The 1153433-nt window shown below is 38.1% G+C and overlaps 5 protein-coding genes, 3 long non-coding RNA genes, 2 other non-coding genes and 2 pseudogenes across 24 annotated transcripts; 6 read left to right on the top strand and 6 right to left on the bottom strand.

Moving 5' to 3' along the window:
• Positions 1 to 36249: 36249 nt before the first annotated feature.
• DIO2 (iodothyronine deiodinase 2) lies at positions 36250 to 168736 on the bottom strand. The gene is given in 7 exon segments (XM_059182640.1): positions 36250 to 41325; positions 41328 to 41898; positions 49999 to 50272; positions 116908 to 116983; positions 117618 to 117709; positions 149589 to 149684; positions 168479 to 168736. Coding segments are annotated over 3 exon segments (816 nt in total). The 5' UTR covers positions 50221 to 50272; positions 116908 to 116983; positions 117618 to 117709; positions 149589 to 149684; positions 168479 to 168736; the 3' UTR covers positions 36250 to 41302.
• Positions 168737 to 290387: 121651 nt separating this feature from the next.
• CEP128 (centrosomal protein 128) lies at positions 290388 to 684346 on the bottom strand. Of its 12 annotated transcripts, none has more exons than XM_059182627.1 (28): positions 684143 to 684344; positions 681502 to 681662; positions 668680 to 668827; positions 663574 to 663734; positions 661578 to 661664; positions 655426 to 655552; positions 654288 to 654406; positions 651447 to 651538; positions 649347 to 649419; positions 636684 to 636800; positions 607082 to 607168; positions 604461 to 604535; positions 602768 to 602900; positions 594747 to 594898; positions 565611 to 565961; positions 557644 to 558294; positions 552463 to 552627; positions 536565 to 536741; positions 531735 to 531794; positions 517975 to 518167; positions 364404 to 364453; positions 351813 to 351902; positions 343779 to 343802; positions 321685 to 321777; positions 314697 to 314774; positions 310768 to 310878; positions 298595 to 298703; positions 290388 to 291523 (listed from the first exon to the last, which is right to left on the bottom strand). In XM_059182627.1, exons 4-28 carry the CDS (start codon positions 663718 to 663720, stop codon positions 291396 to 291398), a joined length of 3489 nt encoding a protein of 1162 aa, XP_059038610.1. In that variant the 5' UTR covers positions 663721 to 663734; positions 668680 to 668827; positions 681502 to 681662; positions 684143 to 684344; the 3' UTR covers positions 290388 to 291395. The 12 variants fall into 12 exon arrangements, 11 of the variants coding, with proteins under 11 accessions (XP_059038610.1, XP_059038612.1, XP_059038613.1 ...); XM_059182629.1 differs by having other exon boundaries at positions 684240 to 684343; XM_059182630.1 differs by lacking the exon at positions 531735 to 531794 and having other exon boundaries at positions 684143 to 684345.
• Positions 291498 to 310780, top strand: LOC131836809 (uncharacterized). Of its 2 annotated transcripts, none has more exons than XR_009355801.1 (5): positions 291498 to 291588; positions 306678 to 306788; positions 307450 to 307602; positions 307784 to 308047; positions 310695 to 310780. It is a non-coding gene; the product is annotated as an uncharacterized LOC131836809 (long non-coding RNA). The 2 variants fall into 2 exon arrangements; XR_009355800.1 differs by lacking the exon at positions 291498 to 291588 and adding an exon at positions 295203 to 295755.
• Positions 313231 to 319254, top strand: LOC131836810 (uncharacterized). Its single transcript, XR_009355802.1, has 3 exons — positions 313231 to 313443; positions 315784 to 315870; positions 319145 to 319254. It is a non-coding gene; the product is annotated as an uncharacterized LOC131836810 (long non-coding RNA).
• LOC131836808 (large ribosomal subunit protein uL11-like) lies at positions 678471 to 678867 on the top strand (annotated as a pseudogene).
• Positions 684347 to 698600: 14254 nt separating the features above from the next.
• Positions 698601 to 864221, top strand: TSHR (thyroid stimulating hormone receptor). 2 transcript variants are annotated; one of them, XM_059182625.1, is made up of 12 exons: positions 698601 to 698909; positions 699128 to 699441; positions 790477 to 790548; positions 796094 to 796168; positions 820909 to 820983; positions 823757 to 823831; positions 825256 to 825333; positions 828151 to 828219; positions 837629 to 837706; positions 839637 to 839696; positions 860343 to 860531; positions 862156 to 864221. In XM_059182625.1, exons 2-12 carry the CDS (start codon positions 699272 to 699274, stop codon positions 863567 to 863569), a joined length of 2355 nt encoding a protein of 784 aa, XP_059038608.1. In that variant the 5' UTR covers positions 698601 to 698909; positions 699128 to 699271; the 3' UTR covers positions 863570 to 864221. The 2 variants fall into 2 exon arrangements, with proteins under 2 accessions (XP_059038608.1, XP_059038609.1); XM_059182626.1 differs by lacking the exon at positions 839637 to 839696.
• LOC131837392 (U6 spliceosomal RNA) lies at positions 768710 to 768811 on the top strand. Its single transcript, XR_009356005.1, has one exon. It is a non-coding gene; the product is annotated as a U6 spliceosomal RNA (small nuclear RNA).
• On the bottom strand, positions 806147 to 808670 carry LOC131836805 (zinc finger CCCH domain-containing protein 11A-like; annotated as a pseudogene).
• A 40649-nt stretch (positions 864222 to 904870) lies between the features above and the next one.
• GTF2A1 (general transcription factor IIA subunit 1) lies at positions 904871 to 949369 on the bottom strand. The gene is made up of 9 exons (XM_059182624.1): positions 948855 to 949369; positions 944952 to 945053; positions 936601 to 936805; positions 934514 to 934578; positions 928940 to 929015; positions 927468 to 927601; positions 924881 to 925201; positions 919639 to 919728; positions 904871 to 909087 (listed from the first exon to the last, which is right to left on the bottom strand). Exons 1-9 carry the CDS (start codon positions 948882 to 948884, stop codon positions 908980 to 908982), a joined length of 1131 nt encoding a protein of 376 aa, XP_059038607.1. The 5' UTR covers positions 948885 to 949369; the 3' UTR covers positions 904871 to 908979.
• LOC131837297 (small nucleolar RNA SNORA79) lies at positions 935401 to 935544 on the bottom strand. Its single transcript, XR_009355959.1, has one exon. It is a non-coding gene; the product is annotated as a small nucleolar RNA SNORA79 (small nucleolar RNA).
• Positions 947757 to 974084, top strand: LOC131836803 (uncharacterized). The gene is made up of 3 exons (XR_009355798.1): positions 947757 to 947910; positions 965685 to 965786; positions 973807 to 974084. It is a non-coding gene; the product is annotated as an uncharacterized LOC131836803 (long non-coding RNA).
• On the bottom strand, positions 970605 to 1126614 carry STON2 (stonin 2). 2 transcript variants are annotated; one of them, XM_059182622.1, is made up of 8 exons: positions 1126460 to 1126614; positions 1094847 to 1095122; positions 1092734 to 1093009; positions 1066191 to 1066388; positions 1034417 to 1034587; positions 985303 to 987141; positions 979512 to 979714; positions 970605 to 977507 (listed from the first exon to the last, which is right to left on the bottom strand). In XM_059182622.1, exons 2-8 carry the CDS (start codon positions 1094932 to 1094934, stop codon positions 977424 to 977426), a joined length of 2859 nt encoding a protein of 952 aa, XP_059038605.1. In that variant the 5' UTR covers positions 1094935 to 1095122; positions 1126460 to 1126614; the 3' UTR covers positions 970605 to 977423. The 2 variants fall into 2 exon arrangements, with proteins under 2 accessions (XP_059038605.1, XP_059038606.1); XM_059182623.1 differs by lacking the exon at positions 1034417 to 1034587.
• Positions 1126615 to 1153433: the final 26819 nt, after the last annotated feature.

Raw genomic sequence — 1153433 nt, 5'->3', positions numbered from 1 at the left:
TGACTATCCCTCAGAATTTGGAAGGTATCGCCTGCTGTAAGTGGTACTAATGAAGTACAAGTAAAGGGTTTCTTGGATTACATGAAAGGTGAAATACTGCTTATCTGTGGGTTGCAGGATACAAAGTCAGGGAGGGTAATTGGAGAGGCAACATTATAGGGGAAAGGACATGGCTGAAATGAAAGCCAGGCAGGTTTTCCAAATCATCATTGATTCAAACATGATAGAACATGATAGGAAAGCCTACTGAGAGCAAAAGGACTGGAAGTGGAGATTGATAATATGGATCCAGAAAAAGAAATGTCCTGGGACAAAACAAACAAACAAACAAACAAACAAATAAGTAAATTATCCTTTCACTTTCAACTTGGTCCAACAGCTGCCCAAGAGGGAAACTCGATCAGTGGTTGACCACAATCTTGACACCTGGACACTCTCCCATCCCAATTTCATTTTCTTAGATGAGGTTAGCTAACCTCTCACAAATTCCCATATAACCTCAAAACAAAATTCAATCATACCACGAAGCAAAGCCATTCATGATTTCTTAGAATTCAGGATCTTTTCAGTCTAGAAAATAAGGCCAAGAGGAAACTAGCTCAAATGTTCTTTCGAATCATCCTGCTGGAGCAGGCCCTTCAGTTTTACCTCATTAGGCAGCTGCTATCTGTGAAATGGGAAGGTTAGGCATGACCAGGCCAGCAGCAACCTAGCTGGTGACTGAGAAGCCCGAACAGCCATCAGATGCAGAATTCTACAAGAATACAAAATTCAATCGGAATCAACACCAGCAAATGAGTGAGCAGCGATATGGTGTCTTCTATTATGCACTGCTCCATAATGCTGGAAAGTTTCTCTTCAACCTTGATATTAATACACTCCTTGGACATTTTTTTTTAAAGATTTTATTTATTTATCAGAGAGAGAGGGGGGGAGAGAGCGAGCACAGGCAGACAGAATGGCAGGCAGAGGCAGAGGGAGAAGCAGACTCCCTGCTCAGCAAGGAGCCCGATGTGGGACTCGATCCCAGGACGCTGGGATCATGACCTGAGCCAAAGGCAGCTGCTTAACCAACTGAGCCACCCAGGCGTCCCCACTCCTTGGACTTTTGAAGTAATTGTGGACCTTCAGGATCATTCCCTAAGTGGTGCTTTCAGGTGCTCTTAACATACACGGTATAACAAACTTTCCTACTTATGGATACCAGATGATATTAACAGGCTAAGATTATCAACTATTGCTTCTAAGTAAAATCTGCCTAACACCTCTCTGGCCTCTTCCTAAACAGATGTCCCTACATATCTGCCCAGGGAAGGAAAACTCTTGTTACATGTAAATTCCTCACTTAAAGCCTTTTGCTTAAAAATAATACCTATTTGAGTTTTGGGTGTTTATAATGCTAAAAAAAAAAAAAAAAAAAAAACACCAAAAAGAAGTACATCATTTTATATCTCAAGTAAAATCAAGGAAAGTTTGGAGAAGGGTTACAAAGAATGAGAACACTCTCCTGCCACCCAGCTCCCCCTTTGCTGAAGAGGTTACAGGTTTCTCCTACAGGCCATGAAATTCAGAATCTAAGGCCCCATCCCTCCTCAATCAGATCTTCATGTTTAACAAGATCCCTCAGTGATTCATACAAACATTAAAACTTGAGAGGTACTGCCTATAGAGATGTTGCATTATATTAGGAGGCATAGGATGTTGTAAGTCTTTACTGGTGTTACCTTTGATCATTTGGATGAGGTAGTATCTACCAGGTTTCCCCACTATAAAGTCACTTATTTTCCCTTTGTCATTAATAAGGATTTTATGCTGAGATGCTTTGAAACTACACAGACATCCTCATTCTCTTCACATTTGTGCCCACTAATTTTAAGAGCCATTGATGATACTTGACTGCCACAATCACAACTATGGTAGTGACCAAGTGGGGATTTTTTTTCAAATTCTAATAGACTGTTTTTAAATAGCTTTAGAATACATTTCCCCCACACCTAGTTTCCCCTATTACTAACACCTTACATTAATATACTTGTTAGGGGCTCCTGGGTGGCTCAGTTTGTTGTGTCCGACTTGTGATTTAAGCTCAGGTCATGATCTCAGGGTTGTAGTATCAAGCCCCATGTCCAGCTCTATGCCTAGTGGGGGAGTCTGCTGGAGATTCTCTCTCCCTCTCCCCAATGCCCCACTCATTTGCACACACACACACACTCTCTCTCTCTCAAATAAATAAATAAATCTTTTAAAAATATATATTTGCTTAATTAATGAGCCAATGCTGATCCTTTATTATTAACATAGTTTATTCAGTTTTCCTAAGTTTTACCTCCTGTTCTCTTTCTATTCCAGAATCCCACCCAGGTCACCACATTACCATTTAGTTAAGTCTCCTCAAGTCCCTCTTGGTTTAACATTTTCTTAGACATTTATTTCCACCATACTTTTCCTAGTTATTAACTGGAATTCAACTTAAAGGATTAAATTTATTTAATTATTTAGGTCTATATGGACCTGTGAACATTTATTTTAATCCACATATTTTAAGTCATTGCCATCATTATACATTTTTATTACACACATTATCTTAGATGCATCATTTGGAATTTAAGGTTCAAGTTTATTCCTCAAGATGCTCCCATTAGTTTTTGAGCACTTCCTTCCCTTCTGGCATCTAAAAATGTACCAATTCTTATCATGTACTTTCTGTATTCCAGACTTTAATCAGGCATTTCTTTGAGAAGTCTGGATCCTTTAATTGGAGAGTGGTATTTAGAAACCAAGGTCTGGGGCATAGTATTCTTTTTGCTACTAGGGTATCATTACTTCTAGGCTTTCTCAGTGCCAGGGCCAGAAAATATGGATGTATTTTGACCCATACATGAATATATAGCTATATCTATTTCCATGTATATTAATAACCAAGAGTTTATACTGACACCTCTGTTTCTAATCCAATAGTATAGTGTTCTCTTTATCCTTTCCCTTTTGCTTATTTTTTTCTCTGAAAATATGAAACCTACCTTTTGTTATCATATCATTATATTCACTTATTATTCAATCCTAGAATACAAATAATAAGTTGCAGAATTGCTAATCTATACCATTGAGGACAACAAATTTACTAACTAGAACACAAAATTTGTATGCGGTTCTTTCTATCTTTAGCATTACAGTATCCAGTTGAAATATTGTTTTCCAAGATTACTTAGTAATTTTCCTTACCACGCTCTTTATTGTGGTTCTGTGGTTCATTTGTAATATAGTTAAGCTTATTTGTTATTGCTTATATTCCATCTTGGATTCCAAGTAAGAGGAATATTTGAACTATGGAAGGATCCCACCTTCAAAACAGAGCTAAAAGCCCAGGTAGTATTCCAGTATTCCTTGACATTGTAAAGTATTTAATAGAGAACAAGGGATATTTAAACATCTTTGATCAGCATATGATTATCAATATTTTAAAATTCCCATCTCAATTCAATCCAAAGGAGCAAAGTAGGAGCTAGTCCAGAAAAGGGAGGCATTCCTAATTAAGGCTGCCTCCAAAACGATGATGGGCCTTCTCTCAGTAACTTAATGGAATTTCTAATTTGAATTCATACATTCAAATAAAACTTAGGGCTGAGAGGAGGAAGAAGTGGCAAGTCCATCAGCCATCAGTGAGAAAACATATTAGACACTTACTGAAATAAGACTGCGGAGTCTAAATAAGCATTTTAGAAAGTCCACATAGCACTTAATTTTCTTTATGGCAGCCAACGCACAAATAAGTAAAAAATTAATAATTTATAAGAGTCAAATATACATCTCTTTGGTCTAGATAACTAGAAGTCAATGCAAACATTTTTATTTGTTAGTGGACTCAAGGCAGAGGTTCAGGGTTCTAAGCCCTATCAAAATATTAACAGAGAGTTATCTTCCTTTCCCCTCAAGGGAACCTCCCTTAATTTGGAACACAACAGGTAATACATCAATCCTCACTATGACCCCTAGAGTGTCACTGCTCTGTGTTCTTTCCTTCTTGCTTCTAAATCCTGATAAATCTCTCTCCTATGAGTAAAAATTATGTACATAGTTTAACCTCTCACTCTCCCTACCAAATGCAAGAAGGTGGCTTAATAGCCCTCTAGAAACAAATAACTTTGTAGACACTTAAATGTTGGTTCTAGTTGTTTCTGAAGGCGGCCATTATGTAACAGTCCTCATAAGGTGGTAGATTTTTTTTCCCTATTATGTGAGATTTCCCAGTATATTTGACAGTTAATACCATTCCAAAATTTGACAGTCTTAACACAATACATTTTTTTAAAAAATCTCACTCAGTCAATACTGGATGTGTATCTCCATTAGGTGGCTTTTCTCTGAGCAGTGACAGGGACTCAGATGTCTTCTACCTTATGTGCCACTTCTCTAGGCAGAGACCAAATGAGAAAAGCAAATGGAGTATTACAGAGAGGAGGGATTCTTGGATCAGGTATGTAACTAGTACCTGTCACCTCTGCCCACATTCCATGGGCAGAACAAGTAATATGGGCATGCTCAACTCCACAGAGGATGGGAGATGACTGCAACTGAATGCCCACAGGAGAAAAGCAATGGTTTGGTAGTCAGCCAACCTCAGTCTTCTGTAGACAGTAAATTCGCATTTAAAAGATTCTTATTTTTGCTTAAACTCATTTGGCTTGGTATTTTATCACTTGCAACCAAAGGTACAGACTAATATAGGTCTTAGGCATAGTAATAGTAGTAAAGTTTGTGGACAAGGACTAGTCCTAAATCTCTCAGGCAAACATTCAGGCAATTGTAGTACAGATTTCATTGTTCATTTTTGTTGTAAGTAAATGAACCCAGAACATAAAGTAAGAGATGAAAGAAGTAGTAAACATACACCAAAAAAAGAAGGGTCATAATATCTATCAAATAGATAATATCTATCAAATAGATATTAAATTAAAAAATAAGTAAACTAATTTAATAAATAATAATAATTATATAATTATATTTTATATAATATATAAGGATTATATAATATAATTTTATAGTATTATATAATATAATTTATAAATTATATTATAAATAATAAAAATTAAGAAAACTAATATGAAGAACCTCTTTCATAGGGTGTAGGAATATATGTGAATCTTATATTAGAAACAGCCATATATGTCCCATCATTCCCCAAGTTAAACTTGAAATGTAAATAATTACAATATTGGATTATAAAGAGCATAAGGAAGATACCCAAAAATACCTACTAAAATAATTTCTATAAGACAGATGGTAGGCACTATGAAGTTGGAGATGTTCCTGGCTGACCTGGGCTGTGCAGCCTTCATGGGGCGAAGTTATTTGACCTGGGCCCTGGTTAAAAGGTAGAATCTGATAAGAGGAGGACAGAAGAGACCATCCCAAATGGAAGCAGCAAAAACAAAGTCACAGTTGGGAAAACATGAGGTAGAGTCAGGGGATAGTACACAGGCCCAGTGTGGCTGGAGCAGAAACATGAATGAAAAATACAAGATAACATAACTAAATGTTTAACTGTACACTGTGAGCTTAAAGTGCTATGGAAATTCCAAAAAGAGTCATTTGGATATTACAGCTAAGAAGACTTCATGAAGAAAGCAGAACTTGAGCTAGGTCATGAAAGACAAGTAAGACTCTGTCAACAAAGAGAAAGGGGGGGACTATATTTTTATTTTGATGTTTCTAAAACCCAGCAGGCAAAATGAAATACTTATGACTGTTCTATTTTTTGTATAGATATTCTAGGGTATTATGTATATAGTTTAACACTACTGTAAATGTGTACTAATTGTTTACTTGTTTTAATGTTAGTATACCACAGAGGGTATTGAATCAGCTTTTAAGAAATTCATGTTATAAAAAAGTACAATATGGCAGGATCTTGGAAGACATTCTGGGTCTGAATCAGGCTATGTGGGATGGCAAACAGTTGGGAACCTATTTCTATAAAGTAAAATCAGGAAAAAATACAAATAAAAAGAGCTATTAAAGAAAGGGAGAGATTGAACACAAATGTGTAAGTACATAAGCATATGTATATTTAACATAATTGATTTATGTCAGCCAAAATTTTGTCTCAGAACTTGCTGGAAATTAAAGTAAAAATAGAAACATGATCATTTACACAATTTTCAACAGCCATGAAAACATCCAAGAAGTTAGACTAATCCTTCATGGGAAGAAAAATTAAGTCTCCACCTACCAGAATGCCAACTATGTATTAAATATTGAACAGTGTACTCACCAATAGAGTTTTATGTATGCTCTTTAGTGGAACCACAGAAGATAAGTGAATCTCAGAAGCTGCCTAGTGGGTAGAACCATTTCAGCCTCCTCCGTGAACTTCATGACAGGTCAATTGCTCACTCATGGGGAGCAAAAGAAAACTTGATTTTCACAAGATTTTCCCTACTGCAGGCCCTAAATCCCTGGAGGAACCAGGATCATCAGAAAGGAATGTTTCTGATGTGTCTATACAAAGTTCGTTCAGCTGCTTTGATTCAATTAACATCTAGGCAATTCAATCAATTAACAATTTGATTCCATGAAAAACATTCCATCAAAATTCAGCAACATGAAAATGAAAGAGTTCACTAATATCCTAAATTTTCTCTATTCAGATAGCTATGTAGACCATGCAAAGACACAGCTTTTCTCTTTTCCTGTTTTGTCAGACACAGTTCTGAGTATCTCTGGGCAGTGGCTAATTACCTGATGATAGTGGTTGACATCTTCATTGTATCTTCAGAACTTCTTCGCTAGTGTAACTATCATGTGAGGTAGGAAGTTCAATGACTTAACTAAAGTCTAACATCTAGTTAGAAGAGGAGGAAGCATGGTATAATATGAAGAACTTTGGAGTCATGGTAAACAAGGCTTGTTGTTCAAATGCTGCATTTACTAGTGGGTGGTCTGATGTCACCCACCAACTTCCAAATTCTCCATTCTATGCTTTCAACTTTGACCTCTAACTTTGACCCCTCCAGAGTTAGTGTTTATTTTCATCCTCACTTGAAATTTGGCCCTTGGCTTTCTTCTTACTGTTTTTGGCTGAGCCAACTCCTGTGATCTCAGCATCTTTTGTTGCCTGCGCTCAGAATGCTTTTCTAACTCCAGCAATATGAAACACAGTCCTTATATTTGCCTTTGACTGGACCAGTCCTAACTATTCCCAAGGCATCACACACAATTCAGGCAACTCCCACAGATAATGAGGACTAGAGCAAGACTGATATCGAATGTTGGGGCACAGAAGAAGGCTTGGACAGCAAGGAGAATTAAGCTTCCTGTACATAATGTACATTGATACATAACGAAGACAATATAGGTGTCTTACCCTGAGACAAAAATGGGTTTAGATGAGTTTTGAGTGAGATTCTATGATTAAAATATCATAAGAAAAATAGATTAAAATCTTATCCTCTTCTGTTTACTTCCTCAAATTATTAACAAACAAATCATTTCCACCACAAGGAAGTACATATTTAAAATCATGCTATCAATTACACTGTATAAATAAAACCATGTGGAATTCAACCTCTCGTTTCAGTATTATACTCCTACCCCCCACCATTGACAAGATCAGATTTAGAGTATCTTTAATTAAAGTGCTATCAATAAGTAAATAGACTGAGTGACACTGGATGGTAGCAGAGACAATTAAAACAAAGTTACTTGGTATCCTATTTATCTGTCATATGGTCTAATTTATAAGCTTCCTACAAGAAGTAATTTAATGACTCTCTAATAGAAGGAGGCTTGATAAAATACCAGCAGATGGTATTGTGGGTAATGACCCAGGCTATAATGATTTTAGTAATGACTTGTCTTATCTATTTACCTATCCTCAAACAAAAGCTGAACTATGTACACACACATGCACACATATTGTCTTCTGGTGGACTAGGCTGCTCAAAAGCCTTTTAGTAGAGAGAATGTAAATATAATTAAATAATTAAAGTATATAAAACTCAGGAAATGCACAAACCTGGAGAAGGTAATAGTAGTAGCAATAATAATAATAAAATAAATTGATGTGATGATGATGATACAATCTAAAGAAAACTTACTTAATACTTCATTCTCATTTGCCTTGGCTTTCCATCAAAAGTAAATGGCATATTCCTAGAATATCAGACTTTTAACCCCTCCCAGCAAGTTTCACAGGGATCCTGTTATCTACTGCCAAAAAGGATGAATGGAAATGGCTGATTTCCTCCAAACAGACCTTTTGTATTCATACCCAACACAGGCAACTCTTACAAGCACTGAGGACCAGCACGGGACTCCTACCAAATGGCATTTCTTCTGCTGACTAACTTCTCTGGATCCCTATTATCTCAATTACAGACCCGGCAGCTATAGCCGCATCCTGAATGGATTCCCCTGCTCTTGTAGGAGTAAATGTATAATCGTGAAATTTCCTTGGAGGAAACAACCAGGTCAAGGCAGTAGCATCCTATCTAATGTTCCATTTTAAGTATGTTAGTGTATGAGGGCCAGAAGTCTAGGGGCAAGCCAGGGAATCAGTCAGGAGCAGGAGGCCACGTCACAAGAAAGAAAGTCTACAATGACCGGATCTCTAGGCAGTCCTACACAAGGTGATCAAGGAGCTTCAAGGACCTGTTCTCTCTTATGCCTTGGCTAGAGCTGAGTCAGTTTTGGGCATCGTGTATGTCTGGTGTCTATGGGTGGAAATAGCAGTGCAATATAGAGCTGAAATAGAGGCAGTTAATCTCACCTCTGACCTCTGCTCCTGATGCCTCAGACAGTACTACTTGCCTCTGGCCATAATGAGGTCTATGAGCTCATTTCTGGGCAAGTTTTCAGGGTCCACCGGGGCTAATATGTGAGGGAAATATTAAGGTCCTGTTTCCTAAGTAAGTTGGAAAAGACAGAACTAGGTACTGAGAAGAATAGCCTGTGGGATTTTTAAATAAAATTAAAAAGGGAAGGCAAAATGAGAATTTTCCCAGGAAAACTTGACTTGGCTTACTTTCTGTGGGTGGAGCAGCAGACACCAGCACTGACCTTGCTGGCCGTCTTTGGATAAAGTCAGGAAATAAGCAGAGCTAGTCATCGGGGCCCTGGCTAAAGCACCCTCCATCTCGGCACTCCCCTGGTTTCCCCCAGGACCCAGTCTAGGTTCGCCCTCCCCCGAGGTATCCCATCCTGCAAAATTTAGCCACCTGTGCCTATTGAGCATTTGAACTGTAGTTTGTTTGCATTGAAATATGCTATGAAATGTAAAATATATAACAGATTTCAAAGTCTTAGTGCAAAAAAAGAATATAAAATACCACCTAAATGTTTTTATATTGATTACGTGTTGAAATGAAAATACTTTGGATATACAAAGTTAAATAAAATATATTATTAAAGTTAGACTGCTTCTCTCTTACTCTTTTTAAAAATGTGGTTGCTATAGATTTTTAAGATTACATTTGTGGCTTGCATTTGCGGTTCACATTATATTTCTTTGTGACCACACTGTTTTCTATCCTCAGGGTTTTTATGTCTAATATGGTAAATTTAACCTTGACCATGACAAAGGTGAGCTTTCTCAAATAATATGCTTGATTTTTTAAAAGAGTTAATGGAGACAGATATATGGGGAACAGGTAATTCCCTAGTCCTGGAATGTGCTTCCTTCTTCTTCATTCTGGAAACATATTCATCAATCATGATCCAAATCAAATGTCTCCTCCACCAGGAAGCTTTCCCTAACTCTCCCAGGCAGAGAGAGTTAGTCCCTTCTGTTCTGTCTGAATACTCCATGGAAATCTTTACCAGAGCACTCTGGATCATACCATGATATACCTTAATTTATATGTCTCCCTCTGTAAGCTGTGAACTCCTTCAAAGTAAGGATTTTAATAATAATCATAATAATAATAATGTCATAGTAGTCAAATTAAATGTGTTTTCTGATATCTTTTTTTTTTTAAGATTTTATTTATTTATTTGACAGAGAGAAATCACAAGTAGACGAAGAGGCAGACAGAGAGAGAGAGGGAAGCAGGCTCCCTGCTGAGCAGAGAGCCCGATGCGGGACTCGATCCCAGGACCCCGAGATCACGACCTGAGCTGAAGGCAGCGGCTTAACCCACTGAGCCACCCAGGCGCCCCATGTTTTCTGATATCTTAATTTATTCATTTATACATTTATTAATTCATCCTGAAATCAAGCCTCAAGCCTTCTAAGCCATTCAATTAGCAGCCCATACCCCTTGTTCTTCAAATAGCCCATATTATAGACTTTGAAATGAGTTTTACCCTGATGAATCCCAGCTACTTCTGATGAATTCATCTAAAAATGACTATATTTATAGCTGAACACAGAGTTTCAGCCATGTCCCTTGATTGCCTATGTAAGTGTCCTGGTTTTATCTCTTTATACATGTTACACATAATCCCACCTAAGTCAGATGTGTCCTCTGCTCCTGCACTGTTTCCTGCTCTCTTTCTTTCTAGTGTTATTTTCAAGGTTCTGTTGTAAACTATCTCCTTACCTCACCCCTGCAAATATTCTCCTGCTTCCAAATGTATTGTTTATTACATTGTTTGGGTGTTGACTCTCCTCAAAGCCAGTGAAATATGGGATTTATTAGGAAGATGACGAAACTATGCTCTAAAGACTTAATGATAAGTCAGCCTTCTAACACATCCCAGCCCGGCTCAGTTTGGTCTTGCCTATTGCTTTGTTAGTCCGTCATGTAGAGAGGTATCCTCTGTGTTTTAAAAGGAGTAATGACTGCTTAACTAGGGGAAGTGTTTCTTCCTAAACATGCTATGGACTACAAAAGAACAGATCTTGCTTCTGCAGCCAGCATCCATTTTCCTAATAGTTCTGTGTAAGCAAATCCCATGGCTTTTGAAAGGTAGGTTCCAGTCTTTGTAAAAGGCTGTCTCAAAAAAGGAAGCAGCCTCAAAGTCCTTGTGAAAGGCACACAGTCAAAACTCAATCTTTAGTCACACTTGAAGTAGTAAAAAGAAATTCAATTGCCAAAAAATTATCATTAAACCAGAGGCCATTTTGAAGTGTTAAACTCTCTTTGGTCTTGAGAAGGTAGTGACAAGACACTTAATTTGACTCTCAAAGGAAAAAGAAATTCTAATTGATGCATTTCTTCATGTTTTAAATATGAGATTGCACAACTGTGGAAATTTAGCTCCTCACTCCTTGCCTAATTTCTATGTCTCAGGTCCACTGGGATAGTTTAGAGATAAAAAATTTGGTCTGACTGGAAGTCTCCCAGCCCTCCCACTTTGCCTGAAGAACATCTACCACTTCTTTCTTTCTCAGCCTGGACACCACTCCTACTGAAAAGTCTTCTCTGATCTCCCAAGATGGAAAGAGAAGTATGTCTAGTTCTGAGCACAGTGCCACATAGGCACTCAAGAAATATTTTTGAGTGATGGAATGAGTGGTAGCAGAATGTAGACAAAAAAATACTTGACTTGGAGATAAGATTTAGCTCTGCCATTTATCAACATCATTAACTTTTCTGAGGCTGTGTCCTCATCTGTAAAACAAAGGAGATAATAGTGTCTATTTCACAGACCTTTCTGAGAGCAACTAAGGTTATATGTGTGAAAGCATTTCGTAAATTTTGTAAAATTTGAAGGTATAACTTCATTTACCTTTTACCTACATATTTTTTATGAGTGATGATTTAAATATAATGCAACATCTTGGCATGCAAGTCAAAATTATCTGGGAAGTAGGGTGGAGAGAGCCTGCTAAATGCAGTTCCACAACAGACTGCATGTAATCCATAGCAAAGAATTCCTTCTGGCAATCCAGACAGACCAGTCAGGTATCTTAGAAATCAGAGCAACAGAGGAGTAGGTATTGGATAAAGAAGATGATTTTATGCCTCTCATCACCTGTGACTCTGTCCACAATCAGTATTGACTAAGTTTTGAGACCTGTATTCAGTGGGAGAGCCCTGAATACTGTTCAAATGTCCAATGTTTTAATAGTTTTGCCACGTGATCAGGTAGAGTATGAAGTTAAGGATATCATCTTGCCTGTCCAGGCAATAGTTTCTAGCAAAGTCAGAAGAATGAAAGATATGCATACAGAAACTTTCTTTACTGGCCTCTTAATTCAGCCTCTTAATTAAGCTAAGAAAGAGGACTGACTATAGAGGAAAAATGAGTTTACCAGGAAAAACTGAACTTGCACATTGCACCAAATGGCTTATGGATACTTTTCATATGTTGTTGATCACATTTCAATTATCAGTAGTTATGAAGTAGGACTGAACTATAGAGAGAACTTAGTATGAAGACAGCCAAAGAAAGATAACAAAGCCAAGATTCCTCACCTAAATCTGCTTAGTTGTGTGAATGACCCTGGCAAGCTTTTTAACCTCCAATGCCCTAGCATCCTTGCATGAGAGATGAAAGGTCAATATAAACAAATCTAGGAGAGTCAACGACTGAATCTTAAGGAGAAGGGATTAAGTTCTCCCAAGTTACTGTAGTTGACATAAGTGTCTTTGTGATTATCTGTGATAAGGAATGGATACTTAGTTGTTTACACAAAAGATCTGTACTATAAGGAGGCACAAGATATTTAATAGGTAGCTGAGAAAAGAAAAGGAAGAGCAAAACCACACAAGGACAGGAACTGTAACTGGGAAGTTGAGGAGTGGGGCTACTATTTTTGTTGTTTCTCTAGGGAATAGGAGTATCTGTATCTTAACCTTTCTTTGTATCTTCTTTATCTTGATTGGCTCCCTTTGGTTGCACTGGTCCAACATGGCATCTTATGTTATCCACTATTACTGCTTTCTAACACCCAGGAACATTGGCCTAGATGTTTCCTGTTTGATCCAATCACTTCTGGCCATTAAATACAGGGCCACATGATAGGAGAGGGTAGTATGTCTTGGTGTCAAGGCAGAGACTTTAAAAAGAGGTGGGAAGCTGAGGTACAAGTCCTTTAAGTTGTCAAATTTAGTCTTTCAGAGCAGTTTTGGGTTTAAGAATGGTGCCGAGGATGTGGAAGGAGGCATGGACTGAGGAGGAATATGAGGAAAATGGTTTTCTTTATTTAGGAACCAGTCCAATAAAGCAGAAAACCAGGGTTGACCAAAGTGTGATACATCTCTTCCCTTTTCTTGTGTTTCCCCTCAGCAGGAAATGGTGATTTCAATCTTCTGTGAGTCACAAAGGGAAAGGAAACTCTTCAAGTGGGTTTAGGAATTGTGGTTTAGGAAAAACACCTTATTAAAAATCTGTACCCGATTTTCCCCCACCTACTGGTACTCAGCTGTACTTAGTACTTAGCACCGGTAACCAAAATATTAATCTACTGGGCACCTGGGTGGCTCAGTGGGTTAACCCTCTGCCTTTGGCTCAGGTCATGATCTCAGGGTCCTGGTATTAAGTCCCGCATCGGGCTTTCTGCTCCGCAGGGAGCCTGCTTCCTCTTCCTTCTCTCTCCCTCTCTCTCTCTCAGCCTGCCTCTCTGCCTACTTGTGATCTCTGTCTGTCAAATAAATAAATACAATATTTAAAAAAAAATATTAATCTACTCTTGGATTTTAAGCATCATTTTATTGTGCTATGCATTGCTTCTGTTTTCCTTCTGCTATCACATGAATCATGACAAAAGTATAAATGATTCTACCCTGATACTGTGGCCACTCATCTTTTCTCACACCTGCATCCATCTTTCACCACAAAGAGCCTTAGCCACATGGAGTATATACATTCACCTCAATCTTTATTTCTCTCCAAAACAATCACCCTTTGGCTACCCTGTGTATCAAGAGAAACAGAGCCACACCATAACTCACTCTTAGAAGGATAGATTAAGGAAGGGGACTGAGTAAGCACTCAGGTTCCAAAGCCATATAGAAATGAGGAAGGTCTGGGCTCCACAGACTTTTCATGGGACTCTAACCCACGTGAGGTCTTTGGCACTGGGGTTAGTGTTATGCTTCTATACAAAATAGGAAATAAACAGGTACTCACATAGGTCATTGGGCATATGGGGCTGGGAGTCTCTGGATTCCTACCCATGTGCTGTCAAGAAAGGAAAAGGATCATTCAGCAAGACCATTATAGCTCCAGAAGAGTATTTCCTAGATGGATTTTAGCCATTATTCCATAATACCCCAAAGAAGTGATATCTCTTCAACACCAGAAATTTAACATAATTGAAATCAAATCTGTCATCCTTTTCTTAAACCTTTTCCTCTTCCTGCCTCCCTTCACTATCTTATCCCTGCTAAGAGTATCATTGTTCTCCCAGTAACTTTGACTCCATATGTCTTAGGTTTCTCTCTCCCCCTTACTCTCTAACCTAGAATGCTGTCGCCAAGACCCCTTGACTGTTGCTTTCTATTACATCAAATGCTTCTCCTCTTTCCTATCCTTGCTGCAGAGATGTAGTCCTGGCCCTTATTACTTCCTGTCTAGACCATTACAATAATTCCAGTCAATTTTCCACTCGAATCCAACCTAAACAATAATAATAATTCTGTCTTAAGGATACAAATCTGTTCACATCACTTCCCTTCTTAAAAACCTTCAGTGGCTTCCCATTGGCCAAGAAGGCATCCAAACTTCTTAACCTGTTATTCAAGTCCTCCACAGCCCAGCCCCAGCCAAGATCTAGACAGCATTTGATTTAGTTTTTTAGGATTTTTTTTATTATTATGAAAATAACTCTAGGTACAAAATTTGTACAAAAATGTGAAAATGATATAAATCTTAATTTTACCATTCAAAGATATTCTGGTCTATCTACATATATCCTTGTTTATAAAAGTGGAAATATCTCCCCCTTTTTTTTCATTGCTAGTAGTATATTGGTAGCATTTTTTCATACTTGAAAATAATTTTTAATTGTTTTAATAACACTTGTTACACTGACTCAAATATAAGTGATCTATTTTTATTATGTAATGAATCTATGCTTACGTAAAAGCATATAAAATTTAGATAAACATAAAGAAGTAAATTTATTACATGCTTTGATAACATAGAACTAATAATTATTGGCATTTTAGCATATATAGTTACTGCTTATTTTATTTAATTATTATATCATGACATTTACCTGGGGTTATCTTTTCTTCCATTTTTTTTCTAGTGATTTGGAAGATTTACATCATGTTTTCCTTATGGAAGTGATAAAAATATTAAATTCTACTCTAAAAACACATTAGAATATAGTTTCCCTAGTTACTAGTATCAAGAATCAAAAGTACACATTTATTACCCATGTATGCAATAAGGCATGGTATAACTTTATCATTCTTTCATTTTTCTTATCAGTTTCCAGTTACTGTTGATTTAGTCTGAACTTTTAGATTGAGTTATTATTAGGTTATTCTTTGCTTGTCATGCATTACTTTAAAGATTATTTTCGATGTTCAAAATATTTCACCACCCAAGAAATAATTAGATATTCAAATGCCTATATTGATCAAAATTATTTTTTTAAATATGACTTTCTTATCTTTGAGTTTATTAATTTAACTTCAAATTTCAATTATCTTCCCCAGATGTGTGTTCAATTGATTCCTTTTTTTCAGGAAATATACATTAATGACACCCCAAGCCCCTGAAGATAGGAAGTTTCTTTCCTTTGCCCACATTCTATATGCCAAACATATTGTGGGTATAGAATTGTTGTATTTCAGAATCATTCTTATTGCTGTTAGTATTTGGGAAACATATGAATCCAGCCCCATCTTAGTTCATTTTTTACCCAACTTGTTGCAATTATCTACTATGCTTTTAAGTTTGTTTCTTTATCTTCAATTTTAAAGAATTTCAGCAAACTATTTCTAGGTGTTGGTATATTTCCATGAAATTTGTCTGATAATTGGTGAACTGTCTCAATGAAAAATTTGTTTTTCTTTTTAAGAATTTATTTATTTGAGAGAGAGAAAGGAAGAGCATACAAGCAGGGGAGAGGGGCAAAACGAGAAGGAGAAACAGACTCTCTGCTGAGCAGCATCTCCAGGACTCAGGGCTGGATCCCAGGAACCTGAGATCATTACCTGAGCCAAAGGCAGATAGATGCTTAACTGACTAAGCCACCCAGACACCCCCAAGACTTGGGTTTTTCTTTAGTTTGATACAATTTCTTTTTTTACTTCTTTACTTATTCTTTCTGGGTTTTTTTATTTTCTGTTTCTTACTGATTTCCATTCTATCGTATGTACATTTCCCCCCTAAATCTGTGTTCAATTTTCTTTTGTTCTCTCTCTCAAGAATTCCATTTTTTATCCTTGTAGGTTCTTGGAGAAAATTTCAAAGTTTCAAACATCATTATTTAGTTCTCAAAGTATTTAATCAACTTTTTCACTGCCTCCTTTTAGTTAAGCATTTTTTTAAAATCCCCATGCAATCTTTCATGAGTTCAGAATATTTCCTTTTCACAACATCTTGCTCAATGTTTATAGCTGTGACAACTTCTTGAATCATGTTAACAGGAATAAGAACATTGCTAAATTTTTCTTCACCTACTTACAGAAAGGCAATCTTAACCTTTTGAATACAATATCATTTTGATGTGTTTAGTGGTATTCCCTATTTACATGCCTTCATAGATAAAGAAAATTGTATCTTCCTTTTGATAGAGTAGAAGAAGCCCAAAGAGGTAGAACTTCCTCCATTTCTTAAGAATAAAACATTAGATCTTCTGACTTGTGCTTCTTGTGACTTCTTATCCCAAGTCTGCCATTCTTCTGAATTAGAAGCCCATCAGTATGTTTCACCAGTCTCCACTAATCTCTATTTTTCAAGCAGAGAATACTTGCTCTTTATGTGAGGAGAAGCTTTAGGTCATTATTCTATTCTTTATTTAATCTGACATTTTTGGACTTTATGTAGTCCAAAAAATTTTTTTTGACATTTGTAGAAGATGAATTTCACAGTTTCTAATTTTCACAGGTTTTTACATGACCTTGGCCATTTCTATTGGAATCTGGTGATGAGGGAATTGAATATCTCTGCTAATCCCACCATCTTTCCAAAACCTTTCTTTCCAATATTTTTTTCTTTTCTCTTCCCATTATATTCCCCATCAGTGTCTTCACTCTATCTCCTATAATTTCTGGAAAACATGCATTTTCTTATGCTGTTACCTTCTCCTGGAAGATCTTTTTTGGTACCTCTTCTTGATCCATCTCTTCCTACTAAAATAAGCAAGACTCAACTTTTCAGTGAGGAGCATAATAAAAGTGTTTATAAAAGAGACAATATAGAACTCTCTCTTCTATGTGCTCTTGTGCTATTTGTTAATACACACTAGAGTCTACCATGAATGATATCTATCTGTGGTTATACTTTACTCACAGTTACAAACACTTAATCTTTGAAAGTAGGGATAATGCTGTGCTCATGTTATTTCCTCTTTGGACACAAACAGAAACTGTCACATAGAAGAAGGTCCATAAAAAAGTATGTTAAATTTAGTTTAAGTGCAGCTATTATTTGTTATACACTACATATCAGTAATGTGTTATTTCTATTCCCTACAATGAGCATGAGTGGTAAATATTATTGTCTTTTTTTATAGAAGAGGTATCTGAGGCACATACAAGATTAGTAACTTTCAGGTTATACAGTTAGTGACTGAAATTAGATTCACACCCAAGTCTGACTCCAGTGGCCATGTGATTTTCTGACACACCATTCTGATTCAATTAAATTTTAATTAAGTTTAGATGACTTCACCAGGCATAAAACTTGAAGAAGGAATATAATTGGGTTAGATATGTAACAACATTCTTCCCTCACCAAGCCTACTTTGTGTCCTCTCTCTTTGATCACTATAGAGAAATAGACATCAAGGTTTCTACTGAATTGCTGCCTATTGAACCTCTGAAGCTCTTTTTGAATCTCTCTTTTATTCTCCCAAATAATGTGGCAATTCTCTGATTAGGATCTACATAAAGTAACTAACTAGTATACCTTAGAAATCTGAAGTAAGATTTATAGAATATAGTTTTTTCCTCATGTCATAATTTCAATGTCATTCTACACATATTATGATCCAACTCTACTGGGCTACATCTAGTCTCTGCGGAAGCAGGAGAAAAATAATATGCAGCAGCTGTTGTTCACTGACCAGGAAAGTAGTAATTGAAAATGGTAAGGGCAGAAAAAAATCCTTTAAAGGATAAACTGGCAGCCAATGCACCAAACCCAACCCACTGTTATATTTTGTTTGGATTAAACAGTATTTTAAAGCTATTTGACTTTGTGGTGAATATTTAAAAGTTTGAAATTTTACATAAAAATCCAGAGCTCTGGCTTCTTTTTAAAAATATGAAGATCTGATCACACCAGGCTTACATTCCTACATGAAAACCACATACTCAGTTGGGTAGGGGCAGGGATGGCTGGTGCCTCCAACTGTGGACCAGTGAGACTGCAATATATAACACATGTGGAATAAATACAAAATATAGAAAGTTAGAGCTAAAAAGAACCCTCACAAAATTAAGACAGCTTTCCATTTTAAATAAGGAAACTGGACCAGGATAGTGATACCACTCAAGGTCACATAACAGGCTAACAATAAACTACAATAAATTCTAGATTTTTCTGGGGCACCTGGGTAGCTCAGTCAGTTGAGAATCTGACTCTAGGTTTTGGCTCAGGTCAAGATCTCAGGGTCCTAAAATTAAACCCCACATTGGCCTCTGTGCTCAGCATGAAGCCTACTTGGGATTCTTTCTCTTTCTCTCTCCCTGTGCCCCTTCCCCCACTCATGTATTTTTCTCTCTCTAAAAATAAATAAATAAATAAATAAATAAATAAATAATTTTTGAAAAAAATCTAGATATTCTGACCACTCAGGCCACTGGTCTGTTTATTAATAAATGTCATAATGCAATAAGGACCTCTTATTAAATTACATTATTTAATACTTAAAAAGTGAGATGTATTTTAAAACACCTATCTGTTGTTCCCATGTTCCCTTAGTACCATCCCCTTCTCTATTTGCATTAGCTAGCACATTGACTTACAGAATAACAAATAAGTCCTTTGTGATAAGTATACCAAATTATTTGAGTGACCATCTATCAATATATTCTGAAAACAGGATACTGTACAAGATTCAGATTGTACAAACAAAAGTGTTGGACCCATATAATGCGTATTATGAATATACAATATTTTGTTCATTTATTTAACAAATATTTATTGAGTATCTATCAGGTTCAAGGAACTGTATTGAGCACTCACTGAGGATAGAAAGAGTGAACAATACAAATAAGATTTCTGCCTTTATAGTCATAAAAGTACCATCTGTAACAGAATCTCCAACAATGAATTATCTAAACACATGATCCTTTAGATCTAAACGTCTTTTTTTTTTTTTTTTTTTTTTTTTTTTTTTTTTTTTATTTTTTTATTTTTTTTTTTTTATTTTTTATTTTTTATAAACATATATTTTTTATATACATATATTTTTATCCCCAGGTCTGTGAATCACCAGGTTTACACACTTCACAGCACTCACCAAATCACATACCCTCCCCAATGTCCATAATCCCACCCCCTTCTCCCCAACCCCCTCCCCCCGGCAACCCTCAGTTTGTTTTGTGAGATTAAGAGTCACTTATGGTTTGTCTCCCTCCCAATTACGTCTTTATAGATCACAGAGTATAGCAGATATAACACACATAATCCATGGTGAGTTTCTTAAAACTCATTATTATTAGTGCCAAATTAGAATCGGAGTCTCAAACAAAGGTAGTAAATTATTGAATCAAGTGATAGGACAAAGGCTCTCGAACTAGGTAAAAATATTAACATATAATACTCCTATTTTGAGTCAATTATTTAATTCTTTGAAGATGAATTTTAAGTGATCCCATGATGTAAGAATATTTATGTTGGAAGAAAGGGTTCCCAACCACCCATCAAGTCACAGGGTAATTATCTTCTAAATGCGTATGTTGAGTCAGAGACCTGACTATGGTTGGTGGCAGATGTAAAAGAAATAAGCATTTTGTTTTCATTTCTCATTGAACAGTCCTCTATCTATAAGATAAAGTCTAAGTAAAATGTATTGAACACTAACTATGAATCAGACATCATGTTTATCACTGGGAAAATAAAAGATTACTAAAATACTTACTTTCCTATATTAAACATTCATTAAAGAGATTAAGGGAAATAGAAAATTGCTAATGCTTAGCTGCATGTTGTTCTATTATTTTTTTTCAAAAAAAAATTGAAAATAAATGCAAAAGGTATCTGAAAGTAGTAAGAAAACAATAAGTTAGAGAATCCAGGGCACACTTCAAGGGAGTAATGAGTCTTGAAGAAAAGGTAGTAAATATAATCAAGAAAAAATGGGGAATCTTGGGGAACTGTAAGATCAAACCTCACTGAAGGTGGATAACTGAGGTTCTTTTTTAAAAAGTTTTTAAAAGGTTAAAGAAGTTTAGAAAGAAGCTAAAGAAAAATAAGAAAAGGAGGATGGGAATTTATTGACTTATATAGCTAGCTGATATTTGACTATATGCATGTACTGAAATTATGTCCTCTGTCATCAGTAAAGCGTCTGTCTCAGCTTTGCCTTTCTTCACGTTGTCTTCAGATCATCTCCTAACTCCAGTGAACATTAGGCTCTCTTCTTTTTTCCCTACCCATACATTTGTTACCTGAGAGAGACATTTAAGCAATTGATTATATTTAGTAAATACCTAATTGAAAAATTACATATATGAATTTAGTAAATAAGCTCTTTTTTATTAGCCATTTGAACCAAGAATCTTGAGGAAAGAGCCAAATAACTTGTCTTTTATACCAACTGTAGCGGCTTCCATATTACCTTCCACAAAGATGATCGATACATACTAGATACATTAAAATTACATCAAATTGTACTTAAATGAGATGATTAGAAATTTATATTCTAAGTAGGAATTAAGAATGCTAATTTATAGGGGTATCTGGGTGGCACTGTTGGTTAAGTAGCTGACTCTTGTTTTGGGCTCAGGTGGTGGGCTCAGGTGGTTACCTCAGGGTGATGATGTCAGGGTCCATCTTAGGGTCCTAAGATGGAGCCCTGCCTATAGCTTGGCACTCAGCATAGAGTCTGCTTAAGAGTCTCTTCTCCCTCTGCCTCTCCCACACTGCATGTACATATGCACATGTGTAGGCATGCTCTCTCTCAAATAAATAAATAAATCTTCCTAGGTATCTTATGGTTTTGGGTGCAATTGTAAATGGGATTGACTCCTTAATTTCTCTTTCTTCTGTCTTGCTGTTGGTGTAGAGAAATGCAACTGATTTCTGTGCATTGATTTTATATCCTGAAACTTTACTGAATTCCTGTATAAGTTCTAGCAGTTTTGGAGTGGAGTCTTTTGGGTTTTCCACATATAGTATCATATCATCTGCGAAGAGTGATAATTTGGCTTCTTCTTTGCCGATTTGGATGCCTTTAATTTCCTTTTGTTGTTTGATTGCTGAGGCTAGGACCTCTAGTACTATGTTGAAAAGCAGTGGTGATAATGGACATCCCTGCCATGTTTCTGACCTTAGCGGAAAAGCTTTCAGTTTTTCTCCATTGAGAATGATATTTGCAGTGGGTTTTTCCTAACCAAAGAGACACAGAATCTATACTCAGAAAACTATAAAGTACTCATGAAAGAAATTGAGGAAGATACAAAGAAATGGAAAAATGTTCCATGCTCCAGGATTGGAAGAATAAATATTGTGAAAATGTCTATGCTACCTAAAGAAATCTACACATTTAATGCAATTCCTATCAAAGTACCATCCATCTTTTTCAAAGAAATGGAACAAATAATTCTAAAATTTATATGGAACCAGAAAAGACCTCGAATAGCCAAAGGGATATTGAAAAAGAAAGCCAACGTTGGTGGCATCACAATTCCGGACTTCAAGCTCTATTACAAAGCTGTCATCATCAAGACAGCATGGTACTGGCACAAAAACAGACACATAGATCAATGGAACAGAATAGAGAGCCCAGAAATAGACCCTCAACTCTACGGTCAACTAATCTTCGACAAAGCAGGAAAGAATGTCCAATGGAAAAAAGTCAGCCTCTTCAATAAATGGTGCTGGGAAAATTGGACAGCCACATACAGAAAAATGAAGTTGGACCATTTCCTTACACCACACACAAAAATAGACTCAAAATGGATGAAGGACCTCAATGTGCGAAAGGAATCCATCAAAATCCTTGAGGAGAACACAGGCAGCAACCTCTTCGACCTCAGCCGCAGCAACATCTTCCTAGGAACAACGCCAAAGGCAAGGGAAGCAAGGGAAAAAATGAACTATTGGGATTTCATCAAGATCAAAAGCTTTTGCACAGCAAAAGAAACAGTTAAGAAAATCAAAAGACAACTGACAGAATGGGAGAAGATATTTGCAAACGACATATCAGATAAAGGACTAGTGTCCAGAATCTATAAAGAACTTAGCAAACTCAACACCCAAAGAACAAATAATCCAATCAAGAAATGGGCAGAGGACATGAACAGATATTTCTGCAAAGACGACATCCAGATGGCCAACAGACACATGAAAAAGTGCTCCATATCACTCGGCATCAGGGAAATACAAATCAAAACCACAATGAGATATCACCTCACACCAGTCAGAATGGCTAAAATCAACAAGTCACGAAATGACAGATGCTGGCGAGGATGTGGAGAAAGGGGAACCCTCCTACACTGTTGGTGGGAATGCAAGCTGGTACAGCCACTCTGGAAAACAGCATGGAGGTTCCTCAAAATGTTGAAAATAGAACTACCCTATGACCCAGCAATTGCACTATTGGGTTTTTACCCTAAAGATACAAACATAGTGATCCAAAGGGGCATGTGCACCCGAATGTTTATAGCAGCAATGTCCACAATAGCCAAACTATGGAAAGAACCTAGATGTCCATCAACAGATGAATGGATCAAGATGTGGTATATATACATAATGGAATACTATGCAGCCATCAAAAGAAATGAAATCTTTCCATTTGCGACAACATGGATGGAACTAGAGCGTATCATGCTTAGCGAAATAAGTCAAGCAGAGAAAGACAACTATCATATGATCTCCCTGATATGAGGAGGTGGTGATGCAACATGGGGGCTTAAGTGGGTAGGAGAAGAATAAATGAAACAAGATGGGATTGGGAGGGAGACAAACCATAAGTGACTCTTAATCTCACAAAACAAACTGAGGGTTGCTGGGGGGAGGGGGTTTGGGAGAAGGGAGTGGGATTATGGACATTGGGAGGGTATGTGCTTTGGTGAGTGCTGTGAAGTGTGTAAACCTGGTGATTCACAGACCTGTACCCCTGGTGATAAAAATATATGTTTATAAAAAATAAAAAATTAAATAAATAAATAAATCTTAATAAAAAAAGAATGATAATCTACAATACAGATATTGGGGCAAAAAGAGGAGATAGTGACAGATTGTATAAAGAATATAAAGGTGTTTCTTGTATTTTCAAGCTGATAGGCTAAAAACTAGGAATAATGTTAATTCGTTAAAAATAAAATAGCAACATTGGATAGGAGACTCAATTCCCAGAAGATAAACTCCACTTTGGACACCTTAAGCTTTAAGAGCTGATGAAATATTCAGGTTGCTAGGTCATATTAACAAATGTTAATGTGAGGGGCTCCTGGGTAGCTCAGTTGGTTAAGCATCCAACTCTCCATTTCTGCTCAGGTCACGATCTTATAATAAGACAGAGCCTGTGTCAGGCTCTGGGTTGGGATGTGGAGCCTGCTTAAGATTCTCTCTCTCCCTCTCCCACTACCCCTTCTACTATCTCTAAAATAAATAAATAAATCTTTAAAAGCAAAAACAAAAACAACAAATTCTTATGGGAAATAGAAAGCAGATGACAGTGTAGGTCTGAAGATCTATATTTGGGAATCACTCTCTATTAGCATAGAATTGGTGATAATAATCACTACAGTGGACAACATTCCATAGGAATGAATAGCAGCAAGTTCTACTTTTGGCAATAAGATCAGCTATATATTCCAGAAACTATAGACCCTGAGAAATCCTGGATAAAATAAAACAAATAGACTTTAAACTACATAGATGAATAACAAAAAAGTAAGAGAAAATCACAGGTTTTAAAATTAAAAAAAAAAAAAAAAAGGAGCCTAAAAGAACATGAAACTGAATGTAAGCAGGTGTTAAAGTCACAGTCTGCTCAGGGGGCATCTCTGGACAGCACAGTTCTAGATGTTCAGGTTTTAACAGTCAAGACCTGGAAGGATGAGAAAGACTTCAGTCGGGATCACAGTAATAAGTCAAATCTGAGACTCCTATAGAAAGTTGGGTTACTTGAAGAAATATTCCCTCAATAAAAATGTAAGCCAGAGAAAAAATTCATCCACTGGAAAGGAGAGCAACAGAGGAAGCAGTTTGCCTTAGGTCTTGGTAGAAAGGAAAAAGGACTCTCCCTTGGAAGTTCATAATGTCAAGCCTGCCTCTCAAATGTTAGGGACTTGAACACTAGGTAACTTTGCATTCTAGTAAACTGCAAGCAAAATTCATTTTTAAGGGCTTCCAGGTTATTTGTGGCCCAGGCACCTGGCAGAAGGAAACTTGGATCTCATTTAAAGGAAAAATTCCCTTAACCCACATTCCTCAGAATCTCCATAAATTAATATCAACCAAGAGGAAGAATATAATATAAAATGATCAAAAAGACAAGTAAACAGGGCACTAACAAGAGACAGAACAAAACAGTCCAAGGTTTTCAGATGATAGAATAATCAGATACAGATTAACCTAAAATACACTTTAAAAATTTGGGGGGATAAGAGAGAATTAAAAATAAAAATGTAGAATATGGCACTTCCAAGAAATAACCAGGAATATTTGAAAAAGAACTCAGAAGAATTTTCACAAATTAATAATATAAATTTTGAACTTCAAAACTCAGCAGATTGCTTAAACAACAGATTGGACACAGCTGAGGAGAGATTCAGAGCACTCACAAGAGAGATCCGAGAAAACCAAAAACAATGCAGTGCCTTTGGAATTAAAAAAAAAAAAAAGTAGGAGATTTAGAGAACAGAATAAAGACACACATTATTTGGAGTTCACAAAGGAAAAAAATATAGAAATAGGAGAATTGACATTCAAAGAATTAATGGCTTTCAATTTTTCAAATTCCCTGAAAGTCATGTATCTTCAATTCTAGAAGCGCAACAATATCAATAAGAGTTAAAAAAAAATAATAAACCCTCATTTCAGTACATGATAGTGAGGTTTTAAAACACCAATGACAAGAGCAGAAACCCTAAAAATGCAGCCAGAGAGAGAGAGGAAAAAATTAAAAAAATTTAAAAAAAAAACCCAACAACCACAAATGGGTAACAGACTGTCAGGAGATTCTCAACAGCAATATGGGGAACAACAACAGAATCACATGTCCAAAAGTTTATCTATAATTATATTCCTGCTTAAAATTTAATTCAAAAGCAAGAGTGAGAAAGGATATCCATAGAAAAAAAAAAAAATAGAAGACAGAAAACATTTACCACCAGCAACCCCTGACTAAAAGAAGATCTAAATAATGTACTTTAGGAAAAAAGAACTCATCTCATGAGGTAAGCCTAACATTCAGGAAGGACTAATAAGCAGATAAATTGGCAAATATGTAAGTAAATATAAATGAACAATGTCTGTGTATAAAATGATAGTTATTTTTAAAAGAACTAGATTCTTACACCAAAATAACATGTTGAGATATGTGTGAGAAATTTATTGAGAAAATTACAGATCTTATTGTAAAACATTAAAAAAATCTAAATAAATGGAAAGATATACCATGTTCATAGAAAGATGAAAAATCATGTAAATGCAAATTATCCCATAAAATTATTTTTAAATTCAACAAAATTCCAACTAAAGTGCTAAAAATGTTATTTCTTGGAACTTAGAAAACTGTTTCTAACATTTTTGATGAAAGAATAAAGTGCCAAAGTAACCAAAATGCTCCTTAGAAAGAAAAGTATGCATGAGGAAAGTAGGGAGAGGAACTTAAAATAACAAAGCTTATTATGAAACCTTAGGGTTAGTTTGAATTCATATGAAACTGACATTTTAATAGGTCAAAACCAAATATTGGTAAACTGCTAATGGATTGAACTAATAATAATAAAGATGTTGCTTACAGAAAGTCAAATTGATAAGGTAAATCCAGAACAGAGAGCATACAGACAGACCCCCTGCATGCATAGAAACTTGCCAGAACTGGCATTATAAATCACTGGGAGAAAAGGAATCAAAGATGCTGCAATAATTAATTACCTGATAGGAAAGTAAAGTTATATTTCTTGCCTAATGCCATAAGTAAAATTAGTTCCAGGTGGACAAACTGCTAGAAGAAAATATAGTAGAATGTTCTTACAAATATGTTTCCCCCTTCTACAATCTAGAATTTTCAGATGGGCACATAGCTGTCCACAATGAAGACTGTATTTTCCAACCATCTTTGCAGGTGAGATTGTCTTATGGCAGGAGTTCCAGCCAAAGGGATGTAAGTGGAAATGTACATAAAACGGTTTCTAAGAATCTCCTGTTTAAAAGCTGGTGGACACCAGCTTTGCCTTTATTTCTCTTCTTTTTCCTACTCTCCCACCTAGGAAAGGGGTATGTAAGAACTATACAGCCTCATGGGGGTGGAGCAGAAAGCGGGAAGGAGTCCAGATCCCTAAGGACTTTATGGAACAGCGCTTCCATACCTGCTGCAGATTGCAGACCTCAGAAATCTTACATGAGAGAGAAAAATAAGACTTCTGTCTTAAGTAATTATTATTTTAGGTCTCTCCTTCTCACAGTCAGGCCTAAGGCTAAGTAGTATAATTTGTGACCACATTTTCTCCCTCCTTATTACAGAAAGACTACAAAAGGGAAACACAGAATATATAAGAATAATCATATGGAAACATTCCCTTTTAATGGATTAGTTGAGAATAAGGAAGAGTAAGACAGAAAAGCTATAGGATTTCCAAGTGCCAAATGCTGTGACATACAGAAAGTGAGGACTGAAAAAAAGTTGCCTCTGGATTTGTCTAGGTTAGGTCACTGGTGACTTTAGAGGATTGTTTCCAAAGAGTGACTAAGAAGCCAATGAAGCAACACAGCACTCAAAGGATTATTGCCACTTGCACATTATTTGAAGGGCTTCCAGCTCCATGCAAAACCAGCATGCAAAACACGTTTGGTGTTTCTGGATGACGGGTGTAACTAGATGTATCTGAATCATCAAGAAACAGAAATAGCCCTTAACCTGGATGATTTCTTGATGTCTTTTCCACAATCATGGCACACCTATTAACAACATGGTTTGTCCACTCCATCCAGTCACTAGAATGGTGACTGAAAATTCTGTTGGGGTTCAATCTTTCTCTTTCAGTATATGAGGGGATCCTTTTTTCTCTAGGGCTTAGAAGGTAACTGGGTTTTGTGTGCCATTAAATAAAACACATATGTTACTATTAATGATATATTTATAGATGTGTGTGTGAGTGTTTACATGTAATAGAAAATGACAAATCTTCTAAAGATGTAACTAAAATGGTTAGATATAGGTATATCCTTCAGCAATCTCTATATAGAAGCCTTGAGCACCAGGAGGGGATGCAGGCCAAAACTTTGAACTTTGCAAAATAGAAGCAATCATTCCTTGATATACCAGAAGGGGAGACTTTCAAAATATCTGCAAAAACTAAGAACACATGCCAAAAGAAATTTTTCCATAAGAAATAACGGTAAAGAATGAATTCAGGGAATTTCAGCACATGAGGAGCCTATATATAATTACAAATCCCCATCATGTAATAGGGAATACACTCACATGGGTAGAGTCAGTAGTGGAGTGAGTTGACAAACTATTGGGTTTCATGAAGGAGACTGTCGCTATTACAAAAGCAGGGGAGGTTTGTCTCCCCTCCACCATCACTGTAGGGAATAAGGGATTAGATGTGCCTAGTGATTCCTAAAATCACCCTTACCATGTTATCACTTTAAAGGAAATTTCCTAGTCAAGCATTTCCAAGGTGGTCCTCTCATTAGAATTGGTACAGCACCTAAACCTTAAACAGTTAAGGAAACAAAGGTAAACCAGGTGTAGATAAATAGAAACACAGAAGGCAATGAAAATGTGGTGGGGCCACCTGACCAAGTAGGGTTGCCTGATAAATCTCTCTTGAAGCAGTGTGTTGGCCACTTAACCACCTGTCCTATGGGAGTGGCCTATGAGGATCCCTAGGCCTGTGGTCTGTGCACATGCTAATAAATTGCTTAAATTGCCTCCTATGTGCTGTCTAAAACACCTGAATCAAGATTTTTGCCTGAATTGCATGAACTGTATCAATTATACAATCTACTCCATCCTAGCCCATCTCCTTATTCACTGCAGTTAGGCTAAAGTCCTTATCTTTTTCCGAGGGAGAGGGAAATGTAAGTGGGATGGCAAAGCTAAGGAAGAAACAGAAGTTAAACTCCTTTTTCTGAAGCAGGAGTGGTAATGGATGGGTTCCTGGATCCCCAACATCCTCTCCTGTCCAGTCGCCCTGGTTTACAATGGCCACAGTTTATCAAGAGATACCTGGAACCTTCGCCACTGCTTTCATAGACGTAGGTAGCTGCAAGACCCAGAATTATTCCCCCCGGACATTTAGCGACAAGTATCAGCATGTGTTCCAACTTGAGCAAGTCTCCAGCAGGTCTTGGCTCCTGTAGGTAGATCTCTTGAATTCCCAGTGTCTAGGTCTGCCAGCTCACCCAGGACATTGCATTAACTTTTCAACAAAGGACCTTGCACTTCCCCCCCCCCCCCCCCGCCTGATTAAAAGTCACCAGTTTTTGCACTTGTGTGTGTTGGGGGTTTATTCTCTGCCTCTTAATCCTATGTACTTTTTGTCTCTTTAGGCAAATCTAAACAACAGCAGTTGTCTAAGATGACTAAGCCACAGTGAATCCTTACCCATGTGAAAATTGGAAAAGGATTGTGAATACCTTTGCAAAATGCCCCAATAAAAGGCATTATACTAAGGAATTTTATTACAAATTTTCCTGGAATGTCTTTAAGAGCACGATGCTGGCTTATTTTTTAAGTGCCCTTTTCTATTCTTTTTCCCCCTCCCTCCCTTCTTCTGAAGGTCTTTCTAGATGGAGTGAAATGGCAACACTTCAAGGTTTTAAGGCTTAGTACATTTGGAGGTTGTATCTGGTACATTAGATTTCATGTTTAGATTTTCATTTATCAACAAGACTCTAAACATAGTGTGGGAAACCATATGTCATACTGTTTGTATACATGCCCACTAAATGTGGTGTTTTGATCAATAGTGCTTTATTTATGACTTAGTAGGTGCTTAAAAAATTTTTTGGTGGTTGTATTTTAGATATTTAAATGTCTATTCACCAAGAGAGGGAGAAATACAAAGAAAGAAAAAACATAACTTCTATCCTTGGTTTTCTCAACTTTCACTGAAGTGGACTGAATTCTCTCTTCCAAAGATGATGGCCATTTTAATGTCTTATTTTTTTGACAGATATGGCTTTCACATCTCATGGACACTTTGTAAATACAGATTGACTTACTTAATGAAAGTCCATCTTTCTCTCTTTCTCAATCTAACCCATTTTCTGAGTTCAACTCCTTTTAGATTCCATAAAGCCTTCTCTGAGGGCCGTACTCAGAGTCCTTTCCTTCTTTCCCCTGAACTTGTTCTTATTGATTATACATATCCAATCATTTATTTAACCCTCATTATTAAGAAGGTTAAAGAAATGGCCAATGAGTTAACTTCTGATACTCTTGGAGATTCCCAGCATTCTTGTTCTCCTTTTTTTGGTAGCAGACCCTGCTACCATGGCAACAGAGTAGGGATGTAACACAAGCTGGTCCAATTCATGTCCTTCCCTGGAAATAGGGCCAAACTCTATCTGAAGCATCTTATAGTTAAAATGTAAGTAATGTACAGCACAGTAACTATCGTTAATACTTATTACATATTGGAAAGATACTAAGTCATAAAGTTCTCATAATAAGAAAAAATTTTTTGCAACTATTGTTGACCTAAATAAAGAGGTAAACTGAGTCAAACTCAAAATTGCCCAAAAGTTGTATTTATTCAGGAACAGCAGAGGAGTTGCAGTTTGGGACAAGCAAACTGTAGCAAGCTACAGGCAAGTCCTCTGAAGGTGTGGGTTAGCTGTGTTTATGGGCAGGAATATAAAGAGGGGAGAGCTCCATTCAGTCTGTTCAAATAAAACACAAATGAAGACCAATTTTGAAAATTCCCTAAGAAGACAAAACCAGTCCAGTCATACAAACAAAGCTTGATTCAACTCATCTTGCAAGACCAACCTGATCTGGGTCATTTCTTGTTCATGCATCTAGAAACCATAATCAAAACTTCCCAATGTTGATTTGAGGCAACCCCTGACCAACTCTGTATCATTTAAGAAAATTCCAGTATTATCACTTTTCTGTAAATCACAACTTTGTGGGAAATTGTCTCTCATTCCTTAAGTTTTTTTTTCTGAGGGCACAAATCTGAATTTTCCCATTTTATATCTTCCAGTTCCATTGTAGGTTGAAGTTCTTTCAAACTACATATGGTGACAAGTGTTAACTAGACTTCTCCTGATCATTTCCCAATATACACAAATATCAATTGTTACATTGTAACTAATATGATGTTACATGTCAATTATAGCTCAATAAAAGAAAAAAAAAGAATGTAAGTAAAGAAATTCCACCAACTAGATCACCCAACATGAGAAGCTGATCTGAGGGAAAAAGCTGACACCCAAAAAGAGAAGACACAAGACTTAGCAAGCATTGAAGGTTTCTAAAGCCCCTGGATCCATCCGATTCTGCTTGAGCTAAGTTTGATCCCAATCATTTCTAGGGTTTGGTTATTTTGACCAGTAAATTCTTTTTTTTTTTTTTTTCTTGTCAATTAATTTGAATTTGTCACTTGCAGAGCCTTGACAAATCCCTCACAGGCTCCTGAAAGGAGTCATATCTTTATGAATTCTGTTTCATGGCTTTAACACATCCTATTGCACCGAGCACAGATTATGCCCTGCAAAGAATAGGATCTCAATCAATAGTTGCCAAAGTCATGATTCCTCAAATTTCCATTAAAATTCTGGCATATTATATAAAACACTACAAATATTAATATAATTATTATACACAGGAAATTATGAGCAAGTTCAGAGTCTCAAGATACAGTACTACATTAGTTGAGTTACCTGTTTTCAGGAACAAAATGCACATATTTAACCATGTTGCTAATACATCTCTTCTCATTAACAGACCACTGCCTACATAAAACCATTCATATCCTTTATACCTTCTCAAAATGCAAAGTACTTGATATAAACATGTTCAAAACTTTTTTCATTCCACATTAATACATTGTCAAGCATATTTTATAAAATATGTATGGGTCTGTGTGTGTGTATAACACAAACACATATATATATACACATATATATACATATGTATACATATATATATGTGTGTGTGTATATATATATATTTGGTTAAAGTCAAATATATATTTGGCTTTGACCAACTCCTAGAAAGTTTATATATTGCACTTAAAAAACCTGGGGGCACAGAGTGGGGAGGAGCAAGATAGGAGAGGAATAGGAGACCTAAATATCATCGTGTCCCAAGAGTTCAGTTAAATAGTTATCAAATCATTCTTAACACCTACAAACTCAACAGGAGATTGAAAAGAAAAAGAGCAGCAATTCTAGGAACAGAAAAGCAACCACTTTCTGGAAGGTAGGATGTGCGGAGAAGTGAATCTGAAGGAACGCTAAGATAGGCCATGGGGGGTTGGGGGGGTGGGCAGGCTCCTGGCAAGTGGCAGAGCAGTGGAGCACAAAATCAGAAATTTTAAAAGTCTGCTCCACTAAGCAATGTCACTCCAGAGGCTTAGCAGTTGGGGCAAGGAGGTAGCCCTCGCAGAGACAGCGTGGTCTCAGGACCTGTGGGGTCACAGAAAAACCAGGGATGCCTGAGTGTGGCAGAGCCCCCAGGTATCAGGGCAGAGAAGCTGGCTACAGAAATGGATCTGAGGAGGGGGCTCTCATCTCAAGGTTACCTTAAACCATGATCTGAGGCACAGTCAGGCCACTACTTGTCAGACAGGGACCCCAAAAATGGCAAATCTGGAGAGACTTACCTTCCTCCTCTGAGTGGAGTGGAGTGGAAACATGCTACAGGAATCTGCTGGATTTGGAGACTCCAAACGGGGCTGTGCACCAGAAACAGAAATGCTCGGTCACAGGCCAGGTAAGCTCAGAGTGTGGCTAGACACCAGGGAGATGGGAGTAATTGACTCCTTTTCTCTGAGAGTGAACTGAGGAGTGGGGCCCCAAGCTCTCAACTCCTCTGGCGCCAGAGATTGGGAAGCCGCCATTTTCTTCCCGGCCTCAAAGCTCTACGGAAAGCGTTCAGGGAACAAAAGGTACTGAGAACAAAACTGAGGAGATTGCTTAGCCTGGCCTCTGGCAAGGGTGGTGCAATTCCGCCTCGGGCAAAGATACTTGAGAATCACAACAGGCACCTCCCCCAGAAAATTAGCAAGAATATCCAGCCAATACCAACTTCACTGATCAATTTTTTTTTTCTTATTCTATTTCTTTTAACTTTTCCTCTTTCCTATAACCTATAACTACTAAGGAAATTGAAGGATACATCAAAAATCTCTTAACAAATAAGAGCCCAGGACCGGGCGGCTTCCCAGGGGAATTCTACCAAACATTTAAAGAAGAATTAATCTGGAGCACCTGGGTGGCTCAGTGGGTTAAAGCCTCTGCCTTCAGCTCAGGTCATGATCCCAGGGTCCTGGGATCGAGCCCCACATCGGGCTCTCTGCTTAGCAGGGAGCCTGCTTCCTCCTCTCTCTCTCTCTGCCTGCCTCTCTGCCTACTTGTGATCTCTGTCAAATAAATAAATAAAATTTTAAAAAAATAAATAAAGAAAGAAGAATTAATCCTTATTCTCCTGAAATGGTTCCAAAAAATAGAAATGGAAGAAAAACTTCCAAACTCATTTTATGAAGCCAGCATTACCTTGATCCCAGACAAAGACCCCATAAAAAAGGAGAATTACAGACCAATATCTCTGATGAACATGGTTGCAAAAATTCTCACCAAAATACTCGCCAATAGGAGCCAACAATTAAAAGGATTATTCACCACGACCAAGTGGGGTTGGTCTTCAAGGTTGCAAGTTTGGTTCAACATCCGCAAATCAATCAATGTGATATAATACATTTATATACATTATAATTTAATAAAAGAAAGAACAAGAACCTTATGATACTCTCCATAGATGCTAAAAAAACATTTGACAAAACACAGCACCATTTCTTGATCAAAACTCTTCATAGTATAGGGATAGATGGTACATACCTCAATATCATAAAAGCTGTCTATGAAAAACCTACAGTGATTATCATTCTCAATGGGGAAAAACTGAGAGCTTTTCCCCTAAGGTCAGGAACATGGCATGGCTTTCCTCTATCACCATTGCTATTCAACATAGTACTAGAAGTCCTAGCCTCAGCAGTCAGACAACAAAAAGAAATAAAAGGCATCTGAATCAGCAAAGAACTCAGAGTTTCACTCTTTGCAGATGATATGATACTTAATGTGGAAAACCCGAAGACTCCACTCCAAAACTGCTAGAACTTATACAGGAATTCAGTAAAGTTTCAGGATATAAAATCAGTGCACAGAAATCAGTTGCATTTCTGTACATTAACAACAAGAAAGAAGAAAGAGAAATTAAGGGGTCAATTCCATTTATAACTGCACCCAAAACCATAAGATACCTAGGAATAAATCTAACCAAAGAGGCAAAGAATCTGTACTCAGAGAACTATAAAGTACTCATGAAAGAAATTGGGGGAAACACAAAGAAATGGAAAATGTTCCATGCTCTTGGATTGAAAGAACAAATATTGTGAAAATGTCTATGCTGCCTAAAGCAATCTGCACATTTAATGCAATCCCTATCAAAATACCATCAATTTTTTTAAAAGAAATGGGAGAAATAATCCTAAAATTTATATGGAACCAGAAAAGACCCCCAAACAGCCAAAGGAATGTTGAAAAAGAAAACCAAAGTTGGTGGCATAACAATTCCAGACTTTAAGCTCTATTACGAAGCTGTATTCACCAAGACAGTATGGTACTGGCACAAAAACAGACACATAGATCAATGGAACAGAGTAGAGGGCCCAGAAATGGACCCTCAACTCTATGTATGGTCAACTAATCTTGGACAAAGCAGGAAAGAATGTCCAACGAAAAAAGTCTCTTCAACAAATGGTGTTGGGAAAATTGGATGGCCACGTGCAGAAGAATGAAACTGAACCATTTCCTTATACCACACACAAAAATAGACTCAAAATGGATGAAAGTCCTCAATGTGAGACAGGAATCCATCAAAATCCTTGAGAAGAACACAGGCAGCAACCTCTTCCACCTCTGCCGCAATAACTTCTCCCTAGAAACATTGCCAAAGGCAAGGGAAGCAAGGGCAAAAATGAATTATTGGGACTTTATCAGATTAAAAGCTTCTGCACAGCAAAGGAAACAGTCAACAAAACCAAAAGACAACTGAAGGAATGGGAGAAGGCATTTGCAAATGACATTATCAGATATAGGGCTAGTATCCAAAATCTTTAAAGAGCTTATCAAACTCAACACCCAAAGAAGAAATAATTCAATTAAGAAATGCAGTCAAGGGGCAACTGGGTGGCTCAGTGGGTTAAGCCTCTGCCTTCGTCTCAGGTCATGATCCCAGGATCCTAAGATTGAGTCCCACACTGGGCTCTCTGCTTGGCAGGGAGCCTGCTTCCTCCTCTCTTTCTCTGTCTGCCTCTTTGCCTACTTTGATCTCTGTTAAATAAATAAATAACATCTTAAAAAAAAAAAAGAAATGTAGTCAAATGCTCTCCCACTCCAATTAAGAAATGGAGAGAAGACATGAACAAACATTTCTGCAAAGAAGACATTCAAATGAGCAACAGACACATGTTCCACATCACTTGGCATCAGGGAAATACAAATCAAAATCACAGTGAGATACCACCTCACACCAGTCAGAATGGCAAAAATTAAAAAGTTAGGAAACAGACAGATGTTAGCAAGGCTGCAGAGAAAGGGGAAACTTCCTACACTGTTGGTGAGACTGTAAGCTGGTGCAGCCACTCTGGAAAACAGTATGGAGGTTTCTCGAAAAGTTGAAAATAGAGCTACCCTACAACCCAAGAATTGCACTACTGGGCATTTATGCTAAAGATATAAATGTAGGGATCCAAAGGGATACACATATCCATATATTTATAGCAGCAACCCCACAGTAGTCAAACTATGGAAGGAGCCTAGATGTCCATCAACATGGATAAAGAAGATGTCATACATATTTATAAGGAATACTATGCAGCTATCAAAAAAAACCAAATCTTGCCATTTGCAACGATGTGGATGGAATTAGAGGGTATTATGCTAAGTGAAATAAGTCAGTCAGAGAAAGACAATTATCATATGCTCTTTCTGATATGAGGAATTTGAGAGGCAGGGCGGGGTGTCGAGGGGGGAAGGGAGGGAAAAAAATAAAACAAGTGGGATCGGGGAGGGAGACAAACCATAAAAGACTCTTAATCTCAGGAAAGAAACTCAGGGTGAGGGAGGGGGAAGGATATGGTGAGTGGGTTATCAACACTGGGGAGGATATGTGCTATATTGAGTACTGTGAAATGTTTAAGACTGAAGATTCACAGACCTGTACCCCTGAAGCAAATAATACATTATATGTTAATTTAAAAAAATAAGCCTGAGGCATAAATATAACAAAGTAAAACTTTGTTCCATAGGCTCAATAGGGCCCTTTCCATGAATTCTGTGTGTGACTTGTTCATGAATATGGAAAGTATCTGAAGATTTTCTTCTAACTTGTCTTGATTTCCTTGAAGACCCTGGCACACATCATGAGATTAAAATAACCTGGCATTGCTGGTGTCTTTACCCACAAATACCAAGGAATAAATATTAGAATGATGGATTCTCTTTCCCTTGTTAACCATGAATGTGTTCCAGCCAGGGCAAGGTCTAGAGAATAATTTAAAAATAAATAAACAGAACCAAAGAGTAACTTTATTCTTTTATTCAAAGTTTATTAAAATACAAGAACAAATTTTAAAAGCACACATACCACTCAGCACCAATATAATAACACTCCTTCTACAATAACCTCCAAAGCATTTCTGTTTCTGCAACTGAGCAGCAGAGAAAGACACCCATACATTCTCACCACATTTACCCAGTACCCATAGCATCGTGCCCCAAATAGTCTCCTTGCCAGGGAGACAAAGATGGGCAGGGGAAAACTAATGTGACTACATCCAACCACTAACTGAGTCAGTGACTCTTTCATCAGTAGTTATCATTCGCACACTGGTCACCTCTGCACATCCCAGTCTCCCTCTCCGGGTACTCGATTACTTGGGCTAGTGATAGAGTCTGGCAATAATGTGATGCAAAACTAAGTAAAACTGGCCAACATTCCCTACCCAATATCTTTTAATTGCTTTGGTTATAAAGTACTGGAAACCTATATCTTCATAGTCTCTCATCCTAATACACATAAAAACTACATGGGCCAGTGATGTAGTTTGGAAAAGTCTTGAGAGAATTTTTATTTATTCCCCACCCCCTTCTGTGGGCTTCTTTCATTTATGTGTTTATCTCTTTGCTTTGAGGAGTGGGAAGGGGCATAGTTTTGAGCCCAAATAGTGACCTCATTCAACACCTCCTGGGTCCTTGAGATCATCTCAGTAAATATTAAATGAACTCCATGGAGCTCTGGTGCTGCTGCCCTAAATGGGGAGCAAGCCCTGAATTGTATGACCAGTCTTGTTTGGATATCTGTACATGTTTGCTTTCTGTTGGTTCAGACTCACCTTAGAGCAGAGCTGGGTCTCTTAGTTGAGACCTTGCCTCTGCTGCTATCCAGAACTTAAGACATAAAGAAGTAGCCCAATGTTTGCCTCATTCTAAAGTCATTCATTGATACCCAGCAACCCTTTCTACTGGTAAGAAGTTTCTTTTCAAATTCTCTCAGATCAGTAGACCAAATTCTCAGGGCCTACCTCTCTCCAGTTAGCAACTTCCTAACTCTCCCAGGACCTACTTCCTTCTTTCATGGAGTACCTCAAGACACCACCAGGAGAATGCTGATCACCAAGCAGAAATTTATACTTATGTCCTGTTCTGGATGTACATATGAAACCTAAGTTTGGATTCTATTTTTAAGATAAAGTAGAAAGTAGGGAGGAAGTTGGGATATAACTGAAAACATTTTTGCTCTGATTTTTGGCAATATCATTTTGTTTTAAGTTCCTAGAATCGGAATTCTTACTGTTAATCTCTTCTGCTGAGAGACATGACATTGGACATGTTCTGAAAACCTCTAAGTGCTCAAGAGGTTTTCATTAACCCTTCAATGGGACAGAAATTGGTGTCTACATTTTTCCCTTTGCAATGACCATATGATTCTAATTAAGCTAATTTTCCAAACCATCAGTCAGATTTACAGAATGGAAAGTCCTGAACATCAGTGTATTCCTTTTGCTGTGGATATAACCCACAAGGCATGCTAAGAACACCTTGTATCCAGCTGGGAATTCTCCCAAAGGCATAGATATTGTCTTTAACATGCCCTCTGGTATTTCTTACAACAAGGCAGTACCCACACATGACCTCACCATATTTCATATTTTTTATTCAAGAGCCCAAATAGTGAAACACACTTCAGGCAAAATAAAAGACAGCAGGCTTCTCTTCTCCCCTTGGTCATAGAATAGGCATTTTCTGCTTAATGGCAGAATTTTCATCAGTAGGCCATTCAGAACTTGATATTACCAAAAATCAAAGGTACAGTCTATAAACAAGGGGAAGACACAGTACCAGAGATCCAAAACATGAAAATAAAAGTCATATAAGTTAAACGACTGTCACTTTTGCTATACCAAGAACAGTTACTAGTCTTCCTCTGAGGAGGTCAGTTACATTTTAATATCTGTATCAAACATTTCTACATTACTCTGTGGGCATTTCATTCACACCCATTCAAGAAAGTCATTGTTGACTCCACTAATATTTTCTCTAAGCAATAAAATAAAATAAGTTTGAATAGTTCCAAGACATATGCCTTTCAAACACTAAAGGTCTGAGTAAATCCAGATGCTATGATAATATCTAAAATTGCTTGAAACTATTTCAATATAGACAAGCTAATTCAGTTTAAAAGGCTAAACTGATAGCTCCATGTAAACACAGCCTAGGGCGAGGGGATTTTTAGGTCTCAATTGTCCAAAGGAACATACTTTACCAAGTATTTTTGAACAATTGGTCAAAGGAACATACTTTATAAAGACACGACAGGTAGGATGGGTATTGACACTCTAATAATTTCTCTGAGCATACCAGCTAAGCATTGATTCTCCTCTACTTCAAATAATGAGTTCTTGTTATGTTCATAAAAGATACATCACAGGAAATCATAAAAAAACATGTTGAGATAAATAGGTTACATAATTACAGGCTTATCATAACTCTGGTTAACACCAAGCCATTCTACAGACTGTAGGATTCCTGAGCTTTGTCAATTCACTGTCTTCATTGTTCCCTAACTGCCTTTCTTCCAGAAAGTCTATGTTCTATTGAACATATCTTTTTCCCTGATATTCAGCCTATGCCTTTGTATATTTACTTCCACTGCTTCATTTTTCCATTGGAATATCCTCATGGAGAGGAATTGCACACACACGACCTTCTCTTTTCCTTAAACATCTATCGCAACTGGGTGCTTTTTCCATCATCCTTTTTCCCAGACAACTAGCACTGCCTTAGCCAAATCTCATCCCCCCACCAGCTTCTCTAACATCCTGTTCCATTATTGTACATGTAGAACAAAGGGGAAGTTTAAGGACAACGGGTGAGTGTGCTGCAACCAAGTTTTCGTTTTCCTTTTCTCGGGGACCACATAATCTTGACACCATTTGAAAGATAAAATTCAGTGCGGCCCAGTCTGGAGTATAAAGTTTAATGACTGAGAACTCTGAAATTATCTGTTCTCTGTGGGAATTTCCAGAAATTTGTTAGATGTTGCCACATTTTCAAAATTTCCATTCTTTGCGGGTGTGTTTTATAGAATTTAAGACACTGAAAAGTTTAAATATTGCTGTAAAGAAAATAATCAGTTAAAATAGTACATTAATATCTAAACAATAAACTAGTGAGATGACTGATACATTTTTCCAGTTCTGTTTTGTTTTTTTTTTTAATATACTTTTGGTTCTTACACACTCAATTCCCACCTTTTTCTTATTTCAGGCAACTAGTTCCGGAAGATATTTTCAACTTGAGTGTTTTTCTTTTTTCTCTACAACTTTTATTTTATGATTCAATTATTAATGGAATGGTCATAGGAACCTTTGATTGTACGTATCAATACAACCATATACTGTGATTTAATAGCATCCTCAAATTAACAATAAAATATTTATAATACAAAATTAATTGGTCTATTCTTTGGGGGTTATGATATTTAGATATTATATTATAGGTAAAACTATAGTGTATTTTAAAGAGAAACATGGTGTGTGTGTGTATGTGTGTGTGTGTGTGCGTGTGTGTGTGTGTGTGTGTGTGTGTGTGTAGCATTATAATGAGGACAGAGGCCTTAGATTACTAGACCTCAGCTAACTGGAACAAAGGAAGATCCCAATCCAAATTTAAATGTAAATGGGAATTCCATTTTGCCACATTCCAAGCCACTGAGGGTTGTCTCTATCAAAGCCTCCAAAATTATTAATGAGAATTGTCTCAAACTAACTTTTTCTTCCTCTATTTTGTAACTGAAGAAATCTTGTTTATTTGCACTTACTATTCATTATAGTTCACTCACTCTGGGAGAAGAACAGTGCTACAGCTGAATGGCCAGAGCACCTACCTCCCACAGCAGCTGAGAATATATTTATATATAGTATCAAGAGTATATTATGAAGAATGTACTCCCCAGCTCGGCATCCGTTAAGGAGACTGAGACCAAAAATGAATGGGGCCACATCAGAATTGTAGGAATGGAGAGGGACAGACCAGAACCACTGGACCTACTGGTTTTACATTAAATCAGTATCATGCGGTATATTTCACCTGCTGAAAATATACATACCACAGACCTATTTCAGAAAGTAATTATTTCTAACAAAAAACCCTCATAATTAAAAATAATGAAGCATGGGTTTTTTTTTTTTCTCCTTTCCATCCCCCTTTCTCCCTCAATTGAGGAATATATGATAAATTCATTGATATCATATGCATATTCTCCATGCTGATTTCAATTAAGTTGCTTCTTTTTCTGACCCACGTATGTTTTATGTTTCCATGTTTCTGTGACTAACAAGGTGAAACTCTGTGAAGCCTCCTCATCTTTCTGCTTCCTGTCCCTAGCTTGTCAGTTGGATTTTCTTCTAGGGCTTTCCCCACTCGCCTAGAAAGGAACCCTCAGATTTCAGATAATCATCCTAATCCTCTAGGTAGGGATCATCCTTGATATCTGCAAATACACCTGTGAGTTCTGGGATGTTTAGACTGGCATAGAGCACCACATGGCTAGAAACTAGAACAGCAGAAACTACTAGAACATTGTTAAACATAAAAGCCTTAACCACACGAACTGGGCTCAAGGACTCTTTAGACGTAAATATTTGGGAACTTTCCAGATGGGCTCTATCCGTGCTGAATAAAGCATAGGCAATACTCCTTATACTAATAAGGACAACAGTTCCCTAACATAGTAGTTATTCAGGTAAGTCTTTTCTTCAAGTCCCAAAGCATGCATCAGCTGTATTACTTCTTTCCCAAGGCAGAATGAACACATGTTGAAACAGCGTTTCTTCCTCTCCATCTTGGGATCTTTTCATTCAGGCTTTTCATTAGGAGGAGATGTGCTGGGGCTACTACTTAGCCAAATGCCATTCCAGTGGTAAAAGGAATATGGAGATGTTAGATGTCTATGTTCTTCTGACATGTAAATTCCTAACCTTCAGCAAGACAATGGGGCTTGGTGGAAATAGTGGATTCAGTTCTTAGTTTCCTTTCCTTTACATAATTTAAAAAACAAAAACAAAAACAAAACTCCTTTACAATCATACCTTTAACCAGCTAATCTAGATTTCATCTTTTGCTGAAATTCTTCTCCAGCCAACGCCGGACTTCTTGAAGGTTGTAGCAGAAAGGGCCCTTTCCTCCCAGATAAGCAATTTTCTGTCTCTGCACAATACACACACGTTCAAAGGCTACCCCGTAAGCTACATTGGCATTATTGTCCATGCGGTCAGCCACAACTCGGCACTGGGGCGGCAAGGAGAAATGCTCCAGAAGCTGGTGGGCTGCTGCACATCGGTCTTCCTGGTTCCGGTGCGTCTTCACTTCAAAAGACAAAGAAGATTCACCAGGCACTGCCCAACCATCTGAAGGATGAGCCTCATCAATGTAGACCAACAGGAAGTCAGCCACTGATGAGAACTCTTCCACCAGTTTGCTGAAGGCTGGCAGCTGGCTAGTAAAAGGAGGTCAAGTGGCTGAGCCAAAGTTGACCACCAGTGGGCGCTCAGGGCTGGCAAAGTCAAGAAGGTGGCACTCGGCTCCATCAACCATCTTCACCTGGGCACCATTTCTACTGTTGTCACTTCCTTCAGCATTGGCGACGTGTACCACACTGGAATTGGGGGCATCTTCACCCAATTTCACCTGGTGGTGAAAAAAAAGAAAAGAGGGAGAGAATACCATATGAAATGCATCGTCACTCCATTTCACTCTATACAAAGACAACTGGCTCCAATCAAATGTGGCATTTCCTTCACAGGATGTAATAAATCTATATTGATTTAAGTAAAGAGACACCATGGCAGGTATTGTAGAAAAAGGACCCTAAAAAGAGTAGAAGTTTTTCATTCTGTATAGTTACTGAGATTAGTTGTTTCATCCTCAAAGGCATCTCAGTTAACTCTCTTCATCATTACATTGATGCCAATATTCTTTCCTATCCTTACTTTGTTGTCAGTGGTTAGCACACATCATATAACAAATGATTAATTGACTCCATTTTAAAAGTTAAAAATAAATGGTCTACTTTAAGAAAAATTAACAGATTTGTGAAATTTAGCTACCTCCTTCTGAATTCCCACTTTTGAATTCTAAAACACATAGGAAAGACCTTTATATTCTTGCATGATGCTAATTCATTTAATTTCAACCAATGGACAATAATACCAATGAGGTGTATTTCGGGCTAGAGGCGGAAAACTCGGGCTCTGCTATTTACTGAAATGGGCTACTCCCACTTCACCTCTTTGGTGTCTCATGTTTTCCATCTGCAAAATGGTGATAATGGTACCTGCCTTCCTTGGACAGTTATTGGGTTATAACATATAAAATAAGCTCTTGTACACTACAAATCATTGTGCACTTATAGGTTCCATCATCAAATGCCGAGTAAACATGTGAAACAGCATACCGCCTTTCTGGGAAATTCTACGTTTAAAAAAAAAGATTACCCTTAGAAGTAACTTGAGCTCTTCTCAACATGATGTCCTTCCTAGAGGTTTCTCAAGCTGCTGCTTACTTTCATGTTCCTACAACTAGAATCTCACCATTTCCATAAAACAAACGAAATAACAAAAACATGCAATTATTCCACAATTCTCTTAGTTCCTCATTTTTCACATGTTTTTGGTTTGGTATGGTTTTCTTGTTTTTATCTAGGAAATCACAAACCATTTAGCCATCTATCATGTATTCCATTAACAAGCTCCTCTGAACTATAAAATATCCAGACAGGTATAGAAGAAGGTATGCAAGAAAATTACTCTCCGTGCCCCTTTGCAAGTAGTTTAGACAGTTGAACACAGACTGAAGGAAAGTTTGTGGGCCTTTGGATCTGTAAATTGATAATAAAAAGCTGGCAACATAAAAGAACCAATTACTTCAGTTTGAATTAACACAATCGGATCTTCCCCTAGAATGGTTTAATCAAAGCCAATAACATTAGGGACAACTTACGACAGCCCAATTGATTTTTATACACTATACTTAATATTACAAAACATTTCCAACTGGATCGACTTATTCCCTTCGTATAAATACAACCACACATAACACTGCTAGTAATTGAAGTCACTTAGAAGGAAATTGTTAAAGACTCAACAATCCAAACTGATGTAAAATACTCAAGGGCTTTTATTCAGAAGCTTCTATCTAATGTGAATGCATAACTCATTTTAACTGTAGAGAAAGAAATAAAGAAGTTTTTCCTTTCCGTTCTGAAAAATCCTAGCGATGCAGATTTAAAACAATACGATTATTTTTTTCTAAAAAATTTTAGAACAACCTTCTTTCTTAGGAAAGGAAGCTGTTCATATGATTTAAATAAGTACATTTGTTTTCAGTTACTATCAGGGAGAAAGTTGCTCTATTTATATTAATTTTCTTGGTTAATTTGCAAGTTACACTAGATGGAGAAATCTAACAAGCCACTTTCAGCTGAATTGTTTTATAGGGGGTAAAATAATAACTCGCTCTTCTCTGAGGTATTAAAATATACTGACAATTTAAAGATACACATTTTAAAGGTATTATAAACCTTTTAATCTTTGAGTACTTCTTGTACTTCTTTGTAGGTCTAAGCAGTGGGTAGCATTACCATTACTTTCTCGTTAGGTTTTTCCCACTTAAAATACAGGTAACAATTCTAGGAGGGCTGCTTTCAATGGTATTGTGCTGTGTTCCTCAATATACTGTGATATAAAGATCTAAGGCATCCAGACCAGTCTAAACCCATGAGCTGTTGTAGTGACTTCTTGTCGAGTGAGCAGCCCACGCACAGGAGAAAAATCATCTCTGGAGTGTAGACTTGTAGGTTCTTGGGAGGTGAAAACAACCATCTGATGCCCCGAACTCTCACCTAGGCAGAACTGCTGATCTTTGCATTATTCTTGATCATTCAAACTAAACAATCTAATCTGATGCTTCAGTCACAGGTGACTCTCATTACCTGTAGTTAATTTTCTTGGAAAGTTAAAGCAGTTCCTCTTTCTTCTTGGTGACACAAAGTTCAGCCACATAATTTTTTTCAAAATACAGACTAATCTACCTCAGAAAATTTCAAACAACTATAATATATTCACTCTAAAATTAAAAATTAAAAAAGGTACCAAATGCATAATGCCTGGTGTGTGTGTGTGTGTGTGTGTGTGTGTGTGTGTGTGTTAGTGCTGGGGGCAGGGTTAACATTTTGTTAAGCTGAAAATTTTGTTGAATGATAATGAATGGTAGCTGTTATAATCCTAAGAGTAGCGGTCAATAAAGAATTTTACACTTAATAATAATCTTGACCTGCAAAGAACATAACTGTGTTTGGGTGATGGATATGTTCACTGAGTCAGATAATTTGGAAATGTGAATCCTGGAGCCCTATTGTAGAGTTCTGCCATAATCAACACTAAATACTATCAATCTGTTCTTGATGATCTCTGTTGATGTGTGTATGAAGTGAAAGTAGCCAATCTTCTTTATTTTGCTAAGCAGCCGTGGGACCCTACTGAAGATTGGAAGGTCATAAGCAGACATCTTGTTCATGAGGATGACTAGGTTAGAGAAAATGTGATATTAATGATAATAACAAACCTATGGGGGGGGGGGACTCCACACCCATTATTTGTGAGTCCCAAAGTGAGTACACCAATAGTCTGCTTTTGTAAATCTCATCTACTAATTGTAAAGTTTGTTCATTTTATTAAAACCTGCTGATGACAACTTAGGAATGATAAAGAAAAAATAAACTTTAGAAATTTAAAAAAATGAAAGTTCCCTTTAACCTAAAAAAAATAAATCTTTTAAAAGGACATTATTGTCCTTCCTCAACTGCCATATGAGGCCGATGTCATTTCTCATCTTTCCATTTGATCTCTGTGGCAATTAAATTCTTATTATGACCAGAGTTTCAAATGAAGAGTTTCTTGGTTTGTTCAGTTATATGCCCTGCTGAGATGGAATGGGAGAATCACCACTGTCTCCAATGATGGAAGATTCTTTGCTTTCCCCAGGAGCAAAGCATTCCTTGACAAAGAGCCAGAATGATGAAGAAAATAAAGTTCATCCCATAATAACATTTAGGCTGCAGGAAAGGAGCTCAACAAAAACAAGTTATCCCCTGGTACTCCCAAACTTTGTTTTAATTTCCCACAGTGGCACAGAAAGTCTCCTGGCCACAAGTTACCTATCATCTTAATTTCTCCTTCTTAGAGGGTTTGTGTTTGGTTTTTGTCCTTAATGAGACATATTTGCCAAAGAGGCATTCAAAAGGCATTTTTTACTCTTGCGGAAGAGTAATTAGGTCGGTACCTCTTTCCCTGCCAGCATTAGCTGCTCTAAAGAGAACCCTGCCCAGTATTTAATGCCCAAACACAAGAAACATCATTTCCACTAATTGGTCTTGAAGTTCCGATGTTCCCAAAGGGTCCCTTTATTTTGCAAGGATCAGAAAGGACATACGTAAAATGTAATATCGTCATCACTGACTTTATCTCTCTCATCTGCGCTATTACAGTTGTCCTTTCTTATGTTTGTGTAATCAGCATCAACACAACACCAACAAGGGAGGTAAATAAAGGGTTGCATTTTTACAACAGGGGGCATCTCTAGGCAGAGCACAAATGTGATAGTCATATTTATAAACATGAACAAGAGTGTAAATATATGGCATATAAAATTTGACTCCCTTGATGATGGTATTCCTTTTACTGACTGTGTTCAGTGCATGGAGAAAAGGATAATACTGCTTTAGCATGCGGACTGTGAAATGCAGGGCAAGGGAAAAAAGAACCATTCATGAAGCAGAAGCTGGAAATAGAGCATATACTACTAACCTTGTTCCCCCACCTTCATCCCCTGGCCTGAGAAAGGGTTCTGAAGAAAATATCACCTCGTCTCATGATAGGAAGCAAGGCAAATGATAAAAATGGGGGAGGGGGTGGCAGAACAATTTTTACACATCCTTCTTGCTACCCAAAGCCCTGGAATGGCTTTATCAACCATCACGAAATTTCGAATTCTTTGACATAATGACCCGACTACATCAGCGTCCTTATAAACATGGCCAAACAATTATTAGGCAGTGATTTACATATTTACATTCAAATTGGCCAAATAAACCAGAGTTGAAGAATGAGTGAGCTACTTACTCTGAGTTCGATTCCCTTTTGGTCATTCTCTTTTTGATCTGTACCTTGAAAACAGAGCTCTGAGCTCTATCACTTCCTACTGTTTTATCCAAGTGAAGGACAAGCTCTAGCTTTGGCCTCCTTTCTCTTCTTTTGGGACTGTTTCTCTCCTAAAAGGGCTATTTTCCACTGCAGAAACTAGTGTCAAAAGGTCTGAGGGGAGTGAAGAGGAGGAGGATGTTAGAGACCCTTCAAAACCAAAATTATATGTTCAAATGAATATGTTTTCTGTGCTACTGCAATATTAACCACTCAGAAGCTAAACTGCTTGTCAGCATCTATACTGTGTATTTACTTTTACACTTCATTTAGGTGGAAGCCAGGCTCCCAGGCACGGTAGTTTGCTTTTGGTTGCATTTCTGAGTCTTAGAGCACCAGCACAAGGATACAGTGTAAGATGCAATGACACAGATTAGGAAAACTTAAAGAACACACTTCGGGTGTTCGCCTCTGTCACGAGTTTCCGCAAGTTTCTGTAGACTTTCTTTTTCATCAACACCATGCACAGAACTCCCTCTAACCGAGCGCAAGTTATCTTTAAAGGTTTCCCTACGGAGTTAATTTTAAAGCCCATTCAATATTTTCATGTAGAGGATTGTTTTATTTTGTTCTGTTGATTTCCCTGTGGCTTCCTGTAGGAGCCAAATACAAGGCTAGCACTTTGACTGCACTATCTCTAAATATCTTCCCAAATATCTGACCTTCAACAAAGGGAATTAGAAAGGACATGCCTGACGTATCACAGGTGCGCCAACCCCTCAGCCAGGAAAACTCTGCTTTTGCAGGTGGCAACCTCCAAATAACGCAAGTCAGGATTGTGAAATACTGTGGTGCCATCTCACACAGAGCCTCCTCCAGCATGGCCATAGACTGGCGGCACCCAAAGACAGTGTCGCAGAGGACAACAGCAGTCAGGGAGGTGATTCAACCTGTTTCAGAGATTCGGCATGACCCTTAAATGCCATCAGAGCCACCACCACCTTGTCATACTGGGGAGACAGAAGGAGACCTAAAAATCAAGACAAGCTGTGTTCACAACGTTTCTATTCTATTCTCCCAATCCAGTCTTGTCTCTGGATATATGGGTTCTTGAGTTGCTTCTTCTCATGGTATCTAATATATAAATCATAAAAAGCATACATAATAACAACAGTTGTGAACTTGGTCACTAATCAATAGAAATAATAAAGAAGAATATATAAACCATCTGCAGAAAGAAAGAGAGAAAAAAAAGAAAGAAAGAAAGAAAGAAAGAAAGAAAGAAAGAAAGAAAGAAAAAAGAAAAATCACTTTTCCTTGTCAATTTCTTGGAATATGCATCACAAAAAATTGCAACACATGGAACACTATATATAAGCAAAAAAATATAATGAAGTTTATTGATGAGGCATTTGTTTGTTTTTCTCTTTTTATTCCAATAAGCTGCCTAAGAGAAGAAACACTCTCAATATTTGTGGGTAACAGCACAGCCCCTATATTTTATATGAGATATTTATATAAGCATATATACATATAAGTAAAATTCTCCCAAGTGGTGACTTTCATTAAAAGGCAAAAAGTCTATTATCTTTCAAAGAAGTAAGAGTTTAATATTCTGAGTTCAAGCCACTGGCATGGCCATGTTATCTTCCTAACAACTATAAAATCCAGATATAGATGAGGGAACATGCTAATACTGTGCCTGGTATACATGTGCATTCTCCACCCTCTTTCAAAGTCTTTACTCCCAAATCAAAACCTAAGAATTCCACATTCAATGATACATTTGTGGGACTGAAATGATCATCTTGGTATCTCCCTCCCTTGACTCCCCTTTGCCCAACATACATAACAGAAAGGAGATTAAGGTTTCCTATTATTATAAAGGAGCTTTCATATACTACCAAGAGCTCTTACTATTCTCTGGCCTTTAGGACAACACATGAAGACCTTTGGCAGGTGACTTTTGATAACAAAGATATGCAATATAGTAAAATGCCCCAAATTCATGAATATTTCCCTCTTGAGCACTTGTTTGCTCAATTACTCTGGATTCCTTGTGACTAGATGTTACTTCTATTCCTTTCCTCATGCATGGATTTATTTTTCTAGAATTTATTGATGGAGGACTCATTCCTGTCCCCCTCTCTGATTTTGAGCTTTCACTGTGTTTCTGAGGTGTCACTTGTCTATAATGTACCACTTCACTGGCTTCCATAGCCTCTCAAATTCCCTTCCCTGGCATCTCAGACAAGGTCTCCCAATACACTTAGGGAAAACCAAGATTGTCTACTTTGACGGCAACTTTTGCCAACTGAGTCCATTCTTCTTAATTAAGCCCAGAGATCTTTAGGAATCACGTGGGTAGGGGCAGGGGGACAACCGACAAAGAACCAGTTCCCCTTTGCCCCTTGAGATCTGAATTGGGGATGTCCTACCAACATCTCCAAGTAACCAAAAGTCTGGGCTGTCAGTAAGTATTATTAGAAACAAAGCTCATCAACTCAGGTCTTGGGAAGCTGCCCTGAGACATGAGTTCTGCCCCTAAGTGAGGCCACTGCTCTAGAGCTCAAAACACGTGTTCTAACAGTTCTGAGACAGTAACGAACCATAGACTTATCTGCTCTTTCTAGGACAACTTGTTTTACTTTTGAGAAAGCAAATGTGCTCTCCCTTACAAAGTCTGGATTTCTGACAGCTAGTTCTCAGCGGGTTTTTTTTTTTTTTTTTTTTTTTTCAAATTGGTATCTAGTAACCCAGGACCTGGGACTCGGTCCCTGATAACCACTTCAAAAGGGTTCAAGTCCAATAAGTTATGGGGATGAAAAGTGTAGCATAGGGAATATAGTCAGTCTTGTAATAACTTCATATGGTGACAGATGGTAACCACACATATCATGGTGAATATTTCTTAATGCAGATAGTTGTCAAATCACCATGTTGTACACCTGTTCATTGTATGTCAACTATTCTTCAATTACAAAAATGCCCATGTAGAGGAGGATGCTGCCAAAGGGCTGCTTTCATTAACTCTTACCTCTACCAGAAATGAGGGGGCTATTATGCCAAATCCCACTAGCTGTGAGCATCTTGTTACATCTTTCCAACTCTGAGGGTTCTGAGTAGCATTTTCTTTTTTTCCCTTGCCTTTCAGTGCCCACCGCTGAACCATCTTTCCTGATACACCTACGTCTCTCATCAAGCGAAGCATCAAAATCTCAGTTTGTGACAAAAGCAGGTAAAATGCAGCAGTCTCTCCTCCCCTGACATTCTCTGACATTTCCCCCAAATTGTTTAACCGGCACCAACACTTTCCACTTCAAAACTGCCCCAAGACATGAATGACCCTTGTTAGAAAGTTATGCCTTGTTATTAAGTCACACCAAGTCATTAGAGCTTCCTACCTGTCATGCCCAAATCTGACCTGCATGAGGTGTGGAAAGCGCAGGAAGGAGCTCTCTTGAGCATAACCACCAGGCTCCCAGAGGCAGCGCCACGATCCCAGCCCAGGGCTCCCCACGGCCTGCTGCCCCTCACTGGCCAGCCCCTGCCCCTACTGACCACGGGAGAAGCCCCTGTCGGGGCAGCTCACCTGCTTGTAGGCATCGAGGAGGAAGCTCTTCCAGATGCAGCGCATTCCCTCTGAGGTCAGCATGCGCCTCCACTCCCCGCGAGTGGACTTGGAGCGGCTCAGCAGCAGCACCACGTGCTTGAGGAGAATGACCGAGTCATAGAGTGCCAGGAAGAGGCAGTTGGAGAAAAAAACTGGCAGAATTTGCAGTGTGATCAGCAAGTCTACGCTGAGGATGCCCATCTTCTCTGCCTCCCAGTCAGTTCCCTTGTGCGCTCTGGTTCCCCTTCACCCTCTTATTTAAAAGGGGGGTGGTGATAGAGGGGGTGGGGGAGATAAAGGGGAAGGCCGGGGGGTGGGGGGAGAAGGAGAAAAACTAAATTAAAAGGAAGCCCAAGTTGTCTCCTCTTTCAAAGAAGCAGAAATGGCAAGACCAAGTCCAGTCTCTCCAGCCCAGCAGTTGGAGTGTGCCCATCAATTCATTCAATTCGGAGCTGCTGCTTTTTTTTTTTTTTTTTTTTTTTTTTTCAGGATTTAAGATGTTAAAAAAAAAAAAAAAGAAGAAGAAGAAGAAGAAAAAGAAAAAAACCACACACACAAACTGGCGCACCCGTCCCTAATCCAGTTACCCCTCTCAGAGTCGGTTAGAGACAGGCAGTTCTACTTTCATTTCCAAGCACCTATGAGACTGTGGCAGAGATTGCAAAATTTTCTTTAGCTTTTCATTGTCTCTATGTTCAGAAACGTAGCCTGTTTCTTTCTTGAATTGCCAGAGTTTTTAAAAATGTGCTTTAAGGGTAGTTTTTTTTTTTCCCCTTCTTTACTCCGTTTTACACACACTTTCTGTTCTCCTTCTCCCAGGCTGTCTGTCTCTCCCTTCCCCAGGAGCGACGGACTCCTCTTTTCCTCACTCCCTCTGGCTTTTCCTTCGTGCTATCTGTCTGTGGTGCAAAGTGCCTCTCTCTCTGCAGCCCAGTGAGTCTCCCTGAAGCCTTTTATACATTCCCTGGCTAATTGCTGCAATAGAGAAATGAAAGCCTAATCTTGGTAAAGATCTTGACGTCATTGAGAAAGAGGGCTTTACTTTGGCCAGAACTGCAGTGAATAGAAAAGCAAAACTCGACAACTTTTTTTTTTTTTGAAGGGGGGGGGCGAGTAGAGGGACAGTGGAATTTTGCTTTGTGATTTAAAGAGAGGGAGAGAGAGAGAAAAAAATAATACCTTTGACAGTTTTCAGGAAATGCTTCCAGATTTTGGGAAAAGTAATTTAATGTAATGTGTAAATTGATAGGAAACACTCTCTCCTCTGATGATGATTATTGTTATCGCTCATTTATGAGGGGTTTTTGGAAAGAAAGAATTCTGGAAGGCAGGTAGAAAAGAGGAAGAGTACTCAGGGATGGTCTCTGTTCTATTTTTTGGAAGATGTGGATGCTTACATCTGGTCTTTATACCTTTATAATGTGACAGTTTCTCGTCAGATTTGTGATCCAGGTTCTTTAAATATTTTTGAGTCATGATCTTATTTAAGAATATTCAAAGTGAGTTGTGAGGTGGAAAACTTTTGAACTCTTTGAGTACCATCACAGCATTTCTCTAAAGCTTTTTGTAGAAAATTAATACAAGTTTTCTTTTTGGTGTTACTGAAATTTCCAATGTGAAAAAGAAAGAAAAAAAAATCTTCCAGACAACCATGAAAGTAGCTAGTTGACCAGATCTTCTTTTAGTTCCATTTTGCCTATATGCAGATTAAATTAAAACCTTCTATCAAATGGCATTAAGATGCCATAAGACTGAGAAATAAATTTCCTTATTAAGTGAGCTCTTTAAATTCTGTACTTTCCCTACTTCTGTTAGCATAACCCTTAAGAGACCTGAAGCTTTGGGGAATCTTCCTTTTTCCTTGAAAAAAAAATTAATTAAATTTGTAGGTGGTTAGGAGCAGACTTTGAATTGGCTCAAGAGCCACACTGAACATTGCTCAATGGCTTGCTTCTGTCGTAAGTCTCCATGACCAATGTCTATTTAAGCAAACAATGCATTGGCAGAATGCCATGACCCCCACCTCAGTCTAGTTTTCCTTCCTCACTTACCTAACTGATCACCTCTAGTAATTACGTTTTCTTGAAAGAAGGAGTAGTAAGTATAGACACTTGGGTGAGGATATAGAATTGAAATTGACAATTAATTAGCTGACTTTTCTATGTACACAGTGCTCTCATTAAGCACGAGCTAAGCAAGAGATGTGAACCTGTTGTCAGTACATTTCTGCGTTTGTCCCTGTGGCTATAACCTGCAAGATTACAGAAATAATTTAAAAGCCCAGAGCAGGGGTCATTAAATGGTAGGCCAATGGACCAAATTCTGGATATATATGTATTTTATTCAGTTGGCCCAGTTCTGTTTGGCTTAAGAAAAAAATACAGTGAGAATGCTTTTAGTTTTCATGAGGCCAGGGATTCTTATCTGCTTTCTCTGCTCCTATTTTCCAGCAGTTAGAACCAAGCCTGGCACAGAGTAAATTCAAGGAGGAGGTACTGAATGGACCAATGGGTAGGGTATGCATTCCTCCACACTAGGGGGCACCATTCACATACAATATGATATGGCTAGGGTGCCCCAGAACTGTACACCTGGCTGGCCTTGGATGTGGCCCTTCCCATTGACACAATCCTGCCCCTTCCCTACTGTCCTAAAAAATCTGATTCCTTCATCTTTCTCATTGGTTTAGCCCATTATGAATCTTGGATTTATATTCCAAGGACTAAATTTTGAGAGGTTTCAGAGCTTAGAGAAATGAATATAAACCACATAGAAAAATATTTTTCCTGTGACTAGTGTACAGTGTTGCCTAAAGAATATTATTCAGATACATGATAACATTTACTCCATTCATTCTTTGAATCTTCTCAGTGTCCCTATTGAAGAAAAAAAGACAAAGAGAGGGAAGTGGCCACACGGCATTTTAACTAGTGTAGAAGGGAGAGGTAAAGTGCCAGATGAAGTCCCACTCCACAATGACAGAAGGTCTGGAGTCAGGAAATGATGTTTCTACTCACTGTTCAAGCCCTAAAATCTCGCCCCTTTTCAAACATTCATTTTGGGCCTGTTTGAACGAAAGCGGTGCTCATTTAAGGCAGAGATGTTAGCAGCTATAAACCAATGCTTCCTCACTTGTCATTTGCTTTCAAGGAGAAAGATATGATTAGAAATGGCAAGCTCAGGAGGGGAATTGGTAGAAAATCAGAAAAATGTTTTCTTTTTAAATGCAAACTTCAAGGGGCGCCTGGGTGGCTCAGTGGTTTGGGCTGCTGCCTTCGGCTCGGGTCATGATCTCAGGGTCTTGGGATCGAGCCCCGCATCAGGCTCTCTGCTCCGCAGGAAGCCTGCTTCCCTCTCTCTCTCTCTCTCTCTGCCTGCCTCTCTGCCTACTTGTGATCTCTGTCTGTCAAATAAATAAATTAAATCTTTAAAAAAAAATAATAAATGCAAACTTCAAGGCACATCCAAACTACAAATGATTATAAATCAGAAAGGTGTTTTTGTTTTTTTGTTTTTTTTGTCTTTTTAGTTTCTTCTTTCTTTCTCTCTTTCTTTCTTTGGCAGTCAGATGTGTTTGAGGGTTTTTTAAACCAGAAGGACAAATAGACACATAGCCAACCTCTTTGTATCATTTCTCAGATTTCTTCCATCATTTTTTTAAACGAATAAATAAATGAATTACAAAAGTGAGAGTCATTCCTTTACCTATTAGACAATCTGTCCATTCTAGAATTACATTTCTCCGAAGTATTTCTTTACACACAGTTTGCTTGTTCAAATTATTTACACTATTCAACATTTTGGTTTTCAAGTAAACCATGAAGTAAATAAATAAATAAATAAATGACACATACGGTGACAGAGAATGATTTATCCCATAATACACATGAGAGAATGTGGATTATGAAGGCTATAGAGTCAGAGCTCATGCTAGGATATCTTCCCTAAAGTTGAACCTCACTTTTTTCTTACATAACTGTTTTGTGGGTCCTGGCCATAGTCTGAAAATTGAAACCCTTGCCAAAAGTGGTTGTGCTGAATTATTTTACCTTCTAAATTGCAAATGATATCTGGGATTTCACATCTGTTTAATACTGCCCCTATTCAAGCTCCTGGTTTAGATTTCATATGGTGATTTCAAAGGCTTGGCTATCTTCTTGGCCATATAAGCATTCTTAGCAATCAACATTGTAATCAGCTAATTGCAAACCAATGTGTGGCGTGTTGGTTGAATTTCTCTGTACAACGTTGTACACAGGTTTCAAATTTTAAACAAAGGCAGCTTAGGGCAAAATGTTTGGCGTTTTTTAGCAAGTGCAGAACTGCTGTAAAATTGTTTAATTGTGGTCTTTTTCTTTTTTTTTTGTTTTTTTTTTTTAAAGATTTTATTTATTTATTCGACAGAGAGAGATCACAAGTAGGCAGAGAGGAAGGCAGAGAGAGAGGAGGAAGCAAGCTCCCTGCTGAGCAGAGAGCCCGATGCAGGACTCGATCCCAGGACCCTGAGATCATGACCTGAGCCGAAGGCAGCGGCTTAACCCACTGAGCCACCCAGGCGCCCGTCTTTTTCTATAGTAAGAGAGCATCATGTCCACCATTGCTTCCTTCTGGCTGGAGAAATAAGAATATGAATGGTAAGTGTTCCTTTGCTTCACTTTTTGGCTCAAACTGAGACTGAGAACATGAAGGTAGATAACTTGAGAGCAGACTTGAAAATTTCAGGGGTGGAAGCTATCACTGCTATCTTGTTATTGTTTTATGCAGGAGCCAAAGAGAACCCAAAGAATTCTGTGGTTAATAATTCATGCTGTGGATCTTTCAAAAGTCTTATTTCACAGAATTTTATTCCTTGTAATTCAAACAATTTGTTAAATATAGTTTAAAAATGGAGTTTAATTCTTCCTTTATTAAAAACATGTCAAATAAATAGATCATAAATAAAAAAACGTCTGCTCAGGACTGGGAATGTGATTGCCATACACCGCCCCTCCCCCCCTGCAAATAGCGCAGTCCCTATCAGAGAAGGGAATCGAAAACTGCATGACCTTCTGTCTCTACTAACTCCTGGTTGTGCCCAAGGAGGAGTTATAATGAAGGGTTTGTACTACCACTACTGAATCATTCAGAATTCCCTGTGGGCCCATCCATTTTACAAACGCAGCCGTGTTCCCTGCCTTGTGATGAAAGAAGCTCCATGGATAAAATAGACAACCCCAGAGTAAACTCTGACATACCTTGAGCAAAGCAGCTTAGGGCTGGGGCAGAGAAGGCAGACTCTGTGGGAGGTATGAGCTTTCTATCCCAACAGCTGGTCTCAGGTCCCTTTGTAAGCCCTGGCAGAAAACAGAGGCTGAGGTGTTAATGCATTTTTCCCTCAGGAACTGCTGCTACTCTTTTGTTTCCGGGCCACCTACTGGTAAGACTGAGGAGGAAAGAAAAAGGTAAAAGACAACAGGATGGGGAAAGCAGAAATGAAGAGAAGGAAGATGAGGAGAGAGGAAGGGAGAAAAGAGGTTTCAATGAACTTCTTGTGAGAGGCTGTGAGCAAGAGATCCAATTAATGCCAATTGTGGCAAGGCCTTCTGTGAGGAAGACAGCTGTCCAGAAACTGGATGGAAGCCACCACCTCATTTCACAGAGGCCACTGAACAGCTGTTTCAAGACAGCAGCCTTCATTTGCTATTGACCTGGTCTAGATCTAAATTGATGGCCGATCCCCAATCCCGGCTTTCCAAATCTCTCTGGTACGAAGAGGCCGAGTGTTATTTAGTTTTGGGAATAGTTTATTAACCTCTAGAGACACCCAGGTTTGGTGGTGGGGAGGCCAGGAGAATAGAAAAGAACACTCTGTAAAGTTATACAAGATGAATTCCTTCCGGACAAGAAGCTCTCGAATGAAGACATTCAACTCATCCTCTTTTCCTAAAATGTGACTCAGTGTCTTCGTTCCGCCTAAATCTTTACCCGCTGCGGCAGACCAAGAGAAACAAAGGAAAAAGGTCAAAAAGTTATCATCTGTGGACCAGCTTTTCTTCTACTTTGTTCCGCTCTATAGCTCATAGGAAACCACCAGCTGACATTGTTTTAAAATAAAATAGGCCATTCTTTATAAACAGTTTTACAGTTGCCTTTAAAAAATCACTTATACATTGCCTCACTCGTATACTGAGTACATGAACAGAGCATGACAAAATATATTAAGATTCATGCTGGTTCATGCAATTCCAGAGGCAATAGTAGCTTGTTCTCACTGAGGGTAAAGGAGGCCACCACTCCTCTCTCAAGAACTGGTAGACACAAATGCACAGAGATAATAAGCAACGTGTTCTAATCTCAGTGACGATAGTGAAACTAATAGAATTACTGTAGCATAAAAAAAATCCACATTCGATATGGGGATAAAAATACCTGCAGTGAAGATGACTATACAATGAGATATGTTACCAAGGGAGGTTATGAAAATGTTATCAGTGGGCTTATTTTCAAGGTAGGGAGGGAGGCTAATAAGACAGTTTTCCAAAACCTTTTTAAGCCCATGGTACTCTTAAAGTAATAGTATAGAATAAGTTAATTTGTAACATATACATAAAACCAACTGGGCTAATGGCAGAATACCGGAATCATAAACTATGCTGTTTCCATTTCCATTTTGAAGACACTTTTTTTTGTACAATTAAGTAAAATCTTTAAGCTTTTCTAAAGATAGTAGACAGGAAAGCATGTTTGTTTTCTACAGACAAAATATAAGACCTGAAATTCAAATCTATTTTTAAAATCTAGTCTCATTTATTAGACGGACACTTGTCGTCTTTTATCAAGACACAACCACTTAGCTAAATGATTGTTTTAAAAATAGATGCGTACAAATTCCTGAATACTCTTATCTTGTTTTCTCAGGAGAATTTTCTATCACGATTTAAAGACTCAAAATCTGTTTTCCCAAAGTAAAACCAATATGCTTCATGATTTTTTTTATCAGTAATGAACTAAATGGTACACAAAGCTAAGACGCTGAACTCCTCAGCCCAAGTATCTCGATCTCTTCTTGATAAATGTTAAATAATACCACCTCACTCAGCAAATTGGCACTTACCAGTTACCAAGAGATGTCTTGTTCTGGCGGTTTTCAATCATCAGAGGCAGAATCTATTTCTGAGCCCGTACAGACCCATAGGATCAGAAACAAACCTCTGGATTGATTTTCTACCTATAAAATGGAGCTGAAGATATCTTCCCATACTTATCTCATGTTGGTGGCTAATATATTCAAGTTTTTGAGAAATTTAGTATCATTCTAAAAATCTTCAAAATAAAAAGGAATCCTGGCTGGTAAGTTTATTTGGACCTATTTATATCAACAGATTCCCTCTAATAAAAACTTCTGGAAAAAAGATATATTCCTAACAGGCCAGATCTGATTTTATTATGAATTGCCAACCTGTTCGAAATGACTTTAAGGAAAGCTGGGTTACTCAGTGGAAAACAAGAATGATTACCTGTAATGGTGGATATTATGGATGCACAAACTTTGCCTAAAAAATAATAATCAACCTGCATCTTTAACCACACTCAACCCTGAACCGAACCTATTTGAGAGCCCTTTAGAGAGGCATATTCATTAACTATATAAATTATTCACCATGTAACCATTCCTGCATCTTCCAGATTCTAGGAAGACTAGAAAGAGAATGTACACAAATATCCCTGATCCTAGAAAACAGTTGATCTCCTAAGTTTTCTTGGACCAAAACAGGGTAGAAAATGCTCAATAGCAAAGAAGGAAAACCACTGACATTTTAATGGACAATGTGTTTGACAAATTGAAGCCACAACAAAATCCAGTGCCTGCCACTATCTGTGGCACTATTTTGTATCTTATTTAAGAGACTGTTTAATCCTCCAACATAGAAATATTTCTCTCCTACCGTGGGAACCTCAGAACTATGGGTCTTAAAGGAGCGATCAAAGCTATTTGTTTTGTTTTGTTTTAACAAAAGGACTCTTCTAGAAGGTGTTTACAGGCAATGGGGGCAGGGGAGAAAAGGGATAAGGCAGAAAAATAGAAGAGAAGGCTAGATTTAGAAGGATGAATATAATCAGGGTTGTGGGGGAGGACAGTGCACGCTCAATAACATTTGATTCCCTGATCACAACAGATGTTTGATCTATTAATGAATATATTAAATATTGGTAAAACAGAAACACAAAGAATGTAGAGGTTAAGTCAATGAAAGGACAGGAAATTAGAAGTCAGTGGGTAAAATATTTTCCTCTTCTGCGTGTAGGTCCAGTGAAAGGGTACGGGAAATGTGAGAAAAGGGATAGGAAAAAGCCAAAGTCATCTGCTTACATAATAAAATAAGCTCAAATTCACTCAAAATATCAGCCACCAGAAGACATTTATTCAATTTGCCAACCTACTTACAGCAAATATTTATTAAAAACCTGCAAAGAGCTTGTCATTTTGCTGTGCACTGAAAAGGATTACTGGTCTCAAATTTGGAGTCCAGTAGGGGGAGACAAACATAACTAAAAAAGGCAACTCGCGGCCCAGGTGCTGTTAACAAATAAAGTTGTAGCCTACAGTATGGTATAAAAGAAGAATTAGCCAATTCTATGTGGAATAAGACTCAAGAAAGTGTTAATGAAGAAAATATACAAGCCGCACTAGAATATTGTATTGCAAAATCAAATTTAGCAAAATGGGATCTGATAATAGAACAAGTTCAAAACAATGTTTATGTATTACTCTAATAGAGACTACTGATAAAATAATCTCTATTACAATTATACATACATAGTATTTTTTTGACGTTGGAACTAAGTTAGTTAGGTATAGATAAACTTTTCTTGATTAACGATAAAGCTGTTACAGTTACACAAAATGAAAAAAAGTTTGATTAAAGCTTTGTTCTGACAGATTCTACCACTAACAGCCAGAAACAGGGACCTAAATAATAACTTTTCTCTCCTTTTATAATTGAAAGTTAGTATGTACAAGTTCAGTCTTAATATCTGAATGTTATGGACATATCATGGAAGATAGGAAGTACTGCTTGATAATGCTGTTCACATCCAATTAAATAATAATCAGTGGCAGGGATAAGAGTAACTGGGTCAATTCCAGTCTTCCACTACTACACTTACATGATTTTAAGCCATTCATTTCTTTTTTACATTTTCTAGGTACGTCACAAAGGCAAGCTCATAAACCGCGCTGAAGTTCTAAATCAGTGACTATCCGATATGGTAGCCTTTGGAAACTTTATGCCGCCTCAGGGAAAAAATGGATTGAGAATCCAAATTTTCATTCTTCCAGTTCTCTTTGGTCTATAGCAAGGGTATCCCTCTTGCTTCTTTATTTATGATTTTTATTACTTCTGTCTTCTCATGACAAATCACCCTGATATGATAGTGTATGGGATGTAGGATCAGAAACATTGAATACATTTACTTGTTGAAAATTTTGTAAGCTACTGCAAGAAACATGTGGATATCAAAATTTTATGGAAATAGGAAATATTTATGAAATATAGAGCCAGCAGTATACATGCACAAATGAACATTCTTGTTTCCATATTTAAAGGATACACTCCTGCTGGGGAATAGTTAAATCCTGGGATATTAAAAAAACTTACGGGAAAATTCCAATATATGCAAAAGTAGAGTGATGAGAATAAGGGACCCATGTATGCATCAACCAGCTTCAAGAGATACAAACTCATGACCAATCTTGTTTGAGTTCTACAACCCTCACCTATTTTCCTGATTTCCATGTAATTTTTTTTTTTTTGAAGGAAGTTCAAGTCAGGTTTGTTTTTTTTTTTAAGTTTCCCAAAACATCTGTGAGGTTTCTTTGCCTACAGAAAGCATCATATGAATTATCTAGCTAATAGATTTATTTTCTTTTATCTTTCTTTTTACTCACTGTGACATTTACCTGTCAAACCACTAAGAAAGAAATGGAAAACAGACATTCCTCCCCATTATTTTTGAGCTCGAATTCAATTTTTCATCTGAGTACCCTGGTTGCTACAGTGATAGGTGTTGTAAAAAAAAAATGCACAAACAATAAAACTGTAGCATTTTTCATAAATTATTGAACCAGTCATTTCCCTTTTCCCCCCATTTTTAATGGTAGGCAGTACACATGTTGACTCGGAGTGAGATTGTTTTTTAAATTATGAGGTGGTCTCAGTTTACTCATTTACATTCAAACCAAAATGCAATTACTACAAGGTATAACATGAAATTGCCAACTAGGTTATAAGAATCAGAGGACTGTGATAGAACAAAGGCTGATGAGAACTCATGGCGGTGATCAATGACAAGCAGACGTGCTGCTTAATGTGAAATTTCTCACAGAGAAACTTTATTAATACAAGAAAATCATGATATTTGCCATAAAAACCAAAAATCATATGAATGTAAAACTTAACTTCTTAGTGAAACCCATAATAATGGGTCTGTGTGCCTGTTCCCTAAAGTCATTCTCCTTCCCTGAGTCATCCAACATTCCCCAAAGGTAATAATCTCTCCCATTAGAGATTTTTCCATCTTCCCAACTACTTACCATTCCAGAACAACTCCTGGCCTAGAAAGTGATGAATGGATGTTTGGAGGGTTTTATGGAAAATATAATACCTTTCCCCATATCACTGATCACTAAGGGAGAGGGTGGAGGGTTGAGAGGGCAGAAGTGTGTGCAGCTATTTGAGTGTCTGCATCTTCTCCAACAGAAAATATAAAATTTTACCTGATGCTATGCCGGCATAGTGTACTTGCATATGCATGTACATTAAATTTTGTAGGTGTGCTTTGCTATATTGGAAAACATATTCAAATAATAAATCTCAATAAATGAAAATGACTTTCTTTTCCTACAGTATATAAAAATGCCAGGGCAATCTGCTTTCCATGTTCGACACCAAAGAGCTAAACATTGAGTGATATCCAACTTTATGAGACACATAAAAATGAAATAAAAATGGGTAAGAAGATAAACCTTTAAAGAGATAAACATTGTCAAACAGAAATGATTACAAAGTTTGTAACAATCTACAGTTTTCATTGTTTTCTGTTTACCTAGCTTTCCCTACTATGAATTTCTTTTGCTCATTTCCCTTCTTTTAATAATGCATGTTCCCATAATCATTGACATTAAAGTAAAGGATGTGAAACAGGACCCAGTTTATATTTATTGGAAGAAATATCAGTAACTTGAAAATGCAAAAATTTCCTTATATACTTGAATGTTTCATCTAGCTACTTTCATTTAATAGCTCTGGAAAATTGAGCTCCTTCCTCATAGAAGTACAGTCTGCTTACTTTGTATTATATGAAACCACTACATTCAACCTTTTTTGACCTACTAAAACAGCCATTTCATATTATTTAACCCAATAATATTTCAAATGTCAAAAGGTCTACAGATTGCCATTGCACTTGAGCTTATATAGGGTTATTTCTTGGTGAAATGCACAGAGAAAAATGAAAATATTCCCTTTGGAATCCCCTTGACATTTGAATTTTGTCTTTAAAAAATCATATTAATAATGGAAAACAAATTAATATTATTTTTTAGTCTGGCCTGTCATTGTCTCTTTCAGTGGCCTAATATAGCCCCTGGAAGAAATTATGTCCCCTACCAAGTACTGCACTATGCCCGGTGGTTCCTTCTTCAAAATGATGACACCTAATGTGTGTGAGAACATAGAATGTCACTAGAAAACCTGGTAATAACTTTGGCTAGGAAACGTTTTGTAGACAATATGTTGTTTTATTACTAACTATTACTAACAAATTAGATGTTCTTACACTACAGTAATGATGGAGGCGGGGCGGGGAGAAGGACAACGTAAAGTATTAGAGGTAGGAAGGCCAACTTGAATGGGAGACAGATACTAAATAAGCCAAGTTATTAAGGGTGGTACTCAAACTTAGCAGGGAAGGATTTCTCTTACAATCTAAAAATTTGAGATTTTACCTATGTCCTTTAGTTGTAAAAGTGACTCAAACATTTTCAAGAGTATAGAATAATTTCTTCTCTGAGAGAATACTACATCTCTGCTATTCCTAAAGCTATCATTCTTTTTTTTTTAAAGATTTTATTTATTTATTTGACAGACAGAGATCACAAGTAGGCAGAGAGGCAGGCAGAGAGAGAGAGAGAGAGAGAGAGGGAAGCAGGCTCCCCGCGGAGCAGAGAGCCCGATGCGGGGCTCGATCCCAGGACCCTGAGATCATGACCTGAGCCGAAGGCAGCAGCCCAACCCACTGAGCCACCCAGGCGCCCCTAAAGCTATCATTCTTGATGGAAACTTCTGTAAGACTGGTTTCTGAGTTGACCTCTCACCTTGGGGGTTAACTTAGTCCATCCCTACTGTAGAAAAAGTTAAATGAACTCCAAGAAGCAGATTAAACACATTCTGTAGACACTAACCATTTTACTTTTGTGACTCACCTTCATTAAATTTGTCAAAGCAAAATAAAGGAACAGTAAAGAAATGTGGATTATATCATAGGCCACCTGCAAGTACCCAATTATCTTCTCACATAATCTTTCTTTGTTATAATATTGATAATATCAACACAAACAGCACCAACAAATACTGATAACTGACACTTACTGAGTACTTCTTATATAACAGTGACTCTTCTAAATATTTTAATTGTATTGAGTCATTTAATCTTTGTAACAATCTTACTGGCCTAAATATCATTATTAGGCTCATTTCATAAGTGAGAAAACCAAGTCTCAGGGAGGGATGAAGCAAATTTTCAAAAGTCACAATCTTTGGATCACAAAATCCCAGTACTGGAAGGTAACCATGAAGCAGGGAACCAGTTTATCCCTCAGTTTGTGTGGCTGGTTAAAAACAAACAAACAAACAAACAAACAAAAACATTCCCCCTCCTGAAAAAAAAAATTGTAAATCCTAATCCTTGAAACCCATTAACTGTTACCTTATTTGGAAAAACGGTCTTAGCAAATGTGTCAAGGATTTTGAGATGGCGAAATTATCCTGGATAATTCAGATGGGCCCTAAATGCCATCACCCAAATTATTGTAAAAGAAAGACAGAGGGTGGGGCTCCTGGGTGGCTCAGTGGGTTAAAGCCTCTGCCTTCGGCTCAGGTTATGATCCCAGGGTCCTGGATTCGAGCCCAGCCTCGGGCTCTCTGCTCGGTGGGGAGCCTGCTTCCTCCTCTATCTCTGCCTGCCTCTATGCCTACTTGTGATCTCTGTCTTTCAAATAAATAAATTAAAATTTAAAAAAAAGACAGAGGGAGATTTCACACATTAGTGTGTGCATGTGCACACACACACACACACATAAGGCAATGAGAAGATAGCAAAAAAGAGATTTGAAGATGCTGGCTTTGAAGACTGGAGTGATGTGGTCACAAACCAAGGAACATTGGCTAAAAGAGGCAAAGTAAGAATTCTTCCCTACCACCCCTGACCTGACCGACACCTTGATTTGTGGCCCAAAGATACTGTTTCCAGACTTCTGGACTCTGGAACTGTGAGAGAATAATTTCTATTGGCTAGAGCCAACCAGTTAGTGTTAATCTGTTACAGTAGCCATTGGAAACTGATACAGGCTATAATAAAAAGAATATCTAAACTATTGAACATAAGTTCAATGTTCAGGTTTTTAAAAACTCTAAAAAAGAGGCTTATGATTTTTCCTTCAGTAACATGTTACAATATTTGACCATCCCACTCTCAGGAAATAACCCCTTCTAATTTATAAATCATTCACTTCCTTTTGCTCTCTGTTTTCTAAAGGAACAGATACTAGTTTACCCCTGTCCTTTATGACATCTTCCATACTCTAAGTAACTTCATTATCACTGTTATAGACATAGGATGAATAATGCTCATTTATTTAGTTTCTTTATTATAGGACCAATTTCTGGTGCTATGACTAGTTTCCTTCTGATCCCCACTGTAGTTGTGAAATTCAGAAGTGGTTCCAGAATTCAAATAAACTAGATTTTCTTCAACGTCTAAGCATAGTGGTGAGACATATACAAAGGGATGAGTATGATTGTACAATTTTCCAGATCAATGATAGATCTTTAATTCAAAAACACTTAGATTAATTCAGTCAAAATCTCTCCAACATTAACAGTGATTATTTATTCCATAATAAATAATTTATTCCAGGGCGCCTGGGTGGCTCAGTGGGTTAAGCCACTGCCTTCGGCTCAGGTCATGATCTCAGGGTCCTGGGATCGAGGCCCGCATCGGGCTCTCTGCTCAGCAGGGAGCCTGCTTCCCTCTCTCTCTCTCTGCCTGCCTCTCCATCTATTTGTGATTTCTCTCTGTCAAATAAATAAATAAAATCTTAAAAAAAAAAATTTAAAAAAATAAAAAAATAAAAAAAAAAATAAATAAATAAATAATTTATTCCATAAACACTCCTGTCAATTCCACAAAGTTACTTTTAGTCATCCATAGGAACTGCAAAAAATTGTTAAATAATGCCATCGGTTATTTCTGTGTTGAGCTTAATCTATAAGGTAGTATTACTAATTGAAACACCAATATTTACTTAATAATTATAGATAAGAACTTTTGCATAACAACAAAATCAGGGGACGTCAGACCTCTAGTTGTCTTATGGAAATTATAAAAATTACAGATACACTTACTTGCCCTAACGTATGACAGATTTTACACCTATGTGATTCTTCTAAAACCACTAGATTACTCCATCATAGAAGAGCAAGCAGAGGTGAAGATGTCCACCCCAAGCCATTTCTCTTTCTCAGTGAAAATGAAAATAGGGTTCAGCAATCAGAACCTGTTTTACTTGAGCCAGTTGATGTAGCCACTAAATAAAATGACAAAAGACTTAGGAGCTCATGGTAGAAGGGATGCATTCTCAGGTTGCTTATAAAACTTTTTCAACAAACCATCATCAAAAATATTTCACTTTTTCTACTTCACGTGTACTGTTTTAGACCAGATTTTCTCAAACTCTGCATTATTGATAATTCAGGCCAGATAATTCTTTGTTTTGGTGGCTGTCCTGTGCATTGTAGGATCATTTAGCAGCATCTCTGGTCTTTACCTACTAGATGCTAGTTGCAACACCTCACCTGATCCCCCAGTCAAAAATGTCTCCAGATATTGTCAATTGTCCCAGGGAATAAAATTACCCCTAGTTGAAAACGTTTCAGAGAAAGCATAAAAGCTAATAAATATAACCAACTGGCTGAAATGAGATAAGAAATAGAGAATGGAACTATATGCCTCTTCTACAGTGGTCTTGCTTTAAAGGATATCATAGAACTGTAAAGCAGGCCAACAAGGACCCCCTTTAACAGTAAAGACAAATTTCTTTAAAAAAAAATTAAGAGTTTATTTTTAATCAGACAACTCTGTGTCTGATCTTGAGGCCAAAGGACAGGTTGTTCATGTTCCATATCTCTTCAATATTTCTTAACTCAGGTTTCCGGGAATAAGGATTTTAAAGCCAATCCTTGATTTACATGATTACACTGACATTCAGGGCAGGTGTGCATCTATTCATATATGTATCTAGAACATATGGAGGTGATGTCCCTGCATCAGACATTAGCAGTTTCATTAATTTAAGTGGCCAGCAGGCACATTTTTAATTCTCTTGGTGATTTAGAAGTGGAGGTAAAGAAAAAAGGACTTAGGGGAAGGTCAATTGAGATGTTTTCCCCTTGTTTCACCCCAAATGGGATCTTTGTTCTTTCTGTAGCAGATAAAAATAAAACTAAGGCACACGGGTGATAGGGCTCCTGATAGTGATAAACTATCATGCCCTTTCAGAGAAATAGAAACTTGTGAAAATTTTCAGCTCTTTATAATTTTTTAAAGATTTATTTACTTATCTGTGAGAGAGTGAACAAGCAAGTGAGTGCAGGCGGAGGGGCAGAGGGACAGGGAGAGAAAGGCTCAAGCAGACTCCCCTCTGAGCTCAGAGCCCAACGCAGGGCTCAATTCCACAACCTGGAGATCCTGACCTGAGCCAAAATCAAGAGTTGACATTGAACCTACTGAGGCACCCCCAGCTTTTTATTTTCAAAATAACAGAATAACTGTATAAGCACCAAATGTTTAAAATCCATCAACAGAATAGATTTTTGTGAATGTTTACAGAAATAACACCATATAAGCTATCAGAACCTCTACAAGTTTCAACTTACACTGTGATTTCTCTTCAAATTATGTAAATACTTGCTATTTTTAATAATACCAGGGGTTATATGATACTCTCTAGACATCTACTTTACTTCCATTAGGGTCAAAAAATTACAACTCTGCTTTCAGATCTAAATAATCCTCACAACCCCAGAAGATAGTCCATTACAGTCTTCCTCCTGTTCCCGAGTGAGGGCAAAACTTAATAGGTAGCTTTCATTTCTAATATCCTCAGCCAGCCATTCATTTCTGCTCATCCTGCAAAGATAATACATGTATAAACAAATATGGGCACATGTTTATTGTTGTTATTTTTAATCAGACTTCATGTGTGAGAATATTTGGGCAAAGTTGTTATACCCCTCCTATTCCTGGCATCACAACCACTCCCTTCCAAGGTCGAGGACGCAAGCCCTGCCCCAGCTCTTGTACCAGCAAGTCGAGGACTTTTGATGAGCATCACTTTTACAGTCATGCAGAAATTAGTGTAAGAAGCTCCATAGACTGAAAGTAGATGGGGCCAGTTCTGTTGCCAGAGATATGCTTTCCTGCCCCTCCTTCTGATTAAGTGTTTTGCTCTTTTGACTGAAGGAGTTCCAGTGGGTGAGGAAAGCTACCCTTGAATTGTCATCTCTTAAGAGGAAGCTGACAGTGCTAATAGTTCAAGCACAGGTTGACTGATGAGACTGTCCCAGCCTGAGAGGCTGGCAGTCTTTGTCATTGTCAAGATCAGGTGAGCAGTTCTATCGGCCAAAATTCTGGTCTCCTTCTACCTCATCGTACCTACTGAAGAGAGAGGAGGAGTACTGTTACTGAAAATAGAAGTTTCATGTGATTTCAGTTTGGTTGACTTTGAAGATCCAAGGACTTTGCCTTGCAAATTGAAGGGTACTCTACCGGCTCTTTCTAGTGAATATGGTAGCACAAGAGAGAACACAGGAATAAATGCAGGTTTTATGAGGCCAGAAGTTTCTATAGTGTGGGAGGGCCCTCTTTAAGAAAAAGAACATGTAGTTATAAATACAAAAAAATTAAGTAAAAAAGTGAATAGCTATTCAGAACATTGAAAAGATATCACAACAAATTACAAATTCTAAAAGGCTGAGAAATGCCACTAATATCACAAAATTCAGAAAAATAGCAGAGTTGTTTTTTTTTTTATTAATTAACTGCAGGATGCATTTCTTAAATTTTTATGCCTGGATATTTTTTGATCATCTCTTCATAATGCAATAAATAATATTATCAAATAAAAAGATAAGTTTTTATATAAAATTGCAAACAGGAATAAAATGTTTTCTTTTTAATCAATTAGAAGATTTTCTTTCAACTTTATGACTCATTACAGTAAATATGAGATTTTAGGAGGGATGTCAGGTGTTCCTTCATATGAGAGTTGTAAGGTTCAATATTCCAGCAGTTAGCCTCTGATTTTATATATTTCCAGCCTTATTTTTCCTCCACAATTACATCTTTAGTCCTTTGGTCTTGTACTTTGCTATTACAGTATCAGCTGATTTGTTATAGAGGGCAATATTCCTAGAAACAATCCCACACCAGGACAGCTAGCAGTAGCTTAACTATGCACAAGTGACTGCAAATAACATAAATACATCTCGGTAAACCTGAACTAAATGCATTTCTATTAAAAATATCTGCTATTCTCCAACACCACTGAACACAAAAGTATTAAAGAATAAAAGTCAGGATGTAAAGAGACAGTTGATTTAATCAACTGTGGTTAAAATACCTCACTTGCGTACACTTCGCAACAATATATGACTATATAAACATGTTGCAAGTCAAGGGCCTGAGGCTTAGTTTCATTAGCAAACTGTAAAACTGTCTTGGGGAGAATTGTGAAGGCCATACCCTCTGTCCACCCATTCCTATCCTTCCTTATTTTTTCCCGCATATCTCAGTACAACTTTGTACTACAAAGTGACTGGCAAAAAATTTAGTCATATAGTTTTCATTGGGGAAATTTATGATACTAGAATGACTATATTAATTGTAAAAAGAAGTTGTCATGAGGATTTAAATACCCGGGACCCCAGGAACAGGGTAAAACAATGATATAGAGATGGTGTACTTGAAGAAATAAGTACGTGAAAGCAACTTCATTCTGTGCACATTCATTAAACAACAGGTATGATACATCTGTTGATCCAAGTACTATACTTAGTGTTAGAGACAAAAATAGGACTATAATCTGGACCTTGCCCTCTGAGAGGTCCTCATTTAAAAAATAATGTGTGTAATCAAATTCACATGTGTGAGATATGTTCCTATATAAAGATGCATAAAATCATGAAAAAAATGAGAAAAGATAGGTAAATATTTAAGTCATCTCTTTTGGAGGATGAAAAATTAAAGCATATAATGGAAGAAATCACAAAGGAAAATCTGTAGATGTTATATGGAAATACAAGTCTACTTACAAACTATTGCCAACTGAGTGAAAAGACAAAGAATAAACTGGGGGAAGAAATCCAACATATTTATTGCAAATGGAGGTTAAATATAATTTCTCTTTAAAGAGTTATTTAAATTAATTGAAAATAATCAACTCAATGGAATAAGCAAGAGACATGAATAGGCAATATAAGAAAAAATATAGCTAAAACAAATATATAAATATATCTAAAACAAATAATAATTAAAAAATAACAATTAAATCAATTGATGATACTATGTTTCACTTAAAAATTACAAATATTTTTTGTTTTAAAGACAGAAATTAACCCTGATCAGGATATACTGAGATGACAATTCTAATATATTATTAATAGAAATGTCAATTAGTATAAATATTATGGTAGAATGAATAATGACTCCCAAAGAAATGAGGTAAAAAAAATCAACAAGTATCTGACAGAGAGAGGGAGTACAAGCAGGGGGAGTGGCAGCAAGAGGGAGAGAAGCAGGCTCCCCACTGAGCAGCTAGCCCCATGTGGGGCTTGATCCCAGGATCTTGGGATCATGACCTGAGCTGAAAGCAGACACTTAAACAATTGAACTACCCAGGCGCCCCCAAAGATTTTTTTTTTTAAGAAATGAATGAAATGCTGTTCATAGTAGTATTGCTTCTGATGGCAAAACAGTAGAGAAAAACTGCCCAGCAACAGGGAATAATTCAATAAATTATGGAGTATGCATATAAATAAATATTTTACAGTTATGGATTTTTAAAGGATTATTCAATATTAAAACTATGCCAGGGGTATGATATGGAGATATTTTTTAAATAGGCCATAAGAATGTATATATGGAAATTTTACAGAATGAGGTTCATCACAGTGTGCTATAATAATGGAGAAGGAAAGGAAAACATGAATGTGCAACAATAAATAAATTATAGTCCACCACATTATAGGATATTATGGAGCTCTACTAGGGACTACAAGTTACTTGTCTAATGTCCATTCTACTCTCTTCTCATTTCTTAACATCATAACCCCATTCTATTTGAGACTACTTGCCAGATAATTCTACCTTACCAACCTCTTTTACAACCAGGTGAACATGACACTACATCTTAGCCAATGAGATAAAAATGTTAGATGTTAATGTTAGATGTTAGATAGAACTTCTGAGAATATGCCCTTAAAGGTCAGATAACTGGTAGGTTTTCTTTTTCCCATTCTTCCATTTGTGTTTCTAATGAGGACATGGTGGCTAGAGTCCTGGCAGTCATCTCAGACTCTGTGACAAACCTGAGGATGGAAACTACATGCTAAGTCTAGTAGAACAGAAATATAAAAACATCCTTGGTCCCTAATGACTACAGAAATGCCAAAAAAGCACTAGATGGATTATTTCTGGTCTTCTTTAACGTAAGAGACATATAAACTTTTCTGGTATTCAAGCCACTGGTGTTTGCTGTTATAAGCATCCAAACTTAACTAACATAATAGTTTATTTTAAAATTGTGTTTGGCAGCTGTGATCACCAAGATAGCATGGTACTGGCACAAAAACAGACACATAAACCAACGGAACATAGAGAGCCCAGATATTGATCCTCAACTCTATGGTCAAATAGTCTTTGACAAAGCAGGAAAAAATACCCAGTGGGAAAAAGACAGTTTCTTCAATAAATGGTGCTGGGAAAATTGGACAGCTTTGTATAAAAGAATTTTATACATAATTTCATATTCGACCATTCTTTTACACCATACACAAAGATAAACTCAAAAACGGATGAAAGACCTCAACGTGAGACAGGAATCCATCAAAATCCTAGAGGAGAACATAGGCAGTAACCTCTTCAACATCGGCCATACCATCTTCTTTCAAGACACGTCTCCAAAGGCAAGAGAAACAAAGCAAAAGCAAACTTTGGGACGTCATCAAGATAAAAAGCTTCTGCACAGCCAAGGAAAACAGTGAACAAAACAAAGAGGCAACCCACGGAATGGGAGAAGATATTCGCAAAGGATGCTACAGACAGAGGGCCAATATCCAAGATCTATAAAGAACACCCCCAAAAGAGATAATCAAGTCAAAAAATGGGCAGAAGACATGAACAGACACTTCTCCAATGAAAACATACAAATGGCTAGCAGGCACATGAAAAAATTCTCATCATCATTAGCCATCAGGGAAATTCAAATCAAAACCACATTGAGATACCACTTTACACCAGTTAAAATGGCAAAGATTAACAAGGCCAGAAAAAACAAATGTTGGAGAGGATGTGGGGAAAGGGGAACCCTCTTATACTGTTGGTGGGAATGCAAGTTGGTGCTGCCACTTTGGAAAACAGTGTGGAGATTTCTCAAAAAATTAAAAATAGAGCTGACCTGGTAATTATAATACCGGGTATTTACCCCAAAGATATAGATGTAGTGAAAAGAAGGGTCATATGTACCCAATTTCATAGCAGCAATGTCTACAATAGCCAAACTCTGGAAAGAACCAAGAAGCCCTTCAAGAGACGAATGGATAAAGAAGATGTGGTCCATATATACAATGGAGTATTACTCAGCCATCAGAAAGGAAGAATACCCAATTTTTGCATCAACATGGATAGGACTGGAGGAGATAATGCTGAGTGAAATAAGTCAAGCAGAGGAAGTCAATTATCATATGGTTTCACTTGCTTGTGGAACATCAGGAATAACATGGAGGACAGGACATTAGGGGAAGGAAAGGAAAAGTGAAAGGGGGAAAACTAACCATGAGAGACTGTGGACTCTCAGGAAACAAACAGGATTTTAGATAGGAGGGGTGGGGGGATGGATGAGCCTGGTGTTGGTAATTATGGAGGGCATGTATTGCATGGAGCACTGAGTGTTACAAGTTACAATGAATCTTGGAACATTGTATCAAAAACCAATGATGTATGGTGACTACCATAACCCACAAAAAAATTCAAAAAGTCAGGAAGAAAACAAGGATTATAAAAAGTTTTCTTTGGTAATATTGCCAAAATAGGTAATTCAAGCAAATGATCCCACTGATAACAAATAGAAAAGTCAGACAACATTTTTTTAAGATTTCTTGAAGTTATGAGACTCATCTGGCATGTCTAATCTAATAGTAAGCCATTCCCATGAAATCTTAATTTCAGATATTATTTTTGTTTTCAGATCCATAGTATCTGCTCGGAAAATTTTTAAACTATATTTATCTGTCAAAATTCACCATCTTTCTATCAAATTTATCTATTTTTTTTCTACTTTCCATAACAAATTGTAATAGTCATTTCAAAGTCCTTGTCTGGGGGTCAGGGATATGTATATCTCTTTGATTATGGATCACATTTTCCTCTTTCTTCATATGTTGCATAATTATTTTATGTATGCCAAAAAGGACAACAGACACTGGAGTCAATATTATTTTCCCTCAGAGGGCATGACTTTCCTTTGTCAGGCAGACAGGGAGGGTGACTGGCCCTTTTGAACTAATTAGGAATTGAGCTGGGTAAACGTTTGGGGTTGCCACTTTAATTAGACTAAATCACAAAGGTGTGAGCTGTTTTGTGTTTATTATAAACTTTTCCACCTCACAGAAATTTGGCTTCTAAGTACTGGGACTAGAAATAGTTTTATTGAGTATTTCATCCCAGTCTCCTTCCTTCAGAATCCTAGACAAAAGTCTTGTGGAGAAATATGGTGAGGGAAAATAGCTACGCACTTAGGACTCATCCAATTTCCAAGTGGCTTGTCTATCCCTGCATTAAAAGCTCCTGATTTCTCTTTCCCTCAGCAATTTCTGCCTGTCTGTGTAGAAACCTCAAATTATGACTGGACTTGGTAAAGCCCCCAGAAGAACATGGCTGCCAAACTTTGTCCATGTAGAAGGTCTCTCCCATCTCTGGAAATTAATTCCTCTAGACCTCTACACACTCACAGTTTTCTGATGACTTTTGTAGACATAGATACAGAGATAGAGATATAAGTAATAAGCATATACAATTTTTAAAATCATGCAGGTTTTCCTAGTTGTTACAGAAAAGGCAATGTTCTGCCACTATTTAATATATCTTAAAGGAATATAGAAGTTTCTAGAACTGTAAAATAATATAATTCTATTAAAATTTTTTGCCATTCAGAAAACTCCATGCCTGCATGACTTTGTAGCTAAATTATACCAAATATTTAAGAAAGCACTAATAAATCTTATCTTAAATAAGTCTCCAAGAGAACAGAAAAAGAGAAACACTCTCCAACTCATTTTTTGAGGCAACATAAACTTGATATCAAAACTTATAAGGGAAATGATAGCCAAATCTCTCTCAGGATTATAATTGCAAAAACAAAACAAAACAACAAAAATTGCAAGACCTAATTCTAATCTAAGTTTATTTGCAAACAAATAAAAGAATAATACATCACACCCTATTGGGCTTACTTCAGTAATTTGAGGCATTTTAAGCATTAACATAACTTCCCACATTAATAGAGAAAGAAGTAAAATCATATTGAACATCTCAATATATTCAGAGAAAAGAGTTAATAAAACTCAACTGTTCATAAAAGAACAGCGATCTCACTGCGAACATGGAGTAGAAGAAAACTTCTTCAATTTGATGAAAGTTATTTCAAAAAATTATAGGAAATGCCCTACATAATAATGATATAGTAAAGCTTTCCCTCTACTATGCAGTAACAAAATGAGGATTGCCATTATCACCAATTTAATAAACATATATGAAAAGTAGCAAATAAGAAAAACTGGTAAGATTTTATACACAGAAAAATGAAGAAAATCCACAGATAGGGTGCAAATTCAGTGTATAAAAATCAATAGTATTTTTTAAACATCAATGAACAGAAAAATGAAAATTTAAATTATAGCATCTATAATCATATCCAAATACATTACTTGTTTAGAAGTTGACCTAAGGAAATATGTAAGGAGTCCCACACAGAAAAAACAAAACAAACAAACAAACAAAAAACAAGAACAAAAAACAAAATATTACAAAAAGAAGCAATATTCAAATGAGACGCAAGCATTTTCTGCAAAGGGTTAGATATTAAATATTTTCACCTCTGTAGGCTAGCTAGTTGCAACCACCCAACTCTGCCCTATAATGCCAATGCAGAAAGAGACAGTATATAAACAAATGGGTGTGGCTGTGTTTCAGCAAAATTTTATTTTCAAAAACAGGCAGAGGACCATATTTAGCCAATGGGCTATCATTAAATAATAAGAGGAATAAAATATATTAAGCTATAATGAAGATACAATAAACATATCTATTCTTTCCAAATTGACCTTTTCATTCAAATTTCTTACAGTCAAAATTCAGGAAGTGGGTTTTTGTTGTTGCTGTTTGATAGACAGCGACAAGCAAATTCTATAATGAAGGAAATTTACAAAGGGCAGAAGTTTGCCAATCCTGAAGGACAAGAATTAAAGGACTTTAGCCAATGTTGAGACTTATTTTAAAGTTTCAGTAATTAAGAGAACATGGTATTGCCAACAGACTGGATGCTTAGATCAGCAGAACAGGACAGACTTTTAATACCCTTACAACAGGTTCATGACCAAGGTGACACTCTGAAGCACTGGAGAAAGAATGGTCATTCTAGAAAATTATTCTAAGTTATCTAGATAGGAATATCATAAAAGAAAATCACTCTCATATTATGTACAAAAATCAACGAAAGGTATATATGGTAGATCTAAATGTGAAAGATATAACAGTGAAGCCCCCAGAAGAAACTACAGAAGAATATCCTTAATAATTTGAGGTAAGCCAAAATTCTTACTCAGGACATACAGAGCACTAATGCTAAAGGAAAAGACACTAAAATTAATAACTTCCATTTATCAAAGGATATTTTAGGAAAGCAACAATGTAAGGTGCAAAGAAGCCATCAGATGAAAAGATGCTCAACTTTAGGAAAATGTAAACCAAAACCACAAGAAGATAGCAACACACCACAGTTGGAATGGCTAAAATAAAACTGGTAATCCTAAGTGTTGGTGAGAATATGGGACATCTAAAATTCTTATATAGAGCGGGTGGATTCTAATGAGTAGAACCACTCTGGAAACATACATCCTATGATGTAGTTGCTACATATATATATCAAATATACATATTTAATAGGAGATATATATATGTATGTATATATACATATATATCACATATATATACATATATATCAAATATGTATATTTTTGTAATATATATTGTAATATATATTTGATATATATGTATATATATACATACATATATATATCTCCTATTAACAATTCGATTTTAGATACACTTCAAAGAGAAATACATGTGTGCATACAAAAGAATGTTCATAGCAGCACTATTCATGATAACCTCACACTGAACCTCACACTGAAAACCCCCCAGATTTTAATCAATACTAGAGCAGATAAATATTTTGTGGCACAGTTATTCTATGGAATACTACACAATAATAGAAATGAATAAACTACTGTCCCACATACAAAGTGGATAGAGCTCACCAACATAGTATAGGAAATAATTTGCCACACACAAAAAGAATGTATATTACTTCATTTAAATAAATTTAAAAAAAAAACAAGCAAAACGAACAATATTTTTTTTATTTTCTTTTAATTTATTTGACAGAAAGAGGTACAGCGAGAGAGGGAACACAGGCAGTCGGGGTGGGAGAAGGAGAAGCAGGCTTCCTGTAGGGTGGGGAACTAGACGTGGGGCTTGATCTGAGGACCTGGGATCATGAGCTGAGCTGAAGGCAGACGCTTAACGACTGAACCACCTAGGTGCCCCTGAACTGTAGTATTCTAAGTCATGATAGAAACATTTGTAGAGGGAGAGAAAGTAGTCACAGAAAGAGCATATGAGGGTTATCTGGGTATTTGTGATACCTATTTCTTGATGGGGTGATAATTACATCTGTAGTTCCTTATTATTCTTATTTATTTATTTACTATCCTATATTTATTATTCTTCCTTATTATTGTTTATTGTTATTCTTTATTATTTATTTATATGCATTCACATTATATTAAAAGTTTTGCTTATTCAGGTAAGTGAACAGTGACTGTTTCTCTAATGCGTGGAACAGTGACCAAAGGATAAATAACAATATAAAATGCTCATTTCTAGATAGAATTTATGAATATTTATTTTAATTTACATTTGTATCATTATACCACTGATTTTCTTTTTAAAAATAACAGGATTCCACATTCATCCATACTAAGAAAAAATCAGTATGATTTTTAAAAATTAAAACTACTTCAAGTTTGTCAGGACTGAATGAGAGGATGTTAAAGTCATTAATCAATATGGATAAATAATAAAGGGGAAAGGTCAGATTTTGGCAAAAAGAAAATCCTTTATATAGCTTAGTTTCATGGAGGGCGAAGTAACAAAATAGAGGAGTCAATCACATAAAATAATTCAGTCAAGGCTGAACGGATAGGTTTAGGTCTTGCCAACAAAGATGTGACAGCTAACCATGAGTATGGGAGAAATTTTTAAAGGGAAATGTAGATTGTAAATCTGTGTGCCAATTTCTATCAAATATCAAAAGGTTTTGATTATGAGTGGACCATCTATTAGGAGAGAAGTTTTTACTCTGGAGTAAAACTCCATTAAAAAAAAAAAAAAACTCTGGGCGCCTGGGTGGCTCAGTGGGTTAAGCCGCTGCCTTCGGCTCAGGTGATGATCTCAGAGTCCTGGGATCGAGTCCCACATCGGGCTCCCTGCTCAGCAGAGAGCTTGCTTCCCTCTCTCTCTCTTTGCCTGCCTCTCCATCTACTTGTTATTTCTCTCTGTCAAATAAATGAATAAAATCTTTAAAAAAAAAAAAACTCCATTAAAACTCCATTTTAATGTTTTCATTTACTTCCGAGGTGAATGTTGCATTACCTACCACATTACCTTATACGTGGTAGTTTTTATATAAATGTTTGATTAATGAAATATTTGTTTACCAAATTTGCTGATAATGTAAATCTAGGAAGAAAAGTAAACACATGGATGTCAGAATCAGAGCTGAAAAGATCTCAGTGGGCTAGAAAAATGTAACCAAATTTCCAAGATAAAGCAATAGGAATAAATGTGAAGTCCCAAGTATAATTTTTAAACAACTAACCTCACAAGTATAGGATAAGAAAGAAAATCTTATTACAGAGACCTTAATGTGAAAAGGCTTCAGGTTTGAAATGACACAGAGCCCAAGATAAATTCATGAGGTATACAAGGCTACAAAAACCTAGGTCAGTTTTAGGCTATATCAATAAATGCAGTGTCCCAAACAAGAAAGTTAATAGTCCCATCAGACATTTTGCTGGCCAGAACAAACTGGAATGTTGCACTCGGTTCTGGCCACACGTCCAGGGGAAGGTAGCCAAAACGGTGAGGTATCTGGAAACCTGATTTAAAGAAGGTTGATTTTTTTGGGGGGGAAAAAAATAAAAACAAAAAGAAGCCTAAAAGGGGACAGGGCAACTGTCTTTGAGTACTTAAAAAGCTGTCATGTGTAAGTAGGATTTGATTCTCTATGAAACTTTATAGACCAAATAAAGAATAAGCATTTTAATCCCTCAGCTTAACATAAAGAGATTATAAGGAAGACATGGCCCAGACGAGGATGGGTTATTCATGAGATTAATCAGTCTCTGAAACTTTTTTTTATTATGTCGAAACATTTCATAAAGTGGTACATTAAACAAATTTCAACAGCTTAAAGAATAATAATATTTAAAAATCCACGTATTTAGTGCTAAGGTGAAGGGAAAAAAATATCAGCAGTATTTTAGAAGCCACTGTCGGACAGAAATATCTTGAATTTACATGTATCATATCTTTGTTTTTATTAGAGTTTTCCACCTATGGAGGTTTTCCTAAATAATAGAATGTTAGTCGTGTACTATAGGAATTAATCATGCTGATCTGTTCCTTTGCCTTGTTTTTTCCCCCTTAACTTGCAGTTGTGCACCCATACTGATGGTGGTGCATAGTGATGGCTGGATGGTTTTCTCTACTGAAGTGTCCTCCATTTGTATGGATATCTCACAATGGTACTAAATTAACATATAAATGTTAAATCAATATTTAATGTTAATTTAATATTTAAATATTAATATGTGCATTTCAGCTGTACCCAGCTGCTCTTAGACAAGACCCTAACAGGAACATTCTTGTTTTGTATATGTTTCATGGTGCACAGTAAGGAGTTTCTCTGGGGTCTAGAGCAGGAAAGAAACACACTAGTTCAACTTCACTTGGGAACCCCAGACAGTTCCGAAGAAGTTGTGCCAACTGACCATTCTGCAGCATCCAATGAGTTTCCATTGCTTCATGTTATCACCAGCCCTTGGGATTTGCAGACTTTTAATGTGGTCCAAATGGTGTGTGAAATATATCTAATTGTGATTTTAATCTGTTATTCCCTTAAAACAGATAAGGTTGAGTAGATCTATGTTTATGAACCATTTGTGTTTCATATCCTATGTAAACCTCTTTATTGTTTTTTGTTTGCTTGTTTGATGATTGGTTTTCTATTTCTCTACTGAGTTCTTCTCTTTCTTTCTGATGCACAGCTACTAATCCCTTTTTGATTGTTTAATCTTCTCCTGGAATGTATCTTGCTGTTTTGCATTTGTTATGGAATTTTTAAATATTAATTTAACATCTCTAAATGTTAATTTAGTACCACTTATCTGTCTTTTCCTATCTTTATTTAATTTTTTAAAAAATTAAAAATACATTCTTCATTATTGAATCCTAAAGTGTTCTTTAGTTTTGGCTTTGGCATTTAAATCTTTATTCAATCTAGAACTGATAGTTGATTATGGTATATGGTAGGAATTTAATTTATTTTATCATTTTCATATGATAATCATTGATATTAAAGGTTAGCATTTGGTAATTATTTTTATACGTTGAGTTGAGTGTGAGGACTCCCTTTGCTCTTCCATTCGTTAATGAGTTCCCCCTGCATATATATCACCTACGTGGCAGGGAAAGATACACACACACACACACACACACACACACACCCTGGCTTTCCTCTTCAGGAGCATGGGCATATGCTCCCATAGTTTCTTGAGCATATGCTCTACAATATATATTTTAAAGCCAGCTTATCCAATACCATAAAAATAAAACAGTACAATACAAGAAATCCTACTGAGGTTTTGTAGATAATTCCTTTTTTTTTTTTTCTTTTTTTTTTTTTTTAAGATTTTATTTATTTATTTGACCTTTTAACCTGTAAATCAACTTGGAGAGATCTGACAATTTATACTACTGAGTTTTCCTATCCAAGAACATTACCCACTTTAATTCCTCACATTACCCACTTCAATTCCTCGCACTTATGTCATCATACCCAATAATAAACTTTAGTGTATGACTTTTGTATCTAATGGTCTCACTCCATGCATATTAATTATAATAAGATTCCATTAGAATCCTTAGAATCTTCCATCTAAACAATTTTTACTTCATTTTGATATGAAAAGAAATGTTTCCAATATCTCATGGTTAAATGTGATGCTTACCATAACATTTTTGCAGATCCTTACATTAAATCAAGTTTCTTTTACAAGTCTGCAAGGAGTTTTTATTTAAAATGGATATTCAGTTCCACCAAATGCTTTTTTTTTTTTAAACTTACTTAGTATTTTGTCATTTGGTTTCCCCTCTCTGCTAATGTGATAATATATTTAATCTTAGACTATCATTGAGATAAACCTACTTTAGTCATGGTTATCTCTTTTATATATGTCACTGGATTTTATTTGCTATTATTATGTGTCCATGCTTAATAATATCATTGACCTAATACTTATCAATAGTCTTGCCTGATATCAAGATAATATTAACCTTATTAGACGCACTTGGGAATGATCTTTTTTGTCTTCCTCAAGAGTGTATATGAGTTTAAAATTATCTTGACAATTTAGTATCACTTGCCCATAAAGCCTTCTGAGCATTATACTTTCTTTATAGAAACATTTTTAAACTCCAATTCAATCTTCTTAATGATTCCATAATTAGTCTTATATTTCTTCTTGGGTCAGTTTCAAAAACTGTATTTTTCTGTAATTTATTGACTTTACCTAGGTTTTCAGATATTTTGGCATAGGTTGTTTATAATATCCTCCTAATCTGCCTAACATCTGTCCCCTTTTCACTTCTAATGTTGCTTATTTGTAATTTCTGCCAAATTTTTCCTGATTAATCTTGTCAGTGTTTCATTTATTAGTACTCTTCAAAGAACCAACTTCTAGTTTGATGGATTTTCATTGTATTTCCTCATTTTTCATTTTACTATTCTGTTCTTATTATTCTCTCCCTTCCCACTTTTTTAGGATTATCTTGCTATTCTAACTTTTTTAAGTTCAATGCTTAAGGTACTTGACTTACTAATTTTGAGCCCTTCTTTAAGGCTAATAAGTGCTTTCTAATACCACTTCAATTACATAACAAGATCTTGACAGGAGTTTCATTATTATTAAATTCTAATTATATTCCAAATTTGTGATTTATCCTTTGACCCATGAGTGTATTTAGTAACATATATTTTAAATCCAATCATATTGTTCATATTTTTAGGGAATTAATGACTTCTGTCCTGATGGGACTGTGATTAGATAATGTGGTATTTATGCTACCAGTCCTTTGAAATTTTGTGGTTCACTTCATGACATTGTGCATGATCAGTTTTCATAAATATTTTAATAATTTTTAAATATTTTATAATTTATATTATATTTTAAAATAGAAGTATTTTATATGTGCTTGAAAAGAATGATTCTTATTTAATTGTTGGATGCAATATTCCATATAGGTAAATTAGAGCATTTTGCTGATTTTGTTGTTCAAGGCTTCTATACACACAAATATAAAATTATTTTAGTTGGCTTGTGCTATCGAAGACAGAGATATAGTACTAATGTCAATGGTTTTGTTTACATTTCTCCCTGAAATTTTGTCAGTTTTTAAATTGGATTTTTGAGCTAATTGTGTACATAAAATTTGAGAATGTATTTCCTAAACTTAACCTTTCCTCATTTTTTTTTTTTTATTTCTCAAAATCGTAAGTAATTCTTTCACCTTCCTGCATACTTTGGATGATACTGAAATAGATATTGATAGAGCAGCTTCTTTTGATTAGTATTCGACTTGAAGTCCAGAGGAGTTGAATGACAGGCCCAAGTTCACACAAACAATTCGCAGAAGTAGAGTTAAAAACCCACACTTCCTGACTCTCAGTCCAGTACCCTTGCTATGGATCCCAACAGAGTGAGCATGATGTGGTCCAGAGGGCAGAAGGGAATCAGAAGAGAATGAATGGTATGTGCTAACAAGCAATGGGGTATGAGCAGGGACAGCTATAGAGGAGGAATGAAGGTACCAAGTTTGAATTTTTTGACAAGGTGTGATGACAAAATAGGATTTAAGGAAGCCTATAATCTTAACAATATTCAGGAGAGAGAAAAGGAAATGAGACTGTTTAGGAGGGTCCTTGCTCTTCAAATCCCATATAGTATAATGAGAAACTGAATCAAGGCAGAGGGAATGAAGAGAAAGGTAGACTCAAGAGCCACCTTTGGCAAAAATGACACTTCAAATGACTTCATGGATTTTAGAGATTTTAGAGATGAAGAAAATTGTGGAGTCAAAGATCCTACCTCATTTATGTCTGTTGTACCCTGACAGCGTCATTATTTCTTAGGTTAGAAACCCAAGTTCGAAAACAGTAGTTGGCCTAGAGGAAGAGAGAAAATAATGAGTTTTCTTTCCATGCAATGAGTCTGCTATTTCTAGGAGACAACTGAAAATAGAGGACTAAGAACAGACCCAGATCCAGACCAGCAAGGTTTTTTTGCTTTCTTTTGTTGCTGATGCTGAAGGAGGCTACTTGCATGGAAATGATAGTTGAATGTTTGGATTAGGCTCTATGTTTCTTAAACATTTCTGATTTTAGGGCACCTGGGTGGTTCAGTTGGTTAAGCAACTGCCATTGGCTCAGGTCGTGATCTGGGAGTCCCAGGATTAAGTTCCACATCAGGCACTCTGCTCAGCAGGGAGCCTGCTTCCCTCTCTCTCTGCCTGCCTCTCTGCCTATTTGTGATCTCTGTCTGTCAAATAAATAAATAAAATTTTAAAAAAACAAAACTTAAAAAAAAATAATAAAAAAAACCTCTGTTTTTAAACAAAAGGTATCATTTTTTGGCCACAATTTTGAAATTAAAAATGTCTGTAATTTATTATTATTATCTTTAAAAAACTGATATCAAAGATTATGGCAGCATGAATAAACTTCTGGACTACCCAGGGTGCTTTCTTGGACAACTACTATACTCCAGGTTGCTCTTGAGCACCACTACATCAAAAAATAAGGTTTATTGCTGCAGAACTTTAAAATTCCTTGTAGACCTCCTCTTAAAGTAGCGACAAGGCTCAACTCTGTTTAATTCACAACCATTAAGATCAAAGCTTTAAGTGGTACATCTGCTTGTGTAATTATCACTAGTGCCAGAATACGGCTTTGTGAATTTGGTCACAATGAACTCTGAGGAAATAAGCAGCTGGAAAGGCTCTAAGAGCTTTCTCCCCAGAAGTTTAAAAAACTGTACTCAACCCAGTGATTTTTTTTTTTTTTCAGTGAGTTTGGTTTTGTTTTTTGTTTTTCCAACTGGATATAATAAAAATGTCTGAGATTTTGCTACATAATATGATCTTTCTGGAAGGGTCAACACTAATGTTTTTAGGCCAGTTCAGCAGGCTTGAGTTCAATTCTGAAAGTGTGTAAGTTTCAACAGGATTCTAAAAAATCCACCCAAAAGAGCCGGCATTTGTCCATAGATTATTTATGTTGACCTCTTCCACTGGTAGAATAGGGAAGTCCTGGAGGAACCATTTAGTTGTCTGCGTATCAATTGTAAAATACTTAGCAACTCTGAAAACACAAATTCAAATCCCCACAAGGCCCACTCGGCCCTCCCTGCAAGGTACATTCATGGAGTATAATGCTGTCTGCTAAAGAAGGCTTCAGGATGAGACTTTTATATTAATACAGAGCACAAGGAACTCTGTTTTTTAAGATCCCAAGCCATTTTTGATATCAGGAGAGGCCTTAGTGCTCTCAGCCAAAATTTCTGGGACTCAGCTAAAGTTTTGGAGCCATTGAAAACTTGGCTATGTATATGTAATCTCAGATTAATAATAAAAGAAACATTTCTTTTATTTAAAATATCAAAATGTATTGAATATCTAGAGTAAATGAAGGGCTTCAAAAATGTCTCCCTGCAACAGGACTAGAAGAATCTATATTGGCCAAGTTTTTACCTCTGAACTTCATATAGAACCATGAAGCATTTCCAAAAATTTCAGTAATATTTTCTTTAATATGTTTTTGGAGGAAGAGATTTTCTTCTGTTTGTTTCACGGAGAAACCTGCTAGCTGTCCATGTTTATCTTAAAGCACCCTTTCTTGCTAGTCTCATTTCTCATGCAAGAACAGATGGGGCATGAATGAAACTAACTGGCATTCTCCTAAAGACTCTCTCTCCCTCTGTCTCTGTCTCTGTGCATTTTCATGTGTGGTTCCTCCTGCTGCCAAGGCTGATCTATCCCACATTCTCTTTTAGTTAAGTCCTAAGGATCCTTTAGCACTCAGCTGAGCTATCCCTTCTTCCAGAAATCTCTGACAACCCTAACTGTCCTTCTTCTCCTTTGACCAGTTTAGGAACCTTCCCCCAACTTCCACAGTCTGTCATTAACACTCCTCTATGTATCTCGCCTTCCAGCGAGAATTCCTTACATACAGACTGCCTTATTTGTACCTGCAATCCCAGCACCCAGTTTAATAAATATTTGTTATAAGTGCATAATGAAGCCCTAGCAAACGATTCTTTCACTCATTTGGCGGAAGTAAAAAAGTGGATCTTTTAAAGTGGTTAACAGATTGCATTCATTCATTTATCCATTAACAGATATTTATTGAGAAACAGTTCTGTGTCTGGCACTTTAAACACAGAAGGCTGAATGATGAACAAACCAAAAATTGCCCCTCTTCTCATAAGCTTGTATTCTAGTGGGGGAGACTTACTACCAAACAAACCAAAGCAAACAAACGAGTAAATCTACAATATGATGTCAATTAGTGTTAAGTGCTATGAAAAAAAAAAAAAGAAGAAGAAGAAGCATTCAGAGGCAGGGATAGAAAGTGAATGTGTGAGGTGGAGTGGGGGAGTTCGGAAATGTCCTTTCTGACCTGAATAATGTGAGTGAATGAGAGCTAGCTGTGGAGAGAAGAGCATTCCAGTTAGGAGAACACCATGCGAAAGGATTCTGAAATGTAAGCACATTTGATGGGTGTGGAGAGCAAGGAGCCTGTAGGGCTAGAGCAGAGAGAGTGAGGGCAGAGTTGTAAGAGATGGCTCTAAAGGTGGCTATAATGAGCTAGATACAAAGAGCTTAGACCACCCCTCTTAGGAACATAGCATAGGCTGCTTATAACGCAACCGTGAAGGGACCCATTTGAAGGGTTTGATAAGAGACATGATGTGGTCTGATATAGATCTTAGACAGAGCACACTGGCTGCTAGGTAGAATTGGAAAAAATGGAATGTAGGAGCACAAAGAAAACTATAAGGAAGTTTTTAGAGTAATTCGAGCAAGTAATGATGTTCACTTTAGCTAAGGTGACCACAGTGGCGGTGGTGGAAAGCAGTCAGTTTTCGGATCAGTTTTGAAGGCAGAGAAAATAGAATTTGGCTTTTAGTATTGTGAAGTTATGTTTTCAGTTTATTACAAAGTAAATCAGGATCAGGCTAATCCTGTGATTAATTATAAAACTAACAACACACACAGACACATATGCATAAATATACACATATCAAACTAATACAGCTAATGACACAAAATACAGGAAGCCCTTGGTTTGGTGTGACCTGAGGTACCATTTTCAGATGTCAGGGGTGACTTAGGACAACCCCTGAACAACTGCTCCAAATGAGCTACCTGTGGATGCTCTACCTGATTAGTGTATAACAACGGTTTGTCAGCACCACTTCACACATGCATTGACCTATGTGAGTCTGAAAGTTACTGTGCCTGTGGGAGTTACTTCTAGCCCTCCACTATCACAAAACCCTGGTTTGGTGTCAGCCCAGAGAGCCTGAGCTCCCCCAACCTCCACTTCAGAGATATGATGGAAAGAGGAGAGGCTTGGAGTTTGAGTCTTGACTCTGCCACCAAACTGGCTGAGTAACCTTGGATTAGTTAAGGATAGTTAACCTTTCTGAACCTTAGTTTACTCATTTGTGAAATGCAGATGTGTAACAAACATAAAGAGATGCAAAGATATTCTTCCCCATTCAGCCTCTTGTGCTTCTGGACCTCATTCAGTTTTTCCCAGAAAAGTATGGCATCAAGGTGACTCTGGCAAAAACCACCAACAGGGACATCAGTGGCATATTCAACATTCATAGTCATGTCCATGGTCAGAATCTGTCTCTGCTATAAAGACCTTTAGCTTGGAACTACTCCCATCTAGTGACATCACTGGGACCCCTTGCTGTCTCTGTAACAGAGTCCAACAGACAGCTTCTAGTCTCGACTTTCCATTAAAATCCTTGGCACTCTTAAGGGTAATAACACAGTCAGCATGGCAATCCACACACAGATGATAATGATGTCTCAGAAAGGAGCCATCAAACTGAGATGTTTTCAAGATTTGGTAAGTCAGTCTCTTTTCTTTATCTTCCCTTTTGGTCACTGAAGGGCTAAAGCCACTTTAGTTTCATTAGTTTTAAAGTAGCATTTTAGGATAAAGGCTAAAATTGCTCCAGTGGGAAGGAGAGAAAGAGAGGATAGACAGGAGCCAAGGGTTGTGTTGAGCAATGTGTCAATACAAGCAATGGAAATCATCAGCAGACACTGAGGGCAAATTGCTTTCATATATAGAAATTATACCACAATAAAAGACTGATAGATGCTTACACAGCTGTGGTTATTAGGGCTACATAATAGCATTTGTTCAAAGCAAATAATGGAGTAGCAGCAGGCTCAATATGACAGGCTTTCAGACCTTACCAACAATAAAGAAGGGACAAGTACCAGATAAGGCAATAAAGTAACTAGGAAAAAGAATAAAAATTAAGCCCTGGGTTGATGTGACGGAGGGGAAGTGATGTGAGGAGGCTTTTAACAAGGCAACTTTTCTAGTGTTTCAGGTGAATTCTAAAAAGCTAACAGGTTAACAATTTTCAGATAATTTTATAACTTGTATGTAATTGAAGTGGTGTTTGTGAGTCACTTGTTTGGTTTTCACTGAAATTTGGAATTTGGACTGTGTAATGATTGGTGTCAGAAGGGAGATGGCACATGCAAAGAGTTGGCAACTTGTCTTCTTTAGAAGGGGATACCTATGAGCCCAATCGATCATATAACCTAAAAACTTCTTTCCTGGCAGTTCCTTAGAATGTATAATTTGGATAAAGTGTATTATTGGAAGTGGTGGTAAAGGATGAACTAAAATAAGATTGTGTTTTCTTTTCTGTTGACATCATCTTTTAATACACCCCCTTGAGTAAAACTAGCCTCTCTCTTCTCAAGAAAAAATAGGTCTTCTTCCTTTCCTTGGACAAATTTTACCTGAGCAATAGCATTTGGTTTTGATAAATATACCCTTCAATGCCATAAGAAAGGCAATCACTGTATTTACTACATGTCTCAACCTTATATGATTCTGCAGTGCTACCCATTGAAAGTACCAAGAAGATGAACAACTTCACCTATTATATAAAGTTGAATATTATCATATAGTGATTATTACATAGTCATTTTTACAAATTTGTGGCAAAAAGTGAACCTATAGCTATTGTTTAAAAGTTATTGGAATTATCAGTCAACCAACACCAATTCAAGGAATGTTGTAACCCCCTGACTATAATCCCCTGATTATATTTTCTGCAAGCTATATTTCAGGCCCTGTGACATCCTTAAAAATGTCTTGTTTCTTTGGAGCCTGAGAGTCCACTGGTAATAGAAGAGTTAATCATGAGTTTGTAAAGCTTAAAGTCTTCACAGTCTCATTTGTGTCTTTTTGTTCAACAGAAAGAGACTTTGAGAAAGTTTGACTGACATTTATGATAATTACATTTGAAGATTAAAATAATTTAGGGTTTTGAAAGGTTTAAAAATTATACACCATATTGGGCCTCACATGATTATGGCTTCCTCCATATCATTTCAGTCGGGTGTTGAAATCCATTTGATGTGAATGTAATAGTCATTTTAATGGATATTGTTAATTCCTTGTTTTCAGCATAATAGATAAAGGGGATTTTAATTAAATTCATTGTGTGAGCACTTATCGGGGTAAAAAGGTTCACAGAATTATTATTTTTCTGGCATAACATGTAAAGAACATTGGAAAAGGGAAGAGAGCAATATCAAAGTGTGGCTGGCATGAGAAGTCAAGCTAGCTTCATCTCCTGTGTGGATGATTTGATGAGGCAGGCTTCAAACACTGGAAAGTAGAGCCTTGAAACCATAGTTTCCATAAGGGACCAGCATGATATAACAACATTGCTTTCTTTCTTCTTCAAACGTAATGGCACTCTGGAGGTCAGAGTTCAAGTGTCCTCAAAAATCTCAATAGAGAGCCAAATCCCATATCCCATTAGCACTCAGCTAGAAAAATAGCAAGAAATGGCAGGAGCTTTTGTCTCAGTGGTTCTACTTCCCATGCTAGTTCAGAAAACCAGAAGATGGGCTCTCCCTCAAGGTTTTAGGACATTCCTGGTTATAATCCTTGGATGACTGAAGTCATTGGCCTCGTTACAAAAGAGCTATGACATTGTGAAGGATAGCAATCAGGGAATCAAAGGCCCAACAAGAACTGCTGAGATGGTGAGTTTGTTTTGGTAGAAGAGAAAGGCCTGAATTATTTATTCTGTAGAATTTTTACAACATATTATCGATTGACATATCTCTTTGGGTCATTAAGCTCAGAAACAGTGGCCTTAGCTTACTACTCACAAAACTTTGTCATAAATTCCTCAGTGTTGTTAGACTACATTTAAACAGCATAATCATTAAATGTAAAAGTAGACTGGGAGCTTCCACTGGAAGAAAATAGTTAAAGCAGTTTTAAGCAGCAGCCATAGCAAACGAACCTTACAATAAATGAACTCACTATCCTCCTATCTTTAAAGTTTTGAGTTAGGATGCTAAAATTAAATCATGCAATAGGTGTGTACACACACACACACATAATATGGATATGCCAGTAGTTTTCTCTGGGAAGAGGAATTATATGTGATATTCTTTTCTTTTCATGTGACTATATTAAATGATAATATTCATTATTTTTTAAAATCTATACAAATACTTGACAAATTGAAAAAGTAACTTATATACAAAGGTCTCTCTCTCTCTCCAACACTTGTGCATATATATATACTTATATATCACTTTTCCCAAACCAAATCCAATTCCTTACACATTCAACATTTATCCTAATAATCTTTTCAAGATTTCAAAGCAGTTGGTGTGCAGAGGAAGGCATAAAACATAACTCCATCACATTTTTTTAACTTTCTCAAATTCAGTGAAAGGGATTAATATATATTTTGGGGGGAGAATTTCTACTTCTAACATGAACTCCATTATATCACTCTTTCTTTCTTGATTAAAATTCTCAGGGGCACTTCTTGCCAAACTCCTTGCCACATTTCTCAATGTTCACCATGTGGCTTCTACCTCCCACCCTTTCATCCCTTAAAACTCTTCTCCCAGGGATGCCTGGGTGGCTCAGTTGGTTGGACGACTGCCTTCGGCTCGGGTCATGATCCTGGAGTCCCGGGATCGAGTCCCGCATCGGGCTCCCAGCTCCATGGGGAGTCTGCTTCTCTCTCTGACATTCTCCTCGCTCATGCTTTCTCTCACTGTCTCTCTCAAATAAATAAATAAAATCTTTAAAAAAAAAAAAAAAAAAACTCTTCTCCCAAATCTCACCAATGACATCTTAATTACCCAACTATGGTATCTTTGCTCATTCTTTCTCTTCTTTGATTCTTCTGCTATATTTGATACTTTTGTACTTCCTCTTCTTCCTTTAGAAACCAAAGGTAAATGGATTTTATTACTCAACACTGTGGCCATCCTTCTCTAATTCCAATGCCTATTCCCATCTTTCCTAATTTCGGTGGGTTTTCTTTCTTTGTTTCATCCACTCTCACTCTCTTCTAGGATCTGTTTTCTCCTTCCACTCCCCATGTAAAAGCTATTTCCAAATCTGTTTCCAGTCTTCATGTCATTTTATTTCTATAACATTAATTAAAAACTTTCTATATATTTAACATTGTGTTAGGCACTGGTTTGGACTGAAAACAGAGTGATGTGTATACAAAGGAGAAAGTGGCAGATTCTGCTTATAGAGGAGTCTGGAATGACCTCTGCTAGGAAAGGATAACCCTCATAGGTGATAATAAGAGATTAAAGTTCTTAGACTTCATCCCAAGGATGAAGAGAAATTGAGGATGTTTAAGCCAGGAAGAAACACTGATTTACATTTTAGAAAGATTGGTGAAAGCAATGGAAGAAAATACTCAGCTAAAGAGGAGAAGACTTATTGGAACTGTTGGCTGGGTGAGAACTGATTCAGGCATGACCTAATTAAGCATCGATGAGGATGGAGAAACAGAGATGGACAGACATGAAGAAGTGGTGAAGAGTCAGTGTCAAAGAGGTAAAATCTATAGGAATTGACACTGATTCCATATAAAAAGGAGGGAGAGAAAGAAAGGAAACCAAGATGACCCCTAGGATTCTGAACAAACAGGCAATATAAGAAGTCATCTACATTGGTGGGAGAAACAGTGGGTTGAGTTTTAGAAACGAAGAGATTGAGATATCTCAGGGGAATCTGGGGAGTATTAGCTAGATGTGTCTGAACTTTTTGCTTTGAATTGGAATATAATGTGATACTGCTAACTGTAAGAGAGTCCAATCATATGATTATAATGGGAAAATGAGGAAGTTAGGGAGAAAGTACAGAATAAGGAGAAAATAATACCAAAGCAGAGTCTAGGAAGTATCAGCACTTAATTGATAAGCAGAAGAAAAGTCTACAAAGGAAAAAGAAATGATTGCCAATTCTATAAACCTACCTGCACTGGCAGTCATATTCCCTGTTTTTCTTTCTGCTACAAGTGAAGTGTCCCACTAGTATTTCCTGCCCTCTCAAGCAACTGTGCAAATAACTCCAAAATCTGTATTGATTAGTCAACCTCTCTTGTAAACTCCTTAATAACACTCTCCAAATCCGAACCAAATCTATTTTCTTTCTTACACAGCCCCTGATTTTTACTTAATCAAAATTACTCCTTTTCTTCAAATTTTTGTATTTGCTATTCTGCCCTCTGCTTTTATTCAGACTGCCCTCTCTTCCTGGGATTCCCATATACTCCAGACCCAGCATCTCCACCAGCCATCATTTATCATCCTAATCATGGCCTAAGAGAAGCTAAAAAGAGCCCACACTGAGGTCACTACCATCAAAGGGTAAAGAAGGGAGAGTACTAATATTTATTCAGGATTTATTCATAACCAGAACTGTGCTAAGCTGTGGATATGTGAGTGCTTGTGAATAAATACCATTTAATCTTCACGACAACCCTAAAAAGTCCCTTTTATATAAGAACATACTGAGACTCATTCATGACTTAATGAATATTTATCCAATAAAAACCTATATTATTTGCTAGGCACTCTACTAGTAGCTAGCTAATAAGCAATGGTGAACTAAACAGAGCCTCTAGGTTGCCCCTATCAAGGGTTAACAATTGTGGGAGAAACAAATATTAAAAATATAATTATAGAAATAATGTATAATAGAAAGTTGGAGGAAGGGCCATACCGCAGAAGGATCAGGAAGATAATTCAGGAAAGCAGGCCTCTTTTCTAAGACAGGAACACTTTAGCTAACATTTCAACAATGAGTACCCAGGTGAAAGGAGGGACAATGATGTGTGAGGCAAAAGAAAGAGACTATTAAAAGTGTAAAGAACTAATGAAAGGTCAGTGATGTTGGAGGGGTTGAAGCAAACTGGAAAGAGGTGCTCCTTGAGACTGGAAAAGTAGGCAAGGACAAGATTTTGCATGCCCTTGCAGGCTGTGTTCAAGAGTTTAGATTTTAGGGGCACCTGTGTGGCTCAGTTGGTTAAGTGGTTAAGCATCTCTGCCTTCAGTTCAGGCCATGATCCCAGGGTCCTAGGATGGAGCCCTACGGGGCTCCCTGCTCAGTAGGGAATCTGCTTCTCCTTCTCCCACCTGCCATTTTGCCTGCTTGCGCTCTCTCTCTCTCTCTGTCAAATAAATAAATAAATAAACCAATAAAATCTTAAAAAAAAAAAAAAAGAGTTTAGATTTTACTCACCAAGCAATTAGAAGAGATTGAAGGATTTTAAGAAGCACAGTTACATACGGCTAGCTTTAAAACAAATCAGGAAAGCTAAATAAAGTAAGTTATCCATTTAATAAATGGTAGAGCCAAAGATTAAATGCTGGGTCTGGTGTGTACTATTTGTAGGAAGCTTGTAATCTCAGTCCAAACCCAATCTGAAAGGTCTGACCCACCTCTTGTTTGGTGTGGGTGGTCTCAATCCAGATTCTGGTGCTTCTTGTTCAAATGCAAAGATTTAGCTGACAGTCTGAATTAAAGAAACTTTCCCTTTGGCATTTCCCACCTCTGCATAGATAACAGGCTATCCTTCAAGGGATGGGTACCTCAAAAAAACACCATCTTTTAGTAAAGGCAAACTTGTGTGCCTTTCAACTCAGGATCATCCCCTAGAATGACGTTTGTGGTTCAACAAGGTGTTTGGGATGGTGCTGCTGCTGTAAACATCAGGTCTGTCATTATCATGGTTTCCTAGAAATACAGCTAGCTAACCAAAGGCAGCACAGGGTGATGGAGCCTGATTCCCTAGGCTCCAAATCTGGTTTCACCACTTATTAGCTGTATAACCCTGGGCTAAGCCTGTTTTCTCATCTATAAAATGTGGATGGTGATAATAATAATAATAGTACTTAACTCACAGAGTTGTGAGGATTAAATGAACTCATATATAAAGCACTTGCAATAGTACCTAGCAAAGAAAAAGTGCTGCCTGACATCTGTTGTAGTCATCAGCTAGACCCCAAGACCTGACCTGTACTGCCCACCTACTTGTCCTCGCTGACTTTTGTCCCCATTTTTCCTGAAAATCTTTTTTCTAGCTTATCTCTTAACTCAGGCCAATGGAAACAGAAACCACCCTCAAGAGATTGTGTCTGTCCTGACAAGACCTTCAGCCAGCCCAGACCATGCAGACCAGTTAGAATGTAAACCCTGACTCATGTCTGCAAAGATGGACCATTGGAGTGACCTCTAGAATGACCAACAACTATCTTTACCTCATCATAATACTAAAATCTCCATCCAAGGAGGAGCACAAGCCTCATTTACATAACATATAATGTATGTAAAGGCATGTTTCCTTAAGGTGCGTTCATGGCCTTATGCCCACCTCTGCATAGATAACAAGCCTTCTCTATCTAAAAATTCATCCTAACCTTAAATAAAGGGAACCTATTCATGCCTGCTCAGGGAGTCATGGCTTTGGAAGTTCTTCCCTCCAATCTCCTTATATTTGCTGCAAATGACTTTTACTTCTGTGACAACTCCACATCATAGATCTCTGACTCACCACGGAGTGAATGAACTCATGTTGTGGGGGTTAGATTATTACCAATAGTTATGAAGGCATTCATAATTTAAGGTGTTTCTTTTTAAAAGGATGCACATATTAGACTGCACTTTTAAGGTAGAGAATCCAAAACAAAGAGAATATGTTCTTTCATATCTCTACTGTAATATGTAATGCTTGTGTCTGCCATGCTTCACGACCAGATTGATGCTACTGTCCCTACATGAGAAGTAGGAAAGCCCAGGTAAATGGACTCTGTTCCATCTGGAATCTGGTAGAAAGAATACCCTCACGGTACCACTTCTGAAAACACAGTGGCTGGCAGGGTTTGAAAGCTACCCAGCAAACTTCTGGGACTGTTTCTGGTGCTTATCAAATCAACAGCCACCAATAAGGAAGAGAAACAAACCTTAGAGACCATATCAGATTGAATACTTCACTAAGGGGAAAACTTGTCAAAAGATTCTAACCAGATTCTAGATAAATTACACAAATAATATTATAAGTGGCCTCCATACCTAATCCCTGCAAGAGAGAAAGCAGAGCTGAGGGAAGAAGGGCCTCCCTGATCCCACTGCTACATGGAAGGAATGCAAAAGCTTTGAATCCATTGGTTGTTTAAATGGCACGAGTCGCTCTGGTTTATTGCTGCCATGTTTTGCCAAATGTTGAATCTAGCCTTAAATTGATGTACAGGGAGGAAAGAAAGGGAAACCTCAAAAAATATTTATAAAACTAAGAGAAAAAAGTGTAGAAGAAGGGGAAAGTAGATAAAATCATGGTAACTTAATTTGGGGGGGACAGTGAAGGGCTATGGCAAGGAAGGGAGAGTAACCAAGCACAAGCATACAATCTTCACATACTGCAACTGAAAACTGACTTAAAGAACAACAAGAGAGAAGGATGCTGGGGAAGAAGAGAGTGGCAATATCCCCTCCAGCCTGATGCCACTGTGTACATGAGGTGAGAGTGAGATCAGAGACCGGCTGACATGAAGGTGAGGTCCGAGATTCAAATGTGCACTTTGGAAGTCTGACCTCCAGCTCTCCAAATTCAACTTCCCATTTGGAATGCTGACATTGTAGCCAGAATTGCACCTATCTTGGGATTTTGTATATATATTTCTAACTGATGGTGTATGAGTGGAGTAGGTGGCAGGTGCTTATTTTTGCATATTTAAAATATTTCTAGTAAGAAAGTATTTTAGAAAGGTTGAAATGAAATTACATTTATAAAACTATTGAAAAATGAAAGTTGAGGGACACCTAGGTGGCTTGGATGGTTAACCATCTGCTTTTGGCTCAGGTCATGGTCCCAGTGTCCTGGGCTCAAATCCCACATCAGGCTTCCTGCTTAATGGAGAGCCTGCTTCTCCCTCTGCCTACTGCTCCCCCTGCTTGTGCCTGGGCTTTCTCTCTCTGACAAATAAATAAGTAACATCTTAAAAAAAAAAAAAAAAAAAAGAAAGAAAAATGAAAACTGAAATGAAATTATAATTTTTTCATTACAAAAATGAAATTACAACTACAAAACTATTGCATGAGATGTACCCATCAATTAGAAGATGCTTCACAATTCCAAGAATAATAACACATGGGGTAAGGGCTGGAGGGAGAAGGAGTAGTCTGATGTACAGTCATGAAGCACAGGACTTGTGGACTGCCTCAAACATCATCAACCACGAACAGAGCAGTACCTGTAATTTTTCTCTTTTTAAAGGCTTTTTAAAAAATCAGACACGGGGTTTTCTTAGAGAAAGATACCCTTGGCTCATTTTTCCTATTGCCTTTGTAATCAAGCAGCTTCCTTCAAACATGTCTAAGCAATGAATGAGTTCCTTTCATGGTTTATTTGGAAATCTGATACAAGTTATGGCAATACGATTGAACCAAAAAAAAAAAAAAAAAAAAGTCCTGAGACTATATGTATTACAATATCTAGTCCAAACTAAAAAATGGGTTGGAAAAGATAAGGTAAAAAATGCTGAAGGATCACACAATTCCTTGTGTGACTCATTTGTTAATTTTAAATGAGAAAACAATTCTTTAAAAAATCTGCTATCTTAACATTTTATTTTACTTATTTAGAATACAAAGCAATAGGAATTTATAAACTTTGGAAAACTTATTACATAAGTTATATTATAAACTTTAAAACTATGAACAAAATTAAGGAAAAATATTAAATCTTCCATAATGTGTCTACCTAGATAACTATTAACCTTTTGACATGCATGCTTATATTTTTCATGGATATATTTATATAACTTAAATAAAATTGGAATTATCTTTATATATCATTTTATAAGCCTTTCACTTAAATTAACATCTAAATTATTACTCTTCTAAATTATCATTTTTAATAACTACATAGAATCTCCTTATTGCTAAACTCTAAATTATTCAATCAATAACTCCTCGTAGGTCATTTCAATTGCTTGCAATTATAGTAATATTGCAATAAGTATCCTTGACATAATTTTGGGAATATATCAGATTATTTCTTTATACTAATGACAGGGAAGAGTTATTAGGTTGAAGAATATAAACATTTTTAAGACCTGAGATATATATTGTAATTTGTGCCATGAAAGTGTACCAATTTGCCTTTCCACCAATGATATAATCTACAGAGATCAAAAAACAAACTACAAACCCTGAAGTTAAGGCTACATAACAGTTTTTGCTTCCAGCTAGAACCAAACAAGAAGATGGCAAAAACAAAAAGTTATAAAAATAGTAAGCATAGTTCTTCTTAAATTAGTGAGTATATAAACTTGATACATTTAATTAGGCACTCATTCTAATACTCCAAACTTTAAAAAAAAAAACCTCATGTAGTTTTTTAAAAACATGGTAAAGAATGACTCAGAAAGGCTTTGGAGAGAAAGAGAAGTGGGTTCTAGTCCTAGTTCTCCATTCAAAAAGTGTGGATTACTGGAACTCTGTGAGTTTAAGTACATTCCTATGTGAAATACATAGGCAAACTTCTCAGGGCTGTTGGGAAGACTATAGGATATGATGAATGCAAGTTGCCTAGCACAGTGCTTGATTCTTAGTAGGTCTTCACTCCTAGAAAATCTTCCATCTCTATGTTCCATTCATGGCATTTTTTCGATACCATGGGAATATGCTAGTAAATTGTTGAAATGAATCTAAAAACTTTTGTGCCCATTTGTTTGTTAATTGGCTTTCTTTTTAGCAGGCAATATTAAGAGAGAGGCCATAAATTCTGACATAAATATTTGAGAGAAAGTTTCATTCATTCAATGCTTTAAAAATTGAAATTACCGGGGTGCCTGAGTGGCTCAGTGGGTTAAGCCACTGCCTTCGGCTCAGGTCATGATCTCAGGGTCCTGGGATCGAGTCCCGCATCGGACTCTCTGCTCCATGGGGAGCCTGCTTCCCTCTCTCTCTCTGCCTGCCTCTCCATATACTTGTGATTTCTCTCTGTCAAATAAATAAAATTTAAAAAAAAAAATTGAAATTACCAATTCAAACCAGAAAAATGCAGCAGATGCCAACTAAACTCTTTCTCCATTACATCTCTGTAGTTATGAAGGCCTTTTCTTCAGGGAATCTGCCCACTAAACAGCCATCTTGGTCTCTTTGTCCTCATGTTTTCATGTATTTTCCACATCTTCCCTAATGACAAATCTTTCTCATAAAGCCCGTGCATCCTGAGTTCTTCCTGTCTGCTCCATTTTGTGATTTAAATTCTATCAGGCAGGAGGGGTAGGGGGCCAAAAAGCTTATAATGAGAGACACGAAAGAATAAAGTGGTAGAGACTTGTCTAACACACTGATGAATAGCTAACATAATTGACTCAAACATATGAACAAAAGAAAGTCATGAGAACTAAAAAATGTGTGGGCATTGAAATATGTCATAAACAAAGAATTAGCCCAATGAGTCACAGAACCATGCTGTCTGAATATGAGAATATGGATCAAGAGAGGAAAATAGATGAATTTCCACCTTTTGCTCCAGAGATTTTTGTTGTTGTTGTTGTTGTTGTTGTGAATAGAATAAGCTTTAACATGTTTAAAATTCTAATACTGCGTGTAAGTGTATGTGTTTATGCACGTCATCTTGTTGGCATTTAATGTTCACTGCAAAATTACCCTTGGAAATCAGCATCCCATTCAAGAAAGCTACAATTGACCAAATGTACCAAACTGGGCCCTGCAATGGCACAAAAATGAGTGCATTTCAAAGGAGAATGATTGTTCTTTAGGTTTATATAAAATAAGGGATTTTTAAAAGGAAATTATTAAGTTATTTCTATAAACCGAATGTTTTTACCCCTTCCCCCAATTTATACGTTGAAGGTTAATCCCCAATGTAATCATATTGGGAAGTGGGTCCTTTAGGAAATAATTTGATGTAGATAAGGTCATGCAGTAGAACTCTCTGATGGGATTGGTGTCCTATGAGTATGTAAAGAGCACAGAAGAAGAAAACAACAATCTGTGAACCAGGAAGTGTGTCCTCGCCAGACATTGAATTAATTGGTATCTTGATCTTAGACTTCCCAACCTCCAGAACTGTTAGAAAGGTCTGTTGTTTAAGCCACCCAGTCTATGATAATTTTTGTGGTAGCAGACTCAACTGATTAAGACAGTTGTCAATACTGGTAAAGTTTGCCACAATACATCAATAAAGAAAAGAAAAAAATAATAGGGTAAGGGATTTATTCTATATGATTATTAGAAAATGGAAACAGGTAACATAACATTTTTCCAGTGAAGTTTGTTTTAGTTTATTATATAAACCAAATCATACACTTGCCAAACCTCACAGACATTTTGAAGGTAAAAGTAGAGGTCATACCATATCCCCGGACCCAATATTGTATCTCTATTTTACCAACATATTCAGATAGTCTACTTAAAAAAAAAAAAAAAAAAAAAAACCTATTGGCCCCATACTTGAAAGTCTGTTTTTCTCAACTGTCAAATTATAACTATAATTTAGTTCCAGAAGTTACCCAAAGATGCAATTTATATAAAAGATTAAAATCAAGATAATAGTTGTCTTTCTCCGCTTGACTTATTTCGCTAAAAAATAAAAAATTATATTAAAAAAAAATCAAGATAATATTCACTGAGATGGTTACCCATCCCAAATGTTTAATCTTGAATAGAAAACATAAATCTTGTATCTGTGCATGGGTGCACACCACTGGTATCACTCTTTTTTTTTTTTTTTTAAGAGAACCCTTACTCTGTTCTTCTAGAAAATGAAATGTGTTCAGAGAAGGTAGGAACCTCCTCAGACATTATTGTTCCAAATTAATCATAGAATTCCATTTCTTTCTACCAGTAATTATTTAGGAATAAACATCTGAACTATTTCTAGCCAATAAGACAAGAGGAGTGACCTAAAAACAAAACCATCCAAAGGTGGCAGGATGGAAAAGTAAAACTCTATGTCAGTGCACACATTCTTCTAATACTGAATGAATCCTAAAATTCAGCATCTTAAAACTTCTTGTGTAATGATACAGTGCATGTTTCTGTTTTGTTCTTTAAGCTACTTTTAATTAAATATTTTGTTACTTGTAGCTGAAGTTATCATAAGTTATAACTGGTAGACATTAGACAGTATTTCCAGAAATGATCATAAACTGCCCATCTACTTAGTCTCTGGCCGAGTCTTTTTCTGTATCATTACGTCTTTGTCCATTACATTCTTTCCATCTAGAGTGCCCTTCCTCTCTTTCTTCCCTGAGCAAATAGCCCAATATCCCTTTGTAATGCTATCATACATTCCCCTGCAAGAATAAAATTACTCCATTACCTCTGTTTCTGTATAATTTAGCCACTGTAATTATTACTGCTATTGTACAATTATCAATCAATATGTTTATACTCTGTGCTAAATGCTTTACATGTATTACATCTTATAGTAGCTTGTTTTCTTTGTTCATGAATATTTGCTTCTCACTCGTGCCATGCTCCTAGAAGACAGAGTGTTCTTCTTTATCTATTGACTTTGGGCTTGACATTATGCCTTGATGTGTAATTGGATACAGGTGGAGAAGGAAGGTAAGATGTATTCAAATTCTCCAGAGAAACAAACAGAATGGATAGATGGGTGAATGGATGGATGGATGGATTGAGAGATATTATAGGGAATTAGGTCATGCAATTATGGAGACTAAGAAGTCCTGAGCTTTGTTGTTGGCAAGCTAGAGGCCCTAGAGAGCCAGTGCATGACTCCAGCCTCCAAAGCCTGAAAATTAGGAGAACCAATGGTGTAAGCCTCAGTCCAAATGTTGGTGGCTCGAAACGCAAGAAGAGCTGATGTTTCAGGTCAGAAAAGACTCACCTCCAGCTCCAGCAGCCAGGAGGAGTTCCCTCTTACTCAGCTTTTTTGTTCTAGTCAAGTCTTCAACTGATTGGATTAGGTCTGTCCTCATTATGGACAGCAGTCCACCAATTCAAATGTTAATCTCATCCAGAAACACTCTCACAGACACACTCAGAATAATATTTCACCAAATGTCTGGGCACTCTTTGGCCCAGTTAAACTGACACATTAAAATTACCCATCACACAGTATTCCCTCATGTAATAAATATACACTCAATGTGTTAAATGCCTACTCTGTGCTTGAAATAAATCTTCCTACTAGCATCCCTGTAGTAACTGAATTTTCATATTTCATCAAAGAATTTTAAAAGTAAAGTGATCTTAGAAACTATGTTATTCAAGTGAATCATTTATACAGGTAAAAAAAGTAAGGTTCAGAGGTACGATGTGGCTAGCTCCAAGCAACTTAATTTTACTGGTAAAGATAGAGGTAAGACTAAAGCAAAGGTTGAGAGGAAATGCCCTTTCCATTATACTACAGGGGTTCCACTTCTTCTCAGTACTTGATGGTGAATACCAATCCCAGAATAAAAAAGAAATTAATAGACATACATAGATAAGTCTTGTGAAGTGTTTATCTTGCTGCAGATTTATACGCACAAGCATTTGTGAACACAGGGAGAGATAAATGCTTTATTATAGCTTCTAAGCAATAGTAAAACACATTTTAGATATAAAAGACAAAATGCCCATAGATAAAAATGCATCCTTTGTAGTTTTTCATCCATTAGAGGAAAATATAATAAAACACCCAATTTCTATTCCTGAATGGAGTATTTCAGAAGTTTAATTTTTCTTGCAAACATGCAAGTAACCCAATGATGTTCATCTAAAAATGAGGGCAAGAGGTATTAAATTCATCAGCATATAAATGACTTTTCTAGAATGTAAAGATGGATCACAGTGAAAGACAGCCATGATTTCAAATATTATTATTTACCAAGGAAAAATAAAGTCAAGTTTTTCATGCCATCATTTATAAACTATTTCACTGAACTGTTCTTATATTATCACTTTCTGTTTTATGATTTTCCCTCAGAGAAATTAACTAAAAAATAATGTGTATGACTCAATATTCTTCATATCCTAACACATTTCTTCTCTCATTTCCCTAAACAATCCTGTTAGTAAAAAATAAATAAATAAATAAATAAATAAAAGGTAATTGACCCACACCAAATAAATGTAAATGGCACCAGCTCAGAGTGAATTTCAAAATGGCTGTCATCTTGTTTCCATGCCATAGAAAACATGATGTAACCATGAAGGAAAATAGGAATAAATGCCAGTAAATGCTTATTTACTCTAGTTTATTTTTAGTACATTGATACATAGATAGTTGAGGACTATTATTTCATGATCTCTTATGAACTGTTAATAAAAGTATATGAACAATCAAAAAAAAATCTCTCCTAAAATGACTAAAGTTCAATTGTTTATTTATCCACTCAACCATTTACTCAACAAGCATGTCCTGTTAGACTAACAAAGGTTCGATGCTAAGCCTGGTACTATCAAATATTTTAGAAGCTGAATTGATAAAGCGTAATAACTGAGTGGCTAGGGATAGAGAAAGAGCTATATGAGTGCAATATGGCTCCTCCATTTAAAGAGGGACAGAGTTCTGGGAAGTCTAAGCAAGTCCAGGTATATCATAACACTCTGTGGAAGCAAAGTAAGAGGAGCATTATCTGCCTGACAAAGATTCAGATTCAGGTGGCTACTCAGAGCATATGATACTTGAGAACTATCTTTATCCAGTAATGAAGAAGAATGAGGTTATTACTGTGAGTGTGAAGAATATCAAAAGTCTTAGAGGTATAAAACAGCAATGTAGTTTTTGCTGAACAATGAAGAGCTCAAAAAGAAAGTAGCATGTGCAGATCTGAAAGAACTGGAAAAGTAGGTTGGGGCTGATCTACATATGCTGATACATTTACATATGTACCTTCACTATTGGGGTTAACACTGAAAGTTTTTACACTGAAATGTGATAAGATTAATCATGAGCTCTATAAAACAGTAGTGGAGGAATTAAAGAGAGACCTGAATCAATGGTAATAGTTAGGCAAATATGACCCAGGAAAAAAATGATGAACACCTGAAGTAAACAAGGAAGGAGGGGGATTCAAGTACACAAGTGGATCCTAAGTACCTGCAAAGTCTGTATTTGCAAATACTCCTACTCACTAAACATTTTTTGTAACCCTTAACTGAATATGTGTGTCCCTTTCATAGTCATTTGCGGACTTGCACAGGTTGGGGAAAATTCTGAGTTGCCCAATATGTATATTCTCAGTTGAGATCAGATAAGGTGACACTCAGCTTTCCTGTTTCAGTTTTCATACTGAAAGCACGTGTCCTTCTTAGAGCCCACATAGTACCTTGTTTTTCACATCTTTGTGCTTTTCGTTAGTTATTTCACAGCTTAAAATGTCCCCCAACCACAGTGCTGTCTAGAGTTCTTAAATGCAAGATGACTGTGATATGCCTTATGGAGAAAATACCTGTGCTAGATTAACCTCATTCAGGCATGGGGTAAAATGCTATTTGCTGGCTGTGAGTTTAATATTAACAAATGAACAATATGTCATAATTAAGGTATCTCTAAACAAAACTCATAAATAAGGTTATCCATTATTTAGTTGACAAAAATGTTGTTACCAGAAGCTCACAGGAAACCAACTTGTGTTTCCTCTAGGAGCAATGGTTCATTTTCACTAATTCATTGTTCAAAGTGACTTTATGAAACATAACTACTGTGAATAATAAAAATCAGTTTTATTTAAGACTGTAAGATTCAGCTGTTGGCCAGATATGGAGAAGATAGGAAAATTCAAGAATAAATATTACTTATCTTGCTTGAGCGAGAGGATGTTAAGGCTATAACCTGCAACAGGCAGCCAGGAGATGGTACAAATTTTAAGAATTGGTGTTGACTTGGGATGCCTGGGTGGCTCAGTTGGTTAAGCCACTGCCTTCAGCTCAGGTCATGATCCCAGGGTCCTGGGATCGAGTCCCACATTGGGCTCCTTGCTCAACGGGGAGTCCACTTCTCCCTCTGCCTCTGCCTGCCTCTCTGCCTGCTTGTGCTCTCTCTTTCTCTGACAAATAAATAAATACAATTAAAAAAAAAATTGGTGTTGACTTAAATTGGTGTTGACTCAAATCTAAGAGGTTAGATTTGAATATGTCAATGTAAAAGACATATGGCCAGAGAAATTTAGAAAGCTTTGGTACATAAAGGTGTGAGGCTTAGGAGTGGAGATACAGACTAGAAAATCAGCAGCATCAGGGTTTTAGTCAAGAGACTGAATGGGGTCATGGTAGGAAAGATGTATAATAAGAGAAGTGGGGTTGAGGAAGACCAGTTCTCCTCACAGGAGTAAACAGAAGTCTGAAAGGGAGCTCATAAATAAGCAATAATTTAGGAATAGAGCCAGGGGAAAGGGAAAAATAAAAACCAAGGAAAAGGAGACAGGCTAAGAGTTCCAATCCTCCAAAAGAGTCAGATGAGAGAGAGACTAAAAGAGACGATCCAATCTCAAAACTGAGAGACTTTTGGTGACATTCATGAAAGGAACTCCAGGAAAATGGGAGTAGAGGAGCCAGACTGAAATGGGAGAAGGAAGGAAGAAGGCTGACCCACCCTCAAAGGAGTAGAGACAGTTTGCTTCTGCAAAGACTTCGGCAGTCAAGGAGGTAAGAAATGTAGGCTCTCAGCCTGAGGATGAGGCAACTTACTGTAAAAAAGGGAAGAGAACAGTCAATCAGAGAGAGTCAATTATCATATGGTTTTGCTTATTTGTGGAGCATAAGGCATAACATGGAGGACATGGGGAGATGGAGAGGAGAAGTGAATTGGGGGAAATTGGAGGGGGAGAGGAACCATGAGAGACTGTGGACTCTGAGAAAAAAACTGAGGATTTTGGATTAAAAAAAAGGGGGGACAAATAAGGAATTTAATAAAGACTTTTTTCTAAGATTAAAAAAAAAAAAAAAAGAGGGGAGTTCATGAGGTTTGCCCTCTGGGATCATCTGGAAGTTTTAAGTAAAATAAATATATTCCTTTGCCAATGGTTTCGGAAAACTGGATTTAAATTACTATTTCAGGGGTGCCTAGGTGGCTCAGTGGGTTAAAGCCTCTCCCTTTGACTCAGCTCATGATCTCAGGGACCTGGGATCGAGCCCTGAATCAGGAACTCTGCTCAGCAGAGAATCTGCTTCCCTTTCTCTCTCTCTGCTTGCCTCTCTGCTACTTGTGATCTCTGGCTGTCAAATAAATAAAATAAAAAATAAATTACTATTTCATTTCCATTTTTTTAATTGCTATAATTTACCTGAAGTTTAAATTGCTATTTATCACTCATTCACTCAGCAAACTTATGGGAAACTACCATGTGCCCAGCATTATTCTAGACACTGGGGATACAGTAATGAAAAAAAAAGTAGACAACATCCCTGTCCCTGGGAAGATTATATTCTAGCATACCATATCTTCTGGGAAGAGAAATGGCATTCTTAAAGTATAACATAAGCCAATGGGATGATATATGAAAGTTAGAAAACTACATACAGAGAATGAAAAAAAACACAAAGAGCAGGTCTCCTAGAATCGTGTTAAGGATAGGAAGGAGTTTCCAAAAAATCAGTCAAGAATGACAAGAATGACCTTACTAACCAATAAAAATAGCCACTGAAGATCACTTCTGAGAGTTTTGTGGTGAATGGAATGGCAGGGAATGTTGGAACTCTACTTGCTTATTTAAAAACTATAAAGTGTAATTTTTCAACTGGCACACAAGCCTTCTGAAGTACCAACTAAGTATTATATTCCTTTGGCAAACCCCCAATAACCCTAACATAGGGATGAACCCATCTAACTTAATACCTCAAGGGCATCCTTATATGCCCCTCAAGGATAGCTAAAATAAGAAGGCTCATGATGGCTCTTCTTTCAAAATCAGAGAGATTCAGCCATCCTAGAGTGGTATAGCCCTGGGGTTGGATTCTAGTGTAAACAAGAAAATTCATCTCCAGCCTTTAAACTGCTTATCCCTTAAGTGACAGCTGAGGATAGTCACAATAAGACTGACAGACATGAATGGATTTCATAACATGTTTGAGTATCTAGAAATATATTATTAATAGTATAATACTTTCTTGTAGTTATGGTAATGCATAATGATGGTTCGTTGATTTTTAGAAACTGTGTACACATGTTATCAACCTATATAAATAATCTGATACATAAATGATTGCTTTATTTGGATATAATTTTAATCCTGGGAATCCCTGAATCCCTGAAGATCAGAGTATTACATAAACACTTTATTAATTCATCATCTACTCAGTTTGAATATTTTCTGATAGATCAGAAAAAAAGTTTTAAAATGTTATATTAATGAAATAGCAAATATATATGGTACTGCAAAGGTTATGTTTAACTGACCAGAAAAATTTTGAGTACCCAATTTTTTTTTATCAACCCTTAGGTAATATATTATGAATTCCTTTCATCCATTCACTTTTTAGGAATTTAGCAAATTCCTCAGTGGCCACTGACAAACACTTTAGTTACAATTGGGGGGATTAAGTAGTACAAACTTCCAATTATAAAACAAATAAGTCATGGAGATGTAAAGCACAGCATAGGGAATATAGTCAGTAATACTATAATATCTTCGGATGGTGACAGATTATGATCATCATTATCATAGTGAGCATTTCATAATGTTTATAATTATTGAATCATTATGCTGCACACCTGAAATTAATATTTTATATCAATATATTTCAATTAAATATAAATATGACTCAAATTTAATATTTCTATGACTATGTCTCAATCTGAGTTAGTAAGATTTAATGCCATTCCTATTTAGCTGCTAAGTAAAAGGCCCAATTTTTCTACATATCCTGGATACCCCTAAATAATTAACTTTTATTAGTCAATATCAGTAATTATACCCATTTGAGATCTCAAACTATTTTGATTTCTGTTCTCCATAAAAACAGGCTGCTCAAATCACTTACAACAGTAAAACAGTTGTCAAAATATTTCAAAGTTGGATTTTTAATTCTGCAGAGACAACTGTTAATTTATTCATACCAGGACACTGGAATCTTGATGCTACCAGTTGCCTTTTGAAGTATTTGCCAAGAAAACAAAAGTGGAATTCACACCAAAAATCCACTGTTTTATTTATGAATAGATGATGTGAAATATGATTTTAGATGTCAGGTAAAAGAATAAGAGGAGTTTGTTGTTTTTTTAACCAGAGCATCAACCTAACCAAAAGCAGAGACATCTAAATACGTACAATAGAGTCAATTATGAAGTCATTTTAAAAAATGATATCAATTTATATGACTACCCTCCAGAACTAAATAAACAGGCAGGATGAACCAAGGATGAACTTGGTGAAGCAAGTAAGAATGCAGAGCAAGTCAATATTCACACACTCGTGGAATGTAAATGGATACAACCACTTTGGAAAATTGCTTGACAATATCTATATACCTTATGGCTTAGCAATTCTACTCCCAGGTATAAACTCAACAGAAATGTACCATATGTTCACCAAAAAATGCAGTACAATATTCATAGAAGCACACTTCACAATCGCCCGAAACAAGATACTCCTCAAAAATACATCAATAGTGGTGACAGTCAATAAATTATAGGATATTTTCACAATGAAATACTATGTGACAATGAAAATAAATAATCTACAACTACAGGCAACAATATGGATGGTCTCTTACAAATAAAAGAGGTTAGTGAAAGAAGCCAGATACAAGAGTATATACTATATCCTTCCATTTGTATCCAGTAAATAAAAAAAAAAAAAAAAAAAAAAGTGCAGGGGGGAATATAGCCTATATTGTTAGAAGTTGAGATAGTGGTTAGTCATTGCAGGTTGGCAGTGGTTACAAAGAGCTACATGGGGGTTCCTGGTATGCCAATATTTTCCTATCTCTTTATTTGAGTATTGGTTACAAAAGTTAAGTTCAAGTTTATTAAAATACACCAAGCTATATAATTATGCTCCATGCACGTTTTTTTTTTAAATAGACCTTTTTTTAGAGTTTTAGTCTCGTAGCAAAATTGAGGGGAAGATATAGAGATTTACTATACCATCTCTGACCCCACATAGCCCGTCTTCACAGCCTCCCCTATTCACATCCCTCACTAGAGTGGTAAATTTGTTATAGCAGATGAACTTACACTACATATCATTATCATCCCAAGTCCATAGTTTACAATAGGGTTCACTTTTGGTTAAGGTTTCTCTGCCTTTTCATAGCTCGACAGCTCATTTCTTCTCAGCACTGAATAATGTTCCATTATCTAAGTGTAATACAGTTTTTTCATTCACCTACTGAAGGACATCCTGGTTTCTTCTAAATTTGGCAATTATGAACACAGCTACTCTATGCATCTATATCCTGACTTTTGTGTGGATATAAATTTTTGAATCTTCTGAGTAACTCAAAAAGCATGGTTGCTGGATCATATAGTAAGAGTATGTTTATCTTTATAAGAAAAGGTCAAATTGTCTTTCATAGCAGCTGTACCCCCCAGTGATGAATGAGAGCTCTTGTTCCACATCCTTGTTAACATTTGGTGTCAAGAGCTCTGGATTTTGACCATTCTAATACGTGTGTAGTGATAGCTCATTTTTGTTCTAATTTGCACACCCCTAATAACATAAAATGTGAAATATCTTTTCATATGTTATTTGTCATCTCCGTATCTTCTTTGGGGAGATGTCTTTTAAAGTCTTTGGCCCATTTTTAATTGAGTTGTTCATTCTCTTATTGTTGAGTTTTAAGAGTTCTTCGTAGAGGTCAGTTGGTACAGTGTCTGTCTTTGGCTCAGTTTATGATCTCAGGGCCCTGGGATCTGGGATCAGGCTCTCTGCTCAGCAGGGGGTCTGCTTCCTGCTCTCCTTCTGCCCCTCTTGCCCCTCTGCCCTGTTCATGCTCTCTCCTTCTCTCAAATAAGTGAATAAACTCTTTTAAAAAAAAGGTGCTTTGTATATTATGGTAACAATTCTTTTCGAATATGTCTTTTACAAATTTTTTCCAAGTTTCTGATACTGTTTTTGGATCTGTGTTCTTTTCAGCATTTACATTATGTCATTATTTTGTATTAAGCAGTTTATCTTTGTTATTGTGGTGTATATACATAATGCAAAATTAACTGAATTTAATTATTTTTAAGTGCACAGTTCAATGGCATTAAGTACATTCATTGTTATGCAATCATCATTACTACCTACCTCCAGAACTTTTTCACCAACCCAAACTTAAAATCTCTATCCATTATACAGTAACTCTCCATTTCCCTTTTCCTCCAGCCCTGAAACCTACTGATCTGTCCCAATGAATTTGACTATTCTAGGTATCATACCAAATTTGTCTTTTTGTGTCTGACTTATTTAACATAGCAAAAGTTTTAAAGATTCATCCATCTCGTAGCATGTGTTAGAATTTTGTACCTTTTTTAAGAACTGGGTATTTCATAGCATGTCATCATTTTAAAAATGTCATATAAATGGTCACTCCATCAAAGCCATGATGCCAAATACCCTTGGCCAACTAGCTGATAAGTTGTAAAATACCATGAGCAAGTTAGCCAGAATCATATGTAAATGATGCATGTGATCACTTCTGCAGTTTTATTTAAGGGAACCAAGAGTGTCCTTATACTCTTAAATGTCTCCCTTTCTCACTTGTGATATGTTATTTAAAATTCTGTACAGGCTATTTCTAAACTCAAATATTCCTGGAAGGGAGTAATTTATTAAGACAACATCATCTTAGGATGGTTTAGATATACTGCTTTCTTTTGTGATAGGAGAGATCTTAAGAGGGAAAGAAAGAAAATGTTTCTTCTGTTTCAAATACTCTGTGAAGTGTCACGTAATGCTCATATCAGCTCCATAAAGTAGGACTGCTAATCCTCTTGGAAATGAGGAAAGAGAGACTCAGGTTCAGCAACTGGGACCAGAAGACCAACTGCTATATGGGAAAGTGGATTTCATTGTCAGGTCCAGTACTTTTCTATTACACCACGCTGCCCACCAAAAAGAGTTAGGATTTATGAAAGAACATGTAAAAGAAAGAAAATACCAAGAATAACTCTATCAATCAATTTCCTAATTTTGTCTAAAGTTAGCATAGGTTGTTATTTCAACCGACCGATTTCAGTAGAAGTTGCTTCGTGTTATGAAATGACTAACATAAAACACATTAAAATTAATCTAAAATGTAGTCCATACTAATACTTTCTCAGTTAAAAAAAGAGAGAGAGAGAGAGAGATTTACTGAGGGGAAAAAAGTAACTGATTGGTTCACTGGATTCCAAGTCTTAAGCCTCTAACCATAACATCCACAGTGGCTCCCATGGATTGCTTTTTTTCCTATGGATGAGAGGAGGGAAAAATGCCAGGCTTATGTTTGGTAAGTCATGTGAGTGTCTGAAATCCTTATTCTTAGGAAGTTCTTCCTTAGACATGAACAAAATTCTTCTTGCTTTAAAACTATTTTTCAGAGTAGATGGAGAATAACCAGTATTTTTCAAGATTCTATCCTAGAAGATTCTCAAGGAGCTTTTCTTCCCCAGGTGAGATAATGTTAATATCGTTCATTTTCCCTCCTAAAACAATCAGAATTTTCTTAGACTTTAATAAGAAGTGTCAAGACAGAGAAAGCAACAGTTCATCTCCAGTAGTGGGCATCAGCCATGATCCATAAATGCCGAGTGCCTCTGCGAACACCAAGCATAAACATGAAAGGGGTTTTGTTAGTTTAGGTGCACTACACTGAAATAACCTAAACTGATATTTATTAAAACATGGGAACGCATAGCTATACCATCCAGATTTTAAGATGTATCTTACTATAGTGTTGTAATTTTATAGGCTGAATTATATATAGAGAGATGGATAGAGAGAGAGGGGTACAAGATGAGATAGAAATGGAGATGAAGATTATGAAATTAGATTGTTTTAGATAAGACCTGAAAAAAAAAAATCACAACATCTATTGTTAAGTGTTGGGTCCATGGTCAAAGGAACGAGACTAATACAAAGCGAAGGTCAAGCAAAGCTTTATTTAGTGCGAAGCATCGAGAATCAAACCGACTGGTCGGGGTCATCTCTTACAGAGAGGGCAACCGCTCCCTGCCTTGCTGACTAACTTTTAAGGCCATGTGGTTGAGACTGGCCACACACAGGTGGCCAACTGAATTACAGTTCACCCCATAGTAACTATTTGAACTAGCCTATCACCTTAGTCAGGATTGGCGCCTAAAAGGTGGGGCCCACACTCCTTGGTAGCTAGGGAGACAGTATGCGCGCTTTACTGATTGGATGTCTCCACCTGGCCTGACTCATCCCTGCATTCGGGCTCTGTTACCTCTACCTGACCTGCCCTGCCCTTGTATTTGGGCTCTGTTATCAGGGACTGGTCGACCATATTCTACTGGTTTCCCAGACTTGATTTTAAGTAAGTTCCCCTGGGTGGGTGGGGGTGGGGAAGAGACACGGTCAGTTTATGTTTTACTGCATAAACAACAAAATCACTGTTTAACCAGATGGAATCACTCTGGCCTATAGGCACTTACATTAAGATCTTTATGAAGCCCTAAAATCAACTGTAGAGGTATCACAAAAGTTCTCAACTCTGCAAAATGAAATAAAGTCTTTAATGTGTTTCTTGGAAATGTAAACAAATCACATGGTATCTTTGTTGCAGTCTGTTACCCAGCAGTATAGAAGTCAAGCAATATTAGATCATATGATAATCCAAGAAAAACTACTTCTCCTTTTGACCTAGTTTCAAAAGCATTATCCCCTGGCTTTGAAGATGAATAAATATGCTTCTTAAAGTACTAGAGTAGGCCATCAAGTCTTAGTAATGGATTCTATTAATTATCAACTAGTCCCTATTAAAGTGAGTTTAAAATTGACTTGAAAAAAAAAAGTTATTGTATAAGCCTTTTAATTTCTCTCTCTTTCTTTACTAAATGATTGCATATTGGTTGTTCAAGAGATTTCTAGTTATGCTTAGCCTTAGATTATCTCTTTAATAGAAAGAAACTTGAATGATATTCCCAATGCTCTACAACTATCATGATTAAGAAACTTAAAGATAACCTCCCTTTTTTAACCCCCTTAGTTATTCCATAAATGTTTATATACTAGAACTACCATTTTCTTTAATAAAGACATTTCTACAAAACTACCATTATTATCCATTATATTTCTTAAGCACCACTATGCTTATTATGGGCAAGATTTATAGAAGGTCAATTTTTGCCCAGCAACAGCTAAAGGAAAAATGTTAGACATAATTCTTAGTTCTTTTAAGACAGAAAATATCAGCGAGAGATTGTGATTATCTTCTTTTCAAATTGGTTGGCATTTCCTAGCTCCAGAGACACTAGAAATTTGAAACTGACTTGGGAGAATAAATAATTACATACGTTTTCTCTAATAAATGGTTCAGTAGTCCTCCCCTTCATTATACTTTAAGTTCATGTACTAATTGAATAATACACATTTTAAGATAAGAATACATTTGCAAATGTAACATATCCACATGGCTATTGAGATATATAATTGGTTTTGGAAGTGTTTACCACTATTGAAAAGGTTGTGCCTAAAAAAATTGTCAAGTTGTTTCCTCTCAGTGGTTTAATAATGATAATTTTTTTAAAAATTGAGTTTTATACATAGGGAGTCAATATTAATTATTACTATGAATCTGAATGTTTGGAAACTTATCAGAATATTTACAATAAAAATAAAAGAATACCTGAAGACTTGACTATTACAATTGCTTTCTTATGAAAGAGTGAACATTTATCAAAGCACATCTTTCTTTTGGTATACCATAGCATTAATCATGTTCTACAAAATATTTAGCAAAGAGGAATATTAAAACCAAGAGAAAAATTATCTTTCACCTTAATAGGCAATGATGATTTCTACTAGACTCTTTCAACTTATTGCCATTGGGCTACTATTACCTGTCTGTGGGTAATAATCTTGTAACTCTGTGAAGAAATGGTTTATGGATGAGAACACCTAAATTTTAGAGAAGTTATGTAAGTTGATTGAGGTCACGTTGCAAACAAAACAGAAACTTGATTCAACTTCAAATGGATCCAACTCAAAAATTACATGGACCTTTTTTAATTATACCATTACATTATGCTTTTCTCTATAGCCAGCAGCAACTAATGCTCTTCTCAGTACCACCATTACCAGGATCTTGCCTCTTAATCCCTTGAACTATATACATCTAAACCCTCACAGCAAAGTAGTGCAAGTGCTCTCTGGTGATTTAAATTAGAACTGGAGGTTCCCAGGAATAGAGCCGAACTTGAAGATGAATTCAAATCTGGACATTTGGGGATAAAAAGCTACAAACAAAGAAGCTTGTTCTGCATAGTAGAAGCCTCCAAGAACAATAAATGCCAGGGTCAAATAATCTGTCTACACCAGAGTACTCATGAGCAGTGCAGATTTTACTGAAGATTCTGTAGGGAAGATGGAGGAGGAGATTTAAATCGCACATCTCTCTAAAACCTTTAAAGGCTTCCATTAGATGTGTCTCTTCTTTTCCAAATCACTACCAAGACCTTTTTTTTCTTTTTTTGCCTTTTTTCTTTCTCCACATGCTAGCCAACCTTGCTTATTCTTCTCTTCCCTCCCTGAATTCTCAGAATCTTCAAGTGCATCTCCCTTTCAGAATGCTGAAAATTTCAGCTCTGCTTCAGGTACCACCTCCAAATTGCACTTAATCCCCTAGACACACAGGAAAACAAAGGCCTTCTGATTTACATCACTTGCCATCCATAAAAGCAACGAGAGATTACAGCATTTTCCAAAATAACCTTGGTTCTCCAGAATCCATATCCATAAAAATTTATCCAGAATCAGTGTTCATGAACATTATGTGGACTGATGTTATTCTCTGCATAAACTCTGCCTGTCTCCGTGTTCACTCTAGATGTCCTCACCTCAATCATACTCTCACCCTTACTTATTTCAAATCCTGAACCTGGAGTCTGACTTTGGCCAAAAGTCAGAATGGACCCTGCTTCCAAAGATGTTCACCAATAAAAATCAACAACACCCCATTTATTCAGCATTTCCTGTGCACTTGGCAGTGTGGTAAACACTTTAAAAATAAGCAATTTAAACCTCCCAAGAAGTCCATGAAGTAGGTATAACTGTTCATATCTGTCCCTTGGCCTTTCCCTTGCATAAAACAGGACTTTCATCTTGGCGCTCATACATTAGTGATAAAAAGACAGTTTTCTCAGTAAGCAGCCAAAAACAACACAGATGGCTAGATAACAATTACTTAGTACTGACCTTGATCTCACATCTTAATGATTTAATAGGACAAATAAAGTATGCCATTTTTAAAAATTTAATTAACTTAAGTTATGTAGTGCTAAATAACTTCTCAAATGGTGTCACCTACACAATCTTCACAGTAACACTAAGAAGCAAATATTGTTATGACCCATTTTCACAGACCAAGAAAGGAGACTCATAGATATTAAGAAACTGACATGAAAACCTATTAACAAATGGCAGATATAACAGCTGTCTTATAATCTCCCTTACAGCCTATATACTTTGAATAATATTGTGATTCCATATAATTATGTATATTAACTATATTGGATAGTTAACTATATAAACACACACAGGCACACAAACACACACACAGAGTAGTATGTGTTGTAGGGGCCAAAGCCAAGATGGGCCACTTCGGATGAACATTATTTTGAGCTGAAAGCAATTGATACCTCGCAGGCTCAAGAAAAACTTTTGGCCTACATTTAACTACAAAGAAGAATCTAAACTGGGCATCTTTCTCAGAATAAGGGTTATTAGCAAAGGTAATTTTTTTTGTAAGTGACCCATTTGCATCACAAGGTAACATCTAATTATTGAACATCTGTTCTTCTTATTCCCTATGAATTGCATTCTTCTGAATCCCCAGACCCTTACCACCTTCTCCTTAATTCAGGATGACATAAATACTTCATGTTGCCTGACTACCTTTGGAATTTCCATGTCTTTGTGGATTCCCCATGCATATGCTATTAAATTTCATTTTCTCCTATTAACTGGTCTCATGTTATATTGATTCTTAGTCCTGGTAGAAGGCCCTTTGAGGGGACAAGAATTCTTGCTCACTGAGAGTGTGATTGTATGTGCTAAAGAAATGGCAACTGGTTTAACAAGGCTGACGTATTTAATGCAGAGACTAATAGCTCAGCAGTTAGCCCTCTGAAAAAGCAAAAAATTCAAGTGTTGTGAATCGACTCAGAAATTTATAACCATAACGTGAAAAATTTCCCTTAATTTCATCATCTGTAAACTAGAGATTACTATTATAGAATTTCACGTTATTTTAAAAAAATGCAACTTTGTTTCGGTTTATGTATGGATGGTACTGGGGGTTGGCATACCACAATGTTTTCAGAGCTGATGGCATCTAAAATTCTGAACTCAGAGCTGATCATATAGCACATTCTTTCATACAATATCTACTGAAAGGAGGAAAAAATAGGGTGGTAGCTAAAAGGAACAATGAAGGTAAGGAGCAATCTGAATGGGTAGGAAAACTGAAATCAAGACAACTTAACATATATTCCATAAATTACCAAGTGAATATGAACTGCAAAGTGTAGTTCAAGTTTCAAATACAAAAGGACTTCCGAGAAAAGAGATGGCAATCGTAACAATGGTTAACATTTCTCTCACATAGGACAATTTGCCAAGAACATTATATGCATCATTTGCTTAATCCTCCCATTGATTACACAAGGTGTTATTAGTATCATCTGCATTTTGTAGAGAGTGAGGCCTCAAGGGGTTATGCAAGAGCTCACTAGCCTGTGAATGTTATTAGCCACCATTTCTAAATTGTGGCCACCAGCAGCGGCATTCTTTCAAGCAAAAGGGAAGGTGTGGTGGGAAGAGGAAACCGTGGAGCTGCCAATCCACATGAATTTACAAAACAAAAGAAGAGTAATTTCAAACTCTGAAGTTAAAAAAAATGGAGTAATTCATGGCAGCTCAAACATTAGAAACTGAAGAAATTCTGTAACAACAGGGGCTTAATAAAAAGAATAAAATAGACTATAAATAAATAAAATGTATAATTGAACAAGTGTGTTCCAACTGGCTCTTCCTGTGGAGCCGCTATGGGGGGTTGGGGTGGGGGACAGGGTGGGTGGAGTCATGACTGAAAAAGACACCAGAGATGCATCCTAAGAGTAATGCAAGGAATTCTCACTGAGAACAATGAAAAGAGAATAGGAAAAACTTACAATGTCATAAAATAGCAAGCATGTGGGTATTTGAGTTAATTGCTTGAAATAAGGTTTGGAAAATGATTCTTTAGCTAATGTCTTCTTAGAAAGAACAGAAGAACATTAAGTAATTTGATCCCAATCATTACAAGGGAGGTTTATATAAAATTCCCTGTTTCTCAGAGCCTCACCTTAACTTGGGCTATTCACATCACCATTTCTGATTCCAGAGTACTAGAAACCAGGCTCATGCAGTCATGAAAAGAAAGTGAACATGCCGTGGTGGGTTTCTTTTCCCTTACTCAGGGTTTTCCTGTGGGGTGTATATGGAAGGAGTTACATCATGCATAGCTAAATTATATTCAGTTCATCTGATTATAGACATCCCTTCCAGGAAAGCTTCCGTGCCTGATATGCTCAACTCTATTACCCAACTCTGAGGCACAATGAAAGATTCATGAGGACAATGACAGTATAGAGGTGTGAAATGCGAGATACCCAGGAGAAGATGAAATTCATTGCTCAATCACCATGTGTTTTATACAATACGGTGTGGCAAGCTGCATACATGATCAAAAACATATCGTTATAAACTATGGCACCTCATACTTTAGTTATCATCTCTGCAGATATGTAAAGTAATATCTCACCTAGGCAGAATGCTAATGATGAACAGAAGATGGTCATATTTCTGAATAGCTAGTACACACCTACTTCCAAAGCTCATACCTAAAACTTCCATATTTCATTCAGTGAAAAGTTTATTGGACTCTCACTTAGGACCTGTTTAGTTTTATTTTACATACAATTCTAAGAAATTTAGTATAACATAAGATTACTCTAAATCAAAATCACAGGCTGTCCCACATCCCCTGTCCTCACTATGATTTGGTGAAGGATTTCATATCTCAAAGCCTCCACTGACTCAGCTGTAAAATGGGTATTTCATAGAATGGAGATGTAATCAGCACATTGATGTAAAGTATAAACAGAACACAAGTGCCCTAGAGGTCAAATGCAGATTTTTTTTTTCAGAGAACCTGGTATCACATTGTGAATCAACTACTTTATCTGAGCCTTAATCATCGTAAAAGCAACTCTTTCCCATGCCAAGGAAAAAGGCTATTCTGGAATTCTTATCAGAATGATTATACATCGATCTCCACAGGGGAGACTCCCCAGGGGATTTTCAAAGGTAACTGTAATTTATAAGATTGCCTTTTATTGCTAGTGTTAATATCTCCCTAAGAATTCAAACTGCACAGCCATCTTAACCTAACTAGTACAGGAGTATAGGGCTCTGGCTACCCTCAGTGCACTGCATCAATGCTTGTGATGATGAATAAAGACATCAAGAAAGGGTTAAGTGTGGGTTCTCTAATGCCCTGATAAAGAAGGCAAAGCAAAGAGACATGTTTAGAAAGATCACCCCTTTAAAAACCAAGAATTTAAGCAATATTTTTTTTTTTTTCAGGAAACTTAGAGGTTTCGGTCAAGAAAATTCATTCATTCCAAAAAGAACTGATCACAGTTGCAAAATATAAGATCACCGTCTTCCCATTCATTTATACAGATGGTTTAATACTCTGTTGTCAGGACTTGAATTCAAGATTACCAAGGTAACTCTTTTTTAGGTGGAAAGGAGTTACCTAAACATATGCCTTTCCTTTGTTTACTGTACTAAATTGTTTATCTTTTTTTTTTTTTTAATTGGTTTGTACAAGCTCTTTACAAAGGGCCTTGAGGATATTAGGGATACCAGGCTTTGCCTCTGAATTCTAAATAAATTTCCACAGTTCACCCTTTGTTTTATGGGTTTTTTTGTTTGTTTGTTTGTTTTTTGTTTTTTGCTAGAGGCTTTAAATTTTAGTGTAATGAAATATGACATATTTTTCTCTTACAATGAAATATCATGTAAAGGGAAACCTTTTCCAATCTGAGATGATTAAAATATTCTCCTATAGGGGTGCCTGGGTGGCTCAGTGGGTTAAGCCGCTGCCTTCGGCTCAGGTCATGATATCAGGGTCCTGGGATCGAGTCCCACATTGGGCTCTCTGCTCAGCAGGGAGCCTGCTTCCCTTCCTCTCTCTCTGCCTGCCTCTCTGCCTACTTGTGATCTCCCTCTCTCTCTATCAAATAAATAAATAAATCTTAAAAAAAAAAATATTCTCCTATACTTTCTTCTAGTCCTTGTGTGCTTTTAGTTTCACGTTTAAGTCATTAATCCAATTATAGCTTATGTTTGCATTAGGCAAGGTAAACAAATTTCCAATAAAACATCTTGTTTGAAAATATAATTCTTTACTTCTTAATCCATGCAGATAAAAGCATGGATTTTTATACTATGCCTAGGAAAAATAAGTGGAATAGATTTTCCTTGTTATTGTAAGTTATCAAATACTCATCTCCGTTAAAATATGTAAACATTTTAAGGGTGCCTGTGTGGCTCAGTGGGTTAAGCATCTGCCTTCGGCTCAGGTCATGACCCCAGGGTCCTGGGATGGAGTCCCACAGGCTCTCTGCTCAGCAGGGAACCTGATCTCCCCCACCTCCCTCTGCCTGTTTTTCTACCTACATTGATCTCTCTCTCCGTCAAATAAATAAATAAAATCTTAAAAAAACAAACAAACAAACAAACATGTAAACATTTTGGTATCATGATGAAAAGGAGAAGGGAACTAACACAATGCCAAAAATGTGCCAAGTACTGTCCTTACTACACTATATACACCACTTCATTGAATTCTAATGAAGGTGAGATTCAGAGCAGATAATAACTTACCCCCAAGTCACGAAGCCGGTGAAGTGGAGCAATGGTTCAAAACCAATTTGTTCTAACTTTAAAATGTATATTCTTTCTGCACAAAGACACAGAAATGTTACAACATGTCTAGGGGATGCACGATTATAATATTTAATGGTTAATGCTATTTTTTCCCAAATGCTAAGTGGCCTATTTAATGCCTTGGATAACAATTACTATCTTCATGCTGTATCCAAGTATCTACAGAGCAAAAATGGTAATATAAACAGAACTCTATTCTTGGGTAAGGTGAGTGCTGGAAAATTAATTATTATCTCTTTTTCTAATTCTGTGTTCTGAATTTCTAGAGTAGAACTTAGTACAGAGGTGACATGATAATCTACAAAAGTTCTAGGCAATTGGGGAATTTTTGTGATTCTAGATATTTTTTTCAGCCTCTATACACTCATGAGAATTATTAAGGACCCACATAACAGGTTTGTGAAGTAGCATCAAAATAAATACTGTTGTTTGCACATATAGCCGAAAAGATATATTTATGTTAATGTTATGCACACTATTTTTCCTATTAATACCATGCCAACACAAAAGGCTTATAGCACTTTGTTATGTGAAACACTACCACATATATTACTGCAATTGATTTCCACAATCACCACATAAAAGGAAAAGCAAGGCAGTTATTATTTTCTCTGCTTTTACAAGGTGACAGAAGTTGCACTGCTTACCTAGATCCCAAGGCAGGGAAACAAATGAAGAAGGGGGTCTACAACTCAGCTCCTGGAATTCCTAATTCAGTGCTTTCTACCTTGCTGTACTCCTTTAAAAAGAAAAGAAAAACCCAGCTTTCATTTTGAAATTCTAATAAAATAATTTTTAAATGGTGTGTTTTATTAACATCTACCCTGTAGACCTAGCCTCTTATAAAAAGAGAAACTGTAATCTCAGTCCTTAGAGCTATTTAAGAAGTTAACAGGACACATATCTGTCCTTGAGGATTGAGAAAAATAGCAGGTTGACAAGAAAATCTGCTGGGTTTCATGCTAAGCCAATAATGAACAGTCATAAAGGATTTACAACCACTTTCCTATCTTTTGGGAAAAAGTTCAATTCTTGACACACTGATAGACCTACTATGTACAGAGCATTCAGAGGGGTACGAAGAAAATACGGTGGTAAGTGAGATGCTTGAAACCAATATTGACTGTGTGTCTCTGAGAGTATGGAATTTAAGGGAGTTCTTCGACATAACTCTATTTCCAATTTTTTACCTAATTAGTATGTATTTATTTTAGAATAAGAAATAAATAAATAGAAAATGTATGGAAGTAGATAGAGTATAGTGCGTTCTTGTTTCTAATAGAACAGGCCTCACATGTTAAACCTCTTTGTACATGCTATTTGGCTATGTGGAAAGAGAGGAAAGCCACACTGATTGAGCATGACGATGTCCAGGCATTTTCTTAGATGATTAGAAACATTAATCTTATTTACATCTCACCACAACTTTTCAAGGGAAATCTTATCATCCTCATTTCATAGATTTAGAAACTGGCTCTTGTTGAAAGTATATGATTTGCCTTTGGTCACACAACAAGTTTTCAGACCCCAAGTACAGTACTCTTTTCACATTCCCATAATACCTTTCTTTTTAATCTTATGGACAATAGGCCTGCCTATTGCTGAGAATACCAGTCTGATTTATGACCACAAAAGAAAATCATGTGTAGTCCCTAGGAGCCCCATATTCTTTTTTATTTGCTGTTCCTAATACACCAAATATAAATTCTTAGTGAATTATTCCTGGTTCCAATGAATTATTGCACTGAGTTTATTATACCCAACCATTTGGTTTGCTTGTTGATCAAGTTTTCCCAGTAGATAAAATGGAAAAAAATATCAACCACTTGTTTTAAACTGATGTAGTTCAAACAATTGCCTGAAGTGTTCCCTAATTGATATTAACTACACACTTAATACTACCCTGAAATTTTAATTTCTACATTACAGGTTAGAAACAAAACATGAAACAAACAAATGATTCGAGTTGAATGTAGAGACCATCACTTAATGAAAGAAAAATTCTAGAATTATAAATTAACAAAACAAAAGTGTTTTTTAAAAAGTCAGCAAATAGGAAAGTTCAGACTGGATTAATATAAATCAGCAAGATGCTAAAGATTCCAATATGTGCAGCAAGATTAATATTTACAGAAAAAAATAAGTAAAATGATTAGATATTTTTGAGAAATAAAATTGCTTCTAGCCATCAGGAAAATGGTTTTTCTTGGAAAGTTTTAGTGACTGAAATGAGGGACAAATGGGATTTCTGGGGACTCAGTGACATTCTGTTGTTTGATCTCAATACTGGCTAAATGTGATGCTCAGTTTGTGTATTTTCTGTTTGTATATCACAGTTCAATAAACATTTCTCAGAAATGACTTCTAGCAGTGAGGACAAAAAACACTCTGACTGGTTTTTAATGATGTTTTTTGCATCTTTGCACTATAGAATTTTTTTTTCAAAAGAAAAACAAAACAAAACACAAACAAGAGTCATGAGAATAGTTTATATAGGGGATATCTAATCATTTGCAAAAGACAAAAGAGAGGCACTTGGTGGCTCAGCTGGTTGAGCATCTCCCTTGAGCTCAGGAAGTGATTCCAGGGTCCTTGGATTAAATCCAGCAGGAAGCCTCCTGCTTGGCAGGCAGTCTGCTTCTCCCTCTCCCACTGCCCTTCCCCCACCCCACCCTGCTCATGCTCACTCTTTCCCTCTTATGTGCTTTATTTCAAATAAATAAATGAAATCTTAAAGAAAAGAAAAAAGAAAAGGAATGGAAAGAAAAGAAAAGATAAGAAAAGTAAAGAAAAGAAAAAGACAAAAGAAAATCTCTTAAACTCATTCCACTAAAGGAAAAAAGATGAGTTCCTCTTAGTATTCCATAAGTATTTGATCTGGATATGAAGAGGTGATCTAAAGTCCGCAGGCACAACAGAGCCCAATCAACTCCCCTTTCTTCTCACAACGCATATGCTTACACGCACAAATACACTCACAAACGCATGCGTGCACTCCAAACCATGTAAACCATCCCTGAAAATAAGTCTCTGATCTATAAAGAGTTACTATTGAGCAGGACTCAGATACTTACATTTCTAAGGGTCAACTTCAGGATGATTTTAATTGGTATCAAATCTGACAAGCCAAGAATGTGTTGTGCTGATCCATGAAACTTATTTTTAAAGTTGATTATTTGAATCCCCAATTCTATTGAAAGCCTATTAGAAGATAATTTTAAGATAGTACACTTAATTTCAACAGAAGCTAGTAATTCTCTAACGTTAGAATTCAGAAGAATTATCTGGAACATTTGTTGACCACATAGACTTGTAATCTTTATGTCGGAGACCTTGATTCTGTAGATCTGTAGAGCCCATCCCAGAAGTCTATGTTTTCCAGAAGCATGCCACGTAATTCTGAAACAGATAATCAGCATACCACACCTTGAGAAACACTGCCACTATTAGAACCTCACTTATTCATTTCCTGCCATACTCTGCATGGGATTCAGAGAGATCACAATACAAGCAGGGTGCATGGACCTGGATAACCAGATGTTTTTCATCCTGGAAATCTAACAATTGATGATTTAACACCACACTAGAGTAAAACAAGGGAGAACAGCACAACCGGACAGGTGACTTCACCATGTTCTCTTATTAAGTGTGACAAGATGTACCCTGGTTAAAGTACTGTGTATTTGTAAAATTTGTTCCAGCACTTTCACAAGCCTTCATCCTGTGAGACACAATAGCTTATGTGAGAGAAAAGGGCTCAACTCAGAAAACTTTTATGACACCCTGACCCATGGTTAGCTAACACCTAACAAAGACTTTGGCTAGCTAGCCGGCAAACCCTCCATTTGAAGACAAGTTTCATCCATGGAAGCTGTAACTCAACCTGTCACAGCAAGTATACCAGCATTACATCGGGACTTTCATGGGCTGTCAGTCACAGGATGGCTTACTAATTTTCTGCAACCCAGAACTTCATCAAGCTAGAAGCAACAGCTACCTTGTTTACCCTCATTCTTAGGCAATCTTTCTCTGCATTATCATTTTGATCACTAATGTGCTTGCATTGACAAGAGCCAAAGAAAATTAAAATGCAACCCAGAAACAACAGAAATGTGTCATCCTGGAACGGACATGTGGTCCGTCCAACCTAGGCACCTGCTTCTCATGATGAGTAATGCCAGATGTTTCAGGGAAAGATATAAGTCTCTATTACACATGTGCTTTATGCAATTGTGCAATGATACATCACAAGGGAGTTTTCTTTTCCTGACCCTGGGTTAAGCATCATTTGCAGCCTAATATTTCAAGACATCAGTCCTTGAACTCATTACCCCTACATCCTTTACAGCACTCTCTTAAGAAAGAAAAGAAAAGAAAAAAGAATATTTGTTCAATATGTTTCCTCATCAACTCTGGACCAAGGCAATTATACTTGTAGATAACACTTTGTGGTTTCCATTAAGGAGATGGCTGGATATTTGATATAAGGACAATATTTGTTGGATACAGTAGGTAAATGAGAACTAGCTCACATTTGCAAATAGCTTGGAGAAAAAAAAATCACTATGCTGATAATGCTCAAATTTGGTATTAGGAAAACCTTCCAGAATCTTTATAGCTAACAGCATAATTTGGGTAAAATGACAAAAAAAAAAAAAAAAAAAAGCCAAAAACAACTAGCAACAATGGCAAGAATTATAAACACTAACAATTTCTCTTTTATTATATACTCTTGAAAAAATTCAATAAGAAACATAACAACAGTATGGCTTATTCATTTGTTGAGCAGATATTTATAGAATACATTCTCTATTCAGGGAAGTTAAGGACTAGGAAAGGACTAGGGAAGTAGTCATGGGTTTTACCCTTACATAGTCCAAAAGAGGAAATGGACAATTGTTAGAGAAATAAATAGATAGTATAATGCCAAACTGAGATACGTGCTATAAATGAAACCAGCATGGCTATAATAGAGAAAAACTGGAGATACCTCATTAGAGTGGTCAAGTACATTTTCTTTGGAGAAACTCAAGCTATAGGAGGGAGTGATTTCTTTTTTCTTTTTTTTCTTTTTTTTTTAAAGATTTTATTTATTTATTTGACAGAGAGAGATCACAAGCAGGCAGAGAGGCAGGCAGAGAGAGAGGAAGGGAAGCAGGCCCCCTGCTGAGCAGAGAGCCTGATGTGGGACTCGACCCCAGGACCCTGAGATCATGACCTGAGCTGAAGGTAGTGGCTTAACCCACTGAGCCACCCAGGCGCCCGGAGGGAGTGATTTCTTTGGAGAAAATGTACTTGACCACTCTAACGAGGTATCTCCAGTTTTTCTCTATTATAACCATGCTGGTTTCATTTAATCTCTCCAAAGAAAATGTACATCTGCATATTTCAAAGCTGAAATGAAAGGTTAAGAAGATTTAAGATCATGCCAAGAGCAGCAGGAAAGTGTTCAGAGTAAAGGAAACAATGAGGTAAGTCCTACAGGTAAAACCAAGCACGGTGTGGTCTAAGAACTGAAAGGAAGGGGAGGTCAGTGTAAACGGTAGTCAATAACAACCAGATCTTGTAGGACTTTGTAGGTTATTGTCTAGAGTTGCAACTATGTAAGTGAGATGGGAAACCATTAAAGAACTTCAAGTGGCATAATGGTATAAACATATTTATGTTATTTAAAGATCACACTGGATACAGGGGGAGAATGTAATGGAGGAGACAAAGTGTGGGGAGGTCTGTTAGAGCACTGATTCTCTAACTTTAAAGTACATAGGAATATCTGGTGATCTGGTTAAGATGCAGATTCTGATTTGCAAGTCAAGGGTGGGATATGAGATTCTGCATTTCCAACAAGCTCCCAAGTGATGCTGACACTACTGGTCCATGGACCACACTCTCTATAGTAGAGCATGAGACTACTTTCACCACAGTCCACACTTTTGTCTCTTTCAAGAAGGTGGCTTGAGTTAGGATGGAAAATGTGGTATTAGAGGAAATTTGACAGATTTGAGATATGTTTGGGAGTTATAACTACCAGATTTGCTATAGCATGCTTCTTTACATCATAGTAGGGTCGAATTAAGAAGACCTCTGAAACCAAAATTTATGCAACTAAAAGGGGTCCAAAAATCTCAACATTGCTTATGGTTTGAGCTAACAGCTGAGGAATTAGGCAGATATGGAAACATTGAATGATAGGCTAGAGCTTAGCTTGGGGAATATCAGAAGGGGTTGAAGGAGTGGTAGGTGCGATAAAGCTGTTGCCTGGGGCTCAGCCTGATAGGTAGGGAGTTATTAACAGTGGATCAGTGAGAGAAGATGACCACAAATGCACAAGAAAGAACCAATAACCTCAAACTCAGGAACTTTGTTCTGCCACATTCTAGCTCTGTGTCTCTGGGAAAAAACAAAACAACCCTCCCCACCAAAAAGCACCAGTCTTATAATTATTTCTTCATTTAATAAAATATGATGCAATGAGATCATAACCATGAAAACATTCAGCACGGCATCTATCATAATGAGAAGGTATTAATAAATATCAAGCGAATTATACTCATGTGTTTCCGTGGATGACCAGTTCTGCTTCTTCTGAAGACATAAAAAGAAAATTGCTTATGTAGCTATAGGAGGGAGTGATTTCATATCATGGAGGGTGTCCACATGCACCCCATGTTATTTCTGTTTCCATAAAGATGCTTTCTGACAATGAAGTTGGAAAGCCTTTTCTTAGAAGCAACGAATAAGTATCACCTTTGAATTAAAAAAATAGTCCACACTTCTGGAAATGCTTCAGAGGAAATTTCCAATTAAATAGAATATTGTTAATACAGAACTTAAAGAGCTTATCCAGTCCCTTCACCATACCTGAAAGCATCCCAAAGATGCAGCCAACTCTTATATTATCAAAACTCGTAGAAGAGATTGGCAACAATCTCTTTCAGATTCCCAAGCAAAGGCCATCAAGATTTTTTCCTTGATTCTATATCAGTCCTCTACTGTTGTTCGTTATATTACTTGTACTAAGAATAAGGCTTGCTGACTTTATCTTTACCGGTTAAATTTAATGTCATTCACCTTGACTACACTTGTAGAGGGAATAGAAAATACCTGGTCACTGTACTCTATTACTCAGGTCTGTTGTGAAGTTAGACCGACCGACTTCAATTAAGCCTCTTTTGTAATTAACAGCAAATATTTGTGTCCAAGCAAAGTGCCAAAAGTCTCCCCAAAGCTGTTTGATCTCTCAGTGGGTAAAACATGACCCCTATACACATACTTTGCCTCATGAATGCATGGTGATGATAGTTTTCCCAGTGATACAAAGGCAAACTCAGTCTTTTCAAATGACAAATATAAAACAATTAGATTCTTTATAATCTTTAAAGTGATAGGCTTTATGTCTCTCTCAGGATAGGGACAAATTTACAGAGTACAATTTGAATAGCTTTATGAATCTCTTTACTTGTTGAACCTTATGCCTGAAATAAACGACGGATCTTCTCCCAAAACCCTCTGCATCCACCCCAGGCAAGGCAGGTGTAGTCTCAGTGCCCACATTCCTTTTTTTTCTCTGCACTAGAATAATTCTCAGATTCTGAAAGAGGGCCTCTGAAATTTCCATGGACAATCCACTCTAGTAGAAAAGAAGTGATACTTTTGGTCAACTAAATATTCCAACCACACAAACTTCTGAATCCTATAAACCACTCATTCCCTTCACTTGGTCTCATAATAAATAATACCAAGTTTGGGGGTTTCAGAGTTGAAAAATTTTTCAAGAACTTAACAGGAAGGAAATTATCTCTCACCTGTATTTCTAAAATGACCTTGATCAGGCTCTCCCTACCTCCAATTCACCTCACTTAAATCCATCCTACACTGACCCCAAATGAGATATCCAAGGTGCAGATTGGATCATGGTGCTCAGACAATGGAAGAGCTTGTATTTAACACATTAAACCCATCGATATTCTTGTCTGACTCTCTCACTAAACTGTAAAACCTTTAAGGCAAGGAACAAATCGTATTCAGCCCATTAATCCTACAAGCTAACACCAGGCATGACTTTTAACAGATTCTTCATAATGCTTACTTAATGAGTAAATGTTAGTTCTTCAGAATCACAGACTTCTAAAAATGGAGATCAAGGAAGAAAGTGGGGGGAAAAAGAGTAAATGGCAAAGATGTCAAACTACAGACTTCCTGTCTTCCTTTTGTTCCCCAGAGCAGTTAGAGTAATACCTGAAGTAAATACTTTATACCACAACCTCCTGCTACATCCAGAGCTTCTGAGATCACCGTCACTTCCCAAGTGATATGCAAGGAAGTCATACTTTATTTACACCAACACATTATTACTGAAAGCTGTCTTCTAAGTTTTAAGTAGAATGGAATGGAATGGAATGATGTTTTCTAAACCCAGTTTCACCAAAATGGATTTCAGTACATATCTGCCAGTGATGATATCTCAATATCATCTACCTGTCTATGCCTACCACACACACTCACACATACAGGTTTTTGATACAACAAATCTTACTTAGATATATGGGGGATAAATCTTACTCACCCTTAACTACCATTCCTCCTTGGCTCCCCTAACTGCATTATAATCATAGTCATTACTGCCTTAATGATAGTAATAATGCTTTGTGCTTCTACAGCACTTCTCAGATGATCTCAAAGCATGACTGCATTGTGACTATAAAAATTAAGAACATTTGCCTCCTCTGGAGATGGTGTTTATAATAAGGGCAGGAACCCAGAGACTTTTCTGACACCCACAAGTCAAAATTATGAGGAGGCTTGCACAGATTTGTTTCTTTTATTTAGTTAGGAAAGGGTGATTTTATGGACACAGGTCAAGACAAGTCTCTAGAGGAGCCCATCAAAGAAGGAAGACCTATTTCTTATCCAACACTCTCTGACCTTATCAAATACATTTTATACTGACAAGAAGGACAAGAAAATTTAATGTTTCCGTAGTTTAAATCTACAAAAGTGCCTTTCAAGTCAAGACAACAAATTGACCAGCTGCCCTATGTAGTCTTTTTCTTTGGTCTCAAGCCAAACCCCTGTACAACTCAAACTTCTTGTCCCCATTTCATGTGACACTTTCACAGTGCCCCAACTATTTCACTACAAGTTCTATATGGTCATTATTATAATTATGTTCCCATGATCCCAGGAAATCCCTTAGAAATTCTAGAAAACATAAAGAACCCAAATTCACCCTTCATGAGGACCAACCATCTATGAGAAGTGTCCTATGTCATGAGAGGCTAAGATATTTCTACCCTAGTCTAAGGCTTTTTTTAGGAGTTACCATGTACCCATGTAGTGCCAGGATAAGGCAAAGTACTGGGAATAATATGTAGAGATTTCATCTCTACCTTTGAGGAGCTCATATTCTTTGTAGACTAGAGACCATGAGAAGTGATAATTTGTCCCGTTTCCACACCATGACTGCCCCAAGAAGTTTATTCTCTACATGGCAGCAGAAAGATGAATTTAAAATACAAATGAGATCCTACTGCTCACCTGCTCAAAACCCTTTGATAGCTTCTCAGCACACTTAGAATGATATCTAAATTCTAATCATAACTTACAGGGCTCCCTGGATCTCTTGCTGCTTGCCTGTTTGTCCAGTCTCATTTTTTTCCCTGTGAACCTTCTAACTGAAGATGTACTCACTTCCTTTCTGCTTCTCTAAAAATCCAAGTCTAATAACCTCCAGACTTCCACACTTGCTGCTCCATTTTCTTATAACACTAGTCTAGAAGTATTATATGTCATCATATGACTTGTCCCCCCTTTTTTTTAAGATTTTATTTATTTATTTGACCGAGAGAGAGGTCACAAGTAGGCAGAGAGGCAGGCAGAGAGAGAGGAGGAAGCAGGTTCCTGGCTGAGCAGAGAGCCTGATGTGGGGTTCCATCCCAGAACCCTGAGACCATGACCTGAGCCGAAGGCAGAGGCTTTAACCCACTGAGCCACCCAGGCGCCCCTTGTTCCCTCAATTTATTCAGCTCTCCCCTCCAGCCTTAACTTCGCAGAGAAACCTTCCTTGACCACTTCCTCTACCATGGCTATTCCAGTCTGTGATAGGTCAACTTTATCTTTTTAGCCTACTTTATATTTACTCACCATGCTTACCCCTATCTGGCATTGTAATATATATGTTCATGTGGTTGATTGCTCACCATTGGTTCTGTCCACCAGAATGTAGGCTTCCTATGGGCAAGGATTTTGTTGTGCTCATTACTGTAACCCAAGCACCTAGAATAACACTCTGCCTACAGTGTCTGCTCAACAAATATTTCTTGATAAATAAATAGTGGAAAAGTTCTCTATAACCACATTTCACCTAATAATACCATGGGATCACCTATTTGTTCCTAATATCCTTAGGATTCTTTCAGGTCTTCAAGATGGGAAAAGGAAGGGAATGAATCTTTACCTGTTAAACCCAGACACACTGGTGTGGGCTGCAAGTAGTATCTATTTGCCCACAATCATCCTTTACTGCCCATAATCTCAAGTCTCTCTCTCCTTTACATATTAGGTGCTATAATTATGATTTTATTACTGGAGACTGGCTGTCCAGTCATCAGGAAGCATCCTTCATTGACGTGTGTTGCCCCATTGACATAGAGAGGCCTGATAACTGTGTCTCTTTGTCTACATCTATTTCTAATTCCTTTGAGCAGGCTTAAACTTGATGCATTCACATACCCCAAGAAATTTCTTCCTGAGAGCAATAACAGGAACTGGATTGTTTTCATAAAGCTTCATGTCTATCTTGTCAGCCCCCAGGGGTCAAATTTTTTTTTTTTTATCTTGTTGTCTTATGGGGTATTTCAAACTATCAAAACAAGTGTGTGCAACAAAAAAGCTACTTGGTTGGATTCACCAAGAGCCTGGATGCCTATCTATAAACACACACACAATTATGTATGCAAAATGCTAATAAGCAAAATGCAAAGGCACAAAATGTCAAGCCTATCAAAATGATCACACAAATCTTGAGATATACCACACTGGTGCTTTTAAGTTCTGATAGGTTCAAATAAGTCTTGGAACTTAGTTTAAATGTCTCATTCATAATTGTCCCAACTTCTGTATAAAGCTGCCTCCCCAACAAGGATCACTCCCTCCTTTCCACCCGAATGTCCAATAAGAATATTGGTTCCCATTGCCCACTGGAAGCACTTTGTGGCATATGAGAAAACAGGCTGATGGCATTGTTTTTATAGGTCTTTTTCACTTTAACAATCACTTAACAGTCAGGTTGATCTCATTGACTGACAACAATACTAATTCAGAAAATGTGGTTTCTAATCATAAGGGATAAGCCTTGTTTTCTCAGCAGTATTTCGTGCCATCACCTGTTTTTCTAGAAAGTGAGGTAAAACACTGCAGTCTTAACCAAAATGTTGAGGAAGTCATGTTGGTTTTCTTTTAAAACTACATTGGGCTGAGCTAAAGAGAATATCAAAAACTTATTTCCTTTTCTGAACCTAAAATTGAACCAGAGCCATGTAGCCACACACCCATCTGTTCATACATTCACTTATCCCTTCTAATGTGCACTAAACATCGACTCCAGGGCAGACTCTGCTAGAACTAGAACTAAAAGTATTAACAAGACACAGCCCTTGCTCTAAATCAATTATCTACCTTCAACAAAAGTTTCTGTCTTCAACAATAGCATTAGCTTTTACATCCAAACATATATAGCCTGTGGAGCTTTACATCTACTAACTTTCCTTTCATGACTCTCTACCAAAGCTTTAACTGAATCCACACTGCATATCTGTGATGTCGGGATTCTCATGCTTCCTTGACTGTTTATGCACAGTCTAAAATTTACAAAGTACTTTTCACATATAGCATTTCAATTAATCCTCATAACAATCTGTGAGTTAGATGTCATAAACCTCATTTTTTTTATTATTTTAAACTTTCATTTTAATCACCCAGTACTCATCACAAGTACACTCCTTAATCCCCATAACCTATTTGACCCATCTCAACCCAACTCACTTCCCCTCTGGTAACAACCAGTTTGCTCTCTATAGTTAAGAGACTGTTTCTTGGTTTGCCTATTTTTTTCCCCTTTGCTCCTCTGTTTTGTTTCTTAAATTTCACCTATGTGAAATCATATGATATTTGCCTTTCTCTGATTTATTTCACTTAACATAATCTCTCTAGCTCCATCCTTGTTGTTGCAAATGGTAAGATTTTATTCTTCACAGCTGAATAATATTCCATTGTTTATTTCATGAACATCATTTTATAGAAGCAGGAGCAGAACCTCAGGAATGCTGTGTCACTTGCCCAGGGATACACATGGTCTTCAGGGTAGAAATGGACATTTCTGACTCCATATAAATCTAATGTGGCTTCCATTTATCAACTATATCATCTCCTTTTAGTCTTCTTTTGTTGCATACTCCCTTAGCAAATATTTCTTAAGTGTGAACTATGTGCAAAATATTTGCTAGGCAGGAGTATTCAATCCTTGCCAGGCTGGTCAATTTCTTTAGTTCCAAAGTTGATCAAGTTGTTTATCTCTGTGTTCCCTGAATCTAGAGCTAGTTTCCTCTGCAATTTCTGGACAAATACTATACAATATCACGCAGAATCTGACTTCTTAAGTAAATGTCCATTTCAGCTCCATCTCAGAAAGGGTCAAAGCTTTTCTGCATAACTCATATCATTTTTTTAAGTTTTTATTTTACATGGAGTTTTTAGCTATAGTGCTTTTTTCCCCTTGCCCCACCTAGAGAGAAGCCTAAGTGGATTAGAAGAGAAAGGGATAAGTCAAGTCGAAATTCTTCTATTGTACTTGAGAAACACAAGTGGATGAGCAGCTAGAGGTGCCAGAGCCCATCATAAGTGTAAATGGGAGGCCATGAATATAGATGACTACACCAAAGCTCAGGTTACATAGATAGTTCTGTAATTTCTGCCACTTTTTAACCAGAACCATTTCTCTCATTACTCTCATCTCACACTTGCTGCTTGTTGAGCTACTTTAAAACCTAATTCAGAAAGATGGCCCTTAAGAAAGAAAGATGTGAAATCAAAAGCAGATGGTTTAATGTACTGGGGTCATGTCTGGGTCTGGAAATGGAAACAGGGACAGCAGGTTTTTATATTCTCTTGAGCAAATCCCAGAACATTCTTTAAAATGAAGCAGTTAAAAAATATAAATATTTCCATTAGTCAAAGGATACCAGACCAAGGTTTGTCAAATCATGGACCGCAAGAACTTCTCCAAGTGGAGAGGTTTACATGAATACTGAGGCACTCATCATTACCAAGAACTTTTGTGGGACCTATGCACCCTTCTGTGTCATTTTCCAGATTTGATGGCACAGGATGTGAAAGAAAACAAGAATTGGAGGACAAAGGCACTGAAAGGAAATGGGAGGGGAAAATGAAAAGAAAGGAGAGAGGGTGGATGGCATAAAAAATATATATATTTTTAAATAAAGATTTTATCTATTTGAGAAAGAGAGAGAGAGTGTGTGTGTGAGAATGGAGGGAGCAGCAAAGAAACAGGAAATGGGAAGGGGAAAGCATCCCAAGCAGACTCTATGCTGAGCACAGAGCCTGACAAGGGGCTTTGTCTCAGGACCCTGAGATCATGACCTGAGCTGATACCAAGAGTCAGAGGTTTAACTGACTGAACCACTCAGATGACCCCAAGAGAAAAAGTTTTGAAATCAGATCAGCATTAATATAAATTCTGGCTTTTGCTTTGTGTCTGCCCAAACTGGCTCCTCTCGGTAGTGCACACAGTTATATTGACTGTAGGACAAATGTAAAGATTAAATGAGATTTTGAATGAAAAGAGCCAGCATGGTGCTAGACAGAGCAGACCCTCAATAAAGACAGGTGGCAGTGACTTTTTTTTTTTTTTAAAGAGTAAATGATTGAAGAAAGAGAGAGAAGAAAAGATGTTCTCACTGAATGGCATGTCATTCTCAAACCAGATTTTTAAGAAATTTCTATTTCTAAAAATCTACCTGGATAATCCAGTATCTTTTAAATGGATTATTATTTGAACTATTCTGATAATTCTATAGTGTATGGATACAAAGGTAAAGCCGCCCAAAATAAAAACTGAAAAAAAAGTTTTGAGTGCACTGTTGTTCTCAATCAGAATCTCTTGTGCAGCTTTTGAAAGAAATCAAATTCCCAGGTCTGCCATCCACCTAATTTGTTTTTAGTAGGTCTTGGGCAGGGTTTAGACATTTGCACTTTTTTTTTTTAAGTTCCACAGGTATTCTAACACCCAAACAAGGTTTTACACTGCTATTATAAACACTACATAAAGTTAGGCACTTGGGCAATGTGAGGGTCTTCCTACCACTATCCTAAATTAATGCAAAACACCAGTAGGGAAATAGACATTCAACACTGCAACTTTCTTTATCAGATTGAAATTGACAGAATATTTTATTTTCTGTATCTATTGGCTCAAACTTCTTCTGTGTTTGTACCCATCTATAAAAATCAAGATATGCCCTATAAGAAAGACTATGGAAACCCAGTATACCCTTCCTCTAGAATATACTCCAAGTTTTAACCAATCCTTCATGTGTTTATATAATGACACTTAAAACTTAATGACATCTACTTCAAATGTGTTGGGAAGCACACTGTTGAGAATAAGGCAAAGACAGTATGTAGCATGTCGTGTTCTCAGGAGTGATGGTGGTAACATTATGTAATTTTGACATTTTGCTTCAATTTGCTTGGCTGCCTCCATCTGTGTGAGTTATTGATTGGTGTATGGAAAATGAATTACTTCACTTCTGAATGGGTCATGAGGGAATTAAAACAATCAAGGCTAAATGGCTAATAATGTACCGTGTTCTAGTAGAAGACCATTCATTGTCCATTGATCCTTGTGGAGTATACTTTTCATTCAAGATTACAGCTTTTCTTAAAAAAAATAAATAAATAAATCATTTCCACCAACCCAAAAGGAAAATCATTATAAGAACACAAAGTGTTTATTCTTATAAAGTTAACCATTTTACAAAGCTTTATTTGGAAAACCCAAATGAGCTTATAATGCATTTTTTTTAAATATGCAACAGAAAAATTGTTCCAAATAAATTTTAAAATAAAATGCCAGAAACTTGGGAAAATGTACTCAGTGGCCAAGAAAACAAAAGAATGGATGGAGATGAGAATTTCACTTCTCTTTCATCAGGTTCCACTTAGCTAAGGTCAGTCATGCAACTGCAGATAAACAAACAAAGGAACTTACATTTAAACATGGCACATTTCTAACAGGACTTCTCAGCACAAGGAGAGAGACCATCTCGGTGTTCCCTACCTCATGGAAGCACCAGCTGCTTCTCATCACTTTGGGAGCAAGTTGTGAAGAACATTAGTGACTTATAATTAAAGTGAAGAAATTCCATTCAAATATAATCATAAAAGGAAATGACAGAGACACAAAGAAATGCAGAAATTTAAAAAAAATAAATAAACCCACTAAAAGCTTAAAGGCCTGAAGTGACCTCAGATTATTAAAAAAAAAAAAAAAGACAAAACAACAACAAAAAAAACAGACTGACCTTAAAAGAATTTTCCTTTGGATAGGAAAGCCACATCAACTGAGATGAATTCTGAGAAAAGAAGGCCTTATTGGTATAAACAGATACCATTTTTTTAAAGATTTTATTTATTTATTTGACATACAGAGATCACAAGTAGACAGAGAGGCAGGCAGAGAGAGAGAGGAGGAAGCATGCTCCCCGCTGAGCAGAGAGCCTGATGCAGAGCTCAATCCCAGGACCAATGTCTTTTTCACTATGTTCTTAAGACATCTAAGCAGAGACACACCACTGTGGTTATGAAACAGATTAATCTCTCACTGAAATAGTCCTTCATACGTTTTTTAATGAAAGGAAAGTACAGAAACCACCTAGCTTCATGGGCATAGTGATGTAGTCAAGGGCACCATCCAAAATATATGTGGGGGATGTCAGTTGCATTAGTACAGTGTGGGTATATGGCAAAAAAAAAAGGGAGCCTGATGAAAAAAAGGAGAGAAAAAAAATGATGCATCAAAAATATTTTTACCTTTTGTTTGCCAGGTTACCAAAGTACTGGCCTGCTTTAGGTCTTGGAGACAGCTAAGACCCTTTAGCTTTAATTTATATATTCCCAGACCTGAGTCACTGGCCCTAAATTCACTTGATCACTGGGGGTAACTTTACACTCTAAACAGATAGTTCTACTATTTGAATAGTTGAGAACATAAAACAATATATTCAACGCAAAGCTATTAGTAAAAGTCCATTAAGACTTGCTTGCCAGGGGCGCCTGGGTGGTTCAGTGGGTTAAAGTCTCTGCCTTCAGCTCAGGTCATGATCTCAGGGTCCTGGGATCGAGCCCTGCATCAGGCTCTCTGCTCAGAGAGGAGCATGCTTCCTCCTCTCTCTCTCTGCCTGCCTCTCTGTCTACTTGTGATCTCTGTATGTCAAATAAATAAATAAAATCTTAAAAAAAAAAAAAGAAAGACTTGATTACCAGATTCCATCAACTCTCTTTATAACAACTCATTCATAAGCTTCACTTTTCAGAAGCAACATGAAATAGAGGAAAACCCATGAACTGAAGAGCAATGGAGATCCCATTTGAGAAGTCCACCACAGGCCATATGACTTTGGAAATAAAAACATTTATTGAGAAATTAGTATTTCCCAGGCACTGTTATCAGCACCTGACATGTATTATGTATAGTCTATATAATAGCTGTAAGAATTAGATGATATTATTTTACTGATTTTGAAATAGAGAATTTCAAATGGCTAGTTACTGAAAAAGCCAATATTTGAACTCATGGTTCTAGCTGTTGAGTGATGCTCTTAACCTCTATGCTGTACCATTCCTCAGCATTATTTAATTTGTCTGACTCTAATCTACGAGGAGGTAAAGATTATAATGATAACATAATACATAAAATGTCCTTAACATTCGATAGTGTTACCCTTAAGGGGACTTCTAATTCCAGTCATGAAGAGGTAACGTCCATATTTATCCTCCTACCTTAAACAAGAAAAATAGCAGGGGATAGAGTGCTGTAAAACAATGATATTCAAACATACAACTGGCAACACAGGCCAATGGTTCCTGAGGAAAATGAAACAAAACAATCTCTACAATTTCCCCCACTTACTGCCTGCAGAGTTTCCAGGCTGCAGTACAGAAAAGGGGATCCCAAATAGAACCAGAGGTCTTTCTGACTTGAGGAGACAAGAGATTGGAGTCCAAGGAGTCTAAAAGAGCTAGAATTAGTGAGGCAGCATACCAGAGAGGGAGTTACACAGACAGCAGCCCCCAGAGATCTGAAGAGGGCGTGCTCTTGAGTTTTTGGCTGAATACTGATGTACATGTGTGTGAAAGGAAACTATCCAAGGGTAAGGGGAAAAAGGGGGAACAATTCCTGAAACTCACACAGGGCTGAGAATAGTTCTATTCCAACCACACTGATTAGAAAGATCTCCTTATACACCGGGAATTGAGTATGGCATTACCTTAAAAGTAGGGCTAAATTAGTTTTAGACTACAGGCTGCCTTTGGATCTGTCCTACTGAAACTTAAAAGAAAGGTTTAAAAGGATCAGACTGATTCCAAGAACTTTAACTGCAAACTAGAAGCCAAAAAGTCATCATTCAAATATATACAGTTCACAATGTTGGCATCCCATCAAAAATTACCAGGCATGTAAATAAAGGGGAAAGTTATGATCCCTCTTTAGGAGAAAAATCAACCAATAGAAATAGATCCAGAGATAAAAATATGACAAAATTAGTAGACAAGGATATTAATAAACAGCTACTATAAATGAGTTCAAGAAGGTAGAGAAAGGGTAGAGAAATGATAAAGAGAAATGGAATATGCAAAAAGAACCGACTGTGAATTGCAAAAATGCACTGAATGTGATTGAAAGTAGATTAGACATTGCAGAAGAAAAGATCAGTAAACTTGGAGAAAGAGCAATAGAAAATATCCAAAATAAAGCAAAGAGGGAAAAAAAGAATAAAATATAAAAGTCCATAAATGTGGAACAATATCATGTGATCTAACATGCAAATGGAGAGGGGAAATATTTGAAAAAAATAATGGCAAAAAAATTTCTGAATTTAATAAAAACTATAAACTCATAGATCCTATCAGTTCACCACACACCAGGCAAAATAAACACGAGGAAAACCAATCTAATGTACATCATACTTAAATTGCTGAAACTAGTAATAAAGAGAAAACCTTAAAACATGTAATGAAAAATGCATTACATTTAGAAAACTGAAGGTAATAATGACAGCCGACTTCCTCTGAGAAACTATGCAAGCAGAAGACCATGTTATGACAGCTTTAAAACTATTGAAACCAAAACACTTTCAACCAAGAATTCTACACACAGGTAAAATATGTATCAAAACTGAAGGTCGGGCGCCTGGGTGGCTCAGTGGGTTAAGCCGCTGCCTTCGGCTCCGTTCATGATCTCAGGATCCTGGGATCGAGTCCCGCATCGGGATCTCTGCTCAGCAGGGAGCCTGCTTCCCTCTCTCTCTCTCTGCCTGCCTATCTGTCTACTGTGAACTCTCTCTGTCAGATAAATAAATAAAATCTTAAAAAAAAAAAACCAAAAAAACTGAAGGTCAACTTAAAGTTTTTCAAGCAAAAGCTTTAAGAATTTATCACTAAAAATTCTTCAGAGGGAAAATGATACCAGATAGAAATTTGAATATCCACAGAAACATGAAGAACACCGGAAATATAATGTGAGTAAATATAAAAATTTTTTTTGCATTTGTTAAATTTGATTCTTTGAAAAATAATTCACTGTTTAGAATAAAATTAATAATAATATAGTATGGGCTTTATATGCAGAAGTAAAACGTATGATACTGATATAAAGGATTTGGTTTGGCCCGAGTCACTTAATTTCAGTTTAATGATATGCAAATGGGAGTATTTGTATTAATTCAATCTCTTCATTTAAAACACTTAGCATAGGAGCTAGCACATGGTCGCTAATGTTAACCATTGACATTACATTTATTCCTGAATAATTTGGATTTTTACATGGAAAGTAGGAGTGCATTACTTAGTGAAATGTCAAGCCATACTGAGATTGAAGAAAAAGGGAAAATCAGAAACGCTGATCCTGTTTTTATTTAAAATTTTGATATTGTATTCATTATGGACTTTTTGCATTATTTTTTATTTTTTTAATATATATTAATATATTAATGGGGGAGGCATTGATACCTAAGTCTAGTGTCTCATCCTCCTCCCAGCCCTGTATCACTGATGTAAGTAAAAGAAGTGGGAGAGAGATTTATTCCTTGATTACACAGCCCATTGATCAAACATGATGGAGTTAAAGGCATGACCTCCTGCTCTGAAAGAATTGGAGATGTCTGTAACCTAAGGGTTAAATGTTTTTTCACTATACAAGGCATTTCCTATGCCTTCTTTCAAAGAGCCAATTCTCCTAAAAGTCATTCCACAAAGAATTCAGTCCATTGAAAAGTTGTTTGCACAACTTTTTATAAAAACGTTTTGCTGGCAAAATGACCTCAACAAGAATTGTAATTTGGTAACACTCAGTGTTCAGTTTGTGTCAAGTACTGCTCTGAGTATTCTACGTAGGTCAAAAATGATGTACTTTTCTCCATAGCCCTATGATATAGGTTCCATTTTTACCCCATGTTTATAAATGAGGAAATTGAGATCCTTTAAAATTACATGACTTTCTCAACATCACACAACTGGAAAGGGGAAGTCAGGATTTGAAACTAGGCTTCTTAATCTGGGGCCTCACTCTTCACCACCATACTACATGACCTTTCACTCCCAAACTTAGGAGGAAGACATCCAGAAAACCATAGGATATTGGTAGGCAGCAAACACATCTACGACTCTTTAATTCCTGCTTTTTATGTTTCCAGATATTGACTCGACTAGTATCATGGGTGGATAAACCACATCAACAGCTGGTTCTATTGCCTAAATATTCATGAATATAAAAGAACATTCTCCAATATTTATGGTTAAATTGATTGTTCATCAGCAGAAAGAAACACACAACAAACACACATACATCCTTGGAGTATAGATGGGAATTCATTCCACTTGTCAAGAGAGATTTGTGTCAAAAGCAAGCACACTTGGATCACTTAGGCCTGTGCCCCCTTTTTCTCATTATGATGTCTTTGTAGTCATGAAGTCCTCTGACAGCTTGTCAATTTGGGAAATGGTATCTCTGTTGAAAGCTTGATGAGTACATCTTATTTTTAATGCTAACTAATTCCTGCTTGAAGATAATCCTCTTCCAGTCATGTTTACATAAGATACACAGAAATGACAGGATAAAAATAGTTACTACGAAATTCTCCACAGGCTATAAACAGTTTTAACTTTTGGCAAAAGGACTTTATTATTTACATACTCAGACAAATATAGGTCATACACTTCTCAGATTATTAATGTTCTTCTGCAAATAATTGACAGTGTATAAATATACCAACTGAACGCCTTACTGAGTCTTAATTAAATTCTAGCAATCTTATTCAGAGTCTTGTGTATTTGGTTTATCTTAGGGTCATCATTAATATATATCTATAATATTACAGTCTGAGATCTTTTCTTGCCTTCTTTTTCTAAAAACAAATACAGTCAAAAGTAATTTATTTCAATGCTAGATAATGTCTAACTCCAAAATCTCAAGATTCCAATCTCCCACTGTCCAAATGTCCATAAACTTCAAGTAACATCAACTCAAATGCCATAATTTTAACAGAGAACAAGGTGGCAGAATCTGTAGCTGAAGTAAAGAGCACACTGGTTTACATTAAAACAGTTATTTCTCTGTCAAATTCTCACAGCAAGAACGGATTCTCAGTTCAACTTTTCTAGGCCAAATGAAGCATCGTGTTTATAAATAAAGCCTTCAGTCCTTTTCCTCTCTAAGCAGTAAATTCTTTGCAACCTCTGGCATTTGCAGTATGAACATCTGTCTGATTTAGTTGCAGAACAAAGGTACTCTGTTATGAAAAAAGCAGCATTTCTCCACTCACCCATATCCCAAAACATTCCTAAAACATAGGTGTCCTATGGAGTCTGTGGTAGGTAGAATAATGACTCCCCAAATATGTCCACACCCCAATCCCTGGAACTTGCAATTATGTAAATTGTAGGGCAAAAAGGACTTTGCAGATAGGATTAGTGTTAAGGATATTCAGATAATGAAATTATCTAGATTATTCACGTTGGCCTAATTGATTGCATGGGCATTTAAAATAAGAAAACCTTTCTCAACTGAGTTCAGAGATGATGTGTTGGTAGCTTTGAGGCAGAGCAGGGACTGGACTTGGGTCCCCTCACCCTGACCATGAAATCCAGCTTTCCTTGACTGCTGAAACCCTATTCCCTATGCATATCCAGTAGGGATGCAGAAGCGAGATGCTTACCAAAGGAGGGACTCAAATTCAAAGATTGATGAATACTGGACCTAACCAGTCTGCACCAAGGTGGGCCCCAGGGCTGACCTTTCACCCACTTTTTCTTCATTTTAATACCAAAAAATTACGCCCAGGGGTGGAGGTTTAATATGCTAATGAGACATTTATCCACTGTGCCTGTGGGCCCAACTTCCTGTATATCTTTCTGCCCCTTCATGCTTAGATGTCACTCCTTTCCTGTCTTAGCCTCTCTAAAAACTGTTCCTGGTCTTTGTTCTGAGAGTCGGGTAGGAAGGGCCCTTTCCTTTGTGCTGCCTTCTTTGTGAATTGAGTATAATCCCCAATAAAAACCTTGCCTGGAAATTCTCCCTGGGCCCTATTTGACTCCACTACTTGCAGAGTCCAAGGACCTGAGTCAGTAACAGCTTTGAAGAAAAGGGAAGGGACAACAAGCTAAGGAACATGAACTCTCTAGAAGCTAGAATAGGCAAGAAAACAAACTGCCCCCTAAAGTCTTCAGAAAAATACAGTCATGTCAACACCTTGGTTTTGGCCCAATGACACCCGTGTTGCATTTCCAACCTGCAAGCCTATAATAAATGTGTGTGTTTTAAGCCACCAAGTTCATAGTAATTTGTTACGACTGCAATAGGAAATACAAAATATATTCAAGTTAAGAGGCAACTCAGCTTCACAAGGAATATGATTCCACCTTTGAAATAGGTATTTTTAGCATTCCCGCTAAAGGAAATGTGTGCATTGTGATGGTTAATTTTATGTGTCAGATAGACTAGCCATGGGGTTCCCAGAATAAACTATTTCTGGGTGTGTCCATAAGGGTGTTTCCTGATGAAATCAGCATTTGAATCTTAGGCTCAGTAAAGCAGATTATCCTCCCAAATGCACATCACCCAACCATTGAGGGTCTGGAGAGAACTTTATTTTCTTCATAAGGAACCATGTATGCTATTAGGACATAAAGATTTATTAATCTTCTATTTTCCAAGAAATAAATTAGAAGTGTTCTTAGGTACTGAAACCAAAACCATAGAACCATAAACCTCAAGCTTCAACAATTTCTCATCTGTCCCTAAAATACAAGATCCCCAGAATCTTCTAACAATTAAAAACTTCTGATTTCTCCTATCTTTGCTTTGCCATCAGGTTGTAAGGATAAAAGGTGGGGGAGGAGAGGTAAGTGACACAGGCCTGACTCCTGGGTGATTTCCTTAGAGCTCCAGTTTCACACATACCTGGCAGATCAATTTACCGTTTACTCATTCCTTAAGCAAATATGGATTGTGTCTCTAATTTCCAGGCACTATGCTTAGTGCTGGGGATACAGTGATGAATATGACAGGCTATGCTTCCATCCCAGAAGCTAGAATTTACTGAGTTTACAGAACAATGAGAACTAATAGGACAGTAAGAACTTCTTCCCAAGTTTAAGAGTACCTGGTAGAGAATTCTGTTCTTCAACTATGAAGGGACATGACTTACCAACCACTGAGACTCACTTCACCCTGGTGAAGTGACTTCTAGCTTTGCATCTAAACCCATTCCTGACCAGCAAGAGGAGAACCACAGAGGCCCTACACCTTTATTCTATTCTCTGCTCTCCAAAATGCTTTCTTTGTGCACAAACTGAGCAAACCCTTTAATCAGGTTGTTCTCAACTTCTAGTGTGCCAAAGAACCATCTGGAGGGCTTATTTAAAATACAAGTTCCTGGGCTCTCATCAAGATAGCCTGATTAGGTAGGTGTGACAGGAGATCCAACAGTTAGAATTTTTAAACAAATACTGCAGCTGAAATCTGCTCAGCTAAGGATTGCATTTTGATAAGCATGGATTTAACTCCTACATTTTTCATATCCATAAGGCTATGATGTTATTACCTTTTTAAAAAAGTAATTTTTTATTTAATCCGATTTTTTAAAAATTTTATTCACATTAAAGAAAAACACACACACACACATACACACACACACACACAAACAATAAATCAGCCCACCTTCCATTATACAGAGATAACCACTGTTAATATTTGATAGATTTTCTCCCACCTGCTTCCTAACAGAACTAAAAAATATTTGAAGTCATGCTATATATAAAGCTCTGGGTCTTGCCAATTTCAAGTAAATATCATTAAAAAATTACCCATATGATTAAATCTTTCAAAAATGAGATAGTTTTGATTTGTCATCTTTTAGGTTGCTTAGTAAAGCTTATAAATTCTTTCTGCCAATTATACATACTTTATACATACATACTATACAACCTTACTCTTAGATATTTTCAAAATTTGTGACTATTAAAGAAATTGTTTCTATAATGTTTTCACATTTTAAAATATGAACATGTGGGAAATCTACTAATTCTTATGTGCTCTAGGTTTTAGAAGGATACCTTACTTCATTTTCTGCTGGGAATGGCCAGCAATCCCTGTACCGACAGATTAAAGATTACTCCAATTTTGCTGTGAAAGAGAGAAAGCAAGGAATCAATACTCAAGACGAAGATCTTTTTTGCTCTTCTTTGCTCCCATTTTTATTGGTCCTTCAGGATAATCACAAATCCTTATCACTGTTTCTCAAGCATGTGATGTGTGACAAGGGGTCTTCCTGGAACTAGGAGGATCTGATTACAGAATGATATGATATGCTTATCTGCATATTCAGTGAGTTCTGCTAAACATAGCCTAAGGGACAATGCATACATCTCTTAGATCACAGGATGGCTGTTTGGGTAAGAGACTCTGGGGAATGGAGTGGCCATTCAGGCCTCAGCATTCCAAAGGCCTATGTCCTTCTCCAAAACCTTCCACCATGTTCAGCGGCCATCATGTTGCATTTTAGTAAGCCAGGTATTATGGCTGATTTCATGCTCTACATTAACCCCAACATCTCCCACTTTTTTTTTTTTTCTTTTAAAGCTGCAGCAAGTAGTTCTTGAGACAGTTGCACTATTGTAGATATGCTTCACATCTCTGACAGTGGCTAGGGCATTTATTCCAATTTTGCAGACTAGGATGAGAAGAAAACCAGTAACTATTATTACAAGAGCAACTCCTCAGAATCTCCATTTTTGTGGAAGAGAACCATGTGGCTGGCTTAAGCCACTGAAGATTGTTAGAAATAGATTGCCAAGCTTCTGCATGAAGCTAATGATTTTCCGCCACCATCAAAGCGGTGAGGATCTAATCCTTCATCTGCTGAACATCAAAAGTTAAAATATCAGGGCACCTGGGTGGCTCGGTCATTAGGTGTTTGCCTTCAGCTGAGGTCATGATCCCAGGCTCCTGGGATTGAGCCCCAACCAGGTTCCCTGCTTGGTGGAAAGCCTGCTTCTCCCTCTCCTACTCCCCCTGTATTTCCTCTCTTGTTCTCTCTCTCTCTCTCAAATAAATAAATAAAATCTTTTTTTTAAGAAAAGTTCAAATATCATGGAGTGATCCATGCTTTTGTTTCTTTATCTTTTCCCAGTCATGTACGGTCTGGTTCCAGGGCATGGGGATAACACAGCCCTGTGAGCCCAGTCACATAAGAGGCCTTGCCTATAGGCTAAGGCTTCTTGGTTTTTCCCCAAGATTTTCAGTAACAGCTTCCATTAGTTGAAGATGTCCCAGTATTTTCTGATCTATAGTTTGTTGAAGTTGGAATTCCCTTGTGGTATTAATAGGCAGCTGGTCCACAAAGGCCACAGTCTAAACTGAGAGAGAAAGAGAGGCAAGGGCCACACTAGTAGCAGTAATAATTGAGACAGCCGTGACAATGCTGGCAATGATAGACCCAGGAAGCATTTGGATCGTTTAGAATCTCCTGAGCTTTCTGGGTCATCTTCTTAAGGTTTCCCCAGGTTGTGAATTTGGCCTTATGGGTACTGGGAAGGCACATGACAGTTGGCTGTTTTTCTTGTAGATTCAGGTGACCCCTCTGAGCGGCTGGATTCTGGCCAGGCCAGGCCTCGGTAATGTTTAACGTTTCTAGTGGGGATCCACACTGATCAGTCCTTAGTGGAAACACAAGTGTAATCTTACCCCCATGTTATGAGTTTTGCTGGTCCCTGACCAATCCCTATGTTTGGGTCCCAAGAGTACTTGGGCTCCTGTTTTTGGCAGGTAGCGAGGTTTAAAATGTTCTTTGCCCAGAATTTCAAAATCGGAATTTTTAAATTAAAAAGACTTAGAGTAAGCAATGCTTTCTGTAATTGTACTATAGGACTCCTATCTCCCCTTTTAGTTTTGTATTATGTATTTAAGGGTAGAATGTGCTCTCTCAGTAATAGCCTGATTGTGACTGATTTGTCTCCAAATAGCGTGCTGTAATTTATTGACGAATTCAATAAAGGTTCTTGGGAGCCCTCCTTATTGTTCTACATCTACGTATGGACCTCTCCCCTAAAGCATATTAGCCACTACAGGACCCCTGCTAAGTGACTGAGCAGCTTGTCTTTCACATAAATCATCATATTCAGTATGCCAGCCTGAATACTGAGTGGAGCAAATACTACTTTACATAAATGCTTTGTTCACAAATGAATCTTTTATCACATTTCTGTAAATCATTGATATCTTAAGATAAAGTTTCCTTAATCTGGAAGAGCAAACATTAGAGAATCAGCAATGTTTTAAATAAGAGTCACAAAACTATAATACTCTTTTAGTTCATTTAGTCCCAAGTTATTAATTCTTATTTGAGTGTAGCTTTTGTTAGTTCTGCAAGTTTTACACAATTAAGTTTTAGGTTTTTAAAGATATCAAAAACCTGTATCTGTCCTAAATCCTTTTATATGAATTTCCTCATCTTATAAGAGAATAAAAACAATTATAAATGACAAAAACTCAGAAATGGACATTGTTAATGATTTTATATGAGAACTTTTTACGATCCAATTGACAAGGAAACTCGGTTATTTCTGTGACACATGAAAGAGTTCAATAGCCAGAATATAGACTGCTGATGACCTTGTACCATAGGGTCCATACCAAACAAGTCTAATTAGTCAACAAGACTTTGTTCATGATTTAAATGTTGAGGAAATTTGTTAAAACCTTAGAAAGTTTCAAAGCACATGCCTAAATGGGACTACAGATCACTGCAAAACTCAATTTTTGTTTAATCAAGGTGACAATAAGAGATTCCAAAGGCAAATATGTAGGAGGTTATGTAGTTTTAGCAAAACACACCTTCTTTAATATTGAGGTTTTAACTAATTAACCAAAGACCTGATAATAACATAACATAGAAAGTGATTTCTGGGCACACAAAAGAGAAAAAAACCTTTGTTTACATTTTCTTATACCAATGATTCAAGAAAACTTTGTCTTTTAAACAGAGAAAATTTCAATCTTATGCCACTATACTTTTAAAATCCCTTTATTTTAATCTTAGTCCATCATAACCACACCTAAAATTCCTTTGCAAAGATTTCCCTTTCATAAACCTTCTACAACTTTCTTCACATTCAGATTGTCCCAACTCATCTCTCCAAACAACCATCTTATTTAAGACAAAATTTCTTAAATTCTTCTTCTTTTACCTTCAACAAAATTACATTCCCATTCATTATATCTTTCTTACATATCTCCTATGTTTCTACATACAGACTTGTCTCCATTATTTCCATCAGTCTTAACTACATTTAGTAGAATTTTGCATTCCTAGAAACCTTAGTCTCCAATGAAAACTAAGTAGTAACAAATTATCAACTGTCACACCAGAATTCTTTAGATGGCAAATCATTGAATCAGTTAAGCATAAAACATGTTTTGCCAACAGACCTAAATATTTTTAGTTTTTGCAATAAGAAGTCAAAAATCCAAACCTACAACCAGTAATCAATTACTTAGCACCTTATCCTATTTGGAAAAGACCTAGATGTCCAAAGAATATAATTCCATTTACCATACAAGCAAAACTTTAAGGTTTCTGGCTACCAAAGACTTTGAAAATTATCTTAACTTCCATGAAAATTTTGATGAGACAATTAACCACCACTTTAGTCATCTTTTTGGTAACAGAGTGCAACAGAGAAAACATGAGCTTATTTGACCTTTAGTAAACCTCAATAGAGTAAGTTTTACATTTACTGCTGGTAACCTTAAAGATATGTCTACCTTAATTAAACTGACAAACTTAATTTAGTTCAAATACTGAATTATATTCCACCTGGATCCACCCCATTGTAGATTTTTACCAGAGACACTGGTGGGGAAATTTAGAGTGGGTGGTGTTAGGTCCAGGAGTGCTCTTCTTGCTCCTTGATGGTAAGGGTAGGAGGAGCCATGGTACCTGAGGCCCTGAGGATGGTCTAGAATTTAGTTATGCAGTCCACACCCAAGGTGGTGCAGAAAGAAGGGGGAAGAGAGGACAGAAGAGGCAAAGTTGCAAGAAGGCAGAGAAAGGGTTCCCAGGTCCAGAGATCATCAGCTCCAACAGAGGAGCAAAGGCCATGTTTTCCTGCCAACAAGGGGAAATAGTCCATATGGAGCCAGAGAAGACAGGGAATTTTCCCCAAAACAAAGGGAGTTTTGGCAGCTGCTTGGGAATATTCCTTAAATTCCCATCCCAAGGTAGACTTAGCCATAGTTGGCTCCAATTATAGCCATTAAGCCAGGAAATGCATGAGGAAGAAGCTCCTACATCTATTAAGAACAGTGGGAGAAAGGGAGTCAAGAGTTCCCTTTGTCTGGGATGGACTGTGTTTCCTCCAGCAGCCTGGGTTAACTCAGAGGAGCCCTATTCAGATAATTATCATCCATGTCAGGAGGGAGCTTATTAGCCAAATACATTCAGGAAAACCCATTCTGCAAATCCCTTACATGGGGGTCCTGGTGTAGAGCAATGAAGGCCCAGGTACAAGCAATGGGTACTCTAGGTCCGTTTATGATTAGCTCTGAAGAGATCTAACTGATAGAGCCCACTGAATCCACACAGTGCTAAAGATCAGTGTTTTCCTAAATTTTGCAATTCAAATTGTTTCCAGTAGGTTAAAAGGCACCCCAAGGAAGAATCCTTGGGAACTGAAGAGGTCCATTACCTAGAAAATCCCCCTGACTCCCTGGTGGTGTCCCACTTGGGATATGTCAGCGACTGGAGGCGTCCCCTGAACAAAATCAGTATGACCATTGCCACTGATCTAGGCTCTGTAGGAGGTAGTCCTGCCCACCCCCACCCCGCTTCCCTATCACATTCTAGACTACAATGGGTGCTTGTGCATGGACTAAAATACCATGATACCGTGCTTAAAGGTCATGCTGTGAAGGTCATGCTTTATTTTACCTTGCCTAGGAGGTCATCGCTCAGAAGGTCATGCCTTATTTTATTCGCCTTGAGCTTTGAAGAAACCACTGTTTTTAGCCCCTGGAGAGCATTAGAAAAATTTTACAAGGGGAAATTATCCAATTTTGTAGCTTAAATAGTTAGTAGAGGACACTGAAAGAGAACAGTAAAGACAGAAATCCATCATGATCTAAGCAACCTTCCAACACATGTAGTCCTTACAGCCAACTTCCCTAGGAAACAATCCCCTGTATGTATCACTTCCCAGATGTAGCCCCCAGTAAGGATCAACTAAGTGTGGGGTGAAGGGGAGAACGTGGTAGAATTTCCTAGTGGGGGGGGAGGGAGTTTTCATCTTTGTTGGATCTAACTTGAGAAATTAAAGGGCTAATGTGGGGAGCCAAAGGAGTCATAGGTTCCCCTTCTTTTTCTTTAAAAACGTTTGAGGTGCACTCAGTATGTAATAGGGCCAGGGGGTACCTAACTAGAGTCCACATAGTAAGGGAAGCAAGTGGCACCTTTTTACCTTGTTTATGGCAACATTTCAAGTTCTTTCTAATTCCCTCCCACATTTCAAAGTCTAATGTAGTTTGGTCAGGGAAGCATGGGTTCTGCTCAATAATAACCTCTAACAAACCCTGAAGTTGGTCCTCTGTTACAGAGGCCCTGCTTACCTTAAGGAGCTGTTTCTCAATTTTAGTAACTCTGTTAGTCTTTAAAAATTGCTTTAAGGAAAAATATGACAAAGAAACAACAACAACAACAAAAGCAAGGAATACATCATCAACCCAGAATGACAAAACCAAAGTACTCTTTTGTAAAATGATTGGTTTTTAAAGAGAAAGAAGAAATTCTTTAGACACTCTGGGCATATAGGCAAAAATAAAACAAAATAAAATAAAATAAAATAGATTCTTATCACACTCTTCAATAGCAATGCTTTAAGCCAGAAGGAAATTGTACAATATAGGTAAGATACTCAAAGAAAGTACAAACCAAGAATTTATATCCACCAAAACTGACCTTCTATAAAGACCCATTATTACCTTGCAAAAACTCAGTTTTTTCCATGAGCCCTTGCTGAGTTGTCTACTGACAATGAGCTCCAGCCCAACAACATGCCTGGAGAGACATTGCCATAAGGACTGGTGGGTGATAAGCACTTGGTATGTATTTACTTGGAGAAGTAACACTAAATTATAGTTAAAAGAGAAACAAGTTTATAATGCCTATATGCTCTAAAAAGGTAGTTATAGTATAGTCCCCCAAAGTGGTGGGGAAGCTGCACAGTGGATACAAACATTTTTGTATCTATTTTCAGTACTCTAGTTGGTAGCAGCAGTTTTACCATTGTTATTCTGAGACTGTTACTTATATAAAGTGGCAAATCAGTTATTGTAGAATTTTTCATCTCCTGTGTCCTTGGAAACCAAAGTCATATGTCAGGTGTATGTGTGTGTGTGTGTGTGTGTGTGTGTATATATGTGTGTGTGAATATATATATATATATATATATATATATATATATATCATACCATATATACCAATATATAACATATGTATATGATATATATATCATACCATATATACCAATATATAACAATTATAATTATATATAATAAATATATATATACCAATATATAACAATTATAATTATATATAATAAAATATATATCTTTATTATATATTTTTAATATAATGTGTTATCTATATTAATAGGTGACATTATATAGATTAATAGATAATATTAATATTATCTATATCATATATTATATATCTAATAGATAATAGTAACATTATCTATATCTATATTATATAAATATATAAATATATAGATGAATATCTATTTATCTAAAATAAATATCTATTTATTTATTATTAATATCTATTTATATTTATATATTTATAAATATAATTTATAGAAAAATATCTGTAAACATATAGATATTTATATAATATAGATACAGATAATGTTCATATAGATTATAGAGTATACATATATATACACATACTTCATATAAACCCATATTCTGCAATCTATATTAATAAATAAATAATAAAATCTATATATTAATAAATATATAATAAAATCTATGTCTATTTATATAAAATACCTAATTCTATTCATGAAAAAGACCTAGAAACAATGACCAATCCAGTAGCAGTGAGCATACATAATGCTCAGTTTATAGTCTTGAAATTCCCTTTTCTATTTAAGAAAATAGAGGGACCTCTTGGAGAATTGATGATTCTAAAAATGTGGCAGGAAATATCGAAGATGGGTCTGGAATATCCTGTCTTAACAGATAACAAGGAAGCCATCGAGGCTATCAAATGGATCAGAAACCAACCTAAAGTTGGTAAAATTTCAGCTGCAACAAAGATTAAAATTGCAATCAATTGAAATGTGAAAATACATTTCAGTAAGAGTTCATAAAGATACTTGGCAAAACACTAACTGATCACCTTCTGAAGATGGTATGGAAAAAAATTATATTCTTAAAAACTATGTAAATAAAACAGAAGAATCAAGCCTTTGTTACACCTCTCCTATATGAACTGCACCACTGGGTGACCAAATAATAGATTAAGAAAAAATCTTATAAATTGTTACAACTGATATAGGAAAACAAAATGACACAATATTGCCATTTTGCAACCGACCATGAACTAGTGTATGTAGTCATTATACACAATAACAGCTAATATCAAAGAAGAGCAAACTTTAGCCATGTATGTGCTTCTTGACATAAGAATATGGAACCACCTACAATCATGCCAGAAGGATGGAACTGGCTGACTCAGCTGCTAATAAGCAGAAAATGCAGAGGGCAAAGGCCATGTTGAATTGGACTATGAGGATGCAGTAGACAGGATCCAGACTTTGAGAAACTCTATGGGTCAAATAGCATAACAGACAGACTACAAGAAAAAGAAAGATATGGAGGCTTAAACACATATTAATTTTTTTAATGGGCAAAATGGGACTATAATGCCTAGGGATGCACATTCAAATGATTAAGCAAGGAAATAATTAATATAAAAGTCAGGCTAGGAATTACTTTTGGGGGGAGAGGCCATGACTGAGATGGGGTACATGGAAGGAGCTTCTGGGGTCACTGGTTAAGTTTTATTTCTTGACCTAAGTAGTGGTTACCAGGATGTTTGTTCCCAAAATAATCACTAAGCTACAAATTTAATTTGTATGATTTTCTACATCTGTGATTTGTTTTATAATATAAAGTTTTTAAAAGATGAAAACAGAACTATCTACCTCATAGTATATGTATGTGTGTGTGTGTGTGTGTGTGTGCGCGCGCGTGTGCATATACACATTTGAATATCCGGCTTCTGGTACATAGTAAGTACTTGATAAATACGAATCCTCTTCACTGTTAATCCTGTCGAACAGCCTTGCTAGTGTGATTTCAGCACCATTGCTAACATTATTAACTTGTGTGACTAATCAAAAATAGTTAATACTCAGGGTGCCTGGGTGGCTCAGTCTGTTGGGCAACTGTCTTCAGCTCAGGTCAAGATCCTGGAGTCCCAGGATTGATTCCCACATTGGGCTCCCTGCTCAGAAGAGAGTCTGCTTTTCCCTCTGACTTTCCCCCTTCTTGTGCTCTCTGTTTCAAAGAAATAAATAAAATTTTTAAAAACTTAATAATTTTTTTAAATTAAAAAATTAAAATTGCTTTAAAACCTTAATATATTATCTCTCTTTGGAGAGAGAGGTTTTCCCCACATCCAGAGTTCTCAGAGACCTTTTAATTCTGTAAAAATACCCAAGCCTGAAACTTCCCCGGAATTGGCCATGAGCAGATGCCAACTTACTGTGCCCAAACTTTTCATTTTCAGGTGGTCCATTCAGTGGTCTGTGGCAAGATGATCACAGCGGGGTCACCACTTGTCAGGAATAGCCAGCAATCCCTGTACCAATGGATGAAAGATTACTTTAAACTGTGCCGCAGAAGGAAGAAGGCAAGTTGGGTCAACACTCAGAGACAAAGACCCTTTGCTCTTTTTTGCTCCCACTTTTATTGGTCCTTCAGGATAATCATAAATCTTTCACTGTTTTTCAAGCACATGATGTGTGTGTGACAAGAGGTCTTCCTGGAACTAGGAGGATCTGATTATGGGAAAGATATGATATGCTAATCTGTGTGTTCTCCATGTTCTCCGAGTCCTGCTAAAGATAGCCTAAGGGACAATGCATACATCTCTTAGATCACAGAATGGCTGTTTGGCCTAAGAAAGCTTCAGTTAAGGCAACTCCCAGCTGCATTCCTAGGGTGGAGTGGTCATCCTCCAGTGGAGCAGTCATGCAGGCCTTGCATTCCAAAGGCCTATGCCCCTCTCCAAAACCTTCCCTGCCCCGGGGGCTTTTGTGTTACATTTTAGCAAGTCAGGTGCTATGGATGATTTCATGCTCTACATTAACCCCAACAATTCTCTTGCTAGTTCTAATTAGCACTTAAGTTGATTTAGCTTTCTATGTAATTTGCAAATAATAACTGTCTCCTCCTTTCTAATATTTACAATTTACTTTTTATTTTTATCTTATCGCATCTGTTAAAAAGCAATACTAAATAAATTAGTACATAAATTCATAATAACTAATCTACTTACTTTATTCCTGATTTTGAATTATTCTAGCCTTTCACCTTTCAATATCACATTTTCTATTTCAGACTGATAATTTTAGAATTTTAAGCAAGTTTTCTCCTGTCATAGGTTCTTAAGGCTCTTATTTTTAGCACCATTTTACTAAATAATTTTTTGCATCTACTAGGAAAACAATATACATATTTTTCCTTTTCAATTTAGTCTAGTTTTGTAAAACGAATTGAGAATGATATCCACCTAAGGATACTAAGCTTTGTTGCAGGGTACAGATATACCTTTTCATCACAGATTTAGAAGAATTGGCTTTTAAAAAACAAAATTAAATTTCTGAGAATTTCTTTTTGTTTCCATCATTGTGAAAAATAGGTTGAATGAGTATTAAAATTCTTGAGTCATATTTTTCCCTCAAAATCTAAAGATTGTTTCATAGCAGTTAATATTATGAAAGGGATGTAATAGGATTCATAACTGACTTGTTTCTTCTGCCTCATACTTGTAGTTATTTTTCCCTTTTGTCTCCAAATTTAAAATATGTTGAGGTTAAGTGTAGGTGCAGTTTACTCTTATTTTGCCTGAATTTGAGTTGATAACTGCTTGCAAGGTGAAAATGCAAGTGTTCACTTGTGGGAAATTTGCTCCTCTTCATATTTTTTACTATTTATCTGTCATTTTTTCTCATATTTCTACATTGAATAGGCTGGGACTTACTCTTCATATTTCTTATATTTTGTCTTATAATTATTAATTTTTTCCATCAGTTTTGTGATAATTTCTCAAATATTAGTTGAAGATAGTCATAACAGATTCATCAATGTGTTTTCAAGTTTGTCTTCCATGTTTGTTACAGTAGTTGTAAATTAAGTAGGCATGTGATCTTTCTTCCTTAACTGAGGTGACTGGCCCTATAAAGTACTTCAGAGGGGTCTCTACTTCATTTGATAAGCTCTTTCAATCAAGCACAAGCTATGAGCACCATACCAGTAGCTCAAGGTACATATCTCAAAGATTTTACTAAGACTGATATTTGTGTGCTACTTCTTGTATCTGCTGATTACCCCACAATTAAATTGTCCAAAGTCTATGTCATTCTGAAGGAAGGACCAACCAGCCTGCTAGTACTAGACCTTATAAGCAAAGAAAAGCCTGCTTGGTGAAATCCCTTTAATATTCACAACCTTAATCATTCTCTCCTTTATTAGATCCTTTAAAAAATTAATTCTTTAATAAGATTCTTCATGGTATTTAGACCTAGTTTTCAGTTTCGATAAGCAATTTCCATTCTTATTATGGCCCTTTGTCAAAGGGGCATGTGGGACAAAGACTGAGGTGACTAACAGACTTGGAACATGTCATCATATAAAAAGAACACCATCATTCTCATAAATACCTCAACATAAAGACAAAAAAAAAAAAAAAAAGGAGTGGAGGATTAAAACAAAGCATTCAAAAACTATTAGAAAATAGCAATGATTTAACATGACACTACTAAACTCCAAGAAGAGAAAGAGAATAGAACACCAAAACATTTAGAGACAGTGGCTAAAAATTGTCTCAAATGAATGAAAATCAATGCATCACAGATCTTATAAACTCAGAGAACCCCACACTGGATAAACATAAAAACATACACACAGACACATTATGGTCAAACTGATGAGAAGCAGAGATAAAGAGACAATCCTCAAGATAGACAAAAAGAATATACATATAGAGAAACAAAGTAATGAATTACACTTGATATTTTGTCAGAGATTACACAAGCCCAAAGACAATAGACTCAGATATTTAAAGAGTGGAAGGAACAAGACAGTAACAAAACAAATAACAAACAAATAACTGCTGACCTAGAATTGTATATTTAGCAAAAATATCTTTCAATAATAAAAGGGAAATCTTTTTCATAAACTTAAAGCTGAAACAATCATTAGATGTATACTCAAAAAATTTCCATCTTCCATCAAAATCTTCCATCAAAAGAAGTATGATACCATTTAGACATACAGATCTTACATAGAAAAATTAAGAGCAGAGAAATGGCTTTTTTAAAAGGATGCTTATAAGAAAGATACAGTGTTTTAGCAAACCTATCCACAGTGACCTGGCATGCCAGGAAGGACTGGCATGATACATTCAGGGTAATATACAGTCAAGAATGCTCTATCCAGCTAGGCTGTCATTGAAAATAGGAGTGTTAACAAAGCTTCAAGGACAAACCCAAAATAAAAGAATTTGAGATCACCAAACCATCCCTATAGTAACATTGAAAGGTGTCCTCTAAGCAAAGAGAGAACCCAAAAGTAACATAGACCAAAGAAGAGCAGAGATGATATAAAATAGTAGTCATCTTACAGGCAATGCAATGACACTAAATTCATATCTTTCAATAGTTACCCTAAATGTAAATGGGCTAAATGCCACAATAAAAAGACACAGAGTATCAGGTTGGATAAAAAAAGCAAGACCTGTTGATATGTTGATATGATTCATTTTAGACCCAAAGACACAAGACTCAGATTTAAAGTGAGGGGGTGGAAAACCATTTATTACACTAATGAACATCAAAAGAAAGCTGGGGTGGCAATCCTTGTATCAGACAAATTCTATTTTAAATTATAGACTGTAATAAGAGATTAGGAAGGACACTAAATCATATTTAAATTGTCTATCCAACAAGAAGATGTAACAGTTATAAGTATTTATGCCCCTCACATGGGAGCAGCCAATTATATAAACCAATTAATAACAAAATCAAAGAAACACATTGATAAGAATATAATAATAGTAGGGGACTTTAACACCTCCCTCACTGAAATGGACAGATCATCTCAGCAAAAGATCAACAAGGAAATAGCACTTTAAATGATACACTGGACCAGATGGACTTCATAGATATATTCAGAACATTCCATCCCAAAGTAACAGAATAAACATTCTTCTTGAGTGCACATAGAACATTCTCTAGAATAGATCACATCCTGGGTCACAAAGCAGGTTTCAACTGGTAGCAAAAAATTGGGACCATTCCTTGCATATTTTCAGACCACACTGCTTTGAAATTTGAACTCAGTCACAAGAGGAAAGTTGGAAAGAACTCAAATACATGGAGGCTAAAAAGCATCCTACTAAAGAATGAATGGATCAACCAGGAAATTAAAGAAGAATTTTAAAAATTCATGGAAACAAATGCAAATGAAAATATAACTGTTCAAAATCTTGGGATGCAGCAAAGAGAGAATTATATAGCAATATAAGCCTTGATCAAGAAACAAGAAAGGCTCAAATAAACAATCTAAACCTCCACCTAAAGGAGCTAGAGAAAGAACAGCAAAGAAAGCCTAAACCCAGCAGGAGAAGAGAAATAATAATGATCAGAGCAGAAATCAGTGAAATAGAAACCAAAAGAACAGTAGAATAAATCAACAAAAGTAGGAGCCATATCTTTGAAAGAATTAATAAGATTGATAAACCCCTGGCCAGATTATGAAAAATAAAAAAGAAAGGACCCAAATTAATAAAATCATAAATGAAAGAGGAGAGATCACAACCAACACCAAAGAAATACAAACAATTATAAGAACATATTGTGAGCAACTATACACCAGCAAGTCTGATAATCTGGAAGAAATGGATGTATTCCTAGAGACATATAAACTACCAAAACTGAACCATGAAGAAATAGAAAACCTGAAAATATCCAAAACCTGTAAGGAAATTGAAGCAGGCATCAAAAATCTTCCAACAAACAAGAGCCCAGAGCCAGATGGCTTCCCAGGGGAATTCTATCAAACATTTAAAGAATAATATCTATTCTTCTGAAACTATTCCAGAAAATAAAAATGGAAGAAAATCTAAAACTTCCAAAGTCATATTATGAGGCCAGCATCACATTGATCACAAAACCAAAGACCTCATCAAAAAGGAGAATTGCAGACCAATATCCTTGATGAACATGGATGCAAAAATTCTCACCAAAATACTCACTTATAGGATCCAACAGTACATTAAAAGATTATTCACCACGACCAGCTGGGAGTTATTCCAGGGCTGCAAGTTTGGTTCAACATCAGCAAATCAATCAATGTGATACACAACATTAATAAAAGAAAAGAAAAGAACCATATGATACTCTCAATAGATGCTGAAAAAGCATTTGACAAAGTACAGCATCCTTTTTTGATCAAAACTCTTCAAAGGGTAAGGAGAGAGAATATATTCCTCAATATCATAAAAGCCACCTATGAAAAATGCACAGTGAATATCATTCTCAGTGGGGAAAAACTGAGAGCTTCTCCCCTAAGGTCAGGAACATGGCAGCGTTATCCACTATCCCCACTGCTATTCAACATAGTACTGGAAATCCTAGCCTCAGCAATCAGACAACAACAACAACAAAAAAAAATAAAAGGCATCTAAGTCAGGAGCATTTAGGTGGCTTGGTTGGTTAAATGACTGCCTTTGTCCCAGGTCATGATCCCAGGGTCCTGGGATCAAGCCCTGCATCAGGCTCCATGCTCAGGAGGGGGCCTGCTTCTCTCTCTCTCTCTCTGCTAGTTCTACTTCTTGTGCTCTCTTGCCCTTTCTCTCTGTCAAATAAATAAATAAAATCTTTTAAAAATAATAAAAATATATATATAAAATATATATATTTTTAAAAAGTACATTCAAATCAGCAAAGTCAAACCCTCACTCTTTGCAGATGATACGATCCTCTGTGTGGAAAACCCAAAGATTCCACCCCAAAACTACTAGAACTCATACAGGAATTCAGTAAAGTGGCAGGATATAAAATTAATACACAGAAATCAGTTACATTTCTGTTTATCAGCAATAAGACAGAGAAATTAAGGAGTCAACCCCACTTACAATTGCACCCCAAAACATAAGTTACCTAGGGATAAATCTAACCAAAGAGACAAAGAGTCTATACTCAGAAAACTATAGAATACTGATGAAAGAACCTGAGGAAGATGCAAAGAAATGAAAAATGTTCCATGCTTATGGATTGGAAGAACAAATATTGTTAATATGTCTAGGTTACCTAGAGCAATCTACACATTTACTGCAATCCTAATCAAAATATCATCAACTTTTTTGACAGAAATGAAAGAAATAATCCTAAAATTTGTATGGAATAAGACCCTGAAGAGCCAGAGGAATATTGAAAAGAAAACCAAAGCCAGTGACACCACAGTTCTGGACTCCAAGCTCTATTACAAAGTTGTGATCATCAAGACAGTATGGTACTGACGCCAAAACAGACACATAGATCAATGAAATGGAATAGAAATGGATCCTCAGCTCAATGGTCAACTAATCTTCACCAAAGCAGGAAAGAATATCCAACAGGAAAAAGACAACTGTTTCAACAAATGGTGTTGGGAAAATTAGACAACCACATGCTTAAGAATGAAACTGGACCATTTCCTTACACCATATACAAAAATAGACTCAAAATGGATGAAAAACCTAAGTGTAAGACAAGAATCCATCAAAATCTTTTTTTTTTTTTTTAAAGATTTTATTTTTATTTGACAGAGATCACAAGTAGGCAGAGAGGCAGGCAGAGAGAGAGGAAGGGAAGCAGGCTCCCCGCTGAGCAGAGAGCCCGATGCGGGGCTCGATCCCAGGAGCCTGAGACCATGACCTGAGCTGAAGGCAGAGGCTTAACCCACTGAGCCACCCAGGCGCCCCATCAAAATCTTTTTGAGAAGAACACAGGCAGCAACCTCTTTGACCTCAGCCACAGCAACTTCTTCCTAGACATATCACCAAAGGCAAGGGAAGCAAGGGCAAAAATGAACTATTGGGGTTTCATCAAGATCAAAAGCTTTTGCACAGCAAAGGAAACAGTCAACAAAACCAAAAGACAACTGACAGAATGGGAGAAGATATTTGCAAATGACATATTATATTAAGAACTAGTATCAAAAATCTCTAAAGAACATATCAAACTCAACACCCAAAGAACAGATAATCCAATCAAGAAATGGGCAGAAGACATGAACAGACATTTCTGCAAAGAAGACATACAAATGGCCAACAAACACATGAAAAAGTGTTCAATATCACTCAGCATCAGGCAACAAATTAAAACCACAGTAAGATTCCACCTCACACCAGTCAGAAGTGCTAAAATTAACAAGTCAGGAAATGGCAGATGTTGGTGAGGATGTGGAGAAAGGGGAACTCTCCTACACTGTTGGTGAGAATGTGAACTGGTGCAGCCACTCTGGAAAACAGTATGAAGGTTCCTCAACAAGTTGAAAATAGAGCTACCCTATGACCCAGCAAATACACTACTGGGTGTTTATACCAAAGATACAAATGTAGCAATCCCAAGGGGCACATGCACCCCAGTGTTTATAGCAGCAAGATTTACAGATGTCCTCAGACTGATGAATGGATAAAGTAGAGGTAATAATACACACACACACACACACACACACACAATGGAATATTAGGCAGCCATCAAAAAATGAAATCTTGCTATTTGCAATGATATGGCTAGAGCTAGAGGGTATTATGCTAAGCAAAATAAGTCAATTAAAGAAAGACAATTATCACATGATCTCAGTGATATGTGGAATTTAAGATACAAGGCAGAGTATCATAGGGGAAGAGAGGAAAAAATGAAACAAGATAAAACCAGAGAAGGAGACAAACCATAAGAGACTCTTAATCTCAGGAAACAAACTGAAGGTTGCTAGAGTGGAGGGGGGGGTGGGAGGAATGTTGTAGCTGAGTGATGGACACTGAGGAGGGTATGTATTGTGGTGACCACTGTGTATTGTGTAAGACTGATGAATCACAGACCTATACCTCTGAAACAAATAATACATTATATGTTAAAAATAGTAAAAATTGAAAGATAAACTGTTCATTTTCATTGTCTTAACAATTATTAATAATTATTAACTGTCTAAAGAAAAAACAATGTCTTGCCAGACTTATAACATGTAAAAGTAAAATCTATGAAACAATCTCACAACCTATGAGAGAAAAGAAATGAAAGTACATTGTTGAAAGTTAAGTGAAAGATATATATTTCAACCATAGAGCTATCTTGAAAAAATTTAGAAGAGGTACAGCTAATAATCCCATAATGGAAAGAAAACTGAATCAAAGTAGCTACAGAATGATGGAAAGGGGAACTAAGAATAGATGGAGCAAGTAGAAGAGAAGCAACGATATGTTAAATCTAAGCATATTAGTAGTTACATTAATATAAATGGCCTAATGCCCCAATTAAAATGCAAATATTGTAAGATTGAATTTTTTAAAAAGCAAGACACAACTATATTCTATCTATAAGAATCCACTTTGCCTGTAAAGACAGAGACAGATAAAGAGTAAAAGGATGAGAAAAGATGTACCATGCAGACACAAATCAGAAGAAAGTTAGAGTAGCTGTCATATCAGAAAGACCTTTGCACAAAGAATATTACCAGGCATATATAGGGACATTTCATGATGATATAACAACTGTAAATGTGATTGCACCCAAAAGCAGACCTTCAAAATACATGAAACAAAACTAAGAAATCTAAAAGAAAAAGTCAAATCCTAATTGTTGTTGGGTATTTCCAAGATCTTCTCTTAGTAATTCATAAAGCAATAGAAAATCAGTGAAAATAGAGAAGACCTGAACAACACTATCAACTAACTTCATCAAACTGATATTTATTGGCTCTTCCATTTAACAAAAGAATGACATATTTTATTTTCTAGTGGTATGGAATATTTGCTAAGATAGGCTACACTATGGGCCTTAAGATGAATCTCAACAGATTTTTAAAAAGTTAAATCATTCAGGGTGGCTCTGTCAGTTAAGCATCTGCCTTCAGCTCAGGTCATGGTCCCAGGATCCTGGGATGGAGCCCCCCAGAAGGCTCCCCACTCAGCAAGGATTCTGCTTCTACCTCTTTCTCTCTCCTTGCTTGTGCTCTTGCTCTTTCTCCCTATCTCTTTCAAATGAATAAATAAAAAATCTTTAAGGGGTGCCTGGGTGGCTCAGTCATTAAGTGTCTGCCTTTGGCTCGGGTCATGATCACGGGGTCCTGGGATTGAACCCCATATAGGGCTCCCTGCTTGGCGGGAAGCCTGCTTCTCCCTTTCCCACTCCTCTTGCTTATGTTCCCACTCTCACTGTCTCTTTAGCAAATAAAATAAAATAAAATATAAATTATATAAAATATAATTTCTGGCCATAATGAAATTAAACTATGGTAATAACAGAAAGATATCTAGAAAATACCCCAGTATTTAGGGATCACAAAATTCGTTTCTCATAAGTCTCTCATAAGTCTATCCTTTTTCTCCTTAAATCTTAATCTATTTGGGGGCTTTTGTCTCAGAGGACATCATCAGCTTTCCATGCTCTAAGACATTAAATTTTTCTGCTTTTTTTTCTTTTTAACCCCCAACTCCTCTATCAAATACAGACTCATCTGTTGACAGATTTGTGACGCTACCTCTGAGAAGTCTCTATTTCACAATCCCACTTAGCCCCAGTTCAGGTTCTTAGTACCTCGCCCGTGCTATTCTTTCAGCTTTCCAAACGGTCTTCTTTCATTTACTCCTTCAATCCAGTCTTAAACAAGTGTTACCTTCCTAAAACAGGATTTCCAATGAAGTGTGCACAATGATCAGTTAATCCTTTTAGATACACTATCACAAAGTATTGCTGTGACCAAAAATATTATGAAAACATAGCTTATTACATCTGTCTCTTTGAGCTTTACAATACCTCTTGGCACACTAAGATTATTTGAAGTATTGCAATTAAAAAAAAAAAAAAAACCTATTTAACTTTGTTTAACCTAGCATATCCCAAATTTGTTTGGAAATTTAGTTTTTGGGTTTTCTTCATATAATACTTAGCAATAATCTAAGAATAAGTGTTTAAAAGAATGTTCTTCAGCAAATACTTTCCAAAATCACAACAAAACTTCACTTTCTCCCTCCTTTAAATTTGTGTGTTATGAAATGACACCCAAGTTCTGTGGCCTAGCTGCAAGGTCTTTCACGGTCTGGCTTCAACCTTCCCTTTGAGCTGGTCTTCCTTATATACTCCCATGCTTGGTCCACTGAATCATTCATGACCCAGGCCCATGACTCAAGAACACCGAGTACTTTCCTACTGTTCATCTTGTTCTTTCCCCAGTGTTCACCATTCAAGTCCACCTGTCCTTCCTTCCCAGCGAAAATGCAGCATCATCTATGATGAGATGTCATTCATTTATCCAGAAAACATTAATAAATATATACAAAATACTAGGTACTAGGATCTATTCCAAGAAGGCTCCAGTTGGACATAATCTTTCCAAAATAATTCAACAGCAAGCTCTGCTTATATTACATCTGTTCTTATATTTTATGTATATTAAAGCACCAATCAACAGCTGATTCTCAAACCACTAAGTGCTCTCTTGCCAAAGGCTTACAATGGCTATTCCCTCTCCTGGACTACTCTCCCAGGAATCTCTATGGCCACTTCCTTACTTCTTCAAGTCTTGTTACAAATGGGATCTTCTCCATGAGGCCTTTCTACACCATTCTTAAAATTTGTAGCTGCACTTCTCTCTTTTTTACCTTACTTTTCTCCATAATATTTACCATGTGTTATAATGGAACTTTTGCACATCTGTGTGTTGTTAACTTCATAATCACAGGGACCTTTATCTATCTCATTCACTGCTATATGCTTAGTACCTAGAACAATGCTCACTACTTAGTAGCTGTGATGGTTAATTTTATAAAAGTCTCAGCTTGGCTAAACTATAGTAACCAGATATTTGGTCAAACACCAGTCCAGATGTCACCATGAAGACATTTTTAGATGAGATTAATATTTAATTCAGTAGATTTTTGGGTAAAGTAGATGAGCCTTCATAATGTGGGTGGGCCTCATTCAATCAGCTAAAGGCCATAAGAGAAAATAAAAACCTGAGTTCCCCTTAAGAAAAAGGAATTCTGCCTTCAGACTGCATTCCAGCTGCAGTACCCACTCTTTTCTGGATTTCCAGCCTGCTCTCCTATTTCACTGATTTCAGACTTGCCAGAACTCACAATCTTGTGAGCCAACTTAATCTATCTATGGATATAGATATTTATATCCATCTGTGTCTCTAACTATCATCTCTTTATCTATCATCTATCTATCTTTCTATCAAGAGAGAGAGATTCTACTGATTCCCTTTTCCTGGGGAACTCTACTACAGCAGGAACTCAGTAAATATTTTTAGAATGAATAGATGACTTATCATTAGTTATTTACAGCTTAGACTCTAAGCTCCTAAAAGTGGGTATAGCTTATATATGCTTCATTTGTTTTGTGCCTAGCACCACTTTTCATTCATTCATTCATTCATTCAACATATATTTGTTGATTACTGATCTAGTACTAGGCATGAAGCCCATGCCACATACATGCCTTTTACTTCTCTACTTCTGGTTTTATCATTCCGCCAACCCTGTTCACTTATTTAATTCTACCTATCCTTCAAAATCCAGTTCAAATACAACATCTTCTTTGAATAGGAAGCCATTCATCTATTCAGCAAACATTAATTAAATGTCTACGATGTACCAAGTGCTGGGTTATGTTTGTTGAATAAACACATAAACTTCTAAAAAAAAAAAGTGTTACATAAAGAGAAAGTAGGCATGATTTAAAAAAAAAAACTTATTAATGCTGAATTTGTTAGTATGAGAGTCTATACATTAATAGTATTGCAAACAGCAAAAATACATATATCAATTGATTGGGATCACTTGAGTCATGTGAAATGTAGTCTCCAGTCAGCCAAAGGACCACAGCACTGGAGCATTTAGTACAAGAAAGTAGCACATTCATATGAAATCAGATGGTCAAGCAAATACAGGAGGTAAGAAGCAGACAAGCTCAAATGGTAGTACAGCAGGTTGGGTTAATAAAGAAGGAAATGGTAAAGGGTTTTCAAAGGAATATCAATTTTGCACCTTATCTAATTTTTTCCACCCATCAAAAGTGATCAATCCAGGTTTAGCATCAGCACTAGCAAGCTAAAGCTTTCTGTATAAGGTAAAAAGCAGTCTTCTTGGCTCCCGTCTTGCACTGAAATGATATATGAGGATAACAGAGATTGACAGCTTGGAAAGGTCACTTGTCCAGTCAGCCCAGCACACCTCATCTTGCTTCCATGTCATAATAAACTTCACTTGCAGACCCTGTCTGAAAGCATATCCATATGCTTTGGATGCTCTGGGAATGGAAAGGTCATGTTGGACCTGAGTACCTCTCGGTCACGTGTGGGTGCTCCTGGTCTCCACTGACTTGCATATATTTGTATTTAAAGCCACAAGCAAGTAAGTTTCCATCTCTTATTCAGCCTGTCAGCCTGGGTCTGAATCATAAATTATATATATATATATATATTTTTTTTTCATTTTACAGTCAGAAATATCTCCTCTTCAATGATAATAAAACCAGTGGACCAGATTCTGCCCTTCCTTACTTATGTACAAATCCTGCTGAGGTCAGCAAAACTTAAGGGCATGCAACTTTGGACAGAATGTACTCCAACTTTTTTTTTCCTTGCTGGATTTTTATTACCTGACATCTTTCTGATTCCTCTGGATTGCACAATAAGGGAAGGGTGGCCCAGTTTGGGTAAAATAAAAAATGACCCAAACCACTGACCTAAATCCTGTCTTTGAAATTTAAAATTACATTTACTAGGAAGGAAAATAGTTTTTTGAGTGTGGGTGGTTTTCTTTTTCAAAACCCATTTTCAAATGTTGACCTCCTGAATGTTATCATACCAGTTTGGATTGGAAAACAGAAGGGTAGGTAAACATTTTTTTAAGCTTGGTGGGGGGAGGTCATCCTTTCTGAATTCATTATCTGCAAAGAAGCAGGAAATACCAAGAACTTTTTTTTTTTTTTTCCAAAAGATTTCCTGGTCGCATTGCCAGATTTGACTCCAAAAGTAAATTGTCCAGTTTTGTGAAATATTGAGACTTTTTGTCTTCCCTTCTTTCAAAGGTGAATTTAGGTAGTGAAGAAACAAGGGCAGGGAAGTTTTGCTTGGGGAAAGAGAGAAGGGATGGAGGGATGAATTCTTCTGTGCACAAATCAAGGGGCCACATTCATAGTTTCAATATAGATGACAGCCCTCATGATTTGATGTAATGATACAAAGACTACCCTACCATAAACCTTGCAGTTTACCATAAACCTTCCCTTGAGATGCTTACTGATGTCAGCCTTTTACACTAAGATGCCACCTTTAGAAGCTCTCTGTAAAATATTTGGCATCTAGGACTCCAGCTCCTGATAGCCATAGCCTCAGTTATTTACCAATTCTCTATCTGAGATTAGGGCCCTGACTTAATGGGACATGACACAGGCAAATTTGGATAAGAAAGAAGAAGGAGAGAGGTCATGATAGAGGAAGGAAAGATTTGAAGCAAAGCCCTCCTTACATCACATTTACACTATCCCAATGTGTTGTCACTCTTTGTATTTATAACTAATCTCTGACCTAAACTGATCTCCTTAAAACTGGGGGCTCTGGCTCATTTATTTTGGTCAGTACCTGGCATTGGGCATAATGACATGGAAGCAGTTTAACACAATGCTTTGATTTTACAGTCCTGGGCTTGAGTTCAAATTTTACCAATTACAAGTTATATGACTTTGGATAAGATATAGCACTTCATTAAGCCTAATCTATAAAATGGGCATAGTAATTCCTTCCTCCAAATATTCTTTTCAGAACAAAGTAAGATATACTTTTAAGTGCTTTTCACAATGCTTGGCACAGAGCTTGCACTTAATAAAAATCATAATTATTACTCGACATTCAAAAAGTTTTTTGGATGAATGAATAACCCAATCGATGGATCAACCCCAAATTAAGAATTAACAGGGTAGCAGCGGGAGTATGTGGAAGCTTTGTCATAGGGAGACATTTAAAGGGTCGGGGTGGGGAGCGCCTAATGTAGGCATGAAACAATGAACTTCAATCTTTGTTTTCACCACATTTTTGAAAACTCATCACATTTGGTGGGACACTTGAATAGAATAAAAGTCCTAGAATAGCACTGAACTAGCAATAATTTAGAATACCAGTGTTTCACAATGTCAATACTATGCACTGGTAATCTTTCAGCCCTGGGTAGCTACTTAAGTAAACTATGTGCTTTTTAAAATTCTTGTAGAGCAAAGTCACCACATGTTCTAGGAAACATGTACTCTCTTTCCTGCTGATATGGTGTTTATTGGGCCTCTGACCTCCTCCCAGTCATGTTATGCCTCATGGTACATCATGAAAAGGAACATTATAGAGACCTTACTATGCACTCAGCACACTTTGAAGTACTTACATGAATCAATGTGTTCAATTCTCATAACTCCATGATGTTAAGTATTACCAATGTGGAAGTTACCAGAATCAACCGTATTTTACAGTTGAGAAAAATGAGGCCCATGGAATCAAATAACTTGGTAAAGGTCACAGAGGGAGCAAGAGCTCCATTGTATATTTGAAGCCAGACAGATAGACTCCAGAGTTTTTAGTCATATGCCCTACAAGACACACTAGTTCCAGCTGTCTAATATAGGCACTATCAGACCAGTGTTTGTAAATTACACTGCCGTTAAATAAATTTTGACCTTGGTGGAAATACACCTGTATACTGGGGGAAGCTCTTTATACATGATATGAGGTCTGTGGGCAGAGACACAGTGTCTTATTGGCAAATTCTTCTTAGATCACAAATATGTCAAAGGCCAACATGCCAAGCTGAGGAAGTGAGGCAAAAATTGACCGTATTCTCAAGCATGTAATTCTCAAAGGAAATGTGGCTCATCATGAGATCATAGCAACAATCCCTGTTTCTACTGGAAAGCTACTGAAGGCCTCTTCAACGCAATTTCCAAATTTTCTGTCGATGGAGCAGACCTCTAGACAGCAGCTGGGCAATTATTAAGCACAGCCAGAGCTCCTTAAAGCCTCCTGCTCAACTTACAAATCATTATCAATTCTTCACTCGTGATAACCTTGCTTAAAAATAAACTTGAGCATGACAATCACCAAAAGAAAGGACAACAATTATTAAAGACAGTAACCAACACGGGAATACAGACTCTTCCATTCGGTTTGTGTTCTGGGCCCAGGTCTGTGCGCCCGTATACCAGTAGGTCTTGGCAATGCTGTCATACACCAAGTTACTGCCCTCAGAAACTTCACTCACACTCCCAGATTTTTATATCTGTGTATGAGCTGGTTAATAGGGCTCCCCACTTTGATTTATTGCCCTTGGATTTATTGTATTTAGATACTAAGATTCAGCAATAGCATCCGTTGTTAATTTTCTGTACAAGAGCAGGATTCGGTAACTCTTGCCTAACTGAATATGTCAAAACCATTGCAATTGTATGCTGTATTGCATCCAAATAAAATGTTAGTTCTGTCCTAGACCAGGCAGATTGGATTGCATATTTATTAAAATTGAGAAAACAAGCCAAGGACTTTGGGGAGCTCAACTCTGTTACCCCTGGGATTTTTACCATTGCAAGTTACCTTTTTCCTCAGCTGGAACAGTCATGACCAGTAATGGAGAATTGATAAGCTCCTTTGAGAGTCTGAGTTGAAATGTTCTTAAATAGTCCTTAGAATCTTTTAATTTTGCATATCACCTTGTATCTCTAGAGCTGTACCTGCTGACTTATTTCATCTTCTCTGTTGTCTCTATCTCAAAAGAGTGATAGTCCTTGAAAACAAGAAGAATTCCCACTTGGCAGATGGAGAAAATAAGCATCTGATTTGTTGTGCTCTACTCGCATAATCAATATTCCAGAAAATCAGGCAGCAGAGATAGAATCCATGGAATGATAGCCATGCTTAGAACTATAGTCATAGTTCAAAAGTTATCCTCACCCTTAGATCCCATTGAGGTTACCAAATACATTGAGAAGAGTATTTCCAATTAAGATAAGCACTGTAGCACTCTTTTTTTTTTCTTTTTAAGATTTTATTTATTTATATGTTAGAGAGAGAGAGAGAGCACTAGCATGGAGTGGCAAGCAGACGTAGAGGAAGAAACAGGCTTCCTACTGAGCAAGGAGACCGATATGGGACTCAGTCCCAGGACTCTGGGATCATGACCCAAGCTGAAGGTATACACTGAACCGACTGAGCCACCCAGGGGTCCCAACATTGTAGAACTCTTCTTGTTTAATATTAAGCCTCAAATATCCTGTACCTGATGAGTGGTAACTAGTCCAAGAGCAGTCCATAGTCTGCTGCCCCTCTTCCAGCTGTAGGCCCATAACAGAAGCCAGCTAAATAATTTGCATACAGTAAATAAAGCTAGGGTAGGATAATATTAAATCCAAGTTACCATTAACTTACCTCAGCAACTGTAATACATGCTCTTCCACCATTCTTGCCCACCTGAAACCTTTCTTTTCATATAGACTACGGTTACTTTTATAAATACTGTATCAAGTCCTACCCTGGACCTACCTAAAACTTTCAGTGGCTTCCCATTGCACAAAGATAAAGGTGTAAATTCCTTAGTATGGTGGACAAGGTGCTTTTTAAGTTGGCTGCTACCTCCATCTGCAACCTCATCTTAAAGCCTTCTCCTCATCTCCTTCATTATCTCATCAATACTTTAACTTCCCAAACTGTGCCAAACCCTTTCCCATCCCACAGCATGTACTTTTCCCTCTTTGTGTAGCATACCCCTCCCAACCTATTCCCTTCTCTCAGATGACTGCCCTCCCTCTGACTCTTCTCATGATGGCATCTTATTTTTCAGGTTTACATTTTATTGTCCCTCCTGAGACAGACCATTTTTTATTAACCTAGACAGGTCTTACCCACTCTTCCTTATCACAACACCCTGTTTGATTTTCATTCACCCCACAAATATATCTGTGTACCTAGTATATACCATTAACTGTTCTAAGTGCTGCAGATACAGCAGTGAACAAAGCACACTGAAAAATGCATTCATTCATGAAGATAATATTTTAGTCAGAAAAGCATACAGTGAGCAAAATAAGTAAGTCAATGAGTATCAGAAACATTTAAATACTCCATTTTAGATACTGGAGCTGAGGAATGTTTTACTGAGAGGGTAACATGTGAGAAGAGCCGCTGCGGGGAGGGGCAAGTCTCCTTGTGACTACTCAAGGAGAAAGGGTTCCAGGCAGAAGGAATATCAAGTGCAAAGGCCCTGAGACAGGGAAGTGCCTGGAATGTTTGAGGAAGGCAAAGAGCTGCTCTGGCTGAGGTGGACTAGGCTAGAGGACAGTTGTAAGGATGACATTGGAGAAGTAATGGTAGGGACAGATAGAGCAGGACCTTGGACATCATAGTAGGTTCTTTGGCTTTTACTCTGACTGAACTGGAAGTTTTTGAGTGAAGGGTGGTATAATCTGCTTTGCATTATAATAAGATCATCCAAGTTGCTTCCTAGGGGAATAATCTGAAGGATTTATACAATGAATATTTGTGTCCCCCCAAAATTCATATGTTGAAGCCCTAAAACCCAATATGTACTTGGAGATAGGGTCTATGAGGTGGTGATAAAAGTTGAATGAGGTCATAAGGGTGAGTCCCTAGTCTGATAAAGCTGGTACCCTTATAAAAAGAGGAAGAGACACCATAGCTTTCTCTCTCTGCATGCAGGCACCAAGGAAAACCATGTGAACACATAGCAAAAAGGAGACCAGAAATGGACAAGGCTGGCACCCTGATTTTGGACTTCTAGCCTCTAATAGTGTAAGCAAATAAATTATTATTTAAGCTATTCATTCTATAATATTTTATTATTATAGCTAGATCTGCATTAATTTTTTAAAATTTATTTTTACCAAAGGGAGCAAGAATGGAAGACTGTTTCCTTCCTAGCATGTAAGAGAATTTTTAATTTAAAAAATCTGCAAATGTGTATTTGTTTCAAATCTTCTCCACTCAACTGTCAACTTCAAGAGGTCCGGCTCTGGTCTTTCTCATTTACCATTCTACCCCCATGTCCCAGTACTGCACCTGGAATAAATATTGGCTGAATGAGTGATTTGATGAACTTTGGACTCCTCCTAAGAGGGTCCTATGCATTTGAAGTATTCGCTTCTCAATTACAAATATTTTGTTTGTGTTTGTTTCTTTAAAGCCTTCTCTGACCTGATGCTGTGATGCTTTATTTGAATCAACTTTCCTCTTTTGCATATTTCCATTCCACAATTATTTATTAGGTACCTGCTATACACCACCAGGCCTGGGGCACAAAGATGAACCCTCATTGCTTGCTTCAAGCTGTTAACAGTTATTTATGTTTCTCTTATTCAGTATAATAGTATTTTAAAAGAGTTCAAAATGCAAAAAAAAAGGATACATTTTTACCAGAGCCAGTTGTTTAATTTCTGAATTTTTTTTTTTTTTTTTACTGGACTACTTAGCAGTTATCTGTTAGAACTCAGATGGCACCTCTTCAAAATGTAACTTTTTTATATGAGGGACTACAGGTTTAAAATTTGGATCACTTTAAAAAAAAAAAAAAGAAAAATCTCTTTTTTGCTAGGGCTGCCATAACTACGTTATGAAGTTATATCAATATGTAACCAAGTTATGTCATGAACTGGGTAGCTTAAATAACAGAAATTTATTGTTCCATAGTTCTGGAACTGAGAGTTCAAAGTCAAGGTGTCAGCAAATCTGGTTCCCTTTGAGTTCTGTGAGAGAGAATCTGTTTCATGCCTCTCCCCTAGCTCCTAGAGGTTTGCTGGTAACCCTTGTCATTCCTTGGCTTATGGAATCATCACCCCCAATCTCTGCCTTCATCTTCATGTGACATTCTTCCTGTGTATGCTTGCTTCCTAAGTTCCCCTCCTTATGTATAGGACAATCTGTCATGTTGGATTAGGAGCCTATCCCACTTCTATATGACCCTATTCTAACAATTACATTCAATGACACTCTTTCCAAATAAGGTCACATTCTGAGTGGAATGGGGGAGTCAGATTCTGAATGGGAGAACACAATTCAGCTAATACCAACTCTTAAGAAAAGAATAAATAAAAGCTCTTCTCAATGACTCCTTACCTTCCAGCCCTTAATTACTTGTCTTCGATCAGTTTCAACGTTGAAAAGTTGAAAAAAGTCTTTGATCAGGTTCAAAGTTGAAAAAAAAAGTGGAATTCTGCATTCTACAACTTTCACAAGAAAAGCAGGGGTGTCTGGATGGCTCATTCAGTTACGTGTCTGCCTTCAGCTCAGGTCATGATCTCAGGGTCCTGAGATCCAGCTCCACATTAGGCTCAGAGAAGAGCCTGCTTCTCCGTCTCCCTCTGCCTGCTGTTCTGCCTGCTTGTGTGCACTCTCTCTCTGTCAAATAAATAAATTAAATATTTAAAAAAGTAAAAAAAAGAAATAAAGAAAACACTTCAGCAGAAGTCATAAAGCCATATTCCAGTCTCACATATCTGGTAAGATCTGATTCAACAAACCTTATTAAGGATATCAGTGAGGTTCCTCATATATAAAAGGCAGGGTCAACTTTCATCACTATCAATGTCTCAATCAATCCCCAAAAGAAGGAAATAGATGTTGTTATTTGTGTTAAGCAAAATTCTAAAATGACCTCCTTAACCTGCACTTCCTGGCATTAGTCCTGTGACCGCTACCTCACATGGCAAAAAGGGTTTTGTGCTTGTAATTAAGATTACCATTCAACCTAATCATCAGATTATTCCTGTGGACTTACCCTAGTCACATGAGCCCTTTAAAAGCAGAGTCTTCTCCAAATGGTAGTGGGAAAGAAAGTCAGATTCCAAGTATGAGACGGTTCTTAGAAGTGAAGTTCTCTATTGCAAAGATGGAATGGGCTGTGGGGACAAGGACCCAAGAGTGACCTCTAAGAGCTTGGAGAAGGTTGGCCAACAGCCAGTAAGAAAGTAGGAGCCATGGTCCTACAAGCACAGGGTACAAATTCTGCCAACGTGAATGAAGCAGATTTTTCTCTGGAGGCTGCAGACTAACCAAACTTTTGAGACTCTAAGCAGAGAACTCTATCAACTTCACCTGGACACTGACCTATAGAACTGTGAGCTATAAATGGTGTTGTTCTAAGCCACTGACTTGTTTCAAGCCACTGACTTGGCAGTAATACATTGCCACATTATAGTGAGAAAAGGAAGAGAGGAACCAGGAGGAAAGAGAAGAGAGAATGGAATGGAGAAAGAAACAAGGTAAAAACTGAGTAGGAAGGAACACCATCAAAGAAAAGATGCGACGGAAGACATAGAGGTAGAAAGAGATAAGATAGATGAAGTTTGCCTTAAATATTTCTACTTAGAGCTAAGATACACTTAAAATTTATTTCTTTAACTGTTCCCCTGTTTGCATGAGTGGTGACAGTGGATCTGACACACACCAATTTGGACAATGAAACTGAAAACATGATCCATATTATCTAAGAAACAATAATCTAATAAAAAAAATAGAAAGGAAACTGCTCTTTGAATATGAGGAAAAGAGAAGGGGACAGGAAGAAATAAGGAAAGAAGTTCAAGGAAAGAGAGAAAGGAGAAGAGGAGGAGAGAGGAGGAAACTGCAAAACAAATTGTTTTTAGAAAAATATAAAATTCTGTACTGAAAATTGAACGAATATGTGTCAGAGACAAACATGGTGGTATCAAACTTCTCTTGAAGTTCTCCAGAAGCAATACAGAAATTGCAATTTCCATTTTGCCTTTCATCCTTTTTGAGCTTCACTGAGTTGCCTGGCTGCTTAAACAGGCTTCAATGCCATCAAAGGAAGCAAAAGCTCCACAGCCATGACATAAAAAAAAAAAAAAAAAAAAAAAAAAAAAAAAAAAAAAAAAAATGTCTTTACCTCATGTAGGTATTTCTGAATCCAATAATTATGAAAACACAAAATCACATCTGTTTGAAAGCAACGGGTAAGCCAATAGCAATGTTAGATATTTCCAATAAAATTCAATAATTGAAAATAAGTTTTATTAGGAAAACATCATTTCTGGACTTTTCCTCAGCAAGGCAGAGAAATTACTCTGACATGGTCAAATCCCAAGGAGAATTTTTTCCTGTGTCCTTAATGGTTCTATGGTTCCTTTATAGTAGGTGTGGGACATTTCACTCCATGTTTAATGCCCAGTGACACAGACCAACCTTGGCGCACTGAAACAAAAACACAAAGACCAAAGCGGGTGTAGAATTTACTGTAAAGAGCATTACAGAGCCAAAGTGGCCAGGCAATTAAAACAACAAGCACCAAAAAATGAGCAAACTCTGTGCACAGACAGCTAGTTTCATATAAGAATTATTTTTTTAATTGAGCTATTAAACACTAAAAAGCAAGAGCAGAATACATAGGACAAAGTTCAGCTATATAAGCTGGCATCCAAATAAGGAATAAGAAAGCAGATATTCATCTAGCAACTTCTGTTCAGTCTTCTAAGGAAATACCAACTCTTTTTTCTTTGTCTATGACTACCAATATTACTTGTAAAGTATTCTCAACAAGTTGGTTAAATAAGATCCTTTTTTCCAGCAAGAGCTGAAAGACCTGTAATGGATGTATGCTTTCAAGAGCTCCTCTTGCTGTGCTCAGGAAATTCTACATGATTATTGCCATTATTTCCTACATGGATGATTGTTATATAATTGTCTATTCTCTGTCTTGTGGCCTTGGGAGGACGATTAATGTGATGGTTGATGATCAGCCAAACCCCAAGACTGTCAAGTGACCCAAAGAGTTGTTTATGCCAATCTCAGGAAGGAAAAGTACTACATAATTACAAAATAACATATTTAGACCAGGGGTCAGCAACCTCCTTCTGTAAAGGCACATAGAGCAAATATTTTAGAACTTGTGGACCATGTGATCTTTGTCACAACTACTAGACTCTGGATGTTAGTGTGAAAGCAACGACAGAAGATATATAAGTGAATGAGTATGGCTATGTTCCAATAAAACTTTATTTATAGACAAAAAATTGTATTTCTTACAATTTTCTTTTGTCATAAAATATTATTCTTATTTAGACCTCCTTCAATTACTTAAAAATGTAAAAACTATTCTTAGTACACATCCAACCAAAAGCAGGTGGTAGACTGGACCTGCCAAGAGGCCATAGTTGCCCACTCCATATTTATACTATTTTATGTGTTTCCTTAATCCATCCCATGATTACTTTTAGATCAAACACATGATAAAAACATAATAAAAATTGGTTCCAATTATATATAATGGGTACCAGATGCACACTACTGAATTTTGTGGAATATTAATAGATGTTCATCTTTTCTAATACATTATAATTCTATTTACTTGGTGCTTTTAGATCTTCTAGTCCAAGAAAAAAAAATGCAGAAAATCTGAAAGTCCCACTATCAAGTGCAATTTTATTTTTTGACACTGAAATTCTGTATGTCATAAAACCCTGAGATTTGTTTTCCAGCAGACAAAAATTATCTCAGAATTATTTGGTGTTATTTATTTGGCTGGGCAATTATCTCAGAATTATTTGATGATTTATCATGTGTGATAACACAATTACAAATGGCCTATAGTCAACATCTGTCCTGGCCTTAGTCCTCTGACATCAACAGTAGTATGAAATGGATACAACCAAAGAATCAAGTTAAGGTTGACTCTAATTACAGATCTTGGGGGCAACTCTAGTGGGAATTTTAATGTGCCTTTACTATTATCCACACAGGGTGATTCACAGTGTTGATGCAGCACTATTTGCATGTATGTAAATTGTCCAATGCATATGGCTTCATATTCCTCATAATAATGCAAAATAAGGTGATTGCTAAAGAGTTTTCTAACTCAGATCAATTCTATCAATAAATCAACCATGTTTTATCAACTCTGTGACTTATTAGAAGCTTCACAAAACTCGCTTTATGTCTGCTTCCCTTTCACATTAACTCTTACAGGTGCAAGTTACCTCTTACAGTTTAGTAGATCTGGCAATTACTTTTCCCAAATTGTCATTTTTCCCCTAATAACTAAATTTAAGTTTTAGGGATGTAGTTAGGCTCCACTACCAAGAGAACATGATGCAAGTGTTTGAAAAAGAAGATAAATTCAAGTTTTTTTTTTAAGTCCTTCCATTCTTAACAGGAAAACATACTTCTTTGGCTACACAGAACAAATGCCACATTTTTTGTCTTTTCTTCAACTCAGTTTTGATTTATTCTTTCCTTCAAGTCTTCTTTGCTGTCATTAACTGTCTTCTTCTTTCTTTTCTGCCCTTTTACACAGTCCCCAATTTTTCTTTTTTCCTTTCATTTTTCCCAAACTTCCTTCCTGCACTGATTAGCTATCAGGTCCTATGCTCAGCATCAGATGCACGAAAATCAACAAGACACAGATGTGGGAGATAGATGGTGTCATAAGATGTACAAAGTAGGGGCACCTGGGTGGCCCAGTGGGTTAAAGCCTCTGCCTTCAGCTCAGGTCATGATCTCAGGGTTCTGGGATCGAGCCCGACATCAGGCTCTATGCTCAGCAGGGAGCCTGCTTCCTCCTCTCTCTCTGCCTGCCTCTCTACCTACTTGTGATCTCTCTCTGTCAAATAAATAAATAATTTTTTTTTAAAAAAAGATGTACAAAGTAAAATGTGGCATAGATCTCACAGTCAACTCTTTTCTGAGCCTGAGACCCTAAATGCTTCATTTTCAAGAGGGCCATGTTTTATCCCCAATCTCTAGAGTCTTAAAACTCTCCCTCTTTCTTAGCACCCTCTAACTTTAAATATAATTACGCCTCCCCAAGTTGAAAAACAATCTCCACTTTCATGTTTTAGTAAAATATTTCAAAAATACAGAGAGTAAAATAAGAAGTCATCCACAACCTTTACTACATATGTATGGGTCTTTGTAGTCTTTTTACATGTATATGTAGTTTTTAAAATAGTGTTCCTTTGAGTGTTTTGAGTATATGATATCATACTGTATGTTCCATTCTGAAATTTGTTCATTAAATATATTTCATATAGTATTTCTATACTTGGCTTATCCATATTGATATATAACTTCAATTCATTCATTTCACCTGATGGGTAATATTCATCATATAAATAAGACACAAGTTATTTATTTTTCCCTTATCATGGACATTCATGTTGCTTTCAATTGTTCACTACCAAATATAATGTCAACATTTTAGTACATGTCTTTTATGGGCATGGGTAAAAGTTTCTCTAAAGTAATTAGCCAGATGTTCAATATCTGGACCTCAGGCCATGTGCATTTTCATCTTTACTAGATACTGTAGATAGTATCAATTGCCTTTCCAACATAGTTCTTTCAATGTGTTCTCCCACTGTTAATGCTGAAGCTTCCTCCCAGGCTTGCAGCAATTGGTAATTGTCAGATTTTTACATTTTATACTGTCTGATGGGTTCAAATGTATCTTATCTTTGCTTTCCAATCTGGTTTCCATCCTCATTTAGCTATAAAACTGTTCTTTCCATGGGTATCTAACAATCACCTTCTTGCCAAATCACAAAGACTTCACTTGTACTCGTCATTCTGCTTGACCTCAATTACATTTGGCATACTGGTAAACACCAAATCCAACTTCTCTTCTCCCTTTGCTTATATTTAACAGCATTCTGGGGAAAAGAAGGCAGAGAACAAGATGTCCCCTTAGAAGTTCAGATATAAATCTGGTAAATAAATCAGGGAATGTTTCCTTCAAAGAAATATATTTAATAATAGAACTACAAACTTGGAAAAAAATTTTTAAATACAGGTAACTTTCATAATATGAAATACATAAAATTAATATCAAAACAAATACTCCTAATTTGGGGTGTACAAGAAATGGCATAAGAATACATTCACAATAAGTACTATACTTCATGCCACATTTAATAATTACTTCTTATATTTAATATAATACATGTGTGATATATTTTTATTGATGTTTATTTCTTAAGGAAATGTAATATTTTATGTTTTAGAAATTATCATATTTGAATCAACTGTAATATCAAAAAGGGTGTGGTAGGGGTCATGAAATCTATTTATGATAATGTATCTTCCTTTTCCATGAGCTATGGTTCATTCTGACTAAGCAAGCTAGAACACATTTAAAACTAAGATCAAGGGTCTTAGGTGGCTCAGTCAGTTAAGTGTCTGACTCTTAGTTTGCCTCAGGTCATAATCTCAGGATCCTGAGATGGAACCCAGCCTCAGACTCCTCACTTACTAGGAAGTCTGCTAGAAATTCTCTCCCTCTCTTCCTCTGCCTCCCCCTCTACTCTTCCCCTTTCCCCTCAGGCTCTCCCTCTCTCTAAAATTAATAATTGAATGAAATCTTTAAAACTACAAAAATAAATAAATAAATAAAGTCATTTGAATCTGGCTCCAAGTACCTTTAAATGGGTCTAAATGAGTAGCTATACATGGAAAATTAGTTAAAATACTTGTTGGAGCTCACATATATCTCAAACAGCCAACCCCACCACCCATTGCCCACCCTTGACATCACTGATGACATTAAACAAATACTCACTTAAGAAATTTACTCAACAGATATTTTCTGAGCAATGACACATCAACTCTTCTAGCTGAAGGGATTGAGTGGTGAATAAGAAAGCCTCTGCCTTCACACAGCTTAGATTCTAGACTTCTGTAAAAGTAACACCAGGTTCCACACAGCCATCTCCAGCTTTTATGAGTTCTTGAAGTGATAGGGGAATGAGGCATTTTTGCTTTGGGGGAAGAGTAGGGTAACTGTCAATGTTAGCAAAAAGAAAACTCCAAAATATTATAAGACTGATACCAAGAATCACAAACATTGTAAAAAGATGATGTCCAGATTTCTCAGTATAGTTGAAATACAGAGCAATGGTACCAAATGACCTTCTTGAAAGGACTGGAAAAAAAATTTAATAAAAGTCATATAAGCCTAAAAAAAATCCCCAACTATTATTTGGCCCACAGTTGAAGTTGGCAGTTACTAAAACCTATAACCAAGAATCCTCAAAGACTGTGAAAATTTTATGTGAAATAGCAATTTAATCACAAAACATAAAAACCTAACTTCTTTGGTGGCTTGTATTAAACCTTGCATTCTGAATGTTTCCAAAACTCTTACAAAACAAACACCATGTTTGTTTGTTTTTTTAAATGGAAAAAATAGTATTCCTTACTAAAGAACATTATGGTGTTTCTTTGTGTAATTTCTGTAGTCAATCTTCAAACAGATAACTCAGTAGAAAATATCATAACTCAAGTTTGGTAAAAAAGAAAATCATCTTTACCTTTTGTTTCCTTTGGTTCACTTGGTATGGTTCTATCACTGGGAGAGTCTATTCAAGTATTAGTTTATTCTGAATGTTTAAAGATTCTATTGAATAAAAATGCTCTTTTTTTGAACTTTAGCAATGACCACGAAGATCTATTATCTTCCTGATTCTATCAAAGTTTTTCCAAACAAAGGATCAGAATTATGGAGGAGGATTATAATATATGCTTTCCTAGTCTAGAAATACTGGGTTTGGTAATCTAAATTGCTAGCAAAAGAATTGGAAAGGAAGAAAAATCATCACTTTAGATGATCTGTGCTATTTGTCCCAAAGCAATGAACTTCCAAATGCTGCCAAGCTCTCTTACAGAACTCATGTCACTATCAAGATAATCAAAATGAGAATAACATTATATGAAATACCAGTGTTTTCTTTTTTCCTTTGCTTTGTGAAGATATATATGTGGATCAAAAAATACTTGTGTTCCATGTTGAGGTCCTTTGATTCTCAAAAGGAAATATGCTTGGCTAAATTTACGAGCTGAAAGACCAAGTGACCTATTTTTGAAACACCAGAGAAAAGACCAACTGTGTCAAACTTGAAAAAATTATAACTTTCAGTGGATCTTGGCTGTTTGGCAGATATACTTTTAGCATAGAGTATACCAAATCTGAAATTTCAAGAAAAAATTTCTAACCTTTCTCATTATAACAAATTTTCAGCATTTATAGCCAAAACCAATTATGGATACTGCATATTAATGCTAAAAAAATCTAATTATCATCTAAAGTTGGTTAAGATTTCAAGGACAATGTCTTAAAAGTGATTTTAAGGAGGAAAAAATTGAGACTCCTCTACTCCTACTGTAAGAAAAACATGGATGGTTATTTTCTTGATGGTGTGGCTAAAAATCCCTTCTGGAAACTCACAAGAAATGTGTTCTAGGATTGGACTACACACAACTCACTTGATGGAGATTTTTTAAAAGTATACTTAATTCAGCTTCCAAAGTTAATTTTTGTCCAATCAAAACTGGAGTAAAATATCACCCTAGAGGAACTGAACATGTTCAATGTTCATCAAAATATACGTGTAACACATTTTCTTCACTTTCAGCAAACAAGAAAAATAATGAATGGTATAACACATATGATACTGAAGCACACTATTATGCCTTCATTTTCCATATAGCTTACCAGAGAAAATTTTATAGTAACCAAGGATATTCAAATCTCACATAATCAACTTCTTCAAAAAGTGAATGTAGGACTAAGGGTAGTTTTTCTTCTAAAACTACCACTAAAATGGGGTGCCTGGGTGGCTCAGTTGTTAAGCGTCTGCCTTTGGCTCAGGTCCTGATCCCAGGATCCTGGGACTGAGCCCCACATCGGGCTCTCCACTCTGCGGGAAGCCTGCTTCTCCTCCTCCTACTCCCCAGGCTTGTGTTCCCTCTCTTCTTGTGCCTCTCTCTGTCAAATAAATAAATAAAATCTTAACAACAAAAAAATAACTACCACTAAAGTGCTGTTTTTGCCCACTAATTTTGAATTGTAGAGATTTTATACATTGAAGCTACCATCTCTCTGACCTGTATAGTTTCTTTTGTGGGGTCCTTGTCTTGTTATACTTCCCCACTAGTAGACTGTTCCAAGACTTGGCTCTTGGTCATTTTCTTTCTTCCTTTCCTTTCCTTCTCTCTCCTCTCCCCCCCTTCCCATCCCTTCCCTTTCCTTCCTGACACTCATTCAAAAACCTTATCATTCCTCACAATTTGAACTAGGATCTCTGTGCAGAGGACTTCCAAATCTGTGTTCTTAACATTTTACCTAGTCACCATTATTATACATTGACTTCTTTCAAGTCATTCAACTAATATGTATAAGACACTTACTGTATACAGGTCTTGCCATAGGCATCTGGTATACAGCAAACAGTATAACAGTGTACAAAGCAGTCATTGTAGGTGCCTTTGGAGCTGCCTGCCAATGACCTCCTTACATATGTGCCCAACACACTGCATTCAACATTCATTGCCTAAAACTCATCATTTTCCTTTCTGCTAGCTCTCCTTCTTGACTAATATTTTTTTGTCAAAGCTACAGTCCCTCTTCTATTAATCTAGATGTGTAATAATTATGGGATTAACTTGAATACTGAAAGAATTTTTTTTTTAGTTTCCACTCCACACCTATCTACTTTTATTCCATGTCTGTATCTCAGTTCATTTTTCTAAGGAACCCCTCAAAATTCAAGGTCTTTCTCTTCCAATCCCTTTTCTATAAAGGTGGTACATTATTTTTAGAATACTATCTGCATAAGGTCACATCTCCATTCAAAACCATACTTGGTTCACTACCGTCTAGGTAATAATATCAAAATTATATCTAAACCCATCGTTATAGCATTCAAGACAATCTACAAGGTATAAAACGCTTTCCAACTTTATTCCCCATGACTCCCCAGTATATTTTCTGCAACAGCCAGACGGTTCTCCTCACTGTTCACAAAGCATGCTTTGGCATTCATACCTCCATAGTCAATATATACCGGAATGCTTCTCCCATTCCCATTTTCTTTCCCAGCTGGCCAGGTTTTATCCCATTTGAGACAGACCAAGTATGTCTACCTCCTCCTGAATTTGTTTCTTAACTCTTCCAACCAACATCCAACTCTCTCAGAAAGCATGGACTATTTTATCTTATCCCTCCTCACGTTTTGATGATTTAGTTTTAAGAAATGAACATATTTTATTTCTGATATCAAATTCAATTTCCTTAAGTTGGGCCTTCATTTTTCACTTTTACAACTCCTAATATTGTGATTCTATTTGTCTAAAGGTTTACACTATGGAATGAATTGGCCTTTTACAGATTGAGATGTACTGCAGTCTAATCACACCCTATGAAAGCAGTACCCACATGAAGTGTCACGTAAGATATTTACTTACGAAGAGCACAGTTGTATCCCCTTATAGCAATGTTTCCATGGGATCTCCTGCATGACAGTGTTCCTTCTGTTTTTATTAGGTCTCAAATCAGAGAATAATTCAGTGCCTCCATATGTACCATTCACAATGATCCAATTAGCGAGACATGTCATCGTAGAAAATTAAACATTATTTCCCTTGTTTTACGTGACTGCAGAGCAAGCGGCAGGAACTGCATTTTAATTTTATGTTCTCTTTGTGAACTGAACTTAGGCATTTGATTCTATGAACTGAATTAGCATGTGGAAAAACCTCGTGAAAGACTGGCTACCCAGACAAGTTTATAAACATCGTTTGCTCTCTGCACGAAGGAGCAATGGTGAGAGATTACGGAGAGGATATCAGATGCATTTACTGTGACTAACAGCACTCACACAGCCCCCTTCTTGCTCCATTACTGTTTATTATCTGCTTTTCAACAGTGCTCTTCATTTTCTCCAAAGATTCCGATGTAGAGATGAGCAGAGTGTTCCTCAAGCGAGAACATGCTCAGTGCGGAGTGTGTCGATAGCAAAGTGCTGACCGACATTATTCAAGAATTTCGAGATGTCAGGAACTGCACCCCTGTGGCTCATAATGAGAATCCAGCACAGCTATGAAATTTATTTGCCAAGGCCACACCACTTTGGCTGACAGTGCCAGAAAAGACAGAGGTCCTTACCCAGTGCCTCCCAATTAATGTGTTTACAATTCCTGTCATTCTACTCAGCAGCTTGAGCCTGAAAGTCACAGATAATTTCTGTGATCAGAGTAGCCCCATCTCCCTCCTCACCTCTTTCCAAGGAAAGTAAGTGTCCAGTTGGCGAGTAATGCTTCTGAATGGACTCCAGAGGATATATGAAAAGACCGTGGTGTTAAGATCAGGATAATCTAGACGAAGAGAACTGTCCGCTGGACCAGAGCAAAGACGATTCCCAAAGATACGTGTTTTCAACAGTTCCGCAAAAAGAACAGGAAGCTTTATTAGCAGTTAGGTTTTTTTCAACAACTTTATTGAAGTATAAGTGATACAGCATAAATTCACCCATTATAGGTGTATAATTCAATGCTTTTTAGATTTATAGAGTTGTGCACCCATCACAGTACCATTTTAGAACATTTCTATCACCCCCAAAAGATCCTTTGTCCCCCTTGTTTGGAGTCAGTCTTTATCTCATCCTGGCTCCCAGCCATCACTGAACCGCTTTGTGTCTCTACAAATTTGTCTCTTCTCGGTGTTGTACATACATGAAATTATAGAATATGTAATCTTATGCATTGGGATTTTTTTCACCAAGCTAAATGTTTTTGAGGCTTAATTACATTGTAGCTTATATCAGTAATACACTCCTTCCATTTTCCTTCTAGTATCCTAGTATATGTTTGTCCCTTTCACCAACTGATGGTCATTTGGATTATTTCCAGTTCGGGGCTACGATGAATAATGTTGTTACAAATATCCATGCACACATCTTGTCTCTGTGTGGATGTGAGTTTTTATGAAAACTCAAAGTAATCCTACCGTCATCAAAATTAGTTCTTTTTCCTCAATGCCATAACTCTAAGTTCCACTGAAACGGTTAAACTCCACATAAAATACCAATACCAGCAAGATTTTAAAAGAATGACAAACCAGACCAGGTTCATTTCAATCGTTCATTTCTTTACCTTTCTCAGTTTTAGTCTGTGTCCAAGTAAGTGCATACAGAGAAATGACACAAGGTCAACTCAAAATGCTACAAAAGGTAGCCTTTATCAGGGGTTATAGACTTTTCTTCTTCCAGGCGCACAACAGTCTAAAGAATACAATAAAACTTATTGGCACCAACTTATTCAGGTCCATAGATTTCTTGAGACAAACAGAATAATAATTTATTAAGACGTGATTCTCAGTTTAACTGTTTAGTCTAATATGTATTCAGCGATACACTCTTTATCTCAAAACAGAAAAGTTTCCTGCCAATTTGTAGATAAGCAGAATATTTTCCTTACAGACTGAATTGTGTCCATCTAAAATTCATACTTTGAAGTCCTAAACCCCCAGTGTGATGGTATTAGGAGGTGCAGCTCCGAAGAGGTAATCAGTTTTAGATGAGGTCATGAGGGTGGGGTTCTCATGATGGGATTAGTGCCCTTCTAAGAAGAGACCAGAGGGCTTGTTCTTGCCCTCTCTGCCATATGTATACAGTATGATGCAGATATCTGCAAGCTCGGAAGAGGATCCTCACCAGAACTCAACCACACTAACATCCTTATCTTGGACTTTCAGCCCCCAGAACTGTGAGGAAAAAAGTGTCTTTTGTTTAAGCCACCCAGTCTATGCTATTTTGTTATTATAGCCTGAGTGCACTAAGACAATCCCTTCTTATGACCTTCATTCCACCCCAAGAAAACCTCTTCCTTTCAAAAATAAAACAATACAAACAAAACTGTGGAAATTAAGATGAATATTATTTTGTTGTTTATTTTTAGTGTAATTTCTTATCTCGAAATTTTGTGAAATTAAGATGATCCAGCAGGCCACTTCAGTTATTTCTGATATCTTGTGGATAATTTTTCAGAAGTCATTCTTTCCTAAATAAATATGTTATTGCAGAGTTTTTTACATTAAAGAATGATTTTAATTTGCCTTAGTGCCAACATTTTTAATGAGGGCATGCATCCCTGAAATTATAATGTAAATCACTACAAAATGTGCTCTCTTTATAAAATGTATTCAGAATAATTCTTGAGAAGCATAACCTTTGGTAAATTGATGTATGCCCAAAATGTGCATAATCACTCCTATGCAGAGGTCTCTAATAAATGTCCTTATTTAGCTGGCAGAAGGCGTATGAGGGAAGAATGTACCATCACCAAATGCATCTTGGGACACAGCCTCATGAGCCCAAACTATGCTAAGCATTGATAACACAGTAAGCAGAGCAATGACTTTATAGATGACTAAATTAATAAGTATTTACAAAATTCTATACAATCAAAAAAGCATATAGAATATTATCAGTAGGATATGACCCTGAGACAATCAATAAACAAGTAGAGCCTCTTGGGAATACTTACTGTAAAGGCACATGGCCAGACAAAAAATATACTCTGTAATTGCCGCCATTATCAACATATTTACCTTTCAAAAACAAATCATTATAATTGCAAAAGGCTACTGTCTGTACTCAGAAAACATTTATGTGAGTAATAGGGATTTAAACAGGAGTTAAGGGGATCTGGGTGGCTCAGTTGGTTGAGCATCCAGTTCTTGGTTTTGGCTCAGGTCATGATCTCAGGGTCCTGGGATGGAGCCCCACACTGGGCTCCCTGCTCAGCAGGAAGCCTACTTCTCCCTCTGCCACTCCCCCTGCTTATGTTCCCTCTCTCGCTCTGTCTCTCTCTGTCAAATAAATAAATAAAATCTTAAAAAAAAAAAAAAAAGATACTCTTTCCCTCTCCCTCTACCCCTCCCATTCATACTGTCTTGCTCACTCTCTCTCTCTCTCTCTCTATGAAATGGATAAATAAATCTTAAAAAAAAAAAAAAAAAAAAAAAAAAAAACCAAGAGTTACATCTTGCTTCGTTTGCCATCTTCTTTGTTGTCAGAAAAAAAATAAAATAAATGACATTCTTTTTATATCCTGCTGGTATAAGAGCAACAGATGTTTAGGCCATACTGAAAGTGAGGTGGCCAAAGGACACCAACTCCAGGTATCCCATAGTTGGAAATAGCAGTACGGAGCTCACAAGAGAAATTGGCTAGAGATTTACAATTGTAGTTAAATGGCATTAAGGATGCAAATAGAAGCCCTGACAATGGCACAAGCCAGTGAAAGGACAATTTGCAAACAGAGTAGAGAGCCAGGAGTAAAGCTTCCTAAATGTCCACATATAAAGAATATGCAGAAGAGGAGGAGTCTGCAAACATAGGTAGACTGTCTCAAAACCAAAGAAAATGAGCATATAGAGTGCACAGATGAGGAGGGCTGCAGCAGTCATGCCAGATGCTACAAAAACGTCATGGAGGAAAAATCCTGAAAAGCATCCATTTGATTTCAGTTACAAGGTTGTCAGTGATCTTAACTAGATTGGAAAGTAGAGAGGACAAAAAGTACAAAGATACAACCAGCAGGGAATATTCTTTCAAGATGTTTGGCTAAAAAGGAGATATGTCACCAGTGGAGGAACAGATAATATGAAATTAAAGACACTTATTTATTTAGGTAATTCAGTAGACTAAAAGAGGTTTGGGTACTAACAGGAAAGAAGAAGAGAGGAAAGATGGAAGACACAGGAAGAGGGATTTGATGACTTTTAGGTACTCAACCAGTAACAAGTTTTAAAATGAGTAACCCAGTTCAACACCTCTCCATTTTATTTTATTTTTTATTTTTTTAAAGATTTTATTTATTTGTTAGGGAGAGAGGGAGAGCAAGCAATCACAGGCAGACAGAATGGCAGGCAGAGGCAGAGGGAGAAGCAGGCTCCCTGCCGAGCAAGGAGCCCTATGTGGGACTCGATCCCAGGACGCTGGGATCATGACCTGAGCTGAAGGCAGCTGCTTAACCAACTGAGCCACCCAGGCATCCAAACACCTCTCCATTTTAGATGGAGATACATTTTAGATTCATTTTAGGATCTAGAGTTTACAGAGATTAGTTTACTCGCCTCGTTGTGCTACTAATAATTGGCAGAAACAAGTTTCCATCACAGGTATACCATTTCATAGTCCAGGGCTTTCTCCACTGGACCACTGACAGGCTGTTCAACCCAAAGAATCTGCCAGGGTGTGCTTCGTTTGGTAAGGTGGTTAATTCAGCAATGTCGGTAAGATGTGAGGAGGACCCATTCTAGAAATTCAAATTTCCTATTACAACCAGATCGAACAGCTTCTCTATCCTGAAACAAGTTTCTCCCAATTTTCAAGATCCCCTTATCCCAATTCATTGTGTGTGTTTCTGCTCGCCCCGCAATTTGTCTGTCTTGCACCCAGGTCTCTGCCTTGACATCTGCCTTTGTCAAACTCCCATAGGGTTGTTAGATAAAATTGAGGATACCCAGTTGAATGTGAGTTTCCTATATTAACTATACTGGAATTATAAACATAATAAATGTGAATTTAAAATAAACAATATTTTCACTTAGTATAGATGATATACCATTCAATATTTGGAACATATTTACACTAAAAAGTTATTGATGTTTATCTGATATTCAGTGTTAAATGGGTACCCCATATTTTTGCTTATTTGTTTTTTGCTAAATCTGACAACCCTATCTCAAGGGCCAGATAACCTGACTGACTTTCTTTTTCCCAGCACTCATAAGCCTTCATTGTGTAGCAGTCAGACCATAACTTTCACTACTACTATCTGACACTTAGATGGAGAAATATTTATATGCTCTCGTGGTATAAGAGTCCCCCAAATATCTGATAGACCCTAAGTCATATATATTTGTCTTAACAATGAAGTCTAGGATTATTTTTTTTTTCTAGATTTGCTTCCTTAATCATGTAGTTCTAATAAGGACCAAAATATCTTAGCATTCTAACAAAGACAAACACTAATTCATGGGAGATAAAGTCAGTAGAAATGGAAGAGAGGAAAGAAAACTAACTCATATTTTTGTTTTTCCTCTAATAATCCACACAACAGATAAGGAGTAATAATCACATTTACTCGTTGCTGGTTGGGGCAGTTTGTTAAGAAAGTCAGGGCTGTATCTCCTTCATCCTGTCTCAGAGGACTGCCTGGAGGTCACCAACTCCTGTCACTCAGTTGCTGACCCAACATGATGGCTTAAATAATAAATGCAATCAAATAAGGGCTCGGTCCATTTATGCAATCCTGCCCTGATCTGTAAACCCAAGTATATACTAAGTGCATATGGGAAAGAATGGTAGAAGTTCATGGTGTTTAGTCTGTAAAAAAAACCAAAAACACATTTTGCCCCAAGCATTTTTCCCCTTCATTTAAAAGTTAAATTGTATATTTCAGAGATAAATCTAAGCCATGTGTCTCACTTCCCTTTAACAGCAAACTGTTCTGAAAGACCTCACTGTCCTATCAAGGACTTCCAGAATGTCATTTTTATTCCAAATGAGAAAAATCACATTTTTCCTAAACATACAACATTCAGTCTCAAAAATACATATTGTCTTAATTCATGTCTCATGAAATATAATAATAAGCTATTTTCAGCTGATCAACCTATATCATTTCTGAAGATAATTGTTATCTGATCAAAGCCATCAGCAATTTAACATTTACTAAGAGCCTATTATGGTGCCAGACACCAGACTATATATTTTACAAATACTAGTTCTAACCTCAGTCACCCGGGTAAGGAGGTATTATTAATTTACTTAATAGATAAAAATATTAAAGTTTCAAAAATTTATATAACTTGTGAAGCAAATAAAAGGCTAATACAACTTCTGCCTAACGCAGAAGTCCACCGTCTTTCCATTTTTCCAGATGGTAGTATATTCCCTTGCAGATAAGAAAAGTTAAATCATCCCTATTTTCCATAAGTTGTTAGTCTTCATAAAAAACATATGGGCACGGAGTCGCCTAACCTGTATTTAAGCCAGTGGAGAACAATGCTTTAAAATGGTACATGCATGGATCTAAAAAAATCCATCTTTTACAAGAAATTAAATTGTAGAATTCACAAAAAAAAAAATTAGATTGTCTTTGTTAAGATGATATATAATATATTCTATTTCCATTACTCACAGCTTTTTTGAAGGGTTGTTAATTACATAGAGATCATATTTTTGGTATTGTGAGGGTAGGAGAAAAGAGAAAGAGGATTTTCAAAGTGTGTGCAGGAAAAAGTCACCAGGGAGTAGTGAATAAAAATTCATGTTCTGGATTCTGATACTCCTGAGTTCCAAACCAAGTTCTGCTGCGTGCTTGCCAATTATTCAGTTATGGGTTCTTTACTTAACTACTCTGTACCTCATTATCCTCATCTACCAAATGGATATAATAATACTTGCCTTATATGAATATTAGAATAATTAAATGAGATTATATTTGGAAAATAGCTGCCCTCATGCTTGGGACCAAATAAGCATCCTGGGAATGGTGGTTGCAGTTACAGCTAAACCATCACGTACAAAACTTTGGCAGTCAGGGTAAAGTCAGGGAGGCTAGTGAGGCACTTTCAAACAATTATAGCCCATGCATAGGAAAAGGAGAAACCAGCTAAGTTTGAACAGCACTGGGAAGAAGAGGGGTAAGAAGTGACTATCAGAACTGGATCATACAAAGACACAAAAGTTGACACTTGTCAACAAGCATGGTATTTATCAAAAAGACAGGTTACTTACATTTGAGCCATAAATTATCTCCCGTCTGAATGTTTCACACAGAAGAACACAAGATATTAGAGAGATGATTTTCACTGGATTAGGGAATTCAGAATTTGTATTGTTTAGCCAAAGAAATAAGCATTAGCCCATATGCCTCTTGCTTAAAAGTAACTCTATTATTATTATTAAGGAGAATTATACATTGGAACTTTTAAAAAGTGGAAGAGATAGTCAGTTGGCACGATTCTGTGTTTGTTTAGTAATAATGAAAACCTGTCTTTGAGGAAAAAAAAAAACAGAATATATCTGTTTTGGATGTTTGTTTTTTTTAGTGGTTTTTTTTAAAGGATTTTATTTATTTATTTGACAGACAGAGATCACAAGTAGGCAGAGAGCAGGCAGAGAGAGAGGGGGAGGCAGGCTCCCTTCTGATGCGGGCCTTAATCCCAGGACACTGAGATCATGACCGGAGCCGAAGGCAGAGGCTTTAACCAACTGAACTATCCTGGCACCCCTGTTTTTGGTGTCTTCTTGGAGCAAGGGCCAGCAAACTGTAGCCTATGACCAAATTGGCTCATTGTCTATTTTTATAAATAAAGTTTTATGAGACCACAGCCTCATTTGCTTTTTTACATACTGGTTATAGCTGCTTCCATGATACCATTGCAGAGTTGAGTGGTTGCAGAAGACTCTATGACCTGCAAAGCCTAAAATATGTACTATTTGGCCCTTTACAGCCACAGTGTGCTAACCTCTTTCTTAGAGCTAAGGGGTAAGTATTTCATCTTAGTCAGCTTGGGCTGCCGTAACAAAATACCCCACACCAGGTGGTTTAAACAATAGACATTTATCCTCTCACAGTTCCAAAGGTTGTAAGTCAGTGTGCCAATACAGCTGGGTTTTAGTGAGAGCTTTCTTCCTGGCGTATAATGGGCCACCAACTTGTTACGTGCTACCATGACTTGGGGGAGGGGAGGTCTATTGGAAGTGAGTGAGCAGGAAGAGTGAGCAGTAACTCTCTGATGACTCTTCTGTAAGGACACTCATCCAATCCTACCAGGCCCCACCTCATTACCTCATTTAACCTTCATTATTTCCTTGTAAGCTCTGTCTTCAAACACAGACACAGTGAGGCGTTAGGGCTTCAATGTATGAAACTTGGTGAGACACAATTCAGTCTATAGCAAGTTTCAAACCTATAAAATCTGATTTAGCCATAAGTATCCATCATCTTTCATTCCCAATGTACCTTCCAATGTGCCTTTCTAAACACATCTGGAAAACAGGTTAAAAACAAAGCACTGTGGAAACCTCTCCTGCTGACTAAGAGTAAAGAGACCATCCAGAAACCTTATCCCAAATGTTACCCTTAGCAAAGCATTTGGGCGCGGAGAAAAATAGAGATGAAATTACTTCTGGAGGGCAGAACAAATTTCTCCATTGAGAAACTGAAAGGCAACTATTAATCCATTCCCCAAATGGTAGTTTCCATCATGTGGATGCCCTTTTATCTTACGGAGAAAAAGAATAGTGAAGTTGTTGGGTATAATCTGTGACCAAGTGGGGTCAAAAGATTCAAATAAGCATTGATGGGTCAAAGTCAAGTTGTAGGCTTCATCATTCTTGTGCTATTTACGAAGAGGATATAACTCTATTTCTCTAACAACCACAGAGTATTTTAAGAGACACTACCTTATTCATCTCCTGAGTGCCCGTTGAAGTAAGTGTCCCATATTTTGTTTGTTTTATAAATGGAAAAACTAGGGCTGTGAGGAGTTGTATGCCTCTCCCCAGAGTGAATCAATCACTAGAGATAGAAGCTTAAGTCCTTTGTTTTCTATGCATTTCTATGCATTCAACCAATTAGGTATTGAAGACCTTTCCATAAATAAAAAGTATCTTATGCTCATTGGATATAGTATTACTAATACCACGATAGTGGTGTGTATTTCCTGCCATGCCAATATGGTGGACGACTCTCTCACTTAGGCACTTTTAAGGTCTCTTGAACAATTTTAAGTAAAGAAACATGAACAATAATAGGAAAGAAATGTAGAACCTAAATAGGTTATGGTCAAAGCACCAAAAGTAGTACTGGATTGAGCGAGATCCCCAGACCAAATGCCTCATGACATAGAAATGGGCTCTAGCACCATCTAGTGGGAGACCAAAATAACTCATGGATTATTAAGAGGGTTGTTTGTCATCCTGGGGGCTCCTTTCATCAAGAGGTTTGGATTATTTCCAATTTAAAGCTTCCTTGGGCTTCACTCCTAAGTAAGCAAGTATATCTTTTATTGAAATCACTGTAGAAGTACACCAAGGGTTGGCCTTGGGTTACCTATTATAGTTTATTTCCCAATGACACAGAGTAAAAAGGGCAAGGACTAGAAGTAGAAGAGATATGAATTTAAATATATTCCACCAGCAGCTCTTTAGTTTTACACAAACTACCCTATCTCTCCCAGGGCCCATTACTCCACCAATATAATGAAGTTAATGCCAATCTAAAGGGTAGTTGTGATGATTAAGGGAGATCTTAAGTTTATTCCTATTTGTCTATACAGTGACTGTCAACAAATATTAGTTTTCTCTTTCCCCTGAAAGATTTCTGTGATAGCCCATATAGCACTACATTGGCTTGTTAGGATGCTCTGACAAAGCAGCACAGACTTGCTTAAATGATAGAAATTTGTTTTCTCACAGTTCTGGAGGCTGGCAAATCTGATATTAAGGTAGAGCAGGGTTGGTTCCCTCTGGGGACATCAGAGAAAGATCCATCTCAGTCTTCTTTCTCTGCTTATAGAAAGCTATCATCTCCCGGTGTATTTTCACACTATCTTCCCTCAGTACATGTCTGTGTCCAAATTTCCTCTTCTTATAAGGACAACAATCATATTGGATTAAGGCCCATCCTAATAACATCTTTTTATTTTATTTTTAAGATTTTATTTATTTATTTGTTTGTCAGAAATCGAGAGTGAGAGCACAAGCAGGCAGAGTGGCACGCAGAGGCAGACAGAAGAGCAGGGTCCCCGCTGAGCAACGAGCCCAATATGGCACTTCATCCAAGGACCTTGTGATCATGACCTGAGCCGAAGGCAGTGGCTTAACCGACTGAGCCATCCCCTAATAACATCATTTTAATTTAACTATTTCTTTAAAGATCCTATCTCTGAATACTCATTCAGATGTAGTAGGGGTTAGGAGAACAACATGAATTTGTGGAGGGAGCATAATTTAGCCCATAATAAGCATGATGGTCAGACAGCCATGCAGCAAGTAAATAGTGGAGGCAGGGTAAATCCCCAGCCCTCGCCTCCTGTAACATAGCCATTCTGCCTCCAGAGAGAGATTAGTAGGAAAATCCAGTTTTATAGATCAAATGAAAGATTCCATTTCCTTTGGTTTAAGGCAAACTAGTAAAATCTATTTCCTCCAGGATCATAGGTTTTCTGAGATAAAAAGGACTCTACAGGTACAACAATGTACTGTTAATTATAGCAGCCCCCTCAGGTACCCTAGGCAAATAAGGAGGTAAAATCAAAACATTTGTTCTGTCCCTAAACGGATTGAATCAATGGTTCCTGAGTTATTATGTTACCCACCGGTGCTAAACCAACTTTGGGAAACTTCATTTCACTATTTAGCTGACTCAGGAAGGGCTTATTGTAACTTCTAGCTAATCTATAGTACAATTCAAAATCTTCAGCTGCTAAAAAAAAAGAAAAAACTGCACTCTCCGGTTCTATTCCAAAAAAAAAAAAAAGTGTCTGCCAGCATTTTCAAAATGTATTTGGTGAGGTGCCCATATGTTAATATAAGTATAGCAAAGATTGTCCACCTCGTTGCTCTCCTATTAAGCAGATTTCCCTTTACAATCTACCACATAGCCAGCCTCTGCATTTCAGGTTTAGAGAGAACAGAATTTCAATGCTTTCCCTGCCTGCTGTACCGTGACTTTTACACGGTTTTTTCCTTCCAATCTCTCCACCACAGCTATTTGCATGTCTGGTATCCAGTCTTTCTCTGTCTGGGACAAAATAAAAAGTCATAATAATAAAACACAAACAGGAGCTTCAGAATCCCAAACAACTGCGCTCTACAGTTATCATTATAATTATTATACCATTTATATTTTAAGGGACTATTTGAGTTTACCTCATAAAAAGAAAGAAAACGCAGTGCAAAGAGAGCAATATCAAGCAGTACTTGGTTTTGAGAATCCAAATGAAGTTGGGTCTTAGAGGTCAGCTAGGAATTTTTCTTCTAGAATTGCATATTGTACTCAATTTCAAAGGTGGCTTGTTATATATTTACCTCATAGACTCATCATCAATTTAAAATGCCTGGGTAGAGTCACCATGCATATTAATGTACAATGCTTCAAGTGGGTAACCAGTGGGCACCATGATTGATCTCCAGCTTCAACACATCATTCAATCCTCAGCTATCATCCAAACCATGCCCTTCATTCTTAGTTCTCACTCTTCTTTCTTCCACTGGACAGATGATCCCTTCCTTTCCCTCAAGCTGACATTTGCCAATATACAAATATTACTGTTTTTACACCCTGTACCTAGATTCTGGTTTCTAATACCATTTTCCAGTTGAACAACAACAACAACAAAATAGGACTGGCTCTCGGTCTGGTATACAAAGGGGGTATACAAGATGGGCCTTGAGCATTTTGTAGTGTCAGAAAGTAAGAAAGTGCTCAATGGAAAAAAAAAAAATTTATTTTTTAAAAAGATGGAGCATATCAGAGAAACAAAGGAACCTACCTGAAAGAGCTCCAGTGGCCAAAACTGGGACAATCTAAACAACAAAATAAATAGTATAGAATTGGATTATAATGCAAATATAAACTAAATATACATGAGTCCTTATTGATATAAATGACTGAATAAATACAAGGAAAAGACACATCGTTCAAATAGAAAAGTTAAAGTAACTTATGTAGATACCTCCTTATATTTGTGCTCCTGCCAAAACTCACATGTTAACATCTTAGCCCCCCAATGTTATGATATCAGGAGATGGGCCATCAGTGGGTCATCAAGTGGCACCCTCATGAATAGAAGAGTGTCCTTATAAATGAGATTGAGCGAGCTCTGTCTGCTCTCCACCATGTAAGGATACAACATGATAATAGCTGTCTATGAAATAGACAGTGAGCTCTCACTAGTCATCCAATCTTCTGGCATCTTGATCTTGGACTTGTCAGCCTACAGAACTGTGAGAAATAAATTTCTGTTGTTGATAAGCCACCAGGTTTATGGTATTCTGTTAAAGCTGCCTGAACAAAGACACCCTTCTAAAAGGTAGGGCTTAATCTCCCCACATGCTGCTCTTCATATGAGCTGGATTTACGACTCACTTCTAAAGAATACAGTATGAAAAGGAAGTCATAAACTTATAGTGGAGAAACCTGGTAAACATTATTTAAGCAGGAATTTAAGTGTAATATCTCCAGTGCTAAGTCATGTTGATACCATATGCTTCCTCATCTGATGTAATGAGAGAGGTCCATTCATAGTAGACCCCAAAACACACACGCCTGATCTAATCATGAGAAAAAAATCAGACAACATAAACTGAGGAATATTTTATAAAATACCTGAACAATTCTCTCCAACACTGTCAAGGTCAAAAAAAAAAAAAAAAAAAAAAAGAAGAAGAAGAAGAAGAAAAAGAAAAAAAGAAAAGATAGAAAAAAAAAAAAAAAAAGAATGAGACAGTCACAGATCAGAGGAGGCTAAAGAGATGTGACAACTAAATGCAAAGTGGTGTCCTGGACAGAATCCTGGTACAGAAAAAGGACATTAGTGGAAAGTCTGGTAAAATCTGAATAAAGTTGGAGTTCAGTTAATAGTAACATAGCGATGTTACTTTCTTAGTGTTTGGTCTTGGTCTTGAAGTTGTATATGATGCTAACCTTAAGGGAAACTGGGTGAAGGACATATAGGATTTCTTTGTATCATTTTTGCAACTTTTCTGTAAATCTAAAATTACTCTAAACTGAAAAGATTATTGAAAAATTAAAAAACAAAAATAATTCTGCTCTTTAACATGTTGTTTATCTACAACTTCAGTTTACCACTAACGGAATCTTCCTTTAGGAAAGGGTAGTAAAAAGTAGAGGAAGGAAGAAAATAACTAAAATGAAAATAGCAGTAACTCTGGGGGATGGAAACATGCTCATCTATTTGAAACACAACTCACATACCATAAAATTGACACTTTTAACATGTGCAATGCATTGGCTTCTAGTGTATTCACAAAATTGCGCAGCTACTACCACTATCCGATTCCAGAACATTCTTTATCATCTCAAAAAGAAACTCCATGCTTGTTAGCAGTCATTCCCACTCTCCTCTCTCCATAGCCCCTGGCAACCACTAACCTATTTGTGTACATATGGATTTGCCTATTCTGGACATTTCATATAACTGAAATCATATAATATTTGGCCTTTTGTGTCTTCTTCTTTCACTTAGCATAATGTTTTCAAGATTCATCCATGTTGTAGTATAATGTAAATCAGTACTTCATTCCTTTGTATGGCTGAATAATATCTTATTGTACTAATGGGTCGCATTTTGTTTATCCACTCTTCAGCTGATGAGCATTTGACTTGCCATTTTTTGGTTACTATGAATAGTTCTGCTATGAATATTCTTGTATAAGTTTTTGTGTGTGTGTGAATATGTGCTTTCTTTTTTCTGGGGTATATACCTCAGAGTGGAATTGAGGTTATATATGACAACTCTATATTTAACCTTGGAGGAACTGCCACTATTTTTCAAAGTGGCTGCACCATTTACATTCACTCCAGACAAGCATGAGCATTCCTTTTTTTTTTTTTTTTTTTTACAATATTACCCAATGCTTATTATTATCTGTCTTTATATTATAACCACCTAATGGATGTGAAATAGTATCCCACTGTGGCTTTGATTTGCATTACTCTGGTGGCTGATAATGTTCAATAACCTTTTATGTATTTATTGGCCATTTCTAGATCTTCTTTGGAGAAATATCTATTCAAATCCTTTGCCCATTTTAATCAAGTTATTTGTCTTTTTATTACTGAGTTGTCATCATTGTTTTTATATTTTGGATACTAGACCCTTATCAGATATATGATTTGTAAATATTTCTTTCATTCTGTGGGTCACCTTTTCACTTACTTGATAGTGTCCTTTGATGCACAAAAGTTTTTAATTTTAATGAAGTTCATTTCATTAATTAATTCCTTGATTGTTGATACTTTTGGTGTCAGACCTAAGAAATTACTGTCTATTCCAAGGTCATGAAGATTTACATCTGTTTTCTACTACTTCCACAGTTTGAGTATTTACATTTAGATTTCTGATCTATTTTGAATTAATTTTTGTACATGATAGGAAGTAGAAGTCCTCTGTATTTTTCTTTATGCATTATCATGAATAATTGTTGGTCTTAGAATCAAAATTCTGAAGCTGAAATACTAGTTCCACCAATTACTAGTGTGAATGTGTTTCCCTTTTCTGAGATCCATTTTCTCACCAGTATTTGAGGGAATTAAATACCTTCTCTGGAATCTATTTCAATTCTATTTGGGATTTTGCAATCACTAAAATTTCAAGATACATTTAAGGAATTCATATTTATTTTCTTATAATTAAATGTTGTAATATTTATGGATGAAAATATAAGATGGATTGGCTAAAAAAAAAGAAAGGAAAAGGAAAAAGAAAAAAGAAAAGAGGTAGATGAGCAGTGATAGAGTCAGACAAAATAGAATTGACCATGACTTATGAATTGTAGAATACACATGGGTTATACTTTATATATATATGAAGGTTTAATGAAAGAAACTGTATCATTGATATTTTAGGTAGCCAAGTAAGAACATTTTTAAAAATCTATTAAAATTATAAAACTATTATTATTGTAATTATAATGAAAAAAGTGGTCTATGCCAAATAATAAGAGCAATATCACCTTTACATAAAGAGGATTTCTTCAATTTGGCAAAAAAAGAGCTTCATGAAAACTCATTGTGTTGTCTTTCTGTTTTTCACTTGACCATTGACCAGAACTGATTCCTAGTCTGATGCTTAGGAATCTGACTCTGATTATAATTCTGAAGAATGAACCATAAAAGCTCAGGTTTATGATTCTGTCTCCTTTTTAACAAAGAATAGCATGGTACTGTGAGACAAGGGGAAAGTGAGAAGAGAAACTGTCATATCCTTTCTTGAGTTTTTTTTTTTTTTTTTAAAAGATTTTATTTATTTATTTGACAGAGAGAGATCGCAAGTAGACAGAGAGGCAGGCAGAGAGAGAGAGAGAAGCAGGTTCCCTGCCGAGCAGAGAGCCCGATGCGGGACTCGATTCCAGGACCCTGAGATCATGACCTGAGCCCAAGGCAGCGGCTTAATCCACTGAGCCACCCAGGCGCCCGAGGTTTTTTTTTTTTTAATTATCGAAATTATGCATGGGTTCAAATACATTGTAGTAAGTTTTAAGTGAATGTCTTTAATTGAAAATTAATAAAATTCTATAACATACAAAGGATAAAATCTAGGAGTAGACATCATTCATTTATAAGATTCAATACACTAAAACTGTTTATATAAGAAAGTTCCTTAGTATGATAATGTTGATTTCATAATATTTAGAGGAAAATAGACAGAATTATAATTTCTAAATCAAAAATAAAAAAAAAAAAACCTGGACTTTTCTTTGGCCTCCAAAAGATCTCTAGATAAATAGCAAATTAGTTTCTCCACTGACTCAATAAATTTTAGAGCCTTTATCCAATCAAGGTAATGGTAAGATTTATTAATTCTGTAAAAATAAGAGTGAAGCGGGGGGGGGGGGGGGGAGGTCGGGGTACCAGGTGGTGGGTATTATAGAGGGCACGGATTGCATGGAGCATTGAGTGTGGTGCAAAAATAATGATACTGTTATTCTGAAAATAAATAAATTTTAAAAAGAAGAAGACATAAAAAAAAAATAAGAGTGAACATTTTCTGCTATATGTATCACTTATACTTAAGAATGGAATGGCCAGGGGCACCTGGGTGGCTCTGTCTTTGGGGGATCTGCCTTTGGCTTGGGTTATGATCCTGGGGTATTGGGATCGAGCCCCACGGCAGTCTCCCTGCCCAGTGGGGAGCCTGCTTCTCCCTGTCCTCCCCGCTCCAGCTCTCTGTTGCTTTGTCTCTCTCACTCAAATAAATTAAAAAATATATATATTTTTAAAAAAGAATGGAATGGCCATTAGACCATTACAACTTGGAACTTATCTTAAATTTCTTTATCTATTTAGCACTTAGTACCATCTACATATTTTTGGGTGATACTCTGAGCTTTCAAACTATCTTCTCTGTCACATTTTTGGATTTCAGGTCTTACAATCTTTACAAAGGGATTTTGAATTTATAAAGTCCTTATTTTTGAAGAAGTGATTCTTCAGCTTTAATCCTGCAAAATGGGTTAGTCTTAACACATATATTTTATAGCTGAGAATTCTGGATTATTGAAAGTTTCAATGAGCTGCTTTAACTTCCTTTTTCCTATTCTCATACACTACTTCCAGATAATTCTTTACTAGCATTTGGATCATTTTCAATTAATCATTTATCAAATATTTAATGGGTACCTACAAATGCTAGACATTGTTTGCATTAAATGGATATAAGAGTGAACAGCAGCAAAAGAAAGAAAAAGAAAAAGGCACTTGCACACCTGGAGCTTGCCCTATATATTTTTAACAATTTTATTTATTTATTTGACACAGAGAGAGAGAGTGGAAGAGAGAGAGCACAAGGAGGGGGGGAGAAGTAGGCTCCCCACTGAGCAAGGAGCTCAACATGGGGCTTGATCCCAGGACCCCGAAATCATGACCTGAGCTGAAGGCAGATGCTTAGCTGACTGAGCAATCCAGATGCCCCAGCTTCCTCTATCTTTTTTTTTTAATTTTTTATTTTTTATAACCCATATATTTTTATCCCCAGGGGTACAGGTCTGTGAATCGCCAGGTTTACACACTTCACAGCACTCACCAAAGCACATACCCTCCCCAATGTCCATAACCTCTATCTTTAAAGAGGGAAATGAATGAATGTATGAATGAATGAACTCTTATTTCAATAACTCATATAACTCAGAAATAATTTAGCCTTCTAGTTAGTCCTACTGTTGCTTTATATCCTATACTTGGTTCATGAGCTTTTCTCTTATACCCTAATACAAGCTCACATCTTGTATCCTGAAAAGCTAGTTTGTGTCTTCATGACTTGATATTCTAAAACTGTGATGGAAGGGATAATATGAAAGTTCAAAGGTTCACCAAGAAAATATATAACTGATACTAAATGCTAACGGTATAAAGAAATTTAGGGTAAGTTCAAAGTTGTACTGATTTAATGCCCATTTCATTCTTGAGTGGGAAGTGATATATATAGCAGAAAATGTTTAACCTTACTTTTGTAGAATTTATGAATCTAACATTACCATGCTTGGAAAAAGTGTTTAAAATTTATTGAGTCAGTAAAGACACTAACTTGCTATTTGTCTAGAGATTATACGGAAGCCAAAGAAAGATACAATTCTCAGGTCCTACAGGCAATACTTATAAATATTGCATCCATCCTTAATTTTTCTAGCCCATTCAAGGCTGCAGTCATGCTAAACAAATCTCATCATTCAACTGGTGCCTGACACCTGTTGCCAAGATCATGTCTTGCTGGACCACTTTGACACTGACCAGCTGCGGAATTGTTAAGTTCTATAAATAGCATGTTCCCTGCTTGTCTGGACTTCTTCCTCAACTGTTTAGAATAGTTTTAAAATGTCACCTCCCCACCTCTCCATCCACTCACCAGAGTGGATAAGACTGTAGAGACTAGGACTTCAGAGATGAGTCCATTTTCCTGGTCCTTAACCTTCCTGGTCTGGCTGCCAGGCTGACTCCTGAACTCAAAACTCCCTTCTCAAATACAACCTAAACCTACAAGCATAGGCAGAAAATCAGATGGGATTACCATTTTAAACTCAAGAACTCCCTAGATAAGCACAATTACTGACCCTTTTCCAAACTTTATAACATTTGCCTTGCAAATTCAGCATCATCTAAGGAGATGGTTATTTGAACTTCCTACTACCATGACACAGAAGTGATGGCTATATTTTAATTATTCCATTGGATTAATTTTGGACATTTGAATATGCAAAAAATAGTATTTCATTCAATAAATTTCATAGTATTCAAAAGAGAAATTATTCCTAAATTGAGGATGCAAACAAATGTGAAAGTAATAATTCAATAGTAGTCTCATCAATCAAAGGCAGGATACTTTGAGGTTAGGATTGAGGTATTTTTGCAGCAAATAGCATGCACATGGGTCCACAGATCATAATTTCTCTGATCATGCTAGAGTCACACTGGATAGACTATTAAAAGGATGGGAATGGAGACAGATGTCTAATCATGGTTCTAGAATGAGCTAATATACTTTATCTTATCACCAGTATGTCTTCTAAGTAAAAAAGGAAAAATTTACTCATCTTCTGAAAAATGATGAGATGGGATACTTCTCTAGCAACCAAATGTTTGTCAGAAAATAAAAGTATTTGTCTTTTGGTTACTTTCCCATGTCCACTCTCCCCTCTCCCTTCATTGCTTTGTTGAGACAACCAGAAAGTGTTAAGTCATACCAACGTAACAAAGGTAGCATTGCCACAGAGAAAGCAATTGGACCAACGTTTGTCAAAATGTGACCACTTCAAAATCATGTTCGTGAAATGGTTTTCAAGTGCCATCTGAAATGAACTGAGTCAATCAGAATTTCTAAGGATGAATTCATGATAGCTATATTTTGGAAGATGGGCTTCAGAAAGTTAACCTCTAATGATACTAAGGTCTGAAAAGTATTGGTAGTAGACACTTTACCAAAGACATAAGAAAGCCCCAGAGGTGGAGCTGGTATTGGGAGAAGGTAACTGACCTTGGCAGGAAGAAAGGATTCAAAAAGAATGTGATGTTTGAACTGAGAGGAAATAATAATAGTGTATATCATCTTCAGTCATGAAAAGGAATCTTTCCTCTCACATGCTTCAGGACTGAAAAAGTATTGTGTAAATTGCTAGAGGTATTGTTCTTGACCTTGAGCAAGACTCCTTAAGGTCAAAGTAGCTAGAGGAGGCATGGGAAGGCAGTAAGGGGAAAAGGGATAGTCTGACAGAAAGTAAGTTGCATTGCCTTTGTGACCAATAAGTGAATATCCAAGGAAGAGAGTATTGTGCGTTTATGTGACACCACTGCAAAGAACTACACAGAAAGAATTCTGCAAAAAAGAACAGCAAACATAGAAAAAAGATACCTTGCTCTTGGTGAGGCAAAAATCAGGTAAAATAACTGTTTAGAGTAGTCACACTGACAAAAATTTAAAAAACCTACTCTCTGTTTTGAAAGCAGAAACATAGCAGAGATGTACATGTTTCTATATGATAATGATATTGCCTATCATACAGACAAGGTGAATGTATATGAGGAGTTTAATTTTTCAGAGTTTATTAATAATTAAGCTGCTCATTAGGTTTATTAGGATTAATCCCTAATTGAACAGAACAACCATAAGGCAAATTATTGAAATAACTGATGGAACTTTGTTTCTTGACTTTAAAAAGATAAAGTTTGGCAGCTCCAGGTACTTATTTCTCTGTCCAGCATGAGAAAAGAATGGAGTTTTTGGTCTCAAAGAACTTTAAAGTAGACCAGCTGTGATATATTTAAGTAGAGACTGGCTTCTTGAGTACTCAAGTGGGGTTTCCTACAGACACCGTGAAAATAGAGTATTTTAAACCTAGTTAGGTTCCTGTAATGGTGGGGGGGGGGGTGTTGACCATGAGGGAGGCTATGCACATGTGAGAGTGGGGATATATGGGAAGTCTTCGTACTTTCTTCCCAGTTTTGCTGTGAACCTAAAATTGCTCAATAAATAAATAAATAAAGCCTTGGAAAAAAAAAAAGTGTATGTGTCTGTGTACTGACACAGCGAGTCTCTACCCAGCCCCTGAGGCTGGTCACTGTTGATGCCACATTTGCTAAGAAGACCACGGCATTGTACGTGTGTAGGAAAACATATACCCAAACTGGTATCTTCAAACTGTATCTGACATGGCTTTGATCAATTAGGGCTTTTACAGATTTAATAAATAAATGAAGGTATCTTTCCAAAAATCCATATTTAAAATTTTATACTAGAAAACTAAGGAAAAATAAAGTCTGCCAAACATAAAAAGAGGTGATATTAAAGATGAATGTATCTGATACTTTATCTTACTTTTTCACTCCCACCCCAAATATTACCAAATACTTTTAAAGACTTATGAACTATCTCTTTTTAGATTCTGGGATATCTTCGCTGATTTATGCCCTAGAATATTACAGATAAAAAAAATCAAAATAACTCTTTGAAAAATGCTTGGCTTCATTGATTTTGTGGAGAGGCTCTTGCTTGGCTGAATTTAATTTAAATGTAATCCTTTGTTATTGCTTCAAGAGGACGACAGTCATTTCTAACAAGCGCAAATTATTCAGAGCATGACCCTAAATGCTGTATTTGAAATAGCAAAAGAAAACAAGCTATCCTCTAACCTACTTCACATTGCAGGAAGAGAAGCTGTGTGAAAGGGAGCTGCAAAAGGGCAACCTGACCCAGAGAGATTTGCCCTCACCGGGGCCCTCCTCCCAGCTTTCGTGGGTCTCTGGATGGGCCAGTTGCACAAATACAAGAAGATCAGGCCAGCATCCTGGAAGGGGGGAGGGTGCTTGGTATCACCCTCCTTGGATAGCTCTTTGCCAAGTTCTAGTTAACCCAGTTACAGTAAAGCCATTGTGGGCTCTTTAGTGGAGCAAGCCTCAAATCTACATGACATTCACGATTTTTTGATGGCCATGGCCACAGCCAGTAACTGCAATTTAGTGGCTTACACATTGTCATGAAAGGGGGCGGGCAAAGGCTCAAGAGCAGTGGATTTTACGGCAATAGGAAATAGGACACATTTTGTGCAGTTGCCAACTCCTTTGCATTTCTGAGGATGAAATGCCCCCTAGATCAAAGTGACAAAGTAGTTAGGATATTCACGGGACAGAAGACAAAAGGAGTTCATTCACTGCCAAAAAACAGCCTTCTGTTAAGTATTTAGAAGTTTAATAACAGTACTTACATGAGAAGCAGAATGCAGGAGGGTAACTTGAAAGTGTGCACAGCTTAACAGAAACTGGTCATTCTTCAGGAGAGCAGACAATCAGTGATTCACTTATTTACTCCTCACACATACATCAAGCACCTTCTACATGGGGCTCTGACCAAGGCATTTTAAGGAGTATAAATATACACAACAAAAGCCTCTACCTTAAAGGAGTTTATAGACCTATATAATAATATATTATTATATGTTATATTGATGTACATACAATTAATTAATCATTATAAATGAAATTAAACCAATAGATTATATATAATACATTATAGATTATATATTATATATATACATACATATATAATATATTACAGATAATACACTACTATCTATCTATCTATCTATCTATGCCCACCTTAAGATGTCAGGCCATCTGTACAGCACTTGCAAAGAGGATGGACAAAAACTAACCTTGTAGTTCTAGTCCAACACTCTCCTCAAGGGGATAAAAGGATTGTGGTTAGAGACAAGAAGAGAAACTATTTCTTTGGAAGCATTTGTTGGGATACTGTATCTTTCCCTCTCCACGTACCCCCAACTCTATTAATGGAGAAGTTGGAGAGTACTTCCTCCTCATCGTGGCCAAATGAAAGGCATGTCAAGAGAACCACGTGGGGGGATTGGCCTGTTTCCCTTTAGACTTTTGGGGGTCCAGGGTCTAATGTAATACATATATCTGAAAAAAATCTCCAGACAAGAAGCTGCCTGAGGCTGCCTATAGTATGTGATTTAAAAGCTGTATTGAGGGGCACCTGATTGGCTCAGTCAGTTAAGCATCTGTCTCCAGCTGACATCATGATCTCTGGGTCCTGGGATTGACGTGCACATCAGGCGTCCTGTTCAGTGGGGAGTCTGCTTCTCTCTCTCTCTCTCTCTCTCCCCATCCCCCAACACTTGTTCTCTCTCTTGCTCTCTCAAATAAATAAAATATTACTTTAAAGAAAAGCAAGCTTATTGAGAGTAAATTGTGCTTCCTCTAACAGCAGAGACAAGGATGCATAAATGTTTTCTAAGTACTGCATGTGGTCCACAGCACATGGGAAACAGCTGACCTAGAGGAGTTAAGGTCCTTTACCTAAGAAGGCTCCCTAGAGGGAAATGAAGGAGGATTAAGGGAGTGGAAAATGAAGTTGCCTTCTGCCTGCCTCTGATGGAGATCACCACACTTCATCCAGCAGTTAGATTATATTAAGGTAGAAACTCTAAATCTCATTAAGATACTTGAAGCTACAGTGTTATGGGAGAAGATTTTTTCTAAGTCACCTAAGACTTGTTATACTCATATCACAGAATAAAGGCTGGATCTAAAAAACTTATATCAATAAACCCAAGTGGTCAAAAGTGAAATTTTAAGTTATTACCCATATATTTAACTTACACTACTCCAAGTTTTTAGAAACATCCAGAGTTTGGAAGTTTGGGAAACTGCGCTCTTTATCTACATGCCTAATAGACAGGACACAAATAAAAAATGTAGACTCAGACTCAGTCTAAACGTATTTGGTCCCTTGGCATAAAAGACCCTTAGAAAAATGCCTTTTAAAAGTGAATCAAATAAGTAATTATGGAGGGTTTATACTCTCTTTCCCGGAGGAGTTGAGACGGGGTAGAGTAGGAGAGAGAGAGAATTTCTTCAGGATCATCTCTGCTCCTTAGTATGGGGAGGTTAGGACATTCAGAAAGCAAAGGACAAACTTTGCCTCCATACCCCCAGCTTCCCTCCTTTTTTACCTTGTTAGAAAGCCCCCCTCCCCACAGTCTTGCTTCTCAACCCCCTTGACTGCTTAGACAAACGGGCCATGTATAGGAGTTCTTTCAAGGCTGGAGCCATGGTTTGCTGCAGTGCACAGACAGCTGAATTCTAATCCAGAGGTCATGTGGTCTACACTCCTGTGTTCAGAGATTTACAGAAGTGGCCCACTAATCATAGCATACAGATCGGTGCCAGTGACAGAAGGAGAATCTTAATCTGCTACTTCTTTAATAAGGCTCTTTTAGCTACACTACACTGCAGGGAAGATGATGGGGTCACATGCACAGACACATCCCATTGCCCTGCCCCACTCTACATAACAGTTTGGAGCCATGATTTCAAGCAATTTAATTTGGTATTAGGCAGAACCAAAAAAGAAGGAGAAGGTGGAGGGGGAAAGAGGTGGGGAGAGGAAGAAGGAGGAGATGGAGAAGTAGTAGTAGTACTAATAATAATTTGGAAAAGTCAAAGAAATTTACAGAACCACTTTATATACTGTGAAGGTATATCATAGTACCATGTATTATGAGTCAACCAACCAAACTGGGAATGTCATGAAAATTTCATTAATGCTCATGTCCTCTCTGCCTAGAAAAATCATGAAATTAAGTAACTTCTGAAAAAACATTTCTCTAATCTCCAATCACCTGCAATTTCCAGAGTACAAACCTATAAATCTCATGTGGTTGCTGTCCAGTCTAGAAAGATGCTTCAGGCAAAGGACCATGGGGCTGTCTATAGAACCTGTGATAGAATTAACTTTGTTTTCTGCAGAATTCCTCTTCCTGAGATGGTGCATGGACCCAAGTCTTTCTAGGAACCATTCCTAGATAAGAGTCAGTTTCAGCCAAGCCTTCACTCGGCAGTGTTCTAGTCTCATCAGTGCCTACAGGCCTTCATAGAGGGTCCTTGCTCTAAAAGCAAAAAGCTGAACAGAACTGGCTGCTAAGAGTCTCCTACATTGGGAGGTGCATTCCTTGATTTGATCACGGAGATAAAACCAAATAGCTCCAACAAAACACCTAGGTCTCCTGCACCAATTGTTCTTTCAAGGCAAAAAACCTCAATTTTTTGCATAACATGAATAATAAAAAGATATGTACTAATGAGATCTACACAATATTGGAAAGAAGGATTATGAATGGGTAATCACACTTTTAGGTGATTTACAGATTTCAGCCAGGTCAGCCCCAGGGTATGATTATCTCATTAGTCCTGTGCACTCAGAATTAATATAGAATAGGCTGGGTGTGACTAGCAAACAACAGTTTTTGCCAAAAACCTGTAAAGAACAAACTGTGGATTCAGTAGGGTATGTACCAAGCATTACCTAAGTGGATTTCATGCTTATGAAAGGTGAACAGCACCTGGCAGGGCAAGATCTCCAAGTTCAGAGCGACTCACACATCTACCACATGGCCAGACTCCCAAACCACATTGTCTTGCAACCATCCTGGGCCGCCCCTCCTCAGAGTACTCCGTGTTCTTTCTAAACCACACTGAAACTACTGATCTACCTCTCCCTCAGGCCTTCTCTTCAGCTTGCTCCCTCAGCTGTCCCTGGAAATGAATTCATTTTTATCCACCCTTATTCTTGGGAGGCACCTGAGAATGTGTCTGGAGGTGTAAGCTTACTGCCTTGGCTTTAATCAGATTTTTTCCTAAAAGAGTTCTCCTGAAGAGAGCAAGCTGGGAAGGGCTCAGGAGACCAGGTAGTGACGGGTCAGAAGAACAGTTTCATCAATAATGGATAACATCAAATGAACCCCTACTATGTGCCAGGTTCTATTCTAAGAGAAGTATCTTATCATCTCATCTAATTCCCTCAACAATCTCATGGGATAGGTGCTCCTAGAATCCCTAATTACAGAGTAAGAAATAGAAGTACAGAAAAATAAAGTCAATTGTTCAAGATTAGAATGTTGGAACCAGACAGTCCTATTCAATCATAACACAACTAATTGGGCACTCAGTTGGTTTCATTACTGTTAATCATGTGCCAGACACTGTGCTCTAGGAGTTCTGTGGATTATCTCAATGAATCTGTACAATAACCTCATGAAGTAGGTACTAATAGGATGTCCACTTATATACTGGCTTTATTTTACCTCTAAAGTTCAGAAATGTTAACCAATAGATGGAAAACAAGGTTTGGATAAAGATTTTTTTGTTGTTTTGTTGTTGTTTTTCCTCCTCACTATCACCTTTACAAAGTTTGTTCCTAGAGAAAGTGGGTGGGATGCTTAAGACATGGAGTGCCCTCTGTTTGAAGACAGCCAAGAAGGGGGCAGGTATTTACTCAAATGGGGTAGCCTTTTAAAAGGGGGTAGAGTTTCTGTATTCCCCTGTTCCTAGGGATATATGTTTATATTCATTCACATTGTTTTCATTGTACCTTTTCCTGTTTAGTTTCCATTTACTTACCCTGAGGTTGCAAACTACCTTTTCTTTTTCATTTTCATTTTCTTATAACATCTAGGCCCCATCTTCAATACTGCTTGCTGCTGCAGCAGCTAAAAAGTATGGGATTATGGAAGGCCCTGAAAAACAAGTCTGAACTGTCTTCTTACAAAACAGACATCTCCTTGCACAGTGTTTGTGCCGAGAGCCGGGATCACATCGTTCAGACTTGCAATGGACTGGGTGCTCCGAAGACGGCGGCACTACCACACCCAAACATTACCTCAAGGGTGTTTTCTTTCCCTCCAGATCTGGGTCTACAGGGTGATGTTAGGTTCCAGTACACTTGGAGCTTTGTGATTTGTCAAAGATTAAGAACCAGGTGAGCCACACTGATGAAAAATCCACAGGTTCTGAATCCATTATTGTAGTCAAGTTAGTTTCTCCAAGAAGGAGCATATCATGACAAGTACAATAATAATTATTACTTAGTATTTACTAAGCACTTAGCCTAAAGCCACTCTACTGACCACTTTACATCTATAATCTCATTTAATACTCACACACAAAGAAAATTAAGATATGTATTAAGATCCATCACCCAGTTACAGGTAAGAAAACAGAGGCTTTTGGAAAATGAAAATCGAATAGCTCATGCAGAGTCACATGGTTATGGGAAGTGAAAATAGTATTTTAAAACAACCACTGGGATCTGGAAAGCGTGCATTCTTGACCACTACCCAACATGGCCTCCTACCTTCCCAATATAATCTATCAATATAGCATCACAAACTTGTGCCCAAAGAAGAGCATTTATGGATGCTGCTTACTAGAACTTCTGTGAGGATCTTCTGTGTGGAAGAAAGTTCTCACCTGAAGTAAATTCCTGTCACCTTGACTAGAAGTTCAAGACACACTTCACACAACTAGACCATTACTGAGTATGTTCTCACTGTACTTGAAAATATCAACAAATCCATACACTAGGGATTTAAATTCACAGTATAGATTTTAAAGCCTATCTTCACTGGGAACTTTCTCTCCCCTTACATGCTTGCTTATTGGTGTACAACCATCCTCAGAACTCTAGTTTGAAGAACTGGAGGCAGGATTATATATGTATTACAGACTCCATTTAAAGAGCATCTGGATAGGGCGCCTGGGTGGCTCAGTTGGTTGGACGACTGCCTTCAGCTCAGGTCATGATCCTGGAGTCCCGGGATCGAGTCCCGCATCGGGCTCCCAGCTCCATGGGGAGTCTGCTTCTCTCTCTGACCTTCTCCTCGTTAATGCTCTCTCTCACTGTCTCTCTCTCAAGTAAATAAATAAAATCTTTAAAAAAAAAAAAAAAAAAGAGCATCTGCATAGCTCAAGTTACTCTTGAATTTGGCTCTGGTCATGATCTCAGGGTCATGAGGTGGAGCCCCATGTGGGGCTTTATGCTCAGCGGGGAGTTGGCTGCTCTCCCTCTCCTTCTGCCTCTCCTCACTGCTTGTGCACTGGTGCTTTCTCTCACACCTATCTAAAATAAATAAATCTTAAAAAACAACAACAACACAAGGACTCTACTTTAGAACACACAGATTCTTTTTTTGTTTTAGTTACCATTTGGTAGAGGGGATTTGATTTCACTTTTCACCATTGAGGTTTATCTTTTTAAGGCGTTTCGCTTTGAAAATGGCGTGGTTTTTTTTTTTTTTTTTTTTTTTTTTGGTCATTTGCTTCTTATAAAAGAGTTTCAGGGAATATTTTGTGGCACAAAATATTAAAGGAAAATTTAAATTAAAATAATAAAGGAAAATTTTAAATATTATATATAAAAGGACATGAACAAATCAGATGGAAGTTTAAACTAAGTATATGAAACTTTAAGACTATGGAGACATGGCATCAGGAAAATGCAAATCAAAACCATAACAAGATATCACCTCACACTAGTCAGAATGGCTAAAATTAACAAGTCAGGAAACAAATGTTGGCGAGGATGTAGAGAAAGGGGAATCCTCTTACACTACTGGTGGGAAAGTCACCTTAATGACCCAGTAATTGCACTACTAGGGATTTATCCAAAAGTGATCCAAAGGGGCACCCGCACCTAACTAACTAACTAACCACTAACGTTGGTTAGTAGTAGCAACGTCCACAATAGCCAAACTATGGAAAGAGCCCAGACGTCAGCCGACAGATGAATGGATAAAGAAGATGTGTATACACACACACACACACACACACACAAAATGGACTATTACTCAGCCATAAAAAAATGAAATCTTACCATTTGCAAAAACATGGATGAAACTATAGGTATTATGCTAAATGAAATAAGTCAATCAGATAAAGACAATTATCATGTGATTTCACTCATGTAGAATTTAAGAAATGAAACAGAAGATCATAGAGAAAGGGAGAGAAATAAAATAAAATGAAATCAGAGAGGGATACAAACCATGGAGACTCTTAACTCTAGGAAAGAAACTGAGGATTTATGGAGGTGAGGTGGGTGGGGGGAAGGGCTAATTGGGTGATGGACATTACGGAGGCACATGATGAAATGAACACTGGGTGTTATATACAACTGAGGAAAGTCACTGAACTCTACCTCTGAAACTAATAAAACACTATATGTTAAGTAATTGATTTTAAATAAAATTTTTAAATTAAAAAAAAAAAAAAGACTATGGAGACAGATGTAGCTAAGTAAAGATATACTGAATCCAGACTCTAGACTGGCTTGAAACAACAACATTATAGAAGGTTTACCATAAAACTTCCTTAGAAATGAGCTGTCCCAGTACCCTCGCTTCCAGGTGAGGAAACACAGGCCCGTTGTACTAAGGTGCCTCATCTGGGACGTCACAGGTAGGCAGGAGCTGATGCAGGCCCACAGTGTATCATCCTTTCTCAGGCTTGTCACTCATCCTTACCACTTGCAATTTTTTGGTTCTTACTTAGTTTTATCCCTGATCTTTCCTCACTTTCTTCACCCAGTGATTTTTTTTTTTTTTTTTTAATAAAAAAGCACTTGGCCCCATTCAGCAAGAGATCCATGTTCATCCTCCACCTCTGCCACTAATGCCCTGTGGACAAATCGTTTACCACAGTGCTGGCCCCTTGCTGTAACTTTGCTCATGTCTCTCTCCTTCTCTCCCCACCTTTTCTACTCCCTCCACCTCTTTCGCTCTCTTCTCCCTCTTTCTCTCCCATTGACCCCAAGATAAAAGCAATTACTCTACCCTGGAGCCCAGGCAGCATCAACAGGGACAACAGACTCTGAATTTTACAATTTGGGAAGCCCTTGTATCGCAACAAGTTACTTTTTTAAGGACCTGGAAGCTACCAACAAGTGATGTAACATGTTCTCTTGATAACAAGCCAAAGACAAGATTACATATTGGTCTTTCTCATGGACATTCAGCCAGAAGTCAAATATTACCTTCCCCCTTTACTATGGTGAAGTAAAATATTTGTGTCAGATGGTTCCAGTGTATTTCATCACCCTAGTTTTCCCTTGATATGAACTCTTCTGTCAGAACAGATCAATGGTATTCATCAACCGATGTCAGGGTTTTTTGAGTAGCCAGCACTACATGCTGTTCTAGAAGCTTCCCTTGCCTTCTTCACACCCTGAGGGGAGCAGAGGGGACTGCTCTGCAAACACCAGTGAGGAGGAAAGCAGTTTTTGTGCCTTTTACAGACATCAGGAATCTTCTTGTACTGTCTCACACCATGTCCCTAACTGCCACTGGAGATGATGGCACACAGAGAGGGGCCAACTGGCAACTCACCTGCTGGCTGGCTCTCTGAGACAAGTTCAGCTCATTAAATCAAAGTTAATAGCTGAGCCAAGATAATCCTGCCCCTGTGTTGGAAAAGGCTGAAACCCTGCCACTGAAGGGAGGTGACAGGGAACATGGAGAGGTAGCTCTGGGTGCAGAGTTTCTGGCTGAGCAGCTGCATCTTTTGTTCAATAGCTACATCTTCCTGGATCATGTTATGGTTGAATTCTGTCCATCTAAAAATCATATGTTGAAATCCTAACCCCAAATACCTCAGAAAGTGACCTTATTTGGAAATAGGGTTGTTGCAGATGTTATTAGTTCAGATGAGGTCATCCTGGAGTGGGGTGGGCCCTAATCCAAAATGACTGGTGTCCTTATAAGAAGACACAGCTTCATAGAGAGAACACCGTGTGAACATGAAGGCAGAGCTCAAGGAGATGCTTCTACAAGCCAATGGATGTCAGTGATTGCCAAGAACCACCAGAAGCCAGGAGACAGTCATGGAACAGATTCCCCTTCACAGTCCTCTGATGTAACCAGCCCTGCCAACACCTTGATCTCAACTGCAAGCCTCCAAAACTGAGACAATAAATTTCATCTCACCTAGTCTGTGATAGTTGTTACGGTAACCCTAGAGCATCTACTATAGACCATACTTCCAAAGTTGTGAGAAACTTAACGTGTAAAGCTCTGACAATCTATATATGTCAGTAACAAGTTACTAAACTAGAAGAAAGTGTGTATAATACATCATAGTTAGTATTTCTTCTTATTGTTCATCTACTTCCACTTGACACATACAACCCATCATTTGAAGGTCTCAAAATAAACCTAAACAACAACAAAAAAACCCTAACACATTAATGAAACTTAGAACTTTCTGCACAATCCTTTCTAAAGGAAAGTAGTATCCCCAAAATGGACTCAAGATCAGCTAAGAACCTCCCGTGATTCAACTCATATACTGGAGATGTATATTCTTCTCTTCCTACATGTTTTACTATGTGGCTGCTCTGTGCCAAGCACTCTGATAGACACCTGAAACCCAATAGTCTCAACAGCAAAACAGGTAGCTGCTGTCTTTGCGGTGGTCCATGTCCAGTGAGGAAGATAGATTTTGGTCAAATAGTCACTCAAATATCTAGAACTATTAACTGACAGACGCAGCAATGCGGAAGTATTGCCACACTCTGTAGGCAGCTGCTTTCCCTGTGGACCTGTGGACAGGCAGGGCTTCCTACTCTGTATTATATACAAAGGCTGCAGTACTATGAGTTTTCTCCCATCCAAAGAGAATGCTGAACTTTACATTCAGGGAACCAAACCACCTGCCAAAAATATAATCATCTTCATAAAACATGAGCCCCAAAAGAAGGAGGGGATAGGTGCTGAAATGGGTAAAAAGAATCAAAGAGGCAAATGAGACCTGGAGAGAGTTAAAGAAATTGGAAACTCAAGACAAGATGCTGGCATTGAGTACCCCTCCCCCGCCCAGGATTCAAGCATAAGCGAGTGAAGACATATGTCCGGTGCTGTGAGCGTGGCAGTGGTGAATGGCATGTGGTCGGGCATGAGATTGTGTGCAGTTGAAAGGATATTGCCCAAAATAAAAGCCTACCTTTGTTTGCAGCTCTGTCCTTTTAAACTGGAACATCACTGTTCAGCATGCTCCTTGCTCTGTGCAATTGTGATCCCTTTAGCCCGCTGCCAAACAACGTAGCTGGTCACCAAAGCTTCTGAATGCTGCTGAAAACAGGGAAGAGAATCCATTGAACAAGTCCTGAACATTGCAAAAGCGGCTGCCTCTCTCAATTACTTTGTCAAGTCCCATTATAATTGTGGCTGTAATCACATGCAAGGTTCTCCCATGGGTAGGGATAGAGCCAGGATCCTCAAAGTACTGACATGCACCCCACCCAACCCCCCATCAGGCCACTGTGAACAGGTCTACAGCTGCTGCATCACTTGCCCTTGGTGGAATTTGACAAGGGACACTTCTACCTTTGCATCTATATTACCCTTAGCAAGGGACATTTCCTGCTGGTGGTGACCAACTCAGGTGATCTACTTTGAGCTTTCCCAAACAACTTATGTATAACTGATTTGAAAATACTTTGACAAATGTATTGCTGAATGAAAACATAAACCCATCTGTTTTCCAAAGTATTTATTTAGGGAACCCTCTGCTGATAGCTGGAGCCTGGGTTGATTAACAAACAATATCACTGGGCTGAAGAACTCCATCACAAAATGGAAATAAGCTTGCATTCTAGCACAGAAGTTTACTGCGATGCTTGCTTTTTCCTTGTCTCCTTGAGTTACACAATTCGGGAGCTGGACTGTGATAGCTGGAGATGTCCAACTATCCTCAGGTAACTAGTTGCAATACTAGAATGCCCAAATGAACAACGTGAATGAAAACTATGTATTTTGAATGTTATTACATCAGATGGTAAGGCTTAAGCAAGTTTTGTACATTTAGCATCATATCTGAAAACGAGTGGAGGAAAATGGATAGAAAGATAGAAATATATGACCTGCAAACAAAAGAAAGGTGGAATGTTTGGGAATGGGCACTGGTGGCTAGTTAGTGCATAGCTCTTCAGGTGTGGTCCTGGGGACAGCAGCATCAACCATACCTGGGAATGATTTAGAAACCCAAATGCTCTAGAGTCAGAAACTCTGGGGTAATGGGGGGTGTTGTGTTCAACAATCCATAGTTCAGCAAGCCTCCCAGTGGTTCAGGTACATGTTCACATTTGAGAACCACTGAGTTAGGGCACGAAGACCAAAGCACAAAGAAGAGAAAAGCAATACGGAGCAAGCCATCTTCCCCAAAGGAAGATCATCAGCGCCAATCCCGTGTCTCCAGGGAAAGAAACTCTAATCCTGGAGTCTGGAAATTATCAGAGGGGCTAAGAATCAAAACAATGATGATAAAGTGATGAAAAAAGTCATTAAAGAAGACTGGTTGTTGAGTGGTTTTTCAACTGAATGGTGACAGACCTGATCCCTATCATTGTGACATTTAAGGAATTCCTACGAGTTCCCTACAAGTAGTATTTTCATCCCTAGATTTTTAAGTGACTGAAATCAGCCTTAAGCCTAGGCTGCTGAAGTTTTTGTGGTCTGGCAAGCATTTGGTATGACTGCCTTCACCTGAATCTGAGCATTTTCCTTCTGAATCATTCACTGAGTGAGAAGAATTTGAAAGGAATTAGTAAAACACATTCTTTGAGGTTGGAAAAATACAATCTGCCCTAATCATAGAATGGCCAGGTTGGTACAAGCAAATGACACACAGATAAGAAACACAGACTAGTTTTATCTTCATGGCATAGTCTTCCTAATTCTTACATATACCTAGGGAAATTCCAGGCAGAGGTCACTGGTCAAAGGTAATGTAGAAAGGATTGAAAACTCAGGAAAGGAAAAATGTGCTACAATAAAAGTGTGAAGTTAATGTGGTTTGTCCCACCTACAGCTAAATGCCAGAGATATTTCTCCACTTTCCTCGCCCGCCCAAATGTTACAAGCAACTCAGCTCTGGGATATTAATGAGAAAGAGGTTTGTGGGAATGGAACTTTCTTTTTCTTTTAAACTCCTTCACTTAGCATCTACCAAAAAGTGTGTGCCTAAAAGTGCCATCCATTTGCTAGTTTCACTGCCCCAAGCTGGGCAAGTAAATGTATATTTTGGCTAAAGTCCCAACTAGCACTCAAAGTTGGGTATACCAGCCATGCTTGGGAAACAAGCACCCACAATAGCAGGTGGTACAAGATTAATTTTGAAAATACTGGAAATATTCTAATGAAATCTTTTTTTTTTTTTTTTTTTTTTTTTTTTTTTGCTATGCCTAACTTTTTTTTTTTCCCCCAGGATGATTGTAAGCCTCATATCCCTACTACAAATTGACATTTCAGAAGATTCTTTAAAGTGGACACCCAAATGGGTTAGCTTCAGAGCCATGAAATCAATTTAATTTCAGTTTATAGAAATTATTTCACTGAAAAACTAACATTTGTTCACTCGAGTCCAACTCTATGAGTAAAGATCCAGAATTCAATTACTCAACTGAATTCTTCTTCTTTTCTTTTTTCCTTTTTTTTTCCCTCTTCTTTTCCTTTTTTCTTTTCATTTTTTTTTGTACAGCCAGGGCAGCAGCCTATAGTCATATCTCTGCCAAAACTTTTGAGGGCAATAGGAAGTCTAAAAATAGTAATTTAATATTTTCCACCTGTAGCTATAACTCTCCTTAGTACTTACTGGTCTCATGCTGGCAAGACACATGTAATGCTTTGGACACACCTGAATTTTACAACTTTTCCTACTGTCTTTTACTCACCACTAAGAATAGCCTTCATTGTTTATTTCTTGTTCTAAGACACGGCAGTTTTAGTCTGGGGTGTCTTACCAATCCTACAGCTCACCAGCCCAAACCCTGATTTGTTCAGCAGTGGTCTTCAAAACTGAGATGGAAAGGGACTAGTTTAGACCTCATAATGGCTAGTAATGGGGAAGAACCACTCTTAGAAGCATCAGCCCAGAGGGTTGCTCAAAGGAATTCAAAACTTTGGCTGAAACTAAATTTCCTTTGGGATTTAAAAAGCTGACCAGTTATTTGAACTGATACATGCCTGCTTTACTGTGATCTGTTCCTTACACTCCCTGGGCAAGGAGCTTTGCATGAGCCTAAGGAAGCCAAATACCTCAAAGGACTCAGGTACCCAATGAATCAAAACTAACACACACTCTCTCTCTCTCTCTCTCTCTCTCTCTCTCACACACACACACACACACACACACACGTCTAGGAACCCACATGCCTGTAGTGGGGTGTTTCTTAAGCTCAGAAGCATAATGCTTTCCTGTTTTGCCCCTCTTCTTTCCATGATCAACTAAATGGGGGTTGACATTAATCAGAGCCATGTGGATTGCTGTGCTTCAGGTTTCATCAATTGTATAAAACTTAAACTTACTTCCTATTACTCACATCCCCTTAAATTTTCACTTCTACCATGTACATATAGGTCACACCTCCTTAAAATAGAAACTTTTGAAAGACAGACATTTCCAAACCCCTAAGCCACAATCATATCTTTTTTCTCAGACAATATGCAATGCTATAATTTTCCCTTTAACAAAATTTTCTGGACGGTCCTTGGGAGTTCATGTGAAAGGAATTGATAACTACAAGTAAACATAAATAATTTGAGGGAAAAAAAATCTTGCCATTGACATAGCACTGCCTTCTTAATGTCATTCCATAAAACGTGATTCTGATTTACAGATTTGCTTAGAGACACAGTATACAATGTAAACCTCATTTGCCCTCTATACTATCTCCTGGTTCCACCCCTAGTTAACATATGTTATTCAGTCTCCTTGGTATAAAATGAGACAGCTGGCCTATATAGTCATTAACTTCCTTTCTAAGCCCTCAAAGTCTCTGACTTTGAGAGAGGCCCAAAGAGACTCAAAGATTCATAGATTTTTCAGTGTATTTCATGGACTTTCCCTACCAAGTCCAAACTACCCCCACTTAATTAAAGTCAAGTCAACTCATTCATTTACTAACCTAACACATATATACTGAACATCAACTATGTTCCAGGCATTCAACTAGATGCTGCCCTTAAGAACCTCATAGTCTAGAATTTTATATATTTCATATTTGGTAGATATTTATTTTTAAGCGGACTATATATACTCTTACATAGCACTCATCCATTTTATGTGTGTCAGTGTAGAAATGCCCAGCTTGGTCTAGCACCCTTGAGACTATAGACCTCTTCAAATTCAGGAGAATATTTTATTAATTTTGGCCCTATAGACAAAGAAGTTAAGAGACAATCTATACATTAAGTATAAAAGCAAACCAATAACAAATAGTCTATACGAATTAACGAACTACTATAGATATACTTCTTAAAATTTCCAGGTAAAGTAGAAATCAGCAATTCAAATCCCTGATTCAAATGAGATTTGAGGACTATATTTGCTAGTAAGTTCTTTCTAATTCTTAACCATTACCAATTATTCCTTGAGCCTATATATAAATCCAGTATAAGGTTATATCAGTTAGGCAGATAAATTCAAATTTCATTCTGATAACATTTTTATCAAATTCTAGTAATCTCCAAAGTCCATTAGTTAGATTTAGAATTTAATCCAAGGGCTGTGAAACCCTGCAAAGTGAGTCTATGAGATAACTTATCAGCGTTTCTAAGTATGCCAGCATATTATCTTTTCATTGTTCTTCATCCAATATCTTAGGAAACATAGAGTTGTTCACAGGCATAGGAATTTTAACTATACTGGGTTGAAGAAACACTAGATAAATCACCATGCCTCTGAATATCTCCCTAACTGACAAAAAATTATCTGAATTTCTCCATTAAAGGTGCGTTCTTTGGGTTCAGACACTACGTCAGCGGTCTGGTTACATTAATGATGCCCATTTATTAGTGCCTAGTCTATTCCAGATACTGTGATAAGTGCTTTACATACTTATTTCCCAAAACATCCTGCAAAATAAGTATTATCTCTATTCCCCCCCCAAAAAGTAATTAAAGTTAGGGTGGTCACCTAACTGGTAAGTTGTGGAGGCAACGTTTAGTCTCCGCACTCTTTTACTGTGCCATCTGGGAACACTGTGTTAAGCCATCATCACTTTTGGTGGTCCATCATAAAGAATTTAATTGTTTTATTCTTCCAGAAGGCTGAAAATAATAAAATATTTTCAATAGTAGAGAAGAAAAACAAATGACACATCTAGGGCATGGGGCATTTCTCAGAGTGATAGTAGAATTGGTCCCTCTAGTGAGGAGTGGTAGAAAAAGATATACACAAGGCTGCAAAATTTGGAGGAAGTAAATACAACAATAATTATTATAGCTAGCATTCACTGAGGAATTAGTGTGCATATTCCCTATCCTAAGTGGCACACATATCTTAACTGATTTAAATGCCCAAGATCAGAAAAAGATCTTGAATGTGGAGAAATCTCAGAGAAACAAAGTCAGGAAAAGTAAAATATACCAAGCAAATTTTGTCTGCTTTAAGGACATGCCTTTGCATAGACAGCTACTTTGAAAGCAACCTGTGGCTATCTGGACACATCACACTTTTCTAATCTAGGACTTAAAATCCTTTAAAAAGTATTTATATAATGAAGGAGACAGATCAAGTTTTGTTAGCCTTAAAGTTTATGAAATTTGGGGATCCTTCTTTAAGAGAAAGAATATAAAATTCGTTATGAAAGTACATGGTGGTTATAACTGATTATTGTTAAATTATCTTGTATTTTCAAATTTTGCACAAACATGGGATTGCATTGCAAGAGCTCTTGCTAGAGACGTGGAAGGGGATTATACAAACAAGGGGTCTTAAAACTTGAACTTCGTTTAATTCAAGGTAAACCTGTCTCGGACAGTGTAAAAGAGTAAAGTGAATACATTAAACAGGATGTTAAAGAAGTCATCAATGAAGTTGCAAATTGAAGTTACCTTTCAAATTAACCACCAACAGCCCAACTGTTTAACTAAAAGAACTTTGTAACTGCAAGATCTCAGGAACCGAGATAAAGGTTGCAACTGATCATCCAAGTGGAGACTGAGGCACATATGATCAGGTTTAAAAGTGAGACTAAATGCACTTGCTTGGCAGAATGATGGAATGACATATCGTTCCACTCCTTAAACCTTTTCTGGGAAGCAACAACCACCTCTCCCTCCTGAATGTGTCAAAACACATCAGAGCATTAGAAAGCAACTCAGACATTTACCACATTTCCATTCTTGTATATTGACCCAAGAGATAGGGAGGGGCAAGTCTTGGTGAGGCAGTAATCATCCTGTTATACATAATCCACCCAAGAGAACAGAATTCATTTCTTGAATCACTATCACACGCTGGGCCCCTTTGTTTGTCCATAATAGATGGACTCATTTTTTCCTTTTACCTTGTAAAATCCACTTAAGAAGGAATTTAATGCAGTCAGAGAGCATTAAAAGATTCCTTAGTGGGACCACCCATTAATAACCTTACCCTGGAAGAGGTAAAGAATAATGAAGTATAGATATAAGAATCAAAGGGACCAGGTGGACAGGGTCCTAATGGCTTTAATGGAGGATGATCTAATAAAATGAACTGGCATGGTTTTCCTTTCAAAAGCAATCTCGAAATGAAAGAAAAATATCTTGTGCAGAGTGAAACATCCAGTTTTAGATGATGGACACAAACTGACTTCCTTATCTGCACCCTTGGACTTTTCAGAAGTCTGGAGATTGAACCCTTCCCTGCTGTTTGTTTGATTTGGTCTGAGTTGAAGCCAAGAGATGTGGTGATGGAAGTTTGGAAAAACAATTAAAAAGAAATGTATGCAGTGGTTTTTCTGGGATCCTAATTAACTGACCCATTTCTAGGTAACATTAGGGAAGTTGTGGGCAGTGATTATTATCTCTTTAAAGTCCTAATTAAAATGTCAAACTGTAAGGTAGAATGTCTTCAAAGCTGCATGTAATTTGATTGTGTTGGCTTATGGAAAAATGGCCTTGGAAATACAAATAAACCAGCCACTAAAAAGATCCCAGAAGTCCAGGCTTTATTCCAGAAGTATAATGTGTTGAACCAATAGCATTTTATAACTAACCACTCACCAAGTGGTAGACATCCAAATGTCAAAGCCAGTTTCATAACATGGTAACACATAACATGCTGCAAGAATGCCTTGCCATAGAATACTGGGGTTTGAAAAGGATTTTGGCATTAGTTCACCTACAAAGGCTTATCACTCAGCTTTAAATGCCCTCATTTGATGAGCTTCACAAATGGCTGGCATGCTACCCACTCTCCAAATTTGTCTGCTAGAGCTTTGGATCTCTAAAAAAAAAAAAAAAAAATTCCAGTATCCTATGGCAGATCTCTGCAACTCTCAAGTATTGAAATCTCAGGCAGAAAGGAACCCCTATCACATTTGTCTATGAGCATTTGTAAAGCTGTCCTACACTTAAGAAGATGATGTGGTTATGACACTTTGGGACACAAGTGACAAAAGAGCCAGTCAAACAAACGGCTTAAACAATAAAGACATCTGTTGTATAACAAGTACAACATTGATTAATACAGCATCGCAATGATACCAACAATGGCGCACTTTCTTTCCATTTTTTACACACTGCCACTCTCTGCGTGCCAGCTGCTCCCCCTCATTGTCACATTTTGCTTGTGTGAGCTCTAAGCATCACCTCCTCATATAATCACTTCCATGGGAAAGGAACAGGAATGTTGACTCCCATGGATCTCTTTTTGTCTTTTCCTAGACAACCCTCAGCAGATTTACCATCTTGTTTCATCGCCCGTAACTGCATCACATGCTAATGCCTAAAGCAAACACTGCCAAAAGGAATTACTATGACTAGATTAGCTTGAACAAGACTCCTCTCCCACCCCTACACCTAGTCTTCCCTAACATACATAGCATACTGATACTGTAAAAATGAATCATAATTCTATCCGCAAGGAAAAATGGAACAGTAGTTACTGCATAGGCAACCAACAGCATGCACCCTAGTACATAACATGTCTAGCATACCACTGTCAGTAGGATCTGAACAGAGAGTTGCTTTTCAAATGGTGAGCAGATGTGTATGGATGCATTGTTCACATTCTCTCTTCTATCTCCACTCATGGCAACATTTATATAAAATACCTAGCTGAGAACTTTGGCTGTGAGTAAGAGAAAAACTACTTCCACCTTGGAATTTGTCAATTCATTCACTTGTTTATTCAAAAATACAGATTGAGTATTTCCTAGGTAGTTGTTCCTGTGTTAGAGAGGCAACAAGTCAGACATAGTCTCCAGTAACAGAGGGCATAGAGTCTATTGGGGAGAATACCAAAAGGCAAATAGGCAGTACAGTATCATAGTTTTTAACAGGGAAAGCACAGTCCAGATTAAGTAGTAGATTTTTGATAGCAAAAGTCCAAGGTACTACATAGATGTACATAGAAGAAAGATGTAACTCACCCAGTCTCCTGGAGAAGAGATTCCTGGGCTCAAAAACAGAGAATGATATGAGGATGGGTTGTAAGTAGATAGAGTACAAAGGAGATTAAATAAGTCCCACAGCTTTGGCTCTCATCTAATTAATTCAGGTATTATTCAGGTAACTTCTCAAGAATACCTATATGACTAAAACAGAGATTCTTAGTTTGGGATACATGGATGTAATTCAGATTACTGAACTGGAGAAGAAAAAAACACCTTTATTTGTATGAACCACTAAGTGAAACTTAACACTTCCTTTGATAATATATGTGGGCAAAAACCCACAGTAGTGTTACCATTACCAATTACTTTGTCAACAACAGAAATAGTGGATATGAAGATACTACATTACAGTTGATGCAGATATCTCAAGAAAGAGTTCAAAATTATAGCATTTATAAGACCTACTGCTAGATCTTATTCTTTAAAGCATTCATTTCTTAAAAATGTGTTTAACATTTTGAATACTCTATTTCAACATTAGATCCTTCTGATTCTCTATGTTTTATCTTATGCATCTAAAAGCAGTAGTCCAAGAGGGGTTCATAGATTTCACCAGACTAATAGGAGTGCATTTCTCCCAAGTAAGACTCAGAGATTATACATGAGAAACTTGAAAAAATTATGAATTTAACTTTTGTTGTAATTTTGCAACCTATCCAGTTGAAATTTTGTATCTGCTTTTCAGCAGTGTTAGCTCCGTAGCTACAAAAAATAAAATATTCTTTTAGCATGGCAATAGAACCTCTTTGAGCATCTGAATTTGTCATTTTCTTTCTGTATGAGCAATCAGACAATCCATTCCACACCACAGTCCTTGTCATCATCATTATTGTCCTAATGGTCAAGGTCAGTAGCTTCTTAGGCACTCACTTTATCATGATCAATCACAAATTATCATTTGATTAAACACGATGCTACTGCATTCCATGGATTACTAGCACCTAATTGCAGCATTGTGTCCAAGCCCAAGAACATGACCAAACCAATCCCCAAATCCCAATTTTTGGGTGTCCATTTCCTGGGACTACTTGTGGAACCAGTTCGTTTGTCTGTTTGTTTTTAATCAGTCAGGATCCAAGCAGGAAACAGAACCATTTGAGTTATTTGAACAGAGGGAATTTAAGATGAGATTTTTAGATTCTAGTATAAACTTGTTAGCAAGAAGGCAAGAATGGAACACAGAGGCAGGGTTCAGTAAACTTTTTGTATAAAGGACCAGATAGCCAATATTTTAATAGCCATTTGGTATTCTTCATAAGAACTCAACTCCCTGTTCTAGAACAGAAGGAGCAACAGTCAATATGTATGTGTAGTTACTACCACGGCATTAAATTATCACAGAGGTAACAATTACAAGAGGCAACCACACTCCTTGCCCTGTCCAAAAAAAAAAAATAGGAAGAGGTTAGAACTTTTTAAACTTAGAGGAAAGACCCTGAGGAGCTGAAATGTAGACTCCTGAGAAGGGAGTACAAGCTGGGGCTGAGGTCGCAGAGGTGGTACCCTAACCCAACTCCGTAAGTGTTGGAGAAGCAACAGAATGAATCCAGCTGTTCTTATGCAAGTATACCATGATGCTAAGGGGCAGAAGTATTGCACATATTAGGAAACAAACAGGAAACCCAGACAATACAAACAGGAAGGAGAAATCCTCCCTGCTCAGCCCCTAGTCTTGTCATTTATCTCTAGTGCCTCCATTGGCATAGCCTCATGGGGAGCCAGGTGGTCAGGCTGAAACGTGGTTGGCAAAGTCTCATCCTCAGCATAACAAAGTGGAATTTAGAGGAGTAAGCTTGCAGCTAAGAAACAGTAGCTTTATAACTGGTACAGACATGGTTCTTAAGCTTCACCAGACTAATAAAGGATAGAGAGCACAGGGAAACAAGTGAAGAATGAACTGGCTCAAATTTTTCATGAACTCTGATTAGTGCATATGCCTATTAAGTAGCCTGCGTGAACTGTTTACTTCAGCAAACATTCATGTTTACTATGCCCTAAAAGAGTATTGAGAAGTATGATCTCCCTCGTTATCAATTTGAAAGACAGAAAACCATAACTGATTAGTAAAGGCAATGACCCCATTCGGCTCACATTTAAAAAAAGAAGAGACCACTAAAGCTGAGGCAGGTTTTACTGCTATTATTATTATCATTGCTTCTGGGCACATGCTAATGGTTCCATAGTCTCTTCAAAATCTACTGGGAAATTAAAAGGAATAATAAATCAATCTAATATTTTTAATAAAATAGTAATGTTTTTTAATGGAGTCCTTCATTGTTATGGGTGGCAGAAATGGACTGGAAACAGAAGAGATGATAATTGGGAAGCTATTTTATTTATGGAAACTAGTTATTGGTCAAAAGGACCACACATTCTTTGCCCTTGGATAATTTCCACTATTAAAAATCACAGGGATTCTGAGTAATAAAAAAAATAATAAAGCACATTCCAAGTTGACATGTCATAGTTTCAGGGTCCATCAAATATTCCAGGTTCCATTTTTCCCTGGGATGTTTATACCAAACAAGAGAGCAGACCACATAATATTTGGAATTTTTCCTTTACTATCCCCCATTCTACATCTTTGAAAAGAGGCAAAACCCTTGCAAAATTGTATTAGCTCCTTGGAAACTCTTTCTGACTAGTGCCATTCAATTCTTGATCACTTCTGTATACTGTATACCCTTATGACATCTTTCAACATGGCTTCCTCAGTCAACAAGCATACCCTGTGTGTTAACTGCTTGATGCCCAGCACTGTCCAAGGTACTACAGGATCCTCAGAATGACTTTCATTGTCAAGTGTTTACGGTATGGAAAGCAAAATGAAAGAATAGGAAACTCTTGGATTCACGAGAATGTTAAATTAGTTCATTTTTTTTCCCAGCTTCTTAGGTCATAGACTCATCCCTGGCAAAGAGAAAAGAAAACAAACATTCATAAGATGACATATGTAGCCTACAATTTCAAGTTAAAAATAGGATTTAGACTGGACCTTAAAGGGTCAGTAGAATCTAAATCAAGGGGAGTGAGGCCAAGGAACTAGCTGAGCAAAAGCACAGAAGAAAAAATAAAAATTCTGACTTAGGTGAAGCCAGGACTAAATATCTGGGGGAAAAAAAAACACCCTGTATGAAATAAGGTTCATAACAGTTTATGGAAGTACTTGAAAAATGATCAGTAAAGTGTGAACTTGACACAGAAACTTCAAGTCGGCAGGATCAGACTTGCTCAAAGTCTGGTTTTGCAAAGATTGGTCATTAGTATAAAGAATGATTGGACAAGAGGCAGGCAGCTCTTGAAAGTGTTGCCTAACAAGGGTCTTCCCCAGTGGCCAGGTAGCCATCTTACTGCAGCAGTAGCCATGACAGAAAAGAGGAAGGCTCTCAGCTATAGAAACTGAGGTCACCATGGCAGCTGCACACCAGTATTTGATCCCTTTCATGGTGATCAAAGTTTTTCAGTGGTTTTTCAGCACCCTTGGTTCCCTTCCAGTCCATCAACCTTTAGCGAGGCCCCTCTGAGAAGATTGCTCAAGGATCTAAACAAAGACAGCAACATGCCCACAGAGGGTGGTGAGGAACACTTTTGGGTGCCAAGCTGACCATGCTGACCATGCTGACCAAGAGCTTTCAGCGTTTTTCACTGCATTTCTCAGGTAGTGTTTACAGCCACCTCTCATCTCCTGAAATCTTCCCTTCTGTTCCCATACACTGAGAGAATGAATGTGCTTCCTGCTTTATGATCTGATTGAGGAATTGAGAGGCTTCAGAGATCCTATCTGACTACTTCAGGCTATAATCTCAAGCCCCATCTCACCCAGAACACTTGGCTCCTTGCACAGCAAGATACATTCCTGTTTAACCTGGCTTCTCAATCCTCTACCTCCATACCTCCTCTAAAGCATAGGTACTCAGTATATTAATTTGGTCTTGGTCTTAAGCAGCTCAGATATATAAGGCTATACCACAGATTTTTATATTATATCATCATCAGCTTGTTTTACTTTTTTCTCTATTCTTGGAATGTACAATCTCCAAGCACAGGACCTTTGTCCTGCCTAGGTTTAGCATAGCATTGCCATTCTGCATCTCAAAAAATATTAGTAAATGAGCTAATATTTTATTTTTTAAATGATTTATTTATTTATTGAGGGAGTGGAGAAAGAGAGTGCACATGAGCTGGGGAAGGGCAGAGAAAGAGGGAGGAAGAGAAGGATCTTCAAGCTGACTCTGCACTGAGCTTGGAGCCCAAAGTAGAGCTAGATCTCAACACAACACTGAGATCATGACCTAAGCTGAAATCAAGAGTCAGAGCCACCCAGGTTTCTGGAATAAGCTAATATTTTAAGTGTTTACATTTCTTGCTAAGGAGCTGGGGATACAGATGTAGATATTTGACAAGAAAACTTGGAATTTCCCAATTTTAAAGGGACTGTGCTAACAGTTGAGTGAAATTTCATAACACATCTTTCCCTTTAATATATGCTAAGAGATAAATTGTATATAGGCATGAACCTTAGGCTTTGAAATGTCACATTTAGAAAAGGCTCTTAAGTCTTCCTTGGAAAACAACTATAAGGAAAATGGAGTCCAGTGTGAGGACTATTTTTTTTTTTTTAAACACAGTCATTTTTTCTTTAGCACAGTGATCCCCAAATAGAAATTTATATTATAGTAAACACTAATAGCTTGGAAGCTCATATTATTCACAGTTAATGACCATTACCTTTTCCTGTTTGATTCATCAGGCACAGATGTTCATTGTCCCCCTGCCCCCTGCACATTATTATAGGATTACTCCTCCCCTCCCATTCTTTAACTCAGTTTCTCATAGTCTCCTACCTCTGAAAAGTGTCTACTAAACATATCTAATTTCTCAGTCAATTCATGCCTATCTAGTTGCAAATTGTTATTGGGACTACTCTGATGATTTTTCAACAACCAAGAGATATCCATTCATTCCAGCTATAAACTTTAAGAAATTAAACTTACTAATTATATTATGGCCTCAAATCCTGCATTATTTAAACAATGTATTCTCGGGGTCTTTCTGATGCTCCTTCTCTGCCTGGAATAGAAAAAAAAGAAAGAAAGAAAGAAAAAACCTAGAAATATCATTGATAATCAGATACCCCAGAAGGAAAAAGGATAAATAAAGTTGAATAAAGAACATATAAAAATATTCTAAATGTTATCAAAAGGGATAATACATATTAAATGGAATTAGAAAAATCTATCATAGGTATAGGTCTTTGAAACCAGATATGCTATTTCTTCAGTTTTAACCTAAATAAGCATTCTACATGGGTTTATATTGATTTTTAGAATGACTAACCTTAGGGAAATTACAAAATAATTTGTTTTAAAAGGTACAACATAAAATAGAATAGCATATACCCATTACATCATGTAGAAAAAAAAAAAAAAACATTTAATGATATGGAGAAATGTTTGTGGCATATTGAGAGAAAAATCAGGTTGAAAATTACCAAACTTGGTATGATCCCCTTGGCGTTAAAAATATATACGAAAGGGAAGAAGCAAGATGGCAGAAGAGTAGGAGACTGAAATATCATCAGGTCCCAAGAGAACACCTATAAATGCAACAAGAGATAGAAGAAAAGAGCAGCAATTCTAAGACCAGAAAATTCACCACTTTCTGGAAGGTAGGACATGCAAAGAAGTGAATCCAAAGTGACATGAAGATAGATCAGGGAGGCACAGGCTGGCTCCCAGCAAGCAGTAGAGCACTGGAGCACAAAATCAGAACTTTCAGAACTCTTCTCCACTGAGGGACAGCATTCCAGAGGTTAAACTCGGGGGTGGGGTGTGTGGAGCCCTCATCAGGACAGTGTGGTCTCCGGACCTGCAGGGTCACAGAATGACCAGGGATGTTTGAGTGTAGCAGAGCTGCCAGAGTATCAGAGCAGAAAGCTACCTACTGAGACAAAATCAAGGAGTGTGCTTTCAGCTGGGGATTACCTTAAACCATGATCCGAGGCACAGTCGGGCTACCGATCTTTGAGCAGGTACTCCATAAGTGGCAGATCTGGGGAGACTCCTCCTCCAGGAGGAGCAGTGCAGGAGCTTACAGAAGGAATCTACTGAGTTGGGAGACTCCAAATGGGGCTGTGCACCAGAGATAGAAAAGCTCAGTCACAAACCAGGGGAGGTAGGAATACAGAATGAGACCAGAGAGATGGGAGGGATTGACTGCTTTTCTCTGAGGGCACACTGAGGAGTGGAGCCCCAAGTTCTAAGCTTCTACAGGCCAGAGACTGGGAGGCCGCCATTTTCATTACCATCCTCCAGTGCTGAATGGAAAGCATTTGTGAAAAAAATGTACCAAGAGTGAACCCAAGCAGACTACTTAGCCCGGCCCCGGCAAGGATAGTGCAATTCCGCCTCTGGCAAAGACATTTGAGAATCACTGCAACAGGCCTCTCCCCCAGAAGATCAGCAAGAACATCCAGCCAAAACCAAGTTCACCCATCAATGACAACTGCAGAACTCCAGAGCTAGGGGAAAGCAACACATAGAATTCATGGCTTTTTCCCCATGATACTTTAATCTTTCAAGGTTAAACTTTTTTAACTTTATTTTTTCTTATTCTGTTTTTTAACTTCCTCTTTCCTATTTTAACGTTCTTTAACTATTGTATCTTATCAGTATCTTTTTTAAAAATCTTTTAAAATATTCATTGTTAAAGTCATATATTGTCCCTTCATTATATATTTAACCTTGTTTTTTATATACATACAGGTTTTTTTTCTTTAAAATTTTGGGATGAAATTTCTTCTAGTAGATCAAAAGAAAGCTGGGGTTGCAATCCTTTTATCAGATAAATGAGGTTTTAAGCCAAAGACTATAATAAGAGATAAAGAAGGACATGATACCATACTTAAAGGGTCTGTCCAACAAGGAGATCTAACAGCTTTAAATATCTATGCCCCTAACATGGGAGCAGCCAATTATACAAATCAATTAATAACAAAATCAAAGAAACACATTGACATTAATACAATAATTGTAGCAGACTTCAACACCTTCCTCATTGAAACAGACAGACCATCTAAGCAAAAGATCGACAAGGAAATAAAAACTTTAAATGACAGTCTGGACGAGATGGACATCACAGATATATTCAGAACATTCCATCCCAAAGAAACTGTTCCAAAAAATAGAATTGGAAGGAAAACTTCCAAACTCATTTTATGAGGCTAGCATCAACTTAATTCCAAAACCAGACAAAGACCCCATCAAAAAGGAGAATTATAGACCAATATCCTTAATGAAAATGGATGTAAAAATTCTCGCCAAAATACTAGCCAATGGCCCAGGTTATGATCCCAGAGTTCCACATTGGGCTCCCAGCTCCATGGGGAGTACACTTCTTCCTCTGACCTTCTCCCCTATCATGCTCTCTCTCACTCTTCCTCTCTCCAATAAATAAATACATTAATTAAATCTTTTAAAAAAGAAAGAAATTAAGGATTTGATCCCATTTACAATTGCACCTAAAACCATAAGATACCTAGGAATAAACCCAACCAAAGAGATAAATAATCTGTACTCAGAAAACTATAAAGTACTCATGAAAGAAAATGAGGGAGACACAAATAAATGGAAAAACGTTCCATGCTAATGCATTGAAAGAAAACATATTGTGAAAATGTCTGTGCTACCTAGAACAACCTACATAGTTAATGCAAACCCTATCAAAGTACCATCAACTTTTTTCAAAGAAATGGAACGAATAATCCTAAGATTTATATGAAACCAGAAAAGACCCTAAATAGCCAGAGGAATGTTGAAAAAGAAAACCTAGGTTGGTGGCATCACAATTCCAGACTTCAAGCTCTATTACAAAGCTGTAATCATCAAGACACTATGGTAATGGCACAAAAACAGACACAAAGATCAATGGAATGGAATAGAGAGCCCAGAAATGGACCCTCAACTCTATGGTCAACTAATCTTTGACAAAGCAGGAATGTTTAATGGAAAAAAGCCAGTCTCTTAAGCAAATGGTGTTGGGAAAATTGGACAGCCACATGCAGAAGAATGAAACTGAACCATTTCCTTATACCACACAAGAAAATAGACCCAAAATGGATGAAAGACCTCAATGTGAGACAGGAATCCATCAAAATCCTTGAGGAGAACACAGGCAGCAACCTCTTCACCCTCAGTCACAGTAACTTCTTTCTAGATACATCACCAAAGACAAGGGAACCAAGGACAAAAATGAACTATTGGGACTTTATCAAGATCAAAAGCTTTTGCACAGCAATGAAAACAGTCAACAAAACCAAAAGACAACTGACAGTATGGGAGAAGATATTTGAAAATGACATATCAGAAATAGGCCTAGTATCAAAATATCTAAAGTACTTATCAAACTCAACATGCAAAGAACAAATAAGCCAATTAAGAAATGGGCAGAAGACATGAACAGACATTTCTGCAAGGAAGACATCCAGATAGCCAACAGACACATGGAAGAGTGCTCCACATCACCCGGCATCAGTGAAATACAAATCAAAACCACAGTGAGATACCATCTCCCACCAGTCAGAATGGCTGAAATTAACAATTCAGGAAACAACAGCGTTGGTGAGGATTAGAAGAATGAGGAACCCTCCTACACTGTTGATGGGACTGCAAACTGGTGCAGCCACTCTGGAAAACAGTATGGAGGTTTCTCGAAAAGTTGAAAATAGAGTTACCCTACGACTCAGCAATGGCACTACTGGGTATTTATCCTAAAGATACAAATGTAGGGATCCAAAGGAGCACATACACCCAAATGTTTATAGTAGCAATGTTCACAATAGCAAATATGGAAAGAGCCTAGGCTGGACATCGTTGATGTCCATCAACGGATGAATGGAATAAGAAGATGTGGTACAATGCAGCCATCAAAAGAAATGAAATCTTGCCATTTGCAACAATGTGCATGGAACTAGAGGATATTATGCTGAGTGAAATAAGTCAATCAGAGAAAGACAATTAACATATGATCTCTCTGATATGAGGAATTTGAGAGTCAGGGTGGGGGGTTGTAGAGGATAGGGAAGGAAAAAATGAAATGAGATGGGATCGGGAAGGAGACAAACCATAAGAGACTCTTAACCTCATGAAACAAACTGAGGGTTGTTGGGCGGAGGGGGAGTAAGGAAAGGGTGTCAGGGTGATGGACATTGGGAGGGTATGTGCTATGGTAAGTTTTGTGAAATATATAAGACTGATGATTTGCAGACCTGTACCCCTGGGCAAATAATACATTATATGTTGATTAAAAAGATAAATAAACAAACAAATAAATAAATATTAAAAACAAAAAATATATACAGAAGCTTATCTACAAAAACTCTACAACTAACATAATTAATGGTGAAAATTGCAAACTAGATAAGGATGTCTACTTTTGCTATTTCTATGCAACAAAGTAGTAAAGGTCTTAGCCAGGGCAATTATGTGAGTAAATTAAATTAAATCTCTAGATCAGAAAGGAATAAGTATAATCGTCCCAATTTGCCAATGGTCTAATCTTATACATAGAAACTCTTCTAGGAACCCACTAAAAAACTGTTAAAACAGATAATCAATGAGTTCAGCAAGGTTGCAAGATATATCAAAATATCAGTGTTAATTATATTTCTATATAGTAGCAATAACCAAATCAAAAATGAAATCAAGAAAATCATTCCACTGAAAATAACATCAAAAATACTTATGAGTAAATGAACTAAAGAAATGTAACACCTACACTCTGAAAACTACAAAATATCATTGAAAGAAATTAAAGGTCTAATTCAATACAAAAACACCCGTGTTTGTGGATCAGAATATTTAATATTGTTACAATGGTAATATTCCCCAAATTGATCTGCAAATTCAATGGAATCCCTACCAAAACACCAGCTGTCTTTTTGCAGAAAAAACAAACATATCCTAAAATTCATATGAAAATGCAAGGGATGAGAATAGCCAAAACAATTTTGAAAAAGCAAAACAAAATTGGAAAACTCACATTTCCCAATTTCAAGAGCTACTGTAAACTATAGCAATCAAGATAATGTGGTACTAGTATAAGCATAGACATATAGACAAATGGAATAGAATTAAGAACCCTGAAATAAACACTATTGGTCTTCAATAAGAATGCCAAAGGTTAGACCACTACTTCACATCATATACAAAAATTAACAAATGGATCGGAGATCAAAGTACAAAATTCTTAGAAGAAGATATAAGTGTAAATCTATACAAACTTAGATTAGACAATGATTTCATCAACATGACACCAAAAGCATAAGCAACAATAACAAAAAATAGATAATTGGACATGTGTGATTTTTTGGTTTGTTTTCTAGGTTTTTCTGTTTTCTTCTTTGTCTTCTTATGGAGTTTTTTTTATAACAGAATTCCATTTAATTTATTTATAGCATTTTTTAGTTTCTCTGTTTAGGTTTTTAAATGGTTGATAGAGTTACTACATTATATATACAAAGCTTATCAGAGTCTGTTTGGTATTGTTATTCTACCAGTTCAAGTAATGTGTAGAAACTTTACCTAGCTTTATGTCCCTTTATTCTCCTGCACTTGAAATAATATTTCCTCTACATGTATTTAAAGCCTTATCAGTGTAATAATTGTTTTAAACCATCAAACATAACTTATGTTTAAAGAACTTCCTTTAGTAATTTATGGTAGATCTGCTGGCAAAAATTCTCTTAGTTTCCATTCATTTTAAAATGTCTTGATTTCCCCCTCATTCTTAAAGTATGTTTTCCCCAGGTATGAAATTCAGGGTTAAAAATTCAGATTCCTGTGCTCCAAGAGCTGCTTGGGAAAGAGTAACAGCACCTCTGGACTTCAAAGGAGCATGGCCTTTTCAGGGGTAACCAGAATGAAGCCCAAATCTCTGGAAAGTACACATGGCCAAAACTTTTGTCCCTGCATTACACTTCCAAACAGGGAGGGAGTCCTAGTAAGAACCCAGACTGAATTTACCACTCTCTCTCTTAGGTAAAGAAGCTCAGGACCAAATTTAATCTGATTCCAAAAATAAAGTAACATGTGTCTTTCACAGTTAGCTTTGTAAAATACTGTTAAACCTCTTACATAGTTTTCATTTTTATCTAATTCTGGCTAGAGAAAGGGAACTCTTGATGCTAGAACAATTCTACTGAACCTCCTTTTGATTTTTTTCTAACTTGTTGATCTCTAGATCACAGTAGCCTTCTATGATGCTATGCTCTCAGTTTTTGTTTTTGTTTTTTTTGGAGGGTTGTGTGTGTGTGTGTGTGTGTGTGTGTGTGTTGCTTTTTTTTTTTTTTTTTTTTTTTTTTAAGAAAACATCTAAAACAAGTCAGCTTTTCTTACAGAGCTTTTCTTACACACTGTGGAATGACTTTAGCTTGGGCCCTGGTGTTAAAAGAAAATTCATCAAAGAGAACATGAGATGTTTTCCTCACCTTGCACCTGGAATGTCACCTGTAACTTTAAAGGTAAAAACGCCTCCTTTTATACTCTCTATTCCCTCTGTGGTCTGGGCATTGCAGACATTGCCTAGACAATGTGAGTCCACTTTTGTAGTTTTACAGACCTGGTGGACATTACTGGTTCTATTTAAGAGTTATGATGTACCATGTATTCTTCCCAAGGCTACATTTTTTTTTCTATTACTTTTTTTGCTGTGTCCTGAAACCTCCATCCTCGTCTTCTGCTTAAAATCTTTTAAAAGCTATTATTTTCTCTCAATTTTTTCTAATTATTTTCTCATATAGTTTAAAAACATTTGGGGCACTCAATAGATACAGCAGTTGCAAATATGTTTTTTTTTTTTTTTTTTTTTTTTTTTAAAGATTTTATTTATTTATTTGACAGAGAGAAATTACAAGTAAGCAGAGAGGCAGGCAGAGAGAGGAGGAAGCAGGCTCCCTGCTGAGCAGAGAGCCCGATGCGGGACTCGATCCCAGGACCCTGAGATCATGACCTGAGCCGAAGGCAGCAGCTTTACCCACTGAGCCACCCAGGCGCCCTGTTTTTTTTTTTTTTTAAGATTGTATTTATTTATCTGACCGAAAGAGATCACAAGTAGGCAGAGAGGCCGACAGAAAGAGAGAGAAGAGAGAGGGAAGCAGACTCCCCACTGAGCGGAGAGCCTGTTGTGGGACTTGATCATGAGATCATGACCTGAGCCTAAGGCAGAGGCTTAAGACACTGAGCCACCCAGGCGCCCACAAATATGTTCTTGACTATCAAATAGTTCTCTCAAGGCTAAGTCTGTCCATCTCCCTGACATCAGACCTATATAACCTCCAAGAAGACACATGGGAATATCCCCCTAAAATGTGTTTAAAATACATAGTATACAAAACGAAACTCCAACTTCCCCATTAAAATCAGCATCTCCTCCTGGGAGCCCTATCTCAGGAAATGGCACCCCCCATGTCCAACCAAGAGCTCAAGCTATTTTCTCACCCACTTCTAAGTTCAAACTGTTACCAAGACTTGAAAACCTAAATATCACACAAAATTCTTCCCTGCTCTGTTCCCAATGCTACCTTCCTAGTTTAGCTTCCAATCCTTTCTCACCTCAACAGACTACCGCCATCACTGCTGCTTTCCTTGTGCTACTTCTGCTACTGCTAAGAAGAGTTATAATAAAACAGTAAATAATGACAGCTGACAATAAGCACTTTCTACGAGCCAGACGCTGTTCTAAATACACAACATGAATTGTTTAATTACTTCTCCTCATGACCTTAAAGAGTAAATTCTACCTTTAAACCCAAAGTAAAGATACGGAAACTGAGGGCACTGAGAAATAACATATTTTTAACCAATGTATTTCAGGTTTTAAGAGGAAGTTCAAGGATTCAAACCCAGGAAGTCTGACTTCAGAGCCAGGACAGTTAACCACTAACCCGGTGCATCCAAGCTCACCTTTCCTGACCCCCAATCCCTTCTTCAAGCCATGGTAATGATTTAAAAAATGGAAATCTGACCGTGCCACTCACCCATTTAAAATCCTGCAGATAGCATGAAATGCTCGCCTATGTCACTGAAAAACATTCATTGTCTGCACCATCCAGACTTAGCTCCCAGAGCACATACCCTCCTAGCGTGTTCCAGTCACTTTAACCACGTATTAGTTTTTTGCCCAGATTATTTTGACTCCATTTCTTCTCCCCATCTCCTTCTCCTGGCTGGAGTCTATTCTTACTCCAAGAAGTAATAGGTAGGTGATAACCTCTCAACAGTCTCCAGGGCAGGTGGTTTCCATTAGTCAGGGATGGTGCTCCAAAACAAGTGGCAGGTAGAAGGCATTACCTTAGCACTGACAGCAGCTGAGGAAAAGGCGTCCCAGTCAGGGAGAGGAGATTTGGTCATAGAGTCTTCTACAGCTTCTCTCACATTTATTGCCATGGCTTGTAGTTTTCCATTTGTTGTCTTCACTGCTACCCAGGGAATATCCTGAGGATGAGGACTATGGTTTTTACTTTAGATGTCCTCAGCAAGCCCACTTTCTGGTAAGCTAATGAAAGAGTGAATGAATGATAATTCAGTCCCTCCCACCTTGAGTGAGGAGATAAACAGAAAAATACTTACAAAGCAAAGTGAGTAGTGCCTTAGAAATGCAAAGGAGCGAGACTCACCGGCAGTCTTGGGTTCCCAGAGAATAGAAGCCCCAGAGAGCAGGGTTTCTGTCTGCCTTATTCCCTGGCGTATCCCCTGAATCTAACAGAGGACCTAGACGTTACTAGGCACTCAAAAAATACTTGTTAACTCAATAAGAGAATTTGTGTGGATGGAATTCCTAAACTCAAGAGCTGATGAGAAGTAGTTACACTTAATTTCTACCAGCTTGTGTACATTCGAGGTCAGCAACTTCTAAAACTGTCTCAAAGTAAGATCCCGACACAAGCATGACCTGGAGATGTGGTAGAAATGCAAATTCTGGTGCCCCAGCTGACACCTAGAGAGTCAGAAACTCTGGGGGTAGAGCCCATTCAAACATTTATTAACAAGTTCTCCAGGTGGTTTTAATACATGCTGAAGCTTGAGAGGCACTGGTTTTGTTTGTTTTTAAGATTTTATTATTATTATTTTTTGACAGAAAGAGAAATAGGGAGAGAGGGAACACAAGCAGGGGGAGTGGGAGAGGGACAAGCAGGCTTCCCACAGAGCAGGGAGCCCCAGGCGGGGTGCAATCCCAGGACTCTGGGATGGTAACCTGAGCCAAAGGCAGATGCTCAAAGACTGAACCATGCAGGTGCCCCAGAGACGCAGTGTTTCAAAGCAATAGCTGGCAACCCTGGCTGCACATTAGAATCACCTGGGCAGGGGGGGAAGGGGGGGCCTGTTGTGTGCACCCATATGTATCCTATGCACTGAGTGTGTTCCCCCACAATTCATATATTGAAGCCCTAACCCTCAGTGTGATCATATTGGGAAATGGGGTCATTGGGAGATAATTCGGTCTGGATGAATTCACAAGGGTGGAATCCATCTTTGGGATGGGCTCAGTGTCCTTATAAGAAGAGGCAGAAAGGCCAGAGCTCACTCTCCGTTCCGCCAGGTGAGGACACACAAAGAGAAGACAGGTGTCACAAGCCAGGAAGACAGCTCTCACCAGGACCTGACCTTGCTGGCACCTTTGATTTCCCATCTTCAGAACTCTGAAAAATAAGTATCTGTTGTTCAAGCCACCCTGTATATGTATTTTATTATAACAGCCTAAGCAGACTCAAACAGTGTTTATGTGCATATATATGCACAGGTACATACACAGATCTGTACATATATACCTATATATCAATCAAGGAGCCTGATTTAATTGGCACTACACACACAGTGCTGTTTCCAACTACTCAGAATGGTCGGGGCCAGGTCTCAGAACCCCTTTGGTTTTCCCAGTCTCCGGAGCAGACCTGTGTTCTGAATCTCACAGATGTTTACTATCCCCCAGAACAGTACATCATTCTTCTGTTCTCCACACCCCCATCCCTGGCTTCCTTATTTTTGGAGGTTGTGTATGCTGGGGTAAATAAATACACATAAAAGATGATATTTTGACATTATATGCTCACTAAATTTTTTGACAGTTTCTTCTTAAGAAAGAAATTATGGAAACAAATTTAAATTGTGTGACCATGAGGATGAACCCAAACATTTCGTTTGTATACATATGCATGCATACAAATGTTTTGCTCTTACACCATGCCCACAAAGTGAGACAGATGGAAAGGTAACATCATTTACCACTCTTTTGTCAGTAGTGTAGGTGTGTTATTTTCTCTTGTTTTTAAGAATTTAGTCTTTATAAGGCCCTACCAGTGATTTTTTTTAAGATTTATTTATTTATTTGTCAGAGAGAGAGAGAGAGCACATACATGGGGGGAGCCGCAGGCAAAGGGAAGGGAGAAGCAGGCTCCCCACTGAGCAAGGAGCCCATGAGGGACTCAATCCCAGAACCCTGGGATCATGACCTGAGCCAATGGCAGACACTTAACCAACTGAGCCACCCAGGCATCCCCCTACTGGTGATTTTCTATGCTTTAGCTTCTTTGGGGTGTAGTCTGATTGCAAGATAAAAATGAGCCTCAAACTGTCAACCAGTTTGCTGTAGGTTTCATGTTTGCTTCCTGCCTGTTCTTATTTCTGTGAACATTCCCTGTAGCAGTGCTTTCATCTTGTAGCAGCAGACCCTTTCAGTAATGCAGTTGAGTCTAGTTTTAATTATTCCAATATTGGTAGAAACATCCTTACCACCAACCTCTCCCGATGAAGGATATCAACACCAGCTAAGCACAACTTAGTCAGAAGCTGACTTCCAGCACCACAGGCCCTTCCTCCTAGCTCCAGGACTTAAATTTTCCAACCTCTCCCTCTTGCTCTCTCCCATCCTTAAGGGAATGGCTGCTTCCAGCAACTGCTACCTCTGAGACATTCCTAGTGTTTTAGAGAAACACCCTCATTCTCTCTCTCTCTCCCTCATTGTCTTTCTCTTTTTTTTTTTTTTTTTTTTTTCTTTTTCTGGTACATAGAGAGTAATTTTAGTCATACTTACTAATCAAAACACTGCCATGCTTTGTTTTTGATGGACCCTGATATAAAGATATTGGCACTAGGAACCATCCTGTGAAGCAGACTATCAAACATAGTATACTGGGGTTAATTTGGTCATTTTGTGGATTTGCATGAGTGTTGAGCTCCTTGTTAATGGGAAATGGATTGGTGGTGATCCATGACATGCACTGGCATATGATTAATCAAAGCATTACCTGTGATTGATTATGATAAGATGCCCACTGGGGTAGGTCCTTGGGAAGCTAAGTGACTATGGCCTTTCAGTTACTGTGGCATTACAGGTAACAAGGACTGTGGTGAGATGGATTTTCTGATTGCATCGGAACAATGCAATTTCAGGAAAAAGATAGGGAAGACTCCAAATGGATTCTAAAGATGTTAGACCAAGGAGATTGGAATAGAATTCTGGAAAACACCCGATTTATTGCTTTTGATGTGTTGATGGTGTTTATGTACTTAATGTGTTGATTGGAAGTGGTTCTAATAGCTTATTCTGGTTGAGTGGCCCTTGACTTTTCGATAGCCTGAATTTAATGAGATCAAGATGCCAGAACCTCCCTGGCAAAAATGCAGAACAGCTCCAAAAGGCTTGAGGAGATAAGGATATTAGAGCAGATTTATCATATGTGACCTACACTTCCTACATTTCCACCTCATTACTGCCCTCAACTTGTGCTACATTCACTGGAGAGCTTCAAGAACACTTGCTGTGCATTGGTAAGGGGAGAACCAGAATCCTGGGAGAGCCCCCTGGTTGCTGCTCTTTGTAGGAAAGGTATGAAAATGGAAGATGCTGCTGTTGAGATGTTCTCCTGATTTGCAATGGGATCCTACAGTTTCAGAGGCCAAGTGTCAGTGCCTAACTGACAGAGGCAAAGTGGATGCATTTACCCTATGGGGGGAAGAAATAAACTGGTAGTTTGCATATTTTGTCTTAGGTATCTTTGGCAGTGGCAAATGATTATTACAGGGTCTCTAGGAATGAAATGCGCAGATAGCTTACTAAGATATTACTTGATCTATAAAATAAATTATTTTCAGGCTGTTGGAAATCAGACATGAGTTGACACAATGCCTCTCTCCCAGTTTCTATGCATAACTCCAGAACCCTTTCATTAAAGTGAGAGACCAGTTTCATGTGAGGATACAGCCTGCTACACTGCCACATATATACACTACAAATCTTTCTTGAGCTTTTTCCACTGTGTCTGTACTATAGGAAAAAGAAAAACTGAGATGTTTCAGAAGTTATTAGGCACTGGCTTTGAACTGGTTTTGACTTCCAAAAACCCTCAGAGCCACTTTGTCCACCAGTCACATTGGAGGTTTATGGTATTCACGTAAAAAGTAGAGTTAACAATGGTGTGCTGAATAAGATGGAAATATAATTTTGGAGTCATTAGAATATAGATGATATTTAGAACCAAGATACTAGATGATATCACCAAAAAGTGGCACAGATAAAGAAAGTCCAAATTCCAAAGATTAAGCCATTAAGGGTTAAAGTTTTAGACAGTGATGACATGAGAAGGAACTAGCAGAACAGATTGAGAGGCAGTAGCCAGAAATACAGTGCGGGGGGGCAGGGGGGCGGGTACAAGCTGGATGTGTTGTACTGGAACCAAAGGAAGAAAAGTGGTTCAAAGGAGAGAATGAGCAAGTTGTGTCAAATGCTACTAATCAGGTAACTAAGAAGAGGATCAAAAGATGGTAACACGATCTCAGCAATGTGGTGACCAGAGCGGAATTTCAGAGCCGTGGTTGGTGAGAAGCCTGATTTGACTGGATTCAAGAAAAAGAAAATGATGGGCGCCTGGGTGGCTCAGTGGTTAGGCCGCTGCCTTCGGCTCAGGTCATGATCTCAGGGTCCTGGGATCGAGTCCCGCATCGGGCTCTCTGCTCAGCAGGGAGCCTGCTTCCTCCTCTCTCTCTCTGCCTGCCTCTCTGCCTACTTGTGATTTCTCTCTGTCAAATAAATAAATAAATAAATCTTAAAAAAAAAAAAAAAAAAAAAAAGAAAAAGAAAATGAGAAAACACATCAGAAACAGCAAGTGCAGACAGCTTTCTAAAAGAGTTTTACTGCAAAAGAACAGAAATAGGACAGCAGCTGGAAAAAAAAAAAAAAACAGTGAAGTCAAGAGGATGTTGTTTGTTGTTATTGTTGTAAGATGAAAAAATAATGGCATATTTTACATTGATGGAAATGTTCCAATAACAGGGGGAATATGATGATACAGGGAAAGAGGAGAATTGGCAGACCAATGTCTTTGAGTAGGAGAAAAGTATAAAACTTAATGCACAGATGAAGAAGTTAGACTTAGCATTGAGCAGTTTATCTACAATAATAGGAAAGAAGTTCTCTCCTAGTAGTTCAGATTTAGAAAGCATATAAAATAGAAATGATCTGCAAATACAAAGTTACTTCTATAATTATAAAATTCTTATAAACTTAATTTTATTAATTCTTACAAACTTATAAAACTTCAACATAAGTTAAAAGTTCTTATAAAGTTTTAAAATTGGTAAAAATTCAAAGTTTGTCAAGAAAAAAGAGAATGCTTTCATAAGCAAAATTTGGAATCAAATAGATATAATTTAAAATGCTGTAGATATTTTAAAAATAGTAAGACTTTCATGACCAACTTTATGCCAATAAATTTGAAAACCAATGCTAGGAAAATGTAACTTAGTAAAATCGATTAATGAAAGATCAGAAAATTAATAGTCCTATAACTTTTAAAAAATTGAATCTGTGATTTAAAATCTTCCTACAAAATAAACTCATACTCAGTGATAAAGTAGTGATAAAGTACTGCAATCATTTCCTTTAAGATTAGGAATCAGAGTAAGAAGAAAAGAAATAATCACCATTTATGTTTAACATGTTTTAAAGAAACCAGCCCAAGCACTGAGGCAAGAGAAAGAAATGAAAGTCATGAGAATCAGCAAAAATGCATAAATACCCTTAGTATTCATAGATGCTATCATTGGCTACTTAGGTAACCTGAAAGAATCAAAGACTCTAAAAGGATTAATAAAAGATTACTGATTAAAAATCAGTGTATAAAAACTAACTGCATTTGTATAAGCTTTCAACAGAAAAATTATTTTTCAAAAATAATATCCTTTCAATAGTAATACAATTATAAATATTGAGAAACATATAAGACCTATGGAGAAAATTGTAAAACTTTTGAAAGACAATTAAATGAGATCTAAATAAATGGAGATATACCAAACTCATGGTTCATGATACTCAATATCATAAAAATGTCTATTCTTCCAAAATTAATGTATACTTTCAGTGCAGCTCGTCAAATTGTTAACTGGTTTCTGTGTTTACCTGTGTGTGCAGGTTGGAGAGTACAAAGATGTGTATAAGTGAGTAAGGGAAATCTGATAGCTAATTCTAAAATCAATGCAGAAATTTGAGGTTATCAGAAAACACAAAATTCTTTCAAATAAGAATCTACAATAGGGACATCTGAGTGGCTTTGTTGGTTAAGTGTCTGCTCAGGTCATGATCCCAGGGTCCTGGGAATCCCTGCTCAGCAGGGAGCCTGCTTCTCTCTCTCCAACCAGCTTGTGTTCTCTGTCACTATCTTTGTCTCTTTCTCTCTCTCAAATAAATAAATAAAATCTTTAAAAAAAAAAAAGGATTGACAATAGGTTTAAAGGAAAAAATAATAAAGTTACAATTTTAAAAAAGAATCTTTTAAATTATCCTGTGAAATTTTTTAAGCTGCTTTATTGAGGTGTAATTGAAGTATAATAAACACATATTTAAAGTGTATAGTTTGATAAGTTTTGGTAAGTTTTGATCAGTTTGATACATTGGTGAAACTATCACTCTCTAAAACTTTCTCTATTCCTCTTTATAATGCTCCTCCACCCCACTCTGTATTAAGGCAACTACTGATTTACTTTGTGTCACTACAGATTAATTTTCATTTTCTGGAATTGTATATAAATGGAATCATAATAATGTCCTATTTTATCTGACAATCAAAATAATGTCCTATTTTGTCTGACTTCTTTCACTGGGCATAATTATTTTAAAACCCATTCATATTTTACCATGTATCAATTCCTTCCTCTTTGTTGCTGAGTAGTACTCCCAAGTAAGATTTGAAATGGTAACTTCCCAAACATATTGGGAAAGCAAAGATGAGGCAGATGACCTCCTATCCTAGAAATCCTCACAGGAATGCATGCTCACAGGTTCTCTTATGTTGGTCCTGATTTTGCTAACCCACTTTAGAAAGCTGTGGTTTTAACTAACCAGACCCTTCTCAAAAAGCCTGTTGCTAAACACTGTTCTTTTTATAGGCTTTTTTTCTTTTCGGCTAAATACAGCATATTGTTATAAAACGGCAGCTAAGAATCTAGTTTTCTTTTAGGCCATTTAGACTTTACTTTATTCTATTTTTATAAATGTAGCCCCATGCACCAACTAGTTGATCTGAGCTTTTGATCCCAAGAAAGTGTTTGTGGATAGGTCAGCCCTCTTACTGCAAGAAAAGCTACTGCAAGAAAAGCAAGTCAAAGTGCAAACTGACAGCTTATCAGGACAGACAACACAAAAGCAACAAAACTTCTAATGGATCCATTATTTACTCTAGGGCATTCATGCAACTAAAATTTGCTTGAATATTTTCTATGCACTTGGCATTGAATTTTACATGTATTGTCTCATTCAGTCCTTAAATCCCAATGAAATTAATGTTTAATTATTCTTATTTTATACAGAGGAAACTGAGGCATGGAGACTAAAATGTCACAGAGAAGATGGCAGAACATAGCAGAGCATAGACTCTAGAGAAAAATATACCCTGGTGTGAATTCTAGCCAGACATTTAGTACTGCCCAGTTTTCTTGCTGGTTAAACAAGACTTCCGTAAAATAATTAGCATAAAATAACAGTACCAGGTTATAAGGTTATTGTATGGCTTGGATGATATAGTGCCTTGCACAAAGTAAGTAATAAACAGAAGCTATAATAATTATTATCATTGTCATTATTATTGCCATGACCAAGTAGTAATGCCTTCAACCATTATTACCCTGAGTCAATTACTTGAAAGTAAAATGTTTTCAAACCTCCTAATCAAAAATGAGCTTGCGTCACTTCCAAATCCTGGGCATTTAAGAAGCATAGGAGATTAATATTAATTAAAATACATTCTGATTTTCCACCACATGTGTTGATTTACACCCTGTCACAAAGCAAATCTCTTTACAACATTTTAAGACAACTAGTTTTCTTTAAAACACATAGAGAGAAAAACACACCTAATATTTTAATCCAGTGACAAACGCATTCACCACATGGGTATTATCTGAGAGTTAGCAATTTGACTCCTTGATCAACAATCCCAGCTTTACTTTGTTCGGTTCAGCCAACTCCCATTTCTTTTACTTTTCTCAGCACATAATGTGATAAATGTTCCCACTGCAACGTGTCACAGGGTAACTGAGGTTGCCAAGGTACACACACACACAGTCTCACCAAGCGATGAGGAGGAGGATAATTCAGCAAGTCCGCCATAGCATTCTGGAACTCTTTATGGCAAGGGAAACTTGAAGGCTTGCTCTTGAATACAGTTAACTTCATGGTGATTTTTAGTGTGAGTCCTCCCTTCCCCCTACATCTGACCATAACCAAGGATTATAGGCTCTTAGCCAAGATAAGGTGGGACCACTGGCTTGCCACATGCCCTTGCATGCCACATGACAAAATTAGCCTTGCCAGTTGCATCTCTCCTTACCCCTAGTACAGTTTAGGATTAGTGTGATGACCTTTTCTAATTGGTTGGCACAAATTCCTGTCTGGAGTCTTGCTCTGAATTGTAGTTACCAATCATATGACTGTAAGAAAATACTCCAAGCTGTTAGCACCAGGCAGCTGGAGGAGGAAACCAAGGTAGGAATCCTGGTTCTACAAAACTGTCCTTGGCTCGCTCTTTATAACAGAACAGAACCGGAAACACCGTCTCGTCTTGTGGGAAGATAAAGATGAATATTTGGCAATCGTCACTCCTAACCATCAAGTCCTTCTCAAATTCTTCCATGGAAGATGATTTTACTAATTTTAGCCTCCTCTTGGAAATAAGAGTTGTAAGTGACCTTATTCTCAACCCATCACCTCTTCATGTTAGGTTGACTGCCCCAGTCATCTGCACTGATGATCCATAACATTGTTTGTTTCTCTCTCAATAATCCCTCCTGCACTCACAGACACCAAGCTCTCCATACCATCCAGCAATAATGCAATGTCTATTTTGTTGACTCCTTCCAGTCATCATAAGTAATACACCCAACTTTCTACTCTCCTTAAATCTCCAGCACCTCCACCCCCTACCTACCAAAGCCTTTTCAGTCAGTGACTTCATCCTCCTGCTTCACAGAGAAAACCCAAACCTTCACAAACAGCAAACCTAAGAGAGTGCATCAAGGCATGTATCCTTCCACAGTGAAAAATGGATGATCTCTTTATTTAAGAAGATCATTCTTTTACCTGTCTCATGGATTTTTTAACGATCCTCCCTTCTTTTTCCTTTTTTTTCTTTTTTAGAGAGGGGGAGAGAGAGAGCATGTGCAAAAGAGAGTAGGACAGGGGGGAGGGGCAGAGGGAGAGGAAGAGAGAGAATCTTAAGCAGACTCCATGTCCAGTGTGGAGCCTGACATGGAGCTCAACATGGGGCTCAGTCTCACAGCCCTGAGATCATGAAATCAAGAGTGAGACAGTTAACTGACTAAGCCACCCATGTGCCCCCAATAGTCCTGCCTTCTTGAGAACCTACCTATGGACTGCCTCACATCATTAACTCATCATCATCCTTCATCTCTCTGTGGATTCTTTGCTATCAACATTTAAACATTCTCAACTTTCTCTTCTTTTAAACAGGCAAAATCCCCTTTAACTGTAGCCAGCAGCTACTTCTCTATATTTTTATTCACAGACACTACTTCTAATTTAGCACCTTTCTCTGTTTTATTAGTTCTTCAGAATCTTGTCCTCTACCCTACCACAAATCTCCTGAAATGGTTCTTGCCAAGGTCACCAAATGCCATCAAATTTAATTGGACTTGCTGTATTTATCTGACTTTCTGTGGTATTTAGCACCATCCTTCCTGCTGGAAACATCCTCTGCTCTTGATTTCAGGACACTATAATCTCCTGTTTCCTCATACCATAGACATCTCTATTTCTTCTCAACTTCCCCAACTCATCCTGGTCTATCTCTCCAGGAAGTAATGGAATTCCCCAAAACTTAGTTCTAGTTCTGTTCTTAAATAAAACTATAAAATGTCCCTAGATGATGCAACTTCTCTGCATATTTTTATTTACCATTAATATGTTAATTAAGCTAAAATAACTTTGCTACTAGCCTTCAACAAAGACCATATGTATATACCTATATACCCACCAATCAACATATTCATCTTTATGTACATATTTTATGTTCATATTTCATATGCACCTTACATCTAATTAGTCCAAAACTAATCTCAATCTATTCTCCCAAAAAGTAGTTCTTCTGAGTCTTCCCCGTCTAATAGTACTACTATTTATTCAAGCTCACACAAGAAACTGGGGAATGATTTTTACACTTCTTTTTAACTATCACATCTAATCAATCAACAGGTTCTCTCTAATAGACAGAATTCCTATGTCCCTCTGGTCATTTTGCTCAAAAAAGAACTTCAGACCTAGGAGAAAGCTGTATTGAAATAAATCTTCCATTTCTCTTTCCATCCCTCCTTTCCCCACCATCCTCTTTCCTCCTCAGAGGAGAAGAAATGAATTGCCTTATTGGTGAATTTAGGAGAAGAAGCCAGGCCATTTTGTATTTCCCTTTTGGATGTTCACACTGTAACAGCAGGTGTATTCTAAAACATATAAAACAAACAGCCAAAAAAGTGTAAGACTTGTACATTGTAAACTATAAAATATTATTGAAAGAAATTAAAGAAGATCTAAATAAACATAAAGATATCCCATGTTCATGGATTGGAAGATTTAATATTATTAAGATCTGCCCAAAAATGACCCACAGATTCTCTACAAACCCTATCAATATCCTGACTGGCTTCTTTGCAGAAACTTACAAACTGATACTAAAATTCATATGAAAATGTAAAAAAGACAGTGTAGTCAAAACAATATTGAGAAAGAAGAACAAAGTTAGAAGACTCACACTTCTCAATTTCAAAACTCACTAATAAGCTACCACAATCAAGACAGGGTGGTGCTGACACAGGACAGACAAATCAATGAAAACTATCAATTCCAGTTAAGAATCCAGAAATAAGGGGCATTTGGGTGGCTCAGTGGGTTAAAGCCTCTGCCTTTGGTTCAGGTCATAATCCCAAGGCCTGGGATCAAGCCCCACATCGGGCTCTCTGCTCAGTGGGGAGCCTGCTTCCCCCTCTCTCTCTGCCCGCCTCTCTGCTTACTTGTGATCTATGTTTGTCATATAAATAAAATAAAAATCTTAAAAAAAAAAAAAAGAATCCAGAAATAAAATCTTATATTTATGGTGAACTTATTTTCAACAAAGGTGCCAAACAGTTAAACAGAGGAAAGAACTGTCTTTCTAACAAGTTGTTCTGGGACAACTGGATATCTGCATGCACAAGAATTAAGTTGAATATCTGCCTCACATCACATATAAAAACTAGCTCAGGTAGATCAGAGACCAAATGGATCACATTACCTAAATGTAACAAACAACATAAAAATAGGTTTTAAAAACCATAAAACTCTTAGAAAGAAAAAAAGGAATAGACTTCTATAACTTTGAGTTTGCAATAATTTTTTAGATATTACTTCACAAGCTCAAACAGCAAAAAAAAAAAAAAATGAAGAAGTTGGACTTTATCACAATCAAAAACTTTTGCACTTCAAAGGTTATCATCAAGGGAAGTGAAAAAGACAACTCACAGAAAGAGAGAAAGTATTTGCAAAACACATATATTAAAAGGGACTTTTACCTAGAATATATAAAAATGATCTCTTACAACAAAACAATAAAAGGATAAAGAACCCAAAGAACAAATGGGTTAGGAATCTGAATAGTTCTTCAAATAAAGTGTACAAATAGCCAATAAACACATGAAAAGATGCCAAAAACCATTAGTTATCACAAAGATGCAAAACAAAATCACAATGAGATACTACTTCACATCCACTAAGATGAATATAATACAGAAAGACAACAAGTGATGATGAGGGTACGGGGCAATTGGAGCCCTTCTACCTGCTCGTAGAAATGTAAAATAGGGAAGCTGCATTGGAATACCACTTGAGAAGCTCCTAAAATGTTAAACCCAGAGTTATCATGTAATGCAGAAATTCCACTCCTAGTTATGTCTAAGAGAAAGAAAAACCAATACCCATACAAAAACTTATACACAAATAGTCAATATCAGTATTATTCATAATAGCCCCAAAGCGGAAACAATCCAAATGCTCATCAACTGAAGAATAGCTAAACAAAATGTGATTTTTCTGTCCAGTGGAATACTATTTAGCAATAAAAAGGAATGAAGTCTTGGGGCACCTGTGTGGCTCAGTGGGTAAAAGCCTCTGCCTTCGGCTCGGGTCGTGGTCCCAGGGTCCTGGGATCAGGCCCTGTGTCAGGCTATCTGCTCAGCAGGGAGTCTGCTTCCCTTCCTCTTTCTCTCTCTACCTGCCTCTCTGCCTACTTGTGATCTCTTTCTGTCAAATAAATAAATAAAATCTTTTAAAAAAATCTTAAAAAGAAAGGAATGAAGTCTTAATATGGGATACAACATGGACGACCTTCAAAAACATTAGACTAAGTGAAAGAAGCCAGTCACAAAACCACATATTTATGACTTTGTTTATACTAAATGTCCAGAATAGGAAAATCTATAGGAACACAAAATAGCACATGTAATTGTGCTAAGAAACACAGAATATGGAACTTTATACAGGTGAATTTTATGGTAAGTGAATTACTTTCTATCATCTTTTAAGTTAGCAAAGTCACATCTTCCTGACCCTTAATACACTGTCAAATATTTCCTTCTATCCCCACCAGAAAAGGTTTTCCACTGGAAAATACTCATGCCATAAGATTGAGGCCACCTGGATAACCGAGGATACTACCCCCATTTCAAGGTCCCTAAACTTAATCACATCTGCAAAATTACATTTATTATGAAAGGTAACATATTCACAGGTTCCAGTGTTAAGTTATAATGTATTTGGGAGTCCATTATTTTGCTGACTACAGTAGGTAAATTATATCTCATTAATTTTTTTTTTTTAAAGAGTTGGCACATTTTGCTTTTCTGCCTCCAGGAGAACATCTCCTAGGTCAGATCCCAGGTTTGGCTTTCATGGGCAGTTTGGAAACCCATGGCTTTCTCTCCTGTGATGGGGCCTGCACAGATATAAGATAGAGGTCCTGGCAAAGTAGATCTATAGACTAATACACTCCCTTAGTGGGCCATTTCACATTCTAAGCTTGGACAGAGACATTAGGAAAGAACTGGTCACATACCCAAGTTTCCCTTGAATGATGCAATTAACTAATGTGTCAACTTTCTTCAATTTATAACAAAATCAAAGGTTAGAGAAAAAGAATTACTGTCTCCAGAAGCTCAAGCATTGATTTTTGTCTTCTAGATAATGCTCATAAACATCAATTTTACTCCATCTTCACTGATACCACCTTAAGTCCCCATCATGGTTCAATAAGATTATTAAAATAACTGTTTTGCATATTTTCTTTTTGTCTTCTAATCCAGTCTCCTAGATACAGCCAAAGTGACCTTATTAAAATGCAAATCTGATCATGTGATTCTGCTGATTAAGCCTTCACTTTGTTTCCCATGACTGTTGGGATAAAAATTTTAAATGTCTCACATACTCTAGATTCCAACCACAGTGCCAGTCTCCACTTGAGCCATTCTTCCCCTGGATCATGGCATCTCAGAGCCCTCATGTGCTGCTTTTTTTTCTGCTTTTCCCCTCAATTTTCACCTGGATGACTCTAGCATAGACCACAGTCTCAGATTAAACTTCTCTTCCCAGAGCTCCACTCAAGAGCTAAAAATCTTAAAGTATGCCACTTTTCTTTAAGTAAAAGTAAGGTAAGTGCCTTTGAGGCACTTACCACAATTTTTATTTAGTATCAGTATCAATGAATATTGTTGACCATTTCCAATCCCAACTGGTACATTAATACTATTACCAATACATGACAGAGAGAGTAACTATGGGGTTCCCACTATCTCTGGCAGCCCTATTCCCACCAGAATGACTATATAATAACTGAAGAAGAAATTCTTCACTTTCGGGGGAAAGTGGCACAACCCAATGGCTTCTTATTCTAATATAATTTTGTACCATTTGTTTGGTGGTAGAATTAATGTGTGTAATAGGACTATGAACACACATAAAAATAGGTCATTAATAAGCTTGTGAAAAAATAGCCATATCAGTTGTATACATATAAATGGAATATTGGTCAGTCATAAAAAAGAACAAAATCTTTCAACTTACCCCAACATGGGAAGATCTCAAGGGTATTATGCTAAATGAAATAGGTCACAGAGAGAAATACAAACACCATATGATTTCACTTATATGAGAAAGCTAACAAAATAAGCAAAATAGACAAAACAAAACAGAAACAGACTTAATAGGTATAGAGGAACAATGTGGTGGTCACAAGAAGGAAAGGGATGGGGAGATGGGTGAAATAGGGAGAGGGAATTAAAAGGTATAAACTTTCAGTTATAAAATGAATAAGACATGGAGATACAATATACAGCATAGGGAACAGAGTTAACATATAACAGCTTTGTGTGGTGACAGATGGTGGCTAGATTTATCATGGCAATCACTCTGTAAGGTATATAAATGTTGAATCACTATGTTGTATACCTGAAACTAATATGATATTATATGTTAACTACACTTAAATAAAAATAATAGCTATATCACAGAAGTTAATATTTCAATGACATATCATATTTGTTTCTTCTACTACTTTCATTATCTAGTGATAATACTTTTTTTTAAATTGGAATAATGGTGTTGGAAGGGACTTCAAAATATCACTAATTGTGTAAGAGTAATTTATATGGCAGTATATAAAGAAATAGGTAGAAAAGTCTTTAAATCTTGAGTCTCGACTGTGCTGTCTACTAGCTGTGTGACTTCAGGTAAATTACTTAACCTCTCTTGGCCTCCATTTCTTTATCTGTAAAAGAGAAGAGATTATAATAGCTAACTCAAATGGCTGTGAGAATTAAGAGTCAATTATGATATTGGAGAAGTAACTGATACAGACTGTCAATATCAAGCACAGTAATTCCTGAACTTGTAGATCTCATGGAAATTTTTATATATATTATGTATATGCATATATATAACATATTTGTGTAAATATAAAGTATAAAAATAATGTATGTTAATATATACATAGATTTGATTTAGGTAAGACCCACAGGATGTGTTGTTGCTTCTATTTTTTCAAATATCATTATGAAAAAAATCTATAGAACACAGTTATTTTTCTAAAAAAAAAGACATTTTAAAACACATTTGGAAACATATAGCTTTATGTTAAGCATTTCTCTATAGAAAGATGAAAACCTGATCTCAGGCCATTACTACCTTGTAGGCTGGATTTGGAGATCCATATTGCAGCAGATATTTCATAAATGGGACTTAAACCTAAATCTGGTCTTGGCTATCATTTCAGACAAGTTAGTGTCTAGCCATTCAGGACCATGTCTTACCTGGACTCTTTAAGGTCTCAAAAACAGCCTCTCCTTTGACTCATGGCATGTCCAAATCAATATATGCCACATAAGATTAACCTTTAAGTTACTTTCAAGTAAACTCATGCCTATTGTTTTTGATGGCAGAAAAGTATAATTCCTAGTAGGATTTTTTTTTTAATTAAAAAGTCTTTACCCAATTTTAAGTTGTTTGGGGAAATTTCAGCTAGGATATTTTAGTCTACTTGTCTCTAAAATAGGTTTAAAGAACTTTTTAAAGTATGGGATTAAGACCCTAAATAATGAACCTACAGAGCTACCTATAGAAGGGTTAAATTTCAGGGTATTTGAAAAGGTCTACTTAGGGCTCTTGTGGAATATAACTTGTGCAACTTTTTGGAAAGCAAGCTGGCAGCAATGTAGTGAAAATCTTAAAATAGCTATACCCTCCATAATGATCCATAATAGAAATCTTTATGAACAAAGATGTTCATCTTAATTTTAATGACTGAAATTTGGAAAAATCCTAAAAATCCAAAAATAAAGAAAACCAACATCCAGAAATGACATACACATTTACATGATGGAATATGATTATTAAAATGTTTATAAAGAGTTTTTAGTTACATTGTATCATAGACATTTTCTCATTTATTAGCCCTAGGTCAGTGGTCAGCAAACCATGATCGCCCATGAGCTAAACATATTCTGCTGCTTGTTTTTGTATGGCCCATGAGCTAAAAAGTGATTTTTGCATTTTTTAACGATTGAAAAAAAAGGGCAAAGTAACATCTTGTGATACAAGCAAAATACATGGAATCCAGATTCCAATTCCCATAAATAAAGTTTTATTGGACTCTAGTCAAGCTCATATGATTATGTATTGTCCATGGTTTATTTGTCACTACAACTACAGATTGAAGAGATGTGAAAGAAATTATACGGCTCACAGAGCATAAAATATTTATGATGTGACCCTGTACAATAAAAATTTTGCTGAGCCCTGTTCTAAGCCACAGTGCCATTTGAGGTTGGTATGATTCCAAAGCTCCTTCCTCATGCCATGCTGCCCTCCCGCCCTCGCCATTGCCAATGGGGTGGGGTGAAAAGCAACACCACAAAATACTAACAGTAGAAAATTATCTTTGGGAGAACAGCATGTGGCCAATGATAGACACTCCATATTTTTAAAGAGAATAAATGTATACATGAATATTAATGCATATAGAGGGATTCATATGGAATCAGAGTTCTTTAAAAGTCCTACGTCAGTCTGTCCTTTGCCATTATCTATAGAGAAGTGGCCAGTTGATGAAAAAGCCAACCACTGTTTATAATATAATGAGAGAATTTCCTGGCTTTTGAACTTCTAGAGTCATGAAATAATGGGGAAAGAGTCTTCTTTCATTCAAGTCTGGTTTCTGAGAAGGCTTTTTTGACACTATTGAGTGCAACAAGCTAGCACTAGGGATCATTGGAATTAAACATGGTAACAACAGAGGTCATGAAATAGGAACTTCTGGTACATTAACTTGTCTCTAGACCTGTGCTGCTGACATGTGGCTCTATTGATATTCAAATGATTTAAAGTTACATATGATTAATGTTTCAGTTCCTTGCTCACACTCCCTCATTTTGAGTGTTCACCAACCACACAGTGTTAGTGGCTTCTGTTTTGGACATCTCAGAATAGGTCATGTCCATCATCAAAAAAAGTTCTATTGGGCAATTCTTTTAGGAAAGTTCTTTTAGGCAATTGATGATATGGTGTGGGATTGAGCCTTTTTGCCCTGAGTCATTTGTGGGATTTGTTAAGTTAAGCTTCCAGTCCCAGTATTTTCCATGACAACACATCTCTAAATTTAGAAATCACTGGGAGAGATTTGTCATCCAAATTTCTGTTCTCTAAATTTTAAGAATCGATGTATATCTCTCTTACTTTATGCTTCAGATCCAAAAATTAGGCGTGGCTTCCCATCTTACAGTAGAAATCCAAGACTGGTTTTTCACAGCATACAATTCTTATTATGTAATTATGATAGATCAAGCTCTGTGGATGTACATTGGTAATCATTTCTTTCCCTTCTCTGTGATGTGTTTAAAGCCTTGTGGGCTATAAATCAAGTAATTGTTGAATGTGTACTGGCTTGCAACCTTACTTATAGCACTGTTCTCTACTCCCAGGGCCTTTTATCCAAGCCTCTGAGAGTACTTTACATCTCTGGACTCATTAGAACATCTCATTCTCCTGGATGGGTGACAGGGATTAAATCCGTTCACAGACAGAGAGACCAAGGGACAGAGAATTACAAGGTCACTATGTGACATTGACCATTCTAAGAACTGAGTCCACTAGAACAACAGTGACTGACCCAGTGCTAAGAGTGATGATTTGACCTTTGAAGAACACTCCTCATCCACAACTTCTTTACAGGCATTTTTATTTCTGGAATCATTTTCTGCATGTGGAAAAGAGCAACTTTTTTTTTTCCTTTCCTTTTTTTCCTTCTTTTAGTAATTGTAAAAGTAGTGAATGCTCATTTTCTTTTTAATTTAGCAAGTATAAAGGAGAAAAAAAATCCAGAAGCCAAATGCTATTTTTTTTCGTTTTATCCAAGAAATATTTAGTAAATGCTTTGTACATGCCACATACCATCTTACTTGAAGACAACTTTCCACTTCACCTCTTGGTAGCTTATATAAATAAAAGTCTGGGAGATAGCAGTGTAGTAAAATGAGTCTGATCTTCAGCCTCAAACTGATCTGTGTCCAAACCCTGGCTCTGACATTTAACTGTGTGAAGTTGGACAAGTCACTTAAAATCTCTGAGTCCCATTTTCTCATATGTAAAATCATTATATTAATAGCAGTTCTGCAGTTTTTCTAAGGATTTGAATAATCTCTGCTCTGCTGGATCGTATCTAGGTTGTTTGGGACACAAGCCCATGAGTACAACCAAGTTTTTGCTCTGCACCAATCTGGAGCAACATAAATGAGCAGGAATATATATATATTTTTAATCATAAAAAGAATGTTGGAGTGGGGAATCAGGGGATATGGGCCACTGGGAGAGTGGCCAAGTTTTTCCAAGATTCAAGGAGGGAAGACAGATTTTTTTCCCCTGGGCCAAGCTTGCAAATCCCCAAGTGTGTCACCAACTACAAAGCTCTCCATGTTAACACACCATTCAGGGTGAGAATTGTTAGGTTCTCAAGCAAAGTTGTAGACTCAACACAGAAGGGGATGTATGCAGGGCAAGTAGGGCTGTGTAATCTTAAATTATAGTGAGTTAAATGGGAGCCTTTGAGAAATGATTAGGTTTATCCATAGTATTTGCGAGTCTCTCTTGCCAGCTCACATACTTCTGCCACAATGGGAATGAAGGAATCATGGAACCTTCCATACAGCCTTGCCAATTCTTTTTTTTTTAGTAGGAAGCTGATTATTCAGTTTGGAAATTAACCCAGATTCCTTGTTTCTCTTTCTGCCTACTTTCCTCCACTGTTTTCTGATCAGTTCACTTATTAGAAGCTCTGCCAGAGGGTAGAAAGGAACATGTTCAGGAAGCATTGAGTCAATGTTTCATTGTTTTCTGGTTACACAGATAAAAGTTATTTGGAAGACTATACTCTTAAGACTGTCTTTACTCCTGATTATGCAAATGACAGATCAATCAAAGCCTTGGTAGAATTATCTTGTTTTCTATACCAATACTCCATTCTTTAGAACTGGGCACTCAAGAGCTACCATCTCCTTTTCCCCTCATTACCATGGATAAATTAAAATCTGGGTGTACCAAAAAATCTCCCAGAGGTTTTATATTTATTTTTAGCTCCACACATTGATCCAAAACTAGTTTAGAAAAACAACAACAAAGTGAATTTCATCTTTGAACTGATGAGAGCAATTTATAACATATTGAATAAGTTAGAGTTTCCAGTGTATAATAAAGTCAATTGAAAGTTAAGTTTCCTGCCTTATAACCTGATTTTATGAAAAGCATAGTTGTTCAGAAAAATTTTAAGAACATAATTTTCTAACCATCTTGCCACCATGCAATATTTATTGTTACTGTAGAGACTTTTCCCCCTCCCTTAGCCCCAGCTTGAGATCATTTTATGCCCTAAAGCACATCACAGTATGCCCTGGAGCCTATCCTGGGAATCAGAAGTGAATCTTTAAATCACCTAATTTCACATCTCAGCAGCTATGGTTTGGTCAATATCTGTGCAAAGTACACACTGAGGCAGAGGTTAAAAACACAAAGACAAAACCTCAAACTGAGTGGAATAAAGAACTTGCCTTCAGGTAGAAACAGTGTATTTTTGTTGATTTTATCTTTCATAATACCCCTTTTGAAAAAGATTAGCACCTCAACATCCACAAAACAACATCCTCCTCTCACCAAAGTATTTTTAAAATAATTAGGCATTGTCTTTATTATATGTGTTGTCAGAAGAGATATGCCCCTGGAGTCTGCTTCTAGGTGATATATCACTTCTGATCTTTATTTGTTCAATTTGAAGATTATTGCTTTTCATATTGTCTGTGAGCCCCTAGAAGCTAAAACATGAGATCCAGCTATCAAGACCCTAGCAAGCTATCTATTCAGAATCCTTTAGAAACATTCAAATATGCATATTCAACTATGGCTACAAATATACTTTTATTCTTGGGTGCCTGGGTGGCTCCGTGGGTTAAGCCTCCATCTTTGGTTCAGGTCATGATCTCAGGGCCCTGGGATCAAGCCCTACATCGGGCTCTCTGCTCAGCAGGGAGCCTGCTTCCCCCTCTCTGCCTGCCTGTCTGCCTACTTGTGATCTTTCTCTCTGTCAAATAAATAAATAAAATCTTTAAAAAAATATACTTTTATTCTCAAAATTACAGAAGAATGTACCTAGATGTACCTAGACTTTGGAGACGGCAAAAACTGCTGTGTGACCTTCATCAATTTAATGAGGCCCAGACTTTTGTTCTGCAAAATGGATTTAAAAATTATCTGCTTCAGAGGATGGTTGTAAAGTCCAATGCAGTTCTCATTGTAAACTTCCCAGGGCATTACCTATCATAGAAGAAAGATTCAAACAACCACTCTCTTTATTAGCAAACTTGAAAAGTTAGTGGAATATCTTCTTGTTTTGTTACATACAGGAAAAACTTATTTGGAAACAAAAACTCCTCCAAGCGAATATTGGTTTGTCTGAAGTGTCCAAAGAAGGTGGGTGGGGGGGTGGTTGTCTTGTTTGTTTGCTTTGGTTGAGATTTTTTTTTTTGGCAGTCTTGCTGTCTACCACACAGGAGGCCAGTCATTCCGTATTTATTTCTTTCTGGGCTATAGTAGTAGGGGCTAACTCCCCATTATCCATATCATCCCCAAATCATATGTCCAAGTAAATACTGCTAATTTCATATCTGTCAGTGATAGGTTCAGAAGGACCCAATTCTGGTATGGCACAAGTTTAGAAGATAACACTTGCTAAAAAATCATCCCATGCTATGCTAACTTCCTCTCATACCTCCAGACTTGGTCATCTTGGGGTGTAATGCTCATAGCTACAGCAGCTGTCTTGACCACCATGAGAGTGAAATGAAAGTCAGGGATGATAGAAGGCATCTCCTGACAACATCATGGAGTTGCTGAAGTAAACAACCCTAGGGTCTACCTTGCTAATGGACTTCTTATGTATGATATAATTGTGTTCCTGTGTAAGCCTTGGATTCAACAAAACAAAACACCATTCTCATTAAAAGGAAGAGCCACCAAATGGTCCTCTTGTTTCTACTCATGCACCTGACGGCTATGCTCACACATTAGCCAAAGTGACCTTTTAATATCTTATTATTACTTGGCTCAAAATTACCTAGTGGGCTCCTATAACCAACAGAATAAAATCCAAAATCAGTCCCAAGGAATACAGTCTTCTATAAGCAAATCTACAGGGGGTGCCAGGACAAAGGACACAGCATTCTATATGACCTGACTTCCTTTTACATCTCCACTTTTCCCTTTTCCCTTTCCTATCCTTCTTACCCTTTCTAGCTCTGTTATCACCACAGTGGTCTTCTTCCTGATCCTTAAATAGCTCTTTCCCACCTCCAGCCCTACATTCCTGCTGGTCCCTCAGCCCAAAATGTTCTTTGCTTGATTCTCATTTCATCCTGTTTTCAGCTCAAAGTTACCTTCTCAGAGAGGCCTTTATAATCCTACTATAAAAATAGCTTGTGGGGCACCTGGGTGGCTCAAGGAGTTAAGTGGCTGCCTTTGGCTCAGGTCATGATCCCAGTGTCCTGGGATCGAGCCCCGTATCAGGCTCTCTGCTCAGTGAAGAGTCTGTTTCTCCCTCTCCCTCTGCCTGCTGCTCTGCTTACTTGTGATCTCTCCATCTCTCTGTCAAATAAATAAATAAAATCTTAAAAAAAAAATAGCTTGCATACTCACCTAAACCCAGATTTCTACACCATTATTCTACATTATTTTCTTTGCAAATATGTCACTATCTGAAATTATATTATTCACTTACTTTGTCTTCCACCCTAAAATGAAAACTCCATGGGAACAGAGAACCCACTTGTGTATCTCCTTGCATCCCTAAGGCCATGTGTATGGTAGCATACAGCAGGCATTCAATAAGTATCTTTTGAATGAATTAAAAGCAGAATTATTGTAGGGATAGGAGTAACTCAGTCTGGGATAAACAGATAATATGGAAAAAGGAATTAAAGGAAATAGAGAAAAACATTCAAAATAAATCTTTATAGGGACATTAAAATGAAAAAAAGTACAAAAAATAACATGCAATGCAAAACAAATGTCTTTGAATACTAAAGGCTAGAGATCTAACTCTGAGAGAAGAAAAATCAATGGATGTTGCTCTTGTATGACAATAAATCTGAACATGAAGAGGAAGACATGGTGCCTAGATCCCAAGAAGAGGTAAGCCTCACCAGCCCAGGAAGTCAAAAGGACCCAAAAGCTAAATTAGAAGACCTCTCAGATATAAATTTAATTGTGGCTGGTCAAAACAAGAAGTTTGGAATTGTATATTCCCTTCCTTCCTTCTGGGGAAAAACTATGAAAAATTGGAAAGCGATATCGGCTTTGTCTCTAGGAAACTGCTAAAAATTTGGAGAAGTATGAAAACATAGGAGGGGTCCAACCTTTTAAAAGTACCTCTTTAAATAGTATTAGGATGACATGCTTTTTGGAATACACATAGAAAAAGTTAGTGGTCAGGAAAATGAAGGATATACAAGGAAAGAGGTGGAGCTTTCAAAAAGCTTTCTTTTCTGTTCACACAACCAAGAGGCTGAACTCATGTCTTCCAAACCTTAGCAATTAGTTTACAAGAGTGAAAAAAAAAGCCAGCTACACTAGCAAGAAGTCAAAAAAGGCTGGAAGGAAAGAGTAATACAGGAGCACTTTGTAACATATATTTAAAATATGTATGAAGAAGGTGTCAGTGAAGAGGTAAGTTTAAGAGCTTTAAAACAGAGATTTCCATCCACATAAGCCATTGGAAAGAGAGAAGAAAAGAAGTTAAAATTTTCATGAACTTAAAGTAATACAGAAAAAGTAAAGTGGTTTTAAAAAATTCATAATAGTCTTTTTGAACAGTTGAGTCCCTGACCAGAGTTTATGAGCTATGACTCCATTGTTATGTAAAAGCTTACCATTAAGTGAAAGACAGCAGTGTGATTATAAACGAATTGAGGAAAAAGTGTATTAACAAGAGTATTCAAAAACAAACTGAGGGGGGCACCTGGGTGACTCAGTGGGTTGCCTTCAGCTCAGGTCATGATCTCAGGGTCCTGGGATCAAGTCCTGCATCGGGCTCTCTGCTCATCAGGGAGCTTGCTTCCCTCTCACTCTCTCTGCCTACCTCTCTGCCTACTTGTGATCTCTCTCTGTCAAATAAATAAATAAAATCTTAAAAAAAAAAAAAAAAACCAGAGGGGAGAAACAAGATGGCAGAGGAGAAGGAGACCTATATATCATCAGGTCCCAGGAGTTCAGTTAGATAGTTATCAAGCCTTTCTGAATACCTAAAAACTCAACAGGAGATGGAAGAGAAGAAGAGCAGCAATTCTAGTGACCACTAACCGCTTTCTGGAGGGTAGGATGGGTGGAGAGGTTAATCTGAGGCACTATATGGAAAGACAGACCTCAGGGGAAGGAGCCAGCTCCCGGCAAAACCAAGCTGATTGCTGATCCTGGCCCCTGGCAAGGGTGGTGCAATTCTGCCTCAGGCAAAGACATCTGAGAATCACGGCAACAGTCCCCTCCCCCAGAATATTAGCAAGAACATCCAGCCAAGACCAAGTTCACAAATCAGTGAGAACTATGGAATTCCAGAGCTAGGGGGAAAGAAACACACAGAATTCATGGCTTTTTCCCCCATGATTCTTTAGTCTTTCAAAGTTAAATTTTTAAGTTTTATTTTTTTCTTATTCTATTTTTTAATTTTTCCTTTTTCCTACTTTAAAGTTTAACAATTTTATTTTATCAATTCCTTTTTAAAAAACTCTTTTAATTTTCATTGTTATATTCTATCTCTTCATTACATTTAACCTTATTTTTTGTATATATATATACATTTTTCTTTCTTTAAAATTTTGGGATAGTTTCTTCTAACAGATCAAAATACACCATAAATCTAGCACATGGTTTTGTTCCAGTCTCCAGCCTGATCACATTCTAACCTCTTTTATTTCTTTTTTCAACCAACTTCTTATCAATTCCTTTTTTAGAAACTTTTTAAAATTTTCATCTTTATAATAATATTCCATCCCTTCATCATGTTTACCCTCATTTTGTGTGTGTGTATGTGTGTGTGTGTGTGTGTGTGTGTGTGGGTATAGATCTATATAGATAGAGATCTCTATAGATATATCTATCTATCTATATATTTCTTTAAAATTCTGGAAGGCAGTTTCTTCTAATAGACAAAATACACCCCAAATCAAGTGTGTAGCTCTGTTCTATTTACCAGTCCAATACATATAATATATATATTATATATTATATAAATACATTATTTATATATATATATATATATATTTTTTTTTTTCCTATCTTCTCCCCCTGATTTCAGTTCTCATCCAATTTGGTTAGTGTATGCTTCTGGGATCATTGCTACCTTTTAGTATTTTGTTCTCTTATTCATCTATTCTTATCAGGATAAAATGACAAGGCAGAAAACTCACTTCAAAAAAAAAAAAAAGAACAAGAGGGAGTATCAGTGGCTAGGGACCTCATCAATATGGACATTAGTAATATGTCAGAACTAGAGTTCAGAATGATGATTATCAAGGTGCTAGCTGAGCTTGAAAAAAACATGGAAGATACCAGAGAATCCCTTTCTGAAGAAATAAAGTCCCTTTCTAGAGAAAAAAAAAAGAACTAAAATCTAATCAAGTTGAAATCAAAAGAGCTATTAATTGGGTACAATAAAAAAATGGAGGCTCTTACTGCTAGGATTAATGAGGACGAAGAGAGAATTAGTGATATAGAAGACCAAATGATGGAGAATAAAGAAGCTGAGAAAAAGAGAGATAAACAAGTACTAGACCAGGAGGGGACAATTTGAGAGATAAGTGATATCATAAGATGAAACAATATTGGAATAATTTGGAGTCCAGAAGAAGACAGAGAGAGAGGGGCAGAAGGTAATTGACGCAAATTATAGCACAGAATTTCCCTAATTTGGCCAAGAGAACAAGCATCAGAATCCAGGAGACACAGAGATTCCCACCTCAAAATCAAACAAAAACTTAAAAGAATTTGCAAACACCAAACCAGCCCTCTAGGAAGTATTGGAAAGGGTCCTCTAGCAAAGAGAGAGCCTAAAAGTAACAGAACAGAAAGAAACAGAGACAATATACAATAATAGTCACCTTACAGGCTATACAATGGCACTAAATTCATATCTTTCAATAGTTTCCCTGAATTGTAAGTGGGCTAAATGCCCCAATCAAAAGAAGCAGGGTATCAGAATGGATTAACAAAAGAAGATACACTGATATGCTGTCTGCAAGAAATTTATTTTAGACCCAAAGACACCTACCTCCAGATTTAAAGTGAGGGAGTGGAAAACCAGTTATCATGCTAATAGACATAAAATTATATAAGCTTATATATAAGGTATATAAAAGATATATAAGCTTATATAAGTATATATAAAAGAATCCTTATAACAAATAAATTAGATTTCAAGACAAAGACTATAGTAAGAGATGAAGAATGACACTATATCATATTTAAAAGATCTGTCCAACAAGAAAATCTAACAGTTTTAAATATCTATGCCCCTAACATGGGAGCAGCCTATTAAATAATCCAATTAATAACAAAATTAAAGAAACACATTGACAAGAATACAACAATAGTAGGGGACTTTAATACCCCCTCACTGAAATGGACAGGTCATCTAAGCAAAATATCAACAAGGAAATAAAAGCTTTAAATGACACACTGGATGAGGTGGACATCACAGATAAATTCAGGACATTCCATCCCAAAGCAACAGAATACACATTCTTCTCTAGTGCACATGGAACATTCTCCAGAATAGATCACATCCTGGGTCACAAATCAAGTCTCAACTGGTACCAAAAGACTGGGGTCATTCCCTGCATATTTGCAGAGCACTATGCTTCAAAGCTAGAACTCAGTCACAAGAGGAAAATTGGAAAGAACTCAAATACATGGAGGTTAAAAAGCATCCTACTAAAGAATGAATGGATCAACCAGAAAACTAAAGAAGAATTTTAAAAATTAATAGAAACAAATGAAAATGAAAACCCAACCTTTCAAAATCTTTGGGATGCAGCAAAGGTCCTGAGAGGAAATTATGTAATAATATAAACCTTTCTCAAGAAACAAGAAAGGTCTCAAGTACACAACCTAACCCCACATTTAAAGGAGCTGGAGAAAGAACAGCAAAAAAAAAGCCTAAACCCAGCAGGAGAAGAGAAATAATAACAATCAGAGCAGAAATTAGTGAAATAGAAACCAAAAAGACAGTACAATCAATCAATGAAACTAGGAGGCAGATCTTTGAAAGAATTATTAAGATTGATAAATTCCTGGCCAGACTTATCAAAAAGAAAAGAGAAAGGACCCAAATTAATAAAATCATAAATGAAAGAGGAGAGATCACAACCAACACCAAAGAAATACAAGCAATTATAAGAACATATTGTAAGCAACTATACACCAGCAAGTTTGATAATCTGGAAGAAATGGATGCATTCCTAGAGACATATAAACTACCAAAATGTAACCAGGAAGAAATAGATAACTTGAACAGACCCATAATGAGTAAAGTGATTGAAGCAGTCACCAAAAATCTCCCAACAAACAAGAGCCCAGGGCCAGACGGCTTCCCAGGGAAATTCCACCAAACATTTTTTTTTTAAGATTTTATTTATTTATTTGACAGACAGAGATCACAAGTAGGCAGAGAGGTAGGCAGAGAGAGAGGAGGAAGCAGGCTCCCTGCTGAGCAGAGAGCCCAACATGGGGTTCAATCCCAGGACCCTGAGATCATGACCTGAGCCGAAGGCAGAGGAACATGGATGCAAAAATTCTCACCAAAATACTCACCAATAGGATCCAACAGTGCATTTAAAGGATTATTCACCATGACCAAGTGGGATTTATTCCTGGGCTGCAAGGTTGGTTCCACATCTTCAAATCAACCAATGTGATATAATTAATTAATAAAAGAAGCAACAAGAACCATATGATACTCTCAATAGATGCTGAAAAAGAATTTGACAAAGTACAGCATCCTTTCTTGATCAAAACTCTTCAAAGTGTAGGGCTTAGGGTACATACCTCAACATCGTCAAAGCCAGCTATGAAAAACCCACAGCGTATGTTATTCTCCGCGTGGAAAACTGAGAGCTTTTTCCCTAAGGTCAGGAACACAGCAGAGCTCTCCAATATGACCACTGCTATTCAACATAGTACTAGAAGTCCTAGCCTCAGCAATCAGACAACAAAAAGAAATAAAATGTATCTGAATAGGCAAAGAAGAAGTCAAACTCTCACTCTTTGCAGATGATATGATATTTTATGCAGAAAACCCAAAAGACTCAACTCCCAAACTGCTAGAACTCATACAGGAATTCAGTAAAATGTCAGGATATAAAATCAATGCACAGAAATCAGTCGCATTTTTATATACCGACAGCAAGAGAGAAGAAAGAGAAATTAAGGAGTAAATGCCATTTACAATTGCACCCCCAAAGCCATATGATACCTAGGAATAAACCCAACCAAAGAGGCAAAGGATCTGTACTCAGAAAACTATAAAGTACTCATCAAAGAAATTGAGGAAGAAAAAAAAAAGGAAGAAGAAATTGAGGAAGACACAAAGAAATGGAAAAATATTCCATGTTCACAGATTGAAAGAACAAATATTGTGAAAATGTCTATGCTACTTAGAACAATCTACAGATTTAATGCAATCCCTATCAAAATACTATCAACTCTTTTCAAAGAAATGGAACTCGTAATGCTAAGAATCATATGGAACCAGAAAAGACCCCAAATAGCCAGAGGAATGTTGAAAAGGAAAAGCAAATTTGATGGCATCACAATTCCAGACTTCAAGCTCTATTACAAAGCTGTAATCATCAAGACAGTATGGTACTGGCACATAAACAGACACATAGATCAATGGAACCGAATAGAGAGCCCAAAAATGGACCCTCAGCTCTATAGTCAACTAAGCTTTGCCAAAGCAGGAATGTCCAATAGAAAAAAGATAGTCTCTTCAACAAATGGTGTTGGGAGAATTGGACAGCCACATGCAGAAGAATGAAACTGGACCATTTCCTTATACCACAGACAAAAATAGATTTAAAATGGATGAAAGACCTCAGTGTGAGACAGGAATCCATCAATATCCTTGAGGAGAATATAGGCATCAACCTCTTCGACCTCAGCCACAGCAACTTCTTCCTAGAAACATCACCAAAGATGAAGGAAGCAAGGGCAAAAATGAACTACTGGATTTCATCAAGATCAAAAGCTTTTGCACAGCAAAAGGGCTAGTATCCAAAATCTCTAAAGAACTTATCAAACTGAACACCTAAAGAAGAAATAATCCAATCAAGAAGTGGGCAGAGGACATGAACAGACATTTCTGCAAGGATGACATCCAGATAGCCAACAGACACATGAAAAAGTACTCCACATCACTTGGCATTAGGGAAATACAAATCAAAACCACAACGAGATACCACCTCACACCAGTCAGAATGGCTAAAATTAACAAGTCAGGAAATGACAGATGCTGGTGGGGATGTGGAGAAAGGGTAAGCCTCTTACACTGTTGGTGGGAATGCAAGCTGGTGCAACCACTCTGGAAAACAGCATGGAGGTCCCTCAAAAAACTGAAAATAGAGCTACCCTATGACTCAGCAATTGCACTACTGGGTATTACAAATGTAGGGATCCAAAGGGGCACATGCAACTGAATTTTTATAGTAGCAATGTTCACAATAGCCAAACTATGGAAAGAGCTTAGATGTCCATCAACAGATGAATGGATAAAGCGATGTGGTTTATATTTACAATGGAATACTATGCAATCAAAAAAACCCCTGAAATCTTGGCATTTGCAACAACGTGGATGGAACTAGAGGGTATTACACTAAGTGAAATAAGTCAGTCAGAGAAAGACCATTATCATATGATCTCTCTGATATGAGGAATTTGAGAGGCAGGGCAGGGGGTCGTGGGGGAAAGGAAGGGAAAAAATGAAACTAGATGGGACCTGGGAGAGAGACAAACCATAAGAGGTTCTTAATCTAGGGAAACAAACTCAAGTTTACTGGGGGTGGGAGGGGGAGGATAGGGTGGCTGGGTGATGGACACTGGGCAGGGTATGTGCTATGGTGAGCGCTGTGAATTGCATAAGACTGATGATTCACTGACCTGTACCCCTGAAGCCAATAATACATTATATGTTAACAAACAAAAGAAAAGAAAAGAAAAACAAATACAAAACCCTTAGAGAAGTAATGTTTACCTGGTAGACATAAGAAAAGAAGAAAATAAAAAAGTCATCTGTGCGGACCAAAGGACCCTTAACTCAATCGCTTTAAGCAGGGGTTCTGGTTACTGCGGTGCTCTACAGGGCTGAGACTGAATTGTAAAAGAAGGATAAGGTGAGCACTGCTAAAGATTGTGCAGTCTTGAAAAATTCAAATCTCTTTCTACCACGTAAGATGCCTGATGTTATTTTTAATAAAATAGTAGTAATAGCTAACATTTTAAAAATATTTACTGACTACTCGATACTCGTTCTAAGCATTTTATACATAGGATCTCATCTCTCATAACAGCACTACAAACTAGGTTCTCCTCCTCTCCATTTTATGAAGAGGAAAAGAACTCATCTCTGACATCACAGTGTCTGGAAAATGATAAACCCCAAAATAGACATTGAAACCATAAATTAGGGAATGAGTGAAAAGGATTGGAAGGAAGAAAAGAAAGGAGGAATCAGAGATAGCCGCAGAGCAAGAGAGAGAAAAGATTCTGGAAAAACTGGCAATAACAAAGATCAAACAACATTAAGACAAACCAAAAGACCACAAACAGTAGAGGAAGATGAAGGACTGAAATGATCTTCAGTATAATAACAAAATTAGACCAGGAATAATTGCATAAAATGCATCAGAAATTCAAGTGGCTGTAAAAACATCAAACACACCAGACAGGATGTAAAAACACACATGTCTCACCATTTGGAGCCATGCTGCATGTACCTTGGGCATAGTTTAGACAAACAAGAGAAGTAGTCTACCAGAGAAGATGGACATTGTTTCCTCCAAGGTACAAGAAATACAAAAAAAAAAAAAAAAAAAAAAAAAGGGAGAGAGAGAGAGAAAGAAAGGGAAGGAAAAAAGGAGAATGGCAGGAAGAGAAGAAGGAACAGAGGAAGACTAGCATCCTCATTGTATTTATGCTGATTCTTGGCACCCAGATATTACACACTATAAAATTCTTCCCCGAAGAAAGTGTCAAAAATAAACATACAGTTCGACTTTCTGAGGCATGCCTTTCTCTACCCCCCAAATTTGTATGAAAATCAACAAGAAATATAGTCCATTGCATGATGCTTGTTCTGGAAGAAAAGACCACCATCCTTAATAGGACCTTAGTCTAAAGAAGCAACTCTATTGCAAGAGCAGGAAGGCTAAAATGCAGGATATGCCCCAGTGGTACATAGGAAGATAGCACCAAAAGTGAAATAAGCTCCTAATCTGGACAAAAAGGTACAGAAGAATAGCCTGGGAGAGACCGTGGGAACTTAGTAATGTGTTGAAAAAGACAGTTTTTAAGGCCATGAAGAAAGAGTTTAGAGTAGTACAGAGACTATAAGATACATCAAGAAGGTTGTCAGAGATGGATGAAGTGATGCCTGCCACTCCGTGCACTGGCTTCACCCACTAGAAACCAGGATTGGCCTGAATGTCACACAGCAGGGAAAAATACCACTCACCTTTGACATGCCTATTGTCTAATACCATTTCTACTACCAACTAGTTGGGCAACTTACACCACCTCTCTGGGATTCTGCTTTCTCATTTGTAGGAAGCAAAAATTTATATTGATCAGAGAGATCGTTTCTAATTTAGTAAGCAATTCTCTGGAGGCCTCCACTAAGAACGGAAACAGGGACCACTGTAAGGAGGATCATGCAACAGCAAATAGGGAAAGTCTTCGTCAAAAAAAAAAAGTCACCTGCTGTTGGAAGAAAATGGACAACTTCAATGTAGGAATCTCTGCATTACATGGTACTCCTTTGCAAAAGTGACAATTTCAAAAATTTCTAAACTCTTACAATATGAAAATCATGGTCGTCTTTTGAATGTCTGTGAATTTTAAGTTTTTAATGGTTTTAAGAGTTATCCTTCCACCTGACCCTTGGAATCATTTTCCCTCAAAAACTTCCTCTGTCTCAGATTGACCCAAGTCTTTCTTCAGTGCCTGTAGTTCCATCTCATCTTCAAAAGCACCTATCAAGAGTATGATATTTCCTTTGTCTCTAGATATTGTCATGCTATTTATTTTTGAAAACTATTAATTCTTCTTTCAACAAAGATTTTTTTTGAACACCTACCATGTGAACAATGATAGGAGCAAGGAATAACAGTGATGAAAACAGAAGCCATCTTCAAGGACGTTATGGTCTGATGGAAACAACATAGTAACAATTAAGAGGGGACAGGAATGCTCTAATTTCTAAAACATCAATCTTAGATATGTAATTAAATTTTACAGTAGGGCAAAGAGTGAAGGGCAAGGATTATTTTTTATTTCTTCATTCCGTTAGAGTACCAAGCTACAGAGCTTTTGTAGAGTAAGTCTTCAATAAACACTTGATTGTTTTGTTGTTACATGGCCACTGTGTCATAACTGCCTTTGTGCTCTGTGTAGCAACGGAGTCTTTCACCCACTGTTCCCAATTAAACATTTGCTGAATGGCTATTATGTGCCAGTCAGTGTGCAATGCCCAGGTGGTCCTGGCTGTTAAGGAGAAAGTAGTCTGGATTAGGAGGCATGTTTACACATAATTAGAGTACCACTGAAGATACACCAGAGTACTATGGGAGCAAAGAAGTGTAACCAACTTCATTTGGGGAAGTAACTATAATTTTATATTCTAATAGGATCCTTAAAGTGCAAAAGTTTTACAGGCAAAGGAAAGTGGGAGAGGCTATTCTAGGTCATAAGAACATCATGTACTAAAGTACAGAGGCATGAAAAAGCAGATGGGTTTGGAGATTAGCAAAACATTAAGTATGGATAGAATTGAGGTGGTTGGGAGCTGACCGATGAGAGATGAGGCCACAGCTGAACTGAGAAGAGCTTTGTATGCCAAAGTGATGAACCGAGATATTATTCTATGGAGATCAAAGAACAAATGGAACATTTTAAGAATCGAAGACTTGTGATTTGATGCCTTTATTTATTTGGGAGGGATCACACCATGACAATGTGGAGACCAGTATATGTAAGGATAGCTTGTAGAGAGATAGTAGGAAGGGTGGTTAGGAGGGGGTACCGGGTGGCTCAGTGTGTTAAGTGACCGACTCTTGATTTTGGCTCAGGTCAAGATCTTAGGACTGTGAGATTCAGTCCCGCTATGGGCTCCACACTGGGTATGCAGCCTGCTTAAGATTCCATCTTTCCTTCTTCCTCTGCTCCTCTCTTTCTCTCCCTCTTTAAAAAAAAAAAAAAAAAAATTAAATTAAATTAAATTTAAAGAAGGCTGGTTAGGAAAGAGTTCCAAGCCCAAAATGATAAAGTCCCAGCTAGGCTGGAGGGTGTATTGGAGATGTATCCACAACAGGATATGCTGAGTCAGTGGATGGGAAATACAGAGTGGGAGGTAAATCAAGTCTTCATTGTCTCTAAATTGGGAGCCCAGTGGGAGCTGTGATGTCATAAAATAGGAAGAAAGGCAAAGTCTGAGTAAACAGGCCACTACTGTAGATTTAAATCCTGTCTGTTGTACTTATTGTTCTGCAATTCAGGTAAGGCAATTCACTTTGCTGAGCCACAGCTGCATCATCTACAAAATGGAAAAATATTATCTACTTCATGGGATCATTAAGGTTAAACATGTAGCTTACTGCCTGGACAGAGAAGTTGCTTGATAAATATTTGTTGAATGAAGAAAACTGTCAGAAATAGAATAAACAGCAGAGACTATGTATGGATATGGATATAAAACGAGGCTTTGTTGTGTGACCTTGAGCATGTTACCTAACCTCCTTCACATGTGAAATAGGGAAAATTTATCCTATCTCACTGGCTAGTTGGGAGGATTGAAATGGAAACCCTATGCAGTGCCTGAGCTGGCACATAATTAGGGTTAAATAAATATGCATTGAATAAAAATATAGATTAGCTCAACTGTGGTCAGTACATCTTTTTTACAGAGGTAGAAAATGACCTCAGTTTACTAAATATTACGTACACGCTCACATACTCACAAAAGAGAACACTGAGTCTGTTTCACGTTAGAACTTAAAATTGTAAGATTCTATTGTTTGAAAAGTTAACTTGCGTAGAAAAGTTTATTTTTCAATGTCAAGAAAAGTCACGCCTATTTGTGTTTTATAAAAATTAGAAAATACCTTCATATCGTCCCATTAAAAAACAAAACAAAATAGCTAAATCTTTGTGCAGAGTATAGATGACCTGCATAACTTTTGTTCTATAGAAAGGATACTGAGAAAACAATTATTTTTAAATAACCCAAGTACAACCAGCATTATTACTTCATTTTTTATTTGTTTGAATGCCTTTGATGATTTATTTGGATTCTGTTCCTGCTTGGATAAATGCATTTCACTTTGTGTATTGTGGCTGTGACAGATAATGCTAGATGATCCTCAATACACCTCAACTTTCTTCTAATAGAGTAACTAACCCCTCCAATCTCTGACCTTTCTCCACCCCATTTTTTAGAAAGATGGCCTCCCAGCTGTGGACTACATTTCCCAGCATCTCTAGAAGCTAGATAAGTTCGTGTAAAACTTCCGGGCAATAGAAGAGGAGTGAAATCGATATCTTTAATTTCTGGGTCATCTCCTTAAACATTTGTCCTGTACTCTCTCCTGTCCCTTCTTCTGTGGGCCATAGGACAGATGTGGTAGAGACCAAGGTCCTGTAACACTGAAGAACATGACCTCAGGGAATGGTAATGCAGCATAAAGGAAGGCACTTGTGTCCTTTAATGACCTAGAGGAGTCAGTCTACTTCACCACCTGGACCCGCGGGACTGTAATGTGAGAAATGCATTTCTATCTATGTAAGCCACTACATTTTTTTTAAATCGTTGTTATTATAGCATCTCAATGTTTATCCCATGTATTCCAGGGTTTGACCTTATTTTTCAAGAAAAAAATGATTTCAATTGTGAAAGTTGCCTCTAGGACCTTATGGGACAAATAGATTTTTAAAGAGAAAGGTGTGATGTGTCAGGCTGAACTCTGAATATTCATTACCACACTAAGGTTATTTATTACCAAGGGTTTTCTATCACTCCTTATCTAATAACAGTATTTTGAGTTTTAATGGAGAATGCTTAATTGTCAATTTAGTTGGTTTTGATTACAATTATGCTGTTGTTTGTCATGAAGTAATTTTTTTTTATTTCTTTTACCATCTTCTGCCAGTCAATATTATTTGAATAAACTACAGACCTTTCAATTAGACATAACCACAAATTAGATTAAAAACTGGGGGTCTCAAAAGAGAATGTCCAAAAAAAATGGTTCATTAAATTTTAACCATGAAATAATAGTGTCATTTTGTATGATACAACCACTAACTTCCTTTAAGACATTTTTTCTTTAAACTAATGACCAGTCAGCATCGGAAATAGAATTCTATTCTATTGTTTTGCCACTCTTGTGGCAAATGAGGTAAAATATGATTCAAGATTCTAGTTTTGCATACCTTCAGCATAGGGTATTTGCATCAGTATTTTTATTACTAGTGTAATGAATAGCTATGCAATGGCTTAGTTGTCAAAAAGTTAAGTCATAAAAAAGATAGGTAAGAAAATAATTAGAGCATCAGGTGATGGTGGAATGTAGCATAATATAGACAGAACATATTACAGTTATCATATATGGTCACCTATACAACCTAACCAATCACACATAGGATTGTCTTGGATCAACCTGATTTGGAAAACAACTGAACTGATACTTCAGTCACTTTCAGTAATTCTCAACTTCAAAAAAGCCAAATCAGTTTCTTCCCGTCGTCTTCCAAGTAACCAGTGACAGCTGCTATAAGTGGAAAGAACTCTTGGCTAGGAATCAGGAAACTTCATTGCTACGCTTGGCTTTCCCGCTTAGGAAGTGTGAATTTGGGCAGGTCATTTAACCTTTGTGCAGGGTGATTATGAAGCTCAGAATAGGATCATCTATAAGAAGTGTTTCGGAAAATAAAAAGCTTTATACAAATATGAAATAGTATGTGTGTGTATATGTGTGTGTGTGCATGTAAGGAAAACTGACATCATCAATAGTGGAAAGCCACCTATAAATGTATTTGTTCATATATGTGTATGAACACACATACATAGATATATACATATAGATATATACATGTGTATACATAAACACACACACGTATTTACTAAATTAAAAACATTTACTACCTAGGATTTATGTCCTGGCTACTTCTGAAATGAATCAAGGTAGTTACAGATTAACACACAATGCCAAGGTGCAATGAAAAGCTTTAAAAAAAATATAAAGTCCATGTAGATGACATTTAAAAAGTATTCTCCAGTGGAGTCCCTTGGCTCTTCATTGATGGTTGACAGCAAAGAAGAAGAGGGGAGCTTCGTTGTAATAAAGACAGGTTACCAATAATTTACTGAACACCTGTGAATTATTCCACCCCAAAGGAAAGTTAGAATCTTAACGATGACCTACATCTAATGAAAAGGTTTCACCCATATCCTATTCCTTTGTCTCCCCTCTCTGGGTGATAAAGTTAATAGATCACCTCTGCCAGAGTTTTCAGGAAGTAACATCTGGGAAGTGTCAAGTTCCCATAGTGAATACAAGGCAAACATTAGGCTTGTACCCTAAAGTCAGTAGGACTACTACTATAACCATCTTTTAAATTTTTCTCTTCGTGATCATCTAAGATTAAGGAACAAAATGACAATCCTGAGAACAACTAATCTTTACCTATTCCCACACCACCTGATAATTGTTGAAGACCCAATAATCTCTTCTTCTAAAATAATTTTAAGTGAGCTACATTCCTTTTTGTATAAATATAAATAAATAAGGGATGAATTTCATTGTGAGGCAGAGAATAATACAAACACCTTTGATTTGTGAGCTCAGACAATGCTATTCTATTTTGAAACCATCCATCAGTAACCTTTGATCTTTATTTTAAAACAACTAAGAGGAAAGCACTGGATTTTATGGTCTCAGTCCTCATTGTGAACTACAAATATATTATACTGTATTTTTATTGGACAGAGTAACATTGATGGTCATCTACCTCAATTGAAACTCACAGATTAAGCACCAGATTAGTGAGGATAGGCCAAAAAAATGGCATTGGATGTTTTTCCCCACCTCTCCCACTCCCAGCCTTTAAAAAAAAAAATGATAATATGTAAAATGGCTTCGAAATCTCCGCATAGAAGGCAAGGAAAGAGAGAGCAAGAGCTGATCATTACCAAACATTCTGTACTTTGTTCTACTGCAGTGGTTAGATTGCCTTATCACCAACCAAAGGAATCACTTCAGGAGCATCTCCAGGCATTAAAAACGTTCACAACTATGACATTTGTCTTTCAGAAGTTGGAATTTCTTCTCCAGATTAATATTTCTATTTTCTGATACTCACAAAAAACAGTTCCTAAGGAAGAATTCTGCAGCAATATAGTCAAAACTTGTCACCTTAGAACCATAATGTGCCTTTTTTTTAAAGGAGACCTCCAAAAGCAGTGTCTCATTTAGTATTACAGTGTCCTTGCCAAAGAGGCTGCAGAGAACACCAGCTCTGTTTTACAAATGGAGGCCTGAGTGTCATCCTAGCCTCTCTTCATACAGAGAGAATGAGAGGAAGCAGTGACAGCCACATATTCTACACATTTCTTGAATGTGCATTTGTGAACTCACATGCCAATGACAGACTCCTTAAGCAGGTGCAGAATAAACAAACAGAATACATCGGGAATGCTGGTCCTTGTGATTAGAATTTAATCTGTCTCAGGAAGCAACTGCAAAGGGACAAAATGTATACAACTAAACATAGTTTAAGTGATTCAGGACTCACCTGACCCCTCTTGTCCTCTTGGAGCTGTAAATATCTGCCCAGATTGGCAGAGTCAGCTAGAACAGACAGTGGAGAGAGAGAGAGAGACCCCGAGACCTTAGTCTTTATAGGCAACCCCCTCTCTCTTCAAACATCTTCTTCATTCTGATTGGCTTCTGGTTCTTTCACTGCTCCTTGCCTTTGAATTGTTCTCCACTCAGCAGCTTGCAGGGTTAATATCTCCAACTTCCCCCAAAGCATCTACGCATGTCCTGGGCACGTATGTGTATTTCCAGTGACCCAAAGTGACAGTCAGTGGGAGGTATCTTCTTGTAACTCCTTTTCCTGGAGACTTGTCTCTCCCTTGCATGGCTTGTCTTGGCTCTTCTAAAAGGCTAAAGGAGGTTATCCACTCTCTTCACCCACAGGTTGCAAACCATAATGTGGCTCTGTTTTAGAAGGATGGCCTGCATGACTTGCATATCACTGCCAGAAAGAAAACTCAGGTTCTATATTTGAACCCCTACCTTGTCCAAATCAAGCACCTCCAAAAATTATGAGCTTATTATTGCCTTTCTATTTGATATCTTCCTACCCAGGTTAACAGTATTTCTGTTCTTAATCTGATTTTCAGCCCTTTTTTCTTCTTTATAAAGTTTTCTTTATAAAGTTTCTTCTGACACAGGTGAAGTTATGGGTTGTTTTCTGAAGAAAAAAGAAAGAAAGAAAGAAAGAAAGAAAGAAAGAAAGAAAGAAAGAAAGAAAGAAAGAAAGAAAGAAAAGAAAGAAAAAAGTTCTTTTGTTCCTAGCTTCCCATATCATCTTACAGAATGAACATATGTGATTTTCAAGGAATAATAACTGGAATAATTTTGTCATTTTATCTTAATTTCTTGATTACACAAATGAAAGTTCAGGTCAAATTCTGCCATAAGACAAGGGAGTTTCCAAGTTCCTTTCTTGGGGTAAAACATGATTATACACATTATTGAGTGAAAGCAAAAGAGAAGCTTAAGAATAATTCAGCTCAGGGCACCTGGGTGGCTCAGTTGGTTAAGTGTCTCTGACTCTTGATTTCAGCTCAAGTCGTGATTTCAGTTTCATGAGATGGAGTGACATGCTGGGTTCCGCACTGAGCATGGAGCCTGTTTAAGATTCTCTCTCTTTCTGCTCCCTGACACCTCTCTCTCTTTAAAAAAAAAAAAAAAAAAAAAAAAAATTCAGATATGCATAGACTTTTTATATTATAATGATATTTGTTGAATTGGCAAATATCCAATATACTGTTTTTGAATTTTACCATGACTAGTTCTGATAACCAGAATGTAATAACATGATTACCTACAAGAAACTTGAATTTTACAGCCCTGGTCTATACAGAGACTGGAAAAATATCTTCTTAAAATCATGTTCAATTGAATTTAACTGATTTCTGCCAAAGAGATAAATGTCATCTTTCCCTACAGTCTTTTATTCCAGTGAAATTCAAATAGTAATGAGATTCAGCATTTTCAACAACATGTTTAATCTAAGTTTAGTCTTTTGAAGTCTTGAAACAGATAATGTACCCCCTTCTTCCCAATATTCTCTGGGATGGAGATGTACTGAATGTCCTTTCAGAATTCTCGAATGTTGAGTTATTTTTGATTCAGAACATTTCCACTGGTTGTCCTTGGGTAGACATGCCATATTATCACATTACCTTTGGAATCTTTTTAAACTGTGACCCACATTCTTAGTAAGGCAACGAGATATGAACACCTTCCTTCCCACCAACTTTTTTTTTAATGACATCTCCCTTGAGTACCTGGTCACCTTGCAGGGTCTCAATTCATTAAGCTGAGTACACATGATACATATTCCTATGAATTATAGGGGCTTTTTGTTTTCCTTAACTTGGAAGCACCAAGAACTTTAATATTGCCCCACATATTTGAATTGTAATGTTTAGAATATTGTCATAGAGAATTTCATTCCTCAGTTTTTCTCATACTTTCTTTACACCCTGTACACCAATTACACATGTGTGTACACTCATATATTCACAGTTAAAAACTTAAGTTTTAGGTTAAGTCCCACCTATCTAATTCACAATTCAGAACTTTAGGTAAAAGAAAATTGTCATTACTCTTTTAACATTCATTATTGCTTTCTGTGGATACTGATCAGGGTATGCTATCTTTCACAATAATCTTTCTCACATGGTCTGTTTGAAAAAATCTTGTGAAGTCCTTGTCTCCTTGTCTTCACCTCTCCACTCCAGGAGCCCAATCCAGTCTTCAGAAGTGTGTTTAGCTAACACAGGCTTCTCTCTACTCCCCAGATATCTTGATTTTAATTAAGAATGAATTTTAGGGACGCCTGGGTGGCTCAGTCGTTAAGCGGCTGCCTTCGACTCAGGTCATGATCCCAGCGTCCTGGGATCGAGTCCCACATCGGGCTCCTTGCTCAGCAGGTAGCCTGCTTCTCCCTCTGCCTCTGCCTGCCACACTGTCTGCCTGTGCTCACTCTCTCTGACAAATAAATTCTTAAAAATCTTAAAAAAATGAGTTTTAATGAATTTCTAAATTGCATGTTTTCAGATACCCTTAAAGGGGGATAGGGGAACTGGGAGTAGAAACATTGCCAGTGCTTTGAAAGGAAGATACCAAAAAGAAAAGTGGCAAAATGCATAGCTTGCAATTTTAATGAACGAAGTTGTACCAATTGATCATTGTATTTCCTCTAACATTTACCCTGCAGAGTAAGTATTATTCTTATTAACCCCATGTTTACAAATAAAAAAGCTGAAGGTCCCAGTTGTTTTGTGATTTGCCCAGGGTTAGAGAGCAGGGAAGTGGCCCAGCCAGGATTTAAATCAGTTCTATGGATGCCTGTGCCCACTTACCTAGACTTTGGGGAAGGGTAAGAGCTCAAAATATGCAACTGTCAGCTCCAAGTAATTTGGAATCTGTTCAGACCAAAAGATACATATGGAGAATCTAAAATTGCTCTGCCTTCCATCTCTTTAAATCCAAGGAAGGTATAAGAGTAAAACATAAAACATGGACTTAGAAGTCAGAAAACACCAGGTCAAATTCCGTTTCTGACAGTTATTATACTGGTTCTTACCCTGGGTGAAGTTAGTGGTTTGGAGCCAGGTTCTTCTATATCACAATGAATGTAACAATACCAACTCCACTGGTCTACTGTGAGGATGCAATGAACATAACTTACATGAAAATTTCAATGTGAGTGCCCCACGACTAGTAGGATCTCAATGGTTTTTTTTTTTTTTTTTAAAGATTTTATTTATTTATTTATTTGACAGAAAGATAGAGAGGACAAGTAGTCAGAGTGGCAGGCAGAGGGAGATGCAGGCTCTCCATGGAGCAGGAAGCCTGATGCGGGGCTTGATCCCAGGACCCTGGGATTATGACCTGAGCCAATGACAGATGCTTAACCCACTGAGTCACTCAGGCACCCCTTATTTATAACCTTTAAATAGTTGCAAAGGAAGTTGTTTCTCAAGTCTGTGACAACTTATTCTTAAATGATCAACAGGCAGTAGCTACATCACCGTGGCTAAGAGTATAAATTCTAACTCCTAACTGCCGGTTTAAATCCTGGCTCTACTCTTAAAAAGCTGTCTGTCTTACTATATTTGCTCAATGCTTCTGGCCCTCAGTTTCCTTATCTATAAAATAGGAATAATAATAATAATAGCACTTACCTGGTGAGGTTTTGTAAGATTTAAATTCATTAATATAAGTGATTAGTACAGTGACTGGCACTTGGTAAGTGCTTTATACATGCTTGCTATTGGGGTGCCTGGTAGCTCAGTGGATTGGGCATCTGCCTTCAGCTCAGGCCATGGTTCTGGGGTCCTGGGATCGAGTCCCGTATAGGGCTCCTTGCTCAGTGGGGAGCCTGCTTCTCCCTCTCACTCTGCTCCTTCCACCCTACTCGCTCATACCCTCTCTCCCTCTCTCTCAAATAAATAAAATCTTTTTAAAAAATGCTAGCTATTATTACTAACCAAGCAAAGAATATAGCTAGAATAGTAATTCTCAGCCAGGGGTGATTGGGCCACCCAGGGGACATTTAGCAATGTCTAGAGACATTTTTGATTGATACAACTCAGTGAGGGGATGACATTTAGAGGGCAAAGACCAGGGATGCTATTAAACATTCTAAAATGCATAAGATAGCACCTACAACAAAGAAATATCTAGTCCAAATGTCAATAGTGCCAAAGTTTAGAAATACTGAGCTGAGAAAAACCATTGCTGGTCAACAGAGATCCTGAGCTACTTTCCCAGGGGGTATAAGAATTCACTAACCAAATATTGCTGGAAAATCAAATAGGTGTATAGAAACTGTACCTTATTCAATGTCAAGTAAGCTAATATTAGAAAAAGTCAAATGGTTATTGGAAATATGGGACTATAACATTTCAGTATGTCTTAGATTTATGTTAAAATGTTCTTTTAAAAGAGTAATATTTATTTCTTGTAAGATCGTTATTCTAAAATCCATTGAGTAAGAATTTGGAGAGTGGATAAGCAAGGATATGCAAGGGCTTAAGAGCCTGCAGGCCCCACAAAAGTTAATGCTTGCCAATTTATTCGGATTTCTTCCCCCAGACCAGAGAAGATGGTCTGCGTATCATGGACACTGGGTAGGAAAGAAAGTGGGCATGAATTTTCATGCTCCTTTATATCTTCGCCCTCCTCAACCTTACTTACTTTGTGGGCAGTGGGATTATTTAAAGAAAGCTAGATATGAAATGATCAAAGTATCTCTTTTCTCACAGTCTCGGGGTCTCAGGTGATTTTAGCAGGGTCTTGTACTGGGAGGACACCTTATCAATCCTGTGACTTTCTCTAGATGTCCTCTAGCTTGGGTTGAAGAGGACATGTTGGCAACTCTAATCAGAATTAAGTAAGCCCAGGGGAAGGCCTTTCCTTAAGGCCTTTCCTTAAGAATAGCCTTCCAACTCTTAGGAGGAAAGTAGGAAGCTCTCTATCAGGAGCACACTAGGTCTTAACTTTTGTTATCTGGGACCTGATGGTTGATACTCAGGGAATTAGAAAGATAAAGTGAGGCCTCTTCTTTCCCAGTCCTTGGCAGGGAGATACTGCTCAAACACAAAACACTGTTCCAATGAACAGAAGAAACATGAAGAGGTAGGACTCCTATTTAATGTTTGCAGGTAAGATCCACCAGCCAGGTTCGTATGAGTTGAGGATGGACTCAGTATTGTCTGCCATATAAAAAGAGGACTCTGTGTCATTCTGATTGCAGTGGGTTGAATAATAGTCCATAAATATATCAGATCCTGATCCCCAGAACCTGGGGATGTTGCCTTATTTGGAAAAAAGCTTTCTGGAGATCTGACTAAACTAAGATTCTTGAGATATGGAGATTATCTTGGATTATCTGGCTAGGCCTTAAAGGTAATCAGGAGTATTCTTGTGAAAGGGAGGTGGAGAAAGACCCAACACACAGAGAAGAGGAAGCCATGTGACCATGGAGGCAGAGACTAGAGAGACACAGTCACCAGAAGTTGGAAGGCGCAAGGAATGGACTCTCCCCTATAGCCTCTGAAATAAGTGCAGCTCTGCCAATACTTTGATTTCTGTCCAGTGAACATCATTTTGGACTTTTGTCCTCCAGACTTGTGAGAAAATACATTTCTACTGTTTTAAGTCACCAGGTTGTGGTGATTTGTTTTAGCAGCTACAGGACACTGATACAGTTGTCATGACTATGGCTTCTCTTCTCACAGGCATCCATAACCTGAACTTAAGTGGGAAAAAGGAAGTGGAGGAAGAGGAAGAAGAATGGGAAAACAAGCAAACAAACAAACAAACAAACAAAAAACAACACCTAAAGGCAGGCAGGAGGTAGAAGATTGAACAGGAGCAGGAAGAAAAGAAGAAGAAACAGAAAAAAGTGGTAGAGAAATAATTCACTGAATGGTACAGGTCACGTGTGAATCATGTTGGGGAGAAGTACAGAGAGTCCCTAAATTCCCCTCTTATCTACAGAGCAGACACTGAGGTTATGTCTTAGGCTTGAGTCACAAGACTTTAAAACATCTTTAAAACATCTTCATGATTCATCCAATGGTTATATGTAGCACACTAAAGGTTTTCTCATCAAGGTTACCAATGACCTCCCTTCAGGCAAAAGACAGTAACCTTTTAGTCATCAACCTCTTTAACTTGACTTGCCAACACTAAACATCGGTCAAGATTCTGCTCATAACCCACTTCTTCCATAAAATTTCCCTTGATCTTTGTTTCTATTTTCTGATTTCCTATGACACTCTTAGGAAATGTGGCTTTTCTTTCTACCCTTCTAAAAAGAGGCCAGGGAGGCTGCTAAGCATCTTAAAACGCACAACACAACTCCCTACAACAAAGAATTATATTTTTATACCCCTCCAGCACTTGGCACAGGACTGGTGTGGAATAGAGTCCTGTGGTGACTGACTACCTATTACTCTGTTCAGTAATACAGATGGTTTCATCTCCTTCATTTTCTACCTATTTATCATATTTTACAATGATGATTGATAATGAGAATCATGTCCCTGAGGCATGCTAGGCCTAAATCATAAAAAATAAACTGACAAAATTCATTCACTCTCTTGCTGGTTAAAAAGAAAAAAAAAATTTACTCGTACATTTTAGAAAGATTTCCAACTGGGAGAGTTGAGGCCAGAAAGCATTACTCATTCAACCTAATTTAACTCCAAGATGCAATTAACAGCAACTCCTCAAGTCCCAAATATTCACAGCATCTGAAGATTTACTTATGACCGGGAGAGTTACAGGTCTGTCCTAAAATATACCTGAAGGTATCATCTTTCTGTTATTTATTTTCCAATACATAGCAACTCTTAGTATAAAAGTAAGTTTATTTTAAAATTGATTATATGTCCTGGCTTAAAATTTCCCAAAGGACATTCTGCATTTGGGTGGGCTGTTCCTATGTTTCAAAGTGCTCATTTGCATCCAGTATAATTGAAATTTAAGTCCAGGTCAACAAATAGTTCCACAATAAGTGATCAGATAACTGCTCACATGCAAACCATTATGGGCAAACATAGCCGAAGAATCTAGTCGAGGACGTAACAAGTGTTTGTGAGCATCCCTAGGATTTCACGTTTTAATGTTTATTATTTTTTGGTTTTGAAGCATAAAAAGACCTAAGGGATATTGTGGCATTCCCATCATGTAAGAGCAGTTTATAAAAAACACATTACAAATTAAGAATCACAAACACACGGAGAATGGAATAAGTTAAATAAAACAAGGGAACTAATTAACACACTTCCAAAACAGAAAACCAAGAAATAAAATATTGCACACCTTAATGAAATAGCAGCTGCTCTTATTAAAGACCATATATTCCATTTATATAGTATTTTGTAATTTATTGCCTTTCCCACCTTGGGAAAATTATGTTAGTTATATGGCCCCATATTAACAGTTTTTTGGCCTTTTATAAGTAACAGCTTTGAAACTGGACATTTAGCTATCCATTAAGTCAGTTGCTTGAGAAAAGCTTTCATTTTTTTTTTTTTTCTGGCTCTTTAGAATGCTTTAAAAGAATGATTCAGGGAAATCATAAAAGGATTAATTCAAAATGATGAACTGATGAAATTATAAAATGGAAATGCACCCCTCCACACACACACCCACTCTGTTATCTATGTCTCTAAAGCATGGTGCCCTCACATTACTCATATATGCCACAGATTTCTATTTTGATGACATTAATTAGTCCAGAATAATGACTGAGGTCAAAAGTCCTACACACCATGAAAAGCCGGGTTTTATGTAGAGAAAAGGGTACTTGATGAGGCTACTATTACCAGGCTTCTTTTCTCCACTTTCCAAAGAGAATCCTATGGGTTGTAGCCTGTTTTCCTGTCTGTTAATGTTAAAATGCCTCATATTCTACTAGCACTTTCTGAAACTCAAACTTCACTGTCTTCCTGAGACGAGTCTGCCCTGAAGGGAAAAATAGTTTTCTTCACCCAGCGCCTTTTCCCTTGTATTAATATTAATATCCCATGAGAATATTAGCTCTGGAGGAAAGAATTTGGTGGCAAAATTTCATATTTACTCATGAAATCCACCCCCAACTTCCAGTCACAGATTTTAACAGGACGGTCAAAGGAAAAGCTCCCATGCTTACCGCCCTCTCTTCATGCTTCCCTCAGCTTCTTATGACACCCACTCTGGGTTTATTTTCTGTTGATTTTTTTTTTTTTGGAGTTCTTCCTGCTGAACCAAAAGCCACTTTTACTAGCAGAGGCTCTTTTTTAGAGAATACTTTGTATTTATTAGGGCAGAAAAGTATTAGAAAAGCATTTAAGTTAAAAAAAAAAAAATGACTTCCTTGGCCCTGGCTGAGGGTGAAGACAGAAAATGGTGTGCATTCAGTCCTCTGGCTCTACCCCTGCCCACCTATTCTCCCCGTGCCTGGCCCTGCCTCACGGGTTGCAAGAAGTATGTATCGAAGCCTCATGCATCAAATCTCAGTAAGATTTAAGCAATGCAGTGGGGTTGACAGAAATTGCCTGTCCTTCTTTTCCTAGAAATGCTGTTCAGAATTCTTGCTGAAGGAAACTCCTTGGTGCTACTTAATCTTTAAAATGATTTTTAAATGGCTATTTACATATGTGACTGAGTGACAAAGCACGTGAACTGTGGAGTGGCTCTCTGCATTTACATGTGGGCTCCATACTCGGCCTTGAGTAAGTTACTCTACCTCTCTGTGCCTCAATTTCCTGGTTTGAGGTACAAGTTGTTGTGAGGATTAAATAAGTTAAAATAAGCAAAGTGCTTCAGAATAGTGTTGCCATGTGGTACACAGTCTGTTACAGATGAAGTATCTATGTCTGTTTCTTAAACATGAAGATTTGAAGACATGCTTGTATGTCAATAGAGTATTTTGAACTCTGAACAACAGTTGACCTTGGAACAATGTGGGGGTTCAGGGCCCTGACCTTAAGCTCAGTCAAAAATCTTCATGTAACTATTGACTTCTCCAAAACTCAAATACTAATAGCCTACTGTTGGCCATAAGCCTGATAATATGAATAGTCAATTAACACATGCTTTGTATGTTACATAATTTATTAAAAATATTCTTAGTGTCTTCTTACAGTAAGGTAAGCTGGAAGAAAGAAAATGTTATTAAAAAAATCATAAAGAAGAAAAAAAATACATTAGTACCGTACTATATTTGTTTTAAAAATCCAAGGTAAGTAGATCTGTGTGTTCAAAGTCGTGTTGTTCAAGGGTCAACTGTGTCATGTATGTGTATATATATGTATACTGTATACATAATATATATAAAATATATACTTACAAACTTATGTATATATTTTCATATACATATACATATATATATATATATATATATATATATATATATATATATAAAATTTGGGACTTGGCAAATAGTTGGTGAATTAATACCATCTAACAGAATAAATGTTTATCTAGAGTATAATTAGCTTTGTCACTGTTCAATATTTGAGGTGATCCATTGCTGCTAACCAATAGAGACAAGCATCACAGGGTTCAAAGTAGACTTATATGGATGAAGGGGCTCAGGCCTAGATAATAAAGAAAGAAACATGTATAGGGAACCACCACGAGTCATGTTCTGAGCTTGGCACTTTTCATGTGCCATTTCTTGTAAGTCTTAACAGCTCTTTTAAAGTAAATGCACTAAGTTGTATTGTGCAGATGAGGTCAATGAGCTCAGAACTGTTCAGTAAATTACTCCAAATCACACAGCTAGTAAGGTCATGGTGGAGGTAGGATTCTAATTCTACACCACTTTTTAGCACAAAACATAACATGAGAAAAGGACCAAGATAGGTTATGCAAGGGAAGTGATTTTACGAAGGGGTCATTATGAATAGATCATTGACGAACAAGGTTTATAATTCAAAGGTGGTTTGGTCTATCTTAGACTCAGCCTTGAGGTAGATATTCAAACCACATACAATCCACTTTTAATCCTGTGAACAAAGCCATTATACATTTCAACTGTAGACTCAAACATGGTCAGGAATGGAAAGTCACTTAGAAGACCGTTTAGTTCAACTTCCTCAGTCAACAGCTAAGACTTCCGAGGTGAGATGAGCGCTTCAGTGTCACACAGGCAGTTAGCAGCAGAAGCAGCCGGGCTTCTCCCAGACCCAATACTCCTACCCTCACAGCATGTAGCAGAGCCAACCGGGACACCCCAGTTTTATATCCATCCGTTTAGATGCATGTACATCCTCGTTCATTTTAAATATTCCAATTTCTACTTTAGCATCTAAACCTAAAAAGAATATTAAGGAGATTCTAAAAGTTCTTTGGGAAGATATAACAAATAATAATATTTTCTGGTAGAAAATAGAATTTATCTCTAGGAGCTTCTATTTTTAAAACTTGGCCAAAATTCTGGTATTGCTATATGGTGTCCGATGAGAACAAAATCTACACAGTGTCTGGGGAGGGGGGAAAACAGCCTTTTAAAAAGAAGGTGGTGCTTTTCTTCATGCAGAGAGGAATTAAAGGGATTTTTAACTTTTTTTTTTTTTGTTAGATTACATTCATTCAACAAATATTTAGAGTACCAAATAACAATAACAGCAGGACTCCTACTCTCCTTGCATATTTTGTAGCACTCATTAGTGAGCTGGGTTTTTGATAGTCATTGATTGTGCTTTCCTGTGTTCAGTATAGTAGATGGCTCCAGGACAAGAATCAGTGAGATTATGTCAGCTACCACTGATGGCCTTCTGTGGTGGTAGAAGGCGATGGCTCTCGACTATTCCAATGTTTGTGTTGTTTAGAACCAGGCCACATAATATGCACTTTCTTAGTTATATCAACATCAGTAATATGAAGTCTAAAGGCTTACAATTTCTTGCATTGTGTGTGCACCAGAAATTTATCATTAATAGCAGTAATTCTTATCGGGCTGCCAAGTTTGAGGTAGTATTAAAAAAAAAAAAAAGAAAGAAAGAAAGAAAAAAAGGAAAGAAAGAAAAAGCTGTACCATCTAGCTATACCATAGTATGATCCTATATCATGGAGCCTAGGAGGCTTTATTAATGTGAGTTATAAAAGACAGTTATAAGGTGAAAAAGCATATTATCTACTGCTTCAGAAATACTGCATTATTTTTATAAAAGATTTTATTTATTTGAGAGAGAGAGGGAGGGAGAGAGCACAAGCGGCGGGGAGAGGAAAAGGAAGAGGGGGAATCAGACTGCCTACTGAGCAGGGAACCCAACTCTGAGCTTGATCCCAGGAGCCAGAGATCATGACCCGGGCTGAAGGCAGACGCTTAACTGACTGAACCATCCATGCTCCCCAGAAATATTGCATTATTATAAACAGAACAGCTAAAGATGCTAGATCTTGGGAATCTCAAACTTTTCTACCTAATCTTCAATATGTGCCAAACATCATCTTGGTAGAAAGGGTTGCGATGGTAATGTGGAAAGGAAGGAGGTAACAGCGTAAAGATAAAGACAAAGAAGGAGGGAAGTACACAATTCTAAGTGATTTTTATAGCAGACACTTAGTCTAAGTCAGCAAATAAATTGCCAACTGACAAGAAACTGGCATACGAACTAAGTAAGTTTCTCAGGCCAAACGTCCAGAAATAAAGGAACGCTGGTGGGACTGAATAGGAAGGGAAACCACAATAAGCCACAAGTTAGCTGGATATTGTCAGACCGAAAAGGTCCAGCAAAGATTTCCTTGCCATATAGTATAGGGGGTAAAGCCCCACTTCCTGAAGACGATATTGAAAGTCAACAATGATGGAGCAACTGATGTTCATTCATCATATGGGTCTATTTCCATAAAATTCTATGTTATAAAATCAATTTGGGGTTTAAGGGACCAGCATCACAATCTTAGGGATTTTTGTTCCTTATAAACCATCTGGTGGAAAAGTCCTGGTGAACTATGTGGTGATGACAGGAATCTCTATAAAAATCCACAAATATGATGGCCAACACATACTCAGTCCTCAACAGTATGCTTACACAAACACAAGGGAGATGGTGCACACAATGATAACATGGATACTTTACTGATATCCATTATGGAAAATCAGCACATTTCATGCTCAGTAAATTGGTCACTAATATTGGTGACATACAGATGTTATCTGATCAGTGTGGTTTTCATGCCATTCAAAGCACTGAAGGCAGGGTTGAAACCCTTAGGCAGAAATTCCAAGAACAACACTGCGATTTGAATTTTCATGAATACAATCAGGCAACTGGTCTGTTAAGTGCTGAAAGACATTGCAAATCTGGCTATGGAGATGTTAATAAACACCTTTTGCTTAGTATAGAGAGATGATGGAGAGTGTAGTGTGGTTAGTTCAGTTAGTGAATATATTTTGAACCCTTACACTATGTTTAGCTCCTGTGGTAGGCAAAACACAGTGCCTTTTTCCAAAGAGCTTACTATCTAGTAAGGCATCTTGCAATTCAGAAATATAATTATATTGATAGCATTTATAAATACTACCTAAAATACAGATGCTTTCTCATATCACTGGTTGGTCAGACCATTTTCTATGTAGCTTTCAAAGAATCTTATTCTGGATCCATATTGATTTAAAGAATCAGGAAGATGTTCAATCTATGATGATATCAAAATAACATGAAACTAAATCTTGAATCCAACCACATACATATTTTTTTGTATTCTAGACAGACCTTTGGTTAATAATTAGAAAAATGAACTGCCAATATTAAATTGGTGACTTATTTTGGTCTGACCTTCCCAGATCCTACCTGGATTCCAAACATTTCCCAATGGCTCTTCCCGCAAATAGTGGGTAACTTGGGAATTCACTCTCCTTCTGGCGCCAGCAAAAGGTAAGTAATTATTCTCTTGGTAGAAGACAATGTTACTTTTGGAAAATCGATCAAACATTTGTATAAATTTGTGGTGTTGAGATGAGTATCAAAATAGCATGGATTTCATTCGGGTAGTTGCCACTTTGATGAGTTTCAGTTAAGGTAATGTTAGGAAAGTTGGTAAGTTTCAGATGTGTTGACTGCACATGCAGAAGGACAAAACAAGATTCCTTTTGCAACCACTCTTTCAACCTATAACTCGGGGTCAGCGGGGAGGGCAGGGCAGCCATTAGAGACTCTGGGAGATATAACTTACTCTCCTGTATGTGACTATTTTGTTTACAGTTCACTTGTAATCACTCTCTGAGAAGAGCAGTAAACACTAAATAAGGGTAATGAAAATTTAGGCTGAATATCTACTTGTATCATGGGAAAGTTTTTCTCTAGCTGCTCTGTGGTACCAGTGTCTGTGACTGTACATCCCACTGAGAAATATAAAGAGTTCCAAAGGGTAAAATTAAGGGTAGAGAACATCTGACCTCAATCATGGGCGTCAGGATAAGAAATGCATAACACATGCTCACAGCTCAAAAGCAGTGATCTCGAGGTTACTGGAGACAGATGGCAGCTGTTCAGTTGGACATCTGGATCTCAGTGGCTCCAGAATGGGATTGTTCTCACATGAGATCTGTCTAGGAGAAGCTCAGCCCATCTTCAGTAACGGCTGTGAGAATCTGATTTCATCTTCACGTAGCACCCAACAAATAGTAAATTTTTACATACACACAAGATCCTTGTTTCTGGAAAGTAAAGGTTGCCCCAAAGCAAAATATTAAAACAAGAAGGATCATTCTGGGGTTGTATGGCTCTGTCCAAATTCAGCCTTCATCATTAGTGCCTACACTCAAAAGCAATGAAGGGTACTGTTAAGGGTCTTGGCTGTCTTCCTGTATTATTTGACATCATCTAAATACATATAACATTTTACCTACTTTTTAAAAGTTCAGTTTCATTCCCTCTTCTGAGAAGAGTAATAAACAGCAAAATGCTGATGGGTAATAAAGTTCAGCATATGCAAGGTTGGGTTAGTATATAAGTTTAGTTGTCATTAATTTCAAATGGTATTATATAACTATTATAATTGGTAACTAGGAATTATGAAGTATTTGTATATTTAAACATATATATTCAGCTAATCAAATTTATCAGTGTACCAAATAAAGGAATTATATTTAAATTCTTAAAAATTACAAGGTTAAGACTGGTAAAACATAGATAAGACTTTGGGATAGACATTTGAATGAATGGAAACAACTTCTTGGATGCAGGCCACCAGTGCAAAGTAACTTATGAATGTAAGTATGTTGTTGGCATAGTCCTTGTTCAACAGTGGAAATTTTTCCTATAGCAGATCATAAAAGGTGTCATAAACTACATTTGTATACTTATGTAGGCTTGTTTTGTTTTGTTTGTTTCTAAACTTTTATATAACTACTTGGTACAAATCCCAAACCATAAAATAACTGAGGTTATTTTAAAAACAGTTTGAAGGGATAAGTTTTTTGCTCAATTTACTTGTTATTGCTATTTATGTAAGAATTGTACATTTTAATTGCTGTAATTGGCTGCAATTGGCTGGGACAGGGGCTTAGCAAAGACTCTGGAGTCTATCTCATTACTGCATTTGCTCAATAAATAAGCACCTTTCTAGAAAATGCACTTTCTTTAATGTGTGACATAGTGTAATATTTAAATCAACTCTTCAGAAATTGAGAGAAGTTCTTGAAAAGATTGAGTTAAGATTCTTTAGAAATGGAATTCGGTGTAGATTTCAATTTAGTCCATTCCTAAACAAATGAGAAGGTGAAACAACTTAATTTCAAAGTATCAGTCATATGTAATGGGGGGAGAGGTACAACACGTAAGATAAAAGGCCAAGACCAATTACATATGGCCATTAATCATCATTCTTCCAAGGACAGAGACGGAATGATCCCATAAATCCTTGATCGCAGTTGGAGACAGTGAGGGAAAGCTGGGTGCAACTTAACTGTTCAGGGGTCATCAAACCAAAATCTATTTTTAAGCCGACAATGTTAGAGTCTGGAGATGTTACTCTGAAGCAGAGTGTGGATGACTGTGGGCTGCTGGTACAGACAGAACAAAATGAAACTACATGTGAAATGATCACATAGAACCAATGTCCCAAATCTGGCTGCTTCCAAGCACGTGGGAGGAAGGAAAAACAGGATGGGAACTCAGTCCTAAAGAAGTTCATATCATTTTTGGGGCACCTGGGTGGATCAGTGGGTTAAGCCTCTGCTTTCGGCTCAGGTCATGATCTCAAGGTCCTGGGATCGAGCCCCACATCGGGCTCTCTGCCCAGTGGGGAGCCTGCTTCCTCCTCTCTCTCTGCCTGCCTCTCTGCCTGCTTGTGATCTCTGTCAAATAAATAAATAAAATCTTTAAAAAGAAAAAAAAAAGAAGTTCATATCATTTTGATAATAAAATACCTGTTATACACTCCAAACCAGACAGAGGAGTACACCTACAGGTCCTGATGATCCTGATAAATGGGGAAGAGTTCTGGTTAATAGAAATAAGCCAAGCAGAGCTGGTGGGGAAGTAACCTTGAGGGGTAAATCAAGCATCTTTGGAAGCTGCTTTTAAGTCTTCCACCTGTGACCAAGGGGACTGGAGTCATAGCTTGGATATCTGGGAGGATATATAATACTGGAAACCAAATTTTAAAGGGGTACCCTTGTACCTCCAGTGGAAAGGAAACCACATTCTCGTTTTGTTTGGGGATAGGACATAAAGCTCAAAGATAGATAATCAAATGAATCTTTAAGGCATGGCTCTTGAACTTGAGCATTCATCAGAATGCCCTGGAAGACTTTTTACAACACATAGCTGGTCCTGCCCCCAGAGTTTCTGAATCAGTAGATCTAGGGGTGACCTGAGAATTTGTAGTTAACCAACTCTCAGGTGCTGCTACTGCTGCTGGTTTGGGAACCACATTTTGAGTACTGGGAGTTTAAGGAATGGACAAAAGGATATGTACCTTACAGAAAATTAGGATTTGTTCTCAGTGTCTCAGTGGAATCTAATCAGTAAGTTTACATGCAGTTAAAATTAAAAAATGAGCAATGACCACCACTACTAATTTGCAACAGTCAACCTAACCTCACAAAAGACTCCTCCAATGGAAAAAATGGGAAACTCTTTCCACGGTACACATTGGCTTTATTGGCTGTGGTCTTAGTCAAAGCACAGAATGAACCTTGGCCAGCAGCATGAGGTCTCTCAAGCTTGCAGCTGTTGGGAGGAGGCTGCTCTGCCAGTGACTCTGGGCAGGAAGTGCCTCATTAGAACCGGTGCATCTATTTTATTCAACTCAGAATAAAGTTAAAAAAAAAAAAAAGGGCAAAACTCCCTAGGTTTCTCCAAACTTCTCCTACACAGCCCAACCTCCCCAAAGCCACCATATCAGACAGCTTTACTGCGATGACTGCCTGACTTCTGGTAACTGGCAGCTTGAGGTTCAGAATGATGGGAAGTTTTCAAAATGCAAAGCCATAAATCAAGCCTGTATCTTCACTCACGGTGGGCTTAATGATAGCATAAATAAAATGGAAATCCAAAATGACAGACAAGCACAGGGCACTCAGACTGAAAACCTATCTGAAAGGAGGCCACTTTCCACCCAGATCCAGACTGCCAGGAAGCAGTCCACAGAGAACATTAAAGACCAGTGCGACGTGCATCAGTGCGCAAGTTCATGGCACTTCTCACCGCGCGCTTTCCAGGACCCTACATCAGATAAAGGGCGTAGTGCTACCGCGGTTTTGTTTTGTTTTTCTTTCAAGTAAACAGTTTAAAATGTGTGTTGTTGAAGGCAACCCAGCTTCCTCTGTGCTCAGATCATTTTACAGAACTCCTGCCATCCTTCATTGCCTTCTCCAGCTAAGTGCTCAGCAATAATGGACAAACAAAACCTAAACTAGCATTACCACTACCCTAGGGATAACACTGAATACGAGTTATGCAGTATGATCTGATAATAGCTGGCTTCAAGAGCTGGGGAAAAAGAAAAAAACCAACCACCTTGTACAGGGGATATATTCGAAACTTAGAGTTTAAATCCTATGTGCAACGTGACACACGTTTTGGGAATTGCTCTTTCGGCTTTCAGGTAAAAAAGATGACATAAATAGGTTCTCCTGATAGATGAAGTACGTGTAAATATGCTCTAAAAAAGAGCTATGCATCATCGCACAAGGGTGAAGAGAAGCAATTTTGTTTTACCAAAAGGAGCATTTCACCCCTGGTGAACAGACCAGCCTACGTCACTAGAAAAAAAAATATATATATATCAGTTAATTACTAATATAACTAGCTCTTTATTTTTTTTTTTAAAGATTTTATTTATTTGACAGACAGAGATCACAAGGTAGAGGCTTTAACCCACTGAGCCACCCAGGGGCCCCCTCACTAGCTCTTTATGGTTGCCATTTATTCTGATGTCTTGAAATGTAGGCACAGTGCAAGCAGGCATGACTCTAGTCCCTGGGCCGGCCCAAGTAAAGGGCATAAATGTGCTTCCAAAGATCCTTGAGGAAATGACTATGAAACCTAGAGAAAGAAATGAGAGAGAGAGATAGACAAACATACATTTGGAGGAAATATTTCCAATTGGAATAGAGTATTTCAAGAACAAAGGGAGATGCACTATCTCAAAGCACATATTTTCACCTTGTTGGCCAAGTGTTTTAAAAGCCATTTGAACCTCCTGGTAGCTTCAAAAATACACCTGACTCTAAATGAAAAATTTGTAAGAAAAACAAAAACAAAAGGAAACTGTAATTTGATAGAAAACCTGATACTACAACATTTAGACTTGTCCCTTAAAAAAAAAAACTATTAAGAAAATATTAAATCAGAATAAAAGGGAACCGTCAATTAGTGACTAATGAGCATATAATATAATCCTCCCTTCCCTCAAAATAAGATCTTTTCTTACTTTTAAATGTAAACTGTTTAATATCCATTAATTTTGTTTTAAAAAAATATTGCTTCAAACCATTATTCTGATCTTTTACTTCCCATCAAGTATCAGCTAAAATGACACAGAGCTCTAATACTTAAGTGTAAATTGTACCTTTTTAAAAAAAATTAAATAATGCCAGTCAAAATGCTTTACTAAAGAATAATGTAGGAGAGGAAGTCAAGTCGTGGTGATCTACAGAGTGATGACAGAAGACAGTGTGGGCATGAATGTCCAGCATCTGCCAGTCTGAGAAAGACACGGCATTCATTCTGGAATAGCAACTGTGTGACTTCAGTGCCTTAAAACATAGCAAGTTATGTTAGAATTACAGGCAAGGAGTGTGGTATGGCACTTTTTTGAGTATGGTAGCCTTTTTGTTTTTTCATGTTCCCACCTCTGTGCTCCCTGGTACAAGACTCTACCTTTTGAAAGGTGGAGGTCATTGGATTATATATTGTTTTGACTATCCTCCTGAAAGGAAACTAACATGATGCTATGTTTAGAAATCTAGTATTTTCCTGCAGAAAGCGAGGCAACAAGTTCTCATCCACAACTGTCACATGGCTTTGTACCATGTCAGAGTCAAGCTGTGTTACGGAAGATACCCAGCCACAGAAATACTCCTCGGCTTTCAGCCAGGGGCACTCAGAGACACTGGTCATTTAGATCCTTTTGCAATTGGCTGGTCCTGAAAGACAGGCAGGTGCTACAAACCTCTGACAGTCTGCCCCCTCATTGTGGGTCGCAGTTATGAGACTTCAGAGGTCAACAGTGGGGGCTGATCTGGTGGGACTCTTTTCGTGACCTGAGTGGGGTTTGGATCTAGGGAGGATGTGGGCCTAGATGTAGATACAGCAGGAGAGGCTAAGCCGGGGGCAGATGAGGTTAGAACTTGGTCTGCCTGGTCTCACCAGAGCAGAAAAATTGGTTTACTTTGTTACTAATCAAAAGCAAGGAGACTTCTCTGAAATCTGTTTGGGGGCTTGGACTCTGAAGTCCTGTTTCTAGATGTAAGCATTTCTCCTAGCCTTAAATTAGATGTGTCGTGTTTTGTACGGAAATGGAACTAAATGGAATCTTTCATGGTTTAAATTTCTTTTCTCAAATAGGGATAAGCTGATGTTTTTATTGCTAAACATTTGAAAACTTAAAAGTTGAAAGATGTAACTATTTTTATATCATACTTTGGTACATGAAATGCCTTTAATATACAAACTTTCCCAAATTTACTTTCCAGCTTACGGTTCATGGTTTAGTTTTGATCCAAGAAAACCAGATGCCTTCGAGAGGGCAGCTTCCTCATTTGAAGGCCATGAAAATCACAAATTTTCTTTCTTTCTTCTTAAAATTAAATTGAGAGGAAATACTGGGACAGTTTGAGGAGAGGGTGTAAGAATCTTAGAAAAGGAATAATTTACTCAATGATCATTCCTATTCTTAGCTATTATATGATGTAGAGTTGGGTTTATAGTACAAATCCTGAGGAGAACAATTTGAGATTCCTAACTCCTTGCTAAAAAAAGTTTTGGTAAGTAAATATACCATCTAATTATATGTAAGAATCTGGTCCCATTAAAAAAAATTTGCTATTTAACTATAAGATTAAATATAGATTAAGGAAAATATAACAATTACTGTGACTTGAAATACAATTTACATACCATTGACCAGAGCCTCAAAATGGAAAATGCATTTACCTCACTTGAAGGGATAAAAATGAAAAAAAAAAAAAAATTGGCTTGTTTTCTTAGCTAAGTAGGTAGGCACTTTTAACCCACATAACCTTTAAGTCCAAATGCCTTATGTGTATTGTTTTGTTAAGCTATAGATCTTATCTCTTTTATTAGTGCAAATATGTAAACTATAAGAAAAGCTGGTGATTCTGGGAAACTGTATGCATAAGCTGTTATATAACCAACTGGTTTTCAACCTTTAAATCAGACACTAGTAAAGGAAGTAATAATAACGTTAGCCAATGGGAAAAACATCCAGCCAGATTTCTCCCAGCTGTGTTTCTCCCCTCTGTGGCCTTCAGTAACTTCAGTGGAAGTTCAGTGTGTTTAGGGAGAAAGATGGCCAGAAGAATCAAAATTATTAAACCAAAAAGGTCAATCTTCAAATTAAGTCTTGGACCAGGCTCAGTGCAAGAATAAGGTTAATCCCTTCCAGTGTCCCAGTATTGTAAGCAATATGGCTGATCGGCCACAACTCAAATGGGGCTGATATCAGGAGTTATCCTGCCCAAGGGGTGAATGAAGGAAAAATAGTTGTTGGCTTTGAAATGTACAAATCAAGCTATTAGTGTTTCCTTAGCATTCCTTTTGATGTCCAACTCGAGCTTATGGTGACTGCAAGAGATAGGAAAAATCCTCAGAAAAGACAGGTCCTTGGATTGAATTCCATATAAACAGAGGGCCAAGGAATTTTAACAAAATTGTTGCTCACAAAAAGTTGACTTTGCCTTTGAAGTTCTTGTGTGTTCCATATTTACCGTCAGACACCTTCATTCATCCAACAGTAGCACAGGGTGTTCAATAATATGATATAATGGCTTTATTTTTTTTTCAGATTAAAAAAGGTCTTTCATAAGATCCTTCTCCATTCTGTTATAAAATCATCAGCTAATATGTTTTCAAGGATTTGCCAGCTAAATAATCTGTGCTACCTTCAACTTTCAGGTCTAACTGGCCTGATGTAATTTTTTTTCCTTTTTTTAATGGCCACAGATGTGTGAATAGTGGTTTAAACCAGTTCCTACTAAAAAGAATGGACTGCCTGGAGTTCCTCCTGACACATTAAGGGAAAAGCTATTTAACTTAAATCCACAGGACTTTTTAATTAAATCCATAGAATTTAAATGAAACGTGTTCATATTCTCCCTTATTTTCTCCCCAGTAAGTCATTTCGATCCAAGGAGAGAAAATATTATAGTGTTGTTCAAAACATCAATGAAAATACTGACATAATTTCTCTCCACCCCCAATATTGCTCTGGTGTGATATAGGTTCTGAGAAGCACCAGGACTGAGAGCCACTCTTTCCAAAAGGGCTACTCCCACCGAACCTTACTGTGCTCATCAGCCCATTAACAGCTGGAAGTCCTGAGGTTAGAGAAAACAAAACAAAACCTGTTCAATTTTGTCTAATGCAGAATTTCTCCAGCTAGTCTGAACACATCACTCCTTTTTTCATGGAATCCCTAATGCCAAACAAACTGTACATCATGCACAGCTGGTTTTGTGTTTCCGTTTTCCTTCCTAGCACAATGACTGGCCCCTACTAGGAGCTCAACAGATTTCCGTAATGGATAAATAATAAAATGCATGGCTGTCCTTCCCGAGGTCATGTAGATTGCATTATGTAATTTTTTTCAGATCAAAGATCTCTGTCTTCTGCAGTAACCACTGGTACTCAAATTCAGAGACAAAGAGTACCGTTTCTTCTGGACATTTAACTATAGTAAGTTTGTAAAACATAGGGTCGTGGAAATAGAAGCATCTTTACAACATGTGAGAAACTTAACAAGCAAGTATACTTTAACAACCACAAAAGGTTATTAGGAAGGTATTGCTTTATTGCCCTTGTCCCTCTGAAGAACATTCCATCATGGCCCAGTGGGATTCAGTTCGTGGATGTTTTACTGTTGGTTAGCATTTAATAGAAATCTTTCTCCACTGGTAGATTAGCACATAGAGAGCAGAAGTTCTTAAAAACACTTTGATGTTGAGAAAGGCTGAGATGCTGAAAGTATATAGCGCCAGATTATAAGAGAACTCTCGCAGAGCAAATCTCATGACAAGGAAAGGAGTCTGGCAATGGTGCATTTGGTCAGAGTAAACTGAAAGACAGTCCAGAATATGACTGAAGTGATCGCAGGGAGATATTTGGCCACAAAAAGATAAATAAATAAATTGTGCTATGAATTCTTTACAGTGTTCTACAATTCAGGTATCACTTGTAAAGTCTTTATTGCTATTAAAAATGGATGATTGGAAATAAAATTTTAAGGTACTGCATGTAGTAACAGACTGCTGAGATGATGGATGTAACAATCCTGAGCGTTTATAAAACGGACTGTCTAATATTATATATGCATATCTCCATGACATGTCATAACACGTGAAAATTTATTAGGGAGAAAGCATTTTTTAAAAAAATCAATTGTATATAAACACTCCCTGAATCTAAAGTGCTGGCAACTTCTGCCTCAAGAGGAACTTGTTTCCCTGCTTTTTAGCCAGTCATTTAAAAAAAAAAATCCCAATTATAAATCCAAATTTTGTTTGGAAAAATGTGACTGACCACACCTGAAGAATGAAAATGCAATTTCTCTGCTGGTATCAAGTTGCCAGTAAGTTAGCTGTACGTCATTCATGAGCTGCTATTACTTGGATTGATTTAACTTCTATCCTTCCCAAAGACTAAATATATTGTTGTTTCAGTCAGTGCTTGGCAATGCTGAAGAGCAGAAGCTGCGGATATGTCTGCTAGACAATCTGGGCCAAACTGCGACAGGGACAGATACGCTGTCATTGGTCAAATACTCATGTAAAGCAACGAATTACATTTTGCTTTTTTTGCTTTCATAGTCCTCCTTCTTAGACTGTGAACTTGTTCCATCCATTGGTAAACTTGTGGCATCTTCCTTGATCGAAGGTGAATCTGGAGTAACTGTTCTTTTGGTAAACGCTGGCAAGGTGAGAGAAAAGACAAAAATAAACCCAGATGAAGAGAACCCCCGGGCTGACAAAATTGTAAGTAATAACTGTGCCTGACCTAGTTTCCTGTAAACTTTACATGGTATAGACCTTAACAGACCTCCCATGTAGGAATAAATGTAGGACAGTTACTGTATTTTGGAAAACATCTATTCATAGGATTTAATTTTGGCGGGATTTGAAGAGTATCTCAGAACAAGAGATGTGCATTTGGTCAATATACACTGATACAAATCACACACACAATTTGGAGGGAGGAACCTTCATTGCCTTCTTTTCATGGAATCTTCCGTGTGCCACAAACTGAGACTAGATCTGGAATCTAGGCTTACTATCTTTCTACAACCACTTACCTCTCTTCTGAGCTCCAGATGGGCAAGTCACACCACCTACAGGAAGTCCGCCTGTCTGATACCAATCTCTGATGCTTGCCCACCCCTTACTTTCTCCATCTTAGAAAATGACACACTCATCACCCCAGCCCGGGTTTCTCAAACTTTTGTTCCCTCCTCCTTTTGTCCTGTCTGCTCCACTCATCCTATTTAAGAGTAAATTCTGAAGATTTTACCTCCCCAATTCACCCCAGGCCTCGGGCTCCCTACCTTCTCCATTTTTATTGCCTCAGCCCAAGCACCATTTTCTTCCTATTTTCACTAGTCCCCTTCTCTAAACCACAACCAGGATTATCTTTCCAAAAGGTACATCTCATTATATCATTTTCCTCCATTGGCCTCCCAGGAAACTCCGAATAAAATCCAAACATCTGACTGTGGTTGAAAAGGCTCCCATGGATCTTCACCCCTCCTCTCCCTCTCTCTCTCTCTCTCATCCCTCCTTTCCCGCTCAATCAGAGCTCCATCTCTCTGGAAGACCATATCCAATTATTTTCTGTAGCCTTTATACTTACTGTTCCCTCTTTCAGGAGAACTCTTCCCACTCAATTTTAACTCAGCTGATTCTTGCCCTTCAGGCTTCAGTTCGTTGTAACCTCCTCAGAAAGGAATCTCCTGATCACTAATCTAAAGTAGTCTATTCCAGGTGCTTTCTACTATTTTATCTTCAAGCACCAAACACCATTTAAAATGATCTATTACTGTTTACTGCCTCATTCTTCTATGGGATGAGGTGACGTTTTCTGTCTTGTTCTCTTACTGTACCCTCCCTGAGGTCAGAGAGCCTCCTGCATAACCTTTTAGTAAATATTGTTTGAAGAAGTGAATATACTTATGGGATTTTTAAGAGATAGTGAATTGGGGATTTTCAGGCTGCTTTCTAGACAGTATCTGCAGAGTACCTTGTGAATCGAAATAATCAGAACTCAGTTATTTAAAAATATCTGACACCTAACTGGTCAGTGAAAAGATTGTCACATACACAAAAGTCACTCTCACAAGAACTGAACCTATAAAATGGAGAGACAAATGTTGTGTTTCCATGAAATAAATAAATCCTTAATGGACAAGAAACATTTTTTTTAAACCTTTATCATTACCCCTAACATTTTGATTGCCATAAATCTTTGGCATTTTATTCTGCAAGTCTGAGGACAGACTACCTATGAAGCAGTTCAGTTAGCCAGTGGATCCTGAGGTACAGCATAGAAAAGAGTCTATACTGTTCTTGCTGCAGAGAAATGATTTTTCATCAGAGGGACTTAAACATTCCACTTTTTTAAAAAAATTTTATTTATTTATTTGACAGACAGAGATCACAAGTAGGCAGAGAGGCAGGCAGAAAGAGAGGAGGAAGCAGGCTCCCTGCTGAGCAGAGACCCCCTGATGTGGGTCTCGATCCCAGGACCCTGGGATCAGGACCTGAGCCAGAGGCAGAGGCTTTAACCCACTGAGCCACCCAGGTATACCTTAAACACCCCACTTAAAGGCACCTCAAAATACACACTGAGAACAATAACTTTTCTTTTCATAGCAAGTAAACAGAGGTAAGAAAGCAAAAGAAAGTTCCTTTTAGTAACTTTCATTGACTTGCTTTTTAAAGAATATCAAGTTAAATTCATATGTAAGATTCACAATATGTAAGATTCATTAATATGTAAGATTCACATAATAATCTGAAGATAACATCCCTCCCTTGAAAAAAATCATAGTCCTTTATTTTGGGGTTTATTTTAATAAACATTACTGAATAGTTTTAGAACCACAGAAAGTTTGAAATCTGCATTTATTTTAAAAATTTAGCCTAGAGATACCAACTCCATAGATATTAGGCATTTTAATCTTAAAGGACTCAAGATTTGGAGAAGTCATCAGATTACTACAGCCCTCTCTCAAATCCAGTCTGCTCCTGGCCCCAAGAGTGAGGGCCCTGTCCTAGGAGTCATGTTCCTTTAGCCTAAAAGAAGCTATACATGGAGACTAGTGGTCAGTCACTACTTATAAAAAGTAAAAATGACAGTTTCAAAAGCTGGCATTATAAGTCTCTCCTTGTAAGCCCCCACTGTCTAGAGGCTGAAGGTAATGGAATCCAAGCCTTCTAAAAGAGTATCCTGAATCACGGCCATCACTTCTAGCCAGCCAGGATAAATTTGGTAGTAATCATGGCTCTAAATAATGGATTTCTGTGTTCCTATTTCCAGTGGTAATATAAACTTACAATTTATACATTTCTTCCCTTCTTCCTGGCAGAAGGAATCTACCTTTTCTTGAATTGACCTGAACTACACAAAGCTGACATAAATTACTACTTAAAACAAACTTTCATTAATGCTGGATCATTTCAGAGACCACAAATTATGCAGTATTTTCCCATTTCCTTTGTTTTTTCCATGGTCAGTGATTCTACGCTGTCGTTTGGTCACAGTTTGACAGGGCGCCTACGTCAGCAGAATGAAAGCCTTAGCATCTACAGCACAGACAGAAGGGCCTCGTCCTGTACAAATCCCAACTTGAGTGAGTAGGAGCCTGTTCTGTGGGCTCATAAACTTGCGTATGCCTCAGCACCTATGGTTATGCACTCCTCACACCTCCGTACAGGTCTAAACTGCTCTAAACTCCAACCCTCAGCTTTCATGTTCCATTCACAAGGCAATGAGAAAATCGAATACTTGCTAGTCAGACATAAAAGCAGGGGTGTTCTTAATAGCGTTTTATTTTTACAAAATGCCTTTCCACCCAAAGTGTACATACAACCTGTCAAAGAGCAACAAAGGGCTACATAGAAAGGCAGTCGCTTCTTACCCCATCCCACCCAGTCCCCCAATCCTGCACCCCAGGGTCAACCACAATCAACCCTTTTAACTTTCTTGTCTGCATTTATTTCCATTTTATAAGAAAAAAAGCTTATTTGTCTATTTTCTGACTTATCATTTATAAATGTATGCACACCCATCCATTTCCCCTCATTCCATCCTCCTTATATAGTTAGATTCGAACTAGTCTTGTTGGTAGTGAGTATTTATAATATTGTGTAAATATAGCTCACATAAACCGAGTAAGTATACTATGACAACGTTTCTTTTCTTACCAATCTTTCCCTTAGAGTTATTAATTGACCCATGTTTTTATTTTTGTTTTTTTTATTTGCTCTTACTCTGTGACTATCCTTAATTATTTTAATAGCTCAATGAGATCTGCCAGATTCTAAGTGCTCACTTGAATCAAATAACCTAACATCGTTATTTTCTAAAGATTTTCCTAATGGAATCTTCACTTTCTTCTATCAAGTTGAGAGAACTAAACACGGAGTCTCCAGATTTTTAAAGTGCCCGCCCATCAGATGGTTAGAAAAGCAAATAAAGTAAGGCCTGCAGGGAGGTAAATCATCACAAGATTTGCTGGAGTTCAAGAGAAGATCCTAAAAGGTCCCAGCACTGGGGGTTGGGGCATTATGTGGTGGAGAAGATCACTTCAAAGGAGTGGAGGTCAACACAAAACAACATAAGGTTTTTCAATAGCAACATTAGATTTTGGAAGAGAATAGTGCAATGACTGCAGAAGCAAAGTCACTTTCAACCTAGATTTTTATAGCCAGCCAAAGTCTCGTCAAGTGTGAGTGGTGGAAGAAATCGATTTTCGGAAATACAATGACTGAAAGCATTTACCTCCTTTTTTTGATGTGCTCCCACAAAAGAAAGAATTGAGACAACAAAGGAAGGCATGAACAAAGGAAGGCATGTGTTCTGAGAAACTTGGGCACCAGCACAGGATGGGGGTGAAGGAAAAGCTCAGGACATCAGCCATGCTATAGGTACGGGTTGGGGGGGCCCTTCTAACCTGCCCACTCCTGGCTTTTGTTCTCTCCTCTCAAGACTCACTAATCAGGTACTGTTCCTCTTGAAGGGATTTTCTAAATATCTTTTCTCTCCTATTATCCCATTCTTTTTCTTCTAGTTTCTTTATGGTTTTTGCAACTTTGCCTCCCACCTTTCTAGTTTTTCATATTTTAAATTTCTGAGACCTCTTATACTGTGGTCCTTTTTCATAGTGTCTTGTCCTTATTTTTAATGGGTAAAATGTTTTCTACCTCTGAGGACATTAATGATATTTAAAAAGACATATTCTGTTCCCTGTGTGATCCCTTTACTGTAGCTTGGTTTTTCTCTTTGTTGGCTTTGACATTTCTCCTTAATTTTGGATATTTAAAAGGAGGTTAGAGAAAAATTACAGGATAGTTTCTGTAACTAAGCTCAAATTTTTTATGCTACAAAAATGAAGCAGTATTCAGGGTGATCCTGATCCACTTTTAAAATACTATATTATGAAAAAAACATATAGAAAATTCAAGGATTGGGCACCTGGGTGGCTCGGTCATTAAGCATCTGCCTTCAGCTCAGGTCATGATCCCAGGGTCCTGGGATCCAGCCCCGTATCGGCTCCCTGCTCAGTGGGAAGCCTGCTTCTCCCTCTCCCTCTGCTTGTGTTCCCTCTCTCTCTTTGTGTCTCTCTCTGTCAAATAAATAAAATCTTAAAAAGAAATTCAAGGTTTATCAGAAAAATAAATAAGAATAACTATGATATCTAAAAATAAGTTTAATTCAATCACTTAAAATGACTAACAATAAGGTACCAATGATTAAATTTTTAAAGTATCCTTGAAAGCATGGAAGTAGGTATGGAGGAAAATCATTAAACAGACTTATCAAAAGAGGAACAGTAAAATGTAAAGCTATGAATTAATAAATTAATTAATAATTTAATAAACAGTTAATGAGGAGGTTTAGTCTTTAAGCTGAATTTTTCAGTCAGATTTTACAATGTAGACTATAATAGGTACTTTCATATCCAAGTTATGTTCTCAATATTTTTTCCTATTCTTACTTAACTTTGCTTCCTTTTTAACCAGTATTTATATAGAAACCAATGGCTTCCTGTGAGGAACACATCTTAGAGAGATGACCACAGGTGGTCATGAAATGCTACTGAATGTAAAGCTGGATGTCCTTTCTTTCACTGCCTGTCATAATAGTAATAATAATAAAAATAAATTCTAAAAACCCTGGTGTTTTCCCTCTAATGTCTCCTAACCACTACTTCCTAGGTGCCTTTAATAGCATAATAGCAAAATGAAATAGCAGGAGAACAATGACATCTATATCCATATCATGGTGCTATTTATACCTCAGGCTCCTGAATGTCTTATTAGGTAGGATACTATGATGTTTGATGGTGTTTTATCCTTACCCTCTGCCTACATGTTCACATGCATCCAACAGACCTGAGGAAAATTTTCCATTTCTTCATATGAAACACAAAACATTTGTGTATGTGTATATCAGATTCTGAGGTACCATAATCTATTTGAGATACAATTTACATTGAAGGGCAGCTGCCAGATTAGAATAGCAGGGGTTTTATGCAGACATATAAAATCACTTAGTAAAATGGTTATGACAGGAAAGAGAAAATGCTCAGCTTTTGGAGTAAAATAATCATGATATAATGAAAACCAAACCATTTTATCAGAAACTGATAAATATTTATTCAATGAATCCATGAATATAAATCAGCAAAAATGAGAGTTATCACTTTTGGATCTGACCTACTTGTTTGTGGCTTATTTTGATATTTTATTTTATAGTAACCTACATTTTTTAAATGACAGAATTGTCAGATTTAATATATAAACTCTATGTCCATGGTAAATTGAGGAGTTAAATGATTACTTCAATAAGAATCCATTAAATAACATTTAAGATCCAATGATTTGGATAAAAGTGGACTTAAACTCATATTCTCATTCATCTAATATTAATTGAGCATTTACTACATTCCAAGTACTATGTGGGATGCTGAGGAAACAATTGTGAACAAAACAGACATTGCTCCTTTCATCACAAAGTTCACTCTTTAGTGAAGAATATAATCACTAAACAAAAAGTCAATAAATAAAAAAATAACTCCATAATTATTCTAAGAAGGGTTTTAAAGGAAAATTATAATGTGTTATGGGCACTCATAACAGACACCATATTTAAAACCATAGGTTTCAAAGACTTCTTTAAGGATTTTACATACAAACTGAGACTTGAAATACAGTAAGGAAGAAAAGAGGTGAATGGTGGGGAAGGGTAGCCTAGGCCAACAAACTCACACCTTGTTCACACTGGTAACATTTTATCAACATTTAAAGTACATTCACAGGATGAAATCTAGCCACTAACAGTATTGGTGACCTTATTCTTTGCACAAGATGATATATAGAAATATATATATCACAGTTCTGTGAAAAGATTTTCTACTTTTTGATGACTTAAATTGTATAATATCCTCTAACTGCCTTTACCCACTCATCCACAATTACCAGCAACCTCCATACAAAAAATTTGCTTAATTAAGATTATTACCTTGAGTAATTCCTTTTGTTTTTCTGAGAAGTGTAAGGTCTACAAAGAAGGGATCCCATACACTTTTTAGTAAATTGGGTAACATAAATGAATCTGGGAGGCGTTATCTGTAGGATTCATAATAACAATTTCTTCAAACTCCTAACACAACTATTACTACCAGGCACTTTACGTTTTAATCCATCTATGAGTTGCAGTTCCTTAAGTCCAATTTAAAAACTGGTACAGGGCTTCATTACTTACGATTCAAGTGTGACAATCGTGGACTAGACAGGAAGCGACTGCGATCATGCCAAGAGAATGAGTTCTCTAACCCATGAGCAAGGGAACTTTCTGGAAAGATTCTGTCATCCTAAAACAAAGAATACAGCACTTCAGTGATTACAAAATGGAAGGACCAGGATTCATTTAAATGTGCTGAAAATGAAATTGAACCTCAAATATGAGTCATGTTATACAACAATTTAATTATTAAAAAAATACATGCATGCTAAAATAAATTATATATATATATATATATATATATATATATATATATATATATATGATATAAAAGGGAGAGAGAGAAGGAAACACCCATGGCCACAACAGCATGACATATTTCTTTCTAGTCTTTTTTTTCCCGTGGATTGGTTTTGTAAATGTTGTTATAAAACCGTGTTCTTCATTTATTTATACTAATACTCTGAACACTTTTGAAGTCACTATATTATCTTAACCTTTAGTTTATGTGTTACTCACATACTATCTAGTGGATAAACTATGCTTTCCTCAGTTATTACTTTATTGGGCGTGTAGGCGGTTTTCAATGTTTTTCTCCTATAAATAACACTGTGAAAATATCTTTAAATATATAACCTTTTCTATATTTAGGACTATTCCTTATGACAAATTCTTAGGTGGAAATACTGGGTCAAAAAAACCCAATTTGATATTTTTAAATACACTTAGCTATACTACATTCCATAACGATTACACCAATCCTCTTACTCATTCAACAAATATTTAATACATAAACAAAATGAACACAGAAAAAGGCCCTCTCCTCATGGACTGTATGAATGTGTTCTTGTACCCAAATCTTAGCCAAAAATGGGAATTTTAACTACAAATAACTTATTACATTAAAAACAAATGCTTTAATATATTTTTCTATAATAGTGAAATTGCAGTTTTTTTCTCTTAGATATGTTCTAGTTATTTACACTACCCTTTATTTTTTTGTTTCAATTCATGCAATAATAATTTATTGGGCACTAAGTATGTGCTGGTTGAAGAGCAAACAAAACATTGAGGCCTACAGAAGAGAAAGAAAACAAAACTTTCAGGCCTACAGAAGAGAAAGGTAACAAATAAATTATGCAAAATATAATGAAAAATTACAATGAGTGCTATAAGAAGAATAGGAAATAGTTAAATTTAGATGAGAGGTCCAGAAGAGGCCCCTTAGGGACATGATATTTAAAGCAATATTTGAATGTTGAGTACGAATCAGCCAGGCAGAAGCTTATAGGTGGAGGATGAGGAGGTGGGAGCAAGGGGGAGCAGGAGATGGTGGCTGGGCAATGATGTTCCAGATGTGTGTGAGGGACTGAGGTGAGAAAGTCTGGTGTGTTTGAAGAACTGAAGGAAGGCCCCTTGGCTGTGGCACACTAAACTAGGGAAAGTGGTTACAGTGAGATCCAGGGGTGAGATACGGATTAGGGATTTTTTTTTTTCTTAAGTACCATCGGAAGGCAATCAAAGGCTTAAAGAAGATTTCTATTTAAATTTTAAGGAGATTTAGGGGCCCCTGGGTGGCTCAGTCAGTTAAGCGTCTGCCTTTGGCTGAGGTCATCATCCCAGGGTCCTGGGATCGAGTTCCGCATCAGGCTCCCTGCTCAGTGGAGAGCCTGCTTCTCTCTCTCCCACTCCCCCTGCTTGTGTTCTCCTGTCCTCTCTGTCGAATGAATGAATAAATCTTTGGAAAAAACACATAAACTTTAAGGAGATTTAAATTTATATTTCTCAAAGATACTCTGGTCGTTATGTGGAGACCAGACAGAAATAGCATAAGTGCTGAAGTGGGAACACCAATTTAAAAACTGTAATTTGAGGGTGGCTGTGGGGTCAGGGGAGAGGAGGGATCAAGAATGCTACCAGAGTCTTGATAAGACACCTGCAGTTAGGTGGCCCCCATGGATCCCCATGGATCCCTCCAAATGTCACCCCACAGAACAGGGCCTCATGACACAGGACCATTTGCTGAATTAATCGTCATTCTCTGTATCAAGTACATTTTAATTGTTTGTCACATAAGTATGTATGCAAATGCAAAAGAAAGGCCAAAAAGACCAAGTTTATGTATAATGGTAAAAGGCCCATTTATTCTGAGCTAAAAGCATGGACATAATCTTCAGATCACTCAAGATCATTAGCCTTCCTGTACCAAAAGGGCGTTCAGGTGAAGATCGTTTAAAATGAAGGCCCTGAGATTTTTAACCATATGATTTACAGTTTTTACTAATTATGGGGATTTCATAAGAAACTAGAGGTCATTCACTGTAGGATCTCTGGAAAGAAAAGGATATACATTGTGTCCCCAGTGCAATCCAATAACTACTTTAAATAAGCTGACATGGGGCACCTGGAGGCAGGGGCAACAGAGCTAGCTTACCAAAGTTAAGGCCAGGATGGAGTTGGAAGTTGCACAAATGCAAAAGAGAGTTATGTCTTCACACAGTGCTAAAGATCTCCATTTAAGTGTGGTTTCACGAAGCATGAAAGAGAATAGTATAGTAATGGCTCCGCACTAACAGATGCTTCAATCATTATGCACCAATAAGAAAAAGAAAAAACAAGGGATGCAAACACACACACTTTTTGCCCGTTGACAGCTGGATTGAAAAGACAGGGAGAGAACAGGAGGGAAGCTGGAGGTCCAAGCATCTTGCTGAATGAAAGACGGTGCAAAGACAGACTCAAAATGGGCCTACCAGAGGAAGGATAAAGTACCGGAAGACATTCAAATCCTATTCATCCTTCCCAAAAGGCATGGTTTTAAATTTCCAAAACAAAATCAACTGGCATCAAGACACGAGTTATATGTTTTCTGTTTACAGAAAAAGTAATTTATATTTTCAATGACAAAACCACCTTATTGGCATATGACAATTAAAATATGGCCCTGACATATTTCACTCTTAGCAAATCTGGAAAATACAGAAGAAACTGAGAAGAAAATAATGTGATAAATTAAAAAGTAGTCTATTAGCCTAATTGAAGGATATGTTTTCTGATTCTTCTTTACAAATATCTTTTTGTATTGAGTTTACCATTTGTTGACATTGTTATTTCTTACTTTTTCATGCAGGGTTATACATGGGAATTTATTTTACCATCATCATGATCATCAGTATGTTTATAAGATAGTTTATTCGACTAATCTGCCATTGTTAGAAATGCATTTCAGGTTTTTTTCCTATTATAATTTGATAAATATCTTGGTATGCAAAGCTTGGTCAATATTTTAAATTTATTAACAGATTTCTAGAAGTAGAATTATGAGGTAACACATTTTAAGGGTGCTTTTTAATATCCATTTCATCTAAATTGTCAAATTTGTTGCCAGTATGCTGATACTCACAACATTTCCTAAATATCCTTTTAGTGTCTATGAGAGTTCTAGAAATACTCATCTTTTATTCTTAATATTGGCAATTTGTATGTTCTCTCCTTTTCCCTAATCAATGTGGGTAGGCTTTTAAAAAATTTATTGATCTTTTCTTTCTTTTTTTTTTTTTTGCAAGCCTCTTATTGATCTTTTCAAAAAACTCAGTTTTGTTTCCATTCCCCTTCCCCATTTTCCTGCTTTCTATTTCATTGATTTCTACTCTTATCTTTATTATTATCTTCCTTTTACTTAATTTAGGTCTGTTATTCATTTTTTTGTTTCAAGCTATGATTATCTATTATCAACTTTTCTTCTTTCATAATATACACATTTAATTTATAATTTTCTCTCCAAGCACAATCTTAATTGAGTCCCACAAATTCTGATAAATTGTACTTTTATTTTTATGCACTTAAAATATTTTCTAATTTTCCTTTTGAACCCCCAATGGGTTATTTAGAAATATGTTGCTTATTTTCCATCTAGGAATCTTCCAGATATCTGTTATTGATTTCTAGCTTCATTCCATTGTGGTTAGATGACATACTTCACATAGTTTCAATCATCCTAAATTTACTGAGATTTGTTTTATTGCCCAGAGTATAGTCTATTTTGGAGAATGTTAGATGTGCACTTGAAAATTACATGTAGTCAGCTGTTGTTAGGTGGAGTATCCTATAAATGTCAGTTAGGTCTTGTTGGCTGATAGTGTTGCTCAAGCTTTCTGTATCTTTACTGATTTCTGCCTACTGTTCCATCAATTACTGAGAGAGGGATGTTGAAATCTTCAACTCTAATTATAGTTTGTCTATTTTTTCCTTATGATTCTATCACGTTTTGCTTCATGTATTTTGACACTCTGTTAATAGGTACATACCATTTAGGAATGTTTTCCTTTCCCTTTAAAACAGTTGACTTTTTCAAACCACTCATGTCTGTTTTTCATGTATAGAAATGAGGAAGCTTAACTCCAAACAGGTTTAAGTTGCAACATTTTATAGGTCTTCAAAAGACTGTCAGACTCCTTCATATTACCCTGAAATATAACTAATGAAATGAATAAAAGAATATCCCCAAAGAAAAATACCTCACAATCCCTTTTGATAATCAACATACAAGAATTAGGAAAAACCAACCAACAAACCCTCCATTTTCCCCAATTTTATATTGATATTTAATTTGTGGAATTTCCAAAGAACTAAATTTTACAAGGTAACCTTAAGATGAATGTTTCTTTAGAATTCTTATCCATCTTTCAATCAAGTACTTAAATATTTAAATGGAAATACTGGTTAAAAAAGGAAGATTCGGTGCAATTTTAGGAATTCTACCTTTTGCCTTTTACCAATTCTTAAATCCTTAGCACAAGGACTTATTTTTATTGCTGTCTTAAGTCTCAACAAGCTAGTTAGCCAGAATTCCCTGCAAAAATTCCACTGGGTGAAGGGACTTGCATTTTCTAATATTTTCCCTGGGTTTCTTCCACTTCTCTTTCATAACCCACATTGTAATTGGTTTCTTAAAAGCTGTTCCAACCTGACTAAATCTCTTTGCTAAACTGATCTCTAATGATTAATATTTAATGACGCCCACCAAGTATTTTTCTCTCAGGAATATTATAAGTTCAAAGTTTAGAAGACAGATGATACATGTGATTTTTTTTTTAAATTTTAATTTATCCAACCCTTACCCTGGAGAGAAGGAAAAAAACACTTATGTGTTTCTGAATCTGTGGCAGCAATGTTTTCCTGAATCTGTCTCTTGCCTCACAATGTACCATACCTCCATCTCTTCCCCACTCTTAATTCCCAATTCTCCATCAGTGCTCAAAAAAGCTTAACCTCTTCTTCAGTAAATTTTATTCCTATTTGGAAGTTTGACCAGGCAGATAGTTTACTTAAAGCCTGTCTTCTCCATCTCAATCTGCGTGGCTGCAATTTTAATTTATTTTTTAAAAGATTTTATTTATTTATTTATTTGTTTGTTAGAGAGAGAGAGCAAGCACAGGCAGACAGAGTGGTAGGCAGGGGCAGAGGGAGAAGCAGGCTCCCAGCCGAGGAAGGAGCCCGATGTGGGACTTGATCCCAGGACCCTGAGCCGAAGATCAGCCACTTAACCAACTGAGCCACCCAGGCATCCCTGCAATTTTAGCTTTAACCTCAATGAGGGTGAGGCTTTCCCTGTCTCGATCCTTCCATCTACCCATCCCAATAGTCCAGAATTTAGCACAGTGCCATTTGTGTTAAGGAACTCAAAGATAGTAATATATGCTCACTTCTTGGCCAAAGTGAAGAAATTCAAGTTTGCTATGGCTGAAGCTGGGAAACAGGAGACTGCCACTTTCACATTCTAGTTTCCTCATGTCCAAAAATGAAGACCCTGGAACAGATCATGTTTAAGTCCTCTGGGCACTAACACTTGATGATGCTAATCCATCTGAACAGAACCACTGATGAACCAGTACTCTAACTATGCAAATGATTTTTATCACAGAAAATGCAAATTTATATAATAGTACCATAAACCCAAAGCCACACTTGTCCACAGACTGAAGAGACTCACAAAAATACTGTGCCAGATCAGGCCATTTGATTAATTTACCTTTAGTCAATTGATATTTTATTATGTATCATTTAATATTCCTGGTGACTCAAAAATAAAAAAGATTGCACTTGTTTTCTTTAACATACTTTAGATTTGGACCCATATGACTTTCATTCATTTTCAGAAACCAAATCTATTCACTGTGGATAAAAATTTGCCATAAATACAGATACTCATTTTTGAGCTTTATTTTGGCTACATTCCATTGCTATGTCATCAAATCATTGATTTTTTTTCCTGCAACGTATAATCTCCTTCTAGTCCCACCCTTTGAAAATATTTTTTAGATTTTGAATTTTTTTTTCTTTCTAGTCATTCTGTTTGTTTTCATATTTTCATCTCTTATTGTTCTTTATCTAGCTAAATTTTATTAGATGACATATATCATAAACTTCATATCATCAAAAAAAAAAAAAAAAAAAAAAAAAAAAAAAAAAAAAAATACAGATACTCAAGAGAATATGCCACTGACTTATAAAACAAGGGAAGGAATCAAAGATGTTTTAATCACGGTGTTTCATTGCAATCAGTGCTGCTTCTCTTAATGTGACTGTTGTAAAGGAAACAATGATTGTTTGGATAAATATACCATTTTTAATTAAGACTAATAAGGCATTTAATCAGTATTCCTTGTGTTTTTTAGCATCTAGAATTTTGGATTTAAGGCGCTTAAAAGTGAATTTCTCCACAATCTTCTTAATGTTCTTGTTGATAAATTATTCAGAAAGGGGAAAATATGGTGCTTATCAAGGAAACTAAGTATAGTAGGGGAGGGCTCTAGTAGGTTAAGAAATTAATATGCTCATCTAAGTACCCATGTCGATTCCTCAATAAGCATCTTTGACTCATTGCTATTTTCAAATTTTACAACAAAGAAAAACTCCAATTCATTAGGCAATCTTTTGTTTAGCTTTTAAAGAGCTAGATGAAATCAACTAGTTAAATATTATGGCTGGCAAGTTAGTATTGATCACTTCAAAAGAATGAAAATCTCTTTAGACTTAAGCATGATTTGTTTGCCTACAGAGTTTCAGACTTGTCATCTAAGCATTCCTGAAAAAACAGCATTTAAAATTTTTGTTAGAATTCCAGAAAAGCTGAAGCAAGAAGAAAAAAACAAAAAACAAAAACAAAAACAACAACCTCATCACCAATTTAGCATGTATAGGATGCTCATTGTGTACTCTGGAGTTAAAGATGAGGCAGACAGTGTCCTCAAAAGTCATATAATCCAGTAGGACGGCATTTCCTAAACTTCAGTAATCACCTATCGTTTTACTAATTTTTTTTAGTGTTAACCTAAAGATTAGCCTTGAACCCTAAATCACTATATAGGAGAGGCTTAAAGGTTGGGAGACTGGTTAAAGCTCCTCAAATTCTCCCACAGTTGCTGCTATTGTTTCTAAGGAACATCTGTAAAATTACCTCAATAATAATGGTAATATATTTTAATAGTTATTCAATAAACGTCACCTCTAATCTTGAATTGCACCAGGAGTTATGCATAGCATGCAGCAGCTACTATTGGAGAGATTTTAAGCTATGTCCAGAAAAAGCTGACCTGAGAGGAAGTGCTAACAGCCATTAACTGCTATGAGCAAAGTATAAACAAATCATGGAGAGATTCGAGGAGGAAGAAACAGCTTCCAGGGGTAAAGCATGTACTTATATCATACACACGCTTACATTGAACAAATAGGACAAAGGGCTTTGGCAGACTTTGCCTGCATAAACTGTGCCGAAAACCATTGTCAACACTTCCTCACCTACCTCATCTTATCCTGCAAAACATCTGCTTCTTTAAAAGACGTTATGTACTAAGTCTTCAGCTAGAAATGGAAAATCATGATTTTCCTTCCAGGAGAAGGAAGGAAAGGGGGCAGGGAATCATGCCTTCTGTGATTTTATTATAAAATCCTCTGCTACTTAAAACTATATATTTAGTATGGGTAGAGAGCACAAAAGGGCAGGCAGTAAATGGGGATTTTTTGGGACAAAACCATGCTCCTCTGTGAATTCAGATTAGGAATGCTATGTTGACTTTCGAACATTCTGTTCTATTCGAAACAGCTGGGATGGCGAGGAAGACTGTATGTTCGACAGAAACCCAGTTTGATGAAAGAGAGGCCATGAAATGCTTCTGTTGTCTACACACAGAGAGAAATGTCGTGTCAGATTCAGGTCTGAATTGCATTCTAAACATAAACTTTTAGATCCGGTTTTGTCCAGTTAACTTGGACAGCTTAGTACAATATGATTATGCTTAGTACAATATGATTATGCTCTCAGAAACTGTGGACATTGAAAATCTTGAAAGGTTTGTAGAAATCTGATTTTTGTTCTGTTTTGTTTTAATTTGAATTCCAGTTAGTTAGCATACAGTATAACATTAGTTTCGGGGGTAAACTACAGTGGTTCAACACCCCCATAGGTCACCCCATGGGGATCCTGGCAAGTGCCCTTCTTAAACCCCAGTCACCAGAGAAGGAAACAGCAGGAGGTTGCTATAGCCTAGACAGAAAGAGCCCCTGGCTTGTCCCCTTCCTGCTCACGGCTCTCTCCACCAGCAGCAGTGTGGTTAGGCTGCATGTCTCACTGCCTTCCTACAACAATAACAAATTGAGAGAAACCTGTGGCCAATACCGTTCTGCTATTCCAACAGATTGTCGTCTGTCAAGAGTAACACAGGGTTCTGTACGTGTAATGCTAATAGCGATCCTCTTCCAAACAAACGTGCATCAAACACTTTGTCTTTTGTGCTACAGATTGTGTGAAGGCTTTGCATTCCTAAGGGTTGGTGATGATTTTTCTTCTTCTGCCATTCTCTCCCGCCCCCCAGCAGAGTGCCTATATGTTGCAGAAACTCAAGTTCTCGTTGAATGTTGTACTTAAACAAAAACAAGCACCTGTGTTGCAGCAATTAGAACGGAAGCTCCAGAGAGGCAGCGGGCTTCATCTGTTTTGTTGACGGATGTGAGTGGCAAGCACCTCCCTAGTAAGTTCCTGGCACATAACGGACACTGAGTGACTATTTGTTGGATGCATGGATAAGGACGGTGACTTTCCAAAGAGCCTGGGAAGTACTTATTTGATTGGTAAATCAAGCAGAGGACACACTGTCTGAATGTGCACAGAAAGAAAGACGAGGTTGGTAATTTCTCCTTTCTTCCAACCAGGGGCTGGCAAATGCTTTTCTTTCGAGGGCCAGATCATACAGAGCGTAGGCTTTTGGAGCCATTCACTCTCTGCGCTACCTACTCGACTCTTGCTGCTGTGTGTGAAGGTTGCCACAGATGATATGTGAATAAATGCGTGGCTGAACCTCAATAAAATGTTACTGAGAAGCAGTCAGCAGGCAGCACTTACCTCACGGGAGGTAGTGTGTTGACTCCTGCTCTAACCTAACAGGCGAGAACGAAGCTATTCAAGAAGACAAACAGGTAACTATTCCCTCCACGAGGACCACACCTTGGGCATCCCTCACCTGGGTTAGGTCATACAGGGCTTTGCAGGGTGGTGGCAGCTCAGTATGTTTGTCGAATTTTAAACTGAATCCTACTATAACTGATTTCCCAGAACCACAGGTGTCGGGAGAACCAACAAATTCAAGTCACTGCAAAAGTGTCTTTTCTTTGAAGTCTCCTAGCAAAACATGTGGGCAGTTAATAGCTATGGAAATAATATCAAATAAAACTAGGGCAGCACCTTCTCTCTTGATAGAGGACCAATGCCTCTTACTTGAAGCCTAGCCTTCAGGATGTCAACAATTAACCGGAGGTAGCTCTTCTGATTATCTGTGAGGCTAAGAAACGATGAACAAATGCCTCATTGCTCATCTGAGCTCCTGCTTCTTTTGAAATATTTTCAGTGAATTGTTTTCATAAAGGGTACAGAAGCAAATCATTGTTGGTATCACAACTGGCCAAACTGTGCTTCCACATTTTCTTCTCCAAAATATGATGTACTCATGGGCGCTGAGTTAGATTATGCATTATTTCAGGCCAGACATCTGTTACAAATGGTGAGAGTCTACATATTCATTACTGGAATGGATCAATGTTTTAAAATGTTTAAGTAATATTAATGTGGAACAAATGACATCTTAAAATGTGCTTTGTGGCCTTTCCTAATACTCACACTACCTATTTGCAAAATTTTCAACTTATTTCTTGTTTTACTAAGTGTTGGCCTCCCTTACAAACCAGGCCTGATTTCTTCTTCAGCTGCAAATGTAATTTTAAAGAGAACTCCAACAAGATTACTTGTTGAACACGTTGAACATTCATAGCTTTGCCATATGCTGTTATGGAAATTACACTGATTTAAATCAATCTGGGTGTAGTACTGATTCACCTGATACCAAATCTAACCACAGTGAGAAATAATGTTTTAAAGGTGGCATTTGCATCTGGATCTCTGTTGAACTAAGAGGCATGTACTGGGTTTATTTTTGGAGGCAATGGATTTTCATATTAAAAATATGGTTCTACATCTGGTGATTTCTAGAAAAATTAAGGTTATAGGAGGCCCAAATTTACACTATTATAGCTTAGCAGTCAAGGATATAGATTCGTGAAGCCAGGCAGATCTCAGTCTTAATCCTGGCTCAACCATTTAATAGTTCTATAACCTTCAATGGTAAGAGAGGGCAAATAATGGTGCCGACCTGCCAGGTTTGCTGCAAGGATTAAACGAGCTAATGCATGTAAAGCATGTGACAGCTCTGAACAGAGCACCTTCATGTGGTTGGCTCAACAATGAGTCAGTAGTATTATGGGCTATGGCCGCCTAACCTTTGTACTTCTGTTGAAGGTTAGCAGCATCCCATATTAAGTGGTGGAGAAATGCTTGAGTATATGGGGTCTGATGGGGATGTCGGAAGATGATTTAGTGAAATTAGGATCTGCTATACAAGACAATGAGGTCATTGTTACAGTCAATAATCTCCAACTATAAAAAAACCAAAGGTAAAAAGGCACAGTCGCAGGACACCCTTTGCACAGTTACAGCATCAATAGTGTGGCATAACTGTGTTGTTTTTATTTGGGATGAGGAAAGCGGAGAGCTCATTTTAAGCATGCTAGGGAAAGACTTATGGAAATGAACACTGTCTTTAGATCCACTGAGCATCTATCCAATTACATTCAGAAGACAGAAGAAGGTTCTTAGAAATAATTACATTTGGCTGTAATAAGTGAATATATACGGTGTAATGAATATTCATACATATTGAAGTCTGTGAGAATATAAAAAAGATAGAAGAATCTTTAATTTTTGTTTGTATGTTTCCCTAAATTGACTTGGGCATGTACATTTGAAAATAGATGGATTCTCTCTAGGTTAGTATTCTGAATGGGGGACGGTTTTGCTCTCTATGGGGTGTTTAGCAAGTAAGTGTCTAGAGACATGTTTTGATGCCACAACTTGCGATGGAGGACGCCACTGGCATCTGGTGAGTAGAACCTCAGGCTACTGCTCAATGTTCTATAATATGTAAGGTAGCCTTCACAACAAAGAATTATCTGGTCCAAATGTTAATCCCAAGGCTAAGAAATGCTGCTCTAAGCTAGTAACTGTTCAGGGCCTAACAGGTTTAAAATCACCCACACCCCAGGTGGATCTTGGGGAGACTCTAGAGGATGGTAGGCTTTTTTGTCAATATGGTCAACTTTCCAGTCTCCTGTGTTGATTCCACACTAATGAACCATAAGCTGAAGTCATTGTATGGAGTTCATATCCTCAGGAAAATAATGATTATAAACACCAAGATTAGAGTTCACGAAGTACTATGTGTTACTTGACCTTCTGGAGACTTCAGCTTTGAGAGTAGCTGGACTTACTATGCACAGAGGAGGGCTACCACCTATGCGGAGCCTCTGACTGACCAAGAGACCAAGGGTCTCCTGGCATATGATTTCTTAAACAACATCAATACCAAGAGATAAACAACAGGTTAAGCAACAATGGCATAAAATGAAAGATAATTCCCAAGTAAAAAGTTATAGGTACAATCTCTGGAAATTTTATTTTCTAGTCCCCCAAAACTGAAGATTAAGGAGTATCTTTTCTTTTACGTGAACCCTGCAGGGGCAGCTTAGAAGGCTGTAGCCACAAACATGGATAATGCTCAAAGACTGAAAATGTATATAAAGGACATTACTTTGAAGCCTCTGACTCTGTACTTGGTGTCATCACAGCGCTGAAGAGACTCTCTGTGAATGCCGTATCTAGAATATCTCCCATCAATTCTTTCAGAAAAGCTGCGGGAATCCTGAAAAAAACAACAACAATGTCAAAACGGGCAGATGAAAGGAAAGTCGGTATTTGAAATAAGAAAAAGAAAGTCCTGATAGGTGTCTAGAAAGATATGGGGGAAACAGAGGTCACACCAAGGAGAAAGAAGGAATGGGTTGCTTTGGATGCTATCTTAAAAATAAAAACAGAGTCCCACTTTGGTTATGTGTATTCTTTTCACAACTAGTCCTTCGTCAGTCTGAAATGACTGACACTTTTAGTTGAAGGGAACAAGGTTCCAGTAAAAGTGAGTTGTCTAAAGATTAATGACATTAATGACACCATGTCACTTTTGAATGCTGCATTTTCTCTCTTGGAGTAGGACCTGACATCAGAATATTCTGTGTTTAAAAAAAAAAAAAATGTTACTGGGGTGCCTGGGTGGCTCAGTCACTAAAGCAACTAACTCTTGGTTTCAGCTCAGGTCATGATCTTATGGTCGTGGGATTGAGCCCCATGTGGGGCAGGCTCTGTGCTCAGTGTGGAGTCTGCTCTACTCCCTCCCTCTCCCTCTGCCCATCCCCCTCCCCCAACACATGCATGCTCTCTCTCCCTCAAATAAATACATAAAATCTTTAAAAAAATGTTACCTTTAAAACTAGAGTCCTCTTTCATCATTAATTCTTTAACATTCTACCCTGTTAACCAATATATCACATAGATTTTTAAATTGAAGGATACTTCATTTGCTCTCAAAAGCATAGAGATTCAGGTAGTAAAGAAATTAAGAAAGAAAAATGTCAGAGTCATTCAATCATTCATTCATTCTTCTCTTCCCCTTCTCTCCTCCCCTTCTTCCCTTCCTCCATTGTTTGGAGAGAGGATGGAACATAGTGGTCATGATACCTAGTTATTTAGGCATTTCTATTATGAATTAGGAAGAAATTAGAATAAAAGAAGAGCAACAGATTTGCATATTTAAGAAAAATTATCTACAGGATTTAGTTCCCCAAAGAGTCCCAAGGAACTTACTGAGTGTTCACGCTGGAAGGGGTATTAGAATTACAAATTTTTTTATTATAGATAAAATGTTATACCCTAGTGGAAGTTAAAAATGATTTGCCCAAGACTAGGCAATTTGTGACAGATTGGGCTTGGAGCCCAAAGCTATTTCTTTTCTACCATACCAAGTAGATAAGGTTTAAATGTGGAATTGTAGAGTTGAACCACTTCTTTCAAAACAAGGTTAAAGAAAATAAGAGGGCCTATGACATGTTTAAAGGAAAAGAAAAGACTAAATAGGATGAGATTTGCATTTACTATAGCTTATACTTACGTAGCCATAGACTGTAGTATTACCAAGAAATACATATGTGAAATATATCTTACAGAGATACTAGCAAAGCCAGTGTGAGTAGGAACTAGAGATAATGTTGCTCAAGCCCCTCATTCTAGGGATGAGGAAATGCCAAATTTACTAAGTAGTTACAAAACTACTCAGATTGGAGCTCAGATTGGAGCTTACGTCTTTGGGCTCTTGTTGATAGCATCTTGATTTTTAGAAAGTTTTAGAAGTTTGAAAAACATAATCTCATAATCTAAAGGCTTTATGCATTTTTATTTAAGGCCAGGTCTAGTTGTTTTCATTAAGTTGACTAAATAAGCTCTTTTTATCATAAAGGGGACTTTAGAGTACATAGAGAGTCGGTTTCGAGCTAGAGGCAGTAAAGGCAAAGAAAATGGGCTTGTAGTTAATACCTAGAACTAGATCCCAGTTCCAAACACTTTACATACTCTAAGCTTCCGTTTCTTTGGCTTTAACAATGGGAAAAATAGTGCCCATGAGTAGGGGGTCAGAGGATTTGAAAATAAATATAATACAGGTTAGAACGTAGCTACTGCCCGCTGCATGCTAGTGTGGAACACTTGCCGATGGACTCCTTTCCTTATAAGCTAAAGGTTTCAATGTTAATTACTAATATTAGAAAGCATGATTATGAACTTTGAAAACTACTCTCCCTAAAAACACCACTAAACAGGCATCTTCATATGTGTGTGTATATATAAGCTAGACTTGTAGGCAATCACTTAGCCCATATGATAAAAAAAAAGTAAGGGACGCCTGGGTGGCTCAGTGGGTTAAAGCCTCTGCCTTCGGCTCAGGTCATGATCTCAGGGTCCTGGGATCGAGTCCCGCATCGGGCTCTCTGCTCAGTGGAGAGCCTGCTTCCCTCTCTCTCTCTGCCTGCCTCTCCATCTACTTGTGATTTCTCTCTGTCAAATAAATAAATAAAATCTTTAAAAAAAAAAAAAAGTAAAACTTTTGGTAATAGCAGAGAACTTATAAATTGCACTTATGAATATTCTGTTCAGTGTAGACCCCTGGAGAAAAAAAAGTGATCTGTCCCTGGAGGTTAAATTTTTTTCTGTTTTATGCTGGTATAAGAGAGACATCTGTTTCTCAGTAGCAAATACCACCTGTTTCCAATACCTTCTCTTATCTGCCCTTCCTTCCCTTAGATGACTTGTTAGCTACAGAGAAAAATGTGGAAGGGATATGGGAGTAACATACTGCCTGCTATCCACATTGGGAAATACAACGGTGAGTTAAAATCACATCTCTTTGGACACTGGTTTCATAATCCTTTGATAGGGATTTAGACTGCAAATATGTAATCAAATCTTGAGAAAGAATCGAAACTTTAGCAAAATGTACTAGAAACTTTGTTTATTCCATCTGCGATAGCCTCGATTTCTGGATGTGTCAGCTCCACCCTGGATCCTGTTCAATAATGTTTAGTAACCGAACTATCAAAATATGCTTAGTGAGAGGTGACTTTAAGATAGATTCACAGACCTGGGGATAAAAATATATGTATATAAAAAATATATGTTTATAAAAAATAAAAAATAAAAAAAAAAAAAAAAAAAAAAAAATAGCATAGATCTTGAAAGCCACGTTCTGTCAGTGCCTCTGATAAGCAATATGGCATAATCACGCTATATTTCCAACTCATTAGATTCTCAAATAATATGTTAGATTTAAACAAAACCTAAATGTAACACAAGTTATATTTAGAAGCCAATATGAAATAAGGGGTTCATGGTTTTCAAAGTATACTCTCACCATTGCTAGGTTCAGCCACATGGGACCAAGGTGTAATAAATCACTACAACAGCCCATTATCTATGCATTCCTAAAGGGATATGCAAGGTATTCTCTGGCCTGAACCTTGTCTGGCAGGACTGGAGGCAGAATTATTTGTTTTACATGTCTCTTCTACGAGAACTTCAAGAAGTTACAGTAGTTATGTCCACACATGTAATTAATTTCCTTCATAATGAAATGATTTGTGGATTCAGTTCTATCGATAAATGGCATGGGATATAAAATCTAAAACTCTGTGGATTTGAATTCAAATATCATAGTATAGAGATAACCTGTGTACTATCATATCTCTAAAACAGTACTCTGAAAGTTTGCAATTAAAGAAAAAAGACAGCCCATAAATTAAAATTGCTTGTCAAAAAAGTTATCTACTGTCAATATAATGTGTAACTTCTTTTAAATCTAAGGTGTTTCTAAATTAAAGTTAAAGCTTTAGGAAGCCAAATGAGCTTCTAGTGGGAGGATAAAAGTCTCCAATTTCCTCTATTGTGGTAATACATAAGTTCCAGTATTTTCAATCCTGACTTAACAAAGGTCAATAAACTCTGATAAGATGGAATATTAAGAACCTCTAGTATTTTTTTAGTTCTTCCTCCCTCCCTACAACCTTCTTTGCACATCAGGAAGATGTCAAGTGTTCTCACTCAAATAGGAATACTGAAAGAGACAAGCCAACTTTTTCTCACTCTCAGGTCTTTGAAATCTTCTAGTAAGCTCAGTTTCTCAGGCACAGACTCCAGATGGTCCAAGGCCACGCGGGTACTCTGAAAAAGAAAACATACGGCAGCCAAACATTATAAAAAATTGATCAATACTCTCAGAATCCAAGTACTAAAAATCACTTGTACCATGGTTAGAAGCAGTTCAATCTATAGACAGTAAAATAAGAACAGATATCATAGAATTTCTGAGATAAATACATATTTTTTAAATCAGAATTATTTCCTTTCATAGAGCTTATAAGATGCATTTGTAAAACTGCCTCAGATATAAAAACTCTTCCTGGATAATTACTTTCAACTGATATGCTATGAAAGTTTCTATAGAGCATTTCATATTAATATTAATTTACAAACCTGCTTCAGTGAATATCAGAAATAAAGCACAAAATATATTGAGAAACAGATGAATTTGAAGTTACTTCTCTATGGAATATATTAGAGATCTTCCCAAGTTGCCATTATACAGAAGAAAAGAGTTCCCAACCATTATTTTACTTAAAAAAGAAGAGGTTCTCATAAAATTTTGGAGAAACATCTGAAATTAAATATTTATAAGAGGGACACAAAATCCTGTTGATTGTAAATAAAAAACTTAGTCTTTAATTAGCTTTGATTATACCCACCAAGATAAACATTAACAGGGAATGATCTAAACATTATTTTAAAGGCAATATGAACCCAGAAGTGGTAGAATAGCCTTGAGACCAGAGAATATATCCTAGGCATCTCCATATTCTTAGTCTTGTCACAGGCCCAGCACATCAATGTATTCTTAGTCAAAAGATATTAGCTTTTAAATTTAAAACAAATTGCAATTATTCAATGAAATAAACCACAAACCCTGTGGGAAGAAAGTGAAGTGTCTTGTGATAACCTGGACCTATGTTTGCACAGTGTTGCTGAGAAGTTAGTGGCCACCCAATAGTCCATATGCTGCTCCCCTACATCCCCCATGTGAATGGTTCTGAACAACACATAATGAGTACAAGTGACAGGTCTCACTTATAAGCTTAGTCAGTTAAGACCCTATGTGTTCCCACTTCCATCCCAGCCCCTGCTATGAGGACCTTGGAGGCCACGTGCTTCAGATGGCAGAGCTACAAGAGAGAGGAGAGCTGTCGGCCATATTGGACTTCATGTGAGTGAGACATCAACCTGTATTGTGTTTAGCCATGAGATCTTAGGGTTTATTAGTTATTACACAGAATAAATGCCTTAATTATTGAAAATAACGCCAGAGAATTACATAAATTATAGGTTAATCTTTTTTTTTTTTTTTGGTGGGAGGAGGCTCCAAATTATGAATACATGAGCATTTTTTTCTCAGAGGAAGTTCAGTTTTTCTGGAACCAGACAGGGTTAGGAACTGATGTTACCTCATTTGGTATGTCCACTTACACTTAATCTTCCTATTTTAAATCCTCTGTCTCACTCTAGTGTTGTGGTCTACCTTCACTTCCAATCCAGAACTTCTCCAGAACACACATGTATGTCTCTGCAGGGTTTGTGTTGGGGTGGGGACAAAGACAGAGAGTTGAGGGTCTAACTCCTCCTTGCAGACATTTTCAATATACTCATTTCCGCCCTCTCCTTCTGGAGTAAATGGTACATCCAATTCAAAAACCTCTCTCAAAGTCTGCAGGGTGAAAGATATTTGCTCTCCGTTGGTATCCCTTTGACAGATGCTTGCGTTTTTCCTTCTCTGCTTTGAATCATTTTACCATTTCTCTAACAGGATTCTCCAACATGGGAGTTATACATGTCTTCTAGTTGTCAATGCATAAATCAGTGTTTCTCTTTCTTCATATTCTTTTCTAATGTGATTTTTTAAGAAAGCAGAAACACTCTAACTTCACCATTTTGAAATTGGAAGTCATATGTCCTATTTCTTCAAGTTCATAAAAATCTTCCTTTTCTAGTTCCATTTAAAGGCTTTAGTATTTTCTTCCTTCTGTTTAACATTTATATGCTTGTTAGTTTTTTCTTTTTGCCGCATGTGCTCACTTAAACACCCATGCATTTTAAATGGCTTCATTTAACTTTTTCATGTGTAGGAAAGATTTATCAAAATGACAAGTTTCTTAATATAGGCTCCAACATGTAGGTTTAGGAGAGCAAGTAATTTTAGCCACCATGTGTGCTATATTCATCAATAGTAAAATTAATAGATCTCCTCAATAATTATATTGGCCCTTTAACAATAAAATACAAATCCATGCTGTGGTGATTTTAAAGCAATTTTTTTTTTTTGTATCAAAAAATACCCTCATAAACAATGATTCAAATAGACTTGCAATTTGGAAACTATTTCCCTTTTTTTAGTCCCATAAATTTTCTCATTCAGAAGTGACCCTCTGAACTAGGGAGAGGTATGTTAAACTCATTTTGTTCTTAAAATAAGCACATGATTTCTTTCCCTACTATAAAATTCAGCATGTTATGCAAATATTTTTGTTTAAAATTTTCAATCAACCAGGTGACTGCATGAAAAAATTTTTTTCTTGCATATTTTCACATACTAGTTTATTTTGACTATTTGATAGTTTTTGGATGCATATTCAAAATGGCTCTATATATATTTTTTGCGTGAACCCTAAGAAACTCCTTGGCTCTTTCTTAAGTACAGCTATTTTTCTACTCTCCGCTCCCACCCCTACGTCTCCATTAATATCTTTAAACTTTTTCATCATCTATTTTGGTTGTGGCTTACTTTGTATTCCTTTTATGTGTTGTTTCTAAGCATCTTCCTTAATATCAGAAATAGTTTCTGGTTCACATGACTTTCCCTTCATCCTTACAGTCTTGTCAATCAGGTAACACCAAATGTATATCTAGATACCACAGAACGATCCACAAGACAGAGATGGCACAGTTCCTGTTCTTCAGGAGCTTTTAACTGATGGGGGAGAGGGATGAGGGAGAAGTATGCATATGCAAAAGATGTAAGAATTACAGAAAGAAAAAATTTACTGCATTTATTTTAAGGAAATTATGTATACAGATGCTGAGATTTTTAAGGCCTCTGCAACAGTAAGATATGAAATAATGAAAATAATGAGTCCAGCAGGCTTGCAGGCATCTCACATCTCATAATTTCATGAGTAAGTGATATTTGGGGGAGCATATTTATTTTCTGATTGTCGTGGTCTCTCTGTACGCATGTGAGTGTGCTTAAAACCATCACTTCTGCATATAGACTTAAGAGTATGCATATACACGTTCTTTTTTTTTTTTTTTTTTTTTTAATAATGTGAGCTGCTCTGAGGTTCTATGATTAGAGTCTGGTCACATTACATGTCACTTCAAGTTCACTTTTCCCCAAAAGCTAACAGTGCTAGAAAAACGGAACCATTAGCAGATGGATAATCTGAATAAGGAACTTACTGGTTTTCCAGTGCCATAAGGACCCATATAGTATGTTAGTTCCTAGGGCAAAATACCTCATGCAGAGTCAGGGAAACTTTCTATTTTTTAAGTTGGTTAATTTTTTCTGCCTCACCCAGTCCAATGCTTTAAAGGGCACAGACAAGTCCCTACTACTAGAATTAAGGGAATAATCTCTCCAGTTATTCAGTAATGGCACCAAATGACAGGTGCTTAACCTGTCTTTAATTTTCTTGGGTGAATTTTCTAGAAGAATTAAATGAGACATTCACAAAAGGGTTTAAAGATGGTTTCTCTTTTGAAAATATTATAAGATACTAAATTTCATATCAAAATTAAAAACAAAGAAAAATTCACAATTAAGAACCCACTTAATAAAAAACCAATACTTTGTGTAGTAACACTTGGTTTATCTCAGAGGCTTAAGGAGCTGGACTCCCACTGAGCTAAGGGCAGTGACAAAGCAAATGATCAACTGCTCCTAGCACTATAATGAAAGACCGAACAATAAAAATGTAACTCAATTTTGAATATACTTCTTAATCCTCACACCATGATATGCTGTTATATCTGTTATTCCCCATGACACAGATGAAGCAACTGAGAACCAAAGTGTAACGTCAGTCTGGTGGTGGCAAATTTGGAGTAGGAATCCAAGCAGTTAGAATGCAGAAGTGGCAGTGTTCTTACTACAGTAATACTCTGATGGTAAATCCCCAGAAGCTGTAACACTGTTTGATATAAATTCCTAATCTTCCCTCACTATCAACTTTTGGCATCTAGAACTTTGGAGATATGTCCCTGATGGGCATATTTATGGAAGAGGAGTTTCAAGATGGACGCAGGAAGCGGTCCATCTGGCCAGTGCTGAAAAGTGTGTGCTCAAGACCATGCATCCAAGCACATGCGAGCTCAGGAGGGCTCAGGATTTTCCATCTTTTGATTTGAGGAAGTTAGGTATGAGATTCAGTTTTATGATGCTCACTAATGCACCCTTTTCTTTTTTGTAACATTTTGCAATAATGTAGCACACTATCTGGCCACAAGAGGTGCTTCGGTCGTTGCTGGCTGTAAAGACAAAGGCAGAGTTACCACTCTCTGATCCATCCACCAAATCTTGGCTTCTTTATTAAAAACTGAGAAATGAAAATTCTGTGGTTTCATTTATTTTCTCTAGATGAAGTCAAGATCAAATGGTAGAAACAAAAGTGAAATTCAGAAATCATGTCCATTTGGCTCTGTGGCTCTTGCACCTAGAGGCGGGTTTTGCTATCCATCTGTCTGAGAGGGCAAAGAATAAGCTGGCAATTTTCCTATTTCAAAATCTTCAACACACACCAAACTGCCATGAATTCGAGCACTTTGTACTGGTCGGCAGTACATTTTTCCTTAGTTGTTCCTTTGTTTCAGACTACAGGGAAATTGAATAATGAATGTAGTATGACAACATATATAGCAGTGATTCGGAACTAGAAAGGGGCTTCTTTGCAGTTGTTAGTTTCCTGTCTCCTGCAGAGAGAGCTTAGCTTAAGAAACAGATTTAACCAAGGGTATACTTTGCTAACTATCCTTCTCTCTGTAAAAATGCACATGTGTTTATTTTCCTCGGAATGTATAACAACTAGCATTTTCTGAGAGTGCTGTTGCAATCATACATTTTGAGGGTTAGATGATAAATGAAATAAGGAGATGCTATATTTTTATTTTAAAAATAAGCATGTGCATTTTTGGCACTATACAGATGTTAAATAAACAAGGTTATGAAGCAGTTTATTTGGGTTCAAAAATGCAATTCTATTTCATTTGGAAAGAGATCCACTGCAGAACTTTCTTGACAAATGGCTAGAAGGTGGTAAGAGGACCTGAGTAAACAAATTTCAAGGGGAGGAAGGGTGAAATCATAAAAAGGATAGACTGTCTGCCTTTTTACTTGTGGGGACTTGATCCAGCACAGCTGTATCGACTTCATAGGGCCCTCTTTTCATCCAAATTGTATCAGGAGCTCATTGAAACCAAACCGAACCGTAGCAGAGAATAGGCTGGCAAGTCATTCTGTGGCTGTACATCCTTCAAAGGGCCTCAGTGCTCAGAGTTGTGTGGATTTCTCAGAATACCAGAAGAGTCCTCTATTTCTAGATTGTGTACTTTAAGAGAGTTCTAAAAATCAGACACCCACTTAGATTCAAGTGTTTATGTGTATCTTGGAGTAAGAGGGTAAACAAGGGTGTGACCTAAAAATACCAGTTCACGTTGCAATATGACATCAGTGACTGTGTTTGAGCTAAAATCCAGAAGAATTTTTGTCCGCAACAAATTCTATGTCTTCATATAACAGCATTCTAGTCACAAAAAGAAGAGCTGCTTTAAAAAGCACCCATCTATGAAATTTGAGAACAGGTGGCATATCTTCATTGAAAAACTTGAATAAAACAGGTTTTCTAGATCTTTTCCAACTCTCATTCACAATAATATTTTTAAGTGAAGAACTATATGAAGCCTACAGAATTTGCCATCCCAGATGACTGCTTTCTTATTTTTAGACATGACCAAATTATAAGTCATAGTCAACCCATGATCTTATTTTTTTAGATTAATTGGGGGAGTTTTTTTCAATAATACCACAAATGAGTTGAAGGGAAGACAGAAGGAATACACAAATGTATCTCTTCCCCTTGAGGTCCCTGAGATTTCCTTCCCATCCTTCCCTTGCCACTTCCTGATGTGAGGGAAAATCACATATGAAAAAAAATGAAGACTAGGCTGATGTTCTCTGTATGCCCTTACCACACTCGTCTAGTCTATAGGCAGGAAGGTCTTGAGACCCACAATCTAATTTCTGTGACACCATTTTCTTTCTTAAAATTGAACATAAAATGTATTCCCAAGGCAAAGAATTTTAAGAACATTTGCCTCCAAGATAGGACTGCATGTTAATAAGGGGCAAACAGCATATGCAAAGACTTCCTGGAAGTGATGGAGTTTAGCCATCTCCACTATGGTGGCAGGGAAAGAGACCATGCTTCTGATTCATTGGTCCCAGACACATATTTCACACTGGCAGATGAAGAACAGGTGAGGGGGAAGGCAGGCTGAACAGGAACTCAGCATTACTGATTTGCGGATCTGCATAGTTCTAGTAATGTTACTTGTGTTTGTGGTTTCTGGAATATCACTCTTCCCTGCCCTTTTAAGCTTCCGTCTTTAATTTGCCAAATGGGGATAAACACTGATGATCTTTGTTATCTCATAACCACAGGGTAGCTGTTATTATTAAGTAAGAGAGTGAATGTGAAAGCCTCAGATACTTTCCAAACAGCAGGTATTTTAAAAAGGCTGATTCTGTGAGGTACTGTCAACTCTGGTAATTCTCAAATGCAGAAGAGGAGATCGGTGACACTCTAAAATTTGTGACACTAATAAAAATCTGTCACAGAATTCGATGCAGAAACAAGGCAAACTTAATTAAAACTATATCCAATATTTAGAAATACATTTGCTGTTCTGTAGACATTATCCAAAACACAAAAGTAATAGGAGTGTAATGGCACATAAATACTTTTATACATACTGTGCCCTCAGTGGAGAATGTTCCCTCCTGTTTCCTGAGCTGGTTAAAACTTTTCCCCCCAATACTACGAGCACTTTCAAGCATACTGGAAATCTGAAAGAAATTTACAAAGATCACCCATACACTTATCATCTAGATTCTACTATTAATATTTCATTATATTTGCTTTAACACATATAAACTCATCTATCTATCCCTATGCGTATCCACTGACCCAACTTATTTTTTGGATGCCTTACAAAGTAAATTATATACATCAGTACACTTTCCCCTATAGACTTTATCATGCATACCATTAGCTCCACTTGGATTTTTAATTTTTAAGTACAAAATTTATGTTCAATGAATCTTAAGTAAATCTTAAGTAATATGGTTAAATTTTATTACCCTTTATCATTTCCTTAGGGAATGCTCTCTCCTGCCTTTACTGAACCCATCAAAAAGCTCTCTACTGTACCCTGAGCCTTTCCTCTGCAACACTTACCAGAAATAAATCACATTTATTTTGTGATTACCTGATTAATGGTCATGTTGACTCTGGGAAATAAGCATAAGAAGGGTAAGGCATAGTTGTCTTTACTCGCCACGGAGCCCCTAGCACTCCACCCAGTACTTCCATAAAGGTGATACTCAATAACTACTTCCTGAATGAATAAATGAATGAATGGGCTTTACTTAATGATGGAAAGGTTCTCATTCATTTATTCAATCTGCAAACATTTAGTGAATGCCTCCTCTATATTAGACACTCTTCTAGAGTGAGTTGAGGGAGCTCACAACAAGATGAGGCCAAAGATGCCTCCCTCTGGGACAAGATCTTAAGAAGCGCTTTTTGGCAGTCAAGTTTTTGATATTTAATTCCAAGTGAGATTGAAGGTCTTCTGAGAACCTTGGGCAGAGGAGGGATATGCTCTTATTTACAGCCTAAAGTAAATCCTTTGATGATGTTCTCGGATCACTAGTCCCTCACCCCCAAGCAGGAGCATTCCTGGTCTGGGGGGACTGTGAGAAGTTGGGATAGGCATCTCATTTTCAGGTTAGAGTCCTGCAGAGCAGCAAAAACTCTGAGATGCACCTCACGGGAACCGTCCGTTTGGCACTCCATGAGAAATTTACTGACAGAATGTACCGTATCCCTAGAAAGTGACTGCTGTGTCATATCAAAAGCCCTTGATTGATCCAAAAACATACTTTGTGACTGTAAGCACTTGGAACTGTCCTAAATGCCCATAAAATAGGTTCTCTAATAATGTTGGATTATTTAGATTAATCAGATAACATTCTTATTGTGGTAGTCTTCTGTCTGAGGTGAGGCAGCAAGATACAGTGAAAAAAAAAATCACTGATTAGAAATCAGGAGACAAAAAGTTCTATCTCAGCTTTGCCATAACCAATTGCATGAACTGGAAAAATCACAACCCATAGGCTTCAGTTTCCCAATCAGGAAAAGGGGAAAATTTGATCTAAAAGTCTCTAGGAGACCTTATGGCTGTAGCAGCAGTCACTGTGGCTTTAACGTCTTTTCCACAGTAGGTTGGGGGTCTGATTTTTAAGCTTAAAAGGTTGGAAATAATGTAAAAAAATAGTTTCAAAAAGAGAAAGTAAAATAAGGAGAAAATCACATATGGGATTTTAGGAGTTAATACATACCCAAGAACACCTGTGGGATGGAAAAACCTTCACTCCTTTATAGCAGAAAGCAAAGCTAATGATTACATTAAAAAAACAGGAAGAAAGACATCTTGATCTTCTTGGGTGTTTGCTCCATCAAAAAACTCCAGATATTTACCATTTTGTGTTTTTAGAACAGATACTTCCAAAAGCAGGCAAAGAATCGCTTTTCATTTTCTTCCCCACTTTTTAACTGGCATGCGCATGTGTGCGTGTGTGTATACACATACATATTCATCTAAATACTGCTAATCAGCTTCCAGTTCTATTATCATGAATGTTACTCCATACTTTTGCTTTTGTCTGAAAACCTTCTTTGCAATGATGACTTTGCACATGAAGTACATCTGTCTGAATGTTCTCCACACACTGCTTAAACTAGTTCACAGATTCTCTTTCTACAAGACTTGGCTTGGTCGCCACCTTCTCTAAGATGGCAGTTAAAAGCATGGGCTCTTGAGCTGGTCCACCTGACCTGAAATCCTGCTTTAGTCACCTGCTAGCTTTATGTATCTAGGGAAGTTCTCAGATCCCTCTTCCCTGGGACTCAGTATCTTCATTTATAAAAGGAATGATAGTAATACTCATAGTGTAGAATTATTGTAAGGACCAAATATCTTGGCGGATGTAAAGTACTTAGAGCAGGGAGGGACACTAGTAAGCACTCAGTAAATACTAGCTATTGTTACAATGGAGATCCTAGCCTATTCTGTGAAAGGCTCCCCTGAAGTCTAGGTTAGGTCCATTCTCAGTGGTTCCTGTGCACACATGTCTCATGTCCTGTGTCTAATACTTCCTAACAATGTGCTTGTCTCTTTAAGTAGGCAGCAAATGCCTTAAAGGCAGGACTGTATTTTTCCCTATATTTCTAGTACTAAGTACTTAGCATCACACACAATAGATCTTAGTTTTATGGGAAGAAAAAAAAAACCCTCAACACAAAGATCCATAAAAGCACAATTAGAACTCAGAAGTGTTGTGGAATGAAAATACACTACAGGTTATTTTTAAAGGTAGAATTTAAAAAGCAACTGTTTTTGAGGCATAGAGAATGTTTCCAGACAGACTCAAAAGTAAAGAAATAACAACAAAAAACAGAACCGGAAAAAAATGAGGGACTGTAAAGTTGAGTTAAAAGGAATACACAAGAGTTAGAGACAGAATGATGAGAAATAAGATCCCCTTGTGGACCTAAGAAGCTGAAGCAGGAAGCCTGTGATGCGGAGAGCACCCTCTTCCTGTGGATGAACGGGCAGGGGCTTAGCCACACAGGCTGTGACGGGGACACTGACACAGATAACAGAAAAATGCTAATCATTTCCCTGAATATTGCAAAGCTCTCGTCCCAGGGCCTCCAGACATGCTAATACAGGCAATCAGGGTTGTCCCTCCTGTATTTAACATGGAACAGAGGATCCTGACATGGAACACTGATAAGGAATGATAATTGTTCTGGTTGAGGTAAGGTCCAGGCTAATTTACTTAAAAGCACCTTGGTGAGGTAAATATAATTAATCCTCTCTGTTCTCAAAATAAAGGGTTATTTTCTTTTTAAGAGATGTCTTGTGTTCTCAAAGAGAATGACAAAACAAATTAATCATTTTCCATTACTCCACACACAGCACTTGGATTTTGAAAGAGCATGTGAACAGTTAATCCCCTATATGGATGAGTTTCTGGTGACAGGCAGATCAGATCTAAATAGAAATCAGGCAAGGTATTTTATTTTTATCATGGTGGCTTTGAGACTTAATTCAAAAATAACTGAGACCAACCCTGCCTATACTTTTAAAGTTTGCTTTCATAATTAATCCTTTTTTGAACACTTAGAAACACTCTTTTGGATCTTGTACAAAGCATTCCCCTGGCCGACTGCTGCCAAAGCAGACAGAAGCAGAGCCTATCTAGAATATTTTAAAACCATTGAAAATTCAACTGAACTATCTCTTAAGGAATCCCAACTGGCAGGCCATACTTAGTTGAAAGTAGCAATAATTTGACATTAGAGCAATACATTCTGGCAGATAGCCTACCTAAATAACTAATGTTGAAGGTGAGCTTTAAATAATTGAGATGCTCTGTTAAGCTATGTCTTGAATGGTAAACAGAGGGTAAGAGGGCCCTGATGGACTATATGTGAACAAAAGTATATATTTTTAACTAAAGCCAGTCCAGGGAGCAGGAGGGACACTAGTAAGCACTCAGTAAATACTAATTTCTAAATTTTCTGCCATTGGCTGAGAAAGATGGACTACGAAAGCCAGTGCGCATAAATCAGCTGACGATATGATTTGGTGAGCGAATTCATCTGACATTTGCCACAATCAATTGTTTTCCTGAAACTTAAATTGCTAGAAAGTTTTTTTTTTTTCCTTTTTCCAAATGAAAGCCATGCATTCATTTAACTGGACAACAATGAAGCTTTGTGGCCTCGTGGTTAGTATGAAAAGGAGTTGGTCCTGCCAAAACAATTTGAAATTTTGAACTGAGACTCCCTTCCCCCACTTCATTTTAATATACTCAACTAAAAGGAATAAGTTCTGCAGCTTCTACTGGATACATTTTAAAAAACTAAAAATCAGAAGTGGCCAAAACCACATGACTTTGGACATTTAAAGGATGTTATGAAAACTCTAGAGGACATGCAAGACTCTGGGAATTACACAGGAATTTGCAGCATTTACTATACAGAAACTGGGTGAAACATCAGTCAGTCTTCCCTTTATGCAACAAGAATTATTAAGCACTTCCTATGTGCAGATCAAACTATAAAACAAACATCACTACATCAGACTTCATTCTGCTAAAGCTGCCCAGATTGAGGTCAATCATATTCTTTTGGTTCCTGAATGAAAGTAAGTTATCAGGGCAATAGAGAGAAATATGTATTTGATTGCACTGTAATGTTTCATTAACTGACTTTTTTTTTTTTTTACCATTAAACTGGGAAATTTTAGGTATAGTGATTAAACTTCAGTATTCTTTGGATCTCTGTTGTTAATACATAACAGCTACTCGATAAATACTTATTGAAGTTGGTACTATAGTTGATTCTCAGCCATCCGGTAACTACACACATGCAATGATAGTTTTAAAATACGCTAATGAAAAAAGATGATTTATATTCAATTTGGGAATGATCTCATATGCTCTTGAGTGAAAGTGGGTGTGACAGGAGTTCTGGGATATACTCTAAAAGAAATAGTAAAGTTGCAACAATAAACCATATTATGTGAGACAAGTACTCAACTTTTTCTTTGAGGATTCTTGCTCTATCTACATTTTTGTGGGATATACTAGGACAGGATACCCTTGAGGTCTACCAGTCAGAAAGGCCAAATCTGAAGTACTTTATATTGTTTTATACTGCCATTACTTTGGTTGGAGGCCAAATCATCAACTTTGGTTGGAGGTCAAAGGGAGACCTTTGTTCTATTTCTAAAAAGGTGCAGCCTTGGATACTTATCACAAAATCATGCGGAACACTACTTTAAATCTAAATATGTTCTCTCTCGCTCAAGCTTAGAGGGAATCCACTGATTTAAAGGAACTTACTGGAGATGCAAACAGGATACCTATTGATAATGAATCAAATGGATCAAATTTACTGTAATATCATTTAAATTCAGCTGCAATTTGCACACTGTGGGAACCACAGAAGATTCATTTGTAACAAAAACAAACAAACAAACAAAAATAAGGGAATACAAAATGGCACTTTACTCCCAGATCCTGGAATACAACAACGGACTTCTGCTTAATCTTTAGTGCATTAGAAAACTTAGTCAAGTCATTGCCATTTACTCTGGTCCAATGGGTGAAGTTTAAAAAAAAAATCTTTTGGTTATATGATAAATAATTTAGAGAACGACAGTAAGGAAAACTTTATTAGAAATTTTAGTAAGAATTTAAGAATATTATATATTTTCTAGTTTTAAGGTATGAATGCAACTGACTTCTGATGCACTATCATTCATAAGTCTGGAAAATACCCATCTTATAAGTATTGATTTCATATTTCAAATATATTTCTTTTTTTTTTTTAAGAATTTATTTATTTATTTATTTGATAGACAGAGATCACAAGTAGGCAGAGAGGCAGGCAGAGAGGAGAGGAGGAAGCAGGCTCCCTGCTGAGCAGAGAGCCCGATTTGGGGCTCGATCCCAGGACCCTCGGATCATGACCTGAGCTGAAGGCAGAGGCTTTAAACCACTGAGCCATCCAGGTACCCCTTCAAAGATATTTCTAATGAGTCTAAGTTTACCATTACTTCTGGCTCATTATTCTTGCATTTGCATCTTCAAAACACAATACTTCTAAAAATACAATAGCTCTTAACTGTCTTAAATTGATGAAGCTGTCTTTTCACTATGTAATTGTAAATTTTTCATTTTTTAGATTTATAAGCATCAATTAGTATGGTAAGTCCATCAGAAGTTTTCTTTTTTGTATCATCTTCTCCTTCTAATCGCATTTTTATATAACTTGCTTTCAACATTTGCCCACTTATGAACCATATAAAGTAAATTTTGGTGAACAAACATAAGTTGAAAGAGTAATGAATATATTCTTTCAGCAAAATGGGGTGGTTCAGGTTCTTACTGCAAAATACTGCATAATAAAGTCCTTCTTGTTGAATAACTAACTAGATGAGACTATCCTATTTCCTTCTTGCCCTTAGAAATATATTGCTCATTCATCGATTCTTCAGTTTGCAAAATTCATCTAGTATATTATCATTTGAAGACTCATAATCTGACTTTTTGCTTATATAATCAATTTCACCATCTTCATTAGTTTCTAGAGTGCTGCTGTCTGTCTCTTTATATTCATCTTCTGATTCATCTAATAACTGTGAAATGTCTTCCTCTGTCAGTTTCCTTCTCTTTTGTCATTATGCGAGAAAATGAGAAATTCTGAATTCTCAACCTCCATTCAATAAAAGTAATAATAATAATGAAAAACACTACAAAGCTTCTTCTTGAAAAGCAATAGAACACTTAGGAGGTACTTCTCTATGACGCTGCTACGCGTCTTGGGTAGCTGTATTCCTAGAATAGCTTTTCAAGGATGTTTGTATAGCAAACAGAGATAGTGTCTCCCTCTGGTACAAAGGTTGCGTGAGATTTCTTGTAGCTCTCTTTATAAGACTGGGGGCTGCATAACCTCAGGGTTCCTCAGTTATAACACAAATTCACTTCATGTGCAACAACCACCTAGACCCATGCCCATTGCCCCTATGGGACTTGAGAAGCAAAGGAAAGATGCGAACATATATGTAAGTTATGGGGCCTGCTGTGCCATGAGTAATAAAGTCTTTTGTCTTGTGTCCTCTTACAGTATCCATCAAATATGATAACATAAATATGGTAACATGGTAAAGTGTAGATAGGGTAAAATCTTTTCATTTCTTGATAGACTTTGGACAACACAGTAAGAAAACTGAAACATTATATAATAGTAAGGATTTAGTTCTACTTATTGCAAATCCTGTATGATTCCCCTATTCCTCCACTTTCATACTATTTTAGTTTTTCCTAGCATAGTTGGGAATAACTGATGAATAACAATAAAATAATTCCTAGGATGCTGAAACAGGAAAACATTTCAAGAAAATAAGCTCACCAAGATCCATTATGTATCTTAGATTTACAACATGGTACAACAGACCCATGTGGTATCTGCAGGACAGAATCCGTTTTTTCTCTGTTAAAAGTGAGGAAAATTTCTCTTTATTCTTTGGAAGATATTTTTAAAAAAGTAACGGTAAAAACAATGACAAAAAATCAATCCTTACCAAAAGGAATGGAAAGACAAGACTGGGTCCAATTGTTATAGTGAAGGTTAAATCACCATTTTAAAGCTCTCTACTTTTTATCATCACCTCTCAGAATACCCTTTATCCACTTAGTGCCAAATTTCTCCTCCTTTAGTCTTCCTAAACTGCTCTGGAGACGGGGAGGTGGGTACTGATAGGAAGTCTGACAATTCATGAAGCATGTGTATAGCGTTGCTTTGTGAGAAGGCTTGCTTCCCACTCAGTTCGGCACATGGAGCAGATGTTAAATGGAAAAGTGGCTTAAAGGTAATGAGTATGATGCTACCAAGGGGACTGACACAAAGGTATTATGAGGAGAAAGAAGAAGAAATGAGGAAGGCAGGTAACCGATATAACCTTAGTTGCTATGACAAAAGCAACTTGATTAAACAGCCATTTTCCCCAACATACTGAGGTACAAAACAACTTACTTGTTTTGTAACCGTTTGTAGAGTTTCCAAAAGTATTGTTTTTGTAAACTGCTTGGTTTGTTAAAATTTGTTAAAATCAGAGAGTAAGTCATTTGGCAAATTCACGAATAGATAAATTTGCCCTTGAAGTTAGGTCTGGCAAATATACATTTTAGTAAGATGCTTGAAAAATAAAGTAAGACAGTGTCTGAGAAAGAATCTTACAACTGTTTTGGTAGATTAGAAAGAAGAAATACTAGAGACAGAATACATAATACTAACAGTCAAAAAGGCATGAAATTAATTCAGTAGAAATGAATAGGACTAAATCCAATAGACACAAAGGCAGAGTAGCACTGGGCCCTAGACAATGTACAATAAGGTATATTCTTAAAGGGGATGCTGACGATGGCCAAAATCAGTGATTCTCAACTATAATGCACATTAGAATCATCTGGGTGGGGGGGCTTTTAAAAAGAGGGTCTTACTGCAGGTCAACCAAATCTGGGGACTGAACTAAAGTTATTAGGATTATTAGTAGATTTGTAAATCTGTATGTCTCAGAGCCAACATTTCAAACAAGCGAATTAAATTTTGGAAGTAAACTTCATATAACACAGTGTCTAGACACATAACCTGTACAGTGAAACTCAGATCAAAATTCAAATGTCCTGATTAAAGAGCTCAGCCTTTCTAATCCATATACTGCTTCTTTGACTGGTAAAGGTAACGCACACCTAAGGGAGGAGTATTTTTAAAAATAAAAAAATAAAAAAAATCAGAAAAATCCATTATCTCATTTGCTCTTCTCTGCAAAACTCTGAGACAAGCAGGATAAGCACTGTGTTCATTTTATAGAAAACAGAAAAATTAAGCTCAGAGAAGTTCAGGGAGTTGCCATTGTCAAAGAACCAGGGTTCACAACTAGATCTTCTAACTCTCAGTCCACCAAATCCTAATGAGAAATTTGGAGGTCACTTACCTTTTGTCTTTCCCTCTCACTCAACTGCAAACAAATACACTCTTCTCCAAGACTAAATGGATGTCTAATGAGGAGCTTTGAGGTATTAGAGAGCAAAACAAGTTCTGAGTTAGAAATGACAGAGAAATGCAAATGATGAAGACAGGAAGTTCTCTGAAAAAAATGTAAAGGGAGTCCTTCAGAGACTCTAGATCTTTTGTTGGTGAGTTTATACTTAATGTGCTGTAGAGAATCTGGTGAAAGTCTGATGACAATGAAACAGAACGTCAAGGATGTGTTTCACTGGCCTTTATTATGGATAGGTAGAGAGGGAGATGATAGTGAAAAACACTGAAAAAGCTCCATAAAACCATTTATGAAACACCCGTTATGCAAAATAATTAGGAACAGAGCCTGAAGAGAATAATGAGGGAAGGGCTATTTTGATGGTTTGGCCTTTTAGTGTTTGATGTTCAAATATAATGTAATTGGGGGCAATGATAGGTTGAAATCATTCACTAATGTTCAATAATTAACATAAGACCACTTTGGATATTTATATTAATAGTGCTAATAGTGACAATTTATGCTCTCTCTAGCCTTTCATCTGAGATCAAAGTTTATTAAAAGTCCTAAACAAACTTTATAAACACTTGCGTAAGGAGAATTAGAGTTGGTATGCAGATGCCTAAAGTAAAACAGATCAACAGAGGCATTTAGTATCACTGAGCAAGTCCAAGACAAGACTAATAATATACCAACTCTTCCTACAAAAGTCAAAAAGCAGAAAATTAGTTCAAAGTTGCTTTATAAAACTTCATTGACCAATACGTTGAGGGCATATTCTGACAACCCTTCCTATGGTCCATGAATGTCAGTGTCCTATTTATAAGTCCACTTCTGGCCCTGCTTAAGGTAAATATAGGATCTGGCTGCTGATTTCCTTCCTCTTCACTTTGCACATTCACCAGACCCTTGTCAAGTGTTCCTTACTCATGTCTTCGTTGCTCTTACCAGTCACAAGAGGAGTATGTGGAATGGAAAGAACACTGTGTCACTAATCAGAACACTTGAATTCTAGCCCTAGTTTTGCCACACGTGGCAATGCATTAACTCCTTTGACCTCCACACTTCTTATCTGTAGAGTGAAGGGTTTTGAAAAGGATCTCTAAGACCCCTTCCAGTTGCTATGTTATTTAAAATATGCGACTCATGGCAGCAGGGTCCTAATCTTCTATATACCCTGAGGGATGTAACAATGATAGAAATTCAACAAGTACCTATTATAGACTATTATATGATTGAATTAAGTACACTGATAGCAATTATTGGTAAGTCAGAAATTCTGAAGATCAGAATTTTTAATTCCTTCTAGACCAGACCAGAGCCTATTAGGGAGGGGAATGTTCAGATATCACCCAGCCCAGCCCAATCATTAAAAAAAATTAGAAAACTGAAATTTAGAGAGCTTAAACAACTTGCCCAGGATTGTGTGCCTGGCCAAGAAGAGTGATATGGTCAGAACCTAGCTTTTCTGACTCTGAACCAGATACTATTTTTACCTTATCATCATCACTTAAACTAGGCATGTAATAATTTTCAGCTGAAACTTGTAATTGGTTAAAACTAGATGCACAAAATGAAAATCTCCCAAACAGCTTTCTATTTAAAGGCCATTTCAAAAATGTAATACCTACTACTCCCACCAACCATATTATTAAGGGTACAATACCAACATTTTGTTTTATAGTTAAGTTAGAGTTAAAAAAGTTAAAGTTAAGTGGTAGTTAAAAAAGACTGCATACACTGTTACTCTGAGATTTCACCCATATATGTTCTCTTAGGGTAAACAGAAAGCATTTCTTCTATGTATTATATTTTTCAGAAAGACCCTTCCATTGTGTTTTGGAATATACACTCATATGATCTCCACAATATAAAGCAAGAGCTTCTTATGGAGAGAATGCCCTCTTACTGATAGCATTTAGAGCAGGGCTGTGAAACACATTGTCTAGCAAAGCAGTTAGGCGGGCGGTGTGTCTACTTATCAGCATCAAATATGAAGCTGTCAGTCTGACCTCCAAACACGGAGCAATTCGATAATATTAAATTCATCTGCTGGTGAAGCTGTATTCATTATGTAATTTCTCGGTGACACTTTCCCTATGTGACCGTGTTTATGAGAAATTTGACAGGGCTGTAAGAAACCATTTTTTGCAGGCTGAAGGAAGTCTTACATTTTTAAACTGGTCATCACCTTCTGCCATAAGGAAGCAACTCTGAACACACAGCCTATTTGTCTGAGTAGTATTTTCTTCACTTGACCTTAAATACAGTCATGTTTTAGAACTTTAACCCTTTGAAGAAGACCCCATTATTGGAAAACATACATACTTTAATACTGACGAATGCAGAAAACAGGCTCTGTATTTTGGGACAAGGTGGCGAAAGGAGAATGTCTAGATTGTTTCCACCAAGATCCCTCATGAGAGATTCATGAGGATATTTCCGCTTGCCCTCAATGTGAATATACAGAAGGTAGACTAACATTAGAGCAGTGGGAAACTTGGCAGAACGGGCTAGGACAGGGTTTGTGCAAAAACTTTTTCCGGTTTCAGTTTGAATGGGTTCCCAGGAAGTGTCAAGTTCGAACAAATCCAAAATTTTACAATGTAGCTCAGCCAAAACTGCTGAGATTCACCTGATTCTGGGTCAAAACTGTACAGAGCACACTGCGTTTTATTTGGTGTCAAGCCAATTTGACTGAACCTTTCAGGCAACTTCAATGAGAGGCTCATAGCCTTGGCAAAACCAAAAATGAACCTAGCTTGATCTTTGGTTTTGAAACAGCAAGTTCTGGTTTTATAAAGAGATAAAGGCAAGTTTTCCTTAGTTTTAAGATTCTTACAAATACTCAGAAGAACCACTGCAAATAATTAACAGTGATTTGGCCAGATTTACATTCTCAAGTCAGTTATTTCCTGAGCTTAACCAGGACACTTCAGTGACTACGTTAACTCTATTGGCACCATATACTCCTAAGTGCCGTAAAGCAGAATCTGCTGCTCTAACAAGGAGTAATGATCCTTCCTCAACAACTTATGCGTCTGAAGAGTGGATCACACGCGTAGTAAGATGAAGCATGACTAGTGCTGGCTCCAGGGTGGGAAGAAGAGAATTAAAAATAAAAACTCCAGCAGCAATTGTGTACTGTAATGGCAGACACGTGAGGGAAGAGTATATAGTGTTACTTGGTGATTTCCACAGAGACTCATTGGCATTCTCCTGAACTCTTGGACACTGAAGTCTTGAAGATCTACCGGTGAGCACAGTTCAAATCTGTTACCACTAATATTAGCTGAATGAAACATTTAGAGGTATGCCAAAGGCTCCAAGAGCTTGTTTTTTTTTTTTTTTTTTTTAAATAAAAGCCATATTTCTAAGAATTTCAGTGTTTTGTAATTTTTCTCAATATACGTACATTTATGTATATATTTCTCCATATTGTTACAGGTTAGGACTTATCTTGTATGTTATACTATCTCTATGAGTACACATTGAGAACAAGGAAAACTAGATTGTTTCAGGTCACTTGGATTTGAGAAGATGATTAAATATTGATGAATTATAGCTATATGATTATACATTTGTTCCAAGTCAATGATTTTCAAAATTTGGGGTAGATATTCCCCTAAGATAATTTTTTAAACTATATATCTCCCTTTCCTTTCACCCTCCCCACACACATTTTAAGATTTTTAAACATTTCGTCAGAGATTTAGGTAGTTGCAAAGGATGAAATTTCTGGACTGTTGTAAATACTGACATTTTCAGATAAAACTCTTGTATTACTCATATAAACTTACCCAGCAAACTTTAAGTACTTCAGTCATTTGTTATTACCATTTGTCCTCTGACAAAATAACTAAATAAGATCCTCCTTAAAAGACAGAAGTTTTATATTGTTCCTTTGTCCTTTGAATTTATTTCCCGTCTATTTCTCCAGCATACTTTTGTCCTAATATAAAAAAATATTTATTCTTGGAAGTCTTTTTATTGGTTATCTTACCATACTTCATCTTCTCTGTAAGACAAATGTATATATACAGAGAGAAAAACTGATTTTTAAAATGCCCCGTGACCATAATGTTTCAAGTATTATATATTTTTATCGATTGAATTGTCATTACAATATTAGGTCTCCTAAAATTTTTTTTAAAGATTTTATTTATTATTTGACAGAAATCACAAGTAGGCAGAGGCAGGCAGAGAGGCGGTGGGGGGCAGGCTCCCTGATGAGCAGAGAGCCGGATGTGGGGCTCGATCCCAGGACCCTGAGATCAAAGGCAGAGGCTTAACCCACTGAGCCACCCAGGCACCCCAGGTCTACTAAACTTTTTGAGAAAAATTATTAAATGTAAACTGTATAAAGATGCCAAAACTTCTAAAAATATATCCCTTAATGGGATGGATTTTTGTCTCCAGTACTTAACTGGCTCATGCATCCATGGGTAAGTACTAGCTTTTGTTTGAGTGAGACAGTGTTCCATTTAATTTCTAGTTCTATTTTTTTTTTTTGTTTCTATAGATTTAATCACTGAGAAATCTTGTTCACATAAAAAAGTACATGACAATGAAAGTAGTTTGGTTATAACAATGTCACTCAGTTTCTTGAATGCCTTCCTAGTTTTATGGCAAAGATTACATAGTGATCTGTCATCAAAAATTAATTTTAATGATCTATCAGCTCGATTAGGTCCTCTTTCAATTTTGTTGAAAGCAAAAAATTAGAAACCACTTGACTTGCCAAAGGACTGTAATGAAGTTATTAAAGCACTCACTTTCTGTTTTGGAAGGTATACGAAAGAGGTTTTATTTACCAAGATTTGTCTAATGACTACAACAGTTCTTCCTTCACTTAGAGGCATTTCAGGAAGTTCTACATATGCAAAAAGTATTGAGAAAAGTTAAAATATTATTAATGTTAATGCCATTCTATCAGTATAAATTTTTAATCCTTTTATTTTATATTAGCATTAAATAGATTTTCACTAAAACCTTAGACCTGCGGATTGGCAAAGTTAGTCCTTATTGTCAAACCAATCAGCTAAATCAGGCTTACTTTCTGGCAGGAAAAAATAAGTCTGACTTCATGTGCCCCGTGACAATGGCCTTTTGAATTATAATCCTAAAACAGATAAAAAAAAAATAAGGCATGGAGCCCAGGCCAAAGTTTGTCACCTGGATGGAGTAAGACACTTTCGATGATTTCTTTCCAAGACTCAGTTTTGTTTTCCGGAGCTATATGTTCCCTGATCATAGTAGGGTGGTAAAAAGAGGTGAGGACATCAAATAAAATTGTCATCCTCCCCCCCATCACCAATCCACAATATATGTTGATTTCAGAATGCCCCCTTCCGAATACTTCATCTAGCTAATAAAACTCTTTGTCTTATCAATAATATATGTATGACTAACAGGGACAAGGAGGCTTACATTAGTGACTTGATTAAAGAGGATATGAAAGCATCAAAATCAAAAGTGCCCCTCGTTTGGCAACCTGAACTGTCTGGAGGAATCTGCCATCATGTAATCCAGGATGGGTGGAAGGTAGGCCTCTCTCTCATTAAGAGGGAGGAGGTTGAATAGGAAAAGTAAGATGGCCTCATCACTCAAGGCACTTCAAGGACTCTGCTGGAAGTGCCTGTAGAGGCTGAGGATATACAGATCAGTTCTCTTAAAGCTATTTGTGTCTGAAGACCTTTGGAAAATCTTTGCATATTCCTAGGGGGTGTACTACTCCAGTCTGAAGACTCTAACTCACCAGCTATCTTTGAACATTACCCCCAGGGATAGCATTAATCATTTCATCATAAAATTAGGGGGAAATAAAGAAGTTCTGCTACCATGTTCCCATTCCTTCTGTTTTTTTGGAAGATCATTTCACAGGTACAAAAAGATACATAAAATATATATACAGGCATTTTGAAGAAAATGACAATTCTTCATGGTTTTTTTTTTTTTTAAAGATTTTATTTATTTATTTGACAGAGAGAGAGATCACAAGTAGGCGGAGAGTCAGGCAGAGAGAGAGAGAGAGAAGCAGGCTCCCGCTGAGCAAAGAGCCCGATGCGGGGCTCGATCCCAGGACACTGAGATCATGACCTGAGCCAAAGGCAGCGGCTTAATCCACTGAGCCACCCAGGCGCCCCATCTTCATGGTTTTAATTAGCATTTCCCTGTTTAGTAATGAACCTGAATATGTGCACATATTTTTTTTCAACTAAAGTGCTTGCTCATGTCTTTTACCCTCTTTTCTTTCTTTCTTTTGGAGGGGGGGAATTTGGGTTGTTTATCTTTTTCTAATTGATTGTTGGCAGTAAGATCTGGATACAAACTGATTTGGATACAAAGCGCTACTTAGCTATATATTTTGCCACCAGTATATCCTAGGTGTGCTTTTCTTTATACCCTTTTTATGTTGTCTTTTGACTTACAGAGGCTCTCAACTTTAAAGTGGTCACATCACCTCCATCCTTTTGGATCTATGTTTTCAGTGTCTTTTTTCTCCCAGAAATCCTTCAAAATCCTAAGATCATGAGGATATTTAACTACACTTTGTTTTCAAGTTTTGTGGTTTGCCATTCACCTGGAGGCTTTCATCCATCTTTGCATCTGATAGGGGTTCAATTTTATTTTTTTGTTTTTAAATACTGCCTATTGAAAAGTCCCTCCTTATTCCCTCAATAGGTGATGCCAGTTGTATCAGAGACATCAAGTTTCCATGCACAAGTATTTCTGTTTTGGGGCAGTCTATTTGATTACATTGGCCTATTTTTATATTCTTGTGCCAGGACTACACTATCTTAATTTTCACAGCTTTAATAAGGTTTGATACATAGTCCGAAAACCACCCCCAACTTGTTCATCTTCAGAAGTGTCTTGACTATTCATGAGGGTCCTCTCTATGAAGAACTTGTATTTTTATTGCTGTTTGGTAGATCCCCCCACCGCCCATGTGTTTTGTATTTTTTTGTTACTTTTGTACTGGTATACTTTACATTTTCTCTGTACTTGTTGCTGGAGTTAGAAGGAAAATGGATTTTTGCAAACTGGCTTTTGTAGACTAAATTTACTAAACTCCTTTTCTTAACTATGAATTCCTAGGGCTTTCTATATAGGCAGTAACACTATTTAGAAAATAACATTAGTTTCACTGCTCTGGCCAGGACCGCATGCACAGTATCTAACAGAAGCTGTGGAATGGGGCATCCTTTCCTTGTTCCTGGCCTCAAAGGAGGACTTTCAAAACGCTAAGGTAATGTTTGCTATTGGGTTTTTTCACATGACTTAGTAAGTCAATTCCCTTCTATTCTTAGTTTGCTAAAAGGTTTTTGATGATGATAATGATATCATGGGAATAAATGCTTCTTATTCATCTACTGAGATGACCTTATTAAATTTATTTCTCCTTAATCTGTCACATGGTAAATTACATTGATTGATTTTCTAATATTAAACCAACTCTGAATTCCTGGAATAAATGCAGCTTGTTCAGGATGAATTATCCTTTTAATACATTCCTGGATTTATTTTGCTAATATTTTGTGTATAATATTTTTGCATCCATGTTAATGCATGAAAAGTCCCTTAATTTCCCTTATTTATACTTTCTATGCCTGGTTTTGTCTCGAAGGTTATGCCAACTCATAATGAGTTTGGCGTGTTCCCTCCTCTTCTAGTTTCTGTAAGAGTTTTTATAAAATTAAAATCATCTGTTCCCGTAACATTTGGTAGAAGTTATCTGTAAAATTTATTTGGGCTTGGTGGCCCTTTCTGGAGAAAACTGTAATTGACTAAAAATTGTTGATGAAACTTTTTGTGATTTTAAAAAATTTACTCATAGTATGTTATTTCTTCTTTGTTCTGGAAAATTATATTTTTCTAGGAATTTAGCTATTTCTCCTAATTTCCAAATGTATAGTTACAAAATTATTCACAATACCCTGTACGTGATTAAATTCTAAAATAGCTACAGTGCTATCTACTTTTTCATTCTTCTGTGATTCATTTGTATCTTCTTTTTTTCTTCATCAGCCATGCTGGATATTGATTTTTATTCTTTTTAAACAATCAGATTTACTTTATTGGCCCTGTATGCTGCATGCTTGTTTTCTATTCATTATATTCTTTTTTCTATTTTTTCCTTTCTTTTGTTCTTAAGGTGTTTATACCATGTTTTTAATTTCTTATGTTGTGTGATAAGTTCATTATTTTTTATCTTTCTTTTCTAATGTAAGCATGTAAGCCAGTAAGTTTCCCATAAACACTATTTTTGCTGTATCATTCACATTTTATAACACAGTGTTGCTGTTATTCAATTCTATTTATTTCATGATTTCTACTATAATTTATTTTCTAAACTTGAGTTGTTTAGACGTTTACTTTGAAACTTCCAAAAGCCTATGGCTAATCTGGTTCTCTTTTTGAATCCCAGAGTTATAATCATGTCACTGAATTCTGGCCCATGGAAATGGACAGAAATAATATGTGCAAATTCTAGTTTCTACTAAAGGAAAGTTAAGTGTTCTCCCTTCTCGTTACAATGCAAATATAAGGGCTGGAGGTGGTACAGGGATCTTGGATCAGGAACGGGAAGCAGTATTTTGAGGACAGTGGAGCGAAAAGACAGAAGGCAGCCTGGGTTTCTGACACTGTATCTGCCACAGACACCATATATTTGGATTGTTACACAAAAGAGAAACTAATTTCTATCTTGCTTAACCCACTGTTACTTTTGGATTTCTTTGTCAGGCCTAACTCTAATATGAAGGTATGCAAATATCATGGTATTAATGGAAATCAAACTAAAGACAGATTTGAGAGTTGACATGAATTTATATCTCCAAGCTGAACTGTCTTACATTCCTTTTAAACTTCCTCAAATGACTCTTACTGTTCTGTTTCTATCTCTGCTTTACCCTTGACCTCCCACTTCCTAAGTTCACTAGTTCCCATCTCTAAACAAGGGCATCCATTTACCCCTGACTTTTTGGTACCAAGTGCCCAACCCCTGATTTTTCAACCACATTTCTAAAGTTGGATTATTTCCAACATGCACTTCCCCATTCCGACATGCAGTCTTTCACCATTTTACTCTACCCCTGCACGGAACTACAGCATTTGGATTCCTACACACCACATTTACCAGCAAAAGCCCTGATTAAAAACCATTAATAGGGGGTTCCTGGGTTGCTCAGGGGGTTAGGCCTCTGCCTTCGGCTCCGGTTGTGGTCTCGGGGGTCCTGGGATGGAGCCCCAAACAGGGCTCTCTCCTCAGCGGGGAGCCTGCTTCCCCCTCTCCTTCTGCCTGCCTCTCTGCCTACTTGTGATCTTTCCCTCAGTCAAATAAATAAATAAAAGTCTTAAAGAAAAACCAAAAACAAAAAACCATTAAAGACTCCCTATTGGCTCTAAGGCAGGGCTACCACTTTAACCCTCTGAGTTGTAGGTAACTGATAGCAATGCAAATGATTCTTGTCCCTAAACATGCAAATAAATGTTGTCCAAGGGAGGTTCAATTGATTTCTTTCCACCACCTTAGAAAAAGCCAGTTTTACATCTATTTTAAATTCACTTCAGTACTTACCTATGTGGTTCTTTGCTCCTTTAAGTCAACTTTAACATCTTACTAATTCTCTCATTAATGAGTTAAATAAACTCATTGTCATGACTTCACTTCATATTTGTGTAAGAGTCATGATTTCATAGTTTTACTTTTTTGGAAAAATATTCTTTTAACAACCCCTTTTTGTTCCTTATTATCTTCAAAGTTCGATCATAGCCCCAACATGGGATGTCTTCTCTGGCTCTTTCCACTGACACTATTGATGCTTCGCATTTCAGAGATGAATCTATCTCCTCCATCATGTCCCCCAAACTACAAGATCCATGGTTGTCCTAGCACCTAGACCATGATGATGTCTTATTTTACAATATTTTTTCTTTATAAGAGTTCCTATAAAATGCATTGTGTTTCATTCATGTGGTGTAGACAGTGTGTTTTTATCTTACATCATTAATTTATTTACATGGAAGTAGCTTTTCTCCTCAATTAAAGTACAGGTTCCTTGAGAAAACTAATCAGTTCTTCCTCTTCCTCTTCAGTGTCAACAGAGTGCCTTATATAGTAGCCAATAAGTATCCACTGCTATGTCTCATCCATAGCCCATCAACTGGGGCTATCAATCTAGATTTTTTCAGATAATCACTTAGATTTATTTGGAGAATCAACATGCCATATTTTGGCAGAAAGTTGGTGCCTTCCTAAAAATTTCACATTAAACTTAAATGAAAATCATAACCGCTTTCGTGAAACATCAAGTAAAGTGCAATACTAATCAGAAAGGCTAGGGAAAAAAAATAAATTGATGTGCTTCTGGGGAATTTTTTCCCTTTAACTATTGAACTGGTTCTGTGTATACCTATAGTCATAAAAACAGTCTATGTGAGGGTCATATATGGACAGTTTGACCTTTGTTCTTTCCTTCTACAAATGTTTATGGATTGTCCAATATATAGCAGGAGTTTTTGACAGGCTCTGGGATGCATTTACACCCCAAATTAAAATGTAATTTCTAATCCAAGATGCTCACCAGCTAGTGAAGGAGAGAGAAACGTTGAGGAAGAGGGGGATACATGGACACATGATAATGACCTAAGCATTTGCATCACTAGTGACAGGCCATATCAAGGTGCTCATTATGATGAAAAGACCATCTTATTTTCATGTATTGTAACTACTGAACCTTTCAAATCTCCTAACGAAACAATGAAATTTCAAACTTTTGCAGACTTGTATCACCATAACATATATCCTACATTCAACACTTTCTACATTAATACCAACCCAACCAAATGTAGACCACACCACTTCTTACAGTTTAAGTGCTGAGTTAGTGAGAGAATAATAAATGATCCTGAGATTACTTTCAGCATATTTGATTTTATGAACTATAAAACACTTTACCAGTTGAATAGTCTACCAAGTGTATTAAATCTGCTGCTTATAATGCCATATGAAGTCAAAGAACTTCATAATATTTGAGCATTAACATTATTACTAAGCATTTTCATTTTTATGGTTTTACTTATGATAATTATTTCAAATTAAAACCATCTTGAGAAAACCGCCACTGTAAAAAGCCTCATCCATTTAATCAATTTTATTTTTCTCATGATGACTTTTTATTTTTACCTTTATTCCTAAAGGTACCCTTAGAATAAGGCATTACTTAAGATCATACTCCATAGTACTTTTAGTAAAGAGATTAGATAAACACATAAGACTAACAAATACTAAAAAGAGTTATAGGATTTTGGTTGTTGTTTGTATAATTTTCAGTTTTGTATGGTATATTGGCATAATTAAAACCAAGTAAGAAATAATAAACAATCATATAATGATAACCTAACATTTGTCTGGCCTTAAATATTTTCACATATATTCTGTCTCTTAATTCTCACAACAACCTGACAAAGTTTAATTACTATTATTATTATCATTTTTACAGATGAGGGAATCAAGAAACAAGTAACTTGCTGAATGTTGTGTAAGTGGCATTTTGTATGTTGAACCTAAGTCCTCAGACTCAAAATTTCTGTTTTTGTTCATACTCTTAAAAAGAGCATTTAATTCACAAGCCAAATCCTGTTGGCAAGACACTTCCTAAGAGTAAGTGAAATATATGTGGAAGAACACTAAACATTTTATCCACCTACAATGTCATCATACTGAAACTGAGAAGGTCAGTGTAATTTCCAAATGGCCCAGTTAAATCTAAGGAATAGATTATTTACCCACAAGGGTCTGGACACCGTCAGTCAAAATCACTTGCTTACATAGGACTAAAATGAGCTCCATTAGCATCTTTCCATTTCTCACACTCACAAAATAAATATTTTATTCTTTATTTGCCACATTGTTTAAAGGTTTCTTATTTTTTTCCTGTTCATTAAAACATATAAAGAAAAAATAAAAATCACCATTAGACCCAAGCCACTCTTAATATTTTGTGTGCTTGTTTTCTGAAAGTCTTTTTTAACACAAAATATTCAATATTTGCATCATACTCTCCATATGCTTGTGTATTCTACTCCCCCTCCCCCTGTATAACAGCACAGCAATATTTACATTTGAAAAAAATGACTTTTTAGGACTAAATAATCTTTTGTCGTAAGGTGGTATCATAAATTATTTTACCATTCTTCCAATTCACATGGTTTTTACTCCAAAAAGGTTTATTTATAAAAGGAATATAACATTTTATAAAACTTGAAAAAATAGAGAAAGGAATGAAATCACAGTCCTCTCATCTAACAAGTCATTTTTATGAGTTTTTCTCAAGTCTCTTCTATTCTTTATTCATACGTCTATCATTACCTTGTTATCACTGAAGTACACATGATTTTGTCTTTTCAGCTTGTTTTCTATTATAAGCCTTTTCCGTAACAGCAGTGGTATGCTGGACGGAAAAGTCCACACCTTTATCCAATCATTCAGTACTATATTGTCCAACAATTAAGTTGTCCCCCCTTCTCCCTAAAATCATTTAAAATAAATCATTTTATCATAAAATATTGCAAACACGTAGTCTTTACATTCACTCACCTTAAAAAATTCATTCCCTAATGCTAGATTCCTACAGGCAAAATTATTGAGAAAAAGGCCGACCAGCTTTTAACATTATTTGAGTATTCGTGAAAACCATGTACCAAAATATTAAGGTTGAATATCTGTACTTCGAAGTATAAACAGTTTCCCAATCTCAGCTTCTGATCAACCAGTCCTTTTAGTGATTGGGCAATAAAGATACAAGCATATAGGATACTGAGTATACTTAAGCTATTTATGCTTTAAGCTATTTATACTTGAGCTAATTATGCTTTCCATGGATTAGTACATCTTGGTATCCTCAGTCTTGAGAGAGCAGTGACTAGTGAAATAGGCACATTTTTGTTTTTCTCTTTTTTCACTTAAAAAAAAATCTGTATCCATATACTTTTCTGTATCCATATATACTTTTCAGGTATAGTTTAGCTTATCCTCCCTTTGAATTCTAGATTAGTTTTAGAAATGGTTTCTCGAACTGCTTCTTTCGGGGAGTGCTCTGAAATCCACCTCAGGACAAGCAGTAACTCTGACAGAAGGAGAAAGAAAACGCCTCAACTTACCATTTCTAATGCATTTACACGGTCCTGCAAAAAAAGCATAATGCACAATTATAAAAACAAAGCTATTAAAATCATTTCAATTTACTTATTTTCCAGATTTTCAACTTATTCTCTATTAGTAATAATGTTTTGAAAATCTCAAAAAATAAAAACTCCTACTCAGGATGATTTCTACAATAGAAAGAGTCAGGGGAGAATCACTGTACTTCTGGGGCACCTGGGTGGCTCAGTGGGTTAGGGCCTCTGCCTTCAGCTCAGGTCATGATCCTAGGGTCCTGGGATCAAGCCCCACATCGGGCTCTCTGCTCTGCAGGGGGCCTGCTTCTCTTCCTCTCTCTCTGCCTGCCTCTTTGCCTACTTGTGATCTCTCTGTCAAATAAATAAATAAAATATTTTTTTAAAAAACTTTAAAAAAAAGAATCACTGTACTTCTCATCTCAGTTGTGTTCGGTTTAACGACAGATATCAGAAACTCAAAGTGACTAAATGGAATAAACATTACCACTTTTGCACTGGTAAAATGATTTATCTACGTAAGGATTTATAAGTATTACACACATACATTTGAATATATGAACAATTAGATGATTAGTAGTAATATAAAAAAGGACTTTAGCATAATACCAGTGCTCAGTTAGGTACACAGTACAAAGTGTGACTTGGAAAGTAAAGTTCAGACATAAGAATAACTTCAGCAATTAAGATTAAGAAGTAATTTGTTAACTGAAACAAGGCAGGAAATATAAACAAGAAAGATGTCACATGCAGTCAGTCTTGAATTCAGATGGACCCTCTCTACCTACAACACCTGTGAAGGTTCTACAGAAAAATCTGTTTTCTTTTTTTCAAGATTTTATTAATTTATTTGACAAAGAGAGACACCGTGAGAAAGGGAACACAGGCAGGGGGAGTAGGAGAGGGAAGTAGGCTGAGCAGGGAGCCCAATGCAGGAATGATCGCAGGATTCCAGGATCATGACCTGAGCCAAAGGCAGATGCTTAATAACTGAGCCACCCAGGTGCCCCAGAAAATCTAGGTCTTAAAAGGGGTCATTGACAATAATATTGCTACAAAGCTAAATGATTAGGTAAATGGGTGCATTTTCAAAGCAACAATTATATTCTCAACTTTTTTCAGAGCTGACAGCTACATAGAGGAAATCTTTGTCAATGAAAAGAGGCTGAATTTGAGAGAGGAGAGTCTGAAGATTTAACGAAATAGAAAGCCATCTTTTGGGGGAAGATCAAGGCCACTCTTCCTTCTTTTCTCTCATTGGAAGCAATGGGAGATGTGTGACACCTGGATTTCCTTTTTGTTTAATCAAATTAATTTTGCCCAAGACGTAAGGGGGAAGTGGTACAGAGAGCCACTCAGCTCAGATCTCTCAGTGGTCCTACAGGGACTGAAGTGGACACAGGACACTTAGAAGCAGCAAGAACTTGGTGCTCACAGCCACACTCCTAGCCTTACCTAACACGTACAGGCCTTTCCTTTGAGGATTTCCACAAAGAGTTGAACATTCCTACCCTTTAAACATTTGGCTATGTGGGTACAAGTGAAATGAATATATTATGCAAAATCAGCCCAAAGCAGACTGTTCTTGGCAATATAATCTGTTTAATTGCATTTTGTTGGCATACTTGAGAGAACTTCACCCTCGCCCCCATAATTTTCATGAAATAACTGCCGTTTGGTTGGTGACTTGTGTACTGTCACTTTTGAATGCTTCATAATAAATGCATATAATAATGCCTCAAGGGGGCTTTGATCTGTTGTTACCAGGCATCTTATTCACAGTCCATCTGGGACAAAACCATTCAGCAATGCTTTATCATCCTTTGCAGATTGAACAGAAGAACCTCATTAGATATCTTACGGAGACAGAAACAGCCTTTGGGCAGTATCACATTTATATGAACCATCTTGGAAGCCTCAAAATATTTACAGCCACTGTTTGGGCCTTAAGTTTTCCTTATACCATGTATTGATGGGCTCTTATTATTTAGGATTAGCACATTTTAAAGGCAAACATACAACTAGTTTTAAAAAGCACGCATAAAGCTGGTTGGAAATCAGAGTTTTCATAAGAGGTCAAAATAGTAGAATTTAGGGGCACCTGGGTGGCTCAGTGGGTTAAAGCCTCTGCCTTTGGCTCGGGTCATGATCCCAGGGTCCTAGGATGGAGCCCTGCATCGGGCTCTCTGTTCAGCAGGGAGCCTGCTTTCCTTCCTCTCTTTCTGCCCGCCTCTCTGCCTACTTGTGATCTCTGTCTGTCAAATAAATTAAAAAAAAAAATAAAAAAAAATAGTAGAATTTAAATTCTGTCTGTCTTAATTCAGATCTCTTTGTTTGGCAAAGATAAACTGATATAATTTATGTATTAGTGTCTTCATTTTACTTGAATATTTGTTACAAGATTTTTAAAAGAAATACACACTGTCATGGACTGCGTGTTCTTATTCTCATAAAATTCATGGATTGAAACCCTAATCCCCAATGCAATGGCATTTAGAGATGGGACATTTGGGAGGTAGTTAGGTCATGAGGACAGAGTCCCCATGATGGGATCAGTGTCCTTATAAGAAGAGACAGAATGCTTCTCTTTCTGCTCTCTGTCATGGAAGGCAATAACAGGAAAAGATGGTCATCCACAAGCCAGGAAGAAAGTCCTCGCAAGGACCGAATCTGCCAGCCCTTCGATCTTGGACTCCTCCTGAGAAATGTTTGTTGTTTAAGTCCCCCAGTCTGTGGTAAATTGTCGTAGCGGTTCAAGCTGGCCAAGACATGTGCCCAGTCTTTAAGACTATGAACACAAACGGTCCAAGAAAACTCCATTTTGTTAAAATATAAAGATGAAGAAATGATTTACTTCAGTGCAATTTACTTACATCTTTTCTTTTTTTTTTTTTTTTAAAGATTTTATTTATTCATTTGACAGAGAGAGTCACAAGTAGGCAGAGAGGCAGGCAGAGAGAGAGGAAGGAAAGCAGGCTCCCTGCTGAGCAGGGAGCTTGATGCAGGGCTCTATCCCAGGACCCTGAAATCATGACCTGAGCCAAAGGCAGAGGCTTAACCCACTGAGCCACCCAGGCACCCCTACTTATGTCTCTTCATCTATAACCTACTTCATTCCAAATTGGTACTGAGTTTTCTACAAAAAATTTAATATGTTACCAAAATGAGAAAATTGGGGCAATAGACAATTCGGTTCATTAATCTGAATTTCAATAATTTCATTTGCCAATCAATAGCAGCTAATCGAATACCAGCCATCACTGCCAATTAGTGAGGTTTGTCTAAACTGTACAGTTGTTTGGTCTTAATTGTAGGCTATCAATAAAAGAAACTACTCCTAGTCTTTATGGACTTACTGACTTGCTTTTAAAAATTAAGAAATGCTTTGAAAATGGAAATGGATGACTTGTTTTATGGCAGATACAATTATAATTCTATATATAAAAGAATTAAGCTACTGCAAATATTTTTTTCTCAAACAAAATACATCCACACTTCCTTTCTGGTTCTTCTTATTAAAACAGAGGTAACTTAAGCCAATGCTGTGGCATTGATACAGCCCACAAAACAAACGTCAGTGTATGTCCTAGAATGAACATCTAAGTACAGCACATTAAATTCTGTTCTTTTTCACCTCTTCTACTCTAACCAGAAGTACACAGTGTTTTGTTGTTTAATCTCCAATTTTCATTTTATACATCAGTCATTCTTATTTTGTAGTCAGGGACTTTGAGAGTCTGATGAAACTTGATCTTCTCCCCAGGAAAATGTACCTTATCCACAACATACACATAACTCTGCATACACTTAGAGGAGAACTGTAGACTCTCAGAGGTCTTCACATCATTTGACCCCCAACAAAAACACTTGAAATAAGATGTAAGAGCATTATACAAATAAATTATTTTATTAAGCTGAATCTACTGATTTCTCCTATATGAAGTATTTCTGGATAAATGACCAATGACCAATAGCAAAGAAAGAAAGAATTGGGAGCGGAAGGTTAAAACAATAATCAAAGGAAAAATGTCTTCAATGTTTTGAAGAAGAAAGTTCTTGGGGGGGGGGAACCATTTTTTGGTGACTATTCTTTCATTCTACCTAAAGAGGGGAACAATCTAAGACACACCTAAAATGGCAAAAATTATTTAAAGTTTACTCTAAAAATTATCCATGTAGTTACTGCATAGCCATTGAGTTCCAATGTAAAGTGCTATCTACTCTTCATAATGTGAGCATTACATACAATTTATGAGTGTCAATAATACTGCTAGACAACACACTGTAATTCATTCTGGGCCTGGCAGAGCAAGAAGGGAGAGGTATATTTTGGAAGAGGTCTACAGCGTATGTACTACAGAAAGATGTATTATAACTTTCTATGATCATGTTAGCAATCTGCTTTGAGCTGTATATAGGCCTTTTCTACCTGGTTGTACATTGGAATTTATGACTGAACCGAGACAAATTCATTAGCATCACTAGAGATGGGCAAATATTTGTAGGCTAAGGTAGGAAATGAGTGCTATATGGATCACTGGCATCTGAATCCCTGATTATTAACAGTTTGACTTAGCCACGCCAATCAATAAAACATATTGATTCATCCATCCCATCCAAGAGATGAATTAGAGGCCTTATAGTTCTAAATAATCAGAGTTTTGCCTCTGGTCAAGTGTAGTTGAACTGGCCTACAGACTTTAGCACAATAATGCAGCATTTTCCAGGAATGCTTTACATATATCCATTGACATATGAAAATGCACAATACTGGAAGAATATAACCGAAGTCTCTCACTCTTCTAAGTCTAAGGATCTTTAGGAGTATAGAATAATTCTGAAAGCTTCTCTGGAACTGAAAGACCATGACGGACCAATAATTTTCAAAAACAAAGACCCACAATGGGGACTCCTTCCACTACTGTTCCAAAAGCAAAAGGCCTCTCTTCTGAAAGAAAAATCCCCTCGGTTTCATCCAGACATACCACTGTGTGGCATTTTTCCATTCAGTGTTAACACTGCTTAACCAATATTCACACTTTACTACTTCTATATAAATGACATAAAACAAAATACAAATATGTGCATTTTTTTCTCTATGAATTTCCACATGACAATCTGTCACATTTAACACACTGTCCGCCATCTTTTAATAACTAAAAGAACTCAAAATAATTCCAAATATATTCTTTTCCAAAATTCAAGATATTAAAATGAAAGAAAAGGAAATGGCCTTTATTAGTCATCGCCAAAAAATGAGTGTTTCACATAGTGATTTAAAATAAATTAAAACAAAGAGCTAAAAACTGCAAACAACCTTAATGTTGCAACACCAAAAATGTTTTAAAATATAGCTTCAGTTGACTTTGAATACATCACATGAGTCAATGATCTATATGTAAAACTGTACGTTGTCTATTTTAAGTGAAACAAAATTACTCTCAAGACAAACTTCAGAACAAGTGGTATGTAGCAGCCCACAGTGGTTTCCCAACCAACCAGAGTTTGCTTTACCCGTCACTGGATTCCTATACTCTGTCCTTGTTCATTCATTTCACTAGCTGCTTAAGTGTCCTTTTCTAATAAGCTACTCCAGGATCCAAAATAACAGCACAGAAATACCGAAAAGAAAACCGCAGCAAGGCATCAAGATTTTGTCTAGAACGTTGTTAATAACAAAACTGAATGGGAAGAAATCGGAGAGGGAGATAAACCATGCGAGACTCTGGACTCGGGGAAACAAACTGAGGATTACAGAACATAGAGGGGTGGAGAGATGGGGTGACCGGGAGATGGGGGTGACCAGATGATGGGTATTAAGGAGGGCAAGTGTTGGGATAAGCACTGAGTGTTATATGCAACTGATGAACTGTTGAACACTACAACAAAAACTTATGATGTACTACATGCTGGCTAACTGAACATAATAAAAAAAAAAAAAAAACCAAACCAACAAAGTCATTAATATCCCTCCCTGCCCCTACCACTTCCCAACCTCACCACTGCCCAACACTTTGACTTATCAAAAAAACCCAGTTTAAAGGAATGTATCATTTCCTAGCATAGGGGGAATACCCAGTAACACTCATATTACCTGCTTTTCACTCAGGGTGTGGCAAATACCTGATAGAATCAGAAGCAGGATTTAAGAAGGGAATCAAGATATGTGCTCCACATTTCTGATCTGTTCTTTTATCCACTACCACTGTCATGATCAGACTTCAGACAGCCCGCTGTTCTTCTGTAGGGCTCCTCAGCAACACTGGCAGGTGGCATTTTGGGTTTGCTGTCTTCTTATGAGGCGATCACCATCCCTTCCACTCTGATAATGCTTGTGTCACTATTTGACCTTGTTCAGAGAAGTTTGAGATTGTACTTGTCCCAAATTGGGAAAGGGATGTGTGCATGTGTTTGTTGGGGTGGGGGTGGGGCAGGGAAGATGAAGAGAAAGATAGGGAAATGGCGCTCCGTTGCTTTGTTCCAATGGATTTCACACTGGAAAATGCAGCCCGAGAGGAGAAGTTGGGTTTTGCTTGAAATTCCTATAAATGCTTCCAGTCAACTGCACAAAATTAAAATCAAAGAAGTCTCACATCTACCCTTTACGTTTCAGATCATGGAAGAAAGCAATGAGGTGTCTTTTTTTTTTCCTTTAAAATGAAGAATCACAATAGGATTCTTCATTAATGCACAAACGTAATGTGGTGCACAGGTACCTAGAGGATAAGACTACAAACAAATGAAGGGCAAAAGATAGAGAACATTCTTTCCCCCAGACTGCACAATTCCACAGAAAACCTGTTGGTAACAGGTAGTAAGAGTTCAGTGAATGACATCTGGACTGGGGAACAACTGAAAATTATTTGCAGATACATAAATGTTATGATGGTAGTTAGGGGCCACGCAAATGACAACCAATGTAATTGCAAAGACTGACGGTCCCCCAAAAGAGATGTAGGCACAGTAGCTGAATAGTAGGGGGAGAAAGCCAGCAACCCAGAAGCCAACACACCGTATTTCTCCCCCAAGGATTTACATTTAAAAAAATAAAGTATATGTCTCCAGTGGTGAGGTAGTCATATATCAGCTGAATATGCTCTGAACTCATATGCAAATTACAGTGCAGTAGTGATTATGGCGTAATTTATGAGGAGGTTTGTGTCATGAAGAACTTGTGGAAAACAATTGGGTATGTTTGCTTTGAGGGTGTGTATCTGAGTGTCACCAGACACAGCTGGCCTAATGAGACTCCCTGAGGCTGACATCTCCTCTGAATCCCTCAAGGACACACATCTTCCAGACTCCAGGTGGAGAGTATTCACAGAGAAACCCACTGTCCCAACCTCCTTCTTCCTGAATACATGATTCACAGCACTTGGTTGCTGACTTTCAGGCATATCACAAGCTAAGTCATTACATGGTATGAGCAAACAGTCCACTTTGGGAATTAAATTGCTTACCGTTGAGCAATTCCAAGAACTCACATCTCGATTTACGTGCAGTTATTTTACTCAAGTGTTCTCAGGAATTAAAGGACAAGGAACAAGTCTGAGGGGCTCTCTCATCCTCATTCCCATATTCCTTCTGTGGGCTTCTGTAGAGTTACCTCCCACTGTTCTATACTAAAGAGATAGACTGTAGATAGGGGTATCCAGACATAAGCAGAAGGCCTTAAAATAATATATTTGGCTGACACAAGTTAGGTTTTTCTTGCCTCCTCTTCAGTTTGACTAAGATTAAAACTATTATTAATCTCCACTTCCCGACATACAAGCACCAGTTACATAAGGGACAGATAGTTCAAGGATTTAAAACTAACCTCAGATTATTGGTACTTAGACCATCAATGGTACACTATTCTTAGTATCCAAGAAAAACAAGGACAACATAGTTTCTACTTACACTGCTGAGATACATACCTGAAGGGTGACTTATCCTACACGTCCTAAAATAAAGTAGATGTGTTTTGACTATTCAGTTTCAAATATCCTAAATAGTCCTTCCTATGAAATACTTAACTGCTTTTTCTTCAAAGTGAGCTTCATTCTGAATTTTCATTGCAGTCTGACTAGCATCTTCCCAACGTGGAGTTTTAAACAGTTGCTTTGGCTGTTTAAGAGAGATGTGAGTAAAGAAAAGAGTTGGAAAGCTCTATTATCTTAAAATATTTGAAAGCACTATAAATAGCCAGAGCTATAAAAATAATACTAATAGGACTATCATAATTTCTACTAAATTTTTAATTTCTGCATTTAGAAAATGATATCACACTGTGCTCTTAAAATGTTTTCCCCAAATAATTCCTTACCCAACTTAAATACATAGATTTTAGGGAAATCATTACTTGAAATTTAAAGCATTTGATTCTTTAGGATTATAGAGCTAAAATTTTTCAGGATTATAGAACTAAAGTATCCTCAAACTTCTTATTTTCCAATATCCTTAGAAGAACCTAATCATAAATTCCAAAGTCTATGATATGAAAGAATAAATAAGGTGAGAGCTTGCCTGGGCGGTTTTAGCCAGTCATGAAAGCTTCTTTTAACACTCACAACCCTACTTGTGGATAATGGAGCACTGATGTAATGTGCTTTTAGTAGTTCAGGAAGGTCTGATTAGTCAAAATTATGTTTCCTTCCATTTGCAAAATTATTAAAAATCCTACCAATAGAAATGTATTCTTTGCCTCCCCCCACTCTAGTTCATCTTTTCAAAGGCAAACAATCGTGGGATGGAAAACCATTGAACTAGTTCATTCTAAGGCAAGGGTCAGCCATTCGAACCTGCCCCCTGTTTTTATAGGCTCATGAGCTAAAAATGGTTTTTACACTTTTATTTGGATAAAGAAAAATCAAAGTAAGAATAATATTTTATGACATGTGAAAATTACATGGAATTCAAATTTCAGTTTCCCTAAACAATTTTTATTGGAACACAGCTCACTCATTTCCTTACTTATTGTCTATGGCTGCTTTCATTCTGTAATGGCAGAGGTGAGTCGTTGGGAGACAGCATAGAGCCTGTAAAATTGAAAATATTTAGACTCCTGGCCCTTTACAGAAAGCTTGGCAACCCTCTGTTCTAAAGTGTTGATGTCCTATAGGAATTACTTCCTGCCTCACAGCAGGAGGTCACCCTATAGCAAAACAACCCCTGTCAGATTGTGGAAGAAGATAATGTGAAACACACTGACCAGGGGCAAGAAAAGATAATAGGAACAGGAAAATTTTACTTAACTTTTAAACTTTAAAATAACATCAAAAAGCTGTATATGCATAAATACCTATGTCCTGAATATAAATCATTCCTCAGACCTTCTTTTTGTCCTTTTTTCCTTTTATCTATTATTTCTTTTTCTTTCCTTCCAATGTCTTTCCTCTCTCCCTCTCTTCCACTAACTTATTCATTTAATTAATTCATCCATTCATTCACATTTATTGAGGCAGACACTTTGCTGAATGTTGTGTACACAGTTATCAACAAGAAGATAAGGTCTCTCTGCCTTTAGGGACTTTACATGCCAAAGGAGAAGACAAAGGAGAAGACTCAAAAACTGTGATGGGGGACTGAGGGCAGAGATTTACTTTAAACAGGTTGGTGAGGTTAAGTTTCCACAAAGAGGTGACATTTGAGCTGAAACTCAAAGGATGAAAATGAGCCATCACGGAAAGAGCTAAGGGAAAAGCATTACGGAGAGAGGAAGTACCAAATGCAACCGTCCTGGGACAGGAAAAGGGTTTGCTTAATTTCAGGAGTAAAAGGAACAATGGTATGTGTGCTGTGCCTGTTAACAAAAACATCCTTTTAAAGTTCCAGTACCATAAACTCAACACTATTTATTAAAAGCTTATTATTTGCTGAAAATATGTTTTCATTTAATGCTCTCCCAAACTCTCAATAGGTGAATATCATTAATTTCATTCATTTTATAGTCCGAGAAATAGACTCAAAGATAGTAAACGTATTGAATTCCACATTGTGATTGAGCTTAGACTATAATCCAGGTCCATGTGATTTAAAGGAGTCTATTCTCTCAAAATCAAAATCTACGTTAAAAAAATACAAACCATAAGTGACTCTTAATCTCACAAAACAAACTGAGGGTTGCTGAGGGGAGGGGGGTTGGGAGGGAGGGTGGGGTTCTGGACATTGGGGAGGGTATGTGCTATGGTGAGTGCTGTGAAGTGTGTAAACCTGGAGATTCACAGACCTGTACCCCTGGGGATAAAAATACATTATATGTTTATTTAAAAAATAAATAAATAAATAAATAAATTTTTTAAAAACCCCACAAACCCTATGTATGTATTTATATATTTATCTATATAGATGATACCTTTTTTATTACCACTAGGGCTATATTTTGTGTGCGACAGAAGTTAGGGCTTACCCTGGAAAACCAATTCAGAGCCTCTTTCTCAAAACTACACATGCCAGAATAGCATTCCAAAACCTTATTTTTAACAGATGCCAGGTGACGGTGTAATAAAACACATACTATATCACAATAAACTTTCATGTTCCGATAAAAACCGTTATTTGTACCCATTTTTATAGTTATTTACCATATAATCAAAGGGATTATATTTTTGCCATATGCCTTTCTTAAGTAAGCTGTGACTGCTTCTGACTTCTGAGTCTCACGTTTGGCCAGCTGAAGCACACAGAGCCAATACCACTGGGAAAATCTCAAAGAAAAGGATAAAGAAAAGCAAAGATCTAAACTTAATTAGCTGTGATGCTATACAGCAAACTGGCACCTCTATTGTGCTGGTCTCCCAAGTCTTTCAGGTCTGGCTTTGCGAGTTCGATTCATTACTGAGCTCATAAATGGCCCCTCTCCCCCACACTCCTGTTTTACTGGTGACACATTTATTAGTTCTTTTCTAACAGTGAAATGAGAACTAGGGATTTCAATTACACCCAGAATGTAGTAAAGGCATGGAATCTCTTGTAAGTAATATTTTTCTATTCCATTTTAAGAGCAAATATAGAAGTACTGTTAATAGACATTAAATGTTATTTATTAGCATGCTAATAAGCCTGCGTACTTTTAAAAGTAAACATTAAACTTCTAACAAATTATATTTAGAAGACTAAGTGGAATGCAGATACTCTGGAAAGGGAATGCACTTCAGAATCAATTTTTAAAAACACGTATCATCACTGATTATGATAAAAAGACAAAGATATGAGGAGATGCTTATTACTCATTCCTTCAGCTCATTTTAGGTTTATCGCTTTTTGCACAATTTAAAATTTATGCAAACGTTTTCAATGTTGCCTTTAATTTTTGCCAGAATATTTTGAACCTGGTTTAAAACTGAAATTGAAGAAGCCCAAGGAGGGCTTTAATAACAAATTTCTTTGGTCTGTTTATTTAAAACATGATGAATAAGCAAAAAGAAAAGGTGTAGAACAGAAAAAGGAAAATAAGCCCTTCTCCTTCCTAGAAGTATTTGAGATTACTGGATTGTTCATAATCTTGCACCAAAAATTAAAATCTTCCCCACATGCCAACAGCCACGAACACACATGTACTCTCTCTCTCTCTCTCGCACAAACACACACACACGCGCGCACACACACACCAGTTGCCATGTACATGAAAGCCTAGAGCCTATGGGTTTGTAATAGTTTTTTTAAAAAAAGAAAAAGAAAAGCAGTGAGGACTTTCACTAATATTAATCCCCAGGATTGCCTGATTTGTTTAGTACTTTCAACAAATCATTTAGCTTCTTATAGTCTTATAGTCTTTTTCTTGGGAAGATAAGGAGTGAGTTAGTATTTTATCACACTAAATACTGTGGAAGTTCTTTTCTCCATGACCTCTGGAGACATTTAAGTACAAGAGTACAGAAGACAGGGAGATTCTAGTCTACGCACTAGCCCATCCAGCTGCTGGCTGAACCAGCTACGAATGTTTGTGTCCCTCCCTCCAAAACTCACAGGTTGAAATCCTAATCCCCAAAGTGACATCAGGATATGGGGCCTTCAGTAGGTGACTGGTCATGAGGGTAGATCTGTCGTGAATGGGAATCTTAGAAAAGATTCAAGAATGTCCCATCTGCTCTTCTCCTGTTATGACCCAGGAAGTGGGCCAGATACTAAAGGCAGGTACCAAATCTGCCTTGATCTTAAGATTTCTTGACCTCCAGAACTAGGAGAAATACATTTAAGCTACTCAGTCAATGGTAGTTTTGTAACAGCAGCTCAAATGGAAGACACATGATTCTTTATCCAAAGTCTGAGGCCTATCCAGTGGTGTGACTGAGAAGAATAAGCAGATACACATAAAGGAGAGTGGTCTTGAAGTGATTATTTAAATTGCGACCCAAAGGAAACTACCCCAAATTGTGAGGTGACAGTTGACTCTTGAAACGTGGCAAAAACTCCCAGACAAGCTCAACACTGCAAAACATCATAACATGCTTAGGTGGTTTCCATTTTTCCTGAGAAAACATAAGCTGCTCTTTCATCAGTGCCAGTGCTCATGAAGCCCAGAATTCAGACTCTGACAAAGGCACTAAGGGTTATTTTCTGGAAGTGTTGTTTTCACAGAGTCAACTCCAAAGGGTTTGGTATATGGAGACACATGAAATAAATTCCCCCCTTGTGGGAAAATTTACGAAATTTGTAACACACACTTGGCTCATTTAACTTTACCAAGTTTTTAGAAAACTTTGTCACAAAGTAAAAATTTGGGCACTTGAACTCAAAAATTACACTTTATATTTGTGTTTTAAAAATGTTTTCAAAGGGTGTCTTTTTTTTTTTTTTTTTTTTTTTTAAGAGGCTCTTGTAGACCCTTGACTCAAAGGAGACTCCTGAATCCTGAAGACTCATGCTTTGCATCTCTTTGGATAAACAGAACCAGACACATTTTCCTATTTCTCTTATTCTCCAAAGAAAATGATGTAGTCACTCAACGTCCATACATTCGGACATAGACTACTTACTTCACTTTCAGGGACTCTTACTTTCCAGTTTTATTGCCATAAATTTGGAACTAAAATTAAGTTACCAATTTTAGGTAAAACAGAGTGATAAAATTTAATGGCCATTAACATTTCAAGTGGATTCGATTTTACTGAGCTTGGTTCCCTGTTCTCCTGAGGCCTCTTGACATAGTAAATGGAAGTGTGCAAATCTAATTGGCTAAGACCCGGCTTGACCCTAATACAGACTGTTAACATTTTATCTCTGTGGAGACCTCATACCGAATTTAAGCTTGGTAAGCTTCTTTACTTTTTGAGAAAATAAGAGATTTTAATGCGCCATTAAGTCAGCTAGTCCTCAAAGTGGCAGTGTTGCCCAATCCTCCATCCCCCAAGACACACCCATGTTTTGCTTGGTTTATGTCATTGCTTATAACAGTTTTTTTTTTTTTTTAATATCATATATCAGAAAAAGAAAGAGAGACAAAGTGATTTGGCTACATCCCTGCATCTTGGGAAGAATATGTACCTCCGTACGTTTGATTTCTAGAGCTATGGAAGTTGTATTTTAACTCTCATGAGTCACCATAAGGAGAAGCATTATACTGCATTTTATCTTCTAGTTTAATAAACAATCAACCATAAGTTCTCAATTTATTCAAATTGGGATTTCTAAAAATGTACTTTAGTACCTCCCAAGCAAATCAGAATTTCTGGGGCAATTTAAGAATTGCTTAAATGAATCCTTCAGTTCTTCTAGAGAACCAGTGCGAGCACACAGCATCCGACTTCCCCCTTACTTTCCTTTCTAAATTAACTCGGGGATTCTTCACAGCCCCATCTCTGCATCTGTACCCATAATCTCTAAAATCCCCAAATCACTGGGTGGTTTGAAAATACAGGCTCTGGGCACTGTACATTCAGAAGAAGAAGAAATGACTGACAGCAAAATTACAGAAATTATCCAGTTGGTCTGTCATTAGCTCAGCTTACCACATGGTTGTAGAGCCAGAGGACTGGTCATCTACGGGGACTACTGAGATGCTGATGCATGATCCTGCTAGCCTCAACCAGGGCAATTTTTTTACCCACATCAGCTTTTTGTCTTTGGTGTTCTTCTTGCTGAGTTTATTTCCAACAATGGATCTGCCAAGTCTACACTGGAAATCTTTTTCATAGTATAATACCCCTATATTAATATTTATTAGATTTCCACAAGAACTAAGAAATTTCTGTTATATTTTCCCCTCAAACACCATGCTGTCATAGTTTACTCCACAAGTAGCTGAAATGAAGTAATGGCTGAGGAAAAGATTATCTTCTCCTTCTGCTCATTTCAAATGCTTTTGCCTGAGCACTACTAAGGTGACAAAAACAAAATCAAACACCTATCCCTCCTCTCCCAAAACATTTCTAAAAAATAAATCAAGTCCTTCAAATGGAAGGTTCCAGGTTATTTTTAAAACTACCTTGGAGAGAAATTAAATATAATTATGGGTCATCTGAAAAACAGCATGTCAGTGATGCCACTTTAATATCCTTCAAGGGCATATGTAGCTTCTGGAATGTCTCAAAAAAAATGTACATTACTTAAAAAAAATCCATAAACCCAATGTTTTTAATTAAATGAAGAATTCAATTCATTTCTAATGAAAATACTGATACAAAAGAAAGTGTCCAGAAATACTGGTGACATTTACAAATCCTACAACTAAAACGTTTCCTTTTCCCTCTTAAATAATGAGATTGATGTTCAAATTCAATCATATAGTCAATTTCATTATTGCCACAACGTAACTTTTTTCACTGTTTCATTATATTTAGTAGCTATCCAAAGATGTAACACTTCCATTAGCATAATCTAACTAAAATCTGAATTTAAAATTATGGTTGCCCATGGAAAGAGCAAGGAGGGTCGGACAGAGGGAGAGGATGATTCTGGGAGGGCACAGGGACATTTACCACTTTATCCCAGTATGCGGTGCCCTGACTGGTATGCAGGAGATGCAAACACATAGTGTGCGGAATTAATATTTATGGAAGACCTGCCAGGCACCAAGGTTTGTTTATGCATTTCTTATCCCAATTAATCCTCTTAATAGTCCTATGAAGTATTATTACTGTCTCCAACTTACAGATACGGATGTTGCTTTAAGATGACCTGAATATGGGGGCTCTTGGGTGGCTCAGTGGGTTAAATCTCTGCCTTTAGCTCAGGTCATGATCTCAGGGTCCTGGGATCGAGCCCTGAATCCGGCGCTCTGCTCAGCAGGGAGCCTGCTTCCCCCTTTCTCTCTGCCTGCCTTTCTGCTTACCTGTGATTTCTGTCTTTCAAATAAATAAAATCTTAAAAAAAAATAAAGGACCTGAATATGACTTAGTAAAACAGGAAAGTGAATAGAAAAATCATGTTCATAATCATCTATTTTTATCTTATTTGAAATAAAATGAAGTGAGATGACTGTAAGTCAACAAAGCGGGGAGGGGCATAAGTGTTTTCCAGATAGTCCGCTTAGTGACTGTCGTAGGTAGTGATTTGCAGCTTTTTGTGACTAGGCATGATACTCTTGTGGTGTGATTTGCATTCTGGGGTTTGCAAAGCAAGAAACTGATGGAAGGTGAACCAGATAGGTTGGTACTTTAAAAAATGAAAACAAAAAGCAATAGTAGCACCTACCATTAACAGTCATCACAAGAAAGATGACAGCCACTGACTGTCATCAGTCAGTGAGGAAATGGATTATCTTTTGTGTCTATTTAAAATGTTTCAGCTGATCTCAGAGCAGCTTAATAGAGAAGGGATTTGTTTGTTTCAATGTACCTCAAACCCTTATACAAACAGGACTCTGGTGTGGTACCACATATTTAGAGTCAAAGACAATAAATACTCTGTTTTTAAGAACAGTGCACAATGTAGCTGCAAATGAATGTCTTACACACACACACACACACAGACACACACACAGAAAATATTAACCTCCAGTGAAGAATTTTGGTAATTACCCATTGTATTATAGAAATCACTGTCAAATATGTTTCTCTCCACTGTTTGTGATTCCTTTTATGATTAAAAATATTCTCCTCGCTGCTGCCTGCCTCCCTCATCATTATATCCTCTTTCTTTGCCACTGATTACTATAACCTGTGCCAAATTACTCACTTATTGACCTTTTGGTTCAATACTACCTTTAAAGAAGGAGGGGGAGGGGCGCCTGGGTGGCTCAGTGGGTTAAGCCACTGCCTTCGGCTCAGGTCATGATCCCAGGGTCCTGGGATCGAGTCCCGCATCGGGCTCTCTGCTCAGCGGGGAGCCTGCTTCCTCCTCTCTCTCTCTGCCTGCCTCTCTGCCTACTTGTAATCTCTCTCTGTCAAACAAATAAATAAAATCTTTAAAAAAAAAAAAAAAGAAGGAGGGGGAATAGAGCAGGATAGAGTAAAGGAGGGAGTGTGAAAGCGGGTGTGTGCGTATGTGCATACACAGGAATGCTAGAGCCTAGGAGCCCTCTTCTCCCAATGTTTTTAACAGAAAATGACCTGTAGGACAAGGATGGTTTTTGTTTTTTAATGGGCAGAACTTCTGAAGACCAGAAACAGGTGCTAAATCAGAGTCCAGTAGGTAGTATTCATTTGTTCATTTGATCAACAAAAATATACTGAGTCCCTAACTATGGGAAGGCACTGTGCTAAATAGTAAGTATTTGGGAATATGAAAGACAAGAGTGACTGCATAGGTATGATAGGAAATTGCCACTTACTATATGGTAAATTTTAATTTTAAAACTTAAGCCCCTTAGCTAGGGGGATTCAAGGATTTATTTACTCAGTTTTATTGTTTTTCCTTTGAAAGATGCTTTGCTACACTTTAGTATGCCCTCCTAAAGTTTTTTTCTTTATGTCTTAGACTGCTTTGCAAGATATTCATCCTTAGCTTAAAACTTAAATGTGAGTGTTCCCTATGGTTCTGGCCTGTTTTCTTCTCTTTATTTTACATATTTCCCCTGGGGCATCCTCACTGCTCTTATGACTTTTTTTTTTCCCCCAAGGTAAGCTATACACCCAACGTGTACCCAACGTGAGTTGGATGTAAGTTATACGTCCAACTCATGACCTCAGGATCAAAAGTTGCACTCTCTCTCCATCTACCGAGTCAGCCAGGCATCTCACTCCTATGACTTTTAGTATCACCTATAAGATATGGAGACTAATCAGCTGACAACAAAATCTGCATGTCCAACTCGCACACCTTCTGAGCTCCAGACTCATGTGGGAACGCTCTCCTGACACTGCCAGCTGGATGTTTCAAGGACCCAAACTGAAAATATTAAAAGTTGAACTAATCAGCTTCCTTTTCTCTCACTGACTAGCACAACCATCCATGAAGCGGCCCCGTCAAGAAATCCAGGAGTCATTCTTAGCCCCTTCCATTTTACTTCCTAACAACCAATCTCAAGGTCCCGTGGAATTTTAGATCTTAAAATACATTAAGAAACTACCCACTCCTCTTCGTGCTCTCTCTACCACCCAATCCAGGTCACCATCATCTCTTGTCGAAACTCCCACAAACATCTGCTTAAATGGTCTCTCTGGTTTTAATCTTACCTTCCCCCAGTTATATTGGACTTTATAGCCAGTTAGTTACCCACTTAAAAAAAAAAATGAAGATTTGAGGCAGCTGGGTGGCTCAGTCAGTTAAGCTTCTGTGTCAGGCTCCCTGCTCAGTGGGGAATCCGCTACTCCCTCTCCCTCTACCCCTCCCCACCGCACTCTCTCCAATAAATAAATAAAACCTTTTTTAAAAAATGAAGATGTGATCATATTGTTCTCTTGCTTCAAATTCTTAATTCTTCAAACTCTTGCTTCAAACTCTTAACTGGTTTCCCACATACTAAGAGTAAGGGTCTTCCTATCTCCTTCACACTGCCTACAACTTATTTTTACTCCAAACTTGCCAGGGTTAACTCCGAGTTATCATTTCAATATTGGCTTCCTTTGGGAAATCTCGATTGGTCATTCTACTCCATCTTACCCAACCCACCACCTTCAACCTCTTACGCTTCCACCCAACTTATCTTATATGTCCACCAAATAAAGGCAGGTGTTCTTATTATATGTTCCCACAGTGACTTGCACATCCCCTCTATTATCTAATCCCCTCTAATAATATTTATTATTATATAACAGATACCTTCCCAGGGCAGGAAGGCATCAGTAGAAACAGCTTGCCTTTGTATCCCTAGCACTCAGTATAGTTAGTGCCTTGCCCAGAAATGGTGCTCAACAAGTATTTGCTCAATGAGTATATGAAACATCTTTTATTTGAAGAAAGCTGGAAAGGGTATAGAGATAAACACCCCCGATCCTCAAGGAAGATGATATTAAATACAGAATGTCTGTTATACATAATTATATGATGATAATGAGTAAATAAAACTGACTCCAATTTGGATACATGGGGATTTGTTAACATTATAAATTGGAATTAAATATTTAGCTCTCCCTCCTAGGATAATCTAATCCACACTAAACACTTCTGGAAGACAGTTTTATGATTTTATATTAAGATGAGAAAATGGGCACAGCAAAGTTAATTGAGGTACTCAAAGTTGCCCAGAAGCAGAGCCAGTATTAAAATTCAAAGTCATCAATTTCCAATCTTTTGCTATCATTTTTTTAAACTGTTTTGTCTTTCACTCCTTGAAGTTCTACTGTGTGATTGTAGGACTTCAACCTAAATACCTCTTTTTTTGTTGTTGTTATTTATTTGACAGAGGGAAAGAGAGACAGCACAAGCAGGGGGAGCAGCAGGCAGAGGGAGAGGGAGAAGCAGTCCCCCCGCTGAGCAGGGAACCTGATGCGGGGCTTGATGCCAGGACCCCGAGATCATGACCTGAGCTGAAGGCAAATGCCTAATGACTAAGCCACCCAGAAGCCCCTCAACTTAAATACTTTGATAGTCTTCTCAAAACTATCACCTGCGATATTTATAATACGAATACAGAAATTCAGGAATATAGGTCTTTTCAATGAATTTTTCTCTAGTGTTAAAATGAAAGGTTTTCTGTGCTGTGTCTCTGCACTCTTGTGTACTCTCAGAGGTGTCAGTTTCTTTGTTCTTAATAGACTATTAGGCACTAATTGTCACTACAAAGTGCCAGCATTGAACTTTCCTGCTGTTGGACATCATACTGGATATTCTACATCTATCAGTGCCCACAGTTAGTTGGCTGGTGCATTCTATTGCACTCGCTGGACATTTTGGTAGGAAATGCTGCCAGTTCTTAATAAATATTTGAGAAGCAAGAGAGGCTATTAAATTTAACAGGATTACTGGTTCCAACATTTGTATTGTGAGAGAAGTAAACTCAAAAAGGTTGGTGCTGTCATTTCAAAAGGCCATATATGTACTATCTACTCAGTAAATTCGTTTACATGTGTTATTCTGGCAAATATAATGCATAATCAAAGTGCTTCTGAAAGACTTTATTACCTTTTCAATATATACATTTGGTATACATGGAAGCTTTGCTTTTCCTGATTCTGATATTAATTTCTCAGACATAGACACAGTGACTTGCACTTGAGATTTTTCCTAGTCCCAGAGAGGACCAACGAGGGCTGTTTCTTTTTAACCTGACTATAGCTCGAGCTATTAAATAAATCCAATCTGTACAGAACTGTGGCCAAGATCTGCCACTTTTATTAGGGATATGGGACTATCTTCTTCTTCATTTTTAGATCAATAATAGAATTTTCTTTTAACAAATACACCATTAAATAGAAGAATCCCCAATTATAGAACATTTCTCTCATTCTTTGGGCTTCGCTTGACCCGTCCTTCATTTGCCAGAAGCAAAAACCTCTACCTCTAAAGCATTCAAGGCAGCTCATTTTATCACTCTCCAGTCCTGCCTTCCAGCTTCCACACCCAGGAAGAACTCTAAATGTCCAAAGTATTTACTGTTCTTAATCCCCAGCGTGATGTTAAGTGAATTGGTTCTGTCATGTGAGTATAACTGATTATGTTTCCCCTAATAAAGACAGACACTTGAGTTACCCATCTGCAAGTGAGCCCAATGTAAAAGGAAGAGAGAACCACCACTGTCAGATGCCAAGTTAACATCACTTGCTCATACCATGGAACTGTCAATTAAAATTCTAGAGTAATCTTTCAAACACAATTTTCTAGTCCAAGAACTATGTGTAAATCCACAGTGAATTAAGAGGCATACAAGGTAAAGTCTTAAGCTTCATGTAGGTGTTAATATTCTTGGTTGGTCATCGGTAGATGACATTCACGGAGCCAGAATTCTCTTGACTTTCACTTGAAATGCAGATTCCATGAATTCATCCTCATAGATCAGCCCTGTTTTGGGGGGAAATGACTTTGCAAAGATGTTGCTTTCATTTCTTAACTCTGCGGTTCCTATTAAGCTATACCATGGAATAAAGATTCCTTTCAAGAGTAGCAGGGGGGCTGACTTGGCCTCCTGCTTTAGGAGATTATAAATATTCTCACACACTTCTAAAAGGAAGCAAATTCTAACTTGGGCTTTAGCATTCTGACATGTGTTTCACTCTATTTGTCAGTGGTTTGAATGTGGTAACAATAAAGGCTAACAGGGTAAAAACAAATGCTTTTATCCCAAGGATAAAATTCTGTTGGAGAATTTACCTGCAGAGATTCCATTTCTTCATCTTTTCTGTGGGTCTCCTCCAGGAGATCTATAAGAAGAAAGCAAAATGCCCATCAAGATAACATTGCCTCTTAGTATCAAACTCAATTTAGTCAGGAGTGTGTAAAAACTGTTGCCTGGAAAGAGAATTTAATGTTTAAGTGTGAAAAGGAATGTCAAAGAAATGCCCTCTGATCCTAACAGAGGAGATGGGACAGAGATCTGGACTCTGCCAATCCTGAGCTAGCTGAGAAGCCCTGGGAGGTCTGGACTCTGGTGGAGGTACCAGAGAAGAAGGCCAACTAATTTACAAATCCAAGACCATATCAATATTTTAGGAATTTGGCCCACTGTTTATATAACTCTGAAGTAACACAAAATTTTCTTAAAAAAAAAAAAAAAACTTCCTTTTCTCTTTAATGAAAAATTAGAAACAAACCATTTGCTCCTAAAATAAGCTCCCAAGCCAAACTCCGCCTCCAGAGTCCATTTTTATAACCAGATTAAAACATCCTGGAATAATGGGTGTTATTAATGGAAATAGAACACCACCTTCACTGTAAAGGCATATTAATTATCATTTCACGCTGAGAAGGTGGGAAGCACTAAAGCTACATCTGACCAAGAGCTTAGCATCATCTCAGGGAAATTAGCAGCTAGAAGCGAAGGTAGTCAACTGAAGAGAGAGTTCTGTCTATATGCATGCATATAGCCATGGTATCTTGGTGCCCTACATTAATTTACAAACTTGCTATAAAGGAAAATATATTTGGCAAGCACAATTTTCTGCCTGCAGCTATACCACCCTGTGCTATGATCTTATTAGATCTCACAAACCTGAAGAGGGCTGGGCTGAGTCAGAAGTTGGATGAAAACAGGCAAGAAACACCTACAGCAGTGCACATTAATATGAGCATTTGCCTTGCTCTGTGATTGATGGAGCTCACCAAGAGGCTGTGCTGCATAAAAGGAAAATATAACTTACAGAAATTCAATATATATCTCAGAAAGGCAAATGCAAATGTTTTTAGCAAGTGCTATACTACATACAGCAGGAAGCAATACTATGTGAGTAGCCAAGGCACGCGGCTATAGGTCATAAGTGAACAGGCAATACGCTGGAACTTAGGAGAGCTGGCAGATGGTAGGACTGATGGCGAGTCTGCATGGCTCATTCAGCTACAGAAGGGTCACATAAAATCCCATCAAAACACGATATACTGGGATTCAGGAGAACAGGTGATTTTTGCTCCGTATCCCATAGAAGGGTGGACTTCGGCTCCCAAACCTCCCCTAATGAGGGTTAGGTCTATAAAGTTGAGAGGAGAAAGTCAAAGCATTAGGCTGCATTTTAGAAGGGGTCTTTGGTTGGCATAGCAGATTCTTTAGCTACACAGAAACCAACTTGGGGGTGGCAGATTGTTTCAGTGCCTTCAAAAATTCCTCACCCTGAATCCTTACTCATATGCATTGTGACACTGCAGCTGCCTCCTTGAGGAGGTCACACTCATCTACTTTCTACATGTCACCTCTGGCCTAGCCTCCTGACTTGACTGGCTAAACAGACTACAGCAGAATCTGTGCCCAACTGCACTGAGAGTTCAAGAGGCCTTGTGCATTCCACTTCCCCACTTGGAACTCTCTCATCACCAAAGAACAAGGCCAGGACAACCTGTTGGATGACAAGGGACTCTTCCCACCTATGACACCCTGCAGTTTGTCTTAACTGGCAGCTAGCCAACGCCCAGAAGCACAGCTGTTAACTGGCTTGAAGATGATTATGGATGACTCAGAAGGGGAGCTCAAGAGATACCAAACTTCCCAGTGAGCCCAGGGCCAATCCCAACTGACATAATCAGGACCTGTATACATGGAATTGGGGATGCTTTGGTACCCAGCACTTGCTAACTTACAGCAACCATTTGTTAACTGTACATGAAGCATTCAGAATTTATTACAGGGACGTAAGAGTAACTAACAGATGCATGGGAAAAGAGGAGCCAGTTGTTACTCTATAGAGAGTAACAACTGATCTTGGATGGTAGGAATGTAAGTATCATGAACTAATAGGCGTTTTATCCTGGTTGCCTCTAGTCTTTGTGTCACTCCACTCTGGGTGAAATTCCAGAAAGAGAAGTGCTCATGAGCTTAGCTTAGATCTCTTGCCTACTGACTGGCTACGGGAAAGGATGGAGCACTTCTATTGATAACCCCAAAAGGATTAGATGAAGAATAGAAAGGATAGTTTCTAAATGAAAGACCAGGGAACTGTTAAAAGAAGAAGAAATAGGCACCAGACAGGCTAAAAACAACAGTTTCAGTAAATTGTGTCTTTGGCACAACTCTCTTGAATAGTCACAAGATGTAAGATCACTACTGTGTCCCTATGTGAACATGGCCATTTTGATTCACTACTTCTGGATATTAGAAGGTTCTCTGAGCCAGGCCCCCTGTACTGAATTACATCGTTTAATTGTACACTGGACTTGGAGTGATGGATAGTAGGGTCCACTAACCATCAAAGAAAACTGATCTTGTTCCTCCAAACTTCACTTGGTACATCAAATACCAAACACATTTGCTAAAACATAGCAGATAAATAATGGGTACTGCATCTCTTGTACAATCAAACTCAACTCACAGACTCAGTAAGATTATAAATGTAAAGATATATGAAGGTAAAGATGTTCAGTTACCCTCAGAATTTCATAGAATTACTGCAATTTAAAAATTAGGTTCTCAATTTCTCTAAATATATAGAGGTTATGCTGTTTTTCCAAAAAGGCTAGTACCAATTGGAATGCTTAATTTTCAACAACTGAACAAAAAAACAAAAATAAAAACAAACTATAACTGGCATTTTAAATATAGAACTTCTAGACTTTTGGGAAGGATGGTAGAGTAGGAGAACTCTAAGCTCACCTCATCCCACGGCTACCACTAGATAAGGCCCACATCAGTGTAAATAACCCAGAAGATGATACAAAGACTGGTAGACCAGATGTTTCACAGCTAAATGTAGAGAAGAGGCCACGTGGAAGAGGATAAGAAGCACAGAGATGCTGTTGGGAGCTAAATAGACCCTCAGACTGTCCTCAGGAGGGAGGGACTACTTGGGCACAAAGAGGGGAAAGAAACAGACCGTCACAGCAGGCACTGCAGGCATAGGGAGCCCACACAGGGGAGAAGAAACCCCTGTGACATTTGACTTCAAAAACTAGAGGCGCACAATTTCAGAAGTTCTTACAATCAGTGTTACTTAACACCTGGAACTTTAAAAATAATCACCCTAAGCTCTGGGAGAGCCAGGAAGGTGAGAGGAAACTGAGTCTCTACCCTTAAAGAGACAGCACAACAAAGGGCCTTGTGGAACTACAGCCCAGAAGCACCAGTCGGAAAAATTCCTGGATATATGGGAAAGAGATCTGTTTACTAATGTCAGCGAGTGAGCTGGAGAGGCAGGGATCATTGGGCAGCTTCTCTAAGAAGAAAAGAGTTGATGGGCATCATTTCCCCTCCCACAGCCTCCAGCCTACACACACAGACACCTGTGTGAACCACGAGGTGCCAATGCTTACTACCTAACTTGCTAGCAGCATGCCCTGCAGACAGGAGCTGCCCCTTCCAGCTAGGCCTCAACTCAAGCCCAGAGTAGGTCCAGACTGTCCTGCTAACAACACAGGGACTAAACCCTGTACACACAGGCAAAAATTGGTAGAATTCCCTTCTGAAGCCACAAGCTTATATTAGCCTGGTTCTTTCTAGGCTGTATTTTTCTACTATGCCAAAGGAACGTGTACAACAGCAAAGCTGGTGAAGAAGAAAGCAGAGCCAAGAGACAGAGTAGGCTGAGGACAAGACTGACCTTTGCCTGAAGCCCGCATAACTTGAATTTTGAACTCTCTTCTTTCCCTCCCTCCATCTCTTCTTCTCTCCCTATTTTCCTTCCTTTCCTTTTTCCTTTCCATCTTTCTCTTCCTTTCCTCCCTCCCTTTCCTCCTTGCTTGTACTTAAATTAGGTTTAGTTGGATTGCTGTCAGTTTTAAAAGTCGCTGGTAGTCCAGCTGTATGGAGCTTTCTTATCTTTATTTGGAAACTTGGAGAGCTCAGAATTGACAAGAATGTTCTATTTTACAGTGAGCGCTTCATTCTACAATAAATCAAGACATGAGGCTCAAAGAAGGCAAATGATTTGCTTGAGATTCCCTAGTTAGTCTAAAGCCCCAGCTAGAGCTTTGCTCTCCTTGCAATCCTAGGGCAATCTTCCTGCCATATATATCACATCCTGCTCTCATTTTTAACTCCCTTAATTGTACCTTCCTTAATACTATTGTTTTTAAAAATGCACATGTTTGTATTCCTCTGATTTCCTTCAGGAGTTCTCTGATGTCAACGATCAGGGCTCCAATGTCTTCATATCCATATCCTTCCTAACTACTACCTCTCTACCTTTGCTGCTTAACCTGGATCCCCCAAATTGACTCCTCCTCTACATCACTGCTCTATGCATTTGTTCACTTGTTAGGTCCCTTGTTTGAATGCATGCATTTGGGATGATGAACAGGGTTATTAAGCTGTGCTGGTAAAATATGGCCACCGGGCTTTGCTGAGAAGCAACTACTTCGCTGCAACCACAAGAGCAGAGAATATAGGTGAGGCCTCTGGACAGCTGCAGTGATAGAGGCAGGGACCACAGAGTGTGATTAGTGCATCTCGTTATAATGAGCAATCTTGTTTGTTGTTTGGTCTTACCGGCTTTAGAACGAATGAATGATCAGCACGGAAAAAGTGGAAGGGCTGCCCTGTTCCCTTGCTTACCACTGGCATGTTCCTGTTTTGCTTTATTATTCTCTGGTTTGCTGTTCAATACAAACAGCAATTCAACTGCCTTGCAAATTGCTGTGGCTAAATGTGCTTCCATCAACATGAGTTAATGAAAGATTTTTCTTTTTTTCTTTTTTTTTTTTTGGTGAAAAGGGCAGCAGTTCTGCCTATTTTCCTTGGACTGGCTCCAACTCTTTAAATAAGCTGATACTAACTCATTAGGACATAGAGCTATTAGAGTAAAAAATACCATTTAAAAAAAAAACAGGCTATTATGGATGAGAATGGGAAAATCCAGTTGTGTTGTTTTGTTCCACTTTGCATTTCTCTGGCACATTCAGGGTAATATATCTTGACCATGTTTTTGGCTAAGATGGTCTTGTACTACTTTCTTCACAGTTTTTGCAACTAGTGGTCTGGCTGTTTAAGGAGGTTTGACACTTTTTTTATGTTGATTCTGGTTCCTGGTAGCCAAGAAACAGATAGGTTGTTTGTTTATTTGCTTTTAAAAGGAGAATCATGTCAGGCTGTACATGAGCAACCCATCTCTCTAGCAACTTGACACTTGACAGAAAGGTTGGAGATCAAGTTTAGAAATGAGTAGATTTTCTCCCTTAACCTTTACTATAAAATATCTTCACCCGGCTGGTCATGGACAGAAAGTTATAGAAACAAGGGTTTCAGACACAGCAACATGTATAACTGCAGCACTGGACAGAGGAGCATTGACAGCAGAATATGGCAAATTAATGATTACAGAGAAAAGCATTTAACTCCTGGCTCCTATACCTCACTTAGTAATCAGTGCTCATATTCAGTATTACTCTGTGTCCTGCCATTTACTTAAAACAATAGGTAGTGTAAATTCTCAAAAGAAAGTAAGCTTTTTAAAAAGTAAGTCTGTGGCCCCCTGGGTGGCTGCATAGGTTAAAGCCTCTGCCTTCAGCTCAGGTCATGATCTCAGGGTCCTGGGATTGAGCTCCGCATCGGGCTCTCTGCTTGGTGGGGAGCCTGTTTCTCCCTCTCTCTCTGCCTGTCTCTCTGCCTACTTGTGATCTCTGTCTATCAAATAAATAAATAAAATCTTTAAAAAAAATTACATCTGTGTCATTTGTCTTTGTGGGGTGCAGTTGTGGTATAATAAAGTTAATCAAATAAAAGAGTACCTTACAACCCTTCAGAGGTCATAAATGATGGACCTAGCCTCCCATAGTTGTATACTAGAGACATTGGCTACATGCTAAGAACCAGGACCAATTTATCTTTTTTTCTTTTTTGGCTTCCTAGTTATTAGAATCATTAATATTTTAGGGACAGAAGGGACCACTGAAATAACCTCATCCAAGGGTTTTCAATCTTTTTTTTTTAAAACAAGTAGAATTTTTTCTTATGAATAAATCATATACACTTTCAAGTGTATACAGTATATAAATAAATACTGTAATTTAAATAGCTGAAAGAAAGCTTCTCAGTTGAAAGCAGAAGGAAGGACCTGGGGGCCTGCCTGCTGGGGCTCTATACCTAACCTGGCATCACCCCCTGTGGTGCCGCAGTGGAGCTATAAAGCTCCAAATTATGCTGATGGGAAACCACTGATATAATCCAACTTCATCACAGTTTATAGATGAGGAGAGTTCCTGAAGGGCCAAAGCCTCTGTCAGTGTCACACAGCTAGTGAACATATGTGCATGAACCCAAACCCAGGGCTTCTAAACTGAATCAGGATCCAGCACTTTTTCTCCTGAAAAATTGACTCTCCTCCTTTGCTTTTCAAGATGTATTGAAATGTCATATTATTCCAAACTCTATCATAAATGCTTACACATCGTCCAATGACTCCCCAAATTGAAAGAAAACTTTCCTAAAGCAATTTGCGTACCAATAATCTGTGAGAAGACCTATAGTTAGTTGCTCTGCAAAATGAAATTCCTCAAACCTGAGAGAAGACATCAAAAGATGTGGCTTTGATGGAAAGCAAATACGTAGAACATTTGAAAAGGCAGTTGTTTTTGGCAAAGTGTATGCATCACACAATGTACAGTATATCTCACAAAATAAAACAACAAAAATCTGTGAAGAAGATGCCAGATGGCTGGCAGCTGAATAGTTCCTTTGCTTAATATAATATTTATTAGCAAGCTTCTTTTTCTGTTCTGCTATACTAGTATAGGTAAATATTTTAAGTGAATAATAATATAATTGCATATTAGCCAAAATACCTTAAAAATAATCAAATGTGTTATTTTAAAATATATGTAAAACACTTAAAATTGTGTCTGATACATAGTAAAAATAATATATACATTAGGTGTTATAATTATTTTAAAAATTACCCTTTAGCAGTATGCCTGCTAAAGTCAGAAAAATGTGTGAAAAATGATCAGTTACATTTAAAAAAAATAAGCAAAAAAAAAAAAAAAAAGCCCTCAAGTATACTACTTTAAGACTCCATCTATGATTGGTAGCTACATTATTTAGAACGCTTCCATATCTACTGCCACCCACTGGTACATATCTGGATATACCACAATGAGTTAAGAGTTTTCTCATGGAATGACCACAGAAAACACACAGATCAAAATGAAGAACAACATTCAAAAAGTATGGCTATCCTCTGTGGTTTGTCTCAGACACTGAAACAACATACTGGTCTACGGATGGAGCCCAAACAGTCCAATAAATGAAAGGTTTACAATCCACTGTCTGTCTTGGGTATGTGGTAAAACATCCAAATACAGGTACTCATGTTTTATTTGATGTCCATTCATTTCTGGTGAAACTTTCCATCTTGACCACTACAGAGATTTAAAACCTCTTCTTCACAAAACTGATACCCTATAGAAAACAACACAATAATCTACCCAATTCCATCTCATTCTTGGTGCTGACTTGGAGAAACCCCAAGATGTAGAACAAAACGTTCTGACTCAGCTACCTATTAAGACTTTTATCATTTGTATTAGCAACACAAGCAGAGAAAGTAAGAACATATTCTTTAATAAATAAATCACTGTTCTAAATTGTTTTGCTCAGTGGGACTAGATGTCACAATTAGCAAAATAAGAAAGAGAAGTTTATAATGAATTGTAAATACCACTCCAAAAATAAGTTTCATATGTTCATATCTAGCCATAAAATCATGCTTCTTTCTGCATATACTACCTCTAAATTGTGTTCACTTATATAAAAGCTTGGCTTTTATATAAATTCCTTAGGTTGGAAGGCAGTTTATCTTAGACCCCATTTTGGTTCTAGACTCATATGGTGCAAGTAAATATGTAATTTTGGGCTTACAGAAATCCTAGGTTTATGACTTGTTCTTCAAGCATCTCCTGTTTATGGAAGTTACAAAAGTTTGTGCTGGATTCTTGATGCACCTACTACTCAGCAAGGCATTTCAGACTCCTAGGTCTACTCTACATCTACTCTAAATATGACTAACAAAGTTTTAGAAACCAAATTATTGAGAGTAAATCTTGAAAACAGTGAGAGAGAAAAAGTACTTTAGTTATGGGGGAAAACAATTAGAATGTTAGTGAATTTCTCATTAAAAACCATACAGGTCATAACACAATTTTTAAATGCTGGAAGAAAAGAACCAACAACTTAGAATCCCACAAGCAGTGAAAATATCCTTCAAGATTGAAGGTGAAATTGAGACATTCTCAGGAAGAAAAATTAAAGTAAGTTGTTATCAGACCTATGTTAAAACAGTGACTACGGTAGTTATCAAAAAAAAAAAAAGAGAGAGAGAGAGAGAGAGAGAGAGAGAAGAACTAATTAACAAAAAGGGAATCTTAAGAAATGAAGAAAGAACACAGTAATAGAAAATACACATAAATCAAACAATTTCCCTCTCCTATTGATTTTTAAATTATGTTTGATGTTGAAACAAAAAATTGAACACTATCTGACATGGTTCTAAATGCATCTAGAGGATATATTTATATTATATATTTTTAGATTTATTTATTTTTTTAAGTAGGCTGCCTGTCCAACATGAGGCTTTAACCTCCGACCCTGAAATCAAGAGTTGCATGCTATGCCAACTAAGCCAGTCAGGGCAAAAGAATATGAAGAAAGAAATTTGTTATACTTTAAACTGGTAAAATGACAATGCCAGTAGACTTTGATGGCTATATATGTACAATGTAATGAGTAGAGCAACCACTAAAAGAACTACACAAAGAGATGCACTAAAAACACAATTGATAAAGTGGGATTCTAAAAATACAACAAACAAACAAACAAAAACCCACCTGCTAAATAACCAACAGTAAGGGTGAGGAGAAAAAGCAGAGAAATAAAAAATACAGAAATAAGCAAAGATGGAAGACTTAAGTCCTAACATATCAATAATTACCTTATATGAAAAGAGTCTAAATACACCAATTCAGAGATAGAAATTGCCAGATTTGAATGACATCTCTGCCATTAATCTATGACATGATCTATGGATGATATGCTATCTATAAGAAACTCATTTCAAATATACTAATTTAGAAGGATGAGAGTAAAAAATGAGAAAGATTATGCCATGCAAGCATTAATGAAAAAAATCAGGAATGATATATCAATATGAGACAAAGTAGACTTCAGACCAAAGAAAATTAATGGAAACAGAAAAGGACATTATATAATGGTAATAAGAGCTAATTTACATAACAATCCTATATGTGTATATAATAAATAACAAATTTGCAAAAAAAAAAGATGATGAAAAAACTGATAAAACTGAAAGAGAAAACAGAAAAATTCAAAATTAGAGAATTCAACATCCTTCTCTCAACAAGTGATTATACAACTAGACAGAAAATCATCAAGAATATATAGAAGCACATATCAAAGCTATATTTAAGCATAACAGGAAAATCTCTAAACATTGGTAACTAAACAATATTAAATAATCTATGGGACAAAGAGAATGTCTCAAGGAAGATTAAAAAAATATATATCATGAACTGAATAAAATGATTATAGGATACAGCCAAAGCAGTACTGAGAGGTAAATCTATAGCACTTAATGCATGCATTAGAAAAAAGGTCTTAGGGGGGCGCCTGGGTGGCTCAGTGGGTTAAGCCGCTGCCTTCGGCTCAGGTCATGATCTCAGGGTCCTGGGATCGAGTCCCGCGTCGGGCTCTCTGCTCAGCAGGGAGCCTGCTTCCTCCTCTCTCTCTCTGCCTGCCTCTCTTCCTACCTGTGATCTCTCTCTGTCAAATAAATAAATAAAATCTTTAAAAAAAAAAAAAAAAGAAAAAAGAAAAAAGGTCTTAGGAATACTCTATACCTCAAGAACCTAAAAAAAGAATGTAATAAATCTCAAGCAGCAGAAGGAAGGAAATAGGAAATAACAGAAATCAATGAAGTTAAGAACAGAAAAGCAATAGGAAAAAAAAAAAAAAAACTAATGAAGTATAGAGCTGGTTCCTTACATAGTTCAAGAAAACTGACAAATCTGTAGCAAGATTGACCAAAAAGGGAAAGAAATATTGAGACAGAAAGTGGTGGGGGAAATTACCAATATCAGGAATGAAACAGGGGAAATCACTATAAATCCTATAGATATCAAAAGGATAATAAGGGAAGACTATGAGAAACTCTTCATATATAAATGTGAGAACATGGATGAAATGAACCACTTCTTTAAAAAGCATAACTTATGCAATATAAAATACATAATTTGAATAACCTGTAAGTGTTAAAGAAATTGGATTTGTAAGTGTAAAACTCCCAGAAGAGAAATATCCACAGCAGAAATTTCACTAGTGAATTATGCCAAATGTTTAAAAAAGAATCAACACCAATTTTACACAATCTCTTCAGAAAACAGAAAAAGAAGGAATACTTCCCAATTTTATCAAGCCAGTATCATGCTCACTACCAAAAATATACAGTTAAAAAAAAGATAAAAAAAAATTATAGCTCCCTCCTAAATAAAGATGCAGAAATCCATAAGAAATATTAGCAAACAGAATTTAACAACATAAAGAAAGAATTATATTTCATGACTAAGTTGGGTTTATTCTCAGGATTGGCTCAATGTTCAAAAATCAGTTAATATAATCCATCCTTTTAACAGAGTAAAGAAGAAAAATTACATGATCATATCAACTGATGCATAAAAATCTACCTGATAAAATTCATAACACATTCAAGATTAAAAAAAAAAGAAAGAAAGAAAGAAACTCAGAAAAAAAAAATACAAGGGAATTTTCCTCAACCTAATAAAGAGCACCTACAAAAACCCTACAACTAACATTATACTTAATGTTAAAGAAAGATGAAAGAGGGGATGTTTTCCCTTTATTATCAGAAATACGGTAAGAATGCTCTTTCTCACAATTCCTATTCATCATTGTTTGGGAAGACCTTTCTAATGCAACAAAACAAAGAAATAAAAGGTATACAAATCAGAAATTCTTTACGAAAAGAAAATGCAACTACAGTAGCTAAAAGAGTTTTTAAAAAGACGAGTAAACTGGGAAAAATCAGTCTATTCAATTTCTAGGTTTATTATATAGTTATAGTAATCAAGACTGTGTAGTCTTTGTGGAGGTATATATACAGGGATTAATCAAACAGATAGAGAGCCCAATTACAGAAAATGGAAAACAGATTAGTGGTTGCCAGGAGTTAAGGATGGAGTCAGGGAGAAAGGGAAGTCAGTTTGGCTACAACAGGCAACATGAGGGATCTTCATGTGGATGAAAATGTTCTGTATCTTGACTATCAATGTTAATACCCTGGTTGTGCTGTTATACAACATTTTTGCAAGATATTTCTATTGGGAGAAAATGGGTAAGGGGACCTTTACATATTATAGGATCTCTCTCTCATTTTTTAAAAAAATTTTATTTATTTATTTGACAGAGAGATCACAAATTGGCAGACAGAGAGGGGGAAGCAGGCTCCCCATTAAGCAGAGAGCTGGATGCAGGGCTTGATCCCAGGTCCCTGAGATCATGACCTGAGCTGAAGGCAGAGGCTTTACCCACTGAGCTACCCAGGCACCCCTATAGGATTTTTAGATAGTCTCACAACTCCATGTGAATAGGAAATTATCCTCAAAATAAAAGTTTCAATGAAACTACTGTTATTTAGCATAGTACTGAAAGTCAAAGTCATAGTTATCAGACAACATAAAGAAATAAAAGTCATACAAATTAGCAAGGAAGTAAAATTTTCACTCTTAGCAGATGACATAATATTCTATATAGAAAACTCGAAAGAGTCCACCATAAAACTGCTAAAACTGATAAACAAATTCAGTGAAGTCACAGGATAAAAAATCAACATACAGAAATTACATCAGTATTGAATCAGTGGAATGAGAAATTAAGGAATCAATCCTATTTAAAATTGCCCCCAAAACAATTAAGATACCTATGAATACACTTACCCAAAGAAGTAAAAGACCCATACTCTGAAAACTATAAAACACTGATGAAAGAAATGGTATATGAAATGAAGACATGGAACATTTCATGTTCCTGGACTGGGAGAACAAATATTGTTAAAATGTCCAAATTACGGGCACCTGGGTGACTCAGTCGGCTAAGCAACTGTCTTTGGCTCAGGCCATGATCTTGGACTCCCAGGATGGAGTCCTGCATAAAGCTCCCTGCTCAGTGGGGAGTTTGCTTCTTCCTCTGGTCCTCCCCCTCTCGTGCTCTCTCTTTCTCGATCTCAAATAAAGAAATTTTTTAAAAAAATGTCTATATTACCCAAAACAATCTATACATTCAATGCAATCCCTACCAAAGTACCCACAGCATTTTTCACAGAGCTAGAACAAACAATTCTAAAATTTGTATGGACCACAAAGACCCCAAATAGTCAAAGTAACCTTGAAAAAGAAAAGCAAAGCTGGAGGCATAACAGCTCCAGACTTCAAGTTATATTACAAAGCTGTAGTAATCAACACAGTATGGTGCTGGCACAAAAGTACACACAGATCAATGGACCAGAATAGAAAACCCAAAAATGAACTCACAATTATATGGTCAATTAATCCTCAACAAAGCAGGTAAGACTATCTAATGAGAAAAAGGCAGTCTCTTTAACAAATGATGTTGGGAATACTGGACAGCAAAATGCAAAAGAATGAAACTGGGACATTTTCTTAACCATACACAAAAATAAATTCAAAATGGATTAAAGATGTAGCTGTGAGACTTGACACCATAAAATTCCTAAAAGAGACCAAAGGCAGTAATTTCTTTAATATTGGCTATAGCAACTTCTTTCTAAATATGTTCCTGGAGGCAAGGGAAAGAAAGCAAAAATAAAGTGTTTGAGCTTCATCAAAATAAAAAGCTCCTGCACAGTGTAGGACACAAAAAAACTAAGAAACAACTTAGGGAATAGGAGAAGATATCTGCAAATTACGTAACTGATAAAAGGTTAGTATACAAAATAAAAAGAACTTATATATAAATATAGAAAGAACACCCAAAAACAAGTAACCCAATTAAAAGATGGATGGACGATATGAAGAGACATGTCTTCCAAAGAAGACAACCAGATGGCCAATAGACACATGAAAAGATGCTCAACATGACTGATCATCAGGGAAATACATATCAAAACCACAATGATGTATCTTACATAAAAAATAAAATAAAACACACACACACACAAGAAACAACAAGGGCTGATAAGGATGTGGAGAAAAAGGAACCCTTAGGCACTGTTGGTGAGAATATAAACTGGGGCAGCCATGGCGAGAAGTAGTATGGAGGTCCCTCAAAAAATTAAAAATGGAACTACCACATGATCCAGAAATTCTATTATTGGGTATTTACCCAACTAATATGAAAATGCTAATTCAAAAAGATAGTATGGACCCCATGTTTACTGCAGCATTATTATTATTTACAATAGCCAAATTTATGGAAGCTGCCCAAGTGTACACTGATAGATGAATGGATAAAGATCTAGAGAGAGAGAGAGAGTGTGTGTGTGCATACATACACATAATGGAATATTACTCAGCCATAGAAAAGAATGAAATTTTGTCCTTTGCAATGATATGGTTGGAGCTAAGAGAGTACTATGCTAAACAAAATAAGTCAGACATAGAAAGACAAATACCATATGATTTTCACTCCTATGTGGAATTTAAGAAACAAAACAAACAAGCAAAGGGGGAAAAAAGAGAGGGAAGCAAACCAAGAAGCATATTCTTAACTCCAGAGAATAAACTGATGGTTCCCAGAAGGGAGGTCCACGGGGGAGTGGGTGAAATAAGTAATGGGGATTAAGGAGTACCCTTGTGATGAGCGCTAGGTCATCTATGGAAGTGCTGAATCACTATATTGTCCATTTGAAACTATTACATTGTAAGCTAACTGAAATTTCAATTTAAAAATCATAATGGCTTTAGACAAAATAAGAGATAATAGATATTAGAGATAATGAATTAATTATAACTTTTTGAGGTCAGTACCTCAAAATCTGCCCTTTCCTGTTCAACCTCACTGCAACTGCCCTAGTCAACATACCCATCTTCTCTTTCCTATATTTCTACTGTACTACTATACTAAAATGAAAGAAAGAAAAAATAAAAATAAAGCATTGGACATGCTGAGGAATACAGAGCATGAGCTTCAGTGTCAGAGTCACTTGGATATATAATCTTACCCACCTACTCTTCTTTCCTTCACTCTAAAATGATGACAAAAATGCCAACATTACGTAACTGTTGAAAGATATGAAATAATGCACATGACTTCTTCAATTATTAGTAATTATCATTATTTCATCACACTGTTACAAAGATATCACAATAATAATTATTAACTATGAATATAAATTGTGTTGATGATTAGAGAGTCCTGCTTCTGCAAGAGAGAAAATAATTAGGCAAACCGCACACTGATAGGATAAAGACCATCAGTATTTTCCTGGATACTGTATTCTATTCTGAAGACAGAGACTCTACAATATTATTCCCTCCCTTCTCATATCTTGTAAACTAGAAATTAAGTCCTTTGTTGATCTGAATTTATGGGAATCTATATAGTAGAATGCTGTGAAATAAACTATATAGTTTTTACTCAATCCCAAATAGATGTTAAGGTGGGTGGGAGTTGTTACTAAAACTTTGAGAAAATCAGTGATACCTTCAAGTTCCATAAATTCCACTTCAAAAACATGTTCTAAAACTCTCATCTGAAATACTACAATAGTGTCGGCTGTGTTCTCTACTCCCAGTGTTGTATAATTCAACCTTTCCCCTTGACTGCCCTGAGTAATGATTCTAAAACAGATATGCTTATGTTACTCTTTGTTCAAAGGTGTTCTAGGGCTGTAAACTACTTACAGTGTTGGATTCTATCTGTGCTGCCATAAGTGACTGATTGGTCATGACTTCCTAGAGTGTATATGGTCAAGTATTCTAGGGTATGCCTGAGCTCAGTGAAAGAAGCTCTTAAATTCAGTTTTGATGTCTTCCATGGATATACAACTATAGGGGAATAATAAAATGTAGAGTTCTAGTATTTTCCATGCTGAGATAAAGTTCAAACTCCTTAGTACATTATTTATAAAGGATCACTCCACAGTTTACTTCCAAGACCATGATCTTTTGTCATCCCTTTAATATCTCTTTACATTATCTATAATGTCCTTCCTGAACTTCACAAATTAGAAAACATATAACCATTTTCAAATCCCAACTTAACAAATATCCTCTGTTGACTTTCACATTGGCCATCCAATGACCAAACACCACTCATATTCCTAGAAATACTGCTTCGGCTTCCATGTTCCCAGAGTACTTTCTTTTATTATTTATTCTATTGTAGTTAATTGTTATAAATTTGGATATGTCATCAAAATCAAACTCTTTGATAAGTACCATGTTCAGGAGCTTAAGCTCAGAATATTGTATAAGCTAAAGAAATATTTACTGAGTAAATGCATTTTTAAGATAATAAAAACTGATGTTCTTACAAACATTCATAGAGTAAGAAGGGGAAAGAGAAGAAATATTTACTCCTACTTTGCTGTACTCTGGTCTTCACATCTATATACCATGATATATCATATACTATATATCATGTATATAACATATACTATATACCATGACATCTGGAAAGCTGGAGAAGTCAAGAGCTCACTATCTTGGGTTGATATAGAAATATCACAGAGTTACTATCTACCCCTCAAGACAGAAACATCAGATGACAAACCAGATGATATAAAATAGGGAAGTACAATCAGCATTTCAAAATAACTATTCTTTAGTTATAGCTGTTTTTAAGTGATAACTGTTTACTTCATTACAGTTTATATTATTATTCTATATTTTATCCCCTCTAATAATTCTGAAACAGTTGGGATTTCCTATCCCAAAAGCAGTTTATCCTCTGGCAAAAGTCAGAAGAATCTGGTCATATCTGTAATTGGGATAGCTTGACAATCAAAATAATAATGGCAAAACCCATTATAAGCCAATCAGCAATGTTCAAGTTCACAGCCAAGTTTCTACAAGCCCATTCAAAAAAGGTATGGTTTAGGCACTATGGTGGCAAATACGAGAATGACAATCAGGAGATCTGGGTCCTAGTTCTTCCCCTGCTATTAGTTAGCAGAGTTAAAAGAATGACCATTTAATCTTCCTTGGCCACAGTGATTACATCAGTAAAATAAAGGGAGTAACCTAGGTTATTGCAAAGATCCCCCCAGGACTGAGACTCTAAGTACTTTGGTAAATTGCTTCATGGTCTCTACATATTAGTTGTTGTTTCTTAGTTGAGTGGCTTGATCTGTATGAGTAATAATTATTCATAATTAATATGGATGACAATCATCTCCCCAAAACTTTTTAGAAACCCAAACAGATTCTTCACTTAGTTTAAGCAATTATTCATACTGTTAGGACTGTGTATAGATAATGAACATGTGATAAATTCATTCTCATTTACCTCTAATACCTATCTGTTTTCTTTTATGCCCAGGGTAAATACACTTTAGATAATTACAAATCTTCCCTTTTTGTTCTTCAAATCCTCACAATTACAATAATTCTTCTATATATTCTTATTCAGAGTCTTTTTTTAAATTCCAAAAAACAAATTAAATCAACTGTTTCAGCTGGAAGTAGAAAAAGAGCACAAAGTGGATTTTTACAAAAATGAAGATTATATAACACAAATATTTTCATTTGCCAGATCAGTTTCTTTCCTTGTCAGTGTCAAGACAAATAAAACAAAAAGCAAAAAGACCAAGAATGTCTTCAAAGGCATTTGATAGGCATTAGACCTTCTACAGGGCACTTGAGCAACTCAAACCCAGTTCATGAATGGGTAGGATTGGGATGTTAGTGGTTTTAGTCCTCTACTGTAAATGAGATTTAAAATATGTGTCTCATTTAAATAGAAGGGATTAAAAAATACTCAACTGGTAATAAAAAAGATAAAGAGTAAACCAAAAGAGTCCCCAATGTAAGTTTATACCATGAAAAGAAAAATCTTAAGCGAGTGTTTTCTTTTGATGCTATGTTCAGATGGCAAACAGTTTTCATGGATAATCTCACATACAGGTCACTGCTTCCTTTAATTAGTAACTTTTGTTCAACATAAAAAAAGCTTCAGGTTATTTTAAAACTGATTACAACTGCCTAGTCCATTAACAAATTGTCATATTACGTTGGCCACATTGTACTGCCTATTTTTAAAGGTTACTCGATTCATTTTCATAGATTTTAATTAACTTTTCTTTTCCCATTAGGGTTGATCATGAAACAGTGACAGAAGCATTTTGTCTTTTTTGCTTCTAGATCTACAGCATTTTGACCGAAAAACAGGACCAGAAAATGCAAAAGATGTGGATCTCAAATTAGTCGGTGGTGACTTGTAGATATATTCAAAGAATCCAGGCTCTGTGAACTCCACCAGCAAACTGACTGAATCAATTTCATCTTGCTACCATACTTCTGGAAGTCTCTTTAAAATTCTGACTTCCATCAGCAGCTTCTCTTATTTGCATTAGCTGGGAACTGTACATATAATCATAACTGACAGGCTAGAGGGAGTTTAGACTTACAAAACAGGGAAACGAAAGGAAAATGCTCATTGTTTAGATTCCCTGAAGTAGAAACTGTTACCTTTGTTTCAGAAATAGATTTACTATACTTGCTGTCCAATCCATAAGGTTTATGCAAGTCTACCAGTTGGTAACAGATTCGAGTTCTATTCTCACACAATGACCTCTTTTCTCAGCACTTTCATATGTGAATATGTATAGAGACCAGAAGAACCTGGCTCTTGAACACGTTATTATGTATATATATTTATGTAATACACAGACATACACACATATATACATATACACATATGTGTGTGTATGTTCTCTCCTCAAATGCCATCTTATCAGAGAGGATTCTCTTGATCTAAAAAGATCTAAAACAGTACTTATATTTGTCTTTACCATTACTCTCTATACTCTTACCTTGTTTTGATACCAATATATGTATTTATGAACATCAAAGGCTATATCTAAATATGAACACATGTAGCTCATTTTCAAATAAATAGGTGCTATAAAGAAAACTATATATTAAGAAAAGACTGAAATTGCATAATAAATATGACCAGTTACAGGATAAGCAAAATAGTACAAAATTAGAGAAAGAGGAGGAGGAAGGAGATAGAGAGGCAACAGCAAAAGACACATGGGAAGGACTGCTCTTCCTGCAACATTTCCCCCTTCTCCGAAAGTAGATCTCATTTTTTAAGTCCTGTCCTCACATATGCAACCATTCTTTCAATATGTCCACAGGCGCCCTCTCTGCTCTCCAACAGCTCTCCTCCCTACAGTCTCAGGGCCAGTTCGACTTGCTTCTCTGCTCTTGAATATGCCATTTATTCTGCCTTAGGGTCTTCACCAAGACCAATTCTTCCGCCTAGAACAAACTTTCTATTCAGGTCTCTGCTCATATTGGAAAGGACTTCCCTGATCTAAAAAGATCTACAGGGGCGCCTGGGTGGCTCAGTGGGTGAAGCTGCTGCCTTCAGCTCAGGTCATGATCTCAGGGTCCTGGGATTGAGCCCCGCATCGGGCTCTCTGCTCAGCAGGGAGCCTGCTTCCCTCTCTCTCTCTGCCTGCCTCTCCATCTACTTGTGATTTCTCTCTGTCAAATAAATGAATAAAATCTTTAAAAAATAAAATAAAGTAAAGATAAAAATAAATAAATAAAAAGATCTACAACAGTACACACCTCCATCCCTTCCAACTTACCCTGCTTTGATTTCTTCTTAGTCCTTTCTAACATAGAGAATAGTATATGTATATCTTTTAACTGTTAACTATCTTTCCCCCTCCACCCTCCACCAGAATATTAGTGCTGTAAAAACATGGAGTTTGTTTGTTCAGGTCACTAAGTATCTTAGTGCAGTTTAGAGCAGTGCCAGGCACAAAAAGGGTACTCAGCAAATACCTGGTTGAATGAATGACTCTAATCCTAGCCTTCCTACTAACGCAAAATTGAATTTTATAAACACAAATTACATCTCACTTCACATCTTCATTTTCCTCCAACCCCAACCTAACATTGCTTAAAATATCTTAGTCACTTCCCTATGCTTTCAAACTATCATCCACATCCCCTTTATGAATTGAAGCTGTTTAATTTTCCAGTCTTATTTTTTACCATCCCTTTCCATATTTTGAATTCTAATCATACTAAACTCTTTGCAGATCTAAAATGTAGTATGATCCCTTCAACTTCTAAGTCCAAGTTTGTTTTTTCTGCATAGACTGTCTTATCTACCCCATTTATCCTGGCTAACTCTTACTTGTCCATTTGGGATTGGATATGCTTTGTAATTGCTCTCACAGTCACTACTCTGTGCTTTGATTTCACACACCACTTTCACACTCTTTTTTAAAAAATGATAATGGTCTCCTTATTTATCTGCACCTCCTCCCTCATTGCATGAGGGGCTCTTTGGGGACTGCAAAGTATCTCTTTGCATTTATTCAACATAGTACCTGGAACCTAGTCAATACTTAACGAGTATTGACTAATGGAGATACCTTATAAGTTTGTGTTAAAAACTAAAGTATTCTGGTTTTTGAGATTTGAGAGTTTGCTGAACCATGACCTGAGAATATTGGAGATATACTATGATACTGCATAGACTAAGATCACAAATTTCTACATTAGAGTCTTCATTTTCAGCAAACTACATAATCAAATATTTGTTATATGTAATTTCAAATATACAGCTGAGATATTTTAAACTTGGTAAAGCATTTGGATAAGTAAATATTATGTAATTGGAAAGGGCTAGGCATGATTCTTTTTTTTTTTTTTTTTCAAAATGAAACCTTGGTTAATATTTCAAGATTTGCCTATAAACTGAACTTCCTTGCTTGTACTTGACTTTTAAAACCAAAATGTTAAATCACATATCTTGAACTTGACAGTGTAAATAATACATATTTAAGGTGTGAACTTAGAGACTGCACTATGATAGTACCCCTCAGTCATTGCCCTTCCCCCATCAGCTGGGTGAGCACTTAGCTGTCCATTTTCCCACATGGTGATGGATTTGCACTTTGCTTCATCAGGTCTCCCTTGGGCCAAGAACACATTTTAGACATAATTATGGGAGCAGTCTGTGGCAGTGGAAAACCAAAGTTAACTGAACCACATGGAAATAAAACCCATGTCATTGGTGTCATTACCAGTACACTCTAACCAACAGAGTTAACCTCAATGTAAATACCAGGCAAAAATAGCACAACACTCCATCCTTTGGAGAAATCAGTCCCTTTGGAAAGAATGCAATAAGTAGGAAACACCTGGACTCATATTTTTTTGGACCAAAAGAGGGCACAAGTATTGATCTTTTTTTTTTTCCTTAAGTTTACATGTATGCAAAAAAAAAAAAAAAAAAAAAAAAGTAAAACAGCTGAAAAAAAGTTTACAGTGAGAAGTTTGATGACCTACCTAAAGAAAAAGGACTGAAGAAGGTATAAGTGACTGTAAAATAGAAATATTTATTTTTTTACCCTAAAATAATCTAAAAGATAATGGTTTGGTCAAAATGATACTAGCAACAATGTATTAAATTACATATGGTTATGTATCTTATGTGTGTATGAATATGCATGTACATATATCTGTTCATGAATGCTTACAAATACATGAAATACATGATAATAATGACATAAAAGATGTGAAGGGGAAAATTAGGATTATTTTGTGATTATAAGTACTTATACTATCAGTGAGATAGTATAGTGTTATTTGAAAGTGAACTTGTATTAGTTGTAAATATACATTACAAACTCTAGGGCAAACACTATAAAAAAGAAAAAAGATATAAGTATAACTAATATACTGAGGAAGAGAGAAAATGAAATAATATAAAATACTAAAAACTACAAAAGGCAGAAAAAGAGTGGAAGAAAAACTAGGAACAAAAAACAGGAGCAAAAAAATAGAAAACATAACAAATATGGTAGGTTTAATCTGATTATATCAAGTCAGTTTGAATGTGAATAGTCTAAACACATGCAGAGATTTTTAGAGCACATCAAAAAACACAGTGACCCAACTATATGCTATTTACAAGGAATCTACTTCAAATACAAAGACACATACATATTCCAAGTAATGGATGGACAAAAATAAACCATGCTAACAGTAATCAAAAGACTTAGGAATAGGGACACCTGGGTGGCTCAGTGGGGTAAGCCTCTGCCTTCGGCTCGGGTCATGATCTCAGGGTCCTGGGATGGAGCCCAGAGGCTGCTTCCCCCCTCTCTGCCTGCCTCTCTGCCTACTTGTAATTTCTCTCTCTGTCAAACAAATAAATAAAATCTTAAAAAAAAAAAAAAAAGACTTAGGAATAGTTATATTAATTTCAGATGGAGTAGACTTCAAAGCTAAGAAAGTTATAAGGAATAAAGAATGATATTATATAATGATGAAGATATTTTCCAAGAAGATATAATAATCATTTTCCAAGAAGATATGATAATCATTATAGACAATATAATAATCATTAACATGTATGTACCCAACAGCAGAGCATCAAAGTACATGAAGCAAATACTCACTATAACAGCTGAAGACCTCAAAAAACCCTCTATAAGAAGTGGACAGATCTAGCAGGCAGAAAATCAGAAAAGGATGTAGTTGACTTCAACACCACCAAAGAACTGGATACAATCAACACCTATAGATTACTTTGTCTAACAACAAGAGAATACATAATCTTCTCAAGCTAACACAGAACATATACCAAGATAGACCATATCTACACCATAAAAGATATCTTAGCAAGTTTAAAAGAATAGAACATCACTGATATGTGGAATTTAAGAAACAAGGCAGAGAATCAAAAGAGAAGAGAGCGAAAAAAATGAAACAAGATGAAACCTGAGAGGGAGACAAACCATAGGAGAGTCTTAATCTTAGGAAACAAACTGAGGGTTGCTAGAGGGGAGGGGAAGATGAAGTGACTGGGTGATGGACATTGGGGAGGGTATGTGTTGTGGTGAGTGCTGGGTGTTGCATAAGACTGATGAATCACAGACCTGTACCCCTTAAACAAATAGTACATTATATTTTAATTAAAAAAAAAAAAAAGAATAGAACACACAGTGTTTGCTCTCAGACCACAATGCAATTAAACTAGAAATCAGAAACAGAAAAATAACTTGAAAATCCCCAATATGTAGGTATAAAACAACACACTTCTAAATAACACATGGGTCAAGGGAGAAATGAAGAGAAATTAAGAAATATTTCGAACTAAGTGAAAATAAAAATAGCACTTATCAAAATTTCTGGGATGTTATGAAAGTCTTGCTTATAGGGAAATTTATGGTATTGAATGCATGTATTAAGAAAAAAGAACAATAAAAAAATCAATAACCTAACTTTCCACTTTAGAAATCTAGAAAAAGAAAATATAAATCCAAAGAAAAGAAATAATAGAAAATAGAGCAGATATCAATGAAAGTGAAAACAGGGACTCAATAGAGAAAATCAAAACCTAAAGCTGATTCTCAATAAAGATCAATTAAATTGATAAGCCTCTAGGCAGGTTAACTAAGAAAAAAAAAAGAGAGGACACAAATTACTAATATTAGAAATGAAAAAGGGGGCATCACAACAGATCCCATGAAAATTAAAAGAATAATAGAGAAATACCAGGAATAGTTCTATGCCCAACAAATTTGAGAACCTAGGTGAAACAGACCAATTCCTTAAAAGACACAATCTGCCCAAACTCACACAAGAATAGACAATATGAATGTCTATATCTATTAAAGAAATTGAACTAATAATGAATACTCCCCCTCCTGCCCTGAGCCATACAGAAAGCACTAGGCCCAGATGAGTTCACAGGTAAACTTATATTTACCTGTTTTTTATAGTTATAAAGAAGAATTATAAATAAAATACCAACTTCCTACAATCTCTTTCAGAGGATAAAAACAGAGGGAGTACTTCCTAACACATAATATGAGACCACAATTGCCCAAATGCCCAGGGTAGGCAAATATATTTCAAGAAAACTATAGACCAATATCTCTTATGAACATAGATGCAAAAACTCCCAACAAAGTATTCAGAAAACAAATCCAACAATGTCTAAAAATATTTATACTCCATAACCAAGTGGGATTCATACTAGATAAGTAAGGCTAGTTTAACATTTAACTATTTAGCTTTTAATGTTAACATTTAACATTTAGCTATTTTAACATTTAAAATCAACTAATGTAAGCCATCACATCAACAGATTAAAAAAGAATCATATGACCATATCAATAGCTTTAAAAAGCACTTGACAAAATCTAATACCTATTCATGATAAAATTCTCAGTAAACTAGGAATAGAGGGGAAACTTTCCAACCCAACTCACAAAAAAATTATAGCTAATGTCATACTTAATGCTGAGAAACCTGAAGCTTTCGCACTCAGGATGTCCCTTCTCTATTCCTTTTCAACATTGTTCTGGAACTTTGCAAATGCAAGAATGCAAGAAAAAGAAATAAAAGGTATGCAGATTTGGAAAGAAGGAATAAAACTGTCTTTGTTCACAGATGACAAGATTGTATATACAGAAAATCTGAAAGAAGAGACAAGAAAAACAAAACCAAAAACTACATCCTGGAACTAATAACTATAGCTAAGTTTGTAGGATACAAGATTATTATACAAAGGTCATCAATGAACAAGTAGAATTTGAAATTTAAAACATAATGCTATTTACATTAGCCTCCCCAAAATGAAATACTTAGTTATAAATCTAATGAAAGATATACAAGATCTATTTGAGGAAAAGAATAAAACTCTGACAAATAAACTCAAAGGAAAACTGGATAAATGGAGAAATACTCCATGTTCACAGATAGGAAGACTCAAATGGTCAAGAGGTCAATTCTTCACAACCTAATCTACAGATTCACTGAAATCCTAATCGAAATCCAAGCATTAGGATTTACTTTGTGGGTTTTGACAAACTGATTCTAAAGTTTCTATGAAGAAACAAAAGATCCAGAATAGCCAACAGAATATTGAAGGAAAAGAACAACATAGGAAGACTGATGCTACCTGACTTTGAGATTTACTATAGAGCTATAGTAATTAAGACAGAGTGGACTGGTACAAGAATAGATCAGTAAAATATTAAGCTGAGAAATAACCCTCATAAATATAGTCAACTCATTTTTGACAAAGGAACAATGACAATAAAATGGAGAAAAGATAGTTTCTTCAGCAATAGTGCTTGAACAACTGGGCTTCCTTATGCAAAAAAAGTAGAATCTAGACACAGACCTTACATCCTTCACAAAAGTTAACTCAAAATGGATCAAAGATCTATATGTAAAATGCAAAACTATGAAATTCCTATCAGATAAAATAGAAAATCTAGATGATCTTAGGCAAGGTGATGGTTTTTTAGATAAAATACCAAAGACAGGACCCATGAGAAAGCAATGAATAGACAGACTTCATTAAAGTTAAAAACTTCTTCTCTGTGACAGACATCAAGACAAGCCAAAGACTGGGGGAAAATACCTGTCAAAGACACATCTGATAGAGGACTGTTACCCAAAATATACTAAGAATTCTTAAAACTCACAATGAGAAAACAAACATGATTCAGAAATGGGCCCAAGACCTTATGAGATATCTCACCAAAGAATATATAGAACACATACACAGATGATTCATATAAAATACCATCAAGGAAACACAAATTAAAACAACAATGATGTTCTACTGCATACATACTAGAATGACCAACATCTGGAACACGGAAAACAGCAAATGCTGGAGAGGGGGTGGAGAAACAGCAATGGTAATGAAGGGCTGGTGGGAATGCAAAATGGTACAGCAACTTTTGACAACAGTTGGGCAGTTTCTTACAAAATTAAACATACTCTTGCCATACATACCAGCAGTAGCACTCCTTGGTACTGACCCAAAGGAGTTGAGAACTTATAGCCACACAAAAATATGTGCATGGGTGTTTAACAGTAGCTTTACAGAGTACTGCCAAACTTGGAAGCAACCAAAGTGCCCTTCACGAGGTGAATGGACAAACTGTGGTCCATCTGGACAATGGAATATAATTCAGCACTAAAAATAAATGAGCTATCAAGCCACAGAAAGACATGGAAGAACCTTAAATGCATTTACAAAAGTGGAAAAAAGCCAATCTGAAAAGATGGCATACTGTATGGTTCCAATGATATGACATTCTGGAAAAGGCAAAACTATAGAGACAGTGAAAAGATTGGTGGTGCTAGCAGATTGGGGATGAGGATTTTTTTTTAAAAAAGGCAAAACAGAGAATTTTTAGGGCAGCATAAATACTCTGTTTGGTATTATAGTAATCAAAAGATGTTATTATACATTTGTCCAAACTTACAGAAGGTACATTGCATAGAGGGAACCCTAATATAAACTATGGACTTTAGGCAATTATGATGTGTCAATGTAGGTTCCTCAAATTCAACAAATGTACAACTGTGGTGGAGGAGGTTGATAATGCAGGCGGCTCGTGTGGGACAGAAGGGACACAGAAAATCCCTGCACCTTTCTGCCACTTCTGCTGTGAACTTAAAACTGCCCTAATTTTTTCTTTCAAAAATATTTTTCTTTCAAAATATTCTTCATTCCCCAATATTCAAACACTGACGCTTCATCTCCTAGGTAACCACAAGTCAACTTCTATTACTACTTTCTAAATTTCATCGCCAGCTCCTTGTATTGGTATGTGGATATGTGATGTGTGTGTATGTACACAGTCCTCTCCCTTTGTTTTTTAAACAAAAATGTTGCAAGTTATATACCTATTGGGTTTTTTTTATGTAAATCTCTGCTCCATCTGGCATTAATTTTGTTGAAAGGTATTTGGTATGGATCATACTTTATCTTTTTTTTTCTTACATAAATGGCTAGTTGACATAAAACCATTTATAAATTTACCAAAATTTTACCCACTTGTTTGAAATGAGATCTTACCAGGAACAAAATTCTGCATGTATTTGAGCATGTATCCAGAAATACTACTGTTCTTAACATTTGTTTGCACAGTTATTTGCTACTACCATTAATTTAATGTTGCTTTATGTTTTAATAACACAGAAGAGATATAAGAATCTAACAACATATCATGTAGTGACAAAAAATGGTAGATGTGGTATTACGATATGAAAGCTCAGAACTATAATTCATGGGGTACTTTCATCAATCCTGAGTCACAAATATTTACATATAAAATAGGGATAAAATCTTTGGTTTTATAATAAAGTAAAAAGTACGAACACATTATTGTTATATGAATGAGGATATACATATTTTCACTCAATCCTAGCGGGAGTGGAAATTGGTATAACCCTATGGAAAGAAATTGTACAAACACTACCACAATGGTCAATCCACATACTCTTTGACTTAAAAATTTTACTTCTGGAAATTTATTCCATAGCCATACTTTTATTTGTGTGAATGACATATATTATATTTTTACTCATTGAGGCATTACAGCAAAAGCTGAGAATATATTAAATTCATATCAGCAGAGAAACTTGTTAAATGAAGTATGGAATATTTACCCAATAGAATTTCTACACCGTTGCTAAAAAGAATGAAGTTCATCATATATTAATATGGAAAGCTCTCCAAAGCATATTAAGTGAAAAGCATGATGTTGAACAGTGTATAGTATGTCACCAGCTGGGTAAAAATTAATAGAAAAATAGTATGTATTTTTATTTGTTTTTATATGCATAAATTATTCCTGGCAGGATACATAACAAAATAGGATGTGCAAATGTGTGGCAAAGGAACAGAACAAATGGTAAGATTTTTAAATAAATTTTCTAATGTATCATTTTAGTTTTAAACTTCACAAATCAATGGCAAATATAAAATATTTAATGAAAACCTATTATGTTACAAGAATCTTAAGGAATCTTCACTTTCGTTATTACATTTTTTCAATGCATCTTTATTAAATATTAAAAGACTAAAGAGAAAATATTAAGAAACTTTATGCTGCTATGCATTATTGAGGGGGAAAAAAAAAGAACTGGATACCAGCATCAAGTAACCAAAAAAAAAAGAGAGGTAATTCTATCTAAAGTAACTTATAGTTTGGAATGAGAGAGTTCATTATTAATTATGGTTAAGTAAATCAACAGTGAAATCTAGTGAAAAGTACCTCAATAAGACATATGGATAATTCAATTTAACACTAATGTCATAGCATCTTAGATTATGGTTCTTTTAAGGTATAAGACTTTGATAAAATTACAGCTTAATTTCAAATATTCCTCAAAGTTAAGTGATAAAATACTAAATACTTAAAATATAAGAAAAATCAGTAAATAATGCTCTTAAAAACTTAGATATAAAGGTACCCGCTAGCATAATAATGGCTGCAATCTTGTTTTGTGCAGTATAAGCCACAAAAGTGGTCTGACTTTTAACTATTCTTTAAACAACGGTAAGCATTTCTTGTCCAATATGGTTGATAGATTTCAGAGTTGTTTTACTGGCTTCTATGAATTTATGCTATTATGTTAAAATAGTTATGTTAAATAAATAAAATAAGTTATGTTAAAATAATCTCAAAAATCTCACAATGACTTGGTGAAAATCAAAGAGTAAACAGAGAAAATGTAGTTATGTATACACACAGTGAAAGACTGAAAAGGAAAAATGTTAAATTCTAAGACTAGGAATAGCATGGACAAAGAGAATAATCATATTAATTTGATCAATGTATGTCTCTTGTTATGTACAGTGTTCTTGATGATTAGATTAGATCTCACTAGATCAGAACATTATGATTCTTATCTACTGAAAAAAGTACCATGAATTTTCATTTGAGATTTAACCAGAATTCAAATTTCAAAAATATCAAAGGAAAATCATATTCTTTGAGAGTCTGCGAATTGCTTAATAATATTATTTCTTGGAAACAGAAAGCAAAATGGTGTATCAAAACACTAGTAATCAAAATCATTTTTCCAGAAGAGGAATAGTAGTGAAAATTAAAATAGTATATCCAGAGTTACTGCTGACAATACTGAATTCAACTAAAATCAGGAAAGCTTAATAGATCCAATCACATTTTGAAAGTAATTTCTAAAATCCTAAAACATCAGACAAACCAGAAATACTGCTCTTAAAGGCTTAGAAATAAAAATAACTACTAGGCAATGATGGCTGTGATCTTACAGTTATGCGCAGCACAAACTACATGTGGGAACTTCCATTTGCTTCAAAACTATTTTGAAACAATGGAAAGCATTTTTAAAAAGTATTTTCCAAAACCATTATCCAAATGACCCTTTATAAGAGATGATCTGTTGTCGCTTTATATGTATATGCTATGTATATGCGTATATGCATGGATGTAATATATAACATACTTCTAAATATAATTTCTACATACTTCTAAATATAATTTCTATATGATTTCATTCCATTTTGATTAAAAGTCATTATGAATTAAGATAGCATACATACCCAGGAACAGGACTAGAGTAGAACACTGGGCAGAAGACAGTAAAAAGACCTTTCAGGAAACAGAGTTCTTTATGATGGGAAGGTTGAGACATGTGTAAATACAAATGTGCCTCTTTATCATCATCACAAGTACAATGGAAACTGTTCAATTGTTTGCATAATAGGCTAATAGCATTTAATAAAGAAAAAGTGGTTAAAGAAAAGATTTTATATATAATTTTCCATGATAAAGCAATCTCTCTCATATTTAACAAGGTAAGTTTTCTAAATAATAGAGGGAAGGAGTTACAGATAAAGAGAAAGAGTAAAAGAATTAAAGAGTAAGATACACAAAATATAAATAAAATGGAAAGGAAAACATTGAGGGAGTTAAAAAAGAGAGAACAAATAACAAAAGGACTTACTCAGAGGTAATACATTTTATTTTGTTCTATATGGTTATATAGAAGCAGCATTACATCATCTCTATATATTGCTGAAACCAATGGATACCTTTCTATTCCTACCTTATTTGGGATCTTTGCTGCATTTGATAATCCTGATCACATTCCCATCCTGGAGACTCACCTTTCTTTGGTTGAGGTGACACTGCTCTCCAAAAGTCTCTCCTTTTGTCACGCACTCTCAGTGTCTTTTGAGAATTCCCCTTCCCATGATTAACCTTAATTATTACTATTTAATCGTCCTATCCTTAAACTCTTCAGGTTAATATCCAGGGTCTCTGCAGATCTTGTTCAGTATAAGTAGCCTAATTTCAGCTACCATGACCCACCTCCAACCATACAGCACTCTGTCCCATCCAGGTAGGCTGTTCCATGAGGTCTTGTTTTCATAATGCTGCTCCTTCTCTTCTGAATGCCTTTCTTTGCATGGATAACTACTACTTAACCTTTACAACTCTGGTATAGTGTCATCCCTTCTAAGAATTTTCTCATAAATCTCTAGTATAGCTGACTTTTCTCTGTGCTTCCAAAGAAATCTGCTCATATAATAGCATTCAATGCTACTTAAAAATCACTAATTTAACATGTCTGCTTTCCTATCAGACTATAAATTCCTTGAGGTCAGACCACATCTTTTTTTTTTTTTTTAACTTTTTTACTAAGAAGTACAAAGTGCACAAAGAAAAGGTTATCAAATGTACAGTTAAGTGGATTACCACCAAGTGTACACCTGTGTAAATAATCCTAGAAAGAGCATATATCTTACTTGGATTTGCATCCTCAGTGATTAGTGCATAATAAACAATAAATATATGATAAGTAGAAATAAATGACATTAATTAGGTTTGAAGTAAATTTAGAAGAAATTTGCAAGAAATAACCCCAGCACTATGATCCAAAAATCAGATTTTAGGTACAATAATTAAATATCATTTCTAATGGAGAACCTCCGTAGTCACATAAACTAGCAATAGCATAGAACTAAAACTTGCAATTCAATAATATGAGGTCAGATAATAACTCTGCCAGGAAACCAAAAATGTAGGGAGTTTGGCATCAAAATCCAAGAGCTGATCAGGGTCCATCAAATATTGTTTTTGTCAGCATTCGCTATTCTGGGCTAGCCAGTTACAGGAGAGAGCCATAGAAGATCTCTAAGAATAAAACCCAGAGATATGCAATCAGCCAACAGCCAAACAACTTGGCTTCTTAGCACTGAACATGTCAAAAGGATTGATGAAAATGGAACAGCTACCCATCTGCCCCATGGTGAGTAGATGTGGGAAACTGAGAAAAGTGGCCAGGAGAAATGCTATTTGGACATAAAAGCACAACTCCAAGACAGCAGCAGATAGGTCCACTGGTATATAGGACTGAGAGACGGATTGTCTTAATTTCTGTAAGAACACTCTACAGCCTGGGCGGCTAAACAGCACAAGTTTAAATATAGAAAGGCTATATACACAGTTGACCTCTGAATGACACCAGGGTAAGGGGCACTAACCACTGAACGTTGACCTCTGAACACCTGGGTTAGGGGCACTGACCTCCTGAAGAGTGAAAAACCCACATATAACTTCTGACTCTCCCAAAACATAAAGGCTGCTGTTGACCAGAAGCCCAACAGATAACATAAACAGCCGATTAACACCAATTTTGTGCAATATACTATATTCTTATAATGAAGTAAGCTAAAGAAAGCATTATTTAAAAAGTCATAAGGAAGAGAAAATATATTTCACAGTACTGTACTGATAAAACAAAAGCCATATGAGTGACCTGTGTTGTTCAAGGGGCAACTAGACAAGCAGCAGCAGCAGCTGCTGCTAACCACTGAGACTGACGACAAATGCACCTCACTTAGAGTGGGTTCCTGTGTCCTGCTCAACTTGACTCTTGCTGATGAGAAAAGCGCAAGAAAGAGGCTCAAAAAATTATTTAATGTAACTAAAAAAACTGCATCAATTTCAGTATTACATTTTTACTTCCCTGATAGTTCATTCAGTGGGGGCTATAATATAAAGGAAAGATGCTTAATAGGGATCATCATGGTGACAATAGGAAGAGCTAAAATTTATGAGTGCTGGCTTATGCTCCAGACATTGCACTGAAGGTGTTCATATATTTGCTCATTTAATCCTCACCCAGTTATGTACAGACTATTATTTTCCCCATTTTGCAGAGGAGAAAACAGGCTGGGAAAGAAACTCACAAAAGAAATTTACGACTGGGAATTAGCAAAGCTGAACCTCTAATCCAAGATGGACTTAGAATCTGTAGTTTTCAGGGATGCCTGGGTGGCTCAGTGGGTTAAGCCTCTGCCTTCAGCTCAGGTCATGATCCCAGGGTCCTGGGATTGAGCCCCACATTAGGCTCTCTGCTCAGGAGGGAGCCTGCTTCTCCCTCCCTCTCTGCCTACTTCTATCTACTTATAATTTCTCTCTCTGTCAAATAAATAAATAAATAAAATCTTTTTAAAAATTTTGCACTTTTCTCTAATATGCTAAATCACCCAAATTCAATGATTTGTTTCTGTGATACAAGTATTTTAACAATCAAGTGCTTGCATTTCCAGTTATGACTGATCATGATTCTTTTTTCTTTAAGATTTTATTTATTTGACTGAGAGATCACAAGTAGGCAGAGAAGCAGGCAGAGAGGGGGGGGAAGCACGCTCCCTGCTGAGCAGAGAGCCCGATGCAGGGCTCGATCCTAGGACCTTGGGATCATGACCTGAGTCGAAGGCAGAGGCTTAACCCATTGAGCCACCCAGGTGCCCCTACTAATGAAATTCTTAAGAAGCAAAGAGCCAGAGGTCATCATGTGAAATGATCAAGTTTAGTTCGCCTGACATCAGCTACAAATGTTTCAAATTCACAGCATTATACATCATGAAATACTAGATGGAGTCTTGCTGATGAAGGAAGAGCAAGGTAAGATTGAATCATTAAGATTTAACTGGCTGTAGTTGAAAAAACTAAATTTTTGTAAACTACTGATATTGAATGAGAATATCAGAGCTAAAAAACATCTAGATAGGATGTAGTTTAAAAACAAACTAGGGCAAACTGAAACCCAGGAATAGGTGACATAAAAATAGCCCTAACAGCCTAGTCAATAAAACAAAGACGATTTTGTTTTAGACTACTCAGTCCAATGAGAATCTCTGTTAACCACAGGGCTCTGGTGGATATTACTCCATCCCCTAAACATTTCTAATAGTTGGGTTGTTAATTTTGCAATCAATAAACTGTATTATAACCATGGCAGAACAAATTTTGAACTAAGTAAGCCAGCCTTCTTACCATAGGAAGGATGCTTTGGCAGCCAATAGACTTAGGGTCAAATGCAACTCTGATTCACTCAGGCAAAATACTTAACTTATGTGAGCTCCATGTCTTAAAAACCATGAAAGGACAGGATGACTGGTAGTAACTACTTATAAGACCTGTTGTAAGCATTAAATAGGAAATGGGTGAAAGGGCTTATCATGACGCACAAACCATGTTTGTTCAAAGTGCTGTTTTTCTTTCCTAAAAGTATGGTGTATTGGTTAAAGCATCAGCTCTCTAGTTGGGCTGCATGGGTTCAAATCCCACTACAGTTAATAGCCATGTGATCTGAGCCAGATACCTACACTCTCCATGCTTTCTGATCTATAAAATGGAAATGGACTATTTCTAAGGACTTTATTAGATGACACATGTAAAGCACTTAGCTTACATTCCAAGACATGTTTTTTTGGTTTTTGTTTTTTAAGATTCCATCTATGGGGTGCCTGGGTGGTTCAGTGGGTTAACCCTCTGCCTTTGGCTCATGCCATGATCTCGGGGTCCTGGGACCGAGTCCCTCATCAGGCTCTTCTCAGCGGGGAGCCTGCTTCCCCCTCTCTCTCTGCCTGCCTCTCTGCCTACTTATGATCTCTGTCTGTCAAATAAATAAATAAAATCTTTTTAAAAAAAAGATTCCATCTATTTATTTGTCAGAGAGAGAGAGAGAGAGAGAGAGCGCGCACAAGCAGGCAGAGTAGCAGAGAAGCAGGCTCCCCGCTGAACAAGGAGCCCTATTCGGGATTTGATCCCAGAATCCTGGGATCATAACCTGAGCTGAAGGCAATGGCTTACCGACCGAGTCACCCAGGTGTCCCCCAAGACATATTCTTGAGAGCAATTCTCTTGATTCTATTTTACAACATGCAAGATCTTTAAGTATTCAACACTCCTATTTTTACTCTATAAAAGATACCGTGTCAATACCTTTGCTTCAGTTTTTATTGCCATATCTTTTGTGTGTGTCTGTGTGAAGATTTAAAGAACCAGGGATCATCGGGTAATTATATAAGGAATACATCTATTCTCAGTACCCAAATTTAAAACAAATCACAATGTATATTCACATTCAAGGTAACATCAGTATACACCATGAACAATTTAGCTGTCTTCTGGTGGTAAGAGGACTTTAGCTACAGTCCTCTTATTCCACACCCCTTGAATTTCTAAATAAAATACAGTTGAGTTCATAAGAGAAACAAGATGTCCCTGAATGCACAGAGTAAAATGACAACCTGAGACGGACAAACAAGTTATTGTAGCAGCAGACCTTGAGGTGGGGATAGGACTGCGGGGAGGTCTATCAAATCTGAGGATAGACCCTAACAGCTAGAGTTTTGGATTTTAATGCCCATTAACTGATAGGAAACAAGGTCTTGATGCCTGCCTAAATGAGAAAGCAAGCTGGAACTGAGATTCTTGCATGAAGTTGGAATCCTCTCTAAATCTATACTTTCTAAACTTTGGCATTTATAAGAATCACCTAGATGGCTGATTAAAACCTAGATTCCTCAATCTACTTCCAGAGAGTCTGACTCAGCAGGTACGGGAATATGCATCCCTAACAAGCTCCCACGTAACTGATGCTGCTGGTCTTTCACAGACCAAATCCGAATACCTCTGCTCTATGGGCTGCACCATTAGTGAAAAGGATCTTTAAAATGATCTTTCCTAAGGCACCTGGGTGGTTCAGTTGGTTAAGCATCAGACTCTTGATTTCAGCACAGGACATAATCTCAGGGTTGTGAGATCGAGTCCCATGACCAGCTCCAGGCTGGGTGTGGAACCTGCTTACGATTCTCATTTTCCCTCTTCCTCCACCACCCACCCACCATCACCACCACCACCACCACCCACCATTGCTGGCACATGAGCTCTTTAAAAAAAATAATAATTCCTGACTCAAAGCGATGATAAGAAAGCTTATCTCTGACCTGGGCTCCTATGTTGTATACTGGTTTGGAAGAGAAGTGTATACTACCTGCATAGTATAGGAGTGCTACATGTAAGAATTAACACTAAAGGGGAGCCTGGATGGCTCAGTGGGTTAAAGCCTCTACCTTTGGCTCAGGTCATGATCCCAGAGTCCTGGGATGGAGCCCTGCATCGGGCTCTCTGCTCAGCAGGGAACCTGCTTCTCCCTCTCTCTCTCTGCCTGCCTCTCTGCCTACTTGTGATCTCTGTCTGTCAAATAAATAAATAAAATCTTAAAAAAAAATTAACACTTAAAAACTGGTCTTGGTTTGGGGATTTTTCTCAGGCATATGAAGAAGTAAACATAAGACTGCTTTATAGGAAGACTTTCACAGGCCAGATTATGTAAAATTTCCATTTAGTAACTCTCAAGCAATAATTACAAAACACACAAGGAAATATTCAACGTGAAAAGAGTCTACCAAAAAATCAACAAAAAACAAACAAACCCAGAAGATTGGCACCCCCACAATTTAAGGTAATAGAATAACTGAAAGAATCTATGAGATAAGTTTTCAATTATTTAAACACACACACATACACACAGAGGAATATAAAACAAACAAAAGAACTTGTAGAAATGAAAAATAATAGTCATTACTACTAACATTTCAATAGGTAGGTTTTAGATTAGAGACTGTGGAAGAAAGAACTGGTAAACTGGAGGAACTGTCCAAAGAAATTACACAAAATGCAGTATGGGATAAAAAGATAAAATATACTAAAGAATAGTGAAGGTATATTAAGGTTAGGATGAAAAATTCCAAAGTGTGGCTAATGGACGTTTTATTAATCGGCTAAAAATAGAGAGAAGGAACTTTAAAAGATATGGTGGTTAAAAATCGTTTAGAACTGGAATTCCAGGATTAAAGAATCATAGAGAGAACTAAGCAGAATACATAAAAATAAGTCTATACCAAATATGTAAAAATAGTAAAATTGCAGAATATGTTGGCAAAAAAGATTTTACAGGGATGAAAAAGTTAAACCTCTTCATTTGTAAAGAAAGTACAATTTGGTTGACAGAAGATAGTAGCAAAACAGAGACTGGAAGAGAATACAGTATCTTTCAAATGTTGAGAGGACATAACTGTCCACCTACAATTCTCTACTCAAGTAAAGAACCATTTAATAATTAAGACAAAATAAAAGACATTTCAAAGACAAAGAATCTACCATTCATTAAAAATACTGCCAAACAATGCTTTTCAGTAAGAAAAAAACTGAGGCGGGGTGGGGGGAAATAAAAGGTAAAAGAAAAAGACTGGGCCACAGTGACAATGATGAGCAATGAAAATGATAAATATGTGGGTAAAGCTAAATAAGCATCATGATTAACAACAATAATTAGCTTAAGAATGTTTAAAGAACAATATGTAACTAAAGCTAGATAACTTCTAAGAGGCAAAATGGCATGAGTAGAGTGAGATTTTAATGTCTCAGGAGAGATACTAGTGCTAATGCTTTAAGTAGACATTAGGATTTCAAAGAATGTACCCAAATAACAGACGTGGAATGCGCACTTCCAAACATGTAGCGATGAAAAAATGGAAAGAATACTGAAACAAGTTATGGATGCATACATAAATAGTACATACATAAATAGTAAAAGTTAAATATACCCACAAGAAACATACAGGATAGTGGTCACAAATAAAGACTGTGAGGAGGAAAGGGAGATGCTTAGGATTCTAACAATATACAACAATTTCATTAAAATACGGCAAAAATGTTACCATCCGCTAAGTCTAGGTTGTGGGTACAGGCACATCCACCATTTTGATTTCTGTATACTACAGGTTGAAATATTTTGTGATGAATTTTTTAATTTAAGAAAGCAAATAAGCTTAGCTAATCCAACTCAATAAGAAAGGCTTAATTAACTAGAAAGTAGAAAAACCTACCACAGATTTATTTTCCAAAAGAAGTCAAACTGGACTAAAGAAATTTAGGTAGCAGGCCCATGAAAACCAGGTTAAGAAAATGTGTAATACATAGTCTCTTTCCTCGGGAATTTCTTCCAATTTGGTTTGCATAAGACACTCTGATTGTAAAAGAATTTATATGGAAAAAATACATACACCAAAATGTGGTGTTCTTATTCCACTGATGGTCCCGTCCATGGTTAGCAGAGGAGATACACGGATAAGAAATGGAATCCGGGGCACCTGGGTGGCTCAGTGGGTTAAGCCTCTGCCTTCGGCTCAGGTCATGATCCCAGGGTCCTGGGATCGAGCCCCACATTGGGCTTTCTGCTCTGCAGGTAGCCTGCTTCCTCCTCTCTCTCTGCCTGCCTCTCTGCCTACTTGTGATCTCTGTCAGATAAATAAAGAAAAAAATCTTAAAAAAAAAAAAAAAAAAGAAATGGAATCCAATGGGATTTAAAGCGAATTCTACAGATGAACCAAAAATCTTATAAAACTACTTAGAGGGTAACAGTGCTATTTTAACCAGATTAAAACATACACATAAGGAAATCAGAAAAACTAAAAACAGGCTGCATTCTAGGTTAGTGTTTGAGATTCATTCGTTTTACTGTTTCTCAAAAGTCAAGCTCCAAATCTGCTGTGATATATTTTTTTACTTTGGCTTCAAAAGACTCTAACCTCAGCATTTTTCACTGATAACTCAATCCTTCTGCTATTTCCACTCAACATCATATGAAAATCATGCTTTTTTTTTTTAAATGACTCATACCTTACAGTATGTTGTTTATTAATTCCAAAACAATTCCTGTTAGTGACTGTTAGGCTATTCCCAAGAGAATAGAGGCTAAAATTAGACCTTTTGGCTTCCACTTTGTTCCTGGGCAGGTATGTGAGTGCTTTGACCTTTCCCCCCGCCAGCTGCTCGTTTCTTATAAGGCAGCAGCATAAGGGCAGAAGTCAGAGAAACGGAATTGGCTTGCCTCACTTTTGAAATTAAAGCTGACAGGTACAATGGGGTAAAAGAAAAACATGTATACACAGATGTGGCCAAAGACTTCACCAAGCCCTTTATGGCATTATTTATGCAGCTAAAAATAGGTACATATAATGGGAGTGATTTTTTTGTTTGTCTTGTCATCTGTTTTTGCCTGTAGACAAAAATGGCATCTTTTCAAAATACTTATTTTTCATTGAAATGGACCTCTAAGCTGCCCTACCCTCTTGCCAATATCATTTCTTAAGATCTAAAGCACTGTCTCTTTGAGATTTTATCAGGTCTCGTCAGAAATATAGAATGTTACAACTGACATTCATATTTTATACAATAAAAACAAACTACATTTGCTAATGTCATGAAGCAGAACAGAAAACTAGAATGTCACACTCAGCACACAGCAGGCACGAAACATTTGGTGAATTCAGGGATGAACTAGAGGAGAGGTCAACAAACTTTTCCCATAAATGATCAGATAAGTATTTTACATTCGTAGACCATAGGTATCTTTTTCAAACACTCAACTCTGCCATTGTAGTGGGAAAGCAGCTTTCGATGATAAAACAATGTGACTGTATTCCAGGAAAACTTTATGAAGACTGAAATCTGAATTTTATATAATTTTCATGTGCCACAAAATATTATTCTTCTTTGGATTTTTTTTTTTCCTTTTAAGAATGTAAAAACTTCTCTGAGTCACTAGTCACATGGAAACAGGCAGAGAGCCAGAGATGGCCTGTGGGTCGTAATTTGCCGACCCCTAAAAGAGTTTAGTGATTTCTTAGGCCAGCTGATCTTAATCTTTACAATCACATGTGGAAGGTAAAGGCTTAAATTGAAGAAAACAGTCAGAAATGTGAATAGCAACTGAAAGGATGAGCAAAGTAGTTTGAAGTGTATATGCAATTACACATGTCTTTTTCTTTTTGAGATGTTTCACGAAAGACTAGTAACCTTTGACTCATGTATCTGCAGTCTGAAAGCAACATACATCTTAAATACGCAGACAAATTGCTTTGAGTTGAATTTATATAATGCAACCCTAAGGATACATCCAAAGGAGGAATTCTTAATCTGAGATCTATACATCTATATGTGGAATTAATGGCTAGTCTTCAGGGGTCCCTTGAATTTTTTTATTCTTGAAATTGTAAATATTTGTTATATGTACATATTTAATGTAGAGCCAGTGAATCTTTCATCAGTTTTCAAGGGGCCAGTGGCTCCAACACCAATGATCTAGCAGATTGGAATTGATTAGCTAATAGGCCCAATTACTATTCCTTTGAATCTTCAATATCCAAAAGCAGTATCATTAAAAAAGCAAATACCTAAAAGCTTGATAGTCAAGCTAGTATTAAATGGAACACATACTTTTAAAAAGCATTTCCTTCTAGAATGCCTTTTTAAGGTACAGAATTAGTTTTCTCATTTGTGCCAAAATCAAAAGGGCCTGTGTTACTCTTAAAAGCCACAAAATACTAAATAGGAACTGTGGTAGGTTGAATAATAGCCCCCAAAGATATTCAGGTTCTATTTCTTGAAGCTGTGAATATGTGACTTATATGGTAAAAAAGACTGTAGATTTTAAGGATCCTGAAATGAAGATATTATCTTGGATTATCCAGCTGGATCTGAAATGTAATTACAACTGTCCTAATGAAGAAGGAGGCAGAGGAAGATCTGACTGCAGGAGAGGAGAAGCCTATGTGACAATGGAGCAGGGGTTGGAGCAATGCAGTCTGACAATGGAAAAAGGGGCAAAAGCCAAGCTCCCAGCAACCAGGAGAAGCTGAAAAGGGCCAGGAAATGGATTTTCCCTTCAGAGTTCTCAGAGGGAACCCGCCATGTGGGCACCCTAACATTGACACTGCAAAGTGATTTCAGACTTCTGACTTCTAGAACTCTAAGAGGATAGAGCTGTGTTGTTTAAAGACACCCAGTTTGTGGTAATTTGTTATAGCAGCAGTAAGAAACTAATACGGGAACTCTTTAGTCCTGCTTCCACCAGAAGCTAAAAATTGGTCCTATACCTTTTCACCTCGTTTTTATTGAGTTTAATCTCTGGTTTCTAGGAAACGAGGTTATGGGGAATTTGATTTTGAGTTTTATGTTTATATGTTTTTTGAGTTTTATGTTTATATGTTTCACAACTACAGAAATATAAAAACACAACCAAAATGAAGGGGTCTAAATTCAACCAACTTTTCTCTCCCTAAAGCAAATCCTATAGATGAATTTGTTGAATAACTAAGAAATTTCATATAAGTTATGTCCCAATTTAATACTGAAAATACCTAAAAAAAAAAAAAATTAGAAATTAACAGAATACAGGGGCACCTGGGTGGCTCAATTGGTTAAACGTCTGCCTTCAGTTCAGGTCACAAACCCAGGGTTCTGGGATTGAGCCCCACATCAGACTCCCTGCTCAGGGGGGCTGTGCTTCTCCTTCTCTCTGCCCCTTCCCCTTGCTCATGCACTCTCAAGTAAATAAAAACCTTTTTTTAATAAAAGAAAGAAATTATGAGAATACAAACAAAATAATTTAAGAAATCATCAGAATGCCATATGCCTTCTCTAAATACCCAGTGATCTCAACTTTTAGAGTGCAATCATGTAGACAATATCTTCTCTCCCAATCCATTTAACCTTCCTCTGACCACACATATGCAAATACGTTTGAGGGACAGGGGAATGATAATGAACAGTCAAAACAGATGCCCCAGAACAGATGCATCCAAAACATCATACATTTTATTCACAGGTAAAACTCTCAATGTTCTCCTGGGACCATAAGGACTTTTATATTCCACAAAATCCTGACCAGGTATTTTTTAGACCAATGGGTGTTTAAAGAAGACAGTCATACTTGGGCACATGGAGAATCTGGGGAACTGACAGAATGTACTCTTGACTGTTGGAAGAAGCAACAACTCAGAATATGGAAGGAAAGAGACATGGGCAAGGTTAGAGCATGGTGCAAGAAGAGCAAGTAGGGCTCTACCCTTGGTTGATGCTGAGGATAATTATTTTGTTAGAGTACAATTATCAAGTTGGGAACAACTGCCCCAAGTCATTAAATAAATGCTTGCCATATTCTGCTTAAGAAGGTTAAGGGAAAACAAGGAGCTGTAAAGCCCTTATTGAAAGCCTCACATGCAATTAAAACAAATATTCATGCTTAAGGAAGTAAGTGTCAATCGCCTAAAAACATTTATCTATTTACAGCACCACTAATGGGGCTGCAGCACTTTGTAGATAGTCTACTGCTTTTTCATGGGTAAATTCATGAATAGTGACCTAAATGAAAATCACTTATTGTAGATATGCTTATATAAGTGTTTAGGTTGCATTTAAGAGAAATATTTAGAAATTATCTAGTTCAGGATCAGTTTTGGAAAAAGAAGAAAATAAGAGGAATGAAGATACTTCGAAAAATAACTTGCCGTTTATTTTTTAAGAGCTTGAATAAAGTCAAGACCAGTGCCTGCTCACTCAAGATTTTTGGTGTTAGACCTAACAGAACTAGAGCAATAAGCCCACCAGGCTATAAAATGGAAGTTCCATATCAGAGATTGCATTCGATTTCCCTTAAGAGTTTTTCAAGTAACCCGACACATTTACCTCACTCAGGCTGTGTGTGTGTTTAAGTTATGTTCAAAATCTCCTCAGCAGTGCTCAATTTGAGGCAGTTTATTCTCAGGAGTAAGAATACCAGTGAAAAAGCTTGGGTTGCAAGGACAGAAAATTCAGAGAGCTTTATGCTGCTATAGATCCATATGGTAGTTTGACAGATCAAACTAACCGCCAAAGGGAACTTTCCATCTGAATAGTAAGTAGATGGTTACAGATATAGAAACATAGATTAATGCACCTGCTATCCTAAATTGTGAATGTTGGCAATAAAGATTTTCCTTTCTTACACTTGGGATCACTATAGATATCTGCTTATTGGTATTCTCTTGCCTTTTGAATATAATGCACATTTTCTTTAGCTTGACTGAATGTCTTAAGACATAGTATCAAGTATCAAATTAGGAAAAGCACTTTGCAAAATTGGTTATAAGCAGTAGGAGCTAGAGAAGTAGTTCAACCTATTTGAACTAATTTCAAAATATGAACCAACATGGCTTTATTTAACAGGCTCAATTCTTGACATATAGCTACAATGGATGTCTGCTGGTTTTGCCTATCCAGTGTCCATCTTCCCCTTTTCCCTAAAAATTGTGCCCAGATTTTGCTATGGAAACCACCCTTCTCCACATTCATACTACAAAGTTCTAGTAGGACTAACCCCCCTATCTGGTTTTAGCTTTGGACAAATGACTGAAACCTGGTCAATGGAGAGCTATAACTGGGATTGGTTTAAGGGTAGAATACATGATTAGGTCAATCAAAGTCAAGGAGCATCAGTCCCAAGACTTTTACTGGAACTACTGAAAATTAAGCCTTTGTTTGCTATTATTGCTTGCTAAGATGATAGAATGTCAGGCTACAGCTAACTAGGACCATGTTGTCACTACTTAAGAGCCTTAAAAGTTTACATAAAAGGAAGCTTTAAACATAAAAGGGCTTATTGGTCAACAGAGTAAAATTTTTGGACGACACAAATGAATTTTCTTGTGCTACAGTTAGACTACATTTGTATTTTGAGTTTCTAAATCAAGAAATAACCTAAATAACTCCCAACTCCTTTTTTTTTCTCTTAAGCCATTTTTTTTTCTTTTAACCAGGTTTAATGCCATTTCAACAAAGATTACTAATACAATAGCTCCTACCATTCACTATTTCTTTCCAAATGACTTTGACATTTTGTTATCTAACAACAATCAAAAGAACCCGGGCTTTGACTACCCAGTGAGGCTTGGGTTCTAATCCTGGGATCAGTAATGTGCACTGTATGCACTTTGATGAGCTATGTCTTCTGAGGCTGTTTCTTTTTCTTTTTAAACTATTTATATACATGTATTGATATGTATTTTGTAAGGCTGTGTTGAAGATTAAATGCACAGTTTGTGAAATGTCCAGCAGATTGGACACTTGGTAAACTGCATTTCCTTTTCCTTTTTTGAGCAACAGAAGGGTTTTTATTTATTTTTATATTTTTTATATTACATGGTGAAATGACAAAACAGTTCCTCTGAGATAGGGTTCTGAAATTCAATAGACAAAGGTAATCCTTAACACATATTAGAAGAGACAGACAACCCTGTTTTGGGTAACTAAGAAAAAAAGTCTAGAAATAGGAAAAAATAAAGGATCTACTAAAATTTTACACATAAGCCAAAGTCTTATTAATGTACATCAACATGAGGTATATAGTCTAGACAGACCTATGGTTTGCACACAGTTTTTCTATGTGGTTTTATTTGTTGATTTTAATTGGCTTGAGGCTTTTTGGCTTGTTTTGCTTTTCTTTTCCATCAGTGACTGACTCAGGCAGAGTGTCTGTAACTTTGAGTCACATATTCCCAAGATACTATAGTTCTAAAACAACATGAGAATTAGGTGTCCTGGTAAAAAAACATTTGAAACTGGTTTTTAGGCAGACAAATCTATTTAAGAGTAAATTTCATATGTTTTAATCATGTGGTTTGCTATTCACTAACCCAATCATGAAAATCTGTAATGAATTTAACAAAATTTAAAATTTCTATAGCCATGTAAGTTTAGGACATTTTAATATTTCATTTATCGTGGAAACCCAGCCTAGATGATATGTTCATATAACTATTACCCACAAAAGAAAAAGCAATCTGTAGTATTAGACACAGAAGTGTTCTGTCCACTCTGTTTAACATTGCTCTAGAAGTGCTCAACATAAATATACTAATAAATCAGTGGTTTAAAAGCTCTTAAACACGTATTTTTATAAATTATGGTGGAGAATTCTCTTACATAGCACTAAGTTACAAACAAAAATTCAATTCTATAAGCTTGAAGCAATTCATTGTAATTATCTAACCTGTGATTTTGGAGAAATCATAGAATTCTATAAGCAACTAGAATTGAACACCTAAAATTACCAGTATGGAAAAGTGACATGATATTTAATATTTAAATTTTCTATAGGCTTTTGAGTTTAAACTTAGATGTAAGATGAATTCATTAGGATAGTAGTTTATGAGTAGTCAATTTAATAATTCATGTTATGAAAGATTCTTTAGCATATGAAAATGAAACTCTATAATAAAGTACCCCAAAACCTACCTTTGCAAAAAAAATTGAGTCATATGGCAAAAACACAAGTTACAATAGAGGCTGCCTCGTTATAAGCAATACACACATTACTTCTGAATTATACAGATAATGAAAACCTCCAGAGTCCTAGACTAATAAACAAATATTTCTATTAAATTCACATGATTTGTTTCCATGGAAGGATGTAGTCACGTTTTTATTTTGTAAGGACTGATCAGTATAAAGAAAGTAAGTTATTCAATCTGGATGCAGAAAGACAAAGAAATAAGTCTGTAATATCTAGAATCACAAAAGTTTACTGTCAGGGAACACTCTAATATTATGTGAGTAGAAGGTAATAGTAAGGCTACAAGAGACATAATCTTACAGGGTCAAATAATTTTCCATAAGATGTTTTATTTGGGCTTCTGTTTTTTAACCGAAGGACCAATATAAAAGAAAATCTGCATGCCAACTTACTAGGGGGTAATTTTTATCTTTGTGCCAAGAGACTTAAAAATACTCGTACTTTTTTTGATCCAGCAATTCCACTTCAAAGAATAATCAGACATGTGCAAAATTACATATATGTAAAAATTATCATTCTCTTGTTACTTATAACAACCCCGTTTTCTAGACAACCTAGTATCTGGCGACAGATTAGTTATTACCTCCTCTGAGAATCTGATGAACACTAAGGATTCTTTACTCCACAAATAGACACATTTGCTTTACTTCTACAACACACACGCTCGCGCGCGCGCGCACACACACACACAAACACACACACACACTCTGAACATAATATAAAAACTTCACTGTCATCTGACTTTAAAAACTATTGAAGGAGTCAATAACGTTTTCAAGAATTGAAAAATGCAGTTCATTTGGTACTGAAATAAAATGACTGGTCTAAAGAAATGAGAGAGAGAGCAGATAAAATTCATATTAGAGACTACAAAGGTGCGCATATACTCTTAAAGTTTTTTCATCTCTATTTTAGTATTTAAAGACAACACCTACTGATACATACTGTATATGATTCAGAGGCTGCTAAAATCAGTGAGTGAAGCTTCAGAAAGCTGATCTTTGATGTGAGATTGCAACTGTGATGGACAAAGCTTGGAAGAATTTGTATTTCTCTTGTTCCATAGAAGTAGAAAGTACAATGTCCACTTATTCATGCAGTTCAGTTCAATTCTATAAATATGTTCATTAACTCAATTCCATAAACATACCTACATGTGCCAGATTTAGATGTTGGAGACACTTAGATGAATAAAACACAGAGCCTATATTCCAGGGAGCTCACTACTTTAAAAACCATTCACAAACATTTATTTCCAACAGCAAAAGGGTAACCTGCAAGAAGATAGAGATTTTTGTTGTACTCAGTGGTATATCTTGAGTACCTAGAACAATTTCACAGTTACTAAAAGAGAGAGGCAGAATTTGGAACATGGTTTGCCTTACTCCAAGGTTCATATTCTTAGTTAATACATTATTCAGCTCTCTGGTGTTCTGACTCTTCACCAAACTACAGATTAAAAATTGCCTTATTCTAAAACATATAAAATCCTATATCTGAAATGCAACAGCAAGGACATTATATAATAATAAACACAGAAAATTCAGAAAAACAGCCAAAACAGATACTATGACCACTATTATTCAGAATTGTTCTTTATAGTTTTCTATGTGCACATAACTCTAAATAATATGTTTCATTTTACTGTCTTTTGACATTACATAATTATACTGGATGTGTTTTTTTGTGACTTGCTATTCTCAACTTCATAATTTTGAGACTGCTGTGGTGGTGAGTTGATATATATAATACATTTGTTTAAACTGTTTTTCAGCATCCTCTTGTATAAATATGTCACAGGTTTTTTTCATTCTTCTATGGGTGGGCACGTAGTATATTTTCAATTTTTTTGCAGTTACAAGTGTGAATATTTATGTGCATAATCTGGTTCAGGTGCACAAAGAGTTTCTCTTGGGTGAATGCCTAGGAGTGGAATTGCTGACTCACGTGGCAAGCATACATTCAACTTTACAAAATAACGCTGAGCTATTTTCCAATGTTCATAAGTACACCCTAAGAATGAATGAAAGTTCCATTGTGGCCGTCTGCACCATGTTTGGTTACTATAATTGTTTTTTTTTTCAAGTTTGCTCCTCTAAAAAGAAAATAAATAAAGTCTTCCTTTTATGACTTTCCTCCAGAGGGATAATACGTGTCGGCACAAGAGGACTGCTATGTTGGTAGTTAGTACTTTTCATTTTAAAAGTTTCATCATAAAGTCTTATATGGGTATTAGGATACAAATCTACTCCTACCACTCTTCTGCTAACAGCATCTCTGCTCTTCTATGTTGGAGAAGCAGGACTTCCCAAGATGTGCTCCCATCCACCAGCTCGACTCCGGGTTTTGTGAAGCTGGCGATGAGCTCTACCTCATATCCCACTCTATCTTCTCTGCTTCATGTAAGTCCTCAATAAATATTAAAATGGATGATTAGAAGTTGCTAGTTAAAATAGGTCTTCTCTTTAGGAAAGGCATCTGCTTTTGGTGTAAAAAAAAAAATCTGCACCCTTAAGTGTCAGATGTTAGACCATGACGAACTGATCAAGGTTAAGGGCGATTGACAGCGCCCTCCAGAGAGGAGTTTTTTTTGGGGTGTGCATGTCTAGAACAAGAAGCACTGGGACCACATGAATTTTCCTTGATATTTGAACTATCAAAAATTTCCATGGCTGGAGGTTCACAGGGGTCAGGAGATGAGGCTAGAACACTGGGTCACTAAGGGTCCTGCATGCTGCATTACTGAGTTCAGATTCTGTTCTACAAGATTAAAGCTTGGGCAAGTTATGACTAATGTAGGATTTCAGATAAACTTCTCAGGGTGCTTTATGAAGAAAAAAACTGTTGAGAAACATGCCTTCTTGCTAGAAGTCCATGATGCCAACTTAATTTTATGTTGACTATATTCTCATAGATGAATGAATCCTTAATATTTTCCTCCTGGGAGCACTTTTTGGATTTTGATATCAGAGAGTCCTGAAGGTATGCCTGGGTGGAAATTTTAAAGCAATGAAAATGATCTCTGAGGACCTTTATGACTATTTTAAAAGATCTGAAAGTGGCACTAACATCAATAAAGAAGTTTTATGAAGACACAAATGGTAAAGAAATGGAAAGCAGTCATTTGGGCAACTTTTCAGTATTTTATATCTTCTCAATTGGTGAGTTAAGCTTGGTAGGTATTTTCCTCGGAATGTATCGAGTAGAAGATAGAACTAACATTGTTATTCTCCCTTTACCCTAGCCATCATTTATTCTGAACTTCTGGTTCAGAGAAGCCAGCCTCATACTCTCAGTGATCTCGTATTTCTTTCTTTTTTCTCTCTTCCATCTTCTACAAAGTCACTCATATGTCTTTTCTTTCCACAACTACCACTTTGGTCCATCTCCTGATGCTTGGATTAAAGCAGAAGCCTTCAAACAGTCTGTCTATATTTTCTCTCTAATCCGGTGTATTTTCAACACAGTCAAGATGGATTATCTCCAATTTTCATAAGATTGAAACTTCACAACCTTCATAAGATTTTTCCCTCTTATATAAGAGCCACCAGTGGCTTTCCACAGCCTGGTTTATCAGTCTGCATTTGCTTTCATAGTGAGCCATTAATATATGACCCTGCTCCAAAGCACCAGCCCTTCAAATTCATAACTCAGTATTTTCTAAGTATCTCCTCCCCTCCTCGAAGCTGATTCCCTCTGTTAAGTCCTATAATCTGTCTTCCTCATTCCAGCTACTTGTAATACACCTTCCTTTCAATAGCCTTAAAGAACTATTCCTGGCTTTATTTCTAACAACTCTGATCACTCACTGAGTCTGTCAATGAAAATTCGTTGCAATATTCTCCTTGGAGCCCATACTCAATTATAGATGAGACACCTGCTAATTGAATTTCTCTTTGATTTGGACCTAGACTAGATATGACACACTGAATAAAATGCACAATACATTATAGGACGATCTGACATCATCACTGTCTCTGTAATTCCCTCTTCCTTCTCCAGAATTTCAGCTCCAAATTCAGCCTTTCCACCATCATCCACAGCACCTAAACGTGACTCTCTTACTGCACGTATTGTTAGTCCCTAAGACTACAATTTTAGATTTTGAAGGCAAGAACAATATCCCGTCATTACATTAAGAGAACATAGTGTTTTTACAACAACCAATACTAGGTTTCAATAAGTTAATCAATCTATCCATTTACAGAGTACCTACTGTGTGTCAGACATTGGTTCAGGTAATACAGATTTTTCAGTGGGCAAAGCAACTTAATCCTAAGGCATCCTGAATGAATAAAAGTGCATCTTCATATTCCTATGACTTATTGCTACTTAATTGTCCTCTTGTTTTCTGAAATATTCTATTTATGTATCTATGTCTTCTATCTTTATGATGTTATTCCACAGTATGGGAGCTGTGTCTCTTTCTTGTTCACTATTGTATCACAAGCTCCCAACCCAGAGGCTACAGAAAGTAGACCAAATAAATATTTGTTGAATCAATGCAGCCCAGCATATATGTACCGTCAGACTCTTGACTATCACCCTAGAGTGGACTATGAGTGGACTACTGCTCCAGTATTTCTATTCTAATGTATCCTACACATGAATCCTGGATCCGGTCTTCTAAACTACCATGCACATGATTCCTCAATTTAAGAGTTGACCATATCTCAGGAACCGATCGTGGATCAAGGTCAGTTAGAGAGATGAACATCAGTGAAGCAAATCGCAGTTCCCCTTTCATCACTTCTTTGCTGAGTTAAGTGTCTTTAGACAATTTAGTTAACCCCTCTGGTCTTCAGGTTCTTCACTCTTAAATCACAATAATCTCACAGAAATTAGGTATCTGGACAGGAGATATAGGATTCTGTCATTCCTAAGCCTGGTATTAAAGGTTCTGTTTTTTGTCTCTACTTTACCCTCACTTTCACCTCTATAAGGTCTATAAATTCTATAAGGTTAAGGTACGTCTGTGTTTGTTTCCATGTCTACAACTGTGTCCTACAGTGTCCCTTGAAGACATTTGGTATATATTTTCTACATACATGAACACATTCATTAAATATTTGCTAAGTACATTAAGGAAATATTCCTGATAGGAACTCTTACAGTTTTGTTAGATTGGGCTCTGTATTGTTAAACATGCTCATCTTTTCTATAGTGGGTTGAATAGAGGCATTCCAAAAATAACAAGACCTCATCTCTGGCACCTGTGAATGTTATATTATAAGGTAACATTTTTTACAGACATAATAAGTTAAGATATTGAGATAAGGATATTATACTCAATTATCTAGATGTGATTGAATTAAGGATCCTGGGATGAGGAAATTATCCTAGATTACTCATGTGGGTCCTAAATGTTACCACAAATGACTTTATAAAAGAAAGGCAGAGAAAGATGAGACCTACACATAAGAGGAGACAATGTAACAACAGTGGTAAAGACTGGAAGGATGTAGCCACAAGCCAGGCAATGCCAGCAGCCACCAGAACTGATGAGGCAAAAAACGGGTTCTCCCTCAGAGGCTCCAGAGGGACTGAGGCCCTGTTGACAGCTTGATTTCGGCTCAGTAAAACCAATATTAGATTTCTGACTTCCAGTATTGTGAAAGAATACAATTCTGTTGTTTTAAGCCAACAAATTTGTAGTAATTTGCTACAGCAGTCATAAGAACAAAAACACTTGAGGGGCGCCTGGGTGGCTCAGTCCATATGGCGTCTGCCTACAGCTCAAATCTTGATCTTGGGGGTCTTGGGATCAAGCCCCATGTCAGGCGGTCTGCTCAGTGGGGAGTCTGCTTCTCCCTCTCTGCCATTGCCCCTCCCTTCCGGTTTGTGCTTTTGCTGTTTCTCAAATAAATAAATAAAATCTTAAAAAGAACTAATACCCTCTCTTTTGAACTTCTTTTTTTTTAATTTCACAAGGTAACTTTTTTCCAAAATGCATTATTTATATATCCACACAGATCTTTTAAAAATTGAGGTATAATTCACATACCATAAAATCTACTCTTTTAAAAGTGTACAGTTCAGTCATTCATAGTCTATCCAAAAAGTCACATAAACCATCACCATTGTCTAACTGTAGAGCATTATCACCACCTCAAAAAGAAACCTAGGTTCAGGGCATATAGTGTGTAACATGGTGAGCACAGTTAACAATACTGTTAGTACTGTATACCAGCAAACTGTTGTGAGAGTAATATTCTCACCATAATGACAACAATGAAATGGTAATTATGTGAAATAAAAGATGCCTTGACTAGCCTTATGGTGATAAACATTTTATAATATGTGAACATATCAAATCATTACATTGTACACATTACACTATACAATGTTATATGTCAACCATATTTCAGTAAAAACCCACCACTGATTAAAAAGTCTTTCTTTTCTACCCTCCTCCCAGCCCCTGGCAACCACCAATCTGTCTTTCTTCTCTCTATGGATTTGCCTATTATGAATACCTTAAGCAAATGTAACAACAAAATATGTGACCATGTATGTCTGCCTTCTTATGCATAGTATCATGTTTCTGAGGCTCACCCATGTTTGTATTTTTCTTTTATTTTTTTAATTTAATTTTTTCAAGTGTTCCAAGATTCCTTGTTTATATACCACACCCAGTGCTTGAGCTTCTGATCAGATTCCTATCCTTTCTAAAATGCCCTTATTTTCATGTGTTAATAAATGTTCATCAAATAAGTAACAATAAATAGCTAAATCCTATAGTTACTTCAAGTGTTAGTTCTTCCATAAAGCAGTCTCTGGATATTTAAGGCCTTGTAAATCTCTTCCATCTGTGCATAGAGCTGATAAATTCTATAGAATCTAGGCCTCATGGACCCACTGGTATATTTTTCTAATTAACCCACAGAAGCAATTCAATGCTTAATTTTTCCTGGTGTCCCTGAGGCTATGCACAAAGCCCAATTATGGCATGTAGGCCTGAAATGTTTTCTTCCCAGATGCCCACAGGGTTTCATACCTATCTACACTCAGATGCTTCCTTGTCACCTGATCAAAAAGGCCTTATCTGACTCCCCAATCTAAAAATAACATCCCTCCCCCATCTTACTCTTACTTCCTTACTCTATTCTTCTTTATAATACTTTTCATATACCCTGACATGCTTTTTGTTTATGATGGTTCTTCCCCATCCACAATGAGACAGCGAACCGCAAGAGCATAGGGACAGTGACTAGCACATAGTAGGAACTCAGTAAATATTAACTGAATGAATGAAAAAATGTAAAGAAATGTCTAATATTAATTTTCTTATAGCCTTATGAAACTAAGTAATCTGGACATAGGTGATTGAAGTAATAGCTCCTAATATTTGAAATACCATCTCTGAATTCAACTAAGGCCCAAATTTCAAATCCAGTAACTCCTTTATTTAGTTTCTTCTCAATGTCTGAGAGTCAATGATCCATTGCAAAACTACTTAAAGGTTAGAAAAATACAGTCCATCTTTTCTCTTCTTTCTTTTTATTCTATTACACAGAAACTCAAAAGGTTGAGATGTGAAGAAAAAATGATGGAATGCAGTATCCAACTCGTTAATGTGTGGATGGTTGATTATATCCCATATGCAATGTCCAGGTGATATGGGAAACAAAAGCAAAAGAAAAAGTAAATTTCCTTACTATCTACAACCCACTGACAAGTCCTTGAAACAGGCAGTGACATTCCTCTAGGAACTCAGCTGCCTCGAAGTTAATACTTTGCTAAGGGCAAAAGGTAATCTTAGCCTGATCCCAAGGATCCTGTAAGTCTACTTTAACATTTAAAAATTCCTTTGGAAACTTCCTTTATCTCTAGCCCCTAATATACATGTTGGCAATCACCCCCTAAGCATACAACCCACCGATATATATCTGAAGAGTCTCATGACTAAGGTTTTACTATACAGTAAAAAATGGTCTTTTCCTAACAATATCTAGCCCCCTCAAGGTCCTAGAAATCTTTCTTCCAAACTTCCTTAGAGACGTACGCTATCCATAACCTTCTCCCACCCTGAAAGTATGTCCTGGGTCACTCTTCATGACCCCCAGGCAGCTCTTCCTGCCCATAGTTCTATCCCTGTGCTTCCATAAAACCACCTTTTTGCACCAAAGATATCTAAAGAATTCCTTCTTGGCCATCAACTTCAAACCCTAACATCTTTCCTACATCAAAGCAAGGACACATTGACCATTGGTCAATGAACTATGTTAGAAAACGGTATTAAAATAAAAAAACGAATCAATATTGAAATTAAACTCCTTTACCTATTTCCACAGATGAAATTTGTGGTAATGAAAACAAACATTTTTACCTTCAAATAACTGAAATGTTTCTGATTACAAAGTTAACTGTACAAAAATAACTTGAACAATCTTCATTTTGGCAGCTACATACAAGATATGGTTCAGAAGCTGAGTTCAGACAAAACAGTTTTATGCAAAGGCTAACAAACATATGGGATAAGTTACCAAAAAAGAATTGTTGAAGCAAAAAAACACCAGTGTGTTCCACTGAGAGCAAGAAGGGTATTTACATACAATTCAAATGAAGAATGTGGGAGAAGAGTAAAATACAAGAGAACTGGAACTGTCCCCAGAAATGTGTGCCTGAAGTAAATTCATTGTATTATTATAATTGAAAGACAATAAAGTATTGTATGCCCTTCTTAAATGTGTTTATTGTTGATATTTGTTAGATCCCTTACAATGAAAATATGTGGACCACCCAAATCCTTTTATTCTACTACGATTTATCTAAATTAACACATTACTGGACATTCTTAGTTTGCAAGTCTTATAAACAGCTAACTGCCACCTTTCAATAATGACTAGTCTATCTGGTGGGGTAAAAAGGAGGAGTTGAAGAGATAATGCAAACTTCCCTGCTCCTTTGAGTAGAATTAAAATCTCATGGTGAGCCATGGTTTGTTTTGATGGAGAACTATATTCATAGATTGGAATAAGCCAGAAAAGCTGACAGCAATCATTGCATGCTGTCAGGACCAAAGAACAAACAACAAAGTTTAACTCAGACTCTCTGACTTTGTACAAAAGGAAGTAATACATAATCAAATTATTTCTTATAGAAAGTGACTTTTGCATGGACCAAGACCAACAAAAAGCACTCCCTATAAGACATTTACAGTAACTCAGTAACAACGCATTGTTTCTAACCATCTTTTGGAATACAGAAACATCTTTTGCTATTTTACTTTGAATGGATTTTTGTTTCAAATGGGGTAGGTCTCTCTGTGATTAGTCAGTTCAACAGCTAGATCACAGTACAAATAAACCTAAGTCTAATTCAGGTATACAAGAGGTACCCTTTTCTTTCTTTTCCAGATCATAAAGTATGTCTTTAGTGGTATGTGGGATCAAATCAGATATGGAGGATAAAATTTATTATCCACTATCCTTACTGCTAAAAAACAAAAATAAAAAAAAAATTTCAGGGCGCCTGGGTGGCTCAGTGGGTTAAGCCGCTGCCTTCGGCTCAGGTCATGATCTCAGGGTCCTGGGATCGAGTCCCGCATCGGGCTCTCTGCTCAGCAGGGAGCCTTGCTTCCTCCTCTCTCTCTGCCTGCCTCTCTGCCTGCTTGTGATCTCTCTCTGTCAAATAAATAAATAAAAATCTTTAAAAAAAAAAAAATTTCATGGGACACCTAGGTGGCTCAGTTGGTTGAGCATCACACTCTGGATTTTGGCTCAGGTCATGATCTCGGGGTCCTGCTTCAGGCTCCACGCTGGGTGGGAAATTCACTTGGGGATTTTCTCTCCCTCCCTCTACCCTGCACCCCACACAAGGCTTATGCCCTCTCCCCCCTCTCTAAAATAAACAAAACTTCAAAAAATCTTTTGTGACTTTTTTAGTAATGGGTTAAGACTGCTAGTTCCATAAATGGAGGACAGTGCATCCATCTTATTTTCATTACCTCATCTATTACTTTCTCAAACTATTATAAAGGGACTCTCACCTCTTCTTAAAACCACTATCAATTCTCTCCCAGTGTTTAGTCCAACAGACATTTTTTTTTAAGATTTTTTTTTTTTTATTTGACAGACCGAGATCACAAGTAGTCAGAGAGGCAGGCAGAGAGAGGAGAAAGCAGGCTCCCTGCTGAGCTGAGAGCTCAAACGTGGGGCTCAATCCCAGGACGCTGGGATCATGACTTGAGCCAAAGGCAGAGGCTTTAACCCACTGAGCCACCCAGGCGCATTTTAAATGACAAACCTAATCTGACTTACCTGTGCACTGAATGCTATGGACATTTCCTCAAATTTTTCTTTTTTACTCCCCACTACAACGTTCTCTCCTTTTCTCTCTCTGAACCCCACTTATATGTAAGCTTCCCAGGTTCTGCTTCTCTTACCACGTTCCTTAAATGTTGATGTTCTCCAGAATTCCATCGAAAGCTCTCTTCTCACTCCGGACTCTGCCTCTGGACTATCACAAATATGGATGTGGCTTTGACAAGTACCCATTATTTAAATAACTCTCAATTTGGCCCTCCCAAAAGAGCCATCATTTTTCTGAGCTGAAGTTCCGAATCCCAATGGTCTCTTAGAAGACTTGCGCTAGATATTTTAAGGGTACCTTGAACACAACACTTAAACCTATACTTGTTATCCCCTACCTGTCCTCCTAAAAATTTACACTATGTCTCTAAACATAAAATGTGCTATGGCTCCCTATTGTACGAAAGCTAATATTTTATATGCTCCGCCTAAGGTTCAAGTGCCTTTTCCACTTGGATTCCACTTGTCTTTCAGTTTTATCAAGTGCCAATTTCCCCAGTACCTTAAGCTTCAATCACAAACTATAGAGGTTGTGCTGTCATTATTTCATTATTTCTCCAGCTTTTGATTGTGGGCCTTTTTACCTTTTTCTTAGATACAATAGCTGGCATGAAGTGTGCATGGATAAAATACCTGTTGAATTTAAAACCAAATTTTAAACTATTTATGGCTTCTGAAGAGTGCTTCCTTGGTCTAACAGTAATGGCTATTAAAAGGTCAAAAAAGGATATTTTCTTCCTACTCAACAGTATTTATCTTAGTAGTAAAAGAAAACTCTTCTGTAAATAATTAAAATAGCCACGTCAGAACAACTCGGCAAATTAATTCAACTCAATTCAGTACTACATGTGTGGGATGGGGGAAATATGAAAACATAGGGAGCTGGTCCTACCTTAAATTTAAGCTGCAAACTGCTAGAATTCCTATCAGCCCAGAGATATTTGAACAGTAGGGAGAGAGGAGCCTGACAGGAACCAGTTTGCTTGAAAAAGAGAAGATTCTCCTGGAAAGACCTCATATTTTAAAAAAAGAAGGGGTGAAGCTTTGTCCAGTAATAAAGCTTTAGCATTAATGAAAACAAGTAATTCTTAATACAACATGGGATATGTAACTAGGATTTATTGCTTTAGAACGTACTTTATATAAACTCAAAAGAATGCTGTGAGGTTCCATGAGTTTCCCAGGCATCAGCAAGTTGCCACAGGCAAGTACAGGGCCCAGCAGGAGACGGCGGTCTTGCCCATCAGTAATGGAGGCCGGAGGCACCACAGCAATTAGCAAGGACAGCTGGGAGGCCTCGCCAATGTGGCACATACCCTAGTTCAGGCAACAGGGCTGAACAATGATGGCAGTATGTGCAATACACAGAAATATGCGGCCAATGGAGCATTGGTATCCAACAGAGACAGCAAAGCCTGGCAGAGGCAACAGCATGTGGTAGAAGTAAACATATTCCCAGCAAAGGGGTAGAGCGCTTGGCTCAAACCAAGTATCGTGGGTGAATGGTGACCTCCCCAAAATTCAGGTCCACCTGCAGCAGCAAACTCAGAATGTGACCTTATTTGGAAATAGGGTTAGTCAAGGATCTCAAGAAATCATTCTAGATTTAGAGTGGGTCCTAAATCCAGAGAAGAGTACCTTTCTAAGAGAAAAGAGAGGAGATATAGATGCGGCAACATAAGAAAGGCCATGAGGTGTGGAGACAGAGACTGGAGTGCTCGCTCTATAGGCCAAGGAACACCAAAGACTGCCAGTCACCAGGGGAGGCTGGAAGAGGTGAGGGAAGATTCTTTCCCAGAGCCTGCATAGGGAGCAGGGCCCTGCTGACATCTTGATTTCTGACTTCTAGTCTCCAGCACAGTGAGAGAATAGACTTCTGTGGGTTTTTTTTTTTTTTTCTAATTTATATTTTATTTATTTTCAGCATAGCAGTATTCATTATTTTTGCACCACACCCAGTGCTCCATGCAATCCGTGCCATCTATAATACCCACCCCTGACTTCTGTTGTTTTAAGCCACCTGGTTTGTTATACTTGCTACAGAAGTCCAGGAAAATGAATATAACACAGGTTACTAATTAGATAGGGGTATATACACATCAGAGCCGAACACTTAGAACTCCTCAAAATACTTGCAGCAATAAGAGAGAAGACTTTACCAAGGGAGTAGGACTTGCAAAACCAAGTAAGGACAAAAGCTAGTAAAAAGGGGGTGTTACACTGTCAAGAGAAATACAGTTCTACTTTGTTGTCTACATTTCCTTATCACTACTTGTTTCTGTTGTTTCAAGAAGAAGATATTGTTTACTTTCTCAGAAATCTCAATGAAACAAAGTAATGAGAATTAAGACTCAAAAATCAGAGCAGCAATTAGTAGTGACCATTATTCATATTAGCCTCATTTGTAAATATTCAACTTAGTGAAACAACACATTATAGTATTAACATAAACCCTTCTATTAAACACTACTTCTATAGAATTAAGCTCATCTGAAAGCAAAAGGATGTGAGTCACAACAACTGGCCTTTGGTAAATGTCTCATATGTATGAATGGATTAATTAAATTCTAAAGGTACAAAAAAGAGGCACAGTAACATATATATTCACATTGCTATTTTAATGAAATAGGACACTTTCAATAATATGCTCTTAAATCACAAATTTGTATTTTCTAGGAATAGAACCCATTTTCACAGAACAAAACTAATCCTATCTGACTCAGTAAAAAACAGTTTTGAGGAAAGACTACAAAAGGTGATAAATGAGACACAATTCTACCTCTCTGATGCGGACTGGATTATCACAACACAGCATCCTGGCTGCCTTAGAAATTAGTTAAAAAGTTAACTAGGTTAGGGGCACCTGGGAGGCTCAGTCGAATCTTGATTTTGACTCAGGTCATGATCTCAGAGTCCTGTTGGGTACCACAAGTCCCGAGTTTGTTTGGGTTTCTTTCCCCACGGCCCCCCCCACCCGCCCTTCCCTGCTGCACACACTCTCCCCTTCTCTCTAAAATAAACAAATCTTAACCATAAGTGACTCTTAATCTCACAAAACAAACTGAGGGTTGCTGGGGGGAGGGGGGTTGGGAGAAGGCGGGGTGGGGTTATGGACATTGGGAAGGGTATGTGCTATGGTGAGTGCTGTGAAGTGTGTAAGCCTGGCGATTCACAGAGCTGTACCCCTGGGGATAAAAATACATGTTTATAAAAAATAAAAAATTTAAAAAATAAAATAAACAAATCTTTAGGAAAAAAGATAACTAGTTCACTTTCCACTGTAATGAGCTATGATCTATGAACTACATATAAAACTAACACTATTTTAACCACTTCTCAACAAAAATGAAGCAAGTGAGATATACTATGGGTACATTTCTAAATGGTTTTATTTTATTTTTTAAAAATATTTTATTTATTTATTTGACAGACAGAGATCACAAGTAGGCAGAGAGCCCAATGCGGGGCTTGATCCTAGGACCCTGAGATCATGACCTGAGCTGAAGGCAGAGGCTTAACCCACTGAGCCACCCAGGCATCCCTAAATGGTTTTATTTTTTAAATAATTTTTATCTAAGAAATATAACTCCAATTCTTCTATTCAAGAAATGTTAATGTTTACATTTTACAGAAATGTATTAAGCACTGCATCTTATGTAAAAAAATGGCTGCTGCCATCAAAGAGTTAATATTCCGATAGGAGAAATGAGAAAAGAAATGAGCAGCATGTAGTGAGTCTAAGCGAGTAGTAAAAATGAAGATATGGGCACCTGGGTGGCTCAGCCATTAACTGGCTGCCTTCAGCTTGGGTCATGATCCCAGGGTCCTGGGATGGAGCCCAGCAACAGGCTCCTTGCTCAGCGGGAAGCCAGCTTCTCCCTCGCCCACTCCCCCTGTTTGCATTCCCTCTCTGCAAATATATAAATAAATAAAATCTTTTAAAAAAATAAAGATAATTATAAAAAAAATAAATAAAAATAAAGATAATTATAGTATGGAGTGGGGAGATACTTAATGGGTTGGTGAAGGCAGTATTATGGAACTTGTAGCATTTGAATTGAGCAAGGAATTAAAATAAGAAAAGAACACTGACAACACCAAATGCTAGCAAGGATGTAAAGCAACAGGAATTCTCATTTGCTGCTGATGGAAATGCAAAATTGGGCAGACATTTAGGAAGACAGTTTGGCAGTTTCTTACAAAACTAAACACATTTCTTTCCATGTGATCCTGTGACTGTCCTCTTTGGTATTTACCCAAATGAACCAAAAACTTATGTCCCTATAAAAACCTACATAAAGATGTTTCTAGGAGTTTCATTTATAATTGCCAAAACCTGGAAGCAACCAAGATGTCCTACGTTAGGTGAAGAGATCAACTGTGACAAATCCAGACAAAGGGATATCTTTCGGCACTAAAAAGAAATGAGCTATCAAGCCACGAAAGACATAGAGAAACCTTAAATCCATATTACAAAGTGAAAGAAGTCAACCTGAAAAGACTACATCCTCTCTGATTCCAACTATATGACACTCTAGAAAAGGCATACCATGGAGGCAGTAAGGAAATGAGTGATTTCTAGTTCAGAGAGAGGGGTTGTTAAATAGGTAGAGCACAGAGGCCTTTTAGGGCAGTGAAAATACTCTGTATAACACTAAACTGGTAGTTACCTGTCGATAATACACCTTTAATACCTAAAGAATGTACAGCAAGAGCAAACCCTGATGTAAACTATGGGGGTGATTAGGACATGTCCATGTAGATGCATCAACTTTTAACAAATGTAGCTCTCTGGTGGGGGATGATGATAATGGGGGAGGTGGTGGATGTGTGGGAGCAGGAGATATATGGGAACACTCTGTACTTTCCATGACCAACCTTTTGCTGCGAACCTAAAACTGCTCTAAAAAATAAGGTCAATTTTATTTATTTTAAAATATTTTACTTATTTATTTGAGAAAGAGAGAAAACAAGAGAGAGCATGAGCGGCGGGGAGCACCAGAGGGAGAAGAAGCAGCGGACTCCCCCCTGAGCAGGGAACCCAAAATGGGGCTTGTTCCCAGGATCCCCTGGATCATGACCTAAGCCAAAGGCAGATACTTAACTGACTGAACCACCCAGGCACCCCTAAAAACAGTTGATTTTGTAAAAAATCAAAAGTTGATGGAAAGACTTGGAAAATAATATATTCTAAGCAAAACCAAAACTCGAAACAGCAGTATGGGGTTAGAAAGCCACAATGGCTATTAAGTGTTTTGGGGGTGTTCAGACTGGTCAAAACATACTGTTCTTCTGAATCGCTAATAGAATTTATCTTTAATTAATTTATGTTTAATGAATAATTCCTCTTTAATGAATACATCTTTAACATATAAATCCATATGTCATTATACATATATACATATACATATGATCACATATGATATTGATATATATATACATATCTATCAATGTCATCATTGAAAATGTATGTATAATATTCCATTAAACACATTCATGAAGGTAATCAACAAATATTACTGAGTGCCTACTGTGTCCAGTCACTAGATATACTAGAATTTATTCAACGTTCTCTACTTTGGCCAATTATGTTGATTTTACTTACTATCATAACACTTAGATGAAAATACATGTATATAAATCTTGCACACTTTTTTTTTTTCTAAGAGCAATTTATTAGAATACTGGGCCAAAGAACACTTAGATTTATAAGGCTTTAAATATATGTATATACATATATATGTATACAGACACATATACACACACACAGACACACACATATATGTAAACAAAAAGTAGAAAAGCTTAATTATAAGGTTAACATGAACTTGTGGAAAAAGAGGTCTGGCAAACAGATAAGATGCTACAGCTACCTCCTGAAAATGTACAAGAGAGGGTGATAGGAAGGGGGTGGCTGAGTGAGGTGGGTGTGTTCCAAAGGCTAACCTTAAGGACTAGGGCTCAGACTGCATTTCCTACCCTCTTTCTAATCTCCCCTCCCCTGCAACTAACAGGTTCACAAAGGGCAGGTGCTACCTCTGTCTTCTAAGGTCACCCGTAATGTGACTCGTTCTACTTGCTACTAGTCTCTCTCAGGGGGTAAAAAGCAGGGGGTGAAGGCCTAAAGAGCATGTCTCTAATTTCTGACTCATGAAAAAGATGTCATATGCAGAGAGCATAAAGAATGAAATAATGAAAAAAAAAAAAAAGAAATGTAAACAAAATAAAGATGCTAGTGTTGTGGAGAAAATGTGAGTCTAGCCAAAAGAATGATCAGATGAACAAGACAAAGAGATGAAGGGGAAGCAGCAGGACCTCTGAGCCTCTACAACTTCAGAAGAAAAGATTCCAAAGCCTTTCAAAGTGGGGTCTCTAGGCCAGTTGTATGGAGCTTATTTGGGGAAACTGTTAAACAATCTATTCTAGGGCTCTACCTTGCAATTTCAAAATCAGACTCTTTGGGGGGTGGGTCTCCAAAACCCACTTTAAAAAAAAAAAAGTTTCACTATGGTGAGTGCTGTGAAGTGTGTAAACTTGGCGATTCACAGACCTGTACCCCTGGGGCTAATAATACATTATATGTTAATAAAAAATTAAAAAAAAAAACCCACATTATCTTCTGGAAATCACTGAAATAGAGGGTAAATCTAGTCCTGATTTAAAAAAGCAATCTTCCAAATCTTCTCTGAAGTGTTTCACATTGTAAGATGTGCCCTATTAGTGGATCATTCTATCAATGTGTAAGTTTTTTCACTTTGTAATGACAAAGAATGCATAGCACAGTACCAAAAATAAAATCATATACTGGCATAAGGAGAGTATTGTTTCAAGAAACTTTTGTTTCACTTTCATAAATATGGGTGCAGTCACGTGTGCATCTCCACGGCTACTCATATGTAGCGGGTAGTGACACTGAACGCATTTCTTAGGGGAGCGTCAGGGTCAAAGAAATAGGAAAGACATCCTGTTACCAAACAATAAGGAACGTTCAGTCAGTAGCTGGCATTCAGTTCTTGACCTCGGGAAGAAGAGATGAGCATTTGTGGTGGTGATTTCCTGCTGTGTGCTATATAAGGCCTGACATGAAAAATTAGGAAGTATGCTATTTTCTTACAGCAAATATCAGATATATGACCTGACAAGGTTTATCAAATCCACTGCTGCTATTTATTATTTTTGATTCACCTGGCCATGAATAATATACTTGGGGAAAAATGGAGTATATGTATAGTGACTCTAAAGCCCAAGATAGGAAGCTGAAGCATTCGGGAGATAGTTTTCATTTCTTCTTTTAGTTGAAGGTCAGGACATTAAAATAGAAAGGAGAATATGGGAAGTGAAGAACTAACTGTATAAATTATATAGGACAAAATGAAGTTAGTTTTCTGAGTGAAGGATATAAAGCCCAAAATTGGCTTCTGGTAGGGAAAGAAATTTATCACATCACTACAAGAAAAAAAATTATAGGATTATACAAAATGCCAAAGACTTTGACCTGAAAATGTGGACAAGTCAGAAAAAAAGTTGAAAATCAGATACTACACAAATCCTTATTCAAGGTGAATTATGTATTTTATAGGAGAAAGTAATCCAGGGAAAGTGAAGGACTGTACAAATATCCATGGACAGTCACACATCATTAGGAGAACATGGGTGATAGTCATCTTGAACTTAGAGTTGAACACAAGGAGAGAAAGTCAATGTTGTAAATATCATCAATGAGGCCCACTTGTTCAACAGATACTCTTTCAGTCTTTTCCCTTATTTAGATAGGAAAGAAAGGGGTATCCTCCCTGAGGAAGTTCTACTTTATGAAAACTTACACATAAAATTATGCTAATTAGAACATGATAAATATCAGAAAATATGCAGATAAGCTACAGTGCAGAAAAAAAACAGAGGAAGGAGAAAAGACTCAGCATGGAAATTAGGGAAAGCAAAAGGTAGCCTGCTTGCTTATGTATTTATTTGGCTGTATATTCTCTATCCAGATTTCGATGAGTATAACAATGATAATCTTATAAAAAGCAGACATCTCAAACAAAAATTTCTCTCAATCAATAGTTTGATTGCCTTCATCTCATAGACTGTGAAAAGAAAAAGACAGTTTTGATGCAAATTAAAGAAATAATTATCACTGATTTTTATGTCATTTTTATAGAAGAGGTAGCTTATTTTAAAGTAAGTCTCACAAGAGGAGTCACACTAAATATATATATATATAGATCAATTGGTCTGGAAATGGAATAGTACATCTTGTTTTAGAAACCCAATCCAATGAAGTGATCTACAACTAGTGATATATCCCATTATATTTGTATTTTCATATGTGTATATTATAATAAATGCATATATAAATATATGACTAAAATGGGAGGTATAGTGAGCAGCTTTTTTTTTTTTTAATAAAGAAAAGAGAAATAAATTGAATTTCTGGGGAGTATATTATATCCTGACCTCTTAAACAGAAAACACAGAAGATGCCTTCTCAAAACCTACTGTAAAGCCAGACTACAGAGCAAGATATAGTAGTGAAGGAAGAACACGCATGTTAACACAAGGTCTCAATCAACTAGTCAAAGACTGCTTTTATTTATCTTTGCATTTCCTATATCCATTTATTCCCTTTCCTACCTTGGATACTGTGCATTTACCATTTAAGTGTCAGTTGTACAAATGACCAAGAGAATAAAAAAAATGACTGAACATTTCTAAGAAGAGAGCACTTAAAAATTCTAGACTGGCTGGATCAGAATGCATAGGACAGGATCAGGGAACAGCATGACTTTCAGTTTGGCTGGAACACGGGGAGCATGTAGAAGAACATCATGATCAGTCATGGGATCGATGAGAGATTTAACATTTGAAAGGAAGGTTGGCTCTGGTAGGGTGACTAGAAACTTAAAATTGCACTCAGGCTTTGTACATTAGTAATGGGGAGGCATGGAGGATTCCTAAGAAAAAAGTGATGTGATCTAAAAGAACTCTAAGAAAATTAAGTTAGCAATAGGTAATAGGTTGGACTTGGAGAGACTCTGAGCTACAGTGAAGTATTTGGAAATCATTATTGTGGTAGAAAGGACCCCCTGGGAGATGAATGTGAAACAGCTTTGGAGATTACCTCTCACTAGAAAACTCTCTTGAAAGAAAAGACACCACTAAATGTCTCCCCCATCTTAACACCTTTTCAACTCTTGCAATTTGACTTGAAATGGTGTCTCAAGGATCAATAGTGACCTATCTGCCAAATGCCATGTTCTTTCCTTTTCCTCAATCTTCAACTTTCTTGAGGTATTCTATGTAACTATTTTCTTTCCTTCTCGAAACATCTTTTTCGTGTAGACTTTTTATTTTCCTGGTTCACCCATCTCTCTGATTAATCTTTTCCTGTCTCTTTTGGCCTCCCCCAATCCCCCACTTCACTCTATCCCTACTTGTTTTTCAAGATCTTATTCTTGACCTTTTTTCTTTTCTTTTCATCTCTTTTCCCCTTTTTCTTTCGGCATTTTCATTGTGTGAACTACATCTCTACATGCATGATCTAAGTCCTCATGGGCTTTACCAATACAGCTATCAGCAGCAACTGCTCCTTCAAAGTTCTATTTCACAGTGTTAGCTATGGTTCTAATTGTCCTGAGAATGCAGTTTGTGTAAATAATCATCCATCTGAAACCAAAATCATTTTCTCTAAACATTACCATAATTCTCATAGTCTCAGTCGAAATAAATATCTCATCCCTCTCCTACGTCTTCAGGGAGTTGGCAATTCCTTTTGGCTCTTTGTTCATATTTACTCACATCGAATCCCTTAACCTATATGTATTGTTTCTACACCTGTTTAAGACCTTATTATTTCATATTTTATAGCTAGGCCCTAATTGCTAAATCCAGGTAGACTGGTGGGAGATACACAAGATTTTGGAATAAAATATTGTATCTCTATTCCTATTTAGCCACCCATCCATTCATCCTATTCATATTTACCACCAGAGTGATCTTACTAGAGTATAAATCTGATAATATCATATTCCTTGTACATCCTTCAATTAGTACAAAATCCTTAGCTAACACATAAGATTGTTCACAACGTGGCTACTGTTCTCTATTCTAGCCTAGTCACCCACCATATGTCTTTCCCTCCGCTCATCTCTGTCTTTTGTAATTCCCCTACTCTCCCCCACCCATCCGCCTTGTTTGTCTGCAGCATCCTTCTAAAGGGCTCCAGGGTAAACATATGACCCAGGCCTGGCCATTCGGGAAATAACATCTTCTGGCCACAATGAATTGGTTTCCAAGAAGATAGCTGATTGGAGATGAATTAAGGCAATGTCCCTAGGGGACTTCTATCATAACTTTCAGCAAAGAGGTACATAACCACCCTGGTTGCTTGGCTGGTAGAAAGACAAATGGGGAATACTGGTGGTCATCTTTGCCATGACTTGGGAAAAACACAGAGGACAAGGGAAAAGAGATGAAGGCAGATTCCTAACTATCCTAGGCTTTTGGGTCACATGAACCAATGGAAGTCTTTTTATCCCCCCCCACCTTTTAAGCCAGTTTTGTGTCTTCTTTTTGTTGCATCTGAAAGTATGCTACTTATAAGAGTTACTTTAAGGAATATTTGCTAATATAATTTGTTTTATTCATCCCTCTTCTCTGTCACATGCTGCTATTTCTCCACACTTAAGTATCATGCATCTAGCCATAGAGTTAGATAAAAACTGGAGCCTATAAAATACTTCAAAAAAAATTTTTTTTACATCTTTGGGAAAGTCCAAAGTTAATTTTCTACAATAAAGCTCTCCAATGAGATTTAATGAGTAAGGGAGTGGGAATAGGGAAGTCAATATTAATGTGAAGGATCCTCAAATATTTCTTGAATAATCCAAGTTTATAAAAAGAAACTCATTCAGGAAAATAGCTCCCCTGCTTTCAAAATTCTCCTTCTCATAGCTGAAGATATAGACTGCACTTAGTCAACTTCACTGACAGCAAGGGAATGCCACAAGATAGAATATTAGAGTACTGGCTAAAAATAAATAGGACTGAAAAGATGGAATTCTTTTTTAGAAACTAAGTATGACAAGTTCTAAGTTGCCTCAGAAGACCCTTAAATCTGGTTCTATTCTACCTAAATCTAATGGGAAATTTGTGAATAAGCATTCTTAAAAGAAAACCAAATCTAAATTTAATTTTTTTGGTGACCAAGAAAGAGACCAGAATTAATATTTATAGTGTGTTACTAAATTCCCCTCCTCTAGTCATCACCTAATATCCAGGTTCCCTTTTTGTTTTACTGGTCCTGGGTCCACCTAAGCTCATTCATACAGACCCTTTCCTGTTCTGAGCTATCCCAGCCTAACCCTAATGCGGTGTAAATAACTTAACCAGACAGACAAACAGAATACCCAGTCAGCTTTGACTAGTTGGAAGTTCATTCATTTTCTGAGAATACATTGATTTTTTTTTTTTTTTTTTAATGGTGGCATTGCATTTCCTCAAAAAGGCAAAAATCTATTTTGGCCTTATATATATGTGGTCTCTAAATGGATATTAAGATTCTTCAAGGGAAATGACATAAAGTAGTAGCTCTACTTATTGTGTATTTTTTATATGCAATTCCCATTAACACTAGAGAAAAACACATAAAAAATTTATGAAGGAAGGGAGGGGAAAAGGGAAATCTGAAATTCTTCTTAGTAAGGTAGAGAAGGGTCAATTTTGAGCAAGAAAACTTTTGTAACCCAAAGACTAACAGGTGATGTGTACTGATGTTAAACAGGACAATAAAACGTACCTCTAAAAACTCTTTTTGAAGATAAAGACCCTTGAGGAAATAAAATTTAAGTTGAAAGTCCCACCGAACACCCTGTCTCCTCTTATTGTGTATACTTTAAGTTTTTAAAAGCTATCACCAAAGCAGAGTACTTTAGATTGATAATTTAGACCTTCCAAGAACATGGGGGAAAATTAAGTTAATTGGTTTTTAATTCACCTAGTACAAGTTTTAAAAAGGTAATTTGTCATTTTTGATCTGACATTGCTTATGGGCATGGCAACTATAGAAGAATTATGGCAAGGGATATAGAAAATGATAGAGAGAGGAAATTGGTTTTGAGTCTTCTTAGGTTTTGCATCAACATTCTTTTGTTGTTGTTGTTGTTTGCAAGCTTTATTGCCCTATTCATATCTATGCCTGTCAGCAAATTTCCCTGGGCTACATTCAAAAGGCAGCTGTTCCTCCATAGTCCCCAGTGACTAAAGGATATATTAAAGCCAATTCTGGGCCCGGTGACATGATCTGATTTTTAGAAGAGTTGCAAGCTGTCTCCTTTTAAGATACTCACAATGTATCCAATGCCTTGGACCAGGGCAACCTACATATTTATTTATTTTTAAATGAACTATTACTGTATTCCAACAATACTGTAAAAGTAGTATAATCACTGCTGAAATCTGAAGGTTCCAAGCTTTCAAATAGTAATTCCATTGTTTAAACATCTCTATGGATATAGACTGCCTCTGATTTCTCTTTAAAAGGCTGTAGCAGGTACAAAAGATGTGGTGCCCTTGCAAGAAGAGGTATGGCTGACCAAGAATTAGAACAGGCACAAGTAACTGACAGAACCTGGTATGTCAAGAGCTATTTGGATTAGGGAACACCATGGGCAAAATCATATTAGCTATAAAGATGTTCTACCACTCTAGATGAGGACTCAGCTCCCACAGTAATGCTTACAGTTCCATAATAAGACTGCTGATGGGGGACAGGAACAACCAGGCTACACAACAAAACTTTGGTTTCCGTGTTAACTGACCTACATGAACATAAAATGTAAATGTGGCCTGTGAATACTTGAGAAAATGAATTGAGAGACATTTTTAGAAAGACAGTGGACAGCGAATTGTGACAAGTGTAAACATGATTTCAAAGCACAAAGTTATTGAAGAACTTTGTTCTCTTCAAGGAAATGGCAGACCTTTTCAATGAAAATAAGCTTTGCTCATAAAGATAGAAGTGATAAAGTACAAATAGGACACAGTTAGGTTTCTTGGAGAAGACGTTCTAGAGAGAAAGCAGCCAGATTTGGTAATAATTTTGCCCCCAGAAGGAAAGCAGTCAAGAAATACAGAGAGAGTCCCAAATGCCCTCTCTGTATCAAACTAATGTATCTTATCATGGGTTATAATTTATTATTACTACCTGCTTTGGGGTCTGTCTGCTCCATTGGATGGTATGCTTCCCGAGGTCATGACACATAACAGGGACACCATAAATATTTGTTCAGTGAGAGAGGATACACATGCATTCATACATAAGTAGAAAATCACAGCGGTACTACCATCACTTCCAGCTTTCCTGCACATCACAAGCCTTAGTGATATCTACAATTCCCCAGTTTACTCAGTTGAAAGTTCTACCACCTTAATTTTTTTTTAATTATTAGACTAAGTATAATAAAATGCACTTGCTGATTTAAGTAATTATGGTTTCTTATTGAAACATGATGGTGACATTTCTATTTTAACTAACAGAACTGGCCAGTATCAACTGGAAACGACTGAATCAGGTATTTCATTAGTGGCACTTGCTTTTTAAAAATTCCTGTGAAACTATTATAAATAATGATGATACCCATTTTTCCAAGTCAGATGTGTAATTACATGACAAATCAGCAGTACTTATGATTCCTCAATTATTATGATGGATTCTGAGAAGCGTTGTACTAAAGTATAACCCTAAACTTTCCTAGAACCAAGGCTCCCTTAACTGTAATTTTCATGGCAAGAGAGTGTGTGCTCCAAGTTGTGTTTCTCAGAGATAGAAGATGTGGGTAGGTGGCAAATGCTTATAAATGGATGGGTGGGTCTTTTAAGTACACTAAAGATACTGTGAATTATCAAGATTACAGCATTTTCAATCTCTTCTTTACCCACATAATCTAAGTCTTCAAAGACAGAAGAGGATCTGGCTTTGAGATATGGAAGATGTTTAAATAACAGGGTAGGTCTCAGAGCACTTTAGATACATCGTCTATATTTTGTTTTCATAAAATTAAAAAGTCTTCAGTTTGGACATACTACCTGAATTAATATGTCATCTTACCATATGTTAAAACATTCTTTGCTCATTGGCCATATCAATGAGTTCGGAGATACAAACGTGGTAACTGAATCCCGCATGGTAAGTGTCACACCTGAGTGAGTTATGTGCCTTATTTCCACATTAGACATGCTTGCCAATTACACAGACCATAAAGTTAGTTCTTCTATCAGATTGTATGATTGCAGTGATAAATCTGGAAGCATCCGTAACTCACATAAATTTAGCCTGCATCCCATGTAGGTGTAGACAGACACACACTAAAGAGCAACCTGAAAGCATTCACAGATCATTGCTATGTTGACTACAGCATTCAATAACATTCACTGAATGTTTGATATTTTTAGGTACTATGCTAATAAGTACAGTTATCTTCACAACAAGCTTATGAGGTATTTAGTATTACTTTTATTCATGTTTTATACATGAGAAGAAATGGAGGGTCAGAAATGTTATAGGACATTTCCAATTTTGCACGGAAAGTAGGAAAGCTGAGCTGATGTTTTTATAGCCCTCTGGCTCTTATTCTGTGCCCCTAGCACATTTTCCTTATACATAGACCCTGAAACGTTACAGAGATGGTTCATATAAATGATCTCCTAAAAAAAAGCCCTACCCAACATCTATAGCTGAGTTATATCATCGCTTAGAAAAAAATAAAATCTGGGGCTCCTGGGTGACTCAGTGGGTTAAATCCTTTGCCTTCGGCTCAGGTCATGATCCCAGAGTCCTGGGATCGAGCCCCACATTGGGCTCTCTGCTCAGCGGGGAGCCTGCTTCCCTTCCTCTCTCTCTGCCTACTTGTGATTTCTGTCAGATAAATAAATAAAATCTTTAAAATAAAAAAAGAAAAAAGAAAAAAGAAAATCCATATCCTTACCTACTAATGTACCCATGTCCTTCTACAGACCATGTAATGTGTGTACTAGGAATCCCATAAAAACCAGAGACATGCTGAACACCAAGCAAGGTTCAATGAAGGCTTAATTGTTGAAAGAAAGTTCATTTGCCTGAATGTAGGCTTGACCACCCAGTGAAATCGAAATATGAGATTAAGAAATGGAACTAGTAAATACTATTTTAAAAAAAAAAGATTAAATAATAAGTGCTCCCCCACCAAATAAAGCAATGTCATCAGTCTTTCCTCCTTCATTTTTAACAGTGCTGTGCCATTATTTCCATGAGTTTAAAACTAAAGAGTCTACTGGCCTGTTGTGCTAGTATGTGTTATTACTAGGACTACCCCAAGATCTTAGGGTCACCATTAATATGCTTCAAAGATATGAGGGGCCCTGGACAAGCAGGAAGCTGTTCTGCTTAATGGTCTGAAATCACGAATCTTTTAATTGGGAAATAGGTCTCTGCTAGTGATAGGTCTCTGCTAGTGAGAGAAACTAAATTAAAGTCTCCCTCTTAATAATAAGAACAACAAAAATAGTACAAATGGTTGTCAAGGGGAATATTTGTATAATTGAGAGACCAAACTGCATGCAAGAACTTCAGATGCACTTGTTACTTAGATACATATAAATAAACTGTAAATACAGGCAAACATTGTTCCTTAAAATGATATTGTGAAATTATAATTGTTATCTTTTCACTAAAGAAGGTTTTTTCTGGGTGATTTGACTTCAAATAACTATATATATTGAGGAATTTAAGTACTTTTTTCTACAATGCCTTAAGCTTTATAATTCAAATTTTTCACTAATGTTGCTTCTTAACTCTAATTAATGAGATTTAAAAATGATCAGAACAACCAACAAAAATGAATTCAAAGTAGTTTTGGGGAGGGCAGATGAAATTGCTTAATGGACTAAAGAACATCAATTGCTTAATTATACAGAATACATTGGGCTGAAACAATATCACTCAGTTTCTATCAAATCTTCCATCAGCAGAGACAGAAGTTTTCTGGCTGCTTAGATAAATGCTCTTCCCAGTTTGGGTAGAACTACAGGATATTTATATATGGGCAACTTGATGTGAATTGAATGCATGATAAACAGCGTGACAATATTTCAAGTGACCCCAATATCATAGGACAAAATATGCTGAAACATCCCATAACTAATTAATGAAGAATGTGTATGTGCATCATTTGTGGGCCTTAAAACGTTTAGGATGTCAGTCTGAACAGTTCATGCCATGGACAGTGGCTGCTTATTTGTGCCACAGCAGTGACTGATTATTTCTTTTTAGAATAGAAAATATTAAGCACACTTTCAAACATTAAATCTGAAACTGTAAACTTACACCTAGGTAATATATAATACTCCTATCTCTAGATATCTATAGATACTTTGCCACATTTTTAAGTAATGACTAATTATAAAAATTTTTTAATCAATTATCTTTAAGGAATTGTTATTCATTCTGACCTTAGTCTTCAGAATAACAGAGATGGACTATCAAGAAAAATTTCTACATTGTCCACCCACCAATATAAAGCCGTTCATCCAGGCTTAATTTGACAGCATGCAGTTAAATGGAGGATTTGCAACATTGTAAAAAAAGAAAAATGGAAAAACGAAAGGGTAGTCTGTGTAATTATATTCTGTAACTTACAATGTTCCTGTGATTTTCCCATATATAGTAACCAGACGACACGTAATGGGATAATATATTTTTTAAAAACTGAGAGAGGAAAAATTAGACAAGAAACATTAGAAACTAGAAACATTAGACATGTCCCTTGAGCTAATCTCAGATAGGTCTAAGGGACCACACTGATATTTATTCCACTACTGTTCAATAGAACGTTCTGTGATGAAAGAAATCCTCTAGATTTCTAGAGAAGCCACTAGCCACTGGAACTGTGGCCAGTGCAACTAAGAAACTAAAATTTTAAGTTTATGTAGTTTTACATAGCCTCATGTGGCTAGTGGCTTCTGTACTGGACAGTATAGTTCTATATGTCTCTTTGTTACCGTCCTTGACCATGACACTCTCATGTCTGAAATACAAAATATGAGAACTCTATCACTATTATCAGGCTTTGTTGCAGAAACAAAAAACTCAATACTATGGGTGAGTAAAGATTATTTTTTGTTGTGTTCTGTGCTATTTTCACTCTATGCTTCAGGCTTAGGGGGCAGTCCCAGGACAGAAGGGAAGAAAAGTGAGACTGCTGACTGCAATCTGGCTTTTAAGTTTCCGTTGAAAAGGAATTCATGTCATTTCCACCTGCATCATTGGCCAAAACTAGCAACGGCCTCTCCCGATTTCAATAGGATGGAGCCTGGTCTCACATGCCAGAGCCAATATCAATGGGTCCAGGAAATAGAATCCTCCTCCAGGGAGCAGTAGCAAAAATCTTCAACAATGTTATAATCTACCACAAGAATAAAATTTTTATTTCAGTCGGTGAACGTATACAAGTTATAGGACATTTTTGTTTCCACCATTTGTCAGGCAGTCAGGATATAAAGTGCCCTAGATCTTGGAAAGGGCTCTTCTCCAGTCACTTTCCAATAACAATAGAAACAACAACAACAATCACAGTAAAAATGGCAGCAACACCACCACCACTTCCTGAGTCCCTCTCCGTGCTGGTGGGCACTGTCACATGTGCTTTACATACATGATTTCACCTTATTCTCTCACCAGTTCCAGGATGCTGGTGTCATTTCCATCAGCTCCCTTATGATACAGGAGGCTCAGGCTCAAAGCCAAAGAGCTAAGAAACTGCATCACTCAATTACATCACAAATGCCTCTGAAAGAACTGACTTCACATCGTATTCTTGGGCTATCCCTATTCCTGGTATGAAAGTTAATCTTTATTAACTGTAATGTCAGTATTCAGAGGCAGCTCCAATTCAAAATTTACCTGGAAACTCCCTACCTTGCACTCCTCATCCACTCTACCTCTTTACACATCCAAGATTCTAACCAGCTACCAGTATAACCATCACTCCTACGTACCCCTGGTAAGAAAATACTAAATTAATCTTCCTATCACCTTCCTTGGAAAATGCATATTTCTAGGACCTATTTAATACCTTTCATTAGCTGCTCAATCCAGAATATGGGCTGTTTCACATACATAGAGCCATGTATATGGTACCTAACATTTGAAAATTGGAGGTGCCCTCCAGTCTAGATGTTCTGGAAAAATGGTGAAGGGATGACCCCAAGGCCTTGTAACAGAAGGGACAGACAAGAGTTCAGGTCAAAATCACCCTTCATAAGGCTTGCAAATAACTGAACTAAGATTCTGAGAAAATGAGAGCATCAGAAAATTCACCAAGTTAGGCAACTTAAACAATGAGCAAGCGGAGAAAGAGCCATCAGAGGGAAGGAGCCAGCAATGCTGATGCTCTGTCTACATGACGAGTTAGAAAGCAGAATAGGGAAATGAGGCAGTAAAAATACTACATTAATTATTGAGCCCATCAGACAATGTGCTAAACAACTGCTTACCACAGCTCTTGGATATGGGCCTTATTTATCTTCATTTTACAAATGAGGAAACCAAGGCCACGAGAGAATAAATTCATTACCCCCATCACAAAGTGGAAGTGATGCAATTCCAACCCAGTTCTGTCTGACTTTGAGGAGAGGTTCTTAACTTCTAATGTCAGTATAATCTTTAGAAAGAAAAAAAAAAAATAATGCCAAGTTAGGCATGCCTAAAATCACAACCAAAGGGTGGTCAGCTGACTGGATGCTAAGAAATTGTTTCTTAGGGCAAACTTACCCTCTCAGATGTTGGAATTGAATGGAAAGATGAATAGATTCCCTGCATTTTCAACTTTCCCTCCATAAATGCAGGTGATGGAGCTCTGACTGCAGTATGATTTCTGTGTTATTTCATTAATCAGTGACTCAGCCAAACCTTAGAGCAGTCTAAGAAGTGGAAACCAATGAACTACAGCCTCTACCAGCAATAAAGGCTCAAAACCAGAGAAATGGTGTAAGTAAGAACCTATAATCTTAGATTGGATTTTCTATTACAGCACACAAAAAAGTCAACTCCAAGTGTCAATGAAATATACCTACACTGTGTAGGTAGGTCAGGGGCAGTGTGCTTTAATTAGTTGGATGTCAGCTAGGTATCTGGTACAGCACTGAAACCTTACCATATTTTAAAACAAATAAATGAGCAATTCCTGGTAGCACCAACAGTCAAAACTAAGAAGGGAAGACTAAGAATTAGAGAGGGCAGTCTAATTAATTGGTGATGGCCTGGAGACATGGAAGTTAATTAACTTGGAAGAAAGGCAAAAGGCAGAGACTGAAAGGGGAACAGAGGGGACTTTAGATAAAACAGACTCTTTGGCCCTGACCTCTCATTCCTTTATTGTAAGGTCCTGTGGGCTTATGATAGGGGTAGAATCAAACTCATGCTATCATCTTAAACTGTGTATAGCAAGTGGAAAAGTGACAGTTTCAAAACCCAGGTATACCTGGGTGGCTGTTTGGCTCAGGTCATTATCTCAGGATCCTGAGATTGAGTTCCAAGTCTAGCCCCATGCTCAGCAGGGAGTCTGCTTGAGATCCTTTCCCACCGCCCTCACCCTTCCCCTTTGCCCCTACTCTCTCTCTCTCTTCCATTCTCTTTCAAATAAATAAATAATTTTTTTTAAAGTTTCAAAGTTCTCCATGAAAAGTAGATAATCCATAGCTTAAGCACGAAGAAAACATGATAGGGTATAAGGAATTCCCCCGTCTTCCTAATAACCAGAATCACTATCTGAATGATTATTCATTGTTCCCTAATCTCTCCTCAGAAAAAATAAACAAATGCAGGTAACTTATTCTAGATATAGAAAGATACTTTTCTTAAACAAATAAAAAAAATATAGAAAATTGAATCAATGGCTGAGAAAATGCACATTTCTCCACTCTAGGCCCCAAATCAGAAAATGATAGTTATGAAATTAAATAAATAAAGAATACAGCTATGCCAGTTCTAGAAAGCAGAAAGTATGTCACAGGCTGACTAGAACATGAGAAATTATTTTAAAGTAGACGGAAATGGAATACCAGAGAAAGAAGAGAGGAGGAAATATTACCATCCAGGAGAAGGACAAGAGAAAATCATCTTTGGTGTAGGAGCAATTCCAGGGCTTTTCTAACATCAGGGTAAAACTTATTGAGGAATTAAGAGAGGACCACCAGGTTAGTTAATTTCACAACTCCATCAAACTGATTCAAATCAAGTTTGCTTAAAATGAGCATCGGGGGGACCGACATGTGCCCTAAGGAGAAAACCCTAAGTAATCCTCTTAAATAGATCAATGACAATTCTCAGAAAGAAAAAAAAAGAAAGCCGGGGGCATCAAGCTCCCTGCTTGTAGACTCTATTATAAAGTTACAGTAATTAGAACTATATGGTACTACCATAAAAGTAGGCACATAGATTATCAGAACAGAATAGAAAGCCCAGAAATAAACCCACAAATATAAGGCCAATTAATTTAAAACAAAGGAAACAGAGAAGGTAAGCTCCTTCACACTGATCTTGGCAATAATTTTTTGAGTCTGAAACCAAAAGCGAAAGCAACAAAAGCAAAAATAAACAAGGGGGAGTACTTTAAATTAAAAACTGAGGGTTGCTGGGGGGAGGGGGTTTGGGAGAAGGGGGTGGGATTATGGACATTGGGGAGGGTATGTGCTTTGGTGAGTGCTGTGAAGTGTGTAAACTTGGTGATTCACAGACCTGTACCCCTGGGGATAAAAATATATGTTTATAAAAAATAAAAAATTAATTAATAAAAAAAAAAGCTTTGCACAACAAAATGAAAGGGCAACCTAATCAATGGGAGAAAATATCTGCAAATTATATATCTGATAAGGAGCAACTATTCAAAATACATAATGAACTCATATAACTCAACAACAACAACAAAAAGAACCAGCCTAATTAAAAAATGGGCAGAAGATCTGAATAGACATTTTTCCAAAGACACAGAGATGGCCAACAGATACAGGAAAAGACGCTCAACATCATTAATCATTAGGGACATCCTAATCAAAACCACAATGAGATATCAATTTCCACCTGTCAGACTGACTACTATCAAAAAGATAAGAAAAAACAAGTGTTGGCCAGGATGTGGAGAAAAGGGAACATTTGTGCCCTGTTGGTGGGAATGTAAATTGGTGTAGCCACTATGGGAAAACACTGTGCCCATTCCTCAAAAAATTAGAAATAGAACTATCATATGATCCAGCAAATCCACTTGTGGGTATTTATCTAAAGTAAATAAAAAGTCTAATTCAAAAAGATACACATCCCCTTGTTCAATGAACCACTATTTACAATAGCTAAGATATGGAAACAACCTATGTGTTCATCGATGGATACACACACACACACACACCCATTACAATTTATTTCTGACATGGGTGTCACAGATATGATTGTGAGGCAGGCTCTTTAAAACAGGTCTTGATAATTTATGTCCCCCAGGAAGCAGGAAAGATTTAATCTCCAGGAAATCAGCAATACTCACAATCCTCTGGTCATATGGCCTGTCCCTCTCCCAATCAGAACCACTATTCTCTGAGAAATCAACAGAGCTCTAATAATACACATTAAACAGAAATCCATTAATGATGAAACATTTCAAGAAAAAACACCAACTTTTACTCACTGATTCTACAAATATTTAAGTACCTACTACATAAGTAATGGGAATTTCTTAAGAGCATAGGAATACAGTAGGGAAGAAAACAAAGTACTGTCCTCATGGAATATATGTTTTGGGGGAGAGAATAAAAATATCCAAATAAACATATAAATGCAATACAGTATGAGTTCCAAGAGAATTAAAGTAGGGTAGAGAAACAGGAAGTAATAACTGACCAATAATAAAGTTAATTTCACAAACGATAGAAGAAATAATAAAGATAAAAGTAGACACTAAAAAGCTTCCAATCAGAATGACACAGTAACTCCTGCAACCCTTTGCTCCAAAAACATGCCAGTGATGAGTAATAGATAAAAACAAGAAATCAGTAAGCCATTTCCAGAACCCAAAGGGAGGCAAATATCTCCAGGAACATGAGGCCTCACAGGTCAATAATGAAGATGGCTGAAGACACACACCTGCTTGGCTCCAGATGAAGAATGCAGATGGTAGATGGGGAATTCAGCTCCTACAGGATAAGGGTAACCCAACATGCTCATTGAAGGAATGGGCCCAAGATCTCTGCCTGAAGCCTTAAGCTTGGGATTGGGCTACAGACCCTAGAAAGGAGGTTGATGGAAAATGCTGCCTGATGCTTTAACAGCTACTGAAGCAACACACAGACACACATTCACACCTTGCAAATGGGAACAATGGAGTGACTGAGGGGCTCAATAATCAGGTGTAGATTCACCCATATGTTCCTAGTGCAGGAACTCCGAATCAATTATCAGCAGGATTTTGGAATGTGGGATAGGGTAACTATAAAACTGTTAGACAGGGAGTGGGAAATCTAGAGAAGGGGAGACAACAGTAGTGAAAATCAAATCAACATGAGTTTTCAAACCCAAATTTTAAAACATTTGAAAAAAAAAAACTATAGCTATAAAGCAGGCCAACAAAATCAACACTCAGAATATGAATTTCTTGGGGTGCCTGGGTGGCTCAGTGGGTTAAAGCCTCTGCCTTCGGCTCAGGTCATGATCCCAGGGTCCTGGGATCGAGCCCCACATATCAGCAGGGAGCCTGCTTCCTCCTCTCTCTGACTGCCTCTCTGCCTACTGTGATATCTGTCTGTCAAATAAGTAAATAAAATCATTTAAAAAAAAGAATATGAATTTCTTTCAGATTAATTGAGTTTTATATTGCATCATTACAAAGACTTTAAAGTAACATTTATCATACTCAAAGAACTAATGATACTCATCATGAAAATGATGTTGATGATGATTATTATGATGGTGGTAGTGGATGATGATGTCACCAGCAATAATTAGCTAACAGTAATTGAAAATGTACTATGTGCTAGGCATTGTTCTAAACATTTTATGTAAAGTAACTCTTAAATTCCGTAACTCAAAATAACTTATGTATTAATATTAGCCTAATTCTACTGACGGGGAAACGGAGGCATGATCTAGTTAAGTAACTAATTTGCCTGTTATGTGAAGAGCTGGAATTCAAACCAAGCAGGCTGCCTCCAGAACCTATGAATTTAACTAAACCAGTTTTCCTGAAGGAATAAAAAGCATTGAAGTCCCTTTTAAAAGAACAAGAGATTATGAAACACAATGAAGCAGAAATGAAACAAGAATTTTTGGATATAAAGAATTACCAAAGTGAAATATTAAGAAATGAACACATAGTGATTCAAATAAAAATTAATTACATGTGATAAATTCTGGACCACACAAAGTAAATTAGAGAGTTGGAAAATGAAAACTGCTGGGGAATTCATTCAGCATACAGCACAGAGACAAGAATGCAGACAAGAGATCATTAAAAATAATATGAAAGAGCAATTATGTCTTATGAAGGATAGATTGAGAGGTTCCAATGATTGGTTATTAGGTGTTCCTGAGGGAGATAAAAGGGATGTTAGAGAGATAAAATGTGAAAAAAAAAATATATACTGGCTGACAGTCATAAGAACTGAAGGAAGATATGAGTTCTCAGAAATACAAGGTGGGCTTATCAGTGTGAAATCGTGAAACATTAACAAAAAGTGACAATCTGAAAGGTTTGACAAAGAAGAGAAAAATGATGTGAAGAAGAAAGAAAAAAAAAAGACAACTAGACTGATAGCAGATTTCTCTTTGGCAACATATGCTTTTGCTGTTATAAACTACAACAAAAAGGCAAAATGAAGACATTTCCTGATATACACAGACTAAGATTCTTACTAAAAAGAAAAAAAAAAAAAGAATTAATCAAGTGTCATTTCAGCACATAGAAAAAGAAAAGGGAAAAGTGATATAGCAATAGATGTAGCTTAAAATTTAAAAAGAATTAGAATTTACTGAGTCTTGAAAAACACAAAACAAACAAACAAAAAAAAACAAAAACCCCCAACCTTTTGTGTGATTCTTCTTCAAAGATAAAACTAGAATAAAATTTATACCTTCTAAAGCATCAAAGAGAGGAAAAGGTAAAATATAGAAAATGTTACCAGTTTCATTCAGATCAAAAACAAAAGAAAAGAAAAGAGTGATAAACAAATATCACACCCAACAAGGGCAGAAGTCCCAATATATTTTTAATTACAATACATACAGATGGACTCAACATACCTATTAAAGAAATATTTAAAAACAAAAATAAAAACTGCTGCTTATAAAAACCTCACCTAAGGCAACACAGAGGAGTGAAATTAAATTGGTAAGAAAAAATACAGCAGACAACAATGAACCACAAAAAAACCACTGTGGCATTTGTATATCAAACTAAATTGCACTGCGGGCACCTAGGTGGCTTAGTTGGTTAAGTGTTCGACTCTTAGCTTCAGCTCAGGTCATGATCTCAGGATCCTGGGACTGAGCCCTGTGTTAGGCTCTGTGCTCAGTGGGGAGTTTGCCTCTCCCTCTCCCTCCCCCTACTCATACTTGCTGTCTCTCCCTCTCTCTCAAATAAATAAATCTTTAAAAAACAAAACCAAAGGGGTGCCTGGGTGGCTCAGTCACCGAAGTGTCCGACCCTCTATTTCAGCTCAGGACATGATCTCAGGGTAGTGAGATGGAGCCCAGATTGGGCTATGCATTGGGCATGGAGCCTGCTTAAGATTCTCTTTCTCTCTCTCTCTCTCCCTCTCCCCCTACCTTCTCCCTTTCCCCCCAACTCACATGCACTCTTTCCCTTTCTCTCTCTCAAAAAAAAAAAAAAAAGGAAAATAAAATATAAACACATACACGCACACACACACGCGCGCGCGCACACACACACACACACGTCACAAAGAAGATACAACATTAATAACCTTATATGCACCTAGCAACAAAAAGTCAAAATACTAAAAGCAAAATTTTTAGAGCTACAGTAAGAAACCCACCCATTCACAATCTTATCAAATGTTTTAACATACCTCTGTCATAAATAAATAGATGGATCAAATAAAAATATAGAAAGGATTCTAACAAAAGTAGTAAGCTAAATCTATTACATATACAAATCCCTAATTCTACAGACAGAAATAATATGTGCATATACTTTAAATATTTTAAAAAGCAACCTTTAAAGATCACCAAAATGGAAAATAATTTGGCAGACATTTACTTCACAGCATATAAATATATAATCTTGAAGAAATAAACAATAATGTGAGAAGCAAAATTTTACAGTGTTATTAGAAAATATAAAGGACTATCATTATGAACTCAGAGTCAAATTTTTAAAATCATCTATTAAATAATTGAAGCCATAATTGAAATTGAATACTGTGTCCCAATATGTTATATAGACACAAAATATATAGTTTTTCAAAAGGTGCAAAAGAAAGACAAACAGCCCATATACATAAAAATGTGGCTTCACTGGTAATCAGTAAAATATAAGATAAAGCAATAATCAGGTACCATTACCAGCCATCTGATTTCCTGGAAGGAAAAAGTCTGCAAACATCATTATTGTATAAAAATATAAATCAAGAGAATGGTAGAAATAAATACCAAACAACCACTTTGGACAGCATTTTGATAATAAGTTGGATTGTGCCTAGAGCTTAGCTTTGATCCAAGAACTCCACTCCTAGATATTGAAGAAATTATCTCACATGTGTACCGGGAGATATATGCAAGGATGCTCAGTACAGAAAATGTTTTAAAATTAAGAAACTGGAAGGAACCTAAATGTTTATGAATAAAAACTGGAATAACAAATTATTGCATAGCTACAATTAAAGACACTTGCCAAAACTAATTAAAGAAAAAATACAGAGGACAAACTGAAGAGCATAACAGAGACCTACATTTTTGTGTATGTCCAATACTTTCTGTTATGGGCTAAACTGTATTCCCTCAAAATTGATATGATGAAATCCCAACCTGCAGTACCTCAGAATATAACTGCATTTGAATCTCCGTGATGGCGAATGATTTTTCAGGTGTCTGTTAGCCATTTGTATGTCTTCTTTGGAGAAGTGTCTGTTCATGATTTCTGCCCATTTTTTGACACGATTATCTGTTTGTGTGTGTTGAGTTTGAGGAGTTCTTTCTAGATCTTGGATATCAGCCCTTTATCTGTACTGTCTTTTGTGAAAATCTTCTCCCATTCTGTGGGTTGCCTCTTTGTTTATCTTTTTCCTATGCTGTGCAGAAGCTTTTGATCTTGATGAAGTCCCAAAAGTTTATTTTTGCTTTTGTTTCCTTTGCCTTTGGAGACATATCTTGAAAGAAGTTGCTGTGGCCGATGTTGAAGAGATTACTGCATATGTTCTCCTCTAGTATTTTGATTCCTGCCTCACATTGAGGTCTTTTATCCATTTCGAGTTTATCTTTGTGTATGGTGCAAGAGAATGGTCAAGTTTCATTCTTCTACACCTAGCTGTCCAATTTTCCAAGCAGCATTTATTGAAGAGACTTTTTTCCACTGTATAATTTTTCCTGCTTTGTCGAAGATTATTTAACCATAGAGTTGAGGGTCCATATCTGGGCTCTCTACTCTGTTCCACTGGTCTATGTGTCTGTTTTTATGCCAATACCATTCTGTCTTGGTGATCATAGTCAAGTTTGAAATCAGGCAACGTGATGCCCCCAGTTTCGTTTTTCTGTTTCAACATTTCCTTAGCAATGCGGGGTCTCTTCTGGTTCCATACGAATTTGAAAAATGCCAATGGAATTTTGATCTGGATGGCAATGAAAGTATAGATTGCTCCAGGCAGTATAGACATTTTAACAATGTTTATTGTTCGACCCATGAGCATGGAATGGTCTTCCATCTTTTTGTGTCTTCTTCAGTTTTTTCATGAGTGTTCTGTAGTTTATTCAAGTACAGATGCTTCACCTCTTTAGTTAGGTTTATTTCCAGGTATTTTATGGTTCTTGGTGCAATAGTAAGTGGAATGGATTCTCTCATTTCCCTTTCTATATTTTCATTGTTAGTGTATAAAAAAAAGCAACTGATTTCTGTACATTGATTTTGTATCCTGCCACATTACTGAATTGCTGTATGAGCTCTAGTAGTTTGCAGGTGGAGTCTTTTGGGTTTTCCATATGAAGTATCATGTCATCTGCAAAGAGAGACAGTTTGACTTCTTTGCCCATCTGAATACATTTTATTTCTTTTTGTTGTCTGATTGCTGCTGCTAGGACTTCTAGTACTATGCTGAACAAGAGTGGCAAGAGTGGGCATCCTTGTCGTGTTCCTGATCTCAAAGGGAAGGCTGTCAGCTTTTCCCCATTGACGATGATATTTGCTGTGGGGTTTTTATGGACACATTTTATAAAGTTGAGGAATATTCACTCTATTCCTATACTTTGAAACATTTTAATCAGGAACAAATGCTGTATCTTGTCAAATGTTTTTCAACATCAATTGAGAGGATCATATGGTTTTTTCTCTCTTCTCTTATTGATTTGTTCTATCACAGAGTTTGATTTGTGAATGTTGAACTACCAATGCATCCCATGGATAAATCCCATCTATTCATGGTGGATAATCTTTTTAATATACTGTTGGATCCTATTAGATAGGATCTTTTTTTTTTTTAAGGATTTTATTTATTTATTTATTTGAAGATGGAGATTATAAGTAGGCAGAGAGGCAAGCAGAGAGAAAGGGGGAAGCAGACTCCCTCCTAAGCAGAGAGCCCGATGTGGGGCTCGATCCCAGGACCCCAGGACCATGACCTGAGCTGAAGGCAGAGGCTTTAACCCACTGAGCCCCCCAGACACCCCAGATCGGATCTTGTTGATAATCTTGGCATCCATATTCATCAGGGATATTGGTTTGAAATTCTCTTTTTTGGTGGAGTCTTTGCCTGGTTTGGGGATGGAGGTAATACTGGCTAAATCAAAACCACATTCAGATACCACCTTACTTCAGATAGAATGGCCAAAATTAACAAGACAGTAAACAACAGGTGTTGGAGAGGATGTGGAGAAAGGGGAACCCTCTTACACTGTTGGTGGGAATGCAAGTTGGTGCAGCCACTTTGGGAAACAGTGTGGAGATTCCTTAAAACATTAAAAATAGAGCTTCCCTATGACCCTGCAATTGCACTATTGGGTATTTACCCCAAAGATACTGATGTAGTGAAAAGAAGGGCCATCTGTACCCCAATGTTCATAGCAGTAATGGCCAAGGTTGCCAAATTGTGGAAAGAACCAAGATGCCCTTCAATGGCTGAATGGATAAAGAAGATATGGTCCATATATACAATGGAGTATTATGCCTCCATCAGAAAGGATGCCAACTTTTGTATCAACATGGATGGGACTGGAAGAGATTATGCTGAGTGAAATAAGTCAAGCAGAGAGAGACAGGTATCATATGGTTCACTTACTTATGGAGCATAAGGAATAACACGGAGACATTGGGAGATGGAGTGGAGAAGTGAGTTGAGGGATATTGGAGGGGGAGACAAATCATGAGAGACTGTGGACTCTGAGAAACAAACTGAGGGTTTTGGAGGGGAGGGGGGTAGGGGCTTGGGTGAGAGTGGTGGTGGGTATTATGGAGGACACATACTGCATGGAGCACTGGGTGTGGTGCATAAAAACAATGAATGCTGGAACACTGAAAAAAAAATTAAAAAATGAAAATATATATATATATATATAATTGCATTTGGAGACAGGTCCTATAAAGAATTAAAGTAAAATGAGGTCACTCGGGTGAACCCTAATCCAATATAACTGGTGTCCTTAAAAGAAGAGATTAGGATGTTCACATGCGTGCACTTGAACATGTATACACAGGGAAAACTACGTGAAGGCAAAGGGAGAACACGGCCTCTACAAGCCAAGGAGAGAGAATATAACCAAGCCTATTGATACCTTACTAGCCTCCAGAATCTTGATCAAACAAATTTCTGTTGTTTAAGCCACACAAGCTGTGGTATTTTGTTATGGCAACCCAAGAAAACTAATACACACAGGTTAAGACAGTCCCCTTATTAAAATAAGACAGTGTCTTATTATCTGTCACGTCACAACACTAACAAATCCTAATACATCCAGTCATTTTACCTTGGTACACCCTTTTTTTTGAAATGTCTTGAAAGGGCATTTAATTTACTGCAAATACATTTTAATTTCCAAAATTTATACAGTTTGAGAAAAGTACAGAAAAACTTTCTCAGAGGCTCAAGTATTTACATATAAAGAAAATGCTGAAGTGCACATAATTATTTCAAATCTCTCCTTCTCTAAAGAATTGCAACCATGGCTTGACCAACATGTTTGGTAGGATATCATTTATTGATAATTTAAAAGCTAGTGCTTTTTGAAGATTTATTTTGTAAAGACTGTGATGGTGAATGGAATTGAATTCATTTATGGATTTGTTCCAATTTTATTATAATACAAATCTAAGCATTAAAGCTTTACTAGCTCCAACATAAAAACATCCAAATCCAGAAAAAAATAATTCAGCTGCTCACTGTGTCTTAAATAAATTAAAACAAATTATCACAACAAGTTATTATAATTTCTAAGAACTCTAGGTTGCAAATAGGTAAGAGGGACAAAAACAACTTATCTTCAAAATGGCAACTAGGTATTTAAGAGAAGATGAACATGCACTTTCTAGATATCTGTTAAAAGTCCAAGAGTTTCTGGAGGGAAGGGGAGTGGGAAGATGGGGTAAGTGGGGGATGGGCATTAAGGAGGGCACGTGATGCAATGAACATTGGGTGTTATATACAACTAATAAATCACTGAACTCTACCTCTGAAACTAATAATACACTACATGTTAATTAATTTAATTTAAATAAAGTTAAATTTTTTAAAAAAGTCTGAGGGACTCGGAAAAATTTAAAAGAAAGGAATTTAGAAATAATCAATTGTTAATGAATGTATATCTAATTAATGTGGTCAGTACTCTTATATAAAGTTTTGCTCACTCCAGCAAAACTGGAAACTATGCTATTCTGTGCTATTCTACGACTATTGTATCATATTATTGGACGTTTTGCTTTTGAGAAAAAAAAAATTATCTTGATGTTGCTCTTAAATAGAACATAACATTGGTCTTCTCTCTCCCCAGGGTCTTCTTGCTTTGATTGCTTTGTGGTACTCTGATTATTATCAATAAAAAGTACTTTTTCTTAAGATCTTAATTTTATTTTTTTAGTGTTTCAAGATTCATTGTTTATGCACCACATCCAGTGCTCCATGCAATACATGCCTCCTTAATACCCACCACCAGGCTCAACCTCCTCTCCACTTTAAAATAGAAGATTTGGAAGAACATGGCTATAGCACATGATTATCCAATTTCACTAATAAATTAATAAAAGGGCACAGGATTAAATGTTTTAGTCTAGCCTACAAATGTGAGATGAAACCAAAATCCCAGATATTCAGTAGTATTATAACATACCAATATTTTGAAAAACTAAAGTCATCATAGTTTATTCATCATTCCCTGCTATATACACTCACCTCCAACTTTCAGTTCACTTTTACAAAGATCTATCACACCATTAAAAAAAAATAATATAAACCTGAAAATTGTTATTGAGAAGGATTTTTATCAATGAGAAAAATTCTATACTTGACTTTTTAATGTACATTTGATTCAGTGACAGCCATCTTGAGCCATAAGAGAACTATCATATTCAGCTATTTTTTGTTTTTTTTACTCTCTTACCTTTAACTTCTACTAAATGAGAGAATCCTTACTTAGTTCAATAGGTCATCAGAGAAATGACTAGAAGCTTAAGGTACTTTTTTACTTTTTTAGATGTTGTACAGTATCAGATCAAACACAGATCTAGAAAGAATACAGGAGTTTGTCAAAGACAATAAATTCCAGCATTTTGTCAAATAGGAAGCTATCAGATACAGCACACTGAAAAGTTAGAAGGCTAAATATTTTCACTAGGGCTATAAAAGCAAATAGATTCATGAAAGGGAGTCTATTAAACTGATTGTCTTCTTGAATTAAAAATAAGGAATGAGAACTATAAACCATAGCTCTATAGTTAAACAGCCTTGGATCGCAGGTAAGGTACTGATGGCATCACACAATCTTTGACAAATGCCAAGTTCTTTGACAGACTTCTCTATTAGTTTAGTAAGATATGGCGTGGCTCATCAATAATAAAAATAATCACAAGGCGGACTTCTGGAGAAGAGTATCAAAACTAAATCTAAGATCAATTCAGTCATTCTCAAACTTTGTGTCACATCAAACCAGCATACTACACAATCATTGTGCCTACAATGAAAATAGGACCCAAGACATTTTCTATACCTTATAAATAATTAAAAGATAAAAATCCCCCTTCTGTACCAAAGACAAGCTATGGGAAATGAACAGAACTGAGCAGGCAATCGACTGATAACAGACCAAAAAGAGTCTGGGTATGTGAACAGCTCCAACTGAAATTCACCACTCTTTTTGCAAGCTGGGCAAGTTAGAAGCTTTATTTTAATGAGCCATGGAGAAGGACTGATTGATTATAGTGGATGTTGCTTTATGGTTTACTGTTCACAAATCACTGATCTCCTTATTGTATTGTCTATACATAGTAATCTGTTTTCTCCTTCTTGCTTTTTGGGGGAAAGAACAAAGGGGACAGGTTGGGGAGAATTTTACATCTTCAAAATTATCCTCACATATCAAAACTGACAGGCCCTTGAAGTTTAAAAGCATCTTTCACAATTCCAATTTAGTAAAAGCAAAAAAAAAAGAGATTTACACCAAACAGATGACACATATAAATTGACCTTGAATCCTGGTGGCCTGTTAATTATAAGTTTCTTATATCTCAAGCTTATTTTTCTGGCAATACCAATAGAACACATAAGCTAGTTACTGACTGTAAAATAAACAAGTGTATGACATTTATTAAAGATTTAAAAAATACAAACTACAAAGAAATATTGTTTAAAATAATCTTCGCAAAAAGCATGGAAGTCTTCTCTTGTTCTTCTCTGAAATTTACTTGACATTAGCATTAAATAAATTGTGAGATATTTATTAGGCAACAAAAGAAAGTGTACTGAAAATAAACAGAAAAGTGTTTTTAAAACAAATAATATCACAGAATTAATAATACTATTGTCAGCATATTAAAATACTTGTTGGATTAAAGTTCTACGAAAAGGAACTACAAAGATAACCAATAATTCAAATTAACAGATCCAACATGGCTAAGATTTTTAGGTAAAATATTCACCTACAAAATGTCAGGGGTGGGGGCTGGCAGGAGCCATACATAACATTTCTGAACTAAGTTCCAATGTTCTTAACACTTTACTTGGCTCCTCATTTTTCACTGCCAATTACAGATGTTTGTGTCCATTAAAGGCACATCTGTAGTACGGTTTATTTTTACATTTCTTCTAAAATTTTATTAACCCTTAAATCAATTGATTAGATTCATTTCACAAGAAGAGTATACACTTTCTAATTCAAAAATACATTTTTTTTTTTAATTTAAAAGCACTATAGCACCTGGAGAAAATATTACATATCACATGGAAATTAAGCAAAGTCTAAAGATAATACTGTTCTGTATAATAATTCCACTGAAATTTGTGAAATAAGTAAAAACTATGAGTGACAATTCAATTATCTGTCTTCTTCCTCTCCAAAGAATCTGTTCTCAAGCCCAAAGTTCCAAACTTTGTCTCTAAAATATCTGAGGTTTAAAAAAAAGAAAAATGTGGTATGCCTGGGTGGGTCAGTCTGTTAAGCATCTGCCTTTGGCTCAGGTCATGATCCCAGGGTCCTGGTATCTAAGCCCACATCCGGCTCCTTGATCTGCAGGGAGCCTGCTTCTCCATCTGCCTGCAGCTCCCCCTGCCTGTGCTCTACTCTCTCTCTGACAAATAAATGAATAAAACCTTAAAAATAAATAAATAAATAAATAAATAAATAAATAAATAAATAAAAGTGTAATGGTTAGAAATATTTTTAGAAAATAGAAGTAAACATCTATTTAGAGTATGACCTATATAATAGCACTTCCCATATAGAAGGTGTTTTTCCCCCTGAAATCTATTTTAGGGTCAGGATTAATAATAAAAGGGAAAGTTACAGTCTGAGCAAAAATTTAAAGTTACATTCTACTATAAAACTTACATAATTATAAACCATTTTAAAACAACACCATCCTAAAATCATAAAGGAACTCTTTGTTGTATTTGTGTGCACAATTAAAGGAAGCGAGAATATTCATTAAAAGAAATATATTATCATTTCTTACTTCTTTAAAACTATTGTTTCATTAATATGCTGATAATCATTTTTTAAATGCATCAAAGCAAAGGAATATCACATTCAGAAATGTAAAATTGCTAACAATCTATAATCCTGGCCTACCTTTAGTTTTCCTGATGGAGATATGTACGCCTTTACTTTTCTTTTAAGCATCAGAACTCTAGGAAAGATAAGCTTCCATAAACTACTGGATATTAATTAATAAATCCAAGAATGTGCTATCTTTACAGCAAAAACAATACATAAAGGATTTTGAATCACTGTTCCTTTATAGGAAATTGACAGCGCTTTTGATTGGCAAATTTGGAAACAATTCAGCAGAAAAAAATAAAATAAATAATTGCATAAATAGGATTATGAAAAGAAGGTTCATTTACTCTTCCTTTCCTACACAAAAGAATCTTTTAAACAGTTTCTTGGATACTCATTCTATTTTTTTTTTTTTCACTTTGAAAAATGTATACATTTTTGGTGTAGAGAACTGGTAAAGAGCTAAAAGATTTTAATCCAGATACCTGGGTTCCAAGCCTAGTTTTAGATTTATCAACTGTGTGACCACTGAACCTATGAAGATAACAATATCTAAATCAAAAGACAATTCAAATGATTATCAAAAGCAATCAACACTAGGCTTAGCATTCAATAAGCTGCCCATGAATGATGTTATTATAGTAACTGCTCCTGCAATTATTCACTATCATCTTCATCCTTACAGATATTTTGGAAATCACATCATGATAAAAATTTTTCACCATCAAGTGATCCTACAATTTTCAAAGTCTGTGACATATCCCATGATTTCCATAAAATGGAGTGCTAGATTCTGAATATATTCAAAGCTAAATGCAAAACATATTTTAAAACACATAAAAAATGTTTGAGGGCTTATTTTTCTGCTCTTAATAAGATATTTCATTATTGAGTTTTAGAAAATCTCTACAGTTTTAAATGAAGGAAAAATGTCTCAAAAATGTGTCTATATATACATGTACACCAATATTATGTGTAAATGAGATAGAAAATAGAGCTACATTTCATATGAACTCGCTTTATTTTATTCCACCACTGCCTCTGACCTAGCTCTATTTCAGAGAACAGAAGATATTAAGGTAAAACAGTCACAACTGGCTTAACCACGAGAAAACTTATTTCATATTTTCCCCTTTAAAGTAACCCAAACACCTTATTCCACTGTATGAGATTAAGATACAGATACAATTCCCTATTAATCCATAAGTATACTATTCATATAGCACATTACTTCTTCTTGCTTAAAGTATAGAGCTGTTTGTTCTAAAGCTCAAATGGAAACCACATTCGACTTTAATGAAACCATTAACTACAGCCATTTTGCTTTAATCTCACAGTCTCCCACTCCTTTTCACTCTCTCGGTTCCTAACGTGATCTTTTTTATTTAAATTATTCATTCATTCCTTCTAATTTATGGAAAATTTCAAACATATACAAAAGTAGAGAGTATATTTATAATGTCTAGATATTCAAGGTGTGATGGTGAACATCTGAGTACTTTTTGCTATCTTAAACAATGATTCTATGGACTGATTTTTCTGTTCTAAACAGTGATTCTAAAAACATTCTTCAACATATCATCTCTTAGAGGCAAGAGATTTTCTTGGGCAAACTCTTATGAGTAATATTATTGGAAGAGATGATATATGAGTATTCAACTTTGGAGTACATTTTTTTTTCAAGAGAAGTTATACCAATTCATACTACACCAACAATCATAAGACCCTGGTGGTCCATACCCCCAACAACACCTGAAGTTTCTAGAATTAAATTTATGCTAAACAAGTAAAAGTGGGATTTTACTGAATTAGCAACCTGCACTTATCTCATTTCTTCATGGTTACTGGAACCATAGAACTTTCTCCTATTAAATATTTGTTCATGTCTTTTGCCCATTTTTTATTGAGATGATGCCTTTTCTTACTGATTTGTAGGAGTTCATTTATTCTTGATATTAATCCTAAGTAGGTTAAAGTTTATGAATAACATATATTTTTTAATCTGTAGTTCATTGCATTATTTTTTAAATGACTTTTGATGAGAAGTATTTCATTTAAAGGCAGTCAGAACTATTAATGAATAAGAAATTCTAATTTTTTTCTACATAGATTAACCATTTTCTCCTGCCACTTTTACTGAATGTCCTCCATTTCCCTTAATATGCCATGTAAACTGTGTCATACTGTGAAGTTTTTATACATATATTCTATGTATTAAAATAGAATTATAATTAATTCAAATTGAATTGGAATTAATATCACTAAATCTATAGGTTAATTTGGAAAAGACTGCACATTTTTATGATACAAAGTTTTCCTTTTCATAAACATGAGATAGTTTATCATTTTAGTAAAGTTTTACAATATGCATGTGTACATTTTATACTTCTTCTCATAGATATATTCCAAGTATATTGTTGTATTATTTTTGTATATGGAATCTTAAAAACTATGTTTTCTGATTGTTTGTTAATAAGTAGGAATTAATAGCTTTTATATATTGAATTTTATATCCAGACACTTGTTAACTACTTAATGTCATTTCTATTAATTTGTCTACAGATTCTTTTTATTTTAATAATCATATTTATCTATAAATTATGTCAGTTTTACTTTCTCCTTTCCCACCTTTATACCATAAATTTATTTTTCTTATTTTATTGCACTGGCTAGCATCTCGCGCTAGTATAACGCTGAAAAAAAGTAGTAAAAATGAGTATAGATTTTTATACCTATTTTTTTTTAAATAGTATCTTTCTACTTAAAATGATGTTTTTAAAGGACTTCTTTTGGTAAATATTTTGTTTTAAATCAGGTTTAAAATGCCCTTAATGTGTTAAAAAAAATTTTGTAATATGTATTTTTGTAGAAATTAAACAAATATATTTTTTCTGTAACTATATAATAATGTGTTTTCCATCTAATCCTTAATTTCATAAATAATATTTACAGATTTTCTAATATTAAACTATGTTTGCGGGGTCCCTGGGTGGCTCAGTGGGTTAAAGCCTCTGCCTTCAGCTCAGGTCATGGTATCAGGGTCCTGGGATTGAGCCCCATGTCGGGCTCTCTGCTCAGCAGGAAGCCTGCTTCCTCTCTCTCTGCCTGCCTCTCTGCCTACTTGTGATCGCTGTCTGTCTAATAAATAAATAAAATCTTAAAAAAAAACAACACTATGTTTGCAGTTCTGGGACAGAATCAACTTGACCATTATATAGTAACTTATTTATAATTAAATATTTGCATTTAAATGAGTGAAATGCCAAAAACACTTTTCTTATACTGCTTTTCTGGACTGAATATCAAAATGCATACATCTAAAGTATAGATTTGCATGTAAAGTGATTCTATCATTAAATTACCTATAAAGAGTTTATTTCAATATTTCTTCAAACCTTGGAGTATGTACACATTTGTCTGTGAATGCATCTGTCTGCTTCTCTATTGATAACCTGTTTCTTATCTATAGATATATTAGCCATAACAAGAGATAGAAAGCAATTCTCTGATCCAGTGGTTTTAATCCAAAGAAGGCAAGCTTAACCAAAAATATGCAATGAGGAATAAAAGAAATTAATGTTATTTAGGTCAAGAAAATAACAATTTAAGGAAGTTGCTTTAGTTATACAAAAACTAGTATCTTCTGCATATTCAAAAGAAAGTATTCTTCTTCAAGTAACAATCTAGAAGTGATGAAACACCTAACGCCCAAATGTGTTGAGCTCAATTAAGAGATAAAGATATTAAAAGATACATATCTAGGGGCACCTGACTGGCTCTGGAGGCAGAGCATACAACTCTTGATCTCAGGGTTGTGAGTCCAAGCCACATACTGGGTATAGAAATTACTTAAAAATAACATCTTAAAAGAATAAAAGATACATATCTAAAGAAAGACAATATTATTTATCTCACAATATATTAGAGTCACAAAACTTTCACTGGAATTAGGATTTTAGATTGGTATTAAAACAACATATAATTTAGCAGCTTTCTTTATACCAAGAAAAATGTCTGGATGCTCAAAAATGTTTGAGACATCATTCATATGTTTTAGAATTACATACTAGAGTCCTTAATATAAAAAGCTAGGATAAACTAATCTATACTTTTCAGATTTTCTTGGCTTAAGAAAGGGCTGTTTGTCAATTGCTATCCACCCTCTATTTTCAACATGGACAGTTACTGTTTAGGAGATATATATGCTCAAGGGAAAATTACACAGCAGCTGAAGTCATGAAGAACTGCCCATCAGTTAAGCACAGAATCCCGCAGGTGATCTGAGAGCCCCAATTCAATTAAAATGAAATGGAACAGCATGTATACAGTAGATCAAGACTTTCCATCACTTTTTTCTTATATACAATCATTGGGGATAATCTGTAATCCTGCTGTGAAAGAAAATAAACACAAAAGCTACATTCACATAGAAGATCATCTATCAAAAATATCAAAAATGCTTTTACATTGCTTATTCCAAAATATTCTATCTCCATTCCTTAAATAAAAGAATGAAAATAGCAATCTCTAAGTATGTATGAGGTCAACCAGTTAGAAGCTGAAAAAGTAAGAGTGAATTCTCACCCTAAATGAGATTCTACTCATGCTTGAAAATAAACATTTGACCATTGGATACTTGCTATTACATGATGATATGCCCTATTCTTCAAAAAATATACATACATATTAGACTTTTTTCCATGTGACAGGTAAAAAAATTATATAATCTAGGAATTAACAAGAAATTTTTAGACCTCTATGAAAAGTCTTAAATCATTTATCTTTTCCTCTGAGCGTTGCTTTATCTTATTCTAGCTTCATTTTTAATGGAGTCTCTGATTATCTATGTCTATTTCTTCATCAGTTCTTTTATAAAACACAGGCTTGTCATTGTTTCAATTTAAATTTATCACTAAATATTTACCCTCTATCAAAATGCATGCCTCCCTAAACTCTGGGCGGGTAAGAACAAGTATTAAATATACTAATTTTACTTAAAACAACAACAAAAAAAATGTTTCTAGGTTATCAGTAACTCCTTCATGATGTCTGCAGAATTTCTTCTAATCCTTATGCTCATTGGCTTCAATTGTCTAGTCCAGAATCCATAACACCATAACTGTTGGCTCTCTGCTACTTTGTCCTCATCGTAAAAACAGCCTTCCCAACCAACAAGTATGAAGAATGTATAAATTCAATTATTCACTAGCTTGTTCTGTATCTTTGTAACAAAAATAAATGAAATCAATTATTTACTAACTTAATAGCAACGGCTTTAGCAAGAAGCTCATTGCAATAGTTCTTAAACTTATAATAACAAATGTTTTTATATTAAGAACTCTTTCATATTTGTTTCATGTTTCCCCAGTTGTAAGATTAGATTAAGGCATCACATAGGAAGTTCATGGGAGCCCTCCATTCTTATTAGTTGATAAAATGAAACAGAAAGGATCAAAAAAGGCTCAGGGTCAATATGGCTGAAGAGTAGCAGACTGAGATGACATCTGGTCACAGGAGTTCAGCTAGATAGTTATCAAACCATTCCAAACACCTACAAACCCAATAGGATATTGAAGAAAAGAAGAGCAGCAATTCTAGAAACAGAAAATTGACCACTTTCTGAAAGGTAGGACGTGTGGAGAAGTGAATCCAAAGTGATGGGAAGATAGACCGTGGAGGAAGGGGCTGGCTGCCGGCAAGTGGTGGAGCAATTGAGCACAAAATCTGAACTTTTAGAAGTCTGCTCCACTGAGGGACATTGCTCCAGAAGCTAAGCAGGGGTGGAGCCCTCACAGGGACAGTGTGGTCTCGGGTTCCAGAGGGTCACAGAAGGATCAGGGTATCTGAGTATAGCAGAGCTCAAAGGTATAAGAGCCGGGAAGCCGGCTCCAGAGATGGAGTGGAGGAGTGAGCTCTCAGCTCCGAGTTACCTTAAACTGTGATCTGTGACACAGTTGGGCACTGCTCATTGAACAGGGACCCCACAAGTGGCAGATCTGGGGAGACCCACCTTCTTCTACTGGAAGAGCACAGCAACAGGAATCTGCTGGGTTTAAAGACTCCAAACAGGGTTACGTGCCAGAGACACATTTTTCTCCAACGGCACACTGAGGAGTGGGGCCCCGAGCTCTAGGCTTCTCTGGAACAGAGATTGGGAGGCCGCCATTTTCATTCCCAGAGTCCATACTTCTACAGAAAACATTCAGGGAAAAAAAGGTCCAGAGAGCGAACCTAGGCAGATTACTAAGCCCGGACCCTGGCAAGGGTGGCACAATTCCATCTCTACAAAGACATTTGAGAATCGCTGCAACAGGCCCCTCGCCAAGAAGATCAGCAAGAACATCCAGCCAAGACCAAGCTCACTGATCAAGGAGAACAGCGGAATTCCAGAGAAGGCAAAAGCAAAGCATGGAATTCATGATTCTTTAGTCTTGCAAAGTTACTTAAATATTTTTAACTTTATTTTTCTTATTCTAATTTTTTTAACTTTTCCACTTTCCTCTTTTAATGTTTTTTTAACTAGACTATCTTAACAATACCTTTGTAAAAAAATTTTTTTGAACTTTCATTATTATAGTCATATTTTATCCTTCATTGTATCTAATTTTATTTTTTGTATACATACAGGGCTTTTTCTTCTAAAAAATTTTTGAGATACAATTTCTTCTTATAGATCAAAATATACCCTAATCTAGTACAGGGCTTTGTTCTAGTCTCCAGCTTGAGCAAATTCTCTCTACTTTCTTTTTCTTTCCTTTTCTAACCAACTTATTAATTCCCTTTTTTAGAAATTTTTTTAAATTTTCATCTTTACACTCATGTTCCATCCCTTCATCATATTTACCCTTATTTTTATATATATACAAGTTTTTCTTTCTTTAAAATTTTGGAGATAGTTATTTCTAAGAGACCAAAATACCCAAAATCAAGTGGGTGGCTCTGTTCTATTCACCAGTCTAATATATATATATGTATAATTTTTAAATTAAAAAAATTTTTTTTAACTTTTTACTCCCTTTTTTCTCCCCCCAATTTGGGGTCTCTTCTGATTTGGTTAGCATACATTTTCTGGGATAGATGGCACCCTTATAGTATTTTATTCTCTTGTTCATACACTCTTATCTAGATAAAATGACAAGGCGGAAAAACTCACCACAAAAAAAAGAACAAGAGGCAATACTAAAGCTCAGGGACCTAATCAATACAGACATTGGTAATATGTCAGAACTAGAGTTCAGAATGATGATTCTCAAGGTGTTAGCTGGGCTCGAAAAAGGCAGGGAAGACATAAGAGAAAGCCTGTCTGGAGAAATAAAAGCTCTCTCTGGAGAAATAAAAGAACTAAAATCTAACCAACCTAAAATCAAAAAAGCTATTAATGAGGTGCAATAAAAAATGGAGGCTCTTACTGGTAGGGTAAAAGAACCAGAAGAGAAAATTAGTGATATAGAAGACCAAATAACAGAGAATAAAGAAGCTGAGTGAAAGAGAGACAAACAACTACTGGACAAGAGGGGAGAATTTGAGAGATAAATGATACCATTTGACAAAACTATTAGAATAATTAGGATTCCAGAAGAAGAAGAAAGAGAGAGGGGGGGGGAAAGGTATATTGGAATGAATTATTGTACAGAATTTCCCTGATATGGTAAAGGGAACAAGCATCAATATCCAAGAGGCACAGAGAACCCCCTATAAAAATAGGTTTCACACCCCAACATCTAATAGTAAAACTTACAAGTCTTGGCGACAAAGAGAAAATCCTAAAAGCAACCCGGGACAAGAAGTCTGTAACATACAATGGTACAAATATTACACTGGCAACAGACTTATCCACAGAGACCTGGCAGGCCAGAGATAACAGGCATGATATATTCAGAGCACTAAATGAGAAAAGCATACAGCCAAGAATACAATCTCCACCTAGGCTATCATTGAAAAGAGAAGGAGAGATTAAAAAGCTTCCAAGACAAACAAAAACTAAAAGAATTTGTAAACACCAAACCAGCCATACAGGAAATATTGAAAGGGGTCCTCTAAGTGAATAAGAGCCTAAAAGTAGTAGACCAGAAAAAAACAGAGACAATATACAGTAACAGTCACCTTACAGGCAATACAATGGCACTAAATTCATATCTTTCAATAGTTACCCTAAATGTAAATGGGCTGAATGCCCCAATCAAAAGACACAGGGCATCAGAATGTATAAAAAAACAAAACCCACCAACATGTGTCTACAAGAAATCATTTTAGACCCAAAGACACCTCCAGATGTAAAGTGAGGGGGTGGAAAATAAATTATCATGGTAATTGACATCAAAAGAAAGCTGGGATGGCAATCCTTATATCAGATTAATTATATTTTAAGCCAAAGACTACAGGAAGAGATGAGAAGAACCCTATATCATACTCAGAGAGTCTGTCCAACACTAAGATCTAACAATTTTAAATATCTACCCCCTTAACATGGGAGCAGCCAACTATATAAACCAATTAATAACAAAATCAAAGAAACACATTGACAATAATATAATAATAGTAGGGGATTTTAACACCGCCTCCCCCCACTGGACAGATCATCCAAGCAAAAAATCAACAAGGAAATAAAGGCCTTAAATGACACACTGGCCTAGATGGACATAACAGATATATTCAGAACATTTCATCCCAAAGCAACAGAATACACATTCTTCTCTAGAGCACATCGAACATCCTCCAGCATAGATAACATCCTGGGTCACAAATTAGATCTCAACCAGTACCAAAAATTGGGATCATTCCATGCATATTGTCAGACCACAATGCTCTGAAGCTAGAACTCAATCACAAGAGGAAAGTTAGAAATAACCCAAACACATGGAGGCTAAGGAGCATCCTACTAAAGAATGAATGGGTCAACCAGAAAATTAAAAAAGAACTGAAAAAATTCATGGAAACAAAGGATAATGAAAACACAACTGTTCAAAATCTGTGGGACACAGTGAAGGCAGTCCTGAGAGGAAAATTTATAGTGATACAAGCCTTTCTCAAGAAACAAAAAGGGCCTCAAATATACAACCTAGCCATACACCTAAAGGAGCTGGAGAAAGAACATCAAAGAAAGCCCAAAGCCAGCTGTAGAAGAGAAATAATAAAGATAAGGGCAGAAATCAATAAAATGAAACCAAAAAAACTGTAGAACAAATCAACGAAACTTGGAGCTGGTTCTTTGAAAGAATTAATAAGATTGACAGACCCCTTGCCAGACTTATCGAAAAGAAAAGAGAAAGGACCCAAATTAATAAAATTATGAATGAAAGAGGACAGATCACAACCAACACCAAAGAAATACAAACATTTGTAAGAACATATTATGAGCAACTCTACGCCAGCAAATTTGACAATCCTGAAGGAATGGATGCATTTCTAGAGACGTATAAACTACAAAAACTGAACCAGGAAGAAATAGAAAACCTGAACAGACCTATAACCGGTAAGAAGATTGAAGCAGTCATCAAAAATCTCCCAACAAACAAGAGCCCAGGGACAGACGGCTTCCCAGGGGAATTCTACCAAACATTTAAAGAAGAATTAATACCTATTCTCCTGAAACTGTTCCAAAAAATAAAAATGGAAGGAAAACTTCCAAACCTTTTTTTATGAGGCCAGCATTACCTTGATCCCAAAACCAGACAAAGACCCCATCAGAAAGGAGAATTACAGACCAATATCCTTGATGAACACAGATACAAAAATTCTCACCAAAATACTAGCCAATAAGATCCAACAGTACATTAAAGGGATTATACACCACAACCAAGTGGGATTTATTCCTGGGTTGAAAGGTTGGTTCAACATCTGTAAATCAATCAATGTGATAAATACATTAATAAAAGAAAGAACAAGAACCATATGATACTCTTGATAGATGGTGAAAAAGCACTTGACAAAGTACAGCATCCATTCTTGATCAAAACTCTTCAAAGTATAGGGATAGAGGGTATATACCTCAATATCATCAAAGCCATCTATGAAAAACCAATAGCAAATATCATTCTCAATGGAGAAAAACTGAGAGCTTTTCCTGACTAAGGTCAGGAACATGGTAGGGATGTCCATTATCACCACTGTTAATCAACATAGAAGAAGTCCTACCCTCCACAATCAGACAACAACAACAAAAAAGTAAAGACATTCAGATTGGCATGAAGAAGTCAAACTCTCACTCTTTGCAGATGATATGATACTTTATGTGGAAAACCCAAAAGACTCCCCTCCAAATCTTCTAGAACTTATACAGGAATTCAGTAAAGTGTCAGGATATAAAATCAATGCACAGAAATCAGTTCCATTTCTATCCACCAACAGCAAGACAGAGGAAAGAGAAATTAAGGCATCAATCCCATTTACAATTGCACCTCAAACCATAAGATACCTAGGAACAAACCTAAAGAAAGAGACAAGGAATCTTTACTCAGAGAACTATAAAGTACTCATGAAAGAAATTGAGGAAGACACAAAGAAATGGAAAAACGTTCCATGTTCATGGATTTGTTAGAACAATCTTGGGAAAATGTCTATGCTACCTAAAGCAATCTACAAGTTTAATGCAATCCCTATCAATATACCATCAATTTTTTTTCAATGAAATGGAACAAATAATCCTAAAATTTATATGGAACCAGAAAAGACCTTAAATAGCCAGAGGAATGTTGAAAAAGAAAACCAAAGTTGGTGGCATCACAATTCCGGACTTCAAGCTGTCATCATCAAGACAGTATGGTACTGGTATAAAAACAGACATATAGATCAATGGAACAGAATAGAAAGCCCAGAAATAGACCCTCAACTCTATGGTCAAGTAATCTTCGACAAAGCAGGAAAGAATGTCCAATGGAAAAAAGACAGTCTCTTCAACAAATGGTGTTGGGAAAATTGGATAGCCCCATGCAGAAAAATGAAACTGGACAATTTCCTTACACCATTTCCTTACACAAAAATAGACTAAAAAATGGATGAAAGATCTCAATGTCAGAAAGGAATCCATCAAAATCCTTGAGGAGAACACAGCAACCTCTTCTACCTCAGCCGCAGCAACTTCTTCCTAGAAACACTGCCAAAGGCAAGGGAAGCGAGGGCAAAAACGAACTACTGGGACTTCATCAAGATCAAAAGCTTTTGCACAGCAAAGGTAACAGTCAACAAAACCAAAAGAATGGGAGAAGATATTCACAAATGATATATCAGATACAGAGTTAATATTCAAAATCTCTAAAGAACTTATCAAACTCAACACCCAAAGAACAAATAATCCAATCGAGAAATGGGGAAAGGATATGAACGGACACTTATGTAAAGAAGATATCCAGATGGCCAACAGACACATGAAAAAGTGCCTCACATCACTCAGCATCAGGGAAATACAAATCAAAACCACAATAAGATACCACTTAGACCAGTCGGAATGGCTAAAATTAACAAGATAGGAAATGACAGATGCTGGCAAGGATGGGGAGAAAGCAGAACCCTCCTTCACTGTTGGTGGGAATGCAAGCTAGTGCAGCCACTCTGGAAAACAGTATGGAGGTTCCTCAAAAAGTTGAAAGTAGAGCTATCCTATGACCGAGAAATTGTACTACTATTTAACCTATAGATACAAATGTAGTGATCCGAAGGAACACGTGCACCCAAATGTTTATAGCATCAATGTCCACAGCAGCCAAACTATGGAAAGAACCTAGATGTCCATCAACAGATGAATGGATAAAATATATATATATATATATATATATATATATATATATATATATATATATAATGGAATACTATGCAGCCATCAAAAGAAATGAAATCTTGTCATTTGCAACAATGTGGATGGAACTAGAGGGTATTACGCAGAGCAAAATAAGTCAATCAGAAAAAGACAATTATCATATGATCTCCCTGATAGGAGGAATTTTAGAGGCAAAGTGGGGGGTTAGGGAAGGAAAAAATGAAACAAGATGGGACTGGGAGGGAGACAAACCATAAGAGACTCTTAATCTCAGAAAATAAACTGAGGGTTACCAGGGGGAGGGGGGTAGAGAGAGGGGATTACGGACACTGGGGAGGGTATGTGCTATGGTAAGTGCTGTGAAGTGTGTAAGCCTGACGATTCACAGACCTGTACTCCTGGGGCTAATAATACATTATATGTTAATAAAAACAAACAAAAATACTGGAAATATTTCCCAAAGTTGGTCTGGAAATAATAACAAAATGATCATTCTGTCTATATCTTGTTATACATAAATAAACACATGCATACATACATAACTGAAAGAAGACCTTGCTTTATAAAGCTTAGGAATACCTAAATCAGATAGCCTTAATAAATTTATTGGAACTCTCTGTTACTGCATTATAATTTCATCTATACATCTCCTCACCATCAAGGCTGAACTATATATCAAATCCTTTGAGAGCAGACATTAGATGGGTCCAAGTAAGAAAGACCAAGAATTAAAGAAAAAGGAATGATAAGGTAGAGATCTTCTCAGCAAACATAATTATCCCAAAATATTCATCAAGAAACTGCTATTAAACCTCAAAAGGCCTAGATATCCAATGATGGATAACAAATGCTTCTTACCCTCAAGTTATTCACAGTCCAAGCAGGAGAGACTAAACTACATTAAGCTACCAGTTGGAGGCATCACTGAAATGAAATGGGCACGTGAATTTACAGTGATCTTAAGTAGAAGAGGGCAGAATGGGTGTTAAAGAGGTTCAGGAAAGTGGCAAGATTTCTAGGTTATTCAAACTGCTACATATTTAAGCATTATTCCAAATTTCAGTCGTCTGTATAGCAGAAACAACTATATTTAAATAACACACTGCTCAAAACTATACTGAAAATATGTTAGATTCTTAGAATATATACATTAAAAACTTCAGGTTTTGAGCAGTTTAAACAATACTAGGGTACTATGGAGGTTTTGTGTTCACATATATATACTTTATGTATATAATATAACAGACATATTAGAGGCCAAGGAAGTTCTTTTCTAAAATGGATAATATATTAAAGCATTTTAAAGTGGAAGCATTCTTAACTTATGCATTCATAATTAAAATTTATATAATGATAGGGTCAAAAGATCATAAATTGATTTTAGTGACTTCCTCAATATATATATCCCTTTTTGAAAAAGTCATATAACTTAAGGGAAAGGACAAGAGGAAGAAACATACCAAAGTAACAAAGCAAGCAAATGATACTGAATTACAAGGCCTGACAATCTTGAAAATATCAACCATCCATTCTGTTCTAAACCCTTCTACCTGCTGTTGCCTTAGCAAATTAGGTTCATTGTTTTATACTGTTTTATACTGATGATTGATAGAATACAGTTTAGCAGACATATATTCTCAGTGAAGTGAGGAAGAGAGTTGAACGCTAAGTAGCTTCAATCTTCAGGAAATTAAATTTCTCACATTAGTTGGCTCAGGTATAGATAAAAATCATTGCAAACACACCTTATCTAAGGTATTAAAGTAAAATGTAACAAAAAGCTCTACATCATGACATACATCTGGATAACAAAAAAAATTATTTTTCTGTGTGTGTAATTTCAAAACAATGCAATTCTAAAACCCAACTATCAGTATTTAATACCTTACTATGTAACTACTACTTTGTGACTTTCCTGCACCCTGTTATGGTACTACTGCAATCTCTTTACCATGAATCCACTTTGAAGCTCAAAATAATTTTATGATATAGTATCCTATATCATTCTTATTAAATGAAAGATGTTAAATATGATAAATTCCTGGGTCAGAATTTTTTTCTTGTATTTTTTTATTCACCGAAAATAAATTACCAGGAGGCACCTGGTGGCTCAGCCTCTGCCTTTGGCTTGGGTCATGATCTCAGGGTCCTAGGATCGAGCCCCACACCAGGCTCTCTGCTCGGCAGGGAGCCTACTTCCTCCCTTCTCTCTGCCTGCCTCTGCCTACTTGTGATCCCTCTCTGTCAAATAAATAAAATCTTTAAAAATAAATAAAGAAATGAATAAATAAACAACCAATGTTAGGAATGTCAATTCAGTTTAAATATTTGCCACAGAATTTTAAAACACAGACATATTTTTAATAGATATGAAAAATATTATTTCCATTAAGGTAATAATGTGAAGAAATGATAATGCAATGTCTTTCCTACTTCTCTATCACAGCACAAATCTATCCTAACAGAAGAGTAATGAATAATCCCATAACTTTTGTATGTTCAATTAGAACAAGTACTATGACTTACAATTACAAGTAGTATCATCTCATTTTGAAACCATTAACACAGAAATTTTGTATTAAACTACACAGACCAATAAATACAGATACAAACTTATCTTAAACTCTTGGCCTTTCCAATAACTGAAGAATGTTTGTTTTTTCCCTCCTTCTTCCTTAAATGGGGAAAAATTTATGTTAAAACTTACTCCAAGCTGACAAAGACAAATGATATTAACCAGTGGTGTCAATTCTTTCTGGTTAGTGAAAAATAACAGCAGTCATGCAGGTGCCCGGAGAAGAGAGAATGTCATAGGTAATCCCAAATCACCAGTTAACCACAATCTTCTGCTCCTTATCTGAGGTTAGACTCTCAGGGAAAGATTAGCCATGTCCAAAGTGACAGAAGAACCTAGAACATGCTCAGCTTATCCATAAGCCTCAGGAGGCTTGACTGCCTGGCAGGAAGAGAAGAGAGCAACCTGTTTAATTCTCTCACAAATAATCTAGACCTTCTTAGATTTATAGAATTTCACCCTAAAAAATATTATCCAAAAAAAGAGGAACAAAAAAGTTACTCACTAAATCATCACAAATAAAGGGTAAATGGACTAACTGTGTATCTCTAGCACTGAACCAGATGAACTGTAGTTTTATAGGTCAAAATGACTCAATCTAAGTGCTAAAAATATTAAAAATTGGGAAATGATAATTATAACTAAATTAAAACCCTAATATCTTGTCTTTATTGCTGAGATACAATAATTTAAAAACACTCCACATCCAGAAATATTTAATAAATTTCATTAACTGTAGTGAGTCAAGGAGATCGATCAAAAAATATACAAAAATCTCAACAGGAATAAAGGCAAATAAAATCTGAAACATAAATAGTGTCATCTCCTCATGGACACAGAGGTAGACATAAAAGAATCCCCAAAGATAAACTGTTTTAATTGATCACCCACAGAGGGATTTTTGGAGAGAAGGTGAAAATTGAACTTAGGGGTTTGACAGTATGCTGAATAGGATAGATTTTAACTAGTTATCAGGAAGGTCAGGCTGCAGGACCCAGTGAGGAGGCATCAGCCTGTTAGGAAATGCAAAGAAATACTATAATACGGGCACAAGGTGACAGAGGGTGCCAAGCAGTAGACAGAGAAGTTTGGTCCGCTAAGAAATTTTGAAAGAGTTAAAGATCACAGTTCTGAATCATATCCAAAAATCAATTTCCATCAGTCATCTTTATATTAACAGATGTCAAGAAAACTCTGCTTAAAAAGTAAAATTAATCAACTGAGCTTGGTCATTGAAAGCAGTGGCTCTCATGTTGACAACCAAAGAAAGGATGTGTACTCTGAGTGTTAAAAGTATAAACAGGTACAACACACATGAAAATAAGAGATTAAGGAGAATGTCCCCATGACAGGGTGAAGAGTTAGTTCACTGAATTTGGGGGAAAGAAACTTCAAGGGTAAAATTAAATCACAAAGTATGGGATGTCCTTCTCCTCTATATCTAGTCAGTCATTAAGTGGTATAAATTATTCTAGACTATACTAAGTGGATGATGATCTCAGGCAACAATAAATTTTATTCAATAAATATTTAACTTTTCTTTTGGGAGAATTAGATTTCTAATTGTAAAAAGATAGGGTAGGACTAGATCATCTCCTGAGGATCCTTCCAGATTTAAAAACAACATAATTCTGAGTGGGTCTACCTTGTTTTGGCATCAGAAAGTTGTTCATGTGGTGCTGTGAAACTCCCCCAAACCATTTTTACAAGGAGGCTTCCCATCCTTTTCCAGTGAGGAAACATAATACTCCACTAGCCTCAGACAGTTCATCTCATACTTTAATGTATATGTGAATCACTTGGGAGATCTTGAAATGTAGATTTGAATTCAGGAGATGTGATGAGGAATGAGATCCTACCTGTCTAACAAAACCTCAGATAACGTAAATGCTGCTGGTCCATGAACCATACTGTGAGTAGCAAAGGTCTGAGATACTCTGGAGGTATCAATGGTTTTGGGGGGTGGGGGGAATCTCATCTCCAAAAGAGTAACTATAAACCCCCAGAAACGATCTGGGGATTTCAGAGGGCACGAGGATGGGAGGAGAGGGTAATAGGGAAATGGGTATTGAGGAGGGCGCGTGTTGTGAGGAGCTCTAGGTATTATACTTGACTAATGAATCACTGAACACTGCATCAAGGACTAATTGTGTACTATACAGTGGCTAACTGAACATAATAAACAAAAATAAAGAAAAAAGAAAAGAAAATCAGCAGTAGCCTACACCAGGTTTCTTGGAAGTCTGCAGAACAATAGCTCAACAAGATATTTATACTCTAGATCAAATCTAAAACACACTTACCAGTTAGAGTTATTTTCAAGTCCCCTGTTAACAAAGCCACAATTTCTATTCCACTGCTAATATTTCATTTTAGGCCTGTAATTTAATAGTGTCAGTTAGGAAGGAACCTATGTGTCAGAAAATACAAGTTGTAAACAGCTATGTTCTATGTCAGAAGCAATAGTATTGCCTCAAAGTTTATTCACAAAAATTCAATTTATCCCTTAAGACCTAAAGTACTCTCAAAACTCAATTGAAATCCAAATTATTCTATATGAAATTTATTTTTGATCATTGAAAATTAACTTCATTACTTCTGTTTGGGAAAAAACCCATTAAATATTTTAAAGATGAAACAAAAACTAGCAGCTGGCCATACATGTTGTTTAAAAGAAAAAAAAAAGAGTGTGTCTAATACTAAATTATGAGATCTAATAATCAAAAAAATTACAAAAAGGCAGCTCCATACTTACTAATATGTTTAACGGTATCTATAAATCAGTTGTATGAAATTTAGACCATAATTTCCCATTAAAAATGGTGTTGTCCCTCGGATAGACCACAATACATACTTAAAGTAATGATTTGGTTGATATATTGGGTTTGCATTGCCAAAATAAATATACATTTGAAAAACTTAACAATAAAAGAAAAAATATTGCAAATGAATAAGAAAACATTTTCAATTTACCTTAGATGCTAGTGTTTCAGAAAGGATGTTTAATTTGAGGATGAGGATGGATACAGCAGAGACTCCTATATTTCTCCCACAAATGCTTCAGACTCTTCCTGATATGAGACTTGACTTTCTTCCTTAAGACGGTGATGATGGTTTCTGTACATCAATCACAACTAAGGATTGCTTGTTCTTGGAACAATTAAGCTAATCATATTATTTGCAGTTTTGAAAAAGAAGGTAAAAGGAATGGAAGTAGAGATGTTTCTACAGGCAAACCTTGGAACAGAAAGAGAAGAAAATTTGTTACATCTGTGCCTGTGAGAGAGAAAGGTGAAATGTAAGATAGGAGAAGTGGAGAGCACATGAATACATGACCTCATAAAGGAGACAAGAGAATTTGGGAAGCACTGGGTCAGAATTGTCTTCATTGGTCTAGACAGAGGTTGGAAAAAGGCCAGGCAATATTTCAGAGAGTAGGTGACATGTAAGTTGAGCTTTAAGAAATAATTAGTTCACCAGTAGTTGAAGATGGAATTCTAAACGGGGCGGGGGGGGGGAGCATTTCCAAAGGGTCAAGATATGAAATGAAAGGATGTGCTCAAATAATGTCAAATGATATCACTGGAGGGCAAGGGAGAGTAAGAGTAGTAATAGATTTAACGGGTCCAAAAAAAACTTTAAGGGTCATATGATGTACCCCTTATACAATAAAATACTATGCAAAGGGTTAGGCAGAGGTAAACATCTTCAGATTTCTTTATAGATCAAACACTGGTATTACAGAGACTAGACTGGATGGTGGAAAGACTTAGAGACAGGGAATGTGCCATACACAGAAATGGAAAGGCTGAACCACGGTTCAGTAGTAACTGGGAAAACACAGTAACAACAAAATGTGATGGTGGAGGGGGTACATTGTATGGATTTTCAAAATATGAGAAAGGTAAATGAGGACCACTTAGTGATAGCTTGGTTACTGGAATGAGGAGTATTGGGAGCACACTGGAAAGTCCTAGTGGTTTCTAGACTGGCTGAGTGGGTAGACAGGCAAAAAAGGAAGACAAGAAGTATATAAAAGAAAAGAATTGGTTAATACTCAGACATAATGCATTTGAGCTACTTGTAGGACATCCAAGCAAATATATATTTGAAAGATATTAAGATAGCCAAGTATAAAAATACTGAGCAAGAGGCTGTGGCTAGAAGTCATCAGCATTTGGATATTTAAACCATAAGAGTGGGCTAAATCTTCCCAAGAGCACATAGGGATGAAAAGATAAGAGGGTCTGGAATATTTAGGAAACACCCAAATTTAAGGAATGGAGAGTAAAAGGAACTGATAGAGGAGCTTGGAAAGTGTTTAGAAATGCACTTAGTTGGGCCGCCTGGGTGGCTCAGTCGTAATGCATCCAACTCTTGACTTCGGCTCTGGTCATGATCTCAGCGTCCTGGGATCAAGCCCCAAGCTGGGCTCCATGCTCAATGTGGGGTCTGCCTGTCCTTGTCTTCTGTTCCTACCCTGCTCATATGTGTGGTCTCTCTCAAATAAATAAATACAATCTTAAAAAAAAATAATAAAGCTAATGCACTTGCTAAAGTAGAGAAGAGTGGTGTCAAGAGTTCACTTAGGAGAGAGAGGCCATCAGTGTCAAGTTCTACAAAGAGATGAAATGCCAAGCCCACTGAAAAGCTGCCTTTGGATTTTACAATTAGGATACCACCACTGATCTTAGTGAGAGTGGTAAAAATCACTAGGGTGAGATCGTAAAATCTGTAGGATGAGAAATCAGATTTTAGCAGTTTGATGAAAGAATGCAGAAGCTGAAAAAAGCAATGAGCAAGATGGTTCCTCAACAGACCTTTGAACAAGAGCAAAATTAAGTTGGGGCATAAAATTCAGAGAGCGTTTTTTGTTTGGACAGAGCAGACTTTAGCACATTAATATACCGGAGGAAAGGAAACATTACAAAAAATGGGTACAAAATACAAAAAGGAGTGAAGATAACTGATATAGCAGATAATGACTCAGGGCAGAGATAAAAGATTGGTTTTCAAGTGGAACTCTGTCAAAAGACTGTGTATATTACACCTGGATTAAACCTAAGACAGCACTCCTTAAAATTAGCTGTTTATTTGAATTGAGGTCAGATCAAATTACCAAATGCCAGTGACTGAAATTTAAGAAATAAGAAAGTTTTCCAAACATCAAAAGTAAGGAACTCTATAAATCAATTTAACATTTCAGGGATACAAGATTTCCTTCTCTATTTTTAGTTTTACTATAAAACATCTTATTGATGAACCAAAAGTATAATGATTGTCCTCCTTACACAATAAAAAGAATTTAGAGGTACTAAAGGGTAGGTCATGGATTTTCTACTTTCATGCCATAATTATATTTCCCAAAATGCATCTAAGAGTCATTCAATTGAATGGCTTTAAACACATCTTTTGAAACATCTGAGATTAGGGGATTCTAATGAAATACTCTCTAAATTATCTATTTTTTCCCTCTCTAAACTTATTACTATTAAAATCACGTTTGAAAAACCTTATTTAATTGATTTTATTCTTAAAATAAGACAGCACAGCCATTTTCTTTTTTGTCTGTGCTTGCATTTTGTTTTTAATAACTTGGGCTAACTTGGAAAATGCTGAATAGAAAATAGGCTAACATTTTTAAATAGAAATATAGAGGAAGTCATGCTGTAACATCTGTTCTATCTCCTTACCTCAAAATGTGAAGATATGTTAAGTCACATTTTAAATATGTTTTGTTTTAGTTTATTAAACAAGAGTTTAGTGAATATTCCAAGAAGACTCATTGAACTAAGAGGAGTTAAGGCAAAAGATGAAAATCAGACACACATCAACATTTGGGGAAATATTATGTCATCAGATAAAACTAAGCTATTTCACAGGACTGTGTACTTGCCTTTACAAAAAGAAAATATATATATTTTGGAGACCATATATATCCTAGCTATAGATTTTTCTAAGTTACTGGGTTTTAGAAATACCTGGGTGGTTAAGTCTGTTAAGCTTCTATCTTCAGCTCAGGTCATGATCCTGGGATCCTGGGATCGAGCCCCACGTCAGGTTCCCTGCTCAGTGAGGAGTCTGTTTCTCCCTCTCCTTCTGCTCCCCCTTGCCCCCAGGCTTGTGTGCTCTTTCTCTCTCAAATAAATAAATAAAATCTTTAAAAATATATATTAGTTTTTAACTTGTCTGAGTAATATGGGCTTTGTCCTGGTCATTCCAAAGCATCTATCTGAGTAGAGGTTACAATTGGTAACTAAGCATTTTATTTTGAATTAGTAATTTAGGATTGTGGCACGAGGGATTCAAAGAGAAAGAACAATGTAATATTCATTTTCCTTCACGCAAAATGGGATTTTTGGAGCCAGATACCAACTTAAGAGAAAATACTGTCTCCCAGTCTAGCGAACCAACAGACAAGCTTGTTTAGCCGACCATAGAGCTTTAATGTAAGGGATATTCGGAAGGAATAGGATATGATAAATAAGAGAGTGTTCCTTTTGTCTCAAAGGAAGGCAAGGAAGAGAGAGGAAAACAAAGACTGTCTCACGTATGAATTGATTTTGCCTTCTCTGCTCTGTGTCTAGAGAGGAAGAAGCTTATTAGATCAGCCAGGATAAAACTGAAGGGAGGGCAGGGCTCGAGTTTCTTGGTTCTTGTTTAAGACTGTGAAAAGTGACTGCCTCACAAGCTTCCCCAGACAGCAAAGCCACATCGCCTTGGCAGGAGAGCACTGTCAGGTAGAAAGAGGACCCAAGCCTTAATCTGCTGATTAGCCTTTGGCTCTTGTGTTGTCTAAAAGGAAGCAGAAGCCACTGACAGTCTGGCTGAGGCACCTACCTGCGAGGCTGCCATAATGAAGGGAGGCTGCAAGGCAGAGGGTTTCTGTGGAATCAAAGCGGACACATATCCAGGTCTCAGAGGAACTGAGGGCAGTGGCGAGAGGGGAGAGGAGGTCAGGCTGGCCAGCGCTACAGGAAACACTGCCCGAGGTGACAAGTTACACCAGCGACAGACTCCAGCCATCAGATCAACGCCAGTGGGGGAGTAACACCAAATGGATGAAGAACTTCACTCAGGGCCAGAGGAGTCAGGGCAGTTGAGTCTTCTCTTCTGTCTCAGAGATGCCCTCTCCTGGGATGTGGAGGGAGTTATCTAAGAGACTTAGCTTTCCTGGTCTCCGACAGACTGAAAAGCCTTGTTTAAAATTTTGAACTACATTTAGTTCGCTCTTTCCCGCTCAACCATCAACCTTCTCACCCCAGAACTGGACAGTTGAACACCTCAGCTGTCCAGGCTAAAATCTTCATTACCATTTTTGACTCTTTTCTTTTTCTCAAATTCCCCAACTACACTCACCACCCCACCCCTACCCCTCCACTCCAGCCATACTGGCTTGTTTGTGGTCTCTCAAATAAGCTGGATGTACTGCTGTCTCGGGGGCTCTGTACTGCTGCTTCCCTTCACCCGGGATGCTCTTCTCCCAGATAAACACATGAACTTTCTTTCATTCTTCGTTCTAACAGCACTTTCTCAATGAAGCCTACTGTGACGATCTTATTTAAAATTACATTTTGCCTTTAGTAGCATTCCTTAGCCCTTGAAGCCTCCTTTCTGTGCCTTTTCCCATGGCCATTATTATCTTCTAAGGTACTCCATAATTTACTTGTTTTTGTCCATCCCCTGTCTCCTGCCAGTAAAATGAAACCGATACAACTGCTGGGATTTTGTGTGTGTTACTCAGCTATATCTCCAGTTCCAAGAACAATGACTGGCATTAAAAGGAAGCACTCAATAAACATTTATTGAATGGTTGATTTAACTGAATGTATGAGATTCAAGAGGAAAACCAGATTATGGGCTGAATTAAGGAAATCAACTTTGTCTCACAAATCAATTTGCCCTTGACATTACAGATGCTCAAAGGTGATTTATTGGCTCCTCGTGTATACACACCGGATCATATTCTTATTGGCACCCTTCCCCCATTCCCCAGTGTAGATCCTGGACTAAGTGATGTCTAGTAAGAGTAAAATCAAAACTATGAGCCATGCTTAAAAATAGCAGTTAATAGTTATTGAATGCTTCCTAGTCACTAGGTACTATTTCAATCAATTTTTTTTATATATCAGCACATTTGATACAACATTCCTATCATTTAGACAATATTATTAATGCAATTTAACAAATGAGGCAATTAAGGAACGGAGAGGTTGGGAAAGTTTCCCAAGGTCACAAAGTGGTAGAGCAGTGAGAGCCCATGTTCTTAACTTCCCCCACAGCTCATACATGTTTATAGGTTGTTTCAATATCCTGCAGCAACCACCTGCTTATTTTTTGCACTATATTATAGTAAGAGTGACTTCTTTAAAATCAAGCAAAAAAATTCTAAGAGAGATAAAATAATACAAATACATAAAGCAAAACACTAACCAAAATACCCACACACAGCAGGGTGTTTTCATCACAGATACGTCACCGCCTAAAAATATACACTGTAAAAAAGATTATTTTGTTTGTTCACTTGTCTTTATTATTCTTATGGCAACTTGGAGAGAAGAGAACTAAAGGAAAAGCTATTGAAATGGATGGTATAAATACACAGATTGACAGGTGCAGTAAGAAAAAGAAGGTCAGTGATAAAAAGGTAGGCCAAGTCAATCACTCAATCACTCACTACTGTGTTTAAACAGCAGAACCTTGGGAAAAATTACTTAACCTTTCTGGGTCCAGTTTTTCATTTGTAATAAAGACACTTACAAGCAATAAGGTATAAATGGACCCTCCCAGTTCTCAAAACTATGATGATCTGTAATTCCAAATTAAGTTTGTACATAAATTTTCCAGCACTTACCAGGAGACTACATTCTCTATAGTATCCCAACTGTGAGCAGGCCCTCAGTTACTAAAGACTTCCACAGGACTTTGTGTTTGTCATAGCATATCTAAAAATGTTTTTGCTGCACAATATCAGTTCTTAAGAACTTACTCAGGGGGCGCCTGAGTGGCTCAGTGGGTTAAGCCTCTGCCTTTGGCTCAGGTCATGATCCCAAGGTCCTGGGATCAAGCCCCATATCGGGCTCTCTGCTCAGCAGGGTGCCTGCTTCCTCCTCTCTCTCTGCCTGCCTCTCTGCCTACTTGTGATGTCTATCTGTCAAATAAATAAGATTAAAAAAAAAAAAAACAAAAAGAACTTACTCAGGGGGTGCCTGGGTGGCTCAGGTCATGGTCTCAGGGTTCTGGGACAGAGTCCTGCATTGGGCTTTCTGCTCAGCAGGGAGTCTGCTTCCCCCTTTCTCTGCCTGCCTCTCTGCCTACTTGTGATCTCTGTCTGTCAAATAAATAAATAAAATCTTAAAAAATAAAACCCTACTCAAGTCCTTTTCTAACTTAAAATTTTAAAAATCAAAAGCTAAAAAAAATCAAAATCTAAAAACTAAAAAATTAGAAATGACTGTGTTTACTATTTTAAACTAGACTTGATGTCTGATTTTCTAGGAACATTAATTTCTCACTGAAAAATATTAAAATCAATGTAATCTATTTTTTCAACTTTTATTGTGAGATAATTATAGACACACATAGTTGTAAGAAATTACACCACCAACAACAGTTTCCTCCAATGCTACCATTTTGCATAATTGGCATTCACTATCACCACCAGGAAGCTGACTTTGGATACAACCCACAAACTTTATCCAGATTTCACCAGTTTTTAACCTATACTGTGTGTGTCTGAGTGTGTTTGGGATGTATTTAATTTCATGCAATTTTATCATTTTATCATATGTGCAGATTTGTGTGAACAGCAACATAGTCAACACACAGGACAGTTTCCTGTAGAAAGATCCCTCATCCAACCTTCTTATAGACACAGTTACCGCCCTCTCTATTTTCTTTTTAAAATCAAAGAAAACTTAAGAAAATTGTTTGGGCAAAAGCATCTTAATTTAGATTCAACCCACAAAATGATTACTGATAAAACTTTAAGCTACAGAATTAAGAAACTATATTTAGATTACCAAGACAGAGGCCTCTGTAATGTGAAAAACACACTAAAAATAACACCTTCATTTCTTACCACACAATTAAATTCAGAATGACAGTATCTCTGGGAAATAATTTCGATATGTAGTCCTGGATCATTAGAAGATTTTACAAAGATTAAATTGGGATTTAAGAAGCCAGTATTCATTTGAAGAATAAAGAAATCCATAGAGAAAACATCCCAACCAAAATTAATATTTTAGCCAAAGAATATTCAAACTAAATTTTCTAAGAGGTAACATAAATAAAATTTAGGATTTAGTTATTTGAAAATAAAATTATGCTTAACTTTTGAAGATAACTGCCACACTACTATCACACTAAAAATTAATATTTAATAGTATATTCAAATATTATTAGGGAGTTGGTGCTTATATTTCCCTGACTTTTTTTTTATGTTTGTTTGAAGTAGGATCATGCAATGCAATTTCACTCATTGCACTGACAGATGGGCCTCTTCAGTCGCTTTTAATCTACAGATTCTCCCTCTAGCTCTTTTACTCTCTTTGTAATTTTTGTGAAGAAAACAGATCTTTTGTCCTGTAAAGCTCCAACAGTCTGAATTCTGCTGATTGAAATGATTCCTGTGTATATACTACAAATTGGTAATTGGATCTAGAACCTTGATCACATTCAGTTCTGTATGTGAGAGAGAGAGGCAATACTTCCTGAAGAGTAAAGAGCATTGTGGTTCTAAAAACATCTGAAAATCTTTAACACTTCCCCCACTGAGACGTAGGAGGGGTGGGGATGGGGGTATGGAGGAGGAAAGCCCCCCCACCCAGTATAGACAGGCTTATGACTAGCATATAACCAAAGGAATGCAGGGAAGTGATACTGTGTCACTTCCAAGGCTAGGTTAAATGCAGCTTCTGCACTATTTATTCCCTGGGATCCAAGCAAGGAGCCCTGAGGCTGCCTTGCTGTGAAGAAATGGGAGCCCTGTGGAGATTCTCTCATAGCCAATTACAGTCTTTAAAATGGCCCAGCCCACTTACCAGACAATGAAGAGATATTTCTCTTTAGCATTTCTCTTCATTGATGTATATTACCACCTTCTGAATTCACCACACTTTCTCCAATTGAATCCTTCCTGATGGACACAGCATTATTTCCAGTCTTTTGCAATGAGCAGTGTAATGCAATTGGCCTTTTGTATTGCTGCCATTGCAACTTTATTTATTAATTTATTGATCTTTAAAATAGATTCTTAGGAGGAGGACTCGGGAATCAATAAGTAAATAAATAAATAAAAGTAATAAAAAGTAAATAAGAAAATTAACTAGATTCAAAGTCACCTTCAAAGGAGTCCTGACATTTTTTATTCCCACAGCCATGTGTGAAAGGGCCTGTTGCTTCACAGTTCCCAGACTCACAGACTTTCTCACACATTTGGACTTTTTAATAAGTTGTTTATATATTAGGGATATCACCCCGTGTCTGTTACAAGACTTGAAAATGGTTTTCTAAGTCTGCAACTTGTCTTTTTCTTTTGCTTATGGTCAGGGTTTTCAGCCATTTAAAAAAATATTATGCGACCAAATTAACCAATCGTTTTATTCCTTCTTGCTTCTGCATGTTAGCTAGTAGTTAGGTAACTTTTGTCCACTGTCAGACTCTAGAGGCATTTGCCATGCTTTTTCTAGTATTTGCACACTTCCATTCTTTACACTGAAATCTCTGATGCATTTTACATGTTATCTGGTAGATGGTGTCAGGAATGGATCTAACTTTATCTTTTTTCCATATAGATATCCTGTTATTCTGGCACACTTATTAAAAAGTCTATCCACTCCACTGGTTTAAATTCCAGCTTTTTTTAGACTAAACTTATTGAAGATTTTGGGTCTATTCCTGAGTTTTCTATTCTGTTCCACTAAATTTTTTTTTTATTTATTATAAAAGTTCACAACTACTCTTTAACCATGCTCTTCTTTTTCAGGATTTTGCTAGATATTGGTTTCTTTTTTTTAATTCTTCCAAATGAATTTTATAATCAGCTTTCAAAGATCTTGTTTGGGAAAAAAAAACAAAAAAATGAAAAACAAAGCAACGAGCCCAATGTGGGGCCTGATCTCACAATTCCGAGATCATGACCTGAGTTAAAACCAAGAGATGGACTCTCAACCAACTGAGCCACCCAGGCACCCCTGAATGGTTCTTTCTCTTCCTATCAACAATTCTGATAGTCTGCAAATGAAATGTCACAAGAAACATCTGCCTTGCTTAGAGATGATACCTGATCTATGGAGTATCTTCTAACTGTAGACAATCCATTAAGAAATAAAGCATAATCTAGAGCTATAAGAAGTTTGTAAGGGGATTGATATGTATTTCATACTTCCTTCTATAATCAAGTCACAAAAACCACAATAAGATTATCATCTTTCTATCACATACTACAGTGATATGGCAAATCTAAAAAACTTGGTAACCAACTAAGAATAAGAGAATCGCTGAAATAGGAATGCTCTGGGGGGGGGGGGAGTAGCCAGCACAACAATTAATTCTAGGCTAATAATTATTTTTTAATCCCAACCTTTGGGTCTAAGAAACAGATATTCTGTACCGATAGCTACTTACAAAACCCAGCCATTTGTTAGGAACAGGTATGGACAATCTCGGAATGAAATCATTCTATGAAATGGTACACACATAATCTCCATTACCAAAGAGTTTTAAAACACAGGCTAAACAGTTTTTGTGTTCTTCTTACCAGCCTTAATTGATAATTAGTTACTAGACAATAGAGCTTATTGGCTTTATTTTCTCATGTGAGATCCCACAAATGTAGCATGAAATCAGCATATCCTATTAGTTCAGGATAGAAAAAAGGTTAAATTCTGATTAAATACTCAGAAAAAAAAAACAAGATAAACCTACTCCCATTTAGTTCAGAGCCTACTGGATTCATACATATCTCTGTAAACATATAAAAATAATAATAGTAAAAAATATTGTTGTAAAAAGTAACAATAACTTGTTCATATCATAAAACCTCATTTCTTGGACTTCTCCACAAGTTATTTTGGAATATATATATATATATATATATATATATATATATATGGAATAGATATCTTTATTTATATACTTTTGTTAAATAGTATAAAAGTAAATATAAAGTAAAGAAATTCACTTCTAATTAAAGTTCTCTTAGATTAGATTATCTAATTAACCCCTTTTTGGTTGGTGTACACATCAACCTGCCTGAATTCCCCATACTACTTAGGAATTTTATATCACGTACCATGCATGGATTTTAAAGATTTACTTATTTATTTATTTATTTGACAGAGAGAAATTACAAGTACACTGAGAGGCAGGCAGAGAGAGAGAGAAGAAAGCAGGCTCCCTGCTGAGCAGAGAGCCCGATGCAGGACTCGATCCCAGGACCCTGAGATCATGACCTGAGCCGAAGGCAGCGGCTTAACCCATTGAGCCACCCAGGCGCCCCAATGCATGGACTTTAACTGGATATTTTCTTGAATGTAATTTAAAAAATCAAAAGTGATTTAGAATAACTAGAACTGACATGTGCAAACTACAAAACATTTACACAGAACAATTTTAATACCATAATATCATTCTGGAAATAAATCACCTGATGTCCAAATTGTCTAATAGTTTTCTTCTTTAAAATTATACAGAATAATTATAGGCTAAAATCATTAACTTGGACACTCTGAAGCATTAAAGTAAATCATGATAACTCGCCAAATATAACAAACAGCCATCTTCCTCAGAACACAAAGTATGGCACCCAAAACCAAAACAGTCCTTTAGGCTTGCGTGAAAAGCTATCTAATTTTGTTTTTCTGATCTCCAGAAACATTTTTTGCTGTTTCTGTAGATTGATTTAAATGTTGTATTGAGGCAAGCTAAAGCCAAAAAATTCACATAGGACACCTTTCCTATTCTAAGTCACTCCCTTTTTACTTCTGTAGTGTAGTCTAAAGTGTGGTCTGAAGACTGACATTCGAGACTAGGCCATATATGTGCACACAAATACAGTATGTATGTGTGTTTGTACATTGTGTATGTGTGTGTGTCTACATATATATTGTTTTGCTACTCAAATATGATTCTTACAGAACATCAAATAAAAGTTTCTTCTCAAACAAACATAAGCAATAAGCTAGCAGTAAGAAAAAAAAAAAATTGTAGTAATAGTATTTTTTTTAATGGAGTGAGAATAATTCCATAGCTCTAACTGCATTTACTTAATTTAAGTATTTTCATGTCAGTTTACTTTTGATTATCTTCTTTTACTACACACATAAGTACATGAAATGAATTTGTTCATTCTATTCTAAGTCCAGTGACTATACTTGGCCGTCCTAAAGAATTAGTGCATAAGAGCATAATGCAATAATCCTCTTTCAAAAGAAACTTAATTTACAACTTAAAAAACATTGACTATAAGAGGGTAGAAAACTTTGAAAATGCAAACGCTAATGTTAAGAGCTGTTTCCAACACACTGAAGAGTTTGAGATAATTTTAAGAGTAGTGTCTATCTTCTCTAAGGAGCTCAGTTGACATGTCTCAATTCTATATTGGAGCCTCTTGATCATTTTAACTTCCACATTCCCAGCTGATCTTATTAGATCCAAGCAGTCTGTCCTTAATATTTTCAGGGATGTAAAAGGAGGTCCACTAGCCTGTGGTCTTCCTGTTCCACCCCAGACTCCATCTAGCACTGCGGGGACTCGGCCAAGAATGTGGAAACCACTGCACACACCAGCCCCTATTGTTACCTCAGACAGCTTTTCAACAACCTCTTGGGCCTAGAGTTATTCACACTGCCCTTGAAAAGATATATCCAAGAAATGGGCCTGAACTGTTCCTCTACACAGGCTCTGGCAGTTGGAACAGGGAATTCTGGAGTCTATCTAGTAGCCAACGCATGTTCTAGACAAGGGAGATGCTATGGCTATGAGTGGTTAGTCATGTTTCCATGACCCCATATGCTCCTCATCACACACAATGGTGATCAAAAGCACAAGGCCCAACACAGGTACTCAGATGTACCCTCAAAGGGCAGCTCCAGAACACAATAATCATCAAGACTTACATACTGGCTCAATTAGAAACCTTCTTAAAGCTCTACCAATCAGCCTATCTCAGTGAGGAACACATCAGCTATCCCATCATTAATATTCTAAAATGACAACCAAGTCAGTGGCCAGGCTGCACTTTCCCTGAGCTTTACATTCCCGATTAGATCCAGCTCCAACCGCACCAGCAGACCACTTCTAAATGCCATATAACCTACAAAGGAAACAATGAAAACACAAAAGGTTGAACTAACTCTATCTTTTGACAGATACTGCCCTGACCTACCTGGAAAGAATGCAAAAGTTAAATTCAACCATATCACAGGGTAGTTCAGAGAGACACAGGCATATTAGCAAGTTGAATAATACTGTAGCTACTTATTAGTACTAATAATAGAGCAACTATTAAGAAGAGCACTTTATGTAGGAGGCATCATAGGCAAAAAGCAGTTTCCCCATTGCTCCGAGCATTAGCCTACAAATAAGCAAAAGGAATCATCACACTCACTCACTAGGCATCTGGTCATTAATGAAAAACGCTCTACATAATCTAGTATCAAACACATTTTATCTTATTTTATTCTTCCTGTCCCACTATATCCATCTGCTAAAATTTTCTTTTGCTTCTCCTCTAAGGAAGCTGTTTTCTATTTGTGCCTTCCTGAATTTTGTCCTATTTCCTGGGCAAACATGGCCTTCTCAGAATTCTAAGACTTTGTGTAGGCTGTTTCCTTTGGCTACTTCTTCACCTGGCAAATTCCTGTTTAAGCTTCAGAATCCAGAAGAAATACTTCTCAGTTCCCTAACCCACTCAGATAGAGCTAGTGCCTTCACTAACGCATGTATATAGCCCCTTATTAATACCTACAGCAATATATCCAATGGTGCATTGACTGAATATCTAGACCACTGGGGCATAACCTCCTCTGGCGGAGGGACACGGTCTTGCTATTCTTTGAATCTTCCCAGTCATGCACATAGTAGGTTTACTTCTGTGTATGTATTCAAAGCATAAAATGTCTTTAAATACAGTAACTTCTGTTCAGCATCTTTGTAAGTACTGGATAAAAGAAAAGGCTGAAAGTAACATTAGTGATTTTGTTTCTAATTTTATGTAGATTATACTCATCCTCTTACAAGTAGCCTATTTGCACAAAGAATCAAGAGTCAGCTATGTGGAAAATCTTAGTTATTAGAAACGATGTAAAAGAAACTGGAGCCTGGCCATTCAGTGCTGCAGTTCCCTATTTTGCTTTTCAGCACCTAGTGTTTACCTCCCTTGCTCTGCTGAGTAGTTAAAAAAAACAGAGAACTCAATTCAGTGAATATTACTTATGCACATAGGATCCAATTTTAATGTTCTGTAAAAATAAAGTGACTTGTAACAATACCGCATATCATTTTCTTTCTCAATACAGCAGAGGCCAGCAAAATACCAAAGTGTAAATCTCAGACACTTAATTGTATAATATACTCCTTCCTAAACAAGCCCACGTTTTCTTTGGGATTTATGTATAAAACTGGAATTTTTAAAATTCCCTGTAAGTCTATAATGGCTTGCATCACCCATATCACACACACACACACACACACACACGGTTATTTCTCTCATTGGGAATAGAAACACCACCGTTCTGGGATGGGAAAGGCAATACAAAAACAAGAGAAGGAGGCCTATTGCTGAAAAGCCATTATGTAAATGGAGCATTAAGATGTGTTTCTGTGCATATGTGAATGCACACATGATTATATATATGTGTGTTGGTCCAACAAAAAGATAGAACGTAAGACTGATACAGCAGGTTTTCTCAGTGGTAACTTGGAATCAACTAAGAACAGATCTAGAAAATTACCCAAGCTCTTTCATGTTTTCTCTATGCTGACTGTAGCTATATCACTTCAAGGTCCCTGTAAAACCAACAGCCAAGAACTATTCTCCCCATTCTTCACACTCGACCCACACCTGAGAATAAATTCACAATGTAGAAGCAAATCAACACCCTAAAAAACATGGAACATTTAAAGAAGAGCAATATTGTCCAAAATCAGCCAAATGTATTATCAAAAGGCCAACTCCCACCTTAAAACATGAGTCATTACGGCATAAAAAGAGTCTTCCCACATGCACTCTATCCTCTGGAAATTGGCCTCAACCATAATTTAGAAAATACATAAAATCCTACCCTCCAGTAAGTAAGTCAGTAGGCCAAAAAACAAATTGTTTTTGAGCTCCTATTACCTGTCAGGCATTGTTCTACTAGGCAGGGGCAACGCATATTATACTTAAAAAATAAAAAGAAGTTAATTTCAAACACTGATAAAGGCAATGAGAAAAATATATGAGCATGTAAGAGCAAGTTGCAATTGCTGAAGATGGCTTCTCTGTGGAGGTGAAACTGAAGTCAAGAATGATGACAAGACGGAGGAGTCAAGATGGCGGAGAAGTAGCAAGCTGAGACTGCTTCAGCTAGCCGTAGATCAGCTAGATAGCTTATCTAAAGATTGCAAACACCTGAAAATCCATCGGCAGATCGAAGAGAAGAAGAACAGCAATTCTGGAAACAGAAAAACAACCACTTTCTGAAAGGTAGGACCGGCGGAGAAGTGAATCCAAAGCGACGGGAAGATAGACCCCGGGGGGAGGGGCCGGCTCCCGACAAGCAGCGGAGCAACCGTGCACAAAATCAGGACTTTTAAAAGTCTGTTCCGCTGAGGGACATCGCTCCAGAGGCTAAACCGGGGCGAAGCCCACGCGGGGTCAGCGTGGCCTCAGGTCCCGCAGGGTCACAGAAGGATCGGGGGTGTCTGAGTGTCGCAGAGCTTGCGGGTATTGGAACGGGAAAGCCGGCTACAGAGACAGAGCCGACAGTAAGCTCGCAGCACCGTGTTACCTTGAACCGGTCGCAGGCTCGGTGAGCTCGGAGCGCGGCCGGAGGTCAGGCAGACGGGAGTAACTGGGCGCTGTTCTCTGAGGGCGCACTGAGGAGTGGGGCCCTGGGCTCTCGGCTCCTCCGGGCCGGAGACCAGGAGGCCGCCATTTGTATTCCCATCCTCCGGAACTCTACGGAAAGCGCTCAGGTAACAAAAGCTCCTGAAAGCAAACCCGAGCGGATTACTCACCCCGGCCCTGGGTAAGGGCGGTGTAATTCCGCCTGGGGCAAAGACACTTGAGAATCACTACACCAGGCCCCTCCCCCAGAAGATCAACAAGAAATCCAGCCGAGACCAAGTTCACCTACCAAGGAGTGCGGTTTCAATACCAAGGAGAGCAGCAGAATTCCAGAGGAGGAGAAAGCCAAACACGGAACTCATGGCTTTTTTCCTGTGATTTTTTTTAGTCTTGCAGTTAATTTGATTTTTTCTTTTTCATTTTTTTTTTTGTTTCTCGCCTTCGGGTAAAATTTTTTTTTTTTAACTGTTACCTTTTTCTTTTTTAACGATTTTTTACTAGTTTATCTAATATATATATTTTTTCTTTTTTACATTTTTCTTAGGTGTTTTCTTTTTTTAAAAATTCTTTTCTTTTCTTTTTTTTTTTTTTCTTTTCTTTTTGTTTTTTTTTTCTTTCTTCCTTTTTGAACCACTTTTTATCCCCTTTCTCCCCACTCACGATTTTGGATCTCTTCTAATTTGGTTAAAGCATATTTTCCTGGGGTTGTTGCCACCCTTTTAGTATTTTACTTGCCCCTTCATTTACACTTATCTGGACAAAATGACAAGACATAAAAATTCAACACAAAAAAAAGAACAAGAGGCAGTACCGAAGGCTAGGGACCTAATCAATACAGACATCGGTAATATGTCAGATCTAGAGTTCAGAATGACAATTCTCAAGGTTCTAGCCGGGCTCGAAAAAGGCATGGAAGATATTAGAGAAACCCTCTCGAGAGATATAAAAGCCCTTTCTGGAGAAATAAAAGAACTAAAATCTAACCAAGGTGATATCAAAAAAGCTATTAATGAGGTGCAATCAAAAATGGAGGCTCTAACTGCTAGGATAAATGAGGCAGAAGAAAGAATTAGTGATATAGAAGACCAAATGACAGAGAATAAAGAAGCTGAGCAAAAGAGGGACAAACAGCTACTGGACCACGAGGGGAGAATTCGAGAGATAAGTGACACCATAAGACGAAACAACATTAGAATAATTGGGATTCCAGAAGAAGAAGAAAATGAGAGGGGAGCAGAAGGTATACTGGAGAGAATTATTGGGGAGAATTTCCCCAATATGGCAAAGGGAACGAGCATCAAATTTCAGGAGGTTCAGAGAACGCCCCTCAAAATCAATAAGAATAGGCCCACACCCCGTCACCTAATAGTAAAATTTACAAGTCTCAATGACAAAGAGAAAATCCTGAAAGCAGCCCGGGAAAAGAAGTCTGTAACATACAATGGTAAAAATATTAGATTGGCAGCTGACTTATCCACAGAGACCTGGCAGGCCAGAAAGAGCTGGCATGATATTTTCAGAGCACTAAACGAGAAAAACATGCAGCCAAGAATACTATATCCAGCTAGGCTATCATTGAAAATAGAAGGAGAGATTAAAAGCTTCCAGGACAAACAACAACTGAAAGAATTTGCAAATACCAAACCAGCTCTACAGGAAATATTGAAAGGGGTCCTCTAAGCAAAGAGAGAGCCTACAAGTGGTAGATCAGAAAGGAACAGAGACCATATACAGTAACAGTCACCTTACAGGCAATACAATGGCACTAAATTCATATCTCTCAATACTTACCCTGAATGTGAATGGGCTAAATGCCCCTGTCAAAAGACACAGGGTATCAGAATGGATAAAAAAACAAAACCCATCTATATGTTGCCTCCAAGAAACACATTTTAAGCCCGAAGACACCTCCAGATTTAAAGTGAGGGGGTGGAAAAGAATTTACCATGCTAATGGACATCAGAAGAAAGCAGGAGTGGCAATCCTTATATCAGATCAATTAGATTTTAAGCCAAAGACTATAATAAGAGATGAGGAAGGACACTATATCATACTCAAAGGGTCTGTCCAACAAGAAGATTTAACAATTTTAAATATCTATGCCCCTAATGTGGGAGCAGCCAACTATATAAACCAATTAATAACAAAATCAAAGAAACACATCAACAATAATACAATAATAGTAGGGGACTTTAACACTCCCCTCACTGAAATAGACAGGTCATCCAAGCAAAAGATCAGCAAGGAAATAAAGGCCTTAAACGACACACTGGACCAGATGGACATCACAGATATATTCAGAACATTTCATCCCAAAGCAACAGAATACACATTCTTCTCTAGTGCACATGGAACATTCTCCAGAATAGATCACATCCTCGGTCCTAAATCAGGACTCAACCGGTATCAAAAGATTGGGATCATTCCCTGCATATTTTCAGACCACAATGCTCTAAAGCTAGAACTCAACCACAAAAGGAAGTTTGGAAAGAACCCAAATACATGGAGACTAAACAGTATCCTTCTAAAGAATGAATGGGTCAACCGGGAAATTAAAGAAGAATTGAAAAAAATCATGGAAACAAATGATAATGAAAATACAACGGTTCAAAATCTGTGGGACACAACAAAGGCAGTCCTGAGAGGAAAATATATAGCGGTACAAGCCTTTCTCAAGAAACAAGAAAGGTCTCAGGTACACAACCTAACCCTACACCTAAAGGAGCTGGAGAAAGAACAAGAAAGAAACCCTAAGCCCAGCAGGAGAAGAGAAATCATAAAGATCAGAGCAGAAATCAATGAAATAGAAACCAAAAAAACAATAGAACAAATCAACGAAACTAGGAGCTGGTTCTTTGAAAGAATTAATAAAATTGATAAACCCCTGGCCCGACTTATCAAAAAGAAAAGAGAAAGGACCCAAATAAATAAAATCATGAATGAAAGAGGAGAGATCACAACTAACACCAAAGAAATACAAACTGTTATAAGAACATACTATGAGCAACTCTATGGCAATAAATTTGACAATGTGGAAGAAATGGATGCATTCCTAGAAACATATAAACTACCACAACTGAACCAGGAAGAAATAGAAAGCCTGAACAGACCCATAACCAGTAAGGAGATTGAAACAGTCATTAAAAATCTCCAAACAAACAAAAGCCCAGGGCCAGACGGCTTCCCGGGGGAATTCTACCAAACATTTAAAGAAGAACTAATTCCTATTCTCCTGAAACTGTTCCAAAAAATAGAAATGGAAGGAAAACTTCCAAACTCATTTTATGAAGCCAGCATCACCTTGATCCCAAAACCAGACAAGGATCCCACCAAAAAAGAGAGCTATAGACCGATATCCTTGATGAACACAGATGCGAAAATACTCAACAAAATACTAGCCAATAGGATTCAACAGTACATTAAAAGGATTATTCACCACGACCAAGTGGGATTTATTCCAGGGCTGCAAGGTTGGTTCAACATCCGCAAATCAGTCAATGTGATACAACACATCAATAAAAGAAAGAACAAGAACCATATGATACTCTCAATAGATGCTGAAAAAGCATTTGACAAAGTACAACATCCCTTCCTGATCAAAACTCTTCAAAGTGTAGGGATAGAGGGCACATACCTCAATATCATCAAAGCCATCTATGAAAAACCCACCGCAAATATCATTCTCAATGGAGAAAAACTGAAAGCTTTTCCGCTAAGGTCAGGAACACGGCAGGGATGTCCATTATCACCACTGCTATTCAACATCGTACTAGAGGTCCTAGCCTCAGCAATCAGACAACAAAAGGAAATTAAAGGCATCCAAATCGGCAAAGAAGAAGTCAAATTATCACTCTTCGCAGATGATATGATACTATATGTGGAAAACCCAAAAGACTCCACTCCAAAACTGCTAGAACTTATACTGGAATTCAGTAAAGTGTCAGGATATAAAATCAATGCACAGAAATCAGTTGCATTTCTCTACACCAACAGCAAGACAGAAGAAAGAGATATTAAGGAGTCAATCCCATTTACAATTGCATCGAAAACGATAAGATACCTAGGAATAAACCTAACCAAAGAGACACAGAATCTATACTCAGAAAACTATAAAGTACTCATGAAAGAAATTGAGGAAGACACAAAGAAATGGAAAAATATTCCATGCTCCTGGATTGGAAGAATAAATATTGTGAAAATGTCTATGCTACCTAAAGCAATCTACACATTTAATGCAATTCCTATCAAAGTACCATCCATCTTTTTCAAAGAAATGGAACAAATAATGCTAAAATTTATATGGAACCAGAAAAGACCTCGAATAGCCAAAGGGATATTGAAAAAGAAAGCCAACGTTGGTGGCATCACAATCCCGGACTTCAAGCTCTATTACAAAGCTGTCATCATCAAGACAGCATGGTACTGGCACAAAAACAGACACATAGATCAATGGAACAGAATAGAGAGCCCAGAAATAGACCCTCAAATCTATGGTCAACTAATCTTCGACAAAGCAGGAAAGAATGTCCAATGGAAAAAAGACAGCCTTTTCAATAAATGGTGCTGGGAAAATTGGACAGCCACATGCAGAAAAATGAAATTGGACCATTTCCTTACACCACACACAAAAATAGACTCAAAATGGATGAAGGACCTCAATGTACGAAAGGAATCCATCAAAATCCTTGAGGAGAACACGGGCAGCAACCTCTTCGACCTCTGCCGCAGCAACATCTTCCTAGGAACAACGCAAAAGGCAAGGGAAGCAAGGGAAAAAATGAACTACTGGGATTTCATCAAGATCAAAAGCTTTTGCACAGCAAAGGAAACAGTTAACAAAATCAAAAGACAACTGACAGAATGGGAGAAGATATTTGCAAACGACATATCAGATAAAGGACTAGTGTCCAGAATCTATAAAGAACTTAGCAAACTCAACACCCAAAGAACAAATAATCCAATCAGGAAATGGGCAGAGGACATGAACAGACATTTCTGCAAAGAAGACATCCAGATGGCGAACAGACACATGAAAAAGTGCTCCATATCACTCGGCATCAGGGAAATACAAATCAAAACCACAATGAGATATCACCTCACACCAGTCAGAATGGCTAAAATCAACAAGTCAGGAAATGACAGATGCTGGCGAGGATGCGGAGAAAGGGGAACCCTCCTACACTGTTGGTGGGAATGCAAGCTGGTGCAGCCACTCTGGAAAACAGCATGGAGGTTCCTCAAAATGTTGAAAATAGAACTGCCCTATGACCCAGCAATTGCACTATTGGGTATTTACCCTAAAGATACAAATGTAGTGATCCAAAGGGGCACGTGCACCCGAATGTTTATAGCAGCAATGTCCACAATAGCCAAACTATGGAAAGAACCTAGATGTCCATCAACAGATGAATGGATCAAGAAGATGTGGTATATATACACAATGGAATACTATGCAGCCATCAAAAGAAATGAAATCTTGCCATTTGCGACAACATGGATGGAACTAGAGCGTATCATGCTTAGCGAAATAAGTCAAGCAGAGAAAGACAACTATCATATGATCTCCCTGATATGAGGAAGTGGTGATACAACATGGAGGCTTAAGTGGGTAGAAGAAGAATAAATGAAACAAGATGGGATTGGGAGGGAGACAAACCATAAGTGACTCTTAATCTCACAAAACAAACTGAAGGTTGCCGGGGGGAGGGGGTTTGGGAGAAGGGGTTGGGATTATGGACATTGGGGAGGGCATGTGATTTGGTGAGTGCTGTGAAGTGTGTAAACCTGGTGATTCACAGACCTGTACCCCTGGGGATAAAAATATATGTTTATAAAAAATTAAAAAAAAAAAAAAAAAAAAGAATGATGACAAGGAAAAAGACTAGAGGAGGAGCATTCCAAATACCAGGACCGAGTACAAATGGACCAAGGCAAGAATGAGCCTGGTGGACTAGAAATTAGTTTAAAAAAAAAAAAAGAAAAGAGGAGCCAAGGAGACTATGTCATTAGAGGATGTTAAGCCAAGGGGTTCCTTGATCTACTTTACATAACAGCCATTTACTTGCTGTATTACCTTGGGAAAATTACTTCTCTGTACCTGAGTTTTCGCATCTATACAACGGGGACAGTAACATCACTTACCACATACTGTTGTGGTAAAGATAAAATGAGTTAACATTGCAGTACTTAGAATAACGTTTGGCAGTGTGAACTGAGCTAACCACTACTTTATTAGCATTAAATTACCTATATTACCAATAATTCAAAAATAATCGCTCTGGGGGTGCCTGGGTGGCTCAGTGGGTTAAGCCTCTGCCTTCGGCTCAGGTCATGATCCCAGGGTCCTGGGATCGAGCCCTGCATCGGACTCTCTGCTCAGCGGGGAGCCTGCTTCCTCTTCTCTCTCTGCCTGCCTCTCTGCCTACTTGTGATCTCTATCAAATAAATAAAAAATTTTTAAAAATAATCGCTCTGACTGATAGATGAAACAAAGAAGTATGTGAGTAGAAGACTGCAGGCAGATAAACCAGCTAGGAGGTCACTAATGTCCAAGCAAGAGTTGATTCTGAGCCAAGATTACAGAATGGGACAGATTTGGAGTGTAGTCTACAAGTAAAGCTTATAAGACCATTTAATAAATCAAATATACATAGTGCAGGAGAAAATAGAAATGAGACTCCTAAGTTATTAACAACTTAAGATATAACTCATTCACCATATAATTAATCTATTTCATGTGTACAATTTAATGGCTTTAGATATATTCACAGAGTTGTATGACCATCAACAATACTAGAACATTTTTCATTACCCCAGAGAAACCCTATGCCCCTTAGTTATCATCTTCCTGTCTATCCCTCCTGCTCAGCTCTAGGTAACCACTCAGCTACTTTCTGTCTCTAGACATTTGCCTACAGGGACATCTGATATAAATGGAATGATATGTGGTTCTCTGTGTTTTCTTTCACTTCGCATAATATTTTCAAGGTTCATCCCTGTTTTAAAATTTATCAGTACTTCACTTCTTCATATTGGTAAATAATATGCCATTGTATAGCTATCTGACACTTTATTTATCCAATCACCAGTACAGGGACATTTGGATTGTTTCACTTTTGCCTACTATGAACATTTGGCTACTATGAATATTCGTGTACAAGTTTTTGATGAATATGTTTTCCTTTCTCTTTGGTACACATATCTAGGAGTAAAAATGCTGGGTATTATGGCTTAATTTTTAAGTAACTGCCAAACTATTTTCCAAAGTGGCTGCATTATTTTATTACATTCTTACCAGCAATACATAAAGGTTCCAATGTCTCCACATCCTCTCCAACAGTTATCATCTGTCCTTTTGATTATAGCTGTCCTGGAGGGTGTGAAATGGTATCACATTGTGGTTTTGATTTGCATTTCCCTGATGGCTAATGATGTTGAGCATCTTTTCATGTGTTCATTAACCATTTTTATATCTTCTTTGGAGAATTGTCTAAGACCTTTGCCCATTTTTTAATTGAGTTATTAGTCATTTCATTATTGAGTTGTAGGAGCAAAGCAAAATACTTTAAGCAAAGCAAAGGTTAATTGAGAAAGAAATAATGGTCAAATCTTGTATGTCATGTTAGTTCACAAAATTTGTAGGCTTAAAGGCAAAGACTCTGCCGTAACTCACTTTGAAGGATGCTTGTCCCTTTGAGTGACTAGCAGCATCAGATGTAAAGTATTTTCAAGAATAAATGAAAATACTAGAAATAGAGCCCGTAAAATAAGAAGGAATGCCATTATCTTCAGTTCAGATGGAAGACTGAAACATTTAGAACTCATTCCCTACAGATATTAACAACTACGTTTCACTCTTAGGAGCAATTTAAATCAGCTGGCAGTGACTCCCTAGAGCAGTGTTTTAGGAGAGATACTGAAGTTGTGGCTAACTCAGAGGAAACTAAGTTTACTAGGTCTGTTAATAGCACCAGAAAATGAGAATGATGGTAGTATGTAGTAGGGCCCCATCCCTAAGAAAGTTTATATATCTTGAAAATATAAAAGCAATGCAAGATTTTTTTAAGGCATAAAGGTTAATTTTTATTTATATTATACTTTTAATATTTGAAAATGACCAAATAAAATGTAAGGATTGAGCTTCTAACAAAATACCACTTTGTGCCTTTGTCAGAACCAGAATATGAAATGGATCATAGATCTAAATTAGTATGTCTTTTTTTTTTTTTTTTTAAGATTTTATTTGAGAGAGAGAGAAACTAAGAGCAGGGGTAGCAGCATGCAGAGGGAGAAGCAGGCTCTGAGGATCTGAGCAGGGAACCCAATGTGGGGTTTGATTCCAGAACCCTGGGATCACGACCAGAGCCAAAGGCAGATGCTAAACTGGCTGAGCCACCCAGGCGCCCCTTGTAATCATTTCATATGCATCTTTCTCAGAGCCTGAATCACCTAATCCTCATTTTCACATGACTTAGTCAAACCCAAATTATTTTCCTGTGTAGCTGAATATGTGAATCACACTAGAAAGATACCTACAAGTCTTATACAATTCAGTAGCAATGATTTTACTGACATAAGAGATAGTTTGTATAAATTATTGGCAATTCACTAATTTTAGTATAGGGATAATTTCACATTAGTATTTATGTTGCATCCATCATTTCAACAAAGTCTCACAGTCTTACCTCTAAATTCTAGTTTAAAAAAGTGCTGGTTTAAAAAAAAAAATTAAACTAGGTTCAACAGATCCAAAATTTATTTGGCATAAAAATACAATAATTTTAGCAATATAATCATATAGTCTGTAAGTTATAATCATTGAGTAATATATATATCATTAATATATGTATATTGCTATATATTCATCAGTATATAATTCATATATTCAATATATATAATCATTGTGTAATTTTATATATATATATAATATTAACAATAAATATATATACACATATCATATCACACAGATACTTTACCTAAACGAAACTAAATAAAATTAGTTCAACTAAACCTTGTAGTGATACTGGGAAGTACTATTTAGCATAAGAGAACAAAATGGATACTGGCAGTGGTTAGGGGTAGGACTGGGGACATTAATCTCTCAAGGCTGTTTGTAAGGGAGGGAGAGACAAGTTTACCTAATTTAAGTCAAAAAGGAAAGAATGAAATGCAGCGTCTGATCAAGAAGGGCACAGGTATAAATGAGGACAAATGGGGACAAGGGCTGGACAGCAGCAAGCCTATCATTTGCCCTGCAGCCATCTCTACTTCTTTTCTGAGTGTTGGCTTATTTATCTGCTATTACAGTTTTTTTTTCCCCCTCCTTGAATGAAATATGATCTCTGACAGAGGTTTATAACCCATCAATACCATGTCCGAAGTATAAAAAGAGGGCCGGCTCTGTATTTTGAGTTTGAAATTTTCAATCAAGGAAGGACTCAAATGGCCAGAACTGGAGCACATCTCTTGCAAAAATCCCTGTGGTGAGGGGCCAGGGAGCCACCAGGCCCGGGCAGCCTGGTTATATCACCATCCACGTGTGTCAGCAAATACGGTTCATTAGAACAAAGAGGGGGGATATGAGGCTGGAAAGTCAACCAATTAGTATTTATTACAGTTTGGCAACATTAGCAGATGAAACAGAGAAGTGAGAAAATAAACTCAGGACGAACACTTCAGGACGCAGTTATGGCAAGCCAGATCCCAAAAGGCACATATTTATTCCCAGCACATATTAACTGAACACCCACCATAGCAAGGGCAACAAATTTGGTCACTGGCCTTATGGAGTGTGTGTGTGTGTGTTTGTATACATATACACACACACACACACACACACACACACACACACACACACACACACATATATATATATATACGACAGATGACATCAAATAAACACATGAGCATATCCAAATAAAATTACAATTTTACATGCTCTTTAAAGTAAATGAACAGGCTGCAATGACAGAAATAAAGGAAGGGACCTACTCTGGGCGGCAGAGTAAAGTCCACCTGAAGAGAGAACATCCAAGTGAGCTAAGACCTAACACAGCTGGGGAGCAAAGCCATATGTGCAGCGGAAGGGTTGGGAAGCAGGAGTACAATACCAGAGGGGAAACAACAGGTGTGAAAATTGTGAGGCCCCCATGGGCTCAGCAAGTAAGAGGAACAAAAATAAGGGCAGGATAAAATGTTAGTCTAGAACTTCGTGTTCAAGTTGAGACAAGAAATGGATGAAGCTGGAGCACAGGGAGGAGCCAACTCCGGAGGGATGTTGTGAATCATGGTCAAGAACTTGGATTGTTCTGCCTGCCCTCCACCTCCCCATGTCACTAAAGGGTTGAGATAGGGTATGATATAATTTATGCTGCAAAGTAATTACTCTAGGCTGCTGAGTGGTAGAGGATAGTGTAATGGGATAAGAAGAAATAGTAATTTCCTGCACTTCTAGTCAAGCCACATTTTACAAAGGAACCTCTTGTACATTATCCATGGATCCAAAAGCTTGTAAGTTAACATCTCATAGTTTTAATTTTCTCATCAACAAATCAGTAATGAAACTACCTACCTTAAATAAAAGATTTTCTGAGAAGTTATGCAACGCAGAGCTTGTGGTAGTTACTTAGAAAACATTAGGTCCCTTTTCATTTACTTCCTGTGTAGCTAATAAAAACCTTTGTTAATTCATTAGCAGGTGCTTAATTTTAAAAAACAAAACACTAGAGCCAAACAACTTGGTCTAGACAGTCGAAGCAGTGCCTAAGCAATTCAGACGCTATAGTCTGAATGGAAAAAACCTTGACCAGAGCAAAATATTTACGAAGTGCTACAGTCAAAATCAAAGACAACATGACCTGGGTGTTCCAAAGAATAAACTCTGTTTTAAATACATATTATCCAAATTATTTACTGCAAACTACACAACATAGAAAAATGTAGGTAAAGAAGGCACATAAATCCTGAAGTGTCCTTCCTTCTAATTTGTTAAAATGATCTTTACTACTCAGCTGCAAAAATAACTGTGCTATTCTCTACCATCTGTTTTTAAACAGAAGTAGAGAAAATGGAAAAATTCAAAGAATCTAGCCTATTCAAATTATTTCTACATATCTTTAATTTCCCTTCTGAGAGTTTGGTATTGTGGCTATAGTATTTATCATAAGATGCCTTAAATCATTTTTTAGATATAAACATTTGTTTCATAAATAGAATATTAGAGTGTACAAAGCTTCTATTTATAGTCATCATCTTCTGCTTCCTAAAGATGCCCAACAAGCCTGGCAATCCTACTGCAGATGAATGTCTCATTGCATGCATGATGAAACAAACTAACAGATATCAGAGAGGGTCTTCCAGGGCTGTACTGTCCCGTACACCAGCCGTGAGCCGCACATACGCTACTGAGCATGTGAAATACAGCTGGTTGGAACTGAAATGAGCAATATGGGTAAGATAGCTGCCAGACTTCAAAAGATCGATATGAAAAAGAGCTCAGTGATTTTTCACATTGATTACAGGCTGAAATGATCATATTTAAGATATGGTGGGTTATATAAGACACATTATTAAAATTAACTTCACAGTTTCTTTTTCCCTTTCTCCATGTGGTTATAAGATCATTTTAAATTACATATGTAGCTCACATTTCTCATTTCTTTTGGACAGGACTGCTCTATAATGAAGTACATTTTACAACAGCTCTGTCTAAATCGGTTGCATAAGTCAAGATATAAACAAACATGAATAATTAGACAGATAAATAAAGCTCTTATATGATATCTCTGGTTAATTTCACAACATGGCTTAATAATTGTTTGAGGGAAATGTTAAGTTTAAGTAATTAGGTAAATACTAAAGTTAGTATTACAGTTTATCTGATAAATAAACATGTATTAAATGAAATGCTTATGGGTTACACGCTGTGATATGTCATGGAATACCAATTTACGACAAGGATTTTGTTCTTATATGGTTCATAGATTTATGGAAGGATATAAATAAGAAAGTAAGTAAATGCAATAAAACGTTTCTGGTGTTGTGAGAAAAGAATCTAGTAGTTCTCTTAAAGAATTTGCATGCAGGTGTGGGGAAGAGCATTTTTCTTCTTTCAGAGAATAGATAGTGCTACTGGTATTTAGGGTTTGGAAACCAGGATAATTGGATGCCTTTCAATGTGTGAGAGCATCCTGTACCACAAAGAACTATCCCATTCAAACTATTCCTAGTGCTCCTACTGAGAAACATTCAGTATCATGTCACGCTGTAGACATGATCCCAAGTACAAAAACACGACACAAATATGGCAATTATGTTTTGAGGCTGGTTCCTGAACACTCAGAGACCCCATTCTAAGAGTGCAATCAATATAAGATTACACAAAACCTCCCCTGGTCTTTGGTATATAAATATATAAACACATATACACATAAACATAACATATACACTTATAGATATGGTATGTGTCTATAATAACATATTTTGCCTTTCTCAGTCCAAGAAAAAAGATAAGTTACTTGAAGCATTTCATAGCTATAAAACAAAATTTCCATATATGAGCAAATAGCTTCTTTTAAAAAAATTTTCACCGTTTACAAATATTTTGTTACTGAAACAGGAACACCAACCTTGCCATTCTTATCAGACTCCCAACTGGAAAATAAGCAAAGAGAGAGAGAACTTGTCTCATTTGTCAACAGAGCAATCACTATTCCTTTTAACCATCAGAGAGGATATTGCCAATCTAGAATGATACAGTAAGCAAAAGATAGTAACCACTCATTACAAAAATGCCAGAATCTTTAAAGGAAAAATGAGTCAAACTATGATAATTACAAAATAAAACATTCATTATCTGAAAATATAAACTTATATATATAAGAAATCCATAAAAAATGTCATAGCTCAATGTCAAGCATCTCATCTCTCCCACCCAAGTCAAAGAAAGATCCTTTGAAGAACTTACATTCTAGAATCTTATTCAGGCTTGAAGCAACAGGAATGTTTTAATCCAGGCTTAAATCTAGGGTAGCAAAACTATTTGCCTCAAAAATAAGGGTGTAGTACCCTTTTCCAAATGCCTTACTACATAATTATCTCTATAAGAAGCGCAAAACTTTGAACCATAAATTATGGAGGGAAATCTAGCATAATGGTGGAATAGTGTCCAAAAACTGATACCCTTATTGCATTAAAATATTCAGGGCTAATTGTGATTTTAGCACTTGTTTTTATCCTCGCTTTGTTCATTGGCCAAACTTAAACACTTCTCATCTCCTTCAATGAAAAGTGGTGCTATTATGTGTCTGGAAGCATGAGCACGGTTCCTCAAAGCCTAATTTTAAGGTCTTAATTGGCTGAGGCAATGGGAGACCATACAAAGCCCACTTCAGAGAGAAGGGCAAGACTGCCAGGTCACTTGAGAACAGATGAAGAGCTAAACTAGAAGCTATTGCTGAAATCTTACAGTGTTCTGGGAAGTTTTACCAAATAGTATCTAACACAGAATGGAACATAATCATCCATCATAACACAGAACCCAGAAAGTTTGAAGATGGGCTTATAGAAACAGAACAATTAAAACAGAAAGAGTTATCTTCACGTAATAACTGGGGACCCTAACAAGGCAAGCAAGTTTTATAGAAACAGAGTACTGTGATTTGTTCTGTGGTGTGTTGTGGATATCAAATAATTGGCTATATCTCCTCCTAACCTCTAAGTCTCAGGAACCATGTACTTATAATTCAAGAGGGTACTACTTAGTAACACTGTTGCTTGCTTGGTACTACTGGACCTGCAGTCAACTTTTCTACCTTTGCGAAAGATGACCAATCATTCATCTATCCACCCAACATTTGTTGTGTGTTATGTGATAAAAGACAAGACATCGAATAAAATTATCTTGGCCCTTGAGTAGTTCATTATCATTTAAAACATAATACTTAATAATTCATCAACATACATATATTATAAAAACACCAATTTGGAATAATTTCAAGTAAATTAATTCAATTATCATCAACTCTTATTACTGATAAGTTCTCAAAACAAACACAGAGAAGACAAGATCTTATTTGTGAAATTCAAAACTATGAAAAAAGAAAAGTTAGAAGTCTGGGAATTACCCTAAAGAAGTCTTTAAATTATTTTATTTTCACATTAATAATAAAGATGCATAATAAAAAAGATATTAAATGATAGGCACTTTCAGGTCTGAGGACAGTAAAAACTTACTACCAATTTCCATATGTCATCAGACACAGCTGAATTTTAATAAGATGCTTATAAAAGTTTGTTTCAACCCTTTCTGTTAGAAAAAGATCCAATGAGAGGCTTAATTCTTTTTTTGGTTCCCACGCAATTAATACTTTCTGATTATTTACTCTAGACTAGACACTCTAGTTGTTTGCCCCACTGTTCGTTCACCCATTACTTCACTCAACAAATATTTACTATATGTTGCCGTGAAGAACAAGAAAACCAAGCTGTCTATTATTAAGTTCTACCTCTAAATGCTTCTCTTGGACACCAAAGGTGCTTTCTTTATTTATTCTTTTTTTTTTTTTTTTCCTATCAACTACTGGAATCTAATTCTTAATTTCTGGTATGCTCTATTTCATTCTAATTTTCCCAAGGCCTTTTATGCAGAAAATTTGCTCCTTTATTTCTACTAGTACCTATTCCAGAACACAAGTTCTCTCTTATTCAAATTACCCCAAAATGAATGACCCACAATTGACAAAAACTGAATATACAGGAGGAAAATTTCTATAAATCCAAGAATTATAACATGCTGGAATTTTTCTTAAAAATGTTTGTATTTATCTATGAGAGAGAGAGAGAGAACATGCACCAGGATGGGGGAGGGGAGTGGTGAGGCCAAGGGAAAGGGAGAAGCAGGCTCCCTGGGAACCCAGCACAAGGCTCCATCCCAGGACCCTGGGATCACGACCTGAGCTGACGGTGGACACTTAATTGACTGAGCCACCTAGGTGCCCCCATATGCTGGAATTTTGTATGAGAGATTGTTCATATTGACCAGTAGATATTATAATTCACAAACAAAATAAAAATCAAAAGATGAGGAAAGCCTCCTTTTGGAAAAAATATGCATCATTTTAAAAAATGGAAACCTTAAATGGTATTAATTCCAGTTAATTAAGTTACATGGAATAATCAGACACTGGTATTTTTCAGCTACGTTAGAGATCTTCAAAAATTACAAATGAGGGAGATGAGATCTAAAAAAACTATTATCCCCCCCCAAATAACTCTTTTCCAATAAATGCCCTAATCATTTTATTCTGTTCCTTCACCAGGAATAAGAAAAGGGAAGAAGTAGTATAAGGTACTATGCATAACAATAAAAACCTGTAAGAACATTTTTGTATGTAAATTGGCACATGTCTCCCCTTTTCCTTCCCAATCTCCAGATCTTCCAAAGCCTTACTTGTCTCAAAGAAGCCAACAGATATATATTCTTCAAAGAGCTGGAGCAAATAATCCAAAAATTTGTATGGAACCAGAAGAAATCCCGAATCGCTAAGGAAATGTTGAAAAACAAAAATAAAATGGGGGGTATCACATTACCTGATTTCAAGCTTTACTACAAAGCTGTGATCACCAAGACAGCATGATACTGGCATAAAAACAGACACATAGACCAGCGGAACAGAGTAGAGAGCCGAGATATGGACCCTCAACTCTATGGTCATATAATCTTCGACAAAACAGGAAAAACTATACAGTAGAAAAAAGACAGTCTCTTCAATAAATGGTGCTGGGAAAACTGGGCAGCTATATGTAGAAGAATGAAACTGGACCTTCTCTTATACCGTACACAAAGATAAACTCAAAATGGATAAAAGACCTCAATGTGAGACAGGAATCCATCAGAATCCTAGAGGAGAACATAGGCAGTCTCCAAAGGCAAAGGAAACAAAAGTGAAAATGAACTTTTGGGACTTCATCAAAATCAAAAGCTTCTGCACAGCAAAGGAAACAGTCAAGAAAACAAAAAGGCAACCCACGCAATGGGAGAAGATATTTGCAAATGACAGTACAGACAAAAGGTTGATATTCAGGATCTATAATGAACTCCTCAAACTCAACACCCACAAAACAGATAATCATGTCCAAAAATGGGCAGAAGATATGAACAGACACTTCTCCAATGAAGACATACAAATGGCTATCAGACACATGAAAAAATGTTCATCATCACTAGCCATCAGGGAAATTCAAATTAAAACCACATTGAGATATCACCTTACACCAGTTAGAATGGCCAAAATTAGCAAGGCAGGAAACAACATGCGTTGGAGGGGATGGGGAGAAAGGGGAACCCTCTTCCACTGTTGGTGGGAATGCAAGTTGGTGCAGCCTCTTTGGAGAACAGTGTGGAGATTCCTCAAGAAATTAAAAATAGAACTTCCCTATGACCCTGCCATTGCACTCCTGGGTATTTACCCCAAAGCTACAGATGTAGTGAAAAGAAGGGCCATCTGTACCCCAATGTTTATAGCAGCAATGGCCACGGTCGCCAAACTGTGGAAAGAACCAAGATGCCCTTCAACAGACGAATGGATAAGGAAGATGTGGCCCATATACACTATGGAGTATTATGCCTCCATCAGAAAGGACGAATACCCAACTTTTGTAGCAACATGGACGGGACTGGAAGAGATTATGCTGAGTGAAATAAGTCAAGTAGAGGGAGTCAATTATCATATGGTTTCACTTATTTGTGGAGCATAACAAATAGCATGGAGGACAAGGGGAGATGGAGAGGAGAAGGGAGTTGAGGGAAACTGGAAGGGGAGATGAACCATGAGAGACTATGGACTCTGAAAAACAATCTGAGGGTTTTGAAGGGGCGGGGGGTGGGAGGTCGGGGTACCAGGTGGTGGGTATTAGAGAGGGCACGGATTGCATGGAGCACTGGGTGTGGAGCAAAAATAATGAATACTGTTATGCTGAAAATAAATAAAAAATAAATTAAAAAAAAAAAGAAGCCAACAGATAGGTCTCCATTACCATAACAGCTATGATATGTCTGATTTAGCCAAGCAACAAGTACTAAAAACATCTGACTAGCAGGGAAACTTCCTAGTAACAAAAATCGCAGAGACAAACTTCTTTATGAATATTACAGTAATCTACAGTTTATATTTCCTCAGGGCATTTATAGCATTTCATGGTTAGAGAAGACAGAAAGAATCATCCTTTCAGTGGCTGCTTCCTTGGAAGCAACAAACCTACATGGAAAAAAAAAAAAAAAACCACAAATAATTTTAGAACCAACCAGAGTCACTCCATCAACAACTTCTCTTTCTTGTAGACCATACACCCACAACTATATAATCCTTTTCATAGCTTTCTATATAAATGTTTGTGTAAATCCTCATCTGAATTAGAATTTTAAATTCTGTGAAAGTAAAGAGTATGTCTCTGTCACATATGGAACACAATGGAACACTACATACTCCAAAGACACTAATAGGCAGTCACTGAAAATAAGGCACTTTTGGCTTTCTTATGGCTTGCCTGAGCAAGACAAGTACTTCCATTTGCATGAATTGAAGGAGAAAAATATGAAAACTATACAGCCAAATGTTCATTATACAGCAATGAATCTCATTTAATACTTCTACCCAGGTAATAAAAAGAATAAATGGATATTTCAAAGAGAAGGAGAAAAAAATGTAAGCATAGTTAGTGACTAAATTCCAATTTCTTACAAAATGGACTGCAGAATTGAGATGCTGAAAAGGTGAGTAAAATATTCAAGAACCAGAAATGTAAAAGGAGGGAGGCCTTTCAAGATGCTCCTGGAGGAAAACTGATCTTAAGGAAGATGGAAAAAAAAATTGCAAATGAAAAATAAACTAGAACTTTAGATGGAACTAGAACTGTGGAAGAGTAATAAGATGCTTTGTCACCTGGACAGGGTTATGGAGGCGTGGAGACTGAAGGACCGTTACGATTCCATGACAGAGGACAGATTGGTTTACACGGCGTTGTACAGCTGAGGCCCAGCAACATTGAAGTCTTGGCTAACACTGACCTTACAGCAAGACTTACACAAAAATAAGTTTCTAATGTGATGTGGGGTGGGAGATGGTAAAGAACTTAAATAGTAGGGTATATCAGTTTAATATGGAATAAAGATCCATTTATAGTAAAGTTAAAAAAAATCAATCAATAAAAAATCTTTGCATGCTGAAGCCTTGGGAAGAAATACACATCCCCTTGCAGAAGTCTGAGCCAGCGACACAAAGTCAGAGAGAACAAATCCTAAAGCAACCCTCTGTCAGGAAGTACATTTGAAAAGTTTGTTCCGCAGATTTAAAAAAAAGAAGAGGAAGAAGAGGAAAAAGAGTACAGGTCTACATGTCTACTAAACTTTGTAAAAAGGACAAGAACTGAAATCAAACCAAAAGGGCAGGAAGACTTTTTAAATTCTTATTAACTCTTTTTAGGGTATTTAAATCAAAGCTTTTTTATTCTCTCTTAATAGTTGATTAGAATTTTTCTATGCCTGGATTTAAAGAACAAAAAAGTGATAATTCTTAGACTGAAATAGAAAATTAGAATAAACATATATGCAGATATGAATACTGCAGAACAATATACAAGTACAGTAGGCTAGAATTTTTACTTTGATTTCTAAATAATGTAATCAAATACTAACTAGTTATAGTTTCCCTCTTTTAGCCATTTGTCAGAACTTTTACCTAAAGAACGTTTGTCTGGAAATCGGGCATTTCATTGAAATTGCATTTGCCTCTTTTCCCTTCATGAACCCCATTCTAACTAATATAATATATTTACTATTTTTAAATATTTTAAATAATGTATTTTATTATTAATAGATATTAATAAATATCTATTAATATTTTAAATAATAATATATTTAATATTTATAAGAATTTATGTGTTTAGAGAGTACCTCCAAAGTTGTATTACACATAACAGCCATTTTCTCTTTCTTGTGCTGTCCTAAAAAACTTTCTCAGCTCACCATGAGCAAAGATACAAATACTTAAGAAAACCCATCAGAGACTTCATTGATGAGGAGGTACAAGATAACGTGTTACTTAGATACATACCTCTGCAGAGTGTTCATATTAAATAACTAGAGCCAAAAAGTGCTTGGAAAGCAAGAGCAGTCCCTTCTTTGAAAGAGTTCACAATTTCAGTTAAAGTAGAGTAAGAAAATTAACTCCTATATTTGCTCATAATCATTAGCATTTCATTGCAACTAAGTCATACTACACAGATGTCTTCTCCCTCTGAAGATCTTTGAAGAAAGGACTCCTTCCAACTGCCACAGATATTTTAGTTCTAGGAACTTCCTAGTTTCAAAGTATTCTTACATCTTAGCTAAATCTTTCCAGCTGAAGTTTATATCTCTTTTCTCAAGATGAAAGTGTTCCTTTGTTAAGCTATGTTGAGTCATTCTCCATTCAGAACAGAGAAGGTAGAGAGAGCTGTGAACCTGAGGGCAACTGCTAAAACACTGCCAGACTCAGCTGAGGTTCTAGTGGCAGGCTAATAGGACTGCATTATAAGGCGGTGGGGGGTGGGGGAGGTAGGGAGTAAGAAACTGTAGATCATGGACTGCATATACACCTGTCCTGACTCCAGTGAACTCTAACAGCTTTGAAGGGAGCCAAATTTCTCCTGACCGTAAAAGCAGAAGTCAGAGGAGTTCTTGGAAACACTTGTCCCATGGAATGAAAGTACATGGAGATGAAAACTAACTGGTTGTTCTGAAAACAATCGTGCCCTTTAATCACTTTGAATTTTAAGACCACAACAGAAAGATGTGGTCTTAGGTAACTGATTAGGAAGTAGGTATCACATTCATGGTAGTGGCACACATAAGAAAATGTTTGATATAGTGTCTTATTTATGGAAGAGAAAGGTTCGGTACCATAAAATTAGAATTAGCTTCATTAATTAACAATTAAACTAGTAGCCAAAAAGACTTGGAGATTTTGACAGAGCAATTTTATTTCTAACAGTCTTAACAAAAACTTGATCTCTTTACAACTTTATAGGAAAGAGCCCAACACAATGGGGAAGGATGAGTTGTTTCCAATTTACAAGGCCTCCTGAGCTTGACTGAGTGGCACTGGTTCATTCTGATATATGATATGGTAGTAGAAACACGTAATAGAGTTTCACAAAGACCTTTCCCATCTATAATTCACTGTTCCACCTTGTGAGAAGAAAACCTACACTTCTTTGCATCCCAGACTCAGCTGCCTGACTCTAAAATGGGATCCATAATCTCACAGGGTCATTTTAAGGGTTAAATGAGGAAATACATATAAAAACCTGAATAGAGCAAGCCCTTGAAAAGTAGTTTCCTTCATTCCCCTAAAGGTGATCTCAACTATGTTGAGAGTGAACAGTTGAACAAAAAGATCTAACGTCACCTGCAGGAAAGAGACAATGATGAGGAATCTTTTCAAAGTGTGACATCATTAAGAAATGGATTTTAAATACTAGAGTATAGTTCAGTAGTCTCAATAGGAAATCAAATCTGCAATTGCTCATGGCTGATGTGAACTGTCATTAAATTTATAAAGGAGAACATGTATATCACAGTCTTTCCAAATACTATTAAGGAGATGGGAGGAGGATTCTCTTATTGCCAATTATCCCAATTTCAAAAGATTCAGTGAAGACAGCTAAGCTAATAAAGGACATCATTAGCATAGTTTGGGGGCAATTCTGAGTTATTGTCTAATGCCTCATGTTTGTTCCTGTATCCTGAAGCAGATGTAAGAATAAATCAATATTGATGTTTGTTTCCTTTCTGATAGGTAAACCAGACCTAAGTATCTATAGTATAAATTGTTGGGGGGTATGATTTCTGATGATGATGCCAAAATAAATGGGATAAAGAGGTAGGAGGCTAGATCTGTGCTATCCATTCATATGTCCATCCATCATCCATCCAGCCATCTGCACACCTACCCAAATGTCCAATAACTATGCTTATTTCCTGTTTAAATATAAAAACTGGTACAAGATGCAGTGGAAAGACAAGGGTCTATAAATGAGATCAAAACTTAATATAAAAAAATACACCTGTAGATACCCAGAATAAAAAGCTCTAAGTGTCAAATGTCAAATGTCATGTAATGGTATGCAAAAGTTTTAATAGTAATGGAGTGGCAAGAGGAAAAATGTTTGTTATCAAGGTAATAACATGAGCAGGGTATTCACAGGAAGAGGGTAAAATGGTAGACTCCTGTAAGAGTTCGAACCTTATTTGTTCAGTTTTTGAGAAAGCCACTGATGGTTTCTGAGCTGAGGAGCTCGTGCTCAAAGCTGTGTTCAGTGAGGATTCATCTGGCAGAACTGGTTAGAAGAGGAGTTGTATGTGCACGCACATGCGTGTGTTTTCTCCAATCAAACACTATTGAATGGAGGTCAATAGTAGGGTGTGTTGCAAGTAATTTATTATAAAAACAAAAAACCAAAGCTTGAGAATGATTTACTTTTTTGTACTCCTCTGTGCACATTCAAGGTTATTTCTAAACGATGTCATCCTTACCAAATGCTTTATTAAATAGAGAAATGGATGAAGGATGGCTTGGGCCCAGGGAATGGTGTGAACTTGAACACGTCCACTGGAGTGTGTCTGCTTGGGAAAGTCATCAGTCTTGGGAGCACTGGCAGGCTCATAGGTGAAGACCAGTGAAGTAGACTAAAGTTTAAGAAGATCTTGCAAATAAGAAGCTTCTGCAATCCTTGAAGATGAAGTAATACAGAGCTAAATATGATAGAGGTCATCTAAATGGAGAGGAGTAGATTGACAAGACACAACCAAGAAAAACTATGTAAAGTCACTAGTTACCGAGTTCAAGGAAATGGGAGAAAGTAAACTTTCTTTCAGATCATAAATGTCATAATGGGTTTTCAATGCTCTCAGGAAATCTTTCAAATTAATAAAATAAGAAAATTTTCCTTGGAGTTTCAAATTTCAGAGCTATAAGGCAATACAGGCTTTATATACAATATGTTGGCAGCCTCTATTTTAAAATATTTCCATTTTAAGTTCCATGACATGCATAGGTTTATTCTGTGTAACCCATCTAGCACCTAAAGCATTGTGGATCCCAACATACCTAACAATAAAGAATAATCAAACTTCAAATACATAGTCAAGAATTCAAGGATAAATTGAAGTTTTATCCCAAAGTGTATCAGTCATCTGAACACTGAGTCCACTGTCGGGACAGAGGTAATTTCATTAAGTCTACTATGTGCAAAGCAGTAGGTCAGTGCCTGCACTTCGAACTCCTTATGTTCGAAGGAGATCGAACTCCTTCCCACTTCGGCCCTTCACAAACACTGTTCCCTTTGCTGGGACAACACGGCCAACTGTTCTGGACCTGACTAATGCTTGTTCAGACTTAGGATCACCATATATGTCACATTCTAAGGAAATACTGCCCTCACTCTCTACTCCATAAAGTATGGAGTATGTAGCATAGCCTGTATTCTTCTATCTGAGGCCAACTTCTCCACTAGGCACAGTAAGCACAGTGTCTTTGGCCAGTGAAAATGTATTCATGATAAAACTAGAAGAAAGCATGAATATAATGATTAATATATAATAATAAATCCAGCCTGGATTATAGTCAATCATCTTCATATCACCATAACCAAATATTTCATTATTTCATGGAGGACAGGGTCTGAAAGTTAAGTGCCTGGGGACTGCAAAAATCATAACATGTCCCTAGTCATTTTGTAGAATTTCTACAAAGAAGTGAATCCCCATTTGTTGTTTTTTGAAATCTGAGTGATAATACTACTTGGGGTTAATGAAATAATAAACTGCCTATAGCACTTAGTATATTACACACAACAATACATGTTAGCTCTTATTACTATCTAAACAATAACTGGAGACATTGTTAAATTGCTTAGAGAAAGATGAATATCATATAGTCCTCTTGAATTCAGTTTCCAGGATAAATTTGCTTCTCATAGCAGTTTCCATGTCCCCTTTAACTAGGATGATAAGAACCTTGTGACCCAATAAGTATCCGTCTTAGATGTTAGAAAACTCAGAAGTAAGTTAAGTAATAAAGTACAATAACTCCATCAGGTACCAGGGACATGGTTTCTCTGCTCCCTATTTTTGCATTATGATTTTATTTTTTAATTTCCTTCTATGTACATGTTACACTATACTTTAACCCAAAGTGGAAGAACAATAAAATGTAAAGGTGGGAAGGCCAAAAATGAACAATGTCCGCAAAGCAAATAAATATCTATATTTCATGTTCATCCATAACCTAATGTAATTTCTTTGAATTTTCTTGCTATATTTAAGTGAAGAGGACCAATATGGATAGACAGGTATAAGGAAATTATATTCATCTTGAAAATGTCACATTTCACACATTTCACACATTTTAAGAACTGCCTCAGTGCATTTCAAAGTTAATTTTAGTAGACTGAAATATATATATATTCCTAACTTTTTGACAAACATCCAAAGATGGACACATGTACCCCAAGAGGTTCAAGCAGACTTGAGAATTACTTGATATGCCATGAATCAAGTGTCAGAGAAACTATCACAAATCTCTAATTTCATAGTTTTATCGATGTATTAGTTTACCATGTATCCTGTAAAAAATTAAAATAAATTTAGGGCCTTAAAACAATGCAAATCCATTCTGTTATACTGTAGGTGAGGAAACCGATATGGGTCATAGTGGGTTAAAATCCTGTCAGCAAAGGGGCATTCCTTTGCAGTGGCTTCGGTGGATTCTCCAAGACAATCCATTTCCTTGCCTTTTCCAGCTTCTTAGAAGCCACCTTATAGTCCCCCTCCTTCATCTTTAAGGCCATCAACAGTAAACTGAGTCTTCCTACCATTGAATCATACTGACTTCCTCTTCTGCTTCCTCTTTCACTCTCAAGAACTCTTATGATTACATGGAGCCCAACAGAAAATCTGGGATACTCTTCCCTTCTCAAAACCCTTAATTTACCACAACCACAAAATCTCTTTTGTTATAGAATGTAAGATATTGACAGGTTCTGGGAATTAGGAGGTGGACATCCTTGAAAGAGGTGCACTTTTATTATTCTGCCTGCCACAATTGATAACTATTATGTATGCAATAAAATACAAAAGATATAATACTTAGAAGAACGCACAGTAAGGATATGCTTTGAATTTAATAAAGCTATTTACTGACTTAACTCATTCAAATTTATTTATCACATGTACCTCTATCTTACTCTTCTCCCTGAGTCTGCTCATGATTCAAACTCAAGTAGACCATCTTTGTTGTACTATGAAACAGTACAAAATAATGTAGATAATCCATTAGAGGATTAAACAAGAAAATCTAAGTCCATATCATATATTTAACATCTATGGATTTTCCAAAATATACTCCAGAACACACACACACACACACACACACACACACACACAATAATTTAGAAGGGGAAAAATGTAAACTTTAAATATCTGAACTCCCCATCTAGTCAATACTTAACTATTATCAACTAAGCATATTACTGGAGATACTGAAAATGTTTGTCTCTAAAATTAAGTTTAGTCAATAAGAGTATAAGAATTAGGCTCATCATGTACAGAGGCAGGTGGGCAGATGTATTTATGGCTAACTAAAGAATAATTAGCCAAACTTTCTGTTGCCAATTTACTAACAATGTGAATGTTGATTTCATACTCAATTGCAGTTGAAGCCTGCACAAATCTGTGGATCAGGAGCTCCAGGCATATCATTTACTTATTTAATTCTGGTCCTAGAAACACTCAACAAACAATTTTAATCCCCCTTGACCTACCTGGATTTCAAATCATAACATAAAACACAAAAAACATATGAGAAATAAAATTATTTTAAAAAAGAAATAAAATTATCTTAATGAAACGGGCAAAAACAGAGATGGAGATTAAAACAAAATTCGAGTTTGACTTAAATAGTGGACATAACTTTTTTTAAAAATTGTTATTTCTTAAATGGTTTTTGAAAATAACTATGAAGAAAGCCTGAAAATAAGAGAGAGAAGATGTAATTTCATATCAAACAAAATGATAGTTTAATGGGTTCAAATAATTTCCTCAATCAATCAAATAGTATTTCATTATCTCTAATAATCAACATCACTGAACTTCTGAACTGGTGACAATGTAAAATAAAGTCCTAAACAGCAAATAAATAAATTATATTATACTTTGAGATAACCCCCTAAATTAACTTAAAACATTTAATTATACTTCAATATGAAATAGAAAAAAAAATGGTTCTCCTTGTTGTTAAGACTAGACAACAATGACTAGTATTTATATAAATGCCATGATTGTCAAATGCCCTTTCAAATAGAAAAAAAAGGGGGGGGGCTTGAAATGATGTGGAAATAAGTAATAGATGAATGTGTGAGGGATGGGAAAACGAAACCAATAAATAAAAAATGTCACATACAAAATATAAACCTTGCAACCCCATGTCTAGCAAAGGAAAGATGCTTTAGTCTCCAAGTCCCTCCTTTATCTCTGTCTCACAACGAATTCTAAGAAATTATCCTTTGTCCACCCATCCACCGACTGCAGAACTGGTACAGAGATTCAGACAAAGAACAAGGAATAAAACACAGATATCAGCTGAAAGGACTTTCTCAGAACTCTAGGAACAGTGAAACCAAAGGAAATACTTTTTAAAAGCTGAGAGCACCGTGGGTAGAGACAAACCAGGTAAATGAGAACCTATGAAAATGCAGAGTGTATTTAGAGTCAGTGCCTTGAACAGCACAGCAATTTTAAGAACAATGAAAAAAACTGAGTCATATCTCTATCATAGAGTAAAATAGTCATCTTCAGAGACATTCTATAAAGCCAGAACAATGAGGGTACGTATAGTATACAAGCTTCATCACTAAGTTGGCTCTATGCCTTGGACATCCTTCACATGACAAGTGTTAACCTTGGGAAGCAGCTTAAAAAAAAAAAAACATAGTCACGAGAAACACTTAATAATCTGGCTTAAAATGCACAAGGCTTCTACTAAAACAGGTCTCTGAGACTTCATGGCAAATCAAGTAGCTACCTGTCATTCCGTCCGTCCTCGTCCCCAAGCCGGTATTAAGCATATACAAGGCAAAGATCAATGAAAGCCAATCACAGATGTTGAGAAACAGTCAAAATAAAGGAATCACTACATAAATTATTGTGGTAAGTGAAACTGCCAAAAACAGCAGTGTATTCAAAGAGCTAAAAAGGTAAGGAGGAAAAGCCAAAACTTTTTGCCTTATTCTGACCAAGATTCACTTTTCCACTGTTACTTTTGACCCCACCCTTTCTCCTCCCTCCTGGGATCCTGCTGTACCAAGTAACCCTTCTTTCACCTGTTCCACCTCTCCCATTCTTGGATCCTTCTACTCAACATTGATAATCATGTTTGTTTATCATCAATAGCAAATAGGAAGTTATCATCTAAAAGCTAAATTTGTTTTACTATTAAGAACTGAAACTATTTTAGATATAGACATAGTTTTAAATCTGTATTCTTTTGGTATTCAGTTATTCTTAAATTTTTTTCCAGATTATACTAGAGAGCTAGCTCAAATCATAGCACAAAAGAGGCTAGAATTACTATTAACAATGTTATAGCACCCCTAAGTGAATCGGGAGGCTCTTAGAAAATATTATCACAAAATGAATAAAAATATAAATGGTTTAAATACCTCTACTGTAAAATGTAATACATAAATGAAATATTAGGAAAGACAAATACTGTTACCTAATCCCAGAGTGCCATAAACAAAATGTAAACCACTCTGATTAAATTCTTTAACTTCTGCCAAACATTTGCGGATTTGCCTTTTGGTTATGCAGAGTTTATTCCAGTTACATAGAGTATATTGTTTTGGCGTTTTTTTTGTTTGGTTGGGTTTTTTTTGATGCACCTTTTCTCTACTGCCTACTTCTTGGCGAAGGCATAGTTCCTAACAAAAAACAATGAAACCATCTGAGCAATTAGTCTTCTGCTGCAGAAAATATTACCTTCCAAAGTGGCTGAAGTACTATTTCCCTTTTCCATATCCTTTTAGTATTTTCCCTTTTATTCAGAAAAGGTAACTCCCTAACAAAGAGGCCCTGACAATGGCCTATTTCATCCTTGCATGTACATTCCCAATAAGTGATATGACAGGAAGAGAGAGATTAGAGAAACCTGAATCTAGAGTGTATGTTCCTGAGAATTACTATCTTTCTAGGCATTATACCTATCGCATTATTCTAGGCATTATACCTATCACAGTATCAGTATCAGGGTAGTAGGGTTTGGGGAGTAGCCCACCTAATCTAAAAAAGGCAAATGAATTTACACTTACTCAAAACTAGAAACTGGGTAAGAAAAATTAATTTTCATCTTTAAGGGAAAGGAATTTCAGAGACCATGTCAATTTCTAATTACTCAAAGAAGAGAAACTACACACACTAAATAGTAACAGCCACAATCACAGAGTGCCTGGAAAGTAAGATAAGTGCCTTAACTAAAACTTCATAATTTCAGCTTAAGAAAAACTATATTAAGAAAATTATTGTGGAGAAAGGATAATCCTCCTACACTGTTGGTGGGAATGCAAGCTAGTGCAGCCACTATGAAAAACAGCATAGAGTTTCCTCAAAAAGTTGAAATAGAGCTACCCTACAACCCAACAATCACATTACTGGGTATTTACCTTAAAGATACAAATGCAGTGATCTGAAGGGGCACATGCACCGGAATGTTTCTAGCAGCAATGTCCACAGTAGCCAAACTATGGAAAGAACCTAGATGTCCAACAACAGATGAATGGATAAAGAAGATGTGGTACATATATACAATGGAATACTATGCAGCCGTCAAAAGAAATGAAATCTTGCCATTTGCAATGACGTGGACAGAACTAGAGGGTATTATGCTGAGCGAAAGAAGTCAATCAGAGAAAGACAATTATCATATGCTCTCCCTGATATGAGGAATTTGAAAGGCAATGTGGGGGGCTTGGGGAGTAGGGAAGGAAAAAAATGAAACAAGATGTGATTGGGAAGGAGACAAACCATAATAGACTCTTAATCTCACAAAACAAACTGAGGGTTGCTGGGGGAAGGGAGAATAGGGAGAGGGTGGTTGGGCTATGGACATTGGGGAGGGTATGTGCTATGGTGAGTGCTGTGAAGTGTGTAAGCCTGACGATTCACAGACCTGTATCCCTGGGGCTAATAATACATTAAATGTTAATTTTTAAAAAAATTTAAAAAAAAGAAAATTGTCTGCTATATTTGTCCATCATTAACATTTCATATAGCATGAATGAATTGACATCGTCCTATACAAACACTCCTCCTTCTGAAGCTCTTTGAAAAAAAGGAATCCTTTCAACTTCCACATGAATGTTAGTTTTTAGTAAATCTCATAGTTTCAAAGTATTTTTACAGAGAAATACTGGCACATACAAGAGCAGTGGCTTACCAGAATATTAAAAAGGTAAACAGCAGTTAGTTTCCTAAGAAATTATTAAAAATAACTACCTACACAAGTAAAAATATTCCTAATGACTCCCAACTGCAGTTTACATCTCTCTACTCTGATATTTGTTACCATTCATAAGATTAATGAATTTTTAGTCAATAATTACCGAACGTCTAGGGGGGCCATGACATTAACTTCTCATTAGAGTTCCTCTCCTTTTTGAACACTCCAGGCCAAACCTACAGGCCTAAAGAAGCCCAGGAAGCATAGAAAATTCAGATAAATCTGGCAGCACGCACCAATAAACTTCTTGTACATGCGTTTCAGTTAACATGGCACATGTTAGTCAATATGACATTAAATCAAACTAAAAATATTAATGCAGAGAATGGCAACTGCAATGAATACAAAGTTTCTCTGTACTACTTCTCTTATAAGTAGGTTTACCTTGTTCTATCTAACAGGTAAGTTCCTAAGACAGTAAAGGGAACCAAATATAAATTTCTATAATTCATTTTGATGTTTCAGAAATACCTAAATTTAATCATCAAATCACCTACATATATACTATTATAAACAAATGCTAAAGTACCCAAGAAGAGATCACTATGCAGCTAAATCCTGCAAAGAATCTTTCGTCCTCCTCTGTTTCTTATAGAAATCCTGCTACATTCCTCAAGATCTAAATCAAAGGACATGTCCTAACAAAAAACTTCCCCATATGGGCCTCTACCAAAGTAATCAGTACTCCCATTTTCACCAGAACATGCTGCTTGTATTTCTAGTAACATATGTATTTCACCCTACCTCCTAATAAATATGTTTATATGTCTCCAACTGCAACAGCCTTTGCTTAAACTTCATTATTTATATTAAGTCCACATAATTTCTGAATCACAAACAGCACTTATTACATTTTATATACATAGGCAAGAGAGTACCATATCATTTCTTTGTTAACAATAGTTTGATACTTTCTAAAACTTTTTTCATTTATGACTTTAAGGGATAGGTGTAAAAAATAAGATCCCTCTTTCTCTGTCACCAAAATCAGCCCCTACTTCCCAACTTTCTTATTTCTCCCAATGGCAAAACCACTGAGACCTTACAGTCTCCTATATGGGTTCTATCACCTACACTGCTCAATCTTACACCAATTCCTCCATCATACCTTCTGCATTTGTTGACACTACTAACACCTCTCTTCCTTTGCTTTTATTGAGACTATTAAAATAGGCAATCGATTACACAATCAATACTAACTAAAATGGATCTAATAACAGCCTCGAAATACATGAAGCAAAAAAAAAAAAAAAAATGACACACATATATACAATTAAAGTAAATAGCTGGATATTTTAGCCATTCTCTATCAGTTATTGATAGAGGTAGACAAAATCAGTAGGGATACAGAAATACCAGTGACAGAGAACATTATGAAACAGTTTGACACGACTGATAATTATAAAATATTTCACAATAAATGTAGAACATAACTTTCTTTTAAGTACACTTGGAAAATTGACCAGGACAGACCACATTTGGGGACATAAAACAAGTCCTGGAAGATTTCAAAGAATCAAAATTATGGAGGGCATATTCTAAGACCACAAGGGTATTAAGTTAGAAATCAGTAATAAAATATGCAGAAAACTCTTCACATAATTGGAAACTAAGTAGTATACTTCTAAAAAAAAAAAAACAACTCATAGGTCACAGAAGAAATCACAGGGGAAATATTTTCTAGTTTAAACTAAATGATAATGAAAACATGACATTGAAACATTTGTTTCAATACATTTCAAGTATCACTAAGATGGAAATTTAGAACTTTAATGACAACATTAAGAAAAAAAGGTATTAAAATAAGGCTTGTGACTTAAGAATCCAGAGAAAAAAGCAAATGATACATAAACTAAGTAAAAGATGGGAAATTAAAAATAAAAGTAGAGGTCAACATTAAAAAGATAAATAGAAAAAAATTAAATTCAAAGTTGCTTCTTTGAAAATATTAATAAAATTAAAACCCTCAGCAATACTTACAAAGGATAAAAGAAAATTACCAATATCAGGAATAGAATAGTAAGCATCAGTACAGATCTTACAAAAATTAAAAGAATTTAAAAGGGGATAGCATAAGAAATTTTAAGCCAACAAATTTGACAACTTAGATAAAATGAGCAAATATGATGAAAGGTACACATTAATAAAACTGACTCAAGAAGAAGAAATTCTGAATAGCCGAATAGCTATTAAAGAATTTGAGTTTGAAATTTAAAGCCTTACCCAAATGATACTGCGGGCACAGGAGGCTTCATTAATGAATTCTATCATGCTTTTTTCAAAAATAATAATATATAATATATACAAAGGTTTCTAAATGTAAAAGGGAAACACAACTTATTTTAAGAGGTCACTGTTATATTAACATTCAAATCAGATAAAGACATTACGAGAAAAGAAGCTACAGAACAATATTTCTCATGAACACAGATGCAAAAAAATCTTAGCTGTTAATAAATCAAATCCAGCCATATATAAATGGGAAAATACAATTTGACAAAGTAGAGTTGATCCCAGGAATATAAGGTTAGTTTAATATGTACTGGACATCCCATTCAGTGAAAAGGAAAAGAAAAGAGAGGAGAAAAAAGAAAGGAAAGGAAAGGAAAGGACAGGAGAAAGGACAGGACAGGAAAGGAGAAAGTACAGGACAGGGAAAGGAAGAGAAAGAAGGGAAGAGAAAAGGAAAAGGAAAGGAAAGAAAAAGAAAGGAAAAAGAAAAAAACTCACCAGGAGAAGCAAAAACTGTCCTTATTTATAGGTGATGATTATGTACAAAGAAAACCCTAAGCGTTAAGAAATCAAAAACAATGATAACAAAACAACTGCTACAACTAATAAATGAGCTACCACAATTAAAGAACATTAGGTTAATGCACACACACACAAAAATCAATTGTATTTCTATATGCTAGAAAAGAATGTTGGAAATTCAAGTTTTAAAATGTCATTTAATGTAACATCATAAATCAGAAAAAATTAGGAATAAATCTGAAAAAAATGTCCAAGACCTATATGTTGAAAAGTACAAAATATCCATGAGAAAAGTTAAAAACTTAAATATGTGTTTAGACATACTATGTTCATGGATAGGAATACTCAATATCAAGAAAGTCCATTCTTAAATGTGGACATTTAACAGTCTTATTAAAAAAGCTAGCAAATTCCTTTTAAAACACCTGACAGGCTGATTTTAAGATGCATAAAGGAATTCAAGAGCTCTATGAATACAAAACAAGCAATAAATGTTTATTAAATTTACATAATAGAAATAAAGGAATCATATTGAGAAGTTATAATATTTATAACTTTTTTTCTAAGGCTTTTATGAAAAAAAGCTGGGCATTTAAACATAATTATTTCAGTGTACAAATATTTGGTTCTTTCCTTTTGGATTTGTCCACCTAAAAGCTATAGGTATTTATAATATAAAAAATAATTTACTGGGTGATAATATTGATAATACTTACTAAAAGAAAAGCCAGTTGCAATCCAGTATTTGTAAATAGTCTATTAACATGTACAGAGCATACAATGTTTTATCTATAAAGTCTGTAATTAGATTCTATTGTACTATCCTTAAAAAAATCATATATATATATATATATATATATATACATATATGTATACGTATATGTATATTTAAGGGCATCCTCTGGCTTTTACTACTAGCACAGTTAACATCTTTCAATTGCACTATAGCAGCAGTTTGCAATGGATGGTTTGGGGGTCATCCAAGACCCATTATTACTACTACTAAGATAGTACTTGCCTTTTTCACACTCAAGTTCTCATAAACACAGTTCAGTTTTTCCAGAGGTTACACGACATGGAATATAACAATGGAATACAGAAGCAAATACAAAATTGCAACTGTATTCATTTAAGACAGCAATAAAAGATATTTACAAAAGTGCAAAACAAAGCCATCATCAATATTTTTGTATTGGAACTAGTTAAATGTCATTAATTTTTATGTTAACAATATAATAGGTTTATAATTATTATTTCAAAGGAATTAATATTTTTAAATGCTCCGTTTTAGTTTTTAACATGGTAGATATTAATGCATATGATATACCTTGATTAAAGCTCTATGAGTTCTCAAATATGTAAATGAATGCAAAGTGTTCCTGATACCCAAAAAACTCAGAATCACTGCATACAGCAGTAATTTTTAACTGGTACCTGTAGAAGGAATAGTCCTGATAAATAAAATGAAAAACCAAAAAAAAAAAAAAAAAATTTAGGGGACTATTATATATTAATGTTTTATTTTTCTTAGTGGGACACTATATTAAGTCTCTTTCTAGTTCTTAAATTAATAAAGTTCACCAATAACAAAAAGGCCTAGGCCAACACAAGAAACACATAGGATTTCCATACATAATGCTGTTTTTCTTCTTCGCATCATGATGTATCCCTAGTAGAACCAAAAAGAAAAGCAGTTTTTCCAAACTTCTGATCAAACTTTTAAAGTACTGCCTACATATTAAACATATTACAACCCTGCCCCCTGCTCTTGCAAACTCTTCTTCCCTTACTCTATTGTTTTCACCATTGTGCTTATAAACTTCTAATACATTAACAATTTATCTATGCTTTATGTTTATTTTCTGTCACTCCACTCTATACAATGTAAGCTAAATAAGAGGATTGTTTTGGTTTTATCCATGATGTATCCTCAGCACTTTTATGGTGCCCAAGACAAAATAGGCACAGAGTAAATATTTATTGAATAAATTAATGAATATTCTCCTGAAGTAAAATATAAACTTCAGCATTCTATCAGGGAAGAACAAATGTCTGACCACATTAATACTTGGAAATGGCAACAAAGTGCTATCTATACAGGAGAGAAGCACTAGCTGAAGGAAAAGTTCTCAGGGTGAACAATCTTCTCTTCTGGAGCCAGAAATGAAGAAAGATAGGGAGACAAAAGACAGGAAAGGAAAGGGATTTGGAAATAATCTAAAGTAGAGACAAGGGAAATAGGCTTTTCTTTCAAATCCTAGGATTCCACAAACACAAACAAAGAAAAATAAGAGTAGGAACAACGAACACACCTCTTTTCTCCTGGTGTATTTCTTCCAGAAGCTGCTCTTGTCTTTCTATCTGTTCAAAGAGACACTGGAGCTCAGATTCCTTGTTTTCCGTCATATTCCTCAGCTGTTGTCTGCACAGTATCAGCTGGTGCCGCAGATTTTTTTCTCGGTTTTCTCTCTCTTTTAGTTCCTCACAGAGCCACTGAAGTTTTGTCTAAAAAAATGATATTTATATATCTCATTTTTTAAAAATCTAGAAAACACTAACATTTCAGAATAGGAGGCAAAAGTCATGATAATCTGGACAAATATAAGCGATAACAAATTTAAGCAAAACAAAAAAGTACCCATAATATTTTGACTTGATAATAATTTATATTAGTTAAAAGTTGGTATAGCAACTAAGCCATGATTATCTTGGATTTTTATAAAATATTTTATAATCCCTATCATCTTTGGAAAGGCAATACCATGGAAAAATCTGGCCTACTGAACTTGCAATCAAAATACAATTAGCTCCCTAAAGGAATATATAAGGCAGTCTTATTTTTAAAGTAAAAAGTACCTCAGAATAGAATGCTACAGACTCGTCACAAAAGGGAGCTTGAATTTAGAGATTTTTTTCTTCAAAAAAAGACATCAAAAAGAATGAAATCTTGCCATTTGCAATGACGTGGATGGAACTAAAGGGTATTATGCTAAGCAAAGTAAGTCAGCCAGAGAAAGACAAATACCACATGATTTCACCCATATGTGGAATTTAAGGAATGAAACATATGAACATAAGGGAAGGGAAGGAAAAATCAAATAAGATAACGAAAGAGGGAGTTAAACCATAAGTGATGCTGAACTCCACGAAACAAACAGGGTCACTGGAGGGGAAATGGGTGGAAGGAGGATTGGGTAACTGGGTGATGTTATCTCCACTGAATTTAGATAAATAATTTTGAAATAAATAATAATACTTTTTTTTTTTAAAAAAGATAAAATTTCTAGGTTTGATTTCTAAAAATTCATATCCCAGGGGTCCAGCTAATCATGTAGAGATGTTCCATATGGTATGAGGGACATAAAATCAGTTTATGCCCTCATTTAGAAGACTAGGAAATATAACTGAAGCAACTGTTTTTCATAGACTCTAACCTCACCACCTTTATTATTTAAATACTTAAGCTAGGGATGAGGAAAAATAAAAATTTTCACCTTCACTAGAACAGGATTTTAGTCAGCTCTTAGGACCTTCACAAGTGAGGGTGCCCTTTTAGTTGATTTTAAATAATCTATAACAGTCTTTATTTTAGTAAGAAGCAAAATAAAGGAAGCAATGGGTCAAACAGAAAAATTAGGTTAAGCTAAAGGGTAACTTCCCTGAATAGCATTCGTCAGTAAGCAAGAAAGTTCTAGGCCTCCAGAAATCTAGGAGATTTTCAGGATATGCCACAGTATAAAACAGTCTGTGATTATTAGGCAAACAATGAATAGAATGTGAATGTGTTAAGTGAAGGGAAATCATGCTTGTAAAAGCAAAACCTAGATCACATTTGTTATAATTGCTCATCAAAAACAAGGGAAGCACTGTATAGAAGTTCCACTTCCAGAATGAGGACAAGAGTTCTGCAAAGCTGCTCTTAAATGAAAATGTTAGGTAGAAGCTAGATAATTATGAACAATGGAAGGCACACACCCTGTGTGACAAAAGCTCCACTCCACATTTCATAAAGTTATTGCCTAGAAGACGGTTCCCTCTTTCCCCAGTTCACAGTCAAGTTATATGGTATTGTAGCATAATAAGAAAGATACTTGGTCCTTGTCCCTAATTCTTGGCACAGAGCTCCTAAAGTCCCTGGAACTTCCAGAGTAAGAATGTCCTTTGTTATTCATAACAAGCCTGCGGATCCAATCAGAGTGTTTAGGGTGGGGTCACTGGACAGCCTCACAATGGAACTGGTGATTAGGGATTTAGAACTTTCGCCCTACCCTTCAACTTCTAGGAAGTTGGAATTCAGGAGGCCACTGGATATTAAGTTCTATAAAAACTCTTGGACAATGAGATTTAATTAGCTTCCACGTCAGTGAACAAATCACTGGAGTGCCAGGAGTGTGAAATACCCCCAGACTCTATGCAGACTCTTTGAGACTTTACCTTATATAACCTCTTCATCTGGCTGGTTATTTCTATTCTTCATAAATAAACTGGTAATAGTAAGCAAAGAATTTCCCTTAGATCAGTGACCCATTACAGCAAATTAAACCTGAGGAGAGAGCAATGGGAATCCCTAATTTGTAGCCAAGTCAGATGGAAGTGTAAGTCACCTAGGGATCCATTATTTATGATTGGCATCTGAATTGGGTGCAGATGGGACGGAGCCCTTCAGCTGTAGTATCTGCTAACTCTAGGTAGTTTGTGTCAGAGCTGAATTAAATTGTAGGACACCCAGTTGGTGTTTGCAGAGAACTGCATCATCTCATGTGGAAAACTCACAAAGTTGGAGTAAGAAATGCTGTGAGTAGAAACAACATAATAGTAGGTATTGCGTTGGAAGGGCAGACCACTAGGATTTTTCATTTTCATAGCTCTAATCTGGGTAGGCTAAAGTCTTGGCAAGTCAGTGGAGATAGTAGGGACTCCCTCCTCCACTGTACCCTCACTGAAAGGGTGGCCACTCTACCACAAACACAGAAGTGTGAGAACACTGGGTTCCAAAATGCCATTTACAATTAGAGCAAAAGCCATGTGATTATATCAAAAGGTTCAGAAAAAGTATATGATGAAATTCATCACCTATTCACAATAAAGTCATTCAACAAACTACGAACAGACGGAACTTTCTCAACCTGAAAAACGTATCTATGAACAACTCCTATTATTACACGTAATGGTTAAAGACTGAATGCTTTCTCCCTAAGATCACGAAAAAGAAAAGAATGCTCTCTCCACTTCTAACATTGTATTAGGAAGCTGTCTGGCCCTGGGCTCTTATTTGTGGGAGATTTATGATGACTGCTTCGATCTTACTGATTACAAGTCTCTTTAGGTTCTCTATTTCTTCCTGGTTCAGTTATGGCAGTTTATACGTCTCTAGGAATGCATCCATTTCTTCCAGATTGTCAAATTTGCTGGCGTAGAGTTGCTCATAATATGTTCTTATAATTGTTGTATTAGTTTGGTGTTGGGTTGTGATCTCTCCTCTTTCATTCATGGTTTTACTAATTTGGGTCCTTTCTCTTTTCTTTTTGATAAGTCTGGCCAGGGGTTTATCAATCTTATTAATTCCTTCAAAGAATCAGCCTCTTGCTCTACCGTTCTTTTGGTTTCTATTTCATTGATTTCTGCTCTGATCTTTATTATTTCTCTTCTACTGCTGGGTTTAGGTTTACTTTGCTGTTCTTTCTCCAGCTCCTTTAGGTATAGGGTTTGGTTGTGTATTTGAGACCTTTCTTATTTCTTGAGAAAGGTTTGTATTGCTATATACTTTCCTCTCAGGAATGCCTTTGCTGTGTCCCAATGATTTCGAACAGTTGGGTTTTCATTTTCATTTGTTTCCATGAATTTTTTTCAATTCTTCTTTAGTTTCCTGGTTGACCCACTCATTCTTCAGTAGGATGCTTTTAGCCTCCATGTATTTGAGTTCTTTTCAACTTTCCTCTTGTGACTTAGTTCTAGTTTCAGAGTATTGTGGTCTGAAAATATGCAGGGAGTGATCCCAAACTTTTGGTACCAGTTGAGACCTGATTTGTGACCCAGGATGTGATCTGTTCTGGAGAATGTTCCATGTGGACTAGAGAAGAATGTGTATTCTGTTACTTTGGGATGGAATGTTCTGAATATATCTGGGATGTCCCATCTGGTCCAGTGTGTCATTTAAGATCTTTATTTCCTTGTTGATTTTTTGCTTAGATGATCTATCCATTTGAGTGAGGGAGTGTTAAAGTCCCCTACTATTATTGCATTATTGTCTATGTGTTCTTTGGTTTTGTTATTGAATGACTTGTTTAATGGGCTGCTTCCATGTTAGAGGCATAGATATTTAACATTCTTAGATCTTCTTGCTGGACAGACCCTTTAAGTATGATGTAGTGTCCTTCCTCATCTCTTACTATCGTCTTTGGCTTAAAATCTAATTTATCTGTCAGCTTTCTTTTGATGTCCATTAGCATAATAAATGGTTTTCAACCCCCTCACTTTAAATTTAGACCCAAATAGTCTTTGGGTCTAAAATGAGTTTCTTGCAGAGAGCATATCGATCGAGTTGGTTTTGTTTGTTTGTTTTACCCATCCTGATACCCTGTGTCTTTTGGTTAGGGCATTTAGCTCATTTACATTCAGGGTAAGTATTGAAAAACACAAATTTAGTGCCATTGTACTGTCTGTAAGGTGACTGTTACTGTATATTGTCTCTGTTCCTTTCTGGTCTATTACAGCAATTCTACTTTTAAGTATATATTTATGAGAAATGAAAACATATGTTCATGAAAAACTTAAACTCCAATGTTCATATCAGCATTTTTCATGATATCTAAGAAATGAAAATAACCCAAAGGAACTTCAAGTGATTAATGGATGAATAAAATGGTAAACTCATATAGTGGACTATTATTTAGCAAGGAAGTGAAGTACTGATATATGCTACAATACAGATGAACCTTAAAAACATTCTGCTAAATGAAAAGAGTCATTTATAAAAGACCACATATTGAATGATTCCATGTATAAGAAATGTTCAGAACTGGCAAATCTATAGCTATAGAAAGCAAATTAGGTGTTGACTAGGGCTGGGGGTGGTGGGTAAGTGGAATGGACAGATTTAGGAACTGATGGCTAAAGGTCCACATTTTCTTTTTGGGGTGATAAAATGTTCTAAAATTCATTGTGGTGGTGGCATCACACTTCTGTGAATATACTAAAAACTACTGAATGGTACACTCTAAATAGGTGAATTATATGTTACATGAATTCGATCTCAATTCAGCTGGTATTTAACAAGAAAGAATGAAAGAAAGAAATCAAGCAACAAAGCTAAAATTAAACCTCCTTGCAGAGAGGAGACCTGGCTTTAGTACATGTTACATAATTTATAGGCCTCTATCTTATCTGAATGTCACTGGTAAATACAGGAAGTCCCCAACTTAAGTTGAGCTGTGGAGTTCTGATTAAGATTGCAAAAACTTAATGAAGGCTGCTTCATTTCCCAACATCAGTTTGAAATACTCATGCAAATATAAAGAGATAAAAAGCTCCCACAGGACAGGAAACGAGGAAATGTAGTCAACTCTTTGCCAGATAAAAGAAGCACACTCTACTACAACTTTTGTCTCGATAAAACACTGAAGCAGAATACAGGGTGGCTGGTGAGGGTGAGTGATATAGTACCACCCCATCTAACCACAGAATGAGAAACAAGAAAGTGAACTGGACCATTCTTTAGAAAGCTTGCTCTTTGTATAGAGTGAAGCCCAATACTGAAGGCTAGAACTCAAGAGACTGCTACCAATAATTGAAACAAGAGAGAATAATGAGGAATGGACGTGTGTGTGTGTGTGTGTGTGTGTGTGTGTGTGTGTGTGCGTGTGTGTGTCTGAGATTTAAATGTTAGGGATAAAGGAGAGAAAGAAATCCGTATCAATGTTCAAGCTTCTAGCTTAAGAAACCTAGAAGCAAAGATTTAAGGGTTAAACAGTCAACATCGGATTGTGATAAGCTGAAGTTGTTAGGACTAAGACACAGAAGTGTGAATGACTATTCGGATATATAGATCTAAAGCTCGAGAGATACAGACTGAAGAATCAACAGTATGGAGATCATCCAAGGCATAGGAACAAATAAAACAGCCTACAAAGTGTCTATAGAAGAAAGAAGGAGAATGTCAAAGAGAGGAACAGAGGAGAAAACTAAAAATAAAGTTGAGAAGAAGAAATTGGAAAGGCACAAGGAAAATCTAAGAGTCTGGGGTGACAGAACCCCTAAGGAAGACAATAAAAATACTACAAGAATATGGATATACTTAAAGTGTCAAAAACTGCCAAGAGAAAGTGGCCAGTATATTTGGCAATTAAAAAAATACACATCTATGTTCAAAACAACTTCAATTCAGCCCACTAAACCAGAACAGGACTGAAAATATGAACGCCAAACTGTTTATGATGACTATGCCTACTAAAGAGAGAGGTACAAACAGAGAAATGAGGGTAAATACTCTACTTTCCACACTTCTATATTGTTAAAATCTTGAAAGTTAGAATATGTTCAGTGTATTAGATCCAAGTCATTAGGAAATGATTCTAAAACATTACTACTTAAGTCATTCATTAATTGATAGTAACCAGGCAAGAAATAAGTGGAGGTCCATGCTATTGCTGCCTGCTTCTGTGTTAAAACAACAGTCTCAATCTATAGATTGTACCTTTTGTTCACCTCAAACTTTACCAATCACTCAAGAAATATAAATAAACCAAAAAGCCCTAGTAATTATCATATTATTATTATTGGCATGATAAAAGGGAAAGGTTAGATATATAGTTTCTAGAAAAGATATATTTTCAACCAAGTCTTTTTTGCTGCTTATTTGGCACCTTAAACACGTACACATCTTTATCCTGTATATTAAAGAATTTGCTGTACTAAATCCTCAAGATTGTTTTTTAGGAATTTTAAATTATTCTTCAATTTAAAGCAACTTGGGAATGGATGTGTGTTCATGTTTGTATGTGAGCACACACACTACAATTAATACAACATTCCGCACACAGAGAAGACAGGACACATGCAATTAAATGAAAAATTAGATGCTGTTAAGTTCTTATAAAGAGGTAGCACCTTGCATTTAAGTAATAATATGGAAAAATAAAATATCTTGAAAACAAAACTATCCAAGATTCTTTTATCTTTTAGTATCATTATATTAAGAAAGTTTAATGAACATTCTAAAATAACACATTTAGGACCTGAATAAACTACTGATCTGGATTATAAAAAGACAACTGTGCTAATTTTGGCCATTTAAACTGGTGTAAGGTGGTATGTCAATGTGGTTTTGATTAGAAGGAAAGGAAAAGTGAATTGTGGTAAATCAGAGGGGAGATGAACCATGAGAAACTGTGACTCTGAGAAACAAACTGAGGGTTTTGGAGGGGAGGGAAGTGGGGGGATTGGCGAACCCAGTGGTGGGTATTAAGGAGGACACGTATTGCATGGAGCACTGAGTGTAATGCATAAACAATGAATCTTGGAACATGAAAAAAATTAAATTAAATTTTTTAAAAAAGACAACCATGAAGAAAGACCGGAATGATCTTCCTTCTAATGTGATCATATCCATGGTTCTTCTCAGCCCCAACAGTTTCCTATCACATAAGAATGAAACCCTAATGTTATCAGGTCTTCTGATACCTCAAAAGGCAAACATATTCCATGCTGTAATTATGCATGTAATTGAGTAATTTTTTTAATGTTCACTACTAATTCTATTTTTTAAAACCAATGTAGTGCAAACAAAGTGAGTCCCTGGGAATCGTCGGTTTCAATCCAGTTTAATCTGTTCTTGCCCAATGACTTAAATGCAAATTTAGGAAATAACCACATATTTCCCTTTTCTCAAAGATTCTTACTTACTCCATCCCAATCTTTGGCCCATGCTCAGTATCATTGTGAAGGGCTGATAATGGAGGAACAACAAATCTGCTTTGTCATAACAATAATCCTACTGGTTCTGGTAAAAGCAAAAGAATAACACACCAAAAAAATCTCTAAAACAAAGCATTCATCAGGTATGATAATGTGCTATGGACTAATTGTGTCCCCCCTCAAGCATGTATGTTGAAGTTTTAATCCTCAGTGTGATTGGATTTGGAGATAGTGCCTTTAGGAAGGTAGGCAATAAAAGTTCAATGAGGTTATACCAAAAAGAGGCCCTATTCCTATAGGACTGGAGTCCTTATAAGAGGAAGAGACACTGTGTCTTCTGACTCTCCCAATTCTCCCAGTAATACTCCCAGCCCTCCCAAATGTCCCACCCCCCACAGGAAAGTGGTCATCTACAAGCCAGGAAGAGGCCTCACCAAAAACTCACCCTGTCACCTAGATCTTGGACATCTAGGCTCCAGAACTGTGAGGAAAAAAGTATCTGTTGTTAAAGCCACCCAGTTTCTGGTCTTTTATTATAGTGGACTAATATAGTATGACCTATGGCTTCAGTTTATTCCTATAAAGCCTTTATTCCATCACCAAACAAAATTTAAAAATGGGTTATAGTTAGATGCTTATTATGAACTGAATATGTAAGCAGAATATATTATTAATCCTACAAAACAAAATATCAACTTATAGAAATTTAATCAACCAATAGTCAATTATAAGAATCAGTGTTTGTTAGAGAAACACCCAACATTCATTAAGTGTCTTAATGACACTTAAGTGTCTTAGAGAAACAGCTTGGAATACAGTATAGGAATAACTTTACCAATTCCAAATAATAATTAGCTGACAAGGCTATTAATCACAGTGCAAACACCGTTCTATTAACCACTCACAAGAGCATCTTCAAGATTACATAATAGGCTCATTTATTTAACTACATCAACTACTGCTAAATAAACTAAAATATGAAAGAATTTCTAAATGAGGCATTTTGCTACCTTCATAGTTGGCAGCTTACAATTAGGTGAGAGTAAGTATCTAGTAAAACAATCAAAATGATCTTTTTAATGTGTAAGAATTCCCTAGTGAGATTTAGTGTAATAATATACTAAAGCCATTAAGGAATGACTCAAAGCTAAAACCTAGGGAAACAGAAAATTAGAATAAAACAATTATGGCTGATAGAGTTAGCAATTATATTAAAGCCCATAATTTTGCTGCTTTTAACTACTATACTTCCTTTGCCAAAACTCAAGAAACAATTTTGAGAGGAAGTGTTTATAGAAAAACCAAAGGTAAAGGAAGAGAATGGCAATTCCTAAGAGTGTGCCAGGCCACCAAAACAAGAATTAAACCAGAATTACAAAATTCAAACCCAAAGCAATCTCAAAATACAATCCTTTTAGTAATACTCTCCACTTTTCTACTGTTATGAATGCAATTCATGAAGGAAAAAATATCTCCATAATAAGAGTACATATTTAAAAATACAAAATACTTTTTTTTCAATTAAACTGAATGTTTAATTGAATGTGTTCCTTGCATACAATCTAAAGTATCTTTCCTACAAATGAATCAAGATACCTGAGTTTTGCATCTCATTTTGAAGTCTACACTGGAAGGATAAGTTAGTAGACGATTATTTACATCCTTCAACCAGAATTAAATACACTGGGTCTAATACTTCTCATATAATAACTTGTAAAAAAAAAAAAATCTATACCATTAAAAAGACAATACGCATAAATTTAAGGTTTATATTCAAATGTAGATTACACAACCAATGGAAAGAAACACTGGCATAGAATTCAGACACCCAGGTTCTAAACACTTCTCAGTAATTAATTAGCTTTAGGTCCTCAGGTAAATCTCAGAATTCCCAGAGTTGTCTTCTCAAAGTTAAACTACATGATCTCCAAAGCTACTTCAGTTACAATATTCCAAAAATGGCAAGGAAAGGCAACATCTAGAACACATTATACCACTAAAAGTATGACTCTTTGGCATGATACCAAATGGAGAAATAAAGGAAATTTTAGAAGTGTGTTTATCCATATAATCTTTGAATTTTACAGTTCCAATCAAATGAAACAATATTTTAAAGTTAACAAATTACTGAAATCTAATCTGCTTGCTATTTATTCTTTGGTGATATTCAAACTAAGGAAGTAATTTTAGTAGAAAACTGCAGTATTCCTAATATAATTACTCTTTTTATAAAATGTTTTATTGAGCATTTAGGTAGGTATTGTGGTAAATGTTCAAGATGCAACGAGGAACAGGTTGGACATGGGTCTTCCCTCATGGAGCTTGCAGACTAAAGAAAGAGGAAGACAATAAAACAGATGAAGGCAAAAAGGAAGAGATCTTTACAGCCAAAGAAGCAAATACATTTACCTTTTTTGCCTCTTGAGGAAATACTTAGCACTGGACTCCCCAAATTAAATGTGCTCTTCTGTAAATAACAGAGCACTCATGACCCTGCCTTGTGCTAAAGAGCTATTTGACAGCAGCTTTTCTTTTCTCCACAATCATAAAATGATACCTTAAGATCTGGGACCAACTGTGGATACTCTCTAGTATGATTGTTCCATGCTAAGAGTGCCTGCCTGCTCTAGATTTGAAATTGGTCCACATTTTCTGGGAATGTCATTGCTACTTCTCATTTCTTTCCATGATTTCAACCTATACTCTGATCGCTGCCTCTGGCCCTGCTTCTCTTTGGGGCTTTCTGTCCAAATGGGACTTTCCAGATATCAATTCCAGTCCTGGAAACACTTCCAATACTTCTTCTATCTTGCCTAACTAGGACTTTGTGTGCCTCTCTATTCAGAAACCAAACTTTGAGAAAGTATCTTCTAGCTTGTCTTGAAAATCCTAGACATCTCCTTCTCTATCACTCCATCTGATATAGTATTAAACATCTCCTGCGTATTGTCACCAAAACATTTCTTCAGTCTGTCCCTTCCTCTGAATCTCTACAATGTCCTTAGTTTGTGGATTTTTACCCCAGAAACATGGGTCTCATCCAAAGACCTCTTGACTCATCTCCCTGCCTTTTATCTTCCCAGTTCTAACCCACCCTTTACATTACTATCAGAGTAATGCTTCTGAAATATGAATATGAATAAATCAGTATCCTGTTCAAATCTCCTTTGGGGTTCCCCCCTAAGTGCAGAAGTGAACTTAACCTTTTAAATGGCATACAGTGCTCTTCTTTGTGGACCTATTCTCTAGTTCCTTCTAGAGCCTTATCCCTGCCACTTTCATACTGTAGTGCTGCCAGATCACTTGGGTTTCTTGGTATTTATCATGCTGTTTCTCTTCCATACCATTCCTACAGTTGTTTACTCTGCATACATAGTATTTCCTCTTTATCTGGCCAGCTTTAAGATTCATCTCAGGGATCAGTCACCATGACAGTTTCTGCATAGCTGTATCACAGCTTTTATAGATAATACTGTAATTATCTATGTATCAGCTTTTCTAGAGAAAACAATGTTCCTCAAGAGCACATATCACCCCAAATTCATTATTATGCCCACAGGACATAATATAGCATCTGGGACACAGTAGCTACTCAGTAAATTCTCTGTTAAACTGAATAAATTTGGCCTCTAAATACCTTGTTGGGATTTTTGACAAAAACAAATCCCTGATGTATGGGAACTGCTTGTCTCATATTCGTTAATGACTATCTCAATCCTCTTCCTCCCTGTAATGTATTGTTCTTACCATTTTTGGCTTATCTTATCTGTGAGCCTGGCCCAACTCCTAGCTGGCCTTCATATTTATATTAGGCAACCAATCGCAACAAAGCAACAGTGACACTATCCTCACCCAATCCTCTACTTCTTCCAGGATTAACACTAACAGAAGAAATTCATTTGGCAGATTTATGAAAACAATTACGAAACGCCCTGAGAGGTCCTTCTAATACTGCAAAATGAAAGCATGGACTAGCAGAATAGCAATTCTACTTTCCATATAGTTTTTGTCCTCTGATTTCAGATCTTATCTTCAATACTTATAGAGCTGTCCAGTCATAGTTCATGGGAATTCCAGTATTGCAGCCCATCAATAACCTAAACCATCTTTCTAGTAAATAGATTCAATTCCTCCTTAGTCAGTTGGTCAGTGTGGTATTGCTTATCATGACCCTTTTACACTGTAGAGGAACACTTGTCTCATGCACTATTAAAACTCGTCTGATCAGAAGTTCAATCCCATTAAATGATAAGGGAAAACTGATCACTGGCTCCCAAATTAAAGAGCTATGATTAAGAGTCATCTCTGCCTCTCATAATTTAACTGAACAACAGCAGTGAAAGCTTTCTGTTCAGAAATGATAAAGATTTTAACTTAAAAGAAAATTCCAAGTACATTGCTCTTGTTGTCACAATGGAGGAGTCGGGAAAAAGAAAAAAAAGAGAAATGCTTTTTTAATGCACAACAAAAAAGTTTCTAGCCCCAAATTTCTGAGACAGCAAAACATGTATTTCTAAATTTCTATGCAGGTGGCATAAATACAAGTTTGCATTTGGTTTTATCAAGATGGTTAGGAATGAACAGCATCACTGTACTTAATGTAGGAGGAAAATTTTACAAGGTTGGGTAAATTTCAATGGTCAATCATAATGCTGCTAGTTTCTTATTAAGAATTTTTTTTTAAGAGGTTTCTTTAATGCACAGCAGGCCTTCAAAGGTGAACCCTGTCTTTCCCCACCACCTCCCACCTGTACCTTACTCATCAAGCTCAGGGCATGATCTGTGTTCACTCAGATATTCTCAACTTCTTGGCATTATTGTACCTATAATTAGCTAACTATAAAACTTCTGCATATTATTTGTATGATCAAGTTTAAATATTGCATTTTTGCAGAAACCTTCTGCAACACACTGGTAGCATCACACCCCCTTAATCTCCTAGCACAGATGTCATACTCAGCTCTTCCTCTTTTTGTGTCTCCTTGTCAATGTTTATATATTTCTATAACAATATAACACATCCTAAAGATTTTTAAAAATGTGTATACATTTCCATTTTCCTTATTAATTTCCATGGCTTCCTAACACTTATACCACTCATGTCTATACACAAAAAAGTACCCAGTCAATAAATCTTGGCTGAATGAAAATTTTAGACAGTAACACACACAATGGTAAGAATATTAACTGTGAGTCTAACATCCAATCCATTTTCCCATTCTTTATATGGCACTGGAAAAGTCACAAACCTTTTCTAAAACCTCACTTTCCTCATATTTTTAAATTAGGATATGGGACAAACTTAAAAGTTTCCTAAGTTGGAACACAATTGTTCAGGTTTACAGTACAGCTGGTTTTCTTACAGAATTTAAATTGGGATCAAAGACTTTTCACTTTAGCATCTTAAAGCTGAAAAACTAATTTAAGTGCCAATACTTAGACAAACAAACATCTACATTATATATGGTTGTGATTTTCTATATATTTTAGTGAAGGAATATCCAAGTTGATGTGATATATGAGAATAGCTGGTAACTATCCCATAATGCAGAAGAATCTTCTTGCTAAAATTAGCAAATTGTTTGATTTTATTTACTTTTGCTCACCTGCCATTTAAATTTAAATCATCAAGCTAAAGAACCATAGAGCAAGAAAGTTATCTTGAGAACATAAAGTTTACCCTTCCCATTTTGTAATTGACAAAACAAGATATCCAGAGAAATGAAGGGATTTGTTTGAGCTACAGGGAGATTTGGCAGGCTTTGAGCTTACCTCCAGGAACTAAAATATATTAAGTATCTAAGTGTATGGAAATAAAGGTTTATATTTTTTATATCTGCCCTGACCTTTATATACTTCCAAGACATTGCCTAGCCCAAGGAAAAGGCAGAAGAATTTGTCTGACAATCTAGTTTTGATATTTCAACAGTTTTTTCCTTCCTTTATTCTCTCATTCTGTGAACTATATTCTTATACAGTTAAACTAATTTTTAAATGTTAAGCTAAAGGAATATGGAAATTTCTTAAATGCATGATGATGATATCTTCCCCAAAACAGCTTTGTATGTTCTGTTCTATAACAAAATGTATGACTGGCCCAAATAGGACAACTTGAAAGTCATAAATATTATGATAACTTTAGGACTTAAAGATAAATTACCTTGCTTTCTGCTAACCAGCGATGTGGATCATAGTTAATATCAGGACTAGACGAAAAAACCTACAAAAAAAAAAAAAAAGGAAATTGTCTATTAGAAGTAGAATTTTTTTCTGAATTGAACTTCCATAAGTGAAATTCTTCACCATACCATCCAAAAGTTTAGTTCCTAAATTTAAAGGTTTAAAAAGAAAAAAGTTCAAGTACCCAACCAATTCCAAACCACTATTTATCTAGTACGTCAATGTATGTACACATGTATGTGTACACATATATATGCACTGACAGTAAATATTTACTTCAAATACAGAGATGAATCAGCTCTCAAGTGTTCTCATTGCTAGAATCTCTGAAGGCTGATTCCACAGAGGTCTGGCAAGCAGCCTCAATTAAACCAGTGTACTTCATTTTTATTTACTTCTTTGCCTCAGTCTTGTTCCACGTAATATATTTCACAGTGGGTTAGATTTAATTACATGGAAACTTAATTCTTTGTCTCATTTATCCTTCTTTAATTTCATACTATGAAGGCCATTTTGTCTCATTAATGGTTGTATAGAACTTACAGAAACTAATCAACATGACTTTGTGCAAAAGTGCTTTATATTTCATAATGGTAACAAAATCCTACAATAAATAGGTTGTCTATACCAGCTAGCTGCCTTGGTTTCCTTCAGACCAACTCATTTGTAAAATCCCTTGCCATCTGGTTCTGCCTTATTACTAATGAAATGGTGCTCAAAGGTTTTCAGTGACTTTATGATTGTAAACACAGAATTTTTTCAGTTCCTACTTTCTTTGAAACAGGTGCTACCTGTGATATTTTTACAGTCTCCTCTGTAGAAATTTTCTGCTTAAAAATACCCTATCCCTTTGCAAGAGACATTTATTCTTATTCTTAAGTATTTCTATACATCCTGACGTGTGTGCTGATGCCTCCCCTAAGGAATATCATTAGGTAATTCATTCAGACAGATGATGAATACGTAATGATGCCGACCATATGCCATAAACAAGAATGCTCATATCCAACTTTTCTTTCCTCCACTTTTCTCACCATCCAAATCTCACCCCCAACTCTCATGTCTCCCTGACTTCAGTGAAATCCTGCCTCTAGTTCATAGTGTTTTCTTCCTTTTCAAACTCTGCTATTTGTAAGCATGTACTTGTCAATGACTGTCACTGATTATATGTTTTATTGTTCTTTTCCATTTATCTGTATCATGGTTTCAATTAAAACATCAGTGACCAAAGATCAAGTGTTCAAGATTAAAGTCTAAAATAATTTGATAGGAGTATAAGTAATATTCATATTTTGTGATTTTTTTTATAAATTTATATATAGTTTAGTGTTTAAGAGAACAGCATTGTCCACTTATAAGTAATGTGACTTAATTTCTCTAAGCTATAAAATAGGCAAACTGCCTCATAAGGCCAAAGTATAAATTAAATAAAATGAGGGTTAGCACAGCGTCTGGAACATAGAACACCATTATTATTACTTACTGCATATAAAGAAGTCATCATCAGGAAATAGACTTCAAGGTCTATTGCGACAAGAGAACTAAAACAACAACTTGTCATAAAAAGTTAAAAGAAACAGGGGAGCCTGGGTGGCTTAGTCAGTTAAGCTCAGGTCACGATCCAAGAGTCCAGAGGATGGAGCCCCAAGTTCAGCTCCTTGCCCAGCAGGGAGTCTACTTCCCCCTCGGCCCTGCCCCTACCATTCATTCTTGCTCTCCCTCCCTCTCTTTCTCTCTCTCCCTAGAATAAACAAAATCTTTTTAAAAAGTTGAAAGAAAATCTATATATACATAAATATATAAATATATATGTATATATGACCAAAAAAAGATACTACATAATAATGATACCTAGCATTAGCTGAGTATTCACTAAGTGCAATATATTTCACTCCATAATATGCACCCTATATATCTTATTCTACTTTATCCTCAAAATAAGCGAACTTATAAATGGGACATGAATTCTTAGAAGATAAATTGCATAACTTGCCCAAGGTCATACATTAGCAGTATGGAGATGCAATTTCAGCCAACATCTGTCTTGAGCCAGACTACCCTATTTATACTCTACAAATGGGTGAATACTCAGACCAAGTGCTATGAGAAAAGCTCTTCAATTATCAAAATTGGTCTGTGAAATGATATAACTTTAATTCAGACACTTTCCTAATTGTTTTATAATAGTGATGGCTTATTAAGTGTCTGTCCTTAGGGGCGCCTGGGTGGCTCAGAGGGTTAAGGCCTCTGCCTTCAGCTCAGGTCATGATCTCAGGGTCCTGAGATCGAGCCCCGCATCGGGCTCTCTGCTCAGCAGGGAGCCTGCTTCCCTTCCTCTCTCTCTGCCTGCCTCTCTGCCTACTTGTGATCTCTGTCTGTCAAATAAATAAATAAAATCTTTAAAAAAAAAAAAAAAGTGTCTGTCCTTAAGTTTTCACACCCTACTTGCATTTACTAAAGTGGAATAAATAATAAATATGGTGGCTGGAGAAAGAAAAAGTAATCAGAAATAATATCAATACTCCCAAGGACTTTTCTCAGGCTCATTTGTTACATATCTGTTATCCAATTCATATCATAGCTGTCACTCTCTACATAAAATGACTAAAAATTTCATCAGTAATATACCAACAAAATCAACAAATGACAAGGAATAACTGGAATTATTCTATTTTTTTAAAACACTTTATAAGGACCACCACTCTCCCTTAAATTTCTGAACTATAAAGCACAGAATCAATTTTATTTTAACAACCCCTTGGGTTGTTTATTTGAGGTGAGAGCAAATGTTATATTCTTCAGTATTCATTTTTTTTTCCCCAAGTTCATAGGAAGGTAACAACAGAAGTTATTTATTAATAGAAAGAGACCCACAACAAAAAAGGTGTACTCTAAACAAAACAACAACAACAAAAACTTAATAGAATTTCCATTCTTTTAGATTTACTTTCCACCCATCAGTTGGATTGAATTAGTCTTTCTCTAGGAGAAGAGGTATAAAGAAAGACCCATTACCAAAATCACTGCATTCTTGAAAGCCTATTAAAAAATTGGGTGTTTTTTGGAATACAGTGGAAGGATAATTTGTGCCTCAAAAAGAAAATACTTAAGCAATCTGCAATCTACCCACTACGTTTTAGCCTGTAATTCCCATAACAAGGTTTATATATCTTATAGCATGATCTAAATGATATCATTTCTATGTCTCTATCTGACTGAAAATAAGCCATCCTGATACAAATACTTAGATACAGAGTAAATATTTCATTGTTAGTATGTGCTTCTTTTAGATGAAATCAGGATCTTAAGGTCACACATCCTTTAAATATAGGTAAACATGACAAGTCAAATAAAAAAAGCAGCAGCAGACAGGAAAAATAAGCCATCATAATAATAAGCTCTACAACAAAACTGAAAGAGTTTTCCTCTAAAGCCAATGACTCCTCATATTTGGCTCATAATCCTCTCAAAATGATATCTGAGCATTTTAAAAAATGTAGATAGGGGACACCTGTGTGGCTCAGTGGGTTAAGCCTCTAGCTTCGGCTCTGGTCATGATCCCAGGGTCCTGGGATCGAGCCCCACATCGGGCTCTCTGCTCAGCGGGGATCCTGCTTCCCCCCCCACCTCTCCCTGCCTCTCTGCCTACTTGTGATCTCTGTCTGCCAAGTAAGTAAATAAAATCTTTAAAAAAAATAAAATGTAGATAGGAATTCATATTGCAGAAACTCCATCAACTCCACCAAATTCTACCTGTTGAGATATTTCTATTAAAGGTGAATCCTAAGACACCTTCCACTGCAAGTGTGGAAATATAGTTCTACTTTCTTTAAAACACCACATAAGGAGGGGAAAAAAAAAAAGAAAAAGGATATGAAGGAAGATTAGGAAAAAAGAGGAGAAAGAAGCCAAAAAACAAACAAACAAACAAAAAATGACAAAAAGAAGAAACACCCAGAAAGTATTAAAAACTAAGAAGTCCTTATAATTTAAGTTCTGCCATCTCATCATATGAAATAAATACAGGGTAAATAATGGTTAAATGCTAAGGGCTATGGTCCCACTGTGTTGAAGCAGTGCAATGCAACATAGCAGTACTATGACCTAGACTGACGGAGGGGCTCGCCTTCAAGGAATTAAAAACGTTCATGATCAATTCTGTTTTTATTTCAATTCATTAGAACTATAAATTGAATAGCAACATTCCATTTTAAAGATAGAAAAACTCACTTGAGTATATTTGTCTAAACAGGGAAAGCAAATAGCACAGCGTTCATGTGTTTAAGCTCAGGGAGTTAGATCCCCAAGGTCTAAAGTCTTGCTTCTAGCATTTAACTAGATACATGGCCAGGGCCAAGTTACTTAACCTCTCCAAGCCTTGCTTTCCCTTGTCTTAAATGAATTTAATCAGCGTACCTAAAGGACAGTAGTTTTAGAGATTAAGGAGAGAATCCTACAGTACCTGTAATATAACTAGTACTCAATAGATGTTCGCCATTAATACACGAAAAACAACAAAAATGGCCTCTTGACTCCAAGGATTTTTTTTTTCATCAGAACTGCTGCCTCTCTAAGACATTTTCTTTTACAGAATGTGATAGAGGCAATTCCATGAATTAACAGTACACTTTCTCTCCCAGGACCATGCAGTAGATACATAGTATCGCATTCTAAACAGTGCAAGATGTTATTTTGTTTCATAAAACTTTCCAGAATAAAAATGTGACTACTATGTAACTATGCATTAAAATCTTCTTATAATTATATATTAAGAAACTAACTGAAAGGCACAATGAGAACTCATAATTACTTTCAATTTCTCCATCGAGTCCCCGGAGAAGGTTTTACAAGCTGCATCAATTTCCCTTCCTATGACACCAAGAATGGATTCCTGTTCAGTCTCCAGGCAAAGAAGTTGATCCTTGAGCTGCAATCTGGCCTCTTCCATCCTTCTTAAATTCTCTTCTTCATTGCTTATATGCTTTTCCTAAAAAATCAGTAAGAAAAACAGAAGTTAATTATTTAGTAAAGACAAGAAACTCTTGTAATATTTGTACAACTAACTCAAAGGAGTGCAGTACAAAACGGATCTCTCAGTCTCCTTACTTCACTAAAATAAAATGTTTTGCCTACTCATCTACTGAGGTCAAGTTACAGAGAATTCAGAAAAAGGACACTGAGGGCACTGAGTGAGTAGATACTTGGCAAAGAAAATTAAAGTAATTATGTAACCAAAAGAAAATGAAGTTAAAAAAATCCTTTACATTTTAATAACATAATGCCATTAATGGACTAGAGAGTAAAAGCTGATGCCATGAACTGACTTTGAGTTTTCAATAAATATTAGTGAAACAATAGAAAATAAAGGTAAAATAAGATTATGTTAGTTTCATTTCAGAAAAAAAATACCTATTACTATCTTATTTCATCAAAACATAGTTTTAGGGGCACCTGGGTGGCTCAGTGGGTTAATGCCTCTGCCTTCAGCTCAGGTCACGATGCCAGGGTCCTGGGATCGAGCCCCGCATCAGGCTGTCTGCTCAGCCAGGAGTCTGCTTCCTCCTCTCTCTCTGCCTGCCTCTCTGCCTACTTGTGATCTCTGTCTGTCAAATAAATAAATAAAATCTTAAAAAAAAAAAAAAACCATAGTTTTTACAAAGTCCAAGTTTTCAAATGCCAGTCATAGTGCATAAATATTTTGAGTCATGTAAATTTGATAGAAGAAAGATGGATGTACTTCTCAAGTAAGCAAATACATTTAATGAAAAAAAAAAAAAAAGGTTTCTAAGAATCCGTTAAGAGCTTACAAGGACTTGGGGACCCATTCTAGGCAAAGTCAGTCTCAGTCATGATTGCACAATTTCATTACTAGAGAAATTCTAGCTGAGCAGCACAGACCTGGAAGAGAGTAACAGAATCACCAGAATTATAAGTATAAACAATGGCGCCAAAAGTCATGGCGGCTGGCTAGCTTTGTTTTCACTCATTACACAGTAACCTGATCATTCTTTACCTACCCTAGTAAATATAATACAAGCAGGAAAATAATGTGGTCAAAAACTCCAGCTTGAAGTTAAAATAATAAGAGATCCATCCGCTCAATTAAAAGTTACTTATGAAAGGAAAGATAGCATTTTACCTTCCCTCTAGCTTCATACCTCCCTCCTTCCCACTCTCTCATATATCAACTACTTGTAGCTTCTCAAATAAGCCTTCATATGTCTCTCCAACCACTTCTGATGTACACAACACTGCCTGGAACTGTACTATTTGAAAATGGGCCTGGTAGCTACAAGACAGCCTTTATCTTGATGACTACATCCTAGCAGTCTGTAGCTCAGCTTTGTAAACTTGGGAATTGGATCTTCTTTCCCTTTTGGTACCCTGAGTGGAATCATCTTTCAGCAAAAGAGTAACATTAAGCTCACGAGAGACTAAAGTACAAACTAGAATGCCACTCAATTAATGATATCAGTTTACAATAAGAACCACAACCGCCATATAGATCAGAATGTTCCTGTCAGCATACCCAGTACATTTTCTCCCTGCAGACCAATCTGGATGGGAAGGCAAATTATAATCACAATGTTGCTTAATGAATAGGGAACTGGAGAGAGAGGAGTTTGTTTTATGAAACAATGCATATATGGCCTCACACTAATGGCAGTCTGGTGCGTCCACTGGCACATCAGGGATATACAAGCCACAGGAACAAGTGCTCCATTCTCTTGGGTGGTGTTTTGATGAAGACTGAAGTACATCTCCCTAACTTTCTCCTCTGTTCACATTCAGTTTCTGTCCAAACTCTCCCTGCTGACTGATAAGGCATCGCTTTAGAGATATTGATATCGTCACAGAATCTTCCTCTCATCTAGGAGCCTTTCTGAAAAAAATTAACATCCTGGCTCTGAACAACATTTGAAGACTTTTTGAAGCTTACTTACTAGAAAGCAACCTTTCCGTCAAGGCCCCCAAGAGGTGAGGCTACTCGGCCCTGTACTGTTTGGCTACCACCACCTACACTTCCTAGCCTTCAAAATTTAGCCTTCGAGACTTAGTCTCCTTCCTTTACAGATTTCCCAAAGCAAAATGTTCCTAGAGCATATTATGTATATCAGTTTTAAATAAATAAATACACACACACACACACACACACACACACACACACACACACATATATATAGCTGTAATATAATTACTCTTCCATCAGCCTCCCTCAATAAACTGCCAATTTCGGGAGACTGCAAAATATGCTTATAACTACCTTTAAACTCCACAACTTTGTTGAATAAGTGATTTAAAGTTTTTCAAAGACTCAAATTCAATACTGGAAAAATCATTTCATCAATGACGATGTAGACCTACAGACCCTCTGAAGCTACTGATGTGTGCTTGGAGGTTCCTTCTATGCATACGTAGACCTCCAGAATGCGGCTGTATTCTCACCGGTGTGATATTAATAAAGAACCCTATCAGGGTTACTGAAGCATTTAGAGGACAACTGAAATCCAGGGAATTCACAATGATGTTCTAACTGTTCTTCCTTTTTTCATTTCCTTCAGAGCCAGCTTTCTTCCATCAACTATCCACTATTTCTATATTTTGATATTCCTAAAAATGTTGATATTATCAGAAAAGGCACTATAAATTCAATCTCTTTAGCAAAGACTGAGAACTTCATTACCCACTTCACTATCTTTTGAGAGACAGTCAGCAGGCTAGGTCCAACTGACCTCCCTTTGAAGTTAAACTCACAGAGAGTAACAGAATCACCAGAACTATGAACTCACATGGACCTTTGAGATCAATTGTTTTAACTACCTATTATTCTTTCAAGAATCTTTTATGTGACATTTCTGGCAAATGGTCATCTGACCCTCTACATGAACAGCTCTAGTTTCAATGAATAAAACCCTTGACAAAACCATAACGTCCTTTCATTTGCCTAAGTGCTGTACTCAAGAATTAAAGTGAATAGATGAATCCCCTACCCTCACTTAATCATATTCCAGGTAAATCCATGTTCTTTTATTTAACTGGGTTTCAGACACTGCACCACACTGGTTCTCTATCTGCGTGTGCTCCAAAACCTAAATCTAGGAGTTAAGTAAGCTCTTCCAGACTTCTGTACCACTCTGTATTGACTTATTCATTCATTCAACAATTTTTATAGAAAGCCTACTATGGTAAGACATTCTCCTGAGTACTAGGGACAGAGTGAATAATTAAGGCTCCTGTCCTTATATAGCCAACAACTATCTCCATGAAATGTCATCCCTTTCATTTTGCCTCATTCTTCTGGCTTGAGAATACTTATCTGAATACTAAATTGTTCCCAATAAATTAGCTTTTTCTCCCAGTTTCATGTTTCAGAAACAGCTCTACAAATGGAACTAGCACAGCTCATTCTGAGGGAGAAGTGGAAAACTGGCTGGCTGACATCAATCCAATCATCCTGTCTGATTTGAGGATACATGGATTAATAAGGGAAGATGATAATATTTAGGCACTATTATGAATAGTAATTGGTTTTCTAGAGAATTCAGAAGTAATTCTACAACAAGACTAATCAAAAGCCATCTTTTCCTATAGAATTAGAGGTAACTCGAAGTATTTTAGAGACTGTTTAGGAATTTGGAAGAAAAAGTGGCTTTGGGGCACAATGAATAGGGCAGTGGACTTCCAGGAATATGGAAGACACAGTTAGTCCAACTTCAATGTTTCAGCATGAATGGACATGTATGTCAAGGTCATGGCACCACAAAAGGAGCCTCTCTGTGGGGAAGAAGATGGGATTAAATAGACAGTTACAGATGAAGCTGACTATAGCAGTCTGTATGCTCCAAAAAGAAAGATATCCTATACCATGGCTGAGTTTGAGAAAGAACCTTAGAGAATAAACTCAACCCTAAATTACACAAATGAGGAAACCAAAGTTCAGATAGAATAAATAACTGAACCAAAGTTAAAGAGGTCATAACCCATAACTTGAGTCTCCTGGCTCCTGACTATGTGCTCACTATTAAAATACCAGATAAGTTGAGTTTTTAAAATTGGAATTTAGAAACCCAATGCGAAAAATTCAGGAAAGTTAACAGCCAGTTATGAGGGGACTAATACAGCTATAAAGTAGAAAGAATAACAAAAAATACTTCTGAATATATATAGTTATAAATGAAATACGTGACGTAGTGGGAAATTCAGAACAGAACACACACACACACACACACACACACACAAAAGAGAGAGAGAGAGAGGAACATCAAGCATGCATAAAAAGCCTAAGCTTTTAGGGGCTATCTATCTAAACTAGAGATATACCCTATGTACACATAAAATCTGCTGTTGGCATTTTTAATCAAAAAGTATACTAATCACACAGTAAGCAAGTTATAGTTCCATTGTCAAGAGAGCAAAGACTTTATGAAGCTTCCATTTCAGGAAAGGAAAGGATTACACTGTTGACATTTGTGTCTAAAGCAAATTTTAAAAAAAATACTGTTCACAATCTCTTCAAACACACATATGTGCACACATACAATGTTGACTGGCTTCATCAATGGATCTGCAATTCTAAGGATGAGAAATTCCTCTACTTATATATTTATGTTGCAGCACACTCTTTACAACTCAGAACATTCACTTTCCCAAAGGCTGTAAAGATTGTAAGGAGACAAAATCTTAAAGGAAATAGAACTTCAATAAACTAGAGCATGTCCAAAATATTATCTCCTTGGCGAAAGTTTGTGAGATCCCTTCAATGTCCTAAGAGGCCCAGAAGAACCACTTTATTTGCAATACAGCTGGCTACAGGACATGAAAACAGGTCTTCACATACCTAACAATAAAAAAGCTTAGCAAATAAAGCACATTCACATGACTAAATAAATCATTAAGTACAAAGCTACTGTTAAAAAAAAAAAAAAAGCTACTGTTATTCCTTTATTGAAAACTAACTTGAATAAGCAAGTATGACAATATTTCAGCCCCAAGGTCATCTTTAACACATCAGCAGTGGGTGAGGGAGAGACAGGATGAGAGGCAGAGAGAAATAAAATTAGATTAAAGGCTAGAATTAAAACAAACAATGTAATTCAAAGTTATTGGAAGCATGGCATGTTGAAACTATAGACCAGCACATATCACCTAAAAAGTTTTGAGAAGGAATATTTCTGTAACTCAAGATAACTGCTATGCCTAAGCCTTAAATCCAGGACACTAGCATTACAAGGCAAATTATGAAACTATCCTGAACAAAAATTGGATCTGTCCGGAAGCCATTTATCTAACTCTCTAAAGAAAGCTCACATTACTTTCACCAACAGAGTTGACTCAACTACAAGGAAGTTAAGTTACAATGAAATGCCAACCAAGGCAGAAACTGCAGAACAACTAAAAGAAGGATCTACTGTGGGTATTACAGGGTATCTGAAAAGAGTTTCATCTAGAAAATTACCACACTGTAGTTCACACTGTCTTACAAAACAAGAAGCAAATAAATAAACAAATAAAACATTAAATCTTGGCCACACCATAACTACTTTTTGCAAACTTGTTTCTTAAAAATACAAGTTTTTATGTGACTGTGCACTTTTTAAATTCAAAGTATGGCTGTACATTAAATGTTGAGATTGGTATTTAAAAATAAATAAAACAAAACAAAAAACCAAAGCAGCACTTCCAAAATCAACAGTTCAGATCAGTTTGAAAAAGTCTCCATGGATCCAACCTATGTATATCCTGTGCCCTTAGTGAACCCAACACTACTTAGGAACAAAGAGGACAAGGGAAGGTCATAAACTGAATTTTTCACCCATTATAAAAGTGCAATAACATGCATTTTCTTCCCCACCCATGCAGATATTGTAACAACAGATAAGTTGAGCTCTAAGAATGATAGGAATATCTGCCCCTTCTCTTGCCCCCCGGCACTTTATAGGAGCTCCCTCTAGGGTTCCTATTACTTTGTATGTCTTTATGTCTGTCTCTTTAGCAGACTGTGAATTCCTATTGGGCAGAGATCTTATTTTTTATTTAAACATCCCAGTACCTAGTAGAGTGTCTCAGATAGCAGTCAATCGATAAATTTTTCTGAAATATACATGTCCTTGTATGTTCCATTCATTCTGTGAGCATTTTGTGTGTGCGTGCTCTATGGGCCCAACAGAATAGACCCCAACAATACGACAATGAAGAAAACAAAATCTCTGAACTCAAATGACTTCTTATGTTTCTGAAAGTTTGCTTTTGCAATAAATCAATCAATGAAATCATTGAGGGCAATCATCTTGTCAGTAACAGGTTACTGTAAATGGCAAGGCCAGTTGATGTCACAAAAGCGAGGGCACTGCCAGGGGTAGGAGTAAAGAGATGCAAAACAAGCTTTAAGGATAGAACTAGTAAGATCTATTAATGAATTAAGTACAGATTCATGTGTGAATGAATGAAATGCTTCTTTATATGTATTTAATAAGCAAAAGAACACTGTAATTCCTACTAGAATATTGGTTTCTTAAAATAAAAGTGCTATTATTTTGTGGGTTAGATATTCTTTTTTCTCCTCTGTAAGTAGATGCTTTACACTATTTCCTTCAAAGAAGGGAAAGAAGTTACAATTAATAGTATGGTAAGAATAAGAGCTGAAAGCATCAGTAAAACAGAAGCACTAATATAAAAAAAGTAAGGCATAATTAGAACATTGGATATATGATTTGGTACATATTAAAATTGGGATATGAAAGAGTTTCCAATCCATAACCTAGTCTTAGGCAGGCATAGAAAATTTACCCATAAGACAGAAACCAAAAAAACACAAATTCAGATTTAAACTCCTAACCCCACTTAAGGAAATTATTCTTGCCTCAGGCTTTTTAGTATCTTTTTCTAGAAGAATATTGAGCAATACAAAAATCATTGGCAGCATAATCAGAAAGGTGTCAGGACATGTATTGGATACATTCCTAGAAATTAATATTCAAAGTCGGAAACAAAAATACCACTGAAGGGTATTTTATGCATTCATTAAGTTTTATGACCATTTTGCAATTATTATGTATTTCTCTTAAGTCAAATGCTAGGAAACAGAAATAACGTTAGTTATTTAAAATCAGCCACTTTTGATGCATTTCTTTTTCTGAAACAAAATACGGACAAGGAAACAAACAACCAGAGTTTCAAATTATGCATTTGGAACGAACACTGTTTAATTTTCAAAAGATAAAAATGTATCATTCAGCACCAGAGAAATGTTTATAAGCTTACCGTGTCTTTAAAAACCATCGGGACTTATTCTCTTTTTTTCTTAAAATATACTTAAGCATTCATTTATTCTTAATGAAAGAATATGGGGGGAAAAAGTTAAGAACAAATTTCCAAATAATATAACTTATGTTAACAATGACCACCTCCTGTTGTTTTCCTAAAATTTACAGACTATTGCTCACTTGACATTAAATGACAAAGTGGATAGAGTCACTTTAAACTGTGATTTAAAAACAAAAACAAAACACCCAACCTCACTTAAAACAAACCTGGACATTCATTTTATGTTCTCTTTTAGGGTCTAACCAAAGCAAGCAAGCTAGGACCGCTTACCTCCCAACAAAGCACTGAAACAGATAAAATACAGGACACTTCATGCAGCCTATTCCCCTTGGCTTTCCACATCACAACCAACTGCATGTACCATTATTTAGCCTAACTCCTACACTATGGCGATCACTCACAATCTCAAAATTAAATGAAATCAAACTAATAGTACAAGATTTTAAAGGTAAGTGTCCAACAAGACTGCACTCCTCTAAAGCCTTTGTAATTTTTTCAGGGGCTCAATGAATTAAGGATTAAATGGCAGTCCTCTTAAATCGAGTCCAAATCAGGGATGAAAAATTTGCAAACTTTGACTTCACTCATTATATTCATTTAAATTCAACCTCTTTGATTGCAAATGTTGGTAGAAAAGTCACTGCCAATGGAACAGAGTTTGAAAATGCGTCTCCACACTTACCTTCCATTTTGGAAAGTAGAGACCACATGTACTTCTATACAGCCTTTATTTCTTGCCCCGTCCTCTGCCACAGCTGTATGTATAACTGCCCCCTCCCCCTAATCACTGCATAGTCACTTCACCTTTGCATTTTAAAACTGTTTCTTAAAACCTGGCATAGATTTTCATATACGGTAAGGACTCTGATGTTTTAGCCAACTCTGTGAAAGTCAAGGACTACTCTGGATTTAATGACTACAAGTGGTTCAATTAAAAGCACTTTATAAGTAACAAATACAAAACAAAGCATATAATTCTACCTTTAATTTGACCATCTTATCTTCATTTTTTTAATATTTTTAAAGATTTTTTAAGAATTAATTTCATATGGGACGCCTGGGTGGCTCAATGGGTTAAGCTGCTGCCTTCGGCTCAGGTCATGATCCCAGCATCCTGGGATCGAGTCCCACATCAGGCTCCTTGCTTGGCAGGGAGCCTGCTTCTACCTCTGCCTCTGTCTGCCATTCTGTCCGCCTGTACTCGCTCTCTCTCCCTCTCTCTCTGACAAATAAATAAATAAAACATTAAAAAAAAAAGAATTAATTTCATAGGAAATTACTCATAACAAGTCAGTCAGTGTTTATATTTAGAGTATCTAGTTTAAATTTCCCTCCAAATTAATACAGGGTAGCTACAACTTTATTCTCTCTATTCTACTCACACAATTTAAAATAGATGCTGCACTAAAGAAAGAGTAAGTCCTGCCTAAAAATGTCCGAAAGTATAAACACTAAACACTAAAGTAAATGAAAGAAGTCAGCAGCTCATTTGCTTCTATTTCTTTCTTGCTATTCGGAAAACAAAAAAAATAAAATCAGAGAATTCTGCCTTCCACAAAGAGTTCTTAGAAAAAAAATACAGAACTGTGACTCTATAAAGTAGTGAATACTTTATAGACAGCTGACAATTGTATATATTTTTCCATATGATGAAAAATACCAATCCTGAACAGATGAGAACTGAATTAGAACTGAAAATTGATTCATTTTTTCCTGCCACAGATATATTTTTTCCTACCACAGATATATTTTATGTGGCAATATCAGGTTTTAATTTGATTTTTCTAACAAAGTCACTGATGACTTCTTTTCCAAAATTGGTGTCAAGCTAAAAAAATTAAAGAGTATATGGTAATCTGTTGAATATAATAACCCTAAATTTAAATTCAACAATATGAGTTCAATGAAAAGATACAAATGTGAGTCATTTTGCTGGCAGTAAATAAAGGGAAAAAAATAAAAGGAATTTGTGCTCATATCCTGTTTCCACCACAAGCTATGCAATGTTGGACAAGTCACCATTATACTCGCAACCTCAGTTTCCACCATCTGTAAAAATGGGCATCATAATTACACAGAAGAATTACCATTTTTCAAAGATCATTATATATTATTAAAACAAATCCCTTAAGTGTTTTTATCCAATATAATAATAGCTTTAAAATATCTGCTACATAGGGTGCCTGAGTGGTTCAGTGGGTTAAAGCCTCTGCCTTCGGCTAAGGTCACGGCCCCTCATTGCAATAAGGGGGGAGCCTGCTTCCCTTCCTTTCTTCCTGCCTGCCTCTCTGCCTACTTGTGATCTCTGTCTGTCAAATAAATAAATAAAATCTTAAAAAAAAATTTTTTTTTTAAATCTGCTAGGTGTCACTTCACAAATAATTTGAATAAAGCATTTCAAGGGAAGGAACAAAAATATATGTTTATGAATTCTGATCTACTCAATACTTAGACTCCTATAACCACTATAGCCTTGGATGTCACAAAATCTGTGGCCTTAAGGTATTCCCTAATTGCGTAATCACAGTTTCTCTCTCCTGAAAAAATAATAGAAAAGAAGCCTCTTGAGAGAATTCAGAATACTACATAAATTAGCAATAATTATACAAGCTAGGTAAGAATCCCAGATAACCTATATAATCTATATACTGGTTCTTATAGGTGCTGGTACAACAGGAAAAAAAAAAATAGAATTTGTAAGCCTGATTCCTATTTCCATTTCTACCAATGGACAGCTAGAGCACTTGGGCAAGTCTCAATTAACTCTTTGGGCCAGACCTGCCTCATCTATAAAAGAAGATGGTGGAGGGCTAATATTGTTAAAGGTTCTTTTATACTTCAGAATTACACTGATGGTAAATGTTCTGGGAAACACCACCTCTGCACAATATTCCAGTACAATCTTGTAAACACTGAGACCCTGCTTATTAAAAATAAAAGCTAATATGTAGATTTTTTTTGTGGGGCAGAGAAACAACCTACTAAAGAATCTTCCAACACTGCCAGGGCACCTGGGTGGCTCAGTGGGTTAAGCCTCTGCATTCGGCTCAGGTCATGATCTTGGGGTCCTGGGATCGAGCCCCGCATCAGGCTCTCGAGAGCCTGCTTCTCCTCCTCTCTCTCTGCCTGCCTCTGTGCCTATTTGTGATCTCTCTCTCTCTGTCAAATAAATAAATAAAATCTTAAAAAAAAAAAGATTATCTTCGAACACTGCCATGGCTAGTTATAACCACAAGGCATGTGTACCCATGTGACAGCATCTCTCATAATGGGGGAAGTTCTACATATGGTTGTGATTATGGGCGGAATAAAGGAGAAAAGCAAAATGAGGAGAGTGGATACCTCTGGCTTCCTCCAGGTTTGGGTATCTAGTAGCAAGAAGCCTGTCTGCATGATTTTCCTTAGAATTAAATCAGTAACAAATACAAATGAAAGCTCTAAATATGGAAAGCACTGGATCATATAGGAGAGAAATTACTTGATCTGTAATTTTAAAATAGAAAACACACAGTAATGTAATCAACAAGAGAATGCCATATTCACCAGATAAAATATTCGGTGTCAAATAAACTTGATTTTGAAAAATGTTCAAGGACAGGCAAATTCAGAACACAAAGCTGTGCACGGCAAATAATCCCAAATGGGATCTGTGTATCTGAGTGTATAGAAAAGAACCCCAGAAAGAATTTTACCAGAACTTGAATGAAAGAACGTTAGGTGGTAAGATCACAGGTGAGTTTTTAAACCTTCCTTATTACCTAGGGGCGCCTGGGTGGCTCAGTGGGTTAAGCTGCTGCCTTCGGCTCAGGTCATGATCTCAGGGTCCTGGGATCGAGCCCTGCATCGGGCTCTCTGCTCAGCGGGGAGCCTGCTTCCTCCTCTCTCTCTCTGCCTGCCTCTCTGCCTACTTGTGATCTCTGTCTGTCAAATAAATAAATAAAATCTTTTAAAAAAATCTATTTTATAATTTTTAATGTTCCCTTTTAAAGAACAAAATATTTTTCTAAACATAATTTCAGAATTTATTAAAATGAATATAACAAAATAATAAAATTACTCTTTCTCCAACATCTGAAATTTAATGTCTCCATTAGTCTACATTGGAGATAGGAAAACAATCTCAGAACATTACTATCATTACTATCATTTCACTAATTATGAAAATACCTGCAAAAATAGTGTATTTTTTTTCATAAAACAGCCATGCTTCCAAAACATAGGGTTCAAAGAATAGACACAGTATAAACAGAATAATCTACAAAATAATATTCTCTTAATTTTAGACACCATATTTATGTCTAAAATATCATATAAATATGTTTGAAAATTAAAAACATTTAATACCTAACACTACAAAATTACTTGGAAAGTTCCACAAGTGTGACCAGTATCATTAGTAAACTCACACCTACTTTAATAAAATGTTTTTTAAGTTGGATCAGATACAGGTCTGTATATATAAAAGACATATAAAATTTTCACTATGTGAACTTTGATGTTGACTTGCTAAGCAAAAATGGCTTAATCATATGCTCTTTTGATGATTCAGATTCCAGTGAAACCAATAAAAATATATTTCTGATAAAACAAACAGCATTATGAGTTTCCAGGTAAATGCCAGAAGAACAAAAAGATTAATATTAATAAGATCCTTTTAGAACAAAAGAAGAAATCAAATATTTTCCTTTAAAATTTTAAGCAAAAGGAATATTAAATTTCAATGACACTACAAAGTTCTATCTAACATTTCATGAGAGCTTTTTCCCTAGTAAAAAGTTCATAATAGCTTTAAATGCATATGTAAATATTCTGTGGGTTGTATAATACTTGTTCTCTTTGTCATGTAAAATTGAAAAATAACATTTGATATTAAACCAAAATCAGATGTTGGAAAAATGCATCTTATTATCTACATATCTACATATCACCACTAAATACATAAGGAAAATATGTTACATTAGTTATTCTGTACACATATACCTAACAGCAATCTTTTACTACTGATTCATGTTGCTGATGGTAATGGTTTTATATGAATTTTGATGCAATTTTAACATTTATTAGCTTACCAAATAATAACATGACAAGAAACAAAGACCTAAAGTAAGCAGTCAAAATAGTAGCATGACATTTAAAAAAAGAGGGGAAGTGCCACTTACGCCACTAAGATGAACATGTGAGAATAATGCTATGTTAGGTAAACAAGAAAGGCTTCCCTTTTGAATCACATTTGAAATCCCCTCAATCCATAAAGCCCCATTTATCAAGTTCAATGTATTGCTTACATAGTAATCTTTGGGTTACAAGTCATAGGGCTTTTTTTTTCCACTGAAAATATATTTTCATCTTGTTTCCCTGTTTTTATTTTCCACAGTCTGCTGTAACGCCCCCCCACACACACACACATACACAATGTACATATACCCACAGGTTATCCATATTTTTTATCCTCATATTATATGCTTTTGCAAGTATGTATATATGCGCGCACATGTGCGTTTACACACACACACACACACACACACGCACACATCCTCTTTATCCACAATTTACTTACAAATTATCTACTGTGTATCTGGCTCTGTGCCTGATCTTGGAGATGGAAAAACAATCAAGATTTGGTTCCTGTCCTCAAATAGAAAACATAATTATAAAACTATCTACTTGTTTGGTTTGCTTGACACACATGCCTTCAATATCACCTGCTAATAGAAATGCCAGTTCTTTTCACAAGGGAGCCTCCTCTGGGGGCCATCTGTCTCAAGTGATTCAACACAGTCTGGTTCTAAACTTCCAGTCTGCATAGTTCCCTGGCCCTTCACTACCTAACATTATTCGACAGGACCACAGGCAATCAATACTGGCTGATTGGTTGATTGCTTGGTTGAACCACTAATCAGTATTTATTTGGAAACATAACAATAACAAAATAATGGCATTTACTAATTGATAGCTTATTATATATCAGTTACTCTGCCAGGCACTTTATATATTTTTTTCACATTTAATTCTGTAACAGAGGAATCATCATACCTTTTTAAAGATGATAAAACTGAGATTTTGAGTTTTAAAAAACATATAGCTAGAAAATTACGTACACTCAAATGTTTTGCCCATAGCCACTAACGCTATGCCACCTCTCAGAGAGAAGAGCCCTATCTATAGATGGGGAGCCCAACCATATTTTGATTCATATGCAACCATATACTAAGGCACAGGTCAACATAAACAGCTAAGTGAATCCGAAGTACTTAATCATGTACACAAAAAACAGATCTTAAAGGAAAGCAGCCATATAAGCTATATATATTTATTTATACATGTACTTTATATCTATATGTATCAATATCGATATCAATATATCTTTAAGATTATTCAGCAGTTTAGATTCCAGAAACATCTTTTGTCTGCATTAGCACACACTGTCAAGACTGGACTCTACAGTTGTAACAACTGAAAGTGATTTTGTTTTTCATGATCTGGCTAGGAGCATTCAGTTGCAAATCTGTGTCTTATCTGCAACTGAATGCTCCTAGCACCCAGTAGGAGGCCTGCCACATACTGGATGCTCAACACAGAGCAATGGAATACAATCGTTAACTCCTGAAACTTTTTTGTAAGGTGAATGTTCCACATATACGAATATGTGATAACATGTATATATTTAGAACATCACAAATAGAATCAGTGAGGAAACATATATTTTAAGCAGAGCAAGGTAAACTCACATCCCAACATAAGAAATTTTCACCATTATTTCTTAAATGCAAATGCGTAAGTATAGAACACATTAAAACAATCTTCTGGTTAGAATTTTAATTATGGAAAAGCTGGAAAATTTAGCATTGTCTCCACAGCAACTACACCCTGACAGCAGATCCATTGGACACACTCAAAACCAAACAGTATGGGGCGCCTGGGTGGCTCAGTGGATTAAGCTGCTGCCTTCGGCTCAGGTCATGATCTCAGGGTCCTGGGATCAAGCCCCGCATCAGGCTCTCTGCCTGACTCTCTGCCTACTTGTGATCTCTCTCTCAGTCAAATAAATAAATAAAATCTTTAAAAAACAAAACAAAACAAACAAAACATAAGAACTAAATTGCAGCAGTTGTCAAGACTGTAGGCCTTAATTTAGCAACTTAATTTAGCACATTTATTCATAAACACCAAACTTATATCTTACTTCCTTGATTTTAACAACTACTAGAAAAGGAAAAAAATATACCTATAAAATATAATGAATTTTACAAAAACATAAAGAGGAAAAGATCAGTAAAGCAGTTAAGGAAGTTTCTTCCTAGAGGTCTGTGAAGCATTTTATGATACCTTACCCAGTGGTGGCAGCTTACTCACACATGTAACCTTATCAGCTACCTGTCTATGTTGTCTTATCCTCCTACCAGTAAGTTCTTTAATGGTCATCTTTACATGTGACTTCGATCATACTCAACTACAAATCCTTTTGGAAGTTGGTGGAAGAGAGATATTCTAATTGACTTTTGCCATAAAAGCAGTGACTCTCTGAGAGTCCCTAGTTTTCTACACAATGCCTGACAGCAGATACTCAAAGTCACACATCTACTGAAAGGAAAGCAGTAAATCTGCCAGGAATGTTCCAAGGTTACCAACCTTCTTAAGCTTCAGTCTCTGCAACTGCAAAAATGAATTTAATAAAGTATCGACTTCATAAAATTTCATAAAATTACCATCAGCATTGAAAGTGCCTCACACATGGTGAGTACTTAACTATTACAGGTTTTATTTTGAGCCTCAGTTTCCTCATAGGTTAAAAGGGATCAATGAAATCTACCCCAGAGAGTTGTGAGATCTAAAAAAGCACACATACATCAATCAACTGGCATAAATGCCTTACATATAACAGGTCCTCAATAAACCAGAATTCCTTTCTTTGCTACCTTGCCTCTAAACTCCTATTTTAAGATCCAGAAGAAATTTAAAAATCAAATGTAGTAGAAGGTTAATCGTTTGGTTGAAAGACTCAAAATCCAGCATTCTAACAAACTAGCACTCTTTTTGTGGCACCAATATAACTTTCCCATGAAAGACAACAATTACCATTTATTAATACATAAAATAGGGGCAGCACCTGGGTGGCTCAGTCGGAGAAGTGACCGATTCTTGATTTTGGTTCAGGTCATGATCTCAGAGTTCTGAGACTGAGCCCCACATCGGGCTCTGTGATGAGCCTGTAGGCTGCTTGAGATTCTCTTTCTCTTCCTCTCCCTCTGCAACCCCCCCGACCCCCATCTGCGGGCCTGCTCTCTCTCTCTTAAAAAAAGAAAACTGCATAAAATATATTCTATAAGAAATACTAGAAGAAATCTGAATAAGTCTTTAAAATTAGAATTCATTCATATTTTTACCTTTTCTTCTAGCTGGTCCTTCAAAGCCTGATATTTTAGCTTCAGTTTTCTATTCTCATTTTCATTCTGGGTTAATTCATCTGTCAGCCTATCACACTGTGACTTCACCTTCTCTAGCTGACAACGATGGACTTTGGCTGTATTCTTATCTTCTAGGCTTTCTGCCTGAGAAAAAAAAAGGAGAAAAGAGAAAGTCCACTGGCCACAGCCAAACTGTACCACAAAAAAATTACACGTTATCAGTGGGCAAAAATGTCAAGAGTTTGCTCTAAGCATCTGTACATAACATACACACCATACACACACAAAAAAGGAAATGCTCCTAGCATTTATTCAATCCCTCCTTAGCGCTTACTGAGCACTTACTCAGTGAAAAGTGCTACTAAGTGCTGAGATAGCAAATATGAACAGTAAGTGGCCAGATGCATCTATCAATTCTACAACAATGAAGAAGTGCTTAATGAAGGCAGAAGCAAATACTGTGGTGCCTGCTTTGCAAACCAAAGCAGGCACCCCAATTCTACTGACAGGGAAAGAGGCTGTGAGAGGTATCCCAAAAGGGAAATACTATGACCCAGTACTGACTGATCACTTTCCTCCTCTATAAAAGGAGCTTTACAACATTCCTGCTCAACCTCTCTCCTGGGTTTTGTGAAAGAACTGTGTACTTTCAGGATAACAAAATTACTGATGCCACCTTGTGAGGCCGAAAGGATTATGAATTGTAGCAGCCAAGAAACTATAAGTAACTGAACTTGAAAAGGAGTTTTTAATCAAAATTTTTTATCAAAAATAACCAGTGATTATTTATTTCAGTGCCAACAGTGTAATAAAGTACCTGGTTTTTTAACTTTTTCTCAAATATAACCAGAATCAACTTTAAGAAAAAATTAGGAATAATCTATTCAGTGTACAAAATTCAAAAAAGATTTGCCAGGTATGTGAATTTTAAAACTTTTAAGATGACAACAATGCAAACACTTCCTATAGGTCAGGCACTGCTCTCAGATCTCTTTGCACAGTTTTTCCTCATTGTGTCCTTGCAACAACCTGCCCAGGGAGGTACTATTACCACTGCCTCCTTTTTTGCAGCTGAAGTCCAGAGACACTAATAACTTATCCCAGCATATGTAATGAGGAACGACAGAGCCAGGATTTGAACCCAGGAATTCTAATGTGCAGACTTTCAACTATTCTGCCACACTGCTTTTAGGAAGGTACACTTATCATTTTTAAAAACCAGCTGTGTACAACTTGACAATGTTAACTGGTCACACCTACCAGTTACTAACAGCTTGAAAGCAACTACCTATGATCTGTTTAAAACATGTGTTTTAATTTCTAAGATACATTTTTTTTTTCTTTTTACAAGTATATTGTATGTGTGTAATCAGGTACGTAGGAATTCAACCACTGGAATCAATTTCCTGAGAGGAAGTTTTGTCAGCTTCACACAAAATCTGTATTATAGTCACCTCACAAAAATTCACCTAAGACTGGATGCCATTTCAAATTAACACAGGAATTGATTTTTAATAAGGAATCCTGTTTTCACAACCTAAAAACAAAATTACAAAATAAAGCCTCTCATCAGGAAAATTGCTCAATTATGATTTTAAGTTTCAATAGAATGCTTTGCCTTTTCTTCATGGCTAATGAAACTCTTGGGTACAGAAGGTTCCCCTAAAGCCAGTGGAGAACTGGAGTTAGCTCAGGGAGCCTTAAAAACCAGCGATGCTCATCTCTTTCCAAAACTGTCCCTCTCTGGTGATAACGTTCTTTGATAGCCTGAAGTCAAGTGGGGTATATATACAATATATATACAACACTAAACTGGGCAAATGCTACAAATCAGGGTTTCCTCTTTGACTTCCCGCCCCCAGTTTTAAAATATTTGCCCACACGCCAACGCCTAAATTTGACTAAGAACTTACTTCTTATGGTTTTATTAGTACATTTACATTGCACTCTAAGGTTCACAAAGTGATGTTGTACTCATGAAAACCCTGTGATAAAGACATTACTAGTCCCATTTTATTGATGAGGTGAAAAAAGGTTAAGTAACTTGACGAAGATCATATAGCCAGCAAGAAGCAAAAGTATAAAAGTAGAGATCAAACCCTTAGTCTGTGATCCCTCCCCACCAAAAAGGCTCCACCACATGATTTCTATTGAAATCATAATGAGGTGATAACCCAATATCCTTCAAATATGAATAGGAGCCAGAATATTTCATTAAAATATTTTACATTTAAATTTAAAAATAGGCATAAGTAGACCTAGATGGGGAAAATATATAAATCGTGCAGAGAAAAAATATGAGTAATGTATCAGCATTTATTGGACTCAGAAAAATAAAAGTGAAGCCAAAAGACAAAGAAATAGAACATTTAAAGAGCTACTTGTCCCAAGTCCTCTTATACATAATTCAGTACACTAAGTCATCTGTGGTGACCATTATTATCAACTCCTTTTAATTAATATAAATAAGCAAAAGTATAGGATCATGTTAGTGAAATAGCATGAAGTAGGGGTTTTTCCTTATGGGCAAGTTATTCAGTTTACAATGAAAGTGCTTACCATCTCTGGTTCTCCTTTTAAGCTCTTATGTTGCTTTTATACCACATTAAAGAGTGGCTGAAACACCCCTCCTCTGTCTTCCAAATTTAAAAAAAAAAAATGCCTAAAAGTTTCAAAATATCTACAGAGTACTTCTAAGTTATATACTCTTTACAGTCAGAGAATTTCTCAAAGCTTTACCGTCATTTCACTATACATGAATACAAAGCACTTCCTAATGAAGGGATGGGGGAAACTGCCTGTTGAATACTATCTACTCTGTTTTGATCCAACCCCCTCACATTTCCTCATGGACCTTCCCTAGCCATCTCTGACAAATGGGGTAAACACATTTGGAGTTCTTCTTTTAATCTGCCACATTTGACACACTTTTTTTTTCTTAAGATTTTTATTGATTTGTCAGGGGGGGGGGGAGCATAAGTAGGGGGGAAGAACAGGCAGAGGGAAAAGCAGGCTCTCCGCCAAGCAAGGGGCTCAATATGGGACTCAATGCCAGAACCCTGGCATCATGACCTGAGCTGAAGGCAGACACTCCACTAACTAAGCCACTCAGGCATCCCACATTTTGAACACTCTTGACTATACCTTTCTTAAAATGTCCTGCCTAGGTTTCCAAGATACTATTCCTTTCTGGTTCCCTCCTGCCTCTCATATAGTCCTTTATTCTTATCTGCTAGAACCTTTTTCTCAATACTTCCCTTAAACATTGATGTTCTAGAGTTTCAGCCTCTTCTTTCTCCCTACATGATCTCATTAAAATTCTATGATTTCAACTACCACCAATGGGTCACTGGATCCCAAATAGTCAATTTTAATCTCATTTTCCTCCTCAATGTCTAATCCATTATGAACTAAAAGCTGTTTTGCCTAGATTTTCATGGTTAGGCTTCTGTTCTTTTTCACCTAACTCAACATGCATTAAAAACAAACAAACAAACTGGATTTGCCACTCTTCTCTCCAAATCTGCTCTTCTATCTGCATTATCTACCTTGACAAACAGCCTCATTATCCACCTAGTCCCCCAGTGTAGTTAAGAACACAGGCACTTGACTACCTAGGTTCAAACCCTGTCTCTGCTACTTTCCAGCTCTAAGACCTTGGGCAGTTGGGTTTCCACACCTCAATTTTCTCATTAGAGAAAAAATACCATACAATCTGCAGGGATTGTGTGAGGATTAAATGGTTAATGCATGTAAAGTGCTTATAGTAATGATTGACATGAACTAAGTGCTGGGAAAAAATGTCTGCTACTATTATTATTATTATTATTATTATTATTGTCACAGCCAATCAATCAACATATGACATATATTTTATCTTCTTTAAGATTAGCTCCTCTCTATATTTCTGATTCTTCTTTTGTTTATGTCCTCATCAACTCTGACAGACTACTATGCAATATTTCATCAATATTAAGACATATTTTTCCACATTTTACCACCTCTGTCTTGGGATGTTGTCTTGCAGTTGACAGTATGTTATGCTTTCAGAAGGAGGTTTTTTTTTTCCTTAGTAGCACATAATGATGAGTCTTATAACTGATGGTATCTTAGGTTGAATAAAATATGGTAAGGGCCTTCTACCTATTCCCCCAGCCTCCATTCTGCTCTGCCCACCCCAATTAATAACCCCAAATCCACTACTGTCAGCAGGCTGCATAAAACTGGGGGAGAATTCATAAAAAGCTGAAAGCATTCTACGTATGTCAGCTATTTCATTATAACTTCATCTTTTATCAAAGCATTTTTATGGCAGTTGTATTTCAAGGAACTTTGAAAAAAAATTGTAATTAACCTTTGAAGACTTATCTATGTATTCACCTATTCAGCAGATATCTACAATGTTCCAGGAACTGTTCTAGGCACTGGAGATATAGCTGTAAACAAAAAACAGACTCCAATCCCAGTCCTCATGGACTTTTCATTCTAATAAAGGGAAACTAAACAATAAATAATATGGAATATATATCATATGACAAGAAGTACTATGGAAAAAAGCAAAAGCAGGAAGGAGGGACAGATTTATCACACTCCTGACAATCATGTTATAAAATAATTCCCCCGTATGGGGATAATGCTAATACCTTTAGACCCTAGAAATATTTCCCCAATGCAAGATCTCAATTATGCATTTACCCAGGCTAACTTTGATTTGGAAAAGAAAGGGTAAATCTCAAAAGCCTTGGGTTTACACAGCTTATAAGCTGATCCACTTTAGTTACCATACTAATAAGGATGGTGGTTTAAACTTCTATGGCCTTGTCAAGTCTTTGCCTTTTATGTTTTAGGAGGTCACAGATGTTGAATGAGGGCACGTTTCAGGTCCACGACTTACTGCCACCTCTGCCTTTCCTGAACTCCCAAAATAGCTAAACGTTCTTTTTAAAGGGCTTCAGTGCTCTGAAATAGGTGCTCCCAGGTGGCTGCTATAACTCATTTCAACCTGGCCGAACAGGCATGAATAAGCCTCTTTACTGTTAGTTTTATCTTCCCTTCAGTGCTTAGGAATACAGAATGATCTCTAAAAGTTTACGCTTTATTAACTTCATGAGCCACCAGAAAAATTCCTTCAGTATCATCAGGATAATTCAGCGCAGGTACCTTCAGTGTCCTAATATGATTCTCAGCCTCACTCTTTTCTTTCTTGAAGTGCTTCATCAGCTCCTGGATGTTCTGTTCGTGTTTCGTTTTCACACTCTGCAACGACGATGTAAGATCTTCCAGCTCCCTCTGGTGAACATCTCGTTCTAGCTTTAACTGTGTAATGATTGTAGCTGTTTCTTCATCTCTGGATTTCACCTGTATCTTGAGGTCAGCAAGGTTCTTAAGTACATCTTTCCTGGCTCGCTGTTCCTCGGCCAATTTATTAGCAAGATCCGCCCGGATGGCGCTCAAGTTTTTGATGGCTTCTTGCATCTCGAGAAGTTGAGCTTTGTCCCTAGCCTGACTCTTCTTTAGCTCTGTGATTTCTTCTTCCAGGTGAGCTTTCTCAACTTTCATCTGGCTTTGAATCTTATTCTGATGCTTCAATTCACTCTCTAGCCTTTGGATAGTGTCCACGGAATCCTTGACTTCTAGTTCAAGGTCAACTTGATGAGCCTTAACATCACTTAGTTTCTGCTCCTTACGGTGAAGCTCCTCCTCTTGAAGGGCACGCTTGGTTAAGACATCATTCAATTCCTTTCGAAGATTCTCTATTTGTTGTAACGCTGTATAAAGCTGGCCTTTCAGTTCATCCTTTTCTTTTAGAATCTATCAGGTTAAGAAAAAAAAAAAAAATCACTGTAAAATTCACCAGAGAGACTGTCAGAAAATAAAGTTTAATACACAAGGAGAAGAAAAATCCATAAAATAGGATTTTGTATTTTTTCCATTTTTTAATGAAAAATTGCTTTTAGGCTAGAAAAAGAAAAATACAATTACCCTGACGTAGCACCACACTGATATAATATGTTGCAGATTTTCAACACCAACACATATCAATCCTTGATTATAAATAATTATTTAAATGTAGGATAAAATTTAGCAAAAGAATGGGGAAAGAAAAAGATTCCTACTATAATTTACCAGAGGTTGAAATAATTAATGTTACTTAAAATAACAGTTCTTTGCATTTCAAATGCACCCGTTTAAAAAGGAGAAACCTCAAAACAGACAAGGAAGACAATATAGGGAACGATGCAGATACAATCTAAGAAAGGTTATGGTACAATCAGTCATTACTTAATAAATAAAGTCGGTAGGGAGAAGAAATACACTATATGTAACTGGGAGTCTCAAAGCCCCAAAAAGATAGAAATAGGATTAAGACTAGGATAGGTGGGGAAGGGACACAGGAGACAGGTCAAGGGATCAGATGTCCATCACCCTCTGCCAGCCTCTGTGCACGGTGAAGGTGGCCACTGACAGACGGAGGGAGGCCAAGAACTACCCCTCTCGTCCTCACCGCCTCCCAAAGCAATAAAATAAGTCAGCAGCTGAGGAAGCTGGAATCACCACCCCTTTCCCCCAACACTGGCACCAAGAACAATCTCCGTCTCTGCTTACGGATGCCTGCCGTGGCTTTCACCCAGAAAAAAAAGAAAATCACGATTCTCATTTCAGAATTAGAAATAACAAGTAAAAAGGCAAATACTTACAAGGCAGTTTTACACTTCATATTTTATACTTTAGTATGAAACAATTCAAGATAAACTACAATGAGTCAATCACTCCAAAGAAACAGTTCCCTCAAAACCCTGTCAGTTTTAGCAGGGAAGAACAGCATGAAGCCAGCATGAGAGATAATAAAAGGAAGTGGTTAGGCAGCTGAGCTCTGACCATAGAAAACTGTGATTCTCAGTCCAGTCTAAGTCACCCTAGGGCCTCAAGGAAATTATTTATCTTTATAAAGATAATAATAGCACCTATATCATAGGGTTGTGATGAAGACTAGTGGCAAAGAAGAAAAAAAAAAAAAAGGGCAGAGGATTCAAGTTCAAGGAGAAGCCAGGATCCCAGGGAGATATCCGTGTAAGATAGTAATCAGATCCTTGAAGAGCAGGTATAATTGATAAAGCAATGCTCCTGGACTGAAAAGACTCGGGGCCACAGAGGAAAGAGATTACTTTGAAAGGCAGTTAAAATGGCTAAAAATATAGGGAAGTCTAAGAGTAGATGTATTACTTTTCTATTGTAGTTTAACAAATTCCAACAAACTTAATAGCAAAAAATATACCATTTATTACCTCCCTGTTTCCACAGATCCCAAGTCCAAGGAAGGTATTGTGCCCAGAGTTTCCTAAAGTTAAGTTAAGGTATCAGCTGACCTGGGCTCTTACTTGGAGGCTAACGGGAAGAATCCACTTCCAAGTTCATCCACGTTGTTGGCAAAATTTAGTTCCATGCACTTAACACCCTGGTCCCTATTTCCTTGCTAGCTTTGGGCCAGGGATTGCTCTGAGCTTCTAAGGCCACCCACACTCCTTGCCTCATGGACCCCTCAGACGCTGAAGCCAGAAACACCACAATGAATCTTTCCTGTGTTTCAAATCCCTCAACTTTCCCCTCTCTCAACAGCCAGAAAAATTTCTATGCTTTTACGAATTCCTGTGATTAGAGTAGGCCCACCCGGATAATCTCCTTATCTTAAGGTCAACTCTGCCATATAACAGAACCACGAGAGTGATATCTCGTCATGTTCACAGGCTCCAGGAATTAGGGTGAGTCATCTTTGGGAGGTCCACTTACCATACCAGACAGAAACTGGCAGAATCGAGTCTTGGCTGTAAGGAATATGCAAACAGGGCGTGAAAACAAGAGAAGTGGCTTCAAGACTATGCTTAATGTTTGGAACAGATAACATGGGCCCTGGCTAGGAGTTAAGAGACTTCCCTGCTGCCCAGAAGATAAAGATTTTATTTTCAAGATGGAGATCTAGCAGGTAAAACATCTGTGATTGCAAAATACTGTATTATCTTCCTAAAGTTGGTTTAAACAGCGATATTTATTTTTCTCACATAACATGAACACCAGAGATGGAGCACTTCAAGAAGAGTCCTTCAAAAACTCAGGCACTGCTACTCTACAGTTCTCTAGATTTTGCCCTTGGTTTCAGCATTCCACGTATCATATCAATTCATGACAAAGGTGGCACCCTTAGAGTGGACAGTCACAGACTACATTAGTCAAGTTTGCAAATTCTTTGGCAATAAAGATACTAAAAACTAAGTTCTAGTTGCTTTTTGTTAATTGCTTGGCTAGTAGCCACAGCCCAAGATTTTGTCTAGACATTGTCTCCAAATCCGAAAATGACAGTGTCTTAACTGCCACCTCAATATCCTGGACATTCCTCAGTTTAATAGGCTTTATCTTGAGGAACTCAAAACAATAGACTTGGATCCCTCTTGGCCAGGAATGCTGAAGTAGAAGCACTTGAAAGAGGCCTGAGAAATCAGGCTTGTTTTTCACCTCATTTTTACTTCAGCTAAGTTTCCTAGTTCCCTCTCTTGCTTGGACTAACTTCAGCAAGGACAGGTCATTTGGCTAATCCATCACTGAAAACCTCCAAATTATCAGACTATGTATATTTGGATTACAGACTGCAGATTTTCAGTCTCTCTACCCCCCCAAAAATCTTGCTCTCTGCTTTTACTATTTCTTTTTCTCCACTTTTAGACAGGCAGGCTTCAACCTATATTTGTCTTTCTCTTGTAGATCTGTTCTGAAGTCTATAGTAAGATCACAACACATGCCAACATCCTAAAGTTTTCCCAAAAGTCACTTAATACCCCACTCTGAGGCACAGCATCACTGCCCGAAAGTACGATTTCTGATGGCTCAACTAACAACTACTTCCAGTAGCACAGTTTGCCAACTTCCCCTTTAAAAAAGTATGATGCTCCTGTCTCTACTTCAGTTCTCCATTTAGTCAATCCTACATTTTAGGCTCTTTTACTTAAAGCTCCTTACTCCGAGAACTGATGTGTCCTGTCAGCTTGAATATCTTCTGCTGAGAGTAAGAGAAAACTCCAATTCCAGCTGACTTAAACTACAAGGTAATTTAATATCATTCCAGGCAGAACTGTTCCAGACATGGTGTCAAAGCTCTACGTCTGCCTCTCTGCACTTCTCTCGGCAATACCTTCTGGTGTGTGAGACTTCGTTCTCAGGACCACAGTAAGACGGCCAACTTCGGCTACTGCAGGCATCACAGCCGAATAGAACAAAACCAGAGAAGGGAAAAAATCTCTCTTATGTGTCTTCTTCAGGGGTGAGTAAATGTTTACCAGAAGCTCCCCCCAACAGACTTCATAACTCATTTTCCATGGCTCAAAAGAGGGTTATATGCTTGGTAACTGGCCTACATTAATTTTTGAATGGAATGGAATGGATTGAATGAATGAGGGAGGGAGTAGATGGGGATAATCAAGACCACTATGGAAGCCAACTGATGTTTCTAGTAAGTATTGCCTGTATATTCAGGAGCAGAAGAGCTGGGTTGATTCCAGATTGAAGGTAAGTTAAGATCTGTGAAGTAGAAGAAAGAAATCAAAGATGCTGGTGAGCAGGTCGTCAGAGAAGCTCTTCATGAAGTTCAATTTGACAGGAAAAAACAGATTGCAGGAAATGACTGGTCAACTGGAGGAATGTAGAAAGATCAAAATCATACGGTAATCATTAAAAAAGGAAAAGGAAATAAAAGAAATGTGTAAGATCAGAGACTAAAATTTTGGAAGTAAAGATTTGGACATGGAGAAATTACAGATGAGGACAATTTTTAGTCACAGAAATTAGCTGCTGAGTGACTTGGAGGTCACTGTAAAATGGGAAATTAGTGAAGTTTAAGGATGCTGAAGTTTAAGATTGCTGAGATGAACTTTGTAATCACTAAAGATGATGATAAGAATTACATGTAATGAAACAGGGTGAGGGGAAGCCAGGTGCAAAAATCCTTGAGAAATATGGAGGCATAATGGAAAAATATGTAGCAGTCAGGAACAATGAGAAGAGAATGTCCTAACCACACAAACCCAGCTTCCAAAGAAGAAAAGCTCTAAGAGAAGATTACGAAGGAACGATTGAAAATGGCTGTTGAAGCCAGAAGAAAGATATTGTCTAAAACCATCATAAGAATAGAAACGAACTTTTCAAAGCCTGACCACAAAATACACACAGAATTTTGTTTCCTAATGAACTAAAAGGTAGACAAAATCTTTAAAAAGGAAGAAAAGTTATTTTTCTGCATATGAAGGTATATGCAGATGGATTCTGGGTTATTCTAATATATCCATACCTTAGCCTTTCTAAAATTGCCTATGGTAGAACCATATATACATTTAAAATGTATTTAGCACTGATCCTTCTTTTCAACTTTAAAATTAAAAAATTCAGCTGTTAAAAGACAGTATATATTACATACACTCCTTTTTTCCTCAGTATGAAGGCAATACAAAAAAGGAAAAGATGTCAATTTAAGATTCTTGAAGTCAAATATTATCAAGCAAAATGCTCAATACAGGGCAAACCAATTCTTCTGCCAACTCAGCAAGAAAAACAAGCAACCTAAGAAGCATTCCTATTATCCATATTAAAATATACATCTATGTATTTGGAAATATTCAGGAAGTATATCCTACCAAATTTCCAAAAATGTAAAAAACAGGAAAAAAGTAAATTAGAGCAATTTTTAAGAGAATACAACCCTTTAGCCTTCTACTACATTTTTAAGTGGCAAATCTTAAAGCAGAAAATAAATTACACTGGAAAAAAGAGAAATGGTAGTAGGGAAACACAAAAACTGTATTGTTTGAGCATAGAAAATGTCTTAACAAGGTTACTTATTAAACAATTTACTCTGTAAAACAATGTGTTTTATTTGGAATTTAGTATTATTTTTATTTTAATATATACTTCCAAATATACCCTCGAGTAACTTTTTGAAAATAATTAGCTCAAAAAAACAAAAAACAAAAAACAAAAACAAAACAAAAAAACCATACGCTGTATTCCTAAATGCCTTAGGGCGGTTTTGTGATTTTATTAAAAATTAAATACTCCTTAGAGGTATTACTCAGTAAGACATAAACATAAAGATGCTTTTTTCCGAAATTATTTACAACGTACTTCCATATCATGGATTTACTGGACGCTTACATGTGCAATGAAATAGCTGTTACCCTTTCTTCCTTGATTAACCGCTGCTCTAACTCCAACACGCGGCATTCATTTTTAAGGCTTTTAAAGTGGAAATTACAATGCCTGCTGTGATAATTGTGATACTATCCTAACTGTGGCAATCACTTTAAAACTACTTCTTTGCTTATCATTAGCAATGCTAAGTGATAAAAATAATTATATCAAGAGCATTCTGGGAAATAATTGTTTAACAATTTTGAGTATCTAAAAAAACTCCATCTAGAAAACTCTGCACCATGGATTAGGATACTGTCTGATGACATGAACCCTTCTACATTTCCTCTAATTAAGTAAAATCCCCAGTTTTCAATCAGTCAGTCCCTCGTACCCACCTTCTTTCTAGCTACCTCCCCTACCGTCATGCTCATTGAACCAGTTGCCAGACCAGACTGACAACAGGATAATCAAGGTAGAGCAATTTCCTGGGATCAGATCAGTTCAGCTTCAAGTCTGAAAGCTTTAGAGCTGCTTTACCTCAGGGCAACTAGTCACCCAGTATGTGTCAGATGGGTTAAACTGAAAAAAGCACTCCACAATGAGTGCAAGGTGATCACTTCCCCCAGCCTCTAGATGTCCACGAAATTCATATCTAAATGGTAAAGCATCTTTTCTGGGACAGCTCATCTGAAATAAGCATCTGTCACTCCTAAGTGCTGACAACTGATTTTATAAACATAATGGCCTTACATTGTGCTTTCCTTTGAAAGAAAGTCAACTTATCCAAATGATTATTCTTTTGGAATGTTCAGAATTCTGGACAAGTGACAAATGACAAAGCAGAAATGATAAACCAAGACTATACATGGATAAAAATCAACCCTGACTTTGCTGTTTATTATCTTACAAACATCTAGGCTTAATTCAACCCAAAGATATAGTTGAGAATCAACACAGGAGCACAAAATTCATTTAAAGTAACTGATGATAACACGGGAAAGACGATGTGAAATGCATACACGGTTCAGTGAAATGCTTTTTGTTGCAATCAAAAAGGCACAAAAGCAGAGTCTTAAAGAGGCTTGTGACCTGATAATACTGCTCAGGCAGTGAGATTATGAACGTCATTCATTTAACGAAAGTGATTATAGTTGCTGCCAGAAAATGGTCCCGTAGTAACTACTACATATTTAAATGTTCCTTTCCAACCAATACTTAAGTTGAAATTTACTAAAAAATTAGATTTTAAAATACATGCACTGGGGGAAAAGTCAGGTGATATTATGGAAGACTTTGTGATTTTTTTTTTTCCATTTGAAAATCAAAGAATAATTTCAGCTTCGGGAACTAAAAGCCAAACTGAGGGAGGGGACGGGACCTCTTTTTTGTTTTTTTTTTTTTTAAATAAACATATAATGTAGTATTAGCCCCAGGGGTACAGGTCTGTGAATTGCCAGGTTTACACACTTCACAGCACTCACCATACATAGCCCATACCCTCCCCAATATCCATAATCCCACCCCCCTCTCCCTACCCCGCTCCCCTCCCCGGCAAGCCTCAGGTTGTTTTGTGAGGTTAAGAGTCTCTTATGGTTTGTCTCCCTCCCTTCCTACCCCCAAACCCCCTCACGTTGCATCTCCACTTTCTCATATCAGGGAGATCAGATGATAGTTGTCTTTCTCCGATTGACTTATTTCACTAAGCACAATAGAGGGATCTCTTTCTAAGGGCCAACTCTAAAAACTCACAGAATGTTCAACTGTGGAGAAGACTTTAAAAACTTAAAAAATTAAATTACTTTTTACCTTGAAAAAGCCAAGACATAAAGACTCTTCTATCAAGGACATCATGATAGGTACATGCACAGTACAGCACTCAAGTGTTTGTTCAAAGGATGGATGAATGAATGGTCGGCCACAGCAAAAACCATTCTTTAGGAATTTGGATTTTATACCTGATTATTCTTGTCTGTCAGTTGATCAAGAGTTTCAGACTGTTTCTCCAGCGCTCGCTCTAACTTCTTGTGCTTAAGCTTCCACTGCCTGATGGACTCCTGAGCTTTCAGTTTCAGCTCTTCTCTCCTCTTCTCTGCCTCCTGCCTCAGGGCCTCTGACTGCTGGAACTCGAGGAGGTACTGCTCCGCCTGCTTGGTCGCATCCTCCGCATGGTGGGTCAGCTCTGATATCTGAAGGTCAGCACGCTTGTGTTTAGCCTCACAAGTTTCAAAGTGATTCTGGATCTCCTTAAGCTGATCCAACATCTGTAGCTGCTCCTTTTCTTTGTGCTCCAATTGATGTGTTAAATTCTGGGAATAAAGCATGACAAATATTAGGAACATGTTCTTGTCAAAACTGGATGTCTAACATAGCATCAAACAAGAATCTCTAATGTCTGAGAATGACTGAAATGGGAACCACCTGTACCAAATTTCATTAGTAGTCAGTCTAGAAGACATGAGTCCCTCTCTATGTATTTTATGGGCACCTAAGTTGGGAATAATTCGTTATAGAAATAGTTCCTCTCTTGGAGGCTTAAGTGGGTAGAAGAAGAATAAATGAAACAAGATGGGATTGGGAGGGAGACAAACCATAAGTGACTCTTAATCTCACAAAACAAACTGAGGGTTGCCGAGGGGAGGGGGTTTGGGAGAAGGGGTTGGGATTATGGACATTGGGGAGGGCATGTGATTTGGTGAGTGCTGTGAAGTGTGTAAACCTGGTGATTCACAGACCTGTACCCCTGGGGATAAAAATATATGTTTATAAAAAATAAAAAAATTATAAAAGCAAAAAAAAAAAAAAAAAGAAATAGTTCCTCTTTTTTAGACTACTTCATTATCCAAATAGGGAAAACACATATTTTCTAGTTGACAGTCACCAAAGTAGAAGGACTTTTTTTTTTTTTAAGATTTTATTTATTTATTTGACAGATAGAGATCACAAGTAGGCAGAGAGGCAGGTAGAGAGAGAGGAGGGGGGGAAGAAGGCTCCCTGCTGAGCAGAGAGCCTGATGCAGGGCTCAATCTCAGGACCCTGAGATCATGACCTGAGCAGAAGGCAGAGGCTTTAACCCACTGAGCCATCCCGGCACCCCATAGAAGGACTTTTGATGAGAAAAACAACGTGCATCACTTTAGTAAGAATCTAGCACTTGGTCCAACTGAAAAAAATGTCAGTTTTAAAAACTGTCAGATTATCACAGCAGTCATATGTAATATTTCACTTTCTGGCAACACATAAATTTTGTTACAATAGAATAAAAATACCTAATAAAATATGCACATTGATGATAGAAAGATCAATATAGATAATATTTAAAGTTCATTTAAAAGACTCTCAATAAAGTGTTTATAGGCACATTAATTCCAGCTAAATCTAATGTTATAAATTTGCTAAACGTAGCTCAAGCTTACAAAAATCAGGGTAGGATAGATTTTTAAACAAACAAATTTATTTGAACTACATAATAATTAAGAAAAGCAAACCTGAACTCTTAAAATCCAGCTTCCCAGAATGGGTCAACAATACATTTGGAAATTGCACTAACTCATCATGCTTCATACATATTTTCAATTTGAAAAGACCTAGTAAGGATCTATTTTTAACTTAAAAATGAGAGGACACTTTTATATAACATTTTAAACAAATAAAAGAATATTGTAATCATTAACATTAAGCCACTATTATAGAGCTTTGGAAGGGAGTGACAAATTAAGAAATAATGTACCCCGTGTGCTGCCCCTCCTGAGCCTTACTTTCCAATGCTCAGGTGACAAAGGTAACATGAAAAGGCCATGTTCAGGGGACTAAGATGATACCGGAGCTGGACAAACAATAAATATCATCTACATTGCTGTAAGGCTCCTACAAATGCAGGCTGGAAACATTTACCAACTTCCCCTGATTCTCACAGCAGAACGTCCGGTTCCAGATTCCATTATCCCCGCACCATGGCTCAAATAAGTGAAATACAATTTCTTTCATGGTTAAAGTCATTGTTTGACATCATGGCAAAAAATACAATAAAAATAATGCCTTGAAAACAAGTTTCATTTTCAGAGCAACAGGTTTGCATTTGCTCAGTTTGCTAAATTCAATGCAGCATGGAAGAGATGAGTCACTCCTTTATCTACCCAAACAAAATAGTAAATTGAGAACTGTGCACTTGTTTGTGCGGAAAATTCTAAAATGAAATCAGAAAGCCATAGTGGTAGTGGTTTGCCCTTTTGCCCTTATCTAAAAGTTTTATCACTAAGATAGAAATCAACTTTACTGGGCGCCTGGGTGGCTCAGTGGGTTAAGCCGCTGCCTTCGGCTCAGGTCATGATCTCAGGGTCCTGGGATCGAGTCCCGCATCAGGCTCTCTGCTCGGCAGGGAGTCTGCTTCCTCCTCTCTCTCTCTCTCTGCCTGCCTTTCTGCCTACTTGTGATCTCTCTCTGTCAAATAAATAAATAAAAATCTTTAAAAAAAAAAAAAAAAAAAGAAATCAACTTTACTAACCCGCTGTATTCGCATGATTTCTCCATCAGCAGAGAGATGCTAATATTTTTTTTTTCTAACAAACACTTCGGAGAGTGGGTACCCTTCCTACATGTTAAGCACATAGCTTACAAAATGGTTAATAAGACCTGGCTTTGATACCAAAAAACTAAATAATATAAACTGGGGAGATACTCACACTATCAGCTAGATTACAACTGCAAATGATGCTAGATGCTAAAATGAGGGACAGTTACCTGAAGGGGACTAAATTCTACAGTGTGGCTGGGGAGGGTTTCTCTTGGGAGATGACATATTAGCTGAGATCTAAATGAGAAGGAGCTAGCAATAATAATTATTATTACTACTAAAGTTTACTGAGCACTTGAGTTACACAAAGGATTAAGCAAATACTTTATAAGAATGACCACACTTGGTCCCACTATTACTATCTTAATTTTAGTGATCCGTAACCAACTCTTGGAACCTGCCCAAGATCACATACCTAATATGTGAGCAAATGGGATTTAGACCCAGATTGTCTGGCTGGAGAGCCCATGTTTTCAACTCTTTGCTAAGTGGCCAGATTCTCAGATGAGCCTAACTCTTTGTCTGTCTGTCACCTACTCTCACAGTCCTATCTTAGTGGTTCTGTTCAGAAGGGCCATCTATGAAACAAGAGTCCCAGTACTCCCTTCTCCCCACTACTCCTCCTCTCATCCCTTTTCCCCATTCCTCAGGCCTTTGGCTTTATCTCCCCATCTGCCCAGTTCCCTCACTCCTTTTCTTCTCATGCATCTGCTCTTCATTGTCAGGAAGATGACCATGCCCTGACATTTCTTTTGCTGGCTTTAAATCCAAGTTTTTTTGACCTAACTTCTTTAATTTTCACTTTAACCACTCCCTTGTTCGCATTTCAAACTCCTTTTTAAAGCTGAAATTAAATGGTAAAACTACCAGCTCTGGGGGAATTAACACATTTCCTGTTTCCTATATCAGGTTCCTGAGTCCTCCAAGGAAAACCAAACAGGAGTATCAGTTGATGTGATGGCATGCAGAGGCAAGCCCTTGGTGCAGAAATTCTACTGCATGCCTCTTCCCAATCCACACAGTGGCCCTTCCAAAATGGCCTGCCTCAGACCCACCATCTTTTCTCTCACTTCTAGTGTGTAACATAGCTCCTTAAAAAATGAAATTGAAGCTCTTATGCAGGACATCCCTTAAATTTCCTTAATGTACCATTTTGAAACTTAACCAATGAATAGTCTGTCCTCCTGTCTAGTCTCTGAGGAAAGGGGATCTTCCCTAGACAAATTAGCCTATCTTTGTAATTTCCTTCCATATCCATCAAGGGTTTCATACATCAATTATATATTCTCTTCCTTGTACTGAACCTCTCTTTTCCTACTGGATCATTCTTCTCTACTATTTACATCTTTAAAAAAAAAAAAATTACAGGATGCCTGGATGGTTCAGTTGGTTAAGCGGCTGCCCTCGGCTCAGGTCATGATCCCAGTGTCCTGGGATCAAGTCCCACATTGGGCTCCTCACTCAGCAGGGAGCCTGTTTCTCCCTCTGCCTCTGCCTGACACTCTGTCTGCCTGTGCTCATGCGCTCTCTCTTTCTCTCTCTCTGACAAATAAATAAAATCTTAAAAAAATAATAAATCACAGTAATAATTTTTTCTTAATGAAACAAATTGAAGAGGATACAAACAGAAAGATAGTTCATGTTCATGAATTGGAGGAATCAGTATTGTTAAAATGTTTATATTACCCAAAGCAATCTGCAGTTTTCATGCAATCCCTATCAAAATACCAAAAGCATTTTTCACATAACTAAATCAAATAATCCTAAAACTTGTATGGAACCACAAAAGACCCTAATAGTCAAAGCAATCTGAAAAAGAACAAAGCTAGAGGTATCATGATCCCAGATTTCAAGATATACTACAAAGCTAATATAATCATAACAGTACATACTGGCACAGAAATAGGCACACAGATCAACAGAATAGAATAGAGAGTCCAGCAAGAAGCCCACACTTTCATGGTCAATTAATCAATGAAAAACGAGGCAGAAACATGCAACAGGAAGATTCTCTTTAATGGTATTGGGAAAACAGCACAGCTACATGCAAAAGAATGAAACTGGACCACTTTCTTATACCATAGACAAAAATAAACTCAAAATGGATTAAAGACCTAAGTATGAGATCTGAAACCATAAAATTCCTAAAGAAAATATAAGCAGTAATTTCTTTGACATCAGCCATAAAAACAATTTTTCCAAATATATCTACTTTGGCAAGGAAAACAAAAAGCAAAATTAAACCATTGGGCCTACACCGAAATAAAAAGCTTTTGTACAGTGAAGGAAACCATCGACAAAACTAAAAGGCAACCTACCTAGTGGTAGAATATATTTGCAAATGAGATATCCAATAAGGAATTAATATCCAAAATATATGAAGAACTTAGACAACTCAACATCAAAAACCAATAATCCATAAAAAATGGCCAACAGACCATGAAAAAAATGCTCAACATCATTAATCAGCAGGGAAATGCAAATTAAAACCACAATGAGATACTTTATACTTGTCAGAATGGCTAAAAAAAACAAACAAACAAAACACACACACACACACAAGAAATTACAAGGTGTTGGTGAAGATGTGGAAGAAAAGAAACATTCATTCACTATTGGAGGGAATGCAAATTGGTGCACCACTGTGAGAAATGGTATGGAGGTTCCTCAAAAATTACAACTAGAATTATCATATTACCCAATAATTCCACAACTTTTTTTTTTTAGTGAAAACACTAATTCAAAGGGATACATGGACCCCTATGTTTATTGCAGCATTATTTACAATTGCCAAGATACAGAAGCAACCCAAATGTCATTCACAGATAAATAAAGATGTAACACACATGCGCACATGTGCACACACAATGGAATATTATTCAGCCATTAAAAAAAGAATGAAATCTTGCTGTTTGCAACAACATGGGTGGATCTACAGGGTATAATGCTAAGTGAAATAAGTCAGTCACAGAAACACAAATACTGCATGATTTCACTCATATGTGGAATTTAAGAAACAGAACAAAGAAAAAAAGAGACCAAAAAAAAGACTTTTTTCCCCAGCTTTTTTTTTAATTATGTTCAATTAGCCAACATATAGTACATCATTAGTTTTTGGTGTACTGTTTAACGATGCATCAGCTGCATATAACACCCAGTGCTCATCACCACACGTGCCCTCCTTAATACTCATCACTCAGTTATCTCATTCGCCCAACCTACTCCCCTTTCTGCAACCCTTAGTTTGGTTCCAGGAGTCTGGAATCTCTCATAGTTGTCTCCCTCGCTGATTTTTTCCTGTTCAGTCTTCCCTCCTCCTTCCCCTGTGGTCCTCTGTGCTATTCCTTATGTTCCACATAGGAGTGAAACTATACAATAATTGTCTTTCTCTGCTTGACTTATTCCACTTAGCATAATTCTCTTCAGTTCTACCCATGTCAATGCAAATAACAGGTATTCATCCTCACTGATGGCTGAGTAATATCCCATTGTATATAAGAACCACATCATCTTTATCCATTCATCTATTGAAGAGCATCTCACATCTCAGCTCCTTCCATAGTTTGGCTACTGTGGACATTGTGTGCCCCTTGTTTTCACTACATCTGTATCTTTCAGGTAAATAATAGTGCAATTGCTGGGCTGTTGGGTAGCTCTATTTTTAATGTCTTGAGGAACCTCCATACTGTTTTCCAGAGTGTCTGTACCAGCTTGCATTCCCACCAACAGTGTAAGAGGGTTCCCCTTTCTCCACATCCTCACCAACACTTGTTTTTTTCCTATCTTTTTATTTTTCGCCACTAACTGGTGTAAGGTGGTATCTTATTGAGGTTTTGATTTGTATTTCTCTGATGGCTAGTGATGTGAACATTTTTTCATGTGTCTGTTAGCTATTAGTGTGTCTTCTTTAGAGAAGTGTCTGTTCATGTCTTCTGCCCAGTTACTGACTGGGTTATTTGAAAAAACAGACTCTTAAACACAGAGAATGAACTAGCTGTTTTCGGAGAAGGGGGTGAAAGGATGATGAGGAAAATAGATAAAGGGGATTAATAGAACATTTATCTTGATGAGCAATGAGAAATGTATGAAACTACTGAGTAATTGTGTTCACCTGAAACTATTGCAGCACAATGTATTATCTATACTTGAATTTAAAAAAAAATCACAGAAATAATTTTTTTTAATGAAACAAACAAACAAAAAAAAACTTATCAATCTGACATGATCGAACCAGTACTCTATATTCTGCTTCCTATTAAGTCAAACTCCTGGAAAGAGAAGTCTACACCTGGTACCCCACAATTTTATTCCTAATTAATTTCCCCATTCATTGGATTTGGTTTTCATACATATTATACAATTAAAATAGCTCTCATCAAGATATCCAAAGATCCTCTTTAGCCAAATACAATGGACTCTAAAAATCTACCCTAGTTTCTTTGTAGCATGTGGCACTGTTGATGGCTCCTTCTGTTTTATAAGTCTTTCTTCTTCCCTGACTTTCATAATACCCCTCTCTTCACTAGTTCTCCTTTTATTCCTGCTCTTTAATCTCCTTTCCTTGGTCTCTCCCACCATTTAGCTTTTAAATACAGATAACAGTCCAAAATTCTAGAATTACACATCATTCTATATATAAAATATCTTCAGTAGGTAAGTAAGCATGTAGGTAGACAACGATACAAGTAATTTTCAATTCAGAAGCCAGGATCATTTTCTAAACTCCAGACCTTTAAATATTGAATTATATAATGATGTCCTACATCTGGGAATTCCACAGCTTCTTAATTTTAGCATGTCAAAAAAATTGAATTTATCTGATGCCCAACTCCTAACAATTAAGGTAGTTCTACTAATAAAATGGCAGTAATGGCTTTCTCTTCTGAGAAAGTATAGAAACGGGAATGGAATTGTATATATAAATAGCGAGCCAAGTTTGAAGTAACTGCTGTAGGAAAAGAGAAAATGAACAAGAGATAAATGTTTAAAAGCTAACAAACAGAAATAAGGTCACAGTTAGATAGTCTCAAATTTATAATAGACTCAAACATACAAAATTCTCTGAATATCCCTAACAAGCTCTTGAATCCAGGAGGAAAATAAGTTCATCATTATTTATTCTTCTATAATTACAGAACAACAAGAATAGGCACATGATTAACATATGCAAGCCCCAGAGCTTAAGCACATAAATTTCATTGTTCTCACATTTTAAAAATTACAAACTTTCATATTAACATATTTCATACAATAACTCACTTAGAAGAATACTTGAAAACATCATGGCATTAATTGGGTATGTAAGTATAAATGAATAGAAAAGGATGTGGTTCTAATTGTAAATAATTGTGGTTCTTACTACTGATGGGAAAATAGGATTGAATTTGAACTGGATGAACCCTGCCTCTAACTACTCTGAGTCTGGAAACCGCTGCCACTGATTTGCTCCCATCAGTCTGTCTGCATTATGCTTCAGGTAAAACCTGTCATAGAACTCCTGTCTATATTCATTCCTTGGCAGGTCCTGTTCAGCCACAGTTTTGATGTTGTCTTTAATCCATCTTCCTCAAATAACAAATCAGAATAATCTAATTGTAACAAACATTTCTGCCCCATCAATCAAGAGAGTATTTTACAGAACCCTCACAACAATCCTTCACATACGCACACATCTATAGAGAGCACACAAGTAAACAAACACATCATTAATCCATGGATAAATGCTTTTAGGGTGGGCAGATATACCAAATACTAGTATCTTCCTATGTACTACATGAAATGCTAAATGAAAGGCAATTTTCTTATTTATTCCATTAGGATGATTTCCAATTCTGTTATTACTACCATACATTCCTGGCAGCCTCTTCTACCCTAAAGAACATTTTATAGTTAAACTGTGTGAAATTATTTCAGCCACTAGAGCAGAGTTGTTAAATTTCATATCGTTTAATCAAGTCTATTACTTATTTCTCACTATGTAAGTACTGTCAAAGACAGGAACTATCCAAAAACACAGAATTTTTTTTTTTTTTCCCCACCAAGAATTGTTTCCAGTTATATGGGAGAAAAAACTTTGGTTCCTACTGGGAACATTTTAGATTCTATAGCTGGGCCTGAGAATTAAACCAACACAAGACAGATTAACAGGGAAAAAGCACACAAATTTTATTTAATATTTTTACATAGACATAGGAGCCTTTGTTGGGAAAATGAAGACCCTACAAAGTGGTTGGGATCAAGAGCTTCTACGCTTTTTTAAACATAGAATTTGTGGGGAAATGACAAGAAAAAGGAAAAGGGATCTAATAAGCTTCGAGGGGTAATAAACTGTGGGAAAGTGGCTAGGAAATATATGGGGGGAATCTAACTGAAGATTGGGGTTATTTTAAGTTCCTTTGTACATATCCACTTTGGAATCAACTCCCAATCTCCAGAGATTAAAAAAGGTTTTCTTCCTGGTAGAGGGAGTGTACCTTCCTCATGGGAAATATTATGACCTTCTTTAGGTAGGAAAAGAGGTCAGAGTACCTTTTCTGCATCTACTATTTCTCAAGTGCCTTCAGCTCACAATAATCGATATGCCAAAGTAGAACATTTGGGGATGCTACGTTCTGATCCCTTTCACAGCACCTTACCAAAGATTTATAAACACTCCAACTCAATCTAAAACGATATACATTTCTCTTTCATCTCTTTCTCCTTATTTAGGTGGGAAAAAAATGTTAATAAGCAGTTGTGTCGAGGGTCTCAGGTTTGCTGATAACTAGAAGGATTCCCCGGATTCAGCATATAGTCATACTTATGTTGAGATTTATTAGCCTGAGAAGATACAAGGCAAAATCAGCAAAGGGATAAGAACATGGGGTGGAGCCAGTGGAACCCGGGCACAAGCTTCTAGGAGTTCTCTCCCTGCAGTCAGAGGGTACACTCAATTCTTCCAGCACTGAATTCTGACAACGTGTGTGAGGTACTTGCTACCAGGGAAACTCATTAGAAACTCAGTGCTCAAAGTTTTCATTAGAAGCTAGTCACTTAGCTACTGTCTGTCTAGTATGGGCCAAAATCCAGACCACCAGAAGGAAAGCAGTTGTTCAGCACAAACCACACTCTTTGTAAAAAAGGTCTAAGCACCGTGAGCTACACCTTATCATTTAAGGAAAGTTTCTTACTTGATTATTATTAAAGTTCCCAGATGCCAAACAAGGGCCTATTTTGGAAGCTGACCTAAGGAAAGAGTCTCTGGTCTACTTTGTTAACTCCCTTCTTTCCAGTAGTAAAATGGCCAAGGAACAGACAGAAAGGAAAAGAATCTATTAAAGAATGCATTATAGCTGCATTTAGAAGATGATAGAACTTTCTTCCTTTAAAATTGATTGGCCTTGGCTACCAATGGCTTCCCTTTTAATTACTGCAGTGTTTGCATTCAAATTATAACTACAGACAGCCCACTCATATGAATAAGGCATTAAAATGAAAATAGAAAATGAAAAAGAGATACTCTATTTTTAAAAATTAGTATGGATAGGAACCATCATAAATTCTAGCTTTAACTGTTCAAACATCTAAGATCATAATTTCACATATGTGGATTACAAAATAAATATTTACCAACTTGAAATTACCAAAGTGGAAAAACTGGACTAGCTAGGAGAATAATGGAATAAATTTATAGAATTAAGAAACCAGTTCCGTCTAGTATATGAGGATCTTCCTACCTGCCTTCTTTTTATTTCTCATATTCTTGAAGAATTACTAAACCTACATTGAAACAATTTCCATTAAAAGACAAAAAGCAGACTACTATGTAGGTGACAACAATGATTATTTGTTCACTGATATCACTAACATACAGTGTAGCACAATTTTTCCAGTACTCTTATTTGATAGTCAATGCATACAAAGGATTGGGCACCTTAGGGAATATTTAAAAATGAAAACTTCATCCCAAAAAAGGGTCTCAGAATATTTATTTTAAATAAACATTTTCATCTAGTATTATGTACTTTGTGTGAGACCTTTAAGGGTAATGAGAAAAGAGCCACACTTTAATGACTCAAAAACAACATCCTAGGGAAATAGCAGCATATCTGGGAAAGAACATGAATCACAGACTTGAGATCAAATCCCAGCTCTGTCACTCTATGACCTTAGGAGAAGTGTTTACCATCTGTGAGCCAAGGCAACCAAATTTATAAAGACGACTCAATAACATCTACATATCAGAAGAATGATCACCTACACAAAATCAATTGGATAAACATCTGGAAGACTCATTGATTGGCATACTTTACAAACTCAACAATGCAAACTCAAAGGTTTATTGCTAACTAGAAACAACATTAAAATTAGAGAGGTAGGCACCTTGGCCGCCCAGCCAGTTAAGTGGTTGTGTCTGCCTTCAGCTCAGGTCTTCCTCCCAGGGTCCTGGGATCAAGCCCTGCGTTGGCTCCCCACTCAGTAGGAATCTGCTTCTCTGTCTCCCTCTCCCCTCAGTACTACTTGTGCATGTTTTCTTTCTCTCAAATAAATAAATAAATCTTTCCAAAAAAATTAGAGAGTTAATCCAAGACCTGTATTATAAATATGAGGAAATTGAGGGACAAGGAGATAATCAATCCAAGTTAAGGGAAGTAGTTTACAGCAGAGAGCCACAGATCCCCAATAGTCAAACTAATATTCATTCCACTTCACTGTATTACTGACTTGGATACTAGCCAAACAACCTCTTAAATAATTAAGTAAGCTACCATGTTCTTTCCTGAGATAGGAGGAAATCCTAAATAGGAATTACACAATCTCTGAGGCATGGATGTTTCTGCAACATTTTTTAAACTGAGAGGGAAAAAAAAAAAAAAATCACAGAATAGAAGTGACTTGGTTAAACAAAACCAGGCATAGAATAGTTTTCCCCTTCTATATTCAAGACACTGGCTAGGCACTGAGGAAAGTATTAGATGAGAAACACTGGTTAGGACAAATATGATCAAGCAGGACGGAAGAGACATCACCGTTAGATAGCAAAGCAGAAACAGAATTTAAGTTAGTAAATTTAAGAGAAACTACTCTGATCATCAAGAACTCATAAAGAAAGGCACATAAAATAAGGAGACAATGAGCAAACTCACGTGTGAAGAAGAGAAAAGATTGGGTCACTGATAAAGGACAGGCATTTAAGACCAACAGTAGCACTGACTAGAGCCACAGACTGGGCCATCAGGGCTATTCAAGAAGAGTAAAAGTTCAAGAGGGCCAAAAAGAGATTAAAAAGGAAGGTCAGAAACCAGGTTGGGAGAATGCTGAAATCCAGTTTAAGCTTTCAAAAGTTTCTCAGCAAGGGAATAACGTGATCAGATATGTGCTTGAGAAAGATTAATCACCAAAGGACATTATACTAACACTAGGATATTAAAATATTATAGCAACATTAAAAATAATTGAAGATCATCTTTTTAAAAGCAGGAATGGACTTTTAGAACCAATTTTTTCTCATCTGAATTCAATCTCAGCAATCAAATTCAATAGAGCTTGCTTATAATAGATAAGAACCATCTATAGCATTCAAGAGAATAGGGGGAGAAAAAGAAAAAGAAAAACACCACTTGTCAGTCTCATTCTTTCTGAGGAAAATACAGGTATATTTCCATTTAATCAAATAAATATTTACCGCACTCAGCAACAACCAAGCTGCTAGAGACACAAAAAGATGAGTAAGAAAGCATGGTTCTACATTCTACTGCTACAGAGAACCATATAGTGTGGTTAGGCAGACACGTAACAGTTATTTTAAATAAATGTGATACATATGAGCAATTTTTCTCTCCTGTATTTCAAATTCTGCCTCTTTTCCCAATTTATGCTACCTAATCTATACTTAGATTTCATTCTTTGGTGTCTTCATCTGTCCTTATCTTTATATAACATTTTCTAACAACGATTCTTTGTCAAAAAGAAAAGAGCCCTGAGCTAACACCATTAGGTGATGGCTAAGGGAACAAAAAGAAGATAATTCACAGTTGCCAGTGAAAGTAATAAAGACAAAGAGCAAACATGGGGGGGCAGGAGGGGAGAGGCAAAAACATAGCTAGAGAGAAAATGAATGCCTATGCCAGCCAATCTCAGAACTCAAACAACAGCCAACACCAATAAAGCAAGAGTATGCACAGCACTCTTGTCCTCTGTTTCCCTTTGGTGCCTTCTTTCATGATGAAAGCGCTCATAACATTGGTGTTGTTGGGGGAAATGTGGTTGAGAGGAGAATGGGGAAGAAGGAAAAGATTAACTAGAGAATCTGATCAAATAGACAGCTCTCCCAAAAAGTCTTTTTGTGAGAATTTCAAATAACTTGATTCTGCAATATTTGAAAAAGAATGATCCCAAATTAGGGGCAAGCCAAATGGAAGTACAGTCATTTGTACATTTCTTTTAATTTTTATAATTGCTAATCTTTGAGTTTTAGATACATCAAATATATGGTATAACAGAAATATGAAGACGCACACATCACACAATTTTTGGTGTGATGTTTACTCACACTAGAGTAAACATATATATCGTAAAATTATGTGTTTGTATTATACTCATTTTATCAAAAATTAAAAAACAAGTTTAAATATTAATTATTATGAAGATTAAGAGTTTTTATAGCTTGCAATGATGACAAGTTTATTTTAAGAACAAATGTTCTAATTCCCAAGTCTCCTGGGTTGGAAATACCATGCTTAATTATAAAGTTTCTCATATGAACACATACAAACTACAATAGAATGATGTGTTTTACAACGTAGTTTCTAGAAACCCAGCACACTGAAAGTAGCAACTACCCTATCAAAATGATACACTGAAACAAAAAAGATATTTAAAGTATAGGCAAATATAAAGCTCAATTCTTTATAAGGACAAAAATGGTGACATTAAAGTTAATAAGTAACAAACACGCCTCAAGGAGAACACCCTTCAAAACAGAATTCAATTAATTATCTTAACACTGACTCTGAACAAAGATAAGACTAATTCCAGCCCAAAATATGACTTCCTTAAAGCAGACACAAGATGCAAACACTAAGTGAACAAGGATATTATATCCAAAATGAGATGCAAATATCCCAGCAAGAGGATTGATTCAAGTGCAAAAAAAAAAAAAAATTATAATTTTATTTATACTTTTTGTATTTATTAAAATTAAACTCTTTTCCAGCATGTTGGAACATTTTAGGTTCCATGTGACAAGTTAATTGACGTGTATAGATGATTTATTTTTAAGTAAGCTAAAATGGACAGGAAGCTTTAAAAACAAAAACCTGCAAATAAACTACACATTGAGGGGTACCTGAGTGGTGCAGTTGTTTAAGTGTCTGATGCTTAGTTTTAGCTCAGGTTGCAATCTCAGGGTCATGAGATGGAGCCCCATATTGAGCTCTGTGCTCAGTGCAGAGTCTACTTAAGATGCTTTCTCCCTCTGCCCCTCCTCCCCATGCTCACTCTCTCAAACAAGTAAATCTTAAAAAAAAAAAAAAAAAAAAAAAAAAAAAAACTACACATTGAATATAACATTACCAGTGTATGGATAGGTATTTGTAAATGTGACATGAGGATTAACATGAATTCAACTAGCATTCACAGAGTGCCAACTATGGACACAAGGCTAGGCTCAAGGGCTATGAAAAATACAAGGCAAGGTCATTTTTCTCAGCTAAAAGAAAACCTGATTACTGCCACTGTAGTTTATGACGTGACTAACAGCAGTCAGCCCCCATCCCTACAATATACTCTCCTATTCCATAGAGGCTACAAAACTCAATGTTTAGCATTCACTTAAGCTAGGTTGGGGATGGGGGATCTTAAGCTAGGTTGGGGATGGGGGATGGCAAATTAGACTCAATACAGAAAGAATTAGAATGTAGAAATGAGGGAGAGACAACATAACTGCTAATGTGGCTCTTTGCTACTGGCCAGCAAGGTCTTAGAGACAAGATTTATTTTGTTCCGCAGTGAATATTCCCTTGTGAATATCCCCCTTTGTGCTATCCCTTTTTGGAAGCCTAAGCAAGGCCACATCCACCAGTATTATTATAAACAACTATTACATAAAACACCTAGAGCAGTTCTATTTCCCACACTAACCCTAACTGATGTTATAAAGTTTTGCTTGTACTGTGTAAACAAAAGAACAGATTTAATAGGATTTCACCTGAAATTCTCAGCCTCTCAATTAAGCCATGCCCCATTCACCTCTATTGGGACATTAGCCTGACATATTCTTGCATGTTTTGATAGACTCATTCATTTCTGTATAATTTAGGTGTTTTATGAACTGATAGTGAGAGGACAACTAATCAATTTTCCACAGTCCGGAGAATTAAGGGAAGTCTCCAAATAAAAGAACTCAAAACAAGCATGGTAGATAATACAGGCACAGGAAGCTAGACTGGGCCAACACTCGTTGGGATTTCACTATTTAAAACTTTTTAAAGTCATGATTGGTGGAAAGTAGAATATACACTTAAAATCTGGGAATCAATTTTTCTTAACTCAAAATGCTTAAGATGCTCAAGCAAAATATCTATTAATAATCTTTAAAAACTGATTCAAACCCTTTTATGAGTTAGGGATTAGCCACAAAATATCAGGGGCTACTGTAGTAGCCATGTCACAAATAATTCTTCCTTTACAAAAAGAATCTTCTGTCTTTTCTAGCCTTCTAATTTGACTACGTACACTATTATCATTTTCTCTTTGCCAAATGAAGCAGGGACACATAAAAAGACATTAATCCCAAATAACAGGTTCCTCGGTCTTTCTCAGTGATTAAAAATAATTATTTCTCCACAAATCCTAGGAGAACATATCTGCTTCAGACAACTAGAGTTTCCTTGTACTTTTTAATGAAACATGATACTAAGCTTAAGCAAAGTACAGAAAATAATGTTCAATTAATTAAATACATTCATCTCTTTGTGAAGAAATAAAATATTAACTTCTGTTTCATTAACCATGATGTTCACTACATGAAACATTTTAAATACACATTTCTTCAGAGTGTTCAACTTATTACACAGGGGACACATAATTAACATCTAGGCCCCAGCAACACACTGGGGAAATTCTGACCCCGGCATACATCTCTCAAGTACATTTGTGTTTTCTTCGTTTTTCTCACACTCTATTAGACCGATAATTTTAACTCTGCAACTCTAATGTTTAAACTAAAGTAGGCACTTTGGGAGAAGAAAATTTGAATATAGATAGGATAAAACCATTCTTCTTTCAGAAGGTTGGTATTTGGAACTGCTTTTGATTGAGGTGCAACAACCTCTGATTAACACATTTGCTATGAAATGCAATAGGACAAAGCAGTTATCAATAAAAGACAGACACCTGTGTCTTACCGGTATTGATTTGGCCCCTGAGAGGACCAAGATAAAGTACACAGTTCAACTAAAGAAATATGTCATCTCTAATTACATCACATATAGTGAAAAGAACTTAAATGTAATCTAACACTTAATATTATTGCTCTACATCATTAGAGAGTATTACAGTTTACTGGAAACAGATCAGACACATTATTGTACATGATACAATAGCACTGTGTACCTGAGAGAAATCAACTTTTCTTGATTTCTCAATTTTGATTTCTTGAGAGAAATCGAAGCTAAGGAAGCCTAAATGAGATAAAAGAGTCCTATTTTCTTTCTTTTTTTTTTAAAGTAAATACAGTTTCAAACAAAAATAACAATCCCCTGAGATTCCAACCCCACATCCATTAGGATGGCTACCATTATAAAAACCAAAAGCCAAGTAACAACAACAAAAGCAACACAAGTGTTGATGAGGATGTGGAGAACCTGGAACCCTTGCACATCATTGGTAGGAATATAAAATGGTTTAGCCACTGTGGAAAAAAGTATGGTGGTCCCTCACAAGATTACACACAGAATTACCTCATGATCTACTAATTCTATTTTGGGATATGTACCCTCAAAAATTGGAAGCAGAGTCTCAAAGAGATATTTATATATTCATGTTCATAACAGTATTATTCACTGTGGAAGCTAAAATGTGGAAGCAACCCAAGTCTCCATCAACTGATGCATGGATAAGCAAAATGTGGTATATACATAGAATGGAATATTATTCAGCCTTGAAAAAAGGAAATTCTGTAATATACTGCAGTACAGATGAACTTGGAGGACATGATGTTAAGCGAAGTAAGCCAAGCACAAGAAGACAAATACTGTATGATTCCACTTATATGAGGTACTCAGAGTAATCAAACTCATAAAGATGAAGTCTAATAGTTATAACGCTAGTTGCCAGAAATGGGGAGGGAGTTATTAACTGATACGGAGTTTCAGTGGGGATAAGGATGGATGATTATACAATGTAAATTTATTTACTACCACCAAACTGTACATTTAAAAATGGTTAAGATGGTAATTTTTTTGATTTGTATATTTTACTGCAATTTAAAAAGAAAAAGAAAAATAATATACCCTTTTTTGACTCCAGTGGATTTCCTAGGAAGGGCTGGCTATGATAGATGTTTCTTTAATCAGTTCTTGACAGAATCCAAGACTACCACACTCCCACCATCCAGTCTGTCGCACTCAGACCAAGTAAGATCAGCGTACTTTCCATACCAACAGGAATTCAAGACATGGCTCCTAATCCAATCACATTCCCACCTGTTAAGTTTTACCTGTATTTAAGTAAAATTAAAAAGTCACACTGACCTCATTTCAAGTGCTCTAGGACTACAGATGGCTAATATGTTGAACAGCACGGATATAAAACATCTCCATCGTTGTTGAAAGTGCTACTGGACAATGCTAATCTAAGGCAACCATTGATTCATATCAACATGACTTGATATTCTTTACAATTTTTCTTCCCCTTTGTATAGGTAGAGCTCCTTTCTTGTTCTTAATGTTGATTATATAATCTTTCAAAAAAATAAATTGCATGAATTTTACCTAAGAGTGAAAAAAATTCTATTTTTTCTCAAATATCAATACTTAGGACATATATTTTGTGGATACAATATGACTGAACATGATTCAATGGCTTGGTTTTAGTTTAGATCTGATCAAAGTTCATTTTATTTTGATATTTGGTTTCAATTATTATCTTAGCTGAATCACACCTGGCCTGTTAATGTTAATAATTTACCTAGAGATTGTGTGGATTTTTTAAAATATCAATTGGAAATAAAGACAACATTATTAATTCCCTTCCAAACAGATACTTTTCCTTTTCCTTGAATTACTGCCTAGACAATTACCCCTATTACATTGTTGAATAGAAGGGAAGTGTCTGCTGCATTTCCAATCAGTACTTGACTATTAAGTACAGCGTGTACTATAGGTTTTTAGTAGATACTCTTCGGTATCGGGAAATTTCCCTCTCTTCCTTTTTACTAAAAGTTTAACTCTTTTTACTAAAAGAATTTTAGTAAATTTTTAATTACTAATTAATGGATGTTGAACTTTCATAAATACATTATCTCTATGCATTGAGACACTAATATAATTTTCTGTTATACTGATTACAAGTGTTAAAACAACCGGGCACTGCTATAATGAACTGAATATATAGGAATAATACATAACCACGATATCAGTCTTCTGTTCCATATATAATCTGTGAATATCTTCCCCCAGTGTAGCTTGTTCTTTTAATTTTCCTAATGCAGCCAAATGGAAGAAAGAAATTTTTAATTTTGTTCAAGTCTGATTTATAATAGTTTCATTTATGATTCATGCTTTTGGTGTCCTAGGAGGAATCTTTGTTTACCCAGTGTTGTAAGTCATAATACAGTCATAGTAAGTACACAGTAAGTCAAGTAAGACTTCTTTTGGAAGGTTCTGCTGTTGTTGTTGTTGTTGAGTAAGCTCTACACCAAACGTGGGGCTTGAACTCAAAACCCTGAGATCAAGAGTTATATGATCTATTGACTGAGCCAACCAGGTGCCCCTGGTAGTAATTCTTTTAACTGTTTCACTTTCTTCCTCAGTATTAGTTATATACCTATTACTCTTCTAGTAGTTACCATAGAGATTACTATATGCATCCTTCACTTACTAGTATATGAAGTAGATTACTAATTTTACAGCACCCTTCAATGAGAATCAAAGACCCATTAGAGGGGCCATCATCCCCCAGATGAGTGGATGGAAGCTCTATTCCAAATAGACACAGTCAAAGTCAAAGGACTGAGGCTCCCTTTTCCCAACCAGTCCCCCCCCCACTGGGCAGAAGGCATCACAGACTTAGATTGCTCCTGTCCCAGTTATCTCATACAATGAAGATTCCACATAGAAGGGGCTAGCTGAGAGATCATGATTACCAACCCACTCAGCATCACACCTGAAGAGCTGGGGTATCACCCCACAGGGAAGCAAGCTATAGTCCCTCAACCCAGCTCCAGTACAGTGACACAGAGGGTCTATTAAGAGGAAGGGGGACGGGTGCCTGGGTGGATCAGTGGGTTGGGGCCTCTGCCTTCGGCTCAGGTCATGATCCCAGGATTCTGGGATCAAACCCCGCATCAGGCTCTCAGCTCAGCGGGGAGCCTGCTTCCTCCTCTCTCTCTTTGCCTTCCTCGCTGCCTGCTTGTGATCTCTGTCTGTCAAATAAATAAATAAAATCTTAAAAAAAAAAAAAAAAAAAACAGAGGAAGACATAAGTTATATAAACAGAGAACCGACAGTTTTGACTAAGGGGACTGACTTTATTTGTAACAGAACATAAAAAAATTACAGTCTAAGGATGATATCAAAAAATAATAAAGACAGCTCAGAAGAACATTCTTGGAGTCAGAAAATGCTCCCAAACACTGGCAAAATCATACTCTTACAAAGAAGCCCATCTTGAACTGCATCGGACTGTGGTACAATTTATATCCCAGTGAACATAAGAAGGAAGGAAGGAAGGAAGGAGCAAGCACTCAGCAATTAATGGAGAGGATAAAATCTATGTGGGATATCAACAGAGTCAGACTAGTCAGAAGTTTAATCGGGAGATCAGGGAACTAGAGAGTGAAAGAGAGCCCAGCTAAAACCACAATCATCCCTGCTGGTCATGGAGACTCTGCACATACTCAAGGCTGCACCCTCTGAGAAGCAACATCAGAAAATGCACACTGCAGGGAAAATAAGTTCCACTGAGCTACTCCAGTCAGTTTGCTAAACTAATAGAAAAGCAAATAATAACAGCAAACCACAGAAGGTATAGAGTTCGTATCCAGACTAAATACATTACATAAAAATTCAAATTCAACAAAACCCAGTAGACATGAAAAGAAATTTTAAAAGTGTGACCTATTCAAAGAAAAAAAGAAAAAAAGACAATTGAAACTCCCTTTGAGGGGGACCAGATTCTGAACTTAAAATTTTGTTAAAAGTTACTGCAAGTGTGCTCAAAGAGCTAAAGGAAACCATTTTTTTAAATGAAAGGAATCTATGATGACAATATCATAAAGACAGCAATAAAAAGACAGAAATTTTTAAAAATGGAAATTATGAAATTGAAAAGTCCAGTAAGTTTAATGAAAAATTCACTTGAAAGGCTCAATAGATTTGAGCTGGCAAAAATAATAATAAAAATAATGAATTTTTTTTAAAAAACCAAAAATATTTTTTTAAAGATTTATTATATGAGAGAGAGGGCATGTGAGGGAGAGGGGTAAAGGGAGAGAGAGAATCTCAAGCAGACTCCCTGCTGAGCAAGGACCCCCCCCAACACACACACACCAACCACACACACACACACACACACACACACACACACACACAGGGATAGACCTCATAACTCTGAGATCATGACCTGAGCTGAAATCAAGAGTTGGACGCTTAACCAACTGAGTCACCCAAGTGCCCCTCCAAATGCAAAAACATAAAGATAAATCAGTAGTGATTATGCCATCTGAAAAAGAGAGAGAAAAAAGAATACAAATGAACAGAGCCTCAAAGAAATGTGGAATGCTAACATACCTGCAGTAGAAATACTAGTTGTAATGGAGAGAAAGAAACAAAAAATACAGGAAAAAAATGATGGCTAAAAGTTTCCAAATTTGAAAAAAACATTAAGCTATATTGATGAACTACAAGTAGGATAAATACAAAAACCTTCACCCAAATATATCGGAGTCTAACCTGAAGGCAAAAACAATAAGAAAATCTGGAAAGCAGCAAAAGAAAAGTGGCCCATCATGAATGAAGAATCCAACAGGATCAAAAATTGACTTCTCATGAGAAACAAGGAAGAACAAAACCAGTAGGATGGCATATTCAAAGTGTGAAGAAAATCAACTAAAATCTTATATCCAGCAAAATTATCTTTTTTTTTTTTTAATGAGGTGCAATAAAGACATTTCAGGCCAACTTTTTTGTAGAATGTATTGCTAGCAAACCAGCCTTACAAGAAATATTCAAGAAGTTTTTCAGGTTGAAAGCAATTGATATTCAATAGTAATTCAAATCAACACATATAAAGAAAGAGTGCCAGGAGAGTCTAGTGATTCCACCCCCATGGTCACAGATGACCGTACCAATGATTTGATACTGAACCCAAAATAGCGATGGCTCAAGTTTTCTTATCTTTGTTATCTAAAGAGTCTCAATGACCGCATCAGTTTGGTAACAGGTATGGAATCTGTTTTGTCCATGAAACCCAAAGGGCAGCTGTCAAGATAGTTTCTCGCCTCCCTACATTAAACCACCCATTTGAGTGTGTTCCAGTTTCTTGTAACCTAGAAGGAACAAACAAATATAACTGGACAATGTGATGTAATAAGTCTATAAAACTATAAAACCATTGTTTGGATTTTTAATCACCAAATACCAATTTCTATTTAAAGGTATTTCTGCTGCTTTTTGTCTTTTGATGACTCTTTGTCCTCAGAGGATGGGGGCCATCTTGGTACAGTAGGGATGGGTGCTCCTCATGCCCACTTCCTAAGGTTCGGACTCCCCATACCCCTGTTCCCCATTTTAAGTCTCACTATGATTCATGCCCATCCTGGCTTTTCTTTTCTTTCTTTTTTTTTTTTTAATTTCTTTTCAGTGTTCCAGAATTCACTGTTTATGCACCATACCCAGTGCTCCATGCAATACGTGCTTGAAGTGAAACTTCAGTGCTAAATGTGAGTTCAATGATTATGACTTCACTGCGGGCAATGAATATTGCTTTCATTTGTGTACCCCTGGATTCCAGCACCAGACTCAATACCTAATAGACTCTTAATCAAACGTTATTGAATGAAAGACTAAATAAATTGGGTTTTTCTTGCCAATTAGAAGATAGAAAAACAGATCATTAGACCAGAAACCAAAACCAAACCACATATTAAGTTATATAACCTAAGCATACATATGGATGGAAGTCTCATAAAATCCTTCGAGGAATAAGCAAAAAAATGTATCTAATTTTTTATTAAACCCTACCTACCTATCCAGCTCTTAATAACAGTTACTATATATTTTGGTTCTCAGATTTCTATTCTGTTTATAAGGTCCTGTTCTCTGCTAGAATTAACTATCTTATTATCTTATTTCTTAACATATTAATGATCCATGGTTGTTTTTTTTTTTATAAACATATATTTTTATCCCCAGGGGTACAGGTCTGTGAATTGCCAGGTTTACACACTTCACAGCACTCACCAAAACACATACCCTCCCCAATGTCCATAACCCCACACCCCTTCGCCCAACTCCCCTCTCCCCAGCAACCCTCAGTTTGTTTTGTGAGATTAAGAGTCACTTATGCTTTGTCTCCCTCCCAATCCCATCTTGTTTCATTTATTCTTCTCCTACCCACTTAAGCCCCCATGTTGCATCACTCCATATCACTCGGCATCAGGGAAATATCACCTCACACCAGTCACAATGGCTAAAATCAACAAGTCAGGAAATGACGATGCTGGCGAGGATGCAGAGAAAGGGGAACCCTCCTACACTGGTGGTGGGAATGCAAGCTGGTGCAACCACTCTGGAAAACAGCATGGAGGTTCCTCAAAATGTTGAAAATAGAACTGCCCTATGACCCAGCAATTGCACTATTGGGTATTTACCCTAAAGATACAAACGTAGTGATCCTAAGGGGCACGTGCACCCGAATGTTTATAACAGCAATGTCCACAATAGCCAAACTATGGAAAGAACCTAGATGTCCATCAACAGATGAATGGATAAAGAATATGTGGTATATATACACAATGGAATACTATGCAGCCATCAAAAGAAATGAAATCTTGCCATTTACGACAACATGGACGGAACTAGAGAGTATCATGCTTAGTGAAATAAGTCAAGCAGAGAAAGACAACTATCATATGATCTCCCTGATATAAGGAAGTAATGATCCATGTTTTAAAGGTGATTTCTGTTGACTCCAACATCTGAAGAGTCTATATGCCTATTTCTATTTCTCGCTTAGATCTTGTATTTTAGTAATGGGTTTTCTTGATAGGACTGCTAAGTTTTGATCAAATGCTAAACACTGTATGACAAATTACAGAAATAATGAGGGCTCTGGAGGATAATGCCTTCCTCCAGATGGGCAGTTAGGGTAGGGACGAATAATGTCACAGCAGATTCCAAACTATGCTACAGGTTTTGTGACTGTTGGTACATTTCTAGCTTACCCAGACTCCTAAGGATTAGCCCTTCGGGTATCCCAACTGGAAGTATGTGATGATTAGCATGGCCCTTCTTCTTAAAGACATGACTCCTCCTGTCCTTATACCCTGGTAACTCTCTGATAACTCCAAACATATTTTTAAAAATATATGTCTTACCCAGGTTTTTCTAGTTTTTCTCAGTAGAAAGTTTATTCTGCAACAAGCTAATCTACCTTAATAAAGACAGAAACTGTTCACTAATCAGAATTGTCAAAGTTTACCTAATTTGTTAATCTTCACTAAGGGAGAGCAAACTATAGCCTAACAACATCATAGGTTCCCCCCAAATAAGTACTGTATCACATAAACTCACACTTCACACAAGGAAAGTAATAGAAATTAAATGTGTTTAATACATATGAAAAAAATTGCCAACACTGACCTTTGCTTATGTTAGCCATATGTTACTTACTAAAACCTTTTTTTTGCAAAGATAATTTATACCATTTGAACATTTAAGAGTATAACAGGTGCACTGTTTTCATTAATGCTGAATATAATCTTATAGAAAGCTGCCTGAAAACAAAAATCTAAAACACAATTTAAATCTTCACCTAAAATGATAAGGCTATCAAATTAAAATCACTGTAAAGGTAACTATAAAGGCTATAGAAATAATGCATGAACAATTAAAATGTGTATTACAAAGTCTACTTTATATCCATTTAACAGCATTTGTAGTGGTCAAGAAATGAACAACTATGAATTATTAAGATTCTACAAAAAATATTACCTCATTTGTTACATATCACCTATTTTTCCATAGCAAGTCCTTGAATAGTTATTCCCAAAGGCATGTTATCTTTATTATTGCTTTTAACATCAAATCTATCTATAATTAACATAAGTTATCAGCACTTCATTGTTCTGTGAAGAAGGTAGTTTCTCCCTCTTCCCCACCCCAACTTCATGCACGTGAAAATGGACATGTGCACACACATACCACAGAGATACACAAACGCCTACATGCTTAATTTACACATAAAACACATGAGGCAAAAATTATCATGACTTCAGAAAATAAAGAATTTGAAAATTTACACTTTTATTCCTGAATTATTTCCTTAATGACCCTACTAAATAGTAAATCTTGGTGATGTCTTAAAGGAAAATTTAAAATATTTGGTCCACTTCTACTTTCTGGTTTGATGAAAATACTCATGCAACTCTCAGTTACAAAAAATAGAAGAGCTGCCTGTCTTCACAACTCCAATATTTCCATATAGATGAATGATTTGAGAACTAAATCATCTTCAAAGTGTAAAAGTTTACCTCGTTTTACATGTAAGGCATGTCTGCCAGTAGTCATCTTCATGAAGAACTTGGACATTTGTGGACTTAACAATCTACTTCAATGTCTGTTAATTTGGTTGGTAACAGAGGCAGACCTCATCTCCCTAGGTTCAACAGTTTTAGCCTGCCTATACGGTTTTGCTGCCAATATTATTTTTCTTTATAATCTGTGTATTAAAAATTACTTAGTACTCAGTACATTATTTTACAACAAGAACTTGGATAAGGAATAAATTATCAAGATAAAAAAGAACAACAGAAAATTACAAACAGGGCAATTAAGGTCTCTAAGAAGGACTTTAAAATAGTATTGAAGGGAGCATTATTACAGAGCAAAGCATCCAGCTTTATATAAGAAATGCAAGAATCAAGAGTTTATCTTAAAAGCATGTTAAAAGGAACAACCTTCCTTCTGTTCCTGAAGCACTAATCATCAAGAAGAAAAGTTATTATTGATTATCATTTCTGTTTTCCACTACCCTCTTTTTGAAAGTAAATTATGGCATTACAGTTCCAAGTTTCTGCTAATGAATAATCATGTCAGTTGTCACTCAATTATCACTTTCAACATTTAATCTAAATTATGTACAGCACCTTGTTTTTTTTTCTTTCTTTGAAGTTCCTCATTGAATTTAAAAGTCAAATTTTTTTCTTCAAGAAAAGTAAGTTGATGGAAGATGGAGGCTGAGATTAAATCAGGGGGAATCATTGATCAAGGATACTTGGAATTCTTATGAATACAAATAGCCTATCAAGGTTAATGAGGTTCAACTCAAGTTTAGAAAAAGAAAAAAACTGTACTTAGTATTTCCTATGCATATACAGATTTAGGGTTTTAGGTACAATTTGAAAGGTAAATTATGCAAACCCAAACTCAGCTTTCATTCTGCTTTTTTACAAGCTCTTTTCACTGTTTTTCTCCAGTGTAAAACAACTGTTTAAAATATATAGTCTGGATCAACAAAAACTAAGGCAATTAGTGAGAAAGAGCAAAGGTCCCCTTGAATGCTGACAGACAAGTCTTCCAGAAATTAATGTGCTTTAAAGAATGGCCAGACAACAAAAGTTAGCTTTGAAAAATAACCATAAAAAGTGTTCTACAATCTACTACTTCAGTCAACAAATACTAATTGAGTCCTAATATGGGTAAGACACTGTCAAGGGACACAAAGAAATACAGAGATAAGGCCTGGTTCTTAACACATACTCATTTATGACCTGAAAAAGGATATATGTATTTAATTCATAAGTGGCTTCCAGAATGCCACAAGTCTGAATTACAACATCAGTGCATACTGGTAAATGGCCCAGAGCAAAATCTGTGCACAGCAACGTACCAAAAGAAAATGCAAACAGAAGGATGAGCATCAGAGTGAAGGCAGAGGAGAATGTTAGAAAGACAAAAGAAATCAGTTCAACATGCTCCAGAAATAAAAACAAGATCTGGTGAAATAAACAGATCCCTGGTTACAAGAACCCTGTTAAAGAGAGGTAGAGGGTGGGAGAGCCTTACCGCAGCCAGGAACAAACAGTCCCTTACACATCATTACGCTCTGATTGTGTCTACCAAGCAACTTTTGATTACTGATTTATAAAACCCAGGAATAGAAAATTGGGAGACTGGTGCCCTGTATAGAAGTGTTCAAATATCCATGTTGAGCCCCCACAGGGTATATCAATGAGCTGGCACTCTTTTATACACTGTCTTCTAATGGGTTTGTTAGTATGAACCAGTCTCCTGGGCCACATTATTTCTAGGACACAGAAAATTCAAGTTCCCAGATGTAAGAACAAGACCTTGAAACATGAGGTCTTCGCCAAGGTAAGGATATTGAGGTCATATTTGTCTTAGTGACAGGATAGCCTCTTCTGCAGTCCCCTATCTCCTTCATTTCAACTCATTTTGAAATTTTAAAGACATATACCTAGATACTTTAAGGCAGTGTGAAAAATGTGCAGTAAGAATATTAGTGATGTGAGTAAGAGGACGGGTACAGAAGGAAGGACTTTCACTTATAGCTGCTATAGTAGAAGGCGGCTTCAGGAAGGAAAAGGCTTAGGATCTCCACAAAAAGAGGACATTACAGAAACAGTGAACTATGGGAACAAAGAAAAAAGAAAATGGAAATGAGTAGTAAAGTTTAAGAGAAAAAGACTGTGTATAAGGTTTTGGAGGAAAGGTCTTAGGAAGTTGAGATTAAAGAGAAAGAGACTAGTGATTGAACAAACCACAGGGAAGAGGATTGCAGCAAATGTTTTGAGGTCTGACCAATAGTCACATTTTATGTATGTTTTCTTATTTATATTCAGTTTTTAAAAAGAAACTAAAGAAGATTAATATTCATTATAGACTGCATAAGGCAACACCAATTGTTTTTCCAAAGAGAGAGAGTGAGCACAAGTAGGACAGAGGGAGACAATCGTAAGGAGGCTCCAAGACCAGCACTCAACCAAATGTAGGGCTTGATCTAATGACCCTGAGATCATGACTCAAGCCAAAACCAAGAGTCAACACTTAACCAACAGCCACCCAGAGGCCCCCAACAACAAATATTTTTGAAAAATAAAGCAGAAACCAAATGCTTTTCAATTAAATTTCAATCAAATACCCAACAGAAGTCACCTTGAGTGACCCATGACTATTATCTTCACAGAGTCTACTCAAGACATCATTTTGAAAACAGCTTGGAGATATTCAAAGGGCCTTCAAAGCCATAATCAGAAGCATCACAAAATCTGAAAGAATGGATATAAAATTTAGGTAATTATTTTATTGTTAAAAATAAAGAAAGGGGGAAAAATAAAACTGGTTAATGGGAATTTCTTCCAGAATAAACAATGTATTTTTGTAATTCCTTTTTGATGGCAACTGGGAGAAAAAATATTTCATCCTCCAAAAGGAATTTGAATCAGATTTGAGACAAACTCAAAGAACTTTATGCATCAATTTAGAAGGTCACACACACAGACAAGGAAATTTTCCAGCTTTTGTTCCTTGCCATGTCACCACCAACTAGAACAGTGCCTGGGATGTAATAAACAGTCATTAAGTATGTAGTATGTGAGTCAATTTTCGATCTCTCTGCCCAACTGTCTTTCACATCCAAACCCGTAAAACCAATCCAAACTAACCCAAGAGAATGCCAACTCTTTCCCTAACCCAGGTGAAAATGTTAAAAGAGCCATTGTTAGGACAAGGGGAAAGCAGGCTCTTTGAACAAGAGCATTATTAGATTATTATAATATTTTAAACGCCTATGAATGTGAAATTTTTTTTATATGATTCTGCAAGTGGTAAATGAAATGAAACAATGGAAAGGAAGGGAGGGAAGAGAGACAGAACAATACGTGGTTATAAACAGCTTACCAAAGTGATTTCTCTACCTTTGATACTTACTAGCATAGTATTTTTTTTTAAGATTTTGTATTTATTTATTTGACAGACAGAGATGACAAGTAGGCAGAGAGGCAGGCAGAGAGAGAGAGAGGGAAGCAGGCTCCCTGCTGGGCAGAGAGCCCGATGCGGGGCTCGATCCCAGGACCCTGGGATCATGACCTGAGCCGAAGGCAGCGGCTTAACTCACTGAGCCAGCCAGGCGCCCCTAGCATAGTATATTTTTAATTTTTAATATTTAACTTTGGAAAAATAAGATTTTAGCACTTTTGTCATCAGGATCAAAGGCTAAAATAATTAATACCCATGAAACAAACTTTAGAAGTCCTACAATTACAGTTGTTCTGATAACATTTCTGATAAATATTTATTATGCATATAGAGGGCTTTGTAAAAAGTATGCCAATATTTCATTATCTTCATAATATGAATCTTGATCCAAATCTAAAATACATTTTCCACTGATGCACTGACAAGATGAAAGAGAAACTCAAACTGCAGTAACATTAAATACTTCCTTTGGATTATATAAAGTTAGGTATCTTTAACACCAATTTTCTACCTTTCACTATAATTTAGAAAATTCTTCAAATCTGGTATCTTATTACAACTAGTATGCAACCCCACTAATAAAAAGAGATACAGAAGAGGACTGCTACATATCTATTTCCAAATGTGTCATCCAAGTTTGATATAATATACATAATTATATTAGAATTAAGACATTTCCTTTTTATAAAGTTCTTTCTTCTGATTTTTAATAGTTTTGAATAATTATCCCAATTCTGCCTCATGTAGAGCTGTGGGAGATTTAAAAGCCTTTATGGTACCCATTTTGCTAGGCCAGTTTCACCCCCCAAAATAAATGATAATCCACCATTCCTTCAAGAAAGACCCCTTCTATCTGAAGGAAGGGCTCGATTGCCACGACCAAAAAATATTTTCAAGTTTGATAGGTTCCGGGCATTAAGGTCCAAATGAAAGAGAAATGAATCCATAGACATATCTATGTATAATTAAGGTAGTCACCGACATAACTTTACATTATGCTAGAGTTCATAAAATACCACAGACTTTCTATTAAAACTTCATTAAGCAATTCTCTGAAACAAAACTAAAGTCCTTTGACTACAACTTAAAAATAGCAAAGTCACCTCAATTTGTGCTGCAAACTGTGCTTTCTCCTTGTCTCTTCGCTCCACGCACCGCTTCGCTTCCTCTAACTCAGATGCCATTGCGCTGAAGTTCAGCTGCACCCTCAAATCTGACATCTGCTTCTCCAGATTCTCTTTTTCCTGCTCAACCCCTTGAAAGAGAAAAATGTAAAGCTTGATTGTTGTTCTTTATTCACAGGAGAATGTACTTTCAAATGGTACAAAGCATTGATGTTCTAATATTCCAGCTAACATAACCCACTTATTAACACTGTCACTCAACAGACTTTTCAGAATTTGCCAGCCTATTGTTTCAAGTCTCACTCAGTATTCTAAAATATATACACTGATGTGTTATCTAATATTATTCTATTTTGATACTAAAACTTGAAATGATATAGGATTTCTAGTACAATTGAGCTCAGGAAAATCCTACATATTTTTCCTTTGGTTTTCATTAAATCTCTACCTCCAAATTCTAACACACAAATACTAAAAGAATGTTCACTTAAGTTATACATTAGCTGAAAGTTACTGAAGTTGACACACAAAATAATTCTTTCTTGCAAAGGAAACAAATGATACTGTTAAATCTCTGTGTATGATCACTAACTAACTTACTAATTCTGGAGACTACCACCTGAAATTATATCACTGAACAATACAGACAGACTTAGTATTTAATTCAACATACTTGGTCTGTGATGCACAGGACACTGTACTACCATCTTCTTCAAACATAAATTACACAAAAACCTTTTCTTAATAACCTTATATTCTAAGAATAGAAATAAGATATATAAACCACATCCTTAAGTCTAAGATGACAAAAATTGGAACATGTATTATCAATTTAACTGTTTTTCTAGTAGTTTCCTTTCCAGGAAAGGAAAAGAAGGAAACACTAGCAAATTAAATTTATACATCATTCATAAGACACATGTGAACTTAAGAGATACCAAAGTGTTCAAAATTGTATATCAAGGACATACATGGGTGGAAAATACATAGGCATTTTAATAGCATGATAAAAGCAATGACAGATACTATACAGATATTTTACAGATACAGTTATCATACAGAAATATTACAAAGGATAGAGTTATTAACTCTATCTTGATGAAAAACTCAGGTAGAAAGACATAGAAAGTAAGTTAGATTTAAAGAATAAATAAAGAATGTCACCAAGCAAAGGAGATGAGGAGTTGGGGTGATAATTCAGGGAAAGGAAGTGGCATAAAGCACAGAGGTCCAGTACTGGATTTAATTTTCAGATAAATGCACTTAGCACTTCCACATAGCTACCACATATGAGGGAAGGAAGAAGGACAGTGGGCAAGGTGTTTACACATTGCTAGGGAGCTTAGAAATTATCTTATAGACCAGGAGTTAGCACACATTTTCAGTGAGTGGTCAGATGGTAAATATTTTAGCCTTATGATCTCTGTCACAACTGCTCAACTCTGCCATTGCATTGCACAAGCAGCCTGGACAGTGAATAAATGAATGGGAACAGCTGTATTCCAATAAAGCTTATTTACAAAGTCTGGATTTGCCCCTTGGGCCATACTCTACAAAGCCCTGCTCAGTTTCCAACCTGAAAACAGGCATATTTGTTTATGTGTAAAAGTATTTATTCATTTTACAAACACATACTTTAAATTTTTTATTTAGATAGGTATAAATAGGCATATATGTGTGCATATAATATATACCTTTAGAGTGTCTAATATATCTAATATATCTAATATATCTTAATATATAGACATATATCTCAGGATGTATGTTAGAATATATACAAAGTAACAGGAAGATATATTATAAAAAATATGGAGATATTAACACATATGAATACATGTATAAATACATATACATAACTTGTGAAACATATATTTAATGTGGAAACATAGTAATTTGTTAAGTTTCATAATCTAGATGCACATAAAATAGTTGGATATATATAAATATATACTTAGGCACACATACATACATATATAATGAAACATTTAGCAAAATTAAAATACTCAAAATGTAAGATATAAAATAAAAATTGTGTTACAAACACTCTCCTCTCACACCCGGGAGATTGTCTCACACACTTCACTTTGAAGAACACTTGCTACAAACATGATGGGTCTGAGGGTGCCTGGGTGGCTCAGTGGGTTACGCCTCTGCCTTCGGCTTAGGTCATGATCTCAGGGGCTTGGGATCAAGCCCCGCATCGGGCTCTCCACTTGATAGGAAGCCTGCTCCCCCTTTCTCTCTCTGCCTGTTTCTCTACCTACTTGTGATCTCTCTCTCTGTCAAATAAATAAATAAAATCTTTAAAAAACAAAACAACAAAACATGACGGGTCAGTACAGCATAGCAGTTCAGCATTCAGGTTTCGGGAGAAAGAGATTCAGGTCTGTTACTTCCCAAAACTATGACCTTAGGCAACCTCTTTGTTCTTCAGTTGTGGGTTTTTTTTTTTTTTTTCCCTAACTCATACCCTTCTTATAGTGTAGTTCTTAGAACTTAAGACTGAAGTTCTAAGAACTAATGAATAGCAAAATGCTGCATATATAGTAAGAGCTCAATAACCTACAGCAAAAGGTTTTAAGCAAGAGTAACATGAATGGATCAGAGAAAGACAACTATTATATGATATCCCTGATATGAGGAAGTAGAGATGCAACGTGGGGGGTTTAGGGGGTAGGAAAAGAATAAATGAAACAAGATGGGATTGGTTGGAAGACAAACCATAAGAGACTCTTAACATCACAAAACAAACTGAGGGGGGCCGGGGGAGGGGGGTACGAAGAGGGTGGTGGGGTCATGGACGTTGGGGAGGGTATATGCTATGGTGAGTGCTATGAAATGTGTAAACCTGGAGATTCACAGACCTACCCCTGGGCCTAATAATACATTATATTTTTTTAAAAAATATTTTTAATAAAAAGAGTGACATGAATGGTTTGTGGCTTAGAAAGCATCCCTTTAGTAGCAGCAGTATCGAAGACAGATCACAGAGGAACTAGAATAAGTTAAGAGGGTAATACAAATGAGACAAAGCATGCCTAAACTGGGACAGTGAGAATAAAAAAGAAGATGGGCCAAATTCAAGAAATACCAAGATCTATAAATAGGCAAGGACAAAGCAGACGGAGGAGAGAAGGAATAATTTCTGATGTTCTTTGTAATCAAGTCTCGGCTATTTGGATAAAGGATGGTGGCACAGACTGAAACAGGAAATAAAAATCGTTTTTCAGGAAAGGATCTGTTGACTGGTGCATTCTGTGGAATAGCAGATAGAGATGTCCAATGAGAGACTCCAACTGGGGGGCTAAAGATTAGTGGACTCAAGATTTCATTACAGGTGACAGCGAAAGCATAAGATTTAAATAACAACCTCTAGGGAGAAATATTAAGTGAGAAACCCCATAAGGATGATTCTAGGCAACACCCAGCATTTAAAAGACAAGCTGTAAACAAACAGAAAAGATTCAAACAAAAAGAATGAAAACAAGGAATTCAGAAGAACCAAGAAAGCGTAGAAACATGGAAGTCAGTTAAAGAGATCCAAGAAGCAAGAGGAAAAAACTGGGATCAAGTTAAGAAAAGTAATAGCATGATTCCTTTGACTTTGACTCAGAAGACTACTAGTAAAGTAAGGTCAATTTCATTTTTTGTTTTTTCAAAGACTTATTTATTTGAGAGAGAGAGAGGGAGAGAGAGAGAACAAGCAGGAGGAGTGGCAGTGGGAGAAGCAAACTCCCCATAGAGCAGGCAGCCCAATGCAGGGCTAGATCCTAGGACCCTGGGATCATGAACTGAGCCAAAGGAAGACTTAACTGACTGAGATACCCAGCTGCCCCAGCAAAGTCAATTTTAAAAACAGATGTGGGGGGCACCTAGGTGGCTCAATGGGTTGGAACCTCTGCCTTTGGATCAGGGTCCTGGGATCAAGCTCTGCAGAGAGCCTGCCTCCTCCTCTATCTCTGCCTGCCTCGCTGCCTACTTGTGATCTCTGTCTGTCAAGTAAATAAATAAATTCTTTAAAAAATAATAATAATAAATAAATAAATAAATGAAAACAGATGTGGGGGGTGCCTGGGTGGCTCAGTGGGTTAAAGCCTCTGTCTTCAGCTCAGGTCATGATCTCAGGGTCCTGGGATCATGCCCTGCACTGCTTCCTCCTCCCTCTCTCTCTGCCTACCACTCTGCCTACTTGTGATCTCTGTCTGTCAAATAAAGACATAAAATCTTTAAATAATAATAATAATAATAATAAATAAATGAAAACAGATGTGGAAGTTACTTTGCAATCAGTGGAGAAACAAACAGCAACCAGAGTGACTATGAGTGATATCTTATGCAGATTCAAAAAAAAAAAAAAAAAAATACAAGTATTCATAAAGATTAAAATTTTAGAACATTAAGAGAAGGTGAAGAAGTTCATTATCATATTGATATGAGACCTTCCAGATATTTTTAAACCTTGTAAGTAGTTAAGGAAAGTGACATTCTTCTAGTCTTCAAAGACTTACACCAAGAATAACTAGATTTTTTAGAAGGAAAGAAAACATGTAACAAACGTACCAGAGTCTTTTTCCAAACAAAATAAGTGTTAAGTGTTACATAAGTCTTATGTGCATCTTTATGAAAATCTGATGAATAATCAAAAACCTTGGGATTTTACTTTTAAAAATAAATTTTAAAATATTTGATGTCAAAATATATTTCAGTTATAACACATGAAACTTAAGTGAACTTAATGGCATGCAATTATGTTAGGATAGGTATGCCAGAATTTGCCTAGTGAATATTTTCTGGCAATGTGGAAATTCTAACTTAGGCAACATACTGAGTTATGTGTGGGGAATCTGGGAAAATATTTATCTTTCCTAATTTTGATAGTACACCAAATGCTCACAAGAGTTTCTCCAATAATTCAGATATTTGAGTAGGAAGCTTCCTTATGGAAATAATTTATAAGCTGAGCAATCTGGACTAGTCTATTAGAAACCATTATAAAATTTCAATATTACTATATCTGTTACAAGTAAACTTCCAAAAAGAAATACATCTAGACTCATTAAATTCCACAACCTAAATCAATACCACCACTTAAAAGGTATTCTAATATTTCTCAAACATAAAATATTCTTAATCTAGATAAGAAAAAGCTGGTCATATGGTTCATGACCACTTTTGCCAGATGATTCATTTCTGTCACGCATCTTGATCACAAAAAAGACAGGATCTCAATTTTAATTGTACATATTTCAAATTGGGATAAAAGAAAATGAAAACATAGGTAGGGGTACTTCCAATTTAAGTACAAGGAGAAGTACACACACACATTTAGGCATGGAAATAAGAAGCTAGAAAAAAATTCCACTACTTAGCTTTGCTGGTTCTTTCTAGGAGAAAGCCCCCCATGAGATAAATATGTCTGAAATGTGTTTAAAAATAAAGCAGAAGAGAGATTAAAATTGGATGCTAATATCAGCAATGAACAAGTTAAATCTGAAATTAAAAACATAAAACCATTTACATTTGCATCCAAAGAAAATACTTAAATGTAAATCTAACAAAATCTGTATGACAAAAACTATAAAACTCTGAAGAAAGAAATCATAGTTGAAGGAAATAAATAGAGAGACAGTTTATGTTCATGTATAGGAAGACACAATGATGCCAAATGTCAGTTCTTCCCAACCTGATCTACATATTCAATGCAATCCCAATCAAAATCCCAGCAAGTTATTTTGTAAGTATCAACAAACTAATCCTAAAAATATATGGAGAGGTGAAGGATCCAGAACAGCCAATGCAATATGAAGGAGAAGGACAAAGCTGGAAGACTAACACTATCCAACTTCAAGACATACCATAACGCTACAATAATCAAGAGTGTGGTAAGAACAACAACAACAAAAAATAGACAAATACATCAATGAAACAGAACAGAGGCCCAGAAATAAACCAACATCAAAGCAGTCAATTGATCTCTGACAAAGTAGCAAAGACAATACAGTAGAGAAAATGTTGTTTTCAACAAATACTGTAGGGCGGAACAACTGGACATCCACATGCAAAAAAAAAAAAAAAATCTAGATACAGACTTCTAGGTATGGAAATAAGAATTCCTTTTACAGGAATTAATTCAAAATGGATCACTGACCCAAATATAAAACACAAAATTACAAAATTTTTAGAAGACAGGCAAAGTTGTGGATGACCTTGAGTTTGATGATGACTTTTCAGGTAGAAGAGCAGAATTATCACCTATGAAAGAAATAACTGATAACCTGAACTTCACTAAAATTAAAAACTTCTCAGTTCTGCAAAAGACACGGTCAAGAGAATGAAAAGACAAGCTATAGACTGAGAAATTATTTGCAAAGACATAGGGTGTTATCTAAAATATCAAGAGGACTCTTAAAATTCAACAAGATGCCAACCAACCTGCCTAAAAAATGAGCCAAAGACCTTAATGAATATCTCATTAAAGAAGATATACAGGCTGGGGCTACTGGGTGGCTAAGTGGGTTAAGCCTCTCCCTTTGGCTCAGGTCATGATCCCAGGATCCTGGGATCAAGCCCCGCATCAGGCTCTCTGCTCAGCAGGGAGCCTGCTTCCTCCTCTCTCTCTCTCTGCCTGCCTCTCTGCCTACTTGTGATCTCTGTCTGTCAAATAAATAAATAAAAGCTTAAAAAAAAAAAAGAAGAAGATATGCAGGTGAAAATATGCATAATAAAATGTGCTCCACATCATATGTTATCAGGGAAATGTAAATTAAAACAAGATACCAGGGGCGCCTGGGTGGCTCAGTCCTTAAGCATCAGCCTTCGGCTCGGATCATGATCTCAGGGTCCTGGGATTGAGCCCCACATCAGGCTCCCTTCTAAGAGAGAAGCCTGCTTCTTCTTCTCCCACTCCCTCTCCCTCTCCTACTCCCACTGCTCCCACTCCTCACTGTGTCTCTGTCAAATAAATAAAATTAAAAAAGAAAAAAGATACTATTACAACTGCAAATACTGACAAAAATGTGGAACAACAGGAACTCTCATTCATTGCTGGTGAGAATGAAGAAATGATACAGCCACTTTGAAAGACAGTTTGAAGGATTCTACAAAACTAAATATACTCTGATCATACAATCCAGTAATCATGTTCTTTGGTATTTACTCAAAGTAAATGAGAACTTCTGTCCATACAAAAACCTATATATGGATGTTTGGTTTATAGCAGCTTTACTCATAATTGCCAAAATTTGGAAGCAACCAAGTGGTCTTCTTCAGTAGTGAATAGATAGATAAACTGTGGTACATTCAGACAATGCCAAAAAAAAATTTTTTTAAAAGGGGGGGGGGGGGATACAGAACTACCAAGCCATGAAAAGACATGGAGGAAGCTTAAAGGTATATTATAAATGAAAGAAGCCAATCTGAAACACTGTATGATTCAACTATATTAGATTCTGGAAAAGACAAAACTATGGTAACGGTAAAAAGATCTGCTTGCCAGTGGTTAGAGGGGAGAGAGGGATGAAAAGGTGGAGCACAAGGGATTTTTAAGACAGGGAAATTACTCTATGATACTGTAATGGTGCCTAACTTTCATTTATACATAGTCCAATCCCACAGAATACACAACACCAAGAATGAATCCTAATGGAAACAATGGACTTCAAATGACAATGATATATCAAGGGTACGTACACATCAGTTATAACAAACATACTTCCAGTGAGAGGAATTTGATCATAGGGAAGGCTATGCATGTGTGGGAACAGAGGGCAAAGAGAATAATCTCAGTACCTTCTGCTCAATACTGCTATAAACACAAATCTAAAAGATAAGGTCTGAAAAAATATCAATGCTAAATTATGATTAGCTTATTGAATAACTTTGTTTTAGATCAAGAAATAAGATGATGAGAGCACACTGTATGAAATGCAATTCTGAAAATGGGAAGTATTAAAGAAAGATTAAAAAAAGAAACCCCACACATTTACAAATCAGAATTATACCTCTCCTAAACCTCCAGTCATCTCCTTGTTCATCCTGAAGGTTCAACTGCTGCTTGGACATCTGAGATACTTGATGTTGTAAACCTTTTCGATCACCTTCTGCTTTCATAAGTTGTGTACGGAGCTCTTCCACCTAAATACATACAGTCAAAAATGACATTTCTATCAGTTTTAAATGCAGGAAAAGAATAACTGAACTTACAAATTATTTCAAATTATTCTTCTAGGGAAAAATATTACTTCTAACGGGCTATTGTCAGCACAAGTTGAAGCCAAGTTAATCTCCTTGTTATGCCAAGCACAGTGGAATAGTCTCTTGCTCTATTTCTTTATTCCTCCCATTCCTTCCACAAAGAATGAATGTCTTTTCCCCTTCTCTGTGTCTACTGAGACAAAGAATTTGACACCAAAGGGGAAAAAAAATCCTTTATTGTGAACTTAGTCCACTCTACTACTATTAACCCAAGCACCCCCATAACTCTTTTTCTACTTTTCACTCCTTTTCTATGAATATGGTCTATCTATTGATAAACTCAAGTGAAAAGATCACAATTTAGCATATTTTAATATCAAAGTACTGTTCAAAATAAGAAATAAATGCTGCTGAATAAACTATAAACTCCTTGAGGTCAGTGACTATGTTATTCATCTCTGTTTCTAAAAACTAGCAAATTGCCTAGCACATTTCAGATATGTCCCCAGGAACCATTAAACAAATTAGGAGTCTCAAAAAGACTCAGTTAAAGTCACAATGACAACCTGTACAGAGTAAACTTTTATTTCAAAAGATGAGATCAGAAATCACCACACAAGTCAAAGCTCGGGAAAAAAAAATTAGAGTGGAAGGGACTACAAATATAAACTTTCAAAAATGAAAGTTCAGACTTTGAATGAATGGCTGCAGAACAAAGCCAGTGAACATTTTTAAAGGTTTTGCAAAAAAGGTATTATGGTGTATTTTCAGCACTAATTGTCAAAATGTTTAAGCATCTATGATGCCTGACATCTTTGCATACCTAGCAGACTACATAGCGAGTTACGTAAGCCACACCTCAGAACAGAGAAAGGTATGAGTGCGGTTTATATTAAACACAGGCAGAGAGGCAGTTAGAAACCTATATGCCCTTATCCAATGTATGTATGTAAGTTACTGAGGTTTAAATAGCAGAAGCACCAAACTCTCATTATAGGCTAATGGGTTACAAAAATGTTATGTTTTAAAATTAAGCTTTATCTTTGGTTAAAATGGACAGGTAGCATCTTGAAAACATAAATATAAGATAGTGCAAAGTAACTTGAATATGTAAAGGTCTGTTTCATGTATTTTATTTCTTCCTTCACTCTCCAATGCCTCCTTGAATAAAATTAAGCCTCTGGGAAAATTTTATCTTACACATCCACTCTCATTTTTACACTGGTTAGGCTAAGAGAGATAAATCCTAAATTGGAGCAGCAATCAGCAAGACACACTAGCACAGTGGGAACTTGGTCCGTGTTTTGTACCAGCTTGTTCTGACTCATCCTAAAAGGATTTCATCCTCTGCTTATGTGTTTTTATATACATTCCTTAAGAGAAAAAAAAATTCTAGACCTTTGTGGGTTTTTTCTACCTTTCACAAAGACATTTAACAGAAAAGGAGACTCAACCTTGATTTAATTTAAAAGCAGATTATCATAGCTTGCATAGACTTACCTGATGCAGAAGTGTTTCTCTGCTGCCTTCTGACTGATTCAATAACCTTCGGGATACCTCTAATTCCTGTTCAAGCTAAAGTTTCAACAAAGGATAAAGAAAAATATCCAGTGGAGCAGAAAATAACTAAATTATTATGGGCATAGTTTAAGAGGAGAAAACTGGAGAATTTTTCAGAAGATATTTACAGCTAATATGAAAAAATAACTTGCTATCAAAACATCAATGTCTCCATGAAAATGTTATTTGCATAACAAAAAGTGAACCAGATGAGACCTCCGGGGGTCAGTTCCATCTCAACTATGATACTCTCTTCCTTAGGTCTCCTTTCTAGCATCTCTATGATAAGGGCTTTATATTAGACAGTCTCTGAGATTCTTTCCAGTTCTAAATCATTGTAATCTAAATTCCAAAGCAATTTTGTCCTTTGGTACATGTAATGTCATATGAACTGAATTAGAATAAAACTTGAAGGACCCCATATGACTAAAGTATATTTCAGCTAACTGGTGATTTTGTATATTCTTAATATTCCAACATTCCTAATATTTCCCATTATTCACGACATTCCTAAAAGTAAACACATTTAAGATTTCCTTAATAATATAATCATAAGATAAATATTCACAGAAAATGTGCTAGTTAGATGACCAAACACCTGAAAAGTGTGAATGTGCCTAGCTTACTACAAGTTGAAAATATAATGATGTGAAGGGGAGAGGAATATGCCACCACCCTCTCTGTCCTGCCCCAAACATGCCTCTTTGGTGTAAGGATTTTTTTGAGCTGAAGAGAATCAAGACCCAAAAGACTCAGGAAAAGCTTTTACTTATCCCTTAATTACATTAAAGAATTTAGAGAGAGAGTCTGTACTAGAAAGAGTGCTATTACCAAAGACAAGTTTTTATATATGAAAGACTTATCTGTGAAACAAGGCAAACATTTGTTGACCAAACATTTGCTCTTCTCCTCTTCCTGTGATTTGTCCTTCTCCCCTTTGAAGCCCAAGACCCTCTGTCCCATTTCCTCAACTCAAAATGGTATATAAGCCTCAACTGCCTGTCTGCCTTTGAGTTCATATTTTTATGCAGCTCCGATAAATACAAAATCAGATTTTTTTTCTCTTGTTAATCTATTTTATGTCAACTTAATTATGAGACCAGCCAAAGAACCTGGAAGAGTAAAAGGAAATTAATTACTTTTCACCCCTATAGACTGGACATACATTTGTTAAAATTCCTGAGATTACATATGCTAGACTTGCTTGCATCTTTTAACAGTAAGCTCTTTTGTGAAGCCACAAATTTATATTAAGATGTTATTATGCGCTTGGATTTGTGATAATCATCCTAAGTTATCATTTCATTTGACCAAACTACTACCCCATATTGTCCATGGGGTAGGTACAGCAATTGAAGAGTAGCACAGAGGGGCACTGTAGTTCTGGATCTTCACTGTGCAGACGGTAATATGAATCTATACATGATACAACTTCATAGAAACATGAACGAGTGCACAAAAAGTTGGTGCAATCTGCATAAATTCTGTGGATTATACCAAAATCAATTTCTCAGTTTGGATATGGAAGGACAGTTATGCAAAATGTTACCACTGAGGGAAAGTGGTTGAAGGGCACATGTGCCCTCTCTCTACATTTTGTCTTGCAACACTTTATGAATCTATATAACTATTTCAAAATACTTTTTAAATTTGGTTATATAGGTTTTTAAAAAAATTATATATGTGGCCAATAAAATATCATAATCTAAAAAAAGTAATGTATATATAGAACCACAGAAACCACACAAAATACTATCTCATTTGTCTTCTAGTTTCCCTGGAGAAATAAAGAGGGAAGGAATCAGACTTCAGTTAAAATATTTTCAAAATCTACCAAAGCCCACACTGGTCATGCTCCCTGGATAGTATCAGCAGCCTCAACTCCTTAAGGGCAAGCATGATGGCCTGACATGACTTGCTAACCATAATGGGAGCATGGAAGCATCATTTAACTAGACATAGGTTGGTGAAATAAAAATCGAGGAGGTAAGGTCGATTTATAGAGTGATACAAAGCAAAGAACATTACATCAGGGGCAATTTTTATTTTATCATACGTTACCTTGGGCTCATCCTTAAATCTATTCATTTGCAAACTAAGAAGAGTTGGCTGTCCTCTAAATGCTTAACTCTAACTTGGTAGGCTCTATAGATTCACAGACATGAATATATGTCAAAAGTTCTTAATATTTAATGCACCTATTTTCTATGATGAAAATGAATATATTCAAAATACCCACCCTTTAAACAACAGATCTTTCCTAAATAACCCTGCAACAAAGTCAAGCTCCCTAAATGTTTCCTGGTAAGGAATGATAAAGTTCAGTTGCCCTCTTAGAAAGGGAGTGGCCAACTGACAAGGTAGCAAATGACCTATACATGTTTCCCAGAGCAAACAGCAGAGAACAGCGAGCCATCAAACCAATCAACTTCATATCAAAACATAAAGCCTTCACTGTTCTAACAGATGTTCTCAGGGACAATTTTAAAGACACTCAACAAGTATCACTGGCCCCATTTCAAAGAGTATTACTTTTTGAAAGATAACTTTCAAAATCTTACTTGACTCTTCTCAGTTTCAGTCTGTTTTATCTTATTTTTCATGACTCCCTCATTTCCATCTGCTTTAGCTTCTTGTTTCTTCAATGCCTAGAAGGAAAGATATGAAAAAATATGTATTATTCCAAAATACACATAAAACTGAAAGACACTATTAGGATTTATTAAGAAAAGGGGGGAAAAACATGATTATGAGTTGTACAACATATTCAAAGGAATTACAACTCTCTCATACACTGAAGTCATAAGAATACTTCAGCAGTGATATTTATTTTTATATATCAAATATAAACTACTTCTTTTTTTTTTTTTAATTTTTTTATTTTTTATAAACATATATTTTTATCCCCAGGGGTACAGGTCTGTGAATCACCAGGTTTACACACTTTACAGCACTCACCAAATCACATGCCCTCCCCAATGTCCATAATCCCAACCCCTTCTCCCAAAACCCCTCCCCCCGGCAACCCTCAGTTTGTTTTGTGAGATTAAGAGTCACTTATGGTTTGTCTCCCTCCCAATCCCATCTTGTTTCATTTATTCTTCTTCTACCCACTTAAGCCTCCATGTTGCATCACCACTTCCTCATATCAGGGAGATCATATGATAGTTGTCTTTCTCTGCTTGACTTATTTCGCTAAGCATGATACGCTCTAGTTCCATCCATGTTGTTGCAAATGGCAAGATTTCATTTCTTTTGATGGCTGCATAGTATTCCATTGTGTATATATACCACATCTTCTTGATCCATTCATCTGTTGATGGACATCTAGGTTCTTTCCATAGTTTGGCTATTGTGGACATTGCTGCTATAAACATTCGGGTGCATGTGCCCCTTTGGATCACTACATTTGTATCTTTAGGGTAAATACCCAATAGTGCAATTGCTGGGTCATAGAGCAGTTCTATTTTCAACATTTTGAGGAACCTCCATGCTGTTTTCCAGAGTGGCTGCACCAGCTTGCATTCCCACCAACAGTGTAGGAGGGTTCCCCTTTCTCCGCATCCTCGCCAGCATCTGTCATTTCCTGACTTGTTGATTTTAGCCATTCTGACTGGTGTGAGGTGATATCGCATTGTGGTTTTGATTTGTATTTCCCTGATGCCGAGTGATATGGAGCACTTTTTCATGTGTCTGTTCGCCATCTGGATGTCTTCTTTGCAGAAATGTCTGTTCATGTCCTCTGCCCATTTCTTGATTGGATTATTTGTTCTTTGGGTGTTGAGTTTGCTAAGTTCTTTATAGATTCTGGACACTAGTCCTTTATCTGATATGTCGTTTGCAAATATCTTCTCCCATTCTGTCAGTTGTCTTTTGATTTTGTTAACTGTTTCCTTTGCTGTGCAAAAGCTTTTGATCTTGATGAAATCCCAGTAGTTCATTTTTTCCCTTGCTTCCCTTGCCTTTTGCGTTGTTCCTAGGAAGATGTTGCTGCGGCAGAGGTCGAAGAGGTTGCTGCCCGTGTTCTCCTCAAGGATTTTGATGGATTCCTTTCGTACATTGAGGTCCTTCATCCATTTTGAGTCTATTTTTGTGTGTGGTGTAAGGGAATGGTCCAATTTCATTTTTCTGCATGTGGCTGTCCAATTTTCCCAGCACCATTTATTGAAAAGGCTATCGTTTTTCCATTGGACATTCTTTCCTGCTTTGTCGAAGATTAGTTGACCATAGATTTGAGGGTCTATTTCTGGGCTCTCTATTCTGTTCCATTGATCTATGTGTCTGTTTTTGTGCCAGTACCATGCTGTCTTGATGATGGCAGCTTTGTAATAGAGCCTGAAGTCCGGAATTCTGATGCCACCAACGTTGGCTTTCTTTTTCAATATCCCTTTGGCTATTCGAGGTCTTTTCTGGTTCCATATAAATTTTAGCATTATTTGTTCCATTTCTTTGAAAAAGATGGATGGTACTTTGATAGGAATTGCATTAAATGTGTAGATTGCTTTAGGTAGCATAGACATTTTCACAATATTTATTCTTCCAATCCAGGAGCATGGAACATTTTTCCATTTCTTTGTGTCTTCCTCAATTTCTTTCATGAGTACTTTATAGTTTTCTGAGTATAGATTCTGTGTCTCTTTGGTTAGGTTTATTCCTAGGTATCTTATCGTTTTCGATGCAATTGTAAATGGGATTGACTCCTTAATATCTCTTTCTTCTGTCTTGCTGTTGGTGTAGAGAAATGCAACTGATTTCTGTGCATTGATTTTATATCCTGACACTTTACTGAATTCCTGTATAAGTTCTAGCAGTTTTGGAGTGGAGTCTTTTGGGTTTTCCAAATATAGTATCATATCATCTGCGAAGAGTGATAATTTGACTTCTTCTTTGCCGATTTGGATGCCTTTAATTTCCTTTTGTTGTCTGATTGCTGAGGCTAGGACCTCTAGTACGATGTTGAATAGCAGTGGTGATAATGGACATCCCTGCCGTGTTCCTGACCTTAGCGGAAAAGCTTTCAGTTTTTCTCCATTGAGAATGATATTTGCGGTGGGTTTTTCATAGATGGCTTTGAAGATATTGAGGTATGTGTGCCCTCTATCCCTACACTTTGAAGAGTTTTGATCAGGAAGGGATGTTGTACTTTGTCAAATGCTTTTTCAGCATCTATTGAGAGTATCATATGGTTCTTGTTCTTTCTTTTATTGATGTGTTGTATCACATTGACTGATTTGCGGATGTTGAACCAACCTTGCAGCCCTGGAATAAATCCCACTTGGTCGTGGTGAATATCTTTTTAATGTACTGTTGAATCCTATTGGCTAGTATTTTGTTGAGTATTTTCGCATCTGTGTTCATCAAGGATATCGGTCTATAGCTCTCTTTTTTGGTGGGATCCTTGTCTGGTTTTGGGATCAAGGTGATGCTGGCTTCATAAAATGAGTTTGGAAGTTTTCCTTCCATTTCTATTTTTTGGAACAGTTTCAGGAGAATAGGAATTAGTTCTTCTTTAAATGTTTGGTAGAATTCCCCCGGGAAGCCGTCTGGCCCTGGGCTTTTGTTTGTTTGGAGATTTTTAATGACTGTTTCAATCTCCTTACTGGTTATGGGTCTGTTCAGGCTTTCTATTTCTTCCTGGTTCAGTTGTGGTAGTTTATATGTTTCTAGGAATGCATCCATTTCTTCCACATTGTCAAATTTATTGCCATAGAGTTGCTCATAGTATGTTCTTATAATAGTTTGTATTTCTTTGGTGTTAGTTGTGATCTCTCCTCTTTCATTCATGATTTTATTTATTTGGGTCCTTTCTCTTTTCTTTTTGATAAGTCGGGCCAGGGGTTTATCAATTTTATTAATTCTTTCAAAGAACCAGCTCCTAGTTTCGTTGATTTGTTCTATTGTTTTTTTGGTTTCTATTTCATTGATTTCTGCTCTGATCTTTATGATTTCTCTTCTCCTGCTGGGCTTAGGGTTTCTTTCTTGTTCTTTCTCCAGCTCCTTTAGGTGTAGGGTTAGGTTGTGTACCTGAGACCTTTCTTGTTTCTTGAGAAAGGCTTGTACCGCTATATATTTTCCTCTCAGGACTGCCTTTGTTGTGTCCCACAGATTTTGAACCGTTGTATTTTCATTATCATTTGTTTCCATGATTTTTTTCAATTCTTCTTTAATTTCCCGGTTGACCCATTCATTCTTTAGAAGGATACTGTTTAGTCTCCATGTATTTGGGTTCTTTCCAAACTTCCTTTTGTGGTTGAGTTCTAGCTTTAGAGCATTGTGGTCTGAAAATATGCAGGGAATGATCCCAATCTTTTGATACCGGTTGAGTCCTGATTTAGGACCGAGGATGTGATCTATTCTGGAGAATGTTCCATGTGCACTAGAGAAGAATGTGTATTCTGTTGCTTTGGGATGAAATGCTCTGAATATATCTGTGATGTCCATCTGGTCCAGTGTGTCGTTTAAGGCCTTTATTTCCTTGCTGATCTTTTGCTTGGATGACCTGTCTATTTCAGTGAGGGGAGTGTTAAAGTCCCCTACTATTATTGTATTATTGTTGATGTGTTTCTTTGATTTTGTTATTAATTGGTTTATATAGTTGGCTGCTCCCACATTGGGGGCATAGATATTTAAAATTGTTAAATCTTCTTGTTGGACAGACCCTTTGAGTATGATATAGTGTCCTTCCTCATCTCTTATTATAGTCTTTGGCTTAAAATCTAATTGATCTGATATAAGGATTGCCACTCCTGCTTTCTTCTGATGTCTATTAGCATGGTAAATTCTTTTCCACCCCCTCACTTTAAATCTGGAGGTGTCTTCGGGCTTAAAATGTGTTTCATGGAGGCAACATATAGATGGGTTTTGTTTTTTAATCCATTCTGATACCCTGTGTCTTTTGACAGGGGCATTTAGCCCATTCACATTCAGGGTAAGTATTGAGAGATATGAATTTAGTGCCATTGTATTGCCTGTAAGGTGACTGTTACTGTATATGGTCTCTGTTCCTTTCTGATCTACCACTTGTAGGCTCTCTCTTTGCTTAGAGGACCCCTTTCAATATTTCCTGTAGAGCTGGTTTGGTATTTGCAAATTCTTTCAGTTGTTGTTTGTCCTGGAAGCTTTTAATCTCTCCTTCTATTTTCAATGATAGCCTAGCTGGATATAGTATTCTTGGCTGCATGTTTTTCTCGTTTAGTGCTCTGAAAATATCATGCCAGCTCTTTCTGGCCTGCCAGGTCTCTGTGGATAAGTCAGCTGCCAATCTAATATTTTTACCATTGTATGTTACAGACTTCTTTTCCCGGGCTGCTTTCAGGATTTTCTCTTTGTCACTGAGACTTGTAAATTTTACTATTAGGTGACGGGGTGTGGGCCTATTCTTATTGATTTTGAGGGGCGTTCTCTGAACCTCCTGAATTTTGATGCTCGTTCCCTTTGCCATATTGGGGAAATTCTCCCCAATAATTCTCTCCAGTATACCTTCTGCTCCCCTCTCATTTTCTTCTTCTTCTGGAATCCCAATTATTCTAATGTTGTTTCGTCTTATGGTGTCACTTATCTCTCGAATTCTCCCCTCGTGGTCCAGTAGCTGTTTGTCCCTCTTTTGCTCAGCTTCTTTATTCTCTGTCATTTGGTCTTCTATATCACTAATTCTTTCTTCTGCCTCATTTATCCTAGCAGTGAGAGCCTCCATTTTTGATTGCACCTCATTAATAGCTTTTTTGATTTCACCTTGGTTAGATTTTAGTTCTTTTATTTCTCCAGAAAGGGCTTTTATATCTCTCGAGAGGGTTTCTCTAATATCTTCCATGCCTTTTTCGAGCCCGGCTAGAACCTTGAGAATTGTCATTCTGAACTCTAGATCTGACATATTACCGATGTCTGTATTGATTACGTCCCTAGCCTTCGGTACTGCCTCTTGTTCTTTTTTTTGTGTTGAATTTTTATGTCTTGTCATTTTGTCCAGATAAGAGTAAATGAAGGGGCAAGTAAAATACTAAAAGGGTGGCAACAACCCCAGGAAAATATGCTTTAACCAAATTAGAAGAGATCCAAAATCGTGAGTGGGGAGAAAGGGGATAAAAAGAGGTTCAAAAAGGAAGAAAGAAAAAAAAAAACCAAAAAGAAAAGAATTTTTAAAAAAAGAAAACACCTAAGAAAAATGTAAAAAAGAAAAAATATATATATTAGATAAACTAGTAAAAAATCGTTAAAAAAGAAAAAGGTAACAGTTAAAAAAAAAATTTTACCCGAAGGCGAGAAAAAAAAAAAAAATGAAAAAGAAAAAATTAAATTAACTGCAAGACTAAAAAAAATCACAGGAAAAAAGCCATGAGTTCCGTGTTTGGCTTTCTCCTCCTCTGGAATTCTGCTGCTCTCCTTGGTATTGAAACCGCACTCCTTGGTAGGTGAACTTGGTCTCGGCTGGATTTCTTGTTGATCTTCTGGGGGAGGGGCCTGTTGTAGTGATTCTCAAGTGTCTTTGCCCCAGGCGGAATTACACCGCCCTTACCCGGGGCCGGGGTGAGTAATCCACTCGGGTTTGCTTTCAGGAGCTTTTGTTACCTGAGCGCTTTCCGTAGAGTTCCGGAGGACGGGAATACAAATGGCGGCCTCCTGGTCTCCGGCCCGGAGGAGCCGAGAGCCCAGGGCCCCACTCCTCAGTGCGCCCTCAGAGAACAGCGCCCAGTTACTCCCGTCTGCCTGACCTCCGGCCGCGCTCCGAGCTCACCGAGCCTGGGACCGGTTCAAGGTAACACGGAGCTGCGAGCTTACTGTCGGCTCTGTCTCTGTAGCCGGCTTTCCCGTTCCAATACCCGCAAGCTCTGCGACACTCAGACACCCCCGATCCTTCTGTGACCCTGCGGGACCTGAGGCCACGCTGACCCCGCGTGGGCTTCGCCCCGGTTTAGCCTCTGGAGCGATGTCCCTCAGCGGAACAGACTTTTAAAAGTCCTGATTTTGTGCGCGGTTGCTCCGCCGCTTGCCGGGAGCCGGCCCCTCCCCCCGGGGTCTATCTTCCCGTCGCTTTGGATTCACTTCTCTGCCGGTCCTACCTTTCAGAAAGTGGTTGTTTTTCTGTTTCCAGAATTGCTGTTCTTCTTCTCTTCGATCTGCCGATGGATTTTCAGGTGTTTGCAATCTTTAGATAAGCTATCTAGCTGATCTCCGGCTAGCTGAAGCAGTCTCAGCTTGCTACTTCTCTGCCATCTTGACTCCTCCCCCTCAAATATAAACTACTTCTTGATCTTTCTAATCAATTTCCACTTAGTTTCACTTTGTCCCATCTTTGGGTATTTTGTTACACATTTAGGGAGTAGAGACAGCTAACAATTCTCTTGGAAACAAAGCTTACTTCCAGGTGAGATAATGTATAAACATCATATTATCTGTTCAACTATTTAGACATAATAAAAATTAGCTCACTAGTTTTTCAAATTCTGAAAAAAAATCTTAAGATAGAAACATGCTTGTCGCACATGTATTACATATATGATATTTTATTGCTACAAAGAACTGGCTCTTCAAACCATTCCTCACAAAGAGAAAACAGAGCATTCTTTTTCTACATTTGTCTCTCTTTAATAAAATGGAAAAAGGAACTTCAAGAAAATTCGAATTTCAAAGGGTAACCAGAAAAATGGGTGTTTGGGTTTGCTATACATTAAAACAAAATTAAACTTGAGGAAAAATATATATATACTTGCAGCAAACTTTCATGACATTTAAAAGACATTCTTTGTTTAAGAAAAAATTTTGATAATTCTAACATTTAGACTTAGCAAGGTGTATGTTCAGAGGACACCCAAATTGAGAAAAGCCAATGCCAGAGGTCTCCCAACAAGATCTATGGTGCCCAACAGGAAAACGATTTTTAGACAAACAGCAAATGTGTTAAAAACCATTTTGATGCAGAGGCAACTGGGTGGCTCAGTCAGTTAAGCATCTGAATCTTGATTTTTGCTCAAGTCATGACCTCAGGGTGGTGAGATCCAGCTCTGCGTTGGATCTCTGTGCTCAGCAGGGAGTCTGCTAGAAATTCTCTCTCCCCCTCTTCCTCTGCCTGCCTCCCACCCTCATGTGTGCTCTATTGAATAAATAAATCTTTTAAAAAACTTTTTTTGATGTAAATATAATCAGTCATATTCAACTTCCTTAACTTACATATTCAACAAATAACACCTAAATGCATTTACTATATGTCAGGCACAATGCTGAAGCTACTAATATACATGCATATGAAATAACCATGGCCTCCTGTCGGGAAATAACAGCCCCCTCTCCCATGGCTCCAACTCTAATAAAAAGGAATTGAGTAAAAAAATCAGAGAGGCATCATCAAAATGAAAAATAATTTTGGTCTGAGTATAGTAATAATATTATAACACTTACAGTATTCACTATGTCCAAGCATTCTTCTTCTTATATATTAAATACATCATATACATTGAACACATACATTTAATCTTTATGATGTGGGAAACAAACATAAAAGAAAAACTTAGATTTGCTTACGACCTACAGCCCACTGACAAGTTCTTGCAAAAGGCAGAGTGCCATTCCTTTAGGAACCCAGCTGCCTCAATGTTAATGCTTTGATAAGAGCAAAAGGCAGTCTTTGCTTAAGATTACCCTCACCCCCAGGATCCTAGAAGTCTACTTTAACATATAAAAATTCCTTTGAAAAATTCCTTTATCTCTAGCCCCCAAGATATACATTAGCAATCATCCTCCAAGCATAGGACCCACTGATACACATCTGAAGGGTCTCATGACTGAGTTTTAACTAAATAGTAATAAATGACCTCTTCCTAACAATAGCTAGCCTCCTCTAGGCCCTGAAAACCTGCCTCCAAAATACCTTGGAGGCTTGTGCCATCCTTAACCTCCTCCCAATTTGAAAGTATATCAGCCACTCCTCATAACCCTGGTACAGCTCTTTCTACCATGAGTTCTGTCCCTCTACTTTAATAAAACCACCCTTTTGGGGTGCCTGGGTGGCTCAGTTGGTTGGGTGACTGCCTTTAGCTCCGGTCATGATCCCAAGGTCCTGGAGTCAGGCCCTCATCAGGCTCCTTGCTCAGCGGGGAGCCTGCTTCTCCCTCTCCCTCTCCCTCTACCTGCTACTCACTGCTTATGCTCTGCCGAATAAATAAACAAAATCTTTAAAAAAACAAACAAAGGAAAAACACCCTTTTACACCAAAGATGTCTCAAGAATTCTTTTTTAGGCATCAGCTCTGAACCCCAACATTTCAAACCACATCATTTATAAATCTACAAGTTACCACTAAGTCAATTTTATTAAGAAGGAAAGTGAGGTACAAATAGTTGAATTGTACTGCTTTTCAGGTAGTTATCAAATGACTCTGATATCTGATATTTGTCCTTTCTTGTAAGGTCAGTGGAATTTGTAATAATATTTAACTCTATATGCTGTAATCTATTCACAGCAGAATGTGTTTATAAATTTTACTTGCACAAGAGTACCCTAGAAACCTCAAACTCACTGCAAGCTTATAAAGAGCCTGCAGGTTGACATTATATGGTGTCAGAACTGGGACCTGAAGGTGATGAACCCAGATGAACTAACAACCCCGGGCATTGTGTATGGTAGTCACTTCAGCCTCCTGCACCCTCTCTTAGTCATCTTTTTCCTTTTGGCATGACTGTTCCTAAATCTCTGTGAAAGGAACTATACTGGGTTCTCCTCATTACCCAAATGACAGCCAGATTTCAGGGGTTTGAGTCTTGGACATACATCTCACAACTAAAGATGGCTGTACCTGACATCTGGTCTTATACAAACCCTGGAGATTTTTCAATCAAATGGAAAAGAAGTAGCAGACATCAAGGCAGACTACTTCCACCCAATGCACGTGAATTTCCATGCTGCTCTCCTCAGTCAATGGGCATGTGTAAGAGAATAAAAAGATACAAAGATGTTGTTGCTACACTTTTTAATCACTTCATAAAGTTTGAACTATTTCACTCCTCAACATCATCATCTCAGCCTAGCCCCATTTTGTCTCAAATAAGTTAAACAACTTGGTTATCTTTTTAATATTTGTGCATTGAGCTATAAACCAGCCTGGGCTTTTCCATGGTGGGGGTGAGGGGATTGTTACAGGGAAGAGGTCCTCTGGCAGCTGGTAAGTTTCATCAAACTATAAATAGCCTGATTCTGGATTCAAACTCCTGAGCAGAAGCCACTTCAACTCAAAAGGAGAATTAAGCTCCATTTCCCAGAGGGAAAATATCAAAAAGTGTGTGATGTTATGTTAAAAACCACTAAAGTAATTAACACTTATTTTGGTAGATACTTTGAGACTACACAAATATCCTTAATGTTTCACCTACCAATTTTAACTCAAAGCCAGAGCAAAAATAACACTATCGGGTCTTTTTTAGCCTACAAAATTTCCCCCCCACCAAACCTTATACTCTGATGCCACCAGATTCCTAGTACGTTAACTCAGAGTTCAGTGCTCACCAGTATGTAGAACACTAAAACTCTTTGCATTTACCCCCAAGATAACTTGCTTACCCCCCAAAACACTAATAAGTGAGCTGGAATTTATATAAAACTATTATAGATCAATGGAGTACACTCATCAAAGCTACACCAAACACTGGTTATCCTTACATCTTCTCCATCCTCATTGTTTACTTTCTTTGCACCTTCGGGACCTCCCCCACAGCCTTCTAAATCTCCCTCTCCAGGTTATGCAGAGCAGCTTGCCTCTACTCCAGTACTCAATTTTGAACAGTTATACCTGTAACCACACCCAACACTCCTACTTCCCCAATCCTGTGAAGGCTTATCAGTTACCAGAACTCATTCCCCTGAAAGGGCAATGTGAGAAATTATTATTTTCATGCTCATACTAATAGATATTCAATCTTTATTTCTTATAATTAGTATAAATATTAATAATTTTACTTGATATTAAAGAAAAATCAATAAGCTGAACTTTAATTAAACAAATTGTGTTTTATAACATGGAATTATACCTTATAAAGCATAATTCTTCTGAAAGTCAACTTTTTAAAAAAGCCTAATTTCCATATATGAGCTAGTTGAATAAAAGAACCTCTAATTCTTTTGGATACCTCGGAATCTGCAAAATAAACTTCCCTTCTTCCTCAGTTTCTACCTTCAACATCTGAACTGTTGTTCATAATATCCCTTTTCCAAATATACACTTTTCAATTATAGTTGTACTTTGATACCCAAAATGTTATTTAATACCTCCCTTTTTTACTTCTCCTTTTACTCTAAGGATGTATGTCTTAGAAAAATTTAGTCAATGAGAACTTAAATCCTATTGTTTTCAGTAGAGGAGCCAAATGAGGTCCTAAGGAGCAACCTAAAGCAAATTACTGTATTTCCACCATTTCATCTCAAAATGTCATTAAGTTTGAACATCATCTCTGCTTCCTACAGATCATCGGTCAGTAAACAAGTAAACACACATGCAATATTCTAGCCCAGAATATTGAACATATTTTCTACATTACCTAGTTTAAAATAAAAGACAAAGAAAATCTAATTCTTCAGACCTAGTAAATACATATTAATGCACTTTTACCTTCTAAAAACACAAATAACACTGAAGGAGAAGACTTTAAAAACTAACTGAATCAAAATTACAAGCTTTCTTTAAACCTTAACAATAAACTTTAACTCATATACTATCTTTTTAAGTATATAAGGCTGCACTAGATTTCTTTCCCATTTGATTTAGATCAAGCAATGAGAATTATATTAAAACTGACCCAGTAAAAGCAGTTATAAAAGGAGAAAAAAAATCACATGCCAATGAATTTCCATTATTATGTTATTTTGCTTTTTAAAGCTTGTTTTTTTTTTTTTTTTTCCCTTAAAAGCAGTTTAGCTATAAAGCTATCATGTGTCTGCTCCAGGATTCAGACTGTCTTTTACACGTTTAAGATTACAGCAACAATGCTAAGCCTTAATAGTGCATCCCTGGAGCACATTTAAATCTTTAATAACAATAATTTTTCTTCTTTCCCTTAAGTGTGACTATTTCCATTAAAAAGACTAACACATTGAGTATCATACTACTGCATTTCTTTAGAGGTAGAGTATTCTGAATTCTCATGGTTAAATGTTTTTTTTTTTTTTAAAAAAAGCAGCCTTTTCTTCTAGAAAGTAAAGGAGAAAAAGGAAGATGTTTGAAGACATCTCATCGGACCATAGAAACTCCAACTTTGGCAATAGGTATGTTTATCAAGAGGATCTTAAAACACACTCAAAAATAAAGAATAGAGGCACCAGGGTGGCTCAGTGGGTTAAAACCTCTGCCTTTTGCACAGGTCATGGCCTCAAGGTCCTGGGATTGAGTCCTGCATCAGGCTCTCTGCTCGGTGGGAAGCCTGTTTCCCCCTCTCTCTCTGCCTGCCTCTCTACTTACTTACGATCTCTCTGTCAAATAAATAAATAAAATCTTTTAAAAAATAAAATAAAATAAAGAAAAAATAGGGAATTAAAGGCCCTTTGTTGACTGTAAAGGGACCAGCCAGCTTGGGTAAGAATCATGGAGCTGGAATGAAATAGAGGTAGGTCTATTTTAACTCCCACACAGGCCACTGAAATTTGGGGGAAAAAAAAAAAAAGATGAATATAAACTATCCTGTCTCATTCTAATCATTGAGCAGTGCTCCAAGTGCATGCCTTTGGTCACAAGGGCAAGAACATGCAGATGACTCACTGGTAAACCAACAAGACTATAGAAAAACAAGTCTGTTCACATGGAACAATAGGTCAGTAACATTACCCTTTAAAAGGTACAAACTTCCAAGTCAGATTTTTTTTCCCAGTAACAAAGAATAAAGTCATGTCACTGAGAATTAGAAAAGTATTGCTCTTACTATATATTATTAAAGATTTGATTTTTTTTTGAGCAGTTTTATGTTCATAGCAAAACTGAGAGGGAAATGGAGTTCCCATATACACCAGTGTCCTCATACCTGTATAACTTCCCCATTATGAACATCCTTCAACAAAGTAGTACACATTTGCTACAACTGATGAACCTACACTGACACAATATAATCACTCATAATGTACATTAGGGTTCATTTTCGGTGCTGTGTACTCTATGGGTTTGAACCAATCTATAATGACAGGTATCTATCATTACAGTATAATAATATATTTTCATAGTGTATTTTCACTAAAAATCCTGTGCTCTACCTATTCATCCCCTACCTCCCAAAGTCTGGCAACTACTAATCTCTTTATTGTCTCCATGGTTTTTCTATCCCAGAATGTCATATAGTTGGAATCCTACAGTATGTAGTCTTTTCAGATTATTCTTTCACTTAATAATATGCCTGTAAAGTTCCTCTATTCTTTTTTCATTGCTTCATAGCTCATTGGACTATATTTTTATAATTAAATTCTTCATGGAGGTACAAAATAAAAGTCAGCAAGTATTTTAAGTTTTACAATATAATGCAATTCTGATTGGAATTAGACCACATGAACTATAAAGCTAAAAGTTTATATTTATGGATATTAAAATTTTTTAATAGCTTTAAGAACAATTGTCATATTTCAAATCAAGAAAAAAACATTATTAAGTACTTAATATGTATACTTAATACTGTAATAAGAAACATATTTGAGATTTTTTTTTAAAAGACAGAAATCTGGTGTCTATTTCCAAAATTATCTTTTGAAAACCTAAATCACAACTCTAAAACCATCAAATATCAATAGAATAATACATATTTTGAAAAGGAATATATAAGCATATTGCAGCAGGATTTTATTGTTCACAACTAATACTACTCACTTAAATTAACATAGATTTTATTTCTGTCAAGCTCTGTGAATTTCTAAATTTTGTTTTTTCCTAAATCTAGTTAGAGATTCCTCCCACATGAGAACTAGCTAAAGTCATGGAAAATTTTAGCCTTTAAGTTCATCCAGTTGGGGATTATCTGTGCCAACAAAAACCAAACCAAACAAAACAAAACAAAAAAAGTTACTTTTCAAGGCAGAAAACAATGCATTCATATTCTAAATCCCTGAACCAATATCTAACTCAAAAATAGTTAGATTTTACTCAAATTATTCAAAGAAATTTATTTTTCGGCCATAACCAAGGAACAAAAATTCTATACAAACTACCACAAAAAAAAAAAAAAAATTAGTAAGTTAAAGTAGAATTACATGATAAAGGCCAAAGAGAATCCAAATGTGATCATTACCTTTATAACACCATACAGATTTTTAGGCTATCAAAGGGAGAAATTCTAAAAACCTGCTGTCAGTTGAATTATGTATTTTCCAGATGGAAGTGGTAAGCATATTGTGTGTGGAGTCACAAGATACAACCATTCCTGTTTTTCAAAAGGCAAAGTAATATCAAGTATCATGTAGTTAAGTAAGATTTATCAGTAATTTAAGTACAATGGTATTACTTCTGATGGCAATTGTAATCCTTAATGATGTTCTTTAAAAATATCTGAGGTTCTGAAACATAAAACTCAAAGTTTCTCTTTGAGAATGGCCCAGATGTCTATTTTTTTTTCTTTTTTGTCTTATGATAAGGTGTTAGTTTTTTCAGGAATCCAAAAAGCTTTTATAGAAACCATTGTGATAGGGTAGAGGGTCACATATTACTGACCTATTTTCCCCAATAAATAGGAAACTTACTGTTTCTATTATGTCCATATTTATGGAGTCTGTGACTGGCTGGGGCACCCTTTGCCAACAAAGCCAACCAAGGTCATGGGTTCAATCACCATGAGAGCCAATTCCCTTTGCTCTGTTCCATGGTCATAGTCTTTACCCTAAACCTTAGCCAAAGGGCACATGGAAGACTAACCAGGCCAGAGACCGTGGATGAATCAGCAAGATCTACCAGGGCTATAAAAATAACACAAAAGGAAAAGCCCTATTGACTACTGTCAGGATTTCATTCTTTAAATGTTATTAAATTTGCCAATCTGCAAAACAAAACCTTAATTACTGCCTACAAAGTTGGTTTGCTAAAAAGACATTCAAGTCTTTTGCCTTCTTTAATTCAAAAGCAACAATGGTAATGAGTATTATTCCCTAAAATGCCACTGCTTTTACTGGAACAGACTTTATTTTTATGCAATCTTTTACTTAAGAAAAATCTTGCAAGTAAAGTTAAATGTGAGCCCAACAAGTGCACTTTCCAGGATTTCCTTCAAAATCAAAAAGCAAAGGCTCTTAGTGGAGGGTCTGTTTTTATCTGAGTAGTTTCCTCTTTGAAAAAGGACACTCAGAGTTTTATTAGAAACCCCAAAGTAATATGATACTTCATTTGACTTTCTAAATACAGGACCACTGAGTTAGAATTGTTGACAAACAGAAGATCATAGGTAATTACAAAAATTTTATTTAAAATTTCTCAAGTTTAAAAAAAATAAGTAAAATAAAATCTCTCAAGTTTTATATGTATTTGAGTAGCATGCCCTTAAATATACAACACCTTTCACTGTTTTAGAGTTAGAGTATGTTATTTTATGCCTTTGGATTTTTTTTTTCACTATTTTCTAATCAAAATAAAACCGTACCAAGTCGATGAATAAGTCTATCTGGAGCAGAGTGGTCTCTGTTTACACAACATTACTATGCACTCAGTAGTTGCCCAATAAATATTAATTGATAATGATGGAAAAGGGCTTTATAAACAGATGGTCTAGGATAAATTCACTGGAAATGTAGATAGAAACATTACACTCTTCAAGAAAAGCACAAAGTAGAAATTAAACAAGTCCTACACTCAGAAAATCTCAGGCTATTGTCAGGCAGCTGTTCAGTCAACAAGAGCACAGACATTTTTCATCATCATCATAGCATTAGCTGCATTAAATGTCTATTTGCATACACTGTTACACAAAGGGACTCACACAGATTCATGCTAGCCTTATTTGTTATAGTTTACAATGATAATATTAGCAAGAACAAGTAAGTACACACAGCAAAATAAATGTGCTTAAACAATACTTTAAGATCTAGGCATATATGGTATGAACATAAAATGTATCAAGACTTAAATGCAACTCACAGCAGCAGTAAGAGTATTTATTCCTAATGCAAACCTCAACTATTTCCAAAGAGATTCTGAGGTGCTTTACAAGAACATCTACACACATGCTTCAAGAATAGGTGAAATAAAGAAAGGAGTCAGAGGCCACAATGGCCATTTTGGAGAAAATAAGAAAGGACTGTTCAAGAACCTAGAGAGCAAATATCAGGGAGGAAAAAAGTAGAACAAAAAAAAATCCTATAAGGACTAACATCAGTGAGGTAGGAACTAAGAAGCTACAATCAAACTGATCAACCCAGGAAGGTATTTTGAAAAATACACCTTATTCAAAAACATTTGAATAATAAAAAATATGTTACATACATTGGAGGATTTTGGAGAAAGGTCGTTGAAATGAAAAGGTGAAAGGGGATAGAAAGTACACTGTAAACACTTAATAATTAATATCCTTAGGTAATATTTTTTAATAAAGTAAAAAGCCTAAGAAGAGATAACATAAGTATTACGCAGAAATGAGATTTTAAGAATCTCAGGACAACTGACATCTACACACTATCTCATAAAACTGCAACCCTCAAAGGAACCCAAAAACCTTCCCGAGCATGCTAACACTTGGCATTTTACTTGTCTTACGATGTAGGATACAGTTCTAGATTTTCAACTTTTATTTTGTCAATATTGAAGAGCAGGCTCCTGAAATATATGATCTGGAATATTCTTTAATCCAGCCATTAATTACTATCAATATTTCCCAATAAAGGAAAGAGAACATGGCTTGTGGAAACTGTCTATATGATATGCATGAACCACATGGGAAGTTTGCTCTGTGAATGGAAATTCAGGTACTCAGTGAGGACAAGGTTGAAAGAGACAACATATAAGATCTCTTCCGGCTTCTCTTTTACAAGGAATTTTGGGGGAAAAAATATTTTCCGCAAAAAAAAAATACTAAAAGGATTTTAGTGTCATCTGAAATGATCAAAGCCTAATAAAACAGACTTACCGGTTAAAGCAGCAGGGGTGGGGTGCAGGATGCAAAGAGGTAAATCAAGAAAAAGACTAAGGAAGAAGATTGAAGAACATGAAAGGTCTTGGACCTGCGCATTTCAAGCTGTGCCAAATAGTGTTCAATCGGCTTTTAAAGACAAATCCCATAATAGACAATCATTCTCCTCCATCTATTTCCTTTTTATCAGCATGGTAACATTAATAGTTCTTTCACAACCTTACAGAAAAGTGTTTAACTTTAGCCTTGCAAAAAAATAAGTAATCCATAGGTAATAAACATAAAAGAGAGATGAAAATAATCAACATGGTATAAAATAGTAAGAGAACAATACTATAAATCAAAACTATAGTGAGTAGGAATTTAAATATCTATTTCGGGCATGGACTGGTAAAGTGCTTATCATGCAGCAATAAGCAATGGGGTAGAATCACACTCATTAAAAGAAATGCCCAAAATGATTTTAAAACACAAACTCTCAGCAAAATGCCACTTCTTCCACCCAAATTTTCCCAAATGGTCAAGAAGAGATAACCATTTTCCCTCTGGGCTGCTGTAAAGCCTATTTCAAAACTGAAATAATACCCTTAGTGAATTACAGAGATTGTTAACATTTCTTTCTCAGCTAAACTGGGAGTCCCTCAAAGTCAAGACCATGTTTTAAGTACCATTAAATCTCCAGTCCCCGGCACATTAACTGTCATACACTAAGTACACGAAGGTATAGGCTGCATATTTTACTATGTATAGTTCTGACTAGACATTGAGTAGACAATATTTATTCACCCTTTCCTCCAAGAAACACTTCTTGGGCCCCTATTTCATGCCTGCCATAGCTCTAGGTACTGGAGACACAGCAATGAGCAATGTGCAATGAGCAATGTGCCTGCCTGAATTCTGATCAGGGGCAGACAGATGACCGGTAATGAAAAGTGCTAATAAAAAAGTAAAAATTAAAAAAGAGCGTGAGGCAGTGTGGGGAGCACAGGAGTGAAGAAAGGGTTTACCAAGGATAGTTAATAAGGCCTTGCTGAAGAAGAGCTCTGAAACCCCTACTGAAAGATCTGAAAGATTTTAGGGTAAACAGCAAAGCAACTGTTTCCAGAGTTGAAAATTCCTGGCTCTGGAGATGGAAAGTGTAAATGTCCAAAAGCAGGAGGGTGCCTGACATGTCTGTGGAAAAGCAAGAAGGCAAGCCCAGTTGGCCTAGAGTAGACAAGAATGACAGAGAATTAAGGGAGTGGGTATGCAGGAACCATAAGTGAGGAGGCTTGTAGGCTGAGGACTTTACATTTTATTCTGAATATGATAAAGAAACCACTGAAGGGTTCTGAAGAATGATGTGGCACTATCTGATTCTGTGGGGAAAAGACTGAAGGAAGGTAAGAATGGGAGCAAGGGGGCTGGCTACTGCACCAGCCCAAGCAGGAGAAAATAGAGACAAGAAGATAGATGAGAATAGTAGCAATAGAAGGCGTGAGGAGTGATCAATTCAGAAAACATTTCTTTTTTTTTTTTAATTATTTTATTTTATTTTATTTGACAGAGAGAAATCACAAATAGATGGAGAGGCAGGCAGAGAGAGAGAGAGGGAAGCAGGCTCCCTGCTGAGCAGAGAGCCCGATGCAGGACTCAATCCCAGGACCCTGAGATCATGACCTGAGCCGAAGGCAGCAGCTTAACCCACTGAGCCACCCAGGCGCCCCAGAAAACATTTCTTTAATTTCTTTTTTTTATTGCTGATGCAGTGCCTGGATGGCTTAGTTGATTAAGCACCCAAGTCTTAATTTTGGCTCAGATTATGATGTCAAAGTCATGGGACCAGGCCCCGTATCCACTTAGCATGGAGTCGGCTTGCCCCACTTCCCCTGCTCTTCCTCTTTGCTCTCTTTCTCTCTCTCCATCTAAAGTGAATAAATAAAATCTTTAAAAAATAAATAAATAGAACTGACAGAATTTAATGATGTGAAGGATGAGAGAAATGGTAAAGGGGAGAACATAAAGGAACCACATAAAATTTTTTAAATATAAAGTTAACATTCCTTTTGTCATCAAGATGAGCATCCATCCTCTTAGAAGAAATAAATCATAGGAGCTTACTAGGCTGAACCACACAAAAAGACATAATTTAGCACCTTCTTTACAAGTTCCCAGGTCAGGAGGGGAAAGAACAGGAAATGAAGCTTCAGCAACCCAAGTCTGCCCAGGCTTTGCGGCTTTAAATCACACTAGCACTCTAACTTGATTCCCATCCAAGTCTGATACTAGCTAACAGTGCTTCAGGATCTCAATCCCAGATGAAAAATAGGAAACTGAACAACTTTTTCTCCTTGCCAAATAAGCCCATGGAATGATGACATAAGATTACACATGTAAATAGTGTTTTAACTTGACTGTAAGTGATGTTAGAAAAACCTAAGCAACTTCTTATTTCTTGAGTAATAAGTAATACCACAGCTTCAGGTTTAAAAAAAGAGAGAGAGAGAGAGAGAGAGAGATCGATCTAGGGTACTAAACACAAATGTAAATCAATCAGAAATGCAAGGAATCATACAGCTACAAAAAAATACTTTGTATCAGGTGAAAGAGACACAAACAAGACCACACAAAGGGAAATCAACATAGAATGCCAGTTGAAAATGACTGTTCCTGGATTGGGTGGACAACAAGGTACAAAGGCAGTGATGATTAAGGAAAAGAAAATGATAACTGGAAAAAGTTTGCATCTATATAAAATAAAAATGTAGAGAAAGTATCTTTGGGACATTGCTGCATAGATTAGATACATGAACCACGGACAAGGGCATGGGAATACATGATTCCAGTGACAGAAACTCTCAAATCAAATTAGAGTCTCTAACTGTTTTACTATATGTAAAAAGATCTTTTCCACAGAAGGAGGAGAGAGGAAAGAAGGAAGAATTGTAACCCTAAATATGAAGAATGAAAGAAACTCCAACAAAAAGGCATAAAAATGACAGCTTTAGTGTTAAATATAACAGATGTCTTATTACATAGTACTCAGTGTGTCATATTTTATTTTTCAACTGTAGAAAGCAACACTGTTTCAAATTTAAATTTCCAAATAGCAATAGCTAGATAATTATATTCTTTTTCAGTTGCAATGCTTGTGCCAAGTACACTTTCAGGGAGTCCTAATGGTTGAGATATATATATGTTATCATCATTTTCCAAGATAGTTTAGCGACTTTAATGAAGGATGCCTGCTGGGTCACAATTGATAGTTCAACACTGACGACTAGTGGCCAAAAATATGTAGTAATTCCCTATTTCTAAGTACTCTCCTAAGACTTTTATCAAAATTTGAAACATGTAAGTATAAATTATGAAACATATTAAAAGAATTTTCAAACATTCCAAAAATTACAAAGGAAAAACCTGTATCTCTTAAGTCTTTTCTGTCCATTATTTGCTATGTCTCCAAATCAAATTCAATCAGCCTTTGATATTGACCCATAATGGGAACAACACCATAAGGTGCTGGTTCATTCATATCCTCACAGTTGAATTAACACTTTCAGAAATCCATAACTAATATTTTAAAGAGATATTACTTTCAGAATTCATGTATCTGAGCAGTTCTAGTCTAATTTTTTTTTCTAACTTTGTCTGTTACGCACTAAGAAATCAGAAATTTAGCTGTCCTAAATTTCCAAAATAGTGTGAAAAACAGTAAAGTACCATATCAAAATACTCTTTTTAAAAGTTAAAATTTAATTGTGGTTGCCTTAATTCTTGAAGAATGCTTGTAGGATTTCAGTTAAATCATTTAAACTGCTGCCTATTCAACTTCAAAGAGGTTAAAATTTGTTAACATTCACTTTCTTAGCAGAAATAAGAGCAGTAGGATAATACAACACAGACAAATCTTTGAGAGAGAAAAAAAGTTTGTTTTTTTAACCAAGTGTGTAACAACATTCAACCAAGTGGTCACTTACATGTGAAAACAATGGGAATTTCTTCAACAACTATTAACAGACTCTCTGCAGTGGGATAAACACTGAATTACATGCCCCAGAAAACAGGTGAGATGGACAAAGTTCTTGCCAACAGCAGTCCCATTTTGGTGGGAAAGTCATACAATAACATAAACAAATATACAGTTATAGGTGGTGTTAAGTGCTATGAAAAGATAAAGTAATATGATCTGATAGAAAACAATGGGACAGAAAAGAGCTATTTTTTTTTTTTTAGTTGTTTGTATTTATTTTGGTGGGGAGGGGCAGAGGGAGAAAATTTCAAACAGACTCCCTGCTGAGCACAGAACTCCTCTCAGGACTTGATCTCAGGACTTTTTTTTTCTTTTTCTTTTTTTTTTTTTTTTTTTTTTTGATCTCAGGACTTTGAGATCATGACTTGGGCCAAAATCGAGAGTCTAGGTTTTTTATTTAGTTTGGCTCAACCAAATAAGCCACCCAGGCATTTCAGAAAAGAGCTATTTTAGAAAAGGGAGGGGCAGGGCAGTTCTCTCTGAAGAGATGGCAACAATTAAACCCAAAGGATGAGAAAGATGTAAGTTTGCTGAGGGTCTGAAGAAAGTGTTCATGTGAGACACGAGAGGAAATCACTGTGCTTACAGCACAGATTTCTTAGAACAATTTGTAGTTATAGATGCAATTTTTAAATTTGAGAATAACCATTTAAAAAATGGAAATATAACCAAAGCCAGTAGTATAAAAATGAATATATAACACATTTCATCCAGTAGAAAACAAAAAAAAAGGGGGGGAGGACAACAAAAAAAGAAAAGATGTTAAAAAAACAAATAAAAGGATAAAAACATTTCCAAATGCATCAATAATTTTAAGAAAAAGTGACTAACCCAGCCATTAAAAAAGTCATAATTTATCAAATGATAGTTTTAAAGTCCAACTGTAAGGTGTTTATAAGAAAAAGAAACATAAAAAAATAAGTTACAAAGTAAGGATTAAAATATAGCTGAAAAATCATATGCCAAGACAGTAACTCAAAAGAATGCTAATATCACGAGGAACACTACAGATTAAAAAATACTTGACCAAGAAGTAATTAATTCATATCCATGAAACAGACACAAAATAGAACAAAATTAAAAATAAAAAAAAACTAGTAAAAAAAAATCACAGAGAGAAATTAACAATCCTTATACTGAGAGGCTCTAGACGGACATATTTAATAGAACACAAAAGAACAGAACAACAAAATTTACTAACTTGACTTACTAAATTATAGGAGTGTGCATGTATGTGTGCCATATGCTAAACTGAAAATGTGTTAAATTTTTGTACTCATAATATCTGCCCAAAAAACTGATCATGGTACCAGGTGTCAAAATGGAAGTTTCAACAAATTTCAAAGGAATTAAAAATTAATAATAAAAAGAGTTAAGTAAGAATACACACATTTGGATTTTTCAAAAGGCATTCCTAAGTAAGTCTTAAGTTACAGAGAAAGTCATAGAAGAAACTATAAAAGATTTAGAAATAAACCACCATAAAAGAACAGCATATCAAAATATATGGTAATTTAGTGATAAATTCACAGTAATTTTTAAAAGAAAAATCAGCTAATGTTTCGACTTGTAAATCTAAAAACTGAAACAGAGCAATCCTAAAAACAAAAAAGGAAGAAAAAATAGAGTTAAAAACAGAAGTTGATGGACGAATAAAGCTAATCAAAATGAAAACTAATAAACACATGTCTAGCAAAATTAGTAGAGAAAAAGGAATAGCTAATATTTAAGCAAGAAAGTATATAGCTTCAAAACAAGATTTAAAAATAATAAATCAGGGCTATGATTGCTTTTAAAATTAACTTCAAAATACAGGCAAAATGGATAACAAAAAATCATCAATTACCAAACTGACTTTTTTAAAAAATAAAAAGCTATACAGACCAAAACAAACAAAAAAGAAAAAAACTGAAAACCTCAGCTACTAAAAGGATAACAGGTACAAATGGTTTTATAGGTGAGTTTTAATAAACAATCAAGAAATAGACAGTACCTCTCTTAAACAGAGCTAGAAAAGAGAAAAAGAATCTACCTAATTCATTTTATGCGGCTAATGTAACCTTGCTTCTAAAACCAAAAAGAGCAGTACAAAGAAAATTATAAGCCCTCAATCATTAATAGAAATATAAAAGTCCTAAGAAAACACTAGCAAATTAACTCAGCAATGTATAAAAAATAATACATTATAACCAAATAAATGCTGGGAGGGGTCAATATTGATTAATAAAGTCAACCATATTTCAATATCAAAAAAGAAATATAGCAAGCACCAAGAGTATTTGATAAATTCTACAACACATTGTGATTTTTTTTAAAGAAACAAACACAACTCTTCAAAATCTAGGAATAGAAGGCAATGTTCTTAATCTGGTAGAGAACAGCATTGAAAAAACCAGGAGCAAACACATGCAACAGGATTAACAGTTTAGAAGCATCCCTATAAAAACAGGAAAAAAGCAAGAATTCTTGCTCTTTATTTCTAGTCGACATTGCACTTAAGTTTCTAGCCAATGCAATAAAGCAACGACAAAGAATTATAAAGTTAAAGAATAAATTGCCTTCCATTTCATATATTATTATCTACACAGTATATATAGTACATGATAGTAATACATGAAAGCTGCTAACAAATTATAAAATAAGATCACTAAGCAAAATTGTTGCATACAAGAGCCATGCATAAAATGAATTACACTCCTATATACTATAACTAACCAATCAGAGATGTAATAAAAGAAAATATTCCATTCACAATAGAAAGATACTTAGGAATAAGTCCAACAAAAGATGAATAAGACCTTTATATATAATTATAAAACATTATTGAAGAACACTAGAAAACACCTCTCTTCAAATTAATCTATGTAGTCAGTATAATTACAATCAAAATGCCAGCAGGATTTTTCAAGGAACATGACAAGAGATTTTCATTATCATTTTCCAAAGTATAATGAAAGCTATAATAATGGAGATAAAATGATATCAGTTCAGGGGTAGACAAACAGATCAATAGAAAAGCATATAGAACCAGAGAGCTACCATGGGAAACTAGATATATAACAGAAGTGGCATTTAAATCAGAGGGGAAAGACAAATTATTCAAAAATGATGCTGAGGCAACTCATTAGTCACATAAAAAAATAACAGATTCCTTCCTCGTGCCACTAAAAAAATAAAATTCCTGAGGGAAAACACAGTAATCTAATATTTTCAAATGAGCAAATGATAAACAAGCTATCTGCACAGGCACAAATGCAAACTGCCAAAAAAAATATGTGAAAAGATATTCAAATTCACTAATAGAGAAATGCAAATAAACATAAAAATGAGTTAACACTTGATACCCATAAGCCTGGCAAAAATTAAAGAGAATGTAGGGAAAAGTGCCATTTTCAACCATTTTACTTACAGAAATGTAAAAGGTTAGAACCTTTTGGAAAAAATAATCTGATAGCCTCTATTATAATAAAAATTCATCTCTGGTAATAAAAGATTAAGTTAGAACCACATAAGCTAGTTCAAGGAATTTCCAGAAAGTACTGGTGAGAGGTAAAAGCAAAAAGCAGAATTGTGTGTGCATGTGTGTGTGTAAAATGTGATCTCATTTTATTAAAATGAAACATACCAAAAAAGTCCTATATATGCAAAGGCATAAATGGCCCATATACATCTGTCTAGGATAATTAAGAGTAATGATTAAGGAAAATATAAAGGGATCAATCTACCAGGCTGTTCACACTGGTTCCTTTTTCTTAGGGAATGGGGTTAATGGTTGATGATCAGAGAATACATAAGAGTTGGGGGGGGGGGGGGGAATAAGCCAAGCAAATAAAACAAAAGCTGCATTAAAAAGAGAATGTATGAGCATTTATGATATGATCACATTTAGTTATACATTTAAATTATGTATGAATAAATACTTTTCATATTAAATTACCTAATAAAAATGTTAAAAGAATTATGTAAGAAATAAAACTAAAACAGTGGATCAAAACAATGTATGAACATGGTCACTACTTAATGCATTTGACAAATATTTATTAAGTACATGCTATGTGAAATGTTAAAAATGCAAAGTGTTCAAAAAGAATACAATTAAATATCAAGAAATAGTAATTTGTAATAACCTGGGGGGGAAAAAAAAAAACTCATGTTAAATAGATCACTAGAGGGGCACCTGGGTGGCTCAGTGGGTTAAGCCTCTGCCTTCAGCTCAGTTCATGGTCTCAGGGTCCTGGGATCCAGCACCACATCAGGCTCTCTGCTCAGCGGGGAGCCTGCTTCCCATCATTGCAAAAAGAGCAAACTAGTTAATGGGATTAGAGTTTATTAAAAGAATAAAAACCAGGACTTAAATTAAGGCTCAGACTTAACCTACACATAGAGCTCCACCCCATAAAGAATAAACAATAGAGGAAGAGTTCTAGAATTTTCCCTAGCTACACACATTTTCCTACAGAATAGCACATGTGTAGTTGTCCTGTTGTGATACTCTACTTTTATGCCGTTGGTAGTCTGAATGTCCTTGCATGTCCCCCCAACTGTGTTACTCAGTGCTTACTACATCCCACCTGGTCACCCAAGCCTCAAAAGGACCACATTCTAGAACTCATGTCCCAAGGACTAGGAAAATAATGTGCATTTTCTGGGCCTCCCTCATGCTTTCCACGGAGCTTGTACTTTAAACTCCCATTGAATTGTATGGTCTAATGGTCTTTCTCAAAGCCCAGGGAGGCTTATTGGGCTGGTCAATGTCAGAGTGATTTAAGGGGCATTTATTTAAAAGGCATCAAGTAACATCAGTGGGGAAGGGGATACTTGTATGTGAAAATATCGGGGCACTGACTATGGAAACAGAAGGGTAAAGTGCCAAGCAAAAGTTATACAATTCAGCCTTGGGAAGATAAGTGAAGTCCAAAATCTACCAGCCTCAGAAAGGTCTCCTGGTCAATCCAAGCCAAGCAGGGGAGTCTCTAAAGGAAGGGGTTAATAAGGACACCTTAGAACATATGCCTGACTAGATTCTCCTCTGAAATGACACAGAGGTCTCAAGGGAAATGTTAAAGCTATTAAGAGGACATTAGGAATACATTCTTGGCTTCCTTAGAAGCTTCTCCCTTAATGAGTTCAAACTAAATACATTTATAAACTGTTCCCAAAGTTTTTCTTAGGTGAAGTATCCATATTACTCAGCATCTCTGGAGCCACAGTGACACTTCTGGGAAGGAACAAATAGCATTTCTTCATTAGGCTTTTCACAATTGGTATAGATGCCAAAAGATGAAGAAAAATATCGGGGAAAAAATCTATTGTTTTAACTTTTCTGTACAAGGCTTTAACATTATTGATGAGGCTCACATAATCTGTTTTCTCATAGATGTACAGACTGAAAACCACTGAGCTGAGCACCCATCTTACAAGTACCAATCCCCTACTAATCTTCACCATCTTCAATTAAGATTCCATTCTTCAACTTCCCCATAGACTTCTCCATGAAGTACCTACAACCTTGAGGCACCTGATTTACCCTAAATCACTAGCAAGCATGGCATATTACTGGTGGGAGTAAGTGGGAGAACTAGCACTTTAATATTCTATGAAATGTTCTGAAAGGCATATACAAATATGCACCCACCATTTATCTCGTGTACTTCATTTTAAGTCATTCAAATGAAGACAAAGATAAAATATTCAATTTAGTCTGAAGGCCAGTTGAAGATCCTTACCAAGTTAAGAAAATCTGACATTCATGTGACATCAGAAGCACGTGACTAGTTAGTTGAGACTCAAGGAAGCAGTTTACAGAGTGTCCATAGCCTTCCTGCTTAGACCACACAGATCAACTCATTAAAGAGTGCAAAATTCCTTAAGACCACTAAATAGGAAGAGGAGAGTGGCTGTTCCTCAACCAATTTCCAATGATTAATACTGTACTTTTCATTAAATGGGAACAGATAAAGCTCCAAGGACCTAAGGACCTCATTAGATCACTAAAAGGAAGCAAGTTTTAGCCAAAAGTACACACTGCCTCCCCATAATACGACATTATACCTAGAAATCGCTGATATCCTGGAATTTTTAATGAATACTTCTAATCTCTTAACAATTTTTAAATGTCCTAATTTTCACTAACATTGAACTATATATAGCTTTAAGGGAGGCAGATGAACACAGTGGCTAAAAGTCCAGATCTCCTTACTCATCTAAAAATTCATTTTTCTCACCATAGCCAGAAACAAAATATATCAATTACTATCATCATACAGTATAAGTATTTGCAAAAGTATTTTTTAATATTGAAAAGAAAGCAAAGTGTTTCCTCTCCTTAAACATGACCTTTCCAGATCAGCCTAAGCCACTTAACTTGGGAGAAGGAAAACATATCAGCCTATATTAATCCTTTCCAGCTTCCACTGCACTGTTTAATCCAAAAACCACCTTTTAAAAGCATATGGGTCACCACTTATATTAAAGTGACAAAATATGAAATTAAACATTTCTTATCAATAGCGATCCTCTACTGTATTGTCAGAGATGAAATTCTAAATCACAGCTCAAGCTTTTAGTCAAACTGACAATTACAATGCAAATATTCAGGCTCTGGTTTCTCAAGAACAGGGATGGGAAGCAATCTTACTCTCCCTCTTTGTAATTTTATGCATTCTGCAAAGAAAGAAGAAAATAAGTATGGAAAATTTCTCTAATTTTCTCTTGCAAAAAAGAACAATTGTCTATTCTTATGCTCACCAGATGCAATTTACTTTGAGAACAAATGTATAAAAATCAAGGTTTAAAAAAGAAGGCTACCCACATGCTGTATCTAATTATTCAACAAAGTATCCTCCTCAAAGTAATTACCTACTAACAAGGGTATGCCTCCTTTTGTGAAATAGAGGAAAATGGAATTTTAGAAAACAAAAGTAGATTTTCTATTGCTTACATTATAATTTCAGGGTTGCCATTTTTGCACCTAGTTTTCAATTGGCAGTATCTCCTAACAATTAAAAAAAATTTTTTTAATCCTCCAATTTATAAGGGTCAATGATCTTCAAGCACATATACATGCATTTATAGAACACCACTTTTAGAGAAAATCATTTTGTAAAAGAAAAAGAAATCCTTTTTAAAATCTTTTGTTTTGTCTCAATTTTTTATACTTTATGTATAGATCTAAGACACATTTAAAGGAAATTCAGGGCGCTTGGGTGGCTCAGTGGGTTAAGCCTCTGCCTTTGGCTCAGATCATGATCCCAGGATCCTGGGATGGAGCCCCACATTGGACTCTCTGCTCAGCAGGGAGCCTGCTTCCCCCTATCTCTCTGGTTGCCTCTCTGTCTACTTGTAATCTCTCTCTCTCTCTCTGTCAAATAAATAAATAAAATCTTTAAAAAAAATAAAAAATAAAGGAATTTCAACAAATCAATTTTCTATAATGATAGTAATAAAACATAACCAACATAATACAATGAAATTTACAAATCTACACCATTAATTAATAAAAGGAAAAAGCAAAGCCTTTCCTCACAGTATGAATCCAATTAATAAATACAGAAAAAGCAATAGAATGTGTTAAAAAAAAGAAACACTATTTAGCATCACTTATAGTAATAACTGTTTCATGAAAGAATATTAACAGATGTTAAAATCTATGGGTGAAAATGGGATAATAAGCTATTTTCAAGTTTCAAAGAATCTCCACATAAAGTAAATACTTAAAAAGGCATACTATTAAGATTTACAGTGGAGAAATTTGGCAGACAACACTTTAACCAAATGTTCAGCTTTCACCCGTAATGGGATGCCTTATATGCCTTCTAATAAGATACCCTGGGAAGAATGCAACACCAATTCTCTGCATTTCCTGCCAAAAATCCGTCACCTGAATCTGGATTTAGTCATGAGACAGCATCAACAAACCAAAATGCAAGATTTCTACAAAGTGACTGGCCAGTACTCTGCAAAGTTGTCAAGGTCATAAATGACAAAGAAAAACTGAAAAAACTGTTCCAGATCAAAGGAGACTAAAGAGAAACAATGGTCAAACGCAGTATGTGACCCTGTAGTATATAGCCTGGACCAGAAAAGGATGTTAGTGGCTAAATGTGAATAAAAACTATAGATTATATTATAGTATTAATCCAGTATTAAATTCCTATGATTAAGGAAGAGAATGAAGAGAATATACATACAATATTATTTAGGTGTAGACGTATTTACATCACATCTGCAACTAGCTCAGAAAATTATGTATATGTAATATGCAACTTATACATTATTATTATTATTATTATTATTATAACATACATATAAAATGTGAATATTGGAGCGATCTAAGTAAAGGGTATACAGAAATTCTTTGTTCTAATTTTTCAACTTCCCCCTAAATCTGAAATTTCAAAATAAAAAAAGTACCTAAAAGGTAAGCGATCTCAGTTTTGGAATGGTATGACTATAGTCTAGTCCAGGGGTTGGCAAACCTTCTATAAAAGGACCAGAAAGTCAATACTTTAGCCTTTGTGGGATATATGGTCTCTTTTAACAACTCCTCAGTGCTGCCACAGTGTCAAAAGACCACCGACAAACAGTAAATGAACGAAGGGCTGTGTTCCAATAAAACTTTATTTACAAAAACTAGGCAATGGGCCACATTTGGCCCAGTGGCCATAGTTCGCTGACCCCTGAGGTCTAGTTCACGCCAAAGAAAATTGATCAGAGTAATCATACTTTCAGTTAACATTTTTGAGCACATGCCAGATATTAAGTGCTTTACAAGCATTAACTCATTTATCCTCACACCAACATGATTAGGTAAATACTATTACTATTTCCATTTTCCACAGAGGAAATGGCCTAGAAAAGCGAAGGAATTTGCCCAAGGTCACCACAGCCAGCAAGCAGTAGACTTTGGGTTTGAACCAGATAGGGCTATCTTCACACACTGAACTAGATAATGTACATGCTATACTTCTCAGATGCACTGAAATATACATGCAATGACCAAGGAACTCTAACAATTTTAACAGTGGCTAAATAAGTATCCAAACTATCCGAACTCAAGATTTACATTCTGAGAAAGTTTTTTTCACAAACCTCCTGTAGCTGCAAAGAAATAACTCCCAGCTGATCCTGACGTTTTTCCACCAGCTCTCGTTCTGTGCGCATCTCTCTTTCTATCTCCTGAAGCCGTCGTTCCACCCGATCTGAAACCTTAACATGAAGAGACAAAAAACAGTGACATTACAGAGCTGTTAGGCAAAAAGAGAATATACTGAAGAGATATTTTATGCCAGATACACTACCACCTAAGCATTTAAAAATGTCTTGTTTATAGTGTTCTTTTTAATGCTATTATAAAACAGCTCACCAAAAAAATGGACTGAAAGTTACAAAAGAAAACAATCATTAGCCTCTAAATAATCCAAACCTGGATCCCAATAAAAGACTTAAATCTTTCAAAGTAAAATAATTCAATAGATCAGAATTAAAATATACTAGAAAAGAGTGCCCTCTGGTGAAGTAGAAGGGAAATACCAAGTTTGCCAAGACAGCATTTTTTATTCTATTAATGATAAACTGTTCTATTTAGTTCTTTTTCATTTTAATTTTCTATAACATTACCTGCCTAGAAAAGTTTTGATGTCAATGAGCAGCAAATAATTAAATGTGTTTTTCATTAGCTTGTCAATCTTTTCTACTGTGATCTACAGAAAATAAACCAGCTGTAAAAGATCAAAAACTAAAGTCAAACAGAAAAATGTTTAATTGGGACTCTCTAAAATAAACATAAAAGAATGTTTTCTCTGATGCAAGATCTTCCTTGCTAAAAGTTTTACAAATTCAAATACATTTCATGCATATCACCATACAGTCCCCTAAATAAAATTTACCTATTTGATGATGTGCATATTTCATGCAGGAAGCTACGGGAGGATAAAAGACATTTGGGTTCATTTAAATGAAGCAATAAACATAGCCCTGTAATAAGAAATCTTTTGCTAACAATTCTATACAGCCAGAAGGGTCCTGGTCACAAGGAGTCTTACTAGGGCAACAGAAATGTTCTAAACTGGACCATGGTGATGATTACACAACTCAGTACATTTGCTAAAAAGCATTGAATTGTGCACATAAAGCAGGTTAACTTTATGATAAATTATACATCAAATCAATTTTTTAAAATGATGCTGGTAAACATAAGTTTAATTAATTAAAAAACCTGAAAATCAAAATATTAAAAAATCAAAAAATCAAAAAAATCAAAAATATTTTTTGATATTCTATCAAAAAAAATTAGCAGCTAATATTTACTAAGAATGAAAATTCTTGGTTTTCTACCTTTTATTGCTTAAAAACAATTAAGATATTTACTCTGATAGTGTTTTACTAAAAACTCAAAATACCGTTCATCATCAAGCTTCTGATTTATCATAGTAATCAACTTTAATACCCCAATAAATAATTTACAACTGCATCTGAAATAAATGTAGTACCTGCTGTATAAGTAAATAATATTGGAGAAATACTAAAAAATAAAAGGTTGTTAATTTATGCAATTTTTACAAAATGGAAATAAATACCTTTATAGTTCACTCTGAATATAAAAAGTAATTAATAGCGAATGGAGAGGGTGGTTGGGTTATAAACATTGGGGAAGGTATGTGATATGGTGAGTGCCGTGATGTGTGTAAGCCTATACACAGACCTATACCCCAGGGGCAAGTAACACTTCCTATGTTAATAAAAATAATTAATTTTTAAAAAGTAATTAATAGCAAAACTTATCAGAAAAAAAATACAGGATCATCTCAAACTCATTAGGGTGGCTGCTACCAAAAACAAACAAAACCAAAAAAACAGGAAATAAGTGTTGGAGAGAAAGTGGAACCCTGGTACACTGTTAGTTTAGTAGGAATATAAAATTGTACAGATTATATGGAAAACAATGTTGATTATTTTAAAAAATTGAAAATAGAGTTACAAGCAATTCCATTTCTAGGCATATACCCAAAAGAATTGAAAGAGGGTCTTGAAGAGATATTTGTAGACGCATGTTTACAGCAGCATTATTCACAAGAGCCAAAAGATGGAAGCAACCCAAGTGTCCGCTGACAGATAAATGGATCAACCAAATGTGGTTACACATACAATGGAGTATTATCCAGTCTCAAAAAGGAACAAACTTCTTACCCATGCTACAAATGGATAAACTTTGGAGACACTATGCTAAGTGAAATAAGCCAATGCACAAATAAACAAATATACTGTATCATTCCACTTAAATGAGATACCTGGAGTAGTCAAAGTTATAGAGACAGAAAGTTGAAAGGTGATGTCCAGGAACTGGAAAAAGGGTATCACAGAAAGCTGTTGCTTAATGGGTGTAGTTTCAGTTTTGCAAGGTAAAAAGTGTTCTGAAACAGTGAATGTGCATAACACTACTTAACATTTAAAAGTGATACAGTGATAGGGTCGCCTAGCCAGTGCCACAGTTGTTTCAGCATCAGACGCTTAGTCTTTGCTCATGTTTGGATCTCATGGGTTGTGAGATCAAGCCTGACATTGGGCCTTGCGCTCAGCGAGGAATCTGCTTAAGACTCACTCTCCTCTCTCATCCCCCACAACTCAGGTGCTCTCTCTCTCTCTCTCTCCCTCTCTCTCAACTTAAACTAAAGCTTAAAAATAAATCTTTAAAAAAAAAAATGAGGAGTACCGGGATGGCTTAGTCAGTTAGGCATCTGCCTTAGGTCCAGGTCAGGATCCCAGAGTCCTGCGATCAAGCCCTGGGGTCTGGCTCCCTGCTCAGTGGGAAGTCTGCTTCTCCTTCTCCCTCTGTGCCTCTCCACCCCAACTCTTTCTTTCTCTCAAATAAGTCAATAAAATCTTTTAAAAAGTGATATGATGGTAAATTTTACCACAGTTAAAAATAAGTAATAAAGAATGATAAAAAGAAATAAATACAATCTGCTAATACCACCCATGAGGAGAAAAACACTGATAGTATATATATAAATATATATATATAAATATAGTATATTTTTCTCTGCATATGTGCATGACTAGTCAAACACATATCCAGTTCACTTCTTTAAATAAAAATGAGGTGTTATACATAATATTTTATAAGTTTTTGGCAATTGACATATCATGGGTAACTTTCTATGACAACAAATAAATCCACATCCTTTTTTGTAACAAATGCATAGTTTTCCCTAATTGATTACAATAATTCCTACTATCAGTACCCTACTGATAATGGGATAACATTTATTTTTACTAATAGATGCTATGGCAAATACTCCAATATAGGATGATTTTTATAAATTCAAGAAACAATTTTTTTTTAAAGATTTTATTTATTTATTTGACAGAGATCACAAGTAGGCAGAGAGGCAGGCAGAGAGAGAGGAGTAAACAGGCTCCCTGCCCAGGAGATAGCCCGACGCGGGGCTCGATCCCAGGACCCCGGAATCATGACCTGAGCCAAAGGCAGACGCGTTAACCCACTGAGCCACCCAGGAGCCCCTCAAGAAACAATCTTTAAGTGGCACTGTTGAATCAAAAGGAATGAATCACTTATTAGAAAAAAATACACAAAATAAAATAAAAACTTTGGAGGTATTTTGGATTTTTATCCAAATCCTTTACTCTAAAAAGAAGACTCACGAGATGGTCATTAACCAGTGGTCACACAACTGATCAGTGAGAAAAATAAGCCTAATGCAGGTCTCCCTTTCCAGCAGCATCTTATAAGCCCCAGGTCCATTTTCATGCATTCATTCAATAAACATGCGTGGACATTCATTTGTGCCAGTTGTTGTGGTAGGTAGGTATCTGGTTTAAAATCTACTTCAATAAATATTTGTTATCTATTCTGTTGTTGTAATCTATGCAATAACCATGTTATCCTAAATGCAGTGTTGACAGAATTCTGAGTTCAATTAATGACCAACTCTTCCAGAAACAGCTAGATCCATGTTTAGATTTTTAATTTAAATAGTGACCCTACTATAGAAAACAAATAAAATTGACTTTTCCTCCATGAATAATCAAACTTAATAAGTATTCATATCACACTCAAATGGGTAGAATCTAGACAACTAATGAACTGAAATTTCCCCTGTGGTATGAGGCCCATGCAATATTGATTGTTACCAAAATTAAATCTTAATGGAAAATATTTTCCATAATATGTTATAAATAATAACTATGCCCTTCTAATGGGAAGTATAAAAGAAACTAAACAAACAAAAGTCTATGAATCATAAAGCATTAACAAATCAAATCTTGGCATGTCTGATAGGAACCAACACTTTTTGCCTCTTAAAGAAAACTGTGTCCTATAAACTTTCAAGACATATTTTAGTTATTGAGAAAATGCATGATAAACAGCTGTAGCCTCAGAGTAATGCACAATAAAAGTGAATAACAGTATGTACCAAAGAAACTGAAATTGGTGAGAGATAGTGGCTGTTGTTCATTTTTCTTTATGTATTTGTACAATATTTTAAAGTTTTCCACAGTGAACGTGCATCACTTTGGTAATTTTAATTCAAGCTTAAATCTGGAGGGGGGAAACAGCTGCAGCCTCTGAGAAGTTTAACATTCAAATAACAAAACTAAATGTTCTCTGACAGCATGCTATCATGAATTCACAAATACAACACAATATGTCAAAGTTATAAAATGTAAATGTCGACTTCAATTGGAATAAGTGAATTAGAAAATCTATATTAAGCCTTGTATAAATTGGAAACAAACATCATGTGGCCTTCAGAAGACCTTCCAAAATTCAACAATATTATTTTTAAGTTTGGCATTAGACAATTTTCTCAATCAGGACTATATTCACACATATGAGGTATGAGATGCCCTCAATTAGGAGATACCCCTACTTTGAAAGCAAATTACAGAAAACACAAAACAAGCGATAGCAACACAACTTGATGGGAGGAACTAACAGTTGAACAATTCAAATGAATATTATTTAAGTGTGTATAACTTTCCAGGTGTAGACACTATAAAAGAATACATCCTGATGAGCTGGGCACACTGCACAGTTAGGTAAACTGGGGAACTGTATACATCAATTACACCAATGAGCTGAGCACTAGTGAGGTGTGACATCCAGTTCTTCAATCATAGCTCTATCTGATATATAGTAATTCTTAATACATGGTAATAAGGATAAAAGAAGTGAACATTCTGTGAATTCAGCTGTTAACTTTTAGCTCAGTAATTACATTTCAGACCCCCATCACACTCTTGACTGCAGACATCAGTTACTAGTTTTATTTGCTATATAAAAGAAATAAAAAGGAAGTAACTCTTCATTATGGGTTCTTTGTAAGCGGTGAAAGGTAAAACATTAACAAATGTAATGTGCACCATGCGACTTAGTATTTTCAAACTCCAAACTCAAACTATCCTGACTAACAACATCAAAAAACAGCATGACAGTAAAACTGTCCATACCTTACTCATAACTACAAAAATCTCAGCAGAACATTGAGGATATTTGAGTTTGGAGCAAAGTCTGTGTTATAAGCATACTCACAATGTAAACCTATGTACCAAGTTAAAGGAGCCTCATAAAATGGCTGCAAAACAGCAAAATCCTGATAGAAACAGCATTAGAAATACAAATATAGTAACAGAACCATATATATGCAAGACATTCATGGAGTTTCATTTCCAAAAATGACAGCCGAGATAATTCAGACCAAACCTTCCACTAAAAATAATTCAAAAAACTAGAAAATTTAAATAAAAAACAGTTTTAAGGCATTGGAAAGATATATGAGACCAAAATGAATGAGAAGGAAAAAGAAAACCTCAGAGGTTAGTCCATCTTTTCTCCCTGAAATATCAGCCCACGTCAGAAAAAACAGTTGTAATACTGAGAATCTAAACAGAGTTTTTAACAGATGTGTGGGGCTACAGAGGAAAAACTGGAGGTTAGAGATTTTCCAAGGAGGGGGGTACCTAGTTAAACTTCCCCAACCTCACCCCCAGACTTTGGACTAGATTCCTGAATGGTCATCCCCCAGAAATAAGGTGAACTAGAAATAGTTGAAACTCATCATTGAAGTTTTAACATTGAAATAGCACAAAAAAATAAGGTAATCCATGACTGCTATGGCCCTTATTCTATAGCAAAAAATAAATACATATTCTCACACATAATAATTATCAAATTAATTATCTTCAATAAGAATGAAATACATTTTCTGTCAAACAAAAGTAACAAGATAATCAAAAATAAACAAAACAATGTAGGCAAAAACAATGTAATCAAAATCCAAGAAAAATAAGAGATAACAAATAGAAACAGAGCTCTAGAAGATCATGACAATGAAGTTATGACACAGAGATACACAGATTGAGGATTTTGCCAAAGAACTACAAAGTTAAAAACAATAAGATCAAAATTCTAGAAGTGAAATATGTGGTAAATGATAATACAAAATCAGTTGGGTGGGTTAAAAGAGCTGATTCAGCTGAAGAAAGAACAAGTAAATAAAAGGTCCAAAGAAAATATTCAAATTAAGTAATGAAAAAACAATATATTTATAAAAATAAACATAAGAGACAAAGGGAATAGGCACAACTCAAAGGAACACAACTAAGCTCATCACAGTAAAACTGCAGAAAACCAAACAGTAAGAAGAAAGACTCAAAAGCAAATTAGAGAAAAATATATATTATCATACAAAAAGCACCAACAAGAATAACAGCTGACTTCTCAACAGAAACAATGGAACTGAGAAAATGATGAAATATCTTCAAAATACAGACTGGAGGGAAAGAGGGATTATTTAGACCTTCATAACCAGTGAAAATCTCTTCTAACAAAAAAAGTGAAATAAAGATATTTTCAGACAAATACAAAGAGGATCTGTCACAAAAGAACCTACTCCAAATGAAATTGTAAATGGAATTCACTCAGGCATATGCAGATACACTCTGAAGAAAATTTCAAAGTATGTTTTTAAGAAGATAAGAAATCTCAGGATGCAAAAAGGAATGAGACACAGAAAGAAATGAAGAAAGCTGAAGATGGGGCACCTGGGTGGCTCGGTCAGTTAAGCATCCAACTCTTGATTTCGGCTCAGATTGTTATCTCAGGGTCATGAGATCAAACTCCTTAAGATTCTCTTTCCCTCTCACCCTTTGCCCCTCTTCACCTCCCAAAATTTAAAAATTAAAAAGAGACAAAGATTATTAATTTTTTAATGTTAAGTGATACTCTCTAAAATGGCATAAAAATATCAAAGTCAAAAAATAAATGTTAAAATTAATATATAACATATAAGACCTCCAGATTTTTAAAAAAAACCTGTACAATATTAATGAAAGAATTTGCTCTGTTCATAAATTGGAAAACTCAACATTATAAAAATGTCAATTCCCTCCACGTTGCCCTATAGATACAATGTAATCTAATCCAGATCCTAGGTTTTTAATGATTTCACATGCTAATTCTAAAATGTATACAGAAATTCAGAGAAAGAATACACAGGATAAACCTTATAAACAACGTGGAAGGACTTACTATACCATATCACAACTTCTCATAAAACAACAGTAATCAAGACAATGCAATATGGACACTGGAATAGACAAACGAACCAGAAGATTGAATAAGTCCAGAAGAGAAGTCTGCACATCTGAACCTTTGATTTACAACTAAGACAGGACTGTAAAGTAATAACAAAGGGGTGGTTCTCTCAATAAATGAAACCAAATCAATTAGATGTCATATAAAATGTAGGTTCATACCTTGAACATCAATTCCAAGTAGATATTAGATCTTAATGTAAAAGGTAAAATAATAAGCTTCTAGAATATTATATAAGAAAATATTTTCATGATCTGAGGAAAGGGAACAATTTCTTAAACAGGTCATAAAAGCAAATAACCACAAAAGAAGAGATAGAAAACTGAACTAGATTAAATTCAACAGAAGACCTCATTAAAAAAATTTTTAAGAATGAGATGAAACAGCTCTGGATAATTGGAGACAACAATGCAATACATATAACTGACAGAGTGCTCATATATAAAAGAAAGACCTCCCACAAATCAATAATGAAAAAACACCCAATTTAAAAAAAAAGTGGACAAAAAGAAGCAAACTGGCATCTCAAAAAAGTAAATAGCCAATAGCCAACAGGAATGGAGTGAATTTCTGTTCTTAAAGAGAAAACCAAAGCTGGTAGCATCACAATTCCAGACTTCAGGCTATATTACAAAGCTGCAATCACCAAGAGAGCATGGTACTGACACAAAAACAGACACATAGTTCAGTGGAACAAAATAGAGAACCCTGAAATGGACACTCAACTCTATGGTTAACTAATCTTCAGCAAAGCAGGGAAGAATATCCAATAGAAAGAAAAAAAGTCTCTTCAACAAATGGTATTAGGAAAGTTGGACAGTCACATGAAAAAGAATGAAAGTGGACCACTTCCTTATACCGAACACAAAACTAGACTAAAAATGGATGAAAGACTTCAATGTGAGACAGGAATCCATCAAAATCCTGGAGAAGAACAGAGGCAGCAACCTCTTTGTGACTTCGGATGCAGGAACTTCTTACTAGACACATCTCCAAAGGTAAGGGAAACAAAGCAAAAGTAAACTTGGGATTTCATCAAGATAAAAAGCTTTTGCACAGCAAAGGAAACAGTTCTATTGACTCACAGAAAAGACAACTGACAGAATGGGAGAAGATATTTGCAAATGTCTTATCAAACACAACACCCAAAGAACAAACAATCCAATCAAGAAATTGGCAGAAGACATGAATAGGCATTTATCTAAAGATAACATATAAATGGCCAACAGACACATGAAAAAATACTCAGCATCAGGGAAATAGAAATCAAAATCACAATGAGATACCACCTCATACCAGTCAGAATGGCTAAAGTTAATAAGTCGGGAAACAACAGATGTTGATGAGATTGCAGAGGAAGGAGAACCTTTTGCACTGTTGGGAATGCAAGCTGGTACAGCCACTCTGGAAAACAGTATGGAGTTTCCTCAAAAAGTTAAAAATAGAGCTACCCTACGATCCAGAAATTGCACCACTAGGGATTTACCCAAAGATATAAACGTAATGATTCAAAGGGGTACCTGCAACCCAATATTTATAGCAGCAATGTCCACAACAGATACATTATGAAAAGTGCCTGATGTCCACTGACAGATGAATGGATAAAGAAGATGTGGTATATTATATACAATAGAATATGACTCAGCCAACACAAAAAAATGAAATCTTGCCATTTGCAATGACATGGATGGAACTAAAGGGTATGATGCTATGTGAAATAAGTCAATCAGAGAAAGACAATCATATGATCTCATTCATAGATGGAATTTAAGAGACAAAACAGATTATCATTGGGGAAGGAGAGAAAAATAAAATAAGGTGAAATCAGAGAGGGAGAAAACCATAAGAGACTCTTAATTATAGGAAACAAACTGAGGGTTGCTAGAGGGGAGAGGGGTGGGGGAAAGGGGTAACTCGGTGATGGACATTAAGGAGGGCACATGATGTAATGAGCACTGGGTATTATATAAGACTGATGAATCACTGAACTCTACCTCTGAAACTAATAATACACTATATGAAGTGAGATGGGAGAAATCAGAGGGAGAGGCAAACCATGAGAGACTGTGGACTCTGAGAAACAAATGGAGGGTTGTGGAGGGGAGGGGGTTGGGGGTTCGGTGAGACTGGTGGTGGGTATTACGGAGGGCACATAGTGCATGGAGCAATGGGTGTGGTGCATAAACAAGGAATTTTGGAACACTGAAAAGAAAAGAAAATGGAAAAAAATACACTATATGTTAATTAAAAGAATTAAAAAAAAAAAAAAAAAGGAGTGTATTCCTAACAGACGATTCAGTAGGAAATTGGAGAAAAATATCAATGACGTGATAAATAAGGTCCAAATCAGGCCGAAAGATGAGAAACTCTAGAAAAGACAAAATGTGAAAAATGCTCATCATCTAGTAATAATGAAGATGCAAATTACACCATGATGAGAGACTATAAACACCTAACACAAGGGCTATAATTGAAAGACTAATAATACTGTAAGGACCTATTTAGAAATTGTCCCTGGTCCCCTTCCCCCAGGGGATTTACAGGTAACCAAGCCCAGATACATAAGGGTGGGTCAGGCCAGGTGGAGACATCAGATCAGTGGGGGGGGATGCATACTGTCTCCCTGGTTACCAAGGAGTATGGGCCCCGCTCTTTGGCGCCAATCCCAATCAAGGTGTAATAGGCTGGTTCAGATCTCTACTAGGGTAAATTGTAACTCAATTGGTCACCTAGCATCACTGTGGAGTTTCCTGTGTGTGTTAACAATCTCATTGGCCACCTGTGCGTTGCCAGGCCCAACCGCATGGCCTTTACCCTTAAAAGCTAGCCTGTGAAACAGAGAAGGGTCGCCCTCTCTTGTAAGAGGTGCGGCCCCGAACGTTCGGTTAGATTCTTGATGCTTGGCACGAAATAAAGCTTTGCTTGACCTTCGCTTTGTATCAGTCTCGCTCCTTTAATCACGGACCCAACAAATACCAAGTACTGGAAATGATGAAAAGCAACATGAATTCTTCTGCACTGTCAGTGGGAATGTAAATTAATGCAATCACCCTGGAAACCTGTTCATCAGTATCGGCCAGATGTGAAGGCATGTAGGAATCACACTATATGTTACATACCAACAGACATGCATTTACATACGCACTAAAATCATGAATAAGATTACTCGCAGCAGTCTTATTTGTAATAGCCCAAAACTTGAAATAATTCAAATATCATAACGTGTTAAAATACACTGCATTAAATCCACACAATGGTATACTAAAGAGCAATAAAAATGAACAAGCTGGAAGTACTTGACATAACACCTAGAAATATCATAACCTTAAGGATTAGCAAAGAACAGACACACAAAACCATGCCCTATAAGATTCCACTTCCGTAAAAAATTCAAAGCGGTCAAAATTAATTTATGGGGTAAAAAGTCAAAATATTCATCTTCGAAAAAGGAGGAGTAGTGATTAGGACAGGGAATGAGGAGGTTTCTTGGGCACTGGTAATGTTCTATTTCTAGATTTGGGTGATGGTTACATGGGCCTGTTCACCTTGTAATAATTCACTGACTTACATGCAAGTACTTTGCTGTAAGTTAACTACACCTTCAAATTAAGAAAATTAAGAATTTTTTTAAAAAAAGATAAAGCTCCAGCAGGTTCTGCTGCCAGGTGACAGGTTCCACACTAGACTATGTGAGAAGAGCCAGAAGATCATTTAGTAAGTTATAAAGGATCTGGGAGCTACATTCTTCAAAGTATGTGTTCAGTTCCTATTTAGATAGTATGTAAATCAGACAATGGCATAGACTTTTTGCGGTGTGAACCACTGCAATAAACTAAAAAAGGTTCTAATGTGTTAACCTCAGAAAATACTTTTTCTTTGAAGTATGATAAAGTATTTCAGATTGGCACAACTTGAACTGATGTAAGGTCTTAGTATGCTTGGAAATATCTAGGACTTCATGTAAAAAAAAGAAGTATCCCATTTCCTGATCACATAATAGCATCAGTTGACCTATCATCAGATACTGACTGCAAAGATTCTTTTCTATTTCAACAGAAGACAGTGCATTATATCTTCATCTTTCTGGGCGCTTCACAAAGAAATCAGCACCAAAAGCACAAGAGGAATATGCTTTTATGTGGCCAGATGTTTATTCAAATTTCTGAAACGGGCAAATTTCACTGCAAGTAGAGTAACTAAGTTGATCTCTTTGAAAATAGAGGATATCCATTTCTTAGCGTATATGTCCAATGAATTCAAACTCCAAATAAACTCAACCTATCTATATAAGGAACTATAAACACAATAAAAACTGCAGGAAAAAAAAAATTGCCTATATTTTCAGTTTGAATAAAACATGTTAAGAAAAATATTCTGTCTGCTACCATTCCTGGTCTTGAAAAAAAAACAAAAGTTACTCTGGGATAAATAAATACACATTGCTCCTGAAGTTGGTAAATTTCCAAGTTTAGTTAACAATTGCTACTGATTTTTCTTTTCTCCTAAAAAAGCAAACAGAGGTGCAACTGATGATACAAAGAAACAGACATTGTATGTACTTCATTTTTCACTTTAATTCCATCAAGAATAGTGATTAAAAAAACAAAAAACACTGAATAATGACTGTCAACAATCTGGGTTTAAGATAAATAAAACTTGAGAATTAGGGGTATTTTCAATTGGCATCATGTCAAACAACAACAGACAGCAAGGTCTTTGCAGCAATTATGATTACACATGCTTGTGAAATGAAAATACTAAAAATACTTAAAAAATGTAGAGTGCTACAGAGTCACTACCAAGAAATTCCGTATTTCAAACATCATTTAACAAAAGCCATGGAATTGCTGGGTCTCTTTTGAATATTCATAAGGAAATTCTAAAAATTAAGCATATAATAATTCTATCTCTAATATATTATCACTGTAAACATTTAAAAACTCTAATACCCAAATTCATGAATATGTTATAAGAAGTACAAGAATAGATTTTAGACAAAATGACATATATCGCCCAAAAATTAAAATCCAAGAAACTTCGCTATGATTATGACAAGCCCAGTCACACTACCATCTGCATATGAAATCGCTTACTTATTTTTTTTTTACTTATTTATTTTAACCAAGAGTTCTTACCACATCTTGTTTTTGGGCTTCATTAAATTTTTCCGTCAATTCTTCCAAGGCTCTTTTTGTTTCAGCATCCGACCTAGGGAAAGAAAAATATTTTAAGCTGGCCGTTTGAGAAAGTATATACAATTAGTTAAATTTACAACATAATAATGTTACTACATAATTCTCTACTGCAGTGGTTCTTAAACATTAGCCAACATATGAAATACCTGGAGGACTTAGGATAGACTGCTGAACCAACAGATCTGCAATGGTCCCCAAGAAGGTGCATTTCTGCAAATCCCTAGATGATGTTAATGGTGCTGATTTGGGAATTACATTTGCGGTACAAGTAAAGCAGAATAGGATCCTAAAATCTTAATTCACAATATTAAGTCACCAGGTTTCACAAGAAATTTGACTCCTAATTTGGCGTAGGTCAAGTTTCTCTGCCTCACTCGCACATGCGTCTGGGTCATACAAACTATTACTAGACCGTACCAGCCCAGAGATAGAAGATTCCCAGTCCACCACTGCACAGCCAAATGATCATTTAAACTAAATAAGTAGATCATCTCTACAACTTCCGTTTTGTCTTCTTACAGGACAAATACCTAAAAATTCATGTTCCTAGTGCTAAATTTATACCCTTTCTCCAATATGTAAAATCCACAGAATAAAGCAATCTAAGAACATACTTTACTACGATGTTGACACCATTCTGCTCGTTTTATCAACTGCCAAAACTAAATACCTAGTTTTAAATTAACTAACCCTTACTGGCTTAAAAGAGTAACAATAAATATAGCTCAACAATACATCTCGGACATCAGGAGCTCAATCTCTTTATTCATACCAGTTATATATGAAAATAATCTTGAACCACAGGGTTCTATAAGTGGTAAAGTGCAAATACTCTGGGGCCATATACCTACATCTGAATTCTGACTAGACCATATCCTCCATTTAAACTCCAGCAAATTGAGTTACTTCATCTCTCTGTGCCCCTTTCCACATCCAAAAATTGGAAAAAATAATAATGACTACCTCAGTAGGGTTGTTGTAAAATTTAAACCTAAATCTATCTAGCATGAAGTAATTGTTCAATAATATTAACTATTAGTAGTAGGAACAATAGTAAGGTATTTAATTCTTACTACTAAATTCCCTGCCTTCCTCATTTAAAAGCAGGTGAATTATACAGACTATAGTTGATCACAGATTTACAACTATAGCTTTCATCCTTTTTGCTATAGCAACACAAAACATCTATGGAATGATTCTATTAGATGGAATGGGAGTCAGCAAGTAGACTTGGTAAAGAAACTTCCACTCAGCTTTGTTGTTCCCTCATCACTGCTGTATATAGAGTATGACTCTTGAGAAGGGATAGAAAGTTTGGTTTCTTCTAAAAATAAGCCTCCAAATGAAAACCAACAGTCAGTGCTGATGATGAAAATGAAAAGACAGTAAAGAAATTTTAAATAAAGTGATACTTGTTGGGGATGACCCAGAATTGATAAAACTGCAAAGACCTTTCAGATATAAATCACTCACTTTTGAGGATTTCAACTGAAAGCTAAAATATCAGATTAGACTCTGCCTGTCTCTCACCCCCTCCAATATATTTTCAAATCGACCTCTTTACTAAGAACTCACAATGTATCTCCCTGTAATGGCAATGCTCAGTAGAGTAAGTTAAAATGTTTTTAAAAATATGAAATTAGGGGCATCTAGGTGGCTCAGTCTGTTAAGCATCCACCTTTGGTTCAGGTCATGATCTCAGAGTCCTGGGATTAAGCCCTGAATCGTTGGGGTCCCCCGCTTACGAGGGAGTCTGCTTGTCCCTCTCCCACTTCTCTCTCTGCTCACACCTGAAAGCATGTGCTGTCTCTAATAAATAAGTAAAAATCTGTAAAAAAAAATATGAAATTAATTTTTCTAATAAGGAGTTATGGTACATTCTAAAATTAAAGGATTTTTAAACTGTTCTATTAATAAATTCTGAAATACTGCTATAAAAACAGCACTGTTTTTTAAATTCATGTAAACATGTCAATTACAGAACTTAATGTGTTCTTCTAATAACTCATGCCTCCAACAAAAACCATATTCTGCTTTTACCGGCTTCTTCTGGCAAGCTCCCGATTGAAATCATCTCCAAGCCGAACTTGTTCACTGCTGAGGTCTCGGAGGGACTGATGAAAAGCATGAATCTGGTAAAGGCAAAACATAGTCATCCATTTAGGATTCTGTTTAATTCTTCCATGAAGATTCACTGAGGTTGGTAAGAACTTATTTTTTGCACTAATGCCCAAATTTTATAATGTTATTAACACGTCTATTCTGAAAGAAATATTTCTCCAAAGAAAAACATTTCTTAAAAGTTATATAAAACTTCTTATATATAAACCGTCACATCCTTTATAGCACAGTAATTCTGATCCTTTAGATACCCCAGTAAAAAAGAAGTCAGCAAACTCTGTAAATAATACAACAGCAAATATTTCAGGCTTTCAGACTATGTGATCTCTGTCAAAATTACTCAATGCTGCCACTCTTGGCACAGAAGTAGCCATAAACAAATGAGCATAACTGTGTTATACAAGGACTCTATTCCATGCCATGGTATGTCAATCCATGCTACAGAGGAACTCTTGCCAACGTGCACCAGGAACCACATACAAGAATGTTTGAAGCAACACTGTTCATAATGGAAACACCAAATATAACCCAAAAGTCCATTAAGAACAGAATGGATATAAATAAATCGTGATATATTCTCCCAGTGGATATAATACAGCAGTAAAAATGAAATGTTGAAACCTACGTACACACTAGTAAGGCTGAATGTCAAAAACATAACATCAATTGAAAAATAGCAAAAGACATAAAGTATTATTCCACTTATATAAAGTTTAAACACAGGCAATACTAAACAAGATATAAGTAGTGCAAATGTTTTGTTTTTAAAGCAAGAGAATGATTAATATAAAAGTTAGGATAGTTGATAGCCCTTGTATTGATAATACTCTAATTCCTAGCCTGGGTAGTGGTTACATGGATTTTTCATTAAATTATTGTACTATTAACTGTAAATATGTATACTATATATGTATGTGTATACTATAATTTATTTTTAAAAATGTAAATTATAGAGATTTGCAGAAACAACAAATTGATTCATTTCAACAAATGCGCATCAGTGCCACCAATTATGGTAGGAAAAAAGGGGCTCAGAATCTAACATAGGAGATAGACATGCAAACAAAATCACAAATGATGAGCAGGGCAGTACACTGATAATGTGGAGTTACGGGTCATCTTAAGAGACTTAAAATCAGGAAGAACAGTTAAAAAGAAATTGGGTGTGGCCATGATTTTCCAGTTTTGCAAATCAGAATCCTAGGTTCTGATTCTGATGCCTCCTTTTCAATCATTCCCACCCTCCCCAAATGGTCATCTGATCTTCAAGATCTTTCATTTTACCCACCAAATAGCTTTTAAGTCTACTGCCCCACCTCGTTCTCTCCAACTCCATTTATCCTAATCCAAGTAACTAGCATCTCACATCCACAATACAGCAATATCCTCTTAATTGGTGTGCCTACATGGATTCCATTTTTCCACACTAGAGGTGGAGTGATCTTTTCAAAATAAATGTCACCTCTATGCAAAGCTGTGCACAGTCTCAGCCCTTCATACATCTCCGGCCACATGGTCTTCTTAAAGGTGCTCAGAGGTGCTAACTTCCCTCCTGCCAAAGTATTTGTTTTACCAAAAATGACTCACTCAACCTTTAGGTTTCAGCTCCATCAGCCTTTCCTCAGGAAACCTTCCCTGACTGGGAAAGTCCCTCTACCACACACTCCCATGGCCCTATTCTTTCAGCTCACAATTAAGGGAGTATTTGTGTACTTATTTTATTAATAACTAGTCCCCCCGCCACAGGCAGATTACAAGCTCCATGAAAAGGCAAGGTTTTTACTTATTCCTGTTTCCAGGCACAAGCGCTGTCTCAGAACACTAGCAATAAATAAACAGAATGAAAGAGTAAATGAATCAGAGTAGGATATTGTTCTCAGCTCCAGGCTTCACCATATAATTCACTCTAAAGTTGCACCTACTAAAAAAAAAATCACACAATGAAGGAGAAGGTCCTACAAGGTGTCTTCTCGTACACTTGGATCTGTTACTTCTCTTATGCTATAACAAGTAAAAGTTACAGATGAGTACCCTGACAAACTTTGAGCCCACAACTCCGAAACCACCAAAACATACATGTCAAAGTCGGCAACATCCTCTAGCCCTTACCTAATTAATTTAGCTACCCAAGGCAACAAGAAACATCTTTTTCAGCTCTTGTAGGGACGTTTAAAGAAGCAAAAAAAGAAAATATATCTGTAAAACCAATACACCCAAAATCTTCAGTGAATACATGAAATATATGAAAAAAGTATAAAAGTTCTTGCTTCTATTAATTAGCTCCATCAGTGATTTAACAATCAGAAAAACACTAACAGGGGGGAGGGGGTTTGGGAGAAGGGGGTGGGATTATGGACATTGGGGAGGGTATGTGCTTTGGTGAGTGCTGTGAAGTGTGTAAACCTGGTGATTCACAGACCTGTACCCCTGGCGATAAAAATATATGTTTATAAAAAATTAAAAATTAAAAAAAAAAAAAAGAAAAACACTAACCAAAAAAATCAACAGGTTAACCACAGAGACTAACTTGTTTATATGAAACAAAGTGGCTGATTAAACAGGGCTTGCAAAAGAATGAGACACCCTGCAAGGAAACAAAAACATGACCAGCTAAACTCACCTTTAAATGTTCCATGAAACATCCTCCTCCATTACAAAATTCAAAGTAAATGATAATTATTTATTGAAAATAAAAGTTTATTTGGTTTCAAAAAAAAAAAAAAACAGATCAAACACAAATTACAGAATAATATAAAGTACCTGGCCCATGTCATCAGGCTCCCGAACAAATCGGACACCAGTTCTGGACCTAATTCGCTTAGTACCCTGTTGATCCCCATAGTCTTTGAGGGGTGAGGTAGGTGGAAACCGGGAGCTCTCTTTAGAGATGAAAGGAAAAAAAGAGAATAAAACATGCAGGAGAAGAAACAATCTAAAATTTTGTTCAGAAAATATATACATAGGACCTAACCCAAACTATTTCCCAACTATCTTGCTAGGGCCACAAAAGTGGCACAAATCTTCCTCTTAAAAGCAGATAAAATGAGCAATAGAAATAACTTGGAGATAGAAAACATCAAAAGTTTTAACTTGCTATGCTTTTCAAAGATGTAATATGGTATTTCCCTTATTTATAAATAATAAATTGGCAAATAAAAATAACTTTTGTCTTTCTAAAATATAACTTTATACCAATAAAGCAATTGTCAAACAACAAAGTAATCTAAAATTTGAACACTGTTTAAAAATCAATACATTAAAAATAGCTAATTGTATCCAATTTTTAATCCATATCATGATCAACAGCAGTATTAACAATGTGGGCTACTAATGTTCACTTCTACGTAAATCACCTCTCTTCACTGCAAACTTTTCTGTTCTTCTCTACTCTAAGTCCTTTTCATTCAAATGTGATCTCAGTGTTGTAGGAAAGTATTAAGACTAACCACAGGCCAACCAAGAGTTACATCTTTAATCTAGCCGTTGAATTCCAGCTGCACACCAAAGATAAAATTCACCTGTTCTTAACAAGCATCATAGGCTATTTCTTAACCAGACTTTGAAAAACTATGAAGCTGGGAAGAGATTTCTCATCTAGAAAGTAAATCCTATTTGGGTATTCATTTTGATTAGAGGCAGAAAATTAAATTCAAGGTTTGTCAAGTAAAACTCTATGTAGTCTATGGAGTCTCAGAACAAATGTAATAGAATAACAAAGTCCCACTGAACATATTTCAAAATATTCACCATAAAATCACTGACAACTGCATCTTCTTAACTTCATTTGTATGATATCGTGTATGGGTCCTATTTATTCAAAGATTAAATGTATTCAATATGGACCTCAGGAATACTTGTAAAACAAAAAGAGAGTTTTCAAGACATCTGAAGAGTTTACCTGTCACAGTGCCACCATCAAGGTCACTCGCAGTCAGACTTGTAACAGAAATACTTCTCCCTCCTGAGTTTCTCAATAAACGTTGACTCCGCAGCTGGCCTATTGATTGTTCCAAGCTTTCTTTTAACTGAAGAATATAATGAAGGAAAAGTTATTCTCTCTAAACAATTCCAAATACAAACAGACAAGAGATTTTTAAGCTACTTCTGAAATAATCGGAGTTCCCAAGGAGAATTGTATCAGAAAAAAATTTGGAGTAAGGTAAGAACTATAAACATAGAGGGTACCCAGGTGGCTCAGTCTTTAAGCATTTGGCTTCAGCTGAGGTCATGATCCCAGACCCTGGGAACAAGCCCCGTGTCAGGCTCCCTGCTCTACAGGAAGAAAGATTCTCCCTCTCCCACTCTCCCTGCTTGTGTTCCCTCTCTCATAGTTTCTCTCTGTCAAATAAATAAATAAAATCTTAAAAAAAAACACTAAACATATAAACATAAATATTCTCAGAACCAATTCTAACATCTGGTTTTAAGTAGCATCTGTTGCTACCTATTCCATCTTTCTATTAGTAGAATGTGAAAAAGAGATCTACTACCTAAGGGCTTACAAAACCAGATTAAATGTTTAATTGATGTGCCAACCATACTTGGCCATATATCTGAGAGAAGAAAGAGAGTCTTCCTCCCCTCTAAATATTCCTTCAGAAGCCCCAGGTCTATAACAAACAGGAAACTGTTACAGCTATCACAGTAACTGCTGCTATTAAAATAATGTGCATTGTCCAATTGCATATCAGAACATCTTTTTCATTCATTCAAAGACTTCAAATCCCAGAAAACTATGTGGGCAGATGTCAGTCTGTTAATACATACTAGGGAATAGAATTGTCCAAATGCCCTCTTCACATTATTAAGGAGTCAGCCAGCAGGGGATATGAGACAACTTTTAGACCTAAAGAGCTAAATTAAGTAAAAAGACACTGGATTGGGAGGGAGACAAACCATAAGTGACTCTTAATCTCACAAAACAAACTGAGGGTTGCTGGGGGGGAGGGGGTTTGGGAGAAGGGGGTGGGATTATGGACATTGGGGAGGGTATGTGCTTTGGTGAGTGCTGTGAAGTGTGTAAACCTGGTGATTCACAGACCTGTACCCCTGGGGATAAAAATATATGTTTATAAAAAATAAAAAATTTAAATAAAAAAAAATTAAATAAGAGTGAAAATTTACGGTTTGCACATTTTTCTGGTACCACCATCTGTTACTGAAATGTATTTTTGAAATGGTTGCTACTATTTTATTTTTTATTTACCAAAAGATTATTAGCTCCAGCTGCTTTGCCTAACCTCTCTCCATATGTTGATTTATGGAAATATAAGCCAATAATAGTATTCCCAAAATGGAGAAATTCCCTTTCAAATGATACATTTTTATTTACATAACTATTTTGTTTTTAAAATGAAATCTATATATTCAAAGCTCATATATCACACACATTCTAATCATAATTTTGAGGTATTCTTAAAATATTTGTAAGTAATATTTTAAGTATCAGTAAATGAGCACTCATGAAACTGGAATGTGTTCTTAATGAACAGAAGACAGACAAAAAGCATTATTATCTGTGTTGTCTAACTTAGCATATACTTTGAAGTCAAAATAATCAGACATACTTATCCCTGTGAGTGTTGCAACACGCTATGTTGTTTATTGTCACAATGACACACAAATGAAACTGGGTTTAGGCCCACCTGTTTTGAGTGGCTAGAATATACCAAGTACTACATTAAGAACATAGCAAAGGCTTGAAGGTAGGGATTATTGAATGAATTAAAGAAACAACAAAGAAATGAATGTTTAGCAAGTTTCTAAACAGTGTGACCACATTAATAAATGTTAGTTATAATGAGGGATATAGGACTATGCTCATTTTTCAAATGATGAAACTCAAGTTTAGAAAAGTTTAATACCTTGTCCAAAGTCACTAAAGTGTTCTAGTAGAAAAAATCAGGATTAAATTTCAAATCTGACTCCAGAGTCCACATTTTTCCACTAGCCTCAAAGCAAAGTTCTATAAAAATTACTCTCCTGTCCAGCAATTTCATGAAGGACTTGGTAATATAACTTTAAATATAAGACTCTAAGAACCTAACTCCTAAGATCAAAATATATTTCCAAAAAGAAAGTCGCTACAGGATTTAACTGCTTGATTATAATTTCTTAATAGATTCTTACTACTTAACATTAAACTGAACTCTTCTCACCCTCAGGACAATTAGTAAAATTCAGCCAGAAAAAAAGGGGTAGGTACCTTCCACTTTGAGATATTACAAGTGGTTTGTGCCTGGCCCTAAACCATTACCATCATCCTTCTGGGATATCACTAATTATATCTGAGAACTGAAACCCACTGAATATAAGAAAAAACCTGCACTTTAGTATTTAACATTCAAATTCTTTCAAAGTCCATATGCCAGATGGCAAGATCCTATCAATCCCAAAGGGAAATTTTAATCAGAGTATTTAACTAGAAGAAAATTACCTATTAATGCAAGTCTCTAAGTCCTAACTTGATATTACTATATTCTCATCAATCTTTACCTTAAAAATGAACTTAACCAGTCTGCTGATTTGAATGAAGACAACTCTATTTTTCTCATATAAGCAATATTAACGGGTGTAGTACAGCTGTAGTCCAAATTTCCACTGCAAAGGTATTAACTTTTTATGTTGAATATTTTTTTTTAATATTCTTCCTTGAGGGCATTCCATTTTTATAACATTAAACAAAAAACAGACCCTGTTCTCTCATGAATAGGAACACACAGTTCTAGAAATACTTTAAGCACTAAGCTTATCTATTGCACTATTTAATATGGGACTACAATAAGTTCCAAATCTTCATAATAAGCTTCCAAATAAAACCTTCCCCACAGGTCCTCTTTTGTCCAAATGTTCACAGACCTCCCAAGAAATTTGCAGCATGAGAAATAATGCAAGATGACACTTCCATAAAGTCGAAGTTCATTGCACCCAAAGATCCTAAGACAGACTATCCAACTAAATATGGCTCATTGGCTGGAACAGCTGCAGAAAATGATAGTGAAAAATCAATGGCTGTTATTTAGAAGGAGGGGGAAAACTGATGCTGATGTAGGCAACTTGCAGAACCTTCCACATCACCTAAGTGGCAGCTAGAACTACCAACTTTGACAATCTGTCAATGCCAATCCTAGCTCAGTGCCATATTTCTTCCCCATTGTGTTTCTGGGTTTGTTTAATCTAAAATGCATTCTGTACATTGTAACAGCTATAACATTAATGACTTGTGTGACAGTTGGCTTCTGTTTTTCTATCAGGTAATATGATCTCTAAAATTCAGGTTGTCAACATAAAGTATATAAGCCTTCAAACTCTGAATCAAAAATCCCAATTTTCAGAAATATGAACTCACAGCATCACACAAATGTGAGCAACCATGACTCAGAGAAGTAAATGAATCCTGATGCTAAGCTTCAGGGGAACATCCCACCACGGCTGTGTAACTAACTAGCCTTGAGACCATGGGCAAGTTAGCAACCATTCTGTGCCCCAATTTTTTCAGCATGTAGGTAAGGATAATAATAGCATCTATCTAATAGGATTGTTGAGAGAACTAAATAGGCTAATATAAAAGTGCCTGGGATATACTAATAAGCATATGGAGACATTACCGAAGAGCCTATGAAAAGGGAGGTACTGCTTCTCTATGAAACCCCATGGACTGCATCACTGATGCTTTAACACTGCTCAACTCCTCATAGAGAGGCCTTCACATATAATAAGCAAAGAAGTGGGGTGCCTGGGTGGCTCAGTGGGTTAAGCCTCTGCCTTTGGCTCAGGTCATGATCCCAGGGTCCTGGGATCGAGCCCTACATCGATCGGGCTCTCTGCTCAGCAGGGAGCCTGCTCCCCACCCCATCCTTTCTCTGCCTGCCTCTCTGCCTACTTGTGATTTCTGTCAAAAAAAAAAAAAAGTTTAAAAAAAAAAATTCTCTCTGGCCACACACCACCCCAACTCAAATGCTTTCTTTCTCACTCTTTAAAAAAAAAAAAAAAAGCAAAGAAGGAAATATAGGATTGTCAGTTATAAAGATTTAAAGGAACAAGGTAAAATTACGTATAGTTCAAGAAGTCATCAAAAAGTAACCCAACATGACTCTTGACCTTGAGGCCTTACAAATCAACAGGAGTAATTCTCCCAGTTCTCTTGTTGAGGGAGATCATTCCAGAAGGGAAATGCTACATCAAATATTTGTATTTCCCCTCACCCACTTCAAATTAGGTTTACAAAGTTAAATCCCCATAAAACAGATACTAAATGTGTATATGTATGCACACACACTTCACCCATTTCCTGAAGTTTAGCAACAGAATCATTTACAAAATCTTAGTTAATAAAAATCTTTGTCTTCCCTACAGCAAAAGAATTGGTCTCATTTTCTAGGAAATCTCTTCTATTGTAAAAGAAGAAATGCTAATTTCAACAAGGCCATGTGTATTTAGAATGGAGAAATTTTTTAACATTGGACAGTGGTTAAATACTGGATTAACCTGTTTTAGGATGTTTAGGAGAAAAAAAAAAAAAAAAAAACCCAGCAGATTCTATAGCAAGACTGGTATGAGTTACAGCATAGCCACCAAAAGATTAAGGAAACAAAAAAAGAAATCACTCTCCAGGGTCCTTCCCTAAACATACAAAGATTTTAAAAAATAAACAAATAAATAACAAAAACCGTCATTTTTGGGTAGGATAAATTCCATAGCAGTTTAATGTTAAGAAAGCAATTTTCATTGAAGAGCCCATCAGAATCATTTATGAGAAATATTCTTTCCAATTTATACATAATCCCATAGATTATGGCAGACATCACCCCAGGTAATTTACAGGTGGCAGGGTAAAAATCATTGCTCTAATGAGTAAGTATAACATAAGGCAATGAATGACATACCCTTCTAGTATGCTTCAGGGAAAAATCATGGAGAATCAACTGTTTTAAAAGGACAAAAATTTGGGGAAACGAAGGAATAGACTGTAGACCAGACTAAGGAATGGACCTAAAGCGAAAGGAAAGACTCTTGCTTCCTGTGTCTTATTTTTTTTTTTTTTTTTTAAGATTTTGTTTTATTTGACAGAGAGAGAGAAATCACAAGTAGGCAGAGAGGAAGGCAGAGAGAGAGAGAGGGGAGGAAGCAGGCTCCCCGCGGAGCAGAGAGCCCGATGTGGGGCCCGATCCCAGGACCCCGGGACCATGACCTGAGCCGAAGGCAGAGGCTTTAACCCACTGAGCCACCCAGGCGCCCCCCTGTGTCTTATTTTTAATGAATAGTTTTGTATTCTATGTACTTTAAACTCAGAAGGAAATAAAACACCTGTTGATTTTATTTACTTTCCATATATAAAATCACATCCCAAGAGTGGTTTTGACTTTAGGCATACCACAGAGGCTGAATGCCACAGATTACATTTTGTGTTTTTAAATGTTTATCTATACAGAAGTTTACCTAATACATAATTTCCCAATTCCTCCATTCAAAGGAAATCTGCTGCCACAATTAAGCATCTAATATTGAGCATGAGAGAGTAAGTTTGTGCCTGATATTAGTTAATGCTGCTTAAGTTCTCACTGATAAATTAAAAGCAAATAATTAATTCTCATTATTAATATGGTAGTTACATGTATACATGCATAGAAAATGCTAGGAAAGATATACAAGAAACTGTCAAATTGCTACATCCTTGGAGTAGAACTCAAGGGCTAAGAGAGTTTTTAAAATTTATATAATCAATGAACATGTATTACTTTAAAATAAACCATCCATAAAATTCTTAACTCTCAGGAGAGTATCAGTGGCCCAAATTTAGTAAGTCTCAGTATAACTAATGTCCTAAATTCTTCTTTCTCTGACTTTAAACTTTCAAATTCAACAGAATCTAATCTATATAAGCTAACTGGCAATCCATTTGACAAGCTAATTACTAAAACATAGTAAAGCAATCTAAAAGCTAAAGGTGTTCACAATGGTTCCATTCTTAAACTCACCTCCCTACTTCTCAACAACTGCTTTCCAAAAAGATATGTAAGAAAAAAGGAAAACATATGTAAACATTCTCACGTGTTCTATAGCACCCGCCTGTCCATTACTATATTCTCGATACTGTCCAAGCATCTGGTCTACTTGTCTCAGGTTCCGACTGGTGTCCTTAAAAAAGAAAATGAATTTTATTAATTGTTCCAGTGTTTTTCTTAGCCTTTGTAGTATATCAAATAGCTAAGTTAACCATTTGTAAAAGATAGAATTTATATCATACTTAAGTTAGATATTAATATACTTTACAAATCAAATAAGTATAAAAAAAAAAGAACTGAGAAACCCAAATCCATCTACAATTGACTGAAGCACACAATTTAAATCCTTATCCAAGTTTCCATAATCAGTTGGCAACTATAAGGCACTTCATTATTAATTTGTGCACCTAATTCACACCTTTTTTTTTTTTAAAGATTTTATTTATTTGACAGATCACAAGTAAGCAGAGAGGCAGGCAGAGAGAGAGGAGGAAGCAGACCCCCTGCTGAGCAGAGAGCCCAATGCGGGGCTCGATCCCAGGACCCTGGGACCATGACCTGAGCCGAAAGCAGAGGCTTTAACCCACTGAGCCACCCAGGTGCCCCTAATTCACACCTTTTTTAAAGAAAAGGAATCCTGAGAGAATAAACCTAACAGACTATGTACAGAGAAGCAAATCATTAGGATCAATGTTATTTCAATTATAACTTCACCTCAGAACTTGATTAGGAAAAAAGGAAAAAAAAGTATCCTTAAACCTTTAGCTATAAACAAATTTAGTTCTAATCACAACAAAAACTGTTTCCACCCAAATGAGCCAGGTTTTAACGGAGAGATTAATGAAGGTATCTCTCTCAAAAATATATACTTACTAATGTGTCTCATTGGTGGGAGAGAACAAGGATTTGTACTCTAAAAATCCAATGGCATGCTAGTTTACATAAGCTTAAAAAGAAAGCCTTTGAGTTTTAAGTCAAATTATGGCCTCTCCAACAGAAATTAGCCTCCTCTTATCTAAGCATACTAACCCAAAGCAATTAAAAGTCAAAATCCTTGCTTATGCAGGCAAGCAAAAATAAGAGATTAACAGGTAGGAAAAAAAAAAACTCTTTTTCTTTTGCCCAGCTTGGTTGTGTTACCCTTCCCCCACCTCGTTTCCCAAGTCCTTTCTATGGAGAGGATATAAACTGCCACCATTCAAAATTCCAAACACAGTCAAAAGTTAGCCTCTGCATAAAAATGGCATCTCAGTATTGTTCATTCATGAGTAATCTGCCTGGCTAAAATATGAACAATTTATCTAAAAGCATATGTCCACAATAAGATAAACTGTGGTAGTTCATACTCGTTTTACTCCCACACATTTTATTTGGACATGTTGCCTTATCCCAAAACACTTCCACAACCTATCATATATTTCAAATATCTTTACTGACTGTGTTCGGCAGAATAATGGCCCCCAAATATGCCCAAGTCCTAATCCTTAACTTGTGTATATGTAACCTTACATGGCAAAAGGGATTTTGCAGATTTGATACATATCTTAAGTTACGAACCTTGAGAAGGGGGTTGGGGGCACAGGGATTGTCGTGGATTACTGGGTGAACCCAAGGTAATCACAAGTGTCCTTAAAAGTAGAAGAGGGAAACAGAAGAGTACTCAAGAGTGATGTGATGTGATAAAGACTCAACCTGTCCTTGCTAGCTTTGAAGAGGAAGGAAAAAAGCCTCAAGAAATGTGGGCAGTCTCTGAAATCTGGGAAAGGCAAAGGAACAGATACTCCCTTAGTGTCTCCAGAAAGGAATGTAGCCCTACTAAACCCTGATTTGGGTCCAATAAGACCAGTGTCAGGTTTGATGTACAGAACTATTAAAAAAATATAACCTTGTTATTTTAATTATTAATTAATTATAAATAATTACTTAATTATACAATTAGTTTCACAGTAATATGTTATAGCAGCAAAAAAACTAATAGGCTGACCAAAACTACTTCTCAAAACTATTTAAAACCTATTACAAGCAACCATAGTTTAACTAACCTGTAGAGTACTTGTTATAGTGTTGATCTTCTTGGTGACGCCTACCGTAGGACGACTTAGAGATTCCCTGTATGTTGACCTGGCAGTCCATCGACTCAATCGATCACGAGTGCGAAAGTGGTCTGAATCGCTGGAGGATTCTGCCATTGATGTACACAATCCTTAAAACAAAGCCAGGTCAAGGTCAATCAAATAGTAAAGAGCATGGAAATATGAGATTAAATTAATTATTTGCATTTTGATCTTTTTAAGTATTGCATCGGTCCTTTGGCATATCATAATTTCTAAATATGTAGCTTGAAGTCACTTCCCCATGTAGTTCTCTCTCCTTCATTTTTTCTGCCTTAAGAGAGTAATTCCTCAGATATGACTTGAGTCATGGTTACAAATAACAATAATCCCTTGGTTTGGGGCAATGCTCTTTCACAAATAGTATCTCACCTAATCTTACTAACAACACTGCTGATAGAAGGGACAGGTTAGGGTTAAATTGGCATCACTACAATTGAAAAAAAAGTCATTCTCCAAGGTAGGACCTACAGGTCTCAATATTGGTCTTAAGTCCATTCCACCAGGCTGTAAGAATGTGGGTGTCTTTAAACAAAAATACAACACTCGCAGAATGACCTAAAATAAGAGAACCCCATTCAGTGTATAGTGAACACTTTCATGCACTTTAACTAATTTTTTTTTCAGATTTTATTTATTTATTTGAGAGAGAGACAGTGAGAGAGAACATGAGTGAAGAGAAGGTCAGAGGGAGAAGCAGACTCCCCATGGAGCTGGGAGCCTGATGTGGGACTCGATCCTGGGACTCCAGGATCATGACCTGAGCTGAAGGCAGTCATCCAACCAACTGAGCCACCCAGGCACCCAAACTAATTTTTTTTTTTTTAAGATTTTAGTTTTGAGTAATCTCCACTTCCAATGTGGGGCTTGAACTCACAACCCTGAGATCAAGAGTCCCATGCCCTACCAAATGAGCCAGCCAGGCCCTACCCATGCACCTTAATTTAAAAATACAGAATTAAACAAATGCTATAACAGAGGTACAAACTCCATAAAAACAACTATGTGAGAAGATGGCATCTTGATTCACCAAAACAGAAAGCCAAACATCCTGAGTATAGTTTCATCAGTAGAAAATTCTCTAAATACGCTTTCTTTCCATCCTTACCTCAATATTTGATTTAACGCAAAAGAAAATTATTTCATGAGAAAACATCAGAAGTTTCAGAAAATCTTTTATGGAATTTTAAGAAAAAAATATATTTGGAACAGGAAAAGCATCAGAGAACACTCATTGATCAAAAGTGGAAGTTTACGGAGTATTCCATTTTTTGCTTAATGGAGGCTTAACAATCTTTAACACTGTTATAATCTTCCTAAAATCTATAAATCTATATGGCCATTTTTTTCGGGCTTATTACATATAGTGTGATGAAAACTTTCATTACTGATCTAGAATGCTCTGAACTTTTTGAATCTTTATTCTGAATGCATCTGGGTAGTACATTACCATACATCTAAAACAAACATAAAGGGAATTTATTAAGTATAAATAGATCCTAGAGCAATTCATGAAAGCATTTATGTTTTTAAATGTTAGATTAAATAAAACTAAATAAAAAGATAAACAGCAAGGACCTTTGTTGTAAGTTTAGGGGTTTTTGGGGGGTTTTTGTTTTGTTTTGTTTTGTTTTGTTTTGAGTGAAATACAGTCTGTCTTTGCAGTATCAGGAAAAGAATCAATGGAACATCCAACTTCTAACAGCAGAGAGAGGGCTAGAGATTATGCTGTCAGACTCCTGTCTGTCCCCTGTGCAGGTCTCTCAACCACCTGCTGCACTGATCGCCTCTGCTTTGTGCCTCCCATCTCCTGCCCACAAGTCCAAAGGTACACTGCCCAGAGTGTAGTTCCCTCCCACTCAGTAAACATGAACAGAATTATTTAGCTTTGCTTTTCCTAGATCACAACTGTTTACGTCCAAAAGAATGTATTTGAGGAGAAATATTAAATATAAAGTTCAGCTTTTATACTGAGGAAATCACTTCCTATGTGTATGTCTTATAAATTGATACCACATGACCTAAAATTGTTTATTCTAAGTTAAAATATTTTCCAGCATTCTCCATTAGTGAAAGCAGAAGAACCAGCATTTTTTGATAAAAACTCTCTGCAGTGTAGGGGTAGAAGGAACATACCTCAACATCATAAAAGTCACATACAAAAAAAACACAGTCACTATCATTTTCAACAGGGAGAAACTGAAAGCTTTTCCCCTACGTCAGGAACATGACAGTGATGTCCACTCTCACCAATTTTATTCAACATAGAACTGCAAGTCCTACCCGCAGCAATCAGACCACAACAACAAAGGCATACAAATTGGTAAAGAAGTAGTCAAACTCTCACTCTTCACAGATGACATGATACTACATGTAGAAAACCCAAGACTCCCCCCCAAAACTGCTAGAACGGATACAGGAATTCAGCAAAGTCACAGGATATAAAATCAATGCACAGGAGTCAGTTGCATTTCTATACCCTAATAATGAAGTAGAAGAAAGAGACATTAAAGAGTCTACAATTGTACTAAAACCATAAGAAACCGAGGAATAAACCTGACCAAAGAAGTAAAAGGATCTATACTCTTAAAAACTCTAAAGCGTCTGCCTTCAGCTGGGGTCATGATCCCAGGGTCCTGGGATCGAGTCCTGCATCAGGCTCCTTCCTAAGCAAGGAGCCTGCTTCTCTCTCTGTCTACTCCTCCCCCTGTTGTGCTCTTCTCTGACAAATAAAATCTTAAACAAAACAAAAAACTACAGAACACTTAAGAAAGAAACAACACAAAGAAATGTAAAAAACCTTCCATGCTCATGTACTGGAAGAACATATATGGTTAAAATGTCTATGCTACCCAAAGTAACCTACACATTGAATGCAATCCCTATCAAAATACCATCAGCATTTTTAATACAGCTGGAACAAACAATCCTAAAACTTGTATGGAACCAGAAAAAAAAACAAATAGCCAAAGTAAAAAAATACTGAAAAAGAAAACCAAAGCTGGAAGCATCACAATTCAGAACTTCAAACTATATTACAAAGCTGGGAATACCAAGATAGTATGGTACTGGCTCAAAAATAGACACATAGATCAATGGACTAGAATAGAAAACCCAGAAATGGACCCTCAACTCTACGATCAACTAATCTTCAACAGAGCAGGAAAGAATTTCCAATGGAAAAAAAGACAGTCTCCAACAAATGGTGTTGGGAAAATTGGACAGCCACATGCAGAAGAATGAAACTGAACGAATTTCTTACACCATACACAAAAATAAACTCAAAATGGATGAAGGACCTCAATGTAAGACAGAAATCCATCAGAATCCTAGAGGAGAACACAGGCAGACACCTCTTTGACCTCAACTGCAGGAACTTCTTACTAGGGAAACAAAGGCAAAAATGAACTACTGGGATTTCATCAAGATAAAAAGCTTTTGCACAGCAAAGAAAACAGTCAACAAAACAAAAGATTACCGACAGAATGGGAGAAGATATTTGCACATGTCTTATCAAACTCAACACCCAAAGAACACTCAAGAAATAATCCACTCAAGAAATGGGCAGAAGACATGAACGGCATTTCTCCAAAGATAACATACAAATGGCCAACAGACACATGAAAAAATACTCAGCATCAAGGAAAGACAATCAAAACCGCAATGAGATACCACCCCACACCAGTCAGAATGGCTAAACTTAACAAGTCAGGAAACAACAGATGTTGGCAAGAATGCAGAAGAGGAACCCTCTCCCTCTTACTACTGCTGGTAGGAATGCAAACTGGTGCAGTCACTCTGGAAAACAGTATGGAGGTTGCTCAAAAAGTTGAAAATAGAGCTACCCTATGACCCAAAAACTGCTCTACCAGGTATTTATCTAAAGGATATATAAACATGGTGATTCAAAGGGGCACCTGCACTGCAGTGTTTATAGCAGCAATGTCCACAACAGCTACACTATGGAAAGAGCCCAGATGTCTATGATCAGATGAATAGATAAAGAAGATGTGGTATGTGTGTGATTATCATTTGTATGTGTATACACACGCACACAAACACACACTGGAATATTACTCAGACATTAAAAAGACTGAAATCTTGCCATTTGCAACAACATGGATGGAACTAGAGGGTATTATGATAAGCGAAATAAGTCACAGAAAGGCAAATACTGTATGATTTCACTTATATGTGGAACTTACCAAAACAGATGAACATAGAGGAAGGGAAGGAAAAATAAAACAAGATGAAAATTGACAGGGAGGCAAACCGTAAGGGACACTGAAGGTTAGGAAACAAACTAAGGGTTGCTGGAGCGGAGGTGAGTCCTGGAAGGTATAATTGTGTGATGGACATTAAGGAGGGCACCTGATGTAATGAGCACTGGGTGTTATATGCAACTCGTGAATCACTAAATTCTACCACTGGAACTAATTTTTAAAAGAAGAAGAGGAAGAAGCCATAAGTGACTCTTAACAATAAAGAACTGAAATTGAAGGTTGATGGAAGGAGATGGGTGGGGGATGGGCTAGAGAGATGATGGGTATCAAAGAGGACACCTGTTGTGCTGAGCAATGGGTGTTGTATATAACTGATTAATCACTGAACTCTACTCCAGAAATCAATATTGCACCGTATGTCACGTAACAAAATTTAAAATATATATAGTTATCATTTCTGCTTCTGACATGTATCCTTCTAATATTTTTAATAAAATATTTAGAACATTATAAATAAAGTCTTAGTACCTTTTCACCCCACCCTCCACCCAGTAGTATTCCTGCCTCACATCAGGGACAACCACTAGCATGATTTTGTGTTTAACTCTCCAATATATACTTTTACTGCGGGTGAATGTACCTCACAGTCTTTCTTAAGGAACACACTTTATAATCAGTTGGTAACTATTAACAAGTGAAAACATGAGGTATCTGAATTTAATTTGGAAACAGTAAAACGTAGCAGCATTAACTAAAAAACTGAACTAAATTATGTGTAATTGTCAGACAATACAAAAAGAAAGACCTCACTTACCCCTACTAGGGATTACATATTTTTAATAAGATAAAATCACACTTTCCAGCATGAATTTCACTGGTACACACACACACAGTCTTCGGCTATTACTTTCAATTACTCTGAGCAACAAAAGATGTTCAAACTCCTGCATCTGATGGAACTCCTGTAAAGATATCAAGATGTAAGATGAAAATGATCTGAGAATTGTGATGGCTTTTTTTAATACAAAATATGAAACATTCAGCAACCATACAACCATATAATTAAGTGTCATAAATGTTGAAGAAACATTAAAAAATCCATTAAAAAAACAGAAATTAGATCATTTTCATTGTTGATAAAAATTGAGCACTTATTCCAACTGCTATTGACAACCCACAAGGTCAAATGTGACCCTCAAAGCTGGGAGAGCACCCACCCTAAGTGTCACAATACAGAAGGCAGCTGTGGTGGCAGAGATCCAACCTTATCAAAAGATGCCATGTCTCATCAGCCAGCACCACCACTCCCCAGACAGAGAGCTGAAGGAGGGAGAGATAAACAAAAGAGAAAAGAGCAGCTACTAGAATTGGCAAGAGGCTAATGCCAGCCACATAATCAGAACCTGGAATGAATATATGGAGAGCCATTAAAGTAGTTCCGAAGAGCCCCTTAATATAACTGACTTAAAAAAAAAAAAAAAAAAAACAATGCAGTAAGTGCCAATAACATACACTTCATTGCATTAAGACTATTTTATTTTAGATTACAATTTTTAAAAATAATTTTAAAAATATTGAATATCCTACTATCAGTGGCATTAATAAAAATTGACCAGGCTTCTGAAAATCTTCTCCCAAGTGAAATTGTACCCAGAGCACTAGATTTATTCCATGTTGATAAAAGTTTATTGAGAGTGGTCACATAAGTAAACACTATGCATGGCTATAAAAAAAAACTGTTCTACCTAATTAACCTAAAATGTAAATTAAACAATGAGATGCTTTTCTAACCTATTAAGTTGTTTCCTGTTAAATAATAATATCTATGGTTAGCCAGGTTGTCAGGGAAAGAGCCCTCCTCTACTGTCCTACTGGGAATGTGTAAATTGACATAAACTTGTCTGATATAAGCAGGCAGTATGAATCAAGGGTAGTTTGTATGTATCACCTAACTAACTAAACTTCCAGAAATTTCCCCTAACAAAATCATCTGAATACATACAGAATTTATATGCGAGGATATTTACTGAGAAGTTATAATAGAGGTAAAATAAAAACTTAAAATTTCAAATTATAAAAGAATGGTTAAAATACAGTAACTCTAATGCAATGAAACAGCATACAGATACTAAAAAGTCTGTTTCTGGAGACATTTTATAGCAACACAAAGACAAAAGTATGAGTTTTGTAATAAACATCATATGCAGGCTATACATGAATATAAATTATCGGTAAAAAAAATTTAAAGGAGCAGGAAACAACAAAAGGGTAAGAAAATAAACCAAAAGTATATTTATTATCTAGCATTTATAGTCAATTTCTATATTTTCAAACATTCCTATCTTTCATGATTTTTCACCTTTCCTGAATTTTCCACAATGACTGTATAATCAGAAAGAAAAATCTAATATATACTTAAAAGAAAAAAATATATAAACATAACCTGTAGAGATAAGAGATTAATAACAGGATGACAGCCTGGAAAATGTGTTTAAATAAAAGCTGTATTCAGAACTCCCTTTTTGTTGATAATTGTTTCCTTCTCCCAAGTAACTTTCTTGATCAACTACTGAGTCTCCTGACACCTACCTAAGTGGGGTCACGTCGTTAGTCCTAATCAACTGATGAGCTAAAGAAATGGGATCACAATGTCAGTGTCTGCTGTTCCATGATGAAAGAAACCATGTATCATGAGTTTATGAGCTAAAAAAAAAATATTGTTTAGGGCGCCTGGATGGCTCAGTGGATTAAGCCACTGCCTTCGGCTCAGGTCATGATCTCAGGGTCCTGGGATCGAGTCCCACATCGGGCTCTCTGCTCAGCAGGGAGCCTGCTTCCTCCTCTCTGCCTGCCTCTCTGCCTACTTGTGATATCTCTCTGTCAAATAAATAAATAAAATCTTTAAAAAAATATATTGTTTAATCATGTATGATTCTATCTTTGCAATTTTGCTGAAGGACAGTCATTAGATTCAAAAACTGACTTTCTTAAACATTCTAAATACTGGAACAAACTTAAAAGTTGAAGGACTCTGTGAAAGTATACTAATGGGCACCGACATAGCTTATACAATCAAATTCTGCTTTGAATAACAAATTAAAAATGGGTTGAGAATGATATTTAAACACAATTACAATTTGAAGCCCAAAGAGAAATTACTGAGATGAGTAGAAAAACATCGCTGTATGCTCAAGAAAAACCCATCACTATGGTTAAAGATTTAAAAGAAGAAAGTTCAGTTGGATTAGAACTCTGTTCTCACCTTCATGAATTTGAGTATGACATATGTTGCCAGAAAAAAAGGAAAAAAGGAGTTGCTAAAATTGAAGACTGCCTGAAGAACTCTTTCAAGAACTGTTTATTTATTTAAGCACAATTTAAACGAGCGGAATCATCTAAATCCTGGTTAAAGGTGAGAAAGGCATTTCCTCCAACTGAAGAAAAAGCAGTAAATGTTCTCTGCAGCTTACTACCACCTACTGGTACAATAAAATTTCTCTTTGATGAGATGATGATAACATTCACGCTGTCTGCTTTTCAAATGCTGAGGTTTTTCAAAGACTCTAGAAAAGACTAAGATGGGTGACCTTGGGTGAAAGTCTCCGGAGTCTTAGAGAAAGCAGTTGATCTGAAACCAGATGGTACAATTCTTAGAGTAGTTTATTTAGCTGTTCCCAACACATCAGTATTTAAAGGCATAAATATTGTTGCTTCTGTCTTAATGAACATTATAAAGAAGACAGACAGCCACCACAGCAAGTAATGAACCCTCATCAATTCACTCCCACTGAGGATCCATCAAAAACAAATGTCCATATGCAAACCTGAACAGACCAGAGAGTGCAACTACGTTCAACCCCTAGGAGGACTGGTGGGGAGTCTTTACAAACTCAAGTCCACTTCTTTTGTTATTTGACCTCAAGAACCCTCAGACTGTCTTCATTATAATGATGCACATTTGTATGTATGAGAGCTATAATTTATTGATTCTCAAGTCTCTTTTCCTCAGAGCCAGTTTAAAACAATTAGGATTTGCAAGCTGTTCCATAAAAGATAAGCACCCAGCATCAGGGGTGATATTTCACAAAGGCTGACTACTGCATGTTAAGTAGGTGATTGCTTCTGTGGCCTTCAAGTGCCTCAGCTGTCCCTGTCCAAGGCAACTGTCCCCCATGTTCAAGGTGATGATGGGGGAAGATGGGAAGTGGATTTTAAGCTTATTCGTTAACCAAGTTCAAATTTTAGAAAGCATTTCTCACTGTTTCAATAGCTGTAGGACTTGAGAGCTTTATTCTCTCCTTCAAGAGAAAAAATTAATAAGCCAGCCAAGGTTACCATGTACAATTATCAATTGTACCTGTCTTCTTTACACCAGTGCTCCTCTGTAACTTCAAACTCTCAAAAGTTTTCGATAAGTTAATTTAAGATCAAAATTAACAGTCTAGTCCATCAGCCAGTTCTCTATTAAGTCAATAGATAATGTAAGACACAGGAAACAGAATGAAAGAGATGCAATAGATTCAAGTATTCATCATTTACTCAATTGTCACCACATTAGAAATGGAAGATGAAAGTAAATTTAAAAAACCACAGTTCTTGATGGGATAAAAAGGCTTATGAAAGTAATATATGTGGTGAGCTAAGTAATATAACAAAATGCCAGGGGAGTTGGGTCAGGATCCTTTCACTCATCTGGAAGGATGAATAAAACTTTGACAGATGAGAAGGAAACTGGATCCAGTTAAAAACCATCTGTCTCAAAGGAATTATGGGGTGCCTGGGTGGCTCAGTGGGTTAAGCATCTGTCTCTGGCTCAGGTCATGATCCTAGGGTTCTGGGATGGAGCCCCTTATTGGACTCCCTGCTAAGTGGGGAGTCTGCTTCTTCCTCTCCCTCTTTCCCTCCCCACAGTCATGCTCTCTTACTCGCTCTGCTGTCAATTAAATAAACAAAAAATATTTTTTAAAAAAAATTTTAGGGGCACCTGGGTGGCTCAGTGGGTTAAAGCCTCTGCTTTTGGCTCTGGTCATGATCCCAGGGTCCCAGGATCAAGCCTCGCATCAGGCTCTCTGCTCAGCGGGGAGCCTGCCTCCCCCATCTTACTCTGCCTGCCTCTCTGCCTGCTTGTGATCTCTCTCTGTCAAATAAATAAATAAAATCTTTAAATATATATATATATATATATATATATATATATATATATATATTTTTTTTTTTAAAGGAACTAAAGAAGGTACAAATAAACAAAGCTCTCACATCCTTTCACCAGTGTGTAAATTTAACTGTCTCCAGATATTCATAAATGTCCCAGGGGCAGGAGTAAGGAGGGGCTGGGTTGTTTAAATCATCCCCAGTTAAGAACTTTTTAGAAAATTAACACTTACACTTACACACACACACACACACACACACACACACACGGTCTGATTCTTTATTGTATATTCCACTTATTCCTGTTGCTGTCATGCTTTTCCTCTCTCTCACACACACACACTTCCACACTCTTCTACTCCATGGGTGAAGCCAGGCAGGCTTAGCCCCACCGGCTACATTTTGCTCCCTTTACTCCAATATCTCTTGAGTTCAAGGACAGAGTCACAGGAACCAGTGCCCAGCCAGCAGGGAGCAGGGGTGTTTTGGGAAACAGCAATGCAGCATACAAATTGACTGCTTATTTAGACATGGAGAAAAAAACTAGTAGCTGCTCAGATAATTATGTATGTGCCAGTTGATAAAAAATCAGTGCTGTTTTAAAAGAAAATAAAGTTACTTAATAACCCCCTCCTTGTCTCACAATCAGAATGCTACAGATATTTTAGATTTTTAAATAGAAAGTAAAACATGTCAATATAAAAAACAACAAATGAACACTGAAGAAAAAAAATTACAGAAAAAAGGATGCTAACAAACCCAAGATGGATTTATTACTTTCAACTAAACCCTAGATTTGCACTCCTACATTTATTTGCCAACCAAAAAAAAAAAAAAAAAAAAAATTACAATATTCCCAAAATAGCAGATAAGAATGAAGTTCTCTGGGGGTACAGATGACCTCTACTAATTGTCCAAACTGCTTCAGACTGGACAAGTTAACAGCATGGACAAAGATGGCACTAGCATACCCAAGTTTCTGCACCATTTTATTTACATTGGAGGATGAAAACTGGAAGACTAATACGAAATCTAGGCAACCAACATGTACTTAAAAATAACGCTCACTATGTAACTTTGAAGCCTTAAATTTTTCTTTGAAGATTTAATTTGAAAACAAAGAGATTTCACATAAGAATTCCAATTTCCAGCTTCTCTTAAAAAAATTCAGAGCAACACTGGGGGGTAACTTCCCATGGCAACATGGACTTAGTACCTGCTCTAGAGTCAGGAACCCACCTTCCTGTTTTCCCCAGTCCCCATTGGACCAGCTTCATACGGTGCACTATGTGACTGGCCCCACTTAGCACCTGAGCTTTCAACTTTATTTTAGGTAGAGAACCAAGACAAAGGAAGTTTACCAGTCTTCCCCAGTTAAAAATGAGCAATCTGATCATGAAGAATGAATCAAGGTTAAATGCTCAAAAGATAATGCTTTCCTCTACAGACAAGAAGAAAAAATGGATAATAGAATTTTGATATTAGCCATCCCTGTAGACTATAAAACCAGAAGGATATACTACTACTGAGCAGAAGGATTAAAACTACTTAGAATGTTTTCCCACTTAGAATGTTTCCCTATTGTATAGATCAGAAAGTACTTGCAGAACAAAAGTGTACTACAGTGCACAATTTGGCTCTCACTCTTCAACCATCCCTGTACACACTGCCTTCCTACAACAGATGGAGTTACCTTCCCATGGAGTTACCAGCCTCCTGCCATTCTCCCATCACCATGAGGATGTGCCCAGGCTATGCTGTTGGAAGGTATGGGATCCACGGTTGCCCAGTGGCTTCCAGCTTAGATCAACAGATCAGCCAGTCGAACACAGACAAATTAGTGAGTCTAGGGATGATAAGCAGACAGCTTAGCTAACCCAATACACAAGCAACAAACATGTATTGTTGTATGCCTCCAAGGTTTGATCTGTTATGCAGTAAAAGCTAACTGAAAAATACAGTTCACAAATAAATCATTGGATTTGGTTCAGAAGATGGCTAATTTCCTGAAGTTTCCTCTTAAGCCTACTCTCCATGAGAAAACAGGTTGGTTTCAGGCTGTCTTCTAATGGTAGAAGAAAGAAAGGACAGATTCAAATTAGGATTCAGAAAGTAAACATAAGCAATTGATAAAACAAGTAGTAACTGATAAAAACAAGCTAGTAATTTTTGAGAAAAAATTCTAAACTACCATAAATAGCAGTTGGAGATATTTGTTCTCTGTAAAACATTAAAAAGAAACAAGCAATTTCTTAAGTATATTATGAAGTACACTTGTTCTCTTCCTCCTTGTTTTTAAAGTATAGAAAGAGGGACGCCTCAGACCTTCAGCTGAGGTCTCAGGGTACCATGAAGTGCTCCTTGCTCAGGGGGGAGCCTGCTTCTGCCTCTCCCTGTTTCTGTTTTTTTTTTTTTTTTTAAGATTTTATTTATTCATTTGTCAGAGAGAGAGAGAGACAGTGCTCACAAGCAGCAGAGTGGCAGGCAGCTGCCTCTGCCTGTTTCTGCCTACCGCTCCCCCTGCTTGCACTCTCTGACAAATAAATACATTAAAATCTTTAAAACAAAATATAAAAAGAAACTCCTCTTGACTTTCCTAGTGAACAAAACAACACTAAAAATTTTAAGAAAATATTTTATTGCTATTTATACCTTAGATTTGCATATTGCTCTCTGGCTTACAAAGCCTTTTCATTAGCCTTTTCTCTCTTGATCTCCATTTCAATCCAGTAAAGTTGGTACAATTACAACCCACTGCTTTTGCTGCCTTTAGAAAAACAAAGCTTTGAGTAAAATACTTGTCTGTGAGGACTCTGCTAAAAGGCTACAATAACAGAAATGGAATCCACATGTTCTGTCTCTAAGCTAGTGCTTTTTGCACTGCATTCTATATATTAAAAAACTATGTAAATTCCAAATACACTGCCCAATCACTGAAATGTTTTGTCTTCCCCTACCATATTTCTTATGACCCACCCTCTCGCTCCAAGAAATGCACCTAGGGCCAGAATATTCCATACGTACTTGTTTAAAGGTTTATATGATGAATATAAGATAATAAAGTACTAAAAAGGTGCTGTAAACCCAACTTACTACTGCTATTTTAAGATGTCTTTCAAATAATCCTTCCTCTTGTTAAGAATATTTACAACACATTTCAGGAAGAGAAGTATACCTATTTTTTTAGAAACCATACCCTAAAACCTTAAACTTTAAAAAAAATATTCTCTTCATAGTGTATACATATTTTCTGTTTCTCTTTTTCTGCCACTCTCAATACCCAGACTTCTCTCTTGTCCCATTACTCTTTTACTTTGCATCTTTAGATGCATCTTTTATGATGAAAAAAAGAATGGAATATATTTTTATTGTACTTCTGGATATGTTTACTCTAGAGTTTGGCATGTATTCTTATTTTTAGAAATGGATAAATAGAATGATTTGTATATTCTTTCCAAAATATTAAAAAAACACACACTTACAAAATTTACTTTAAAAGGTCTGGAGTTCTTAAGTTTGACTTGAACCATGAACTGTTTCTGGGAATGCTTTTTAAAAGCATGAATAAAAATGTTAAAACCTATAGGGTTAGAAAGGAATCCAATTATAATGAAATGCACTACAGTATCACTGAAAACCAATTACATTTAAAAGTTAAATTACTGGGAGTACATAGAAGTAGACCCTGGTTAAAAACCTCAATTTCAAAACCCTTCAGGAAAACAAAAAACAAACCAAAAAAAAAAGTTGAAATATTAATGCTGAATAACTAAGGCTTTCACATCACAGCTTATCACATGACAATAACCCTACAAAGTACTATTGTCATCACAATTTATACATAAGAGGCGTAAAGAAGCTAAGTATGAGTCTCCAAGTTTATATACAGCTCCCGTGACAAGGCTGAGTCTTGAACCTTTCTCCAAAGCCCACATTCCTATTTATCCCTTCTCATCGCCACTGGAACCAATAATCATTTGGACTTTTCTCAACTCAGTCCTAGCCACCAAAATAGTTTCTCTAACTGAGTCTTTTTCTAGCCTTTCCAGCTCTCAAGGACACTTCACTGCCCATGGAAGATTGAGTCTAAGTTCTTGAATCAGGAATTCAAGACCCTCAGCTAGCCACTCTCCTCTCCAACAAAAGAACCATAGAAAACGTAAGGTCTGCGTTCAGCTCTCAATCCCAACTATTCTCCTATCACTTCCCCCTCCCTAATATTGTGAGTTCTGTCTAGAACACCTTCTGCTGTGTACTATTGCCACTTAATGAAATTTCACTCATCTTTCCAGGCATAGCACAAATAATACAATCTCAGTGAAGCCTTCCATCTCCAGCTAGAAGGGATCTTTCCAACCTCAACATTCTTATAGCTCTATAAGGATAGCAAGACATTTATTAAACATGTCCTTAATGTAACTGTTTGTGTCATGGAATTTTTCTTCAATTCCTCAAATATAACAAATATGGCAAACTCATTTCCCTGCTGGATTCATAGCCTAGAACCTTCTTTTCACTCCTTTCCCTTACTAACTCTTAATTTCTCCTTCAAATCTCAGTTTACAGGAAACTTTCCTTAAAAAGCTTTCCTTCACTGCCCCCACCCAACTCTGGGCAAAGTGCCCACAGTGAATACAACTTCATCTCAGTCCATGGACTGCTAACTGGCTGTTTACTGGTCTGTTCCCTCAGTAGACTCTAAATTTCATCAGAGACTCCATTTACTTTGTTCATGGTTGTGTTTCAAAACCTTGCATAGTGCTGGGCATGTAGTTGGAACATTTTTAAATGGATTTACAATTAAATTTTCTTTATTACCCTGTCTAATTAATCCAGAGACAAATTTCAAAGAACAGGACTTCACAAATAGCATGTACTAATTAAATAACAGCTGCATGAAATAATTCTAGTGGTAAATGGCCTAAATTATCTTAAGCCTTCAAACAATATGTATTGAACTGAAAAAAAGTGTAAAAATGAATACTTGATAATGTGTCTGTTTAGGGTAAACAAGGACAAACATTTCCAATTGACTTGAATACATGTATTAAAACTTATAACTGAATCAAATTTGGAGAGTTTCCTTGACTTACTACAAATCACTTTAGTTTATCATTGTCGTTTGCAGCTACCTGCATTCCTCAATTTTTATTTATCTGTACTATGGAGCTCTAAACTCCCAATTACTTAGGCTCTTTATCATCTGGGTCCATTCTCAGTACTGCTTCAACATACCAATCACTGCTCACAGGTAAACCTATTTTGCCATTTTAAGGCCTTCACTCTCCCACCATCAAGCTTTTTCTTTCTTTCTATGATCTATAAAATTTGCCTATCTCTTCTTCCTTTAAAACACTATCATAGGGCTTTTAGTGATTGGGTCAGAGGAGGCCAAGGTGCAACTGCCTTCAGTCCTCCTAAATCCAAGTTCTTCCAACACTAGCCATTTCCGCCATGCCACCTAGGTTCAACTCCAACCAAATCAAACACATGTACCTGATGTGCACTGGTGTGGAAGTCAGTACCATGTCTGCCCTGGCCCCAGAAGATAGGCCCTTGGGATCTGAATCAAGTAGGACCTTCTGTCTCCGCCCCGATTATCAAAACCCTCAAGGAATCACCAAGAGAAAGAAACAGGAAAACATTAAGCACAGTGGACATATTACTTTTGATGAGACTGTCAACATTGTCTAAAAAATGTGTCACGGATCTTTAGTCAGAGAATTCTCTGGAACCATTAAAGAGATCCTGGGGATTGTCCAATCTGTGAGCTGCAATGATGATGGCTGGCACCCTCATGACATCATAGATGACATCAACAGGCAGTGCAGTGGAATGCCCAACTACTTAAAAACTACAGAGGAGGGGTGCCTAGGTAGCTCAGTGGGTTAAGCCTCTGCCTTTGGTTCAGGTCATGATCTCAGGGTCCTGGGATCAAGACCCACATTGGGCTCTCTGCTTAGCGAGGAGCCTGCTTCCCCCTCTCTCTCTGTCTGCCCCTCTGCCTACTTGTGATCTCTCTCTGTGTCAAATACATAAATAAGATCTTTAAAAAAAAAAAAAAAGAACTAGAAAGGGAAATATTTCAATAATGAATCATTTGACAACCAAATAAATAAATAAATACTAATCATAGGTCACTTCTTCAATGACATCTCTCTTCATTGAGAAAAGCCTAGTTCAGGGCTTACTTACTTTAATTCACCCCTCCATTCATCTCTAAGCGCATTTGTCCAGGAGCACTCACTCATTCATTCATGAGCACTTACACGGCAAATCTGATGCACAGGGTAGACTCTAAATGTTCATCAGCTAACTGGATTCGTGTAACCACAAATACTCCCCTCTCCCAAACACTCCAAGCACCAGCATTGTACAGATCTATGTTAAGAGTTATAAGAATTTCAGGGAGGTGTGCATTATCTGAGAAAGGCCAGATCAGTCTCTTAGGATCATTGGTAACAATTAATAACAAGACACCAGAAACAAGGTTAAAAATCTAAAGGACAAACACAGAAAAATATTTGTAATATATGAGAATGAAGGGATTAATCATCTCTTTTTAAAAATGGGGGGAAAAAAAAACAGTGCAGTAGTAAAGGATACAAAAGGATATGTAAACAGGCTATTCACAGAACATACACAGCCCTAACATATAACGTACTTTACTTCCCTAACAATTGCAAATTAAAATGATAAAATCAAATTCTTGTTTCTCGGTTTTGTGCAGATGAAAAAAAGCTTTGGCACGGGTACACCTTGCTTTAAGAGTATTAACTAGAATAATTTATCAGGGTGCCTGAGTGGTTCAGTTGTTTAAGCATCTGCCTTCAGCTTGGGTCATGATCTCAGAGTCCTGGGATCCAGCCCTGCATGGGCTCCCTGTTCAGTTGGGAATCTGCTTCTCCCTCTCCCTCTGCCCCTCCCTGTCCCTCCTGTGTGTGTGTGTGTGTGTGTGCACGCGCACACGCTCGCTCTCAAATAAATAAAATTTTTTTGTGTGTGTGCTTTTAATTTCTATTTGGGATTCACTTGATGAGGACTAATGCGTGGGTTGGTCACTTCACTACTGATATATAAAATCTTTTATAAATAAATAACATAGACTAATTTTTCTGGAAAACAACTGGCAAGACAAAAATAAGTAATATGTATGTTTTGACTCAGAGATTTTATAATAAATATTATTCCAAAAAAATAAAAGCAGATGAATGTATACATCTTACATGTAGGTGTGTGTATAATTTCACTGCAGAATTAGAAAAGAGAATAAATAAATAAATAAATAAACAAGAAAAAACAATACATTAAATGGATCCAGTCGTTGAGATACTGGTAGCAGTTAAAACAGACAAGATAGAAACTTATGTGCTAACATGTATTGCATTAATAAGAAAGAAAAACACACTATAAAATAGTATGAATAGACTGGAAACATTCCATAAGAGAATCAACCTAGTGACAATATTAGACAGATAACAATGAACCCTAGATTATTTTCATATTACTCCCAGATGTATCAAGACAGTATTTCAGAACTTCAGGGCTAGATTATTCTAATCAGGCCCCTCCATCTCTAAAATTCCTTAATTCTAAGAATTTTGTACAACATAGAATTTTTGTACATCTAAGAATTTTATACATGGTGTTATTGCAAGGTCCCAATGCATCTCCCCTCTATATTGAAGGGCCCTTTATCAAAATGCAATATGAAAATATTAGGGCTCCTGGGTGGCTCAGAAGATTGAGCATCCCACTGTTGGTTTCAGCTCAGGTTATGATCTCAAGGTTGTGGGATCGAGCCCCGCATCAGGCTCCATGGCTAATAAAGAGTGTGCTTAAGATTCTCTCTGTTCCTCTCTCTTAGCCCCACCCCCCCCAAATAATAAAAAAATCTTTAAAAAAAAAAAAAAAGCTAATAGACCCCTTTGAACATATAAAGAGATAAGTAACAGTAAACACAGCTTATATAGTATATCTAATCTAAAAATGCTAACTGTAAATCAAATCTGATTAGAGAACAGTCATAAACACCAATGCAGCCTCTTTGCAGTGGGCAGGGCTGGGATTTGTCAAAAGATCTGGGGACAAAGACCACTGTTTTGGCTCCAGATAGCAAGCAAGTCAAAAAAATCTATCTGAACCTCTACTGCCTCAATTGCAAAATGAAAATAAGAATTAAAGTATTATATCAGTAACAGGTAAAAGGTGCTTAAAACATGGCTTGGGACAAAATGAGTTCTCAAATACTTGTCTAACAGAAACAGTTACATCATTGTTGCTTTTAAGTTATCTAGTTTGTTGCCCTGAATTTTTGTAACATCAAATCTGTTTGTTCATCTGAACTTTTGTTCACCCGTTTCACAACCATCCTATCTTTATACTACAGGTTAGAAAGGAGTTTCTTGCCCCCCAAAAGTCTATCTCTTACCCGCCCTGTGTAAAAATCTGTTAACTCGGAAACTTAGGGAGAAAGCCTACTTACAAAGCACACCCCCAAAACTCCGTGTTGTTCTCCTCTGTGTTCTCCTCAGTGCTCTTCTTAGGCACATATGTCTGCCTCCTATCATTTCTTCATGAGGTTCAGGGCAAAAGGCCTCGTCAAGTAGATGATCTTTGGTCGCCCCTACACTTTCCCCAAACCACCTACAGATAAATGAAACAAGGGGTAAGACACAACTACAAACTTAATTTTATATATATATAATAAAGGATGAAAATAAGCTCACCCTCACCATGCACAATTTATAGCATAACAGACAACAAAGAAAATGCTCCTTGTGTCATGCAAAAGCCCCAGTGAATTCATAGGAATTCTTCACATCCAAGTATCCAGCCAGCATACTCTTCACTGGTCACTTCCACTCATGCCTGGTCACCTCTTGGGCTGGCCTAAGTGTGAACTGTAGCCCAAGTCTGGCTAAAAATAGTGTCCCTGAGCAGGTCTATCTGTAAGTGAACTCACTAAGGCAGGCAATGAAGTTAACATGTTACTTTTGAATTTAAAAGCCCAATTCTAGGGGCGCCTGGGTGGCTCAGTGGGTTAAGCCGCTGCCTTGGGCTCAGGTCATGATCTCAGGGTCCTGGGATCGAGTCCCGTGTCGGGCTCTCTGCTCACCGGGGAGCCTGCTTCCTCCTCTCTCTCTCTCTGCCTGCTTGTGATCTCTCTCTGTCAAATAAATAAACAAAATCTTTAAAAAAAAAAAAAAAAAGCCCAATTCTAGAGGTGCCTGGGTGGCTCAGTGGGTTAAAGCCTCTGCCTTCAGCTCAGGTCATGATCCCAAGGTCCTGGGATTGAGCCCTGCATCAGGGCTCTCTGCTCAGCAGGGAGCCTACTTCCTCCTCTCTCTATCTGCCTGCCTCTCTGCCTACTTGTGAGCTCTCTGTCAAATAAATTAATTAATTAAATCTTAAAAAAAAAAAAAGAGCCCAATTCTATTTCTAAGCCAATAATGAACTATCTACTAGCACTTGTCAAGGAAATATTTTATAAGCTGCCCAACTGTTCCCACATTTAGTACTGCAAAACAATAAGTAAAAGTAAAATGTCTTTGGTGGTAAGAGAGAGCTCTGGACAGAAATATTTTCAATTCTTTGTAACTGCTTTCAAAGCAGTCAGGAAGAATCCACAGAAAGCTCTTCTAAGAACTGGTCATTGTCTACACAAAAAGTAGTTCTGGAGGGGCGCCTGGGTGGCTCAGTGAGTTAAACCTCTGACTTCTGCTCAGGTCATGACCTCAGGGTCCTGGGATTGAGCCCTGCATCGAGCCCTGCATCGGGCTCTTTGCTCAGTGGGGATCCTGCTTACCCCTTTCTCTGTGCCTGCTGCTCTGCCTACTTGTGATAACGCTCTCTCTCTGTTAAACAGATTTAAAAAAAAAAATTTTTTAAAGAAGTAGTTCTGGGAATACATATATAAACAACTGAAGAAAAATGCACTCTGCAAAAATTAAATCAAGATAAACTGTCAGAGGGTTCAAAGTGATCCATGTCATGCAATGACAGAGAAGACGCAGGTAACATACACACACACACTGCGCTCATCTAACAAAGAGGCAAACTTCCCAAGGTAAGTCATACAAACAACCAAATTTTTCTGTACCAGTGTGAAATGGCTGAAGTTTTAATCTTCTCTCTATGCTGCCAATACAATAGTCACTCGCCACATGTGGCTACTGAGCTCTTAAAATCTGGGGGGTTCGAAATGACATGTGCTGTAAATGTAAAACATGTAACAGATTGTGAAGACTTAGTGCCATTGAAAAATTTGTTTTAAAAATGTAAAATATCTCAAAAAGGTTCATCTGGCTACATGTTAAAATGGAAGCATTCTGGATATCCTGTGCTAAACAAATTCTTAAAATTAATTTCACCAGTTTCTTTTTACTTCTTTAACGTGAGTCCTAGAACATGTAAAACCCGTGTGTGTGGCTCATCTTCTGTTTCTATAACCGAGCACAGTCCTGCAGAATTAAAATAAATAAATAACAAATACTGAGCCCTTCCACTGTGTCAGGCCGTGTGTGAAATACCCTACACCCTGCTCAGAACAAGGCTGCAAAGTGGTTTTACAAGACATCTGCCTAAGTGACCGAGCTTCGTCAAACCAATTAGAGATGCAGCTGGCATTCAATGTGAGGTGTTCCTAGGAAGTCACTTAAGTAAGGGACTGTTAACACCCAACTTCCACGACGGCCTAGGAAAGCCAGGTGGCGAATACAGCGTTCCCGAAAGCAGCACTTTTGTAACCAAGGAACAGGTACAAAACGTCGTTATATCCCAGGCAAGTTCACACCATTATGAGCCCAATATCCTTGACAGCTCAGGCTTCGCAGCTGCTGGCACCCAGACCACCTGCTCCTCCCAAAAGGCCTGTGGAGTTCAAATTCCCCCGATAACCTAACCACGACCGGACCGTAAACACTCATGCTGAGGCAGGGGCGTCGGGACACTTGGCACGCTGTCTCCCCCCACGCCGACGCACTCCACCCGTCCACCGCCACCCCCCAGATAGCCGCAGTTTCGGCGTCCGCACCTCTGGGACTAGTGGAAGAAGGACCTAAAACTTCTAAGACAGAATAGGGAAGTAGTAAAGAAAGGGTGAGGAGGCGGTTGGGGGCAGGTACCTGAGATAGAAGAGGACCCCAGGTCCTTAAAGCCGGATCATCGCCGAGGCCTCTCCCGGCTCCCACGGCCGCCAGCGACCCAGAAGGTGCAACTGACCTGACGCTGCGGCGCAACCGACTATGCTCTCCCCAGACTCGCAGCTATGGCAACTTGAACTAGCCGCCTAGCCCCAGCGAGAGAACAAGACCCCGCTGCTGCCGCTTGGCCCTCTGGGAGTTGTAGTCCATCTTGTCCTCAAAAGTAAGGAGCCATCAAGAGAGTTGCCCGAAGAGAAACTTCAAATCCCAGGATGCCATATGACAGGCTTTAGGGCAACTTTCCCGGAAGAAGCCGGATTAGCTGGCACCTGAGTCCCTAGGCCGCGCCCTCTTGCCCTGTTCTTTTTTCTTAAAGGGCCGGTAGATTTTATAGGCAGGAAACACCTGATGGTGAGTTAGCTGCCTTGCCCCCGACCGTAATTTATTCAGAAAAGTCTAAAACATTTACTTTTTAAAAAATAAGAAAAATTCAAGGTAGTTGCAATAATAACTGACTCCGTTTCTTTTACTCCTTTCAGAATAGGGAAGAGTACTTTCCAGAAGTGAAATGTACAAATCCCCTTAATACCAGAGCCCAGCATCTTTTTCCGAAGGCTCACAAATTCTTAGAACTGGAAGGGAACAGAAATGATCTAGTCAAACCCTTTAGGTCTGGAAGGCGTGAGTTACCCAAGATCACATAACTCATCAATAGCAAACCAAACAGGGGTGTTTGGCCTAGGTGCCCCTCTTCTGTAGTTTTTAAGTAGTTGGGCATTCCACTGCACTGCCTGTTGATGTCATCTATGATGTCATATTTCTCAATATGTCCATTCAGTCTAGGATGTCATCTCCTCAGTCATTCTAGAAGATGAGAGAGACATATTCCACCAAGTAGAAGTTAGTTTCAGTCGGGGCGGGAACAGGGGTGGGGAGGGGTGGTGGCTATAAAAACCTCAGCAAATAATTCAACTTTGGAAAAGCTATGAAGAAGTGAAAATCAATTAGTCATGTAGAGCCTCATTTCCTCGTGTTCTGCCAAAAAGATCATTGATCACTTCCTCCTCAACGCTAAAATCAAAATTTGCTTTATCTGTGAAATCTTTCCTGGCTACTTCAAGAAAACCTAGATCGCATTCGATGCAGTTTCCCTATTTTGTGCTGTAATTATCCATTTCCCATTATATCAAACTCAGCCCTTCAAAGGCAGGGGCCAGATCCTTTCAAATCAGTATCTCTTTTCTCAGTCTTCCTCACTTCACCTCTTCCTCTCTCTCTCCACCTCCCCCCACCACACATACACAAAATCATCAATAATTAGCATACAAATTTGATATATTCAAATAATCCAATTATTTTATCTGGCCAGCATTGAGGGGTAAAGTTTATTTCATAACCAGTTTTAATTCTTCTAAAATTACCTATGTATTTTCATGTCTTCAAGCTGCTTGCTCATAGTTTTATTCAAGAATATATTCCACCTTATACAGAGATTAAGATAATTCAAAAGAGCCATAAAATTTTCCCATATGCATGCAGAGACATAATAACTCTGAATTTTAATTTTTCAAAACAATCATATTCATTCATGTAATTCAACAAATGTATGCCATATCTTTCTAGCAACCAGACACCTGTATTACACACTAAAGATGCAATAATCATGAAGAGATGAACAACAACTTCTTTCCGTTCATGTTGTTGAGTCAAGTGAAGAAACATTTGTTAAACAAATTTCTACAAATCTGGATGATAAAGTACTGTGTAGGTTTCCATGGAGAGACGTGAAAGAGAAACTTTTTAGGCAAGTGATATCTGATCAAATGCAAGATCTACCAAAAAAGCTAATGTCATTTTGGGCTGCATTAATAAAAAGCAACTGTCCACCACCTCTCTTCACTGGTCCAACCCTATTCAGAGAAAAGATTAAATTCTGGAGACCCCATTCTTAAAGTGATATTAACAAAATAAAGCAAAATCAGAGGACGCGACTGGGACGAATGAGTGGAGAATAAGATTTGAATTCATTATGACCAAGATATTTTAAAATACACTATTAAATTAAAGCAGGTTTTTTTTTTCAAATGATGTGCTCTCAATCCCCATATATGACTTCAGAAAAAATCTAGTGAAGTCAGATCATAGAATCGTTCTCCTCCTTAACAAAACAGACAAAATAAGAAAGCCAACAAAAAACGTTTTACATAAAATGTGTGTTATAACTCCCAAAAACATTTACTGCCTTTAATCAATATGACAGACCCATATTATCCAACCCCAAAACCACACTCAAGTAGAATCACCTGATTTTAGAGTTGGAAAAACCCACAAAGATTATCACCTGCAGAACCCTTCTTTTGCAAACAATGTAAATAGAAACAGAGAGAGATTACATTGTTAGTAAATAGAAACAGAGAGAGATTACATTGCTAGTGTTGTTATAATAAAATACCTGATTTAAGAGTTGGAAAAACCCACAAAGATTATCACCTGCAGAACCCTTCTTTTGCAAACACTGTAAATAGAAACAGAGAGAGAGTACACTGCTAGTGCTGTTATAATAAAATACCACAGAATGGGCTGCATAAAAAAAAAAAAAAAAAAAAAACACAGGGATTTATTTCTCACAGTTAAGGAAGATGCAAGTCCAAGAGCAAGATATCAGCAGGTTTAGGTTTGCCTGAGGACGCTTTCCTTGGCTTGCAGGTAGTTGCCTTCTCTCTTTGTTCCCACATGGCCTCTTCTCCATGAAGGCAGGTACTTGAGGTCTCTCGCTGTTATTATGAAGATACCAGTTATTTGGGATTAGAGCCCCATCCTCAAAACCTCATTAAACCTTAATTACCTGCTTACAGACACTACTTTAAATATGGTAATATTGATACTTCGAGCTTCAACCCACAAGGCTGGGGAGGCAGACCTGATTCAGTCTGTAACATGTGAATTTCTCAAAATTATACCCATTTACAACTAGTGTCACCAGTGATCTTCCCACAACACAATACCTCAATAATGGTAGATGTGACAGATATTTTTTACATACCTCAGCCGTATCACCTCTTAACTTGAAATGATTCTACCCACAGTCTTGGGCCCCAAAGCTTTGTTTATATTATATAAAGCCCCTTTTCTAACCGTGGCTGATTGGTCCATGGCTGAAACAATTTGGGCCCATCAGTTTCTTTATCCTTTGAGGGTTTAATATTGGGACCCTGACATTCAACTCGTTGCCTGAAGAGTCTTGATGTACAAGTACAAGCTGAGGCTGTCACGGTGATGTGACCATCTTCATCATCCTTTGAGGAGTAATGGAAAAATCTAATCTGCAGAGAAAGAGAGAGAAATGAGTAAATCAGCAAAAGTAAACTGTGGAGCCCCAGAGAAAATAAGCCTAAAAGGACAGAACCTTGACTCCTGACAAATTCCAAGTTCCTGGCTTTAATCTCTTGTTATTTCCACTGTATTCCACATACTTGTGTTCTGGGATCCATTAGAGGCAGCCGAAGTTGGTTAAATGCACTGATTCTTGACGGAGAGCACCTGGGTTCACATCTTAGCTGTAATACCTCTCTGCTATCTTTTTTTTTTTTTTAAAGATTTTATTTATTTATTTGACAGAGATCACAAGTAGGCAGAGAGGCAGGCAGAGAGAGAGGGGGAAGCAGGCTCCCTGCTGAGCAGAGCCCGACGTGGGGCTTGATCCCAGAACCCTGGGATCATGACCTGAGCTGAAGGCAGAGGCTTTAACCCACTGAGCCACCCAGGTGCCCCACCTCTCCGCTATCTTATCTCAAGCAAGTACTCAATCACTCTGTCATCACTTCTTCACCTGCCAAATGGAGTAAAGTTGTTTTGAGGATAAAAGAAATGAATGTATATGTAGCATTTCACCCAGTGCCTAGTCCATAGTAAGCCATCAGTATATGTTGGCTGATATATAATATGATATCCCAGAAAGTTAGTTCCATGAGCACTGAAACTTTGTTTATTATTTTGTTCTAGATGCTGAGATCAAAGAATATACCTTGTTGCCTTCTGAAGATTTCCCTTTGAAGCTTAAATTCTATTGATTGAAATCCAAACACTCTTGACTAAGATTACTTCGGTGAAGCCCAATTGTCCAGCCTGTGAGATCTGAGATCTTAACATTACATTAATTCTTGAGCGATTTCATCAGAAACTATTTCAAACCATACCAAACATTAAAGATCTAAATGGGCTGGGACGCCTAGGTGGCTCAGTGGATTAAAGCCTCTGCCTTTGGCTCTGGTCGTGATCCCAGGGTCCTGGGATCAAGCCCCACATTGGGCTCCCTGCTCGGCAGGGAGCCTGCTTCCCCCTCTCTCTCTGCCTACTTGTGATCTCTCTCTGTCTGTCAAGTAAATAAATGAAATCTTTAAAAAAAAAAAAAATCTAAATGGGTTAATCCATAGAAGGTTCTGGGATGGGACTAGTCTGAGAGTCCTGATACCATCATCATACCCGAATTCATATAGAATGGATAAGCAGAGACAAGGAAAGAAAGCTACTCCATTAAAGGCTTTTGGACAGCACTGTTTCAAGTAAAAGGAGCAGAAGTTGTATTTTTCCAATACCTCGCAAATTCATACGAAACAAAAGCAACAAATTGATTATTTCCATGTGACAGAAAAACATAATTGCAATATTAACTAAGAATTTCCTCAAGTATTCTCTTTTCCCACTTGGTTCTTCTCCCACCTCTATCTCATCCAGCTAAGCTGGTCTGTGCTTATAGCCTCAGAGAAGTTACGTGACCACAGGAAGCAGAAAGAGAGAAGACGAGAAAGAGAAGAAGGAAAAGTATTCTCACCCTGGCAGGTGAGCCATTAAGCACCTAGATTCTCACATAAGACTGGTCACATAACTTGCGGGGCCCAGTGCAAAATGAAAATGCCAGGCCCTGTTCAAAACTGATTCAGATTGTCAAATTGGTGTCAGCAGAGCCTTAAACCAAGAATAGGGCCCTGCGAAATTGCACAGATTACCAATGGGACAGAACAGAGAGTCCTGAAATAAACCCACAATTATGGTCAATTAATCCATGCCGAAGGAGGCAAGAACATACAATGGGGAAAAGACAGCCTTTTCAATAGTAGTACTGGGAAAACTGGATGGCTACATGCCAAAGAATGAAACTGGACCACTTTCTACCACCACACCAAAAACAAACTCAAAATAGATTAAAGATCTAAATGTGGGACCTGAAACCATACACTTCCTGGAAGAGAACACAGGCATTTCTCTGACATTGACCATTGCAACATTTTTCTAGATATGTCTGGTAGGACACAGAAACAAAAGCAAAAATAAACTATTGGGACTACATCAAAATAGAAAGCTTTACAGTGAAGGAAACCATCAACAAAACAAACCAACCTACTGAATGGGAGAAGATATTTGCAAATGACATATCCCATCAGGGGTTAATATACAAAATACATTAAAAAAAACATACAACTCAACACTTCAAAAACCCAGAACAATCTGATTTAAAAATGAGCAGAGGACATGAATACTTTTCCAAAGAAGATATATAGATGGCCAACAGACACATAAGATGTTTAACATCACTAATCTTCAGGGAAATGCAAATCAAAACCACAATGAGATATCACCTTATACATGTCAGAATGGCTATAATTAAAAAAAAAAAAAGACAAGAAATAGCAAGCGTTGGTGAGGATGTGGAAAAAAGGGAACCCTCCAGCACTGTTGGTGGGAATGTAAATTGGTACAGCCACTATGAAAACAGTATGGAGGTTTTTCCAAAAATTAAATATAGAAATTCCATATGATGCAGTAATTCTACTAGTGGACATTTTACACAAAATGAAAATACTAATTCAAAAAGACTTGTACATGCCCATGTTTATTGCACCTTTTTTTTTTAATGATTTTATTTATTTATTTGACAGAGTTCACAAGCAGGCAGAGAGGCAGGCAGAGAGAGAGGAAAGAGGAGGAAGCAGGCTCCCCGCCGAGCAGAGAGCCCGATTCAAGGCTCCATCCCAGGACTCTGGGATCATGACCCAAGCCGAAGGCAGAGGTTTTAACCCACTGAGCCACCCAGGCGCCCCGTTTATTTGCACCTTTATTCACAATAGCCAAGATAGAGAAGGAACCTAGGTGTCCATCAATAGAGGAACGGATAAGGAAGGTGTGGTATATATAATAAGATCATGTCATTTATGACAGTATGGAAGAACCTAGAGGATATTATGCTGAGTTAAATAAGTCAGATTGAGGAAGAAAAATACCATATGATTTCACTGATGGTTGAGAGAATTGAAGGAAAAAGAGAGAAGGAGCAAAACAGATGAAAGGGAGAGGGAGTATACAGACTTCTAATTATGGATAAATAAGTCAAGAGAATAAAAGGCACAGCATAAAGAATATAGTCAATGACACTGTAGTAGCATTATATGGTGACAAATGGTAGCTACACTTGTGAACATAGTATATAATATAATATATAAACTTCTTGAATTACTATGTTGTACACCAGAAACTAATGTAACATTGTGTGTCAACTATACACAAATTAAAAAAATAACAAAAAGAAATCGTACATCACAAACCCATGAAGCCAATCTTGCTCTCAGAAAGGAGCTGGCCCAATGCTTATAAGCAAAGGATTTGGAAGAAAATATCACGAATGGAGCATCTGGGTGGCTCAGTGGGTTAAGCCTCCACCTTCAGCTCAGGTCATGATCTCAAGGTCCTGAAATCAGACCCACATCAGGCTCTCTGGTCAGCGGGAAACCTGCTTCCCCCTCATTCTCTCTGCCTGCCCCTCTGCCTCCTTGTGATCTCTCTTTGTCAAAATTAATAAAGAAAATCTTTTTTAAAAAATTATAAACAAGAGCAGTCCCCCCAAAATAGAAGTGACTCCTGAAGGGGAACTGTGGAGGGGAGAGGGATGGGCGGATGCGTGAACCAGATGGTGGATATTAAGAAGGGCACGTATTACATGGAGCGCTGAATGTGATGCATAAACAATGAATCTTGGAACACTGTAAAAATAAAATTTAATTAAAAAAAAAAAAAAGAAAGAAACAGCAAAGAGAGTCCTCAGATGGGGGGTCTGGGGGCCAGAAGTGAAGATGTTGAAGGAAAGCTTATGTCCATAGAGTGCCCAGCCTCCACTCAAGACTCAAGCAAGTACTATTCATAGCCTAAACCTAGTTAACCTGCCCATTGGCATTAAGAGAGAATGTTCCTTCAAAAGCAGCCTGCATTTTGTCTAATGATTGTCCAGTACAGATAATGGTCATCAGTACCACTCTACTTTGCTTGGTTCCATCTAGCCACTCCAGATGGGCAAGCTCCCTTGTAATACCACAGGACAATTATAAATCATAAGAAGGAAGATGAAACACCAAAATGGGATGCTAGGCTAAGGTAAAGGAAAAATCTCCAACATCCTGATTTGTTTGGACTGAAAATGGAACTACTCAAAATTCTCTCTGAACAATGACAGTGATGAAAGCCATTCTCTTTAAGCCAGACAAAGTGATCCCAAGTGGTTCTTGACCTTTTCTGCAATCAAGTTTTCAGATAACTGCAAGTCTGAGGAGAGTCAAAATAAGAAAAGATATTCCAAAGATGGCAATGCCCATTTCTGAAAGAACCATCATCAACCATTCATTGTGTAGAAGCACTGTTGATTCCATACAGTTCTTTTTGGTCACACAGTTACAAATTATAGGTATCTGTCACTGTCAGGAACATCACATATAAAAATCACAGCAGTTTGTAAGCATTCAGGTCAAAATGAACAACTACTAATGTACAAACCCAAAATTCTAAAACAATTCATTAAAGCAAAGTAATACAGCCTTTGCTCTACTTTAATAGACACCTTTGGGGAAAAAAAGGGGGGGTTGGGAATTCACACTAAATACTCTTTTCTGATATTTGGACCATTTTAATGGTTCTTCTACCAAAAAAATATGTCATGTTCTATAGCCATCTCATTAATCTGTTATATTTAAAGGGATTTTTGTGTGTTTTTAATAGATCTGAATGCTAACACTTTTCTCTTTACTTAAAGTGACTCATTTTCTCATCTCATGTGTTCATTTGTCCTAGTTTAAAAATTATGCTAAGGAAAGAAAGTTGCTTTATTGATTGTCATAGTAATTTGTTGAGCAGGCTGTTAGAACATGGTTATCCTGAAGGCTTATTCGATTTAATGAACTGAAAACAGTAGACATAGTAGAATTTACCTGCATTATAATTGTCACCAAGCCAAATTTATACAATCAAAACCCTGATTAAAATGTTACAGATCTCAGGATACCACTTCTTTACCTAGAAAAGATGGAGAAGCAGAGACCAAATTAACCCTCCCACCAGACTCAAACAAACAAACAAAGAAACAAAAGCAGGTAAAATATACAAAGCAATGCTTTTTAAAACAGTCAACATCAGACAAAAAAGGGCAATGATCCCTGAGAGACAGGAATCAAATAAGATTAGCTTTAGGATTGCCAGAAGTTCCTGCCTTGAATTTCCACGCCATGGTACCAGGAGAAGGAAGCCAGGCAGATCCCAGTGCATTCTCTGAATTGAGGAAACAGAGCTGAGAATTTGAAAAGCCCAATGTAACTGGAGTGTGCAGGACAAAATCTGGAGGGAAGAGAGCTACACAGAAAACTCCAGAGAACCAAAAAGAGTCTCCGTGGAGTATTCTGCAGAGCACGCAACTTCCTGAGCTTTTGAGGAAACTGAAGCTAGAGAGGGAAGCATCTGACAAGATGGGAAGGGAAAGTGCCTGTCACACAGGACCAGGAACAGTAATTACTCCCAACTGCTGGACCGAAATGCTTCGTTATGCGTGGATCATTAGGTGGAATACTCAGAAAAGTCTTGGCCCAGGAATGGGGAATATCTAGTGAAAGATCAAATGCTACTCTGGACCCACCTAACAAAACCTTGAAAGCAAGATCCAAAAAGATCAAACTGTTTCCCAGTAATTAATCATATTTGGTAACAAATATCAAGAATATTTATATGAAGGCAAAGAATCCAGCACCAAAAGGAGTAAAATTTATAGTATCTATAAATAGATCTATAAATCTATCCAAGCAAAGATGATCAGGCATGCCAAGAAGGAAAATGAAACCTTTTTTAAGAAGAAAGATAAACCAATGTAAACTGACCCAGAACTATCAAAAATGTTAGAATTACCAAACAAGGACATTTTTGTGGATTGAATTGTGTCCCTCAGAAATATATCTTGAAGTTTTAATACCCAGTCCTTGTGACTGTGACCTTATTTAGAAATAGGGTAGATATTCAAGTTAAATTGATATTCAAGTTAAATTGAAAGTTATTATATTGGATTGGGGCTCACCCTAATCCAATGACTGGTGTCCTTATATGAAGAGGGAACTTTGGTCATAGAGACATGCAGAGAGAACATCTTGTGATGACAGAGGAAAGACTGGAGTGATGGAAGCCAAGGGACATTAAAGAACATTGCTAACCATCAGAAGCTAGGAGCAGTAAGGAAGAGCCTTCCCTAGAACCTTCACATAGAACATGTACCTGACAGCAACATGATTTTGGACTCTTACCCTCCAAAACTAGGAGGGAATTATTTTTCTGTCGTTATAAGCCATCAAGTTTGTGATACTTTGTTACCATTAAACAATACAGACATCAAGATAGTTATTGTGTTTTATATGTTCAAGAAGTTGCTTAGAGACAGGGAAAATGTGAAAAAGGCTTCATTTGAAAATCTACATATGAAAACTTCACCTGAGATGAAATTTATACTAATGAAATTTATACTAATGATTTATACCACATCAACTATTTCAGAGAAGGAAAAAAAAAAAGTAATTTGAAGACACAGCAAAAGAAACTATTCAAAATAAAAAAAAAAAAAAAACAGAGAGAAAAAGAAATTTTCTAATGAAAAAAATATCAATGAGCTCTTTGTGAGACAACTTTAATCAGCCTAATAAAAGTATAATAATCAGAACCCTCAAAAAAGTGGAAAGAGATAGGGAATAGAAGAAATATAGAGAAATAATGACTAAAAAATTTCCAAATTTAATGAAAACCATAAATACACAAATCAGAGAACCTCAAAATACTGCAAAAGAAATATAAAGAAAAATACGTCAAGCTACATAATAATCAACCAGTGATAATGAAAGTCTTAAAAGTGGGATGAGGGAGGGGAAAAAAGAGTGTGTCACAAAAGAACAAAAAAAATTATGACAGGGGCGCCTGGGTGGCTCAGTGGGTTAAGCCGCTGCCTTCGGCTCAGGTCATGATCTCAGGGTGCTGGGATCGAGTCCCACGTCGGGCTCTCTGCTCAGCAGGGAGCCTGCTTCCTCCTCTCTCTCTGCCTGCCTCTCTGCCTGCTTGTGATCTCTCTCTGTCAAATAAATAAATAAAATCTTTTAAAAAAAAAAATTATGACAGAATATTCATCCTTGTAAACAATGCAAGCAACAAATCAATGTAACAGGGTTTTTTAAATACTGAAAGAGAAAAATACTGTCAATCTTTAATCTATGTGTAGCAACGATATACTTTAAAAATGAAGGCAAGACTAATATTTTTTCAGACACACAAAAGCTGAAATCATAACCAGAAGATATGTACTACAAGAAATGTTAATGAAAGTCTTATGATTTAAATTCTTTTAAAAGATAATTGGCTATCAGGACGCCTGGGTGGTTCAGTCAGTTAAGTGTCTGCCCTCAGTTCAGGTCATGATCTTGGAATGGAGCCTGGGATCCAAGGAACCTGCTTCTCCCTCCCCCCCTCACCCTTCCCCTACTTTGTGCACTCTCCCTCTTTCTCACTCTCTCTCTTTCTCTCTCTCTCGCTCTCTCAAATAAATAAATAAAGTCTTTAAAAAAAAGATAATTGGCTCTCTTAACAAATAACAGTGAATTATGGGACTTATAACTTATGTGTAGGCAAAATGCATGGCAAAAGGCCATAGGAAAGAAAAAACAGAAGTCAAGTTCTTAGTTCATACATAAAGCGGTATAATATCAACTGAAAGTAAACTATAATAACTTAAAGATGCATACTGCAAACTCTAAAGATGCATACTGCAAACTCATACATAAAGCGGTATAATATCAACTGAAAGTAAACTATAATAACTTAAAGACGCATACTGCAAACTCTAAAACAACCACTATACTAACCAGACAAAGAGTTATAGATGAGTCAATAAAGAAGATAAAATGGAATGATGAAAGTTCCCAGATTGACCCAAAAGGGTGATTAAGAAAAGGGGGGAACATCAAAAAACAAATGGGACAAATAGAAAACTAGTAGCAGGATTATGGACTTAAATTTATTATCAGTAATGACATATATAAATAATCCATACAGCCAAAACAAAAGGTGAGATTGTCAGGTTGAAAACAAACTTAACTCTATGGTATTATAAGAAATGTACTTTAAACATAAAGATATAAAGAGGTTGAAAAAAGTATAGAAAAACAATAGCATGCTAATGCTCATCAAAAGAAAGTTGGATTGGCTCTATCAATAAGTACATTAAAGAACAAAGGATATCACAAAAATAAAGAAGTCCCTTTAGTAATGATAAAGGCATCAAATCACCCAGAAATAAGAGAGTTCCCATGCGCCTGGGTGGCTCAGTGTGTTAAGCCTTTGCCTTCTGCAAAGGGTCCTGGGATCCAGCCCTGCATTGGGCTCAGCAGGAAGCCTGCTTCCTCCTCTCTCTCTCTGCCTGCCTCTCTGCCTACTTGTGATCTCTCTCTGTCAAAAAAAAAAAAAAAAAAAAAAAAGAGAGAGAGAGAAAGAGAAAAAAAGAGTTCCTAAACATTTATGTAGCTAATAATAGAATGTCAAAATACACAAAGCCAAAACTGACAGAAATGGAATGGAAAAAAAGAAAAATCTCCAATGTAGTAAACAATTTCAGTACCCACATCTCCTAATTGAAATAATAAATAGATAAATCATAAAAAATACATAAAACTTGAACATTATCAACAGTATAACCTATTGACAATTACAGAGTTCATGCCTTGATGACAGATTGCACATGTTTTTCTAAGTGTACACTGATCCTTTATCAAAATAGACCACATTATGAGTCACGAATGTCACTAAATTTAAAAGTTCTCAAGTCATAAAAGCTATATTCTTTCCTAAATGGAGTATTTTTAGAAATGAGTAATAGAACAAGATCAGGAAAATCCCCATATACTTGGAAACTCACATATTTCTAAATAACCCATGAGTCAAAGAAGAAATTTTTAAAAATTAGAAAGTATCTTAAACTGAAGGAAAACAAATTTATAAGATATCAAAACTTATATATTGCTGAAGTAGTACTCACGGGAAAATATATAGCATAATATACCCATAATGTTATCAAAGAGAAAAGATCTCAAATCAATGCCTCCAGGTTTTAACTTAAGAAACTAAGAAGGACAGGGGCACCTCCGTGGCTCAGTCCATTAAGCATTTGACTCTTGATCTCAGCTCAGGTCTTGAGCTCAGAGTCGTGAGTTCAAGCCCTGTGTTGGGCTCCATGTTGAGCCTAGAGCCTACTTTAAAAAAAAGAAAAAAAAAAGAAAATTAAAGAAACTAAGGACAAATTCAACCCAAAGGATACAAAAAAAAAAAAAAAAGCAATAAAGGTCAGAGCATATATCAATGAAATAGAACATAGAAAAACAATCTAGAATCCATGAAACAAAAGCTGCTTCTTTAAGAACATTAACAAATTTTAAATTATTGGCATAAATGTGTCCATAATATTCTCTTGTCACCCTCTTCGTAACTGTATACTGTGTTCTAATGTCAACTCTCTCATACCTGAGACCAGTACGTTGTGTCTTTTTTCTTTCTTTCCTGATTAGTCCACCTAGAGCTTCTATTTTGATAGGGATGGGAGAGCAGAGAGACAGGCAATATATTAGGAGACTAATGAAAAACAATAACCAGTGTTAAGTGGTTTGGTGATACTGAAAGGAGGTAATGTAATGAGGATCTTCAGAGGAGACCCTCCTGAGGCAGTGATATTTAAAGCAGGATTTAAATAATGTGAAGATCTGGGGACAGCTTGTTCAGCATGGAGTTCCAGCGACAACAAATCCCGGAGGTGATAATAAACTTGTCTTATAATAAAGCAGGTCCAGCAAAGGGCTGGACCTTGAAAGGCAGGAATCAGCAACCTTTGGCTTTCAAGTCAAATCCTGACCCGGGTCTGTTTTGGTACAGTCTACAAGCTAAGAGTGGCTTTTATGTTTGTAGAGGGCTGTGTAAAAGAGGGGAGGAGGAGGAGAAAATGCAACAAAGATCGAACATGGTCTCCAACTATTACATAGTTCTTTACATAGTTCTTTACAGAAAAAGCTTACCAGTCCCTACAGTAGGATCTTACTGGTTAGGCTAAAGAATTTGTATATAATTTTCTTTCTTTCTTTTTTGTTTTGGAATTTTTTCTTTTTTAGGAGAGTATTCCATTGTATGGATGTATCACTGTTCATTCATTACCTAGTCAATGGAATTTTATGTTGTTTCTATTTTGGAGTGATTATTAATAAAAGCTTATAAACTTTGAAATATTTTAAGTGTTCAGTGCAGTGAAGTTAAATAAATATATACATCCACTAAACTTTCAGGCTAATTAAAATATAGAGCATTCCCATAACCCCTGCGAGTTCTTTCCTGTCTTTTTTCTTATCAGTCTCACTAATTATTATTCGGATTTCCGAATTATTATTCGTTCTAGGAACATATGAATGGAATCACACAGTATATGAGGAGCTAATATTCTGTTTACTCCAAGGAGAATTTAGTAAACAACTGAAGGATTCTTTTAAAAAAATTTTTTTTAAAGATTTTATTTATTTATTTGACAGGGAGATAGAGAGCACAAGTAGGCAGAGCGGCAGGCAGAGGGAGAGGGAGAAGCAGGCTCTCCGCCCAGCAGGGAGCCCAACGTGAGACTGGATCCCAAGACCCCAGGATCATGATCTGAGCCAAAGAGAGCCGCTTAACCGACTGAGCCACCCAGGCGCCCAATTGGAGGCTTCTAAGAGGGAAATTGGGACGATCTGATTTTAAATTGTGTTTTTGGTTACTGCGCAAAGACTCGTAAGTAGAAGATAGTGTGCCACTTACGTGTTCTTTTTATTCCCATCTTATGGGGCGGGGGGGGCAGGTGCTGGTGGGGAGCAGAATATGGCTCAATAAAATTCCTGGGCAGACCAAAACTGAATGGCCAGCTACCAATCCTATGGCAAAGCTGGGATTCAGAGTTCCGATCGGGGCACCCAAGTGTTCCTGCAGTTCCCTGTTCCGCGCAGCAGATGGCCCCAGAGCGCAGTTGCTGACGCGCCTCGCAGAGTCCTCGGCTGCCCCGGGAGCCGCGCGCAGCCGCGGGAGTCCGCGCGGCGATTTCTGTGCTTGTGGCGGCTCGCGCCCCGGGGTCCTGGTTTGCGCTGAACTGGGCGGGCAGCCAGGACCTGCCCCGGGTGTCGCGCTCCGCTGCGGCCGCGCTCCGGCTGCCCGGCGGGGTACGCCCGCCTCCGACTCCTCGCAGAGGCTTCTTAGGTCGGGCGAAGCCGAAGTTCTGCAGGATCCCCTTCCGTCCTGGGACAGTCCAGTTGCACGCACTCTGGTTGGAGTGCGTGCACATGGTCCCGGCAGGCGGTGCCCTCGGGAGGCTCCCCACGGGAAAAGGTGGACTACTAGGTTTAGAGACAAGGTAGCGTCTAAACTAGGCTTTGGAGCGAACTCCTGGGAGGAGGGCGTGGGGCTGGCTGGAAAGGAGAAGGGACAAGTCGGACTGGTGTTCAGTGTCTGGAACCGACGGAGCGGGCTGCGTGGCTCAGGGCACCGAGAGTGAAGCAATTAGTCTTGTTGGGGTGGACAGTTGCCTAGGGAAACAGAACACTCAAGAGCCACTTCTTTTCCCCTCTCCAGCTTCCTCTTGGGAGCTGAAGTCACAACCCCAGCGAGGCCTCTCTCCTCCCACACTCCCTCTGTCCTTCAGCCTGCGGGAACCTGAGCCGCAGAGGGCCTAGACGATCGTGGAGGATGAAGAAATAGCCTTGGGACCCTTGGAAAATGAGGCCGACGCCCCTGCTGCACCTGGCGCTGCTTCTTGCCCTGCCCAGTACCCTGGCAGGGAAAGGATGTCTGTCTCCCCCCTGCGAGTGCCACCAGGAGGATGACTTCAGAGTCACCTGCAAAGATATCCACCGCATCCCCAGCCTGCCGCCCAGCACGCAGACTCTGTGAGTACCTTGGAGAGAAGAGGGTAGGATTAAGAGGCCAAGGGCAGCTGCAGAAGTGGACAGAACTGCACAGGAAAGCTTGAGAATGGGTGTGTGTGTGTGTGTGTGTGTGTGTGTGTGTGCTGCGCAACGAGTAAGAACTCAATGGACCAAATTTGGGATTGCTGACACCCTAGTTACTTGTAACACAGGAAAGGGTTAAAAAAAAAAAAAACTTTGGTACAGGATGAAAGTGAGAGTTATTCTTTCTAAAGAGCTGCTGTTTTTCACTTTGCCTAGGCCTGGCTGACTCTGACTTGCACTTGAGATATTAACACTAATATTATGATAATATATATTATATACTAATATATAATGCATATTAATACATATTGCTATTAAGCAACTCAAGAACTGACCTCAATTGAGCTCAAGCAGAAGCTTGTTGAATGAATAAATGAACAAATGAATATGCTGGTCTCAGAGTGTCCTTTGTGTGATGGGGAGAATAAAAGGCCAGAGACGTCACTCCTTCAGGGATCTCTTTAAAGGGGGCAGAATTTCAAGTCATGAAAGGGAAATGGCTCTGACCATGGATAGGAACTGTTTATAGTTCCAGCCAATGTGGAGGAGAAAGGATAATGTTGGAGGAAGAGCAATAGACTAGGAGTCCGGACACCTGCGTTCTCTTCATCCCTCTCTCACCAGCTGTGAAATTAGCTGAGATCATTTGTTTGGGAAAACCCAAGATTCTTTCTGGGTCAAAGTGAGGGTTCAATGAGGTGTGTTCTGATGTCTTTGATGCAAGTGAGGGGATCCACTGGATCAGGAGACTTTGAAAACAATGGGGGGGGGGCAGGGAAGGGGCCATGTTCTGGGGAATGAAGTTCTTCTGAGACACAGAAGAAATTGATGAAAAGCATGGGTGAAAAGGCGTGCTGATTTAGACCATGGCCACAGCCATCTGCAACAGTAGCAAAGTGACTTGCAAATCTTTGGGGGGCAGTAGAACTCTTTTGACAAAGGAAAGCTTCTGAAAGAAGTAAGGTATGTAAAGACAACAATTACCTTGTGCTTATTCCCGTCCTTAGCACTTTACATGGACTCACCTGTTGACTCCCCTCGCAAAATCCAGCCAAGTAGATAATTTTACTATTCTCGTTTTGTAGATGGGGAAACTAGGGCATGAAAAGTGAGGCAATTTGTTCAATGTCCTGCAATGTATACTTTGTGGTGCTAAGACTTGAAATAGCGCAGAGCTGCACTCTGAAACCCCCTGCTCTTAAATGAAAGCAGGTCTCACCCAGCTTTTCCCAGTATGGTCATGAGAAAGAAAGAAGAAAGAAAAAAAGAACGAAGAAAAAAAAAAGAAAAAGAAAGAGAGAGAGGGAGAGAGGGAGGGAGAGAGGAAGGAAGAAGAAAGAAGAGAAAAATGTAAGAACTCAGAAGAATAGGAAGTTAGGGGCAGGAAAGAAAAAAGAACAGAAAGAAGGAGGGATTGGGAAAAGAGAGGATGGAGGGAAGCGGGAGGAACAAAAAGAAGATATCTAGGTTGTAGAGGGCATTTCCTGCTGAAACAAACCAGACCTTTGTCATTAAAAACCTGTTCTGGGTGGTAACCATTTTTCTGAAACTCAATGCTTTGTTACTGTGGCCTGTTTTACAAATTATAATGGTGCTGAGAGTATTTTTTTTCCCCCTAAGCCTTATCTTCTATCCATGTATTATGGTGCTGAAACGTAAACAGATTGTCCCTTTCTGCATCAGTCATACACTTGCCGCGTGGTTTGGTAAATGGATGAGAGACAGTTACACTCACTGGAACAGTGGTTCTGAACCTTCTTCTCTACTTCCCCCCTCTACAAGGGAGCATGATTCACTCTTATTTTAACAGTGGTTCTGACTAGGTAGGAAGTAAGGGAGAACTGCTATTCCTACTCCCCAGTGGAATATTCTAGAATCTTTGATACACAGGTAGTTTGAAAAAAAAAAAAATTGCTCCTCCTAATGGAGAATTACTGATTTAAGGGAAATTAAGCCAGTAGAATAAAACTAAAAATTTCAATGTTGGCATATAATTACAGATCATATTACCTCAAAACCAAGGATAGCAAGATGGAGCCTCATTCAGAGATTTACCACTTGCTACCTGTGTGCACAAGAGGACCATCCCTTCTCTGAATGAGGAGGAGGATGGGGTTAGACAGTCATTCTGGATTTATATGGATTCTTCCTCAAGAAAGTGCTGCCTTGCTTGTCTGGTCCTTTGACCTAGCCACTTTCAGGCTAATGATGGTGGCATTCACTACCTCCTCCCCCTCCCACTCTCTCCAGCTCCAGTGGAGTGATGGTTTGTCCATCACATACTTGTTCCTTCAGAAATGTTTATGAAGGCGCCATTGTGGCTATTGTTCTTTTCAGGTTCTGGATTTTGCTTTCATTCCTTGCCTTTTGCATCTGTGACTCTATTTCATGGATCAGCCCAGTTTCTTTTTCCTAAACAAAAGACACTCACTCATCATCTTCAGAATTTTTGCCCTGTGTTCCATCTGTGTTATTATTCACTTGTTATCTTTAAGTGGTTCACTTCTTTTTTTTTTTTTTTTTAAGATTCTTATTTACTTATTTGACAGAGAGAGACCACAAGTAGGCAGAGAGGCAGGCAGAGAGAGAGGAAGGGAGGCAGGCTCCCTGCTGAGCAGAGAGCCCAATGCGGGGCTCCATCCCAGGACCCTGGGATCATGACCTGAGCCGAAGGCAGAGGCTTAACCCATTGAGCCCCCCAGGCACCCTAAGTCGTTCACTTCTTTATCTGAAAGAAATATACTTAGAAATTTTATGTCATGACAATAAATGGGAAGTCAGCATGATTTGCTATAAAAAGGAGATAATCCAGAAAGCTAAATATGTTGAAAACACAAATATAATTATATTTTAGCTCATGACTATTCCCTGTGAACGTTCTAAGCCTGAGGCTGACTTTCTTTCATTAAAAGGGAAGAGTGATAAGTGTTAGAGAAATATTAGGGGCACCTGGGTGGCCCAGAGAGTTGGGCCACCAACTGGAGCTGAAAGCTCCAGTCATAATCCCGGAGGCCTGGGATTGAGCCCTGCTTCGGGCTCCCTTCTTAGTGTGGAGCCTGCTTATCCCTCTGCCAATCCCTCTGCTTGTGCTCTCTGGCTGTTTCTCTCTCTGTTGAAATAAAATAAAATAAAATAAAATCTTTAAGAAAAAAAATGTATGTTATTAAAGAGATACCAATTCAACTTGCTGTCCTTGATGGTATCAGAATTGAAAAACCCTGGAAAAGGGAATTACTTTTTCTCTGTTTGATTCAATATTGTTTCATGCCATGTGGGCATTCCACCTAAAATAATCTCATGTCATACCTGTTTTCCATGCTTAGGGAAATGTGGATTTATCTCATATTTCACAACTGTTTTTCACAATCAGTAGTCATAATCTGAGTAACACTTGATTTCCAACCTAAAGAGAAGCCCTCTGCTTTAGCCCCTACATGCTTGCCAAATACAGCCCAATATTTTGTGTCTTAAAGGTGGCATCACTTCACGCTTCATCACTTCATGATTTATTCTCTTTTTATCCTCTGTGTGTGTAATGGTTTTGATGGAAAGTAACAGAAAACCCATTCTGTCTGGCTTAAGGAGGGAATAAATGTTCTGAAACAATAACATGTAATTTACAGAATTAGTGTAGATCCAGGCTTTCAAAAGAAGCCAGGGCCCAGGGCAGGCAGGGAGTTGGAGCCAGAGCCAACCATCTGGTTGGAACAACTCCATAGACAACACCACAACTACAAGCCACTGGACATCTGTGGTGCTGGGCACCTTAGTCTGTAGCTGCTGGACTGTCTGTTTGCTGCCCTCCGTAATTTCTCAACTGTTCCTGCCACTTTGAATCACCAGCCAGAAAGTGATATCCTAGATGGGAGCATCTGATTGTCTGCCATAGGTTACCTGCTGTGTCCTAGCTGAGGGGGAAAAGGGGTAGGAGGTGGGGAGGTCTCTGTTCCCCGACTTTGGGTGTCTGTAGTGGGAGGTGAAGAACTAGGTCCTTCTAAGAGTACACACCCATACAATGGGGAATTTTCCACTAAAGAGGGACTATATGCCTTCAACATTGTTCATCACTTCCTTCATTCTGCAAATATTTATTAAACACTGGCTATGTCCCAGACACTGTACTAAATGCTCTAGATTTGGTGGAGAATAACATCAACATGTCCCTGTCCTCGGAGATCTTACAATCTAGTGTGGACGCTGAATATTAATCAAATAATCACATAAACATATAATTAGAATTGTGTTAATATGCTGAGAGTATACTTGGTAGGAATGGGTGTGGGAACTGACTTAAACTTGGGTTCAGGGAAGGTTTTGAGCTATATCCTGAACCAGTAAGGGACATAGGGAGTCGCAGGTTGGAGTGGAGGGTAAGAAAGTGGTGCTCGAGGGGATGGAACTGCTCATTTGAAGAGCTTTGAAGAATTCTCATCTGAACAGTGAAAGAGTTGGATTTATTCATTTGGGACAAAATTATGTTACTACATTCTTTGTAACACAATACAGGTCAAGGTGAATTCTTATGTCGGTGGGGGCAGGTTTTGTGCCTCACCCCCCCAAAAAAAAGAGTTATTGAGGGTAACTTGTTATAAAAACAAATATTTGATTCATTAAAGTAGTAGTGTATGTAAAGACTAGTTCTTTTTTCAGTTTTCCATGTATGTATTATTTTGTTTGAAATTTAATTAATAAAAATAATTACTACAAGGAAAATTTTATAATGTAATAATATTTTAATAAATAATTTAAAGAAAATAATACATAGTTTAATTACAGACTTAGTATATTTTCTTTAAAGCCCTCGAATGTGCTTTCCAAGTACTTATAAAATTCTAGAAAATCCATTACATTAAGTTTTATAAGTACCAGGAATGCTATGGTTTTTAGATATCCCAGTGCTGTTTATTGGGGCAAGAGAGTCAAATGGTGAAGAGTGCTCTTTCTGTAGTGAGGTCCTCTTGGTTGAATGCTTTGCTCTACCATTTCCTAAGCATGCTTTTGGGAATGTAGAGAAGGGAAAAATATTTTGCCTTCTATTCTTCTAAATTCTTGGTTAGAGCCCCTGGTGACAACAACAACAACAAAGATTAACAAGAGAAAAGCATACAAATGTATTTAGTATAAGTTTTGTGTGGACACAGAATGAGGACTCAGAGGTCCTGATAGAGAAACGAAGACCCAAAGAAGTGATTCAACCTAAGTGTTTTTATATCAGGTATGATAAAGAGTGGGAAGTCATGAAATAATGTGGTAGGGCAAGAAGAGGGTATAATATAGTGTAAGTGTGGAAAACTGGGGGAAACAACAAGTTCTGTCACTTCAGACTCCTCTTGTCTTCCTTTGGTCTTTGAGATAAGGATGCTCCTTTCCTCTGGGTATAGGGAAGGGGTATAGGGGTAAGGGAAGTCTCCTCTTCTGTGAAGGTCTTGTGCTCTGCTCTAGGGGAAGGTCAGATAGTCGTCTGCACCTACCAGTTCCCAGATTCTTTCACGTTAAACTATTCAGTATGCCTAGGTGCCATGTTTTGGGAGAGCACATTCTAGACCGCATCAGGAACATTACATACTTGCTCTGTACCTCAGTTTCTTCATCTGTAAAATAAGGATAATAATAGTATTTGCCTCGTTCAATTGCTGGGATGTATAAATGAGTTAATGGTGTTAAAGGACAATTTTCAAAGAAAGGTAAAATCATGATTCTCCTACAGCGATAAATTGAACACATTAATGATTTTATTTAACTCTAAGTGTTCTAGTTTCCTAAGGTTGCCATGACAGTTGTGGTATTCTGTAGTCTGAAATCAAGGTGCTGACAAGGCTTTGTTAACCTCACACCCTCAAGGAAAGAATCCTTCCTTGTCACTTCCTAGCTTCTGATCACTGCCTTCTTTGGCTTTCCTTGGCTTGTAGCGGCATGACTCCAGTCTCTGTGTCTCTACTTACACGGCCTTCTTGTGTGTCTGTGTTTCCGTGCGTCCTCCCCACTTCCTATAAGGATACCAGTCATTGAGTATAGGGCACACCCTAATCGAGGATGATATCTACTTAACTAATTATACCTACAAAGACCCTCTGTCCAAATAAGGTCACATTCTGAGGTCCAGGTGGATGTGAATTGGAGGGGAGACACTATTCAACCCACTATAGTGAAGAAACTGGCAAAATGTTGCAATTAGGTTTAAGAAGAATCCACAAAATGGACATTTATGATGAAGAGTATTGAAGTGAATGTGCTAATGGAGGCAAAAGTAACTTCTTTCATGATCAGAGAGTGAGGTAGAGTTGCTTGAAGCTCTACCAGACAGGATAGAATTTGCCATTCTATGGACAAAATTAATTTGCATTGCTATCAATTACCTACAATCTACAGAATTGTAAAAGAGCTCCCATAGAATCAGACTCAGATTCTTGGAAGAGTATGCTCTAGTCAATGCATAATTTTCCACTGAAACACAATTTTTTCCTTTATAGTACATATAAAATGCTTAGAAAAGTTACTAGCTGCCAGTAAACACTCCACAAATGAACTCAGTAAAAAATAATTTCCTTTTCAACTTAAATCAGAAGTCAAAATAAATTACTCAGTTATACATTTAGAATTGAAATTGCAAGGCCCATATATTAGATATTCCAATAGGCCAAGTTTAAATAACAGAAATACTCAAAATACCAAATATATATTGACTGTTCTGTTTATATATATATGTGTGTATGTGTGTATATATATATATATATATATATATATATATATATTAGACAGGAGGGGAGGGGCAGAGGGATAGGGAGAGAGAGAATCTCCAATAGACTCCCTGCTGAGTGTGGAGCCCAATGCAGGTCTCCATTTTACCACTCTGAGATGGTGACTCAAGTGGAAATCAAGAGTCACGGACACTTAACCAACTGAGCCGCCCAGGCACCCCCATTGAATATTCTTAAACTCATCACAATTTAATATTATAGGTCTGATTTATATTTTCATTTCTATTTTTAATTCTTCATTCTCCCAAGCCAAAAGATGTTTATTCATTAAGCAAGCCAGGTTCTTACAAACTCCACCACGTACGAACTCCAGTTCTTGATGGTACCATCCATTGGCTTCCTAGGTTCCTTATAGTTAGGATTCCTTATAGTTAGGTTTGCCCTATCTAAAAGGCACTTCCTCTTGTGACTGTTATCCAGGTGTAATCAATAGCCTTCCTTTCACTCTCAAAGCTGTCTCAAATTGGAAGATAAATTACTAATAGGTCTTACTAATAGACCATTGAGTCCAGAGGCCTATGGGACATGCTGGAACATTCTGAGACTTGTTTGTTGTCATCATAACTGGGAGTCAGTAACTTAAACAGGGGTCTCTTGGTATCATCTCAAAATCTGCAACCCCCAGTAGGTGGTAGTGAACTTCCTTCAGAGTGTCAGCTGAATTTTTGTATTTCTTTGGCTCTCTTAAAATACCTGTGTCTTCCCTTCTGAATTATTCCAGGAGCCACCTAGCAGGTCTCCTGCTTCCACCCTTGCTGGACCTCCACAGGCTAGTCTTCACACAACAGACAGAGAGATCTATCTGTCAGAGAGATGTATGTCAGGTCATGCCCCTCCTTTACTCAGAACCTTCCAACAGTCTTCCTAGTTATCTTAAGGGAAAAAAACAGAGTATTTACAGAGGTCCCAAAGGCTTTACATGATTCAGACCTTCTTTTTTTTTCTTTTCTTTTCTTTTTCTTTTTTATTACTCTTACTCATAGTTCATCTTTTACTCCATTGGCCTCCTTGCTGTTCCTCATGTTCATCAGGCTTTCCACATTAGATTCTTATCCGTACCTCAAATCTTATTTTCCCAGATGTCCCCATGGCTAATCTTCTCACCTCCTTCGGGTTTTTGTTCAAATAGTACCTTCTCAATAAGGCTTTCATAATCACTCTATTTCAAGGTTAGCATTCCTGGGGCACCTGGGTGGCTCTGTCAGCTTAGGTCATGATCCCAGGGTCCTAGGGCTCAAGACCCACAGCCAGGCTTCCCGAAATCTGGCTCCCCTATCTGTAGGGAGTCTGCTTCTCTCTCTGCCTCTGACCCACCATTGCCTCCGCTACTCATTATCTCTCTCAAATAAATAAAGTCTTTAAAAGAATAAAAGAAAAAGAAAAATTATCACTTCTGCTTTAAAAAAACAAATCCATAGAGCTTGGCACCCTTTCATATATGACATAATTTGTTTGTTTTTATATTTTGTATTTATCTCTTTCCCCACAGGGCAGGATTTTTGTTTTGGTTTGATTTTGTTTGCTTTGTTCAGTTATGTATCCTAAGTGCCCAGAAAGAGCCTGGCATATGATTAGTTGCCAGTAAATACTTGTTCAATAAATTAATGCATTGATGAGGGTATGAGGCCCTTTTTTAAAATCATTCCATTGGGTTCTTCAAACCATTTCATTTTTTTTTTTTCCAAAGTCCTTGAGTTTTATTGTCCGGTTAAAGAAGATGAAATTCTACCTTTGTTTAATATTTTTCCTGGCTACCTGAGACACTAGTAAATAAACTACCCTTCAGATTAAGATTCATTAACTGGAAGTTCATGGCCTTCCTTAGCAGTCCATGGTTGTCCTCCTGGAAATATGCGATTAAATGAAAATTTGTAGACAGGTAACTTAGGGCACTGCTGAGACAATCTGTAACTTCCCTAAGATTATTAAAGGTGTCCTTGACAGTCCCCCAAATTAAGAAATTATCTTTTGGAATAACTTTACTTTTTTGTGTAAGAAGTATACTTCAGTATTAACTATGACTTAATATTTTTATTTTATTACAAAGAACACTAAAACATATATTTAAAAAAATAAACTGGAACTTCCTGACCTTTGAATGTGATATATTTTTTCTCCTGAATACAGTACTATGATTACATTTTTATGCCTCACACTGAGCCTGTCCCATGAATAGGCTCTTCTCATAGAAATTCACCAAATGTGCCTATTCTTCAAGTTAGTCATTAAAAAAGAGATTTTGCAAGTGTCTTATGCCTCATATCTCACATTAGATCCTTTCTACCAACCCTACTTCTATTCTCACTGAATCTGTCTGACATGCTTAATTATTCTTTTGCCCTTCATTACTGCAATTAAAAATAATTGAAGGAAATTTTAAGTGTTGGAAAAATGGTTCCATTTGTTCAGGGATACAAATTAGATTTTGAAGTGTTCCATTTTGATGTCAGACTGTACTTACTTTGCTTCATTTCTGTATGATTCCTTAAGAATATGTAGAGTGTTCTAAGAATTATCAAAGCAAATCCTTTTCTTAGAATTACAAAGCAGGCATTTGTGATTTTTAAAGCATCTTATAAATGTTCTCTGACATGTAGTGACATGTAAATCCAACCTGGATTTTTCTGGTACAACCCTATTTAAAATATTTTGCCATCAGAACATTCCAGAAATTCAAATATTTTATCATCATCATTTTAACTAAACTTCCCACACCCCTTTTGCACCTGGAAAGGGCTCCTTGTGTCCCAGTTTTTCTTTCAAAAACATGATCTCTGTATTTATATGATACATGAAGCTTTTGGCTAACATTTTCGCAGGCATTAGCTTAATTTTACCCACACCCGAGTATTATCGTAATTACTCAACTCCAGAGAGGGATTGAAACTGTCTTTTCTTATTGCCAGCTACTGTCACTTTAGATTTTGTTATTTTAATCTTTTTATGAGCTGGGAAACTAGAAGGCTAACTTTAGGGCAAAGATCTGTACATGACAATAAATAAAGGATCTAAAGGGAGGCCACAGATGAGGGGTTCTCCTATGACAAAGTCTTTGTGGGCTTTGTGGCTGCTCTGTTTCCCTCTCAACACCCTTTCCAATTATTTCTGAGCAGGCAGCCATGATACAGAGATTTGCAATAACAGGAAAGCTTACTCTAGACAGGTGGCATTTTATTGTGGTTAGTGTTTGCTCCTTCATTTCTTCTTCTTTTTTTTTTTTCTTAACCAATATTTATTGATCACCTAATATATGCAAGTGATATTCTAGGTATTAGAGAGATAAAATAAATGACTTGCTTCTAGCAGGGGGAAATAGCCAGCAAAATTAGTAATAAAACATAGAATATCAGATGGTGATAAGTATAATGGAGAAAAATAAAGGAAGGGACAGGGAGAAGGAAGGCTGGGTGTTGCCTTTTAGATGGTCAGAGAAGGCCTCATGGAGAAAGTGACATTTGAGGAAAGACCTGAAGGAGCCAGAAACATTAAGCTGGGCTGACATCTGGGGGTCAGGGAAGAAAATTCTGAATAAATGCAAAGACCAACTGTCAGGGGGGACATGGGAGGAGCAAGTTTAAATGAGAGGAGAGAAGTGTGCCTGAAGCAAGAGAGGGTTGTAGGAAATGAGATCAGAGTAGTTATGGGGGACAGAGCATTTGTATTTTGTAGATCATTATAAGGCATTAAAAATACAAATATAATAAATATAAATATATAAATGTAAAAAGTTATGTTATATTTTTTATATATGTTATGTTATAAACTTTTTTTATATATGTTATGTTATAAACTTTTTATAAAGTTATAACTTTTTATAAAGTTATGTTATATATTTTTTCCCGAGTGAGGTAAGAAGCTATTAAGGATGCTGAGCCCTGCCCCCAAAATTACATGAAACGACTTACATTTTACTAGAAGCACCCAGGCTACTCTTATTTGTTAATGAGGTGAGAAATGACCAGAGCTCCATCCAGCTTACTACCAGAGAAGGTGGTGAAAAATAGTTGAGTCCCGGATTTATGATGAAGGCAAAGCCAACAGGATTTCCTCACAGAATGTGTGGAGCCCAAGGGAAAGAAAGGAGCCAGTAATGCTCAGCCTGGATTCTCCAGAAAGCAGAGTGGGTGTGGGAATTCTTTCTGGGGACTGTGATTCCAGGGAGCGGAAGGGTAAGTAGGGGAAGTAAAGCAGGGAGGGAAGGAGAGTTTGCTGCTACTAGAGGCAAAGGGTTGCTGATCCCATGGGACCACCTGAGAACGACATACATCTCGGACCCTTCCTCTTTTATCCATGAGTTCTTGTCCACTCTCCCCCACCCCACAGATCAGAGTGGTGCCACCACCCTTCCAGGATTCTTGTGCATGGTTGATGGGGTTCTGGATGGTAACAGAAATACCCAGGGTGGAAGGTAAGCAGAGCATAAGGCAGGGCTGAGATGCAGATCTGTCAGTTGCACCTGGATGGAGCTAGTCGACACTCACACAGATCTGGTGGCCTCAGTGTGGCGTGATAGGACAGGTAAGGCTGAGAGTATCTCAAGTGTTATATTAAAAGGTCTCCAATGTAGTTTATCCTTTGAACCAGTCGGATCTTCCCAAGCTTTCCATTATATCTAGCTCTCATGTTAAAATATGATACCTTCTATTTTGTAAAAACAAGATGCCCTTGTGTCTTCTCTGAGAAAGAGGGGGGATACAAGTCCAAACTGCCACAGAGCTTCCTCCAAAATGCAAACTTTGCAAAGACATTAATGCAAGAGGGCCTACATAAGGAAATAAGCTAAAGTCTACTCTGCTGTGGCTGATGCCAAGACTGTAATTGGTAGTCATATCTCCCTTCAACTCCAATTCTAGATTTCTCTTACCCTTGGCTTGACTTTGGCCAGTGATTGCCTAGTGGAAGGACCCAGACTTTCCCAACTGCAAGTGTTCTAAACCCTTGGTTGCCTTGCCCTAATGAGTTGTAGTTGCCTTCTTTCCCACTCACCATTGTCACTGGCCAAAGAGGAACCGAGAGCCTGGGATGAAATCCCTGAGCTCGAGACATACTCCTCACTGCTGGTGTATGATGGCTGCCCTAGCTTCTCATCGTTCTTTTATTCCTATCGGTACAGACACTGCTTTATTTGTCCATTTGTCTATGGTATCATGAGCCCAAATGACCAGGTACTCATTATAACATCAGGCTCCCTATGGAGGAAGTAATCTTTCTACCCAGAAACTAGGACCTCTAATATGGTAGGAACGAGACAAGAAGTTCAGATTCTAAATATAAGTCACTGTGTTGATGATGAGAAGGACCAATCCTACCAACAGCTCCTATTGGAGCTCCATAGGTATTCTAGCATATATTGGCTGTTGGTACTGTGTGTATACTTCCTTGGTCAGATCCCTAACCCTGCAGGCTTTGTACCCAGGTCAGAACCTTAACTGAGCCTTTAATGGCATTCTGCCATTCTATTAGGCACTCATGATTAGGAACATGGTAAGAACATAGTGGATACAATTGTCATGCACCCTTTATTGCACCTTCTGTCCCAAGAAACGTGTCTCTGGGTTGAGTGTTGTGCTGCTGCAGTGTATGCAATGGTTGGTTCTTGCAGTGCTGTGTAGGATTTCATACTGGTAGCTCAGGCCATCTATACGCCCTAGAATAGTGGCTCTAGTGGAGGCAAGGAAGTCAGAGAAGGCAATCCCAAGTCCAGAGTAATAGTTTTTTTTAAAACGAATTACAACTTTCAACAGGTAGAAAGGGTCCAGTATAACCAAACTGCCAGCAATTGCCTGGCTATTGTCTTTGAGGAAATTTGCCTTGCATCCTAGGAACCTATTGCTGGTAATCTGGTCACTCACAGAGGCAGGATCTTAATGAGATTTGATGGAAAGGAGCCTGTGCTGGACTTCCATCCCTGTCACCATGGCCATTTCATTCACAGCCATTGCACCAGCGCTGGGAGACATCCACAGGAATGTCACCTTGTCCACCTGGTTGTTGAGAGTCATCTCTGGGGTGACACTGAAAAAATCTCCTTAAAGCGATCCAGCCTCCTTTTCAATCAGTGGATTTCTCATTTCAGAGCTGTTTTTTTTTTTCTTTCAAAAATCTGCATCATAAATTGATGAAATAGTTACTTTTGGTGTAATTCAAACACAGTCCAGGAGTGAAGAATTTACCATAGCATTAATTTTTAGATTTAAACTAACACCTTGATGCCAAAATAATAAACTATAAACCACAATTACAAAAACATCTAGTTACTTAGAGTATTTGGATTTCTGAAAATTGCCATAATCATCTCCTATGAATTATTAATCTGTTACTTCTATTACATAATCACAAGTCAAACTATAGTGTGAATTAAATGGGTTTTGTGTATTGCCTTAAAATATGTCACTGTTGGGATTTTTTTTTCCTTAATTATGTACTGTGTCAACTCTGTGACCAGCCCCATGCTATGTGTTTCTTTTTTCTTTTTAAATTTTGTTTATTTATTTATTTGACCGGTGGGGCTAGGGGGAGCACAAGCAGGTGGAGAGGCAGAGGGAGAAGGGGAAGCAGACTCCTCACTGAGCAGGTGGCCTAACATGGGGCTTGAGCCCAGGACACTGGGATCATGACCCAAGCCGAAGGCAGACGCTTAACCAACCGAGCCACACAGGACCCCTTGCTATGTGTTTTCATATATGATAGCTCTTTTGGAACTCATAATAGCTCTGTTTGGTTCTACTTGAGATGAGGACTCTGAGACCCAGAAATGTCATCTCTCTTATCTTTAATGTCACAGCCAGTAAATAAAAGAGTTCAAACTCAGAACCCATAGCTCCAAATCCAAGGCTCTCTCTACTATATAACTATCTTCTTAAATCTGGTTTCTTCCCCTCCTTTTTATTCCTCCCCCCCCCCCCATTGTATAACAAAATTCATACAATGTACTATTCAGGGGCATTTAGTACATTCACAATGTTGTACAACCATCAACTCTAGTTCCAAGCTAATTTCATCATCTCTAAAGGAGATCTGTACTGATTAACCCATCACTCCCCATTCTTCCTCTCCCCATACCCCCTGGTAAACACTAATCTGATTTCTGTCTTCATGGATTTACCTATTCTGGACATTTTATATAAATAGAATCATACAACATGTGACCTGTATGCCTGGTTCCTTGCACCTGTTTTCATGTTTCATCCACATTGCAGGAATAGAGAGAATGTGGACCATCAGACAAGGGGCCCAATGCGAGAAGAGATGTAAATAGGTCAAGCTTTATGTACTTTCAGAACTTTTCACTGGAGGTCCATTTCTAGCACCCTCTTGTAGAGAACAGTCCCACTCCATGTCTAAATGCCTTTCATCTTAGATATAGTCATTGGAATGTCAAAAATTCTCATAGTTATTCTCAGAGTCTTAGAGCTACAAAACCACTTTCCCATGTCAAAAGGTTTTGAGAGTAGCCATCTTATGAAGGAGAGTGTTTCTAACCAGTGGGCTGAGCAACACCATGTGCTTATCCCTTCTGGAGCCCATGGCAATCTTAGTCAATGCTTCTAGAAGGTAGTGACTTAATAGCAATGCATGAGCCATTATCCATTATTGTTTTACCATTTTAAAAGCCAGTACTTATGCAAAGGACTTTTCTCTGTTATAGATGAGTTGCAGAACTCAAACAATATCCCAATTATAATGGTATTTATTACAATCATACTGGCTTCTATATCTTAGAGCTCCATTTAACAATTTAACCAAAATGCCAACAAAGAAAATTTGCTAAGAACAACAACAAAAAAAGGTTAAATGAAAAAAAAAAAAAAGATTATTCTTCCCCTGAGGCTTCCTGGAGCTGACTTCTCAGCTGTTTCTTCCCAATCCACTCTGGCACTTGGAGATAGAAGATGAGTGGTCAAATTCTAACTCTCCACCAACTCACTGTGTGGTAGAATCTGTTTGCACAACTCACAGGATGACCAAACGAGTGAGATCTGTTATGCCCACATCATGGAGGAGTCATCGTGGGGGATCATGTGAGGTGATGCTATTAGTGTGTACGTGAAATACCTGGTAAACCAGAATGAAGCCTGATCACAGTTAACTAGGATCACAAATGCAGGAGTGGGTCCAGCATGTGGGAGACTTGGTCTGATTTAACCCTTGGTGTGGGTATTGCATTGATTTGCAGAGGGCACGCTTCCAACACGGACCATTCAGCAGCTGTCTGGCTTAATGATTGCACAACTATTAAGACCAAACACTTGTCCACTGTGCAAAAAGCACATTTTAAACATTTGTAAGATTGCTTATCTTCTTCCAGAGATGTTCATCCCTGGGGAGTTCCTGTCAGTAGAGTAAAGTGACTGAAATTCTAGCTGGGAGTTGAGGGGGGTCTTCTGTCCCAGGAGGGCCCATAAATCTGTAAGGATCTCTCTGTTCTGTGTCAGTTTGGCTGGAAAACCTGTTAGGATTTCCAAACTCTCCAGATGCCCCTATTTAATGCTTGGCTGGCCTTCTTATGTAGCATAACCAAGTTGCCATTTCACAATCATTCTCAATCCCTGGAATCTAAAACAACAAAGCCAGAAGCTCTGAAATGTGTGCTATGAAGCATGAAAGAACCTATTAAGGTTCTGTCTGATTCAGTTCTGTGACAATAGAAGTTCTAAGGTACTTACAAAGAATTCCTTTTACTTGTAAGAAACTTGGCATTTTATATAAAGTATGTATCTCATGACCAAAAATCTTGGGGGGGCTATGAATTCTTTTTTTTTTTTTAAGATTTTATTTATTTGACAGAGAGATAGATCACAAGTAGACAGAGAGACAGGCAGAGAGAGAGAGAGAGAGAGAGGGATGCAGGTTCCCCGCCGAGCAGGGAGCCTGATGCAGGGCTCGATCCCAGGACCCTGAGACCATGACCTGAGCTGAAGGCAGAGGCTTAACCCACTGAGCCACCCAGGTGCCCCTATGAATTCTTTTTATATCATATCCAGTATCTTCATTTTCAATAGCAACAGAGGGAGGGGAAATATTTTGAATGAAGTTAAGTCAACTAAAGTCATGGTCAAACTTAATAGGGAAATTGTTGATGAGCATTTTAGCAAGGCACTTAAATCTTCCTGTGTCTCATCTTTTGTATCTGTGAAATGAAATTGTAGGATCGCTCTGTTCTACTTTGGAGAACTGTTGCAAAGCCCAAAGAAATAATTGTTCAAGTGTACAAGGTGATCTTCGTTATTTAGGGATAGACTTTATCCTTCAACAGAGTAAGAATATGGAAGGTTATACTTTATCAAATATTTGGGGGAACACAGATGTATCCACAGGGATTTTGAGAAAATGAGATTGTAAAAACAAACAAAGCTACAAAAACGAAGCAATTGAAAATCATCTGCACCCATCCTTTTGTCCTCGACTCTTCCAACAAGGCAAGAGAACTGTCCTCACCTGCATCCCTGCTCCCTCTTCTCCTCACCCCCTTCTTTGACTTTTTCCCTCTTTCTCCTCTCCCAGATCCTTTCCACTGTTGTCTAAACACACTCAGGTCTCTTCCTGCTCAAACAAAATTCCTCCATGGTTCTCTTAGTCTTAGTCCATCTGCCATGGCTGCTCCCCTGTCTCCTTTTCTTTGCAGCGCAATGTTCATAAAGACCTTTCTCAAGTTGCTCTCTTGAAGTTTTTATTTCCATTCACTTACTGCAATCTGGCTTCTGTTCCCATTACTCAATTGAAAAGGCTCTTGCCAAAGTCACTAACAACCTTTATTGCAAAATCCAGCTGACATTTTTAGATCCTTTCCTGGATTGAACCGATGGTTGCTTTTGTAGTGATGACCACTTCCCTCTGATTCCACCACATTGAACTCCTTGATTGCCTGGTGCCTCAAAGTGCATCTCTGATCACCTTGGAGGAAGGGCAGCTGTTGCACAATGAGGGCAGATACTGAGATATGAGCCAATTAGGAGTGCTGGGTGCACCCTTTTCATCTTAGCACCAAGTGCATTCTTTTAAAAACATTTTCTTTAAGATGAGTATAGTTCTTCTTTTTATAAATTTTACTTATTTGAGAGAGAGTGAGAGCACATGCAGGAGAAGTGGCAGAGGAAAAAGGAGAAGCAGGCTCCCTGCTGAGCAGGGAACACAATGCTGGGCTTGATCTCAGGACCCTGGGATCTTGACCTGAGCCAAAGGCCGATGCTTAACCAACAAAGCCACCCAGGCACCCCTATAGTTCTTAAATTCAGTTAAGTTGCAGGATACAAAGTCAATACCCAGAAATTGGTAGTGTTTCTATGCACTAATAATGAAGTAGCAGAAAGAGAAATTGGGCAAACAATTCCACTTACAATTATACTAAAAAGAATAACATACCTAGGAATAAACTTAACCAAGGAGGTGAAGGACATGTATTCTGAAAACTATAAGACATTGATGAAATTGAAGATGCACAAACTAATGGAGAGATAGTCCATGCTCGTGGACTTAAAGAATCAATATTATTAAAATGTCCATACTAGGGGTGCCTGGGTGCCTCAGTGGGTTAAAGCCTCTTCCTTCGGCTCAGGTCATGATCCCAGGGTCTTGGGATCGAGCCCCGCATTGGGCTGTCTGCTCAGCAGGGAGCCTGCTTCCTCCTCTCTCTCTGCCTGCTTCTCTGCTTCCTTGTGATCTCTGTCAAATAATTAAATAAATAATTTTTTTAAAAATGTCCATACTACCCAAAGCAACCTACAGATTCAATGGAAGTATGTTACTGAAAAGGGGGCTCACCTTCATGGCTGCCTCAGCCCACCCCTTGTGCTATGATCTACTTCCCCACATATTTGGCAAGCAGAGCAACCAGGATTCCAATGGGTCAGTCTTGCAGCAGGAATTTAAAAGAGAGGCTGGGGGATGAACTCTGGTCCCTATTGCTGTAGTTGATGTTAGGGCCACAACCGGTGCTTATGTCTTTCTCCACTATCCACTCTAAATTCCCCCTCATACTTGGCTTTTACCACTGTTGGCCTTGATGCCTTATCTGCTGGTATGATCCAATCCCTTATTTCTGAGGGGTCTGAACCCATGGTAACTATACTATCTGCAGGTGGGCATTGCTGCGATTGTTCATTTTAGTCATAATTGAGCAAGTGTTATGGCATGCCCAAGTGGCTTACATGAATTCCACATATATTCCTCCCTACTGTGATTGGGTCACAGAAGACCTATCTCTTCCCACTGATCCTATCCAGATAGTAACTCCTCCTTTAGTCTACTGGTCCCTGGATATAAGAAGTCCCAAATACCCAGGTGGGAGTCATTGCTTGTAGTTCCCTGCAGAGCCTAGAATTATAAAGATTGGAAACACAAAATCCCTCAGCGAGTCATTGGATATAAAGGCAACTGGGGGGGCCGGTGGCTGGGTGACTCAGTGGGTTAAAGCCTCTGCCTTCGGCTCAGGTCATGATCTCAGTGTCCTGGGATGGAGCCCCGCATCAGGTTCTCTGCTTGGCGGGGAGCCTCCTTCCTCCTCTCTCTCTGCCTGCCTCTCTGCCTACTTGTGATCTCTGTCAAATAAATAAATAAAATCTTAAAAAAAAAAAAAAAGGCAACTAGGGCCACTCCTTCATTTGCTCCTTGATTTCCAGACCTGCATAGTTTTCCTAATGGAGCACAACATCCAAACAGAGATTTGTGACTTAATATGTAACCTGCTTGATGATACCCCACCATAGCAGAGTATTGCTTACAAGTTGTGCCATTGGCAGGCTATTCCACTACTCTGTAAAACCAATTACTTCTGGATTATGTGGTACCGGATATGACCAGTGAACTTACCCATGACCATGAACTTAACTCCCCATCTCTTTCTCTGTGAAATAGGTCCCATGGTTATATGCTATGTTATATGAGATTATATACCTGGGTCATGTACTTTGAAATCTCCCAGATAGTGGTGCTTGCCTGAGGTTACAGAGGCAGGAAAGGTGGACAGTTACCAACAGTAAGTGTCCACTGCTATGACAATAAGCCATTGGCCCTTTTAAGAAGAAAGGGCTCAATGTGGTCAATTTACCACAATATGGTACCCTCAAATAACAGTGCCACATTGAATTCTGTTGCTAACTGGCTGGACTTTCAACGGTGGTAGTAGACAGATAAGCTGTGGTTAGTGGGTGTCCTTGCTATTGACATGTAGTCTCCACTCTGTTAATGTGCCAATTGTGCTAGTTTTGGGGTGGCCAGTGACAAAGACTAGCTGCTCTTAACTAGAGATTAAGTCATTTGATCTATGGTGACTGCTTTATGGTGGTCATTAATAACTTACACAAAGATCTTCATATTTCATGCCTACTCCTACATACTCATCCTCATGCATCTAGCCCAGACTTTTTCTTCTACAGTCTTCTAGCCTTTTTCTTCCCAGGATCTGACCAGCTCACTAATCCATTTGCTGGTGAGTTCATATATATTCTTATCTTAGGCTACTTTTCGATGAAATCCACCCATTGGGAAGATTTTCTCTTGCTGCTGTTTTTCAAGGCCCCCCTCCATGTGCAGATCATGTCCATTTTGGGTGGACTGACCGACTTACTTACAAAATGATCCACTAACCAAGATCTGGCTGTAGTCATTTTCCTTTAGCTGGCTCACATGGGACACTTCCCATATAGCCATAGCTGTGAGCCAAAGAAGGGACAGTGATATAATCTTAGTAGTTGACATGGAGGTCTAGGATACCAGCTTATACAGTTTATTCATGTTTTGTAGTCCTGCTCACCTTTGATCCTTGATACCTTTTATCTGATTAATTGCTCCTGAGTCTGCCTAATGTTATGACTAAGTGGGTTGTAGAAAACTCAGCTCATAATGGGCAATTTAGGATGCATGGTCACTTGGTTTCCATAGTCAAATGTTCTGTCTCATTTGACTGAAGGCCCAGTAGCATACCAAGAGCTGTTTTTCTGCACTGCAGATGTGTGGGTTTGTTCCAGAACTCTGTGGAACTGCATTATTAGTCTCTTATGAAGGCTTACCTAAACTCCACACCACACTCTCTTTTTCCTGTTGACACCTCCAACACAGTAGAGTCTACCGCGTCATATAACCCAACTGGAGTGTAGAGTCCTGCTCAGTCCCTACTCCAAGCTGGCAGACTTCCATGTCAACAGAAATATGGTCAGAGCCATCCTTGTACAGTATTCCACTGAATGAATAAGCTACAATTTATTTGACTATTTTCCTACTGAGGGATAAATAAAAGCATAAGTGTGAGTCCTGAGATTGGTCTTCATTTTTTCTGATTTCCCACTGACTAGATAAGGGCTTTCACATTCAGCTTTCAATTGTTTATTAGTTGTCTCGGCTTTTCATTATCTGTCTGTAGTAACTTCAATACAACTTCATTGAAGTCAGCTGATTGTGTGGATGCATTGCTCTTCTTCAATCCCCTCATTCTTACCCCAGCCTCCCCCTGACATGCATCTTTTCCAAACCCAGAGCATGAATCATTCCACAGGCTGCATATTGTCTAATTTCCATAACTTTATCTTCCAGTTCACTGTTCTTCTGCTGACTGCTCTTCTGTTTAATCCATCCAGTATTAATGCATGCATTGTTTATTCTGTTATATTTCATTGTGCTTTTATATTTAAATTTTTGTGGTTTTATTTATGTCTTTTATGTCCTGGATTAATTTAAATAAACTTTATAGTCACTATGAAATTGTTCTATTTTCTGAAATTCTTGGGGACTTCAGTTCACTATTTGTTGGGTCTACTGACTTTTCCATGGTGAACTGTTACCTTCTTAATGTATAATTTTGGATTATGAGCTCATCTTCAGCATGACTGTATCTTTGAGAATTTGGTACAGCCTGGGCTGAGAGCAGGAGTCATCAGGACCAACATTAAGGATATCAACATTAGGAATTTCACCACTCAGGTGAAACATATTTTACGTTACTATCCCAGCTTGGGAGATGCCTCAAGCAGAGAGTAGTTTAAATGCTATCCCAAACACCCAAGTCAATGGATAGGACCATGATTCCAGATTCTCAAAAATATTTTTTAAATACAGAACATATACAAGGAATATACAAATTTTGGGCAGGAGGCAGATCTCTTCTGTCTGATATTTTCACTAAGCATGTAACCTTTTCACATTACCAAAGTTTATAGCAGTATCTTAATACCACCTCTGCCTTTCACATGTGCCAAGGTCTCTTCTTCTGACCTGGAGTCAGCATTCAAAGCCAAGCTGCCTGGCTACTGAGTCAGCATTCAAAGCCAAGCTGCCACTATAAACTTCCTGCTCCTAAAGCTTTCAGAAAGCTTACCATTCTGTTTGTAGTTCTCTCTGGATGCCCGAGAAGTTCTCTTCCTTCTGGGGAGTTACAGCTATTCATTGAAAGAATTATGTCTAATCCAGCATTTATGGGTGGCCACAATAGGGAGGCTTTTGGATTGGGCAGACTCTAGGAAGTCTCCATCTTTCAGTTCCTAGATTATTGATTCTACAGATATTTATTTTTTCAGTGGCTTTTGGATATTGAAAACATTATGTAAAGAAAAGGAGAAATAGAGCCTACGTTATTAACTTTATGATATAAATTAGACATCAGTTTCTCCAGGAACATTTCCTGGACCTTTCTCAAATCTAGATTACAAAGACCTAATCCAGCACTGCATATTTCCTCATTCTATCAGACTATTTCAGTTGCATGTTTAAGTGTTTGCACATCTTCTAAATTAGACGGTAGGCTCTGAGATGGTAAAGAATGTCCTCTCAATTAGTGGTTCCAAACCACCTTGAAGGCCCAGCATATTGCAGGAATTAGAATGTAATTGTTGAACACAATTATTTTTGAAAGCTCTTGAAAATTCTCAGTGTCTTTATGAAAATTCCATGATCAACCTTTCTTTTTCCCAATTATTCTTCCATCACAACCTTTCCTTTAAGTTCTTTCTTCTCTGCAAATAAATTTGCTCAAGCCTCCTTTACCCTTACAAACAGAGCAAAGCAAAACAATAATCCCTCCCCTAGTACTTGACACCCTCTCAAGATAGTATTTGTCTTCTTCAGTTAAGTACTATTCAACTCACCATTCCTGCATCTGCAAATCCTCTTAAAAGCCAGGCAAAGCAGTCCTGGTTCTTCCTATGTGCCATTTCCAAAGCTGTACTGGTCCTCTATGAGGCAATATGCTGCAGAACTCTGGTACTCTACCTGCATCTTATGACTTCCGCCTGATTCCCTTACTTTCTGGTGACCCCCTGAAGCCTTTGCTTGCTCATTTCTGGGTGGGGACCTCAACCTTGGTTCACTCTTCTTATATTCATTTTGTTTTAAAAACCTTCCACACTCTTTAATTGACAGCACAGCTCACCTAGGATTCCTCCACCAGGTCACTCAGCGGGAAGCTCTCTATTGTCTCCTGGTAACTGGCAGACTGGCACTTCAATTAGCTTATATTACCATTGCTTGCTGTAGTTACCTCTTAAGTTCTAGTACCTTCCTTTCACTCTCATATTCCTCATTGCTTCTGTTCGTTCATTCCTTATCCCTTTTCAGATTGACTTCTCCCCCAATCCTTCTGCCAAAATGATCCTTTGTCCCATGGTTCCAAGGATGCCTTTTGTGATATTTGAAAATAGTGCTCTTTCCTTTACTATATACCCATGACATATTTCTTCTAAGAATTAGATACTCCATCTGAAGTTCGCTACTTCAGGGGTTTTCAAATTTGACTGCAGATTAAGACTGCCAGAAGATCTTATTAAAAATATTGGTCCCTGAGCAATCCCTAAAAATCCTTACAGAGTAGAGGTGAGAGGTAGGAGTCGAGGCTGGAAATCCGCATTTCAATTTATTTGTTCAGTTAGTAAAATATCATCCAGTAGAAATTTAAACCATATATGCTGGTGGGAAAATGCTAAAATGTAAGTCGCTCTTAACACTTCCTTTTGGTTCCCTCCCCTAAGACAACTACTGTTCATAGTTTCTGAGAGATCCATCAAAACACACATTCCATGTTTTTAATACATGTTTCAAGTGATTTTAATGCAGCTCTTCCATCAAGTTTGGGAAGACTTTGATCTTGTCCAACCGCTCATTTTTCTTGAAATTCTTTCTTCCCTTGATATCTTTTATGGTTATCATAAAGGTTATCATATGGTTGTCCAACATTTCTGATAGTCTTAACTTTTCTTGGTTCATGCTTCTTACTTCTTCTGAATCCTAAACTTGGGCATTCCCTTGGGCGTTCCCTTTGGCCTTCTTTTCTATCTATATTTTCCTCCTTGACAATCCCTCCCAGGCCCACAAGTCACTTAGAAAATATACTCATACCTCAATCTCTTACTCCAGCATTTCAACCTAGTCATAGTCCGAGATTTTTTCTACTATTTAGACATTTCTGTCTGCCCTCTGGAAGGGCCTCTAATTTAACATCAAAGCAAAATTCATATTCTTATCAGCAAAACAGCTCATTCTTCTCTCTTTCCTATTATCCTTATAGTCTCTTATCATCCTCTTTCCAACCTCTTATCATCCTCTTAACCCCTCCTCTGCCTCTCCATTGTTACTGTACCTCTGAGATGTTCCACACTTTCATGCTCTGCACCTCAGTTTTATTTATATTACAGAATTCTGCACCCTAGTTTCCCTTCCAGGTGTTTCTCACTCCTCTGCCCACTGCTCACAGGCCTGTTGAGGACGCCATATCTTATTTATTTCTGTGTCTTGTGCGCCTCCCTCAGTACCTGGAACATAGAAAGTGTTCTATAAATATGTTGAATCAGAGAAAACATGATAAAGCTGAAACTTAGTGTGCAGCTGGGTCATCCATTTTCTACTTAACCAGTCTCTTAAGTTTAGATACCGATCCACTCCTTATTTCAACCAGACTGAACTATTCACTGGTCTTCCTGAATGTGCATTATACTTTTCCTTTTGTATTCCTTTGTACCTGCTTTTCCTCATGCTTAAAATGCCCATCTGCCTCCTACCTGCCCATCAAAATTCCACAAATCCTTCAAGCCCATATACCTCCTTCTTAATAAAAACTTCCCAAGTGTCTAAAGCCCCAGTTACCACAGCCCTTGGATTCAGAGAATGCACTTGTCATACAGAACTCGGTAGAGTCTTCCTTCTCTTTGACTGAATTTATAAAATCACAGAATTTTAGATGTGGAAGAAACTTTTGAGGTTATCTAATATAACCTTGTGTTTTACAGCCAAGAGAACTGAGGCCCAAAGAGAATAAATATCTCACTCAGAATTAAATGTCAGCCAGGGACTAGCTGAGACAGACCTGGAAACTAACTCTCCCAAATCCATTAGATTCCACTAGTGGGATCCACTAGAATCCACTAGAGCTATGTCTATGCAAATTTTCTGTCTTCTCTTCTAGACTGAGTGCCTTCGGTCAGATACAGAACTCTGTTCAGCTTTGCTTCCCTTCTAGTTCCTAATCTAGTGCTTTGTGTACAGGAGGCTCACAAATTTATCCTGGATTGAAATGAACCCCTAAAGTGCTGGTGAGTAGGTATTTTTAATCAACAGCCATCCTATTGTGGGTTCCCCAGATAACAGAGTCTAACGCAGAGGTTACTTGCTGATGTGAGAATGAGGAAACGGAGAAGTAGGCAGGGACGGCTGGAAAGCAGGGCACAGGTTGCTGCTTCCTTCCGAGAGAGCCACGGGGAACCCAGCGGGTTATGCACAGCCATGTTGGGTATCTGTGGAAGGCTATTTGGAAAATTCATGCTTTAGGGCAGTTCATAAGAAGGAGCTTCCTCCCTCCCTCCCACTTCCTGTCTCCCCCATTCCCACCCCCACACTTCCAGTTGTGATCTCTGGCCCTTCAAAGGCTCCTTGGAAAGTCGGATTGCATGCCCTATTGAAAGGCTTCTCATTTGAGTCAGACTAGAAAAAGATGCACGTGATATGGGTCTGACAAATATCCCTAAACCGCAACCTGTTCAGCTGTTACTTTGTTCGTTTTTGAAGTACACTGATGTTAGAAACACAGAATTGGCAGCAGTTTTCTTTAGACAGAGGCCTGGAACAGGAATAATTTTTTAAATGTTTTATAATAAAAGTAGGCAGTGATGTTTGTGAATAAGAAGATGGACATGCAGATTGAGCAAGTCCTGATTTTTCCCTCTAAATCAAAAATAATTGGCAAGTGCATTCATAGCTCTTAAAAATTAGTATTTTCTTATCTGATATTATGATTCAAAATTAAAAGACCTATAAACTCCTCTTCCCATTAAGTTACTCAGTACAGCACAAAACAGCCCATCCTTTTAACCTGTCACTCCATCCTCATATGTAACTCTTACTCTTAATGAAAGTTGCTCACCAGTGCGCATGACAAAAAAGACTTAAGTGTGGAGAAGAATTCTTTTTTTTTTTTTTTTTCAAACAAGTGGTTATACCTACTTACAAAAAAGACTCAAGAGCTTGGACACACTCCAAGAGCCTCTGAATATTTTTCTTCAACAGAAATTCCAGCCCAGACGTTCAATAACCCAGGTTTGTTTTCAAAGAGGGAATAAAGAAACAAATTTCATAAAGACAGGCCAAAATTTGAAAGCAATTAATGGTGACAGGTCCAAGGCTTTTACTTCATTTTATTATTAACATGACCACTCTTTCCAGATTTTATTGTCAAATATTGGAGAAGAGGAGGGAAAAGGAGTGTAGCAAATGAGAAAATTCAATAGAAAGGGGCACATAAAAGCCGTGTTCAGAGTAGGGGAAGACTAACTAAAGACTCAGCAGACTGCTAGGGGACAATGGAAAATTAACGAATAATAACAGGTGACAAACAGGAGCCTAAAGAAGGTCTTCTCATGGATTTCAGACTTTGAGAAGGATATTACAGACCCAGATCAGTTGATATTATAGGTGGGGAAGTTGCTTTAAATGAATTTACACCAAAAAACCTGGAAAGATTACATTCCTAGGTGCTAAAGTGCTTTAGTCAGAAATCTCTGAGAGCACTATGCAGAATTTCTGGGGAATCTTAGAAAATAAGCAATGAACCAGAGAAATAGGATCACATTGTCCTGGTTTTCCACAAAAGGGGAAAAGATAACTTCTTATGTGCTGGGTCACTTAACTGCTCTGAACCTTTGGTTCTTAAGTAAATTGATGGCAATTTACTAGCCCTGTTTTTCTGAGAATTAAATCCATCAGAATCCATCAGAATTGTTTTGAGAATTAAATAAGATATGCAAGTTAATCACAAATTCTAAATCAATATAAAAATACTACCAATTATTGAAATATCTTCTTTGCATGTTTATTGTACATTACATATGCCTCTATTACAGAGTTTAACATGTTGCATAATGGAAAAGTTTATGTCCAGTTTCGTAACTCGAATATGAGATACCTAAGAAAAGAGACTGTGACTTATTTTTTTATGTGAATTCAAAACCCAAAACACTGATTAGCATTTAACGGGGGCTTAGTCAGATTTTGTCAAATGAGGCAACATTAAAAAATAATCTCAGTAGGCTGTACCGTAAGTCAAAATGCACAGCATGATATTTGAGATCAATGTAAACTCTACATTCAATTCTAAAAACTATTTGCACAGTTACTGGGGGTAACTGTAAAAAGTCAGCTGGTGAAGTCCAAGCCCAGAGTTCACGGTAAAAACCTCTGGGAGCTGTAGTCAACTATAAGAAGAGCCAAGACACAGATGAAATTTCCAATAATATTAATATCAATTTTGTCAATAGCACATGGCATCCAAATCAAGAAAATGTTAATCTCAAGCATTCAGTACAAGTTGCAACACATTTTAAAAGGAAATTGACAAACTAGAGTAAATTCAGGTCACTGCCATTTAAGAGCGTATATTACAGAGTTGAAAGAGCTCAAGTAGGGTCCAAGGGAAGAGAAAAATAAAAGATAGACTTGAGCTGTCTTTGGATATTTAAATGCTATCCAGTATTGCGCCTGTAGGCAAAACTTCGATCCCCCAAAATTGTAATTCCAAAGTGTGTTGTCACATCTCAAATTTAGATGCAATACAAGGAGTGTACTAATAGTAACAGCTCTTCAACAATGGAATGGACTCTTCTATGAAATGGAGAACTTCAGGGATTCAGCCTGTGCCTGAATGTCTATGGTTTAGATAATTCTTGTGCTCCTGTCCATGCCTAGCATAGTGGTGAGCACACAATCCATAGTCCCCAAATTTTTCACAGATTGATGCCAATGAAAATAATCTTATTTAACTATGAGTATGTGCCTACTGTGGCCAGTAGAATATAGAAGTTGGCCAGTCATTTAGAGTAGTGATCTCCAGATCTACTTCATTGTATATGCCTATCAGTGAAGTTTTTAAACATGTACTCTGAATATTTACATTCATTTCTAAATTCCATGCTATATACTGTACTAATCAGCACAGCTTATACATATTTTTAAGGTACATATAAATACAGGTAAAGGTGTGAAATAAAGAAAAAGAAATGTTAATGTGTTTTCTTTCTATATGAAATAGCTCCATTCAACCAAACCACTTTGCAGAGCACTGATGGACAATTAAGGAGCTTAATTTACCTCTGTCTCAAATACTTGGATATTTTGGATCTTTCCTGGTGTTAATTATCTAGAGATTAGTCTGAAAGTTTTCCATTCCCCTCTTCTCATGTAGACAAAACTAGTTAGGTGGGGTTCTTTTGCTTTTGCTTTTTGAGGAAGGTTAAGTGACTTTTCTGGAACTTCTGTATATGTTTTTTGTAAGCCTTAAAAAAAAATTGTGAAAGTCAGTTTCCGGTTTTTGATCCAGTTTTTCTATCTTGTGTCTCAAAAACAGGTGTGTTCCCTTATAAATATAAAACATTTTTCAAAACTGTAACTGTGTGGTGATCTGTTGAGATGAGAAATTCAAATTAATTGCATCAGCGGGAACTGAATTGCTAATTCTTCCTCCTTTCTCTCAAACTTTCAATTGAATCTCCAAGTCCCAACATAAACCCAGCCATGCATGAATTTTTAGATGCTCTCTGCTTCACCAATATCTCCTCCCTTTTCTGGAAGATTTGAACTATTTTAAATTCATTGTTTTGTAATATAATGCTACACATTCCCATGATTCTTCCTTATTCTTGGAAACTTTTTTCTAGGACCTAGTGAGTGACTATATTTTGTTTATTGCAAAATTTGTGAATCACGTTGCTCTGTCATGAACCAGCAGAGGCAGTGCCAAGAGAAAAGCTGATTTCATCTGAGGAGTTCACTTCCAGTTACCTCAGGGGCCCAGAAAACTTCCATATTCAGACTTGGTCTTTGTTGGGAAGCACTGTTGTCCTAATAATTGGGAAAACCCAGTGTTAAGCAATGGTACCACTAAGAATCCAATCTCTTGCCTAAGGTTTCTTGGGATTCCTGTAGCAATAGAAGAGGGAAAGTCTTTTGTACTAGTCCCTCCTTGGGCCTCCAGGGGCTCCAGTTTTCTGAAATCCTAAAGAAATAGACCCTATGTACTGAGTGGGTGAGGTGGTAGGATGGAAAGAGAAAGAAAAAAAAGTTTCTTCTTGTCTAGCTTCCACTTACCAAATGCGTTTTTCCCAGCAATACAAGACAAAAAACACTGGTTTACCAAATTTCTCACTGCTCTGCTCTCTGGGTCCCCTGACAGCAAATCAGTAAGCTACTGAACATCAGTTTCTTCCATTGTAAAGAAGACACAATATTATGATAATCGTGTCATAATCACAATATTGTTATCCATTTGGTAATTCTGTCTCCTGCACTTAATCTCATTTCACCCTCACGTCCCCCCATAAGCAAGTTTTATTGTTCCTAATTTACAGATGAGGAAACTGAAGGTTAGTGAGAATTCATAATGCAGACAAGGGTCATGGAGCTAGAAAAGAGTGGCCCTGGGCCTTGAATGAAACCTGTTTACCTCCAGATCCCCTTGCTCTGTGCCTCTACTGGGAATAAGAGTAATACCACATCTCTGGGTAAATACCCACTAGCATGATTGCTGGATCATTGCATAGTTCCATTTTTAAATTGTTGAGGAACCTGCATACTGTTTTCACCAGTGGCTGCCCCTGTTTTCATTCCCAACAATGCCCAAGGCTTCCTTTTTCTCCACATCATTATCAACCCCTGTTGTTTCTTGTGTTGTTGATTTTAGCCATTCTGACAGGTATGAAGGTGTATCTCATTATAGTTTTGGTTTCCATTTCCCTGATGGTAAGTGCTGATGAGCATTTTTTCATGTTTGGTCTGTTTGGCCATCTGTAGGTCTTCTTTGGAGAAATGACTGTTCATGCCTTCTGCCCATTTTTAAATTGGATTTACTATATTGTACGCCTGAAACTAATATACCACTGTTATCTAATTGGAATTAAAATCAAAACTTAAAAAAAAGCAATACCATTTCACAGTTATACCTTACAAAGCACTTTGATCTTTATTATCTCCACCAGAATAATTCTATGAGGTAAATAGGACAAATATTAGCATCTGTTCCTCCCTATCCCTCTACACCTCTTTAGCCCCCATTAAAAAATAATAATAATTAAAGAAATCAAAGCTCAGAAAATGCAAAGGATTTTTCTAAGGTCACATAGATAGTAAATGAAGTTGGGACTAAACGAGCTTCAGTCCTGTGATTGCTACACCATCCTTCTTTGTCACCTAGAGATAAAGAAATCAGTTTGCCTCTAACTAACTTTAACCCTAAAATGGTCATCTAAACCCTGCAGTTTTTGCATATGCAAAATAATGATCAGTACACTAATTATCTCACAGTGTTATTACAAAGATCAGATGAAATAATATACATAGATATTTATGGAACAAGTAGATAATATCCAAACCAAGATAAATTTTATTAGAAGAACTTTTATTAATAGAACTAATAATAATTATTAGAACTAATAATCTAGGTTAGAAACTAGATTGTCCAGCTTCTGCCAAATTGCAAGACAGGTCAAATGCTTAGAACTACCCATCTCCCCACCTCCCAGTTCCTAGGTAACACACACATTCCTGCTGACTTTGTTCTGCCTCTCAGAAAGGAATTTTGCCTGAAAAGACATCCAAAGTTATGTATGCAGCAGGAAACTTTCCATATTTGCCTACATTTTATGATGAGGCTGTTTGTCTCCATTGTTCCATCAGATGGTATGTACTTACTTAGGAAGCCATCTACAGATTGACCTGCCTTGTATGGGACATGGAAGCAGTTTTGTTGTACTTTAGAGGGAAATCTTGAAAACTGGATGAGCTGTCCTTACACCACTATGAACTGCCCCAGTGCCCATTTGATAACAAGATCATTTGATAACAGAGATCAATGAAGTAGTTTGAAAGGAAGAAATAGAATCTTTGAACTGCTCTAGGATACTGGGGAGAAGAAACTACTTTTTCTTTCTCTAATTTGTGAAACAGAGAGGTAGACTGTTTCTATTCTTTTAAGAAATTGTTCCAAAAAAGTGTGTGTCTGTGTGTGTGTGCACGTGTGTGTGTTGTGATGTAGAAGATATAAACAGTGTTGAAGAGCAGATAATCGTTTCATTGCTAGATTTATTTATTCAGTATTTTTGGGGTGCTGACACTGTGCTAGGTCATGGAAATGGAATGCTGAATAAGACAGCTAGTTTGTCCATATTCTCATGGAATTTGCATTCCAGATGGATGGCCAACATTGATCAAACAAGTTTGGTGGGTAGAAGAGAAGAGAAAAACAGACTTCCCTTATACATTTATTTGGGAGCACTATTCAACGTCTTAAAGTTCTTACTTATAAAGATCGAGTAGAAGCTACTGCCACATACTAGAGAATTCCATATGCTTTCCAACAATGAAAAACTTGAACTTCTTAAATAATAACTATTCTAAAAAGAAACTAAAATGGATAATCTTGGCTCTCAATCTCTCTAAAGCCAGTGTAAAGGAAACAAGAGATCTACAACATTATCTTGACCTCGCTGACCACTAGATAGCCCAAGAAACAGTGCATGCAATATGGTAGAAGGAAGGATCAAAGAATGTATTTTATAAGGATAATGAATTCTGCTGACTTCTCCCCTTCTGGGTTATAATAATTTCGGCCTTTTTTGTAATCATACCCTGTTGGAAAGCCACATGGCTTGGACTGCTTTTTGCCTACTACAGATTTTGGTTTCCAAAAGTACATCTCCATGACTAAGGAAATGGGCAGTCTCAGGTTGGCGGGCTCATCAAGAACACTTGAAACTTGATTGCACAATTGTATGACCAACTGGGGTCTTAGCATCAACTAGAATTTTCTCATTGGCATCTAATTTTGAAGATATCATATTGCTTGGAGAAGAAAGTGGAAATACTTATGATGTTTATGGACTTATAGAGTTTTAGTACTGGAAGAGGAACTTGGAGACCATCTACTTTAATCTTCCATCCAATGTAAGAGTTTCCTGAGCTTGATTCATGATATTTATCCTTTGAATACACATGAGAAAAGGAACTTACTATTTCATTTTTGAAGAAGTCTGCTATTCCTTCCTACACTGGGAAAGAAAAAAAAATCTACCTCCATTGGTCTTAGTTGTATCTACTAGAGCCCCATAAAAAAATCAGAAAGAACCTCATTTCTATTTAATTATTTTCCTCCCTCCCTTAAGTCTTGTCTAGGCTAAACACAGCAGGTTTTTTTCTCCATTCTAAATGCAACGTGCATGACCTTCCAAACTGCTACCATTTTGGATCATGGAGATTGAGGTAATGAGAGAGGAGAGAAATGTTTGTATCTCTTATGGATCATACCTGCTATTTCTCTCAGTTTTGTAACATCAACAGGTCTGATCAACATACAACCTGTGCCTCCATTCACACTGATATTTACACTGCAAGAAGCCACTTTCAACTGTAAAAATAAAGGCAGAATTTCTCCATTAATATTGCCAGATGTGGTGACTTCCCATTTCATTCTTTTTGGTTCTAGAAAATGTCCAATAAAATAATATTGACTCTAAAATTATCCTCTGGGTTTGCCACACTGTTGAGTCACAAGAATATATTATTTTTTAATTTCTATTTTGCTACAAATTTTAGTAACTTTGGCAAAAGGAACATAAAAACAGCAGTCCCCAACTTATAGGGTTGTTTTCCAAAAGCCAGTTGTTTCACTTGTTTGGAATGTATTTTACATGCATGTTATATTTTCTGGTTAGCCTACTAAAAACCTTTTAACCCCTCAGATGCCTGCCCTTGTAATAGTATACTGGAAATCAGCATGCAAACCAGAGTGCAGATTCGGGTTTTGGTTTAACAAGTGCGTTAAGCACTGCACCATCAGAAATACTTTCATAGCCAACACTATGCTTCGCAATGTTTTTTCTGGATTAATATATGCAAGTGTCTCCTGGGAATACCAGGAATGGGTTCATGCTTCCCCTCTCCTATCCAATTGAGCATTCCCTGCATCAGCCACCCAATCACATAACCCTGGGGTCCTGGCAACCTGAGCCTGGTGGGGACTGGAAAGATGACGTGCAGTGATAGATGCTATGGACCTTCTGGAAAAAAAAAAAAAATTATGCTGTGCAGGTATACTTCTCAGCCTTAATTACATCTACTCGGGCTCTTGTTCTTTTCATCCATGTCAGCCTGATACAGTCTCTTACTCATTCTCCATCTCTCTTTCCCTTTCTCTCTCTTTTCTTGGGCTTCAGGATGAAATCTCTCAATTTTGCTTCCCTTGCCCCTGAAACTCTCCAAGGTGTTAGCAATTTTCTAAGGATTTTTCCTCAGCAGTAGCAAAATGAATAAGTGAATGAATGCATGAATATTGCTACACACAAAGGAAAAACAGGAATTATAAAAAAAAAAAAATCTATCTTACAGCATTCTCTGTCCCTCACTCTCTCTCCCCCTTCTCTGTCTCACCTGTAGGGAGAGGCAAAATCACCTTGACCCCTCTTATGGTTTAGGTAAAACACAGGAAAAGCAAAGGCAGACCATTCTAGGATTTAGAGGGAAAAAACTAATTATTTGTCTGGCATTTGACCTTTGCTAAGAAAGCAGAACGGAGCTTTTGTGGGGCTTGGGATAAAGGAGCTAAGGCCTAAGCTTGTTGGACTTCCTTTTGCTCTGCTTCTCTTTTCACAAAGGAGCAGGTGTTCCTAACCTCTTCCAAGAACCCACTACCAGCTTCTCCTCTTCTGCTCCCTTGGAGACATCTTGACTATTACAGGAGTGCAGTGACTAATCTGCAAGTCCAAAATTCAAACAGCTCTGACCCTTGACAGTTTTCTGCTAACTCATGGCAGAAGAAGTTGGCCCAAACTGAGCTGAGATTATTTAGTCTTTACTGACTGATAACATTTATTACAAAAATATCAATTACCAGTGTGACTGTGTTTAAGGTACAGCCCCAGATCCTGCTTGGCTGTAATAAAACATGTGTATATTACCTTTCTAAAAGCTGACAATTTCAGTTCTAAAATACATCTGGTTCCAAAAGTTTCTGGTTAAAGGATTATGGCCCATTATGTCTTATTGTCCTGCACCTTGCTCTCTCCAGCAAAGTGTAGCGGTTAAGACTCAGGTGCCCCAGGATGGATTCAAATCCTATCTCTGACAGTTGTGTGTGAACTTGCTCAGTTTCTTAATCTCTCTGTTCCTGTTTCCTCATTTAATAGGGATAATAATAGTGCCTACCACAGTGTTATTATGAAGATTAAAATGAGCCAATCTAGGTAAAGGGTTTAGAATAATTGCTGGCACATTGTAAGCACCTTGGTTTACTACAGTAACTGCTATTTATTATTTGCTATGATTTACTATTACCATCATCCTTTGTCTTTCATCACTACCTACAAATATTATCCAATATCTGCACAAAAAATTCCTATCCTACTCTGCCTCCTCATAATTAACCTCTATCAGTTTCCTTCCATTCTCCATCATAATGCAAAAACCCTACTCTCTTTACAGATCATACTTTCTAATTCCCATTTACTCTTTGACCTGCTAACATCTCATTAGTTTTCCTATCACTTACTCTCCTAGAGGTCCCTAATGACTCAACCACCTATTTAAAGGTTGTGGTTCAGTTTCTATTCTGCTTGATATTTGTGTAACACGATATTTCTATAACCAATAGACTCTCCAAGCTTGTCACTGTTCTTTGAGACTTGCTCATTAAAGATGGACCTTCCCAAGGATTCCATGCTCTGTCCTTTTCACCTGCCCCCTCCACACACACACCGAGGGACATGGGGCACACGCACAACCCGACGTCCATTCTCTGTCCTTTTTGAATACTACCAGGCTCCTTAGATAATCTCATCCAATGTTTGTCTTTCTGTGTCTGGCTTATTTTAGTTAACATAATGTCCTCAAGATTCTGCATGACTCCACTTATGTAAAGTATCTAAAACGTCAAATTTATAGAATCAGAGGGTGGAATGGTGGTTGCCAAGAGCCGGCAGGGAGGGAAATGGGGAATTCTAATCAATGGGCACGTTTCAGTTAAGCAAAGTGAATAATCACCAGATTATCCATCTGCTGTACATTGTTTGCCTTTAGTCAACAATGCTGTGTTGTACACTAAGTGTGTCAGACACTTAAAAATTTAAAAGTGTAGATCTCTAATGTTCTAACCACAACAAACTAAAATTTAACAGATAAAAATAGGGGTAACTGGGTGGCTCAGTCGATGAAGCGTCCAACTCTTGATTTCAACTCAGGTCACAATCTCAGGGTCCACAGATTGAGCCCCACATCTGCCTCCATGCTCAGCGAGGAGTCTGCTTGAGGATTCTCTTCCTTCCCTCTGCCCCTCCCCCTCCTCACTTGCTCTGTCTCTAAAAATAAATAAATAAATCTTTAAAATAAGAAAAATGAAATAACACCTAATAATTTAAAAGAAAGAATAAAAACTAGCATATCTATAATGGACAACTAGATGGGGGTAAGTTTTTCTTAGCATTTTCTTAAGAAAATGCAGTTTTTGGGACGCCTGGGTGGCTCAGATGGTTAAGCAGCTGCCTTCAGCTCAGGTCATGATCCCAGGGTCCTGGGATCGAGTCCCACATCGGGCTCCTTGCTCGGCAGGGAGCCTGCTTCTCCCTCTGCCTCTGCCTGTCTCTTTGTCTGCCTGTGCTCGCTCTCTCTCCCTCTGTCTCTGGCAAATAAATAAATAAAATCTTTAAAAAAAAAAAAAAGAAAAGAAAAAGCAGTTTTTGGGGAAAATGCCCAATATTCATAGTTAAAAATGAAAATAAACAGCATGTTATGGTTTTTGTGCAAGATATTTATGTTCTCTTGAACAACATTAAAACAATTATTGGGCAGTTCAGTAACAATGAGCACATAGTGGAGTTAATCTCTTAAGGTCAATTCTGGCACAATCATAATAAAGTAATATAGACAATTAGTTATTTATCTTCCCACCTTATTAAATTTCTCATTCATTTCACATTGTTCTTTTAATGTTCTTCAGTAAATCTGATATGCATTTTATAGAAATTTCAGTCTTATAAAATATATCTATATTGATTGACTTAATTTCTACAGTTAATCGTATCATCAATGATTCATATTTAAAAGACATTTTTAAAAGTTCTGAGGGAAAATAATCTTTTCTAACAGAGTCATCAGAAAGTGTTTTAAGTACTAAAGTGCAAATGAAGTTGAATTTTGTGATATAAAATTCTTTTGGGCAGATAAATCAAAAAGAAAAATGAAAAAGAAAGAAAATCTCATCCAATTTAATATGTCAGCTATCACCTGGGTAATAATGACTAGCATACTTGATCATTAACCCTGAACTCTTCTTTATGCTTCAGACTATGTCCTATTGCTTCATAGATATGTCCACTTGGATGACCTATGGGAATCTCAAACTCAACTCATCTCACCCAAACTCATTATCTTCTCACTGATATCCTGCCCTCAGTCTCCACTCCCAACCCCCAAAGAATCCCACAACATTTTACTTCTTCTCTCCCTTTTTTTTTAAGGAGTTATTTATGTATTTCAGAAAGAGTGAGAGAGAGAGCACCAGCAGAGAGAGAGCCTCAAGCAGACTCCCCTCCCCACTAAGCATAGAGCCAGATGCAGGGCTCCATCTTAGGATCCGATCTCATGATCCATGAGATCTTGACCTGAGCCAAGATGACTAGTGGGAGGTTTGACTGACTGAGATTCCCAGGTGCCCCCTACTTCCTCATTCTTAATCTCAGTTTTAAGGACATTACACTTTGAGTACTAGCTTAAGCTAGTTCTGAAACAGAGTCATCACCTTTCTTTCCTTTCCACATTCAATTAGTCACTAAATCCCATGAATTGTCACTATCATCACCAGGATCTACCTAATGCTTTAGTCAGGGCTTCCATCAACTACCATGCAAACCAGTAGCTTAACACTTTGGACCATGACTCATTGTAAAGAATACACTTTACATTGTACCCTAGGATACAGACATATTTATGTATGTATGTGTTCCATTTTACTTTATTTCTTTTTCAAAAAGGATAGTCATGATACAATATATTGATTTTATGATCTGCCAATGGCTTACAACCTACAGTTTGGAAAGCACTAACCTAGAATAATGGCACCTTACCCCCCCAACCCCCTCCCATGTCTGAAACAGTAACTCTACACATAACACTTCCTGTGTGTATATCAGAATCTCCAAGAGCAGAGCTTGCAATCTGAAGAAGAAAATGGCCCCCTACAGGTGGCTCTGATAGCTCCCATATGTTCTTCTCAGCTATCAAAACAATAATGAATATTTATTAAGCATCTCTTTATTTAGCTGTATACAGAAAGCAGATAGCAGTGGCTCCAATAACCACGCTTTATTTGCCTTTTATATTCATATTTACTTGGAGTCCTCACAGGTCTGAACACTCCCAGCCTTTTCGCATTTCCATGGCTTTGCATTCTCCTTGCTTGGAATGCTCTTTTTGCTCCTTTTCAGCAGGCAAATATCTACCTTTTGTCATGTATGTAAAAAATCTATCGCTTACCAAGTCAGCACAATGTAAGCCCAGTTTATGTGCCTCTCCAGTTGCTCTGTTTCCTGGTGAGAGTGGTCCCAGCATTGGGTCCTGCCATTCCTTCCAGTTCACCCATAAAGCTTGGGTACAAGGGCCTCATTTTGCTCTGACTTGTTCTGATTCAGAAGTACTGGAAGTCAGGCTCAAGGTTTGTTGATGAACAAGGAGAAAGATAAATCTGAGTGGTGTGGCTTGTAGGTTTTACAACCAGGAGGCTTCCTGATCAAGAGTTTCCATCCTAGTAAATTCAGGGTTTCCTCCTTATCCCTCTCCAACACAAGGGAGGTACTAGGATGGTCCCCACTTTAAGGAAGAGTGCTGGGGCACAGAAAGATTGAATAATTTGTGCAAGGCACATAAGCCAATAAGTAGCAGAGCCCATAATTTAAAAATATCCCTACAGATGAAAATGTGTTACTTGTCTCTGCTTTTGGATTAAGGAAAATAAAGACAGAATACACTTCATACTTGTCCACCTAATGGTCTGATTTCTCCTGTCTTCTAAAAAAGTGGTCTCCAAACCCTTTTTTGTGCATGTTTCCAATCAGCACTCTAAAATGTGTGTGTGTGTGTGTGTGTGTGTTATAGATATGTACTATTGTGTTAATATACCATGTAAATTGTGAAACACACACAAAAAGTCAGAGTATGAATTTTTAAAATGACAAGTCAAAGGTCTAATATTTTTCCCATTCCACAAAGTATTGCCTTAGGCACTGCACTTTAGCGACCACCTGTAACATATCGTACTTAACAGAAAACGTATTTTCCTTCACATACAGAAATAACATAGGTCCGCAGTCAGTATTTGTTCGGAGTTGCTTGTCAAGGAGTAGTGTTGGTCTGCATGTCACATTCCCCAGGACACCGTAAAAGACAAGCATTCACAGTTGGAGGTGGCAAAGTGGATTATAACATGCCACAGATTATGACCTAACGTGCCCTTGGAACTGCTGGGCTACAGAAGTTTTGGGGTGTAGGGTCAGTTAGGTATGATAGGAGGAGGACTGAAGTAACAGCCAACGAGAGCTCTAAGTCATTTCACCTCTGCCTAAAATAGCCATGGGACTTGAGTCAAACATTTAATGATAAGTCTTTTAATGACATTGTGTTCGCATGTATTAAACCGTTGGGTGTCATAATAACGCTGTGAAGTAAGTAGGGCAGCTTCATTTGATAAATGAACAAAGGCTTAAAGAGGGCAAGTAACCTGCGCGTGTTGTATGAGGTATAAAAACTGGGCCTCACTGTGTCTTTATCGTCTCATATACTGCCTTGCCTAATCTTTTGGGGCTTCACTTTCTAAAAACAAAATACCAATATTTAAAATGAAAATTTTAAATACTAGTATTTAATGGGAAAATTGTGAAAACAGTACGGGTAGTTCCTAGATACCCCACACCCAGTTCCCTCTCTGTTCTAGTTTGCTAGAGCAGCCATGACAAGGCACCAGATATTGGGGGAGGGGGGGTCTTAAACAACACATTTATCTTCTCACAGTTCTGGAGGCCAGATGTCCTAGATCAAAGTACAGGCAAGATCGGTTTCTTCTGTGGTCTCTCTCCCCGGCTTGCGGATGACCCCCTTCTCACTGCATCCTCCTGTGGTTGTCCCTTGGTCTGTGTATTGTCTGCCTTCTAATCAACTCTTACAAGGGCACCTGTTGTACTAGAGGAGGGCCCACCCTAATGACATTATTTTTAACTAAATTACCTCTGTAAAGGCTTTCTCTCCTAATAGTCATATCCTGAGGTATGAGGGTTAGGACTTCAACATATGAATTTGGGAGGCATGCAGCTCAGTCCACAACACTCTATTTTTAATGTCTTATATTAACATGATACATTTGTCTTAATCAATAAATGAATATTGAAACACTATTATTAACTAAAGTCTATACTTTATTCCCATATCCTTAATTCTTGCCTAATGTACTTTTTACCCAATGACCATCCAGGATACCACACTACATTTTGTTATTCTTATGGATTGAGTTGTACTCACCCCACCACAAATTCTTGTATCAAAACTCAAAGCCCCAATGTGATGGTATTTTGGAGGAGAGGTCCTTGTGAGGTAATTAGGTTTAGATGAGGTCCTAAAGGTGGGGCCCCCATACTGGGCTTAGTTCCTTTACAATGTAGAAGAAAGAGAGATCAGAGTGTTTCCTTTCTTTCTCCACTGTGTGAGGGTAGAGTAAAAAGAATGCCACCTGCAAAACAGGAAGAGTCCTCCCCAGGAACCAAATCTACCAGCACCTTGACTTGGGATTTCCCAGCCTCCAGAACTATGAGAAATAAATGTCTGCATAAGCCATTCAGTGTTTGGAATTTTGTTATGGCAGCCTGAGCAGGTGGAGACAATCATCATGTCTCCTTAAGCTCCTCTTGACTGTGACATTCTCAAAGGTTTCTTATTTTTGACGACTCTGATCGTTTTGAGAGTCCTGGTCAGTTATTTTGTATATTCTCCTTCAACTGGGACTTCTCTGATGTTTTTCTCATAAGACTAGGGTTTAGGGTGTTTGGAAGACCACAGAGGTAAATGCCCTTATCAAATCGTGTCAAGGGTACATACTATCAACATGATTTGTCAATGTTGATATTAAGCTTGATCACCTGGCTAAAGTAATGTTTTACAGATTTCTTCACTGTAAAATTAGTATTTTTCTCCCTTCAATATTATGCTTTTTGAAGAGAAGTCACTATGTGTACCCCACACTTAAGGAGTGAGGATTTATGGACTTTACATTTTTATCTATAAACCAGTAGGGCTGGATTAGTTGATTTCTAAATCAATGGTTTGTTTTTTTTTTTTTTTTTCCTTATAATCAGTGATTAAGTCTGTAGTCACAGAACATGGTGAGAGCAGAATCCACTTTAGTTTCAAACTTGTCATTTCAACATCCTTAGCTCTCTAGCCTGAGAGACTACAAAAAAAAAAAAAAAAATCAACAACAACAACAACAAAACACTGTGAAGGTAGGGCAATGTACTGGTTTACCTTAATTGCAAGTTGACCTTAATAATATTGATGGACTTGGACAAATCACTTAATCATGGTTTTCAGATTTTTCTTTCACTCTGAAAATTTCTGAATGTCTGCTCTTCACATGATGGCAGAGAGTTGGATGCAATTCACTATTTTTAGTAATTGACATTCAATAATTATGTTATTGCTGAATAGTTGCATCTGAAAAACACAAGAAACTCTTAGTACCATTTTCTATAACTAGAGGGTAGAACTTAATAGAAAGATTACCTTGGATACAAACTCTATGTAGTTTCTATTTTTTATTCCAGTGTATGATCCATGCATTGAAATTATATTAGTCCATAAAATAAGGTAAAACAAATGAATGTTGAATGGAAATTAAAGTCTTTAATCTTTATCATAAATGAATTTTAAAAGGTGAAGAACTGCTGTTCCATATCGACTTCCTATTTCCTGCATCAGCTTTAAAGTTATTTGCATTAAAAGATTCTTAGAAACTCAAATTATTCTAGAACAGACATTTTTCTCTTTAAATAATCAGAACACTAATTAGTTCTTTAAGTGGGTTTCTTTTTTTAATGACAATAAAAGTACATCTGTCCATAATACACAGCAGTGTACCCATGCAATATAAGATTATATGTTTCCCAGGAAACATAATTTTGTTGTTTACAAAGGAATTAAAATCAAATTGAAGCCCTGTAAAACCTGACTACATGGTCATAATACCCACATTTTTAAAGGAGAGTTCTATGATGTTAATTTAGAAAACTGATTATAATTAATAGCTTCCACATTCTCAGATTTTTAAAATGATGTCAACATAATCGTATCTCCTTATAATTTATGGGAGAGGAAAAAAATGATCTTGTCTTGGGTATGAGAAGATTGTTTTAAATGATGACGTTCCTGAGTTGCCAACTGTTTTCCCAGTAGCATCATTTGGCTTATAAATCACATTTTTTCACATACTGACTACACCCTACATATTAGTTATAGGTTCTTTATTATGGAATATTTCAAATGCATGAAGATACAAAGTGTCCTATAACAAATACACCCCTCCAAGGAATGCCATTAACACTTATGTTCAAAAAACTAAAATGTTTGGGTAGCTTAATTGGGTAAGCACCCAACTCTTGATCTCAGCCCAAGTCTTGATCTTAGGGTGAGTTCAAGCCTTGCATTGGGCTCCATGCTGGCCGTGGAGCCTACTTAAAAAAAAAAAAAAATGGAAATATTGCAGTTGAGTTCCTCTTGGTTCCATTTCCATTCCTTCCTTCTCTAACTCTCACTTTGCTGCAGTTGACATACATCACCTTTGCTTTGTAATTTCATCATATATGTCATAGCCATAGATGCCATAGACTGGTTTTATAATTTTTTTCTAAAGATTTTTTTATGTATGAGAGAGAGAGTGAGTGAGAAGGAGGGGCAGAAGGAGAAGGAGAAAGAATCCCAAGCCAACTGCACTGAGTGCAGAGGTGGGGCTCGATCTCCCAACCCTGAAATAATGACTTGTGCTGAAACCAAGAGCCAGATGCTTAACCCATAACTACCCAGGAGTCCCCTGGTTTTGTAATGTAAAAATGTATTTATATGGTATCATACTTTGTATATCATTCTGCAGCTTATTTTCTTGACTCCAAACATGAGTTCAAGAGAAATTATGTTGATGCATATAGTCTAGTTTATTATAATTGCTGCATAGTACTTTACTATGTAACTGCACCAGAATTTATCCATTCCCCTATTGATGGACTTAAAAGTGGCTCCTGACTCTGGTAAAGAATGCTAAAGAGAACATCCTTGTACATTCTTGTATGTGTCCCCTTATTTCTTTGGGCTATATGTCTAGAAAAGAGGATTTGTTGGACTGTAAGTTATAGTTAGCTTCAATTTTAGCAATCACCAAATTACTTTTTAGCATAATTGTAGCAGAATTCACTCCTAAGTGTATGAAAATTCTTATTTTTGTATATCCTAATTATATGCAAAGATATGAAATATTTATAAATCTAATAAATACTATTCTTACTTTTATTTTCCTGATGACTAACGGGATTGAGTATTTTCCATGTTTATTCATCATTTTAACTTCTGTGAATTGTTTGATTATTGCCTTATCCTATTATTGCTTCAAGAAGTTCTTTATATATCCTGTTTAATTATGATTTGGTATACAGTTCGTAAATATCTTTTCCTAGTCCACCACTTGTCTTTTAACTTAAGTATGTGTATTGACTAGGAAATTATAATCTGGTCATTTAACTTTAATTATGCAATCTTTTATGAGAGAGATAATTTAAATTATGGTATAGCTGAATATATCTCTAATTTCCTTTCTATCAAATCTAGTAATTTTCTCCATTGAGACCTTTTATGTCTTTCCTTTATTTTTAACTGTACTTTTGTTTTTATTTTTTATGAGGCTTTTTAAAAATTTAAAATAAAAATTATTTATTTTGACAGAAAGAGACACAGTGCGAGAGAGAATACAAGCAGGGGAAGTGAGAGAGAAACAGGCTTCCTGCTGAGCAGGGAGCCCAATGTGGGGCTCTCTCCCAGGACTCTGGGATAATGACCTGAGCTGAAGGCAGATGCTTAATGACTGAGCCACCCAGACACCCCTAAAAATTACATTTTTTTATGATTTTTGCAGGTATATAGGAGTGCTAGTGATGACTGCTTATTAATCTTGCTTACACCAATTTTGCTGAACTTTGATCTTCACTACAGAAAGATCTATAAATATAATAATTCTGTTTCTTCTTTTCCAGTATTAATTGCTAAATTTTTGTCTTAATCTTAGTGCATTGATTAGAATCTCCAGTCCAGTGTCAACTAGTAGCACCTTCTCTTCCTGACCTTAAAGACAGTGCTACTAAAGTTTCCCTATTAAGTATGGAGTTTGCTATTTTTTGGTAGACCCCTGTTATAAGGTGTATCAGTCAAGATTTGAGGTTAGAAGTCACAGCAGCTCACCTTGACTATCTTCATCTGAAGTTGCACACATCCATTTCCAAGGACACTGCCAAGGACATCATTACAGCTATTGCTTCCTCTTGGCACTGAGTGCTAGTTCTATCAAGGTCACTGCCACCACTACAAGAACAAAACTTCCAAACTGTTCTTACATCTTGCGGTCAATCTCTAAAGAGTAAAAAGCCCAAATGTGAGCATCTAGTTAGCCAATGGTAGGAACTAAGCACGAGTGGGTTCTGCTTTTTCTTGTACTACTCAGGTCTACTTTTAGTGTCAAGTGTATGAGCTTCATAAAATGAGTCAAGACACCTTCCTTTCTTTCACTCTTTTGTTCCTCTTTCCTTCTCTTTCTTGCTTTTTCCTTCCTTCCCTCCCTTCCATTCCTTCTTCCTTTTTTTCTCCAATGATTTGTACAAATAGGATATTATAATTTCTTAAAGGTTTTATAAATTATAAATGCATTCCAGCTGGTGGTGCCTTTTGGGGGGATGAGGATTGATAGATAGATAAAATTTAATCATTATTTGCCTATTGAGTTTTTTCTATTTTTATTTTTCGTTATTTTTTTCCTAGAGACTTAAAATTTTCATTTAATTTTTAAAATGTATAAAGATAAAGCTACTTTTTATTTTTATAAATTTTTATAGTATTTGTAGTTGTAAACTCTTTTTCATTCCTAATACAACTATGTATTATGCTTTCTCCTTTCTCCTATTCAGTCTTGCTAGATGTTTGTCTGTGTCATTGGATTTTTCCAAAGAACCAGCTTTTATATTACTTTATCAGGTTTTAAAAATTATGATATAATATTTATAGCCTAAAATGAATAGTACTTAGAATTTTTAGCCATAAGGAGAAAGTTCTAGGAAAAAGTTAATTTCTTTGTTTTGATGACACTGAAAAGTCCCCAGAAAATATGAATTGTTTTTCCCTATATAGTTCTAGCAAGGAAAATCTTAACAGATGTACATGACGACAGAGACACTTTGGGCATTTTTTTTTATGAACATATGCTTATATAGCATTTATTAAATAATCACCACTGTGATAAACATTGTTGCTACAAAGATAAACATTCGCTCCCTGTCCTCTAGGAGTTTTCAAGCCAATGAAACTTACAGCCACTCTTTATTGTCCACTATACTCTGTCATGAGTTAAGGCCTTTATTAACCAAATTCTCATGACACTGGGCACTGGTTTTGGGGGAGAGTAAGTGACTGACCTGGACCTCACAGCTTACTCTTCATACCAGACCACACATATGGCCCATCACTCTAAAAGTGATACTTATTCTGCCCTTTTAGAGTCTGAGTCCGAGAAAAGATTGTTTAGTGGTCTGGCATCATCTATATTTACTTAGCTTGATTTGGGATAGACTATAATCCTAGTTCTTGATGAAAGGATTTTTATGTATTAACCTTTTGGGTCGTGATATTGGTGCGATTATTTCCACTCATAGAGTGATTTGTGGAAAAAATATGTCTTAATCCTTAATTTAGGATTAAAATGAGAAATGGGTCTATAAAACTCATCTTAATTTGAGAAATGAAGTAAACATTTCTAAAATATCTTGTTGGCTCAGTTATTTCGGCCCAAAAGCCAATTGGAGATCTGTTCTATATCAAGGTTTTTCAGCCCCTCTGTGAGAAAGAGCTGTTTTTCATTTGTTTGCAGCCATGAAGAGTCAAAACAACAGCAGGGATGGTCCTCAGGGCCCTTAGAAGGTCTGTCTTTATGCAACTGTTTGTCTCTCCAGGAGAAAACCAGATGAACTGAGTTTAAGAATTAGACCAGGGAAAGTGGTTGGGTATCAACAGCTAATCCATGACTTTAGAGGTCCACTGGCTGGTTTGCCAGATGCTAAATAATAAATATCTTTCTGTTGGTGTCAGAGTCTAGGAAATGGGGATTTTGTGTCTGGGGGTATAAAAGAGAACAAATGAGATAATGTATATTAAAAGGCAGGTAGGAATCCCTGAAAAATAGTCTTTAATAGATTCCTTCTCTACTTTCTTCCTTCTTCTCTTCATCTCATCCCTAGTACTCCCTGAACTTGTCTATGCAAGCTCTGAAGGTTTGATTGAACAATGGCACTATACAGTTCATGCTACTAGACTCTTTAACATGTTCTGATTGCCCCAATTTCACTGGATGAAAACATTTTGGTTGGCAAACAAAATAAGGCTAACAAACTTTGTCATAGAATTCCCACACCAAGTAGTACACATAAAATGACTTGGAGGCTTGGTCATAACTTCTGCAGCAATTAGTCATGGTGTATTAGTGGAATGCAGATCTCAAAAAGTTATTTCCTAAAAGCCTTCCAAAGACCTGGTTCTTCAAACAGATAGTTTTGGCCAACTGTAATGACGGGAAGAAACTAGTGTCAGGAAGAACAGAATTTATGCTTTAAGTTTAACTCTGTTTTTGATCAAATGTTCCTTAAAAATAAACCTTCACCTGATCTCAATTTTCATTTCAGTTTCCTAGACTGGTGATTTGAGTACTGGAGATAGAGTTCTTAAAATCTGTTTATGTGGTATGAATACAGATATGGTCTGATTCTGAGTATTAGGATCATGATCAGTGTTTTGATATGAATTCAAAACCTCTCTAAGTCACGTGTTATTTTTTGAAGCCTAGAAATTGGACTTTGCAAACAACATAAATCCCTTTGTTTGAGAAACTTTAAGTAAGCACTGAGTTTCCTTGCCATAAAGTTCTGCACTGCATCTAAAAAGCTTCTTTAAAAAATAGCTCTGGGAAAACCTGAGGCTGGCAAAGAGGTTGGATAGTTGAATGGGGAAATGATAGAGAATTCTGTTTTGTGGTAAAGGAGAACAAAAAAGAAGGGGGAAAGTCATTATTGTCAATTTAAAATTTTATGTTAAATTTCTAGTGTACAGTTGTGAAGACTAGTAAAAACTTCAGTTTGTTTTATCCCAACACAGTTATACTGTTAGATGTGCACTAGAAACCCAGCATGTGAGTGTCACCTCCTTAAATTTTAATGACAAAAGAGATGGGAACATCAAGGGAATAGGCTTAAGCACAGACTCTCATAGTTGGTAGATGAAGGGCACTTGGGGATTACCAAGGTAAACAAAGAAGCGAAATAAATTTTGGCAACGCCTTGCTTTTATCCACATTACAAGTGTCGGCCAATTCTGATGTTCTGCTAATGTTCTGTGATTGTACAGGATGGTAAGTTTAGGTGGTGGAGGAACAGGACTGGACATCAGGGTAACGCTGGTTGAACCCCAGTAGAGTTCTAACTAATCCAAGGCAGCTTGAGGGTGTCAGGAGTATGTAAGGAGGGGAGGGAGTGTACAAAGGGACTACTTTAGACACTCTATACACTTATACATTTTATACACGACCTTACACACTTTATAGTTTAAACTAAAAGGTCTCCCTGACTCCACTGTTATTTCTCAAAAGATAGCCCAGAACAGCTTGGATCCACATTACCCATGGGTCTGTTAATAATCTAAATTTCCAGGGGCGCCTGGGTTGCTCAGTGGGTTGAGCCTCTGCCTTTGGCCCAAGTCATGGTTTTAGGGTCCTGGGATTGAGCCCTGCATCAAACCCTCTGCTCAGCGAGCGTCCTGCCTCCCCCTCTCTCTCTGCCTGCCTCTCTGCCTACTTAGGATCTCTCTGTCAAATAAATAAATAAAATCTTCAAAAAAAAAAAATAATCTAAGTTTCCAGATGGCACTTGAAGTCAGTGGAATCAAAACACTGGGAATGGAATCTGAGAATATGAGTTTCAAACAAATAGCCTAGGTAATTCCTAAGCACATTCATGTTTGATCTCTTCACCAAAGATTAAGTCAAGAGTAAGAAAGGAACTTACACTGTACATAAAAATGGCTGTGCTCATGCCTCCACAGCCCTTAGGTCCAAGTTCCCCTCTGCAATTGCCTTCAGAGTCATTGAGAAAATTTCAAATGTAGATTTTTAGAGAAGCTTTCATATAAAAGTAGAAGAGAGGAATTACAAAATGCCAAATAAGGAGATAAATATCGCTTATTGGAAAAGAATGGCCAGAGCCAGTTTAATGTTTCTCTGCTTCCCTTCTTTACACCTTATAGGCTGTCCATACTGAGATGACTGCATTTACCCAAATGGACCATGCTTTCCTTTGCCTCCATGCCTCTGCATTTGTTGTTCCTCTGGCTAGAAGGTCCAACTGTTAGGGTGGATTTCTATTTGTCATTTACAACTTAGTTCAATGTCACCTCCTCTAGGAAGCCTGAGCACCCCAAATTTCATATTTTACAGTTTTCTATTTCATACACCATATTGAATTATATCTCCCTCCTGTTAGCCCATATATCTTTCAGGATCATCTCTTAAACTTAATATAGAGCTTAGTTCATGAATTTCTTTAACTTAACATAGAGCTAACTCATTTAAGCTCCTCAACAAATGTCCTTTAAATAAGCAAATGACAAATGTCTTTATGTCTGAAAGCATTCCTTAGCCTGAATATTTCCATTGCCTAAGATTCCATTTGGGGTAACTGAGAATTTTGAAATTCTCATGATTTAATGAAATCCATCAGTTATCCAGTACAGTAAATAAATTCCACCTTTGGTTTTCCAAAGATGGGAGAGGAACTACACATAGAGAATGAGGAAAAGAAGACATGGTAATTTTGACACAGGATTTTTAGGGTTACGTTGGTTCTGAGTATAGCCCTGCAATGAAAGAGGCCTTGTAGAGAAAGCCACAGAGTGGTGAGAAAGGATGTATGCTTGGGGTGGGAGGGCGGGGGAGTAAGCTACCATTTCAAAACATTACCTAGAAACAACCATGGAGAATGGAGAGAGAAAACCTTCCTCCTGTGATGGCCATGGTCGCCTCACATTTTAACACAAAACTCAAGCTGGTCCTAGTTTCACTATATGAATAGGTGAAATTGAGGACCTTGGCCTCAGAATTTGACCACCCTATGGAAAGATGCATTCAAGATCCCAGAAAACAGATTTACAAACAAACTTTTGGAATCTAAGCAACTCCGAAATTGAAAAAGACCTAGTTTACATTTCTCTTACAAATCAACTTAGCAATAAAAGCATGTTATATTTGTGAAGACAAAGGTCAGGACTCTAGAGACATAGCAAGAGACACTTTATGGGATGAAAACTAGATGCAGTCTGAGGGGCAGGAGAAATTGAAAGAAAAAAAGTATATTCCTTAAACAAATAGTAAGGAAATGATCATAAAATTTCTTTTTTATAAAGATTTTATTTATTTGAGAGAGAGAGAACGTGAGCGGGGGGAGGGGCAAAAGGAGCGAGAGAAGCAGGTTCCCTGCTAGCCTCAGGACCCTGGGATCATGACTGAGCCAAAGTCAGACACTTAACCAACTGAGCCACACAGGTGCCCCATGGCCATAGTTTCTGAATACGAAAGGAGACATGTGATTTTATAAGTCATATAACCTGAGTTGGTAAACTCTGGAGAGTCAACGGTAAGAACAATATGCAAAGAGGGTAATTCAAACTGTGCCAAAATATAAACAAGACTAAACAGACCCCCTAAAAATATAGATGGCTTAGTATAGGCCAATCTCAATTCTAAAACCCAGTAACAAATACTAAACAAATATTTATTAAATCTTTGCATGTGTGTGTTACACTAAGGCACATAAGAGGTATTTAGTAAATATTATTGAATGAATGAATGAGCATTCGTTTTGTATCAGGTGCTGGATTGATATGAGGAATAGTCCTAAGACACAAATGATATTTGTTCTCATGAATATTACAGTCTAGTGGAATGACAACCAATTAAAATATCATGTGCAGAAAAGGAAGTACCAGTTTCTATTGGAGCACATGGAAGTGGGTTTAATTTAGAGGGTCAGATAAAATATCTCTACGGGAGCACGGAAGGAAGAGAAGACAGGGGTTGGGATTGCAATGTAGAGCTGTATAGGTAGTGAGTGCATTGCCCAACCCTAGAAGTTGGTATTCACATACAAGTTGGCCATGGAGGGAAGACTAGGATGGAACAGTATATGCAATAGCCTGGAATATAAGAGAAGTATAGTAAATGTTATTAAGGAACTGTAGAGAGGCAAGGAAAAAGTCAAGTAGAACGAAGCTGGATTAGTTGACCATGGCCTATTCCAAAAAGGTTAAGAATTGGGGACTTTATTCTAAAAGAAAAGGAAACCACTTACAGTTTTGAGATTTATGTTTTGAAAAGAAAACAAGCACCTCTGGTAGCAGGGTGAAGAGTGTTTGGAGAGTGACAAAAGTGAACTCCGAGCAGGGGGTTGCAGTTGTGGGGGTAGGCTACAGCTGATGGGAGAGATAGCCCAGCATATGGGGTATGGTCAAAAGATGGTCCAGTTGGTTAGGTTTGGGGATTAAGAAAAAGAGTCAAGTATTTAATGAAATTAAAAGAAAAGAAAAGAGGGGCACCTGGGTGGCTCAGTTGGTTAAGCGTCTGCCTTTGGCTCGGGTCATGATCTCAGGGTCCTGGGATCGAGCCCCACATTGAGCTCACTGCTCAGCAAGGAGCCTGCTTCTCCCTCTCCCTCTGCCTGCTGCTCTGCCAACTCATGCTCTCTGTCAAATAAATAAATAAAATCTTTTTTAAAAAGAAAAAAAGAGAAAAGAAAACACTAGGTATGCAAAAAAAAATTTGTTTGAAATAATTATATACATCACCCAGTGCTCATCACAAGGGTATTCTTTAATGCCTATCACTGATTTTACCCATCCTTCCACCCACTTCCCTGTGGTAACCATCAGTTTGTTCTCTATAATGATGCATGGGATTGTTGAATCACTGTATTGTACACTGAAACAAATATAACACCATATGTTAACTGTACTGGAATTTAAATTTAAAAAAAGAAAATTACAATTTTCAATGGAAAAAAGTTTTTTCATTGAACTCTGAGCCTCTCTTCTGCTCCTCTGTGGCTTCCTTTCCATGAGTTTCTAACTAGAGAATGAATGGAGGGATCTAGCACCTACCCAAAGCAAAACGCTTTGGGAGACTCCTTTAAATTCCAGTCTATACCACTAAATACCTGCTGTCCAAGCCATGGAAAATGGGCCACAGAAGTGCTTTACTAAAACTGGGAGCCCCAGTACTTAGGATAGAGCCTCCTAAATATTCCAAGGACCCATTCCTTCCCAGGTCTTGGACCCTACCCAAGACACAAACAGATAGGGAGGTGGAGATTCTACTCTAGGAACAAGTCCTTTCAAACTTTGTCTTGCATGAAGAATTCCTCTTCTCCCTCCCAGCACCTGCTCTATACTTTTCACCTTTGGGACACTGGATCCCTGTAAGTAGATTTTTAGGGTTTAATAACTGGGGTCCATGAACTTGGATGGGAAAAATTTTCATCTTTCAGATTTCTAACTGTAACTGAGTACTTCCTTCAATTATAAATGGAGACAGCAAATGACAGCAAGTCACTTCTTCATGACAAAGTTGTAAATACTCACATTTTGCCAGGTTTCTGGCCTGAACGCCTCATGGAGACATTTGCTGAGATGAAGGAAACTAGAGAAAAGGCAAGTTTGGAACTGGAGTGAGTGTGCATGTACATATGTGTCTGTGGACTATGATTATGACTCAGATGAAATCTGAATGGACTAAAAACCCTAAAAATGATCAGTTCCTAAAGAAGAAAATGAAGAGTGAGCTGTCAAAAAAGTATCATATTTGCATTCAGATCCCTTCATTTTACACTATTTTGCACAATTCCTTGTTATTTAATATGGAGACATCAGTTACAACATTATTGATCAGAGCAATTAATCGGACTCCTTTGGTTTCAATTATGAGAAATCTATCTCAGACTATCATCTCCTAAAGATAAAGATTAGAACTGAAGATAGGCATGGGCATAGCTGTAGACCACAAGGCCAAACCGGATTCCTGTACCAATATATGCAATTGAATAACCTGCTATATTTGCAAAGATCAGATCAGACAGGTACACTCATGAGATTTATCTCCTATCATATAAGAGAACAAGAAAGGTAGAATTTTAATTTTTTTATTTATTTTTTAAAGATTTTATTTATTTATTTGACAGAGAGATCACAAGTAGACAGAGAGGCAGGCAGAGAGAGGGCAGGGAGCAGGGCCTTGATCCCAGGACCCTGAGATCGTGACCTGAGCTGAAGGCAGAGGCTTAACCCCCTAAGCCACCCAAGCACCCCAAGGTAGAACTTTTTAAAGAAGATTCCATAATGATCTGAAGCTGATATCACCAAAGTTCGTGGACAACAAGAGGAGCTTTCTACCTGACTATGAGTAACCACTGAATGTGTGTATGTAATAAGCAGAATCATCAAGAATTTATACTGTTTTACTATGTTGATCATAATTTGCATCAACCCAACATCCTTGATCTCAGAGCGATGCTCAGAAATATTAAGAAGCATATCCCAAAGTCAAACAACTTATAAGAAGGCTAAATTGGGAACCAAGCTTCTCAGATTTCTACCTACAGCTCTTTGTCTGTTCTAGTGGTTGTCAAACTTGAGCATGTGTCAGAATTACCTAAAGGACATGTTAAAATACATGTTGGACTCCCAACCCCAGAGTAAGGGCCCAAGAATTTGCATTTCGTTCAAGTTCCCAAGTCCTGCTTTTGGTTCAGAGACAACACTTTAAAAATGACGGGTTTATACAAAACCTACTATCTTAAATATGTCCTCAATATAAATATGAGATACAATTAACTGCTGACCCTCATTGAGAACTTACTATGTGTCAAGCACTGTTCTAGGCACCTTATGTATATTAATTCCCATCAGACAGGTACCAGACAAGTAACTTGCCCGAGGTCATATCAGTAATATGTGGAAGACTGAGATTGCAAAGTCAGGCAGTCTGGCTCCAAAGACTAGCATTTAATTTGCACAGTATAGTCCACTGGTAGTACTTCAATAGTACGAATGGTATATAAGTCTTACCCTTGACACATATCTGCTATAATGTTAGTAGATCCAGAGCTGATAGAGACATCCTGGCATACAGAAACAGAGTAATGAATGAGAAAGAATTTTTCTAGTAATATCTATAATCTCTCCATTGCCAATAACTCTACAAAGAGTAGTTACCATCAGTCATAGTCTTAAAATTAACCAACAGCTAATAATTCCCAAACAAAAAATATAAGATAGTAAACATGAAATTATGTAAGTACTAATCTGAATATTGAAAAATGTCCAATTTGATTGCTACTTTTTTGGTTAACAAGAATATGCAAGGGTGCCTGGTGGCTCAGTTGGTTCAAGTCTGCCTTCGGCTCATGTCCAGATCCCAGTGCCCTAGGATTAAGCCCCACCTCAGGCTCCCTGCTCAGTGGGGAGTCTGCTTCTCCCTCTGCCTCTCCCCTATTCATTCTCACTCCCTCTCTAATAAATAAATAAAAATCTTCAAGTAATAGTCCAATCACAACAACAAATTATCTGGGAGGAAAAAAAGAATAAGAAAGCAGAAAATCAAGTAAATATAAAGGGAAGTAAGAACAAGAAGCCTGAGAAGAGCTATTTAAACAAATTGTCGGAATAATAAGGGTGGAAAAGGTATTGGAAGTGGGAGTCTGAATCCATGGAAACAAAGAGCTAGACTGGGAGAGCAGGAAATGGTAGATGTCTTAATTTGAGTAATTTGGTTGCCAGTCACTGAAAGCAAGCTTGTAAGAAAAAAATGTACTAAAAATATGAAGTTACTCATATCACTTAATTAATAATTCCCTAGAATGTATCTCTTTGCTGATAAATTCCTGAAGCCCAGCTGAAGTGTCTCCTCCCCAAAAAAGTCCGCAAACAGCATGATTAATCACTATTGCACTGAAGAGCTCATGCCATCAACCTGGGTTAGTTGTTTTACCTGCGTGTCTTTCTCACTAGGATAAGAGCAAAAAGATTCTGTATTTTTCCATCTTTTTTCCCCTCCAAATCTACTGACTATGGTAGGGGAAAGAATAAAGGGAAGAAAAGGAGTAAGGAACAGAAGTGAGGACAATAAGGGGGAGAAAGCAGGGAAGACAGTGAAATAAATCACGCTTCTCTGCATCTAAGGAAATTATGGTGGATGAGAGATCTGGTAGCCTAGTTGTTAGATAATCAAAACCTTAATTCTATCTTATACTCAGTAAATAGTGTTGAGTAACATTAATTGCTCTACCACTTTGAGAATAAATCTGTAATTTTAAAATGCTTTGGATTAAGTCTTTATTTTTATCACATTTTTTTGCAGCTCATTGAAATCACTTAGCACACTTCCAAGTATGTGAAATATATAATCTGACTCATGATAAAGAAGAAACTTTCTAGATAACAGGATCAGTAAAAATGTGTCTGCAATTTCAATTGTGATCTACTTTTATTTTTGTCTAAGTTTACAACCTCATTTTCTCAATGATTGATGGTATTCAAAAGCTAGTACATTGTACTCATGGACTTAAAACTGGACTCTTAAATTGCAGTTACTAGAATGGGTATAATGGTTAATTTTATGTGTCAACTTGATTGGGTCACAGACTGCCAGATAATTGATCAAACATGACTCTGGCTATTTTGGGATGAGGTTAACATTTGAACAAGTGGGCTGAGTAAAGCAAATTGCTCTTTCTCATGTGGGTGGGCCTTATCCAATCACCTGAGGGTCTGAGTAGATTTTTTTCTTTCAGTAAAAGAAAATTCCAACCACTTGATTGCTGAGCTGGGATGTTAGTCTTTTCTTATCTTTGGACTTTAATGAAAACATGGACTCTTTTTGGGTATTGAGCCACTACTTGGACTAGAACTTATAGCATCACCCTCTCTGATTCTTAGGCCTTTGGACTCAATTAGAACTACACCATCAAGTCTCCTAGGGCTCCAGCTTGCCCACTGCAGACCTTGGGACTTCCCAGTCTCTGCCATTGTACAAGCCAATTCCTTGTAATCTCTCTCTCTCTCTTTCTCTCTCTCTCTCTCTCCCTCTCTCTATCTCTCTCTCTCTCTATCTATCTATCTATCTATGTATATTTTCCCTGTTGGTCCTGTTTATCTGGAAACTCTAATATAAGATAAATCAGTAGGAATATGTACTTGTGTTTTTAATGTGAGAAGAGGTAGAAAGTTAGGTTTGAACAAATCTAAAGCTCTTTTTATGAATATTGGTTTGTTTACTTAAACTTATTTATCTTTCATGTAAAATAAAGTATAATGGAAAGGAGATTGAACTGGGAATCCAGATGTTTGAGTTCTAGGATTGGATTCATACTACAAGTTATATATGAGACCTTGACCAAATCATTGAACCTTTCCAGACTCAAGTACCCTCACTTTAAAAGGAAAAAGATGGGATATTTAATTTCAGGATAGAAAAGACATCTAGATCCTACCCTCTCTGGAAATCAACCAAAATCAACAAGGAGAATTAGCAGCAGACACTCTAATTTGTGATGATTAGAAAATCCTCATTAGGGGTGTCTGGGTGGCTCAGTGGGTTAAAACCTCTGCCTTCAGCTCAGTCATGATCTCAGGGTCCTGGGATCGAGCCCCGCATCAGGCTCTCTGCTCAGCAGGAAGCCTGCTTCCTTTCCTCTCTCTCTGCCTGTCTCTCTGCCTACTTGTGATCTCTCTCCCTGTCAAATAAATAAATAAAATATTTAAAAGAAAGAAAGAAAATCTTCATTAACCTGAACCATAATATACATGAAGGACAGCTGTCAAATATGGTGAAAATTGAACCAGAGGAAGGAAGTAAACTGAAATAAGGGGGCTATTCTAGATTATAGGCTGAGAGAGCAGAGTTCTCTGAAGTAGGTGGCACATAGCAAGGGGCAAGGCAGGCAAAGAACAAAATGGCTGATCTCAAGTAGCTCCTGAAATCTCACAAGATACTCTGCAGAGGCAGGGGATGTGATGATTCATGAGGACATTGGTAGACAAGCTATCTCTTCAAGAAGGTATCTTTCTGCTTGGCAGAGTGGATAAGAAACTAAATAATAAGCAGCCCGAGGCTATCAGTCTTTATCATCTACAGAATATAAACTCGTGAAACCAAGTTTCTTTTTTCCCTCCCTTTTATTTATTGCTATATTCCCCAAACCCAAAGCTGCACCTGACACTGAGTAGGTCATAATATTTTTAAGAACGATGGATGGGTGAAGAGAGGTTATGGCTAAATCATTCCACTAACATACTTATATATGCACACAAAGAGAGAGGTAAACCCTTGAATTATTTGGGACCTTGTAACTGAAAAATCTTTCTTTTGTCTCAGGGCACATCTCTGGGTCTGAGGGAGAAGAAGGTGGGAGGTAGTTTAAGTTTTCTGGTTTTCTCATTTTCAATGTGTATTGTTTAAGGCTAATTTAAGATCAAGTACAAATCAAACAAAAGTGTAGCAGTATAAGAAAGCAAGGAGGTGAAAGAAATAAATTATTTTGAGAATATTATCGTTCAGAGTAGGGAATTAATAGATTGGTTAAAGAAAGAGAGAACTTACTATGTTATATAAAGTCATATTTTAAGCAATAAGAAAATTACTTGAATAACTAAAATCGAACCATAAATCTTCCACATTTTGAAAAAGAAATATGTACACATGTAAAATGAACCTAAGAAATCACAAATCAATGGTAAAATATTAAAAACAAAGTATAAAGGGCTTCTGCTTCCAAGAATATTCACAATATCTTGCACAAAATGTACATATAATTTAAAGCACTCCTACTGAGAAAAATTGACAGAGCATGGTAAAGTAATATATTTTTTTTAAATTTCACAATCAAGATAGCAAAGAATTATGAAACAAAGAGCAGGAAAAGGAAACCCGGAGCCGTGACTCCTAGGAGTGGCTGATGATTCTGGAAGAGGTTAAGGGAAGAATTGAGTAGAGGTTTTGTCAGTCCCAGAAAGTCTAAATGGTTAAAAAAAAAAAAAAAAATCAAATCCAAGTTCTGTCAAAAAAGTGATCTCTGCTAAACCCCCAAACATGGAGTTACAATCTCAAAGGGCTCTACCAAAGAGCAGGGAGTACTGGGAAAACCTGGGACTGAATTGGTTTCAAATTATCTCAGTCCCTATAGTTGGATTAAGATGATATAAGATTGTTGGTGCCCCTAGCTATCTGCCAAAGGAAACTCTAAATCCTCTTTGAAAGAAAAAAAATTCTAGGACTAAGATTATGTCAGTTCTTTTTTCATATGCCACACAATGTCTTGCACACAATAAAAAATAACCACATAAGAAAACACACGGTAATTAAAAAATAAAGAGAAATAACAGCAATAGAAAAGGATGCACAAGAGTTCAGAGAGTGAATTATTAGACACAACTTTAAAATTTTGAAGAGACTTTTTAAAAAATCCAGATGGATTCTTTGAAGACACTAATGAAATTGATAAACCCCTGATGAGGTTCATCAAGCAAAAAGAATCAGAAATGAAAAGGTATATATCATTACAGAGCCTACAGATATTTTAAAAATTATCATATCATTTATAAATATTAACAATACTATGGTCCTAATTTGAAAATTTAGATAAACGGATGTTTCTAGAAAAAAATAATAACTTCCCAAAACTGACACAAGAAGAAAAAAAACTGTGAATCATCTGATAACAGAATTAGAAACCATGACAAATACACATTGTGATATCCTCAGAGTTATTACACTCACTTGTTTCTACTTAAAATTTTATTTTCATCTTTTTGAGAAAGCATTCCTTATTTTGGCTATTTGAGGAATGTTTGAGGAATTTAAAACAGGATGAATACCTTTTCTATCTTATTTTGGTGGACGTTATCAGAACTCTTCTATGATTTACTTCTGAGGATTATACGTATTAACTTTTCCATTATATTGCAAACTATAGAACTGGACGATATGAGGCATAAGAGGGAAGGAAGAACAGGAGAAAGACAAGGAAGGAGGGAGGAAAGAGAAAACTCTTCTGAGTTGAATTATGACTTCACATTCACATCCTCTACAGTCTGTTTATAGCCTCGACATATAGTAGTCATAAACGGCCACTGATGTTGTTTAATGTAAAACATATTCAGAGAAGCAATATGACACGGTGATTAAGATTTCTTAACCTTTTTAAAAAGAAAAAAAAAAGATTTTACTTATTTATTTGACAGACAAGAGACCACAAGTAGGCAGAGAGGCAGGCAGAGAGATAGGAGGAATCAGGCTCCCTGCTGAGCAGAGAGCCCAATGTGGGGTTCGATCCCAGGACTCTCGGATCATGACCTGAGCTGAAAGCAGAGGCTTTAACCCACTGAGCCACCCAGGCACCCCAAGATTTCTGAATCTTAATTTAAGAAATTAAGTGCTGCCTGTGGGTGTGTAGTCTTGCAGCCGCTGAGCAAGGTCCTTGGACAAGTAACCACTCTAAATTTCAGTTTCCTAATCTATAAGATAAAGATCATCATGGTACACCTCACACTTCATTGTAAAGCTAAAGCTAAAGTAAAAAAAATACATGGAAATGTATTAGCACAGAGCCCAGAAGAATTCTATGAATAGGAGCTATTACTTGTATGCTTTGATGGGAAGAAAATAAAAATATGTGTGATTTGATTTTATGTTTTAAAATGTGTTGTTGAGGGGCTCCTAAGTGGCTCAGTCAGTTAAACATCTGCTTTCAGCTCAGGTCATCATCTCAGGGTTCTAGGATCGAGTCCTACATCGAGCTCCCTGCTTAGCAGGGAGTCTACTTCTCTCTCTCCCTCTGCTCCTCACCCCCACTCTCTCTCTCTCCAATAAATGAATAAAATCTCAAATAAATGAATAAAATGAATAAATGAAAAATATTATTTCATGGAAATAAACATTTTCTGTATTAAATGTAAGGCACTTCTGGGAAACATTCTAAGTTGGGCTGCCTGGTAGCCTATGAGTTGATCAAAACATTTGACAATTTTTCTAAAGAAAAGAGGGTGTAATAATAACTTGGTCTCTCTTAAAAAAAATATATACCAGGGACTCTGTATCCCTGCCAGTTGTCTGTCACATGGTTTGCTGAGACTGTCCAACATTGTCTGAATTTCCAAGCCTCAGCACTATAAAAACAATTCACTAGAACTCCCTCCAAATAGTTTTATATTGTGTAATTATTTAACACTGTCCTTCAGATTCCAATATGGGGTGTATGTGCTGGGAATTATGTTCGGTTCCCTGAGAGTCCTGCAGAAAGCCTGCTTTGTCATGAAGAATGGCCCTTTGATGTTTAAGGAACGGTGTTGATAGGTTCTAGAAACTTAGTGCCTACAACTACTAGAGAATATTCATCACAGCAAAGAAGGCAGTTGAGAATGGCTGGTACAAACTCTGCAAAAACAAGGTTACTCATGTTCCAGCATGAACCCTCAAGAGCCCTTGAAGAAAAAAAATCACTGTCACAGGGAACTTTCAATGGCCTGCTCGCTGATGTCTAAACAAAATAGACCGGATTCATTTTTTTTTCTTTGTATCTTGGCTAAAAGACCACGGAAAACAGTCTTTCACTTAATTTCCAGAAACAAAACAAAACATAACAAAACTCTACTGCTTGTGGTTAAATTCATTTCTCATCTCGAACATTAAAGCTCTAGGTTATCACATCAAAATACATTTTCTTTAAAATCTAAAATTATTGTGCTGAATTTTACTGCAACTAAATTCTATTTTAATTATGATATGGGATGAAATATTTTGGTACTAATCCTTTTCCGTCTCAATAAGTTAAGATACATAAGAAGTACAATTTAAAAATCATGCTGAGATAAATGTTAAATCTTTTTTACTAGTGATCGTTTGTTTTGTGAAGCCTGCTTTACAAATACAATAGCATCACTCAAGAAAGGACTTTACTGAAAAGTGTTTCTAACCATTGGTTGGAATTATCTGAGTAGGACTTCTCAGATACAGATGCTTTTGGATTTCCCATCATTGATGCTATTTCATTTGAAATGGAAAATCATGTGGTTTGATTTTTATTGTTTTTTAAATGGAGAGGATCATCAGGAAAAAAATGCTTATGTGGTTTTATTATCTTTTTTGTTTTATTCAAGTGGACTGTCAAAAGGAAATGGTTTCTGTACACATTATGCGGGGAACAAACATGCATGTTTGGTCATAATATTTTTCCATCATGACATTAGAGATTTTCAGGGGTACATGCCATGTTTTGCTTCCCTTTTCATATGAAATTATACCATCATAAAACTTTAGACCTCTTTGTGAAAGCTGTAGTGGGAACCAGGAAGTTCTGACCATTGCCTTGACTTGAAACAAAAACCAAAAAACAAACAAACAAACAAACAAACAAAAACAGGAAATTTCTAGGTTTTCCTTCCATAGATTTTTGTATCCTGGTACACCTTGCCTAACGGGATCTTACAAACCTGTCCACACCCTTGCAACTAGGGACAGGGGAGATGGAAAGCTGACCTGTCAGTGACATACACAGTTTTCCACTTAGAAAAGCATAGGTTCCCTCCATCCTGCTACTCTGTTCTTGGCATCTAATCATCCAGTTTGCATCCCTCATTACAGTCAAACCTCTGGAGGAAATCCACGTCTAGTTGGCAAAGTGGGCATGGGTTCTGAGTATCTTCACTAACATTTTGATGAATATGTTTATCAAAAAGACTTATTTTTAACAAAATAATAATTTGCATTATAGTAAAAGTATCAAGTGTGTGGTATGAGAAAAAACATTAAGCTTCAATTGTGAGAAATATATATATATATTTTAAAGATTTTATTTATTTGTGAGACAGAGAGCACAAGCAGTGGGGAGGGGCAGAAGGAGAGGGAGAAGCAGACTCCCCACTGAACAGAGAGCCTGATGTGGGGCTCAGTTCCAGGACCCCAAGATCATGACCTGAGCTAAAGACAGATGCTTAACCTACCGAGTCACTCACGCACCCCTTGAGAAATATATATTAAGAGCAATTCTACCTGCATTGTTTCTCATTTATTCATACGTTGCTACTATAGAACATCAATAAGAGTAGCTTGTTTCAGATCTTAAAAGGTCTTTTTAAAATCTACAATTTCCTCATTCTCTTTCAATTCTGTTTTAGTATCTTGTGTATTTGGAAAAATTTCCTAAAAAAATGCTTTGTGATTCGGAAAAAGACATAGAACATTCAAGCTGAGCTTACTCTTACCTCCAGTGCTGTTCAAGAGAAATATCATGCAAGCCACATATATAAGTTACAATTTTCTAGTTGCCACATTAAACAAAGTAAAAAGAAACAGGTGAAATTAATGTTAACAATGTATTTAATTAAATTGATGTATCCCAAAATTATATTTTAACATGTAATCAAAATAAAATATCATTAATGAGGTACTTTAAAGCTTTCAAAATCCAGTATTTTATACTTATAGCACATCTCAGTTCTGATTAGCTGTATTTCAAGGGCTCAGAAGCAGCCACACATGGCTATGATTATTGTATTGGACAGTGCAGTTCTACACTATGAAGAGAGCCTATGGCTACTCTATTGGATTGAAAGAATCAGTACTTCGCTCTTTCCACTATCTCTGACCCCCAATTTTCAACCCACATGCTTTTGACATTTTAATGAACAAATGACTCTTCTAGAACTATAAAGCATACTTATAGTTATGAATAATATTGATCTAACCCTGTTCTTCCTGTTCACGCTTTTTAAAACGGTTAATAACTTTCATTACAAATGAATTAAATGTTTTTTCTAGACAAATTAGAAAGTATAGATTACAAAAAGAAAATTTTAAGTATCTCTGTTCCCACTCCCTAAGAACTTCTGCTAACATTTTGTTGTACATCTATTTAGAATTTTCTTATGTAATGTATGTAAAATGGGTTTTACGTGTCCTCTTTTGGGCTGGTTCATTTTTACCTAATATTAAATTTTAAACACCTTCCCATGTTCTTTTCATGCAACATCTGGGTGAGTTTTTTTTAAGATTTTATTGGAGAGAGAGAGAGTGAGCAAGAGAGAGCACAAGCAGAGGGAGGGACAGAGAGAGGGAGAAGCAGACTCTTTGCTGAGCAGGGAGCTCAGTGGGGGCTTGATCTCAGGACCCTGGGATCATGACCTGAACTGAAGGCTGATGCTTAACCAACGGAGGCACCCAGGCACCCCATCTTCTGTATAAATTTTAATGGCAGAATAGTATTTCACATAGTAGATGTACCATAATTATTTATTTAACCAATCTGTTGTTTCTGGACTTTGCAATTTATCTATCTATCTATCTATCTATCTATCATCTATCTATCTTTTTTGCTGTCACAAATGGGTCTATTCTTTAGGATTGTTTCACTTATATTTGGAGTAAGGCAGCAAGAAACAGTTTTATAGATAATCCAACAAATTGGGAGTTAGTTGCAAATTGTAGCCAACTTAATAATAGTTTTTTGATTTGTCCAGATACTTTGAAGTGTTCACTTTCCTATACTTAAAGGAGCACATAAAACAATCAAAAAACCATACTTGTGTTTAAAGATCAAATACATTTTAAATGCTTTTTGGCAAATGAAAGAAAACAGTAAAACAATTATCATCTCCTTTTCTCCAAGTAGATAGTCTGAAAGAAAATAAAGGTAAACACAATCTCTCTTTTATGTTATAATTTGAGTCATCACCATGACTGTTTCAATGAAAACATAAATCCAAACTCATTTCATTTTCTGAATAGTTAGGGAAGCTAGAAATCTAAAGGGTAATTTCATAAATGCAAGCCATCAACAGCAAGTGTCCTTCATTTCTAGGGTGTTGGAAGGAGCAAAGACCGTTGGTTTCGTCCTCTGTCTTGCCCCCAAATTATTGAAAATCCAGAGACTGACTTTTTTCACAATGTCAGTTTGCTCCCTAAGAGGAGGTAGAAATAGATCGCTGCAACAACAAAGCCACTACTCTTCAAGATCCCCGCATGGGAGGAAGAGGGTCTTCAAAGAAAGAAAATCTTACATTCAGCCAAGAAAAGTCCATGTTTGGATGCCTCAAATTATAATGTCTTAGCATATATTCTCATGACAAGTACTTATTTTCATAATAACTAGATTAAAGGGAATGACCCAGCTACAGATTAGTGCCTTAACTAATGGCACTTATGCATGACTTTAAACTCGTGCAGCATCTAGGTCAGAAGTCCACATTGCCCTGCTATTCAGCAGAATCTACCAAGGGAGACTCTAGGTGTCTTTCCTTTTAGTAGATTTCACAGAAAACCACCTCCATCCTTTAGAAAGGTTCTAGTAACATCTCGGCTCAGGAGGGGAAGGGTGAAATCATTCTTTCTCAGGAGACCTTGATCCTTGTATAAACTGTCTCACATATTCTTCAGTAATCAGCCCTTTGAGCAAAAAAGATAAGGAGTAGAGAGCTCCATCAGTCCACAAAAGTATTTCTCTTACCTTTTTCCAGGACAACTTCAGCAGGCCTAGGTTCAAATCCATGCCAATTCATTTGCTGTGTGACCTTGAGAAACTCAATTCACCTTATGAACCTCAGTTTCCTTAGCTGTAAAATGGGAATACTCTGGGTCACAGGGGTATTGTGAGGTTTGCCTAAAATAATGAATGTAAAACACTTAGCCCAGCAGCAGACCCCTAGTGAGCTCCCAACATCTGTTCCCATGTTACTTACCTGTACGTTAACTAAGACAGAAATAGCGGACAATGTGGTACTCCATCCATATTAATCTAGGTCCCTTTTACTGTTTCTATGAATCTCTTCCTAACTTCAATATGTTTTTTTCTTCTGGAAGATCATGCCTGCTCCCTCAAAGAAATACCTGGAGCTGATTTGAGGAGTTTACAGAGGACTGAAGTAGGACTCTGAAAGCCCCAGGCTGAGTCAGGACAAATGCTAAGGCATAATCTATACTCCAGAGCTCCTCTGCAGATCCCCATGAGGTTGCAACTTGGCCTTCTCTTTCTTAGCTGCGTCCTCTGCCCCTCAGCAGTTTCTCCTGGGAACACTTACTTAGCAAATCACTTGCACTTAGCAAATCCTTGCCTCAGGGCCTGCTTACAGGCAGCAGGAACTAAGGTGGGGAAATCCTGTGACTGTTTTCAACAAGGAAAATCTCATCCAAGGTGTATGGATGTCTTGGCAATATTAATAGCACCTTCTTTTCTATACATGCAAACTCAAGTTGGCTTAATTGGATACCCCCTATGGTGGTAATAATACTAATAAAAGTTGCGGGTAAAGGGGCGCCTGCGTGGCTCAGTTGGTTAAGCAGCTGCCTTCGGCTCAGGCCATGGTTCCAGGGTCCTGGGATCGAGCCTGCTTCTCTCTCTCCCTCTGCCTGCTGCTCTGCTTACTTGTGCTATCTCTCTGTCAAATAAATAAAATCTTTTTTTTAAAAAAAGTGGTGGGTAAGGTTGAAGTAACAATAAAACCTTATAAATCATTTCATGGGGAAGAAAATGAGTTCGGGCTATTTTTAGGTGACTCGTTTTGTCCTCCAGCTGAAATGATTTCAGAAAATGACTATTAAAAAAGCATCCCCCTGGGCGCCTGGGTGGCTCAGTGGGTTAAGCCGCTGCCTTCGGCTCAGGTCATGATCTCAGGGTCCTGAGATCGAGGCCCGCATCGGGCTCTCTGCTCAGCAGGGAGTCTGCTTCCCTCTCTCTCTCTGCCTGCCTCTCCATCTACTTGTGATTTCTCTCTGTCAAATAAATAAATAAAATCTTTAAAAAAAAAAAAAATAAATAAAAAATTAAAAAAAAAAAAAGCATCCCCCTAAGAGAGTCTCATGAAACTCTCAAGAGCTGAATGTTTGCAGCTTTATAAAAAGTAGTTGATTTTTTAACTGTTTTAAGAAAGAATCTTTATCATCTTAATGTTATTTGTTAAATAAAATTATTTGCAGGACAATATTTATTAGCTTGTGCCTCCCTCTTTACCACCAAGGATGACTCTCTATAAGCCATTTTCTTATATGATTTGTGTACAAATTCAGGAAAATGGGTAGAGTAAAATAGTATCTAAAAAGGAGGCAGAGGGGTGTTTGGGTAGCTCAGTCAGTTAAGCATCTGTCTCTTGGTTTCTGCTCAGGTCATGATCTTAGGGTCCTGGGATAGACCCCCACATCAGGTTCCACACTGCCCATGGAGCCTGCTTAAGACTCTCTTGCCCCGGGGTGCCTGGGTGGCTCAGTGGGTAAAGCCTCTGCCTTCGGCTCAGATCATCATCCCAGGGTCCTGGGATAGAACCCCACATCGGGCTCTCTGCTCTCTGCTTAGCAGGGAGCCTGCTTTCTCCTTTCTCTCTCTCTATTTCTGCCTGCCTCTCTGCCTACTTGTGATCTCTGTCTGTCAAATAAATAAATAAAATCTTTAAAAAAAAAAAATTCTCTTTCCCTCCTTTCTCTGTCCCTCCCACAGCTCTAAAATAAACAAATAAATAAGGCAGAAATAACTAATAAATCTAGGTCAGTTTGCATAATGCAACATTTTAAAGAAAGAATGAGGTAGAAAGAAAGGGAGGAAATTTGAGTTTTGGAAGTTTATCAGAGTGGCTTTGAAAGAAGCGGAGGAAGGAAAATTTAAAGATGTGTTGTGAGGATTACAAATGGTTATCCTTTAATGGAATTCCTTTTACTGACTTAACAGTAACTTTTTTTAATGACAACACAGTTAACGTAAATCATATGATGGCTTGAGTTATTTTTTTGAACTAATTTCAACCTCTATCTTGCACTATTTCTTAAATCACAACAAAGTTAACTGGGAAATGAGACACCTATGTTCTCTTTAAACCACTTCTTTATCCCTATGATGGGGGGGGCAGGGCAAATACTTTGTGATAAGTAGATAAATGCTTGTGAATTACAGTAATTATTAACATTATAATCATTATCATAACATTTCTATCTAACTTCAATTAGATTATTTTACCTGATTCTCATTACAACCCCCTGTGGATTAATGGGGAGAAAAAGTGTTTTTCTCCACACATGAACAAAACACTGAGGCTCGGGGATGCCTGGGTGGCTCAGTGGGTTAAAGCCTCTGCCTTCAGCTCAGGTCATGATCACAGGGTCCTGGTATCGAGCCCCGCATTGGGCTCTCTGCTCAGTGGAGAGCCTGCTTCCTCCTCTCTCTCTCTCTGCCTGCCTCTCTGCCTACTTGTAATCCCTGTCAAATAAATAAAATCTTAAAAAAAAAAAAAAAAACACACACACACACACAACATTCAGGCTCGGAGAGTTTATAATTGACCTAAAATGACAGTGATAGCTATTAGCAGAGTTGAGACAGACCAGTCCAGTCAAAAGGCAGCTAGAGTCTTTTCTCCATTGTACTGATGGAACACAGGTTGTAGAATAAACACTGACTTTGCTACATAGAGAAGACTCTTTTTTTTCCTTTTTCTTTTTTTTTTTTTTACTTATTTGACAGAGAGAGATCACAAGTAGGCAGAGAGGCAGGCAGAGAGAGAGGAAGGGAAGCAGGCTCCCTGCTGAGCAGAGAGCCCAATGTGGGGCTCAATCCCAGAACCCTGAGATCATGACCCGAGCCAAAGGCAGAGGCTTAACCCACCGAGCCACCCAGGCGCCCCTGGAGAAGACTCATTCTTAGATGGCCTCCTCAAAGTTACTAAACCTATTATTATCCAAGTTTTCAAGCAATATGACAACCAGAATAGAAATAACATGGAGAAAGAGAATAGTGGACTCAAAGCTTAACTTCTATCATTCTATAGGTGCTCATTATATCAATTCTACCAATTTTATCTCAGCTTGGGGAGGTTTACTATTTTCAGATGTAGCTACTCTGCTATTCTTAGCAATATGTGATAGATATAAAAATTCTAACAATATCTAACATATAGTAGGTGTTTTTCATTATCTATAGTAGTAATACAATTTGGAGGTTTAAAACAACTATTTTATGGCAAAATGGATGAAAGAAAATGGGAGGTACAAGCTTGCACTTATGGAATGATTAAGTCATGGGCATAAAATATACAGCACATATACATAAAACATATATTTTATGTATACATATATATACATAAAATATATAGCCAAGGGTATTATAATAGTATTGTATGGTGACAGACAATAGCCACATTTGTGGTGAGCATAGCATAAGTACCAAGTTGTTGAATCACTGTGTTGCAACTAATGTAATGTGTGTCAACTATATTTCACTTTTAAAAAACCATTTTATTATATCTAACAATACTGTATGTCAGGAATTGGGTTAAGATACAGGTGAATAATTCTTAGGGCATCATCAGTGTTCACTCAGTGGTATTCAGATGACGGATGGGTTTGGCTGGAAATCAAAGTGGCTCCGTGCACGTATGTGCTGCCCTGGTGCAGATAGCTACGTGCTGGGCTCAGGTGAGAATTTGACTCCAGCTATTACATGTGGCTTCTCTACATGACAATTTCAGAACAGTCGACTGCTGTTTTGAAAATTCAGAGTTCTAAAGGAGAGTATTCCAGGACACCCTGGCAGAAGCACTAAGAATCCAACAGTGTTACTTCTACTACATTCTTTGGTCAAGCACCCAAGGCCAGCCCAAATTCAAAGAGAGGGAAATTTGTGGCCACCTTTTACTACTACAGTGGACCTCAGTAAATCTTTTTTCCTTGCAGTAGCAGTTTCTACATTATCTTATCTCTCTGTGCAACAGGAATGAAAATTTAAAAAGGGAAGGAAATATGATCCATAATAAAGAGTAAAATCAGTTAATAGCAGCAGACACAGAATGACAGAGATGATAGAAATAATAGGCAATGATTTTAAAACATTTGTTAAAAGTCTCCAAATAAATCAAGAAAATAAAAGAAAATATGACCATAACAAAGAGAAATGGAAGATATAATGAAGACCCAAGTGAGACTTTTATGCCTAAAAATATAACATATAAAAAGAAAAATTAACTAAATGAGCTTTTAAACATTAAACACTATAAAAGGAAAAAAATCAAGAACTCAAAAACTTAGCAATAGAAACTATCCAAAATGGAGCACAGAGAGAGAAAAAAAAAAGATATGAAGAAGTGAAGAATGTATCAATCACCTGTATGAAAACATTGAGTCATTTAACACACACATAATTGGAATTCCAAAAGGAGATGAGAGAGAAAAGGAACAGAAAAAAAAAAGATATTTGAAGTAGTAATAACCAGAAGCTTTCCAAATTTCATAAAAACTCTAAACTTACAATTCCAAGAAGCTCTAATGAACCCCAAGAAGAATAAACATGAAGAAAACTACAAGGCACCTTATAAACAAATTGCTGAAAATCAGCTATAGAGAATACTTTAAAAAGGGAAACTATACAGTTTGCCATGCCACAGAATGACATCTTTAACTACCGAAAGGAAAAAACTGTCAACCTATAATTTTATGCCCATGAACATATCTTTCTATACTGAAGGCACAACAAAGACTTTTCCAGATAAATAAAAGTTGAATGAATTCATTGCCAGCAGACCTGCACTAAAAGCTACCACGCCAAATTAAAGGAAGTTCTTTTTTTTTTTTTTAAGATTTTATTTATTTATTTGACAGAGAGATATCACAAGCAGATGGAGAGGCAGGCAGAGAGAGAGAGAGAGAGAGAGAGAGAAGCAGGCTCCCTGCTGAGCAAGAGCCCGATATGGGACTCTATCCCAGGACCCTGAGATCATGACCCAAGCTGAAGGCAGCGGCTTAACCCACTGAGCCACCCAGGCGCCCCTTAAAGGAAACTCTTTAGGGAGAAAGATAACAATACCAAATGGAAATCTGGATTTATTTAAATGAATGAAGAAGAGTAGAAATGGTGGGTAGGAAGAAGGTAGGTTTTAAATCAATGTGGAACAGTTGAAATACAAATACGGAAAGGAGAATTAACTCATACAAAAATGTTGACCCCTGAAATGCAAATTAGAAATGGAAAGAACTTGTATATTGGTCATTTTTCAAATAAAATTATTTTTCTTCTCCATATCAAGAACAACAAAAACAAACATATAACACACACACACACATATACACCCTTCTCAAGTATATTAAACCTTAGTATTCAACATTCCTGAATAAAATATACAGATGATGAATATATACATACTATCTCTTGAATGTCTAGCTCATTGTCCTTATCTGAAACTGGGAACTGATTCGAAAGTTTCCTAAGCCAATATATTTTCTCCCTGGATAAAATTCACAGACATTACTTTGAATTTTTAATGAGAGACGGTGAACTTACGAACTTCCAATTGGCACGTAAGAGCCAGGAAAAAAAAATGTCACTCTCTGCCAAAGCCTGCATTTGCCATTTGTAAAACAAAACAAGAAAACAAAAACAGAAAAAAAAAAAAACAAAACCCTACTTTTAGAACACTGGACAGATGACAAGTGTTCACCAAGCTGCTTTTATCTAGAAGTACATACTGAATGCCAGCTATGTTCACAGCATCATTGTACATAAGACCTCAAACATTATAAGTTCTGACATTCATTATTTTGTAATCTATAATTCACTTTCCTATCCACCTTAATATCACCCTTTTTTGGTTGAGGTTCCAAAAGCCCAATCCAACACCCTGTTTCCTTCACTGACACTTCCAGTCCTTCAGATTCTGTTATCAGATGCAGCTTTAAGTCACAGCTTAAATCAATTCCTTGAAGAGGACTTATCTACACTTGCATAGATCTGTACTCTTCCTTCATAGCTCTAACACAATAAAAATAGTGTAGTTATTTAAGTGGGTTTTTAAAAATGTCTTGTTCCTCCACTGGCCTCAGCTTCATGGAGGCAGGACCTTCATCTGACTTGCTTACCATAGCATTCCCTGCACCAGGCATGATGCCCAGAACATGTTAGGCATCCAACATATAAATAGTACTAATACATGCTGATTCCCGAAGTGTGTCTGGGTCACAGCTTCATAGCAAAGGAAAGAATCTCTCTATAGTTATGTAGCTTCAAAATACCATCTACATATGTTTTATAATGAAAAGCTTAAAGGAAGCAAGACTGCTGTTACTTAATTTTATGAACTTGTCACTCAACCTTTCTTCAGATTATTCATCCATAAAATAACAAGATTTGGACAAACACATAGGGTTGGGTTTTTTGTTTGTTTGTTTGTTTTTGTTTCTGTTTTTAAGACTTTATTTATTTGACAGAGAGCGCACATAAGCATAGAGAGTGGAAGAGGGAGAAGCAGGCTTCCCACTGAACAGGGAGCCTGATGTGGGACTCAATTCCAGGACCTTGAGATCATGACCTGAGCCAAAGGTAATCAGTAAACTAACAGAGCCACAAAGGTGCCCCAAATACATAGTTTTTAAACAGTGTTCTTCAAGGCATAAAGGGTTCCACAAGGTCTGAAGAAAAGTATTAAAGGAAATCATTTCCATTTTTTCTTTTAAAAGGAACACAACACAAATTAAACAACAGTCCAAAGGCAGGTCTATAATAAAATATTCCCACTAATATTGAGGGTGCACTATAATTCTCACTAGAGTGCTGCCTTCGGCAGTACATATACTAAAATTGGAACGATACAGAGAAGATTAGCATGGCCCCTGCGTAAGGATGACACACTATAATGCTCACTAGAAAATTAGAAAAAAATGAAATAAATAGAATAAGTTTCTTAAGTGGCACATAATGGGTCATATTAGAGATATATAAAATCTCAGAGAAAACAGAATGACCCTCTGCAATGCAGCTGAACACATCTATCAGGCAGAGGACCGGTCAGCTAAAGGCAAGAAGAAGTGGAGTCCGAGATGAGAATTGTGAAAATTTTCATCTAGTCAATATCCAAGACAAAAGAAAGTTAAATCAGTGGATGCTTAAACCAGTGGATGGCAAACCCCACAGGCAAGGTCATTCATTGTAAGATATGGTAATATTAGAACATTAAAAAGCCATTTTATCTCCTTGTTTTGATTGATTTCATGCCCTTTACACAATCTTCTGATTCTGTCTTGATTCCCCACAGTAGACTGCCCACAAGATAAAACAGACATCATGAATATTCTGGTACATATGACAGTTGTACTTCTCATTATCAATTAATAATTGGCCAACTGATTTGTATATTTTTGTTTCTTTAACAAAAACACCTACCTAGTGTTCACTATGGGCCAACATTGTTCTCTAAGTACTTCCAATAATAATTTATTAAATATTCATAGCAAGCCTCTGCGGTAGATATTATTATCCACATGTTACACTTTGCAGAACTGCAGTAGAGTATACTAAAGAATCTGAGGTCTTTTTCTTCTCTGATTGAAATCCTGCTCTCATACCACTCTGTGGCTTTCACCAAGTTATTTAACATTTCTGTATCTCAGATCATCATGTTTAAAATGGGGTTAATAATATTACCTAACTCATAGGGCTGTTAGGAAGGAGTAATATAATGTACTTTTATAGTGCTTGCCATAGTGAGTGCTGTGTAGATGTTTGTTATTTCAGTTTAGAAGCTTGTTTTATTAGCCTGGGATCTCCAAAGAAAGAGAATCAAGAGGAGCTGTATACATATATAATGAGACTGGAGACAGACAGACACAGACAAATTGATTTTACTATAAGGAACTGGCTCATCGGTAATAGAAGATGAGAAATATAAGATATACAGTGAGAAAGGTGGAAACACAGGAAAGATGATATGGTTCCAGTCTCAGTCTAAAGGCATGAGAATGAGGAGACCCACTGTGTAAGTAAGTTCCAGTCTGAGTCCAAAGGAGAAGAACAGTGTCACAACTTGAAGGTAGGCAGAGAGAAAGAATTATTTCTTATGCAGCCTTTGATTCTATTCAGGTCTTCAACAAATTTGATGAGGTCCATCTACATTATGGAGGGCAGTCTACTTTTCTCAGTCGATGATTCAAATAAAAATCTCATCCAGAAACACCCTCACAGACACACTCAGAATAATGCTTAATCCAGCTCAGGATAAGAGGTATGTAACCTACAATGGCAGAAATATTAGATTGGCAGAAGACCTATCCACAGAGATCTGGAGGGTCAGAAAGGACTGGCATGATATATTCAGAGCACTAAATGAGAAAAATATGCAGCCAAGAATACTATATCCAGCTAGACTGTCATTGAAAATAGAAGGAGAAATAAAAACCTTCCAGGACAAACACAAACTAGAAGTATTTGCAAACATGAAACCAGCCCTACAGAAAATATTGAAAGGAGTCCTCTAAGCAAAGAAAAAGCCTAGAAGTAACATAGACCAGAAGGGAACAGAGACAATATACAGTAACAGTCATCTTAGAGGCAATACAATGGCACAAAATTCATATCTTTCAATAGTTAGCCTGAATGTAAATGGGCTAAATGCCCTGAATCAAAAGACACAGGGTATCAGACTGGATAAAAAATAAGACCCATTGATATGCTATCTTTAAGAGACTCATTTTAAACCCAAAAAACCTTCAGATTTAAAGTGATGGGGTAGAAAATAATTTACCATGCTAATGGACATCAAAAGAAAGCTGGAGTGGCAATCCTCTTATCAGACAAATTTGATTTTAAACCAAAGACTATAAGAAGAGATGAGGAAGGACACTATATCATATAAAGAGTCTGTACATCAAGAAGATCTAACGATTTTAATTATCTCTACCCCTAACAAGAGAACAGCCAATTATATAAGCTAATTATTAAAAAAAAAATGAAATAAACACATTGACAATAATACAATGATAGTAGGAGACTTTAACACACTCCTCAGTGAAATGGACAGATCATCTAAGCCAAAGATCAACAAGGAAATAAAAGCTTTAAATGATACACTGGACCAGATGGACATCACAGATATATTCAGCACATTCTATCCCAAAGAAACAGACTACACATTCTTTTCTAGGGCACATGGTACATTCTCAAGAATAGATCACATCCTGGGTCACAAATCAGGTCTCAACCAGTACCAAAGTCTAAAATCATTCCCTGCATGTTTTCAGACAACAATACTTTGAAACTAGAACTCAACCACAAGAGGAAAGTTGGAAAGAACTCAAATACATGGAGGCTAAAAAGCATCCTACTAAAGAATGAATGGATCAACCAGGAAACTAAAGAATAATTTTTTTAAAAAATATGGAAACTAATGCAAATGAAAACACAGCTGTTCAACAACATTGGGATGCAGGAAAAGTGGTCCTTAAGAGGAAAGTATATAGCTATACCAGCCTTTCTCAAGAAATAAGAAATGTCTCAAATACACAACCTAACCCTACACCTAAAGGAGCTAGAGAAAGAACAGCAAAGAAAGCCTAAACCCAGCAGGAGAAGAGAAATAATAAGGATCAGAACAGAAGTCAATGAAATAGAAACAAAAAGAATGGTAGAACAAATCAGTGAAAGTAGCAGCTGGTTCTTTGAAAGAATTTATAAGATTGGTAAACCCCTGGCCAGACTCATCAAAAAGAAAAGACAAAGGACCTAAATAAAATCATGAATGAAAGAGGAGATATCACAACCAACACCAAACAAATACAAACAATTATAAGAACATATTATGAGCAACAAATTTGCCAGCAAATTTGACAATCTGGAAGAAATAGGTGCATTTCTAGAGACGTTTAAACTACCAAAACTGAACCAGGAAGAAATAGAAAACCTAAACAGACTCATAGCCAGTAAGGAGATTGAAGCAATCATCAAAATTCTCCCACAAAAAAGAGCCCAGGGCCAGGCAGCTTCCCAGGGAATTCTATCAAACATTTAAAGAAGAATTAATACCTATTCTGAAACTGTTCCAAAAAATAGAAATGAAAGGAAAACGTCCAAACTCATTTTATGAGGCCAGCATTACCTTGATCCCCAAACCAGACAAAGACCCTATGAATACCCTTGATGAACATGGATGTCAAAATTTTCATGAAGCTGCTAGCCAATGGGATCCAACAGTACATTAAAAGAATTATTCACCACATCAAGTAGGATTTCCTAGGCTGCAAGGTTGGTTTAACATCTGCAAATCAATCAATGTGATACATACATTAATTTAAAAAAAAGAACAAGAACCATATGATACTCTCAATAGTTGCAAAAAATGCATTCAACAAAGTGCAATATTTTTATTGATTAAAATTCTTTACAGTGTAGGGATAGAGGGCATATACCTCAATATCATAAAAGTCATCTATGGAAAACCCACAGCAAATATCATTCTCAGTGGCAGCTTTTCCCCTAAGGTCAGGAACACGGCAGATATCTCTATTACCACTGCTCTTCAACATAGTACAAGAAGTCCGAGCCTCAGCAATCAGACAACAAAAAGAAATAAAATGCATCCAAATCAGCAAAGAAGTCAAACTCTCACACTTTGCAGATGATATGATACTTTATGGTAAAAAACAAAAGACTCCACCCCAAAACTACTAGAACTCATACAGGAATTTAGTAAAGTGTCAGGATATATAATCAATGGACAGAAATCAGTTGCATTTCTATATACCAATATCAAGACAGACGAAAGAGAAATTAAGGAGTTGATCCCATTTATAATTGCACCCAAAACCATAAGATACCTAGGAATAAATCTAACCAGAGAGGCAAAGAATCTGTGCTCAGAGAAGTATGGAATACTCATGAAAGAAGTTGAGGAAGACACAAGGAAATGGAAAAATGTTCCATGCTCATGTATTGGAAGAACAAATATTGTGAAAATGTCTATGCTGCCTAGAGCAATCTACACATTTAATGCAATCCCTATCAAAATACCATCAACTTTTTTTGAAGAAATGGAACAAATACTCCTAAAATTATTTTTAGGATTAGAAAAGACTCCAAATAGCCAAAGGAATGTTGAAAAAGAAAACCAAAGCAGTGTATACACACACACACACACACACACACACACACAGAGGAATATTATACAGCCAACAGAAAATGACGTGGATGGAACTGGAGGGTATTATGGTAAGCGAAATAAGTCAATCAAAGAAAGATAATTATCATGTGATCTCACTGATATGAAGAATTTGAGAAACAAGAGAGAGGATCATAAGAGGGGGGGGGGAATGAAATAAGACAAAACCAGAGATCAAGATTAAGATAAGAGACCCTTAATCTCAGGAAACAAACTAAGGGTTACTGGAGTGGAGGGGGTGTGGGAGGAACGGGGTGACTGGGTGATGGACACTGGGGAGGGTATGGGCTCTGGTGAGCACTATGAATAGTGTAAGACTGATGAATCACAGACCTGTACCCCTGAAACAAATAATACATTATATGTTAATTAAAAACAAATAATTTTTAACCAAATATCGGGGCACTCCATAGTCCAGTCAACAAATAAAATTAACTATCACACTGTTCATACAAATATAATTTTTTTTACTTGACTCTCCTTTTCTCTAAATCCTTTAGCAATTAAAAATGCTAATCAAGAATATTATACATACACATTTACCAGTATGGCTAAAATTTAAAAGACTGATAATACCAGGTCCTGGTGGGGATGTGGAGTTAACCGGAATTCCCATTCATTACTGGTAAGAGTGAACATGGCACAATCATTTTGGAAACTAGCAGTTTCTATTGTAGTTAAGATTGCATTTACCTATAATCCATAAATCCCAATCCTAGGTATTTACCCAAGAGCAACAATTGTATATGTCCATGAAAAGATTTGTATGTGATAATGTTGGTGAGGATGTGGAGAAAAGGGATCCTCTTACTTGACTGGTAGAAACGCAAGCTGGTGCAGCTACTCTGAAAACCAGTACGAAAGTTCCTAAAAAAATTAAAAATAGAGCTACCCTATAACCCAGCAATTGCACTAGTAGGTATTAACCCAAAGATACAAATGTAATGATCCAAGGGGCATTTGCACCCAAAGTTTATAGCAGCAAAGTCCACAGTAGTTAAACTATGAAAAGACCCCAGATGCCTATCAACAGATGAATGAATAAAGAAGATGTGGTGTACACACACACACACACACACACACCATGGAATATTATTCAGCCATCATAAAAAAGAAATCTTTCCATTTCCAACAGCGTGGAAATGGAACCAGAGGATATTATGCTAAGCAAAACAAGTCAATCAAAGAAAGACAATTATCATGTCATTTCATTCATATGCGGAATTTAAGAAACAAAACAGGAGTATAGAAGAACGGAGGGACAAATCAAACAAGACACAATCAGAGAGGGAGACAGACCATAAAAAACCCTTAATCCTAGGAAATTGAGAGTTGCTGGAGGGGATGGGAGCTTTAATCTTAATGGCCCCAAACTGGAAAAATATCAACTGCAGAAGAATAAAGAAGGTGCACATATTCATAATTAGCAATAAAAGAAACAACTGATGGGTGAAACAATGTGGACAAATCTCAGAAACATTACACTGAACAAAAGGAGCCAGACAGAAAATCGGTGGCTATTGTGTGATTACATTTATGTGAAGTTAATAAAAAGAAGCAATTGTGGTGGCAGAATTCAGAAGAGTGGGTTATTTTCTGAGAGGGGTGGAGTTAGTAATTGGAGAGGGGCACATGGGAACTTTCTGGGATGATGGAGATAGTCTATATATTTAAGTTTTGTTGAAAAAGCAGTTGTACTTTGTGTTTTCAAGTTTTTCTTTAAATTTCAGTTAGTTAACATACAGTGTAATATTAGCTTCAGGTGTACAATGCAGCATTTCAGCACTTGCAAATACCACCCAGGGCTCACCACAAGTGCACTCCTTAATCACATCATCTATTTAACCCATCCTCCGCCACCTCCCCTCTGGTAACCGTCAGTTTGTTCTCTACAGTCAAGAGTCTATTTCTTGGTTTTCCTCTTTCTCTCACTCTCTCTATTTTTATCCCTATTGCTAATTTGTTTTTTTTTTCCTCAAATTCCACATAGGACTGAAATCATATGGTATCTGTCTTTCTCTGACTGACTTATTTTGTTTAGCATAATACTCCCTAGCTCCATCCATTTTGTTGCAAAGGGCAATATTTAATTCTTTTATGGCTGAGTAATATTCCATTTTTGTGTGTGTGTATATATAAATGTATGTATCTGTGTATATATATACGTATATATGTGTGTATGTATGTGTGTATTTGCATGGATATGTATATGCATGTGTACACATATGTATATGTGTGTATATATAAATGTATGTGTGTGTATGCATGTATGTATACATACATGTATGTATATATTCATCAGGTGATGGACACTTGATCTGTTTCCATAATTCAGCTATGGTGGATAATGCTGATAAACATCTGGGAGTATGTATCCCTTTGAATTAGTATTTTTGTATTCTTTGGGTAAGTACCAAGTAGTGGAATTACTGGATCCTAAGGTAGTTCTATTTTTAATTTTTCAAGGAAGTCCCATGCTGTTTTCTATAGTGGCTGCACCAGTTTGCATTCCCACCAACAGAGCAAGAGGATTCCCTGTTCTCCAATATCCTCACCAGTACCTCTTTTTTCTTGCATTGATTTTAGCCATTCTGACAGGTGTAATATCTCATTGTAGTTTATATTTGTATTTTCCTGATGCTGAGTGATGCTGAGTATTGTTTCATGTAGGTATTGGCTATCTGTTTGTCTTACTTCAGAAAAATGTCTATTCATGTCTTCTGCCCATTTTTTAGCTGCATTATGTTTATAGTTTTTATAAGTTCCTTACCTATTTTAAATATAAATCCTTTATTGGTTATGTCATTTGCATATATATATCTCTTCTCCCACTCAGTAGGTTGCCTTTTAGTTTTGTTGATTGTTTCCTTCACTATAGAGAAGAATTTATTATTTTGTTTTACTTGCCTCAGGAGACATACTAGAAAGAAGTTGCTACATATAATGTCAAAGAAGTTACTGCCTGTGTTCTCTTCTAGTATTAGGTTTCAGTTCTCACATTTAGTTAGGTCTTTAATCCATTTTGAATTTATTTTTGTTTATGGTATAAGAAAGTGGTCCAGTTTTCCCAAAAGCTTTTGTTGAAGAAACATTTGTTTTCTTTCTTTTTTTTTAATTATGTTCAGTTAGCCACTGTATAGAATTAGTTTTCGATGTAGTGTTCAATGATTCATTAGTTAGGTATAACATGTGTTTTCTCATTGGATATTCTTTCTTTCCTTGTCAAAGATTAATTGGCCATATACTTGTGGGTTCATTTCTGGATTATCTATTCTGTTCCATTGATCTATGTGTCTATTTTTGTTCTAGTACCATACTGTTTTGATTACTACAGTTTTATAACTTGAATTCCAGAATTGTGATTATTTTTTCAAGGTTACTTTGGCTATTCAGGGTCTTTTGTGGTTACATACAAATTTTAGGATTATTTGTTCTAGTTCTAAACTATTAAACCATAGTTCAATGGTTTAAAATATCATCAGTATTTTTAAAAGGGTGGCATTGAATGTGCACATTGCTTGAGTAGTATAGACATTTTAATAATATTGACTCTTCTGATCCATGAGTATAGAATGTCTTTCCATTTCTTTTTGTCATCTTCAATTTCTTTCATCAGCGTTTTATAGTTTTCAGAGTTAGGTCTTTCACAACTTTGGTTAGGTTTATTCCTATATATCTTAATTGGTTTGATGCAATTGTAAATGGGACTGATTCCTTAATTTCTCTTTCTGCTGCTTCATTATTGGTGTATAGAAATGCAACAGATTTCCGTACATTGATTTTGTACCCTGCAACTTTACTGATTTGTTTATCAGTTCTGGCAATTTTTGGGTGGAGTCTTTCAGGTTTCCTATTTATAGTATCATGTCATCTGCAAATAGTGAAAGTTTTACTTCTTCCTTGCTAATTTGGATGCTTTTTATTTCTTTTTGTTTTCTGATTGCTGTGGGTAGGACTTTCAGTTCTACGTTGAATCAAAGTGGTGAGAGTGGATATCCCTCTCTTGTTCCTGACCATAGAGGAAAAGCTCTCAGTTTTTTCCCACTGAGGAAATTTTATTTACACTCTGGGTTTTTCATAGATGACCTTTATTATGTTGAGGTATGTTCCCTCTAAACCTGCTTTGTTGAGGGTCTTTATCATGAATGGATGTTCTAGTTTGTCAAATGCTTTCTCTGCATCTATTGAAATGACCATATGGTTATTGGGGCACCTGTGTGGCTCAGTGGGTTTAAGCCTCTGCCTTTACCTCAGGTCATGATCTCAGGGTCCTGGAATCAAGCCCTGCATCAGGCTCTCTGCTCTGCAGGGATCCTGCATCCCCCCTCTCTCTCTACCTGCCTCTCTGCCTACTTATGATCTCTGTCAAATAAATAAATAAAATCTTAAAAAAAAAAAAAAGAATCATATAGTTCTTATCCTTCCTTTTATTAATGTCATAGATCACGTTCATTGATTTGCAAATATTGAACCACCTTTCAACTCAGGAATAAGTCCCATTTGATTGTAGTGAATGATTTTTTAATGCATTGTTGCATTTGGTTTGCTCATATTTTATTGAGAACTTTTGTATCTATGTTCATCAGGGCTGAACATTGTTCTCTTTTTTAGTGGTATCTTTATCTAGTTTTGGTATCAGGATAATGCAGGCCTCATAGAATGAATTTGGAAGTTTTCCTCCTTTTTCTATTTTTTGGGAATAGTTTGAGGAGAATAGGTATTAATACTTTTTGAAATGGTTGGTAGAATCTGCCCATGAAGCCATCTGCTCCTCAATTTTTGTTTATTGGGAGGATTTTGATTACTGATTCAATTTCTTTGCTGCTTATCAGTCTGTTCAAATTTTCTATTTCTTCCTGTTTCAGTTTTGGTAATTTATACATTTCTATGAATTTATCCATTTCTTCTAGGTTGCCCAATTTGTTGGCATATAGTTTTTCATAATATTCTCTTATAATTGTTTTTATTTCTGTGGTGCTGGTTGCTGTTTCTCTTCTCTCATTTGTGATTTTATTTGTTTAAATCCTTTCTCTTTTCTTTTTGATAAGTCTGGATAGAGGTTTATCAATTTTATTAATTTTTTCAAAGGATCAGCTCCTGGTTTCATTGATCCATTATACTGGTTTTTTGTAATTTCTATATTATTTATTTCTGTTCTAATGTGCATTATTTACTCCCTTCTGCTGGCTTTAGGCTTCATTATTGTTCTTTTTCTAGCTCCTTTAGGTGGTAAGTTTAGGTTGTTCATTTGAGATTTCCCTCACTTGTTGAGGTAGGCCTATATTGCTACAAACTTCCTTTTTAGAACTGCTTTTGCTATATCCCAAAGGCTTTAGGCTGTTATATTTTCATTTTCTTTGTTTCTATATAGTTTCAAATTTCCTTTTTGATTTCCTGGTTGACCAGTTCCTTGTTTCCTAGCATGTTATTAAACCTCCATGCATTTGTGGTTTTTCCAGACTTTTTCTTGTGCTTGACTTCTAGTTTCATAGTGTTGTTGTCGAAAAGGTACATGGATGGGGACAGCCCTTATTTTGATCCAGGTCCTGGTCATGCAAATACACATTTAAGTATATAAGTATACATTTAAAGATGTGTGTATCTTACTTGATGTAAATTACAAAAATTATCCCAAATAATGAAATACAAAAAGTATCCCAAATAATGAAATAAAACCAAATTTTATTATATATATGTACATATACATATATAAATATACATATGTAAATATATTAATATATTATGTATATTACATATTATGTATTATGTATAATACATATGTATATGTATTTATATATATTAATATATATTTACATATGTATATATATATATATATATATATATATATATATATATATTAATCTGGAGAACTAAACCAAATGCCATGATAGAAACTCTAGCACAGATGGCCTAAGCTAGATAATTTCCATACAGCCAAACCTGTCAAGCCATTGCTTGAGTTTCTAAGTCTAAAATCACAAAAGTTAAAGCCCAAATGGGAATTAACTATCTCAAAATGATGATTCATTGCTGCCTTTGGAATCTGGTGGTCTGTTGCAATATCATATCTTGAGTTTTAGGCATCACCTGGTATTTTTGTATTATTTATAAATAATTCAGCAGGAACACTGACTAGAATGCCATTCTACTATTGAAACAAAATCACAGATAGCATAGATTAAAATTTTTTCATATTTAAAAATACAGTCTATATGTAGCAAATGTTTGACTGCATGATCCTTCTGGATCTACATTCGTGACTTTAATTCCTCTGCTTGCTACATTCCTCATATTCACCACAGCATATATATTTAAAAAAAAATACACAATAGTACAAAAGATTCACCGATGAGAATCTTCTCAGCAAAGTTAAAAACAGTAGGCAAATGATAAATGTCATATTAATATTGTCCATTTTATAATCTACAGTTTCACAGTAAGTATCTGGATTATTTGTACCAATTTATTTTTCTACTACCGGTACTTTTTTTGGTAATGTTGACTAGACCAGTGTTGCATACTTGACACATCTCAGTGAAATATTGGTTGATTGACTGACACAAGTATTTAATACTAAAGGAGGCCTTTGAAATGCAAATGAGGATATTAAACAAACAAGGTCGGTGCAGAATCACAAAATATTCTCAGCCTGATTGCCCAGAGACTAAAAATGTCACACACATATGGGAGGTTGGTATTTCTGGCCCACACAAGCTTAGCCATGGCAAAGAAGATCAACCATGCTTCTCAACCCAGGAAAATTCAGTCATGTTCATCCATTCATACTTTACATTCTTTAATAAATAGGGGCTGTAGTGGGAAACATGCAGCATTGATCAACTAAAACTCACACCCACAAGTGCACACATACATACAAACTATGTATTTATGATTCCAGAGAACTTGTACAAAACAAAATGTTGGAATGTTGATTCGATTTACATGCTCCTAAAGTTTCAGTGAAATGAGCCGATAATCATGTGGAAAATGTAATAGCACAAATTGTTCTTGTTGGAACATAGAGAACTGTCTGTTCTCTTTGCTAGCATTAACCAGGTTTCCCTCCCTCTTTCTATGGCAAGAAAAAAAGACAGTTCTTAAAATTGGATCTTATTCTGCAAATCTTGAAGTCAGTTCAGGGGCACTTCACAAGCATTGCTAGTTCTGCATTGTATCTTCTAAATGCAGACATTTGGCAAGTCCAAAAGAAATATTTGATTCTAAGTCGTACCCTCATTGATCATCCTTTGTTAAATAAGTCATAGAAAAATAAATTAAATTGCATCAGCAGCTTAAGTATATATATATTTTTAAAGATTTTATTTACTTATTTGACAGACAGAGATCACAAATAGGCAGAGAGGCAGGCAGAGAGAGAGGAGGAAGCAGGCTCCCTGAGGAGCAGAGAGCCCTACTCGGAGCTCAATCCCAGGACCCTGGGATCATGACCTAAGCCGAAGGCTGAGGCTTTAACCCACTGAGCCACCCAGGTGCCCCTCAGCAGCTTAAATATTGATTCTCTCTTAAATATTTATTATAAAATACATTTACTATTATAAATATTTATTATTAAATATTTGTTCTTTCCATATGCTAAAGCAAACTTGTTTAACTACTACATGTATATGCTTCACTTAGGATATAAAACTATAAACTTTTTTCCCCAATGTATGTGATGCCTGCCTTCATCATTAATAGTAAATACTGTTACTAATAGTAAATACTGTTACTACTCATATGAGGTACATTTTCTGTTTTTTCATTTATAGTAGAGAGCATAATCATGGCCTTCTCATTTTGAGCATCAAAAGCAAATAAAAAACAGAGTCTCTTCAGTCCCTAGTATATTTCCATATGAAATAACTACTACTTTGATGCTGATTCTTTGGATAATAGCATAACACCTTGAAGCTTTTCTGATGTTTTTGTCAACAGAATATATACTTAGGTACGTATTCTTCCTTTTCCACAAATATTCAAAACTTATTCTGAAAGAAAAATAAAATATTCTAGCCAAATAATCACATCATTTGCCTTTCCTCTCTCCCATCTGCTCTTAAGGCAGCAGCGATTACAGTGTTACAAGATTCTTTGAAAATGCAGACAATGGAAAGAACATCCAGCTGCTCACTCCTATGGGAACGGACAGAGAAACAGGTTGATAATAACCACTTATCAGTTAGCTCTAGCTACCAAGTGACTGCCTAACAAAACAACCATGAAACCTCCATAACCTTTAGGTCTCATGCCTCTTGGGTCAGCTAGGGATCAACAAGACATCCACACGTTACAATAATTTATTCTCCATGACCCTCAGCAAATAAACATGCTATCTTTATTATTTAATTAGCTAGATACCACTACCAGTCAATTATTTTTGCTCTTTATTTGAAGAGAAATAGGTACTTTGGAGAAAACTCTTCCTACATGTTTTCATAATGTTGATCAGCTAATAACATTTTAAAAGTAGGGAAGAAAGTGAAGGAAGGGTTAAGCTAACATGTGGTGAATTTTAGAGTTGCAGCTAAGATGATTTATACCCATTTACATTTTTTAAGTCACTAATGGGTTTATTTTTCCAGATAGTATATACATTACTATGAATATATCCAGGTAAAACGTATAAGCTGCTAAACTGAAATGGCAATTTTTTATGATCAATTGCTATTCTGATAATTCATTCTTTCAACATTATTGAAATCAGTCTTCTGTCTTGGGCTACATTATAATCATCATGATATTAACTAAGTGCATCCAATAATTGATCATTTATTTTCATCTTAGGCTGGGATGCCTAGCATTTCCCCTTTCACTTTTGTTTAGGATTGATTGTGCATAGTATATCATTAGTAAGACAGTGGTTCTGAGACCCATTATCCTCCTTGGTCTATTTGTATTGGTGGGCTTTCTTGGGTGAAGAATCAGGCTGAAAAGAATGAGCAAAATGTTAGCATGTCCAAACATTTTTGTCTTGTAAAACATGTTGTGCTGTGTAGAGGATGAAAAAACATCTTTTCCTACCCTTCTAGCTTTTCAGCTATGGCTCAATAATCAAAAAGAGATTAACAAGGGAAAGGCATACCAACTTATTTTATGTAAGTTTTACGTGACCTGGGAGCATTTAGGAAGAAAGGCAGTTGAAAAAATAACTAAACCTGTGCATTTGTATGCTAGGTTGGATAAAGAATGGAAAGTGGTGATAAAATGTCATAGGACAAAGGGGTGTAAGATAAGGATGACAAACTGGTGGAAATATAGCAAGGCCTGTTTGTTCAGATTCCTCCTTAGCATCCTACTGTCTTCAGAAATAAGGTTGCTCCTTTCTTCTGGGTACAGAGAAGGAACGTCTCCTATGAGAGTCTTATGACCAGCTTCAGCAGGGGAGAGGGGTCAGCGAGTTGTTTCTGAACCTGCTGTTTCTCAGATCCCTCCAGCTTAAAATATTCGGCAAACCAAGCTGTCATATTTTGGGGTAACTCGTTCTGAACCCCATTATTCTCCCATCTGAAATTTCCCCCCCAAAGTTTGACAGTCCAGAAACTTAGTTGGTAGATCATCCCATATCCCAGTGAGCCAATCTCTGAATCCCACGACTAGGTCAGTCCTACAGATTGTTTCATTTCAGAAGGCAGTGATAGGGATGGGAGTAAGGTACCCACCTAAGTTAGGCTTCTAATGGTGTTCATAATCAGGCATTTAATGAGAGACATTTCTGAGGAAATAGAAGTAAAAAGTTAATGGTTCCAACAAACTATAAATTCAGTTTTTGAATCCAATCCGTCAAGATTTCTAGATGGTAGGCTCAAAGCATCTTTAAGTAACATAGTTAGGACAGGCAGTAAATGATTAATAAAATTTTGGTTTGTAGTTTGAGTATCTCTGGTGATAGTGTTGGAGATTCTGGTGAAATTTTTGAGTGACCTACCGCCAAAGGTATAAAGAGCGCCCATACATGATCTGTTATTGTGACTCCCTAAAAGTGTTTATCATCATCCAGCTTCAGCTTATAGGACTTTGGGAAATAGTTTCCTTTCTGGTGATGCCAACTCAGGAAGATGAGAGAAATGTTGGCTACATTAACAACTGACAAAATGCAAAAATGGCAGGATCTGATTTAAAGGAGATGAAAAATGGCTCAAAGATAATGAACATTTACAATGGCAAATAGTACTGTTTCACTGAAACATTTTTCTCTACAGTCACCTCCATTTCTACCAAAGATAATCCAAGGCTATTTTTATTTGCAAAAATAAATCTAACCTTATTAAACTTGGCCTAACTATTTGAGTGTAACAAGAAAAAGCAACTGGTTATATACGTTCTTTTTAAAAGTCTGTTTTGCAGGGATCCTCTCAAAAAACTCAGTTAGTTCAGAGAATATTATTTAGAATTTGATTTGGGGAAATTTGTCAAAAATGTCAAAAGATTTGAACACTTAATTAAATAAGATCCTGGTCATCTATTTAGCCAAAGTGACAATAAAACATTTTATAGGCAAATACAGAAGGTTACATAGTTGTAAACAAAACCCTCTGCTCTTTTAGTATTAAGAAAGTTAGGTTTTCTTAAGTAATCAAAAGACCTTATAAAGACAACATGAAGCATAGGAAATTACTTTGATAAAACACAGAATCTTTGTTTCCTAGGCAACTTTCTTAATAGATAACCAATGACTTGCATATGCTGGCAGGCAAAAAGCCAAGCAAGGCTCTCAGGACACCAAACAAAACAAAAAACCCAAATAAGCAGGAAAGAAATAGCTGTCCCTGGAGAAAAGGATCAATAAACAATAGGTACTCAAAACTAAAGTCACAAGTGTCACAATCCAAATAACTAATTCTTACAAATTTTTTTTCCTGCTCACCTGAATTTGGAAAGGAAAGGGCAAGGAGAAATGTCTCCGTTCCTCTCTTGACTAAACACTAAGATAGAGATGGAAGACATTGACATGTTAAGAATTCTTACCTTCTGGGGCACCGTGGTGACTCAGTGTGTTAAGCCTCTGCCTTTGGCCCAGGTCATGATCTCAGGGTCCTGGGATTGAGCCCCGCATTGGGCTCTCTGCTCAGTGAGGAGCCTGCTTCCCCCTCTCTCTCTGCCTACTTGTGATCTCTCTCTATCAAATAAATAAATAAAATAAAATAAAAAGAATTCTTACCTTCTACTGGCTTTCTGTCAGTTGTCCCAGACCTCAATTGCAGTGTCCAAGGTGAGGGCAGTGTTCCAGCCTTTTACTATCCAATCCCAATCACCAGAAACTGTAGAGGAGGAAAATAATGTGTTTTTCCTTCTACCCTGCTAGTTCCTCAGCTGGGGTTTTGTAATAAAAGACAGATTAACAAGAGAAAAACATAAAAATCTATTTACTATAATTTGTATGTGTCACAGAGGCCTTTGCAAAGAAATGAAGACATAAAGAAGTGATTAAACCTCAGCATTTTTATGCTAGCTTGATGAAGAATGGAAAGTCATGGAAAAACATGATAGAACCAAAGGGTATGAACTAAGGGTAAAGAACTGGAGGAAGTTTTGCAAGGTTTGTTCATTCAGGTTTCTTTGGTATTTTCAGAGATAAAGCTATAAGGCAGGGCGTCTCTCACATGAGGGTCTTATGATTTGTTTCAGAAGAGAAGAGGAATCAGAGAGTTCTTCCTACACCTCCCATTTCTCAAATACCTCCAGCTTAAAATGTTCAATATGCTAAGTTACTGTGGTTTGGGTTACTGTACCCTGAACTCCATTATCTGTAACTTAGTAGTAGGGAAAAATCTTTGTGTTTATGTGTGTCAAAGAGAGAGAATTCAAAAAACATGGATTATATATATCAGAAATTCATATATTGGGAAAGGATATAAATGTTATTTGAATCTTTAATGTTTTACTCAAAGTCTATTAAATTGCATTTAGATGGATTTCTGTTCCAAGTCAGACTTCTTAGATACCATTGTAAACTTACTCTAATTTTCTTCTCAATTAAATAGGTCATTTTCTTCTAAACACAGAATAAATGCCCTAATGTTTAATCAATGAAAGTTACAAATTAGGTCCACATTACCTACAAGCAATATGTGGCATCTTATGATTAAGTATGCCCTCAAGATCCATGCCTTATGACATGCTTTATACATAGGACTACCTTTGAGCTTGAGAAACTCAATCTCCTTGGGTGATACCCAACAGGTGTGTATTTTATCCTTTGTTTTCCTTTGGCATGGCCCAATTTTCCTGAGAGATTTTAATCAAATGACTGTTGTTCTCTCTTTTTTTTTTTTAACTACAGAATCTGGACCAACAGCTTTTAATCAATCAAATTAAGGGAATTTAAGTGGGAGACCTATGAGGAAGAGTGGGTAATTTATAGGACTTGAATTTTTTAAATGATATTAAAGCAACAGTGAGTTTCATGCTGAAACACCAAGAGCTAACAATTTACACTGTCACCATTCACATCACCTCCCCTCCCTCAAGTTAATAGATCCTTATATAAATTAATTTGGTCTTGCTGATGCACTGATTAGGCTAATTGCAGATATATTTCTTTTTATTATTATTATTATTTTTAACCCTTTCCTATTTCTCCCCAAATTCCTTGTTGTTGATAATTTTTAAAATTAGCATATAATGTATTCTTTGTTTCAGGGGTACAGGTCTGTGATTCATTAGTCTTACACAAATGACAACACTCACTATAACTCACAGTCTTCCCAATCTCCATTACCCAGCCACCCATCCTTCCCACCCCCTTCACCTCCAGCAACCCTCAATTTATTTCCTGATATTAAGAGCCTCTTATGGCTTGTCTCCCTCTCTGGTTTCATTTTGTTTCATTTTTCCCTCCTTTCCCCTATGATTCTGTCTTGTTTTTCAAATTCCTCATATCAGTGAGATCATATGATAATTGTCTTTCCCTGATTGGCTTATTTCACTTAGCATAATACCCTCTAGTTCCATTCATATTGTTGCAAATGGCAAGATTTCCCTTTTGATGGATGTATAGTATTCCTGTGTGTGTGTGTGTGTGTGTGTGTGTGTGTGTGTGTGTGTCTATGTGTGTGTTGTGTATCACATCTTTATCCATTCATCTGTCAATGGTCATCCAGGCTCTTTCCATAGTTTGGCTATTGTGGACATTGCTACTATAAACAATCAGGTGCATGTGCCCCTTCAGATCACTACATTTGTATCTTTAGGGTAAATACCCAGCAATGTTACTGCCGGGTTGTTGGGTAGCTCTATTTTCAACTTCTTGAGGAACTTCCATACTGATTTCCAGAGTGGCTGCACCAGCTTGCATTCCCACCAACAGTGTAGGAGGCTTCCCCTTTCTCCACATCCTCATCAACTATTGTTTCCTTGTTAATTTTAGCCATTCTTGCTGGTGTGATATGATATCTCATTGTGGTTTTGATTTGTCTTTCCCTGATGCTGAGTGATGGTGAGCACTTTTTCATGTGTCTGTTGGCCATTTGGATGTGTTCTGCCCATTTCTTGATTGAATTATTTGTTCTTTGGGTGTTGAGTTTGAGAAATTCTTCATAGATTTTGGATACTAGCCCTCTATCTGATATGTCATTTGCAAATATCTTCTCCCATTTTGTAGGTTGTCTTTTGGTTTTGTTGACTATTTTCTTTGCTATGCAAAAGGTTTTTATCTTTTTTTTTAAGGATTTTATGTATTTATTTGACAGAAAGAGATCACAAGTTGATGGAGAGGCAGGCAGAGAGAGAGAGGGAAGCAGGCTCCCTGCTGAGCAGAGAGCCCAATGCAGGGCTCGATCCCAGGACCCTGAGATCATGACCTGAGCCAAAGGCAGCGGCTTAACCCACTGAGCCACCCAGGTGCCCCAAAAGGTTTTTATCTTGATGAAGTCCCAACAGTTCATTCTTGCCCTGGCTTCCCTTGCCTTTGGTGATGTTTCTAGGAAGAAGTTGACTAGGAAGAATATGACTGTAAAAATGAAAAATGGAAAAATGAAAATTAAAAAAAGATTTTTAAAAAGGTATACATAAGATGTTGGTTAAATAAGAAAGAGGAAAATTTCCAAAAAAAATAGAAAAAGAAAATTTTAAAAATTTATCTTTGAGAGACTAAAAAATCACTGAGGAAAACCCATGAATTCTATGTGCTGTATTACACTAGCGCTGGAGTTTTGTAGTTCTCATTGATTGGTAAACTTGATCTTGGCTGTATGTTCTTGCTGGTCTTCTGGCATAGGGGTCTGTTGTAGTGATTCTCAAATGTCTTTGCCTGAGGTGGAATTGCACTGCTCTTGCCAGTGGACAGGCTAAGTAATCTGCTTGGGTGTGCTCTAGGTAGCTTTTGTTCCATGAATGCTTTCTATACAGCTTTGGAGGATGGGAATGAAGATGGTGGCCTCCCAATCTCCAGCCTTAGAGGAGCCGAGACCTCAGGGCCCCCCTCTTCAGTGAGCCCTCAGAGAAAAGCAGTCATCATGCCTGTCTTCCTGGTCTCTCCCCACACTCCGAGCTCACCCAGCTGGTAACCCAGCATTTCTATCTCTGGTACACAGACCGTTTGAAGTTTCCAAACCCAGCACATTCCTGCAGAGCACTCGTGCACTGCTCCTCCCAGTGGAGGAAGTAGGGGGGTCTCCCTGGACCTGCCACTTGTGGGGTCTCTGCTCAAAGAGTAGTGTGCCGGGGCGCCTGCGTGGCTCAGTGGATTAAGCCGCTGCCTTCGGCTCAGGCATGATCTCAGGGTCCTGGAATCGAGTCCCGCATGGGGCTCTCTGCTCAGCAGGGAGCCTGCTTCCCTCTCTCTCTCTCTCTCTGCCTGCCTCTCAGTCTACTTGTGATTTCTCTCTGTCAAATAAATAAATAAATAAATAAATAAATAATCTTTAAAAAAAAAAAAAAAAAGAGTAATGTCCCAATTGTGCCACAGCTCATGGTTTATGGTAACCCCAAGTTGAGAGGCACCCCCCCAGCTCCATCTCTGCAGCCAGCCTCCCCACTCTGATATCTGGGAGCTCTGCCACATTTGGGCACCCCCAGTCTTTCTGTGACCCTGGGAGTCTTGAGACCACTGTCCCAGGGAGGATTCCACCCACCACTTAGCCACTGAAGCAATGTCCCTCACCAGAACAGACTTGTAATAGTTCTGATTTTGTGCTCCACGGTTCTGTCGCTTGCCAAGAACCGGCTGACAGAGGCTTCCTTCCCCACCCCACCGTAGTCTGTCTTCCCATATATTGCCTCAGATTCACTTCTCCACATGTCCTACCTTCCAGAAAGCAGTCGCTTTTCTGTTCATAGAATTGTTGCTATTCTTTTCTTTGATCTCCTGCTGACTTTGTAGTTCTTCAGAATGGTGTAATCACTATCTAGCTGAATTCCTAGGAGCAGATGAAATTTAGGTCTCCCATTCCTCCGCCATCTTGCTCGTTCTTCCTGCATTTATATTTCTGGTTAGACAAACATGCTGTACCGGGTAAAAGGAACTGCTATAAATATTACCATTAGTAATGTGATGGTGAGGTGTTAGGGTGGGGAAGTGTTCTATAGTCTAGTAATTAGGTCTCAGTCTTTTAGTGAGCCTGTGCTCCAGACTCTGAACTTTATCAGTGTTTCTCAGTTTGTTTGTTTATTTCCCCTTAAATAGCACAGAACTGCTAGAGTGAATTGGAGTTGGATATTGTCCCTACCCAGGTCAGTTAGGCTCTGGTTAATAGTGTCCCCTGAGGGCAGGCCTGGGTAAGCACTGTGTGTTCTGGTATATTTCTAAATGATCCCTTTCCCTTTGCCAGAAACACAAGAGGATTTTTTTTTTTTTTTCCTAATGCTTACCATTAGAATTGTTTGAGCTCCTGGAGGTAAATCTTACAAAACTGTGGAGGTTCCCTATGACTGTGTCCCCTGGAAATTTATCAACACTACGCCTCCAGCAATTCATCAATCCAGTATAGGTTTCCTACCCTGACACTGGTTCTCCCTGTGGTTGCCACACATCGGTCTCTGCCCTGGGAGTCTGGGACTCCCGTCATTTGCCTGGCTGTCTTGAGAACAGCAGTTTTCCCTGCATCTTCCATTCGCCAAGAAGAGTTGTTCGGTTTTCAGTCTGTTCAGTCTGTTCAGCTTTTCACTTATTGTTAAGAGGGAGAGGGGACTTCCAGGCTTCCAGAACCAGAAACCAGAAGCTCCAAATGCATTTCAGTGACTGCAAAAATTAGTAGTTCAAAGAATTCAGAAATCAAGGAAATAGATAGTTGAGGGGGGGGGGGGCCAAAAACCCTGCAGCCTAGAGGAAACAGTTTTTAGTCTAGTGCCTTTAAATAAGGTAGTAAATAGATGATATATGATTGCCCATATTTATATGGCAAAACAGACCCAGGGAAAAGATGGTAAGTGTGGTGAGGTATTCTCTTTTTGCAAAGTGAGTTAGGACACCTTCTTTCCTATAGGATTCTATCAAGCAGTCACAATATCCACAAAAAGAAGTAAAAAATAGAACACTTCAGGATGCCTGGGTGGCTCAGTTGGTTAAGTGTCTGCCTTCAGTTCAGGTCATGATCCCATGGTCCTAGGATGGAGTCCTGCATTGGGCTCCCTGCTCAGCAGGGAGCCAGCTTCTTCTGCCTGCTGCTCCCCCTGCTTGAGCACATGCTCTCTCTCTCTTTCTCTGATAAATAAATAAAATCTTAAAAATAAGGGGGAATACCTTGGTGGACAAACATCTTTAAATTCATGAAAATGTCTTATTACCTATAAGGAAAATAATCTCAGCCTTCTGAAAAGTATCCAAAAAAGTCAACTGGAAGAAAAGCCACAACCTTTAAGTTGATTATGCAATAAAGATGTCACAAGAGAATTAGCTCCTTGTCAGTCAGTTATTTCCAAACAGTATCAAGTGAAGCATAAGATCAAGGTAATGATTTAAGAGAACTTTGGTTGGGAAAAAAGATTGTAACCATACCACTATTTTTAATCTTTAAGATATATCACATGCATTTAATGCTTTTAATATGTTCTTCATATTCTTCATATGTGTTCTAGTAGCATTCTAAGACATTTCCATTGACATGTGCATGATATGAATTCAGTAGTCCTAATAATCTTATGAATATGCTATATTGCTCACCAGTTAATAATGTGAATATGATGTTAAACAAGACATATGAGTTTATTGCAAATTCAAAGATCATGTTTGAAGTTTTATATTCTGCATTTGAATCTCATTCTCAATTCTTGTTTTGTTGGGGGAAAACTGTATGTTTGTTTTTCCTTGAGTATTAATCTTGTTGATTATGTATGATGGAATATGTATCATAAGGACCAGCATGCTTCTAATAATGTATGGTTCATAATTAAGGTGACTTATTATAAAAGTCCAATGATTAAAACTCTAATTGTGTAACTGTTATTTTCTTAGGAAGTTTACAGAGACTCATCTGAAAACCATTCCCAGTCATGCATTTTCAAATCTGCCCAATATTTCCAGGATGTAAGTCATTTTTTAATATAAATAAAAGTTTCCAACTGTGCCATGTTATTTTTTAAATGTGTTCTATAAAGACAAATACTTGATATATATTGTACTTGTATAAGTCAATATCTACATCTCCAGTGTATGTAAAAATTTTATGTGCAAGATGTTTGTTTGATTTTGTGACATCTCTAATCCTAACTTCCTAACTGATTTATTAAACCTAATGCAAATTTAAATTAATTTGGTCTTGAAAATTTAATAATTCTCAATGTATTTTAATGTGTCTTGAGATGTGGCAAAACCTTAGCCAGGAATCTCCCCCATAAACAGATTTATATATCGAACTCTAGTCCATCTCTCTTATTTACCAATTCTTAGTTCACATTTTACCAGTAGGAAAATGTTTACCTTTTGTCAGAAATGTAGGTAATGATTTCAGACTTCTCTTGTTTAAAAAAATAATAATAATAATAATAATTCTAAACCTTAGAAAATTTAATTGCTATATACTCAAGAGCAAGGATAAAAAGGATTTCCATATTGAGTTGACAAGAGTATAACTATATATGAAATGAATAAGGGCCTTATTTTGTTTAATGGATTCTGCCAAACAATGATGATAATTCAGGCACTTTAAGTGACAGTACAACCAGGAGCGACCTGTGTGATTTGAGCTAAATTCATTCATTTCATGACCATTTATTGTCTATTGTGTCATTTCAGTAGAATTTGACATTTTTAGTTGTTACTAGAGGAGGGGGCTACTGGCATCTCCTGGGTAGAGGTGAAGGATCTGCTAACCACTCTCCAGGGCTCAGAATATCCTTCCACAACAAAGGATTTTCTAGTCCCAGTTGTCAGCAGTGCTGTGGCCGAGAAATCATCCCAGCTCCCAATCTCTGCAGTCTTTGATTTTCCTGACCAGCCTTTCCTTTTTCAAATTCTTATCTCCTTTGGTTTCCTGGATATTGCTCTCATCCCTCTTTTTAACATCTTACCTTAGCTCCTCTTCCTCAGTCTCCTTTCCTAGCTCCCTTTTTCATTTCATTCAATTCTTTAAAGATTAATTCATCCTTTATTTTGTCCAAGTTCCTTTATACCCTCTTCTCCTTGAATGAACACTCCTTGAATGAACCACTCCTTTAGCTTCACTATTACATAATACAACTAATTCCCAAATGAGTATCTCCAGCCCTGACTTGTTCCTACAGGTCAGGCCTTCTTTAGAAGCTTCCTTCCAAGTATCGTCATCTTGATGTTCCAGAGTCACTTCAAACAGCAAATCCAAAATAAACCCATCATCTTCCTGCTAAATTGATCCTTCTCCTCCCTTTAATGGCATGACCATTTGATGACCTGTAAGCTAAACACTGTATTCCCCTTTAGCTCTCCTTTTCCCCCCAATTCCTATATAATTACCCATTTGGTGTCTCTACTTGGATGTCCCAATAGCTTGACCATTACTTGATTCATTCATTCAACAAATATTTATTGAGCCGTAGTTTGTGTCTGGGACTTTGCTAGATGCTTCACACAAAACAGCTAATAATACTCATGGAGCTTCCACTTTCCTTCCTAAGAGAGTGACAGTGTTATGATAGGGTCAATCACAGAGTGTTACAGAACTCATACAAGAAGCATATTACCTGGATGGAGAGTGTAGTCAGGGAAGCCTTCCTGGAGGAAATGACACCTAACTTGTGATCTGCTTTATCTACGTGGCGGGATGGGTAGGGAGGTGGAAAGATAGTTCCAAGCAGAAGGAAAAAGCTGGGTTGTCAGTTAAATTAAAATAAATTTGTTGAGGCTAGAGCTTAAGCTGGGAGAAGGGCAGTAGAGAAAAATGAAACCAGGGAATGAGCAAGTGCAGGGTCTTGTGAACCATATAAAGCAGTTGAAATCTTCCCTAAGGGCCAAGCCACTAAGTGGTTATAAGCAGGGAAGTGACAGATCAAGTGTTTTAGAAACAATTCCTTGTGCTGTGAAATGGGAGTCAAATGGAGTAGCTGGAGACAGGAAGCTAGTGAGGAGGTTGATGCAGTGTCCCTGGGAAGAGGAGATCATGAACTGAGAGGTGATGGTTCAGAGGAAATAAAGTGGCCATGTGTGAGTAACAAATAAGAGAGAACCAACAAACCGGAAAGTTGATTGACTTGGAGGTGGAGGGAGATGGAGAAGAATTTCATCCAAGTGTCTGACTAGGACATCTGTGTAGTTGATGAGCATCTTCACTCCACTAGACAGTTTTTCTGTAGATTTGTTATGGAGGGTCAGGGAGCAAGTTAGGAGTTCAGTTTGTGGCATATAGTATTTGAGGTGCCTTTGAGGCATCAAGCAAGCTATGTCCAGCAGACACCAAGACAGAGACATAATTTTTCATTCATTCTTTTGGTAAATATTTATTCAGCCCCTAGTATGTGCCATTGACTGTTGTAAAAGATGAAGATACATCAGGAAACAAAGATTGATGCCCGTGTGGAGTTTACATTTGAATAGAAGGAAATACACAATAAACCAAAACCATAATAAATGTATACTAGCTTAGAAGGGAATAATGGATATGATAAAAAGAAAAAGCAGAGTAAAGACATCCAGAGGTGCTGTTATGAGGGATGCTCTGGGAAAGATTCAAGTAGGGCTTTTTTGTTGTGGTTTTTTTTTTTTATTCTTTTTTGTTTTGTTTTTTGAGATTTGAGAGTCATAAACAGGCAGATGTAACTGAGACCAGGGAAGGGCATCAGTAGCGAGAGCAAGGCTAAGGAGAGTAAAGAACAAAGAACTTTAAGAGCATGAGGTCCCTGAGAAAGCAAGAAGGGATGGGACCCAAACAGAGGGATTTACTTGCTACAGGAAGACTGTCACTTTTTTTATGCTGTCACAAGAAGGTAGTAGTAAAAGATGAAGCAGGTGCAGGTAAATTAATAGGCTTATTGGTGGGGAATTCAAGGAATTCTCATCTCAAGGTTTCAGTCTTTTCTCTAAATTAATAAAAGATAATCTGCTAATAGGGTGAAGAGTTGGAAATTTGAGTACTGAAATAAAAGTGGTGGGCAATAAAAGAGGAGGGGTGGTTGAGATACACATGACACCCAGGCAGATTTGAAGACCCGGTTGAGACTTTCTCCATGGAGCCTATGCTGGATTCTCCAATCCAGTTAAATGCTCCCTGAACACATCAGTGCACTTACCACTCTACATGTTAATCCCATTTACCTACCTATATCACCCACTACTGTGATTTCCATGAGGCTAGGGAACAGATCTGTTTTGCCAATGCCCATTTACTGACAGAGTAAATATTCAACAGGTATTTGTTGAATGGAAGCACACACAGATACGTAAGTAATCGTTAAAGATCTGGTATGTCTAGGGGGCAGGAGAGAAATCATTTGGTTGATCCTCGATAGGTTTGCCTGGGACAGGACAAATTTCCACCTATGATCCAGGTATAATTATTAATAGCAGCCTGTATAACTCATAAAAATTTCCTAGTTTGGATGATAAATGATAGGTCACCCTCATGATCACATTATGACAGATTTATAGGCTAAGAAGATATATGAGGAAGAGATGGAATCTGATTTTTCCTGCTTTTAAAAATGGGATAAGCAAGCAGGGAATCACTTCTTTCATCCCACTGAATAAGTGGTTCCTACATGGGGCGCCTGGGTGGCTCAGTGGGTTAAAGCCTCTGCCTTTGGCTCAGGTCATGATCTCAGGGTCCTGGGATTGAGTCCTACATCGGGCTCTCTGCTCAGCAGGGAGCCTGCTTTCCCTCCTCTTTCTCTGCCTGCCTCTCTGCCTACTTGTGATCTCTCTCTGTCAAATAAATAAAAAAAATCTTTAAAAAAAAAATGGTTCCTACATGTTGTCTTCACAACTGAGCTGTAAGAGCCCTTTAAGGATGTTGCATTCAGGTGCAGAACTGGAACTTCAGTTGTTATGACATGGGCAGAATGACCATCCCAGTAACCCCTTGAGAAAGCTTCACACTTCTAAACTAAGAAATTCAGGAGAAAATTTAGAGCAAAAGATATGACCTAAAGTTAAGTAAACAAGTTTGCAGCCTTCAAAATTAATCTTGTCTTTCAGGTGGCTCAGCTTCATCCATTATAAATCTCTGCAATCCCTACACAATAAATTAATCTTTTCAATGTCTTCCATTGTTTCCTCTTTGTTAAAGATATATCTGGATCAAAATAATTTATGTAATGTTTTCCACAAGTGGCAATGGCTTGGGAGACCTGATAAAGAAAAATTGTTTAGAGAATAGATAAAAACAGAAAGTACGGGACCATTAGAATATTCACAATGACCATGGCAACAGTCAGAACTCCTCTCATAAACATTGTATTAATGAAAATATTTTACTGAGAGACTTAATTTAAACTATAGATGGCTGGTCCTCAACCCCATCTGCACATTAGAATCATATAGGAAGCTTTTTAAAAATAAAAATATTTAGACATCATCCCTCATAAACTCTGACTTAACTATCCTGCATCATGTCTTGGACATATGTAAATTTCAACAGCCTCCTGGTTAGTTCAACTTTCTGACCAGGGTTGAGAATCTCTGCTGTGACTAAAAGGGGACACTCTCTATTAATTCTTAATTTTCCCAAATATCCTAGAGATGCCTGTCAGTAAAAAGCAGTCGTTGAACTTGGCTGCATTTGTCCCTCTCATTACAAGAATAGAATTTGTAGAGACTATTTGAAATAATATTCGTATGTATTCTTGACAAGTTGTACTTAGAAGTTTCTCTTTTCTCTTTTTAATACTTAAAAACTTCTATTTGAGTTATCTGTTGCTTACAAAGTTCAGGACAGATCTTGAATTTTCTACTTCATCAAAATAAAGAAGAGAAGTCTTGAGTAGATATACAGTCACCACCCTATGGAATGTTTCACTAGAGAATTATTGATTTCTCAACTTTGAAACTATTTCTAATCACATGCTATCACATACTCCATTAAAAATGCTTCTTGTTTAATTCCTATGTTCTTTTTTAATGTCTTTCATTTTTGCTATTTTGAGTAACTCATCGACTCATTCATCCATTTCCTTAACATATATTTATTGAGAGTCTACTACATGCCACGCACTATGAAATGTGCTCAAAATTCAAAGGCCACCCAAAACAGACAGAGTTTTCTATTTCAGAGAATGCATAGCCTAATCAGACAATAAAAATCATATATTATCCAAACAATAAGAAAGTTGCACTGCAGTAGTTAGTGAAAGGAGAAGCTCTTGGTGCAATGAGATATACTTAAGGGACATTTGACCTAATCCGGAAATTCAGGAAAAGCTTCTGAAGAAGTATGAGTTGAATGAAACCTTAAGATGAATAGGACCTAAAGAAGTGAGAAGTTTCCAGGTACCACAGGATCTGAAAAAAGTAAAACTAATTTTAATATAAGTAGAGAGAAGTCATGTTGCCTGATCTGGGAAGCCCCTGACAAAGGAGTTTTATCAAGATTAATATGTTTGGGATATGTAAGGCATTCACAACCCTACTAACTTTCTACTTTGCTTTCTATTTTTGTGACATTCAGCTACTTGTCAATAGATGCAACTCTGCAGCGGCTGGAATCACATTCCTTCTACAATTTGAGTAAAATGACTCATATGTAAGTACAGTGAAAAATGCAGCACAGACTCCATGATAGCCAATCTTGATTGATAATTCTGGGGCTCTAGATGGTTTTAACAGTTTAGTTTTTTACCATGGGTCAAAACTTCTGTTTATGATTAAATCCTTAACTGGTTCTCACAGTTTGTTGATCCATCTAAAATTCCACTTCCATGGTTGTAAGGTAAACACAAGGGACACCTGGGTGGCTCAGTCGAACATCTGCCTTTGGCTCAGGTCATGATCCCAGGGTTCTGGGATTGAGCCTCGCCTTGGGCTCCCTGCTCTGTGGAGAGCTGCTTCTCCCTCTCCCTCTGCCTGCGGCTCTGCCTGCTTATGTTCTATCTGTCAAATAAATAAAATCTTTAAAAAAAAAAAAGAAAGAAAGAAAGAAAAATGGAGACAAAACTAGAAGTTCTCTTCTTAAATTGTCATTTCCTTTTATTACTATTATGTCACAGATTTCATTGGTGTAGACGTCAATGAGTCAATAAATATTTACTGACTACTGACTTGATTCCAGTCCTGTGCAAGATTCTGCAATCTAACATTTTTTCTCAATTAGGAAAGAGAAATGTAACTTCATGGGATTAGAACAGGAGTAGAATTAGGAATTCTGGCTTTGGCGTTGTTAGAATTGTGTTTGAACACTGGCTTCTCTGCCCACCACCATCTGACCTTGCACAATCATGTAATCTTCCTAGTCTCACATTCCTTATTTGTAAAATAAGGGTATTTTATTTGCAAAATAAAAAGGTAACTTTATAGGATATAATGCATGTAAGCCTGTGCCTAGCACATTAAAACCAGGCAATGCACTTTGTAAGTAATTAGTCTATTTCTTTACTACATTACAATCAATTAAAAGTTGTACATGATCACAGTCTTCTAGGCAGCCATTTAACTTTATGAAGTTCTATGAAATATGAACAATTTTCTTGAAGAAACAAAAATACCTATTATCTATAAATTCTATGTTCTGGGGTGCCTGAGTGTTTCAGTCAGTTAGGTTTACTACTCTTAGTTTTGGCTCAGGTCATGATCTCATAGGTCATGAGATTGAGCCTCACATCAGGGTCTGCACTCAGTGGGATGTCTGCTTTAAAGATTCTCTCCCTCTGCCTCTCTACCTATTCTATCTTTGAATAAATAAATCTTTAAAAAGGAACTTACTATGTTCTAGACATTATGCCATTTTGTTTTCTGTATGTAACCCCCTCATTTGAGTCTCAAAAAACAACCCTATCAAGTAGAAATTATTTTTTTTCTATTATTTATATAAGAAATACATAAATTCATAGAGGATAAATGTGTTTTCCTTAGTCACACAGTTATTAGGAGGTAAGAGCAGAATTTGTATTCCATAAATATCTTATTCAAAAATTGTTACACAGCTTTCAAGAACATGAGGTTCAGAATGTTACTTCTAGCTATTGGAGGCAAGCTTAAATCAAGCCAATCATTACTCTGAAAGCAACTAGACAAGATGGGTAGAAATATATATATATATTTTTTTCAAGGGCTTTCAAGGGGACTAAAAGGGAGAGAAGCAAATCCCTAAAACAACATTTGATTGTTTTCCTCTTGAGGAATTCTGTGACTTATAAGCAACAACTGAGATGTTGAGGTTGAATAGAAGTTCAAGCAATCTCATAGGGCTAGCAAACCAAAAACTGGAGTTCAGAGCTTATAAAGGAGGATGACTCTTTAGTAAACAAACACCCCAAGATTTTGGCTGGGATCCCTGAAAAGCTTCATCCCAGAAGTATGGAATAATGGGAAACAGAGCACTCCTCATGAAGGTTACGGCCTAGCTTTGAATCCATAAAAAATAACCAGGCATAAAAACAAAACAAAACAAGAATATATGGAAAAAAATCAAGAGAAGAAAACAAACAAGAGAAAATGCCCACAGAAGATTCAAATATGGGAATATTTGAGAATCGGAGTTGTCAGACTTTAAAATAACTGTAAGAATATATTGAAACTTTTAAAGATAGAGAATTTCAAAATAGAATTAAAAATTATTAAAAGGATCAAACAGAAACAAGAATTTAAAAATTCAATAACTGAAAATCTAAACACATGAGCTTAACAACAGATTAGACACAGCTCAAAAGAGAATTAAGAATCTGGAAGATAAGGCAGAAGAATATATTCAGCCTACAGCATGAAGGAAAAAAAAGAAAATTTAAAAATATGTGGCACTGTAGGGGTGCCCGAGTAGCTCGGTCAGTTGAATGTCTCTTAGTTTCAGCCCAGGTAATGATCTCATGAGCATGAGATCAAGCCCTGCATTGGGCTCCACATTTAGCAGGGAGCATGCTTGAGATTCTCTCCCTCTGTCTCTCTCCTCACCCCCAGGCTTGCATGCATGCATTCTCTCTCTCTGTCTCCCCACTCCAGATAAATAAATAAATCTTTAAAATATATGGCACAGTAAAAAATCTAGCATACCTAACATTGGGTCCCAAAAAAAGAAAGGAGAAAGGATGAGAGAAGCAATATTTGAAGAGAAATTTCTAAAACTCATAGGGGAATCAATTTGCAGATATAAGAAGTACTGCAAACCCCAACAGAAAAAAATACAAAGAACCATATCAAGGTACATAGTGGTAAAGGTATTAAAAACTAAAGACAAGTGGTATCTGCATGGCTCACGCAGGGGTGAGGGTCCAACTCTTGCTTTAGGTTTGGGTTATGATTTCAGGGTCCTGAGATCAAGCCCCACATTGGGCTCCCCACTCAATGGGAATTTTGCTTCCCCTCTTTCCTTCTGCCCCTCCTCTCACCTATGCACTCTCTCTAAAATAAATTAATCTTAAAAAAAAAAAAAGACAAAATGAAAATTATTAAAACCAGCCAAAGTAGGGAAAGACCCACAGAGTTTCAAAGAACTGGCACTAAAATTGATAGCTGATTTTTCATTTAACAATCTTAAAGGGAAACAATGCCAAATGGTAGTACAGAAATACAGAAGGAAATGAAAAACAAAAGTAAATGAAAAGGTAAATATAAATGAACCTTGGCTGCACAAAACAAAATAAAAAATATCTTACTGGGTTTAAAATCTCGGCAATCCTTGCACTGCAAGATAGTATAGGATCATGAAACTGCATGCTGAAACTATGGAAAGTTTCATTATAATCAGAGAAAAATTGTGATTTTTTGTGACTTTTAAAATTTTTATGAAAACAGTAAAACTTCCTTTACTATTGATTATAAACATATAGGGAAAGGAAAAACTGTAAACTGATATTTAGCACACTGTAATTTTAAATGTTAAAAAGGATTTAGACCTAAAATATTTTATTTCTTTGTAAAAAAAAAAAAAAACTTATCAAGAGTAATTTAAACAGTGCTTGCCTTTTTTCTCTTTGCTATGTAACTTGCAAGAGCATCACATCAATGTTTTGGCAAATTGTCATACTTCTTTCTAGATCTGAAACAGCTTCCATGATTTAATTCTCTGTTCTTTCAATGTCATAAAATATTTCTAAGAGCTCCTTTAATGCATGTTTTTTTATTGGCATCATTTCTTTTGGGACATCTTCATCCTTCTGTCTGCAATCACTTTTCTCATTGATGTCAATAATTTGCCTTCACTAATTCCTTTTTTGGAATATCTAGAGTCTCTCAAATGGTGGCAGTATCACATTCACATGGTCAGCTAGTTCTCCTATGACTCCATTTACATATGATTCAAATGTCATTTCCAGCATTATCACATTTTGTTTCTTTGCTGTTCCTTCATCTCTGCTGGACATTTCCCTCTTCCAGTTATTCGCTTTTATAAAGTGTCATATGCGTTTATCACTAGAAGACAAGGGGGCAATACCACTGCACAAACAGTAAAACTGTTTGTGGACTGAATAGCAGGTGCTCAGGGACCAATCACTAATGACTTTAAAAGAAGTGGTGTAATTAGTCACCTATCACCATATGCATTTGTTACTTACATAGTGATGCACACATTGAAGAGCTAGCAGCAAAGCTTGTACTTTGTGCAATTATTCATTATTCACAGTTAATATATAATGGTAGCCACAACCTGAATCCTGCTTTTGGGACCAGCTATTATTTAAATTCAATTAAATAATGGTAATTTAACATTATGCATATTGGGACCACGCAAAGCAAGGACTACCTATATCCACAAAATTAAAATACACAATAGCAAATAAACAATGGATGGGAGAGTTATAAATGGTGTTAAAGTGTCCTAAAGTCCTTGAGTTGTCTGAGAAATGCTACCAGTACTAAATTCTATTAGACTTTTATAAGTAATGAATATGTGTTTTATTTTCTTTTAGTATTTATTTTTTTATTTAAATTTAATTAATTAAGCATAATGTGTTACTAGTTTCCGAGGTAGAGTTCTTTGATTCATCAGTACCATATAATACCCAGTGCTCATTATATCATGCATCCTCCCCAATGTCCATCACCCATTTACCCCATCCCCCAACCTAGCAACTCTCAGTTTGTGTCCTATGATTAAGAGTCTCTTATGGTTTGTCTCCCTCTCTGATTTCATCTTGCTTATTTTCCCCTATGTTTCTCTATGATCCTGTTTTGTTTCTTAAATTCCACATATGAATGAAATCACATAATTATCTTTCTCTGATTGGTTTATTTTGCTTAGCATAATATCTTCGAGTTGCATCCACACCATTCCAAATGGCAAGATTTCATTTTTTGATGACTCAGTAGTATTCCAGTGTGTGTGTGTGTGTGTGTGTGTGTGTGTATTTGTGTGTACATCTTCTTTATCCACTCATCTGTCAATGGACATCTGGGTTATTCCCATAGTTTGGCTAGTATGGACACTGCTGCTATAAATAGTGGGGTGAAGTTGTCCCTTCAGACTACTACATCTGTATTTTTAGGATAAATCCCTAGTAGTGCAATTGCTGGGTCATAGCTCTATTTTCAACTTTTTGAGGAACCTCCATACTGTTTTTCAGAGTGTCTGCACCAGCTTGCATTCCAACCAGCAGTGTAAGCAGGTTCCCCTTTCTCTGCATTTGTTGTATCCTGACTTCTTAATTTTAACCATTCTGACTGGTGTGAGGTGGTATCTCATTGTGGTTTTGATTTGTCTTTCTCTGATGCCCAGACATATTGAACATGTGTCTGTTGGTTATTTGGATGTCTTCTTTGTAGAAAAGCCTGTTCATGTCTTCAGCTCATTTCTTGATTGGATTATTTGTTCTTTGGGTGTTGAGTTTGATAAGTTATCAATTTTGGATACTAGCCCTTTATCTGATATGTCATTTGCAAATATCTTCTCCTATTCTGTCAGTTGTCTTTCGGTTTTGTTGACTATTTCCTTTGCTGTGCAGAAGCTTTTTATCTTGATGAAGTCCCAATAGTTCATTTTGCCTTTGATTCTCTTGCCTTTGAAGACATATCTAACAAGAAGTTCCTATGTCCAAGGTCATAGAGGTTGCTACCTATGTTATCTTCTATGATTTTGATGGATTCCTGTCTCACATTAAGGCCTTTTGTCCATTTTGAGTCTATTTTTACGTATGGTATAAAGAAATGGTCCAGTTTCATTCTTCTGCATATGGCTGTCCAATTTTTCCAACATCATTTGTTGAAGAGACTGTCTTTTTTCCATTGGACATTCTTTCCTGCTTTGGCAAAGATTAGTAGACCGCAATGTTTGAGGTCTATTTCTGGGCTCTCTATTCAGTTCCATTGATCTATGTGTTTGTTTTTGTGCCAGTACCGTACTGTCTTGATAATGATAGCTTTGTAATAGAACTTGAAGTCTGGAATTACGATGCCACCAGTTTTGGTTTTCTTTTTCAACATTCCTCTGGCTATTCAGGCCTTTTTTTTGGTTCCATATAAATTTTAGGATTATGTGTTCCATTTCTTTGAAAAAAATTGATGGTATTTTGATAGGGATTGCATTAAACATGTAGACTGCTTTAGGTAGCATAGACATTTTCACAATATTTGTTCTTCCAATCCATGAGCATGGAACGTTTTTCCATTTCTTGGTGGCTTCCTCAATTTCTTTCATGAGTACTTTACAGTTCTTTGAGTACAGATTCCTTGTCTCTTTCGTTAGGTTTATTCCTATGTATCTTATGGTTTGGGGTGAAATTGTAAATGGGATCAACTCCTTAATTTCTCTTTCTTTTGTCTTGCTTGGTGTATAGAAATGCAATTGATTTCTGTGCATTGATGTTATATCCTGACACTTCTGAATTCTTGTATGAGTTCTAGGAATTTTGGAGTGGAGCCTTTTGTGTTTTCCACATAAAATATCATATCAACTGCAAAAAGTGAGAGTTTGACTTCTTCTTTGCCAATTCAGATGCCTTTTATTTCTTTTTTTTTTTAAGATTTTTATTTATTTATTTGACAGACAGAGATCACAAATAGGCAGAGAGTCAGGCAGAGGTAGAGGGGAGCAGGCTCCCTGCTGAGTGGAGATTCCCAACATGGGTCTCAATCCCAGGACCCTGAGATCATGACCTGAGCTGAAAGCAGAGGCTTAACCCACTGAACCACCCAGGTGCTCCCCTTTTATTTCTTTTTGTTGTCTGATTGCCAAGGCTAGGACTTCTAGTACTATGTTGAATAACAGTGGTGATAGTGGACATCCCTGCCATGTTCCTGACCCTAGGGGAAAAGCTCTCTGTTCTTCGCCATTGAGAATGATATTCGCTGTGGGCTTTTCATAGATGGCTTTGATGATATTGAGGTATGTACTCTCTGTCCCTACACTTTGAAGAGTTTCGATCAAGAAAGGATGCTGTACTTTGTCAAAGACTTTTTCTGCATCTATTGAGTGTCCTTTCTTTTATTAATGTAGTATATCACATTGATTGATTTGCAGATGTTGAACCATGCTTGCAGCCCAGGAATAAATCCCACTTGGTCATGGTGAATACTCCTTTTAATGCACTGTTGGATCCTGTTGGCTAGTATCTTTATGAGAATATTGGCATCCACGTTCAACAGGGATATTGGTCTATAATTCTCCTTTTTGGTGGGGTCTAGGTCTGGTTTTAGAATCAAGGTAATGCTTGAGTTGGGAAGTTTTCCTTCTATTTCTATTTTCTGAAACCACTTCAGAAGAATAGGTATTAATTCTTCTTTAAATGTTTGATAGAATTCCTCTGGGAAGCCATCCGGCCCCAGACTCTTGTTTGTTGAGGGATTTTTGATTACTGCTTCAGTTTCCTTGCTGGTTATGGGTCTGTGCAGATTTTCAATTTCTTCCTGTTTCAGTTTTGGTGGCTTATACATCTCTAGGAATGCACCCATTTCTTCCAGATTGCCTAATTTGTTGGCATACAGTTGCTCATAATATGTTCTTATAATTGTATTTCTTTGGTATTGGTTGTGATCTCTCCTCTTTCATTCATGATTTTATTAATTTGGGATCTTTCTCTTTTCTTTTTGATAAGTCTGGCCAGGGGTTTATCAACCTTATTAATTCTTCCAAAGAACAAGCTTCTAGTTTCGTTGACCAGTTCTACTGTTGTTTTGACTTCTATTTCATTGATCTCTGCTCTATACTTTATTAATTATCTTCTCCTGCTGGATTTAGGCCTTACTTGCTGTTCTTTCTCCAACTTCTTTAGGTGTAAGGTTACGTGGTATATTTTAGACCTTCCTTGTTTCTTGAGAAAGTCTTGTATTGCAATGTACTTCCCTCTTAGGACCGCCTTTGCTGCATCCCCAAGATTCTGAACAGTTATGTTTTCATTTTCATTTATTTCCATGAATTTTTAAAATTCTTCTTTAGTTTCCTGGTTGACCCATTCATTCTTAGGAGGTTGCTCTTTAACCTCCATGTATTTGAGTTCTTTCCAAATCTCCTCTTGTGATTGAGTTCAAGTTTCAAAGCATTATGATCCAAAAATATGCAGGGAATGATTTCAGTCTTTTGATACGGGTTGAGACCTGATTTGTGATCCAGGATGTGATCTATTCTGGAGAATGTTCCATATGCCCTCAAGGAAAAATTTATGTTCTGTTGCTTTAGGATAGACGGCTCTGAATATATGTGTGAAGTCTATCTGGTAGTAAATCTGTGCTGAAACCAGAACCTTCCACTCCTGCTTTGGAGAAGGGCTATTGCACAACTTTCAGTCAGCTGAAGATGGATTGGTAAAAAGGTGTCTATACACAAGTTTCAAGTTATTTTTGCTTGTGCAGAATAATCCATATTTTTCCAAGACTGAATGGGCAGTCTTGTGGCTTTCTTCCTTTTCAATATTCCCAAAAAGGCTACATGAAGTTCAATTCTTTTTTTTTTTTTAAGATTTTATTTATTTGACAGAGATCACAAGCAGGCAGAGAGGCAGGCAGAGAGGCAGGCAGAGAGAAGCAGGCAGGGAAGCAGGCAGGGAAGCAGGCTCCCCGCTGAGCAGAGAGCGCGATGCGGGGCTCGATCCCAGGATCCCGGGATCATAATCTGAGCTGAAGACAGAGGCTTTAACCCACTGAGCCACCCAGGGACCCCTGAAGTTCATTTCTTGATGAGCCACTTATAACAGCAGTTCCTTGAGAGCCAACATGACAGGTGGATCAGATTTCCCTATGAGAAACAAAATTGGCCACCTGACAGCAAAATATCCAGAACGGAAAGTCCTTCTTTCCTTCTGATTATGTACTATATGTCTCCTTTCAATAGTCTTATCCCCATCATCCTTTTTCCTTCACAAGTCTAAACCTTGAGCTGATATGAAGGAGACTGACATCAAGAAAAGAAAATTCAACTCAGAAATGAAGAAAACTGGAAAGTATATAATACACCCCCAGAGCATCTCAATCACCCCTGCTACAGTACAATTCAGTGTATTGCTAGAGTCCAGAGATGAATATTGGCAGCTTGAAGAGATCATTCCCCCACCCCCCACTGGCAGTTAAAGGGCATCAAATAAATACTGGGCAAGAGGAGTTTGCTGGGAGAGTTAGAAATAAAAAGCTAACCAATTTTTATCCCTGTAATAATTCAGTGCCAGTGGGAGCCAAGTACTAAAAAAAATTCCTCTAATCATTATGTCACCATCTCTTATTAAGAAGCCAGGGAATCCCAGAAATAGAAAATTCATTTCAGAAGACCCCTGAGGGCAATTTAAAGCCTTAAAAAATTACAATAATAGTAAATTAGCTATTGCTCTTCAGAGGCTTACAGAGCAGCAGAAGCATGGAAATCAGGTTGAAAAAGTTGTGTCCAGATTACAAGCTTCCAGAGCTGCTCAACATTCTCTAAACCTTAGTTGAATCTTGAAATACCTTTAAAAGACATACAACTTAATACAGATGGAGTGGATCTTTCATTTAGTGATAGTGTGAAATTTGCTCCTTAGCGGCAACAGATGGTTTTCATCCTTTTCAAACTCAGGTTACATTAATAAGTACATTAAGACAATACATAAAAGAAATATTATAGCAAAGCAGGGGGAAAAGCCCAAACTGGCAAAATACCTCAAGGAGTCACAAAGTTTTCTTGCAGCCTTCAACTTGGATCTCCCTCTCAGTTTTTCTGTGGAGAGGTGTAAGAACAATTTTCTCATGGATGTTAAACCATGGCATCAAATGGACAAATTGTTTATCAAGGGACTTTAAAAATCTGACCCCAAGGAATTCAGGACACATAAAGGCAATTCAGAGGTATACTTCTGACTTGGGACAAATTCCAGACTGAAGAAATTATCATCTTGGATAAATGTTGTAATAGATGAAACGAAGTCCAGGTTTTTGTTTTGTTTTGTTTTGTTTTATGGGTTTTTTTTAATTTTCTAAGGATTTTATTTATTTATTTGACAGACAGAGATCACAAGTAGGCAGAGAGGTAGGCAGAGAGAGAGAGCACGGGGGAAGCAGATGCCTTGCTGAGCAGAGAGCCCGATGTGGGACTCGATCCCAGAACCTTGAGACCATGACCTGAGCCAAAGGAAGAGGTTTAACCCACTGAGCCACCCAGGCACCCCAATTTTTTAAAGGTTCTACCACCTTCAGCTATCAACCATTTCTGATAGCTCAAGCAGAAGTTCATCTTCATCTTTTCCAGGATCCAAGTCGATCTCAGCTTCCAATTTCCCTCCTGAAATTTCCCATTAGTTTCTCAAAATCATCCTACATAGAAAGGGGACACTTTCCTGTTGAGGTGAAGGTGAGTCAGAGGGTTTTCATGGCCATCTGGGATGAAGGGCCAGAAACTTCCAGAAGGGAGGAATCTGAAGGGGACTGGGCTGGAGGCAGCACAATCACTCTAGATTTTTCCATCTCAGGCATAGTGACTGACTTGTCCTCAGAAAGGAGTGGGATAACCACTACAGCTGCTTTTTTAGTGGAACTTTCCTGTAGGATGCCTGGAGCTGAGCGGCTTCACAGCTGCAGTCACAGCAGGGTGGACCTCCACTGCCTTATGTTTGGGGGCTGTTTAGGGGGTGAGACAACTTTAACCACAAATGGCTTCACATTGACTTTGGGTTTAGCTTTACCCCTTTTTTCCAAGGTCTGTGCTGCACATCTCACATTCAGTAATGTGTTCCCAGTGCCTCAGGTTTCTACCTCTGCCTTTTGGAATGGCTTTGTGGGAAGCCACTTTGCCAGGTGCTGTGTGAGGCCCGGCACAGGAGTGAGCACTGGCTTTTCTGTTGTCTGAGTATTCCAAGAGTCTCCATCTCCCCAAAAGTGTGTCAACACTGATTTTTCCTTCTGTGAGGTTCCCCTCTCCAGCTATTTTGGCATGTGCTTCCGTCTCATGGTCTCATTTCTCTTGACTTGAGTTTTAGTGACGCCAACTCCTGTGGTCTCTACTGAGGTCTCTTCAGCCTCTGTTCTAGAAACACTGTTCTGAGAAGCATCTTCACTTCCTTCTTAAAGTTTGTCTTCTTTTATACCTGTTTTTGTTTGTTTGTTTGTTTGTTTTTAAGATTTTATTTATTTATTTGACAGAGAGAGATCACAAGTAGGCAGAGAGACAGGCAGAGAGAGGAGGAAGCAGGCTCCCTGCTGAGCAGAGAGCCCGATGCGGGACTCGATTCCAGGACCCTGAGATCATGACCTGAGCCGAAGGCAGCGGCTTAACCCACTGAGCCACCCAGGCGCCCCCTGTTGTTTGTTTTTTGATTCAGAGAAGCTACCTTATGCCTGGGGAGGGGGGTGGCCTCAAGCTGAGGCTGTGAGCTAGTCCTGCTCTCAGAGCTCTGCTGTACCTGCAGTGCCTTCCCCTATTTAATTTTCTCCAGCATCTTGATGTGCACTACCTGCATAGACTATGTTCTACCTGCAGGCTCCTCTGATTGTTCTTTGCTGGTAACTATAGGTGGCGAAACCACTGTTTGGTTCCTGTTTGTTTGTTTGTTTGTTTGTTTTTAATTTCACTATCAGTCTTTAGTCACATCCTTTTTGCTTTTTTGTCTCTCTGCTTCCTGCTGCTGATGTTTCATTTCAGCCAGGATCTCAGAGAAAGTTTCAAATCAGAGAGTGGAGATGCTTCTTGTTCCTAAAGTAGAATCATCAACTTTTGGAATTCCTTTTGTCTTGAGTTTAACTTGCAATTTTACATGTTTCTAATTAGCTTTTTTAAAGAATTTCTTCTAATGTCTTCACATGGATCTCACCAACTTTAGTGACACTCTCTGCTGACTCCCCTCCATGTTTAGACCAGCTGACTTGCCTAAACGCTCCTTGAGACTTGGAAACATGAACTTTCTTTGGTGGTTTGCCAGAGTTAGTAGTAGCTTCCACTGTTTTCCTTAACCTCTGTGCAAGGCTGTGCTTTAATGAAGGATTGCCCTCACCACCTACTGAAAATTTTTGTTTTACCCGTCTCTTGGTGAGACTCAGTCAAACAAGTCCCCTTGTTTGCTGGAAAAAGTTACTGTTCTCACTACAGTCCAGACATTCTCCTCTTCAGGACCTGGAATGGGCTGAGGTTGGTGTAAAAGACTGGAAACTCCAGAAGAAATTTCACCTTGCTTCTTGGATTTTTTCCTTCATTTTCTTTGATTTAATTCAAGAGTTTTTATTCCAAAATTCAAACATTCCCCTTGCTTCAAATTGACCCCGGGTTTCTGGGCAGAGGCTGTCCATAATCCATTATGAACTTTGGGAGGCAGTTACAGGATGGATGTCTTGGTTTCATCACCTTTTTCAGACAACTGACCATCAACATCTCCATCATCACCTGCAGCATTGATTATAACTGGTAGATGGGTGGGGCTAGGAACATTTTCGAACTTTCTATTCTCATAATACTTTGCAGCTGAAGGGAAGAATTAGACTGGACAGACAATTTATTCTGTTGAACTGTGAGCTGGTTAGCCTTCACTTTCCCTCTGGTGACTCAGACACAGTGGTCAACAGTTTTGCTTGGAGGCAGGAAAAGGCCATCAATATAATGCCCTCCTTTGTGGATGGAAAGTGCAGTTAGTTTCTGACATCCCTTTGGCTGATTTTCCCAGTAACAAGGAATCTCACATTTTTTTGTCAATCTCCATTTGCTGAACACTGCACACCTATTGAAAACAGCTCCCTTCTTGCCATGATGTGCAGTTTCATTTCCTAGTGCAAATTCACAGTGATGGGAGGGACAGCTGTCACCTTTGGTACATGTAGAACAGAAAAAAAAAAAATAGCAGTCTTCTCCTTGATTAGGCAGACTGGGTAGATCCTTAAATCAGAAGTGGCTTCTCGTAAACAAACCACTGCTTTCTCAAGGTGAGGACCAGCTCTAAATCCTCTTGAAATGGGTTTAGTCTTCCAAAAGACAACTCAATCACAGAAATCTCTTTAAAATGCAATCATTAGTTGGTTGCTCTCAGTAGGAATCTCTGTGTCTTCCCTGAATTCCAACCTATTAGGCCTTTTGCTCATTCCTAATACAAGTCAATTTTCCAGCAAATTTTTGGGTAGGGAGTATCCCCCAATCCTAAAAAGCATCACTATCACTAATTCCACAGCTTCCTTCTCAAGATCCAGAACCAAAGCCTACAAGATGTCAACAACATGGGCCTTCCCTATAAGAATCCACACTTACCATGGGAGTTTAGAGGGTGTTCCTCATGAGGGTTTCATCAATCCAAACCTCCAACATTGTCCCCCATTCTGGCTTGCTGCCCCATCTTCCTTCTTTCTTAGCCACTGCCACCTGTGTTCCTCAGAGCAGCAACACCATAATGATTATATGTTTTAATCCATAGGGCAACAACTAAAATAATTGTAAAAGAACATATAACTAACAAGCTAACTGTAGTGAGGATTATCATCACAAAAATAAATTAATACAAGAGACATCCAGGTGGCTCATTTGGTTAAGCATCTGACTTGGGTTCAAGTCATGATCTCAGGGCCCTGGGATTGAGCCCTGCCTGGAGTCCCACACAGGGCTCCGCACTCAGTGGGGAGTCTGCTTTCTCACTGTTGCTCCTCCTGCTTGTTCTCTCTCTCTCTCTTTTTCTCTCTCTCTCTCTCAAGTAAACAAAATCGAAAAAAAATTAAATAGTACAAAAAGGGCAAGAAATTAAAATAAAGAACTTCTAAAACAAATACTAGATTTAATACCAAATAATCAGTATTTATATTAATTGCATTAAATGTAAAAGGACTTAATATTCCAATTACAATACAAAGATTGTCAGGTAGGTTAATAAAAAAAATTCAACTATATGTTTCTTACAAGGGACATACATTTAACACAAGGATATAGAAAGACTAAAAGTATTAGGATAAAAATATTAACATGCAAACAATAACCAAGAGAAAATAGATATAAATTCCCCACTGTACATTAACCCTGAAGTATCACTATATATAAAAATGGAAATTTTATTATGATAAAAAGGATTACTACAGAGAGATATAATGATTCTAAATTTGAATATCTGTAGGAGCAGAGATTCAAACCATGTAAAGCAGAAACTGACAGAACTGAAAAAATAAAATAGATAACCACCATCATAGTGGGGATTTGTTTCAATAGAGCTTTATCAGATAGAACATCCATACAAGAAAAATAAAAATACTAATAAGAAATTAATAAGGCTTGAACAACATAATTTGCAAACTCAACCTCATTGACTTGTATAAAATATTGTATCCGGCAATTGCAGAGTATGTATTCTCTTCAAGGACACACAGAACGTTTATCAAAATTGACCATATGTAGGGCCATGAAAGCAAGTCTCAGTAGCTTGCAAAAAATTCAAATCAAGTTCTCTGATCAGTAAACAATGCACTTGTAAACAAGCATGAATCAAAGAAGAAATCACAATAGGCACTAGAAAATAATTTCAGCTAAATGACAATAAAAATATGACAAATCAAAACCTATAACATGCAGTTAAAGTTACACTCAGAAGAAAATGTATAGCTTTAAAAAGAATGGGTTGGAAATGAAGGCTAGAAATAAATTATTTACATATCTTTCACAGAAATTTACAAAGGAACAGTAAATTGAAACTAAAGAAAGTGGAAAGTGCAATATTCAAGAGAACTGAGAATCTAGGTCAGTAAGGACAACAGTTTAAATTCAAAACAAAATCTTCAGACTCCAAATATAGTCTTCATTTATTCATTTGATTTTCTGCCCCTTTCTCAAAAAAAAAAAAAATCAAAGAAACCAATTTGTAATGAAGCTCTATATACACCCTACAGCTCTTAAAAGCAACTGCTTTGTTATAATTATGGCCTTTTCCTCATTAAGATTGTAGGCGTTAACATTTCTCTTAGGAATATCAATTTTCTCCCTATGAGCAAAAGAGTTAATTTTATAGAGCAAAGAAACTACTAAATACAAAAATTAAAAAGAGGATAATTCGGCAAGTGGATTTTTAAAAGGCTATTTCTCTGATGTATGAGGTAGTCAGTCTAATATCTTAGAAAATAAGAGAATAATACATCTTGCATTCTGCAGATTTGCCTAATAGATATCCTACATTATTATCTGCAAATGGTTTCAGTTGGCACAAAGGGTAAGTAAAGACTTTTGGACTCCTGCCACACAAATGCTTAATACCTTTATTTTGTAATCATTTATTAAGCAATGACTATAAACAAAGCATCATGCTATTCGCATGACAGAAAGAAAGCTGAAAAATCCGCCTCCTTCCCTTAAAGAATTGAGATAGAAAGCATGAAACCAAATGTCAGTATAGAATGATCTGTCTCATCTAATTCATCTCCTGTGAGATGCACTCTGCGGGGAGTGCTTCTCTAGCACTCCCCGCAGAGAACTAAAGCTGTCTTATTTGTGAAGCAGTCAGTCCCTCACCAGGTTGGTTCTGCTGCAAGCAGAGGTACTGAACTAAGGTGTGCTGATGGCCAAGGTCATCGCATATTGCTAGCACTTACTGAAAACGCTCAGGGAGAACATTAGCAGTTAAAGAGCATAATGTCATTCGGTTGCATGGATGTCCTTCCTCAGCAGCCCTCCCTCTCTCCCTGTGCCTTTTTTTGGTGATGTGATTTGGTCAATTGGCTGAATTAGGGCTATGGAAGGACTCGTGGCTCATCATTCCCACTTCTACCCATCCCTTCACTGCTTTTTCAACCTTCTCCTGCTAACGCACTATATTTTTCCTGTGAGTTGGGCTCCCAGTTCTTGCTTAGATTGTGCCGATAGGAATTACAAAGGTAGAAAATATGCGCTAAAATTGTTGGTGACCTAGGGCTGGCATTCCAAAGATAAATAGCTATCTACTCTGTCAATAAATAGTTATGTTTAACACAGTGCTAAAACTGGTCATTGCATCTTACAGCTATCCACAGGATTCAAAATAGTGGATCATTCTAAACTTACCTAGACCCTCTCCCTTGGCCTCTCTGATTCCTTGGCTGGTCTTTCTCATTCCTTACTTTTAAACATTGGGGTTCCATATGACCCAGGCTTGTATCTTCTTCTCTTCTTCCTCTATGATTCTCTCCATGTGACCTTAACTGACTCTTCTCAAGTTTACACACATAGTCTAGGTCCCTCTTTTTAGCACTGAGCCATTTACCTGCTGGTCTCCTTGATGTCTCTTCCGAGATGTCTCACATGTATCTCACTACTTAAATGCCCCAAACTGAAATCAGCCTCTCCCTCTGATCTACCACTCCTCCATTATTTGCTGAGCCAGTACATGGCACATCCATTTATCTTACTGCAAATTCCAGATACCTGAGGGGTATCCCTGTGTCTTCTTTCCTTCTCACCTCTTTCTTTTTTTTTTTTCCTACTATTTTTCTTAAGATTTTTTTTTTCATTTATTTGACATACAAGAGATCACACATAGGCAGAGAGGCAGGCAGAGAAAGAGGAGGAAGCAGGTTCCCTGCCGAGCAGAGAGCCTGATGCGGGGCTTGATCCCAGGATTCTGGGATCATGACCTGCGCCAAAGGCAGAGGCTTAACCCACTGAGCCACCCAGGCACCCTGCTTATCACCTCTTTCTAATCCTTCACCATGTCATGTTGATTCTACTATCCTAATATGCAAAAAATGTACCCCCTTCCTCTCCACTGCCAAGACCCTTGCACAAGCCATCATAATTTATGGGAATTATCACATGGAGATGGAGAGGGCCTAGTTGAGGTTTTTTTGTTTGTTTGTTTTTTGTTTTTTTAAGATTTATTTATTTATCTGAGACAGAGAGCAGGGGGTAGGGGCAGAGGGAGAGAGAAACTTAAGCAGACTCTGCACTGAGCATAGAGACCCATGCTGGGCTCAATCTCATGACCCCAAGATCAGACCTGAGCCTAAACCAAGAATTAGTCACTTAACCAGCTGCACCACCCAGGCGCCCCTAAGCCTAGTTTCCTAACAGTCACCTTCAAGGGGCCAGGCATGGAAAGCACAGTTATCTTAGACCCTCTCTATTGATCCAGACACTGCTGAAAAAACAACCAGTGATCCCAGTGAAGGCCACGTGAGACAGAAGAGAAGTACAGTTTACCACTGCCTGAAATCCTAATCCACATAATCATGACCTCTATAATAAAATAGTCGTTATTTTAGCCACTTAGTTGGGGTGATTTGTTATACAACAACAGACATCCAAAAGAGGTAGCAATTACCCATAGCAATGGGTAAAAGACATTGAGGATTTATCAGAGAAAATTACAAGAATGGCGGGTTTCTTTATAACTTACTGAGAGTCCTAAATGAAAACAAAACAGTTCTCCTGGGTTTTAAACTTCAGCTGGAGTACAGTCTAGCCCCCCAAAATAACTTTTTTTTTTCAAAGATTCATTTATTCATTTGAGAGTGAGGAAAAGGGAGAGAGAATCTCAAGCAGTCTCCACACTGAGCACAAAGCCCAATGTAGGACTCGATCCCACAACCCTGAGATCACAACCTGAGCTGAAACCACGAGTCAGACATTCAACTAACTGTGCCATCCAGGAGCCCTCCAAATATAAATTTGATAAAGCTTACACCTGTAAAATGGTGAAACACAGACCACTTCCATCTTCTATTTCATGTTTTCTATAAAGAAGCCAATAGAACATTGACTGTTGCCATTGTTACTCCTACTAAAAGCAGCCACCAATTACTGAATACCTTTTATGGGCAAGCATTCTACTAAAAGAGCTTCACATACCCTATCCCACTTAATCTCACTAAGCCTCAGGTCCACTATGTAAAATGAAGACGGTAATACACACCTCACAGGGCTCTTGCCCAAATTTCCTCAGCTAAGAATTTTCAGAGTCAGAATTTGAAAGAAAGAGTCCCTCTAAAACTAATGCAATTCATAATATCTCTTCAATTAAAAATGGAAATAAAGAAAATGCTACCCTCAAAGGATGTTTTTACTTTAATGTGGATTTTTTGAAAATCACAAGTAAATAAAAATTCTATAATTGGGTAGATAAAAAGTGTGATTTACGGCAGATAGTGTGATAAGATCTAATATTGGCTGCTTCATTAAACTGAGTCAAGGGAATTTGTTGGAGGTTTCAAGAGTATCGATTTTAGTCCCGATCATTAGATAATCATGCAATCAGCTGACTGCCTCTTCCAAGAAATTTGGAGAATCATTTTTATAATGTCCTATTTCCAGTGGAAAATCTACTGGTAAACTCACATTTTCTTCCACCTGTTTTCAAAATCTGAAGATATAAACTCTCTTTGAATTGACATCTATTATTTTTTTAATTCATCAATAAATTAAAAGATGCATCAACATCATGCTTATCACCTTTCAGTTATATTTTTCCCTTAATTGTGGAACATTAGCTTTGAAATACTTCATTGGTAATAGCCAAAGTAGAATAATTAAGATTTCTCTCATTGAAAAGTCTTGATAATTTAGAAATAACTTTTTCTGTGAATTTATAGACTATTGCTGAAAAATTACTGCCAGTCTGAAAATCAGGACTTTAAAAGCTAAGGACCTAGTATATACCAAGCGCTTTGACAGATTTTATACTCTTTGATCTAGTAATTCCACTTCAGTAAATTTTCCCCCAAGAAAATAAACAGAGGAGTGAGTTTACATAAAAGCCATTTGTCTCATAGTTAATTTATAATAGCAAAAATTTGGAAGCTACTCAAATGCTCAGCTAGAAGGGTCTAATATGAAATACTGAACAACCATTAGAAATCTGTTGCCACAGACTATTTAATCCCAGAGGGAATACGTTTGATGTAGTGTGGTTTTAAAAACACAAAACATACTTAAAGACAGGGAAAAAAAATGATTTTCTTTATATCATGGAATAAGAGGTTTCACATCTTTTTGATGTGAATGTGTTTAAGACTTTTCACAATATATTATCTTCATAGTTAGATGGAATAAACCTTTTAAAAATTAAGAGTTCTTTCAAAATACATCAATTTTAAAATGAATACTTGATGTAAATTCATACTACCTGGGTGACTTATTGTGTGATAGGAAACCTATCAAAAAATGTTACTTTAAAATTAATTTACCTAATTCTTAGTCCCAGTTTTCACCTCAGTACTGTGCAGCATTTAAGGTATGAAAATTAATGGCTTTGCTAATACATACACACCTTCTTTTTAAAGTAGTTAAGTAATTAGTTACTACTTCTACCTCCCAGATCCCACAGTTAAGTTGCACATAATAAATGTCCAGTAAGTATTCCTTTAGTTTTAACCAATCTCTTCCCACTCTCCCCACTAGAACCAGAACACCTAGTCAAAGACAGAGTGGCCTGCCTTCTTTTTTTTCTTTCTTTCTTTCTTTTTTTTTTTTTTTTTTTTTTTTTTTGAACTAAGGTACTTAAAAGCAGACTAGAAAAAAATTGAAGATCAAATGCAAGTAAGTTGAAAAAAAGCCAGGGGGCCGGTCAATACCTAGGTTTTTGGTTCTCATTCTCATTCAGTTTCCTGTTTTACACAAAGTAGTTTTGCACATTAATTGCATTTGTATTTCTTAAAATTCCAGCGATACCAGCTAGAGACCTTCTCTTCAGGTCTCTTATTCCAATTCAAGGTCCTTGCCCATGCAAGCCTGGAACCTTCTCATCTCCGTTGGTCCCATCTTACTTTGCAGGTGAAAAGCCATGTCAGTTTCATTCTTGCCCTGCTTGCTTCCCAGCTTGGCCTCTTTCTCCTCATGAACTGGGGGCATTGAGGGTGTGGGCGAATATCTCTAAGACTAGGAGCAGAGTCAAATGCTATGACCTAATGCCAGTCAAGAGGGGAAAGGGGGCACAGGACAATGGAAGGAAAAAAGAAGTTGGAAAGTTCCTTAATAGTAGAAGGATTTAAGCCTTCATTTCTCCTCCGCTTGCCTCTCTCTGCCCAACCTGGGGACTCTCTTCTACCACTTTGCTGATTTCCCAGACGGTGTGGGTGTAGGCTGGGGTGCTAAGTGCCTGCCACGACAGCTGTTCTGAACAAGCCAATTTCTCTGTTATTTGCTCTTGTTAAGAATGAACAAATAGGGCACCTGGGTGGCTCAGTGGGTTAAGCTGCTGCCTTCGGCTCAGGTCATGATCTCAGAGTCCTAGGATCAAGTCCCGCATCGGGCTCTCTGCTCAGCGGGGAGCCTGCTTCCTCCTCTCCCTCTGCCTGCCTCTCTGCCTGCTTGTGATCTCTCTCTGTCAAATGAATAAATAAAATTTAAAAAAAAGAATGAACAAATAGGGGCACCTGCGTGGCCCAGTGGGCAAAGCATCGGACTTGTGGTTTGAACTCAGGTCGTGATGTCAGGGTCATGAGATCAAGTCGCCCCACCCTCACCCCCACGGGGCTCTGGGCTCAGTGTGGAGTCTGCTTAAGATTCTCTTCCCCTTTGCCCTTCCCACCCACACTCAGAGTATCTGACACTTTATATGTTTTTTAAATTTTTTATATAGAATATATATTCCTTTGCGTTTTTTGAAATTCAGGACTTTTTGTGTGCCTTTTATTTCATTTTTTTTTTTTTTAACTTCGAACAAGATAAAATAGGGGCGCCTGGGTGGCTTAGTTGGTTGGGCATCTGATTCCTGGTTTTGGCCTCAGTATTGATCTCAGGGTCCTGGGTTTGAGCCCTGGCAGGGTGAGCAGGTGCCCACTGGGCTCAGCTCAGGGCGGAATCTCCCTCCCCCTCTCCTTTTGCGCCTCCCCTCCCTCACAGGTGCATGCACTCCCTCTCTCTCTAAAATAAATAAATAAATCTTTAAAAAATAAGATAGAATAAAAAGTGAAAAGTACACATTCTTAGCTTCCATTCTACCTACCAGAGACAACCACAAGGAACACTATGTTCTTTATTTTAAGAATTTTGTTGATGCTTATTGTATTAGTTTGGGTAGGCTAAGAGCTAAGAAATAGACAAAATTAAAGCTCTGTGACAGCCTGGAGGGAACTGAAGGTTACTTCTTGCTCATGGGACAGTACCGGGTGGAGGGGCAGGGAGCCAGGGCGGTGCTCCTCCACGCCGTCACTCAGGGACCCCCGGGGGCTGATCCAGGGCCCTGCCTCCCTCACCTCTTGTCCTCACTCTGGGGAACAGCTCTATGCCAACCTGTCATGCTGGTGTGATATATATGTTTTCTTTCTCTCGGCGTCCCCAGTGTCCTGACAACATAGCTAGCCGCCTGCACTCTTGGGCTGTAATTGCTTCACTCAGAATTGTAGCGAGTCAAGTTCACCCTCCCATGCAGGCTTGAAACTCACTGGCCTTCGGACTCCCTGATTACCCTTTTCCTCTTACCAGAGCTCTGCGAGTGCTCACTTAATTGTCCTCTCTGCTTTCTTAGAAAAGGTTATCCAGCTGCATTCACTTCTGACCTCTGTCTCCATTTGGCTAAGGTAGCAGCTCCTGCCCCCTCCCCTTCTGACTTCAGCAGAGATTTTGTTTTTCTAGGTTTAAAGATGTAATTGACAGGTAACCCTGTGTGAGGTTAAAGAGTCCAAGGTGTTGATTTGACAGACTTACATTACTTACATGACTGCCATAACAGTAGCACTTCCATCCTGTCACCTAATTGCAGTTCTTTTTTGTGGCAAAGACAGTTTAAGAGCTCTCTTAGCAACTTTCAAGGATGTAACGCAGTATTCTTATTATATTATTAGCCATCATCGCCAGGCTGGCAATTAGAATCCCAGAATTTGTTAATCTTAAAAATGGATGTATGCTTTGACCCCAGCCCTCCCCAGCCCCTAGTAACCGCCACTCTCCTTTCTATTTCTCTGAGTTTGGCTTTTTTAGATGCCATATAAAAGTGAGGTCATACAGTATTTCCCGCTCTCTCAGCAGAGTTTTGTTGTTGTTGTTTTTAAAGTCACTTGTGAGCATGAGAAACTGACTGTCTTCTTACCTCAGACAGCGGCTTCCTTTCCTTGATGATTCTTGTGGTAACTCTTGCCTGTCTTAGATTTGCCCTAAGAAATCCACCTATTTTGGGGCACCTGGGTGGCTTAGTGGGTTAATAAGCCTCTGCCTTCGGCTCAGGTCATGATCTCAGGGTCCTGGGATCAAGCTCCGCATTGGAGCGCTGAGCCTGCTTCCCTCTCTCTCTGTCTGCCTCTCTGCCTACTTGTGATCTCTGTCAAATAAATAAATAAAATCTTAAAAAAAAAAGAAAAAAGAAAAAAAGAAAAGAAAGAAAGAAAAAGAAATCCATCTCTTTTGTATCTCCCCTCTCCTGGCCTCTCCTACCTCTTTCAACCATGTAGGTAACGGCCTACTTTAGTCAGCTGGAACTCACAGCAGTTTTTCATTTCTCATTCGCCACCTCCAGAGCTCCTTCAGCGGGCTGCCTTTCACTGGAACATTCTCTTAGGCCACTCTCTCAAGCCCATCTTGTTCAACAATAGTCTCTCATCCAGCAGTTTGCCAGACCGCAAGCTCTCCTAACTAGTTTATATTTGACTGACAGCAGTTCAAACCCTTTTCCCATGGAAAGCTCTGGCAAGAAGTTTATTGCTGAACATGCAGAGAGAGGGCACCTGAACTCTATAGCGTCTAAAAGTATCTGAGACGGGCATGGCAGGGACAGCTATGGGATTGTGCAGTAGGCAGCCAACCAGCCCCGTTTACCCAGGACAGACAGAGCTCCAGAAATAGGGTTTTTAGTCTCAAACCAGGACAAAATTTTAAATCTACTTTAAAGTGATTCTTTCCATGCAGGATCTTGATTTTGGGGTGAGGGATCCTAAGGGTCTTGGCATATAAATTGTGGATGCTTTCTGTTGAAGCATGGACGTGTCTTTCAAGAGGATTCAGTCAAGAACAATAAAGTTAGCTGTCTGGACAAAGTTTTGCTAATGGAGATGATAGACCAGTAACTTTATATTAACAAGACAGTAAGTTGAGGTGGAAACAAGATAGTTTCTTTCTTTCTTTCTTTCTTTATTTTTTGAGAGAACAAGTGCTTGAGTGGAGGGGTGGGGAGTGGCACAGGGACAGAGGGAGAGAGAGAGAGAATCTTAAGCAGGCTCCAGGCTCAGGGCTGAGCCTGACACAGGCCGTCTCGCACAACCCTGAGATCATGACCTGAGCCGAAATCCAGAGTCCAGTGCTTCACCAACAGAGCCAGCCCTGGGCCCCAGTAGTTTCTGATCCTATCCTCTCTTTCCCAAGATCTGTTTCATACTCCACGTCCTTAGTCAGATACCACACCTAGTGTTGTTGTTTTCTTTTTTTTTTTTTTAATTCTGTATGAACATTGCAGCACCTCCAACCCCAAGTCTCTGATGTCTGTTCCAGCTTTCTTTCTACTCAGGAGAATAACAGCAATAAAACTATTGTTCATAGAGCCCTCACTGTGTGCTAGGCTACATGTCAAACTCTTTATAGACATTATTTAATTTCCACAAGAGTCCTATGAAAGATGTGGTATTATTATCCCTGTTTTATAGATGAGGGAACTATGGCTCAGAGAGGTCAACTTGCCCAAGGTTGTGTAGCCAGAAAGAAGTGGCAGAGTCAACATTTGACCTCAGTTCCCTCTGGCCATTCAGCAATTAAAAGGAGCTAACTACTGCTGTGTATTACAACGTGTATGAACTTCACAGACACCGTGCTAAGTGGAAGAAGCCAGATAAAGAAAACTACATGTTTGCAATTTCAGTTATATGAAATGTCCAGAGAGGGCAAATTCAGAGATAGAAAGCAGATCCGTGGTTCCTAGGCATGGGGGACGGTGGGAATTACCTGCACATGGGCAAATGGGGTTTTGTCATTGATAGAAATGTTCTAAAACTGGGTTGTGAGGATGGTTGCACAGTTCTGTACGTTTACAGAAAATTACCTAATTGTATACCAGCAGTACATGAATTTTATGAAAATTCTCTGTCAGTAAAATCATTTTTAAAAGTGCAGGGCTAGGGGCGCCTGAGTGGCTCAGTGGATTAAAGCCTCTGCCTTCAGCTCAGGTCATGATGCCAGGGTCCTGGGATGGAGCCCCGCATCGGGCTCTCTGCTCAGCGCGGAGCCTGCCTCCTCCTCCCTCTCTGTCTCTCTCTCTCTCTCTCTCTCTCTCTCTGCTAGTTTGTGACTGTGAGTGAGTAGATGCAGGTTCCCTTAGCCTTCGGGACCATCTCTAAGGAAAGAGGATACAGGTCTTGCTAGGTTCTTGTCCTGTTCATAGAAGCATAGAGAGTGCCTTTAAACTCTTTCAACCAATCCACATGTGCTGAATACATTCAGTTTTACCAATGAGACCCTCTTTCTACCTGTCGTGAACTTCACTGATGCTGACTGTGCATGTTGATTGACTTGTCGATGATCCTAAGTATGTAAGTTGCAGACTTACGTGGTATCACATCGCATGTACTTAAGTCTTCAGTTACTGGTATAGAACAATCAGCACAAGGGAACTCTTAAGACTCACCATAGCCACTACCTCTGAAATAGCAACTGGCAGAAGCAGCTCATGGCCCTCACTGCCTTGTTATCACCCATCGTTTAGCCTGCGCAGTGTCCGCTCCAGGGCCAGGATATGTGCTATTGGTAATAATAAAGATATCTGTTCTCAACACACCATTGGAGATTTTCTTCTCTATTTAAATATAAAAAGTTGGGGATGGCAGGTGGAAAGGCTATGAGACTACAATCAAGAGAAAGGTCTCCCATATATGAAAATGGACTGGAACTAAGTCAGGGTTGGGGGCGGGGGTGAACAGCCAGTGTGTCCCTGGGAGGAGTTGGCTCCTGATGGGACTGATTCTCAGAAGAAACAGTCCCTGGGGCATTGCGTAAATGTGTATATTTCTCATGAACATTTGTTAAGTCTGATTCATAATGTTTTTAACTTTGGTAAGAACAGAAATGGATATATTATATGAATGTGTTTTCTGTAACTCTTACAGAGAGATTCGGAATACCAGAAGCTTAACTTCCATAGACCCTGATGCCCTAAAAGAGCTCCCCCTCTTGAAGTTCCTGTAAGTATTAATGCCTACCCCATTCTACTTTTTTTTTTCCTTAAAGAGAATTATAATGTTGTTGTCTGCCCACAAGTCTCCCTAGGATGATGTGGGCCAGGGTCATTTTAGGAGTATATGGCCTGAGACAAATCACACCGTGTGACTTACTCCCCGCTCTTTCCCATCAGACAAGGAGTCAGGTGAAATGATCCACATTTTAAAAACCTATTTAAAAGTCAGCATATAATGCTGGGACCAAAGACTTGATCCAAGAGACATGAGGGAGAAAATACCATGATATATACATAGCCTTTACATGGAGTATAACAGAACAAAACAAAACCAAAAAACTCTAAGAGTCCATTGGTCAATTTTATGAGAAATGGGTATCACAACAATATCAATATGAAAGTACTTGTCACACAGAAAATAAAAAAGCCACAAAGGGCAAAATCCAAACTCTTGAAGGTTGGGGTAACAAAAAATGGAAGAAACAACACTATTGCTTTGTTTTGGCAACACCTTGTGAGCTAATTATAAACTCCCTGAGAGCAGGAACCACAGCACTTTACTCTCTATTGCCTCTGTACTGGCTGGCACAGAGTAGATGCTCAATAATAATGTGCTCAATTGATGTGTATGTCTCGTCTCAGGTCCTCTAGGCATCAGCTGGAAGAAACAGTCCCTTCTTCCCTTCTTTCTGATTCACAGGCATTGTGAAAGATTAGAACACAAAAGCATTATGAGAGGAAACAATTAAAATCAACCTTAATCCTAAGACTCAGAAATAACCATTATTAACATGTTAGTTTGTTTCCATCTAGGGCTTTTAAATAATAGTGTACATCCATATATACTTTATGAATTAAGACTTTAAGAATGAATAGAAGTTATCCAGGAAAAGAAGAGGGAGGGGCAGAAGAAAAATACAGATGGATGGACCAGCATGAGAAAGACACAAAGGTGTGGAACCATATGGCTCATTTGGGGCCCTAAAAATAGCTCAGGATGAAGAAGTGGGAGTGCAAGATGGCAGGGAGAGTAAAGAGGATAGTGTTGGGAACTGTGGCTGGAAAGGCATCCGGGAAATAACAAAAACTTATGGGACAAGGCAATCATTCCTGTGTGGACTTCAAGTTTCAATCAATCAATAGTTCTTTGATATGATGATCCCTTAGTATGTGTGCGGCTCTGGGAGGGAATTTATAAGGTAGTAAAACCCTGTTCTTACCTTCAAGAAGCTTACAGTCTAGTTGGGAAGATACTGTATAAAATTGAAAAGTTCCTCTCCTACTGGAGAATAATGGTAAGTGATAAATAAGAGGTAACATACATTATGGGGGGGGGGGTATAGTTAATTAGAGGACACATCAGAAAGGTGCACTTGTTTGGGGCTTTGAAGAAAACAGAGGTCCTGCCCTAATCTGGCACTTCCAGCCCCGCTGTACGGGATACGGTCCCCACTTAACTCCAGGGCCTCCCCCTGCCACACACACTTCCACATGTACCTCTCTTGCAATTATGCAATTGACTAGTTTGTTCACTGTTTGTTTCCTGTTCTTCACATATTCTTTATGGAATCTTCCTTCTCTCCTTTGCTATCTGGAATATCCCATTTGTTCTTTGTGACACCTCTGGCTCCTGTGTTCTCTTCAAATCTTACGCCTCCCCCTCTAAAAGCAGTCAGGTCAGAATTTGCCTAAGAAGGTATTTCTTTTTTTTTTTTTTCTTTTTTTTTTTTAAAAGATTTTATTTATTTATTTGACAGAGCGAGATCACAAGTAGGCAGAGAGGCAGGCAGAGAGAGAGGAAGGGAAGCAGGCTCCCTGCTGAGCAGAGAGCCCGATGCGGGACTTGATCCCAGGACCCTGAGATCATGACCTGAGCCGAAGGCAGCGGCTTAACCCACTGAGCCACCCAGGCACCCTAAGAAGGTATTTCAATGAACCAGTTTTCTCTGCTGGAAGACTTTCTTTAAAGCTTTACTGGTACTGTCTAACTCGTACCCCAAGCTGTGCCATGCCTTTCAAAAAAAAAAAAAAACCCCAAAACAAAACAAAACAAAAAACCCTTCCATTCCACTATCTATGTTCTAGAAGCTACAACAAATGTTAAATTAACCAGGAACCTGAAAGTGGATGTATTCGTGCTGTCCGATGTATATCTTTTAGTCTTGACATTTTGCCCTGATGACACAAACTCTGGAAAGTGAAGACAATTGTCTTTGATTGATTTCATCCCTCTTCTGGACATACTTTCTAAATGGCACTGCTGCCATCCTACGCCCAGGTGACTGCCAGGGGAAAATAATTCTTGGCAAAACAATGAACACAATATAATGAGAAGGTTGAAAGAAGAAGCCTGGTTTGGAGTTGGGTATTATGTATTATATTGCCTTTCTGTCCCACCTTCCCCCTTTTCCACTGCCCCCCCATAATGCCCTCCAATTAAAACAGGGAAATACCACACACACACATGCACACATGGAAAGAGACCTGAGTTCCTATTTATAAGGAGCCTACTTGGTTGAAACAGTCTTCATATTCTTATAAACAGAAAAAAATGTATTGACCCTGGTGGATTGAATTAGATTCTTATACCTTGAAGGAGCAACATCTCCTCCAAGGGTTAGAACTTAGCCAGGTCACTCAGATATTTAATGAAGGAGTTAGGATTTGACTCGAGTCTGACTTCAGAACCCATGCTTTCAACGAGTACATTAATCTACTTCCTATGTGTTGGTTTTCTTACCTTATTTCTGTTCCCTCTTCTTCCTTTTCATGCACTGTAGTGGCATTTTCAACACTGGACTTGGAGTATTCCCTGACCTGACCAAAGTTTATTCCATTGATGTATTCTTTATACTGTAAGTATGCACACATGCAATGTTTACCCGTATTTTGTCACTGTCAAAAAGTAGGGTGCAATCATAGGGGTTGGTTGAAACCTAGTGAAGCAATTGTCTCAAGGGGAAGCAGTGATCGGCTGTGACAAATGTGCTGGCGGATGAAGTTAGGCAGAAACTGAGAAACAATCACTGGATTTAGTAATAGGGGACTTTGGTGATTCCGACGAGTGCAGTTCCAATGGAGCTCTAGGGTGAACTCCGGTTGGAGTTGGCTCCAGAAAGAATCAGAAGGAAAGACTTAGAGAAAGTGACTATTACAAACTCTTTTGAGAAGTCTTACTGTTAAAAAGGAGCGGAAACATATCTCAGTAGTTGGAGCACACTGGGACAGGAGAAAAGGTTTATTTTTGTTGTTTCTTGTTGTTTGATGGGACCAATTATGGCATGTTTGTTTGCTGATGAGAGTGATCAAATAGAAAGAAAATTTGACGATAATGATGATACTTTATCTTCCATATAATTTTAATAGCTTTTCAGACACATGTATTCATATATTTGCTACTCTTGACCTCCTTATAATGTGTAAATGGAAGCTATAAATTTTTTCCATTCTATAAATGAAGAAACAGAGGAACAGAAAACCTAAGTGATTTTGTCTGAGCAGAGTCCCAAGGAGCAGAAACCAGTGGTGTTCAAACTACTTCCTGTGGCTTCTGACTGGTGACCATGTGCCCTTCTCCAAAACCTGTGACACAGTCACATGTCTTACCTCATTGTATAGAAGTAAACAGACTTATGCAGCGTTAGAGGGTGAGTCTCCACCACAGAGTCAGCAAAAGGTGGAGTGGTCGGATCTGAACTCTCAGGATTTTGCCAGAAAAAAAAAAAAAAAAAAAAAAATTGACCACGCTTTTTTGCTGCTGAAGAGCACAGTTCAAAAATAGTCAGTCTTCTAGCAACTAGACTGGCACAGAAAGTTCTTCAGGAGCATCCGCCAGGCAGTAGTTTGCAAGTATAGGACACTTCAGTAATACTCATAAAAAGAAATCCACTGATCTCATTGTACCAGCCCTTTTTAGAGGTTTCAGACACTTAGAAAACTCTAGTTGCTATGGGTCAAGTATTTGTCACAGATTTACTGAAGTCTCTAAGGTGCCTGCTCCCGTTATAAATGAGGATTTAGTCAGGGCTTCAGCCCACCCCCAAAGCTCACTTGCTTACACACGTCTGGAAGGCTGTGAGTGTGCGTCCCGCTCTCCACGCCTCACTGAACCTCTGAGCCACCCGCAGCTAAGAGGAGTCAACGAAACCTAAAAATAAACAATATTAAACTAAATTGCATCAGGTTATTTATTTGGGTGCATAGGGTGGAGCAAAAGCCCAGTCCCTGGAGAAAGCATTTTTTTTTTTTCACCAAGTGTCTTTTTGTCCCTCTTTTGCAGTGAAATCACAGACAACCCTTACATGACTTCCATCCCTGCCAATGCTTTCCAGGGGCTCTGCAATGAAACCCTGACACTGTGAGTATTGCCACTTCCACTCCTGCCAACAACCAAAATGTTATTTGGACCATTGCCATATTTTCACTCCAAGAAACATTATAGGACATGCTCTATGATCTCCTAAATGTTTCAGAGTTAAATAAGAGGATTGCCTTATGGTATGTTAGTCCAATCGATGACAAAATGGTTTAAGTAACAAGACAAGTATTCCCTTATAGAAATGGTCAGCACACTTGATCTAGAGATGACCATTGGGTCTTACAGAACACATGGTCTTTGCGGCAACGGCTTACCTCTGCCATTATAAGCAAAAGGCAGCCATATACAATACGTAAATTAGTAAGCCTGTCTTTCAAATCAAATTTAATTTACAAAAACAAGTAGTAGACCAGAATTGAACTGAAGGCCTTGTAATATTATTGTATTCTAATATCCCTATTATATACAGGAAGAACCTGGGGTTAGAGTGGTGACTTTTCCAAGATCACTGAGTTAGGAAAAGGTGCAACTAAGAGCTTCTCATGCTCTTTGCACTCACACTCAACTCGTTATCACAACTGTTAAGAAGGTCCAACAAAACCCTATTGAATAGAAAACAGTGTTGTTATACATCATTATTTTTCAGAGTTTGGATGGGTTCTGCTCTTTAGATGTTCCAAAGGCGAGGTTTATTAGAGAAATTCATAAAGTATTCTAATAAAGAAATCTAGTAGAGGTATAAAAGATAAGTTAATTCTCCAAACTTGTAGAAAACTCCCCTCTCTCATCCAATTAGCCACGAACTAGAGTTGTCCAAAGGATCTCTTCTCTCTAGCTTCAGTACCACTGCCCAAGCTCAGGCGTCCTGGCTTTTTTGCCTGGATTGTCATCAAGTTCCCTTTCTCTGGTCACACTACAGTCCAGGTAGTTTTTGTGAGATACAAACTTGATTGGATTATTCCCCAGTAAAATTGACACAAGCATCCCCACAACTCTTACAAGAAGCTGCTTCCAATGCATTCTGTCTATCCATCTAAAGCCCTGTGAAACTGCCTCAGCCTCTGAGTCTCTAGCCACACTGAAGCATTTCCTCCTTCTCCTTGAAACATGGCGATAGGTCTTTGGACAAGACGAGAGACTCTTCTTGGCCATCATTTTCATTTGACAACACAGCAAAAATCTGGAGCCTTAGCCTGCTCAGTCCCAAGCCTCCAGGCCTTTTGCCTCCTCTATGAAGGTTTCCGTTGCGCAACTGAACCACTCATTGCATCTAAACTCATTTCTCAGTTTCTCTACCTTCACCGTTTGGCCTTTTTTTCTAAAGACCCCATGCCTCCGGCAGCCTTCTCAAGTGAAAGCAGCTCCTTGTCCCAAGGAGCCCGGGCACAGTAGGCATTTAATAAACATCTGGGTGGCTCAGTGGGTTAAGCCGCTGCCTTCGGCTCAGGTCATGATCTCAGAGTCCTGGGATCGAGCCCCGCATCGGGCTCTCTGCTCAGCGGGGAGCCTGCCTGCCTCTCTACCTGCCTCTCTGCCTGCTTGTAATCTCTGTCTGTCAAATAAATAAATAAAATCTTTAAAAAAAAAAAAAAAAAAAAAAATAAAGACCCCATGCCTCCGGCAGCCTTCTCAAGTGAAAGCAGCTCCTTGTCCCAAGGAGCCCGGGCACAGTAGGCATTTAATAAACATCTGAATGAGGGAATTCTGTGCTTCCTGAAATCAAGAGTGGGGGATGGCATGGGTTGCCCATTATCTTTTTGGGTAATCATTTTTACATTCCTGCAAAAGTCCTTGCTTCTTCGAAGCTCATGCTCAAAATACCGCATGAGAGGGTGTGTGTCCAGCGGTGAATTTATGTGCATATTCCTGGCAGGATAGAGTTTCAATTGAAGTTTGCAATCCTTTCTTTTTTCTTCCTTCATTATTTTCCCTTTCTAAGGCCTATTTGTCTATTAAGAGTTTCATTTAATCTCTGAAATGTAATGCTAACAAAGAATATTTTCATTGTCTAGGACTCTTAACAAAGTTTTAGAAAATAGAAATCCCAAATGTATAATTCTCACATCTACATAAAAGAACTCTAATTCAGGGGCTGGGTGGCTGGGTGGCTCCGTGGGTTAATGCCTCTGCCTTCAGCTCAGGTCATGATCTCAGGGTCCTGGGATCGAGCCCCCACATTAGGCTCTCTGCTCAGGGAAGCCTGCTTCCTTCTCTCTCTCTCTCTCTCACTCTCTCTGCCTGCCTCTCTGCCTATTTGTGATCTCTGTCAAATAAATAAATAAATTAAAAAAAGAAAGAAAGAAACTGAAGTTAGGGGCACCTGAGTGGCTCAGTCAATTAAGTGTCTGCCTTTGGCTCAGGTTGGGATCTCAAGGTCCTGGGATTGAGCCCGATGTTGGGCTTTCAGCTCAGCAGGAAGCCTGCTCCTCTTTCTCCCTCTGTCTGCCACTCTGCCTCCTTGTGCTCTGTCAAATAAATAAATAAACCATTTGAAAGAAAGAAAAAAAAAAAAAAACCTGAAGTTATCCTTCATTATTGACATTGGGTTAAGTATTAAGTATTACCCCAAACTCTTCTTTTTTGAGTATAGGTAGCAGAATATTTTTTTTATTCTTAATGGTGGCAAATCTTTGCTTCTCAAAATGAATTGCTTCTGAGAAATAGCTTGAAGTTACTAGGAGCTGTCTGGTAAAAGAGGATTCAAAGTTGGAAATATTCTATGTTCCAAGCAAGACATACTGTGAAGTTTTCTTGTGGGACCTGAGAACCTTCATGCACATTTCTGACACTGCAGAAATGAAACCCAACCATCACCTCTTATGAGCCACTGATTTCTCCTCTCTCTTTTGATTGTAGGAAATTATACAACAATGGATTTACTTCAATCCAAGGACATGCTTTCAATGGGACAAAGCTGGATGCTGTGTAAGTCAAGGGTAGCCATGGACACCACTATCTTCCTCCATAATCCCAACCCCATCCAGTGGGGGAACATCCAATGGGTCAGAATTCTGTTAGAGATAGGTTCTACCAGAGCATTCCTCAACCCCAGAATGAGTATGACCAAAATTTGGGAATGATGTTAAGGAACTTGGCAAGAGCCAGCTTTAGCAAATACTTACAGTGACTCCCATCCTAAATCACAAACCTTTTATCCTTGATAAAATGGAGAACCATGGTATCACCTTCAATTTCCTTGTAGGAGTCTGTTGTGTTTGTGTGTAAATGTTAATGAAGTACACTGTATATGTACATGAAGTAAAGCATGTCTTTAAGTCTGAAGCTGTTCAGAAAGTAAGGTTTTTATTTTTACTTTTTTCTGATATGTTTTCAGAAAGATTTACTCTATATTTGATTCACTCGCTTTTGCCTACCCACCCCCAAATAAATAAAGCCTAGAATAAGATAGTCACTTACATGGGGTTCTGCCTGTGCTGTATTTTCCTGCCAGATCTTTGTGGCCACCAGTATCTACAACAGGACATACTTTGGGTCTAAGAGCTTGTGGACTGGTTCAGCCATACTAATTTGTGTTTTAACCTAATATCTAGTAAGTGAAAAAATACATTTAGTAGAGTATGTTTCCCACACTGTGGTGGACTAGTTAATTTGTAGGACCTTCCTACAAAACAACTATGACATCCATTTTTTAAAAATTACATTTATATCATAGCTCCAAGAGAGAGAAATAAACTAACAAACCAGGAGCTGAAACCAAATTGGTGGGTGCTTCCAGAAGGCTGATTTGCTAGGGGCAGGTGCCAACATCAGTGATGCCAGGAGACAAGGCTTTAGTGCAGTCTGAAGAAATGAAAGTGATACAAACCTGAGACTCCTAGGTTAAACCAGGCAACCTGGATGAGAGCTGGAGTAGAACCACCCTAGTAGTACATTCTGATTTCTGGCAGAAATAAATGCATACCTCTGCAGAGAGAAAAATACCAATACAGGCCCCCACCTTTTTTAAAGATCTCGATCAATCAAATATGCGCTCACTTTCAAAAACCACACATAGGAGAAGAAAAACCCACCATGGTTAAGAGTCAGCTAGAAGAACACACAACACATTTTTGTGTTTGTCTTGTAACACATCACTGAGTATTTTCTCTAACAATTATATTTTTTCCAATTCCAGAGTTTCTCTTTGCTTTTTCAAAAAAGTTGCATGCTCATTTTTGACAGTCTTATTGCTTACTCCCTTTTGTGACTCCATCTTTTTTTTTCCCCTGTAAACTTTCCACACATGGTTATTTTATATTCCAGAGTGGTCATCACAAAATCTGAGGGCCTATGGTTCTAGATCTGTTGTACAGTGCTTCTCAAACTTTATTGAACATATAAGCCACCTGGGATCCTATTAAAGTACAGAATCTGGTTAAGTAGATCTGAAGTGGCCCCAGGATTCTGCATTTCTAATAGGCTCCCAGGTGATGATAATGCTACTGACCATTGGACCACACTTAAGCTGGGTGAGCTGAATGACCTGCACAGCCATATGCAGGGGCCTTGAAAGCAAACAAACATAACACATGTAGATGACATGGTCTTATTCTAATTCGGGAGTTAAGTAGTGGGTTCTGGTATGATTCCATTTTTAAAGAATAAATGCAAATAAGTTTTGAAATCATACCTTGGCATGGCTTTCTGAGTTCTGTTTGAAGTGGAGTCTCAATCTTTGCCAAGCTTTTGGATTTCCTCATAGTCTTTATCAAATAGAGATCAGAGTACCTTTCTCTGAATTGTCACATTCTGGTTATTAGTCATTTTTTTAAATGCACAATTATAGGGAAATCTGCAAAGTCTCAATGGAGTGATGACATGAATCCTTACACATCAATTTTGTTTACAGTAGGAAAGACCTTAATTCCATATTAACTTTATCATACAAACCTCACATAATCCTTTGTCCATTTTTCAACATTTTTTTGAACACTACAATGAGCCAGGTACTGTGCTATTCACCGGTGATACAAAGACGAAGAGGAGAAGTGCGCTCCCTGCCTTCCCTGAGCTTGCATCCTAGTGGTGTCAACTTGAGGGCAGCAATATTAAGGGTCAAGGTACATTAGGGAGAAATTAAGCAAATCCAAAATATGCAATCTTCAACAAGGGAGATCAGAGCTGGTAATAAGGCTCCTGAATTCAGTGTGTCCAGCTGACTCTTTTCTGAACCAAAACTCGCTTTCCAGAATGCTGGATGAGATAAAGAACCAGAAACTGACCTTAGATATATGGTCATTTATTAGTAAAAATTTTATTTTTCACAAGCAAAAGATGTTAAAGCCCATGATGAGGAGGTAAGCTTTAAATGATTTGCTTCTTTATCCTGCTATACATTGTCGTTGGAAGGTTTCACCCTCAATCACTCTCAGTTGTCATTTTTTAAGGACAGCAATATGGGGTATATAATTCAGCCTTTGAGGTCTACACAGAATAGTTCTCAATATTATCTGAAAATTGAAATCACCTGGAGAGATTTGAAAGCACTAATGTCTAGGTTTACCACCAGATATTCTGGTGTTAATGGTTTGGTTGTAGGCAGGGCACAGGGATTAAAAAATCTCCATAGGTGCAGCCAACATAAAGCAAAAGTCAAACCAGGAATTGCACTATTAGGTATTTATCTAAAGAACACAAACATAGTGTTTCAAAGGGGCGCTTGCACCCAATGTTTATAGCAGCGATGTCCACCATAGCCAAAATAGGAAAGAGTTCAGATGTTCATCAGCAGATGAATGGATAAATAAGATGTGTGTGTGTGTGTGTGTGTGTGTGTGTGTGTGTGTGATGGAATATTACTCAGCCATCAAAGAGAATGAAATCTCACCATTTGGAACAACATGGATGGATGAAGCAAGAGGGTATTACGCTAAGTGAAATAAGTCAGAGAAAGACAAACACTATATGATTTCACTTATATGTGAAATTTAAGAAACGAAACAGATGACCATAGAGAAAGGGAAACTAAACTAAATTAAGATAAAAATTGAGAGGGAGGCAAACCATCAGAGATGCTGAACTCTAGGAAACAAACTGAGAGTTGCCGGAGGGGAGGTGGGTGGGGGAAAGGGGTAACTGGGTGATGGGCAGTAAGGAGGGCACTTGATGTCATGAGCCCTGGGTGTGACATGCAACTGATGCATCACTATATTCTACCTCTGAAACTAATAAAAACAAAACGCAAACAAAATAAAAAGTCAAGAACCACTGCTGTGGAGTATGTTATCATTCTTCTTGTCCAATAGTCACATTTTGCATATAAAGGGAATGAAGCCCAGAGTAAACACATGGCCTTTTTTTTTTTTTTTTTTTTTTTTAAAAACCATGGCTTTTTAAATTTGATAGAACTAGCTTGTGGCCAAGCCAAACCCAGGACCTAGATGCCCTGTTTCGAGACTCTTTACTGTGCCCTCCTGGGATTCTTCATTGCTGACTTAGCAGCCACCACCAAGACTTGGACATCCAAGTCCTCTGGCTACTGCTGCTTATTACTTAAACCAGGAGAATGGGATAAGAACACTTCAATGCTTATGTGAGAAGATTCTCTCTACCTTCTGACCGTCTTTCTCCTCTGACCATATCATGGGCTCTGTGAGAGGTTTGACAGATGACAGAGAATTATTCTTTTGGAGCAATGGATTTTAATTCATTGTTTCCCTGAATTACAGCCTTTCGTAGTCCCTGTAATGATCCCTTGGAACATAGAAAAGAAATTAATGTGCCATATTCACTATACTTTCTTGGCATTTTTATGCAAAATATTAATGTTTTTGGAAGGATTTAACAGATGTGGGAAAGATTTAAGTGAGAACCATTTGTTTCTTGACTTTTAGAAGTCTAGATCAGAGATCAGCAAGCATTTTTGGAAAGGGCCAGATGAACATTTTGGGTTTTGTGGGCCATATCACCTCAGTTGCAGCTACTCAGCTCTGCCATTATAATGTGGCAGCAGCCACAGACAATGTGTAAACAAATAAGCATGACTATGTTCCAATAAAACTTTATTTACAGAAACAGGTGGCAGGCAAGATTTGACCAGATGGTCATAGTTCATGGACCGCTTTTCTTGAAGGGGTATTCAGTGAGGAGGACCACTGTGTGATGAAATATGTAGTCTATTTCTCCCAATTCCTAGTAGAGTTCAAAGGCAATTATGGGATAAAGATAAATGCCCGGAAAAATATTTTAGGGTTTGAAATTTCAGATCCAATCATAATAGAAAACAAGAACGTTTTTTTCCAATTAGTATTTTGAATCCAAACTTGAAACTCTGTCCTATAATAATGTTCTATCATTCTACCCTAAGTTTTTAAAGCCTAGTTGATGGAAACTTATTTTTTCTTAGCGTTAAGCACTTCAGGAAAAAGTATTGTGTAAATCCAAGGTAAAAACAAATGATGATGGTGCTAGGAGGTTTGAGACTACAGGAATATCAAGGCTGAGTAGCAGGTGCAGAAAACAGAGGTCAAGTTTCAAAAGTGATAACGAAATAGTATTTACTTTGTGATTTTAACATAGGGCTGATGCCTGTGGTCTCAATGCTAATTGTGATCTTAAACTAATGTGAACACATCAATATCCTATAATGATTCTATTTGCACACAAAAATTACACATAACATGTTAACAACTTGATAAATTCTCCAGAATTATGTCCAAATATCTGTAGGTTCTAATTTAAACATTGTGTCATCCTCCAAAACAACAACAATTCCCCATCATCCATCTCCTGTCAATTTACTGAAATTAGCAGATTTAACCTCATTTAGACATTATTTTAAGTAACTGAAGCCAAGTTGGACAAATTCCAGATGAGAACAAGCACTGATGCCTCAGCAGCAGTTGGGTAATTAAAGTTTGTGAACATTATGGCAGATGTGTAAACACACATGGTCCTGTGATTTCATATGGAACCAAGCACACTGTCATCACTCAGATGTGAAATTAATAATAATACAAGCATCTCTTGCTCGGCAGAAGTTGAACGGCTCCCAGTCATAAGCAAAGTCACACATTCATTCCTTGGAACCTCTTTTCCATCCTCTCTTTCCACACAATCTGGCATGGGGATGTGTTGCTTGTCTCAGAATATCTGATTGCCTGTATTGTATTTTCTATTGTCAAACACTAGTAACTAGCTACCATCTGACAGTAAACATTTGGGCAGGGAAAAAAAAATACCATTTTGATCTCCTAAGAACATACCAAAACCTTAATTATTATGAGCAGAGAAGTCAACACAATTCGTGTGCTATTACCATCACACATTAGCTGATTAGAAGCAAAACACCATAGCTTGGAGCACTGGGACAAGATGACGATAGAGAAGATTATGGGATGAAGCAGGCTATTACTTCTCATGGAGTCTTTAAACAGTTTGTCGAATATGCTCCAACACTGGCTTTTACCTCTGTTGAAACCTTGAGCATTTTCTCATCTGTTACTGTTTACAGACAGGTCTCCTGATTTACGCTACCAAAAGGATTACCATGGAGCAATGAGGGCTAGGCAGGGGTTCCCTTTAACCCCTCCAAATAACCAATGCTATGAGGGGGAAACCTGTTTCCTTACAGAAGTGTTCCCATGAGTCTCACAATGTAAACAGGTGCTAGCCCAGGTTTACCCTAATGGGCCTATGGAAATGCAAGCTGAAATTCCTCCTTGGAGCTGAAATTTATCCCAAAACTCCCCAGAGAGCACAGCTCAGCAGCAACCACAATTTTCCTTGCCATAGTGTCATATTCCTCCCTCTGACAAAGCTCACTTCCTCACCTAAATATAATAGAGAGGGTGCCTCTAGCTGGGAGTTAGTTACCCAGCAGCTGGACTTCCATTTATTCATCCAGCAAGTTTTAATGAATGGCTGCTATATACCAAGAATGAGTCCAATGAAGAAAGATGTGAGCTACAATATTGTCTCTCTCATACTAAGTTCATCAACTGGATATTCTTCCCCAACTCAGTTCTGACCATCTTCATTTTCCTGACCACATTGCTCTTTCTTCACTGTGAGATACACAGCATGAACATTACAAAGCCACTGAACACACATATACCAGTGTCTATATTATTTTTAAAGGAAATCTAGTTCTTTTCTCATAAGCCCTTTACTGTGTGTATATTTAGAAATCCTGGCTTTCTTGAAGTCTTTCCTTTCAACTCTGACTCCAAAGCTTTATACTGCATATTAAGTTCATTCATGTCTACCATGTCCTTGCAAAAATATAGTTTAAATGATTACCCCACCCCTATAAAATAATGATTGTCTGGAGTAGCTTACCCATAGATCCTACCAAGATCTGTGATTGATTTACCCAAGTTGGTTTACAGAATGTGGATTCTAGAGGAATCAGCCTAAGTCATGGAGAAGAAATCAGTAGACCGACATTTCCAGGTAACATAAATGGGGATGATGGAAGCACTTTATTCTTGGGTATTAAGGGTTTTGTAGATATATGGCCCCATCCCATCCTCTTAGCTTCAAATAGAAAGTAGAATCAGCACTCTGAACCCAAGGTAAAAAGCTTCATGGAATTATCACATTATCTGTGATAATAAGCAAGTCCTCCAAACTGCTACACATGGAGTGACAGTCTCATTTTTGAGCACCTAATTATCTCTAAGAGATAAAGTACCCAACAACCCTGCTGGTTTTAGAGAACAGAGCCTCCCCCAAGATCAGGTTCATCTCCGTTCAAGCTGGCTGCACCCTCTCTCCATCCTCTTTTTTCCCCCTGGACTCTGGCTGGCTTTCTCAGTTTGAAATCTTCTGCAGTGTTTCTGGTAAACTGCAATGCTTATCAACCATTCTCCCAATCCTTGGGGACATATTGAATAACAGATGAAAACACTACAGACTTGGACAAGCAATTATTTAGTTTTACAATAATTTCTAATGATTAGAGCAAGCCGATTTTTACTTGCAGCAGTCTGAGATGAAGAGGGAAAACTGAGATGAGCTCACCCATCCCCACTTGATTTTCAGCTGTCTGGGAACAGAATGTGATCTGCAAGCTGCATGGTCCAAAGAACACAAGAAGAGATGCAAGCCAGTGCCGCACATATGCTCAGCTTATTGTCTTTTTACAAAATCCTGCTGTTCAAGATCTTCTTTCCTATAGTTTTTCCAAGGTGGTTCTTGCCCGCTCTAGCTGTCACTGACCAAAGGAATTCCATGGACACTGTGTGTTGAGGGACAGTCAAACAATGACAGCCTTACATGATAGTCATTCAATCTGAAGGCATAGATGAGCTCCTGTAGCATCTTAGTTGGGTCTTGGTATATATATATGGGATTAATGGAACCACACCATTTCAGACTTATTAATGTCCTAGAGGCTTAATGTCCCACTCTTGCCTGAAAAAGCCATGTCTGGGCCATACCATGTGGCATTTGTAATCAGCTGCCTTGTCACGGCCATCAAGAGACTCAATGGTCCACCATATTGTATGTTGAGCCTTCTCTTCTCTCATTCTCTATTCCCTTTTCCTTAAAGCAATCTCATGTGACACCCACCTCACTATTTTGGAAGAGAGGTACACGAATTTTTTTTATTCATTTACATATTCATTCTCTGTAATCTTATCTGTGTAACCTGCACACCCCTCCCACCTCCCAAATAGGATTTTCAGAGAAAATATAGGCCATCCCATCACATTTGAATTGTTCATATAAACAACAAATTACTCTTTAGTATAAGAATGTTTCAAAAATTACATGGGGAATACTAATGCTAAAAATTATTCATTTGGGGGCATCTGGGTGGCTCAGTCATTTAAGCATCTGCCTTCAGCTCAGGTTATGATCCCAGGATCCTGGGATTGAGTCCCACATCGGGCTCCCAGCTTGTCAGAAAGACTACTTCTCCCTCTTCCTCTGCCTGCTGCTCTGCCTACTTGTACTCTCTATCTATCAAATAAATAAATAAAATCTTTAAAAAGTTATTCATTGTTTTTCTGGGCATCTTGTATTTTTATTTTCTAAATCTGGCAACCCTACCCCCCAAGAAAAGATCTGAGTCTCTGACAATCTTCATTACAGATACTGAATTTTACAAATTGAAGGTCTGTAGCAACCCTGCATAAAGCAGCTGTCTGGGAGCCATTTTCCCAACAACATTTGCTCACTTCTTGTCCGTGTGTCATACTTTGGTAATTCTCACAACATTGCAAACTCTTTCATTATTATTACTTTTAAATTCCTGCAATCTCATGATAAAACTTGAACAGATGAGGAGTGGCTTCTTATGGGTGAGCAGTGGTTTCTTGAGATGGACTCTATACCTGGAGAAGATGCTCTGAAGATTGTTAAAATGAGAACAAAGGATTTAGAATATGACATAAATTTAGTTGATAAACAAAGGATTTAGAATATGACATAAATTTAGTTGAGAGGACCGGCCCCAACTTTGAAAGCTCTGTGGGTAAAATACTATTAAACAGCATCACATGCTACAGAGAAATTGTTCTGAAGAGCCAATCAATACAGTAAACTTCACTGCTGTCTTATTTTAAGAAATTGCCACATCCACCCTAACCTTCAGCAGCCACCACCCTGATCAGTCAGCAGCTGTCAACACTGAGGCAAGATCCTCCACCAGCAAAAAGATTATGACTCGCTATAAACTCAGATGATGGTTAGCATTTTTTAGCAATAAAGCATTCTTAAATTAAGGTACGAACATTGGTTTTTTATACATAAAGCTATTGTATGCTTAAAAGACTGAAATATAGTGTAACATAACTTTTATATGCACTGGGAAACCAAAAAATTTATCTGACTCGCCTAATTGTGGTGATCGAGAACCAAATCTACAGTATCTCTGAAGTATGCCTGCAAATAGGGAACTAGACAACTTTTATAAAATCTAGATATGCAAGCTATATCCTAAACATGCTCACTTCCAAAGACATGTTGCCATAATTAATATGTATAAACCTTGCACAACTAAAACCTAGAATGTTTTGAGTGCTTAAGCTAGAAGAAGGTAAGGTGTTTTCTAGATTCTTAGAAACCAGTTAATAGGGGCACTTGGGGGTTCAGTTTGTTAAGCATCTGACTCCTGATTTCAGCTCAGTTACTAATCTCATGGTCGTGGGATTGAGACACGCATCAGGCTTTGTGTTTGGTGGGGAGTCTGCTTGCGAGTCTCTCTCCTCTCCCTCTCACTCTGTCCCTCCTTGCCCTCTCTCTCTCTTTCTCTCAAATAAATAAATAAATCCTTTTTTTTTTTTTTAAGCAGTTAATAGCCATGGAGATCATGCTCACATTTCATTTTGGCATTTATATTAATTTGCTTAACCTCACCTAACTCTCTCTCCCACTCTCCTTCTAGTTACCTGAACAAGAATAAATACTTGACAGCTATTGACAAGGATGCATTTGGAGGAGTGTACAGTGGACCAACCTTGCTGTAAGTAAGACAAAAGAATGTCAGCCTTCGTTTTATATTATTTGGAATGGAGGGGGTCATTAAGAGGAGCAGCTGATGTTCGTGGGTAGGGAATATTGATGTCTTGGCTAAAGACTTGTCTAAAGGCGTAGCTCCTCCTGTACAGGCTACTGCTTGGAAGAAGGTCCTTGTTCTTTGAGACCCAGAAGATCTCCTACTCTACCAAGCCATCCTGACGCCTATCAGGAGGTCACCCCAGTGTGGACATTCATGGTGTCCACTCTTGTGGAAAAAAAACAGATATTTTTGAGCAGCTGCTATTTGCAGAATTCTGAGACACAGGATCTACAAATGGGTGGAAGACAATCTATGCAGGGAAAAGTGTGTACGAATGTGGATCGCACAATGCCTGGCATGAAGAAGGAAGACTATGAACAGTTTGATTCCTATCCGGTAAAACTTGCCATCACTGGAAACGATGGGACATAATTAGTTTTAAGCAGCATGAAAAGATATTTACTCGTGCATTTCTATGATTTGCATCCCCCCAGCTTATAGGTAACCAAGTTCTGTAAATTCTGCCTCTCTCAACTTTATCAGTGCCATCTTGCCCATCCCCTGGTTTTACCTTTGTTTAGAATATCACCATTGACCATAATAAACACTGAATCATGTTTTGAATGAGTGGGGGGAAAAATCTCACCATTGAGCATTTATCTGGCCAAGTCCTTGCCAAAGCAGAGCACAGCACCCCAGGAGACATACAAGATAATCCATTAGAGGCAAGAAGAAATATTACAGGTTCTTTTATACTTAAGCTTTTAAAAATAGGAACAAATTAAGTTTTGCTACTATTTTATACACAGATGACTGTGGTCCCTCAGGTGTCAGGTAGGAAATGGAGGCATCCCAAGGGAACAGGGGGTGATCACAGTTCAAAGACTTAACATTTGCGACTCTTTCTGTTTCAACAATTGTACCTCCCTTTCAGATTGAATGCCCCTAGTTCAGTGAATTCATGGCCTTATTTTCTTAACAGATAGACTCCATATGAGAGGGCAGAGTGACCCTGAAAATCTACTGCACCACATGGGGTTCTTTGTTAACTCAGGGCAAAGTACTTAAAAGCATTATGCATTTTTCTTTCCATAATAACACAAGTGGGAAAAAAAAAAGGTGTTGACCTTTTCTCCGATTTTTTTTTTAACCTTGAAGATACTTTTAAAGACAATTTTAACTGTTCCTTCAAGATAAATGTGATATTTCACTAATGAATGTTGTATTTCTGAAGAAATTTTTGCTTTGGAAAGGGCCTTTAAAAACAGGTATTTAATGAGAATGGCGAATGTCACTTAGGAAAATTACATCTTGTTAAAAACAGAAACTGAATTTTACCCTGTTGAAAAAATATTTCGAATTAATAACTACAGGTGTTTAAAATCCAGGTGTATAAAATATGAAAATGAAACACCTTCAGGTTAGTATACAAGGACAACTGATTGACATCTGAGAATATGAATTTCAGTAAAAACATGCATTTAATTCCTGAATTGGATTGAGAGATGAGAATCTTAACTTAATAAGTACAGCCAAGCCTGCCTGATTCCATGTGGAACCATCTATCTTTGTGCGGCAACTTTTTTATTGACAGCCATTTAAACCAAAGCCAAAATAAACTAAACCAGAAGTGGACCTCTGGAATAACTATATCAGAAAGAGTTAAACAGCAGTTTCCAAAATTAGTGAAGTATATTTAATTATACTGCTTTCACTTTAGTGAAATTTTTTAAAAAATAGTGTTTATTTTTATCTTATACTTTTGAAATGTATGTTTAGTGTTTTTTATAATGTGTATAACATGTATTACAGTAATATGTGTGTAAAGCTCATAGATGTACATATGTTAAAGGCACATACTCAAACATTTTTTACTTGTGACTATGTGACATAGAAAGAATTTAAAGACCAATGATGAAGACCACAACCACTCAAATTGGAGATCGGCTACAAGGTAAATGGCTGGCCCCAGAATTTACGTCTAAATACAGCTTCCTTTATGGAGAAAATCTTCCCATGAGAGCAAAGTTGCTCCAACTAAACAGTATGCTTTAGGAAGTAGTTGGCTTGCATATTACTATAAGCTTCTTACGTTTCTCAAGGACTCATAAGTCTAAGTTAGCCAATGGGCACCATGCTTTGAGAAGCACTAGTCTAGATGGCAAGAGCCCCATATCTCCCTTTGTCTTCTATGTTGTTCCCTCTCAATTCCATCCTCCCCAAACCTCTATGTGTTAAAGTACAAATAGGATATTAACATGCAGTGTTGGTCTCCCATAGCCCTTGGGATAAAGACCATGGTGTGGTATGCAAGACTCTGTTATAATCTTAAGCTTTGTCTCTCACACCACTATATACCTCTGACCAATGATCCATCCATATTAGCTCCTCTAATGCTCCAACCTACATATGTGGTTATGTTAAACTCTTGTTTTTCATACTGCTTGGAAAATCCTATCACAATCTTATCTGTCTGATGAACACGTACTACCATTAGACATTGAAGACTTCTCTCTGAAGTCATTCTTGACCCTTCTTCTCCTTAGGTAAAGATAAACATTTCTTCTTCTATACTCCAGTACCTCTATGTATGCATCTCAAAGCACCAGTAATAAGTTTCTGTCTCTCTCTCCAGGAGCTCCTACAGGACATGACTGTGTCTATTTCATTTCTACAGTTCTACTTGATTTTACAATGCCTGAAACACAGTACTAGCTTAATAAATGTTTGCAAAATTAATATGGTATACAGTAAGTGTTTGAATCGCACTTCTGTAAATGCTATAGCGTTTAAATAGCAGTCACATGATGAGGCACCTGTGACACATCCAAGCAGTGATATCTACAGATGTGACAGTAACAAGAGCCATCAGGGTTGGAGATGTATTTAAGATGCTTTGGAATGTAGGTGGTAATGGGAGATATGAGTATAGAGAAAATCTCAATAAATTGAGAGAATGGAGAAGCACCTGGATGGTTCAGATGGTTAAGTGACTGCCTTCAGCTCAGGTCATTATCCAGGATCCTGGGATCAACCTCGTATGGGGCTCCCTGCTGGGTAGGGAGCATGCTTCTCCCCCTCCTTCAACTGCTCCCCCTGCTTATGCTCTCTCACTCTCTCTGTCAAATATATAAATAAAATTGTTTAAAAAAATTGATAGAACGGAGACTTCTGATAACCCTCCCCACCAAAGTAATTTTCCCTGATCCTTCCTTAAACAACATTAAAATGGGAGTACTTAATGAAAAAAGAGCATAAATTAAAAAGCATAAATTCTCAGTGATAGAGTGGAAGAGTGACATGAATAAGTGGTCTTGAAAATCCAAGAGAGAACTGCATGCTAACCATGCTGATTCAAAATCACTAAATCTAGGAAATATTTCATCAGTTAAATCTTAAGTATTCTGCAGGTGGGGGTATAGGTGACATTGAATTTGGAAGTCTTTAAAAACTTCACCTGTTCCCCTAGATCACCTCTCCCACACTGCACAGGTGACCAACTACTTTTTATTAACCCCAGAAGAAAACTAGAATTTACTTTCTGTTAAAATGCCATCACCGTAGTTGAAGGATAATAGGCACAGCTGAGGGTAGAAGTGAATTACTGTCTGCAAACAGGATTATGTGAAAGTTCACATACTAAAATGTAAGACCAACTAGTTTCTTATCCACTCAACTCACAGAATATTGTCATCAAAGTTAATACTTTCCAGATAGGAGATTAAAGTTCTGGGGAGGCTGACAACCCCAAGGAAAGAAAAAAATCTACAAAAATGTTCATTGATATTTTCCTAAAGACACTGAAGTAAAACCCTTCAGACAACAAACAAAAACACACAGAGCTCTCCATAAGCCTCCCCTCCCCCATAAACATGAACATGCATCCAAGGATCCCCAAACCTTAGCGGAAAGCTGTTGACATGAAAAACTAGAACAGAGAAGGGAAATTTAAAGGAATAGAAATAAAGCAAGAAACAGAAAACTTTATTAAAAAATTATAACAAATATCCTCAGAGAGATAGTTTTTTTTCATCTATAACTTAACTTCTTATAGAGTAATATTCTGAAAACAAGGAACGGCTTTTGACTTCTAGAATAAAACATAGGAAAAACTTTCTTAACATAGGCTTAGTGATGATTTTTTAGATATGACACCAAAAGCATAAGCAACAAAACCAAAAATAATCTAGTGGGACTACATTAAATCAAAAGTCTTCTGCACAGCAAAGGAAATACTCAACAAAATGAAAAGGCAACGTAAAGAATAGGAAAAAATATTTGCAAATCTTATGTCTGATAAGAGGTTAATACCCAAAATATATAAGGAGCTCTGACAAATCAATTTTTTGAAAAACCCAAATAATCTAATTGAAAAATGAGCAAAGAACATGAACAGGCTTATTTCCAAAGCTACAAGTAAGAGGCAATTTCCATTTATAATTTGAGTAAATTTGAGAGACATAAAATGGCCAATAGGAATATGAAAAATGTATTCAACATCACTAACCACTAGGAAAATGCAGTAACCATAATGAGATGTCTCCCCACATATGTTAGAATAGCTGCTATCAAAAAGAGAAGAGAAAACAAGTATTAACAAGGATATGAAGAAAAAGGAACACTTACGTGCTGTTAGTAGGAATATAAACTGTACAGCCATTATGAAGAACAGTATGTTCTTCAAAAAATTAAAATTAGAATTATCTAATAGTTCCTCAAAAAATTAAAATTAGAATTATCATATGATCCAGCAATCCTACTTCTGGGTGCATATACAAAGGAAATGAAATCACTACATTGAAGTGATATCTGCATTGCCATGTTCATTGGAGAATTATTACAATATGGAAAACATGGAAACAAGTACTTATTACAATAAGTAAAACTTAGACGAATACTTTTGAGTGTTCATCAATGAATGGATAAAGAAAAGATGGTGTGTGATATATATAATGGAATATTACTCAATCGTGAGAAATCCTGCCATTTGCAACAACATGGATGAACCTTAAGGCCACTATGCTAAATGAAATAAGTCAGACAGGGAATGACAAATATAAGTATAGGATCTCACTTACATATGGAATTTATAAAAGCCAAATTCATAGAAACAGAGAGTAAATCGGTGGTTGTCAGGGACAGTGGGTGGGGGAAATGGGGAAATGTTGGTCAAAGGGTGACTATACTTTAAATAATACTGTATTGTATACTGAAAAGTTTCTAAGAGATCTTAAAAGTTCTCCCCCCACATACATACAAAAAGAAATGCTGGGTATGTGAGGTAATGAATGTGTTAACTAATCTTATTATATTAATCACTATATATATATATATATATATAGAGAGAGAGAGAGAGAGAGAGCGCGCAAATCATCACATCGTATACTTTAAATTTACACAATGTTATATGTCTATTATATCTCAATAAACCTGGGCGGGGGGAGAAGGAGTCCTTGGAAATGAAAAATATGGTAGTCAGGGCCATAGGCAAATGCATATTTAACTTTAGGATATATTTTTTAAAGATTTTATTTATTTATTTGAGAGAGAAGCAGACTCCCCACTGAGCAGGGAACCCAATGTGGGGCTTGATCCCAGAACACTAGGATAATGACCTGAGCCAAAGGCAGATACCCAACTGACTGAGCCACCCAGGTATTCCCAACTTTAGAATATTTTGACATCCCATTCCCCCAAAAGGTTTTACTAGTCTGAGTTCCACTAACAAATTACTAGAGTGTCTGTTTTTTCACAGGCTTTGCAAAATATACTATGTATGCTTTAATGTCAAACATTCTTGTGGGTGATAAGTAAGAAATGGTATCTCCCTATAGTTTTTATTTTGCATTTCTCTAATTATGAGTGAGGTTGGACATCTTGCTATCTCTTTGTCTGGTTAAGTATATTTATTCTTATTTTTTCCACATTTGTCCTAATAGGTTTTATGCTTCCTTGCCCCCAAATTTTCATAGTTATTTATAGATCATAGTTATGAAATTATATCTTTATATATGATATCATTTGTAAGTACCTTTTATCATTTTGGTTTTTGTCAACATATTTTGTTTACAGTGAGGGAAAAATATGGTAGTCAACACACATGCAAAATTAACCAGTTTTTAAAGATAGAGTGGAAAACAGCTCCCAGAAAAGAGAACACTCAAAAATAACATATGGAATAGAGAAGAGAAAAGATAAGAAAATTGTAAGTTCAAACTTTTGGAGGGGGAAATTAAAAAAAAAAAAAAGGAAGTTGTGAGAGATGTTTTCCCATAAATGAAGGAAATAAGTTTTCAGAATAAAAAGATCTGTAAAGAATTCTCATGAATGAAAAAGGGCTCATGGAGGTACATCATAAGTCATGAAAATGCTGTGATAAGGAGAATATCCTAGAAGCTTTTAAAGAGAAAAATCATGTTACCTGCAAAGATTGAAGACTCCGCATGCCATCAATCTTCTTAGCAGTAACATTGAAAGATAGAAAATAATAGAGTACATCCCTCAAATTCTGAGGGAAAGTTATTTCCAGACTATCAAAGATAAAGGTAAAATAAAGACATTTTCAGACATGAAAAGTCTCAAAATCCTGATTTCCCATTCACCTTTTCTTGGAAGAAAAGAAAGAGGAAAATAAGGAATTCAGAAACAGTGATCAATACAGGAAAGAAATAAATGGAATTCCCAGGATGACCAGAGGTCCTTGGAATCTTGAAACTAAGACGTCTACCCCAGAGCTGAAGGAGAGCTCCAGGAGAGAGTTCTAGAAATAAAATAGATTAATAGGCTATGATAGTCATACGAGATCAACTGTATGAAAAACTGTTTTGCTAGATGTTTCAGAGAACTTAAGAGCACACAAAAGACTTAGCAAGAGGTCCACTCAAACCAAGGTATGTAAATAAAACAGAGAGAAGACAGAAAGCTACTCAAGAAAGGACATGAAATCAAGATATGCAGAGTTGTAATACCCAAAATACTAAATACAGGTTTCATCAAGTATGTCCTAAAACTCTTCCGGGACATTAGAGGGGTTGTCTGGAGAATGTGTGTGGGGGTTAACTGAAGTGAAGTGAGCTAAATCCTCATCTTCCATAACAAGAAGTCAGTGGGTGAATCATAAACCAATAAATCAAGAAATTATGGAAAGAAATACCTGTTAAAAGTTAAAAGTAGTTGTTCCAGGGACATCAGAAAGCAGACTAGAGGAGAAATAGCACAGGGGTCTGCTGCTGTATCACCAAGCTGCCAGTGTAATTTGCTTTTTAAAAATGGGTCCACATATTATTTTAATGAAAACTAGAATTGAATTTAAAAAGAAAACCACAAAGCACAGGAAGAGGAAACAATGGAGATGGCAGCATTTGAAAAGGCAGTAGCAGGAAAGCACAGAGTGGACAGAGTTCAATCTCCCTCTTCAAATTTCAAGCTCAGTTGTCTTAAAATGCATGAATAAACTCACCATGGGTGGCTTTATGACATCACCTTAATTCTTGTCTTGAACTTCTGTCAAAATCTTTTACTGTATTTCCCACAAACTTTCTCCCCATTAACTAGATTTTAAGATCTAAGGAAATCAATTATGTCTTTCATTTTTTGTAATTCCCCCATTTCAAAAGACAAGATGGCAAGTACAATAAATATCTGATCAATTGTAACCTCATACCAAATAGCCATGATTTGCCTGTGATTTGGTATAAAAGCCAAACTTGGAAAATCTTAAGCTCCAGCTAAAGAGAATAGAAATGTATGACATATATATTTCTGCCTCATAAAGATATTTGAGAAAGAACACAGTCATTTCTAACAGTCAACAAAAGCAGTCTAACTTGCCCACTCATTTTACCCTCTTTTTTTCAAGGTCAGTTCTCAAAAAAGAATCTAATTCAAAACAGGTGCAACATTTAAAGTGAGATCTATTCTCCAATCATTGTTATATATTTTTTAAAAATGCCTTTTAAATTTAGTTCAGGAGTTGAATTTTTTTACTTATTGATTTTCTCAATCAAGATATTTAATCTTATTTTCTATTTTTATGCTTTCCATTTTTGATTATCTTGTTTTCTTTTAATCTTATTTTGAAAGAGAAGCTCTTGGTGTTTATAATCCCAAAGGAAAGAACACACTGAAATGCAATGCCTTCCATAATAAGCAGAGTTCTCTAAGGTCTAAATTATGTAACCCACATTAAAAAGCCCTTAACTTACTATTGAAAATGACTCTAATAGTCCCACTTACTATTATAAGTATCTCCAAAGAAGAGGACATCTCTGTAACAATATCCTTGAGTTTGTAGAACATGTCTCAACAAAAATAAACTTTGGTTGTTATTAGCTGATCAAATTAATCATTTAAAATCTAAAGGTCATGGTACTGCCATCTTGGTTTAGAGAAGAATAAGCTTTTTATGTTCTTTTTTTTTACTCAGTAGTCTTCACAAAATCATACTATTAGATGGCTGAAAAATGGTGGCAGATTTTTTTGGCATGTCTGAGTCCACAGGTATGCTGAATACATGATTTTCTAGGTTGATCCTGAACAAAAATTTTTTTGAGATATAATTTACATACAGTAACATACAGTGTGCAGATTGGTGAGTTTGGGCAAAATTATGTTAGCCTATCCTAATCCAGGCTTGGAACATTTTCATCACCCAGAAAGTTCCCCTCTTGCCCCAGCTTTCATAGAAAACCACAGATGTATTTGTTTTTCTCATATAAAAATCTAGGAGTAAAGCTGTCAGGTCACAGGATAGATATACATTTAACTTTGTAGGAAATATTGTCCCCCAAAATCCCATTTTCTATTCAAACCAGAAAGATATGAAAGTTTCACACTCACTAGCCCATTGTATTGTCAATCTTTTTGATTTAGCCATTCTAGTTGCTATAAAGTTGTTGGGGCTTACTCTCTTTTTCCCTGATGATTAATGATGAGCATCTTTTCCTGTACCTAGTAACCATTTGTATATTTTCTTTTGTCAAGTGTCTGTTCAAATACCTTATCTTATTTAATTGGGTTGTTTGTCTTTTTATTATTGAGTTGTGATCCTGAGTGAATTTTAGACTTAAATGAAATCAGCTTTCGTCCTAACTCCCAGCCCTTCACCATCCATAGTTTATCCTCTCTTTCCCTTTTCTCTTTCCTTTCTAAGGAGAAACAGCTAATCTGAAGCAAATTTGTCACAATGTTCATTTACTTACTTATTCTGCAGGCATTTTACTGAGCACCTACTGAACTTTATGAGTGTTAAAAGGATAAGACACAACTTCTGGGGGCACCTGGGTGGCTCAGTGGGTTAAGCCTCTGCCTTCGGCTCGGGTCATGGTCTTGGGGTCCTGGGATCCAGCACCACTTCAGGCTCTCTGCTCAGCGGGGAGTCTACTTCCTCCTGTCTCTCTGCCTGCCTCTCTGCCTACTTGTGATCTCTCTCTGTGTGTCAAATAAACAAATAAAATCTTTTTTTTTTTTTTTTAAAGACACAACTTCTGAAGTGCCTGGGTGGCTCAGTGGATTAAGCCGCTGCTTTCGGCTCAGGTCATGATCTCAGGGTCCTGGGATCGAGTCCCACATCGGGCTCTCGGCTCAGCAGGGAGCCTGCTTCCCTCTCTCTCTCTCTCTCTGCCTGTCTCTGTCTACTGTTATCTCTCTCTGTCAAATAAATAAATAAAATCTTTAAAAAAAAAATAAATAAAATAAAGACACAACTTCTGCTTTTAAAGAGGTTACAGTCAGATTTAGGAGAAATGTGCATAAGTAACTAAAAGTTTAATGTAAAAAGAGCCATGAGAAGTATTTACAGAATCAAGATACCATTTCTAAGTAGGGTGACCAGCAAAGGCCTCACTAAAGCAGGTGATATTTGATATGGGCTTCAGATGAGGGGTAGAATTGCAATAGAGAGAGACGGAGTTATGATAGAAAGAACAAAGGCAAGTCTAGAAAAACATAGGATGTGTTCAAAGAGCAGTAAACAACAAAACATAACTTCAGCCAAAGGATAGCGTTGGAAAAATGTGTTGTGTTGAAATCATATTGTGGGGAACATGACCTGACTCAGGAAGTTAAGGGTGGCTCACTGAAGAATTACCATGCAAATATTAGTCATAGTTACATAACCCATCACAGTTTGTGGCCCTCTTCAAAGCACCCCTACGTCTTCTTTCCTTCACCTTTGCCCATCCTTGGCCCTGTCTTAGTCCTGGATACCTGTGTCCCAGCCACTGTGCTGTGACTACTCGTTTGCATCTCCTGGCTATTTGGCAGGCACGGGACCTCCTCGGAGAGCATCGAGATTGCACCCAAAGACTTAATCAGCCTGGCGCACTTTGGCTCCTTTCTATACTTGCCAAGAAGAGCCTTCAGAGCAGTCCTCTTTAAGAGGAAAGGAACCTCCTATGGTAGAAAACCAGAGAGGATTGGTTGCTAGGTTGTTCTGCTCATGAGAGTGAGAAATGAACTGCAAAGATAAACATAGTCTTACAGTTCCTGGCTTGGACATCAAGTCCGACCTGTGCCAAGGGAGCCAAGTTTGGGGAAGCAATGGAAGCAGGTCATCCCTCCTTCCTAAGACACACACCTGTGTCTCCAGAGGCAAGTAGGTGACTTGCAACCACTTTGTGGAGTCCTTGAGAGGTGTGAGGAAGGTCACAGAAGAATTTGAAGAGAAAGAGGAAACAAGGACTTTTCTAGAACTGTGTGCATGCTAACTTCTTGCTTATCTCAAGAGGATAGTCTACTTCAGCTCTAGGAATCTTCAGACTGGAAGAACTGTGTCAACAACTCAGGATAATTGGACAACACAAAAAATCCAAATTTATTGACCAGTAGCATCTCTTACTACCATGGCCACTGATAGGAGAAAACAGGGCTAATGCTTTAAGTCCCAGCAATCTGTCATGGTTACTTTCTGCAGCAAATGAGAAATCATTTGTAGAGTGTTCCCAAACTGGAAGTGATGATTCTTGTAGGAGAGAGATGATGGGATAATGACAAAGGTCCTCAAAGTCATACAAACATTTGTATTTCTTCAACTGACTAGAAGTTCAACAACTATCATCCTCAAAAGTTTTTTACTTTAACTAAAAGAGAAGTTCTCCAAAGCACTGAGAACCACTGTTCTAGAGCAATGACCTAAAATGATCATTCATTTTACAAGGGGATTCAGTCTGAATAAATGTTTTCATATCTATGCCAAGCTGAAAAGTAAACTAGAATGACTTTTCACCCTTGAGAAAGAATAACTCACAAACCCATTAACTGTTTCTTGTAACACGGTTTCGCTAAAGCTAATTCTTTAAATAAGTGCTTGTCACATTAAGAGAAACTGATAGAACATAAAAGAAGATTTGCTGAGTCTGAGTTCTAAGAAAAGAAACTTGCAAAATGTTCTAAATCATATACATTCTGAACAGTTTTACTAACTAGTCACTTCTCTTTAGCTAGGAATCCTCAACAGTGCTAAATCTTAAGAACAAGAAATAAGTAGGAGCACTTTTTCTTTGTAACTTTAAGTATAAATAATCTACATTTTATTAAGTGCCTACTAGCTCTATGCTAAACATTTTTATATAAATTATTTTATTTTATCCCATCAACCCCAAAGGATTCTGACTTTTCTAACACGACTTTTCTCATATTTCTTGGTGATTTCACCCATATCAAGTCTCTCAGTTATGTATGCAGTGAAAGAAGAGAAATAAGATTGCATGGGGCCAAACAGCTGAGGCAAATATAATGTTATGTAGAAAGTTTTACTCGTGATTATACAATTAATTAGAAGATGCTAGCCATAGACGTACTGATAGGAAGGGTGAATCAACCTAGGATTAAAATTTTCAATAAATAACCCTCAAACATAAGCACGAGAAGCAGTTTTTGGTGTAAACAATGAGGCATTCTGTTCTCAAGTTAGTATGGATGAGCACTAAATTCTTTGACTCTTCTGAGATTTTTACTCTTGGGACAGATGGAAGGAAATAAGTAGTTAAGGGTTTTCATTGTGATGCAATATTTCTGCTAGGTCACTGAAATCCATTTTGTTAATTATGTTCCACTTCTGATTCTAAAGGAAATAAACACCTTAAAAGAAATTGGACTTTTCATTTCTCACAGGTAGCACTGAGGTCAATCCTTCAGCCACTATGGGAATGGCCATTTTGTATGTGTGTTGGGGAGGGAGAGAGGATTTAACACTGAAGACAAGGATAGGTTTTTGTTTAGCCTCTATCTGGCTAATGGCAATAAGTTGCCATCATTTCCTTTCGTCATTGTGTGGTAAAGAGCTGAGCTTACTGAATTACAGTATATGGATAGTTTTTCTTTGAAGAATCCATCATGCGAAGATCGTAAACGCCGTGAGATTTTTCTGGGTCATGGAAGCTATAGGCTTAAAAGAAATGTAATTATATAAACTTAAGAGGGAGAAAAAGAGGACAGCAGTGATATCTGAGTTACAAAGCAATTTTATATACATACCAAGACTTCAAGGAAAGATTAGTAATTTATGATCATCTGAATCTTTGGCCTATAATCTTATTATTAATGGCAGACATTTTTGAGCTTCAGCTGTGTTATAGGTTCTTTACAGATAGTAGATGGCCTTGAGCCTTTTTAACTATTCAATGGCAGGTGTTATTATCCCTCTTTAACAAATGAAAAACTGAGGTGCAGAGATGATAGGTAAGTTCCCAAGGACACCTGGCCATAAATCAATGTTCTAGAATGCAAACCCAGTAGTAACTAACCCAGAAACACCATTTCTTCCTGGCACACAAGGTTAATTCTTCTCACATAGGATTATTTTTGCATCTGTTGTTCTCCAGCTTTGCTAGATCATTTTCTTAAATCTCTGCTTAAAACGGTCCAGGTCTTTAGCATCTTCCTCAGGAAAAAACCAAAGTCCTCACAAATAGCATTCAAAGACCTTGTTATAACAGCTTCCTACCCATGACCTGTTCTCTGATTCCATTTTCTACTTCTTTCCTCCTCATCACCCCACACCAGCCATACTGAACAAGTCCACTTAAGAGTTGTACACTGTCTTCTCTATATGGAAAGCTCTTTCCCCAGATATCCATGGGGTTTGCTCCTTCACCTCTTTCAAGTTTTTGCTTAAAAGTTATCTTCTCATTGAGGTCTTCCCTGAACACCCTATTTAAATTTGCAAGCTGCCCACCATTCTTCATCATGCTTCCCTGCTCTGTGCTTCTCCATGATGCTTATTACTGTCCCCATCTGGATGTCTAATAGGAATCTCAAACTCAACCTGTCCAAAACTGAGCCCCTGATCTTTCCCTCCACACCTCCCTCACTTGCAATCTTCCCCATCTCAGGAAATGACAACTCCATTCTTTTAGTTGCAGACCAGAAATCTCAGAGTCATTCTTAGCTCCCCTTTCCCACCCATATCCAATTCATGAGAAAGTTCCATTGATTCTACCATTTAAATTTACTCAAACTCCAATCATTCTCAGCATCTCCAGTGCTCCCTCTCTGGTCCAAGAGACCATCCTCTCTATTGTTGGTCTTCTCATTTCCAAACTTTGTGCTCTTTGGTTTCCTTTCAAAGCAATAGCCAGACTGATTCTTTCAAAATAAGTCAGATAACATCATTCCTCTAAAGACTCTTGACCTCACTCTGATAAAAAGACAAAGTCCTTCTGATGGCCTACAACGTACACATGATCTGGCTCCCCATTACATCTCTGACTTCTACATTTCCTACTCCTCTGCTGTCTCAGCCCCCAGCACAGTGGCCTCCTTATTTCTTCAAACATAGCAGGAACACTCTTTCTTCAGGGCTTTGGCACTAGCTGGTCTCTCTGCCTGCACTGTTCTTACCTCAGATATCAACACGTTTCTCTCCCTCACCTCCTTTAGACCTTTGCTCTACTGTCTCTTCCATGAGGACTTTCCTGACACCATCCCCAATTATGACCCCACTTTTGAGTTCTTCCTTTCCTCGTCCTGGTATTCCTTTTCCCCACAGTTTTATTATTATCAAACTTACTTTTTTTTTTTTAAGTGTCCCTCTCTCCCCATAGAACATAAGCATGAGAAGAGCAGGAATTCCTGCCTGTTTTGTTTACTTCTATGGCCCTAGCTCCTAGCAACATAGACCAATACATAGAAAGCAATCAGTAAGTATTTTTTTTAAATGCATATCATGTTTTTAAATTCTTATAACCAATCAAGTCACTCTCTTAAATGTATAACTTTTAAGCCCTTAAGTTATTTCTGAGTCAGTATTAATAAATTACTTAAACTGCCTTTTAAGCAGTAAATTAATCTTTCTGTTTTAGATGCATATCATCTACCAATTTGCCACTGTGACTACACATCTTTAATAGGTCAGCTTCTGCCTATCGATCTTTAGCGAAAAAACCCACATGTGTTAGAAGCAAACAAAAGAAATCTCCAATTGCTGCTGAAAAACACTGGCAAGCTAAGTAGTGCTTATTTCATTGCAATTGAATTCATCAAAGGTTCATCTTAAATAATAATGACAAGACATCTCACAAAAATGGAAATTGTGTTTGGGGATGTTAGGGTACATAACTGCTTGTGGAGCAATTTGTTTTTTCTATGACATCAAATATCAATTGGCTCTTTTTTGTTTTCCTGGCATCATTCAAACTCAGTGATCTTCTTGCCCTGTGTATAACCCGGCAAATCTCACCCTCTCCAAATTCACGTCCTGTTACTTTCATTAGACACTTAACTTGAGATGGTTCCCATGACTTAGACAATTAGGCTTCCAACTGTCTGCCAGGCTGAGCTCAGCTGCATTCTGTTTTGTGACTAAATACTTGCTAGAGACAAATTCTCAGGAAGCTCAGTGCCCATCATTTGATGAGCCCTTTGTGAAAAGTGCTTGAATCACTATGAGAGAGGGCAGCCCTCCAGCTTGAGGTTTCCTTCCATGTGGCCGCCCTCACAAATCATTTCGGATCCCTTTATTGCTGATACCACTTTCCATATTCTCTGACTCTGAACACAAAGTTCTTAATGCTACGACATTTTGCAAGTTTTCTTTTAGAAAAAAGGGTACACTATTAATACATTCTGGATTCAAAGTGGGCAGATAAAAATTGGGGTGAATGAGGAAAGATACAGCTTGAAAGAACTTAAAGTGATCCCTGCCTGGTTGAGTTTGGGGCTTTCATCAGACCAAGACTCTTTCTCTCCTTCAACTTGGGGGATGCGAAACTGTCTCGTTGTCTAGTTGTCTGGCTGACTCAGCCTCAGCGAGTATTTGTTCTAAGCTCTTATGCAGATATACATGCTAAATGGAGTCATGGTGAAGAGTGATACATCGAACCTAAGCTTTTATTTCCCCTCCCTCATAAGAAAAGATAAGAAAAGATGGGACAGAATTTTTAATATACATAAATCCATAAGGACAGAGAGGACAGACGAGGATACATGGGTGGTCTGGTGAGCTACAGAATTCTGGAAGGAAAAAGGCAGAGAGAAGGAAGACGATGTAAGAGTAGCAGCCCCTGGAAGCGTGTATCGGGAGGGAGCTGCCTTGCCCAGCAAAACATCTGAAGAGCATGGGACAGAGAGGTGATGGGTGTGGCCTGGCAAGAATGAGACATGGGGCTAAAGAGAGAGGATTTATTGAAGATTTACATCTGGAAATGTTACCCCACTGCCTCGTTCATGCAAAGTGCCAGCAGCCAAGAGTACCTCCCTTCTAAGCTAGAGACTTCAAGTCGTTACTCTGAAGAAGTTGAGAAACTCTAAAACAAAAGAGACCTCCATATTCTGGCATTTTACAGTCCAACAGCATAATGGCCAGCTGCCCCACAGAATTGCCCTAAAGCAGAGTCTGCCAGTGGACAACATCCCAATCAGATTTTTAGTCTCGTTCTTAAGCACAAGCACGCAACCTAGGATCACCAGCAAAAGAACGCTTATGAGTGAAAGACTGAGACCAAGAAAGATAAGCGGAGTGGAAATGGGTCTGGAGGAGCCATACACATTTCAGAGAACAGAAGAGAACTTTTAACAAGGCCACCAACAGAAGAGAACTTTTAACAAGGCCACCATCTGAGATAAATCTGAGAAGACATTTTTCACAGTAAAAATGACAATAATAACAACAGATATTTATTGAGAACATACTGTCAGCTATTGTTGAACAAACCCAAGACAAAGAAACTGATACACAAAAGGGCTCAGTGACTGATAGTAAGTGCAGAAGCCAGGAGTCAAACCCAGAGAGTCGGAATTTAAAAGCATTTTTAAACATTATGTGTCCTTCCTCACATATACTATAAAAAAGGATGAGAAGGGGTGCCTGGGTGGAGCAGTCGGTTAAGTGTCTGGGTCTTGGGTTCCGGGCAGGTCCTGATCTCAGGGTCATGAGATCGAGGCCCTCGTCGGACTCTGAGTTCGGCACCGAGTCTGAGATTCTCTCTCTCCCTCTACCCCTTCCCCAGCTCACAAGCATGCGCTCTCTCTCTCAAATAAATAAATCTTAAAAAAAAAAAAAAAAAAGGAAAGGAAAACATGAAAGTTCTTCTTAAAATGTATCTATGCATTTGACAATTATGTATTCAGAACCTTCTGTCTTTCAAGCACCAGTCTAGGTGCCAAAATATGGCAGTGAAGAGAACAGGCAGAGTCCCAGCTTTCCTCAAACTAAAACTAAAAAATTCAAATCCAGGCACAGAAAGGCAATACTGCATGATCTCACTTATATGCATAATCTACAACAGCTGAGCTCATCATGAGAGAGTAGATTGGTGGTTACCAGGTTTGAGGGATGGGGCAATAGAGAGATACTGATCAAAGGGTGCAAAGTTTCGGTTATGCAGGATGAATAATAAAGTCTGAGGATCTAAGGTACAGCATGGTGACTACAGTTAATAATACTATTTTGTATATCTGAAATTGCTAAGAGAGTAGATCTTCAATGTTCTCGATCATAAGGAAAAAAAATTATGTGAGGTGACAGGTATTTTCATTAGTTTTCATTGTGGTAATCATGTCAAAATGTAGACATCTATCAAACACCACATTGAGCACCATAAATCTATACAATTTTTATTTGTCAGTTATACTTTGATAAAGCTGGAAACAAAAATTTTCAGTTAATTTTTTTTTAATTCAGTAGAAGAGATAGAAGGTACAGTCAAGGAATTCTACCATTAGACTCAAAACAAGTAATAGGGAAGGGGCACCTGGCTGACTCAATAGAGCATGTGACCCTTGATCTCAGGTTGTGACTTTGAGCCCCACATTGGGTATAAAAACTACTTAAGGGGCACATGGGTGGCTCAGTGGGTTAAAGCCTCAGGCTTCGGCTCAGGTCATGATCCCAGGGTCCTGGGATCGAGCCCCACATCTGGCTCTCTGCTCCACAGGGAGCCTGCTTCCTTCTCTCTCTCTCTGCCTACCTGCGATCGCTCTCTGTCAAATAAATAAATAAAATCTTAAAAAAAAAAAACTACTTCAAAATAAAATAGTAAGAAATAACAGGAAAAATTACAAACAAAAAATGGAGAGAAATCTGATGAGTATAGGAAGTTTCTTTTTCACTTACTAGGAATTATAGAGAGGGAACAAAGAACATGAGAGGAGTAAGTTATTCGGGAAAGAACACCAAAAATTCTCCTAAAGCCAAAGAGCATATCCATCCAGACTAATGGTTTCACCCCCACGCCCAGGAGCCAGCACAGTAAGTGCAAAAAGATCCACACCAAAGCATACCTTCATGAAATCTCACACTAGGAACAAAGAGAGTGCCATGTAATCAGTTCACAAAATAGACATGTGCCAAATCATCATGTTGCACGTTGCAAACCTACATGTGTTATACATCAATTATATCTCAGGAAACCTTGAAATTAGAGAGAGAGTGAGAGCGAGAAAGAGAGAGAGAGCCATAAAAGCTTCCAGTGAATAAAAACAAGTCGAAGATCAAAAATCGTATCAGTCTTAGGAAAAGGTACAATGAGTGCTAGAATTTGGTAAAGCCTTTAGAATTCTGGACAAAAACTATTTGCCACCCCAAATTTTATAGCCAGGTAAGGTATCAACAGAATCTAAAGGTAGAAAAAGTCATCTTCAGACATGCGACGATGCAGAAAGTATCTCCCTCATATGTAGCCTTTCTAAGAATTTACTCAAAAATGTGCTCCAGTGAAATGGAAAAAATCAAGAACATTACACAAGATTCAGGAAGACATTCCCACTGGGGACAAAGAATACTCTTCTAAGAAGCTTGACATACATTGTGTAGACATTGGAGGAACCATGGTTTCAAGCTGGAAAGCTATGCAATGAGATCCAAGTTTTAGAAAGAACTTCTGTCCGAAGTCTGAAGGTGAGTTCTAAGACCAATCAGGAAGTTTTTGTGCAGCTTAGGTGAAATGTAATTCAGACCTAAATTAAGGTAGTAGTAAGGAGAACTGTGAGACTGTGGACAGTTACAGACATAAAAATAGCTAAGCTAACATCTATCAGATTAGAGGGTATAGTTCAAATGCATCTTACTGTAGACATTCATGGCACAACTATAGGGCAAGGGCAAGAGAGACTCCATGAGAATACAAGTCCCAGAAGATGGTGGAGAGAAAATAGGACTTAACACCAGTAGGCTTGGAGGAAAGAATCACTCCATTTGGGATTTTTTGCGTGGAGAGGCAGCACTACAACCATTCTCAAGTGTAAAGGAACTCCTACCTTCCTTTCTGATAGCAGCCAGATTTTCTGATTAAAACTGTAGATCTTGGGGCACCTGGGTGGCTCAGTGGGTTAAGCCTCGGCCTTCGGCTCAGGTCATAATCTTGGGGTCCTGGGATGGTGCTCCACATCAGGCTCCCTGCTCAGCAGGGTGACTGCTTCCTCCGCCCTCTCTCTGCCTGCCTCTCTGCCTACTTGTGATCTCTGTCAAATAAATAAATAAAATATTTTAAAATAAAATAAAATAAAATTGTAGATCTCTGCAAGAGAAGTTAAATCCCAAAAAGGAGGGGAAATTACCAAAGTAGCATGAGTGGAGCAGCCAGCATCTGGAAAGAGCAGCAGCTCAGGAGCACTTTAGGTTAACAGCAGACCTAATGGATTAGAGCTACATCAAGTGTCTCACGCCAGCAGGGAGTGAGATGGCTCCAGATTGATTCCAGTTGGGGCTGTAAGTGGCTTTATGCCCTTGAGATGATCTTGGAGATGTAGGCAAGGGCCAGATCTTCAGGACATTAAAGGACATGGTAGGAAGAGTAAATGTTATTCATGGTACATTGGGAAGTCATTCAAAGGTTTTCAGCAGGAGGGAGACCTTATTCATCCCCTATGCTATGTCTGACTACTCTGACTGCTGTGTGGAGGGTACACTGGAAGAGAAGAAGGGTAGTCAAGAAAGCTATTGCACCAAGAGATGATGGGAGCTTGGACTGGAGCTGCAATTACATGAATTTGGGATTTAGGGGAAGAGAGGTGGTGTGTGTGTGTGTGTGTGTGTGTGTGTGTGTTTTCTTCCTAGATTAAATGGAGGAGGTTGGGTGGGGATGGAAGATTAAAAGCTAAGTTTGGGATGGACCTGTTAAGTTGGAGTTGCCTATGAGGCATACAGGACAAGACGTCAAATAAGCTGTATTTGCCGGGTTCCTTGCTTCTGACTTGGGCTAAGAAAACTCTAGATTGGGTAAGAAAAGAATTGACATTCATTGAATACTTACTATCTGCCAAGTTCTCATTATGTTACTGGTGTCTCTATCATAAGTTTTACACACATTTTCCAACACTGCTTTTCTCCATGCCCGTCTAAGCCATCTCCCAATTCAGCTCCACTGGGACCCAACTGGAGGCCACCTGTGATACGTTTGTTACAGACACTCAGACAAACCATGGAATTAGTTCCTCCCTTCCAGAGTCCTAACGAGTCCCTGGAGGATTGTTGTACCTGGATCTGTGTTCAGAAAAGACTCCAGAGACCTGACGAGAATGGGTAGAGAAAGTTCCTAGGACACTAACCGCAAACTCCAGCTCCAAATTACAGTTATGGCTCCCCCCTTGGTTTGCTGAATCTTTTTGGATCTAACATGCCTCCTTTTCTTCATCTCAGTTATAATAACCACCTGCTTCATAAAAATGTTCTGAGAATTGTAGTGAGATTCTAAATTACCTAGAGAGCATCTTAATGTAGACTCCCGGGCCCCACCATCAGAGATTATAATCCACGTGGTTTTGGATGTGGCTCAGGAGTCTGTATTGCAGGTTATTCTGATGCTGGTCCAGGCACCACAAGAAACACTGATTTGCAGAGTGGTAAATTCCCAGCTTTCACCAAATATCTGCCTCAGTGCTGTCTATCTCCACCACATCGATCACTATTGCCCTTTTAAAATAAGGCCCCAAATTCTTTGACACTCCTCCCATTGTGAGATGGGTTATATGTTCCCTGCCTTTAAATCTACCAGTTCTCTTGGAACTCCCCAGATGCTTCTTCTCAAAACGCCCCCTTCTCAGAACTTGACTGCCATAATATGAGATGCCCAAGCCATGGAGAAGCCACATTAACAGTCCCAACTGAGCTGAGCTTTGAGTCATCTCAGCTCTGGCCCAGACACACAAGCGAAGGAGTCTGCGGATAGTATCAGCCCTAGTCACTGATTTGCCCTAGGCTTCAAGTCTTCTGGGCCGAGCCCCAGACATCACGGAGCAGAGACAAGCCGTCCTTGCCACGCCCTGATCTAATTCTGGACAAATTCAAATTCCTGACAAAAGCTATGCTAATAATAAAAAGATTGTTGTTTGATGTCACTTAGTTTTGGGGTGTTTTGCCACTTAGTAACTGGGATGGTTCCTAAAGTGTTTTTTCAAGAAATGTCTATTAAAATGCAAACACAGTACTTGGAAGGATAAACTCTTTCAGATGAAGACACGCAATCAGTGTGTGCAACAGACAGCAAAGCATTTTGAGCTCATTTTGAGCCAAGAGATGCTCTCTTGTTTCACTGACATGAAAGCATTCTTGGATAAAGACACGTAAGTTGCTTTCAGAAAGCTAAAGGCAGAAAGATGGCAACCCTTCGAAGACAGCAGAGCTAAAAGAGAAAATGCTGAGTCAAAAGGACAGTTCAAGCAGGAAACCAACATCTAGCTTCATTTACTTCCCAGTTGCATTTATGGCTGGCTCCAAAATCCCTCAGCTCTCAGCAACTACACCAAAGTTGTTCATTTATGCCAATTTTCCAAATGTACTTATGAGTACAGAATAGCAAAAGAATTCCCTGAGAATCACAAGTCTATAGTAAGAATGGGCTTAATATGAGAACTTCATGCTGATAAAAAATGACTAGCAAATTCTAGCAGCCTTGAACCCCGAGAATGTAAATCCCAGCTAAATCAAATTACGATATGGAGGAAGAAGCTGTAACTCTTGGAATGTTCTTGCTAATAAGATACTACTAATTATACTAAACATTTTAAAATGTAATTATTAAAAAACTGTAAAGTGGGGCAACCGGGTAGCTCAGTCAGTTAAGCGTCAGACTCGATTTCAGCTCAGGTCACAATGTCAGGGTCGTGAGACAGAGGCCCACATTGTCATTGGGCTCCATGCTCAGCAGGGGGTCAGCTTCTTCTCCTCTCCCTCTCCCCCTCCCACCTCTCTAAAATAAATTATCTTTTAAGAAATGTAAAACATTATAAAATACATAAAATATAAGATTATTTAGTGAATATTTTAATTGATAAAATATAAAATGAGAGAGGCTAGGTTAACTATTCATGATTATTCAAGCTATTATTCAGTGCAAGTAAAAATGATGGAGCAAATAATAAAAATTATTTTTTAAAATGATGGAGCAAGACCTATAACCTGTATTTTTGGGGACTAAGAACAGGAAATACCACACTGCAATGTGAATTAATTTTACTTTAGTAACTAACACTAATGTCTGTGCCCCCAGCTTCACCACCCTTCCCATTGTTTTTGGAAGTAACTTGAATCTCAATTCTCAGATTAATAACCTAAATAAACTCAGATTGTTAATATAAATATTGGAGTTTTCTTTCCATGAAATACATTTACAGCCTTCTAAAGAAACTCTGGGGAGTTTGTTCTCAGTCATGAATTCACCATGTAACTGGTATGATTCCAAGTTCATTAGACTTCCATGATGCTTGTTTTGGTCCGTATCAGTGAGCAGCTTATTAATCCTAAATCCCTAGTCCCCAAAGAGACTGAGAACAATTCAGGCCCCTCTAAGCCTGTTCAAATTTATTTCTCTTGTGTCTGGAGACCCTTTAGTAGTTACATGATGTAATTTTCTGGAGTAAAATTGTTATCTGTCTCTGATTCCAAGAGCTTGCATTTATTGCAATGAGTAAAACAGTATGTCTGCTAAACTATTATTTGTACTGAACCATACTGGAATCCCAAGGAATAAAAATGGGGAGTCCATTGTAACATAGGAACGTGGAAGTCAAATATTCCCCCTTAGACCAGTGGCAGTATCTAAAGAACTGAGTCTATGTTCAAGAGCAGAAAGGAGCAAGCCCCTATCAAGCTCAGGCCCACTTGACCTTCTGGTCACGAAGTAGAAGGCTCTGGCCGCTCACCACCTCTGTGTTCTCTCCTTCCCAGGGACGTCTCTTACACCAGCGTCGCTGCCCTGCCATCCAAAGGCCTGGAGAACCTGAAGGAACTGATCGCAAGAAACACGTGGACTCTAAAGAAGCTTCCACTTTCCTTGAGTGTCCTTCACCTTACACGGGCTGACCTTTCGTATCCAAGCCACTGCTGTGCTTTTAAGAATCAGAAGAAAATCAGAGGGTAAATGGCAGGTGTCTGGAAAAAGTGACAAGAGGTCTCGGTGGAAGTTGAAGTAATTTCTGGGTTTGGGGAAAGTTCGTGGTTTAAAAGCCAGGCAGAAAGAACTGAAGCATCCATAAGAAACATAAACTCCATAGGACACAATGTCCCTGTAGACTTAAAGTGACTGCAGATGAGAAGTAAGACCAAGGTCACTGCATCATAGCAGGGAGCGGTAGGGATCTTGTAGAATCTTGTAGAGATTATACAACATGATTCCTACTCTCCAGGTTCAACACATATTAGGTCCTCAACACATACTAGATGCCACAACTATGAGGACAAACTTAGAAACACAAGCAATTAAGACTTCGATAATGTCACAGCTTTCTGGATGCCTGTGTGTGGGCTTTGGACTCAGATGGCTTTGTACCCAAGCTCTGCCACTTTCTAGTTGTGTTATTCCAGCCTCCTTACTTAAATTCCCCGGCCCTCTGTGAAGGGCAATTGTAATGCTATCATTCACAGAGGTTTTGAGAAGATTAAATGAGAAACTGAACAGAAAACACCTACTGCAATGACCTGGAATGTGTTAAATTCTCAATAAATATCAGCTGCTTTAAGAGTTATTTTATTATCAGACTGCCTGCAAGCTGCAAAGGAGGGACAGCCTTCTCTCCATGCTTTCTCTGTATCTTGTCTTCATGTACACTTTGCCTCTACTTTATTCCCCCCTTGCATCTCATGTAATCCTGTTGTCCTAACACCACCTTCATTTCTCATGTATTCACTTCTTCTCCACGTCTATACAATATCTACTGGCTGACTTTCTGACTCATTTTTGCACCAGAAATAAACTGAGACCTAGTTGTCCGGGCAGAAGCAAAAGGGAAAATTCAATGGCTCTGCAAAGAAGGCCAGTATGGGTGTGACACCTGCAGAAAGACAGAAGCAGGATACAGGGGGGTGATAGGAGCCATCGAGGAGGCTTGATACTGACACCATGTGGCCCTGGCAAAGAAAGGACAAGGGATGGGTAGGAGGTCTAGAGAGGACCTCAAGGTCAGGGCCCAGATTTCTCATTAGCCTCCAAAAAGGTTGGAATATGCAGTCCATGGGGCATTTGAACCAGAGCACAACAGATAAATCAATACTTCAGCAGCTGAAGCAAGTTAAAGAATCCCTTGTGATGTCAGTATGGGGGACTAGGGAAAAACTAAATCTCACTTCCATGAGCATGTCTACATCCTAGCGTACATTTATTCATGTTTGATAAATATTTACTAAGCACTTACTATGTGCTTGGCACTGTCCTATCCCATAGCAATGAATAGGTTGCCCTCTTGCATTTTGTTCACATTCTAGTAGGGGAAGCATACAGGAAGATACCAGATATTACTATAAAAGAAATAAACATAAGGTAGGACAATTTATTTAGAGAGATCAGGGAAGACCTCTCTAAGAAAGGGACACTTGAGTGGGGTGAGGTGGGTAATAGGAAATGATGTAGGAGAAACAGGTCTGACTAGATCATGTAGAATCTTGTCAGATCATGGAGATCTCAGGAAGTCCACATATTATACTAAGTGTTGTGGGGACCATTAGGGGCTTTCAGCAAGCAGTGACTTATTTCTGTGCCTTGCAGAATCCTTGAGTCCTTAATGTGTAATGAGAGCAGTATTCGGAGCTTGCGTCAGAGAAAATCTGTGAATGCTTTGAATGGCCCCTTTGACCAGGAGTATGAAGAGTATTTGGGTGACAGCCATGCCGGATACAAGGACAACTCTAAGTTCCAGGATACCCACAGCAACTCTCATTATTATGTCTTCCTTGAAGAACAAGAAGATGAGATCCTCGGTTTTGGCCAGGAGCTAAAAAATCCACAGGAAGAGACCCTACAGGCCTTTGATAGCCATTATGACTACACTGTATGTGGGGGCAATGAAGACATGGTGTGTACCCCCAAGTCAGATGAGTTCAACCCCTGCGAAGACATAATGGGCTATAAGTTCCTGAGAATCGTGGTGTGGTTTGTGAGTCTCCTGGCTCTCCTGGGCAATGTCTTTGTCCTGATAGTCCTCCTCACCAGCCACTACAAACTCACTGTCCCACGCTTTCTCATGTGCAACTTGGCCTTTGCAGATTTCTGCATGGGGATGTATCTGCTCCTCATCGCCTCTGTAGACCTCTACACTCATTCTGAGTACTACAACCACGCCATCGACTGGCAGACAGGCCCTGGATGTAACACAGCTGGCTTCTTCACTGTCTTTGCCAGTGAATTGTCAGTGTATACACTGACAGTCATCACCCTGGAGCGCTGGTATGCCATTACCTTTGCCATGCGCCTGGACCGGAAGATCCGCCTCAGGCATGCGTATGCCATCATGGTTGGGGGCTGGGTTTGCTGCTTCCTGCTCGCCCTGCTCCCTTTGGTGGGAATAAGCAGCTATGCCAAAGTCAGCATCTGTCTGCCCATGGATACTGAGACACCTCTTTCCCTGGCATATATTATCCTTGTTCTGATGCTCAACATAGTTGCATTTATCATTGTCTGCTCCTGTTACGTGAAGATCTACATCACAGTCCGAAATCCCCAGTACAACCCGGGGGACAAAGACACCAAAATTGCCAAAAGGATGGCTGTGTTGATCTTCACTGACTTCATGTGCATGGCCCCAATATCATTCTATGCTTTGTCGGCACTGGTGAACAAGCCTCTCATCACAGTTACCAACTCCAAAATCTTGCTGGTTCTCTTCTATCCACTTAACTCTTGTGCCAATCCATTTCTCTATGCTATTTTCACAAAGGCCTTCCAGAGGGATGTATTTATCCTGCTCAGCAAGTTTGGTATCTGTAAACGTCAGGCCCAGGCATACCGGGGCCAGAGGGTTTCTCCAAAGAACAGTACCGGCATTCAGGTCCAAAAGGTTACCCGGGACATGAGGCAAAGTCTCCCTAACATGCAGGATGACTACGAACTGCTTGAAAACTCCCATCTAAACCCAAATAAGCAGGGTCAAATCCCAAAAGAGTATAACCAAACAGTTTTATAAGCTAACCCTACCCTAGTTGCAGTGGTAGGGGGATTTCTAAAAGGCTGGTTTCTTGAACATGTATTCCAAACCCATTACATACACCAGACAGCTGGCCTAACGCTTGTGCAGGTGATGTTTCATGGGGAGAAAGTTCATCTCTGGAGAGAGGATAGCATTACCAACTAATCATTACCTCCCAGAAGGAAAAGATACTACCAGCACGTCTGAATCCCAGTTGATATCAAAATAACTGATACTTTCTAGAAGGCTTGCTTGATGCTAACTGCAGTGACAACATTGTATAAGATGCTCAATAGATATCAGCTGAAGCAGATCAACACTGAGCTTCTCACCTGTAGACAGTATTTCATACTAAAGATTCAGTAAATGGCAAATGCTATTAACTTAGTTGGTGAACACAAGATAAAATTGGCCCCATGTTGGCTTGGTCTACCTTCATGTTCCTGGATACAACCAAAGACAATGTGAATTCCTCGAAACTGAGAAGTCCAACAGGATACACACATGGAGTAGCTGATATGAGGTGAAGGAGGGGAAAGGCTTAGCTTTGCGTTGTTTTTTCAAACTCTGAAACTATTAATCATCTCTTCACAAGGATCTACCTGATGTGACCCAACTATTATGTGTTTCCCGAAAAAAAAAAAAAAAAAAAAAAAAAAAAAAAAAAAAAAAAAAACCTGGCAAGATTTCAGCTCATGTGGCTGAGCAAACTAAGAATTGTTCTTCTTGGCTAGTCTCATGGCATAAAAGATGTGAACTCTAAAAATATTTCTAAGTAGCTGCAAGTGGGAATTATGAACAGAGCACACTAAATCACCCACTGATTAATAAAGCAGGCTGGATACAAGGTAACTGTTGGCCCTTGGGCAAATCACAGGGCCACTTCTAAGTCTAGAAATGAAAGAGCTTGATGGCCTCTTCCAGGTTTAAAACTCAACATATATCCCTTGCCCTTAAAACGTGTTTCCATGACCAAAAAGAAAAGTGCTAAGAAAGAAGAATCTGTTTTTCCTATCTTGTATGACTGCCATCTTTTTCTCTTTAGAGTTTAGACATATGACCCAGGAAATTTCTTCTTTGTTTATTTTTTGGTTATGATGTCTGATCATACTGGGCTGGATCTGAATCATTCACTAAATTATTAGATCTACACAGCTATAATTATTAGGCCAAAAAGAGATTGGTATTCATATAATAGAATAAAAGTGGTTTTACAAATTTTTACTCTACAGAGTTACTATATCACTGTTCAGATTAACTTGAAAACATTGAACTTGTCTTCAGGGATTGGTTTCTTTACTTACTTGTTTCCAACCCACAATATGCACTAAAGCTATCAAATACTCAAAGCAACACTAAAGCTATCAAGAGAAGTTTCTTCTCTCTGAAACTGCTAGCTCTTTCTAACCTCTTGATCATTGGGCATAATCTCTATTCCCCAACAGTGCTCCCTTACTTAAAATGGTTAGGAACAATCTTCATCCATAGATGTACTTTCCAGATTATCTGTCAAAACAGCCCCTTAATTTCCTCCCAAACAGAGATGGCATTTGCTTTACAGCTTTTGTTGTTTTAAGTCTGTAGAGTAGGCTTAGTGAGCCCACTGGGCCCCCAGAGATGGTTCCCTGACTCACCTAGGATATCCCCATAGCAATACCCATTTCTGATTATCACTGAGACTTGGACGTCTTCGTAGAAATATTATGCACACTTGAAATCATGACATATCCACCATTCATCCATCCATTCACTTGTGACTAATGAAACTAAACAGTTGTGTTATTTTTTGGCATGTGTTTCTCACCTGTGACATTTTGAAATAGTACACCCTGATAAATAATGTGTTTTATCTTGAGTAGTTGAAATAACACTTTGGAAACAGTCCTAGAAAAGTAAGTTCAACACCATTATTACTAAAATTTGCATTCACAACGTGAAATAAATTTTCTTCCTATGAAATGATTGTGCTGAGTCCTATAGTAATGCTTTCACAATTTGTGAGCTTCTTTTAGGGTCCCCATTATCTGTGTTACAACTCAAGACAAGAAGAAAACAATTGGTAAATTTGGTATTGAATTCATATTAATAAATAAATTGTTGACTAATGGTAACTTAAGTATAAAATTGCATCTTGATTATGAAAGGTCTTTATGTGAAAAACTTACTCATGATGAATTGAATTATGATTCACTGACAGGCAGTGATGGCTAAGAGAAAAACAGATTAGTATTGACATTGGGAATTTAAATAGAGCTCTAATGAAAATAACAAATCTATGCTACTTGGTCAGAGTTTAGTTTATCCAGCAGCATTCAACTATCTGAAGATAGACCAAAATCACTAATGATAAATGGCCTTAAACCAATCACAGAGATGTCACGAAATTCACGCCCTAAGTTTATACATGTTGCCCAAAGGAGTGTCTCTCAAAACACCCTCAAAGTTTATTAATTCTTGCTTGTTGGATAATCTACTTTTTATATCAGAAAGAGCCAATTAGAAGAAAAGAGTATAATTCAGAGCAGCACCATGAGAGTGTCAATAAGGCAAAAATGAGGACCATAAATGAAAACTATAATCACAAGAATTCAAACCAGTAACAGTTTAAGAAGAAATATTCTTAACTGCTTAGAGTTTGGGGGTGGGAAGGGGAATGTATTATAACACAACAGAGTGATTCTTATCCTGAATATTAAGGGGTCAAGAAAATGCAATGGGTAGCAATGCATCCTGTTTTAAAAGAGGAGTGAGCTGAGTCCTGGCACCTACCAACCTTCTTCTTTCAAATTCTACTGAAATAACAGTGAAAAAGCATAAAATAGGACCAAGCCAAAATATACTGTGAACAGGACGAGTGATACCTACTCTCTGGTGGCTTTCTGGAAGAGGGAGAGTCCATGGCCTGGAGTTGATGGATAATAGTGGAAAAGGCTGCAGCTGGAACACAGTGACTGGATAAGGCAGCTGTGGAGAGATGTGTTCTTCCCTCCAGAGTCCCAGAGAGACCCCAAAGCCTGAAATCACATGGCTGAGGGGCTAACTCAGATGAATTGGAAATCTGTCTCACATGGCCACCGCATCGCCTCTCACTACATCAGTTAAAACAACTGACACATTCAGTGTTTGCCCCAGGCTGAAATCAAGAAAGTGATCTTAAAGGAAATAAGTGATCAGTGCAGATGGGGCCAAGCTCCTGGTCTGGGGCGGGGTCAGACCCAGCCCTCTTGCCTACCTCTGCCTTTGCATCAGAAAACAAAGCCTGGATGTTGACACAGGCATCACCATCAGCTCCCCAGTCAGGGAAAGGCATGTTGGGGAAAATATATGTATGCCATTAGCCCCATATTAGTCATCCTAACTTTCATTCAAAAATATAAGTGAACCACAAGAATTACCAGACACTTGAGAAAAATGAACTGTACATCAGTAGCAAACACAAGAAGATCAAATTGAATAGGACATGTCTCTCCCTCTCCCCCTTCCTCCATGCTCTCTCTCTCTCTAAAATAAATAAATATATCTTTTAAGAAAAAGAAATGAAAAGAAATAGAGGTCTGTCTCTAAGGCTATAACCTTAGAAAGTTTTTCTAAGGTTATAAAGGCAACCAATTGAAAAAGTTAAAATTAATACTAGCAAAAATTTTTTTAAACCTGGGAGTTAGCAGATAGCTTGTCAACTTATTTCTTATTCTTCATTATATTCAGCGAAAAGATATATTGTCTAAATATCTATACCCTTAAAAAAAAGTATTTAAGTGTGTAACAGAATTATGAAAGTAAACACTAGAAGAATTAAAATGAAAAATTGAGCATAAGTGGTTTTCTCTGAAGATTGAGCCTAGGGATTGAGTGGTGTTATACACCAAATTGCGTCTACTATCCTAACCCCCAGTGTTTCTGTATTTGGATACGGGCCTTTCTGGAGGTAATTAAGATTAAATGATGTCATAAGGGTGGGACCGAGTCCTTATGAGAAGAGGAAGCGCCACCAGAGATCTCCTTCATTCTCATGTACTCACAGAGAAAAGGTCACAGAAAGTCACAAAGGTCCACAGCCAGAGAGTGGCCATTGAGGAGAGCCTACCCCAGAAACTAAATCTGCAGGCACTTCATTCTTGGACTTCTAGATTCAGAACTTTGAGAAAGTAATTTCTGTTATTTGGGCCACCAGTGCTGTACTGTTACAGCAGCCCGAGCAGACTAATACAGATGGGAAATTTTCAGTTGGTACTCTTCTGCACTGCTGATTTTTTTTTAATCATATACATACTTTTTTAAGACAGTGGAATGCAAATTATTATAATAGTATTATGCTTTAAGATAATTTACATTAAAAATGTGACATTTTTAAAAAGGCACAGAATGGTCAATTTTATCAGATATTTGAGTTAATATGTCTTTAGAATGATCAGAGAGGGAGTCAGATATCACAGTGAAAGTGACTTGAACAATAATCTAGCTATTACAAAATATACATTTTTAGGATGTGATAAATCCAAGCCAGTGAGTCTTAAAGTGCCTATTTGGTAGCTATATCTGGCAAACTAAACACTAAAAAAAGTAAAACCCCTTTATAATTTATTCTATTGGATGGCCTCATCATATTAAACCAGAATTTTCATTTCCTATAAATGCATCGCTGTTTAAGTTACGGCGGGAAAACTAAACAGCTAATTGTTATCCATCATATGAATTTAGTAGGTAAAAAGTAAAGCTTTAAACAAAGTACGGTAATCAAGATAGTGTAAACAACTTGGATTCTATCACTCATGTAGTATAATTTGGGGATCTATTTGGGGAATATTTTGGAATATTTAGGAATACTGTCTTCATTTACTGAAATATTTTAGGTGGAGGGGATTAGGAAGTTGATGGCAACTGCTGTTTGACGGCACACAATAAAAAAGTTTAATTGTATGTCAGTCATGCGCCTCTCGGTCTTAAATGACAACATGGATTCTTGTAGCCCATTTGGGGGTAGTAGAGTCACAGCTCACTATGGAAATAGCTCAGGCATATGGAAACCATGTAATGATGTATTCATAATTCACCATAATGGGATTTAAACAAAGGATTCTAATCATTAGGAAATTTACAATCGAAAACAGCATTACAGATCTGCCCCTCAGGCAGAAAATATTTTGACAAAAGCCTATTTATAACATTCCCATGACTCCATTTTCTTTCACCGCATCTGAATCTGAAGGACTAACCCCAGAGAGAGTTGCAAAAAAGTCTGAAAGAGTTTCTAGGAGGCTTTTCAAGTTTCCCAGCAAGGGCCATATTAAGTAGATGAGGTAAAAGTTTGAGAAAAACAAAACCATATCATCCCTGTTTCTTTTTAGCAAGTTCCAGGTTTAAATTTTATTATATTCCACATCAGCTCTCTGGACATTGTGTGAAAGAGGCTTCTGGTATGAGAGTGGACAAACTTAGGTATCGTCAGACTAGACTTGTAGATCTGTGGGAATACGGGTCTCCTAGCATTTGTTCCTAATAACAAATAGGACCACTTCACTCTATATGCTCTCAGATATTTCTCTGATTTCTCCAAGTGTTCCTTAAGCATTCTGACAGAAAAAGAACTAGGGAAAGTATAATAGCTTCACCAAATGTTGGAGAAATGAGATACCCGCCCAACTAATGCCATGGTCCAGATGAAAAAGGAGCTGCCTGACATCATACCTGTTTTTATCATCTGTGGGCCAACTCTGGAGAAAGGGAAAAAGTGAGCACACACCTCTGGCAGTCTCAGGTCTTCCCAGACATCCAAGCTGAGCCACTAGTGGGAGCAATAACTGAAGAAAGTTGAAGTATTTTCTTCTGTTTCTTTATCTGACCAGCCAAGCTATATGGTCCTGGTGAGTTCTCTCTAAACCCACTCGCCCTGCAGCCACACTCTATCTACTATCTGGAAGACCTTCAACCTACACCAACTCTTTCATCTATCCTGGTCCCAATACCCTCTCTCCAACCATTCATTCTATTCTATCCTTGAGATCTAAGAATACCATTTCTAGAATACCTACGCCATGATTAAAAGGGGGGAAGGGGCCCCTGATGGTTGATATGCCATCTGGGATACATTCAGAAACTTTTCAAAAGTCATCATAAACTGGTAATGGCAACAGTACAGAGCATAGGAGTAGAAATGGCTGAATGATTCAGAGTTAGAGGTGGTAATTTTATAGAATGAAAATGAAAACTGTGGCTGGTGCTTCTTATTGTCTGTCCCAGTTACCTGAAAAGGAAATACAGAGCTAATAATTTCATACTCACATGGCTATCTCAGAAATTATGAAGTACTGTCCACCATTTTCAGAGGAAGATTTTTAATTTTTTAATATACTAATAACAACCATCAATAATAACAAAAATCAGTGTTTGGAAAAAATGTCTGGAAGCATCTAATCTATCTATTTGCTTTAAGGTGTTATTAAATAAACCATCTCAAACATGCCTAAGACAATCCCTAGTTTTGTCTTCTGTTTTAAGAGATGGCCTAATTTAAGTGATAATTAATTGAAAGACAAAACTCAACTTGTTTATTCCAAGTCTGAGTTTAGGGAGAAACCAGCAGGCTGGAAAATCAGTAGATTATCTAATATTGGTCTTAATTCCACAGAGAGGTTTGGAAACTTTTTTAAAAAAATCTCTGCTAAAATCTTATGACTATTTCTATGACTTTGGTTTCCAATTACAAAGCCTTCTGAGGGTTGCCAACTCAGTGTTAAATGGGAACATGGAAGTTGACAACTGATTTATTTCCTAGTCCCCTGTGTTTCCTCTGATTGTGCTTGTTCCGAATTAGCTAAGAAAGGGAGGACAGAGTATACAAGTTGGTATTAGCCTTAACATTTTTCAAGGGAAAAATCATCATCGACCTTGTTGATAATAAAATTACTGGTAAATAAGGCTAATGATGATAACTCTAAGGTCAGTGGAATGCTATCAAATGCCTTTATTATAGGAATATTTAATAAAGAGGAAAATTAAGGCATCAGCTCAGCTTCTTCAACAGAATTGGGTCACAAAATTCATCCCCAAAGAAAAAGTCCTTCTAAATTCTAAATTATCAATTAAACATCAAAACTTTTTTACAGCTAATCATTCTAATTAAATTGTTTTAGCTATCTCTGTACATTATTTACCTTGTATAATTATGGACAAGGATGCCCATGTTCTAGTAAATAGAGTACAGATCTTCTTTTTTGAGGTGTTGTAAAATAATAAAGTTACCATACTTCGGATTTTCCTCCTCTATTGTCATCCCCAACAGCATATAAACATGGCATTGTTTTTCCTATGTTAAAAGAAAAAACCTTTACTTGACTCCACTTCTCCCCCAATCATTTCTTTGGCGCCTCTGTCACAAAGCTAGACAAAAAAGAGTTGCCTTTACTCACAGCTATAAATTGCTTTCCTCTAATTCCTTGTTAAACCCAATCTAACTAGGTTTTCAGACCCACAGCTGCATGAAAACCGATCTCATTAAGGTCATCCATGTTGTTAAACCCAATGGTCACTTTTATGGTCTATTAGCAGTATATTGTTATAGTAGGATCTGGCATATTGCTCACCTCCTCCTCACTGATTCCTTTTCTTCCCTTTGCTTCCAAGAGACCACACTACTGGTTTTCCACTTAAGTCACCGACTGCTCCCTTTTCTCTTTGCATCAACATTTTAATATTGGGATAACCTGGGGTTCAGTCTTTGGCTCTTTTCTCTTCTCTGTCAATGCTTATTCCCTGGCTGATCTCACACAATCACAAGGCTTTAAATATTATCTATTTGGGATGATTCCTCAAAGAATATCTCCATACCACACCTTTCTCCAAACTCCAAATTTGTGCATCTGGTCTGCCTCCTCACAATTTCCACTCTGATATCTAATAGGCTTCTTGAAGTCAACATGCCCAAATGAAACTTCTGATCTTCTCCCTAAAACCCACTTCACCTTCAGCCTTTCCTATCTCAGTTGATCATAATACATCCTTCAAGGTGCTCAGATGAAAATCCCGAGATCTTCCTTGATCCTTCCCATTCTCTCATACCCCACATCCAAATCATCAGCAAGCCTTTTCGTTTAACTTTTAGATGTATTTAGAATAGGACCACTTCTGGGGCTCCTGGGTGGCTCAGTGGGTTAAAGCCTCTGCCTTTGGCTCGGGTCACCATCCCAGGCTGGGATGGAGCCCTGCATCAGGCTCTCTGCTCAGCACGGAGCCTGCTTCCCCCTCTCTTTCTGCCTGCTTCTCTGCCTACTTGTGATCTGTCAAATTAATAAACAAAATCTTTTAAAAATAAAAAAAAACAACAAAATAAAATAAATACAGAATAGGACTACTTCTTACACCTTAACTGCTATTGCCCTCTTCCTTGGATTACTAAATAGTCTCCACTGTTCTCCTTTTATCCCTTTACAGTCTATTTAAGAGGTTAACAAACTACTGCCTATGGGCCAAATTGGTCCAACTTCCTAGTTTTGTACATCCTAAGAACAAAATTGGTTAAAGAAATCAAAAGGAGAAGAATATTTTGAGGCAATATGAAAATTACATGCAACTCAAATTTTGGTCTCTATAAATAAAGATGTACTGGAACACAGCCATGCTCATTCATGTGCATGGGTAGACATATGCTACAGCAGCAGAGTTGAGTAGTTGTGAGAGAAACTATATAGCCCACATAGTCTTAAATATTTACTCTCTGGCTCTTTACAGAACAATCTGCCAACCTGTGGTATATTCTCAACAGATCAGAACGGAGTGGTCCTTTTAAAACTTCAGTCAGATCAGGACATTCCTCTGTAGTCTCTTAAGTGGCTCTCCAGTTCTCTCAGAGCAAAAGCCGAAGTCCATAGGATTTGGCCCCAGATGCCTCACTGCCTTCATTTCCTACAATCCTCCTTGTAAATGTTGTTCCAACTGCTCTGCCTCCCTGCTATTCCTTGATTACACCAACAGACACCCTTACCAGACCCTTGGCATTGACTCATCATTGTCTGGAACACTTTGCTTGAGATAGCTCCATGGATAAATCCTTCACCTCCATCAAGCCTTTGCCTAAATGGCACCTTTATACTGAGTCCTGTCTTGACTATTCTACTTAGAGTTATTACAAGTTCCATGCTGCTATATTTTTTTCTTTGTTGCACTTGCTCATAGCAGACTATATTATTTATTTATTTATCATTATAATAAACATAATAGGACAAAAGCTCCATAAGAACGACATTTTATGTTGGTTTTATCCACTGATATATCCCAAGAGCATAGACAAATAGCACATCATAGATGTTCAATAAATATTTGATGGTTTGACTTGAATTTCTGATATGTTACTGTTCATGTCTATGACATTTTTAATTGATCCTGGGCCCTTAAATGTAAATCCTACCCAATATAACACCATATCTCTGGTGGAGCACAACTACTCAGCAGTTATCTACTTTATGGTATAGTTAAGCATCCTCTGTGCTAAAAATTAGAGATGGCCTTATATGAATTTTTAAAAACCATGAGAAAAAGATCCTACCATACACATTTCCTTGGCAAGGAGTCCCATTTATTGAGGCATCAATCTTACAGAAGGAAGTACTTGTAATCACTAATCTAAAACTCCTGAAACTCCTGATTTTTAAAACTTCCCTTTTAAGAACCCAGAGAACTGGTTATCCTCACCCAAGAAAAAGGATTTGAATGTGACACTTTTTTTTTTTTTTACTTAACTCATTATGTGTTTGAGTACTTATTATATGTAAGACATGTAAGTCAAAGATTTTTTTATATCCCAGTTTTTAAGAAAACTTATAATCTGGAGAAAAAGACAGATGTGTTCATTGTACTATAAAAAAAGATTACAAAGAGTTCCTAAATGTTAGTATAGAACACTTTTGTCCAATAGAAATATAACCCAAGCTACTACATCACTGCAAATTTTCTTGTAGCCACACCAAGGAAAGATAAAAAGGAACAGGTGGGGTACAAAAAAGGAACAGGTAAAATTAACACCCCAGTGTTTATAGCTGCGGTATCGACAATTGCCAAATTATAAACACAGCCCAAATGTCCATGAACAGGTAAAGAAGTGAATGGAATATTACTTAGCCATTAAAAAAGAATGAAATCTTGTCTTTTGCAATGACATGGCTGGAGCTAGAAAGTATTATGCTAAGTGAAATAAGTCAGTCAAAGAAAGACAAATACTATATGATTTCACTTGTATATGGAATTTAAGAAACAAAACAAATGAGCAAAGGGAAAAAGAGAGAAAGAGGCAAATTAAGAATTAGACTCTTAACTATAGAGAATAAACTATAAAAATTTAAGGCAGAAGACCTTTTTCCCAAAGACATACAGATAGCCAACAGACACATGAAAAGAAGCTCAACGTCACTAATCACAGAGAAATGTAAATCAAAACCATAATGACATATCACTTTACACCAGTCACAATGGCTAGTATCAAAAAAGATAAAAAATACTAAGTATTGGCAAGGATATGGAGAAACAGGGACCCTTATGCACAACTGGGGGAAAATGCAAATTTCGTGCAGACACTTTGAAAAACAGTACAGAGAATCCTCAAAAAATTAAAAATAGAGGGGTGCCTGGGTGGCTCAGTGGGTTAAGCCTCTGCCTTCAGCTCAGGTCATGATCTCAGGGTCCTGGGAGCCTACTTCCCTCTCTCTCTCTGCCTTCTTCTCTGCCTACTTGTGATCTCTATCAAATAAATAAATAAAATCTTTAAAAGAAAAATTAAAAATAGAAACACTGTATGATCTAGTAGTATTTTCTCAAAGAAAACGAAAACACTGGGGTGACTGCGTGGCTCAGTGGGTTAAGCCTCTGCCTTCAGCTCAGGTCATGATCTCAGGGTCCTGGGAGCCTACTTCCCTCTCTCTCTCTGCCTTCTTCTCTGCCTACTTGTGATCTCTATCAAATAAATAAATAAAATCTTTAAAAGAAAAATTAAAAATAGAAACACTGTATGATCTAGTAGTATTTTCTCAAAGAAAACGAAAACACTGGGGTGACTGCGTGGCTCAGTGGGTTAAGCCTCTGCCTTCAGCTCAGGTCATGATCTCAGAGTTCTGGGATGGAGCCCCGTTCTCTGCTCAGGAGGGAGCCTGCTTCCTCCTCTCTCTCTGCCTGCTGCTCTGCCTACTTGTAAACTCTCTTTCTGTCAAATAAATAAATAAAATCTTTTTAAAAACAAAGAAAATGAAAACATTAACTTGAAAAGATATGTGCACACCTGTGTTCATTACAACATTATTTACAACAGCCAAAGTATGGAAGCAATCCAAGTGTCAATCTATAAATGAATGGATAAAGAAGATGTGGAATATTAGCCATAAAAAATAAAGAAACCCTGCCATTTGTGATAGTATGGATGGACCTAGAGGGTAAATTCAGAGAAAGACAAATACTATAAGAGTTCACTTAAATGTGGAATCTAAAAAAACAAAAACAAAACTTAAAAAAAAAAAAAAAAAACTCTACTTGAGAGAACACAAGCAGTAGGGTGACAGGGAAGCAGACTCCCTGCTGAACTGGAGCCCGGTGCAGGACTTGATTCCAGGACCCTGAGATGGTGATCTGACCTAAGGCAGATGCTTAACAGACTGAGCCAGCCAGTCTCACCAAAAACAGACTCTTAAATACAGAGAATAAACTGGTAGTTGTCAGAGGGGAGGTAGGTGGGAAGGTTGGTGAAAGAGATGAAAGGTACAAGCTTCCAGTTATAAAATAAATAAATAATAGAGATGAAAAGTATACCATAGGGAATATAGTCAATAACATTGTATGGTAACAGGCGATGACTACACTGATCGTGTTGAGAATTCAGTAATGTCGAGAATTTTCAGATCAGTGTATTGGACATCTGAAACTAGTACAACATTGTATGTTAATCACACTTAAAAAAAAAAAAAGCCAGTGTATCCTTATGGCACACTGCAATTTGAAAATCAAGTTTTCTTCAGAAATACTTGATCCATATTAAAAGTTCCTGAAATTTACAGTTGAAAAAAACAGAGTTGCACATCCAAGTTGCTCTAAACAAACTTGCGGCCCACAAGTAGGCTGACTGCCTTCTTACCTTGATCACACCTTTCTAGCTTTCTCCCATCAGTCACTCTGCTCTTGTGACCCTCTTAGCTGGGTCTGGTTCTCTTGGCTGGCTCTTCCGTAGGTAGCTTGACCTTCTATGAATGCTATACTTGCATATCAAATACTATATTTCCATCTTCCCATCATATGCTGAGTTTTAGGATCTATCTTGATAACATCCAAGATTTCTGGAAGTTGGACCATGTCTATGTCTTCTTTCTTGAAGTTTCTGCTCCTGCTTCTGCATCTGGTCTACCCAGTAGCTGGGCTCATCCCATTAATCCAACAACATAATCCTGAGTATCAACACCCTTATCAAAATCAATCCCTTGCCTGCCAAGGTTGACAATAGAGAAGGTAAGGAGACGAAAAACAGAAGTTGAAGCTTTAAAGTTTGTCGCGGCCAGTGCGACAACACGACCAGGGTCGAGAAGATAAAAGGATGGTGAGGTAAAGACGAGACGTAAAGAGCTGGGGACAGGAGGGACACAGTGGATGATGTTCAAGCAGTGCCAACTTTAGTACGAAGTGTGCACGATTATATAGAAAGCAGAAACACTTAGGGGAGACTAACCACCCACCACGTACCAAAAATAGTTTCTCCAGGCTCCTGTTTACCAGTTCTCTTAGGTTAAACACGCAGACATCCTGCCGCCAGCATGTTGCTTACTTATGGATGAGTTCCCTATTGATGAAGGGACTGAAGAAGGGCGCCAGGTGCATTTTATGGTCCATGCAAGAACAGCAAGGTCCAGGCATGGATTTAGGACTTAGGCCTGCATTGTCCTGTTCCTGATAAAGCCCAATGGGGAGTCATGTAGGTGATCATGAGACTCATAGCACAGACCCTATCTCAGAGCTACTCAACCTTTCCATTGCTGAGGTTGCTTAACCCCTTAATGTCAGGAAGGCGCAAGTCAGGGCCTGGTTTGGCTCATATCTCAAGCTTCTGCGTGGCTTCCCACAAAAGTTCAGGTACCTTCTCTTTGTGGAAAGTCCTGCTCCTTGGCCAACTTAAATCTAAGCTTGATTTCATTAGGGAATTGACAGAGAATTTTAGTTTTTACTTCATGTAATGTAAGTATAGGAAGGTCTCCCATGAGTCAAATGCTCGTGTTCTCACACTGAGGTTAACAGGGCTAACGGGCCCTAGTTACATGCCTTACGTATACATCTACATTCTCACCTGTGTCCTGGATATGTCCAGCTGCTAGACAAATGCACTCTTTACCAGCAGCCCCAAATGGGTCTGACAGACCCAGCCTCAGAGTCAAAATGTGGCAAGGGATGAACTCTTCTCCAAATGTGGGTAAGGTCAACATGACCTAATACCAAAGCTCCTCTGTTCCTTGCCAAATATGAATGAGCTTGTTGTGAGTAATAAAAAAGAAAACCTTAATGAGACATACCTGCGTCACTAGGTGTGCTTTCTGCAGACACTCAGCTCGTCTGTCAAGTCAGTGGTGAGGTAAAGGACTTGCCACGTTGAAGGGCTATCATCAACCAATGGAACAGAAAGAGAAGAAGGAGGAAGAACATTAAGTAGCTTTGAGCCGAGACATGAGGCCCAGTTTCCCACTGAGAGCTACTTGAAAATAAGTTTCTCCCCTCTCCTCTTGCCAGAGAAGCAGGGCCTGTCCAGGTCTTCACAGCTGACTGGTATCACAAACCAAATCCTCACCTGGACAGCATGCTTTGCCTCTGAAGGCTGCACAGCTGGAACACAAGGAAGGCACGTCTCCTCAGCTGTCCCCAGGTATGACCAACAGACGTGTCTCCTGCGTCCCTGACCCTTAGATGTCATTCTCTCAGCCAGCATATTATGATAATGACCAATCGCTCTGCTGACTTATACACTGGGACATACAAAAACCAAAGCCAGTGTGTGGGCCTGAAACTCAGCTCAGCTTCTTGACCTTTTCACCTTTATCTGTAACACAGGCCATGAGTTTGATGCAAAACATGTTAGCACGGCCCCACTGGTATGGGAAAACACCAAATGAAGGCGCTTTCCCACATTCCATGACCTTTCAGCACCTTCTTGTTTTAGGTCAAACTCCCAGATTGCTCGTCCCATTTTGCTAATGAAGGTAGATTGTGTCACTCTCCCTCCTCCTCCTCCTGCAGGGAACCACGGAACCACTCAGGTGGTTTGGAAACAACTTCCTTTCTTTAGAGGGTGGGGCTCTGGAATCCAGACAATCTGACCCCAAGTTACCTTGTGACCTGTCAGGAGGCAGGCTGTTCTGAGGAAAGAATCACAGGAGATAGGGATGTTACTTGCAACCTAATAATTCACAAACTTATATACACCTAACCTAATAATTCACAAACTTATATACACATCTCCACATCAGCCCTCCTTTCAGTGACTGAAATCCGGCCAGTGGAATACAGACAGGGGCCAGGAATGACACATCCTGGAAACCTCCCATATCTAATCTTCCTATGCTCTCTACCTCCCTGCTCTGTTAGACCAATGCAAAGGATCTTGGGAAGAGGCAGAGAGTAATGTCCCAGGGAAAGACAAAACCACTCCATGGGAGGAGCTTACATTCCGGAATTACTGCATGGAGAAGAACCACCCCTACCAGCTGTCCTGGGACATGCAGAAATAAACCTTTACTGAGGAAATCTTGGGATTTTAAGGAACATTACTAAATTCACCTTCCCTGACTAATTTACATTCTTACACTGTATTCTTATCCCTTTACTTCAGAAACTGAGCATATAGGAAAAACACATACTTATTTTTTCCATAATCGGAATGTATTTGAATTCTTTGTCGATGTTACTAGAGTTCCTTTCATGTCAATACAATTTGACATAATAATGAGAAATTGTGCATAAATAAATTGTGCAATCATCTTTTATGGAGTCCCTTCAGCAACCATGTTGACTTGTGATGCTAAATTCAGAATAAAAATGCATAGAATCCAAATATAAGGAGTTGGAAAAAAATCTGTTTAATAGTGTTAGATACCACTATTAATCATCTTATAAAGGTCATTTCATGGAAAAGTAAATTTTTTCCTTAATATACATTACTGTCAACAAATACCTGCAAATTACACAAGAAATAAGTCATTGTCATTGTTCCAATGTCTAGGACAAGGGATTTTCAAAAAAACTCTTTCCTAAAAGGAAAAAATTTTTTGACACGTGTGGTAATGCTACATGACCATTAAAACCCTGTGAAGTTATCTGGACTAAATCAAGGATCGGTATGTGTCGGGAGTGAACCCAAGTCAAAATGCTTAAGAGGGAGGAACATAGCCTTCACCACTGGTACATCTCCGCCAGTCCAAGGTAAAATATCAAAACTGGAATAACCAAAATGTGCATTTTCCCAGTAGAATCAACTTAGGAGGTTAACAATAGTGGCATTCACCAAAAAAAAAAAAAAAAAAAAGAAAAGAAAAGAAAAATCTTGACACCACTATTTAGTTATCTTTGAATTTTTGTTCTGTATTTATATATGAGAGGTTTATTGGGCTATCACCTCTGAGGAGAGACAACTTAACTGAGATCAAGCCTAAAATTTGTCCTCATCTATATGGAGGAACTCCACTATCTACAGGTCACAGAATAATTGAATTTTGGTCTAATTATATTTGTTTCATTTTCTTTTAAAAGTCTCCACATGAATGCTTCTCTCGTGGTTAATATTTAGATTCATCCCTCCACACCAATTTTCTCACTCTCCATCCCTTTTTTCCCTAGTCCCCCGCCATAATCCTTCCATAATCTTTTTTCCTGAAAAAAAAGATTATTTAGTAGTTTTTTTTCCAGTCTGGGCCTTAATAAATAGTAATCACTTTCCATTTTTACCTAAGCTTATCTTTACTTCTTCCACATTCAATAATAGCTTCAGCTGGCTAGAAGCTTCTAGGTTGAATTATCCCTTCTGAGCACTCTGAGTACTAACTAGATCATCGCTCTTGTTTTTGAGAATGAATCTGCTCTTAATGGTGAGCAGTCGGTTTCTAGGGTCAGCCTGGGTTCGAGCTCAGCTTCACTTGCTGTGCTGTGTGGCTTTGAACAAGGTTACACAATCTTTCTGACCGAGTTTCCCTATCTGTACACTGGGGGGCAGGGGGTGGAACCTAAAGTTTTGAGTTATTCAAGATTCACGTATGACCAGTGTTCAGAACATAAAAAGCATTTGGCATCATTTTTAATCTTGCCTAGGACTAGACATTTTCTTGAATCTGTGAATTGTTCGTATGTTATTTCTAGCAAAGTCTTGGTGAGTATCTCTTCATATTGCCTTTCCTTCACCATTTCCTATGAGAACTCCTGATAAATGTATGTTAGGCTTTCTGGCTTTCTCACTACCATCTCCATGTCTAGCAACCTCTCCTGCTTTTATTTATTTCTTTATTTAGGCGGGGAGGGGCAGAGGGAGAGAATCTTCAGCAGGCTCCACGCCCAGCTTGGTGCCCGATCATGACCAGAGCTGAAATGAAGAGTTAGATACTTAACTGACTGTGCCATCCAGATGCCCCTCTCCTGCTTTTAATATCTCTACTTCTGTGTGCCATTTTTTAGGTAATTTCCTTATGACTGCTTTCCCAGTTTACTAATAATCTTTTCAGTTATGACTAATCTGCTGCTGAACATTTTTGTTGATAATTTTAAATATATACATTTTCAGGGGTGCCTGGGTGGCTCAGTGGGTTAAAGCCTCTGCCTTCGGCTCAGGTCATGATCCCAGGGTCCTGGGATCGAGCCCCACATCGGGCTCTCTGCTCCGTGGGGAGCCTGCTTCCTCCTCTCTCTCTGCCTGCCTCTCTGCCTACTTGTGATCTCTCTCTGTCAAATAAATAAATAAAATGTTGAAAAAAAAATAATGGCATAAGTCCTGCTCAGTTATTTTCTTGTGAGTACAGAACTTCACTTATCTAGTCATTTTACACATATTAGAGTCTTTTTGATATTATTTTTATCTTGAATTTTATTTTTTTTTACGATTTTATTTATTTATTTGACAGAGAGAGAGCGCGCGCAAGCATGGGGAGTGGCTGGCAGAGAGAGAAGGAGAAGCAGAGCACCACTGATCAAGAGTCTGATGCGGGGCTCCACTGGACCTGAGCCGAAGGCAGACATTTAACTGACTGAGTTACCCAGGTGCCCCTATCTTGAATTTTAGAGTATTAATCGTCTTGTTTGTAGTATCTTCTGATTCTGTCTCAACAGTGAACTGGTTCCTCTTGTAATTTTTCATTCTTCCCCGTGTGCAACTCTTTAGCCAGCTTTGGCTTTTTCCAGGTACCCCAAGTGGTGGGAACATTCTGGACAGAAATTTTGCACTGCTTTTGCTGCGGACTCCATATATTTCTCGGACCAGTTTTTATATTATATTTTTTGGCTTCAAGATTCTTGAGTCAATGCCTAGTGTAAATTTAGATTCTATACATATGCTCAGAACCTTGAGTTTTCATGGGAGGCTTTTTGTCTCCCCAAAGCTGTAGGCAGACAGAAGCATGCTTCCTTGAAAGGTAATACAGGAAATAGACTAAAAGCACCAACGCTAAATACTTTCTGGGTTTTAATCTTCACTTGACTTTGTAATTAGCACTGAAGCTCAGACATGTTCTAAAGGAAAAAAAAGAAAAAAAAAAGAAAAAAAAAAAAAAACCCTGTGACAATTTACCTGTCTAGAGCCTTTCAATGAAAGGGAATTAGAAAAACTTCACATACAGGGATGTCTGGGTGGCTCAGTCAGTTAAGTGTCCAACTCTTGATTTTGGGTCAGGTCATGATTTCAGGGTCGTGAGATCAAGCCCCACATTGGGCTCTGCACTGAGCATGGATCCTGCTTAAGAGTCTCTCCCCACTCCCCTCCCGCTACCCCTCAATCCCCCACCAAAAAAAACAAGCAAACAAACAAACAAAAAAAACTCCACATAACAGCACAGAAATATGGCAATGACAGCTAACACACAGCACAGAGTATGTGCCCTGCACTGTTCTAAATGTTTTACCTACATTAACTCATTTAATCCTTATAGCAACCTTACCAGGTAGGTAATATTAGTTTCATTTTACAGACAGGAAAACTAAATCATGGGGAGGTTTTGTTTTACAATATGAACTACTTCAGGCATATGGTTTCAGATATAATCTGGATATAATCTTTTTCCTTCTTGTGTACACAAAAGGTTTGGTGGAATAGTTGGAATAAGGAATGAGCAGTGGGGGGTAGGGGGTGGGGAGTGGGGAATGCGGCTCATACTAGCACAGTTGGCAATGCTGCCAAAATCCAAAGTCTGCAATCAAATTCTTAATACTCTTTTCATTCAAAGCCACTGATAGGAAAGCCTCATTTTCCAATATCCAAAGTTCCTTCTGAAGTCATTTCTTCCCTAATGCCCCTTAAGAGAGTGCTCTAGTTTTCAAAAAGCTGGCCGACAACCCATGGCCATTTCCAGAGCACATCACTCCTCTGAGCTGAAAGCACTTCTAATCTGTAGGACATGTGCAAAGGCTACCCAAAGTCACCTCTGATATCCCTAGCCTCTTCCCCAAAATCACCTACCTTAATTATTAAACAAAAATAATATTCCTAGATTCATTAGATCATTTCATATAATGGAAAAAATACAATATATTTGTCAAAAATATTTTGCTTAGAAGTTCAAAGAAGTGAGTCGAGCTAGAGACTTTTTCTGATACAACCAGCTTTTTATTGTCCTCTGTGCATAGGAAGAAATAAAAAAAGATTTTGGGGAAGTAAAATCAATACTAATAAAACTTAACCATCTAGAATTTAAACTGGTGAAATTTCAATATTACTCAAAACATGCTATGATTTTCTACACCATTTCTCTGGCAACTGCAAAACTATAGTGGGTAGAGCCATCTGGAAATTGGTCCATGATCCCCTCCACTCTCCCATCCCAGGCTCCTGGTGACAGAAGTTCACGGAAGCAGAAGTGGGGTGCATTGGAGTCTCTCAACTGGCCCTCCACTGAGAATCAGTGACAAGTTCAGGGCTCAACCCTGGGACCTGCTGTATTCAGGTCACTCAAACCCTCTTTGTTTGTAAAATGAGAGACAACCAAAGTGTTAGCCAGCCACCTGATGATACCCCAACTCTCCAGTCTTATTGGTTACCATTTCTTTAATATTTAAATTAAAATGGTATAAGCTGCCACTCAAACACAGAGAAGAAAGCAGCACACAGGCTACCATCTTGAATAGTTATGGAGACACCCAAGAGTATCCATTTCCCTGGATGACTTTCTGCTCAGATTTCCCTGAGCCCCTAAATCTTCAACTCTACTCACATCTTGCCCCCTCCAGTTTAATCTTCCCTTCACTCTCAGTAGCGCAACCAATAAAGCAACCCCTTTTTCCTTTGATTCTCCAAAGCCACCATGATGACCAGCCTTCTGAACTTATCAAACCAACTTTTTGAAGGCTTATAAGTAAACGGGTTGTGGTGATGGGGTGGGGGAATGCCTCACGTCACAGAATCAGACCCTCATGAACCTTAACTTTGAACTATGGACACTGCTGTTCTCAAAAGTCCCTCAACTATCCTTGATTATGGAAACTTGTCCCTGGTGGTTTTGTCCTCTGGGATCTTCATGGAGCTCAGGATTAGCCCCCTCTACTTCTTTCTTCTCAAACCAACCTTTAAGTTCCCACAATGTCTTACCATTTTTCGTATAGCAATTCTTCATTCCTTACTCTAAAGTTTCTGCAGCCTACTTGTTGACAGGGGAAACTCATTAAGGTGATTTAAAAATTAATTAATTAATTGATTGATTAATAATAAATTATTTTTCTATTTTTCCCTATTCCGTAGCCCCATCCCCAAACACATTCCTGGAAGTGGCTAAATTTGCACATCAATGTCTTTAAGGAGAAAGGATCAGTACAAAAACACATTCTTCCCTTTTTTTTTTTTTGACACATCCTTCCTCTTAGATGAATTATGCCCTTTCCTCCTGTTATCTCCTGTGAAGAACCAGAGAGTCCACTTTCTTGTTTTAAATAGCAATGTTTCGGGGCGACGCCGAGCGCCAGACTCCGGGCAGCCTCCGGCGCGCGCGCCCGTCCCCTCGGGCTCCGGGGAAACTTCGGGGCTGGAGGGTGGGGAAAGCCGGCTGGCTCCATCAGCAGCGTGGTTCCCAGACCGAAGAAGGGGTTGCAGATCTTTCATATTGGAGCATATTTATTTCCCGCATTATTTCCGATTTGTGTTACTCCATGGTATGTGAAATGAGAAACTATCTCCTTCCAAAAACTCAGTTCATTTTCCCACATACAACCCCTCCTATATAAAGGAACAAACTCCAGGAGGGAGGAGTCAAGATGGCGGAGAAGTAGCAAGCTGAGACTGCTTCAGCTAGCCGGAGATCAGCTAGATAGCTTATCTAAAGATTGCAAACACCTGAAAATCCATCGGCAGATCGAAGAGAAGAAGAACAGCAATTCTGGAAACAGAAAAACAACCACTTTCTGAAAGGTAGGACCGGCGGAGAAGTGAATCCAAAGCGACGGGAAGATAGACCCCGGGGGGAGGGGCCGGCTCCCGACAAGCAGCGGAGCAACCGTGCACAAAATCAGGACTTTTAAAAGTCCGCTGAGGGACATCGCTCCAGAGGCTAAACCGGGGCGAAGCCCACGCGGGGTCAGCGTGGCCTCAGGTCCCGCAGGGTCACAGAAGGATCGGGGGTGTCTGAGTGTCGCAGAGCTTGCGGGTATTGGAACGGGAAAGCCGGCTACAGAGACAGAGCCGACAGTAAGCTCGCAGCTCCGTGTTACCTTGAACCGGTCGCAGGCTCGGTGAGCTCGGAGCGCGGCCGGAGGTCAGGCAGACGGGAGTAACTGGGCGCTGTTCTCTGAGGGCGCCCTGAGGAGTGGGGCCCTGGGCTCTCGGCTCCTCCGGGCCGGAGACCAGGAGGCCGCCATTTGTATTCCCGTCCTCCGGAACTCTACGGAAAGCGCTCAGGTAACAAAAGCTCCTGAAAGCAAACCCGAGCGGATTACTCACCCCGGCCCCGGGTAAGGGCGGTGTAATTCCGCCTGGGGCAAAGACACTTGAGAATCACTACAACAGGCCCCTCCCCCAGAAGATCAACAAGAAATCCAGCCGAGACCAAGTTCACCTACCAAGGAGTGCGGTTTCAATACCAAGGAGAGCAGCAGAATTCCAGAGGAGGAGAAAGCCAAGCACGGAACTCATGGCTTTTTTCCTGTGATTTTTTTTAGTCTTGCAGTTAATTTAATTTTTTCTTTTTCATTTTTTTTTTTTCTCGCCTTCGGGTAAAATTTTTTTTTTTTTAACTGTTACCTTTTTCTTTTTTAACGATTATTTACTAGTTTATCTAATATATATATATATATATTTACATTTTTCTTAGGTGTTTTCTTTTTTTAAAAAAATTCTTTTCTTTTCTTTTTTTTTTTTTTTTTTTTCTTTTTTCTTTCTTCCTTTTTGAACCTCTTTTTATCCCCTTTCTCCCCACTCACGATTTTGGATCTCTTCTAATTTGGCTAAAGCATATTTTCCTGGGGTTGTTGCCACCCTTTTAGTATTTTACGTGCCCCTTCATTTACTCTTATCTGGACAAAATGACAAGACGTAAAAATTCACCACAAAAAAAAGAACAAGAGGCAGTACCGAAGGCTAGGGACCTAATCAATACAGACATCGGTAATATGTCAGATCTAGAGTTCAGAATGACAATTCTCAAGGTTCTAGCCGGGCTCGAAAAAGGCATGGAAGATATTAGAGAAACCCTCTCGAGAGATATAAAAGCCCTTTCTGGAGAAATAAAAGAACTAAAATCTAACCAAGTTGAAATCAAAAAAGCTATTAATGAGGTGCAATCAAAAATGGAGGCTCTCACTGCTAGGATAAATGAGGCAGAAGAAAGAATTAGTGATATAGAAGACCAAATGACAGAGAATAAAGAAGCTGATCAAAAGAGGGACAAACAGCTACTGGACCATGAGGGGAGAATTCGAGAGATAAGTGACACCATAAGACGAAACAACATTAGAATAATTGGGATTCCAGAAGAAGAAGAAAGTGAGAGGGGAGCAGAAGGTATACTGGAGAGAATTATTGGGGAGAATTTCCCCAATATGGCAAAGGGAACGAGCATCAAAATTCAGGAGGTTCAGAGAATGCCCCTCAAAATCAATAAGAATAAGCCCACACCCCGTCACCTAATAGTAAAATTTACAAGTCTCAATGACAAAGAGAAAATCCTGAAAGCAGCCCGGGAAAAGAAGTCTGTAACATACAATGGTAAAAATATTAGATTGGCAGCTGACTTATCCACAGAGACCTGGCAGGCCAGAAAGAGCTGGCATGATATTTTCAGAGCACTAAACGAGAAAAACATGCAGCCAAGAATACTATATCCAGCTAGGCTATCATTGAAAATAGAAGGAGAGATTAAAAGCTTCCAGGACAAACAACAACTGAAAGAATTTGCAAATACCAAACCAGCTCTACAGGAAATATTGAAAGGGGTCCTCTAAGCAAAGAGAGAGCCTACAAGTGGTAGATCAGAAAGGAACAGAGACCATATACAGTAACAGTCACCTTACAGGCAATACAATGGCACTAAATTCATATCTCTCAATACTTACCCTGAATGTGAATGGGCTAAATGCCCCTGTCAAAAGACACAGGGTATCAGAATGGATAAAAAAACAAAACCCATCTATATGTTGCCTCCAAGAAACACATTTTAAGCCCGAAGACACCTCCAGATTTAAAGTGAGGGGGTGGAAAAGAATTTACCATGCTAATGGACATCAGAAGAAAGCAGGAGTGGCAATCCTTATATCAGATCAATTAGATTTTAAGCCAAAGACTGTAATAAGAGATGAGGAAGGACACTATATCATACTCAAAGGGTCTGTCCAACAAGAAGATTTAACAATTTTAAATATCTATGCCCCCAACGTGGGAGCAGCCAACTATATAAACCAATTAATAACAAAATCAAAGAAACACATCAACAACAATACAATAATAGTAGGGGACTTTAACACTCCCCTCACTGAAATGGACAGGTCATCCAAGCAAAAGATCAGCAAGGAAATAAAGGCCTTAAATGACACACTGGACCAGATGGACATCACAGATATATTCAGAACATTTCATCCCAAAGCAACAGAATACACATTCTTCTCTAGTGCACATGGAACATTCTCCAGAATAGATCACATCCTCGGTCCTAAATCAGGACTCAACCGGTATCAAAAGATTGGGATCATTCCCTGCATATTTTCAGACCACAATGCTCTAAAGCTAGAACTCAACCACAAAAGGAAGTTTGGAAAGAACCCAAATACATGGAGACTAAACAGTATCCTTCTAAAGAATGAATGGGTCAACCGGGAAATTAAAGAAGAATTGAAAAAAATCATGGAAACAAATGATAATGAAAATACAACGGTTCAAAATCTGTGGGACACAACAAAGGCAGTCCTGAGAGGAAAATATATAGCGGTACAAGCCTTTCTCAAGAAACAAGAAAGGTCTCAGGTACACAACCTAACCCTACACCTAAAGGAGCTGGAGAAAGAACAAGAAAGAAACCCTAAGCCCAGCAGGAGAAGAGAAATCATAAAGATCAGAGCAGAAATCAATGAAATAGAAACCAAAAAAACAATAGAACAAATCAACGAAACTAGGAGCTGGTTCTTTGAAAGAATTAATAAAATTGATAAACCCCTGGCCCGACTTATCAAAAAGAAAAGAGAAAGGACCCAAATAAATAAAATCATGAATGAAAGAGGAGAGATCACAACTAACACCAAGGAAATACAAACTATTATAAGAACATACTATGAGCAACTCTACGGCAATAAATTTGACAATCTGGAAGAAATGGATGCATTCCTAGAAACATATAAACTACCACAACTGAACCATGAAGAAATAGAAAGCCTGAACAGACCCATAACCAGTAAGGAGATTGAAACAGTCATTAAAAATCTCCAAACAAACAAAAGCCCAGGGCCAGACGGCTTCCCGGGGGAATTCTACCAAACATTTAAAGAAGAACTAATTCCTATTCTCCTGAAACTGTTCCAAAAAATAGAAATGGAAGGAAAACTTCCAAACTCATTTTATGAGGCCAGCATCACCTTGATCTCAAAACCAGACAAGGATCCCACCAAAAAAGAGAGCTATAGACCGATATCCTTGATGAACACAGATGCGAAAATACTCAACAAAATACTAGCCAATCGGATTCAACAGTACATTAAAAAGATTATTCACCACGACCAAGTGGGATTTATTCCAGGGCTGCAAGGTTGGTTCAACATCCGCAAATCAGTCAATGTGATACAACACATCAATAAAAGTAAGAACAAGAACCATATGATACTCTCAATAGATGCTGAAAAAGCATTTGACAAAGTACAACATCCCTTCCTGATCAAAACTCTTCAAAGTGTAGGGATAGAGGGCACATACCTCAATATCATCAAAGCCATCTATGAAAAACCCACCGCAAATATCATTCTCAATGGAGAAAAACTGAAAGCTTTTCCGCTAAGGTCAGGAACACGGCAGGGATGTCCATTATCACCACTGCTATTCAACATCGTACTAGAGGTCCTAGCCTCAGCAATCAGACAACAAAAGGAAATTAAAGGCATCCAAATCGGCAAAGAAGAAGTCAAATTATCACTCTTCGCAGATGATATGATACTATATGTGGAAAACCCAAAAGACTCCACTCCAAAACTGCTAGAACTTATACAGGAATTCAGTAAAGTGTCAGGATATAAAATCAATGCACAGAAATCAGTTGCATTTCTCTACACCAACAGCAAGACAGAAGAAAGAGATATTAATGAGTCAATCCCATTTACAATTGCATCCAAAACCATAAGATACCTAGGAATAAACCTAACCAAAGAGACACAGAATCTATACTCAGAAAACTATAAAATACTCATGAAAGAAATTGAGGAAGACACAAAGAAATGGAAAAATGTTCCATGCTCCTGGATTGGAAGAATAAATATTGTGAAAATGTCTATGCTACCTAAAGCAATCTACACATTTAATGCAATTCCTATCAAAGTACCATCCATCTTTTTCAAAGAAATGGAACAAATAATTCTAAAATTTATATGGAACCAGAAAAGACCTCGAATAGCCAAAGGGATATTGAAAAAGAAAGCCAACGTTGGTGGCATCACAATTCCGGACTTCAAGCTCTATTACAAAGCTGTCATCATCAAGACAGCATGGTATGGTACTGGCACAAAAACAGACACATAGATCAATGGAACAGAATAGAGAGCCCAGAAATAGACCCTCAAATCTATGGTCAACTAATCTTCGACAAAGCAGGAAAGAATGTCCAATGGAAAAAAGACAGCCTTTTCAATAAATGGTGCTGGGAAAATTGGACAGCCACATGCAGAAAAATGAAATTGGACCATTCCCTTACACCACACACAAAAATAGACTCAAAATGGATGAAGGACCTCAATGTACGAAAGGAATCCATCAAAATCCTTGAGGAGAACACGGGCAGCAACCTCTTCAACCTCTGCCGCAGCAACATCTTCCTAGGAACAACGCAAAAGGCAAGGGAAGCAAGGGAAAAAATGAACTACTGGGATTTCATCAAGATCAAAAGCTTTTGCACAGCAAAGGAAACAGTTAACAAAATCAAAAGACAACTGACAGAATGGGAGAAGATATTTGCAAACGACATATCAGATAAAGGACTAGTGTCCAGAATCTATAAAGAACTTAGCAAACTCAACACCCAAAGAACAAATAATCCAATCAAGAAATGGGCAGAAGACATGAACAGACATTTCTGCAAAGAAGACATCCAGATGGCGAACAGACACATGAAAAAGTGCTCCATATCACTCGGCATCAGGGAAATACAAATCAAAACCACAATGAGATATCACCTCACACCAGTCAGAATGGCTAAAATCAACAAGTCAGGAAATGACAGATGCTGGCGAGGATGCGGAGAAAGGGGAACCCTCCTACACTGTTGGTGGGAATGCAAGCTGGTGCAGCCACTCTGGAAAACAGCATGGAGGTTCCTCAAAATGTTGAAAATAGAACTGCCCTATGACCCAGCAATTGCACTATTGGGTATTTACCCTAAAGATACAAATGTAGTGATCCAAAGGGACACATGCACCCGAATGTTTATAGCAGCAATGTCCACAATAGCCAAACTATGGAAAGAACCTAGATGTCCATCAACAGATGAATGGATCAAGAAGATGTGGTATATATACACAATGGAATACTATGCAGCCATCAAAAGAAATGAAATCTTGCCATTTGCAACAACGTGGATGGAACTAGAGCGTATCATGCTTAGCGAAATAAGTCAAGCAGAGAAAGACAACTATCATATGATCTCCCTGATATGAGGAAGTGGTGATGCAACATGGAGGCTTAAGTGGGTAGAAGAATAAATGAAACAAGATGGGATTGGGAGGGAGACAAACCATAAATGACTCTTAATCTCACAAAACAAACTGAGGGTTGCCGGGGGGAGGGGGTTGGGGAGAAGGGGGTGGGATTATGGACATTGGGGAGGGTATGTGATTTGGTGAGTGCTGTGAAGTGTGTAAACCTGGTGATTCACAGACCTGGGGATAAAAATATATGTATATAAAAAATATATGTTTATAAAAAATAAAAAATTAAAAATAAAAAATAAAAAATAAATAGCAACGTTTCCCTTCCCACTGCAGGGAATAATACCCATTCTCCAGTGGGCGTGAGGATGACACATGTGCACCAGCATATGCAAACTGGCAGATCTGTACTGAGTGTAAGAGCGTTGTGGTTGCTATGATTTTTTGACTGGCATTATTTCCAACCCTCCCCTTTTGGAAATACACAGTAATCTTAAAAAAAAAAAATGAAATAAATCATATTACCCCCTGCTTTCAACTCCCCAGTAGACTCCCACTACTCTGAGGATATAATCCAGTGTCTTTCTCACCTGGGCTCCAGTTCTCCTTCCTAGCCCTTCCGTGTTCTTTGACCTCACCTCCTAGAACTCTTCTTTTTATTTACGACACTCCACGTGTATGGGCCTTCCTTCAATGCTTTCATTCAAGACACATGTAGTGAATGCTTGCTGGGTCCCAGGTAATGTTCCAGATACTTGAGGTATATCACTGAACAAAATATGAAACACTTTCCTACCCAGAAGCTATTGTAGCTGCTATTTCCTCCTCCTAGAATATGTTTACCCCAAAGCCTGGCAAGGTCCAGCTCCTCCGCGTGCTTTGTGTCTCAGCTCAAATGTTACCTCCTCTAAGAAGACTTCCCCAACCCCCCTTTGGAGTGGTGCCCACTTCCTTGATCACTGTGGATTTCATCATCCTTCTTTGGTTTCAATTGTACTTATTATCTTCCAATACTATCTCTGTTCCAGTACTGTCTCGTACATTTATCTATGTATTTAATTTTTAAATTGTACTTATTTTTTTAAAGATTTTATTTATTTGACAGACAGAGATCACAAGTAGGCAAAGGCAGTCAAAGAGAGAGGAAGGGAAGCAGGCTCCCCACCGAGCAGAGAGCCCGATGTGGGGCTCGATCCCAGGACCCTAGGATGATGATCTGAGCCGAAAGCAGAGGCTTTGACCCACTGAGCCACTCAGGTGCCCCCTTAAATTGTACTTATTAGTCATGTGTCTTTCCCAGTTAGAAGGTAAGCACCAATGAGAGCAAGGACTCGGTCTGTTACACTCCCTGTTGTATCCCCAGCCGTATTGTAGGCACTCAATAAACTGTATACACTGAACGAGTGAGCGAATGGAGGAATGAATAAATGAAAGAAACTATACCTACTTTTGTTTGAGGACATTTTTCCTGTTCTATGTGGTCCTTATTGAGTTGTCAGTAGTGGTACAGCCCTGCCATCCCTGGGTAGAGGTGACCCAGCTTGGGTCAGTTATGGACCTGCATTCTTTTGGATACGGTGATTAGTCCAAGCCAGGCCAACTAGTACATTTTTCCAAAATTGTCAAAATAGGAAGTTAAGAGGGATATATAAGCTTTAAGGATATATTTGCAAAACTACTGGCAGCCACCATCTTCCTTTGACATAGACTCTGTCGAGGGTAGATCAGAATGAGATTAAAATTTAAGGTGAAACTGACCAAGAGATAGAGCCAGAGAAAAAAACCACCTTAATAACATTAATTGAGCCTGTGTTTCTAGTCCTGCTTAAAGTCTAAAATCCCGAGTCATTAAATTTCTATTTTTGCTTAAGGCAGCATGAGTTGGGTTTTTGTGCTATGCAGCTGAAGAAAGTCCTTTTCATGAGTTGGTACTTAAACTGGTAACTTCCAAGCCCCTCTGCTTGTCTTTTCCTAATGAAACAGTCAAGCACAGCAGCCCCCAAGCAATAGCCATGGCATATGACCCTGTCATATTTGAATGTTGTTTAAAACCTGGGCTTAATAAAGGCAGCCACAAGTCTACTCCCACAATTCAGGGAAGCTGCAAGCTGCTTGAGAGGACACCCCAATTTTTCCTTCCCCTCACTACTCGGTAAGCAACAAGGAACAAGGTTTATGGTCAATGGAGTGCAATTTTTTTCTCCCACCCCAGACCCACTCTGAAAAGTATCCTTTGCCCGGGATCTGTCCATCAAAAGCACTGGCAATGGCTATTTTCCTCTCTCCATTTCCCCCAACCTCACCCCCTTTCCCAGTGGCCAGAAGAGAGGCAAACCAAAATCTTACACCTAAGAGTAGAGCATGACTGGCTTATTTATTCCACTCTGTGAAAGACAAAAGCAATGATACCAGTTGGGCTGATTATGCCTAGATGGTTGCAAAAGATCTTTCCTGCCAAAACCAGACCCTGAGCAATTCATATTGGATGCTTTAAATCTCATCAGAAAACCCAAAGCAAAAAGCAGCAAAAATCAGACAATAGAAACAAGGCAAGGTGCTGATCTGGCTGTGCTTAGCACTTGAATGAGCCACCTGACTTTTCAATCTAATTCTCCCTCTTCTTTTCTTTCTTTCTTTTTTTTTTTTTTTTTTTTAAGATTATTTATTTATTTGACAGAGAGAGAGCACAAGCAGGGAGAGTGGAAGAGGGTGAAGCAGGCTTCCCACTGAGCTGGGACCCTGATATAGGACTCGATCCCAGAACTTCCCTCTACCCGCCAAGATCTAGGGGCAAGAAAACACTGAAATGAAGGAGTTTCTAAGGTTTACCAAATTCTCTGAACCACACAGTAAAAAGAGACGATGAAGAAACTTGGCCTTGACCTGTGACTATTGTGGAGAGGCCTGCCCTGTTTCTTGGATATGCTCTGCACAGAGCCCAATGTGCATACAATGTTTAATATTCATACTAATGGCTAGCTGTAGCAGGTTATGTAAATGTGACCTTATTTGGAAAAAAAAAAAAGTCTTTGCAGATAAGGATCTCCAGAAGAGAATACCCTAGATTACCTTAGTGGGCCCTAAATTCAGTGATGAATGCCTTTATAAGAATGAGGCACAGGGGCACCTGGGTGGCTCAGTCTGTTAGAGGACCGGCTCTTGATTTTGGCTCAGGTCATGATCTCAGGGTCCTGCGAGTGGGCTCCGTGCTCAGGGGGAGTCTGCTTGAGGATTCTTTCCCTCTTCCCCCTGCTCATGTGCATATGCACACTCTATCTCTAAAATTAATTAATTAAATTGATTTTAAGAAAGAGTAAGGCAGAGACTGGAGTATGAAGCTGTAAGTCAAGAAACATCGAGGCCATCAGAAATTGAGGAGGTAAGTAAGGACTTCCTTTCTGGAGCTTTCAGAGGGGAACACAGCCCTGCTGACCCTTTGACTTCTTACTTCTGACCTCTAGAGCTGTGCAAATAAATTCTGTTATTTGAAGCCGCCCGGATGGTGGAAAATCATTTTGGCAGTCCAGAGAGAATAATGCACCAGCCCATAGCATTGGTCCAATAGCTGTTAGGTGCTTTGCGGTCACTTTCTCCTTTACTCATGGCAAAATATCTTTACAAGGGAGGGAATTTAGCCCCCTGAAACAGACAAAGGGCTTAAAAACCTTGCCCAAAGTCTGCTGAGGAAAGATGACATCTGACTTCAAATTTGAATCCAATTCTGAAGCCCAGGCTCTCTCCAACATGTCACTATTTCTGTAGTTGGTACAAGCATTTGTTTTCTTTTCTTTCTTTCTTTCTTTATTTATTTAATTTTTTATTTTTTATAAACATATATTTTTATCCCCAGGGGTACAGGTCTGTGAATCACCAGGTTTACACACTTCACAGCACTCACCAAAGCACATACCCTCCCCAATGTCCATAATCCCACCCCCTTCTCCCAAACCCCCTCCCCCCAGCAACCCTCAGTTTGTTTTGTGAGATTAAGAGTCACTTATGGTTTGTCTCCCTCCCAATCCCATCTTGTTTCATTTATTCTTTTCCTACCCACTTAAGCTCCCATGTTGCATCACCACTTCCTCATATCAGGGAGATCATATGATAGTTGTCTTTCTCTGCTTGACTTATTTCGCTAAGCATGATACGTTTTCAAATCATGAAAGAATTGGGTCTGCTCTGGAGGCCCAGTTTCTAGCATCTCTGACTCCCAGAACTTCTCATTTTTTAACACCTCCTCTTCCTTTATAGGACACAATTATTTTCAGTCATAGGCATGGACTGCAACAAATATATTTGTTTACAGACTAAAATTTGCATTTACCAAACAAAATGACTGCATTTCACACCTTGCACTGTTTCTATGTTTTATATTTAAACACACAAAAACTCCCAGTGGTCACACTGAAGGACATAATTAAATAACTAAATTCTGTTTCTGTTCTTACCATTGTTATGCTCCAACTGTGTCTTTCTCATCTACAGCCTAAACACAAATACTTGTAATACCACAAGAGCTGGACGCATGAGTTTAGCCCTAAATGGGAACAATTCTGAACCCACAGGAATTTACTCTTGAAACAAATGAACATGGCTGTGCCCTGAGTGTTGGGATCTGACTGTATAATTAAGAGTTGTCCAATTGACTTATATACTAAATACAGTGATTATTAAAAGATACATAGACTTTTTTTTTTTACTGCAGTAAAAACACATTTAAAAAATTATTATCTTAACCATCTTTAAGTATATAGCTTAGTAGTGTTAACTATATTCAGGCTGTTGTGCAGCCAACCTCTGGAACGCTTTCATCTTGCGAAAAATGAAACTCTCTACCCATCCAACAACTCCCCAATTCCCCTTCCCTCTGGTCTATAGCAACTATTTTCTAATTTCTGTTTTTATGTATCTGACACCTTTAGATACCTCATACCAGTGGAATCATACAGTATTTGTAAATTTTGTGATGGTCTGACTTCATTTTAAGTGAAATGTAGAAAATGTAAAAATGTTTTTTTTTTTTTAAATACATTACACACGGGGCACCTGGGTGGCTCAGTGGGTTAAGCCTCTGCCTTCGGCTCAGGTCATGATCTCAGGGTCCTGGGATCGAGTCCCTACATCGGATTCTCTGCTCAGCAGGGAGCCTGCTTCCCCCCCTCTCTGCCTGCCTCTCTGCCAACTTGTGATCTCTGTCAAATAAATAAATAAAATCTTTAAAAAAAATTACACAAAGGAACCTAACAAATATATTATTATTAAAACTCAACACTAATACCAAAATACCAAAAACTTTATACCAAAAACCTATTTCTTATAGGGAGTGTGCATCATAAACATTGCTGAGAATTGCTGTTAGGTGGAATATAATGAAATACACTAAACTCATAATCAGCTTTGTTATCATGTTTAAACTCTGCACCAGTGGTTCCCCACTTCTTGCCCACTCTGGGGACTGACTACTGCCCACCTTGGGCACACCCCTGCTACAGAAGATGCCAAGACGCCAAGCATGTGAGGCTCCAGGCGATCAGGGCTACCATGCTCACCGATTTAAATTTAAAAAATCAAAGTATGTTTTCTGATGACCAGGTCACCGGCCTCTGGGTTTCTATATCCCTGCTGCATCCTGCTATGAGACACTCAGAAGCCAGGACCCACTTTGATAGCATTAGGAAGCTGACTTGGGAATAAACTTCCAGAAAAGAAGTGGTATGAGCTGAATGCAGACAACACTCCCTCAAGCAAACAAAAATACTCATTTTTTTTTCTGAAACCACACTGTTTTCCTTTAATTCATTTAACTTGACACTATCAGTACAGAGAAAAAAAAAACCAAACCCGCCCCTTTGAGTATCCCCAGCTCAGCACAGAAGCACTCACCAGAGTGACTTTGCCACCATGGCCCTGGGCCATTGTATTTGTCTCCCCGTGTTTCAGAATGGTAAGTGTGGACAGTACTGACGGGGGGAGTGCTCTTAGAACAGAAGTGCTCCCCTGAACAGGAACAGGAGACCAAGCTACTGCAAAAGCCGCAGTCTCATCAGCAGGCTTAGCTGGAGTGGACACCATTTGTTTCTGCAAACTCAGGGATGGAGAGACCTATCTAGACCTAAGCATGATCTTGACCTCACTCGCCACCCCCCCCAGCTCCGGCCTCACTGTTGTTTTGCCATGGGATCTGAGGCAAATTACTTAACCTCCCTAAAGCTCAGTGAACCATCTGTAGAAGGAAGATACAGAGAATCCTTCAGTGACCTTCTTTAATGCCCTCTTTATTTGAAAACAAGAACTCCTCACACATGGGTCCTTGACTGTGGAAGTAAAATGCTATGGGAAAGCTCCAGAATATATGAAGCATGTCAAAAACAAGATTTTAAGAATTTGAAATAACATTATGTACATATTATACATGTATTCCTTATAATGCAGGACATAAAAACTAAATGTCATCTCAGGACAGAGCCCGGCATCTTGATATGTGCTTGCAAGCAAGAAAAGAGAGAAAGTTTGGTAGCAAGGGTCCCAGTGCAGGCAGAGTTGGGCTACAATAGGTTTAGGGAGATGTTGATAACTAGGGAAAATCCATGCTCCTTCATTCCCTATAAATGGGCCTCCAGTGGCTTCATCCCGACAAGCCCTAGTTTGACCTCCAGAGGGCAGCTATGTGAGGGATGAAGCATCTCCACCTGACCCTGCCAAACCTCCCTACCAGCCATGCCACTAAGACTGCACTGGGTTGGATTTGGGGCCTCGCTCTCTTTGTGCACATAGTAGGTACTCAATATAGGAATAATACAAAAATAACTAAAGGGCTAAAATGTACTAGAACTCTTACGCTCAAGGATGATTAGTCAGCCAACGACAATTGTGACCAATACTGAAAAACAATAAATACTACTACTAATAATAATGTCCATACATTGCTGTTTTGTGTACCTGTGAAGATTATAGGATATTGAAAGCTTAATGGAAAGAAAAGGTAAATATAAAGGTAGAAGCCCCTCTGCAAGGGAAGGAAGACGAGTCTTAAGCCATGCTTTGTTATTTCCACAGTTTTGCTGAATCAAACCTTGTTTACCTCGGCTTACCAAAAGATAAGTGTGGAGGTGTGTGAATGCTGTATAGACGTGTAACTGAGCATGAAGCTCGCCATTGGCCCATGCAACATATCCTGCTTTGGCATGATAAAGCTTTCATGCCAACTGAATGCTTAATGTGGTTCCTTCCCAGATGAACTGAGCTATACCATTAGGGTTCTTGGTTGCAAATACAAGAAATAGACTCTGGTTAACTGGAGCAGAAAGGGGAGTTGATTTAAAGGACAGGGTAGTCTGCAGAATCAACAAGAAGCCTGGATAACCAGCCTCGGGGAGAAATCAAGCAAGGGGAAGCAAAACCACAGTTCTGCCCCTGCAAAAATTTGTTTAGAAGGCTGCCACTGGCACCCTTACCCAAGACAGTCACTGTCACACCACTGGACCTGAACATATGTAAGACCCCTGTCAGCTCCTATAACTTCATCCCATGCCCTCAAGATTTGAAGTCCTCCAATTTTAAAACTTACTACAAAGCAGCAGTCAATAAAACAGTGTGGCACTGGTATAAACACAAAATAGAGATCCTGGAATAGAGATCCCAGAAACAAACCCTTACATACCTGCTCAAATTATTTTTGAGAAGAGTTCTAAGGTTATATAATGGGAAAAAGGCAGTCTATTCAACAAACGGTGCTAAGAAAACTTGATATATGCAAAAGAATGAAACTGGACCTTCAGCTAATACTATATAAAAAAATTAACTCAAAGTGAATCACATACCTAACGGCAAGACCTAAAACTATAAAAAAAAAAAAAAAAAAAAAAAAAACAGAAGATAACTCGGGACAAAAGCTTTTTGACATTGGATTTGGCAAGGAGTTCTTGGAGGTGATACCAAAGGCACAGGCAATGAAAGAAAAAAATTGGCAAACTGGACTTCATGAAAATTATAAAATCTTGACATCAAAAGACAGTATCAACAAAATAAAAAGGAAAACCATTGAATGGGAGAAAATATTTGCAAATCATCTATCTGATAAGAAATTGTATCCTGAATACTTACAGAACCTCTAAAACTCAACAATGACAACAACAACAACAAAAAATAAATCTGACTCAGAAATGGGCAAAGGACTTGAGTAGAAATTTCTCCAAAGAAGACACACAGATGGTGAATAGATACATGAAAAGGAGCTCAACAGCACTAATTATTAAAGAGCTGCAAATCAAAGCCACCATGAGATATAATCTCGTTAGGATGGCGACAATCAAAGAAAGAAACAAAAAACAGAACAAGTGTTGATGAGGATGTGGAGAAATTGGAACCCTTGTGCACTGTTGATAGGAATGTAAAACAGTACAGCTGTTAGAAAACAGCATGGCAGTTACTCAAAAAATTAAACATAGAATTGTCATACAATACAGCAATGCCACTTCTGGGTATATCCCTGAATATTAGAAGCAGGGTCTCAAAGAGATATTTGTACATCTATGTTCATAGCAGCATTATTCACAGTCACTAAAATGTGAAAGCAACCTAAGGGTCCATCCACAGATAAACAGATAAGCAAACTGTGGTATATACATATAACATAATATTATGCAGCCTTAAAAAGGAAGGCAATTCTGACATAGGCTACATACAGCGTGGTAAAACCTGAGGACATTGTGCTAAGTGATATAAGTCAATCACGAAAAGACAAATACTGTATGATCCGTCAAGGTACCCTACTTAGTTTAAATCATACATAAAGTAGAATGGTGGTTGTCAGGGTTTGGGGAAAAGGCGGAATGAGGAGTTACTGTATAATAGGTATAGAGTTTCAGTTTTACAAGATGAAAAGAGTTCCAAAGATGCATGGTGATGAGGGTAGCACACTTCAAAATGACTGAAATGATGAGTTTTTATGTTTCTGTCCTTTACCACAAAAAACTGAAAAAAAAAAAAAGGGGGGGTCACAGTCTGAGTGCAAGCATCAGACTGGGTACCTTGAGATTTTAGCCCCTGTTTCTGGACAAAGAGGCAGGGAAGGGACAACCTGCCCCATCCCATTTCCCTAACAAGAGGTCTAGCCCTGTTCTCCATCCTGCTTGGCATGAAGCAAAATAGGCAGAGTGTGCTGTGAAGCCTGAAACAACAAATATCTCTCATTCATCCCACTGAAATCAAACAACCATTAGGAGCCTCTATTCTCATCATCTATTAAAACTAACCTGGATGGCATCCCTGGTTTTCCTGCCCGGCGTTGCCGCCCTAACCTGGGGTATCCTCCGTGTGGACGTGCTGGCAGCTGAGCAGGAAAGGCAGTGGGCTCTTTCCAAAATGAAGGAGACGAACCTCTGACTTCCTTCCAGTTAACAAGCACATCACTTCTATTTATCATCACTCATTCATTCAACACACATGTGTATGCCTGGCAAGGAATCCGGTCCTAGAAATACAGTTGTGAAATGGAAAGACAAAACAGCCCTGATGGGATTTATAGTCCAGTGACCCAAAATTCACCCCTAAGGAAACTCCCTATAGGATATTCTTTTTGTTTTGTTTTGTTTTTAAATTTGAGAGTGAGAAAGGGAGAACAAGTCAGGGGGAGCGGCAGAGGGAGAGGGGGAAGCAGACACCCCGCTGAGCAGGGAGCCCCACATGGGACTCAATCCCAGGACCCCAGGACCCCAGGATCATGACCTGAGCTAAATGCAGGCTCTTAACCGTCTGAGCCACCTGGGCACCCCCCCCCCCCATAGGATATTCTTTTCTGGAGGCTTTTAATAACAGCCTAAATTCTGATCAGCTTCATGGCCTCCAAGCCGCTATCCCTAAAAAGATAAAAATGACCTCAATGACCACTCAGCTTCCCTCAACCTAGGGGATGTATGAAAGTGTTCAGATGTTGAGCTTTTTCACATCTTAGAATTTATGTAAACAAATGATTATTACGGAATGGAAATGACTCCCTTTAACTCAGTTCCCTGAAACATAAAACAACAAAGCAGCCCACTGTGCCCTGTTTCCCTAATTATAGTTAGGCGTATTTCACAGAAGGAGGTACAAAGCTGAGCAAACACAGACATTCTGATGGTTCCCAGGCACCCACCCTCTAGCCCCCCATAGCTTGCCCTGTGGCAAAATACAATTTACTTCTGAAAAGACCACAAACCTTTCAGCAGCTTCTCACTGATAGGCCCTGAAGAAAACAGAAAGGTCTAGGAGGGTAACTACTTGACTTTAAATTAATGGGAGATATCTATATCTATATCTAAATCTATATAGATATATAGATATCTTTTTTAATGGGACATTTTTGTAAATCATTTCACATCTGTTCTTAAAACCAACAGGAGGGGCAGACAAGTTATCACATGGGACCACAGACTCAGTGCCTAAGAACAGGTACAGTTGGTATAAATACATAAAGTCGGCTGGGTATAGGAAAAGAAGTCCGATTCCTGCATTACAACTAAACATAAATAACCACCATTGTACACTGTTAAAACAAATACAACAAAACATGGCCAGGTAACATCCCTCTCTATAGGCTGTCTGCCTCAAGAAACAGAAGGGGAACCTACCTAGGTATTCGGCCTTCTGGTGGTAACTTTTATTAGTTGTACAACATTAGTCAATTTGCATCACTTTTGGGGGGTCTTAAAGTCTCAACTGTAAAATATAAAGCTCAAACCAGAAGAACCTGAAGTCCTTTATGTTAACAAAATATTTTCAGAATCCAGTATGTGCCCCACACTTTAAATACACTGTACTTTACAACACGGATGCAAAATAACCATTATTGTGTCCATTTTTCAGATGAGGAATCAAGGCCCAGAGAGTGTAGTTATAGCTGGCACTCAACTTGAGATATTCCACCCTGTAGAATTTTCCACTATGTGTCTAGGGCTATGCTTACAGGCCCCTGCAACTCTAGGGAAGCAAGAGAGTAAAGACAGTTTCATCACCTAGGCCTAAACCAAGCCAGCAAATCAGCAGGGAAAATGCTTAATTGTATACAACTATATAGGAAGGCAAGGGCAGAGTGGGCAGGGGGTAAGATGGATAGAAATAAAGAGAAAGAATGACAAACAGAAAAATATAAAATCAGAATCTATGATAACTAGAAATAGAATGGATTAACTACTTAGCTGTGTAACTAAGGACCCTGTTTCTTTCCATCTTCTGCTCTGCCTCTCTATTTCATATGTCTGTTAAGCTTGGTTCTCCTCAAGGTCATGAGATAGCTGCTGGTGCAACAGAGCTATGTGCTTCCTCATATAACTCTGCTAAGAGAAAGAAATATTTTGTTTGAGCATTTCAAGCAAGAGCCGTGAAGTTCACGGAATGACATCTTGGGTCATACTCCCAGCCCTCAATCAATAACCGTGGCCAGAGAAGTAGGATAGCTGAAGCACCCGGAACCCAATCCCCATGAAAATACTGTCTTATTGATAGATTCTCCCCTTTCTTCCTAGTTTACCGGGCCTTAATTCCTCATTCACCCTACTGATTCTCCGGGATGGCTTCAAAAATGTGTGACATGTGCAGTCACACAAGGCCCCACTTTTGGTTTAATGCTCTGCTGTCACCACCTTGAAATTCTTAGGAAGGTATGAACAATGGGCCCCACGTTGTCATTTTGCATTAGGTTGTGTAGATTATGTAGCCAGTCCTGTTAACTCCTCCTCTTCCCAAATTTCTGCATTGGGAGTGCCTTTCGGATTGGTTTGGACACTCTTAAATTCTCTATCATCTCTGTGTTCTGGCTTAGGTGAATCATTTCTTGTGCTGTGTGCATAAATAAATAAAATCTTAAAAAAAAAAAATTTAGGGAGAGTGTTGTGGGCAAAGGGCAAAATCAGGTGTAAATGCCATATTTAGGAATTGAGTTTTGTATGTTTGTGCTGTCAGATGGGTCCCTATGTGGTTGCCACTTGTGCATCAGGACTTTGAATCAATTCCACATGGACTAATGGGCTTTAGTGAGACGTAGCTACTTGAGTCAGGTCAGCAAGAGAGTAACGGGCCATGGTGGGGCCCTCCTCCAATGGACACATTTGAGATCCAGTTGAGGGAGCCTGACTCACTTTGTTTCTCCCTTCATATGAAAGATCAAGTACAACAAAGCAGCTTTGTCAGACTGGTTGATGGCAGTCTGATTTCGGGGTGACTTAGACTAGCTACTAGTGGTGTCAATGTTTATATTGACAGTAGGCCCAGCAAAACTTGCTGATAGATTAGATGAGGTAAAATGAGGGGGAGAAAGGGCTTCAGGGTTGACTCCTGGGTTTTGTTTTGAGTGGACAGTGTAGCTATTTACTAAGATTGGTTAAGACTAGGGAAGGAACAGGTTCAGATGACACTAAACTTCAAATCACAGTGAGTGGGAAAACAGTAGTTACTGATAAACAAGGTTTGGATAGGGAAATAGAAACAGGAATGAACAGTTTCTGTAACATTGTGTTTGACAAAGAGGGCTATTCTGGAAGTGCTCAGGAAGCAACTGGTATCATTTCAATTCCATAACCTTCAGAAAGGTGAAGTTTGGGCGCCTGGCTGGCTCAGTGGGTTAAGCCTCTGCCTTCGGCTCAGGTCATGATCTCAGGGTCCTGGGATCGAGTCCCACATCGGGCTCTCTGCTCAGCGGGGAGCCTGCTTCCTCCTCTCTCTCTTCCTGCCTCTCTGCCTACTTGTGATCTCTCTCTGTCAAATAAATAAATAAATCTTAAAAAAAAAAAAAAAAAGAAAGGTGAAGTTTGAAGGTAAGTGAAGACTCAGAATGTTCTTGATTCAAGAAGGCAAAATTCAATTTCAATGTGAAGGTCACAACTATAAGTTTCTAGAATTATTTCTATTGACAAACTCGGTGCCCAATATAATCACTACTATTGTCTTCTGAATCCGTCCGTTGCAGAGGCATCATCATAGGCTGTTAGCCTGTGTCTGTGAAGGTAGGAAGGTAAGGAGAACACACATAAGTAACCTAGCCAAACTAAGATCTTCTCCGGGACCATTATTCCTTGCTAAAATATATGGGTATATTAACACCATTATTGAGCAGTTACTATGTGCCAAGGACTGCATCAAAGGAAACGTATGCATCATGCCATCTTCACAACAGCCCTGAGGTAGTCAAGTTTGGCAACACAACCAAGTTCACACCATTACTAATCCAATCTACACTGGAATTAGAACCCACACAATTCAACCTCACTTTTTTGAAAAGGTGGCAACTATCTTACTCATCTCGGAGTTCTCCAAAAGTACTGGTCACAATTCCTGGACCATGGGAGATCACCATAGAGTTGAGTTGAGTGAGACTTAATATATGCTCTGTGCTCAATTTCTTCTCAGACCAAGAAAACTATTTCAAAACAAAAGTAAGCAACTACTTAGATCTGCCTCTTCCTTGACTGAGGAGTAGGAAGGTTTACACAAAAGCCAACAATCACTAGGAGAGGGATTCAGGTCAGACTCAAGGTGAGGTAATCGAAGTTTCAGAATCTTTCCGTAATAGTATTTTAGTATCAATGTTTTTCTCCATAAATGAATTGGCAAGAATCCACTGACATTTAGGAAAATGTGTAATTTTTAAAAATGCTCCCATTCTACTAATTTTAGCTTTGGGAAAATTCGACCTATTTTAGACCTCTACTTTAGAATATGTTTACTTTGGTGGGGGGGGGGAGAAGAGTTTAAAGCCTTCTAACCGTTTTTCATTACCCTCTCCCATGCCTGTCATTCGCCTTTCTTCCCTCAGGCACTGCTCCAGCCACTGTGCTTCACTATCTCAGTACCAGGTTTGATTCGTTTAGCTGGAACCAAATCTTCCACTGCCTCAACTTCATCAGATCACATTTTCTTCTGCTATTTTTCACCATTAGGAAAAAAAAACAAAAACTTTTTGCAGCTCCACTAATCATTTCAAATTATGCAAATAATTACAAAATTTGTAATTTGTGACATCTGGGTGCTTGCTGGTACCAAGCACGATTCTAAGAGCTTTACATGCTTTATACTCAAAACCACAGTCATCATTTTACAGAGGAAGAAACTGAGGCCAAAATGGTTAAAATCATCAACATAGGAGCTTAAAGTGCAAAAATACAAGATTTGCTGGCAATAAATGTCTTTATTATGATTGTTTTAATGGTTAAAATTTTATTTCCTAGGTAAAGTAGTAACAGGATAAAAAAATTACAAAAAAACCCTCCTTAATAATTCATTTGAATTAACTATAAAATTAAAATACCTAATTAACACCTTCTAAAATAACACCTTCTAAAATAAAATATATATGTAATAAAAACCTCAATAATCCAGTTCTCCTCTTATGCAATTATTTACAGACTCTGAACTAAGTTAAAGATTTAGCCAAACAGTAATTAAAATATGCCCTCAAATAATTTTATTCTAAGTATCCTATACTTTGGAGTAGAATTATTCCTTTATTACAATATGTTAATTATATCAATTTTTAGTTACATTTTTTTGGTGTGAACTTAGCCCAATTTAAAATCCTGTGTGCCTGGAAAATACAACTAATTCTTCTTAAAAGCTACTAAGAACTTGTAACAGTTTAATATTTAGATTTACATCTCACCCTATTTATTTTGCAGGTAGAGGATTTAATGATACCCTTTTCTTTTGTGAAGTGGAACTTAACAATGTAAAAGCAATTTCCTTTCTAAACTGTATAGTTTTATTAGTTATCTATATAACAGTCTTATACACTAGTAAGCAAAGCAAGCAACATTACTTTTTTAAATAACATCTTTAATTAAAGTTTTTGCAAAGGTAAAATATTAAACTTAAAATAGGTCTTAGTACATCAAAATACTAAGTTCTCTAATTGTATTCCAAGATGGTCTTTAAAACATAATATCCTGTATATCACAGAAGAGCAACCTTGATCTGCAATTGTACAGAATGAATTTTACAAACATAATAAATATATTTACGCCCTTACACATAACAGTATGTACAACAGCAGTTGACAATAGTAGCTCAGAACAGCGAAAGGATTAGCCCCTCCCCCAAAATTGTAGCCCTGACACATACTGGACCGATTTAAGGAAACTTGACTAAAATAGTAGTTACTAATTCAAAGCAGTTCTTCCCTTAAGAGAAGAAAAACATTTCTCTTGTTCCTCAAAATAATCACAAATATTAAGTTCGGTATGTTCTTCCTTAAATCATAAAAAATGACAAAAGATAGGCTAAGGCAGGTTTAAAAAGGGAATTATAAACTTCAGAATAATTTCCATAGCATAATAGATTAAAATGCAAAACTATTTAATATAAACTCATGAGGAACTATTTAAGCAACTATGTTTTAACCAATGAATTCAAAATCTGAAATAGCTGACTCAGACAGATAGATGGCAAACAGACATGAAATCAAATGAAAATGTACAAAGATGGATCAATAAAATATTCCATTGCACAAAAGTTCAAAAAGTTCAAGATGAAGTAATCTGAAAATATAGGAATTTTCTCAAGTGGAAGAAAATGCTAAGTTATAAAGGGAACTCCCAAGAGGAAATTATGTGTTTTCCTGTACAAGGCATATTTACCTTTTGAAAAGAATGCTGACATTATTGCTATAAGGTAACCAAAAATTACTTAGAGGGAGACAACCCTTTTCTATTCCTCCATAAAAGCCAGAAAAAAAGAAAACCAAATCTTTGATTTTCAATATAGCAAAAGAAAATCTTTATACAAAAGCTATTATATTTTTATGTTCTTGCTAAAACCAAAATCTATTAGAATATGCTCTTCAAGAACATATTTTAATCACTATACACACCACACAGATCCTGATATATTCCTAAGAATAACATCAAGGTGGCTTTGATTTTAAGAGAGGCAACAATATGTGATATGATGACATTTAATTAACAGAAAGAAATGTGAACATTTAAAAAATATAAAAGCCCAATATAAAGATCCCCCTCATATAACAGACATTTTACTCTAGGAACTAATTGCACATTAAAGTTGTTGTAGCCAAATGTGGCTCTCCACAGAAATTAAATGTGCTCTCAGGCAATTCAAATGGTCTGATTATCCAAACGACCACCAAAAAAGAGTACATATACTGAAAGGCACACATTTCCACACTTTACCTAGTAATTTTGTGTAAATTTTCCTTAGCACTGTTAACATTAATCTTTTTTTTTTTTTGTAGTAAAAGGTGCCATCACCATCTGTGCAAATCTCAACAAATTCTCTTCTGAAACCTTTACTTATTTTCATAATACCAAGTCTGAACTATTTTCCCTCTTTGAATAAACATGTTATTTTTATTTTAAAATTCTGAAAGTGGGAATCCTTGCCTTTTTCAAAGGAATGACATTTTATAGAACCTAATGAAATGATTTGTTAAATACAATGTAAAAGCATGATTAAGAATTCAAGTACAGTAAAAGATAAGCAAGTGGCATTCTTATAGCAAGCCACTATAATAAAACCAAAACATTCTATCTGATTAAAAAGGAACACGATGCAGTAATATATTAAGAGCACAATTTGGTATGCAGTGTTGTTTGGACCGGTTTTCAGAATTTTCACAGGTAAAAGAAAAGCATTTGCCAAGTATGCCATAATTAATATGCAATACACAGGTGCAAATACAAATGATTATTTCCTGCTTCAAAATAACCCTAGTGAGTCACTCTGAAAGCAGTGGTTGTTCATGTTTGAAAATAACGTTATAAAAACAGGCCTGTATACAATTCTACTATGAATACAAATGTTTGTCTACATAGAAGGCCCAAAACATGAGCTGTGTATCATATAGTAATTCAAGGTTCAGTAGCAGAAGAACTACAACAAGCCAAAGGGTTTCAATCAACATTGCAGCACTGCTAAACTTTTATAGGTAGTTCAGGTGGTTGACTTCTTCATTGGGTAAATACAAATCTATTAGCAACTAACTGAAGGACAACTGAAAAACAGGACTTCTGTGATTTCACTCCCTCCCTTCTCTTCTCCCAGATTCATTAACAAAAACAAACAAAAAACCTGTGTGTGCTTTGAGTAGTGGGGTAAACAAACAAACCTCCCCTCCAAAAAAACTAAATTAATATAGTAAAAAATAAAACCGTATTACACCAGTTAATGGTATCTAAATAAAACCTAACTACTAGCATGCTAGAAACCATCATTTACACCAAAGTTCAGAACATAAGTTAAAGGGACCAAGTTGCTATGTGGGGTGGGAAGTAGGGAAAAAAAAAAAAATTAGCCTTTTTAAGAAGTTTAAAGATTTCTGTTAAAAAAAAACAACAACATATAACAGCTCACAGTTTTTCTTTGCAATGTAAAGTGTTTCTGTTATTTCTGGAAACACCAAAGGCAAATAAAAGGAAGACAAAAATGGAAGACTTTAAAAAAAAAAAAAGCAATGTACAAGTATCTTAAACACACGTTAATTTTGTCAAGATAGACCATGAAAAAGAATCAGTTATAAGAAAACACAGATGAAGTGTTCCTACAGTTCTCCCAGGCAACTAGTTCATACAGAACACAGCACTGCCATATTGTTCTTTAGAGGCTCTTACAGAATACAGAGCTGTGCATTCTTAATATACATATTACATTTGTATTATTCTTAATATACAAGTCAAATTTCTATGCTTTCTTCTCGATGTGCAAACTGGAGCCCATGCCTACATTACCAATGGCCTGGAAGGGCCACCAAATGAAAGAGAGGTAAATATGTACTTAGTGGCCCACCCCCTTTAACCCCAAAATTTCTCCCTCAAATTACCAAGTTGCAATTAAAAAAATTTGTTCAATTAGAATAGTTTTTAAATTCTTCACTAGTAAACACAAGAAACTTTTATAATTACTAAACTGTTTTAAAAAAAATCCAGGTCCTCACTACCCACTGCTTCAGTCAATGCACAGAATGTTATCTGAATGTCTGTTTAGCTTAAAGATTAAACACATATATAAGCATATACTTCAGCCCAACAGGAAAAAATCTGTATCTATTCTTATGTATGTAATTTCAGCTAGATGGTACCTCTGTGAAATAAAACTGTATTCCTGAGGAGCCATCCTGGGGTTTCTTCATAAGGAATGGGACTAAAAGAAACAAGCATTTTTGGTAAGGAAACCAAAGTTGTCATTTTAATTCTGTTTAACTCAATGAGGCCCAAGTCTTTAAATTAAGTTATATTTAATGAGTACAAAACCTAATTAAAATAAATAACCATTCCTGGGTCAAATTTTGTCTCCAAACTGTGATTACTGATTACTTCCTTTAACTCTTAAAGAGATGTTTCATAAAGCAGGGAAGAAGAGGTATATATTACTGAGGGAGAATAGCTAGTAAAAATATTTAAGACCTATAATGAGAGTTCTAAGTTGTTTCCTTATACAAGTGATAAAATTCAACACCATAATTCTTACCCTTTTGTAAAAAGATCACACGCAATTTTTACCAAATATAACCACATACGATACGCAGTTTCAGTTCAATCTATCAAAAGGGAATTTTCTTCAGTTCGTTCCAAGTTTCTTCTGATTGAACCCAAGTTGAAGGAAGGAATATAGACAAAGCTTTACATGCTAATTACTGGTGGCAGGTACCTGTATTTAAAATCAACAGTTATGGTTTTCCAAAACCCCAACCTCCCCCACCCCAACAACCCCAGGTGCTACAGTTCCATGGCTTGCCAGTTAGTAGTGTCTATGTTGTCAAGGTCTCTTTGTTCCAGTAGCTTTGATTCTACTGCACTTTTCTGACATGCAGAAGTTAAGTTTTGGTTGGTGTATGTCCCAAGTTTCAAACTGTCCACTTTAATTTTTTTTAAGTTTCTTTGTTTTATTTATAAAAGAAAAGAACCAACTCTTCACCATTCTGCATCTCCAATGGCTTTGGAAAATATATAATCTCTTCCATTAAGATTCATAATGCCATCCTTGAGATGAAATTTCCACTTGTTTTTACTTCTGTGTATCTAAATAAATAAAAAAAAGAATGTAAAAGATACATTCAAAAGACAAAGCAAACAAAAAAACCCATTAATACACCAAAAAAATCTGTCTTATACATTACTACATTTATATTCTTTTAATTGATAATTGACATGTAACATTAGTTATAGCAGCACGATTCAGTATTTATATATATTACAAAATGATCATAAGTCCAGTTAATACCTATCACCATAATACAGTTACAAATTTTTTTCTTGTGATGAGAATTTCCAGTATATAACATGTCATTAACTACAGTCATTATGCTGTGTATCACATCCCTATAACTTATTTTATAACTTCCAAGTTTGTACCTTTGACCCCCTTCACACATTTGCCCCAATCTACCCTCTGGACTCTAATAACCACCAATCTGTTCTCTGTGTCTATGAGTTTGGTTTTTGCTTCATTGTTTTTGGTTTTTTTGGCCTGGTTTATTGTAGAATTCACATACAAAAGTAAGATCGTATGATATTTGTCTTTCTTTCTCCTGTTCCACTTAGAATAATGCCTCAAGGTCCACCCATGTTGTCACAGATGACAAGCTTGCTTTCTTTTTTATGGCTGAATATTACATCATGTGTATATAAATATATATCACATTTTCTTTATCATTCATCCACTAATGGACCTTAGGTTGCCTCCATGTCTTGGCTATGGTAAATAATGCTGCAATGAACATGGGAGGGCAGAAATCTTTCAGAGTTAGTGTTCTCCTTTGAATAACCATTAAGAAAGCAGAATTACTGAATTATATGGTAGTTCTATTTTGGATTTTCAAGGAAACTCCACACAGGTTTCCACAGTGGCTATACAAATTTACATTCCTACCAAAAGTGTCTAAGGGCTTCCACTTCTCTACAACCATATGTAACACTTGTTACCTTCTTATTTTGGGGGGAACAGTCATTCTGACAGGTATGAGCTGATATTTTATTGTGGTTCTAATTTGTATTTTCCTAACAAACAGTAATGTTGAGTACCTTTTCATGTACCTGTTGGCTATTTTATGTCTTCTTTGGAAAATGTTCAGTTCTGCCCATTTTTTAAACTGAATTGCTTATTTGCTATTGTGTTGTATGAGTTCTCCATACATTTTGGCTATTTACTCTTTATCAGATATGTGATTTGCAAATATTTTCTATTCCGTAGGTTGCCTTTTCATTTTGTTGATGGTCCCCTTTGCTGCGCAGAAGCTTTATAGTTTAATGTAGTCCTGTTTATTTTTGCTTGTGTTGCCTTTGCTTTTGGTGCCAAATCTAAAAAAATTATGACCAAGACCCATGCCAAGGAGCTTAATCCCTGTTTTCTTCTACTTTTATGGTTTCAGATATTTTTTTTTTTAAGGTTTTATTTATTTGACAGAGAAACGAGAGAGGGAACGTAAACTGGGGGGTGGGATAGGGAGAAGGAGGTCCCCCCTGAGCAGGGAGCCCAATGCAGGACTAAATCTCAGGACCCTGGCATCACAACCTGAGCCCAAGGCAGACACCTAACAACTGAGCCACCCGGGAGCCCCATGGTTTCAGATCTTACATTAAAGTCTTTAATCCAGGCGGCACCTGGGTGGCTCAGTGGGTTAAGCCTCTGCCTTCTGCTCAAGTCATGATCCCAGGATCCTGGGATGGAGCCCTGCAGCGGGTTCTCTGCTCAGCAGGAAGCCTGCTTCCCCGCCTCCCCCACTTTGTCTGCCTCTTTGACTACTTGTGATCTCTGTCAAATAAATAAATAAAATCTTTAAAAAAAAAAAGTCTTTACTCCATCTTGAGTTGACTTTTGTGTATGTCATAAGATAGTGGTCTAGTTTCATTGCTTTGCATGTGATTGTCCAGTTTTCCCAAAACCACTTATTGAAATGATTGTTGTTTCCATTGTATATTCTTAGCTCCTTTGTTGTAAATCAATTGAATACATATGTCTGGGAACATTTCTGGGTTCTTTTCTGTTCCATGGATCTGCATGTCTGACATTATGCTAATACATACTGTTTTGATTCTTACAGCTTTGTAATGTAGTATAAAATCAGAAAGCATGATGCCTCTCTCTCTTAAGATTGCTTTGGCTATTCAGGGTCTTTTGAATTTTGGAATTATTTGTTCCAGTTCTGTGAAAAATGCCACTGACATTTTGATAGGGATTACACTGAAAATGCTGAATCTGTTTAACACTTTAAGTAGTATGGACACTTTAACAATATTAATTCTTTCAATCAATGAACACAAAATATTTTTCCATTTGTTTCTTCTTCAATTTCCTTCATCAATATCTTAAGTTTTCATTGCACACATGTTTCATCTGCTTGGTTAAATTTATTCCAAGGCATTTTATTCTTTTTGATACAATAAATGGAATTAACTTCCCCTTCTGATTGTTTATCAGCATATAGAAATGCAACATATTTTGTATACTGATTTTGTATCCTCCAATTTTATTGTATTTGTTTATTACTTAACAGTTTTTTGGTAGTCTTCAGGATCTTCTGTATGTAATACTTGGTCTTCCATAAATAGTGACAGTTTTACTTCTTCCTTTATAATTTAATTTGGATGCTTTTTATTTCTTTTTCTTACATAACTGTTCTGGCTAGAATTTCTAATACCATTACACAATGGAATACTATGCAGCCATCAAAAGAAATGAAATCTTGCCATTTGCGATGACATGGGTGGAACTAGAGGGTATCATGCTTAGCAAAATAAGCGGAGAAAGACAACTATTATATGATCTCCCTGATATGAGGAAGTGGAGATGCTACAGGGGGGGGTTAAGCGGGTAGAAGAATAAATGAAACAAGATAGGATTGGGAGGGAAACAAAGCATAAGTGACTCTTAATCTCACAAAACAAACTGAGGGTTGCTGGAGGAAAAGGGGTTGGGGGAAGGGGGGTAGGGTTATGGACATTGGGGAGGGTATGTGCTATGGTGAGTGCTGTCAAGTATGTAAACCTGGTGATTCACACACCTGTACCCCGGGGGATAAAAATATGTTATATGTTTATAAAAAATAAAAAATTTAATTAAAAAAAAAGAATTTCTAATACCATGTTGAAAATGGCAAGAATAAGCATTCTTGTCTTGTTCCCGATCTCAGAGGAAAAGCTTTCAGCTTTTCTTCTTTGACTGTGTTACTTGTAGCTTTGTCATGTATGTCCTTTATTATGTCGAGGTATATACGTTCCTTCTGATACTTTTTTGAGTTTTTATCATAAACGGATGCTGAATTCTGCCATATGCTTTTTCGGCATCTACTGAGATTATCATAAGGTTTTTATCCTTCATTTTGTTAATGGGGTCAGTTGCCACATTGATTTGTGTATGCTGAATCATCCTTAGATCCCCTGAAACAAATTCCACTTCGTCATGGTCATGGTGTATGATCATCTTAACATATTTATAGCTGAATTCAGTTTGCTAATGTTTTGTTGAGGATTTTGGCAACTGTGTTCATCAGGAATATTGGCCTTCTGATTTTCTTTCCTTGTGGTGTCTTTCTCTGGTTTAGGTGTCAGGTTTAATACTGACCTTATAAAAGGAGTTTAGAAGTATTCCCACCTCTTCTATTTTTTGGAAAAGTTTGAGAAGGACTAGTATTAATTCTTCTTGAAGAATTTCTTCTTTATCCTCTTAGAGTTCACTAAAAACTATCTGGTTTCATGATGGTGTGCTGGAAGGCTTTTATTAGGAATTTATCCATTTCTTCTAGGTTGTCCAATTTCTTGGCGTATAACTGTTCACAGTTGTCTTGTGATTCTTTGTATTTTTGTGATATGTTATAACAACTCCTTTTCACCTCTGATTTTGAGTCTTAACCTTTTTTTTTCTTGGTGAGTCTAACTAGAGGTATGTCAATTTTCTTTTTCTTTTCAAAGAACCAGCTCTTAGTTTCACTGATCTTCTCTATTATCTTTTTAGTCTCTATTTCATTTATCTTCACTCTGATCTTTATGTCCTCCCTTCTACTAACTTTGAACTTCATTTGTTCTTTTTCTAGTTCTCTGAGATATAAAATTAGGCTGATATTTCTTGTTTCTTGACATAGGCATTTATCTCTATTCCCTCCTAAGAGCGCTTTTACTACATCTTATGAGTTTTGGTATGCTCTATTTCCATTTTCATTTGTCTCAAGATTTGTTTTCCTCTTTTGATTTCTTCTTTCACTCAATGATTGTAGAGTAGCATGCTGTTTAATCTCCAAATATCTGTGAATGTCCCAATTTTTTTCTTGTAATAGATTTCTAGTTTCATACCATTGTGGCTGGCCAAACTGGTGTGATGTGACCTTTTTTTTTTCCCCAAGATTGACTGACTGATAGAGAGAGAGAGAGAGAGACAGAGAGAGAGCGCGCGCACGCGCACACACAACCAAGGAGAGCAGCAGGCAGAGGGAGAGAGAGAAGAAGCAGGATCGCCATTTAACAGGGAGCCTGATTCGGGGCTCAATCCTAGGACTTTGGGATCATGACCTGAACCGAAAGGAAGAAACAACCAACTGAGCCACCAAGGTGCCCCCAAACTGGTTTCTTAATAAAGTAAAATCTGAAAAAAACAGGGCGCCTGGGTGGCTCAGTGGGTTAAGCCGCTGCCTTCGGCTCGGGTCATGATCTCAGGGTCCTGGGATCGAGTCCCGTATCGGGCTCTCTGCTCAGCAGGGAGCCTGCTTCCTCCTCTCTCTCTCTCTCTCTCTGCCTGCCTCTCTGCCTACTTGTGATCTGTGTCTGTCAGATAAATAAATAAAATCTTTAAAAAAAAAAAAATCTGAAAAAAACAAAAACAAAAAACACCAAACCACCAGCCTATTCACTCATTAGGTGAGTTTTTAAAGAAATAAATATATCTACAATTAATATTATTTTACAGCTCTTAATACTTGTATTCATTAATAACAAATTTCTCTGCTAAGTATCTTATCTTTGCCAGCTTTATATATAAATTTTCCACAGGAAATTTTCTACTAGCAAACTTTTAAAATAGGATAACCTTTGTTTTCTCTGATGCTTCTAGACCACGGTTTTGCCTTTTCTCTGTAACTCCTTTTATATCTACACCATGTAACCTTGGGCTTTTCTTCATTCTTATCTAGACTACTGGGACACTATCCTCAATACTGGAATCATGTTTACAACCATTCTCTTCCTCACACAGAGTAACAATTTCCATATTGCTAACTCTTCTGATACTATGGTCAAACAGTATTAATATCCATACTAATATTAGTATTTCTAACCTCTAATTACTTTATCTCTAATTCTACTTTAGTTGTCTACAGAACATCTGGCAACTGTTTTCTCGATGGCCACCAAATTATCTTCTAGTTTACCACATCAATAGCCTCTTGTTACCTGATTTATTACAGTAACTTTCCAACTCCAGGCTTCACGTTCAACTTTCTTCCAATCTGCTTATAAATACTGTTGCCACAAGCACAGTTCTAACCAATCATCTCCACTTAACTATTTCTATTTCTAAATGACCTGGTAATAACTCACCTTCCAAGCTTATTTCCTACTTCCACATTCCTCAAAGACTGTATTTCAATCAAAAGAAGTATCCCATTTCTACAAATTCAATTCCTACTTCAGGATCCACCTCAAAAACACTGCTGTGTTCTCCTCAAAGCGTTCCTTAATCACATCAGCTAAAAGTAGTCTCCCCTAATAATTTTCAGTGTCATTCCCAAACACATTTCTAGTATCATTTCTAAGTATATACAATTATGAAGAATTTCTTCTATCAAAGTAAAACCGCTTATAGTTTCCTCAAGACCTAACATGGAACATTATACGTGGCAGTATTTAACAAATACATCTGAGGGAATGCTGATCATCTGGTCACTTACAGATTTCAAAAACTATGTCCATCTGCAATTATGCCAAAAGGGTAAGGGCAGTGTTCAAATAGCACCAGATCCTGGGCACTCCCCTCCTTACCTTCATTTATAGTTTTTAGTTGTTTGCAATTCATAGACTGAAGGAGAAAAGGAGTTATAAAAGTTAATCAACTGGGGCGCCTGGGTGGCTCAGTGGGTTAAAGTCTCTGCTTTCGGCTCAAGTCATGATCCCAGGGTCCTGGGATGGAGCCCTGAATCGGGCTCTCTGCTCAGCAGGGAGCCTGCTTCCTCCTCTCTCTCTGTCTGCCTCTGTGCCTACTTGTGATCTCTGTCTGTCAAATAAATAAATAAATCTTAAAAAAAAAAAAAAAGTTAATCAACTGAAATGACCTTTCTTCCCTTTCCCGATAAATCCCTTACATCATTCAATTTTCAGCTTAAGCTCCCTATTTTCCAAGAAGGACCCATGGTTCTCCCTCTTCTCTGATCTAAAGGGACTTCAAAATCAAGCAGCTTTTATTTTCAAAAAAAGATAATCATAGCTTAGAGAGGTTCAATGAACTGACCAGGAATATTTTGCTAGTAAGTAAGTGGCAAACATGATTCTCAAACACAAGACACTTTTGACTAAATCAGGCCATTTCATATAAAAATCCAAAAATGCTCACTATGATAGATATTGTCTGAACATCCTTGCATAAAATTCCATGGTCTACCCTCCCAATACAAACATCTCCATGGCATATTCTTGGCAAGCTGTCATTCAATTTCTGCTTCAGTATGATTAGACACGGGGGACAAAGAATTGCAAATTAAGTTATTCCACTCTGGGCCTATTCTAAGTCTTTCATACTTTACCCCTTATTGAAATCTGCTTCCTCCAAGCTTCCACTCACTGATCCTAGCTCTATCTTCTGGGCTTAATTTAAAAAAAAAAAAGAAGAAGAAGAAGAAAGGAAGAAAATCATACACTTAATGTATTTGAAAACTACTCCCAAACTTTTCCTCTACATCACTGAATTAAGCTATATACACATTTAATATTTATCACATTTGTCTTTTTATTACAAGAAAATAGAGCAAAATAAAGTTAAAATAGCAGTTACGGCAGAAACTCTCATGTTAAGTGGTCTTGTATTTCTGGTCTAAGAATACACTATGTAGATAAGATGTTAAACCTAACATCTTAAGATGAATGATTTGAATATCCAACAGATGAATGATTTGAATATTCAAATCGAATGATTTGAATATCTGTTGGATATTCAAGTCTGAGACTTATCATGCTCAGAACTAATCACTCTCCTCACCCAAACATGCTCCATCTTCAGTCTTTCCCATCTGAGTTGATGGCATCTCCATTCTTCCTCCTGGTTCCTCATCAAAAAATCCTGGAATCATTCTTGATTCCTCTTTTTCTTTTCTACCACTTATCAAGAAGAGTCAGAAAATCCTGCTCACTCTTCCTTCAAAACACATCCAAGATTCAGCGCTTCTCACCACTTTGAGTACTATCCCCCTAGCCTAAGTCACCATTATCTCTCATTTGGACTACCACAGTATCTTAGTCTTCTTGTCTCAACTCTGCTTCCTCGGCACAGTCCACTCTCACCAAAGTAGGCAAGGTAATCTTTTCAGAATTAAAATGTAAGTGACACTACATCTATTTGAAACCCTCCAATTCGCTCATAAGAGGCCATGTCCTCACAAACTTTCATACACCTGCCCCACTTACCTCTGACTTAATCTACTAACTATACCCCTTCCCCTGCAACCCCAGTCCAACCACTCTCACCTCCATGCCACTGCTCACACACAACAGCTAGGCTTTGTTACCAGATAATGACAAGGCTAACTCTCCTCAAGGCTTTGTTCAAATGTCATCCATTCAAAAGATTTAACAAGACTAACCTTCTAACCTTTTAAAAACTCTAACCTGAATCCTTTCCTACCAATTATCAGCTTCTAACATACCACAATTATTTATTTATTACATTTTAGCATCCATCTCCCTTAACTAAACTTCCCAATGGCAAGGATTGCTTTAATTTGTTTACTAGTGTTTCTCAACCTCCTAGCACAGCATCCTGGTACACCAAAGACATTCTATTTATTGAATGAAAAGACTTCCGTCTCCTTTTTTTCTCTGACTCTCTAGGAAGAAAGTAGGAACTATCCAAAAGTGGGCAAATTTATTTCCAGCATGAGCTGAGTGACTGCAACTTGAAAGACAACAGGATTATATAAGCAAAAAAGTGATGAGAAGCCAGGAAAAAGAAATTCCCCAGACAAGTAAAGACACTGATCACATTCTTCTGTATTGACAACTTGCTAAAAGCAACAAGCTAAAAGCTTCAGGATCAAACAGTCTGTATACTCAGCACTTCAAAAGAAAAGGCCCTTAAATTTCCTAATGACAAACATATTAAGTAAAATTGCCAATAAATAAGATTGAAGCCTCAACACCTGATGCCATCAGTACTTATCTATCATAATAAGGGAGAACTCTGCTTTATTATTAGGTTTAACTATAATTTTTATTTGATTGGCAACATAAACTTCATTATTCTTTCTATAAGTTTCTAAAATTGACTCGTTGAAATTCTAAAGTTTAGTCTTCAAAAATAAAATCCTAAAATTCAAGTTGGCTCAAACCACTTCCAACCCCATTTTAATCATTCATAGAACACTAGCATTCTTTATTATTGACTAAAACATCAGGCCAAGCCCTCAAGAACTCATTTGATTCTAAAAATTAGATCTTTGTAAACTTTAAAATTGTTTATTGCTCAACACACTACTTAAAGCTATTTTCAATTTCTGTCTCAAACATTAAATTGTCTCTAGGAGCAAAACCAACCAATTTTAACATTTAAAATATTGTATGTACAATTTGTACCAGAGAATACAACCATTCTTACATTATGAAAATACTTAGAAGTATATTCTTCAGTCTAGCTAAGGTAAAGGACTCTACTGCCTGATAAATCTGACATCTTCTCATCATGAAACTGTGTTCTAATTTGGTTACATGAGGTCTCTTTGAGATTTCCTGACAATATAAGGTATTTTCCTAACTATTTTAACACTAATACTCTTCCACTACACAATAACAAAAAATTACATTTATTGGGGAGCCTGGGTGGCTCAGTGGGTTAAAGCCTCTGTCTTCAGCTCAAGTCCTGATCCCAGGGTCCTGGGATCGAGCCCCGCATTGGGCTCTCTACTCAGCAGGGAGCCTGCTTCCCCATTTCTCTCTCTGCCTGCCTCTGCCTACTTGTGATCTCTGTCAAATAAATAAAAATCTTAAAAAAAAAATTACATTTATTATAATGTCCCTGGTGTAATTAAGAATGCTCACCCAAAAGTCACACAGTACAAAAGCAAATGCCCTGATAATTCTGTTTATGAATGACTTCACTGCTTTATTCTGTAATCTCACTGCAAGTAACTGGTTTTATTTCTCCTTTTCATTTCAAAATGATAAAACTGTTTTGACATTACCCTCCATATATGTTTCCAGTAAGTATGGCTATTCATATGCAGTAAGGATGACTACTTATAAGATTCATTTCTATAAAAGCAACACAAATGTAAAATTTTCATTACTTATAAAGGAAACTCATGCAAGGCACAATTTTGCATGATCATGACTACAGCTCCAGTGCCTGGCGTATGCAGACACTTAGTAAGTATTTGTTTAGTGAATGAGTATGCTTATAAACAAAAGCCCAATTGCTTCTATTAAGGTTTTCCTCATTTGGTAAAAACCACTGTTGAAATTAAATTATAAATGCAATATAATTTGTGGACTTATTAGAAATTTCATGAGCATAGATCATTTTATTCCGAATTAATGTTTCAATAATTAACAAAATTTCAACAATAATGCTAATAACTGTAACAAAAAACGCTTGGCAAGTAGCAACCTTTTGAAGAATTAGGAAAACAAGAATTCAACAGTTAATTCTCACAGATCTAGTTTAAAAATACCTGAGGCTATAAAAAATACAGCAAAGCTAAACAATTTTAAAAATGATTTTTAGTAAAAACATATTTGTTAGTTAGCAGTCCTGTTTACTGCCCTAGTTTTTTCCTTAGTAATAAAAAAGTGACAGGATTCAATTAAAGCCGTTTAGTTTGGAGGCAGTTGAAACTAAAGGAAAAACTGGTGGGGCGCCTGGGTGGCTCAGTGGATTAGGCCGCTGCCTTCGGCTCAGGTCATGATCTCAGGGTCCTGGGATCGAGTCCCGCATCGGGCTCTCTGCTCGGCAGGGAGCCTGCTTCCCTCTCTCTCTGCCTGCCTCTCCATCTACTTGTGATTTCTCTCTGTCAAATAAACAAATAAAATCTTTAAAAAAATAAAAAATAAAGGAAAAACTGGTTACTCTACTGGGTTATTAATGTTAAAGGACAACCCTAAAGTGACTGTTAACTTTGCTAGCGAGTTAGGAGATGGTATAAATTCAAAGAAGCCTACTTCTCCTCACGATGTCATTCTTAACATTTTTTCCAAATGTAAAGCCACATAATTTCTCATTTTATTAAAATAATCTACTAAATTTTAACAATGTCTACATTCACCCTGTTTATACTGAATGTAAGAGGCATCTGTTAACTGCCCAAATTTTTGAACAAGGTAGAGAAGATACTGAGGGAAGAAATTACAACGGAAAAAATGTCAGTAACTTGATATAATCCTTACCTTATCATATTGGCATACAACAACATTTTCTGTATCAAAGAGCTCCTGTCCTTCCTCATCACTCACATCATCTTCACTGTTGAGGGGCTCCTACAAATAAGAAATAAAGAGTATTTATTTATACTTCATGTATTATTAGAAAAAGGCCCTTCTAATATTCAAGGAAAATACAATGACCTTGATGTTCTTGGAGAATGAAGGTTCAGACAGAAGCATATACATACATATATTTATATCAAACTTACTATTAATCAGCTGTGTTAAGATTTTGCCAATTTTACTGAAATTCCAACAAGAAATCAAAAATAAAAAGTTAAGCTACATTAATGTTAAAGTCTGAAAAGATGTTTATCTCCTTCATTCTTTCAGAATAGTACAAGACTACTCTGTTTAAGAGACCTAGAAGGGGACCTAAGAAAATGTGAAGGTTTAATGAGATAATGGTACTATGTACCAACAGCAGCAGCAGAGCAAAAGGGAAAACAGTGGTAAAGTTGGAGGGGGGGGGGGGGAAGGATTATAAAAGAGGCTAGGAATCTGGCTTTTCTCTATGTGGAGAACTAAGACTCTATTTATAATATTAGCATGTCTACCGTTATGATGGTGATTGTGGGAGGCTTATAGTCTAACTAAGGCATTTAGATTAAAAGGATACATGTCGGAGGGGGTCTCAATCCCAAAAAGAATTAAAGGCCAAGACCTACTAAAGCATAAAATGACCAACTATGTTAAATCTGACCTCAGTTATTTGAGAAGACCAAAGATGTAACTCAGATTTCTAGTTAACAGAAAAAGAGAGTAAGACAAAATGAAAAAAGAGAAAATGTAAAGGAAAATAATCAAGTAGATATTAAGTCTAGGCTTATACCTCACACACATGTATATTTAATTTAAAATAGGTATCACCAATGTAAATATAAAAACAATTTATTGAAGCAAAATTCACATAACATAAAATTCACCATGTTTTCCATTTTAGAGCATACAACCAGTTATACTTGGTACATAATGTAATTATCATCACTATCTAATTCCAGAACGTTATCACCTTTACCATTAAGCAGTTGCTCAACCCCCATCCCCACCTCTCCCCAGCCCCCCACTAATCTGCTTTCCATCACTATATATTTACCTCTGGCTAGTTCATATAAATGCAAACATACAATATACACATATAACAACATGAGGTATGTATGGTTTCTTTAATTTATAATGTGTGAGGTTCATCCATGTTGTAGCATAAACTGGTACTTTGTTCCTTTTCACAGCTAAATAATACTCCATTAAAAATCACATTTTAATTTATCCATCCATCAACTGATAGACATTTGGGTTATTTACATCTTTTGGATTTTGTAAACAATTTTGAACATTCATGTACAAGCTTTTGTTTGAATAACAGTTTTCAATTCTCTTATACATATACTTAGGAGAATTGCTGGGTCATATGATAATTTTACACTTAACATTTTGAGGAAACACCAAACCATTTTCCACAACAGCTACACTATTTTCCATTTCCACCAGCAATGCAAAAGAGTCCCAATTTCTCCACATGCTCACCAACATCTGTTTCTTTTTTTTATCTCTTTTGATTACAGCCATCCTGGTAAATGTGAAGTGGTATCTCTTTGTGGCTTTGATATATGCATTCCTGTAATAACTAATGATGCTGAACATCCATTCACATGCTTATTGTCTACCTGTATATTCTCCTTGGATTAATGTCTATTAAAGTCCTTTACCCACTTTGGAATAGAGTTATTGTTGAATTTAAAAGTTTTCTAGTCTGGATATTGAGCCCATGTTAGATAGAGGATTTGAAATATTTTCTATTTTATAGTCTGTCTTTTAACTTTCTGCATATTGTCCTTGAATATACAAAAGCTTTTAAATCTACTAAGTCTGTTGTTTTTTTAATCACCTGTGCTTTGGTGTCATATTTAAGAAACTATTTCCAAACCCAGTGTTATGAAGCTTCTACCCTATTTTCTTCTAAGAATTTTATAGTTTTAGGTCTTTAAGATCTTTGATCCATTTTGAGTTAATTCTGTGTAAGGTGTAAGGCAGGGGTCTAATTTCACTGTTTTGCATGTGGATATTCAGTTGTCCAAGCTACGTTTATTTAATAAGATCATTCTTTTCCTATTGAATAGTCTTAACCCATGTAAAGATTTTTTTAAGATGATAGCATACATAGCAGTATTCCACATTAAAAAAGACACAACTTCTAAAGCTTAGGGATCCAAAAATTTGAAAGTTAAAGAATGAAAAGAGCTATTATAACAGAAATAAAGTTGGTATGATTCCACTAATATAACACAAAACAAACTATATGGGCAAAAAAAGAGAAATTACTAGAGATAAATAGCATATAATCATAAATGGCTCAATTCACTGCAAAGTGTTTAAGTTTAAGCTAATATGCATCCACTTTGAGGTTCAAAATATAAAAAGCATAATGACCACAAAACAAAGAAATACACCATCATAGTAGGAGATGTGAACATATCTCCCTCACTAATCGATAATGGTGTAAGCACACAAAAAATATCAGTAAGGGTATAGATTATCCAAAGAATCTAATTCTAGTAATACATATAGAAGACAACCAACAGCTACAGAAAAGGTCTTTTTCAAATATACAGGAAGCATATGCAAACACTGACCACATAAAGCAAGTTCTAATCAATTTCAAAGGATGCATACGTTAGTTACACAGATCATAACTCTACAAACAAAAGTTAACTCAGAATAAGAATGAACTACAAAAAAATATACTAAAGCTAAAAGTTGATTCTTAAAAAGCATTAATAATCAACATAACCTCTGCCTAGACTGAACAAAAGAAGAGCAGGATGGCACAAGATCAGAAATGAGAATATAAAAATGAAAACGACTACAAAGGATTCTGGTACCAAAACATAATTATCATTAACTTTATGCTAACTTAAAAATTTGCAGACATAGCTCCAGAAAAATATAACTTATCCAAACTGTCTCAAAAAGAAACAATACCTGAACACAGTAAGGACATTACTAGAATCAAATAATTTTAGCAGTATGCTTTAACCAATATTCACAGAATTAAGTACATCTTTAAAAAAAAAAGAAATCCAAGTGTGACAGAACACTCACCAGAACTCATTTTATAATGCTATCACAAACCTGAAAACCTAGCAAGAAGAGTATGAGAACAGAGAATCATAAACAGTACAGGAATGTCCATGAAAAAGTCCTGAACAAAGTGAATTCAGCAATTCATAAAAAGGGTAAGAATAACCAAGTTGTGCTATCCAACAAATACAAAACTGGTTATAAGTAGAAAACCAATTAGTGCAACTAGTTATTAGATAACAGATTAAGGATAAGAAATTGTATGATTAACAATTGCAGAAAAACTATTTAACAAAATTCAACATTCACTTAGAATTTAAAAAAGCAAAGCTCTTAGTTAATGTGAATAGAAGATAAAAGATGTCCATAAAAAGCCTATAATAAACATTATACTTAATAGTGAACCACAGAAAGGGTTTCTTTTAAAATTAAGAACAAGATAAGGCTGCCTGCTATTTCTAATCAATATTGTGCTAGAGGGCTAAGCCAATGAGGCAAGAAAAACTGCCATTTTTAATTATTTGATTGTCTACAGAGAAAACATGAAAGAATCAAATATGCTAAATCTCATTAGTAATCAAATTAAAACTAAAAGGAAACACATTTTCTACATATTAGACTGGCAGAAATTAAGAAGCGTGACAATATCAAGTATCAGTGAAGACATATTAGTATAATTTGGCATTTTATTGTAAAGTTAAAAACATGCATGCCTTAGAATCCAGTAATTCAATGGTTAGGTGTAACACTTAAAAAAAAGTCATGACTTCAAAATATTTTATAACTTTAAGAGGAAACAAATAGAAACAACCCTAATGCCCATCACATCAGAAAAGAAATGGACAAATCAACTATGGTATATTCAATAGTGAAAATAATCACCAGTATATACAACAACTTAGATGAACCTCAGAAATAACACCCTGGGGGGGCGGGGAGCAATCAACTTGTAGAAGAATAGACAGAATTACTCCATTTATGTTATAAATGGGCATTCAAAACTAAACACTATGCTCTTTAGGAATATTAATAGATGGTAAACAAAAAAAAGTTAATGATAAAAATCCATGAGCCTGGTTACTCTGATAACAGAAAGAAGAGGATGGAGGTTAGAGAGAGGTACTCAGGACACTTTAATAACGGATATATATTTTTTAAAGATTGATTGATTGATTGATTGATTTAGCACTGGTGAGCAGGCGGAAGGGGCAGAGGGAGATGGAGAGAGAGAGAATCTCAAGCAGACTGTGCTGAGCGTGGAGCTTGATGTAGGGCATGACCCTGAGATCATGACCTGAACTGAAATCAAGAGTAGGACCTTAACTGACTAAGCCATTAAATGTATTTTTTAACTAAATGTGGACATAAGGGTATTTTTATGTTAAAATATTTTTTACTCATTGGTATCTATTCAACATTTAATATTTTTTTAAAAAACATTAGATATAAAGAATTTTGTCCTAAAATAAAACTACATCTTAAGTTGCAGAAAGCAATGAACAATGAAAACTGTGGTTAAGACAAATATCTTGAACACAAGTAACCAAGCAGGAACACTGTGGACAACAAAGATATATTTATAAGCTTCTAGAAATATGTAACTAAAGATGAGTAACAATGGTTTATTTAACTCACAGATAGACACTAGGAGTAGGTAAAGTGATGTACAGAACTAGTATAGAATACAGACCAAAAGGAAGTTATGAATAAGTCTGTGACATTCAGTTTTTTCTTCAAGTCTCCTCACTTCCCAGATGTGCCATACCTTTTTAATTATTGAAGCAGAAGATTAAGCTCATTTTATCTGCAATCACATCATGAATGCATAAGCCAGAAAATTAGAATTACTTACACTCTTCTCTCCACCCCCTTTATAAATACAACTCAGTATGATATATTTATATTTTATTACTGGCTATACGAAACAGTATTTTATGATGATAAATACAACCAGAACCACCTAAAAACCTTATTAGGTTAGAACAATCTAACTTTCTATTTAAAATCCTATTTATATAACACCTTAATTAGTCTCTGAAAAAATAGGATATAATTCATCAGTTTGGCACCAAGTAAAAGAAATGATGAGTAGTTTCTCATTTCAAGTCTTTTACTATAAACTTACTTCTTCTACCTGCCCATCCTCAGCTCCATCTTTCTCTTTGTCTTCCTCCTCCTCATCATCATAGTCTTCTTCTTCATCTTCATCTTCTTCAGATGATGTATCCCCAGTGCCATCAACCTGTAACACCAATGGGGCTTGTGCTTGTGCAGGCTGGGCCTGTGGTTGCTGTTGGCCAGTTGCAGTTATCTGTGCTTGTGCCGGTGTAGGTGCAGCCACCGTTGTAGGTATAACTTGAGTCTTATTTCCTGTAAATAAGATTTGTTGTGGCTGAATGATGACACCTGTCTGTGGTGAAATCCCTCCAGGAAGAGGGGCCAGTACCTAAGGCAAAAGAAAACCATAGTAAAACTAGTAAGAGGACCAAGTAGCTCAGTTTCATTTTGTGGCACACAGAACTAGGCATAAATGCTAAAGAATCATCCAAAATGGCCTTATCTCATACAGTTAAAACCAAGCACAAAAGGGAGTTAAACGAGTATAATGATCCCACTTCCACTTTACCATTCAAAATTCTGAAGGAAAAAAGATTTTCTGAAAATAAGTATTTATTGAGCACTGGCTATATACCTGGCAAATTCCAAGCCAACAGTTACACATATGATTAATTTATTTCTTTGATGTATGGACAAGTTTAGTAACTTGCCAAGTTCATAGTCACCGAGACACAAAATTTTAACCCAAGTTTTCTGATTCTGCGCTAATTATTATGTTACACTGCCTCCCTGTGGAGAACACTGCACTGAAAATGTGGTCCTAGGCCCCAGTTTTGTCTAGGATCCCAGGTCAAGATATAGCAAAGGCATGTCATTTAACCTCCTCTGGCTTTTGTCACTTCACTGTTAAATTAGGATCAATGGTTCTCAACCCTGGCTACAAATTACAACCACCTGGTAGCTTAAAAATACTGAACTTGGGCCCTACTCCAACTATTCTGATTTAATTGTTATGAAATGAAATCTAATCATTCAAAGCTCTCCAACTGATTCTAACTATACAACCACACCAGATCAGATGATTTCTAAAGTTCCTTTTTGCTTCTGCATCTAGAATTCTAAAGTAAACTATAACTCAAAAAGAACACATTAACAAATATTAACTGTATCTTTTACAATAAATATAATCATAGGTATTAACAAATTAATAAATTAATCATTAGTGATAAATAAAAAACAGTAAATGGCAATTACTTGCCTTTAGGTTCAAGGAGTGCAAAATAAGACAGTATTTCCCTCAAGAAGTTTACAGATTAATGGTGCAATAGACAAAGCAGTAATACAACTCAAAAGGTAGAAGGTATAACAGAAACATGATATGGTATTATGAGAACACAGGAGACTGGACTAAATTCAGCTTGAGGGCTAAGGTATGGGCAAAAAGCCTTCTTAATAAGTAATACTTGAGTTCTTTTGTGCTTGGAAGATTAGCCAGGCTTTTCCATTTGATTGCTTTGTTTGATGCAGAGAGTAAAGGGAGTTGCTAGAAGGAAGGTCAAAGGGCTTTCTAAGTAAAATAACATCAAGTGAAAATCTGGAAAGCTGTAAATCGACTAGATTAATGCTTCTCTGATCTTACTACTATCATCACACTATAATATGGACATTATGTTTTCATGTGTCTCTTTTTTAAAGTACCTAAATTCTTTAAGAAAATAAATTATTTCTCTTTCCTCTTTGTCCTCATAGTACAAGAGTTTAACACCCAGCACAGAAGTAGATACAAAGATTTAACTTTGATCTAAACAGCAGCTGAAGAAGATAATTGGAAGCATGGCAAGAAATAAACCTGAAGAAATCAATAAAATCAGATCCATAAATAAAGATCCTATGAATCATGCTGAGTTTTAGACTTGGAAAAAGCCTAAGAGAAATTTTCAAAATGAGAACTAGAAAATACAGAGTATCAAGTTAGGAAGGAAGCTTAAGAGTCAGGGAAATCAATTAAGAGGATAATATGCACACGCATACTCAAACATTACATATAGTATATATACTACTGGGGGAATAAGAAAAGTATTTTAAGTGGGAAATTATGAAAGCTTGAACTAAGAACATGATGAGAGAGACCGAGAAAAGAAAACTAGTTTCAAGCATCAAGGAACCGCAAATATGTTAAAACTGCAGTGTGAAAAAAAGGAATATTAAGAATTGGTAGGACTTCATGATACTTTGCACATTAAAAACGCGTAAGTTTCATGAAACTGGATTCATGTCTGCCTTGCTCACTCCTAAATCTCCAATCCCTTGCAAAGACTCTGATACACAGCCACATAGTAAATGCTTGTTGAATGAATGCTAGATAACTTAGAGGCTTAGGAGGCTGGATGGAGGGTGGTATCACTGATAAAAAAGCATGTCCCGGGGAATGATGAAAGATAAGCAGGGGTAACAACAATTTAGTCTTAAGTATATTGAATGTAAGTTAAGCTGTGAGGTATATAGGAGGAATTTGCAATGACAGGACATACAGCGTTGGGAGAACAGTCTAAGAATTCGTATAGATAAAGCCATGGGAAAGGGAAAAAGAACCACCAGAATTCATACAGAAGAAAAAAGAGCCACATCGTAATCACAACTTACTATTCTATTACCTGTTGTATAACAGGAGCTTGTACTCCACCAGGCTGCATTTGTGGTATAACTTGTTGTTGGAGAACCACTGACTGCTGAGGCTGAAAGATATACTGGGCACCATTGGCTGCTCTTACTACTTGAAGAAGCTGGCCTAAAGCAGAAGGTAAGTATTACAAGTTATCATTTTAGCAGTGATCATCTGAAAACAAATGAATTCATAAAGAATGTCAAAATGCCATAGAAATGGCTGGGCAAGAAGTCTAACAACTAACAGCTGCCATACACAGTAAACTATAATCCTCACCTTCTCTAGGTTCCCTCTATGTTCAAGTATGCTGCTTAAAATCTTTTTCCTTACTTACCATCCTTATAAAACTCTTTTCCAATAAAGTTTTAACAAATTATGGAAGTTGATTAGAAGTTTAAATTATCTTTACTAACATGTTAGGAGTCATGTAAAAGCAGTAAGATCAGATGTTTCAAGGGCTATTTCTTTTTAAAGCTCTAAAGACATGAAAGTATAATAGTTCATTAACATCTTGAGCCAAAGCATCAGGATACTTAGCTTCAAAATGCTTAAAATAAGTAAGTTTGCTGAACCAATTATCATTGTCACATAATACTGAGTATATGCCTGGCTTAAACACAGAGACATGAATCCCTCTCTTTGTTGTTTGAGATGATACAGAATCATCAATTAATTAAAAGGCAACAATTATACATTGATAAAATACATAGCAGGATAAATCTCTAGTTAGTTCTTTACAAATTTAGAATCTTATTAACAAAATACCAAGAAATTCTGTAATTCAGATTACAGAGAAAATACTTAAAATCCATGTAAATAAATTCTTCCAACATTAATACACCAAAAATCACAAGTAAATTTTGTCAGTCTATGCAGATACTATGTAAAAGAGAATGCAGTAAAATATTATAGGATTTAGTTTGATCTCACAAATTCATTCAAATGAGTCAAGTTTACCTATCTGTCAGGTTAAACGTGTTTAACAAAAATCTGTGCAAATAAACATCTCTATATAATCATACTTCAATAGGATTCTCATTCACAGATCAAAAGCTCAAGTGCGGGCGCCTGGGTGGCTCAGTGGGTTAAGCCGCTGCCTTCGGCTCAAGTCATGATCTCAGGGTCCTGGGATCAAGGCCCGAGTGGGGCTCTCTGCTCAGCAGGGAGCCTGCTTCCTCCTCTCTCTGCCTGCCTCTCTGCCTGCTTGTGATCTCTCTCTGTCAAATAAATAAATAAAATCTTAAAAAAAAAAAAAGCTCAAGTGCAATTTTCATCTTCTCTACTGTATCCTCAGTAGTAATTATCATTTTATGTGCTATAGTACTCAATCTTTTTTAACAACCTAAGCCAAATGGTAAAAGAAATATTGATTTTGTCTTTCAATGAGGCCAAAAATGAAGACTAGATGTTACAATTTTCTGAATTATACATATAAATAATGGTACCATTACTCCTCATTACCTGAATTTGTTAGTATCTGCTGAACAGGAGTCACACCCGCAGGGAGTGCCAAGGTAGCAGCTGTAGCAGCAGCACTCTGAAAAAAAAAAAAAAATCAAAACCATATATGTGCATAACAGTACCTCAATTTATCTCTGGCACATTTTCATAGTGTTTGAAGTTTATCATTTAGTACACACTAAATGTAGTTTTAACAAGACTAAATCCCATTTTATAGAATGATACAATGAAGACCACCTAGCTTAAAGGCCTTACTTAAATACTTCAAACAACAAAGTAGAGTAATATAATTGGGTTTTTTCCCCCTGAAGAATGTGTTCTAAGGAAACCTCACACATACTAACAGTGCTATTCCACATATAAAATATCCATTCCATTATTTCTTTTCCTACTCTATTTCTTATTCCCAATTCCTTGTTGTCAATTACAGCTGACCCTTCAACAATGCAGGGGCTAAGGGCATCAACTCCTCACACAAGTGAAAATCCACATGTGACTTGTGACTTCCCAAAAGTTAAATAGCCTACTGTTGACCAGAAGCCTTACAAATAACATAAATGGTCAATTAAAACCTATTCTGCATGATATATATACGTATTATATACTGTATTCTATAATAAAGTAAGCTAGAAGAAAATATATACCTTATTTATTGAAAATAACCATATTTATAAAAAAAAACCCTGTATATATATGGACCATACAGTTCAAACCAAACTGTTCAAGTTCATACTTGAAGCAAAATGTTAAGTATCTTTGTTTTAGAAATCTTAATATTTTTAATTTATACTAGAATGAACAGGCCTAAAAGAAACCTTGTATCAGAAGGATGAGCTTATATAGCTAGCAATTCTATGATGCCCTAAGATGACAATACTGGTACTCTACCTAGATGAAACATATTAGTAATAGTTTAATTAACACTTAAAATACCTAAAAATCTTAAGAAAAGTCATCAACTTTAATTTCTACATTCTAAAATGAAGGTAGTATCTGACATTTAAGTTAAAAATATATATATACATGGGTGTACTCTGAATCTCTTTAAATCCAGGATAAATTTTTCATTTATTGCTTCTGGAGACTTCTCCTCTCCCCTTTCCTCCAAGAGTTACACCACATTTTCTTTTACTGTTTTTTTTTTTTTTTTTTTAATTCTGTACTCAAAAGTATTTCCATGCATCTCAATATAACTACATATGGAGGTAATTTTTCTCCCTCATCCTTCAATCTTTTTACAGGTACCAAGTTTTCACATACCAATCTAACATATACATTTCTAGAAACATCTCTATTTGGCAAGCTCTGAGAAATAAATTTAACTGTGCTTTGAAGATATTAATGCCAGAGAATCTCAACAATACTTGGAAAATTATATGCAAGTAGGTTCATGACACTATCTAGTATAGACTTCACGTATGGTATTCCAAGAAAATGTGCTTCTTGTTGCCATTTGATAGGCCTACCTAGTTTCTACATCTAAAGCCTCCAATTCCCACTACACCCCAGAATCCAGCTATAGCCCCACCAGGTTTCTTCATGAAATCCTAGTTCTGCATTTCATTTATTTTAAATAAATCTTGTCCATATAGGCAAACGTAAGATAATCTAAGTCTAAGGACCACATTAACAACCACTTACTACTGAGAAATACTATTCAGAAATATTAATATTCAGATTTTATGAGATTAATAGAGCTCCCTCTACTGGCAGAGTGAGAAATGTAGTTTCTACACAGCATACATGACACAGTAACCACCTGCACACCTCTGCACATCCAAGACACTATCAGTAAGTATTTGTTGAGTGACACACCATACACAAAACACCTTTTATCAATGCCTACTGGGGCATCTGGGTGGCTCAGTGGGTTAAGCCTCTGCCTTCAGCTCAGGTCATGATCTCAGGGTCCTGGGATAGAGCCCCACATCGGGCGCTCTGCTCAGTGGGGAGCCTGCTTCCCTTTCTTTCTCTGCCTGCCTACTTGTGATCTCTCTATCAAATAAATAAATAAAATCTTTAAAAACAAACAAAAAAATGCCTACTAAAAATTTCTTCTTGTATTTTATGAAATAGCCCTAAAATGAATAATGAATTAGAGCAATTATTTCATTAAGAGAACCTGTAAAACTGGTTTGACGTCAGGTCCTATTTGTTTTGTAGGTTCCCTGAAATAGCTGTCTACCTAATATATCACTATCCTACATTCTTATTAAATTACGTAACTTTTCAATGTTCATTTCCAAAGCATGCATAGCTTTAAAAAAAAAAAAAATCAAAACCAGAATAAAATCTTGCCATCTGCAATGACATGGATGGAGCTAAAGTGTATTACATTAAGTGAAATAAGTCAGAGAAAGACAAATACTCTGTGATCTCACTCATATGTGGAATCTAAAAAAGAGAACAGATGAACATATGGAAGAGGGAAAAGACAAAAAGGAGAGAGAGAAACAGGCCATCAGAAACTCTTAACAAAAGAGAACAGACTGAAGGCTGATAGAGGGAGGTGAGCAGGGAATGAGCTAAATGGGCAATGGGTATTAAGGAGAGCAACTGTTCTGAAGAGCACTGTGTATTGTATATAAGTGATGAATCACTGAATTCTGCTCAAGAAACCACTATTGCACTGTATGTTAACTAACTAGAATTTAAATTATTCTTTAAAAAAAGGAACTCATTCATCAAATGGTTATCTTTGAGTCAGGAATAATTCGAACAAACAAAACAAAAAAAAACCCTTTTATTTGTAAAGAGCCTACAGTGATTGTATTTCAGAACATATAAAATACATGGATAAACACTGATACACCAACTAAAATACTAAAATACACATAAATGCTACTAACACCTTTTACTGACAGATGTTTCTGATGTATGATCTATTTAAATACATGCTCTTTAGAATCAAGACATAACAAACAACTAAGAGACGTGCCACTAATTTTGACTTAGTCTCTCTTTTTCTTTTTAAAGATTTTATTTATTTATTTGTCAGAGAGAGAGCGAGCGAAAGCGAGCACAGGCAGACAGAGTGGAAGGCAGAGTCAGAGGGAGAAGCAGGCTCCCCGCGAAGCAAGGAGCCCGATGTGGGACTCGATCCCAGGACGCTGGGATCATGACTTGAGCCGAAGGCAGCTTAACCAACTGAGCCACCCAGGCGTCCCTTGACTTAGTATCTTTAAACACTATGTTAATTCAAAATTTTCTTCCAAACACTAAAAATTCTTAGAAATCAGAGGGGCCTACTCCAAGTGATTCTACAAAATTTTCTGTTTTAAAAAGGACAAAAGTCAGGGCGCCTGGGTGGCTCACTGGATTAAGTGGCCAATTCTTGATTTCAGCTCAGGTCATGATCTCAGGGTCCTGGGATCAAATTCAGCGTCTGCCTCTGCACTCAGCAGGGAGCCTGCCCCCTCTCCCTCTGCCCTGCCACCTGCTTTGCATGTGCATACGCTCTCTCTTTCCTTCTCTCTTAGATGAATAACTAAATCTTATAAAATAAAATAAAAGGACACAAGTTATTCCTTAAGGAAACAGTCTCAATAGTACCAACTGCAATACAGATCCTACAGTGAGACTTGCATTTTAAAGAGTGGAGGTTAAAAAGAAATTTGGGCCTGAGACTTGAAATAGAATTTTCTGAATGATAATAATTCTTGTGATGCCATGACAGACTGGAATTTTGTGATTTATGAAGAACTGATTCCAGCAATTTGAACTAGAAGGACAAACAGATATCCTTGATTCTTTTGTGAATTTAAAAACTGCAACTTCTGGGCGCCTGGGTGGCTCAGTGGGTTAAGCCGCTGCCTTCGGCTCAGGTCATGATCTCAGGGTCCTGGGATCGAGTCCCACATCGGGCTCTCTGCTCAGCAGGGAGCCTGTTTCCTCCTCTCTCTCTCTGCCTGCCTCTCTGCCTACTTGTGATCTCTCTCTGTCAAATAAATAAATAAAATCTTAAAAAAAAAAAAAATAAAAACTGCAACTTCTACTATCATGCAGAAATTTGCAAAAACTGCAACTTCTACTATCATGCAGAAATCTGTAATTCTGTCAAGCTATAAATTTGTAAGGCTGGTATATTTAAAAAGGAGTCATCTGTCTGGTAGGTGAGCCCTGTTTCGTATCTGCTTATCAATCACAGATGAGCTCTGAAGTTAACTATTCATTACTCACCAAACAGAAGTGATTTTTTAAAATACTGCTTTTTCAGGGCACCTGGGTGGTGCATTTGGTTAAGCATCCAACTTTTGGTGGCTCAGGTCATGATCTCAGGGTTGTGAGATCAATGGAGCCCTGCATCAGGCTCTGCATTCTCTGCATTCTTTCCCTCTCGCCTCCTCCCAACCCGCCACCCCTCCACGCATACATACACACAGGCATACTATCAAATCAATAAATTTTTGAAAAATACCTATTTTTGCTTTTTTCATTTTAAAAAAAGAACTATCTGAAAAAAAAATCTCACTGCTAGCATTAGACTAAGATTTTCTTTAAAAAGTGATTCTTGGGATGCCTGGGTGGCTCAGTTGGTTAAGCAGCTGCCTTCGGCTCAGATCATGATCCCAGTGTCCTGGGATCGAGTCCCACATCGGGCTCCTTGCTTCGTGGGGAGCCTGCTTCTCCCTCTGACTCTGCCTTCCACTCTGTCTGCCTGTGCTCGCTCTCACTCTCTCTCTTACAAATAAATAAATAAAATCTTTAAAAAAAAAAAAGTGATTCTTGCCTTTAAGTAAAAAATATGTCTGAATTTAAGAATGTAATGTCAGAGATGAGATTCCACTAACATTCTATTTATTGTAAAAAGAACAAAAAGCCATTTATGAGAATGCACTGGAATAACTATTCTAATAAGACTTCTTTTTAATGCCTTATTAAAAAAAAAACTTTAAGCATATAGGTAAAGACTCTCTAAGAATCTGAAGTAGTTTTTCTCATTTTATTTATATGGTACTATATTCGATGGGAAATATCACATGCCCTAAATGAAATTTGAAAATTTAGTTATGTTCAGTGAATATCCCTTAGAAATACCAAAAAACTAATGCATAATAAACTCAACTGTTTAAAATGTATTTTAAAGTAGTGATATACACATTGTAATAAATCTTATTACGCTATACTATGGTTAAATCAGAGCAAAAATTTTCAAAGGTTTCATCTTAAAAACAGTTATCCTGAACTATCCAAACAGTTCATTTTTATTTTTAAAGTTTTAATTCTAGTAATTAATGGGTCTTCTGAAACAGAACTATAATTGGCACATTATGTTTGGTAGGTCCCCTAAACCCATTTTCCAAAAATAGCTTGGAATGAAATAGCTCTCACAAAGCATCATTCTTTTGGTATTTTCAACAGAAAACTGCATAATTTTATGAAATCTACGTCTAAATACAAAACTAACCTTGAGATCTACTGCTAAATCTAGTAATTAGGAAACCAAATAAAACAGCTATTTTGTTCAAGTCTTGAATAAACTTCAAGTTGTTAATACACAACATACCTGGGCATAATCACAATTTTGAGTTAGAATAAGTAGAGCCAAACAAAGTCTTATGTTCTGAGTCTTACCATGTTTGATGCATTCATATGTTGTATCAGCTTAGAATCAGGAACTATAACTTGTGGTGCAGCAGCTATTAAAAAAAAAGTACAAGTACAAACAAGGAACCGTGACATGAGGCTGTTTCATAATCCAAAGAATACTATACAATGCTGAAAACTTATTTCCTGTTTCCTACATTCAAATGTATTCACCCATTTGATACCTCAGAATGTTATAAATTTCTATAGCAAGTAACAGCTGTGATATACCCATCTTATACTGAAAACATCAATTAAAAAGATTTGGGTAACAACACCTAAGAATACAAGGGAATTGGGGAACATGAAGTAGTGAGATACCTAATACCTACACGTATCCAGCTCTGTGCATTCTTAAACTGGAAATTTTCAAACACAACTTAATTGTCTTACTAACTCAATACTGTTTTATTGATATAAAGATACTACTGTTAGAATGAGTTAGTAGTCCATTAAGAATGAACTCAAAAAAACTATTAACTAGTTGTTTTTCTTTTTTTTTTTTTTTTTTAAAGATTTTATTTATTTGTCAGAGAGAGCGAGCGAGAGCGAGCACAGGCAGACAGAGAGGCAGGCAGAGTCAGACGGAGAAGCAGGCTCCCTGCGGAGCAAGGAGCCCGATATGGGACTCGATCCCAGGACGCTGGGATCATGACCTGAGCCGAAGGCAGCTGCTTAACCAACTGAGCCACCCAGGCGTCCCAACTAGTTGTTTTTCATCTATATAGCCCTCTTCTCCCATCTGGTAGTTGCCAGAATTTTAAGTTACATCCACCAACTTTTTCAAAAATATAAATCAGAAATAATGACAATGTTAAAAAAAAAAAAAAATAAGAAAGAAAGAATGGCAATGTTACATAAGAACAAAAGGAACTAAGTGTTTGATTCCGCAAATTTCAGAGAATAAACAGATAATCCCATTATCCTAATATTCTCTGAGTGAAGAAAATCAAATTTTAATTTATGATGACCTAAAATCCTAGTGCCAGCCCTAAAGGCAATAGGAGGAACAGTCATCAAAACGGATCAAAAGGATAAGATGATTTGATCCAGGAATAGAATAAAACCAAATATTAAAAGTCTTATTTGGTATAAACAATAAAACAATCCAAACAGACATTTCTACCATACATTAGTTACTAAATATCACTATCCATTAGAAGTCTTATATATTCTCAGATACTCTCAAATGGGGCAAATGGGTAACTAAACCATTATCTTAAAATAAAACTTTTCACTAACCTTCATTCTCCTCTCCAGTAACAAGATTTACAAAACTAAAATACGTTTGAGTTACAGCTCAGGTCATGATCTCAGGGTTAAGTTTTATAACTGAATACATTATGTGTCATGACCGAAAATACTTACTACATATTATAGGCCAAACTTCCTAACCTTCTCAGGGCCCAAATTTTCCTTAGCACTGAAATGTTGGAAGAGCTACTTCACAAAGCCTTTTATAAGGCTTCAATGAAACAAATCTATAAATTCACTGGCACATTACAAAGCACTATGGACACACTCTATAAATACCTGATTTTTCTTACCTTCAAACCAAGTAATATAAATTAAGATATGTATATACACTCTTCACTTAAAAGAAATCTAATTTCATCGTTTTACATTTAAAGTACTAGGGAATTGAAATCTCAGACTGCCACACTTAAAAACTCCCCCAGTGTTTAAGATATATTTATAAAAACCAATTCAAATGTCTCTGAAATAATAAATCAATTTCATAAAGAAAGTAGATAACGATTTTACCATATAAAATAATGAAATCCTCAGTAAATAAATCTTTGTCCATCTGATGTATTTTAGGAAATCTACCATTATGTAGCCTTCTCAAAAGAAAATATTAATACACTTACACTATCTTAGGCTCTCAATTGGTTAACTACTTGTTTATTATTACTACAATACAGAATCCATGTTTTATAAAAATAAATCTGTATGTAAATACACATACACAGACAACCCCTCAGTCAACAGAAAGAAAAAATCCACATTTCTCTTCTCTGAAAATGACAAATTTCATTTCCAAGTTGTAAGCTGAAAAACACATCCAGTCTCACCTTGCTGTGATGCAGGAATAAGGACCTGTTGGGTCTGCGCTTGCTGAGGTACTGTCTGCTGTGGCTGAGTTTGCTGATGGTGGTGGTGGTGGTGATGTTGCTGCTGCTGGGGTTGATGTTGCTGCTGAACTTGCAATAAAAGCTGCTGCTCTTCTGAATGAAATCCATCTACTGCCCTAGACTGCATTAGTTTATTCTCCCACAACTAAGGCAAAGAAAAGTAAAAAACATTCTAAGTCAATGCTAGTAAAGGTAACTCCAGCCACATGGACAAAACATATTTTACTAGTCTGTTTATAAAATTCTCCCATTTTCAATCTTTATTTTCTCCTCTCACCCTAGGACAGCTATTATAATGGGAAAAAAATCAGATATGGGCAAAAATAAGAAAGAAAATATTTATGACTATTTCATACTTTTCCCTAACACAGATCCTCTCTAACAGACTTAAGTGTTCAATCTGGAGAATCTCAACCCTTATAAGAAACTGCCCAAGAAAGAAATAAACCATTTTTTAAATATACAAAATGAAATTAATTTAGTTATTTTGGGGTGCACCTGTGTGGCTCAGTCAGTTAAGCATTTGACTCTGATTTAGGCGGTAAGCTCTGCACAGTTTGACCCACCTCCCAGCCCCCACTCTTGAGGACACATATAGTCTCAAAAAAGTAAATATAATATTTTTAAAAAGTAATTCAGTCATTTTGTACACACACCTAGCCCATACACACACTTTGTTTTCTCCCCTAGGATATCCTCTTGGAATACTGCCTAACACACCTGAGACTTCTAGGAGATCCTTCAAAAAGGTCTTTTTACCATACTCACAATGATTTTTACATCTTCCAATACTTCGAACTGTTCCAGAAATTCTGTATTTGTAGCTACATGCTAATAACAATTCCAGCATATCTCTAATGGCTTGCTAAAAAAGTAAACTAAAGGTCAATCTCCCAAAGCAACAATTCCCCTTAGTAAGCTCACTGTTTAGATCTGCCTGAAGACTACAGGGATACTAACAGTATCTCCCTCCACTGGTTGTTGTGAAGATTCAGTAACATATTTATGTAAAACGTTTATCAGAATCTAGCATAAACTCAGTGACCAATAAATGTTAGTTTTCATTATTACAGTGCTAGTGCTATTAATTGTGTAATAGAGCATTACACTAGAAATCAGAAACATGGTCCTCGTTCGGCCACTATTCGGTTTTGTGGACAAATTGCCTTTCTTGGTCATTTTCCTCACCTAAAAAGAGGACAAGCTGATTTACTTCTAAAATCACTTCCGGCTAAGAAATTGTAAGTGTATGAAAAATCTCAAATTAAAAACAGCTAGAATTCTACCTAGGGTAACAAAGAATTACTTTCGGAGAGCTCAAGTTGTATCTGGTTCATCTCTGTAGAGTAGGCATTTAGCACAACACACAAGACAAAATGGACACCTATTACTGTCACTATCCCTTCCAAAGCACTGTTCCAATCTGTCCTTACTAGTATGGCCCTGGTTCAAGTCCTTTCCTCCCACCAGTACTACCATAAAGTGTAATGACTTAGCCCACTGAGCTCCCCATATCAAGTCATAAATTCTACAAATAATTACTGAGATCTCCTATATACTAGGCACTATTAGAGGCACTGAAACAGTGAACAAGCCTGACAAAATCCTTCCCCTCACAGAGCCCACCAATCTAGTGAAAACTTGCTCTTCCAATCTATCCTCTATAAATCAGTGGTCCTCAAAATACTGTCATCAGCATCACCTGAGAACTTGTTAGGCATACTAATTCTCAGGCCCCACGCCAGACCTACTGACTCAGCAACTCTGGGGATGGAGCCAAAAATCTGTTTTAATAACCTGTCCAGGTCACTTTAATGCATGCTGTTAAAGTCTAAACCAATGCTTTTCAAAGTGCATATTGCAATCCATTAGTGGGTTGTTAAAAGTCAATTTCTTTTTTCTTTTTTGGTATAAGTAATTGAATTAAAAAGAAAATGTCAAACTGTGCCTCTATCAGGTCAGACTCTCTGCAACAGCAGTCCAAAAATCTGCATTTTAACTAGCACCCCAGAGAATCTTTCTCACTTTGAAGATTAAGCTCCTTAATACAGAATTATGTTACCTCTGTAACTGCTACTATGACTCGCATTCTACTTTCCTAACAGTGTCAACGTACTTTAAGTTCCCTGAATATAGCATACCTATCTCATGTCTAAATCTTACTAAACCATTCCCTCTGCCTAGCAGTCTTCCCTCATGATTCCCTAAACAATGGATATGTCAAAGTCACATAGCCTCGAAAGAAATCACTCACTGCCTCCAAATTCTAGAAATATTTTTTTAAAGATTTTATTTATTTATTTGACAGAGAGACATCACAAGTAGGCAGAGAGGCAGGCAGAGAGAGAGGAGGAAGCAGGCTTCCCACTGAGCAAAGAACATAGGGCTCGATCTCAGGACTCTGGGATCAAGACCAGAGCTGAAGGCAGAGGCTTTAACCCACTGGGCCACCCAGGCACCCCTCTATCATACTTTTCACACCAAGTCTACCTTCTCTACTGAAGTATGAACTCCTTCAAGGCAGAGACTGTCTTATTCAGGAGGCAACAGAATGACTAAGAGCTTATCAGACATTTAGATTTAATTTCAAAGAAGAGACGGGCAAACAAACTGTTGTTTCTAGCTAATGTACAGATGCTACTGACATCTTGGCCAAGACAATTTTTATTGTACAGGTAGTGCCACAGGAAGTATACCCCCCACCCCAAAAAAACCCCCAAAATCCATTCTGGGCTGTAGCCGACTAAATGCCAAAGGTGCCCACTAGACATTAAGACAAGCAAACATGGCCCCACACATTTCCAACTGCTGCAGGTGGGTAGGGAGCAGAGGAAAAAGGGGTGTTGGAGTAGGCCACTGAGAATTCACATTTACCAAGTACCAAATACTGTCCCAGGTAACATGAAAAATACAAATACAATACTGTATATTTAGCATTAAACTTTAATATCAAATAATATAAAGTTCAAACTAATTATTGTTTTTATCCAATTTTTTATGATTTTAATTGTACTTATCAAAATACTCTACTATTCAAATATCACCTATTTATTTTTTTTTAAAGATTTTATTTATTTATTTGACAGACAGAGATCACAAGTAGGCAGAGAGAGAGGGGAGGAAGCAGGCTGCCTGCACTTTCCAAGTAACTTTACACATAGACTCATTTTTACAAAATCCTGTAACACAGACATTGTTACTATCTCCTTTTTACAGAAAAACAACAACAACAACAACAACAACAACAAAAAACAGAAGAACAATAAGTTAGATAATTTATCCAAGACCACCAACCAACAGCAGGCAAAGTGGTATATAATCCAGGCAGTCTGATTCCAGTATTCCCAGTCACAGAACCTGGACCCTGAGAGTGAAAACTAAGTGTCCTTTAAATTCTACACCCTAGACCCCTTGCTTGCCACATCCTAATCCTAGCTCTGGTCCAAGTTTTAATCTCTACACTATATTGCTGCTATCACAGCAGGTCCAGTCACAACTCTGGTACCTTCCTTTTCCCTGGTAAGTATTATACATGTCATCTGAAGACAAAAGGCCTTCATTAAAGTCTGTACTATTTGCTAAATAATCTTATCAAAGCATATTCCTTCTGAATCTGTTTTTTGAACTATAAATTTGTGATTAAATCTATGGTTTCCTGGCAGTTTGCCAGGCTAGAAATTTGAAGGATTCTATTTCCACAAAACATCTAGTTCCTGAATAAATACAAGAAAACTGCATTTCTGGGCTCCCATGAAATGAGGTTGGGGTACGGAGATCCCCCCAAGGAAAATGAAGTAGAGAATAATAAATTATTGTTCAAGTTATGGCCCAAGTATTTATATACAACTTGAGTATATTTAGAAGAGTGGTTCTCAATCAGAGGTGGTTTTGCCCCCCAGGGACATTTGGCAATGCAGAGAGAAATTTTTAGTTGTCAGAAATGAGCAGTACTACGGGCATTTAGTAGGCAGAGGCCAGGAATGCTGTTAACATTCTACAATGATCAGAACAGCTCTCTGCAACAAAGAATTAACAAATGACAGTAATGTCAAGGCTGAGAAACCTGATCTAGAGACCAATAAACTGAGTTTCAGATTTGTCTCCAACTGAGGAAATTATTCTCACTTTATTTCATTGAGAAGAGAGGCCAAGTTTTATATGTACTTGCTATTTAGATATGGGTAGGTCTGACAGTGTGGAAATGAGGATGACTTTATCATTCACTTTAAACAGGATTTGTAGACTGTCATTCCCACCCATAATCACTCACTAACCCAAAACACAATTTACATTCAAATACAAATTAAAGAATATCAAGACTATGTTTTAGGTGTTTTTTCTATCTCCCATAGTTTATACATTCAAGTAGGTCCAAAGTGTTTCAAGAGATAACCTCTGTGACTTTTTTAATCACCTCTCTTCCAGCATTATCTAGTTAGACTTCAAATTACATGCACAGTCCTTATTCATCTTAATTCGTCATCTAATTCACCACTGTATCCTTCAGCAGTGGTGAAGTTTTTGATAAGAGTCTGTGACACAGCCAAAAAACGGGGAGGAAGGGGTTAGACAAAGTTCTCTGTGAATAATAAAATAATAAAACATAAAAGCAATGTTAGTTTTTATTAGCAAGATGTCTAAACCTGTAGAATATAATACAGTATCTAGCAGCCACACATAGTGATTTATTTATTTTTACTTTTTAATACATGGTGATTTAAATTGCAATTAATTATAATTAAAAATTTAGTTCTTCAGTTCCATTAATTACATTTCAAGTGCTTAATAGCCACATGTCACTAGTGGCTACCATACTGGAGAGTACAGATACGGACTATTTATCACCACAGATAGGGCATATTCTGGAAATTCTGAGATCTTGAAGAAATTCAGTAAAGAGAATTAAAATAACATAAATTCCATTTAGTGTAACAGTGTATTTTCAAACACAGTTACAACCCACAATAGAAGAGTATGCCCCATCTGAAAAACAGCAAAAATATTAAAATACTTTGTTCTGTTAGGTTCTGGAACCATGTTTGTTATTAACTAACTTAATTAAATATTTACTGAATACCAACCACATATGCAAGGCACTGTGCTAGAGACTAGGGATTCAAAGTCGAATAATTCACAATTTTTGTCATTATACATCAAACAATGTATAACACATACATAATATTCATATATTATATACATTATTTATCTATTACACTAATATATTTGAAAAATCAAGTGTAATAAAAATAGAGTGAGATCTATTTAATCTCAAAGACAGCTCATTCTCTTTGGATAATGCTTTGATGCTAGTGGGACCAGTAGAAAAAATAAACTCCCCACACTTTGTGAAAAGCAAGAATAGATAACCAACAACCTGGATTGACTACCAATTTGATTTAGAGTGGATTAAAGAATTTGGGGCTGATTTTCTACATTTAAAAATGTTATATCAGGGCACCTAAAGCCTCTGCCTTCAGCTCAGGTCATGGTCTCATTGTCCAGGGATCAAGCCCTGCATCGGGCTCTTTGCCCAGTGGGGAGCCTGCTTCCCCCTCTTTCTCTACCTGCCTCTCCGCCTACTTGTGATCTCTGTCAAATAAATAAATAAAAATCTTTAAAAATGTTGTATCTTGGGGTGCCTGGGTGGCTCAGTGGGTTAAAGCCTCTGCCTTCAGCTCAGGTCATGATCTCAGGGTCCTGGGATGGAGCCCCACATCAGGCTCTCTGCTCAGCAGGGAGCCCGTTTCCTCCTCTCTCTCTGCCTGCCTCTGCCTACTTGTGATCTCTGTCAAATTAAAAAAAAATATATATATATACTGTATCTTCTAAATAAGGTCAAAGTACCTCAAGGAAAACCATTATATGAGTGTAAGATAAACTGCAAAGTAGCTCCACATAACACAAAGGGATCTTACTCTCTCATTCATATCCTGAGACACTTTATGCTACTTAAGCAGTATATATTGCGATTCTTCCATCTTATGCCTCAAGAGTTGGCATTCTTTTGCTTGTATTTTAGGATGCCTACTCTTCACTTTTAATCACACCATCACATTTCATGAACCATCACATTTGTCTCAAGGTAAATACAAATTTCCTCATCTCACTTAAATCTACGTGTTTCCTTCCTTGCACAGGCAGATTCTTGTTAAAAACTCCACAGAAGCTACCCCCAGATGCCTAAACACTCTAATATTTCATGATCGTAATAAAGCTGAGGTTTACTTTATTTAAGGTAAGTTCCTAAGCTGTAGCCTCCACACTGCCACTGAATAGATAAATAATAAAGTTCTTAACACTGACTATGATTACTGATTTGTACGTAGTCCTCAAGAATATCAATACCCAATTTTTAAGCCAGCAGTTCTAAAACTTTTTAGTCTCAGGATCCTTCACTGCTATCAAAAATTACTAAAGACCTCAAAGAGCTTTTATGAAATTGTAACTAAGTTGGGTATTTTGTTTACAAATTCATTTAAAAACAGCAATGTATCCATCGCATGTTAACATAAATAACACATTTTTAACAAAAATAACCAAATCAAATTTACTGACAAATAGTTTAAAGGAAAAATAGCTGGGTTCTCCTATCTGCTTCTACAACCATCTTATTGTTTTGGTTGAATATATCAAGAAAATCTGTCTTCCCACACAGTTGGAATGGTGATGTTTCTTAAAAGGTAGCTACAATGTAAAATCTGAAACCACACACCAATGAACTTTTTGTACTCTTAGATTAAAATCCATTAATTTATCTTTCACTTTGAACAAGGGATTTTGCAACATCATGCATTGGTCATTTGGAAAATATAAATTCAGTGAATTATGTGATATTTCAAATATTAACACATTTCATTAAAGGTATTAAATATTCTGATTTCTTAACATTAACAATGATCTCATCTTGATTCTTCAGTACACATCTTTTTTTTTTTTTTTTTTTGAGATTTTATTTATTTGACAGAGAGAAATCCCAAGTAGGCAGAGAGGCAGGCAGAGAGAGAGGGAGAAACAGGCTTTCCGCTGAGCAGAGAGCAGGATGCAAAGTTTGATCCCAGGACCCTGAGACCATGACCTGAGTGAGCAGAAGGCAGAGGCTTAACCCACTGAGCCACTCGGGCACCCCAGTACACATCTTTTTAAATATTCACTGCATCAAAAAGGGAAGCATACATCAAGCACTGTGCATATGAAGAGTTACCTCAAAGAAAAGTACTTGTGCAGTTGAGTAGCAAGTTTAATTGGCCACTTTTCATGGAACACAACTTTTACCGAAAACATGACAAACTCTGATTATTCAGATGGACATTTGGCCAACCTCACCTCCTGAAAGAATCTGTGGGGAAACCTTAGGATTTCACAGACCTTATTTTGAAAACTACTGTTCTGAGCAATAAAGCAAAATATTCAATGATTTCATGAGTTATTACAACAACAAGGAAACACAAATGTTAAATAAAAATATCTAATTACCATTGCGTAAGTCCAAAGAAATTCAAGAGATAGAAAACCAACACCCAGTGTAAAATATATCATAAACCTAGTATTTGGCCTACATTTAAAAAAAAACACTTAAGAACACAAAACTATTTTATCAAAGCACTTACTTAATCTCCACAACATAAATACTTGTGATTTTATTTATTTACTTGACAGAGAGATCACAAGTAGGCAGAGACAAGCAGAGAAAGAGAGGGAAGGAGACTCCCTACCGAGCAGAGAGCCCGAAGTAGGGCTTGATCCCAGGACCCTGAGATCATGACCTGAGCTGCAGGCAGAGGCTTAATGATGAGCCACCCAGGCACCCCCCCATAAATACTTTTTAAAATATAGGTACATTAAAGATCATTAAAAAAGTAAAAACAAACAAACAAACAAACAAAACAAAAATCAAAAACTGTACATATGTTAAATAATTAGACCATAAATACGCAATGTTGATGGTCCATTAATAATAGTGAATGCTATTACCAGGCACTATGCTTAATAAGCACTTTATATGGTTATTGTATTTAATCCTCAAAACAAACCTATAAGGCAAGTCTGACCAATTCTTTTATCACACATAATGGAACTGAAATACAAACAGTGTGCCTAGGAGCAGAGGAAGGATGGATGGTAGAGCGATCTAAAACTAGCATCCTTCACCCATCCACACACTGCCTCCTGCAGCAAAGTTGAATGTTCACCCCATGGAAAAATTATGGATCAGTCCCTAGCTGAAGAGAGGATTTTAAGGGGGGAAAAAAAAAGGCATGACTATTAAAAATAACAAAAAGAGGCAAACTCACGGTTTTTAGTTCCATCAGAACTTGTTCATCAACTCCATCATCCAAAAAGATGTCTCTTACATCATTAATAACATCTTCAATCACAGATCTGTACAATTTAGGCTTCAAAGGAAAAATAAAAAACTTGAAAAAATCATTTTTCACATATTACAAACAGTTATTTTTCCAACTAAACACAATTTATTTTAGAAGCTATCACTTAAGATACGGTCATCCTAACAAACACGATTTGCTTCAATTAAAATGGATTATTTTACGACTGCATATTTTAAAAGAAGTCTCAAAGACTAATACAATTCAAATACAGAAGTCCTTATGTATACAAGGTCCACACAATTTCCAGTTATAACTTCCCATGTGGTTATAATTAAAACATCTAATATGACCCAATAAATAGCCTTATGGGTTGCTTATGTCTGGTTCCTATTATTCTTCCCTTTGTTTGACCCCTGTTAGATCTCACAACCTCCTCACTAAGACTTAAACTGGAGAACCTTATGTCCTGCAGTCATTTGCCTGATAGTATCTACAACCTAATTTAAAAATCACGTAATTTCTATTTTCTGTTAACCAGTCTGTGCCTTTAAGCTATACCATGAAATTGTTCATATACCCACAATAACAGGTCTCAAAGGCCCAGATGAACAAGGCACACTGACCTCTTTCCCAGGATTTCTTTCCTTTAACAACTGCCCAGATGATGCTATGAAACAGAATCATGGACAGCCTCAACGTTTACTTTTCTAATTATTATTATTACTACTATTGTTGGTATTACTTAGGAAGGGTTGGAGGAGAAGATTGTTCTAAAGGTTGCCAGAAGAATAAAAGGAGAAAAAATGTGAAAGCACTTTCAAAAGTATAAAGTATTTTTTAAAAATCAAAATGTAACGGACAATAATCTGCTCAACCCACATCCTATTTTTAACATGTTAGGCAAGAAGCTTGCATGTCAGTATGATAGAACTAGTGCTATCTTGTTATAAATCCTAACCATTATCTCACACAATTAAGGTTATCATCCTTTTTCTTTTAATGTTTGTTATTATTTGTGTTTTATAACCTGCTTAAAGTAAGAATTACTGGTTCCCCAATAAAACCAAGGGTTTGCTCTCATAACCAAACCTCAAACAGAAATGCTTCACTAGCATCTCTTTCAGAAACATTGTTATCACAGGAGAACCATCTTAAGAAAATGCATTTCTTGCACTGCCAAAACTACAAATAACGAGTTCCTCTGCATAACTTACCTCAACCATTAAAATCTATTCCTTTTCATCACAACCAGAAAAACAATTCATATACTTGGGTTCTGACCTTTGCTATTCCACACACTAACCTACTTTACCAAATTAACCTCTGTAAACTATTAAGTTATTCATGTGCAAATGTGGAACTCTATAGGATCTCAATTTTAACATTCTGATTGTATATATAAGGAAATTGTCACTGACTATAGGTATCACTTTATCTATGCAGATTTAACCACTGAATTACAAAAATAACATTTAAAAAGTGGCTTTTTTAAGCCAATAATGATCCTTAAACCACTATTAAGGTGACCGTATAATTTTAAATTTGTTACTATGAATCTGGACAACTGGTGTTTTATGAAGTCAATCACTCCTAAAAATCTGCAGCTTGGAGATCCAGAGATTTACAGGTACAAAACTTGCTTTCCTCTGGCACTCCCTACTTAATGAATTTATCTTGTTTTAGGATTTTGCTTATGCACCTTAGTTAAGTCACAACTTGACCATTTAGCGGATTCATAAAAGCACTATAAAGGGAAATGTGTATTCTTCATGACATACACACACAAAGAACAATTTAGCAGAATTTTTCCGAAGTTGATAAGCCCCCATAATACTGATGAATGGGGGGATGTAGGGACTATCTGAAATAAGCAATTTCCAAGTTATTATTTAAAATACTAAACCTTACTTGAGCCAAAGTTTTTGCCTTTTACAAAATACAAAGTATTTTAGGTTTGTCCTGGTTTTCAAAACACAGACATTCCAAACTGGTAAATTAAAGAAACATGACTGTCACTATCTAATGACTATTTAGAAGGTTCCTTTCAAAAGTGTTAGTTCCCTGAGGGAACACTGGAAAATAAATCAGATTAACATCCATCTAGAATATTAATATCCAATGAAATAAACTGCCAACTTACAATTTTAATTTTTTTAAGATCCAGTTTGCACTACGCCTCCTCACTCTCATTACTCACAATTCGTCTGTACATAAGTGTACTATAGAGATAAGGTCCTATGCTGAGGCTTTAAACACTTGAATATTTCTTCAAAAAGCTTTGTGTCTCCAACATTTATTACAGAAAAAAGACGTATTAGAAGCTTTACTTCTAACATATTTTCTGAATACTTGAAGAACAGAACACTACCAAAAGTCAAGTACCCTGCAGCTCACAGTTAATGTAGGAAGCATTTTTTTTTTAATTCCCGACAATAACGCATTTTCCAATACAAAAACGATTAGACATCTGAGCTACAGTTCTGTTTAAAAGCAAAAATAAAAAGAAGGGCCAGCAATTTTATTTTCCCCTAACAAAAACAAGAAACCCTAACTGCTGCTTCACAACCACCACCACCAACTTGGGACGCTGAAAGCGGCCCTGTCGGGTGCGAAAATTACAGGGCAAGCAGAGGACCTAGAAATAAACTGAGCTCTGCACACTCCTGCCTCTCGCCTCGGGAGCACGCACCTCCCAGCCCCGCTCTCAGCAGCTCTCACTATTTAAAGCCGGATCTAGTGTTTAAATGGAGAGGCGGTGACGTAGGCCTGAAAAGCACCTTCCCATCCTGGCAGAGTCTATATTAGAGAGCGGCAATGGCTCTATATAAACAGGGCAGCCAAAGGGAGGAGGACCACAAGGCTCAGGGACTGAAAAGCAGGGTAAGCGGCCGCAGCCATGATGGATCGACCCGAGTCGCCAACGGTACGGAGTCGGGCGGCCGCGGGCTTATCCGCGGCGTTTGGGACCGGGCAAAAACGTGTTTTATTGTCAGAACAAAAATAAGAGTGGGGTGGACTAGTGATCACATTGCGTTGGTGACTGACAAGGTTATTTATGTGACTGCTTTTTGCAAACCTACGTGATCGCAAGTAACCAAAAAGGGACTAATGGGGAGAAGTAGGCAAATTTCAAGGCGAAAGCAGGGGCACTTTGACCACTGTAAGCTTTTTTTTTTTGTTGCTTTGGTGCTTTTGCTAGTGGAAGATACGATGGGGGTTTTGCTTCCCCTTCGCCATTTTACCGATTCGGAAGGAACCGAGATAAGTGCTTTTCAACCTTAGTCCTTTTTTTTTTTTTTTTTAAGAAATATAAAATGGCCCCAGTGAAGGCTCCCTAAGCACAACCGCCAGAAACACCCCAAGTGACCCCCAAAGTAGCCGTTCACCTTCCACTGCACTGAAGTGGACCACAGCGGGTCTTGGGGACTTGCCTAATTCCCCAGGCGCGGTTTTTGTTTTGAGGCTGCTCGGGGTGCCCTTCTCGAGCCGGCGCGACCCGGCCCGCTTCAGGGTGGGGGAAGCGGCGGCTTCCCGCCCACCCTCCCACCCGGCGGCCGGGGTCTGGGACCCGGGCCGCGCGCTCGCCCCGGCCCAACGGCCTCTGCGGCCCGGACCGCCCCGCGGCGGCCCCAGGCCCAGCCGGCGCCCCCGCCCTCCCGCCGCCGCCGTCGCCGCGAGCCCGAGGCGCCCCCCCGCGCCCGCCGCCCCGGCCCGCTCCGCCCGAGGCGGGAAGCGGCGGCGGCGGCGGCCGCGCGGGCGGCTGAGGAGAGTAGAGGCCGGGAGTCGCCGCCGTCCCCGCCCCCGCCCGTTCCGGCCGTTGCTGCCGCCTGGACGAAGCCCCCGCCGGCCACCAAACCACGTCCTTACCACGGTGTTTGTATTTGCCGAGTTCGCCATTTCCACACACAACACAAACAAGAGGGGGGCAAGCCCGAGAAAACAAGATAAAAACAAAACCAAAAAAGAAAAAAGAAAACCAAAACACCCGGAGGGTGGCCCAAGCCACCGCAAGATTGGGGGTAAAAATTTCAAACAAAATCGAATCCTGAAAGAGTAGAGGGGAGCGGTGAGAGGAGGAGGAGGAGGGGGGCAGTCCTCCCAGAGCTAAAAACCTCGAGAATCGCCCTTAAAAAAAAAAGCCACGACCCTTTTGGGGTCCAGGGGGCGTTGCCCGCTCCCCACCCCGCGCCAAGGAGGGAAACCACCACCGGTCGCCGCTCCCCGCGCCGCCGCTGCCGCCACCGGCTGCAGCTCCAGCCGTCCGGTCCGCCCGCTTCTCCCCTTTATATAGTGAGCCAACGAGCTGCGCGAGCCGCCGCCGCCGCCGCTGCCGCCGAGAGACAGGGCGGAGGGGGAGGGAGGGGCGGAAAGGGCGGGGGCAGAGGTGGGCGGGGTTGAGCGCGAGACACCGCGAGAGCCGCCTGCGCAGGCGCGCCGGGGCGGAGGCCGCCGTGGGCCGCGTCGTCACGCGCCGTGGAGGGTGCTGGGCGGGCGGAGCCAGGGAACTGGAGTAGTTCTGTCCGCTTGCCGACTCCCCAAGTCTCGCGTGATCACGTGGTTGCCAGCCAGGCGGAAGTGTTCCACAGCTCTTTTAGGGTGAGGGACTTGCAAAGCACTGCTGGAGAAAACGTGAGTTCTGGTGACCCTGGAGTCCAGAGTTACCTGGGACCGACTCTTGTCAGGTGTTTCTGCATCTCCCTGAGCTGGAGAAGCTAGGAAATATGGAAGGGGTGGTGGCTCCTGCCTCGCTAGCAATGGCTGCAGAGGACCTGTCACGTGTTCCCGCTTCCGGCCCCGGGAGTGCTCGGACTCCGGGCAGAGTTTTAAATGCGGAGTCATCTCAGGGCTTGAGTTAGTGATTCCAAGCTCTGAGGCTTCCGTTCGTCTCCTGAAGGGTGGGCCTTTCCCCAGCAAAATTGTGTGCGTCTTCCTGAAGGGGAAGAAATCTGATTTGGGCCCACTGTTAACACATTTCAGGATTAGTAACCCCCTGAACTGGCTGAGTTGTCTCCCCAGTACAGCTAAAAGTCTTTGGGCTCAAGTTTCCCAAGTTTCGGCCATCTACTAGCCTACTAGTACTTTAAGTGACTTACAACGGTGGTGGGAATACCAAACAAAACGAAACGAAGCAAAATACGAGCTACCGGATTATGACAGCACGTAACGTTCTCCCCCACCACCACCTCTTTTTAATACTGCCAAAATTCTGTAACCATATGTCCTGCGTGTATTGACTAACATCTGAAATACTTCCCCTTGACCCACCAACTCTCGTGGCCTCTCGCTGCGAGAGAGCGGGCAAAAAAAGTCCATGTCTTGAAGTATAAATCAAAAGGCGTTTGACCTGCTCTACTCGGGCAAATCCCGCCTTTATGGCAACATTTCACGCGGAACAGAGAATGCTCTGTTTAGAAGGTAGAACTCACAGTACCTAATTCTCTTGTCCCTAGGAATTTTGAGAAACATGGAATGTAGTCTGGAAAAGTGAGGGAGTTTATCCTCATAAAGCAAAACGAAATGAAGTTGGATGCAGCTGAGAGCATTTTTGAAAAATATCAAAGACAACGTACCAGAGAGAGGAAAAAGATGCAACCTGCCAGGACCTGAAGGAAGAAATTAGAGAAAGCAGAGGCCGTTAAGACTCAAAAAATGGGAAGTTGTGGGTATGCTTGCGATGGGCATAGAGAATATCAATTTTGAGATTTCTTTTAACACCACCTGTCTTAAATGAGTTGCATTTCAGTTCCCTGCACAGCTTCCTGAGTGAAGGCACTTAAAAAGCCGTCCTAGAAAATCTTAGTGTTCTTGATACATAAAAATTGGATTCTATCACCTTTTGTAATTCTTTTAATATTCAGGTGACCATTAGCCGGAAAAGTTGTACTAAACAGTACCACTACTGGTAAATTTCATCACTAATTAGGACTTCTTTTTACCTCTTTATGTATGCATACTACCAACTATTTGCACTTGGAATCACTCACCTTCCACGTCATTTTCTTCTCTCACCACTTGATAGTCTTAACTAAATGATAAAATGTTTTGCCATCAGTTAAGATAAAGACCACTGCATACAAAACATGGGTTTGAATGTATGAGATTTATTCTCCACAGACTTATTCCAATGGGATTAGTCACCATTTTGCTCTGATTGAACCTGGTAACAAAATACAGTTACTGGATTAAAAAGACAGAAAACCCCGTCCTGGACTCCTTAAGATCTTCCTACTTCTTAGAGGTTCTGAGATGGGCTCTGTTTGTACATACTTTAAATTGCAACAGTGCTGAAGCACTTAACTAATATTAAACCAGATCTCTTCCCTTCTCTTTTCATTGTGCCTGGATTCCATTCCAATTTAGTTTTCCGTTCCTCATTTAGTTGTAATATGTTGTAATATGCCTTCAATCACTACATATGTGGGCCAGCCACCTTAGTTACAGAAAGAGACATTACCTGATCTTGCACCAAAATAGTGGGTCTGGATAATTTGGAGACTACAGCTGTTTAATTCACAAAACTGGAAATCTGTGAATAGAAAGCTCCTCCCATGTAAGACTAGATTTAGCATTATATGTAAATTGTTTTTATCTGAACTTTTTCTTGGGGAAGGGTAGCTTGAATAACTTTTCTAATTTTAGCTGTTCCTTGTACCATGTATGAATCATGAATCATTTTACTGCATATTCAGTTTACAAACTCATACTTTGTAACAGCCATATACTTAAACAGATAGATACTTATAGTGCTCTCTTTCTTTGTAATGCATCTTTTATTTATTTTTTTTTTACTTCAAAGTGATTTGTACTGTACGATAGCAAGTTACTTCTTCCTTTTAATGTTAATATTCTGCCTAAACACTGAATAATTGCTAAACAAAAGAAGCAATGGAAAAATTTAGTGCTTAAATTTTAATATACCATAAACAAAATGACACCAAACCTTATATGTCCAAACAGTAAAATGTTCTGCTCTGCAAATGACTATTTTAGCAACAATGCCAAGAGAGAAAAAAAAAATCTAAAAAGACTGCTCATGGAAATTAGCTTGAACTAAAATCTCATTATGTAACTTACCTTCAGTTTCCATGTTCTTAAATAATAGATAGATAGATAGATAGATGGATCAATAAAGGGGTAATTATCTGGTGTCTTTAGGAAGCATGCAGCCCTAGTAGTATTGGGCACTTTGGGAGAACACTGAAGTGAAGAGGGAAGATCTTGTAATTCAAGTCTACCAATCCTAGTGAAAGTCCCTATTGTATAGTCCATAGTTATAGCATTCATTCAATATATTAAAAGCACTGATGTATTTCAGAACTAACAAAAAGAAATATATTCAGAATTCATATATTTTTAGGTCTTTATAAAAGCAAAACAAAAAACACCTGTTGATTTCCATATGCACTGATGTATAATGCAGTGTATAAAAAGAAATAACTAGCCACACCAATGACTTTATACATATGAGGAGATTTTTTAAATTATTTTTTTTCACTATTCTCTTCCTTTTCGCTTACAGTTTAAAATTGCTGCTTCATGTCTTAAAACAGCAACTTACTTGCAATTATTTTTTGTATATGGAAATATAAGGCAGTTAGTGGTGGCTTAGCAAAAATAACTTAGTGCAGAGTCTGTGCAATCATGTTTGACAGTGCCATTACTTTACTGTGAGACGTTCTGCAGTAACTAAACTTCTCTGTGCTTGATAAGATGAAATAGTAACCACCACCTATGGATTGTTGGTAAGATCAAAGGTACTAGAAAGTGCTTTGGTAAGTATTGGATGGACGTTTTTATTATTAACGGTAAGTTACGTCAACAACATCAAAAGGGGATGTTCTTTTTAACACACTTTATAGAACAGTCCTATGGTTGATGATTAATTTATCCAGAGAAGTTTGGCTAAATCTTGATAACTTAAGTGGTGAGTTAAGTTTTGTATGTAAATGTAATATATGCTGTTGTAAGATAAGATTCCATAAGCCAAGGGACACCTGGGTGTCTCAGTCAATTAAGTCTCTGACTCTTGATCTCTGACTCTGGTCATGATCTCAGGGTACCTAGATCAAGCCCCATGCTGAGCAACACGTTCAGCAGGGAGTCTGCTTCTCCTTTTCCCTCTACCCCCTAGCCCAACCCCTGCTCACGCGTGCTCTCTCTCACTCTCAAATAAATCTGGGGGGGGAAAAAAAAAAGCTAAAGGCTTAAGGAATTCATGATCATTGGATACAATTTAGATATAAGGATATATCCCACTGGATATAAGGAATTCCAGTATCATTGGAATTCATCAGGTTGCTTGGTTACATGTGTACAATTATACCTAGCAAAATTACTTTTGAATTTGTTTATTGACCCAGCAATGCCAATTCTAGGACTCTATCCCACAGATATAGTAGCAAAAATATGAAAAGGTATATGCCCAGACCTATTCAGTATAGGGCTGCTTGTAACACCAAAAGAAAGGAAACACCCTGATATGTCCATATAAGAAGATTGGTTGAATAAACTATGGTACTTGCACACAGTGAAATACTATACAGCTGTAAGAAGGAATGAGGAATATCTCTATATACCACTATGGACAGAATACAATGTTAAGTGAGAAAAGCAAATAGAGATAAGTGTTCCTTGTATGCTACCATTTAAGAAAAGAAAGACTATAAAAATATGTGTACATACACTTGCTTAAATTAAAAAAAAAAAAGGAAAGATAAACCAAAAATTTTTAAAGGAAAGTTACCTATAAGGACAAGTAGAAAATATTATGATGAGAGCAGGTATAGAAACTAGGCTTATTTAAATATGTTCTTTATATTTTACTCTGGAAACCTATTCACTTAATTACAAAATGAAAATAAAACTTATTTATAAGATAAGATTAATTATAATTGGTCTCAAAACTAAAATAAAATGAAGGAAATAAACCTAATAATATATTTCATAACACACAGAGAGGAACCTTTCCAAGTGACCTTAAAACACAGTAATTTGGAGCACCTGGGTGGCTCAGCACATTAAGCATCCTGCCTTCAGCTCAGGTCATGATCCCAGGGTCCTGGGATCGGGTGCCATGGGTCCTATGAGTCCCACCAGTTCCACATCAGGCTCCTGCTAGCCTACTCTTCCCTTTCCCTCTCCCCCTCCCCACCACTGTGCTCTCTGTCTCAAATAAATAAAATATTGTTTAAAAACAGTAATTTGATTATACATCTGTAAGGACATATTTTCTAAAAACAAGAAGAAATATGAAAGTTTTTTTTTCCACTCCTCTTTGTATTGATGTGATAATGTTTGTACATGTATTCTGGCTTTTTAAATGTGAAATGTGAGATAAATAAAATGAGTAATGTTCTAATGATATCATCTTAAATCATTCTTGAAAACCAGGATTCCCAGCATTGGAGAAAGGAAATGCAGATGTAAGGTACAAGTGGATAAGTAAAAATTCCATAGTCCTGAATTTGAATTAGAAGCGCCATGGTCCATTTTGTTGTGTTTTTTACCCTGCCTCTGAAAAGGCCTAGAACTAACCAACCCAGTAGCACTGTGTACACCTAATGCCTAAATTATGGCATTTCAAGACTGGGACCCCTTAGAGAAATGTCTCATTCTGATTCCAGGTCAAGACCAAGAAATGTCTTTTTTCTAAAAAACAACGAAACCCAAATCCAATGTTTTAGCATGTAAAATATGCATAGCTCTGAGTCTAAAGACAGTAACCGATCTAGCAACTGTGAGCATCTCTAGCTCCCAGAAATAATCTTGAAATATTTTCCACTAAAAGGTATCAAGCCTCCTTGCAGATATTGCTAATTCCAAGATCTGAGCAAGAAAAATATCAGCTTGAATCAGATGAAATTGCCAATGATTGCCCAACCTAATACAAAATGAAATATCCTTTCATACAGATCACAAGGAAGATGTATTAGTTTCCCTGGGCTATTGTAACAAGGTCCCACAAACTGGGTGACTTAAAGATTAGAAATTTATTTTCCCACAGTCCTGGAAGCTGGAAATCTGAAATCAAGGTGTCAGCAAAACCATGCTCTATCTGACCCTCTGAGAAGAATCTTCGCAGCTTCTCGTGGTGGCCTGCAATCCTGGGTGTTCTTTGGCTTATGGTTGCATCACTCCAATCTCTGCCTCTATCTGGACATGGCATTCTCCCTGTCTTTACATTGTTTTCCCTCTAGGCATGTCTGTCTCTGTGTCCCAAATTCCCCTTTTTGTAAGGATGCCAGTCCTGTGGGATTAGGGTTTATGACCACATTCTAACTTAACTGTCTTTGAAAGACCCTATTTCCAAATAAGGCCACTTTCTGAGCTACTGGGGTTTAGATTCCAACATCTCTTTTTTGGAGGACACAATTCAACCCATAACAGAAGACACCAAAGATTGCTCATGTCCTGTTGAGAGAATTTAGGAGCCAACATGAAGAGGCCCCTATTGGCCAAAGCTGAGATGCTTTGAGTTCCAATAGGATAGAACTTAATAGCAAGTTGAAGTACATCAAATATTTAAATCCATTAATTTATAATACTACTTAAAAATGAAACTTCTAATTGGTCACTATTGGAGGATGCTGGGGAATTAACTCTTTATTTTGAAGAGTGATAAATGAAGAAAACTAATTGAGCACTTATCTAGCCTTTCCACACAGACTGTACTACCAAGTACCAAATTGTGGGTGTCTTGGATTGAATGTGACCCCCCAAAAGAAAACGTCCTAATCCTCAGAACCTGTGAATGTTACCTTACTTAGAAAAAAGTTCTTTTTTTACTTAAGGTTTTATTTTTTTGAGAGAGAGAGAGAGAGAGAGAGAACAAGTTGGGGCAGCAGGAGAGAGAGAAGCAGACTTCCCAGCTAAGCAAAGGAACCCAACACGGGTCTCAATCCCAGGACCTGGAGATCATGTCCTAGCTGAAGGCAGATTCTTAACCAACTGAGCCACCCAGCCGCCCGAGAGAAAGGGTCTTTACAGATATAATTATGTTAAGGAGTTTGTGATGAGATCATCCTGGATTACCCTGGTAGGTCCTAAATCTAAGAGATACAGAGAGGTGAGCAAAAAGAGGAGGAAAGGGAATGTAACCGCGGTGGTAGAAATTGGAGTGGTGCAGCCACAAGTTATGCCAACAGCCACCAGAAGCTGGAAGAGGCAAGGAACAGATTCTCCCCTAGTGCCTCCGGGAGGAATGTGGCCCTGCCAATACCTTTATTTTACACTTCTGGCCTCCGGAACTGCATGAGAATAAATTTTTGTTATGTTTAAGCCACCAAGTTCATGGTTATTTATTACAATGGCCTCAGGAAACTAATACAGTAGATGAGAGGAAGTTTCTCAGTAAAGAAGTATTCCAACTAGAAAGTGGATAAAGAACGATAAAATATCACCATTTCACAGCCTCTAATGAATTGACATGGAGGCATTAAACACTGGCATCTGCTAACATCACAAAAAGAGAAATAACCAGATGTATATGGTTCCTGATGAAGAACATACTACCACCAATAAGGTAGTCTTACCTTCACGGCCACGACCCGAAAATAGAAACCCTGCATCTGACTAGGCTTATAGATCCAACTAACAATTTTCAAAAAATACAGAGGAGGCAAGGACATCACAAACTACAAAACTGGAATTCAGTCAGCAAAACTCAGACGCTGGGAAGCTAGAGGACAATTGGTCCAATTTCTCAACAAATAAATTCAGGGAGAGAGAGAGGAACCTGCAGATTAAAAGAGGCATATCAATCTATCACAATGTGTGGAACTTACTGGAATCCTAATTCAAGTAAACCATAAAAGAAATGACAGTTATGACACAATTGGAAATCTGTAATTTACTGGATATTTGATGAAATTAGAGTTACTGAATTAAATGAAATCATTCGTGTAAAGTGTCAAAAATAAGTCCTGTGAAGCTTTATTTTACAATCAGTGATGGTTCTTTCTCCAGATGGCTTGTCTTCCAGTCAAAAAACAGTTCATATCCCCAAGAAGGCCTGTTATTGTGTTATAAAAGTAAACACTGTTTAATTACATGGATTATCTCTTTCTCTGATTCTTGGACCTCAGCCATATATACCTTATCTTGATTCACAAGTTCAATAGCTGTGATTTGAGACAGTTAAAAATGGTGAAAATTAAGGTGCTCACTGATGTATTTATAAAAGCATTCTTCTAGAAGACAAAATCTTTTTTTTTTTAGAGGCTTTATTTATTTGAGAGAGAGGGAGTGCATGAACGCAGGAGGGGCACATGGAGAGGGAGAAGCAGACTTGCTGCAGAGCAGGAAACCCACCTCCCTCAATCCTAAAACACTGAGATCGTGACCATGACCAGAGCCACAGGCAGATGCTTAACCGATTTAGTCACCCAGGTGCCCCCAAATTATCTTTGATTTACATGCCAACTTTATCTTCTTATTTATACATCTTCAACTTGATAGAGGCCTCTGATATGACACATTATTCTACATAGATAATTTTCTAATAAAACACAATAAAATCTGTAGTTTATCTACAAACCCTGTCTTAGAGAATTATTATGTAAACTGGAACTAGATGGACCATTTTCAATTCTTCAGAATCTACCTTCCTCTGATAGTAGAGGTTGTACAGCTTGTAAAAAGGGAGGGGGTAGAAAGACTCTCATAGATTCCAGGCCAGAATGGGAGTACTGGTCTTCCATTTAATAGTTTCCTGTGAGAAAATCGAGGGGTGCATTTCAAATACCTTGTTGTGAACAAGGTTCTGGATTAATGTTGTAGGATGTTTCTTCAAGGTAATGAGATACCCAGCAGGCAAAACATAATAGATGATTAAACAGAAAAAATGGAGCTTAAAAAAAAAAAAATGAGGAATTTGCCATTTTGTGTTCCTGCCAAGATGAGAAGCAATAATAATAATAATGGATTTACTTTAAAAAAGCTTTAATCACAGGGTACCTCCTTTAAAGCTTGTAGCAGTCCAATGAGATAAGTAATATAATCCCTTCGCTGTGGATGGGAAACTGAGACTCACCTTCAGCAGTGACTTGTCCAAGGTCATACTGCTGTTTACTTGTGAAATTTTAGAGGTACAAGTTCAAGGCTCTTTCCACCTGTCTTAGGAATAAGAAATTATCAGTCCAGGTAAATGCTAAGGTTTTGAGTCAATTCACCTTGCTCCTTAAGTTTGTCAAATATATGTTAATTATATAATGCATTAAACTTCATTTGGGAGTAGAGAAGCTATAGCTTGTGCAAAACTGAGACCTGAAACTGAGACTTTTCCCTGATTAAGAAAATTGCCTTCATAAAAGTGTCATCAAGAAGCATGTATTAAATCATTTAAATAATTAATTTTTCTGTTTTTACATCAACTGAAAATCATGCATTTCCCATTTTAAGTAGCATCTACTCAATTACTGAATTTGTCAAGAACAGTTATTTTCTAGCAAGATTCTTTATAATCAAAACATTTATGTCTGGATTTATCATTTATCATTATCATGCTTTCATTAAACAAGAAAATAAAGGGTGACCATTAGAAAGGGGAATCCTTTCTATTTTACCTAATAAGCCAGTGGCATACCTCTGATTCTGTAGATTAAAAAAAAATATTAAATTGGGCATGTGCTAATGTCTTTGCACAAAAATAAATCAGAAGAGACAACAGTATACATTGAAAGGTATAGTGGTTTAGCAAGTAGCCAAGCGTGTGGACTTTGCAGTCATGTGCACTAAGATGCTTTTTCTTGCAATGACCAAGGGCAAGTTACCTCATCTGTGAAGTGGAAGTTTAGTAATATTACCTACTTTAGAGAGTTGTGCAATGATAATCCATGTAAAGCCTCTTAGCATGGTGATTGCCACAAAGTAGGTCCTCAGTAAGTATTAAAGACCGTAACAACAACAACAAGAAGAATGCTGTTGGTACAGAAAATGAAATAGGTTCCATTTTGTCCTTGTCTTGATCACGTTGAGCAGTGGAGAAAATGTGAGTTAGAATGTCCTTCTGAACTGAGTTTACCAATTAAGCAAAGCCATCCTCTCTTTTGGATGTGTAAGAGTTTATTTTTTCCATCTGCAAAATTAGAATCAAAGAAGCAATTCCAAGTATGAGATGGAACACATACTATACTCTGAATTAGTAAATTTTTCACCAGTTTCTTTGAGGTTAAGTCATTTGAATAACTGATTTCTGTTTTAAATCTGTTGAAAATCATCTATTTCCTGAAATGACTCAGACTGTTTAAAACTAGAGGCCTTATATAAATCTCTAGTCAAGAGATATAATTGCTCATTTGCCAAGTGTAGAATGCATTACCATTCCTCAATAAATGTTAAATGAAATGATAGATTTTCCAGCCTTCAGATATATTGTAGCATGTGATAAAGACAATCGATACTGTCATTTGGGCACAGGAGGACAAAATACACCTGAGCCCAGATAGAACACAGAACTCGGAACCCACAGTATGTAGAGTGGTGTTTCATTTCTTCTTCATATATTTTGCACACCCTTAGGGATATTTATCACTAACTGTTGTTTTACTTTCCAAGGATAGAATTCATTACATAATCACTTCTTAATTTTCTCAAATTTTAGTGAACAATACGATCAATTCCATATCCTTCTTCCTGTCTCCCCTTTGATCAATTCCATATCCTTCTTCCTGTCTGTCTCCCCATCCTTCTTCCTGTCTCCCCTTTTCCCTGAACTTACCTTCCTTTCTCCTTCCCTCCCTCTTGCCTCTCATTGTCTCCATTACTGTTCCTTTGCTTTTCTTTTTCCTTTTTAATAGACTAATTACAGAATACCAAACATAGCCTCTTTTCAGTGCCCTTAAGGTGTTTTCATCTTTCCAATATTGGCTTAAAAAATGAAATCAGAATTTCTGTCTGACTTTCAAAGAATGTGATTGGATAGTGATAATCAAATACAGACCATTTTCAAAATCTCTATGTTCTTAGTTTCCATATTTAGCCACTGATTTTTTTTTTCCCAAACCAATCATGACATTCAAAAAATATTTTATTGGAGAGGAAAAACAACAATAAAACAAGAAAAGTTAAATTACCAAAAGCCATCAAATAAAAATTATATAAAAGAATATATGAAGCCCGTGTATTTCTGCCTTTCCAGTCATACCTTTTGATCACACATGTGTTTTTTCTTATGTTCACAAAGCATCTCTGGCTATAGATAGATGATAGATAGATAGATAGTTCTACCGCTAGATAGATAAATATAAGTACACTTTGTTTTTTACCAAAAAAAGGATTCATGCCTTAAATTTTATATACAACTTGCTTTTTTTCTTTTTAGAAAAAACGATTTATTTATTTATTTGAGAGAGAGAGAACAAGCAGGAGAGACAGGGAGAGGGAGAAAGGATCTCAAGCAAATTCTATGCTGAGCATGGAGCCCGACATGGGGCTCGATATCACAACCTTGAGATTATAACCTGACCCAAAACCAAGAGTCAGATGCATAACCAGCTGCACTATCCAGGCGCTCGGTTTGCGTTTTCATAGACCCAGTATATCACAGACCTCTTTCTAGACCAGTAAATTTCATGTTCTCAGATGACTTTAACGGCCCCCTCTGTGGGTACCCAAAGAGTAGGGCTGTTTCCTTTTGTGCTATTTTAAACATTGCTGCAATAATGTCCTTGTGAATGTTCCTTTATACACTTTTGCTATTGCATTTGTAGAATAGATAAGTAGAAATGGAGTTGATGGGTCTCAGGATTTTTACATTTTAAATACTAGTCGATAGTCACAAGCTACCCGTAATAGGTTGTCCCCACTCTCTCTCTGACTTTATACAAGTCCCACATAGCTGTCCTGTAAAGTTGAGACCATCTCCATTCTCATTGCTCCGGAAAAAGGAATTTTAAAAAAGTTGTTTCTGTATCTTTCTTCACATTACACTTTTTTTTTTTTTTTTTTTTTTAAAGACTTTATTTATTTATTTGACAGAGAGAAATCACAAGTAGGTAGAGAGGCAGGCAGAGAAAGAGAGAGGAGGAAGCAGGCCCCCTGCTGAGCAGAGAGCCCGATGCGGGACTCGATCCCAGGACCCTGAGATCATGACCTGAGCCGAAGGCAGCGGCTTAACCACTGAGCCACCCAGGCGCCCTTCACATTACACTCTTAACAATGTCTTCCTCCACTTATGTTTTTTCCTTTCTAGAGAAATCCAGCTCCTGGAAGCTTTAATTCCTTCCATTATTTGCCCCATCATTGTTTCTCCATATTTATTTTTGTAAATTACTTGGAAAGTGGTAATATTTTATGTAATTACTTGTGTATTGTGCTTTAACAGGCATTTTAATGGGAATATTAAGACATATTTTCACAATGTTCTTTGTTCTTAGCTTATTTTCCTTTCATCCAAAAAGAAAGACTAAAGCTGTGTCTAATTCCCAAGATCTGGAACTCTCCTTTCTCAATTTTGTACATACTCCCATTTAAAAGAATGTATTATAGGGGGACCTGGGTGGCTTAGTCATTAAGCATCTGCCTTTGGCCCAGGTCATGATCCCAGGATCCTGTGATGAAGCACTGCATCACATCACATTGGGCTCCCTGCACAGCAGGGAGTCTGCTTCTCCCTCTCCCACTCCCCCTGCTGTGTTCCCTCTCTCACTGTCTCTCTCTCTGTCAAATAAATAAATACAATTTTTTAAAAAAAATTTTAATTAAAAAAATTTTTTAAAAGAATGTATAATTCAATTTTTGCATGTCTGATTCCCACTAGACTTTTCTTCCAATTATTCAGTGAATACTTATTAAGCAACTGGCCCTATTCTAAGCTATGAGTGTATAGCACAAGATAAAACAAGCCAAATTCCCTTCACTCATAAATCTCATGAGGCTGGTGAAACAGACAACAGAAAAGAGAGTAAGTAGAATATTATATGTTAGGCGTTTGTAGAAATTCAGGTGAGAAGAGTAGAGATAGATTCATTGTGTGTTTTGCAAAGGGCTCCAGTAAGGCCTGCATTGGGTAGAACATGGGATTTTAGAAAAATGAGTAATCAGAAATGATGCCCAGGTTTCTGTTAGGTAACTGGGAAGATGTCACGTTCATTCAGGTTGGGGGAAATTGAGGGATAGACATGTTTAGGTGATAAAAATTGTTCTGGTTAGGTTTAGATGTCTGTTGCGCATTCAAGTGGAGACATCAGATAAACTGTTGAATACAAGTTTAGAGCTCAGCAGTTTGACCTGGAAATAAATATTGGGGAATCATTTAGCATGTATAGGTACTTACAGCCATGGAGATGCGTGAGATGCTGTGAAGAGTGTAAGAAGAGAGTATAGAGGCATTCTGACATTTAGAGGCTGGACCAAGGAGAAAGAGCCAAAAAACAAAACCTAAACAAACAAACAAAAAAACCAAACCAAAACTGAGAAGGAGTTCGCAACGATGTAGCATACAAACCAGGAGAATGAGAGCCAGGGTGGAAGGTGGGTGTGGATACCAAGGTTAGAGAATGTTGCAAGAAGAGAGTAAAGCTGCCAAATGCTGCCAAGAAGCACAGAAGAGAAGGTAGGAAAGATCTTAATCTGCCAAGTCAGAGGACATTGGCAAAAGCCATTAGAGTGTAGTAATGGAGACGGAAGACAAATTGGAGTGAATTGAGAAGAAAAGATGAAGTGAGAAAATGGTGATCTCCATGGTCAGAAGTAGCAATCAGCAGTCGGAAGACAGACTTCTCATATTGGGAGGACAGGGTCCTTTGTGTCTGCTCTTGCTCCTGCAAGAGCCTGCGCTGGGAGATGGGGGTTGGGTAGCTGCTTCTGTGCTAAGAGCAGACATTGACTGAACCTAACTGCACTTTACCGTCCAAGCCTTGGCCTGGAAATTGCAAGCCTTCAATAGACTCCAGCATTCCAACAGGTTGTATCAGATTCTGTCAATGCAATGGATTGTCTAGATGGGGAGACAAGATTCCTCGTACTTCCTACTCCACCAGCTTCCCAGAATCCTTGCCTCAAATGATTTTTTGAAGATGGGATTTGCTAGAGACTATTTCTGGGAATAGTCAATGAGGAAAAAAAATTCATAATGATACAAGAGAAATTGCATATTATTGCAGTCATCACTCTTTGAGAAAGGCCAGCGAGGATAGGCTTCAGAGCAAAAAGGGAGGCGTTCATCTTTGCTGGGAGCAGGAAGCGTCCATATACTGTAAAAGGAGAGAGGATGAGAAGAAAGAAAGTTAGAATTGGTGGTGGAAGTGTGTAGGTAAGTTGATAGATTTGGTGGTAGGAAGGAAAGGAATTTCCTGTGATTGTTTAAAAATTTTGGGTAAAATACAAGGGAAAGTTATCAGCTGAGAATGCAGTGTAAAAAGTGGGAAGGAATTGTTGAAGTTTTGAGAAAAGAGGCGAAAATATGAATTAGTCATTTTTTGCAGGTACAACATCAAGGGTATCTTTAAAAGTATATAGGATTGTTATGGAGAATCAATTGCTTTCTTGAGATTTAGGATAAGAGTCATCATGGCTGTGGTGCTTTTCTCTGGTGTCAGCTGCTTGTGGGAAGGCATAGAGTAGGTAGGCTTAATTAATGTGATAGAGATTACTTACTGCTCCCAAATATCCATTTTTGCCTTTCCCTTAGTAGTAGAATTCCCTGAGTGTTAGCTGGTCTTGCCCAGCAAGAGATTACATTTTGATCTTCCTTTGTGGCTAAATGTCATCCTGTGCTTACATTTGATCCAATGCATATAAGAGGTGATGTGAGCAACTTTTGGAACATCTTCCTAAAGAGTAAGCCATGTGCCTTGGGCCTCGGCAAGTCACTATTGTCAAAAGTACATATATGACAGAAAACCAGCGAACAACCAAGTAGTAATTCATAAAAGTTTATTGTGCACACACCAAAATACAGTTTGCAAACTGGGAGCACTCAGACCAAAACATGGAATGAGCCTCAGGGTATATGGTTAGAGGACAAGGTCCCTTCTCTAAGGGGTAGTTTATATAGTGGGAAGGCAGTGGTTATTTATACTTCCCAGTGATTGGTTATAATAGAATTTTCTTAAATAATAGGGAATTGGTCTGTAATGACCTCATATTAACCTTGGGAACCAGTTCAAGTTTTGCTTGTGATTTCCAGACACAATCGAGAAATAACCCAGGTCAAGTTAGTCTTCCAAAATAAGCTAAATTAAGCTTTGTATGAAGGTCAAGGAGATAGCAATATTTGGGGTTATAGTGTCTGATAGCATGAACAAGATCCAAGTTTTGAAGAGGAAGGAGAATGAGTTACGAAGCAAAGAGGATAACTCTCTCCTCTTTCATCTTCAAGCCCACAGGTATCTGGTATAAGAGAGAAAAACCACCTCCTGTTGCAAGGACTGCAGGGCAGTGGGAGCTTGTGGCTGGAAGGGGATACCAGTGTTTCAGTCTGAAGGTGGATGGGAGTGAAGGGACTGTTCAGAGAAGATATTATAGGTAAAGAGTACTGATGACAGGTCTTGAGTCTTAGAGGCACAGGAAATTTTGAGGGAGCTAGAGAGCAGCGTAAGAGGGGTTGTATTCATGGATGAATTGGGGTGATGGGTGGAACAGTTGGGATTTCTAGTGGTTCCTGAGGCTAATGGAAACATTCATTGGCAAAGTGATCCTAAGGTCCAACTAGAGGAAGGTCAGGAATTGGTTTAAGGTGGGAAGCACAGACGACCCAGCACTCTTGCAGCCAGCTGAGATCTAACACCTAAAAAGCAAAGACATCATCTGAGACTTTGGTCTCTTAAACAGTTGCAGTGATGAGCCAGCCATAGGAGCAGCCGAGTCACTGAAAGCGCCAGGAACTCTGTTAATTCACGGTATTTAAGTTCTCTGTGCTGCAGTTTCTCAATGACATGGATGGGAAGGGGATGATAATGGTACTTATTGGATAATTATGCAATAGATTGAATTAACAGCTCTAATTCTTCACCCCTCCCTATGTGTACACCCTCTGCCTGTGACTTTGCAGTAATACTAAACAGATGGATCTGATTTCTCTCCCTGTTAATCTCGGTCTGGTCATGGAAGTCCCTTTGGCCAACAGAATTTGGTAGAAGCAATGGTGTGCCATTTCTAACTGTAGGCCCTAAGAAGCCTAAGTATTTCCACTCTTGTTCTTGTGCTCTTGCTTCTCCATGAAAATGACATACCCAGACAAACCTGTCAGTTCCAAAGGAGGATAAGAGATACATACAATGGATCTGCCCTAAACTAAGATGGCCCAGCCAAGCCCAGGCTAAGGCAGAGCTCGAGGCAAACATTCAGCACCGAACCGAAGTGAGCCCAGCTTAGGTTGGCCTCAGTAGACCACAGATATGTGAGCTTTAATAAGCAAGAACTATTGTTTTAAGCAACTGAGGATTGGAATGGTTTGTTATACAGAAATGGCTAACCAATATAAAATATAAGGCATCAAACATGGTACATGGCATTTGGTAATTACTCAATGTTATTGTTCTAGTTACTATGGCTCTTAACAAGTTACCCCAGAATTATTGGTCGGAAACAATTATTTATTATGCTCATAGATTATGAGGATCAGGAATTTGGACAGAGTACAGCAGGAATGGCTTGTCCCTTCTCTGTGACATCGGGTGCCTCAGCTGGAAGGCTTGAAGTCTTTGGGCTGGAAAACAACAGAATCTCCACGCACTTACGAGTCTTAATTGATTTTAGCAGTCAGCTGAGACCTTCGCTGAGACTGTTGAGTGGGACACCTACATATGGTCACTGGACGTGGCCTGGGCTCCCTCAAAACATGGTAGCCAGGGTGGAAAGGTGAGTAAACTAAGAGAAAAGGAGACAGAAACTGCATCATGTTATGACCTCACCCTGAAAGTCCCATAGCATCACATGCACTGTGCTCTACTAATTGGAGCATTCATAAGACCACCATTGAAGACCCAGATTCAAGGGGCAAGGAAATAGGTTCCACAGTCTGATGGGGGCTGGAAGGTTCTGGAAAATCATCTGGGACTGGAAATATTGGTATTTATTGCATTTATTTGAGGAAAATATAGTCCGTCATAGTTAGCCACTTTTGTTTCTGTTATTCTCGTCAAATAGGTATACTGACCCTATCTACATCCACCATTTATGCTTAATTCTGCCTACTTACTTACCTACCGGTGTTCCCACTATTTGTTATGCACCTGACCCCCTCACCATGCCATACTTTGCCTTTGGAAGTGGCACCCTTTCCTTCAAGAGCTGGCCCAAAACCCATCCCTTCACAAAATCTTTTCCCTGGTTGAAATAATTCATTTGAATTCATCCACAAATTTCTAAAATCCGTCATTTTAGCCCCACTTTTTCAGCACTCTTTGTATATACCTTGCATTATACATTACCTTGCTATATATAATTCTTCCTGAGGGCAAGAATGATAATATTTAAACTTTTTAATGTACTTAGTGAAAACCAATTATTTTTGATGATCTTAAGAATGCCCCCCAAATTTATTGTTTTTGTTGTTGAAGATGATGGTAACACCAGATAAATAGTCTGTAGTCACATGACAAACGCAGCTTTCTAAGCACATGTGAAATACTGCTTGCAAATATATTGCTGCCTAGCACGAACCAACGTGGGGCTGCCTCCCAGAGCCATTCTTAGGAACATTTCTGCGTGTGCTTGTGTAAAACATATGTATCACCTTTTCCTAAAGTTTCAAGATGAAGGGTGTGCTCATTCTAGCGTAGGTCCTTCAGCCATCCCCTCTTCATTGGTTTTGGTTTTTCCATTTGTGGCTCCTCTTTTTTCCCTTCAAACCCTTTAGACATCATCTTTCTTGTTTCTTGTAGGCTCGTCTCCTCGTCTATGTCCACTGATACAGGGATTAAAATGAAATATTAAAACATTGTTACTACATCTATATTTCCTTATGTATGGATTTATGTTTTTGTAAATTCTAGGCTCCAGATATTTTCATGTCTATTTTTTTTTTTAAGTAAGCGCCACACCCAGTGGGGAAACTTACAAGGGGCTTGAACTCACACAAGACCCGAGCTGAAATCAATAGTTGGATGCTTAACCAACTGAGCTACCCAGGCTCCCCTTTCATGACTACTTTTATTTTTTTTAATTTTTTAAAAAAGATTTTATTCATTTATTTGACAGACAGAGATCGCAAGTAGGCAGAGAGGCAGTCAGAGAGAGAGAGGAGGAAGCAGGCTCCCAGTGGATCAGAGAGCCTGATGTGGGGCTTGATCCCAGGACCCTGGGATCATGACCTGAGCCAAAGGCAGAGGCTTTAACCCAATGAGCCACCCAGGTACCTCTCATGCCTACTTTTAAAAAATAGATCTCCATAAGCTCATGATTTAAGTACCAGCTACAGAACAAAGGAGGCCACATACTGTTGTGTAGTTCTTATATTGCACAGAAGGACTCTTATGAGAAGGCAGAGGTGAAACCCCGTGCTTGATCTACTTGCAGTATTCTCTGTGTTCTAATGTTGGGCTTTACCAGCCCAGAAAGCGGGATGCCCTTTTGTAATTCAAATGAAGTTGTCAAATGTGCTACCCTTGGTCTTGATGATGCATTTCCTATCCGAACCATCTTCTGAAGGAGTTATTTCACGGGAGGCTGAATGTCTCATTCACCTCCGCATCCTTCAAACCTAACAGAACACAGAATGGGTGTTTCAAAACATTCTTGAATGACTACTATATTGATTAGCAGTTATTCCAAAGAAGAGTACTTTGCAGATATGTTAGTCATTGCTGGCACCTGAAAGTGAGATGACCCACTCACAACCTTCCTGTAGGTGGCAGAGTAGCATAGATAAGAGGATGCTGATTTAGATCTGCTGATTACTGTGGCTTTCGGTGCATTTTTGCTGCATGCCCAGAAGACTAATTCTTTTAGTCATGATTACTTTTTAACAAGGAGGATAAACCTAATAAATTAAAAAAAAAAAAAACATTAAAAGGCAGCACACAACTGTTAAAAGGTGGCAGACGAGATGTGCGCTTTATTCAAAAAGAGTTCAATCTGGTAAGAAATAATTGGAGACCATTTCAGTCTCTGGGATATCTTCCTTTTCCCGCCAGTGCCCACCACACTACTCCAGGCTCTTGGGACTTTATAGTGTTTAGTGAGGAGAAGAGAGAGGAAGAGAAGAAGAGATGAGGGAGGTGAAACAAGATTAAAAAAAAAAAAAAAAGGAACCCCTGGGGTTTGCTTTCTACAGGTATAGAAGAGATTTACCTCGTCCCCTCTGTTGACCTAGACTGTGTGGGGGAAGGAAAGTACATGTATTTCAGCTCTGAGTTCTTCTAAAAATAGTATCTGTAATTTTTTTAAAAATTAAATTTTTTAAAAAGTGAATTTATATAAGTTCTTTTTGGAGATCTAGGATAGCGTTCTCTTTGGTTTGGAAAGATATTTCAGTGGGTTCATGACATGATGCAATGGAGTAGAACCAAAAATTGCTTTGCATAAGAAAGTGAACTATAAAGGATTCTCATTATACTTCTGTTCAAGTTATTTGGTCTGCCATTCCACTCAGTGGGTCTGTGAGGCAGAGAAAAGATGCCATCAAGCCTGAAACATCAATTCATACTGGTAAAACTCAGGAAATAATTGTGACTCATGTTCATGGCTTCCCCACATTGGCCATGAACTGGAACACATAGTTCAGGTGGCCAGGATTTGGGGCGGTGATGACTCTGTCAGTATTCTCAATGAAGAAATTGAAAAATTAATTGAGGGTCAGAGGGCAACTTTCACTAAAGAAGACTTATGCCTTGGACTATTTTCTGGGCACTTTGATTTTCAAGAATGATGACTTTAGAACTTAATCCCCACTTACCATGAGATTTTAAGAATTTTTCAGTTTTCTCTTGGCAGTCAGGGAGACCACAGTTTGGGGACTTGAGGTCTTGGCTCCATTTACTCGGGCTAGAGGTGGGGAGAGAGATGTTGAGCAAGGATTCCCTCAGTGGGTTGCGAGCAGTGAGCTTTCAGAGCAGGGATGTCTGATATTGAGTCTTAAGTGCTTTCCTGCTTTGTGCTGTACTCACTATTAATTGCTAACCTTCAGTAAATATCCATTGCACCATCAGACTTGAATTATTAGTACCTGGCAGCATGGAGAGAGGGGCTGCCTGCATTAAATATGAACGCATCTACAACCCTTAGGACACATGGTTGCACCGGAGTATAACGCTAACTTATATTATGTTTTGGGAATAGAGAAAGTTGCCCAGCATGGAGGGAAAAAGAGGAAATAGAGGTGATCAAGAAAGAGGGGGGGATTTGGAAAAGAGCTAACAGATGATACAGAGGACATTTAAATTCTCATCTTCACGTCCTCTCATTCCCAGCTTTTCTTCCCACAAATCCTGAAGAACACTAGGGAGCACCCTTGGCTTCAGACAGCCACTTGCATAGTTATTCCACTTGAATATTGAAGTACAGGGGGACCTTCGCAGACTGAAACCTTGTGCCCGTGTGGGACCTAGACAGGTCTCAAAACCTGCGCAAGAGGACTCTGGGCCGATAGGGATGAAAGAATGGGGGAAGGAGTATATTATTCTTCAGCTAAGAAAATTTCACGCTGTTATTTGGCCATTAACCCTTCTGTGTACCTGCTATCAGTTACCAGTATCAATTAATTTCATACTGGCTAGACTATACAGTTCTGTGTTCTATTCAGGACAGAGTTCTCTCAATGACAGGGGACCCCTTATGGATCATTGTATTTTGCAGTAAGATGTCCATGGTCTATTTGAACTAAATAAAACACAAAGCTCCGTTTCTCTCTTTCCTTGTTTACTCAAAAACAAAAGAAAACAAAACAAAACAACAAAAAAAAACCCTTCTTTTCTTTGCCCTTAAGCTTTCCTCTTGTCCAAAAATACCAGGCACATTGTAGATGGAGGAGTCTTTGTAGAATAGTGCTTTATTGGTAAGATTCTAAAATAGCTTCATAGCATTTACTGGGTTGAGTCGGCCTCAGGCTAGCTGCAAGCCCTCCCTCAGCTTGCTTCGCTACCAACCTTACCTGCGGATGTGCAGGAGGCCTTCACTCAGGTCAGGCTCACCTCCCACGCATGCAGCATGCCCCTTCGCCACCTGACTCTTCCCCGTTCTAAACTCCCTTCCTCTTGCCACGGAGACCTCCAGGTCTCACAAGTCATCTTTTCTGTGAAGATCTTACAGGTAATCTAGTCCACATTGATTTTGCCCCCATCTGAGTTTACGTTGACATTAGCCATTTGGATTCATCAATCAATTGAACAGTTGTTTGTTGAGCCCTGACCATATGCCAGGAGCACATTGCAAATATGGTATTTGATGATGCACTTTTATATTTCTCACTTATAGGTTTATGCACTTGTTGCCAAGAAAACCTTAAGGATTACATAATTTCGTATTCTCACAGAATTGGCCAGAAAATAGGAACACAATAAGTATCTCTTGAATTGACTAAATTATATATGCGATAAACTAGGATAAACAGTTGTTAACCCGCCACTTGTTAACTTGTCCTCTTATGATCATTAACCATATTAACTGGGTGATGGGCCTTCTTTATAATAAACATTTTTCCTTATGCCCCACCTCATTAAATCTTCCATAGTGAAAAACTGTGTTTAAAAATGTTTATTAATAGCTTGTTTTCATAGCTCAAAAAAAGGGTATTACAGACAATAATCAGCAGAACAATAAAAAACAGAACCTTACCTCTATAAAGTTAGCCAGTGTGTAGACTTTATTACATAGGCACATATTCTTTTTCTTTTAAAAAAAGTAAACTGGTTTGACATAAAATTAATCACACTAGTACAAGAAGTTACACCAAATGAGGATGGATGCTGAAGGAAGGAAATACAAGCCTTGGATCAGCTGAATCATTCATTAGATCTTGGGTCTCTCCATTTTGACAGATTGAAATTCACTGATGGACATTACAAAAGTGGAGGGTCAGCAGGAGAGCTCTTTTATCACACTCCCCATGCGAAAACACTGATTCTGTTTATTTTCTTGCATATGGTAAAGTTTTCTCCAGGTTCTGTTGGCAGGTGGACACCAAGGTCAAATGCATGCTGGCTTAGGGTTAGAGGAACTCAAAAATCTTCCCTTTCACCTTTGACTTCAAAACCCTTCAACCCTTTGGTCCAGGGTCTGTGCACATCTGCTTTCCCAGATCTACTTGCATTGGATACTACCTGGGGTTGCTGATCCTGAAGCACATGGAGGCAAGATGATTGTGGCTAGATGGTGTCCATGACGGGCACTGCAGGTTTGATCTGAGGCACACGGGACTGACCAGGAAGAGGATGCTAAGATTCCTTGCTCAGTCCAGTTCAAATTGAGCCTTTACATTTGACCCCATTCTAAGTATAAGAAACTAAAATCACACTAACATAGACCACAAAAGAGATGGTATTTTGTGGCTTCTGGATGTTTAAAAAAATTTTAATCTACATTTTCATGTTACTAATAGATAGTGAGGATAGAGAGAACTGACCCTTTCCATAACTGTTTTACAAATAGTCCCAGAATGTTTACGGAGCATTTTTTTTTTTCCTCCCTCAATTTCTGCAGTCTTTTGTGTAAAAGGACATAACTATAAATCATAGATCATCCTAATGTGGCCCCTCAGTACCTTGGAGGGTTAGACCTACGTTTGCTTCAAGTGGTCTCCAAATCCTAACATCCATTTTGGAGCCCTGTCTGGTCTGTTCCTCCTCACACTCGCAGCCCTGTTGTGCTGGGTGATGCAGGTAGAACTTACAGAGCAGTGTTCTCGCTGAGGGCCACCATCCTTTTGATCCTCCAACTACAAAACAGAGGACTGCAGAGTTTTCTGTGTTTGTCGTCTGGGCAGACAGTAAAGGATCGAGACATAAAAAGGAAAAAGATGGGCCAGCTGATATTGGTTCTTGGTTCTTGAGACTAAATGAAGAGTCCTACAGACACGAAGTATCATTAACAGTGGCACCAACGGCTCTTTTATAAAATAATCCATAAAATTGGAGCTGGCAAGGACCATTAGTTCAGCTTTTTCACTTTTTTAGCTGAGGTTACTGAGGTCCAGTTGTGAAAACAGCAAGTTACTTCACATGGTGATTGTCTCCATGACTATGCCCTTCAAAGCTTCATAGAAACTCTAATTTTCCCTTGATAAAGGGCAATCCCTCCAACGACTTCACATCAACAATGCTCAGTGTCCTTGGCTTTGACCTTACCTCCTTTTAAGGAAGCTGGCTGACAGCACGGAACTTGGACCAGAGTAGACACTTGATAAACATTTGAACTGAAATCGTTCTACTGTTTAGCCCCACTACATAATCTTTTATTTTTCCCAGAGCTCTTTCCTTTAAGGGATGCTCTCTAGTTCAAGTATTTTGAGGTTTGGTGGCCAGTGCTGTATTTGTCACCTCTCTACCTTTTCATACTGAAATTCTAATTTTTGAGTCTGTTCTTTTATAGCTTTTCAGTATACACAGTTATTGTTTTCCTCTGTCCAGGTACCAAATACATTATTATGGATAATTTCTGTCTTTACAGACCTGGAATTCCAAGTTCAGAGTTGTGTTCCCCCCACCCCCTCAATTCTTAAAAGAAAAACAAAAAACTAGACTCTCAAGCAGATTCGCTAAGGCACACTAGAAGAAATGTGAAAATTACATAGTCCTTCTTTTAGTTAACACATGGGAAAATGTTACTGATACGTTTATTTTCTAATCTTGTTCACTTTTAATTCCTTAAATACATAAATATGAGTCACAATATCCAAAGCAAGTTTCTTTTACAAATAGCACAACTAAAAAATGATGAAGAAATGGTGATTTGTAGGGAATTGGCACTTAAATAGTGGTAATGTTTAGGAAACTTTCATTTAAAATCTGGTGAGAATGCCACGGCTGATGTTGAATAAAGAGTGGTCATAGTTTTGATGGGACTTGGTATAAGGTGTTAAAGATGATTTGCTTATCCTAGCAGATATTTTTTGGTGGATATAATCTCTTGGGTCAGTTTTGTTCAAATTTTTTGGTAAACTGCATTCTTAACATGACCTAAACTCTAGAAATGCTAGAATTAACCATGATCACTGTTTGTAGAAGAGTTAAAGTTATCAGCCTCAAGTGGGAGAAATTCTAAATGTGGGAGAATTCTAAAAGTAGGCGAGGTGGCAATGCTTTCTACTCAAATTAATTTAATATTCCCAAGGCTTTTAAGAAAAAAAAAAAAATCAGATCATCCTGTGCTTTCCTACCACTAATCTTATAATGAGACTGAAAGCAGCTGTGAAATCATGATTTCATTTCACAAATTTCATTCTTACTCTCTGACCTCCATCTTCATAGGGTGACAAAGGAAGTACCCAGTCATGTTGGTCAGTGCTTACTGTTGGGGAAAAACGAGGACCTCACACACCAAGACCGGCCATGCTTTCTTCTCCTGCTGGCTATTCAAATGGGCAAGATCTGTCTGATCAAGATCTGGCTTGCAGAAATAAAATTGAGTCAATAATCTTACTATGGACAACATCTGTGCTATTGTATTTTGGGCACAAAAATGTTTTTCAATATGAGTAAAGTAAACTGTAGTTTAAATTCAGCTGCATGTTAAGTGCTGACAGCTATTGGTTGACAGGGGAAGCAGGAATTTTAAAAAAATTTAAGTTTTCCACGAAATAAAGCATGCTTGCTTGCTTTAATATAAGTATCTGATGATAAGTAAGGGTTAAGTATCTTAGAGCTCCAGGGTCAGTGTTCATTCAGCACTTACCAAATACCTAATAATTTCTCTCTCTCTCTCTCTCTCTTTTTTTTAAATTAAGCTCTACAACCAACGTGGGGCTGGAACTCAGGACTCAGAGATCAAGAGTGGCATGCTGTATCAACTGAGCCAGCCAGGCACCCCCTAATAACTTCCTTGTATTTCATTAATATATGTTTGTCCTATCAGCAAGGATTTAAAGTGGCTGAAACCTATTATACTCCCTAGCTTTGTCCTAGGTACAGGAAACAAAGAACAAGATACATTCTTTGCCATCATGGATCATATTTCTTGGGGGCACTGATTTCTAGGGAAATAAACTCTTGCTCTCACCCACTGGATTTGAATAGAAATTAGTCCCATTTCAAATAGAAATATATTACATAAAAAAAGTTCTCAGGAGTTCTGAGTCCTGCCAATAATGCGGGAATGCTGAGAGCGGGGAAAGACCCAAGTAGGAAAAAAAAAATTGTCCGGATAATATTTAATATAAGTGAAATGCAAAACTTTGATAAGAAATAACTAGTATTATGTTTATAAGAGTGGCAAAAGGGGTTTAATGCCCCCCCCAAATATCTTAACTTCATTCTCCTTTGACCTATCATAATGAGTACATTTCTTATCCTCTTTTACAATAAAGTCACAAAGCAAGCCACTGGACTCAGAAGAAAGCATAGCTCTTAATATCATGTGACATCTAATTTATGTCCTAATAATAATACTATGTATTGGTAAAATGAACTTACTTTTTATTTCACATTATTGCTAACACAGACAAGGATTTTTGGTGACCACACATAGACACAATCCAGGTCCAGAGGCAAACTTAGAATCCGCACACCAAAAAGGCAATTTTCCTAACTGTGTTTTCTAGGTAGCCTATTAACAAAACACTAGGCCTAAAATATGTACTATTGTATTTCCCAAACCCCTAAATGCTACCCATAATTAGTTTCCCAAAAATACTAGTGGGAAAGCAAATTTGATGAAATCAAGGTGATAGTTTTTTTTTTTTTTTTTTTTTTTTAATAATTTGCTTGTTGAATGTGGATAGCATGGAAGGGATGTTCCTAAGGGTTGGTTTAAAAAAAAAAAAAGTCCAGGTAAAAGCACAAAGGCAGTGCGAATTAACCACGGTGGGGGAAAAAGTTTCAATAAGCAATACACACGCGATGCTAGCAGGTGAGGCAGAGATCTCGAGAGGGTGCACAGGCACTAACCTTAAGTAAGGAAGGTGCCAGAATGACCTTCACCTTGCCAGCTCCTTCAGTCCACCTTGATGTTTTTATGAGGAATCTCATGTGTCTCTCATACAACAGGGGAAGAGCACTTCCTCACTTGACAAAGACCTCCAGGGAGCCCCACTGTATTTCAAAGAGCATACAAAACCACTTATCAAAGAAAAAACAACTAGAGTTAGAGAGTCCTGTTACTACTGAGATGAACCTATATGCAGAAGGGATCTTGGTAGCCATCCAGTCCAAATCCAATGTCCCTCTCATAGCATCTGGGACTGATGGTTATTTTAACCTTTGTTTGGGCATTTGCCACAAACGGAAATTTTACTGCTCAAGTCTATTCCTCTTTAGAACCACTCTTATTAGAAAATTCTTTATGTTGAAGCAAACATCTGTCATCTAGAAAGTTCCTCTTTGTTCCTATTTTTGCCCTTTGAAATTACACAGGGTAAGGCTAATTCCTCTCCTTTTTATTAAAACTCAACAGAAATTTCAAGGCAGTGATATTATTTTATTCTCTCCTATTCTATTCCCCTGCTCCTTATATCATCAGACCCTTCACAACCCTGACCACCTGCGTCTTGCCACAATTTAATAATGTCTTTCATAAAATATGGTACCCAGAATGGAACTCAGCCTTCCATCCAGAAGTGGACTGACCAAAGCAGCATGCAGGGCTCCCTGGGCTTTTGTTACCACAGGCTGATGCACTGACTTTGTGAATAATCATGATACACTCCTGATTCAACAATGAACTCCTATTTTGACATGAACTGCTATGAAACCAGCACTTTTCAGCACTCTTCCCACCACCTCTCTGTATTTAGAGAGTTGCATTTAAGCAACTAGAATACAGTTTCTTACTAATGTCTACTGAATTTCATCCTTTTAGTTTCAGTCTTATGTTCAGGTATTTTAAAAAAATGGTAATGATGTCTATTTTCTAGTGTCAGTACATAGTCATAATTCAATTAATATTCATTGAATCAATTAATCCTAAATCTGCCAGTCGAAACAGGATATATCATTTATTTCTGTGTCATCTGACAAATCTGACAAGCATGCTTCTGTCCCCTTACTGTATTCTTCATGGGAGAAACAGGCATTTAGAGCCTACCTGTAAATTGCTGGGCAGGTGTCCCATCTGGGATGGCCGATATAGGTCCGTGTGTGGTAAGAAAACACCAAGATACAAGTAAGAAGTAGAGGTACAGAGTGTAAATGGGACCATATGAAGGGAAAGAAAATTGAGTGTCCTAACCTCTTGGGACTGGGACTAATATTCTCAACATTAGAAAAATATGGCTTTCCCCCATTTCTACCCTAGAGACTTCTGCCTTGTAGATCTGTTACAATACTGTGATTATGGATCTCTGAATTTTAGGGAAAAGATCATGTAAGTTCAGTTTTAAAACAGCTCTTAAAATGATCTTTTCCACTTATATTCCGTGTAAAGTCTGAGTCAGAGAGACATGCAACTGTCTATAGGCTTGAGGTATAAAAAGAGCTCCCAAGTTCCCCGACAAATGCCTGAGGTATTATATATATATATATATATATATATATATATATATATACATACATACATATATCCATGTGTTTCAGGAATCGGAAATGGCCTATGTTTTTCAGTGTGAATTTGGGAATTCATTGAGATTGCAAATGTCTCCTGAATTGAATATAATCTTCTAATTAATGTCTCTTTTCCCCCAGAATGAAGAAAAATAAGCTCAATTTTGCTTTCCCTTTCATAGCCACCCTTTGCCAAATATGGGGCTAATCACAGAATAAAAAATTATCCTATTGTGCCTTTTCCCATTGTCTATTGTGACTCAGGATGGTGAACCCTGGGACCAGAGAGATGGAAAAAGTATCTTCATCAAAATGATCCCAAACCGGGAGGGAAATGTCTCAAAAACTTCTGTTGCATAGCATTAACATTGCAAGAATAGAGACATGTATGAAAGGCCTAGTAGACCCAAAAAGGAAATATGTTTTGTACCTCTTCTGAACCTTTTCTAGAGGGCATGACAGAGGGGGATTCTCAAGACTGTGTTTTCTAGAAAATCATGGAAGTGACAGATGAACACCAGAAGGAAATCCTGCCAACACTGATGTGGAAGGTTCTCTTCCTAACTCCAGTAGTCACAACAAGCCACACTCAAGAGCTACAAGATCAACAGAGCAAAGAGAAGGAGGCTTAATTAGACAACAAGCTCCAGAAGTCAGGGAAACCACCTGCTTCAGGCATATCAGTCTCTCCAAAGCAGTCATCTCAAGGTTTCCTGTGAGATTACAGGTAACCACAAACAGGAAAGTCCAACATACTGTTCCAATAAGGAGTAGCCATGGTAGGTACTGCCTTGAACTCCAGCTGCTCAGGAAGACGTCCTGTCATGACGCTTGGGTCAGGCCCAAGCGGGCCTGCAAGAGGGCTTCATCACTGGACCCCACACTCCTTGGGATTTTCCATTTCATCTCCTTCAAAGTCTGGCTTCAAACTCTTTTTTTGCTCAATTTCCACCTGTCGAGAGTAGAAGTTGGAAAGAAATGTCAGAAAGGAGAAAAAACCATCCCAATAAGAAGTAATCCCAAAGAGAATACCTCACCGGGAGATTCCCTATAATTTTGTCACTGTTTTGAGCTTTGGCCACACTGGAGCTACTCTGGCCTGGAGGACGGCACGGTTCTCTCTTGGCACATGCTTTTTGCTTGGTCTGGAACTCCCTCTTCTTCGCAGTCCACCTGGAAATTTTTTATTCTTTGCCTTGCACGCTGCTCAAAGGTCACCTCTTCTGTGAAGCTGTCCTCAAGTCATTAGGTGCTTCTCCTATCCATATCTCCACTGTCCTTGGTACATGAACCTGACTCCAGCATTCCACAGGCTCCCTGGGACAGGAGCAGGCCCTCCTTGACTACTGTATCCCCATAATGCAGGCATGTGGCGGGCAAACAAAAAGGTTTGCAAATAAATGGATTCCTCTCCAGCCAGCTGTTTATACTCTCTATTACTTTATGGCTTTACAAAGTCTCCCAACTGGTCCTGGGATGGAGCCCTGCATCGGCCTTTCTGCTCAGCAGGGAGCCTGCTTCCCCCCTCTCTCTCCGCCTGCCTCTCTGCCGACTTGCGATCTCTCTCTGTCAAATAAATAAATAAAATCTAAAAACAAAAAACAAAACAAAAAAACCCCAAGTCTCCAAACTGGTAAGTATTGTTTGTTTATGGTTCTACCTGTGTTTTCAGCAAAATATGGTAGCTGTAACTAAATGGATTAATACATTCATCTTGCCTTGAAAGAGACACACAATGAAGCCTTTGACAAGTCAGAAAAGAAGTACATCAAGTAAGAGAGTTTCACAGTTAAAGCCGCTCCACTCTTTACCACTTTGGATATTTTATGACGAAGGAAACAATTCAAGCAGTGGACTAGGCCCATGCTTGATGAAAGTGCTATTTTTTTTTCTGGCCACAAGATGGAGTATTTGTTCTTCTTGGTAGTTTAAGATTGTAGAGGCCACAACTAAGGAAACATTTACAGAAAAACAAACCATAAAAAAATCTAAGAATATTATTAAGAATAAAAAATTATTAAACCACTTTGCAAAATACTTCAATAAGTCCCACTTTCTGTCTTTGCCATTTAATCTGCTACTGAATTTCTAACACCTCAAGACAGAATGACCATGTCTGAACTCTTCCAATTTTGTTTCCTCCTTCCACTGCCCGGATCCTGTTACAGAAGCTTGCTTGGCTTCTGAATTTTGTCTTGCTATAGCCCTGTGACCAGGTCATATGTGTCCCGATTTTACACGGATCTACATCATCAACTCTGAAGCCGAAACACATACTTTGGGTTAGCACTTTCCTGAATTCCCCTCCACCTTCCAAGTGCACAACTTCTGCAACATGTATTATGAATGAGAATATGATCTTATGATATACTCATTTATAATATTCATATATCTACTCATTCATAATATTCATATTATATATAGTGTACAATTAATAATACAGAATGTTATAGATTAATAATAATCCCTTTACCCCATGACTTTTTTTTTTTAAATTTATTTATTTGACAGAGAGAGAGCACAAGTAAGCAGAGCAGCAGGCAGACTTTCCGCTAAGCAGGGAGCCCGATGTGGGGCTTGATCCCAGGACCCCGGAATCATGACCTGAGCCGAAGGCAGCCGCTTAACCCACTGAGCCACCCAGGTGCGCCCCCATGACTCTTTTGATGTTGTTCATGATGACTGAAAGACATTATACTCTCCTCTTTCGCCCACCTCTTATCTTTTCCCAACCTTTCTCTTGCTCACTAGAGATTAATCATTCAAATCACAGCGGACTCACCCACAGCCGCGTATGGCACACCTGTCTCTAAGGCAGTAAGAGTCTGAACACATGGCATCCAGGGCAGACACCGCTAAAAGGAACAAGATGGGGCAAGGAAGGGTGGGGAGGGGGGATGGTGGAGGGATAAACAAACGGTCTTGGACACATTAGCCAGATGCCTCCTGAGGCTACCTTGTAGCTGTAGTGTGCGGAATAATTAACCCACTTCCTGACGTCAGTCTTGTCTTCCACGGAGATGGATCTTACAGCGGCTTTGGAGGCAGAAGTTGTGGGCATGCTGAACTCCACATTCACGTGACTGGCAAATCTGGAAGGCACTTCCCGGTCAGAGCCAAGTTCAAGGTGGCAGAAGAAACAGTGAGGGTGACCAGAAGCTATGAAAGGGAAAGAATCCAGACATTAGGTTCTTTGGAGAGCCATGGAAGGAGAGGCCCATAGAGGCACCTCAACCACAAAAAAGGCCTGAAGACCGCCTCCCGGCTCCACACCGGGCAGTCTTTCCGGGGGTCCAGGGCTGAGCATTTCCTTCCGCGGAAATCACAGTGCCTGTGCCTCAGACCCTTTGCTAGAACTATCTGATTACAGTGGCCTTTATCCTAGCAATAAAACCCACAGCCTGAAAAACGGGTCACTCTGCCTGCTGAAGTCAGGGTGATATGGGAACACAGCACGAATACCAGAAATAAAGGCCTAGATCCATAGAATGGCAGAAAGGAATAAAAGGGAGCAGCACTTAGCAACGAATAAAACATCAATGACAGCCACACGGAGCCAAAGAATCAATTCCCTTTGAAAGAAGAATTTTCTCAACAGCATTTCGTCTTTTTACAAAAATGCTTTGGCACGTTGGTGTGGGTAATGGCATCTGTAAATGACAAAGCCTTTAGAAACAGCACAGACACATGAAGGATGGACATGATGCACTGGATAGGATGCAGACTAACAGAACCCTGCGTGTGAGCCCCAGCTCTCCTCCTATGTGGTAGAGATCCTGCCCCCAAGTCGTTTGTTCTCCCCTCGCCTCAAATCCTGACTTGGGAAATGGGGAAATGGGAGATGGGTGGTAAAGGGTGGGCTAGACAACGCCAGGCAGAGTCCCTGGCTGTTCTTTAATTCTATACATCTATGGCTAGTTCTACTGCACTTGGATGGAAAACTTAATGTTTTCCATTTGAGGGCTGTTCTTAGATATGTGCGTGAAGAGACAGATCAGTCTGTGGCTATAACCTCTGAAAGCACGGTTTGCTGAGCACTCTAGTGTCTCAATGCTGCCTGCACACCCTCTCCCTGCATCTTTGCAACAATCCCTTGAGATCACAGTCTTTACGTTCTACAGATGAGGCCACAAAAGCTTTGGGAGGGAAAGTGAACGAGCCAAGGTCAAAGCTGGAAAGTGGTGGACTGAGGACTGAATCCAAGCACTCTAGCCCGGAGGTGTTTCAACCACTCTGAGTCACAGCCCCCCACAGAGTCCCCAAAGAGTCCCCAACCCCAAGACCAGTTTGCAGGGTGACGTGAGTGGAGAAGTGAGCTGTAGGAACCTCCGTACAGCAACTTGCCATGGATAAACAATGTGACATGGCTTTGGCTTCATTATGTAATACCAACAGCCCTTAGTTAAAGGAGTTTCCCCAAATAAACAATTGCAATTTTCTTTATTGATCTGGGCAGGACTTTCTAATCTCAGCAAGTGAGGACATACACACTCTCTCTAAGGAAAACATTACGGAGTGAAGTACATGTTTTGCTCTGCTTGACAAATAACATAGTTCAGTGGTTATTTCTAAAGAGTAAAATTCTGGAAAACTGAGAAATTTGCACTGGTTTCTAAGAAAGAAATTTTAAATTGGATACACATAATAGTAAAAATTACATTATCTAAAAATGAATCCGTGTGTTTATTTTTTAATTATAATTACAATTACAGTTGTAATTACATAGCTATCGGCTACATTTATTACAGGCCAGAGATTGTCCTAAACACTTAAAGGCATTATCTAATTTCTTTCTTAATGAGCTAGGTATTAATAACCCTATTCTGTAAATGAGGAAAGTAAGATTTCTTTGCAAGGTTTAAGTAAATCGCCTGAGGTGACAAAGCTACTAAAATGCAGCACTAGGAATAAAACTCAGATCTGATGCGGAATTATTGTGTATTGCTATGGATTTAGATCACTACAAATTACATTGAGGAGTTTCTTACTTTTAATCAATGGCAACCTGTACAACAGTTTTATCTAACTGTCCTTATGTGCACAGTGTTGGAATAATGAGGAATCATTACTTTCCACAAAGCTGATCTCTCCGCCCACCCCTCCAAAGTACATTCACAGCAAACTCTCTGAATGCGGCATTCTTCCATGATTCCCAGCACCAACCAATGGATGTGTAGGGCTGGTGGACAGGTAGGAGAATGCAATTCTGAGTGCTAGTGTCGTCTAATTTATGGTAATGAACTATGCGAGCCCACGCATTTTGTCATCTTCCTTGATGAAGTTGAGAAAATTTAACATTAAAATTCAGATTTCTATTTTCCATAAAAGGTAAATTCTATTGAAATTGTTTTCTCTCGATCTAATATTAGAGAACTGGAGTTCCAGCAAAGAAAGCTACCTATGCAAGACAGCATATTTTGTTTCCTGGTGGATGACCTGGGCAAGCAGTAGGCCTTGTTCTGCCACATTCTAAGACTTAGAAAAGCTCTAAGTCTTGGGATCAGGGTGAAAGGGGTCCTTAAGAGCCCGGTGGGAAGGCAGGGGCGGCCAAACATGCATAAGGCGGGGCTGGACCTGCCAGTTTAAACCATGTTGGACTCCAACGGCAGCTTGTGAACCATTTGGTAGCAGGACTGGGAGAAGCCCACTGTGGCTGCAACAAGTCAGGGGTGCTGACCCGCGGTCCCGGGCTGCCTCCGGTCTGACAGCCCTGCCGGCGGCAGGCAGGAGTAAGCATGCAGAGGTTCTGGTCTCCTTCTCTGCTAAATGGAGGTATGAGAATTATGAAAAAATCACCTGTAAAATATACCATCCAAGGCTGACTGAAGTCCAAGATGAGCTCAGAAAAAGGATGGCAACTAACGGAGGGCACACCAGATGGGCGGAGCAGGAGCTGGTCACAGCGAGTGCTGGCAACACTAAGAACCCACTGTCCGACTGCAATTCAGATCCTATATCTCTCAGGTTTCCAGAAAAGAGTCTTACCAATTTCTGGAACCTATCCAGAAATATACCATTGGCCAAGAGTAGAAGAAGAAGCCCTTTTTGGGTGTGTGGGTGGGGGTCGTTACTAAAAATGTATAACCAGGATGCCTAGGTGGCTGAGTCGGCTAACGGCCTGCCTTCAGCTCAGGTCAGGTGTCCCAGGGTCTGGGATCGAGCCCCCCCAATCAGGTGCCCTGTTCAGCAGGGAGTCTGCTTCTTCCTCTGGCTACCACTCTCCCTGCTTATGCTCTCTTTTTCTCTCTCTCTCTGAAAAATAAATAAAATCTTTAATAAAATAAAATAACGTGTAACCATGATATAATAGCAAAAGCAGTGATGGGGGAATAGCTTAAGGGAGAAACATTCCCAAATATCCTTAGACTGTCCTGTATTTCAAAAATCTTTCACAAATAAAGGTTCCAGTAATCAGGAAATACATTTGCAATACATCATCTGCATTTCCTTGGCCTTGAGCCTACTGAACACTAACCTGCTGGGAAGCATTAAGTCAAGTGTTTGCTGAAGACCTATATTTTCCCTTGTCCCTTGTCCTGCAACCACTCTCCCCACCCCCACCCCTTCTTCTGGTCACAATCCTTCCCCCCTCACCTTTGCTTTGAGAAATAATCTTCCCTAGCACTGCATGTCGTGTCAGTCAAAATGTGCTACCCTCCCCTTGACTCCTGAGCCAAGTGACGCAAGGACAGAAAATGGCTTGTGATGACTGACCCCAACGGCTGCAGCCTGAGGAGACATCTCTCAGTTCTGCTTTCGAGAGCCATCCTTTCTAAGCCTGCTGGCTCAACTGTTCCAAGCTACCCTCCAACAATCTTTTTTTTTTTTTTTTTTTGGTTGTCTTTGCTGCTTATCACCAAAACCCTCTCATACAGTAACTGTTAAATATTCGAGAGCAAGAACTTTGAAACAAACGAGATAGATGTGTACCCACTGAGAAAACCGCAAACCTCTTCTCTTAGAAGAAATACTTTCACATTTGTGCCTACTGTGTCCTCTACAAGAGGCAGCTGGGTATTAAGAAAAGACCCCTGGATGTGGCTTTGTGACTTCAGATAAGTCGTGTTGCTCCTGGTCCCTAATTTTCTCATCTATAGAGTGAAGAGGTTTGACTGAGTTATCGCCAAGGTCCCTTCCAGCTTGAAGACTCAGTAATTTCATAACAAAATTATCTGAATCCACGCTTAACAAACTTGAAGGGCCAAACATTCCGATAAACATAAACCTGAGGCCTTGTCTTTTGGAGGTCAAGTCTCCAGCAGGTTCAACGGTCACTCCCCCCCCTTCCACCTCACTTCTCTTCTCAAGGGCTTCTGTGCCGAAGGAGAATTCAGGGCTTTTCCTTTCAGACAGGTCCCGTGGCTGAGGTAGAAATCACAGTGCTATCACCAGGAGAATACAGTGCTGATGTCAGGAGAAATGTATAAGCAGGCCCAGAGAGGGAGACTTTGTTTTTTAAAAAAAAAATCCTGTCAGTTTGGAAACCAGGGTGGGGGTGGGGGTGTTTGGCAAGTCCGGCCTCCAGCACAGAGGTCCAATTGTCTCTTCATTTCGCACTGGGCTACAGTGTCTGACACAGAATGCCCCGGTGTGTGTGCAGGGCCTGGACAGCTTGGGGAGGTGACCCGATCGTCCTGCTTCTTACAGGCACGTCACGTCCCAGTTTGGGTAGGATGACACAGCCATTCCACACTCAGAGCAGGAAATGGAGACTCTAAACCCTTTTCAGGGTTTAATAGTGAGAATGGAAGAAGGCTATCTGCAGAAGGGTAGAGTTCTTCCCAACCTCATCCTTTTTGCCTGGCTAGCATATCTACTTTTGTTAACAAATGGGCGAAGTTTACAATAAACAAGAAGTGGTTGAAAGGACCATTCGATTGTGGGCTTATGGCCTGTCATTGGGGTCATGCAGACTTCCTCTTAGAAATAAGACTATTAAAGCCTGTTGGATTGCTCTCTAGTTTTGTCATTTCGCTAAATTCCCTGGACCCCTAAGGAAAGTCGTCACCTTCCGTGCTCACTCAAGCACAAAAGCCTCCCTGAGAGCTGTGAGCAAGGCAGTGAGGGCCGGTAAGCTTGCTTTCTTTGTGTAAATCAAACACGCCTTCCTTTCCTTTGTATCTGATAGAATTTCCTTTTGGACCTTCTGGTCCTGGCTGACCTTCAGTCTGATCAGAGGCCATTTCTCCTTTTCTCCCTCCTCAAAATCCCAACTCTGAGTTGGAGATGTAATGACTGACACGGGTCTCGCACAAGGGGACTGGCATCATGAGTCTGACTCCTCACCCATACTGCATTTATGACTGGCCATAAACTGATCCCTCTACCTACACTCAAGGCACAGCGGGAAAGCTACCTCTTCAAAACCAGAGGCTTTCTAGGATCTGGAGATAGACAGCTTCCGGAACCACAGAGAATACTTAAATGAGTCGGAAAAAGCATACAAATTCATAAGTTGCCCTGCAATCTGCTTAGCAGCTCAGCTGACAAGAAGAACACAGAGTTTTCTAGAAGTAGGTAATAAAGGAGAAAAATGGAGTAAACTGGGCCATTCACGTTTGTTACTTACTTTTTGCTCAAGTGTTTTTGCTTCTCTGGTCCCACTTCTCCATTACCATATTTCTGTCACACAACAAAAGCCAGGCCTTCATAGGGAGACAGAATGTGGAACTCTAGGGTCAGAGAGCTGGGGTCAGCTCTCCTGTAACCCACGTGGCAGCTTTCACAGAAGAGAAACCTCTACCTACCTGAGTTTTTGTCAGGCAGTCGGTTTATCCTCCACACAATGGAGTTGAAGGCATGTTCGTACTTGGCAGTTCCCAGAGTTACTCTCATCACAGGCTCAGAGCCAGACATACTGGCTGAGCCAAAACTCGCCCCCCGGTTCACTTTGGCTTTTAAAGACTTTTCCCCCAGGACGCTTTCCCTGCGGAAGTTTTTCACCCATTCACTGGGCACGGGGTAGCGAACCATCACATTCTCACAGGGAACCTGAGTGAGAGGGTCTCGGTTAGAGGAGAAGCCGGCTGACATCCTGAGCCAGCTCTGCACCTCCACCTCCGCCCCATTGATGCTTGCTGCCGTCCTGAGTGTGAAAGGCAAGGTCTTCTCTGCAAATACTGTCCTGAACCGCATGAGCTCAAAGCGGCAGGCATCCAAAGGGTTGAACAGAATAACCCGTGAGCTGCTGAATACGTCCTCATCCACACACCCATGAAAACGGCACTGATGGAGCTTGATCCACTTGGTGGTGGTGGTGGGCATGATGTCTTGCCGGGAAACTATCTCGTTCCCTTTGACAAGGACATCGTTGAGACCCAGGCGGCACTCTGCCAGGCCAGAGAGGAAACTCAGAATGTGGATCCGCGTCAAGACATGGTGCTGGAGAATCTGGTTGTCTCCTTTGCTCACAATGCCAGAGAATTCATCCTTGACATCCACAGTAATCTCCTCCTCCAGGTAGTTCAAGCCAACTGTGCTCAAGTCCATTGACAACACCGGCAGATTCATGAGCCGGTCCTGAACGGCACGGATGAAACTCAGGAAGTCGTCGTAATCGGTGGTGCCCAGCTTAATCACTTGTTCCCTCTCTGCTGTGTGGGCCACAGCAGGTTTGGGTTGGTATTTCTTCTTCTCCTTGTAGATGACACGGTCTATTCGTAAGCTGTGGATCCTGCCATTCTCATCATAGTTTTGGAGCCGGGGTTCCGAAATTTCATGGCAGATCTCCAGCTTGAACTCACGGAATGGTTTTTCTAGACCCTGCTCATAATACAGCTGCAGGTAACCACTGTCTGTTAGTTTGATGTAGATGGGTCCCCAGTGCCTAGACGACATGATGTTTTTCTTCTCAGGGATCCTTAGCATCATTGGCCACCCATCTCTGGGCCGGGACAGTGCTGAACCAGGTGGGGGGTCATCTAGTTCAACCCAGGCTATGGGGTCATCATCTGGTAGTGTTGCGCTGCCTGAACGATCAGGGTCATCAATCTGGAGTTGCTTGAGTTTTTCAACAGCATCAGAGTGGGACTGGGTTTTGCTTGAGTCATCAAAACAGATGGCATCCTGGTGGACGGCAATGAGAGAATCCCTTTGGCTCTTGCCTGTGGCACTGGAAACGGAATTGTTTTGGGAGCGTCTCTCCTGCTCCTCAAAGAAAGCAGTGAAAGGGTTGATAGGGGAGGGTTGGACATCCTGCAGAGTCTCATTCAGGAAAGGATTGGTTGTCCTCCAAGGCGGAGCCTCCGTTATGGAAGGCGGTTGGTTTAAGGATGAAATGTCCAGTTTCTGAACTTTGGAAAAGTTCATCAAAGTGCTCTTGGGACGTTCCCTCTTCTTAAATGACCCAGCTGAGTGATGAGGTACATCTGGGGTCACAGATGCAATAGGTGGTGGGTTTGGCTTCAGGGGAGAGGTGACTGGTGGCAAAGGGCAGCTGACCTCATTGTCATCAAAAGTGACCCAGCTGGGGAAACGAGCAGAGGTTACTGGAGAGGCAGGATATCCGTTCATGGCTGGACTACTGGCCTGCCAGCTGATGGCCTCCATCTCTACCTCTTCATCTTCCTGGACTGAGGAAGAACTGTCTAAAAGAAAAAGGAGAACATATGAGGGCTGCTATTCAGGGCCTCTTAGATGTATGGGAAACAGGTATGGGAATGAAGAATGACTAGAACTTTATCTGGAATCCAGTAAATTCCAAAGAAGCTCATTACCTGTGTCAAGATGCTAGTCTGGGCACAGATTTCATAATTTTGTAATAAGCACAGCACAGGGGCCACACGTCAAATGCAGTAAGAATACAAATGGGCCTATCGATAAGACTAAGGCCCCTCATAGTTTAACTCTTATACATTCTCCCCTTGATAGAAGTTTCTAGAAAAGATGCTGTCCTTACTATGCTCTAAAGTGTGTATTAATTTTTAGACATTGAATTCCACCTCCTACATAAAATGATAAAAAGATGATCTCATCTCATTGAACAAAACACATTACCTGTTCTAAGTGATCACAGATAATGTGATTGGAGGGGTTTTTGCCCAAATGTGATCAAGAAATACTAAAGACAAAATATTAATACCCTTAAGATGAAGTAAGTCCATACAAGTGAATAAGAAGGCTACAAAAACTTTAATAGAAATTTAGACAAAGGACATATACAGACAGCTCAGGGGAGGGAAACAAAAACTGAGTAATAAGCATGTGAAAAAATGTCCAATCTCACTAGCAATAAAAAATGTAAATTAAAAACAATCAGTGAAGATTTTAAAAACTTTTCATCTTCAGTGAGGTTAAGGATACCATTATATGAACAGTAAACAGAACTTTAAATGGACTGTAAGTTTCTATAAACTCTCTATAAGTGGTTTAGCAATTTGTATTAAGGGTTTTACAAACATGTGTAAACAATAACTTTGTATTTTACCCTAAGGAAATAAATCCAAATTGTGAACCCTGTTTTGACTAAATGTTAACCAACTAAGGTATACAATAGAATAATACCCAGCCATTATAACATTTATAAGTATGCAGTAATACGAGAAAACACCCACAGTCTCTTCTTTTTTCTCTAAAATACTTTCCCGTCTTGGGGTTTATTTATTTTTTGTGGAAGGAAAGGGGATATTATAAATAAAACACCACCTTAGCAGGGACTTCAAGGGAAGGGATACAGGACTTGATTTTCCATGTGGGAAAGATCCAAACCTTTTAGGTAGCAAAATGGCCCTGTGTGTTCGCTGGAATTGTGCAAAGGGAGGGGAAATTGAAGACTTTGGCAAGGAGTGGATTGTGACGAAGGAATAGCACAGAAAACAAACCTGTGTGGCATATAGTAGATACTCCGTAAAAATGTGTTGATTGAATAAGTGAGAAAGGAGACTTTGCACTGGGGCAGTTCTATTTTCTCTGTCCCTGGAAGAAAGCGTATGGAGATCTCTGAAACCATTCCACCCACTATGTCTACCGCCAGCAACCTGGCATCAAAGGAAACAGATGTTCAGTGGTTGAGTCAAGTAGTTGAGTTTTCTAACCGCCTCACTAGACCTTCATGAATATCATATCCAACCAAACCAGATCAGCAAAGCCACACACAACTGCAAGTGGAATTACAGGTAAATGGGATGGCTGGCTCGTTACTCATCTTCCCAAGTGTATTTATTCAAACAACGAGCAACTTCCTCTAATGAAAACATCACCTTGAAAATGTAAGCTAAATATGTGAGCATGCATACACACAGATCCATACTCACCCCAGAAATATAATGGGTAAAAAAGTGTTTTCTGTGTGTACAGCAACCACAAAAGGATTTCAAAGCATTTTAAAATGACAGATGAGACTTTCCTTCAAATTAATCATTAATCCACTTTTGGAGATGTGGGATTTATTTTCTGGAAAATGAAGGGAAAAGGGTCAATAACCCAGGTTTGTAGGATTTGTATTTTACTTATTATCATTACTACTACTTCTACCAGTATTGTATCAGAAGCCAAAGGGAACAATGTGGGTCTGAGTAAAACAGAATCACTTCCTTGGAACGTGACTGATCCTCCCCAGACGACTGGAGAAGCCGTGCATCTCAAAACATCAATGTTTTATGAAGCTGCTCTAAGGAGCTTTTGTAACAGTAGAGTTTCCACCCAGACAGCCTGGTACTGACCCAGCCCCTGTACCAGGGACATCCTTTTTGTCTTGGGGCTCATCACCACTCCCTAGTCTGAACAAGCCAAAGTTCTTTTCCTTTGGAGGGTGCTTTTCTGCCAAAGCTGTTTATTCTTGCTGCCAAAGGATTCCCTTCTGTTGGGAATCTTGTCCCCAAAATAGTATTTCTCATTTTCCTCTATGAAGCCAAAAAAGAAATGGACAGGGCAGGGGTGGGGCAAGTCTTTGTCTTCACTGAACATAATTTTTTTTTAGAATAAATTCCTTTGTAAATGAGGTTATTTAAAATCATACAAAGTCCTCGACAGTTCTGAAGCATTAGACTTAGCATACAATTTAAATGAAATTTCTTTAAATCTGGAGGGAAAATTTTTAATTAAATTAATTTCGAGAGACTCCATCTTCTCTTTGACAGCCATTAAAAACTATCAAAAGACTATTACAAAATATTCTCTCGGTTGGTAGAGAATCATCTCCCATGATTATAATCCGTTCTAAAAATCCATCTTTGGGGGCAGTAGTGGAGTGCAGGTCAAATTTCTGGAAATAAGATTTTTTTTCTATGAAGTCATTTATAAAGAAAAATGTCTTAATAAAGATACTTTTACAGATGAAAAGCAAAAATGGTCTCTAGTTCACGTGAAAATAAAGCATTTCTTGGACTGAACTCAAGGACTAACAAACACAGCTTTTAGAAATAATCCCTTATTGACTTTCCTATTTGTAAGCTCTTAATTTTCTATCATTTGTCAATAACTGAAAGGCATCTTGAATTGTTTTTTCAAAGATTAGGTCATATTTTTTCTGAGCCTCTTTTTTTAATTTTTTAAAAAGATTTTATTTATTTATTTGACAGAGAGAGAGATTACAAGTAGACAGAGAGGCAGGCAGAGAGAGAGAGAGAGAGGAGGAAGCAGGCTCCCTGCTGAGCAGAGAGCCCGATGCGGGACTCGATCCCAGGATCCTGAGATCATGACCTGAGCTGAAGGCAGCAGCCCAACCCACTGAGCCACCCAGGCACCCCTCAGAGCCTCTTTTTATTAAAACCTCTTTATTATATTATTCAAGACTTTCACATGTAAAAAATCAACTTATCTGTATGTGAAATTTCTGGAGGAAAATATCCGATCATATATGACAAAAACTTGGTATCCTTTATGTAATACGACAGTGTATTCTTAATAAAAATGATACACCTGGGGTGCGTGGGTGGCTCAGTTGGTTAAGCGTCTGCCTTTGGCTCCGGTCATGATCCTAGAATCCTGGGGTGGAGCGCCAAGGCAAGCTTTCCGCTCAGCAGGGAATCGGCTTCTCCCTCAGTCCTCTCCCACCCTCTCCCCATTTGTGTTTTGCTTTCTCTCAAATTAAAAAACAAAAAACAAAATTAAAAAAATTAAAAAACAAAAAACAAAAAATTTACAAAAAGATACACCCTCACCAAAAAAATTAAATAAAATAAAACAGGATAAAAACACATAATTTGCCAATTAAGAAATATAAATGTCAGTAACTATTTAGGAAAGAAAGTTGAACCTTATAAAACAATAAATACAATTATCTCTGTGTCAAAGGGACAAAAATTTACTATGAATCATTACTTGTGACATCAGGAAGTTAACACTCTGATGGAAGGGCTCAAAAAATCTTCCTGAAGGACAATTTGAAAATTTGTGTAAAAGACTCAAACAATGCGATCCAAAAATTCTATTCTCAGGAATGTAATCTAAGGAAAGAACAAGATGGGCATGAGAAGAGTAGATAGCGGTAGGTTTATCACAGCAATGTTTGTATCGTAGAAAAATCAGGAACAACGCAAATGGGAGATTGGTTATATTAACTATCACGCCCCTAAAATGGAATCCCCGGCAGCTATCAAGACAACGCTAGTGATGCCTGTTTATTCACATGGAAGCTGTTCATGATATATACAGCTAAGGGAATAGTAACAAGAGCCTACAAACTGGAATCTGACTGCCTTGGTTTCAAATCTGTACCTGCCGCTTATTAGTTAAGTGACTCTGGGCAAGTTGTTCAATTTATTGGCAACTCAGCTTTCCCACTTATGACATTAAGAAAATACTAAATCCTACCTGACAGGGTTGTTGGGAAAATACAGATGTTAAAATTGTGCCTCACAAGTAATTAATGTCCAGTAGATGACAGCTGTTATTACTACTACTACTAGAATGATACATTTTTATTATATAAAGTTTACATGTATTAAAAAGCCTTGGAATATAATATTTCATAATATTTTGATGTGAAAACAGATGTGTCCTGTGGGGTAAGAAGTGATTTAAAAATACTAAATCTGTATTAAAAAATACTGTTTGCTTACAAAATAAAGAAATGATAAAAGGTCAAAACACATCTTTAGCACTCCTACTATTTAACCTAGAGAAAGAAAATAGTTTAGCTGTAATCCATGTTGAAAAAGCAGTAGTTAGATCTTTCCCATGACACTTACGACTTATGTGGCTGATACTGGAAACAATGAAGGGAATGGGGGGGAGCTGGCAAATTTCTCCAGTAAAAAATAGGCAAAAACTAATTATCTTCAGAACAAAATTAACTATCATAAAGAATTCCATTTTACTGACTTGATAAAAATAAAACCAAAACCAAAAATCCAGCATAATTTTAATTACTATCTCTTCCACTTGCTACCTCCAAATTACTTTTACTATGAGTTGGGCTGCTGCCAAACAAAAGCCATGTATAAAAATCAGGCTCTCATTTGACACCACAGGGAGAACTGCTAATACCTATGAGCTTCCTAATGTCTTTACTGATGCAAACAAACAAAAAAAAGAAATGGTGGTAGAACTCATACAGGAATTCATCAAAGTGGAGGATATAAAATCAATGCAACAAAATCAGTTGCATTTCTATACACCAACAAGACAGAAGAAAGAAATTAGGGAGTCGATCTCATTTACAATTGTAACCCAAACCATAAGACACCTAGAAATAAATGTAACCAAAGAGGCAAAGGATCTGTACTCAGAAAACTATAGAACACTCGTGAAAAAAATTGAGGAAGACACAAAGAAATGGAAAAACGTTCTATATGTTCATTGATTGGAAGAACAAATATTGTGAAAATGTCTGTGCTACCTAGAACAATCTATACATTCCATGCAATCCCTATCAAAATACCATCAACTTTTTTTCACAGAGCTGGAACAAATAATTCTAAAATTTGTATGGAACCAGAAAGACCCTGAATAGCCAAAGGAATGTTGAAAAAGAAAACCAAAGCTGATGACATCGTAATTCCAAACTTCCAGCTCTATTACAAAGCTGTAATCATCAAGACAGTATGGTACTGGCACAAAAACAGACACACAGATCAGTGGAACAGCCCAGAAATGGACCCTTAATCAACTAATCTTTGACAGAGCAGGAAAGAATAACCAATGGAAAAAAAGACAGTTTCTTCAACAAATGGTGTTGGGAAAATTGGACAACCACATCCAGAAGAATGAAACTGGACCATTTCCTGACACCACATACAAAAATAGACTCAAAATGTATGAAAGACCTAAATGTGAGACAGGAATCCATCAAAATCCTAGAGAAGAATACAGACAGCAACCTCTTTGACCTTAGCTGCAGCAACTTCTTGCTAGACACGTCTCCAAAGGCAAGGGAAACAAAGGTAAAAATGAACTATTGGGACTTCATCAGGATAAAGAGCTTTTGCACAGCAAAAAAAACAAAAAACAAAACAAAACAAAACAAAACAAAAAACCAGTTGACAAAACTGATGAAGTTCTAGAGCATAGGTAATGTTCGGTGGGGTGAGGTCTGGAGCCGATGACCAAGAAAGAATTCTTGAGACATCTTTGGTGCAGAATGGTGGTTTATTAAAGCACGGAGACAGGACCCGTGGGCCGGAAGAGCTGCTGCCCCGGGCATGTGAGGGGTGGTCTATTACATACTTGTAAGATGGGGAGGGGATTAGGGATGGCGTAAGTCTCTAAGGAATTTTGGAAGCAAGGTTTCTAGGACCTTGAGGGGCTAGCTATTTCTGGGGAAAAGGTTATTCATTACCAGTAATAAAACCTTCTGGTGAGACTCTTTAGATGTGTATCAGTGGGCCATATGCTTGGGAATGATTGTCAACACTATCTTGGAGGTTTAGAGATAAAGTTTCCTAAAGGAATTGTTAAAGTAGACTTACAGGATCCTGGTTGTGGGTAGGGGGTTGGTCAGGATAGGATTGTCCTTTGCCCTTAGCAAAGCCTTGTGGTAGAGGTCACTCTACCTATTTTAAGGGCTTGTCATTAGGTAAGGAAAGTTAATAATTATTCTTCTGCCTCTGTGTCCCACATCAAAACCAAAAGACAACTGACAGAATGGGAGAAGATATTTGCAAATGATGTATCAAATAAAGGGCTAGTATTTAAATCTAACACCCAAAGAACAAACAATTCAACCAAAAAATGGGCAGGAGACACGAACAGACATTTCTCCAAAGACATCCAAATGGCCAAAAGACAACATGAAAAAATGCTCAACATTACATGGTATCAGGGAAAGACAAATCAAAACCATAATGAGATACTACCTCACACCAGTCAGAATGGCTAAAATGAACAAGTCAGGAAATGACAGATATTGGCAAAGATGAGGAGAAAGGGGAACCCTCCTCCACTGTTGGTGGGAATGCAAGCCAGTGCAGCCACTCTGAGAAACAGTATGGAGGTTCCTCAAAAAGTTGAAAATAGAGCTACCCTATGACCCAGCGATTGCACTACTAAGGATTTACCAGAAAGATACAAATGTAGTGATCCAAAGGGGCACCTACACCCCAATGTTTATAGCTGCAATGTCCACAAGATCCAAACTATGGTAAGAACCCAGATATCCATTGACAGATGAATGGACAAAGAAGATGTGAATACACACACACACACACACACACACACACACAATGGAAAACAACTCAGCCATCAAAAAAAAAAAAAAAAGAAAAGAAATCTTGCCATTTGCAGTGATGTGGATGGAACTAAAGGATATTCTGCTAATTAAGTAAAATAAGTCAATTAGAGAAAGACCATTATCATATGATAACAGAAAAAATAATTCTACATACGATCTCATTCATATGTGGAATTTAAGAAACAAAACAGAGGATCATAGGGGAAGAGAAAAAAAATAAAACATGATGAAATTATAGAAGGAGACAAACCATGAAAGACTCTTAATCACAGGAAACAAACAGGGTTGCTGGAGAGGAGGAAGTGGTGGGACAGACAGGGTGACGGGGTCGTGGACATTCGGGACAACACATGGTGTAATGAACACTGGGTATTCTATCAGACCGAGGAATCCCGGACCTCTACCTGTGACCCCGCTACCTCTATTTGCACTATATGTTCATTAATTGAACTTAAAAAGTGAAAAGAAAAGAAAAAAAGAAATGGTAGATTCTTTCAATGTTAGACCACAATCTATTTTAAGTTCCCCGAAGATTAAATTAAATGATTACAATGGTAGTCAAAGTCACCAATCTGAAGAAGAAGTCAGAACTATGGGGGAAGATGAAGTTTCCATGGTATCTTGAACACAGCAGATACTCTGTCATCTTTCCCCGTTTGCTACCTAATGTGCGCATTCAATGACAAATGCAAAAAACTTACTGAGAGCTATTCCCTGGAATTTATTTTCAGTGGCAAGAACACATAATCTGAACTGACTGCTGTTGTCTCAAGATGAGACAGCAAGAGCATCTACTTGAAACTGTAATCAATCTCAATGCCCAGCAGGCCCTTATGTATTTGTGGATTGGTATGTAGAGTGAAAAGAGGAACACAGAATTTTGGGGTTTGAAGAGATTTTAGAAATAATGAAACTTGGCCCCTTCATTTTTTGCTAAGACTGAAGCTCAGGAAGTTTATGTGGACTGCCCAAGGTGATATTTAAAAAGTCCTACTTTTAATGTTCACTAATTGTGGCATTTTCTTAATGATTGTTTGTTAAGCTAAAATCCAGTTAATTTTTCCCATTGTCTCTGAGATTGGCAAGAGTTACCTCGACCCACAGCTTTTCAGCAGCATTGCTCAGCAGGGGGAAAGAAATGAACGAAACAAGGGTCTACATCCATTTATACAGAGAAACCTTTGGGCACAAGGTCAGGTGATGTCAGTCCCTGATGTGTGAATGTCTAAGAGTGAGAAAGGAGTCAGTCCTCTGAACCTTATCAAGGGAGCTTCTAACCGGGATAAAAGAAGCTGAGACCGGTTTAATCTTCACAATACACTGATAGTGAGAGCCAGAGGGTACGTGTCTGTTCATTGGTCCTCAGCATTCTCCAGGAGAAAGGATGCATTGATGCTGGTCAGAGATATCCTTAAAGTAAAGAAGTTCATAGAACTACCACTTAACTACTATTTGACCGAATCCCCGGCAGGGGTATTTGACACTACATTGTGGTTTCTATTTGTTAAGAGGACCTATGAAGCAGTGTTGAGCTGCCCTGCCAACTTCCTCTCTGCTTACCAAGATGAGCGCACCCAACACATTTTTATCTCTTTTTTTGCTCAGAAAAGCATCTGACCCTAAGTTTGATGAATGTCTCAGGAACTTGTGTGCTCCCGATGACTCTGTTCTCTCTGGTTCTAAACTTTTGCTTTTGTTGTCCCCCTGCCCACTTTGCCAGCACTCAACCTCTGGATCCCTGCTTTTGGTGTCTTCCTCTAACAGCTAAACTTCCACTCAACCGGCTTACTGGTTGCCGGGTGTCCTAGGCCTTTCTGGTATCAGCTTCTCATGTTGTCTTAGATGAAGATGCTATTCTTCAGCTCCCACCAGGGCAGAGATCTTACTGTAACACCTTGCTGTGGTCTGAGGGAACCAAGTTCAGTTCCTTAGCAGAGGTCACAGGCAGGGAGCAGGGATAGATTCCAATATCCGTAACAAACTGAAAAATCAACATTCCATTTTATAAATTAATCTCTTTAACATTTTATACATTAGCCAAAGACTTAACTAGTAATAAGGCCTGCTGAGAACCTAACCTGTGTTTCATTTATTTGTTATTGCCATAGCAAAAAGCCTCATGTATTTTCCTCTCATCCTTGACTATTTGAGCACACCAAAGAGGGGTGAACAAAGAGGACTTTGTAGAGTCTAAGCCTTTTTGAATGGGCAATGAAGCTCTGCCTAATGGACCATAACATTCTTCTATGAAGTCCTAAATAGACGTTTTTCCCAAGAAGATATACAAATGGCCAACAAAAGGGGCACTTGGGTGGCTCAGTCAGTTAAGCATCTGATTTCAGCTCAGGTCATGATCTCAGAGCCCTACATCAGGTGTCCCATTCAATGGTGAATCTGCTTGAGATTCTCTCTCTCCCTCTGCCCCTCCCACCATTGATGCTCTTTCTTTCTCTCTCAAATAAATAAAATATGAAAAAAAAAGAAAAATGCCAACAGACATATGAAAAGATGTTCAACATCACTAATCAACAGGAAAATGCAAATCAAAACCACAGTGAGATATCAATCACTTTATGCCAGTCAGAATGGCTCAATTAAAAAAAACAAGAAATAATTATTGGCAAGGATGTGGAGAGAAAGCAACCCTTGTGCACGTTGGTGGTAACGTAAATCGGAATAGCCACTGTGGAAAACAGTACAGAGGTTCCTCAAAAAATTAAAAATAGGGGATGCCTGGTGGCTCAATCATTAGGCATCTGCCTTTGGCTCAGACCATGATCCCAGCGTTCTAGGATCAGGCCCCACAACTGGCTCCCCACTCAGCGGGAATACTGCTTATTCCTCTCTCACTCCCCCTGCTTGTGTTCCCTCTCTCTCTGTTAAGTAAATAAAGAAAATCTTTTAAAAAAAATTAAAAAAAGAACAAGCATATGACCCATTAATTCTACTAATAGGTATTTACCCAAAGAAAATGAAAACACTAATTTGAAAAGATACACACACCCCTATGTTTATTGTAGCATTATTTACAATCGCTGAGATATGGAAGCAACCTAAGTATCTATAGGTAAAAGAAGAGATCAGGAAGATGGAAAACACACACACACACACACACACACACACACACACACACACTGGATTATGTAGCCATAAAAAAGATGAGATCATGTCATTTGTAATAACATGGATGGATCTCAGAGATACCATGTAAGTGAAATAGGTAGGATGAAAAAGACAAATACTATATGATTTCACGCATATGTGGATCTAAAAAACAAATGAAGAAACAGAAACAGAATCAGATCTATAAAAACAGGGAACAAGCTGCGAGAGGGGAAGGGGTAGGGGGATGGGCAAAATGAATGAAGGAGAGTGAGAGACAAAGCCTACCAGTTATGGAATGAATACATCACAAGAATAAAAAACACAGGAGAGGGAATATGTAGTTAATGGTACTGTAGTAGCATTGTGTGGGGATGATGGTAGCTACGCTGTGCTGTGCACAGCATACAGCATAAGGAAGTTGAATCACTATGTTCTGCTCCTGAAACTAACGTAGCATTATGTGTCAACAATACTTAAATAGAAATTAAAAAAAAAAAAAAAACAACAATAACTCATCTCTGGGGTGATGAGAGGTAGGAAAGTTTCTTTTGGTTCAGGAGCTTAAAAGAGAAAGAGAAGCATCCAGAAGTTACTGTAAGGGAGAATGCATGGGAGGGCCAAGGGAAAAAGAGGGTCTCCATCCTGACTCTGAGTTGAGGGAGAGTGTTTAGACCCAAGAAGTACCAGAGGTTGGGACCAGGACCGTCTACAGGGGCACTGGGACAATGTTCATGTCCTTATTGTGACCAGGACAGGGGACTCATCAGGCCTGGCTGTCCCTCTGCCACAGTGGAAGTCTCACCCATGCGTGTCCCCATACCCTCCCTCACTATTCTTCCGGCTACCACGTGAGGAAACACCCCAGCAACAGCCTGTTTGAGCCTTAGTGAGAGGAACAGCTACTTCTCCAAAGCGGACTCTGTAAGTTCAGCAGGGCGCTTGTGATAAGGGCAAAGAAACAGAAGGGGGCTCTCACATAGTATTACATGCGCTTGGGTATATGTGTGCTGGGGATAAGGAGAAAAGCGAGTATTCGGACTGAGTCTGTATCAAGCCTATCTTCCATGTGTTGTTGACTTTGCTAGGCTATAATATAGCTTCCAGGAGAAATTCAAAAAGTCTGTTGGTGGCAGCGGTACCATCAGCTGGTCTAAGATCACCCACAGAAAGGTTAAGGGCAACTTTTACTAGCCGAAAAGATCTCTATAAATGATTCCCTTTCACCTATATTGCCTAAAGCTCGTTTCTGTTCATATGGACTTTCCAGCAATGACAATAACACATAACCAACAGCTCCTGCGTGCAGTAAGCCACTTCTTTCCAATTGAATTTGAGATTGGTAATTCGATTTCATTTCAGTACTTATTCAGCTCCCGTTTAGTTACCAAGATCAAAGGAGACATTCTCTTTTTCTTCCATCCTTTCTTTCTTTCTTCTTTCTTTTTTGAGAGAGAGAAAGAGAGAGAGCACGCACGAGCATATGCATGCACGGAGTGGCTGGAGGTGCAGGGGGGAGGGGCACGGGGAGAGGAGGAGAGAATCCTAAGCACGTTCCATGTCCAGGGCTCGATCTCAGGACCCTGGGATCATGACCAGAGCTGAAATCAAGAGTCAGAGGCTTAACCTACTGAGCCATCAAGGCAGCCCAGCAGGTGTTCTTAAACAGACACTGATGGTAGATGAAATTTATGAACTGTAAGCATATCAAGTTAAGATCATTTCTTAGAAAAATAGGAGAGCAACTAATTTCTAGCCTGACAATAGATTAATTCTTTCAGGTAGAGCTCTGTTTACATTTTTGAACATCTAAAATTTTTCAGAAGCCCTCATCAGGTAGATAATCTGCAGGCAAACCGTGAAATGCTATTTCCAGATGGTTTACTCACTCAGTGCTTTTCCTGACTTGCTACAGCATCCACACAGTCTGGCATATATACACCATGACTCCTGGTGGACACAAAGCTCGTATGGGAAAGGCTAGATTAAAAGTGGTTTGTACTAATGATGGATTGAATTCTTGGCTTTATACTGGTCTCTACTGCCTTTTTGTGCCACTGTAGACAACAGAGAGTAAAGCTTGGGCCCTGTAGTCAGATCAACCTGGCTCTGCCATTAGAAAACTCTGAACCCTCGGGCACCCTACTTCACCCTTTCTAAACCTCAGGATTTCTCAACTCTCAAGGCAAATAATAACAATATCCACTTCATAGAGTTGTGAGGGTAAATGAGATCATTAATGGACACTGAATTTAGCCAGCCCACAACTCAATAAATGTCACTATCACAATAAAAAATATGTAAGCATTCATTTCAGAGTTCTCAAGGAAGCAAAAAAGAGAGAGGGAAGAAAGAGAGGAGAGAGAATGCCTTTGAAGGTGTATTCTTAATCTCATAGAGACTGAAGGACTATTCTTAATCTGATAGAGACTGAAGGACAGACTGAAGAGGGAAAGGAGGAAGAAAAATGGAAGGAAGGAGAAGAGAGGTGGAGAAGGAGAAAGGAATATCTCAGATTATGATTGCAGGAGTTCAAATCTTTCCGTAATTATTGCATAGATAAATCCCCAAAGGCTTGGGGATTACAAGAGACACGGGGGTCTGCATTCACAAAGTCATTGTGACTACACAAAGCAGCACTAGTCTATCATGTAAGAGAAGTGTTAAGTCTTGAGTACACTCTGGTTGAGACAGAACGTCAAACTTTCTATTATCCGTCTGGTACTAAGAAGTACTAAGAATTGCCTACGGAATTGTTGGGCAGATCTCAGGTGTTTTCGTACTCCAGACAAGTAGTTCCCAAAGTAGGGGGATGCACACAGACAGGCACAGAGAATCACTGACTGGGGTGTGGGAAGAAAATATCAGAAACTTTAATTTTGTTTACTTTACAACCAATCCTTCAAACATTTCTAATTTTTGTTCACATTATAAAACATGTACTAAAATACCTAGTATGTTTGTAATTTAGAAATAAATTAATATTACACACACACATGCACACATATATTAGAGGCTCACGATCAAACCTCTTTGGAGAAATGTGACCAAACATTCAGAGAAAACTGATATAATACATTACGCATATTTCAAATACTTAGCATGACTTCACATATACAAAAAGGTATCACCTTTTCCTTGTTCTTTATAAAAGTGGGCTATTGTAACCAGGAAAATGGTCTTGGTTGTCAGTCCAAAGGGAGAAGTATCTTGCCAACAAGAAGATTCTATTACTCTCTTAAGCTCTCCTATTATTCGGGCAATAATTCAATCCTAAGTGCTCCAAGCTCCCCTATGATCACACTAATGACCTATGTGAGGCTTTCCCTGTTGCCTAGAACTCAGCTAAATATGACTTCACCACCACTCATCCTTAGCTTTCTAGACCGTTTTAAGAACAGTCTTCTAATTCTGCAGAAATTACGAAATTAACCTAAATAAATGTCAGAGTAGTTGTCCCGGTCAAGGACTGTATGACGTCGGTATCAGACCCCCCGTCTTATCTCCCTTTCTGATTTGTCCTCTTGGTGCCCAATGAAAACATAGCAATGACAGGAAGAGGGGATGTCTGTAAGCCTGTGAGATCCTGACCTATGCCAGGTTCATCACTAGCACAATAAATGTCTTTAGTTAGTTAGTTAGTTAGTTAGTTAAGATTTATTTATTTATTTTAGAGACAGTGAGAGAGCACAAGTAGGAGGTGCAGAGTGAGAGGGACAGAGAAGCTCAAGCAGACTTCATGCTGAGCGTGGAACCCCAAGCGGGGCTCCATCTCACAACCCTACGATGAGGACCCAAGCGAAACCAAGAGTTGGACGCTTATCCGACTGTGCCATCCGGGCATCCCTCAGCAAGTGTCTTTAAATTAAATGTTTTAAATGTCCTGCTGTTCAAGTAACAGGTTGAGACTGTTACTTTTCAATAAGGTTTTAGAGGAAAATTCAATCCCCAGAATTCAGAGCAGAAGGACAAAGTCAATAGAGTGAACAAGACAGATAGAAGAAATTGTGTACTGCCTCTCCTGCATCTCTCCCCAACCTCGGGTAACCATTTCTCAACTGAAACGTCTCCCCCTCTCATTCAAGGCTTCAGCAATCAAGGTGCCCGACCCCTAATGCATATGGCCCAAGCCAAGTCAGATACTTGTTGGAAATCTTGGATAGACTGATGCCAGCACAAAAATAATGGAAGCTGAGGTATCCAGATAGAGACACACTGGAGAGCCTGCACATTAGTTCTTACGGATTTGAGGCTTACAGTTGCCAAGGTTCCTGACCTTCTGTGGGAGAAAGCAAAAATGGCCTCCAATCCTTCCTTTCTCCAGCCATACTCTTGGGCAGTCCCTTCCCACACGGACTCTGTGCTGCAGCATGGGATTTAACGTAGTCAGGAGCAAGTAGATCACAAGCACAAACGTGAAAGGTTTGCCCTCTTTTGCTGTACTTGGTACCCTGAGACCATGATGAAGAGACTGTGCTGGGGAATGAATGACCATGTGGAGAAGCAAGGTACCCTCGCCAACCCGGCACCTGACGGCAGACCCCCGAGTGAGCCCCCATGGCGATCAGCGTGGCCTCACGCAGATTGGGAATTGCTCGAGCTTGTCTAGACCGTGGATATGCAGAACCTTTAGCTAAACCAATGATTGTTGGGGTTGCGGCAGGTACTAATTTTCAGTGTGGTTTTTATGGAACACAGTTCAAGTTGATAGACCAACTTCCTGCCGTGTGAATTCTCAGCTTTTCTTCTGATTCTGTAAACCATTATATCCTTAGAATAAATTCCTTTTGCTTTAAGTTAGTAACGTTGGCTTCTGTTGCTTACAATCCAAAATTATTTAGTAGCCAGGAAGGAGACAGATAACAAGATCTTTGTTGGAACCACGGGCAGATATAAATTTCTAAAACCTTCTAAATGTGTCTGGCTTTGAGCCAAACTATTTTGTTGCTCCTCTCCACTCTCCCTCATTCTTTTCACAAGGAAATAGAACAGTATTCTTATGGCTTAAACAATACAAGACACATACTCATAACTCTGGTCAGGTTGGAGGGGAGGAATTTTAAGACTCTTCTCTGAAGAACACTCATCTTTGGTCTGGTCATCCCAGGCAAAAACAGGTGGGAAGGGGAGAGGCTCTGATTGCACCGCCAAGTGGTCAATGGACTCTGGCTCTAGGCTGGATCCTATTCTGGTTTCTCCATCTGTTAACACTGTGACCTTGGGCAAGTTACTTAAATATACTAGGGCTTTAGTTCCTTCACCTGTAAAATAGAGATAATAGCAATATTTACCTCTTTTTTTTTTTTTAAGATTTTATTTTTTTATTTGACAAAGAGAGAGAGATCACAAGTAGGCAGAGCAGCAGGCAGAGAGGGGGGGGGAAGCAGGCTTCCCGCTGAGCAGAGGGCCCAACGCAGGGCTTGATCCCAGGACCCTGAGATCATGACCTGAGCCTAAGGCAGAGGCTTAACCCACTGAGCCACCCAGATGCCCCATATTTACCTCTTTTTAAAAAATATATATATTTTATTTATTTATTTGACACAGACAGAGAGAGAGAGAGAGAGAGAGAGAGCAAGCACAAGCAGGGGGAATAGCTGTCAAAGGGAGAAACAGACTCCCTGCTGAGCAGGGAGCCCAACGTGGGGCTCAATCCCAGGGTCCTGGGATCATGACCTGAGCCGAAGGCAGCTGCTTACTGACTTGGCCTCCCGGGTGCCCCTAATATTAACCTCTTAAGTTGTGGTAAGGACTGAGTTCATCTATATAAAGCTTATATGGCAAACATTTTATAAATATTTAGTGTTATTATTATAATGATTATTCCTTAGAGTCTAGATAACCTTGGGGAACAACTTGGAAAGAAACATTTGGCGCTGTGGGAACTTCAATAAAGACATGAAGCAGAAGGTTTTATTTCTAGTCCGGGCTCTGCCACAAACTTGCTATGATCTTGGGCAAATCTCTGGGCCATCTCCCCACCTAAAACATGGGATAATCATAAATCCTGTTCTAGTTGGAAGCAAATATAAAATAACACATATGTCGGAATGTTTCTAAACATTCAAAAGTGCGCTTAACTGATGTTTGGTAAGGTCTATAATTACTATTCAGATAATGTGGTAGTTTTAGGTTCCAAGTATGTCCTACAATTCCCCATGCCATTCAAGTAGGTCCAAGCTGGGCACTTGTTGCATTTGAGAGAGAGAGAGAGAAAGAGACAGAGAGAAATGCAAAAAGCAGTCTTGGAATAAAGATTTATTTACAGATCTATTAAACCAAAACCGATGTGTTGAAAAGGTTGGTTACATGTCAGATCAAAGAGGTCATAGCCTTTTCAAAAGTCTCCCAAAGACCATTGGTATTTCTGAGGAAGTAAATGAAATCAGGTAACCAGAGAATACGGGAAAGTGGAAGGCCAACAACACACTCCTACCTTTCTATAACCTGAGCTGACATATCCAACTGAACTGACTGGTTCCCCAGATGTCCACAGGACCAGGGTTGAGTGTCTTTTGCCTCTGCTGGGCATACCTCAGGATTTAAGGCCCACTGAATCTAATGTCCTTGCAATGTGAATTCATTTTAAAGCACACTACTATTTATAATTGTTCCAGTTACCAAGTTCTAAATTAAGTAACAATTTGCTTCTGTACTATAAAGATGAACTTTTTCGATAATTTTAAGAAACATGTTATATTTTTGAACATTTTCATGGTGCAGAAATACATAAAATTAAAAGCACCTGGGGTGCCTGGTTGGCTCAGTCTGTTAAGGGTCTGACTCTTGATTTCAGCTCAGGTCCATGATCTCAGGGTTGTAAGATCGAACCCCGGATCAAGAGCCATGCAGGGTGTGGAGTCTGTTTAAGATGAAATCAGGGCCCCCAAATCCTGCTGCCGCCTGAGATGACTGATGTCACTATGACAGTTTTTTCTTCACGCTGTCTCACCGTGCACAGCCACATTCATGAACACACAGCTATCTAGAGAGTAGGGATCCTTTTGCATATATAGTTTTAGAACCCACATTTTCTTTTGCTTAATAATCGCAGATGAGAATTTTCATGGGACAACATTCGAAATAGGCAGCGAGCAAGACAGTAAGTGCCAGCAGCTGTTGGCAGAGGCTGACCAAAAGTTAGTATGACATTACGTTCGCTCAGAGAGTCTGGAGGGTGGTTGGTATTCATTCCAGTGCATACATACAATGTCTGGCAGCCTCGGTGGGGACATGCAGGATATGTGAAAAGTAATAAGAAGCTGTGATCGTGGGTAAAGGATGGTCAATGTTGATCATTTGTTTCATGAGGTCAATGTGATCCCTGACTGAAAGTCAGGGGCTTCAGTAGACAGGCATGAGGTAATGGAATCAGGATTTCTATTTTCAAATCGAAAACTTGCCTGGCTGTGACACGCCGAAATGTTGACAAACATGCGGACTTCCACTCTTTAAAAATAGTAATCTCTGTTTCCTCCATGGAGGGCGTTTCCTAAGGTCAGACTGAACCTCCTTTGCAGCTGGACACACAACCGACTGGTGTGTGTGGCTACTTGTTGCTGCTTCTTTGCACAAATGAGAGAAGTCAAGCGAAAGATGCAAAGGTGGTATCATCTGGCCACCTCAAGGCATAAACATGGTTATGTTAGAGGGCAAGTTGCACAACATAAAACACAGGCTTGCTTCCTCAAAGACTCTTCAAGATCATGCGCTGCATGGCATAGGGCTTTCTAGCCTATCTTCAAGAGCAGACGGGGGCAAATACACTAGTCAGCATTTGATCAAGGCTGTTAGCAAATAAAGGGTAAACCATCCCAAAATATTTAGAGGAAGAATGTAACTATTCTGTCTAAAACTTTAAGATTTCTGCTTAAGATTAAGGGGCGGTAAGGCATGTGTCAGTGGAGAGAAGCACACGCTGAATCAGGACAAAATTGAGCCAAGGAAAGAGATCTTTGTGGTGTTCGTTTTTCTTCAAAGTATTTAATTTGGGATGGACTGTCTAAACCCACATAGCCCCTGGTGACTTCTGGAGTGTGTCTAGAGTTCTCTGGGGATTTGGGGAGTAAACTTGAGGTTTTAGGGCAGGAGAGGGAGCTGGAGGGAGAGAAGGATAACAACCCACCATCGCCTCCACGTTCAAGACCACAGCAGGGGCCAGGCTGACGCTCAGCATTCCTGTCCTGGATACCAGAGGCTCCACCGGACTGCAACTCCATGTGATCCTGGAACACCTGACCTAAGGTGGGTCCCACCTCGGGGACACTGAGGCATGGAGGTTAGTGAGAAAACCAGTTAAGTGGTGGAGCTAGAATCCAGACCCAGGAAGCGGGAGCTCACCACGCTCAGCTTGACCACTCTGAGGTACTGCAGCACCGACCACCGCTCAGGGTTATGGAACTACCGAATCTCGAGCAAGTGACTTAATTTCCACGTCTCTGTTGCTTCACTTTTAAAAAGCATAATAAAAATAATCTGGTCTGTCCGCCACAACATGGCTGTGACAACCTAACAAGACGTGGGAGGGGCGCCTGGGTGGCTCAGGGGGTTAAGCCGCTGCCTTTGGCTCAGGTCATGATCTCAGGGTCCTAGGATCGAGTCCCGCATCGGGCTCTCTGCTCAGCAGGGAGCCTGCTTCCCTCTCTCTCTCTCTCTGGCTGCCTCTCTGTCTACTTGTGATTTCTCTCTGTCAAATTAATAAATAAAATCTTTAAAAAAAAAAAAAAGACGTGGGAATACATGTGAGTGTCCCTTGTACAATACGGCATGCCCTCCATCTTAAGTTATGTGCATTATTACTGATGCAAGAAGAGAAAGAAAAGGGGCACTGATTTCTTCATTTTGAGGTTTGTTCTTTGTCGTATGAACATTTTAATTTGAATAATCAACATCAGGCAATGGAAGTAATGGATATTCACATTAAACATTGAGAAAAAGCAGAAAGCGTTCTCTCTATCAGGAATCTGTGATGAGAAAGAAAGAAAAAAAAAAACAGTGATTATTTCGACAAGGCAGTGACTTAGGCTCTCTGGGGGGTACTCTAGCTCCGGTGATAAAGCCTGCACTAACTGCTGGCAGGCAAGGGACACTTCCCTTTCTGGAAGTGGAAATGAACTCTCAAGGATTTGTGGCTCTCCAGATAATGACTTCCTGTTCCACAAAAACAAAGCACACCCACTGGAAATAACAGTTATCTCTGGTCTTAGAGCTATGGTTCTTAGTCTGGTCTGCAAGAGGGTTCTCTAGTTCCAGGCCTCCAAATCCTCAACTATTAATCAGATGGACAAAAATGCCAGAATTTATTTCTCTTTTAAAGATTTTATTTACTGGGGCGCCTGGGTGGCTCAGTGGGTCAAAGCCTCTGCCTTTGGCTCAGGTCATGATCCCAGGGTCCTGGGTTCCAACCCCACATTGGGCTCTCTGCTCAGCAGGGATTCTGCTTCCCTCTTTCTCTCTGCCTGCCTCTCTGCCTACTTGTGATCTCTGTCAAATAAATAAATAAAATCTTTAAAAATAAAAAAAATAAATTAAATAAAGATTTTATTTACTTTATTTGACAGACAAGAGATTACAAGTAGGCAGAGAGGCAGGAAGGGTGGAGGGTGGAGGGGAGGGGAAGCAGGCTCCCTGCTGAACAAAGATCCCTGACACGGGGCTCGATCCCAGGACCCTGAGATCATGACCTGGGCTGAAGGCAGAGGCTTAACACTGAGCCACCCAGGTGCCCCCCAAATGCCAGAATTTAAGTTCTTTTTTTTTTTTTTTTTTAAGATTTTATTTATTTATTTGACAGACAGAGATCACAAGCAGGCAGAGAAGCAGGCAGAGAGAGAGAGGAGGAAGCAGGCTCCCCGCTGAGCAGAGAGCCCGACGCGGGGCTCGATCCCAGGACCCTGAGATCATGACCTGAGCTGAAGGCAGCGGCTCAACCCACTGAGCCACCCAGGCGCCCCAGAATTTAAGTTCTTTATAGATTCTGGACACTAGTCCTTTATCTGATATGTCGTTTGCAAATATCTTCTCCCATTCTGTCAGTTGTCTTTTGATTTTGTTAACTGTTTCCTTTGCTGTGCAAAAGCTTTTGATCTTGATGAAATCCCAATAGTTCATTTTTTCCTTTGCTTCCCTTGCCTTTTGCGTTGTTCCTAGGAAGATGTTGCTGCGGCAGAGGTCGAAGAGGTTGCTGCCCGTGTTCTCCTCAAGGATTTTGATGGATTCCTTTTGCACATTGAGGTCCTTCATCCATTTTGAGTCTATTTTTGTGTGTGGTGTAAGGAAATGGTCCAATTTCATTTTTCTGCATGTGGCTGTCCAATTTTCCCAGCACCATTTATTGAAGAGGCTGTCTTTTTTCCATTGGACATTCTTTCCTGCTTTGTCGAAGATTAGTTGACCATAGATTTGAGGGTCTATTTCTGGGCTCTCTATTCTGTTCCATTGATCTATGGGTCTGTTTTTGTGCCAGTACCATGCTGTCTTGATGATGACAGCTTTGTAATAGAGCTTGAAATCCGGAATTGTGATGCCACCAACGTTGGCTTTCTTTTTCAATATCCCTTTGGCTATTCGAGGTCTTTTCTGGTTCCATATAAATTTTAGCATTATTTGTTCCATTTCTTTGAAAAAGATGGATGGTACTTTGATAGGAATTGCATTAAATGTGTAGATTGCTTTAGGTAGCATAGACATTTTCACAATATTTATTCTTCCAATCCAGGAGCATGGAACATTTTTCCATTTCTTTGTGTCTTCCTCAATTTCTTTCATGAGTACTTTATAGTTTTCTGAGTATAGATTCTGTGTCTCTTTGGTTAGGTTTATTCCTAGGTATCTTATGGTTTTGGATGCAATTGTAAATGGGATTGACTCCTTAATATCTCTTTCTTCTGTCTTGCTGTTGGTGTAGAGAAATGCAACTGATTTCTGTGCATTGATTTTATATCCTGACACTTTACTGAATTCCTGTATAAGTTCTAGCAGTTTTGGAGTGGAGTCTTTTGGGTTTTCCACATAGAGTATCATATCATCTGCGAAGAGTGATAATTTGACTTCTTCTTTGCCGATTTGGATGCCTTTAATTTCCTTTTGTTGTCTGATTGCTGAGGCTAGGACCTCTAGTACGATGTTGAATAGCAGTGGTGATAATGGACATCCCTGCCGTGTTCCTGACCTTAGCGGAAAAGCTTTCAGTTTTTCTCCATTGAGAATGATATTTGCGGTGGGTTTTTCATAGATGGCTTTGAAAGCCAAGGTTAGAGACAGTTACCTTTGAGCAGAATCACCCCGGACTCAGACCAATCTGCTGGAAGTCATTAAACTCCCAAGCAGGGCTGAAGTCTTTGATATATTTCTCCATCAGAGCACACACAGGCATGATCTCTTTGTGTTTATATTCCCACTCTGGCCACTACATAACAGACTTTTTTTTTTTAAGATGTTATTTATTTATTTGACAGAGAGAACACAAGTAGGCAGAAAGGCAGGCAGAGAAAGAGGGGGAAGCAGGCTCCCCGCTGAGCTGAGAGCCCGATGCGAAGCTCGATCCCAGGACCCTGAGATCATGACCTAAGCTGAAAGCAGAGGCTTAACTCACTGAGCCACCCAGGCGCCCCTACATAACAGTGTTTGAACTGAATTGTGCTGGGAACTTCATCTAGGAGACCAAAGTTGGGAAAGAGGAGAAAAACGAACAGCTCCATAAATCAAGTGATAGGAGGGGTCAGCAAAGAGAGTTTAGTCATCTACCATTAAATGAATTCTCTTTTCAGTTGATCTATACATGTTCAAGTTTTATTACAATGTATGATGGGCAGAAAATACAGTACTTCTTATATAAGAGGCTGAAAAAGAAGGAAAGGGTGAAAATTAGATTTGATGTACTCAAGAAGCAAGAAATGAAGTCATAGATGTAACACTCCACTTTCAGGTGCCTTTGAAGTCACCTTCAATGGAGATTTGCCATAGTGCTTTCACAGAACAGTGTTCATATTTTATTAGCGCCCTGTGTACAATCAGTCCTGTGATAATATTTTAAAAAGAAAAAACGGTGACCCTACAGTTCTGCAAGGGGACAGCTTCCTTTCCACATGACCATGGAATGTCATAAAACCTAGAGTATAGAGAAGAAGTTTAAAAGTTTTCAGAAAGAATTGATAGGATTCTAAAGTTTACTAATCTGTAACCTCATTAATTACAAAGAAGGTTCAAAACTTTCTTTTAACACAAGCAATCCATGCTCAGTGAAGAAAATTTAGAAGATATGGGCAAGTCGGGGTGCGTGAGCACCCAAAGTCCCACGTTTACCACCATGATAAGAGACATCTGTGCTGTTATAAAGGTTGATGAAGGAGAAACTGAAAATAACAGCAGCCAAACGTGTTCCCAGATTGACTGTAGGACACAGGTGGGAATAACAGGACCTGAAACTGCGCTTGGTACTAGGATCTAGTGGTCACTTTGAAAAAAAGGTGTGGGGACTTCCGCCATCTTATGCAATTCCTCTGAACCTCCCAGATGATTACAGAAGTTATTCACACATACATAGAATAATACGTTGTATAAGCACACCTTGTGAGACCATCACAATAAATGAAGAAAAGGTAAAATTTAACACTCTCAGCATACTAGAAATGGGGGACAATTTCCTCAGTCTGATAAATGTGTGTGTGTGTGTGTGTGTGTGTGTGTGAATGTGCACGCGCGTGTGTGAGTAAACTTCAGCTAATTTCCTAATGGTGAAATATTGAATGTTTATCCCCAAACTCACCGCATCTATTCAGTATTGTAGTGGAGTCCATATGCATGGCAACAAGATAAGGAAAGGGAATGAAAAGCAAATGAAAGAAATAAAACTCTCTTCATAGGTGGTATCATTGTGTACTCAGCAAATCCAAAAATATCAGCAAAATCATAGAAGCATAAGCAAATGCAGCAAGGTGTCAGTCATAACTTAAAAAACTCATTATAGGGGCGCCTGGGTGGCTCAGTAGTTAAACTGCCTTTGGCTCAGGTCATGATCCCAGGGCCCTGGCAGGAAGCCTGCTTCTCCCTCTTCCACTCCCCCTGCTTGTGTTCCCTCTCTCACTGTGTCTCTCTCTGTCAAATAAGTAAAGAAAATCTTAAAAAACTAATTATGTATTTTATTATATGTCTAAATACTAGTAACAGGGATACCTGGATGGCTCAGTCAGTTAAGTGTCTGCCTTCAGCTCAGGCCATGATGCCAGGGTCCTGGAATCAAGCCCTGTGTCAGGCTCCCTACTGAGCAGGGAGCCTGCTTCTCCCTCTCCCTTTGCAGCTTCCCCTGACTGTGCTCTCTCTTGCTCATCCTCTCATACTCTCTTTCAAGTAAATACATAAAATCTTTAGTACAAATAACTGGAAAATGAAATTTTAAAAAATTACAATATCATAAAAATTTCAAATACACAGAGTAAATTAAATATGTAAGACCTCTATACTTGAAAGCTACAGAACACTAGTCAGATAAAATAAAGAAGGCCTAAACAATGAAAAGATTTCATGTGATTTGAATGATTGGATTTGAAGATTCAAAATGTTAAGAAGAAAAAGTTTCTGAAATTGAATTATAGTCGATGCAAATCCAAACACAATCCCTGGATTTTTTCTTCCCCTTTTGGTAGAAACTGATATACTGTCAATTTTTATGAAAGCCTGTCAGTAGCCAATATAAACTTGAAGAAGAAAAATTTTGGAAGGCTTATATTAGTAAATTGTAGTATTTATTATAAAGATTCAGTGACTATGATAGTTTAGTAGGAAAGATAAGTAAGTTAATTGAAGAGAATAGAGAGTCTGGAAGTAGACCCATAATATATACTCATTTGGGTTTTGGCAAAGGTGTCATAGAATTCAATGGGGGAGGAGAGTTCTTTTCAATAAAATGTACTGGAGGGCGCCTGGGTGTCTCAGTGGGTTAAGCCGCTGCCTTCGGCTCGGGTCATGATCTTAGAGTCCTGGGATCGAGTCCCGCATCGGGCTCTCTGCTCAGCAGGGAGCCTGCTTCCCTCTCTCTCTGCCTGCCTCTCTGTCTACTTGTGAATTCTCTCTGTCAAATAAATAAATAAAATCTTTTAAAAAAAAATGTACTGGAGCGACTAAACATACATATGGAAAAAAAAAAAAAACAGACCTAAACCTTTTCCTCTCTCTATATATACAGGAATTAAAGTGAGAAAAATCATAGATCTAAATGAGAGCCAAAACTGTAACACTTCTATAGGAAAACATTAAAAAAAAAAATTTCATGACCTTGCAGGATGCAGTGATTTCTCGGGACACAAAAAGCACTACTATGAAAACAAACAAACCAAACAACAAAAACAAAACAAAACAAAAAACAAAAAACCCATAATAAATTGCAATTGATTTATCAAGATATCACTTAAAAAGTTAGAAGGCAAGCTACTGAAAAAAGACTTCTATCAAGCATACATAAAGAATTCCCATAAATCAATAATAAAAAGAAGAATAACCAATAAAAAAAATGGGCCCCTCATAAAAGAAGCTTTGTGAATGGCCATAGAGCACAAGGTAAGGTGTTTAACATCATTAGACAGTAAGGAAGTGTAAACTGAACTACAGTGAGATACAACCCATCCACTAGAAAGGCTGAAGTTGGGAAGTATGATAATATCATGCGTTATAGGATGGAAAACAACTAAAACTCTCTTATATTGCTGGTAAGAGTATAAAGCAGTAAAATCACTTTGAAAAATGGTTTAGCAGCCTCTAATAAATTTACACATTCACCTAACTTACAACCCAGCAATTCCACTACTATCTTTATATATAAGAGAAGTGAAAAATGTGTCCACAAATAGATTTGCTCGAGAATGTTCATAGCAGCTTTATTCATTATAGTGAAACAATAGAACTACCCCAACTATCCATCACTAAGAGAATGGATAAGCAGTTTGCTTCATATTCATATAATAGAGTACTACTGTAGCAGTAAACCTAAGTGAACTGTTTACACATATAGCAACATGACAAATCTTAAAACCATCACCTGAATCTCAAAAGTCACTGTCACACACCATCACCTACTCTGGTTTCACTGATTCATTTAATGTCATATGAGCCCTATAAAGTAGATACAATTATCCCTCTGTTTTATTTTTTAAAAATTTTTAAGGATTTTATTTATTTATTTATTTATTTATTTGAGGGAGAAAGATAGTGAGAGAGAGCACGAGCAGGGAAGAGAGGGAGAAGCAGCTTCCCTGGTGAGCAGGGAGTCCCATGTGGGGCTCGATCCCAGGATCCTGAGATCCTGACCTGAGCCCAAGGCAGCTGCTTAACCAGCTGAGCCACTCAGGCACCCCTATTCCTCAGTAATGAAATACTAGTAATGAAAAAGATTCACAGAGGAAGAATAATAGCCAAGCCTGTATTTACTCTTTCATTAATTCATTCAATATTTACTGAGCACGTACTGTTTGCTAACAGGTGGTGTGTCACATGTTGAGGATACAATGTTAGCGAAACCAGACACAAGATTTAAACCCAGTCCTTCCACTACACACACTGCCAGGTACTGAGACAAGCCCTACATTAAAAAAAAATGAGTAATGTACTATCACTGCAATTACAATACAATAAAGTGCTCCCATAGGTATATGCAAAGGGCTGTGTGAACCCGGAAAGTGAAATGCCTGAGAATTCCGCCTGAGTTGGTTGAAGCCAAACTGGCAAAAGTCTTGACATTTCCACTGGTAACGTAACAGCAGACAGAATGCTTTCCGGGGCTGAGAAAAAGTGGAAAGAGCTCAAGACCTGGAACTAACTCTGCCTGGGTGGGAGGGGGGCTCAGTACTGACATCTGTGAAATGCTAACTGACAATTTGAGGGGTGGTTGTGGGAACCGGAAATAATACCTAAAAATCAAAGCACATGCAGAAAAAAATGAAAAGTATAGTAGCTTTTATTTTTGAGCAGATCACTGGTGTTAGTCATCCTGTCAACATACGTCTCCTATTGTAGTTGGTGCATCAATCCCCAGGAAGACCGACCCGTCAAAATAAGAATGTGATTACCTTTCTAAGGCTTGAAAAGCTTTAGACTAGACCCTCAACCCACAGTGATTTGCTGGCTTTTGATCCCCTTCCTCGTCTGAGCATGCCTTGTGCCCAACATACACCACGAGACTGTTGAGTTGGCTATCTCAGTATGAGTGGCTCCATATGTGGTTAGAGGCCAGGACCCCAAATACTTGGACTAATGGGAACCACAGCCACTCCCCACTCTGCATTGTTCCTTTTCATACAAAACCACTCAGAACATGCACTCAATCGCTGCCTCCTCTGTGCCCAGCTCATACAATCCTGCTTTTAATCGACACCACATAGCCCTCTCAGTCTCCAGGTTCCTAGAACAGAGGCTAGCGGTAAGCATTAAATTAATTTGAGAGAGACAGCCTCTCAAGGGAGGGCCAAAGTGGCAGAATCTTCTCAATACACAGAGGCTCTTCCTGTGGCGCCTGCATCCAGGATTTTAATATAGATAATGAAATAGGTTCTGTATCCCCTCTGATACAGCAGGTTAGTGCTGCTGAATATTAAGGCATTTACAAAATGCAAGGTCAGAAGTTGTTTGCGAGGCTGAGTAGCTCTTTACTGACATTTCTAGTCGAGCCTAGAATAATTACAGCAAGAGTGGCCCTGGCCCCAACCTCTCCTAACCACACAGGTTTACATGCGCACGGTTGACTGATGAACTGATGCAGAATGGTGTTTACATTATTTAATCATCAGAGCACAGCACATGGGAGAGAGCGCAGCACCAGAGAGAAGTGTGGGTAACGTCGGGCCAATAACTTCTGTTCTCCAAGCCTCAGCTCCCTCACCTAGAAAATGGGATAATGATGCCGTGCGGGACACTGTGAGAGTTCCAGATAATGCAGGCAAGTGCCTGGCATAATGCCTTGCATGTACCAGACACCTAATAAATGGCTGCTTTTGTTATCATAATTAATGGAAGGCATGGCCATCTAGAGTTCTGGGGGAGCCAAAGAAGAAGATATATATGCTACCAGCTGGTTGCTTTTGTTGGAGAGAGGCCATGGTAAATGGCTCGTAGCGGGCTTCCGTAGAGTGGAGTTCAGGGAAGGGTTGGTGTGTGACGGGGGCAGGGTGGGGGTGAGTGGAGGGAAACAGGAGAGACAAAGTGGGGAGAGGAGCAGGGAAAGAAACAGCTTTCAGAACAAGCACAAATATCTTGTTACTAGACTAGAAGCTATTTGAAGGCAAAGCTCCGGTCTTATTTTAGGTTACCTTTCTTTTTTTCAACCCTGTTTTTATTTGTTATTACAAGCTCTATCAGCATCTAACATGACACCTGACACCCAGCAGGCACTCGGTCAATGTTTACTGATCTACTGCGCTGACCTGCGCTCACAGGTGTGGCTCTGACTAAACAGGAAGAGGAAACGGACAGTGGCGGTGTGGGACCATTGTTGAGCAGCCGTTCTGATAAGCAGAAGTGCCCTTTGTCCCAGCAGTTGAGTCACTTGCCCCATCGCAATGACAAACTGTGACAGGTTAAACTCACAACACCAATAATGCCATGAAATCATTCCCTCGACAAAGCACTAACTCCCAGATAAAGGCTCCAGATCTTAACACAGGCAAGGTCTGTCCCAGTCTGTCACCTTCCATCCCAGTTAGTACATCAGATACATGGAGTATTTTACTGTCCTGTCCTGGACTGGGCATTCTGCATACCCTTTGTCCATTAATCTCAGGACAACGCTATGTAAGGTATGAAGCATAGTTTAAAAGTGAAGAAAGTGAAATTCACAGAGGTGAAGTAACTTGCCTAAAGTCAAATATCAACCAGGCTTCAAAATCCTATCGTCCGATACACCCACAGAAGGGTGTATGTATCACAAGTTTTCACACACCGAGTACAGTCATGGAACCATACCCGAGGAAGAAATAAATTCCCTGTACTTCTTTCTTGTCACGCCCCCTCCAAAGGCAGCCCCTCTTCTGACTTCTCACAACTCTATGAGTTTTGCCCAGAACACTCCAACCCTTAGTAATTTCTCCTTCCACTGAATGCTTGGGTTTTTCTTCTCTGTAATTTCCTAAGACCTTCTTGGCGTGTCAATTATTCATTCTGTTACATACATTGTCTTTCTAATCACGACTGTTATAAGCTTTTTGAGGCCCAGGTTTTATACTTCTTTACCTCCCCTGGCACTTCTAGGATGGAGAACTTAATGCACAGGATAGGTACCTAACAGTTAACTTTCTTTCTGTGTATCTGGCACTGCTATAAGTATTATACTGGGATTAGCTCATTTAACCCTTCCAACAGCCCAGTGAGGTAGGTACTGCTGTTTCTATAAATGATGAAATGGAGGCACAAAGCAATAACTTGCCCAAGATCATACAGTCAGGGAGGGTCCTCTGGATTCAGCTGGGGCATTGTTAGGCCAGGGAATGCAGGAATTGGAGGGCTTTCATTATTCTGTTCTCTTTTCATAACATTTTTATTCAAGTATTAAAACACATAGAAAAAAGACCACTTAAATCACACATTTAGGTTCAGTGCACTCTGGGTGTGAGGAGAAAGGAACTATGGGGAGAGTGTGTCTCGTTTGACCAAGCACTTGGAGTGAGCTCCTTCATTTCCAACACAGAAGAAACTTACATCAATTCCCCGTACCCTGAAAAGCTATCATAATGCCCTTAGGATAAAAACCACCAGATCAGGGTCTGCAGGCTTCCTTATCATTTTATCAAAGGCAAAAAGAATCATCCTTAATATTATAAACAAATTGGCCATTTTGTCCTTTCAATGCTCACCACCAGCTTCCGTGGGCCAAAAATCAGTCATCATATCTCCAGCTATGAAGATAAAAGTTGTAGTAAGCAGGATGTTGTGAACCAAACCAGAAACCTTGGACAAGACAAACGGTTAACCTACTGAGACATACAGGTATCCCGGCCCGACAAGACCCTTGCTTCTTCCTGCTACCAGTGGGTTTTTCATTTTTTTTTCCCCCTGAATTTAATTTCAGAAAAATAAACTGTGACTTTCTATCAAGTATCTTTTTTATTTCCTTCCTGCTTTGAGCCTTCACTCATTTGATGCAAGAAAAAACCCTCAAAAGCAGAACGATCTTGAATAAGCATCAATGTAGACAGCTTAAAAAGCAAATAAAGTTGAACGGGTTTTTAGAAAATGAAGACACCTGTGTAACTCACACCCAGATCAGGAGAGAGAATATGATCAACAACCCAGAAGACCCCTTAGTGCCCCATTTAGTCACTAACTGCATCCTTACGCTCCAGGGTATCTGCTATCCTGACTCGTCACACCATATATTAATTTACTTATTGTTGAACTTTATATAAATGAAGTTATATAGTATGTCCTCTTTTTTTTTTTTTTTTTAAAGATTTTATTTATTTGACAGAGAGAGAGAGAAATCACAAGTAGGCAGAGAGGCATGCAGAGAGAGAGAGGGGAGGAAGCAGGCTCCCTGTGGAGCAGAGAGCCCGACGTGGGGCTCCATCCCAGGACCCTGGGATCATGACCTAAGCCGAAGGCAGAGGCCCTAACCCACTGAGCCACCCAGGCACCCCGTATGTCCTCTTTATATTCATGAGATTCCATCACTTTGTTGCACGTGGTATGTTAATTTGCATTTCCTATTGCATTTTCTATGTTGAAGTATGTGGATGTGATATGATTTCTCCACTCTGGTGTTGATAAGACATAGCTACATTAACTGTAGCTAATGCTCTGTGAACATTCTTATACATGCTTTTTGGTACAAAATATGTGTGTGTTTTCTTGAGTATATAAGCAGGTATGGAATTATTATGTCTTTGGATATGCAAAGTTGATCATAACAAGTTACACTCCCATCTGCAGTGTTTGTGATTTCTGCTCACTCTAAATCCTTGCCAACACCTGATAGTGTCTGTCATTTTCATTTATTTTTTATTAAATATTTATTTATTTATTTATCTATTTGAGAGTGAGTGATACATCTGTGAGTGGGGGGCGGGGCAAAGGCAGAGAATCTTCAAACAGACTCCCTGCTGAGTACGGAGCCTGACATGGGGCTCGATCTCATAACCCATGAGGTCATGACCTGAGCTGAAACCAGGAGCTGGACATTTAACCAACTAAGCCACCCAGGAGCCCCAGGTCATTTTCATTGTAGCTATGGTGCTAAGTGTATAGTGGTGTTATATTGTGCCTTTATGTGAGTTTTCACTGATGGCTGTGGAGTCAGTTGTACACCTGCTGGTCATTTGGATATTCTCTTTTGCGAGTACCTTTTCAAGGCTTTTCTGCATTGGGTGGTCTACTGTCTTGGAGTGGTGTAGAAGTTCCTTACATGTTCTATATGTGAGTCCTTAGTCAGATAAATCTACTGCAAGTATCTTCTCACAATGTAGCTTGCTTTTCACTCTGTTAATAGCATCTACTAGCAAACAGTCTTAATTTTAATATTGTCTAATTTATCAGTTTTTGTCCTTTATAGTTAGTTCTTTTGGCTCTTGCTTAAAATGCATTTTTTAGGGGCTGCCGTAATAGCGACTGACTGGTGGGGCTTCCTGACAAGGCCCCAGCCAACCAAAGTCATACGAGCTCATCTAGGCCATCACAAAGCTCTTTCTTTGGAATTTTACTCTTTAGGAAATGAAAATGAAACTGAAAATGGTTGATAGCACGAGAAGAAACCATCTGAGAATCTCTACCGGAGACCCAAATTCTGTTCTCCCGTGCTTTCTGAGCACGGCTTTTCAGCTTGATCTCTTCAGTTCTTCCTTTTTCCTTCAGTTCTGTGAGAACACCCTTCCCCTCGGCTCCTCCATATCCTTCCAATAAAAATGTCTAATCAACCAGAGTCTATTTCTGTTGCTCACAACCAAAGAATCCCACTGGTTTGTTCATTTACTCTCTCTATAGTCACATCTATTTTTATATTTGGCGCTAAGCACGAAAGGGCAGCTTGACGTCACACTGTGCGAACAAGTCATTTCGCCTTCTTGAAACGCAGTCCTCACCCTTTCACGACCGAAGGATCATCTTTAAAAACTCGGAGTTTCCTGATATGCCGGGACTCGTTCTGCCAGGACACTCACATTAGGAAAAACAATGGCATTTCCAACTCATTGGCTCCTAGGGAAATGAAGAAGGGGAAATCTAGCTAAAACTGCACATTCTCCAATAAAGCAGACAATAAAAAGGTACAATAGAGCATTAACCCCTTAACAAAGTACCCAGCAAAGACAGCTCTGCAGCTGTGCCCAAACATGATAATTACTGCCTTTTTATTGCTGATGGCTAAAATAATGAGTACTGATCATTTAAGGGGAAGAGCAAATGATATATTGTGTACATTATTATTTAAATAAGGAGCACTTTTTTAAAAATTAAATTATCCTGAATAGGCAGCATGAGGGAAGGAGGTGACAATCTATAGAGACACTCTTTTAACTGGAAGGGTGTTTGGGGAATCATCTCAATGATTATGTGTTCAGACCCTTCATGTTTCACAAAATAAGAGCACAGGCCAACATTAATGTGATTTTTAAAAGAAAAAACAAACAAATTAAACCTCCAAATGAGTCTGAACTAGCAAGTCATACACATATTTCATTGATACGATTGTAATATTGGGCATTTCTGGATTACAGTTTTCGGAAGTGTTTTTAGAAACTATGCTGTTTCCTTCAGCATGACCTTAGTCGTGGTGAATCTTCATTCCTTAAAGCTGATTGGGTTTGACTGCTCGAAAACATTCAAAAACTCAGTCAGCCTGATGAGTAAATTTCTGTAAATACATTTTCTTTTAAATAAAGGGACAACACAGGGGAACCTGGGGTGGCTGGGTTGGTTCGGCGTCTCCCTTTGGCTTGGGTCATGGGCCCGTGGTCCTGGGATCGAGCCCTGTGTTGGGCTGCCTGCTCAGCGGAGAGCTTGCTTCTCCCTCTGCCTCTGCCCCTCCTCTGCTTGTGCTCTCTCTCTTTCTCGCAAATAAATAAATAAAATCTTTATATTTTTTAAAGATTTTATTTATTTGACAGACGGAAATCACAGAGAAGCAGGCAGAGAGAGAGAGAGAGAGAGGAGGAAGCAGGCTCCCTGCTGAGCAGAGAGCCCAATGCAGGGCTCTATCCCAGGACCCTGGGATCATGACCTGAGCCAAAGGCAGAGGCTTTAACTCACTAAGCCACCCAGGCACCCAAATAAATAAAATCTTAAAAAAAAAAAAAAAAAAAAAAAAAAGTGGGGGGGGGCACACAACACTTCGGAGTTAGAGCAATCTATACTCTGACACATCCTGGTTTGGGATCTTGAACACAAGAAAGTCTACTTGTGTCTCAGTTTCCTTATACATAAGAAGGAACTAACAGTCTTTCAGACGGGTGTGGCTGGTAAATGAGATACTGTACGTGAAGCTATTATATCTTTAGCTTTTATTATTGTGACTAAGGAAGGAGAATGGTTTCTGTCTGTCAAATGTAAATTGGTTCTGAAAGGGCTTCACAAAAAAAGTTTACAGAATTTAAGCATTACCATTAGGGAGTGACAAGACTTGCGAAGTCTCTGGACTTATGCCACCCAGCTCAGACCCAGAAATTATTTTTATGGATGTATGTATATTTGTATTTAATTTTCAGACCCAGGAATTATTTTTAAAAGGATTCTAAGACCAAAACACAATCATAGAGTCTAGGTACTAAAGTTGGAGCATTAATGCACAGATGTGCCTCTTGGTGTCCGACGAGATAACACTCATGCTCTAATTTTGAACCCATCCCTACAAAGCCCATAAAGAGGCCCATGGAGAAGGGGTAGCTATTGGTGCAGGGAAAATTGAAAGACTGACAGACGCAACAGAAGTGCTCAAAAGAAACCAGATTCACTGAGAGAACATCTTTTACCCATGGACATAGATGCTAAGGGACTGTGGGAGGGTCAGGGACAGAATGGCTCCTTTAATGGGCTGCAACTTCAAAATTCAGAGGGCAGGCTTCTGGGATGGTGCTAGCCAGGTACAATAGGCTGGTCTTCGGACAGTCAAGCTTTATTTGGTTCAGCACTGGATTACCGGTCTTTCCTTGGTATTTGCCTAAAACCTACTTCCAAGGGAACAGAATAGTTCATCAAACACCCCAAAATCTGGTTACCTTGACCACTTAGGGTCCTTATCAACAAAATGAGAAAAATCACACCTACCTCATGGTACTATGCAAATTAAATGAGATCTCATGAAAAGCATCATTATAGTGTCTGACACGTAGCAGTTGCTTGATTAATAAGTAATTATTGGCTTTAAACAAAGAAAGAAAAGCCAAATGTTGCATCTAAACTGCTAAGAAGATAATCTATGGATCAAGAGAAAAACTTCATCTAGTCTGGATAATTCTACAATTTGTTGAATCTTGGTTTTGAATAACTGCTATTATATCTTGAATGCATATTTTCTCCAAATATTTTCTCCATACCTTCTTGTTTTATCTACACATATCTTAAAATTTTGCTTAGTTGTGGAAGCCTGATGATACACAGTCCTGCACCGCTGGGGCAATAATACATTATATGTTAATAAAAATTTAAAAAAAAAAATTAAAACTCACTTAACCAATCATATAGACCAAGCAATAAATAAATATATATATATATATAACCATATATAACCAATCTATAGAAAAAATCTATTCATAAATATTCAGGTCTTGTGCTCTGCAGATCTGACCTTTTCTTGGAATTACAGAGCTAGAGGATGAGATCCCACAGAGGCTGGTTTTTCAACAGATGATGAAATGGTCCTTCAATCAATCCTATGGACCAGGTATTTTTGTTTTGTTTTGAATCTGAATCTGTTTTGATCATGTGTATCGAGGGGAAAAACAGGAACTGTTCGTTCTGTCCTCATTGCCTCTTTCGCATAATAGATGTGTATTTCCTGTGGCGAGTCAGGGATAATGTGCCAAAGACAGGAAGAGACTGGGTCAAAGGTGTTATTGCCTTGTTTGAGAAGCCTCCAGACCTTTACATTTCAAAAACTATGGCTCTCAAATCGTTTCATATCCATGGTCACTTTGGAAGGGCAATAAACCAAAAGACACACACAGGGGACCCTGAATTAGGGCAGGAAGACCTGTCCCTCTGGCACTCAGAGAATTCATTGAACACCTTTGTGCCTCAATTTCCACATCTGGAAAGTGCAGGGGTTGGATCAGAGAACGCTGAAGTAGTCTAGTGTTTAAAACTCTGTAATTTATATCCATTCTTCCACTTTTTTTTTTAATGTGAAAGACAGCAATGAAAGCCACCCTACTTTTGCCAGAATGAATGAAGAATAAGACATTGCTCTGATGGGACAAATGAAAGAAATAATAAAATACGAATTCCTGTTAAATATAAACATACACACAGTGCCGTCCTGCAGTCATCCCCCGAGAGCCATCTGCCCCACGAGCGACGAGCCTGCCTGTGATGGGCTCTTTCTTACCATCTACAGTAATGATGGAACAGACCTCTGAACCCTCAAAATGGCACATTTAATTCCAACTTACAAACTGTGGAGACTAGCCAGAGCTGCAGACAGACAGGGCACCTGCTCCCTGCTAACCGTGGTCAACACGTGAGCGGCAGGCAGCATCAGGAACGAGTGGTAACGCTGAAGTTATGTTGACCTGGGAGACCACGGCATTCAGCCGCACAACAGCCAGGTGTTATTTGTGAGCTCATCATGGCTAATATTTCTTGAGTATTTACTTCATGCCAGCACTTAAAGCCACGTGCTTTATATACGTTATCGAATGCTTAAGCCTCCTCTGTACCACGTGGGTCAGGAGACCAAGGCTATGGCAGCCCAGGTCCCAGCCGTGCTGCTCAGAAGCACCATAATGACTGCTCTCTCACAGGGAAGCCGGACAGGGGGAGCTCCTGTCTCCTTTTTCCCACACCTTCTTTCCAGCTCCAGTGATCTACATTCCTTCCTCTCGAGCCCATGAGTCCCAACAGACTGGAAAGCTCAGAAAGTTTGATGCCTGACCTGCTCTTTGATTTTTTGCAAGTGTTTTCCTCTACGTGCCAAATGGTTCAATGACTACTCCTGTCTTCCATAATTACATACACATGTACCACCAGTATCCCTAGAGTGCTTGTTGTGTTAGATGTTAATTCACGGAGTAGGTTTGAGCTAGAATTTAAGCTAAATAGCAAGACATGTTGCAGACTTGGAGGACAGGTCAAAGGGAGACTGGACCCTCCTGGAAGACATAGCTGAATGTGCATTCCTTCTTGCACTGCATCTAGTTTCGTATCTAGCCATTGACAGGTACACACCGGGATGGTATAATGGAAAGAACAAGGGGACAGGAGGGAGTACACAACACGGGCTCAGGTCTCCACCGTCCTCATTCTCACGCAGCCATCTCCGCTCTTGCTTTCCTCTCCCCACACCGGAACAGAACCCTGACACCGAGAAGTACCCAATGTCGAGGGGTGTTTCTAACTCTGGAGGGGCAAAGAGGAAGAGAAAAAGCTGAAATCGATTTAATGGACTAAAAACAGTAACAACTTATAAATTCACACTATGTGCCAGGCACTGTGCAGAAAAACTTTTCTAAGATGATCTTCCTGGCTTCCCACAAGGCTCCTATGAGGGAGACATTCTTATTAACTCCATATAAAGACGAAGTAAATGAGGCATGGAGAGGTTAAATAACATCCCCAAGCTGTACAGGTAGGAAGTGGCAGAGCTGAGATGCGGCAGAGCTTTGCCACTGAAAACAAAGGGATCTGCTTTGTAAAGAATTGTGTGAAACTGTTAGAAAGGGGCAAGTTCCTAGGAAACCAAGAGACTGCTCGGAGCAGACCTTCTCTGGAACTAACTCGGAAAGGGGTATCAGACAGGAAAGCACCACGTTCCCACACACTATCTTTGTTGAGTGTATTTTTGTAAATGAAGGAGGGGCCAATTAACATTGTCTAGTGGGACACAGGAGCCTGATGGCTTGGCTGCTTGTCAGCCCAACACAGTTATCTCCTGGTCTTTGGCCAACATGTCACCCCATACTGTCTCTGCCTCACTAAGTGAAAAGCAGAATGGACATACGTGTGTGTGGGTTTGGGTGTGTGTAGGATTTGTGCAGTGTAGGCGCAAAGCCCACAGGCACACCTTGCATTCTTGGCTAAAATTCCTTCCTCTTCATAAAGAAGAGAGATTATGTGATTGTTTTAGTCATTCTTTTCTTCCTGGAATGGCTTTGGGAGGGATATAGTCTGGCTGGGGTTTAAGCTCCCAAGCAGACCAAGCATAAAGGCAGGCTACTGACACCCTCTGTGTCTGTGGATTTTGGTCAGAAGGGGAAGCTGGGACAACTATGCAGGCAAAGGCTGTCTTTTGCTGTGAAAGCTGAACTCTCTAAGGAGAGGAACCAGAAGAGAAACTTTACCTTATCTCAACTGTCCATACTCTCTCTCTGTTTTCAAAATAAATTGAAGCTGTTTGGCTTTTTAAAGCTACGAGTTTTGTGCTTTCTACAGAAATGTAATCAGTAAATCTCCCCTAAGTCATTTCCCCTACAAACTGCAAACTCCATGATACCAGAAGGAGTTGTATTTTCTAATTCAATCAACTTCCCTCCTGGCTTCTGTTCCTGGCTGATGAATCCCCACCACACCTCCAACCTAAGGAATTCTTGCTTTTCCCTGCCGGCAGCATCGAGTCTAGGCTTGCCGCTGACATACGCAATGGCTAGCTCTCGTTTCCTAGTGTAAGTGCCTGTACTGATCACAACTGTGCGGGTTTAGGTTTTTTTTTTTTTTTTTAAAAGATTATTTATTTATTTATTTGTAAGAGAGAGAGAGAGAGTGAGAGCGAGCACAGGCAGACAGAGTGGAAGGCAGAGTCAGAGGGAGAAGCAGGCTCCCTGCGGAACAAGGAGCCCGATGTGGGACTCGATCCCAGGACGCTGGGATCATGACCTGGGCCGAAGGCAGCTGCTTAACCAACTGAGCCACCCAGGCATCCCCGGGTTTAGGTTTTTAAAGCAGAGAGATTTCTGGAGACTAGTAAACCTTTTGTGTGCCTTGGGGTTACAAACTTTTTGTGTTTTCATTACTCAACACTTAAGAATTGTTTAAGAAACCTGTCCTTACTTATAAAGCCCATCAGTCGAAAAAGGACATTTACAAATTAATGAAAAAGATAGAACTCCACAATTTCAGTGTTCTTCTTGCTGTATTGTCCTCCTCATTTCTCCCTCCCCCTCTCTTTCCCTTTTTCCCCCACCACTTTCATTCGGTATACGATCTCCTATAAGTTCTTTCCAGCACCTGGCTTCCGTTCATGGATTCTGTCACAAAGACCAAGGAGTCTAATCAAGGAAAATTGAAGCATGTCACGTGATCAGATCAGTAACAAGAGCCCAGGGTTTTTTGTTTTCATTTCTTGCAGCATATTTTGGGTGTGGGGTGAGATGGTAGAGAAGAGAAACAGGAAAAGTAAAGCTGAAGATCCTTAAGGGCAGAGACTGTCACGTAATCATCTCTGTTCCCTCCAGGAAGCCTAATGGAGCACCACTGAGTCTCCAACAGATGTTTACTGAGCGGTTCCTATGCAGAGTCCATGGTGACTAAAACAGACAGAGTGCCTGCCTCCGGGAGTCCTCAGTCTCAGAACGAGAGAGAAAATGGCTAAAAACAAAAAACCACCAGCCCCCACATAAGAAATAAATCATTACAAACTGTGCTAAGTGTGATGAAATAAAAGAACACACTTCGCAGGGAGCCTAAGCCTGGCTTTCTATTCTAGCCCCGGGGGAGGGGTTGGGGGTTGGGAGCGGTCAGGGAAGCCTCCCCGAGGAAACCACACTTAAGTGGAGACCAGAAATATGAACAGGAACATTTACAGAGTAAATGATCTTCAATAAAGCAAAGGCTTTTTTCCCCACTTTTCAGACAACTGGAGTACCACTTTCTGTGTGTGCAGGAAAGACGTGAGTGAAATGTTAACAGTGTCATCCACATCTTTCGTTCCACAGGCAATGGAAGTAAGATCCTCCTATGAGCTGCCCGAGGCCACTGGAGCAAGGACTAGACCCCGGGGCCGCTGGCCCCCAGCCGAAAGTCCTTAGGACTATACCTCAAGAATAGTAGTGGGTTGGGGATAAAATATTTTTAAAAGTGAACTTTTACATTTTTGTTTAGGATTTATTTATTTGAGAAAGAGAGAGTGTGCAAGTGAGCAGGGCAGGGGTGATGGGGGTAGGGGGCACTTTGGAGGGGGAGGGAGAGGGAGAATCCAAGCTCAGGCTGGAGCCCAGCGCCTCAATGTGACCACCTCAGGATCACGACATAAGCAGAAACCAAGACTGTATATGTGTATACAGGTGTATAACCTGTATATATCAGGTGTATAACCAACTGAGCCACCCAGGTGCCCTAAAATTGAACTTTAAGTAAAAGAACTCAGTGCTGCTTCCCCAGAATGACTGGTTATGTTCAGATATTTCTGACCAAAATGTTTTTGTGAACCAGGAACAAAGAGGGAATCAGGCAGATTTCGCCATCTGCGTTCAAAGTGAAAACAAGATGTAGACGCGAAAACAGTACTGTAGCGATGCGATCTGATCAATTCAAAGTGATATTTAAGGTCTACTGACTTCACCCATTAGCCCAACAGGAACTATGATTAGCCCTAAATGCTAAGCTTAACTGCAGCCAAGAAGCAGTCCTGAATTCCCAGGTTAGGCAGTTTTTAAATGCCTGTGACACCTGGCAAGCTAACGCCACCTAAGCAACTTTCCTGAGCAGCTTCCCCATCTTCCTCCCTCTCTTTCCAACACTGCTACAGCAAACAATGACTAACACCTCCATTTCTCACTCTCAGTCAGCTTGCCCTTCCTTCTCACAACAAAGATACAGAATGAATTAGAAGGACTGGAGAATACAGAGGGGAAAACCCACATTCTGGTCCACTCTGGCTGCTCCAAACTTAGAAGTGAACACACCATGGGCAATAATCCAAGAGCTTCACCACCACCCTGTTTGTTAAACAAAGATAGTAAGAGAAAGGTTTCCAATAGCTGCCAGGGGGTGTCTCTCAGAAGAGAGGTCTCATGAAGAAGGGAGACAGACTTGACTAGCACTAAAACTCAAATCCTTTACCACTTCACACCTCTTTGGGAGACAAAAGATTGGAAATGTCCCTCCAGTCAAAACAAGATCTCTCTCTCTCTCTCTGCCTTTCCATGATTCTTAGCCCCTGCTTTGTGTTGGCCTCTTTGTCTCTGCAAAGAAGCTGCTTCATTGAAACATCATAGGAAAAAAAAAAAAAAAACAGTTGTCCCCCAGACAATGAAGTCCCCTGCACACAGGCATTTCCAACGTAGGCAGAAGGCAGGCGACAAAGCCTGCAGAATTCTCAACCTGTTGCTATAGTAGCAAAAAGAATGTGATTCAAGCAGCTCTGCTGAGATCCATATCCAAATCCTTCCAGCTCCCAAAGAGAACATTAACCCTTCACTGCCCCTTGTTGGGGGCAGAATCACCCGGGGAGAACTGTAAATTTGTCTTGGGCCCTGGGTATTGTAATCCTAGCATTTATTCACTCCTGCATTCACTCAGTATCTATTTATCTGGATTCGCTTGTGCTGGCTCCTAGGTTTTCAGCTGTAAACAACGCAGACATGGCCCTTGGCGAAGAGCAAGAGGAGGAGTAGGATATTAAATCATTGCTCAAATAACAATACATTACGGAGCATTAGTCATATATGGGAGCCACATGAGGTTCTCAGCAAAGCCATCGCCAGAATGGAAACAACCTATCCAAGATAACAGCTTATACACTAACTCTAGCAGACTCTACATATCCTGGGCCACTGCCATTATTTGATTGTTTGCATGTGCTAATCTGACAAGAACACCACTGGAAATGCCTGTTCCCATCATATCACACCTCCTACAAAGCATTAATTTGAATGAGTTGTTTAATCAAGTTGGTTTTCCCCATAAAATAGAAATAGCACTGTTTGTCAGAGAAGCACGGCAGGCAATTGCGGAACAACGACTAGGAAACAGACGTGGCAGGTAAGGGCACAGAGAACCCAGGAAAGAAGCATAGTCACAAGGACACTCCAAGGACTTCTATCTAAACAGCCCCCAACCCAATTTACTTCTAAGGTCAAGATGGTAACAAAGAAACGTTAGGGAAGAGAATTTAGAAAGGACTCATAATCCAGCTTACTTTCCCAACGTGGTAGTGCAGAAATCTTATAGCACTGAACACCTTCCTGCTAGACTTCTTTATTTCTCATGGAGCATTAGTACTAGGAGGGAGGGGTTTCTTAGGAAGCTAAACTCATTAGGTAATGAAATCCTCATATGCTTTTTGTGAAACAAGGCAGCATCGATCAGCCAGTGGAGCAAAAGTGGAAAAACCAACAGGACAGGTTGCTAATCTCAGATGGCTAGAAGAGGCAGTTTTGTGGAACTTGCATAATCTTTTGTATCTCAGTTTCCTCGGAGGTAAATCTGATACACTCTGTAGATCCAAAGGCACAGAATGATCAACAGCAATGCCTATACAACAGTGGTCTGAAATACAGTTGACCCTTGAAGAGCCTAGGAGTCAGGGAAGAGCCAACACCCCATAGAGTTGAAAATCCACATGTAACTTTTGACTCCCCAAAACCTAACCACTAAGAGCCAACTGTTGTGCAGAAGCCATACTGATAAGATTAACGGTAATAAATCTTTCCTTAAGAAAATCAGAAGGAAGAGGGGCACCTGGGTGGCTCAGTTCTGTGTCTGCCTTTGGCTCAGGTCCTGATCCCAGGGTTCTGGGATTTCAAGCCCCATGTGAAGCTCCCTGCTCAGTGGGGAGTCTGCTTCTTCCTCTCCCTCTACCCCACCCCCTGCTTGTGGCTCTCTCTCACTCTCAAAGAAATAAATAAATTCTTAAAAAGAAAAGAAAAAAAAATCATAAGGAAGAGAAATACATTTACGGTACTATAAAAAACCCATGCCTGTGTGGACTTGCGCAGTTCAAACCCAAATTATTCAATGCAAACTGTATTTTGTCGCTATTCTTAGTAACATTGTAAAACATAGTTTCTGGAGAATACCTGAGCAGCTCAATCATATTTAAGAAGACTAGTTTCCTATCTTAACCAGAGGCACAGGCTAAAGGTCTTTCACCAAACAGTACAGGGAGAGATGGGCCCTCAGAAAGGGATATTCACCCAAATCTCTTTTAACCCCTGCAGCAGTAGGCTAAGACTTAGGAAAATGTCCCAAATGATTTGACTAGATGGAAACTGGTTTCTTTTTGCCTGAGAAAGAATGATGATAGCAAACATGTTGTACGATCTGAAGAAATGACTTCATCCTGACTTGGCAGTTTCTCTCTACAAATCTGTATTTCCCTGGCCTTTGACAATGGATTTGGTTACGTGACCTGCTTTGACCAAGAGATGTTAACAGATTAATGACATAACCAGCAGCCTGAACTGAGCTTGCTCATCATGGCTTATGCTTTTTTTTATGCCTGCCATCACCATGAGAAGAATGTGTCCAAGCTAATAGCTGATCCTATAGAAAGGTTGAGGGACATATAAGAGTAAAGGCACTCCCTGGGGCACCTATGTGGCTCAGTGGGTTAAAGCCTCTGCCTTTGGCTCAGGTCATGATCCCAGGATCCTGGGATCAAGCCCCGAATTGGGCTCTCTGCTCAGCAGGAAGCCTGCTACCCTTCCTTTCTCTCTGCCTGCCTCTCTGCCTACTTGTGATCTCGGTCAAATAAATAAATAAAACCTTAAAGGAAAAAAAAAGAGAGAGAGTAAAGGCACTCCCAAAGCCAAACCAGGATCAGTGGATTCTCCCCACTCTAACCTGCACACAGAAGGGTTAATAAAACACACTGTTGTATGCTACTGAGGCTTTGGGGTTGTCTATAATGTAGTGTTATTGTTGCAACAACGGAAACACTCACCATAGTAAAAATTCACCTGTAGTTTAAGGGTCAAAACCTTGCTTGCTTTTTTTTCTCTTAATATGTAACAAATAACAGATTTCTGATTCCCCCCGACCCCATTGGGCTGTAAGGTTCTCAAAACAGGGTCCTATTACATCCCCAATGCAAAGACTTACTTAGGGAGTCTATATCACGTTCTCAGCTCAGGGTATGCAACCGTAAACATACATATGCAGCCATCAGTCTCCACGTGTGAATTTCCCCACCTAAGATCAGGTCCGTGTGATTGCCCAAAGCTGCTTACAAAGTTTACTGATGTGGCATGAAGTACATCAAATCGGTAACGAACTCAGAACCACCCGGTGTTGTTTGCCCAAGTAGGAGAGCTGGAATCACCGCATCTTTCAGTAACGGAAGGGACTAACAAGGTCACTACGTCACTGGTTTTCAATCCTAGACAATCATTATTAGAGCTTTCTGAATTAGATTCCTAAACCCCATGTATAGATATTTAGTTGAATAATCTGACATAAGGCCCAGACATGTGTTAGGGTTTTCGTTTGTTTTAAAGATTTTATTTATTTATTTGAAAGAGAGACAGAGCACAAGCAGGGGGAGTGGCAGAGGGAGAGGGAGAAGCAGGCTCCCTGTTCAACAATCCCAGGGCCCTGGAACCATGACCTGAGCAGAAGGCAGACATTTAGCTGACTGAGCCACCCAACATGTGTTGTTAAAAGGTCTCAAAGCAACGCTGATGATCACAAGAACTGCAGATGCCCCGCATCTAACAGAACCCCTCCAAGCATGGACTGCATTTCTTATGCTGAGCTCCACTGAGCATTTGTGATGATGATAATGGACCAAAGAGTGAACCCAGAGGTACCACCGCCAGGGAACCACATGAATCCATTAGTTGTTGTTAGCATAACAAACCATTCCAAAACTCAGTAGCTTCAAACAGTAGGCACTCATTATTGCTCCTGAGTCCTTGGATCACTTTATGTGATCTCTGCTGGGCCCATTCATGCATCAGGTCTGCTGGCTAGTCAAGGATAGCCTTAGTCACATATCTGGTGGGGAGACAAAGGTCTCTGGGCCCCTGCAACAGAGTGCAGGCATGTCCATAGGGTGACCGGGCTAGATTCTAGGTGAGCAAGTAGACATATGTGAGGCCACTTAAGAGCTACACTGGGGACTGGTACATATGCATATTGTCACTCCAGCATATTTTGTTGGCCAAAGCTACAAGGCCTAGCCCAGATTCAGGGACTGGGTAAACGGACTCTACCTCTTGATAAAGGGAGCTACAACGTCCTTATCACAACAGACTCGTTTCAAAGTCTATTATACAACCAAAGGGAGACAAGGTTGCCTTAACCCAAACACGATTTCTAAGCATGGGCCAAAGTTTTCCCCTAATCGCAAAAAGTTAGACACTCCTGAAGGTGAGCTTTCATCTGACATTCCTCATTTCCATTCCCGCCTGCATACACATACCTTACTTACTCCTCAAGACCTCAGTTTCAAAAGAAAGCCAAATAAATCTATTTCTTCTCAGCACTATTTCATATCATCCTCTGAGGTTTTTAAAGATGATGTGGAAGGCACGCCATCCTTACAAGGACTTGTTCAGGGCGAGTGTCTCTGTGATGCGTCTTCTTGGTGTAGGATGTGCCCACAGGTAAATGTGACCAAATGATCCGCAGGGCTACATCCTGCAAAGGCCTCCACAGCCTTCTCATGAGGAGCACCGAAGTGTAAGAACTATTACAGGAAAAAGATAACACACTAGGCTGGTAAAGAGCTCTGAGGAGCAGGAAACGGGCGCTTACTGAAGATGATAGGCTGAGACTAATTATATTCTCGCCACCAGCTGCTTCACTCACCCGTGCCTGACTGTGCCACTTAGGAACTGCACTTAAAGGACACTGGCTGAGTCCATAACTGCGTTCCTGACCCACGCCCCGAGACGTATGTAGCCTGGCTGGGATGCTGCCGGAGTTATTACAGCATCCCTACAGCTAAGGGGTTGCTTTCTGGTTTTTTTGAAAAATTACTATGACCTTTGGGTTAGTTCTACTTAAATTCTCTAAACACGGGCGCCTGGGTAGCTCAGTGGGTTAAGCCGCTGCCTTCGGCTCAGGTCATGATCTCAGGGTCCTGGGATCGAGTCCCGCATCGGGCTCTCTGCTCAGCAGGGAGCCTGCTTCCTCCTCTCTCTCTCTGCCTGCCTCTCTGCCTACTTGTGATCCCTCTCTCTGTCAAATAAATAAATAAAATCTTTAAAAAAAAAAATTCTCTAAACACCTACTTGTGAGGTTCGGGACAGCAAAGGGAGTGCCTGGAAGCTCCTTAGGAGGGACATGGAGGATAGGAGGAGAAAGCATGTGCTGCTCACAGACAAGGTTGTCTTAAGTGCCTATTTGGTTCCCATTTATACGGCCAGCTTTCACTCTGCTTGGTGTCACCGTCTGAAAGACTAAGCAAGAGGAGTGGGTGAAATGCAGTGAACTAGAAAGAAATGCTAAATTCACCATAAAGATGCCTCAGAAAAGCCAAATTCAAGAAGATACTGCATTTAATTTAGTTTGCAAAGAAATTGTACAAAGTTCTGAAAATGCGTGAAACAGGCCATTGCTGGGAGGAAACACCCTCCACTCTCTAAATGGTCTTTCATTCCCAAGCACTGAGCCCTGGATCCGGGAGACAAGCAGGTGTGGCAGCACTAGCGATGGTTTGGTTTGGTTGGTTTTGTTTTGTTTTGTTTTTTAAGATTTATTTGAGAGAGAGAGAGAGAGTGACCACACAGGTGGCAGAGGCAGAGGGAAAATCTCTAGCAGACTCCTCACTGGGTGCAGAGCCCGACACGGGATTCGATCTCACGACCCTCAGCCGAAATCAAGACTCAGACACTTAACTGACTGTGCCGCTCAGGCATCCCCCGGGACAGCGATGTGTTCTACCCCGAACATGTAGTAACCAAACTGCAAATGCTCCCGAAGGCTAGAACTGCTGCTGGGGCTGGTCACTCCATGGGCGCCTCGGAGTGTATTCCGTTTGTTTGTCAATCACAGCTGAAAAGACTCACGAAATACAAACCGGCATCTCCAGGTGAAATCACCAGAAGGGTTCCCACCCCCATCTTCTGCTCACTCGGCAAAAAAGTAAGTGGCATTTTCGGATGGTCTTTTAATGAGCTGGTGGATTGGGCTATAGCCAGACTATGCTTTTGATTAATTAGCTAAGGGGAAACCAAAGCAGTAAGAAAGTGAACTATTAGTATTATCACCACAGGAACACTGATAGTGAAACGACGAGGAATTACTGATTTCTTTATTTTTTTTTTAAAGATTTTATTTATTTGACAGGCAGAGATCACAAGTAGGCAGAGAGGCAGGCGGAGAGAGAGGGGGAAACAGGCTCCCCACTGAGCAGAGAGCCCGATGTGGGGCTCGATCCCAGGACTCTGGGATCATGACCTGAGCTAAAGGCAGAGGCTTTAACCCACTGAGCCACCCAGGTGCCCCTAATTACTGATTTCTTTTCAGAAAAAGACAACGTCAGAAGAGGGAACTAAGAAGGGGATCTTCACCCTGCTCGTGCTCCTCCCCACTTGGACACACACACACACACACCCCACAACTTCATACCCTTCTTTGCACACTACTTTTTAGTAGTGCTTTTTAATGCTGCTCTAAAAACCTAGCTATGTGAGGTACAGGCTGCTCTTCCTAGAGAATCCTTTTTTTTTTTTTTAAAGAATTTATTTTTTCATGTTAGAGAGAGAGAGACAGAGAGACAGAGCACAAGCAAGTGAGAGAAAGTGGAAGAGGGGAAGGCAGGCTCCCCGCTGAGCTGGGAGCCCGATGTGGGGCTAGATCCCAGGATTCCAAGACCATGACCTGAGCTGAAAATAGATACTTAACCATCTGAGCCATCCAGGCACCCCTTCCTAGAGCATCCTTACATTGCCTGCACAGCAGTGCCAAGGATGAACCCGTGATGCATTTGCAGGGACATCCAGACACAAGGCAAACTTTCACATGTGTCAGGGGAGTGCCTCGGCTTTGGGCAATTTCTATTCCAGTTTCTGCACCATTCTCCTGTGAAACCCCTTAGCTCAGCATCTCCACTCTAATGTAACCACATTTTAAGTCCTCGTGGCTGTTCAAGGAATGGGGCCATCTCAAACATACTGTAATAGTGGAGTATCAAATTCACATTACACATAGCTTTATCTTTCCTACAACCGTTTTCCTGAAGTCTCCCCAGGTATTAAAGTTAAGGCTACGCCAGGAACCAGAGGCTGCAGCTTCATTCCCCCACGTTCAGTGCAATCAACTGCTTGTGTTTAGAATAAATATTTGAAACTCAGAAGCCTGTTAACAATGTAGCACTTGATTACTCTGAATTACTCTCACCCACAGCATTGAGGGAGAAGTCCTTGGCACCAGCCCCACGCAGAAAACCTGCTTCCCAGCCCGCTCCATTTGCTTTCCAACGCTTCCCTCAAACTCTCAACACACTACACAAAGGTCCCAGTTTTCTCCCTTAAAGACCCCACGAATCCCACATCCAACATCTGACTTCCTTCTTCCCAGAGCACACAGATTTACTTCAATACTTCCAGTTCAGATATATTTAATTAGACCGACCTGTCTTGTTATCTCTTAATCAAACCCCTCTGCTAGCATCTTTCTCATTCAACACTGAAATCTCTTTGAAAGGGTTTTCTGTTTGCTTGTTTTGAGACAAAACATCATCTTGGTCTATTTTAAAGCTAGAGTAAAAGCTACTTTTCAGTTAGAGGTGCCTATGTATTAAAATGGCCACAATCAGTAGCACTTTTCCTCCTTCAAAACCTATCAGGTAAATAAAGTCTTTTTTTTTTTTTTTAAAGATGGCCAAAAGGGTAAACTGTACTAACCAGAAGTAATTAGTATGTTAAGTTTTGTTTCAAGGCCACGCTATCAGGTTACAAGTTCTGATAAACCCTGCTGTGGGAAGACATGTCTTTGTCTTGGGACCACTGAGAACTAACCAAACAACCAAACAAAACACCTTTAATTCCATCAGAAACTCTCCCATCTAAACACAACGGAAACAGAAAAGCCAACACCAAAGCAGAGCAAATGAATGAAGTGTTCCTGCTGCTGGCAGCCCTTACCATTGGGAACAGAGGCCCCTTCCGGTCCCTCGCAGGGGGTCTGGCTCTTCCTGGGGTGGGGTAGGGGTGGCGAGGGGTCCAGGCCCTGGGTGCAGGTAGAGGAATGCTCCGTGCATGCTTGAACAGGGCTCACAGCCGTCTGCCTGCCTGTCTGCCACTCCGTCCTCTCGTCTGGGTGGGAAGGGCCAAGATGAAAAAAAAAAAAAAATGTGCAGGTTACTCACTGGCCTTCCCCAGCGGGCACACCCAGGAGGAGGGAGAGGCCCGGCACAGACAGGGAGATTCTTCAGCGGCTGTGCCTGAGATCTTGCTTCTGATTCCTTTTGTTAATACTTCCCGAACTTTAAACTCAGTCTGCACAGGCGCAGGTATTTGGGGGGAGGCAAACAACACTTGGGTAATTAGATTCCAAGAGCTTTGTGCAAAGGTTACTGTGAAAAGGCAATGCTGTAGTGCACATATTTTTAAATTTAACTCTGAAATTTGTTTCCACCGTGTGTGAGCTTTAACTTTAGCACAGGAAATGAGAGCAAGGGGCAACCTTGGTGCAGGGCCTGGAAAGGCCTGGAGCAAGGCAAACCTGAGTGTGGTTCAGACAATGAATTTCTCTATCTTTTAGGCTCTAACTTTTAGAGAAACAGGATTCTCAACAGTCTCCCAGAGTCGGTGAATCTTCCCTTGTATAAGAGACATGATCTTGAAATACGTGCCCAGAGATCAAGATTTTAGAAATGGATTCCCACTGAAGATGCAAGAACTTGGTACCTGATAGCCTGGCCTCTGTAAATCCTGACGGGGGAAGCTTCGTCAGTGGAGGGAGCCTCAGAAATCTGTCCGTATTTCAGTAGAAGGAGGTGGAGAAATGGAGCCTAGGGTGAGGAGTACTGACTGCAGACCAGGTACTTCTCTAATTTAATCCTGAAATGTCTTTAGGAGGGAGGTATCCTTCGTCCTCTCTCACAGGTTAGGTAACTTGGGCAGGGCTTGGCCAGGTAGGGAATGGAAAACCCAGAATTTGGACCCAGGTTTGCCTGAACCTAAGACCCAGTCTCCTCACGACACCACCAGCTCTGACACCCACAATTCCTGCAGAACGTCACCATTTTCCCACTTGGAATTGACCTAAGGCTAGGTTACCTTTTCTTAAGTTTTTATACCAGTTCCAAAATGGATATTCTGTGAAATATAATTCTGCAGGATGTTAATAGGTATAACAAAGAATATCGAAGAAGAATATTCTATATAGGTTTCTTCATGGTGGCTTTTCACATCTTTAGTTTACTAACATATATTGCGAATCTCCCAGCTCAGGACCTAGTGTGCCAGGTTTCCTTTCCCAAAGCCTTTTGGAGTGGGGGAAGGGGATCTTTTGGGTTTGGGAAATATTGTTCTAGAGATTGGTTATTGTGGTACTTTTCTCTCCCTCTGCTACAATCTGAATTTATGAGTCCTTTCAAAACTCACACATGGAATCCTAATGCCCAGCGCCGTGTTAGGAGGTAGGGCCTATGATCACCTAACTAGGACGGAACCCTCATGAAGGGGATTGGTAACCTTCTAAAGGGGAGTCCATACAGTTGCCTAGACCCTTCTACCATGGGAAGCCAAGAAGTCTTCCTCCCAAAAGAAGACTCTTGCCTGACCATGCTTCCATCCCAATCTCAGACCTGCAGCCTTCAGAGCTATGAGAAATAAATTTCTGTTGTTTATAAGTCACCCAGTCTGTGGTACTTTGTTACAGCAGCCCAAGCAGACTAGGATACTGTCCTTACCTTTTTAAAGTGTTGTTGTTTTTTTAAATTTATACTTGATCTTAGCCAAAAGGCTTAGAAGTGTTTTTTTTTAATTAATCAAATTATTTTTATTTATTTATTTATTTTAAAGATTCTGTTTATTTATTTGACAGAAAGAGAGAGATCACAAGTAGGCAGAGAGGCAGGCAGAGGTTAGGGGGAAGCAGGCTTCCCATTGAGCAGAGAGCCCGATGCGGAGCCCGTTCCCAGGACTCCAAGATCATGACCTGAGCAGAAGGCAGATGTTTAACCCACTGAGCCACCCAGGTGCCCCTTTTGCTTAATTTATAAAGACAACTCATGACAAAAAAAGTTCAAACAGTATATAAGGGTATAAAATAAATAGTAACAATCGACTTGTTCTTTGTGACCACTAGTCCCATCCCCCAGAGGTAACCACTGTTGGGAATTTCTCAGGAATCTGCTTTAGGAATTTTTACACATATGAAGCATATATGAATATCCTTTTAAAAATAATGCAATTGGGATTAAAGCATACCCATGATGTGTGATCTGGCACTTAAAAAAATCTGGATATCGTTGAAATTTTCCATACCAGCAGAGAGTATTGTTATTGATAAACCGGAGCCCAGAATAGTAAAAGGTAGCTCTATCCCATGGGATCACTGCTTTATCAAAGGGTCCCCTGTGTGGGTCACAGTATGCTTCAGTACTCGGCGTCAGATGCCCAGCCCCACCCTCCGTCCCCCACCACCCCCCAGCTCTGGGTAGCCACCTGCACACTTGATACTCATGCACATGACAGGAAGGATCTAAAACCTACCTCGTATCACAGGTTGTTATGAGGATCAAGAACAATGAGGACAATGACACCCCAGCCACACCCCAGGTGTTCCAGGCACTCCCCTTAATGTCGTCTATGTATTACACTAAACCTTGCTCTTTGCAGCCCTGTGAAGTAGGCGTTACTTTAGCACACAGACTGAAGGAGCCATCTCGCCGCGTGTACCTAGCACACAAGCCCACCCCAAGTGCGTGACACTCTATCAATAAAGTGACGTCATGTCAGCAAACCTGATCGGTGCCACAATAATATTTCTCAAATGGGCACTATAAAGTGGATCCCATGTTCCCCTTAAGAATAATGTTGTAATTAAGGGTTCTGTTCCAAAACTTCCCGTTGCCTTACTATACATTCTAGACATAAGAAAATCTTGTAAAAACAGACCATAACAAAGCTCATCATCATTTGAAATAACAAAATAAGGTTCCATGGCTCAGAGATTCTGAGAGATTGGCTCCTACAACCCCTCCTTTTTTACTGATCAGGGAAATCAAACCCAGAAAATACGCGGGTCTTCTCTAAGGGTATATACCCTGTTACAACGGTCTCAGCCATGAAATAATTTTTAAATATACATACATTTCAACCCCATATGATTGCTTAAGGGACTCCAACATATTCTATATGTAAATACAAAATATACTGCATCACAATCTGATGTGATATTAATATACAAGTTAGAGTAAGCATTAACCATTTAATTAGAAGTAGCTTTTCCTGCCTTAGAATTTAAAAAGTCATTTGAGGAATGGTTTGACTGACTCATTTCTCTTATAAAAAAACTCTCTAGGCATAACATGAATCAATATCACCTTATTCTCTCAATTTATTTTTCTATAAAAACCACAGGCCTTCAAAATGAGTCCACTGGGTACTTTCCCCCATTAACATGGTAGCAGAAGCCTCTCTAGAGTTTGAGACATCACTCCAGACCTTAGCTTTGGTTCAGGATGCTCAAGCTTTGACCTGATCCTCTTGCCGATCTCTATTTCTTTTTCCTTCCTCCCCACCCACCTGAAAGAAGGGAGGAGGGAGAGAGACTCACATTCCTTTAGTGTGGATACAGCTGAGTGGACACTATGCATTTTACTCTAAAGATGAAAAAAAAAAAAAAAAGACAGGGACCTAACTCTTCCCTTCCTCCAACTCTGACTCTCATCCATCTCATCACCATCTCACCCAACCTTTGGCTCAGGTCATGATCCTGGTGTTCTGGGATGGAGCCTCGCATCAGTCAGTCGGGCTCCCAACTCAGCAGGGAGCCTGCTTCCTCTCCCTCTGCCTGCCATTCCCCCTGCTTATTCTTTCTCTGTATGTCAAATAAATAAGTAAAACTTAAAAAAAAAAAAAAAAAAAAGACACGATAACTGCTTGCTTTGACTTCTCTGCAAACAGGAGTTGGGAAGAAACACAGTGCTCAGCTGCATCCAAGACGGGGCTTGTTGTGATCAAGTCATAGGTCAGGGTTCCAGCTTCCCAGTCTCTCGAGTGAGGAAAAGATCATCTACCTCATCAGGCTGTGACTCAAGTTTAACCATCAGACATTTCGTGAATGGCACAGCACCACACAAGTATCAGGTAATGACCATCACTGCTTCTGGCTCTCTAAATATGTTGGAGGGATGGGCCGCCTGGGTGGCTCAGTGGGTTAGAGCCTCTGCCTTTTGCTCAGGTCATGATCCCAGGGTCCTGGGATCGAGGCCCGCATTGGGCTCTCTCTCTGCTCAGCAGGGAGTCAGCTTCCTTCTCTCTCTCTGCCTGCCTCTCTGCCTGCTTGTGATCTCTCTGTCAAATAAATACATAAAATCTTTAAACATAAATAAATAAATAAATAAATAAGTTGGAGGGAGATCATGATAGTTGCTTTGAAAGTGGAACCAAGTTGTTTCTGTTGTTCGTGATCTCCCAGCCCATGGCCTCTGGTTCCCAAGGTAGGTCCATCAGGATAGTAACTAGAAGGTGGGCACAATTCTAGTAGAAAACAGACCTGCTTATTTTCATGTGAACACAGACCTTTTTCTCCACTCTTCTTGCTTTATCAGACTTTCTGAACTCCTTCCTTTTAGCATAATTATAAAACTATTTTTAAACCTTCTATGATTAAAAAATTTCAAATGTATATCAAGGTGGAGACAAGGTGGAGACAAGAGTGTAACAAACCTCCCACACATCCCCCAGCACCTTCACGATTACCGGTTCACCCAAATCTTGTTTCACCTATTTCCCTACCATTATTTTGAAGCAAATTCCCAGCATCACATCATTTTATCCATAAACATCTTTGCATGTATCTCTAAAAGATATGGATTCTGTATGCAAACCAACCAAAATATTATTACATCCAAAAGGAAACCATAATTACTTAATATCTAATATCCTACCGGTATTTAAATTTCTCCAAATCTATTAAAAGATTTTTTTTGGTACTTTCCCCAAATGAATTAATTGATAAATGTTGTCTTTTCAAATCTAAAACTTCTTTTCCATCTTCATTTTTTCCTTGCAATTTACTTGTTAAAGCAGCTGGTTCTTTTGTCATAGAGATTGTCCTGCAATCAGATTTTGATTTGATGCTGTGACTCATAACATGTCCCTCGGTCCCTATTATTTCCTGTGAATTCAGAGTTAGATCTAGGGACTTGATCAAACTCATATTTGATTTTTGGATAGAAGAATCGATTACTCCAGTTTTATGCACAGAGCAGCCACTGAGAATCAGTGTTTAGGCATTACTTCATGGGAACTGGAAAATGATGATTTTCTCCCATTATTTCTTCATTTGCTAATTGGGACGCTATTATTATTAAAAGTTTATATCTGACTGAAATGAAAGCATGTAGTTCCCACTTCATTTTGCCAATAAGGTGTTGGACAATATATTAGTTCCTTTCTATCTACATATCTCAATACTGAAAAGATAATTTTAGACTTCAATTAAAAAAAAAAAAAGACGACTGTATTAGATTTCTGGGGGAAACAACTGGGAAAAATTTTTTAGAAACCTTCAATCAAAGGGCAGAGAAGGACTGGTCCACAGTGTATCATTCAGATTCAAATGTGATTCTTTCTATTGTGAGCTCTAGGACTCTGCTCAAGGTTTTTGGCATTTTTACCTTTAGTTTTCTTACCTATAAAGTAGGGATAGTAACTCCTACCTTATGACTTCTGTGAGGATGCATGAAAAAGCATTCAAAGAGCCTGTTCCAGCATCTGAAAAATCACAGATGCTCAATAAATTATAGTTACCACTGGTTGCACCATTGTCTCCCCCATAAGTAGCACAGTGCCTGGCAAACAGCAGTAGCTCAATAAATGCTGAGTGAATAAATAAAGTGTTGATTGACTTTACTTTGGCCCAAGCTAATGGTGCTTTAATATTTTAAGATGCTGGGGATATAAAAGTGAACAAAAAGTTCTGCTCATGAATTTACGCAGGAATGGAAAAGGGAATTTATTTGCTCTCAGGGTATTTATTCTAGTTGGCTCTTTTGAAAATAAGCACTACTAGTAACCCACAGGGTAAGGATAAGAGGGGAGCATGACCTCAACTACATAGGAAGACATGAGAAGACATCAATTTTCACCAAAAGAAAAATATACCAGTACTGTCATCATATTAGATTTGACCTGAGGTGCATTAAGGACTCACTAGGTATAGTGAGTTCACCTGTGTCCCACAAAAATGCAGGCTGAAGTCCGAAGCCCTAAATCTGTGGATGTAACCTTATCTGGAAATAGTCTTTGAGAATGTAGTCAAGTGAAGATGAGGCTTTACTGCATTAGGGTGGGCTCTAAATCCAGTGACCGTTGCCCTTATAGGAAAGGACCAGCATTATTGAGATACACAGGGAAAAAGACAGGGTGAAAACAGAATCAGAGATTATAGAGTTATGCTGCCATAAGAAAGGGCAAGGACTGCCAGCCATCACTTCAAGCTAGAAGAGGCAGGATGGACACTTTGCTATAGCTGTCTGAGGGAACATGGCCCTCCTGACACACTGGTTTCTAGTTTCTAGTCCCCAGAACTACAAGAGAATAAATTTCTCTTATTTTAGGCCACCCAGTTGGTAGTAAGTGACTATGGCACCCCTAGGAAACTAATATGTCCAGTGAACTGAGACCAAAGGTATGGACCAATCAGCCTAGCTTTGGCTTCAAGTGTCTAGTGAGAAAGAGAGCAAAGGAGGGGAGAGACCTTAAACAAGAGAACCTGATCGGTTTTAATTCATCTTATTTCAAGCGGGTCTATGATTGACGCTTCAAAGCTATGCAAGTACCAACAGGCAAGCTTGCTTTACCTGAAAGGCAGGTAGGCAGAAGTCATGGAACTTGCTGGCAAGGATACTTTGGGAAAAGGCACGCTGTCTGTGGAGTCTGGCAGGGGGAAAGGGAAACAATGCTGTCCGGGCAGGCATGGTGGTGGAAGCACGCTAGCCTAGGCACCCACCTTCCTATCTTTACTGTAACTCAGGAAGGCTCTATAGTCTAAGGGCGATGTTCCTGAGAGCACTACCCTCACCTAACCACACTGAGCCTCAACATACCATCCCATGCACTGTGAGAAGTCAGTGCAACGGTGTGGTAGAGAACCTGGCTTGGTCCCTTTACAAGACCATTGTTTGGATATTTGTAATACAAAACAGTGCTGGGAGGGGTGCATTCACAAACATTCCCTGAGCCCCCTCTGTGTGCCAGGCACTGGGCTGGACACTGGAGAAACTAAGAATGAAAATAAGAACTAACAAAGAAACGAAGTCTTTGATAAATTAATTGTATTAGGGATGCAGGATTAGGGATGACTTCCTTCTTTTTTCCTTAAAATGTCTTTTAATGTTAAAATGTTTTACAATGAAATCCTTAAAATTAAAACTCAGAGCTAATTTTTTTTTTTAAAGATGTGGGAAAAGCTGTCACAGGCAGCTGTTTTGTTATTACCTATTTAACAAATATATGTGTATATATTTACAACATTGTGCAATTCTTCAACAAGGCAAAGCCCTAGGTACCTAGGGAGACAATGCTGCCCTCTAAGTTACCCCCACTCACACTGCACACTAACACGGGGTCAGTAACACATGATTTCACACTTAATTGGTAGCTAATTATTTCAGATGTGCTAATTTTATTTTCCCAGATTAGCTCCCCCAGGGCAGGAATTACCTCCTTTCACACCATCTGTTAGCACCTACTCCAAAGCCCACCATGCCCCAGGATGAGCTGGCCTTGTAGATGGAACTATGCAACGGACTTCTCTCTACTGTTCTGGGAAACGAGCCACGACAAGTTGCTCAGTGGTTATGTTAGGGCAAGGAAAGAGGCAGAAGAAACTGTGACTAAGCATCCCACTCACTGCAAGGGTCTGCTTAATCATTTCCTATTGGTTTGCCCTGAAATGGCACCACTGGAGACCACAGAGCGAAACATGCATGTGCGACCAAGGGAACCACCTACAAGTGCCCAGTGCCCGGGAGACAGAAGGGAACATGTGTATGTACACGTGCATGTGTGTGTACTCCACCTGATGCCTAAAGCAAATAAAAACTTTCTCGGTGAATTCAGACTTTTATTGTTCCACTGTGATGGCCACAGATGCCTGGGATACTTGCTGGAAGCAACCAGGAGGATTTTGCCCCACATATCTTTGGAAATGTGGGTAGGAGTATTATGTGCCTGACACCGTGCTAAGCTCTTTACATCTACTCTCATTTATTCCATTCAGAGGCCCTGCCAGCTCACCCTAAACCTGTTTCCCTGGTTGGGAACCTAGCTACAAAGGGCCGAGCTGGGACTGGATCCCAGTCACTCCTTTGGTGAGTCCAGCACAGACCTCTGCATGATCAGCTCAACAGTATGGCTGGCTGCACTGACAGAACCAGGAGCAAACAAAACCATTAGTCCCAAGCCCTTTGTCTTCCATACCCGAAGCCATCGCTCACCAGTGAAGCAATGAACTTTGCCTGGAGACTCAAATAACCCCACAAACTTGGCCTCTATGCATTCCTCCAGCGTTGGACAGAGGAGAGAAAGGGAACCCCGCTGTAGCCACCAGAGTGAGTTGAGGAGCTGCATCCCCCCTCCTCCGCATGCACTGCAGCTAGTTGAGGTTAGAGCCATAGAAACCAAACAAAGGCTCCCAGGAGCCCACACAGCCTGGGCTCACAGCTGCCAGCCACTGTGGAAGGGAAAAGGGAGCCCCTCCCTCCTTCATTCCTCAATGGCTTAATGAAGATTTGGCCTGTCATCTTCTCAGGAAACAAACTCCACGCTGTCTGAGACTGATTTGTATTCTCGAACAACACAGCAGATCCGCCTTTGAATCCAAAAGTCAGCAATAAAATGGGTCATAAACATGTGAGGTTATGAGCCCTCAGAGAAGGTGACTGGATTCCTCCCAGCCCTTGGGCCTGTCAAAACCAAACTCGTGAGGAAGTTCCTCAATGTCCCCACTGGGGCAAGGGGGAAGGAGGTGGAGGTCACGGCTCTCACTGCACTACTAACACAGACAGTGTGCTTTGTAGGCAGGACCTCCTTGCGCTCCAAGCTATAGGCTCAGCTGCCGGATGCCATCCACCAACAAATGAGAATTATCCACCTGGCCTTGCAGATCTGGAATGATTCTGAAAAAAATCACACTCATATTCGAAAATGTCCAAGATTCTAGCACATAAATGACAGACTGACTGAATGACTGAATGAATAAGGACTTTATATATAGCATAAGCAAGTACTATCTTTGAATCCAGCAAAGAAAACCCAATCATTTTCCTACTAAAGTTATTTTTTTTTTAAGTATTCTTTAAATCCCTCTTTTGGGGATAGAAATTCCAGGGAAGACATCATCATTATTCAGATATTATAATATTTTTATTATTAAGGTCTTTGAATGGATCTGAATATATCAAACTGACCTCAGTGCTTTGAACTTCTTTGTCATCTTCGTAGAGTGAGGCTCACAAGTAGACGGTTTCTGGGACTGAGCGTGTCTGGCTCTTTTCCAAAAGGGAAGAAGTCATAGGGAAAAAAGATACATCTGTCCTTTATGGATCCAAGACATGTGGATAATAGTAGCTATAGTAAAATTATTATGATTTTATTGGAAGAGCTGACATTAATTAAACACATCTATATCAAGCATTTTTCTATAAGCATTAAAGACAGTCTTTTCGTTCACCTTCACAACAGCTCTCGAAACTGTTACTAGATTCTAATTTTGTATACAAAGAAACTGAAGCTCAGAAAACTAAAGTGTATTATCCAAGGCCAAACCGCTAATAAGTAGGGAAGCCAGTGTTCAAATTAGGCAGTTAGCTGCCAAAGGACTACTAGGTAGATGGCAGTGTTCTACCTTGTTCACGTCATGACAAGGGATGGAGAGTGAGTGCGTCCTTGGGAACACAAGGTGTCAGGCAGTGGCCACCATCGTGAGAACTTCCCCTTCGTGGGGACCCTGGCAAATGCCCCTCTCACGTCCCCAGTGAGGCTCAGTTCCTCACATCCCACAGGGTCGCACTACTGAGTAGCCACATGATTTTACTTTCTAGCTTTGGATAGATTCTTTTGTTCGATTTCTCCTTTCTGGCAGAAAGTATGTCATTTAGAAAGCAGAGGAGCGCTCTGTCACCACAGGTGATAATTCAGATTTCTATCTGGAGAAAAGATTCAGGTTTGCATACCTGTTCCGAAACTGCCTCTTTTTCTTCACCTTGGAAGAAGACGGTAAATGGGTGTTTTTCCCAGTGGCTGTTCTATTATTGTTTCATTTTTCTTTTCTTTTCAGTGTTCCAGCATTCATTGTCTATGCAGCACACCCAGTGCTCCGTGCAATACGCGCCCTCCTTAATACCCACCACCAGGCTCACCCAACCCCCCACCCCCCTCCCCTCCAAAGCCCTCAGTGTACTTCTCAGAGTCCACAGCCTCTCATGAATTGTTCTAAAGCCAGTCTCTGCAGTGAGGAAGATGCTACCCGGCCCCTGTGAGCTCCAGCCAGAACGGATGCAGAGGTTCAAGCACGGCAATGAAGCTAAAGACAATTCTGATCATTAAAGTCTGTGTAAGAGTTCGTTAAACCAGCCTTCCATAAGCCGCCCTGCCACCTCTAAGGCACTTGGAACTGTCAAACCAACGCCCACTTCCTCTCTGTTGGAGGAGCTGACTCTAAGAAATACCTATAAGACAGGAGTGAAATATTAGATCAGCTAAGACTGCTCGTTGTCTCCCTTTTTTTTTTTCCTTCTCTTCATTTACTTAAATATTAAGACACCATTGAAGTCCCACCACACACTATACAGAGATTTCAAAAAAAAGGAATTCAATAACATATTAAGTTCATCATCCGGCCCTGAATTCATTAAGATGAGAATCTTCACCAAGTTTCCAGAACCTCTAAAACAGGGACAACCACCATGTATTATTCTAAGGGTCAACAACCAGGACTCTGGGCCTTCAGCGAGCTCTTCCTAGCTTCCGAATCTCTTTCTGCCTCCAGTTCTTTGCCAACTGCCTCCAAAATGCCTTTCATGGGCATTTGAAAGGAGAGAGGGACATATCGGAAGCACCAATGAGGCTGGTGCAAGGAAGCCCCGACAGGCAGAAGGCAGAGAGAGCGCCGAGGGAAGACAGGGGAGGAGCAAGCAAAACAGGAGTTTGGAAACACCGGACAGCCACTGGTGTGCCTCCACGGGGAGCCGGGCTGCTCTTCTGAATAAAGACGTGCTGCCACTGCCAAGCAGCCTCCCTTGTAAAACAAATAAGTCCCAGGGATGGAATGTACAACACGATGAGGACAGCTAACACTACTGCAGGACATACAGGGAGGGACGTTACTAAGAGAGCAGATCCCACGAGTTCTCAACACAAAGACAAAGTTTTCTTTTCTTCTTCCTTTTCTTTTATATGAGAAGATGGATCCTTTTGAAATAGTTGTAGTAAGCATTTCACAACTTACGCATCTCAAACCGTCATGCGTTCCCCTTAACTTACATAGTGATGTATGCCAACTGTTTGGCTGACAAGAGTCAGCCCTAAAAATGGTGGATCCTTTCCCTGTGGCGACACTGACCAGAGACACTCTCCAAGACACTTTCCAAGAACCAACTCTCTGTGGTAATGGAAAGGCAAGGGAAAAGGAAGAGAGAACAAACTGGAAGGAGGAAAAAAAGATGGTAGGGGGCATGAGCTGTCAGTCTTAGTCCTAAAAACTGACCAAGTATGCCTCTTCCTACCCCCACACTTCCTGTTGTTTCCATCTAGCAAGATCTGCAGGGATGGTCTGAAGAGACGGAGGTCACAGGGGAGGAAGAGGCTGGGTGAAGAACACAGTGTTTCACTTCTTAAGAGCTGTTCTTTCTCTTAGTTCTGCAGACATAGCTGGACTGTTAGTCCCGCTGCCACATGAAAAATCCTACAAGGGAGATACGGGACAGACTAAAGGGAGGGAAAAAGAGCTAAACTGGAGGAAGACCACACCTATGTGTTCCATGAGCTTCATAAATAATATTCTTGGGTTTACTATGGAGTCAGTCCAGCCAAAATTTACACTAGCACTTGAAACTTAAATGAGGAAGTTCTTTCAAAAATGTCAAGATGAGCAAAGGCAAGATTGAAAAAAGCTTCTGCCAAGAGTAAGAATTAACAAATCATATTTAGGGGAGAGAGAATTTAGGGATGGGGGCGAGAGAGATATACACAAGGGGGGTTGGTATTTGAAGGAGCAAGGTTCTTGATGAGGCAAAAATATCAGTTCAAGACTCTGGTTTTTAGCAGAGCTCAGCAGCACAGGGATTCTGAGTATCTGGTAGGGGCTACCCAGGACTGACAACTGTCCAAGGAGTATGGTGGAAGGTCAAGGAGCCAAAGAATTCTAAGGCTACTGGTAGAGTATTAAAGAAAAAACTGTCCTTGAGGTCCAGTTGGGTTGGGTTGCACGTGAAGCCAGAAAAATCACCCAGAGACGTTTCAGCTGCGAATGAGATCCAACGTTGGCAAGCTGCAGAATAGCTAAGAGAGCAACTGTCCATGATGCTCATGGCTTCTAAGGTAACTTGATATTGCATACTTCACTTTATTCCTCAATAAATCCTGTGAGGTAGTCAGGCAGAGGGAGTATCACTATTGCCGTGTTCCAGATGAAGGCACAGAAGCTCACAGGGGCAAGATGATTTGCCAAAATCTTATTACTACTAAACTGGAGAGCGATGCCTCCAGATCAGCTCTTCTGACTCTTCTCCATCCAGTGCTCATTTCACTGCACCGTGACTCCAGCGTACTGGATATATCCAAAGTCAGCAGTGTGACATGCATGGCTCAGACAGACTCCGGTAGGTAGGCACTGGCAGTTCGTCTAAAAGTATGGAATGATGGCAAATGGAAGGCAATGGAAGTAACACAGAGGAATGGGGATTATGTCAGTTCTCCCACAGTTCGGGAAATTAGGGCTAGAGAGAGAGCGGGGGAAGCCAAATCCCCCAGGACAAGGAATTAGAAGGAACATAATGTACAGGCAGAGAAAGCAAGCGTATTTCCTCACCAGCAACAAGAGTTGAAAGCTAGAAGATGGCTCACGGTAGAGTGAAGGAATCCATTCGTGAGTGAATGCATGAAAGCCAAAGGAGCAGGGCAGAGGGCTCTGGCCCCCAGTGGATGATCAGCAATGGCTGAGCAAAACCTCTAAGCCAAGAAGTGGTGAGGCCCCATCTGTGACGGAAAGGGAGGCAACCATTGAAGAAATCGTGGAACCTTCCCAAGGTTCTAATTAGGATGTTAGTATGAAGAGGTGAGAACCGCTATGAGCTTCAGATGAGACAATGTATGTAAAAGTATCCAATGGTGCCTGGTACACAGTAGATGCTCAGTAAGCTTTGGCTGAACCCGAACTTGAGTCATGTGAGCCTTGGGGAAATTTTCTCCTCCGTGTTGACCTTTGACTTTCAAATATTTACTGATGTTCTTATAGACAATGTGTTTGAGGTGATCTAATAATGAATCAGACACTGATACTGCTCTTATCCCCAAGGCATACCTGAGAGCAACTAGAGTGTCATCTTCTGGGCAATATTCACTTGCTCAGCAAATATTAAGCACCTGCTACGTGTTGGGCACTAGTGATACACCAGTGACATGACAAAGTCCCTGCACACACGGAGTTCCTGTGGGCACGACCATCAGAAACAAGCAACTAACATCAGGTGGGATCATGTGCCATGGAGAAACACAAGCAGGGTAAGGAGAGTGGAAATCGGGAGCAGGAGGCCATGAGTGAGATGGAGTGATCTGCGGAGGTGGCAGACGAGCCGGGACCTGAATGCAGGAAGGGAGAAAGATGTGTGCAAGTCTTGCAGAACATTCTTGCAAACAAGGAACAGCAAAAGAAAGAGCCCTGAGGTGCAGAACAGCAAGTGGGTCAGTTTGGGATGAATATGATAAAGATAAGAGTGGTCGGGGACACAGTGGAGCTGCTGTGGCAGAGAAGTGACTCCCTGTTGGGGTGTTGGTGTATCTGTGGGGAGCATGACAAGGAATCGAAGGTGGTTTCCAGAGGTGCAGGGCTGGACCCTGACAGAGCAACACCATTTGTGCCCACGGCAAAGGAACCCCATAAACCAAGGTCCAAAGGGAGGAAAGCAAAGATTATATCCCTGGGGAACAATAAAGAGTTTGGTTTGGATGGACAGTACATTTGATAGAGGAAGTGGTTAAAAATCAGACTGGAAAGGTAAGATAATGCCAGAAGAGCGTTTGAGGGGCTGTGGGAGAGAAAGGTCAGAAGGAACGGAAACATGTAAGTTTTTATGTGAACGATGAGAGTAAGTACTTTATAAGATTTCATTAATTTCTATTTCAATAATTCATTTCATTCAGGGAAAGGAATATTTCATTCAGTAAACAGTTCCTGATACACATGGTCCGCTTCACGCTATCGGTGAGACACTGAGGCTGAGAAAGGTTCAACCTCAGTGTGAGCTGTGGGTGTTGGGGTAAGGAGGTCAAAGGTTGGGCAGGGGAAAGCACAGAAAGTATGTGGACACCGCAGGGCCACGGGCAGCCCCGTGCCATGCTGGCATGAACCAGGCACATAGCATGGACAGCGGCTCCAGGACCAGAGAACAGGTAGAGAGATGATGGTGCCAAGCTTGGACTATCGAATTCTGGGATTAGCCATCTGGTTTCTGTTGTGTTCCCCAAGCCATAGGGCACAGCGCTCCATCTACATTAGGTGGTCAGTACTTGATTCATAGTCCACCCAATCTGAGTTCAAAAGCAAGAGAAGCACCGCACCTGTCCCATCTAGTTCTTCTCTTCTTGTGACTAGGGTTATGTGTGAGACACTCGGGGCTGTTCCTTCTGACCTGCCCAAAGAAGGCTGGGCATGTTAGCCTTTTCAGACTGTCAGGCGAAGTATCAAGAAAGGAATGACCTATAGGTCCTTTAATACTGAAAAGTTGCATTTGCTTGTTTGTTTGTTTGTTTGAAATAAAACAGACTGTAGTATACCCATGTAATGGAATGCTACTCGATAGAAAAGAATGAATTACTGATACATGCAATAGACCTGAGTCCCAAAATAATTAGGCTGGGTGAAAGAAGCCAAATGAAAGAGCCTATTGTATGATTCCATTTCTACAAAATTCTTAAAAATACAAAGAAATGTGCAGAAGCAGAGAGTGGGTGCCTGAGGTGGGAGGTGGGGAGACAGCGAGAAACAGAGGGTTACAAATGGACACCAGGAACAACTGGGCACCACAGATATGCTTGTTATCCTGATTACGGTGATGACGTCATAGATATGTATGTTGTCAAAGTGCATCACACTGTATGTTACAAATATTGTTAGTGCAGTCTATGTCCATCATTCCTCAGTAAAGCTGGGGAAAAAAGGTAATGGTATATAGATCCTAAGCAGGGGTCCTAAAATCATATGCATTTCTATAACTTTTGTGGCAGAGCTTTCTTATATCCATGAATATTGCTGTTCTCTGCCTTCAGGCCACAGAATTAGGCCACAATTTCCAGCCTCTGGCTGGAAAACATGGTCAGGACTGGAGTTCTGCCAGCTGACTGTGCACCTTCCCCCCACACACACACCTGACTGGAGGAGACTCTAAACACACAGAGTAGCTGGGGTCCTGGAACTCTGGAGTAGAGCCCCTATTCCCACCCTGTGTTCACAGTGCTGTGAATGAGAAATAAACTTAGAACTATGGAGAGCCACTGAAATTTGGGGCTCGCTCTATTTGATTTCCTAAGGCCAATTTCATGGTTTTACTTGTCTAGGGAGGTCTGGGTGATTTTTCTTTGTTCTGAGTCAGAAAGACCTTATTCTGAACTCTAGTAAGTACCTTGTACTTTATAGAATCTGAGCGGATATCATCTGGAAACCATTCACTGGAATCATTCTTTTTGGTACAAGGCGGGAGACAAGTAGGTATATTCGAATGTAAATTCATAGATAATGGATACATTTAAAAAAAAATAAAAATACTATCCACTATTCTTCATGCTGGGGGTTTCATTTGTATTTTCTCATTTTAAGTTTTTTTGTTTTTGTTTTTCCCAAGGTCTGACTCTGAATTCGGTATCTGGAGGGTCAGAAGGGAAATAAGGCAAGCAGATGTATTGATAACACAAACCATCACTACTAGAAAGAAGGCCCTCAAATTCCACTGAATGCTAGTAACTCAGTAGTAAGAGTAATCGGGCAAGTACGGGGCCTGTATGTACCCACTCAGAGAACTCCAGTCAACTCCTGGGATTTCTTCCAGACTCTCCTGGGTAGCACTACCATGCATATAGCAACAAAAAGTTGTGCCAATATCTTTTTAAAATGGGTCAAGTTTGACACCTTCAGTGAACGTCACCTCTTTATCCTGGAATTAATGACCTTAATCTAAATTGTGCCATGGTGAGCAGATAACCCCAGAATCTCAGTGGCTTACAATTACAAGGATTTATCTCTCCAATTATATCCGTTAAGAATTAGCCCCAGCCAAACGAGCAGGCCCTGTCTAGAACATCAGACTCATCCCGAGCATTGGCGGGCACTGTCCTAAGAATTCAGACGTTGGCTAACATGTCTCAGTATTTAAAAGTACAGACCAAGTTAAAAACTGTTAAATAGGGGCGCCTGGGTGGCTGAGCTGCTTAAGCATTTGCCTTCGGCTCAGGTCATGATCCCAGGGTCCTGGGATCAAGCCCCCCATTAGGCTCCCTGCTCAAGGGAGTCTGCTTCTCCCTCTCCCACCACCCCAGCTCATGCTCTCTCTCTGTCAAATAAATAAATACAATCTTAAAAAAAAAACTATTAAATAAAGTATGTCGTATCTTCCTCGATGAATATATGTTCATAACAACCCAGAAAGGCTGAGACGGAACGGCAGCTTGTTAGACTCCTCGGGGCTCCACACAGAAACCTCACTATGTAGCAGGAAGGAGTCCTACCTGAGGCCTGCTCCCTTCCTTCTCCTCCTGCTCAGCCCACCCAGCCTGGACCGTGAAGGCTACCCCTATCAGCACACTCAAGCTCTCTTCCCGGCCCCTGGAGGACTGGAGTTGCCTATACCAGCAGCACGGGCTGCACGTGGGTATACAAGTCCAGGAAGAAGCTGGAACGCAGGCCTGGGGCTGTTTAGGAAAAGGGTTCTGGAGTCCTGGGTATAGGGACCGTGTTGTAGAAGATGGGGACTGGGGACAAGAGAAGCCAGAGGAGAACCAAAACAGGGCCCAATCCAGGGTCTGAGGGTGGCGTGCGGGTGAGTATGACAGAGAGAAAAGGAATGGCGGTGGAAGCATCTAGAATTTGATGCCAGAAGCCTCACTTCTGCCTGCATTTCATTGGCCAAGCCTGATGTCAACGGGGCAGAACACAATGCTGGGGGTGGGGGGGCTCCAGCATAGAGGGACAGTGAATACTTTGATCAATAATATAATCTTTCCTTAGACACCAGTACTGAGGTGTTTAAGGAAGGAGGAAAAAAATCCAGGAGTTGAAAATAAATATGAATAGCTCATGACTATGCTTTCTGAATGCAGTGAAATGACACGGTGCCTTCCAAATTGCACTCAGTGAAAGGAACTCAGTGGATTGGAATATGCCAAAGTGGAAAATGCCCCCACAATCCCAGCATCCTCTGCAGGGAAAAGGACAATTATTTGGCAAAGGGAAAGCAGGAAGTCTCCCGGGATACATTCTGGCTCAAACTAATAACGTGTTGCTTGAGGCAACCAATTTGTACAAACAAGCCAATCCTGAAGGGGCAGGGGGAGCAAGTCCCGGTGGTTGCTCCCTGGCCCCCCTCCCCACCTTCCCTCCCACCTTCCCTCCCACCTCCCCTCAGGAAAGATTTTCTTTCTGATTTCCATGCAAAAAAAAAAAAAAGAAGAAGAAGAAGAAGAAGAAGAAGAAGAAGCCAAAGACACAAGTGGTTTCCCAAATCATGTTGAGTGAGCCCACCGTTCTGAGTCAACAGGATCTGAGAGAATAAAAGAAACTGCCCTTCTCTAAAGGTGGTTTATAAAAACCAGCCGAGGACATAAAATAGAACTTATTTGGGGTTTGATTTCAGCTGTTTTTCCACAACTTTAAGAAATTTTCTTCCCACAGACTGAATCCTAGCTCTTAAATATGGGGAATTCTGAAAACGACATCATATGGCTATCATCGTAATGACGACTCCTTATTATAGACCAGGAACTTTATGTACCTGGTCTCATTTAACCCTCAGAACAAACTTGCAAGCTCAGTATTACCATTATTATTTCCGTTCTACAGTCAAAAAACTAAAAGTCAATATAATTAAATAATTTGCTGAACATCACAGAGCAGGAGAGTAGGAGAGGTGGTGTTTGACTCTATCAAACCCAGGGAACTGTAGCTCTCCATTACACCATATCTACCTCCTGCCAGGAATATGCAACTAACATTATGTTGGTGAAAAGCAAAACACAAGTGTATGACAGCAATATCTGAAACACCAGCCCCCTACCCCAAAGCAAAAAGACCAGCATTCGACAGCCCACCCCCAACAAATAAACCTGCCCCTAGATACATAAAAAAATTTAAAAATAGCGCCAGTAACACATTTCATTTTCGAAATGGAAATATTTTCATTCCTATTTTTTCTGATTTTTTTAGAGTGATCTATATTATATATAATATACATCCCATAGAAATATATACAGTAAGGAAAGTCTCTGAGATAACCAATATTAGCAGCTTAGGAAATAGCTTATTAAACTTTTTTGTATATAGTTAGAAACACAAATACATCCATATATACATAGATTATATATGTATATATACACACACACATACACTTATACATACACATATATACATACGTATACACATACACTAATATAGCAAAACTATATATAGGCCAATGTAGCAGAATGATTATACATTCTATTCTCTAACTTACCTTTTTTAATTAAAAATATAATTAATTGAGATACTTTCTATGACTGCATAGCATTCCATTTATTTGATTATTTGGTTGGCTATTTGGGTTTTGTTTGCCTTTACTAATGTAAGCAGTGCCAGAAGGTACATCCACACACATGTCTAGCTATTTCTTGGGGACAGACTAAGAGTTACAGAGTGTGACATTTAAACTGACACGAAGGGCTAGGAATGTCTTCCCACACTCCTAGTGTGCAAAGTCCCAACTCTCCACTCCCCATACAAGATGGTTTCAATCATTTAAACTCTGCCAAGGTGCCAGACATTCTTGTTTAATCTGTATGACCAAATGGGGACTAATCATCTCTTCATAGCACTTCTTTGCATTTCCTCTTTAGTGAACGAACATATTTATGTTTGAACTGGCACAGAAGCCAACCAGTCGAGCAGGATAAATTGCTCCTTGCTGACCCACCAAGCCATTCTGTAGATAAGCAGGTGAAAAGGCTAGGTGAGGGATTTTTTAAAAATATATTTTATTTATTTAACTTATGAGAGAGATAGAGAGTCTCAAGCAGACTGCGCTGAGCTCAATCCCATGACCCTGAGATGATGACTTGAGCCAAAATCAAGAGTCTGACGTTTAACCGACTGAGCCACCCAGGTGCACCTGCGAGGGATTTATGAGTCATAACCAGCTCCTTTCTCCTTACTGCCACTGAGGGAGGTAGTGAAGCATCAGATGCACTCCGGTTTCTATAGCAAGTGGCACTGCTAAGTATGGCTCCACAAAGACTACAGAGGATGGGATTATAGTGTCTTGGGCAGGGAAGGGAGAAGACTTCTAACGTGTGTTTGTATAGTGTTAGGGGTTGAACTGTGTGTCCCCAAATTTATGTTGACATCTTAATCCCTAGGACTTCAGTATGTGACTGTATTTGGAGATAGGGTCTTTAAAGAGGCAGTTAAATTAAAGTGAGGTCTTAAGAGTGGGCCCTAGTCCTGTATGGCCACCGTTATAAGAAGAAGAGACCAGGATGCAGACACATCCAGAGGCAATACCAGGTGAAGAAACAGGACAGAGGTTTCAGAAGAACCAATTCTGCTGATGCCTTAATCTTAAAATTTGGGCCTCCAGAATTATGAGGAAATGAATTTCTGTTGGTTAAGCCATCTGGTCTATGGTACTTTGTTACGGCAGCCCTGGTAAACTAATACACATAACATTCCAGATAAAACTAAAACAAACAAACAAACAAACAAAAAAACCAATTGTCCATTTCACAGAAGAAGAACCGATGAGCAACCCTTGGTGCTACCACTGGGGAGGGCTGACATCTTTTTTTTAAGTAAGTTGCAGAAGTAGAATTTAGTGACTCATCAGTTGGATATAATACCCCGTGCTCAGGACATCATGTGCCCTCCTTAATGCCCCTCACCCTGACCCCCCATCCCCCTTCCCACCTCCCCTTCCCCAACCCTGTTTGTTCCCAAGAGTTCAGCATCTCTTATGGCTCCACTCACTTTCTTAATTTTCATCTGATTTTATTTTTCAGGAAAGGCTGACATCTCGTTGATGTTTATAACCTTGTGTTTAGTGCTTCTCTCCGTTTGTAGATGAACCACGAGGTGGTGACATGAATTTGTTCTTGAGGCTCATGGCAGATGTGAATTCTACCAAAGACAGCTTCCTTTTTATAGGAAGTAGCACGATCTGTTTCCTCCCTTGACTCATACTCTGTTTCATCATTTAAACTGAGAATTCATTCTCTCCCTTGAAACAAGCATGAAAAGTTAACTCCCATTTTTCAAGAAAGCCTATGTTACTAAAACATTAATAAGGAGCTGTTCTAAGCTCAGAAGAATTTGCAAATGGAAGGATGAGATGCCCCTGAGCTTAAGTTAGGTGGCTGAGAACAGATCTGGAAGGAAAGAAGCTCTTCAGCGCACGTCACTAAGATCGCCTGCGGTGCCCTGAGAAGGAGCCTCCGGAGAGAATGAAAAAGACTAGACCTTGCCCCACCCAGATTTCAGGACCAGGAAGAGTTGTGTGATCTAAGACACATTAGCTTGGGAGTCCAGAGACTTTGCATGGTCACGCCTCATGTCAAAATTAGTAAGAAAAACAAAAACAAAAAACTGTTCCTTAGATCTGAGGGGTTTCCATCTCCACCGGCTCCACTGCTCTTAACTTTTTCACAGGTGAACTGAACCCTCATGAAAAAAGGATCCATTGTTTAACTCAGGAAAAATAAAAAATAAAAGAAGAAAAAGATGAAACATTCAGAGAAGAATGAAGTGAAAAATAGCCAGTTGTGCCTTGACAATCTCTTTTTAAATAATCTGGAGTGGGGGCACCTGGGTGGCTCAGTCAGTTAAGCGTCTGACCTGGTTTTGGCTCAGGTCATGATCTCAGGGTCATGAGATCAAGCCCTGCACTGCGCCCCACACTCAGAGCAGAGTTGGCTTCAGGTTCTCTCTCCCTCCCCCTCTGCAACACCCCCACGGCTTGCTCACTGGCTAAAATAAAGGAATATCTTTTAAAATAATAATAATAACAACAATTCAAATGGTGGGTGTGGGACAAGGAATTATAAGCCCAGGCTCTGCTTCTAATACTTAGGCCTTGGCTTTTTCCACCATAAAATGAAGACATTTTACTTAGTAATCTCTTAAATTTCTTCTAACTGTAAAGGTCTGTGATAGTTAAAGAATCCAAACCAATCATTATGAGCCTAGACCAAATACAAAAGCATCTATTTCCAGAAAGCTTCAGGAATAATGACAATGAACACTTGAAAGGGCACGGCACACCAGCCTTTGTGGTCCGGGCACTTAATGTTCTCTAGTATTTTGTTGTGCTCGAATTAACATTTCATTACCTGAAAAAAGCAAAGCTCATAATTCTTTCTGAAGCTTGACCTCGCTGGGTGTCAGTGATTTGCACAAGAGCTTTAGTGAGCAATTTCTAATTCCTTTCAATCAGTGATGTTTATCACTCACCAGGGAAGCTACTTAAAGTGAGAGATAACATCCTTCACCGGTAGAATTTAATGACATGTGTTTATTTTATTTTATTTTTAAAGATTTTATTTATTTATTTGACAGAGATCACAAGTAGGCAGAGAGGCAGGCAGAGAGAGAGGAAGGAAAGCAGGCTCCCTGCTGAGCAGAGAGCCTGATGAGGGGCAATGACATATGTTTAAAATATTCCATAAAACAACTCAAAAGTAAGACCTGATAAACTCATTTCTATTTTTCTAAGTTCTCTTTCTAAACAGGTATACCTGGGACCAAGGTGTCTGGAGGCAAGCTTTTCTTCTTTTCGGAGATCAGAAGCCAGAGTATTGTGCAGATGCAACAGGACAAAGGGAGATGGACCTAAGAACATCCACTGGATACCTCCTTAGTTCCAGACATTTGTGCTGGAGACCAGACTGCTGGACAATCCAAGAATGAAAATATTACTGTTGCCCTCAAGGACCTGACTTTGGTCAGGATATGAAAGAACCATGCAACCAAAATATTAGAGGTGGGACAGGGACCACGACCTTCAATAAAGCTCCAGGAAGAACTCCCTCCTTACAGCTCACTGGGGAATGCCCAGTCTTTAGCACCACAGGAGGCACAAAGTAAGGACTTGGCATGAGAAAACCTCACTTGAATTTCATCTTAAACAATAGGTAGGGCTTCATCACAAAAGGAGTTATTCAGGGTAAAAAGCAAGAGTAAGTAGAGACTTAGAAATGGAACATTTTGAAGCGTGATGGAAGAAACAGTATAACTGGGATTCCATCCATTCTAAATACTAAATGTCTTTAGAATCTGTTCAGTTTCCTGTAACCTAACCCAGTCCCCTAGTCCAGGCCACCATATATGTTGTCTGGATTATGGCAGTATGTTAACCCTACCAGTAATACAACCAATAACTACCACGCTTTCCAAGGAGCAATGAAATAAGTGATCCTTTGTGATAGGTGTCCCAACCCTAACATACTGTGGAAACACCTGTGATTTCTGTGACATGGCCAGTATTGCTAATACCACTGGGGTTTGTTGCCTGCATCCACGATTGGTGGAAATGCTTGTGTCACTAACCTCCCTAGAGGAGAGAGACAATAAAGACCTATCATCCAAACTCATGGACCCTCTGTATTCTACATGGCTGCAAATACCCAGTTTTGATCACCAGTTTGGAACTGAAAGGACACATCTTAAACTCTGCCCTAAAGGACTGGGTGAGTTACAGAGAGCTGACAAGCCTGGGTGTCAATCCCAATTTTGTCACTTAACTAATGTGTGGTCTGGACATTGCTGTCCTCATCATAAGACCAAAAAGAACGCCACAAGGTAATCAATAAAAAGCATTTCAGCTGTCATCTCCTCTTTAGGACTAGTACTTCAGCAATTCTACAAGGGACCTGCAGAATCTCTGGCTGGAGGCCACAGGTTTTTAATTAAGTGGTCCCATGATATTTAGTTTAGATTCTATTTAGAACGTAGCAACTTTTTTTTTTTTAAGAGCAAGTAGGAGTGGAGGTGAGGGGCAGAGGGACACGGAAAAGCATACTCCCCACTAAGCCAAGAGCCTGGACCTGAGCTCAAGGCAGACACTTAACTGACTGAACCACCCAGGCACCCCTGGAACACAACATCTAATTTTTTTTTCTAAGATTTTATTTATTTATTTGACAGAGAGAGACACAGCAAGAGAGAACACAAGCAGGGGGAGTAGGAGAGGGAGAAGCAGGCTTTCCGCTGAGCAGGGAGCCTGATGTGGACCCTATCCCAGGACCCTGGGATTGTCACTTGAGCCGAAGGCAAATGCTTAACTGACTTATCCACCCAGGTACCCCTAGAACACAACATCCTAAACTCTGCCTCTCTTTCTCAGATTTTGCTTCTCACAGCAAGAGCCACAAGAAACCATCTCGCTACCACAGAAAAGCCTTCCCCATCTCACCATCTTTCCAGTGTCCGAGGAAAGGGACATGCAGAAAGTATAAGGTAGGTGAGGATCTGAGACTCCCAACTTAGGGAGCAGCCCCCCCGATACCCACACACATCCATATACATCAGTTTTTTTTTTTAAAAAAAACGCTCAAAAGGTTATAATAATCCTCCAAAACAACGCAGAAAAAACTAAATGAATGGAGACTACTGGAGAGTTGCCTAACATTTGTGAAGATGGGAAAAGAGGTGTCCTTCCACACTCGATGCTCCTGTTTGTTCGCTTTTAATTCCTTCCCATCAGGAAGCCACATTTCAATCGGCAGACACACTTAGGCCTCAGTAACTGCAGAACAGGTTTGGAAAGAAGGGTCTTGTCCACTGTATCACTTCAATGTGCCAGCAGCATGCTGGGAGTATGAAATGAACATGAGGTGCTTCCTGCTTCCAAGAAGGTCTCGGTCGAGTGGGACCCCTAAACAAGTCATGGCTGTCCAAAGGGATGAGCGCATAAGGCAGGTTTGTACTTAGCTCCCCGGGAACGCGCAGGAGGCGGCAGCAGGAGCGCTTCCCACGGCTCACTGAGTCATCAACGGTGCCTTTCACGGTACCAGGCACCAGGCAGGTGAGCCAGGAAGAGAGAGCTGGGCTGAAGCCCAACACTCGTTGTATGGCTTTAGCCAAACCATTTAATCTCCTTAGCTATTGTTTCTGCATCCATAAAGTAGGGCAGCAATATCTACTTTTTTTAAATTGTGAAGATTAAATGAGATGAAGTGTGTGTATGTGTGTAGCACATTCCTGCCACATAATAGTTATTCTATAAATAGAAACTCTTTTTAAAATTATGTATGATAGGGACCTGGGTGGCTCAGTCAGTTAATCATCTGCCTCCGGGTCAGGTAATGATCCCAGAGTCCTGGGATGGAGCCCCGTGTTGGGCTCCCACCTCCGCGGGGAATCTGCTTCTCCCTCTGCCTCTGCTCCTCCCCTCTGTCCTTGCTCTCCCTCTCTCAAAATAAATAAAATCTTTTTTAAAAATTACGCATGAAAATCTTTTTTATTTTAAATTATCTTAGAGAGAGACGAGCATAAGCAGGAGGCAGGTACAGAGGGAGGATAGGCAAAGACTCTCAAAGCAGACCCCAGGCTGAGTGTGGAGCCCGACTCAGGGCTTGATCTCATGACCTTGAGATCACAACCAGAGACAAAAGAGTCCAACATTTCGCCAACTGAACTACCCAGGTGCCCCTGTATGAAAACCCTTTTAATGGCAAAAAGTCTGCTTGCAGATTATCGGTTTCTTGTAGGAGTCCTGAGATACCACATAACTTACTCATTTTTGTATCTCTAACAACTGGTAAAATACCAGTTTCACTCAATAAATATTTGTGTTTCTGAGAAAACTCTGAAACTCTCTGGAGAAACTTTCAAAGAAACCAGTCATTAGAGGGGTTTCTTTTTGTTTTTCTTCACCGATTAAAATCCAAAATGCACAACTTAATGGAGACAAGAAAGCTAGGATCCTGGGGCACTCTAAGTACAGAAATGAGGCCAAATTTATATTTATGAGAGAGAAAAAAGATCTAATTTTTTTTTTAATTCTACTCTTCTTTGATTTTGAGGAGGAGACTACTATTCAGGAAGACTCTGAATATTGCTGAAATTTGTAGCTAGGCAAAAGAATTTTAAAAACAAATTAACTGGGGCGCCGGGGGGGCTCAGTGGGTTGGGCCACTGCGTTTGGCTCAGGTCATGATCTCAGGGTCCTGGGATCGAGTCCTGCATCGGGCTCTCTGCTCAGCAGGGAGCCTGCTTCCTCCTCTCTCTCTCTCTGCCTGCCTCTCTTCCTACTTGTGATCTCTCTCTGTCAAATAAATAAATAAAATCTTAAAAAAAAAAAAATTTAAATAAATAAAAAAAAAAAACAAATTAACTTCATTTTTGTCTTCCAAGAAAATATATTCAAGGTAAAAAAAAAAAAAAGTCATGAAATACGAATGTGTCTTGAGAACTGGAACCCCCCCTAGGACCCCATCATGCACAATGATAATTACTGTTTACTGGGAATTCCTGTCTAGTGCTCCACCAACTACAGTGGGACTAGAAAAAAACCGACAACAGAGGAAAATGTCACATCTTATAAGGAGTTACACAGCCCTGATGAGGTTCTCCCACCAACCTTAACTAACAATGACCAGAGAAACTTCCTGAGCATCTAAAAAGTTCTTGTCACAAAAAAATAGAGGTCTCAAGTTCTTAGTTTTCTACCTAGTATAAACACTTGTTTCTGAGTAAAAAAAAAGAGTCCAAACCCCTGGGGATATCCTACTGCTCTGGGAGAATTCCACTGTGATCAGATCAGTGCAAATGAAACAAGAACATATGATCCACATTTATTTTAAAACCCACCAGCATTAAGTACAAAGAAAGTCTGGCAAAATGTAGTCTTGCGTCTGCTGAACCTAGAATTTTTTAAAAAGGCCAAGAGGTATAGCAGAGCCTGAGACACAGCAGGGCTAACTTTGTAAATGTGGACCAATTCATTTAAATATTTTTTTCTGGTTTCTCAACACTTTAGTAGTGGCAAGAATCTCCAAGTCAAGATTAGCCAATGTATGTTTGGGCTTCAGAACACTGAGATCTGACCAGGGACTCAGTCTGGGCTCGTGGACAGCTAAATGGATTTTCGTAGGTACATAAATATATGTGTGTACCGGTACACATAGAAATTATGGGCCTATATGGATACATAGAAATTACACATATACACACCTACATACAATTTCAGAACTTTTGAAAGTTTTTAATAATCTAACACTCGCTATGAATCTCCAACAGAGGGGGCCCAGCATGACCTGACATACGGGCCCCTGGCATCTTGGTTTTTCTTGAGCTGCCACATGGGATACCTTTGGCGAGGAATGCTGGACTCTTAAACTCAAACAGGACGCGGATGTCTGGGATGCTGATGACTCCCCACCTGCAGTCTCACTCCCTTCATTCAAGGATCCATTCAACGGACAATGATTAAACACCTGCTATGAGCTTTATCCAGGCCTGATGCAAACTGAGCGTTCTCATCCTATCCTTGAACTCTCCCCTTCTTTTGTGTGTAAAAGAAAACGAAAATGGAACCCACCACTTAACAGGAGAATGTGCTCCTGCAGACATTCTGTGTTTTCTCTTTCCTGCTTGCCATGGTCTTCCAAAGGCTTATTTTTATTCCCCCGACACTCTTCCTGTTTATCGTCCCATGTGAAACTATCGGTGTTTCAGAGGGAGGCTGCCTGGTGAAGATGACAGGGTGTGCCTGTCATCCAGGGCAAGGGGGGCCCCCGGGGAGGCAGGGGGAGAGAGAGGAAACAAGTGTTAGTAAAGTTCTTGCCTGTTCCCAGTTCTCCCGCAATGTGCTCTGAAGAGCTAAATCCCAGGGCAAATATCCACATGCTCTCCAGCTCTGCCCCGTATCCTTCGATGTAACCAAGGTGAGGGGATTTGTTTGCCTTCCTCCTCCTAATTACCGCCCCCCCCCCCACCCCTTGGTGAGAAAACGAGAAGAGAGTGCAGGTTGATCACAGAGTCTTGCCCTCCCACAAGTATGCCTGGGATCCGGATTGCCAACCCGCTGCAGAAACCCTGAGGCCGACGACAGGGAGGAGTCCTAGGCTTGGGTCAGCCCAGCACAGAGCAGTGGGGCCAAGGTAAACAGGCTGGGCCTGGGCCCCCAGAACCCTCTGCACACAGGAGATGAATCACAGAGCTTCTGGCCCAGCTGCAGGCTCGCACAGCGGGCTGCCAGGGAAAGCCCAGGCCAGCTGGGCCCAGGCCGCTCCTGGTGGAGGCTGCAGGTCTTCCCGCTCTGTGCCTCCCGCTGCCATGTTAAAAGCACGGGGCAGGGGGCAAACACCAAAAGTCTCCCCAAGACAGCTGCTCCCCAGGACCCCCAAGCCCTCGGTTCGGAAAGCAACTTCCCACAGCCTCTCTTTACACGTCCCCCTGGCTCACTTCTGAAGACTTCTCAGGGGTCATCCCACCACACGTATGGTTTGCTGGCCTCTTTGAGACAGTAATTATCCTTATTTCCCATGTCAAAGGGAAATGAGGCTCAGAGCTGTGAAATTAAGATTTTTTAAAAATCCCTGCTGCCCTCTGCACTGCGTGAAGCAGCTGCACACACGGCCTGTTGCCCAGCCTGGCCAGGGATGCTCGGCCCCACTTCCCAGGTGAGGAATGGCAGCTCCGGGGAGAGGACGGGCCCAGAGACACACACAGAGCACAATCTGCTCCCTATCCTCCCGAGGATTTAGTTTACCTTCACTGGACCATCCAGCCTCCCAGGAGACCCTTCCACGAGGTTGGCCACTGGCACAGGCCTGGTGCCCGGGGGTGGACAGGTAGTCCCATGACTGGAGGGCTTTCCAGAGCTTTCAATATCTCAGATGAAAGCATTTATAAATTCCCTGCTACTAAAGTAGAAAGATAAATGCCACAGGGTTAGAAGTATCTGGTCATTCTCCTAAACCTTGTTGTTCCTTATCCAGGATGAGTTAAAGGCTTTTCAAAGCCAAAGTCCACCCTGACTACACAGGTCCAGGCATTCAGAAAGGATCCAGGGGTTTCTCTACCTGGGGCTGCATCCAGACACTCTCCACACAGCCTGGGCCACTCACCTCACTGCCTCTCATTTTTCCAGGCCCCAAGGCATGCTGCTTGCCCCCTCTGGGCCTGGAAGAGCGGGTAGAGGTGAGGAGATGGAGGCATTCCCCTGGGCCTGGCCCTGGGCTGATCACTACTAAATAATGAGATTTGTTTTCCAGCATCCAGAAGCTTGTTTACATAACACAATACTATGGACACACAGCAGTTATCTAGAAGCACTCATATCTGTTAAGGAAACATGAACTTCTTCCTCAGACTACACCTATTATACATCTTATTTAAAAACCTTTTGATTCTATTTATGTCAAAAAGAGACCCCATGGTTGGGGCGCCTGAGTAGCTCAGTCAGTTAAGCGTCTGCCAGTTGGTTTTGGCTCAGGTCATGATCTCATGGGTTGTGAGATCAAGCCCCGCATGGGGCTCCAGGCTCAGCAAGGAGTCTGCTTGAAGATTCTCTCCCTCTGCCCCTCCCACGACTCATGTGTGCACACGCGCTCTTTCAAATAAATAAATCTTCAAAAAAATTTTTTTTTCTTAAATAAACCTCATGGCAAAATAAGTGTATCTGTTCAGAAGGTCTGGAAGGTAACAAGGCAAAATGATAAACATGATGACTCCTGGGTACCGCCAGGCTTGGGAATCATGGTAAAAGACTTTGGAACTTTGGTTGAAATCCAGGTTCATCCATTTCTTATTGGTATTATCTCGGATAAGCTTCTTACCTTCTAGACTCGGGATCAACTAGGAAATGGGGAGAGAGCTCTCCGCCTTGCAGGACTGCTGTCCAGGCCTGAGATGGCACACGTCATATTCCAGCACACAGCACAGACTCAGGAAGGGCTGGCTATGATCTATCATTACGTCTGCAAAAAAGGAAGGTTGCCAAAAGGCCATACCACTAGCCTTCCGTAGCTATAGAAACTGTCTCCTGCTGAAGGAGAGAGCTAACAGTATCACTCCTCATTGTATAGTCCGAGTTTTGCCTTTGCTTCTCCAGGGTGACCCTAGACTACCCTAGACTACCTTGAGCTCCTGGTGGAGACCAAAGTGTGTTGGCTTTTCTGCATTTGCTTCACGCGTGCCCTCATCCTAAATCCATTCTCCTCCTCTTCTCCAGCAGCTCTAGGGCCTGTGGGCTGACCTCTGAGGGCTTGCCTCAGCAGGGCCCTGTGCCCTCTGATTTCCAGCTGGGATCTGCCAGGGGGAAGCACCAGCACAAGATCTGGGCATTTATTCCTCCCTCCCTCCCCACTCCACCAAATATGGGGCAGTGGCTCCGTCTTTCCTATAGTCCCTCCTCTGTGATTCTAGCTCCGGCTGCCTCTGTAAGCAGTCCTCTCATTAAACCCTTGTCAGATAAAACTTGTTTGAAGATGCCATCTGTCTCCTGCCAGGACCTCGACCAAAACAATGAGGGAAGAGGTTCTCTCGGGGGAACTGTAATACTGTTAAATTGACATCAGAAAAGGGAGATTCTGAAAATAATTATAAGCTTTGGAGACAGATTAACCATGTCCAGGTCAGAGAAGGACTCTGATTTCCATCACTAGAACCTCTAGGAATTGAAGCCATTTTCATCTAAGTAGATAGGTCACTGGGAAAAAAACAGCCTGAGCCTAGAGATCCTGACTTTTCTACAGTGGAGAGCTTACCTCCCCCTTTCTGAAGCAGTAAGAATCCCAGGGCAGGAGAGAGAAGAAACCAGCTACATAGACTGTCTCATTTGGATCTGACAACAACAACTTGGTAAGCATGACTATTATCTCCACTTTTCAGGGGAGGAATGGAGTCATAAAGATATTAATGATCTTGCCCAAGGTCACACTGCTGGTAAATGGAAGGAGGAGGATCTGAGCTGTCTAACCCCGGTCTGCATGCTGCTAACCCGTGTGTTATACGCGCCCCCCATGGGAAGGCCGGGAAAGGCAGCTGAGAGCGAGAAGCGAAGGCAGGCGGGGGACCAGGGATGGGGGCGTACAGCCTCTTCCTAACTGCCTCAGCTTCTGATGGTACCTTCCCATCATGCAAGGTCCCCCACAGTCAAGATGGGGTTGTAGGGACATATATCAGGCCCTGACTGAGATCATCAGCCGCAGAGATTAACCAGAATGGAGAGTGTATGTAAACAAAATGCTCCAAGGGACTGTGGCTTGTGAAAAGAGACTGTGATAAACTAGGATTCTTCGCAGTATTATCAAATACCAACCCAAATCCTGCCTGAACCTTTAGTCTGCAAGAAATCTCTCTCTCTATGCGTAGACCCCTGTAATAACACACAGCCTAAGGACAAATGTTGCCCAAATTTGAAAAACAATCCAGAGACAAATGCCTAAACAACATTTTTGAGAGAGAAAAACAAATACTGTTGGACACACCTGGCAAATTCATCCACAGAGAAATTATCAGCAACTCTATCACTTTTAAAGGAAAATAATCCCTTGGGCCAAATAATACACCAAGAACACGCTACATCTATCCAATGCCATCGTCCTAAATCTAACCCAAGTACCGTGCTTGTTAACAGGCTCCTATTCCACCTGCAAAGCAAGGCGGCGTCCTTCTCACATTTACCAGAAATCTAATAAATGAGACCACGGTATATGACAGACTCACGGACAACAGAATAATTATCACCGTAACATGATTCGTAGTCTGCACACAGTGGCCGAGTCCTGACTCTCATTCTGCTTCCTATAACATTTGCTTTTTCTCTGTGCTAATCTATCTCCCTCTTGCTGAAAAGGGAAGGTGTACAGGTGAGTGGATGAAAGATTCAGCCTCGGGCCTATTACCTATCATTCAGTCATCCAAGGAGAAAATCAGTCGACAAGGAACAGTATTTGTACTGAATAGTAGAAAACAGCAAGTTAAGATGTAATGTCAAATGGTTTCCTAGTATTAACATCTTGCCAACCAATCAGCCAGTCTGTATACGTGTTTTTTCCTAATGCAATCTTGAACCACTCTGTATTCTAGCTTTTTAACTGGATGACAGCTGCACGGAACTCATTATGCAAACAAAGCTGGCTGCAGAGATTTTAAGAGCAGCAAAAGGTCACCAAAAGTGATCTGCACCCCTGGGGATAAAAATATATTATATGTTTATAAAAAATTAAAAATTTAAAAAAAAAAAAAGCGATCTGCAAAGCCCTCTGGGCTCCGTCTTACCAGTTGAGCCAGCCTGAGAAGCCTTGCCACTCATCTGCTCCTCAGCACTGATGAGCTGCAGGTCTGTGTATGAGGGATCAAAACTGGGGCTACTGGTGTCTTCAGAATGTGTGGTCCAGCTGCTCTCAGAGGTCAGAGGGCATCTCCTCAGGGAGTCGAAGGAAGGGCACGTCCAGCAGGGCATGGTCAGTGGCAGGGCTGGGGGACAGACCAAATGCAAAAGTAAGCAGTATAAATAGGTGTGCTCTGTTGATCTTTCATGCTTGTCTTACCTTGATGGTGCTTAGATCCTGTGAAATCCTTAACAGCCATACAAGGCAAGGAAATGATAGAAACATCACTTATGATAGACAGAGGAAAATGACTGACTGAGAGCTCACTGTCAGTCAGTATCAAAACCAATACCATGAAGAAGGGAGTCTCCTGACTCTCAGATCAAAGAAAATCTTGCTAATGAAAAACAGTGATTTCCAGCTCTAATTCTATTTCTAAACTGCGATTTCCGCTTCATCCAAACCAAAGCTTCACGAGTCCTACTGTTTCCCCCTTACCCTGCCTCCATTTCTTAGGGGCATGGCAACAATCTCAGGAAAACTCACCCAATTACACTGCAAAATCAGAGCTAGGTTACGTTACGGGATAAGAGAAGATAGGTGAATATGGACGTATTTGCCTCAGAATGGGATACGGCCCTGCTTGAGGTTGACTGTAACCGGACAGTCTGCAGACCGTACAGATACCACGTGAGCTCTCCCGGGGCTGCTGATCGGTAATAGAACAGACAAGAACTTCCAGGATGCACAGGGCTGCTTTCTCTCCTGAACGCCGAGCACCAAACCGAGATTTTCAAAACCGCTTTGGAAAATTTCTTTTTTTAAAATGAAATTTTCGAATGTTCTTCATTTGTCTTCAGTACATAACCTACCACATGGTTTCTCCAAGGTGTTCCATGAGGATCTTCTCGCAAATTTATTAATAAGTACTACAAACAAGGGCCGAAAGGAGTGTGGACAGGGGAGGAAAAACAAAAGAGAAGGAAATCGCATTTCTTGGGTCCTCACGAAATGTCAGGCACTTTTACAAATATTACCTCATTTCATTACCAGTTCTGAGAGACAGGCACTGGTGTTATTTGACACAAGGGAAAACTGACTCGAGAGGTTAAACGACTTGTTCAACAAGGGTCAGTTCTCTGGGGTGTCTGCGTAGCTCAGTCGGTTGAGTGTCCAATTTCTGCTCAGGTTATGATCTCAGGGTCATGATATCGAGCCCTGTGCTGGGCTCTGTGCTCAGCACAGAGTCTGCTTTCCTCCTCCCTCTACTTATCCCCCTTCTCTCAAAAATAAATAAAATAGAATCTTAAAAAAAAAAGGTGGGGGGGGGGGGTAGTTCTCCTAGCTGGAGAATCAAAATTATAGTGTTGGCTTCAGAGAAATACGGGTTAAGATAAAATGGAGAAAAATGAATAAACAGCAATTTATAGGACATGTGGAACAAATATGAAACCACAGAGAATTTTCATTTAGTATTCTCTTACACATTTGTAAGACATGTAGGTCTTCTCTGTCTGGAGTAGTCATGGCTCACTTTGCTTTTACTTTAAAAACATTACCCTCTCAGGCCCCTGGGTGGCTCAGTCAATTAAGCATCTGCCTTCAACTCAGGTCACGATCCCGAGGGTCCTGGAATGGAGTCCTGCATTGGGCTCCCTGCTTAGCAGGAAGTCTGCTTTTCCCTCTGGCCTTTCCCTCTGCTTGTGATCTCTAATAAATAAAATCTTCTAAAAATAAATAAATATGGACCACATCTTCCTTATCCATTTGTCCATTGAAGGGCATCTTGGTTCTTTCCACAGTTTGGCGACCGTGGCCATTGCTGCTATAAACATTGGGATACAGATGGCCCTTCTTTTCACTACATCTGTATCTTTGGGGTAAATACCCTGCAATGGCAGGGTCATAGAGAAGTTCTATTTTTAATTTCTTGAGGAATCACCACACTGTTTTCCAAAGTGGCTGCACCAATTTGCATTCCCACCAACAGTGTAAGAGGGTTCCCCTTTCTCCACATCCTCTCCAACACATGTTGTTTCCTGTCTTGCTGATTTTGGCCAGTCTAACTGGTGTAAGGTGGTATCTCAATGTGGTTTTAATTTGAATCTCCCTGATGGCTAGTGATGATGAACATTTTTTCATGTGCCTGATAGCCATTTGTATGTCTTCATTGGAGAAGTGTCTGTTCATATCTTCTGCCCATTTTTTAATATGATTGTCTGTTTTGTGTGTGTTGAGTTTGAGAAGTTCTTTATAGATACTGATAAGGAAGATGTGGTCCATATACACTATGGAGTATTATGCCTCCATCAGAAAGGATGAATACCCAACTTTTGTAGCAACGTGGACAGGACTGGAAGAGATTATGCTGAGTGAAATAAGTCAAGCAGAAAGAGTCAATTATCATATGGTTTCACTTATTTGTGGAGCATAACAAATAGCATGGAGGACAAGGGGAGATGGAGAGAAGAAGGGAGTTGAGGGAAATTGGAAGGGGAGGTGAACCATGAAAGACTATGGACTCTGAAAAACAACCTGAGGGTTTTGAAGGGGCGGGGGGTGGGAGGTTGGGGTACCAGGTAGTGGGTATTAGAGAGGGCATGGATTGCATGGAGCACTGGGTGTGGTGCAAAAACAATGAATACTGTTACGCTGAAAAGAAATTTTAAAAAATAAAAATAAATAAATAAATAAATAAAATTAAAATGTTGCCCTCTCAGTAAGATATTCCTGAGCTGGTCTCTCCAAAGACACAAAGTCCCTTCTCTCCTTCATCTCTCCTTAGCATGATCACCATCTAATGTACTACATATCCAGTGTCTTCCCCACTAGCATTTAAGCTCCTTGGTGGGAAGCCAGGAATTTTGGTCCATTTTGTTTACTTCTGTACCCCCATTCCTAGAATAATGTCTGGTGTGAATAGGTACTCAATGAATATTGGTTATGTCAACAAAAGCACCAGAAATCACTCCTAACAGTCTATGGTAAGTACAGACTCTTAAAACTAAATTTGTACCTATAAAACTCGAAAGGCTAAGGAAGTAAAAATAAACCACCAAAAAGCCAAAAGCAAAGCTGAACTTGTAAAGACTTTTTATAGAACTTCTATTTCCTACAGTATAATGGATTAGACACTTTAAGCTATTGGGGAAACAAAATTAAAATATTAGGAAAATGTAGTAACATTATTTGAAATACATTATAGCATGAGCAAGAAAGCAAAGAATTGTCAGAGGCCAAGTTCAAGTTAGAACCCAGAATGGTAAACAGCACACAACCTGATTTTCATACCCTGAGGCTTGTAAACAAACCAGAGAGACTCTTGAGGTTTTTTTTTTCTTTTCTTTTTTTTAAATGTCTTGTGAGAAAGCAAAAGGAGGAAAAACTTAGGGCTAACTCAAGATGGGAAATCTAACAAAAGATGTGATGCATGAAGCTTGAATTCCCAAAGGGATCTGTTCAAGGGTAAATTAGGAATAAGTTCCACCCCCAAGCTAAGGATAGCAAACACAATGGTCTGTCTTAAGACTGGGTACAAGGTAGAGAAAAGAAACCTCCTGAGAATTTATAACTATAAACTGTCCCACAAAGGGGCTTGTAGCTAAAACTACTTGTGTGGTCTGAAAACCTTCCAGTTTGAGAACACAGTTGAAGTATTTGCAGGTTGGTAGTGGCCTCAGGCACCTGGGAAAAGCAAATACTAATCCTTTCTGGAGGAAGATATTTCAAAGCCAGTCTTCCCAGACAGAGTGTTCCTCAGTTTCACATGGAAAAATCAAATAATAAATAAATCAAATAAATAAATAAATAAATAATAAAAATAAGCAAATCACAAAATATATAAGAAATCAAGTTACCATAAACACAAACCAGAGAGCCTGTAATGTGTGGGGGCAGGGTGGGAGTGGGGCGGGCGGGGGGGGGGGGGAATAGCAAACAGAATCAGACCTGTGAAGAATTCAGATCTAGAATTATTAAGCAAGAAATGTAAGTATATTTACTACATTTAAGGAAACAAGAAAAGAAGAAATGAAAATGAAAATATTAGAAAAGGACACACAGAACTGAAAATGAGCTTCTGGAGAAGAAAAATACTACTGTAAATACAAAATTGTCTAGACAGCATAGAAAGGCAGAGAGGGAAACATGAAAGACAGATTAAAACACACGGGAGCAGTGCCTCACTGGTTCCGTCCATGGAGTGTGAGACTCTTGATCTCAGAGTTTGAGATCCCATGTTTGAGTGTAGAACTTAGTTAAAATTAAAATATTTAAAACACATGGGAGAGAAAATGGGAAGGTCTTGTAGTTATCTGTAGAACCTGAGCTCCTAAGGAGAAGAGTGAGAGAATGAGAGGCAATATTTAAAAAAAACAAAAAACCAAAAAAACATTACTGAGAATTTCCCAGAATTTATGAAAGATTTTATTTGTCATATTAGAAATTCCATGGTATCTCAAGATATGTAACCAAAAACAAGTGTACAAGTGGACATCAAAACCATACAAGACCAAAGACAAAGAGAGATCTTAAATAAGATTACTTTCAGAGGAATTATGATTAGGCTGACTACCACCTTTACACCAAGGCAAGCTAAAGCACACTTCAATGAGCTGACAGAAAATAAGTGTCTAGTAAAATTATATACTCAGTGAGGAGATATTCAGAGGTCAAGGGAATAATAACAATAATCTAAACAAACAAAAACCACAATTAATCTAAAAGAAGGAAAGATGAGAAAAAGAAGCATGATACCACAAAAATAAACTATATCAGTGCTTGATAATAAACATAAAAGGACTAAAATTGCCAGCTTAAAAAAAAAAAAGACTATCAAGTTGAAAAAAAAAACAAATGAAATCCAATGTGCTGTTCACAAAAGACACATCTAAAATACAAAGATTTGTCAATGATGAAAGTAAAGGGATGAGGAAATCAAACAGGACAATATATTAAAATATTATATATGCTACATATATAATACATATGAACATATAAGATAATATATTAATGGAAAGAACCTGATACATTGTAGCCTATAGACTTTAAAGTAAAAAGCAATACTAGAAAGGGTCACAATAAAATTATATGTTTTAACTCATCAGAAATATAGTAATTCTAAATTGGTATATATTTAATAACTGAGTCTCAAAATTATTAATACAAAACTGACAGAACTGCAGAAAGCAAGAAATGTCCATCATCATAATGGGAGATTTTTAAATACACCTCTCTCAGTAACTGATAGACCAAGCAGGCAGAAAAATCAGCAAGGAAACAGAAGATATAAACAACAAAATGAGCAAACTGATCTAATGGTCATACAAAGATCAACAGATGAAGAATACATAATCCTCATAACCCACATCTAGAACTCTTACAGCAGTGACCACGTGCTATGACATAAAGCAGATTTTAACACATAACAAAAACGGGTATCAGACCATGAACACTGATCACAATACAATTTAGTCTCTAGTTATCCAAACCACTTATCTAGATACAACTAGCATCTATTTATCTAAACTAGATAGAAGACAATTTGAAAAATTCAGAAACTAAGAAACATACTTTCAAGTGATTTGTTGGTCAAAGAAGAAATATTAATGAATATTAGCAAACACTCAGAACCAAACAATAATGAGAACAGTATGTGTTAAAACTTTAAGAATGAGGGGCGCCTGGGTGGCTCAGTGGGTTAAGCCGCTGCCTTCGGCTCAGGTCATGATCTCGGGGTCCTGGGATCGAGTCCCGCATCGGGCTCTCTGCTCAGCGGGGAGCCTGCTTCCTCCTCTCTCTCTCTCTCTCTGCCTGCCTCTCTGCCTACTTGTGATCTCTCTCTGTCAAATAAATAAATAAAATCTTTAAAAAAAAAAAAAAACCTTTAAGAATGCAAGTAAGCAGTACTATCAGGAACAGTTGTATTGCTTATATTTAAAAGAACTGAAATGTAATACAATAAGCTTCCAACTTATCTAGTTACAAAAGGAACGGGGGGCGCCTGGGTGGCTCAGTCATTAAGGGTCTGCCTTCGGCTCAGGTCATGATCTCAGGATCCTTGGATTAAGCTCCGAGTCGGGCTCCCTGCTCAGCAAAGAGCCTGCTTCTCCCTTTCCTCCTCCCCCTGCTTGTGTTCCCTTTCTCACTGCCTCTGTCAGATAAATAAATAAAATCTTTAAAAACAACAACAAAAACAAAAAGGAGCTGCAAAATAAAATAAAGATTTCTAAGAAAGATTTTATTTCCAGGAAATGAAAAATTATTTCTTAGAAAGGAAATAATAAACATAAAAGCATAAGTTATTGAAACTAAAAAATACATAGATTAAAAAGTTCTTTAAGAAGATTATGTAAAAAGAATTGAAAAACTGTCAAGAAAAATCTAAAAAAAAGAGGGCCCAAATAACCTTAAGAATGAAAAAAGACACATGATTACAAATGCTATATACATTTAGAAGGCAATGAGGAGAAATAATGAATGTGTTTACACCAATACATTTGGAAAAAAGATAACACTGTAGAAGTTCCAGGAATTTATAACTTCAAAACTGATTCAAAAAGAAAGTTAGAAACCTGACTTGTCCAATAATCATCAAATAAAGTTAAGCAATCCTTAAACTTTCATAAGAAAATGTCAGGCAGATGGTTTTACTGAAAAGTTATGTCAAGAGTTTTTTATTTTTATATTTTAAATTTTTTTATTTTTTATTATTTATGTTAGTCACCATACAGTACATCATTAGTTTTTGATGAAGTGTTCCATGATTCATTGTCTACATATAACACCCAGTGTTCCAGGCAATATGTGCCCTCCTCAATACCCATCACTGGGCTCACTCATTTCCCCCCACAAAACCGTCAGTTTGATTCCCGGAGCCCATAGTCTCTCATGGTTCATCTCCTCCTCTGATTTATCTCCCCCTCTTCATTTTCCCCTTCCTTCTCCTAATATCCTCCATGCAAATAAGTGAAACCATATGATAATTGCCTTTCCCTGCTTGACTTATTTCAAACTTTAAAGAAAAAAATTTCAATCTTTCAGAGTACAAAAAAGAGAGACCACTCATCAACTCATATTATGAGGTTAGCATTTCCTGACATCAAAACCTGACAATGTGTATCTGATTAATACTTATATTCTCTAAAATGAGAATGACAGGCCAACCTCAATCAGGACATAGATACAAGAATCCCAAATAAATTATTATCAAAGAGAATTCAGAGATTGAGGAAAAGGAGAACTACATCATGACTAAATTGGATTTATCCAATGAATGCAAGGTTGGTTTAACACTTTCTCAATTTTTTTTTCATTACTGCCCCACTGACACATTTTTTCCCCAACCATCCTCTCCCTTTAAGTCCCTCTTCCCCAGTAGAATATTATGACCAGGAAATTGATATTAATACAATCTACCAATCTCACTCACATTTCCCCAGTTTTACATGTACTCAGGTATGTATTTACTTCTACGTCATGTTATCGGTGTGTGGGTTGTATGTCTACAATCACAATCCAGATGCAGAACAGTGCCATCACCACAAGAATACTGACCTTTTATTCATTTCTACTTCTTCCCCTCATGCCCTGTTCCTAACCTAGGGCAACCACTAATTTGTTTTTCATTTCTATAATTTTGTCATTTCAAGAATGCTATATAAATGGAATCATGCAGTATGTGACCTTTTAGGATTGGCTGTTATTATTCATCAAAAATCTCGGAAATTCACTCAAGGTGTTGAATGTCTCCATACTTCATTCCTTTTGATTGCTGAATAGTGTTCCACAGTATGGACTAACCACAGTTTAACCATTCACCTCTGATAGAACACAAAGTTTCTGGCTCTTGGGTATTATGAATAAAGGTGCTTTGAATATTCATGTATGGTTTTTGTATAGGTTTTTGTATGAACCTAGGTTCCCATTTCTCTGGGATAAATGCCACAGAGTACAACTGCTAGGTCATACAATGGATCATTCATGTATTGCTGATGAGAATACAAACCATAAAAATGACTTTGGAAAAGAGTTTGACAGTTCCTTATAAAACTAAACATGCAATTCATTTCTCTGCTTCTTTACTAGCATTTAGCATTACCACTGTTTTTATTTTAAGTCATCTAATATATGTGTGATAACGCATTCTATTTGCATTTCCATATTGATAATGATATTGAACATATTTCCAGGTGCTGATTTGCCATTCGTATATCCTTGTCAGTGAAACATATGTTTATGTCTGTTGCCCATTTTCTAATTAGATTGCTTAGTTTTTTTCATTGTTGAGTTTTGAGGCTTCTTTATACATTCTAGACACTAGTACTTCATCAGATATGTGATTTTCAAGTATCTTCTCCCAGTGGATAGCTTCCTTCTTTATCCTCTCAACAGGGTCTTTTATAAAGCAAAGTTTTAATTTTGATGAGCTCCAGTTTATCAATTCCCTTTTAAATTTTAATAAGACAGATATATTGTATATCTATCATGTACTATATATGTAACTATGCTGTACACATAAAAAGAATAAGATTTCTTTGCCTCAGGGGCACCTGGGTGGCTCAGTGGGTTGAGCCTCTGCCTTCAGCTCAGCTCACAATCTCAGGTTCCTGGGATGGAGCCCCGCATTGGGCTCTCTGCTCGGCGGGAAGTCTGCTTCTCCTCCCTCTCACCTACTTGTAATCGCTGTCAAATAAATAAGTAAAATCTTTAAAAAAAATTAAATATTTCTTTGCCTCCCCAAACTATTTTTAGCCCCATTAGAGGTAATATTACCTGTTGATAACATGTGAATTAACATTACTAAATCAATTAACATAATTCACTATAGTAATACATTAAAAGAGTAAAAAACCCATATTGTCATTATAATACACACAGAGAAGGCACTGAATAAATTTTAGTATTATTTATGGTAGTAATTTTTGGCAGACTAGAAAGAGACGAAGTTCCCTAAACCTAGCAGAGCTAACCCCAAAACCCTATCCAAACAACGTGCACTGCTGGAGAGTGTTCCCTTGGAGATATTGATCAAGATGATGGGTGGCCGCTTCTCCCACTTCTATTCAACAACCTATTTGTGGTCAGAACCTACACAATAAGGCAGGAAATAAAAAGGAATGAAAAAAAGCCAAGCCTATTCTTTGCAGATGATATTTTTGGATATAGAAAATAACCAGGAAGCCCTAATAAATTACCAAATTAACAATTTTAGCACAGTACTTGTGCTTTTTAAAATAAATATATAAAATAATTGCATTTCTGAAAATAAGAAATATATAGAAAATTAAACTTGAAACAAGACAGCATTTATAATAGTAACAAAAATATCAAGTATATATAGTAATAAATCTAATAAAAGATGCTCAAGTTCTCAGAGGAGATACTTCTAAAGTCTATTAACAGATTGTACAGAAGATCTGAATAAGTGGAGATATATAATTAGGGTTTAAGAAAATGTTTGGGAAAATTGGACGGCCACATGCAGAAGAATGAAATTGCACCATTTCCTTATACCACACACAAAAATAGACTCAAATGGATGAAAGACCTAAATAGGAGACAGGAATCCAACAAAATACTTGAGGAGAAGATGGGCAGCAACCTCTTAGACCTCAGCCGCAGCACCTTCTTCCTAGAAACATCGCCAAAGTGAGGGAAGCAAGAGCAAAACTGAACTATTGGGACTTTATCAAGATACAAAGCTTTAGCACAGGAAAGTCAATAAAACCAAAAGACAACTGACAGAATGGGAAAAGATATTTGCAAATGACATATCAGATAAAGGCTGGTATCCAAAATCCATAAAAAACTTCTCATACTCAACATCCAAAGAATAATCCAATCAAGAAATGGGCAGAAGACATGAACTAACATTTCTGCAAAAAAAGGCATCCAAATGGCCAACAGACATATGAAAAAGTCATCACTCGGCATCAGGGAAATACAAATCAAAACCACAGTGAGATACCACGGAAATACAAATCAAAACCACAATGAGAGGGGCGCCTGGGTGGCTCAGTGGGTTAAGCCGCTGCCTTCAGCTCAGGTCATGATCTCAGGGTCCTGGGATCGAGTCCCGCATCGGGCTCTCTGCTCGGCAGGGAACCTGCTTCCCTCTCTCTCTCTCTGCCTGCCTCTCCATCTACTTGTGATTTCTCTCTGTCATATAAATAAAATCTTTAAAAAAAAAAAAAAACCACAATGAGATACCACCTCAGACCAGTCAGAATGGCTAAAATTAATAAGCCAGGAAACAACAGATGTTGGCGAGGATGCAGAGAAAGGGAAATCCTCCTACGTTGTTGGTGGGAATGCAAGCTGGTGCAGCCACTCCAGAAAACAGTATGAAGGTTCTTCAAAAAGTTGAAAATAGAGCTAACCTATGACCCAGCAATTGCACTACTGGGTATTTACCCTAAAGATACAAATGTAGTTACCCAAAGCGGCATGTGCACCCCAGTGTTTATAGCAGCAATTTCCATAATAGCTAAACTATGGAAAGAGCCTAGATGTCCATCAACAGATGAATGGATAAAGAAAATGTGGTATATACATATATACAATGGAATATTATGAAGTCATCAAAAATGAAATCTTGCCATTTGCAACAACATGGATGGAACCGGAGGGTATTATTCTAAGCAAAATAAGTCAATCAGAGAAAGATAAATATCATATTATCTCACTGATATGAGGAATTTGAGAAACAAGACTGAAGATCATAGGGAAAGGGAGGGAAAGATGAAACAAGATGAAACCGGAGAGGGAGACAAACCCTAAGAGACTCTAAATCTCGGGAAATGAACTAAGGGTTGCTGGAGTGGAGGGGGGTAGGAGGGTGACAGACCCTGGGGAGGGAATATGTTGTGGTGAGTGCTGTGAACTGTGTAAGACTGATGAATCACAGACCTGTACCCCTGAAACAAATAATACACTATATGTTAGTAAAAAATAAAAATTAAAAAAAAATTAGGGTTTAAGAAAGTTAATATTGTAAAGATGTTCATTCTCCCCAAATTAATCTATAGATTTACTGCATTCTCAATAAAAATTTTTGCATATTTTTCCTATTGGTAAGCAGAATCACACTGTTTAGATATAAACGAGGTAGAATTTTAATAGTATATATTAAAAATGAACAAAATAACAGAAATAATAGTAAAATACTATATAGAAAAAAAATTAAATTAGATTCTTACTTCACACCAAATGGAAAAATCAATTCTAGGTGGATTAAATATCAAAGCATAAAAGGCTCCATAAGATAAATTTTAGGGGCACCTGGCTGGCACAGCTGGTTGAGGTCCAACTCTTGATTTCGGCTCAGGTCATGATCCCAAGATCATGAAATCAAGCCCTGTGTTGGCTCCAAGTTTGGTGCAGAGTTTGCTTGAGACTTTCTCTCCCTCTCCCCCATGTTCATGTATATTCTCTCTCTCTCTCAAATAAACACATAAATCTTTTTAGTCATTAGAGAGAGAGAAAGAGAGAGAGACAGAGAGAGCACAAGCAGGGGGAGCAGTAGGCAGAGGGAGAGGGAGAAGCAGACTCCCTGCTGAGCTGAGAGCCCGACGTGGGGCTCAATCCCAGGATCCTGACATCATGATCTAAGCAGAAGGCAGATGCTTAACTCAGGCAGATGCCTGAGTCAGCCAGGTGCTCCGAAATACATAAATCAAGAAAGAAAGAAAGGGAGATAGAGAGAGAGGAAGGAAGGAAGGAAAGAATATTTTAGAAGACATATACCTAAATATGCTCATGACTTCAGGGTAGGGAAAGATTTCCTTTACCAAGACACAGAAAACACTAAGCATAAAAAGAAACAAATTTCATATTATTAAAATTAAAAATTTCTTTTTATAAAAGGAACCAGATCTTAAAAAAAAAAAAAAAAGGGGGGGGGGGTGCCTGGGTGGCTCAGTAGTTAAATCCTCTGCCTTCAGCTCAGGTCATGATCTCAAGGTCCTGGGATCAAGCCCCACATCAGGCTCTCTGCTCAGCGGGGAACCTGCCTCCTCCTCTCTCTCTGCCTGCATCTCTGCCTACTTGTGATCTCTGCCTGTCAAATAAATAAATAAAATCTTTAAAAAAAAGGAACCAGAAAGAGAGTAAAAAGACCATCCACTTTATCCTACACCCATGTGTAGGAGATACTGTCATATATCACATCCACAAGGAACTCTTAGAAATCAGAAAGAAAAAGGGAAAGACCCCAGCAAGAATACACCTGAATAGGACTTTTATGAAAGAAAAAAAAATTCAAATGGCAAAAGGGGGGGGGGGCAGCTCAATCTCATCAATAATCTAGAAAATGCAAATTAAAACCACACAAAACACCATTACTCTTCCCCTTCCCTTTCCCCATGCCTCAGCATGACTAAATAGAAAAATATAAAGAAAAGAAAGAAAAATATGACAATCTTAAGTGTAGACAAAGAAGTAGTGACACAACATCTTTTATACATGGGTGACAGGTAAACTGAAACTGCCTGAGAAAATGGGCTGGTGTGATCTGATAAAGCTGAGGATAAACTCTCTATGGCCCAACAGGTCCCCTCTGACTCTTAGGCGAGAGAACAGCTTACACTTGGTCACCAGGCTGTGTGTTTAGATGCTCACAGGGGAGAAAGAAAAAAAAAAAGAATGCTCATAGAAACACATTCCTAAATGCCAAAAAGTAGAAACAAGACAAATACCCAACAGTAATACAATAGATAACTGAATCGTGCTGTATTAGTTTGATGGAATCCACAGCAATAAAAACTAAAGGATCGTTTATAGCTGCAGGTGACATGGAAAAATGTCATAAATACTGTGTTAAAGGACCAAGGTACAAAATAATGCATTCAGTATTATTCCATTCACAGAGTTCAAAAAGAAGCGAAATTAAATTATATCATTCTTGATGCCTGTGTCGGCAGGGAAGATGTTAAGAAAAATAATATAGTTTCTATCACAAACCCCAGGAAGGCGGTGATACAGGAGGGAGGGATGGGATATCTGATGCGATCCGTAGGGAAGCTCGGGGACTTCTGGGTGATGACAATATTCTATTTAGTAAACTGGGTGATGGGGTTGTACTGTTGTTCTTTATAATTTAATAAACACTTTAAATATATTCCTTTATATTTATTCAGTAGTTAAATAAAGCTTATTAAAGCCACATATCAAATGACTCTACTACTGAGAAAGAACGCTATTTGAATTGTTAGTATTTTCACACTGGTGTTTTACATTTGTTAGATAAAATTTCAGGATTTCCCTGAAAAAGCAACCAGAAATAATGCAGCTGGGAGAGTCGAAGTCCCAACATCTCGAAACACTGCTCTCATTTATCTATCAGCTTGGAAACCTTAGATGAGGGACGCCTGGGTGGCTCAGTCTGTTAAGCAATTGCCTTTGGCTCAGGTCATGATCCTGGGGTCCTGGGATGAAGGTCTCCCTCTGCTTATGTGCTCTAATAAACAAAAATTTTAAAAAGATCTTTAAAAGGAAAGGAAAGGAATCTTAGCTGAATCACTTTATTTAGGTTCTAAAGTGAACGTGCTCAGGCCACAAGATGAGTTGAATTGAGAGCTGGAGCCTACTTTTCTCCCAGGGGCCAGGCCTTTGACCCCTGGGCCAGAGGACAGCAGACTGCTGTCGTCACAGCTCTTCACACACCAGGGCTCATCCAGCCAGCAAAAAATAAAGTGAGGGGCACCTGGGTGGCTCAGTGGGTTAAGCCTCTGCCTTGGGCTCGGGTCATGATCTCAGGGTCCTGGGATGGAGCCCTGCATCGGGCTCTCTGCTCAGCAGGGAGCCTGCTTCCCCCTCTCTCTCTCTGCCTGCCTGCCTACTTGTGATCTGTCTGTCAAATTAAAAAAAAAAAAAAAAAAAAAAAGAATAAAGTGAAACAAGATAGAAATCTGCTACTCCTCCTTTCCTAAGAGCTTAGGTATAAGGACCCAGGACCCAGACTGCCTGTCTAGTTCTACGCCTGGTCTCGCAGCCTGAGGCGAGTTAATCTATCTGTTCTGCTGTAAAGTTCTCACCTGCAAATACAGGGCTGAAAACTGTATCCACTTCACAGGGCGATTAGGTGAATACTGGCAAAGCACTTGGAAAAGTGCTTGCACAAAAGAGCCACTGAAAAAGGGTCTGGAGGTTATTACCTCCAGACCTAACCTTATGTCCAAATCCACTTGAAATCTCCACTTAGGTCTCCAGCCTTACCCATCTGAAACGAAGCCCCCGTTCGCCCCCCACACCAGCTCCTTCACCCTGCCAGGTGCTCAGAACAAACCCGCCGAGCCACCCTTGATTCTTCTCACATTCAGCCCGTCACAACTTCTGTTAGTCCTCCCTTCAAAATACATCTGGAATCCAATCACTTCCCACCATCTCCAAGCTCCACCCTGACCCAAGACAATGCTGTGTGACCCCAACTAGCGTCATCCTCCACAAATCTGCAGACAAATCTGTGGACAAATCTGCATACAAATGTGTGTGAATATGTGACGTCTTCTCTAGCACAGCTCCATCCCCCAACATTCTTTCTCATCTAACCTCACCCTTAAGTACTCCCTTGGGCCTAAGGTCCTCAGTCGGCACAGGAGAAATGACTGTGACACACCACTACTGTCAAACATTCCCCACCCAGCCCCCCTGCCCCGTGGTCCACCCACACTACTTCCCAGCCTCTAGGGCTACAAAAGCAGGTCTTATGGGAGGTGGGGTCACAAAGATCGACTGGGTTTGCAGCTGCCCAAGACATGCAAGTCCCTAAGTCCCTTTAATAAATCATATCTTGTCAAGGTGACCTCTTGGCCTTTCTCTCTGGCCTTAGGAGGTCATTTCTGTGTATCCTCCTTTCATGGAACCACCATCCCATCTGGATGGTAATAGGGGCCTCCCAACTGGGTCACCCATTTCCCCAAGTGTCCTCCTCCACTTGGTCTGTTCTCAACAGAGTGGCCATACAGGCTTCACGGAATCACCTGCTCCAGTCAAAGTCAGACCTTACCACATCACTGCTCAAAACCCTCTGATGGGGGACGCCTGGGTGGCTCAGTTGGTTAAGCAGTTGCCTTCGGCTCAGGTCATGATCCCAGCGTCCAGGGATCGAGTCCCACATCGGGCTCCTTGCTCCGCAAGGGAGCCTGCTTCTCCCTCTGACTCTGCCTTCCACTCTGTCTGCCTGTGCTCGCTCTCGCTCGCTCTCTCTCTGACAAATAAATAAATAAAAAATCTTTATAAAAAAAAAAAAAAAAAACCCTCTGATGGCTTCCCACCTCATCCACAACAAAAGCCAAGGTCCTCCCTCTACCCTTGAAGCACCTCATGGTTCAAGTCCTCATGACCTCTCTGCTTCATCGCCCACCCTTCTCCCCATGTCCTTCCACTCCAGTCACTTACCACCAGCTCCTTCCCTAACTTCTGCAAGCTTCACGCCTCGCTTGTCCCATGTCTTCACCCAAAAGTTACTGCTCAGAGACTCGCTCCCTGATCTTACGTAAAACTTCACATCCCCCCTCACTCCATTCTCTTTCTTTCCTTCATGTTTCTCTTTTTCCTGCGAACCGCACTAACACACTTACACCGTATCTACACCTTTACTGTGTTTCTGGTATGGCGTCGCCAGCAGAAAGTATTCTCCATGGGGTCAGAATATTCTACTATATCACCAGGGCCCTGAACGGTGACTGGCACATAGTGAGAATTCGAAGCACCATTGATTGAATGAATAATAAAATAACAAGCTGACCACTGAAACAGTTACTACAGGGGCGCCTGGGTGGCTCAGTGGGTTAAAGCCTCTGTCTTCAGCTCAGGTCATGATCTCAGGGTCCTGGGATCGAGTCCCGCATCGGGCTCTCTGCTCAGCGGGGAGCCTGCTTCCTCCTCTCTCTGCCTGCCTCTCTGCCTACTTGTGATCTCTCTCTCTGTCAAATAAATAAATAAAATCTTTAAAACAATTACTACAGCAAATACAATATATTCTTTTGATCCTTTGGGATCCTAGACTAAAATTTAAATACTTACATACATTTTGATGCCATATCCTATATTTATACTTCGATGTCTACTCACTAGGGCAATATGATTTCTCCAATGCTGTAAACAAGCCCACAAATTAATACAAAATAGATCTAATTCCATTCTTCATTTGTGACTCCCCTGCTAGCTCACAGTTGGCAATACCAAGCAGCTGTCCCAGGACTGGTTCAGAGGAGCTCCTGTTTACCCCAGAGGCCTTCACTGGTGACAGACTGCCCAACCATTAGGTAACTTCCGTGTGGGAGAGCAGGGACTATGGCCAGTTTTCTCATAATTGCATTCCCAGTACCTAGATATTTTTTGCATGAATGAACTGGTTAATTAATGCATGCTTGGCAGTTTATTGTGTTTTGTGTCCCACACTGAGGGTGAGATAGGCCACAAGGACCCCCTGCGTAAGCTAGCACATTTTGGAAGAGAAGAATATTGGGAGTTTTTGTAAAATACTTTAAAGTAGATAATCAGAAGAAGTCATTTTCAAGAGATTCTCCCCCCTGTCCAAATGCTATGATGGTAGCTTCAAATACAACAAAAATATAATGGATAGTTTGAAATGTGCTTTTTAAGGCAGCTCCTGGGGGGAACAATTTAGGTATTTGTTTATGTATCATGAGTCTATGTTATACATATATTATATATACGTGTGTATGTAGGCGTATGTTATGCACATATACTCTGTGTATATACATATGTTTGTGTACCTGTGTGCTATGTGTATGCACGTGTGTGTGCTCATTGTGTGTATAATAACAGGAAATCAAAGCCGATGATAGCTGATAAGCAAAGGGCATGACGGGGAAGTTTCTTTGCCTATTTTGTTAAAAATAATAATAACAATACACTTCACTGAGGACACCATGCCTCAAGTTCTGTCTAACAGCTCATTTGCCCCATAAATGATAGTCCGTCATTCTGCAGGATGTTTCATATACATCTTCCATCTTTCATTCATTAATCCAACAAATTCTAAGCGAGTACCTACTAAGTTCCATTCTCCATATTCTGGGATAGAACATAAATGAGACAAACAACATCTCTCTCCTCTAGTGGGAAGAGAGACAACAAACAAACATAACCAAATTCCAGGTAGAAACATGGGCCATAAAGACATTTAATGCAGGAAAACATTACGGAGTTGGGGCAGGGGGAAATGATGCTTGAGCAGAGCTCTGAGTGAAATTGTAGGGGAAGAGTTCTAGGGGCTGAGGAAACAGTAAGAGCAGAAATGGGCTTGTCAGAACAGCAGGAGAGGTTGTGGTTAGAGCAGAGTGGTGCCCACTGGAAAGGGGCAGAGGGCATCAGGCCCCAAGGAAGAAGGGCTTTGTTAGAATCCATTCCTCAGTACATTACTGTCTAAGACGGATTCCGGAGAGGTCATTAATTACTCTTAGAAGCAGAGAACAATTCAAGGTATTAAACGAAAATAAAACATCCTCTGTTGAAGAGGGAAATACATATGCATACCAAATGCAATGGGCCCTGGATACATACTCACCAAATGGTTGGGATCTTATTCCACTCCCACCACCAATTCACCGTCAGTCGCCAGAATAAAAAGAATAAAAGAAATTAACCGCTGGGCTAGTCTTCTTCAGGACTGTCTCTCAGCTGCCACCCTGCCTCCCTCTTAAATGGCTGACATCATTTTTGGTCTTCCCCCAAACAAGGGGCTCTTTCTCTGGTCCCAGATAATTAGCTTCCCCAGACACAATGGGAAGGCCTCAGCCCAGGCTTTTGGGGAAGACATTTGAAGCACAAGGGAATATTAGTGTTTAGCTTGCGTGGAACAAATGTTCCGGAAATGAAAATTTTTTTACGTTTGTAATTATGCATATCCTGCAGCATCTGCATAATGGGTCCAATTCAGCCTTGACCTTGCCACAAAATTGCCATGTCTGTGGAGGAAGGTCAATGCATAACACGATGAGTGAACAGGAAGCTTCAGGCTGAAAATAGTGCCACAATTTTTTTCCTTCAATTTTGGGAACGAAGTTTGCTTTTTCAAGTCAGTTTGTCTGCCTATGTTTGCAAACATCTTCTAAGCACACACATACACTTGTAAAAGGCGTATATATGGAATCAGCCTTTGCTCTAAGAGGATCTCTGTAAAGATTTTGGGTGATATATAAGCTGACTGCTACATTCTTTCCGGTATATGGTGGGATTTTAAAACAGAAGAGACAAAATACTAAATTAGGAAAGCTTTTTGCCACCAGGGTCCCTGCTAAGGGACCCAGTGAATAAAATACCATCTGGGGTTAGGTTCATTTTCAAAAATATTTCTCTAGAGAACAATGTAGGGATTTAATTTTGATTTGAACCAGAAATTTGGTATTTTGTTTGTTTGTTTGTTTCCTTATTTGCTGTAACACTTTGGATCTGCTGTGCTCTACTGCTGTTTTAAGGCTTAGCAGAATATCCATGCACTGAGATTCAAGGTTCAGCAAAAAAGTTTGCAGTTAAATTTCTTGATATTCTTCAGTGGATAACCCAGTTCAATCACATGGCATTCAGACTAAGATGTGAACAGTATTCTTGCAGCTACTTTAAGCTTTAAGTATTTGGCAGTTATTCATTTTTTTTTAAATAATTATTTTTTTTTAAGATTTTATTTATTTATTTGACAGACAGAGATCACAAGTAGTCAGAGAGGCAGGCAGAGAGAGAGGAGGAAGCAGGCTCCCTACAGAGCAGAGAGCCCGATGCAGGGCTCGATCCAAGGACCCTGAGATCATGACCTGAGCAGAAGGCAGAAGCTTTAACCCACTGAGCCACCCAGGTGCCCCAAGCCGAAGTGTTCTTATTAAGTCAAAGAGGTAGGATTCTGCATTTGGCCTCTATCAAATTTCAGAGGTTTTAATGGAGGATCCCATATTTACAAGAGGGGCATGATTTTACATGCTCCTCATTCCTAGCATCCTCATGTCCAAAGAACTGATGAGAGCAATCTGTCATATGTGTTTACCAAAAGGCTTTGTCACTCAACTGACTGATTTTATTCGTATTTTTCTGAGAGAGATGATGTGTCTCCTTTTTTCCAGACCAACCACGATGGCAGTTAATCATTTCAAATCTTGCACTAGTTCAAATCCAAAACAAAGTATTGACTTAAAGTATTTCTGCAGTTGTCTTCCCAACCAGCTGTTGTTCCTCGTTGTCCAATCACCCTTGGTATATGCTTCAGTACAAGATAAAATCAGTAGCCAGGTCACGAGGTAGGGGTAGCAACTCCCTGGCTAATTTAAACTCCCCAGTGCAGCGTCCAACAATTTATGGCACAAAAATAAGAGATTTACCACTAATGACAGTCTCTTTGTCTCTTGCTCCACTGTGCCTTTGGCCTCCTTGCATTTTAATTTGGGCAAGTAGTACAGTCCCATTCCAGGCTGAAATCCAACGCTCCCTTGGTTTTATCTGTAGGGGGCACAGCTTAAAGGATAAATTCTTTTGTTTTTTGCTCTTCATCTGCCAGGAAAACTGTGAACAGTGTAGGAATGTGAACTTGGGGGGATGGAAGAGGAGGATCCGCGTCACATTCCTCCACCTGACGACTCCGTGTGCACACACGTGTGCTATCTTCCCCGACTTCTTGCCAGCCTGGATGCGAGGGCATGGACCAGCTGGTTGAGGAAGGCTCCACTGTTTGTTTCCCAAAATCCAGAGGAGGAATAGCCCTAATCCATTCCATTTAGCCTCCTTTCTCATCCTCCTTCTTTTAGGTCAAGATCACGATCACCTCATAAAAAATATTCACAAAGAGGAGCGCCTGGGTGGCTCAGCGCGTTAAAGCCTCTGCCTTTGGCTCCGGTCATGATCCCAGGGTCCTGGGATCGAGCCCCACAGCAGCCTCTCTGCTCAGCAGGGAGCTTACTTCCCTTCCTCTCTCTCTGTCTGCCTGTCTGCCTACTTGTGATCTCTGTCTGTCAAATAAATAAATAAAATCTTAAAAAAATATATTCACAGAGGCTGCATAGGACGGGGCAGAAGGGGATCAAAACAGGTCTCCTCAAAATGTATCACTTTGGCAGGTGGACTATTCTGAGCTGAAGGCAAATGAGACCCTGTGGGCTGGAAAGAAAATTCTTCCCTTCCTTTAACTACCTAGAAGAATCTAACTGGAGTATCTTTCCCAGACTAAGCATTACTACCAGAGATAAATTTTATCTGAGTGACCCATCTGCATGGCAGGGCAAACATCTATTTCTCAAACACCTGCTCTTACTCTCCTGTGCATCAGCATCCTCCCCTTTGAAGCATCTGGCCCATCCCCCATTCATTAGGCCTCTATTTTTCCTGCCTGTGAACCACTTGTGTATGTGTGGTTCCCATCGTACAAAATTGTATTTTATTTTCCCCTATGACTCTGTCTTGTGTCAATTTAAGTCTTGAACCAGCCAGAAGAAACTTTGAAAGGCAGAGGAAACTCTCCTTCCCCCAAGTCCAAAACACACATTTTCCCCTTTCTTCTGACACAGAGATGTCTGACCAGAAAGTGTTAGGCATGTAACAGAAGCAAATGGGACATGGCAATAAAATGGGAATAAACAAAGAAACTACAACTACATTAAAGGGATGAGAACTGGTTTGCTCTGGTGATACTGATGCCAGCGGAAAGATTGCTGAGGCCATAAACAGTTTCCACAGATTTTCCTTATTTCTGGTTGAACTTCACCACCTACATGCATTGAAACACACCAATATATTCCAGAGTTCATCAACAGATTCCCAATTTTTGCATGTTTAAATCGAGCACATCAACTCTCTCTCTCACCCTAATTCTATTTTGTTCATGGGCTGTCCACACTAAAAAAAAGTTTACTTGATATAAACAAGGGTGAAGCTTAGCAAAAAACAGGTCTCAGGTCTGCTTGCTGGAAATTAATACACTAAGAGAAGCATATTTTTTAGAGTGGATAAATGAGACACTGATAGACAAATCATTTCTATATTGTCAGATTAGACTACAAAGAACCAGATGGCCACTCAATTCGTAGAAGTTGGCCATCTACCCAACACATTGTTTTCTCCAAGTGGGCACCATTGATCCGAGGCAAAACTGAACAAGAACTCTGGGAAAGATCCACAATCAAATGATAAATGATAGGAAAAATGTTTTAAATTCCAACTTTGATCCTTCCCAGGAAGAGATGATAGATGGGCCTGGCTATAAAATGAAACTTCTAGGCAAGCAATTCTCCCCCAATCTACTTCTTCCTTTGCTTCCTCAAAGTACCTTCAAATTTTCAGCTACTATGAAATGGAAAAAAAAATTTATAAGACGTGTTGTAACTGAAAGATGGTCTACAGGAGGCAGATGCGGGAATCGTGGGAGCACAGGTTGGCTCTGGATTCCTACAAGAAGACCAAGTGAGAAGCTCAATGGACTTCTGTTAAATTCTGAGCACTATGTTACCCAGTTTTGTATCTGAACATCTGCACCTAAGACAACTATGGGGAGGAGGTGCTTAATAAGTATTGGGTGACTCAATGAATAAATTATAAAAGGCTATAAACTTTGGAAATAAAACATACTGTCTAACACATCTACTTAAAAGATGGCCTGCACTATTACGGATGCTCCCCTAGCCCAGATTGACTCATTTTTAGTCTTATGCTAATGGTTCTGTTCTAGGATTTTGGAAATTTGGTACATTAGTTTACTGGGGCTCCTGTAATGCATTGACACAAACTTCACGGCTTCAAACAACAGAACTCAGTTCCCTCCCAGTTCTGGAAGCCAGAAGTCTGAAGTCAGGATCACTAGGCTGAAATCAAGATGTCTGCCTGGCAGCACTCCCTCCAGGGGCTCTGGGGAAAGCGCATTCCCTGCCTCTCCAGGCCTCTGCAGGCTGCCAGCATTCCTCGGCTGTGGACTCATCACCCCAATCTTCAAGGCCACATCTTCAAATCCCTTTCTGTTCTGTGTTCGTTTTGCCGCCTTTGTGTGGGCAAAATATCCCTCTGCCTCCCTTTTATAAGAATATAGGTGTCTGTACTCAGGGGCCCCCACTTCAGATTATCCAGGAATATCAATCTAAAAATCCGTAACTTGGGACTTCTGGGTGGCTCAGTTGGGTAAGCATCTGCCTTTGGCTCAGGTCATAATCCCAAGGTGCTGGGAGGGAGTCCAGCATCAGCCTGCTTCTCCCTCTGCCTGCTGCTCCCCCTGCTTTTGTTCCCTCACTCCCTCTCTCTGACAATTGAATAAATACAATCTTCTAAAAATAAAAATTAAAAATAAAAACCCTTAATCACATCTGCAACGACCCTATCTTCAAATAAGATAACATGTACAGGTTCCAAGGAGTAGGACCTGATATCTTTGGGGGCCATTATTTTGCCGATCACACCAGGAAGTCTTAGCGTTAACAAAAGAACAGAGCAGGCAGCAGTGACTGCAAGAAGCCTCAGACCGTCTCTGTCATGATAAACATACCTGCTGCACACACCTGTGTTATTTTGCTGTCATGCTCACAGTTACATATATGATGTTTTTGACGATGCACAGTACCCCAACCTTTGGGATTTAAATTAAAATCTGAGCTGCCCAGTAACCGTCAGAACAGAACTATCTTGGGGCAATGTCTGCATTATCCATGTTGACAAGGTCAAAGCTTCCTTTCTCCTTATCACATGGCCTTAGCTCTGTCAACCCCTCTTCCTTGTTGTCAAACCCATCTACGTGAGGAAACGCAGGAGGGAATTAGTCTACATGGGTGGGGCTGGTTTGGGTAATAGGGAAATTGATGGGTCCGGCTGGGTGTTGGCAGGAGAGGTGGAATTGGAGCCTTGCATTTATTACCATTTCTTTTACCACTCTGATGCTCTGAGATGGCTCTTGGGTCCTGGAACACTACCTGAGGTGGGGCTGGCCCTGCACATGGTTTATTCCTGCTTCTTGTCCACACATCAAGCCTCAAGTCTGCTGGAAAACCAGCCTACAAGTTCCTCCTGAAGGAGACAGCTCCAATTCTAGAAAGATGAGTTAAACTTACATATGGTAACATAGAATTATTGTTTGAGCAGTTTTTAAGCCATGACAATGCTTTCAACACATTTGAAACTGTCATTTCTTGATTGTTCTCTAGTAATATCAACACATTCCATAACCCCATCATAATGCAGAGCTGGGACTACGGTAAGGCAAGTGAGGCACACTCTCCTTGGGTGCAAAATTCGGGGAACCAAAAATCTCGGGAATCAAACAACATTTTAAGTACAGTATTTTACTATAGTTTTTTTCTTTTCCTTTTCCTTTTATTTTTCTTTCTTTTCTTTTTTTTTTTTTTTAAAGTAAGCTCTAGGCTCTACCTGGGGCTTGAACTCATGACCTCAAGATCAGGAGTTGCTCCACGGACCGAGCCAGCCACGCTCCCCTTAAATACAGTATTTAAAAAATATAAAATGAGTAAACTATGGCCCAAAGACTAACTGCCTACTTTTTAAGTAAACTCTTACTAGGGCCAGGATGAGGGGAAGGCCAGTGAGTCAATCACACAAGTATTAGCTAACTCTTGTTTTTAAAATACTGATATTTTGTTCATCAAGGAGTTTGAGGGTTTTTTGCATTGTTTTCCTTTTTAAAAAATAATTTTAAAATAATTTTGATTTTCTAAATGAATTCTTTTTCATTACAGAATTTTAGGGGCACTGGGGTAGCTCAGTTGGTTAAGTGTTCAACACTTGATTTTGCCTCAGGTCATCTCAGGGTCATGAGATGGAGCCATATCCAGCTCCACACTCAGCACAGAGTCTGCTTGACCCTCCCCAGCTCACTCCCTCTCTCTTTCTCTCTCTCTCTCAAATAAATAAATAACATCTTTAAAAAACATTTTTTAAACCCATTGTTTCCCCAAGACAACCATTATATTTTAGTATGGCACAAAATGTTTTATGCCAATTTATCACAGAGAATATTAAAAAGATGTACTTGAAGTAAGTTGGGGGAAACCGGAGGGGGAGACGAACCATGAGAGACTGTGAACTCTGAGAACAAACTGAGGGTTTTGGAGGGGAGGGATGTGGGGGGTTGGGTGAGCCTGGTGGTGGGTATTAAGGAGGGCACATATTGCATGGAGCACTGGGTGCATAGACAATGAATGCTGGAACACACACACACAAAAAAGAAATTAGGCTAAATTAAATCAAATTTTTTTTAAATTAAATAAATAAACAAAATAGAAAGATGTACTTGGGAACCAAGATTTAATAAAATTAATAATTTTTATGACTACATTAAGGGTATTATGTGAAATTGACTCTTTTTTTAGTATGAGTACATGGTAGCCAGAAGTTTTACTCACCATTACTTTTGTACCATCAATGCAGATTCCAATGCAGTGAAAAAGGCAACCTTAGAATTATTATGAAAATAATTTTGACCCCGCAGGCCTCTTCAGAGACTTTTGGGCAATTCCAGGGATCTACAGAACTGCCACATTAAAGGAAAAGGTTTTAACAATATGTCAAGAGCACTATCAATGACAAGCTAAGGTTCTCAGTCAGAGGGAGGCAACAAAATTAAGACTACCCCCAGAATTGGTTTTGCAAAACTAAGTGGTCAGGAGCTGAAGCAAAGTGACCACGTTTGCCACCAACCCACACATAGTTCTGAGTCATCAGGAAACCTCTGAAGCTAATGGTAAGACATGAACAAGATGTGAACAAACCTGAATGCCATAAATATGTGGCATTTAGTGAACTGAAAGCATGGCCATTTGGGGGCAGGTAGAGAAACACCCTGCACCTCTCCCTCGTCTCCCCTGCCTTCTGGGAATCGGGGAGCGGAGGAAACCATAGGAGGAACAGCAGGAAGATGGAGGCAAACAGACCATGGTGCATCCCTAGACTGTTCCAAATCCGGGGGCCAGCCTGCCAGTCTGTGAAGCTCTCCTCTGACACTTTCCAGCATACAACCTTGGACAAATTCCCAAACCACTATCTTCTCAGTTTCCTCATGTACAGTATCAGTATAATATTAATGCTTTCCTCATATGACTATAAGAGGTACATGAGATGATAGAGTCAAAGCGTTGAGCATGGTGCATGGGACAGTGTTTGGTAAATACATCTCATGAAAAATAAGACACTTCTGTACTGCTTCAGTCCCCTGTGTTGGAAAACTCTTCCCCTGTCTAAAATGCTTCACCGGCCCACTGTTCTGCCAGTGTTGGATGTTCAGTAAAGGTTACTTCCTCCCTCCAGCGAGACTGGGAAGCTTGTCTGGACCTGTCATTTCATCCCTGCTGCTCTGAGTGTCACGGCTCTCTCACCAACAATTCACTAACAAATCTGATGTTTAAATATGAATAAGTCGAGGGCCACCTGGGTGGCTCACCAACAACAACACAAAAAAAATCTATCAACCTTAATTTTCTCTAGTAGGTCTCTGTGGTAGACAAAATAATGCCCCCCAAAGATGTCTATGTCCTCATCCCCAGAACCTGGGAATATGTCACCTTACATGGAAAAAGGGACTTTGCAGATGTGATGAGTTAAGGATCTTAAAAGTGGAAGAGGTGGGCGGAAATCAGAGGAAGATGAGATTCCAGAAGAAAGGCACAGAGAGATGCAGCATTGCTGGCTTTGGCGGCAGAAGAAGGGGACACGTGCCACGGAATGTGGGCAGCATCCAAAAGCTAGAAAGGGCAAGGAAACAGATTCTTCCTTAGAATCTCCTGGAAGGAATGCAGCCTTAACAACACTTTGAATGAGCACAGTGACACCACGTCCAACACTTGGACTTCTGAACTACAGAACTGGAAGAAAATAAAGTTATGTTGTTTAAACCCCTAAGTCTGTGGTAATTTGTTACACAGCAGTGAGAGAGCTAAGAGAGTCCCAAAGGCTATCTGGTCAGCGTTGACATGCTTTGGTACACAATAAACTATGCAGCCAGGTCACCAGGGCGGGGACCAACAACGCCTCCGCTTCACTAAGTTCCCCTGTGCAGCTTCTGGCTACTGAAATGCCACAAAATAAGAGAATTATCATTAATGACAGGCCCCACCCCTGAAGATTTAGCTCTGACAGGTCTGGGACACAAGCATACGCATGTTTAATAGTGACTCTATTAGTAATTGATCATGGTCCGTGCTCAGAGAGACATTCATGTCTGCTTGTAAGGAGCTTATAATTTAGGTGCTGAGTAAACATAACTCCAGTATCTAATAGACAAATAAATATGCATACTTCCAAAGACAGGTCAGCAGCCAGGACAAGTATAGAAGGCTAGAAGGGGCCCAGAGCCCATAAATCTTTCCATAGGTTTTGATGACAAAGCCCAGTTGTAGAACCAAGCCAGACAAGGTCTCTGCCGGCTCTCCTGTACGGCCTGTGCTGGAGGGCTCTGGCAAAGTGGATTCCCCTCAGTCCTGACACACCTCTGATGGCCACGGACCTAGTGAGCACGGACCTACACCTGAACTCTTCTCAGCCTCCCACCCGGCTCACCTGTTTCCTTCTGAGGTGATGATGTGCTGGCCCAGGGGGTGTCATCTTCAAACTGAACCCAGTTGCTGATAGCCAAGGCCAGGTCAGGTGAGGGCTGCTCGGGGCTCCCAGGAGGGGAGGTCGCTTCAGAGATGAGACCCAGCTTCTCAGAGGAGTCATCCTGCTCTGAGTGGGAAAGATCTTGACAGCCTCCGTCCACCACATGGTTCTCCCCGGAGGAGCTCTCAGACTGGTCTGAGTAAGACGACGGTGCTGGGACGTGCTCTTCCGTGCCCCCTGAAATACATACCAGACACTACCGTCAATCACATGAGGAAGGCCACCCTTCAAAACTGTCTCATGGAGGAAGACCCCAAGGGTAGGTAAGGGGTGATCACAAGACTCATGATACGGGTGGGTGCAGGTGAAGGAAGAGCCATGCCCGCCTGTCTCCATGCTAAAGGGGAGTTTTCCTCACAATGGGGACGAAGGAAAACTCATCATGCCCACAGTCAGTGCCCCGGCAGCCTGAGAATGGAAATCTTGTTCATAATTCTCATCCTAGCATCTATTCCAGTGCCTGGCAGTCACAAACAACAATGCTCTAGAGGCCAAAGAAAAAGATAACTGAGTCGAAGGAGAAAAGCAAAAGGCAACTGGGACAGACAGAGACTTTGGCTGAACAGGAAAGCTTCTGTCTGGACTAAACACATTCAAATTCACACTTCAAACTCCACGCAGTCCAAACTACGTGTGTCCGCAGGCTGCCAGGTGCGAACTCTATACCAACAGCCGGCTGAATGAGGTCCAGCTAAATGAGGATCCTACCTTTCCAGCACTTTTTTGGTCCTAGAACACGCAACGTCCTTCAAAAAAAAATTTTTTTTTTAAAGAACTATATCCTAATCATCGGGGTGGCTACACAGATCTAGACATGTGTTGAAGTTTCTCAACTGCATAGCAAAAGTGGTTGATTTTACTATATGAATACTTTTTAAAAACCGAAGTACTTACATAAAATTTTTTCCTGCCATCATTAGCCACACAAACTAGTCTACCTGCATGTAACCAAAGCCTTTAGATGAGCACTGCCCAACAGAAATAAAAGCTGAACCACGTATGTAATTTTAATTTTTTAATAGCCACATTAAAAAAAAGTAAAAAGAGCTACTTCTAGTAATATAAATTTCAACTCCATATGTTGAAAATTTATAATTCTAACATGTAATTAATATAAAAGTTATTAATGAAATATCTTACTTTCACTAGGTCTTTGAAATTCAGTGTTGGCATTTTATACTTAAGACACACTTCAATTCCAACTAGCCGCATTTTAAGGACTCAGTAGCCCCATGGCCAGAATACTGGATGGCTCACCTGTCAACTCACACTTTCCAGGTGCTATCAGTGAAGCTGGGTTGATAGCAGCTGACAAGGGTAGCTGCAGTAGGACAGAACCAGCGAACCAGACTCTGCAAATACCTCCTGTCCCCTACCTTGACCTTCATCCCTGAGCACCAGGTCCCTAGAAGTCAATTTAGCCATCTTCATGATTGTGGATGACAATTAACTGAGATCTTTCCACATGCTAGGCACTGTTCTAAGCACTATATGTATATTAATTCATTTTGTCTTCACAGCCCCCCTGAGGAAGGTACTGTGATTACCCCTACTGGATAGAGAAACGACAGCATAGAGAGGTTAAAGAGACCAACTACCCAAGGGCACATCCCTTAGCTGTGACAGAGCCAGGATCTGAGCCTAAGCAATCTGTCTCTAGTGCCTGTCACTCTTCACAGCTATGCTTTAAAAACTAGGAAATCCAAACTGCTGTTGGGAGTAACACCCTAAAAGGCCAAGTATAAAGGAGTTATTTATAATTACAAAGTTTACATTCCTTGGAAGAAAGCACCCAATACTTTTGGTGTTTCCAGGCCCTTCTGTTTGGGACTTGAAGTTTCCTAAAAATGCTTCCCCCAGGCTTCTCAGTGGACAAATCTGCACCTTAGGAAAGTGACAAACTGGCTCTTTTTCCCATTAAGATCCTACTCAAAGAATGATCGAGGAGAAGTCATTATAAAGAGTTGTGGTTCTTTGCTAATCTTTTCACTTAAGAAATGAGAGTGCTCCTTACCCTCAGAAGGGACAGGAAAGAGTGGCTCCTCATTGAAGGAGACCCACTCTGACTGGTGGGTGGCGATCACATGGTCCAAGGTCGTCATGCTAAGAAGGCACTGGTCATCTTCACATCAATGGCCTCAGGCAGACCCCAGAGTAACGTCTGGGGTGGGGGAATGGGAGCACAGTGAACTTGGGCCTCGGCTCTGTTAAGAGGGTCTTGTAGAGGGTGGTGCTCAGAACGTAGATAGATTGGTCCCTCTTTCCTTTGGCTAATCTGCTGGGCAGAAATCTGTTTAAAAAAATAATAAAAATTAAAAAGGACAATGATCACATTATATCCAACCCACACAGATCCAGGGTTTTCAACGCTGCCCACGAGGAGGTCTGGGTGGTTTCCAACTTGTATTACTCCTCTCTGCCCTGTCTTGTCCCCATGCCTTGTACAGAAATATCTGCCTTTAGCATCAAGATCTCTGCATAGGTCTTCCCATCAGACTTGCAAATAATTATGCAAATTTAAGCAATCGGATTCCCAAATCTCTCCAATTTTTATATTTTGGGAATACTTTTATTTATAATATAATACTATTGTTGTAAAACAAAAATTAAAACTTTTCAAAGTATTTTCACTTTCTTTTAATAGATGGTAAAATAAAAGCATGTTCTTTCGTAGTAACTCATAACACTTTCTTGCCTTAGGCAGGTAGCTCTTTGCAAGCTTGATTTAAATCCTTGGCAGAAACCCAACCATCTCCAGATGGTACCTCCAAGCACAGCTTACCAAACAAGAGAAATAGAAATGGAGTCATCTTGTTCATTTGGAGTAAATGGGAAGGGAATATTTGCTTTAGTAAAAAATGTGAGTTAAAGAAACACATTTTCAATTTAGGCCAATTTGAATTAGTACATGAAAGTCTAGCCTTTCTTTACTCACATCACAATTATGTTCTTTGTATATAGAAAGAGACTTAACAGACTCATAATTCTGTTTGTACTATTAATGTCCATTTACAATTTGAACCTAGCTCTTGCTCTTATAAATTAATAAAATCTGAATTAATGAAAAATTAATGTGTTTCCACAAAAGAGCTACTATTTGCCCTGAACAATATCTGTTCTTATTAATGGAATACTTAACAATATTCATTTTAGTCTAGAAAAATTTAACTCATAGCCTTCCGACTGGGGCAAAACAAAAAAAATGCTAAGAAATTTTAGTATAGATTATTACCTGCTATAAATAATCTATGCCGGGGTTAATCAGAACAGAAATATGTAATAATTTTTGACATTTTTGGTAGCAAACAGTTTTGCTGTATAATACAGCCTAAAATAACTGCTTGTACATATTTATAATTTTCAATAAGTTTTTTAAAATATATTTTTGGAAGTTTTTATTTCTTTATTTGAGAGGGAGAGGGCGAAAGAATCTGAAGCAGACTCCACAATGAGCACAGCAACGTGGGGCCTGATCCCACAACTGGGAGATCATGACCTCAGCCAAAACCAAGAGTTGGATGCTTAAGCAACTTAGCCACCCAGGAGCCCCAAAAAACACATGTTTTCATAGCATACGTCATTTGATTCTACAGCCATTTTGCTTGAGTAAGGCAGATATAACTAAAATTCCTTTACAGATGAAGAAATTTGGGGTGAGAGGAGTGATTTATCCAACATTTTCATTGTTTCCAGGCCCTTGCTTGGTGCCCTAAGATGTTTCCTCCAGGCTTCTAACTAGAAGAATTCACACGTTCCAAAAAAGTGACGAATGGACTCTTTTTTCTCCATGATTAGATCTTATCCACAGAATCATGAACTAGACGCCATAATAAGCAGGTGTGTTAGATGCACCAAGCTAAGAAGTGATCAATGCAACCCTGAAACGTAGGTCTTCTAATGCCAAAACTCTCTGATCTTTGGATCACAGCCACAAACAACAAAAAAAGTACCAGAATATATGCAACACCACCCAACTAAAGTACTTTGCAAACATCAATTACAACAGAACCATAATGAAATGATCTGTGAAAACTCTCCATATGTAAATCTGCCAGGATACCCCAGCTGCGCAGAGAATGGAAAGCCTGGAAATCTCTCTTCCAAGTCCCTCTCCAAAGATTTTTACCAACCACGGGACCAGACATGTGCAAACAGCCTGGAGACTACAGTGCTCCAACACCAGATCTCACCAGAGAACTACACAGAGCCCAAAGACCCCAAAACTGACTCTGGCTGGCTTGTCCCTGCAAGCCATTCTCAAGCCCCATCAAACATGAGTGTCGCTGTGTTCCTGGCTCCAGGCCAAGATAAGACAGCAAAATAGAAGAGTCAGACTCTTCCTCTCCCTACAACAGCATCATGTAAGCCAGGTCCAACAACAACAAAAAAGCCACAATACAAGTCCATGTGCTGACACATGCAGCGTCATAGCTCAATGGGGAAAACATCCTCCTGACCCCGTGATGATGAATCCAGCAAAATTCACAGATGAGTGTGGGTATGGGAGGGGACATGGTAAGAGGTGAAGGAAAAGGGTGAAAGTAATGGGACAAATTCTGAGAAATTTTAGAGCTCAAAGGTTTTAAAGACCAACAGTCTACCTCTCAAGTTCACAGATGAGTAAACTGAGGCCCAAGGAAATCAAATATAGCAACAGAGAATGAGAACATGGTCCTGGGATCTGAATCCTGTACAGGCTTTAAGTCTCATTTCAGCCCTGTACAGCAGGAATAACAAGACTCACTTCGTAATTTAAAGGATTCAGAGAGATAATAGACATGGTGTACTTAGTACGGGAAGTAATGAGCCCTCTGTAACATTGATGATGGTAACAGCAGGTGACGGCACAGAGGGCTTATTACGTACCAGGGCCCAGTCCAAACTCCTTATGAGTGTCCGCTATAGCCGTCACTGATATTGTTAATTTACTGGCCAGAAGTCACACAGCTCATTAGAGGAAGTCTTTGGACTAGAATGCAAATTTCATGAAACAAACCTCCCCCTGCCCCGTTTCTGTCATTTCCACATTCTGGCATTATGGATTTCTCTTTTCAATCATTTTTAGCAAAGTTCTCCCAGATGTTACATGGAGTCAAGCATTCAACCTCTTCCTTCCAGATACAGACAGAGTCTGGCTAAGGAACCAAGACTACTACTCAGAAAGTATGAGTGAAAGAAGAGCCCCAAAGGTTTATCTACACTTCCTTAGCTTGTCTGTCCCAGATCCAGACATGGGCTGGTTACGGATAATAAGCAGCCCCAAGAAAGCCTGGTGGAACAAATTTATTACATAGTCATAATCCCGTGAAATGGATTCTGGGTATTTGCCATGAAACAGCCACATCCAAGAAGCCACAAGATGTGGCTGTGCCAGCAGCTGGAAACCACAGGGGAACCCAATAATTGTGAGGCTAAGTTCACACTGGAGTCGGGTTCTCTATAAAAACCTCACCCCATTTTTAGAATGTGAATCATAAAGTGAAGCGTAAAATCACCACAAATGGGTAGTGACTCAGTATCAGCAGCAGGACTGACCAAAAGACACTACTAGATTCATTGAAGTCTCTGGATTGCCACTTCAGAGAAAAGCTTCTTCCCCAGCATCACTTACATGCTGAAATCTGGGGTGGAAAACACAGTCAGCTGACAAGATGGGAACCACAGAAATGGCTCTGTTTTATGCCAATCCTCTGACACACATTCATAAGCCCTATGTGTTTGGACATAGACTAAGCACCCTTTGAGACAGTGATTCTCAACAGCTTGCGATCTAGCTGGGGACACAGAAGAGCAAACACAATAAATCTGGAAATAATCCTCCTACAGGACATACCAGAAATGCTATTTAGCCAGAGAGAGATCTGCAAGGGTTGGAACCATAAAAAACAGAACAGATTTCTTGGATCTGAAGTATATCCTTGGTTCTGGTCCACCAGAAGGGAAGAGTAAGGATATCCGAGGACATCTTTGGGACAGAGGATCAGTCTAAGTGGAGAGTAAGAATCAGACCTTTGTGGGCTTGTTTCTAGACCAGTGAAGAGGTCAGTCTGATGAAAGCTGAGGTGTCTACTGAGGAAATGTGGGGAGAGAGGATTGGTAACCTTAACAGCTGAGAAGAAGAGTTCAGTAGGAAATGGTAAGCTGCCTGATGTTTAAGAGTGGAGAGTGACTAAAGAAATGTGCCTACGAGAGATTAACGTTCCTCAGACTGCACTGAGGAGCTTGGAGATGGAAGCTATCGGCCACAACAGCCTCAGTGTCTTGGGCAAAGCCAGAGACCAGGAAAAGTCTTGGGCAAAGTCAGGGACCAGTGCTCAGCACTGAGCACTCTGTGCTGGGTTTGATTAAAATTAACTTCACCTGTTTCTTTTAACATTTTTTAAATGGGTTAAATAGAAAACTTAAAATAATACATATGTGGTTTGTACTCTATTTCTATTGAACAGCCTGGCTCTATAATAATCCATTCTTTATTTCACCTTTGTTTTTAAAGGATATTTTTCAGGAGACATAGAATTTGAGGTTGACTTTTCTTTTCCTTCAGTATTTTGTCTTTTGGAATCTATGGTTTCTGGATGAAGAGTTGGCTTTCTCTCCTCCCCTACTGATCTGTCTTCAAGCTCCTTGACTCTTTCTTCTATTATCTTTATTTCCTGTTAAGTTCATTCTATGAACTTTTCATCTCAGTTATTCAACTTCTCTATTCTAAAATTTTCATTAGATTCTTTAAAAAAAAAAAAAAAGATTTTATTTATTTATTTGACAGAGATCACAAGTCGGCAGAGAGGCAGGCAGAAAGAGGAAGGGAAGCAGGCTCCCTGCTGAGCAGACAGCCCAATGTGGGGCTCGATCCCAGGACCCTGGGATCATGACCTGAGCCGAAGGCAGAGGCTTTAACCCACTGAGCCACCCAGGCGCCCCTCATTAGATTCTTTTATAATTTCTATTTCTTGCCTGTGATGCCCTATATGTTTAATCACTATGACAATGTCTTCCTTTAGTTCTTTGAACATATTTACAACAGCTGCTTTACAGGTTTTGTCTGCCATATCCAATATCTGGACCATCTGGGGATTCATTTCTATTGACTTTTTTTTACTATTTTAATATTGAAATTAATATTTCCCCATTTCTTTGCTCACCTACTAATTGTTGATGATACACTGAAGACATTCTGGATTTGATCTTCCTCTACAGAGCTGATTTTTGCCAGTAGTCAAAATGCTTGCTCACATTCATTATAGTCTCCCACTTTGTTGGGTGGATCTGAGAAAAGCCAAAGATGTCCCCTAAGCATCTCTAACAACTGCAGAACTCAACTTTCCAACTCAATCTCCATGGCAGATTTCAGCAGCACTTGGTTCTAGGCTTTTTTAGGGTAGGTTCAGAGTAGGTCTTATTCTAGAGTAGCATCTGGCAAGCTACATCCATGACCCAAAGCTGGCCCTCTGCCTTATTTGTAAATAAAGTCATAATGACACAAAACCATGTGCATTCATTTACATATTGTCTATGGCTGCTCTGGCTCTACAATAGCAAATTTGAGTAGTTGTAACAGATGCTGTATAGTTCACAGGACCTAAAATAATTTCCATCTAACTCTATAAAAGAATTTTACCAACCCTGCTTGAAAGCATGTTCCTTTGCCCTAAGACGCAAACTTTCTGTGACTTTTCTGGATGGTTAGAATATTAATAATGTGTTAAGGAAGTCTTTCCGATGTGGCTGGGCTGGACTGGACTGCCAATATCTCCCAACATGGTTTAACCTCTAGTATTTCTGTCCCATTCTCAACCTTGGAGCCACCACTTTTGGTAAATCTCATATGGTTTCAGTCTGTACATTTGCACTCTAGCCAGGCCAAGGATTCCCTGGGTATACCCAGACACACTTCTGCTCCAGCATCCCCCATGCTACTCTCTCTTCTCTAATGTGCTGTCCAGCAGATTCCAGCTGCTTCAACTGCCCCCAACTCTGATCTCCGTTTGCTTAGCTCAGCAGGACTGCTGTGCTCAGTGTAGACTCCAGCATATGATGCTGCATCAGGAAACTCTCCCCTGGAAGGGAGCCAAGGTAATCATCAGGCTCATCTCACGAGCTTTCCTTCTCTCAGGACTGAAATACTGTGATTTCTGTTGATCAGTACCTGAAAACACTTGCCTCATACATTTTGTCCAGTAGTTTCATGGTTGTACACTGCACAAGGACTAGTTTGTTATTAGTTATAGCCAGAATTGGAAGTCCTCCCCAAAACATTTCCTTTTGACTTGTAATCATTTTTAAAAAGAAAAAAAGAGTCCAGTTCAGATAATCTAAAATAGGGTTATTTTATAGTGACATCCTAGAAATCTTAATTAGAAGTTTTAGAAAATTTTCATAAACTGTATAAAAAGCAAAGGAGGGTTTCATATAACTATATGGATTAATTCCATCCCTTCAGAGCTGAGAAAATGTTTTGTTTTGGTAGGTTAGTTATGTTTTATAAACACAGTAACATAATTCTTGTTTGGTTAGTGAACCCTAAAGATTATTTAAATCTGAGAATTTAGCCAGTTCCCTCTTATATCTCTTTGCCATATGTATTCAACTAGATAGTTTCTTTGGACGTGTCTGCATCTAGTTGTTGGGTTTTGAGGCTACTGGCAAACACTATCTAGCCATCTGTTTGGGGTTTACGCAGAAACATCTCAAACTAGATCCTAGTGCCAATACCAAACCCTAAAGTAAGGCCTCAGACTTTTTCTGACCAAAGACAAACATCTCAAGGTCAAAAAGAAAACTGGGAAGAAAGTAAGAATGAAAAACTAAGACTGCATAGATCAAATGTATTTCTGAAAAGCTTTCTTCTAAAGCAAGACATTCAACCAACTTCCTGAACATCTACTATGCACTCAGAATTTGCAATGCTTGAATCAAAATAATACCATGCATGGTTTTGTACTCTGAGACCTCTGTCAGAGTGGGCTAGAAAAATCACAACGATTTAATCATAAGTTAAAGCAACCATGCCACTTGTTTCATAATTTCTCAGAATAAACAGAAGCCCTGAAAGCACAATTGCCCTGTGACAAAGACCCAGATCAGATTCAGGACCTGGAACACTGCTTCTTTTCCTTCTCCTAAAGTCTTTTACTGTAGGAGAGAACAGGTTCATTTTAACAGAATCTGAACACTGGAGAACACACACACTTTAATTAACATGTGCTTTGATGTTCTCAAAAGGAAAAGGTAAGTTGCTTTGATTGTATGTTCCTACTATTTTTTCACCATTTTTACTTTCATTTAAATACATTATTCTTTAAAATAAACAAACAAACTTTTGTTTGACTGTTTGACTGACCACTTTTTTTTTTGTTTGACTGACCACTCCTCTTCCACTGGAAATTGGTTAAAATGAACACTCCAGGCCCAAGTCAACCATACAGAAGAACTCCAAAAGGAATATATTTATTTCAACCAACATCAGTTTGTATCCATGATTCCCTCTGAACTAACTCCCCATTTTCTCTCTTTCAATCACATACACCATAATTCCCCATCACTAGATGTCTGTTTTTGTCCCCTCTAAAGTCACATCATTTGTGTATATATACACATACATACATGTACAAATACATACACATATAAATGTATCTATATTTATGGGCATGCATATTTATATATATCTCAAAGTAATAATTAAAAACATCTTATTAATTGATTTTTCTTCAAAATAAACAATCCTGATAGCTGCCTTATTAAAGAGCTCTGTGGCTCCACATTCGGAATCAAGGATCTCAATCGCATTTGGCCTAGAAAATAGGCTGTATCTGATCTTTGCTGCATTCCTGAGGCAGTGACCCTGAAGGACGTTCCCAGGTGCCTGAACAGTGTGTTACATTCAGAATGTAATGAATAATCGTGGCAGAAGGTCACCCTTTAAGGTTTGCAGAAGACTTTCTAATACCTCAAACTCTAGGGAGGTCCTGGCTTACTCCATCTTGGTAAACTCCGCTTACTTTAGTTTCATATTTAGGACAGGAATACAAGTATTTTGCCTGTGTGAAAATAAGGAGTTGGTGTGGATAATTTCTTTCCATCTGTATTTTAGAGCCATAAGTCTATCGCTTTAGATGTTCCATCATAAGACTCTCAGTTGCCTAGGAGTCATAAGAATCTTGCAGGTCCCAATAATGGCCATATCTTCTAGACATAACCTAAGACTTTCCAAGAAGCTAAACAAAATATTATTATATTCCATTGAAACTAAAATGCCATCAATTGTAAAATACATCTCATTTTAGAGATTATAAAATATTTTTAAATATGTATATTTATTTGTATGTCTATATATACACATACACATACATTTCTTGAAATCAAAGAAATACTCTTAGTTTTATACCAAATACCAAAAATTATAATTAGTATATATTTCCAGGATACAAAGAACTTCATGGATTATGTCAATTCATTCTTACAACAACCCTGAGGTAAGTAAAACAGCTATTTCTCTCATTTGACAGATACATGAAATGACTCAAGGAAGTCGCTTGACTAACCTAAGGTCACACAGTGAAAACTGACAGAGTTGGGACAGGATCACAAGTCTCCTGATGTTAACTTATGTACTCTTTCCACTACGCCACATTCTGCCTTTCAGAAAAGATATGGAACAGATATGCTAGCTGGGTTTCCAACACCTCTTCCTTCTCCTCATCCAGCACCAGGGGATGGGTCATGACTGGTTAAGCCAATCACAGAACATTTCTATTCCTGCTTTCCCACCTCCCTAGCACCAAGGATAACCAGCTGACCAAGTTCTGGTCAATGAGACATAAATGGAGGAAAAATGAGAACTAAAGTTCAGGGATGTTTTTTGTCTTTGCTTAATCTTGCTTTGTATTGCACGTCTCCATGACGTGGATGGATAATGCGTATGCATTCTCAATCCTTGTCCCTTTCCCATTTTTCCTATCTTGAATATGGTTGTGATGGCTGGAACTATGATAATCACCCCACAACCACAAATGCAAGGACAAGAGAATCACAGTCACTGAGCCACTGAGCCAGTATCAACAATCATTCAACTCTATATTTATTATGTGAAAAAAGTGTTTTTGTTTAAACTACTGTAATCAGGTTTTCTGATAAGCAGATGGGTGCCATTCTAGATTAACCATAGAGAATTTTAAGAGGACCCCCATGATCTCCACATCCTGGTGCAATCCCCAAGATTATGTCATATTTAAAAGGGATTTTGCAGACGCAATTAAGGTTGCTAAACAGTTGACCTTAAGATGGGGTGACTTAAAGCAGAGTGTTTTCTCTCACTGGTAGCAACAGAAGCAGTCAGAGAAATTTGAAGTGTGAGAAGAAGGTTTTCCATGGCTGAGACAGAAATGACCACAGGGCGACTACAACCCTAAAACTACAAGGAACTCAATCCTGCCAACAACAGGCAAAGGCTTGGAGAAGACAGTTCCAAGTGAGCATGCAGTGGGCCAACCCTTAATTTCAACTTTGTGATATTGTGGATAGAGAACCCACCCATACCCCACGAGACTGATAGTTTAAAAATGGGAGGAGAATTTATTCTAAAGTTCAAAATGCTGAGGGACAAGTCTTTTAAAAGTAACTTCCCAGTATGGATAAGGGACTGAACTCAATTGATATCAGCTATTACCCCTGGTAGGGAATAAATTAAAAAAAAATACAAAATAGCAAAAGAACACAAAATTATACATGCAGCATTTTAGAACATACTACATAGGATTTCCCTCTCCAAAAAGTTCAATGTCGGGGCACCTGGGTGGCTCAGTGGGTTAAAGCCTCTTCCTTCGGCTCAGGTCATGATCCCAGGGTCCTGGGATCGAGCCCCACAGCAGCCTCTTTGCTCAGCAGGGAATCAGCCTCCTCCTCTCTCTCTGCCTGCCTCTTTGCCTACTTGTGATCTCTGTCAAAAAGAAAAAAAAAAGTTCAATGTCTTTTTCTTCCTTGCTTACTTAGAGCACTACGAAATTAGCTTGCCTTTCCAGAGTCATGAGGCAAGGCTGAAAGGGTGATCATTTTTAATACAAAAAAATTAAAGAATAATTTTGGGTACCTTTCCTTTGAACATCAGGAGGCTAATGAACATTCAACCAGTTTCCTGGTACAGTAATGATGATATGATACCAATGACTCTTCCTAACACCAAGGGATGTCAACATTTTGGAATGTATTAAAGGCTAGGTGAGGGGAGAGTGAGCAAAAGGGAAGGCAAACAGAAGTGGAACAGAGTGTGGAACTCCTCTCAAACTTATTTTAAATAGAGTATTTATTAATTCATCTACCAAATCATTAGCAAACACCTGCTAGATGTTCAGGATACAAAAAATAAATGAGACATATATGAAATAGATAAGCTTTCAAGATAAGATAGATAAGCTTCATATCTAAGAGGGGAAAGAAGGATGAAACAAGTTAGCTATAAATACGTAAACTACCTACAAATCAATACAGGGTTAAGATGAGGAGTAAAAAGGAATCTTAGTTATTAGGGTGTTAAGAGAAGATCTCTCTGAAGAGGTGACATGTAATTACCACTTCAAGGATGAGAAGAAGCCAACCGTGACTGGACAAGAAGTAGAAAGTATTCAGGGTAGAGGGAACGAAGAGTCTGCGACAGAAACAAACAAACAAGAAAAACCTTGCACTGGGAGTAGAGCGAGCAAGAAGCCTAAGACAATGTTGTAAAGGCAATTCATTTTTAGGAATATAGGATCTTGCAAGCAAACTGGGATGCTCAGATTTTATGCTAATCACAATGAGAAGTCAATGAAGGATTTAAAGAACAAAACTTATTTCACCTTTTCAGAAGCGGAGTGGAGAAAAAATGGGAAGAGGAAAGAGAGGAAGTAGAGAGAACGATTAGGAAGCTGTCATACGGGTGAGATGAAAGATGACGGCAGCCTGAAGGGGCCCCTGGGTGGTACAGTCGGCTGAGCGTCCAACTCGCAGTTTCGGCTTACGTCGTGATCTCAGGGTCATAAGATCGAGCCCCACATCATCAGGCTCCACCCTCAGTGGGGAGTCTGCTTGAGACTCTCTTTCTCCCTCTGCCCTCACACACGCTCTCTCAAAATAAATCTTAGAAAAGAAAAAAGGAAAGGTGGCAGCCTGAAACAATTCAAGAGCCTATCCCTGGGGTTATGGATTAACAAAATGTGCTATCTACATACAACAGAATATTATTCAGCCTTCAAAAGGAAGGAACTTCTCCTACAACAATAAACTTAAGGACATACGCAAGTGAAATAAGCCTGTCACAAAAGGACAAATACCATATGATTCCACTTATATGAGGACACTAGAGTAGTCACATTAACAGAAACAAAGTAGAATGGTGGCTGCTGGGGGCTGAAGTGGGTGGGGGTGGGGAGAGTGGGGAGACAGTGTTTCATGGGTATAGAATTTCAGTTCTGAAAGATTACAAGAGTTATGGAAATGGATGGTAGGGAAGGTTGCCCAACAACATGAATGTACGTAAGGCCACGGAACTTAAGAAACACTTAAAAATGGTGAAGATGGTAAATTTTATATTTATTGGAACACAGTTTTAAAAAATTTTTTCTTTAAAAAAGACCACCTAAGTTGAAACTATGCAAAGCAATTTTCAGATTGTTTTGTGATCTTGAACACTTTTTGTCAGAGCATTAAGAACTCTCTTCTTACTGGTTATAAATATACAGGGTAATAAAGATATAAAACTAATGTGACTTAGTACACTATAATTGAAAACAAAAGTAGTTTCATTTATTAAAAAAAAAAAATTATAGTGGCCAGAATCAGGATGGGGGCATTGGGATGGAGAGAATAAAGTGTATCAGAGGTAAACGTTGAAGGCAGGGTCTCCAAGTTTCTGATGGATGCCATATGTAGGGAGAACAAGGGTGGACCTCCTGGATTCTGGCTGAGGACTGGGTTGGCTGGTACTGCCACTGACTGGGTTGGGGGAAGGAGTCAGAATCTAGGGGTAAAATAAATATTTCTTTTTAAATAAGATACATTTGGGATGCTTATTAGACATCTAAAAGAGAGCTCAACTGTGTACTTGAACATGCAAATCTGGAGCTCCGGGCTAGAGACAGAAACTGGAAAGTTATCATTACACAGAATGGATCAGGTCCTCTAAGGAGAAACTGTAGCCAAAGAGGAGGGAGGCTGATGTTGTCTTATGCATGGGCAGTATGGAGACACACCATGAAGCTCCACTCAGAGCCCTGGACCCTGTGGCTCCAACTGGACAGAAAAGAGAAGGGAGCCCACGTTAGGGGGTGTTGTCATGCTCTGCTCTTCAAAACACAGACATGTGGGAGACAGAGGTCTTGGTCCAACCAGGCCATTCTACAGCTGGCCTCATGGAAACAGAAAAAGAGTTTGGAATGGAACATTCTCCATGAGAGATGCTTTGGACCCCAGACTTGAAGAAGAAAAAAAAAAAAAAAAGAAAAGAAAATGCTGCTAAAGCGCTCAGTAAGTCCAGGGGCAAACATCCTCTGTGCTAACTCTGCCAGCAGGAGAGAGGCAGGTACCAAGCATGTTATAACAAAGGCAGGAATTTCCCAAAACCACAGGCAATTTTACAATTCTGAATAATTATTAAGTGAGACAATGTGGGTGAGAGTAGTCAAAAGACTGTAGCATTCTTCCTCAAGTAAGGTCTGTACATTGTTATCAATCAAGCAGCAAAATGAAGAAAGGGTAAGGGCCTCAAAAACAAAGTCAGGTGCTTTGGCAACTGCCCTGGGGCCACCAATCATTCTTCTGCAGAGCCAGGAGGTCAGGGAGGATTAGACACAGCACAGAGCAGCAGCTGGAGTGGCTCTCTCTTTCTTTTCTTTTTTTTTTTTTTTTTAATACACAGAATCATCCTTGACTTCTCTTTCCTTTTTTTTTTTTAATAAGATTTTATTAATTTATTTGACAGACAGAGATCACAAGCAGGCAGAGAGGCAGGTGCGGGGAAGCGAAGCAGGCTCCCCGCTGAGCAGAGACCCTGATGCAGGGCTCGATCCCAGGACCCCGGGATCATGACCTGAGCCTAAGGCAGAGGCTTTAACCCACTGAGCCACCCAGGGGCCTCTGGCTCTCCCTTTCTTAACAATGATGCCCAGACCTTGCTCCTACCTCCCCCACCCTGTCCCCAAGCACTCTTCATGTGCAAGCTCACTTTTGTCATCCCACAAATGTGGTACATCATCTCCTTTGTTCCTCCTACTAACCTCCTGAAGGAGGTACTATTAGTAATAGCAACACTTTAAAAAGGACAAAAGTTAAGTACAAAGAGATTAAGTAACTTGCTCAAGGTCACAGCACTTGTAAATTGTAGTCCTGGGATTCCAACCCAAATCATTCTAAATTCTTAGACTGTTCTCTAACAATCACTGGCTCATTCACTCAGTCAACCAGCGACAACTGAGACCCTACAATGTATCAGCCCCTGACCCTGTGCTAGTTTTAGGGAGAGAGAAATAGACATTACAGAAGCCAGAGAGGCCAATCAGCCAACTTAGACCCATGAAGGTCTTTAATATTATAATTATTTTAAGTGGAGCCCAATACAGGGCTTGAACTCACAACCCTGAGATCAAGACCTGAACTGAAATCAAGGATTGGATGCTTAACTGAGCCACCCGGGGGCCCCCCAGGATTCCAATATTTTTAACAATGGAAGTACATATTTAGTCACAGGAATATACTGAAATGAGTTGAAGAGGTACCTCCTATAACCTTCAATTCCTGTCCCATTACCAACCACTTTGTCTAGAGAGTTCAATGAATATCATTTATGGTGTTATCCTGCCTATAGTTATCCTGTGTATAGCAAAAGTATACTTCATTGTGGGTTTCTCTGTATGACTATGCATTAAAAGGTTTAACTTAGCTAAAGGCAAATATACAAGTAGAGTCATAATATTTTCTGACCCTGTCTTGGAACTTCCTCAGTCTTTAAATTATTGGGAAGGACAGAAAAAGGAAGGAACATAGGTCTCTCTCCACCACCCCTAAAAGTCCCTGAACTTGAATGACAGCATGGGTTACTATGGAGGATGACCAGGGGCCACAGGTGTGGAAGAGCCTAGGGACTTCCTAGAAGAGGCTACATCCAAGGTAGGTCTTAGAAAGATGAATTGCACACTGATTCAAAGATTTTTTTAAATTTATTTGTTTAACAGATAGAGATCACAAGTAGGCAGAGAGTCAGGCAGAGAGAGAGGAGGAAGCAGGTTCCCTGCTGAGCAGAGAGCCCGATGTGGGGCTCGATCCCAGGACCCTGAGACCACAACCTGAGCCGAAGGCAGAGGCTTTAACCCACTGAGCCACCCAGGTGCCCCTTGCACACTGATTCAGAACATAAGCTCTCTCTGCAGTCAGGCATGCCAAGTCCCTCATTGTTAAATAATCATGAGTATGTTTCAAATTGTCTATACCTGAATTTTACCTAATAGTTTTAGAGAGTCCTATGAAGATGAAGGACAGAGATTTCCAGTGTATGAATGATAAGCATCTCAATGGGGTTCCTGGGTGGCCTAGTTGATTGGGAATCGAACTATTTCAGCTTGGGTCATGATCTCGGGGTCATGAGATCGAGCCCCGAGTAGGGCTCTATGCTCAGCAGGGAGTCTGCAGAAGATTCTCTCTTTCCCTCTCCCTTTGCGCCTAACCTTAGCTCACACAAGTGCATGCACTCTCTCTAAAATAAATAAATAAATCTTTAAAAAAAATAAGCATCCCATTAATGTTATCTATTACCATGATTATTTCTATTAAGGTTGAACAGGAGTTAGCCTGGCACAGAGACAAGGTAAGGACTTGCTGATTTCTTTCCTGTGGTCATGGCATTCAGGAAGTGAAAGTGGAAGGAAGGGGGGAGAAATTTGGGGAAAAAAGGAAGTAGTGGTGTGAGCTTCAGTCTGACACAGGAAATGGCCTGGCTAGCTGGACACGAGGCATTAGCTGGCCTGGAAATGCCTAACAAGAAAAGGTGCAGGAGGCAGGGACGTCACACCGGTCAACTCTGGGACTCCATGTGCATGACCATCTACGTAAGCAGCATCCGTGGAGGGTGCGTGGCACAACCAATGCAGCTGAAGACTGCATGTTGCCTGAACGGGTGCACCAAGGGTCCCCGAACAGCGTCCACAGTTCTCCCACTGCTGGTGTGGCCCAATCATGTGGGCTGTTTCAGCAAATAGGAGGCAGCAGTGGGACCAGCACTGTTACCAATCCCTGTGGACCATATGGAAACCAGATCTAAGAGCCCAGTTGTTACTAGAGAATCTGGGATTATCCCAATGTATTGGTACAGTGGTAGCAACATGCAACCCTCATTTTAGAAATTCCTGCCAATGCTCCCAATATCAACAATAACAAGAATTAGAGGACAATCCAGGTCTAGGCCACCGACCTCAAGCTTAGTGGGTGGCTCCAAATGAAGTCAGCTCAGTGCAGATTTGCCAAGAAAAACATACAGCTTCATTCTCTCAGGTAGAGGACAGAGAGAAAAATAATTTCCTCATATTTCCCTCTTTCATAGAAACAGAACTTTCCTCCCGAGCTGTACTGCCAACTCCCCTTAACTCTTTCCCAACCACTCCACTTTTCAGCATCTCCCCCTCCCCAGAAGTCCTCACCAGCACGCCATCCCCTGGCACTCTGACACCCCCACAGCACTGCACTGCACAACTGTGGGAGGCACCATTCACGTACACACAAGGCAAAGGGAACAGTGCCTCTTTATGGGAATGCTGCCCCTGGAGCTGTGCCCGTCCAGCAGCCCCACACATGTCTTTCTACCACTCATCCACACTTCAGAGAAAGCAGGAGAGAACCTTGACTGGGAAAGAAGGTGGAAGTATAGGCCTACAGCCGTAGGAATCCTTGAGTTTATTCTTCATTCAACAGAACAAAAGAAACCACAGTGAAAGGAAATATAATGACACCTGGGTGAGCAGGAGGATGGCAGCCCAAGAGAGGGCAGAGACGAACCCAAAAAACATCCTAAGCAAAGGAGGATCGTGGAGTTAATTGAGAGTGGAGGTGGGCAGTGAGTTTTAATTGGGGGTATGCTGACATTCAAGGACTGTGAAACAAAAGGGCAGATATAGAAAATGGAGATCTTGGGCCTAGAGAAAAATCAGGGGTAGAAAGTTAGATTTCAGGGGCGCCTGGGTGACTCAGTGGGTTAAAGCCTCTGCCTTCAGCTCATGTCATGATCTCAGGGTCCTGGGATCGAGCCCCATATCGGGCTCTCTGCTCAGTGGGGAGCCTGCTTCCCCCCCTCTCTGCCTGCCTCTCTGCTTATTTGTGACTTCTCTCTGTCAAATAAATAAATAAAATCTTAAAAAAAAAAGAAAGTTAGATTTCTCACACACACACACACACACACACACGATGATATATGAAGCCAAGGGAAGGAACAGGTTATCAACAGAGGAAGAAAAAGACAGACAAAAGAAGATGGCGGAGTCCCACAGCATGCCTACCTATGGCAAACAGGGAAGCAAGAAGGAAAAATGGGGACACCCCAAGTGACAGAGCCAGATGGTGAGAGAATTGAGAGGAAAACCAGAGGCCTCCGTGACCATGAAAGCAAGAGACTTCCCAAGAAGGTTCATTTCTCTGGTGTCCAATGTTGTGGACAGACATTACAGGGGCTTGCAGGGTTACTGCTGACCCTTAAGAATGGTAACTGAAGTGTTAGCTCCTTGAGGGATGGTCTATGCCCTTTGCCACCATATTCCCAAAGCTCAGGACTGACCTCACAGAAGAAAAGCAACAAGCATTTGTGGAACAGAGTTAAAGTAGCTAGACTCATAGCTCCATTGTAAAGAGTTAATAATATACTGTGATTACAGTTTAAAGTTTAATGTCTCTTAATAACTTGGTACAGGAAGGCAAAAAAATCACCAGTGCACACATTGTTAATCCCCATTACAAGCTTCCATGGAGGAAGCACTTTTCTTTTCACCTGGCATGAACTGAAACCCACCTCAGAGAAGGAACAAGAGGTTATTTCCTGGGATCTTCCCTGCCCCCAAATTCTCCAAATGACCACAGCAAGGTTGTAAAGCCTTTCTGCTCTTGTTTCCACAAATTTATTAAGTTGGGATTCATATGAATTGATGTGCAACCTCAAAAGTACTTGAAAGGTGGGAATTATATTTAACTAGTCTCCAACAGTATGTGACTCTCACACGTCCAACAAAATTAAATACATAGCAGGTAAACATGGCCTCCATGGAAGGATTTAGCGTGCCTGCCCACCTGGTTTAGCAAGATTAAAGCTGGCCTGACATTTACCAAAAGAGCACCTCTTAGGAACCCAATAAAACCTTTAAGGGCTAAAAATGTCACATTATATTTGTTTCCTATACCAAGATCAACTCTGTCTCACTCTCAAGTTGTAATTTAAAGAGAGAATAATAACCCCAGCAAATAGCTTCTGCCAGCTTGCTCTGTGTGGCACTGTGCCGAACGCCGTATGTGCATTTTCTCATCTGATCTTTGCAAGTGCTCCATGAGAGTGCTATTGTGAATGCCTACTGCCAGACAAGGAAACTGAAGCTTGGATCTGCTAATGTTCTCAAAGCTACACAAGCGGTAAGTGGTGAAGCTCAGCTTTAAACCCAGAATCCTCAAAGGATTAATTTTCTCCGCTGTATAATTTTCTGCTGCATCACTTACATCCAAAGATATATATTTTTTTTAATTAGAAAGATTTTTAAAAATAGGAAATCATGAAACAGATGGCCAGCCTACACAGGGACCAGATCTACAGGTTCCAAATGATGGATCTTTTACTACTGATGGACCCATCTGCCCAGTTCCCCTGAAGAAGTTTAGCCAAAGCTGCATGGGAAGAGAGGGCAGGCATGCATGGCTGAAGGCCCAGACTCCCAGCTAAGCCCTGTCAGATCCTATACTAGAGACCGCCTCACCTACAATGCTCCTCCCTCTTCTTCTCCTTTCACTGGCCCCTATTTCTCTAGGGAAATAATGAATGTGTCTTGGGCTGGGTTCCTTAGACATCAAAGCCTGAGCCCAAGCTTCTAGGCCAGCACTTTATGGCAATCCCAGGGAAGACAGAGTCAGAAAAAGAAACAAGACAATGAAATCAAACATAAAATGGAGCAAGATCAGTCACACAAAACTTCTCATTTGGTCATACTGGACATCCCCAGAGAGGCTAGTAGAGACTTCAGCCTCCCAAAAGTTTCCATCCAAGGGAGCAGTGCTCTGACAGGGAAACTATCTGCCAGCTCCTGCCTGTTTCTTGTTCCCCACTGGGCCAAAGTTCATTCCATGGTAACCCAATATCCCCAATTCTTTCAGGGTGTACTGTCTGGCTCCCTCGGCAGCAGATGGGAAAGCCAGATCCCATACCCTACAGAGTGATGCCTCGTCTGAGTCCAAAAGCGGTGGGAGCAAGCCCAATGTGGACGTGGATGGTAGAATGGTACAGTCCACCAGAGCTGGTCACCAAGAAAACCCAGAGACAGGTGGGGCTAAGAGCATTTCAGGTGGTGCCTAAGAGTTAGCCAACAGAGGAAGGTTAAACCTCCCTAGGAACCAGTACTGGTATGCAATCCCACACAGACAGAAAATGGAAGAGATGATCTAATAAATCTTCTTGGAATGTGAGTTATTTGTGCTCATTGAGTTTCTGCAGGTTCTTCGAATTCTGACTGCCACAGGACATCATCCATTCATACATTCTTCATTCATTCAATAAGATTTCTGTAAGCATCTCCTATTGTTAGGCATGTTCTAGTGAAATTCTAGTGATAGAGGACCTTGCCTTGGAGAGAGAGACAGGCAAATAAACAGATAATCACAATACAGTGTAGTCAGGGTACCCCAGGAGAACCCAATAGGGCCATGAGCACATAGAGGAATGGCTCCTTCCCCAGTCTTGGGGTCAGTGAAAACTTAGGGAAGGTGATACCTGGGCAAGAGCTTAAAAGATGAACAGAAATTAGTTGGACAAAGAAAAAGGAGATTCCAAGCTGGCAGTATGGCTTCTGTAACAACAAAAGAGGACAATGCAATGTGGTTAATTAGAGGGTGCCATTTTACTTAGCCATGTTTAAATGGCTACATTACTATGCAAAAGCAGTCTGGTACCAAAAAGTATGTGCCAGAGACACCCTTGTCTCTTACCTCCATCCCCAGACCTCCCAGCTAGCCTCATTCTTGAACATGACTCATCACTGACCCCTATCCCTGGAGTATGTATGTATCAGAAATGCGGTAGGATCTGGAGTTAAGTGAGGAAAAGATGAGGCTAGGAAATGAGTTTTAAGTTCAGGGATGGCCCGAGATTCAGGGTTGATGTTAGCCATGGGGCAGGAGGCAAAGATGAGGGTGATGCAGAGCTAGAGTGTTTTGTACATAACTTAGAAACTTGTAGTGTAATAGTTTCTAGTATGTTCCCCCACTTAAAACAGCTATAATAAAATGTGGTATGTTCATACAAAGTCTAGGAGATGAATGAAGCATGTTGTGTTTTCTGAACTGCAAGCAGCTCCATTTGACTGAAGAAATGAGCCAGGAGAATAGTAAGACAAAAGGCTGGAAAGCTGAGGAAATCAGGTCAGACAGGGCCTTGTGGGCCATCCCAAGAAGACCGGGTTTTCACATAAAGGCCACGATGATCAATTAAACAATTTTAAACAAGGAAATGATATGATTCAATCATATTGTAGAAAGATCATTCTGGAACCAATGAGGAAGACAGACTGGAGGGTGGGAAGACCAGCTTGTAATCACAGTGATGAGGCATGGCAAGATGAGGGATAAAAAGGAAGATTTTTTTTATGAGCCATTTAAAATGAAAGACCAAGACATGGGAATAAAGTCTAGATGGAGCTCGCTTATGTTGAGGGAGTAGTGATGTGGTAGGTGGATGAAAAAGATTATTAGAAAACTGGACACATTTCTGGCCATTCACTGTCCTTCAGAAGGACTTCTTGGGGAGGAACGATTGAGGGGTGGTAGGGAGATGAGTTCAGTTTTAAACCCAGTGAGTTTGATAGGCCCGTGGGACAACCACACTGAGGTCTCAGGGCCTCTTAAATAGATCAAGAACTCAGAAGAAGAAAAATAAGTATTAATAACACGGACTGAAAGGTCATTGGGTAGCCATGGGTCTGGAGTAGGTCACCTAGAGAGAATGCACAATGGGAGGAGAAACAAGAAAGGTGGGAAGGTCACCATTCATGTGGAGGGCACCAGATACCAGCCACTCAGGAGATCACCGTCCATGCCTGCTCTTGTCTCCATCATGAAGGTCTGCACCAATCCAATCTTCTATTGCAAAATCAACCTGGTTGGCTTCGAACCCAGAGGAAGACCGTGTAAAAGAGATACTGGTGCTCGCTTCGACAATCAAACTCTTCAGGTGACACAGAGTTAGGGCAGCTCTCTGTGAGCTCAAGGACATTGGGAAAAGGAGAAGGGAAAGCATTAGACAGAACTGCAGGGAGTATGTATTTCTGAACTTTCAGGTCTCCAGCACTTGAAGAAGTGAAACCTTCCTCACCTTTCTGCAGCATGGGCTTCTTTGGGTGTGCCTAAGATGTTTTCACACTGACACCAATACTTGCACTACATACACATGTCACCCATTAGAAACAGTTCTCTAGTTTGGGTCAAGGCCAAGATGTACAAATCAAACTTGAACACCTTCCCCTAGAACTGGTTCTTACTTTAAAGAAAAAAAAAAAAATGTACAGATCTCTGGGTCTGCTTGACATATCATTTAAGCCAGAGACCCTCATCTCCAAGTAAATAAACATACATCCAACATATTTACAACTTCAGGTGCTTCACAGACACCTTAGCCAAAGTTTCCCCCATGAATCCCCTAGGGTTCCCTCGACTGTCTGTGGAAAGCTCCACCCTAGAACAATTTATCTAGCTTGTGTCACTCTCAAAACTGTTCAAAACAAAACCAAATCATACCAGAAGAGCACAGCAGAAGGAAGCCAAGCACTGTGGCTTCCACTGACCCTGAACTGATAATTCCTTATTTCCGTTTTCAGTAATGCAGAGGATATCTCCTTCCCTTTTCTACGAATCCTTCCCCTCCTGCTCTCCCAACAAAACAGACCATAGACATATAAAACCAAAACAACCCAGCCCAACACTAAAACTCAGGCCTCTCTAGGAGCCACTCCACCAGGGTCTCAGGCTGACTGTGACATTATCCTCAGGCAGTGGGCCTCTTACAAACAAGAAGCATCCCTAGTTCATGACTGTTGACGGAGGCAGGGGCACAAGGATGTCTCCAACTGCTGGGGACAATGGCCAGGAATGCAGCCACGCTGGGTGGGCTTGGCACAGAGCAAGAGTTGAGTAACTCTCTGTTGACTGAGGGCTGACTCTGCTTTCCTAGAGCAGGGTCTTGGGTTTCGATGGGTGACAGACACTGTCAACACCCCTTTTTTGAAGTCTGTAAATTTAGAGAGCAGATAAGTTAGGAAGTGTTACAACTTCTAGGATAAAATAATCCTCATTATAAAAATGCAACCAACTCAAACCCTTTCAACGGTGACAACTCACCCACCTCCACACTCCTGGTGAATTTCCCTTTTTTGCATCTCTTTTTCTAACATATATATTTTATTATAAAAGGAATACACTTTCACTAAAGAAAACTTGGGAAATATTTTTTAAAAAGGATAACCACCGCTGAAGCTCTGAAATGATGTGATTTATAAAAATTCCCTTTGTGTGTACCTTTTTCAGCTTCCCAGGGACACTTCATTGTTTCAGGGTGAGGCGTTCCTTTGGGGGGGGGTGCTGTCACCACAGACAAATGGGACAGGATCCTTTGACCTTGTGACTCTCTGGGCTCTCACCTCATGGCCAAGAATTATTTATTCTATTGTTTTTTTCCAAGTTGATGGAAATTTCCCACTGCGTATACCCATTCTCTTTACTTCCTCAACCTGAAAGACCAGAAAGAAAAATGTAATCCCTCGAAGCTCTTTCCTATTATTTTTTCTGCTTCAGTTCTCACACCACCTACCTCCATCTGGAGAAGTTTTCTCAAAGATTCTAGGAGGGATCTAGAAACCAACCACACCACTATGTGTATTTGGTCCTGCCGCCACTAACAGTTATACTTCTTCGCTGACGCTAACTCTTACAAAACAGAAAAGCCACACAAGTTCAGAGCATGTAAACCATAAATGCAAACACAGCAGATATGCTAATTAGAGACTCCAGAGAAAGCCTTCAGAATTTGATTCTCCCTGCCTCTGGGTTCTTACTCAGCTCTGAGAGGGAGACTTTTGAAAAAGCAGATCCAGAATCATATTATAATATGCTGAGGGAAATCAAGGGTCTTGGATGCATTTTCCAACCCAGTGTAAAACTGGAATTTAAAACAGTAAGGGAGGGTCAGTAAGTGTAGTAGAGAAAAGCAAGAGCCCTCTTACGTGGCTCGCAGTGGCAAAGAGCACACATGAGTATACACACATTAGTGTACACAATCCTGAAAAACGGTCATTGCCAGGATATCCATTTTTTCCTGTGTTTCAGCTTTCGGGTCTCTGAATGCTTGGGTAGCTGTGAGTCAGATACCAACCGCCACATCCATGGGCCAGACTTGATTTCTGGGGGCAGTGTTTCAATTACAGAAAAAGCATACACAGCTGACATGTGTGTGCAGAATTTATTGCAGTGTCTTCTTAACCTCTTTTACTTTTAATAAGAACAACAGCAAAAAAAAGTATGGATTAAATTGAAATGTGGTTTTCCGTTCCGGGGAAATGCAAAGGGCTTTAAAAATGTGTGAGCTGTCACCACTCCTCACTTCCAACACGTCGGCACCAACAGTGAGAATTTTACAGCGATAAAGCAATGAACAGCTTCATCACACGGATACAGCTACACTACTGTGCCCTCAAACCTCTGAGATGGGCATTTTTACTACCAAGTCCCATCTCCAGATACAAAACTGAGATTCAGGCCATAAGTCACTTGCCCAAGGGCACAAGGGGAGGAAGAGGTCAAGTTGTATCTGACCATTGTCTATGGACTCTGAAGTCCAAGCATGACAGAGCTCGGGAGATAAACTCTCCAAAGGAAAAGGCCAGCATAGTTCATTTCACACTTGAAAAGGAAAAAAAAAAGAACAATCTGGAAAAGGGGAGCTGGCTTGACTTTTCCACTAGAGCTGGAATGTTCTCAGGTTCAGCCACACGGCCCCATCTCTTCTTAGGTCGGCTTTAATAACCCTCTGTGGCTTTAGCTGTATGTACAATCAGGGACCCCCACACAGATGTCTCCAGGGCTGACTTCTTCCCTGATTCTCATGCCCACGGAGGGCCTTCACTTCCATGTTTAACAGGCCTCTCAAAAGCCACATATCCATGACAGAATAGCTACTTTCCCTCCAAAGCTGTGCTGCAAGAAGCCTTCCCATACAGCATGATGGCGGCTCCATCTTGCCGTGGCCCTGGACAAAAGTATCAAGTCATCCTGGCCCACCCCCTCCTTTTACGTGATTTCTCTCATGTTCATTTTACAAAAAGACAGTGTACAAACAGATTTCTCCCGTGCTTCTTTAAAACAGCAAGCTCCACTAATACACGTAATAAGACATCATTTGCTACGACCTGTTGGGAGCATGTCTCCCACAGCCATTAGGTGAGCTGTAGCCACCGCAGCACTGTCTACCAATGTACAGTGATGTTCACCTACTACTTTAAATGGGCTACTTGTAAAACACTTGAGTAACACTTCCTATCACCCTGACATTGATTTCAAAAGTGCCTTACAGCTAACAAGTTCATCTAATCCTCCAAAGAACTCTCTGAAGTAAGCACCGCCATTATCTCCTTTCCACAGATAAGGAAACTAAGACACGGGGAAGTTCAACAGCTTGCCTGAGACCACACAGCTCCAGTCAGGACAGTCTGGCTCTCGAGTCTATCAGGCTTCATGCATGAAACACACTTTTCCCCCTGAAGGTACAGAAATGAACTTGTTTTTTACTTTGCTTTCTTAGGGCTGGGACCCACCTCCGCCAAGTTCCTGGCCAAGATGGACTGCACATTGTCTGTCCTCTTCACTGGAAACTGGTAACCAAATGACAAGGGACCAAAGTCCCTTGTCCCCTGGGCACTGTGCTGTGACTAGCCAGGTCACCCAGCGGAGTCTAAAATGTGACAGCAAATGACTCTGTCTCCTTGGAACCACCTCCCCAAGGCCTGCTCAGGGATCCGGAACTGAACACAGTTGGCTCTGGCCAGCAGCACAGCAGCACAGCACGAGGGCTCCCAGGCCCCTGAGTGTGATGGGTGGCGCAGCTGGCGGGGGGTGGGGGGGGGGGGAACGGCTGCTGCTGTGGAGAATACGGGGCCAATGAGGCTGCTGGGGAGTGCCTGGGATGTGTTGAATTTACTCAGATAGATCCTCCCAACACATACACACACCCCTTTTAGATGTGACTGTAATACCAAAAATGTTAAGGAGAAAGAAAAAGGTAGAAGAAGAGAAGCAAGTGCGCTTCCACAGCCCTGCTGACCATGTGAACTGACAGCACAAACAAGGACAGTTGTCCTTCTAGCAGGATCTCTGTGGGTGTGCCCAGAGTGCACAGACGGCCCCCGTTAACCCTTTAGAGCATTTTTCCTTTGGTTTCCAGATACAGCAGGGTCAAAGGGCACAGCTTCTAGAACTAAGAGGCTGAGGTAAGGTCAAAGCCCTCTCTTCATGACAACTCGGACAGGTTACTGAACCCCCAGTACTAATTTCTGACCTCACAGAGTGGAGGTGGAAATTAAGTGAGATCATGTGGAGTAAAATGGTAGCAGAAGACCTGGGTCACAGCAAAACTCGATGAATGGTGGCTACTGACGGAGATTTTGATAATTTCACTAATAAAAGTTGTTCATACCCTTCAACTGTTTAGAGTCTTAAGTAAAGGGAAATGGAGGGACAAGGAAGGACGTAGAAAAAAATTAATACTTTATGTGTGGCCAAGGGTGGGAAAATATACAAATAAAACTGTATTTCTGACAGCTCTGGTTCACACATTTAAATAACGGACAAATGAAAAAGCTCACCGGCTACGGCTCACCCCAGCCTTATCCACTTAACTCTGGTATTACAATCTTTCTCCTTTAAAAACTCAAGTCAAGAAAGACAAATATATTCAGTTTCTAAAACAAACAGAGGAATAAAATCTGTTTTCATTTAAAGCATCTCACTTTTTTTTTTTTTTTTTTTTAAGCAATTAGCTCACTTCAAAGGGCAACCAATGGAGTGATTTTTATCAAGCTGGCAAGGGGCTGGTGTCTCACTTCAAAGTTCAGGCAGATTGAAAGCTGCTGATAGTCCTACTACACCGGCTGGTATTTGGCAGAGAAAGTGCTGAGAATGCCGGTTCGTTCAGATGGTGAATGTGCGCAGACCGCAGCACGACAGCGGCACCTCTTTCAGGGAGAGCCAGGATTCAGCCTGAAAGAGAAGGGTGTAATTACCCCACCCCCAAATTAAAATTAACGAGGGTCTTTGGGGTTCCAGCCGCAAGAGCCTCCACAGGACATAAGAATAGACGGAGGAAGTCCTAATTAGATGGACAGAGCCCCGAGTGCTTCGTGACCCCAGCCCTATGAATATCTGTAAAGCAACTTAAGTGGGACACCACCAAATGTCCAGGGAGGTGGGACCAGCGCACACAGACGTGCCAGGGGATTCCTGCGTGACTTGAAACAAGCTGCTTGACCTTCCCAGGTCATTCTGCAAGCAGAGTGAGAGACCAACCGCCTGCCAGTCTGACAGAGTTTATGACAGGATGAGATTTTATTTATAAAGAGGGTTGACATCCTTAGCTCCATAGTGCTCTCCTATTAATAAAACGAATATGGTAAGAGCTCAAAGTAGAGGCCAGATTACCCATCTGCTCACAAATCACCAAATGGCTTCATTTTTCAGGATGTGATACGAGCCATTAGAATATTAGAATTAGACTATCACAAGGCAGTCAAGAAAGGAAGACTTTAAGAAGTGGTCTACTTGACTCCTTCACTCCAGACACAGAAGTCTAGCCACAGACCTCAACAAGCTTGTGCAGACCATCAGAGCCGCAGCTCACAGGAGCCCGTTCCCTAACACCCACTGTGCCTACCTAAACCCTATTTCTACCTCCAGGCCAGCATGGTTGCTCCTCTATGAGCCTTCCCACCCCAGCATAACCTCAGAAAGACTCCCTGTCTCTGAATTCACAGCTGAGGTGTCCCCTTTGATTATACTATTGATCTCACTGTTATCTGACTACTACTAATTCTGTATGAACATTATGCCCTTTCTCCCTAAGATTAGAGGCTGTGTCAAAAGAATAAGCATTATACTTCTTTGAATTCCTCACAACTTCCCCAGCGCCTTGTACCCAGAAGATGCCCAGTGCCATTCCCATGAAACTGCCTTCCAGAGATTTTACTGGCTGATTAGCAATCTGCAAAGTAGCTTCACACTCATTATGAAAACACTGCACAAATAACATTAACCTTCTCTTAGCTGTCAGTGAAGCCACCTCAGAGCACAGGTCAGGGTTAGTCGGAAGCCAGCTGGAATGGTGGAGGTGTACACAATGAACAAAAAATTCAAGAGACTGGGTTTTCAGTCCTGCCCTTCTATTATCTGTCTGTGGATTTGGGGCCAACTGTTTCTCATTAATTGCATTTCAGAAAACCAGCTATAGCACAAGAACCCTACCTCTTGAAACTGCTAGAAATGTTAAAAAATATATATGACACATTTAACATTTATTCAACATAAACACATAGAGAGGATACTATTTGTGTAGTGTTTAATGTGTATTTTTCTTAAATACCACATTGCCAGATAAATGCTATCCAGTGGGGAAAAGTATCACTTTCTAATGAACATGTTCAGCATTTTTAGATCCCTCCTGGCTAGTTTAAGTGTCCCTTCCCTCACTGACTCTCACTCAGGCCTAGAGTTTTGTCTGCTAATCTTTTGCAACTTCAGACCAAGCTTCCTGCAGACCTGAGATCGAGGGAGCTACAGGGTTTCCTCGTAGAGCTGACCAAGGGAAGGCCAAGGCTAAAGGAGGAAGTGAAACAGCTGGCTTTCCAAAATTACCTGGAGAGGGAAAGAGACCAGCAGAGATGGCCTCAGGCCTCCTGGCGAGAGGTTATGACTCCAAACTTTCTCATCCACCTCTGGAGGTATGCAGAATCCACAGGAATTCTGCTGTTATAGAAAGCACACCTTGTAGGTATGGTTTGTCAAATCTGTTAGGAAAAGGATCTCTTCACATATTATCCACACTTCATTTTATAGTCTGGACCCACCATGACCTCTCTTATTTTATATGAGGTTCATATGCATATAATTTCTAGTACAGTCTATACACACCCCCAATGGACTGTTATACTCTCATACCATCTTGAAACAAATACTGTAACCTGCTGGCCAGCACTCAGAATGCTGACTCCGAAAGTATTTCATGTATTCACATGGTGTGGGCAGGCATATCGCTGATTATCAGAACCCTGGCAGAGTTAACGCTTTTTCCAACATCCAGAATTGAGAAAAATAGAATAAGGAGAAAACTAACCCCTGCTGTGTTTTATTTCTTGTGTCATGTTGTACATGCCAACATATTTTCTCCTTCACGTCCACTCTTGGAATGCTCTCTCATTACAGGAGCGGTGAGTCACCATTAAAGGAATTGCTGCGACCTGCCCTGCCCGTCAGTATAAGCTAAACTGTGGACATCTTGAGTTCTCAGGGGGGTATTTATCTTGGGAGAGTTGATCACACTTTGCATGATCATATGGTACAGATGTTTATTCATGAACATGACCTCAAGTGAAGTAAGAAATGTCTTGGTCTGACTATTTAAAAATTCAGCCAAATGTCCACCCAATGGGCAAACCCCAGTTCCAGAATTAAAGCTGTGATGGATCAGAACTGATGTATGCTGACAGACTTGAGTGAGAGGTCTCGAGCCAGACAAAAGGGTGTGTGCTCACTGATGGGGGTGGGGGCAGATAATCGGGGCAGAATTACAAAGGGAGGGATAAAGTAGCACTTATGTGCGTCTTCTGTGAATCCAAACTTCTTTCGTTTCCTCGGGGTGAGAATTGCATCTGCAGTGTAATATAAACCTAGAGAATCAGTCACTCTCAGAGACCCCACTGCCACTGCCAGCCTTCAGCAAATCCACCAGATGGAGAATGCCGGGACCTTCCAGACTTTTCGTCCTTCCATTAGGCCCTTCTATTCAGGCCTTTCCCTCAACCACATCTTAATTTCTCCTTTTAGCTCCATGGTTTTTGAAGTGTAGACTTTGGACTGGCAGCATCAGCATCACTGGAGCTCTTGTCAGGAATGCTAATTCCCAGGTGCCGCCCCAGACCTACTGACTTAGAGCATTTAGGAGTGGGACCCACAAATCTGTGTTCTCTCAAGGGCTCCGGGTAATTCTGAGGCACACTGAAGTTTGAGAACCGCTGCTGTAGGTGACATGAAAATGAGAGAGCATGTGCATGTTAGGAGAGGACTTTAAAAAAAAAGGGGAACAATTTTCCAGCAATGGAACCTCAAGTCATGTGACAGATAGTGAGGGAGATTTGAGGCTGCTGAATTCATTTGGGCCCTCATCATTTCTCACTTTTAATCTCATCTAGTTTGGTCTTCTCCCCACATTGCCACTAGAGACATCTGCTTTGCCTGAAAAATCTGACCAGGTCAAACCCCAACTTAAAAACGCGTCAGTGGCTGCTCCTTGCCCATAAGACAAAGTTCTAAACACCTGCACACAACCCGGGGCCCTTCATCATCCGGATCTGGGCCACCTCCCTGGTCCTGTATCCTTCTGCACTTTCCCTCCTACTCAGCCATACCTCACTGCCTGCAGGAGGCTCGTACTTCCCCATCCCGCTGACATGGAGTTTGGCTATGACTTACCTTAGCCAAGAGCATAAGAATTGAAGTGATGTCTGTGACTTCTGAGCAGATACTAAGTGCCATATTTTTGTTTTACCATGTTCTTTTTTTTCCCGTTCCCCTACATGAGATCAGTATTATCCCAGAAAGAGGCTGTTTCTTAAGCCTCTGAAGGGTCTCAGAATGAAAACAGATAAGGAACAGAACCATAACTGACCTACCCTGGACACCCAAGATAAGTGAGAAATAAACCTTGTAAGCCATTGAAATTTGGGGGTTATTTGTTATTTTGCCTACGCTGACCATTATGGCACATCTGATCCCCCAGACCCCTCTGTCTGGAATGTCTTTCGCCTCTGCTCTACCTTTCCTTCCAATCCCACCTCAGTCCTATCTGCATAGGAGACTGGCTCATCCCTCTACACTCAGTTCAGGTGTTATTTCCTCAATCAAGTCTTTTCTCGTTCCTAGGTATAACTGATCGACTCCTGTAGGATCCCATTTGGATGCTACAGATCTGTAACTGTGTCCTTGGAACTTTGCTGGGAACTTCCTATTCATTAGCACCATCCCTAGAACAACAACTTCTCTTAAAAAAAAAAGAAAGAAAGAAAGAAAGAAAGAAAATTAAACCCTCATTTGACAGAGTGGGAGACTTTGGCTCAGAAAAGCAAGGCAGCTTGTCCAGGTTTCCCAGCCATCAGCCACAGAAACAGTTTTCACCAAGTGTGGGGCTGGCTCTGAGCTCAGCAATCTTTCCCATGACCCACACATCTCCCTCCCTCCTCCATCACCAAGCTTTCTGACCCTCCCATTTCCATTCTGGTGGAGAGAGTAAAAGTCTTCTTATCAATAAGTTAAAAGTTTGTGGAATTAATTTGACACTTGAAAGACTTGCATCTGGAAGTGGGCTTCTTACCCCCTGAGAGGATAATCACTTTCTCTAAGTGGATGGATTTATTTAAAGGTTCCTGGCAAAAGCACTGGGGCGCCTGGAGAACTGTAGCCCTCCGCCTGTACCTTTCCCAGGTAGTGTGGCGGTGAGCTAAGACAGGCAGATTCTCACTGACGATGCCCTCAGGACCTTTTGGGTCTGTCACAGGGTAGGATGTGAAGGAGCAGAAGGTTCAGAATTCCAAGTAAATCAGCTACATATTGATATTTTCGGTAAGTGAACAAGGGAAAGAAAACAAGGACAGAAAAGCGACACAGTGGCAAAGAACTAAACCAGACCACCCAGGTCAGACACAGCAATAACCGCCGAAAGTAAGAACGGCAATTTTAGGTTTCTGTGAGCTGCTGGCATTTTGTTGTGAGGTTGGGCTTTTTATTTGTTTTTCTCTTCCTTTCCCTCTCTTTCAACTTGTCCAAGGGAGGACTGTAAAGTATAAGAACCTGCATGTCCTTCCCCTTAAGCCATACCAGTCAAAGATGAGCATTCAACAACAAAAAAAAAACAAGATATTCTTCTCACATGACATTCATAACAATTTCTTCAAGGTTTACAAAGCTTTTCTAAGTTACTAATTGGAATCCATTTATCTCTTTCACCAGTCCAATGGAGTTTTTTTTTTTTTTAATTCCTCAAAGGATGTATTACCTTTAAACAATAGGATCAGTAACATTAATAATAGCATTTTTCCCCCTTTGAGTTTAGAAAGCTGTTCAGAGCTGCAAATGGTCACTGGGCCAGGCAGGACACATCTGATTTACTCTTTAAAAGACCATCCACTCCGTACAGCCTTATGCTTGGTGTTGTGGGGGCATTGGTTTATTTAATCCTGGAAAGGACGCTATGGAGCAGGTCCTTGGAGCAGGAGCAATTATTTATGGCCACCTTACAGATGAGGGCAGTGAGGCACAGAGGGCACAAATGACCTGCCTGAGAGAAAGGGTGTCTCTCCCCTTCAGAGGCCAAGTAGCTGCACGAGACAGTTAATGATTTACCCACAGCCCTCAGGGAGCTCCTTCCAATAGGGGCAACACATGCACTTAACACATTCTCATTCTCTCTCTGTCTCTATCTCTCTCATCTTCAACTCTTCTTCACCCAGTAAGAGGCGGGTGTCCAGCAAATTGCTTGGCAACGTGCGGAGGAAACTCCATCCAAAGCCAGGGTCTGCCGGGTCCAGGCCGCCTCTGGGCGCTGTCCAGCGGGCAGCGCGCCTGAGAGGCCAGGCAAGGGTCCCGTCTCCGGACACCCCGGAGGTGGAGTGGAACGCCAAGACCCAGTTTCACTCGGGGCGGAGCGAGGTGGCGGGGGAAGCACCGTCCCCAGGGACACCTGTTGTCGCCTCCCTATACGGGCCAACAAAGATGTCGCGGGGACTCACATCTCGGGGAAGACACCCGTCGGCAAATAGTGTCCACGTAGGGTGAGGGAGTCGCAGGTGTCTTCCCGACCCCCCTCCACCTCGCCCCCCCTTGGGCGGGCTCACCTCACCCCCTCCCACCCCCGGACGCCTGCGGCTGGTGGAAATGTCGCCCCTGCCCCGGGCTCCGACCGAGGCACGCGCGGAGGTTCAGGGGCCCGCTAAGCGAGGGGCAGCACCCGCGGCGCTAGGACCTCGCGGGCGGCCCGCCCCCACCCCCACCCCTCGCCCGCTCCACCTGCGGAGCCCCACCGGCGGGGCATGCTCGCCCTCCACCGCGGGACGCGGGCGCTGTTACCTGCGACACCGGCTGCAGGGTCCCGAGCGTCGGCCGGAACGCCGCCGCGGCAGAGCCGGCTGCGCTGGCGCGGGGATCCTCGACTGGCCCTGCTGCTCCGCTGCCCTCCCTCGCGGCCGCAGCGCCGCCGCCTGCTCCCGACTCTCCTGGCTCGCTCCGCGCCCGCGGGCTCCTGGCGCCGCTCCCGCCGCTCCTGATTGGCCGCAGCGCGCGCCCGAGACGCGCGCTGATTGGGTGGCCGGGAGCCGGGGCGGTGGGACGGGCGGGGCGCCGCCTGGACCTGCTCCCGGTGTCCCCGGCGCCGCTGCTTCTCGTCCCCGCTGCACCTCCGGGCGGAGATCCAGACACGAAACCGGGATCTTGCCCCTCTGCGCTCGGTTGTGGAGAAACGGGATGAAGTGGAAAGTAGGACGAGAAGCATGGGGTGGCGAGGAGTGGGGATCGCCTTGCAGTCTCTCCCACTCCTCATACCAAGGCTGGACCGGGGGGATCCTTGCTTCTGCGGCCTCACTCCTGCAAAAACCTACAGGGTTTTGATTTCCTGTTTTTATGAGCAGGACGGTGGGTTGTAAACAGCGGTTGCCAAATTGTGTTTTTGAACTTGGCTTGGACTTGACGCACTATCTATCTCTATGTGGTCCAACCAGAGTTCGCAAAAGGGAAGCGACGTGTGTGAGGTCCGACACGTTTACAAATTAGTAAGAACGAGGAAGATGGTGAGATAGATCTTCACTTACAAGGACCTCAGTACCTAGATAGGGAGCTAAGGCTGAATAATAATGGTAATAGTAACAATAATAATAACCCTGACGTCTCTATGGCACACATTGTTTGCCAGGCACTTTTCTAAGTGCTTTGGATATAGTAATACAGAAGTACAGAAAACAGCTGGCCTCAGGATGTCCACATGTCCTGTGAAACGTGTGGCCAAGTGACATCAGTTGGCAGTGTGAGAGATTCTCATCTGGAAGACACACCAGCAGTCACCACGTTGCAGTTAAGGGGCACAAGTTAGAAGGGAGAGAGAGCGTAGGGAATTAAAATTGTTCCTGTCTTCCATATCTTCTCCCACAGTTCTTTAGCCCTCCCAACATTTTGTCTCACCTGAGCTGGGCCTTTCTAAAGAATAAGAACAACCACTATAAATTCAGGATGCTGCCAAAACTTTGTTTTATCACTCATAAAAGGAGCCCCATTTTAGCAACCAAGTAACAGTGAGTAGAAAAAAGTAGCACCGTTTCTATTTTAGCACCTTTAACTTTAGTTGCAGAAATACCTTGAAAGCAAATATGTAGCCATCTTCCTACAAGTATTTCCTCTCTATATATTCTCCTATGTAGATAGAACTCTAGAAGGAGAAGTTTGGGTTGGTAGAGAAAGGTTGGAGTGAAAACCAGCTTGACCTACTCTGAACAGCTTAATTTGTACCCTAGTTGAGCCTAACGTCATTTACTTTGAAAAGCCCAGGACCCTACAAGGAATTAGCTCCGTTTTCCAAGTTATATCAAGGGACGAGTGATCCGTTGACTCTATATTGAAAAGATGGACTGGGCTGGGTGGAGCCTCACCTGATAAGAACACCAGAGCAAAACCGACTGTGTAAAGAAGGTTCTTATACCAGTATCCCTGTCCAAGCTTCAAACGCAGGTGGAGACATCTGCCCATCATTCCAGTTGCTCACTTTCCAAAGCTGTGGCTTTTGCCATAGCATAAGTTCCATTTGGATTGGTCACACTATCACTCCGAAGAAGAAAGGCTATTTAAGGTAGAGAACTAGGTTGACCCAAGATAATTTCTTAAATCGATAGCCCTGGTTGCATTGCACTAAACTCGACCTTCTGAAGGATGAGAAGAGAAAGAAGAATCTGGATTCCACTATGGCCACCCTGGAACCTTCTTGTGGGCAGGAACTGCTTATGAATCTGTCTGTCCCCTATCTCATCTCGCAAAACACTTTGCTCGGCTGTGCCTCCTGCATTGCATTTCTTCTATTTAGCACTCAAGACTCAATGAAAATGTCCTGGTAGTGATCCCCTTGTCCCTGTTATATTCTTATTCCAGTACGAAGCAACAATATTCTAGTGATCCATTTACATGACCATCCCTCCAACTAATTATCACTAATGCCTGGCCTAGTACAAGGAACTCAGTACTAAGTATTCAATAAACTTGAACTGTCTGAATGAAATTACTTATAGGTAATAGAGAGGCATTAAGGAGACTGGAACCATACCCCAGTGCTGTTCAACAAGGCATCCTGTAGTTCCAGTCTTCCTGGATGTTTGATATGAGCCAAAGTGATCCTCTGCCCAGTCTAATAGTGACTAGGTAGTTTCTGTATGTTAGGCACTGTCAGCTACAGAGAAGAATGAGGTCTGAAATATACACAAGATGAAATGACACAGCTGATTTAGAAAATCAGCTTTGGTGTTTCCTCAAAGAGTTAAACACAGAGTTACCACAAGACCCAGTAATTCTACTCCTTGGTACATACTCAAGGGAATTTAAAACATATGCCCCGATAGAAACTTGAACATGAATATTCTTAGCAACATTATTTATAACAGCTATGAAATTGAAACAACACAAATTCCACTAACTGATGAATAGGTAAACAAAATGTGATACATCCATACAATGGAATATTATTCAGCCATAAAAAGGAATGAAGACTGATACATGTTACAAAATGGATGAACCTGGGAAACATTATGCTTAGTGAGAGAAGCCAGACACAAAGGACCACATACTGAATGTTTCTATTTAGATGAAACATCCAGAGTAAGCAAATCTGTAGAGACTGAAAGCAGATCTGTGGTTGCCAAGAAGTCAGGGGAAGGAGAAATGGAGAACAACTGCTGAGTGGATATGGGGTTTCCTTTTGGGTTGATGAAAATGTTCTGAATTTAAATAGTGGTTATGAGTGCACAACTTTGTGAATATACTAAAAACCACTGAGTTGTAAAAAGCAAAATGAAACATATGTGCAGCGGGCATTCAGAGAGTTTGGAAACCATCAATGGAGGAAATGTTAGTTAAATCTTAGAGTGTTAGTAGCTAACGGTGTAATAGTGTAGAGGAACAGAAAAGCCTGTAAAATACAGTTATAAGTTGGTGTGTCTTGCCCTCAAGCTCCCACCTTCAGCAACGTAGAGGGGATTTACTCCTTAGATCTGCACTGTCCCATCAAACATTCTATGTTAATGGAAATGTTCTTTATCTGAGCTATTTGATATGGAAGCCACCATGCACATGTGGCTATTGGACATGTGAAATGTGGTTAGTACCACTGAATATAATATACAAATATAAATAGCCACACGTGGCTGGTGGCTACTCTATTGTCAGTGTAGTTTTTGCTGGTTTAAAGTTTTTGCTGAAGTCGTCGTAACTGGCAATATAGAAAAATAATGGAGGGTATCAGAGTGGGAGAGTCAATGTCTTTATGGTTCTATAGCCTGACCCCAGCCTGTATCTGCTAGAAATCCTTCAATAAGATCTCACTGCTCCTACCCTTCTTCCTTCTATGAACTCTTAATGAACTTCAGTCAATAATATAGAATTTAGTTTTATCTTTATGGTAGGATGCTTCCATTCCACAAATATTTATGGACAAGCATTCTGTGGAATTATGGGAAGAGGGATAGTAGACAATGTCAGCCAAATTCCAAAAGGTAGTTCTCAAGAAGGCAGACAAGGAGAAGACGCAAGAGAAACCCTTCCCAAGGACCCAGCTCCTTACTTCCCTCCCTTCAGTGTTACACACACACACACACACACACACACACACTATTGAGTGAGAAATCTTGTTATTAGGAAGATGAAGCGATGCTAAAGAATCTTTATATTTCCTGTTTCCAACCCAAGCCTTCTAACATCCATAACTCCTTCAATACACGTTCCAGTTCATGTTCATTTTTCTCTTCTTTGAACTTTCATTGAATTTAAAATCAATAGAATGTAATGACGTTCTAAATGTTCTTCCTTAATGTTATGTCTCCACAGCAAGATTCATTTGTTGTACAAATGTTCATTGAGCTCCTGCTTATTTTTGTGCCAGAACAGTCCTTGGAGCTATGGGTAAAAAGAAAGACAGGGTCACTGGGAAGGTTAGAGCCTAATGAAGAGGGACACAAAGAAAATGTTCTGCAAAGTTTGGCCTAAATGTGTAAGAAGGTTCACTGAAAGCTCAGGGCAAGGAGCAACTGGGTGTACACAGAGAAATCAGGGAAGGTTTCTCAGAGGAGGTGACATTTAAGCTAAAGAAACTTAAAGGATGAGTAGGAGCTTTTAAAGTGTTTTTAAAAACATAATTCATTTATACTGCTCACCTTCCAAAATGGGATTTGAGGTGGTGTACTGGAAGTTTTGAGAACTTTGTATTGGAAGTTTGAAAGAATGAATTAATATCAGGATCCAACTCACCATAGGTGACAATGTTTTGGATTGTTGACAAGGGAACTGACTAGACAGTCATTCTGGGGGCCCTCAGGGCTTATTCCTGAGGACAAAACAAAATAAATATAAGATAAGTCTCTCTGATCTCAAGAATTTAAAATCTCTCACCTCTACTATTGCAATATCCTTCTTATTGGCCTTTTGTATTTAATCTTCTTTTCTTCTTTCCTAGGGTATCCCAAACCTCAGTAATTTGGTGTCCCACTGTCACCAGTCATTCCATATCCATGTACCGTCTGCACTATCATGTACTTCTTTCTTTACATTGGCTCTCCTCTTGCTCAACTTCACTGAAAAGCAATTTTTATCTCATTGTCATCTATGATAAACAAGTATTACTTGCCATAAATAGAACGTTAACCACAAAAATAGTACAATGAAAGTAAAACCACATTATCTAATCTTAGCTGACTATTGTAGGCTGCCAAAAGTTCTGAGGCCCCACTCTTTCTTTCATAAGGAGAAAGATTATCAAGACTTAAAGAGGTATTAAAGACATACCAGCACCAAACTGATCATTTCTCCTTGGCTAAATCAAACAGACTGAAAAAAGAATTTTGCAAAAAGAATAACTGTCTCGCTACATGAGCTAATGAAATTTAATGTCCCTTTTCCATTCTGCTTACAACCAGCTTCTGTACCATTAAAGTCTACTCATGCTGGGTACCACATATCTGTAAACAGCGCTATGATCCTTCCCTCTCACAGCTATCAGAATGATCTAACTCAATGTTAGATCTAACTCCCCTATTCAAAATCCTTCAATAGCTCTTCATTACCTAAAGGAAGAAGTCTTAGTGCCTTACCATGGGTTACAAGATCCTCCTGGATCAGACTTAACCCACCTCTCCGATTTCAGCTTCTGTTACCCTCTCCAACTTTATTCCACCGATACTGAACTATTTGCAGTTCTCAGAATGCACCATAGACTCTCATGTCTCTGTAGTATTCCCTCTACGTGGCAGGCTGTTCACCAATTACACCCACCTTATCATCTTTCATGTCCCTTCTGTGCTCATTTCTATTTATCTGCCCAATACCCTACAAACCCACACACATCCACACGTGCACGCACACGCAAGACATGCCAGCTCCAAATGACAACAGGATTCCTTCCAAAACACCTGCTTCTTTTTTCCTCCACTGCCTCACCCGTGTGTCTCTGGCAGGCACGGGCAAGTTCTCACAAGACTCCACAGTTCTTATCACAGCTGATTGGTCGACAGGTGATCACATGAACCAAGGTGAATCAGCTAGAGTTCCTCAAAATTTCCTATGAGGAGAAAAAATCGGCATCACTTTTTCCTCTGCTTTAAGATTGGAGAGAAACAGGCAAACAAAGCAAAGAGAGATTCTCCACTCCATTGTGCTGCAGACCAGCTACTTCCTTGCCCCTCTTCTTTCCCCTTTTCTTTCCCTTTACGCTGTGAAAGAGACCCAGTATCTTTCCAATTAAGTCTTTTTCCTAAACTACTTCAAGTTGAGTTTGTTATTTACACCAAAGTATCCTAATACATTTCTAATCATCCTTGAAGTCCCAACACAAAAGCTACTCTTTTGTGAATACTTCCCTGACTCTTCCAACCCAACAAAGGTACCCCTTGTCTATGCCTCCTGCGTCTTGTAACATTGGATCCCCTTTCCAACAAGTATTTTTGTCATCTTGACATTTTTTGTGAGAAATAGTGTTCTGTCCTCTTTGCCTGTTTGATTATTCCATTTACCACCTGATGAGAAGGGAAACTTAGAATATAGCAATCTATTGACTGTATGCCCTAGTTAAAGTTGATATTGAGTAAAAAAAGTTTCAGCTCTTCTACTATGAAGAATTTTTTTGAACCAAGTTGAATCCTAAGAAGAACCTTTAAAAAAAGTGCCAATTACAAGAACTCTCCTCTGCTACCCAACCAGGATGAAATTAGAAATGCACCCCATAAACAGCAACCACCAAGGGGCAGGTGGAACCTAGATATGCAGCAGAAAGTCTGAGGAACACAGGGAGGGGAGAATCAGAGGAAAAAAGGGAGGTCTGAGACAGAAGGGACTGTAGTAGTCCTGTCTGTCCTTGGATCTCTGTGAATGAGAGGCAGGTCCATAATGAATGTTTTCTACCACCCATGAATGTCTGTTGGCAGTCGTACTTGGCCAAACAAGATTGAATTCTCTTAGCTAACTGATTGAACCTATGCACTTTTTCAAAAGTTACTAGGCATCACAGGGTCATATATGTTTGTGTATGTATCTCATTCTAGACTAGAAGCTCCTTTTCCAGATTCTTTCGGTCTTGGCATGTTGGGCATCAGTGTCTAGCACATGCTTGAGTTGAACTTTGATGCTTAAGCCTATGTTTAGGTAGGAATGCTTTCCTGCAGCAAGTATCAGAAGAACCAGTCATAATGGTTCAAGCAGTCAAGACATGTAATTACCTGACATGAACAGTCTGGATGCTGGCAGCTCCAAGCTACAACGCTCCATGACATCTAAAGGACGTAGGCTGTTTCGGCTCTCCCACCCTTGGCTTTTTGGCTTTATCTTAAGCTGCTTGTCTTGTGAATGAAAGATGGTTGCCACATTTCCAGGTATCTCATCTTGAGAAAAACATATACAAGAAAGGAAGAAAGTGGACTGAGCTGAGAAACTTTTCCTTTATCAGGGAGGAAAATCATTCTCAAACATCCCTTCCTCCTCCTCTAGTAAACTCCCCTTCATATCCCATTGGCTAGAACTAAGCCACATGGCCATTCTTAGCTACAAGAGAGGCTGGCAACACCAGCGTAGTCTGGGACTTGTCCGTAACTATGAAAAGTACTTGTATTGCTTGCAGTATTGCTTTTGACGGGCACATGGGTCACAGGCTTTCCCTACAATTTTCCTCTTAGTGCTGGAGACTGGCTAGGATTAACATGGTATCTAGGTGGGGTATCTTGAGCCTAGGTAAGGATCCAAATGTATTTCTTCATTCATTCATTACATTTCTTGCTTCGTACACTCTTGGACCCTTTATTCTGCACATGGGATTGATGAGAGGCCCTGTAAAGCTCTTAGATTCATACCTAGGGGGTCTCTTTAGTTGTTCGTGGCTGGATTTTTCATCCAGGAGAGTGACCTGGAGCACAGATTGCCTCACTGGTCTCTGCGTTACTTCCTTTGCAAGACTACCCATGACTGGGCCACCTGGATGGTGTCGGCATGCTGATTTGGAGTGACTCTCACGTCACACACAGGATGAGCTTAGGGCTCTGGGTTACTGACAGTTCTCTGCCAAATTTTGGCTCTAGCTTCATGGGTAGCCCACACATTGGTCTTGACTGGCCATATTCCAACCGCAGTGCTGTTCCGGTCTGCCTGAAGGCAGCTGGGGTGGGGGCCATGCATTCTCCACTCTGTGCTGGCACCCAGGGCTGTTAACCCAAGCTCTCCATGGGTTCCTCAGCAGGTTTTTAGGGGTGGTGAATTCCTCCCAGGGATTTCCAGCTCCACAATGCCAGCAGGCCTTTTGCTTGGGATCCTTTCTTGCCTCTGACCTATGCAGTGACCTCTTGCCCTCCCTGGTCAGTCTTCAGCCATGTAGACCAGGACGGATGTTCCTTGTGCTCTTCTCATTCATCCTCTCCTCCCCACTAGGGGCAGTGGTGAGCAGGCAGGGGTGTGGTCAACAATGAAAGAGACAGCATTCTTGGAATGCGGGGATTAGACTGGGAGCTCAAGAGAAGACCTAGGGCTGAGAGATGTGTTTTCTACCTTGATAAGGTTGCTGGGAGAGTCAAAAGAGATTGAACCCCTGACAGTCTTTGTGATATGCAAAACTGCACACAAATAATAGTTATGTTTATTAGTTTTACTTGAAATATAAAAAAATTAAAAAGGAGGAAAGTTAAATACCACACCTCCCCCCCCCCCCAAGATAGAAGCATCTTGGGAGTATTTTTGAGAGGGAGAACTCTGATTTTAGATGCCCAGCTTTGCCTCCTCCCAGTAGTGGGATGCAAGCTTGGTTTCCGAGCCCTGGTTCCATTTTATAAAGTGGGAATAATAATATACATATATCGGAGGATACGCGTGAGTGTTGAATGAGGAGATACTTATAAAGAATTTAGCACTATTTCTGACACATAATAGATACTCGATAAATTTTAGATATTATCCTTATTTTACTACACAGATGTCTGTAGCAGACTGCAGATCTCCTAGGATATAGTCCTGTTCTGCACCAGAAATAAATTATAAGAAAGAATTTCCAAAATGAGACTGACAGAGGGGCGCCTGGGTGACTCTCAGTTAAATGTCCACCTCTTGGTTTTGGCTCAGGTCATGGATCTTGGGGTCATGAGATTGAGCACCGAGGGGTTCGTGCTCAGCAGAGGCTGTCTTAAGATTCTCTCCCCCTGTCCCTCCCTGCACTTGCACATGTGCACATGTACTCTCTCAAATAAATAAAGTCTTTTTAAAAAATGAGATCGACAGGGGCGCCTGGGTGGCTCAGTGGTTTGGGCTGCTGCCTTCGGCTCGGGTCATGATCTCAGGGTCCTGGGATCGAGCCCTGCATCGGGCTCTCTGCTCCGCAGGAAGCCTGCTTCTCTCTCTCTCTCTGCCTGCCTCTCTGCCTACTTGTGATCTCTGTCTGTCAAATAAATAAATAAAATCTTTTAAAAAAATATAAAAAAAAATGAGATCGACAGAGGCTGCACGGATATGTTAGGGTATCTGGCATCTCAGAGACAATATAGCAGGTAGGTAGGACCACAGACTTGATAGCCAGGAGGCTTGGGTTTGAATTCTGGCTCAGTCATGTGAGAGTTTTAAGACCCTTGGCAAGTTCCTTAGCCTCTCTGTGTCTCAATTCCTTCACCTGTAAAATGAGTCCTTGCGAAGAGTGAATAAGTTAAGTTACAGTATGTGTTTAGGATGGTGGCTAGCACATGGTGTTAGAAATTATTCAATACTCGGGTGCCTGGTTGGCACATCTAACTCTCGATTTTGGCTCATGTCATGATTCCAGGGTCATGAGACTGAGCTCTGTGTGGGGGCTCGTGCTGGGTGAGGAGCCTGCTTCAGATTCTCTGTCTCCTTCTCTCTCTGCACCTCCCCCGCCTTGCTCCCTCTCTAAAAATCCCCAGAAATTATTCAATACTATTAATATAATTTTGAATTCATTTAAAATTCAAAATAAAATTTGTTCTTAAAAATCCCAATTGACTTTTATTTCAAGGGACCTGCCTTTTAGCAACTGGAAAAAAGAAAACACAGAGATAGATACACTCCACGTTCTGTGTGCTGTTGTCTATGCTGTCCCCTTTGCCTGAATTCCCTCCTTTTGACCCATAAAGTCACTCCATATTCGCCACTAGCCTGGGGCCAGAGCTCATTCTTTTCTGCTTATGCCTCTCAAACGGGGCTGATGTCTCCTTTTTAGTCATCTGTGTATTTCCTGACATTCCTGATAAGTGTTTTTTTCAACAGAAAGCTGAGAGTAAGGTGCATCATTTTGAACTCTTGTATTTTGCAGACGAATACAGAATGGTGTATCATTGTGGAACAGACATCCTTCCTCTCAGAGGATGAAGGGACTGTCAGAGGCCTTCAGGAGATGATGCCTCTAAACCCCAGGAGGAAAACACACAAAGAATGATAAAGCAATCCCTCTTGCCTCTGACCTTCAACTAGCAAGAGCTCCGGCTCGCACAGCTGCAACAGTCAGGTGAGTTGAACCAGAGTGGGTGGTAGGTCTGGCCAAGTTTTCATCTGAATTTCAGTGGCTGGTGGGCTTTTGAACCAAGCCCCTGAGCCTATTTTCTTACATATAAAATAAGTGTAATACCAGCCTCAAGGCGTAACTTTGATGATGAAATGAGATAACGCAATGCCTGGCACAAAGAAAATGCTTAATGAATTGTTAAGTGAATGAACAGTGCTTTAAAACAAAAACAAAGCAAAACTGTACCATTGTTGGCTGAAGCTGCAGGACCCTTAAAAGCACAGCGATGCTTAACGTTATCCAGAACTTGTCCTTCTCAGCATATTGTTCCCCACATTGTCCAGGTGCACCTTCGCACAGCTTCTCAGACCCATAATCTGGGTTTAATCTGCAATCAAGAAGCCCAGGTGGGCAGAGATCGGCAGACCCCTTCCCCAAACCCTTCTCTCCAGCTGGCTCAGGAGAGCTTCCCACCTGCAGCTCTCTTGGCAATTACAAGAACCCACTCCCTGTTATTGTTTTCCTTTTCTCAGTGATGGAGCAATCACATGATTTCAGCGGGAAAAACAGTCTCTGGACAGAACAGACAAAACAGTCTCTGGAATCAGAGACTGTCTGGCTTGAGCCACAGACTTTCTGGTCTCCATGTCTGAGTCCCTGGAGAGAAAAGCCATCGGAGGCTGGTGGGGGCCAGGGATGAACTGGACAAGAAGCTCGGGCAGCACAGGTTCATATCAGGCTGGCCGACTGAACAGGTTCTGCCTCAGGATCAAAAACAGTTTTCAATTCTAACGAGGAGCTCCTATTTCCTGAGTGCGGAGGACCAGGCACTTTACAGGTGGTGTCAAATTTAATCATCACAACACTCTAAAAGGAGTGGGTCCTTATCTTCCTTAAGTACCTCTGAGGAGCACGCAAGGATCCGGAGCTTGGCTAGCGTTCCACACCTTTTACAAGGCCCTGTGCGTTGTCTCCTGGCCTCACCAAACCCTAAAGGACACAGGACTCTCCTGGGATCTTAGGGAAACCAAGTTCTGAAACCACTAGGTCCAGGAGAAGGCCCGAGATGCCGCATCTCTAACAGTCTTCTAGGAGATGCTACAGATCCGGGGACTTTAACTGCAAGGCTAAGACCAGAGGTCTCCCACCTTGGCCGCACCCTGGAATCAACTGGGAGCTTTCGAAATGCTGACACCTGGGCCTCATCCAAGAGATTCCGATCTGATAGAGGACAGCTCTGCACTGGATTGCGGAAACTTCCAGGTAACTGCTCAGGCCTGCGGGGTTGAGACCGCCCTTGGGGGGGGCGGGGGGAGATGGGGGCTATCTGTAGGCATCTGTAGGCTCCTGAGGCTCCCGGGTCACCCTACGCTCCCCTTTCCCAGACACAGAGGCTCTAGGACTGGGCTCTGAGGTCGCCCTTGCAATGGCCTCTCTCAGCAAACTCCCAGCCTAGGACAGGCCAGAGGCGCCACCTGTTTCCTTGAAATAGTCCGCAGCTGTGCTGGTGACCTCACCGCCCTGGCTCTGCCTCGCGCCAAGCTGAGATCTGGAAGGCCCTCTTCCCCCGTCCTTAGTTCAAGTCCGCTTCGGGCTCCCCCGCGCGGCCGGGCAGCGCGGGGAGTAGAGCCCCCGGCGAGGCCGGAGCTGCAGCGGAGGACGGGGCCGCACCCGCACCCGCACGCGGGGACCCAGGGCGGCCGGGCTGAGAGCGCGCTGGCAGCCCCGCCCCCCCCGCCCCCTCCGCCCCCTCCGCCTCCCTCCCCAACACTTGGGAACTGATGAAGTCACGCGTTCTCCTCCCTTTCAGGGACGTATAAACAAACGTTGGATGCACAAGCAAAAACGGAAAGGAGGTCTCCTCTTCCCCTTAACGCTTTCCAGAAGCAGCCACAGGTTTCGGTGGGGCTCGTAGCGGTCCAAGCCTTCTGCTGCGCATACGTATCTGTATTTACACACATCCGTAATTACAGTTTTGTAAACAAAAGTCACCATGTAATATTTTCCCAGACACTATCTTGGATAGCTTTTCCATACACACACACACACACACACACATTATCTTCGTGTGTCTCAAACTTGTCTGGGAATCTGAATCTCCTGGGGGCACTTTTTAAATAGAGTGGTCTCACCCCAGACCCTCTGAGTCAGAATTTCTCAGCGAGAGGCCTGAGAAGTTTTTGGGGATTTGTATTTTAATAAGTGTCTTTGGTAGTTCTCCTCCTCCTGCTCCGTCTTTTAATTTTTAAACTTTAGGGGCACGTTGCTGGCTCAGTTGGAAGAGCATGAAACTCTTGATCTCAGGGACAGGAGTTTGAGCCCCATGTTGGGTATGCAGAATACTTGATTTTTAAATTTTTAAAAGCTGAGATATAGGGGCGCCTGGGTGGCTCAGTGAGTTAAAGCCTCTGCCTTCCGCTCAGGTCATGATCTCAGGGTCCTGGGATTGAGCCCCACATCGGGCTCTCTGCTCCTCAGGGAGCCTGCTTCCTCCTCTCTCTGCTTGCCTCTCTGCCTACTTGTGATCTCTGTCAAATAAATAAAATCTTAAAAAAAAAAAAGCATCATAGAAAAATTTTTTTTAAAGTTGAGATATAATTGACATATCATTGTATTAGTTTTAGCTACAACATTTCAGGTGGTTCTTAAGGAAAATGTCTTGCCTTTTTAATAGTTGTACACATCCAATGTGAGGACGTACCATTGTTTAGTTATCAGTCCCCAGTTGTTGAACATTTAAGCTGTTTCCAATATTTCCTTCAAACTATCCCCAATAACATGCACTGTACAGGTACCCAGGAGTGTGTTTCTCAAGGATAGTTTTCAAGGAGAAGAACAGCTAAATCCCAAGCTTCCCTAAACTATTTTCCCATCTTAGAGTGTTTACATCTGAAACATGGAACCTCATAGCAGGACAGAAGCTGAAAACCTGCACAGTCAAGATCAGTACCTCCCAATGTGTATACAATGTGAGTCACCTACATCATTTAAAATTTGCAGTAACCACATTCATTTTAATCATATATTTTATTTAAGCTGACACATCAAAGATATCATCTCAACATATCATCAAATGAAAAAAATTTTCAAAGATTTTATTTATGTAACACAGAGAGATCACAAGTAGGCAGAGAGACAGGCAGAGAGAGAGGGGGAAGCAGGCTCCCTGCCAAGCAGAGAGCTCCATGTGGGGCTCTATCCCAGGACCCTGGGATCATGACCTGAGCCGAAGGCAGAGGTTTAATCCACTGAGCCACCCAGGCGCCCCTCAAATGAAAATTATTAATAAAACATTTTACATCTATTTTCCATGTAAAATCTGAAAATTGGTGTGGATTTTTCCCTTGACAGCACACCTCACCTCAAACTCACCACATTTCAAGTGTTCAGCAGTCACATGGGGCAAAAGGCTATTGTACTGAACAGTGCAGATCTAGATCTTTCATTTTCCTGGGATATAATTAGAGGGGACAGGAAACAGTTATGGAGCGTCTACAATGTACTTGTCCCTGAAGGGGCACTTAAACATTCATTATTGTTAACTGAGGGGTGAGATTTTTGCAGAGGATTAAGCTGAAGAATATTTCAGGTAAAGAATTGTCTCTTCAGAGAAACCCTATGAAAAAGGCGAGCCATGGGTTATTACGATGCCCTTTGTTTCAACTCGAGGTTGATAATTTGTGGGCATCCCGGAGCCACAAACACAGAGGAAGAACAAGAATCATGCCTTTAGATTTCAGAGCCTATGCCTTTTTTTTTTTTTTTTTTAAATCCCACAGATCTCTCCACGACAGTTGTTCAAAGTCCGTTCTTACGTTAATGGTGAAGAGAGACCTGGCAACAAATGAAGAGATTTAGAAGTATCCTCAGTCTAAGTCGTGTGCCCTTTTAACTGGTGGTTAAAAACATGTATGCTGACGCCCTCTGGTGGAAATCAGAGTTATTGCAAGCCACTGGTAAATGGCGTCTGGGCCTTGGTAGTTCATGAACTGAATATGCTGAAATATAACAACTATTACATAAAGGTCACTGAAATAGAAAAATAGATTCCTCATACTGGGAAAGCTTGGGAATCACTGAGGTAGATGTCTTTGCCTCAGGCTGTCAGAGGGGCGGTCACAAACAATATTTGCAGGTTCTGCTTCAGATGTGGTTTTTTTCTTTGATTTTTAAAGTGTGTATGTACTTGGTCATATCTCAGTTTCTAAGTTTACTTGTGGGTGTGTTCGTGTGTCTATTATCCCGCTAGGTTGTCAGGCCCTCAAGGGGGAAACACTTGAACCCCTAATTTAAGGCTCTCAACATTCTGGTCACTTGAATAAATATTATTGAATGCTGGGGGAAAAATGGGTTAAGAGCACAAAATAAATAGGGTGTTTGTAATGGAATCTATTGATTTTGCCTGCTTTGAATCCTTTTATTTTCCCCTCAAACCATACAGCCCCAGTGAGGCTGCCAATCAAGTACCTTGCTTCATCTTTAACAGCGGGGCTAACAATTTCAATTAGCTAGACCTTCAGGATCTCTAATGCTTCAGCTTTTTCTAGTATGATTCTGAGACCTCCCTTCCCCCACCCAGCCTAATGATAAATTCCTTTTCCATTATTTCCAGAATAAGTCTAAAATATACTATATTCTATTTCCTATTTAATTCTGCTTCCATTTGGGAATTTGAACAAGTTCTCATAAGCATCAAAGGAATGGGAGGCTTCTAGCTGTCAAATGTACAACTAGCTATTTTCCTCCAGAGGTCAAAATGACAACTAACAACTAAATTGATAAGAATTGTCTTTTTAAAAAATGTTATACTATATATATATATAGTATTATACTATATATATATATAAATAAATTTGGTAATCCCCAAGGGTTTTGGACCCAGCAAGAGCTGCTGGGTGAGGACAAAGAGAAACCTTTTGTGAAGAAAGTGGGTTGTCTTCAGACTGGTGCTTATTGAAGCTGGAAGACTAGAACTTCAGGCTCCTGTGCTGGAACCACACTGCACCCCCTTTAGTCATCAACCATGACTGCAGCAGCCTGACATGAAGAATGTGGTCCTCTGTCACTCAGAGAGACCAGATGAGGTCAGCTGCCCCACTAAACCTACGGGTCCTTACCCCTTATGACCGCTCCCTCCCTACCAGTCCCACGGTTCTGAGCCATCACAACCCTTCCCTGACCCCAACACCTCAACAGGAGGGGCCACATACTGACTGTCACCCACAGATCCTCACACTGTGTCTCCACTCTTAGCCAGGCTACACTGACTAGAGAAAGATCTGGGTCCTTCCACCAAAGCTAAGGTGGCAGCACTGAGTTATTTTTGAACACCATATTTGCAAGCACTAAAAAATCAAATATTGGGGCACCTGGGTGGCTCAGTCGGTTAACTGTTTGACTCTTGATTTCAGCTCAGGTCGTGATCTCAGGGTCATGGGATCAAGCCTCGGATTGGGTTCCTCCATTAGCAGGGAGTCTGCTGGAGCTTCTCTCTCTCCCTCTCCTTCTGCCTCCAGCCTCCACCTCAAGCCTTCTCTCTCTAAAAAAATTTTTAGAAATCTTTAAAAAATCAAATTTGACAAATTCAAAGTGATATGACAAAAATACCAACACAATGATGTGGACTGTAGACATGCTACCATATTCACAATGATTCCACAGCCTATGAAAAGAATGTCAGTGACCTCCATGGTTTTTAGGATTTCGGTCATGACTTTATACAAGTTAATTATCAACAAAATGCCCAAGCAGTGGCTTTTGGACCCAGCGATAGGTGTTATCAAGAGTGGAATCACCGCTGAGTGCATGAATCCATGCTTAACACTGCCTTAATACCTGTTGATGGCAACCTGCTGGCTAAATTTAGACAAGCGCTTACTGAGGCTTCATCCAATTGGGTGGCAACCTTAATGGCAGAAGGGGGAAGGATCCAGAACACTGAGCACTCACTGGTTTATGCTATTCCATGCCTAGGAAATGAGTCATTGAAGGCAAGAATGTTGGGGGAAATTTTAGCTGCAGAGTATTCCCCAAATCAGGCAGGGTCTTTTTGACCAAGAATAGAAGTTAGTGTGGCATGTGTGAAAAGTCATTGTGTAAAACCACAGGGGGATTCACATCTGGCCCTGCAGCAGTTACCTGCGTGCCTGAGCAGAGAGATGAAATTGGGAAGTCCAGGAAGCTCCATTTTCCAGCTGCTCCCAGGGTTTTCTTCCAGGTGTGGAGGTGTTAGGGAAAACCCCATGGGGATAAAATCTGACTCCTGTGTTGTAGACACAGAACCTGGAGGTTCTAGCAGGTCCTTAAACCCCGCTACTGCCATGGTCCCTCGATTGGTGGTGTAAAAGGGGGACACTACTAGCTTCACTAGCACTGTTTAAAGAAGATGTACCAAAAGTGTAACTGCTGTTACATTCAGATTTTTTGCTATTTATTTATTTATTTACTAAGATTTTTCTTTATTTATTTGACAGACAGAGATCACAAGTAGGCAGAGAGGCAGGCAGAGAGGGGGGGCGGGGAACAGACTTCCCACTGAACAGAGAGCCCTAAGCGGGGCTCGATCCCAGGACCCTGAGATCATGACCGGAGCCGAAGGCAGAGCTCAACCCACTGAGCCACCCAGGTGCCCCAGATTCTTTGATTTTTAAAAAAAGGTTTATTTATTTATTTGAGAGTGGGAGGGAGAGTGTGGGTGCATGTGCCTGGGAGCATGAGTTGGGGGAGGGGCAGAGGAGAGAATCTCAGGCAGAGTCCCTGCCCAGGGCATCCATCCCAGGACCCATGAGATCATAATCCAAGCAGAAAGCAAGAGCCTGACGCTTCACCAACGAAACCATTCAGGCGCCCCGTTTTTTGTTTTGTTTTACTTTTAATGGAATGCTTGTATAGGCAACATAATCACATGGTTCAGGGTATACAGTCCAAAGTTTATCTCCCATCTCTGTCCTGTCAACACTCAGTTTTCTTCCCCTAAGCACACCAATGTCACCAATACCACATGTATTTTTTTCTGTGGTAACTGAGGCATAACTATGCATTCTTCCTCTCCGTTTTTACAAGAATACCCCCATTTTTTTTTAAGATTTTATTTATTTATTTGACAGACAGAGATTACAAGTAGGCAGAGAGGCAGGCAGAGAGAGAGGAGGAAGCAGGATCCCTGCTGAGCAGAGAGCCCGATGTGGGACTCGATCCCAGGACCCTGAGATCATGACCTGAGCCGAAGGCAGTGGCTTAACCCACTGAGCCACCCAGGCGCCCCAAGAATACCCCCATTTTGTAAACATTCTGCTCCTTGCATTTCTCACTTAATATATTCTGGAGATCTTGACATTAATATGCAGAAGGGCTTCTAGTTTTTTTGTAGCTCCATAGTATCTTATTCCTTGGGTGTGGCATAATTTGACCAACCAGTTCTTACTGATGGTCATTTAAATGATTTCTTGTCTTCAGGGGTGCAATCCCTTACACCACACATTTTCAACCGGGACCATATCACCCCTAAAGGGGTGCTAGTGTGTTCTTGACAGGAGCAAAAAAATCTTCCTGTATTCATAAAGCACAGATATGCATAGCATACATAAACACCTATTCAGTATATGTGTGGTATTAAAATTTTATGTGGGCGGAGGCAGGTGATGGGGGGGAGAACAAATCTACAATGGTTCCTTAGGATACCAACAGTGAAACAAAGTGGAGAAACACTAACACTGTCTTCGTCCAGTCCCTGCTGTCAGCCGGACACAGGATTATGTCAACTGGCTTAGTTAGACCTTGCACAGCACATCTTCTGGAACTGAGCACATTGATGTCAGAGCAAATTTGGGATGCCAGCGGCAGGTGGACGAGGGTGACTGTCTGACTTTAGTCTTGAGGCTGCTGGCATCTGGACCAGGCACATCCTACTCAGAGCATGAGGAGCCCGGGGAGCCTCCCTTTGGCTCTACCATCCGTGTGTCGCCTAAGACATGGGACGAATGAATGAACACAGCTTTCCCGTGACAATCTTGCCTCTTTCTTGACTTATTCAAATATTTGAAATATTAACATAGTTTCTCTCACAAATGTTGTTACTCAACAACATTTATTCTTCCCTGCTGATTTACTCATTCAGCACCAGTAACAATTTAGGATAACTCTGTTTTTTTTGTTTTTTTTTTAAGATTTTATTTATTTATTTGACAGGCAGAGATCACAAGCAGGCAGAGAGACAGGCAGAGAGACAGGCAGAGAGAGAGGAAGGGAAGCAGGCTCCCTGCTGAGCAGAGAGCCCGATGTGAGGCTCGATCCCAGGACCCTGGGATCATGACCTGAGCCGAAGGCAGAGGCTTTAACCCACTGAGCCACCCAGGCGCCCCAGTTTAGGATAACTCTTAACCTTCCTTTGACGTTCTTTGAGGAAAAGAGGCAAGAAGGGGTAAGGAATTTGCTAAGAGAGTAGAACTTAAATGTTCTCTTGCACAAAAGAAGAGAGAAAGATCGATCCATTTGTGAGGCGATGAATGTATTAATTAACTAGGTGGGGGGATCCATTCCCAACAAATATGAATATCAAACCACCACCGTGTACACTTGATGTATCTTAGAATTTTATATGGCAATTACATGTCAACAAAGCTGAAATTGAAAAAAAAAAAAAAAGAAAGAAACAAAACAAAACCAACCCATTGTGGGTCCTTCTCCATTTCAGGGCTGGTTAACACAGGAGAGCATTTATGCCCTGAAGACATATGGGGCTCACACACAGGCAAGCCTCCTTGTTTCTCTTGGATCCCCTTTCGGAGGCACACGCAGAGATGAGGGAGCCATTTCCCTCACCACACCCGGCTGTTTCCTTTCTCAGTCTGTCAGACTTGTTTTCCTCCTCACAAACGATTGCCAACCCTTGCCCGGCCTTCCTGGCGCTGCATCGCTTCCTGCTTCTGACCCGCGTCTATTCTTTTTGTTCGTCAGGAGCAAAGCCAGGATGGAGGGTTGGCCAGTGGGATCCCTCAAGTCACAAGGGGCAAGAAAATGTCACCAGAATGCCAAAACCCACCCATGAAACGCAACCAGATGAAGAACACTGTGTTTCTAAGAATTCCTCACAGGGAGGCGCACCCTGGGGCTGCATCAGGGAGTGTCTGGAGGGAGGGGCAGGACCCCTCAGCCACCCACGGCACCTGCTCTGGGAGTCCTGGTGGCCACCATCTGCCTTCCAGGGAAGAAGGCTCTTTGACTAGAGCGCCTTTCCTGCATGAATTATGCACATTCAGGGTGAACTGGACACCTCACGGCGGTGGGGGCTTCCCAGCTGTTTCCCACCTTTGCCCTCTCCACTTTCCACCCTGTTCCCTAAATGAATGTGAGCAAACATTTAAAGACTGTGAGTTTGATCTGTGTCCATGATTAACCAATCTGGGGACCCCAGGGGGCTCGGTCGAGTCCCAATCAGTGTTCGTATTTTCGAAGACAGCCTTTCTCTGTTTGTTGGAAACATATATTTAAAAAGAAAAAGAAGTTTTCTCATAATCACTCAAGCCCCCGAAGCCATAAAGGAAAAGGTTGATACATTTGACTCCACAACCAAAAGTGTGATGACCAAAACCACCACAGCCACAGTCGACAAGTTTCAAAGTGGGAATAGACTGTGATTCATTTTACAGCAAGAGGCTAATTTCTTTCATATATGGAACACTCATAAAAAATCAATAAGGTTCAACAATCCCAACTGGAAAGGTGAGCAAGGGACCCGATGAATGGTCCACAGGGAAAGAATCGCGTGACTTCTGGTGTTCGAGATGGTCATCTGCGCACAAAAGAAATGCAAGCTAACCACAGTGAGAGGCTCTGGAGATTTTTTTTTTTTTTTAAAGATTTTATTTACTTATTTGACAGAGAGAGAGATCACAAGTAGGCAGAGAGGCAGGCAGAGAGAGAGGAGGAAGCAGGCTCTCCGCAGAGCAGATAGCCCGATGTGGGGCTCGATTCCAGGACCCTGAGATCATGACCTGAGCCGAAGGCAGAAGCTTTAACCCACTGAGCCACCCAGGCACCCTGGCTCTGGAGAGTCTTACTGGGAAAATGAGATCACCTTATATGGCAGACATTCTCCCTGCCCATTCTGAGTTAACTGTAGTGAGAGACACTTCCTGTGCACAAAGAGGTAAACTGAGGTAAGCTTAAAAAGATGAGTTCATTTGCGGATAGCAGAGGAATTGGAAATCAGGACAAGTGAACTGTAGCAAGCTGCAGCTGAGTCTGCGGAGGGTTTGGGGTAGCTCTGTGTGTGGGCAGGGAATGGAAAGGGGGGGTGTCAGTTAAAGACCATTAAAATTAAAAAAAAAAAAAAAAATGGAGACCAGCTTTGAAAGCTTCCCGAGCAGACAAAACAAGTCAATCACACAAACAAAGCTTAAGTCAGCCCCCTTTGTGGGACCAACCCAACCTAGTCATCTCCCACTCACGCCTCTGGTAAAACTTCCCAGGGTTGATAGGAGGCAAAATCGGGTCAACTTCTCAACCAAGAAAATTCCAACATTATCACTTTTCCGTAAATCAGACACTTCTGGGAAATTTGTCTCTTAGTCCTCAAGTCTGGTCTTCCTGAGGGCACGTGCGTGAGATTTTCCATGTTGTTTCTTCCAGTTCTATTCCCGATTGAAATTGCTTCACACCCACAACGAGGGCTGATTCGGTCTGTTTCTCAGCTTCTTGTGGGTGTGGAAGGAAGAAGACGGGAAGACGGAGGGCGAGGAGGCCTCGGGAGGCAGGTGCCTGCGGATGGACCCCTGGGAGCGCGTCTTTGCCTCCCATGTCCTCACGTCCAACAGCAGGGCAGACGGGACGGCACATGGGGTTGTCGTCAGATAGCCTCTGCCTTCTACCTCAGTGTTTTATTTTTTCAAAAAGATTTTATTTATTTATTTGACAGACGGAGATCACAAGTAGGCAGAGAGACAGGCAGAGAGAGAGAGAGAGGAGGAAGCAGGCTCCCTGCCGAGCAGAGAGCCCGATGTGGGACTGGATCCCAGGACCCTGAGACCATGACCTGAGCTGAAGGCAGAGGCTTTAACCCACTGAGCCACCCAGGCACCCCTACCTCAGTGTTTTAAAAAACAAAAGAGCACAAGGGAGCAAAGAGACTGCATCGATGATGCCAAGTCGAGGCCCAGATGATAAACAGTGAAGTGGGAGGGTGGGCAGAGGAGTGCGGTTGGGGGTGAAGGGACACATTCAGCGCGTCTTGAGGGCCCTGTACGAGAGGCAGGGGCGCCTTCATTTGACAATCCAAGCTGTATTTGAGGAGCATCCAGCTTTGTCTCAGCATCTTCAGAGGGAAGAGCTCACTGAGAGCAGTCAAAGCATCAAGGTGGGACAATGGACTAGAGATGGATGAGGGAACACATTTAAGTATAGCCTGGGGTCTGGACCTTCGTCTGTCCCTGGGTGCCAGCTTCCTGTGAGAGCCTGAGGGGCAGCTACAACACTGAAGGAACTGCTTCACGAATGTGTCTCTTCAGGGCAGGAGCCCACCGTGTTGCTGATTTGGAGCCAATGAATGGAATGGGGCTGAGGGACACATCCCCCCGTGGGGAGTAACTCTGTGCACTTTGGGGCAGGGGCCCACATCATCCCAGAGGAATATCACCCACCGGAGAAGACAGGAGACACTACGCGAGTTAACAGGAGGTCCCAAGACCGTGTCTGAGTCTGCTCGGAGACTCTCAGCAACTAAATGGAAGGAGTTTGAGATGGAGCAACGTTCGCACACAGAGGGTGGTGCCCGGAGCCAAAGAAATCAGAGTCCGTGTGATGATCTTTTTCCCTCGGGGGCGACAGGATCTGTGAGAACCCTGGTTTGGTTCGAGAGGAGACCGTGGAGTAAGAAGGGCCAGGTCGCTGGGATTTTGGCAGCAAGCTCAGGGAGGGCTTTAGCCTATTGTGGTGAGCTACGGAGAGCTCTTGAGCAGAGCAAATGTGTGTCTCCTGCAAACTGTTTGAGGAAGATGAGTCTGGTCTACAGGGGAGACCGAAGGGGAGGGCAGCAGAGATCACACGGAGATGCTAAATGGTAGGATTGGAAGATTTTCCCCAGCTCCCCATGAATAAAATCTTAATGCTACACATCCATTGTGTATCTTGTCTGTGCTGGGGTCCTCTGGAGGGTGACAGTCCACTGTAATATCGAAGACTTTTTTACATACTCCGTCCCCCCACAACAACAGAAATTTCCCCCCTTTGGGGACCAAGTCTCCCCTATTGAGAATACATGGTGTGAGGTGTCTGTATTTGTTTCTTTGGAACAACTGACTGTTGTAAAGACAAACACGGTGGCTTAAAATAGCCGAAGTTTATCGTTTGACAGTTCTGGAGCCTGGAGGTCCAAAATCAAGGTGTCAGCATGGGAGGGCTTCCCCCAGGCCCTAGGAGGGAATTGTTCCTTGACCTCTTCTAGCTTCTGGTGACTCTGGGTACGTGCTGGCTTGTGTCTGTGTCACTCCAATCTCTGTCCGTCTTCACATGGACTCTTTTCTCTGTCTTCTTCTTTTCTATCAATGCCAAGTCTCCTGTCTTTCTCTCAGAAGGACAACCTGTCATGGGATTTAGGGCCTGCCCAGATGACCTAGAATATATCATGTGGAGATTCTTAATCTTTTCTAGAAAGAGGTCACATTCACAGTTGCTAGGATTAAGACATGAAAATGTCTTCTGGGAGGGGTGCCTGGGTGGCTCAGTGGGTTGAAGCCTTTGGCTCAGGTCATGGTCCTGGGGTCCTGGGATCGAGCCCCGCATCGGGCTCTCTGCTCAGCGGGGAGCCTGCTCCCCCCGCCCCTCTCTGCCTGCCTCTCTGCCTGCTTGTGATCTCTCTCTGTCAAATAAATAAATACAAGCTTAAAAAAAAAAAATGTCTTCTTGGAGCCAGCCACCATCGAACCTGCCACAGTGGCTAAAATATTTTTAGGGGACTCTAGCCTTGTGTCAGTGAGATAAGCAAAAAAGCTCTAGGAACGTTTCACAGCTCACAGTGCTGGTCCGGTGTGGTCATTCAGGTCCTGCGGGGCTGCTAGCAGTTATAAGGATTTTTTGGGGGGAAGCCAGGGAGGACAGGACCTTCAGATTTCCCCCAACCCCAGAAAAGGCCTCATTTTTCCTCTTCCGCCCTCTTCCTCAGGTGTAGCCCTTTGGTGCCCTCTCGTGGATCTTGTGGTAACTACACAGCTTCAATTTTCCAAGGAAAAGATTCAGATTTTAAATGATCCACTCGGAGAGCCATAGAATACCAAACAACAGCAGAAGGGACTTGGGGTAAGTCCGCCCACAAATTCAAACACTAACCGAATTGACTTGTGTGTCAGGCATCATGCCAAGCTCTGGGTGAGTCCGACGGAGATGGTGTCTGTCTAACGTGGATTTACCGACAGGGAGACTAAGACCGAAACACCTGCTGTGAGTCATCAATGATTAAGAAGTGCTGTAAAGGGAAACAGAGGGGGAGGCACAACAGGTGAGCCAGTCTTAATGTGGGGATGGGCAAGGAATCCAACAAAGCCAGGGGCGAACACCGCGCAGGCACACACTCCCTGCTGGAGTCACTCCTCTTTTTTGCCAGCTCAGCTGTTTCAGGAAAGCGGATGTGGGAGGTCTCCTGCAAAACCTGTAGACAAATCAGGTAGAAGCATCTACAGTTACATTAGAAGCTCTTAAAAATTGAAATCAGCTTTGGTTGTGAGCTCTTGAGGGCCATTTTTAAACGAAGTCCCCGGGGATGAGCCCCGTGTCTGATTCGCCGTGTCACCCTCTTTCCCCATCATTAATAGCAGGACATGTATTTAGATAACTTCTAAAGCAAGTGAAACCCTGTGTTATAAGCTTTAAGACTGACTTTTTTTTTTTTTTTTTTTAACATAAAATAACTCTGCCTGTAAATTCTTTGGAGCTAAGCACTTTTGGTCAATGGAATATGTCATTTCTACCACGAAGTCCTGTAAGAACTGGGTGCCAGTGGAAAAATAACTCAATGCCATTGCTTTTGGCATTCGTGACCTCCAATGGCTGCACAAAACCTTAATGACAATCCCTTGGAACGGGTCTCACAGTGCATATGTAAAATATATTTGCATATGCCACCCACCTGCTGCGGGGACAAGAGCCCAGGGCAGAACTCCTCTCCCCTCCTGATGGTGGAGGTGACGGAGTCCTTACCCTCTTCCTTTGCACTGCAGGGCCATTTGGTGTGGTCAGGACTGATCACTAATTTCTTCTACGAAGGGATGGCGCACCTTTGGAGAGACAATGGGAAAGCAAGAACCATCTTCAGGCCAGGCAGATGGTGTGGGAACCCTTCCTTTATGCATCTGTCCCACTTGTCATCATGACTCTTACACCGGAACAATGACTCATCAGTAAAAAGCCCCTTTTATTTGTAGTGATAAGTCTGCTGGGATGCAATTTAATTTTTCTTTAGTTATGGTTGGGGTTTCATCCTGTTTCTTGGGGCTTTCTTCTATTTCAGTGCTTTCAGGCATAAATGCCTTGTTCCTAACTTCTTTTACTGTGTCTGGTGAGACCTAATAGATCCTTTTTTGGTTTAGCCAACCCGAGGACACAAAGTATCAGTTAAGTAGTTACGTAGTTTAATTGCTTTTAGGTTTCAAGTGAGCAAGAAAATGCAGAAACCAACGAAATAAACTTAATCCTTCTTCAATTGCTTTTTTTCTTGACTTTGAATTCGTAGAGACTGCCGTTCACAGCTCCAGTGTGGACAGTCCCACTTACGGCACTTTTTAAAAATTTAGAGTCAAAATAGGGACTGTAGGGAAACCTTGCACTGTTTTCATCTCCATGTTCTGGCAGCGAATTTCTGCGCATTGTATAAGATGTCACTAGCCAGAGAACACTGTCCAAATAGTATGGAAAAGAAAATAATATATTTGTGTTGGTTGAAAAAATTCCAGTAAATTCTTTACTAGGACATAAGGGTAATAAGACCAGCTGGGTGATTCTTCTACCTCCTCCGTCCTCCTCTCTTGCACAATCAGGATTAGTTTCTATTTGTTGTAAAAGATTTCATTTAGAACAAAAAGAAAATTCAATTAATGAAATATTTCTAAGAAAAAAACAAAAACAAAAACCCAAAAGGCCTGGGTAATGAGTAGAGAAGCCCAGATGTGCCAACTCTGAAACCCACAGCTGTGCTTGCAGATCTTGAAATAAATCTGTTTCCAAAAATTGAGGTTTCTGTTGTTCATATTTAAATTTTCAATCATGCAAAACATAAATGACATCTTTATGTTCCAAGTTCAATTCCTCTTTAGGATACTTGAAACTTACACCTAGCACTTACAAGACTTATGAGATATTCTTTTCAATCCTGACAGGCTATTTCTATAGGGAGAAATCAAAGGGAAACTGCACTGAGCAGCAACAGAATATAATTGTATGAATGTTCTGAAGTCAACTAGCTGACCACATTCTACAAGAAAAAAAATTGTGGAGTTTTAAGAGTTTGATACACAATTCAGCATTAACACTAGGCCATCTTTAAAAGAAATTAATTCAGACCAAAAATATTTGGGCACTAGGAAAATCAAGAGTCTGGCTCAAAATGTAATACTAACAAAGTTGGTAGAATTTTCAAGATCCAGTCATAAGAGTAAGCCGATGACTTTCTAAGTGGTGGCAGACATGACATGGGAAGAAATATGTAAGACCCATAACACAACAGCACCTTCTTTTGAACTGGCAGATTCTAAAGCTCATTTTTCCTTGCCTAAAAAACGGTTTTTTTGTTTTAAATTGTTAAATTGTTTTAAATTGTTAAATTTGTTTCTAGTACAGAATTACTTCCAATTATTTCCTTGCATGTATTCACATATATGAATGCTACATAGTATTACTGTGTGTTCCATAGTATTAGCAATGTCCGGGTTAGTATAGCTACATAGTATTACTGTGTGTTCCATAGTATTAGCAATGTCCGGGTTAGTATAACTAATCAAAATTATTATCATAAAGAAGTTATAGGAGAGAGGCTGTTTCTCAACCGGTTGCAGACCGAGGACTCCTTTTTTTTTTTTTTTTTTTTTAAGATTTTATTTATTTATCAGAGAGAGAGAGGGGGAGAGAGCGAGCACAGGCAGACAGAATGGGAGGCAGAGGCAGAGGGAGAAGCAGGCTCCCTGCTGAGCAAGGAGCCCGATGTGGGACTCGATCCCAGGACGCTGGGATCATGACCTGAGCCGAAGGCAGCTGCTTAACCAACTGAGCCACCCAGGTGTCCCCCGAGGACTCCTTTTAATGACTTCTCTGAAAGAGGCTAAGTGATAAATGGGCATCGTATCAACCCCAAGCTGAATAGTCAAACCGTTGCAGCTCTGATGTCCAATTTCCCCACATTAATTACAACCAAGGTCAGTCAAGGTCAAGTGGGGTGGCTGATTGTACTCTCAGAAGCAAAATTTGAGATCCAGTTTCTCACTTGCCTCAATTTGCATCATCCAGACATTTTATCCAAGGATCTGATGCTTCAAAGCTGGAATATTTTAGCTCAATTTACTTTTTTTTTTTTTTTTAAAGCTTTATTTATTTGACAGAGAGAAATCACAAGTAGACAGAGAGGCAGCCAGAGAGAGAGAGAGAGAGGGAAGCAAGCTCCCTGCTGAGCAGAGAGCCCGATGCGGGACTTGATCCCAGGACCCTGAGATCATGACCCGAGCCGAAGGCAGCGGCTTAATCCACTGAGCCACCCAGGCGCCCCAAGCTCAATTTACTTTTTGAGTTGGCTGCTAGGAAGTTGGGCCAGATTTGTAGCCCATTTCTAACATGCATTTTGTGCGC

Source organism: Mustela lutreola, chromosome 7, assembly GCF_030435805.1.
Source record: "Mustela lutreola isolate mMusLut2 chromosome 7, mMusLut2.pri, whole genome shotgun sequence".
In the NCBI taxonomy this organism is placed as follows: Eukaryota; Metazoa; Chordata; class Mammalia; order Carnivora; family Mustelidae; genus Mustela; species Mustela lutreola.
This window is presented reverse-complemented; position numbering and strand designations above follow the sequence as displayed.

Coding starts and splice junctions, on each gene's coding strand:
- CEP128 (XM_059182627.1), bottom strand. CDS start 663,720: ATGGCAGAATCCTCCAGCGATTCAGACCACTTTCGCACTCGTGATCGA. Junction 636,801..649,346: donor AAGCCCAAAAACAAGATGTG/GTAAGAACTCTT, acceptor CTTCATGTTAAG/GTTTCAGATCGGGTGGAACG. Junction 291,524..298,594: donor ACGATTGTCACACTTGAATC/GTAAGTAATGAA, acceptor TCACCTTGCCAG/CGTTTACCAAAAGAACAGTT.
- STON2 (XM_059182622.1), bottom strand. CDS start 1,094,934: ATGACGACCTTGGACCATGTGATCGCCACCCACCAGTCAGAGTGGGTC. Junction 979,715..985,302: donor ACTGCCTGACAAAAACTCAG/GTAGGTAGAGGT, acceptor TCCCTTTCATAG/CTTCTGGTCACCCTCACTGT. Junction 977,508..979,511: donor CCGCACACTACAGCTACAAG/GTAGCCTCAGGA, acceptor TACTCTCGACAG/GTGGAAATTGAGCAAAAAAA.
- GTF2A1 (XM_059182624.1), bottom strand. CDS start 948,884: ATGGCGAACTCGGCAAATACAAACACCGTG. Junction 945,054..948,854: donor CGGCAAATACAAACACCGTG/GTAAGGACGTGG, acceptor TTTCCTTTGAAG/CCTAAATTGTACAGATCTGT. Junction 909,088..919,638: donor TTGTATGCCAATATGATAAG/GTAAGGATTATA, acceptor TTATTTATTTAG/ATACACAGAAGTAAAAACAA.
- TSHR (XM_059182625.1), top strand. CDS start 699,272: ATGAGGCCGACGCCCCTGCTGCACCTGGCGCTGCTTCTTGCCCTGCCC. Junction 699,442..790,476: donor CCGCCCAGCACGCAGACTCT/GTGAGTACCTTG, acceptor TTATTTTCTTAG/GAAGTTTACAGAGACTCATC. Junction 825,334..828,150: donor TGCAATGAAACCCTGACACT/GTGAGTATTGCC, acceptor TTTTGATTGTAG/GAAATTATACAACAATGGAT.